Source organism: Corvus moneduloides, chromosome 2 (genome assembly GCF_009650955.1).
Source record: "Corvus moneduloides isolate bCorMon1 chromosome 2, bCorMon1.pri, whole genome shotgun sequence".
NCBI classification, from domain to species: domain Eukaryota; kingdom Metazoa; phylum Chordata; class Aves; order Passeriformes; family Corvidae; genus Corvus; species Corvus moneduloides.
In genome coordinates this window covers 82,941,067-83,785,238 of record NC_045477.1, presented here as the reverse complement: position 1 = coordinate 83,785,238, position 844,172 = coordinate 82,941,067, and the positions used below count along the sequence as shown (strand labels likewise).

At 38.3% G+C, this 844,172-nt stretch overlaps 3 protein-coding genes across 13 annotated transcripts; 2 read left to right on the top strand and 1 right to left on the bottom strand.

The window, feature by feature from the left end:
- The first annotated feature begins 45,557 nt into the window (after positions 1 to 45,557).
- Positions 45,558 to 432,334, top strand: FGF14 (fibroblast growth factor 14). 5 transcript variants are annotated; one of them, XM_032100145.1, is made up of 6 exons: positions 46,050 to 46,250; positions 265,029 to 265,068; positions 334,590 to 334,700; positions 342,850 to 342,953; positions 422,820 to 423,018; positions 425,541 to 432,334. In XM_032100145.1, exons 3-6 carry the CDS (start codon positions 334,649 to 334,651, stop codon positions 425,675 to 425,677), a joined length of 492 nt encoding a protein of 163 aa, XP_031956036.1. In that variant the 5' UTR covers positions 46,050 to 46,250; positions 265,029 to 265,068; positions 334,590 to 334,648; the 3' UTR covers positions 425,678 to 432,334. The 5 variants fall into 5 exon arrangements, with proteins under 5 accessions (XP_031956033.1, XP_031956031.1, XP_031956036.1 ...); XM_032100140.1 differs by lacking the exon at positions 265,029 to 265,068 and having other exon boundaries at positions 45,559 to 46,250; XM_032100141.1 differs by lacking the exons at positions 46,050 to 46,250; positions 265,029 to 265,068 and adding an exon at positions 301,628 to 302,764.
- Positions 431,036 to 570,523, bottom strand: ITGBL1 (integrin subunit beta like 1). The gene is made up of 11 exons (XM_032100139.1): positions 570,244 to 570,523; positions 568,755 to 568,966; positions 513,588 to 513,734; positions 510,237 to 510,359; positions 507,006 to 507,146; positions 504,116 to 504,256; positions 499,739 to 499,885; positions 450,492 to 450,608; positions 440,366 to 440,512; positions 435,052 to 435,165; positions 431,036 to 433,547 (listed from the first exon to the last, which is right to left on the bottom strand). Exons 1-11 carry the CDS (start codon positions 570,315 to 570,317, stop codon positions 433,456 to 433,458), a joined length of 1,455 nt encoding a protein of 484 aa, XP_031956030.1. The 5' UTR covers positions 570,318 to 570,523; the 3' UTR covers positions 431,036 to 433,455.
- An 8,537-nt stretch (positions 570,524 to 579,060) lies between these two features.
- NALCN (sodium leak channel, non-selective) lies at positions 579,061 to 820,634 on the top strand. Of its 7 annotated transcripts, none has more exons than XM_032100132.1 (45): positions 579,061 to 579,471; positions 581,210 to 581,319; positions 590,172 to 590,318; positions 592,653 to 592,835; positions 610,563 to 610,646; positions 612,225 to 612,364; positions 613,183 to 613,311; positions 632,187 to 632,341; positions 661,733 to 661,875; positions 661,994 to 662,098; positions 664,778 to 664,864; positions 706,524 to 706,655; positions 714,601 to 714,768; positions 719,256 to 719,447; positions 726,155 to 726,292; positions 731,472 to 731,546; positions 760,270 to 760,406; positions 762,308 to 762,449; positions 776,617 to 776,690; positions 785,919 to 786,020; positions 786,459 to 786,528; positions 787,721 to 787,812; positions 787,974 to 788,096; positions 790,560 to 790,616; positions 790,997 to 791,117; positions 791,219 to 791,350; positions 793,127 to 793,294; positions 794,423 to 794,527; positions 795,227 to 795,333; positions 797,286 to 797,406; positions 797,490 to 797,588; positions 801,043 to 801,136; positions 801,670 to 801,776; positions 802,170 to 802,244; positions 804,984 to 805,103; positions 806,101 to 806,169; positions 808,331 to 808,479; positions 809,188 to 809,281; positions 810,079 to 810,211; positions 810,736 to 810,851; positions 813,138 to 813,295; positions 813,948 to 814,098; positions 816,167 to 816,316; positions 816,994 to 817,111; positions 818,409 to 820,634. In XM_032100132.1, exons 3-45 carry the CDS (start codon positions 590,211 to 590,213, stop codon positions 818,600 to 818,602), a joined length of 5,217 nt encoding a protein of 1,738 aa, XP_031956023.1. In that variant the 5' UTR covers positions 579,061 to 579,471; positions 581,210 to 581,319; positions 590,172 to 590,210; the 3' UTR covers positions 818,603 to 820,634. The 7 variants fall into 7 exon arrangements, with proteins under 7 accessions (XP_031956023.1, XP_031956022.1, XP_031956027.1 ...); XM_032100134.1 differs by lacking the exon at positions 579,061 to 579,471 and adding an exon at positions 579,830 to 579,929; XM_032100131.1 differs by lacking the exon at positions 581,210 to 581,319.
- Positions 820,635 to 844,172: the final 23,538 nt, after the last annotated feature.

The window sequence follows — 844,172 nt, the reverse complement described above, 5'->3', positions numbered from 1 at the left end:
GAAAGAAATAAAGTTGTTGTCAGATTATGTGAGGGATTAATGAGAAAAGTGAACAGAGTTATTCTGATAGGGAACCAGAGAAAGCTGTTTAATGAACAGGGGAAAGAACTACCTCAGATAGTTAATTAAAACAGTACTGCTCCTGTAAGATACTAGGTAAAACTAATAATCACAGATGCCATCATATTCAGAATTGCACTGATGACAAAAGTACATTTTAGCTGCTTCTTTTCTTGCAGAGACACATCAATAATGCATACTTTAATTACATTCAACTACAGAACCTATGTATTAGAGTGGTGACACTTTGGTGATGAATAGAGATATTCAACAATTTGTTATTTTGCAGAGTACAGTACTGGGACAAGCCTAACTTACCTGTGTGGAGTTATAAATCACATTCTCTAAGGGAAAACTGGAATATATGTATTAAAAAGTGCATTCTATCGAATATTAGGAAGTCCCTAACATAAATACTGGAATGAATTCTGGCCTCCTCATTGTAACTAAGATATACTGTTAGATATATCTGAAGTAAAAACAGTCCGAAGAGTGACAACAAAGCAGAAAAAAAGATGATGCTTCTATGACAAAAAAATGTTGCAAAATCAAAGATCTGCTAATCTGAAAATTAGCAAAAATAATGAAAATATAACACTTCAGAAAAAAAGTTATAATAGTTTCAGAAATTTAGATACTCTAAGCAGGTTTATCTGATTTTTCTAATGCTCTTGCAAGTCCATCAAGTAAAACAAAGCGGAAGCTGTCTTTACATCACATATTTTCAAGTGGCATTAAAAATTCTGCACAAGTTTTCTTGCATATTGGCATATACCCCTTACAGTGCTCTACTGCTAACATACTTTTCACAATACAAGAATGGTAAGATTGTCTGCCTGAGAAGCTGTCAGGCAAAATCCTGTTTACTCTAGCATGTCATATAATCCAAGTATAACAAATTTTTTGTCAGTTTAAGATTTTGAATATAGCTGGATCTGACATCAGTTCCCAATATAACAAATTTTGACTGTCAGTTTAGATACTTTAAAATTTACTTGTTGTGAAACTAAATTGAGATAGCAATGTTGGCTTTTCATTTCTTTTAAGTATAAAGTTTAAGGTTAAAATTTCTTCAACCACAAGTAGTGTAACTGGAGAGCAGTAACTGATTGCTGTTTGACACCTGAAACTATCTTGCATGGCAGGAATTGAAGTTACTTATTGCTTTCCTTTTCCTTTTCATCTTTTTCTTTTTTTTTTATTTCCTTGACTGTAGACAAAGACGTGCTTTTCAGATTTTACTTCTGGTGAGAAAGACATTTATTTAAATGTGAAATGCTGGAGGTGGACTGTATGGGCTATGTCTGTGACATCTGATAGGAGAATTTCCCAGATCATTTTCAGGACATGATGGCATGCAGCTTGTATTGGCCTAGAGACTGCCTTGTGTGGAGGTAGGAGTGTTGAAGAGTGGCTGCTTTTGTACAGTCAGGCATCTGGTCTCTGGCCCTCCCTCAAGTGCTCGCAACAACTTCACATCATGGAGCTCCCCACACCCACAGGTGGTCCTCATGGCCTTCTGGGGTCTGATGTAGCTCAGGGCGCACCACACCCTCATGCACAGAATCCCTTTAAAATGTCCAAAGGGCAAGATGCAGCTTTTCCATTTCTGGGTGCTAGTGATATTAGTTCAAGGGTAAGCTGCCAGGAGGGACTCCTTTGCTTCCCTGCTGCACAGAAATTTTGATGCTGGACAACCCAGACCTCTACAGCAGCCAGAGCCTCATTCTAATGGACATTGTCAAAAGTGTCAGAAACATTGTTCAGAGAGGGCTGCATGACATAGAATGGCCCCACCAGGGAGTCAGCACATGATACTTTCAGACCCCCTAGGCAACACCCCGATTTCTGCCAGACTCCTATAGTCCTACAGCCCAGCTTCCATATATGCCTCAATCCCTGCAAAGTCCAAGTCATAGAAGGCAAGGCCTCTCTTCACGTGGGGAAAGCTCCATGGGGGTGCCTCATATGGGGTCAGAGAGACCCCATCACAAAATAGCAGTATGGAGCTGTGCTGCTAATTACTGGTTATTCAAGGTTTTCCCACTCCCCTTCTGGGTTGTCTTCAAAGCCATCCTCACCTCCTAGCTCACAGTTGAGTGAAACTTTTCCAGGCATTGTGGACCCATGAATGGCCCTGATGGAGCTTGTGGTGCCATTTGTGCAAGGAAGCTCTCCTATCAATGGAGTGTTCAGATGCTCCTGTAAGTGCTCACAGCCTGTGCCAAAATCTAATTCCTTTTAGACACATGTAAGCTGCTAAATCTAGGAAACTTCTGTGTGCAGAGATGTTTGGAGAAGAAACTACTTCTGAGTGTTAGCTTTCAGACAGCTTTTTGGGGTACATATTTTCCTGACTCCTGCAACATACTTCCCACCTTTGTTGCTGCATTTCTGAGAGATACCTCTAGGCTATCACCCGAAGTAACTGTGGAAACACTGCAGAAAACTGAGCCAGATTTATTGGTTATGCCCCTTCTATCATTGAGATGTCCCAGATCAGTTGGTGAAGTAGAAGGGACTGGCAGGAGATGTTGTAAATCCTATGCTCAGTTACATGTTTGTAAGGCCAAGACTTCTGTCACCAGTGAAACAAACACGAAAAGTCTCTATTGGAAACTATCCATGTAAAGGAAACTTTCAGTGCTGAAGAGATCTTAAGGAAGTTGGCTTATGTCAGTCCTGCTAGTCTCTGCCAGGGAACTGGATATCTAGTATTTAGTTTTACTTTACTTCACTCCTCAAATAAAATTGTCTTATAGTCAAGTTTCTTCTCCTTTCATTCCCAGACTGCAAGAATCACCAATCAGACACAAATGAGGCTTTATCCCCTCTATCAGAGCACTGTAACATCTTATTTTATACTTCCGCTCTCATCTTTCTTTGAAAGCGCATTCACGTTGGCTTTGGTTTTTGTTGAACATCCTCAATCTCTCCCTTCTACAAGTCTGAGCTCGGAGCACTTGAAGCATTTATCATCATGTGAGATTGCACTGGAGTGATGTGAGGTGTTACCACTGAATAATTTTTCATTCTCAGTAATCCATCATATGAAGTCAGACAGTGCAAGCACCACAGGTTTTGTGTGGCAGCAATAAAGTTCTGCAGTGGCAGAAAAATAAGCTAAGAAGATTGTGTAGTAAATCTTTTAATTCGTTATTCATCCTTAGCCTTGAATATAAATACTAGATGGACCCCTCTCTCCATACTTAGCTAGTGAAGAGAGAGAGGTGACTTTTTGTAAATGAAAAGGAAGATGTGGGTAACTAAACTCTTCTATTGCTTTTTCCTGTCAATACTATTCCAGACAGAATACAAATTCAACAGGCCAGATTTTTTGGTCAGTGAGACATGGTAGTAGATGCATGGAAGTGCAATGAATTTGTGGGGGAAAACGACTGATCAGCTCAAGCTATTTCATGTGGAGTGGAAGTCCACTAGAACAGACAAATGATAAAATGGATGGGTGTCTTCTGTCCTGTGTGACTCCCTCCTGGGAACTAAAAGTACAATTAGGACAAAAAGTGCTGTTCCCAGGAAGGTAGAATAGTCATTCAGTGTTCAAGTGAGCAGGAGAAAAATGTGTTTTGTAAAGATTATTTCATTCTCTGCAGTTCTTGTGGTGCAGAATCACGCATTAATATTTGCCTTGTCATTCAAGTCTAAGACAAATATTTTAATCAAGATATTATTCTGACTGAAGTTTAAACATAGAACCAAGAAAGGTTAAAAACCATCTCATAGCATGAATGATTTGCTATTAAAAATAAATCTTACTTGTAGAAGCAAAAGCTATATGAAAAATACAATTTGAAGCAAACAAATTTGAAGCAAACACATCAACTATCTTGTACAAGTGCCAGAATTACCAGTATCCTTCAGATCTCCACAGCAGCACAACCTGAAAATACCATGCCCCCTTTCCACTAGGCAATGACCCAGGGAATCATTCTTGGACTGGAAGGCTGGAGTTATAGGGAGACATGTTCCTTAATGCACTCTAAGAAAATCACAAAGCAGAGAGATTAGTATAGGAGGAAACACAGTAGGTGGCTGGCCCAACAGTAGTTTGCTTCCTTCCATAGTCAATGGAGAGAGGAACAGGGTCCTGCCAGGCCAGCTGAGAACAGGAACCTACCATCATGTATTCTGCATTGTCCACACCTCCACTGCCTTAAGCTAGAGCTACATGAAAGAATTCCAAAAGGGAGAGAAAGGCAAAGAAATGAACAAAGTAAGAAAATGGATGGAGAACTACAGAGAGCGAGTACAAGCCAGAAGGGCACTTGGATGAGGAGGAGACCCACAGTTACACAGCAACTTGATTTTGCTTCTCCCAATAGGAGAGAGCAGAGTTAATGCTTCATCTTGCAAGAGATAAGGACCCAGTCGAGGATCTCAGATCTCATGTTAACTGCAGTTTACAGCAGAATCGAATGAATGTTTCAAGCTGAAAAATTGTGAGATGAAAATGTTCAGTGAGAGAGACTAGAGACTGTAAACTTGGAAAAAAACAAAAGAAGGAAAAGACAACATGAAGTTTTGCTGGTGGAGATGTAAAGAAAAGGATGGATTTTGAAGGATGTTGAAAAAGTAAAGTTGACCATAAGAAGCCTAAGACATGTCAGAGAACTGCACAGCTGGAAATTTGAATTACTGGAAATACATCTGAAATGTCAATGACAGTTACATAAAAGAGGGACAGGAAAAAAGAAAATTCAGTTTCAGTTGTCTTAAGCTAAGGAAGTACAGGCCTAAACAATATTCCCATGTTTCCATTGAGAGAGTCACAGAGCCAAACCATGTCCCTAATGCAGGCTTTTATCTTGTACTTAAAATTTAGGCAGATAGGGCCTCCTCCTGAAGGCTTTTAAAAGTACACTCTTCACTCCATTAGATATAGAGGAGACATACAATTTACAAGAACTGATGAGCTAGGAACAAAAAAATGAGGCAAAAATCTGGTTTCTGAGTTAGTCTAGATCTGTGTACCTCGCCCCTCTCCCCTTCCCCCAGTATTTGGGCAGAGGAGTAGGCATAGATCTATGAGGCAAGATTCTGCAAAAGAAGGAGAATTAAAAATATATGCCAGGAATACGCTGACTGAGGAATGGAAAGACTGCAGAGCAGACAGGATATGACACTGAAGTGCAGTGAAACAGGAAGAAGCTGATGAAAAGAGTCAGTGACAAGAGCAGAGGAGATTGTACCTCAGTTACTCAGAAGGATTGACAATGCCTTCAAAACAAGTCAAAATGGACTACAGGAGAGCTTAGCAGAGGATCCCAAGTTTTTTTTGCGCCCTGGATATATCAGTTAAGCAAGGAATGGTTGTAACTTCGTAATTCAACTGTTAAGGACAGGTTTGAGTCACATAAACTCATATCCAGTTCTTAATTTCCCTTGCCCACTTTGAAGGGTATTTCCATTTGGATTTGATTCAGCACCATTATTACTTTTAGTGGAACTCCAGTGCATACTGAGATCTGGAGATATTCCTAATTTTTAATGGCATTTTGATTCAAATTTAATACTTACTAAAGAAGGGAATATATAGGATTTATTGGAATTGGAACTTATTTTGTCAATGTAAGCCATAGCGCAGTAAAATTAGATCAGCTCATGTATACATTCACCAGTAATATGAAGATAAATTAAAGCTGATCATATAGATCAGAGAGTAAATTTGGCTGCAGTTCTGTAGACAAAGCTACCCTTCTGCAAAAGCATCAAAGAAAACTTCTCTAAGGACTGGTCTGCAAAGAAGCCAAATTTTATTTACTCCACACAAAACCTGTTAGAAGTCTAATGCACCAGAGATGGCTCCTGCGGAAGTGTAGTTTGGTTTAAAGTCTGTTGAGAAAGTCAGTCAACATGTTTCACAGTAGTTTTCACTATTCACTACTGTTATGGTGAACTGCAAAGTAGCAGTGTATAATCACATCCTGCTCTGACGTAAAAATGGATTTTTAATTTAAATAGTAGTTCTCACATTGCCTTCTCACCAGCAGAATATTTTAAGCAGTACTGCATACCATGGTGCTCCATCTGATCTGTAATACTAAAATTCAAAGCATAAGAAAAGGAGATTCATTCACATGCCTCAACTATGAAGTACACATGCTGTTATTGTTTATTTTACTCTAAAATCTTGACCTCCATAGGAACATTGTCATAAGAAATTAAGTGTGATAGCTTTGAAATAGTATTTTTCCAGTGGAAGCCTTTTTAGATTCAACCTGAAGAAAATACATGAGATGAACATACCTTTCAAAAAACCTCCAGTCTATCCCATTTGTGTTCACTTAAAATCAGTGGGAAGTAGCTAAATGACACATCAATTTTTAATCAAAAATATTTTAGCTAAACATATTTCTTTGGGAAGCTACAACAAAATGAATTATACAGTTCTTTCACTGTAGAACTCAAAAGAGAATACTTAATAACACCATGCAGCACAAATTGTGCTTGCATAGTGATTTTCACAGGGTGTCTTAAGGAAAATTACACATAAAGAGTAAAAACCTACAAATTTAGATCATTGAGTGGAAGCCAAGGAGAACAAATAAAATTTAGGGCTGGATTTATAACCAGAAATTGAATCAACAGAACAAACCTCAATAGACAATATGCTCCAGATGTGAGAAATAGTACCCCAGAAAATCTCTAGCTTCCAACAAATGTTATCATACTATTAAAACAGCTGAAAAAAAAATAGCACAGTTATTACCATAGTGACATTCTGCCACATATGTGAACAAAAGGCAGTGGGTTGTGCTAGGTTAAAATAGCACAAAAGATGAAAAGTAATATAGTGCTTTTCATAACAGACATACTGGCTGAAAAATGGAATGATGAGCAAAAACATACCAAACTGCAGTAATCTGTGTTGGTCAACATGTGCGTTGAGGTCCTTGTAACAGACCAAAACTTGACTAGTAACAGTAATCCTGAAAGGAGTAAAGTTTCTGGACCTGTTGGTGTTTATCAGATGTATCAGATGATAATGCAAAACTGAGTTTTGATCTCATCAAGCCTCTGAGACAGTGACTTCCCAAGTGGTTCCATGTTTTTCTAGCTAATTTGGTGTCATATAAATTTGACATTTTCACTAACCAATATCTAAGCAGTCTGTCATGAGTAATAGAGTTGTCACCCAGAAAATTCTGAATGCTCCCAATGCTCGGTAATTTGAATAAAAGTCTTTAATCAAAACTTTTAAGCCTTTGAACACAGTTGGGAAGGTGTGCATCAGAAGCCAAATGTGGTATGACAAAACACCTCTAACAATACTTCAATCACATTGTGACTATGACAAAATATTCTCTCTTCCTTTGCCAGCAACCTGTAGCTGAGCTTTTCTAAGCTGGCACTTTTCTTCACTGCCTCCTGCACGAGGCTCAGGTACATGACCAGATTGCTGCAGGGTACAATGTTAGTAGTCTGTGTCTGCTGAGAAGCAAGAGACACCGGTGCACATACTCCTAGACTATGGCAATGTGCAGAAAGCCACTCGCTGCTATCCTTCCTCACAGTGGGCTGCACTGAATGGTATTGCATTGCACTTGTCTTGAGCTGGGGCACGTTTGTCGGCTCAGCCATCCAGCTGTTACAGTGGCTGTGTATGGGCTTGGACACTCACACTTCCACGCTTGCTCCTAGTCTCAGCTGATGTTTGTGTCAGCTTCCCAGTTAATGTCACAAAGCACTCAGGACTTCAGTCATTGCATCTGAAACCTTCTCTTGCCTAGTCAGAAAAATCACGGATACTAAAGTTGAGGAAACTTGTCAGCAAACTAGGTTGTTACTCTCCAAATCCCAAGAGTTGCTATTAGGGGAAAAATCCCCCCACCAAAACCAAAAAACTCTAAAAACATCTATGGACGGAAAAAGAAAAGAGCAAAAAACTTCTTTTGCTTTGAGTCTGAATGAGACTGGAAAGCTGAAGGGACAGGAGTTACGTAGTGTTTTATCATTAATTTGGAGTGCCATGCATTTGCTGCCTTACAGCCTGATAGGCGATGTTACTTGGTTAAGGCAGCATGGCATCAAATGAAAAATGGGTATTTCTATTTGCCACTCTAGGTCTGATATATTTTCCTTTGGAAGAGTGGCTTGCACAAAATCACAGAATATCAATGTTTAAAGGAGAACAATTGAAGTTCTACTGAATCTGTGGTTACTTTTTGTCATGGTTAAACAGAATGACGACATACAATGGCAGTTGATTTACTAAAAGGGGAAAGAACACATAAGATAGCATATTAAAATTTACATCAAAATGTCAATAAATCAGAGAAGGAAAGTGAGACTTTGTGGCTTTATCAGAAGAAAAATGAAAGTAATCTATTAATTTTGCGTGCAATAATACACAAACATATACTAATTTAAACACAAAATGCTGCTATCTTGGGAGAGACAGCTTGTTTCAGATAAAACTGATCTGCCTTGCTGTCTCCGATGTGTGGTAATGCACAGGTAATGTGTGGTTCCTTAGGGAATACAGAATGTGAATTAATCCATCTCCCCAGGGCTGACACTTTAGCAGATGATGAAATGTACATTACTTAATCAACAATAACTTTTGCGGTCTTTAAATGGGTGAACATTGGAAGGCTTACCATGGCTATGCCCACACCTTGCATAAGCATGAATGAATCAAGCAATAAGTCAATAAGTCAATAAAATCAGCTACAGAGGTTTTGTTCATTTTTTTTTTCTACTTCAAACATGATTTTTTTTTTGGTGAAATTAGGAACAAGAACTGCAGGTTTCCTTATTGATGAGTTATATTACTTTGAAAATTCACCTACAGCTGTATACACCAACATAATATTATGAAACACTGTTGACTAATAACAGCCAATTTACTGCACAGTTAACCTGTCAAAGTCATTCTTTTACTATGCTATTTTATTAAATAATTAGAAAAAATTATCACAAAAAGAATAATAGTACAGCATAGTACTGATAATTAGCACTTTGTGAGAAACCAAAGCATTTAAGATGTTTGTTTCTTGTGAAGCGTCTTTCCTGATTTACTTGCGGAGCTATAAAGCACAGTAATGATGCTTCAGAAGTCTATTTCATTCTTTCATTGAAGGATGAGGATTTAATTTTTAGAGGAGAGTACTGAGAGATGAAAGGCCTGGATATTTGGGGAAATTTCTTCATATCTCAAAGTCCTGATGCCACCCATTTCCTCAGTAATCTTTGGAAAGTGCCAACTACATGAAATTTAACACTGACAAAAATACTGTTCTTAAAAAAAATTCCTTATGTCTGATACTTACACAGTTGATTCACCATTAGCTGGGGATTAAAAAAACCTGAATGGCTTTCTGCTGCATGAATTTTCTTCCAAACTTCCTCTTTTTTCCTCACACATTTAACAAATGTTACAGTAGCAGGATATATAAGTTCATTAACGGAGGGCTTAATTGTGCCTTCATTATAAATAGCAAGAGAAACTTCTGGAAAAGTTGGGACAGCAGTATCTTAGTATAACTTTGCAGTTTCTGTATTAAGGCACATAAATTATATGAGCTTAAGCACGCAATTAAATATTATCAGTATTATTAATGTTAAAACCGAAACGTGAGTCAATGTCATCTCCACTTCTTTCCAGATGGGACCCTTAATCCTGAGATTCCTCCCAAAACAAGAAGAATGTCAGGTCTTAATTAACTCACAGGAATGTTACAAGTCTCCAGTATTTTGTAAAATGCTTTGAAAATATCAGTAGTTTAATGCTAAATTAATGCAGTCCTTATTACAATAATTATTAACTGTTTACAGTTGTAATCAGGTTGCTAAATGCCCTGCTCATTGCAAAGAGGCCGGAAAAAGTTCAATTTGTTGCATAATCAGCTATCTGCTCTTCAGTACACAAGCTAAATATAGCAGAAGATGTCAGCTACTAAATATGTAAGACTTGACGAAACAGCTCCTCTCTAACCTCAATTCTTCCAAATGAGTGCTATCAAATTCTGCTAAATTTTAACTTTCTTTAAATATCAGTGTGGAAATAAACAGGCTCAAGCCTGGTGTAATTTAGATGAAAACCATCTTCATGTGAAGCAGGAATGACCAGAGCAATGCTGTCTTCCTTGAGGTTACAGGCACACAGCTGCCCGTGTTTCTGTTGCAGCTTCCAGCTTTCCTAAGTGTTATGGTTGGACGAGGTCCTTGACACTTGTATCTGTCCTAGATGTCTATTTTAGAATAGATTAATTGGTACTGCCAAGATTGCTGCGGACAGTGGCAATGTCAGGATCCCTTGGGACAACTGAGCAACTGAGAAAACTTGGGTCAGAATCATCCCCCATAAGCTTGGAGAAGCTTTGAAGAAAAGTCACAGTCTGTAACTATTTACAGCAGCAGGAGATACAAAATAGGATGAGAAGAGAAAGACAAGCTGTGGCTTCCTGCTGAACAATAAATAGTTTTGAATTTCCAAAACCAAAGGTGGGAGAAGCAGAAAGAGAACGCTCCATCTGGCTTGAAGCAGTTGGAAGAGCTGACAGGAAAGAAGGACTTTCTGTTATTTATCAGACTCTTACTGAAAAATGCAAATGAAGGGTTTCTCCAGCAGTGACAAAAGCCAAAAGCTTCTTAAGAATCCACGTGTTCCATGTTAAGGAGGGGAGAGCTGATATTCCTTCAGACCAGTAAGAGCTTTTGTTTTGAATCAGTTTTATACAAAGTGAGAAAAATGAGAACATTTTAGCATTGTCCACAGAGTTGGCAGATGTCAATGGACCTTTTGTTCATTTGTTTGCAAAGGTTTGGATTTTGCCTGCTCTGAATTCAGATTCAGCATAGTATCCTCATTATTCTTGGAGAGTAACATTAAAGTGTCAGATGACATCTGCAAATGAAGGTGAAGATTTTTGGAATTGCTCATGTTTCTTTGCCCTTCATCTGATAGTGAGGAGGGTAATAGTGAATAACTCTAGTTGGGATGGGATTAATTTTGCCTAAATTCAGACACTTAAAATCTAGATATGTGCAGAAGGGTCACTCAAGCAGTGGTGAAAGGTCTCAGTCGCATTTCCTCCTGGATTTAGTTCAAGACATAAACGTTATCTGCATGTACCAAGACACCAGAAACAAAGAGTAGGCTGTTTCTAGACTTTAAAGGCAATAATAAAAAGAGCTGTAACTTCAGGTAAAACTCAACTCCAAAGAAAGCAAACCTTGCCAAGAAAGGCAGGTATGATTAACTGCAGTAACAGTGATCTAATGGACAATTATCAGACTCAAATAAAGAAAATTATAAGGAAAGTGCAGCGCTCATACTAACCATTTTAAGATTTTTATATAGGGTTATCACCAATAGGAGATGTATATAAGAAACTGTAGGCATAGCTGACAGTCCCTCCTACAGTTCAATTTTCCTGACACATTCCTTTAGAAGACTGTTTCCAGTTACTTAAAATGTTGCCAAAGATTAACCAAAGTTCTGGACTAATTTTTTTCCTGGGCTGTGAATTTGTAGTTTTTTACAAGATTTTATGTAAGAATGACCCTAGGGACAAGCTCTTTTTCTTTCTGCTATTAAAAGTATATTTGTGAAGAGTTTATGAATGCTCCCACACTACAAAGAGGAACCTTCAAGTTCATAGACAGAGTGTGTTTTCTCCCCTATAATGATCTATACAAATTTAAACTATTTAGAAAATTACCAAACATGCTTAGTTTGGTACTAAGGCAATAGAGTTGTATCATTGCAGTGGCTGAAGACGTTACCTGTACAATGCACTGGATAGATGGATCTGCAGGGTTCTCAGCATACCACAAAATGAGTGTTGTGGCTTCACTTTAGAAACAGATGCTGGATTCAGAACCAAAATTCAGCTGACCAAAAGTGCAACTGTACTCACTGCTCAATGGAGACACATCAGCCATTTGCCAGGAGCTTCTGGTAGCAGGTATTGCTCATACTAGCCCTAGATAGCCCTAGACACTAGCACCAGTCTACTGAAGTGAAAGTATAAATAATGAAGAAAAGAAGAAGAGAAAAAAGAAGAAAAATTTGAGGATTTGACTAACAGCTTCAATGTCTAAATAAAACGGTTAGGAGACAGATTTTTTTTTCCAGACACATGAATTTTAGAAAACCAAAACATAAGCAAACACTATTAAGTTTATCACAGGTTTCAGCTACTCATCGTGAGATGCTTCTTGGAAAGTCCAAATTCTATGTGCTTTCATCAGAGGGACCATTCACATGCTGAAATCAGACTGTGCCACTCTGCAATAAATTCTGCCGACACCTGTGTATTCCTGAGCCATGAACTGCACTTGAGAGTGATTGAGCTTTGGCTGCCTGATAACCTCCACACAATGTAAAAAATGAGACAAGTAGAAATTTTATGGAGCTACTTATAAGCTTATCTCCTCCAGAAAGCCTCACTTTCTAAGTCAGTCAGTGGCAGAAGTCAGTGCAAACCTGACAGTGACACTATTCTTGTAGAATAGTGTGTACTAATGCATCTGGAAGCAAAGAGAAGGTAATGTCAAACTCCAGTATGTGCTAGCAGAAAGAAATCCAAACAAGAAAAGAAGCTGCTAGTAGTTTTCTTTTCACTTGAAGTTCTATTTATTTTGCTAAATCATTGAGCTACAACTAGGAAATCAGAGTAAGCTCTTGTTGTCTTTCCTCCAAGGCAAAGACTAATCCTGAACATGCCTCAAAAGCTGGCAGTTTGAAGAAAAGTCAACCCACATCTCACTGAGCACAGTGTTGAAAGCCCACAGATCTATCACTGTAGCAAAGTGCTTTGCCCCTTTCCTCACATTAGCTGACACCCGACCGTTGTTTGGTACTGTGGTACTCCACACTCAGGGCCAGCACAGAGCTGTATGTTACTCCTCCATGCCTGCTGTATCTTCCTTTCTCTCTCACTAGACTGGTCTACTAAGCTCTTTGCTAACACTGCCTTCTCTATGTTGCTTAGACTTGGCACTTTGTCTGCAGTTCTCATTTGTTCCAGTCCTTTGACTTTCTTCTCTCACTGCACTGCTTCTGTTTTTGTGCTGAGTATCAGTCCCAGCCCTAGTTCAACTTCATCTCTCACCTCCCCATCAAGTTTGTTTCTGGACCTCATCTCTATTTCCTGCATGGTACATTTTTTCTAATCACAATCATATTTTCTTCTCTATCATTTTCTCTACCCAAGCTCTTCTTTTGCAGCAGTCTTTTCAAATCTGGGATAAAAAATAATACCCCTCATACTCTTTCTCCTGTCTGTTTCTTTCACCTAATTTAAATTGAGATAACTGTTCAAAATTTTGAAGACAGCAGGTTCTTACAAGTGTTGCATGGAAGGTGGGGAAGCAAGCAATCCATGTGCAGAAAAGAGAGTTTGTTTCTTCATTATCCAAGTGCCAGAGTAGCTAAATTCTCATACAGATCTGCTGACCATTTTTAAGGAAATTTTAACTCCTGCTGTTGTATTTAAAAACCAAACAAGCCTGAGAAACTAAAAAGGCTTCAGTAGAAATGAAGAACAAGCAAATGTAAATGTCTGTAGCTGTCTTGTGTTGTTTCACTGTGCTGTAGTTTTAGGAAGAAGGAAGCCATTAATTCAATATAGATCATAAATTGATAAAACAATAAGCAAGTATAAATACATAATAATTAGCTATACATTAGTTATATAATTAAAGGTACAAAATTTTAGATATTTTAGTTGTAGCAATGCAGTCCTATCTGTTAAATCTCCCAATTCAAGAGAGGAGAAGAATTTTTTAAACTTTTTTTCATGCCTGTTTCACAATAAAGTAATTTGTCCCACTTTATGCTTGCATAGTGGCTCATGCAACAGAATTTTACTCTGCCTGGACACTAAAATAAGAAAAAAAATTATTATTCATCCATAACTCCACAAAGAATAAAAATGGAGAGCAGTAATTTACAGTACTGCATTTAGAATTTCCTCCTGTTTTACATCACTACTGGAAGTGAAAAAGGTGAGGTTGAAACAGGAACTCTGATCCTCAAGGAACAGCACTGCCATTCTTCATTCAAAAGCTTTATCAGAGACAGAAAGGGAGCAATTGAGTAAGACAGTTTTCATCACATGCTGCTTCATCAAACAGGCTTTTGACATAGTCATATTTTGTGTTCCCCAAAATAGCACTTCAGCATGCTTCAGTTTATGAACTTGTTTTTTTTAACTCCTTTGAATTTAATTAGGCTATTCATCAGTTTGGTAAATGCAAAGAACCTTTAAATGGGGAACAGTGATTGATTTTTAAAGTGCTATAATCACTTCATCTAGCTATAAAAAAATACTTTCCAATATATTTCAAAGTATATTAATATTCACTTTTTAAAGTACATCTTCTGTCCTTATTTTAATATATAACCAAGAAGCTACCATACTATCACTAGGTGAAGTTCTTTGCCCAGCAATGCTCCTGTATAAAGCTCCCATTAATATCCATCCTTCATGTGAACCTTGCTGACACAGGAGGACATTTTGGGAGTCAAATAAAGTTTGTCCTACACAGAGTCTGGATCTGGGTCTGAATGGACTTGCATGCAAACTAAATGCGTATGGCTATATCAGCACATCACCCACTAGCATAAACTACCATTTTCTGCACCCAAATAAGAGTTTGAGAGGGGTCTCAAGCATTTGTGTGTGTGACTGCACTAAGCAAGGTTGAAAAACTGCAGAAAAAGGGAAGCCCAGAACCCGCTAATTTGCCAGCAACCCTAAGGAATCATGCAATTCAAGTCTCCATTTTGCAGAGTCTTCCACCAAATTGCCTCAGAAAAATACTTTATATACTGCAGCATTTGTAACTAAGTCCAGCATTTGTAACTAAGTCAGTCAGTCCCAGGGAGGGAATTCACCCCTGGAATATGTGTATTCTAAACGTTTTCAGCCATAGATGGTGTCACAGACATGTTCCTGCTGCAGAAACAGAGGTTATTGCCTCAAAGAGCAAGAGTTACTCTTCAGACGATCAGTGTGATGGTTTGCAACTTTCATGTTCTTGGCAAGGCCCAAAACCAACAGCTCTATCATCAGAACCATTGCCTGTGTGACAAGGCTGACTGATCTCCCGGTGTATTGTCACCACCACAAATCTGTCTGCTGAGGCCTCTGAAGAATACAATGAGCACAGTTCTGCTGTGTGAAATGCCTGTAACTCTGCCTGGGGCAGGCCAGCTCTGGTAGGAGAACTAATACCTGCACTTTCTCTGAGTCTGCTCCTCTGCAACCAGCAAATGCTGCCATGTAATGAAAGGAAAGGCAGTGGGACACCTTCAGTTTCCCGTTTCCATACAGCACATGCTTCACAGCACTTCTGCATGGTACCTTCTTCTGTACCAACCTGAGTCGTTTACTTGGCTGTCTCTCACTTCAACTTCTGTCCTCCTCATTTATCCATCTGCACAGGATCAGCTCTTTGCCATCTGTCAGTGGCGTGTCATCCTGCACTTTCCCTAAGTATTTTTCTCTTGCTTTGTCATTAACAGCATTTCTTTTCCATGTGTCCCTTCATATTACTTTGCTGCTGTTCCTTACCTTACCTTACCTTACCTTACCTTACCTTACCTTACCTTACCTTACCTTCCCTTTACATTACCTTTACATTACCTTTACCTTCCCTTTGTTCCGTCTTGGCTAGAGCAACATAGAGGCAGACTTGATCCCATTCCAGCCCCAGCCCATAGTGCACTGAAATCCTGCATGAGCCATGAGGAGAGTGTAGTGATGTGGTGCACACCGGCAATCTGCCTTACCTTTAGCAAACAAGAATATATTCTACTCAGCCCATGGATATTAAAAATTACAAAATGTGTGTGGGAGTGTAATTGCCATTCCTCTCATTTTACTGTTGGGTTTAAAGCATGTTAAATTGACCACTGTAAAAGTATTTCAATTATGCTATTAACAGCAAAGAGAGAGCCAGTCATGAGTCACACCACTAAATTTTAGGGAAGACAAACAGACTCATACTGTGTGCACACAGACCTCTTCTATTGATATAATTCTTGGTAATCCTGAAGTGCCTGACTCAGTGTTGCATGTAAAGAGCTCAGGAGCCTTCTAGTGCTCAGGCATGCTCTCACAGCAACTTTGTCCACAGGTCAGAGAAAGGAGCCTGGAAGGACCAGAATAAGGCAAGTGCCCTTCGCACAGGTGGAGGAGGAGGAGAGGGTGGCATCAGCCTATGCACAGTGTTTTCCAAGAGCATCAGTGGATGTGTGGATTCTGGCCTTGAGAAATGAAGCAGGCTTATAAAGCAGAGAACTGTAGCCTAAACATTTTTCTTTCAGGAGAAAACAGTGTGCAAATGGGCACGTAACTGCAGGTTTTTACTGAGCTTTACACTCCTCTGTCGCATAAAAGTCCTGCAAAAGAACTGTGCTTTTGTTTTGGGAGGGAGTTTCAACTCCTTTCAATGAAGAGCACTGAACAGCAAGTGAACTCTCTTCACTCTACTACATTTTATCTGACAGATTTAAATAATTCATATAATAGCTACAAAAAATCCCAGAAAGCAAAAGCATTTTAAAATTTGCTTCCATTTGTGTACTTCAGGCTCCAGTGAAACAGCTTAAAAATACAGGCCCATTCAAGCTGAAAGAGGACAATTTTGGGGGTTCTTGCAAAAAATACTTTTATTCTCAGAGTAGTCTGCTCTGACTGATCCTTTTCTTCCTCAATTTTGTTGCTACAAATAGCAAACTCTCCTGCCTCCAATCTGCATCACCTTGAGAGAAAGAATGCTGCTTACAGGATTCAGAACACTACACATGCCATCAAAATATTACAATGCATTTCAAGTCTGGAGACAACACCATGGAAATATGCCCCAAGAATGCCAGAGGTAATGAAAGGCTGATGAATAGAACATGAGATGGAGGAGCCCTGCTCCGTCAATTTCTTCTTCTTTTTTTTTTTGTTTTTTTTTTGGTTTTTTTTTTGTTTTTTGTTTTTTGTTTTTTGTTTTTTGTTTTATTTTCCCTGGGAAAGCTGATGTATTTTCCTTTTTTTTTTTCCCCCAAAGAATAAGTTATTTTCATTTATTTCAGTTCTGTCCCTCTGTTATACATAACATGCCCATACTGGTTACAGGATGTGTGAGTGCTTAAAATGGATTCTGGCTGCAAAATTAATTCCGCTTTCATTCAGATTACAGGAAGTTTTATCTACATTTTTTTATAAATGATTGACGCAGATACCTTGATTAGTCTGTTAAAATCTTTGGATTCTGTTCTTACATAATAAAAATAATTTTTAGAAGTTGTAATTATTTTTTTAAACTGTAAACTATTTCCATACATTTAATAAATTAGCAATTAATGATGGCAATATAACTCTAACATAAGAAATAAAAGGGAGGATTGTATCAAGTCAGCGTAATTTAGCAATTTGCTTGTACATATATCTCAGGTGTCTAACAAAGGCAATTCTTCTCAAGTAAGTGCCAAATTTTCCTGCATAGACAATTAAGGTGCGCCATGGGCTTTTATGATTTCCAAAGGGAGAGAGTTGCTGTTTCTCAGAGCTGAATGGCCTGGATCCTGCATAATGAAAAGCAGGAAGAGAGTCCAATTGTATGAGATCCTATTATATTGAAACATTTTTGCTTGCAACTTTAACTAGATAATCACGTCTACTTAGAAGATTTTAAAAATGAACATTTTATCAAGCTCTGGAGTTCTTTATGCTCTTGCACACACTTTCAGTTTGTTGCCTTTAGCTGCTGGAGAGTTAAGAGAAGGCACTCTTTCATCATGCTAGATTTTGCAGAGAAGTGCTGCATGTCAAGGACTCATCCCTGACAACCTACATTGTGCTTCATGACATCCATTTATACCAGTCTTGTTGTATTCCATCCCATGACCTGGGATAATGAGGTGTATGGCTGGTGTACCAGGACTTGATGTGTTGCAGCATGGCATTATCTGCCCTGAGAAATGTGAAATGAAGGCATTGTCTGCAAAAATATAATTAAGGAAAAGGTTTCTTAGCCCTTAATAGCAGACCATGAACACTACCAAGGCTGCTGCTGTTTTTTGAAAAGAAATAGAGTAAGTAATGCCAAATGGAAATGGTTTTATTCTTCTTAGGTTGCAGGAAGCATTTTGGAGAATACAGAGCCTCAAGAAATATGGAATGAACCAAAGCAACTGAAATCAAGGTTATATAGTTCTCTTGAGAACTTAACTGAGGCTTTGTGTTTGAATAATATATTATTATATTTTCACATCACCTGCAACCCAGTAAAAGGAGTTATTCCTTGAAAATAAGTATTCAGAGAATTCATATCCTCACAAAGGAATCATGTCATGAGAATCAAAAGTAAAAGGTTTGCTGGATGATCAGGAGTCGAGGATAAAATTTTCTTGTCCTACCTGTTCATGAAATCAGCCTACACTGCTGCTGAAATCACAGGGCTTTTTTCATAGAAAAAATACAGTCATGTAATTTATGGTTATACAAACAAAAATGCAGCACTAATCATATGTTCTTATGACTAATGGGAATGTTATTTTCTGTAAGGCAGTGGCACCCAGGAGTAGCCTTAATATGGATTTGTCATCCCTTGCATTTAGCGTCCTGGAATCAGGTGTTATACAAACACAATGGCATGTGCTTGGGAGAGCTTACATCCTAAGTTGACATAACTAATCAATGAACCTCATTGGTAACAAATAGGGGGGAACACTGAGAGAAAGAATAAAATGTGGAGAATAAGAACCGTATTATATAAGTGAGCAGAAATGCTCATTACCTTTCTTTCTTGAGGACCTTTGAGAAAGACAAAGCTAGATGTCCGTCGAGGCTCATTGTATGGGAGGATGTGAGAGATGGGTAACCACAAAACCCAGGTCCTGGCAGGGATGCTGCACTTCCCAAGAGAGATCAGTGTTTGACAAAACCCTAAGAAGATGGTTTGACAAAGGAGGAATACAAGTGGAAAAATAAAGTAAAATGTCCCAAAGAAGAAAATGTCTACAGGATGTCTACAGGATCAGGACCTTGATTTTTATCTTCTACAGAGTTCTTTATAGTGAGCTCCGTGAAATTTAAAAGCCATCCTTTCCCTTTATTCATGGGATGAAGCTGTATAGAGATGATGATGCTAGTTGTGCAAGTGAGGTGAACACTATTATCCGTCACTGGCCCATCAGGGCAAGAATCTGTAAATTCCATTTTCATGGTATGACAGAATAAAAATAAGCATGGCAGTACCTTCATTAAGCTCTAAAGTCCCTGTATTAACGGGTAGGTCAGTGTGGATGCATGGCGTTGTAAATGAGAATTAAACTGTGAGCATCTACATTGTTCTGCAGTACTTTCCTCAAAGGGCTGAAGCACACACACACTTCTGCCCGGATGGCTTTAGGCCCCACATTTCAAGACTAGCTGACCCATTGTTGCTTGTTATGGTCAGAAATAGCTTCTTGAAGCAGCACATATAAGTGAAGTTAACCTGCTCTAATTAGGGTAACACCATCAGTCAAGAGTGCAATCTTAACAGGTTCCTCATGTTGGTTCTGTATATCATCTCTCCTTCAGGTTTTAAATGTTCAGTTCTGCCTTTATGAAGGCATTGAAATACAAGAACCATATAAACCACAATGTCCCACTGCCTGAAGTCCTAAATATTGGTGACAGCACAATTGAAAGAAGGGCAGCAGTTCTAATTTTGTCCTGTCTTTATCCTGCATGTGTTGGACATCATGTAATTGCCAAAGCAGTCCAACGACAGATTCCAGTAAAGTGAAATTGCTTTTTCAACTGTTGCAAAATAACAATCACCAGGGTTTGGAGAAAATTGCTGAAAATGATGACATGAATATTGCACACTCAATCACATGCTCCAAAAGAGTCACTGATATAAAAAATTGATTACTAAAGGTGCTATACCTTGTTACCCACCAACATGCATAAAAGATGCCTGTTGTCCAATACAGCAAATGTTGTATAAATTGAATTTGCTGCAGAATATAATTATTTCTGTTAATAACAGTCACTAAAGACATTCCAGGCTCTGAGGTTTTTTACATCTGTTGAACTTTCAGTTTTTTTGATTATATATGGAAATTTAACCAGTAATATTGAATTCACACTAAACCCCTTTACAGATGAGGTCTTTTGCATGAAGAAAAGATGCAAATTTAGCAGTAAGTTTTCAAGGTTTTCATGATACATTGTTGTATTACTGTATAATTATTTTGTAAGCAGAAATGGAGCAAATTCACACCTGGGGTAGTGGAGTCTGTATTTAAGCTTTAAGCAAAAGTTCAGTTCACACTTCGGGAGTGTAGAAATCCTCAGAGTTGACCATGGAAATATAAGGGTGTGCCCAGATGAAAAGATGCAATTGTACCCCTCAGCTCAGGGGTCCTGGGCCATCCTTGCCCACATCCCTCAGAGGAGTTCTGCCCATCCCAGGGAAGCTCCCTTTCTTTATACTGCACAAATCATATTACTTAATGCTTTGAGCCTTCTGTCATTTAGAAAAATGTTCAGGTGAAATGCACATTTAATTACCTCACTGAGAATGTCACATATCATTGTTGGTGTTAGTCTATTGTTAGAAATGCCACGTTGGTTCTGGAAGTTTCTGATATATATGTCTTTTCACACCAGCCTGTAGAGGTGGGCTGCAGGTCCTGCAGGTATTTCCATTACAATATACTGGATTTATCCAGAGGAAACAGTGGGAACAAAGAGCCGCATTTATCTTTCACCTTGGCATGTGCACATATATTTCATGCTAGACCCTGCATAAAAATTTTCAGGGGGCAATCAGGAATGGATTGAAGGAAACTGACTGAAAATGTTCCCTCCACAGTTTTCACAGGAAGTCACAGAATATGTTTAAGATATCTTTAAGAGCCTTTTTTACTACTTGCATTCTTTTTATGGTGGTTCACTTTTCAGCTGACAAAGTGATTTATTAACTGTCTTTAAAAAGTTCCATTTCATTGAACAAATGAAAAATATCAAAACCTGAAGTTTGACCCAACATCAATATCAAACGTTTGCAGACTTGGTTTATTTTTCAGAGAATAAACAAAAGGAGAATTAATGAATACTTAATATAAGAACAAATTAGAAAAGAGTTATTGTTAGCCACAGTGATTGGAAGACTCAACTCGCTGTGTTAATTCCACTAGAGGCAGATGATAATCACATTTGAAAATCATGACTTTCCCCTCCCCCCCTGCATAAAGAGCATTCATGCAGAAGGAAATGTAGTTTTAATTAGCAAAATAAAGCAAAACACTAACCTGTGTCCTACTACTTTGCCTTCTCCTACCCACCATCCACCTTGGGAATGTTGCATGACAACTGGTGTTGTCATTTCCATTAAACTCACGGAGAGGTGTGACTTGGTGCTCCTGCAAGTAACTACCGCAGGGAAGATGGTCTCATTCCCAAATACATGAACACACACACATTGAGTGCAAAGGCAAAAACTCTGAAGCAGTCAAAATTCATTTATTCATAGAGAACGTGATTTCCTACTGTTCATGAATGCCATTAGTTTCATTTAAGCCATTTATAACTCCTTCATTGTATTTTGTTTAAGCTCCAGCCTTCTTAAATTGATCTTCTTTTCATTTCAACTAGTGTTTAAATATAGAAAGGTACATAAATATGAAAATACTCAAAATTTTGATTCTACTCATTTTACATCTTCCTAATGCTTGTTCAACTGGTTGTCAGAGCAGTTAAGAATGGAAAGGATCAAATAGTACCCAGCTGCAGTGACACCTGGAAATTCACTAGACCTACCTGTGTCAGTCAATTCAAGCCAAGGGTCCTGCAAGAAAAATGGAAAATCCACATGATCAAGTGAGACTTCATGCAACAGCCCCACTACCTCGTTTTATCGATGTCAATTTTCACTCACTCCCTTCCACTCACTTCCAGGTGGTGGAAGGCTGAAGAGGTCCAAAACCCTCCAGAAGAGATTCAGAAGTTCTGTGGCCTGTAATTTCTTAAATGGTGCTTCAGCACCAGTAGCAGAGGAACAAATGGTGCATGAGTTTCATCTTTGGGACTGTACATACCGTTTTCCCCAAGCAAATCCTAGACACTACTAGCAGATGATTTACCAGCATAAGCCAGAATACCTTTAGGCTCTTAGAAACACAGCTACTCTGAACATTTCCTGGTGTCCATATGGCACAGCAGCATGTAACAGAAACAAACTCAGTTTTCAGAAAGAATCTGGAAAACTGTTCAAGGAAAAAGATTTTTTGAGTAGAGGCAGAGGGTCAGGAATGGAGATCCTGCAGTGAAAGAAGCAAGAAGCTGGAGGCAGTCACGGCAGATTCCTCCACTGAAATACACACTTCCTCAGTGGAAAGATGACCAGAGGAAAGGCAGGTTTGAACCAGAACTAAGTACTAAGGGTTTTCCAGATTTATCTCTGAGCTCAACTTCTAAAGGAAGCTTTGCACAAAAGTATATCTTTTAGTCATTTAAAAATTAAAATTTTATTCTACTTCTTGAGCTTTTCAGAAAGATGAACTAGAGGAAAAATTTTGCAACTCAAGGAATACTGAAGATACTTTTTTTTAGTTGCTCTTGTATAGGTCCCTACTGTGTTAGAACTGGCTGAGACACAGAGAAGCCCCTGCACAAAAGCAAGGAGAGGATAAAGAACAGGAGAATGTCATTCTTTGGTGAGACAAAAATAGAGCATAGACAAGAAAAAATGGAGTTTCTGACCTATCTTTTCTTCTGTGAGATACCAGATTGGTAAACAATAAGTGTAGCTTGTCTCCCTGGTGCTAGCTGAGGGCCAAAGATAGCACATCGACCTTCTCCAGGGTCTGCTGGGACTGGAGTAACCTTCAGGGTCAGGCTTGTCAGATTTGCTGATAGCACAGGAGATTGTCTCCATGGCTAAAACACAGGCTGCTGTCATATATCTTTTTGCTGCTTATCTAAGTGACCATGAAGAAAAAAATCAATTTAGTTTCTCTGAAGTAGAACTGCACAAAATTCATGTGGCTGGAAAAATGTGTGGTTAAATGGTGTTAGGATTTGTCATAAGAATAAATATATTTAATTATAACATCTAGTTCTCCAACAATTTTTAGATTCCTACATAATAATAAGAAACTCAATTTATGTGAATGGTTATGGTGTCAGGATGTTGACAGAGCATATGACAGGTGTTTCTGGGGAGACAAAACAAAAAGAATAAAGAGAAATAGTGCTATATAGACTGGAAAATTTCAAAGGGAAACTCCCCACTTCAAAGGAGCATACTCAATAAGCTGAGAATGCTGAAGTCACAGGGGAAAGAACTGTGTTCCTGAGCAGTTCCATGTGTCATCCAGGTCCAGCTTAGTCAAAACCAACTCACAACAGTGTTTCAATGCTCAGCATCCATAGCTGGATACCTTCTCCACAATATTAATTACCTGGATTACGTTATTCCTTAGGCTTTGCCAGAGAAGTTGTGAATGTCCCGTTCCTGGAAGTGTTTGAAGCCAGGCTGGATGAGGCTTTGACCACCAGATCTACTGGAAGGGGTCCCTGCCCATGACAGTGGGGTTGGACTCAATGATCTTTAAATGTTCTTTCCAACTCAAACCATTCCGCAGTTCTATGACTTCTGCTTTAACCTCCTCAAATAAAGTCAGAATACAACTATAATACTTCGAATAGTAGAAGCAACTCTATCATTTTGGCTTGTCTTGCTTTTATTTAGTTCCAGAGATCAGATCCTTCCAAGATGACAAGTTTTCATTCTGGGAGTTTCTGGTAGACACCCATCCTTTAGAACTGAAAAAATCATCAGGAACAGATAGTCCTGTAGAACTACACTCCCCACTGATAATTTGTTAGGAAGAATACGGATTCTTCTAAAAGAAAAACACCATAAAATTATGCTTTTTAGATAACATGATTGCAGGAAAGATTTTTAAGCATGCAAAAATCAGTTAAGGACCTATTTTCTGTAGAGATATGGTGGAAATCATGTGTCTAAATAACATTTTTATATTCTGAAATGTTCCTCTTCAGTGAATTTTCAGTTATTCAATTTGCCAGCATAAATGAACAATTTTCATGATCTACTTAGGCAAACATATTGTACTGAAACCTGAAATGGTTTTAAATTATATATATGGCTATTTTATTTTTTAAATCTGGAAGTATTCCTTTCATGTAGCTGCTGACGATTATTAAAGAACAGAAATGTGTTCTTTACATATCATATAGATGTTCATGAGGTGATGACAAATATGTTCTGAAAGATCTATCATAAGTGGCTGTCTTTGACTTTTTATTTTTCTTCTTTTCTGGAGAAGTAATGTCCAATTATTTTCTGTCTTTTTCCTGATGGCAAAATATATTCATTTTATGACATAGCTCCAATAAGCTTGCTTTGTTGACTACATGCGTTTAGAAATATTTTACTCTATTCTGATATAACTGTTTATTAATAAAACTATAATTTTATAAATTATCTTGAGAAACATCTCTAGCAATATAAATCTGTTTGTCTTCAAACCATTTTACAGTGATATGTTTTGGACACACTGGGACTTTTTTGAGCCTTGCATCTAAATTTTAAGTCACCTACTTCGTCAGGGAGTTAAACACATTTCCCTGTAAGTAGTGCACTTTACAGGTTTCAAATGTGTTTTCAAAACTACCTCTGGCAAAATCTTTGCTATCGAACAAGGCACATATTCAGCTTTTTTCTTCCTTTTGGATCTGAGCCTTACTCTAAGAAGAAGAGTGAGGCAGTCAATATTTCTCGTCTGTTTGATTCTCTCCTTGTCCTGTCCTTGAATCTTAAAATGTTATAATTTCTTTTTAGAGAAGTTGTAATACGTTCACGATGACAAGTAGAAGTTAAGTAGTTAACTCTGCTTTCTTTTTAAAATATAATATAAAAACACCCTAGTTCTCTGCTTTCACAATGACTACAAATGGAAATTCTTCCCACCCCCCGATTATTTTCAAGCAATGTTTTTCAGAACTTAGAAATTTTTTTTTTTTTTGCTTACTCTATGGCCATCTTCATCACCTTAATGTCAGCCTTCAGTGTTACACTGGCCTTAGAGATATTAGCATCACCCTTGATCAAGACGATGCTCCTCCTTGACTGGGGGAAAAAGAGGGAACATCAAAGTGCAGGGGAGAGATTCAATAATGCCTTTGCACATAGGAGCAACACACCGCTGTAACAGTTCTGCAATAGCTGTACTTCTGTGCTGCAGTAATGTGCTGTGCTACTGTAATATGCTGGACTACCATAGCAGCTCTGCTATCCTCACTTCCAGAGGAAGAGTCATAAAATGAAATTGCTAAAAATAACCCTTCAGATGAGAAGCTGTTCCTATTCAGCTTATAAAAAAGAGGCTGAGATAAGATCTTGCGTAGCTACTCATACATGTGGGGGAAAAAAAGATCTTACAAGTGTGTAGTTCTGGCTTTTAGGAAAGAAAGTAAAACTGGAAGTCTATTCAGTATTATATAACATAAGACAACCAGATCCAACGAGCAGAAGTCAGGAAAATTCACCTTGACGTATGATGCAGCTTTCTAACAGGGAAGATGATAAATTAACGCTGATTTTGGAGGGCGGTGCAGTCACTATAATTGGAAGGTGACGTTAGCTGCTGTCCTAAAGATAGGATTTGATCCAGCTTCTGAGAGTGTGAAGACTGCACAGGCAGGTACCAAGTAAGCCTAAGAGGTTGTGGTCCTTCTTGCCTTGAATCTTGTGGCTTTAAATACCACTCTGCCATCCACTTTCAGCCACACATTGCTAGGGCGAAGAGGGTGCAACAGTATTGCCTGTGCAGTGCCACAGAACTGGCAGTTCTGCAATAAATGACTGTAATTGGTTCCCAAGGCTCCTCATTACAATAAGAACAACAACTGGCCAAATTTTGTTTTCTCCATTTTTCTCCCTTATTCTAAGACATCAGACTTTGACTGGAGCAGCACAACAGATGAACTGGTATCCTGAAATGCACCTGTCAAAAAATGGATGATTGACATTTACTCAAAGTCAAATTGAACATCAGATTTGAGATGATAAAGAAATGCTTCTGGGAAGAAAAATATATCCATACTGGAAGGACTCATGGCACTTTTTGCAATTTAAATAAAACAGGTCCTTTCAGTTGTAGTAGATTCCCTTCACTGTAGACTGATGCCTCAATCTTGTCTGTTCCCACTGTATGGTACAAAAGGGTTTAGTTGCTTGAGGATTGAAATATTTAAGTCTAATTAAAGTCATTGTGTTCAGAACGGAATGTGTGGGTGACATTTACAAGACTTTAATACATGAGAAGTCAGTTTAAGTAATTTAACAGTCATCTCTGGCCTCTATGACATACTCCATGAAATGGTGAAATCACTCCTTCTCTTAATTGATCTCCCTCATAAATACAGCATCAAATCCAGCCATCTGGTGGCATTTGTTACCCTAAAGGTTTTTGCTTACTGAGAGTCTTTTGGGCCCTTCTGAATCCCATTGCCTTTTAGTTTCTGCTACAATGTGTACCCTGCCAGCATGGATGGGCAGCCTGCCTCTGCCCTGGTTCCTCTGTGCTTCCTCATGGGGGAATCTGTAGGTCTCTCAGCTGGGAGCAGGGAACTGGTGCACTAAGCCATGCATGATTTCCACAACATCTGGAGCGAAGAGATCCCAGAATCACCCTCCAAAACTGGGAGCTGGTGTCTCCACCAGAAGCCAAACGGTTTAGACTCACAGCTACCACCAGGAGAAAGGTGTCACATCTTATGGGACTTACTAAGTTTGCCTATGATACTAAATTGGGAGGAGCTGCTGACTCCTTTGAAGGCAGAGGGGCTCTGCAGAGTGACCTTGAAAAATTTGAAGGTTGGTCAATCACCAACTGTATGAAGTTTATCAAAACAAGTACCAGATTCTGCACCGGGAATGGGACAACCCCAGATGTACGGTACAGACTGGGGAACGAGATGCTGGAAAGAAGTGCTGTGGAAAGGGACCTGGGGGCCCTGGTTGACTGAAAGTTGAATCTGAGTCAGCAGTGCCCTGGCAGCCAGGAGGGCCACCTGTGTCCTGGGGTGTGTTAGGCACCGACAGCATTGCCAGCCGGGCAAGGGAGGGGATTGTCCTGCTCTGCTCTGCACTGGGGCAGCCTCACCTGGAATATTGTGTGCAGTTTTGGGTGCCACAATATCAGAAAAGTATGAAACTATTAGTGTCCAGAGGAGGGCAATGAAGATGGTGAAGGGCCTGGAGGGGAAGCTGCATGAGGAGCAGCTGAGGGCACTTGGGTCTGTTCAGCCTGGAGAAGAGGAGACTGAGGGGAGACCTCATTGCAGTTACAACTTCCTTGTGAGGGGAAAAGGAGGGGCAGACACTGATCTCTTCTCCGATGGTGACCAGTGACAGAACCCAAAGGACTGACAGGAAGCTGTGTCAGGAGAGGTTTAGGCTGGATATTAGGAAAAGATTTTTCACCCACAGGGTGGTTGGGATTTGGAACAGGCTCCCCAATCCTTACAGAGTTCAAGAAGGGTTTGGACAATGCTCTCAGGCATGTAGTGTGGATCTTGGGGCTGTCCTGTGCAGGGCTAGGAGTTGGACCCGATGATCCTTGTGGGTCCTTTTTAACTCAGCATATTCTATGATTCTACAAAAAACAGGAAGAGCCCAGTAGCTAACAGGCTCTGAGTCCCTGTCTGCATGGCTCCAAGAAAAGGAGCTTCCCGAAGCTATAAATACATTCATAAGGTAAAGATAAATGAAGAAGACACAAGCAATCACAGGAACAATCCTTTACACAGGGAAGAGGTGTCCAGAACCTTTAGCATGTCTGTACCAGAAAACTAAACAATTGGTAATGAGTTCTGCTTTACCACTTCTCCCCAGAACTAATACAATTGTCCAACACCTCAGATTCACTTCTACCAGGACCTATTTTACCTGGATGATCCACACCCTCACCTCGGGGCATTGCTTTCCATCCCTTTTCCCAGAAGACCAAAATCCCACTCCTTGTTTTTGGTTATGCCTTCAAAACTTGACTCCAAGCTCTTACTAAAATCCTCTTGGAACACTTTTCAGGCAGGGTAAAAAAAAAAAAAAAAGACATCTTGAGATTAAAAAACAGCCCCTCATATACAATCCCATTAGTCATAGCATCCCAAAACTCCACTCCCTGCCCAGGACTTCTTTGAGCTAGAGCGGGTAGAACATTGAATAAAATACTGCCATGTCACAGACACTTAGAATTCTTTGAGCATTAGCTTAAAAAAGCCAGGGAGTCTGGTAGAGAGTGTTTTATATTCAATTTGTGCTGTACAAACAGGCAAAAGAAAGTACAGGGAGTGGAGAGTCAGGTTGGTTCCTTGATTCCTTGGAAGTCAGCAAATTGTTTCACTGTATCCTGAAAGCACCAGACATACATACCATCCAGTGTGACACAGAGAGGTTTTACAATGGGAGTTTTAAAGCACTGATTATAAGAAGTTCTGTGGAAGGGGAGTCTGTGCAGGCAAAACACAATGTGTCTACCTGATCTATGAAAATCTGCAGAAATTTGAGGTATTTGGCCTGGCAGGAGAAAAGAGAGTGCCTGCATTTCCTTTAGAGTTAATGGTGCAGGGTAGGTGTCTCTGAAGACAGTGGAAGGGAGATGCAACCTCACTAAGTCAGATCTTTATCTTCATTAATTACACAGAGACTAAAATGTTAGATGACTTTGCCTATTTAGAATCCACTCCACATAGTCCTCTTTGAAGATATCAATCTAATAAAGCATGACCAGCTCTTTTTAAAAATAACATGATAACCATTGTGTCCCACTTTTATATCACATAGATAGTAACAGAGCAAGTGTTTGCTCCAGAGTGGGACAGCCTTGGCCATGCACCCTCACAGACTCAGGGAAGTTTGTCTTTATCTTTCGCAGGAGGATCTCCTAACAGGTTCTGGGGTACTAAATAGAGGAGAATATTTCCTCTCTTTTTTCTAATGTGGAAAGGTACCAGGTAAAAAAGGACAGTCGTGGAGTTTCATACCTTGGTCACTGTTATCCAGGGATTTCTTGAGTATAAATTCTGTCCTTTTTGATATGCTTTCCTACTTCTTTTCCTTGAAATAACACAGATATGACAGGTGATTGAGACTTCTCCCTTTCCAAGTTGCAAGAAATATGTTAACAGCTATTTGTGTGATCAGCCACATTCATAAGTTGCTAACATGTATGAATGGGCTATGGCACTGGGGTGGAGGAGGGCATAATGCATGTAATATATAGAGTAAAAGCTGTAACATAACCTCTGAGCTTCAACTTTACTAACAGAGGTAGCTAAGTTACCCCACAGGGACTGCTGTTCTTCCCTTTGTGGTGATGTGCTATCTGCAAGTTTATCGGCTGGCTTTTTTCAAGGCTTTCCAACTATTAGGAATAAAAGCACATATCTATCATAATATCTGAGGTGTTCATAAAGCAACATTTTCCACAGCAACTCAGTGATGAACAAGATCAAGCAGAGAACCAGAGCTATTTTTGCAAAGGAGGAAGATAAAACTATCATTTTAAGATTGTAGGTTAGGAGGGTCATTCCTCCCTTCCCTCTCTTGCTGTCAAAAATAAACCCAGTGTAGTGGTTTGGTCCAAAATACTCATTGCTGTTTATCTGCTGTGAGATAAGAATTAGGAGAAATGCAAAACAGGCACCAAACTTGAAAGAATATGAAGAAGTTTATTAACAGACCTAAAAGAAGAAAAAAAAATTATACCACCTTCAGAACTCTCCTCCTCCCCCCACCTTCCTCCCTTCTCCCACTGACAATGTGAAAAGACAACCCTTAAGATGTTCAGTCTGTTTACCACTTCCATAATAACCTTGTTCAGTCCATTTAGAAAGAGAAGTCTCTTCTTGCTCATGCTATGAAAACATTATCACAACGAGCCAGCCGCCCACTTCCAAATATTGTTCAGTCCATTTAGGAAGAGGAGTCTCTCTGCCTGCGTGTGAGTCCTTTCCCCCGACTTGCAGCTTTTCCCGCAACTGCTTTCGAGGATCCACTCTTGAAGTTTTTGGGGTACAATTTTAAGGTTGAGCCATTCAGGAAAAAAAACAGAGGCCCTTCTCCTTCCCTGGGAGCAAAGGGTCTTCATCATCTTCATCGTTAGGACTATCTCTGGGAGCATCTCTAGGAACTGAGGTTTTCTCCTTTCCCATTTGGAGCAAAAGTCCTCATCTGGTTCATCTCTCCCTGTCCAAACTTCTCATGAAATTACAGCTGCGTCAGCATCTGCCTATCTCAGTGCAGGTGCTTTTGCTTAGGAGTTGAACACTCCACCCCCCATATCTTCATGAAATTACAACAGGATACTCTGATATATCATAGCTTCACAACAGAATTTCAGCTTTAAGCATCTCCTCTCTCTCTTCCCTCAGGTTTTCAGCTCTTCACAGCAATAAAAGGGTTACTCTCACCTCGGCCTTGCAGCTTTGCAGCTGGAATGTTGAATTTTTCTTATCGCAGTGGAGAGGGGGGAGAGCCGAGCCGCTCCGGCTGCCCACGGCAAGGCAGTGGGGGGGGTTCCACGGCTGGAACAGGTCCATCGGCTTCAGGATGGCCGTGGCCCGGCCCGGCCTGGCCCAAGCAGGGCCTGGCCGGGCCCGCTGGCCCCCACACGGGGCCCGCAGCCACCTGTGCCAGCGCCAGAAACGAGAGAGAGCTTGGAGGGGGAGTTTGCCTATTCTTAAATGTGGATCGCAGAGGTGGACACAATTTTAAGTGGCTTAGAGAATTGTCCATATTCAAACTGGCCAGCTGATAGGTTCTGTCAGTTCCCAGAGGAAACTGTAAGCACCCCTTAGCAAGGACATCCCTTCCGGGACTATGCTTGCTAACCTATGACACCCAGTTTGTCATGAAAGTCTCCTGCATGTAGGTTTGCATGAATGGGCTCTACAGGGACGTATGGACATGGATGAGGAAAGAGTTACTGAAAACAGCCATCTGAAGGCAGGCAATGGAGCTGAGAGGGAGCACGTGAGGCTCTGCCAAGAGCTGAGGAAATCCCAATCCTCCTCCAACCCCATGAGAATGGATAAACCCATAACACCACAAGTCAGTCGAATTTGAGAGTAGTTGCCCATGGGCACCAGCCTCAGCAGTGAGTGAGGTGTCTCAAAGGACGAGGCTGCCTCCCTGCAGAGGCTGTGATCAGACATGCCCCTGCCTCATGGGGCTGGGAGCCTCGGAGGGTGCCAAGCCAGGCTGACGCTGGAGCCCTCAGAACGAGTGTGTGGCTGGGGCGGTCGATGGATAATTGTAGTAGTCTGCCTCTGTTAAGAGTAATGGCTTCAGTAATACCGAATATCAGATACTAGCAGAGGTTTTTGTCTCCCCTGATTTGGCAGCAGGGGAAAGGGAATTTTCAAAACTTCCAGCCTATTTTATACAAAAACCCATCCTTTCCCCCCCACAAGATTACTTTTTTTTCTGAGCCTTTCATTTTTAAGGCTGTCTTGACTACCATTTGGGGTTCTCAGTAATTTATGATTATTGTTATCTTTTTTTGTTTACTTCACTGGAAAAACTGTATATGTGGGGAAGAAAACACGTCAAAGCATCAAATGTTCTTGGTTTATTTTTCAGGGATAAATAAAAAAAAAAATTACTTCAATTTAAACAGAGAGCATATCTGAAAAGAACCAACACTTGTCAGGTAGCTCTGTTAGGAAATAACTGAGAGGCCTCCTTGAGCGTGCTATGATAGGAACAAATGAATACAGCTGTGCAACTGCCCGCATGTTCTGGGTAGAAGAGGGCAGCAGATGGACTGTATAAGCTGTTTCTTTCCTCAAGATTCACAGGCACTTTCTGCCTGGAAATAAGCTCAGGTTAGTCTATTAGGAAATGAATAAATAGTGAGATCACTTCATAGGCTTTTTGTAAAATTGAGTCTTCAGCAATCCTAAATATAAATCCACATTGCTTGGTACCAATCTTGTCCTGCTCTATCTATGGTTAGAGTTTGTCTGTATATGGGAATTTAGCTACAAGATAAAATAGTCCTTTATATAAATATCTTATGAGTCAGTCCCAGCTGTAACTCCGAAGTGGTGAAGTTGTTAAGTAAATGCTGTTAAGAGAAATGTAAAATGAGCTATGATTTCTTCACAAGAAAATGCTTTTATGGCATTTAATAAAAGAAAAAAGGTTTTAAAAAAGCACCATTGAACCCCATGTCATGCTGTACAAATGACTATTTGAAAAGTAACAGGGTTAAAATAAGATAAGAATCAACATGTCTGGCATAACTCCCCTGATAGGTTTATATCAGTCACACTGGGGTGTCCTATGATGCTTCAGTAGATCAAATCTTACAATATTTTCATTATAAGATAAATGGATCTTCTATGAATATGAGAAATGTACCCTGTGCATAATGTGTTTCTGTCTGTTTCTGATAAATCTTTGTATTATTAGCTCATCAAACCTAGTCTGTTATTCTATTATTAAAATTTGTTAAATTATTAATATAATTTTTAATCGGTTGAATTAATGCTTATAATGGTGGCTTGTGGTAACTTTGATTTCTACTTCTTCTTACCATGAATATTAAAAAAATTATAATTAAAAGACACACCATATTTCTGCGTTTCTTTTTTCATCTGTGGTATTTCCTGGAAATATAAGTTATGCATTTTCTATTTTTTTTGTCACAAAACAGTTATTTCCTTTGTAGCTTCATGAAAACTGGACTGCCTGGGGAGCAAGCCAATTTCATCAGCAATTAAGAAGGTCATTCTTTTAGATTTTAAAATATACTGAGTAACATTTTTTACAGGCCATATGTTAAAATAGAACCATGTTCTGATAAGTGATCATCATGTACACTGGTTTCATGGGATTCTAATTTTTATTATTCTTTTAATGGTTTTATTCCACATGTATTGCTTTATAACCAAAGTGTACTTGCCAGCTATGCAAATGTAAGTGTGGGAGCATATGCTATGTTTCTTAGGTATACAGAGACAACTTGGGAAACAGGCTGCATCAGCAAGAAATTTTGGTTTGGTTTCATTTATTTCTTTAGATGTTCCTGGATGCCACTGATTTGTCTTGTAAACTGCCAGTAAAAAGCTTTGTTCCTTTGTGGTCAGTCACACCTGGCCTGCATTGCTGACACCACCAGAGAGCTTACAAGCACTCCCTTTTGATCTGATGACTTTACATAAGGCCCATTACAGGATGAGGATGGTCACCTCACAGACAGGGACACGGACAAGGCAGAGGTGTTTAACACATTTTTTGCCTCTGTCTTCAACACAGATGATGGACCAAGGGGATCTCAGCCTCTGAACTGGAGGACCATGACTACAAGAATGATCAAATCCCAGCTGACCCTGAACTTGTGAGGGATCTGCTACTCCAGCTGGATTCCTACAAATCAATGGGGCCTGATGGGATACATTTGAGAATCCTCAAAGAGCTGCTGATGTCACCACAAAACCTCTCTTGATGATTTTTGAGTGGTCTTGGGAATCTGGAGATGTCCTAGATGACTGGAAGCTGGAAAATGTTGTCCTGATTTTCAACAAGGGCAAGAAGGAGAACTCTGGAAATTACAGGCCTGTCAGCCTCACTTATGTGCCTAGTAAAGTTATGGCAAAGATTCTTCTGGGAGATCTCATCACAGTCTACAAGTTCCTTGAGAGGGGAAGAGGAGGGGCAGGCACTGATCTCTTCTCTGTGGTGACCAGTGACAGGACCTGAGGGAATGGCCTGAACTTGTGTCAGGAAAAGTTTAGGTTGGATATTAGAAAAAGGTTTTTCACCCAGAGGGTGGCTGGGCACTGGAACAGGCTCCCCAGGGAAGTGGTCACAGCACCAGCCTGACAAGAGTTCAAGAAGCATTTGGACAATACTGTCTGGCACTTGGTGTGACTCTTGGGGATGTGTTGTGCGGGGCCAGGAGTTGGACTTGATGATCCTTGTGGGTCCCTTCTAATTCAGCTTTTTCTGTGATTCTGTGATTCTTTGATTCTGCGATTCTCTGAACTGTCTTGGTTTTGGTGGTTAAACCACAACAATAACTAAATTAGCATTGAGAACAGATCTGTGGCTGGTGTCACTCCTGGTGTTGCTATAGTGGAAGCAGATTAAGCTCACACTTCCGAGTCAGGATGCACTGCACAAAGAAAAGATGTGTCCATTTTCCAGGATACAAAATGAGGAACAGATCAAATATAAAACAATGTTCCCTTCTTTAGGAATGAAAACTGGACAGAACATCAGGCAGAAAAGAGAATTTGCTGCAAAACCAAGACTCCAGACCAGAGGGGAAGGCAACAGAAATAGCAAAGAAGAGGTGTGAGCATAGGCAAGGCCCTTGAAAACTGGCCTCTTTCCTACGAGGGTAAGTGGGAAGCTGAGTGTTGTGTGAGGGTCAGCACTGTGGGTTACTCAGAGTGACCTGCTCTGTGGCTTAACTGCACCTGTACATGCAAATGACATCAGTTTTCTCAGGAGAGAGGTGAGGACGAGTGGTATAGCCTGCTTGGGCTAGCTGCCACCATCAGGCAGCAAGGAATAGAGAAACGCTGTGAAGTGGTGGGAATTAGGAAATTATCTGAATCATGGTTTGGACCACTGCAGGGCCATTTTCCAAAGACTTTACTTTTTATGTAATGTATGACACAAAATCCTTTACATTGAAGACGTAATAATATTAGGAAATTATGCCAAAAGGGTATTTAGCTTTTTTGATGAGGTTTAGATCTGCAGACAAGCACTGCTGCCACAAGTGGTACTGTCCAGCTTTCTGCAGAGCACTGCCTATGCTCTTTGAAACACCACTGTCAGAAAACACAGCCTGTGCTACCAGAACTGTTCAGCTGGAGAGAAATTACTTCCAATTTGTTTCTTTGCATATGAAATGAGTATCAGTTTCATCAGTGTCATGCCCTAGTTTAACGAAAGAGAAATGAGAATTCAATCGTCATGTTTCCTCTAGGATGAAAACCTAGACCTCCTAAATATGGCTGCTTAAATTTAAAGCATCTGAGCTTGAAGTTACAGACCTTAGCAAGATGATAGTAGGAAAATATTATTCACTAAGATTAATCTGTAAATGTTTTCTGAGCATTCAGAAAAGGTGTAGGTCCGTGCAGCAGCTGGTGAGTAGCACTATTTCTCTCATCTGAATCCCTGCAGATGCTAGGGAAAGGACTGTTTACCTAAGAAGCTGCTCCCTGTCTCAGAAGCACATGGTCAGACTTCTTGATGCCCTGAGAAAGAAGCAGGAACAGACAGTATCACACTGGAGACATCATTATTCCAATGGATGTGAGGAGGGGCTTTCCTTTTCTACCTGAAGGACATAAGGGGAACACACAGATTAACTGCCAAGCTGCCATGGAAAATTAAATACTTGATCTGGTGTGCTAGGCTCTGAAGGATGTAGGTCTGGGAATAAGATGCATTCTTGGGATAGCTCTGATTAAAAAATTAAACACATCTAAAATTTAACTTAGATCTTGTAAAGAAGAAGGTAATTGAAGCAGATCTGTGTATGGGATCCAAATAATTATCATGTTGAGCAGAAACATGCCTAAGGTTGAGCTACTGAGTGCAGGATTGTGATGTGAGAGTAAAGATGGGAATGCTGTATGCCCGAGTGCATCTTTGGTCATGTGTTTTTCCAATACTGCATCATTCAGCTTGAAGCTAAAGAAGTGGAAAAAGAACAAACAAGTGGGTGCATAAAGAGGCCCTGAGATTTTGGTCCTACTTGCAGTCCTGAGATGAATCTTTGCAAGCTGCTTGCTGCTGTGTGCAGGAAAGAAACAGTCTCACAGCAGCAGACAATGGAGAAGTAATAAAAAAATTAAATTAGATAAAATTCGTTTAAATAATGAGAAAGAATATAGAGGAGATGATCTCAGAGGCAGGTGCCCTTTTGAGAAAGTAGCTTTATTAGATTTTGATTTAATTTATTAAAACTAGGCTGATGGTGTCCTTTTTTAATGCTGTGTAGAACGTTATCTTTTACTCCTGTTGATGGAGAACGACAAAAAGCAGTGCATTTAGAATTGAGTGTGGCTAGAGGGAGGAACTGAAAGTTTTGTTCTGTTTTTCATCTTTGCGTATTTTACCACTATTTGTCAGTTGATGCCTGATAAATAGGCTTACTGCAGAAAAGCAACAAAATCTTACCAAGTTTATGGTACCTTGTGGCAGCTAACTTGAAAATAACCTCAATAACACAATGACTTAGATTTGGTGCCTAAATAGTGAAAAAAATCAAGAAATCATAATTTTGGTAGTTATTTTAGTTAAAGATTTTCAGGTCTAACATGTTTTCAGTTGCTTAATATGTTTTAACTTCCTGTCTCTTTCAAATGAAACCCAAAGAGACACTATGGGTTCTTTCTATGGTTAGATCAAGGATGACCTAAACATTGTTTTTATCAAACCGTATTTCTTGTTCTTTCTTAACTAAGCTTCCTTACAGAGCATGTTTTAAGAAGGAAGAAATAGGGCCCTCATCCCTAAATTGAACTCCTTCCATTTTCAAATGGCGACATGGCTATAACAGCTCTGGGCACACTGCAGCAGGGCTCTGCCTGGTTTTTTGTCCTTGGTCCCTCATCAGTCCTAATGTAATTTTACTTCTTTTTAATAAACGGTTTATGAAAATACTTGTAAATGAAGCAAACTCAAATTTTCCCATATATGTAGTGCTCTCTACATTGCTCTGTGACTCCATGAGAGTTTGTGAATGGTGTAAAGAGAGATGAGTATAAACCAGAGTAGGAAACTATTGAATCAACCTGTGCTGACTATTTACTTTCCTCTGTGTCATTCCGATACATTCCAGGGATAGTTAGATCCTAGATGTCTAGGCAAGTCTGTTGCTTCCTATGGTCTCATTCTCAGAAGATGCTTCTCCAGCCTCTACCCCCGCTGACTGGAAAGTACGGAAAATGTTCTTTCCTGCCCAGATTCAGGCAGTCCTGAGATGGGATTCAGAATGCATTAGGAATATATATAAAAAAAATGCGGGATCCTACGTTATTTATTAAAGAGCACAACTGTTCTCTGCTTTGCCTAGTTTTCCACAGCAGTATTTTCATCCTTGCCATCTGTCACTTAAATTGGATTCTTTCTAGAACTCCATTGGAACCCAATACATGTTAGAGGTGGATTAATAAATATAATCAGTAATCTATCCATTCCTAATTGACTTCTACTAGCCTTATCTTGCCACCTTTCAATGTGAAAATGAGCCTTAGTTGAAGAACTAATAGCAGAATTTTTGCAGCTGCTGCAACATCCGAACATATACTAATATTGGTTAAGCTGGTTTCTGTGTTTCTTGATTTTGCTGGTCTAGATGTGACTTCAGATGGGTAAATGGGTTAAAGGAAATGGCTTTAATTCTGTTTTTTAATGCTTTGTTTCTTTATCTTTTAAATGAAAACCAATGAACTGTTGCGCCTGAGGAGTAAATTTTTTCCTTTAAAAAGTGGTAGCAGAATGGCCCAGATGTCTCTACAGAGGATGATTAGACCATTATTCTAAGCCATCTTCTGCTCTTAACCTGTATCCCTAATAATGAATAGCAACCCCAGTGATTCAACAGTGATTCCAGATTATCAAGGATGCATATGGGAAACGAATTGGGCTTTGCTTTCCAACAACACTCACATTTTAACACACCTCATTTTGAGGTACCTTGTTCTACGGTTCTGTGACAGAAGGCACAGAGCAGTCATTTAGTGTAACATAAATGCAAGATCTAAGATGTGCAGTAGATACATTGTCATTCTCTCTTGTAATTTATTATTTACAATATGTTCTCATTCATTTGCAGTACAAAAGTACATCACTATGTGTTTTAATTTATTAAAGAGTAGACGGTTATCTCTAAGGCACATGCTCCAAGTACAAAGTAAAGCTTTTAAGTGAAAAATTTTTGGTGATTTCTGGGCAAACTCTGTGCAGTACAAGCGGCTACTCAAAAAAATTTTGTTAATGTAGCTGAAAAGCTGGTGAGTTGCCCAGATCAGATCTAAAACTAATAATTTGGTTGGGGAAAAAAATATGAAAAAGATGCTAACAACTCAAAGTGAATACTTCTCCTTTGGGAAAAAAAATTAAGAAGTTCTTTAGAAAGATGTTCTAGATTAACAGCTTGTTCAGCACAAACATCTACTAAATATTGATAAGAAGAGAAAGACTTGAAGAAAAAAGTTATATGTGTGGTGCAAATCTCTACCTTCAACAATAACAGTATTGAGAAACTATCTGGAAATGACAAGTGTTAAAGAGGTACCATCACTGAAATCAATTAGCAGAATGTAATGCCAGAATCTGTAGGAGAAAAAAACCCCAAAAAACCCAAAAAAACCCTAGAAAAAACAAAAATGCTAACTGGAAGATGTTGACTGGAAGAACAAGGAATAATAATCGTAGGACCTGCTTTCTTTTCTCACTGAGGAAGCTGTGCTAAAGTTTTCAAGCTGGGTATTTAAATCAACATTTTCACATAGCAATCTAAATAAATGTCCCAATTTCCAGATTTGCTGTACTGTTGCAGCTTTTCTTGGCTCCAGAAGGTATGAATTCTCAGCACCTATAAAGATCAAGCTGTTTATGTGGGAGGTGATCATAGTAGAAAGTGAAACTGATATGGCTTAACTTGCACGTGCAGAAACCAGCATGTCCACACAGAGGGTATTTTTCAGAAGTTGATGTCTGACTGCCTACTATTTCATTCATTTGATTGCCAGTATGATAATTTTTGAAATTAACCCAAATTGTTTTCATTCTGTGTTCATTGGCATATCACCTATATGTAATAAAGGATTGGACTCAACTTGAGATTAAGGCTTTGAACATGATCTCTATTATGGAAAGCTAGTCAGTAGGGTCAGTGAAATCAACAGTGGTTTTTGGCTCATGCAGTGCAAAGCAGAGCTGGTGTCTGTTTTGAGGGGAGCAGAAAAACGCTAAACTACAGTCTACTCTAAATTCTTGACACTCCATTCACTGTGCTGAGGAAATCTCAGACTACCTTGGGAACACAGACAGGTATCTCACATATTGATGTATATAGATTATGTGTAAATACATGTAGACCTCTTACATTTAGGTATTTTAAACTGGGAGCTGAAATCCACTCACTATCACTACCATCAGGCATAAAAATTCAGTCTTGAACAGTCTCTTTATACAACCATTGTAGAATAATTGCATTCCTACATGTAAAAAAACCAAAAAACAGTCATATTACAGCTGTCTCCAGCAATGATTATATGTTAACATGCTCTCAAAACCAAAGCATATAGAAAAATTACACAGTAGAAAACACAGCTTTAGAGCCAAAGAATGGATAGCTTTCCTTTGTAGTCTTGACCAAGAAAAGATTTTTTTTTTATTTATGCAGGAAGAAAATGAAAAAGTGGGTCAGCTGTGGGGACAGATTTCCAAATCTCAGTTTTGTCTCAGTGGCACAGCAAAATTGCCTGTCAAGGTACTCAAGCTAAACCTGAATTAGTTCTGTCTTGGGTAAGCCTTGGATCCTTTTATGGTAGGAAAAAAAAAAAAAGGAGAATAAGTATCTTTATTCCTCTTGATCACTTAGGCTCTGGAAATGATTAGTGATAATAAAATCTGGCAGGTAGAGAGTTCTTACTGAAAAAATTCAAATGACAACTCTTGACACTGTCTCTGCTTTCTAAGCTCTTTAATTCCTTTATCTGCTCTGTGGGTTTTTTTGCTCTTATTTACCTGGGCAATTCACAAATTTTTGTGTCATGACATCAGACATATACATAACATAGAAGAAAGAAAAAGCTCTAGTCAATACCCAGCCCATGTGTGCTTTACTATACTGGACTGTTGTTACAGATAATAGCAATGACAGAAGACAGGGATTAGATAATCATTCTCTTTATCCTGAAGAGAGCACCTTGCTTCCAGCTCTACAACTTTGGCCATTGGTTCATTTTGCAGGTGGGCTGGATTCAGTTATTCGCATAATCAGTAGCAGATACTCAGGTAGGATTTCCCCTCTTGTCTCTCATGGCCAAGTCTCTAGTTGCTCTAGCATCTTCTCCTTTCCCAAACGGTTTGATTTCTTCACATCTTTCAAATACAACAAAGTGAGATGAAAAAACTCTGCTGAAGCAGAATTATTTTCTTCCACTTAAACACTTAAAGCATTCTGCTGTCTTTCACTGACACCATTTTTAATTTGGCCACAGAACTGTAACACAAAAGCTTTGCCCTTTAGGAACTATAAAAGTTTCACTAGTCAGTCTTCATAGCAATTACACATATCTGAAATTAAATCAAGCAACTACAGATACCAGACCATTGTATCACCTAAACAACTTAGACTAAGCTATTTTGAGTCTTTCCACTGTCCTAAAACCTTCACTATTTGCTTCGTTTCACAGTTAATTGCTTCTTCAATGCCATTGTCCTTAAGTCCGTGAGACATTTCTTGCAGTATATTTATCTTAACTGTACCTACTTCCTCAATGTTTTTATATTTCTCAAGTTACTATCCTCTGCCCTACATGCTCTTGCACTCCATGAAATTCCTGTTATTGAAGGAAAAGAGGCTCAATCTGCCTTTGAAAGCAGTGCCTTGACCAGGTTTGTTTAAAAATTAATTCCTTCTGCTCTATTACCCATAGCTGTATTTTGTCTGAATGACCACAATGATCTCAGATTTCCTACAGCTTATGGTCTCTGCAATGATAGATTTGTGTTTCCACAGAGCAAAACACTGAAGAATTAGCCTTGCAATTTAAACAGGGATGCTGCCCAGCCTCCTGCCATAACCAGAGGACTTTACAGCTGCTTGTAAGTCACGGAGTAGTCAGGGCTCTGCTCTCAAAGTTTCAGCCCGTGGAGGAGGCTCTGTGCTGAAGCCATCTGGAGTTGGTACCAGGGCAGCCCCCAGCAGCACAGCCAGCACAGCCGGCACAAGCCAAGATGTGCCTGCAGGCTGAAAAGCTCAGTCTGTAAATCACTCACCACTCTAGCCCCCGCCCAGTGCCTTAAAGGCAGTCACTGCCATGTGGGTGCCGCAGGTTAGGCAGAGGCAAGCATGGCTACCACAACCTGCTTGAGCAAGTCTGCTCCATGTCCGATGGAAGGAATTTTAACAGGCTTCCTGAAGACAAATCCTACACGCAAACCTACATGGGTTCCTCCTGCATCATATGCTGCCCTGTTTGCTGAGTCTGTGCTCTGCCAGATCGCCTGCACTTAGCCTCTCCCTTGGGGAAAGCAGGGGTAGTACACACCCAAGTGGACTGATACATGTTTATGGCCACTGGACCTTACATTTGCCAGGGATATATGTTCACACAGTTAAGACATGCAGGAGCATTTCCGTTTCTATGAACATTGCTCAAGTTTTTTACAGACTAATGAATGGATTACATTTTGTCTAATGTGGGGCAATATCTGAGCAATCTCAATCTGGCTGCTAGTTCCAATTTAGGTCTTTTATTCTCCCCTGAAAAAATAGATTTAGTCCAAGCACAGTCTTTATGTTTTACCAGATCCAGCATGCCAGAGTCCTGACACTGGCATAAAACTCCTTTTTCACACTGCTACATTAAAATCAACAAATTGCTCAGTAAGGCAAACTTGGCACTTCCTTGTAAAGCCTCTCACGGGGCTTCCAGTCCAGAACAGGGCAACGGGCTGGGGTTTCTGATCTGGATTTCTGACCATTTCATGTATCACTAGGTCCACGTCACACTCATATCCCATCCACCACCCAGTTAATGTCTCATAAAATCTTACTATTCTCTATGGAAACAGTAGGATTCCTTCCACAATTGCTCCTGCTGAGTATCAAGGCCCTAGGCCTCTACTGAGCAGGCAGCTCCAGGTTCTTTTTCTCCTGTTCACTTAGCTCATTCTTTCCCACGCAAGCAATGCTGTCATGAGACACCAGGTTTGCAGGACAGAGGCAGACAATTGAGGACAGCACTCATGCTCATGAACATATCTACTTGCTTTAGTAAACCAAAAGAATCCCAGGCCATCCATGTATGTTCGCCTTTACCCAGGCTGCTCAACCAGGCATCACCTCTACAGGGCACCAGTGCATCACCAGTTTAGGGCACTGTTCACCTGAGCTGCCACAAGAACTCCCTGCACCTCTTTCATCACTGTGGAACAACAGGAAAATCCTCATACCTGGTAACTTCTTTTTTTATGTATTGTAACAATGGATTTGGCCAACAGCTGCTTGTAAGAATTTCGCCTATTCCCCATTTTCTCTCTTCCTTTCTCAGGCAAGAAATGTCACCCTTCTAGTCCTACAGATATTGGTACTGGGCTGGAACTGGTGGATCAGCATGTTCAAATTTGTAAGATCATCCAGTGTTCAAAATCCTGCTCTTCATTCACTCAGGGCATGTGCACCTGTATGCTGAATCAAGGGAGATTGACAATCCCTCCTTCTTCCCTTTTCCACTAGGAACAAGGTGACATTTCCAGAAAGGCTCAACACCTTTCTCTCCCTTCCTCTTAGTACTTGGGAACTTCTCTTTGATGTTCTCTCCATGGAATAGTAAAAAACCCTCTACTATTAAGTAAGATGAAGGGTTCATCCTCCCTTTCTCCTCCAGACACTGCCCCTAGCATAGAAGAGGAAGAGATTAAGGGTTTCAGAACAAGCTGTCTCCAAGGATAGCAAGAGTCTACAGGTATAAACATTTAGTTTGGAGTACAGCTTGTAGGCAAGACACCTAAACTGAACTTTGCCCGTGTCTGTGTAGGAGCTGAGTATCTAAGCCCCCATGCAATCAATAAGGATTTAGCAGCTCCATAGAATAGCTTATACACAGGTAGCAATCACTGCCCTTTTGAGATTCTCCAGGATGCACTGTGTGGTCTCCACCTGCAGCTCTGTAAGGGCCCTGGTCTCCCATAAATCCAGAATCATACCTTCCATGCCTGATGCTGCAAGATATCCTAGGACATCTCAGATGCCTCTAGATGTCTAAGTTATTTTGGTTTGTGTTTTTTGGGGGGTTTTGGGGGTTTTTTTCCCACATTGGGTCAACTCTTCTTTCAAAAGGCTAATCTTTCTGTGACTTTGACTTTGCATAAAGAGGAATCCTGAATAAATTCTTGCTCTTGCTCAGGTATTTCTTTGCAGGCCTGCCATGCTTTGGGGACCTTTTCAAGGGCACTAAGTTATCAGACAGGCAAGGTGTGTATTTGTTGTCTCAATTGAGATACGAAATTTCTTCTTCTGTTATAATTCTGGTAAATTATTAAATCATATTACTACCATCAGAACCAGCCCCCTTACGTTCCTTAGCCACAATTCCTGACAACTGAACAATGATGAGATGCTACAGAGAAGTTTTACTTTCATTTAGAAAGCAGGGAGTTACATGCTAGCCTGAGGGAGGTATATACCAATTACTTGGGTGGGAAGCTGGTAAGTGACTTTTTGTTTTTTACAGATGACAGACTGTGCCCAGCTACATATTGTTGGCTCTTGTGGTCAAGGGAAGATAAACAAAGACCCCAGATATTTTGGGAATACTCTGGATCAGTTTTTTGTTTGTAGGGAGTTGTGACATATGAGCTACCATGAATAGCACTAGGGCTGTTGTGAACTCCCAGCCAGCTGGCGGCAAGGTGGCCAAGCCAGCTTGTCTTCGCGGCAGCCTGTGGAACATCCGCATGCCAGTGCAATAGCTCAACAGGCATCACAGCCAAGGTGATGGAACAAGGGACCAAGCCACTTGTTAGCAACAAGCAGTATCACCTCTTTGACCTTTGCCTCACTCTCTTTCTAACTTTTCTTACATTTAATTTATCAAGCTTTGCTTCTTTTTAGTTTTACAAACTTGGGTGCTCAGAGGTAGGAACTCTCCAAAGTTCTGCAAACCTCGTGGGCTACTTCTCACTATATAGCACTGCATTCCTGTGTGTAATTCTTCATCCTTGTAAAACAGGGTAATGATGCTTAAACATCATGTAGATGAGGATCTAGTCACCAAGCAGCTCATCTATACGTATAAATCCAGAATCTTACTGAAATTAAAACTATTGGAAAATTTCTGTTTCCTGGTGGGTTTTTTTTTGGTGTGCTGACCAAACGTTTACTGTAAGCATTTCCCAGTGTTGGTAAGCAACAGATCCTGTCAAGGCAGAAAAAGCACACACACAAACCTCTGCATTTTTCATATTTTAGTCTTACCCTTCCTTGAGCAATGCCATCTTCCATGGGCTCAGGAGAAAACACCAACATCTGACCATGTCTAAAGGAATGTGAATATTATTAGAGATTCCATAGATGAAAACAGTGTCTGGGTACTTCCAGTTTGTACTCTGATACTGGAAAAAGTGAATGGTCAAAGAGCAAACCTTTGCTCAAAGAGGTAAAGATGATCATAAAGGTGGATATAGATTACTTTGCAATGAGAGGAGAGAAGAGGAGAGGAGAGGAGAAGAGAGCTGTTCACTGTCCTTCTGTTTTCTCCTTCCACTCTCTTCTCAGCAGCCCCTTTTTACTACTCATAGTATTTCCCCTCATTTGTTCATGCTCTCTGTCCTATCTTCCAACATCTTCCAGTATCCAAACAGCCCACAGAGCTTCTAAAGGGGAGAGGGAGAACACAGGCATCAGCTTCCAGCTCTTCCAGCGCTACCACTGCCACGCGTGGCTGCAAACGGTCTGGGCTCGGCTGGTGCAGCCCTCCGGCAGAGGCCAGGGAGGACTGGTGAAAGGGCAGCTCTTCCTGGGTGGGTCTATGGAGAGCATTGACTGGCCCTGCTCAGGAGCCGGTCCGTCTGCCCATGGCAGTGTTGTCCACTCGGCTGTGCAGCAGGTGCTTCGTGGGGCTGTGTTAGCACTCCCTCTCTGGGAATTTGTGGTACCTGGGAACCCCAGTCCCAGCCCAGGACTGCACCGTTCATGGCATCACCACACCGTGAGACATACGGTGCTTGCCTCTGCCGGGCCAACCCCCATACCTCACCAGAACACTCTCTAGGTCTGATGCCAGCAGGTTGCAGAAAGAAACACCCCTCGCGGGCTGACTTAGTTCGGGACTGCGTTGGTCATTCGGTCATGGCCGAGATGGGCAAGAGCCACACTTGGGGGAGGGACAGACTTCAGGGGCCAGGGCACTTCGGGTGAGGGGGACAGGGGTGCACGCTGGGCGGCCAGCCCCGGGGCAGCCCGCCCGTCCTGCCCGCGGGCGGTGCCGGGCCGGGCCGGGCCGGGCCGGGCCGCACGTGGCTACGTGACGGCGATCGGGGCCGGCGGGGCTCGGCGGCTCCTCCTCCCCCGGCGCCCGCCGGCGACTGGGCGCCGAGGCTGCGGCGGGCGGCGCGGGGCGGGGGTGCTGCCTCCTGCGCGGCGGAGCGGGCGCAGCGGCAGCCGGGGCCGGAGGCGAGCGGCCCGCGCGGGCGAGGGCGGGCGGCGGCGCGGGGCGGCGGCGGGGGCTGCGGGGCATCGGCGGGGGCTGCGGGCGGGGTCCGCGCCCGCGGCCGGCAGCGGTCTCTGCGCCTCAGCCGGGCTTCGTCGGGTGCTGGCGGTGCGCTCTCCCGCCGCGGGGCTGCACAATGGCAGTCGTTCAGTAGGATGGATCCTGCCGTGGCTTTTGTTCTGCAGATCCACCCATCCTCCTAGCAGTCAAGTACCAGGCTATGGTTTTCTCTCTGGGGATCTTTCTTCCGCGTTTTGCCGGTGTCTCCGATGAGGTTTTGGCCTCGGCTGGGATTTCACTACCTTACTTTTCGTTTGGCTTCACGCTGAAAAAAGGGATTTCTTATATTTGCTCTCCACGCTTTTGGTTATAATCCAGTGTTGCTCTAGAGGGAACAACCGTTCAGCCTGGCTGAAAAAAAAGCATCCGTTGAAAAGTCTCAAAGAAATATACCACGTGAGGAAAAAAAACTGGGAGAAGATCGGAATATAATCGTTTTTTCTATGATAAAACTGGTGCCCCTCTTCAGGAGAACTGATCTCAATTTATTATTATGCAACCACAAGGATCTCTTCTTTCTCAGGGTGTATAAGCTGCTGGATTGCTTTTCGCCCAAATCAATGTGGTTTCTTTGGAACATTTTCAGCAAAGGATCGCATATGCTGCAGTGTCTTTGTGGCAAGAGTCTTAAGAAAAACAAGAACCCAACTGGTAAGCAATCCATTGCAATGCGTTGTTTTTCTTTAATGCTACCCTGTCTGTTGCTCGCCGAGGTAGATCTGCAATCCTGCTGAGGGGAGAAGGGGGGATATATCGAGGCCAGCACGGACATGCATGTGCATACGTGTATGAATAAGCAAGGAACGGTTTGTATTAGCTTCAGCCCCTGTCACCACCGAAAAGGGGTAAAAAAAATAATATCAAAGGCCATCCTAGCCCAGCTATTTCCAAGGAGGAAACTTTTATATCACTACCCTTCTTGAGGGGAAGCTGGTGGAGCTCCCCCCTTCCGACCCCGATGCAAGCCCCTCGTGGAGACCCCCAGTCAGTTTTGGGAAGAGGAGACTGGGTCTCCTGTGCTGGTGTTAGCCGGCCCTGCCTGCGGTGGGTGAGTGTGCCGGGGCTCGGGTCCTGCACAGCACTTTCTGAATAGCTTGCAGTATGTCACCCCACACGCACACACACCCACCCACCGCCTCGCTCGGCTTTCTAAAGGCAGACACCCCCCTCCCCCGGCCTGGGGGCTTCCCGTTGTCACTCACCCCCGGCACTCTAGGCCGGGAGGGTGGAGGGTGCTGAGGAAAGGGGGTAGACACTTTCTTGGGGCTTGCGCCCAGACGGTAACTCAGCCAGCTATGCCGAGTGACAGCAGCAGCACCGCCGGGTTGGCTGCGCCGCTCCTCCGCCTCTCGCTGCCGGGATGACCCCTCTGTGCCACACGCCGGTGTCTCTGCGTCCGTCTCTATGTCTGCCTGGCAGCCGGAATCATGCGCTTCGGTTCAGCCCGGCTCCGAGGGGGAAACTTGCAGTACATTACATAAGAAATGCAAATGCAGGTGCTCTGGGCCGCCTGGTCCCTGGGGGTCACGCTGCTGCTGTTGCATCCCTCTTGCTCGGGGCGTCCGTGAGGCCAAGCCCGCGGCTTGGCGAGCAAGGTGGGCGAGAAGGGATGCTCGGCGGGCGGGGGAGCCGGGAGCTTTTCAGGGGAAATACCGGCTCTCCCCGCCGGCCTCTGGTCCCCCGCGCAGCCTGGCTCGCTCACCCCGGCCGGCAGGTTGTCTGCCAGCACTTGCGTGCCTGGGGAGGCGAGAGCCGCCGGAGCCCAGGCTGTGAGGGGAGGGATGCCGTGTGTGCGCGCTGGTGTGTGTGTGCCGGCTGCCCTGCAGTGGCAGCTCCCGAGCAGGAGGCTCCTGACGCTGGCACTGCAGTGTAGTAGATCATAGGCTCTCGTTGCCTCTCTGACACCCCAACATCAACAAGCAGCAGCGCTGGCAGCCCGCACCCCTCTCCTTAAAGGCAGCCGGTGTGCCGGCTGCTGCTTTGCCCAGCCCAGGTCCGGTGCAGAGTCGAGGTGGGCACCTCGGCGGATTTACCCTTCCCCGCCCCCGGCTTCCGTTTGCCAGCTCGTCTCGCCCCTTTCCCCCCCGCCGCTGCCGCAGCAGTGAAAAGCAGACACTTAGCATACCAAAGAGGCTGAAATGCCCCGCCGGAGGCTGCGCTCAGCCTCCCGCAAAGTGTCCTTCGCTTCACTCGTCCCTCAGTACTGCAGCCAGCCGGGGGTCACTTCCCAGCCGTGTGCCCCCCCCCCCCCCCGGGGGGGATGGGCCACCCTCTCGCAGCCCCTGGGGACGCCCCTCTCCGCCTGCCCGGGCTGCGCTCGCGGGGGCCGTGACCGCGGGGAGAGAGCGGAGCGGCGGCGTGGCCCTGCTTGCCCTGCCCGCTGCCGTGGCTCCGCAGCCCCCGGGGGGCCGGCTCCAGAGCCGTGGTGCTCTGGGCAAGAGGCGATGCTCCTGAGGAAGGGATTTGGGGGGGGGGGGGGGGGGAGAAGAGGGGGCTGGTGGTTTCTAGACCTTTCAGTTTGCATACCGGGGGGTGAGGTGTATACCCCTCCACAGACACACACCCTCGTCCTCTCCTAAAGAAAGATTTCCTTGCGGAGGGCCGGCTGTCAAGACATCGGCCCCTGAAGCCGAGTTGTGTCCCTCGGAGCACCAGGCAACCGCAGCACAGCTTTCCACCTCCCCGGGGACTTTACCGCACTTACTTACTCCCTCTGCACGGGACGAGAGGATTTGGGTGGCCGGAGCGGCACTATGCCCCGCAGCCACTCTGCCTGCGAAGGGCTGGACTGGCCCGAGGAGGGCTGACCCCCTCTTCTGAAGGAGTGGGGGGAGCACGTTTAAGCAAGCGAGGTGGGCAGGGGGAGGGGAGCGGGCTGGGGGCGCGGAGTGGGGCCCTGGTGGGGGCCACCCCTCCGGCCCGGTCCGCGGTCTCACTCCCCGCCCGCACACCCTGCGCTGATCTGCTCCGCTCCGACTTGATCCCGTCAGAGCAGCCGGGACGCTGAGCGCAGCCGAGCTGCACGCCCCGTCCTGGCACCCCGTTCCGGGAGCGCCGAGCTGCGGCTATGTGTCTGAGGAGGCTAATAATCTGCTTGGCCGGATTAGCTGGTAGCTCGGTCACAGGCGCCGTTGCTCTGACGGCAGATCATCTCCATTCAGGCTGGGGTGTCCCGCGGGAGCGCAAGGAGCCGGTGCCGCGATGCGCGGCCTCGCCTGGTGCCCCCGGGCCGTGGGGCTCCCCGTCTGCGGCAGCCCGGAGACCCCCATCCCCGCTGCGGCACGGGGTGCCGCTACCGCCTCCGGCCCCCTTGGCCCGCCAAACTTTTCGGGAGCCGCTGGGCTTTTTAGTCTCAAAAGGCATCAAATGAGCGAGCAGCTGCCGCTGATCCAACCGTGCGGAAAATCCAGCAGGTTAGGCAGCAAACGCTGGCTGTAATTGCAGTTTATTTAGCTATTTTCGGCCTGCTGCACTTTTTTTGTCCCTTTCGAGAGTTGGTCTATTTCCAGAAACGGGCCTGGGTGGCTCCTTTCCAAATGTTCTCTGCTTTGCGTTTCCTCCGCACCGCTGGCTGCAGCCCCCCTTCCATGTGCGGACCCTCTCCCGGGCTCCCCCGCCCTCCCCGGGCGCCTCGCCCCGCCTGCACCGGTAACCGGCACCGGTCGGAGCTCCAGAGACTGGGGCAAGAGCGCAGGGAGGGATGGGGAGTCCGAAGGGCTGTGTGTAAGTCTCTGTCAGGGTTGCATCAGGAGGCTTTGGTTTATGGTTGGCTGAAACCCCTTGGTTTAAAATTTGTTATCCTCAATAGAGGAGCCGCGTTTGATTGCTCCAATTATTTACCTCTTTATATTTCTTCATAAGGAGAAAAACTTTGGGAATCAATAGGTGTGGCTGATTTTTTTGAGTGTTCCTGAGTTTAATGGTACCAAAACTAATGAAGCCCCACATATCTGCAGCATCCTGTCCCTCATGAAAACGTTTGCCATGTGTCAGGTTCCCTGGGACTCACTTGCTTTTGCAATTATTTCTATCTAACTCTGCCCTTCCTGCTTGTCATACACATAGAGAGGACTTCAGAAAGTGCAAGACCAAAGGGACTTTTTCTCACAAATAGTTAAAAAGTTCTCCAAACCATAAGCCCTGAATCAGGGCTTGTTATAGTAAGATACTGTCCTCATGGCTTTCCCACCACCATCTCCAGGCTCCAAACTGGGTATCTTCAGCTGGGGAATGGCAAAGTCATGGGGAGAGTTTGGAGCCTGAGGAGAAGGGGGCAAGGAGATTATCTCTGGTTTCTTTTTGAAGCAAGTCCAGCAAGTGAATAGATTTTTTTTTTCCAAATGACCAGTGTTTGGGTGTGCATGGGAGGCGTGTTGGCTGGAGTACTAGATGCCCCCATGGCGAGAATTGCTATCACATTTCACTCCTGGTGGCAACCCAACAGACAGAGGATGGATCAGGTTTCCTCTCCATTCATTTCCAAGGAGAAGCATCTCTGCAACACAGTCAGGAATGTTGACAGGAGAGTAGATGGCAATTGGCATTACTGTAAATATATTACTGATGGAGGATTTAGTTTAGGAAATTAGTATCAATCTCACATCAACTTCAAATGCAAAAGCTATTTAAAAAGCAATACGTCTGAAATCCAGGCTGCAGCTGAATTGGAATCTTTGCATAGTCCCATGTTAATTTCCTTCTCCATAAAATAGTTTGGCTGGTATTTCATGGTTGCTAACAATTTTGAAAAAGCTTCTAAGCACAGCCATGCGAGGATCTGTTTGAAATGGAAGCTTGTGTCCTGCCCATAAAATATAGAGTATGTATGTGTCTTTATCTGAATTCTGATAAAGTTTGGCCTCCCCACTGCTTTTCTTACTCATAGAAAACAAACCTCCCACCAAAAGGCAAAGACAGTAAGAGCTGTGGGATCAGGTCCTTGAAGTTTCTCTCATGTAGGTCTGAAAAGCAGCTCTGACTGCTTAATTTCTATAATGGAAATTAAGCCATGGTCTGTTTCTCTTGCTCAAATGTAAAACTGCCTATTTACATGTATTTCACCTATTGAAGTTTTGTCCTCTGTGGAATACATTTCCTGAATTTATACAAATTTAATTATTCTTGATCAAATTAAATTGCATACTCTACTTATTAAGGGGTGAAATTTATGCCTGCTCATGCATCTTGCTACTGTAATAAAATGTTTGCACCTAGTTCAATGTCTGCTAATGACAGGCCATTTATAAATGAATTCAAACATAAAAAGGATGATTTAGGCTTAAGGAAAATATAAAAAATGTATTTACAGATATCACAGGTTAAAATATTTATGTGTATGCATTTTTCATTTGAGCTTCATGTTTATTCTACTTAACCATCTCGGATTATGCTAAGTATATTAATTTTAAGCTAAAATTCCTATTGACTTCAAATTTTAAAAAGGAATGATTTAGACATTCAGAATTTGTCCCTTTGTAAAGATTGTCTGTCTAGGAAATGCCTATAAAAATATAATCTGGACATGAGAGAGTTGCTTGAAACTGGAAACCAGTTTTTCAAGAGGACTTCATAAATCTAGAGAAATGGGAATCAGGCTGTTACATTGACTCTGGGGGGGGATTTTGTTGCTGGTGGGCTCACTACTGAGGTTTTCATAGGAACAATCAACATGTAGGATAAAATGCTCTGAATCTGGATTGCAGATGGTAAATGAAATGGTTGTGTGCAAATTAAACTCTGAATATTTACAGGTGTTTGCCAAATGTGCCTGTAAACAGTGAGTCCTGCTGGAGCATGTTTCATTCAGTCAAGGATGATCTTGTTGCTTTGGGAGCAGTGATTTGTTTCTATACCTAGTTCTGGTTTAGATGGCTTTTGTGATTTTGGACGCACTATTACTTACCTATGCCTTCCCTTCCTGCTTGTTAGAAATTTCAGGCAATGTCTGAGCACTGCACAAGTGTGCTGTTGGCCCTTTTGTTTGTTTTTTGCATTTCAGTGAATGATAGCTTTTCAGAGATAAATTGCTAGTTTCCTGAACAGTTTACTGAGTAACAAAACATTGAATGATCATAAAATTTTAGAATCTCCGTTGTGAAAAAAAATTGCTGAGGTGTATCACGAGGCTTGATGTACAATTAATGTATCCAAGAGCTACTTGCCACTGTACCGAAGGAGTGTATATGTGTTTATAGCAGAAGAACAGTTTACCTGGAAATAAACTTTGTAGGACTGCACCCAAGTTTAGTTCAGAAAGAGACCCCTTCTTGCACAGGTGGTCCTTCTATTGTCACAGCAAATGAAGCAGGGAAGGATATCTTTTTATTTGAGATCATACAATAAAGTGTTCAAAAGAGTATATTCACCTTCAGACCAGCTATTAAAAAAAATATTTATTGTGTTCTTGAAGTGGATCCTTACAGTGGATCCACTCAGAAGTACTGAAAATAATAATTGCAAAGGGAACTGCCGGCGTTTAGCACCGTGGTGGACTGAACACACAGCAAGCAAAATATAAGCGATGTATTCTTTTCAATATACTCTGCAGCAAAGAGATATAGCATGTGAATAACTAACAAAGTTGTTGTCCAAAACAGGAGCACACTGACTCTGAAGAACTTTTTAAGGGCAAGACCTCAAAAATCATTAACTGAAAGGCATTTAATGGATACATGGAATGCAGATTTGGTGTATTTGTAGCATATGCTGTTAGAAGCACTCATAAATAGTAGCAAGGAAAGTAAACAGTTGCTGATGAAACAGCACTGAGAAGTCAGAATAATAATATCTGTAGTAATATCTGCACAAGCCAGATTAATAACATCTTCTGCAGTAAAATTCAATGCATTAGTTTAGGTACCATACTGTGGTGAACATAATCAAAATTTTAATAGTTTTTGAGTTAATATTGAATGGTTTTGTGGGTTAAATGACAATAGGTAGCACACAGTTGCTGACAGAAATTGATAGTCTAATTTTATGTCTGTATTTTGTCTTTTTGCTCTGACACCTGCTTATTTGACTTTCAACTGGAAACAGCATGAGGACTGGCACTGAACGAGTTTAGTGCTTGCACGGAGTAGACACTCTCTTGGAAATTACCTGGCTTAATCTTTTTGTGGCACTAAAATGTACCTGATCCTGTCAGACAGTAGAATGAAACCAAGGTTAAACATTTTAATTCCACTGGAATTTTTTGGTTTTTGCTCGAGGACAGTGATACAAATAAACTGTAATCCTCTATGAAAAACGATGTTCTGAGGAGATTCCCGAAAGACCTGTATTTTACTGAGCTGAGAGAGGAATAGACTTTGCTTTTCACTAAAAATTTATCGTGTCATCCGTGTTTTTTTTGTTTATGGCTTTGACATCTGAAAGGATAAGAACATGGTGAAGATACAGAATGTGCAGGACTTGTGCCTCAGCTGTTGAGCATGTCCTGTCTCCATCTCTGGGTATCAGTTGGTGTGAGAAAAAATGCAAGATATGAGCAAATCTTTGGGTTTGATCCTTCCGCTAATTTGTCCTCTCAGTTTTCAGCTGTCACTGGACTGTCTGAAGTCAGAGCTTGTATTCAGGTCACTGTGTGTAGTAGCTTCTGAAAGAGCTACACAACTTTAGTTATCAAACAGCATTTCTATTTTGGGCATCAAAAAGCTTTGCATGGCAGCAAGCTCCACATAACCACGTGCTGTGTGGAAAGGATGTGGAGGAGTTTGCACTTTCTGTGGGTACTCCTTGGTTCTTCTGCTGAAAATCAGAGGCTAACACTGCTATTCCTGCTCCTTGTTTGTGATTACTGTTTATGGAGAGCTTTTCAGGTGAAAAGCACTTCTTTCATGGTGACTTTTCCTTCCTTGAACTGTCTTGAAATCCTGGACATTTCTGTCATCTTGGCTCCTGTGTGGTATAACTTGCGTTTGCTGACAGTATAGGCTATCTTTGACTTTGGAGGAAAAAAATGAGGCAGCAGCTGACATATCCCCTTTGCATGAGCTGCTTTCGTCCAGCTAGAAGAAGTTAATTTCTATGGATTTTCTAGGGCTATGGGATAAGGAAGTATCTCCTGAAAGGGGCATGTTTTCACAATGTCCTTTCTCATGAGGGAAGAAGTGGAATACTACTCCCTTGAAGAAGCTTTTAAAGAATTAAGCTCTAGTGTGACTGAAAACTAGAATTTTGTACTGTTGTTGAATGGTTTGAATTGGAGAGAGAGCTTGCATATAAAAGCAAAGACTTCTGTTTACATATAAATCTCTTGCTTCTCACTAATGCTAGCAAAGGAAACATACAGGAATTTCATTGCCCTTTAATGAAGTTTGAGACGAAAATGTTAATTTAAAGAAGGCAAGTTTGCCAGACTTGTTACTCTTTCAGTAAACGTATTTCTAAGCATGTCCTGCTACAATCAAACAAAACATCCAGATGAAACAGTTCTCAGTTCATGATTCTCATTAAAGAAATGTACTGTGGAGCATTATCATTGCTCAGTAGTTTCTACACATATCTACACTCATTGCTGTATAGGTGCATTTATTGACATTGAATGAGATGAAGAGGAACGACCAGTGCAAAACATAGTGGAAAATAAATGAAAAAAAAAAAGTGGAAAAATTATAGCACAGGGAAATGCTTAAAAAACCCCTGTTAAATCACTAATACAGTATTATCTTATAGAATTACTGATCAGGAATATCTTAATAAGGATTAAAGTAATAGTAGTCCCCATTAATTTGTAGTGCTAATGACACAAAAAGCCACTTTACCGTTCTGATTTTCTTGGAACTGGAAATTGCAAGTCAAACCCAGACAGCTAGTAGTTCCTGAGAAATTGAACCTAAATATGATGTAGGTGGATTATCCCACTAGGAGATCAATGCAAGATCTCAGCTGTGAACTACCTTTAGGATGTCTATAGCCCAGGTGCAATTTTGTGGCTTGGACTCTTTCACTAAAATCCATATTTTAAAATAGCGTTAACAAGTGGATTGAAATTTGTAAAGCTTTGCACCCCTGCGAGAGTTCTTCCTAGTCCCTTGCTGTTTTAAATCTTTTTTTTATGTTTGTCCCCATGTGAAGGAGACTTTCTGCCTTAAAAAGTCTGGTTACACAGAGTTTCATAACCAACATTTACTAGTCTCCTGGCTTTACTCAGACATTTATTGTCTCTATGAATACGACCTTGATCCATCCCAGACTCTGTCATCTCCATTATAGCCTCTCATGTCTCTTTCAGTTTTTTTTTACCTTCTTCTTTTGCGAGCATCTCACGTTTTTACTTTGGATAGGGTCTTTGAGGAAAATTAGCCCCTAACTGTATTTCTTTCAGATATTTTTAAGTCCTCTCCACTACTTTGAATAATTAGCTAGTGACCATGAGCATAACCACTGCACAGGCTTATTTATTAATGATATAATAGGTATTTAGGATGGACGGAGTGTAGGCAGATGGACTAGCCTTTATTTTATTGGGCACGAGCTGTATACATTATTGTTTTCCCACTTTCTGCTAATTTACAGTAGCAGAACAATAGCAGAATAAAGAAATGCAGAGGCTGTAAAGCAATTGTGATTGATTAGGAAAAGACAGTAAAATCAGCAAGAGGATTTAGAAGACCTAAACAAATGTTATCCTTTTGATTTGAGGATCATTTGAGGATAGCACTTGCTTGAGGATAAAATGATTGTGTGAGATTCTGCTGTTAAAACAGGACTCCTCAGCTTCCAGGGAAGTTTTCTGGATAATAGTGCTGGGCATTTCTGATTTGAGTTGGTAGGGAGTTGGTTCCAGGTCCTGGCTTTGTCTGTTCACTTAGGTGCTATGTATCTTCTTGAAGCTTTTGGCCATGGCACCCTGCAGAAGAGATCCCAGAGAACTGCAAAAGCTGTGTGGATGCAAGGCATGCCCCTTATGTCCATAACCTCAGCAGGGCACAGACAGAGTAAACCTGTGGTTTGGATCTTGCTTGCTTTTGATTCCCCTTGTTCGCCTTCGAGCTCACTTTTGATCGACTAGTTCAGGGACATTATTGTAGGAGAAGATTGTAACATGCCTCTTCAGTGCAGCATGCTCTAGGGTTTCTGCTGACCAGGGACATGAGTAGCAGAGCCAGTGACTACGTGTTACTAAACCGTGTTTTCTGAAGTGTTGAGCTCTGGCTATATGCACAAAGTTTTGAAACATGGCAGAGATGAATCCTCTTACCTTTGAAACTTGTAGCATGGACTCTTCCGTAGAACAGGGTATCTGAAAGCAGTATGGGATTATTTTACAGAAGATAAAACATTATGTAGTGTTTGTATGGAAGAACCACATTGTTTGAAGGTGATCTTATTTTATTTTCAAACTGGACTTCGAACGCTGATAATGTTTGTGGAATAGTGAAAATATAAGAGAAAAAAATTTAGGCTGTTGTAGTTTCCTGTGTAATACATATCTGGGTAAAATAAATCAGGTTACATGGTAGGAGAAATTTGCACCAAAGTAGTGGGAATAGAGTAATTGTGATTTTCTGTTCTAGTGTCTTTCCTCATTTAGATTCGTCTTTGTAGTTTACATGAAATGATGTATCTGAAGCACTACTGACATGAAGTGGAGAGGAATCCCGTGATTTGTGTGCCACAGAAGATAGTCTCTTCTGACTGAAAGTTTTCTGTGAAAGTATGTCTTTGAAGACATTGGCTTTCTTAGCATTTCACCATCATGGATGTTGATTTTGACCATTGCTGCACACCATTGATGAAAACACTCTCTAAGGGGTTCCTCAAGATAGCTACATAAATACGGTGGTCTCATTAAAAAAAAAAAAAAAGAAAAAAAAAGAAAAGTGTTTAAGCACAATGAGAAAAAAAAATTGAACATAGGTATATGAAGGTGAATATCACAGCAGTTTAACTGTAGGGTTATTAAGTTTCATGCTACTAAGTTTCTCTTGGATGCTGGATGAGAATGATTTTATTCCAGTTGTGCCAGCTGCCTTCTGTATGAAAGAGGAGGCAGAAGTTTAGGACCTTATAAACAAAGCAGAAGTGAGCTGTACATTGTGCAGTCTGGGTTAAAATCTTTTCAAAAAGTATCAGGAGAAACAGCAAAACAAGGGTTTGTTATGTTTTCGAAGTTCCTTTTCCTTGGACTTCAGTGGCTGTTTGGAGTAACTATGGTCTCGGTTGGCTGCCAAAAAGAACACCTGCTAATGGATTTAAGACAGAAGATGAGGAGAAGATAGATGCTAAGCCCTTGTAGTCATATATGTAGGTTAAGAATTTGGGGGTGGAACTTGCTGAAGTTGGAACAAAAGTAAGTCAGAATGTGATGTTAGTACATTAGGTGAGTTTTTATCAGGGGCTACGTGGATGATACATGAATAATGTGGGATGCTCTCTCTCCCACTTATTCTCAGAGGGAGATGAAAAACCAGAATGACAAAAGAAATTATAAAGTAAATAATAGAGGGATTAAAGGAGTCTGTAGTCATTTAGATAGGTTAGTGATAGAGAGTCCTAGAGGCAAGCAGAATTTAGAAATTGTTGAAGCTATTTATCAATTGAGGAGCAAATAGATCTGAAATTTAAGGACATTTTCATTGAAAATGTCTATTTCTAGAAGTGTTTCTTTCCAAGGACATATAAGAGAGCTATATTTGAGAGTCTAGCTTCTCTCAATTTATTCCATTTCTAGCTATCTTGCTAAAAGTGAGATATCCTTGTAAACATTGCTTTGCTATTATAAATGAAGGTGCTCCCACACTCCCCTGGATAGGTCTGAAAAAGTGGCCTCCAGGGTGATCTTAGGCTGAGTGTCCAGGGCCTCCTGCCTGCCTGCTGTCATGTGGTTACCCTGTGAGCAGCCTGTCTGGCAATCCTCCATGCTTTGGACCTGCATGGGTGTGTGGAGCCCTGCATGTGCTGCAGCTGCCTGGGGTAGCACCTGCAGCTCACCTGCAGGAGGGATGATGGCACAGGAGTTGGCTAGTGAGGGTGGCCCTCAATCTAAACTGAAACAGCCTGTGTAGTTGCCACAGCAACTTCTGGTGAGAGGAAATGTAATATCCCCCTCCAAACTGTTTTACAGCACAACTTTTAAAATGCAGAATGTATGCTTCTATGGATCTTAAGCTGTGTAAATCTTTGTATAAGACACCATGGTACAAATTATAGAAGAAGGTACTATAGGTTCAGTATTAATTTGTGTTTTTCTTCCAATAGCTTATTAAGTTCACAGTCAAACAGGTCAAGAATGTTGGGTGCCATTCAGTCCTTGTAGATGACCAAAAATGCGTCAAGGAGCCTACAGTGGAGATCTTCAAGTAACTTCAAAGGGAAAGCCAGTCTCTTCATATTAACAGATGGCAAGTCAGAATTGTGAGTAAGAAATGTCCACCTTCAGTTTGGCATTGATATCCTTCTCCCACCTTAAACTCCTCCTAGTTGTTCAGGAACATAAGACTGAATTTATATTGCTTAATTAAAAAGGGCCAGGGATTGATCCAAGTCCAAATGGCTCTGGCTGGCTCATGTCCACACCACTTACAGTTACCACCCTCGCTGGCAGATTTAACTTGGAGAGAGCTCACTGAGGTGGTGCCCAGGACTTAAGGAAGAGTGTGGATGACTAGGGCTCTAGCACTTCTTTAGTTTAACAATCTGAACACAGTCAAAGAGGATCACAAAAAGCCTTTCACTCCCAGTAATGAAACTTAAGGAAAGCTCTGCTTGTAGGGTGATTTACTTGTGCCCCCAGCTTCAGCGAGGGCCTGTAGTTGGACTAATAACTGCATAACACCATCTTGGAGAAGCTGACGGGTTATTAGAGCTTCAATAAAGTAGATGAATCCCAGCTTCCTCCTTTGAGGAAGGAGCTTCCTATGGGCCCTTGGTTAACCTTGCGCAAAGCTGGTGGAGGAAGGAGAGCAGAGTATACCTGCTTCCAAGCAAGTCTGGCAGCTGAGCAGCACAGATCTGAGTCTGCAGGGAATGAATCATAAGGAGTTTCTGAGGAGGATGAACGAGACAGGAAGGAAAGCTCAATACTGCTGGGGAAAGGAACATATCTCCTCTTTTTTCTCTCTTTCACAAGAAGAAGATGGAGTTCCAGGGTAAGGAAAGGCTGAAGGACAGGAGATTTCCTCTGTCCCTGAATAAAATAATTTTTCTTCTGCTTCACTGTCTTGTACTTCCTTTCCTTCTCACTGACCTTATTTGGGATCATCCCTTCATTTGTGTGAGCATGTGCAACAAAACTTGTCAGCACTATCAGTCATCTTGGTAACCTGTTGTTTCACTGCACTCCCGCTTTCTATTTGCTGGGCTACATGGGCATCAACCTGCATTGTCAACGCATGTACTTCTTGATCTTCCTTTAATTAAAGGATATCTATTTCTCCCTACATGGCCACCAGTTTCTCTCTCCCCTTATATAGTTGTGAGGAAATGACGAAATAAATAGGTTTTTTTCTGATTATTGATGCTTTGAATATGTTGGCAGACTAAATCTGGTCATGGTCTGTGAATTTAAAGGGTCTGGCTTATAGTCTGACAGTATGGTCCAGAATATTTGTGTGTTTTTCTTAAATTGATGAAAATTGGAGAGCATAAAGCAGTTTGCATTTTGGTTTTGGTTAGGTGGAGGTTTTTTTACTAGTTTTTGGGAAAATCAGTTTGTGGCACTTGGAATCCTTTGATTCTTTTCTGTGAGGATGCTCAGGGTATATTTACTCTTACATTTAATGCGAAATGTGAAAAGATTGAATTTAAGCAGTAAATTCCTCTTTCTTCATCAATCTCTTGAAGGCCCCTTAAGGTGACTGTTCCTTTACAAGTTGAATTTCTGAAGAAACCCAAGTATCACTGCTTAATCTGGGGCTAAGAAGGGTATTGCATTTAACAGAGATTTTTGTGTTTTCTTTGCTTACAATAAAAGCAGTTATGAAAAGCTCTGGTGATGGGACACAATTGTGTTTTGCCTTAAAATAAGGCACAGTAGGGGGCTTTATTCAGGCTGTGAGCTTGTTAGAAAAAGCTGGGATTTCTGAAACCATTCTAAACACACTGAATTTGGAAGGCAAGTCAAATCTTCTAAGCCAGTAAAGTCTTTTTAGCAATAGAGGAATAAAACACTTTCAGTATAAATACTTCTCAATGTATTAGGTATCTTGGAAACAGTTTCTTCTGTTAGTAGAACATTGATGTAACATGTCTAGGATTTTTCATATGGCCTGGTAATTAAGACAACTTGGGCCAGACGAACTGCATTGAGGTTCTTTTCAGAAGTGAAAGTACTTTATTTTCAGTCCTTCTAAGATGGAGAAATTAAGTTTTTTTGGTGTCTTCTCATTTACAGTTTTTTTCCTTTTGTCATGGTAACTGAAAGCACCACCTATAATCCTTCTTCTAGGAAGTATCTTGCTATTTGCTTTACATGGCAGTGCTCCATGGTCATATTCGGGTCATCAAAGACATCCAAAGATGTGTTTTACAGGAGGATAAAGGAAGCATTCTCTCCATGGCCAGAACATGGGACTGTTCTTGTGGTGGTAAATGATCTTTGGTCTCAGAAGAAAAAAAAGCAGAGGTTTTTTGGCCTTGGCACACTGCTTTGGATTTTTTAAAATCTAGCTAGATTTAAAAACTTAGATCCTTTCTTGCTAATCCACCACTCCATGGCCCCTCTAAGGGAAGGCCCCAGTTTCTGTGGAAGGCAAAAATTTTCTTGTACAGATTAAATAATTCTGTCCTTAATCTACTATTACTTGAATCATTCTTATAATATCAGCCTCAGTCTGCTTCATCTTCTTGTCATTTTATCTTACAGTGACTAATTTGCAGAACAAGCATACCTTCCCTTGTTTGCACTCAAGGGCATTAACTAATCTAGTTAACAAACTAATCTAAGTCTAGAAAAAACAAATAGAACAAGCAGCAAATGATCAGCTGAGACTGAACTACAATTTCCTTCCATGTGGACATGGTTCTCTTGGGTTTTCCTCTAGAGACAACTGAGTTTTTTCTCAGAATCCCAAAGTTCTTGGTTTTGTCAGTTAGGTACAGGCAACAGTGCAATACAAGTCAAACTGGAGGTTACACAAATAGATTTCAGAAGTCTCAGTGTGTCTTCAATGAAGGACCTCGAAGCAAATTTATTAAATGAAAGGCTGACTTGGCAGGAAGTTCTAATCCTTTTGAAAAATACTTCTAAAAAAAGAGTATCAGAGAATGAAAGTTCAAACTGCCTACATTGCAGTATACAAATTAATAAGCGAGTCACCTGGTAGTCTCCTTGTCCCTGGTACATGGCACTAATGTCTTCTCCCTCAGGGGGATGTACCGTACCCTAAGTCCCTGACAGAGTACTACCATTTTTTTAAAAGTTTTTTTTGTTTTGTTTTTAATCCAACACAGAAAGATCTGGCTAGTATAGAAATATGTGACATTGGTAGATCTTAGCAGTACTTTTTGAATAGTTCTAAAAATACTCATTCTTTTGAGGTTAGATACAGTGGTGAGTATACAAAGCTTCTGAAAGAGCACTGGTGGAAAGGCCAGTATGTAAAATGTTGCCCAGTAGACTGAAAAACTCAATAATTATGAAATAAAAGTTCATCACTGAAAACAAATATAGCAATTCTTGCTTTAAGTTCAGAGATATTTACCTAGGAGAGCAGTTAAGCCAAAAAACTCCATTATATTAACGTGGTACCCTCTGCATGTCCTTGTTAAGCCTTTTGAACTGAGAATACACTGAGACAGGGAGTTGGGGTAGTGAAACTATTTTCTGGAGGGTTTATAGGAACCAATTACAAGCAACTCGTTTAAATTGGTGCTGAGCAGTTCTACATTGACAATTGTCTTAGTGTCTGGAGTGTGGCACTTTGCATACTCAACTCTGCACTTTCAACACACAGTGCTTTCATAGCAAAAGGATGGAGCTGAATCTTTTCTGCTCAGATATTTTTACAAGTTCTTTTTTTTTCTGGTTTTTTTTTTCTGTTCAAATTGTTACCACTCTTTGTACAAGATAATAAATTAGCTGTTGCTCCTATATTTCCTGTAATAACTCTATTAAAAGGCACCATTTCTGTCAGAATATTCCATGGATAATGACTGGGCAGATTGTTCTTGCCCCTAGATGCAGTTATCTAATTAGAGATTATCCTGTTACACAGCACTTTAAGTTGTATTTCCTTTTCTTAGCCCACAGAGGACGTAGAATCACAGAACAGTTGGGGTTGGAAGGGACCTCTGGAGATCATCTAACTCCCCTGCTAAAACAGGGTCACTTAGAGTGGATTGCATAGGATCATGTCCAGTCAGGTTATGAATACCTCCAGAGATGGAGACATGAGCATGGGAAAATTATTTTTGCCAGTGCCGTGACCTCTACTGCAGCCCATCTACTTATTCTCCTCCTTCTGCTTTCATCTCTCTTCCCATCTTCCTTTCAGATAAATTTATGAGAGAAAGAGTGAAAATCCTGCTTTAGAGCATCCAGTGGGAAAATTTTTCCACCTGAGGATGGGATTTGGAGCAAAGTTTACTCACCACTCTGCTTCTGTGGGTACAGTACAAAGCTCCTGTCAGTTCACATGCTTTGCTGTAGTGCACAGCAGCACTGTGTGTTTTCCTGAATTTTAAATCGTAATGGATTTAAAGAAGCCTGAGAGCTAGGACGCTTCTGCTGTGCTCCATAAGAGACCTCTTGGTCTTTCTCCTGGTTTCCTTTAATGATGAGAGGAAGTAACCAGGGACACCTTAGTGGCTGGCAGTGACCATCTTTTGAGCATGCTGTGTGGCCCCATCACCTGATGAGTCTCAGCAAGGTGATGTTTCCTAAGAGGAGAAGCCTTTTCCTCAGGAGTGAAGAGGTTTTGAACTTTGAGTTTATGGTACTGTGGGACAAATACTGCTCTTCTGAGAACAAGATCCACTCAGAACAAATTAGGGTGTATTTGAATAACAGATGGGGAGTGAAAAGCTTCTGAAGTTTCTCTAGAGAGAGAGCAAGATCTGCTCACTGCATTATCCAGCCAGTGAGCAGAGGGATTTTTGTGAGTGGAGTAGAGGGAGGAAAGAACAAAGCCAGTAAATTCGCTGGTACCTGGATGCTCAGCAAAGGAGCTTCACATTTTGTGGCTGTGAATCAAAATTTTTGGGTCCTATTACTGGAAGTTCTTCTCTTCTTCAAAATGTGAGAAAAAAAAAAGAAAAAAGAAGCTTTTGTTTTATTATAAAGAGCCTTTCTGCTCTTCTATTATACTGACAGTATTCACTGTATACTCCTCTTTCTTCCTGCTCTTCCCTGCTCATGGATACCACGAGACTGTTGATACTTATTAAAGAACCTTTATTTTGTTTTTTTCTCATCGTGCAGCAGCCATTTCAGTTGTGTCCTCAAGTTTGCTCCATTTTTGGCAATACTGTAAGGAGGGTTTAAGAAGATAATGTCTAAACAGAAGTTGATTAGTCATATTTACGATGGATGCACAAGGACCTGAAAGAACTCCTAGAGTACAATTTTGGTAATACTTCTCTGATATCTTATAGTTTGGCATGTAAAAAGAAGCATGAAGGGTTTTTCAGTGGATGTTGATTCAATTAGATTTTGGGCTTTTTGCAGGCATTTTTTAGTTAAAAAATTCTAGTGATAATCTGAGAAATAAATAGGTTACATTACACAAATTCTCATTCTGCTGTTAATAGAGCTCAAAATGTTCCTAAAGGTAAAGTGTAATGCTCATGGTGGGATAAGGCTCATGGCCTAACTGTCATACCTTGGAATATCAGCTGTGTTACAAAAATTTCCATTTGTGTGAGAGCATTCAGCTTCAGACCAAAGGTCTTTTGCCCTTGACTTGGATGAGTCTTGGGGAGAAAATTTCCCTATGATTATTTAATGAATGGGATCTATTCAGTTAGCAAGACTATGAAATGGAAGGTGCCACTTGCCTATTTGGTTTTCACGTTTAGTATTACCATTCAGTTTCTTAACCAGCCTTTCCCAACTCTATAGTTTTACCAATGCATGTCAGTATGTTGAGAGGTTTAATGATGAGCTCAGTCATTCAAAAATCATATTAATTCAATAATAGCAGGCTCAAGGCCTGTCTGTGTCTCAGTCTTTAGCCAATGAAGATGCTAACTTCAAATTCACTGTTTTTGAGAGGAGTTGTCCCAGCAAATAATCCAATTATTTGATTTTTCCTTCAGAAACAAAGAAATTATTATTTCTGAGTGAATTCTATTCTATTCTATTCTATTCTATTCTATTTCTTTCATTTATTACTATTTTAACCTATGATTTTTTACTTACATAAACGGGAAAATACTTCAGTAGGAGATAAGGAAAGTATTTCATCTTAGCAATGTCTTTTAAAAGCTAGAAATTACTCACTGTTTACTCTAGCTAACCTTGATCCTAAGTAAATTTCTATGTTATTTTTCATTGGTCTTTGAAATTGTTCCAGACGTAAGAGGAATGTAATGCTTTATTTGTTTTATCAGTGGCTTGTTCTCTCTTATAAACGAAATAGGTCACAGCACCTATAGGAGTGGAGGGACTAGAGTTGTGGTCATGTACATCTCCACTTTTAGAACCAAGAATGGAAACCTGTCTTGCCTGAAATACTTTTTCAGGCACAAAAATGGTTTAGAAAAATGTCACCATACAGTTAAAATAGTTTTAGGTGGTCACTGTTCTTCATCCCAACACCCCACAATACTTACTGCTTTCTGTCCAAATTCAACTTCTCCTATATGCAGTAACAAAGGGTAAGATTTTATTATTGACTCCTCTGCTTTGGCATGGTATTGCCATGGTCATGAAAAAAGAGCACTAAAATTACGTGCTGACTGTGCCAGATACATCCGAAGAAAATCCCTGTACAATAATGTGCACTCATTCAAACTGTGCTATTCATATGGTAAGGGTAGAGATTATACTTTAGTTCTGCACTTGGCATACCAAGGACAAAGTAGTTCTTAGCTCATTCTTGCCCTCATCTTCCTGCAGACTGGCTGGCACAAACTTATTTCTTCTATTCTGGGCACAGAGAGATGTCCAGGAGGTTGATTCTTGACAAGGTGGGGAAGGCCCTGTCTCTGCTGTTTCTGCAGCAGCCAGAAGGCTAGAGGCAGAGCCACGGCTGCGGGATGTAGAATAATACCCCGTTTCTTCCAGTTGCAACAAATCCATCTCTGGTGTTACATGGAATGCTGAAATTCTGCTGATTAAAAAGGCACCTAATTCACAGATTCCTAGTGGCATGTGGGATACAACTGCAAAGCCAGTACTCTGCTTTCATATGGATAGCAATTAAAGTTGACAACTCAACCTAATTTTTTTGTCATATTTTTTGAAGTGTCATTAGACACTTTCTACTCCTCATTCATCGCTGTTCTGTAATAGTGAGTTCTACTTAAGTGGCAATTAAAGTTTCCTGTTTTCCTCATTTCCTCTGCTCAGTTGACAGTGTACACTACTGTCAAATGTTGCAGAAATGAAAATAACAAGTTGTGGGATGTTGTTTAAAATATTTGACAAATAGTGACTTCTAATGGCCCCTACTTGTGGGTCTAAGCAGGTAAATGAATGGTGAGGGATTTTAGCATCTTTCAGAATTTGGGCTGTAATTCACATAGAGTTGCTAACATACAATATTTACGCAAGTGGAAGCTATATTACCTGTTCTACTGCACTCTCAGCATCTGTTCAAAGATGGATGTGGTTGATATCCAAATGACTTGAACACAGCACGTGCAATGTGGGCAGAAATCCGGGATGTATTTTCAGCTGTTTATGCTTGAGTGAGGGCAACTTTGGAAATCAACAAAGTGGGGGAACAAAGAACCACCTCCTGCCTGTTGCAGAATTGGGATCAGTTCTTTTTCTAGTATTTCTGGTATTTTCTTTTCAGATCAGTTCCTTGTCTATGGTTATGGCACAAAGCTAATGCACGGGCATATGATGTAAATAAACATCCTTACTGCAGACATGCATTCGTTGTCTGGATGGCTGAGATGGCAGTGGGAGAACAAAGAAAAGAAGTCATGCCCCAGTTCCTTTGGGCACGTGAAAGAAAATTGCCCAGGAGTCATAAGTATGTCTCTATCTGATGTGGGCACAATGTTGACATCTCTCCTATGTTTAAGCTACTGGATCTGCAGCAAGATATCAACAGCCTCAGGAGAAAAATTAGCCACACCCTCACCATAGAAAGTGTCTCAGCTGATGAAAACTGAAAGGGTTTCTTTCACATCAGTGATGCTGTGGAGATTTGCTTCTGTCACAACAGCACTTACTCCCTAAAAGGACTGCCACATAATGTAATGTCTGAAACAAGCGCATTACCTTTTTTTCTGTATGAATAGAAGTAATCAAAAGTGCTCTGGAATATTTTGCAACTGTAGTGATTCAAGGAGAGAAGGGTAGAAGTTTTTGTCTGGTTTCATTGATAATTCCAAGCATTTTGATATTTTTGAGGGGGGAAAAGAGTGTAAAAGTAATTAGTGCTATGGAAACAATCAGATGTGTAGCAGTTTTACTTTTTTTTCTCCCTTTTAAAATTAGGTCCATTTAAATGCATTCATTCAGTGGTGTGCTGAAGGCTCTGAGAGAACAGGGCATGCACCTGGAGCTTTGTATTCCTTTGGTTACTATGTGGCATGTAGAAACTCCAGTTTGCAACATGCAGGTTTCTTCAGCTGTACTATAGAAAATACAGACAAAAAAAATTAATTGCTTTAGTTTCTTGTATCCATCCTGATCATAAATTATTATGCAGGTGTTATTTAGTACTTCCAAAATTTCTATGGGCTAAAGGAGACTTACTAGCCTCTATCTATTTAGAAATAAGAAAAGGAGGACTAGAAAAGCATAATGATTTAATATTTTTGTATAATACTCTTTCTATGAATACAAACTTATTTTCAATACCTTAATCTAAAACCATTCCTTGCTCACTAGCTTTCATACTCTGGCATCCAGATAGCTGAATAAAAGTAAATAGCTCCCAGGGATGTGAAGCAAGTTAAACCTGGTGCATGTAATCACAGTGCTTGTTTTCAGCTTGTTTTTGTTGCTGCTTGACGATATTTGTCAATACAGCCTTAAAACAAACAAAGAAATTAAAATTCATTAAAAGGAGCTGCAAAATCAAGCATTCAAATGTTAGGCCTAATTGACTTTAGAAAGCTGTAATGCTTTAACTACTGCAGCAGGATTAAATCCTGTAGTTTTGAAGGGTGTCGTACCAGGGAGGAATAAGAAGCCTGGGTACAAAGCAACCTCCAGTGTGTAGAGTGGTTAACTTTCTTCTTAACTAATGTCCATTATATGTATTAATTTTGTTCAAGTAGGGCTTTAGTTGCTTGACTGCCTTTTGGTTGTTTTCTTTGTCTTCACTGCCTGAGCACTGAGCTTTTCCTGAGCACTGAGCTTTGCCTGAGCACTGGAGCCACACAGTAGGGACTACCTCACAGGCAGCTTGGGAAAGGGGTTAGGAGCAACCCGAGAGAAAATCCTCCTTACTCGCCAATCAAAATCCTGGCCTGAAGCATGCACAGCAGAGCCAGAGATTTTAGCTGCTAAATTCTAGTAAGTCTATTAGAAAAACACATTCTGAGGTTTTCTGTAGTGCTTTTACAGGTGCCTGCTCTACTTCATGGATGCACTAGACCTTTTCAGAGGATTGACTGAGAATTTTTTTTTAAATATGGGCAAGATGTTTCCAGACAGCTCAAGCTGACAATAATAAGTCTCAGGAGGACTTATTAGCTCAGGTGTGATTAGAAATCAAGCTGTCTCTGTGTACTTGTGCTGCACCATGGCCAAGTGAATAATGTTTCTTATTACGTGGTGTACTGAAGAGCCCAATACATAAACATCCAAGTGACTACTACCAGCGCTGCCTAGACCCTTCTGAAACTGGTGCTCATCTGGAGCTACAAAGCCCCATATGAATGCAAACTGGTGCCAAGTACCTCATGCCATCTCTTCACTGGTGTGAGCATAACTGGGGAGAGGAAATGTTCCCTCCATATGCAGAAAGTCATTAATGTAGGTGACAGTTCCTTACCAGGAATTGTGTCCAAACCCTTTTCAGGGTTGGGGGCTACTGCCTGCTTAACTACAGAGGCTTTGAGGACTTTGACAAGAGAAATGGTTGCAGTTGCAGTTTGAATTTACAGCTACTATTTTAAAGTGACAAGAGCATGCAGGATTCATTGTTCATTTCTTCCCACATTTTCTTTGTTTTCTATTGTTTCTTGCTTTATCACTTATATGTCAACATTACCAGGCACAGTATTTTCTTTATGGCAAAACTTTATGCTCTATTTTTATGAACTAAAGCATAAAGTTTCACCACAAAGAAAATGAACTATGGTGACCACGTTACTTAAAGCTGTAAGAGGATAATAAAAAATGAAAGGTGGTGTTTCACTGCAGAAGCAAATGGACTTTATTCATGACACTGGGAATGGCTTATTAGTTTGGGCTTTCTACCCTCTAATAAGAAAACTTTATGGAAGGCTTATTTTTGTCACAGAATCATAGAATAAGCTGAGTTGGAAAGGTCCCATCAGGATTGAGTCCAGTTCCTGGCCCTGCACAGCACCATCCCCAAGGGTCACACCCTGTGCCTGAGAGCATTGTCCAAATGCTTCTTGAGCTCTGTCACACTGATGCTGTGACCACTTCCCTGAGGAGCCTGTTCCAGTGCCCAACCACCCTCTGGGTGAAAACACTCTCTGTGATACCCAGCCTAAACTTTCCCTGACTCAGCTTCATGCCATTTCCTTGAGTTCTGTCACTGGCTACGAGAGTGAAGAGATCGGTAACTTCCCCTCCTCTTCCCCTCTTGAGGAAGTTGTAACTGCAATGAGGTCTCCCCTCAGTCTCCTCCAGGCTGAGCAGACCAAGAGACCTCAGCCACTCTTTGTAAGGCTTCTTCTCCATATCCTTCACAACCCTTGTGGCCCTGCTTTGGATGCTCTCTAATAGCTTAGTGTCTAATTGCTTAGTGTTTGTCAAATATACATAAGCCCCTATGTATCAAAGTACTGGGAAAAAAATCAGTGTAACCACAGCAGTGTTTCCCTTTGTGCACTTTCGGAAATGAAGCCTGGGTTTTCCTCTCTTGCTCTTTTCAGAAAGTGTTACACAAAGACACCCAGGTCATTGTATGCAAGTCCCGAAGTGAAATCTAATTTTTTTTTATCTATTGCTTTTAAAAAATGGCTTCAGTCCTCAGGTATTTCACACTGAGCAAAATACAGCATTCAAAATTCTGCCTGAACTATTGTAAAGAAAATGTAACCAATTTGATACAGCTTTTCTCATACCAGTATGAGGCAGTTCACATAATGCACATTTATGGAATAAAGAATACATGCCTCTGGAACCACAAGAGAAAGGAAAGAAGAGCTTTTAGTTTTGTCTCATGCATGGATGTACATTGCTTAGTGTTGATTCCCTATTGTTTTTTATTCTTTGTCTTCACTGTCTGAGCACTGAGCTTTGCCTGAGCACTGGAGCCATGCAGTAGGAGCATGTGCTGGAGAGACTGCTCGTTGAGCCATGGATGCCAGGAAGGCACTGAGGAAGGTGGAGTGAAGGTGAGATGAAGGCAGGTGGTTTGGTCTTGGAAACCAGGTGGTTTTGTCTTTTGCTGGAAGTTTCTGATTGTTGCGAGGGCTCAGTGATTGGGAAGATGGCTCAAGCGGGCTTACTCATGTTTGACTGGGAAGAAAGCTCTGAGGCAGGTTTGAGAAGGGGGTAGGTTGGAAAGGTATTGTCATATGCAGTAGCTTGGCAGGTAAAGATGCAGACTGGGTCCTTTTGTGGTGAAAGTGTTTGCTCTTCCTTACTTTGACTTCAATGCGGAGAAGGGATGGGTTGGGGTGGTCCCATGTGACTTCTGGGAGAAAGGGGCCAGCTGTGAGCTGAGACTGCCACACGAAATAGATGTTTGGCAGCCCCAGTCACAGCCTGAAATGCAGCATTTGTCATTCAAGCTTTCACAGGTAAAGGTGAAACAACAGCATGTCAGAAGCAAATTCCTCTGCAGGGTCAGAAAATGTGACCCCAACTCTCCTACCTGAATCTTCCTGTAATGCAGTTTCCAGTCTCAGAAAATATGTCCCAGTCAGTCTGGCAAACATGAAAATCTTGTCTGAGTTCACCATAGCTCTTACACTCTAGCCTGGATGGCAATTACGTTTTTGGCCTTCTGACACCAGCTGTGTAGGTGAGCCAGAGCAGGTCTCCCATCTGCGCCTAGATCTGTAACATCCTGGCTCCTTTCCTGTATTGTGATCTCAGTGGTTTGAACTCAGGCTAAGGGCATGTAGGGGATATATAAAACTGCCCCTGAGAATGACTTCCATAAGCTGTGATTAACCAGTTTGGAGCCTTATCTTCTAGATATTTTCTGGGGAAGTGGGTGGAAGAAGAGGACTGACTGTAGAGAAGTGTTCTATTTCATTCTCTGGCTGCTTAAATAAAGATGAAGCTGGCAAATTCCCTTTTCATTCCTATTACTGTTTTTCTCTTTTTGCTCAAAACTCCCAAGCAATGTGAAATAAAATGTTACAGTTTCAAAGGAAAATTGGATTATACTCAATTGGAGGGAGGGAAGGAAGAAGAAAACAGGCTTTATATTTTGACAGAATTCAATCCAGACTTTAAAAAAATAAAATGAATAATTTTGCAATATTTTGTAAGACTCTGTTTTCTAAAGACACAGCTAATCAGATATGCATGCAAATTTAACACGGGTTGCCAACTCTCAGAATTTTTTTTTTTTTTTTTTTTTTGCTACAATTATGCGGCGTAAAAAATGGCCTCTTGTGAGAAGTTGCTGACAGCTCAGCAGTTCTGCTTCAGTGCTGGCTGCAGAGGGTGGGATGGCTGCCAGTGCAGGAAAGTGGAAGATGGCTTTGGACTGGGATGCAGGATGCTTCCAGTTGAGGCAGGTGTTGCATAGCCTGCACTGGTTTCTGCTGTCCCAGGAGTGACAACCTGCATGACAAAACAAGAAGCCTGTGGCATCTCCTCACCCATCCTTTCCCATTACATAGGGTGAAATGAGAGAAAGAGAAGCAAAGCAGAAAGAGTAGCAGGTGCCCAGAATCTCTGTGTTTCCCCATTTTTCCCTCTATTTGCATGTAATCAGGTCCAGAGGGAAAAAGGTGAGGTGAGGAAAGGGGTAAGAACAGTTTGGAAATAATATTCATAATAATATTAATTTTGCTTGTGGGTTATAATCTTGTGAGGTTGGCAATACTATATATATATATATATATATATATATACATATATATATATATATATATATATACCCCCCTGTATAATTGGATAAAATTTGCAACTTGAAAGAAAATGGGAGGCAATAAAGCATTTTAGAGTATTTCCCCATTACTGTGATATTTAAGTGCTGAAGAGGTAGTTACATCTTTATTAATTTGGTCTCTTATTTATTTGGATTTTTTTATAAAAACCTAATTACCCCTTCTAGATATCAGTCTATTGATATTAAAAATCTAAGGCACACGTTTATTGCTTTTAGAAGAGAGATACAGTGTAGTTCATTTTTCTGTTGTATTCTCACATATGATCTTGTTTATTTCAAGACAAGAACAAATCTTAGTTATGCAGTATTATTACCTGTAGTAAGTTCTGATGAATGGCTATGTAAGCCAACAAAGTCTATACAGAGATTCGGTCAATACAGTGCTTTGGTTTGTGCCGAACAGTGGCTGGAAAACAGACCTTCATAGCCTCACTTGTCTCATCACAGGGTTCCACTTGGTTCCATGGTCAGACTGGGAATTTTAAACCATGTTAGACAGGCAGCTGAAAGGAAGAAAACTTGTTCATTTTTACCAGTCTGCAGATAAGTGAGAGTGAGGGCTAGGTGGTAAACAGTAATGAATGCTAGGCTGACTCCTTTGCTGCTGTGCACCGTGTGAGGCCTCCTGCAGTTGTGTAAAGCACAAACACCAAATCCGATCTGTCTGCCTACTGCACTCTCGTTTTACATGGTTGTGAACTGCACAAGTGACAGGAGGAGGGCCGGGGACTGAAACAATGTATGGGCTGGGCATGTGCCACAAGGACCTGAAGCAGATCTACTTTATTGCCATGTGGCACTGTCATCTTCAACATGACACTGCTCCCCAGGTCCGTGGGATGGAGGCTGGATGTGTAGTACAGCGTCTGTGGCACCGTGCTCCAGCTCCAGGCTCAGAGCCCACGTTACGCCCAACCTGGAGCTGCTACGCCTCCTGAGTCTCTACCTAATAGGGAACATCCCATTATGTTCAGCTTTTTGGGTGTTGCAGAGGAGCAGTGTCACATGTTCTAACTGAAATGGTAAGATTTGTTGCTCGAGCTATAATTCCCAAAGTGTGAATGTTTTCAAGTGCTAATTTTAACTTTAAGACCAAGGATTTGACGACTATTTTTAACTTACAGACTTGATTCTCTGTGCTAGGAAACTAAAGATGGATACAGTCAAAGGATGTTATAAATACAGTGTGCCTATTCTAAGTCCTCGCTTTCTGCGTCGATCACGTAATGGGTATTCAACCTGAGTGATTTGTATTGTAAGGGAATCTTGACTTTTTTTGCGAGTTATAATTGAAATTAAAAGGGAGAGATGTAAAACCTCAGCTTTGTAGTAGATGAGTGGTTATACTATGGGTTGAAAAAGATAATGGTCCAGAAAAGCATGTCTGGTATGGCAGCCTTTGTACATATTTTAAAGGGGTGTTTGAGGGCAGACAGCATATCAAAGCTGATGAATACAAAATGGATCACTTATGTATTTGCTATGAAATCATTAAAGTTTGACACTGTGCATCCTGTTGAGATAGCAGCTTGTATTTTTCATTTACACAAACAGAAGCAGAATTATCTTAATTTCATGTCAAACACACCGTATTTTTCCGCTTTAGAACTTTATAGTCAGATTTCAATTGTATATAGCCACTTGGATTTATGCTCAAAGACAGAACAGAGTGCAGTGGAGCTGTTTTATCTCCTGCTGCAGGTAGCTTGAATCTGTTCAGAACATGGTTACTCATAGAAGTAGTTAAAAAAACTTATTGTTTTTAATGATTATTGGAGAATATAAATGAAAAGTAAATATGGAATTCAGACTCATGAATGGACATACTGCAGATCAGATGAGTTATGCTTGTGTAATCAGCAAAGGGCACATTCAGTTTAAGCTCTGTCAAATTAACTTTAATTTTGAATTGTGAGTATTCAACTTCTGATACATTTTTGCAATGAGCAGCTTATTAAATATCCGTAGGAGAGGATGCAAATGCATAAAACATGCTCAAAAGAATTTTGAACAATGAATGCATTTATGGAAAACATGTTCTGTTCCTAGGCAATTCTTGTTGAGTAATAAGTGCTAAATTTGACTTAATTGCTGGCTATTATTATTCCTTACTGTTTCATGTGGTAAAACCATTGAAAATGACCCAATTTTGTGAATTGAGGATTAAACGAAAAGAAAGTGAAATAGCAAGGATGATTTATTTCATTTTGTACTGAGAAAAGTTTTCTAATCCACTGTGTAAAAATAAGGTGAATTCAAAACATCTGGGTGAACCTTCTCTGAGAAACAGAGACTTTAATATGTTGTAATGGCATGAGATTAGATGGAGCAGTGCACTCAGTATGTGCAACCAGCAGTGAGAGAGTGACTTTTGCTCTGAGTTTACCCAAGACACCTTATTTGATGCAGTTCTAGCTGGGGAGTGATCATTGGGTCTGATTAAGATTAGTCGTAGACTGGCATGGTAAAAAATTTAGGCTGTATCTAGGTGGTGAGTGTATCTGTAACTGCTTTGCTAGTTCTTTGTTCTGTGGACGTGAGCAGGTGTGGATGGGCATGTACAAGACACAGAAAAGCTGTAGTTGCACACAATACCGTTAGCTAATTAACCAAGTTCCTCCAATGGGAAAATTACGTTTATCAGTTATTGTACCTAAGCAAAGCTTTGCATCTGTGGACTAAGGAAAGGTGACTGACCACAATCTTATCTTTCATTGTTGCTCTTTTCAACATGAAGTACATTAAAGATTGTCAATATTTAATATGACATCTTTATAAACAAATATATTAATAATATAATAACAGTGTTATAAAACACATATATACATAACATTATATACTATACATTATAATATTAGCCATGTCATCTTTTTTCTAAGATACAAATTTTGTATTGCCCAACTAACTGTTATGATTCCTCAGAAAGAGGCATATGGGTTGTTAGAGAAGATTGAAAGGAATGTGTCTTGTGTTTGAGGTGGAAGGTGAGCCCCATCCCTGGTGTTGATGCAATTCACTGAGGAAAACTTTACTGTAGAAAGTTCCATTCTGCCAGAAGGATGAACTTATTTGCCAAATCCTCACAGTACTTGAACTATGAGATATCTTGATGCTCAGCCATTGAGATCTTTAAAAATAGGGATTAAGGCCTTGAACCTGATACTGCATGGAAAATGCATGTAATCCAAAACCAAATCTGATAATCAAAATGGGTATGGAGATGTGCTCCATTAAGTTGTGTCACCTGCTATTCACTCTTCGGTAGAGATTAAGTTGCTGATCTTCAGCTGAGTGATGGTGAAAGTGCAAACATTCTAGGGAAGTGCAGGCCTCACCAGCTGAGAAGTGAATCAGTTTCATTGTAGTAAGGAAAATCAAGTAAAGTCTACTATCATAATTTCTCAATGAAGACCAATATCCACCAGTCCTTTGTGCTGCTGGTCTGTGTGTGTGTGTACACACACACACACACACAAATATATACATGTATGTATATGTGCACCATCTTTTCACAGCCAGCCTGGAACGCAATATGAAGAATTTAATGCTATTCTATGTGCTAACATCTGTGCATGTGTAGAGCTTTATGGCAGAAGGTAGTCTTTATGGTTCTCTACAGCTTGATTATGCACTGGTGCCTTTGAACACAATACCTGTACGTGGTTTGACATGTCAAGAGGTGCAATTAAAAGGTGAGCTTTCAGATTAGCTGTTCATAAGAATTGAAAAAGGAGGGTGAGCCTTATTGAATTTACCTTTATAAGTGTGTACAATTTCAGATTTGATAGAAATGAATGTAGTTATAATTAAAATGGTCTTTCTATAACATCTTCTGTTCACACAATTAGAAAAAGAAGGCTAACCTTTGTGTGAGTCTTTCTTGAAGAATGTCTTCCTTAGGGAGAAACTGAAATCCCTATTTTAACTCCCACGCTTAATTACAGTTGCATGTAGCCTCATGGCAAACCTCTCCTTTTTGTCTGTTTTTTTCTGCATTAATTGTTGGAAAAGATATCTTCTTTATATGGCTAGGTGAAAAGTCATAGAATAGAGCAGCATCCCTCCATAGCTGAGACAATACTGGAAAACAAATGAATAGGATTACAATAAGTAGTCATCAAAAAGTCTGAAGCTCTAATTTTGAGTTTTAAAAGCCTGCATTTTTCTTAAATGCAGGGATCTTGATGGGCAGTGTGCCAAGATTTTGAGTTTAATTTAATATTATCTGGAACAAGTAGTCTAAATCAGAGAGGAGTCATGACTGTTAGAGTAACATGCAGCTGACATAAGCAAAGAAACCTTTTGGAGTGTGGGTTGGAACCCTTAACCACAGATGAAATAATTTCTGTGTTAATACCTTAACCTTATGTCCCTTACATGACTCATATAAAAACTTGTAGCTTACTAATATTTTAGATGCATTATGAAAATACTATTGTGTATTTCTTTTGCTTTATTCATTACAAAACACTGTTATGTAGCCAAGTTAAGCTCACAAAAAGTCCTGTTTGGTTTTATATTAACAGAAGTTTTATGGATTATTTTATAAATAAGGGCCTGATTCTCTTTGCCATTCTCTCTTGCTGATTTAATTCTCTAAGAGACAGTGAAAACAATCAGTTCCTGAGGGAGTGAAACCAAAAGAGTCACACCTGTGCACATGAAATCATCCATGGAATCTGCTTTAAAAATTGCTCACTAGAGGACAGGCTCAAAGACATGATTAGTATTGATTTTGGTTTTTTTTAAGTATGTGAACACACCTGTAACTCAGGTGTGTTCAAGATTTCCCTTTCTCCTGAAGTTACGGTTAATAAGGTACTTCTGTCAGAAGGCAGTTCTGGTGCTGCAGCAGAGCTGCATTTACTACATCCGAGGGGGAGGTGAGTTTCATATGCTGTGATTCATGGTGTGACTCTTGGGGATGGTGCTATGCAGGGCCGGGAGTTGGACTCGATGATCCTTGTGATCTTGGTGTCTTCCAACTCAGCTTATTCTGTGATCCTGTGATGCTGTGATTACTGACTGGTGCAGCATGGAGGAAGAAAGACAAGGCCAGTCCTTCTTTTTTTTTTTTGAGGGCTCAAAGTGCAAATGATGTGTATGTGGGCAATGAAGTTCAGGCCAGGTGCTGACTGTAGGCACCCACTGTGTGCTGAACTCACAGGCTGCCCCTGGAGGTTATGCAGGCTCCACCCTTGCAGGTATTCTAAAGGTAACTGGACAATGCCCTGAGCAACCTGGCATGATCTTGGAGCTGACCCTGCTGTGTGGGGGAGGTTGGACCAGAAACCTTCTGAGATGCCTTCCAGTCCAGATTGCACCATGGTCCTGTGGAGTGACCAGCAGCTGATTGCTGTTCAGTTGTCCTCAGTAGCACAATCTCCTGCTTGTGGCAGCACCTGGTGCTGGAGGACCTGTGTTCACACAGCCAGAGGGGTTCTCCAGTGGTGCCCTGGCACACAACTTTGGCCATGGGACCACTGGGAGTGTGGAGCACATCAGCAGTCCAATGTAAATTTCAACTTAAATACAGCCTGTTCCTTGTAGTGAATGGTTGGTGTTGGCACTCTGCTGCTGAGAGATGAACTGGATCTTAGCATGACTTGGAAAAATCTCGGGATTTTCCAAAATGCTGTCAGACTGTTATAGATTTGACAGGCCGTTTTTGCCAATAGACAGTGCTGGAATATTATTTCTTACCTTTTTTTTTTTTTTAATCCCATTCTTAGTATTTGGAAGCAGTAGGACACAATTTGTTCTATATTCCGTATAGAAAACTCCCACACATTGGTTATCACTGCATTAGGTTAGTCAAATCTAACTAGTTGCACTTAGAACTTTTTTTTTTTTTTAATTATCAGGCATAGATATTATTCCCCATTGAGTTAATTTAAATTGTATTTTGTTTGAAATAAATATTCAGGAGTGGTTTTTCCACTTGGCTCTCGGATGAATATAAATATGGTTCTGTTGCAAAGCGTTCTTTGCCTCGGGCCATATTTTTTATAATATTACACTTACAATATAAATAATTCAACAAGTAGACATATCAATAGATGCTGACAGTTTTGGCCATCAGGCACAAAGAAAATAAAATAAATTCTTTATTCAAATAAGGAACTTATAAACATGGAACTTTTAAAATTTATGTTTAGGGGTCAGGTGGCATTCAGGTGTTGAGATTCTCTTCCTTTCATGAATTGCACTGGAATTTCCCTTTTTCACTTTACAGAGAATTCCTAAGTTCAGTTAAATTGTGCAAGAAGTATTTTGCCTTAACTTGCTTTAAAACATCATCTATATATCAGACTCTATGAAGTAGCTACATCTCCATAATAGCTGATTTTTTGAATAACATGATGATGTAGGTAATAGAATGAAAGCATTACTTAAATGTTCTTGAATGCCAAAAATTATATGTAAAAGCCTGTCTTTTTTAGTACATAATAGTATTCTTCTGGGTTTAAATTTTTATAAATACTAATTTCCTTTTTATTTCTCAGCACAGCCGTTTATCTTGAATAAGTAAGATATCCAGCCTCATACAGACAGGTTCAAAGCATATCTATAAGCAGAAATCTTCCAGGACAGTATTTAGATAATATGAGTGCAGATAGCAACAGTTTAAGTCATTCCATGTGCTGATGGTGTGCTCACTGGAAAATCAGATATATTTGAATATATAACATTAAATCATTTAAAGGTATTGGGAAGCATAGATAGCAGTACATTTGCATCTATGTCCACTTCAGTACAGCTGAAGTATAAGGGGACAGATCCTAAAGGATAAAGGGTATTACAAACTTGCTGATGTCTTCACATCAAAAGAAGGTGATCTGAAGAATATTCATTCCATATGCAGCACCTCATACAAAGTCTGCTAGGGTTTATAACAGATCCTTAAAATTTCTGTGGATTTCACTTCAAGCTTGTGAACCACAAGATCTGCATGTGGAATTGCAGGTCTGTAATCTACTAATAGCTTTCACTTCATGATTGGCAAAATATTTACAAAAATTGCCAATGTCTGCAAGAACACTTTGATACTTTGCCATGGAAATATACTTAATGCAGCATGTTAGTACTTGTTGTTTGTTTTCATGGATTATTTGTTCACAGGAGATAGGGAATATCAGCCCAGTTTTGTAAGAAACTGAACTCTCACTGACATTCATAGGAGTAAAAGTCACTCAGTACTTTATAACACCCAGTATCTTGCAATATCACAGTTTATGTTGTTGGAATAAAATATGACAGGATAAATTGAAGGGGATTTAAACAGTGTATGCCATTACCAGTTCTTGTGTTGGAAAGAGGAGTGGTGAGCAAGGCTGAATGCAATGAAGCCAAAGCTTGGTTTCAAGCACAGCTGTTAGTAGTTCTGATGATAAAGCTGTCCAAAGAATGGCAATTCTCACTGGCAAATACTTGCCTGCTTGTCAGAGACTTGCTGCTTAACTAAGATATCTAGCAGTGTTCATGACCAGGCTGAAAAATGTTGGACTCAGGATCATTGCTGCATGTTTCCTTTACAGCTTCAAGGACTGGAATTTAAAGTACTAGTATGACATTGTCATAGAAGTTAATCAGGAAGAGAAAGTCAGGGTTGGGAATACAATGCATAGGAGAAGTCTGTGGTTTTAATTATGTATAATTGCAGTGTGATGTACTGTGTGCTACAACTGGTACCTGACATTCTCAAGAAATAGGCAATATTTACAGTATCCTTTAGGGATGCTGATTTACTGGCTCTTTGAAGCTTGTGGGTATTTCCCAGTATAAGTATTCTGTAATGTTGTAATAGCAGAATACTTATTTAACATGTTAACTAATAGAATTTACATTTCATTTTAAAAAGTGGAACTTCGCATAAAGTCATACCATAGTTTTGTAAATGCCTTTATCTGAATTGTGGGGGTCAAACACAAGAATACTTAATGTTGCAGAGTGGGGTATTTTGTTGTTTGAAATTTGTGAAATTTTGTGAACCACAACCAGCCCATCAAAAGCTACTTTCTGATAACCCTGAGACCTAACCTGCAGGCACAGGCAAAAAGAAATTCAGAGATTTTGGGAACACAGCATCTTCTGCATTGGAAGAGTATAGTAAATCCAGCTGTTCAGAAAATCCTTGTAAAGAAGCAGAAAAAAAGATGAATTACACCAATCCACTATTGTTAATGTGGATTTTCATATCGTTTGTACCAAATTTTCAGATTTAAACATCAGAAATCATGCTGGATGTAACATAAAGGATGGTACCTGGCACTGAAGAGACAAAGTATATTCCTCTTATTTCTGTAGATTTTCTGGAAGGTTGGAATAAACAAATCATCTCTCTTACATCCCCCACTGCAACATGAGGAGGACACCTTTCTACCACAGAGCGGTATTGAAAGGATAAATAAACAATGTGCTGGATGATGTGCTCAGAAGTGATGTAACATTTTGCTGTATTTATACCATGATTTTTGCAAAGCCATTTGCTTTTGATTTGGGTGGGATAGTGCCATTCTAATACAGACAAAAGCTAATAATTTATTAAAGTACATGGGTTTGGATACAGTTTTTTGAGGACTTCAGCTTCTTTCCTTCACACCAAAGTGTGCATGTTTAATTTTTTTTTTTTTTGCCACAGCTGTGAAATAACTTGTGGCGTGGAGCCACACTGATTGCTTGACAAGGAGGAACAATACCTCAGGGGTTTCTGTGCATCACTTGTGTGTTCTGTGAAATCTGCTTCTGGAACTACTGCTGTGCTATATTTCTATGACTAAAGAAAGGTACAAAGAAAACGTGACAGAAGTCGGCACTGCTATTGGAAACCCATTGGAGTGTAAAGGATCAGTGTATTGTATGGATATCCATATACCAATATCATGTTATGAGTTATGGATCTCATTTTGGAGTAAAATATGCCTACGCGGGTCATTTAGCAACCTTAATCTCATTTTATAGGAGAGTAATTTATAAATGTCATGATCTCTGAAGAAGTAAAATTGCTTTGTATACACTTTGTTTATACAGGGTACACTCACAGCCAAAGCATTGCATGTATTGTAATTTATTAGTGTTGTGTTCATCATCCTCTCTAATTTAAAGCAAATAAGTGAGTATTGCCAACAGTCTTTACAGGGATAAGAAGGAAAGTCTGAATATGGTACTTTTTTTTTTTTTTTTTTTTTTTTTTTGTATGGTCTTCCAGTTGTTTCAGGCTCTGAATGTCTCTGAATGTCTCTTCTCAAAGCTCATGCAATCTTAGAATTCATTGACAGGTACAGCAGCTTTCAGGTGCATTGCAGGTACTTTGCCTGCATTTCCTTAAGGTCACGCAAAGCCGTAAATGTCAGATTTAATTAGATTACATACATACCATTTATGTTTTAAATATTCTTAGCAGTAATCTGTCTATTAAAATGGCAATAGCCAAATGCTTATGATTCGAAATGTGTAATTCCCAGCATTCTATGACCTATTCAAAACTCATGGAGGCCATATAATACCCACTGTTTTATAAAGTGGCATAATGATTAGTACACTATTCGTTTTGGGGTTTTTTTTTAGTTATTTAAATGCTTCAGCCATTAAATGTATTTCCTAAAATGTATTTCCTATTATTGATATTTAGCCTATATATTCAGTAAGCAACACTTTACAATTACTAGGAGTTTTTTGTTCCTAATTGACACATATTTTTCTTAACACTTAGATGCAGTTTAAATTCTTAATTTTAGTTCGTTCATTTCAATTGCTTTGTTACCATTTGGAATAATACCAAATATTGTATTCTTACGCAGAGTTGAACAATGTCAAAGCAACTCTTTAAGTTAACAATTCCATGCTGCTCAAGCACTGTCTTACAGAGCAAGCCACTAAGCAAAGCATGTGTATTACTCTGCTTATTTAGTTTCAGTCACAATTTCCTTTCTGGAAAACAATGGGTTTCTGATTTTCATCTTTCCTGTTGCTGTAGCTGCTGCTGTTCCTTTTTTAATACTGTAATTTTTATTTTATTGTCTGGTCAAAGTGAGGCTTTGTTGAAAGCAACCTTTTACATTTGTATACTTAAATAGTGTTCCTCAGTGGTTATAATTTTATTATCCATGAAAAATTGCAACCTCTTTTTGTTATCCACTTGCAAGCCGCTGTGTCTATCATTCATCCCTACTCTTTTGAAAAAGGTTGAAAACTAGGTGTGTTTCCATCTTCCCCTGTGACTGGAGAGAAAGATCAAACAGGTATCTGCTGTTGGGTCAATACTGCTTGCTTTTGAGGAAATGACCAGCAATTGGCCAGGTACATGAGCATTGGTTTTGGTGGGGCCACACAGATGAAATGTAGAGCTGAAGATCTTCAGAGGGCTCAAAGCTAGCATAGCTCAGGCTGCTGTGTACACCTCTACCTGTGGAAACCTGATTGTATTTCTCTAAAGTGTGACAGGAGTGCCAAGGAGTGTTTGAAAGCATGCAGGTAGCAAAATACCTGGTTTATGAGGCCTGTAAGTCCCCTTCTCTGTTCTCATAGTTTTCCACGCTCAGGCTTTTTTTATATTTCTCTCAGCGAGGAGGCAAATATATCAGTAAACCAAAAAATGTGTTTATGTCTATGTGGGTGTATATAAAATCTTTAATCTGTCATTGGTTTCCAAAGAAGAAAAGAATTTTCCATAGAAACCCTGATAGTAATAAGACTGGAGATTGTGGTTTCTTTACAGAAAGTTATAGAACTATGGAGGTATAAATCTCTGTTAAAGATTAAAAATACCATTTTTGAGTCTGTAACTGCAATAGCAGTGTTTTCTTTAGATCAAAATAATTCTATATTAAAGGGGCCTTTTCGTGGCTTTTAAGAAACTTTGTGTGTGTAACAGCTTAATTTCTACAGCTATAATTTCTGAAAAAAAAGAGAGGAAGCTCATAGCTATTTTCCTAATTCAGACTCTGAAAAGAAATATGATGACACATGTGATTTGTACCTTGCACAGAAGGAAAAGAGAGACAAAGAAATGACAAAAGTAGCTTGAGCTGAATAACTGGCTTTGGCTTGGCTGTGTCCATTGGTGAGGATCAATAATGCCAACAGGATTTTTTTCCTGTCTTCCTGCTTTCTGCCCATCTCAGCATTCATAGGCATCACTTTATGCATTTCCCTCTTCACTTGTAGGTAATCAGATCAAGTAATATCGTTACACTTTGCTCTGTAGAGCCAAAGTGCTCAGAAAGAAGAGCAAAGGTGGATCTTTCTCTGCTTACGGCTTCATTTCAGTATTACTGAGGTACATTGCAAAACATAAAAAGTGCATGTCAGTGACAATTACTGTCTCTACTTCCAAAATAGTAACAGACCTATATTATTCTTTTGATTCCCTTGGGGATAGTAGCTTTTACAATTTTCTATGATGGTTGATAATTTGTTTTGTCTTCTAGGAGTTAGTTCCAGCCTTGAATGTGATGTCAAGAAAGTGTTCCAATACTTGTATGAATTTCACTGTTGAAAATGGCAGCCCTGTTGCTGTAGTGGGATACAGGTGTTCTGGAGGATCACATGAAGTTGATTGCATCACACACAGCTTTTAAAGAGATTTTGGTACTATGGAATTTAACTCATCATTTAACAGAGCAGGCAGGTAGTGATGCACTTCATGCTATTGATTTCTCTGTTCTGACTGAATTAGTTCCTTTAAAGATTAGAGGAGTCATAAAGAGATAGATAGTAAAGGCTACTGAAAACTATAGCTATGTAAATAATATGGAGGCTTTACATTTGAGCACATTAAAGCTCAGCTTTCATTTGCCGAGATCAAGTCCAACCTTTTTTAAACCCAGGAAGGTGGAAGGTGTTTTTATTGGAGTGGCTCCAGTTAGCTTTTCAGAAGCAGACATAAATTCAAATTAACAGCCTAGTTACTGAAGCTCTTCATGGTCTCAGGGCAGACATTCATTGTGGGAAGGGCTATTGTGGAAGAATTTGTGCACTTCCATCTGCTTTTCTCCTTGCCAGCATCTCTTTAGTCTTCCTAAGATTCAGTTCTTCAGGAGACTGGACTAGCAATGCAAAGTATATTGACCAGAACACAGTTCCTTGTAGGTTTCTGTGGACCTTGCTAGGCTTCATTAAGGTGTGTGTGTTGGACACAATGTTTCATACTCTCAGGAAAGCTGGTTGTCTCAGCCCGGCAAATGCAAGAGTTTCCAGTAGGAATGGGGACACTGCAATCATGGACAATTCTGCAGTGCAGCATCCTCTTTCTAGGTTTTCATGTAGATGAGCTGAAAGAGGGGAAAATAATACTCCACTGAGAGGCTTATAATACTCCATTAGAAGGATTGTATTTATTGTTTTATCCTTGACAGGAGAATGCATTTTGGCTTACTGAGGGAGATGAAGGGACTTTTATCTCACCCACTCAATTAATGATAGCCCCTGAGCTGTTAATACAGTGCTTATTGTAGATCACTTACTGTGGAAAACTCCTGGCATGCCGCTGAAGGCTCCAAGACAGACCAGTGCAGAAGCTCTTTGCGCCAAATTCATGGTTGCTGCTCAACTCCCCTGTTAAATGTTGCTTGATTCCTTCTGTGTACTGCCAAAGAAGCATGAAAGTCTTGAATGCAGAGTGAAGAATTTAAGCAATGCTGTGGATGAGTTTCATATGTACTGAGGGCATATGCGAAATGATCGCAAGTATGACAAGGTTGGCTGAATTAAGAATTCTGAATTAATTTATCATCTGTCTGATTCCTCTTACAGCCTTGGAATGTTTGCTTTTTCATAGCAAATAATTGTAGCTGCCACAGTTTTATAGTTTTATTTTCAATCCACCGTGGATAGTCAGAAAAAAAAAAAAATCATCACATTCTTTCCCTCTTCTTGTTTATTTCTATGCCTTTGGCTCAGAGAGTATGTTGCAACAAAGAACTCCATTGAGCCAGAGCAGCATGATGGTTACCTCATGACAATGTGACACAACATTTTGTAAAAGCACAGGTGGTATGGTACCTTCTTATTTTGAACACCACCTGGCTAAGAATGTATTCCTAAAATTTTACTTATTGCAATCTAGTGTTTCATACTGGAATAAAAACAAAGTGCAACATAGTGTGGAGAGTGTCCAAGGAGCCACTATCAACAGCAGGAGGAAAATCAAGGGCTAAGCATGGAAAGCAATGAGTTAAGGAGCCAGCCAAAAACATGCACACATTGCTTATGCTTCAAAATATGTCCCTATTCTACACCATGGTTTGTTTTGTAAAATACAGGCTTTGTGTCTTGTGTTTATTTCTTAAAATACAAAAAAAGAACTAGACACTTGGTAGGCCCTGGCTGGTTGTGAATCTATTGATACATGTCTCTGCCTCTCAAAGTGCTCACTTCTGCTTCCCTGTCACTCTGCTCCAAAAACCTCTGTTGGTAATCATATGCTGGAGATGCAGATGGCTTGAACAAATGTCAGAAACCCCAACTTCTCTCTTGGACACACAAAGCTTTATGATTTTACTGCACTAAGGGCACCCTCTGGCCATGAGTTGCTTCTAGAAAAAACGTCTGTTATCATTTGACCAGGAACTGTACACACGCATTTAAAAACCCCCCTTGCTTGCCAAGGCACAGTCTCCTGTAATAGGGGATTCAAATGGCAGTCATAGTGGGTTTAATGAAATTAACTCTTTTCCCGAGAACAAGTAATCTATTCTAGGAGTTTTACTTGTTATTACTGCTAAGAATGTGTTAGAATTTTCACTGCAGAGACATTTCATATTTTGAGGGAAAATAATTTTCATCTGTCTGAAATTTGGTGTGCTAGTTGAGCCTTTATTTAGACATCTAAATAAACAGATTTGTTTTATCAAAATATTCCTCATACTAAATTCAGCACACTATGAAAGTAGAAACCACTGCAGCAGGACTTGTTGGTGTTCATCACTTTTGGAAATATGGTACTTACATTTGATTTAGGAAGGTGACTCTGAACAATCAAATTTAAAAATTTGAAGTTTAATGCATAATAATACGTAGTTCAGAGCTGCTGTGTCAGGAAGACACCATCTTAAAATAATATACTCTACCAGCAAGCATGTCTTTTTCTATGGCTGTTTCTTTATTGCAATGGTCTGGCTTTTTCTGTTTTAACATTAGAAAACTGGTTGCTCCTGTACTTGAAATAGATTTTTTTCTACCTCTTTCTAAGCTGTGTCAAATGTTCTACATTACAACCTGCACTGTCAAAACATCATCAGTGTCTTGACACAGTTTTAAAGTGGGAAGTCTCAGCAGCTGAATCCGGATTGGCAATGCAAGTAATGCTACCTGGGGACAAAGAAGTTAAAGAGAAAGGTTGAGGGATTTAGGTAACACATAATTCTGAGCTGGGTTCAAGGAAAAGTGAGGAAGTTTACTTACTCATTGATTTCCTAGGTGCTAGCTGATACCTGATAGTTTCCTTGGGTTGTCAGCAGATCTCAGAGTCTTTGAGGCTACAGAAAGTGCCACAAAGCTGTCCTGTGGAAGCAATCAGATTTGTCTTTGTTGACGCCTCTGCTGGCTCTAATATAGCACAGCAGACAGTTTAGGCCTTAAGCACTACCTTGGAGCCTCAAACTCTGTCGTGCTGCTGGCTGTAATGAAAAAACATGGAGCAAGACATAGAGGTAAGAAAGACAAAGAGTAAGATCAAAATGTGCTTAAGAGGGTCTAGCAACGACTTTTGGAGACTTTTCGTAGCATGCTGTGAAAGTTGCTGCTTTTTACGTTTCATCTAGAATGGAACAGAAAGAGATATCAAGGGAAGAAAAGTCAAATGAAATAGTCACAGGTACAAAATGGTGGAGTAACTTTTTGCCTTCACAAATCTCATGGGCTAGGAAATAAGATCATCATTCAGGGAACCACAGGCTATGAAAATCAGGTTTAAGCTTAGATCAAATCTACCTGGAAACATCCTAATTGCAACAACATATCATAGTTATAGTAAAACAGATTAATTTTCATGATTAGGTAATAAAAGATGGGCTTTGTCCTGGAGCAGCATTCTTCTGGCAATGATTCATCCTCAGTTCTCAGATGCAGGCACAAAGGACACCCTCTTCATCCCAGAAGTGGCATCTCTAGAGAAGCTAAGGGAAGATTTAGCACGGAAGGGCTGACTGCTTGCTAAAGTTTATTGACGTCTTTCAGCTTGTATAAATGTTATCCTTTTGATGAGTTAATAAATTTATACATCTCATGTCTTTCTTTCCTGCAATGCTTGTATTACATGACTTTGGTTTATTTGCCCTGTTCTGCAATTAGTGTTTTAGGTAGTGGTCTTCTGTAGATTGCATCATTTAATTTCAGAACTCATTTGGTAAATAGTTTTACTTTCCTTCTCATTAGGGAGTCATCACTTCTCTTCTGCCTATAACTCTGTGTGTCCCTCGTCTGGTGGTAGGCACTCTGCTTAGTGGTTCAGGAGAAATGTCAAGGTTTGACAGTGGTATTTTGGCCCAGGCTGGTTAGGAACTGCTAGTTAGACTTAAAAAAATGTTTTTTCATAGCTTTCTTAAGCTCCTTCTCAGCAAGTGCTAGCTATGTAGGTTTGTAGTGCTGAAGCAGGTCAAAGGGCTGTGCCAAGTATATGTAGGAAGGTGTGGGAACATTGCTTTAGAAATATTGAGTCAGACAGAGTAGTGAAAGCTGACAGCGTATGCCAGAAGTAAAGGCAAGGTAACTCAACACAAAAAGTATGTCTGCTTAATGTCATTGCTGAGTCTTGGCCTTGGTTTGCTGTTGCTGAGGAAATTAGCCTAATAAGAACATCAGTGGTTGCCTCAGTGTGCTTAAGAAAAGGACATGATATGATTAATTTCTGTTAGAAATAGTCTGTAGCTTCAAAGTTTTTCATTATTTCTACTTAAAGAAACTAAAAATTAGAAAGTCATCCTGTACATGCATTGTGAAGAAGTAAAGGAAACAAGAGGAGTGTGCAGTTCTAGCATTTCTTTTGCTTATGTTTATTAATTTTTTTTTTTTAAAAAACGGGTCCTGGCCCATATTTAAGGAGTTGTATGTATAAGAGCTGGACCTGCCATGGAACATGCCATGGAGACTACTAGTTCAATTTCCCTTTAAGGCCTGCCAGCCTTTTGTTTCTCATATAAATGACCAAAATGAAGTGTCAGTCACATGAAACAAATACATCAAATTTTGTTGGTTTTCTTGACCTTTTCATGAGGGAAAAAAAAAAGAGAAATCCTTGGATGTTTTACTTGTTTTATCGTTTTAGCAGCTGGGATTGCTTAATCACACAGCCATACTTTACTAGAGTCTCCATATGGCATATGAATGTAGGAAAAGCAAACTATACATCACAAGCTTTCTCCTCTGTAATTTATAGACTAGAATATCATAGAGAGGGTCAAAATGATACAATGGAATAGACTATTTCAGTTGGAAGGGACCTACAGCCACCATCTAGTCTTGCTGCCTGACCAATTCAGGGCTGACCAAAAGCTAAAGCATGCTGTTGAGTGTGTTGCTCAAATGTCCCTTAAACGCTGACAGTCTTGGGGCATCAACCACCTCTTCAGGAAGCCCGTTCCAGAGTCTGAGCACCCTCTCAGTAAAGAAGTGCTTCCTAGTGTCCAGTCTAAACTTCCACAAGTGCAGCTCTGAACCATTCCCACATGTCCTATTACTGAGTATCAGGGAGAAGAGATCAGCACCTCCCCCTCCATGTCCCCTCATAAAGATGTAGAGGTAGCAATGTGGTCTTCCTTCAGCCTCCTTTTCTCCTAAGTAGACCAACCTCTGAGGGCTTTAGCCTTCCAGCCCTGTTTGTCCAGCTTTGTTGTCCGCCTCTGGAAGCATTCTGTGGCCATCACATCCTTTTTAAACTGTGGGAGCTTAGGCTTGGCTTTTGTTTATTCTCTTTTTCCAAAAGTTGCATCTTTCAGTTTCTTTCTTTTCATCACCTTCTCTTCACTCTTTTGTTCTCTCCTTGTTCAAATCTTTTTATTTTATTGTAAAGACATGGCTACACTCATTTTTACACAGTAGCTATTGATCTAGCGGTGTTGCTGGAAGGTGAGAAGCTGAAACAATGAGCAGTGCGTCACTGGTAACTTTGGCCTCATTTCTTTTTAATTCTTTTCTTATAGTGTGAGTAAAAATCACTCAGAGGAGTTTGAAGAGCACACACCTGTGCACTTTCTGAACCTATTTGCACATGTAAAGGCAGCTGAGGAGGTCTCTGGCTTCCAGTTCCCACCTTCCCACCTCAGCTTGTGATCGTTCGGGTACAAGTGGTCTGTGGATCCTTACTGCACACCCAGACTGGGAAATATTCTGTGTTAAAGAAAATTTTTCAAAAAAAGTGCACAGCTGATGCACTTGCAGATGTACAAGCACCTAAAGCTAAAGTAGGCTTTGGCATTTCTTAAAATGGCTTTGCCTCTGAGAACAAATGTTTGTGAAGCTACGTCCTGATGCAGAGAAACACATAATAATGTAAAGCATTTGTTTAATAAGAACTGTTTTCATCTATGATAATATTTTTTTTTCCTGTTTGGACTTACACTTCAATATCTGTCCTTGAGACCTTTTCATTCATTGTTTCCTTTAAACTAGGACTTTATGTTCTGGAACGACTAATGTCAACATAGGTCAAAATGATATTAATCATCTTCCCAGATACTATGGCAGTGACATAGACGCAGATTTTTAAGAATAGGTCCCTGTATGAAGGAAGTAAAAGAGCTGAGATGACCTTTTCTATTATTGCTGTTTGATTTTCTCTGGTGATGTTGAATATTTGTACACTTAGCAGGGTTGTCTGGTTTCTAAACCAGATATGTATAAAATTAATGTATAAAATTAATGTATAAAATTAAACTTTTTTTTTGTCTTTTTAATAATTTTCCTTAAAAGAGCATTAAAAATCATCTCATAAATTAAGACCAAATTAAATTTGGTTCGTGGGAGAGTCGATAGTAGTAGGAACACAGTATCTGTATTCCACCATAAAAGAAAGGAGAACGGCAAAGACATTCAGCTTTCAGACAGTGTCTTCTGCTGTGTATTCTCAGATCAGATGCAGGCTCATAGCAGATTTTTGTGCAGGTTGATGTCAAGATCAGTAGGCAAAAGTAATATATCCCCTTCATATTTTGTTTTGGTCACCTGAAGCATGTGCTGATAGAGAGAACTGTAAAATGTATCCCCCTTTGTGGCTTTTCCTTCCTTCCATTTTCTTTTATCAGTTTCATTGATAGAAAATCATGTCTCATTTGAAATCCTCACAATTTCTTAAAAATCTGCCTTGAAAACTGCCCACTGACTGTGTAAATATAAAAGGAATATCTATCTTAGCTGTTGATAAAGTGGTTTGTAAAAGTGTTTCTCACTGTGATATCTAGATGCTGAAACTTGATTAGGAAAATTACCAAGATTCATTTGCTTCTGGAAAGTGACAATAATGGGTTTGAATACTGTGAGGTAGCATGATTTCATGAGATTTACAGAGAGTCACGAATGTAAGTCACTTGAGAAACAATTTAGACAGAAATTACTTCTGAGCATTTGATATCCAGCTACTCTTGTTTATAGAGTTTGAGTGATTAGTAGAACTTAAACCCCCAAGATATAAAATATCTTTTTAGAAATACTGAAGATGTGATATTTTTAGTTTATAACAGTGAACAGGGAAGGTATGGAAAAATCCCAAACTGACAGTAGTACTACTTTGAAATCTTAACTATTAACTGTTCTCCACTCTGTACTCAAAGTCTGTGTGATCAAAGATTGGCTGTGGGTTTCAGAACAGCAGGACCTTCCTGGCACTTTAGAGGAGGTCCCTCAATTATCCTGCAGAAACAGAGACTGAAATTCTTCCCAAGATGGAGCTAGTCAATCGATGGATCGTGATCACACATGGGATGCACTGCAGAGTCCTTACTCTGCTGAAGTCATCATCAGAAGAATCCCCACGCATGTCAGTGGCTGTTTGGGTTAAAAACTCACCAAAATACTTGACAATGGGGTTGAGTCCCAGTGCTGGTCACAGTGTTTGTTGTTGTTAATCTAGGTTAACTGTAAGTAATGCTTACCTTTTCAGAAAGACTGAAATCTTGTCAGTTTGAAGCACTAACAGCAAAATCCCTTGCTGCCCAACAAAGAGAGAGTGAGACAGAGAAAAAACACCACAAACGATATTTAATATAATGTTTTTCTGATTAGCGCTGCAAATTTAATTAATTTCTTTGTAATGATTAATTAAGTTTAAATATTCTTTAGGTTTTGAGAGAATATTCTTTCTTGTATCAATCAGGCCAGGTAAATATTTTTAAGATCAAATTATGGTGTCAGAGAGACATAAAACAGTTTTTTAAGTATGGGGTTTCATTAGTACTCTCTCCAGAGCTTAAGCTTTGCAACTGTTTGTTATTCTCAAATTTAAAGCCACATTTGACTATAGATTCTAGTGACAGAAATGACTGTGTATAGGGCACACAAATGCTTGTCTATTTAAACTCACATAAAAGTAGTTTTAGAGATGAAGAGACCTCCTGTTCTTTGTTATCTACAGTTCTGTCCTTGCATCACTGGTAGATAGTCTTTTATCTTGTCAAACATGAGTAAGTCTACTAGGAATCGTTAATACCAGAAGAGGCTCTCAAAAGAAGTGTTTCAGTAGATTTATTGCACTGTGTATTGTGTGCTTTTTTGGTTTCAAAGGGGGATGCATCATGTTAAAATATAGTAATTGTGTCCATGTGTCTTTGGAAATGGGATAACTTAGGGAATGGGAGCTAAATGGGTGATAGAAAACACAGCTGTAGAGAGAAAAAGATTTGCAGAAAAATATCATCTTTTTTGGCTCTGAATTAATGCATTGTTTATTAGTACAAAGTTCCATAAGGTATTTTTAATTATTTGGTGTAGTAGAGATAGAGAGTCGGGGTTTGGGGTTTTTTTCCCCCAAAATGCCATCAATGTGGCCATGTAAACAACTTCACAGTCAAGAAATGGATGTACTCAATGCATTGTGATATCTTTGTTTGTTCCATCTAAATGTGTTTTATAATATCTGCACTTTTTAAAGTGAAGTTCCCAACTTTTTTTCAGTCCATCTATATATATAGTTGGGTTTTTTTGCTTCTCAGGTTCTCTCTTCTGTCATGGAAACTGAGGTTCATGCCAAGATCCAGTAGAAATTAATCTTAGTTTATTTGTCTATAAAAATCTCTGATTTCTCATGAATTATTAGTCTATGTTTTTGCTTCTGTTAGTTTAAATGGGAATAGATATGGGACTCAGCTATTCATTTTTTAGTATTTTAAATATTAAATATTTAAAAAATATTTTAATATTCAAGTTTTTAATCATTGGGAAATGATAGATATAGCAACTATCATCTTGATTCACCATTATTTTTTGTTTTTCAGTGATGTAAGCAATAAAATAAAGGAAAATTCTAGTTATGGACGTTTTCTGATGTTCGTAAGAAGGTATAGAAATTTATATGATATTACATATAATTAACAGTTTCAGTCCTAGAAGAAACTTCATAAAGTTAATGGAAGCAATTAAAAGTTCATTCCATAAGCAATAAATGGATTTGCCCTCAAAGTGGTTTGCAATGAAGTCGAAATTTAATCATAATAAAATAAAATCATTTGTTACGTTCTTGATGACTTTCCAAAGCACTTATCTGAAAAGGAAGGGGAGAGGGACTTTAAAATTTTTTTTCAAATGAAATGCAAGTTATGTGAGGAAATGTTGTTCCCATGCAATTAAAAAATTTCATCTAGAAGTTCCATACCAAAATTTCAAGTCCTTAAGAGATAAATCAAACAGGACATTAGAGTCTGGCATGGATATTCCAGGCATTTTCTTAAAGGCTCTCTCATGCCTATAATTCTTTCTCTCCAGGAATTAACTCCCACTGCTCTTGCTCCAGGTGGAATGAAACCTTTCCTTCATCAGGAGAAGATTGTTGGTTGTCAGAACTATCATTACCTGCAGATACTGAGGACTGTTAAAAGCAAACAATGCCAAATCATGGCTGCCGCCCCCTGGTTAGACTAATACTGCTTTACCAGGAGTTTCTATAAGTAGTAAAGCAAGAAAGGTTTTCTCCAAAACACTAACATGCAATGTATTTATAAATTAGCTTGTAGTTCAGTAGTGGTGCAGGAAAGTCTGTTAATGTTCCAAACTGAAATCAGTTTAAAAATTAATCTAGTATTAAAAATAAATAGTTGAATAGCTGATGTTTCTAGTGCCCACCTGTGAACAAAAGAAGCAGACAGCAACTCTTCATTTGGCAAAGACATTGGAAGTGTGTTGAAATCAAAATTAAAAAAGGATTTTTAATGCCATTTTGTAAGTTTTGAACAGGGATGAGGGGAAAACAGGCTGTTAACTGGTGAAAAGCAAGGGTCACTAGAGTAATATCCGGGAAGTGAGAAATGGAGTTTGAGGCATTGATGTGATTGAGCATGGTACATTTGCAACCTCAGCTTTTCACCCCCCATCATCTTACCAGCAACTTTCCACTGACTGCCTGGTGATGGCTGATGTCTAGGTCAGTAGAGAGACCTCGAGAAAGTCTGCCCTTTCTCTGTCTTGGCTGCACAGAGCTGTGTGATGCTGGTGATGGAAAGGAGAAGAATTTGCATAGCAAATTCTGTCCATTGTCTGCCAAAACTGTACTGGCTCCCAGTGGCCATCTGAAGGGCTGTGAATTACTAATGCGGTGTATCCAGGTCTTTTTCCCTCTTATTTTTTGCATTGCTTCAGGAGATACATGAGAAACATGGAGGAGAGAGACGGTTTTTCCCTGTTGTAGGGAGGATTTCCTGGTACAGGGTGCAAAACAATGATGGAACAATATGGGGAAACTGATCTTTCCACAAAAGGACTGAGGCTGAGCCACCAGCACAGCACTATGTGTTGGTCTCGTGGCTGTTCTGCTTGTTCTACTTTCAATGCTGTTTTTATAACCTATCATCATGCTGAAGCTTGTCTTCCCTTCTTATCTTTTTTTTTAATGGAGACAAGGGAAGGGAAGAATAAGTTGGGTTGTATCTCTTCTGAATTTGTGTCTGGTAGTAAAAAAAAATCTACAGAATGTCCTAAGAATAAGACTGAACATCTTAGAAGTTTAAATATACTTTCTATCAGCAAAGCAAAGGGATATTTCAAATAGAACAGAATAGAATAGAATAGAATATTTCAGTTGGAAGGGACCTACAACAACCATCTAGTCCAACTGCCTCACCAATTCAGAGATGATCAAAAGTTAAAATGTATTGGTGTTCAACCGCCCTGTTGGCAAAGAAATCCGTTTTAATGTCCAGTCTAATTTTGCCAATTGAACTGTGGTGTTGGGCTTCCATGGGAGATGGGCTGGTGCACCAGTGACACAGGTTGCTCTGAGGCAGGTCTTCTGTTCAGAGATGGGGTGTCTTGCTCTGCACCTATGAAAAAGTATTGGAGCTCAGGCCTTGATTCAAGAGGTTCTGAGCTCCGTGAGCTGACTCATCTGAGGACATACGCTACTCGAATTCTAAGTGAAGTGACACAAATAAAGTGTCTTTCAGAGAGTTGTAGATTATTTTAAAAAGTATTTTGTAAAAGCTTGAAGGTGACTGAAATGAGACCTTTTTGTATATTGTCAGATGTCAAGAAAAGGATAAATAAATGCAGCATGCATTTTCTTAGGAAAAATATGCATCAGGGAGTGGGCATAAGAAAGTAAGATCCAATCTTGGTATTTGGTTTTGGAAATTTCAAAGGATTTGGAGCCAAAAATTTTATTCAGTGTCAGGACATCCTACAAAGATCTGCAAGGGGTAAGCAGATGGATGTTCAGAGTGTTCCTTTTCCCACTCTCTTGTTGAGTTTGGACCAGTTTTATGACAATTAGCATGCACCCAGAATAACAAGCTTAAAAAGCTGAAGGTAAAGAAGAAGCTTAAGCATATGTTAGAATATTCTGGGTAGACATATAGAAACGAGAAGGAGGTTTTGTCTCTTTTCTTGGTCTAGATGTGATGGAATTAAACCTCTAAATCTGATCTGGTAGTCCTAATTTAGTTTCGTAGCTGATGGAGGGAAATGGGCAATTTCAAACTGTTTCATCTGTCCATTTTTAGACACATTGTTTGGGCTGAGCTGGATTCCTCTTTGCAAATGCTAGTTTATTTCCATTAGATAAGGAGTGATCAGGCTGATTTGCTCAGACCTCAATGTCTAATATTATATTCCTATGTTAGACTGTGTGAATTTCACCTGCATTGTAGGGGGTAGGAAAGCTGATCAAGAAACATGTTTTATCATGGTAACTTCGTTCTAGTCCATCTGCAGTGACTCTGTGACTCAACATAAGGACCAGTCAATATTTCCCTGCCTCATTCTCGAAGTCAGACTGTTTCCATGCAAAAAAAAATCAAAACAAAAAATAGAGAGGAAAAAAAAGCAGCTTTGAAAGACAAAGATGGAGAGAAGATCACTAAGAAGGAAACATACTGTTTCCATTCGGCCCATCAGAAAATGTGTGACCTCACTGTCTAAAGTGATTGTTTCTCAACAGATCCTCATTAATGAATTGAGGCAGAATAGTACCAACTTACTGAACAATTTTGGTTCACGTGCAGCACTGTGACAGGCTGCCATGCAGGACTACTGGAGGCTGAGCAGAGTTTTACAGCGCCACAATCTCCCACTTGCCTGTTTCCTAAACACATCTTCATGAGCACACTTTGTGGCACCATGGGCTGTTTCCTCTGAACAATAATTGAATTTATACCTGGAGTCTTAGCCCCTGGGAAACAGGTTTTCATGAGAAACAAAGATATCAAATGCAGAGGGGCCTCTAAGGAATATTGTGCAATGTTCAATGTTACACCTGCACTAAAACTTAAATCTTAACATTGTGGATGCTGCAAAAGACTCTTTTGTCACATATATATAATGCAGCTATCAAATTCCAGTGTTTACTTGAAATGTTAGGTTTTTTCTGGTGTGTTGCAGTGGGGATCCTGCAACACGCATATATCAAACCAGGAGTCCCGTGGAAAGGAAATATATATGGACAGACAGATTCTTGATAGCTGTTTCAGAGATGTTTATTTCTCCAGCCGCATGGCCGGAGCTCTGCCGAGGAACTGTTCCAGTCACGGGACCAAGGGTCCTTCTGCCCGCGCAGGGAACACAAACCAACCAATGGGAACGAGGCTGAGCAGGGGCAGGGAAGCCCCGTGTCTGTGCCCTCAGGGCCCCTCTCCCAGGGCTACACGGCAGGGGAGGGACCCCAACACCTCACCCGTTTTATTTTAATAAAAGGAGAATGAAAACAACTGGATAAACATAACAAGAACAGTTTCAAAACAAAACAAGCCACCCTCCTGAGTCTTTAAATGTCCAATCAGATTCTGTGGAACATCTTAGGGCTGACAGAAGGGAGACAGAACTCTCTGAGCATGCTTTGTGGGGAAACTGAGGCAGGAGAGGGTTTAACTTCTTCCCTCCCCTTTTCATCCCCCACTCGGCATTGGAAAGGGATTTTTGGGGAAACAATTGGCAAAAGCATGGTTTTGTGAGGGAAACCATGGATGAAAAAACAGATTGGGAATACACTGGGGGTAATAGGACATAGGGTAAAAGGGAAAGGTGGGATTAGGAAAGGGAGACTGTAGGGGGAACTTACAATAGAGATACTGTCTAACATGACTACGATTTTTTGCATATATACTGCCTTTTACAGGAACACCATCAGGCCCAGTGACCTGCGATGCTTGTAACCCTTTTCTACCTCTATAATTTTGAATTCCACGACTTCTCCATCTCCCAAGCTTGGGATGCATTTTTCAGGGTTATTCTTTTTAATAGCAGTTCTATGCACGAATATGTCTTGCTGGTTGTCACACCTTGTTATAAAACCATAATTTTGCTTAACATTATACCATTTTACTATCCCTAAGGTCTTAGTTACTATGATCTTTTCCTTTTTCCGAGTGGCTGCTGTTTTTTGTCTCGCTGCGTCTTTGCTCTCTCCTTCGGTCGCTCCCGTGTTGGAATTGTCAGAGCTGCTGGTGCCTGCGCGCTCTTCCCGGGGTCGCGTTCGGGGCTGCGCGGGCCGGGCCGGGCCGCGCCGCTCAGTTCTCCGCGCGTCGCCTCCTCTGGTCGCAGCTTCGCTGCCGATGCCGGGCGCTGCACCCACGTCTTGGCCGGGCCCCCGAGCGACAACCCCCCCGCGCCCTGCTCCAGCGCGTTTCGGTTCGGCGCGGCTCCGTTCTACCGCCGCCAGCCACCGCCCGCGCGCCGCCCCTCTCAGGTCGGGCGTTCACGGGGCTCGCTCCACCACGCGCTGCACAGGACCGGGCGGGCACCGCCGGGTCCCGCCGCGCCTCACTCCGCCACCGACACTGCGGCTCGCGTGGCTCCGCCCGCACGCGGGAACTGCCTCGCTGCTGCTCGGAGAGCGCTCGGTGCACGTGGCCTGGGCCGCACGGTCCCTGCGCCAGGCTTCCCTTCGCCAGGACACAGCTGACATTGCTCAACAGTCTCGGTAACTAAATAATATTCACGAAAATATTCTTCCATCGGCATATATTTTGACTCCAATATTAACTGTGTCCAAACGGTTTTCCAAAAGCCCTTCGTAAGAATTAAATCCCAAGAAACATAGAAAAAGTTCTTAAACAACCATGCCAGGAAGTGTTTCAGTTCTTTTTGAGCTTGAATCAAGCTAAAATTTACAAATCGTTGTTCAAGAATCATTTTAAGTTTAAGATAAATGTCCATATGCGGCTCTGAGAGCCAAGAGTCTTCCCACCGTTCCTCCATAGTTTAGATATGGAATAGCAAAGCAAAACCAAGAAGAGGAATCCAAAGTTTCCAGGGTTTACTCACACAAATCAGTCGCTTAGGGATCGGGGATCATTCTGCTCTCAATTCTCCACCATTATGTTGCAGTGGGGATCCTGCAACACGCATATATCAAACCAGGAGTCCCGTGGAAAGGAAATATATATGGACAGACAGATTCTTGCTAGATGTTTCAGAGATGTTTATTCCTCCAGCCGCGTGGCCGGAGCTCTGCCGAGGAACTGTTCCAGTCACCAGACCAAGGGTCCTTCTGCCCGCGCAGGGAACACAAACCAACCAATGGGAACGAGGCTGAGCAGGGACAGGGAAGCCCCGTGTCTGTGCCCTCAGGGCCCCTCTCCCAGGGCTACACGGCAGGGGAGGGACCCCAACACTGGTGAGATTTAAACATGATCAATAATTAGTATATGGAATGTACATAGAGAGGATGTATTGTCCCACAACACAAGGTTGTGCTTCCTGACTGTATATTGCAAATATTTGGATACATTATGACCTTGATGATCTTGTTTGCTATTTTGTCTCTTGGGGCCTTCTCCTTCTCATTCACCTGTATTTGTAGCTCCCTCTGGGAAACATGGGGAAAGAGAAGAGGTAGGCCTTGCAGAGTACATGCGTGCATTTACCTGACACGAAGTTATTTTTCTAAGCACTTACTTGGACTGTATTCCTGGAATCTTCATCTCTCCATGGCATCCCTTATCTTCCCTCTCAAGGCCCTGCACTATCTGTCATTTACTGCTAAGACCCAGCTGGCCCAGGATGCTCAATTATATCTTCCATTTTTTTAATTATCAAACAAGTGGTTTTGACTTTGCCCCTTAATCTAGGAAGGGTTGTTACCTAAACTTTTCCAAAACTCTTTATAAACCTTTATGTGTATAATTAAAGAGTTATCTAAAAAAGTGCTTTTTCTTTGCGAAATATAAATTCTAACCTCTACAACAGAAAAGCAAACTATGGATTTATGCAACATTCAAAATTTTCTTTTAATTTTGTTTATCAGCCTTTATCACTATGAATATGAATGTGGATATAAAACTTATTTTCTCATGCATTCTCTCCCTTTTAAAAATTTGTTTAGGGGTTTTTTGTTTGTTTGTTTGTTTTGCCTACCTCATTGAAGTATCTCCCACTTATACCTTATTATCTTTATTCACTATATCTTCTCGTCTTCAAGCTCTACAGGCTTGGGGTGGAGGGCGTTACCTGCCTTCTCTGTTGCTCTTCTTCCATTTCAGAGAACAAAAAGTGGTATTCCAATTCAGGCTGTACTGGTCCATGAGCAAGCCTTATAATCAAACCCAGAATTACTTTTTGTTCAGATTGTATCCAGCATTGCTTGTTTGATTGATTTGCAGGGTGAGCAGGTGTCTTCACTGAACTCTTCTGCAGGATGTCTATGTTCTTCTCTCATGAATATTTTATCTGCAATTTCTTCCTATTCGCTACTTACTTTTATTGCCTACAATTAAGTACCTGTTCTCTGAAGCATAGAAATACTCACTCCTTTCCCATTATTTCTCTTTTCTTCTTCCTTCTGCACTATTTAAAGATATAAATATTGGTGTTTTACCACCTGAAGCTATTTAAAAATCCTCAGTTTTCTTCATACTGTGGTTAAAATATTTAGTGTATTCACTCCCTACTTCCGTGTCTTTTTGATAAGTTTCTTCACTTTTGTTTTTAAAAAATACTTCTCTCAGAAGATTGGTGCAACAGTGTCATTTTATGCTGTGATTCCGTGGAGGAAATTGAACTTAATTGTTTTTTTTCACTGTTACTTAGTGGCTTGTAGTTTTTCTTGAACTGATTTCAGCATCTTTTAGAGAAGAAACTTGAGAATAGCTCTGAGTGCTGCATACTGTGAGAGAAGCTGTTCTAAGAAGCCACCATTTTCGAGATTAAGTGTATGTCACATATTTTGCATGTGTAGCTGAAATATCTTATAATCACTTGACATTTGGAGCTTTTTCTTTTATATCCCTTAACTTTATGCAATTGACTTCCTTTTCTTGGTCACTGGCTCTTGAAATGCTAGTATTACAAGTGAACCAGGACTGCTGGTAAATGATGGGAAGTAGCTCGGTGAGCCCTTGCACCAGCTCCCTTAGTACCCTGCAGTGGATCTAATCTGGCCTCATATGGCTGTGTGTGTCTAAGTGGTGGGACATTTATTTTCTATTTAATAGACTAAGAACAAAAGGAATGTTGGCAAAAGTGTCAATGCAACATGGAATGAAAAATATTAAATTGTTATCATGATTCAGGAAAAAGAGATTGTTCAAAGAACGTTCTTTTCTTGTATTTGGAAAAAATTAGGGCAGTGTATCCTTATTACATGAAAATAATTTAGACATTCAAATTCTGGTTCATAATTAGGATGGTAAACAATTACTGCTCAGGAAAAGCAGTTTTAAATCACCAGAACTTGTAAGTTGATTGTAAAGTTATCTGCCACCCTAGTGTTAATTTTTAATATATATCAGAAAAATACTGCAAATCGAGAGAGATATATCACAGGGAAACATTGCTTCAGCATTAGAGAAAAGTAGTTCTTCTGATATGGGTAATCATAAATGGACATCAGCACTGGGAAAAATAATGAAAACGTTGACACTGGATGTAATTATTAATGTCTTAGAGAGTAGGAAGTTAATTAATAACAGTCAACATGGTTGTATGGAAAACAAGTCTCATTGAGCAGCCTTTGTTTCATTTTGGAGATGTTACAAATTAGATTGAAAGACTGAAAGAAATCTGTGTAGGTAAAATCTAGTTTCTTAAAGCTGTTGTTTGGTTCTACATATCATTCTAGTTTTTTGGGTTTTGGGACCTGAGAAGTTGCTTGTTTTGTTTTCATAAACTTTCAAGATTAAATTTAAAAGTTACTGCTGATTTAATGCAAACAAAAAGAAAGCAATCATGTCAGGAGAACTGTACCTTCTGGGAAGAGGGATCACAGGGCATGACTTGGATTGTTTGGGAAGGTCTGTCTGCTACAGCAAATATACACTAGGACATAGGATGGAGACCATATTACAGAAAGGAAGACTCTGCAGAAAGGTAGAGACTTTCAGCAGTATTTGGGAATTATATTGGATGAATACATCAATGTGGGCACCAGGGTGATACTTTGGCAAAAAGACTGTAATCAATCTTTGAGCATGTTAGCATAAATATTGTGGGTAAACCAGCCTTGTTCTGATTGCTAATAACCAGTACAGGGTATGGAGTTCTGATGCCACTGTTTTTTCAAGAGACTTGAGTAAAAGGAGAAGATAAAGGGGGAAAACACAAAAAACCCCAAGGGTTTTAAGGCTGGAGAAAACACCTTTTAGAAACAGATATGGGGAGCTCAGGCTTTTGTAATGTGCTTTCATTACAGTCTACAAGAACTAAGACAAAGTGTCAAAAATCAGGTTGCTTTTCACTTTAGCTAGTGGGCCCATGGGGATCTCATGAGGTTTAACAAGACCAAGTGCAAGGTGCTCCACCTGTGTTGGAACAACGCTCGGTATCAGCACAGGCTGAGCGATCAACAGATCAAGAGCAGCCCCGCCCAGAAGGACTTGGGGATGCTGGTGGTTGAAAGGCTAGACTTGACCCAACAATGTGGGCTTGCAGCCAGTTGTGTCCTGGGCTGCATCCAAAGCAGTGTGGCCAGCAGGGCGAGGGAGGGATTCTCTGCTCTGCTCTTGTGAGACCCCACCTGTAGGGCTGCATCCAGCTCTGGGGTCCCCAGCACAGGAAGGACATCAGCCTGTTGGAGCAAGTCCAGAGGAGTACCACCAAGTTGCTTAGAGGAGTGAAACACCTCTCCTATGAGGAAAGGCTTAGAGGATTGGGATTGTTCATCCTGGAGAAGATTTTGGAGTTGCAACCTTCCAGTACCTGAAGTGAGTCTACAAGATGGAGAGGAACTTTTTACAAGGGTATGTGGTGATAGGACAAGGGGAACAGCTTTAAACTGAAAGGCAGTAGGTTTAGATCAGATATTAGGAAGAAATTGTTTCATATGAGGGTGGTAAGGCACTGAAACAAGTTGCCCAGAGCAATTTTGGATGCCCTATCCCTTGAGGTGTTTAAGGCCAGGTTGAGCAAACTGGTCCAGCAGAAGGTGTCCCTGTCCATGCAGGGAGGTTGGAACTAGATGACCTTTGTGGTCCCTTCTAACCTAAACCATTTTATGATTCTATTCTATGATTCTAAGGCATAGGAGAAACCAATATCTGATAGCTGAAACTGGACAAAGTCCAAAATAGTTAATGATCAAAATGCCTGATAGATAGAACAAATTATTAAGAACTGTATTTTCTGCCTCCTTATGTCTTTAAATCTAGACAGAGTACCTTTCTGGAAAACATGCATAGGTTAAAACCAAATTATTTCATTTAGTAGCTTTTCTAAATCGGAATTCTCCTTGAGTCACCAGACCTGCCTAAGGCACAGGAAGGACCTCTCCTAGGTTTTTGTTTGTTTGTTTGTTTGTTGGTTTTGTTTTGGTTTGGGTTTTTTTTGTTTTGTTTGGTTGGGTTTTTTTTGGTTGGTTGGTTGGTCCTTTGGTTGGTTTTTTTTTTGGCTAGGCCAGTACCCTCCCATAAAAATGGTTGCATTGCCATAGTTTTAGTCACTGAAAGCAAAGAATTGATACTAGTACCAGAGGAATTTCCCGCTTGTATAACCTGCCTCCCTTTCTGTAATTCCCCTATTCCTTTTGGACATCACTAACCTGAGAGCTAACCCTATATTCTACTTTGGAAATGCAGATATCCCAGAAGACACAAAATTTCCTTTATTCAAATCCTAGTCTTTGCTTCAATTAGAGTTTTGAATTAGAAGCTATGAGAGAATTTTTAAGAACATACTAAGGGATTTGATTTTTTTTTACGTTTTTTCCTTCTTTTTCCTCCGAACTGATGTGGCTGATATGTCTGCCCACATGCTGAACAGAAAGCCCAGCCTAGAAGCTGAAGTAGGCCTTTTGGCCTGAAATATTAAGCACATTAAAATTAAACACATTTGTTGCCTTTCACCTTGTTTAATGTATCTTGCATGTTACAGGATTTTAAAGCGACATTTTCCTGTAAGTTCTTTGACAGACTATCACATTTCTTCTGACCTCAATTCTAGAACATATCCTTATTTAATAAGGGATCTTTGAGATTTCCTGTGTTAGAAAGTTAATAATGGACTTCTCAGAAAACCATTTCTTTGCAGATATTTCTAGGGAAAATAAGCCCATCTAGGTTCCTTTCATGTTTCTCAGCTGGGTAGATGAACCCATCGCTTTAGTGATGTCATCACTTTAGACTACAACACTCATATCCAGGAAGCTTTTTGTCTCAATCATTAAAAAAGGTTTTGTCTGTGTTATCACCTCTAATTAAAAACACAACATTAAATTTGTGTTAACAAAGATGTGTGCACACATTAATTTTATTTTTAGGGGTTTTAATGCATTAGAGTATCAGATGGAGGATATACCTGTTCTCTGTACTTTTCTTGGTGGATTGTCTGTTATATAAGTATTTTTCCTACTTTTACCCAGAACTGCTAGAAGGAAACAAATGCCTTAGTAGGCAACTTCTATTTTCTTCTCCCCTAAATGCCTTCCTTTTGGCAGGGAGGAACCATCTGCACAGTACTGTAATTTCTTCCCACTAATGTACACTCTGATGAGAAACATAGAGGAGAAAATCAGTCCTTGTTATAGACAGATTTAGGGGGTGGTATTTGCTTGACTAAAAGGCTCCTCACTTCACTTTTTTAAAGCTTCATAGTAATAGTTTTTGCCACAGGTGTCTCCTGTGTCTAGGTGGCCCTTCCAGTTACATGAAAAGTGATTAATGCCAACTCCTGCTATCCGCGTTTTGTGTTTTGCATTTTGCGTGCACGCTCATATTTCCTGTCTCCGTACTCAAAACACGTCCCAGTTTAACAAAGACTTCTGTGAGTTTTGTTGAATTGATATAACATGAAAGATGGTCAGATATTTAAATACTTCCAATGGGAAATACAACAGAAATACATATAGGCAATAAGAAGACGTCATTTTGAAGTTTAAGAAAGCTCGATTGTCCAAATCTGAAAACAAGGAGTGTTTTTTCAAGAGCATATGTCGTTATGTTATAATAAATTTACAGATCTCCTGTTTTCCTGTGAGCAAGGGGTAGGTTCAAGGAACAAAAAAGCCTTTGCATTTGAATATTTCCTAATCACAGCAGCCTTGGAGGGTTTATAGACTGTGTCTTTGATCTGAGGCCATGTCTTCTATAAGCACTATGTGTACGTTGATATTTGGTTCCTTTTAGGGAGAAAGTCTGAGGCAGGCTTGCCTTTCAATACGTTCAAAATGAAGCAATTAAGATATGTATTACAGAATCATGGGGTAATTTAGGTTGAATGGGGCCTCTGGAATTTATCTGGTTCAATTCCTGCTCAAAGTGGGCCTGACCACATAAGGTTGCTGAGGGTCAGTGTTGAATATTTCCAAGGATGCCAATAACCTCTCTGGGCCATCTGTTTCAACATTTGAACTCCTTCTGTATATTATCATACAAATGAAGGTGTTTAATGGAAAAGCTCTTCTTTTGCACAGATTGGCATTACAGAGCCTCTTTTTCTAAGGTATTATGTCTTCAAGTTCAGTGAATCAAGATTTTCTCACCTTTCTTTTCCGCCATCAGGGCAATGTGTTCCTGGTTTTTTTATGGAAAAGCCATACATTAGAGTAGCAGAGGTCCAGGTGATGCCTCACTTTACCTCCTTCCTGTCAGCTGAGTTATCTATACACAGGCAGACTAGACCCACTATAGTTTTGTCTGTCATTTTGTCAGGCCCAACTTTGTATGTTGTCTGTGATCATCTGGAAGGATTTTTAGTTGTCTTATTTCTAGTTTGGATAATGTCTGATCAAAGGAAACAGAGTTAAGGCTGATGCGGGAGAAACACTCCTTAAGGTAATTCCGTGTTTACTCGGGAGAGCATCACTTCAGAAAAATGTTAGAGTATAAGGAAAAATGAGGTGTGCTTGACAAAGTAAAGAGTTTTAAAACAATTGGTGCAACAGCAGCATGGCCACACATATTTTTAAACATGCCCTTAAATAAACTAAGGGGGAATTATAGTGATACAAAATGGAATTATAGGTACGAGACGGAATTATGCATGCAAATATAATACATACAAGATACAGGTAACCTTCTTGAAAAAAGGGAGGGAGGCAGGAAGGAAGGCAGGAAGGAAGGAAGGAAGGAATGAACACCCTGGCTTTGGAAAGGGCAGCATATGCCACAGAAAGATCTTTTCTTTCAGTGTGCTATGCTGAGGAAATGGCATGCTGTTTATTAATAGCAACAGAAAGGTCAAATATTGCTCCTTTTGCTATCAGCTCTATGTTCTGTCTGCTGCTGTCCCTAGAAAATTCCTAGGGCCTACATTAAGGGAATGAAGGTTATGTTGCAAGTTCACATCAAAAAGATGATGATGTCTGCTTCAAGATGTTACTTAGGAAATTATAGGCGGAATGAGTACATCTTATAATTTGATTACTGGTGATGTGTGTCATGGATCACAAGGTCAAAAGCATTGGAATAAATTCCTTCCAATTTTAACACATTTTGCTGGTATTTTTATTTTAACATTTATAAGTAAAATGCAAAGCCTGTGGTTTGTGTCGAGTGCATGCAAAAAGACTGAAACTTTTCAGTCAGTTGGTGCCACACAAAGGTCTGCAAAGGTCCGTACTATCTCTATGCACTCCAATTTCAGAGCTAACTTCCTTATGTGGAGCCTGAAAGAGGAGGTATGTGGGACTTTGTTGCATGTGGGGCAAGCCAGTAAAGTCTTTTTTTTTTTTTTTTTTTTTTTTTTTTTCCCCCTGGGAGCAATGTGGAGGATTCTGTGCTCTGTGTCAATTAATATTATTCTACTGACAGTGAGGGGGTTTTCTCCACTGTTAAGAATATGACAGAAGATCAGTGATGAGAAGGTTTTTTTAAAAAGACTGGAATAGCAGAAGGAGGGAAGTCTTGAAGGGAGAAAAATTATTTAAAATGTGACCACTCAGTTCAGGAAGGATACAGATAGTAAAGAATGCGAAGGATTGAAAAAGGTAAGTTAAAAGCTCTGATTACTCAGAGATGCAGGGGCAAGCAAACTAAAAGAACAACTAAAAGAAAAGTAAGTTAATTAATTAATTGCAAGAAACTCCTGTAGATCAGCAATTCAAATAGATATCAGTAATGAAATGAGTTAGGGTTAAAAGGTTTATACAAAGTACAAAGCAATCAGACATGCAGGAAAGAAACACCAGTAACTGGGCTGGTTCCTCAGCCATGGCCCTCAGTGCTGTGGCAGTAGCTTACATTTTGGGGATCTACCTCTGTGACTTTGGAAAATTCTGTATCTCAACACTTTGAGGCATAAGCTAAACTTTCATTATTACTGAGGGATTAGAAACATTTTACTTTTTCCCCGAAAGAGTAATTTCATGATTTCTTTTGTCGTTAACTGAAGAGCTTTGAGGGTGCTGCTGTAGGAGACATTCCTGGAATAGTCACACTACCAGACAGGCCTAGCTTACTGTTTCTGGGTTGTGCTGGAGCACAAGCTCTGTGTGTTTAAAATGGAGCTCAAGCCTATTTAGTAGTGCAGTGTGATAATTACAGTGTCACCGTGATGCTCCTGAAATAGGATTTAAAATTCTGCAAACTCTCACAGCAGCTTTCATAGGACCAGATGCTTCTGCTCAATCTGTGTTGACTCAGCTCAAGTGAAAACTGCTTGAAGTTTTTGCAGTTGACGAGGAAGAAGTTGCTGTCTCCAGAAGAGAAAAAAAAAAGTTTATTTTTAACCTTCTTTTACAGATTTAAGAAACTGCGATTTTATTTTATGAAAAATCTTTTTGAAAAGACTTACACTCTGTTGTATGAACATAAACCTTGAACTAGCTTTATAATCACTAAAATCGACAGAAAAAAAGTGTTGCTTTTCTTTTATAGAATAAGACATTCTTTTCAGTTATTTAAGTATTTATCAAGCACACTTGACCAGATTTGAATTGCAGAATCATTAAAATCAGGTTAAAGACCCCTTCTAGTTTCCAGATCTATCAGTAAGCTCTGTATACCCCTCCCTCAACCATGGAGCTCCTTTCAGCTGGAGAGTAGCGTGTCAGAGACAAGCAAAAATGTCTTAATACTCATATGTGACTTTAATAATTCAGTCTTTCCATCATTTCAGGGAGGATGACATTATCTAAGTGCAAAATGTAAGAAGATATTTGTTACTGTAAATTCATTTGTGTTAAAGTTATTGATACTTTCAAAATTTCATACAGTGCTTTTCAGGGGGGAGATTTGTTTGAAGGAAGGGATCATGACTTCCCTGTCAAGTGTCGTTAAGATGTAAATCATTGATTCCTTAGAAAGAACAAACATGATTTAGTCAGTGATGATTCACTCTGAACTATATATGACCAATATTCTTGAAAGGCTTCTCTTTTTTTCACTTTTTTCTTCTGTTTTGAGTTGGTAAAAATTGGAATAATTTTTATACAATAAGTCATTGCAGCTTCCTGACAGTTCGGATAATTTTTGTAGCGTTCTGTCATCCAAATGACTTGATGCATTTGGTATGAATAGAGATGGGAACATTTTGTAAGTTATAACCACAAGATAATTTATTCATACAGGGAAGGGATTGTGTTTGATAAATTTCATTCTGTTTTCATGATAAAAGCAAAAATGGGTGTGTGGATTGCAGCTGCTCGCTTAATAGTGTTAGTGATGACTAAGGAGGGAATGGATCTTTCTGTGGGTTATATAATCAGTTTAAAAGCTCTCCACATTCTGCCTGTAACACTTTATTACAAAAAAAAAAAAAATTAAACAAGAACCCATGAAAGAGAGATCTTTTTTCTTTTTAAAACTCCTACCTCTTTCAGAGAAATGAAACAGCCAGATAAAGATCAGGCATGAAGTATTTGAACAGTACGTCTAGGAATAATTTTAAAAGTAAGCACTGAATCTCGTCTGTATTTAAATGAAACTAAATATTATGTTTATTTAGACTAAGAGATTCTCATTTAGGAAACTACGAAGGGAAGGGTTGAATATTTAGCTCACACTAATTGGGAGCTTGCTTGGAATTATGATAATTATTAACAACTGAAGGAAGTAGCAAAACAGATCTTTTTTTCTCCATACACTAGGGGTTAGTGCTTCCTAAAATTGAGCTTTAACTGAAACAGTGATAGCCTATATAAACACACAGTCCACAGGGCATTTGAGTTGTTTCGTAGCCTGGGACTGACTATTGGCTCAGCAAAATTTTAAGTATACGCTTATCCTCTGTGTCTTGTATACATCACATTTACCCCTATTTAGATTCTCTTTAAATGGAGCAGCCATAAAGATGACCTCCAGCAACCTCCCTAAAATCCAAACAAAACAAAACAAAAAAAAGGAGGTATTTCAAAAAATGTGGGCTTGGGTGTTTTGGGGTTGTATTTTTTTTTTTAATATATATTTTTTTAAAGCAAGCACAATCTCAGAATAGAAGAAAAACCTTTTATCACATAAGCCCAGAGGTTTCTTATCATCTCCAGGGAGGATGAGGGTGTGTTTGTATCACTGGTTTTCTTCCCTAGACACAAGAGAAGGTAAATGCAAAGAACAGACATTGGCATTAAGGTGGTAGTGGGAGATTTCTGCTTTTATTCCCTTGCATGGGAAAGAGTCTGTCACAAGTTTACCCAAATCCAGAAAAAAAAAAAAAAACCAACAAAGAAAAGAAAGTAACTGGTTGATTATGGTAGGGAACAATTTTAAAAGAGGTAGGTGGAAGAATCCCACCACAACAAAAACACTCCCTGGCCTTCCTCAGACCCTGACCTTCATCCTGTGACCAGGCACATAACACCACAGGCAGCCTGTATATCTCCTACTACCCACATTTTTCTTCACTCTTTGTTTTATCACAGTAATTTAATACCTTGGCTACCTCAGGTGCAGGATGAAAGAATTATTCCCAGCATTGGTAAAGCACATTAGCTGGTTAAGTAGAAAGTGTCAGAACTGTATTGTTGAACACTTCTGCTGGGTTATTTTCTACAAGGCATTCTATTTTTCTCAATGTTTTCTTAACTGGAATTTACCTTTCTTTCTTCACAGGATGTTTTAGCTTCTGGAGGTCCTTTTGTATTTTCCATAATGCCTGAATGACTTCACAGTTTTACAAAAACAGTATTTCTTTGGTGTTAAAAATATATGTTGAAGAAACCAAATGTTAAATACAATGGGATCTACTAGCTTTTGAAAGATCAGGCTTGGACAGTAATTGGTGCAGACTGGCTGAGCTGTACAGGTTTATATATGCAAGATGGTGATGTGTAAAGGGCAGGGAGAAAGGAGAGAGACAAGGGATTTATAATAATAATTTTGTGACACTTTGAGAAGAAGCACCAAAAAGAGTAGAAAAACCCATCGGTAATGTGAAAGTGGTTCTGTCCATTTCCAAATCCTTTTGTGCCCAATTTTTTTCCTTATATGTGATACTGGAGGCATCCACTTATCTCTGGAAAAAATGGACATGTATACCAGGTTTGGAAGCAGTTCCAGGAAGTCTGAAAATAAATTGATTCTGGGAAAACACCTACCTGTACACTCAGGTAGTGTTTCTCAGCTTGTTCTTCCACATGATTTTCATAATCTCAGAAGATATTTTGTAGGATTCAAAATCTGGTGATGAAACAAGGCTGGTAGCAGTGCTGACAGCAATTAACAGAGTAATTCTGTGACAGTGGACGGCCTCAAATACTCTTGGAGAGATAACTTAGGAAAACGTTACTAGAAACCACAGTGCAAGCTGAAAGTTTAGCACAGTTTAGCAAGCAAATTGTTGAAGCAAAAACTTCCAGCAGTCCTATTTCTATGCACTTGCAAGCTTAGTTTCTTAGTTCTGCATCCTGAGGATTGGGAAAGTCCTGCTGGGTTGGTGACTTCCATGCTTGGTACATCTGCTCTGGCTGACCATGTGCGGTGAGCTCCAGCAGCCAAGTTCTCACTTCTGTTTTGCAAGGGAGTAGCTCAGACATTTGTTCATGCACTCCAAAGCACCATGAGAGGACCAGAGCAATCCTTTTCAGCTGTTGACTTCTATATAAATAAATAAGTATAGAGGGTAAAATTGTTTGCTGCACAGTTACCTAACAGAAAGTTATTTTGTAATTATGGAGAAAGTAATAAAGTCTGCCTGATCTTTATACCAAAACACCTTGGACTTACAGGGAAAGAAGAAATAGAACAGATAATATTTTACTGGCCTTTACTGCTTCTGTGGTCTGCAGATAACACTAAGATTGCAGTCTTGAACAGAGCATCTTTTCAGAAATACTAAAATTTTTCACATTAATCTCTATTGAAACTGTTAAAACTTAGTGTTTTTGTCAAGTAAATGATTGAATGGATGCCATATCATTTATCATCTTCTGAGATAGCTGGGGCATATATATGAAGTTTGAAGGATCTATTAGCTTATATATTGCAATTTTGTGTTGGCTGACAGGAGCTTAAAAGACAAATAACAGTCCTGATCACTCCACTGACCTCCTCTCATGTCATACAGTTATGGGAGATGGTATCTAGGCAACCTGTGCAATGATGATTGCATTGTTTAATAAAAAGATTGCAAAGAGGCCTGTTTAGCTCCTGATATGAGTGTTAACGTAGGGTGTTGCCTACCATGGTGAGAGCATTGTGCTGTGCTTCCTTGTGCTGTGGTGATGTGAAGCCAGAGCAAAGCTGTTCCTTACACAAGCAGTGTCTTTAGGTATCCCCAGGTGGGTCTGGCATAGAAGGAAGCATTAAACACTGTCATTTCGGGCACCAGTATTGCTGGAAGAAGTGTGAAGGTGAGAAAAATATGACTTGCACCAATCTCTGGTATTTCTGCCTTTACCAAACAGTGTTGGTAGGAGAAGATGGTCCCATCATACACAACAGCATTCTACTGTAACTGCAAGGATAGGAGGCTTATCACACTTGTCTCCTGGAAACACAAGATAATTTCCTGTATTTCCATAGGGAATTACTTTATTATTATTTTATTAATGAAATAATACTGACTTTTATTTTCAACCCCCTAGAAAAAGAGGTTTTTACCTTTTTTCTTGCCAGACTACGTTATGATTGAATGCAGGGTGTTTTTTCTGGAAAGGTACGTACATGTGATTCTTCCTGATTTAATCCTAAAATTTAATTTAAATTCTTTTCATTGTGTCTTAAATTAACTCTTTTACCAAAAATGGCTTTAGTAATCTTCGAACACTTGTAGGACACTGACTTGCTCCCCAAGAGAAGCAGCTGTTTTATAGTAAATGCATCTAGTTCTTTTTCACTCTAAACTACTTTGTGCTCTCTCTTATCCTCTTTATCTGATTTAGCTTTGCTCTTTAGGTAACATGTTGCCACTAATTGAATCTGATGATTCAAAGGTAGTTGCACTCAAGTGCTGAAGAAAGACACTCACCAATTACTAAAGAAGGTGTTTTAAAAGGAGAGGAAGTGATTCAGTCATCAAAAAAAAACCCTGAGAGAAATCATCCTTGACTTTACTAACTTTAACTTCATTATCAGCAAGTACCTTTATTTTTATATTTCCTTCAAAATTCAGGAACAGCTGAGTTGAAAGTTACATACGCCTTCCTTTTCTTCAGTAAGATTGCAAGATTGTTTACATCTCCGTTCTCTTAATATCCTTATTAAAATTCAAATATTGTGGGATTTTTTCCCTATAGGTAATCTGTAAATTTATTTTTATGGAGTATCGCTCTCTGATGAGGTGTAACAACACCAAAGATACGGCAAATTCCAAATTTTTTATTATTTTTTATTTTCTTAAAATAAACTTTCTGTTCTAGAATAAATAGTTTCTTGCTTTTTCTCCATTAATTCACAAGCTTCTATGTGCTCCATGTGTCTTATGTAAATCCACAATATTTCAATTTTTTTTCTCTATCTGATACTTAGTTTGGAAGAATGTAGTTAAAATTACAAAATATGTATTTTGGAGCTGAATCTTTCAGGAGAGATTTTTGCCTAGAACCTTCACCATCTCCTCAGCGGATTTTATCACCAGAACAAGATTGCAAAGGGTACTGTATGGGACTCCAAGACAAAAAACTCCATGGTCCTTTCTTCCTGCGTGGAAAGTATGACATCCTCAGCAGTTATAAACAGCGTAAATTATGCTGTAGCTTTAAACGGTATAAAATTATGTCAAGGTCCATTTTAGCGCTGCAGAGAACTGAAAATATACAGGTGACATAAATTCAAGAGTGTATGGTAGTCCTTTGCAGAATGAGCCTGTTTAATCTGGGATAACAGTAGCTCTGTGTGTGCCATTTAGCTGATCTGGGCATGAGTAGAATGTCTGATACTCAAAAAAATGCATCAACTTTACCACATCCCAATGCAAACAGCCTGTTGAGTGCATAGGCAGGCATCCCAGGAAGGGAAGACTGTGCTTGTGCACTGTGGGTCTGATCTGTATTTATGCAATGGACATTTGGCTATGGTTTTCTGAACATGTGGCAACATGGACAGGGCTCCTGCTGCTATACTGACCAATCTGGGAAACACTCAGACTCCTCTCAGGAACTCCTTTGGGTGCTGCGTTCCTATAATATCTAGGTGGAAAGAGAGGTGTGTGCAGAGCAGATGTACTCTGTGATATTTGTCTTGTGTCTTGCAGGGTAGTGCTTGATGAGTTGAGCCAGACAGAAAATTGCCAGTTTTGCTTAGCATCTGGACAGGGAGCAACAGCACTGAAGCTGTCATTCATATGGTGGGTCAGAAAGTGAACAGCTTCCTGAAAGCAGATAGGAGATCTTTAGTCTTGGCTACAACTCTGCTTTGATGATATCAAAACTTTAGAATTAACTAATTGACACTGAAAATCTGATGTTTTCAAGAACTGAGTTGCAGCAGAGTTGTTTTATTTTATTTCCCTTAGTTAGCCATTCCTGAATTTTTAAACTCTGTAATTGGTACGCTTTGGTTATAGGTGTATAAAACTGCTTTTACTGTCACGTGCTGAGGCCAAGGATAACACTGATGTGGTGAATGAGTTAACCTCTGTTCTCAGAAATATATTATCTGAAGCATTGCTGAGATAGATTATCTGTGCTTCTGGAAACGTTTTCACATTTCTGCCTATAAGGTATCACCTGCATCTGTTCTTGTTGTAGTTGACAGTATCACTTTTTCAGACAAGAACTTGATTTTTCTTAAGACTTGGGGTTTTTTCTGAATAACAAATAATCATTATTCTGGTCTAGCTCTAGGAAAGAAGATTCTCAGCTCTAGTTATTTATTCAAAGCCTGTTGATGTCTGTGTTCAGTAGCAAATAGGTATGATGGGGCCAGTTCCTAAATTTTTCATGCCCTTGGTTCCCAGATGAGCTAGGTGCTTTAGATTCACATGTACAAGAGAACACGAAATAAGTACATTTAAGTAAACATACATATAGCTGTTTTGTTCTCATGGGTTATATAAAATATTTCACGATTTGCTTTTTGTGATCCGAAAACTTAGCAACAATATCAAAATGTTTTCAAGAAATTACTTCAAACAAGCCCATGATTTTAAAAATAAAACCTATCAGGTGTTGCGTAAAAACTGAACTCCATGGGACTTGTGCTTTTCCTCTTATTTTATCAAAATGCTGAGAAAACCAAGTGTTTATTGGTTTCCTGAAGAAGCCTACCCATAGAAGGACATCATTCAAAATAGGTAAAAATTTCTGAAAATATTTTTTTCTGTTGGTAATACAATAGTAAGGGAGACACTTGGGACATTTATTTTGCTCTTGTGCATTATAAATTCCAATGTAGATAAGCTGAAATCTTGGTGAAACAAAGAGGAAATGTTTTGCTACGTGGGTTTGTTCTACAGCTTCAAGAAAACATAAGGCCTATGAGGTGGAATCCATTTTGCTTGATTTTTGAAATCTGGAAGACTGAATATGAGATATTTCTCCTAAGCCATTTTAACAGTCATTAAAGAGGAAAAGACAACTCTAGAAGGTGGTACTTGCCGTACTAAAATAGGCACTTGTATTTTACCAAATGAAAAATTAACATCTGATGCAAAAACGTGAATGCCTTAATTTTAAACACCTAATCTAAGTTAGATATAGTCCAACCTAAGTCAAGAAACTGTTCTTCTAGTTCAGTAGCACCCATGTGAGGAGTTCAAGTAACATTTTACCTTCAGTGGGTAAAGTTCAAACCTGACCCTTTAGGTGGTAAAGCTTGTTTACCTTTTTACAGTTTGTTGCTGAGGCAGTAGGCCAGGCAGGGCTTTACAAGGTGAGGATGCACTATAGTTTTTTAAAGAGTGTCATTTTACTCTGGCAAGTTGTATTCAATAGTTGTTACCTAAAAAACAAAAGCCAGCTTTAAGTAAATACAAATTCAAATTAAGAATATTATTACAAACACATAATGGCTGACAAATGTTCCTTATGGAATACCTGCCTGCCAAAGTTAAACCTAACCCACAAACACTAAACCTAGTGTTTGACAAAGACAGATTTCAGATCTTTGCATAGAGTCTGATATATAGATTTAGTTTGATTTTCATAAGGTATTAGTTCCTGATGTGGATATAGGGAATTCTTTTGCAGTATCCTTTCAAAATTACTTCCCTAAGAGTGTTTGGGCATTTGATTATCTCCTATTTTCTTATACAACTGATTTTAAGAAAATGTTAAAATGTTTTTAACTCATGCCACAGAGTCTTTATAATTTAATTAATATGGAAAAACCCCAGATCTTATAAATAGACTTAGATGCAGATAGAGAAAAATCTGGCTTTCCAGATTGCACGATCCTTAAAAAGGACATAGAGTGGCTCTTTGCTGTGCAGGTCTGACTTGCTTTTCAGAGCCAGAGAGAAAGAAATGTATGCCTACAAAGGAAATTGTGACATAATGAAGAGGAATGAGAGCTCATTTAAATTAGCCCTTTATTACTACTGGAATATAAATCAGCATTTAATCTGAGGGTCTTTTTTCATCACCAGTGTGGGTGTGTTCCCAGAGTTCCTCTACTGCCACTGGCTCTTCTGCCTCTGTGTTGTGCAGGAGGGCTGGGGAGGGCAGTGCAAAGGACTCAGGTGGCTTGGATTGACCTGAGCCTGGATCGAACTATTCAGAATTTGAAAAAGTGCCAAAGCAGGAGTGGGGAGGAAAAAGAAAAACACATACACACCCTCTATTACAGCAAGAGGAGGAGAAGGCAGCAGCAGTACCTGCCCCATACAGCTCGGAAGGGAAGACTGTGTTTGGTTGCACATCCAACAACATTGTTGCTCATTTTCTGCCCCTTTGTGCCAGCACAGGATTGAGTCTACTGCAGGAGCTGAAGTGGTCTGCCTGCCAGAGCCCAGGGACATGGCTTGGGGCACCTTTTGAATCAGATAAGCCTGCAAACAGAAGCAGCTGGGAAGTGTCTCTGTAGTTTAAGAACTTCGATATGCAATCATAGTACAAAAGAATGATCTGGCCAGTAAAATGAGATTACTGGATTGTCACATTGTGCTACTTGATTTTTCTTTATTAGTATATTTGCTTACTTGGAGGCTGCAATAGAAGACTGCTTTTAAGGGAGTACCTGACCAGAGATTTTATACAAGGAGAGTGTGCCTTGTCTGTTGCTTTTAAGATATATTTTATGAAAAGAACTTTATTAAAAAATAAGTAATACAGTGAGAAATTTTCTAGTCTGTGTATTAGGCTTTCTGAAGAGAGTGAATTTTTTCATACTAATAGAGGTGATCGCAGTTGGCATCTGAACGTCAAAAGAAAGAAGGTGCTCCAAAGGAAACCAGGAGGGATCAGTCCTTCACTATGATGGTTCAACTTATTCCTGCCTTACAGTGAGAATAAATCACCTTTCTTCTCATTGATTCCGCTGCTCTGTAGTTCTGAGTTGTCCCAAGGCTTAGTTTATTTAAACGTACGTTGTGTGACACTGGACATCTGATGTGACGACTCAGCACTGTGGGCTTTCACCCTGCAGGCAGGATTCAGAGTGGATTGCAAATAGAGTCTTATGCAATGTTGTCTTCAAGAGAAAAATACTTCAAATTATCTGCTTTCTAATGAAAGAAATGTTTTGAGGAACATGTACCAATTTGCTGAAAATGTTTTTGTGCCAGTAAAAATGTTTATCTAAGTTGCCTGCCAGGTTTGTCTGCAGAAATGCTAATGCTATTTTATGAGATGATTTTGAGCTTTGAGGCGGGTTAGAATGGACTGCTGTCATGTATTGCATATCTTCAGCCTTCACAGGAGCCTGATACTATTCCATACCATTGCAGAGGCCTCTACAAGTTACTGTAATCCCACTTCTTAAAGGTTGTGGTTTCCTTTTCTTTTCTTAGATTCAGGTTGATGAAGCATATTAGTTATTTCAGTGTTTTAGACGCTTACTGTTATAATTACATTACTTTCTATGGTTTTCTTTCCCTTCTCACATTTTCAGAAATCCAAACAAATTTTCCTCTGGCATTCAAATGAATTTTACACTAAAAGAAGAAGAAGAGGTCTCATCTCTCTAAGCTGTTCTGATACACATAGATAAATTCAAGGAAATATGGTGCTAACTGAGGAAATCAAACATTTATTCATCCTCACCACTCAAATTTACCTTGCAATTAGCTGATTTCCCTGTTCTTAAAACAAAGCCTGTGCAAGGTGCAAAATAATGCTGAGAAAGAAGGTAGCCTTGAGGTAGTTTTTTGTCTCTGAGCTAACATCAGACGCTCATGACTCCTCAGAATACAACAAAATGGCATTTCTGACATTTATCCCTTTCTTCCATCTTTCTGTCCTTCATGCGTTGAGTTTCTCCTCTTTTCCTACATTTTTACTTTCTTTTCCCCATAATAGACGAAAATGGTTCCTATTATGAACGTTCCTTTTTCTCTATTATAGAGGAGAAAGTTCCAAAACACAAACACAAGCAGCAGCCATGAGCACTGTTTACGTAGAATTTAGGTGAGTGTTTTGTGAGCATCCAGCAGCTATGGAGCTGATAAGGCAGGATTCAGGGGAAGCAGATGAATTATACTTAAATACTGTTGAATGTTCACTAATATGTCCCTGTCAGGGACATTAGTTTTCTTAACCTCTCAGCTGATTCAGGTGGCTGACCTTGAATAAATATACACTGTTACAAATAATTTGCTTGCTTCTGGCAATTTTTGGTGCTCTGTCCTTTTCTGTACAAAATATACAGCCACCCACTGCATTTTCAAATGATGTGCAAATTTCATGAGTGAGAGTAAAATGTTTGGTCCCACAGCAGTAAAGGTTTTGTTTATAGTTCTGAAAGGTCTTAGGCATGCATAGCAAATATTACCTAATTAGAAGCCTGTTATCTGAAAGATAGTACACTTAAAAGATGTGACACTTTTATTTGTGAGTTTTTCTGTGTATGAATATGTAGGGCTACCTCTCAATGTTATGCATTTGAACTTATTTCTACTGAAAGATCTTCTTTAAAAAAAAAGTCCTAAACACAGTTAATAATTTTAGAAATGCTTACCTAAAATATTAAGTACATTTATTTTTCAGAAATTAATGAAAGAAAGCTCAATAACAATGGCTGTCTCCAAGCAAATATGCTTGGTGTAGTAGAATGATAAAAATACATCTTACGAAGCTAAGACAAGATAACAATTTCCAAAGGAACTAAAACAATTGAGTCCCAATTGTTTAATATTTATTGTTTTTATTTTGTACTCAAATGCCTGTCTAGTTAACCAGAAAGTTTAAAAGGACTAAGTGAACCATGGAGAATGCAGGAAGCTTTGTGTGTGTGTGTGTGTGTGTGGACAAAGATAAAAAAGCGGTAAATTGTTACATGGAAAAGTGATGCAACGGTGATTACTTGTAATATTTTCAATTTACAGGCTGTTTGAGATGGTTTGTGAGCTGCCTCTTAAGCAGGAGATAACACAATAACACTTTTCTAGGCTTTCACTTCTTGAGAGATGTTCCCTACCAAAAGGGCAAGAAGGAACTAATTTTTCTTTCATATTCTTGGGTTTGCTCTTTCCTGTGTCATAAGAATGTCTTATTCAAGAGATTCATAACTTCCCATACTGTGTTTCCACCAGATGTAAACACATCCTGGAAAAATAACCCCAAATATGTAATAGAAGAGAATAGCAAGAGAGAGGATAACATGCACAGAACAGCTGTTGTAATAGCAGTGACTGCTTAATGATACAAGGGATGCTCAGTTTGCAGTAATGTCAACCCATCTATTCAGAAAAAAGCAGTGAACCCGTGTGCACCCTGCACCCTGGTGTGTGAGACTAAAAGCTCGCCTGCGACTTCTGACTCTTCTGACTTCTGACTCTCAGGTGAGAGATAAAATGCACTGCCTCTTTCCAGAAACCGAGTGGTTCTCACATAATGTGGAAGTGTAGCTCCTACTGCCTTTGGGCTGGGAACAGGGCTAGGTGCTTTCTCACGTTTCCTTCTGAGGGACTCCTCAAGCACTGAGCTTCTCTGAACATGAGTTTTCATCTCACTCATGCCCACTAGTACCATGGCAGCTTCTGAAGCACTAAGCCATTTTTGAAAAAAGCTCAGTTTCCTGATCTTGTCAGCAAGCACTGTTTCTATTCTGCCGTGAGGGTGAGCTGTGCAGCAAGCACTTTGCATTACCTCGTCTATTTGTGATCCATTATAGCCTGTGTACCTGTAAGAGGATCACTGAGATTTAGCAGGAGCCATTAATGCACTTATACATCCATCCCAGTTTACTTGCTCTTTTTTGCTAAAATCCTCTACTTTGGAGTCAGATGAAGATTATACATCTCATTGTTGGAACAAGCAAAACATTTACAGGATCAGAATTTGATCCCTATGCAAGCATGAGGCTGAAAGATATAAACAGCATTCAGTGAATCTGCCTGCTTTGACTGAATAGCATGAGAAGAGAACAGATAAGATACTTTAAGAAACAGATCGTCTCTAATCTAATCTAATCTACTCTGTGTATAATTTGATTTTATTCAGACTCAGAGGAAAGGTAATTTTTTTTGACATCTTTACAGAAGCCAGATCAGCAGCCTTTCCATCTTGAACACTGTGTATTTTAATTAGTTTAATAGCCTAAAGGCTGCAAATATAAGTCCCTTGAGGTGAAAGATGAGGAGTCAGGCAAAGGAGATGTCCCAAAGAATGTCCATACATAGCCTACATGGTAGTGGTCACCAGCTTCTGAGGATCCCATTGGGAATACTCCACCCTTCTAAGCGTTTTACAGACACCCCTACTCAGGCTCATCAAAACTACTGTAGCATATTTAGGCCCTCAAGCATCTGACTCAGCAGGACCCCTAAATAGCTTCTATCCAGGCCTGCCCAGCTTGGTTATAAAGTCCACCAAATAAGCAAAAAGAGAACTAGGCAAAGAAAAACCTTTTCCAGGGAATAACTTCTAGCCTGTAAGTTTCTCAATCCTCCTACATAATTTGGCAGCAGAATTAAAGGACTTTCAATTAATTTTTTGGGGTGCAGAGCTGATCTTAATCTTACTGGCTAGCCGTCCACTTTGTTATAGGGCAAAACCCTCTCCTTTTCTCTTTTTCCTTCTGTGGCAAGGGTCTACATCCTCAAAGTGCTGGCTCCAAGACTTTTTATAAATTTTTTTAGACAGTAAGGTTACACCTACTGTTAACTAAAAGAAAACCAAGGATCTCGATAACCACTTTTTTTAGGATGAGCTTCTCCAGAGCTGGCTGGCTGGCTGGCAACAGCATGGTACCTGTTATTGGTTCCTCTCTGGGCCCTGCGTGGGGAATGTGTGGCTGCCTTTCAGAGCAGCATTTTGATGTGTGATACTCAGGCTGCTGCAATCCCTGGCTGAGAGGCGCGTGCCTAACCCTGCAGAACTTGGGACATAGCTGGTGCCCATCACGTGGTATTTGTTTCTACTGCCTTTTGGCACAGTTTGCACTTTATAAAGTGTCCACAGAAGAGTAACTAGGATTTTTTTAGAGAGGACAGTAAATCCAGGATTCAGTTGCATGATGAAATATCAAAGAAGCAACGGGAAAACAAACTTCTGTGATTTAGCAGTGTAGGTGTACCATAAGAATCTGGCAAGTTGCGATACAATGTTCAAAGGCTCCTTTTGAGCTGTGTGGTTGAGGTGGCAATGTGGGCTCTTGAGATTTTTTAATTTTGCTGCAAGAAAAGTATCTGGGAGAAGTTAACATTAATGTGACTGCACTGCTTCTTATATCAGAAGGCTGCCACACAGACATGCTTGTTTGCTTGCTGTTGCTGGGGTAGTCTTTGCCAAGGCCCCTTCTTGCTGCCCTAAGCACCAGCATATCCTCCTACAGGTCATAACATTTATGGCTGGATCTTCCCTTGACTGTTTAAGACAGTTTTCCCACTCTAGGGCTTTCATCTAGTCTTTTGAATAGCCTGTCTCTTTCTATACGCCTCCAGTATATGTTGCATCTCCACTTGGGATGACCCAATAAATGTATATTACATGCTTTCTACTTTTTACCCTCAGTGTTGGCCTTTTCTCATTGGTGCAACCTTTCAAATTTTGTTATGATGCAAAAGAAAAACAAATCAGGAAGTCCAAGCAGCTTGAAAAAGTTTAATTTTGTCTTTCACTTATCTCCCAAGGTTTTGAGTCCTTTGCAAACTTCATCTTGTTAAGAATATGTAACTGTTACAGCCAAGAGCTTTCCAGCCATGATTTCTGATGTCTAAAACTCTTAGATGAGGTTTGAGCCTTGTTACACTACAGCCTCTGACTCCCACTGACCTTTAAGAGAGACTTGTAAAACAGTCATTACAATTTTTCTGCCGGGAAAGATTTTCTTTTGCTTTCTGCCATAATATATAGAAGGTGAAACGGAAAAATGAAATTTTTATTGCTATCTCTCAGCAAGTATTTGGCATTTTATCTTATGACTGAGAAAAAAATCAAGGTTGTGTTATTCAGTTCCTCACCATTATCTCATTTTCCTGCTGGGGTTTAGTGTGGGCATCACTGGGGCCTTTGTGTGGAAAAATCTGCAAGCAGATGGATCTCTATTCTCCTATTGTGTCTGGAGAGAATACGGAGGGTGGTGTCTTCATGTATATTATTTAACACTGCTGATAACTGTTACAGTCCTGTTCAGAAATGGTCAATATGAATCTCTGATTTAAGTACTTGTTGCAATCAGGTCAACTGATTTATGTGTGGAAAATTCTGCATTTATACATTAAGAGATATCCTGCTCTTAACAGACATCCCTCTTCCTTTCTTCCAAGGGTAGAAGGTGATTTCTCAAGGTTCTTGATGTCTTTATCTAATTTCCCATTCACAGCTACTAGAATTGATAATGGGTGAAATGTAGACCTTAATTTTTTGTGTAGATTAAAATATACTAAGGCTGTAACCCTTTCAAAGGAATCAGGGTACATAATTGTCACCACTGAAAAGAGGTTCTCTTGGTCCCTGTCATCAAGGCATTTGAAAGGCATCTTAAAGAAGAGGTTCCAGCTGCTTATAACCACTCTGCTCAGTATTTCTTTGCTTCCTAAGATGAGTGAAATGCCTGTAGTATGTGAAATAGTTTTGAAAATTATAGTTCAGCAACTTACTTCGTCTGAAAGAAATGGTTCAGTAGATGAATAAAGATTAATTATGTGGCAGAAAAACTTTGTAGTATAAAAGATAAAACTTCAAGATATTTTAGCTTTCCTGTTCACTTGTCATCTTAAGATGTAAAAAAAGAGGTCTGTTGCAGTTGGATCAGTGTAAGGAGTGTCCACTAATTGCTCTTATCCTGAACTGCAGCTCATTCTTCTGTACACTTAATCAGGATTTTGAAGTCTTCATCTTTAGACAAACTGTGGAGCAAAAATAAAGCTCGGAGATGCTTGTCCAGCTTGATTAAGAATGGGAATAAAGAGAATATTTTCAAAATAATGTAATAATTTATCATTCTCCAGTATAAGAGGAGCTTCATAATCAGTCTGGAATGAGGGGGTTTATGTGTGTGTTTGCTTGTTTGTTTGCTTTTAACATTCTTACAAGCCCACAAACCACCCCTTTTTTTCCCCCCCAAGAATTCTTCATCCTCCGATAACCTCAAATCTGCCAGACAGTTAATGGCTAAACAACCTCTCACTATAGTCTGATCAGGGAAGACAGGATTTTCCAATCCTCTTTCTCTCTAAAGGCAGTTTTTCTCATGCAGTTTTGCCAATCTCTGTCTTTCTTGATGTTCTGAAAAGTAACAAGGGAATTTCACTAGCTAGCTTGACATCTCGACCTGGATGTTGGGAGCTGGGCCCAAGAGGATCTCATGAGGTTTGACAAAACTAAGTGCAAGGTTCTGCACCTGGGCTGGGGCAACCCTGGTATCAACACAGGCTAGGGGATGAACAACTGAGAGCAGCTCTGAGAGGGCTTGAGGGTGCTGGTGGATGAGAGCCTGGACATGACCTGGCCATGTGCATTTGCAGTCCAGAAATCCAATCATATCCTGATAGCACCAAAAGCAGTGAGACCAGAAGGTCAAGGGGGGTGATTTTGCACCTCTTCTCCAGTCTGATGAGATTCCACCTGTAGGGCTGCATCCAGCTCTGGGGCCCCCAGCACAGGAAGGACATTGACATGTTCAAGCAAGTCCAGAGGAGGACTTGGTGGAGGACACCAAGATGAATAGGTGCATGAAGCACCTATCCTATGAGGAAAGGCTGAGAGAACGGGGATTATTCAGCCTGGAGAAAAGAAGAATTTGGGGCAACCTAATGGCTGCCTTCCGGTACCTGAAAGGAGCCTACGAGAAAGATGGAGGCACGTAGTGACAGGCCAAGGGAGATATGGCTTCAAAGTGTAAGAGAGTAGGTTTAGATTAGATTAGGAAGAAGTTCTTTACTGTGAGGGTGGTGAGGCACTGAAACAGCTTGCCCAGAGAAGTTCTGGATGCCCCATCCCTGGAAATGTTTAAGGCCAGGTTGCACAGGGCTTTGAGCAAAGTGGTCTAGTGCCTTATATTCTATATTTCTAGGAAATCTCTGCAGCCAGTGCTGCTGCAGCTAAATAGCTGTCCCCACCCCCGCTTCCAAAAGGTCAGTAGTCACCATTGAGTCCTTACAGATGCCTTTCCTCCCTACCATGACTCTGTCACCTCTTCCAGGTTGCATATATGACCCCTAGTTGGAAAGTTTTGTTCAGAGGTTTGAATTTTAGGGGTCAAGTATTTTCCAGGATTGTCTTCGTTTTAGAGAGAATGGTCCAGCTGGTATCAAAGGGTGCTCTTCATGGTCTCCTGCAAAGTATCTCTGCAATCACTGAGTTAAACCACCACTTTCAATACGCACTTCAATTCTTCAGCCAGATCCTGTTAGATAATGAGGAAACTATGGCTCCTAACAGTGAATTCACTTGGTAGCATACCCAGGGGTTTTTGTGCTGCTAGCGGAAGTTACAGAACAGGCACTAAATGACTATTAGATTATCTAAAATGGCCTTTTTATTTCGACATGAATTATTCCAACCTCATTGTCAAACTTGACATCCAAGGCAGGGTCAGGAAGCAGAGAAGTCCAGAGTATAGATGTCAATTCTCAATCTATATGGATTCAGTATTTCATTTACCAGACATCATGAATAGCATTGTCCTTGCCAGCATCCTGCCCAAATGAGGACTGTGCATTCAGTCAACAGCAGAAATGGGGGTGTGCCTTTACAAATAGTAGAACAGTACCAAAAGGTAAATAGATAGATACTGGAGCTGGCTGATATATCTTGAGGATCTGCACGGTGGTGTGTTTTCCTTTCTCCCAATATTATGCTGACACTGTGATGCCTTTTCCTGTTCTTAAAGTCAAGAGTCATACACGGTTAGAAGGGGAAAAGGGATTTTACCTTGGTATTTATTTTAAGGATCCTTAGGTGCACACATCCAGGCCATATGCATCGAGATACACCCCACCAAGTCTATGCCCCAAAAGATCTGGTATAACATTATAGGTCTCACTAATTAGCATATCTATCAAAGGTTCCCCAATGAGAGGCTCAAGTGAGCCCCCCTCCCCAAGGAGCCTTCCCCTGGATGGTTCTATCTTGGTTTACAGAATGTGTTCTGGAGAGGACCTTGGGGTCTGGGGCACACTGATCCCTAGCTACGAAGCTTCTAAAATGTTTAGTCTCTTAGCTTGACAAACAAGTCCAAGAATGTAGGCAAAAAGCACTAGGAATACAGAAGCTGTAAAAAGGTATAACAGGGGTATAAAAGAAAAGGCAAAAAATCTTCATGGCATCAACTGCATCAAGTGTCTGCCCTGAATACATAGGAGAATTGGGAGAAAATATTATGTAAGTGAAATACTAGAATTTAGTATCGTCTTTGAGAAAATAGGGAGTTTGACACGTTCCTTACAGACATAATTTATTGAGATGAGATTATTCATTGTTTAGTCTATGCTTTTTGCTGGAATTTTTTGGTCCCTTTCATGGTGGACCTCCCTTTCTGTTCTTTTTTTTGTTTGTTTGTTTTGTTTTGTTTTGTTTAAGGGCTTGATTCAATGAAAAGACAAATTGCCTCTGTCCTGCATGTTTCAAAGCTCAAATGATGCAGGATGTGCTAAGGCATACGGAAGAGATATACTTCCAGATGCTGGGAGTATCTGAGTTTATACACAATACAGCTGGAATTTCTAGAGCTAAGAGAGGAGATGAGAATATGCTGAATAATAAAATGTATTTCATTTCAAAAGAACACAGAAGTGACAATTGCTCATGCATCTTATTTCCTACTGTGTGGTTTGCTGCAATCTCTCAATGAAGAGCTAGATAAAATAAATAAATTAACAGGACACTTTCTGTGGCTGATTGTGGGACATTGTATTCCAAAACAGCAGCCATCAATAACAAAAGAGGGTGAATATCAAATTGCACCCCTTCACAATGCATACCTAGTTAGTTTAGTGATCATAAATGGTGTTGCAAAGGGACGTTTTCCTGCCGTATGGTGCTCTGCAAACAAAACCACACTTTCCTCAAGCTTCCATTAATTTGGGAATACTCCAGTTCCAGCCTTCTTTCTTGTTTTCTCTTTGACCAAAAAAAGGGTTTGTGGTCTCTTAATGACTTCAACACCCTGTAATTTTGGCTGTGTAATGAACAGGGTGAGCTGGGGTCCTGTGAGTGCATTGTTGGCCCAAAGGGGTACCATGCTTGGGCTTGGGTTTTCCTATGGCTTCCTGAGATGCTGGAGACATCCAGCACCCCCTTTTCAGGAAGTCCAAACTTTCAATTAGTACAAGAAACTATAGGTGCAGGAGCTGGTTTACTGCTGTGTATGCTGAAATCCCCTCCTTTCTCTCACCTAGAGATAGAGTCTATCTTTTAAAAAATCAACTTTCTTTTCTAGTTTAGTTCAGTGGGGGATCTTGATAGTTGGAATGATGTTTCTTGTCTTTTAATGATTTAATTTTTGTTTTTAATCTCCCTAGCTTCACTTTCCTGACCTAACCGTCTTGGATGGTGTTCTCATTCAATGGAAGGTTTTTCAATACTGAAGAATATCCATTATTTAGTGATGCCAGCACTGCCTTAGATTTCATTTATAAATTAAAGTAAAAATAATAATAGATATGTCAGGTTATTATAAAAATTAAAATATAAGCTGTCGTTTAGCAAAGGAATACACAGGGAGTTCATAAAATCAGACTGGTTTCCACACCTTCATGATATAGCGTTCATAGGACCCCACAGTAATTATATTTTATAAACTCCACCACATCAAACTGTGAACATGTCTTAAATTTCTGGATATTCTATTACCACCTGCAGCTTTTCAAACAGAGAAACCTAATAAATTATCAGCAGAGGGATTCAGGCAGTAACAGAAAGAGAGCAACTGTGGAATTCATCTCTTTCTTTACAACAGTGCAAAAAAATCTAGTAAAGATGATTTTACCAATAACCTGTGGTAAAGCAGGGAATTTCCTGGGGTTCAGCCATTGTACAGCAACTGGTTACTGCAGAGGATGACCAATCCATTGACAGGTCTGAACAAGCTGAAATTAATATGATTGCAGTCCCTGGATACAGCTGAAATTCATATAGAGGCTCCCAGTGCCTCAGGCACTTCCGTGTGCAGTCTGGCCTTGTCTTTTTAAATGCTGTATAGGATGATATGTAGGCTCCAAAATTACCTACTGTCACTGCAAGTATTGCCCTTTGCTTTCAGTGACCTTTTTCAGCTGTAAGAAGCCATGGATTTTGGACTTTTATTGGTTTTTATTGTTTGCCAGTCTGAGCCCTCATGTTTCCTGCACCAGAGTAACCATTTGGATGGACAGGCAAAACAACTACATACTTTGGTAGGACTGACTTTGGTTCCAGTTGAAATCGATTCCACTAGTTCAAATAATGTCTTTTCTTGTCGACATCAGAAGATATGTTGTTGAAGCCAAAAAAAAACCATTGGACTATACTTACCTGTACAGAAGGAAAATCCAGGTTGAGTGGCAGAGTGATGCCTGAATCACTTGTTTTAAGCCTCATATGAGAGGAATCCATGCAAATATAGATTCTTGTATATTATAAAATATAAACTAGCAAAACTAAGTTGATTTAGACAATATGTTAATTATTCCACTGTTTGCCCTCAAAGAAAAGTAGGGGAAAAAATGAACACTGAGAAATATGAAGGAAGTTATAAATGCATTTTGTCTCCTGCAAGCTTCTTCTTGTCTGTCTTTCCTATGGATGCTATAGACATAATTTAATTTTTTTTTTTTTTGTCACAAATTATTTTATAGTCTTCTGAAAAAAAGTCCCAGACAGGACAGGAATGCGATGCAATTGTCAGTGTAAAGGAATAAATATTTTTCCTCACAATGTAACCCTTGCACTGTGACTTTGAGCATCTGATTCAGGATTACAGGATGTTGATGTTATGGAGGTTGTTTAATTAATCACAAATAACATGGAAAAAGAATGAAAATTTGTCTCTATGTGCTGTTAATTACAAATAACTTGATTTCACTTTATATTTGCACCATATTTTATTTGTTTTCCAAGCAACATTTACAGATGCAAGTTTAGAAGGCAGTAGTTGGCCACAAGGAGGTATTCAATTTGCCTATGTAATAAGGGGTAAACCTGGCCTCTCAGGGATTTTTAAGGGCATTTACTCCATTGATTGTATCAGCCTCTTTGACACTTCAGTTGTGAAGCTTTAGCAGTGCTTGAAAACATACGTGCAAGTTAGGGAGAGCAGATTCCTGCCACCTGCTTGCTTTTCATAATATGCATATAGCTTTGGTTATTTTTTGTTGAAGATGAAAGATATGATCAGAGCCGGTTCAGATATTCCTGAAGTAGTATTCACCTAAATCTGACAAGGAGATGCAGGAGCACAGATACACAGCTACAACCTTGTTACCAACAACAATCTTATTACTGTACTTGAGCGTTATCAGCACCTGAGCCCTGCTTCTGCCTGTGTTGTACAGATTTACCCAGGGAAAGTGCAGTATACAAAAACTTTAAGTGTCCCTGGAAATAGCCATTATTGGCTGACCAAATTACCACAATTTGTGCAGTTGGTTCTCATTAGCCATAATGTGAACATGTAGATCTCTCTATTCAGGCTCAGTAATCCCTCTCTCTCCCGTGTGGGAATTTTTGTGCTATTCTCGGCAAAAGTAGTGCATTTATTTCCAAGTCTCTTCAGAAGAAACTTCAACATGTACATGAGAGGCACAAGAGGAAGATGATGGGACCGTAACAGTAGTGAGATATTTTAAAGTTAATTTTCTTTCCTTTTCTTCTCTCCATCCTTTTATATCTTCCCTGTAAACTCTCTGCATTAGAGACCTCAGAAGTCATAAAAAAATTATCACCCCATACCTCCTCATTACAGCTACTCTCAGGAATGGAAAAGTGTTTTGTATCATCATTCCACCTCACCCTTAGGCAGAGCAGATGTCCTTTGCAATCACTTATATGGAAAGCAAAATTGCTTGTTTAGATTTGTGTTACGCAGATAAAGCACAGTGATTACACAGATAGCGTACAATTGTTACTGGTTGTGTCATTTTTATAGGTTAACAATTCTACTTCTCCTACTATGAGGCAACTTGCATTAAAGGCAGGTGCTAGAGCTGCCATCTCCTGTGACTTTTTGGCACAGAGGAATGAAGATTATTCCTCTGGAGGAAGTTATTTCTCAGTATTAGTGTGTCCTTTTTTTATCTCTCTGTATAGCATGCAGATGCAGCAATGTGAAACCTGATGCAGGTTTACTTACAAGACTGAGTAAAGTCAGATGGCTACTGTGTAGAGGATATGACCTGATTGTAATCTCCATCATTTGCTCTGTTGTGGTGCCTTGAGAACTTTAACTCCATAACAGGAATATTTGAACTGAATGTGGTAAGACAGAGACATGGGCTTTTGATGTTGACTCTGATGCTATTATGTTAATAAAAATAGTAACACTCATCAGACCATTAATATTAAATATTTTCCCATGACAACATGTAGCATTATCTGTAGTGGAAAAACCACCTTGCCCTTTGGCTTGTCACATTACAAGGACCTACTTTATGTTTGGCTAGTTTATGGTTTATGTTTCTCCTGGCCTTTCTCTTGGTGTCAGTCTTCAGCAAATGCTGGAAATATGAGGTATAATATAGAACTATGGGAAATCCTCACAGCTGTCTGCATCTTCAGAGTGGATCCACTCTCCAGTGCCTTTGAACAGAATTTGCTGAGGTAGAACACAGAGGCTGTCATTCTAAAAAGCTATAAAAAGAGTATGACTACATGTATATGTAGAGGGGGTAATAATAACTATTTGCATTGCATTTTTGGTTTCATAGTCAGGACAATTTGCCATTCAGAAAATTCCAATTTCCCCCCTTTCTTTTAAAATATAGAAAAAATGCACAAAACTTTAGTCTTGTAACAAACTTATTATTTCAGCTGCACTCCCAAAGCATTTATATTTTAGTCAAAATGCCTTAAGCATTTGAGATAAAGCAGCACTACAGTCTGAACTATGAATAGAAGGTAGGCACTGATGCTTTGTAAGATATGTGGCATTGGCTTTTAGTCATCTACATATCTGCCTTGAAAGTAGATGATTGCAGTGGAATCTGAGGCCTGTGTTGCTCTCTGTCATTTCAAGCAACAAAAATTCTGAAAACAAAGGGAAGTTTAATTCTTTTTTGGTTTGCCTTGGCACCTTAAAAGAGTATGTCATTAGCCTTGATGGAACATTTCATGACACCAGTTCACATTCAAAAATGTCTGGTGTATTTTTGGCTCCTTGTCAGAGCATCTTGAGACAGGACACATTTGTGTAGACTTTGAGCTTCACAATCAAGCTTAAGCATCCCATTAATGCTCATTGTTCTCTGAGAAGACTGATAGTGCTCGCTGACCTCACCACCCATTTTATAAGTAGGAGGATGTTTAAATGACTGACCTCCATGAGAAGACCTGACAAGTTCTTTGTAGCCTGTCAGAGTTGCCTTGCTTTGGAAAATGATTGAGCACGAATTTTTTTCTCTCTGAGCCCAATGCTCGTGGAAGGTTGGCAATGGATACTGAAACATTATTGTAACATTTCAGATTCTTTTGAAAGAATATGAGAGTCTGTAAGAAATTTCTTTTTAGCCTTTATTTCCAAACAGAAACCCCTGTATTTCAAGATCCTTTTGAATCATGTACACTCTCTTTATCTCACCCTATTGCGCTATGCATGACTGTATCCTAATAGGTAGCAACTCCTGTTGCTGCCTTAGCCTCTGTACAGTGACTTCTGCTGCACGTCTCTCCCATGTTATTGCAAAGGAGAAAGCCAGGCTTGTGCTGGCATCTGTGCAAGAGTGAGAAATGTATAACAGTATTATATCTGGCAAGTCATATGGATGCCTTGTTTGATCACATCAATCATTGGCTTTGCAGCTGAGACTTTTTAATGATAGTACCAAGCACGTTCCAGGAATCTGACTGAAACAGAAAAGGCTGGACCCAAAAGGCTTTTCTCAGAATCTAAATGTGTCTCACACAGAATTCAGAAGCCAGTGCACAAAGTTGTGATGTGGAAACTGCTGTTCACCTCCTCCCTAACCTAGGAAGGGCAGCATGAGTTCTGCTCTCTTGGACTACAGAATTTCTTGGGCACCTGCAGTCTGACTTTTGCGACAGTAAAGGCTCTATGATTCTTGATGTGATCAAATGGCTTGCACTTAAGCACCATTTGAATCCAAAGCTTCCTCTCCTTTACCCTCTGGAGCACTGCTAATCTGATCTGAATTCACTGAGCTGCTCAGACAGCAAGTAACTAATGTTGGTTCAGTTTCTTAGTGAGCCAAACCTTCCAACTCCCAGGAAATTGCCCAGTACCACTTTGTAGGCATGTCTCAGCAAGGAGAAGGGAAGCTTCTCTGTTTTCTGGCTTCCTATCACCATGTGAAGCAAGCTTTCTACCATATGAGAGCGAACTACTGTGGTCCCTGGCTGAGTTGAGAAATGTTCATCTAATGTCATTAAAATCAATCTTTGGAGCAGGAACTGGTGCTCTCTCAGGTGTGTATTGCAGCTACAAAATACAGTGTTTCTAGTTTTCAGGTGGCATTGCCTGGTATGAGGTAGAATAACTGTCATAGATGAAAAAATGGATTGAACTGTCAATGCCATGAGGGTGCCCTCGTGGGCATGGGTGAGTGTCCCAAGTGGAGCCGCTGAACTCCTGAGCAGGAACCTCCTACTTGCTGGCTGCAGCCAGTGTAAGTTGCTCGTAAACTTTGGTAACATCTGGACTAAACAAAAGTGTCTTGTCCTCACTTCTTCAATTAAGAGAATCATGAGCCAGAAACGATTGGGTGTCTGATCACATACTTCTGCATGTAGACAATTTAGATGAGGAAAACTCAGGGCTTGGAGTGCTGGAAAGAAGAGCTGATGTCAATAAGAAGGGTTTCTGAAAAGAAAAAAGTCTCTGAAAAAAAGAAGAGAGCCTGGAAAGATGAAGGTGAAGAACATGGTTGGAAGAAAGGTCATGGAAGTGATCCTGGAGACCAAAGATCTCACAAAGACCCAACTGGAGATGGATGCCAGGCAACACTCAGGGACCTTGGCTTGTAGCAACCAACATGGGTCACGGTGAGCAGTGACATGGTAGGAACTAACTTGACTTTTTTCCTGACTGTCCTGAGCCAGAAACAATATTCCTGCTGGAAATGGATGGCAAGGTCTAGTAGCCATCTGGCAGTGGGGGCAGTGGAAGCATGAGTGCCTCACAATCGAGTAAAATTCTTGTCTCACTGGTTGTTAAGTAAACCTCAGTACCCAAATCATCGAGGGGATGCTGTTCACTCTGTCATTGCACTCTGAATCATGGATCCTGTGGCTATCAGGTTCCCGGTGACTTGGAGCCATCTTACAATTGCAACTCTGCCTTCCCTTAGGGAGCAGGAATTTCTGAAGCTGGAAGGATTTTTGACCACATCCATTTTGCCTCTGTCATGCATTAGCAAAGCCTACAGCTATTTCAGGCCAGGAACTCATACCAAGTTAGCATTTTCTACTAAAACTGGGTCTTTGGAAGGGCTTACAATTATCTAACTCAATGATGCGACCTGAACTTTTGTAAGACAGATGGTTTTAAATATAAAAATACACTTCCTGTAGATACATATTTTTGACTTATTTCTCCTCTCCTCTCCTAACTGAGTGACAAGTATTTAAGACTTGCAGATACCTCAGTACAACTCCAGCATAGGATTCTCATTTTCTTCACCTTTCTTTCCTTCACCCTTACTTTTATATCTTACATATCTTACATTTCTCTGATTTGTAACCCCCATGTTCTTTTTCACTATTCTACTGTATCTTCAGGTCTCCTCTTTCCCTAAGTGCTAGAAGGCTTTTAAGTGCAAGTTCATTGTCATGGAAAAGTCTGTGAAATACTTCCAATGTCCATGTATACTCTTTGTCAAGGATTTATAAGCAGAAAAATTCAGTGTCCTGTCAAAGGAGGAAAGGCATTTATTTTCTTTAGTTAGGGAAAATCACTAGCAACAAATTTGGCTTATATATAATAATGCCAGTAGTGCTCTGCAGGTAACTCCATTTTATTTGATGTTTAGATTTCATACATCTGGTAGAAGTCACAGAACTGGTAAAACCGCTGGATTGATGGTGGGGTATAAGTAATGAGCAGTGTTTTGGTATCAAAATGAGAACAGAAATAGGCCATATGGGACACTGCTAGTAACACCGCTGGAGGTACTTCTGGCATGAGCAGTGTACATGTGCTAGAATTAGGTCATGCTCCTTGTCCAGCTTCTAGCACAAAATTGTCTGACCCTGGCACTTGCCCCAGTGCACCTGAGGGAGAGCGATCTGGCCTGGCATCTGCCATCAGTTTTAAATCTTAAAATGGAGATTTATGATAGTCTGTGGAAAAAACATTGCCTTAAGCAGATCTGCTGTGGTCTGCATTACCTTTCCTGAGGGTGTCTGTGATTCTTGACAGAGTCTTGGTTGTTAGGAAGGAAAAGAGGAAACTGGAGGGGACTTATTTGAAAGAAAAAAAAAAAAATCTGGCGGGGTTAAGTAGGACGTTATGAGAAGATATGTCCCTATAAAGACTCAGAGTTCACAAGCTGAGTATCCCAGCTTTGAGAGGCACAGACCTTGGGGATTTTTTCACTCCTTCTCTGCAGCACAGACCACAGGTCAACAGCTGAAATTATCTTGGTACTTCTAACTCACTGGCTACTTGCCATTGCAAAAGTATTAGATATTGTCTACATGTCAAACTCTCCTGTTCTCTTTGTATAAAAAGTGACTTCTCAGCCTCTTTGTAGGTTGAACTTCTTATGTCTTTACTGGTAAATAAAGTGAGCCAGGAGATGGCCTCTGGCTGTGCAGCCAGCTTGTACAGCTTGCTTTGCACCCTTTGGGTGATGCTCTTCCATTTTAAAACAAGGCTACACACACCTAGCTAAAATCCTGTAAGAAACAGCTTTAACATTTCAATATTCTGAAAGAAAGTTCGCCAATCCAATACTCAGACATGTATATTTGTACCCAACAGGTAGATGTTTATCTAACCAAAGTCTCTGGACCTTTTCTAGAGGTGTTCATTAGCCAGCTAACATGTAAAACCTACCTGATGAGATCTGTTTGTCCCATACTAGAGATATGGAGAATGCCAGGACAATCTAAACATAAGGTTAAATGGGTAGATAAAAGCTGTGATAACCCACAGGTGCAATGTAGGGTGTGTATGTGGCATGGGAATAGACCTTCTTTATATCCTACCTCCTCTTATATCCACACCTCCAGTATGCTGGATTGGGATTTGAATATTAGATGCTGGGATTACCATGGTTTATAAAATTTATGCTGGTGCGGGAGGCAAATATTACGTGTTTCTTCTGTGAAGAGGTTTCTCTGTGATTTCTGTTACTAATGCTCTTGTAGAATTAATCAGATTTCTATGTTTTAACTGCACAAAGGTTGATATATGTGTAATAAATACTTCAACACATTTTTTCTTTTGTTCCTGCAGTGTAACATGACATTTATACTATTTATTGCCCAACCAATCCTACGTCTTGTAAAACTGTGTGATCCTCTATAATAGAAAGTCCTTGTGGGCCTAATGTCAATGATGCAGGTGAAGAAACACTGTCTTTTTGCTCACAAAAGGAAGCTTTTGTGGAGTGGAAAACCACAATTGTTTTGGATTTTTGCTCTGCAGATCACGTAATGTTGTATATATAACAATGAATGGATAACACAGCAAAATATTACACCCTTTTAAGATGATTAAATGAATGCCTTCTTTGACTGATGAACAGCTTAATGCTAGAAATAACTTAGGAGGCTTTTTTATGTCAGCCTGCTTGTAGAGAGAGTGTGGCAGTGTTTTAAGTAGTGCAGTATGTTCTGTGAGTTTGGTGCAGTGCAGCAAGCTTGTATAATATTAGCATCATCTTGATGTTACATTTGGATCTTAACTTAGAGAAATGGAAAGCATCCAGTGTTTTGCCTTTCTTTTCTGTGTCTCTTCTCCATGTCTTCTTTTCTTAAAAATAAAAGTATAGCTTAACAAATGAGTTCCAGTACAATGTTGCTACCAGCAAGCCCACCATTTGCTGTGGTTTGATGTTTGTCTAGATGGTTAAAGACTTTTGAGCAAACTTTGTGCTAACCCTGGGAATTCATGGGTCTAAGTCCTGTTGTAGTCCCATGTAAGTAGGGAATAGATGGTAACACACTTCTGTGATTTTCTCAGTTTAATGTTCTTAAAAAACTGTTTTAGGGTCAGATCCATTTGTTGTCAAGTATTATCAAAATCCCCAGAGCTGGTAGTTCTTGCAGTACTAATATTTTGTACTTTGTTTTCTCTAAAATCTTTGGAAACATCCATGTAACACATTTTCCTTTTGCTACAAGGTTTGATATTTTCTCACTTGCATTTGTTTCAATGTAATAGGACTCCACAACCAGATTCCTGAATTCTAGAATGTGAAGCTCTTAAAAGAGTAGAAGTCTTTAGCTTCTGTCTGTGAGTTTTTTCCTGCAGTAAAGGTGTGTTTTTCCAGGCCTCTTTCTGTAGGTCTGCTTAGTCTCATAGTAATCTTTTCTGCTTACTCATAAAGGGGCAATCTAGTTTAGAAGGCTGCTTCTCCTGAAAGATAATTTTTTTATCTGCCAATTCTACCCTTATTTTTCTAGAATGAAGTCATCTTTTTCATAACTGAAGACTAAAAATGATGAATGATTTAATTTATTTTTCCAGGCAGAATAAAGCACTTTTTTTTGGTATCAGGCTTATTTCAGAATTAATGCACCTAAAACACAGTCAGCAGTCAACTGTCTTATTTTCCTCAGTTCCTTGCCATGATTACTAATTAAACTGCATCTTTTAAATGTAAATATACTGCAACAAAGTAAAATTGTTTTATGACCATAAATCTCATGGGTGTTGTTGCTAGTCTGTTTACGCACACTGTGATTATTCTGCAGCTCTTAGGAGGGGTAACAGTGATGCAGTGATTTATAATCTCAAAAAATATCATTTACCAATCATAAGATTCAAATGCCTTTCAATGATAAAATCTTAGGGATTTTTTTGGCAATACATTCGCCCCTCAATATTTTCTGATGTCAAATGAGTGACAGGAGAAAGAGAAATGGGTCAGGTAGGATCTTTCTGGTATATTGAATATATCGCTATATGATATTTTATATGCACTGTTACATATTTTCAATCACTTTGTCAGCCTCCTCTCTTCTTTTTTTTTTATTTTCTCTCTCTCTTTTTTTAAAAAAAATCTATTTATTGTTTCAAATCCTGCTCTCCTTCTTTCAGTTTCCTGAATATACTACCTGCAGGAACAGCAATTTCTGATTCAGTTTACTGTTACATAGTTTCTACTGAAGGAAGTTAATTCTTAAATGATTCCTGTAAATGAGCTTTCTAGCAGAAAATGAGTCTTGATGTTGGATGCTGCACCAAAATCTGATGATGCAAAGACATCTGGGCAAAGGCAGAAAGGAGATTTAAAGCTGACTTTTTCTTCTGAACTCATTCTGCTCTCCCACACACATACATGCACAATTTCTCTCCTCTGCCTCCTAGTACATTTGCCACCTCCTTTCTTTCTTACTTTTTTTTTTTCCTCCCGCAATAAATGTCTAAAAACTGGAATTAGAGACTGGTTACAGTCATGTTGCATTCATTGTAAAAAGAAGCTCTAACTGCACTGCCCAGGAAGCAAAAATCAGCATTTCTCAAAGATCATGGCATGCAGTGGTAATGAAGAAAAAAGCCACTGAAATTCCTCTCAAACCTCTAGTCTCTATTTTTGATAGCTTCTTATTCTCAAAGTTTTCATTTGAACTCCTTTTTTTTTTATGGACATGCCTTATATTTCTAGTATTTTTAACACTGAGTGTAAAGAATAATGAATTTAAGGACAGCCGCTGCTCTGTTAAAAAATAGACTTTTTTCTCAACTGTGCTTGGGTATGTTCCCCACAGGATGAAAGCTGCACACTCTCTTTAGCTAAGATACTGCAGAGCCCCAGTGAACATAAGGGGGTTTTATACCTCCCAGATAGAATACAGATCAAAGGATAGATTGGGGTGGAGCCTGGAAGTCATAATATATTTTTAAAACTACTAGACTCTAGTCTTCACCAGTACCCTCATCTCAGAGGTAGTTACCATAAAAATACAGATGGGTTTCTGCTGAAGAAAGGCTGTGTGAAAGAAATAGAATCTGTCTGATATTCAGAAAACTTCTAAACGTTACCAGCCTCGAATGCAAAGGCCTGGGAGGAGCTGGTGAACATTCTAATGGCTCCTTGCAGGAATGGCATTTTTGAAAGTATTATGCTTGTTTCTTCCAGAGGAAGGACCCGGCTGATGCAGTTACCACCCCCAAAAGTGTGAGCTAAGTGCAAGTTACATCACACTGCCATTCAGAAAGGTGATGCTAGACATTTAGAAAGAAAGCTTTAAAAATGCCTAAGATATATTCCCAATTAATTGTAATTTCCAAAGTTTTGAATTCAACTCTTTCTCAAACTCTGCATTTTTCAGTAGCAGCAATTTTTTTTTTTCTTCTCAAGCTCTCTTAAGGAATTTTATCATCCTCTGAAGGAATACCATTTTTTTCCATCACTTAAAGGAATTAACTTTAGGAAGACCTTTCCGTTACTAAGTATCTTCTTTGTTCCCTTTGGTTTTCAAGGTGTAAATGTCTTTGCATCTGCTGCCCCTTTTTTGTGGTTATCTCTTTTTGTGGTACGCAGAGAAGACTTAATGTTAGTCAGATCATGGCAAATAGACTGATATGATGGTTAAGAAAAAAAATCTTTGCTATTATCTAAGACATCAAGATGTGTGGTATAAAAACTAGATGACTCCTCCATTGTCTGATCTTGACCAAACTTGCTAGTAGTATTTTGATGCAAATAAGGCTTTGGGTCGCTGAATCTTTGCTTTTGTCCAGTGTCAAGATAAACATGGCTAAAGATTCAGGGACTTTGGGAGATTATACCTCCAGTATTTTATGATATCCCTTCTTCAATTTCTTTCTGAGAGAAAAATGCTTCTCTAATTATAGTGGACAGAGATTTTCTCATTCGTTTGTCCTATGACCATTTGGAAGGCTCAGTCAATCACACCTTTGTAGAACAACGTGAGGCAGTTTAAGCATTGAATAAATCTCTTCTTCAAGGTAAAATGCAGCCTGAGAAGAATGTTTTGGATAAAAATCAGCTACAAATCTTTAATGAAGAGAGGCTCTCCTCTCTCATTTTGCTCTGTGAGAGTACTGTGAAAGAAAGGGACTGAACAACTTTACCTAGTAAAATCTAGATTTTTCTTCCTTCATTAATAATCAAGAAATTTTCATCCAGTCTCAGCAGGCCATGTACAGGAGTATGGGAAGATAATTTCTACTCTGGTGCTAATTTATTCTTAGTCACGAAGAAGATGCTGGAATGAACGTGCCACATCAGCAAGCAAGGTGGGCACCCCAACGGGTATGGACTGAATGTAAGTTTTGTAGGAGAAGCGAGGTGAAAGACTGCTACTAAACATCTCCCTCATTTCCAAAACTGGGACTAGAGCATCCAAAACTGGATGCTGAATGACCTAACAAAAAAAAAGATAGTAAATTCTGAAGAAAATACAGATGTTTGTGCCCCAAATTTGAATTCTGAGTTATATTTTTATTTTGGCTGGCCGTTCTTTGTTTTCCCCAAATTACCCTGCCATTCAAATTTGAGCAGTGTATATTCAATTTGAAATAAATATGGTATTAGGTATTGTATAATTAGATCTATGCAGTAATTTAAAAATACCCTAAACCAACCTAAATTTCTTCTTCAAATTTATGAACAGATTACTTAGATATGAAAAGATAAATAAGAATTAAAACATATCCCATATTAACTGCAGGTAGATTACAGAGGTGAATGCAATATTTACAGGGTGCAGAATCTCAAGTCTTTTGAACGTGAGAGATGAAAGAAAGAACATCTAAAATTATTAAAGTCTACATTTCGATATTATAAAAATATTCTTAGTCAATCTGTTCATATTTATATTCAGTGCTACCATGGTGGTAACATCACACTGGTGAGTCAAAATACAAAAAGAGAAGCTTTACTTTTTCAAGAGTGAGTAGGAGAGCAGTTTTCATGCATCTGCAGAGTAGCAGCAAGACTTACTGGAGTTTGTGCAGAATAAATTTCTCAATCGCTTACAAATGACTGTCAGATGTAGGGCAGCATGCAAATCAAGCAGATCACAAACCCAACCCCAGCATAGCTCAAGAACAGAATTCTTGAAACTTTTGCAGTAATAAAATTATAAAATAAGAAAATACAATATGTAATAAAGAAGATTCTGGAGTAAGTGTGTCAGTTTACTACATATTATGCATAATTATTCATACTGATGAATTAACTATGGTGAAAAATTAAAGTACTGCTGTTTGCCACACAGTAGGATAGAAAGTTTATGAATAGTCAATCATGTAACACTTCTTAAAATTAATGACTTGTTTGAAAGGATATATTTTTCTCTGTGACCACTGATGCCTCAGACCAAGGAAACATCAAAATGCTTCCAAATTATTTGTTATTACATAATCTCAGTGAAAAGAATCTATTGTTTCATTGGTTATATTTTAAAAGAATTAGGAATATCTTAAAATATAAGAATGTATACTCTATAAACTGCTTTCAGTTTTGACAGGGTATCTTCATCTGCAGCTAAGAATACTTCTATTTGTAGACACTATCTTGTCTAGAGATAAATGAAATTTAGGATGAGCATTTATTTATAGTATTTGCCAGCTTTTGTGCTGCCACTTTCAGCAAAGCCAAACATCATCAATTGAAAGCTGTGTAGTAAAAATTTTTATTTCCTTCTTGCTATCAACTCCAAAATACTCACACCTGTTTATAGTCAATGAAATTTCCTCTGGCCTCTGTCACACTTTTCAGCCTGCAATTAAAAGTATATAAAAATATTTTCCAAGTGTTTTAAGTTGCTTTCTACTTTGTATGAAGACAGCAATTTTAAAGTCCTTAATGAAAGACAAAGAAGAGGTGCTGCCAATGACATAATTTTAATTTCTATTTCTGTCACAGTATATTTAAAGTTTTTATGAAGGAATTTGAAAGCTAGATAAAAAAACCTATTTTATACATGACAAAGTTTTTGACACAGTATAATCACCCGAAGAGTTAATGATAGTAAGTAATTCCTGAAAAAAAATCTGGTTATTATTTTTTCAGTATATACATATCATGAAGCAGAAAGACACAGAGACTTTAATTCTACAGTGTATTAGCACATAAATGTCTGCCTCTAAACTGTAATTTCAACAAGAAAATTTACCTTAACTTGCTTTAGCCATTTGCTCTTGTCTGGATTTTAGTCATTCTGAACTCATGATGTTCAGTCTTGCCTCAAACACAGCAGTGGAAAGACCAAGTTATCTAAAGAGATCTGGACAGATTGCACAACCTGCTGAATATTGATTCTGTTAAGCCTGAGCTTCCAATTAAAGTTCAGTTTTTCATACCCAGAGTTCTGTAAATGAAGAAAGATGTATTCAAATAAATTAAAACTGATAAGTGCTACTTTAAGTAATAAGTTTATTTTTGATTATTGAACAGTACATTTGGAAGCTGTAGACATGTACATTTCAGGAAAAGTACCTGTTATATGGCATTGGACAGATCATTTCATTGTCTTTTTCCATCCAAGGAATATTTTGCCTCCAGTTTGACCTTATTATCAAAATAAGAATTAAGTGGTAAAATATTATACTGGGTAAAATCCAATAATCAATAGGAAAATTTTACTCAGGCTTGACTAGCTGCAATAAACATCTCCTGGCAATGATAGAAACGGATGTTTAAAAACAAAATACATTAAGGTTTTGGGTTTTTTTTCCCTCCAGTAAAAATAAAATTAGACCATGAACTAAAGGAACTCATCAGATGTACAGCATGTTGTTGATGGCAAAAGGAAATAAATAATTTATTTTCAATGATAAATCCTCATTTGTTTCTTAGCAATTTAAAAACAGAATGTAAATGTTGGCTGTACAGATAAAAGCCTTCTTTGAAAGGGTGTATCTTTGAGATGACATCATGCTGAAACATATCACTTTTTTGTAAGCTGATTCATTTGACTTTTATGATTTTATTAACTGATTATTTATGCCTTTATGCAATTTTCTTCTAAAGAGGTTTGGTGCTAATTTGTTTCTGTTTAATTAGGCAATCAACTTTGTGTCTACCTGCTGGTAGAAAAAAAAGAAGTGACAGCCTTACACAATGTGTTAATTTAAAACTGCAAAACATCAGCTTGGACTAAAAACCCCAAATGGGCTTAAAATACATTTGAGGATTGTTAATGGTGAGATTTTTATGTTAGCACAACTCCATTGCTGGGGTATAACACATGTTTTCTCGCATAGAATATAACAGAATTTTTTCAAATAAAACATTCTTTAACTCAGTAATCCTTCTGAGACTTCTAAATTCCCTGAAAATCTCATGTTTAAGTTTGACCAGATTTTTCTTCCTTTATTCGATTCAAGTAATGTCTCTTACCCTTTAAAATTCTTACTGTAATCCCTGAGATCACTTGCAGGATAAAGTGATGCCTGTTCTCCCAAGAATGTGAGAATTCTTAACATAATGTCTTTTGGAAGGTGCAGCACATAAAATCAGCAAATTTCTTCAAAAGAGAAGAGATTAAACATGTCTGCAGCATACTTCAACAATTTAGGGATTTCTGGGACGACATATGGAGCCAATTCCCAAGTTGTGGACTTCTTAAAAAAAAAAAAAAAAAGCCCCGATAACATTTTATTTTTCTGTATTGAGAAACCTGCGAAAATATCAACAAGAGCAGTTATCTTCAAAACCTCAGAATGCAGTCCAGAGTAGCTCATTTTGGTTACACAACGTGGAAGAAATCAAAGCTATCAAACATTTCTGAGCCCTGGGTCTCAAATCATCTTTTGCTTCTTTTTTCTCCACCTGCAAAGTAAGTGGAATAATAACTATACAGTGTTTACAAGCTTGAAAGTTAATAAGCAATGAAAAGGCACCCAAACCCTCTATTATATATTTCCTTTAAAAATATAAAATACCTCTCAAGTATATGTAATATCTTGCAGTGAAAATAATACGGTTTTTTTGGTAACTTCTTTTTACCCCTTTTCATGTGATATTTTCAAGCTTTTCATCATGAACATGAAGACTACACATTTATTATAATTTTTTTAATAGAAACCTCTCATGGTAATGTACGATTTTAATTTCAAAATTTAAAGGAAAAAAGCTCCAAAGTACTGAAAACTTTTTCATAAATTAAGGAGCAAGTGTGCTACTTTATTACTGATTTGCTATGGCACTTCTGGCTTCAGGAACTGCCACTGTTTGGAGCAGTAGAGGAGTATAGAGTGTTCTCTGTTCTTGCATTTACCTTATTTTTTCAATTACGGATTAAAAAAAAAAAATCAATAGTTTTAAAATAGATTGTTCATATTATTGTTCAATTATCCCATTGAAATGTGTTCTTTCGTTCTTCTTTTGTTTGATACTTCAGTAATCTTTGTCAGCTTTGCAAGCTTAAATCTTCTCACAATATGTTTCAGTTATTGGCCTAATTAACGTACAGCTTTACATGATTGAGTGATCACTGCAAATTAAATACCAACAGGGGCCATTGACCTAATGTGCAGACAATCCCCGAACTAGATCCTCAAAGTTTTTAATGACTTCAGAGTGTGGAGTTAGCACCATATAGCACTGTGTGGCTGAGCCCTGGGATTAAAAATAGTTCTCCTGTTAAGAAAAGTAGAGAGGACTTGAGTGTGCCCAAAATACTTCACGGTGTCTCACTCCTATCAATGAATGGATCAGCAGAGGGAAGATGAAAAGTGACCTTGGTCATTATTGTTATACCATTGTAAAAGTTGAAATGACATTTTGAAGTGAACCATCCCTTTCTTTGGGAAAGCTCAGCCTCTTTATGATACTCATTTTACTGGAAGGGGGGAAGGGGAGGTAACACTGAATTTGCATATTTGTAACAAATGAAAAAGTGTGTATACTTCTGATGGAAAAAAAATATCTCAGAGCATCTGTAAATATTTGGTGTAATATTACCTTAGAACTGTTCACAATTGTTGATGACTAGTACTTATCAGGGGGCAGAGCCAAGGATATTTGCAAAGCCAAAGCCAAGTGGATCCCATGGCTCTGCTTAAGTCCTTTCTAGGACTTATTTGGAGAAATACAAGGCCTGATCCCATTGGATTAAGGGCAGAAGCATGTCTGTTGCTAAAATTTAGGGATGAAGGGTATGAAAACACTCTTTAAAATGCATGCAAGAATGCCAGTTTGGGTTTTCTCTGTGACATCTGCCTGTGAGGGTCTGTTTTAAGAACAGCTAGGCTGTGTGCTATGTTAAAAGTGTGGTTTGCCTTGTTAAAAACTTTACAGTTTAGGCAGTTATTTGAGCTGCTTACCTCACAGCCTTACAACAGTTGTGCAGAAGCTTCTTCCCTGACTTCCCAGTTTATTCCATTATAAGCCAGACCTGTCACCCACAGGTGACAAGTGGCACAGGCCACCAAGCGCACCATTACCCAGGAAATACCTTGACCACCACGTTTTTGCTGGTGTCTGAAAGCATGAATGACATCAGGGTTTGGGTTTTTTTTCCTCTGATATTAGATGACAGATTGAGTCAAGGCCCATTTGTTAAAAGGTTTTCTTGGCATCTGAAGCCAAAATATTCTTTGAACACTTCAGAGTGAATAAGTGCACTTCAAAACATGGACATAGGGTTGTCTTTCATTTTTGCCCCTGTGTACAGCTTCACAAAGTGAAACAAAGGGAGATTTATTGGAAGAGGCTTCTCATGATTTCCATTTATTTATTTATTCATTTGTTCATCCATTCATTCACATATTTTGAAAAGACTCTATTAATTTCATTTGTGCATAGCAGATAAAATTAATTACTGCACTGCAGATAATAGCACATAAAGGTCATCCTCAGAATTGTGTTTCACTTTGGTGTCTTTATCATGCTTTGAAGATAACGGTTTGATGTTGTTTGTACACTGTGGAGTGCACTTCTATCCCTTGGGAAGCATACTGAGTAAACAAATAATAGTAACAGAATGGTACAGCATAGCTGTTCTGCAGTGTTTGCCCCTGCTTTAAAAGTCTCAGCTGCTTAAGCAATGCCTGATGACAGTGCAGAGTTCCTCAGTCTGTAAACATGGAGGCATCGATCTGAAGACAATGAAATTGATGTATCTGTGTGTGAGAAAAGGCATGTGGTGTTCTGGCAGCTATTAAATTATTCCCAGTGATTTGTTGCTGTGGAGCATTTCTGCAACATTCTTCCTGTGCATCCTCTTCTCACCCAGTGCTGGATTAGTCAGTTTTCAATGGGTCTGGGAAGAAAGGTGTTTTGCTTATCAAATGTTTTTCCCCATACGCAGTGCAGGAGTATAAATGAGGTTGCTTGGGAGAAAAGTGTTACATTTCATCAGCACTCACATAGAAATTTTCCTGTGGACAAGTGCTATGGGCTTACTAATGGTCACAGAGCATATGGTTCAGCTTCCCCAGTTCAGCATTGAACTGGGTGACAAATGAGATGCAGATAGCAAGTAGCATGTGTTCAGGGCCTGCTTTGGGAGAGATTTCATTTTTTCCTTTAATATCTATGAGCAGGCCCAGGTTTCATTGTCACATGATGGAGTTAGCTGGGCCTCGTCAAGATGTTTGGTCACACCATGGGCCCATGTGGGTCATATGCTGGAGGGGGTCTGACATGACATAGCTCCTGGGTCAGGGGAGGTGCATACACATGTCTGTGCACGTCATCCCAACCCTGGCTGTGGTGTGGCTCTGCTGCTTCTCCCTGTTGGCTGCAAAGCTGCTGGGAAGCAGTGAGTTGCCAGGACTGTGACAGGGAAGGGAGAAGATAAGGAACAAGGAGTGATATGAGGAACTCAGGGGTTGGATCTTGATAAAAGCTTAAGCTCCCTTTCCTCTTCTTCTTGAAAAGTAGCCCTCGATGTTTGTTAGAGGTGTGTTGCTGCTAAGAGGCAATTGTATGGCTTAGAAAAGCATCTTTTGGGTAGATATGAAGATGAGAGAGAGAGGAAGGTGGCCCCATTACAGCTCATCTTCTCATGAGCATTCTGTAGAGTTAAAGTAATTTCTGACCTGTGAAATAGCAAAAAAACCTTAGTTTTAAAGATGCTGCTTTTCAAATAAGATTAAGAGTATACATTTTAAGTCATTTGGGAGACTTGGTAGTTTGGTAGGAATGATAATGGTGTTTGAAAACTTCTACTTGTAGATAATGCTCAATTCAGAATGTTTAATGCTATCCAAAAATCTAAGTAATTTATCCAATAGCTTATTGAAACTGTGTTGGTTTCCATGCAGCTTTCACTAGAAAGATGCCTGCTTAATTTTTCATTAATTAACAATTAATGTTCTAAGTATGGTTTAGAGAAAGAACAGGAGTCCTAACAGTAGTCATGACTACAACATGTTGGTGGACTACTGTGAAAGGCATCTGTTTATGGGCATGTAGTTATGGGGAATATGACAATCTTTTTCTCAAGGTCACAGTCATGCCTCAGAGAAACTGAGATAGCTCTCAGTATATCAGCCCAGTGTTCAAATGATGTGGCTTGCAAACAAACTCCCTGTATAGAAATTTAAGAGGAGAAAACACCATTTACTGCTTAACTCCAGATGTTGTGGGTTAGGTTCTTTCTAGGAATATATAAGCTATTGTTGTGGTTTAAGCCCAGCTGACAACTAAGCACCATGCAGCCATTCACTCGACCTCCCTGTGTCCACCCTTTACCCTGGTGGACAGGGGAGGAGAATCAAAAGTAAGACTTGAGGGTTCCGGTAAGAACAGTTTAATAATTGAAAACAACGTAAAATACAATAATAATAGTAAATAATTTTAATAGTGGTAATAAAGAGGGAAAGGAAAAAAATCCGAACACATGATGCACAATACAATTACTCATGAACTGCTCGCTGACGCAGGCCCTCTTCCTAAACCCAGATTGCCCCCCCCTTCCAGGTAACTCCCCCAGTTCATATACTGGACATGGTGTTCTATGGTGTTAAATATCCATTTGGACAGTTCAGGTCACCTGTCCTAGCTATGCTCCCTCCTAGTGGGTTTTTTTTGTGGACCTCCTCAATGGCAGAGCAGGAGGGCCAAAAAATAAAAATTTGCTTATTTTACTATAAATTCAACTTACAAAAACCAAAACATCAGAGTTTTATCAACATTTTTCTCATTCTGAGTCCAAAACATAGCACTGTAGCAGCTACTGAGAAGAAACTAACTCTATCCCAGCTGAAACCAGGACAGCCATAAAAAAGAGATATCCTACTTTGCATTATGAACAAGTGTTGTACAGGTCAGAGGTGTTAAATTTGAAGCGGTTTAGAGCACGTCTGGGTCATCTGCAACCAGGAAAGGATGCAGTATGTCCAAAGTACTTGTAATAAGCTGTAAAATAGTTTGAATTACCTCTGATGCCTTTGATAATTACAATGTGATCCCTGGCTATTGATAGAAGTATTTCAAAGGAGACATAGCACTGAATCTGGAGGACATTGTTAGGGCTGATGAGATTGCTCCTAATCGGTAAGTGGTTCATCATCCTCTTAAAAGCCAGTTGGGAAAGCCAGGAATACAGAAAAAAGCCTCAGAGGAATGGTGTCACTGTGTGTCACATTACTCATATCATTAGACGGATTCTCGTAATAGCTTTTTGTCTAGAAATAATTCTTCATGACAAGCAATATTTGCGTCATTAAATGTTTGTGCCATGTAATAGGACCCAGGCTTGAAGGGTGTAAGAGAAAAATTGGTGAGATATTTTGAAGCTCAGATTCATGTTCCAACTTTTTTCAGTGAAAGGACAATAAGATAAATATGCAGCTAGAAAAAATGAGAAAAAAAATTCCAAGAGTAAGCTACTTTTCCTTCTATCCTTAATTTCCTACATTTATTTAAAACAGGTTGGGGGTATTTTTACAGTGGCTGCCCTGCCAGTAGATTATTGCTGTCCAAAAGGGAAAAGTATTTGTGCTGTAAGTGCCTGTTCAATTTTGGGAAGTAGCACTTTTCACACTGGTTACTAAACCTAAAGTCAATAAAAGCCGCTGTGTAATTCTGACATTCTGTGAAAGATTTTCAAGAGGTCCAACAAACTAGCTAGGGATATCTAAGACAACTGTTCTGAAGCCATGAAACTTAGCTGTTCAGGTTGATATGTTCAAGTTTATTCAGGTTGTTAGGTTTTTTCCTGTAAACAGTTGTAGAGAATCATTCGTCCAGGCCTTGTTTACGCTCAGTAGCTACTCAGTGACTGGAGAATTTGTAGGGTGCTTTCTTCCTCACCAACTGACACCTTCCATTTCTTAAAAAGAAATTGTCAAATCAAAAGCAGTGCAAAAAAGAGATTCTTTTTGAATTCAGAATAGCTTAAAAATAATCAGTGATCAGCTGGTTGTTCTGTTTGTTGCCAACTCACAGGCTGCACTCCAAAAAGGCTGTTGGTGAGTGGAGGCCCTGCATTGTCTTAAATGAAAGTTGGGCACTCACTTATCTGAGAGGATCTGAGCCTTGTCATAGAGGGGGAGAAGAGGATAAAACCCTTAAAAGTAGTGTCTTTCAGATACTGTGCATCTCTTGAAGGTGTGCCAGAGACTTTTAACTCATTTAGCTAGATTATTTAACCTGTTTTCTTTTCTTATGACAATGGACAAAGGTGCACTTCCTCCTGCAAATCTGAGCAGAGCTCATTTGGGCAAAATTTCATTGTTTCATACCCAATAATTCTCAAGTCTAAAGAGAGACAGTAGGAACAGAATAGGTTCAGACCTATTCAACAATGCAGGAAGCTGAACTGCTTCCAGAGAGCTTGCTTTGTCTGCTGGCAGACTCCCTGAGACAGGATATTATGGGAAGACGCCTCTGTATCTCCTCCACCGCCCATCTCCAGCCCTTTGTATAAGAGATTCTGCACTCTTTTGTTTTTGCAGCAGAGAGGTGGCTCTGTGGAGCCCCTGTGTGGTGGGGCCCACATTCACAGCTTTGTTCCCCATCAGGATGTGCAGGAGGTGTAAGTATTAGGCATAAGATTTCTCATGAAATTGCCCCAAAGCAGGGAGCCGTGGGCTTCTGTGGATGACCTGTGGCTCTTCATCTGTCCAAGAACAAAGCTCCCCTGCAAAACAACACCACACAGGTGGTCCCACGAGGGACAGTGGGCTGCACGTGCTCATCCCTCCAGCCTTTCCAGGGGACTGGAATTAGGTCTCCTTGTGGCAAACCCCAAATGAAATACGGGGCTGCTTTCTCCAAGGCAAGCACAGTGCAAACATAAGCTTTTGATGTGCTTCCTGCCGAACCAGGCAGCAGGCCTACTCATCACCTTGCTTGATCCATTCATTGCAAAAGAAGACTGAGGCTAGCCTGCTGGGGTCAAGGCTGGGAGAAGTTTTCTTTGCATCAGCACAAGACAGACAGCTGTGGTAGTAAGGGAAATTGTGTGAAGCATACCTAATCTCTCCTAGTCACCAGTGTCTGCTGATGCCTCATAAGGTACCCAAAATCATAAGATACCAAATTACATTATCCAGGCATCCTGGGCAATATATCTCATACTGCTCTGAGCTCTGCTCTGCCACCAGAGCGCAAGAAGTGCTGAAATCCAGGTGCTGAAGCAGTCAGCCCGTTCTTGAGGTGATCACAAATAGAAATGAGCCTCTTTATGTTATTTCCAGCCACCCATAATTTGAGTCAGAACTCTTTTCAGTCTGACCTGAAATAACAGTATCACTTTGTATCCTCAGTACCATCTTTTCCTTGTTTCTGAATGTGACAGTTGTTCCCACTCATGGGGAGGAAAGGAGCACATCTGCACCCCAACGTGCTATGGTAAGAGCAGAGGACTCAATAAATTCCTAATTTTCCTATAGGGCTCATAAGATTGTTGATAAGCCTTTCTCCAAACCCATGAGATGATATCCCTGACCTAGCACAACAGCTTTTGTCATCGCCATGGCATCAACTAACTCCAGGCTTCATCTTCAATTTTAACCTTGGAAGATTTACGTCTCAGTGAAGTCTTCAATGTGCCAGTTTTCTTCCTAAAAGCTTCTGTCTCCACTAGATGAGGCAATGCTGAATATTTTAGACCCTGTGAGGCTTTTGTGGCTTTGCAGCTAGATTGGTCCAAAAAAATCTGATGAATTTGTGCTGATAGTTGGGTTTAAGAATTTATTCTGCTTACTCTGGTGAAATCATTATAGCTACCACAGATCAGTTGTTAGGAGTCAGGCCTTGCCTACAAGAATGCTCTAAGATTGGCTTACTATTTCTGTACCAGAAAAATTTTGTAGTTAGATTTGGACCACTTCTGATAGTTGAAATCTGCAGACAACCTCTCTTTTGGAGCAGAGCTCAGTGCTTAACCTTATGAGGCACGTTTGGATCCACTCCCCAGATTTGGTCAGTTAGAAGGTCAGCTAAGAATTTCTTTTTAACTATCCCTCTTTTTCTCAAAACTTTGGAAGTATGGGAAGTTTTTGGTAAGCACCCTGGTATAGGAACAAAAAATCATTGAAGAAAAAAATGAGAGTTTCTTAACAGTACCTGGAATTTGATGGAGACACCTGCCCTTCATCCCTACCTGTATTCCTGTTTTCTTGCTAAAGTCTCCTGGCTTTACAAATAACAAGATTATAGAAATTTGAAATTATTTCCTGGCTATTATGGATTTTTAGGGTCATGACTAAATAGATGTTACAGTGAGTTTTTAGATGTTTCTATTAGCACAAGTCTTCTGTTATAGTGCAGCTGTTCACCCAGAAGGGATGCCAGTTGCCCTTCTGTTTGCAATCTGCAATTGCAGTGAGTTGCTGGATGCCCGGCAATGCCACACAGCAGTTTCTGCCTTTTTACACCGTGGAACAGATACTGATCACCACATTTCCTTCCAAGTACTGTCATGCTCAAACCTTCTCTCTTTAACCTTGAGAAGTCAGGATCACACAGACCAGTACATTCTACTACATAACTTATAAAGAAATCTAAGAAATGTATTAGCATTTTCTTCACTTTCTTTCACTGGAGTACTTCACAAGAAGACTTTGCTCATAAACCTTCCTGTGAGCTTGGAGGAAAAGTGATATCAAACTGGACATATAGTTGGGACAACTTTAAAGGGAACTCTATTTAAATTTGGTGATGGAAGATCTCTAAATTTAATAAGCAATCTGTAATGGACTTTACATTTTGTGCAGCTGGAGTTCTTAGTGATTATTAGATAGCTGTTAGGCAGAGAATTAAGGCTTAATGTAGTTTTCAATGTGTTTAGTTTGACAGAGGCCATGCAATTTTTGTGTAACACAGTAACATTTTTAAGCTGATTCAAGCACTTCATGCAGGCATGCTGTCCAAGTTTTCTTATTACAATTATGCATAATAACAATAAAGTTATATGAAAATGACAGTGCTTAGGTAATCACAGTACCTAAGCATTTGTCCTTTATTGTGAAGAGCAGAGAAGTGGAAAAGTGCTGGATGTGGGGAAAGGAAATGAATATTTGCCCTTGCAGAACACTCTTCTTCTACTGGATTTGCATACAACTCATCATACCTTTTCTGCATCTCGGTTATGCTTCTGTCCAATTCAGCAGGAGAACTCTTTTTGTTTGATGTTGGGGAACAGGTCTGAAACCAGGAAAATTAGTTTTGGTTATTCTTGTGAGAGAGTGTACAAAAGCATACAGTGGTTTTCTCTGATTGCCCCACTCTCTCATATCCAAGTAGTACTTCACATTGGTCCTGACTGGTAGGAAGGTCCACAGGGTACAGGGGAACAGACATGCTGGCTGTAAACATGCTGCTTTCCAGATAAGCAGTATTTTCTGCAGTGGCTTTATTCTCATGCTGCAGGTCTCTCCTGTGGCCCTGGGCATTAGGAAGCCTGCCTGTGCCACAGCTCCTTCCAGGCCTCTGCAAAAGGTCCTAAGCTACTGCTGCCCATGGAGTACATAGTTGCTCAGCACCGTAGAGCACACAGGGCAATAAACATGCTCAATTAAGTTTCAAGAAAGACTTTTAATGTGTGTGACTTGGACAGGGTCCCCTTCAAACCTTTTACACTGCCAAAGTATGCTCTAGATGCTGAGTAAGGGGACCTTACTTGGTGATAAAAAAATGTTGTCCATTCATTCCAATTCTTCCTGTGAAGACTGGTGAAACCCAAAACATAGCTTGTTGACCCCTTATGTGTAGTTGCATCCTATCTGGACTTCCTTTTCTTCCTTCTAGTGAAGTTGTCCTTCAGTGAAATCATACTTAAAATACTGTTGGCTTATGCTCCAGCACCTCTTTGAGTAACTGCTGAGGGCTGGATGCAGAAGCAAGGACATCTGAACAACTTCTTCCGAAGAAGCTGCTCAGACTTCCAAATATAGCATATAAATACTGTTTAACATGTAAACCCCTGTCATTTTTCACCTGGCTAATACCGAGCTCCTATACTTGCCTGTTACTGCATTTAACAAAAAATACAACATACTTCTGAATTTTATGTATCATGATTAACTTCTGGCTAGCTTACACTCTTTTTTGAGACTTTATGTACCTTAGCAGATGGTGTTAAAGTTTCTGTGAATAGTTTAATTTAACTTCTTCCCACTTTCTTAGCATTACCCTTTGCTTTTAATTATTTGCTTGCAAACTAGCTGACACAAACTAGTTGAACACACTGATGACAATGGATTGCAGTAAAAGTATAAATTTTAAGATGTCAAGATTTAAGCAATTAACTGTTTTTAAGGAAAAAACTTTTCAAAAATGTGTCAACCTCTTTATTACAGGTTATTATAAAAAAATAGTTACAATAATTTAAAAAATCCATTATAATGTTTATGTGATAGATACTCCTGAAATTTGGCTGCATATTATCTTGGACACAGTCACACTGAAAGGGAGAAACACAAAGACGAAATTTATCATCTTCCAATTCTGCAAAAACCATCTTTTTGTGTGGGATCCAGAGAGTTGGGGCCTTTGTCAACAAAAACACTGGGAACAGATTTATACTCAGTTATGTCATAATCTCATTTTCAGACATCTAAATATATAGCCTTTTCCAAGGTGTGCAGTATGTGCCATTAGTACAGTTCAGAAATATCTGTAGGCATTTAATTCTGAAAGTTCATTATTTCAGGCAGGAACAATATAGGTGTGAAATGCATCAAATGTACTGCTGGATAATATAAAAGACTTTTAGGAGAATCTCTGGAGTGCTGGTTAAAGTTAGACAAGACACCTCATGGTGCTCAAAGTTGTGCTGTGTGTCTCAGACAGTGAATCCAGAATCTGACACAGTGGGAGCTTCTAAAAGCTGACCACTTTAGAAGTCATGTACACATCGAAGCATATGTATTGCATCCAATCATATTAATTTAATTTTAAATGATAATAATAAAAATTTTTCTACTTGCTAAAGTACTAGCAAAAACAAAAAACCCCAAAACAGTGAAAATTTTCATGGTTATGTGTTCTAAAAATAGTATTCTTGCTGTCCTATCTGTTATTAATGGCAATCTCCACACCTTACAATCTTGTATTTTCTGCATCATTTGCTGCAGTATAGAATGCCATGTTATTTACAAACTGCATCTGTCAATGTATGGAATAGTTTTACAAGGTCCTGTTGACAACAGTTGTATGTGAGCTAAAAACCAAACTTAAGAACCTTAAGTTTCAGGTATTTTGTGTTTAACTTACCTGGAGCCTAAGCCTGAATCTAACTGAATTTTAATAAAGTAAATAAAAAAAATAAATTAATGCATTTCAACTGAAGACAAAAAGTTATTCCCTCTCTCATGATTGTAAAATATCCTCATTTTTCTCTCTTTTTAGAACTTTCTGTGCCTTTCAGCAACTCCATTTTACACTCTTGCAACATACAACTTTTCAATCTCCTTTTCCACAAGCATTACACTGTTCCACTTCTTCTCATATCCACCAAAAAGCATCTTCTTAGTTCAACAGTGAATCATTAACTTCTTTTACCTGGGCACCAGCATCATTTGCCATCAAATAAAAAAATTGGTGCAGCTACTTTGATAGAGTTGCACAGGTTTCGGGTTTTATAAAAAAAGGAAAAGCTATATTTAGCTGGAGTTACATTTACTGAACTGCAGCCTGAAGCTGAAACCAGTTTTCATTTTGAAGTTCTGTTTTTCTCCAGCTATAGTACCAGCTTGCAATACTGGCTCGGCATAAAAAAGACCAAATTCATGCTGGAAGCAGACGTTAGTGTCTTCTGAAAATTTCGAAATGAAAAGAAACGCATCTTTGCGTCATCCTTCCCTAAAGTTCTGACTTTAGTCTCTCCATCTCCACTGCTCAAAATAGCCCCTTACTGATATGCCAGAATCAATCTCCTTGCACACCTGTATGGTAGCTGTACTATAGGAACATCAGATGTATCAGAGCAAGGCTGCAAGTGGTTCTGCAACCTACACTGTGTGGCTCAGTTCTAACCTCACTAGTGGGAGTTTTATCCCTGCTGCAGAAGCATGAGAACATTTTTCTAAGTGTGCCCATGGAAATATGCAGGGAAAGATATAAATATGGATATATTAACTGAATGCTTATTTGCTCTGACATTGAAAGACACTCGGTAGTAGTTCAAGCTTATATAGCTGTGAACAACAAGGTCTATTGAAAAATTTTCCCTTTATTTTACAAAGAACGTTGCCCAGCTCTTCTGAGCATTCATTTTTATTTACAGTTGCTATCATAGGTAAATTAAATCCATATTTGGCTTCTTTCTGTATAATGTTGTAGAAATAAGATGGGGTTCATGTCGGTATTTTGACTTGCCCGTGGTACTCTTTTTTCCACTGAATTTTGCCTGGAGAAGAAATAGAGGCTTTTCTTAAGTCATCGTGAATATATAGTTTTAGTAGAGTCTTCTCATTTAAAGAGCTTCAGATATCTTTTTCATGAACAGGGTGTAGAAAAAAAATCGAAATTTATCTAAGTAGTAAATAAAAAACCAAAACAAACCAAAAAAAGAACAAATGACAAAGCTTAAATACATAATCTTTGTATTACCTAGGAAATACATGTAGTGGAAACATTCAGTTGCAAAATCTCATGTGCTTTAGCATTTTTAAAATGCTAATAAAATGTTATTGGGACATTACTGGCATTTTTATACCCACACATACCTTTTACTGGTATTTCTGTACCTGTTCTGCCCTTTATACTTGGTCTAATAAAAGACCACGAGTAGTTATGATGAATAATGTATTTGAAAAATGCTGTCCTTCTTTTCCCTGTCTAAGCCAGTCTCATGCTCTTACAGTTTTCCAGCACTTACTTGCCTGTGGCTTTTCCAAGACAGCTGCACAGTATGATAGGCTTTCATCTCCATTTTCTCAGTAGTTTTTATTACGGTGTCTTCACTGCTTTCTATTTGTTCAGACAGCTTTTCTTTATCTTCCTAAAGGTGCATTTGGAAAGGGACCTCAGTATCACAATTTTTATTGAAATCACTAATTTAATCTCTCTTTTTATTTATTAACATGTCTTCTTTTTTTGTAGTTCTTTCCTCTTAACCTCTGAGGAATAAGAAAAAAAACAATGTAAGAAATACACTATCAGTCATGTATTTCTTCTTGTCTTTGTCTTTTCTTCTGCTGATTTTCACTCAGGTTTACTGATCCCTTAGCATGAAACTCTCGTCACCAGGTTTCTCATGAATACCAGAATACCTCTGTCTAAATTTTCTGCTCAACTGTGCGACCCTAACTGAATGCATTAGCATCACAGAAGTCAATAGATATTTAATTAATAGCAATATATGAGATTGAGGGGTCAGAATTTGTTGCAAGTAAATGTTGTCACCAAACAGAGCTTAATAGTGAGGACTTTCACCTAACATGGGCTTCAATTTTAGGCTACTGATTCCCTTAAATTAATTTGTTCTGCTGAACTATTTTAATAGAAGTACAAATGGAAAGAGTTGGATACCTCAGAAGTATCCAAAGGCAGAGCCATTTTGCTGGAATCTGTATATTTATTTTAGATGGACATGCTATTCTTCTGCAGGTATTTCCCGCTCTCCATTTGCAGTATGAGGAACTTTATTATTTCCTTAGATAACGGCTTCACCACTTCAAGTTTGAGTGCAAATTATCCGCTGCAGTCTGGCAGACTGTGCCAACAAGGTTCAGCACAGGCGCAAAATCTTGCTTAGGAGCACTGTAATTTTCTTTGCAAAACGGACGTGGAGTTGTTCTGTAGATTGCCCAAGATTTGTGCTCAGCTCCAGCTCAGCCTACGCTGGCTCTTATGTGCTTTAAGAGCTGTACATGGCCCAAGCACCTGTGTTAAGAATGCAGAGCAGACTGCCCCATGAAGTCAGTAGGGAAGGAATTAAATTTTCTCGTCAGAAAGTAATGGGGATTTTCTTTGTTTACACTTGAATTTCAGAGCCCTATTTTTTTACAGCTTGGCTAAGCTGAATGCATATTTAAAGAATGGTACAAGAGATAATATTTAAGTGTGGAAAACTGTGAAAACAATTTAAACAAGTCTTTCAGTTAAGCTTGAAAATTGCTTTCTGGCATGTATACAAACAAGAAAAGCACACAGAAATGCCTGCCATTTAATATCCAATCCATTATTTTTGTAATAACAACAGCTGAAAGAATAAAACTCTAACTGGAGATGCATACATGTGCAAGCACAATCTTTTACTCCTTTGCAACTGCCTATGCCCAATGTTTGTCAACTGTGTATTGACATGTTGGTCAGAAAAACTTTTGCTTAAATGAGAAATGTGAATTATTGTTGCAAATAGTTACCATCAGAAAATAACACCCCTGATTCTGAGCTGCTGTTTCATGATCAACAAATATTTGCTCTATAGAGATTAATTTCAATGCAGATTAAGCTTAATGCATTTTTTGTTTAATTATCTGGTTTTGTAAATGGCAGGTACAAAGCCTCTAGCATCATAATACACTGGAAAAGAACTTCTCTAGACAGATTTAGAAGGACTACGTTGCTCACAGGCATTGAATGTAGCACTGATTAGGAAATTTTCTTAAGGTTCTAGTTCTTAAAGCAATACAAAATCAGATATTCACTTTAAGTATTTTATATATTCTTAGCTCTAGGGCCTGCAAGAGAAACATCAGGAAATGATTCAAAAGTGTTGTTTAAATGTTCAAAAAACAGAAAGCACCCAAATGGTGTTCCTCTCCCACCTAAATTCTGCCTAAAAGCTTGTGGGGACCTGGTTCAAGAATTGTGGAACCAGTAATAATGTCAAGGGTGTGGGAAATGCTTGGGCTTTCACACACACACACACACGCACGCACGCATGCTCACACGCTCACACCTCCATTGTATTGATAAATTTCCTTTTCAGAAATAAAGAAAACTGTACCACAGGAGTGGGGGAGCTACTGAAACTGAGTAGGCATCTGAGGCTGTAATGCCATAGAAAGAATGAGAAAGCTGTACTGCTTGTTCAGTGGAATGAAATAAAAGAAGGAAAAACAGAAATAATGAGTACTGAAGGAAATATCATTGGTCCTAGGGCTTTCTGCATAGTGGTGGCATACTGGCATTGGGGAGAGTAGTGTTGTCTAGAAATCATGAACACCTGCCCCAATTCCCAAAGCCATTCATAATCAATAGTGAAAATTAAAAATAATTTTTCGTTGAATTTTTTACTCTGCTTTTACTGGTTGAGATTCTATGCACTGGATTTTTCACAGCCTTAGTATAGCTTCAGAGATACTGAATGGGGAGATGAAGCACAGAAATAGTTATTTGTGTTGATGATAGCACACATGCACAAATAGACTTGAGGAGCTCATGGAGAAATCTGAGACAGATGATAATTCACAGCAATATATATAATAACTATTGTGCATTTTTATTCCTGACACTTAAAGGATATTAACCAAAAGCACTGGCTAAAAAGGCTGAAGGAAGAGAATTTTATTTCTTTGGCAAGCTGCTGGTAGTAACAAGTTAGTACTTAAAAAACCAATTGAAACACTTGGAAAATCATTGTTGTTATGTCTTCTGGGCAAATTTTATGCAACTAAACCCCACACAGCCACTCACTCACTGTCCCTGCATCAGGATGTGGGAGACAATTGGAAGAATAAAAGTGAGAAAACTCACAGGGTGAGATAAAGGCTGTTCAATAGGGAAAAAAACCCCATGCAAGCAACCAAAGCAAAGAATTCATTCACTGCTTCCCATGGACAGGCAGGTGTTCCCAACTCCAGGAAAGCGGGGCTCCGTCATGCCTAATGGTGTCTTGGGAAGACAAACATCATCATTCCAAATGTCCCCCTTTTCCTCCTTCTTTCCCCAGCTTTATATGCTGACCATGACACCATAGGGTATGGACATCCTTCTGGTCAGTTGGGGTCAGCTGTCCTGGCCGTGTCCCCTCCCAAATCCGTGAGCACCCCCAGCCTGCTCTCTGATGGGGTGGGAGGCAGAAAGGACCTTGACTCTGTGCAAGTGCTGTTCAGCAATAAGGAAACATCCCTGACATATCAACATGTTTTCCAGGACAAATCCAAAACAGTCCCACTCCAGCTCCTGTGAAGAAAATTAACTCTCCCACAGTCAAAACCAGCACAGCAGATGACTTCAGCAGCTAGCTAGAGACAGGATTCTTAGAGACAGGATAACAGTATTGGCACATGGCCATTGGAGGGCACTTAACAGCATCAGTTTGTTCCAAGTCCTGTCACTTGTATGCGGATACACAGACACCGCTTGTTTCATTTCCCAAGAATGCATTTGGCCAACCTAAATCAGCTGCAATCTCATCTCTTTTTTCTGGTGGCTGCATGAACCATAAATAAATTTTATTGTTATAGATGTCAATCTCCTCAACAAATCTCATCTAAGCAATCTCTTGCAAAATAATATCCTTCCAGTTCATTCTTTTTTCAATTTCCCACTTAACAAAACATGAGGTTGTCCTGGAAACTCAGAAATCTGGCAGAAATGAATTATCTCCTCAGAACTTTTTGACAATTTGAACCTTTTTTTCCCTCATGGCTTATTGAACTGATCTACAGACCAGTCCTATTTCACCAGATTGCAAAAGAAGATGCTGACTGTGACACAGAGTTATGGTATTTTAGCATGAGGGATAGTAGGTACTTCTTCTGATGGATAAATTTGATTTATGTAAGATGTCTGTTGGAAGTCCTTTTATTTTTTGTTTTTCAGTATGAATTAAGAGACCCTGAGTTATGCCAGTTTAAAAATGTCTTAACAGTCAGGTTTTGAGAAGTGAACTTGAGTTTCAATTTATTTGTTCTAGAGGCAGCTGCTCTATGAAAGCTAAAAACAATACCTAGTACCAATCTCTTAAGGGCAGGAAGTCAAATGTCTCTCTCTGGTTTGCTTATCTAAACAACAGGCAGAGATTTGAAGCGGCCCCAGTATGCCAATTACAGGCTTTTAATAAAGTCTTCCAATGTTTGTTTTGGGCAAATTTCATTTTATGGATCATTCAAATGACTGGCAGCACTCATGTTCCCTGGTGCTGAATAATAAAACTCTATAGAGACAGTTAAGTTAAAAAAATGTTTCACCAAGGAGCCACACTCAAGCATTCTTACTCTATTGAAATTATTGTTCTGTTCACATGTCTGACACTTTTTTCTCCCTTGTCAAGAGGATAAAAGAATGTTAAACCCAATGATGATGATTTTTGCTACCTTATATTCATACTTGCATATCTCCATTGAACCACACAAAAAAGATAAAATTATAGGAAAAATTCATTGGAGTTGCAGGTTTTGAAATACACCTAGCTATGAAATAGGCTTTAATCCTACAAGCACAGACTTAGCTGAATGTAAATGAATAGTTCCATTTAAGTCAGTAATAATTTTCATGTACATAAAATTAAAATAGCATTTTTATTTTCATAGATGTACAAACACAGAATGGTTAAAGTTCACCTAGTTCCAACTCCTTTGCCATGGGCAGGGACACCTTCCACTAAGACCAGCTTGTTCAGAGCCCCATCCAGTCTGTCATTGAACACTTCCAGAGGGCTTCCATTTTGTACTGTTTAAATCTAAGACTACACTATGCTTTTGTTTTTCCTCGGAGCTGGATGAGTTGATGACTTGGGATTGGAAAAATAAGGCTTAGAAACAGGAAAAATAAATCATTTATTATAGAGACCCAATGTTATTCTGCTTATTATATGCTTTTCACTCTTTTATATGATAGCTACCATTTAGGCACTAGGAAAACTTCACAGAGATTAGGATTTCTTACAGCATTTTTAATATTTATAGTTTTATTTTAACCTTCATTTCTTGTTCTTTCAGCTCAACTCAAAGCATGTATTTTCAGATCAAAAGGAAAGTGATTAGAAACTCTCCCTTTCCCCAAATTGCCTTGTTCTTCAGAACAGATCTATTCCTTTACAGATTGTAGGTGTGTTCATTCCTTAATGAATTAAGAATTCATGAGACACTGTCTCTCTGGTTTTTTGTGGAGTTGTCTGTGCTGCTGCTGCTGTTTTGTATTGGTGCATGGTACTGTAACCTCTAACTTAGGTGGAACACTGTTGATGGTTTTTTTTGCCTGAAGTGTATAGACTGTAGTTCCCCTTGGAAGGAAAAATAATGCAGTTTCTTCATTCATGCAACTTGCTTCTGTGTACTTGCATGCTTCATTTTAATCATGGTTGAACTACAGAATCACCACTACTATGCTGCTGTAATATTTTCACTATTACAGCAGGGTTCTTGAAGACTGTAGAATAATTTTTGAGGGAAAAAACCACAAATTTGTTCTTATTTCAAAAGGGCCAGGAGTGTTAAATCTTTACATTACATTTTATCACTTCTCCAGACTGTTTCCTCCAAGTGCAATAAGCTAATGTGCTTTTCAGTGTGCACAGTACAGATAAATGCTAGTAAAATATCTGAAGTCATGGTGTGGGGTAGGGTTTACAAGCTCTTTCAAGCAGAGAAATGGTTAATGTAGGCACTGGCAAGACAGCAGATGGGATGATGAAATGCAGCTGCAAGGGATTAATGCACTCAGGAGAAGGCTGCAGAAGAGGGGAAGTGCCTAAGGAAGTAGGGAGAGCACTTAGAGGACTGCTGGTAAAAGGGCATGCTGTGAGGCTCAAGGTGACATAAGCCTCTGAAATTAGGGAATAAGAAAACAGCTATGTGCAGGGGAAAAAATAAAGATGCACTTTTGGGAATGGGTTTGAGGATGAGTAAATAAGAGCCTTTCTTCCTAGCAAGGCTGCCCCTGGCAAGGATGAGCACTCAACATGTTTGTAAGGGCATGGGTAGGCTTCAGCTCCCCAAACTTCAGAAGTCTTTTATGTGACAGAAGTTTGCATTTGAGCTTATTGGTGTTGGCCCCTTCACTTTCAATGGAAAGAAAGAGATGCTTTTAGGGAATGATTCATCTGACTTGTTTTGAACACCTGCCTTAGGAGGAGTTGAATCATGTCCTAGAAGTATTTCTCTCTATTGACTATAAGGAGAGCCTAGGGCAACTAACTCAGATTTAAATACCTATATTATAGATATGTTGGCTTGTCCAGATATAAATGGTCCCAAAGAATACCATGTCAGTGCAGAAGTCAATGTTTGAATGTCATCATTGTGACAGCTCTGGAGCATGAGCACTACAGCAGTTTCTCCCTATTTAACTCCACTGCTTTGTTTCTATTCAGGATATGGGCAGTGGGGGGGTGGTGGTCTAAGCACAGCCACCTTTTGACACTGGATGTATGCTGAGGTCTGATGGCTGCTGCATAAACCTATGGCTCTGCCAATTGCCCCAAAGCTCTGCTGATTCTTAGAAATTGCTTCCCTTAGACCTTCAGGTGAAAAATTCACAAAGGAGAGAGAAAGAGAGAGGGGAAAAAACCCAAACACACCAGGTCCTTCCTAACAATGAAATTGGCAAGCCTACCAAGTTTCTGTGAAGGCTAAACTATCTCACAGCACCATTTGTAAAGAAGTACTTCAGTAATTACAAAGAAGATTGTGAAATTTTGCTGTGGAAGGGATAAGGTTATCTTGAAGTGAGATTTTTACATGGGAAAGGTAAGGTTATCTTCACATCAGCTATTTTTCCCATGAAAATATACTCAGTTCTGTCTGAATGGCAAGCCTCCATGTACCTCAGTTTGCCTAAGCTTGACTTGGTATTTGTAGACATATCTCATATGACGTCACTGTGTCACAGATTCCTAGCTGTGTAAGCAGGATTGCTGCTACAGCCCTCACTTGCAAAGATGAATTGTCCTGAAGCTTTTGTTTAGCATAAATGATGGCAGCCCTCAAAAAACCCATGAGGAAATAAATGATTGTTCTTTCAAACTAGGGTTTGAATCATTTTAAGTAAATAAGATATTGGGCTAAGCATCCAACAATAACGAAATGTTGCATTATTGCAATAATGAAATGTTGCAACAACATAAATGTTCATCAAATGTGCACCGTGAAGCTGATGTCTTTACAAATGCATTGTGGGAAAACATTTTTTAAAAATGGCTTCTCCTAATTCTGGCATTTCCTAAAGGTCGAGTATGAGCAAGTGACTTTGCAACCATAATAACATTCTTTGATGAAACAACCACCTGGATGGCTGAGGGGACAATAGTGGATATTGTCTACCTTGAGTTCAGCAAGGATTTTGACACTGTCTCTCACAAGATCCTTGTAGGCAAACTCAGGAAGTGTGGACTGGATGAGTGGACAGTGAAGTGGGCTAAGAACTGGCTGAACAGCAGATCCCAGAGTGTTGTAGTCAGTGACACAGGGTCTAGCTGGAGGCCTGTCACTATCAGTTCCCCTCCAAGGTTCAATATTGGGCCCAGGGTTGTTTAACTTGTTCACCAATGACTCAGATGAAGGGACAGAGGTCTTAGCAAGTTCACTGATGACACAAAGCTGGGAGGAGTGGCCAATATCCCAGAGGACTGTGCAGCCCTTCAGAAGGGCCTCAACAGGTTGGAGACATGAGCTAATAAGAACAATCTGAAATTCAGCAAATACAAATGTAGGGTCCTGAACCTGGGGAATAATAACCCCAGGCACCAGGACAGTCTGGGGGCCAACTTGCTGGAAAGCAGCTTTGCAGAGAATGACCTGGAGGCCCCAGTGGGCAACAAGCTGTCCATGAGCCAGCAGTACTCTTTAGGAAGAGCATTGGCATGAGGTTGAGAGAGGTGATCCTTCCCCTCTACTCAGCCCTGGAGAGGAATATTGTGTCCAGTTCTGGGCTCCTCAGTACAAGAGAGACATGGAGAGGGTCCAGTGAAGGGTGACAAAGAGGACGAAGGGGCTGGAGCATCTCTCTTGCAGGTAAAAGCGGAGGAAGCTGTATCTGTTCAGCCTTGAGAAGAGACAACTGAGAGGGGACCTCATCACTGTCTATAAGTATTAAGGGGAGGGTGTCAAGAGGATGGAGCCAGGCTCTTCTCAGCACTGCCAAGCAACAGGACAAAAGGCAAAGGACAGAAAGTGATGCACAGAAGTTCGACCTGAACACAAGGATGAATTTCTTTACTGTGCAGTGACCAAGCACTGGAACAGATTGCCCAGAGAGGTTGTGGAGCCTCCCTCATTGGAGATTAAAGAACTGCCTGGATGCAATTCTGTGCAGTGTCCTCTGCGATGACTCTGCTTGAGCAGAGAGGTTGGACCAAATGTCCCCCTGTGGTCCCTTCCAACCTTACCCATTTGGTGATTCTGTGATTCTTTAAATGAAAAATATATGTGCAATATAAAAATATTTTAAAAATAAGGTTTTTAAGGTTCACTGTAATTATAAGTGTGTATATAATCTCTAGGAACATAAGTTTGAGGCTGTGATTCTGTTTATAATATTTGTGCTAAGAAGTGAAATATCTTCTGTTAGTATCAAGCACAAGCTTAAAATCACTGCAATTTCTCTATAAGCCCATCACACACCAAGTTTGGCATATCTCCTTTTTCTACAGTAGAAGCTTGGATATTTGTCAACACAACAGACTTGGCTAGAGGAAGTAAATTTAGGTCAAAATGCAGATCTATATTCTATATTTATTCTTTACATTTACAGTGAGATGATATCATGACTGACTTTAAAGATGGCAATATTTGAATTTAAAAATTAATGGAATTAATTCTTATTTTATAGTTTAGAAAAAGTTCTGCCTATTTTGCATATTAATTATCCAATTATTTCATACCCAAAGTACAGAAAAGATAATTTTCCAATATCACCATTTTTCATTAAACCTCACCTTTAACAAACCAAAGCACAAAGAAGCCAGTCCATCGCCATTAGGGTGTTTTTTGGTTTTTCAGTCTGTGTTCTGCACATTTTCATATACTGTGCTTTTCTTTCACATGCAATTCAAATGACTCAAGGAGAATTAAGTCTTTGCTTAATGAGTAGTAAACAAGCATGTTTTCAGAATTGGCCCTAAGAAGTGAATTTTAATCAGGAAATATTTTTGTCAACACACGATACATTCACCTGGAATTTGAAAGAAAATCGTCCTTAATGAGATTTAGATTATCACCTTACCTACATATTTTTTGTGTATATTTTATTCTGTCTCAGTGCTTCAAGTTTGTCTAAATAATCTTTAATGATCCTTCTAGTCCAATGTTTGATGATACTCCCACATAAGGGGAGAAGAGAACTGAAGTGGCACAAATGAGGTCTACTCTCTTACTATAATTTTATGGATGCTGAAGCTTTCTTATAGCTAAAAGAAAACACATCCAACCTCCTCTTCTAGTAACAGGAGCAAGGGAAAACCTGATTAGGAGAATTCATTGCTTATTGTATTTGTATTATATGTAAAGTTCTCTTTATGTTCCAATGTTGAATGAAAGGATCTGAGGCTTGTATTTAAAAGTTAGACGAGACACCTTGTGGTGTATTTAAAAAGAAAGGAATATTTAACTGATAATACATAATTATTAAAAATAAAATATGAAAATTCCCAAATTGCAAGGCATGCCTCACTACAGAAGCCACGTAAAACAGATGAGGTTATTTGATGAAAATGTTGCTGGAAAGGAGAACTCTCCCGTCCAGATAACCAAGCAGTTTAGCAAGGCTGCCTAGAGCTCTAAAACTGTCTCAGATTAGTTTAATTTATTTACATTTTGCTTGAATAAAAAGCAAAGTCAGGTGTGCTGCTAAGAAAGCTAACACTGCCTTTTTAAGGTATCTACTTTTTTATATACTCTGAGTTGTTAATCACATTTGATACATTGGTTTAAAATCTATTATTTGAAGGGTTGGTTTAAAAGAAGGATATCAAAGATATGTGGATGAGCCTTTTTGAAGGAGAGACTAACAACTTGTTCTTTGTTGATAGAAGCTTCTGACTCTCTAGCTGCACATATTGTACTTGTATATTTTTATATTTTTACTTGTCAATAAGACATAATACTGTTTCTGACTTCTGACTAAATTAAGGAAATATCTGAGGCAGACTAATTTATTACTTTCACCACCTTAAGATACGATTTGAATATGTAAAATAGATAGGGCAAATGACAATTTCCCATGAATTTGTTTGAACAAATAGTTGTAATTCAATACTAGTGAACTCTCTGCATTAAGAAATGTGGATGTAAATAAACCTCATATCTGGGATCTTGAATGTTTGTTCATATTTATAAACATACATACAAAGTAATTTTTTTTTCACTTGAAACTTTTGGTCACTTTTAAGACTTCTTTCATTTTCAATATCAAATTTGCATTTCCTTTTGCTGGGATTTTGCAATTCTGTACCTGAAAAGGGTCTTCATCTTTGGTATCTACTGGACTTAGTCAACACAGATTGACTTCTTGCAATTGCTGATTATCTTTTACCCAGAAAGAAGCAGTAGCATAAGTCTGCCCTGTGTTTGATAAACAGGTTTGACAAACACTCTAAAGATTCACTCGAGAAATACATTCTGAGTGTTTCATGATAACAACAACAGAAGCTGCATAAGACTTAGTAAGCTGAGGGAGTAGAAAAACTTCAAGGAAATAGAGAAAATAAAGTAATACCTAAAACTTTTGAAGATTTGGAGCTAAGTCCTAGTAATTTGTATTCTGGGAAGTGCATGGCCCGTCTGCCAAAACCTTTAAAAACTCTCCCCTGACTTTTCTAGCGTGGCAATTTTTATATCACTAAGGACAGGCAAAATGGGTTAAGTCAGTCACTGTCCACTTCAGGTATTCACCTGAAGTCCAACCAGAACTGATTTTTTAGTGATTTCATTGCCAATTAAATATAGAATATGAGGGCATTTTTGTATACCTATGTGGTAAACATCCACTCCCCCTTCTGCAATTCCAGACGGATAAATGCATATTTTTTGGTACTCAGGAAGTACTTGAGGTGCCTGTGGTGCTCAAGAACAACCTGCTTACAAATTCAGTGTGGTGAGTTTAATGAGTTGGAAGGCAGTTCAAGGTTTAACTCGCTCTGGAAGACAGCAGCTGTAGCCATCACTTGTCCTTGTGACCCAGGAGCACAGGAGGAGTAGCTGTGGCAATAAATACTGGTGATCATGCAGAGTTCAGTCACTGGTCTGAACTGGCACTGATAGGTGGTCAGGTCTCCTTTTTTGTAATGTGATGTAAATGGCCAAACTGAGAGCTGATTTAATAAAATATCTATTAACTTTAGGAAAAAAAAAAAAAAAAGTCTAAGCTTTAAATGCCTTTTTTTTGTGATGTGTTGGGATAGTTCTGTTCTTTATTTTCTTTTTTTTTAACTTGGTCATAAATGTTTCCCTTTTTGGTTATGAAAGCAACCACTATGTAATAAGTGCATAATAATAGCTTTATAGGTGTAAAAGTCAAAATGCTATTAGTGCTGAGAGGTATTGTTTTACCAACTGTATCTTGTGTGGAAGAACCTAATTTTTAATAACATAATTTGCTTATTGTTATGTATCACAAAGTTAACCGTCAATGACATTTCCCATGCACTTTCTTTTTTGAACAGAAATACTTTTGCCTGCCAGGTGCCATGTTATTAAAGAACGTTAGTTAAATTAAAATTGCACCTAGACTGAGAGTTTTCACAACTCTTAATGGACTTTTTGCAGTTTGCTTCCAAGTACTTGTCTACTAACAAGATTACAGGCATATTAAGATAAGTGTATTTGTGGGGGGAAATTGTGTGTGTAAAAATAAAGCCACTTACAGCTGCACGTCTTTTGAGCCATAAATTTATCACAGAGAAGGTGAAGCAAAGTAAGCATCTCTCCTGCCATTGCTGCTGTAGTCTGGCAAGGCACTGAGCTGTAGCAAAGGGGAAGTACCTGCCCCAGGTACTCTGAAATAAAAAGCTAAAATAGCAGGGAGGTCTGAGCCTGTCCTACAAGAAGGGTGGTGCATCCTGGGTGGCAGGCTGGTGGCAGGCAGTAGCTGTAAACATCTGGAGGTGGGAATGTGGAGAATGACTCTCAGGAGAAATCAGCTCCCCTCCTTCCCACCCTACCTTTATGCCACAATATTTTCTTACAGTTCTTCTGCAATAACCTACATTTAGTGAGAGCTTTGTTACACATTTATGGTCTTGTGCAATTTGATAACTCCTCCAGACAGCAGAGTAACTTTCCACAATACAAGCATATTATTTCCGAAAATTGTCAGGGTCTCAGGAGACTTCATCAGTATTTATAAAATGTCTTTAGATGTTTCTATGAGAGCTGTTTTATACTGTGATAGCTGTTGTGGAACAGGCCCTCCTCCCTCCCTCCCTCTATCCTATACCTACAACAAACATCTCTACAGTGGTAATGAGAAATTTCTGTAGCACCAAGACAATTTTTTTCCTCAAAGGGCTGTACCGTGCATTTTATGGCATTCTCTACATTGGTATTCAAGTCTTGCATGTGGTAGCATGGCAGAGCTAATCACATCAATACAACGTTCTGAACTGGGCCTGAACCAAAAATACCAGATTGACTCTAAGTCATACAGGCATTTTGTCCCACTCTAGTCTCATTCTAAATTGAACTTCTCCCTGTCGCCTCCAGTACACAGTGCCGGCAGAGAGAAGACACAACAGAAGCAGTCTGAATTGCTGCCCTGTCCATAAGGCTGTCTCAGTGTTCCTTACCTGCCTGTTGTTCAGCTGAACATCTGGATGATTTGGGGTGGTTTCTCTTTTAATTGCTGTGCCAGCCTTTGTCATGCCACACATTCCTTGTTTCATACAAGCAGCAACCAGATTCATCACCTTATGTTCTAGTTGTCTTGTTCTGGATGGGTCACTGAACTGTTTTCTATTCTATGTGTCCTGTTACCTGCATTGAATGAAAACAATGTGTGGGGCTATGACGTACAGAGAACTGACAGCTATAGCTGTTTATGGTTTGCATCTTTCAAAGAGAAAGAATTGAGATTGCACTTTTCAGCTTCAATGTGGAAATAAATAGGCACTTTCTAAAAGTGTCATACTAGGGTAAAATCGATGGGAGCAACACAGAGACAGATTACAAGAGTACAAATGATCCAAATCCAAATTAGAAACCCTACTCTAAACTTTCAGAAGTCAAAAGATGGAAAGAAATATTTTTAGTTCTGCATATTTGACCAAAAACTAGTGTAACAATAATATTGCAAAATATAGATAACACTCTTCCACTTATTGTGAAAACATCCTTTAATGGTGGGATTTCTCCAACTGATACTTATTCCTACAGAATATCTCACTTTTATATTTTTTTTCCTTCTTTCAAATATACAGATTTTAATATGCTAGTAGCCAAGTTAGCACTTCTTAAAGATGTCAGAATTTTTGAATTATAACATCAGAAAGAAGTCTTGCTTTTATTAAGGAACAGAGGGAAATAGAAATTATGTTTCCATCTTTTACACCTGGAAGACTAAACCTTATCTTGATAAAGTCTGCAGAGATTAACCCCACGTACAGGAGCTAATTCATATATTTTAAAAATGACCAACCTTGGTTTGTTTTGGTTTTTTTTTTTAGAAAGGACTGTGTGCATTATGTCTTCAACCTGTATGGCACTATTTGCATAGTGTTCAGCATTCAGCCATCTACAAATTAATAGCAAAGGGAAACAGATATTTCCTAATTGCAAGAAATCAGAAAATGTGTTTGGAGCAGATTAGCCTTTATATTGTCCAAACAGGACAACCAGTGGGAGAGATCAATTTCTGGAGATGGATGATTCAAATATGCATGCTCAGCATCATCACCAAAGGAACCTTAGGCAGCCAGGTCACCCCTGTATGACTATATTGGTTCCAGGAAATAGAAGCAGTACTATTATGAACAGGTACCATAAATCAGTGTCAAAATGAAAAATCTTGAACAATTAGAAAGTAATAATATTGTACTGTTGAAAAAAAAATACAAGACTCAGCAATAAATTTACTTGAGTGGAAGATCCATATGTCCTCCAATAAAATTAAAAGACTCATAAGCCTTCATTTCAGTTAAAGATTTATAACTCATTACCATGAGAGTAAGACTGAACCATAAATTCTGGAGGAAATTTAGAGACTAGCCAGCAGGAATTTCTTTTCTTTGTGTATACAGATTGAATTATTAAGCTGGTCTTACAACATTATTTTTAAACTTGCTGGTCATGTCTTTATTTTCTAATTTCAGCTTGCTTTGAAGATTTACTTTTTTTCCCCCCCTAAATTGCCCTTTAGAATATTTCTTCTGATTTAAAGAAAAGCGATTTCTTGTCTGGTAGTGTATCCTTCACCACCATTCCTGACTTACAACGTTTATTAGGAGGGAAGTTCAGATCCATGTTTTCACTTTTGGGTTTTTCGGGTTTTTTTGGGAGTGGAAGGCATACTTGGAGAGATTTGGTAACAAGACAAATCCATGCAATGGGTCATCTATCACAGTATCATGTCTCTAATGGTCAGCTGTAGCAGTTGCTGGAGACAGGACAAGCATACTGTGAACTTTCTTTTCACTAATTATCCCAAATTTCAGTAGTCAAAATTTAAGAGGCTTTCCTTTCATGCTTTCAAGGTGACAAAACAATTGCTAAGGGTCAGAAGGGAGTACCTCCTGAAAACTTGAAAGAAATAGATTTTCCCCTAGGCAATATCAACTGCTTCTTAACATTCCTAACTTTTCAACATCTGGGAACAACCAACCCTGGAAACTAGTGTTATACTAGCATTAATGTGTTGTTGCAATATCTAATGCCTTAAAAAATAGTTCATTGTTTCTTTAATTCTTTTCCAAAAATGATAAATAGAGGCAATATTTGTTATGTCTCAGAAAAATTAGAATGAGATATGTTTTTCAATTTCACTGCTGTATTCTCAGGGCTGTAAGTTTGTCTGCACATGCTATTTTCAGTTGATAAATCATGTTTTTTCTGTCTTATTATATACAGACCTATATGTAGCACATGGTGACCTTTCCCCCTTATATATAACTAATTTGTTCCATACAAATGTAAATTTTAAGGTATTTTTCAAAATCAGGCAGAGTGAACATGCATTAACCAGGAAGTTAATGCACAAAGGCAGCAGGCTTTTTCTTTCTTTGTCTTTAATTTCCAGCCAGCTTTATATGTGTTCAAAGCTCAAGGCAAGGAGTTTAAAATAGCCACTGAGGTCAACAGGTAATTTTTAGTAGTAGGCAAAGGTAAACTTGTCTATTTTGAAGGGGGTGTTTTCATATAAAGACATCAAGTGGGCCTCCAGCTTGCTTTCAGAGCAGGTTTTTACTAGACAGTAGATAAGTACTCTTGAAGAAGCTGCACTTCACAGACCTCTTTCACCTTTCTTCAACAGTGCTGTCATGATGTTTCAGGTGGATTTGAAAAAAGTCTGAATGGTTGTTCACCTCTGCTTGCCCTCTTCATACCCTGGCCTCTGGGTGCTTGGAAGGGAGCTGTGCTAAATTATCCCTCTTCCGTGAAGCAATTGTTGTGCTTTTCCTATTCCTAACTTGCTTTTTGGGCCACATTCAGGTATGACCCCAGTAAGGATAGGGCTCATTCCCAGGAGGTAACATCCTCCTGCTCTTTGCATGTTAAAGCCATCTTACTCCTTATTTTTGAGAAAGCCACCAGAGTTTTTTACCTATCCCTGCTGGTATCTGCAATAACTTGTGGTTGTATCAGCAGTAGTGTGACCAGCAGGAGTGCGACAGTGATCCACCCCCTGTGCTCAGCACTAGTAAGGCTGCACCTCAAATCCTGAGTTCGATTTTGAGTCCCTCATGACAAGAAGGACATTGAGGTGCTGGAGCACGTGCAGAGAAGGGCTGGTGAAGCTGGTGAAGGTTCTGGAGCACAAGTCCTATGAGTAGCAGCTGAGGGAACTAGGGCTGTTTAGCCTGGACAAGAGGATGCTCAGGGGAGACCTTATCACTTCCTACAACTACGAGGCAGGAAGAGGAAGTGTGGTCTCTTCTCTCAGCTAACAAGGATGAAGGGAAATGGCCTCAGGTTGCACCAGGTGAGGTTTAAATTGAATGTTAGGAAGAAGTTCTTTATGGAAAGGGTTGGCAGGCATTGGAACATGCTGCGCAGGGAAGTGGTGGGGTCACCTTTTCTCGAGATATTAGAAGATGTGTAGATGCAGCACCTGGGGACATGGTTTAGTTGTGAACTTGGCAGTGTTAACTATGTTAACAGTTGGACTTGATGACTGTAAAGGTCTTTTACAACCTAAAAACCCCTGTGGCTCTATGATTCTACTATACTGTATAATTTTTATTTGTCCTTTAGTTATGCACCACTGACCTATATAGTCATATAGCTACTATTTACACTTTGTTAGCGGAGTTAAAAGACGCAGGAAAATTACAAAGGTTTTTCATCCTGACAGAAGTTCTTGAAGTGCAAGTTCATAGCCTTTACCTGAAGATCACCATTTTCCTTCAGATTTAGTGCGTAGAGAAGTCTAATCCAAAGTCTAAGTTTTTCAGTGCATATATGTATATGATTTTGTATATGAATAATTTTCATATTTGTATATGACAAGTAAGGATGCAAACCTAACTAATCATATAAATAATATCCTTTATAAATTTAAATTTAATTTGAAAATATCATTTTAGTTTCTGAAAATCAGACACAGTCATGGTCACTGTAGAAAGGTAAAGACAGATGTGTAATAAATACCATTGTGTAGGAGGATGAGAAGAATATTTGCATAATATGAGACAGAAAAAAACAGAGTTACCATATACAAAATCAAAAGAAAAATAATTTTGTGAGTGGAGTTTTTGGCAGCTCGTTCTTTTCAAATGACAGGCTTACTTAAATTTCCCCTTGTAAATACTTAGAGAATAGTTGGTATGAAAGCTGTCATAGTTTCCCTACAAATGCATGCTGCTGATTATTCCAATATATTTTAATTTATTGCAGTGCTAAAGGTAGTGTAGTCAAAGACTGTACTCTTGCTATACTGAAGCAGAAGCTGAATTAAGTGCAAGAAAAATAAAATATATTAGTTATTAGACGTGTATCACTTTTATAACCTAATTACACATTAAATAGTTTTTAATGTGTTGGAGTAGAGAAAATGGTAATGAAAATGCTTGAGTTAATTTTAAGTTGAGAGGACCCTACTAGAAGAAAATTTAGAGGGTGACAGTTAGACTTTGCATCTGGGGAAAAAGTTTGGTGGGAAATGACAGGATCAGCTGGCTTTTCACTAATTAGTGAGAACCCAGATGGAACAGCTGTCTGCTGTTGTGTTCAGAAATGCTGTGGTGTAGAGAGGGAAAAAAAAGGAACATCTAACCCAAAATTAGTAAATTAATTTTCCTACAAGAAGTCATATATTGAAGTAGTTTCTGGATACCTACCATTGTGTTCACAAAATGCAACTCATCAGCTCAATCTGAGTGTAAGAGTTTTTGCAGAGTACAAAATGATTAAATTTCAAGGAAATGGTTAATTTTCAAATTGGTCTGTAATGAAACTTCTCTACTCTGAATGGATTTATGCCTGAAGTTTCTCTCTTGTCTCCTAGTAGGGCGTTCTGTTTTGGTAGATAAATGAAAGATTTGTAGGGGTAAACATACAGAGGCAGACAATATTGAGGCTGTAAAGAAACACCAAGACTAAGTGCAGATCCGTAGCATTTTAACAAAGCCTTTTTTTCCACCTGCCACACCCTTCAAAGCAGTAATCTGTATAGCAGCACTAATGAATACAGATTTTGGGTTCCTCATGCTGCTTGGAAAGCTTCCCGGGTTTTAGTCCACATTTATATGCCCAGAATTCTAGAGCCCAGTGTAGGCAATGCATCTTGTACAGGCCATATGTTAATGTTACCTGAGTTATAAATTGGTGTGGGGCAGAACCAAGTGGTTTGTGTTCATGCTGCAATGAAGTATGGAAAGGTTTCTCATTTGGCTACCTATTGCAAATATGCTGGACCTGCAACATTAGTGATGGAGTAAGGCAGAACCATAGAAACATCATAGAACAGTTTGGGTTGGAAGGGACCTTACCAATCATCTTGGCAACCCTCCCTGCCATGGGCAGGAAACCTTCCACTAGACCAGGTTGCTCAAAAACCTTGTCCAACCTGGCCTTGAACACTTCCAGGGATGGGGCATCCACAACTTCTCTGGGCAACCTGTTCCAGTGCCTCATTATTCTCAGGATTTCTTCCTTGTATATAATCTTAACCCGCCCTCTTTCAGTTCAAAGCCATTAGCCCTTGTCCTATCACTACAGGCCCTCGTAAAAAGTTCCTCTCCAGCTCCTTGTAGGCCCCGTTTAGGTACTGGAAGGCTCTGGAAGGTCCCCAGAGCTTTGTCTTCTTAAGGCTAAATAACCTCAATTGTTTCAGCCTGTCTGCATAGCAGAGGTGCTCCAGCCCTCTGATCATCTTCATGGCCCTCCTCTGGACTCAGTCCAACAGGTTCATGACCTTTTTATGTTGGGGCCCTCAGAGCTGAGCACAGGACTCCATGTGGGGTCTCATAAGGCAGAATCACCTCCCTGGACCTGTTGGCTCTTTGGATACAGCTGGGTTCCTGGGCTGCAAGTACACATTGCCAGCTCCTGTTGAACTACTTCTCAACCAACACCCCCAGGTCTTTCTTATCAGGGCTGCATCAAGTAGTGTTAGCTGGAGTTGTGGGGAGCCCTGCTTTCCACCAACATGTTTTCTTCAGGTTTAGGGTTGAAGGAAGTGTGTGACAGCTCCACCATAGGTTATTTTGAACTGTAATCAAATCACACCTGGAGTTAATCCATTTGTCCTTCCAGGGAAGTCCCTCCATTTTTGTCTAGACCTGACTTTGCTACCCCTCTGCTTCTCTTGAAAATGTATCTGTATAGAGACAAACTTATTCTTGGCTTTGGGCAAGTTGCACCGAGCCTGTCACACAGGGACATTACCATGAAGTATGCTAAAATGGAGTAAGGTATAATTCCTCATGCAGCATAAGTGGATCTAAATGATACTGCTGAGAAAGGTGGCATGTTGACATGCCCACCCCACCTGCCAGCGTCCCCTGACCTGGGCACACAATTTGTGCCTGCTTAAACAAAAAGCAGTGTGCCCCAGTGAGGCCACCTCTGCCATCCAGCTGAAAACACCCAGCAGAATGGGGATGGACCTTGGTTTCTAGTGGCTGTGCTGCTGCATGATACATCTGCACCAGGCCTTCTTGGCAGATGATCCTGGTTAGATGTGCCACAAGGTGGCTGTGTTAACTGTGTCTTCACAATATGGGCATTTGAGTTGCCTTGAAATATCTGTAAATTCATCCTCATCAGCTCTCTTTTGTAGACAAGCCTTCCAGCTTTTTACAGCACCTTTTTTTTGTGGGTGGGGAGAACGATGTGTGCTTTAGTTTTGTAAGTTTACATCTCAAAAGACCTTTGGATCCTGAAAGAAAAGTAAATATTAAATCCACAAAAATCTTGTTTATTATAAAACTGAGGATTCGAGGAAGGTGGGAATTGATGTAAGAATTGACTGTTATTCCATTCAGAGTTATTACCACCTACAGATTTTTACTGGGTAGGAAGTAAAATCCTTGTTAATAATAATGTTATTTGTAAAGAGTAATGCCCTTATTCCCTCGGGTAACTGACTTCATTAAGTGTACATGATCTTTAAAGTGGCAGGCAGGTGGGGTGAATGCAAGCTCTAGTGATAATCACTTGCTTGGTGGACTCACCTTAATGCTCTTTCTTTCAAATCTCAGGCTTTCTTTCTTCCATAATGTTTAATATTTTAGAAGGTGGCTGTTAGAAAAATATGTAAAGGAAGCTGACAGGAATAAACTGAAAATGCTACCCTTTTCTTTTTGTGACCCCACGGGTTTTTGCTGGATATGGAGAATCAAGCTCTGCCTTAGGATGAGGCATAAAGCTGCATAGGATAACACCACCTGGGAGTATCTGTTTTGTTTAGGATTGCTGCAGGCTGATGTTTTCACCTACTGTGTGCCTAATAATTGCATTAAACAGAATGGTATTCCTTTCCTTCCCCTATAACTGTTGTTTTCTTCTTTCCCAAGTGTGCATTTTTAATGTTTTGCCTGTTAATTTGATATTTGCATCAGAAGTCTCAGGATTTTTGGTCACAGATGAACACAATACAAAGTAATAGATTTTTCCTGATTGATTTCATCTGACATATTATGTATACTTAAATTGTGTTCACATGGATAAGATGGCAGCTTAGTAAGGTTTTTGTGCAACCAGTCTTTTCTTTGACAGGGTGGATGGAAATCTGAAAAGAGAAATTTTCCTGATTTGTATGTACAGTGACTACTGATGAACACATATAAAGCCATAATAAATTTGAGAAATAGCACATGAAAAAAAAAGAATAAATGAAGAAAGATGAAACTTCTTGAAAATCTTTCCCTAAGATTTTTTCCCCTTCTGGTGTCTTTCATAGTATCAAACTGGGTAAATTTCTTGATTTAGTATTCTTTGGGGTTGCCAAAATAGGAAATTAATTCAAAATAAGAAACAAACTTTTTTGGGGGCAGAAAGTTAAAAAAAAGTTTTTAAAGGAGAAAACCACTGATTTTTAAGTCTACTTTATTTTCATTTTAGATAGAGGTTTCAAGAAAGGGATTCAAATCATGCTCCTCCTCCAGAGTATCTCTGAATCTGTAAATAATTGCAGATATTCCACTTCCATAGGAAGGTCCAGTTGCAAGAAAACCTTGAAGCTCTCAGGTGTCACCTCAGTTCCTTTAGTAGAATGAAAGTCCCAAGAAAGGAATGAATTTTAGTTGCCAAATAATATTTTCATATTAGACCAAGCTGAGAAAGTTTTTTGAGTTTTATATTTATTCACTGAATAATAATGCTTAAAGTCTTTATTTTGAGTGAAAAATGAAGCAAAGGTGTTATAATAGAGATTCTCTAGAGAAAAAAATGGAGTTTTTATTCTGACATAAATTGACAGGTTGGGATGATATTGATGTTTTAGTGAATTGAGGCTTAGGATGATGCTGTACTTATCAAATCTGTCCCAAATAACTCAGAAGGTATAGCCTTGTAAAATATACACCTCTTATTTTTTTTAGAACTGGTTTCATTAGATGTGTGTCAGTTTAATTATTTCTGCAATGAACACAGAATGGATGAAGAAATGTACCTTGCTTTTTTACCCTTTCCTCAATACCTGGAATTTGGATAAGAAAACCCTCACAATTTACTACATTCCAATAATACTGAATATTTATTTTAAATGTTTTGGAATGGAAAAAGCAAGCATATTTTTGTTTTACTAAAAACCATCAGTCCAATAAGAATGATTGAATAGCTGTAATTTCTCTTGAAACCATAAACTTTATCAAACCTTCATTCACTAGTTGTTTCTTGTGTTCTTGGTGTCAAGTTATGAGAAAAAAAGCCCCGTAATAGTTACATAATTTTAATCCTGGTGAAAGATGATTGCCCTGTCTTAAGACAGAAAAAACCTATTGCAGTTGGTAACAGCTTCTGAAGGGCAGAATTTCAGGTAGCAGAGCACCTAAGTGATTCTGTTTCGAATTACTGGGCACTTGAATAGGTATAAAAAATTGTATTTTTTAACTTGTGGCCAGGGAGATTCTTCAGTCACTTACAGCACTCTATGAGAAGTTAAATTCACTGATGTATTTTCAAATTTTTCAGGAAGAGGATTTTGAGGCTTAATCTCTCATTACCGAACTTTTGTGCTTCTAGCTACCACTGGTGAAGTTGTACAAGTGGATAAATAAGTGAAGCAAACGAGTGTATTTTGAAGTGGTTTGCTTTTCTGTATAAATTATCTTGTTCAGATATATATGGCAAGCTTGCAATGCTTGGGATCCTTTCGCTTGTGTGTTCAGCCAGGAAAAGATGAGCAAACCTGTAATGGGAAAATCACATACGAGAATGGAAGTTTGTGAGGTGCAAGTAAGATGAATTGTTGAAATATAGGTAGTTAGAGAAAGGGTCCTGAGGAAGGAATGAAGCAAAGGTCACTGTGAGACTAAATGTAAGCAAACTATTGGCAGGGGCAGAACTCAGATTTGCAGCACTGCGAAAAGCTTTGCCGAAGCAAGAGGAGGGTAAAGACCTTTCCAGGATTCTGTGTTGATATGAACTTTGATACCCAAAAGAGACTTTTTTGTGTTAGGTTTTACAAAATTCCCAGAGCACCCAAACTAAGTAGAATCAACTTCTGTTATGGACAGTGAAGCAGGCTATTTAGGGTGCTGGCATTTCCCACACCGACACTGAATCCCCGTCTCAGTGCTCAAGGATTACTGAGAGGCAGCACCGCATCTTCTTCCACTAACACAACCCCACATCTCCTTGAGCCCCAGGCCAAAGTGCTACGGTGCTTGAAATCTGTGCTGGAACAGCTGTTCAACACCTTGTGTGAAATAGCTCTACCAATAATAATTATATGGAAAGCACTCTCCTTCAGGAGCAGGAGCAGGGGTCAGACTTGGTCTGTGACCCTTCTGTGCCTACCAAGTGTGAACAAAGAGGCTGTTGAAAATTGAGTCTGAGTGAGGTCTTTTAAAAGTGTATTTTGTATCCTCTTACATAGGGACTAGGTTTTGGATTAGACACTTCCTTCTTTCTGTTAGTCAAAAAACCATTAAATTTTTTAGCTCAAGATTTCAACGTATCTAAACCTGCAGTTATTCTTATAGCACCTTATTTAAGAGTTGAATTCTCAATACAAAGTAGTAGTAATAACAATAAAAGCCCAACAGCCAAGGATTGCTTAATGTAGTGGTGTCCAGGAAAGCACAAATCCAGTAATTCTGATACTGTGTCTATGTGTGCTCACGTAGCCCTTAGATTCCTTTCCTTACCCATCTAAATAAGAGAAGCCAGCAGATCTTCAGGGCAGTCCCTGGTAGTAGGACTTGGAACAGGGCTACTCTGCTCATGGAGGTCTCTCTGAGTGCTTCACCCACTGCTCTTCTAAGGTCTGCACACCTCAGCAAGGCTGACTCAAGACTTGCCCTTGCATTAACATGGCTGTACATTGTCTGAGTGTTTTTATAGTGACCACTGTGTACTCAGCGACTAGGCACACGTTTGCAAGGCGGAGTTCTGTGGCTACTTCTTGCCAAACAAAAGGTTGTCCTGGAAAGAATAAGTTTCACATCATAAAAATTCAGCTACAGCCATGTACATGAGTCACCTCTAAGAAGGTTTCTCATTGTCTAGAAGAGGAAAATAACTGTATTTGAAGAAGAAGGAACTCAGATGTGATTGATTCATCTGACCTGACATTCAGGCAGGTGTTTACAAAGCACATGGTTGATCAGAGTATTACTCAGCTGTGAAAAAATATGTACTCCATACTTGTCCCATTTCTTTGTAAATTCTCAGCTAAAAATTGATTTATTTTTTGAATTAACGTGTACCATGCTTTGTTTGTTTGAAATACTTTTTTTTTTTTGCAGATCACACTCTTCTACAAACTGTTTTGCTCAAATCAATATTTGCTACATTTATTCTCCAAGATGTTGGGTCATCCTATGACATCCTCATATCTTGAAAGAGCTTCTGACATTCATGCCTGTTTACAGTACTGAGTATTTTGCAGCATTGAACTCTGATTACCCTTTTACTGTCTTTGATCTCTGCACCTGAGTCTGTCTGCTTGAGGAATCTCTCATTTCTTACCATTAATCTTTTCAGCTTGTGTACTGTTGTTTAGTGAAACTTTAAAATGGGCATGTAAAAGATTAGTCTGTTGATTGCATTGGATCCCTTTCACAGCAGCCAGTAGAGTTGCCTACACTGTTCCTTTGCATGAACTCCCTTTTCACAAAGGACAACTGAGGAATAAATTGTCCCCTATTCCCATTTTGCCATGCAGGTGTTTATTGATTGCAGTGAAGATAGACATATGCAAAATAACATGCAACATCTGTTCTAACAGAGCATTCAGATTAAATTTATTCTAGTTGAAATGACCTTTGAATTCAGACACAGTCTGGGCATATAAGGAAAGAAAGGGTTTACTTGAAATATAATTACTCGTCTTAAGTTACAGATTTCCCAAGTCCTGTGCTTAGTGTTTAAGGCTACATATATATATATAAAGAAAGCATATTAGAGAATTAATTAATAAACTTATACATGGAGTCTCTCTTTTTTATTTTAAAATAAAACCTCAAAGCCCTTAGACTTTGAACAAAACTCCCCACCCGCCTTTCCGAAAGTGAGCCTTGTTGTGTGTTAAAGTATTGTAGTAAGTAATTTTCAGATAGGAAAAACACTGTATTTACTAAAGGCTAGGCAAAGAAAATGTGACACACTGGTGAATAGGGTGGGTGATTTAGTAACAGGAGGCATGGATAAGGCTGATAGATTCAATGTCTTCTTTGCCTGCGTCTTCACCAGAAAAGTCTCTCAGGTCTCGTGCTCAGTGAAAGGTTTGGATGAAGAGAATGACTAGCACTGGATGAGGACGGGACCAGATTGGCTGCATTCAAGGCTGCCTAGAGACTTGGCTGATGTACTTGCAAGGCCACTTTCTATCATCTTTGAAAGTCAGTGAGAACAGGGTGGGTTCCCAATGAGTGGAAAAAACAAATGTTGCACTTGTCTCTGTAAAAGGCAAAAAGGACAATCTGGGGAACTATGGAGTTTCAGCCTCACTGTGACCCCTGTGGGTGTTTTAGAAAAGTCTCCTTAGAGCACATTTCTGGGCACATATAGAAGGTAACTAGAAGCTGCCAGAATTAATTTTCCAGGAATAAATCATGTCTGACAAACTCGACTGCCTTTTTTGGATAAATTTATTGGATTGCTGGACTAGGGGAGAACAGTGAATGGCATTTACAACTTAACCAAAGCTTTCAGCTCCATCTGCCACCATACTCTTCAGTCCAAGTTAGGACACTCCAGACCAGATAATGGACTACCGGATGGGTGAAAAGAATGGATGATCAGGCTAAAGTTCAGTGGTTGTGCTCTACTTGGAGGTCAGTTACAAGTGCACTACTGCAGGGGTCTGTCCTGGGTCCTACCCTCTTCAATGACTTTGTCAATGTCCAACCAACTTGGAGGAGGCAATGGAAGGCAGCATCAACAAACGGAAGTCATCAGTATGTTTGAGGGTAGGGCTGCCATCCAGAAGGGTGTACATAAACAAGAGGAGTCATGAAATCCTACAAGGCCTTATGTGAAGGCCTGCAGTGGGGGAGGTCAAGTTGGTCAGTGCTGTGGCAGGCTGAGGAAGAGGGGCTTGTCAGCCTGGGGCAGAGATGGCTGCAGAGGACCTAAGCACAGGCACATGGTGCCTACAGGGAGGGAACTGAGAAGTCTGAGCCAGTCTCTGAAGCAGTGGCCACAGACAGAAAAATGGGAAAAGCAACATTCTTTTATAGGAGTGTATCCCATGTCCTTCTCAGGAGGACACTTGGGCAGTGGGATAGGACATGCCCATAGAGATTGTGCAGTGTCATTCTTGCAGGGTTTCAAGATGAAATAGCTTCACCTGAGCGACCTGGTTGTACCTCAGAATTGACCCTCACATGAGCAGGAGGTTGGACTATAAAAAAGAAATAAAATTATATTTAGCTTTCACAGAATGTAAGGTAATGTATCAATTTCTGTGTGTTCAGACAAGATTTTTAAATTGGGAAGTGAGGGATTGAGCTGTCTTAATCTGTAAAGTGTGTTCTTTTCAGAGTTTGAGCATCAGTATTAATAAGCACTGGGTATGCAGAGGCAGAATAGATGAAAAGAGGGAGATTTATCTTCTGAATTGGTGGTGTCTTCACTTCGTTTCAATCATAAGAAAGTATTTTACTTAAGAGTTGGAGCCCATATACTTCAATTTCTTGTAGATAAACTGATTCCAGTGTGATTATTTACTGGATGTATTCCATCAAGTATAGTGTTTAATGTTTCTCTGACTGATTGCTCTGACAAAAATTCCTTATGTACTCATATAAAAATAAAAAGGGAGGCAGGGAGCTTGAGTTAGCAGCCTTCGAAACAACAAAATCATAAATTCACTACTGGGTTGCTTTTCTTCCCTTAAGCCTGACATTGTTTTCTTCTGAGTGAATTTATATCTTTTGAAGGGTGAAGAAAAAAAATGGCAACTGTGTTTTGCAAATACAAGAATCTGTGAAATAGAATAAATTGCCAGCTATTGGCTTGAGTCTGAAACTTGAATTCAAGCACATGGTTGGTTAGTCATACAAGTATTCCTCAAGTAAGTCAGCACCCTGTTCTCAGGTGTTAGGTTTGGCATTGATGTGATGAACAATTTAAGATATTTTGAGTTGATTTTAGTATTACAGTTGTAATTATACCTAGGCTGGCTGTGTGCTTCTTTTCTGGTTATTGAGTTTTTAATCTACATTTGAGTGTTTTGAAAGCACAGACTGCTTTTTGTATAGGAAAGGTACATGCTACCAAAATATGAAGCAATTTTATGGAGTATATAAGGTATCATGATGAATGCTCCCCTTCTCTCTACTCTCCATTAAAACAGACAAAATTTAAAAAGACAAAGGGCCTAGTCTAGTGTATTTGTTACTGCCTTAGATCTGCCCACAGCTGTCTCTTGAGGCATGCACAAAGATTTGAGAGGCAAACGTTGCCAGATGGCTAATGCTTGAAGGGAAGGTTTTCCTACAAACATTGCAAAGTACAGAAATGCTGAGGCGTAGCAGCATTCTACAGGCGTAGGACTGCTCTGTGCTTTGAAGGACGTGCTCATGCATCTCATCTCCTGGAGTGGGGTCAGAAGCTCAATCAGCTTTTCAAGTGCCCTTGGCACAGCTGACATTAACATGCACATTTGTGGTCTTGACTGAATGAAAAAATGAATACACTGTAGGGAAGTGTTTAAGATTAAGGTGCCTCTAATGTGCAAGTTCCTCAGCATCCCACAGATGGACAGGGAGAAAGAAGGCATAAAAAGGGAAGGAAACTCTGGAAAAGCTGTTGGCCTTGAGTTAACACTGTGCTGGACACACCGTGAGTGAGGACAGGACCTTGTGCCAGCTGGTGGCTGTTGAGAGAGGAACATGTTCTTCCTCCTCTGTCCCCATCCCTGCCCATGTGTACAGCTGATACAGCCAAGCAAGAGTCTGTTGAGTACAAGAAGTGGTCTTTTATGCCTTAGTTGTTGTGGCTGTGTCATCAAAATAAACTTTTTGTGGTACTGAGGCAGTCTCTAGAGAGGAATATCACATCCTGTGACATAGTTGTGCTGGGACAAGCACTTAAATCTCCTATACAGATGAATGGGAAAAATAAATTCAGGTCATTATTGTGTATTTATAATTTCTTCTTTTATAAATTGTGTTTGGGGAAGAATAAACTAAAAAGAATGAGATTAGATACATGTAATAGCTATATATTACTAGTTTTCCTGTCCTGTAATATCATTTCCATTAGATTTTGGACATTTGTGAAGAAATGAGCCTGATTTTAAAAAGTAAGGATAGAGTCCTTGGTTGTAACTTCAGAATATGAGCCATCAAGTCTGGAAGTGTAAGCAACTAGTGCATCCATCTATGCTTTGCATCCCCAAGGTCTCTCGCATCATGTCCAGCATGGATTTTGACAAAATGGAGAGAATGTAAGGATTCTTACAAATATTCAGGTCTGTGGTTCTTGGGGGAACTCTACTCAACCTGTAGTATAAGATTATGGTCTGAGGTGATGTTAGCATCCCTTCCACATTTGCAAGCTTCTACCTTCATTTGCTCTTTTCTCATCATAGTTGCTTAAAATTCAATTCTTAACTACAGAATTACTATAGAGAACATCATACAAATCTTAGACAGCTGAATGCACTCAGTGATCTTGGAGAACTCTTCCAACCTTAATGATTCTATGTTTCTATTATTCTAAGTTTTACACCCTTTTCTGAGCATGAGAGGTAACAGTGAAAACTGAGCTGTTGTATACAAGTTGTTGGCAAACACTTTTCCTTGTGTAATAGATTTTCTAACCTTGAGATGTTGGAAATGAAAACACCAAGCAAAGCAATAACTCTGGATGGTTGTGTTACTGGAAAGCATCCCATAATTGCTTCCTAAAACACTTAATCATGAAATTCTTTGCTTCCCAGACTTTATGTAAGCAACAGATCATAGGTCTGTTGAAAAAAGAAACCTCAGTAAATTGCAGAGGAGTTTTATTGTTATAACCTATAGAGCATCTCTTTCCTTACTGTTCATCAGGATGACCTTCTTAAGAAGTCTAAAATTTGTTTTCTTCAAGGTATGAAAATGATTAGCTTAGGCATTTATAGGATGCAAGTGTTTTTCATCACTTTTGAACAGCAGCACATTTTTATCTGTAAATAGATGTTGTTGGAAGATATCGTGTTGCAAGGGAATTTTACTTGTTGGTTGTGACTCACACCTGAAATGAGTGAGTAATCATTGATAATTTGACAGGCAAGCACCATTAAGTTATAGAAAAATGTGTTTAAAGTTACTGCAATATTAAAATATTTGTAAAACCAAATTCAAAGCATATTCCCCTAAATGCTAAAACAAATTTTCTGCTACAGTTGCAAAAGCAATGAACTTGAACATCTTTATTCACACAAAAACCCTTTTTCTTATAATATGAAGTAAAATCCAAAATTAGTAGTCTATTAGGACCACATGCCATGTTTCAAATTTTAACAGTTATTCCTGTAGTCTTTCCTTAAAGGAATAAAAATAGGATAAAAATATCAGCCTAGGAACATTATTTTTCACTGTTTGACTTTTGAAGGCAAAGGAAAATATACCGTAAGAGTACCTACAGAGCTACCAATTAGTGCCTGGTGAAGAACTGCATAGTGGAAATTACTTGCAGGATGAAGGAGCCAAATAGTGGTACAGATCATATTGATAAATAATGTACCTCAGCAGCTTCCTGTGGTTTTTAATCTCAGCTGTTTCAAAATGTTTTCCATAACTGTATGAATAAACCACTTATTACACGCAGTAAAGAGTATTTCATTATTTTCTTCCCTGAACTTGTTATGGTGGATCATGTAGCACACCTCACCTCTAGAAGAGAAGAAATAGAAAGCCAGCAATGCGTGCCAATCACTCTTCCTTAAGAGGTGGAAGGATATGATTAAGTGGTACAAGTTTAAACAGCACTGTAACTCTCTTACAGAAACAGGAGTGGACTGGACCAGTGAGATTTCTGTACCTCCATACAGAAGATGTTTCTGTATTTCAAAGGGAGCCTCAGCTGAGGCCACAGAGCCCCACAAAACTCCACTAAGATCTTGAAGAGATCAGGCATCAGAAGTGTTTCAGGTAGAATCTTTCTACACAAGGCATTCAGGCACTTGCAAAAGGTTATTTAAATGAAAATCACAGAATCATAGAAACATAGAATAGCTTGAGTTGGAAAGGACCTTAAAGGTCATCTAGTTCAAACCACCCAGCCATGGACAGGGACACCTTTCACTAGACCAGGTTAGTCAGAGCCCCATCCAGCCTTGCCTTGAATGCAGCCAGGGATGGGACATCCACAACTCCTCTTGGAAACCTTTTCCAGCGCCTCTCCACCTTCGCAGTAAAGAATTTCTTCCTAATATTAATCTAAACCTACTCTCTTTCAGTTTTAATCCATTCCCCCCTGTCATCTCACTACATATTCTTGAAAATAGCCTCTCTCCATCTTTCTTGTAGGTGGTATATTGCAAGCCACACTTCAACTTTTTTTTTATGATATTTATATTTTTAGGAAAAACCAAGTAAGGATTTTTTCTTTTCTTTGTTTTTGCATTGGAAGGTGCTATTTTTAGTGGTTTACAAGTTTAACAACTTTAAACATAGAAGTGAAACTATCAATGCTGAGTGCTTGCCTCAGAATAGCTTTGGTTTGCTTAGTGATTTTTGATTTCTTTTTTTTTTTTTTATACTCAAAGGATGTATGTTGAAGGGAGGCAGAAGACATGCAATTCTAGGGAATTTCAAGCTATATGTACTTTGGCAGGTCTTTGATGATCTGTAGCTGAATGTGAGTCATCTTAGATCTGAAATGGTGTCATGTTTTAACCAGGTGGCTAAACACCACACAGCTGCTCTCTCACTCACCACCCCAGTGGGATGAGTGAGAAATTTGTGGAAAACAAAAAGCAAAACTCTTGAGCTCAGATAGAGACAATTGAATAGAACAGAAATGCTTCTTGTGCACCCCCACCCTGCTCAGTAGTGGGGTGGGTTGGGAGGCAGAAAAGGCCTTGACTTTATGTAAACACTTCTTAGCAACAACTAAGGCTTCAGTGTGTTATCAACATTATTCTCATCCTAAATCCAAAATACAGCACTGTACCAGCCACTAGGAAAAAAATTAACTCTCCTTCGTCTGAAACCATGACAATACCCACCCCTAATTGTATACCATTTCCATCATGGACAGGTCCCAACGTTTCCAACATATTCTTTCCTGTCTTTTGATATATATATGCAGATATAGTTCCCTTAGTCTATGGGCCATTCCTCTAAAATATCTAAGGTGGGCTGATCTTTAAGATTTGGGCTGATTTTTGTATTATCCTGTAGATCGGTCACAAATGTATAGTGCAGATAGAGCATAAAACCAGATCTCCCTCTAGAGACAGCTTTGTTTTGTTTTTTTTTTTCTTGAACTTTCAGCAAAACAACATGAAAGCTTGGAGAAAACCTAACTTCTTTTGGTAAGAAAAATTCCACACCAGTGATGGCAAGCCTGGAAATGGGTGATATCCAAGTGGGTTCCACTTCCATGTAAGGATTGGACATGAAAATTTTGTTTTACCCAACTGCCACTTTCTTCCTTCTGCTGTATAGTTTTTGAAAATTAAATATTTGTTTTGATTTTTGCCTTTTTCTCCTTAATGTTAAAGTTGACTTAGAACCCTGAATCTTCAATACCACTTGAGTATGGAGGCCCAAAACAAGCAGGGTATGGCATGTTTGGAAGAGCATGCTGGTTGCAGTAGCTGGCTTTGCCAGTTACAAAATGCCCATCAACACAGACACCTTAACTAAGATTCCTCTTCAATTGTTTGCTGTATATATTAAAGAATGTGATTTTTTTGAAATGTGTGAATATTTTGGAATGTACCTATGGAGAAATGAACAAAAAGTATGTACCCAGCAAACACAGAAGTGAAATATTGATCCAGGAACAAGGCGTAGGCAAAGATGTCTCAAAGAAGAAGCTGCAGTCAGATTTCAACCCCCACCTCAACAAAACAGTTGATGTGTGAGCTTTTGCTGAGATGAACTAGTTTAGCATCAGAGTGTCTTCTCTGAATATACTGTAATAAAGGGAAGGCTTATATAGTGTCATAAATATTGCTTCATTACCTTGGCAATTTCACTGCTAAAACGGGTAACTCTGAAATCCATATAATGTTTGTTTGGTGTTACAAATAACAGTGTAACACTTTTTTACATAGAGGAAAATACAGAGTTATATTGTATTTCTATAAATAAACATAAATAATTAAAGGTGTTTAAAGTGTGTCTCTCACTGTCAGTAATGAATTCAGAGATCATTTTCAGTTTTGAATAACTGGGAGTGCACCAATGTCAGCTTTGTAGTGGATGTCAAGTCCCTAGAGCCAGCTTCTCTGTTCTACAGATCTGTTCTTTTTATGGAGCCTACATGCTACTGTAGATGTCAGTGGGTACTGTGGGTTTCTTTCATATTAGCACATCTTTATCTGTGCAGGATAGATGAGAAAGAAGGGAACAGGTGAAGACAAGCAATGAGAATGTTAAACAGGAACTGACTTCCATTTTTGTGGGTTTGTGTTCCTTTTAAATTTCCTTTTATTTTTTCTAGAAAGTGTGTGGTTTTATTTTGTTTTGTTCTGGTTTTGGTTTTTGTTTGGCGCTTTTTTTTATTGTTTTTTTAATGGGTAGAAGTCCTGCTTGAGTGCGTTTTACTATATTTAGAACTAATGACCATTCTCTTAGGTACTGGGGAAGGGATGAAGGAAAAAAAGTTAGCTGAGATGGACTGCTGGTTTAAATTTTTTTTCTTAAGACATAATGTACTAGAAGAAAGCAGCAAAAATAGAAAAAGCCATTCTTGTCTCAGGTGCTGGAAAGATGTAGGCAGAACACATGGTCTCGTCAGCTGCTCTGTGATGTGGTGAACCTGTAGCAGGATTGGGCTGTTGAGACTATTACCGAGTTACCTCATTTGTCACAAATTCACAGAAATGTTGTCTTGTACAAGAGATGGCCTTGCATGTCAAAATGAGACTGTCAGATAAGAGAGAAACAGGCAGCAGTACAAACCAGGTATCTCCCAGGACTTGCTCATGATCTGGCCAAAGGTCATGGGTGTGGTGCTAAATCTACATCCATCTCTCTGCTGAGTCTTACTGGGACAGCACTCAAAAAGTAGATTCCTCACTGTCCTAATGGGTCTGTGGCTCTGGGGAATGATGAAAGGGGTAGTAGTGACGAGTGTTCATCCCCTTAGTTTACTTGCTTCCATAGTTTTCCTTCCCATGTAAAGTTTTCTTCCACCTCACCTCTGACCTCCAAACCAGAAATAAATTAGTGAAAAAAAAAGATGTAATTTATTTTATTCTTTTGGGTCCTTTATTGTTGTTCCTTTAAACACCGTTCAAAATTTTTTTCTTTCTGTCGAAGGCATTAAATCTTTTTTCCAGATTAGATCTCCTGTCCTGCTCCACTTCTGTGCCTTAATCCAGTAACATCAGGATGTTGGGATGCATTATGAGTCTTCACACAGTTTTCAAGAGTGCAATCTGAATAATACATACTCTTATATAATATGGTGATGCTTATATTAACTAGGTGTTTTGTAAAGTTGTAGTGGTCAGTCTCTTGAAATAGGGTGTTTAAGGATGTGAATATCTCAGCTAGGATGGCCAGGTCACCTAGTTACAGATATTTAACATGAGGATACACTCTGGCTTTCTGATCAAAAGAGAGAAACCCTGAATGGGGAGGATTTCTGAATTATCCTTGAATTCACAAAAAGCCCAAGAAAATAATATTCCAAAATTACATACTCATAGTGAGGCACTTAGAATCTCAAAGCTAGTTGATATAAACCTTTCTTTCTAAGCTCTGGTCTGTGAACTGCTCTCACGCCTGCCTCTCTCCTCAGGGAAAGTTCATCCATTAGTATTCCCATGATTTGAACACAGCACTGTGTTCCCGAGCCTCATTTTTTTCCCTACTTGCCCTTTTCCACTCCTCTTCTGCTGTTCTGTCCCACTGTGTTCTTTCTGTTACTTTATTTGACATGATATAATAAAGAACAGGCTCTGGGAAGAAAGATCTGGGCATTAAAGCCTCTTTTTAAAAATCCATGTGCATAAAGTAAAAATAACAAAAACTGTCAAAAGAAGCTGCTAATATGAATGTATTTATTTTATCTTTGGTGGAAAAGCTTGACTCAGCTCCAGGACTTCAGGACTACAGTAGTCAGTAATTTCTATATGAGTAGAACATCTATTTCTCTTTTGAAATATGGGACAATCTGAACCCCAGGTTGTCAGCTGCTTTTACAAGTTTGAGAGGGAAAAAAAAAAGAAGAAAAAGATAGACCAGCTATTTTTGAACCATTTATCAGTCAATAATCCAAGTCACTTTTGGGAATGGTGTTAAAGCATACCTGCAGCATAAGCGAATACACTGAAAACTGCAACAGCTTAGAACCACATTCCTGGAGGTAAGGGGAGTAGTGGGGTCATTACACAAGCAAGGAGAAACAGTGTGGGAAGGAAAGAGATATTTCAGCAGGTACCATGGTAGCTCTTTTAAGCTGATGACTTCCCACTGCCAGGGACTGGGCTCCCCTAGCATCCCTGGTGCTGTGCAGCCCCAGTGCCCAGCTGTACCCACCCAGCCAGTGCCGAGCTGTGCACACACCACAGGTGGTCGCCCACATCCACTGGGGTGGGAGAATCGCTCACATGACTGAAATCAGGAGCTCATCTGTGGGCTGGTTCTTCTGTTTGGAGACTGGCTGGGAGGAGAGGAGATGCTACGGAGATGTGATTCATTCCTGATAATGAGTGGGTGAAACTCAGGCAGGCAGAAAAGCTGTGATTCAATGAACCTCCTGTACAAATAGAGGACAGGAAGAGAGCAACCAGCAAGGGGGCTTGGAGAATGAGCTAGTGTGTACCATTTAAAAAGCTATACCATTGTGTTCCCTTGAAATAGTTTTTTTTGGAGGCAATCACAGTTCTTTATAACACCTAAATGTTACAATAAATATGTGTTCCTTAGTGCATTAAGACATTTCTCTCTAGAATTTCCTTTATTTGCTAGATAATGGATTGATTTGAACATCATAAGAAAAATTACAGGCTAAGAATAAATAAATCTATAAAAAAGTATATAGAAATATTTTTCAATATTTGATCAGAATGATATTTTCTCTGCTGCAGTAAATTCACTATTGTAAACCTGCAGGGGGAAGAAGTAAGCAGAGAGAAATTATATAGCATGCTGCCAACTTCACAGATCCTGGGTGGGATGAATCAGATGGAGAAATGAAACCCAGAGCTGAGGGTCTATTCAGCATCTTAGAAGAAAAAACGCTGATGAAGGAGGAAAAGAAAAAATAGGCATAATAAATAAATAAATAAATAAATAATAAAAATTTAAACTCCTGAACTTGTCTACTTGCATTCCTCCCACCGTGATACTTTTTATCTGTAGCTTTTCTTTTGAAGTACCAAGTCCTTCTCAATTTCATGAGCAGAAGCAATAGACTATGCAGACTTTTATGGATATTTCAGGGGGTTGGCACCGACTGAAGAGCCGTGCTTATGAGTTTCAACACAGCATCAAACTGCCAGAGGGTGTACTCTCTAGGGCAGGGATTATTAGCCCTTCTTTTGTGCTTTGCTGAGCCTATTTTAGATACTATCCCTGGGCAGACAAGGGCTCTGTTCTGTGGTTGCAAAGCCCCAGCTGACAGGGCGCTGACACTGCGGCACCGCTGTGTGATTACCCTCTTGTGCTGCCACATTCCAAGGAGTGCGATAAGAGTCAAGCATGGACTTCATTTCCGGGACTTGGGAGTGTGATGTGGGTCAGAAGAGGTTTGGCTGGCATTTTCACTCACTGTGTTTCCAGCCCTCACCTAATAACACTATAAATATTCTTTTTCAGTAGTGTGAATTAATTTGTTTCTATCTGGGTTGTCATCTCAAGATAACAAACACATTTTAGGACAGTCATTTAAGAGGTAGCTATATTGAACTGTGGAAATCAAGATTAATATTGACATGTTCATGCATATTATTACTTTATATTTGGACAAAACCAGTAGGCATTTCTTAAAGAACTAAATACATATAAATTAATTATTTGTTTGCTCACTCCTAGACAAAAGTGTCCTGACCTTTCCTCCAAGTTCTCAGAAAGTAGTAATGATAGAAAGCACACTTCATGAAGGGAAACTGAGAGGTCAGATGAAACTGTAAAACCTTACCTTGTAGGCAGTATCCCACTATTCACAGGTAGAGCTACTAACTTGAGGAAGAAATTTCCTACATATCCTTCAATAAAGGCAAGCAGGTGCAGCAGGGTATTTATTATCATAGGGCAAGTTATATGATGTGCAAATATGTTGGCAGCTTGGAAGACTTCTTCTGCTTTCTCATATTTATGAACGTATCTGTCTCAAGGGATAACAGGGAAATGGAGAGGCCATTTCTCTCACCTAGCAATATTGATCAGTGAAGCTACTGTTTCCACGAATTTCTTTAAAAATTCCTTCCATGACTGGAAGCTTCTTCTTTTGAAATATGTATATATGTAAAGCTGATATAATGCCTTATATCTTAATTGAAAAGCCTGGAGTGTTCATACAAAACACTACAGAAATTACAGTGCACCTATAGAAATTTACACAGTGGACAGGGTGAAAGTTTATAGGTGCTCTAAGTAAGTTGAGAAAATCCTGAGTGATGAGTCCAAGGCTTGTATTCATGAAATGAAAATTTTTATTTAGGAAAGAGTAGGTATTAGAATGCTTTGCTTTCATTTGAAAATTAATTTAAGCTGTAATTATAATTACAACATCAAATTCCACTACATCTGTGCTGCTTATTATTACTTTGTATGTTTAGGAAGTCTTTCAATGAGGTTTCTGAGCATGTTAGCCCATGCTGAGAATTCACCTTCCCGTGAGCATTTTGGAAAAAACTTTATTAAAAAGCATTGAGAAGAACACTGATATTGCAGTTAGAGCATTGGTTTTAGTGTCAGTACTGTAAATGTAAATGTACTGGAAATGATGACCCATTTGCAGAATTCTTCTGACCTTAGCAATCTGTATTTCATGGCCTTTTTTATCTACATTCAGTAATGCTTTCTATTTTAATCAAAACAGTTATGGTGGCAGACTCCACACTTGGGCTTGGGATGTGGCACTGTTTTGTCAGGGCATCCTGTTCTCACATTCGAAGTAGAAACTCAGTGCAAGCACTGCTAAAAACACATGAGGAAGCTGATTTGGATATTCTGTATTCAGGGCATGAAAGTGTCAGAAAGTTTCTTCAGAGCACAGAGAAACAAAGTCTGTGACGAAGGTTCAAGGGGAAGTTGTAAGGACCAGCCTGGAGTGAAGGTTGGCTAGTGGCTGTTTTCATGGCAAAGCCCTGAGTACTTTGGCAAGGGTGCAGTGAGTCTCTGCTGCCCCAGCAATAGCCTGGATGGGAGGCACACAGTTCATGTGGGAAGAAGCCCATGGGAGACTGACAAAATCTCTGATTAGACAGGCAGTCTCGTTGTGGGCAGCCATTGTTCCTGGCACACAGGATGTCCCCAGACTGCTGTGCTAATACGGGCTCGGGTGTCTTCACACTAGAGTTAACAGCTGTAGGCTGGGTTGAACATTATCTTGGTTGACTATTGGTGCAGGTACAGTAATTCCACAGCAGTATCTTGTTCCTTTACACTCTGGTTGTTCTTTCTGTTCACTTTATTGATTTGCACAAAGGTTTCCTAAACCTGGACTCTGTTTCATTCGCTTCAGCAAGGGCTGGTATTTGCAGAACGAGAATCCAAATTCAGGTTTCCTGGTTCTTGCAGTCCCTTTTGGGCTCCACTGTTACCTCTTACTGGGGAAGGCTAAATGTATGAGGTGCTTACTCCCTCTGGACTGTCTTAGGTAACCCAATATTTGCAGCTTGCCCAGGTGCAAGTGTGGTGGCTTAAGCAAATCTCCAGTTTCAGGAATGAGCTTAGCTGCCCCCAGTTGTTTCAAAAAGAGCAGAACTAGTATTGCTTTTAATTTCTGGGCTTTGTTAGCTTATTTTAGAACTTTCCAGAAATATACTATTCTGCTGCGGTTTATAGAAATAAGTCTACCTATGCTTCTGTATCTTCTCTGTGGAGCCTGGCTCCTGTTTTCAGAGAGAGTAGGGGTCTCACAGGATAATCCAGTCCTGAAGCAAAAACTAGCTACTGTTGCCAACAAGAATCTGATGCTATAGAAGGCAAGTAGAGCAGTGCTTGAGGGAAGTGCAGTGAAGGCATTTTTGTCATTTGGAAAGCACAGAAACTAATGAGTCACTTCTTTAAAACTGAAGTTTTCCCCAAAAGACACTACTAGGACAACTAGCTGGTGTTTGTAATTTTGTGCACCTCATTTAAAGTAAACCTTATCTTGATTTTGAAAAGGTCAGAGGGAAGAGGAGAAAATGGTGCTGATTGAAAACAAAGTTTTGGGTTGGGCATTTTTTTTTGTTTGCTTCTTTTGCCTTGCCCATAGTGATGCCGTTCACATCTCACAGGCAGAGGTATTGTCTCTCTGGGCAGAGGTATTGCAAAGCCCCTATCTTCAAACGTACCAGCAATGTAAGTGGAGAGATCCAGTAAAAGATGGTCCTGAGAAGAAGGGTGAATTTTTGATCTTGCTGAAGGAGGGAATCATAACTCCTTGCCAATGAAGAATTTGAAAAAAGGCAAGTTTGAGAAACACCAAGCCTCCTAAGGAAAAAAAAGAAGTATTTATAACTTTGAATATCATCTATTAGAAGTCAGTTCCTAGAAAATTAATTATTAAAAGATAAGCCACTTTAATAGTTATCTTGTCATAGTATTTTGAATAAAAAGGTTTTTAATAACATTACATAAAACCCAGTCAATTTAGAGAGGATGGGAATTAACATGAAAAATTCCAATAAGAAATGAATGAGGGATATGGAGACCAGTTGGGACTGAGGGAATGCTACTAATAGTTGCTGAACTGCACGCATAAATATGCAGGTGAATAAGAGCTTAGATTAAAAGACAGAAATATATTCATTGCATTAGTTGTTTCCAATTGGAGGGAATATAAAATAGTTAAGTCATAGACACTGAGATTTGTTAGTTCAGTTTTAGGCTAACTTCATACATCTCAGAAAAATCTTGTCCCTTATAATACTTTTGTAATTTACTTTTTTTTCTCTCCTCTAGTGCAGATTAACCTGATTTTCTCCCTCTTGTTTCCACCACAAATTAATCCTTACTTTCCACTCAATTTATTTGTGACTGAGAATTGCTTCAAATGTAGCACTGTGTAATTTATCCCTTTCTAATACAAAATCAGAAATAAAGAAGCAAATGGATTAGCAATTCTCTCTCCTTAAATGGAATAAGGAACATTGTTAAAAAGTCATTATAATATCCATTTGAGCCTTCTAGAGCTATTAAAAACTTACATTTCACATTCAATATTAGAACATACATGCTGCAGAGTACATGTGTGCTCTATCAATTGAATGGGTACTATTTGCATGAATGTCATTTTCACCATTTAATTAGATGCCTCTGAATGTAAACCTAAAATTCATTCTTTTCTCAATGGGGATCTCTGCAGCTTGGAGGAACTTGTATTCTGGTTTTTTATTCTCCAGTTCAGGGGTCAGGAGGGACAGTAAAACTCTTAAAAGAGATTTAAATTCATCACTATTCACATGAACATAGTGCCTGACAGTAATTTGCTCAAGTTTTTGTCACATGTCTTTTATATAGCTGATGTTTACTTCCAAGTAATTTTTAAAATATTTTTCCTGTCTTGACAAGGTTTCTTATAAATAAGAAGTAAATTGGTCAGGCCATGACTTCCTTTGAAAAGAAAATTTCAAAAATCTTAGGAGGTATTTGGTAAGATTTTCAATAGTCATTTAGTCCAAAAGTTCAAAAGAAGGAATGAAGTATCAGTGATAAAGGAGAAGGAAGCAGATATCTTTATAAAGGGTATAAAAGAACAAACTAGATTAACTCAGTGTGTTCACTTGAACTTGGTTGGCTTGCTTTTACTTTGTCCTTTTTCCTTCTCAACCAAGTATTTCTCAATTTTACCTGATACAATCAATCCTTCCATCTACGATATTACCTAGTGTTTAAGGATTACAGACAACCCAAACTCTAGCAGAATCAGTGAATTGAAGAACAGTCTCTTCAATATCATATCTCTCACTGGAAATATCTGAGGGTAATTTTAGGTGATAAACTGTAGATCTGCTTAAAGTAGGCACTGCATCACTGTGGAGTAACTCTCTGATGTGAATATTTCTGAACTTTGCAGGGTTCTGAAACACACATCTTTTCTAAGCACATCTTGTCTAAGATTGATTTATAGCCAGCTCCAGGCAAGGAACATGTAATATTTATATTGCCTCTGGAGCAGCCCAAAAGTGAAATTAACTCTCATGACCAAAGACTTGGGCCAAGTTTCTGGGTATTATATTGTAACAGTGGAGGTGTGCTTTCTCCAGTCATCCACCTATTCCAGACCTTGAACAGATCTTCACAAGTTATTGAAAGACACTTCTGAAAGATAATCCCGTAGCCTGTATCATTCACTATGAAAGGCTTCCTGCCTAGGCTCTATACCTTCATGGTTTTGGACAGCTCTTTTCCCTGCCAAAAGCTCCTGAATATACCCTTTAAGTGGATTTTTTCTTTTGTTTTGCACCTCTGACTGCATCATTCATCTCTGTTATTTCCTGAGAGAAATAAGCACTTAAATCTTTCTATTAGGTAGTTTTAAAATCAGATGGATAAATCATGAGTTATTGCAGAATGTTAACTTTTGACTTCTTAATAGTTTACAGTTTTCACAGCTCCTCTAAGAAATTAGAATTCAGAAGCAAGAAGGGATACTTTGTGACTGATTAATTTCTTGATTCTCTTAGAGCCTGATGCATGGATTGCTCATCAATTTTATGGGGTAATGTATCATGCCACTTATAAATATCTCATTATCTTCTCTATGCAAACACGTGTATCAGAAGTACAGCAGTTGAATGCATGCAGGATTTATATTTCCCCAGGAAAAAGTAAAACTTCAGACTCATCATAGCATCCCTAGACCCAGTTGGCTGGCATACCAAGCATCACCTGGTTTGCTGAGAGCTTCTTACAGGTTCAGGGTGGCAGTAAATGTATCCTAGTCAGGGTGTTAGGCAAGCATTTGGCATGGTCACAGGCAAATTAATGTTTTTCTTATTTTTTATGAGAATTTCTTTCCTTTGTCCCGTTTACTGTGTGATAAAAGTTGAATTAATACATGAGGAAAAAGTAATGCTTTACTTGTAGGGCTTGTTTACACAAGCAAGAGCCATGCAAATAACTTGAACATTCTTGTTATTTTCAACTTCTTAGTGCTACTAATTTTCATCCCAAATATTCAGTAAATATATGTTTAATCAAAACCAGAGGTATAGGTAGAGATTTATAAATGGAGATTTTAGCAAAGAAGACTGGAAAAACCTTCCCTTTTTTTGGAAAACCAATAATTTCAAGGGATATTATTGATTATGACGGTTATTTTTATGGACCTACCATCTCAGTAACAATCAGAAAGTATCAAGTGCTAGGAATTTATAGGAAAATAACAGAAAACTGTAAAAGAACAAAGTGTATGTGTACAGGTCTGTGGCTCACTCGTATCTTGAACACCAAATTGTTCATATTCCCTCTTGTCAAAAAGGTCATGTTGCAGAAAAGGAAATATTCAGGAAAAACCAATGAACAGTCAAAGGCAGGGAACAGCCTCCCCTACAAGCTGTGACTTGGGGGGCTGGCCATATGTATTTGGTTCCCATGGCAAAGTTTTGGTAGCAGGGCGAAGTGCAAAGGTGGCTTCTCTGAGAAGATGCCAGAAGGTTCCCCTGTGTCTGAAAGAGCCAATGCCAGCTGGCTCCAAGACAGACCCGCCACTGAGCCCGCTTGTGATGATGGTAGAGATTCTGGGATAATGTATTTCAGAAAGGGCAGAAACTGCTGGGAAACAGCACCTGGGAAAGAACTATGAGAATATGTGAGAGAAGCAGCTGTGAAGACATCAAGAATGGGAGGGAGGAGGTGCTCTAGGCACCAGAGAAAAGATTCCCCTGCATCCCATGGTGCAGCCCATGGTGAGCCCCTGCACTCCATGGAGGTCCATGGTGGAGCAGATATCTGGAGGACCCCATGTCAGAGCAGGTGGGGTACCCAAAGAAGACTATGATTCCATGGGGAGATCATGCTGCAGCAGGGTCCTGGCAGGACCTGTGGACCCATGGAGAGAAAACCCATGGTCAAGCAGGTTTTCTGGCAGGACTTGTGACCCTAAGGGGAGCCCTCACTGGAGCAGCCTGTTCCTGAAGGACTGCACCCAGTGGAAGGGGTTCACTAAGAAATGCAGCCTGTGGGAAGCAGTTCATGAAGGACTGTATCCCGTGGGAGTGCCCTCATACTTGAAGAGTGGGAGGAGGAAGGAGCAGCAGAGACAATGCGTAAGGAATTGACTGAAACCCCCATTCCCTGTCTCCCTACTCTGCTCACAGGGAAGAAAGTAGTGACGTCTGGAGGGAAGCTAAGCCTGGGAAAAAAAGGGAGAGGGGGAGAAGGAGGTTTTAGATTTTATCTTATTTCTTGCTATCTTACTGTGTTTAATTGTCTATAAATTAAATTAATTTCCCTAAGTCAATTAAAGTTTTTCCCATGACAAAAACTGAAATGTGATCTCTCCCTGTCCTTATTGCTACCCATAAGCCTTTTTTTTCAGTTTTCTCCCCTGTCCTTTTTAGGGGAAGTGAAATGATAGAGCAGCTTGGCAAACACCCAACAGCCAGCCAAGGTTAATCCACAGCATATGACACAAATAGATGACATGGAGATGGGGAACATGGAGGATAGAGGCATATAATAATTCCAAAATCATGAATGCCATGGCAAAAGGAGACACTGCATGCTGTCTCTTCAAATACAAGAACTAGGGGAATGAAATTAATCTGAGAAGCCCATTAGAAAACAGAAAAAAAGAGAAATTTCTTCATGGGATTGGAATCAGAACCAAGGAGCTTGCTGATAAGCAGTGTTTTGAGTGATTAAAGGTTACATGGTCTCTAGGAGGAAATGGACAAGTGCTTGGAAGAAGTATCTTTTGGGAGTTAGTAACCCAGAAATCACATCAGGCTCTGTAAATCATCCAAGTGGAAAACATATGGAAGCTAGGAAAGTACTCAGGGGAATCATGTTCAGGTAATGTTCTGGATGGGGCTCTGAGCAACCTGATCGAGTGAAAGCTGTCCTTGCCCATGGCAGAGTTGTATTAGGTGGTCTTTAAAGGTTCCTTCCAACCGACATCATTCTGTGCTTCTGTGTGGTTGTCCCTGTTTTTACTCTCATCAAGCAGGTGGCTACAGCCATTGATAGAAACAGAATACAATACCAGATGAATCCTTAGACTTACAGAATACTGATATTTTTAAGAGGAAATACAAGAATGAAACTTATAGATAGCTATAGTTAGACAAGATGTATCTCACTCAGATTTCTGAGAGGAAAAGTCCAATGTGCGTAGTTCAGGGGAGAGAAAGGGGATGAATATTCTTCCTGGTATCAGCTCTGACATCCCCTTTGCCCATACAAGCAAACATCTGGGTACAAATGGTGAGTAGTATCACTTTGAAAGCACTGCTCTGAAAAGGCTGTAGAAATGTTGAGAAGTACAATCTTTCAAAATACTGAGAATAGGAACAACGTACAACATGCAAAAAAGTATCTCTCCACTAGGTAATTTCTAGTAAATTTTCTTCAAAGTTCAGGTCATTTAGGTAAACCTGCACCAAGGAAAGGAGCAAGCAGTTTAGAGGCAGACACTCCAACACATGAAAGGAAGACATTAAAATTACCTCAAAGACTGTGAACAGCCTGTTTCCAGGCAGGTATTTTGGGGTTATTTCTTACAGTATTCTTATTTTGTTTTGAATTATATCATACTCTTTTCTTGTAACCTGTTGTATTCAATCTTCCATTGAATTAACAATCCAAAATTAGTGTCTGAAGGAGTATGCTGTGAGGGACATGGGAGCTGAAATTCTTACACCACAGCCTAAACTATTATTTAAAGTATTGACAAATAGATTAGTCATATTCTTTTTGATGAAGATGAAATTATATCTATGTTTCTTAAAATATAAGTGTTCTTTCATCAATTTTTATGAATTTTCCTTATATAGAATCAGAGAACAATTTAGGTTGGAAAAGACTTGTAAGGTCATTGGGTCCAACCATAAAGTTAATCCTGCCAATTCCACCACTAAACCATATCCCTAAGTGCCACATCTTCATGCCTTTTACATACCTCCAGGGATGGTGACTCCACCACTTCCCTGGGCAGCCTGTTCCAGTGCTTGATGACTCTTTGATGAAGAAATTTTTCCTAATATACAATCTAAACCTCTTCTGGCCCCACTTGAGGCCATTTCCTTTTGTCCTGTCACTTCTTACCTGGGAGAAGGGACAGACCCCCACCCTACAATCCCCTGTCAGGTAGTTGTAGAGAGTGATAAGGTGCCACTCCTAGTCTCTTTTTCTCCAGGCTAAACAACACTGGTTCCCTCAGCTGCTCCTCATAAGACTTGTGCTCCAGACCCTTCGCCACCTCTGTTGTTTTTCTTTGTGTATGCAAATCTACCTATCATCTAACCAGCTTTGAAAAACTCAGCTTGCATTCACCTTTTCCAAGTACTTTGACAGCTTTGTACAGAAAGGTTACTCGCTACTGCTGGTAAATACTGATTTCATCCCTGATTTCTCTTAGAACAGCTTACCATATACTAGAGAGTTTTTGCAGTTTACTACCCATCACTTTAAAGTGAACAGAAGTCAGAGGTATGGTACAATAAAAATATGTAAAATCTGCCTGGGTTCATGAAAACTTCATTTTTCTTAGGTTTGACACAGTTTCATCCTTCTGAGGGATGCCTTCTTGTTTCTAATAACCTCCCTAACCTCCTGTTCAGTCCTCATGACTTTTCCACCCTTTCTAAAAACACTTTTAAAAAAATCTGTGGTATGCATTCATCAGTGTTGCTCATTCAACAATCTCCACACTGACTGTCAGGTTTTAATTCTCTTAGCTGCTCGTTTTAAACAAGTTTCATTGTCTTTGTGTGTCTTTGCCTCCTGAAATAGAGGAAAATTGTGGTGTATCTTTTTGGCTTTTTTGCTCATGTAAGGACAGGGTTTATCGTGATTGACACATGCAGTTTTGATCCAAGTCACGTGTGATAGGCAGAACAAGCTTAAGAGCAGTTCCGGTTAAGTCCCGGTTTGTGGGCTGCCTTCACAGCTGCTTCAGGATGTACTTATCGATGGCCTTGTAAAAATGTGATCTCTGTGTCACAGTGTGAATCTTCATAAGGGTCCTATTCCCCCGTTTCCTCCCCTTTCTGCCTCCAATCTCCCGTGGGATAGCAGTTAGTGCTGCCATCCTCCCTAGGTGGTCACTAATGTCTTATGTTCTTCCTATTTAGGCCTTGAATTTTGGTCTCTAAGGACATTGAAGCCCTTGATCAGGCAGATAGTTTGTCTGTTTTGATTTTTATCAAATTGTGCTTCTCCAGTCCAGTGACTTTTGGGAGGATGAGTGTAGACATGAGAACATGAGACAGGAAGGCAGCAGCAACAGCAGTCAGGGAAAGGGGTTCTTGCTCCAGGAATATGCCCAGATTTTCTCTACGGTCAGAGAAGCAAGAGGAGGTCTGCTAAAGACCATTTAATCCTGCATTCTTTAAAATAGGACTGGCCAGTTTATTCTTAAACTTAGATGGGCTGTTTCTCAGTTATTTTTCCAATTACAAAATATACATTTGAGGTCTCACTAATGAGGGATTTAAGTGCCTAAAGTATGTCTTCAGGGAATAGAGGTCTGTGATGTAGACTGATTGGTTTGCTCTCCCTCCTCCCGCTGAAAGTGGTCCAATTAAATCTTTTAATTTCTGAGGACAGAGGTCCTTAGCTGGTAGGACTCACAAGAGGAGGGCAACAGAAATGGGATACATTGCTTCCTGTGCTTGGTCTAAGGACTTATTTTGATATGAAATAGTTAATGTGTAAGTGAAATCCTTGGAATAGAGATTGTTTGCCGATAAAGCAACTTTACTCCTTAACTCTCTCAGGCTTCCACCAGTTCTGCTTAAGCTTGGAAGCACTGTTCCAGGTGCCTAAAGGACTTTGAAAGCCAGATTTTGAGGACTAAAAGTTTTACTCTTTTCAGGGAGAATGGAACACTTCTTTGCATAAAGAGAGATAGATAAATGAGGATGGGAAAAATAGGATGAGAGTTGTATTTTTATGCCTGATGCTTATAGAAGAACTTAATTCCCCTTAAGTAGCTCAGAAGAGATATGTTAGTAATTTAAGAGGTACATAGCAGTTAAATGGATTCAGCAATAGAAATACTGGTTTTGTGTAACATATAAAGCTTAATAATTAAGTGATTAATTCAAGACTGTGTGAGACAGTAAGCTTTCTGTGCCATTCCATTTGGAAAGGTGCAGGCACTAAACCATCTCTGGTTTGAAGGCGAGCAAAGCTATGGCACCCCATGACAGCTGATGAACAGCCTATAAGTACATAAAACATGTTTCAGCAGCTGCTGTGATTTAGCAAATTTAAAATCAACTTATGAAAGTTGAAATACAAATTTTTTGTTAATGTTCCAAATAATACATGTCTGTGCAAGTGTTGGTCAATTTCAAATTTAGTAGACATTCCACAGAATAGTAGTATTACTGCCTGAATTGTTTGATGCTAGGCTAGAAGTAGGTCCTCGTGGACCTTCTTCCTAAGAACAGAGTGTGCTGTTTTGTTCTGGATCTTTTTTATGACTGTACTCAGAGGAAGCACTTAATGGGTGGCAATTCGCGGATCTGAAGTCAATTTTCAGTGTACATGACTCTGTGGGCTATATTTCAAAAACAACATCACAGGGATTTAAATTATTACCTTTAAAGAAAGGAAAAGTAGAAAGTTTTCTAGTACTTTTGTTTAGCAACAATATTAAGCTTCCACTGGTAGGTGTGTTCCTGTTCAACAACCCAGTGAAGCTGCTTAAACTGACAGCTTGCACTGAATAACTCCAGCCAGAATTATTCTTATCTGCAATCTCATGTATCAAAGCATTTATATTCTTTTGTTCCATTTCATATAATGTAAATTTTCATTCTGAAGTGTCTGGGCAGCTTTCTGGAGTTCAGAAAGTATTGTGACTAGCATCTATCATATCTATTCTTGCATCTATCCCTTATGGGAAAAATGAAAATAGTGGACATGTTTTGAGTTTATAAATGAAGTCAAAGCTGAAAATAGCTTTTGTACATGTTTGTGCCCTTTTGTTATTCAAGAAATGCATTCCAAACACTTAGCCCTGGAGAAAATAATGCCTCTAGTGCAGATGAGCTTTACCCTCACCGCAGAAAATTTCAGCATGTCAGAATAACACTGCTGTTGGCAACATTGCTAATGTTGGCCTTTCACTTATCCTTGCTTGAAACAATGATGTACTTAAAGACAATAACTGAGTCCTTGGGCAAGAATAAATACTGTACAGAGAGCTGGTTCAGGAAGCAGAGGACAGTTTTGCTTCCCAAACAGTAGAAAATGATATTTGAAGGAGGTGCTATAGCATTTTGAACTTAGTGTTTTCCAAGTGCTGAAGGCTATAAAACCAAATCTGCTGTGTTACCTCACTCAGCTCTGAATTCTTCATGAGATAATATGGTCACTGCCCACTGGCGTGAAATGGAGGACTTCATGTCACTGGAGAAGAGCAATGTGGCTGACAGACTGATGCCACTACTGGGTGCCTCCAGCAGAAAGATTATTTCAGGCTGACTTTTAGGTGTATCCTGATATAACACCAGCTCTAATACCATACTTTGGCTAAACAGAAATACTAACGAGCTAAGAAACAAGATCAAGCTTTTTCCTGGCTAGAGGAATTGCTTTTCTGGTATAAGTAACTCGCAGCAGTCTGGCCATTAAAACTAGCATAAGGTTAGTCTGTCACCTTCCCATATCCTGCACTTGATCTAAATAAACAAATAAATAATGTCCCTCCAAGTACCCAAGAATTAATCTCTCCAATAAAATTTTTTCTCCTAAGCTGTGTATGTGTTAGTTTTAACCCTGTGGGAGTTGCTTTTCTATAACCATGTCTGGAATTTGGCCCTTAATAGTGACTGAATCTTCACTCTGTAATGTAGGTCAAGAGAAGAAATTAAATGATGACATTGTGCTTGCTTGCTGTGGCATCCCCCAGGAGTTGGTGTGGTCCCTACTGATTGCCTTGAATCATTAATCAAAGGGAAACGGCATTGCACAGCCTACAATATATTCTCAGCAGGCTCACGCATTGATGATGCTGCACCATGAAAAAGACTTAATTGCATTGACAGTCCATTTTTTTCACAGTTTAGAGTGTTTATCAAAATTGTGCTTGTAGCATCTAAAAATACTGTAATTAATGCAGCTTTTGGCCTCTTCACACAGTTTTCTTTTTAGTTTCTTCTGTTAAAGAAGACAGCTGTTTGCTAGGAAAACAAATTCATCTCTTTTCCTTCTCTCTCTCGCCTCCTGTTTTGTATTTGAGTGCATCAGTAGGAGGCTCACAGTTTGTTGTAAATGTTCATTCACAGTTTCTGCAGATTCCTACATTCATATTCACAAAGGCAGAATATTTCAAGATGTCCTTCATATCAAGTTACTGCTACTTCACATCAGACATGAGGAATACAAAATATAGGCATTGCTTCCAAAGGCAAAACAACGCAAACCGAAAAACCCCCAAACAATAAGGTACAAAACCCACTGTCCTTGAGGAGTATGTGGCAATTTGGATCAGCCATTTCTTCATTGTTAAATTGTTTCCTTTCATTGCTGACCTAAGGGTGGCTTGTGGGTATTAACATGCAGACTATATTATAGAACAAGGAAAGCAGATCTTCTTTGATAATATAAAGCATGTGCAAGATGCTCCTCCAAGGGGAGGGAGATGCTGGTGAGGAGGTTTGTGACACCATTAGGCAGCTGCTCTTTGGCTTCTGGGCAGACCAGGACAGTGTTTTCCTTTTTCCTCTTAAATATTCAGGCTGTGAGAGCAGGAAAGGACACAAAAGCATGACACATAGTTTGGGTCAACACCATGAGCTGTTGCTCCTATGCTGCACAACGTGTGTGTGCGGGGACCTGCAACCCCATGAGAAAGCCAACCTGGTTAGTGGTGAGCAGACTGGGAGTAAGGGAGCAGCATCTGCCCTCCTGTGCAGAGAGCAGCAAGAGCAAAGGGAATTTGTACTGGAAAGAGATCTGGGTTAAAAAAGACACTGGGGAAAAAAATATCTGTTTGAGCATTAACAAAAAAGAGATTTAACATCTGTTTTGCCCACACCTCTTCTGAAAAATAGTATTATCATGACTCATTTTTGTCATCCATCTGCTACCATTAACTACTGTAAAGTGCTCTGTTGCATCAAACATCCTCATCAGGTTTTAAAATGTTTCAGTTCTACATATTGCCTTGTAAATCTTGTATTACAGTGAAGAAGACTGTGTATGTAGAAGAGCTTTGCAATTTCACTGAAATGACTATTAATACCTTATAGACTGCAATGGTAAAGCTCAAGTGGAGCAGTATATGAAATCCTACGGTTAAATAATGGATTTTACAATACTATTACAGTGGACTTTATATTTCTGCTGCTGATGTAGGACTTGAACTTCTATTAAAACAGGAGCCTATTGAACATCTTTATCACTGTCTGGCGTAAAAGCCTGCACTGTGTACACACACAATGTGAAGGTTCAAGATCAGAGACTAAGTGGAAGTATCTTGAGTTTATCAAATGCTTTCTACTCTGTGAATAAAGATATCTGGAGTCAAGCTGCCCTTACACTGCTAGTTGGTGGTGCATGTTAGATTGGGTTTCACAACTGATAGCAGAACCAGAAATGGTCACGTGGTGAAGCCTGCACTTAAGCATATAAGCACCACGAGGTGAATTAATCAGGAAAACATACAAAGCAATAAATAATAAATTAAATATAATTAAAGAATAAACATTGATATAGTTAACAGAGAAAATTAATGGAAATCAAATGTATTTTAAGTAGTCAAGATTTTAATGAAAGTTCATTTAAACCATTTTTTCTCCTTCAGTACATTAAAGCAGTGTTTTCTATGGGATGGAAGAGCTTGAAAAATTCTGTATGGTAGTCTTCAAGGATATTTATTGAGCAGACAGATTTTTTTAGGCTCCTGGTTGCTGTAATCTTCCAGAGTAATTTGAGTTTAATGTATTTGGAAAAGATCAGACTGCTTCCTTTTCCAGTACAAACTTTGCTTTTGGAAGTGCTGTTTAACAGATTAGATTAAACTTAATGCATTTAAAATTTGAGGTTTAAAACCACTGAAGAAACAAGGTGCCCCTAGAATAGAAGATGCAGGTTTTGCTGGCAGTTCTTTTAATTTCATTCATCACCAAGACAGCATTAAAGTGCAGTGGTTACATCATTGCTATTAAAATTACATGAGGGGTGATGAAACACAGATCCAACATTCTGCACCTGATCACAGATCAACTGTTGAAATCACCAGTGGCCTTTACATTTTAAGATCTTTTTTCTTGTATAATGTGGAGAATAATGGGTCTAGCTTGTTAATTTTCCTTTGTCCGTGATTTGGAAAATGACAGAAAAAATTATTTTGTAACAGAAAACTACTTTCTGCTTTCCCAAAGCATGGTACTGTAAAGTGTTGGATGAATAGGAAAGAGTCCTCCCTTTGCATCGAGCTGCTGAGGCTTTTCCAGCCTTTCAAAGAGGCTGTCATTACGGATGAGAATACTGACATGTGAAAGCCCTCTTACCTGCTGATGCAGGGAAGTGCAGAGCGACTTCTCTCTTCCCCAGCCATGCCCAGCTGCCTTCACTTCTTAGCAGAGACACCCTTGTCCTTCAGCTTAGCAGAGAAAGAAAAACAGCAGAAAGGGAAACATTGGTCATTTAAGCTTACTCTAAAAAAGCACATGGATTTTTGAATAAGTAGCAGCTTTTTAGCTAGTTGTCTGTCATCATCCTGTTTCACTGCGTCCCCAGACCGGGGCAGTGAGGCAAGCCCAGGGCACCGCGGGTACCTTCAGAAAGCTGCCCACAGCCCATGAGGATCTGCCATGCCGAGAGCAAATGCTCTGCTTGCAGCCCAGTGCCTGGGCACCTGCAAATGCCCTGACCCACAGCATGAGCACTCATGTCTCTCCTCTTTTCTCCCACTCACATGGGGTAAATGTCTTCCATGGCGCAGCCACAGAGATGCTATGATGCCATCTCACTGCAACCGTGTATTCCTGGCTCTATTATCGCTTTCTTAAAGAAGTGAGTGTCAAAGACGTCACTAAAGGAGACAGAAATGATGGGTGGGGTCAGCCCGAAAGAGAAACTGCAGTTGGCAGCTTATTTGATTACTGTTTGTTCAACACAGAATCATCTTCACACAGGCAGGCTCAACTTTTCACTCCTGTTGTTGTCCCTTCTCTGGTCCAGCAGTTTACAGAGTCTTTGAGAAAGATTATCAACTTTAATGAAAATACAGGGTTAAACCAGTAATTTAAGTTCAACTGTCACTTTAGTATTACTCCTAGCTTGCTCCATTTAAACTGCCTTTTGTTCTGTGCTATTTTAAAAACTCTTAGTAATTTCAAATGCTAAAATACAGGTGCTATTACTGATTTTTTAAGCTGTTCAGTTACACTAACATTGCAATTCTTAAAATATTCCAGCCTAATTTTGCCACTGAGATGAAGTATGGGTTGTAACTCCACAGGAATCAGCTCTGGAAAAGCAGAAACCAGGGTAGGTTGCAAGCAGTTCCTATCAAGCAGCCATTCAGATAACTGCAGTGCCAATTGCTTTACAAAAAGCCAAATTGTTATTTTCAATAACTGACTTCTGCCCACGATGTTTGCTGGTATCAACATCTAAAAAGTCATCCATGGCTGATGATTATTATACTGAAAAGGATATGGAAAACCTGATGTTTTTTCAGGGTGTATGAACTTTGAAAAAAAGAGTTTTAAACAATTTCCTGTATAATTTTTTTTCCTGCTCTTAAACACAGAAGAGTAATTTAGGGAGATATTTCAGTTGTCAGTCGATTTCAAATGTTAAGGGTTTTTATTCCTCATATAAATCATACATTAAACTCCTTTAGCAGTCACATGAGTTATGGGCAGTGCTGAATGCTCTATCTCTTGTTCCTTACTAGCCTAATACATAATTTTGTGTATATGAACAACACACAAACATCCCCAGTTGTAAGAAGTGTAAAGTTTTTTAACAAAACCAACAGACATTTACTAGAGCATCTATGGTATTTTGCTTTTCCTTCACTCATGGATTAATTTTTCACACATTCAGGTGATGTGAAATGTCTTGGCATACTGGAATACTGTAATTGTGAAACTCAAGGAATTCATGCGAAGTCATATTGCTTCCCTTGAAATATGGAAACAAACTTATACCAGCCCTCCTTTCTAGGAAAAAGGGAAAAAAAACCACACCCAAGAACAGACCAAGTTTAAAAAAATAGATTTCTAGGTCCATGACTGAAAGCTGCTTTTGTTCTTGTACTTCTGTGGCCATGGGTTTTGGCAGCCTAACAGCACAAGGTGCTGTTTGTCGAGTGACAGTGTTTACTGCCCTGAAAACCAGGCTCAAGATCCTTTCATCACTCTTTGATACACTGGTTAATTATATAAGCTGGGTCATTGAACTAGTACTCCATAACCACTGGACTAATAATAGTGGGTCACAACTCTTTCTCATCCTCACTTGGACATTCATGTGGTTTCTGTGTTTCTGGATCCTAACATAAATGTGTTAATCCTTCTACAGTAATTTATCTTGAGCATATCCGTACAAACTTCCCTTGCCACTCATCCCTGGGGTGTTTCAAGTAGTTCTTTCACTGCCACTCACCACTGTGTAACCAAGATCACTACAGGGCTTTCTGTTGCTGCATTACTCCTGTACAAACAATTATTACTGAGATCCAGAATAAGACTATTTTCTACGCAGAGATCATTGCTTAAACTGTCATTTTTCTCCTGTCTTGCTGAATACAACACCATCACCCCTCCCCAAAGACTTGCTAAGCTATGTTGTGTGTCTCAGGCACCCAGTGTGTTTCAAGACATCAGTAACAGCACCAAACTCTCTCAACATGCTAGAACCACTTATTACATCTATAGTAGGATTGGTGCTATAAGTATCTCCTGGCTAACTATACCTTAATCTGCTGTCTCCCAATGGGTTGAGCAACTGGTCCTGCCCAATCTTAAAGTCTAAATATTCCTCAGATAGTGGAGCTGCAAGTGTTGCTTTCACATTGCTGGAGATCTCCTGCTCTTGGTTTCAAGGCTTGACTCTTGAGATCTTCTCTTTGATTTCTAGCATACATTTTTGCCAACCTATGCACAAAGGTGGTTAGTGGTTTCTTACTCATTTGGCTGTATCTTCTCCCGGGCATTCAATTTTTAATTTGAAACTCAATTATTCTAATTGCAGTGCCATCTTCATGGCTCATGCAGCATACTTGGAAAAATAAAAATGCAAAAAATCCCTCTGTGCCATCCTGCAGTCAAGCTCCATACACAGAACTGCAGGGGTCCATCTTGTCTTTACTTTACAGGGGCCTTGCTTGTATATCTGCAGGGTCTGTATTAGCAAGCATTAAAACTGCTTGTATCTTTTGTACATATTTGCCTTCTCCTTTCTATTGGGTTCCATGGGCTCTCCTCCCTCCTGGAGAGTATACCCCTCCCTGCCGACCTGCCCTTCTGAATCCAGACTGTTTATGTTAGCAGGGTTCAGAGGACCCATAATCATGTGCAAGGGATGAGTGAATCCTCCAGCGCTAGTTTTGAATGTTAGCTCACCATAACTGGACTCCCTCTGGCACCCATCTGATAATCACAGACAATAGTTGCTTTTACATGTGACTCTGGACCCATATGGCTTTCATTCTGTCAAACAAAGCCCTGTAGACACCATTTCCAGCTGCTTTAACTCATTTCAACTCTGGCTGTATGCACAGTTCATTTGTTGTTGTTGGCGTTTCTTGTGGGTTGCACATGAACCATTTTGTGGCTGCACAGGCTGTTTCAGGCAGGTGATTTTGATCTGCATTGGTCAACTGGGGATGATTTGTTTTCACAAGGAGCAGTACCAGGTGGACAGGGATCATTCCAAACCCCTCTGTGTTAGTCATCAAGACCCTGCTTTGCTAGCTGTCCTGTAGCTTATACTGCTCTACCCATTTTATCTGTTATTTCTGTGTAAGCATCTCAGTTATCTTCATGTAAGAGTTGTGATCCTCACCTTCCCATCTCCTATACTCTCTGTTTTCTCCAGCAGCACTTGTAACAGGTACCTTAGCCTTAGCCAACTCAATTTTCTTTTTTCCCCACACATTGTGATATCTGAAGCTTCTTTCTTTGGTCTTTCCTCCCACCCTTACCATCCTCTCCTAGCAGCAGCAGATTTTAGCCCTTCTGCAGCAAAGGTATACATTCTTCAGCCTTGTACTCCCCAGCATGATCCCCACAGTGATTTTTTTCTTCCCCTAATGCCCTGCTCTTATCTTCACATTGCTCTCACTAGCTGCCCAACATTCCTCCAGCCCAGGCCACCCTCCCTGTTAACTCCTCCCTTCCCATAAACAATCCACTCTTTTCCAAGACTCAGAAACTTACACAGCTTTACTTAAAAGACTCTTAAAAGCTTCACATGTCTATGGGTGAGGATACAAATGTACTGCCTGTTCTTCTACCATAGAAGCCATGGTAGTCTCTCTCCTTCAAAGGCCATGACTGTACTCACTGCTGGATTTGAAAAGTCCTTCACTGTCCTGCTTGGCATACATGACACGGGTTATGACCTTTTTACCAACTTGGTATTTGAATGTTCTTGCTCCCTGTGTGTGACAGTGATACAATTTCTATTTCTGCTCCACTCAGGCTCCCACATTCTTGCTCTTATAGCCTTGGCTGTTGAGTTCTCCTCATTCTCTACCAACCTCTTACATGAAGAAAGGTGCCTTTTGGTGTTGCCAGGACTCGTCTGGCGCAGAGTGGATGAAAAAGAACAGGACTGTTTTTTTACTTCTTTTACTGAACAAAATTGAAAGAAACATAATTGCTAGCATTTGTGTTGTGCTAGGCATTTTTTGGGGTTACATTCATGTGTTTCAATTTGCACAAAGCCTCAGGGCGGAGACAATTAAAGAAGAAACAATTTTCGACTGGAATCGCACATGGTAGGCGAGCTCTTTTGTGCAGTGCTCATTGTGGTGTCCATGTACTGTCCTTCATATTGCTCTTCATATTGCTCTGTATACTTACCTTCATATTGCTCTTTATATAGTGCTGTTTCACAGGAAAACATATTTTATGTAGTCTGATCAAGTTGGTGTTTTGGCAGTTTTCATATAGTTATGCATATGCAACTATATTATGTATAGGTGAAATGCTGTTTTGTGAGGTGGCCTTAGTTTTGCAGCAACTTTCCAACCTACTCATATCTCAAAGCATTTAGTTCCACTAATCCTTTAAGATCCCAGGAGCCCATAGCAGCTGCATTCTGCAGCGGAAATAGTCGTGGTCAGCAGCAGTAACCAGGATTTCCTGTGCTGGACATTGTCCACTTGCAGTAAAAATTAAGTGGAACTGAAGTGGTTTGTGGGCTCTTTTAGCTGCATCATGAGAACTGTAATTGTATTCTTTATTTAAAGCTTTTGAATATTAACAAATCTGTCAAGACATTAAAACTACTATGGAGTTTCATTAATTCTTTCTTTAGCAAGGAAAAGCTTGGGGTGGAAACTACAAGTAAAATGGCACTGAAATAAGAAGAAAAAAGTTTGTTTTACTTCAAGTTTTGTTGCGAAGCTTTACTTAAATGAATCTGGAGGGGGGTTGTCTATTGTTTGTTAGTCCTATAACCAGCCCTACAGGGGGGCTGCTCATGAGCATTGGCTACACAAAAGTAAATTTCATCATGTTTTTTATCTTGTCTGTGTGCAGTTTCCCATTCAGTTTTATCAAGATTGAGCAAACCTATGGAATTAGTGAATTGAACATAATTTCCCATGTATGGAAGCAGTTTCAGTTTTTTATTACTTGCCATCACAGTCATCTTTGGCTTACTCTTAGCAAATATCCTCTGCAATGCGCTGGTTTTCAGCTGTTCCTAACAGATTTAAAATTGTCAAGACAGTGTTTTCTGTTCTCTTGCTGCCAGTTTTGACAAGGAATTTGCTTTGTATTTTACACGTGCTTTGGTCAGCCAAACTGATTTTCTCTCTCTCCGTTTTTTTCCTATTGTTGACAAATGTGCAGTTCTGGAAGCCCAAGCCTATTCCACACCCTTTTCCCACTTGCAACTGAAATATCGAGCATAACTCACCAGAGATTTTTCCTTGCAGGTTTGCTTTGTAGGACCCCCAGGAGTCTTACTGGTATTTGTGGGTGGAATAAACTGCAGTGCATGTCCCAGTTTACTAGAGCTTTCTGATGTATGGTGGTTAAACTTCACCAGTTAACACAATTTGATTTGGGAATTCCGAAGTAATAGGGAGATTGCTACAAATCAGATAACTTGGTCATGTTAACCAGCTACAGATTTGTTAAAAAAATATTAGAAAATGGAAGATTTTGTTGATGAAAATGGTAATTAAAAAATAGCACAGATAGAAATCAGTATGTTTTACTCCATACCTGTTTTAATACCGGCTAATCTGTGAGGGTAGACATTTAAAATTCTTAGGCCCAGGAATGATGTAGTACTACCAATGGAGAAGCTGTTAGCTTGGAATCTCCTTCTTTCTTTTGAGAGAAAAGAGAAAGACTAGAGATAGAAAAGGTTAATACAGCTCATTCCTTATGAATTCCCTGTGCTCCTTGCCTTTATATCCCTGCTGCTGAAGACAGAATGCCTTTTCCTTCTGAAGCTTCTTCATGGAGGTTAATATTACAAGGTTAAAAGGAGCCTTGTGAATGGGCACAAAGATGTCACAAGGAATAGGAGAGTTTTTATTACTTTTAAAATTTCTTTTCTGTCTTTTGTGGGAAGAGATTCACATGTGGTTTGCATGGTTTGCATTCATGCCTTTTATTTGAAGGTGGCTTTGAATTTTGGGGAGATTTATCATATGCATAATCACACATGCATCTAGCAACGTCTGAAATCTGTTTCACTCTCGCTGCAACCCGTGTGTTTTAAACATGATACGCAAATGAGTATTGACACTGACAAGTCAAACCTGGATTAGTTTACACCTTGTAGTCCTGTTTAATTTTGGATAACGTTCTGAGAATAAAAGGTATCCTTTCATTATGCATCTGCCTAAAAAACAAATGATTCAAAGGGTGCCAGTAGGGACTTTGTCCTGAAAACTGGAGCTTGCTATTAAAATTTGCCAGTTTGTTACTTAAAAAAAAAACCCACCAAAAAAACCTATGTAAAAAAGTCAGAATACAGGCAGTCATTATCAGAAGTATGTGAATTTCAGATAGCATTTGCATCACAGAACAATAAAAAGCCCACCTTTCCTTATAGAAAACAAGCATATATGCTTCCTGGTTGTGGTGGCCAATGATTCTGACCCCCCAAAATTTTCGTTTTGTTTTGTTTTATGGTGAGAATATTCTCTTACAGCAAGAATATATGCTAGCACTTTATAAAATGTTCTGCTGTACATCCATTAAATGCACTGTGGGCTTCTCTTCATTGAGTATGCTGCCATCATTGGCTTAATAGAAGCACTATAATTTGAACTCTTCTAACAGCTCATTTGATTTTATTTCTTTTTAATAACCTTAAACCCCACACTTTCTGTGTTTTGGTTTTGCTTGGTTTCATTTTTTAGTTAGTTTTCTTCTTCTTTTGCATTGGCAAAGAGCCTCAATATTTCCTTGCATCAGCTGCAAAGGTTATCAGTCCATCAGGGCTTTTACCTGATACCCCTAAATTCCTGGGGGCTAACCTTAAAAAACAAAAGAGAACTTCAAGAATCTACCTGGATGTACTTAAGTGGAGATGTAAGAATAAATTCTGATTACAGATAGAAACTCTGACGGTGTTTGTTTTCCATCCAAGCCCTTGGTATTTTCTCATAACATGCACACTCCTCCCAAACTGCAAGAACTATTTAATTTTATTTCATTTCATTCCAAAGGATCTAGTTATTGCCCTTGTTCTACTTGTTCTCTAGATAATGATGTATAATATGTTTCTGGGCAAACGGAAGCCCAAAACAAGAAACTGAAGAAAAGAAAGGGCAGCTTAGTATTTTCAAGAAGGAATGTTTGATTCCACACTGGTTAAGGCTTAACATCAGAGAATCCCAAAACACCTAAAACCTCAAAGGCTGTATTCAGAATGTGTGCAGCTGTTACTGAACATTTAGCTGTGTTTTTTTTTAAGGCTGGGCAGGTGGATGGCACCCCCACCAGACCCCTGAAAAGGTCACCTGCTTCAAGTAGCACACTTCATTTCACCCAAATTCTAGAATTAATTTCTCTGAACTCCCACCCACAGTATTTCCCTTTTATTAAAGTTTGCCTAATTTAATTAGCCTGACTCTCTCTTCCTGTCTTTCTTCTCTGCTCTAGGGTGTCTCATTTAATATTCACATTTATACTATTTTGTTAACCCTAATAAATTTAGGTGTATGGGTAATAATATTAAGCCCCCCTTTTCTGAGTCTCACTCCTGTTCTCCATTATCAGAAGTCCTCTTCCTTTGAATGTGAGGTCATCATATCTTTGCATCTTTCAGCTTATTTTTTCCTTTGGCTTTGATTTCCCCTGAAATTCCCCTAAAAAGCTTCCTATATATGATTTTTTTTTTTTTTTTAACGTGCTGATAATTTACCTTTACTTGTTTTCACCAGAATGCTTAATCAATAAGAATTTTTGCTTGTAGTGGAATTGAAATAAACTATTATATATCCCTCTCTCATATCTAGACATATACTATTTGTATTATATTAAATTAAAAAAAAAAAAAGAAAAACAAAAGAGAAAGAGCATGGGAACAAGAATACAAATCTTAGCCTTTCTGAGGTGCCTTCTGAAATGCTGCTGGCAGTGAGGCCAGCAGCCTCCTGGATGGGCAACAACCTGATCCTCTGTCTGTGCTTTAGCCTTCCCAGCAAGCCTGAGCCCATGGCAGCTTACAAGCTGCATGGCATATTGGATTGGATTGTGGGCTCTTTTATAATTTTAATATATAGCACAGCTCCCCTCTATGCAGACTGCAGCAGTGTCCACCTCTGTATCTGAGCAGTCAGGCTCTCGGAGTATATGCATGTAGTTGCTTTGCAAGGAAATGCTTTATCTCCCCAAATCTCTACTGCATGTCCCAACTTCGGTAATGAAAGTAACTTTTTTCCACTTTTTTTTTGGCCTCGGTAAACACTTTGCTCCTCTTTCGCAATGTATGATCACTGTAAAGATATCTCTTTGCAGTTATTTTTGAAGATACTTCATATTTCCTCTTGGTTTCAGACAGGGAGAAATCTATAATGGGAGTTTGTAGAAAATTTGATTCATTGCTGTGTTACTCTGCCTAAAGCCACTCTAACTCTGTCCAGCAAAATGGAATTGGATCAATTCCTGGGAAAATTGCTGGTATAAGAGTCATGTGAAACTGGGGTAGTGCAGTAATACATCAGACCTATTCCCTTTTTAGTTGTTTTCCTGCATCGCTCTTGATGCTTCTCCTAGAGGTGCACTTTGTAACTTCTGCCATTCTGAATGCTGTCTTTGTAGGTTTCCTGGATGCCTACAATGAGCCTTTAGCAGCCATCTGGTAAAATGCACTGTGGTTTGTTATTTACATGGCATTTAACTATGCCTTCGTAAGCTTCAGTATGTAATGAAGACCAACACTTTCCAGTGAGCAGCACACTGAAAGCAGGTTTTATATCATGCTCTATCCAACTGTTAAAGAAAAGGAATTGATATTTAACTGTAGGGGACTTCCACTACAAAATAAGAAAGTTAATTCTTACTTTTACCTTGTGTGATTCTTGGCTTTCTGGGGTTTTTTTTTTCAGTTTTTTTCAAGAAGCACAGTCAATCTCAGAAGTTGCCATGGGCAGTACCATCAACTTTGAACTTTTTACCATAATTCTCTTACCATTTCTGATTTAGATAGTTTGTCTTTGGGGACATTCTATTTTGTAAGGGGTTTTTTTCTTCAAATTACACAAATAGAAGTGCCGGGAATGGAGTTATATTGACACATTCCCCAACATAACATACAAGGGATTAAGGCAAAGCTGTTAATTTTCTCTGCTTCCATTGATGCAATTTGGAATCATCATGACGCTGGCAAAAGAGACTATTTAACAACATTGTTCTGTTGCTATTTATAAATGAGATCTCATTTAAATTTAGAACACAAAACCTTCCTGGGTGGAAAACTGCCATCTTGTGTATCCGCATGCAGTGCATTGCAAGGGATCCAATCTGATCGCTGTCAGTATCACAGCTGCAATACAGACAGCAATAATGAGAACAGCACTGAGCTGTCCTTAGGGTTCGATTCTGTAACCTTGTCACTTCTGAACCTATGCCCTCAGCAGTATGTGGGGTTTTACAGAGACGTCTTTAAATGTAAATCAGGAGTTGTGGGGCATCTGTTGTTTGTACTGAGGGACGTCAGAGCTATGGGAAGTCTGAGCTCCCAGGGGTGCCTCCCAGCTACACCCAGGCAGCACCTTGGGGTGCATGGAGGATGCCTGTCCTTTTCTTTCCCCTTCTTTTCTCCTGCCAACCCTCTCTTTCTTCCCCTGGGAAGCAGACTGGGCCAAGAAGAGGTGGGTGTGTGGGAAGCACTGGGTTTTTTCTGAGCCAGCACTGCCATTTTGGTGTAACTTAAAGAATCTTAGTGTTTGCCTGGCTGCCAACAATGAAAACATAGGCTAAAAACTACTAAGAACTACTGCTTTGCTGCAAACTCACAGAGAAAAAATATTGTTAGTAAATAAGACTATTTGTAACCCAAATGAGATATTTTGGATATTGATGTAGTCAGTTCCTCTGTGGAAATTCTCACTAAGGTATGTAAGACTTGAAGTCCTGGATTCAGCTCTGCTTTTACTGTTCCAAATTCTTGTAATTTGCTGAAAGTAGTGATTTTTGTCCATGTAGGGCAGGAAATCCTTGCACTGACAGGGATTTTTCAAGGATATAGTAAAAAGCATCTAATAAATTCCTGTTTGTCCACGTAGTTGCCACTTTCATCTAATCTGAGATAAGGAAGAGTGCATTTATGAAGACTTATGAAAGATCTTTGTCTAATCTGTAATTTCAATCTGCTAGAGGCACTCAGTTTCAAAGTAGCTTGCATTTGCAAACAGTGCTTCATAAGAATTACTTGAAATTGTGATTTGCCCTGAATAAGAGATGCAGGAATCAGAAAAGCCATTAAGTTATCCAGGCATTTTGAGCCACATTTGTTCCACGTGGGAGAGACGGATTGTCCCAAGTCTAAACTTAAGTATCAGGTGTGAAGTAATTGGTATTCAACAGTGGTTACGAGAAAAGAGCAGAGTCATATAAATCACAATAATTTGACCACCTTGGATTAACAAATTACTGCCTGCCAACTAATCAGCACTAACATGCCAGGTAAAAGTCACGAAGATGATTTTTTTACAGTTAGTGTAAATTTATTATAATTATTTTTGGAAAAAGCAGTAAAAAAGCGACATTAATATTCAACTTCTGTTGATATTATATCTACTTGAACAGTTAAGGCATCACAAATTGTCTATGTGTAAATCCATAATATCAGTCTGTCCTTTTTCTTTGAATAAATTCTGGTTGTATATGAGTGTTCAAATGGCAGAACCTGCTCTTTGCACTATTGCAAGATGTGTTTTCTACCTTTTGACTGTAACAGTACTAGAGGTATTGCATTTGTAAAATGATAAGAATGATAAGAACAACAACAACAAAAAAATTTCCATGCTTGGTAGCAGTTTTCAGGAGACAACGATGTGCTTTAACTCTACCACTAGAATGCATTTTCTGTTTGTTCAAGATTGGAAAGGGATATAACTAGAAATATTTCTGAAAATTATACACTTGCACTGCTGTAATTGACTTTGCTGTGGATGCCTGCAGTGGACATAGTGGATATTCCTGCTTTCCAGGTTTTTTATGTGCATTTGAAACACTCTTAAGCTAGTGTGGAAAAAAACAAAGTTCAAAGTCAAGAATTCAATACCTATCTGAACAAACAGAACAGCTGGTGAAATCTTGCACTACAGGAATCAGTTATAAAATTTCTATGAATTCAGTGGGCCCAGGACTTTACCTCTAAGTTAAACTTCAGAAATGATGTGCAGAGGATAGGTGTTACTTCATTTTATCTAAATATATTTCAAGTTATCTATTTCACTGGCTGGTCATTTATATAACTGGTAGTTTATTAATCAGTAAGTGATAATAAACTGTGAAGAATTTGAAAGACCTGAAAACTTCTTTCTAACTTTGGAACATCAAAAACATTTCTTTCAGCCTCTCTCTTAAAAGTGTCACACCACAAATTCATATCTTTGCCAGAAGTGCAAGTTTTTTGTGTCTGGCACTGATGGCCACAGAAGATGTTCAGATACTGCTTGCTTGGAACCATTTTTCTTTTTGAAGGGGGCTTGCTATGGTTTAAGTGACATGCCATAAAGGTCTAAGCTGTCTTAGCTGCAGGATCTGTCCATACCCATCCAGTTTTATGATGTGTGCCTTTTTTTTTGTTCATAGTTCATTAGGAAGTCCTTCTTTTCCAGTACAGATGTGGAGATGAAGACAGATGGTGATGTTCAGCACAGCTTAAGTCACAGTGCAGCAGTGTCTTCTTGCACTTTTGTCTACTCAGATTTCAATAATTGGAAATAGGGCTTTATCATTCCAAAATGTGGTGAACCTTGTTCCTGAAAATTCACTGACAAAGCATGGAAAGTTCTTCCTGGCCTTTTTCATGTGTAGAAGTGAGGGCTTCAGACAAAGTTAGTTAGAGAAGCCCTTCTGTTGAACCACGAGGTGCAGAAAGGAGCCCTTTGCATTCTAAACTCCTTCTTGAGAGCGGAGCCTGGGTCCAATCAACCTCAGATTGTCGATGGTTTAAGTAACCTTGTCCTGCAGGATTAAAGATGGTAAATCAGATATATTTATATAAAATGAATAATTTATTATGGCAAATGATTAGACAAAAGATCTTAATCAGAATTATTTACTACTCAGTATAAAAGTTGAAACTACTAGCAGTGTATAGTATATTGTAGTATAGTGCAATATATCAAAGCAATTTTTTCAAAGCAATTATACTAAAGCTAGCAAGAAGAAGCCATTATTAAATAGAGATTGATGTAACTCACCCAGTCAGGTTAAAGTCTAAGATGTCTGGAAAAAGTGAAACTTTATACCCATCTTTAAAAAGGGTAGAAAGGAGGACCCGGGGAACTACCAACCTCTCAGCATCACCTCTGTGCCTGGGAAAATCATGGAGCAGATCCCTCCTAGAAGCTGTGCTAAGGCACATGGAGAACAGGGAGGTGACTGGAGACAGCCAGCACAGCTTCACCAAGGGCAAGTCCTGCCTGATCAACCCACTGGCCTTCTATGATGGAGTGACTACATCAGTGGATAAGGGAAGGGCAACGGATGTCATTTATCTGAACTTCTGTAAAGCCTGTGACGCAGTCCCCCACAACAGGGGGGGACTCTTAGTCCGTTTAGAGAGACTTCAGAGAGACTTTAGTCTCTTCTCTAAATTGGAGAGAGATGAATTCTGTGGGTGGACTGTTGGGTGGATAAGGAATTGGTTGGACAGTTGTATCCAGAGCGCAGCGGTCTATGGCTCAGAGTCCCAATGACCCTCAGAGGTCTGAACTGGGACAAGTGTTATTTAATATTTTCATTAATGACATAGACAAAGGGACTGAGTGCATCCTCAACAAATTTGCAGATGTCACCAAGCAGAGTGGTGCTGCTCACACACCTGAAGGACAGGATGCCATCCAGAGGGACCTGGACAGGCTCAAGAAGTGGGTCCATGGGAATCTCATGAGGTTTAACAAGACCAAGTGCAAGGTGCTGCACCTGGGTTGGATGAGTCTTCGAGCAACCTGGTCTAGTGAAAGGTGCCCCTGCTCATAGCAGGGGGGCTGGAAATAGATGATCTTTGAGCTCCCTTCCAACCCAAGCCATTCTATGATTCTACAGTTCTATGATTTAATGACAACGTTCGCTGTAGACAGCACACCTCCATGCCTAAGCAGCAAAACCATTGGCTTCCATCAGGTTTTTTATATTTATTTTATATTTATTCTGGAGGAATACGATCCTCAGGGTCTATTAGTTTTGTGGCTTGGTGATTGCATCCAGTATTCGTTCCTAGATTCTAAGTACATAATCTGAAGCACTACTTTCAGATTTGAGACATAAAAAAATCCCAGACGTATCTGTGCAGCTGTAAAACCAATGAAAGGGTAGGGCACAGGGAAGGAGATTTTACATAAGATGGAAAAATGGCCCCACAGTGACATCAATTATATGGACAGTATATCTAGGGAGGTAGGGAAAAGAGGGCAGCTGTAATCAGTGAGAGGGAAAGTAGCTTACTGGCTATTATCAAAGCCCATAAAAGAAGGTGGAATGGTGGGCAGCCAGATTTGTTGAAACAGATATTAGTTACAGACCAGAGCAGGATGGGGAACCCAGCACTACAGTGAAACTGAGGGGAGAAAACATGTACAAAATTAATTAGTAATAAACAGAAATGAGCTCTGTTTTGCTGAAGTCAAATAGTAACAGGGGTTAATAGCAATGAGGGTGAAACAAAAGTTTCAGAAAATGGAAAGGAAGCTTATCCCTTTTATAGTAAAGTTAATAAGTTGTCATGTTCAGAGATGGGGTGTGGGCAAAAATGGGTTTCCCTAAGAACAAATGAGCTCCTGATGGGCACCAACATGAACCAAGCTTGCATGTCCACTGCTCATCTTGCCATTCAGTCAGGCTCCCGAGGGCTTGCCTGAATTCTGGTTTAAGTGAAATAGCATTTTAGATGAGCAACCTTATACTGAGGGCCAGCCTTTCCAGGGAGTCCCAGTAGTGGGATTTATTTCACTGATCTGAAGTTTAAGTGATAACACCATCTATTTTTAAAGTGAGATGAGTCTCCTTCAGTACGTCTGTTCCAGAGAAAGTCAATAAACTTTGCCTTGTGACGCTGGGAGCAGGGCAGGCACTCCTGGGAGACAGTATATCCTAATTCTTCTATACCTGCTTCGGAGGGGATGAACTCTCTCTGAGAGGGGTTTATTTTTTCTCTCTGGGTGTAGAAAAAAGCTTGAACTACTGTCACTAACAAGGGGTGTGGTTCAGGTCCAAACTGAGATGTTCAAGGAAATGCCAACAGGAACAAGTGCCTGGGCTCCTCAGAGTCAGTGGAGAAGCAGTAAATATGCCTGGTGGAGCAGAGGCCACTGTTCAGACGGCCAGAACCAATGGTTTCTCATGGTGAGATAACTCTCCTTCTCTCCCCATTGGAGACACTGACTCAATCTCGAATGATTGCAAAGGGACTACAGGAACCCAAAGTCAGGTGTCTGAATCAAGAACTGCAATCCAGCATAGACTCCTAACTTCTAAACTACTGAAGCCAACTGAAGTGAATTTAGGCATTGAAGAACAATAAAAGCCTTTTTCTTTATTCCTAGCTCAGGATTTTGTTTCTCCAAGCTGTAGGTCTTCTCATTTCCCTGCTTTTACCGTAACATTTGCCTTTAACATTTCACTGCATTTTCATTAAATTAAAAATATGCCTATAACTACAAAAGGAAAAAAAAATAGTAACAGAACAAAGTCTGTATTTTCAGATGTTGAGGTGAAAGTATGAATTACCTTAAAATAGGCAGACATTCTTTTACATATTCATTTAACTTTTTCCACAGACTTGAAACTTGTCAATCTTTACCCAGAATACGTCTTCCCTTGAATGGTTTGCCTACATGCTCTGCTAATGGGGATGGGTTTTTCCTTCTTTCCACCTTAGCATACGTTCCGGTAACTGAATGAATGATATAAGCAATTGGCAGACTTTCCCCCTCTGCTTAAATATTGACTTATTACTTGAATTTGGAGCTTGGTCTGAGAATTGGACCCTACTCTTGCAAAAGATGAATGTGTATTCTCTACATTTAATGACATGAATAGTTCCACTGAGATCTGGGAGTACATTGCAGAGTGAAAATTAAAGAGCTATAAATCTTTACAAGATAAGGCTGCGGAAAGAAAAAATTAACTAAATGCTTACAGTGGATCAAAAGTAGACGTAAGTTAGCTTGCTAAATTTGTAAGATCTATCAGATATATTGATGCTCTTACATTAAGGAATTTAATTTGTTTGATTTAATGAACCCTCATGTTCTATTTGTCTAATATAAATAATTTGGAAATTTTTTTCTCCTTTCTTTTAAGAAATCCATTTGTCAGTAATCAAGCCTTTAAGGTGAATAAACTATGCTAATTTCAAAACAGTTATCATTTATTATGCATTCAGATACTTTGCTCAAGTTCTCACACAGATGAAATGCATTTGTGTGTGTGCAAAATAATTTTTTAAAAGGTTTGAGAACTCTCCTTGCTTGCCCATGAATCCGTGCTTCTACTCCCAATTTGGTTTTATTTCTGTTTGGGTCTTGGTAGGAAACTCTGAAATTACCAACCTTTTTACAAGATTGCTGTCAGGTTAAATTTACATTTGAAAAGTTGCTGGGATTTTGTTGGCTTTTTAAAAATTACTTTTATTCTTGTTAGGAGTACTAGCTCTACTGGATGTCAAAAGCATTATTTTTAAAAGCTGTTAAAATGCCCATCCATGTGCAATATCTGAAGGGACCTGTGTGTCCCACAGTTTCACTTGTGATAATGTATTATAGCACAAACGGAAAAGCTAAATTTTTCATGGTGGTATACTACCTTTAGAGCTTTTTCTTAGTATGTATAGACTTAATTACAAGTATCTTAGTTCATCTTTTTCTAACTTAATATTTTGGGCTTTTAAGGATTCCCCTGTCACCCCTGTAAACATTCATGGACAGGTAACAACCAAGAAAGAGACTCTGTAGCTTTGAAATGCTTTGTGTACATTTTGTGCTAGCCAGAGAGCTGATAAATGCAAGAAACAGAATGGAGAATGTATTCCACAGAAAATTGTCTTAAAAAGCTTTACCACCTGCGTGTTCCTGTCGGGCGATGCTACCGCAGGAATAGTCGCTGCCTGCTTTTTCAGGCACTGCCACTCCCATCAGCTCTTGGTACAGGCATTTATCATCCTTCTACCTTGTCTCAGGCAAGCAGCATGTATTCTGGTTTCACTGTATGGTTAAACATACCATGTTTATAACAGCAGTTTGCTGGCAAATTTTTTGGCCTTCAGTTCATCTTTTATTTTCTTTGACTTTGTTTACAATAAGCTTTCATTTTCTTGCGCTGATATGGTGAAAAAATCAAATTTCAAGATCTTCAGAGGCAGGACACTTGCAGAGACCTGCTTCTTCTGTTGAATTGTTATCACTAATACACAAAAAATACTATTGTTTGTTGAATCTTTATCATGAAGATTTTTTTATCTCGGAAGTTCTTCTCAGCAGAAATCAGATGAGAAATACAAAGCTGCATAAGCAGTAAAATGTCCTTTTTAAAAATTTGTATCCTTGGTTTAATGCTGTACTATAACAAAGTTTAATAGGAGGTGCATACCTTAAGGTGTAAAGAAACATACTGAGGTGTCTCATATAATTGAAGGTTCATCTGTCTGTTTTCACATAGTCCTAACACACAAAGGTAAATTAAATACATACCAAAGACTGCATTTATGGTAGCAAACTTAGAGATAAGTTTTAGCTTTAGTTTTAATTTAGAAAGTCTGTCATTGATCAACAAGTTGTTGCCTTAGATAAGCACAAGAACAAACTGTAGAAGGAAGCAGCATGTGCTAAGAAGTGTTAATGGTGTTTTCCTCGTGGGGATTTTAGAACTTGTTTGATAGCCTTTTACTGCACTACAAGGACTCAGAGCCTTCCCTCCGGTTCTAACAGGAAGATCCCACACCCAGGTCTACCTACCTCCTATTCAACCTTCCAGCTTCTCATCCCAGCTTTTACTTCCGCAATAAAGTTAGTCATCAATCCTCTGGATTGTAGTTTGAGATTAAATGGTAATTGTCCCACAGTAACTTTCTTCAATTTCAGCGTCTATTTTCTGATGCCTGGAGCCCTGGAGGAAGAGGCAAGCCCATGAGGATGGCACTCTACTGCAGCTTTAATTACCAATAAGGATGCCTGTATTACCCTTTCCAGTTAGTCATTCTTGGAGACATATTTTTAGTAAAAAGGATGGGATTTGCATGTAGAGAGAGCCTATAAATATTCTTTAATAGATATGGTTCTGAAGAATTGGAGTTCTTCAGTAATTTGTCAAAACACACTGAATGAAGTGAGGGGTGAAGTAATATTTTTTTTGCTGTAGCAATGTCTTATTTGCTCTGGGAATGAAGCTGGGTGGCTTTAGACAGAATTGTGTCTCCCTCTCTGCTGCATTATTTGATGTCTATTAAATTAAGAAGAGCTGGTTTTAACCAGTTGTATCTTGGCTGTCGCAACTATGCTAGCTGTGCTGGTGAAATACAGCTTCCATGAGCCATTTGGTTTACCGGTACCTGTAATTTAAAATATATTTTCCTCTCCTCCCTGTTATTTCTCCTGTGTGTAACGTTTTCAGCCTTTTTCATTTCAGTGCCTCTTAATACATTAGCAACTTTTAGAAAGACATCTTCTGATACTCTTTTGAACAGACGCTCAGATATCTGCCTTTTTTTCCCAGCTATGATGGGTAACATTGAGTCTCTTTATGAAGAGGAGATGCTGCACCATGAAGCACAGATGATTCTCCCTTCTCTGGTGTTCTGTGGAATAGTTAATTTTCCTCTTCAGCCAAATCTGAGAGGAAGAAATGCTTGTTCCTTTTGCCTGTGCATACTGATTTTTTCTCAACACAGTGGTCATCAAAACTCCCTTTGTCCAACCATTTTTCTAAACCCAACATCCTTTATAAAAGAACGGAGGAAGTCTCACTTCCAGTAGGACCATTTATATCCCCAGTTCCCAGATCCAGTTGACTGAGTGATGATCTGGTATCCCAGGATTGCAGCTTCAGTTCTTTTAATGGTCCGTGCTAATACAGTGTTATTGGTAAGATGCTGGACAACTACCACTGTCGAAGTAGTATTTGGCTCCAGGAGTACACTGCCTCAATGATTTGTTTTTGGAAACATAAGGTACACGGGAACACCACTGTTCTCATGTAAAACCTAATAGCTGTCATTGCACAAAACGTGTGCAGCAAACTGTGTGCTTTTTATAATTCTTCTTCCAACCACTTGGCAAGTAATTCTAAAAGAAAAAAAAACCAAACTGTGTAAATATATTTGAAAGCATATATTTGTAGGATAAATTTGAGTATCTTTTGACCATTACACTAATGAGACAATATAAGCAATAAGAGAAATAATATTAATATTAAATAATGTTCATGAAACCGCCGAATTTGAAAATGACAATTCTTTTTCTCAACAGGAATTTCACTAAATTTGGTACTTAATATTTTTTTTCCCTGAGGCTGTTTTGTGGACTTTGTGTTTGAGATTGTTGGGAAGGAGAAGTAAAGCAGGATCTGATTTGAATGGCTCTTTTGAAAGGACTTGCTGCTTTGAATTCAGTCCTCATGCAGTGTGTGGTGATTCTAGACCGCTTTTATTAACTTGATACTGTTTGAAATTCATTTTTTGAGAAGGATCATGGAAAGAACAATGTTTAGATTTTGAATGAAAGCTAACCAGTCCTTAAAATGAAGGATTGTGTGGTTTCCATCCTTCCTCGATGGTTCAGCAAGTAAGATGAATGGACGTAACTCCTTCATAAAGTCCTAAAATGGATGATGTAGAATTGCTTTAGATCTCTGTTTTCATTGAATGTTTGTACCCTGTGGGATTTTTTTTTTTTTTAACAGACTTATTGAGTCATGTATTATTTTCTTTCTTTGTGGGAAATGAGCATATTTGTATTATTGTCACAGATAACTTGCTATCAAAATAATCTCACACTTCTGCAGAATTGGCAGGGGGAGTTTTGGAAGGGTGAGAGTTTGGAATTGGAACTGTTGTTTGCTGACATGTTCAGCTTTATACCAGAATTACACTTTTCAGGGGTTTTTTTTGTGTGTGCATGTGTACATAGTTTCAAGTAACATGACGTGTTAAATCTGTGGTATGTGTCTCCTGGCAGCTACTGTAAAAATTTAGCCCAGAGGCACTGCCCTCATCTCAGCCAGTCTGTCAGTGGAGTTCAGCAATCTCACAGGATGAGCACTAGCAACCTGTTTCCAGGGTATCTTGTAATTTGTTACAGCTCAATAAATCTCTGCATGAGCAGTAAAATCTGTGCTGCAAATCCATCCATGGAATCAGCCAAGCCTCACATTTAGAGCAAAGGATAGTACTGGGCTTTGCAGTGTATCTATGTGTGCAGGGGTGGTTGGGTCTTCCCAACACACACTGTCAGGGGATGGTATCTCTCCCCAAAAACTGAGCTTTCTGTTTCAAAGGGATGCCGTTAATGTTTTGAACACCTACATTTGCATCTCTTGTGAAAACGGATTTAAAAGACAATGAGAACCTACTCTAGGATTAGAGAAGACATTTCCCTTTTTCTTGCTCTGTTGGACCCAGGAGTATAAGAAATTAGTTAGCTCCTGGGTAGAGTGAAAAGCAAGTGAAGCTAATGTTTTGAAACAAATTTATGTTTTAGAAATTAAGAAAAGGTGAGGAAGGTCAGTAAAGAACTTAGGACAATAAGTAATATCAAAGTATCACAAAATGCATTGAAAGGTAAAATGATAAGTTTTAATATTGTTTAATATTCTGCCCTTTATTTTATTTCTTTTTTTAATCTAGGAGGGAAGAACTAATTAATTTGTGCCCACAATAACAAGACCAGAGTATGGACTCATTTCCTAATTATTCTGACAAAAATGAAATTCTTCTGAGTCCCATGTAAAGGAAATTGAGCCCTGTAACCTCCAACAGCATAGTGGTCTTGGGAATACAGACATGTATTTGCAGTTAGCATAGAGGATCTTTAAGGAAATTATAGAGAAGACCCATATTTAAACTCAAGGTGGATGCCCAACCGAGTGCCACAGTATGTATTTTTTGCACTGCCAATTTGAAATTTAAATGAGTAACAGTTTCGCACATGTAAGCTATAGACAGAGCTTTTTTTCAGAAGACTGTTGCAATACAAACAGCATATGGCTTGTGCCCTTTGTAACCCTTGTTCTGGAAGTGACACCGACAGTTACAGTGACCGAGGGACATAAGATCTCTTGAAGTCTGTCACCTTGTGCTAAATTGAGGTTCCAGTGACTCTGGAGAGCTGTGTAAACTCTCCTGTTTGGGCAAGCATAAGTGAAAATAAGCTTTATTATGAATCAACATTTCTGGAGTCTTTAGTTCTTTGAGGCAATAGTTAAGTGATGGCTGTAGGAAGAAATTGATGTGTTGGCATTATTTACTGAGGCAGGAGACATTCAAGCATTTTTGTTTCTAGGCTCATTCTTGTAGCACAGGGGACTGGTGCGTGATCTGAGCAGAGTTTTAGATTGCACTGGAATTTATCTATTTTTGAGGCATATCTTCAAGCACCGTCAGACGAGTTCATATGAATGCTACCTTTAATAGTGCTTAGAGCCAAAAGTCCTCCTCAGTTACTTATTGTACTAAGCTTGGTGTTCTGACCTAGCTCCTTCACAAATACTCCTGTGTTTAGTGATCAATGATGTGGTTTCCCCAGCTGTTCTCCTTGAAGGTTGAGCATCTTCAGTGGTGACCACTTCTGGCATGCATTCCCAGATGTGCCTTCTGTTGTAACTCTAATTGTGTGTATCAAAAACAAAACAATGCCCTGCTCTTAAACTGGGAGGGGCTTTGCTGTAAGTTTTTTTAAATAAATGGTGGGTTTAAATTTTTTATGTTTATTATTTTATGCTTTCTGAAGTACTAAGGGGCTATTTCAACCTAGTCAATCTAAATTCAAACCAGTGCTTCTGTGGTGAGACGCAGCACATTAAAACATCACAGTTTTCTTGACAGTTTTTTGGGGTTGACTGTATTTTGGCTTTTTTTCTTTCTTTTAGAAATACACAATTTTTTTTGGTTTTTTTTTTTTTCTCTGCCCCTCAGATGTTCATGTTTTCTGTTTGGTTGGTTTTTTCTTACCAAAGAAGCAAAAGAAAAACCTGCTGAACATATGTTGTAAAACCCCTGCCAGATGCATGAAATAGTCAAGAGTAAGAATGGGGGCAAAAGAAAAAATCCTTTTAACTGTTGAAACTGCTAAATCTATCCTTAAAGAGACTTCTCACAGTGTCACTACAGGCTTTTGCTTGAGCACCTTAACCCCAAGGTTGTCCTTGCTGTAAATCATCTTGGAAGGGGATTAGGAAAGGTAGAAAAGTTTTGCACTTGTTTTATGATCTGAAACGTGTTGAGCTTGGTGATATGAGAGCACCCACTCTTTAGGTTTTTATTTTTCAGTTTCCTAAACATTTTTCTTGCAATTACGCCTCTGTACTTTATACTTGTAGCACTACTGTCAGCACGTATAAAAGATAAAATTTGCCCATTTTATATGATGACTGTTTTCTGTAAACTGTAGCAATGGTCTTAGGGAACAGGACCTAAAAGTCAGTCTTTGGGGTATGGCCAGATGTTGTGCAGCTGCATCAGTGTCTCCTCTGGCACTGCTGCCTGCAGGGCTTCAGGAGGGGCAGGCTGCATGGTGTAGCCCATTCCCAGCCTGTGACTCTGGTCCTTGGTCTATAGCGTGCACTGAGGCCAACACCAGCCCTGAAGGGGAAGTACCTGAATTCTGGAGTTCAAGGAAACAACATGCCTTTCCCTGCCTCCAGCTTCCTCCTTAGAAAGATGAGTTGTGGGCACTGCTTGGCATACCAAAATTGGGACTGCAGGTTCCAAGCTGACTTCAGAGTCAGAAGATCCAAGGAATATGAGCTCATGTCTCTTGTTAATGGTATTTCCTACTGCTTAGTTTTTGATGACTTGCCACTTGAAGCATGAATCTCTTGCTTTATGTCTAATTCTCCTTGGGCATTTTATGCTTGCTCTCTGTCTAGCTCTGAATTTTCTATTCTGCTTTTTGAACAAGATTTAAAAAATTAGACATTATTTAGACATTGCCATTTAGTTACTCCTAATTTAAGACAGCTGTTTCCTTCAGTGGATTATTTTTTAAGTCCTTTTATGGATTCAGGCCCAGACATTTTTAAGTTTTGGTCTTCTGATGTCTGGTGTTAGAATATTCTCTATCACTCTGTCGATTTAGTAGCAATAAATTATCTTGAGAGTTTTATGGGCGAGCAAAAAATTTGAGTCTGCATCCAAGGCTGGGACTTTAATCAAGGACTCTTTCTTGTGGCATATGGTTTTCTGTGTTCCTTGGCTTGTTTGACTGATGAGTGTCAGTGCACTACTTTTCAATTAGGCAGGATTCTTCATGTTGTGTTTCTGAAACAGGGATTGGATATCTATTCAGCTGAGTTGGTTGCATCAGTAGTCTGACTACTAGGATAAATTAAAAATCAGTAGTTACATGACAGTATTTATGTGCAAGATCATCCAAATTATTTTCATTATTTTCATGACCAACCAGTGCCCTGCCAAAGTTGTTTTCAGCTTTTTTGGGGTGCAGTTTCTTTTTACAGTTGATCAAAACTAACTGTGGGTCTAACCCGCCACCTGGACCCTCAGGGACTTGCAGCTTCAGTCCCCTTTGCACTTGTGCAGCATGCAGATGAGTCATATTGATTTCCTTTGTGGATAATTAACTAGTGAAAATGTAGGATCAAGGGTTTCATTAGATCACCAACCTTATCCTATTTGCCCTCCATCCATGTGTTCATGAGATCTGGCAGGAGGCAGAGTAGAAACGTGTTTTTGGCCGGAGCATGTGCTTAGACTTAGGCAGGTGTAACATAAGACACCTTCTGCCAGAGAAGGCAGTGATTTAATGTTTGTGTTAAGGAAATATTGAGTGATGTTGTTATTTTTAGGGCAATATTAAGTAAAATTAGGTCATATTTTTAGAATAGCATTTTTTAGATCCCATTAATAAATTGATACCCGACCAGCCTAAGCATAACACGTAAGAAAAGGATGATCCATGCAGCAGAGCAGTGTTACAATCCTAAGTATAGGTTATAAAATGTGCTAAAGAATCTTGGGAGGAAACCAGGAGAAGATTCAACAGCAGTGAATAGAAATGTCTTTCATGCACTATTGACAACTGCACGAGCTCTCTCTTAAGTTTAGATAACTGAAATAAAATAGTATAACACATTAATAACTAGTTAAATCAAAGTTTTAACCTGACTTATCTAAGATTAAAAAAAAAATTATATTATTTCTTTAATAATTTTGGACTTTTAAAATGTTTTTTCTGGCATTATTTTTCCATATATTCTTGGCGTTTTGTCATTGCTGTATAACAGCTGCTGCATCACACAAGAAAATTATCCGTGTGGCCCATTTGCTGAAGTATATAATGAATAGTGTGTACTTTCAGAAGCTACAACTTACTCTTTAGACTTACTCAGTATTTTAAGTGCATTCCTTTTAATGAAAGTTTAACCACAGAGCATGTTTCTGCATAGTACAGGGGAAACATTGTGCTACCGGAAAAGAATTAAAAAGCAACAAAACCCCTTCATTTGCTGGTTGCTGAGGGGTCTGTCAGGCTTGGTATCTCAGCTGAACACCCGCATATTGGAACAACTTGAAGAATTAACATGAGTTTATTTTGTCATTCACAAAATGTATAATATTTTTGAGACCACAAGCCAAAATTACATATGCATAGTTTTATCTCAGCTTTCTAAGAAGCTTTGACCTCATGCTCTGTGAATATTAGTAAGTGTTCTATGACAAATATATCTTTAATGTTAACACTTTGAATCTGGTAAAACCCCCTATATTTGTAGCAAGTAATGGAAATTTCCAACCAACAGGCTTTTTCCCTCAGAACGTCCCTCTCCTGGACATTATCTTTAAAATATTGGGAAGCCTGTATATTAAATGGCTTACAGTTTCTGCCTGAGAAAATGTAATTGAATCCGATAAAGGTGATCTTAGGCCATCTGAACTAACAAGGGAAAAGGTCTCAATGAGCAATTAGGCATATTTTAGTGTATAACAAGATAATTAAGTTCCTTCACTGCAGCATGAAGAAAGCTGATTCTTGTTAGAAGGATTGGAGATAAACTTTATTTGGGATGCAAACCCGAAAGAAGTCAGACATCTTAACTACATGGGTACTGAAACTGTTCTTTCCAAAGTGTGAAGACCAGATGCTCTTCTTTCTAAGAATGTCAAAAAGAAACATGACTATTAGCATCTTTCGTAAAGCAGGTCTTTATTTGTTTGTTTTTTTTAAATTATTGTTAACCTTCTATTCAACTTTTGTTCAATCCCAAAAGGGAATGGGTCCTGATTTTACTTTCACTTGTGTTAATGCAAATATTTTAATCAAGATATCTTATCTACATGCAAATAAATACTTCTTGTACATAGTGAGAATCTGCATGTGATGCTGAAGGTATGGAGTAAAATACCTATTGTATCTATAATAGGATGATAAAATCTAGCTAGTTATATGGTAGATGTACTGCCACTCTGAAAACATCAACTAAAATTTTTTTGCCACTAAAATTGCTTTTTCTTCTTTGTTACAGAGAAGGGACTATTGGTTAGCATAGTCATTCTCTCCTGCTTTATAATGGATTTTCTTTTATCTTGTTTTTCTGAAACCTCATATTCCAGGGATAATGGCTAGAAAGTAGCACATCATGAGATCAGAGTAATTAGTAGTACGGTTAAAAGTTCAATGTCTTCTACAACCTTTGGACATTTTCTTTCCTGAGTCAGACTCAGCTGACAGTGAATACTGTTTTCCTAAGTGATTTATTGCATTACTGATGGAATGAAATGTTCTTTGACTGCGTGACTGTTGGGAAGTGGCATGATCATGGCTAAGTACAAACTAAAAAACAATACAGGGGCCAGTGGACAGGTAAAGGATTCCAGTACTGCATGGTTCTTTGAAGAAAAACTTTTAGGGCTGATACTTAACACCCCCCACTAACTTGTGTGTTTTTGTAACTTTAAATCTTATGAGACACTGAACATATATGTGATATTTGGGAGAAATAGCAGTTTTATATCTTAGCCCATGCTATACCGGTAGTGATGGAAAACAATTGCAAATCTTTGCCACACCCCAAACATTTGGTCATAGTCTCCTGAATGTTTATTATCAGCTCTACTTCTAAAAGAAAAGCCCAGTGCATGGTCGTTTGTTCCTACACCTGACAGAGAGAGCCTTGGACTGGCACAAACCCTTGAGCAGTAAACAGAGCTGGAGAATTTCTTCCGAGTTACAACCAACCTGGTGGGAGTGTTTCTTTCAGTGACAGGTCCAGGTTAAACTGGTGTAAACTGTTCTCTGCTGCAAGTACTTCATTAAACTTCATTAAACTACTAACAGTCAAGAAAAATCAAGCAAAAACTCCCTTGATGCACAGGTCCTATCCTACTGTAAGTCCTGTAAAGTCTCTTTACAAAGATCCATATGGGAATTTTTCTTTACTGAATTGCTACATCATCAATGTGAAAATGAAGCCTTTTCCCAGCTGCTCTAAAATGTCAGGAAATTGTTGGCAGGTACAGCAAACAGCTAAAACACTCTACTTCTCTTTCTCTCAGCAGGTTGGCAGCATTGAGGACCGTTGGGGAGGAAGTTTCTCTAGGTAGTAATAAATATAATGATAAAGTTCCTATGGCTGCTCTCTCTGACACAGAAATGTTCCTTTTTGCTCTGTTTTGGTGACAGAAATAAAAAGGAGGAAAGCGAAGAGTTCTAGTAATCCATTTCCTGAAAAAGTCAAACTGATAAACACCCACATCACGGATACTAACTTCCCCCTCATACACAAAAGTGAAGCCTATGATGCCTCTTTCTTCTTTATGTTTTGGTTTCTTTACTGTAGGAAGGCAGATCTGTGGTGTGGTGGCAGCTTTTATCAGTAGTATAAGTTCTACATCAATTCCTTGTATGAATTTAGCTGACTATCTTTTTATTTGTTGAGGACTGTAGTTGCATATTTAACTTTTGCCTGTGTAGGACAAAAGCAAGGATTTTGCATGGAGTCCACCTGTTTTTCTCCTTGGTTGACAAGCTTTGGAAAAATAGTCAAACCTAATTTTTTTGGGTTTTCTGTTTGTTTGTTTTGATTCTGAGAGTGTGCTAGTCCTCTCCTTGGTTATGGATTCATTTAGGTAGATGTAATTATGTTTAACCTTCTTCCAGATGCCAGCAGTTAAGGTGACCAAGTTCAGGCTTGCTAGAGCTTTTCTAAACTTAAATCCAGGTGGCAAAGAGCTTTTCGCAAAGCTGCCTGTGCTCATTTTGGTACTGGGAGTTAAAACAGAACCTTTTTGAGTGTCTCACATTCATTTGAACCTAATTAATGTGCAGAAATAGGAAAAGTAAAACTTTTTACTTGAAGGGTAAAGTAAGAGAAAATGGAATGTGACGAAACGTCAACCAAATATATAATTAAAAGAGCAAAATATCACTTATATTCAGGAATCTAGCTTGCTTCATAGATACAACATCTAAATTCTTTGGTCTCATTGAATCATAAAATAAATAAACCTCTTTGGCAGGTTCTTGGCAGTCAAAGGCAGCATCCCACACTTTCCTTCCCACTCTTTGTGCTCTTGCACCACCAATCACCACGGAAGGTGCAACAGGCATTTGTGAATTTTTGCAACTTTTATGAATTTTTGCAGCATTTCTAATCTGGCTCCCATTTCTTATTCCAGAAATGGTATTAAAATAATTATATAGAAACAAGAAGAATTTTTTATTTGTCCTCTGTCTATTTATCCACCAAAGTAAGTCCCCTTTGGTCCAAAGGCATCTCCTTCATGAGTTTGACCTGGAGGCTGGTTTGACAGCCTGGCTTGTCCTGCAGAATCCCTCCTACCAGCTGATTATTTTGTGCAGTAAATGCTCTTATATGATGCTATTACATGAACTTACAGCTTGAAGTTGGTCAGCGATGGAATAGACCCATCATCCTCTTTTCCCTTGGTTACTGAAGAACACAGAATGAATTGTCTCAGATCAAGGTGACCCACTTGTCTATTCCTGTCCTGTTGCAGCAGTATGCAGTATTCCACACACAGTCAGAGCCTGAATTCCTAGTAGTACTACATAATGTCATGTGAAGCTCTGGGTTACCCTCAGTCACATCCAAACTAGTGTCAGTGAGATGGGGTAAGCTGATTACATCCTCCTAGAGAGGGAGTGTCATTCAATCCCCCTAAACTTTGTAGCACCAGACCTCACACAGATCAGAAGTAATCCCTATTTTGATCTATAAACAGGATTGCATATCCAGGCTTCTCTCTGAGTCGATTTAGGATTTTTGAAGTTGCCTGAGAAATGCCCTTGAGACTAAAGGGACAAAGTTTTCCTTTACGTTTTCCTTCCTGCTTTAAGGAGCTGTGGCAAGCGTGCTGTGAAAGCAAATAATTTGTCCTGAGCATGTTGTAAAGGAAAATGATGCAGAAAAATAGTCTGTAAAATACAGTGTGTTTTCAGTCTATAAATAAGGCTTTTCATGGGGGAAATAGAAAAATGTCTCATGATTCCATAAGATAAAGAGGAAAATAACCTCACGGCCCTGTTTGCTAAATAAAAAAAAAAAAGGATGGTAGAAAGCCTTCGGTAACTGAACTGGGGGTCAGATCTTTGTATGGATTTGGAGGATTGCTTCCTGACCTGCTGCTGCTTCTGTAATTTCACATAATTTACTTCATCATAAATAGCTTCTCCTCCTGGATGAAGTCTCATTTCTTGCACAGTTCCTTTTTCTTAACAATTTAATCAAACTAATTGTGACAAGCAGTGTATTTTGTATAAATATTTAAATGTGAAGCATGAGGATTGAATTATTTATTCTGCAAATGTAAGCTTAATGTAACTATCTTTGGAAACCAACTCATTCTCATATGGTTGTGCAGTTTGGTCATGCGTGCTGTGTGCTCAGTTCCATGTTTAATGTTGCAAATGGCTCCAATAAATTATATTATTTGCATAAGAGCTAAACAAGATGCCAGAAGAAACAAAACACAGGAGATATCTTGGTTTAGCACATGCAAAAACTAGTTGTCTTTCTAAATTCAACCATCAAGGGACTCTAGATTCCTGAAAATGGGTTAACAAAGATACAGATGATGTCATTCGTTATCCAGTCTCGTCTCATGCATGAAGAGGCATATGTTCTACCAGATTTTTGTCTTGTCTGATTTTGTGACTTGTGCAGCACCCCTTTCTGGGGGGGAGCAGATCTGTATGTAATAGTGCATCCCACTGTGTAGATGAGTGACTGCTCTTTAGGGAAAACAGCAGTGCTAAATGTGAAAAACGTACCACACCACAAACCATACCACATCCAGTAAGTGGGTGACTGGTAGAGTCTCTTTCTTGACTGCATGCATTAAAGGGTGGCTTAACAGGGCAGAAATACTTCTTCCTTGCACTTTCCATCCCAAGACTTGGATCAGCTGGCCCCAGCTCTGCCATCCCAGCAGCAGAGGTTACACTCCAGCTGGGCTTCAGCCACTGAGCCAAGAGCTGTTTCAGCAGCCGGGCTTCAGAAAAGAGGCAAGGAGGAGGAGACCAGAGAGAAGGTTTGGGAGGGGGAATAGGGTTGGTGGCATAGATATTAACCAGTATTTGCTGTGCTTATTTTTGCCTTAATTAGGCACCGCAGCAATAGGGTCAGTATCTCTAGACTGTACCTTGTGCATCCTTATCCTACACCTCTAATTTAGTGGGATCGGGGCAGAAAACTTCAAGGTTATTAGTCAGTGAGCTGAAACTAGTTAATAACAGTAAACTCCAAGCTCAGAAAGAGCAGTAGAGACAGTATTTCCGAGCCCTGTCCCTGAACTCCCCTTGTATTCTTCCTTTAAAAAGTATGGAAGCATTTTCTTAGGGGAGAATGTTCACCTCCCGCTGACAGCCCCTGGTGCTGATATCACCTGCAGCATATTTGGAGAACACTTTTACTCTCCCACTTCTTAGCTGCACAACAGATCTGCAGCAAAAATAATTCTCTTCTGCTTTTGAAAACACCTTACTATGAAGAATTTCTTGTTTAAATAATTCAGGATGCCAGCACTACTTCAGACAGGTTTACCAGTTGATGTTAACATTGGGAGTTTTCGGTGGGAGGTGAAGTATAATCCCACGGAATTATGATACAGAAACCAGAGGGTAGACACCAATCCCTTCTGAACTGCTTTTTTGTCTTCCTTCTATTTTTATTTTCTCTGAATGAAATTTGCTCTGATTCTCAGCTATCTTGATCAGAGACCTAGAGAAGCCAATTTGCCTGAGCACAGCTTGTTGTGGGACTGCAGTTTTATTCACAAGCAGCCAAATTTTTCTACAATCTTATTGTTAAACCCCAGAAACTTGTCCTAGTTCTTATACTCAGATCAAGTATTCAAGGCAAGAGTTATTTCTAATTAGCTCTTGCCTCTGTCAAAACCCATCAAATTATATCAAATGTCTCCAAATTTTTACAGGAGTTACTAGGACCTAATTTCTGTTTAAAAATGAGACAAATGTCTCTTGGAATAAGTGGCATTTCAGAGTTCAGGCTATTTCTTTGATATGTGAGAAACCCAGGCACGTGTGTTTATGTTAGGTCTACACTGGTGTAGTGCCTTTCTGGCTTAGGTGCTTTTGGTGGAGAGGAGGCTTTTTCATGAGATGTCAAAACTCTAAAAAGTTGAAGAAAAAACTTTCAAAACATTTTTTGTGATTTTTTTTTATTTTTCATCCAGCTCTGCCTGTGTCCTTCAGATGATTTTATTCTCTGAAAAGAAATTGCGTGACTATTTCTAGAGTTGCTTCTGGGCTTGTAACATAATTTACTCAGTTTAGCAGAACTGCAAAAGTCTAAATTAACAAACCACTGTGCTCTGGTGCTTGAGCTAAATCAACAAATAGTGTTTTCTGTGAAGCATTGCAACTTTTTTTCCTCCAAGGTTTCTTTCACTGGCAGTGTGTCAGCAGGGGAAGGACACATATTCAATGAACAGCTAAAATTTTACTGTCTTACAGTTTTGGAGGGCCTTTCTTTCTCTCTGCCATGGATGCTGATCATTTCCAAGAGAACTGAATTTCCTACAAAGATGCCAGTTGTAATTGTGCTTTTATCACAGGTAAAAAAAATCCAACTTGATCTCAGTGAGTAACTTCTCTCAAAGGAAATACCTCTTTCAGTCACGTGTTGTCAGAGGGTGCTTTACAACACCTACAGCAGCATTTTGGGGATGTTGAGAGCATGAGCATATACTGTGCACCCCATGCAGAAGGCTGCAGCAAGAAGGGCATTGGCACCACCCGGGCAAAGCTTTCTGAAGCCCTGCTGGTTTTCCTTTTCTCATTAGAGCCAAAGACAGACACCTCCTGACTTGGATGGAGCAGAACACCCTTATTTGTTCCTGCTACTTTGCAGGTATAAAACAGCCAAACAGCCTCCTTGTGTTTTTTTTCTTGAGCAATTAAAGTTTTCTGCTATTCAATTCTTATCTAGCTGAAAAATATTTTCATTAGGACTGTGTAGAAATTAGAGATTTGTCTTGTATGATGGGACAAGGAAACCACTGCCAAACTCTTCAACCCAAAGCTACGTGGTGAACTGGAAAGTGTTCTGCTGGATCCTGTGCCGTTTCAAATGACAGCAGAATTTTGGCCGTAATATTGAAGTTGTAGAATTTACTTGAAGATCTCAGTTACTCAAAAAGAAAACTCAACAAAACAACTGCTATTTTTGCTTAATTTATGCCAAAAATTTAGATAGATACCTCACAAAGAAACTGTTCCAAAGTAAACTGGTATTACTCTCCTTTAAAGAACTATAAAATTAAATAATAGAAGGTATAAAGGTCATTTTAATAGTTTCCAGAGGAAAGCTTTGCCTGACCAATTAGCCTGTTTATGCAGCATCTTTCTCCTCTGGGCTGCAGCTTATCTCAAGCCACTTAGAGATTATGGCTGCCCAGAGCAGCAGTCTGTGGGTTTTCTCACTTCTTTTATCTCTCTTCTTGAAACTGGAGAACTGCTAACTTCATCTAGGTCTGAATGTACATGAATGATGATTGGCACACATTTTTTAATGGGAAAGAGGAGGTTAGGAAAGTATGACACAAGCTTTGGAGGGCGTAGCTCTTCTGGGCTGTGTGCTGCTGTCCTCCAGTCCGTTTTTAGCTCACTTCCGTGACAGTCCCTCGAGGCAATGAAGCTTCTTACTTTTATAAAAATGAGAATATTTTTGTATCCTATCATTTAAAACATTTTGCTTAGTCTTAGATTATAATATTTTCCTTTTGTGTTGTATATTTATTTAACCTCTTGAAAAAAAATATAAAATTCTTGCATGCTAGAAGCCCAACTGATAAGATAGTTTAGCTAGGGAATTTCAATATAGATTTTCTTTTAAAACAAATTGGATTTTCAAGCTTTCTCTAGACTATGGAAATATTTCCATATGATTCCATATACATGCTCTAAAACATCAAAAAGAAATCTGTAAGCTACCATATTACAAGAAATTAAACTGAATGTGAAGGTGACAAGGCAAATGTGGTTGCTTTTGTAATAGATGCAGTTTATATTCCATTACATGCCATGACTCTATGACTGGTGAAGTTAAAGGAAATTTATGTTGCAGGAAGCCTTGAAAGAGGCAGGGCTTTTGGGCATGGATGAAGGAAACTGGAAAATAAACCAAGCCAGTGTTTGGGGGTTGCTATTAAACAGCAGTTTTCTTACTCAAATGTTAATATTTTCTTCATCATACCAAGAATACTCCATCTTTACTTGAAGCACTGTTGGGACACTTTGCTGTCTTGCATGGCAGCTTGCAAAGTTGCGAGATTGAGTTCTTTATTCTACGTTGACATATTATGTGACTGTTTCTCAAATGGTAAAATCGAGACAGTCAGAAATTAGTGTCTGGCTCAGGCTATTTATTTGTCTTGCAAGTGTTAAACCAGCATACACCTGTCAAATCTTCCAGAATATTTAACATTCCAATTTTTAAAAAATCATAACTGCACTGAAGTTCTGAAAGGCTGTTTTATTTTCCTAAATGTAGATGGAAAATGACAAAGTTCTGAAATTTAAAGTGCTTGTTTATATGCAGTGTTTTTAGTATACATTCCATTAATTTAATAGAACATATTCTATGTACAAGTGATAGCTGGTGTGACTGATATTACCCAGACTCTTAAGGAATATTAAATCATGAGAATAAATTAATTTAGGAAGGGAAGAGTGAGTGACTGAAGCAGTTAGACACTCCAGTAAAGATTATGTGCATAGCAAGTAGTTCAGTTAACATATGAGCTCTGACATATCAGAATTTCTGCACTGATATCAGTTTGAGTTATGAAGTTATCAAGCATGATGGAGAAAAGACAGAAATAATGAATTGTTTTGCTTTAAGGAAAGCTGGAAAATGTGGGAGTGCTAGCTCCACATGACTTATTTAAGAAGTCAGAGGGGAAAGTTAAACATCAGCTAAAAAACAAATACTATTTTTCTTCCTGCAGATTTGGTAATTTACTAGAGATGTTCAGAAGAACTGATCACAACGTTCTGAGCCAGTGACAAAGTTAAAAAATTCTCATACTAGTGATGCATATATGAGAGCCAGAAAATACAATGGGTCAGTACATTTTGTTTGCTTTAAAAGAGTAGACCGATAGAGAATACTGCAACCAGGTTAGTTTGTCATCAGAGCTTGAAGACACCACAGGAGATGCAGTGAGTAAGATATCAGAGGGTGAAAATTTACTTGGGTCAGTGAGTATAATTTCATGAAAAATGGGACCTGTCACCAAAAAATCAGTGATACCTCGTCATGCAGAGATGACAATGCTGCCTGCTGACAGTATTTCAGAGTTTTTGTAAGGCTCTTGATTCAGTATTTGGATTTTAAACAGTCCCATGCGGCAATGGTTCAGTCCCCTTATTAAGACTTGTAATTTAATGGGCCTTCTTAAAGATGCAGTGGGTATTTTCTACATTGCTTAAACTCATTATTATAACCTCAGCTAGTTTTCCTTTAATAACAGAGCTTAATATTGAGACCCCTGAGGCAGAGAAACAGAAGCTTCAAAAAATTGGAGTCTTTCTGAATTTAATCAACATTTTTTGAAAGCCTGAAGCTGATGGATTATATTTTATATCAATTTGTAATTAAAAATTAAAGGGAAAAAAAAATAAAGGTTTTGCAACATTTCAATATTATGTTAGATAATATTGATATTATATAACTGGTAATAGCTGTTAGAGATTTTATGGAAATCAGTTTTTAGTTTCAGTTCTGCATTCTGTTCAAAATTTCCTATTAGATATGAAGTTAACCAGATATCTTAAGCAAAGACTTATTCAAGACTTTCTTCTATTTGCCAAAATACCTGTTATATTGACTTACCTTTCATTGCAAACTGCAAGAGTTGACATTTGGATGTACTGTCAAGTGAACACTCTTAACATCCTCGGTGTGTTGACACAAGTGGTTTGACTGTGAATGGAGGAAAAGCAGTACAGAGAACATCCTTCCCTTCGTTACAGGAAAACACAGAGGCCAGTGACACTGAGTGCTTGAATCCTGGTGTTTTCCCACACACTGAACCACTGCTTGGGAATCTGGATGGTCAACTACTCACAAAAACTTTGCAAGTTTCTGGTATAAGATTGAAAGTGAGGTAATAAAATGGAAACATACTTTATAAGACTTGTTAACAGGTTGAGACACATTAATTTGTAGGATACTGCTCTGTACATTTTTCTGAAGAAAATGGAGATCAAAAAACCACATAGATAGAAAAAACAATTTTTTGTCAGCATTTTCTATGCAACAGTATCCTGTTGCATTCCTTTTCCCCATGGATCAATCATCTTAGAATATTTTTATTTTACATCCATACTGTATATGTTTAGGAACTGCATAACAAATGATCCGTATAGGTTCTTGTTTATAGTACACCAGCGGGCAGGATTTATAAAGGTCTGCCCGATCCGTGTTGATTTGTAAAACAGTGACTTTACTCTGTCATGCTGCTTAGTCTTCAAGGTGTTACTATCATATGCAAAAGGAAAAAACAGATTTCAGGATAGTGACGTGCTTCAGTAATATGTCTGTTATTTAATTGTTTGGTATTCTAAATAGCCTTTTTACTGACAAGTTTTAATTCAGAAACCCCTTGTGGACCACCATAGGTTCATAAAAGAACATATCATGAAGAACAACATTAGGAAGATACCGGCAAAGAAAACAACTCTTATTAAAACTGAGCAAGAACATTGCCCCAACATTTGCTATCTTTGATATAAGAACCTGTTGGGCTTATCCTGTGCTCACTGAAAGCAAAACGTTCCAACAGCACTATCTAATATGCTTCAGAGATTTCTTAAATGCGAAATGTCGTCTCTTGACGATCAAACTTCAGAGAGGAAAGATTTATTAAAATCTTTTGAGCGAATCACTGAGTAAAATCTCTGATTATGTCCACAGTAATGCAAGCATGGTTATTTACCTCCTCTTGCTTTCTTTTGTTGTTCATTTCTAGTGTTCGGTAAACAGCTGAAATAATTTTGATAAAATCACAGATAAGTTGGGAAATGTCATCTTGGTCACCCTGAAATGTGGAGCTTACAATCTGGAGCTTCTTGAGGGACTTCATGCACTGAAAGAGGCAGGAAACTCTCCTAAGCAGGTCCAGCCTGACCCAGCTACTCCAGAGTGCCAGAGTGGCTTGTGTCAGCTGCCTGCCTACCTCTGTCATGCTTTTTTGAAATGTTTGAGTCAGTCAGAGAGTGAGAGAAAGAAGTGACTCAGGAATCTCACCTCAAGCACAGTCCTTTTGAGAGGTTAGGGCATCCTGGTGTCATCCACAGCCCCTGAGGCTGAGACAAGTATCTTTTGGCCTCTGTTCCCCAAATATTCATGTTTTTTAACTTGCAGATATTTCTCAGGAGATGATTCTAGTTAGTAGACTCAGATTCTGTATGAAGATGCATATATTTATCTATTTTAAATGCGTGATGTAATAACAATTGAACTCCAGAATGCAGTTCTATTTTAAATACTCAATGCGAAATTCAGAATTTCTTTGGAATATGTAGTTTCTTCATATGATTTTTAAAACTTCTAGTCTGTAAGGATCTTTTTTTCTTCTTAGGATGCAATTAATGTACAAAACTAAAGAACAATATATGTATAAATAAAATAACCCAACCCTGTTAAAACGTGTGTCTTTAAAATATTTCTAGAAAGAGTTAGCTGTGAATGTTCTCCTGGAATTCATTACTAATCCTTAAGTTAGAAAAAATAAGATGTCTACGACTTGCAAAGAGGTGTAGCCTATTTGTAGCACCTGTTTGGCAGAAGAGGCAAGCACAGTACAGTTCCCTCAGAGTATAATATGGCTGAGGGGGTTTTTACTTTGGGAAAAAATGTGGGAAGGATGCTCTGTTTCAACAGGTCCACTCCTTGCTTGTATTCAGGACCTCACCTGCTCAGGTGACCAGAAACTTAATCGGTATTTTTAGTCTGTTTTCTACACTTGAAAGGGATTGAAATGAATTCTAGTTCACCTTACACATCACCAGAATAGCTCTTCAAATCACGCCTGTTATTTCTGAGTAAAAACAATGTTATTCTGCACAGGGTTTGTGCTCCATCCAGTCCAAATTGCATTGCTACCACAAGCTTCTCCACTTCTCTTCTTGGGTAACTGATTAACTATGTCTTTACCATAAAAATTTATAGTATCTTCTTCCTTCCGCTTCTGACATTTGTGGCAGAGAAAATTTGCGTACTCCAAAACTCTGAATTCATCCTTTGCACCTGTATTTAAGGGATTTAATGTCTGCAAGCTGGAAAGCCAATATTAGCTTGGTTACTGTGGTAACAGACTCATTTTCAGCAGCCTGTAATGAATGCTGCTAGAAGCAGTGCTGCTATTCTTGAATTTTATTTATGTAAATGTGTTTTAAACACCTTTCTCCCATATCATATCTCCTGCTAATAATCTCCAAGTATGAAGGTACTGGTATTTGAGGCTTTCTCATAAAGTTCAGGTTTCAGTGTGATGGTGCAGTTGGGTAAAGTAAACTCAGTTGCTTTTGCAGAAGTCTGGCCTATCACCCCAGTTTATGCCATACTGAAAGTCTACCCTCAGAACTGGGTGCCTCAGTGAATCTTTGCGCTTCTTGTCTGTTTTACAAAAACTTGTAGATTAAAAAGCCTCATGGCCTCCTGGTTTTTATCCACATTTTTTGAGATACCAAAGGAGCCTGCCCATCAATGCCTTTGAAACTGGGTGTATATCTCAGTTTAATAATTATGTTGTTGGAGATGGGAACATTGTTCCCTGGATTTCTTGTAAAGCAATAAAAACTCTTTAAATCACATCACAAAAAGCCCAAACAAAAAAACCAAAAAAATATTTTAAAAGGCTTTCTCATCATTTATAAAGCTGCCAGTACCTTTATGAGATGCTTTGGTTTTCACTCTCGGTGCTTGGCTCTCTTTGGAGTTAAGTTTTCACAAATGTATTATTTTCACATATGTATCCATTTTGAAAATGTAGTATTACCAAGGCTTGTCGACCTCTCTGCTTTGGATCCATTACCCTTGTCTGCTTCTTTTCCATCAAGGGAGTGTCTTAACATGAAATGTTTTCCATTTCAATATTTCCCTCTCTTCCCTGTATGATGTCACCAGATTTTTTATAAGTTTACTTATGCCAAAACCTAGAGACAGCATTCTGTAGGCCACCACCTTGAAACAAGAACCTACTTGTTACTAACAATATGTTAGTAACAAGAGACAAAATTAGTACAGCACTTAAAACAGGGTAAAAAATAATTCATAATATTTGTTGACCAATAGGCATTTCTTAGAGAGACTAACTTATTTTCACTACAGAATAGCTGAATAAGGGAAACAAAACCAGCATAATTGTCAGTGTCATAATTACTTTCCAATATGGGAACAATCCTTAAGGGATTTTTACTAAGATTACAGAAAGTTAATTATGAGAGCATGACGTAGGAATGAAATACAGACACCTGCATTAAATCAGTTTGTTGCTCAGAAGAACTTTGGAGGATGTTCCCTACCCCGTGGCCAGTAACTTCCCCATGAACTCAGAATGACACAAGCCCGGCCCTCAGGCAGAGGGAGGATGGGGGTGATATGATGGTTCACCACAATTACTCAACCTTTAAATGACAAACCTACCAGCAGTGCTAATAGCACCACTATGTTTTCCCTTCCTGCTGTGAAAAATGCTTTCTATAACTTGGAAGGATTATCACAGAAGTATTTTTCTCTTGTATGTTTTCTCCTCTGACTGCACCTGAAAACAAGCTATGAGAAGATATATAGAAAAGATGTGTTTGAATTTGAGCACAGTGGTCCCCAGGGTCAACCCCAGGTCACCTTCTGTCTTTCACATTGCAGTACTTCTCCCAGAGTTTGTAAGTACAGTAGGAGGGAGGGACCAAAGCAGAAACGGCTTTGGTATCTATCTGATACAAAACCACAAAATCTGATACTCTGATACAAAAATGTATCAGAGTACTGCTTATCAGTATGATACTTATTAAACTCAGGTTTTCTATTCAGTACAGGGATGGATTTTTTCACTCTCTTGCTTCTCTCCTGGAAATCTCTAGTAACATATCTTCCCACGTGCTGCTCCACTTAAGTGTTAGTTTTACCAGAAACACACAGGACATTCAAACAAAATTGAGCCCCTGTTTTTTATTCTGCAATCACACTCTAAAGTACTGCTAGACATTTGTTAGAAGCAAGGATCAGACATCTTATTCTGTAACAGCATCTCACTATCTGTCCTCTGAGATTCATGTTTTAAATTTTCTAGTTGAAAGGCAAATATAATTACCAAATAGTCTTTTTCTTAGATGGGAGGACTTTTAGCTAATCCTGGAGCAACAAATTGTCAAAAATTCCTCAGCTACTTTATGCTGTGCTGCAGCATGTGTGGATTACAAAGGCTAAGATGCTGTTATGTTCTGCTTTCTTCCAGAAGGTGATGCTTGCTGGGGACAAGCACACAAGTGCAGTGATTTGGCATGGCTGGCACTGCAGCACACAGGGTTCATTAAAGAGAGAATGACCTGTGGTAGCTCCTGTGTCCCTACAGTAGTGCTCGTACACACGCTCTGCAAAGAACCGTCACCTACTGCCTCAAACAACTTTTAAAATTCATGGAATAGTGTACAGGGATCTGGGGTTTTTTTATTTACAGCAGAGAAATGATGAGTGTCAGCCCTAGAGGGCTAGAAAAGCTCTGTGATAAATTGCTGGTGAGAGCAGAGGCCTAACAGGGGTTTCATGTGCATATGGAGAGCAGCAGAAAACGTATCAGCAGTACTTTCTCTTGGGGGGATCAGTGAAAAGACACAGGGTGAACAGATGTCTCTGGCTTCTGCAGGCTTTTGCTAAGGTCTTCAGTTGGACTGTTCGGGACTGAATCTGCTCAGAGGCATTGGCACAAAGCAGCCTGTGCCAGAATGAGCCTGTGCTTGCTCTGCTTGTGCTTCATCACTGGCCAGGAGGGGCCAAGTCCTGCCTGACAGGAGGGACCAGGAGCTACAGCTTCTGTCTTTGTGCTGTTCCAATTCGTTTTTGTCTCACTGATGATGCTGTTGTCTGTGCTTATGACACAGATCGTGTAAAGCTGTGATTGAATCATGGGAGATGTTTTCCCATGCCTGGAAATGGACAGGCTGGAGCAGGGCAAACTCCAGGGCTGTATCAGTGCTTCTTAATTGAGGCTAGTTTTGGTTCACATTCAAAATTTTGAATTTTATTAGGAGACAGAATGCAGACTGCTCCTGTTCTGCTGCTTTCATGGCCTTGCCAGACTGCTTGGTATTGCACACAGAAAGCTAAAAACCTGCATTTAACGTGTGATTCCTCAGATAAGCTATCTGAAAGCACACTGCTGCAAAGTTGAATAGATGGTGAGGTTCATGTTGTAAATTATGCTGTTCTTCTACTCAAAACAGAGATTTCTATCTGGATGTGAACGGAATAGGGAGTTGTTGAAATATTCTGAAACATTTTAAATTTGTAACAATCTTAAAAAACTGTGCTTTAGGGAGTATAAATATCTTGGGGGGATAATGAAAATGTTGGTGGTAAATGTGTTTTAAAATTATGAATGTGAGTACAATCTTGTACGTAGTTATGGGAGCTTATGATGTGATTAATATGACCTTGATGTGGAACTGGGAAAGAGAAAAGAAAATAAAGATACTTCTCCTTACATGTGTCCATTAACAGAATATTTATTTATTCCTGTTAGTAGTCTATCTCTATTTCCCTCCTTCCATCCACAGAAAAGTACTTTGGGGAACAATTAAAGGTATTTGACTTCCCCTTGTGTGTTGTTTAGCAATAAATGAATTAATTTTTCCAATACCTGTGTCAGTTAACTATTTTAAGTTCAAAGTCTAAGCTCAGTCAAAGCATCTCAGCTTACTTTCTTCAAGAAGAAAGTGAAAGGGGAGTTTGTTTCCTTGCTAATAAATTTAAAAAGAGATTGTAGCTGTTTTCTCATTTCAAATCCCCATGTTACTACTGAGAATGAAATAATTTGATAATAGTACTGGTATAATGAGTAAGGGAAAATTTGATAGTTTTGCAGAGGTTTCTTTGGGTCATTGATAGCAAGAGGGCATGGAATCTGGTTTTTTTTGTGGGGTTTTGTTTGTTTGCTTTTTTGTTTTTTCATGCTTATTTTTAACTAGTATTGATAGAATCTGCTTAGCACTGAAATCCGTTTTTGCCACTGCAGTGAGTATCAGGATGACCCCACTCAGGATTGGCCTGTAAAAACCCTACAGCATCTCTTGCAGTCATGTCTCCAGTTGCATACTGCAAATAGATAGACCTCCTTCTGCTTTTGTATGTCTTATTGGCATGATTTATTCCTAAGCACCTTCGCTTTAAGATAGCTATCTTGGGTGACCACTGGTCACCACTCCTCCCAAAAAGAAGCACCAGCAGTAAATCCTGAAGGACTACCTAGCTAGGCACATTTAGTATGTGGGGCACTGTATCACAAGAACCAAGACTGTGAGGCACTGGGATGTGCTCACAGTTCTAGACAGAGATGGAGGAGTAGGAGGAGTAGCCATAGAGTTCCTAATGACATATTGCAGAACCAGTGCAGTGTGAAAGCTACAATTACTTCTGTGTACTGGTAAGGAATCCTCATGAGTATTTGCTTCCTGCAGCATCCAGGGCCTTCTGTTTCCAGTGACATATCTGTTGTCCCGGCTGCTGAGGGTCACATGAAACTTCCTCTAATGGACACCAAAGCATTTCACCGCCCAGCAGAATGAATTGTGCAGGCAGCAGAGTTTTCTCATAAAACCTTGTTGTGTTACTGAAGCCTGTGGCATAACTAATACCAGCCCGTTGTAAGCTGCAGGAACAGCTCTAATATTTAAATTCAAATACTACTTGATGTCAATTTTTCAAGGGAATGAAAAAGTTGCCAGCTTTTGGTAATAATGATTTCTTGTATTTCTCTCTTTTCCTGATGAAGAATTACATCATAGTAACAGAACCATCATGCATTTCATTTAAACAACTGAGAGCACAAATTTGTCAGCAATGAGAATAAACATTAAAGTGTCACGCTTCCACTGCAAGAACTGACCACTTAAAAAAAGAGAAATTGTATTTTTTTTATGTTCAAGCCTTCTTTTGCCCCAGTTCCAGGTTTTCGGGTGATAAAGCAGTATGTATTTATAAGGCAGTAATAACCCTCTACTTAATGGCAGGATATACTTGAAGAAAAAGATAATTTATTATTAATACATTTTCTAATGAGCTGTATTCCATAGGGAAATTGAGCCTAGAAATGTGTATGATTGATAAAAGACTGGTGTATTTTCTCTACCAAAAGAGAAAAATGAAATATATATGTAAAAGACACAAAAATGGGACTGGTTTAAAAATAGGGTGATTTTGTTCTAAGGCATTTGCTTCCTCCCTCTGCTGTTTATTTTATTTTAGGATGAGTTCCACAGTTTTCACCCTCACCTTCTGGAACTTGTACATCTCTTTAAAGCAAATTGTTGTAAAGCATATTTAGCGTTTCGAGTATTAATACCAAGCTACATTATTCATCGAAATTTCTACTAGCATCCAGTAAGTGATTTAAAGGAATACCAACTCAAATCTGCTCACATTTCAAGCACCTCATTGTATAGCATTTTGATCAGGTTTTGTCATCTTGTGGGGGGTTATTGGGGGGTTTTTTGTTCGTTGTCTTTTGTTCTGAGAGAAGGGAAACATCCGTGGCCAACCAGTCGGGGAAAACTGCAATGTGCAGTCTCCATGTGCAGATCATTCTCTAAAGCTTATTTGGATGTGTTTGGATCCTTCCAGTACTGTTTTTTTAACTGGTTTTGGTGCAGCATGCTGGCCAATGGGATGTACACATGGCAGTGTACAAGTGTAAAGCTCATGCTTTAATACTGTTACTTGTATTCTTTGTCACCAGGGGTTATTTTTATATTTGATTATTTCTATTGAGCTGACTTGGTCTGTTTTGCTAAAAGCAACACTGACTTTTGCTTTTCTAAAACAGATATCTCTTGTGAACAGGCTCCTGATGGACCTTAAAATATACTGGCATATGATCAGCTGCAGGACTCTCATTGCTGAGGGAGCATGATTGTCCTTCGTGCGTGCTCCTCATGCTTCCTGGCTCAGACTTGTGCTGAGAGGAGGAGGGAGAGGCAGGCTGAGGTCCTCTGTGCTTCCCTGCTGCTGCTCATGGCACCCAGGCTCATGCCACATAGCACAGTGATGGCTTCTGCAGAGACCAGAGCTGTGCTCACTTTTTTTCATAGATGGGAATTTGCTGTTTGGGATTGGTTACCTTAATTATATTGATGTGGTCATCTAAAGGCAGGTATGTGGGCAACAATATGTAGCATGTTCAAATTTACTTGTTCAAACCAAATGTCCATCCAATTCTGTTTGCCATCACTCAATAATAGATATTTGGGAAACAATAAGAACAGGGTGAGCAGGTAGGGATGCTTTTTTCAGAAAGTAGATTTCCTGTAACAATAAGTAGGATCTTCCTGAGTCAGAGGAAGTATATTTTTATTAATTTGACTCAGAAATTTTGCCTGAGAACTGGTCAAATCAATTTTCAAGTCTGTTTATGGCTTGATTCATCTACAGTATTCAGTGGCAAAGAGCTTGACCCTGAGATTTTGTTTCTTTTATGCCTGTCCTCTCACAGCTTCAGCTGGTGTCAGAGTTCTCAAGCACTTGCTCTCTTTATATGATCTCTGTGGCACTTCTGAGTTTACAGGAAACTCTTATGCTCCCCAGCCACAGCAGTATTGCTCTCAATGCTGATTCTAGTTTATGCAACACTTCTAGGTAAAACAATCAAAATGCTGATTTTTTTCTAGCATTTCCCAATATTTTTCAACAGAATCTATTCTGAACTTTTACCTAAAATCCAAAATGGATTTTATGGGAATAGAAGCAACCAGTGTCTGAGTTTGGTGATTTTTTTTTCCTTTCCTGTATCAACTGTTTCCTGGATCTGACTAATGCTTTTCTGCATTTTCTTTAATAGAAAAGCCACAAGCGCCAGTATATTCCACCAACCCCACCCGACCTGCCCCCTCTGTGCCCCCTACCCCCAAAAAAAGAAAACTACCTGTCTATTCCAAGCAAATCTTCCTAAGTTTCATTTTCCTTGCATGTGACCAAAATTTTTGCTGCGTCATTAGGAAAAAATAAAATAGTGGCTTTGCTTTTATAGTTCTACATGTATGTATGAGAGTGCATGAATAATAACAATTTTTTCAGCAGTTGCTATGGAAAACAGTTTTGTGTGGTGAATCACACTTTGACTTTTGTTGAACAAAGTCATCCTACTTATTTTATAATGATTTTAATTACAAGTATTTGTTGAAAATTAAAATGTTAAGATGTAGGATATATGTTTAAGTGAATACACTTTAAATAAGATGCTTTTTTTGTTGTCCACTGGATGATGTGTGGCATTTTTAATGCCACTCCATAAAAGAAAGGATATCATAATATCATAGAATAGCAGGTTGGAAGGGGCCTTACAGATCATCTGGTCCAAATTTCTTGATGAAAGCACAGTCTGGACAAGATGTCCCAGAACCCTGTCCAGGCAAATCTTAAAAGTGGTCAATGGTGGGGAATCCACCACTTCCCTGGGGAAACTATTCCAATGGCTGATTGTTCTCAGTGTCAAAAATTTTCATCCTCTGTCCAATTGGAATCCCCCCAGGGGTAATTTGTACCCATTCCCCCTCAGCTTTTCCATGTGACTATTTGTAAAAAAGGAGTCTCTACCTTCCTCTTTGTCACACTTTAAACAGTGGAACGTGGTGATGAGGTCTTCCCTAAGCATTCCTTTCTCAAGGCTGGACAACCCCAGCTCTCCCAGCCTTTCCTCATATGGCAGGCTTCCCAGTGCTCTGATCATCCTTGATATAAAACCCTTTGAAGTGGTATGTGGGAACAATTGGGAGGGGTGATTTCCCTGTCCTTAGGACATGCCAGAATTTAAATGCATTCTGCACTGCAGCAGGGCTGACTGATTGGAGATGAGCTAACGGGCACGTGCATGTGTCTCAGAATAGCTAATCATCCAGTTAAGACATAACTGCAATTTGTTTGCCATTTTACTGTATTTAGTCATTGAACCAAAAAAAGCCTGATAATCAATAGTCACTGGGGTATGGAGACCAAGGTTAAAAGGTTTTGCAGCCAGTGGATCTTAAATGGGGTCTCCATATACCAAGTGTTGCACTTACTGGGGAGGTGATTTAAATATTACTTCTCCTATATGCCTTTTTCCCGGCTTTTTTTTTCTTTCATCTTCCCATTAAAAAAAAGAAATCCATTCTTGTACAAAGTGACAAATATATTCCAGCCAAATATTTAGATTTGGCAAATTATTATTTTGACATCTTTTCACATTCTCTCCATCTCTCTCTCTCTCTTTTTTTTAATTTATTTTTAAAAAGTCAATATCCCCATGCACTTTATGAAGAAATTGCTGATCAGCTGCTTTTAGACCACTAAGTGAAACATGCAGATAGTAGGAGAAAGCTCCTAATTTCAATTAACATTTCTGAACATGAGCTAAAATAGTTTAAATAAAAACAGTAATAAGGAGTGGAAAGTTGTCATAGCAGACTAGTGTTTTGCAAGTCAATTTACGGTAAATAAACATTTAAGTCTTTATTAATTATATTTTTCATTCCCCATCAGCTCCCTTTACTGATTTTAGCATCAAATCTGACAAATGTAACCTTTAGAGAAAGGACAAAAAAGCCAGAATCTGACATAGCCATCTTCACACCTATTTCTTTCCCTATATACACTTTTTCTTTATTGAAGTTGTTTCATGAAAACCTTGACACTTGCTACTGGAATAAAATATAAGAACTGTCAAAAGAAGGTCATATTCATTTTTGGCCTGTTAATTATTTTTTTATTCTTGTATTTTATAACAAATTCAGTAAGTAATTGGTCATTGTGCACGTAGGAAATTTAAATTGTCCTAACACGTGCACGTGACTAAAACAAGAAATTCCTGGCAGTATTAGATGTAATTCAGCATCTGAACTGCTGAAAGCCTGTGACTTAATTTCATCGAAAGGATAAACTAAATCCAGGTCTTGAAAGACTTTAGTCTTTGTCTTATCCCCCTACTTAGGTAATAACTGTTCTTCATTACCAGAAAAAAATAAACAAACAAAAAAAGTCACATATAGTTTCCATTTTAATCTTTTCACATTTTAGCTTGTTTTGCATTTTATTCAGCATCCTTTTATAACTCTTAATTATATGAAATGAAGAGATAACAACAAAAAATGTTGCCTCCATTATTTGCTAGCTGTCTGGAATCTGAACACATTTGTCTTCACCTGGATTGTCTCCATAAAGCTTCAGGATTCTTGTCCTACCCATCCCAAGCCTATCATGGCTTTCCTTTATGAGTCCTAAAAATTGCATAAAATCTGTAAGGAATGGCAAACTGAGACTGGAACTCTGAGCCTTATGCCTTCTAATTTCATGCCCTTCATGATGTTTTCACATTGTTCTTGCTTCAGATAGCTCTCCTCTATCTCATTTACTTTTCTCTTTTTAGGGGGAGGAAAAACTTTTGTGATAATTAGTGATGCTTGGTTTCAGGTCTTCAAATAGGATATATCTCAGTGGTCTAATAGCAATTGGATTTCTTGTCTCGGTATATTGCCTTATTATTCTCATTTCTTGTTTCAGCACAAGCTTTAATAATAAAAATAAAAGAATGTAGCATTATGGAAATAAATAACTGTGATGCATTGGGTTTACCTTGAAAATTTGTAAAGTTAAGCAGACGCAATTACTTGCATCCAAGTTAATCCAATGAGTAAAATTAACAGAATTGGTATTAATTAATCTGTATACAGGAGAAAACAAGATTCTACAAAGTAAATTCCATTTTGCCTTTGTGTGTTTGTTTTATGTGGACTCTCTAGCCAATAATATTTTTTATATTTGTAAATGATTCAGCAGTAAGTATTATATATTACCTAATAACCTGAAAAAGCTAATCTTACAATTTCCTGAATTTTATGAGTATAGTGTGGGGTCCTTGTTTTTATTTCCAAATTAAATTTCTTCAACTGTAAGCAAATAAAAAGGAGTACTACTGGGTGTTATTTATTTTTTAACAGCCCTGGTATGTAGTGATCAGGATTGTTTCAGCCTCATGGTAGTATCAATAATGTATCTTCTGTTCCAGATTATTGAATCTTTCTCAGAGCTCTCTTTTGTGTCATAACATTTTGTAAATGTAATTGAAAAGGTACAGCCATTATCCACCTTAGGGTGTTTTGCCAGTTTGTTATTTTATCAGTGCATTTAGAAGAAAACCAGAATAGCTTGTTGGGCAACTCCTTTAGTTCTAGTAATGCTTCTTATTCAACATTATCTAGAAGGATTTAAAACTTTGGCTGTGGTGATAAAACCATAATACCTCTTTTGGAGCAAAGTCAGTTGAGTGGGACAAAGTGTGGAAAGAAACAAAAAGATGGTGAAGCGACATAGAGGAGATGGAATGTGGGTACTTTGATTAATTATTTTTATTGGTGGCTTTCCCCAGCACACACCTCACCTGAATTATAGCGGTTTAGTGGAGATGAGGCATTGAATAAAGCTGTAAGCATATTCGCTGGAACTATGATCTTCATTTTTATTGTTCACGTTATTTAGGACTTCTTTATGGGAAAAAATGCTGAACCACTGGATAGGGAAAAGAATTGTTCTTATGAGCCAACAGCTGACAGAAAAGTTTGCAATTTCCAAAGGCACATCCAGAACCTAGCTGAAAATGCATTTTTTTAAAAGTTTAAATTTTGAATGCCTCTATATTATGTATATGCTATTTGACAAGGGAAGCAAAGATATAGGTTAAGATTACAAGTTTGCAGTGTTTTTGCTCTAACAGAGCATCTGAATGTTGGTAGGTTGGTGGGTTTGTTCCTTTCTGCAAATGCTTGTTTTCATTAGATAGTGTTCTTTGCTTTGTCCCTTACATCTCAGAGGATTAATATCAAAATTTTTTACAGAAATATGATTCTTGTATGGGTTTAAACATGTGAATTCATAGAATTATGGAAATGTAGAATGGTTTGGTTTCAAATGGACCTTAAAAATCATCTAGTTCCAACCCCACTGCCAACAGGCAGGGACACCTTCCACTAGACCAGGTTGCTCAAACTTGTATCAATTAAAAAAAAAACCCACCCGAAACATTAAAGCCTAATTTTCTCAAATGTTTTATGTTTCTAATCATACTGTGGGTATATATCTGTATAGATATATAGATAAATATTTATATAGTGGTGATAAAATAATAGTGGATTATGAAGTAGCCAAGACTTTTTTTCAGGGTCCACCTGAAAGTTGTATCTATGTTCTGCTAAACCTTGTCAAGCCTCTGCCTGTTGAACTTGTCAAAAGACAAGGGATTCAGCCAGGGTCTCCTTTGTAGTACCTTTTCCTATGTGCCCATTGACTGCCGTATACATCCAACCTTCTGAAAAGACTTTTCAGGTCTGAAAAAAATTTTGGATTAAATTAATTTTTATTTCTCCATGTGCTTTTTCCTCTCACTTTGCCAAAAAGCATTTGGGGCGCAACATAAGAAAAGATAGGAGTTAGAGGTATTTTTAGTGAAAGCAGCCATATACATTGTCAAGAGCATGGACTGCCAGAACAGCATGAGGTTTTCAGCAGCAAAAAGGCCGTTATAATTTGTATGCTTAAAGTGCACCAAGGACAATGTGCTTTCCCTTACATGCACACTCAGACCAGCCAGTAAAAATATTTTTTTTTAATTGCAAAATACTCCTTTGTAAATAACACTTAAAGGCTATTTTTTGAGAAGACAAAAAGCCATGAAACTTTAAAAAATATAGAAATAACCTGATTTTGAGGACCTTTCTCATAATGGTATTTACAGATATTTCTATTTGTAGGACATACAAAAATATTTATAGGTACGTCCAAATCATATACAAACAATATTATTTTAACACTAGTAAAAACCCCCCAAAAATGGTTTGTTTGGGGTTTTTCCTAATGATGTGTTTTCTGGAATTTTTGCCCTTAACCATGTTTAGCATCATTCTTTCCTACCACTTCCTCCCTTCCTTTCTCTGTTTCTTTATACCTGAAAATATATATTTTCAGATGCAACGGCACAAGATTGTTTTATATACAACATTGTATTCTCATGAGCAAAATCTGACTTTATTTCAAAGCTTAAAAAGTGTTTTCTGTGGCTTCTCACAGTAGCTGCACGACTGTATGACCTATGGGAGATTGGCCTCTCTGAGTTTTCTCTTCTGCTTTTTTTACATATTATGGTATACAGCTGTAAATTTTAATTACTGTAGTTTTTCTTCATTCAGCACTATATACATTTAAATGAAGTGCAGAATATATCAATTACATGACTGAAAACAGGGTCACAAGCATTTTTAACAAGCTTTTTATAGTTTTTCTAAAAATGCTCAATCATTTCTATTTAATTACTTGCTCTCAGTTTATTCCAAAGTTTTGTTAACTAAAATTAATCCCCTTAAATACATAAACCATCATCTCTCAATTTTTGCTCCAGTGTTAAAGTAGATATTTCATATCTATTCCTTGCAATCTCATACTGTATATGCAGCAAGGCATAATTCTGAGGCGGTGAATTCCATATATTCCATATAGTATATTCCATATACAAAAGTATGCATGTTTACATATATAAATTGGGCTTGTGACATGGCTTGTGTTTTTCCACCATCATAATGTGCAAGTCTCCTGTTCCCTGCATGGTGCTCTTTTCCCTGTTTCCTGAGCAGAGACACCAGGAAAGGGGGCAGACAAAGTTGGGTGGATGCAGTTAAAGAGGAGGCTGGAGAGAGCACGGAACAACCCCTGCACTTTGTGCAGCCCACTGTAATTTCTATTCTCTTGAATTTATCATTGGCACTTCCCTAGCCAGATAAGAGTGATTTATTCCAAACTCTGTTATCAATGGGGCTTTTATTTTAGTGTTTCCAAGTTTATCTGGTATCAGTAACCGTATCTCTACTTATCAGAGACAAAAACATCAGTTAATGTGAAAATGTAAGCACCATGCTGCAGTGCTGAATTTATAATATTGCTTACAGTGCTCTTTTGAATGATGTTACAAAACCCCACACAAATGGTGTATAAAAGATGCAGTTACTGTGGAAGACAAACAGTGATTTACTGCTGTGTGCGGTGGTGCTTTCACGCGTTGTCGGGAATAGCTGCGTGTTGTGGTTTCCTGAAATGCTGGGATGCATTTGAAATGTTTCAGACTTCAATGTTAAGATGAATAATAATATTGAGTCACAAAACTGAAGGCGGGGAATCTTAGAAATATAAATATAGGTAAAATTGCACACGGGAATTTCTCATATTACCTAGGCATTGAGACTTGTGTTTAAATTCAGTTTGTGTTGCTTTCTCCATAGACATTGCAGTTAGTGCATGTTTCTGGACAGATGGATGCAGTAAATAATGGTTGCAATTTCAGAGAACCTGTTATACTTACTAAAGGTGTCCTCATGAAAACATTATTTACTGAGTATAATTAACCTCCTGCCTTTTCAGGTTCCTGCTGCATACAAGTAACTGAAACAAATAGCTGTTTTATAATTATCTTCCTGCACTTGCTTCCCTCTCATTCATCTTAAAAAGTTATCACAATTTTCACCCTTTTATGTTTCCTATATTATTTGCAAAATTTTACTTTTATGTTGATTTTACTCAAATCTGAAGATCATTTTGTTTGGTCATAACTGCCAGGAATTTGAGAATACAATGACTGAGAGACTTGTGCAGAGTTTCACCCTCTTATTATTGCAAGCAGCACAGCTATCCATTTTTAAATTTTTCCGTGTCAGAAATTGTTACTTTTGCTTCTTTTCTACTACTCTTCTGGGTAAGGTGTTCTAAAGTATCAGTAGTCTGATATTTAAAAGTTCGGGAGCTTTTTTCTCCACACTTCATTTGCTCCTCCATAACTTACCTTCGTATATTCTTCAGCCAATGTAATTTTATCCTGAAGGAAAGTTTAAAACTTCAAATACTTTTGAAGAGTCAAATTTTTCACAAAATCAAATCCTTGTTTACCAGAAGAGTAACTAAATTCTCAATTTATTTTAATTTAAAAATAAAGCCTCAAATTATTTTTTTTATTTTGTATTTAATACAAGTATTCAGGCTTCTCACCTTTAGGGTCCAATTCACGGTACAACACAGAGTTACAGCCCAAAACAAAGAGCATATCTGCTGTCTTTGCAATGATATCTAACTTAAATATTTTGCTTGAACATGAATATCCTCTGTGAAGTCTTTTGGTGGACCAAAATTGTCAAGTTAGTGCTGCTATTTTGACTGAACTTGCTGGGCATCTTCAGATTTACCTTCCCAATTCTGATTTTTACGAGAGATTTAAAAATTGAAAAAACCCACATCTGTGGAAGGGGAGAAAGGGGAATAGGAAATAGGTTGGTGAGCTTAAACAAGAAGATGGAAAAGCTGTGAAAGGATGGAAGGATGAAAGAGAAGAGGTTTATGAAGACAGCAAGAATGGCAACAGTCATACCCACTCCCCATCATAAAAAAATCCAGTGAAAGCTGAGCAAAGTGATTTATTATGTCATTTATCTTGTACCATTTGTCAATGATCAACAAATACTTGTTAAGAAAGATACTATTCCTGCATATCTCTTAACTCTCCATCACTGCAGAGGGGGAAAATCCTGATAGTGATGTGCATAACAGCTGTGTCCAAGAGCCCAGATTTCGCTGACACTGATGGGTCTGATTTCGGTTGTCCTAGTGCCTCTTGCTGCTTCGTTGCCTGAACCTAAGTAGCATCAGGGCAAATTGAAGGGAGAGCTACACCCTCTGATAACTCCTGGTCCATCAAGAGAATGAAGGAGGTATGGACAAAGAATTACTGGAGCTCTGGAGGATGAAGGAGAACTCAGATGTTTTTTACTGTGAAGGTGGTTCTCGGACTGTGGTCTCTGCAGCTGCAAAGCAGTGGATTCATACTGGATTTTGGAGGCAAGGCTTTGAAGGAATTTACAGGGATGTAAAATTTGCTCTGATTAGTAGATTTATATTTTTTAAGGTGCTCAGGAGTGCTACTTGTTGTGGCTGCTGTGCAGAAATATATCTGACTGAACTCTTACCTCCTCATAATTGCAGACATGATACCTATGTATTTTCCCTCAAATTACTTTGGATGGTGAACACTCAATGTCTATTTTGGAATTTGACCAGTAGTATGTCTTTATAGCATATAAAGTAAAGGTTCTTATGAGAAGAAAAATTTTAATTTCTTCTATTTCCTCCTCATTGCTATTTTTCATGTGGGTGGGGATAGCATAATTGTAGACGTTTCATTTTTATCACATGCTTTGACAGGAATGAATAGCTAAATATTTTTGTTCCCTTTTTTCTGATAATAAATTCTGATAGTAAATTTATAACACCTGGGTAACTTTCACTCTGTAGTAAATTGATTCCGTCTATAGTAAAATTACATATTTTTTTAAGCTTCATTAAATACCTTGTATTTTACTTTTCATAGAAAGAAAAGTTCTTTAACCCTCAATCAGTCAGAAGAATTTTACAGATAATACAATCTCTTGGCTTTTGTTTAGTTGGGATTTTCAGGAAGTGGGATTGAGAGGTGCCCTAAATGAAAATGTAAGGAGGTATCACTTTTATCACTTTGTTTGGGTAGATTTTCTTAAAGAGAGTATCTTGCTAGGATTTGTTTGAGCCCAAGTGAAGAAGAGAACATTTATGAAAGCTGAAGGTGTATGTACAGAAGAAAACACTTTGTGAGTGCTTCTTGGGATCAAACTGTAAACCATGCTTAGCACAGTGAGAAACATGGCCCATAGTCAAATTCTTCAAATAGAGCTAGTTCTCCCAATTGCTAATAACAACAACAACAACAACAAAACAATCTGACAGGCTGCTGAAATTCTACTTCAGGAATCCCATATAAGAGGCTTTATGAGGCTGAAAGAGTTGCATTCACATGCTTCAAGCGACTTAACATGTGGTAGTTTAACAGTGGGCTGAGTTTGTCCCATGTGAGGACACCATGTCCAGAAGGTTTAGTGTTCTTGCACATAAAGTCTCCTTGAAGTGTGGCAGCATCATCTCTCTATGTCAATAACAGCTGATTTCCTCTTGTCTCAGTTGTCTCAGTTCAGGAACAGCTTATTTGTCACTCTTCCTGCTGCCAGCTAAGAGGGACACTTTCTCTGGGAAGAAAAAGATCTTAAAGCTTTTTTTTTTCTTTAATATATTCAAAGCATTTCCTTGTAGTATGAGAAACTTTCGGTGATATTTGGAAAGCTTAATTTCATATAGAACTTGGTGAAAATTTTTTAACTGGGAAGAATTTGGAAGCTTTCTGCTCCCCAGAGCCAAAGATAGTAGTTTACAAGAGAATATTTTAATTATATTTTACACTGCATTTTTAAAAGTGCTGAAATCAAGACAATGTGCTGAAACTGTGGCTTGTTGAGTAAGATATTGATTAAAATGAAATATTGTTGGAAAAAAACCTAGTTCATTTATCATTCTAAATTTGGTATTGAATATGATGATTAAATCCCTAAAATTTAGAAGCAATTTTTTCGTAATTTTCTGGTGTTCTTCTTCTTGATTTTCATAATAATTAGGTATTTACTGTGGTGATACATACTGAATATCCATGCAGGATTTGTAATTTGAACCTTCAGCAACCTATATCCTACTATAACTCCTTGCATGTGTGTATGTACATAAGAGGTTCCTTTGCATCAGCAGGGGGTGGTGGTGGTATTTAGCATTTAGGATGTTTGTTAAAATTCTCAGCTGTACTTCAGTGTCGATGTTACTCTTCCCCTAAGTGCTGGATTTAGTTTGTCTTCATGTTACAAAAACAAGTTCCTAATTCTAATGGATGTGTGTGCAATTGATTTGCTACAATCAGGCCACTCAAAGAAGAGAAGTGTTCATCTTTACTTATTTGCAAAATTTTTTATTTTTTATGTTTTTAATCACCTATAAAATGGAAGACAATTGACTTATGAATTTTTAGCTACAATATTCCAGTTCATGTGACAGATGTTGATGTTATTAACTTAAGTATTTTTCTTTTTTGGATGGTATAATTTTTTTTCCAGATTACTTTACATCTTTTGAGATGAAAATGGCAGAACAGAACAAGTGATGCTGTTTTCTAAACCCCCTAAGACTTTCAGAGGTTTCTTTAATTTGAAGTCCCAACAATTCATCTTGAGAAGTGCTAAGAACTCTACAGATAGTGCAGGGAACTCTTCAATTTGCAGACCCTGACTCCTTTAACTATAAAATGCATACCCTCTTCCTTGCAGTATCCAGTGCTGCTTCCCTTGAACTGCTTTGTTCAGAGATTAATTTTCCTCTCTGGTGATCGCATAATGCTGGATTAAATCCAGCTCTGAGTCCTTGCCACTATCAGAATATTCCACAATGTTCTTGGGATAACATCAGAAATCTGAACATTTGAGCAGATTTTTTCCATGGCCAATTGAATATTGGTCTGCTGCAGAAATTTGAAGGAGACTGTGGACAGTTTGCCCTAGGATCTCCCTGACCGTCAGCTGTTACAGACGTCAAGAATGGAGATTACTGTCATCCTTAAAAATGTGTGTCCTATGTTCCCCTGAGGAACCTCCACAAATAGCTTGGTAGGAGACACTGCTGGCTTCAGAAACTGTGACAGCTCCCATTTCCTGTGCTGCTACGCATCACCTGGCCCTCTGTTCATGATCCCTGGTATATAAACCCTGTCCATATGTGAGAAGTAAGAGGGACAGCACACACTGCACACACATAGGAGTGCTGAACTCTGCCATTCCCAGGTGTTTACAGCTGTTATCCATTGCTTAATGATGGGAGGGTTTGTGGGAGCAGTGTTACAGATCAGGGAGGATAACATACATCGCAGGCCTCATTTGTGAGAATATGGATGGCCTGTCTTTGGGCAGTTTTGCTGCAGAAAGTTTATCATGTGTATGATTACAATGCTGACTGATGTGAAATTCTGTAATATTTTCCTTGTTGAAAAATTTTGAGATTCTTTGAGGTGGAAATCCATTCAAAACTTTTTCTGTGAAATATTCAAGAGTGGGATGTGAAGCCAGATTAAATTGTACTCTTTTGAAGGACATCTGGTAAGGAAATTAAAGTCTTCGATCAGACCAGGGTAATAAAGTATTTAACCCAGATGAGTCTTTTGTTGTACATATTAGGAGCTATCACGCTTTACTCTCTTGGTAAATATACTTTCTACTTCAGAACCTCTGAGTACATTTAGGTGAGCACATTCTTGCTTTGCATCTTAATTTGGTTAAGTCTTATACTGTCCTTCCTTATTATTTCACAAAAGTTAAGAGCGTGTGTAGCAGGCTATATCTTTTTTTCCACTTGCCACGTTTGCAGAGCTGGACATCATGCTGGAAATATACTTCAGGTCCAAATTAATTACAGTACCGTTAAGGTGATTTTCTTTTGATGTCAGTGGAAGAAGATTAGGTTTCCTAAACTAGATTTTTCTTTTTCTAAAACACTGGCAAAATACTCCAATCTTATATAGCTACCAAAATAAGACATAATTTTTTTGGAATATGCTAAACATGTCAGTTGCTAAGCATTTTGGAAAATCTTTTTTAGGTACCTGAGTGGAAGCTGAGCAATTACAAAAATCATGCAAAAAGCATTTCTTAACAGCTTTTTTTTTCATTACTATAATGTGGAGGAGATAGGTCAATATTCACTTATTGTAGAACATTAGCAGGAGGTGAGAGAATGTGCACAAATCTAGTCTGTAATCATTAGTCTATGTGGCAAGTTACAACAACTTACAAAGTGTGAGTAACAGTGTAAAAAGAAGGGGCTTTAAAATGTACAAAAGGCAGGTAAATGCTTAATTTTCCGTGGAGTTTACACTTTCTTTCCTTTTGAGCTCATTCTTGAGATTTTTTTTAGTAGAAGAACAAAGAATTACAGAAAAAAAAAAAAAAAAAAAAAAGATTAGGAAATAAACCAGACATTTGTCATTGTGCACAATGTGCTGGACCCATAATAATTGCTGATGCAGGTTAGGTTTAGGTACCACTCAACAGCTGCCTGGTATGCAGACTGGACAAAATGCCAACCCTGGATTCAAGCTGTTACAGACCAACATAATGTGTTCTTACTACTTCAGCACATAATATACTTTAAAGAAAAAGCAAGCAATGTACTGTGGGGATATGATCAACACTTCTACAACTGATATTAGTCAACTTAGCTCATATTCTAGCGCTTGGGAGAGGTTATAAGTTAAAAAACAGCCCAGTTCTTGCATGTTAGAGTAAATTATCATAGTATACAGAAAGACCTCAGTATTCAAATGCAGTTCTACAACCTTAGACATTTAGTTGTGTGAATAAACACGTAGAAGTATTATATAATTTTTATAGGTTTTAAAAGCTACTTTGGGCAGTCAGAATAGTGTGCTAGTGAGACCTACAGAAAACAGATTTCTCGAAAGATATTGAGGTGTCATTTATTTCTCTGTTTTCTGCTTACTGTATGGATGTTTCTTTCATGTATTTCTTCTTTTTGAGATTAATTATAGTTTCTTAGAATCTATTTTCAGCTCTTTTAAATGCCTGGTTCCCTCATCTGCTAGTTGTCTTCTATTTTAGTTTCTTCTGATGTTAGTCTTCCCCTGACACACACACAGGCATGCACACACACACACAAACTCTTTCTGTTATTCTGTTGTCTCCAATTCTTTTCTCTCCTCCAATTGTAATTCCTCACTCTGTTCATATGGGGGTTCAGCTTGTGTAGCTTGGAATAACACTCTTTCCTCCGGGTTAAGTATCTTGTCATCAACACTTTTGATGTTCATGTAAAACTGACATGTATGTCTTCATTTCTCATCACACATTCCTGCTTTTCTCTTTTACAGCAGCTTTTGCATCTTTTTTCTAGAGGATTTTCTCTTGTCTTTCATGATGGCCATTGTATATTACTCACTGAAATTTGGGGGTAGTATTAGAATTATTGTATCAGATTCACACTTAGGTTACTGCTTTACACTAGAAAGCTAATAATTAATTGCATATTCTCCAACACGCAAAAAAGTATGTTTATATTGCCAGAAAGTCAAAACATTACAAGCAAGTGTCTTTATCTTGATGTAGAATTAAAAAATCAAGTAGTCTTTCCAAATAAATGATGGACAAAGAGCCACAACTGAATAACTTTGCACAAAGACTGTATATTTAGACATGTTACTTGTACTGTAGTAGTACCACAGAGGCCCAGTACAGGTCCAGAAATACACTGTGCACTGTAAAAACTGAGAGCAAGCAAAGTGGATTGTCATGCTCTAGCTTTCATACCACTGAGGAATGCCATCCTTCCTTGAAGCAGCATCTCTCTTAAATACATCAGTGCTAGAAATATAATGGAGGTTAATTGCAATATGGTGTTATTCTAGTATTTATTGTATGAGCTTGGTAGGGTAATTTGATTTTCTTTTCTGAGTTTCTGGTTTTCCTTCAGTCCTCATAACCATATCCCACAAGATCTGCACTTGACTACAGGGCTTATATCCTAGGCAGTTCATGCTATCTTCTTTTCTTCCCGAAGACATCTTGTATGTAATTTTCTTCATGTAAAAATGGCTTGAAATAATAAACATGGTATTATCAAACAGTAATTGTTTATGAAGCAAACTTGGGAGAGCAAAAGGTGCTCATTTATAAATGAAGTTAACTCATTTAATTATACGGCTGCACTTTTACAGCTGGTATTTTCTTGACGCATTTCCTGTCCGCAGTACAGTGAGTGATTAACTGTTGTGACTAGACAATAATTATTAATTATATTGAAATTTTTGAGCTGTTATGTGCATATATAGTAACTTTGGTTGTGCTATGAGGGCTGTTGAGCCAGAGGAGGTTATCTTTCAAAACAATTATGAAATGTCTACAGTTGACTGTAAGCTCCAATGTGTGCATTTATAGTGAGCTATCGGGTACACAAGCCTAACTGGCCCAAACATTAAATCCCCAGATTATCCCCTAGAATATATTAACCCTTATTTTCACTGTAATGATAACAAAAAATGAAAAGACTCTGGAGAAACAAAATTGTGTGGTCTCATTAAGGTTGTTTACATGCCCATCTGAAATGTGTCTGAAAAATGTCAGGTCTCTTTCATTTAGTTACTACAATTTACTATTATTGTAGATTTATATATTTTTTTTTTTACTTTTTGAGCAGTATTGCAGTAGGAGTAAAAAATCCTGAAAGCCAAACTCCATATTCTCATCTAGTGTGTATTTTCTTCCTTTTTTTCCTTCCTTTCTTATACTTCCAACATCTAAGATGCTGCTGTTGTGATTGCAATACTGGTCTTTATGCTCATCTTTCAGAGATAGCTGAATCTTATCCAAGGAAATTTTCTGTCTTATTTTTCAGACTTCATCTTAATTTTATTTTCATATGTTGCTTCTTACCTTAGCCCACAAAATAACTTCCCTTACAACAAGCAGTATAGCTCCACCCATTTGAAATGAGGAAACAGAATGAAAATTTAATAGTAGGAGGTATAAACAATTCAGTTGCATGCTACCTTAGGCCACTGGCTCTCTTAACTCTTGTGCTTCTGAGCCCAAGGCTTTGGCTTCCAAGGGATAACAGGGTGCTCAGACATGAGGTATATCCCTTTCTGTACAAGCCTCAAAGATACCTGAGGGGAAAAAAAAGAAAATCATATTTAGACTTTTGTTAACATTATTGGCCCACATGTCACAGGTTGCCAGTCTCTTGCAGAAGTGTGGAAATTACGTTGTTCTATCTTTGAGCATCTCATGTTGCCACAGAAATATCCAATATCAGTCATGCTGGCAGAGCAGTTGGTTAGTAGGAGCTGTCTCCTTTCCTCATTCTACTTCTTAATGTTTAAGGGTTCATTGGTTAGTTTTTGGTAGTTTTTTCCTTTTTGTTTTCTATTTTCAAAAATCTTTTCTCCTCCTTTCCCAAATAAGTCTATTTTTCCTAATTAATCAAGGAAAGCAGAAGTTCCAGTATTTGAATGCTATTTTCAGGGATATGTCTTCTGCTCATGCTTATGCTAAAATTCAGGCTGCAGATATAGCTCAGTACAGTGTCTTTTCAGATTTTGTGAGAAATTTCCATTTTTGCTTTTTCTTTTTTCTTTTTTTTTTTTTTTTAAACATGAAATGATCTATCAGCAGCCTTTTTTTGTCCTTTTATGATTTTTGTGTCTTTTCCTTTGTATTTCTCCCCCCCTTCAAGTATTCTGGCAGCTGATGTGTTCTTTACAATCAATAAAACTGTCCTTCATCTCCACTGCCCAAGTGGTCTTTTTGTAACTCTTTCTATTATTTAGTCATTCTCTTTTTTTAAATAGGCATTCACTTCATACTCTTTATTCTGTTCACACTCACCACTTGCTAAATGGAGCTTGTCCCACCTAGAGAAGACTGTCCCTCCTGCAGAAATAGGTTCCTTGCTTTTTGTGTCTGTACTGCCTTCTTCTGATCCAGCACTGTGGCTGGCTGCTATGCAGACCAGTGGGACCTGTTCAGGTAATTAGATTTACACAGATAAAAATACTTTACCAAAAAAGCAATTGCTTTGCAGATTGGTAAAGCAACTTACAAATGGGTTTTTTTCTTCTGAGAAAAAGAAATCTTTCTAGAGATGTTTAGATGAATTTTCAAGAACCCTTAGGATATGATATTTAGCACAAAAAAATGGCCAACTCAGATTTTGATTGAGTTCAGTGTTTCAGCAGATATTTCTGATGTCATATCTTTTGTGTGAGGAAATCACTGCAATCCATGAAACTTCTGCAACTTCAGTAAAGCTGCTTAAGATCAAACATTTTTTCTGAAGGAGCAAGAAGATAAGAAATCCTGTATTTCATGTCAGTTAAAATATGTTTAATTAAAATCAAAGTTTTGATGATTTTTGCATAAGTACAAATTTTGCACTGTGGAAATTGGTTATATATTTTTTGGCTAACTTTTCATTCCAAAGGGTCTTCCATATAACACAAGTGAAAAACATCTCTTAATGTGCTCTCTATGGTTTTCATGGCCATTAACATGTTTCTGGTAAGAAAATCATATGTGTTATTTGGAATGAGGATGACTAAGTGCAGAGTTTACAGGCCTAAGAGCATTATGCTCATATTACCAGCTCTGGGCTGTGAGATTTGGGCCTCTGTGGGTATTCTGTATTATGTACTCTCTGCAGGCTTTACTCCAACTAATCTGGACAGGCGGCATGTATCTGACAGCAAACTGTATGTAAAGATGATGCAACCTGACTGCTGGGTCTACGAGGACATTGCTGCTGAATAAAAAGTGTTTGAAGGAGGGGAGTTTGAACTCACATGGGAAATCCACGCTTGCTATGTTCTGTCTTCAGTGGCTGATGTGTATAATCTGGATTTGACTGGAACTCCAGGAACCTGTAGGGTCAAAACAGCCTCCACAGACAAAAAGTCAGAAGTGCAACCCCATTCTTTGTGTTCCTTCCAATTCCTTATTGGAGTTTCTGCCTTTTTGCTCTGGAAAAGAATTCTGTAAGTACAAGGGCGGAGGTGTTGTGTCCTCTGTATAGCAAGATCATCACAGAATTATAGAATAGTTTGGGTTGGAAGGGAGCTTAAAGATTCTTTATTTCCAACCCCCCTGCCACAGGCAGGAACACCTTCCACTAGACCAGATTGCTCAAAGCCTCATCCAGCCTGGCCTTGAACACTGCTGGGAATGAGGCATCTACAAATTCTTTGGGCAACTTATTCCAGTGCCTCACCACTCTCACAGTGAAGAATTTCTTCCTAACAGCAAATTTAAACCTGCCCTTTTTCAGTTTAAAGCTATTCCCTTTGTTCTATACTGCTTGCCCTTGTAAAAAGATCCTTTGAGCATGGTTGATGGTTCTGGTTCAGGTAAAGCAGGCATGAATGGTGGATTTGGGCAGCCAGAAATTGCTGGGTATTACAGTAGCTGTATCATTTGCCTGCTACTTCCAGCATCTGTAGGATCCAGTTTGCCTTGTTTTCCCTAACCCAGTTGATCATCTGCTAGTGCTGCATTCTTTTGTTCTCTTGTGATCTGTGGCCTTCCAGTTTTCTTGACTTATGGCAAATATGTAATTTATTCTGCTTTCTAGTTTAATTGCTCTGTTCTCCAGGAATGAGAGTGCATTTCTGTTTTCTCACAGTTTCTCTGATTCTGAGTTGATTTTTTTTTTTTTTTTTTTTTTTTTTTTTTTTGGATTGGGTTATTTAATCTTCAACCAGCCTCAAAGTTTTCTTCTGCTGGGTTTACTATTGAAAAAAAATCAACTTATTTTGTCTTCTCTTGGATTTTACTTCTTCCATCATACTGCTGTTCCGTCTTGCTCTGTCTACCCTCCATGACTTAATTATATTGTTCTAAAGGAGAGTTCAAAAGGAGTTGAAGAATTTTAATTTTATATGTTCAAACTTTTGCATTTTGTGTAGACAATTTTTTTTATAAAGATCATTTAAGAAAAAGATCATGCTCTAAAGTTTGGAAACTTCCCAGTAGTGTAATATTTATTTCAAAATATACAGCTAACTATATTCCATTTTCTATGGCTTAGTGAATGAACCGTAACTCCTATGAGAAGTGATATAGAAGAATAGTTTCTGATTTTCTTGAAACCAGATCGTTTAAGATCCAGAACTAGCAGTTAGAAGATGCATTTATTTAACATGTGAGAAAACTTTGTTTCTGAAGCTTGTCCTGTTGTAATATTTCACCAGTGATTGCACGAGTATCTAATTTCCCCTCTCCTCCTCTTTTGGCTTAGTTGCCTACTTAAATGTGTATGAAAGCAGTGGAATAACCTGCTGCAGAAATGTATGTATTTTAACAAATATTCTTTCAATCTTCTCAAGCTTACCTACAATTCTGGTAATGATTACACCCTAGTTGTCTTATAGTTGCAACGTCAGTTTCTCTTTATAGTTTTAAGAATTGAAGCTGTTTTACATCTGTTGAGCTCTCTTAATTTAGAATGGTTTTGTTATCAAGTGATCTCTGATTGGGTGTTAATTCCTCCTTCCAATAAGGTCATCAAAAAACTCTTTTTAATACTCAAGTTTCTGTGCCTACTGTATTCAAGATACAACCTGTTAGACATTAAGCAAAGTATATTCCTTATTTCAAAACATAGATATTACAACATTTTCAACATAAGTTTCTTTGAGCCCTATGATTTTCTTCTACACAAACAGTTATTGGAGTCAGAATTCAGTATTTTTCTGAACTAATTACTTCCAGATGAACTTCTGTGTTTTTCTCCTTCAATTTTCAACATTACACATGAATTGCTATACCTCTTGGTTACTTAAGAGCCATCAGATGTTCTTGCATCTCCCCTGACCTAGATCACACTCATTTGAAGAAGAGGTCTGTTTCATTCCATGAGAAAGGAAGGATATTCTAGAAATATGCAGGGCTATGAAGATACTCAATTTGGCACAGAAAATCTTTGGTGTGTACCTGTTCATAAGTAGCTCATTTGAAGCATTTTAATCTTCTAGACCAAGGACGGAGGCAGCAGTATTTGTTACTTACAAAGCTGAGATTTGATCCTTCATACAGTTCTTGCCACTATTGTTATCAAGACTTGGTGCTTAAGATATAATTTGATTGAAGAATTCTTCAGGCTGGCAATTTAGACGATCCTGTCTAAATTTCTGATCTGCCAATTTCACTTCTTACCGCTTCAACTGGTTGTATGGAATCTTGTTTTGTAGGATGGGAGGAGACAGGAATTACAAAGGTCTAAATTACGTATATAGTAATTGTCTTTGTCACAGTCTTGTTTTCTGCCATCCTGTCTTCCTCCTTCTTTCCCCTTTTTACATTATGCTGACTTTCTCCATAATAGTATATTTCCTTGTTCTACAAAATTTTTCATATTTTATTTAAGGACTGCAAAGGGGAGAAAGGGTGGAAGTTTTCTGTATGTAATACCCCATGATTGACAATCTTTTTGCCTCCTGCTTCCTAGTAGGTAGATAACGCTTGCTATATGGGATCTTGTTTTGTAGGGTGGAAGAAGAGGGAGGACTACAACAAACACAAATAGTGGTATGTAATTTTCCCTTTCTCCTTTGTCTCTCCCTACTTACCAGTCTTAACATAGAATTTGCTCAATCATATGGTGATACCTCATACTGCTATTTGATGCTTTTTATAAAAACACATCTTCGCAGTTTTTGTTAGTTAAATGCCTGCAACATTTTAAGAAAGAATGCCAATGAAATATCAGGTACAACACATGGGCAGTGAATCAGACTGTGCTTACTCTTGGACACAATGTGACTGAACTTAAACTGACAGGTTCTATATCACATTGCAATATCAGAAGTCTTCTAGACAGCTGGTATCTTAAAAATATATAACAGGCTACTGTATATGGGGATTTTGGAGAAAACAGCTGTGATGGGGAAAGTGTAATCATACTATTTAAACTAAAATCAACTACATGCATAGACTGTGCTCTTTTGAAAAGCTAATGCTGTAGACCTGATAGAGAACCACCTGCTTTTCTGGTCCAAGTTTCATCAAAATGTTGTAAACTTAAATTCTAGTTGCAGAATCTTAGTTTGAATGACACAGGGAGATGGTAGTCAGCCATGAATAACACAGATTATCCAGAGGTAAAGGTATCCTTTTTGTAAAATAAAGGGAAAGATTGCCATTAGACAGCAAAGTTGTATTACTTCTAAGGGTAGGACAGACAGCACTTTAAAAAGTGCCGTGTTTTGTGGTATTTGAACACTTCACTCAAAAGTGCTGAAGTTATTCAAAAGCCATTGTCATTTGGTTTGGGTTTTGGTGAGATTTTTTCTGTCATGAAGTTCTCATTTCTGCTCTCTCATTAAAAAGGTACAAGTTGTTTATCAGAGAGATACATAAAGCATCATAGCTGTAGCACAAAAAATTATGGGGAAAATGCTTTATTGAATTTAGTTATCAAAAGGAATAGAGAAAAGCAAATGATGTGTCAAAAACTTGTTTCAAGAAAGATACGATCTTCACTAGACCAATTTTTCTTTGCTTTGTTCTGGATTGTTGGTTCACTATTGACTGAGAAGGAACATGTCTTCTCAGTGAATCATTCCTAGTTTCTATGACACCCCTAAGATCTGCACAGTACAGCTACAGCAAAAACAAGTCATATTTTCAAGGTCTGAATAGCTGTGATAATTATGAAACAAAAGCTGCATTTGTATTCACCCTGATGATAGGAAAGCCTTTCCATTTCAGTTGAAAACAAGAACAGAACCAGTAAATTCTCAACAGAGTAGCGAATCTGCGCTTCTCTTGGTGACAGCACATAAGAGATCTGATCCTGTACATTAACTGATCTGCACAGATTGTGTGTCAAAAAACTAAGTGGAAAAGGTAGAATAAATTTTATCTGTTAGATGCTCAGTAAAATAGAATTTTTTTTCCTGTGAGAAAAACATGTTATAATGGATTACTTTAATCCTCAGCATGCTGTTATTGTTTATGGACTCGCACAACATCTATGATCTAGATAATTCTTTTCTTTCTACTGTGAAACTAGAAACAAAGGGATTTTGTGTGATCTCTCTGTGCTTGGTCCTTTTAAGAGGAATGTAGTGGGTTGACCCTGGCTGGATGCCAGGCACCCACCGAATCCTCTCTATCGCTCCCCTCTACAACTGGACAGGGGAGAGAAGGGGCTCAAGAGGTTCATGGGTTGAGTTTAGGACCAGGAGACATCACTCCCCAAATACTATCACAGGCAAAACAGGCTCGGGGATATTAATTGAGTTTATTACTAAAAAAATCAGAGCAGGATAATGAGAAGTAAAAGAAATCTTAAAAATCACCTTCCTCCTTCCTTCCCAGCTCTACCTCCAACTGTGCAGCAGTGCAGGGAGAATGGGGGTTATGGTCAGTTCATCACAGGTTGTTCCTGCCACTGCTCAGGGAGAGTAATCCTTCCCCTACTCCAGCATGGGGTTCCTCCCACAAGAAGCAGTTCTCCACAAATTTCTCCAACATGAGTCCATCCCACAGCCAACAGTTCTCCATGAACTGTTCCAATGTGGATCACTCTTCCATAGGGCACAGTCCTTCAGGACTGCTCCAGCATGGGTCCTCCACGGGGTCACAAGTCCTACCAGGAAATCTGCTCCAGCGTGGGCTCCTCTCTCCACGGATCTGCAGGTCCCAGACAGGAGTCTGCTCCACCACAGGCTTCTCATGCATTCACAGGCTGCTCTCAGGCATCCACCTGGTACAGTGTGAACTCCTCCATGGGCTGCAGGTGGATCTCTGCACTCCCATTGACCTCCATGGGCTGCAGGGACACAGCTCCCTCACCGTGGTGTTCACCATGGGCTGCAGGGAAATTTCAGCTCCAGCACCTGGAGCACCTCCTCCCCTTCCTTCTTCACTGACCATGGTGTTTGCAGGGCTGTTCTTCTCATTCTCTCTTCTCTGAGAGCAATTACATCTCCACAATACTTTTTCCCCTCCTTTAATATGTTATCACAGGGGCATTACTATCATTCCTGATTGTCTTGGCCTTGGCCAACAGCAGGTCCATCCTGGAGCTGGCTGGCATTGGCTCTGCTGGACATGGGGAAAGCTTCTGACAGCTCCTTACAGAAGTCACCCCTGTGATTCCCAGCTACTAAAACCTGGCCATACAAACCCAATACAAGGAAATCCATACTTTCATACATTCTTCCCAGACTAGGGTAAAGCCTAAACTGACATTGTCAACGGAGCAAAATTACTCTATCATGATGGAAAATGAGTCCACAAAGTGTATTTAATCTAAATAATAACTGTATATTGTGGAAAAATACGAAATAAGATGATAAAGAACTAATTAAGATGTACAGGTTTTGTACTGCTGACATTTGGAAAAAAAATTAATTGCTTTTATTTCGAGGTTCATAACTTTATCATTAATTTTCATGATAACTATTGCATAGACATGACACATATTGAATAGAGCTGTCTGTTTGACAGAAAATGCATGGGCTACTAAGATGTCAACAATAATGGCACTTTAAAAGTTTCAAAGGGATGAATAATTACTGTGGATTAAGTTCTATCTGAGCTGGTTGCAGATGGGTTGGGTTTTTTCCATTTTTTTTTTTTTAATGGAATTGTGATCCATCTATGTAATCACCAAAAAAGTCATCTGTCCATGCAGCCTAAAAGGTTATCCATTTTAATTTCAAGAGTTGTTCTTGGCCTGTAGTGGAGGGGGCACCACCTCCAGGTTATACTGGTACAAAATATCTTTATCGTGGCACTGTCGATCAGAGGTATTTTAATGGGAACGGGTGTGGGGCAGTGATTCTTTTACCATTTGCATTGAAGAGGAATAGTGGTACTTGGGGACTTGTAGAGAGTCCTTGGTAATTCTGCATCACCCAGAAATCTTTGCTAGCAGCGGAGACACCAGTATCCATTTTGTCTGAATTATGAACAAAAGGTATATATTGCAGCTTGTCAATCTTGTATTTGCTGGTTTTGGCATAAGAAAAGTTTGCAACAACACTCCTAATGTGGTGAATTAGATACATTGTTTGCAAAGAATACAAAACCTTTTTAAACAAAGCTTTCCTGTGGCATAAATAAATACTTAGTAGCAGGTGTGTGGGTGTATTTTCTGCCATTTCCTAGATTTTAATAATTTTTCTGTTATAAATAATGAAATGCAGCACTTAAGAATACTGAGGGGTAGGCGTTGAGACTGGATACTTACAGTGTGAAGTTAATTTAAAAAAAAATCTAGTTCTTCAGTCATACTGAATTTTTAAAGTGCAAATTAGAAAGATGTCATGTTTTGAATTGCATCAGTACCTGAAAACTGCTATTCTGGTATTACAAATCAGATTAACAGTACTCTGATGCTGATGTCTATTTATTTTGCAGTGATATATATACTTTTGGCTGGCTTTTCTTTGACCCATAGCTTAAAATTTTCTTGCTTTACACTAAATATATTATGTTTATTTTATTATTACTAGAATGATTGTTGTCTTTAAAATAATTTTTGGCCCTCTGCTTCTGACCTTTTTGCTTAAAATTACTATAAAAAGTTTGTAAATATGCCCATCCACTTTTTTTTCTGCCTGTTTCAAGCTACTTATAATTCTCATTAGCAGTAGTAAGAGAAGAGAGTTCTCTTGTTAAACTCAGAAATGGGATTCTGGAGATGCCGTGGAGGGAAAATTGTTTGTCATGGACTTGATGTCCAAACAAAATAGACATCAGCCAAAAAGAAGAAGAAGCCTTCTTATGCAACTACTTCTGAAGAAAGGAGCAAATATTAGCAAAATATTAGCTTTCCTGAGTTTGAGGCAAATCTGTAGAGCATGGGGAAGCAAAACCAAACCATTCTATTATTTGCTCAATTTATGAAATTTACTCCAGTCTAATTCTGCTAATAAAAATAAAAATAATTTTTAAAAAAATATGTTTGTGCCCTTGCTTCCTTCATAATCCAGCACTTCTGACTTTTGTGAAGCTGTGTCTGACGTGCCCAGCAGTGCTGGAGATGACTGACAAGCAGGGTTATGATTCAGCTCGCTTCCCTCTATCCTCTCTAAGATACAGGGCTGCTTATTCATGCTCAGTAGAGAGAGACTGGCCCTATTAGAAGCTGATCCTTCCTAGCAATCTGAGCAGAGTTAGAGACTTGTCTTAGCATCATTCTTATGACTGGGGTGTGGTAAATTATTATTTCACAAGTCCATTCAAGAAATATATAGCTCTAAGAGCTCTGCTGGTTTTGTTCATGTGACTTTTAGATAATTTCTTCTGCCTGTGTAAATATGTGTATTAAATTTTCTCTATAAAAGAGACTGGAAGACAGAATGTTTCTCTTTTCAAAAGATCACCCTTTTGCCAAAGAAAAGAACTATGCACTTTACAATGGTATGTAACACAAAGAAATATTAATGATCTTCAATAAAAATTAGATTTCTTTACTTTATAAAGAAGAAAATGAAAACTTTGTCCTTTTGTCTAAGGAACTCCATGTTATCATTCTGTTTTCTGGTTAGGAAATCGTTAATGGTTTTCCTCATAGACCTTTCCAAAGTTATCTTACACATGGTAACCTTCTCTAAAAAGTGAAACTAGGGATGTAATAGTGAATTTTCTTCTCAGTCTTTTCAAAAACAAGTTCATCTTATGTTTAAATTGGCAACCTATTTCTTCAATAATAAAAAAATTAAACCTAATCCAAAATTAGTCCATTGTGAAAGAGGGGAAGCTTTCAGTAATGTTAGGAAACAACCAACCAGTTAAACGAAATCCAAGTAAACCAAAGGCAAAACAAAAACCCCGCCTAGATTTTGTAAAATTGCTGTTTGGGAGTTGTATTGAGATACCAACCCTGAGAAACGTTGAATCATCAAAGATAACCAGACCTTTAGTAATTTCTCTAAGGTTACTTACAGAGTTCTCACTGAGAAATATGAGTAATTTGATACTGTGCAGCATAGGACTCAATATTTTGGGTTTCTTTTTCAGATTCTTTCTCAAGTTTCCACATTAAATATTGTCAGTTTAAAACATATGTGTTCTACAAAGCTTTCAAACCCTACAGAGTTGCCCTAGAATTTAAAAGACATTGCAACTTCTCCACTCCCCTTTGTGACCATCAATATATTTCTTCCATCAATGTTTCTGGTCAAGCTACATGCTTCTCTCCTGTTTCCAAATGCCAGCCTACGATGTACTGTCAATTCCTTTTTCTTTTCCTGATAGCATTTACTTTCAGGGCCATAAAACCATCACTGAGATAGAGATTTGTCTGTATACGAACACACATGGAAAGCAAATTTTTTGCATATAAAGGAGCCTATTTTATATGTTCACTGCAGGGAGCAGAACAGAACTCTGGTCTTATGCTCTGGACTTTGAAGGGAGAAATCAACAGCGGCACATGCTTGGATGTGTCATCTGAAAAAAGTAGTCCCATGCTACACTCTTCATATACACCCAATAACCAGATTTGCAAAATAGATACTTGACCGTTTGTTGCAATTAAATATTTAGTAGCACTTAGATTATTTCTATCAGAAAAATAATGCTCATTTTATACTTGTGACACAATGACATTGTTCTCTGGTTTAGAGGAGAATTCAGAAAAGTTACTGAAATATCAAAATGTAGATATAAGGGAGGTATATGTTTGAAAGAGCTCTTCCTTCCATATTTGTCCAGCCTGGATCATTGTCAGTACATACTCAGTTTTTGCTCTTCCTTTGAGTTCTTACCTTATTTATTTGGCCTAATAACTGTGATTACGTTATTTCAATTTAACCCACAGAGTATGGAATGTTAAACACGCTTATTAAATGTATTAGAATCAAATGATTTACCATGGAAACTGAGGGTTTCCCAGTCTTCATGTGGTATTCTTGGAACACATTTTACCAATAATGGAGTTCATTTTGTCATCTGCTTAATATCAATGAATTTTAGTGCAGCAAAGGAGGTGAGATGGGGTATGTGGTTTTTAAAACATGACTTCTTGAAAAAATTTAAAAAATAAACATTCTCTATCAAAGGCAAAAGGACAACTGGTCAGCTTTGTAACTCAATCATTCTTCACTGTTGCTTATCTTCTTCTTGAAGTTATCAATATCACATGACTGAATTTACAGAGGTTCTGACTGGAACTCTGCAAGTCGGTAAGAGCTGGGGCAGTCAGCTTTCTAAAAATAACTGGCCTGATTTTTATACTTTAGAGGAATTTTCACTCAAGCAAAAAAATTGTCACTGCCAGATGGTGATGGAAGCATTACTACAGCAAGGGAATGTTAACAAAGAGGCACTCAGGAAAGAAAATTGTTGCCATAGTGACAGGATGCTAAGCATTTTCAAATAAATAAATAAATAAATAAAATTAGACAGTATTATTTAGATAGCTCAATGGCTAAAACCCAAAAAATTTGCATGATTTTTCCTTTTGGAAATAGATGTGTTTTTTCTACATTTTGCTTAGAACTTTGTTACAACATTTTTTGCTGACTAGGTGCATTTCTTTCAACCTGAATACCCTTCTCATTTGTATTAATTTTTATTCCAGAATAAATTCTGTTATTTAGTCCCTTTCCTCTCTGCATTCTTCCAGCACATTTTTACAGCTAAACAGTCCATAGGTTTTGCAAACACCCTTTAGGGTTTGGTAGCAGGATATGACAAGCCCCAAAATTAATATTGGTGTTGTAAGAGCTTCTCATTGTCCTCAGCCAGTGACTGGCCTCCCACTGTGCTAGTTACCACACAGAAATTCATAGAAATGTGGCTCCATTAAAGGGTCTCAAATTTGGTGTTTTGGCCCACCAAAAAGAGGGCCAAATGAAAGCTTGGAGGAGGGAAGAGCTTGGGGTGCACAGGAAAGTTAAAACAGGCATATTTTAAAAAAAGGAAGCAGTAGTAATATGTTTGTCAGGCACATGGCCAATGGCAATACCTTTACTGCTGGAGGGGATGGCCGTGGTGGTTATTTTTTTCTCAAAGTCCTGTAAAAGTTCTTTGAGCCACACTGAAATTTGCAGAGCATTTACAAACCACCATCTTTACACCAAGCAGGGAACGGAGGGGAAGAGTAGAGCAAGGAGAGAATGCACATCTTCTTTTCTTAATCATCATGTACCACTTCTTTAAACAAAAATTTCAATCCACTAAATCAAGAACACAACAGGCTAAGGCTAATGCGGCAGGATTTTACAGTTAAGAGATTTCTCATCCTTAGAAATGAGAGAAAATGGAGCTTCTCTTGGCTCAGTGGAGCCATTTTTTGGTGTATTTGAAAAGTGTCCGGACAAAGGCAAGAAAATGTAGAGATTAGCATGGGGTGGTTCTTGAACTGGTTTGACAACTTGTTGGTTTATGTAGGAAGTGTGGCAATTCTGTTGCCGTTGGGGCCAAATCATTTTCTGTTTAATTTGTTCACCACCAGCCTGAACATATGGAATATTGGTGTTGCTCCCATAGTTAGGCTCTCTTTCCTGCAGGATCACACTGTGTGTTGTATTGGCACCATCTGTCTCTATTTTAAATATTTAGATTAATGGTCTAACACTAATCCAATGTCTCAAATTATTAATTGCTCTAGATGTGTAGAGAAAGACAAAGAAAAAATTATTTCCTCTAGGAAAACTTTCTCTAATCTGATTTTTCACTTAAAATATTTTTTAGATCAGGGCCAAATACTCTGATGCAGTTCAAGCAAGCGAAGTGTTCAGACATGAATAATCTATGAATATACATAATAAATCATACTTAATTACATTTTGATGTCTGGATAGAATCCAGTATGTTTTGTCAAGTCTCACAGGGAAACTGCACAGGCTATTTATGCATCATTTCATAAATTGTTTCACCACCAGCCCTCATTCTGTTCTTCAGGCATATTTTAAAGTTGACATCACTTACTAAGACCAGCACTACATTAGAGGAAACACAAATTTCAATATAAAAGCACCAAAGAATAATCCAATGAACTTTTACTCAGTATATCTGAAAATTTTCCCCCTCTTCTTGGGTTTGTCTTTTCTTTCAAAGTAATAAATTTAATCCATTAAGAACCTGTTGATATTTAATATGTTAAATTTGGTAATCTTAGATGCAACCTCTAACCTTCTTTATGGAAGTGCAGGTATAAAATTTACTAATAATTTTTCATCTGTGGAATATCATCATCATACCTTGAGTGAATGTGGCACTTGACTGTTATAATTGTGTTAGCATTTAATAATCATAATGCGTATTTTTCCTGAAGAATTGATTTGTCATCTGTCTGCAGTGTACACCCACATACACACCTTTTAAAATATGTAATGCAGCACCTTAATGATACACAGACCTATTCTAGCTTTTTTCTTTGCTCCCTTGCTTGCTTGGTCATTTTTTGGGATGGAGCCTTCAAAAATTTGACCTTTAATTACTTTGTTACTTGTTTTCTTTGCAATAGTAAGTACCTCATTTTCTGTGGTTGCATAAATAGGCGAAGTTAAAGATTTTGATTATATTTCCAGCTAGGGCAAGAGCAAAATCCAGAGGAAACAAGATAATTGAATTATTTTAAATAATAAAAGTCATGATATATAAACACATTGCTACTTTAGCTGTTTACTAAATGCATTTATGTGATGTAGAAGTGTGTGAGAATATATTTGTCTTAGCCTAAAAATCAGACATTTTCTTCAGACATTAATTTGCATGAATATTTGGTTATTATGACACTCATACTTAGTCTTGCTAAGATAATGCTTTGGTTTAGTAAAAATAAATATTCTTTTCTTACACGTGTAGCTTACTTCACCACAAGAAACACAAATTAATTCAGCTTTATTTGTCATGCAGGCCTGCAATCCCAAACAAATTAAATAAGGTAAATCTGACTGAACCAGTATCAGGAGGGTTTTGGAAATGGATGCTAGAACAGCAAAATGGTATTTTTCTTTTTGATCCTTGGCCGTAAATCTATGTTGGTATTAGGTAAATACTGCTGCTGACTCAAAACTGTGTGAAGTCTTGAAGAAGATGTCTCCCCTGAAGAATTTAGACATCCATGTCATAAGTACTGCCATCTCTTGGGCCAATTACTTCCTTCAGTGGGCTCCTAATCTCCAAAAATATTTGGGTTTTGACTGAGGCATAGCAGTCCTTCTACCTCGAGGCTCTCCTCCCTTTGCTGTTGATGTCGGCAGAGCATTGCTGAAAGCCTCAGCTGTTTATGCCACTTTCCCACTGCCAGTATTTTTGTGTCTGTTATTAAACAAATTTTTCCTCACACAGGTGAGGATTTTCTGAACCTACTTGGAGAGAGTTTCTTTAGTTATGCTCTGATGGAAACTAACTTCTTTTTGGTGTTTTAGACAATATAAGTGATTTTCTATTTGGTGTTATACACATGATTTAAATAGCTTGCAATGAAAATGAAGTTTCATCCATCACAAATTGTCAAAGTTGGATTGCATTATCTAAAATTATTTCTTAAAAAAACATACTTTTACCACTTTGGAGTAAAGAAAAGTTGAAACTGGAAGACTGATGATTGGTAATATATGGATATACTTGAGGCCCCTAGAAAGTATATGATCTGCAAGACACTTGCATCAATAAGAGCTTTGGTGGCAGCAAGGATGTTGGAAGAAAAAGGAAGGTGGGAAGGAAGGCTTATCTTCTTTTTTTTCTGGGAACTTAGACTATTAAATAACATGGGTAGGTGTCATCAGAATAATTTTTATAGATATTTTTAACTTCAGCAATAGATTTTAGGGGTTTTTTTGCCCGACAGTGTTCTCATCATTTTTTTGATAGATACCAACTGTTTAATTTCATTTGCATGGAAGATTCAGTAAAACTTACCTACTTTTATGAGCAGAATATAGACCAGATAAATGTCTACATTCATACTGTTTCTATTGCAAAAAAAAAAAAAAAAAAGAGGAAGAAAATATATTTATGTTAAATGATGAAATTTATGTGACAGCTTGTGATTTTTTTTTATTCCACGTGCTTTTGCTATTGCAAAAACAAGGCACTGCTTTGGTTTCTTTCAGTTCTGTTTTAACAGTAGCTGCTCAAATGTAACATTATCAAAGTGGTACAGGTTTAACTTAAATTACTTGTGCATGAAAGTAGTGCTCACTTTCTCTCAAAACATGAAACATGAGGTGATATCCTGACTGCCCTGAGTTGAAAGAAAAATTGTATTTGCCTCCTTGTGACATCATTGGCTTTATTTTGTGTCATCGAGCTCATAGGTACATATGCTTTCAAAATGTCAGAAAAGCGCATTCCATGAAGAAAAGTGTCTTCTTGCAGTGTTCTAGGAGCAGCTGACTGCATCATCATCATGCTCCTGGTTCCTCACCCTCATCATGTGTTTAACAGACAACTTTGCTCCCTCTCTTGGGATCCTGGGGACCATCCTGGGCTTGGACAGTTCTGCCAGTATTGCTGTGAATAAAGGAGGCATTGAGCAAAACATGTAGGTAGGCACACAGTGTGTAGTTTTGGCCTAGCTAGTAGATGACTTTGACCTACTAGAATCTGAGCTGACTAGCTTTTGTGATTAGGCAGTGTAAAGATGCATGGGAAAATCAGCCTGAAATCCCAAGTTTCAGCAGTGAACCCCACTGTGAGGCCCTCTGTTTGCCAAGCTGACTTTGTTTATGTTTGTATCTAATAGTTTTAAGTGTGGGGCTGGATCCAAACATTCAGGCATTTGATAGTCCAGTGCCACAGAACCTGCAGAACTTGGATTAGTTAAAAATTTTAATATCTTAGGGTTTGGACCTCATGTGTAGTGCTTCACAAAAGACAACAGACTTCTGGTAAATAAATCAAATATTTCCGTTTGTCTTCTCTGCATGAAGTTCTTCATCACAGCATATTTCTGCTTACATAGTTTCATTGAAGCAATGCAGTAATAGCCCAGTTTTAAAATCCCAGAGAATGTAACTATTTTTTTTCTTCTTTCTTCATATTCTTGGAACATTTTTTTCTTTGTTTATTTTTAAGAATTTTACTCAAATGAAACCAAATACAAGACTCCACTCCTGTGCACGCACATGCCAGCATCTTCAGTTCTCTCACACCAGTTTTCAGACAACCCAGCTGGCATTTTTTCTATTGGTAATTCTAGAAAAATGCCTTACATTTACATTATTCCATATCTTAGACTGTAAAAAATGATTATGAAGTCAAGGTTCAAACCATATTCAAAACTTTTAAGTAAAGACTTTATTCATTTCTTGCTGACCTTTAAAATTGTGTGCTTAGTCAACCAAATAGAAAAAGTGCTTCACTATTAGAGGAACAGTTTGATGCTGAGCGTTCTTTAAAATCATCTCATTTACACCAGTGACTAAATGTGGCCTTTTTTCCTGCTCAATTCAATTAAGTATTTTGAGCTGAAATAATATATCTAATGGAAAAGTCATGGTAGCTGTCATTCAAAATGCCTTTTGTATTTGGAAAATATAAGTACTACCACAAAAATACTAGTTTCTAATATTAAAGCCATATTTAGTAATTTAGAAAAGAAAATACTAACATTTAAGCTTCAAATAATTTTGAGTGTGTGATGTATTTTGTTATATCAGAAACCTATTTGAAAACAAGTACAGAAATTCTCTGCAGTTGCATTTACTTAGGAAAAACAGAGCTACCTTAGAATACCAGGTCTCCTCTATCAAAAATAAAAGTGAGGTTTGATAACCATAGAGGAAAATGTCTGAACTAGTGTCTTCATTTCTCTTTCAGTTTTACCTCAGATCATTCCCTGATTAGGTGCACTGGGCAGAAGATTTAACTTTTCATCACTTTGGTTATATGAATTTTGAGTTTTGGCAATTATCTTCAAATGTCTATATGCATGTGCATATAATATGTATTTTAGAGTGAAAAGCTCCAATTATTCTCTAAATAATGGTGTCTATATACCAGATATAAAACTCTTTTCAATTTAAGAGTTACTGTTCTTTGATTTGAAATGTCAGTGAGCATGTTTTCATTGTGCCTTTTAAAGATATTTCACTTTAAAACAATCTTCATTTAGCCTGTCCCGAGGTTTTATTTTTGCTTATAGTGCCCTCACCTGTAACTAAGGGCCAACTGCAGAACTTTAGCAGTAAAAATAGCTATATTTTCTTTGAATCATAGCTTGTCTTGTTTTGACAGCCAGAAATAGCTAACATGTTCCAGCTGACTTGTAGTAGTTTGCAATATTACACTTGAAATATTACTGTGGGTTTAGTGTACCCTAAACACAGCTTACTTTTATGTCAAGCCTCAGTTGTGTACTTTTACTCCAGAATGGAACCTGCAAACCCTAATGAAGCAATTCATTCATATTTTAATTTCAAGTACTGTCCTTAATCTTTTTATCAAGATGTGGGATACAACAGATCAAAAGAGAAAGCAACTGGGGTAGTAGAAAAAAAAATCAGTGTAGCTGCATTTTTGCTGCTTTTTTATTTTTCCTTTTCTCACTTCTATTACCTTCCCAAGTAAAATCTCTCTCCTTAGTTCACAAGAATGATAAGCACACCTTTCAATAACAGACTTCATTTAGGCAAGTTTTCAGAAGCAAAGAAAACTAGGAAGGATAACCAATTTAGTCTGAATCCTTTTATGTGGATTTTTTAAAATTTAAGATCATATAGAACAATTCTAATAGTCATCATTTGTATCTGAACACCGACTTAAGTGGATAGGCCTGTAGGATGTAAAGTTTTCTCATTCTCAGGTCATCTTGGTTTGATACACAGACAAATACAGCATGGGACACTTCAGTTTGCACTGTGACTCCCAGTTTAGTACACAGACACAAGGTGATAGCTGATAGAGTACAGATATTTTTCTAATTCCAGGTCTGGGATGCAATAGCTTTTCTTTGACAGGGGAATTTGAATCTTGCAGTACTGGGTTCCTGGGATTCCATTTTTGGGGGAACTTTTCTCTCTGCAGTGATTTTCCAGGCTATGGATCTTCAGCACCCACATTGCCAATCAGGCTAGAGAAGCAGCTGGGGGCACCGTTGTGGAATGCCAGGTGAGACCAAAAAAATCCTGCATTGTTCTTTTTTAAGTGGAAAATTTGTCATACAAAAATTCAAGATTTTGGTCCAATGAGAAATGGTGTAATGTGAGAAGTGGTGTAATGACCACTGAGCCTACAGATCAATCACTAGAATTAAAAAAGTTCAGCTTTCTGCAAAATTTACAGGCAGATTTCTTTGAGTATGATTTCCAGCCAGGAGCTGACTGTAATTTAGGGATCCTCTTGACTAACTCTTTCTCTGAAGCTGAAACCAATATCCTGTAAATCAAAGCTTGCTTCCTTTCATACCTGCACATTCACTTTCCCTCCTCCCCTTCTCTACAAAACCATACATCCATTCCTTTTGTTCATACAAACCTTAATATTTCCTTTAAAAATTTCTGCCCTGTCAACCGTGGAGTGTACAAACTCTTCTTGTGCCTGATTAGACAATGGAAGGTTGTGATTAAGGACAAATATCTGATCTTCGTGCAGATACATTTCAGGGAGGCATTTCAGGGTTGTGGGAGAATGAGTATGTGGGATATTACATGCATTGCTTCCTGCCTACTTTATATGTGAATATTTATGCATGGTTACTCTTCTCATCTAATACCTCTGTGTCTTGGGCCAGGACCCCACTGTGCTGAGCCTGTTCCAGTCTTTCCGTGTTTGAAAGCCAAAATTAATGGGATATGTGGGATCACAGCCAATCTAAATTTAGTTTTCACCATATGTATTCCACTGACACAAATAATAATTTAAATCCCCCGCCCCCCCCCCCTTTTTTTTTTTTTTTTTGTTTTGGCTTCTATTTGTACTTTTGTTCCACTTCCCAGTTCTCAAGCTTTAACATTATGGTACAATAGCTGGACAATGAAAAGTGAGGACATATTTTTTAAAGACAGCTTTTTCAAGAAATATTTGTTTTGTGACATTTTTGCCGAACTTAGGTTGTTCAAAAGGTGTCTTTATATCTCCCTTATGAGCTAATTTACATAGACAACTATTCCTTTAAATATCAGTTGTTAATGGCTATCTTCCTCAATGCTCATTCCAATGCACACGTTTTATCATTCTTATTTTGATTTTCAAAACATGAGGTTATTTTAGAAATTATGTATAAGCCGCTGGCCACCGGTTTATGTATGATTTATTTAATAAACACTGAGAATTTGTATGGGTACAACAGATGGATTGTATGGGTACAACAGATTTTACTGTCCTGTATCATGACTGACATTATTAACCTTGGGCAAGGATTTTGGCTTGGCCTTCCAAAAATGGAGATTATTAGCCTTTGCAAGTGCTGGTGGGTAGGTTGTTACCCTAAAAGCATTGCCTCCGGAGCCTGCTTTTGAAAGCCTTGGCCTAGGTTGAGAGGCTCAAAGCTGGGGTGATAAACACATGGCCATTTGCTAGGAAAGCAAGCTTCTTGTTTATGTGATGGAAGAGTTGAGGAGTTTCTTTGGAAATTTCATTTAAATTGCTTTAGAAACTATTGACCAAAGCAAGCTGAGTATGATTTCTGTCCAAAAGCCTATTTTAAAAAGGAAATTAATTTGCAAGCCTCCAGTTTAATAGCAAGATATTTTATATAGCTAAACAGGAAAAAAAATCATATTCTTTTGGACTTAAATGTGCAGTAACAGTGAGTTTTGTATGCTCTTATGTGTCTGCCATTGTAGCCACAACTTCGGTAATGTGTCATTGGCTGGAACCACCAATATTGATGTTTTTTGAGGTCCAGCAATTTTTGTTTCTTTTTTTAATAGTCGTTGTTACAGCTAGCCTAATGATAACCTCCTGTTGAATATTCCTCTAAGGGCATGACTCCTCCTATAGGATAACCCTTTAAGGACATGACTCCTTTTGTGACAAGTCTCCAACAAATAACAGCTTTATTTTAAAAAAGTCAAGAAAGCCTAAAAATCTGCTTCTGAATACATGTCAGAAACTTCTATTAGTTATTCCTTTTCGAAAGGAAACTTTTTCATTTTGATAAATCAAAATTAGCATGGTATTAAGATTTAAACCTTCCATTAATTTAAGTCTTAACTAAAACAATTTTTAGAAGCTGAAGCAATGTAGTTCATGCATTTAGAGAAGGTCTAGCAAAGGATTCTGACATGGAAAACACATCAGACATAATACCTGCATTCATAGTTCTTTTGTTGTATCAAAGTAATGCATTTCAGCAAAACACTGGACTAGTTAATAACATTCTTTAAGAACCAATGCATTCTGGCTTTTATCTCCCTTTGTGAACAAATAGATTTGAATTCACCTACTTCTGTTTCTGATTTCTTTGATTGTCCTTCCTTGGAAGTGGTGATATGTGAAGATCAAATAAATCAGCAAACTAACTTTTACCAAGGTTATGCAGGGGGTTTCTGCCTACTTTTCAGGGCTTTAATTATATTTGCATGCATATTCCAAGAAAGTTTAATTTTCCAGCATACTTACTTACAGTTTATGAAGTGAAGCTGACCTTCTGAAGATAACAACATATTCTTTCTTTTCCCCTCCCTTAAAAATGTTTAATGAGAAATTTCTTATTCAATGTAGAATATTGAGTTTTTACTATGTAGGTTTCGGTGTTAAATTTACCACAAGCCAATCTCAGCTACAGCTTCTTACAGAAGGAAACAATTTTTTCCTGAGTATAACTTCTATGTCAAGGTAGTATGTTTTACATAATAAAGTTTCATAAATATATTTGGCTTACATAAGCACAGTTATTTTGTAAGTAATCCTTAGCAGAACCCATTCATTAATAATAGCTGTAACTATCACATATTCAAAACACTCTGATTTACTGTAAAATTTTAAACTTGGCCATTAAACTTCCAGTGATTTTAAAAAATATCAAACCCAAACATAGAGTAGGAGACAGCTCTGGCTAATTGCTAACCCTCTGATGCCAAACTTTTGAGCCATATGTTCAGGAAACCGTAGTGTGTTTCCTACCAGCTCAATTTCTACATGTGCAACTGTGACTGTGTTACTCTTCTGTATTCCACTTCACTGTGGAAATAAAAAAGCCTCACTTAATGGTTAACCTCACTATCATCTGAGTGTTGGAATCCATTGTTTACTTCCAATTTCTTTGCATACATGTTTAAAGAAAACCTCTCTGATATGCTTTAGTTCATGTTATCCACAGTAATTTTTAAACCACACGTTCTTGATTTGTGTGTATTCCTACATTTTATGCGATGTAAAGTCTTGATGGACTGCCTAATGAAAGTCTCTGACATTTCTTTTAATTCATAGTATAAAACATTGTGAGTGAGGTCAAAGGTAAGATATTCTCACACAGATATCAGTATGCGTGAAGCCATCAATTAGGAAAATACGTTTTTATATATAAGGGCTATAGCAAACTAAGAAGCTTTGTTATTATTTTGAAGTGTTAGCATAATAAACAACCTTCTTCTCAAGGATGATACTTTAAAAACAACTATACTAACTAATATTTGCAAACCTCTTTTCTGACTTAATCTATATATCTATTTTACATCGATGGGAAACTATTTCCTTCATGGTTTTTAGTAGCTATTACTTATGTCTTCTTCCTTCCTTAGGATTCAGCCACTACCTTCCCTTTTTGCCCTACTTTTATTTATATTACTTAAGACAAATTCAGTATTATTACTTCATACCAGGCTGTGTTTTCTGGTCCAGGCACTTAAAATCACACCTTTTTTTGAGGAAGAAGCCACAAACTTTCTCATCATTGAAGCCATTTCTTACAAAGGACAGTTATTTCAGCATATGTACCTCTTAGTCATCAATTTCTAACGGTTTTCATTAAACTAACCATGTAATGTGCTCTGATTCACCACAACAGAAAAACAGAAACCATGTATAATGCAGTATTTTATTATCCTTTTCTCATATTTCTTGTTGCACAAATAAATTTTGTGCAAGCTGAAATAACAAGCAGCTCTTCCCCAACTGCCTCAACAAAGATAAACATTTTTAAACACATTCAAAATAAATTTGGAGTACTGTAATTGGCAGCCATTTTGGGTCTGATCTATCAAAATCATTGACATTTTGCCATTGATTCCATGAAAAGTCACTTCATTGGTACTATCACTGTAATAAAAATAAGCACTTGTTATGAAGTAGGCTGGTATGAAAGAGGTTTTCAACATTATAACAAATATAAATATGCAGTTTCTGTGTCTCACACAACCCAGTCATTGAATCTGCATGTTTGAAGCAATTGGGAAAACAGGTCAGTGAACAACTTAAGACAATCATAGAATCATAAATGTTGGAAAAGACCTCCAAGATCATTGAGTCCAATCTTTGACCAAACACCACCACATCAACTACACCACAGAACTAAGGGACACATCTGGTTTTTTCTTGAATACATCCAGGGATGATGACTCCATCACTTCCCTGGGCAGGCCATTGTAATGCTTCCTTTCAGTGAAGAAATTCTTCCTGATGTCCAGCCTGAACTTCCCGTGGCACAGCTCGAGGCCATTTCTTCTTGTCCTGTAACTTGTTGCCTGGGAGAAGATGCCAAATCCCACCTTGCTACAACCTCCTATAAATTATCTGAATTCATAAGTAGTTTACTAAAGTCAGTCAGTTGTTACACAGGGAAAGCCAAGGTAGGACCACACTACCACAGATCTTTGCAGGACTTGTACCATGGAATGATAGCTTTTGTGCCTAGTATCAGTGAATTCCAGTGCACAGGTCAAACCTTAAAAGCCTTGTACTTCAGAAGTCATGATTAAGACTTGGGTCAGACTGGTCTATATTTTCTCAGAAAGCCGAGATCACATACAAAATAATTTGCAGTAACAGTTATTCTTCAGGTTTGTTTTCTAAAGGGGGTTTAGTAGCTGATCTAGTAATCACAATGTTGAACTATAGAAGAACATTTGCAAACACTATACAATAGTCTGAAAACTCCTTGAGACCATAGCATCTCCTTTCTCTCAATACAAAAAGTCTTTAAATCATCATACGTTCCTGCCATTGACTTTGAAATAGCCCAACCATTCGCATGAGTTACTGTCTCTTTACAAAAAACCTCAGGAACATTCATTAAAGTAGCTTTCCATTGATTTAAAAAATGTAACTCAATTATTTTAAACATTTATGAAATCCTTGTGATAGAATATTACAGTCGTAGACTTCCAGTAGCAATAACACTTCTGCTAACATTTGCCGGACTAACACGCAAACTTCAGAAGTTCAAGCATGCAAGGCAACCACCTCTTACAGAGCACCAGACATTTTAAGAAAATACACTAAGCTTTTATAAAGTCATTCATCTGGGAGGACATAGGTTTTTTGTGGTCTCACATTCCTCTTCTCTGCCTTCCAGCACTGTGACTACATGGTAAGCAGGATCAGCACGTAGATCCAGCAGATTAACCTGCTAAAATGAATGCTATTTTTCCTATTGGCTGTGTGAGCGAGCTGCTCTTACTCCCCGTAAAACTGTTGGTCACTGGAAGAGGGAAGCAGTGCTTGACTAAGGGAGCTGGAGATTAGTGGATAAATCAACATAAAGTGAAACTTCATTTTGTTCAGGAACTGAATATCTATCTAAACAGACACAGAGAAAATGCAAAGATAAATGCGCTCTTGGCTAAGACCTTTCATCTCCACAGAATGGCCACGTCTTCTATGACCAGCAAATTATATTTCTATACCTCTAATCACTTTCAAAACAAGAGATGGATCCCTATTCTTGGCTCTTCATTGCTGAGCTCTACTTATTGCCCCTTCCAGAATTTCAAAGCTGAGAATAAGTTGCATAAGAGGGGAGAAGTTGTCTGAACATATTCAGTGTTTTGGTGGGAGCATTCACTGACTAATCATTGACATTTCTTTTGTGCATCTTGCTGACATCGACATGGCAATTAATTTTGCTTCTACTGCACCATTATATTCAAGAAGTGAGGAATGGCTAGACATTCCCAAATTACCTGTCAACCTTTTAATTTGTAGCTCTTGGGTTTGTTAATGGTTAAGACACCCGCTGTGATTTTTTTCTCATTAAAATGGCTTCTAACACAGGCATCTGATAGTATTCCTTGAATTTACACCTTTTGTTTCAAGGCTATGTCAGAAAAAAGGGTTTGCTGGTTTTCTGCTAATTAGAATATAGTCTTTTTGTATGATAACATATTAAACTCTGCATTCAGATAAAATTTTGTTTGAACCAGAGAAACATTGTCTTTCCAAAAGAACAGGGGAATAATGTCAAAAGACAATTTCTTCTGCGTCCAATAATATTGTAGATATTTATTTTATGATATTCAAAATAATGTCTAGTATTGTTAACTTTTTATATGCAGCACAGACAGTTGAGATTTTCACAAATGACCAGCAAATGAAATCCCTTGATTTTTGTCTAACTAATTTAAAATTCATTTTAAAGCCATGTCAACTGCACCTGTAATAGGTTGCAGTGTTGAGCATTAGTTCCTTTCAAGTATTTTTTCTTTTAATGCTTGTTTGTTTAACTAAAATGAAAATACTCAGTGTTTTCACATGACTTTTAAACATGAAATTTTACTGTTATTAGAGTGCAAAGGCAGTATCCCTGTCAAGCAAAAGAATTCATTTGTGAATAAAATTTGTTTTGTCTGTAGTTCTTTGTCTGTACTAACAAAACCAAAATTTTAGTTCTTTTCTTCAATAGTGCAATAAACTACTGTGGAATTGTTTGTATTTGTTCACTTGGTATTTACAGCCAAAGCCTTTTCTGGAGATTGGGATCAGAAACTTCTTTGTCATTTTAAGCATTAGATTTAGTTAACTTCTCCTGCCATGGTGCACAGCTAGCACAGAATAAAATGATGCTCATTTTTTAAAATAGCCTCTGCAGTTACAGATTTACTTGCTTTGGACTATAGATAGAGATGCAGAGATATCTATATAGATAGATCTTAGCTACACGTCTTTTGCAGACAGGAGGGGTTTGAGAATGGCAGTTTACAAACCAGGCAATGAGAAGGGACAATCTCTTTCTTCTGTTCAGGCTGTAGCCCTGTGCAGCAAATACCTTCTAACAGAAGGGAGCAGCAGGTAAACTGGTAGCCTTGTAACAAAAGAAACAGAGGTTTTCTGGCTTTCATTTCCTACTGGTAGGGCAGTTCTTTACCCTGCCCAGTGAGTGTTTAGTCTAAAATCCCTTACACAATAGGTGAGTAATTTACAGGATTTAGAATTCTGAATGGAAAGGCAAGGATGGTGGGTAGAGGGAAAAAGCAAGAGAAGGCAAAAAATTGGAGGCAGAAGGTAGTGAGACAGAAAGCCCATTAAATGATTTCTGCCACTGTTAAGTACTGGAAGCAGGTCTGATTCCAGTATTTAACAGTGCTTGTTAACAGGCATGTCATTCACAAAGATTAATAACTCAGGAGATTAATAAAGTACTACCTAACCAAGAGCATAATAATCCTCAAATGTTGTTTATCATTCTTACTGCTCAGGATACTAAAAAAATAAAATAAATATAAATCATTAGTATTGTCCCTTAATCCCTGAGATCTTCTTACAATGAATCTAGCATGCCCAGATGTTCTACTGAAAATTATTCTTGCAGGATTTGAATGCAGTGATTTCCATGGGAAATTATTTAGCTAAAATAGATGCAGCTAATGAATTTTAATTTCTCTCTGCACTTTTCATTTGAATATCTTCCTACTGTATCTACAGAAAGTTGTGACATTTATGACCACATAAACACAAAGACATGTTGACTGTGCTAAACAAATCAATGTTCCCTCTCCTGTTTCATACCATCTTGATGGTTTTAAAGGTCTTTTCCAGCCTAAACAGTTATAGGATTCAACACACAAATGGCACTATGCCAACTGCACCTTCACACAACATGACTGCTCTGAGGCAAAGCAGCTCCACTCTGGTTCATGTCTTCTCTGATTCTGGTCTGAGCCTGACCTTCAGCAGAGAATGAACAGCTTCTGTGATACCTGTCTCATATCTGGGGAGAGAGAGACACAGAGCTCCAGAAAAGAAGAGAAGGAATAGTTAGCAAAATACAGGATCGAAAGAATGGAGATGACCTATCTGCACGTTGGACAAAGCAGGCTTGTAAAATCTTGACCTGGACTATGAAAACCTAAATCAGGCAGAGATAAGAGAGCTCCTTGTAAGAAGCTGGATGCAAAAACAGTTCCTGTTGTACTAAAGCTGTTGAATGCTTCCCTCTCATTTCAACTAATTCTTAGGAGCACAGATTTATTTATAATCAGTAGAGGGTGGTGAGATTTTTCCAAAGTCTCGGTGGGTGTTTGTCGTTTGTCTCCTTTTGACAAGTTCATCCATGTAGAGGGAGCCTAAATTCCAAGGTTCTAGTGATGAAGTTTAAGTGACTTCAGTCTAGTTCTTTGCATCTTTTGGTATTATAAATCTGAATCCTCAAAGAGTTCTTAATGCTTTTATGTATCATACTTACATTTCTGCATGATCTCCCACTCTGGATCCCCACAGTGTTTTCTTAGCAATGTTCCTTTGATTAGCTGAGGATTTATTAAGGGGTCACAATAAAGATGAAGGATTTTTCAAAAATTTGAGTAATATTAGCATTGTTTGGAGCTTGAGTGGAATTACTATTATGCAAAGAATAAAGGAATTATCTTTGATCTTGTTGTGAGGAAACTAATACATAATAAAGGATTTTGGGTGAGCTTGAGCATTATTGTTGCTCTTTGTGCCACCTGCTGGTAAGAGAGTAAGGAAAGGGGAATAGAGCAACATTTCTCTCACTCTAAGGTTCAATTTCTGAATGAGATTGTATTACCTGGCTTTCGTTTGTCATAAAACAACAAGTAGTTTCAATTGGCCAGTAATCAGTTAAGGCAACACTACAAGTGAATTAGACTGTTCTGAGCCTCTATGATCTTGGCTTTTAAAGAATATGTACTGGTTTCTTTTTTTTTGACTCATAAAATTTTAATTTTCCAAATGTCTGATTTAGGGCGTTTGTTGCTTTATTTGCCATGTTATGTGGGCAGAGATAAGCAAGTAAATTGTCTCTAATTAACAATACTATTGAATGTATCAGAGAGAAAACCATTCTTTGTCTTTTAAAATCTACCTACTGTTCTTCAGAGTTCATTTCCTTTCCTGTATTAGTTATCATAATTACAACAAAACTAAGATTTCATGGACACCACTGAGAATATGGCCCTATTTATGCTAAAGTTAGGTGATCTATATAGTCTAATTTATATTAAAGGAAGTACAGCTTTGTGCTCTACATCAGAACTTTATAAATATTCTGATGCTGGCAGCAGCACTGATTTCCTCCTAATATTTTGTATTGTGGGAGAAAGCCTTTAGTTGGATGGATAGGTGATGAAACCAGAAATGTTTAGCATATGGAGATCATCAGTGGGCTGCAGGATTTGTCTTGCCATAGCTGTCACAGAGGCTCAGTCCTTGCGCTAGATACCACATATACGGAACAGTATAACACTATGGGTTACTTCAGTGGCTTCCAAAGGAAAGCTCTGCCACAAAGGGGAGAATAAGATTTGATTATAAGGGAGCTAAAAAATAATTAACAATTCAAAAATAATACAGACTGAATCTCGACAACATGTAAAGACTGTGGTTTTTCAGTAGCATGAGAAAGTTAATGAAGCCGAAGTAATGGAACAGAGAAACAGGAGGATTAATGGTGCTGTCCACCAAACAGAGAAAAGGGACGCTGAAAATATATTTTAGGAAAAGTCAGTTTGTTGTTATTAATATACATTTGAAAAATTGAGTATCCACAAGGAGATCTTGGAAAAGTAGAGGGGCTTGTTTTGCTTGCACTTCTGTGTTCATCTGGAACAGAGCAACCCAGAGCAAGGCAGTATCTCTAGCCTGAATGAAGGTAAAATTCATTTTCCCAAGGCAGTGTCAACATGTGCTGGTGGTTAGAATGAATAAACTCGTGTTTTGTGCCTTAGCTAAATAAGGTATAGTTTTTAATTTTATGGCAGAACTGCATCAAGAATATTTTTTTAATAGCTGACTTAGTTTAATGAGCAAAATTACATTAAGTTCATACAAAAGGACAATCAATTATATAGTATTTTAATGTGAGGTTTTAAAGTGGAAATATTTTTTCCAACCCAGAGTGTGTGTGGAAATGGTTGATGCTTTTCTTTTTTCTCAGAAGATGTATTCCAATACAAGGTGGGAGGGCTTTACAACATAGAGCATCTCAGATTTTCATCTAATGCTTTCATTTCCCTTCCTTGCTTCCACCCCAAAAGCCCATCATTAACCAGTATCTTGCCACTTATCTGCAGAGAAATAGTGGGGACATAGCCAGCTCTTATCATAGAGAATAGTTGCTCACACTACTATTAATTTCTGTGAGCTAGATAATAAATCTGCAGTTACTTTCCTCTCAGCTCTAAGGTCACTATGGGAGCCCCTGTGTGCAAAAACGTACATGTATACCAGATTTTGTTAGTATGTTAGAATGTTGATTAAGTATAGTCAAAAGAGAAAGGAGATCTGTCTTGGGATGTGTTCAGGCATCACGGAATAACCGGGACAAATGATCAGAGCTACGATACAAAATATTAAAGTTCCAGCAGATATAACTGAGTGCATGAAAGTTGATAATCCCTGATAATTTATATTGTTACAGTACTTCACATTATAAATATTTTACATAATCTTTTAATTAGCACCCTTGCTGGCTTTTGTGAGAAAATTTAAATGGCCTAAAGATTTCTGATGGGCATGAGCATTATAAGCAGGAAAAAAAGGAAATCCAGGATATTTCAGCTGATGCTGGAATACAAAAAACCTATTTCAAATGATGAATTATTAACTACTGAAAATTGATAACATTTTTAATAACTTTGAAAATTTCTTTTTAGAAAAGCTTATCTCAAACTTTTTTAGTTAGTATAAACCCCTATAGGAACTTCAATATTTCATAATGTTTGAAGCATCAGAGAGGCATTTACAGAGGCAGATTTAGGCTCAGGAATCTAAATCTAGAAGCTACGTTTAGGGCAGGTGAGAGAGGAATGGGGTCTTGCATACAGCAGCTCAGAATCTGTGCTGGAAAAATACCTGTACATACAGGGTGCTGAATACCACTGTTAACTCAAACTCTGTGACAATTCATCTTAAGGTAACTGTCTTATGAAGGAGATTTTCCCAGCAAATCCACTAGTCTGCCTTAATTTTTGTACGAGAACAAAAGGTCCTAGTTTTTGTTTGGAGTGAATCAAAAAAAGGCACAGCAAGGCTTCTCCGTGAATAATCACTCTGTCTTTCCTTAGATATTATACTATTCCTTCTTGTTTATTGTCAAAGTTGTTAGTGATGGCTGAAATTGTTAAACATTTGCTCTAACTTTGCTATATATGATAAATTATCCTACAGATTTCCATTTCAGTAAGATCAGGTTTGTTGATTGGTAACAGTATCATTGTCTTAGACTTTTTTCTTTTTTTTTTTAAATAATTAACTCATAAAATAAGTAAGTAATAAATAAATTTACTGACAATTTTTGTCATATACTATTATTCTCATAGAGAAAAATGGCCAATTTATTTTTCAGTCTGCAAAAGATAGTTCTTTCAGTTCAAAAAGCTTTTTCTGTAGCTTAATTTGTTTTCTTGGAATCAAGCATACTTGGAATCAAGAAAACAGTCTTCATTTAGTAATGATAGATGTGAAATTTGCTTAGATGACTAAACTGCTCACAGATTTCTTTAAATAACAATTTATATTATTTTCTCTTCTCTCTCACATTTGTGTGTTTTCACACATGTCAGTATACATATATAAGAACTTAATTCCTCTATCCTTGTAAAAAAATTCTGAGGAATTTTAAAGACACATTCTCTTATGCCCTTCCATATTGTACCTATCTTATCATTTAGATTCACTCCTGATAGGCTATCTGAGGTTTTGTTTTCTAGACTCCAGTCTTACATTTCACTTTTGGCAGTGGGAAAATTTTGTGTCACTATCTGTTTCATTTCTTGTATAAATCTATGCCATTTTAAAGTATAATTATTAAATAAATATTTTTAAGTAAAAGTATAAGAAGTTATGTCCTGTGATGATCTTTGGAGAAACATTTAGAGTTTGAGAACTAAATTGCTTAAGCTTTGTCAGGTAACTGCTGATATTCATATTTGAGCCTGTGTAGACTATTGATAGATTAACTTCATTATGGTTCATAAATCAAGGACATCAGAAATAAATATTGTGAAAGTATGCTGGAAGTGGTAAGGATTATCTGTGCTTCAGAAAATCACATGTCATTTGAAGCATGTAAGAAGCAGTCAAGGTTTAAATTGCCAACAGCTCCACATGTTTAAATGTGCTGAATATAATCATAAAATTGTGCCCAGACCGCTTATCAGAAAAAATATTTTTCATCCTTTTTTTGCATACATTTTCAGTTAAAAGATCCTGTTGTAAAACAGAAGTGTTTTTCTGTCTTGGGAAAAAGAAAACCGTCAGATTTAGAAATATCTATATGCTGTTCAGATCCAGGTCTGCTGTTGTTGGTAACCTTTTTTTTTTTTTAATTAGGAGATTTATTTTAGAAATGGATTCAATGCAAAATTGATCTACCTGTATCCAAGGTTTTAGTGGTTAATTTAAAAAATGTGAGTGGCATCAAAGCACTATTATTTTGTATGACACAATATCAAACAAAATCCAAAAAAACTTCCTTATATGAGTGATACTTAGAGAATGGTATAGTACCTTATTCCTTGTGTAAAACTGCAACGGTAATTTTAAGATTTCTTTTTCTTCACAAAAAATTATGATATGTACATTGTTTGTCTTTGAGCTTTAAGGCCCAGAAAGTAATGTTTTGTCTCTAGAGAGAGAATACTAGCAAAGGAGCTAAGGTTCACAGCAATTTGGCTGCCAGATTGTTCTGTTTCTAATGACTTCTGTTCTTCCTTTTCAGTCTAGCATAGCCAGAACCTCTCATTTACTATTTACAGAGCACAGTTTGGATTGCATCAAAGAGAGCTTCCACTCATCAAGCTGTTTCCTGGTATTAATTTAGCTCTTCCTCCCTACATCTGTAGCTAAATGAAGTTTCCATAGTGCTTAAACTAAGGCTGGAAATAAGTAAAAAAGCCCTGAGACTTGGGGTGATAAATTTTAATTTACTTCTGTAAATACAAGACCTACCTTAACATAAAAGGACAATGCAAGGGATACTTAGAGATTCCTGGTAATAAATCTGTCCCAAGGGATTGAGTTTGAAGAGACACATGTCCATCAGTAGCAAACTCAGTTTTATGGTGGATGGCTTGGGAAAAGTGGGGTTTGGGACCGGTGTCACAGGCTGAGCAGGTTTAAGAGCTGATGTGAGTGGAAGGAAGTTTCAGCAGTCTCTCAGTCTAGTCCAAGCATTCTCTGTTGCCTGGATTTGTGTACTGACTGGTGGCTTCTAAGTCACTTATACACAAAATAAAAGACTGAAAAAGTCATTGACCAGATGGATACTCCAGGTTTTCAAAGACTGGAATACAGCCTGACAGAACCTAGATCTCATACCAATATTTCTGAAGTTCCCAGATTTCTGGAAGGCAATTTCACAGCAGTCTTAGGCAGATCTCAAATGATCCTACCACTGAATACAACTGGCTTTTCATATGGCAAAAGGCATAGTTGTGGTAGGCTTTGTGGGAGTCCTGTGTACAGGTACTGGCAGTAAACTGTTGGGCCCTGTTTATGAGATTTCAGCTGTATTAGGCAGAAAATGAGCTAATTATGCTATTAAGATACTGGACATTCTTACATGAAAACTGCATTTATTTAAGTGTTAGACTGATAGGCATTTTGGGAGGAGCTTAATGAGTCATTTGAATACTGAGATAGGCAGGTGATTGCTGTAACTTTTGTAATAGTGCCTAAGATAATGTGATTAAACCTGTGCATTGCTTTTTAAAAATGCTTAGACTTTCTTTCTATTTTTAAGATTAATGGAAACTGTGTTCCAACTAGCTAGGTTGTTTCTACTAAACCTTCTGCAACTCTTCATGTTGGTCTTATAGATATCTATTCTTTCATCCTAACCAAAGACCTACTGTTCCGGTTTGGCCAAATTTAGAAATATATCCTCTGAGAGAAGGCACAACCACCCCTCCCCCACCAGGTTTGAGAAAAATAAATTTTCTTTGAAGGAAAGTGATGGAGATAAAAATTATTTATTTAACAAACACATGGGAAAAGGATAATAATGCTAAATAATAAAATCTCTCGCTGTGGAGAAAAAACCCGGGAAAGTGTCAGAGTCCTCCCTTTGGTCTCCTCAGAGCTGGGGCTTGGCCCAGGGCCAGGCCCTCTGTGCCCGGTGGAAAGTCCTCCCGATGTGTTCTGATATTGAAGCAGTCCAGCAGAAAAGGGAGAAAATCCGAAAATCCAGGGAAGGAAAAAAAGGTTCAACTCTCAGTCTCTCTCGGGAGAAAAAGAAACTGAACCACTGGCCAAAAGCTGACTGGGCAGCAGCAAGCCGGGTGCTTCCTCGCTCCCCTGCCGCAGCTGGGAAAAGTCATCATCTCTGTGTGACCTTGAACAAGCTGCAAACTGCTTTGAAAAAGTTTTGCTCAGTTTTTTCTTCCCCCTCTCAGGCTCAGTTTAGAAGCACAGAAAGGCACAAGAATTAATTTCTGGGCATAGGGCAGCGATATGGGATACACATCATAAAGTCACCCCAAGACACCTACTCGTCAGCTTAACTTCAAAGTGCCTGTAAAAATATCAATGGGTAAAACATATCCTTTGCATATCCTGAACAATTGTATTATTAAACAAATGGTACAATATACTGAAGTAAATATTCTCCTTAGAATTTTTTAGCTCGCTCATTTCATTATTTGCAAGAATTTTGTAGAAGCAATGCAAAGGCTGTACAGTTTCATTCTCATAACCATAAGTCTATGAAAAATACAAGCAAAGAATTGTTTATTTTTTTATATCAGAACATCTTTTACAACTTGAAATTATCATGATTTAAAAAAAAACTAAAACCATGTGAATAAGTCTATTTTTCCTAAAGTTACTTAAAAATAGTATGTAAAGTAGTATGCTATCACACAGATGTTGAAAAATATTCCTACCACACAATTTTTACTCAGCTTGTGTCTGGTACAAATAACTCAAGTTTTTTGTTTATTACTTGCAGTGCAAGTAATAAAACAAAAATATGCCAATATGTGTAGCAAGATATTCCTCAGTCAATATATCCATGAATAACTAGACAAACAGTGTCCACTGCTGGCAAATCAGATAATTGCACTGCACATTAGAGAGATACGATGTTGAAAGGTTTTGATGAGTTGTCTTAATTGTCAGATATTTTGTATTGAGTTCGTAAGACTGGATTGTAAAATCAGGTCACTATGTTAGAAGTATTCATGCTATTACCACTAATAATAAATGCTATGGTATTTGAACTAATAGCCAGGAATATCACCACAGTAACATGAGCAGGTACTGCAATTTTTTCAGGATTTAAAAATAATTCTAGTATTCATTCTATTCTATCAGGTCTACAAAATAAGTAAAAAGATAGCAAAAGTCTATGAACTTTGTCTTGATGTTCTAGGATCATATAAGTAACAAGATGGGCAAACAGAAGTTCTTAAATTCTTTCTTTTTTCTCTTTAGGTCAAAGAACTCATTACTAGTTTTGTTAGACTTTTTCAAATACATAAAAAAGTATAGAAGAAATGAATTTTTTTGTTTTGGAAGAAGTAAAATGGAAATGTGCTGATATAGGAAGTACCACTGGTGATGAAGCTAGAGCTGAATTAACTGTTTATCAAAGAGAGGAAAAGAGAAGGCTGATATCTAAAAAGCTTCCTCGTGGCTTTTTTTGTAATAGATAATATTTCTTTGCATTTGTTGCTTAACAATATTGTGTTAGTGCAAAGAAAATCTTTCAGTCAAAGAAAATAATACAGAGTGAAAGAAACATTGAGGGGGAGAAAGCAAAAATCTGTTCCTATGCTAATATAAACTATATTAGCATGTCAGATACTTCTGAAAGTCTAGATTAACTAAAAAGAAGCTAGGCATATTTGCTTTTCAGGGATTTATATCTGTCATCAATTTACTGCATTCAATAAAAGTATTAGACAATGCACTGAATTTTCTGTTTGTTTGGAAAGGGGAACACAGTATGGGACTTTTTTCAGAGAACATTAGTTGTGTTTGATATCTGTGTGATTAGATCTGAGAGGAGATCAAGGCTTACCCTTTGGATGAACATTGGATGAACCAGAATTGTTCTATATCTACATTTTCTCACTTCAGTACCCAAAGATGACCTTCCCTCTTGAATAAGAAAAGAACAGGATGCTAGTTTTGGGGTTTTTTTTTCCTTGTAAATGTCTCAAAAATAGTATGAAAGGGATTGCAAAGCAAAAGGTATTCAAAAATAAATGGTAGAAAATTGCAAACAAAGATGACTATCTGGAAGTTATTTTGTGAAATTAATCACACTGTCAATTTTAGGTCACATAGCAGAAAATAAAACTATTTTTTCCTAGATTATTTGGCAGGGAGTGTGTTTCATGCTTTCTTCCAAGAAACAAAGTGTTGTTGTTGGGTGTGTTTGTATGTTCATGTGTGCATTCACGAGCATGGACAGACATGCTCCAGTTCTTCCTGTCACTGGTTAAAATCACTTTTTATACTTAAAAGATTATTAGATGTATTTTGAGGGGAATCATCCTTCTGCTTCTCAAGACAGCAATTTATATACATCTCTGTTCATACTGTCTTTTCTTATCAGTAGTTTATTTTAATGGATATTAAGTGCCTTTTCTCCTGGATCTCTGTGAGATGGTCAAAATCCAACACCTCCCTTCTTCTTAAGGTTCACAAATATTGCACATTTTTTTTCTCATATTGTCATGTGTTTTCACATTTGCTCCAGGGAAAGCAAGAAAGCCACTTGTAAATATGCTCTAAGTGTAGGAAATCCCCACTGGAGAGTATTCTGAAACAGGTATAGCAACTTACATGCTCTGCCAGCTGCACTGACTCCAGAGCAAATTCACTGTAGAGACCAAATTTCTTAGGAACAGTATTTCTTTTGTTTCTGTAGAACAAAATTAAGCAGACTCACCTTACAGAGACTTCCAGTTACTTGAGAGGATAACAGCAAAGTCTGTTGCATGTTTCAGAAGTCAGGCAAAGCAGACAAGTCCTGCTGTGCCTAGATAAGTAAATGCAACAGATGTTGGCTTAAGCCGTGCATATTAATGAAGAAGCTCTCCATGCTGTTTTTAGGCCTCTAAATCTTAAACTGCTCTCTGCAGCTGTGTGGACTAAAGATGGGGGGGGGGGGGGGGGGGGGGGGGTTTATGTTTGCTTTTCTCTAATTAAAGTCCTTTTTCTGGCTTGTGTCACCAGAGCCTTGTTTGAAGCAGTCTGGTGGCAGATCTACTATTAGCTTCAGTAGGAACAAAATTAATGGTAATGTGTATCTGTTATTAGTTATTACTAACCTCTCTTTGTAGAGACTATTTCATTTTTAAAGGTAAAATCTTATATATGTCACTGCAGAAACCACAATGTATTTAATTTTTAATTACTTTTTCAGATTTTACACTAGAAGTGATCTTGATTATTTTTATGTTTCTCTTCCTTCACTTCTGTTGTTAACTGTTTAAAAGAGACTAAATGGGTTTAAGTTTTGGGCCTGGGAGAGCTATTTTGGAGATCCTTATATGATCTGTGTGCTGTTCAAATACTCCTGTCAATCCAGCTGGTTTCTTTTGTTCACCTGGTCTGAAAAGAAGTGGTATTGGAAATAGAGGACAGGTGGAGTGAAAAACAGGAAGAGTCATGAAAGATGTCACAGGAGCTGTGCTAAAAGTTAGCAGATGTAATCATACATCTTATCTGGATGAAAGATCAATTGTTAAAAATAGCATTAAGAATCTTTATCCGCCTTTTTCCCTTGTTGAAGGATGAAGAGTTAGCCCATGGAATAAAAAATGAAACTCTGAATTAAAGCAGGTGTTTCACTTGACACAGCACTACTCATGAGACTCATTACTACAGGATAATCAGTGCAATTTGTCATTGGAAAGGGAAGGGGGACAGCAAAGTCAAAAAAAGCAAAAAAAACCCCAAGCAATCTGAGAATTATGTAATGTCTAAAGAGTAAGGCAATATCTAGTGTAGAGGTACTCAGTCCTGTGAGTTACAGATGTACCTAGGAAATACGTGAAAGAAATATCACTGGTCAATGCAGAAGAAATATTGCACCTGAGCTGCTATAGGCAGTGTTACATATTTGGATGGTTATGTTCTCTGCATAACCAGTCATCTAATGCAGGATTTCCTTACATGGTGCATTAATTTATTCTTGCATATACAGGGATTATGTTTTAATGTTTTTTCTTATGAGTTGGATACATAAGATCAAGTAAGTCCACAGCCTGTGAAGAAGCTGGCTAAAATATGTGCAGTCCTCTGACCAACATATTGGAAGCTTACTTTTGTTTTAATTAAACGGATTCACCTGACCTATTTAAACAAGTGACTCCATAAGACCTTCTATGTATTTAGTAAATTTTAATAGGTATGATTTTGGCTCTTTGAGTGCATTGTGAATGCTAAGACTGAAAGCTGAGTGCTTTTGATACAGAGAAGTGCGAAAGGATAGAAATCCAAATTCTGCAAAGTATATGACCATGTTTAACAAACTTTGTTCTTAATGTTCTTCAAAGTCTAATCAATAACCATCAAGTGTTCAGGGTGTTAAGGATTTCAAATTTCAGTGCTTCATACTAAATTCACTTTTGAGAAATTAACAATAACTTATAAGGAGAATTATATCCATATTAATATACAAGAACATATAAAACTGACCTCATTAAAACTCTTTACAGCTCATTGCACAAACATACCATACTAGTCTTATGATAAACATGGAATGCACATGAAATATCTGAAAAGGGAATTATTATCTATGTTTTAATATGTTCATACTGGTATGCTCATGAAAAATGTGATCTTTTAAGCTGACAAACGTTTTTCTAGCTCATTCAGTTTTGTACAATTAAACACTTACCTACCTACAGAGTAAGCCATAGATTATATATTTCACCTTGTTCAAGTCGTTAAGTTATTTCTCTTGCTCCATCTTTTTCCCCCAAGAGAATTAAATCAAGAACTGAAAGTTACTATTGCTTGCCAACACCCATCCTCCCCCATATATACACACTGTGTGCCCTGGGAAGATATCAGTTTGCAATTACATGAATAATCCTATTTGTAGGACTGTATCACATTTTCTTATGATATTTTGGGGAGTGGAGGGGTCTTAATATGTACCTTGAATTTAGACAGTTTAATTATGGTCCACTAAAACTACCAGCAACCTTCAATACATTTTTTTATCAGAACCAACAAACCAGAATCACAACTTCAGCTGGAAACAGTACTTTGGGAATCAGTCTGCAGTCTTATCAGAAGCACTATAAGGATGATTAAATAAAGCCATCACAATTTAGAAACAAGTGATTTTTCCACTCCTGAAATGTCTCTTCTTGGAATATTAAATTTTCCCAGTGGTCTAGATGTAGTTTTATGCATGCCTTTCAATTGCTAGGCCTAAGTTGGTACTTTTACCCCTAGACTTTCCTTTCTACTTTGAGTGGAAGTATAAGGAGTAAGGTGCTAATATTTTTTGCAACTATAGCACACAACATCTTCGAAACAAAAAAGACAAACATTTTCAAAGACATGAAACAATCTTCAACTCTGTAAAGTCTGAAAGAACATCTAGATTCACTATACTTTATTAATGACTTCTAGAATGTAAGCTGACTTTACCTCATCATCTTCTAGTGTATTTAACTGGACAAGTGAGCTGTGTGTGCCCTACTGTTGGCAAGTAAGTGCAATAAAAACTTCAGTAGAACTCATGAAACTTAAACATGCTTAATAGCAGCATTATAATCTGGCATTTTACACTTTTAGAAAATATATTTGTAAGAACTTTCACCTTTATTTGATTTATTTTGGTTGGTTTTGATATCAAGAACAGTTTAAGGATATCTGGGAGGAGAAAATTTGGGTGGAATGTGCGTTCATGGGTACATACCTGTACATTTTTGTTTATATTGAAATGGTTTATGAAAGGAAGATCTCTGTAAAGTTTTAATGTCTGCATTGACCAGATATTACTCTGCATCTTGTAACATCATCCAAATTATTGCAAAACATATAATAAGTGAAAAAAAAGAAAAAAGAAAACTCCCACTGCACATACTGTATAAGGATGACATTTTAAGTTCTACAAATTTTGTAGCATATGGATCTAGGTTATGATAGACTATAAAGCATTGAATACCATTTTTCCTAATGGAAGTTATTAAAAAAGCATTTTATGTATATCTAGTATATGCATATACACAAATATCAATGACATATATTTTAATATTGAACTTTGATGCCTGAAAAGATCACATTGAAATGTACATGTTAAATTAGCTGGCATGTAATATGGCTTGTTCCCAGTAATACAGCAAAAAGTAAATTAAGGAATAATAATGCTTCATACCCTAGCATATAATAAAGCAAGCATTTTATGCACACTTTATATACATTGAATTTTTTACTCTAAAATTCGTCCAAGAAAGCAATTTTACAGATTCTGTAATGTTTTTGTTTTAGAAAACTCCTGAAATCCATAATAAATTACCAGTTAGAAATGAACAGATGGGAGAATAGAAAGCACTGAAAATCTCTTCACCCCCTCTTTGGCTTTTAATCGTTTGTTTTCATATCCCGAATTTTGTTAATCAGAAATAAAACTCTGTTTTAATGTAGAAAATGTCATAATTAAGATATTTCCATTTGTCCTAAGTGCATAATCTCATGCAGTTCCTAGTCTTTAAGGTAGCCGATATGTTCATACTTGTACAATCCATCTGTTAGCAGAACCTTCGCTTTGACTCGAATTGCACACATTTTATCACAGGTTAGGACACCAGATGGCTCTCTTGAGTTTTCTTTGTAAAACCCTAAGCTGTAAACAACTGCTCTGCATTTCTGAGATGTGAGTACAAAGCTATTTTTTTTTTAATGTAAAAAGTAAGAAACACATTTCTCTTTGTCTATAGCACACCGCCCGTTTTCACCCTCTCTCTTGCCTTTCTTTGCCATCACCCTGAGCATCATGTTGTTGAGAAATGTGTGTTTTGGCAAAGGCCCAGTATTTGAAGGAAAACACAGAAAAGGAACAACAGTAGTAGATGGTATATAATGCATAGCATCATCGGATACTATAAAGAGGAACTTGGGACCCACACCTTTTTGGAGAGAGTTTCTCATGCAAATGTTAGGGCTATATGTATGTATCATAGCCCTGCATTCCTGAGAAAATGAGAGATTGTGGGTGGCTGGCCTCTATTTCACTCTACTCTCTCTCATTCATTCCTTTGTTCGGAGCCAGCAGCCAAGTCGAGCTGACTTTGGGCTATGTCCTGTCAGCTCGCCCACGGCAGGGACGGGATGTCCCTGTGCCACCCGCGGCCGGTCTCTGCTCCGCTGTCCGTGGTGCTGCAGGCAGAAACAGACCGGGACAGGGAAGGCGGCCGGCACGGGACCAGGGCCGGGGCAGCGGGACGCCCACTGGGGCGGCACTCGGAGGAGCGCTTCCCTCTTGAGGGGTCTGAGGGAAGGCAACACCATGTCTTGTCCACTTTTGAGAAGGAAGGAAAAAGAAAGCAGTATGCAAAAATACTACACTGAAATTTAAAATTTTTAAACAACAATCACCTCTCTGTCTAATTGCATTAGTTAAGGCAATTGTAACCGTTGTAAGGAAATTGCTGCTCTGTAAAAATTGCCAGATAGAAAATCCAATGAGTCTTAGCTGAATCTCTTTAGAGACACTTTTAAATAGAATTAAAATGTATTATCCAGATCCGATTGTGCATGTTCTGTTCCTAGTTGGTCTAGTATTAATACAAAATCCCTGTATACTGGAGTTCCCACCATACACTTTTGCCCTTTGTATAAAAATAGCACTTCGTAGACTAAAGGATTTAGGGGGAAAATGGTCAATATCAAAGAAGCTGAATCCTCTGCTGAAACAAGAACCTATTCTTACATACTAGGTTCTGTATTGCAAAGCAGTGAATTTTCCTGGATGAATATTTACACCTCCAAGCCTGTTTAAAAAAAAAAAAAAAAAAAAAAGCAAAACAACAACAACAAAAACCCCAAAACCATCTGATAAGAAGTTAGAGTATTGTGAAAACAGTATAAAAATAGATAATTGCCTGTGCAAGCATCTGCCCTTCTTTATAGGCTAACTGCATATTTTTCTGTGTAGCTGCTTGTTTCCTTCCTCTAGTTTCCTCTGGCTAGCTAAAACTTCAGAAAGTTTAACCATTAGGCTTGCAGAAAGTAAATACGAAAAACTTTGGGCCATTATTTGGAAAGGGAGCCAAGCCAACAGAAAAAGATGAAAGGAAAGAAGTGGGATGTCTTATTTTACACGGTATTTACTATTTGCAGCGCCTTGTGAACTTCTCGGGGCAGATGCTTCTTAGGTGTTCTGTGTCTAGTGAGCTTGGCTGGTGCTTCCTTAAGTGCTCCAAGACGTAGCCTATAATTTTACACGGTGCTGGTGATCGATAAATCCACCTGCTGTGGCTATTTGTGGGTGCCCTATGTAATCCCTTTGATATTTGGGTTGAAGGTCCCCTCAGCCCCGTAGGTGTGCTTCTCCCTCACGGCTCTAAAACCTTCCCATGAGGCAGAACCCGCTCTCCCTCCAGACTTCACCTCCTGCTCTCTCCGTTCCTGGATTGCGGGGCGAGGAGGGGCGGGCGGGCACCCCTGCCCAGCTGCGGACGGGCTGGCGGGCGGAGGGGCTGCGCGGGGCAGGGTGCCCTTGGCGGAACGCGGTGTCGCCTCAGCCGTCTGCCCTGCCTCCCGGCTCCCCCCGCCTGGGGACGGGGACAAGTGCCGGTGTCACCGCTGGAGGCGGCGGGGGCGGCCGGCAGGGAGCCGCTGCCGGGGAGCTGGAGAGAGGGTGCTTGCGAGGGATCCTCGGTGTGCCGGGGCGGGCGAAGGAGAACGGGGAGGGCCATACGCCCCTCCACCAGTGCGTAGGGCCCTCCTTCTTACCCCGGGAAGGGAGCCCCGCACGAAGCCACCCGGAAACCTAACGGGGGGCAGAGGCAGCTGGCGGCTGATCCACCGGGAACCTCCCGGTTCCCACCAGCAAACCACATCAGCATCACCCCGTCCCTCCGTCTCTCTCCCCCTGTGCTTTATTCCTCTGCCTTTCCCCATTCTCCCTCCTCCACTGCTTGCACCCTCGCCGCCCCTCGCCTTGGGGAGGACAAAAAAAGCTCCAGCGGTGCGTGCCTCTGTGTGTGTGTGTGTGTGTGTGTGTGTGCGTGCGTGCGTGTGTAGGGGAGGCTGGAGCGGGGTGGGACCGAGGAGCCGTGATTACAGCTCTCCCTGGAGAAGAAGATTGCTCTCTCCAGATGCTGATTTCTGAAGCACTTGGCAATCATCAGGCGGGAGCCAGGAAGAGGCGGCGGTAGCCGCCCCGGCCGTGGCGATGGCAGCGGCGGGCGAGCGGTCGGCGGCGGCTCGGGGTTGAGGGGCAGCCCCGGGAGGCGACGCTGCCTGGCGGACCCGACCCGATCGACCCGACCCGACCGGGCGCGGCTCTGCCCTGAGTCCCACTCGCTCCGTGCCGCTCCGCTCCGCCAGCCCGCCCGCAGACATCCGCCCGAGCAAGTGCCCCTGCGCCGGGACACGGCGGGAGGGACGGCGGGGCACCCATGCGGTGACCCTCGGCGGCGGCAGCTCCCGCCGGCCGCAGGGTGCCGGTGCCCCTCCGCAGCCGTGCCTCGGGCCGGAGGAGGCTCCCTCTCGCCCGCGCCCCCGGGGATGGGTTCCCGCCGGGGCTGAGCGCCTCGCCGCCTCCCTCCTCCCTGCCCGGCGTGGGCGAGCCGGCGAGAAGCCATGGCAGCGGCCATCGCCAGCGGCTTGATCCGCCAGAAGCGGCAGGCAAGGGAGCAGCACTGGGACCGGCCCTCGGCCAGCAGGAGGCGGAACAGTCCCAACAAGAACCGCGGGCTCTGCAATGGCAACCTGGTGGACATCTTCTCCAAGGTCCGCATCTTCGGGCTCAAGAAGCGGCGGTTGCGGCGCCAAGGTGCGTCCCTGTGGCCGGGCCCGCCCGTGGGCTCCCGGGGGGCGGGCGGGAGGGGGCAACCTGTGGCGAGAAACTTCCCGGGCTGGGCGCCGCCCCCGCTCCCGCCAGCCGGCGGCTCCCTGCTCCCCGGCAGCGGGCGAAGGGATCCGCGGGCTGAGGAGGGCGGCAGCCGGCGGACCTTCGGTCGGGACCCCCTGGGCCAGCCTTTCTGCCCGGCTATCTGCGCTGGGGCTCCGGTGTGGGTCACGACAGGTGTGCTGCGGGCAGGAAGCCCCTCGGGGAGACCTGCCCGCCTCCCCGCGCGTCCCCGTCTCGCTTGTGTTTCTCTCTGAAGGACAAAGAGCGCACGGCGCTTTGGGTGTCCGGTGTCCGGGGGCCATCCTTCGCCAGCCCCTTCACTGAGCCACCAATATGGCTTTGGTAGGTGCAGCCCGGCTGTAGTGAAGGGGTCCCGCTCCCCGCCGCTCGGTGACTTCCCAGTCAGCACAGTGAGAGGTGAGGCACAGCCGGCAGCTGTGGGAGAGCTTCTCGGCATCCCTGTGGGCACCCAGGTGCAGGTCCACCTGCCTGTTGCCCATCGCCAGCCAGGGCCTTGCCATGCAGACCAGGAGGTTTTGCAGGCAGTTCTTATTCAGGGAAGATGACCAGGAGTCAACAGAGAAAACTGGTACCTTGGTGATTGCATTCTATCCAGTACTTTGTATTAGAACCCTAGAAATAAAAGAAATACAATGGTATTGCAGTGACTTCTTTGTTTTTGAATTTTGTGGTATTCAACAGCATTCAGAAATGGTAATGACTTACTCTATGTCCTCAGGAAACAAGCACTTTTAGAACAAAAGGATTATATCATGAAGAGTGAAAATGTTAAGTATCACTTGAAACATGGCTAATACCTACCAGTCAATGATAAAGTACAAACCACCCTCTGTTATATTACAGAATGCCACCATGTGTTGTGGTTTCGTATGTATACTACAGTTCCTCTTTAGGTTGGGTCGGAAGATCATTTTAAGAAGCATAATCAGGGAACTGTCCTGTTCCTCCTTCTTTATCACGGCTCACATTTGAAAAAGCATAAATCAACAAAATCCACACAATTTTATTCTTACATGGCTTTCTTGCAGTAAACTCCTAATGCAAGCTAAATCTTGCCATTTTTAGATAGTACAGGGATACAATGAAGATGAGCAGGAAAATGTCAGTGGCAACATCTATGGTGGCTTTTTTTTTAAGCAGTCTGTGTGTGCTTTAGCAGACTAGAGTATCTGGTATATGATGGTGGATTTTTATAAATGATATTTTTCAGTAAAACAAGTTTAGGGGGATTTGCTAACTGAGCAACTGTGCTTGACCACCTGTGCATTCTTATTTGGGGGAAAACTCTGTATTTGACAATATTACCATTTGAGGAGGAGATGACTGCCTCACAGCACTGAGATGCCAAACATTTTTAAGGTGAGGAGGGGCTTTAAGGAGACTTGTGAATTCATCCTTTTTCATTCATTCATTTTTCATAAGGCACTTTGTCACATCCTTGAATAAGAGAACTGAATTAGAATATAACTCCTCTGTTAACCTGTACCACTGACACAGAACATTTCAGCAAGAATAATCAGAACAAGGGCTACTCACCAGTAAAATCTGCAGTATCAGACCCCTGAGATTATTTTCCTTTATGATGAGACATGGTGATATTTGTCCATTGGTTTACATTAAGGTCTCAGAATTACTGCTCATCTGTAACAATTCCTGCTGAAAAAAATACTGTCATACCTTCTGCTATGCATGTTCCTGATGCACAAAGTGATACATGGAATACCTGTGGATTCAAAGTTGCATTCTATTTAAGAGGGAAACTGAAGAAACAATCAGGCCGAAGTCATTATTTAAATATCTTATGCAGAGTAGCTTATAGTGAATAATCGTTTCTGAAAAAAACCCAAACAAACCACATTTTATAAGGCTGATTGCTTTAAAATACATTATAAGTGTTACAAAATGAACACTTATCAGAGTCTGGTTTTAGTTTTTCTAAAGTGAGTTAAATGACCAGTGAATTCTTCACTGAAATCATACTGTCACATCCATTAAAATAAGTCTTTGCCAAGCAAAATAAGATGAATTTCAAAACATCTGTTGTCAGAAAGGTGCTATGGGATTTTGACAAATAAACCTTGTGTAAATGATACAGAGTGTCACAAGAGCATTGTGAAAAATGAGCTAATCGAGATGTGACAAACCATCTGTAGCATTCTCATACAATTCAATGGAAGAATAGAAGTATATGCAAAATATTTATGTAGAGTAGTAAAAGCTAAACTTTTTCTTGGAATAAAAAAGTGTTTTGCTTTGTGCTTGCATATGAAAAATAACTGTCTTCCCATCTTTGAAATAGGCAGCAAAAACTAGTGATGCAGCTTTTAAAATTAAAAATACACGTTTACTCTTGTACATACATGTATAAGTGAATTAGGTAAATAGATATACACAATATATGCACACATACCAACATGTTAGCACACTTTAAAAATATTCTTTATTTTTAAATTATTCTTTTAAAATGCCTGTTAGTACTGTTCTTGTTCAGTGGGATTTATTTGAGAAAAAATGAAGTTATTATGAATACATAAAATGCTCCAATCATGTATACCCTGATGAATTTTTTTCTGTCATTGTGACATATTCTCTGTTCATGGTCCTTCCTTTAGGGGCATACTAAAATATCAACAGAAGTTTGCTTTGGGAGACTAACATTTAGGAATGGTAGCATTAAAAATACATCCAGGAGCTCACTCAGAATAAAGAGTAATATTTGTATTTACTTGTATATTTGCTCTAATGATAGATGCCATGGTAGTTTTAAACAGCCTTTCTAAGACTTTGATTAATGAATTAAACTGCCAAAGTGATTTCTTGGGGAGACATGTTTGCTAATCTACTGAGTGGATGAAACCATTTTCATTTACTGGACATATTTGATTCATATTGTTTAGTATTATGATATTTCAAATTTATTTAATTTTTATTTTATTCTACCTGTCATCTGATGAACAAATCACTGTCATTAATTTCCGAATAACCAGGAAGCCAAGATCTTGCCTATCTGATGCCAGACATCAATCAATTTTGAGTCATCCTATCCTGCATCAGAGGTTGTTTAGTTCTAACAGTTTAATTTATGTTAATGTAATCACAAACAGGAGAATTGACAGATGATATTTTGGTTTCATGTGAAATAACCTTATCTAACCTGGAGCTACCCAGTAAAAAGAAGAAAATAAATGTCACTTCACCTCATGCATCTACAAAGTGCAGAGCTTAAAGCATATGCTTGTCACTAGTGCAAATTCAAACTTCTTAGCCTGTATTTTCATCTACATATCTAGCTGCTTTGCTAATCTGAAAAATCTTCATTTGGTTAATTAGGTCCCTTGAGAGTATTCTACTTAAAAATGCTCAACATTTAAATGTATTAAAAGCCAAGTGTGATGTTTACTGTTTCTGTGTGCTAATACCACATTAAGACTTCTAAATTTATACATAGAGTGTATGAATTTTGGGACAGCTTGGCCCCTGATTTCGTACATTAATATTTATAAGAAAGAGAGACCTAGGGAACATGTTCAGAAAATGTACTGATTAGATTTTACTGCATCTACAAAGGTAATTTAATTCTCCAAAGAAAGGATTTTTGGAAAATTCATCAGTAGATCAGCTAATGTTTTTTTGGCAGATGTGGGAGTCGCCCATAATCTCAGATATAAGATAATTCCCAATATGCATAATGCCCTAAGTAGTTTCTAGTTCTCCTACTTGTGGAATGAAGTGGAGCTGGAATGGAGATCTGTGCATGTGAGTGTACATGACTTGTTTCCCAAAGTTTAAGAAACCACATCAACTCCCACCAGTCAGCTCCAGCGCTGGATGATCTGCCTTGCTCAAAGTTTCAGAAGGCCAAAACTTGTGTCTGTGTTTTCCTATGTGACTGTCTTCAGAATTAATTCTTGGTAGTTCACTAAAGTCCACTGTTCCTGCATTGTCTAGGTGCAAGACTGTCTATTTTTCAGGGTGTTTAGCTGATGTTGCTTGTTTTTCATTATTTTTCTTCAAATGAAATTGATTAAACCACAACCCTTTTGGAACTATAAACACTCTTAACAGTGTATAGAAGAAATTATTACTTCTTTCCTTCATTGCTGTTAACCTGTTCAAAGGACTGCATGATAATCACAAACTGAAATTGTGTAGCAAATATGCTACATTTCGTGTAAAATATTCTAAGCATGTTTAAAAAATATTTTTGAAAACATGACTTTTTAGACTCCGTCTCAAGCTTTCTTTCCCATGCATTCAGTATTTCACATAAACCCTGTGCTTGCTAAGGGAAGCTTTTGAAAGAAATGCAGTAATGGCTGGGATGAAATTCTTATTCTAAACTGGTATTGGTGGCTCTAAAAGTGATGAATGAGTTGGCTTTGAGAGCAAATGGGAAAAAACAGCTTGAAAATGGTAACATAATTTTAGGGACTATTGATTTTTAGAAATATCTCAAACAGGAGTGATAGAATAGTGGGCATTTAATGTAGGGATAGTGCTGTAGCAGTGTCATTTCAGAATATCTCCCATATACTAACATTGCTTTTGAATGTCTTCACTTAGTAATTGGTGATTTAACTCTTCATTAGAAAATGAACTCTTCAAGCTTGAGTGATCTTCTGGATCTCTAAAGTTCAGGCAGTTTCAGTCCACATATAGCCTTGTAAGGTATATCCCTTATTGTATCTATTAAATGTATTGTAGAACTAAATTATCTGATTATTATAGATATTAGGGGAGATTGCAGTACAGGTCGTCTGATTCATGGTGATGTACCAATAGAAACGTTACAGGTGAGGTCAGGTTTCTACACTATTTAAAGACAGAATGCTGTCTTTAAAAAATATATTATCTATTGACAGATAGATTAACAGTATTTTGACATTATTTTTTTTTGGTGTTTCAGGCTCTGATTTGAATCAAACAAAACCCAGAACTTAAAATTTGTTTTGAATGAGTTTTCAAGTCAGCAGTAGTAATTACAGAAGTAATTAATTTCAATATAGAGATAACACCAAAAAAGTTTGTTACAGAACAGTTTTCTGTTGAAGTCTTTTGATTTAGACTCTAAGCATCATTTTGAAGATACACAGCTGTGGATCCCCATTTTTTGTAGTGAGTAAACAGGGGTCTGTCTTACTTGGTCATACATAAGCTCCTTTCTGCCTTAGGCAACTATTGGAGTTAGTGATAGACAGGAAGACGTACTCCTGACATGCACTCTTACTGTGCCATCAGCTTTTTCTGAAACCCTTTGACACTGGCCTGTTTTTGTTCCCAATAGTTGTTGTTGTTGTTATTATTATTATTATTATTATTATTATTAATCATCTCCGATCTTATGCTCTGCCATAGACTGAGCGGTGTGAAAATAGAAAGGATATTCCTGTTCCATGGTAGAAAAATATAAGAAAATTAGTAAGGCTTTAAATTTATTTTATTATGATCAAAAATCAGCAACCTGCTTTCATTACATTGTAGATGGCAACATTTCTGTACTTCAAGGGTTTAGTTTGTCATTTCCATTATATAAATAAGATAACCTGCTGAGGTCCAGTGTAGATCTTCCAGTTAATTTTCCTATGGGACTGAAAATTAAAGAACATATGCTTTCCTGGTGCCAACGAAGAGCCTAGATGCTTTTGATGCCAGGATTTAGGAATATAATTTTTGCATTAAGTTACAGATGGGCAGGAGTAGAGTCCAGGACTACCAAGATCTGATTATATGTTATAAACTATAGCTGTTTTCAGTAATAGGTAACATTATCTAAATTTATATTTTGGTAAATAAATAGATAACCAAAGAAAATGGAGAATTTTTGTAATTCAAAGGAAAGCTAGTATAAGATAGGAAGTATTAAATGGTAAAAGCTTGATATAAAATTTAGATAGATGGGCTGTGTTGAAAAAAATTACAGAAACCTTGTTCCTTCAAGGTTTTCAGGATTTCAGGTTGTTATGGTTGCCATTTTGTAAAATGGTGAGTAGAAGCTAGTAAGCATGATATTGGATGTTCGCTCAGATTTTCATAAACGAAGCTAGAGAAAGTTGACGGAAATAGGAATGTGAAGAATATCCTTTTTCTGGGATATAAAGTATAATCCCTAGGATGTAACTAAATTAAACAATTTAATTACATCTGTGGTCTTGATTCTAATCCCTTACCCAGGTGTAGAACTTTTGAAAGGCATTGGAGTTACTGTGCTATAAAACTACTGTACATTGAACCAAGATTGGATACCTAATTGGCAGTAATCAGCAAAAATAAATGACTGAACTCAGCATTTAAGAAAAATATTAAACCAAGCATTTTGTTTCATGTAAGAAGAATTGAGCTTTATGAAACACAAGCACACAACCTATTCTCTCTGGAGAAGTTAATTAAAAAAAATATAAAAATAAAACCACCATAATTTATTATAATTTCCATTGCACAGTCTGCCTTTTCTGCTTTATTTTGCAAATTCCAAGATGTATCCAAGTTACTAAATGTAGCTGCTCCTTCTTTAGTACTGTGAAGCCTGGCCCCAGAAAGAGTGTGGTTTTGGTTGTTAGATTATTTTCAGTGTTTTTTAGAAAAATACAAAAGAAAAGGAAAGAAAAGGAGAAGGAAGGAAGGAAGGAAGGAAGGAAGGAAGGAAGGAAGGAAGGAAGGAAGGAAGGAAGGAAGGAAGGAAGGAAGGAAGGAAGGAAGGAAGGAAGGAAGGAAGGAAGGAAGGAAGGAAGGAAGGAAGGAAGGAAGGAAGGAAGGAAAAGTTTTAAATTATTCTTCATTTTTAATGGTTCTTTTTACAGGTGAACATGAGTGGAATTTTGTGTCCTAATGAAAAGGGACTTTTTGAGCCTCAAGGCATTTTTATTACTGAATTTCAAAGTCACTCAGCACACAGCAGATCTGTCAGGATTAAGAAAAGGTCAGCAGGTTTCTTTGCAGTAAAGATTCTTGTGGAACTAAGAGCCTAGAGGTGGGAGCTGGAACCAGGGTCTCCCTTAATGCAATAATGCATTATAGGTATTTCATGTTTGGTTTTGATGAGCATTTGCACTCCCTGAGTGGTAGAGAGAGACTTCCTTAGTTACCATTTAAAACTAGAGCAATGGCTCTAGTTTTTTTTTTTTTTAGTAAATTTACTGTGCTTTTGTTTTAGGATTTTCTGTAGTGTGAAAAAGGGTTGTCTGTGAAAGGTAACTATTTAATTCAGACTTCTGTGATCATAAATACTAAATTTTTGGCTTATATATACCTACTTATGTGAAACCATTACATATATATAATGCTTAGGTTATGAAAATACTCTTTTTTAAAAGTATGTTCTATAATGAATCAAGTGAAGTCTATTTCAGTATGATTCTTATGATTTCTCTACAAATCGGCAGCAGAGTTTTTCATACAACAGCAGACTTAATTTTTGTGATTAAAATGGTGTGTATGAAGCTTATTGGTAATTCCTAAAGAACAGTCTGTCTGCTAGAATATAAAGTAAATAGGTGTTTACATTTGTTTTTGTTTTAATCCTTGATTATTTCTTCTTTGTTTTTAGGAACAATCTTATAAAAAATTGGTATATTCAGAAATGTGGTGAAGTAAGAACTTCTTCCAGCCACTCTTCCTTGTACCTCTGTAGTTCATGGATTATAGTAACTGTTCCAAAATCTTTCAGCATTTTCTGAGTGTTTGGTTGTTCACACACTTACTGCTTTATGCATTGTGAATATTCCAGCCCGAGCAGATGCTCCTCTAATTTTCATCTATGTAGTTTATGTATAACTGGGACTTGGATTCCTCTAACTTAATTAGTGGTTTGTATCTCTTCATATGAAATTCTGATGAGTTGAAGAATTTGCCACTGTAATCTGTATACCAGCGACTATCAAATAAATGAACTCTTAAACTTCATTGCTCTACTTTACTCTTTCACTTTTCTCGCTGTGTAATCAGAACAGTTCCTTCTATGTAATCAAAGCAAATACACATAAAATGGGTAATATTTTGTTCCAAACAGCATTTTAAACTGTATTATTAAAGCCAACAAAAATAAGATTCCATCAACTATTGAATCTCTTTCTAAGGCCCTAGAAAGAAACTTGCAAGATAGGAAGGGCTTTGCTACAGCAAAATTTAGCAAATCTCCCCTTGTGTCCAGAGCAAGTTTTGTCTTATCAGAGGTGTGATGAGGCTTGTACCTGGAAGCAGAGTTATGTCATTAGTCCTGAGGATTAGCCATGCTTGCCCTCAGGCAAGTAGAGGCATGATTACAAGATGAAGACCTAAATATGGTTGTGTAAGGATACACAATAAGTTAATAGTGGATTCCTCATGCCTAGTTCCTCTTCATTATCTTATCAATTATCTGGTATCATGACTGTGCCAAGAAGTAGGAATAGTTATAAAATGGCACAGGATACTTTGGAATATTTTAATAGAAAACCATTCCTGGGGCTGAAAAATTGAGAGATTGATCCCTGCTGATATAGATAATCCGAAGAAAAGCAAAACTTTTTTGCTTCTAGCAAGTGATATTGAACTTAGCTTGTGTATGTTTTAAGGATTTGAAAATTTATATGCTCCTCCTAAGGTACTCATTAGAAAATTATTGATCGTGAACAATATGCATTGTCGTCATCATCATCTATCATCATCACCATCATCAGTTCTCACTACCAAGCAAGTAATTTTTTCGTCTGGACACTTTAAATTTTTCTTTGGATCTTACTTTGGATTCACTTTCTTTTAATCTTACTTTGGATAATCAAGTTTAGTATTTATCACTAACTCCAATAGGAGACTGGTGCACATATTACTTACACATCTTTCACAAAGATTAAAAAATGATGACCATAGTCTTAACCTCCTTATTAACACAGTTAGGGCTTGCTTAAATTAACAGTCTGAATTCTGACAACAGGGGTTTTTTGCTTATCTTTTTTTATTTTCCCTCTGAAGATGGTTTTGTGCAAAGATCAGTATATGGCTGAACTCTTCAAGGCATTCGATTGATAAATCCAACTTCATTATTGCTTCCAGTTGTATTTTAGTTTTCTGACAAAGTAGAAATATCTGTCATTCTAGTTTATGTATCCACAGACTTTTGCCAAAACAAATGAGAAAGCTGCTTCCATGGAGCATCAGTAATGACTTTTTGAGGCAATATTGACGGAAAAAGAGATAAAACTTTTTAAATTTCGGCTCTCAAGTCAGATGTCCCCAAATTTGCAATTTATGTACAACTAAGAACTGTAGCATTTTAGCACTTTGGTAGATGTAAATTAATTCATTAAGTTCTGTTGTCTAGGTTGCTTATATGTGCTAAACAACTGCAAGGTTGTGATGTTACTACCCTAACACCAGGTCTTTTGATGTAATGCACATGATTTGGGGAATCCTTGCAAAATTAATATGTACTGCTCTGTATAACAAATATTCTCTTGCAAGTTCTATGTAAAATGACCAAAAAAAAAAAAAAAAGCATGTAAATAAATCAAAATGAATGGATGGCTCAGATTTATATACATTATGACACTTTGAAAACCCTGAATGCTCCTAATAAGCAGCCATCTTTCTTTGGAAACAGTGAATGTCGCTGTAGAGATAATTGAATCCAAACCACAGAAAGGAAGAAAAACTAAATAATTCCCATTAGCCATACTCTCTAGTTCTCTATTTTAGAAAAGTGTATCGGCACTCTCAGAGTTTTTTTTGTTTCAAAAGTGTGTTTCTGTTAACAAGAGAGAAACAGACTCATGTTCATGTTCATAAAGTCAAAAGTTATAGAAATCAATGCAGGTTAAGCCTGAATAATATTGTTGTAATTAAACTAAGGTATGAATAGTCATTTGTATCTCATTGTTGTGATGACAAAGTGATTGGATTAAACAATAGCCATCTCAGGGCTACTTATCAGGTTCAGTGTAATTCAATCAATCAATCAATCAATCATCATCCTGTTTACCAGTGGTTTATGTTGCAAACATAATGGTTGAAATTAACTGGTGCTGTAAGCAAGCAGTTCTGTTGAATTACTGGGGTATATTTTTAGGTCAATGGATGCCAGTGAGGTTGTGTTCAAAATTTGTCAGGGATAAACAGTCAACAATTCAGAATCTGAGTTACTAAAACTCTCCACTTTCAGAGCTTAAGCAATAGCAGCTAAAAATGGTTTAAGCAGCTTCAGTGGCAAAAGTGTGAAGACTATGGTGAATCTCATCTTAAAAATTGTTTATGCATACAGGTTCTTAACTATAATTTTGTCAGATCGTTACCACCTTCAGACAGTATTGTTATTTTGGTTTTCACAGTTTGCATTTGTTTCAAATATTGAGAGGGATGCAAGGAAGATCAGCCTGTTTTCTACTCTTTGCTGAGCGTTTAGGTACAAGTGGTACAAGGGTTGAAGATAAGTAGTTGTGGGGAATGAGCCGGTGGAAAATTGCTGATGATGTTTTTACGAAAACATCAACTGAAAATTTTTGGCTAAATTTTCAGAAATTTCAATCGTGTTAAGGTGTGGAAAGGGAAAGTTAAATGCACCTGAGCAGACTGGCTAGAGATCTGAGTACTTGTAGATTAAACAGACCTGTAAAGACAAGGTAATTTTTAGGATTTTTTATTATTTCTGTCCTGGTATTAGCATCCATCTGGGACATAATAGGAGTTGTTTGAAGCACTCTCTTTGAATTGAATGAACTTCGAATATAAGTAGTATGATAACTTCAGAACTTTAGTTCCTAGTTATAGTAGGGATACCAGCTACATTTGGAGCCTGAAGCAGCAAAAATGTTTTGTTTCCTTTTAGGTATTTTTGTTGCAATCAGTTGTATCAAGGATGACCCCAACTACAACAAACATGATCTGATGTAGAAACAATCTTTAACTATTTGCTACATATTTTTATTCTACTTTATTTAGTTTTTGATAGTGCAGTATTTTAGATGCAATGGCATTTTTTCCAACTGGTTTCCAGATAGATGTGTGCCATTACATAGGAACAATTTAGGTGTTTGCTGTTGATTTTTCAGGGCTGCTCAGATGTGATACCAGAGGACTAATGGTGCAACTCACATCCTGAGTCCAATAGATTGTGGCATACTGAGGTTTTTTTCAGGGATATGTCGTAGCTGCGTAGGAAGTGAAAAAATGTTTCTTCACTTCTGCCATAATATCAGCAATGTCTTGCACAGTGGCTTTAGTATGTTGACAGCTCTGTGAGTCCTGAGTGCCTCCATTTGGTTATTGAGTTGAATTTTTATGTCTGAGAAGGCTTTTTTCTTTTATTTTTAAATTTTTTTGTAAGTAACATGAAAATTACACAGTTTTGGACTCTTCTGGCTACTGCCATGGAAACAGAAAACTGTCTTTACTGGATAACTATTGAAATACCAGTATTGAAATACCTGCCATTTTTGTATCCTTTGTTGAGCTTTGTTGCCACCCTTCTTCATTGCGAAGATAAGGCTGAAATAAGGTTTGCCATGGCAGTCATTAAGGTAAAATCAATCAGCACTGGATCTCACATCTTGTTCCAATGGGAGCAGTGAAACAGATACCCTAGAGCTTATATGCCACTTGGTTAACTATGTGCCCTCAAATTAAATTAGAAAAAAACAGTACTAGGAAAGAAGTTCTTTTTGACTATCCTAGCAATAGGATGGAGCTGCAGATACATAAAATATGCAGATGAGTTATGCTATTAAATATTAAGGTTGCTCTGGGTATTTATGTGACTCTGTGGCAAGTAGGTAAGGTGGTAATGTTGCTTCCATGAGCACTTGGACCCTTGAATAGAAGAATATGACACTCCAATGTAGACAAGGCCATAGTTATCATTATCTATGCTGTGACAAAGTTTAGACCACTGGAAGGCCTGATACCTTAGGTCCACACCTTTAGACTACTTAAAACCCAAAAATAGAGTAGTAGTTTTTTGTGGTCTGCTCCCTAAGAAGCTCCAAACAGGACATAGTGCATTGGAAACTGCTCCGGCTGCAGAAAAGCTTCAGCTTGAAAATCACAGTAGCAATACCAACAACTTATTAAACAAAGCTGTTCAGAAAATGACTGTACTGTCATCTGGGAAAGCAAACCGACATTCAGATTTGTGGAGTTTTTCACTGTGAAGAATGCTGCATTTTCTATTTTGTCGGAACAGCATTTCCAGTCAAAGCCTGTTTTGACAGACACATCCGGACTTACCATATTGGTAAAACACCTGATTACCCAAGGGCGAGGGATGGAATGGGGAGAAAACTCAAACAAATGTGCTATTCATGTCTTGTTCCATCTGAAATACTATGGCAGATATACCAGACTTATTCAAAGAGTAGTTACATGAATAATTCAGGCTTTAACTTTTATTTCATTGGTTCTGTAATGCCTCGTATCTGCCACGATCCTGTGCAGTTTTCATGCATTAAAACACAACAAGGGGAGTAACAGTTGGTTTGTGACAACCAACTGCCTGACAGTATTACCACAGCCCTAGGCCCTAGGGTATATCACCGTGTCCCGCAGCCTTAGAGGAGGAAGAGGAGAGAAGATCCAGCAGGCAGGAATTGTGCAGCAAGATTGATCTATTTAATTTTACAAACTCTTTTATAGACTTTTTTCTTCATAATTGGACAAGGATCAGCCACCCCTTGGGGGTGATTGGGTAAAGTCCTAAAACATCCATTGTCAAAATATTTTTCTTCTGTATTCTAAACAAGACTTTTCAAGGTTGCAGGTGTTTGGTTGTTTACATAACTCTGCTACCTCTTCTGTGTGAGAGAAAAGTCTCTCACGGGCTTAGAAAATAACAAGAAAATCCTCGCTAGCAGCATTTTGTATCCACATGACAGCAATTATGTAATTTCAGTCAGTGGAGTGGGGTTGACAGCCAAGTCACGCTGTGCTGTGGCTGAACTTCAGGCCTATCCCTCTATCCCCAGTATATTTCACTGAGCTTATTTTTCTTATATCTTTCTATTACTAAAATAGGCAGATAGATGAAATTTGTTTCAATCTGTAAAGAGAAAATTAAATACAACCAGTTTTTTCTGGGACTGCAATTTTGGAATCTGCTAATGACCACAACCAACTTTTGTACAGGTTTTGATAAACAAAATCAGAGATTTTGATTCCATTTCACCAATTTCTGTATGTGCAGAATTTATATAAATCTTTCAAGACTGAGTTTTTCATTTTAGCACATGAAGCTGCAGAAATTGCTCCTCATTCTGAGTTCACCACTGCAACTAGCAAGCAAGGCTGTGAGACCAGACAAGTAGTTCTGGAAGTAGTAGATATATGAATCAAAAATATATCTTCCTTTATGTTCATGTCCACTGAATATAAGGAAAGATACTTGTGGATTCATTAAACTGCTGTGGCCTACTAGAAATAAATGTTGTAAGCTTTCATTTGAGTGGAAGCTTTAAAAAAACCAACCCACTCATTCCCACTCCCCCAGAACCGAAACAAGGATCAAGAATTGATTTAAAATATAACTACAATTGTTCTGTTGATGCAAGTTTTACTGGGTGTTTTATAAAATGAGTCATGTTTGACATCCAGACACGTTTCAGTACATTGCATTGGTCTTCTAGCTTGCATTCTTAGAGGAGCTGCACTATCAAATGTAAGCAAATCTTCCAAACTTCAGATATGGAAGCACAGCAACATGTGTGGTTTGACATCACGAGCTGTGTAGCTTAGAAAGTTCCAGTCATCATTCTAGAGAAGCAGGGATAGGCATGTTACCTGGTGTAGGAACCTGAGTGAAGAGTATGTTTTAAGAAATTAGCTTCATTTATCTAGGCTTTATTTTTAGCAGCCAAACATACGCTTTGTAAGGGTTTGTGCTTTCACATACTGACAAAGGAGTCATGACAGTGGTAAGTCACCTGTGCTAGAGAGGGTAGAATATGCACTAAGAGTTTGTGCTAATTTTGAGATTGTCTATTGCTGTTGTAGCAGTAATGAAACTCTGCCCTAATGAATATGAGATCTGGGTAATTTATTTTGTGACTTCTTCAAGTGACCTTCTGTTGTGCTTGTTTAGTTTTGCATTTTGCTTTGGTTTTTATGCTTGTTGCTGTAATTGCTTTAAAAAAAAACAAAAATGAAGCAGTTCTTTAGGACTGTATATCATCATCAAGGAAAGAAGAAAAGAATTAACTAAATATTTTATGGTGAGCAAGTAAAGTGAAATTGTCACACATAATCCTTCTTCCTAGGCAAAGGAGCTACATTTTTTTTTTTTCTGACCTTCTGGTAGAGGTTGTTGGACTGATATTTTGATTTTGCCTGAAACTGTTTTACTGGTCTGTCAGATTTGGCCAAATGCCAAACTTCCATCAAAACAGGATAGTTCTGTTAAAATTTGTGCTGGAAAACAGTCTTAAGGCTGAAGTTTTTTGGTTTTTGGTTTTTTTTTTAAACCCCAGGGCATAAAAAGCATCTCTGCAGCTCAAGCACTTTTCTACCACATGGACATATCAAGTCTTGAGTTCCTACTCACTTTGATTCAGACAAAAAGCCTTTAACCCCAGCCTGCATTGGTTGCCAGGCTGATAGTTATTCCTGTGTGAGTAACCCTGGAAATGTTTTTCCTTTCCTTTTAATTTTTGTTGAAGAAACCTTTATTCTGGGCTTTATCCTGAAAATATATTTCACAATGGGAACATTATTTTCTGCTTAATTCTGTCTGGAAAGCTTTTTCAAAATACATTGACATAGTCAGGTAACAGGTGACTGATCTTTATTACAAATGCCAGGACATTATCAGAGAGGGTTTGGTGGTGTGGAGTGATGGTAGTTGTAGGCAGATAAAGCAAGAGGAGTCGCTTCAATGTCTTAGAACCATTTTTCTGTTAAACAAATGTATAAACTTTAACCCTCTTGAGGCTGGTTTCATGCATTTTCCCACAGCCACATGCTGATTTTAGACATCAGTCAACTAATACATGTGGCACATGTAAACCTGTTACCTGTACACTATGAATGGGAGCTAGATCTTTATGCAGAATGCTTTTTGCTGTTGAAGGATCTCATAAACTTGTTTCTTCAAGAGACTGCATAAGATAGGTGTCAAGTAGGATAGGGAAGTAATTTAACTTCTGGAATGCTGTGGGTGTGTGTCACAAAGGCAGAGGGGTTGTTCCCCTTCAGGTCATTCAGGGAAGGTTTAACCATTACCACATATTTGTGTAAACTTCTGAATTTAAGGTAGTAATTTAAAATTCTTTGGAGAAAAACAGAGTTACTGAGCACCTTTTCCTGTTCTTCCTGCTAGGAAATAATTTCCTGTTAAGTCCAGTTTTGAAAAGTTCTGCCTTAAGGATGGCATTTCAAAGGATTTCCATACTGGCTGGGTTCAGATGACTCACAGCTTTTCTTAGACAAGTTTCATTGCAATCATCATTGTTACATCATTGATTTTTTTTGTTGTGGTCATTTACCATTGAATCTGAATGTTCTTCTACGATATTTTGATTCTGCTGAAGTTTCAGGATGAAGAATGTTTTCCAACCAGCAAATATGTGGCCATGGATCTACTCTAGACCCTTGGAATTAGGTTCACCTGATTGAATGAAAATTTTTGCTATGTGGATACCAAAACTTGGGCAATTTATAGGTTCATGTTTTGACTGACATGCAATTAATTAAAAATATTTATTTCTAGAGAGTAATTCATGACACCCTAAAATAGATGGGTTCACTAGCTGTGAAGGGAGCCAAGGAGGGCTGCATCAGATGTATGCTTTAGAAGGCCTAATGACTCTAGTCATAGAGTCTGCTCTAGAAGTAGGATGCTTCTGAAATGCTGCACAGCAGGCCTGAGGAGAGCTGAGACCCACAGTAGTAGTGTAGATCCCAAAACAAAGCCATCTGCCTCTTTACAGCCTCCCAGTTTCCAGTGCCTGGACAGACAGCAGGCTGGCTGATGGAGTTGGGAGTCTGAACCCTTGGGAGCCTTCCCTTGCACTGCAGTGGCAGCTTAACTTCCCAGAATGTCCTGCTCTCAGCAGAGCTGAGAAAACTGAATTCTTCTCTCACAGAGAAGTCAGATTTCTAAAGAATAAGGAGTATTTTAGGGTGCAATAAATATATTTTGAAATCTAAAATTTCCTGCCATTTACCCTTCCATTTGTATCATCCAAAATATTCTGATTATCTTAATTATAGCTCTTGTCACTAAAATTTATTGTCTTTTATCATGCCTGGAGTATAGAAATTCCTTTGATAGAAACCTGAAGCATTTAGTAGTGTTTGCTTATTAAGGAGATTTTGAGAACTTCAACATTTTAGATTTTCGCCATTGTCCCAACAATATGTAAAGTAATTTCCATACTAATTTCCAATTTACTCAGCTCTAAATTTAGGTTGCCAAGAAAAGCAATGGATGCCCCATCCCCAGCAGTGTTCAAGACCAGGTTGTTTGGGGTTTTGAGCAACCTGGTGTAGTGGAAGGTGTCCCTGCCTATGGCATTGGAAATGGAACAATATGACCTTTAAATTCCTTTCCAACCCAAGCCATTCTATGATTCTATGAAACATCTCAGGACTTTTCTAAAAGTCTTAGAGCTATTTATGGCTTACAAAAACTGCCATTAAAATAATCGGTGACTTTTCAGAAGAGCTAATTCCACTGAGAAATTATGTATTCTGAACAACACATATCCAGTAGTTAACATGAATTAACCAAAACATAATTTTAAAAGCAAATTATTTGATTTGGAATTGTTTGGAAACTGTTGACAAGAGTTTCTTTTTATTTTTTTCCCCCTTCCAGTTGCATTCATCAGTAGATGACATTTTGCTACACAGATAGGAGGCTTCTAATAAATGATGGCTATTTGCACTGACATATTTTTATATTATGAAGAGTGGCAAGCCTTTTCCCCTTCACTTACCCCTCTTTAAATTCCTCTTTTAAAATCCTTATGTTTGCCTCAACAGTGGGATTAACACTGCTTTACAGAAACAAACACACTCAATCAATGTATGACTCGGGGCCTATGACGTGCTTGTAAATAGTGCTTTCTGTCTACCCAGTTATTAATTGTGTCTTTTCCAGTCCTATTAAGTCCTTCTGTATAGCCTGGCAGGGACATCTACATACTGGACTAGGATGCAGAAAACCACATTTGTATTGCTGCTTTGGACAAACTGTTCATCCTCTTCATTTTTCTATTGTGTTGTCTGTTAAGTGAGGGCGTTGCTAATCCCTTGTGTTTAGGTGTGGCCTGGAAATTTGCTGGCAGCAGGGGCTTTTTACTGTGACTTTACAATATGAGGCCAGTGCTTATCCTCTTTCAGCAACATGCCCCTGTGCTCTGGACCAGCCCAGTCTCCTCCAAAGTGGAGCCTGACCCACACTCCTCTCCTGGTTGAGACCTTTCTGCTTTGCCCACAGGGCCATCCCCGCTTTTCTCATGCTGCTGGAGTCCAAGGATAACATATTGACTAGAGTCTACAGAATATTTTAATCAACAGGACACATTAAAAATCTTGTAGATACTACAGGTTTTTTAACCTAAATATCATGGAGGCAGCTTGTCTTTGAACTTGAACAGTAATTTCAATGAATAACTCTATGGCCTTTAAAATATATATTTCAAAATATTCAAAGCCAACCATGTTCTGAAATTAAAGAATGCTAAGTAGAAATACAGAGGCAACTTCTGAGGCAACTTTAGGCAGAAATTAAAAACTATCTTTGGTTTTCTTTGCATTAGAGCTGGACATCTGGAGATTTCAGGAGGCAGCCAGGAAAATTCAATGGAAGACACTTGTCCTCTCTCAGTGCATGACACTTTCCCAGTGAGTGGGTATAGATTCTGCTCTTATGAAAATCTGAATCTGGTAGTAATACTCTGCTTCCTTGGTGTCTCTGTGTTTCCAAATTGGGCATATACCTATGACAAGTTCTTTAGATTTCGAGTCCTTTCATACGCACCAGAACTAGGCTGAAAGCAGAAGCCTCAAAATAAATCCCATTAGCTCAGGTGGAAAAGATTTATGTGCCTCTGCTTTAGATAGATTATTTGATAGGCCACATCTGTGTTTAAAGGTACTTTTCTTCACAAACTTGTTGATTCCTAAATGTAGAACTCAAAGCAACAAAAGAGTCTTCACAGACATGTGAGTTTAACCATGGTTCTCCTTGTAGGGAAAAGGTATGAACCTGGGAAGAGTCTGGAGTAAAGCTTTTATTTTCAGATAGATATTTCACAATTTTGAATTTTTTTTCCCAGTTTTGAAGCAGGTCTTTTTTCATGTTGTCAGTCAGTTGAATTTTATAATTTTAACTGTCTTTGACTGAAAGGAATATTTAATTCGTTCGGCAAAAAAGGATTTAAACTCATAGTTAATGATGATTTTGTTTGTTTTGGTGGGACCAGGTGTCTTTTTCTGCAAAATACACTGTGAAAAATATGGCAGGTGGGTTTTGTGGCAGCATATAGCCGACAGTGCATTGGTCAGGGTCATGGGAGCTTTTACTTTCTCTTTCCCCATTCCTCCTCTTCCTTCTCTGGTAAACCCACACTTTGCATACAGGTAGAAATAATTTCTTAGAAACATCAAGTGTCACCCACTTGACGAGGCTGCTGTCATGGATTTTAGTGAAGAACCTAATAAAGCACAATGAAGGCTAATCCTCACTTTGTGTGGAGAAAGGAGTTTGGTTTGTGTGTCAAATCTGAAGAGTTATGTTGGAGACTTCTGCTGTGATTGAGTTGAGAAACAGAGAACTATATCAAAGGTCCCTGAGTAACAAGCAAGACTTCTGCTACAAAGCTTCATTGAAAGCTTCATTGAAAAGGAAGTAGATTAATTTCAGGTAGCTTTCTAAATTAGTAATGGCCTGTTTGTTTGTTTTTCCTGACTGCGCATGGGAGCTGAAGAAGCTTGAATTTATGTCCTGATAAAAAGTAGATGTGTTAGGTGTTTCAGCTATGCTATGTTGCTCTTGAAGTGTATGTAAATCTGCACATGCGTTAGGATACTAAGGCACACGGTATTTCACCTGCAGTATTACAGGTGAAGCACCAGCAACACCTCTGCTTATGGTACAGAGGAGCAATCCTTGGACTGTTCATTGGAGAGCCTGAGTAAGAGAATGTGAGGTTTAGAAAATGAAAGCAGGACAGGCAGCTCAGGCCCTGCATTGGGAAGCTAAAGAAATCTCAAACATTCAGTTGAGGGCTGTCTTTAGAACGTTATTACAAAGTAAAATTTGCAGCACTTGTTGCAACTGCTCATTGCTCTGGGCTGATAGCAGAACTGTCATTGCAGCATCACCAGGCACAGGCAGAAGTTGCTGTGGAAGTCCCAGGGACAGATTTCCTACTTTTCAATTTCTGTAATCTTTCATCTTCTAATAACATTTAAGTTGTCAGTAGAATAAATGTGCAGGAAATATAAGAGATTTAAAGCGGGTTTGATATTAATACTCGGAAAATGTTGTAATTTCTTCTCTAGAAGCATACCTGTTGGGTCTCCTGAATGCTGGATCACATGGTTAACACCTCAGTCTTGCCTGGCTCTCACAAGTGATTGCTGCAGTAGAAACACATGGATCTGGAGAATGAAATTGCTTTTGATTTCTGTTTAAAACATGCTAGTTGAATTTGTGTATTCTTTAAAGTGGTTTTCAGGACAAGCTTCAAATTGAAGGGTGGAGTGGAAGTCCTGGTGTGAGAAAAATCAGTAGCTGATAGTTGAGGATGCTAAGCAAGCTAGTTTAAATTTAGTTGTGCCCATATGGTTGAATTTTTGTAGTATAGGTAGGTCTCCTAATACAACATAAGAGTGAGTGAGCTGCTGTCTGGAGCTGGCCATAATTCTGGCCCAACCAGATCAATCTGACAGGACTGGAGCTGAGTCTTGGGGTGGGGGTGAAAAGACTTGTCCAAAGTGTGGAGAGCATTAGTGCATCCAGAGTGTGAACAGGTCTGAAGAGCACATGATATATGTTTTGGGTGGATAAGTAAGCTCTCTTGGGTGTAGTTAATTCAGTGCATTTTTGGCCTGTCCTTCAGAATGAGCTACCTGTTTCTCACTACTCCATCTTGAAAGAGTTAAAAATCACTAGCTCCGGGGAAGATATCCATACGTGGTTAGAGGAATGTCACCTCTTACTTTATTGGGAGACACCAAGGAAGGAGGTCTGGAATTTGCCTCGTTTAGTATCTTCACACATAATTGGACATCTGTAAGAAATTAAGAGATGATGCCAGACTTGACAAGGAATGATGATGCTGTTAACTCTTTTAGCCAAGCAGACAGTGAAAGCAGGAGCCATAGTTATGTAAGTGTTGTGGCTCAGCAGCCTTGAGGAATATGTTTTGGTTCGGGGTTTTTTGTCAGTTTTGTATTACACATCTTGAGAGATAATACACATTTGAAACTGCCATGGTTCTTCAGTCTGACTCACTCCTTTGCAAAACGCAGCTGGATGGCTGATGAAGTTGCCGATGGGTTTGGCTCTTTGTGCTTATATACCTCTATGATACGACCAGAAATTATAGACTGCACTGAATTTCCTGGTAGCTACAAGGTGAAGTTTGTATCTTCTGTTAAGTTCACAGCCTGAAGAGAATCTGTTTCTGTAAATTTGTAAAGAATGACATATGTGACTGAAGGCAAATTTGTTTTATTTGTATAAGCTTACAAATCTATTTTGTTATTAAAGTTAAGATGTGATTAGGCAGCAGGGTAGAGTGTTATCTTCTTATGTCCTCTTGAATAGTCAGCATTGTTGGATGTGCACAGCTGGAAAACAATACCTGAACAAGAATAAAGCTGGGAAACAAGAAAGGAACGAGAGTACAGTAGGTAGGGAGTGAAAGACAGCATGTGAGAAATTGTGGAAGGAAGGCCTGTAATCTGAACATGTTAAGAAAGTACATATGGCAGATGCATAGCCATGATGAGAAAGCTGCACTGGAGGGAAAGCAGGTTGAAAAAAAACAGATCATGCAATCACTGTAAAATTGCACTAGATAGGATGGGAGATTCCTTATCAAGCTCTTATTTTTTATTTCATTTTCAGTTTATATATTTTAAAGCTATATGTTCTGGTCTGTGTTTTAATAAAATTTAGATTCAGAGATTGAAATCTCTATCGGTGTTTTTGAGGTATTTTTGGGCAGGTCATCATCAAAACATGAACCAACTTTGAGCCAAACAGGAACAAGCTCCTCCAAAACCTAGCAGATATTTTCAATCTTGAGATACTTTATACAATACTTTCATTTTCTGTAGGTGACAGTGAGTGGCTGAGTAGTCTCTTCTGAACCTCCATTATATTATAAAAAGATTCAGAACTAGAAGATTTACTCCTTATTAGTGAATAATCAAGTTGATCTGAAGTGATTCTGCACATTTTCTCATAGATGCTATGATTATAGTTCTGAATATTTTCTGGTTAGTAGCTAAATATCTGGACTAAATGGTGTTTCCAAAACATTCACAGTAATCTAAATGGTTTTGTTTGGGGATTTTTTTATCTGTTATTTTTCCTCTAGGAGCATTAGCTAGAATAAATGGAATTTGCCAGTTTTAGCCGTGCCTTTTTTTCTTGCTAGAGTCAGTCTTGAAAAAAGACTGAGAAGAGAAGGAAGGCTGGTGTGCTGAAGTCCCTCAAAGAGGTTCTAGTTGAGTGACTGCCTGTCACAGTTTCCTGTGATTGTCCTGTATCATTAGTGTCAAATTCTACTGATTTCCTTAAAGCCCAGATCCTGGGGTCATGTAACTTCACAATAATTTGTTTTCTTTCTGTGTATCCCAAGTTTTCTTGGATAGCGAGATGGGGAGAAGACAAAAAAGCCTTGAAGGTGTGGCCCAAAACCTCAAACTCAAAAAATAGGCAGAGAGTAGCTTTGGTTTTGTCATACCGATGATAGAAGAACTTACTCTCTTATTCAGAATTCTAAAATGTTCAGACTGTGTTCTTCAAGTGCAGGGGATTATTTTCTTGTCTCTGAAAATCAGTTTTCCGAGGTTCTACTCTTAGGATTTCTGAATTGTGTTTAATACCACAGATTATAAAGCCTTGCAATCTGCAGGCTGAATGGACTTTTCTCTTTCTCACAGGGAGAATTTGGGAAAAAATTAGCTCAGGAAACCAAAGCAGCCAGGCATTGCTTCTCTTTCTGTCTCTCCATCTCACTGCATTCTCACAAATAAAATGTACAAGTGCTTGTGTATATGGTAGAATAAAATATAGGAAAAAGTCTGTTATTTCTTCTCTGGTTAAAGAGCATTCCCAGGTAACAGTTACACATTAACTTCATATTTAGTTTGTCTTGCTATTTTCTGGTTCAAAGAGTTCTTAATAATCCATTTCCAGTAACTCATGTCCTTTCTTCGGTATATAATTTTTTAAAAAAATAAATAAATGAAAAAAACAGAAGACCCTTAATAATACTTCTTTTTAGTAGTACTGCCTCATTTTCACCTCTGTTGCTTTTAGTAGTTTTGGAGGTTATAAGTGAAAACAGCAACCCTTTGTGAAAGAGGAATGTAATGCCGTATAAAATGTTAAAAAATTGTTAATGACACTGTATGTGTAATGATATTAAAAATTCTTTTGTAGCTCTTCTATAAGATTTAATGCCAGTGCATTCATGCTTTCCTAGACAGATAAATATTTTTCTAAGTAAATAAGGCATTGTATTCATACTAACAGCACAAACAGTCTGCTTGTCTGATGGAACCTCTGTAATCTTGCTTATACAGAAACAATAATGTTCTTAACTAATAACTAATACGGAAATATATTTATTTCCTTTTCACAATGGGATTATCCATTTCTCAATCAATTTTCCTTTGGATTCCTGCATCTCCAGTAATATTGCTTGTTCATGAAGAGGACTGAAATGCAATTTGCACTTAACAGATCTCACTTTGCTGCGATTTCTTTGTAAACAAATTTTGTCTTTGTAAACAAATCTGTTCAAACTGTTGGTGAATGAAATGGTTTGACAATGAGGATATATGTTAAAGCATGAGGATTAAATACTAATATATAAAAATACATGATGTTCTACTAAGTAAAATCCTTTTTACTTTTTTAAAGGTTATAAGGCAGCTTATTGATCCAAATTTTTCACAGTAAATGTTTTCCTGTCCAATATAAAAAAGAAATCCCTTTGTTTTGTAAATTATTGAACACTAAATTGAAATGTAATTGTTTTATCAACATCTTAATTTCCTTTTGAATGAGTTTTTTAATCTGAAACAGGTTTATTTATCTTTGGTTACTACTTAATGCTTTTATTTGTTATTAATCAGGAGTTTACATTTGTGCACTAATTTGTTAGTACTGATGAAAAAGGATAATTCCTGTTTCTTTTGGCTTTCTGATTTATATATTTAAACCTGCACAAATCTCAACTCAGTCTACTCAGCTCAACAAACTGTCATGTGGAAATGACAACCTGTGATTTTTGTAACTTTATAAAATGCAGTAATGTATCTGTGGTGGCAGTAAAAAAAAGAGACTGCTACAATAGGAGATATTTGAAATCTGCTCCACCTGAAACCAGGAAAACTTTTAAGTTGTTCAGCTATCAAAGAAAATTTAATTTTGCTCTGCAATGTGTCTCTGACACATCTTATGAGAAAAAATCTTACGGGGAGTGGCTGAGGGAGCAGAGGTTGTTTAGACTGGAGAAAAGGAGCCTCAGGGGTGACGACATCACCCTCTACAACTGCCTGAAAGGAGACTGTATCCAGGTGGGGGTTGGCCTCTTCTCCCACGTAAAAAGTGGCAGGACAATAGGAAATGGCCTCAAGTTGTGCCAGGGAAGGTTTAGGTTGGATATTAGAAAAAAATTCTTCACTGGAAGGATGAAAGCATTGAAATAGACTGCCCCAGGAAGTGGTGGAGTCACCATCCCTGGAGGTGTCTAAAAGACACGTAGATGAGGCACTAAGGAACATGGTGGTGGACTTGGCAGTGCTGGGTTAACGGTTGGCCTTAGCAGCTTAAAGGTCTTTCCAAACTACATGATTCTATGATTCTATGTCTTGCAATTCCTAATGATTCTATATTTTGCAATTTCTAATTACCACTTCCTAACTAGGACAAATCTCCTTTGTCACAGTACATTGGCAGTGCAATTTCTGTTTTTCTCCAATTTTTAGACTAGTCAGTAAACTAAAATTTCTTGATATGAATGGCTTATTACAGTATTTTGAGCCACTGGCAAGAAAATAAAAGTAAATATGATCCTCTATGCTCTTGACAAACATATTTCAGAAGTGATGGTTTTGCATATCTGAAAGCAGAGGGAATACACTTCATTATGTGGACTTTTATGTATTCTGGCAAGAATTAAATAAAGTTAATTACAAGTTAAAGACCTCAGCCACTTGATATTACAGAAGCCTCCTGAATACAAAAATAGAAAATGGAATGCGGTGTAGAATTCAATACTTGGCATTCGAATTATCCTGTTAATTCTCTCTCCATTAACCATTACTCTGATGGCTTTGAATTCTTGTAAAATAGATTGTTTAGGCACTTTAAAATTTAGTTCTAAGTCAGTTGGTGAAAGAAATAGAAGCTGACTTCAGATATTTAATTACTTAATGATGCGGCATGCAAGGAGATAAGTAGTAAAGGTAGTAAATACAAATGCAATGTTCAAACATTGACTTCTAAAAATAGAAATTATTTAGGAAGGGGAGTATCAAATTAATTCTTTTGTAAGTTAGGTGTTATGTGAAATATATTCAGTTACATTTGTAAAGGTCATCTATGACCATCCTATTGTGCTTTCAATGTTCAGTGACATCTTCAGAGAAATCTCATTCTTAAATCCCATTTATTTACTGATTCCAAGGGCAGTGCATTAGTCAAATTTTATACATAGCTTAAGTGGTAATAGAAGCTGCCATGTTGTGCTTTGGTATTTTTTGAGTGTGAGAAAAATTATATTTGGCGTTTGACAAAAGCTTTTTATAGAAAGGTAACAAAGTAGAGATTATTGCTAATTGAAGGTACAGAAATTACTTAATTCTGGGATCTATTGCTTGATGCTTTTTTTTTCCAAGAGGAACATTAAACAATATTTTGTATAATGTTAATGTTTTGCTGTTAGAATTCAGAATCAAGAATATGCTAGGTAGAACTATGATGGTCAGGTATAGGAAGGGCTTCAAAACAAAATACTAGAATGTTATTTTATCTAAGTTCCTAACGTTCAGTAAGACATATTGGGTATTTTTTAGGCTTATGTAAAATGAAAAGAACAAATAAAAACTGTAATAGCAAGATTTCTCTAACATGGAATTTAGACAGTAGAATTTTTAGGATTTCAAAGTAAATTGAGAAGGTGAATATAGTTGCAAAGATGGGGCTTTTTCATCAGTGGAAGTTGATGCTTTTTAGTTATATATATTAAACTGTGACTGATGCTATCTAAGTAAGCTTGGAAGTAGAGACCAGCTTTTTCTCCATATTCCTGTGTATAACTTAAGCTTAGATATCATTTAGATATTAAGAAAGTGGAGATCATTGAATTTTAGTGTAGTAGGAGAAACATGGGTCAAAAGTGGAAGGCAGTGTTTAGGCAGGAATTTCCCAACAAATCCATGTGTTGCGAGATCAGAACCATTAGAATTATACAATGTAGTCCAGTAGGAAGATAAATGGAAATTATTAAATGAATTTACTAAAATTAAACTACTATGGCCATGTAAATTGTGATTTTGGAACAAAGTGATTTCTGAACAACCTAAACTTCTTCCCTTTCCAGCAAATACACTCCAAAAATAATATGTCCGGTAAAGGAGGCTGTTAATTATTATGCTGTAGACAAGTCTATTAAATCCAATCACCCTGTAAATCTGAACAGATATAGATTATCCCAGCTAGAAGCCAAGTTTCTGTAATTCTATGGATGATCAAATTTGTTCAAGTAAAACCATATAGCAAGAAACAAGTCTTATGTAGTTTGAAATGCACTGTGAGACCCAGAGCCAAAATGTCAGTGCCCACAAATGGAAGGGAGCGCATTTTGCAGTTAACATAAAAACATTTTCAACACAAAGGCAAGGATACCAGCACAAAGGGGGCTTTCAAGAAAAGCAACCATTTTGCAGAACTCCAACCTGCTTTCATAGTTTACTGGGAAATTTCATAAACGCTGTGGAAGTGCCAATGACAATGACAGAGCAGGAACGTAGGAGGACTTTCTGTCTTTTAACCGCGCTCTCAAAGTGAGGTTCTGCAGGAGATGAGCTTGTGATGTGAGACATAAATGGACAAAAAGTAGAGTTAAAAATAAACACCAAAGTTGAGTGCCCTGTAATCATCATGAGAACGGAAAAATAAGTGAGCAAAGAGAAAGCCACCTCGTTTCAGAACAAGTACTATTATTACTTATGGGAACAGGGAATAATGGAAGCTATTGCTTTTCTGAGTTCACATTATGTGCTTTTCTCTTCTGCCCTGAATAGAGCAAAACTTTCTTTCAAAAATATTTTTCTTTCAAGTTTTTAATTAAATTTTAGTTTTCTGATGCACATTGTGAGATACTGAAAAAATTATTAAAATGAGAGAGCACTAAAATAAAATAATAACATATAAAATAAATGTCCATATTTTATCATTTCCTATTAACAATGAGAGAAAGTAAAAACACGATCAGAAACTTGGAAACATTGAGACACCAGGTGATAGGACAGTCTAATAAAGGAGTTAAGGAGTGTATAAAGCTTTTGAATGTAAGAGCTGTATCACTGGAACAGCTGAAGGCTTTAATAATGAAGGATGGTTTCAGATGCCTATTTAGGATTTTATCACCTTTAAATGAAGTACAAAGTTCTGTATTTTGAATTCCCCATTGGCAATGTACTTGCTTCAGGAAGCTTGCCTTTATGATTGTGTAACACACATTTCAGAGGACCCTGCACTTTATGTGCTGGAATGACGATGCAAGGCTTGCCAAAAACAAGGCAAAATGTAATGTTATAATCTATAACAACTGTACCTGTTTGAGTACTGTTGCAATTGAACATAAGCAATGTGCTTGAGAAGAAGATGACTTTTGGAAACTGGGAAAAGCATTACAGCAGGAACTGAAATACCTGAAATGATAATCCAAAAAAGAAAATGTAATTTTTACATGGCATTTTTTCCCTGCTTCCAGAGTTGAATTGCTTAGTGGAAAGTTTCTGAAATACTAAGCACTACAGAGACAAGTTTGAAGTTTTAAAAAGTATCCAGACATTGAAGCAACAATAGGTTTCTGTGCAGAAGTCAGTGAGGGGTTGAAGATGTCTTGAACTCTGGTATAGTGGATGGGGTCTAAGGTGCCTGCAGGGGGGTAGTTAATTATTTACAAACTAGAGATGCTTCAGCAAGAGACATGGCAAGAATTCCAGTCCAGCACACCCTACACACACACTACTGTTAGAGTACTCTTGTGCGAGAAGTCAGGAAGCCCTTTTGCACTTCCCAGGGCTTACAAACTAATGAGAAGATGTGTCTGGAGGGAATGAAACACTCTGGACTTTGGGTGGGTATTTTACTTTCCAGCTTCCAAAGAAATCTGCTGGTTGCAGGATTTTGGGGGGTTTACTTTGTTTTTAAAATCTGAATACATATGTTGGGGGTTTTTTATATTTCAATAAAGCTTAATAGATGAGGGAGAAGATTCCTAACAAAAGCTGACCATAACATCAGCGAGCAAGATATGACAGCCAAGTCATGGTAACTATCAGCGTACCATAAATCTTAAAGAAAAAGGTGCTCTATTTTTTTCCTGGACCAATGTGAGTGGTACTTTTAGCACTGAAATATCCAAAAGTGAGAACTGCAGGATGGAATTGTGAAGAATAAAGGACAAGTAAAACATGAAGGACCTGGGTTACCAGTTGTTATCATGAGTTTGATGCTCTGCTATCTGAGCAGAATGTACTTCTAAATACTGGCTTTTACTTGGCCCACTGAGCAACTCATTTTGTGAGAGACTGGTAGATGACTGGATACTGCAGTTTATTCTCCATAAGAATGTGAGTTGATGTGAGACTTCCCCCCCATTAAGCATTTGCTTGTCAGCAGGCTTTTATTTAGGATCTTTGCACAGAGGAGGGAGGAAATAAATAATGACAGTAAAAAAAGCCTTCCTCTGGTAAAAACGAAAAATTAAAACTCCAGTGGATGCTAAGGGACTAATTTTTTAAATATACAATAGGCATATTCGCCACTGTTCTTTTAGCATTTTAAGTTCGTCTATGTCTTAACACTCATATTTAAGGATTTTTTTTTTCCCTTGTTTATTTTAAATCTGTAGTTTCTAAATCTGTTCTGGCAGTGTGTTGGAGTGGGAAAGTACATGCTAAAGCCATTCTCTCTGTGAACAGAAAATATTCACAATTCAAAACATAAAGTGTCATAATTTTTCTAGAGCAAGAGTTGCACTCAGCCTGTCGTGAGTTAATGCCAAAGCCATTTTTGTAGCCACTATTTGAGAGAGAAGACATCTTAATTAAACTCTGCCTTTGTTGAGGACATCAGAAAAGCTACTGACAGAGTGTTCATGCTAACTGCAATCATCTATCCTGCCATCACCACTGACAAGGAAAAAAAAGCAAGAAAAGTGGGCTGCAAGTGGCTGCTGTCACACAGATTGCTGTCAAAGAGAGTCTTGAAGAGCTGTTGCTTTGTCCATTCAGTATAGCTTTGAATTTTAAGAGACAGCCTTTAATAACAACAAGTCAGAATAATTTTTCCCAATGTAGGACATTGCTGAAATGTCATGCTGAACTGTTCAACCTCAGAAGTCAAGGTGCAAAATAAGATTGCTTAAAAATCATTAGGAGATGTTGAACTGTCTCTTAATTTTTGATGCATGGTGAAGTTTGCTTTTTTTAGTTTCATTTCCCCTGAAATCAAGGTGTTTAAAATTAAATAGAAATTACATTGTTCACAAAATAACCTCACTGCAGCAGCTGGGATTTTAAGAGAACTAGTAGCAAAACTTCTATAATAAAATCATGGGAGCTGGGAGCTCTTAGGTGAGGTTGTATGCTCTCATCTTGTTTGTTTGTGGTTTATTTTTTTACTGTATTTTCTTGCCATTATCTTTCTTTCACATATGGGAAGATAAAAGCGAGTGTGGGGGCTAAAGGGTAAGAATAAATGCTGGTCTGTCTGTCTGTCTGCATCACTGTGGTGAGAATTAAAAAGGTAACACACCCAGAACACTTGTGGACAGGCAGCACCAATCTTCTGCTGTTGTTTCTGGGCATTGCTGCTCACTACTGCTGTCCAGCAGACAGCAAAAAGAAAAAAGAATTAAAAAGTGTGGTCAACAAGCATTTGAGAAACTCATTTGTAAATCACCTGAAGCTAAGACTGTTCCTGTAATATTATTAAGAGACAAAGGGTAGATAAAATGATACGGAAATACAGGGACTAGCAGATTTCTCTTCTCTGCTTGCTGCTCAGGTGTCTCAAAAAGGGCCTGAAAAAGTAATTTATCTTTCTGCAAGGGGAAGAGATAAACTTCTTGCCTGACAGGATTGTCTGCTTCATCTTGGAGATATTTACCTTGAAGCTGTATGGAGCAGTCTTATTATGACTTGCATCAAGATTGATGTGTCATTTCACTTTCATTCAAATATCATTTTGGATAAGTGGTAAAGCAGGGTTAAATAATGCTTTTGATGAAAACAGACAAATGATCATTAGAAAGTAGATTTAATTTGTCAATTTAGAAAAATGAATAGAATGAGTATAAAGAACAACTTTGAAAGTGACTTCTAAGTTTGACGTTTTTCCCTTGAAGCAGTAGATGTAAACAGCTGGTGACAGTGAGTTGACTGTACTTTGCCTTCCTATGAAACTTTGCACTAGAAAGGGTCGATAAAAAATCACTTATTCATGATTCCTTGGGAACAGAAAGTGTTTTTCAAAATGCTGATGTTTTTCCTGTAAATAATTTTTAAAGATCTAGTTTTAATAATATTTTTACTATACTTTTATTTAGTCTTTAAAGATGCCTTTTTAATAAGTGTTAACCAAGCATGTCAGTTTGAAAGTACACATTGAAAGCCTACTTTGACAGGAATAGTGCCTATGTAAGAGGAACTCACTTTTCATTTTTAAGTTATGAAAATACTTTTGAATTACCTGATGAAGTTGATGGAGACAGTACATTCAAATGAATTACAGTTTAGCATGTTTAAAAATTTTAAAAATATTTGTTTCTGAGTATTCATATATAAAGACAAACTTATGCAAATGTAAAAATTACCAGAAAGCAAAATTTGCAGTTAAAATAAATTTTAAAAAATTAAGTTGTAATATGCTTATATGTTGATCTTCAGTTGTTAAATTATTTATTTCCATGCCTCAGAAGTCTTATGGTGTTACTGTTTATAGTAACAGTTTTTAGTATATTTACAGTTTAATCTTCTATTTTTAATTTAGATGGGCTTATTGTTTAATATGACTTCGTAATTTGGATATTCAATAAAAACATTTGCAGGATAATTTCATAGGACTGAATCTCTATAGAAATTTCAGTACATAACACTTAGAGGCAGTTTTGTTTATTACTGTTTATTTTCACATCCCCTTAGGATACTCTAAGTAACTCAGCATGATTAATTGTGAGAGCAATTATACACAAATTTTGTATTCTGGCCACAGGGTTGCATGAAAATACTTTCTGTCTTCCTTCAAAGTTCACGTTTATTTTATTACATATCTGTATCAAAGTATTTATGAATTTAATGCATTACAGCAGGGCTAAGCATGATATGATATAGATGCTTTTAATGCCAACCTTCTCACAAATTTATGTACTGGCGGCCTGGAACTGGGCCTAATAGTTAATGTTTGACGATATTAATACTGATATCACACAGAGGTAGTTCTGTTGATTTTTTTGAAGATGTGATGTCTTCTTTCTCTGAATCACTTTTACAACAGCTCAGTTTGTGATTTGGTAAGGCAACATCTATGCTGTGAATCAAAAACTTTGTGACTCGGCACTCCCTGCCCAATTCTTGGCAATTTTCATGAATGCAGCGTATTTAATGGAGTACCTTCATTGTTCAGCTACCTGGATTTCCTGTAGCTTTAGCTTACTGAGAAGTTTTTCAGCTTTTTCCTTCTATTGAACATGGGTTATGTCTTGCCCTGATTGTGGGTGTTATTCCCTGGGGGTGGGAGAGGGCAGGTGACTTGAATCTGCTTCTAGTTTGGTTAAAATATTTTGGGAACTTCAGATGGTACTGTTGTAAATTATACCAGATAGGTTTACCACTTTTGATAGGAAAGGAAACAGGTCTTTTTGACCCAGTTTCCCTAAAACTTACGTGCAGTACAATAAGTTGCTAACATATATGAATCGAGTAAGGTTTTTCAAATGTTTTGTTAGTTTCTGTAATGGGCTATACTTGTTGCTGAAGTCTAAAATTTTTTTGCAGGGCTTAATATGGTTTAAGCTTTTGACTGTGGGTATTTGGGGTGTTCTTTTTTTTCTCTTTCACCTGTATTAATGATAATCAAGGATGTTGGAGGCAGAGAACAGGACACAGAACTGAGCTAACAACACTCTGCAGAGAGATTTTTCTCGATCTCCATCAGCACACATCCTATTGTAGTACTTTTAAGACAGCATTGCTGCATCACCAAACTTCCTCCTACAGTGAGAGAAGTAGGGATAACTCTTGGAAAAAGTTTTGAGGCTAGTGACAAAATATGTTTGTCTTTCAGATCCCCAGCTCAAGGGTATAGTGACCAGGTTATATTGCAGGCAAGGCTACTACTTGCAAATGCACCCCGATGGAAGTCTCGATGGAACCAAGGATGACAGCAGTAATTCTAGTAAGTGACTGCCCCAGGGGAATGTCTTAATCGCACACGCAGATCGCATCGCTCGAATGTGTATGCACAAGGCACCATGTTAATGCCTTTGGAGGGGTTCTGAATGTGTTTTGTTCCAAAGAGGAGGGTTCTGTCTGTTTGAACCACCACCAGCTGATGACCACCAGCATGGCTCATGCAGGACATTGGCCTAAATGTTTTGCCTCTGAAGGGGAAGGCATAAGTGCTCATGCACCTTAGGAGGGAGATATTTAGGCCAATGAATGTCTTCTGGTAATTTTATGAAAGTGGTAAAATTATAATAAAAGAATTTTTTTAATTAGAGCTCTTTATCTAACATAAATTTCTTATATTCCAATAAATAACAATGAAATAACAAGAGATGGAAACTAAATTTCCCTGAAAAATCTGAATTTACAAGCAAATAAATGTATGCTAAACTGTCAAAGTCCTTAATAAAACACATGCTAAATTACCTTGCTGAAGGTACTAAAAATTCTGGGGCTAAAAATCCTACAGTCCCTCCACCAGCAAGAATTCCAATGATGTTAAGAGATTTTCTGCCACTGCAGAGACTGCAACAGTGGCAGTTTTTAAAAATATTCCAAACAAAAGAGGTCTTTAAAGGCCGTGTGGGTTGCTGCTTTGGTATGCTTTTCCTATGATACTGCCACATATTTTCATTCAATGAGCATATATATGTTTGATAACTTAGCTGCAAATGGTAATTAAACAAACCTATTCTTACTCTAGAAACATATGATTTGTATTTTGTTTATTTTAATTATCATGACATATTTAAGTAACGTTTCTGTGTCATCTTGAGTTTTATTTTAAGCACTTTTAATACACAATATTTATCTTCTTGTTATGCACACATAAATAACCCCTTAGTTTCCTTAAAAATGTTGGAATTAGGCTGCAAAAATTAAGGTATTTGGGGTTTCGGCTTTACATTGGTAAGGTCTTGATTTTAATTGATGCACAGCTGTCATTTATAACACCTTTCATCAGCACATCGCATGATCATCTTTTGTTGTTTGTTTTGGTTTTTTTCTAACTGAGAAAAGTTAGATAATATATTTTGTTGTGTATCTCTCTGCTTGTTTTCCAAGTATTTTTGTTTCCCTCCTTTGCCCTCCCCATCCCACCCCCATCCTTAATTCTTTTCTTCCCTCAATGTGTCCATCTGTCATCCCCACTTCTGTACTGAAGTACATACTAAGACCTTAAGCAAGACAAGATTATTATCACTTTTTTTAGAAGCTTTGCCTAGATGAGGTCTCAGAACTGTCTTAGGGTATAAGTGCGTATCTCTCTCCCTCTGCCCATCTCTCTTATTTTCAGCTTCAGCGAGAAGGTGTGTATGACTGCAACAATTTTCTAATGTTTTATTGTTATTTCTGAGAGGTTTTTTAACTCTTAGATCTCTATGGATTTGGAGCCTTTACAAAGCTAGACCGCAGTGCCTTACTTTTCTGTTTTTGGTGTTGTCAGCTTCACAAATTGTCCTCTTTTTTTATTTACTCTTTCTCTCCCCTCTTCTGTGCATTTCTGGTTTTCCGTCTCTATGCCTATCTCCCTTGTTCTTGTTTTACCAAAATGCAGAATGAATAATCTATATTATAAATATTCTGAAATATTGAACTTCTCAAAACTCAACCAAATTCCATATAGCAGTATTTTGTATAAATATTGTTAGATGACTTGTTTTTCTCCAAAATTATTTTCTGGCTATAAAGGTGTGGGGTTTTGGTTTTTTTTCCATAAAGTCATTTTTTTCTGTCTTTCAGTGGTGTGATTTTTTTTTTTCTTAACTAGTCCAATTTTCCAATATTTTTTATTAAAGACAGTTTAGAACAGAAGAATGCAAGATTGCTGTGTTTGCCAGGAAGGCCTACAGTCTCCATTGGAAATTTTGCTGGTATATATGTATCAACACTATATTAAGAGCCAAAAAGATTTATCTACTTGGTATATTCATTAATGTATGAATATGTGTTTGTTTCTTTTGCGCTGTTAGTTTTTTCCCTTTCCACTCTGTTTCCTTTCATTTCCTGTTTAATTTTTTTTCTATTGCTTTTGTTTATTGCAGCATATGTTGTTTTTCCTTCTCTCACTTTAAAACAATAATTTTCTCATGGATAGAATTTCTAGTATTTTGATATTTTATTTTGTGAGCTTCTTAGCATGATAATTTCTGTCTGAGGCTTACAAGTGAATAAGTTTTGGCAGCTGCCCAAGGGAGAAAATCCTGCTTCTGACTGTGGTGCTTGCAGGCTGCCTATTTAATGTGCTCAGTGGGTGAAGGGATGGACATGTATTAGCTGTCTGTAGGACAGATAGAATATTTACCTGGATAATGAGGATGACTTCAATTTAAAGTGTATTTCATAAAAAAAAAAGAAATACAGACTGCCAAAGGGTGTGCATCTCTGCCAGCCTTCCACCTGTCTTCTGCTCTATTCACCATCCCTGAAGAGAGCCCACTGAGTAACGGGGTGTCAGAGAAGCCAGAGGGAGCGAGGAGTGAGGGAGAGAAAAAAGATGCAATTTCTTTTTTGTCTTCAGCAAGAAACTGTTTGAAGCTTAGTCATGCTGCTACTTTTTGTGCTGCTGCCATGTATTCTGTGTCAAGCAGTTAGAGGTGTACTTGAAATTAAAACTCCCTCAAGTGCCTATATCATTTTGTACTCATTTTATATGTATGTCAGTAAACATAAGTTACACACTTTTGGAGTCACAGTGTTATAGAGAGGTAGCTCAAACTAAGACTAAGGTGGTTTTAAAGCTTCTCAGTAGTCTCTTTAATGTGACTCTTTGCTTCCATCTGAAGTCAAAATGAGTTGTACCAGTGGTTTTAGTAAGCTGCTCATTGTCCCAGTTTGAGTAAAGGCTAAAGACTGCAGAGAGAGATGGCAATACTTTTAGTGTTGTTATCACTGTGCGCAAATGCTTGCATGAAAAAGGAAGAAAGATGTGACATGTAATTGCATCCCTGAATGTACTTTCGTCTGCTCATGTTGATGGCCATGATATTAGAATCCAGCCTAAACAGACCAACAGGTTTCAGTTCATTGCTGTAATATCTTTTTATAACTTTTCTGAGTTAATGATGTTTCATGAAACAATGGTAATAAATGCACCTATTGCTTAATGGTGCTGAGTTTCCTTAAATCACTTCACCAAATCAAGGCTGTTAGCCAAACAATCTTGTGTGTACAGTCTGTATTTTTTTTTTGCCCTGCTCTCAGAGATATCTTGTTTTAGTTTTGTTTTTTTTTTTTTATTTTCTCTAATGCCTTACAGTTTCTGGTTTGCTTTTGTGTCTTGCTTGCAGCAAAGGGCAGGAGCGACTGTAGTTAAAGCTGTAGCTGTGGTTACTGAGGTCCTACTCAGTGTAGCTGTCATTATCTCACACTGATTTTCCTGGATTTTACAGGTGCAAATGCAACTTGCTTCACTGGCCTCATCATTATTACTTAGGAAACACAAGCTACTACACAGAACTCAAAAAGAAATAGAAACTATTTTCATATGTGCTTGTAGTAACAAGCATTACATTCTCCTCCTGTCCTCCCCACCTACACCAGCTCATTTTTAGGCTTTGGTCTATCTTCAAAGTTTTGTCTCATGAATGAAGGGTAGGTTTAGTAGGAAGACTAATTGATTTGAGAAACAGAAAATTCCAACTCTAATTTCTGAGATTGAAACCCTGAATCTTGCAGCTCTATCACTTGTTTTAATTCACCTAGAGTGTATCTCAGGCAACAATCACTGAAAAAATGCAACATAGATTATACTTTCCTTCATAGGAACCGTCAAATGTTGCAATTTGTGCCCCTTATGAAATTTCAGTCGTGTTTATACCATGTTTATAATATTCTCTAATTGAAAGAGCATTACTCATTGGTAGTCTTATTTCATAAACTGATAAATAAGAAAGTGAACCTTATCCAAGAAACTTTGATTTGGCTGTACTGTGCACATCTTTTATGATGCTGCAACATGCTTTACCTCCTTTATGGTGCTTCGTACCTGGTATTGTTGCTCTTCAAGAAATCCTGCAACCATTTAACATTTCTTTATTTTCATCTTTTAATGAATGCATGCTTCTAATGGTCCATTTATATCTTCCAAATCGAATGTGGAAGTATTAACTTTTTAATGTCTTTATAAAATACCTACCACTATCATATTTTGGTTTGAAGATACTCATAAAATAATCTTTACAGCACCCTTGAAAGGTAAAGGAGATAATTAGATAGAAATAAAGCACATAAAGATTAGGAAAAAAACACCTGCAGTGCTGTTAAATTTGGATTAATGAATGTTAATTTTGGATTACTGCACTGAAATATCTGCCGCCTGATACTTGCACTGGTTTTTACTCAAGTTTGTCTTCAAAGAATTATACAGGCATTTAATCATCTATTTACACCACCTCTAGGAGTTAGATAAGCCTGTTTCTCCCACTGGCATAATCTTAGTCTGATAGGGTCAATGTTCAGTCATGCTCAAAAAAAGTTTTAATTATGTCTTCTGTAACATCAGGCAGGTGGAATGGGTTTGCTCCATAAGAAATGCATGGACAAACCTCTCAACAGCAACCTCCTTGCAGTCATTGCCAATCTAAAAGATGTTTTGGTGGAGTTGTCATTTTTGTCTGTGGGCCTGCAGATGAAAATAAATTAAAGAAATGGTTACTTTGATCTGATTGGACATTTGGTGCTGTGGAAAGTTTTGTTAACTGTCACGAGGGCAGTGTGCATGCAGAAGAGGCTGCAAGTTTGTAACTCCTAAGCCATCGGTTTATAGCAAGATCTTGAGAAAAACAGGGAGCTGTAATAGCAATTTTCTTGTAGCTACAAGTCAGCTGTACCTCAATAGACTTTCACGAGCACATGGAAATATCTGAATTCAGGCATTTCAGATTTCAAGTTAATGGACTGTGTTGGTATAACACAAGAGAAGGAAAAAGTTATGTGGCGGTTTTGTGTTTTGCTCAAGAAAGGAGTGACTGCTTATAAAAAAAAAGTGGACTCAAACTTTTGCTAAAACTTTTTGAGGATTAGAATCCAACTCAGATCGGGAGTTCCTGCAAGTCTCCTCCATGAAACCTAAACCAATAATCCTTTTTCATGCAAGTTGTTCCTGCTAACTGTCCCCACTCTCATTTTCTGATATTCTTGCGATGGGAGTAGGCTTGCAGGCTTAGGAAAAGGAGGAGAACCCAAATGCTTTATGGCTGTGGTTTAGATAGAATACAATGCAAAGCTAAGGGAGTGCGCACAGCACTGAAGTTTTACTTGGACCATTTTTGCCAATCAGTTCCCTTGGTTTCCCTGATGTTCCCACATCTTTCTTACATTTGGAATTGCCAGGCTTTCTACTTAAGCATGCAGCATGGGAACACTGAGCACCAGGCACAGCTATATTTCCTGGGCTGTTGGAGGGTTCCCCCTCTCTCGACTCATCTGTGGACTCATTGAACTGGCTTTAGGCACATAAAGATGTCCAGGGACCTCACTCCCCACACCCCAGGTTTTGGTTTCGGATCATTTCCTTAAAGATAGAAGGGAGCAAGGGACATGGCTCTTTTTAACAACGCCCTCAGGTAAGAATATAGGTTTGGCTGTGCAGAACTGGAATGCCAGCAGACTCTGGAAGGCTTTCTGCTTTTCTCAGAGCAGGTTTTTACTAGAATGAGGGATAGCACAGGTGAATCCTAAGAATGTTTGAAATGTGTAATTGAACAATAAAATCTTGCTCAGTGAAGGGTACTGTGCAGTCAGGTTCTGGAGGAAATTGATTTTCTTTTGTCCAGCTTCAAAGTACATTAAAACCACATGCTGTGCCTTACTGGTGCATGTTTTGCTGACCTCAGTATGAAACACATTGCTGAATATTTGTCAATCAATAGCTGAATGTAGGCTGGCCTCCCTAGTTTTACTCAAGTCTGAAAGATTTTGTGAAACTTATTGAATATTCTGTGTGTGCAGAATTGCAGCAATTCGCACTCTAAAATTTTAAGGGTTTAGACTAATTACAGGAGCTCTGAAAATCTCCAATTAAAATTTGGTGGCAGTAAAAGATATATTACATGCCCTCCACAGTGCTTTCTAAATTCACCAGCAACTATAAGCCACTTCAGTAGCTTTATAGGCTGCATTAAACACTGATGTGTTACAGGCCTGTAATTCTTGTTCAGTGGTGGTTGGATTTTTTTCTTTTTTTTTCTAGCTTTGGTGCTTTATTTTTATTTGTAATACAGAAAATAATATCTAGCATCCAGAAGTTTTGACTGAACCACTGTGACTTGGAGTTATTTTTCATTAGCTGACCTAGTTCTCATGGCTGACTTGTCTTTTGTGTTCACTTCTTTTCTTTATACAAGTATTGTTTGCTTTTCCTTCCTGGTGTCCCCTCAATTGTTTCTTCACTCCTTTAGCATGGTGTTCCTGTGCAGGTTTCCTCCTGAAATTTCTTTTCTTCTAGGAAAAAACCCAAGCTCAATTCTCCCCCTCCACAACCCACAGCAGTGATTTTGCTGGTTTTGACATTGTTTCGAGGGTAATGACTTTATAAATAATTTTTAGCTCCCAAATTTTATTGAACTAAAAGCCCTCAAGCCGTGCAGTGTTTAGCCTATATACTCTTAGGATATCTTTTCTGTGAGTGCCATATTTCACTGTTTTACATCTATTAGAGAAGGAACCTTGTCTGTACCAAATATTTTTTAGTAAACAGCACTGTAATATCCTAGCGTAATGGAGAATTTTGGAAATGACAGAAATTAAAATGCTGTTTATTTGTGCTAATTCTTATAATCTCTTTTATTTTCTTTGTAAACCTGCCAAATTGTTTTCAGTTCTTCTAGAGCTCTTTTGAATATATTTTTCTTTCTACTGCTCTGGGAAGTACTCTGCTACAATTCCTAGCTTTATGTTGGCTTTGTGTGTTCCTAAAATGATCTAATGTTACACATTCTTTTTCTGCATGACAATGCCGAAGGAAAGGTGTCTCTTTTTTTTTTATAAACTCCTATCTTTCTAATAGTTAACCTATGGTTTTTTCTCAGTTGTAAAGACTTGATCATCTTCATCATAAACAAACTGTGGATTTTTGTCCTTTGACCAAACAGGAATTTTCACACCTTGAGAAATGTGTTTATCCACTGCAATTAAATTATCCTTCTTCTCTTGATTTGGGCTCTAGCTCTGGCATTCTGATTACAGATAGCCTCATACAGGACACTTTTTGGTCACACCTATGGATGTCCTTCTTAAATTTTGAGGAACTCATTGTAGGTGTTACTGTGTTCCTGAGACCTGACTTGATAGAACCATAGTCCCCACTGCATATGTTGTGCTTTTGGTTTTCATCTAAGGACTTGGGTGCCCCTGGCTCATCCACAGTGGAAAAACATTTAGCATGAGCGCTGTCTCACCGAGGTTTTTTGCTCCAAGACTGATGTGTGCTTTGCATCTCATTTTCTAGCATGAGTCAGTAAACTTAGTATAGGTGTGTGCTGGCATAAGTTTTAGAAGAATTGGTTCCTGCCACCTACTTAAACAAGTTGTGTTTTTCTGTGGTGAGGCTGGTAAATTCCCACTCTTCACACTGGTCTTTTTTCAGACAGTAATCAAAGTTGTGGCTGTTTTGATTACTACAGAAGTATATAGTATTTCTAGGGTATTTGTTATTAGGTGGTTTTCTAACTATTTTCTTATTATTATGCCAAGTTCTGTATTCAGTTCAATAACATTTATGCACATTTAGAGTCAGGCACATATTTCAGTGCTTTGATGAACTATGATAAGCCTTTTTCATTACCTGACACCAGTGTCTTACTGCTTCTATCAAATATATCATTCACAAAAGCAAAGAAAAAAGAAAATTGAAATCACAGACCCCTTGACATCAGTCTTTAATGAGGACACCTCTTAACCAAAAACCTTAAAAATGCCCAAGAAAATACAGAGCTACTTGCTAGAATCAGAGAAGCAAGATTTTCTGAGTGAGTCTAATTTTAAAAGCATTAAAAAATTATAGAGGAACTATTTTTTTTTCTTTTTGCTAATTATGTTTATTTGAATATTGTATTAACCGTAGCATATTTATATCTGGTCATGCTTTTCCTTCACAGCTTTATTCAACCTTATACCAGTGGGACTTCGAGTTGTCGCTATCCAGGGTGTAAAGACTGGGTTGTATATAGCCCTAAATGGAGAAGGTTTCCTCTACACATCAGTAAGTATTTTGCTGGACTCTGTTTAAGAGGCACAGCTGAACTTGAAATCTACACAGGAATGAGACGTGTGTCCACTTTTAAGGAGTTCGCAATGTCTGTATGTTACACACACCGGGGTTGTGTGCAGCCTTATCTCCAGATGGGATACACTAGAAATTACTGTGTACGACGTATGAAAGTCTGCATGTTAACAATCCTAAAAAAACATACCATAGAGCTCTTTTCCTGGTAGGCTATACTGGTAGAGTGCCATATGCCACAAAGATTAGAATTTTCAATTCAATTCTCCAAAATTTTTAAATAGAGACCTGCAGTTATTTTCTTAGTGGCTTGTTGATCGGAATCCAAAAACTGCTCTAACCATTACTTTTATTGATGAGATTTATGAGTGCAGCTTCCATCTAGAAGGTCATTAACAGTCTTATGGTTTATCACCATAATCTTGTAACTGTATGCTTAGCATTATTGATTTTTTTATATCAAATATAAGGAAAATAAAGAGCTCTGTGAGGGACTATTATCTTTGTGGAATGATCAAAGTTTAAAAAAAAACTTTTGAGTACAAAGAAGGCTGCTGGATAAAGTGACTGGAAAGATCTCAGATTGTTTATGATATTTCAATGATTTAATGCTAATCACTCAGTGCGTTGTTGTGAATATAAAATTCCTCAGTTTTGTGTAAATTTAGTGCCCTAACTTCCTTTAAAAGGCAAAGCTACTTTAATGTGAACAGGCAGTTCTGTCGGGTATTAACAAGGTGGCTTAAAGGATTTTTCATTACTATATTTTTATTGATATCTGTGTTAAATTTATGTACATAGTGCTTTTCCCATTTTTTTATGTCACATGGTTCTTAATTCCCAACTGAGTTACAACACACTTCTTTGTTTTCAATGTCTGTTGAAAGGAAATTAGAAAGATTAAGTTTCTGATGCCCTGAGGGAAAGTATTCTGTTTGTTTCAAACATACAATTGTCTTGGAAAAGCTAATTAGGAAGAAAAAATGGAACTAATCTTGAATGTCAATGTCAAGACAAAGAGAAAATTCCTTCTCAGAAAATGCCTGCTGGAAACTGCTGAAATTCCAGCAGTATGATCTACATTTTTTTTGCATTTATTCAAAATAAAAATTCTATCACAGGAAAACATGCAGTATTTGCTATCAGAAGGAAGAAAACTAGAAGGAAAAACCTCGAGCTATTAGAGAAAATTAATTACTGGCTTTCCAGTTCCATCTCATTGTGTGAGGAGTTCATTTCTGGATCATGGCATGAACAGCATTTTTTAATGTGTTGGCACACTGAAGAATACATTCTTGCCCAGCACTGTTCCTGTAGTAAGTTCTTAGTACTCCAGAAGGAAATACAAATTTCAGAAAATGTGCAGTTTCCTGATGGTTAATTCTGAAGGGGGACCACACATGAACAAATTGTGATAGGCACTGTATTTATGTATTATTCTGGAAATGGTTCAAGTTAAATGAAGTTGAGCAAGGCAAGGAAATGAATGTTTTTATAATGTACTGCTTACTCTTCCTTGTGCAGAAAATGAAAGATGAGTGGCTGGCCCATTAAATGACAAATTTGACATATTAGAAAACACAATGGAAGACATAGTTTTGTTATGTCTACAAAATGATTTTCAACTTAAACCCTTGCCAAATAGAAAAATAATAATATTTAATCAAAAAATTTAAAGATAGTTGTTTCAAAACATCAATGCTGGTTTGATTGTTCATATTAACGTACCTATACAGGTTTGATTGTTTCATATTAATGTATTGACAACACTGATAATACATTTTTGTCTCAGCAATTGCCTGCTTTCACCTTAAAGACTAATGCATTTGAATATAAAATGACAAAGCATCAGAGAGAAGTCTGTCTTCCCCTGAGGATCAAGATGAAGAATTATATATCATCATTTGTAGAAAAATATTTTTAACCAATCACTTTCTGTTACTGTCTTGGTGGATTTTTTGTCTTTTTGTTTTTCACATCTGTGTATATGTTGCACATAAATGCAATTCTGTCTTGCATGTCACACATTTTTCCCTTGGCTATTTGGGAGAGGATGGGAGAAGAAAGATTTCTAAGTTTCGTATGCCAACTTCCATCATTGAAAAAGACTGCTGCATAATGGGAATGATCGTTAAAATGTGCACATATTTATATTTATTACCAATTTCTTATAAGGATTTAAAAAATGGAAGCATGCTCTGTAGACTAAGTAGCACTTTTAGTATAAGTTGAAACTGAAGTTCTGTATAGTCCTCCGCAGCACGGCTTGGTGTCCCTTCTTCCTGTCACATTCATATTCACAGTATATGGAACCCATATCTTGTGAGAATAGCCCACATGTTGATGCCTCTCTTCAGAAACTGAAGGCCCCAACTCAATTATTTTTATAATAAGGTTCACATCATGTTGACTAATTAAGCAACAGCACCGACAGGAAAGGTATTATGTGTGAAGTTGCTGTGTGTTCTTGAAGAAGAAAAAGAAGGTACAGTGACAGACCAGTTTCACATACAGATTATCAAATGTGAATTTACATTGTTTCTTGCCTTTTTTAATGGTTGGTTGCATCAGTTTGAGAGTCTCTCCTTTTCTTCCCCCCTTTATTCTGGCATATTTAAAATTTTTTTCAACTATTTCTCAGAATTAGAACGAGAAAAATGTGCAGAAACTTCATAGAAGAGTGTTATGTCAGTATTTCTTAGAAGAGAAACAGGAGGGCAGCACATTGTGTGGGAAGATCAGTCTCAAGAGCTTTTCATACCTGTTTTGCCTGCTGCAGCAAGTGAGATTTGTATTCTGTCATTTGGGAATTGATTGAGCCAGGGTCTCTAACATACACTATCAAAGTCTTGTCAAATAAAGGAGAAGCAAAATCTTTGGAGTTTGATAGGGTTTTGCAAAATTCCTGAGACAAATTTTCCAAAATTTTTTCCAAAATCATAACCTGATTTTTTCTACGTGTTTAAAGTAATTATTGTAATGCCATAATTCATTATTTTCTATCATATGAAATATGAGAACAATAGCCTTTTCGTGTTGTGTTTTTCCTTGATCTTTTAAGGGTTAGTTCACTGAAAGACTATCCATTAAGCTCACCTGGCTTGAAGCTTTGGATTTCTGCATCCAACTTTATTTTTCTGTGTGTGTATATTTACATATACTTATATCTGTATATCAATATATATCTAGTCATAAATAGCATATATTTATCTACTAGCGGCTTCCCAGTTCTGCATGTATGCTAGTGAGCAATGAGAATTTTAAAATTTAGTTGAAATTTATTTTAGATGGTTTAATGAACTGTGAATAATTTAATATTTATGACTGACTTAATAACTGTGAAAGCTAGTTTGAGAATCTGGATTTTTCCACAAAGAGCCATCTCAGCGAGATTTTTGATGTAATAGTTATGGACTTCATATGTTAAAAGTCAAAAATTATGCCTTATTCCTTTCTTCCTTTGGAAAGGGTGAGCAAGATGAGGTTTCATTTCCAGGTTTTGTCTTGTCAAAATCAAAAGGAATGAAACTGGCTCTAGACACTGAGAAAGGGAGCACAACTGCAGGGGTTCTCCATGGGGAACAGGTATTGCCTGCAGCAGGAAGATGGCAGTGCAGTACTTGGCAGAAGCTTTTGCTGGGTTTGATGTTAATTTTGATCAACTCCCTTTGCAAGTGGTTCATTAGTTCAACTTCCAGGGGGCTGCAGGTTTTGTTTTGCTTCTAGGATTTCCTGCTATTTTAACAGGATGAATTCAGAGTTAAAACCTATAATATGTTAGTCAATTTTATAATTCCTGTTTTCCTGCGATGAGGATGTGAGAGTCTTCTGGGGTTATATCAATGGACTTTTCTCCAGAATTATTGGATATATATGGGAGTGCTTGGAAGGGCTACTGGTTCCCTTTTTCATCATAGGAGCAGTTTGGCAGGGTACTACCTTTTATTTGTGGCTATCAGAGTAAGAGAAAAGGGAAAACCCAAAATCTAGACAAGGGAAAATCCAAAATCTAGACAAGGAAAAATCCTGTCTAGAACACCTTAACCTGCTTGTGTTTTCTTCTTTGTGTTTCCTCTTTCACCATTTCTTCTGCCACTTTTCTGAGACCAGAGATGTGGACTAAACCAGAGAGGAAAGAGTACACCTGTGGTATTGTCAGCAGCAGGTATCAAAGTCACGAACTCACTGCATGGTTTCTTAGTAAGACTGATGCTTTGAAAGATGACTGAACCTGCAGGGCCAGGTCTGACCTCCCTGGTCCCCTCTTCCATCATAGTGCACTGTGGCTCCAGAGGTCTTCTGGGTATGGTTGTGGGAACCTCACTGGAAGGAGGTAGAAAGTACTGGAGAGACATGGTTGCATTTCTCAGAGGTTTTCCCAACTTTTTGTGAAGTATTTCAGAATTGGGAATGTCACACTACTCGCTTAACAGAATAATCTTGTGAAGTGGGGGTTTGTTTTTCTGATCTGCCATGGTACACAGTGTTGAGGGTGTTGGAAGGGTGTTGGTTGGGGTAGCATTTCTGTTGCAGTAAGCTATCAGTCTGTGCCACAGCCTTCATGAAAGAGAGAACATCAATATCTGCTGCTGAGAAGTGTATTTGTTCTATCGCTCCAGCAACTCTCACCTGAAAAAAAAGCCTTTGAGGATTTCTCCTGACATTTCGGCAGCTTCCCAATGCCGTTATTTCTGCCACTTCTTTAAGCCCACATAATTGACCTCTCTGAGGAGAACAAAATTAAGCCTCAAGGAAGAACATAGGAGCACCTTCAGTGAAGCCTGAAAAAGAGTGAGAACTGAAGTAGTCTCTATTTCTAATATTTAAATCAAAGTCAAATGAAAAATAAATTTTGTGTAGCTTTTCACAGAGCCTTGCTTTATGCTTTAGAATAGCAAAGCTTAGCATGTGCAGTACTTTGAGTGTTCAAAGGTGCATAAATCTTTACAATAAACAGAGCAGAAGGGAGTTTAAACTAGACAAAACCAAAGAGGAAATGCAATGTTTTAAAATACTAAATTTTTTATAAGAATGATCAAGAAGGGGTTAATGTTGACATCAAGACAACATTGTTGTAACAGTAGTTGACCTATGTTTTGGCAAAGACCATTCTCCACCTTGCAAAGTATTGTAGAAATAGTCAGGAATATATCTGTTTAGAGAAAAGTAACAAATAGAGCTTGCTCTGTGATTTAAAAGATGTAGACTTTTATTTCTAGTGGTCAAAAGTATACTAAATATCAGAAAAGGGTGAGTCTCTCTGCTCTTGAGGTATCTGTGGTTCTGTAAATGTAAGGACATCAGGGTGGAGTGTCTCATAATATTGTGATCAATAGAAAACATTATTTGCTTTCTTATGTCAGACTTATGCTTTAGGGTCTCAACCTGCTCCCACACATTTATCTTCCAGCTTAGACTTTAATAAGACAGGGATAGGACCTTATTTCACTTGTCATTATCTGTATCTTGGAAGTATTCTGGCTCACTTTGGAGAGAGGAAAATGGGTATATTTAGTTATTTGAAAATCATGGCTCCCGGTAAAGACTTTTGAAAACTAATTATGTGATATTTTTAAGACTGTAAATGCACAGACCTTATGCAAACTCCCTTATTTTAAGGACTTACTATTAAAGTGCTTCCTTGCATATGGATACCATTTTTGCATTTCCTGTTATCTTTTATTCACTTTGGGATTGGTTAGAAAGTGACCTATATTTGCTTCATATTGAAAAATTTTTTTTTGAGAGGGGATTATATAGCATGTTTCAGGGCTGTGTTCCTCTGTAAATTGGGCTGCATCTCTCAAAAGGTAAACAAGTTCAGCATGTTCCAGCAGTTGAAATACACTGACAGGGAGGAGGAAAACACCTGCATGGTTTATGCTTATTTATATCTGTGTTTGGAGGTAGGTAATTTGTCTCTCAGGTTGCCTGCCAAAAATAAATACAGAAAATTGCCAATGAATTTATTCTATGGTAGCACTTAAGGAACAACTGATAACATAGCCCCGTTATATTGTACAAAAGAGTGTCAGATGTCCCTGCCACAGCATGTAGTAGAAAAGGGGTGCAAAATACACACTAAGTCCATGACTTTTTTCAGTGGGTTAGGTTTTCAGCACATTTTTGATTGAATGTGCTGAAGCCAATGCTTTCACACACAAGATAAGGTAAAAAAAGGAGGCATGCAGAGACACATAAGAGTTTGATAAGGCAGGAGAGAAGTGAGAAGGGAAGAGATGAATGGAATGAGGCTGACATGAGGAGACTGTGATAAGAAGGGATATAAGAAAGTGGATAAATAGCACAGTGGAGCAGAGCAGTATTGTAAAAAACTCTATAATGATATCATCATTGTAGAAATGTTTAGGATGATATCACTATTGTTCAAGTCTCGTGCTTACATTTATTGCTACCTTTCTGAGTTTTTCACACACAGAAATGGCTACTATTCGAACTACAGCTCATAAACCATGTTGCTTAATGAAATATTCCACTTTGAATATATAAAAAGATAATTAGTAATATAAAGAGACAGTGTTTTAGTGTGACTCCTTACTCTATGGCAGTTGTTTCCTCCTGGAATTTAAATGCTGTACTGGGGATAATAAAATAATTTGACTCAAAATTTGCATCTCTGTTTCTTGCCAGTTAAACCAAATATATATGTCCTGTTTGGTTCATTAATGTCTACAGTATCCAGGATCTAGCTGAATTTTTGTCTGTAAGAAACAGTTTCGCACTTGCTTAAATTATTCGTTTTCCTTTCTCATGTATGTTTCTCATATCCACATGCAAAAATCTCTTACTATATGTGTTCTCTCTCCCTGAAATGTACGTAAATGCCTCAAGATTAAACGTTGCTCTTCCAAACTTGGCAAAGCACGGACAATCACAGAGTCAGCAGCTGCAGTTGGATATTTTTCAATGATTGTATGACAAGGAATAGTAACTGTAGGTAGGTATGCTAAAATGAGGTGACCTAATGTCATGCTTCAGGAAGTAGGATGACTGCCACAGGGACCGAGAGGAATGCTTTCCACAATGTACAGCATCATTTAGTGCAGTTGCACTGGAGGAGGTTTGTCTCTGAACTATTGTGCAATGGTCACAGCTACAGGCTGAGCACAGGCTTGATGGACCAGCAGCTTAATCAAGTCTGTCAAATTTCTGCTTCTGGCAATTCTGTCTCTCATGTTAACATCCCTGTATTTTTGGCCAATGTTTGTTTTGTTGCATAAACACAACTACACTATTCTGGATGTTTCTTCATTCTCTGCTTTGTTGCTCTTAGACGTTTGGGGTTGTCTGTAATCCTAAATGTTGAATGCATCTCACTGCCTGTTGTGTACCACTCTTGGCTTCTGTTATCTTACTTCCCTTCTAATTGTCACTTCCCAAGCAAAAAGGATCATGTTTGAAATTTCTAATTTTCCATTCATTACTGTTTAATCTTACTCATTCATTTCATCCAAGTACGAAAAGACTACCAAAGACTTAGAATCTCTCAAATTTTAGACAATTATCAAAAACATGTTTCCAAAACAAAGTCCTACTACTTCTTTCCATTAACGGTTAATGAATATTAAAAATATTAAAGCCAGTTTTTGGAGGATTTAATGGTAAATCTATTTCATAATAAATGTCATTCTTACGGTGTAGAGAAGACTTCCTATTGCATCATCAAGATCTGTAGGTAAGAAAAACCCCCAAATTTCTGTGGAGTAGCGCAGTTAGACTCATGTGGTGCTGTCTATCACTTCTGTAACTGCATAGTTAATGCATCTTCTGTTATTCAGGACTATTTCCAAGAGATATGTGTCTAGATACAAAGATAGATGAACAGAACTGAACTGAGAGCTTTTAGATATATAGTCTATTTTCAAAAAAATATTTCTGTTTGTCTGAAGAATGGCTTCAGTCAGGCAAAAATTTGCTTTCATTATGCGACAAAAGATCCACATTACCTTGCAGAGATGAAATAGTCAAATGCATATTTTGTGATTTTTTTAAAAATTTGTCTAAAATTTTAAATATCTATATCAGAATATTCAGTTTATATCTGATAATATTAAAACAAAATATGTGAATGGTATTTACCTAAGTAATTAAAGAAAATTATGCAAGGATCCTATAATTTCAGGGAACTTTCTAAGGTACCCCTCATATCCTATAATAAAATGGTGTGGGCTCAAGTATGTGCATATTAAAATATCACCATATCTTTACAACAAAATTCTGTATCATGTGTGGTCCTTATGATTAGACTTCAGAAGAAGGATGGCATATTTAAAATGTTGTTGTAGTGTGCAACTCTACACAACAGGGCTTTGTAGAAAAGATACAGTTGTGTAAATATCAGATGCTGACAAAAGTTGTAGGGGCATTTGGTATTAGTGTTATATACGTAAATGACTGACTTATACACAATATCCATTACATTTTTGTAACAGGTTTCCTATTATTCTTGATTTTGGGGGGTTCTTGTTTTACCTTGCTATCATGCACACAAATTTTCTTGCTGTAGCAGATTCATTTTTTCATTTGAAGAGGCAAGTGTGCAGCTAAACTTAGTGACTGATGGTCAGTGATAAATTTATATCCCTTGTAATCTTCCCATATGCCTATGGAAAAATTTGGGATATTTCTGTTTCTAAGGCAGCTTTAGCCATGGGCTGGATCGTGTATGAAAACTTGACCATCTGGGTAGGCCCACAGAAATGCTGATTCTGAATGTCCTGACTAATGACCCCTTACCTTGACCTTTCACATGTTGGCAGAGTTTGTTAATCTGCCCGAGGGTGTTCATAGTCCCCTCTCTTATGTCGGCATGCCACAGGGGACAGGGGCTGCTTCCGCAGCCTTTCCCTATGGGATTTTCTGTGACCAGAGACAGGATCTGCTGTGTGGCTTTGCAGACCTAAGACAGTCTGTGGGCGAATATGTCCACAGAAAAGGCTGGGATTATCCCTGAATATACTCAAGACCACATTTTGTTTCCCTTTAGCTAAATTTGTAGCTAACTATTTGTCAATTAGAGTTCATTTACAACATAAATAAGTGTGTTGACACTGATTTTCACGTGTCTAAACAAAACTGACTAGAAAAACAAGCGTCCAGCAACTAGTACATAGTTAGCTAACATCAAGTCTTGATTTCCCTCTTGGTTTGTCAAATTCCTCAATCCTCGACTTTCTCTGCTGGCAGCTTTCCCTAACGGTGTTCCTTGGTGTATTCCTGTGCATAGTGCATGATCATATATGCTCATTATGCTCATTTAGACAAGTATCATAGATCTTCATTCCCATACAGGGCCATGAGCTGAATTTCAGTGATTCTTGTGAGTCGCTTCCAACTCAGGATATTCTATGATTCTTACAACCTTCTTTTGACATTTTTGTTTGTAGAGTGTGAGTCTTTCCTGCTTTCTCCTCTTTCCCTCAGTTGGGACACCATTCAGTCAGAGGCAGTTTTAGGTGGAAACAGACATCCTGAAGGAGTGTATGAGGTTCATCTGTCTTGTTACCTGACCAGGCACTAGTTGTGTCACGGCATCAGAATAACACATAGCAGTGGTGGGGCCTTTTATGCCCACAGCTTAGTGTAATTAAAATTTCCAATTTCAAATTTATAAAATACTGCCTGAATGTTGAAGGGCTCTTTTTTTTTGGAGTACCAATTGTTGGCCTAGTTATGATGCCAATTACAATTGCTGATTTCATAGGTATCAGGGTTGGCGTAACAGAGCATTTTCAAAAATCCCTCTTGGAAGAGTTAAACTGGTGAGTTTGTTGTGCAGTGTTTATTCAGCATATTCTATTCACTGTCAGATTAGAAGCTCTCTTGACTGATTCCTCTTGATTTGACAAGGATTCTTGTTTTTTAGCAGACTACAAATACAGCCTTGGGGACATATTTTCTCTCCCCGAGGGTGTCTCACAAGGAATCATAAATCTGTAGAAAATCAGCAGTCAAACCTGAATTTTACTGCAGCAAAAGCGTTGGAGTAGGGGTGAGTAGACAAGTCACCCCATTGTGTTTGAATTCAGATGTGACTCTCCTCTACATTCTGTTCTATTTATCACTAAACATTTTGTAATAAAAGTGGCACGATGCCACTACCTGGAAAACCATGAACATCTGGACTTAATATACAGGATTTGTAGGAAAACCTTGTACTTTGACTAAGTGGAACAAAAACCCGAAGACTTAATTCCTCCTGTGCACCCTTGGTTTCTTTTTCCAATAGCACATCACATTATGGAAGGCTTTGGCTTATTAACAGACTGATAAGATTTTTTAGTGTTACCAGACATTTACATGATATTACTTAATCTTTAGTGTATTTGTCTGCAAAGCTGAAAATACAGTGTTTCAACATGAAAATGAAATACTAGTACTTTGTGACTCCACAGATGTACAGAGCTAAAGACCCAAAGTTTTCCACAAAAGAGATGCGATTGCCTAATTCACCATGGAATTGTTTACTTATTGCAGAATTGCCTAACAGCTGGTGAATTTTAAAAAGATAGAGAAAGGGTTTTATACCACAGGCACAAAAAAAGATATAGCTGACATTTCAAAAGCATCATATATTCTCTTTTTCATGTCCCTCTTGGCCAGCATGTGACTTCTGTGTTGTGACTGATGTCCCCTAAGCAGTTATACCCTGTCACATTGCTGTTCAGGCTACAGGCCAAAACTTAGCACAGCCCAGATCATCAGGAAAGAGAATAATATTATGAAAAAATCTACTCTTAAAAGTAGCTTAGATGATGTTAGGAATAGGTGGAAGTATAAGATTTTTTTAATCTATTTGCCAAGTATTGTTACTATTTCTACCCCCCAGTGTTTTGTATTTCTGGAGGAGTATGGCTTTATTAAAAAAAAATACATAAGGGTTTAATTTTTATAAAATTTTAATTAAAAATAGACCTGCCTGGGATTAACTACATTCCAAAATTCTTGTTGGCATTTTGTTCTTTACCCTAGGATGGGTTTGGATGTTCTCTGCCAAGGGAAGAACAAAATACATGTTACTGTGATAAAGAGAGAATAGTCTGGTCAGACAAAACAGTGAAGTATAATTAATATAGAATAATCTGGAAGCACAATCTTTGTAGAGTAACTTCTGTTTTTACAATGGCATAGAATGACTTTTAGATTTGGTAGCAATTTTTCCATTTGTTCCAGTGGGATTTGAAGCTATTGGTCTATACTTCAGTAGGTACTGGAAAGATTTGGGTAAGTGTAAGCATCATTCTCATTCAGCTTCTTGAAAAGAATATATCAGGGAGAATTCCTTCATTCAATTCAGTACACAAGTACTATTAGTAAAAATGCATTTTTACTTTCAACCTGCTTTCAACCTTGTGCTTTTCTCTTGCCCTCCCCCCACCCCTTTTTTTTCCTGGAGAACTTCTTTTAAGTCTTACGGTAACATAAAAGACACAGCATTTAATATTCTTTTTCAACATTTAATTGTTCATGAGGAGGACTGAGTTGACTATTTTCTTCTTGACATTTGAAGATCAGGAGTGTGCCCTTGTCTCTTCATTTTCAAGTATCTATTGGCACCAGCAACAAAGGAGATGAAGGAATCGGCCTTTCAGGCATTGGAAGTGACAACTTCAGGAAGCATCAGCTGAGGCTATTCTATCACCCATTTAGCATGCATCTGACCACTGAAGGTAGCTGAAGAATAGCATTTGAAAACAGAATAAAAGATAAAATTGGTATTTCCCTTAATACTTACAGAAATTTCACCGCATCTTTGACAAATGTCAGCATCCTGCCTGGTGCTCAGAACTGTGAAAGTCACTTTTCTTCAATTGACACAATTAGAGTAGAAAATAGGTCAATTGATTTTTGATTTCCAAGGATTATCATATGGAGGTGACTGCTCTATAGATGGAATATGAGGAATAGTGAGGTAGTGTCTAAACTATTTCCAACTCACAGTTTTTGATGTGCAGGTATGGCACAGAGAAAGAAGAAGGCAGAAGAAAGGATTAGGTAGATGATCCACAGGTAGATTATATTAGATTCACTTCAAACTCTGCCAATCATATGAAAACAGTCTCGCTATATGAAAACAGTCTCACTAGTGAATATTGTCAGAAACAAGCCATGATAAAAATAGCCTCACTTGAAATTGTTGGAGTTACCTTAATAGGAAGTGTAGGGACATGGGCCATGTTAGAGACAGACAAGATGCAAAATTCACACTAAATGACCTTTTATTCTGGCAGATGACAGCTTTTATTATGAAGAGGCATGCTCAGTTTTATTTGTTTGTAGATAACATCAAACTCAGAAATATAACATGGAGTTCTGCAGTCCTAGTCTTAAAAATTACACTATAACCTTGTTATCCTCATGACTTCCAGAGTCATATTTTTGTGTGTGAGCCTACAGTGGTAGAAGCTTCATTAATAGATTTGAGCAATAAAAAACTCATGGAAATGTAAAGAAAATGCTGATTAGTTGTTTAACTGAAAAGTCAGAAAATACCTCCACGAGTGTAGCTGTTAACATAGATATTGCCAAATAAAGGAATGACAAATAAATTGTAACACTGTAGGCATTAAAGATACTAAATAAAAATTAAAAATATTTTGAAGAAAATACTCTGAATTTATCTAGGTAATTTTTTTTTTTAATGTAGTAAATAATCCAGAAATGCAGAAAACCAGAAACAATTGCTCAACCAAATTTTCAAGATCTTTAGGAATGTAGAGAATTCTGAAATCTTCCCATAATTTTTAGTAAAAGTTCTAGATAATCAAAAGAAAAGAAAAGCATAAATACGAATGCATTTTTAAATGCTCGTATTTTTTATATGTGTAAAGGGGTGTGTTAGTGTATATATCCCAATGCATGACTAAAAGTAGTGTAAACTATACATAAAGATGTAATTTAATGACAGGCATTAAAGTTATAAAAAACCCAACCAAACAAACCAAAACCAAGCCAACAATAAGCCCAAACCAACCCAACAATAAAGCAAACTCACACCCTATGAAACTGTTTTGAGAGTGAACCTAACCTGTATTAACATGCCTAAATATTTAAAATTATTATCCATTTTTACAAGAATATTTTGCAGATTCAGAGTATTTGTGCTTCTATCAATAAATACAAAGTATCACTTATCAAATCAGGAAGCACTGAATTCAAGGCTGTGTAACAGTAACTTTATAAGAAATCAGTGAAAATTAGACAATTGTTTTGCCTTCTTAGTTATTACCATCTTTGGGTAATATATAATTAGACTAAGTCATATTTTTATGAAAGAGACGGACTTCAGAAGTTCTGTAAATAGGTTTGTTCATACGTTTGGGGTTTTTTTCCAAGAAGCTGAAACAACCTCCTTTTCTTCACTTTCTTCCATTTGTCAAAACAAAAAATGTTGGAAAATGCCCGCATCTATTTTCTCTTTTTTTGTCAAGTCCTATTTGTTAAAGTAGTGCTATACTCTTTTTCCTTTATCTCTGGATGTAAGAAGGAATTTTATTTGGCATTTCAGGGCCTGCTGCTTTTTCTAAAGGTTTCCAGCTCAGTTCCCGTCACTGGTAGACAGCAGGGGGTTCTCTCGCTATGCTTAAGATTGTTGGTAGTATCTTAGTATCTTTCTCTTAATGTCAACTTGATATCACTCTGTGATTGAAGTGACCTGGGAAAGCCAGCTCTGCTGGATAAGTCCTTATTAAGGTGGCACACTGTTCTTTTATTCTGAAGTAAATATCTACTTTACACTGTAAAAAGACCATCAACTAAATAGGTTCATTTATTTATTCTAGAGTATGACTAGGTAAAACAGGTAACCATAAAAAGTAAGCAAATATTTTCATTAACATTTTCTTTGACACATTCCATTCTAAACATCGGTGTTGAAATATTGGTAGGAAGGCAGGCTTTTGTAGGACAGGTTATTAAAATTATAATCTTATATTACGCTAATAAAGAAATATGCCAAGGATTTCTCACACACTTCAGTGGTTTCCATGCTTTTGGGTAGCCTCAGTAAGGGGGAAACACTGTTGCTTCCAGGAGTGAAACCAGAGCCTTAGCAGTGCCAACAAATGCCCATAATATCATAGTGACAGAAATTTATTTTGTTGAAAAATTCCACTTTGTGACCCCAAAAACTTTGACATGCAGAAATAAATGTAGCTGTTTTACTCCCATGTATGCTCTTAGGGAATGCCAGTAAGCTTTCTTGTCTTCCTTTTAAAAAATAATAAAATTTCGGAAGCTGTTTAATAGAAAAGAGTTTAATTGACCATAGTCAATTAAAATATATATTAAGTGTCACAGAAGTATGTATTAAGTGTCAATCATGAAGCAGAGATTTGAGATATGTGAATATGTAACAGTAGAAGCTAGTCTGCACAGAGCCCCTAGATCTTTCTCTAGACTGTTTCAGTCCAGGCTCTGACAGGATTAGGAAGCAGGTGTCTGAGTTTCCCATTGCTTTCTTGAATTTGAAAGTCTTAATAAATTCATTAGAGCACCATAGCATGTGATTTGAATGTAGTCACAAAGCCTTCTGTCACCTGGGAAATGTCTACAGAAATTATTGACATAGATTCAAATGATTTGAGCTAACTTTATGGTAGAATGAATGTAACAAAACTGTGAAATTCTTTCTGCAGCAAGCCTCATGTAGTCTGCAGTGTGGAATACCCTGATTTCTGCCACTAAACCATGGCAAAATTGCCGTTCATCCACATGCTGTCTCCAGAAATGCGTCTTCAGTAGATTCTGTAAAAGTCCTATCTTTTTATCATTTTAACAAAATGGTGAACAGTGGCAGAACAGTGAAAAAAAACATCTTCTTCATACAGTTTGTTTGCTGGGGGCTAAAATCTCATGTTCAAAGTAGCTGTCTAAAAATGAGCTTTTTGTCTTCTCTTTTTTATTTTTGAGTTCTGGTAACTATTTCTTCCCTCAAGGCTGTTTTGTTGGCTAACTGGATTACCTGAACACAGGGACTAAGAATTTTATATTGAGCCACCTTATCACTATGCAGATAAAACTTAACTTTCACAACCTGATCTGGCTCATTTGCTCTTGACCATGGATATCTCCTAGCTGTGCTGTAGGTGAATACAAAGCAGCAGTATCAGGAAACAGGTACAGCTTTTAGTATTTTCTACTGAATCTTGGAAAAGTTTTTCTAAATAAGAATCTTCTAGTCTGCTCAGTGCAACTTCTGCAGTGGAGAATAGTAAAAAAAAGGCAATATTGAACACATCAAACATAACTAATCATTTCAGATGTCAGTTTTAACATACACATTGAATAATACATAATGATTTCAAAATCACATCATTTAAAAAGATAAAATCCATATTTCATGGGTAGCAATTAAATGAAATGCAGTGAGATGAAAAGCATTCCAGGCTATATGCTGTTAAAGCTTCTTTAAACTTGGCAGCTCTCCTTGAGAGCATCAAAGGTGAATTGAAATGTAAATAATGATTAGAAAAATAGCTATACTTTTATTCAGACCTCTATACTTAATTCAATGATACAACTTGCAAAGTTTTTATCTTTGAAAGGTGTTATGTCAATAAAATTGAGCAGGGTCCTTTCTTTTTGGTGAGATGTACTTGGTAGTTTCTCTTTCATCTTAGAAGTAAAGTAATAATGAAAGATTTAAGGTTGAAACTGAAAGTACACTTTTATTTCCATTTCTTTATATTAAAATGGTGTTATATCTATTTTGTGCAATAAAGCTAATAAAACAAAAATTATCTTAGCATTAAACTGCTATTTTTTTCTAAGCTACTGAAAAAATTAAGCAACATCTCTAGCTAGGTGTAAATGTGACATTGCAAGACACCTGTCTTCTCTTGTCAGAACTCCTGGCCCTAGGGAGCTTAATATATCTCTGTGAATGCTTTTCTTAAGTGTAGCTCACCATGTATATAGTGGATTATATGAATGCATTTACTTTGCGCTTTAAGAGTGCTTCTCAGCGTTACTTATTCGAATCCTGGTATAATCATTTGGGTAATTTTTCCACTTTCTGTATTTTCAAATGCTGCATGTCAGGGGATAGAACACATGAAAATATTTTGAGTATGTCACTCCTTTTACTTCAAAGATCAGCTCCAGATGTTTTACAAAATTTATGTTGAAAAATAGTGTCTTCTAGTGGTCTAGAAGACACTAAGATGTCCTAAAAATGTCCTGGTAGTCATAGTAGTATTAAGAAACTCAAAGCCAATTTATGCCTTTTGCCAAAGAAACATAGGAGTATTGAGAAGCAAAGAGTATAGGACATGGCTTATATGTGTGTTTTCTTTTGGTCTGTATCTTGCTTAACAAATTGCTAAAAAGGTAATGAAATCAAAAATAGCCCCAACATTTAAAAAAAAAAAAAGTCGATATTAGACCCTAATTAACAGCCCTTTATTGTAGAGAAAATGCATTTTGCAGTATTCCTGCAGTTGAAATTAGAGGTGCTTTGTTGCTGCCTGCTTCGAGCTGCCCTTCCCCCTCCCTGGTCAAACAAGCCATGACTTGTCCCTGCCATATGCTCTGAATTCCTTTGTTCCAAGCGCGGGCAAAACCAAACATAACTCAGGCTCTTCAGCAGTGTCTGATTGGCCGCTCACCCCGGGTCCGCCCCCAGTCCTCCCCTTCCCCCTTCTCCCAATAAAAGAAGGGCCTGCGAAGGGGCCCACCCTCTTTGGCTCACACCCCTTCTGCGAGCAGCGTCTGCGTGTCTGTCTCTGTTTGAAAGCTTCTAATTGCAGGAATTAGGCAAACCAAAAGCTATATTTCTCCCTCTTTGCTTCTACTGGTGGTATCAGTTTGCAGCTACCATTTGCCACTTTTAGAGCTACTGAAATGCTGGATTGCCCGTGCTACCTCTCTAGGCTGCCCGAGGCTTTCTAAGGCATTGAACTGTGAGTGCTAGCCGGTAAAAAGCTGTGAATATTCCACAGTGCTTAGTGGAACGGAGCTTTAGGCTGCAAACAATATTCCTGAGGGGGGTTATAATCAGTGAGTGTTACGAAAAACCCAGCTACAAAAGATTTTCCAAGAAAAGTACAAGTGTAACAGATTCTAGCATCCAATTTTCTACTTTTGTTCCTTAAGACTTCTGCTTCCTTGCTGAAAGGAAATGGAGGGTACATTAAAAGTAGCTAAAATTTTAAACCATAAGAATGGCAGAGCCAAATATAAATGCAGTCTTCTGTAGTAGAATTATATATGTATATACACATGGAGTTGGAAAACTTAAATGAAAGTATTTTCCATTACGTATAATCATTTGCTTTTCTATTCAGAGAACACTGTTGTAACAGTGGTCAGGGAAAACAAAAAGACTTCTCAGAGAGAATGCCTTCAGGATGTACTGTACCATCTAGCCAGTAGTATGATGCTGGCTACCTTAGCAAAATACCTTAATAAAAAATAAAAATAACAAAAGAAATACTGCAATAAAAATTTCCTGTTAACTTGGAAATGTAAGATGGTAATGAGAATGCATTTTTCTAACACCCAACTCTGAGTGGCTCTTCAAGACAATTACCAGGAGGAGGTAGGAAGCAGACAAGTGCATCTGAAACCCCTTATATACAAAGTAGAAATTGTCGCAGAGATAGCTTCGAAATGAGAATGACCCATGAATAAAAAAATCATAGAAGAAAATGTTACTGGAAGAAAATGATGTGAAAATATGTGAATAAATATATACCATACTTTTTCCTGTTGAGATCTGAAAGGTAATCTGAATTTTAACTGCAGGGTAGAGGTTTGTTATGTAAACTTAAATGCTATCTGTAGCATAAATAGAAGTCTTATCAGTCTGTAATGTAGCTTTTGCTTTGTTTCTCCCTTTCTCTTTACATACTTGTACTAGTTTGAAAACAAACCAGTGGGAGGCACCAAGTCAGAATAACAATTTAATGGAAATTAAAGAAAAGGAAAAAAAAGTAAAAGAAAACACTGGTTCAAACTGACAGAGTCAAGATACAACCTGACACCCTGTTAGCCAGGGTGGTGGTATCAGTCTGGTAGAATGGTGGCTGCAGTCCTCTGAAGCAGTGATCCTGTAGTAAAGGGCTCTGCTCTTCCTCAGAAAGTTCAGTGGTGGCTGTGTAGCACCTGTCCTCTGGAAATCCAGTGGAAAAGGGGTGTCTCTGGTGTTCAGAGTCCCCGATTATATCCACGATGGGATGCTTGGTTCCTCCCTCTGGGTGGAGCATCTCACAATGGGGTAATGAGTCATGAGGCCAAGTGTTGATTAGGCTCATTAACAGAAGATACTCCCGAGGGAGTTATCTTTGAGTCACGAAGCCGGACAATGATGGGCAATTAACAGAAAGATAGTCTGGGGGGAGGAGGCAAGGAAACACTGCCCCACCTGATTTCAACAGCTCATGAGGATGGTAATAGAATACACTGCAACCCAGGACATACTATTGAAAAATCTTTTCCATGGTATTGCTTTCTTAGGTGTGCTTTCAGCTTAGCCTTTTTTTAATGTAGAAATTATTCAGTAAAATTGTTTTCTTAATGTAAATCCTTATAAAAAAGTTTTGTCACATGTTCATGTTGTTTGAACGTGTGCTTCAGACATTAAAAAAACTTAGTAGAATCTTTTAAGAATTTTTGGTACCATAAAGTTTGGGTTCATTTCCTCTAATACTTCCATTTTCATGTGACACATGCTAAAAAGTTAATAATTGTTACAAATTGTAGAACAAATGGAAACAAGGATATGAAGAAGCACTTGAACGCTCAAGGCACGTGGTGTGACTCTTGGGGACAATCCTGTGAAGTACCAGGAGTTAGACAAGTTAGATCCTTGTGGGTGTTTTCCAGCTCAGGATTTTCTGATTCTATGGTTCTGTGTGGGCTAGTGGTGAACTGATCTGTCAGAGAGAAAAGTTAACTCATGCTCCAGAAAGTAGAACTCGTACTCCTTTTGGCCTCCTGGTCTGTAAGGCTTATGTCCCCTCCTCCTCTGATCCTCTTCTCCTTCCCTCTCTATTGCAAATTTTATCACCCTAAAATATTTTCATTACAATCTAATATATTGGTAGTATTTATACACTCTTTTTTAAAAGGAGTCATTTGCTACATGAAAGGGAAACTGTTTAATTCAGTCAATAAACAAAACCTAGTGCTCTGGAGATCTGCGGAGAGGTAGTTACAGCACTAGTATCAATCCCCAAATTTCTTATCCTGATCCTTACAAAACACAGCTTAGAACTTTGTTTTGAATCATCAGACACAAAAAGAAGAATAAAGGAAGGAAAATAGGAATGATTCAAAATAGAAATTAAATCCAGCAGCACGGAGCATAGAAAATCCTTCTAATAATATTTTGTCCACTTCCTCTCTTTTTTTATTTGCTTTTCTCAGTGCTTCCTAATGGTTGTTTTGCTAGTTTCTTGTCCAATACTAGAGTCATAGTAGACATTCATTTTTACTTGTGTGCAAAGCTAAAAAAGCACAGACAAATATTTACCCTCAAATGTTCTAAATAGTTTTTAAATAGTCTTCAGTGCTGTCCTTTTTCCCACAGAAGTCTAGACCTTCATTTTTTATCATTGAGAGAATAAAATGAAATGAAACTATCTAGTCTAAATTATTTCTCAGAAAACAATGCATGCAATGGCCTTCATTTGATGTCCAGCAGAGCTCAAAGGAAAGGTAATGTGTGGCTGCTGTGCCTGGTTGAAATCTCATGGATCAGCAGCACAGGTTTGTAGCTACACTGCAGGTACCTCATAACCTCCTTCAGCAGCTCCAATGGCTCAAACACAAATATGTTCATTTTAGATAAAAATCCCACTAAATTCAACTGGAGCAAAGCCCAGGTAAGAGTGAATACTTTTGAAAATTCCACTTCCTATTTCATTAAATGGAATGATGAAACAATTGTCTGTTTTCTGGGGTAATGAGGTTATCGCAGAAAATGAGGTACTACATAAAAGGACTCAAAAGTAGTTGAACTTCTAACACTTTGAAAAAAAAATGCATTTATTGCTGTGATTTACAGTTCAGTTTTCCTGGCATTAGTTTGACTGTGAGGTCTGAGAACTTTTAAAATATTCTTGAGAGGTGGTGTGTTCATGAAGGGAGAGACAATAATAACAACACTTGATTAGTTCAGCAAGCTGTTAAAGAATAAATTTATATTTTAGTTTAACCTTCTGTGTTTAGGGATAGTTTATATTTTTTTCAAGATTTCCAGAAGCTTTGCTCTATGGTGTGCTCAGTGCATTTTAGTCTGAATTGCTTTTCACTGTAAGGAGCAAATAATGTTCAGAAAGGGAATGGCATGATGACCAGATGAGAGTCCAGAAATGGCATAATAATCCTGCCACTAGTACAATATTTCACGCTACTGATAGGGAAAAAAAGTTGGAAAACCACAGAAAAACAATTTTGATAAGATGTGTTAAGAGTAGAGAAATATTTCACTTTGAGTCGTGGATGCAATTTAAATGCTGCATACCCCTTTATTTTTCCACCTCTTCAAAAAAAGAAAAACCAAAATAAAACCATTAATTGTCAATAAAGGAAATTTTATCACAAATAAGAAGTAAAATAAGTTCCAGGAGATTCCACTAGCATACTGTATAACAGTAATAACTGAAGTATATATTCCTTGAGGAACTTATTCTGTAAGCTCTCATGTGACTTTTTATTGCATTCTAAAATGTGCCTTCCTAAGAAGCTCCCGTTTCAGCTTGTATTGTGCACCACTTCTTCATTCCCCTTTTACTTATTTTCTGGCAAAAGCTAGAAATAGTTTTAATGCCTATAAAATCTCTTGAAGGCAGTTTAATATGACATGGCTGTGCAGTAGGGCATAACCTTTGAGCTTGCTGTGAAGGTATTCTTTAGAAATATTACAGAGATTAGGAAGCAATCAGATAGATGGTTATGACTTCAAGACTTAAAAAGCCTCCACAACACAAAAAATAAAAGCCTGAGTGTTCGACCTTTTTTTTAAGTTGACAAAAGTGTTTCAGAACAAAATAGTGTTGTGCAAAGGAGATGCTTGAATTGTGGATGTATGCAATAAAAGATAAATAGCAAAGGTTCATGTTCAGTCAATTGTTTTGGAGCCTCATAAATCTACTGCACCAATTTTCTTCAGTTACCACAGTGGGGTTAGAAAATATTTGAGGTAATCCAATCCTATGAGTTTTCTTGATGTTTTTAGATTGCTTTAGTAGTGTGTAAGTATAAAAGGTTCAAGAAGTGAAATTATGTAGACATTGGCATGGAATATAACTATTACCATTGAAAGACAAGTCTGCATCCTCTGACTAATAGAGACTGTCAATGAAGACACTCATCTCTCTAACCTTACTTCCTTCAAAATACAAGAATAATATTCAGTAGTTTTCGTGGACCAGCTCCAAGAATTTATGACTGAAAGAGTATTTAAATGAGTGTGGTGGCTTCTCTGCAACTTAATTGTAGACCATAAGGTTACCTTGATTTAGTTCTCTGTAGGGAAAGTTCTAGACCCCAGTATTTTGGGGTGTATATTTATTACTGAGCTAGTTGTTCTCTGATACAGACATAGATTAGAAGATATGTTACTGAACATAACTAAGCTGAGTTAGTACTCAATTATTAAGAGTCTATCATCTAGATATTTAAACTCTCTGAAATTTACTTAATTTGAATCATGCATCCTAGGGCAGGTAGTTCTTTCTACACTGTAATCGAGTCTTTTGTTGAGTGAAATCTGATGTCACTTTTTTTTTTATTTGGAGTAAAAATTCTGTATATGCTAAAGTGTGGTTCTTGTCACACAAAATTACTCAGTGTTGTGGTGGTAGTGCTTTCTTGATAAGCTTATAAAGTCAGTTCATAAGGACTGCATGCTCCATGTGTTAAGTGATAAATGTAAGGTTTTAATTAAGCCATAAACTACAGCAACAGCTAATTGTTTTGAAGGTTTTGGGGTGGTTTTTTTTTGGCAGAGCAGTACATTGTAATTGGAGTCACCATGAAAGAAACAAATTATACAGTAACTGTCTGCTTAGTTCAGCATGCTAAATTCCCAAAATTCTTTCTCCATTGGTGTATAGCAAACTGATTTAAACATTTAATTGAAAACATGAAAATTCCACAATTAAAATCCAGACCCAAATTATAGTAGCCCTGTATCCTTTATCCAGGACTAATCATCTTGTGCAAGTCACAAATAAAGATAGTGCCCAATATCTTCTAAGACTTCTGTAAAGAAATGTATTCATGTTAAAACACTGTTCTTCTTCACTGAAAGAGGTCTGCCTCCACCCTACTCCCTCTGTCTTGTACTACATGCAAATGTTGTTGTTATTGCTCTTACAAGAAAGGAGGGGATGCAATGGGCACAAGAATTTCATTTTGTATAGGCCACCAGCACACTAGGAACATACCTGAATATGACTTACAGGTTTGGGCTTTTTTTCCTTTTTTAAAAAAAGTAGTCATACTGATTTTCTATGTACCATATGTTTTCTGTGTTGTTGTTGTAGGTTTGGGGTTTTTTTTTTGCTCTTTCTGCATGAATATATTTTTGGCTGCTCTCCTGTGTTACAGGGCTAGATGGACTTTGTTCTGATACAACCCTTCCCTGTGGAGATTTATTCAATGGGATTGCAGCTGGGTTTATGCTGCTGCAATTCTCCTGTGTGCTGTGTGCTTACTAACTACACAGCATGAAGCAAGCAGAGTAAAGACAGTATTTAAAGATTTTTGGAGGCCGCATCCACATCTGCTGTACCTCTATGAAATTTTTCTATGTTTGTGTTCCCCCAAGTTGTAATCTCAGCAACAGCAGTATTCTGTGTCTTTGGTAACAGCCAACCGCTGGCATCATGCTAGATAGTACTCCTTGATGGTGCAAAGGTATTTGTCATACTTTGTAGGTACAGAATTAAATATAAAAGTTTAAATTGTAGCTTCAAAAGGTGGGTTTCTAAAAATGCAGTTTCTCAACTAAGCAACAGCTTCCTGTGCTTTTTGCTCTTGAAAGGAAACATCACTCCTGTTATTTATTTATTCTATCTTAATTAGCCAAGAGCAGTATTAGTGTATAATTTAAGATCTCCTGTGTCAAGGTAATGCTACCTTGGTTGTTTCCTGAGCTTTCTGATCCTGGTCTTTCTCCTTGTCAGAGCAATCCCAGGAGACAGGGATGGATACCTGGGAGATTTCTGCCTCTTATTAGGATGTGCCAATACTCATTACTCTTGCAACACAAAGTCGGCATGTGGGGCCTAGGTGTGGGCACAGGGGTTAACCTAACTAACCTGTAAAGAATCTGTGATCGCTTTTGCAGAGCACCTGTTTTGCTGACACCTTCCTCCAGGAAGGTAATACAGGACAGGAGGCACAGGGAGATGTGCAGGCAGGTTACTGCTGCCTCTGTGCTGTACCACCTGCTGTTCATTTCCAGGCTTTGAGGTCACAGGTTGTGGGTCCTTGTTACCCAAGCTGTTTCTGAGAGGACAGGCACACAAGTGCACACTGTCTGTAACCAGCCACAGAGGCTACAAACAGCTCATTTTTCGTTTTACTCCCCCTTCCAAAGAATCATTATATCGCTGCCAGGGCTGACAGTGCTACATTAAGATAGATGGCACATATCAGATACTTACAGCTTTCTGCACTAGCTCTAGGAAATTCTACTAGTATTATCAAATTTTGTGTCTGTGTTTTAATTAGCACGATTTTAAGAGTGACACACCTGGTTTTGCACATGCAGCCATGCAAGAGAAGCACAGTAATTTATTTCTAAGAGTGCTGCAGTTTTAGCTCAAAACATAACTGAAGAGTGCTCCTGATGTAGCACTGACAGTGGCTGTGATTGTATTTTAATTTCTTTTTAACTAGAGATCCTTGTTAAAACTCAGACCATAAGGGAGTCTAGACACATGTGCAATATGAAAAGTTTTGTTCAGTTCTTAATCATTGATTCATATAATTCTTTCTGACCCTTTTTTTTTTTTTTGGCTAGAAACATAAAACAGGGATAGAAGATTTGATGTGGAACTTGCTTATAATTTTTTTTTCACATACAAAAATAGAAAAAAAAGTTGTGCAATAAAAAAAATTATTTATTATAATTTATATATTATATATAATCCTAAAATATATTCTCCATTATTGGTGTGAAATATTGTCTCTTAAACAGCAAAAACAATTGGGACAAGAGTAGGTGTATAAAATATATATAACAATTTATGAGTACATGACTTAAGCAATAAAAAAGAAAAGGAAGTTTTTAGCTCAGAACAAACAACAGCACAGTCACTATTATGGATCTAATAAAAATCATGTTGGCTTTTTGTATATATGAAAAATCAATTTTTACTTTTAATGCACACAGAAATCAATGTACTAGAGTGAATCTTTCATAAAGAAAAGTCCTTCTGCCTCTCAGTTTAATATTTTCAGATGCAGCTAACTTTAAAGGGACTCAGTAATACTGAATTTCTGATAAAAGGACTGATTTATTATATAGAATCTGGGGCAGTTTCATGATTTGTTTGTGGTTTAATGAGGGTGTTGTGGTGGTAAAGGAAACCATTATTACTTGTAACAATCTCATTCATTTCAAATGGCTGAAGCAATGCAATTCAGTGAGCAAAATTTGCGAATCAATGCTGTAAAAATGATTTGTTGTACTTGATTTGAACAGCTGATGTGTCTGTTGCCTATAAAACTGAGATATAGTACATAGTGCAATGATGTGTAAGTGGATACATAGTAAATAGAAATAGATGGGGTATTTTCTTGCATAAATTTCTTTTCAGTGCCTATCAAGGATGCATATGTGTTTTATGTAATAAAGACAGTACCCTTAAGAGTATTTTTCATTAATGCTTTAATATTTCAGACAGAACAGACTTAACTCAAGGGAAAGCAACAGATTAATGTGACATTTCAATAGCAGTAACTGTTAGACAGTAGTGACACAACTGATTTTTCATGTTTTAGAAGAATACACAGGTGTAAAACTGATAACTTTTAATTGTTTGGTGTGTTTGAGGACACCCAAGTCAATTGTTTTGCATTATCTTCATACCTTACCCTGGCATCTGATTTAAATCTCCTGTTTTCACATATTACCATAGTAGGTTAAGTACCTTTTTCATTTTGTTTTTTTTGCTCTTGAGTTTTCACTGCAATGAGTAACCAAGAGCCTTTTCAGAAGGAAGACTGGCAAGTCTGATAAAATTTTAGCTTTTGATTTTGCAGACTGTGATTGTTCAGATTTGGCTTTACTAAGCTGATCGATAGTATCTTTTTCACTTTTTTCTATATAGGAGAAAGTTTCAGTGTTTGCTTTTGTTCTGGAAAAGCATCTGCCTGTCCCATGACTAAGATTTAAGTCAAATTCTATTTGTAATCGTTTGTTTATTAATTTTATGAACTACTAAATTTGAAGATTTGAAGAAGCGAGAAGAAGAAATTTAAAAACCCCTGCCAACCAACGCTGTTCAAAGCAGTTATTTTCTTTCTATTTGACATTTTATTCAAATCTCTACAAATCCACAGATTTGCGGGTTTTCAAAGCATCTATTTTTTGTCATCAACTATGGCTTTTAGTGAACTGGATATCCTTCAGAATTCAAAACAAAACTGTTACTTTCCTTCTCCAGTGTCCTTTGCAAACACGAACTGGTCAATTCTAGCATTGGTATTACCACCTTCATTGTTTAGCAAGTACTGTAAATAGAATCCTCGTGGGCTGAGATTCCAGACCTGGTGAGATTCCAGATTACAGAGCTGTCATAGTAGAGCATAGCAGAGAAGGGGGAGGTCTCCACACAGCCTCAGGTGCTGTGATGTACGATGCACCCAGCTCTTCTGTATTGCGCAGCTGTACAAGCTTCTTCCAAAAATTCAGTTCAGACAAGGTATTCCATTTCTCCTTGTGAGCAGACTACAAAAGAAATTCATCTGGAAGATTATTTTAGGCTGGAGGAAAAAGGAGGTTGTTTCACATTCATGTGTTCAAAGTTGATCCAAATTTAAACAATTTGTAATACAGCTGGCATCATGGCATTCGACCTCCACATGTCTCAGCTTTTGTGGTGTTACAGTTCTTGCCTCTGACTTCCTATTTGATCTTAAGACCCTCTTTGGCAAAATAGACTAGATGCTAATTCTCTTACAGTTTTTTACTTCTTTGTGTATTCCATTCAAAATATAATTCAAGCCCAACCTTATTTCCCAGGTTTCATATACCAGTAGAAATAGCTGCAATTTTTAATTAAGAATTGCAAATAGAGGAAGACAAAAATTATTTCACCAGTATGTTTCTTAATGCGTCCTGTAGTTTTCGTCATGGTACAAAACTACATTGATACACTATCTGTCCTTCTGCACAGGGCTCCTCTGAACAGTAAGAGTAGTGTCTTTGTAATAATTTTGATTCCACATACAGTACTTTCAATGAGAAAACAAGACAAAACTTTATTGACTTAGTGGTGTGTGAACCTCTATAGTGTACTTAGGTTTATAACTTATAAGAAAATTTTAGGATTTCTGTGCAGAAATTTTGAAATTACTAAAAAACCCACATTGAAATCTTTATGTAAAATTTCATATTTTAGTTTATAAATGCCTTGTAAAAAGTTCTTAAATAACCGTTAATCTTTATATCAAGAAAAACATTACAGATAACTCCTGTGTTTAGTAGGGGATCTGATAGGCTGAGGCTTCATAGAAAACAGTTGCACTCCAGAGATATCTGTGGAAGCATACACTGAATTTCACAATCACACTCTTGTGCATAAGTATTTCAAATCTAAGTTAAACATTCTTTTTCACAGCTTTAGTGAGACATGCTGCCTCAAGTATTTGAATTCAACTATAGGATTTTTTTAGTCACAAAATCTCTAGTCTAGTGGTCATCTTCAGGGCTGAACTGAGATGAGTTCAGGGCTGTACTTAAACCTGGTTATGGATAAGATTGAGTTCATTTCTTTGATAATGTTTTGTCTTTCTGTTGTGTAGTTTTTGAAAGGATTGAATGTAAGTAGGGAAATGTGAATAGAAAAAAATACATTTTCCCAATGACCGGTTGAACTACAATTTTGTGCCTCGAATTTCTGTTTGTTTAGTAATATGCACTTAAACAGCATTGCAGCTACACGGAGCAGATTTAATTTGTGAAGCCCAAGCCAGATGACATCTCCCAGTCATTGCTCAGTCAGAACAAATGATGACAAATATCAGTTTATAGCAAGGCCATGCCTGATTGGGAAACTTCCTTCCCTGGGTCACACTTACCATTCCCTCTCAGTGTCCTTTGCTCCTGCTTCAGGTTTAGCTAACTTTACATTTTCTGTATTCTCTTCAAGAGTGTTAAAACTTGGTCTTTAAGCCATGTCATAGGATGTTCCTGTAAAGCAAATCATTGTCTCTCCAGAACTTGATGAAATTATATATTTTTTCCATGTGTGTAGAGTTTTCCATGCCATACTGTATTGTACTTGTCAAAACACAGCTTGCTTCAGAGGATGAAATAAGCAACTAAAAATCAATAAATCTTTTTACAGTTTGCCACTAGTGATCATTATATAGTGTTTATTAGTTGTCTTTCTTGCCCTTCAGATGTAAGAAATAACAAATCTGTTGAGCCTTAGTGTGTCAGACTACTCTGCTGCCTGACTGTGCTGCCTGCTGTGAGGTATCAGCATGGCTGCCGTGAGCAGCAGCAGTCTGGCCATGCTGGGGAGGCATCTGCCATTGGCCAGGTGTTGGATTATAACACACTGGGACATCTTTTCACAAAACATTTTTTTGTAGCCCTTTTTTTTCAACTTTCATGCTTCCTCAGCAGGACCCTCAGTGATTCAGTGCCAGGTAGTATAATACCAGCCACTGAAGAAGATTAGGAATGCTGGCACTTAGCGCTTGAGGGGTGTCAGCAGGCATGTTTACTGCACATGGCTGCATGCCTTTTTCTCTCCCTCATGGCTGGGACTGTGAGGAGCCCCCAGATATTTTTCTATTTTGGAATTTCTCATCTGTCCCCTGCTTAACTGAGGTGCTCCATGCTACATCCAGATCAGGTGATCAATGTACATGGTTCGAACCCATATGTTTGAAAATATAATTTTCTTCTCATCAGAGAGACTAATGAAAAATACAACCATAAGAAATTCTGAGATATGAAAGCATAAGGTGCTTTTCTCCTTTTCTCAGAAATTTTTCTGTCTTTTTTAAAACTTCCTTAAATTTTCTGGTTTGGCTTTCATATAGTTTTTTAAATTCCAGTTCTACAGATCATTGGTAAGTGATGTGGATTAAAGAAATCATACTTGGATCTTTCATGAACAAGGAAACCTGACAATTTCTTAGTTTAAAATAGCAGTAACTAAAAAATGTTTGCTTAGCAATTCATGCAAATGGTGTAAATGTGAAGGAGATAACATTTCTCCCAGGGAAGTGATCACAGCACCAGCCCTGACAGAGTTCAAGCAGTGTTTGGACAATGCTCTTGAGTGCAGGGTGAGATTCGTGGGGATGGTGCTGTTCAGGACCAGGAGTTGGGCTCCATGATCCTTGTGGGTCCCTTCCAACTCAGCATATTCTGTAATTCTGTGATTATGTGATTTTATTCAGGCTGATGAAAAAGGAGGTAATTTAGTCTCTGAGCCTGGAGGAGTCCAACACACATTTTGTCCTAATAAAAATGTACCACAAAAGAAAACTGGTTACATGTCTGTTTGTTTAAATGGCTGTTTAAAAGTTCTTTTACATTTGTGATAATTTTCATTGTGACTCTTTTTATAGGCTTGGGAAGTGGTGGGCTGGAAGCTGTTATCAAAACTCGGTAATGAAGACTAGAGGCAAAAATCTGAGGCAAAGTAGGCAAGTGAGCAAAAATAAAACAGGAGTTAAAAATGGTCCTTGTTTCAGCTATTCTCTGTGCGCTGAAAAGACTTCAAATAGATTTTTTCTCTTGAGATCTAGGCCAAAATAGACAATCTGAAGTTGAAATTGTCACCACTAACCTACACTTTCCCTGCACATCACAGGTGATATTTACAGTCTTAAAGTTGTTTAAACATGTCTGTCTTCTGTACAGATTTTTTAATGTGAAGGAGAAATCAGTACAGAAGACAAAGCTGCAGTAGAGTCTCATTATCCACAAATGCAACTGGGCTTCCATGTAAATCTCTCTTTAAAGTGACATGAATTTTTTCTTTGCTTTGTGACTGTATCAAAGCTTAATATCTTTCATTCCTGTAATGTGTCGTGTAAAGCATCAGACACATTAAGTTGCCTGATATATTTTTGCTATTTTCTTTCTGGCATATTATCCCATGAGGCAAATGACTAATCTGCACTGGCATATTCCCTGGTGACTTCGTATCAGCAGAATTAATTCACAACTCAAATCCCTTCACATTCTGTTCTGTAGAGAAGTAGTTAGATGGAGCAGGTGTGCTAAAGGTCTGAATGAAGTGTTGAGGGCAAAATTATGGGTGAAAAGGTTAAGGAATAAGAATTAGCTTTGTTTCCATTTGTTCCTAATTGGAGCATCACTATCAGGAACAGGATGTTCCCTGTAGTAAGGGGAAGTCAAGCAGACCCAGCAAGTCCCTGCAAACTGCAGTAATCAACCTCTACAGCTAACTTGAAAAATCCTGAGAGCTTTTCCCTAACTGTTGCCTGCACAGGTGACTGGTATCTCCGTGACAGGATCCCAAGCAAGAGAAGGGATATCCCATTCCTAGGGAATATGGCATCCTAGTCCAGGTTAGAGACACCTTTTAACACCTCCTATGCACCAAACCTCACTGTTCTCTGCTATTTTATAGATGTAATATAGGACAAAGCCTAGTCTGTTTATGTGCCTGGCAATTGAAAAGAAGAGGGGAAAAAAAGAAGAAAGGTTAATAGTTCAGCACATTTATTACTTGAAATATTCAACACCTCTTTCTGCTCTTTATCTTTATTCTCTAGCCTGCCTGTACATGTTGTTTTCTGCTATCGGGCACCCATAGCATTATTGCAGCACTGCCTGGTGGAGTGGTGGTGGAGACCAGAACTTCTTTGCCTCCTGGTTGCACTCACCCTAAGCAGAGCTGCATCTGTTCTGTGGCATTTTACTCAGATACTGGCTATGGCAATGCTTTCTGAAAAAGCACGTTGGAATTCTCAGCTGTGGAGTTCCATCTGAGCAATTCTTGTGCAGTTCCCTGATGCCTATCTTTTCATAATTAAGCCATCACACGAGCTGTCTCCAACCCAGCACTACAGAAATTCTTCTTCTAGAAACTCGGTTTAGGCTGATAAAATAGTTATAATTTTTAGATCAGTTTGGGGAAGAATTAACACACATAAATCTATCCAGATTTGGGTGTGGCTGCCTAGTCTTGATGAATTTTTGTTACATAACTTTTCTGATACACAGATCTCCGGCATAAAAGCCCTCTGAAATGAGTTCTCTAAGAAGATAGCTAAAGCTATATAGAGAATGATTAATAAAGTCTCCTCCTCTCTTTCCTCCTTCCATCCATCTGGAACAAAACTGTGGCAGACTAGAGAGATACACATTACTTTTTTTCTGTCATTATGATCTGGGTGGATTTTTTTGGAATCTCTTGAGAGGATGCAGAACAAGCACATTTTGATTTTGCTTTTTGATTCTGTCAGAGAAGCATTTTCTGCTCATATCCCAAACTGTGGATTTAGGTTTGCCTGCACCCTAGGGTAATCAGTAATCACTTTAGGATCAATAGAAGCTTTTCTGTGCGTTAAAATGTCATTGCTTCTAAGTATTGTATCTTTCTACCTTTGAGGAGTGGGATTGAACAGTTTCCAGATTCTCACTGGCTCACAGTACTGAATTTAGTTCTTACAGGCATTCAATATCATACTATTTTCAGAAGTAAAAGAGTGTTGGGGTTCTTGCTTAACCTTTTACTGCTGATAATTTAGACATCTTTCAGAAGGATGAGAAGCACACTTTTAATATTACCATTTTACAATCCCTAGTACATTCTTGATACATTCTTCCTCACAACAAAATTTATGCATACCAGCTCACACAATTGTAAGGTATAAATATTTTGATTGATACCTGTGTAATGTAACATATATGACCAGCATTTGTTCATCAGTCCTGAATTTGATATGAATATGTGACTAAATTGTAGAGATCATTGAATTTCATTTTTTTCCCCTCACAGTTTTCTATCCCTTCATTCTTAGAGAAGTGTTGACTTACGTGGAAGATAATGGAAAGGTTAATGAAACACAAAAGCTCCTATTTTCCATCAGTAAAGCATCCCTAAACCATGAAGCAATGAGCCAAATATTTGTACTACAGCTTAATACAGTGCTGTTTGTTCTGTACATGTTTATAAAAGGAGTCTTGTAACCCCAGGGATTTCCCCATGTGCAAAGTAACTGGGTGAAAGCTGTAATCCAGAATTATTTCTCAATTACTTTAAATTTGGAGATTGTACAGTCTTTTGAGTGACAAGTGCACCAATGTGTTTTGAAACTGCCATTGCAGATGTAGGATTTACCTTCATATGTTACTGACACTGTGATATTTTAGTACACTCAGTAGACGATATCATAGTATTCCATAGTAATTAGTCTATGTGAAAGCCTTGGTTCATATTCCTAAACAGTCAGTAAATCAGTAGACTTTCAAAGCAGTAGGAGTCAAACATGCTAACATACCATTTAAAAGTATTTTATTTTGCGATAAGCACTTTTATGCTACTTCAGGTTATTTATTGCATCTTGTTACATAATAAGGGGATAGTTCACATTCAGTCTTCTAGGATTTCAAAAGATACAGCCTGCATTACTTATTTTTTAATCCAGTGTAGATCACCAAATGCTGCCACTTGCAAGTACTCATCAGTGCACTAAAGCATTGCACTAATAAAATATCTGGTAGCACACAACTTCTAATTTTCTTATGGTTCTGTGCTTCTTTCATATTTTAATCTTTTTCTAAGGTACCCCTTTCTCACAACAATGTTTTGCAGTGGCAGAAATTAATTGCAGCACTATGCACCCCTACTGTCCTAATACTATTTCCAGGCATGCTGTGCTATAAAAAAGCTGCTCTCAGGGTGTGGTAGGTGATGAGGATCAAACTCCCTAAAATTTCTTTTTTCATCTTCTCCATTATGTGGATTTTTTTAAGCATCCAGCCACTATCTCCTACTTGTTTTCTGACCACTGTTTCTCAAACTAACTTTCACTCTCTTCACAACTTCCTCATCAGAAACTTCTATTTTGGAAAAATCAGCTAAGATACTTCATTTTAGAGTATGTGTAACCAATTCTTTTATTTTCCTTAATTCAAAGCAACTACTAGAGCAGTCAATCATGCTATGTTGGAAATTAGATCATTTGAGAAACGCATGATGAAGACAGTTAATGAAGGTCACCAGATGAGGCAGGCATCTACATACCAATTGCTTACGGTGGAGTAGTAGTTGTGAGCCCATTAAATACTCAATAGCAAGTGTGGGAAAATGAAGCTACTTGTTGGCTGTTGCAAAACTTTCACACAGGGGGATATAATCCCTGAAATTGTGCATCATGCACTTCCTATTCCTGCAGTGCTGTGAGACAAGCAAGAGCTGGCTTGATGACGGAAATACAGCTTGTGTCCTGCCTAGATTTGGACAACAGTAATTATTTTTGGTATCAGAAAATCCAGGGTAAGTGTGTTTATCGCCGATAGATAGCAAATTTCAAGGCCAAGCAGGAGTATTCAGTGCCATTATTATTCCAACAGCAACTCTTTTGAGCCCAGACTGGTCTTTATCTTATGAAACTGTAACAGAGACGACCCAGAATTATTTGCTGTTGGAGTAGACACAAGTCAGTTTGGCAGCAGAAGTATCACAGGACGAAGCCAGATCCTAAGTCACCAAATATTGCTGTTGTTGCTGCAAGTAGAACTAACAATGCCTGCATGTGCTACTTCCTTCTTCTCAGAGGTGACCTGCTGGAATAGAGCAGTAATGAAAGGCAGATTCACACTGACTGTGGTACATATCTTTCCTCGCTGGAACATGAGCACATTGCATAACAATGTGGGCCAGTGGTCTGGGCCAGCACCTCCTCCACCACCATCTGAACACAAGAAGAATCTTTGTTTTCCTTCCTCCCCCATAGTAAGACAAAATTTATTTTCTTTTTAGAAGAAAACAAACCAGAGAGAACAAATCAGTCATTACTCCAGAAAAATTTAAATAACTGTGCACTGGTATAAAAAATCTAAAATTAATCTCAGAGGAACTGTTGCTACTGTTTTGTTCTTACAGCATTCTGTAATTTGTCTGATTATTGAACCAAAGTGCAACATGCAAGCAGTTTTCTTTGCACTTGACCTTTTGGTCTTAATTACAAAAAAGCACATGTATTTTTATGTAGAAACACTACTTTTGAGGAGTTCTTATTAGTATGTTTTCAGTGTGGCGTAGTCCAAGTATCCAGTTGCTGAATTCTGAGACCTTCACCACACTTAAATTAGCTTAAATCAGTAATGTTCCATATACATTTCTATTTGTTTCGTTTGTGAGCATGTTTACTTTTGCCTACATTAGAAGCCTCTGATAAAATGTTTTCTTTGTGGATCCAGACTTTTTTTGGTTGACTTTATAGCTTTTTTTTTTTTTTTTTTTTTTTACGTAAGACCTAACAAGAAAACCATAGCCTACAACAAACACCACCACACAGTAGATTTCAGGGAACGACTTGTTGGGGATATGATTTTTTTGGCATGCTCCTCTTTGTAGGTTGAGATTGATTAACAATTTTTCACCCTGTGTGCCTTCTTTTACCACCTACATGCCACAGAAAAAAACTGGCTACCTTGAAATAAAGAGTCTTTGTTCCTGACATTTACAGTGGGGAGAGAAGGGTTTTGAGATTGTGATGGGACATGGGGAAGCAAATGAAGGAAACAATAAAGAATGATGTTTTATCTTATTTTTTTTAAATGCTTATGGGACAGAGAGTTTTAAACTGCTGGTTTCCTTTTCCACCTTTCTCCATAGTTTTGTTGAATCTGAAAGAATTCATGGTTCTTTATGGGCTCTGCATCTTCTGTGTTTGCTTCCTCTATGAATTCTTCCTTGCCTTTCGGCACTGGGTAGCCTTTCCCTGGGTGTTGCAAGAGTATTCTGTGTTCCTGGAATGGCACTGATCCCTGTACAAAGAGGCCCTAAGCCCTACACAGCATTGTGGGAGCACTCCTTTGTATATGTCCTTTGTTTTCTTGTTTCAGATCTCGGCTTTCGCCATGTGGTGAAGAGCATCTTCCATTAGATTTTGTGTCTTTTTTTAAATGTCCAAAGGAGCATCCATATTCACTCTGATTTCTGGCAGCTGACCTTCTGTACTGTGTTATTATATCCTCAGACTGGAAAAACAGGCAGGATACCTTTCCTTAACTAGGGCAGTAGGGTCCACTTGTAGTTATCCCCTTGATGACCTGGGCAGAGAAGGGGCATTTCCAAGACAATGTGACATCTTAAAGTTTGTGAATGTATAGTCATTTAATCCTTGGGTAGCAGAGTTAGAAAATCCAGACAGCCGTGCCAATGTTGTGGACACAATGGCACTGCCACGTTGGTGTTAGAGCTGTTTGTGCTGCCAGACACCTACACAGACTGTCACAATGCACAAATGTCAATCAAAGGGTCACGTAACTCCAAGGATTGCTATTGCTTTACTTGCAGAAGGTCAGAGTTCAGCTGTCTATGTGTCTATGTGTTTATGTGTACCCTGGACCATGCTGATAGAAGATGCTTTATAGCATAAACCATATCTGGTATATTTTCTGGAAGAAATCTCTCTCAAGATAATTCCTCAAATAGTTCTCAGCCTAGATTTCTCTTTTTAGATGTCCTTGGTTGCTTCATAATCTTTCTTTTGGGGGACTGTTTGATACCAGTCCCCAGGCTGCTTGTGTTCCTATCCCACTGATGGCAGCTCTTGTTCAAAGGACATTTGTAGCAGCTATTTAATTCTGTGTGGGGAGCAGAAGCCTTTGAAATGGATGGAGTTGTGGTGAACTGTCAGAAAAGAGCATTAAAGAAACACTTTTCCTGTATTTAGAATACCGTTAGCATTTTACATAATTTAAACATTTGGGTAGTCATGTTTTACTTATTTGAATGCTGCTTACTGTGACATGCCTTGCAGTAGAGCTGTGAAGGGAGTGGTGATATTTCAAAATAACCCAGCTTACTTGGGCAATATCGAATTCTGTGAAAAATAGGTTATCTGAGGGGATTAGGCTGTGCTCATACAACCTTAAAAGTATTAGAGAAGAGCAGCAAGCAAAAATATAAATTTAAGAAATGTTTTCTTCTTTCCCTCTGCTTCTTTCTTTGCTATTTCTGCTACACAGGTCTGTCCTCACACCACTGAGTGGGAAGCAGAGGTTCTCATGGTTCAGAGGGTATTCTGTGGTTTTGAAAACTGCAACTGAAATTAGGAAGGAAGGAGCCTGAAGAATTTCAGCAGTGGATGATGTTGCTAGAATTAAGAGTAAACATAACTGATTGTAAAAGGGATAAATGGCTTTGTAAATGTAGCTGCATATTCTGAAGGGTCTGCCCAGGAGTATTCAGAATCTGACATCCTGTGGCCCTCAGCTACTTTTTGCGAATCAGCGTGCTGAAGGTAACTGTATACGGGCTGATACCTAAACTCTTGCCATTTCACTGCTTAATATAATTTTCTGAAAATTAAAAGAAAAAAAGAGTTGCCAAAAAGACCCAAGTCTGCCGTCTGGTTGATTCATTACCAGTCCTGCAGATAAAATTAGGGAATCTTTTCCTTGGTTTCTGGTTGTCTATTTTTGTGCTTGGGGAAGCTGGACTCCCAGAGGAAAGCAGTTACTGATTCTGTTGTTCTTTCAGAGATACTTTTTGACCGACCTTCCTGTTCATAGAATTTTGACAGTGCAGTTCAGATAACTTGAACCTGGAGTAATGGATGGAAAATGGTTTAAAGAGAAAACCTGAAGCATTTCTACAAGCTTGTGGACTGAGGAAGGACCAGCAGCTGCATTTATCCTCACAGTGGTATAAAAGCCATAGAGGGCCAGTGCCAATTGTCTATGTCTCTTCATCTGTTTAATTGCTAAGATGTTAAAGCTGGGCACTTGCTGTGCAAGAGAACTGCAGGGAAACCTTGTGTATGGGAACTGGACAGGAAGGGTTAGTTATGTAATAATACCCTGTAGGGCATCATCTGAGCTCAAATCTGTCGTCCCACTTGACTTGGTGGCATCATGTCTGATTTCAGATCAAAGCCAGTGGTGAGCAAAGTGCATTATTTTTTACTTGTGGTTGTGCAAAACAGGGTGTCATGCCTTATTACACCAAAAAACAGCCCAGGTTTGCCCCCGGCTTTAGGTATCTCATTGGCATGCTTAACTCACGAGTTCAGTCCTTCTATCACCCAATGCAGTGAGATCGAGGATAGAGTCACTAGAAAGTCACTTACTTAGGCTGAATTTGTTTTCTGAACTTTCAAACTACGGGTCCAACTTGGACGTCATATGTACAAAGAATTCTGTCATAATCAATTTTTTTACTAGCGCAGGACATCAGTGCTGAGATGAGGTACACACACTCAATTAGCTCATCTTTTTCACCATCCATTTGGATAATAATGCTCTTGAAATGGTTTTGATTACTTTGTAATTTCTAAATTAAAACTGTGATTTATTTAACCAAAATTAAAACCTAAACTTAAATAAAAATTTTTTTGAGACAAATCTATTTCTTCTACAAGCATTAATTTTATTTAGTTTCCAAAAAAATTTAAAGAGACACCTTCAGTCTCAAATACGTATTTTTTCTTTTCTTCAGTTATCAGTTTCAATAAGTTACACACACAAAAGAGATATAGTCTTGGCTTCTAGTGCTTCATCTTTGACACTCTTGCTCCTCTTGTATACTGAAAAAAATTGCAGTCAGTCCATTGTGTGCCATTTGGTTTGACAGGGTCAAAAGCTTCTGAACATCTGAAGCTGTAGGTTGCCATCCCTTTTTTGCCTCCCTTTGTAGTGGCACCCCCCATGTCACTGTGCAGCACCCTTAGGAGTGAGTGCTGCTCAATTACTCACACATTGATGCTCAATCTTTCTCCACTTTCTCAGACTGTCTCAATATGAGGATTAAAAAAATTCATAAAATGTAAAGTTTCAACATAAGCATGAGACTGAAGTTGTGACAAGATATTGGCAATGGCAAAACTACCTGCAAGTCATCAGACAGAATACACAAAGTAATTTTAAAAAAATATAGCCAAATGTATTGGTGGAATAAAAATTCATGCTTCTGATGAACTAAGAGAAAACTTACATGAAAATTTATGTCAAAACATCGTCTTCTAGCTAGTTGTCAGTCCCATTTCAAAATACTTCTCTATAATTACAACTCAGTCTTGCCATAATTGCAGCACTTTCTTGATATAAGCATGTAAGCATCTATTGAGATATGGGACATATTTTAAACTTTATCCTTAAAAGCCCTCTAATGGATAATCCTTTTAAAATGGATTTAGCATCATCTCAGTTTGATAGATATTTATGTTATAAAAGACCTATCCCACCTGCTATTTTCCCTTGTCAAATAGGATTATTCTTATTCTTGGTTACTTGATAATGCTTTATTAAATTGATTGTATTCATTTAGACATATAAACTCTGTTTCCTTTCCCAGAGTTCTTGCCTTTATTTTTAGTGTTTGGCAGCAGTTAACAGGTTAAATATATTTAGTGTACAAAATTTAAATAAAATAGGAATGACAGCTGTCTAATACAGCAGTGTTACTTAGCATAATGAACACTAATAAAGAAGATAACAAGTCTATTAGCTAATATTAATTCTTAGACAGTGTGTCCAATTAAACGCAGGACAATAAAGAGGAATTTAATGGTTGAAAAGGCATTAGTCCGGCTAGTTTATCAATATCTGGTTTTAATTTTAGAAATGTGAATCCTTTTATTTTTAATTATGTCTGTTTCTATCTCCTTGAGCACCCCTTTTTCTACATAAATATTTGGATGTGGAATTTTTGATTGTGTTCTCTCCTCATAAACCTTTCTATTTTTGTTAAAAGGTATGAAGGAATGAATGAATCCTTTCAACCACCTCTGTGCATTTCTTCCAAAATTGCTCCCATTTAGCAGCATGGAGTAGCTTCAAGCTGCGTATGATACTCCCAAGTGTGAAACCAGCAACATCATATGGTTTAGGTAATCAGTTCTATGAGTACAGCAATATATAACCAAAATCTCAAATTCTTAAAAAAAGTTGTACTACACATACATCTCTAGGATGTACCTTACATTCCAACAAACCAGGTCTCTCGGAGACTTACATTGGGAAGAGTGCCATCAAAGTCTCCTACTTTTTGTGTTGTGTGAAATAAAAGCACATGCTTTTGTTTCACATTTACTCCATGTAAGACAGGGTTTCTTTCTGTGTATTATCTTTAATATTATTTTTTTATATCAGAGTAAGCACATTTTAATAAAATATACTGTGTGTTACTGAGAACTTAAAACCTTAACTTTCAACTAGCTGTTAACAGAGGATACTAATATAGGACAATCCTCAGGTCTGGGGAGGAGATTTTCTTGGCAAGTTGTTGTTCCTTTGCATTATATTCTCAATTCCATGAAGACTTAGTATTAACTGTGAATTTAATTAGTGCTGTTATCCTGTTAGATTACTTATGACATTGCTATTTAAAATTTGAATTAGCACTATGTATGTATGTATGTTGTCTATACTTCCCTACTGAAAAAAACTAATGCTAAATAGGAATGTGTGAAATAACTGAGCACTAAAAATTAATATATTTTAAATTTAGTATCGTGAATGACCTATATGAATGACCAAAATTACCTATTTTTCTTTTAAAACTTTTTGAACAATGACATCTGAAATATTTTTTGTATTTTTTATTGAAATTTTTTTTCTTTCTCTGTGGTGATACAAAGGAAACCTTGGATGATATTTTTGGTGTAAAACTAGACATGGTGATGCAAATTCAGAAATAATGTAAAATTCATGAACAAAGTTATAGAAAAATGCAAAGGAGATAAATGCAAATGATAAGAACATCCCAAGATTTGATAAGACTGATGCTTGCTTTAGGATGGAAATGGTTTGGGGAGCCTGAGGTATTGATTTTGTGAAGTTTGGGCTGCATTTCCCCCTGAATTCAGAATGGTTTAGAAATCATCTGCAATAGTGCTCCTTCTTTTCACTCCCCAGACTTCTGCATCCTCTGGAGCATAAAATCTATCTTGAAAAGGTTCTCTCTGTTAAAATTGAGAGGTTATATCCCAACTGCAATTTGCTTTTTCCTCTCATAAGATAACCAGAAATAATAGCCAATTTCTGGTGGTTTTGCAACCTTTTGGTATTTAGTAAAATTGAAGTATTTTGTTAAATTTTTGCAGAGGTATATTTTTATCAGATACTCTGTTGTATCAAGTTATTTCTTGCAAAGCTATGATGTGGACTCTTTTCCTGGTTGAGTAGATACTGCTGTTTGCTTGAACAGTTTTAGTCAGAGAGTATTTCTCTGTGGGCATGCAATAAATTGTAGAAACATTTTCAGAGTTCATGGCATAACCCATGATGATAAGTCATGTTAGCATAAGTTGCAAAAATACTTTTTTCACTAATCTAAATCACTAATCACTATCTAAATGCTTTTCACTCTTATCCTGGAAGCCAAAGGTGGCTTCATAACTATACATTACAGATTTAGCAAGAACGGAATATAAAAAGTATTTTTATTTTTAACATTCAGATCTTGTATAAAATAATAGTATAAATAAGGAAGAATTGATTTTCAAGCTGTTCAGTGTTTTTGCTAGGAATATTTATTTCCTTACCCATATACAGCAAACTTCTTTGAAAAATGGGATATGATTACCAAAAGATGCAATAGCTGAATTCTAAGCTCTTCTATGCAATGAGTACTAGTTTTATCCTGGTATGGAATACTAAATAAAGAATGTCTGTCCTTGGAACTGCCAGTGGTATACTGTGCATTTGTCTATAAGGTGGATGATGAGTAGTCAAACTTGACCTATATCTCAACAATATAGATTATGAGGTATATCTAATTCAAAATTCACATATCTTCATTAGTACTCTGACTTGTGTAGTCAGTATACTGTTTCTCAACAAAACTTGGATCCTGATTGCAGAACTCTGCTATCACAGAGGTTATAGACTGCAGCTGCCCTGTGTCCCAGAGCACAAGGCAAAACTTGCTCCAAGTTATTCAGTCTCTTATGTAGGCATCCCCTTAACGTTTACCAGTTATCTGGTAAACGTTAAGGGGATGCCCACGTATCAGGTTTGTATTAGTTCCTCCTTTTCATGATAGTGTGATAATACCGTGGATATTAGGGGAGGGCAAAAGGAAGACCAGTAACATTTCCTCTAAGTGTAGGGCACAGCCAGTGACACATAAGGCAGCCCCATTCAGGCAGCCAAGCTTGTTGCAGAGGAGCTGGCTCTAGCACAGCTGGCAGCATTGTACTTGCATCATTTCACCACTATGCCCATCCTAATTAATTTCTCATGACAGCAATTAGTATGGGTGCAAAAGTATGATCATGATGCTATAAACTACCTTGGCTATGCTTCTATGTTCCCAAGTGTCCCAAAGCAGTTTGTGTGGCTCTCTTCAACAGATGTTTTGGTTGTCTATTATTCATGCAAACTACATTTTGATGCACCTAAATTTTCATTCCAGTCTCCCTTGGAAAACCTCCTGTAAATTTAAATGATGGACACCATACACCTGAGATTATTTCAGAAGAAGCCTTTTTTTTGCAGAGGCAGCCCAGTAGACACTAAGATACAAAAGTAGCCAATTCAGGATGACTAGTTTGGTTACCAGCTTTCAAGGCTTTTACCTTTTACGACATCTCATCATTTTGACCAGTGAACATTGAATCCGTCCTCAAAAATATGTGATATACATCTTCCAAAAAGAACTGTGATGAAAGAATAGATAAATGCAATGCTGCCCAGCTCCACAGCTGCTTATTCCCATGCTTCCAAATGTAAAAGAAGGGGCATCAGAAATGAAAACACTATTCCATCACTGACCTGATCGTGTTGTGCGGAGAGGTAAAGCCGCCTCCACTTGGTTTTGGTTTGTTAAGTCCAGTCTACTGTAAGCCCTGTTTGCCAAAGCACTGTGCACTGAGAATTCATGCTAAATTCATCTCCACTGACCTTCTGTCCTGTTTAGTTTGCATTTTCCATGATTCTTAATCCTTGTTTTTGAATTTTTATTTGCATTTTGTCCCTAAGTACCTGAGTCTCCATGGCTATATTAAGGTATTTTGTCTCAATGTGCCCCTCTTACAAGCAGTTCACCCAGTACCTGTCTTTCTCATTTAGGGTGTTTTCCAAGAGAGATATGGTTGAGACATGTCATTTTTTTCAGTCAAAATGCTATAAAGTATCAAGTAAGATGCTTTTGCAAGTTGAAATATGGTATATTTGAACACAGTTTCTTTTCCTTTGTCAGCTACCAAATTTAAAGTAATGAATAAATTGGTATTTCTCTGAAAGAAAACCCAAACATTTTCTGTAGTACAATGTTGAATTGACTACTTAAATGCCTAAGTTTTAATTACTAATTAAATCCAATACAATTTTTGTTGTGATTGGTTGTTTTCTTGCCTGGTGATTGATGCACCTGATTGTTGCTGTGTTAACTGACATGCAGTCAGTCCATTTGCCCTTTTCAAATATTGGCACAGCTTTAGAATGAGAATTTCCCAACTAATACCTATTTGTATTAAAAATGAGCATGGTTGCTGGAGAGTCATCTTAGCTAGCTCTTTCACCTTGTAGAAAAATAATGTATGTTCAGTTATTTTCTGCAAAAAAAGGCTGCCAGGTGTTTGTAAAGATTTCTGCGATGGTTTGATACTGTAAAATTGTCCAAAATATAGAGGATATGGTTCTTGCCTCAAAGATTTTACAAGATGCGTTACTTGTCAGTCATGCATATTTGCACATACCTACAAACACATCCTTTCTTCTCTATGGGAAGAAATAGTGATGTTGCATTCTCTCTCTCACCAGAGATAAAAAAGGGACTGACCACAGAAGTCTCCTGCTCATTAAGTAAATTGCATGGTGAGCAACTTTTCAACAAAACTGGAATGATCCCCATGTTTTTGTGCCCTGAGAAAATTGTCTAGGTTTTTAGTATTTTGTAGTCTACAGGATAGCTTAGTTTGCAGAGCTGTTGGCTGGTTTCTGTGTCACTGGAGTCGGGACTTCAATGGGCCCACACTTGCTCCCTAGCTGCAAGTCAGCAGAGACTCAGCAGCCCATTGGGAGCATATATATCTTGTGTCCAGATGAAAGCAGGCTTCTTATGCATTTATTATGCACTTAATTTGGTGTGACAGGTTGCATTCCTTTTGCAGTTGTGATTTTTGAGAAAAGGAGGCCTTTCAGCAATTGCCAGAAAACTTTACCTTTGCATTGTACCATGCAGAGTTTGGTACAGTTAGCCCATTCACAGATTGGCCTGGCACACATTACAGAAATCAGTAGAAAATTTGGAGTCAAAGTGAATCCAATGTACCAATATAATGTATCTAATGTAAAAGAAAAATTAAATATCCAATAAGCAAGAGGGAAGTATAATTAGCTTTCCAGATGAGGAACTATTTCCAGATCCCATATTGCATGCAGTCTTCAAAGTAGTTCTAACTTAATTGATAAAATGAAAAATTCTTAAAATAAATGGATACAAAGCCATTAACCACATACAGTATCCATAATAATTTATGTTGCAATTAATCAGAATATCATATGGTGAATTTTAAGGGCTGGTTTTATGAAAGAACTTAGTCTTAGAAATTTTTTGATGTCATCTTTACTTGCATATCCCCTAGGAACTATTCAAACAGAAAGATTGGATCTAGTGCGTTACCATCTCTCTGAGCTTTCATGTTTTTACTTACTTTGAAAATTCTGTAAGCTTTGGATAAGACCTGAAAGAGGAGGAAGGTAGAGGAAGGCCAGGGACGTGTGTACGAAACAGTGTCATGTTGAGACACCAGTATGAATTTCATGGTCTTTAGTCTTTCAATGTTTGCTGTCTCTGTAAAGTGGAAGCTGGAGACAAATATTGGTGAGTGATCATCAACATGTCCAAAAGACTATGTAGCTTTCAAATGAAAAGCAGGAAACCCGTTAAAAAATTAAATACTGTTTGCAAATTTTAGTTGAGGATTTTATGACCATATAACAGCAGATGTTCTTTGTGGCTGCAAAAACTTTCTGGATGGTCTCTATATTCACATTTTTGTCAATCCTAATTCTATTTTGGCACTCAAATTGTGTCTTTACAATAGCTTCTCCTTGTCTGTCTGAACCAGAAGCAATTAATTTCTTGTTGAAGTTCAGAAAAATTGCCTGGTATGTTATGCCACAAACTGCATCTCTAATCCTTAAAAAAAGAACAGTGTGGGCAGATGATTTCACCTAAATAAAGGTTTTTTGGGGGAAGTCAGGGGACTCCATGTGGGTGTAAAGATCTACATTTATACACCTGTGGACCTCAAGACTCAGGCAATTAGAAGCTCTATTTGCTTGAGTACTTCCATTAATTTTTAGTAAGACGATTCACAGTAATAAGCACCAAGCTCAGAAGCAAATCATGATCAGCCCCTACAGTATTTAAATGTTTGTGTGGTTCTGGCATCTTTGTCACTGAGCTTTTCTCTTTTATTCTTACATAAACAAAGGATGCAGCTGCAAATGAGTCTGAAAGCAGTGGTCACCTCTGCAGGATCAACATCTGTTGAATGCACGAGGCCATAGATCCTGTGCATGCTTCTGTCATTTGTCAGTTTTCTCCCCTGCTTCAGGAAAAGCCCAAGGACAGTGACAGTGATACCTGTTGGTAAACAGATGATCTATGAATGCTGACAGCTGTACTGTAAAATCCCTATTATGGATAAACTTGCCATACTATTTGACTTTGCAAGGAGCGTCTGTCCTTTCATAAATTGAGTGATTGGATGGAAATTGTCATTCTTAATATGTTTACCTTCCATTTAATGAGCAATCCCTTTATGAAGGGTGAAGAAAATGCAGCCTGACACGCAGGTTTTGTTACAGTTGATCAAAGAAAATCCCCTCGCAATGTCAGAGCTCCTCTGTGGCAGGCAGCACCAGAAGCTGTAACTACCCACCGTGGAAGAGGGAATCATTTAAAGTCAGTGCAAAAAGATTAAAGGGAGAAAATTTCAAACTGGGACTTATCTAAGGCCAGGAAATGCCTCAAGGTCCTTTCTTGGAATTTCAGCATTTTGCACTGTCTGGTAATATACTGTATGAGGTCTTCCAGTAATCAGGGCTTCTCCTCCCCTGCTACCCTCACCCCCATTCCCTATTGCCTAGGCTTCATCATCATGACAGTGTAAAGACAATAGAAAGACGTTTCAAGAGATTTTTTCTGCTTTCATGAATCTTCTCTGACTAATTTCTGCCTTTCTGTTGAAGTTAAAAGCATGGTTGGTGGCAGAATTTGTATTGCTTATTGTGGTTTTAAAATACCCACATATTCTTTGGCTAGTCGATAAGTGCAAAGAGAAGTCAAACAAGTCTAAACTCTAGGCAAAAATCTATTTTATGGCCAGGGAACATGTGATGTGCCATGTCGTTGCCTGCCTTTTATGCTCCATTATTCCGGTGAATGATTTCCATCAATACAAATGGTTCCACAAAATTCAATTTCATTACTAAACTGTGGTCAATATCCTGGTCACAGGAACAGGTGGCCAGAGTCTGTGGCCATCACATGTAGGGTTCCATCTACATGTTGTGAAGTGCTGGAGCCGTGTGTCCTGACGGTTTCAATGGCAAGCCAGGTTTGATGTGCCATTAAACAAAGGTCAGTTCTCATATTCGCTCATGTGGAGCTAGGAGAGTGGTTAAAAAGCTAGGTTTGATTGAAATATTTTTACTGTGGCTATTTTTTTCCTGCATCTTTAACTCATAAAGAATTTACATGACTGTCCAATCTTCTTTAATGCCTGACCCATACTTTTTTGTTTGTTTTTCTGTCGCGTAAAATATGTAATCAGTGTTGCATTTTGTAGTGAAAAAGCTGTATGAACTCTCGTTTTTTAGTTGTTTGGAAATCCCTTTCATTGTACCATTAAAACAGCATTTTCCACTGCATTTTAATAAATGAGTGGATCATTTTTAGGGCATTCTATATGCTTTTTCTATATTTGAGTCGAGATACTTTCATCTTCCTGATTGTACAGATTATATATTGCTATGCTTTTCTACAGCTTTAAGTTTAATTAGAAGCATAAAAAAATATAATATGTGACCAGAAACCCCATAAAATCATATGACATCTAACTAGAGCAACGGATTTAGATATTGTCTGGAAATGGAGGCACTGTGTTGAGTTTGAATTTGTATTTCAGTGGAGTTATAGTTTCCCCATAGTTAATATTGATAACATAGAGATCCTATTCTAACAAGGCTAAACAAGGTCAGTAATATTGTATATATTTAGCAGCAGAGAGAAATTGAAAAATGTGTAGATGACTTTTAAAAATTCTCTTCCTGTTATCACATACATGAGGTAAAATTAGGCATTGTAATTAAAGATACTTAAGGACAGTATTTCCTTATTTATGATTGCCTATTTTAGACACCTTTCAAACTCTCATTACGAACTTTTGATTTTATTTTCATTCCTAACACTTACTTTTTAATTTGAAAGAAGAAAGTATCTAAGAAATCATCAGATTAAATTTCTAATGGAAGTCTAAGCAATTTTAAAAAAAATAACATGAATGTGTTAATAAGAAATCATAACCCCTTACAAATGAGGGCTACTTTTGTTTTTATACAGAGTTCACATTTACTAGGAGCATACTTTTTGGTTAAGCCCAATTAGTTACACATTAAATTGAAGTCAGATCTCTTTTCAGATTCTGTGGCCTCAGACTCACTTTGTTTCTTGGAGGTGATGCTGGAAATAGCAAGCTGAGTTATTTTCAAGGGCTACTGGAAATAGTAGAGACAGCCAGGTGAGGAGGTTAAAATAAGGATAAAACAATTGCTTGGTGAAGCATGATACACAAAAGAAAAAGAAATAGGTTTTTGCCTTATCCAGTAGATTGAAGCAGTCTCATGTTGAAAGCTGGCACAGAGAAAATCACTTGGGATCAAGAAGGGAGTTTTTGCAATCTAGGGAGAAGATAAGCATCTTTTTTTTTACCTTGTAAGAATATTGAAATTTCTGTTTACAATGCAATATGAAGCAGCTTATAACATTTTTACACCAGAAAACCAATTAGCTCGTGGGAAAACTAATGGAACTGAAAGCCATTCCCTATAAGGATACTCAGCTGAGGAGTAATCAGCTGACAGGAATTTTTTTAATATGTGCATATATGTCTTTGTAGTGCTACCTAAATAAGTCATGCTCTCCAACTAGAAAAATACTTGCAGAGCAATGGCTATATATAATTGGTAGCAATTGGAAACAGCCTGGAGTCCCAGAAGCCAGAAATACAAAGGTCTTGAAGAAGAAACTGCTCTCCCATTCTGAAGGAAAAGCCAACTTTTCCTTTAGTTTCTTTCAAAGCCAAAATTTGGCACAGTTACATAGGCCACCATTGACCACCCTTTGCACTGGAGCTTCCCTAAGCCTTTGTTTTCCAAGCATGGTTTTCCTTTGAACGCCTCCTAAATTTTAAATTCACTGCATTTTTCAAAGGGCTTTTGTTGTTGGGGTTTTTTTCTGAGGTATCTAACAGTAGACAGCTACTCTATGGTGGTGGTAATCTCATGGGTGTATTTGCTTACTTCATGTGGAGTAACAGTGACATCCAGTGGTTGGCTATTTCAGCCAGATGTATAAATCAGTGTTCCAGGCAGTATTTCCGTGAGGGCACTCCTGCCAGTGTTTCCCTTCTAGGGGTTCCCTTGGGTGGGAGATGACGGGAAAGAGAAATAAAATTTGTAGTGCAAGAGATTTACTCTGGGAGTTTCAGCAAGTGTTGTGCTGAAGTGACAGAAAATTATTTATGATTTTAAATTCAAAAAACTTTTTTTTTTTTTTTGGTGCTAATTTCTGTGGTTTAAAATCAGTTCATGCAGCACTGGAAGGTTGCTTCATGACGTTTTGAATTTTACTTTGTATCTGAAATTCATAGAATCATAGAATGTCTCTATCACATAACTATGCAGATGTGCACATAAAAGAAGACATTTTCCTTTGCTGTCTGCAATTAATAATCTTGTAGTTGAATAGGGGAGAGAGAGAGAAGATAATGAGAAGAATTTTTCATCTCTTTTCTTTGTGGTATGACATATGTTTATTCTAATGACTTGTTAAACTAAAGGGTCTGTTATTATACATAAAATAAGCATCCCAGTAACTGCATTCATTCCATACTGTGCAACTTGTTGGAAGAATTTTTTGGTTGTCAGAGCTTGAATGAAGCTCTTAAAAATGAAAAGAAACTTTTATTATTGTTCATCTGAATCAGTCACGTTGAAAAGCATCCGAACAAAAATTCTTCACAGTGTGTTACTGTGCAATTTTTCTTGTAGGCCTTATATGCTTCCATTCTAAACAGATGATCTGTCAACTAGAAATGTAAACACAAATAGCTTTTCTTTTATATATATACATATATATATATAAAAATCACTTACTTTCACTCTTGTCTCACATTCTGTCATAGTCTCTTCATAAGCTCTCAGTAGTAATTATTTCCTTGGTCAGTAAGGAGAAAGAACAGTGGTGGTACCTCTGCACCGCCTTTGCTGAATGATAAAGGATTTTTGGTCCACACAGTAAGAAATCTTTGTTCTGAACTGCAAAAACATTTGAAATCATGTCTGAGCTTTGAAAAGGTTGAAGTGCTGCTGCATGGCTTCTGACTTATGGCAGGGATCATTCCTGAAATAGTGCTCAAATTGATTAAGATAAGATAGATGGCAATGCCTACAGAGTAATAAAGAAGTGCTTCTTTACAGTCCCCCTTGGTGGTGTGACTGAAGAAGTCAGCACGTTGCAAATCAAAACAGGCAATGTCCCCATAATTTTAAGGCAAATACTGGGAAGCCTGTGAATTTTATTACCAGTTAAGTAAATAAGAAACATTGATTTAATTTTGAGAAAGTAGCAGTATGTTTCCATTCCCTCATGTTTGTGTATTCTCCTGTTTCCCTAGGTGCCCTGCTTCCAGTAGTCCTTAATGAAATTTCTTGTTATAGGTTACAAAGGAAAACTTTGAACAAAAAAAGCCCTTGTAGACATTTCAAATCTGGTGATTTGTGACCAATCTCTTCCAGGGTTAAAATGAACAATACTTTTCAGTTAAAGGCTGAGAACTGTAAGATTTACTGCAAAGTCCCCCTAGGCTGGAAATAGTGTTTTCAGCCATGTGTGCAGTGAAACATTTACTGTGGAGGTGTCTGAGGAGACATGTCAGCAGTTGTTTGGGGAAAATCTTGTGTCTGTCCAAGCCTTTGTACATGTGCAAGCTGATCTTCAAAAAAAGGAGTTTATTTTAGCCCTTCACTGGTGCAGTTGGATGCTTAGTTTAATTTTATAGATATCTTTCAATTCAAAATTTAAGTTAAAAATTATGTTTGCTGTTCTTGGCTTCTTCAGTTGTCATTAGGATGTAAATCCTTCAGAGCACTCAGGTGAGCTTCTGGGGAGATGCACTTCAGGGCTGATTTGCTGATGTGTGAAAAAGAAGAGAAGTGGTTGGCTTGCTCCAGTACTTTGGGTGTAGATGGAGATATCTGTCTAATTAAATTTTTTTAACACGAAGTGTATGTTTCTTTTGAACATGAAGTGTCCGTTTCTTTAAAAACTACTTCACAGCATATCATGCACAGGATGTATAGTCTGAAAAAACACTTAATTACAGTGAAAGTAATACGTTGACTAAAAGGGGTTTTCCACTTGCATTTAATCTATGGCTAGTTAAAATTTTCTTCTCAAAATGCTATCTTCTGGTTTGGAAACCAGTTACAGCACTCCAATTCTTTTCACTTCTTGCTTAGTAAAAAGTGAAAGCAGTGAAATACAGAAGGCTGTTATGTACCAAAAAAACATCTTGTGAATTGTCCTTAGTTAACAATGACTGTGAAAAGGGTCACTGGATCTCAATATATAGATACAATTCTGACTTAATAAGCAAGAGCTCTTGCTAATCTGTTTAATACCAAAACTCTCCTATCCAAATCTACAGCAGTTTCAATCCAGCATTCCTAGCACCAGTCATAATTTAATAAACATATTTGGTTGGAAAGGGCATTTTAGAGGGTTTTTTAGGTTGCTTCAGTTATTTGTCTGGGTTTTCCTAACTTCTTTGCATCTCTGTAGCATATAGGCTGTTATTCATTTGGTCTGTATCCAAGTTGGCATAACTAAAACACAGTTCCGTCTGAAGCTTTTTTTTTGTCTTGTGAAAAACTTCAGATATCTGTTTCTTCCTTATTTTAACCTTGAGCTTTGATCTTTAGTGACAGTTCAGATTTAAAATCACTTCCTACTGGATCACATCAGTAGGATGATTGAAGGGAATTGGAACCCAAGCTGTTTACTCAGTTGGCTGTCAGAAAGTTTCCCATCAAGGGAAGCATTTCAGTTAATGTTATGCAAACCACAATGAGAGTGGAGACCAGCCTAAAGCCATGTATACGGGTGTCAGTTAAATTCCGATGTCAAACATGGCTTTTAATTACAGACCTACAACTGCAAATCAGTGGTATTTGAAGCATGCTGGTGATTTCAGCTTCACTTTGGTAACCCGTGATATCTGAAAGTGAAGTGAGAGCCTACAGGTAAAGGTTTATGCACGGGCCCTGTGTGCTTCAAACTGTGAATACGAAAGGTTTGTTTGCTCATCAACTGGAAGTCTAATGAGTAAACAGACTCTTCTGTTCAGAAGAAAAACTGACAGTTCTCTTCACTGTATCTTTAAATGATGGAAATGGCATTCTGCAGAGGGTAAACACCGGGTAAAGATGCCTTAGAGGTCTTCCAGCTCCTCCAGCTCTGTCCTCTATATATCTTGCTCTCAACCAGAAGCTCACCCTATGGGCACGTCTTTTTGGAGATTATGTTAATGTTTGAGTGTATACTTTCTTTTTACTAATTTTTTGTATTTCACCTCTTGGCTATTCACAGATTTCAGTTTCATCTGTAGAGTCCTCGATTTATCAAGACAAATGTTTCTCAGATTTCTTAGAATATTTTTGAGGCACTTTTGAACAGTGATGAAAAAAAAAAAGGAGGACCATCATGATTTCCAGACAAGGGTGAAAAAATTGTCTAGTTGGCATTGATATGGTGTCATGGAATCTTTCAGATTTAATTGTTTGAATAAAAGAATGACAGTTCAATTCAGTTGGAAATAATGATATTATTCCAGGTAGAAAAAAGTACAACTTTCTTTTCTGGGTTATTGAGTGTTCTGTTTACTCTTCCATTTAACAAGCATCATAGTAGCACTCCACTCTTTTAGCTTAGTGATAGATGCTTTCTATAACAGTATTCTCAATGTTTCAGAGTTTTTACTTTGGAAAACAGAAGAAAAGTTTTCAGCAGAAATGTACAGATGAAAATATGTAATTTCCAATTATAGGCAATTTTCAATTTTTGTATTCAGAGCCAAGAGGCAATTAGGTGTTTTATGTTTTCCAGATTTGTCCCTTTCACTTGACCAAGACAAAAATAGTTTTCTATTTGAATTCTTGGTGCAGTTCGAGGATCACAACAACAACACGACTGAAATATTTAAAAGCTACCATTGCTGAAGCAAAACTATGGCTGAAGGCACAAGAGTAAAATCAGCCTGACATGGTACCCTGAACTGCACCTTTGGAAGCAAGGAGACCTAATGGAAGCATTATTGCAAACTGCAAAGTCAGTCAGCAAAAAATTTAAAGCAAAGAGTGTTTAGCTACATAAGTAGAATCATAGAATCATAGCTTGGAAGGGATCTTTGAGATCATCCAGTTCCACCCCCCTGCCATGGGCAGGGATGCCACCCACTAGACCAAAAACAGTACTGAGAAGTAGCTGCAAAAGATTTAATGTCTGGTGATAAAGATATTCCTAAGCATGAAATTAATAGTTTTGTTAAAATTTTGGTAGTATTGTTCCCCTGCAGTGCATATTCCATTCATTTCTAAAGCTTAGCACAGCAGAAATTTAGATAATCACTGTAGAACTTAGCCCCAAAGACCTCATATCTGTACAGCATACATTTGATAATTATAATCCAGAGCTAAATTTTTTGGGTTTTCTGGGTGCATTCTTTGGAGCCCATGCAAATTGAAGAGCAATACACCTACGTTTAAAAATATAGCATATTCTTTAATACGCAGTTGTACCACAAGAGCTGTTTTTCTATTTGTGAGAGATGAAGATGTATTGTTGACACAAATTTTTCTCTTTTGTACATACATGCAGTGTACACATATCTGGAGAGAAATAGTCTTTTAAAACTCTCAGTTATTTCCCACTAATTATAGAAAAGTACTTTGGACTATTTGAGTTCCTCATTAGACACAGCTGAATATATTTTTTCATTTCCTTTTCAGAACTTGTTTGAAGAAGGTGCTGATAAGGGTTAGATAAAATGTTAATTGGATTACATTGTATTTGTGAGAGAGATGAAGAGGGAAGACAAAGTTCTTGCTCTGAAAAAAGAGTGGAAGTGACTACATGTCCGAGATTATGATAATGTAATTTAGTTCAAATAATTACAGGGCATTTCACTTACAGAAAAAGTTTTATTGGCTCCTACTCGAGTTCTTTTGCCCTACTGTAATGACAAACAGTGTCTGCTAATTAATTTTCTTCATATTTAACTGAATGTTTCTCTGCTTAAGAGTAACCCTTATTGTCATCAAGCTGGGATTCAGCTGCTTGACTCTCATTTTTGTCACTGGGCCATAGTGGCTTTAGGAGATGCTATAGTGACATCTGGTGAGCTCAGGAGCTGCTGGACAACATTTAGGTTAGTTTAAACTAAACTGTTCTTTAGAAAGTCTCCAAATTCAGATAATTGAAGTCCTCATTCAGGTCTTCTGTTGAGTGTGGGGTTTGTAGCAACACAGGAGTTCTAAGTTTTTTCTGTCTTCTGGATTGTTAGGGGGATTTATTTATTTATTTATTGAATAGAGCTTATCAAACTATTTTAAATAAGTAGCTAACTTTGACTGTGTGGTTCTGAAATGAAAAATAGTGCAAATAAACACCTCTGACCTAGCAAATCATTTGACTGTAGGAAAATCGAATATGCCAAACCTGTAAATGATTTAAATCAGGATAAATGGCTTTATAATTTGATACTGCATTGCTGTAGAGACTATTGTCCCATTTGTCAGTGTGCCTGGACAGTATATGTGAGAGCACCCAAAGCAGGTATGATTTGTCTTGTATGAATGTAAATAGCACTGCTAAGCTGATCTGGGGTCACTGGGGCATTCTCTGCTCCTGGGAATATCTCTTACAAGTAATTAATCCAGCACATGCTCATTAAAGTTCCAGAAGAGGGATGCAGTTTCCAGCTAAACCCATGGTGACATGAGTAGTGAAATTTTTCAGGTAAGGCTGGGACAGTTTTGCACCATGACCAGGAGGACTTTTGTATCTTGGCTGCCTTGACCACCCTGTGGTCTGAGGAGCTGCTTCAGACACTTTTCTATAGGTTTGGGTTCAAAATCTTTATCCAACCTCATCCCTCCCTGATGAAAAGCTGAGGTGAACAGGAATATTTTTCAAATATAAGTACTGAATTGAAGTGGGCTTCTTAATTGCTGCTTCAGTGTAGTCCCACCACTCTGCTTCTTATGCTTGCTATGACCTTTCCAATACTTTCACATTTATGCATAACATTTAAGAAAAGATTGCTGGTAATGTTAAGTAGTAGGTATGTGGTGATAACTGCCTGCCCAAGAGATTAAAAGGGCAAATGAATACCAACTGAGGAACACCATGATAAGTTTAGGAGTCCATGAGGAGGAAATAATGATAATTAGAAGCTCTCCAAGTATTTGGCTCTGAAAACTACAAGGCAGGAAAGGAAAAGGAGTCACTAGTAGTGAAAGCAATGAAATAAGGCTACTAATGATGATGAGCAATCAGGTGAAATCCTGGTTGCAGGAAGACCGTTGCTGATGAGTGGCAGTTTGAGGAAAAAGCAGCAGTTTTTTATGCTGGTGCCAGGTCAGATGTTACCAGAACCAGCCAGTCCAGCCAGGACTTTCAGGCACTGTCCCTCTTCCCAAGTATGCAGGAGCTGACTTTAAGTACATTGCCCTTTTTCTCTGTGTTTTACTGCAGGAAATGGATGTTTAAGTGCAATATTCTGCCTAAAGTTTCACTGGTAACACTGGTTTCCAAGCTGGGTGGTTGTGAGCCAGAAACAAGGTGCAGATGAAGAGCATGCATTTTTTGATCAAATGCATAAGCACAAAGGTGGGACACAGAGAGCACCATAAGTAAAGGGGGACTGATGAGGAGGAGGGAGTTCCTCTGAACCTGGATATTCATGACATCTCAGTCTCTAGAAAACCACATCTTTTAAAATATACTTAATAAAATTAATTTATAACCATTGTGTTATTGAAGCTTCTATCTAGAATATTAACTCTCTGTCCAGAAAGAATCTCTATCTTTCAATTAAATCACGGTATCTCGTGTCTCTCTCAACATGCTTGTCTGTGTGTGTTGGTTTCTGAAATACTGAGCATTGTGGGGTGATGATTAATAGGATGTTTTGTTCCAGCAGTATGATTTTTTGCAGAGAGTTCTAGTTGATAGTAAAGCCACTGACCAGAGCACAAACACTGGTGTCAGTTCCTGTTTGGCTGCTGCACATAAGAGGAAGTATTAGTGATGCCATACAATTGTGGAGAAAGCTTTTGTTTACATGGGATAATGGTTTCTTTAGATAGCCTATGTGCCACAAGTTAGGAAGATGAGGAGAGATCTGTTAGCATAGGCCTCTCCCAGTCCATGTGCTGCTGCATGTCCTGCTGGGAGCAGACTGTCTGCTGTCTGGATTCCGTGTCACCTAAAGCAGTGACCAAACTGCTGCCCAGGATTTCTTACTTGCCTTGGACTAGCTCACAGGTTTCCAGTCTTGGTGGACTGAGCCTGTTCTCCACCTTCCTAAAATTGCATGCCTGTAATGCACTATTGAGTAACGATCTAAACCATGAGTAAAAGATCCTACAAAGTAAATTGAGATAACTATTGTATTTAGGCTGTTGGGGTACTTGGTGTGATCCATCTAACTCCTTTATAAGAGAACAGGGATACAGTTTTGCATCTCCTGTGAAATTAATTGCTCTTAGAGTCTTGGAAACACTTCCAAGGCTGCAGTTGCTATGGTGATAGATGTAGTATGGAGATGTAGAGAGATTGCCTGAGCAGTACTAGCCAATCGTCTTTAAACTTCACTTACCACAAGCCATACAACTGTCATTTGTTGGTTTCTTTTTTCTTTCTCTTTCACAAACTGTATTATGCCTGATCCTATAATTGAACCCTTGTGGGCTGTATTCACAGGGCTTGAGTGCAAATCCTATTGTCTGGATCCTACGGTCTCTGTATCTGAACACAACTTGGAGCATGAGCCAATGATTGTTTAATAAACTTTTTAAATAGTTAAATATACTTTTTTTTATAACTAGTTTATTCTAACATATAGGGATATTTCTGGGTTTTCCTCTGTTGCAGTGTGCACTCAATGAAGCTGAGTAGTAAACACTAGCACCACTTCAAGCCCCAAAATTCCTTGATGCCAATTGTTTTTAAGTGCTCACCCGGTGTTTTTATTTATAGAGGAGTATCTGTGCTAGATGCTGATGGATTGCTGGCAGTATAGATCCCTGTGACACTAAACACAAAATAAGAGAAATTATACATTCATTTGCATAAGTTATTAAAGGACATGCTGCTTATGGTTATAACACCTGGCCACATATTTACTATTCAGTATTTTTTCCACACCCAATGGCTTTGGGGTTTTTTTCTGAACTTCAGCAATTAGCATGAGATGATTGTCCTATGACATTGCCTCATGTGTTCTTTATGACCAGTATAGGAGAACCATTCTTACTTTAACATCATAGGTTGCGAAGGGTCACTCTGTGAAGGTACATCTGTCTCTCAACAGGCTGCATAAGACTTCATAGTTAGAGTTATGCAGAAGAGACCCTTTATATCCACTGCTACTGGATATCTGTACTCTAGGGTAGAGTTTTTTCCCGTGTTCTAGGAGGGTGTACTCATAGTAGTTACACCCTAAACAGACCAGGACATAGAATCATAGCATGATTTGGGTTGGAAGAGACTGTAAAATGTATCCAATTGCAACCCCCTTGCCACAGGCAGGGACATCTTCCACTAGACCAGGTTGTACAGAGCCCTGCCCAACCTGGCCCTGAACACTTCTAGGGATGAGGCATCCACAATTTCTCTGGGCAACATCTTCTTGTACCTCACCCCTCTCACAGTAAAGAATCTCTCCCTAATATCTAATCTCAACCCACCCTCTTTCAGTTTAAAGCCATTCCCCCTTGTCCTATCACTAAAGGTTCTTGTAAAAAGTCAATCTCTACATCTCTTATAGTCCCCCTTAGGTACTGGAAGGCCTCTGGAAGATCTCCCTGCAGCCTTATCTTCTCCAGGCTGAGCAACCCCAACTCTCTTGGCCTCCTGTCTTCATAGGAGAGATGCTTTAGCTCTCTGATCAGTTTTGTGAACATTCTCTGGTCTTGCTCTAAGAGGTCCATGTCCTTCTTATGCTGGGGACCCCAAAGCTGAACACAGCACTCAAGCGAGGACTCATGAGAGTGGAGTGGAGGAGAAGAATCACCTCTCCTGAGTAGGAGTGTTCCTACTCTTACCTGGTGTTTTTTTCTCTCTCTGGCATGAGCAGAGCATTTTTCAGTGACAACTAGTATCAAGTAATTAAATCCTTTCTGAATAGTTCCTATGGATCGTTTTTCTTAAGATGTTCAGGTTATTCCCTGGAAGACTGAAGCTGAGCAAGAGACTTTGCATGAAAAACAAGTCAGAGTTGGAGCTCCACAGTGGGGAGGCAGAACAGCACTGAAAGATGCTCCCCGGGGCTGCAGCAGCAAGCCTGCCCTAATGTAAGTCATTGCCTAGAATGAAACTCTTCCTCAGGGCACCTGTGGAAAAAGAGACAGGCAGGAAAATTTGGCCGATGCAGGTGTAGTCTGAGGAAATAATATATTTATAACTGCTGTTTTAAACAGCATCATCCAAGGCCACCCAACAGCTGTTTTATATTGAGGTATAAGCAGAATTCTCAGTGAATAAATATTCTGCAATTATTATAGTTAGCACTACATGAATAAATATCCTGCAAAAAATGTAGAGAGCAGTAGTACATAGACGCAAAAAAACCCCATCTGGAGCAAGGACCCAGAGCGAAAGCTGTGCAGTCATAATATGTTTTTAATGTATTTGCTGCCAAAGGCTTCAGACAGCTGGATAATGACTCATCAGAAAGCCTCTTGGAGTAATTCCACAGTCCTGCAAACCCCTAGATTTGGGCTTTTTTTTCCCCCTAAAAAATGTCATCGGCTATTTAGTTTCACACTGGTTGGCCAAGCAACATGGATTAGCATGGGTAATAGTCAAATAATGAGATGGTTTTATTTTGTCACTGTGCTTGAGAATATAGGACAGCTGGCAAAATGTGTCAGAGTGCGATGCTTTGCTCCAGGAGTTCCACGAAAGTATCGCTTGGCAAACGGCCACACAGGCGCTCAGCTCAGCGTCTCCTCTGAGGGCCGGAGAAATCTGCCCTGCAATGGAAGTTCCAGGGAGAAGATGCTGATCCTTATCAAAGCCAGGATTCCGAATTTGTGAAAGTATTTACTTAAGACCAGCAGTAAGCCTTCTGAGTAGTACAGCAGTTAGTTTGTCACTCTTAGGTTGTGAACAATAATTTTCATTTCATTTATTTACCCTAGTCTGCCAGGAGTGAGATCAAAATGATCTTTAACACAATGAATGAGACACAGGATTGTTATTCTTGAAAAATTTGCTTTGAAACTGTCCAAACACCCCAGAAAAAGACCATTTTTTTTTGTCTTCATAGAGTTAATAGCATGTTATCCACTTACATTTATTATAGATTAGGCAGGCGAGCTCAGAAATTTGCAGGGCAAAAACCCCACTTTGCTGCTTATGTACTTTGTCTAAGAGTGGCTCCATTTTTGCAATAGCCCGCTGTTCTTTTATTTCTTTAAATTGTATACACCTGCACTCTGATTTGCTTCTGATCTGAGAATTTTCTCCTTATGTGCTTCATGAAAAGATGCTCATTTGCTCCCTCCCACACTTTCAGAATAAAAACTTTGCCACTTTGTCCTGTTTTTTGTGGGGTTTTTTGTTAGCTAAATCTGCTCTCAAGCATTATGAGATGATTGTCTCCAAAAAAGTAGTTTTTCTGCACTGAAAAATTACAATAAAGATTGGCTACAGTCCTAGTCTCTGACTGTAAGTCATTGCAAAGCTTATTTCTCTATGTACTGCTGCACATATGCTGCAAAATCCTTGACAGGCTTCATATCCTAGGCACAAAAATTATCACAGTAAACATTTAGTTTTTTGGGTGTGGAAGGGAGGTCAGGAAGGGTCTTGCACTTTTCCGTCCTGTTGTTTCCATTTCTCTGCCACTGTCTGGAGAAAGTGAGACAAGTCTGTGTTTTCCCATCCATTTTATTCTTTAGTGTGGATAAAAACCTGTTATTCAATAATAAAGTAATTTTTCTGAACATCTTGGAATCAGATTTTCACGTGGGTGGAATCAGATTTTCCAGGGCATGGTTGGAAAAGGTGCTTTCAGAGGCTGTGTGTTTCCCCATAGCCCAGGCCCAGGTGATGCCCTCACCCAGACCTGGAGAGGTGCAGGAATTGGAAGTGACATTAAGGGATTTCATGAGCACAGGTGGGGAGGTGCTTCAGGCACTTAGATGAAGCAAGAGTGGTACAGAAAAAAAGAGTAAATAAGATAGGTAAGCTCAGAGTGTTAAGCAGGCTTAGAAAGATTCTATCTGAGTGGGTATTTTGGAAGATGCAAATATGCCTTTGCTTTTACTTCACAGGGTTGTTAATCTCAGGATCTGTCTTTGCTTGTGTTGCAGCAGGAGGATGGGAATAGCAACATTTACTCAGTTCTATGAAGTACCTAAAAACATACAACACAAAAACCTGCCTTGGTCTTACTCATTTTTGATTGAAATGCATTAGAATACTACCTATATATTTAGGTGTAAGCTTAAAAGAATTTAAAGGAAAGAGTATTTTAAGCTGATACTAAATTTTGCCAAACAAACAGAACTCACAAAAATGTATTTAACCTCAGCCATGTGTTGTTTTAAAAGTGGTAAATAATTAGAAGTGAAACAGTAGGTTACTTCTATTTCTTATGGTAATATAAAGGGTATTAACAATATGATGAATAGGAGTATCAAGGCTGACACACTGCAGAAGTTCATCACAAATTTTAAAAAATTGTAATGTACAGATAATTATTTATTATTATTTTCACAAATGAAATATTTTTTAAAGCGATAATTTCTTTCTAAGGCTATAAAATTAAGCACAAAAAGAATGTGAAAAAAAGTGGTGGCATGTCTTTTTTTTGGCGGAGAATTTTACTTCTGGTTTTCTTCAGAAGCAGACTGAAGGCATGTCAACAGATAGATAGAGTGTAGGGATTGCTGCTAAAATACGTAATTTTAAATTACATGAATAACTACTATTCTTTGGCATTGACTTCACTGAGCATTCTTAATATTTTATTAATGTTGGATCTCTGTGATTTTTAGATCCCTCATGATCTTTCTAGCTTTTCTTTTTTTTCCTGGTAATTCAGTTAAGAGGGGATACTTATTTTGGAGGAAATTTCACATGTTTTAAAGTGAGCACTTGGAATTTGAAGAGTTTGGGTTTATGGTACAGTAATTATCATCTGATAAAAGCTGACTTAAATATGACCTGAGTTAGAAATGCCTTAGAAAGTTGTTATTGCATAACCAGTTTGTTGTTGTTACAGCACTGTACTGTTCCTCACAAGTAATTGGAAAACATTGATTTAAAAATTATGAGATCTGAAAACAGCAAGTATCAAGTGTAATTTAATGTTTTTCTTTCCTTCCTTGTCACCAATGCAGAAAATAAACTAATAGCAGAAAAAAAGCATTAGCATCATCCTCTCATATCTGACTCTGCTTCAAGTACCGGTTGGACCTTCTGAAGCCTCTTTTAACCTGAGTTATGCTGGAAGTCTGCTGCTACAGCCAAAAAAGCTCTAGCAAAGCTCCTGGCAGGACATGACAAGCCCAAATAGAGCCTGACATGTCATGAATACTGTCCACCAGCCCAACATCCAGCTGGTGGCTTGATGGAAGCAATGTGGAATGCAAGCACCCTTACCTGCCTCCACTTCTGGAGTCACAGCAGGGTCTCCTTCACCTCCAGAGAAGAAGGAGGAAACTCATTATTTCACTCTTACTCTTGTGGCTGTTATAAGCATCCCAGTTTGACTTCATCCTTATTCTTGCTCCACACAGCCCCTTCTGTTGCAGGGCTTTTCTGAACGAGTAGCTCTTAGTACATTACAGTAAAATGATTCAGCTCACCTTTTCAGAGGTCATCACTTCTCTGTGTACTCAGGTCTCATCTGCTTATCAGTAGAAATCCCACAAGGTGCTGCAGCTTTTCTTTGCAGCTATAAAGGAACACCTGAAACCTGTTCTTAATTAATAAGGACATCAAAAGGGAAAATATAAAAGAAGAAAATATAAAATAACTTAATGATGTCTTTAAATGCTGTGCTGTGTCCATCTAGAGGCAGAGATCCTTGTGGTTTTGGATGCTCACATTGGAAGAAGGGGCCCAAGTGACCCAGTAACAGCATGGTGCTTGTAGCTTGTTCAGTGAAGCCTGGGCTTACCTTTGACAATTGAGTGCCATGTTCTGATATACAAGTAATAGCATCTCCTTCTCCTGCTAATACATCAGCTCTGACTGACTTTTTATGTCAATGATGTATTTAAGCACTGAGGCATTAAAAATCCAAACAGAGCGTTGCTCAGGGCATCTAAAACACTTAATGCTACAATAGGAAATAGTTTTGTGAGTTCTGTGGGTTAGTTACTGCCTGTTCCACTTCAGGAGTTTCCTTTATCTTTCAAAAAGTTCTTGTAAATCAGTTGAATGAACTGGGACTTAAAAGAAATTATTTCTTAATTTACTGCCTAGCATCCTTAGTTTTGGTCTCGTACAATATCTCATCTATTTAGATTTGTATTCTAATAAGCTGTGCCCCAGTTCAAATACCTCTCAGTGGGTTTGAAAGGAAGTACACAAGAAGCAAGGCACATACACATCACTGGAGGAAGAACCTCATTTAATTCAGGTTCCAGATGAGCTCAGAAAGACAGTTCAGTTATGCCTAGACTGGCATCTGCAGTAGTTAAAGAGAGAGGCAGTGGAAGGGAATATTTTAGCAAGGATTGTATTTGAGGAAGTATATAATTTTTAGAATGGAAAAAGGGATTATTAGTTTGCCAAAACAGATGTTTAAATATATTGACTTATGGAATAAAATGATAATTCTTTCTCGGTTTCAAATGTGAGAATTTTTTTTGCTGTTGAAGAAATGGGGATCTGATCTTTCACGAGAAAAAAATTGGATCATCTTGTAGTATGAGGAAAACAGAAATACAGAAAAAAATATAAATTTAATCAAACAAAAGGAAGGGACTTTGAAAAATTTTAAACGATATAGGACTTTTAAAAAGCTATTATTTGTGTTCTGGTTTTAGATTAGCTGCTGTATTCTCTCTCTTTTTTTTTTTTTTCTTATCTGTAACAATATCGTTGACCTAGTTCCCTGCACTGTCATTCACATCCACATCATGTGCAGCTTACTTACTTATGCACAGTAGTATTTTGTGAGAGCAGTTTTCCCTTTCGAATAAATATCTTAGTTATGAAAGGATAGGAGAGAAAATAATTCCAATCCATCCTAATCCAAATATTAGGTTTTGCCATAGATTAGGTTCCAAATCCCACATTTTTTCAACTGTGTCTTTCTCAGTGGCAGATATAGATGAGGCCACCTCCATGTCTGCTTAAGGAAGCCAGCATTAATAAATACTCTGGAATACTTCTCAGAGTACTTCTCTTAAGATAATGATGTTTTTCATATATTTTAGTTTATATATATGAGTGTCCTTCTAACATCGGGTATACTAATTAAGGTTATTTATATTTATAAATGTTTGCAGGTTGGGGCGTTATTGTCAAAGGCACTTGAGAGTTTTTAAGGCTGCTGTTTTAATCCATGGGAAATAAACATAATAAGATCTCTCCTGAGTGTTGTAGGGCCTCTCTATTCTTCATGATGAACAGTTTTCTGAAAGTGATGTACCTGAGGCTTCTGAACCTTAGAAAGAATCAGAGTGCCCAGCAATAGGGATTAAATTCAGATGAGACTATCCATATGAGTAATGTGTTCCTGATTTTTATTTTAATAAAATAAATTACAGCTCATAACATTTTATGTTTCATTAAGTAATTTCTTAAATGAGAATCATATAAATATTACATTTAGGCAAATAAACACATTAAAGACTATAAATTATTCCAGAGTATTTTTACTCAGCTCTATTTGCTGTTTTGCTCATTGGCCCCAAGGATTGACTCCTGGTAGAGGTTTCAGCAAGTCAGCGAAATACTCAAGCTATTAAAATACATAAAATTATACTAATATTATAATTTTTGCACAGTGCTTAACATTTCATTTAAACACATGTAAACCAGAATGTTTTTCAGGAATGATTTCCCCCTTTTTTTCCATTTTCTATTTGGGTTTTTCTTTTGGAGCAGTGAATTAAAGGGAAGAAGAATATATTTCATGAAATATAGGTGGTAAACTATTTACTTTTAAATATGGTGATACCTACAGAAGGCCTTTATCCTGAGAATTAAACAAGGAGTGACCTATGAACAAAAGCACTCCCCAAAAGTTAAAAAGATGTAAAAATTAAATTGCTCGAGGACATGATTTTAGAAGTGGAATCTAATAAATGCATAATAAAGAAATGGCCAAGATAATTAAAGTCTGGTATCTTCTGAGTTTCAGTAAAGGGAAAGAGAGCCTATTTTAATATTCATAAATTGAGCCATGACCCACCTAGGATCAGGTTCCTTCACCTGCCCACCCTGACTGATGGGCTTCCTGGAAGAATCCAAAAGAAAACGATGTTGAATATCTGTCATGGCTCAATCATGGCTCAATTTGTCTGGGAGACTCAGATCCCTGTTTACAGTTGCTGTGCCCCAGCACCAACTCCCTGTTCCCCCATACCAGGAGCATGTAAATCCAGCAGGAGCCAGGCTGGTCCTGACCAAAGTGCCTTTAATGACATCCCTGTAGTGTCCTCACGGTGTGATCTGTTTATCCTAAACTCAGGGCTTCAATTAAGGGCCTTTGAAGCTCACTCTGCAGGCTGGCTATCACTTTTAGGTGATGGTGGGCATGGAGTGATGCTGATGTGAAATATTAGGTGTTTACTGGTTGGTACTTGGTGAAATCTCTGGCCAGGGGTAGCTGTATAGCTCTTCCTTTAAGCTAAATGTAAAATCTAGCGTTTAACCAAAGAGAATAACTCACATTCAGTAATAAAAACAAGTATACTTTTATCAGAGGCGTGGAGCCAAGTACTTAAAGTATTAATTCTTATGTCCCAGGGAGGATCCTAAGTATTTTTGTATCAGTTTTCTGAGGGCTGTAATATTTCAAAATTTTACCTCTACTTTGTAACTCTACGTAGATAAGGTTTGAGTCAGTCATATCTAATAGATACACAAGCTGAGGTACCAGATAACTTTTTGGTAAAAGTTATGCAGACTGTGGGTGTTATTCAAGTCGTGAGCCAGAGTAGTGTCAGGCAAGAGACAGATTCTATGTGAGTAGAGAAGGGAGATTTTTTTTCTCAAATATTGTATCACTTTATTATTATTGATAAGAGTAGATAATTAAATACCTACAATAGCATTTTGGAAGCAGTAATAGGTTAGAAAAATAAAGCAGAAGGTTTTCATCTCCTTTTCTTTGTAAGCATGACTCCATTTATGTAATTTCAGATTCTGAAAAAGCTTGGCTAATAGGAATTGATCAGCTGAGGCAGGGGGTGGATGGTACTCCCCTGGATATCACTTCAGAGCAGCAGGTACCTCCTGTTCACTTTGGAGCTCTGATAAAGTGTTTTATATAGAATTCTAACCCCTTTTACAGTGTCAGGCTGCAACCTGTGGCAACTTAGTTGTCTTATGAATATTTCACTTTCCAGATCTAGATAAGTATCCTGCATGGATTCAGCTTGGGAAGAAGGCTGGCAAAGCAGGGAGATTCTTAATATCTGCTTGCCTTTCCATCCTGGGGTCATTGCCTCTCCTAGCATCTCCTGGAGAAAGCTGGATGAGGGATTTTTAAAAAGGGAGGAGTGGCAGGAAGATTTGACAGCCTCCTGCCAAAAAAATGAGGCAGAGCTGTAGCATGTCCAGCTACTTGAGTATCCGGATGTCCTCAGGCCCATCTGAGGACCTTATATCCTTAGCCTATCCCAGGTACTTTTTTAATGATGAAAAATGCCATTCTTCAGTGATAAAATTTACAAGAAGCTCTGCAAGCAAAGCCTAGCACTTCACTGAATATATGGGAGGAGAGGTTTCCATAAGCAATATTTTCATACCTGCTCATTTACCCACAGTGTCTTAGCCCAAATGAACTCTGCTTTTGATTCATATGACTGAGACCTTGAACATCTGTACTGGTTTTTCTCTGTCCTATAGCACAACTTTGTCCCATGCACTTCTCCTAATCTATCTGAACTCAGTGGATTTCCTTTTTCTTAAACACTTAACACTGATGAAACACCAATAGGAAATCTATTCACCCCCACACTAAATAGTTTTGAGGATTGATTTGCAACCACAGCTCTGAATTGCATTTGATCTGCATATGTGTTTAGATGTGGACTGGTTTTTTTAAGTTAGATAGTGAGATATCTAACTCTTTGTTGAGTGTTGTACAGGAGGTATAGGCAGGACAACATAGGGATAACAGTGACAACCAGTGTTGAAAAGGCTCCTGCCCGTTCCTGGGGCTTCCTGAGGAGGCCTAACATTGGCAAGCAAAGCACTTCAGCTGGACTGAAAAATGGGACTGATTTTGTGAGTTTAGAGAAACTAGTTTCTGAGTAGATTTCCACAGTTCTATATTTGGGCACCAAAATTCCTGGCCTGATTTTCAGAAGCCCCAGAGCAGCTGAGAGCAAACCAGAGGTTGCCCAGCACTGCATAGCTGACCATCTGGCCTCCAGGTATTGCTGCTAAAAGGTAATCTCAAAATCAGAGATCACCTTTGAGAATGCTGGCTTTAATCTCAATTTTACAGGTTTTTCTAGATGTGCTCCAAAAGCTTTTTCCCAACTTATTTATTTGAAATGAAAGAGGAGTATATTTAGATCGGATATTCAGAAGAAATTATTTACCCTCACGGTGGTGAGGCACAGAAACAGGTTGCCCAGAGAAGCCATGGATGCCCCATCCCTGGATGTGTTCAAGGCCGGGTTAGATGGGGCTCTGAGCAAGTGGAAGGAGTTCCTTCCTATGGCAAGGGGGTTTGGAGTTATATGGTCTTTAAGTTCCCTTCCAACCCAAATCATTCTGTGATTTTCTGATTCTGTTTGCTGTCAATGGTGGGTGGAAATACTAGTACAGACCTTTGAAGACATAAAGCTTGACAGAAATGAAAAACATAAAAAGTTTTCTGTTTGTCTTTTTGTGAAATACCAGTTTTGTTATTGATGTAAATCACACAGAGTGTAAACAACATGTTCTTGTTACTGCGGGGGACTGAGTGCCTCAGCAGAAACTGTGAGTGCTATTCCTGGTGACTCCCTCTTTTCTAATTATTGATCTCATGCAAGTACATAAGAGAATTAAAGTTTATTCACTGAAATTAGTGACTTGGGTAAGCAGGTATATCCAATGACTCCAATTTTGTGTTTACTGGCAGCATTGTTTCAATTACTGCTTTTTTCCCATGAAAGAGTTCAACTCGCAGGTGGATGGGTTTCCAGAAGCAGCAGAGGAGACACACCTATAAGCACTGCAGAGGCAGCTCCCTGCAGCAGCACTCATCTCTTAATCACTGACAGAGCATCATGTCAGTGCACATCCTGAAGAAGAGGGTTTCTTCTTTTTCTTAGCAGTCTCATTTGGAATGTCACAGCCTGTCACTGGCAGCCTGCTTCACACCCTGAGATTTTCCAAATATCTTGGTGCTTCCTGCTGACACCTTTGAATGCTTGGTGAAATACTGAATGTGCAAGGTGGAGTATCAGTATAGAGGACCAGGTCTAAATGCCAAAAAGATGTTACATTTTTGAGGATCCAGACGAACTGTACTGTGAACCAATCTCTAAATTTGGATTTAAAAAAAAATGTTTATTTTTTACTTAATATTAAGACTGTGTTATTGTTTGGAAAAAACTGCAGCCAGTTGCTGCTCCCATTTTGTTTTAAGACTGGTAGGTCTGCCAAATGATCGTTATTTAGTTAAGATATAAGAATTTTCTCTTTTTTGCAGCTGTTTGAGACATTCCGTGTATAAAGAAATAACCCTGGATTAGCCTAGTGATAAATCTGTACCAAGCTGTTGTAAATTATACAGTAGAAAAATACCCACATTTCAAAAACTTCTGGATGTCTTGGCTTGCTTGGGGTTTTTTCCTGTTTATTTGCTTTTGCTTAGATCAAAAGTACAATTAAAAATACCTGACAGGCAAACTAGAGAGGCAGAAGAAGAGGAGCTGCCACCTGCTGTAAGTTTTAGGTGCTCAATTGCGTGTTCTGTTGGTTGATTTCTCCTATAATGACTCTGCAATCTCAATTTTTTAAATGAAATACAGTAGTCCCAACCCTTTATGAGCAGACTGGGTCTCCTTAGTGTTATTTTCACACACTTTATACCCTATCCATTACAGAAATCAGAGATTTGAACAGAACAATAATGGGTAAAATCTCTCAACTTCAGTGGGGGTTTTTTCAGTAGCTGTCTGAAGTCTTTGCAAAAGAACAGAAGTGGCATGAATAAAGTCCTGAGGAAATACCACTGATGAGGGGTTAAAACTCACAGTTAAAAAAAAATAAATTAAAAAAAAAAAGAAAAGAAAACAGGGACAGCACAGTACAGAAAATAGTTTATAGTTTGGGAAATCTTTCATTTATTGCAGTCAAAGCTCCATTTCCATGTCCACTCTTTCATTTGTTCTTCCTCAAGTCATTGTTTTTATGCATTTTAAACAGCATAAAAGGTATGACACTGTGTCTATGTTCCATGCTGACCTTGTCCCTTGTAGATCATGGACACAGACAGCGTGTTGCTCATTTGTGAGTTACTCCACTTCTGCAGGCTCACCCCTTGTCCGGGGTGTGCCAGTGATGCAGAGGGCATGGCTGGAGATGTGGCAGCACAGGGCAGTCCCTCGGGACCACTGTGAGTTAGCACCGGTGAGATCAGCTTTGACAGGCACTGAGTCACACCAACTGCTCCAGTCCCAGTCGAAAGGTCACATTTGCTTGCCTCTTCAGTAGAGCTCATGTGTCTAAAAAATCATGTTTTGTAGGGAATTACGAGCAGCAAGAAAAAAACAATCTGTTGATTATACAAAGGGAACAGTATTAGGAATTTTCAGGGAAAAGAAAACACATCCATATCTAATTCTCTAATACAAGCATGAGGACAAAATTCAGTTGTGATAAGTATTGAAAAATAGGCTCTTTACACAGATTTATGTGGGACTGCTTGTATCTATCAGGACCAATGTAAAAAGTAGAAGCTAAGAGAAATGTAAACAAATGGAACAGGAGTTTAAATCTAAACACAGGTCCTTCATCTGCGTTTTGGCTCAATTTTAAGAATTTAGTGAGATAATCCAATGGGAATAAGAGCAGAACATACATGTAACTTTGATAGATTTTATGAATACGTGTCATGCAATGCCTTTAGGACAGTGGGAGAAATTGGAAATCCAGATAAAGCTGAGGATAAGCAAATTGCACGTTTATAGCTCTAAACATGAAAGTATAAGCAGGCAGTCAAACCTAAGGTCAAGGTAAACAGTTACGTTCCTCAGCATATACAGGTATAGAAACAGGTGTGCAATCACCGTGGCTTTCACAGGACAAGGAGTTCCTCTGACCTGTAGCAATATTTTAATATGCTAATGGTTTGATTATTGGGGGAGAAAGATTCAAAAGGTTCTTGAAAGACTTGAAGGAAATGGACAAGAAAAATGGAATGTAGATCAACAAATATTAAAATATTGTTGCAAGGAGACAGCTGAGATCAGGGTAACTACAGAGGCATCACCAGGCATCAGCTGGGACTCACCAACTCACTGTCTGCAGTTCAGCCTCTTTCCAGCTCTTCTGAATTATTCCTTGAAGTTCAGAATTTGTGTGTAGTATGGCTTGATGCACAGTTTTCTCGTGACAGGAACACATGAAAACTGTGCTCAGCTTTGGTGAAGCAGTAAAAAAGTGTGCTTCCAAGAAACCTGGAAATCAAAATACCTGATATTTTCACCTTCATGCCTTTTGCTGTAGAAATCAGAAGACTGTTTCTAAGACCTTAAAACGGTCTTTTCTTTGCATTTAGCAGTTTGCCCCTGCTTCTTACAGATGATGTAGCAGGGAGCACATTAATATGTGTACCCATTGTGTCTCTTTTACCAGCTGAGGGAAGGTTACAGATCAACTTACTGTTTTGAATTGGCTAGAGTTTTGACCCTGATCCTCCAATTGTTTTTATACACAGTTCAATAGTAATATATGTTTTCTAATTCAGTTTATCCTTGCAATTAGCCACTCAAATCTATAGATAATGCGTTTTTATTGCCATGTTGACAAAGAGGAAGATCCTCCATTTTTCAGGAACATAGTTGATGTAAATTAAATTCCAAGTAGCCATAAAAGCAATGGTAATCTCAAGTAAAACCTCATTGCTTTCTTGGAAATATATTCACAGCAGCTGAGCCTCTTTGAAAAAGCTGTTATGTTTTACAGTCTTCCTTCCTCAGGAGTCGATTAAAAGGGTTAAAAGTTGGATACTTTCATCTCATTATTCACTGGGATAGTTCATGAATAGATTGAAGCTGCTGTAGGATAAATATATTGTGTCTATGTAACACTAACCTCTGACTTTCTCAGGACAGCTATAGAATATCCTATAACAGACAATGAGTTAAGTACTGGCTTGATACAACTGATTTTTTAGGAGATGATCAGATTTCTAGCATCTTGAGTAAGTAGTGGCATTGACTATAACACAGTCGGCAGGAGCTCTGGACAAAAATCTTTCTTTGTTTATTGTTACCAAAACTACTTGATAAAACTACTTCCAAAAAAAATTTTTTTTTTTTGGCTCTGCAATGCATATTGTAACACTGAGGCAGATAAAAATCCATAATCCTTTGCTACCACTCTGATTTTTGTACCTTTATGGGTTTTGCCAGACATCTATATTCACCTTGTTCATCATCAACCCTTACAAGTTTGCTGCTGAAAGAGGAATTTTATGTGAGCATCAGGATGTAGCTATAACCACCTTGGTGTTACCCATCCATAACAAAAACAAGCATCACTGCTGAGTGTGTTAAGAGTTGCATGTAATCATCTCCTTTCTAATGAGATACATTAAATTTCTGAGGTTTTAGCATATAAACATATACCCAAAATTGTCTGACTTGTTTCTTTTCACAATTTCCGACTGGTTAATGGTGTGATGCCATTCCACAAAAATACTTTTTAGTGGCTGGCATTTTATTTCCCATTAATTGTTTAGTTAAAACAGGAGACAGAATGGATTTTCTTTTGTATTGATTCATGATACATTTTTTGAGTGTTTGGTATGAGTCTCTGTACTTCAACTTTCTTCTGATAATGGATACTTGAAGTAACAATTATGTAGATGTGTGAAAATTAAATAATAATAGGAACATATTTTTAGATCTCTAGATGAACTGAAATATTTTAAGTGAATATTGCTATTTGCATTCTATATATATATAAATATTTCCTAACTAGAAATACTTTTTGGATTTGTGTTTACATTTATTAATTTCAGGACAGGCAAGTTTGCTCTTGTGTTATATTTTCTGGAAAGATATTTCAGCAGTTTTTTGGGTGGCCCATCCTATGTGCACTGAGTTTTTATTTTTAAGTGGAACAGTGCTATAGGCATCTATCTTTGTGAAAGAATGAAAATGCAGAAAACAGGAAATGGTACAGAATATTTAAGAACTTGTCAACCTGTCAGGTTTTGGCTGTCTTTCTGGTTTGGTGTCCATCATTTTCTATCCTCTCATTGGAAAAGGAGAGAATGGATTTAGAGCCCTTTGTCTTCATATGTGAAAGCTGCTTTGGAAGGAAATGGGGAAAGCCTGTTGAATATTTAGTTGTGCTTCCAAAGCAGAAGAACGAAGATGGGCAAAAAGATGCAGAGTGAATTAAGGAAGAAACTGGTGGCTTCTCCTAAAACACATATTTGCTGTATAACAAGAGCTAAGTAACAAACATCTAAAAGTTGTCTCTGTTCCCTGTGCTTCCCAGCATTCCATGATCAACTGCAGCTTATATTGAGTTGTGAAACCAAGAGCAGGCTTAGCTAATGCATTTTCTGAGAGATATGATTACATTCATTGCACAATAGTTTTGCCTTATACAAGTCTCCTCAGACTAAGGTTTCTCTGAATTTACCTTTCCTGCTCTTCTTATGAACACCGAGTGTAAAACAGCAGAAGGATGAGAAAGAGATATTAGCAAGAATTTCATATAATAATAATATAGTTATAATTTCATATAACTACTGTCCTGAATTTTATTTATTCCAGCTCCTGTCTTTTAGAATAGTTGATTTTTAGACAGGATAATTCATACACTGACAGGTCATAAAGAAAGGCTGCAAGCAAAAAAACAGGCTCACAACTGTAAAGAAAAAAGAAATAGAAAAGAGTACACTAAAGTAGGCCACTTCATATAGCTTGGGTGTTCCTGCAACTTTTTCTGGCTTCTCAGCTTGTAAATTACACCCATTTTGAACCTTCATAAGTTCACACATCTTTTGGAAGGAACACACAGAACTGAAGGAGCCTAAATTATACTGTAAAAAATACCTCTAAATTTGCACTTATTTATGTTTACTTTTGGATTTGTACATGGTTATGGACATGTCATACTATCATACTAAGGGAGGTCTACAAAAACACCATATATATGAAAATATACCATCCCATGTGATGTTGCACAATAGTGGCAAAAACTGGAATAATGTTTCTTTATCCAATATTTCAGTGTATTAGAGAGGAGCAGAAATTGCCTTGTGGTAAACAACTAGAAAAAGTCATCCTTCTTGCTTCTTTTTGGGTGCTTGGCCCTTCCAATAACTATTTTTTGCATTTTTCTTTATAGTTAGTTTTATTTGAGGCATTTGCATTGCAGAAGATTGTCTACAGTAATGACTTCAAGTGTCTGGATAAACTTGTGTCAAAAAATGCCACTGTCATTTGGAAAGGTTTGGTCTATGACTGAATGTCTCTGTATTCCTCCTGCATTATTCATCCAGGGACAGAACGGTGGATTGATGGGCAACCGGATGAGAATTTCTTCCCTATCCCACTGTGGTTTGTTTCAACAGCTATGTCATTAAATCCTTCCTTTCAGTCTCTTAGTTTAGTGCTGTCCCATGTTTCCCTTGGCACTGACCTTTTCTAGATGAGAACCTGGTTGACAAGCTGATGAATTACAGCTGTTCTGAGTGGAAGTGACCATCAAATATAGGCTGGTTTACTCATGTTCTTCTCCAAAAGCCCCCATGACAATACTGGAAGAAAATATTCCCTACAATGCATGCAATTTCTCTTAGTCATGCCTTGGGGCATCTGCCTTTCTTATTGACACTGGGTTTCTTTAATCACAGATGCTGTACAGGAGATAAAGGATGTCTCTCTGTGTTGATACCGCAAGGAGTTATTGTTGGTGTTTAAGCTGAAGCCTTAAAGCAATTTTTACTGCATATTTGAATCTTAAGGGAAGGTAGAGGCTGAGGATTAGGTGGGGAGGAGATTATGCTCTGGGAGAACGAATATCTCATTTCAGTGATACAAGGATTCTGGCTGTGTTTTCTTTAAAGCCAAAGATGTACCCAAGCCGAAAACTACACATTTCTGTGAAAGTTCAGAGCTGGAATGAAGCAGAACACAGCTTCTCTCTCATTTATGTGTCTGTGGGGATACTTGACAGTACTCTATACCATGTGATGGCTCTTGGTGGGCTGCAGACCATTCTAAACCCATAGGTACAAATTTGGCTTCTCAATAATATTTCTAAAATAAATTTTGCTTCTTTTATTCAGGTGAAGCAGCACTTTTTTAGTGGTTCTACTCTTGAGCATTTAGTGAAGTATTCTAGTTTTGGAATGAATGCCATAAAGACAGTTTTGAAAATTAGTACCCTTTTCCAGGATGCTGCCCCAAACTTTCTCTTGAGTTTAAACAACCTCTACTCACTTATTCCCAGTGTGAGGGTTATGTTTCTGATATTCATGATGGGCTGCATTTCACAAACATTAGGTCATTTTTCAAGTAAAACTGTCCAACTTTAAATAACATATATCAGAAATTCTCACATCAAGGAAGTTTGTTCTATTTCAGCCATATCCCACTGAGTTGATGTTTATGAATTGTATATAGTGGTCAAAAGAAGATTAATACCAGAGCACTGCTTGTAACATAATACTAGCTTCTATGTAAGTAGGAGAGAGAAATAGATGACTTCTCCTGGGTAGTATATATAAGTAGTAATTTGGGATCATTCTTGCAGTTAGTATTTAAAATATTCTTTTTCTCTGACATCATTGTTTCGTCTTTCAAATGGTAACTTTATGAAAAAGCATGTGCTCTGCCTTCCATAAAAAATATTATTGCCTTTTATAAATTATATATTAATATGGCCATAGCTTCTAGTTGTAAGCAAGGCAACCTATCTGTTGTGAAATAAGGAGATTTTTGTAAACCAAGATGCTATATTTTGGTTTGGCCTTATAACTCTCTACAACTGCCTGAAAGGAGGTTGTAGGCAGGTGGGGGTCAGCCTCTTCTCCCAGGCAGACACAGGACGAGAAGAAATGGCCTTAAACTGCATTAGGGAAGGTTCAGGTCGAACATCAGGAAGAATTTCTTCACTGAAAGGGTGGTTAAGCATTGGAATGGGCTGCCCAGGGAGTCACCATCCCTGGAATTGTTCAAGAAATGATTGGATGTGGCACTTTATGCTGTGGTTTAGTTGACATGGTGGTGTTCAGACAGAGGCTGAACTTGATGATCTTGGAGGCCTTTTCTCACTTTAATGATTTTTATGATTCCAATCTGGACATAAAATTAAGCCAAACTTGGTATTTGATCAGTGTTAGGGGTGTTGGACTAGATGATCTCCAGAGGTCCCTTCCAACCCTAACTCTTCTATGATTCTGTGATCCTCTTAAACACATAGAGATCTGTTCAAGCTGTTTTTTGTTAACTTATCTTTATGTATGCCATGTGAATTTTATTCATGACCTTATTTTATGTGCTTATGAATGTACATGAATAAAAGAATTGCTACATGATCAATATTACCATTCATATCCCTACTAATTAGAATCCTAGTTAAGTAAGTGCTAATATTTGCAATAGAATTAATTTACATTGACTTTTGCCTAAATTTAGTCAAAAGTTGTGTTTTATTTCCTTATAAGCAGTTATAGTCACATTTTCAGAAGTTGAAAGTGAGATACAGGAATTGTAGCTAAAAGCTTTCTTTCGCACGCTGACATTTTAATGTACTCTCAGTGATTCTTTAACCAGCAAGGATCATCCCTGGTTTTTACCTGCATGATAGCAAGTCCTCTTTTTATAATTTTCTTCTTTTTTAAAGACCACATGTTTAGTAATCTTCCAGAGGACAGAAATAACATTAGCTTACAAGAGACAATAATGGTGTTCTCTGACTGTAGAAATTTATTGAGGAACTTTTCTGTCAGAAAATGGTAGAAAGTGTGTGAAAGGGGCTGTGAGTGTTCGCTGCTTTTGTAGGACATCTATAGGATTGTCAGGTTCAGCTATTACTACCTTTTATTTTGAAGTTAGTTAGTAAAGTGACTGCAAAGCTTGTCTTGTGTTCCTTCGTATCTTACTTGGCCAGTTTGCACATAGAAAATTTTGTCAGTTTTGCTCGTTCTTGTTCTAATGTCTAAAAATTGTGCTTGTATTAAGGGGTTTTTAGGCCAGACATGCTAAATGTCTTCTGAACCTGCAGTAAATAGAATACAAATTTCTCCTTAATTCATAAGGTACGTAACCACATGTTGCTGTGTTTTCTGCCATTTGAAGAGGAGCTCATGCACAAGATAATTTCAAACTGCAGACTTCTAGCCATTTAAAGTGTTGAGAAAATTTGGTGTTATGGATGGGAAATATTAAGTGATTATTTTGTTTTCCTGCACCAGCATTTGTCAAATAAGTTTACTGTAAGAAGGTAGTCTAACTCACCTAATTCAGTGTGCAGCAAGTCACTGGAATATCAATTTAGGTGTTCCAAGTCTCATGTGCAGGTGAAGCCTCCAGATCTTACAGGTTTTGCTGCACAAATACCTCTATGACAAGGCCTTTTGCCATTCCACTGCACTGCAGCTGTTTGCTGGGATCTCATAATTTCACACCTCGATCACTGCAGCATCCTCCCCTCCTGCACTGAGCAATACAGTGCTACCTCCACAGTCTCCGTTCACAACTCTGCCACAAAGTTCATTTCCCACCTTCATTATTTTAACTTATTTCTTTTCTCTTCTGAGTGCATTTTCCTCATTAAGCAAACTGCTTCTTTTCCACTTTAAGACCAGTCTTCATGAGTCATTTCCAACCTTTCTATCCACTATTAAAATGTAATTTCCTTTTTTTATTCCTGTGTTGCTAGCCTCTAACTCTCAAAACACTTTTGTGCTGACTCTATGCTGCTTTTCTCCCTCTGCAGAAATTTTTCATAAGTCTCCACAAAGCCAGCGTTGCCCTTTCTCCAGTCTGTCCTTAAGAATCCTTTGTCATTATTTCTACAGAAAAAAAATATTTGATAACCACCTACCCATGCTGATATCATTGATTGGATGTGTTGTTTTTTTTGAAATGTGAGGCGTTCACATCAGGCAGATTCCGCCTGGCCTGTACTTCAAAAGCACTGAGGTCCTGTTCCATAATCTGTACTTTTAGGTGCAAATAATGAATAGTATCAGGGTTTTCTACAGTGCTTGATTAGACTGGCTGTTCCTCGCCTGGCAATCTCTTTGAGCTTGTATTGCAATTGTGTCTTCTGCATGGCACCAAGGAGAAGCTGCAGCTAGTCCAACTACAGCTGCGCTTTTGCTGCCTGGTTGATGAACAAGTCCTGTTGTGCCCATCTCCAGGGGAGTCCACTGCCTCCTTGTTTGCTGCTGGCTTTATCACTTCTGTGAGCTGTAACTAATGCCCTTCCTTCGTATATTTCAGAATAAAACACAAATCTAAAGAGGCTTAAAGGTTCAGGACTCAAAGGTAGGAAACTTTTGTGGGAGCCCTTATTGTTGGTACAGCTGACCATTGTAGAGCCATGTTCTTATGCTGTCCCTCATGGTGTGCAATGGAAGGTTAGTTTGTGTTCAGTCCTGACAGTTCATTGTTGATTTACTGAACAGAAATATAATTTAAAACTGCTGGTGCCCATTTAATTTTTAAACAATATCTGGAAGTGATGTGGCTAGTTGTGTTGTCGTGCTAGTTTTTGCTTTTTAACTCTGTGGTTCACAGCATATTTCTTCTTTCTGAGACCTGTACTAGAAAAATGCTGTGCTTTGTGGGGTTTGTTTTAAGTGAAAGGTCATGGCTAAGACAGGACATGTGCAGCTTCACTAAAGCTAGCTAACTTGAACAAACTAAATTGTGAAATCACAGCAATTAGAAGTTACAGGGATAATCCATTCAAATCATTTCAATTACTCAATGGTTTGTGGGACAATAAAGTTTGCTGTACTTTGATTTTGAACTATGGCCATTTGCTACAGTGCCATATTGTTGACTGACATTGAGGCTTAGCTTTATCATGTCAGACTTCAGCTTTTGATTGACAGAATGACATTACTTGGTAGGGAATTCATCTCAGTTGTCATCTGAATTACTTTTTTCCAAGAACCCTTATATCTCTGTGTTGACACCACACAGCTCAGTAACCTGAGCTCTGATGTTCAGGAACTCCCAGATTTGAGAAGATAATGGTTCTTTTTTGATTTGGATAATGGTTCTTTTTATTTCTTTTGTGTTTTGTTCTTATATGAAAGTAGATTCTGATACCACCACATGATTCCATGAGGTAAAACCCCATCATTTTGAATACTATAATGCTAAGATTTGGCAGCTGGTGGGGGCCCCAAAACTAAGAATGCTGCAATGACTGAACTTTTGATTCCACAGGTTTGAACTCACAATCTTTGTGTTGTGAATGAATTAATGCTACTGCAACTAGAAGAATTAAAATATCTCCAAATAGGACTCACATCTAGCAAAAATTTGGTGAGAATGTAGAAAAAATATCCAAGAGAAAATTCTTGTCAGCACAGTATAATTTAATACATCCTTCACTTCTCCTGATGCCTTGAAGTGGCTATCTGAAAACAGAGGCTACCCAAGATTAAGAGAAAAAAAGCTGGTATTTATTTGAAAGGCCTTCAAAGGTACGCTTTGGGAGTCAAAAGCCTCCAAGGGGCTCCACCCAAGATGGACCCCTGGTCACAGGCTTTTAACACTTTTATAAGTTTGGTCCATTTGCATATGAGGGTTAATTCTCCAATTGTGATTTCACGTAGTAATGTAATTACCTCACGTTTGCTCCCCCTGTCAGAGGCTTTAGTTATGTATTTTGGGACCTGGGACAACAAGGTGTCCTTGAAGGGCAAACCTAGAGAGGGTTTGTTATGGTTAACCAGCATGAGAGAACAGTAGCTAACAGGCTATGTTAGCTGTATGAAGGCTGTATGAAGTTTCAGAGTTACATACTAAGCAGTTCAGGATTTGAAAAATACAAAAGTTAAAACCTAAGGCATCACTCTGGGACCCAGGAAGCTGTATCAGATTGCAGTTCACAGTCAAAATCCATTCCTGGGGTTTTGGAAATTGGCAGCTGGTATGCACTTTATTTTTCAAATGTTGCTTTGACAGGATAAAACTATTTTTTATATAAAACTACAGGTTAAATCTGGGCTCTGACCTTGAAAGAGGAATCCTGAGCACAAGTTCTTGTTTTCAAGTCATGTCTGGTTTTGCAATTTATTCATTCACTTCCTAATACAAAATGTCCTGGGATCAAAAACCAAAAAGTCATTCTTGCAGGGAAGATCTAAATTATTCATGTCAGCCAGATGCAGATTTGGATTCCTTCAGGTTGGATACAGATAGGGAGGTAGCCTAGGGGAGTGTCCTCACCACTCCGTTTCCCTTTTAAAACTCCACTGTACCACCTTTCCCCCAACAATAGGTTTAAATAAAGTCGCCCACGGATTTTTTTTTCGTAAGTCAGTGCTGTTAGCACATTAGTAATTTTCTGGGAATTCTTACTGGGTTAAGTCAGATATACAGATCTAGATTTGACCTAGGTACATGCAAAAACAACATCTTAGGTGTTATGGCTACTTTACTGGAGAAAATTCAGTACAGCTTTTCAGCCAGCTGAGATGGTGTCTGAGGCAAGACTTTAGGCACCACTCTTAACTTAACTTAGAAATATTCAATTTCACCTGAGCCCCAGGGAAGGGGGCCATTTCAGAAGTCTCCTTCTGATTAACTTTTTCCTTAGAGGAACTGGTGTCCGCAGTTGAGTATAGTAATTGTCAGGTGCCTAATTTTCATTAATGAATACTCCCCACACTGCTGGAACTATTAGTCTGCTTTAAAGCAACATATATTTAAGGGACATTCGACTGAGAGTTTAACTCGGGTAGAATGGCCTCCGAATATACTGGATGAATGCAAACCCTGTCCAAAGATGTTGCCCTGCCTGGATATCTGGTGTAGGATAGCTGCAGTATTTTTAGGTAGAACACAGTCTTCGGGTTTGACTCTTCCTTGTATAAAAAAAAAAAAAAAAAAAAAAAAAAGAAGAATTATCAGACTATTATTATGGTTTTCCTAACTACATAGTAGTAATGATGCCAGTTTGTCCAGGAGTAGCCAAATAATTGTGTTGACATAATCTATTTTTTTTTTTCTTGGTAAAGTAAATGCCTACTACTTCATATACTCTGCACTGTCAGAAACACTACTGCAATGCCAAAGAAATGAGAGATTCAGAGAAGAGATATGAATTGAAGGAACCTTGTTTAAGTATCATAATGGATATTGTTAGGGAAAACATACAAATAGTGTTTAGAGGCAGCCAACCAGCTCTAGTACGGAGGAACATAGAATGATAAACAGCTTTTGTTTATAGCACAAAAAATATGAGTATTGGCTAAGAAGTAGTGTTTATGGTAATTGAGCGTTACAAGGAAGTAAAACTTCATGGGGAACACAGGGGGTAGCATTTTCAGTGAAGTAGGCAATGAGGAGAGCTGTGTAGGCATTTCCTGATAAGCATCTGCTGTTTCAACAGCCAAGGAACACGACTCGCATGTAAATTCTTGTGCTAGGCTTTAACAGGCATTCCCTCTAGCATGCCACCCTGCCTTCTGGTTTTATTTTGAGTCTCCTTGAGCCCTACTGTGACTTGAAATCAGTGGAGGAGAAAGGAGAGTAACACAAACAACAGATGTCTTAAAGTTTCAAACAGAGAGAAAAAGCCCCATGGCAAAGGAGAAGGTGCAGTTAAGGTGTTTTCCTGTCATTAGTATTCAGTGCCTCTAGTACAGACTCTGTTTGCATTTTTGCATTTTCATATCTATATATAGGCAGTTGTACACATGGGGGTAAAGAAGTGGTAGTGCAAAAAAATGCCCATTGCACAATTCAGAATATTTTTTTGCATCCTGTAAGAGTGCAACCTATAGACACGAAGTGTACTGGCTGACACAGCCAAAGCAACCTATTTTACAGCAGGCTCACAAATTATTTCCCAGCTGCTCCATAACTGCTTTTAGTCTCTTGCTGCATAAAATACATCAATTATTTTTAATCTGAAGTCCATAATTGAGAATGCTAATAGTGTGCCCGGTGTTCAAGACAGCTTTGCTTACAGGTGGTAACTTAAGCTGTAGCAAGACAAATACCATGTACGCCACCACATTAGGAGAACTAGGTTGTGCACCAAGTGACATTCAGTGCACATTCAGAAAAGCCTTTAATCGGTGCTTTTTGGTATGGGGAACTGTGTCTTTAAGGACTTTGATTTCCAGAAAGTAAATCTGTGGCAGAAACAGCTGTGAAATTCTTACAGTATATCAGCAGCTGGGGATGGCATAGAGACCCTGAAAATACACTGCCTGCTGGGTGTTAACTCAGTACTGCATGGGGCCAGGAACAAAAAGAAACGGAAAAAAAATACTGTGAATGGAGAAGTGAAAAAATATGATGTTTCTAGATTTTTTCACTTCTTAGGAAAGATAACTAAAAGAAAGATAAAAAGAGTATTCAGGGCTGAGAACTTTGAGCTCTGAAAACTTAGCAAGCTACTTCCTCCTTTCCCACATCTACCTTCTCCTTTTATGTCTTATTTCTTCTACAGGCTTCAGCAGATAGGTCCACAGACGGAAAAATCACATTCACACAGAATCCTATTTTCTTGTGATATTTTAAATGTATATTTATTTGCTTACTAACTTGCTGGGTTTTTTCAAATAATTTTGGTAATCTCTATCTCTATGTATGTTCACACTGTTTATTTTGCTAGTTAATTGTGTTATTAATATATATATATTAATTATTATTTGGCTCTTGGACTACAGAAGTTTATGCTTAGATTAACCTATATAGAGTTTAGGACAACTGCTGGTATTGAATGTAACTTCTGAAAAAAAATTCTAGTTTTGGAATGAATGCTGAGGATGCCAGTAGGAAATACTTTTCTTTGTCCAGAAATTTGTACATCAGAATAGTATTTCCTGTGGTGGTACTTTCCTGGACTACAGGGAATGCTGTATATGTCAATATGTTGGTAGCAGCACTTTAAGCATCAAATATTAGTTGTTGTTAACCGAAGGGAGTCTGCTGCATTCAGTTAAAACAGAACAACTGATACCTCATTAATACTATTTTAGCATAGACTTTCTTAATCTTTATAAGTATATCCTATCAGAAAAATAGGCATAATAACAATAATTATGCCTGTATTTTAAATAGTGCTGTTATGCCTGTGTGGCTCCCTTTCTACTTTAAAAATATACTATCTCTGTTGCACAGATGGGTAAACTAAGGCATGCATGGGAAGTGAAATAAGTTCACTGGAGGTCTTCCCGAGAAAGACGGTACTTCTAGTTTTAAAGCAGAACCTTATCATAACTCATATATACAACTTATCACGAAGTATTTGTACATTAAAAAAACAAATCCTGCACTTTGGAGATACCATTTAACATTTATTTTTCTTCCCACAGGAACTTTTTACACCAGAGTGCAAATTCAAGGAGTCTGTTTTTGAAAATTATTATGTAATCTACTCATCCATGCTCTACAGACAACAGGAGTCCGGGAGGGCCTGGTTTTTGGGGCTGAACAAAGAAGGGCAGGTCATGAAAGGAAACAGAGTGAAGAAAACAAAACCAGCAGCTCATTTTCTACCCAAGCCATTGGAAGGTGAGGCTCAGTCCATCCCTGGCAAGACCTCCCTATAGATCTCACAAGAAGAGGGAGTGGTTTCCAAAATGCCCTTCCTGAATGTGCATGCCCCACACAGGGGCCAATCCCAATGCCATTCCCAAAATTTCATGGAGAAGTTTTGTGCTTCTGTGTAGTGATGCTACAAAGGGCATATGTAAAAACTCTTTTTCAGGGACAAAGAGGTCATTCTACAAGAAAAGAAATCTTTTGTGGAAGAGCCTTTTGCTGCTTTCAAAATATTCTGCTGTTAGGGACAAAAACTGTTGTGAGTCTTGCAGTGAGAAAACAGTCCTTTCATTAGGCAGAATTAAATAATGGATGTTGTAGGATGATTGGGAGTTATAAAGGGAATAGATGAAATGTTAGCATTTCAAAGTAAAAGCTTTCTAATACAAAACAAAAGGTCTCTCTACAAAATAAACCATGTTGTATTACTTTGCCAATTGGAGTAATGTACACAACTCATGTAAGTTGGCCTTTAAACCAAGACAGGAGCAAACAGCAGTCACAGTAACCTTACACACCAAAATGATGTCACATTCTCTGAAAAATCCATTTATATCTTGGAACTTTTTTGTTATCCTATGTATTCTGCAGGCCTTTATAAACCTATGCTGCTTTTTGCTTCTTGTCCTGATGTCACTCCTCATTGTTCTAATTGCTACACATAGCCTCAGTCATTCTGAAAATTATCTCGTTATTTACCATCTGAAAACGCATACCTGAGTAATGCTTTGGTTAGCAGTCCAATTTCTTTTGATACTTTAACTTAAAATTTTTGATTGAAGGAGTTTGTAAAGTACTTTAGTTTCATCATAAGGAAAGAATCAGAATAATCTTATGTTTATTTGAAGTTAGGTTGATGCCTTTGTGCTTACCTTGTCTTGTGGAAGCTTACAGTTGTTTCATAAGCTCTCAACAATATCAATACTTTATATCTTGATCCCTCTGTATTAAAGTGAGAATTATAGGGAGGGAAAGCCAGTGCATTTTTAAAATCAAGGCAAATTCCTATGGATTAGGAAAAAAGTTACTGTTTTTCAATAATGTTTGGATGATCAGACTCCATCAAAATAGCTTACACAATGCTTAGAAATATCTTGATTTACATTGCTTATGAGAATCATCAAATATGACAGCTCTGCTATATAATTCCTTACTTTATAGTTCCATTTCATGTTGTTCAACATAATAATTTTGTAGGTCACAGTGTTATTTCACCAAGCTCTTTTAATTAATCAGCAAAGTGCCCTAAACACATTTATGGGCCACTCTGAAGATATAGATCATAACCAGCCTTATGTACTCTAGAGAAGACATTTAATTTCAGTCTTCCAGAAGCTATAAAAGGATTTAGATTATGTCACTGGAAATGTTAGAACAAGTATTTGATTACTTAATGATGCTGTGGGGCCCTTTACATTTATTATGAAACTTCACACCATTGAAGATCAAGGTCAGTACTCTGAAGCTCCAGCCTCCTACTCTAATTAGCCAAGGGATGAAGGAATTGTGCTAAGGCAGCACACACCCAGTCTGGAAATCAGAGTGATGATTAATTCCTTTGACTGCTGTGACACCTCTTTTAACATTGCTCTGATATAAATAAATGCTACTGAAGTTAGGTATAAGTGGAAATATTACCTTATTCAGTGACATGGAAAATGAAATTGAATTATCCAAGAGCATTAATCATTAAGGCAGCTTAATGCTGGAACTGTGTAATTGAATACATGTATTTCCCTCAAAGGATTTAAAGTGGTTAGATAGGGACAGAAGCCCAGAGACAAACTTCTAATTCCTCTAAGAATTCAGTTAATAGCTTAATTTGGAGTTTTCTGCACTTCTACAGTCAGTGATGCTCAGTGGCTACTGCATATTTTTTCGGAAATGAGGAAGGAAAACCCCCAAACCTTTTTTGTACTCTCCACATCTCCTGGACATTTCTTCAGAACATACCTTAGGAACAGACCATGGCCAAATTCCTCAGATTTGGGAGACTGATGTACACATTACTTTGTAGAAGTGGACCCTAGCCTAGTCTTGCAATGTATGACTAACAACACTTAAGTCTAGACAACTGTATTGTATGATCCCATTTTTAAATTACAATCCGTCTTATCACATTTTACTTCTAACAGCTTGCGTGTTTATTTAATGTTCATTTAAGGACTGTACATACATACACGTGTATATACATGTGTACTTTTGTGTTCCTTATGCAAAGACAGAACACTGGTTTTTCATTTCCAAGAACCTATATTAGATATTAAACAAGCAAGAATTCAGTTTCCCACTGCATTTTTAAGTCAGATGCAGAAGTGTGAGAATTTTGGAGGGTCACGCAATTCTATCAGTGGTGCAAAACCAGTGTCTGTCAAAATAAGTAGTTTCCCTGGTATGCAAGAGGAACATAGAAAATTAATCCTATTTGAGATGAACGCCTATATTTGATACATTGTTAAAAATGCCTCTCCTTTTCTCTTCTTTCTCCTCAGTTGCCATGTATCGAGAACCATCTTTGCATGATATTGGAGAAACAGTGCCAAAGGCTGGGGTAACTCCAAGTAAAAGCACAAGTGCATCTGCAATAATGAATGGCGGTAAACCAGTGAACAAGAGCAAGACAACATAGCCAGATCCTCACAGGTGTTGTGACTTTACTGAGTCCTGAGTACAGTTGAGCGATTTATCCTTGCCAGACTTCCCCTCGGCCGTGTCTGTGGATCAGCTTGCGGCAAGTCACCAACTTGCCCGTTGCTGTTTCTGAACTGAGTTGTTGCAAGTGGATAAATCTCAACATGTAGCTCCACCACAACAAGAAGACACCTGGATGAACCAGCTAAACTCAGACCATGGAATGCCCTACCAGATATTGGAATGCCTTTTTAATATCTTTTCTGTGACTGTGACACTTCATGTGAATGACATACTTCACAAGTACACTTGATACCTTGCCTGCTGACAATTGCTCATAATCCCTTTTTGAGTCCAGTTTCAGCAAAATCCATGTGTTTAAGTTCTATTTTGTAGCACACAAATAATCAAGTAATTTCTAGTTAGATGCTGTAAACCTGTGCTATTATGGATTTCTCTTCTTCCCTTTTTTATAAGGCTGCTCGCTCCACTGTTTGTGACCTTTTGCAAGGATTGTGTTTCTCTATAACTTAAGTGTTGCCGGTGGCTTAGTTTTGAAAGCAATCAGGGAATCAGGAAGCCTTCAAAAATCTATTATTACAAATTATATCTATAAAGAATAGGATTGTTGTCTCTGGCTTAAAATATTGATTAAATGTGAATACTCTTTAGTAACAGATACTGTGCTTCTGAGGTTGGCATTGAAGTGGAGGGAAGAGTGTCAAACACAACCAATGGGGAGTTTTCTGAAATGTGTGTTTGGCATCCCCCTATAGTTTCTTTTTGTGTGTGTGTTTTATACATATCACAGGCTTACTGGTAATGGTAACATTTGCCTTGCCCAGCGAGCAAGACCCACTCATTTTTGGAAAAGTGGGTCCAAAGAATTTTGTAGGCCTTGTAGGCCTGAATTAAGGCTCATTTTTCATCTACTAAATCTTCATTGTTTGAAAAACAACCACCACCAATAAAAAAAAAATAAAAAGTAAGACTAATCAGAATTGCGCTACCTAAATCCATTTCAAATATAATCCTTTCCTGTTTTTAAGGAACCGAACTTAATGCCATTGTTATTTTTGGCTGAATCCCACACCTACTTAGCAAAGCATGGGCAAGGATGCTGTTGTGTTCTATTTTGCAGCACCAATGCAAAGGGTAGTTATAAATTATAGGTTAATATTTCTGGTGTTTTAAAAAAGAAGTTTTAAAACTGGACATATTACAAAACTTTATTTTTATTTTTAGCTAAGCATGCAACGTCCGGTCCTATGTATTTCACTGATATCCCAGTATGTACCTCCACCCAGCTTCCTAGGATAACATGCCCACCAAATTGCTAGATTGAAGGTGCCTTGCCTTGATCTCTATATACTGTACTTTCTCCTACATGAACCTAGAAGAAATCAAAAACATCATAAAATTGAAGCCTTGGGTCATATTACCAGAAACAACATCAACCCTTTGAGTTTGTCACTTGTGAACAATTAAGTCAATGTTGTGGGGGATGAAGGACAGGAGGGTGGGGGGAAAATTTAGAGAACACCACAGAGATGCCACTGAAGTTTTTGCACACTTAGTCACAGGCTTTCAGAGGATTAAAAATATGGGCACTCTCTGTATGCTTAAGAAGGTATTTGTTTCTTAGAAATGGCAGCAAAGATCAAACTGTATCTCAGTCTGGAAAACTGTGGCAACACTCTCTTGGCCTCTTGCTGTTACCTTGATATTTAAAGACAAAAAGAGGAAACCATCCATTCCTTTTTTAGCACAGTATTTCTGGCAATTTGTTTTATCACATCTTTGTGCTGAATTCCCTAAAAGAGACTGCTGATTATTTCAAACTCCCTGTCTGCTCAGCTGAACAACTGATTCAGTCTGAATGAACCCTTCATACTACTTTTCAAATGTGTTCTGTTTTTATAAGCAACATTTAGTGCACTCTTCAAGGAGGCTACTGTAAAGCTGCTAAATTCTAGATAAACTTTTTCTTTTTTTTCTGTAGGTCAGACTTCTTTTTGTATATGTGATATGAGAACAGCAAGATAATGCTTGATGTTGGGTCTTTCTAGGGAGGGAATGAGTTAAGCATGAAGCCCTCTATCCATGTAGAGAAAAAAAAATACAAACCTAATCTAAAACTGTGATAAAAATGCAAAGAAACTTTGACTTAAGACTGTGCCCTTGCCTGCTAGCACTAAATCTGTGTGCGTGGGGAAAACAACACTTTATTAAAAACTCTGGTGTGCCCTTCTCATCCCATCTGGTCCAGTGGGATTTGTGCACCATCCCTGAGAAAACAAAATCAAACCAAAGCAACTCAGATGGTGAGCTGGGGGCTTGCTCTGCACTGCAGGCCCCATGAGAGGCAGCAGCCTTGATGCTGTACTGTCAGCAGGGTCCCACTGTGGCCCCAGGCCTTCCTACAGTTATAAGAGGAGAACTTGACAATATTTCAAGTAAGATAAAACAGCTGAAGGCTACATTCTCTCTCACCTGATTCATGAGGAGGGAATACATGAGTTCATGTCCCATTCAGCTGTCTTTTTACTCATCCATTGTAAGAGCCTGAGGAGAGACAGGGCTGGAGACCTGGCTGAGCCATGCAAGGAGGATCTGGTTTATTGCCTGATCCTATATAGGCATTGTTTTCAACATTAACCTTTTGGTCCTGAGTAACTATGATCTGTGAACCAGTTTGGGAGGCTATAATTAAGGTCAGATTTAATTTCTTTAAGCAGTTAGTACATACTGAAAATACAGCTTTTTTTTTTTTTTTAATTATGGTCTTCTGATTTGGTTTCTGTGGGCTAAATTCATATGAGTGTTTAATCCAATGAATCAATGTCCTAATTTTTTTTCTACAATCTGTTTAAACATAACAAAGGTATCTTTGTGCATTGTTTCCTCCCTTTAATTTTGTCTTGTCTCATCTGTTGCATGGGAAGAGTATGGCAAGGATGAACTAACTGCATGTTGTAGGTTGTCTGTCAAAGAACTGTTGGTCAGTGTTACAAATTTACATACATATATGCAAAGAGTTTGTCCACATTGTACAGTTTGTGTTTATTCTTATTTGTTGTATACACAGATTCAACATGATGAATAAAACATTTATATGAAGGCATACTGGAAACCAACAAAAAAGTTTATGTAAGAAGCAGACTGTGCAAAGCATCATTGCACTGGCCACAGGATGGTGAAACTTCATGTAAATAGGTTGGCAAACTCAGTTCTCCCCCTTTACCATGCCAAAGAAAATTTCAGCTCCTTAATATAATACCTCTCTTGCTGTTCTCCAGGATGAGACTTCACCATTTTATTCCCTCTAAAATTAATTTTGCTGTTAAGTGAAAGCTGTTTTCAACTGTCTGTTACTACTAAAGTACTGTATAGTAAACCTGATGGAATCAATTTGTATTTACAGATTGGGGTTTTTGTACTTACATGTGCAGCTGTCTGTGAATCTGCAGCGTTCCAGGTCTTCTGCATGCTTGCTTTGTATTTTGTTCTTCTGGGTTTTCTCTAATCTCTGAGAGACTGTTCACACTGCAATCTAACCTCATCTTACCATTTTATATGTTAACACTGCACAAAGTCATTCTCTCCTTTTCTCGTTTTAAATCTGTGTTTCAGCTACAGTTCTATTTAGCAAAATCAGTCACACCTGCACAGTTTTAGAGATCCAGTTTTGAGGAGATATGAACTACTTCAACAAAGCACCATTTTGCTGTACTTCAAAAATTTTATAAATACACAAGAATCCTTATGAGATTGCTCACGTGATAGAGCCTATAGAAGGGCCTCTAGCTCCTTTTAAGTGCTTTGTAGTTCACATAACAGAGCTTTTGCTTTGTATTCTGGGCTTTTTAGCCATTCTCAATTGATTTTTTAATATACTGTCATTTTCATTAATGTTCTTGTTAATAAATCACTCCCAGCCCCTCCCCTCCACTAGATAAAAAGTATAGCAATCCACTTTGACTATGGTCATACCTGAAACAATGATAAGAACCCTGACATACATATACATATACATATATATGGGGAAATGTTTTGTCTTGGTTTAAAACTAGCTTAAGAAATGAGGTATGAAAGCAGGCAGTTTGGTCCATGCAGTAAAAGTGTATCATGATGATCCATCTGTTTATTGGTATAAAGAAGACATTATTCAGCTACATTCCAATGCGAATGGAAGCAAAATTAGACTAAATAAGAAGGTTCTCTTTCTTTTAAATGGCCCTTTAGATAAATTCATATTTCGTGCAATGCATTCTAAAATGTTTAATAATGGGGGTTTTTTTCTGTGATGACTAATGCAAATGCTATGTCTTATTTTTAAAGATGTAATAAAATTTTTGTTCAATTACTTAGTCACAGAAATATTCAACTTAGCTTTCTTCATCCCAGTATCATTTAGCTGTATCATTTAGCTACAAAGTGAGATGTCATTCTGTAAAGAAGCAAGGGCAATGCATCAGAAAAGTGAGAGCAAGTACATGATTAAATGCATCTATGTGTTTCTAAGAAAGAGTATAGCCACAGGAAAAGAAGGATCACAAGCACGTTAATAATTTATAGAAGCAAATCAATCCACAGGTTTTTATAGGTGATATTACAGGTATGTTGTACACAATAGGCATAATCCTGCAAGTTTATTATAGAAGCATTGGCACACTTCTGGATTGTGTTCTTTCTCACATAAGAAGAAAACAAGGCTATAGTACCTTTTTGTTTATAAGGTTTATCAATCTAATCATTAAAAAGTCCCCGTTTATCCAATTTGGTTTTGCCTTTTGCCACAGGCCTGGAAGCAGGTTTTTACAGTCACTAGTTATGAAGAATCAAGCAGTAAGCTTCACTTCCTTATGCCTCTTCCTGTATTTACAGTTTATATATCTGGAATTCCCATCGTAGGGAATGAGGTGTAAGATAACAATGTATTAATACAGCTATTATATTCACATATGTGGAATAATAATCTTATTCCTTCTGATTTCATTTTTCTAGAGAGGAAATGAGCCAAAAATAGATATGCTGGGTGTCACATCACCCGTTACCTCAGCAAGAAAGCAGGGGAAATGTTCAAGCAACATTATAGGAAACAGAAGAAAAATTGGAAAAGAATTAATGTGTACATTACATTTTTAGTAGTCTTAGTAAATACTTTAAGGTTTATAGTAATAGCACCATTTTGTTTGACAATTGCATTTTCATGAACCACTGAGAGTAGCTGTCTTAGATATTCTGATTTTTTTCCATATGTAAGTTAACAAACAACCTGAATAACAATTTTTGAAATGCTATGGCTACATAATTCATCCAGTAGTCAAAAGGCTGGAGTTGATTGGTTTTTAAAAAAAAAAATTAAGTAGAAATAAAAATTAATTTATACTCTTTAAGTATATAAATTTAAAATTAAAGCAAATGACAAAGTAAAATGCATCAACAACACTGCAACCACCTAAAGAATTGTTCTTTTATATATGAATGAGTACCTGAAATACCACAGCTGATCTACGGTATATATAAATATGTTATGATGCCACAAAACAAGTCAAAAGCATCTACTGACACCAGATAAGAGTTTTGATTATCTAGTATTTTCTTAATACAGTACTAAGTACAAATGGAAGGAATGGAAGGAGAACTTTGTATCCTTCATTGTTTACACTCTGATTCAGCAGATTAATGTATAAGCAAAAAACCCAGCGATTATAAGATGATTCAGGTCAGTGGTATTCCTTATTCATAAATATAAATAAAAGCAACAATTTGTGCTCCCCAGACACTAAGGTTGACAAAATGCATATATGCTAAAACTTAAGAAAATATTCCTGTTGAACTCCATGGAGTTTAAGGGTTTTAAGTATAAAATATAAAATAAAATTTCAAGATGAATTTTACTTTGAAGATTCTTTATACTTTATGAATACAGTTTAGAACTCTGCCTAATATTTTGGTTATCTGATAAGAGAGTAGCTAGCATTTGGGATGTATGTCTAGTTATGTATCTGCATAGCTTATATATAAGTTGGATGTTTGGTAATTATACTTCCTGAAAACATGGGCTTCATGAGCTTCATTTATAGAAAGAAAGAAAGAATCCAGGTTAAGGGGAAAAAAAGTGGTAGTTAAATAGCAAGCTATATGGGATGGGGGAATAATAGAGCAGTTAAATTAATTTGAAACTTTGCATTCTATTACATGTTCTGTACCATTGTATTTTCCTATTTCAAAACTGTCCTTCCTAAAAGAAAACTAATTTCTAGACCGATAATGGAAATACATTTTTTTTGTTAATACATAGTTCCATTATTTCTGAGTCATGTACCTCTTCAAAAATCAGGACCTTGGCACCTAAACCACAATGCTAAAGTTTGGTATCTAAAAGAAGTATTTTTGAGCCATTTAATCAATTTCTTGCTCAATCATGGTTTCACAAAATGTAAACACTTTTGAAACTAAAATGTATATTTCTTTTTTTTGCTCTAAAGAATTCAAGGGCTGCCAAATCTACATGTACAAAAAAATAAGAGACTCATATGTAAATAAGTTAGGGAAGTCCCAATAGTTGTGCATCGTTCATAACTCAATGTGAATTTCACACTGAGCAGCATTTCACCATTGAAAAATAAAAATAAAATTTTTGTTCATACCACTGCTTTGTTTGTATTTACTGTATTAGAACTTTAATTACTTTGTTGACATAGTCCAAACATCTTTGGCTGAGACCAAGCTACAGCATAGCACAGATGTTTTTTCAAGTTAGTTGACATTCAGGTTCTCCACTTCTATAAAAGCAGTTAAATTCAGTGAATTCCACGTGTGACAGGGCAATCTATCCTGAACAGTGATTTCTAAGAGTAGACAGAATTTTCATCCTAAAAGTTACTAAAATAAAAAATTTTCCTTTGCTTTACATGTAGGAGGCAACTGTAGATACACAGAACAGTACAGTAGAAGTACATCTGAGCTGCAGAATACACATGCAGAATAGTCAATCACACTTTTATATCTTTATTAGTTTCATTCCTTATGTTTCTATAGGTTATGTATTTGAAAGTATTGTAATATGTAGATTAGATAACCAACTTACTGACATATCAACCACAGAAACTAAAAATTCTCTTGTGGAAAAGGTTCCATTCAAACATTTTGGGTCTTCAGTCTAGGGGTGTCACGTAATTGGACCTCAGTGACACAATTACTTGACCAAATAAAAAACCATTACTATTTTTATAGGCTTCTTTACAGTTTCTCTCATTTTATGAGCTGGTGCATAATCAGGATTATTGGAAAGAAAAAAAAGGGACAAATCATGTATTTTTCAAACACCATAAAACAAATCAAACTAATTATTTGACAAATATTCAACTAGTGCTACTCTTCTACAGGTGCATACTGATAAGGAGATGTGACAACCAAGTAAATAATGTTAAAAAAACGGTTTTCTTATACCTTTGCCTAAGGTTGCTCAAAGAAATAGTCACAACAGGTATAATATTGGTTCCACTGAATTTAAAAAAACTCTGGAGAAGTTCCATAGGGCCAGTATTTTATGACTTCACCCTCTAGAGCTTGGGTTGTCCTGCTTGCTTGTTTAGTTTTCTGATGCATTTCTTTAATGAGCAGATCCTCAAATGTGTTCTAAGGTATTTACAACCACTTATGTGTGCATTCATGCACACCCACACCCAGACACTTCTGAAATTAAATGTCCTAGCAGCCTAAAGAAAAACAAACAAAAAAACCCTCCTCAATCTTTGACATCCTTCATTAAGGGTATTCTCTCCCCAGCCAGATTTCACAAGCATTTCCATTCCATCCTTCCCAGCACTCACAGTTTCCACAGCTACAAACACCGTTACCTAGAATAGAATGAATAAAGGGCAATTATCATAATCGAAATGTAATACATTAAAATGTATTTTGTGGGAAGTAAAAAGCTATGCTAAAGTAGTTTCATTGTTCCTTTATTATTCCCCTACCCCTTTTTCCTTTGGAAGGAAGCAATTACTGTACCATTGCATTAAGAAGCCACTCCACACCTATACTTACAAGGCATTAATAGCATGTTCTCAATATTCCATCAGCAGTATTGCAAATATTGTAACTGTGTATGGTGTAGTGTAATTGTGTACACCAGTGTTTGTACCCAGGTGGTGAGGCTTAAATGTTCACACTGTGCCTCCAAGTACAAAGAAAAACAAGATTACTTTTAACTATTATTCATAAAGAAAAAGTCATTAAAAGCAACCAACTGAATAGCAATAAAACCATGACTTTGAACACAAAATCTTTAAACCTAAAATCTAGAAGTGCTATACAAATAAATCCTATCTCAAACTCTCTCTTAAGTGAAAAATATTTTGGCCCTGTTTTGAAACAGGGAAACATTTAGTACTGAGATCCATGTATTAATTTTATTTAAATATTTTTTATGACTCTCAGATGTTCAGCTTGAGACCTCTGTAGTCTTTGTATCTATGTAAACTCCTCTTCCTTCTGACTTTATGAAGATCCATGACTAGCCATTAGAGCTGCAGATAAGGCTCTTGTTGCTGCTATACTGGCTACTTGCCTCCAGAAAATGACCCTTGCAAACAGGGCTAGCTGGAAGACACAATTTACTAGTGTCAGCCTTCCCACTCTCACTCTAATCGGCTTGCAGAGTTCTTTCACATCTAATAATCGCTCAGCAAAGATTTTCTAAAATTAAGATTTGTAACAGGAAGCAGCCAGTGAGTTAATTTAGCAATTCCCATGCTACTTCTTGTCACTATGTTTGTCATGAGGGTTTGTTGGCAGCCTGCCCATTTCTATCGACATCTGCCACCTGCATATTCAGACAATGTTAAGGTGAAGCTGCTTCAATCATTTACCATCACTTCATAAGGAAAGCTACCAGGTGTTCCAGCCTCCCACCGACAATTGCCTGATTGCTAGGAAGCTCTGTTAACCCACACAACTATGCCCCTAACCCACCAGGGATCATGAGACAAGTGAATCTTGTCTGTGACTTAAATGGACACATGGAATGTCCAGTAAAAGAACAAAGGCAAAGGAAACCTAATGATTGTAATACTGAGACTGCGTCCTTTGCCAAGAAACAGTAACTTGTAGTCTGTTAGAGTGAGAATTGCTGATGGGTTCCATAGCTGGCTTACTTATTTAAATTCATACTCAGGCTTTTAACTGTTGTTTTGAAACCTTAAGATCATCGTGCTGCATGAAGAAACAACCATAACAGGTTTGAATAACCAGCAAAGGTGCTTCCTCCGTCAACGGGGAAAGAAGCTGGGCTTTGTCTAACATAATTCCCATCAACCCAGTTTGTTTCCTGAAGCAATTAAGTGTTAGCCTGTACTGCACCTGTGCAAATGAGACCATCATGTTTGTCACAGTCTCTGTCATCGCATTCACAGAAATCACCCGAAATGTACCATTCCTGGGGTGAACAGATGCACTTTCCACAGTGGCAGGAACCTGAAATCGCAAAAATTATTACACACAGTCAAAGAGTACTGGCACATTCAGGCTAGAAATAACAACCCAGGTCACACATATGCACACATACGCACATGTGCATGTGCACAAAATTGCTGTCTAAGAGGCCGTTGCACAAAAGAAAACAATCAAGCTAAAAGCCTTTTGAATGGAAGGATTCTTTTGGCGTGAGCTAGAGTATGGTGGGATGTTACTACTAATGCTTTGATCCTGCTATTTCACTTAATCAGGATTCACATTTTGAAGCTTTCTTTTGGTTTCAGAGACCTACAATCAGGACTTCTCTTCCCAGGAACTTCATTTTTTTTACAAGAAAAGCTCAAATTGTCCCTGACCCACTGTTGCTGAAAGCAATAAAATCACACCCAGGAAGAAAATAGTCCTCCTCATCTAAAGCTTTTAGGGGTGAGTTCACAAAAGACCAGAAGTGCCCAAGACTAACATCTGTAGACCCCCAAAATCCTTATCAGCACAAATGAAGCTTTTCCACCTCCCATTGAATTACTAAATATTTGCTCTAGGTCAGAAAGAGTTTGTGCATATAACGGCAGCTCAGCAACGGCTCATTCCTGCAGGGTGCCCTACTGCCCCTTGTTGGGACATGCTGTTCTCCTTCTCCTCAAGGATGTCAGGCCACATGCTCACAGGCAAAGGAGGGACTCTCTGGTCAAATTCAGGTAATGCCATAACCCATGGAGCACCAGAAGCCTCCCTTTAAGGCTCTGAGACATTCTTACCCTCGGGAGAAGGTTCACGGCTCTGAATCCTGGAAAGTGACAAGTGCCCCCTGACAATCGTGTCAGGAAACCTGTAGCCTGAGAAGTGGGTGAGAGAGGCTTCTCTGCAACTAGAAATGCCACAAGGAAATGGTAATTCCTCCTAAATGATTCCAACACTTGGCTTAAGAGACTTGGCTTTTACAGATCGCATCTTCAGCAGCCTGGCCCTGTACAGATTTCAGACATGTAAACACTGAGGTGAGGATCTTAGTATCTGCTAAGCAAAAATCCTTTTGTGGGCCTAGCCCTAAAAAGGGATTAGAGCAGAAATCAATGTTAAAAAAATAAAATAAACACCAAATAAATTATAGCAAAGAATACATGCAAAATTTTCAACTATGAGAGGTGGAGCTAAAGAAAAAATGTCGCCAAAGAAGCAGTTGACCTTTTACAGAAGATGCCTATAAATGTGTTAAATGCACTTGGAAATCCTAGCCTCCTGCAATATTTCCAGAATGATTCCATTAAAAATTCACCAATGTGTTTAATGCATTATTAAAGAAAAACTATATAGAAGGAAGCGAGGTTATGTCAGAATATAACCTATACAGAATTCATGGCTTACTTAACAGGGCCTGAGCCAAAGCCTGTAAAATTATGCTTTTCCATCTTCCCAGTTCTTTCAGTGACCTCTGAATAAAATCCATAGCAATAATCCTAATACTCTTAAAGAATAAACGTTGCATCGGCTGATATCAACCAATTTTCCATTGCTTTCCCCACAAATACTGAAGCTTAATTCTTGAATACTTCAGAACAGCCTCAGCAGAGTATCTAATTTTTAATTAAATATGTAATTTAATGCTTATTTTAAATTTACAAAAATTAACTCATTGCCTAATCTTAGGGAAATGCTTTAACTTGTAACATATGGAACATGTAAATATATTCAGGAAGAGCTAGTGATCAGAACATTTGAGGATGGAAGTATTTGATTAAGCATCTACTTTTTCTGTGAGTTCTGAATATTGCTTACTGGGCCACTGGCATAGAAAATATTGACATTCCCTACAAGGATCAAAAATGCCGTTGTATAAAGAGGCAGTGGAGGATAGCATACGTATCACAAGGTTGCTCGGTAAGATACACTAAGACATATTTGAGGGTAATTTAAACCAAATACCTCTGTTTATACAAACTGCAAGGTACTGACATTTGAAAATAATGAGGAATAGTATGAGCATTTCAGTGAAATTAAAGCAGTTATTAAGAGTATTACTACACTGTAAGAAGCCTGAAGTGATTCTGCATAAGCAAGCACTGATGCTGCTACTGAGGGATGCCCAAGATGTTTGAAACTGTTTTGCAGAAGATACAGCAAATTTAACACCAAGTCAACCAAGGAAGATAAGGCTCCAAAATACAAAATCTGTTAGGGAAATGAGTGTATCGAGTCTTTTCCCTGAACGGGGCATGCTGCTCTGGGAGGCTCCTCAGTTTAATTGAGTCTAATGAGTTGCAGGGTGTTTCCTGGGATGCCAGCCAGATCCTCTAGGATGGGATTTGGCTCATTACCTTGCCCACATCCTGCACCGTTACAGTCGCCATGTACAGCCCTATCTTTACTGCCAGGGAGGCAGCAGTGTGGTGGGTGTTGTTGTTTTCCTTGGGAAGAGCTTTTGCCACAGGTGGCACAGTCAGCGAGCCAAGATTCTGAAAACAGCCTAGGAAAGTAGATGCCCAACTTTGCTTATATTAGCAGAGTGCAATTTTCTGATAGTGTTCAGCAGTTATCTGCCGAAAACCAGGACTCCTCACAGTCTATTAAAACCTACACACAGAAATTCAAGCTATCCTCAGTCCACTATACCACTTGCATATCCTGGCTAGGTTTCCAACAAAAATGGAATAACCACCATTAGTGCACAGGTTTGAAATTCCCTTTTATTTGACCAGCAGTCATTATTTTCTTCTCACTCCAATGAATCAGAAAGAACAATTTGCCATTTTGGTTTCTGGGTAGTGCTTCACTAGCTATGAACAATGTTTTAAAGTATGAGTATGCGGTAAGACATGATTTCCAGACACGTATCTTAGGATCAAGAAAGAAAAAAGAAAAAAATAGCGTAACAACGAAAGTTATAAGTAATTAGATAAATTAGACTGTCTTTGCCTGTGAACCCCATCCTGCTCAGAGAAGAGGCAGGAGATCGTAGCCTTCTGGGATGTTTACTGACCACACACTCCTGAAGATGCCTTATGGAGGTCATTTCGCTGCTGGGACAGGCACTTACATGTGAATTGCTGTTCCTACAATAAAGCTGCTATCGCATCTAATCTGACACAGCTTTTCATATTGACTGTCCTCAGGGCAACCTTCCATGACAGTGGAAGCTAATATGTGTTCAGAGGCCAAAGAAACTTAACAAAAAGATAATAAAAATCCCACCACTGTTGCTGAACATGGATTTAGGGTCATAGATGGGTAAGGTTGGAAAAGACAACAGTGGGGTCATCTGATCCAACCTCCCTGCCAAAGCAGGGTCTTCCTAGAGCACATCAAGCAGGATTGCCTCCAGACAGTTCCTGAATATCTCCAGTGAGGGAGACTCCACAACCTCTCTGGTCAGTCTGTTCCAGTGCTCAGTCACCTACACAGTAAGAAGTTCTTCCTCATATTCAGGTGGAACTTCCTGCGCATCATCTTCTGCCTGTTGCCTCTTGTTCTACTGCTTGGCACCACTGACAAGAGCCTGTCATAGGAAGTAATTGCCATAGGAAGTAAAGGCTGTTCAAAAGACCTACTTCCTAGAAAATCTGGGCCTTTGGAACCTCCATTCATACAGTTTAAAAGCAAAACCTGCCTGCTGCTGATTACAATCTAGAGCACCTTTCAGGCTGCTACAGATTACATCAGTGACCAGATCCCAAACCATGCTGGTGGCATAGCCAACAGAGGAAAAAATCCTTGGTATCCCTGCAAATTCCTGAAGGATTATCTGCTCCCGAAGCCTCAAAGTAAATTGAAACCCTTGATACACATGTTCAAAGCTAATTGTTCTCACAGTAAGACCCACAGGCTGGAACAAATAGCTTTTAGCCATCCTTAGAAAAAGGTAGCAGATTATATGAATATTTTAAAAACCAACATAATTTTTCATGTTTATATTTATATAGAATCTTACATCATGCATTTTATTGATATTATATATTCCCTCACCTTCATGGTTTATATAAAAAAAATCTCAGTGAGACACACATTAAGAGGAAAAAAGTTAACTTCTGCAGTAAAACAGAGTAATTTCTATTTCTGCAGTAACTCACCATCCTCTTACACATATACTAATTTAAAGATAGTCCCATCTGGAGAAAAAATAGAGAAACAGTGCAAATTTCTCATTTTTTATGACATCGCATTAACTGAGGGGGAAAAAAAACCAAAAAAAACCAAAAAAAAGGTGCAATAGGGGAGAATTCTGATAAGTGATAATACAGATGGATGAAGGCTGGGCTAGAAACTGCATTTAAATTTCCTTTGCACTGAAATAAAAGTTACCAAAGGGAAAACTGGAAATCTGCCTGACGTAGAATATTCCTGTTTTTTCCAGCTGGCAGATTTCTTTCCTGTCTATGCAAGGGACATACAAATATAGGAAATGGCACAGAGAGTCTGGATTGGGTGCATTCTAGCCTCCAACCAGTCTCTTTTTTGTCTATTCTCTTTCAGACATATCATATACAAAAATAGGCAATTTGCACTATGGGGGAGCTAAAAAGCCCTCTTTCCATTAATGCAATTTCCTAGCCTGAAAGATGGCAAGGTAAGAACCTCAGAGAATAATTTCAGATAATTATCAAGATTTTCTAACTTTTATTCTTCCCTGTGGCAATTTTTTAGAGCTGAACTGAAGCTGATGCAACCATCTGAATGAAAACTGGTAAATGAGAAAGTTTGCAGGATTCATTTGTGGGGGTTGCAGACATCTACTTTTCCTTTGCAGATGTGTTGGGGAGCAGAGTGATTAAGGATACCACATGTTGCTTTTAAACACTTTCCTCCACTTACTGTTGTCCAATATATTACATTTGCCATCTTCCCCACTAGAGTGTTACTGTGGGTAGTGCCCTTTTCCCCCAAAATGGAAGGAGCATTAACAGTTAGTTTATAATGTACAGCTGTTCCACGCAGACCATCAGCTAAACACATACAGGAAATTATATGCTACTAACAAATTGCATAGGAGAGCAGCGCTGCTGAACCCGTATGGCTGGGGTGGGTGTCTGACAAAATGGATGTAAGTGCGTTACGGACCCAAATATAACATCCTTTTAATAATGAGTGCCTTTGAAGGAAAGGGTTACTAAACAACAACCCCCTACCACACACATTAGTCTTCCAGAAGGTGATTATTTTCCTCTGGCAGGCGCTGACATAGGGTAGCTCAGCTGCCAGATCTTACCCTTCCCGGAGCACAATATGCCATCCGCTGACTCGCAGAGACTTCTGCTCTCCTCCTCCGTCATGTTGCACTTCCTTGAGTGCTGGCACAACTTTCCAAACCACCCATCCTGGCAAATACATCGGCCACATGAGCAGATACCGTGGCCTGTAATGACACCAAGGTTGGTTATGAGCAAGACAAGCAGAAACCAGTGACTGTGGTCGCAGCTTCAGACCTCTTCAGTATGAAGTGCATGCAGACAGATGGGTGGATAGCACAGCTTCCCAGCAGGATGGCCTTCTCCAGTTCTCTCATCTTGTGTTTAACAGGGCTCCCTAGTGGGGTGCAGAAAACAACACTGGGAAAGGTGAACGAAACCCTAGAACATGGGTGAAAAATAGACTCTAAAATCCACAATTCACACTTTTAAGGGGGGGGTGGGTGGGAGATAAAATATAAATTTTTGAGAATTATTTGTACAAAGATTAATAAAAGAATTATGTTGAATATTTCATCAAAAATATGTGGAATAGTAAACTGAGTAGAAAATTTGGCCATGAAGAAGGGAAAAGTGACAAAAAATACAGCCAAGAATATAGGAATGGAGAATAGAAAAGAAAAAAGAAGTAAGAAATGTCTCAGACAGAATTACATTTTTCAGCTTTGAATAGTATTTCTGCATCAGAGACAATAATTCCTGAGCTAATCTGGGAAGCAAATTATACATACCAGTGACTTTTGTCCTATCCTACCTGCTATGTAGGTCAAGGGAGTAGAAATGAAGGGACTGAGATAATTTGGGAGCACAGGCTGGGAAGAAGGGAATAAGTAGTAGGAGTATCTGGGAAAGCACTGAGCCATAGGATGCAGGGAAGCAAACCATCAATTTTGTTTTTCTCATTAGTGGACTTCCTATAAGCTTCCAGTGCAACTTGATATTGTAAACTGAGAGGCAGCACTGGTAGAGGCCCAGAGGAGAGACAAACCTGGTAGTTTGCTGTAAGTGGAATTCATTCAGGCTTACTGATAGTCAGATACTTTACAAATTCTAATTACAAAAATACTGGGAGCACCAAAGTCTTGGAGCTGTCATTTCCAGCACCTAAAAGTTTAAAATAACTTTTGTATCCCAGACTCTGTATTGATCTTTGGGGTTTTTTATCATATTATCTATACAACCTTTAAAGGCTCAGTAAAAATGACACAGTCCTATTATGACATTATTTCTACCCACTTCTAAAAATTGATAACTAGCAACAATAGAAGCTTGATGCTACTTGAATTTCTGTGTTAGACTGGGAAGCAGGAACAACTATATGACAACCCAAAATACAAGAGGTAAAAACCAAGCATAAGTACTTTCCCATATGCTCCTTCCAGATATGTCATGCAATTGTCTACATTAACTAAAATTTAGCTTCTGTCAGAAGCTTAATTTTTATCTACCTTATTTATTTTTAATTAATAACATAAAGATAAGAATTCAGATTAGCTCAACCAATTAAGAGCAAAATATACAACTGGATGTCACTGCTGGAAAATGATTTGTGAAGATACAAACCCTTGCACTCATTTTTGCAGTGAATAGTAAGAAATCCATGGCAATTTCTCTGAGAAAATAATTTTAAGGCATTTTTCTTGTAGTCATTATGTGTTATGAATAAAGAGACTGATCATGTCTGTAAAGCCTTTACACAAGTCAAAAAGGTAATGAATAATCTATAAATTTGCATCAAACAGAGCTTGTTGTTTACCACATAAAACCTGACTTGCATTTTTCTGTAATGACCATTTCTCTCCTCCTTTATGCCATATAAATCGCCAAATCATAAAGGATTCTTTTGTCTCAAATAATCAGTTTTACAAAAGTAATATTTGTTTCTACCTGACACCAGCTTGGGCAGCTGCAGCTTTTTGGATGCCTCATATATTGGGTGGCAAGTGTACAAGTGTTCAGCCCAGTGCTTGTTAACTTTAAGCTATCTCATATGTGTGTGGTAGCCTGAGAAAAACTGCTTTACATGGTCTAGTTGTGAATATCCTCCTTGCAAATCACAGAACAAAGGGGCAATCTGAATAGTTAAATGAGTGTTTTATGATGTTAAGCAATTCATTTCATCTGGACTTCTTCAATTAGAGATTTTTCTTTACCCCTAAATACTCAGATTAAGCAGATTTACTGGGAAGTGCTGGTCTATTAACATTTCAGACCTAACATAAAACAGTTAAAATCAAAACCAAATTGCATTGAAAATGCTCATTCATAAAAATCTATGTTAATGAACTTTTAAATAATCAACAATGTTTTAAAAATTAATTCTCAGAGAATAAACACTTTGATGGGGAGAGGTAAAGGATAGAAAGATGGTGTCAAATACACTATCATTTTATTTAGAATTATAACTCACATAACCACAAGATTTAAATGTGAAACATGAATTCAGCAAAAAAGCAAGCTGTGACAGATTACTAGCAGGAGCCCATTATAACCCAAATCAACCTGAATCAAACTGGACACCAGGATGAATTATTTCTTGCCATGCCTGGAATTGAAATTGTATTGTTGTGGGAAATTTCAGTTTAGGACTACTCATGCAGCTGCTGTTGGTATTCCCCAAAAATCTGCATGATCATTTTGTAATACAAAAGGCACCACTACATGGGAGCACCAGCACAATGAAAAAAGTGAAGTAATTATTACAGAGGAAGCTGGTTCTTCTTTACAGACCAATTATTACAACCAGATGATGTTCCTGAACGGCAAATTGAGGCCAGGCCCAAGCAAAATTTGGCACCTCAGGAACAGAAGTTTCTCAAATTAATATAATATAATGTATTTTAACTGGATGAAAAATAAAAGTTTTAAAAGTGTACTAAGAATATGAAAAATTGCAGCATAACACAGGTTCCCTGATAGAGAACACCACAGAAAATGAAACAAATATTTCTCTCTGTATTTAAATAGAAACAGGTCTTCCTTTTTTTTTTTCTTTTAAATTGCAGGACTTTCCATTTTATTATTAACAGAAGAGAATATTAAACCACATATATCTGGGAGAAATACTTCTGAGAAAGCAGGCTTCATTACCCTGCCCAAATATGCTAAACAAGTTGCTAAAAACATTATTAGAACACTGATTTTTATTTTTCAGTTTTTCTTGAATATCAGAAGACAGGAACAGTTGTGACAACTGCAGTTGGAGAAGCCTAATATAAATGTGAAGCTATACACTGACCATCTATTATATTTTCAAAGTAGGTCAGTTAGTCTTCTCTAATTTTAATAAAGGTGGACTGTGGCTTCAGTTTGAGTAATACAACTGTCAGGCAGGTCAGTAACACCTTCAAGTGAAACTCTGCAGGAAAAAGGGCCAGTGTCATCCTCACATCTACCTACCCAGAGAAAAGTGAGTAGGAACAAAATTGGAGCATTGGTGAGACGGCGTTAAGTTTGAAGAGATTTTTGCAAGACTTGGAAGGGTACTAAAAAGTTCCAAGGAATTCAAAGGGTATCAGAAAGGGTATTCTCAAACTACCAGAGAAAGACAAAGCAAGAGAGAAAACCTGATACAGACAAAATCATTTAAGAAATGAACCAGCTTTTCAAACAAGGGTGATGACTACTGGAACAAACTTTTAAGTGATGTTGGTGTGGGCTACATAGGTCTTAGGGGTTCTGAGAGCATGGCCTGCTGAGACATAGTGCAGAGACTTCAGTGTAGGGGAAGCATGGGAATAGTGTAATGGCTATTTAGAGCCCAATAGAAGAGGTTCAACAGAAAAGCCCCTTCTGGATTCACAATATTAATATCTATTAATCAACTTAAATGTTATAATACTAGCAATTCCTTTACTGCCCATTTGAGCAGAAAGATTAAGTTAAAATGCTTTTTGCAAACATGAATCACATTTTATGCTATCTGAAAAGCTAAACAAACTAAGTTTTCTGTGTATCTATGTAAAGTGTTGACTTTTCAGACAAATGAAAAGTCACCCACAAATGTCTGGGGGACCAGGACAGAAACTTGTAGTGCATTTAAAAGAAACGTTAGAAAAATTAAAATTCATTTAATTTAATGCAGACTATGCAATGCCATTAATACCTGTACCAGCTACAGTAGTCACTCTTGTATCTAAGACCTACGAATCCTTTCAAATTTATCTGTTGCTGCCCCTGGATGTGCCTCAGAACTAGGATGAAGCAGTTAAACACAAAGGCACAGGCATTGAATCATTAACTCTCCTCTTAGTATTGTCAAAATAAAACCCTAATTCGCATTAGTTTTATTCCAGTTAGCCTAGGAGTTCTCCATTATTTGATACTATCATTTTCACTTTTGTTAGTAGCAGTTTTACTCAGTAAACATGTGTTTGAACTGTTGGTTTGGTTTTCTGTTTGGTTTGGATTTTTTTCCCCCAAGAGAATAAATTGTATTTTTCAATAACAAATACCATCATAAAAATTCTCTATTAAGTAATATATAGAGAGATAATATATCTATCTAGTATGTTCACTTTCTATATATAGTATATAAACTGAATGCTCTAACAATTATATGTTCAGATTCCACAGTCAAAAGAATATGGTCCCTCCTTTAAAGACTCCTCGATAGCACAGATGAAAGAACTGTTGGGTAGGATATAAACTCTTATTTTAACATGGCAGGAACCTCAGAGAAATTAGAATTCCAATTCAGATGCCCAGTGCCATTGGACAAGCCCTAAGGCATCAAGGACATCTTTATGATGGCAGCAGCCAGGCAGGCACCCCTGTGTCCTTGTGGAGCCGAGCTGGGGTCAGGCAAAGGTAGTCGTGGGAATCACAGGTGATAAAAGGTGCTTTAACTTAGGTGGCTGAAGACTTTGAAATTATGTGCCATATGGTTGGTGAAGCCATGGTAGAATCAGGAATCATATTTCTGAATTCTCAGACCAGTCAGTGCCAAAACTTGTCTTTGTTGGGGAGATAGACAGGTATTATTTTTCTTTCCTAATTTGGTTTCTACATATATTAGAGACTTCCACAAATGTCTTATATACTTCTGTTTCTGTGGTTCAACATCAGTGCAAGAAATGAGAAAACTGTCTGACTGAAATGAGCAACTGTACCATACTTTGCTTTTTCTTAATGAAGCATTTAATTAATCATAGCTTTCTCATTTCTACGGTTATGGTCTTACTGGTCCTCATAAGAACATGTTATCTGAAAATATCATGCTTTTGCTTCACTGAACAGATGACAAAACTAAATGTCATTCATAATTTCTGCAGTACAGACATAGAACTTCCATTAAAAAAAGGTTTTACAGTTTTACATTTTCTGTTGTATATCTTATATTCCAAAAAAAAAAGAAAAGAAAAAAAAAAAAAAAAGCAGTACTTCCTCTGAATCCAATTATTTATCCTGGCTGGATAGCAATGAAAATTTTATATTCAAATGAACATGGCAATTAGGGGCAACTTATACCAGACTTTTGAGAGGGAGATTTACTGTTGTACATCCTGGTGATGACTGTGCAATCCTAGAATCCATCACTATAAGAATGTGATATGGAAGTTTCTGCCTCAGTTTCAAAAGTTTAAATCATTGGAAAGCTGCGAATTGTGGCTTAAGGTATATGTATGCCTTACAAACTCCAGATTTTCCCTTGTTCTCTGGCAATTCATAGAGACTAACGTTGGAAATCTTAACACTGCTGTGAATGACGGATGGATGGAAATGTGTAAGTAAGCACCAGAAGAAACACATGACCTACATTGATAACCAACAACACATTCACAGAAGTAAACTAAAGAATGTATTACTTTGTCAAAATCAGAAGGTCTGCACTCTCATAAAGCAATTATATAATGAATGACATGATGATTTGCTGGCAGAAGACTGTTTGATCAACAACAAAAGATGTCAGTGCAGATGCAGCACATAACTTGTGTCATTCTTTTCCTCATAAGCCCAACGAGAACAACTTTGTCCTAAGAATGTCAAAAATCAGGAAGCACAGACAACAGGCACCAGACTTGCCTGAAGTTTACAGAGATAAAAGTAAGCAAAACTCTGAGTCAAAAGGATTACCCTAACTTTTGTGTCCTAAGTATATAAAAGATGTATTTAAAGACCAGGTTGTTATTGTCAGTCAAGAAGAAACAAAGACATACCGAGAACTTGATGGGTGGCATCCCTTGTCCATGTTCTATATCACACACAAGGAATCCTGACCACACTATTAAGTGCAGACACTTTGATGGTTGTATTTGGATGTGAGGGTATGAGTAAATGAAATCAATGAAAGGATGTGTCTGAGTGCTGAAAATTAATTTACTTGCAGATTTCCTAAAAATATATTAGCTTCCCCTCCCATAAAGTCTCAAGCAGAGTTTTTGCTGCACTTTTTTCTTAGAGAAAAGAGAGGTGTGAAGGCAAATCTGAGTAAGGAGGGAAATATTAATTACCTCAGCATTTACTCCAAGAATAAGTCAACTCCTCTAGCTTCTACAAGCTTTTATAGTATAACCAGAATTTCAAACTAATGATAACTAATGCCTTTTACCAAAAGGCATTGGTATAAACAAACAAAAAAGATAATCTGCATTTACTCTTTGATGTGACATGACACAGCTGGATTCCCTACAGTGTTAGGATTGTGTTTTGGTGAGGATTGTATTCTAATGTGCTGTAGCCAAAATAATTAGTTAAAAAGTCATCAAAGTGGAATTGTTCACTTGCAAATAAAGGAATCAGACTTAAAGTATTCCACTGTCACCAGTTAAAAACTGGTTTACTGGAATGATCAGTCTTAGTTGTTTCTTAGTGCTGAGGACAGTGCAGCCATCTATGAATAAACATTAAAAGGTCTTACCAAAGCTAATGTTCTAATTGGTGGCCGACTATTTGAAGCACAGAATGATATACTGATGTAATACAAAATGCCTGCATCCACAGAAATATGTAAGAGTCTTGTTATGAGTTACCTGTTACAAGTTTAAACTTGCTAGTGATCCTCGTTTCAACCAACTTTTTACTATTTTTGTTGGGTTGGGTCTTATTGCAGAGTTTTTAATCAGCATAATTCTACAGAAACTTGTAGTATGCAGAGGACCCCAAAGGTTTTGTTTCATTCTTTCAATGGCTGCTACCTGGCTGTGAAAAGATCTCATAGCTAAGCCAATAATTGTCCAGAGAACAAATCGAAGTGAATGGAGTTCCATTCCAAATTGATCTTTACTGTTTTTCTGCGTTCTTGTTGTCTGCCTGCCCTCAATCCTGAAATAGAAAAAAATTGTAATGGACAACAGTCGACCCCATGAGGTAGAGCAGCCAATGATGAAATCACTGGAAAATGTGACTGGACACAGAAAGAAAACAAATACCACTTGAAAGCTCAGGACACATCTGCGGCGAGCAGCACAGCCATAACCTCAGAGGGCAGAGAGAAATATATCTCACCAGTATATGGGACAAGTAAATATCAGCCTGGTGTAAAAAAGTGACACAGCCTTGCCAAGAACTTATGCTGAAAAACCTGGGATTCTCTGGTCATGTGTGTGCACCAAAACCACTTAACTTGCACGTGAAAGACTCAAAGAACCAAATAAAGCCAAAGGAAATGTGATGTTAAATACTTCTGTGGATCAACACTGCAGTACACCTGGGAAAATCTTACATAATCAAAAAACCTCAAGAGTAGGGAATGGGCCATTAGGTAGAACATATCTATCTCAAAAAGGCTGCATGAGACATCTCCTCCAGTCTTAGCATGTTAAGTCTCTGTACAGAGGCACAGACAAAGGAAGTGGAACGTGAAGGAAAGACTGGGAAAGCAGGTCAAGGAAGGTGAGACTCCCCCTCCACCCCACTCTGGTGAGACCCCAGCTGGAGTACTGTCTCCAGCTCTGGGGTCCCTAGTACAAGAAAGACATGAAACTGTTGGAGAAGGTCCAGAGGTGGTCCCCAAAACTGGTCAGAGGGATGGAGCACCCCTGTTATGAGAAATGGCTGAGAGAATTGAGATAGTTTATCCTGGAGAACAGAAGGCTCTGGGGAGACTTTACTGTGGCCTTTTGATGTTTTAAAGGGGGAGTATAAAAAAGAGGGGGAGAGATTTTTTTACCAAGGTCTGTAGTGACAGAACAAGGAATAATGGTTTTAAACTGAAAGACAGTGGGTTTAGCTTGGACATAAGGAAGAGATTTTTTTATCATTAGGGTGTTGAGACTTGTAATAAGTGGCAAGAGATGTGGATTCCCCATCCCCGAAAATGTTCAAGGCCAGGTTGGATGGGGCTCTGAGCAGCCTGGTCTTAGTGAAATGGTCCCTGTCCATGTCAGACTAGATGGTCTTTAAAGGTCCCCTTCAACCCAAACTATTCTGTGATTCCATAATTATATGAATCAATTTCTAACAGCAGAGTGCTGTGAAATCTATGCCGACTCCTCCTGCAACCTCTGTCGTTGTGGAGACATTAAGTCTCTATTCTTGGTCCTGCACTGATGGACAGCTGAATTTTTAAGTGAATGACTCACCACAATCACGCAGAAACATGGCCATAGGGTCTCATTCAGTTGTACCCTAATTTATCATAGCTTTCGCCTCATGTCTTTCTTTCGTTGCATGGACAGCTGGTCTAGAAAGCAAGCTATTAATCAGTCTCTGCTGGTTGGAGGAGGACAGCAACAATTCCTATTCAAGTCATTTAGGTTGTCATTCACATTTCTCATTTCAGCATGCATTTATTCTGAAAACACTGGTCTTCCTTCTTTGTGCTTACAGGCACTCAGTGCTCACTGTCAGACCCCACACAGTCCAGTTTATAATGCTCCAAAGACAGATTTACTAGCAAGGGCTTATGTCCTTACTGTGATTGCCTAGGCAGCAACAGTGGTAGAAAAATAGCAATGAAAAGAGGACAAGGAAAGAGGAAAGAATAAGCAGTTCAGAAAGACATTTCAGGAAGTTCAGGCTGAGATGGAAGTATGGACAAACCCAAAAGAAAGAGGGGAAGATGTAATAATGTAAAATATGAGTGATATAAACAGATATTTTTAGCATGGATGATGATGAATTTTGTTTCCCAACTATTTAATTTCTAACAAATACGAAACAGATTTTCAGTGCTTCTCAGTACTTTTATGTCCTTTACACAAAATTAAATTTCAAATTATTTTTTTTCTACACACTTATATCATTGAATTACTCTGAATGCTGTAAACTATTTTTATGGCTGGTTAGACATTCAAAGAAAAATTTTTTATATATGTCTATATTCTGCATGGCAGACACCTTGAAGAAATATTCCCTGTAGTCAGAATTTTTTATGTACATGAGGATCATGAAGCAATACATTCTTTTTCTTACATAGAAATAAGGACTACAATACAATGTGCCATTCTTCATATCAACAACTTTGTTAATATTTAGAACCAAACAGTCATTTTAAAAATAAAGCAAATAAAATCTAGAAAGACAGCATTTAGGGTAAATATTATTCACCTGCTTATAAAATGCCTTGTGGTATGTATGCACTTATATATCCCAAACTATCTTGAAATACTGCTAAATGCCGATAAACTTTACTGAAATATCACAAGGTAAGGTTTTCACTGGCAACACTAAAATAAACCATCTGCATCTACAATTACTATGACACTGTCTCTCAAGAATTTTAGATTCTTTCATAACATATTTTGCTACTTTTTTTAGAAAACAGGCATATCACTGTCAGTGAATATGAAATATTTAAAGGTTTTTCTGGTCATTAGTACCTTCAGGTTTATTACAACACCCTCAATAAAACATCAATTGTACTAAATACAATGTAAAGTTACCTAGTGCTTTAGGTTTTTGTTAAAGTGCTTGTATTCTTGTCTAATGAACACTGATGAAATTTAGGATAAACTACAGCACTTTCATTTATGTGTTAACATTCCTGAAGTCTTAAGATAAATGTTCCCTAACATATTCAATGTTTCTAGCGCTTGTTTCTTACAGAATCTGCCATCTTATTATTAATCAAAGATGTAAATTGTCTATAGTGACATTACACTATAAAATCAAGGGGAGCAGAAAGCTATATAGTGTCAAGATTTAGTTCTGTTATGTTGTTAAATTATGCTATGCTGTGTTATGTGATATCAAGTGAACACATACCCCCACAGACATCGCCATCTGCATTTTCACACTGTCGATCATCACATTCACAGTTTTTGCCATGAACTCTGTTGTCTCCTGGAGGGAAACAAGTGCATTGGCCACATTCACATCTCCCTGCAAGAATAAATAATTGTTAAGAGTCATGATTCCAGTAAAGTAAAATAAAATAAATTGAATAAAACCCTAAATCTATGCTATTCTATCCCCAAAAACAAGTCATGGTCTATTAATTAAAGTATAGCAAATAAACACAATTAAAAACCAACCAACCAACCAACCAAAAACATAGCAAGACAAAACTATTCCTCTTCCATGGCAACCAGATGGAAAGTATCACTGCTATAATCTTAGTGGAAACAGCAACAATAAGCAATCACTGGTATTGCATGTTTTTCATATCTGAACTTAGCATAACTGAGCTGGTCCATGCTTATCTGCATAATTAACCTCTATAATTGGTCTAAAATATTTAGCACATACCTCAGAAACACCAAGAAGAATGTGATCAGAATTATAGTCTATGTACAGAGCTACCTAAGATACTCTTTATTCATGTAGAAAAATAATTCCTCAAATATTCTGTCAAGCTTTTTGAAAGCAAAAATCCCCATAATTTTTGTCTAGATCTGAGGAAATAAGCACGACCTCTTTCACAGTCTCCCCTTCCATCAAACTATTTACAGGAGAGCTCCCCAGAGCTTAAAGGGACAATAGATTTATCCAAGCTCCCACAGATCTTCAACCCAAAACCGTAAATGGCCAGATGTGGAAAAAAATCAATATCCAGGACAGTCATACATTCCACACATCTGAGACAAATTTAATTCAGGTAATGGGCCCGAACTTCTAGAAGTTTGCTTTTGTATGTTTTTAAATTATTTTATGCAATGCTGGTGTGAGAACGTTCCAAATATGGCACCAACCATGGACCAAACTCCTACATTTGATGGGCTTGGGAAAGGATATTGTGTGTGAAAAATTGCCACCAGAGACACAGCCTAGGATGCAGAAAACCTGCTCTTATTGATTTAATTTAATCACAGCATCAGTGAAACTCAACTTGGGCCTCGTCACTGCTCTACTGACTGCAACCCCCAAATTTACAGTATTGCTAGAAAGTAAAAAATATCCTCCAAGTGCAGCCTTTCATTATGCAACCAGACAGTTCACAACACACCGCACTAATTTTTTTCAGCATTTGATGAAATATTTTATTGAGCAGGACTGTTAGTGAAAACCTTAGTGGAGATTTTCTAACTGTAGGTGCCATGACAATAAAACCTTTTAGGGTAAGGTACTGACAGATAATTATTAACGTTCTTTTCCCAACTTCTAACCTTAATTTGTTATATTTTTTTGTGGGGTTTTGGGGGTTGTTTTTTGTGGTTTTTTTAAGAAAACAGTTAATTGAATCAGATTAGGGAGAGATCTTATTATTTATGGAAAAATATTTCCTCATTTTATAACTTCTATACTCTTCATCTTCCCAAGCCTCAACATTGCACTTTTGAGCTGACATTTTATGCACCAGGATTCAATCTAGAAGGACATAAAGTCCAAGAATTTTGGAAAAGACATGCTGATAAAGTGAATTAGAGAAAATGCTTTTTAATACCTTTATTATATGCATAGTTTAAAAATTATGTTGCATTGGCAATTATATGAGGATGCTTGTTCCAGAAAGAAACTTCTTACAGTAAGTGCATCTCCCCCGTCAAGGAATAGAGTTGTGCTTAGTAATCATGTCAAAATCTAAGATATGATTATGTACAGAAGAAATTATGTTATTTGCCTACATTCTCTGAGCTATAATTTTTTGCCAAGGACAGCCACATTAGAAATTGGGAAAAAAAATCCTTAGTGCTTAAACATACAGAGAATTTTATTGAGTCTAATTTGTCCCTTTTTATGCATTCATCTTAGGCAACCTGATCACTTCTACAAAAATGCAGCATCACCCTGTCCCAAGGAAGAGTCAGTAACCTGTAGGCTGAGAGGTACCTGATGAACAGGACCCACCTGTTGTGGAGATTATAACATAAACAAAAGAAGAATCCTCAGCAGTGGTCTCCTGGCCAGCCATTGCTATAATAAGGATGCCTGAAGATAGTAAAATCATTTTAAGCAAGCTGATTTGACTAGAGGAGTAATCAGAAAGGGAAAATCCTTCAGAGGAATGAGCAAAGGAAGGTCCTGTAATGAGGATCCTGTATGTTCTGTAACTAAGAATTATCTTCTTTAATGCTCCATTTAATAAGTTAGAGTCCAGTGGCTGGTCCCTTGTGATGCAGTGGGAACAGGTTCCTCTCAGTCCCTGCTGCAAGTAATATTATCCATTTCAGCTAATGTGCAACAGTTTCACCAGCAGAAAAATGGAGGGAAGTCCATCCATAGGCAAATCAGGCACATCTTTGTCATGTAAGAGATACATGATCAAAGGGAATTTAGGCCCTACTTTCCCAATCTGTGCCTCATATTTTATTTTGCATGGCTCCCACCTAAGTTCAGGGTACAGTTTAGATATCTGACTGCAGACCTCAGCAGAATTAAAAGTGTCTTGAAAGCAGACAGAAACCTCAGTCAGCAAGTTCTCTGGAAAAAGGATTTCTTTGAGCTATTTCTTTACTTTTAAATATTCAAAGATACAATTACAGTAGCTTAGTACAATGCTGCTGAAATTGATACTCAAATTATTAGTTCCTTTACTTTTACAAATGTTACAAGATCAGCATGAGAAATTAATTTAGTGGTGTCACTAAATAACTGGAACTTTGTACTGGCTATAAAGATATTTTGCCTCCAAAAGTAGTGAGATTCTGAAGTAGTGAGATTTTGGTTAGATTATGTGAAGTGGGCTCACTCTAAGGAGATAATTTAACAAAGAATTAAAGTCCTATTTTTTCTGAACAGCTAACTATATAGGATGTGTCTGCTACTGAAATACCAAAAGCCACACCTTATTCTGTGACCTTTTCTGAGCTATTGTGATAAGATACTTACAAAACAAATTCAATCATTCGAAACTAATTTGAAGCTCATGTTATACTGAAAAGGGATTGGCGCTTTACTAAACATACTTTTTCTTTGTATAGAATAATAGGTTTACCATAGCAACCTGATTATACAGGGAAAGCTACTGCCATACATCCTCAATTCTCTTTAAATTCCAAGGCATATAGAGACAATTAAAAATGGAATGACTATAATATTCTGCACCTTCTCAACCATCTGTGCAAGAGCTACACTTTATGAGCAAAAAGAAATCAGTTGACCTCAGACAATTTATAGCAAGGAGCTTCCACTCTTCCTTGCTAAACAGGGAGAGTAAATGTCATAAACTGATGCCTTCAGATGAAGGAAGCATTATGATGGAAGTTGTATGAGTTATTAGCATTGAAAAGCTTAAGCTACTTATTGCAATGCAAGATGCTAAGAATAGAATAATTATATGAGACATTTATTTGCCTACAGTCTTAGTATTTCCTCACACTTCTTCCTCCCATTGATGTCAATAGGAGTATTAACTTATCACTAATAATTGTTAGTACTTGAAGAGTGACAAAAGATCAGCTTAGGTTGGGTTTTTTTGTTTTTAAAGGGAATTAAAGTGCCACATCTCATCAAAACACAAGTTCATTAGATAACTGAGTCTAGAATTCTAAAAAAAATGCCTTAAGCATTTAGCTTTTGATTTTATTCCTCATTTACTATAGTATTTTTTCATTCCTCACATCCAACATTTATAAAAACATAACTAAACAGTGCCTAGATTTACATTAAACCTGCTCCCATGCAAATTGCTGTGACCATTAGCTGCTTGCATTCAAACCAATTTCCAGATGCCTATATGGATTAACTGAAAGTCTCTTTTGTACAGGTAATTTTAAAACACTGTGCTAGAAGTACATAATTTGTGGAATAAAGCATTTCTACCCTGTTATTGCCAGCAAAAATACGAGGAAGAGACAGCAATAGCTTTCAATGTAAAAATAAACACTGAATATACTTCATTGTATTTCCCTGTCTGTAACTCTATAACATAAAGGATTTTTCTGTGCAGGATGATAAAGCCATTTTTAATTTTTTTTTTTTTTAATGTGTAAGAAATAAAGTGCCAAATTGCACTGAGACTGTGGTAAAAGCAAGACAAGTTTCATATCAGAAAAATGGTGTTTTGGGCTTCTGATAAATAGGAGGGAATCTGCCTTTAGTAAGGATTTTTCTGCCCCATGGCTGTCCCAGGCTTAACATCTGAAAGCATTACCTATCAGAAATTGCAATTTCTTTTTTATCAAGTAATCTCAGGCAACTTGAGCACATTCAGTAAAGCTGCTGTGTTTTTCTGCCAGCAGAACTCATTTCATGCTGGATGTGAACATGATCTAAAATAATGTTCAGAAATGGCAAAGCAGACAAGGGGGATGGGAAAATTTGTACAGAAGATCACAAAGTTTCAGTGGACATAAAGGGTGTGGGGAAGCAGATGTGGCTGAAGGAAGTAATAGCAGGCAGCAGATTCAAGTAGGGCAAAAGAAAATTCACTGACTGAGTGGTGGAGGGAAAAAGAGACCAGTAAAGGGAACAAACAGTACCACAAAACTGGCAAACAAAATGCAACACTTGCCAAAAGTAGGGCGGGCAATATCACCATGCCTTGCTCAGTCTGAGGTGTTCAGACCAGTACACTCCAGCCGAGCTTGATCAGTGTTGAAAAACTCAAGCAGGAAACAACAACATATTTCTCAGTGGACATGCACTGTGTGTTTTGTATGTCCTATTCCAAAAATCACCTGGAATTAATTCCCATCTAGAATGGCTTTAAAAAAAATTTGTATAAAAATATTGTACTGACTAGACAAAAAGAATTCCACTTTACACAAGAAGGGATCCTTGGGTTTTAAAATGCTGGCAATTCTTGGATCTGGTTGGTTGGGTGGTTTATGAGGAGTCAGAAAAAGGGAACCTTTGGAAGCATCTTAAGTATGTACAAAAGTATCCTTACAACCCCTTTGAGTGCATGAATATCTGACTGATCTCATCCAAATGATGAAAATCTCAGGATTAGTTTCTTACAAGGACTTTAGGCAAGCAAGAGATGAACCTGTACCTGCGGTTATGCTGGGAAAAGTATTTCCTCTTCTAAAAAATGAACTTATCAGTACAAGATACAAAAACCACAAAGGATTTCTTTTCTTGGTCTGCACAGGATTTCTCTACTAGGCTGTTAGGGGCTTGGGGTGGAGGACTTGTTTGTGTGGAGATAATTTGGAAATTGGGTGAAACTTGGGTTTTCCACAAAATGTTAAAGCAACAAGCACTTTTTGTTTCCTGCAATACATTATGGAAAAAAAAAATTGTGCATTTATCTCCTCCTACATAAGAAAAAACATTCTGCAATTATTACAAGAACAACTACTTGTTTGGATCTGGATTGGAATCTTTCTCCTTCTAAATCAATGTACAGAAAGTAAACATGCCTTGAGTCTACTCATAAAAAGAGATTATTTGCAGCATGACTGACCCAAGACCTCAACTAAAGATATAACAGCTCCAGAGAAGAGCTTAGCTGAATCAAACCAACATAAAATGAAATGAAAATTGCTTTAATAAATCTAAAGTAATTTCCAAACTTCAGATTTTTGTACTCCTTTTTTTTCAAGAATTTTGTACACTAAAGTAAACTTTTAGCAGCAAATTCTGAGATTTTTATTTAAATAACATGAACAATAGCTGAAGCATATAATTGGGGTTAAATATCTGTATTTTTCTTAGTCTTACTGGTCACCTCTCAGCTGCTATAACTGCATCAGCTACTACATTCAGCACTATCAACAGGTCTGAAATAAATGTAATCAACTATCATATAACTATATCCTACATTTCAAAGACTTGTAGCTATAGCTGGTAACTTCTTATTCCAGGCTGCTTTATCTCCAGGGTACTTTCACGAAATGATTTTGTTGCTTCACGTTTTTATTTTAATTGCCATATCATGCTTGGAAAACCTACTCCAAATCTATTTTAAGTTCTCAGTGACACGGGGCCATCCAGCGTTACATGGAACTTCAGAGTCCCATGTGAAAAGGCCAGGGGCAGATTGAAAGGCTTCACAGGCGTGTGCAACGCAGCCATGCCATGGTGGCTCTGCAGACTTTACCCTTTCCCTTTAAGAGAGGGTACTTTAACTCCCATGTCTGCTTATCACCCACACTCAGTGTCTGGCAAAGGCTCTTGGTATAAATATCTAGCCTAAGAAAAACAGCAGAAATTCACAAATTAAGAAAGTCTTTTGTTAAAGACTGCCTGAGACTTTCCACTACTGTGTGTTTTACCAAGTTGTTCACTTGTACAAGGTACCAAGCTTTCCCTCAAATAACAGGCAAAATGGGCATATTTTCTTAGAAAGAAAAGGTATGTTTCTTTTAGTCTTTTATAAATTGAATTGCTTTATGATGTGAAAGAGCACTAAAAAAGGTCTGACAATTTAGTTTGTCCTTAAGGGTAAAAAACCTCAAAACACAAAGAACCCAAATAACCCTAAGATAAAAAATCTCAAGAAATAAAAGTATGCTATCCCAAACAACACAACTTTCACAACAGTGAACTGAAGCAAGCAACTGAATATCCAGTATTGTAAAAGCAATTGTTACGCAAGAGCAACTTCAAATGGCTGAGACTTGTCCCCCAGTTTTAGAACACACACGATGTATGACTGGAAGCCTGATTGCACAGTTGGCATATGGCACCTGAAGTAAATGCTTTTTCTTTGTGACAGCTTAATAGTGAAATACTTCTTTAGATAATTCCACTCAACAGCACCATTTTACAGATTTGGCATCAGATAGTCTTTTAGAGCTCCTGCCAATCAGCAATACTGATTTGTATCTCTTTTTCCATGTGGTCTTTCTTTTTTGTTTCTTTTTTTTTTTTTTTTTTTTTCCCCTCCCTCTCTTTAAAAATTTTGGTAAGAAGTACTGCTGCACTGCTAGTTTCCTTTTCAGATTGTTAACTTGACATCTGCTATCATCATCAAGCCAACATGTCTCCTCCATCTGCCTGCTCTCAGTAGCCCTGCTTCGAGGATACACTCGAAAGCTCCAGTTGCATTTCTTCATAGCCAGCAGGGAATTTCTAGAGGAGTTCCAGGAGAGGAGTTATCCAGAACACCCCTGCCCACTTTGCAGGAGCAGGATTTTAGCCGGATGCATCACTTTTCCTGGTGACATCTTCCTCAGGCTCTCCCACTGGGAGGGCATCCTTGGCAGTTCACTCACTATATTAAGGGGACAAGTAGGACTAGGAAGGCAATTACTTCTCTGTTTGAAAGAAAGGTGATAGTCAAAGTCACCACATAGAGGAGAGATGTGTGAAGAGGACAAGAAAGAAGGTGGCAAAACACTTTCTAAAGAAATGTGTTGTTAAGGCAGAGAACAGTGGAAATTGAAGGGGAGGAAAAGGAATACTTTGGGGGAAAAAGAGAAAAATAGACAGCACAGCAAATGCCACTCTGAAGATGCACAAACACTAGAATTCAGAAAGCCATCATCTGATTTTTAACTTCCCTTCCTCTCCTCATCTCTTTTTTATTCTTCCTCCCCAAAATGCTTTCAAAAATTCAAACTATGAAGAAAAAATACTGCAAAGAGTATCTAACTAAATCAACAAAGGATACAAAGCATTCTACTAAAACTAACATTTTCTCCACAGAATATTAAAAATGAAGTTATGTTTGATTTAAAATATCTGACCTGAGAATGCTTTCTCTTCATCTTGACAGCTATCAGGAAAAGTAAGTCTCATTTCCTTTACAGCCTGTTCAGCTGCCTGATGCTTAGCATAAGCTGCTACAAAATATTTTTCAGCAAAAGCCAAATATAATAAAGAGGCACAATCCCATAGTGAAAGATACATGAAACACAAGGCCATTGTTCAAGAAGCCGTGATGGCTTTTGAGCCATTTAGAGCTTTATACATTTGACTGCCTTATCACCCAGGGGATTGACTGCTTTCCCCTCTTTTTACATGATCTGCCATGTAATGAGTCATAGCACTAATTCCACAGAGATATTTAATTTGCAGATTAATTTACTAGAAAATGTCAACTGCTTTGTGGAGATTTAATCACCAAAATGTTAACCTTGTTCACTTCCTGCTGATGCCTGTTGTTTATTAGGTAGTAAAATTCAAAATATTTTAGGGTTGTAATAGAAGCCTATCTATCAAAACATTTAAACTCCTAAGTGGTCTGCTCTTTGAAGCTTTAGCTAAGATTAAAGTGCTTAATAATGGTAAAACAACAATATGAAAAGATTCAACTGCATAGCAACCATCAATACTATTTGCAGATAACAGACTACTAAGTTCAGAAACCATGGCAACAAATGACATCACACTGGATCTACTTTATTGATTAGCTTTCACCTCAAGACTTTTTCCAGAAATGAAAGACATTTCCTAGCAACTGCATCATCTACTGAGTAGTTCCAAGCTAAAATGCTCTTACCCTCACTCTTAAGCAAATTTTTCCTTTTTTGCTGCCAACTGGCCAGATTGTGCACTAGCCTCTTGTTACAAGGCTCTCTATTTAATCTGTTGTAGAGACACTGACTTATGGCTCTTAAAATCTTTGCCCCAAATTTAATGGCATCTGTGAAACAATGCTTCTCCGCAGCACCCAAAAAGGCTGGTTCTGCAGAAAAGTATCTAATATGGAACAAAGAAATTACAGCTTTTGAAGGAGTTTGAATGAAGGAGTAACAGCTTTTTAGAAGCAAAGTTTAGAAAACAACACAATCCTTCATTTCCCCACTATGATTTGAAGTATAAGTAGTAAATTCTTCACTGCAAGTAACCCGGAGTTTACAGATTTCAAGAAGAGTGCATAGCAAAGACAAACCAGTGACCCAAAGGTTCTCAAAGGACCAGCCAGAAACATTATGTATCACTCTACAGGTGTGCACTTGTTTAAAGTCCTTGAAAGTAACTCCCTCTTTGCTCATCTGTCTTGATAGAGCTTCATGAGCAGGCAAGGACACTGGTAAGACTGAGTTGGAGAGAACAGGTATAATTAGGAGACACATGTATTTATACTCAGCCTCCTGTTTGGATGACCTGAATAAAATTCAGCAATCAGAGACAGCAGTTTTCAAGCTAGTTGAAACACATGCAACAAGTAATTAAAGCCTACCAGTGACAGCTCCCCTATTTCCACCACAAAAAAAGATGGATATGAGATCAGTTTCCAAACCTTCCCGACAAACACAACAGTGCTCTGAAACACTAAAATTAAGGCAATTTTCTTCCACTTAGTTAACTCAGACTCCTATGAAGAGCCCAATACTGAAGCAATTACCCTTACCTTAATATTCTTCCTAATTCTGAGAGCAAAAGATCAGGTTTATAGTGTGAATTAGCCCCAAAATTTCTAGAAGGATCACTGCTAAAGAAGATGTGCTCTTGCCAAGATTTCTGCCTTGGCTGGAACTGACCTTTATTTTGCTGGTCAGCCACAATCAGCAGATTAACCTGTGTATTTAAGTTGTAGATGCAAAATGCAGCAGTCGCATTGTGCAGCCAGCCTGGCTCTTCTCTACCAGCTGCTATCAGTCCTGACCCACTCTGCCACCAGCTACTTTGTGTCTGTTCTCAGTGGGGTGGCCCACTGAAAACAGTGATGTCTGGAAGAGCCTCAGCCCTTGGCCAGTGTCACGCACTGGACAGAAGGAAACACCATCAATGGGAAAAAGAGGTGCTTGAAACTGAATGGAAATATTTTTCCCATTAGTACAGAGGCTGTCAGACTACAACACAAGATGAACTTCTGGGAGTGGCAGGGAAGTTTTATATAACTTGCAATTCCTCCCATAATTTCTCTCAAGAGGGAAGAGAGAGAAAGAAGAGTCCCCAGTGTTCCCCAGAAAACATTAAAAGCCTTCCAGCAGCTGGAGAATTCAAAACACATGACCAGTCATTAGTCCCTTGAAAACTTTGGTCAATAAGATTTTGAGGAAAATTTCAGTCATATGCATGATATTAATGATTGTATCTCTTTTGGTTGAAAATGACTAATCATTTCTGTCTTTAAAAGTCACTGCTTAAACAGTGATACTGTTATCAACTCTGATACATGGAAAAATTAAAGATGAAAGTAAGATTAACAAAATGTCAATTTTTTTTTTATAGCATTGGAAACATTCTGAAGTCAAATGAAGCAAAAATAGAAAAACTAAGGTCTATTATATAAATCACAGAGTAAGAGGATCTTTTACAACTGATTAAAAATGTTAAGACTGTAAAGCCTGATAAGTACTGTAGGGAATTCTACACTAAATTGGAAACATCTATCCTCTTCTGTTTTGGAAATAAGTATAGATACTACACAAAGTACTGCTTTGTCAATCTCCTCAGTCATCGTGTAAGAACACAAAGACAATGCAAACAGTTCTTTCTACAGACCAATTGCTCTATTAAATATTTAAAACTTCATCAGAAATGAGATTGCTGGCTATAAAAAAAAAAAAAATGCAATCCTTTCAAGGAAAAAGCAATATTCACTATAAACGCCTAGCAAAAAAAAAAATCTGCCAAGCCAAAGAACAACTGAGCAGAGAAATCTGGGCCTATCCAGTGAACCCTGAAGGTTTGTACCTTTCTGCATAGAGAAAGAATGCATCAAAGCTACATGCTGTAGTAATTTGTGTACCTGTTCTCCCCCAAAGTACTTTTTATAAGCACGTCCAGTAACTTGTAAATTAAATCTGCCTATTTCCCCACTAATGAATGTATGGAGAACATAGTGTTCCCAGAGATAGCAGCCCCTAATACAGAAATCTGAAGGTAGATGCAACTCCCTACTCCCTCCAGCTATTTAGGAACAGTTCTTTGCAACTTTAGAGCAAGGTTATTCCAGTGGAGGGGAATGAAAGAATTGAACCCTTCACATAAACCATGTTTGCGTAATAAACCCTATAAAAGTTTATTTCAGTACATTTTTAGCCTTAACTAAAGCTCACTGGTAAAACAGTGAAAGTCAACAACACAGAAGTACAATGGAGATGTCAGTTTAAAGGTGGGAGAGGTTCCTGGAAGCTGTTTCTTTCTTTTTTAGTGTTTTTACACTCACAGGTAGGAGCAGGAAATACTATCTGAATGGTTTCAGAGGCAGCAGAAGATGGGACATGACGAGAAGAGAAGACCATTTAAAAAACCACTTAGATGATGCTAAACATGCTCTGGAATATGTACGTGTAAGAAATGTAATCTAAGCTCCACCAAAGAAAGTATTCCCAGACTAATGGCAGAGATATGGATGAAGGCTTAATTTGTATGGGTAATGAAATTATATGACAGTAGAGTTATGGCCAGATACACTGAAATCTGGCAAAAAAAAAAAAAGATTTTGACAGCGCATACCTAGATGAGATGAATGGAAAACTTTTGGCCATAAAGTCAGGACGCAAAAGCAAAACCATTTACACAGAAGAATAAAGCTCAAAGGATAAGTTTGGAGTTCTCCAAACACCCTGAAAAATTAAGATGCAAAATGGAAGGAAAGAAGAGCAAAGATGCCTGCAAATCACTGAATCACAGAATCACAGAATCACTTAGGTTGGAAAAGACCCTTAAGAACACCAAGTCCAACCATTAGCTCATCACTGCCAACTCCACCACTAAAACATGTCTCTAAGTGCAACAGCTCTATGTCTTTTAAATACCTTCAGAGATGGACCCTCAGCCACTTCCCTGGATAGCCTGTTCCAGTGCCTGACCACCCTTACAGTGAAGAAACTTTTCCTAATATCCTGTCTAAAACTTTCCCTGGTGCAACTTGAGGCCAGTTCCTCTCATTCTACTGCTTGTTACTTTGGAGAAGAGACCAATTTGCTACAACCTCCTTTTGGGTAGTTGTAGAGAGTGATGAGGCCTGCTCTCATCCCTGAGGAACAGACAAGAGTGGCAGCTAAGCAGCAGAGCTCACAGAAGAATAAGTGGGTAATGGTGAGAGAACAGAAAGCAAAATGATCAGCCAAAAGAAAGAACTAAGTAAGAAGGAGAACCTGTGATTGACACTTTGCAAAATGAGGCGAATGAATCTCAAAAATACAAAGGTGTGCCAAAGGGATGAGGATGAGTAATTCTGAGGAAGATGTTTCAGCAAATGGAAACCCAGGTGTTCTCAGGAAAATTTTTCCAATTTGAAGAAAAGTGTCATTAAAAGAGAATTAAACACAATAGCTAGGTCAACCAGTGATGTGAAGAGAGAAAAATGCTTTCTTATCCTGTAAAAGAAAAAAAATCTTCCATCCAAGTCAAATTTACTTTATCTATAGAAAGAGCCAATATATTTTCCACAATACATAATCAGACTCAATTTCTCTAGCAAGACCACTCAGATTAAGCAAAACATTCACCTCAGTGAAGTATGAAGCAATGTATCATTTGAGAGACCACTAAGCCAACAGAAAAATCCTCTATTTCCTGCACCATCATGGTTCAAAACTTTACCAGCTTTACCAGTTCTTGTCTGAGAACAATTTTGCTGTCACTGCTATGGTCACCTTACCCCTTACACACTTGCATCTAACCACCCTCAGGATCATGGTGCATGGTTGCACCTTCTGAGTTTCACCTTGGATCTGAATTCAGGCAATCCTTAGCAATCCACTTACTTGTCTACAAGAAAGAAGCAGGATTACAGCACCTGAGAAGCAGAGCCCTAGCAACCAGTGTATTAAAAGCAGTCGGCATGCAAAGTGGTATTATGAAAAAACCCACATCCCCCCATGCCTTGCAAGAAGGGGAAGGTGGCTGTCCCTGGAGACAAACTCAGCTGTTAAGCTTAGACTTTGATTCACAACAACCACTGGAGATGAGCCAGGAAGCTTTGGAGCATGAGTAAAGTAGCATTTGTTGTTCATGGCTTTCACTATGAGAGATTGAAGTGATATGAAAGAACAGACAGGAGGCAAATCCTAGTGGTGAAAAACATTCTTTCAGCACTAGGATGCCATCTCTGACTTCAGCATGCCATGAATTAGTGTTAAGCCATGTTTGCTCATATGGATTTTTACAGACTATCAAAAATTTATCCCAGACCTTTTCCAGGAAATGTCAGAGTTCTATTTAGCAAATACAAAAAAAAAACCCCAAACCAAACCCCAAGCCAAGCCAACCAACCAAAACAAATAAAAGAAACCCCAAAACCCAAACAAACAAAAAAACCACCCAAAATTACTGCTAACCAGATAGAACACATTGAGTTTGACAATCTCTGTCATACCTGATTTCAGTTGGAAATCAGGCCTAGATGGAGTATTCCATACTTGCTACAAACATTTTATTATAGAAACAAAATGGACCTGGTATTACCAGTTTAAATTTGTGAAAATTGCTTTAAATACAGCAAGAATGTGGCATCTACTTTTATTGCTGTTCTAGAGAAAAGTACTCAAAATAACTCAGACATATAAAAGAAACAAATCTCTTGCCTAAGCTAATAAAGTTTTTTGGTTTTTTTTACTTTGTTTTTTTCTAACAGCAAGCAGTAATGATCTAAAGAGCATTTGTTTCTTCAAAGAAGGTGGTTTGGCTCCTCCTTGTTAATATAGTCATAAGAAAATTGTATTTAAGTGTCCCCTCAGTAGCTCCATGCAACTGAAAAACTGGTGTGTTATTAAATTCCTGTGCAGCAAGATGTACAGCAACTACTTGGATTTTAACCCTTCTCCCCAGGAATTTGAGTTATGGCAGAGCACTGACAGTAGCAAATAAGAGCCTGCCACAGAAGAATTACTAATTTTGTTGCTATTTTCATTTCCCTCTTCCTGGAGTGGAAAGGCTAGTGAGGCTTGTTGCTGAGGGAGTGGGAAGAAATAAGGAAAATAATCAGTAGAACTCATTATTTTTCTGTGAGAAATAGTGGGAGGCATAAGTTACAGGGGGCGGAAATTGTAGATCAGACAAGGGCAGAAACTGATACTCAGTTGTGAGAGGAAAAAGAGCAGTGGAGACATCAGCTGAAAACAAGCAGCAACCACATGTACTATAACATCAGTAGCATGCAAAACACACCAAAACTCTTTCAGTGCACACACAAACACAGAAATGAAGCATTTATTTTAAAAACTCAGTGACTCTCTGCTTCCTTCTCAAGAGCAGCAGCCCTGCCTTCTCCCCAGCAGTGAGGCTGCATGCATTTCAGCATCACTTCCAGAAGGACTCTCCACTTCACACAGTAATAGTCTGGCTTTCAGTATCTTTGATGGTAAAAGGGGTCAACAGGCAAAGCATCAGCAGGCAACTGCCAGAGCAGGCTGTGTTGCAGCAGACCTGGACAGTCTGGGAGTGTCGCTTTCAGGATCCAGAGCCCGAGCACAGGCAGATCGCAATGACAGAATTTAATATCTTCCTTGAAGCCTTCATTATCAGCACTGCTACTTAAATGAATGACTCATTCATCCATCCTGCCTCAAAGATCACAACAGGAAACATTACACCCATCTCTATCTGTTTCTCCATTACTTTATTTATAGCTGGAATTAATGAAAAAGAAATATATTTTCCCAAGAAGTTTCATGGAACAATGGAAAACTATCGACAATCTGAATAGTTTATACAGTGTAAGTAATACACATGAAACTATATATACAACCCAGCCTCACTTTAGTATCTAATTGAAAGGTAACCCAGGCTTACCCAAAAAAAGCCACCACTGCTGAGCAGAGGTTCAGTGTTCAGAAGAGCAACAAAATCAGAATACAAAACCAAACAAGCCCTACCTCAAATGTCAAGAGACAAGCCAAACACAATATTTTGATATGACGGGGGTAATGGTTTTAAACTAAAAGAGTATAGAATTAGACTAGATATAAGGAAGACATTTTTTTATTATGAGGGTGGTGAAACACTGGAACAGGTTGAATGTGTCCCTGCTCACTGCAAAGGGCTTGGACTAAATGACCTTTAGAGGTCCCTTCCAACCCAAACTAATCTATGATTCTATGCTTCTGATTCTATACTGCAAATTAAACCATTTTCATAAGCATTTTCCCCCTGAAATAACTTGATCTGAAAATTGGTAGTACAGATGGACACAGGTATTTTCTTTATGTAAACCCCATGCAAGACCACATTCATGTGTTTCTTAAAGGCAAAATGCAAAAATGCTGAGCTTTCACAGCATGCTGTATCAAAATTACATGATCATGACTTATGACACTGAAGATCAATATAATTTCAGGGAAAATAACACCACCACCACCTAAAAAATTCAAATAAAATAACTTCTGAATAGAGAAAAATTTGGAATGGCAGATAAAGTAGTGTGTGCACACCAATCTGCAACATCATGAAATCTGCTCACAAGTCAAATGGTGCAATTCTGTGTTTCATAGAATCACAAAATGGGTTGGGTTGGAGGGGACCTTAAAGATCATCTAGTTCCAACCCCCCTGCCATGGGCAGGAACACCTTCCACTATACTAGGTCGCTCAGAGCACTGTCCAATTTGGCCTTGAACACTTCCAGAGATAGAGCATGCACAACTTTTCTGGGCAACCTGTTCTGGTGCCTCACCACCCTCACAGTAAAGAAAGTCTTCCTTATATCTGATCTAAATCTGCTCTCAGTTTAAAGCCATTCCCCCTTGTGCTATCACTACCTGTTCTTGTAAAAAGTTTCACACAGAACAAGCTCTGGTTGCATTGACACAAAAGGGTAAGAAATTACATGTCAGCCTTCACCCGTTCCTTCTGCTTCTGCTAGGAAGTAGATAAAAGCTTTAATGATTGATCTGTACAATCTTTCCAAACAAAACTGGATCAAAAACTAAGTTATCAGCATGAACACAGGTGCTTAAGCAGAGTTCAACAACTCAAGCATGCTGCTACACTAATGTGGTTTCATCTCTGGAGCTAGATCTTGCATGGCATGGCTAACACTAGGAAATAAACTCAGGATTTTCTGTATAAGACCCCATGGACAAACTCTTAGCAATGCTAAAGAGTTTTGAGCTCATTCATAGTCTGTGTTCCTAATGAAATTATGTATTTGTCTGAAGAATCACATTAATTCCTAGACAGCTGTACAAACCATACAAAGGCCTTGACTAGATGCAGTCCATGGTAACTAGGAGATGTGTCTGGAACTCAAGCTGTGTGGAAGCTCATATATTTGTTTCCTGCATATAGATACTTAATGAAAATAAACTCAAATTTAAGAATGCCTCCAAATATCTCAGTGAAGTAGAGCCCCACTAGGCAGCACAAAGGCTAAAAAGTGAACCATAAACTGGACAACAGGGCATGTATGCTTCCAAAACCTGAAAAATAGGAGGAGCAGCTCTCCTAAGTGAGCTCCCTTCAGCTCCACTTCAGCTCCCCTCTTTCTGTGAATGTTAAGTCCAGGCAGTTATGGCAAGAGCCTGCTGCAAGGGAACAAGTTCCTGAGTAGCCAAGTGATGAGTGACCTTCCAGTTTTCTGTATTTGTTACACAAGTAAAAAAGAAAACACAGCATAAGATAAATTAACAGTAATATCTGCATAAATATGTAAACCAGATACACATACTGAGGAGTGTTTTATCTTTTCCTTTGCATTGACATACATAACAACACTCAGAATTCAGCCTATTAAAATGAATTCACACCATCTCAACTTAGAAAACAGATGGACGAAGTATTCTACTCCTACAGGACTGCAATACATTATCTCTAATTGAAATTAATTCATTTGTATTAATGGGAAAATGAAACTGTTGCCATGAAGCCATGCCGCAAAATTCAACAGATCAATGTGTCCTTGTTGGGAAAGTCTTTTCAGCTAATCTAAGTCACTAAGTGCCATCAACAGGGATCACAAAATAGTTGAGGTGGAAAGGCACCCCTGGAGACCATCCAGTCTAACCCCTCTCCTCAGCACAGGGTGACCTACAGCTGGCTGCCCAGGACGGTGTCCAGTTTGTTTTGAATGACTCCAAAGGTGGAGACGACATGAAATCTCAAGGCAACTTTTTCCAGTGTGTGGTCACCCTCCTACTAAAACATTTTTCTTTAATTTTAAACTCTTTCCTCTGCTGAACTACATTGCACCAAGATGATCATGGCTTTCCATTACACAGAAAATCACAGAATTTCAAGATGAATTATTATGATATTTCTCCTATAGGTGGTAAAGAAAAAAATGTTTATTGATTAATTAGTGATCATTAAGGGAGTTTTGAGAAAAACAAATACAGACTTCCCAAAAGCTTGTGGTGGAACTGCACAATACACATTTGCACCCAACATTTTCTGATTCATCGAAAAAATATGAAACAATCTGGGAAATGCAATAGTTTATAGAAATCAATATGCCCATCCTGCACTTCTTTGAAAATTAAGATATGTATTTGTTTTGCAAAGTCTTTATACTATTTGTTCATAACAGGTTATGCTTTTTCCAAGCACATAAATTAGGAACAGAATCAATACAGCAACATATTTTACTTACTTCTAAGTAACATAGAAATTAATTCTCAAGAGTGTTGTTTTTGCCAGCTACCTTTAAAACAGTTACACTTGCACATCAAGTAATTTATTTAAAAACTATGACAGCATTAATCTTCCTGAATGTTCTATAAAGAAATTTCAACTTATCTTTCAGTTTCCTCTGATCAAAGAATCAAATAGCTTGCATAAAAAGATATTCAGTGTTCTCATTTTGAGTCAGTCGGTAGTACTGACTGTAATTAACACCTAATGGTTTGTCTTATGTTCTAGCACAAGATCTACTGTAGGATCTCAAGACAAGTTCACAGAATCACAAAATCATCAAGGTTGGAAGATTATCTGTCCAACCTTCCACCACACAATTATTCAAGATTATCTGTCCAACCATCAACTTAGCACAACCATAATCGTCCCTAAACCATATCTCCAAGTGCCACATTCAGACACCTCTTGAGCACTCTCAGAGAAAATGACTCCGCCACCTCTCTTACCAACTTTTTCCAATGCCTAACCACTTCTCAGTGAAAATTTGTTTCTATTATCTAATCTGAACTTTCCCTGTTACAACTTAAGACAATTTCCTTTTGTCCTTTCTCTTGAGAGATGGCAGAGGAGACTGACCCCCACCTCACTACAATCTCCTCTTAGGTAGTTGTAGAGACTGATGAAGTCCTCTCTGAGCCCCAGAGTTTACCTTCTCTGAACCCCTTCATTTCCCTCAGCTGCTCCCCACACCACATGTTTTCTAGACCCATCCCGAGGTCCACTGGCCTTCTGTGGACACACTCCAGCACCTCACTGCCCTTTTTGAAGTGAGAGGCCCAGAACTGGACACATTACTCATGGTGTGATCTCACCTATTGCCAAGTACATGGGAATGATCACTGCCCTGGTCCTGCAGGCCACACTGTTCTTGATACAGGTCAACATGTCACTGATGTCCTTGGACACCTGGGCACACTGCTGGCTCATGGTCAGCTGGCTGAAAATTCTTTCTGCTAAGCAGCTCTCAAGACACTCTTGACCAAGCCTGTAGCACTGCATGGGGTTGTTTTGACCCAAGGGCAGGGCCCATCACTTTGCATTGTTGACCTTCACACCTCTGGCCTTGGCCCATCAATCCAGTCAGTTCACATCCGTCTCCAGTCTTCTGGCCTCCAGGAGATCAACACCTGCTTGATGTCATCAGGAAACTGACTGAGGGTGCACTCAACCCCTTCACCCAGCTCCTTGCTAAAGATATTAAACAGGACTAACTGGTCCCAGTACTGAGCCCTGGTGTGACCAGCCACCAACTGGATGTAACCCCTCCACTGGAGTGTGACCAGCCACCAACTGGATGACCAGCCACCAACTGGATGTAACTCCTCCACTCACCACCACACTCTGGGTCCAGCCATTCAGCCAGTTTTTCACCCAGTGAAGAGTACACCCATCCAAGTAATGAACAGTCAGTTTGTCCAGCAGAATGCTGTGGAGTTCAAAGCACACCACATCTCAAATGCACATCTCAAAAAAAAAAGAAAAAAAAGAAGTGTGTGCTAGGAAACACAAACACAATTTCTGGCAAAAGAAGCATAACAGTAGAATAAAGCCTCTGAAATACAAAAGATTAGCAATTCCAAATAACACAATTCAGATGTCTTTATCTGAGCTTTGTATAGCAGGATATACAGGTGAACACACACAAATTATGCAACGGTGCCAAAGTGTCATTGCTGCTGTGTTTGTTCACTTACATACAAGGATATAGATAACTGTAACTGTTTTGTTCTTATCATAAGCAATATATAGAAAACCCCCCAAATCACTAGAAACAGAGTATTTATTCTTTTTAAGCAGAGGGCTCTAGTCTATAGAGATTATCATGAGACTCTGCAGGTTAAAAACAACAGCCATCTTTGATCCTGCACTAAATTTATTTCATATCCTGCCCATGTTATTGGAATAAAAAGGGCTGTGGGAAGTGTCAAATTCAAATGTCACTTGAATGAAAATAATTGCTCAGTATACCTCTGTTTTTTAATCTGCAAAAGATTATTCAGGAGCATGGGTTAACTCCTACCAAGTGTTGTTTCTGTGTTACAGAGTGTAGATGAAACAGCAATAGAAGTGTTCTTTTCTCTCTCTTTTGAACAAATTATTCCAGTGAATTATTCCTGTATAACACCAGGATGAATTATAATGCTAGCATCAAAAAACCAGTAATAGTCTGAGTGCAGGGGCTTCCACAACACAGCCAGTTGAATTACTTGAAATCAGTAGTATGAGTCACCAACCTTCATGAACAAATTAGGAGGCTACCTTACCAGTGTTCGATGTACCGAGACAGGTGCATTGATTCATTAAATCAAATAATGAGGCAATATAGAGGGCAGAAGGATGTAGTAGAAGCCCATGACTCTTGCTGCATGGTCTAGGCAAGGTAACTGGCTGGCTTCATCTTCTTCCAGGAAAAAGGAATGTAGAAAGTGATACAGTCATGGCCCTGCAGACTCCTTTCAGCATGCTAAGAAACACAACTGATTCACTGAGAGAAGGATCTCATTGCACCATCTGTAATCAGCACTGGTTAGGCATTGCCCAAGCCCATTAATGAGCCCAGTGAACAGCTGTATCTCCTGCTGTTCACTTCTGCTCTTCCTTAGGGACTTTTCCTAACATAGTTATGCCCAACACTTAGCTAAAGAATAGAGGAGGAAGGACAGGAAATTATCTGCTGTTATTCAGATCTTGGGATCTTTACCCCTGAACTTCATCTTTTCTTCAAATCAAAGTATTTCTGTGCATTGTCTTTCATGAAGTTATGGTCTTCCTGATATCTGACTCAATAATTAATGTGTAAAGTTATTGCTTGCATGCATAATCTTTCTGTCTCATGAATATGTGAAGGAGGAAAGATTATAAGTTGTCAAATGCTTCCAGAGCCTCTCTCCATGACAGAATGATAGATCCCAATGCTGTATTTAAAACACAGCTGAATAGACAAAAATAGTGTTTAACTTTTATAGTCATTATGAACCACAGTAATTTATTGAACCCTTCAATCAGATGAGGAAACAAAAGATTGGGAATGGGTGAATGACTCATTTCTTTTCATGCTGTGTGCACTGATGCTCCAGTAACTTGATGCTCTAAAGGCTAAATAAGACTGCACAAATGTATCACTGAAATGAAGCAAACAAAGCACATCATAAACAAAAACAAATCAGTGGAAAGCACTGAGGGAAACTCCAACTAGTGGTTGGCTCTTAATTAGCTGTATCTGCAGGATGTGTCTGAAATAGTTGAGAAGACAAATGTAGATTCAGGGAAAAAAGACACTTTCAATAGGAACAAAAATCTAAGTAAATAGGCTCAGATATTTCTGCACCCAACAACTTGACTAAGGAATACATGCATATGTTTTGCACCCTTTTTTTTTACTTTTCCCTGATGTTAGGACCTATCCATAGAAGGAATATGGATGTCACTTTAACACAAGGCAGTTTGACTGTAACCTCACAGTGTATATTGATGAAAGGCATCATCTATTTATATTTACAGAAGACATTAAAAGATTTTTGTGCTACCCTGTTTATAAATGGGAAGCTGAGGTACCACCTGTCATGGAGTATCTGATAAGTTGGTTGTTTGAATAAATCTGCCAAAACACACAGAGATCTTGATTCTGGTACCTTATATCTGATTCTGTATCCCTTCACTAACCATGAAGAGCTTTGGAAGATTCATAATAATTCCATTTGCTATGAAAAACTGTGTTACAAAACTTAGGTCCCTACCACGCATCCCTCACAGAAGAGCAGGACCCCTTCAAGATTGCCTACGGATCCAAATGCAGACAAAATAATTATAAAAAATCAGATGAGAAAAGGGCATATAACATTCATGAATTATTACCATTCTTGCTTGATTGAACATACAGAGAAGCCCATTTCTTTCCAAGTGTCAAAGCAGTAAACTTGTAGGAAGGTAAAACAAAAAGGGAAAAAAAAGGAGGGGAGGGAATAATCCCTCCTTGTCTTGTTCCATCCTCAAAATTTTCCCGTTTTCTCCCCAAGGAATTCAAACAACCAGAAAGATCATTTCAGCACCTTCAAATGAAGGTCAAAACTTTGAAAGACGCATAGACACTTCTCATTGACTCCTAAGAATGGAAGCACCATCATTATGGGCAGCGTTTTGAATACAGCTATGAATACGAAATCTTTTATATGACTTTGCATACACTGATGTTGTAGGTTAAATTGTAAATGCCATTGCCGTTGACGCATTTGCACTTTGCACTCATAAAATGAAGAGAATTCTTTCAGTTGCTATCAAAGAGCACTTAAAAATAATTCTGCAAGAGTTTTCATTTTGCTTTGAAAGTTTTGCTGTTCCTTATGGTATCCCAAAGTCCTCTTAGAATAAGCTGACAGAAGCTATAAGGTGTGAACTAAAAATAAAATAGATAACCATGCTGAAATGTCTCACTCAGGTACCAAGTCTGTCCTCATTATTAGAACTGCCCAATATTGGTCTATGTCAGAAGTGTTCATAACACCAAAACAAACCCAAATCACACTAAATAAAAAGCAGTGAAAAGAATTCCTGACAGAGTAAATATGAAGATAGTAATAAATGTTTGGTGAAATCTAATTAATCTGTGTTGTTTTGAAATATTAATTGCTGTAATTACTCCTCATGGATCCACCAAGGTGGTAGGCAATTAGGAAGGTTCTTCAACCCCATTATGGGCTGTGAAAGCAGATGCTAGTCAGTATTTCAGACTAAAAGTTCAAATTATTCCATCTTGCTGTTTTTAAATATCCGGTTGTGTATTTCTTACAGGGGAATATGAGGCTTCACAATTCGACATATAGTCTGTCAAACTTCAGAGCAGAGAAAGTGACATTATAACACAGAAGACAAGAGAACAGTTAATATCTCAAGTACACTAATCCTGAGAAGGGAATGTTCCCTTTTGTTCCCATGTGCCCTTATTTATTGACAGTGGAACAGAGCAGTCTCTCTTTAAACAGGAAACCTCTTCAGACAGAAGTCATCACTTGTTACCACATAGGCTTACAGTGCCTAAAGAAATTCTGCTGTAACTCCCCAGTGGAGAGCACAGGAACTAAGAGAATACAAATGATGACTGTGTAATTGAAATTAAGCTGGTGGCTAAATGCAGAGCCTAAATATAAACCTCAGTTTGGTTTATTGAACATATAGACAGAGCAGAATCATTAGCCTGCCATTATGCATCTACTCATATAAAAATAGTGCCATTTAAAAGACTCACTGTGCAGTATTTTATCCTTCCTTAACACTAATGTGGTGTCTTTGAAAGCAAATATTAAAAGAGATCTGAGCTATCTCAGTCTGAAGTGAGAGGTTACCTTGAAGCTGCCTGCAAAACTGCAAAACTATCCTGTAGTGTATTTCTTTGTGAAATTCACAGCATTGCATACAGCTGTAAGTATTGCACAGCAAACTTTGCAACAGGCCCAGTTAGAAACACCATTATCTGGGGCCTTTTGGAATGGAGAACAGGTTCCACTAATCACATCACTACCATCCAGAATATCATCTCATCATTTTGGTGGTTTATTAATGAAGTAAATAGAGCTGGGGGGGAATAAAACCATACAATTAAGTTCCAATAGTTCATTAAAAATCATTGCTTGACTTCAAGAGATCTGTTGTTACCCGAGAAAACAGTAAAAGCAATCTTAGCCTATCCTGTGATGCTTTGTTCTAGGTTTCAGCCAAAGACAGGGTTAATTTTTCACAGTAGCCATGAGGGGTTCGAGCTTGGATACAATATTTGACTAAATTCTGTTGTTATAGGTTAAAACAGAAAAGGTAAACAAAGGGAGTATATACCTCTAATACTGTGTTTTAAAAAAATAAAAAGTAGAAAAGAGAAGTAATTGAATCTTTCTTGCTAATTTTTTTTTTGTGACTGTATAGGTTTATAGAAATGTATATATTTTTGCTTTGTATCGTATCATCCTTTACTATTGTTAGAGATGTTTGTCTTAATTTTTTATCTACCATCCTTTGCTATCCTGATAGCTATTTAGCACTAACTGTAAAGAAATTCCAACTTTGGGATTTCTTAACCTTATTTCAAACATACTAGTACCCAAAAACAAGTACAGTGCAATGAAAGTACACCTCCTGAATGATGACTTTTGGATTGCTTATTTGGAAAACCAAGAAATTTCTTTTAAGGTGACACCAAGACCATGCAGAACATAGTTGTAATGAAATTCTATTAAAGTATTGACAGTCTGTGCTTTTACCTACCTGTATCATTCAGACCAGGTATTAGTAGTCATTATTCAGTCTTAGTCCATAACAGCAATCACCGACAGTACCCAAAATTTCATGCAATGATTTTTAGTCTTGATTTCATGTTGATTAAGGATAACTGCCATTTGACAAACAAATCACTAAAACAGCATTGACTTTGTATGAGGAACCTTTTTTTCTCTTTCCTAGTGGGCCAGTCCCAGAATTAATGCTTGTTTATTTTTTAATTCTTGTATGGAGTAAAGGAGACAGTATTGATGACTTGTTGGGTAATTGGATTGAAAATGGTTATAGCAAAAAAAGTCTTTTAAAATCAAAATGCAGGCAGAGAAAGTGCTGGTTTCATCTTCCAAATGAGAGTCATAGGCTTTTCTTGAAGATACAGCTTCATTCATAAATTAAAAAGAAACTAATGACCTCAGTACATGTCTGTATGGAATCTAAACATCTGAATGGTGAATTGTTCTTTCAAAGTTAAATTCAGTGGGCACAACAGACCCAACCTGGAGAAAATTAATTTTAATTATAAAAATAATATAAATATTTAACTACTAACAATGAATATTTAATATCTGGTAATATTAAATAGATACTTAATTACTAATTTGGGTACTGGGAAACAAAAAGACAAATATTAAAACTAAACATATCTTATCCATTTCCTAAGTTCAGCTTCACTACTGCACTCAGGAGACTCCTCTCCTCCCCTGCCAGAAGAGGCACAGGGGGAAAGGGTAATGGAAGTTCTCGTCAGGTCATCTCTTCTCTGCCTGCTTCCTCCTCACATTTCTCCCCTGCTCCGCTGTGGGTCCTCCATGGGCTGCAGTGGATGTGTGCTCTGCCATGCAGCACCTCTTCCTCCTTCTCCTTCTCCTCCTTCTCCTCCTCCTTCTCCTTCTCCTGTTCCTTCTTCTTCTCCTTCTCCCCCTTCTCCTCTCTGACCACAATGTTCACACCGCTGTTCCTCACTCGTTGTTTCCCTCCTCCCTGTCCCTCATTTTCTGACCTTTCTTAAATACCCTTTCCCAGAGGCACCACACCCCTGTGTCTGAGGGCCTGAGCCGTGCCCTCTGGTGGGTTGGCTGCCGTTGTCTGGAACCGACCCCCGCCTCCCCCCAAGATAGAGGCCATCCTTGAGACCCCCACCACCACCTTGACACCTGCACCCAGCACAGGAGAAAAAGAGAATGGTTATTTTCCCAGTATTTTTGCATTTCAATTTCTTCTTCAATTTCAAAGTCCATTTTACACTATTTGGAGTTTATCCTTTTTTTATCTTTTTTTACTGCTTTACTACTGAGCTGTATGTAGTTATTCAGATACAGCAGGAACACTTCATCTTGTCATAAATGTTTCTACATTCAGCCCCCACTGTCTCCAAAGGAGTTTTAAAAAGCTGAGTGAAAATTTACATCATACATTGATTATGTGACTTTTTGTTATTGATGATAGTGCCTTACACTGAAACATTTCTGCCATTATTAGGCAAATCATATTCTAGAAATACATCATTAATATGAAAATTCAGCAAAAACTACTTGAAGAAACACAGAGTTAATTATCTCCTCACAAGTATTTATTTCATCAAACGAAGAACCTCCTGAAGGCCTCCTACATATAAAAATGTAAAACTATATAGAAAATACTCAGCAGAACTCAAGGGCTTTCACTGTGCTGAAATGTCAGTCTTGCAAGGTTTTTGGCATGAGGCACAATGCACTTAGGATTCTGATAGAAGAGTTTAGAAACAGTAAGGTTCTCTGTAATATAATGCAGAGTGCATTGCCTTTAGCACCGCACAATCCTTACGGACACAAAGTAATTCCATGCAAAGATTGTAATCATGTCCCTGACTGGCTGATTTACTAGCCTCTGGAAGAAGACTGAAAAATTCTGTTGGTTTTCTGAGCCAAACTTTACCCTAAATTTAAAACAATAGACATGCAGCAATATGGAGATTCTGTGAATATTTGTGTAAGTAAATTCCACTCATCTGCTCAAAGATATGAATTCTTATAGAGGCACAAGCAAGATAAATGAAAATTTAGTTTTACATTTGAAAATACAATGCCTACAGTCATCCACCTTAGCTATGACTAAACGTTTGTAAGAGACGGTCCGAAGATCCCTCATCTGCCTCACGATCATCGCCGAAGACAGAGACTGAACACAGCAGTCCTGGCCTGGCTGAGGTGGGATTGTCTGCCAAGTGTTGCCTATGGGTGTGCCCACTGGAAACTGGTACGCATTCCTGAGGAAAATTAGTGCAGGTCGCAATGGACTGCGCCGTTCTTGCTGCCCAGGCGGGAAGGACTGCGCTGAAGCAGAAAGGAATGACCTGTTCTGTACACCTCTCCGGTACACCTGTCTTGTACGTCTGTCCTGTACCTGCTTCCCAAAGCAACGGACCCCATAACAATGGCTGTAGATTTCCCAACCTCTTGGCCAGTTGCCCCTCGCTTCTGAAAAGGACTATAAAGGGACCTTCTAAAATAACCAAGTAGGAGATCTCCCCACGGAAAGAAGACGAATCTATTGGCGGAAGACCACGAGGACTTCGTCTCATCCGTTGGTAGCTGTTGCCCCTCTTTTTCCCCCTCTCTACTTTGTTTCTCTCTCTCTCTCTCTCTCTTACTCTCTTCTATTGCATTACTGTGTTGTGGGCACTTAATAAAGGTGCACTGTTTTGATTAAAACTGAAATCTCTTGTGTCCTTTTACACTCTGAGATCGATAAACGAACCATCACGACCCCCGCTTGCATTAGCGGATCGTGACATTAAACTGGCGTCACGGACAGGATCTGACAGACAGAAGGGGTTGCAAGGTTGTGTGTAGTCTGTAATAGGGGAAGGACATTTCACTCCAGCCACACCTAGCCCGACACCCTGAAAAGGGTGAGCGGTGTCTAGAAAGCAAGGGGGGTGACTCGAATTTCCCGCAAACTGCACACGCCTAGGTGAAAAGCACCCCATACTCAGTTGAGGGCTCTGTCTTCAGATTTTTCGCAAAAGATCTCTTAGTGTAAAAGAGGGAGCTGTGTTTTTTGGTGTGTGTGTGAATTTGGACTGCTTGGTGTAATGAAGAGACAACCATAAGTAACTTAAGGAGTACCTCCCAAGCAGATTTGGTCTCTTCACCCACCCAGGGAAGCGAAGGGAGACATAGTGAAGCTGTTTGTGTCGCAGTGTGTAATTAAGTTTTACCTCCCTGTGGTGGTTTTGATCCCTTCATAAAATGACTGAAAACCCTAGTGCAAAAGTTAAAGCTGCATTTTATGCTCTGCTAGCAAAACACAATGCCTGGCCCTCTCCGGGAGGGGAAGAATGGGCTCAAAATAACTGGTTTAATTTGGATAATGTAACTGACAGAGTATGTTCTTTACAACATGAGACTAGATTTAAATTTGGCCGAAATAAAACCATAATCTGCTCTGTCTTAGGGGCATGCCTTGCGGCGGCTATAGATCATTGCTTAAAGCGATGTACTGAGGAGAAAGCAATCATAGATTCACTTCAAAACCTAGTGGAGATTTTACAAAAACAATTAGATGAAGAGAAGAATAAAAATCATTTGCTAGAAACTGCTTTAAAAGAGGAATATTTTAAGAATTCAAAGAATACTGACTCACCAAAAGAGACAGAGGAAAAGGAAACTCCTCACATTAACCAAATATACCCCCAGAAAGAACTAATACTAGTAAAAAATTGTGGGGAAAACCGCTGCCCTCGTATAAGACCCCTGATTAAAACAGAATATAATTATATCAATGATGAAGATCTTGAACCGCATATCACCACTAAACAAATACCATACACTGCTGTGGAATTGGCTAGGTTAAAAAAGGAGTATGGGCGGCTCCCCCATGAATCTGAGACTGAATATGTTTTCCGAGTGTCCCTCACTGGAGGAGACCAAATTCAATTAACTGAACAGGAGGCCAGTGGATACTGGGGACATGGAGTTTTCTTGACAACAGGAGACAAACGTGGCACATGGTCCCTGACTCAGCGTGCAGCTTTCTGGGCCAGGGGACTCAATCCTTTAGAAAGGGGAGACCCTTTAGCTATAGCCGGTACCCCCGATCAACTTCTAGAAAGCGTCCACAAAGCCACCTGTCTGCAAATGATCCATGAAAGGAAATTAACTCCTGGATATGAATCCCCCATGCAATTATCTGTGAAACCTGAATTGATGACCCCTTTAATTCGAGGTCTTCCAGAATCACTCAAACCTACAGCAATTGTCCTTCAAAAAACCATAGAAGCTGTAGGTCCCGTAGAAAGGCTGGATAGATTCCTTGGAAACCCGAGCGACCGAACCACATCTACCGATCCTGGGTTTACTCCATACTCAACCCCCTCTCAGCCGCCAGGTTCACAATCGAATTCACCTGCCGGTGATCGCAAAGTTTGGACATGGAGTGAGGTTGCAGAAGATCTGATTAATTACAGTAGGAAATATGGACCTATAAAAATCCCAGAGGAAAAATCAGACAAAACAAAAGGTGTCAGGTACATTAGGGCTCCTCATAGTGAAAAACCAGAGAATGTAAAACAGATCCCTAAGCGTCAGCATTGGTGGTTATTAGGCATCAAAAAGGGGGTCCCCAAAGATATGATGAATGGCTTACCCCCTGATAAATTGAGTAAGGTAGTGTCTAACTGGCACTGCCGAAAACCCATTCTACCAAATCTGTCACTTCAATCCAGTGCACCCCTCCTCCCTCAGAATCTGGGCAGTGAGTCAAAGCAACCTCTCCCTCAAAACCAGGGAAACTAGACACCCCGTCTCTTGTCAGTGGGCGAAGAGATGGAGCATGGGTATACCTGAGAATGCTCACGAAAAATAAAACAGGAGATATAATGATCACAGCTATTACAGGCCCTAAACGGGCACCTGTAACTTTTCTGATTGACACTGGAGCACAAATTTCTGCGCTGACAAAGAAAGATGCCCAGAGGTGTGGAATTGTTCCAACAAAGAACCAATATTGTGTTTTAAATGCCTTGGGAATGCTCTCACTACAGGGACCAAATGATCCTAAGAATCCTGCACACTACCCTGGACAACCTGTTTTGGTAGACCTTCCTACTGTAAGAGAAGTACCACTAGTGCTAAAAAGGCCTCTGAATAAATATGCATGGGTAGCCTCTGATGCCCTCGGGGGAGAGCATCGGATACATACACGCTGCATAATTCCATCATTCTAATTCTTCTGCCTTTGGCGGCAGACTCTGTTGTGTTTGCTTTTCACAGAAGAACTCCGAGGGACATGAAGAATCCAGCATGGTCCCTTAAACAAGTCAAGTTGCTGATGCAAAATAATGTCTCAGAAGTTCAGCCAGCTTGTTCACCTTTTTTGCAAACTTCCTTCGAGGGGTGGACAACCTGGTTGCAAAAGCGGAACCCTTCTAAGAAACGAACGCAAAGAGACATAACCGGTGTTATGGGAACAGGATTGGGAATCTTAAATAGTATTGATTCAGAAGTACTAATGAATAAATTGGCTGCCACAACTACAGATTTGACTAAAATACAACAACCACTACAGTCATCCCTATTAGCCTTGGGAAGCCATCAGTGGTTGTTATCAAACATATTACCAAATTGGGAAAAGGTAAATGTGAATGACCACAAATTGATAATTGACGCACTCGATGCTACACAAAACAACGTTTCTTTGGCTCTCAGCTGCATCCAGGCTCAATTATGGATGCAGTCAGTTGCTACCTCAATTATAAGAGAAGGCGAAGAAGGCACTTTTCCTACTGAAATTCGGAAAATAATCTGGGACAGTGCCGCTGATTTTGAAAGAGAATTCCAATCCTGGTGGAACTTAGTAAATTTTACCTACGATCCCCTCACAAAGACAGCCACAGCCTTTGTACTAACCATACATAACGCTTCAGTGCATTTGTCATTGCATTAGGGCTGAACCATGATGGAGCTGTTCTCTATCCTTTCGAGCATAGTGAATGGGCCCGTCAAATTGGTGAGAAGTGGCAAACTGTTAATTTAGAAACTTGTATTGTCCGAGAACAACAAGAGTTCATCTGTGAAAGTAATGCAATTAGAGCTCAAGACATTTGTTTAGATACAGAACAAAATATCTGTCATTTTGAAATTCATCCTAACGAGATTTCTGAAACAGTGCTTGTCTATATAGGTAAGGGATGTGCATGCTTAAGAACTGCTTGCGATAAAATATTTGTAGAAAATGTAGTAGTAGATACTAAAAATCATTCAAATTTTTGTGTTTGTAACTTTACTAAAATCATAGGATGTGATTTTTCATATTTAGCCCCAGTTACTTCTTATCACCTTTTACAGTCCAATTACACACTGATTCACCAATTATTGCCTACCCCCATTGGGATGAACCTTACTTTGGTAAAGCAATTGTTGCTTCACCAAGATTTAATTGAAATTTTGGAAAAGATCAAGAAAAATGGACAGAAAACCTTGGTAACTGTTCATCACAATGTGAAAGAAATACATCGTGTTCTAGAAAGGGTAAAGAAAGATGCTGAACACAGGTGGTGGGATACTCTTTTTGGGTGGTCACCATCTGCTAGAGGTGTCCTGAACAAATTGTGTCATCCCATCATTGTTCTCTTGATTTTGATCTTGATTGGTTTTGCTTTATCAGCAGTCTTATACATCATGAATTGGAGAATGATGAAACGGTTAACACAATTGACATCTATAATAGATGTCCACGTCCCATCCACTGTGGACATCCCCAAGGTTGTTGACACGAGACGAACTACACGAGTATTAAGATGTGATAAGAAATTAGAGGTATTTTGATTAAAAAATTACATGTGTATTCTGATTAAAAAAATTATTTACTTCTTTCTTTTGTTTCCTTCTTTTTCTTTTCTTTTCTTTTCCTTCCTTTCTTATGTTCTCTACCCTTTTCCAGGATATGCTACCAACATTGACGAGTCCTGAAGACTTCACAACGACACTACGAAATCGTGCTGATGGAGCTCGCTTGATGACAATCGTGAGTCACGGGGTGGTGTAAGAGACGGTCTGAAAATCCCTCATCTGCCTCACGATCATCGCCGAAGACAGAGACTGAACACAGTAGTCCTGGCCTGGCTGAGGTGGGATTGTCTGCCAAGTGTTGCCTATGGGTGTGCCCACTGGAAACTGGTACGCATTCCTGAGGAAAATTAGTGCAGGTCGCAATGGACTGCGCCGTTCTTGCTGCCCAGGTGGGAAGGACTGCGCTGAAGCAGAAAGGAATGACCTGTTCTGTACACCTCTCCGGTACACCTGTCTTGTACGTCTGTCCTGTACCTGCTTCCCAAAGCAACGGACCCCATAACAATGGCTGTAGATTTCCCAACCTCTTGGCCAGTTGCCCCTCGCTTCTGAAAAGGACTATAAAGGGACCTTCTAAAATAACCAAGTAGGAGATCTCCCCACGGAAAGAAGACGAATCTATTGGCGGAAGACCACGAGGACTTCGTCTCATCCGTTGGTAGCTATTGCCCCTCTTTTTCCCCCTCTCTACTTTGTTTCTCTCTCTCTCTCTCTCTCTTACTCTCTTCTATTGCATTACTGTGTTGTGGGCACTTAATAAAGGTGCACTGTTTTGATTAAAACTGAAATCTCTTGTGTCCTTTTACACTCTGAGATCGATAAACGAACCATCACGACCCCCGCTTGCATTAGCGGATCGTGACAATGTTCCACCACTGGACATCTAGGCATGTTAGACCCCAAAGAAAACCTGCTGTATGGAGGTGATACAGCCTTTTTCTATGTCCTAAAAGATAGCTGTCAAGAAGTCACCCCTCTCTGAGGAGAAAAATTTCTATTTTAATGGATTTTAAGTAGCATAAATCATTAGAACTCTCCGTTATCTAAATGATATATTGCTCCACAATCCTTTTAAATTAATCTAGAAAAGATTATATCACCCTGCTGATTCAGTTCATACTGAATACTCTGAAGAGTACAACACCGAGCTACATGGACAAGATGGAATAACACCTGAAAATGTCACAATATCCAATTTGTGATGATATGAGTCATTCCTATTGAGGAAGAACCACATCTGAGAAAGCTCTTCAGAAATACAGATACATGCCACATGACAAAATGACAGTCAATATGCAATTCCACATCAGTAAGCACTGTTTATAAGGTCACTCACTTAGTATGAGTTATCATCCGCCCCTAAAGGAGCCTCAGATCTTATTTAAGATATTACTTACCACTGGCTATGTTTGCATGTCCTCTTTGCACTGCAGCTAGGTCTAGCTAACCTAAACACATCATGTCAAGTTTCATAACTGTTTGCTCTAATGAAAATAACTCTAATCGTAAGTATTTAGAAGTTAAGCAAGAAAAACTGCTGAACAGGAGAATGAACCCTTGTAGAACACTTTTCTTTCTATAGAGTACCTGCTTATTAGATCATCCTTGAAAGTTTGTCATCTGATAAATGATCTACCTGATCTCAATAGAAACTGATACAATTTGTAAGTTTACTGGTGTTCAAGCTTCCTGCCCACAAGACTGATGATCTCTTCAAGATGCACATAAGATTGGCAGTGCTCAACATCAGGAATGAGAGATTTTCTCTGAAATTCCTGTAAATTACTGTAAATATATTCACTGAGATGACCCAAGAATGGAATTGTAATTAATAACTGAAGTTTCGCATGTGAGATAATTCTACAGGTGACAGATTTTTGCACAACTTGCTTTGATTTAGGCGCAAGTGCTCATCATAATGCATTTAATTTCAGACCTCTGAAAAACCTGTGTTAATGTTAATTAATACATTTGTATTTATATTTTTAATGCCCTTCCTTCTGTCTTTTCAGACTTTTTTTTCCTGCATCTTTCTTTTTTGACATTGCCACCAAAGAATTCTTAAGGCTTAGGAAATGATAAGAGCCATATTTACACTTCTTATGATTTACCTCTATGCACCATTACCATTTTTGCTGTCTTAATTACTGAAAATTCTTATAAAGTCATGATTGAATGTTTATTATTCAATTACTGTTCCCCTGTATCCTCACAAATACTGGACAAATACCGTCTTGACCATAAGATTATGGTGATATCTCCAATCAAAAATCAGTCATCTATGACTAGTCAGTGCAGGAAGCTAATTAACAAATTGACTGCTTCATATATCCAAGACCAAGAGGCCTCTAAGTTGATTACTTCTTGCAAATATCTGTATTATATGATAATCAATTAGGCATCACATTCCAATTGCTAAGTGATCAGCTAAGGTCACACTCAGGTATCAAAAAATATCTTGGAATCTGTGATGTGAAAAAAAAAGATACTTAATACAAAATAAAGTTCAGGCTGTTCAGATTAGCTATCTCATTCTTTCTACATCCAGAAGAAGAGGGGAAAAAAACAGCATATTTCTTCCTTATGGTAACAGCTTTTAAGTATTAAAACATGCTGAAACTAATAGAACAAAACTATTACTCATCTGGGCACAAGCTCAAAAAATGTTACTAGAGGTAAAAACTTGAATGAAAAGATCCAGAATTCGTAACATTTGTATGCCAACTCAAGTTAAATATCAATCCAATAATGATAAAGACGATTAGTAGTCAGTGCTTTTTGGCATAGGCATCGATTAGGATAGTAAATCAAATTTAGTTGACAAATATTAAATTGCACCTCTAATTCAACAGAAAAGCAGAAAACAGAATTCTAGTATGTCATTACATACATAGAAATGCATATATTTGTGGTATTTCTGGTTTATATTAAATCCCTTTATCTTCAGAGTTCACTCAAAGCTTATATGAAACTTTAAAGGGTGGGAGACACTTTGGGCTACTCTTCAACTGTGCCCCAGTGCATGTCCTGTATAAAAATCTGAACCTTTTTGCAGTGGGGGATAAATACCTACATAAAATTAATGTGATTCCTTATGTGTTGAGGTAGTATTTTCACTAAGAAAGCACCATTTTTGAAGGTCATTTCCAATGAAGACTGGGTAAATGGAATAACCTCTGAGCAGCAGAGCATTACTGACAACCTGAATATTCTTTCCATAGGCATTTTGTGCATAATCATAAACATAGTTAAAATATCTTTCTTCTTCCCTGGGTCTCAACTTGGCCCTCTAACTACAGGGTTGTGACAAGAATCACCACTGCAACCAGGTCACAACCCACAGGACTTCTGATAGTCCTGGGAATAACAGATTTTTCTCCCAGTAAGCACAAATGTGCACTCAGGTAAAAGTCTAACTTTTTTCTTCAGAGTTAGGGGGTATAAGCCTTTCCAGGTCAATTGACCCTGTGGCACAGAGAAGATCAACTTAGCTCTTCTGTTTAACACAGCTGTACATTATTAAGGACTGAAAGTCACTGCAATTCAAAGGCTGGGTTTAGAAACTGAGCCATCACTGGCATTAATTCATTATTTCATAGATACATACTCGTCGTCACTAATAGTTGGTAGCTGGAAGGTGTTCTGCATTTGGCAGTGTAGTGGTTTGATCCAAACTACTCATTACTGTTTATCTGCTGTGAGATAAGAATTAGGAGAAATGCAAAACAGGCACCAAACTTGAAAGAATATAAAGAAGTTTATTAACAGACCTAAAAGAAGAAAAAAATTATACCACCTTCAGAACTCTCCTCCTCCCCCCACCTTCCTCCCTTCTCCCACTGACAATGTGAAAAGACAACCCTTAAGATGTTCAGTCTGTTTACCACTTCCATAATAACCTTGTTCAGTCCATTTAGAAAGAGAAGTCTCTTCTTGCTCATGCTATGAAAACATTATCACAACGAGACAGCCGCCCACTTCCAAATATTGTTCAGTCCATTTAGGAAGAGGAGTCTCTCTGCCTGCGTGTGAGTCCTTTCCCCCAACTTGCAGCTTTTCCCGCAACTGCTTTCGAGGGTCCACTCTTGAAGATTTTTGGGGTACAATTTTAAGGTTGAGCCGTTCAGAAACAAAAACAGAGGCCCTTCTCCTTCCCTGGGAGCAAAGGGTCTTCATCATCTTCATCTTTAGGACTATCTCTGGGAGCATCTCTAGGGACTGAGGTTTTCTCCTTTCCCGTTTGGAGCAAAAGTCCTCATCTGGTCCATCTCTCCCTGTCCAAACTTCTCATGAAATTACAGCTGCGTCAGCATCTGCCTATCTCAGCGCAGGTGCTTCTGCTCACGAGTTGAACACTCCACCCCCCATATCTTCATGAAATTACAACAGGATACTCTGATATATCATAGCTTCACAACAGAATTTCAGCTTTAAGCATCTCCTCTCTCTCTTCCCTCAGGTTTTCAGCTCTTCACAGCAATAAAAGGGTTACTCTCACCTCGGCCTTGCAGCTTTGCAGCTGGAATGTTGAATGTTTCTTATCGCAGTGGAGAGGGGGGAGAGCCGAGCCGCTCCAGCTGCCCACGGCAAGGCAGTGGGGGGGGTTCCACGGCTGGAACAGGTCCATGGCTTCAGGATGGCCGTGGCCCGGCCCGGCCTGGCCCAAGCAGGGCCTGGCCGGGCCCGCTGGCCCCCACACGGGGCCCGCAGCCACCTGTGCCAGCGCCGGAAACGAGAGAGAGCTTGGAGGGGGAGTTTGCCTATTCTTAAATGTGGATCACAGAGGTGATCACAACTTTAAGTGGCTAAGAGAATTGTCCATATTCAAACTGGCCAGCTGATAGGTTCTATCAGCTCCCAGAGGAAACTGTAAGCACCCCTTAGCAAGGACATCCCTTCCGGGACTATGCTTGCTAACCTATGACAGGCAGTACCTCCTCCAGCCAGAGGAGGCTCATTTGCCCAGAATCTGAGAGGCTGCTGCTCACACTCTCCTCGAGCTCACATCTGGATACAGATCACTTTTACAGGCACAACGTAATGGAATGTGTCCACACATGATAGCAAACTGAACCAAGGGCACTGTGTTCCAGTATCCCAGCTGGGAAAATTAGAATTTTAGTCCACACAACCTCAGGGTCCTATTTACTTGTTGGTGCCTGTGAAATAAACATTCAGCACAGGCAAAAGCCACAATGATCAATATCTGGATTACGCACTGGAATATGCAATACATTTTGAATTTCAATGGATCTTGAAATATCTTTTACACTTCAGCTGTTCATTTTTCATTGCAAAGGCCATGGATTCCCATATGATTAATGCATGAAAAATCTTCTGGTCAACTTCCATCAACATAACTTTCTTTGAAAGCAGTCCTCGGATTTCAGTGTGTGTTGGAACAGGCCACAAAATTTCTGATGCCGATATACATCTCCTTTTTAACTTTAGTGGGCTTTGGATTAAGCATTCAAATAGGCAAAAAAACCCAACCAAACAGCTGAAGAGCTATAAACTATACCTGGTCTTGGGTCACTGAGTTATTCCCTCAGTTCTGCCACAGATCTGCTACAGAAGAAATGGCTGGGTTTATAGTCTGTAGGTGTTGCAGACAGTAAGCAATACAGGAGAAAAAAATTCTTAAAAGAAGTTTTCTAGAATGAAAGCTTCAGTAATATATAACTCTAAACTCTCTATTAAATATTCTATCTTCCAGAAGAGGAAAAGAAAAACCCTTTCCTTTTCCTCACCCAATATAAAAGTAAAAATTACTGAGTGAGTTGAATTTGTATCATTCCATTATTCCATAATTATTTTCATTTTGGAAAGAAAAAAAAAAAGAAGACTGCTTAGCTGAATTAAAGTAAGGAATTCTGACAGATATTTCAAAACAGCAGGCATGTATGATTTCCATGAATACCCTGAAAAGTAAATGTCTATCATCCACCCTCCCTCCCTGCAAAAAAAAACCCAAAACAAACTGACAAAAAACTTTCAAACTTTTAAGTTATTTAGTTAATATAAAGAATGCCATCTACCGGCAATAACAATAAGTAGCACTGTTTGTAAGTTGCTAGGTGGGGTAAGGTTGCCACTTTCACACACTGCAAACAAGTCCAAAGGTCATTTCTTCAAAAAGAAATCTCTAAATTTGAAACAAGGTGTTAAGTTGCACGTTTCTCTTCAATGTCTATTCTTAATCATTGCCTTATGTTTGGAAACAAGTCCCTAGTGGGAAATAACAGACTAGGTTCATAATCCACCTAGAAAGAAGGATTTTTTGTGTGTGTGTTCCACAGCCTTATAAACACACAGTACTGGCATAGGTACTAAATGGACATCTCTCACAATGAGAAGAAAGACATGGTATAGCAATCAAAGGGTTGTTGTTAACAAATTAACTCCTAACACACAGCTCCTATGTTGGCCTGCATCGATGAGGCAGAAAATGCTGTTAAAAGATTCTTGAGTAAACTGATAAAGGGACCCCACCAGACACATAGCTTCACATTAAACTCTCTGTCCCACAACTTTTCAAAAACATTCATTGTTAAAGTGCTGTCATTTTGAAACATGTAATTAGGCAATGACTGATTTATAATAAGCAAAGTAGATGCTGATCATTTATTATAGTACATATGAGAAATAAAGTACATATTGCACTTTGCAAAAAATTAGGAGCAGCATGTCTTCAGATATTCTAGCTGTAAAACCATGACTATGACCCGTGAGAGAAAAAAAAAACCCACAAACCAACAAAGAAACAAAAAAAACCCATTCAAAACAACCAAAAAATCCAAAGGTTCAAATAATACCAGTAATGTTTATTATGATTTGCCTGCCTGTCTCTGCTTCAATGTCTCAGAGGGACCAGATTCAGCAAGGATTATTATGTTTACAAAACAGCAGCTTCTTGAATCTGGTATTTATCTGTCTTTCTGGAAAGCTGTATTGTAAGACAGTTGTTTTGCTTGGTTTTACCCAACATTATGCTTTAAATTTTAGAACTGGAGAGCTGAGGTAACAGTAAATTTCACTGAAAGTATGATTTAATCAGAAGAACTTATTTTTTTGGGGTCATGTCTTCCTTTATTGGCTTTATGAAATGTGATTTAGATGACAAACTAAAAAGAACAAAGACATGGACAAATATCTGACTTCAAGTGTGCCAAAAAATAATTTTCCTAACAGAACTGACAAAGCTGTCTCCTGAAAGTATTCTGAGCACTGGATAAACGAAGGTGGCAAGGAAAGGGCAGAGCATTTGAACCCACAGGCCTATTGCTTAGAAAAACTTCAGCAGTTCCTGTAAAAGAAGTGCATTAGTGGCATTCAGGAAACAAAAATGACATAAGGTATTACAGCAATTTCTAGTTCCTCTTTGTGAAACCTTGTGTCAGAAAGAATCACAAATTCTGGGACAAAGATTTTGACTAGGAAGAAGACTTTTATTAGCGATTTCTCAGTATGGAGATAAGCTTTCAGCCTGACTTTTCTTGATTTTGAATTGTCTCTGAACTTTGCACAAGTTTTCCCCAAACATAAACTGCAGAAAACAAGTTTACCTTAGAGTTATTGCCCAAAATTTCATATAAATATTTAGACTTATATCTAACTAAGATTTTAGAAAGTGTTTAGGCTTTTATTTGTTAACTATACTTCCGACTATTCACTGATAACTGCAAAAACTCTCAATGAGTGATCAAAAGCCAATACTCCCCCCAACTGCACTTCTCTCCATGTTCCTTTCTTCCATTTAAAATATTTAATCCAGTCTGGACTCAGGTCTCATAATACACAAATATCTATAATAGCATGTAAAAGCAGGGAAACAATTTCATACATCTCTCTCTCAAGGTGCTTGTGCTGTCTTTTCAGTTTTCCTAGGCAAAGCAAAGAATGCAATTGCTTACAAAATCACAGGGAACAAAATACTTTAAGCACTATCCACAAAAAATGTTGCTTCGTTTTATAAATAGGTGTTTGATAGACTTAAAACTCTAAAGAACATCTTTTTACAGACATTCTTACTTAACAGCAACTCACAACATTTCCTTCTTATTTTTATCAGAAAAGAAAGTGCTTGTGCAAGATATTATGCTTTTTTTCCTTATAAATCACATATTGATCACTATGTATGTTCACACCAAAGAAGCACCCTCTGAAAGTAACAGAGTAGAAGTTCAGCTTAAATATCAAAGTCATGTTGATTTAAATTCAGCATTTGCTAAATGTATTAACTTCTAAAAGTTTGTTAAAAGAAAGATGGACATTTGTTCTTGATAGGAAAGCCTACATACTTTGAAAATGAGATTAACTGACTTAATAAATTACCTTTATAGTGTTCTGACTCTTAGAAATACCTGTATCTCTAATGTACCAGTCAGTGCTTCATGCAAAGTTGGCAAACAGCACTTCAGAATTGAATAAAGCAGAACATAACTATTGATATAAACATGTAAGTCCATTTTTGACTACCAGAAAAATAAAGTTGGTTTAGCTTTTTATTGGCTTTCTTCATAACAGAATTTGAAGAAACTTTTAACCTTTGTCCCTATGTGCTTCAAATACCCTACTGATACGCAGTTACCATGGGAGTGGAATAACTAATTTTGTACCATAAGAACAACATAGCAAAATGCAAAACAAATAGCAAAATTGCAGAGAAATAATGAACTCCTCAAACAAGAAATTACAAAATAGATAAGCAAGTAAGCATTGATTAGGTTAGAACTTGGTCAGGCCTAAATCCAGTTAAGAAAAAGGGGGTGGGGGGGGGGGCCATTTTTGCCACAGAAAGTTGCACTTCTAAAATTATTCTATCAAGTCCAGGCTTTCTTTCCAAAAAGCAGAGCCTAGAAAAACACATCATGGTTTTCACCAGCAATCTTAATACTTGCAATCCTTAACAGTTTTCAGCTTAAAAATTGGTTTTATTTGAATTTTCAGGGTCTTTCAGATATTTTTAAGTAAAAATTTTCATATGCACAAAAGAAGTAAGAAATCAAATTACTCAATCAACATGGAAACCTATTAATCATCTGTCACACTACACAAAATCAGTTTTGGGTCAGAACTGATCCATTTATTTTACACAAGTTGCTGCCTTGAAAAAGGCACAGAGCAAGTAACAGGTTCAGAGTAAGCAGTGGGTCCTTGACATCGTGTGCTGGAAACTCTTGTCTTTCTTTCATCTTTTCCTGAGGGCTTCCTAGACCTAGACACCAACCTCAGTGCAGAAAGAAAGTCAATCTTCATGAGAGTAACCACAGTACAGTATTTGATAGATGTCCCTTTACTAGTCAATTAAATGGGATTGGTACAGTTCCCCGGCAATGAGGCCAACTGGCATGGAAGAAATGGCATCTGTACTATCAAGGGGTCTTCCATGAAGGTGGCCTCCTCCAGACTGCCTACTGGGACCAGTGACTAGCCCACACTAATTCCTGAACTATAATCAGGAGCTGTTTGGAGAGAATACTAGCTGGCACAGGGCAAAAGTGGGCCAGTGGCTGTTCTAGCAATCCAAATTTACAGACAAGCAGATTGCAGTGCCTCAGGGTGATCCATAGAACTATTTAACTTACTAGTAGAGATGTCACTGCCAAGGCAGCTCAAAACACTCTACAAATGACAAGTATTCAGGAAACGACTCTTATCTGCATATCAGCAGCAGAAGTTCTTTGCTCCAGCAGACTTCTATTAACTTTATTTAAACTAAAGAAAGACACTACATTTGGGGTAAATAATTTCATAAATTGGCATGATCCATAGAACCCAAATGCAGGCATCTAAATGTTAGCCCAATATTAATTCTTTTAAGGACAGTATGGTAAAGTATGAATTATGACAATTCATCTTAGAGTAACACAGAAATATAGAAGAAATGGGCAAATTGCTTCTGATTTAAAAAAAAATATCACTCCACCAAAACCAAAGGCTGAAGTATCTCATGTTTTTATGTCTAGATAAATTTGAGATGAACCTCACCCAGAATAGTCCTCTGTGTTTTTACAATAGCTAGCATCTATCTAACATGATGACTTGACTCTGTTGTGCACACACAAGTCAGTTCTGCATTTCCAAATGCAAGTTGACTTCATGCACTAATGTTTCAATATACATACATTTCTTAAGGGGATGAGTAAATATTTTGGACAATACAGACCTTAATCTCAGTTTTTGCTGTACCATACAACTTCATGACTTTACAGGAGATATTTGTTCTAGTAAACAAGCTGTAAAATCTAATCAGCTCTCCCACATAAACATTTGCACACATCTCACTTGCTTCTTTTTTCCAACAGAGATTCTTTTGGAATGTCTCCTGTTACTGTGATTAAACTAAAAACAGTTGATATACCAAAGTCATGAGAGAAGGTACTTAAAGGTACTTCCATTTTAAATAGCTGTGTCACTTCCAGAAATGCAAAATGAACTGGCATCTATGTCTCACGTTGTATGCATTGCAAAAGCATATTACAATTACCCTTGCACATTGCAATGAATAATTTTTTCATCAGTGTGAATTATTCCCATATCCCTGCAAGTACTCAAGACGTTCATAAATCCTGACTTCTGGTCAGACACCACTTTTTGAAGTGAACCAAAATAGGATAACTTGGAGCAGAAAAAATCTAAGCTACTTTAAAAAATATTATTAATTTTAATTGGTTATATCTTCTCTGACTGAAATGCATAGCTTACATTCTACCACCTTACAAATTAGTTTATGATATCAAAAGCAATGATATTTAATGTATGTTAGGCATCCTTCAGCAGAAACTAAAAAAACTCCACCTCAAATCTCTGACTGACAGGATTTACTGCTTAAGAGCATGCAGTTTCTCTGTCCAGCACTGACAACAATGTATTTGCTTTCTAGGCTCTGTAAGCACATACCATCCATCAGAGGCCTTGATGTGTTGTGGGTCTATCTGCAGCTCACTGTCTAATCAAATGAAAGAGACAGACCAGACAAAAGATTAAGAGGAAGTCTAGCATAAATGAGTGTCAGTCCAGTCTTTGATTAGGTAATGGCAGTTATGATAATTACAGCAATCCAATACAGGAAAACATTCTAAAATTGCCAGCCTGTAGCAAAGTCTCGCACTTGCAAGTATCCACATATGCAAAGCTTTGCCAGAACATTTTGAATACTAACCATGTTCTTTCAGTTATAAACAGCATAATTTGGCTTGATAATTTAATACAGTGATCTATTACATATATTAATACATAGGTGAATTCTTCTAAAATATAGTCATCATCTACAGTTATAAATCTCACTGGAATGCAAATAGAGCAAGCACTGAAGATTTAACCCAAATTCACACACAGTTTTAGGCAAAACTATTATTTCTCACATACTGTTTTTCTGGATAGCGATTTCAATATTGAGACTTTCATGTTATATAAACAAAAGGCAAATATCATTTTTTTTCTTGGTTTGTGTTCTCTATTATGTTCCCTGCTCTGCTAAAGAAATCAAGTTCAAAAAATTTGAAAAAAACAGGGGTGCCTGAAAAAAAGGTCAACTAAAAAAAGACACACTAACAATCACTGAACACTGACACTTAGAAGAACAGCAAAGGAGAATCATGCCAATTGAAATGGGGAGATATAGGCAAAGAAGATTAATCAAGACTGGGATACAGAAGAGACTATGTACAGAAGATAGCTAGCTGTCAAAAAGAAGGCAGTCCTGGCCTTCAAGGTCTTTCACAGATGTCTTTCACGGATGAAAGAGGTCTTTGCTGGAGAAAGAATTACAATCAAGGGAACAAGAATGAGGAAGACAACATCACACACAAAAAGAAATTTGCAATGTGTCCAGAGGTGGTAGCATTTCAGAGGCACTGACTGAGAAAATAACAGGTATCTTTCACGTTGTCATTGCTTACAGCCATCAGAAAAACACATTCCTCCCTGAGCAGTAAGTCTGCTATTTTATAGATTTGTGTCTTTTGTACCCTAACCATTCTTACCCTTCAGATTAACCTTACCTAAACCAGTGCCTCCAAATACACTCCAATAGGCATATGCCTCATTAGAAATAAAACTGTAAGTTGGCTGTGATTAGCAAGGCCTCCAACCTTGAGGCTTTCTTCAGCTCTAAGAAGGACTGAAAAGCTTCATTTACATCCTTTCTTGATCAGATGGTCTGTAGCGGACACCTACCACACTCATAATAAGTAATTACATACTAATGTATCACATATGAATAATCAGATATATCGTATGTAAATAATTGATCTGGCCTCTTTCATAATCATTTAAACATCAGAATTTGTTTTGTCCTTTACTGCCTTTCTTACTGGTGAGAATAAAATTAAATATATTTTAATGAAAACATGCTACATTGAAAAAGAGCGTGTCAAATTATTCTGGTTGGTGAGGTGGCATCCATGGTTTAAAGATTCATTTTTTTATACTGGGCTTTTATCCCACAGCCTTAATTCCTAAGTATCATCCTGAACCAGATATATTACTTTTCCTCAATTCTTTACTGCTTCTCAAAATTCTCACCATGAAAACAAGTGAGAGAATTCAGAACAGTAATAAATTCTATTACAGAATTACTTCACTATTAGAATATCACCTAAATCTCAGAAACAGACATCTTCCAACACACCCTGCTTCTACCAGAACAGATTAAAAAGCACTTATGCAGAAACAAAGTACTTTATGAGCCATTTTTTTTTACTACTGAGTTATAAGCACTGCAAGTAAGGGTTCACTGAAAAAATGAAATGTTCTTTTGATTTAGTCTTCCCTTAGTTCCTCTGTCCCTACTTGATGTCTCCCAAAAACACAATAGTATAAAGTAAAAACAATAGCAAGGAGTGCTGTAGGTGGGTCACAAACAAATATGTAGCTTCCTGTACAAAGAAAAACTGAAGTGTTGAGCTTCTGAATACTTTCAGATTAAAAAAAAAAACCAAAAACGATAAGAATTAAAATTTAAAATTCAGAAGCCTTCCTAACAAAAGACAGCATCCAGTGTATCCTGCTTCAATTAAGAGCGAAGGCTCAAACAGAGCCTGAATCAGAGAAGCTGTTTAAAATCAGTGATCTAAACTATTGATACCCAAATCTAAAAGGAGTGGGATGCAAAGATTTATTTCTATTTTTCTTTCTTAGACTTCAACAGACAACAAGTGGAGTGCAGAGTGCCAGTCCAGCATATAAGAGTACTCCAAATTGTGTAACGAATACTGTTAGGCCAGCTCATTCAGCATTAACATGTGCATAGCAAGAGTGCCTCTCTGCTTGAAGTACACAGATGTAGAAAAGAGCTCGATCTCAAAGTTGATGAGATAAAAGCTAGAGATGTGACACATGAGTTGAATTTCTGTTCTGTTCTTGTTACACCAGCTAATAATGCTGCTTGCTGCCAGGCTGTCGACTATAGTGCTTTAATTAAGACCTCCTTCAGAATGCAGGGGTCATACAAAATGAATGAAAACAGCATGCCAAATTCAGAGATGATGTACATTAGAGTAATTTACACTTCAATTAAACAGCACAATTTGCATAATAAGAGGCTGCAGTAAAGAGCTAGTAGCAGGGGTAGTAACCTAGATTTTACCTTAGGATTGTTTACACTTTTCTGCTCTGACCCCATCCTGTCATGTAGAAAGTATAGTGAATTATTCAAATAGCAACTTCCACTATCATCTCCCCTTACTAAGCCAACAAGCCATAGGTTTTAGAAGCAATGTTTTTCTATAAGTGTCTAATAGAAACAGGAAATTTTTTTTGTTGATCAGTTTTGGCAATATCATACTAGAGAGGGACCCCAAAGTCCTTAACTAATAACTGTACCTAGAACAAAATAACCAGGACTGTGAGGACATAAAATCAATGAGGCTCCAGTGGTAACAGAAAAACCAAAAGGCCACCAGCAGCCCTTCTAACCTTTAAAGGCATCATACCTAATTGTAGGGACTTACCTGTTGGGAGAGATCAGCATTACCACTACAGTTTGTATAGATTTAAAAATCTTGAATATACACTGAATGATGTAATTCAAAGCTTTATATCAAGCTACAGTAGTTAATGACCCAACCCAAAAATTATTTACAAGCTGAATATTTTATGTCATGTTTTCCATCAGTCATGTAAGACTTCACAAAGGTCAGAAGAGAGTTGTATAGTTACACCTGGTTTTAGGCAGCTATTTAGCACGTTATTTTTATCTAGGTTCCATCCACTCTTGTCACTACACAGATACAATTCCTTATGTGTGTTCCTCTTTCCTTCTGCATATGTTCACCATGTTGTATCGACTGGAATTTACAACAGTTGACACAACAACAACGTGCATGCAATGAGATGCTTCAGAGCAGCATAAAGTGCATATCACACAATAGTACACACAAGATACTCCAGAAAAGGATTAAGTCTTTGCAGCAAGCACTGGCCAAGGGCATTGCTCTTTGGAGCCCCCACTGACCCTTGTTTTCAGACTTCAGGAGATGGTATCTTGCCAGACTGGCAATAGCATTACAGAACACAAGGGATTTGTTCTCTGTCTTAGTTCAACACAATGAATCTTTAATAATGCATTGAACACTGTTGCTTTTCCATTAAGTCAATCAAAATCTAATAATTTTAAATAGAGAAGAAACAGCAAAGTTACTGTAAAGTAATTCTGTCAGTAAACTTTCAAAATGCCACACAATTTTTGAACTAATAATTTAGTATTTTGAAAATGGGATTTAGGGGCCTTTTTAAAAACAACAGAAATTTTTTAAGTACAGAATCAAAAAATCCCTTCATTTTTCAGTTAGCCAATGTTAGAGCACAGGTGTAAGGAGGAACTTCACCAATAAAGAAATAGTTTCATTTTCTCCATGTGGCGAATAACTAAAAGCAACTATAGAAAATATATTTAAATGGTAAAAGACAATGCCAATAAGAAGATTTTTCATTTATCTATCTTTGGAAATCTTCCATGGAATGGCTGCGTTCACCAAGGGTAAGTGAGGAAAACAAGATTATTTTTAAAAACCCCTCTCATCTATTATTCTCAAAACCTACTCTTTTTAATTTCAGTTCTCTTCCTGAAGGCTTTTTTATTAAAACTATTTTTAAATCTGCTTTGTACCTGAAGGGGAAACTCAAGTGAGTGATGTGCATTTTGAAGAGAAAAGTGGTTTGGCTTTTCCCTTAATCCTGATAACAATATAGTATTTCTTTATTTCTAACCATAATGATTTTTTAGTATGTCTTTTCCTTTATCTCTGACACTGGTCTTGCTGCACAGTGTGCTCTTAAAAGTAACTGATTTTCACTGTGAAAAAAAATGACAGTATTACATCTACAGTTAAAAGTCATGCAGCAAGTTTAAAAAAAATCAACATTCTTGGGAATAAAAGTGTAGAAGGAATTCTTCACTTTATATGAATGAAGATGCCTAGAATCGCTCCTCGTCCTCAAAAGACTTTTGTACGGAAAGTAATTTTTGGAAAGTACTTAATGTGTTTTTATTTCCAAAATTTTCTTTTCTCACTTTATATATAACAGGAACTACTGATGGTATAGGCAGCCTGATTGGTGTAACTGAGAGGATTTGTAATTCCTCTGTCTTTATAACATCATTTTAGCATGTAAACATTTTCATTTACTATGCAGTATGTCAATATGAAGCCTCCTCTCTCCTTCACCTGCTGGAGCAGCTAAGAAATGTAAGACCTCAGTGTAATATGTTTTTGGCAGCCTCTCTGTTCTCCCCACATGCCGACCAGCACCCATGAAACAGCTTGTTATTCCTGTAAGCAGGGAAAACCAGGAAGGGAATTACAGTCTGAAAACCAAGTTCACCTTTTCATCTGCTCTCAGAAGAGCAAAATGTAGACTGAGAAATTATAATTTATAGCATTTTATAGATAGTGATTGTCTAATTGTGTTCTTCCTAACATTTTTTTAGTTCTCTAAAACTTTAATACAAATTTATGTACCCCTGATACATTTAAGGTACAAGAAGATGCTTTTTTCACTGTTATTTTTCTCCTATACCTTTTTTTCTCTTGCTGAGATTACATGACTAATAGTTAAGGGAACCCAGGGTTCTCAAAATCTGGGTGAGATGTGCCAATTCTCTTAGTTTCCATTGCTAAAGACAAAAAGAGTATCTAAATCTAAAAAAAGAGGTACAGATGAACAGAAAACGTTCTTTAAGGAAACACTATACATGGCAAAATCATAAAGTCATGCACCTGCATCTATGGACATCCTGTTGTGTGTCTTATTCCATACGTGAACTGCCTTACCAAAAGCTCCCACTAAATAAGGACATAAGTACTCAACTTCCTCAGCAGTGCAGTGGATTACTGACGTGTGCAAGGATTACTGTTCCTCTACCATCATTTTCAGATGGAAAAGGTAACATTTCCTTTCCCTTTTCAAACTTTCCTTTCCTCGTCACACAATCTTCTCTAAGGACATCAGAAAAATTGGGAATGTTTTTACAAGTGTATGGCCTTTCCCACTCCTGAAGACTTGAAAGAGATTGTGTTTGATTGGAAAACCTTATTATGTTTCATTTGCTTGTGTCACACTTCTGCCCGTGACAAGTAGTGAGATTTCAAAATGGCACCGAGTCTAACTGCGCAAGTCGAATGACAATTTTTCATAGGAACTAACCCCTACTTTAGCAGCTCAGAAACTTTCTTACACTTTTTTTTATATCCAAAATATCATGGAAGAAAGGGAAATCCATGGAGTAAATCCAAGGTAAAAAAAATACACTGTCCAGTAAAACACAGATGAGTAGACTAAAATATCTTCCCAATTTCTTAAACAAAATTGTTCATAGGACTAAAAAAAGATAATATTTTCCATTTTTAAATGGAAGTTTTCATGGGGAATTTTTTTCAAGCCTGGAATGCAGAATTTCTTGTTCCTTTATTAGGAACAAGCAGTTGTCTATCACACTATGTCCTAAATCCACACCTGTGCCTTTTGCACTCCTTGAACACCTTAGTGATCTCTTCTTGTTTGGAAGTCAAAGTTCAGTGAAAGCCACTACCCATTAAGCCTTTTGTTCCCATAGATACTGCTTTTGAAAATTTTGACCAACAGATCATTCAGTCAAATGAATTCACCTGCAAATTACTTATTTCTGCCAGTATCTCAACAGGAGAACATTCTCAGCATCATTAGGTGTTTTTTCAGATAGCCAAGAGGGTAGAAATATTGTCATTGATGTTAAAATCTTTAAACTTACTCTTCTTATTATGCCTAATTTAAAGAATTCAACACTGTATATTTATTAAAATTAAACTCGGTTTTATGATTTTCATTCGTCCTTTGTCATTTGACTCTCAGAGAGGACGATGCAATTAAATCATGCAATTAAATCAGCTGACTCCAAGCTCTCAAGATACACAATTTGTAGTGCAGCAGATGAAAGAAGAGATATTCAGCATCCATAAGGGCAGGAAGAAAAAGATCCAGTATTAAAAAAAATAAAGTAAGTCAAAAGTCAATGCTTCTTTCTTTTAGTTATCATTCTTGCAAACATGAACAATAAAATTATATTAATTTTCTAAAGATGCCTATTTTTCAAACAACTTGTAGTCAAAAATTCTGGTGAAAAATTTTAGCAGGAAAAGAGAGATACAATTAACTGGAAAACTGTAGCTTAATTAAGAAAAAAGCAAGCAATTCTGTCAATACATAGTTCTTTTAAGATACTCCTAATGCTACATTTATGAAGTAAATGAGCTGCTAGACAATTACAGGGGGAGAATAGTACAATTATCACAGACATAACTTGGGTAGACAGCCTACAATTTTTGACTATGTTAGATAGCATTAGTGAAAGAATAAATCACAAATGAACTGACATTAAGGGTCAAATGCAGTAATTCAAGAGTTGCTTTAGACCTTTCCCAGAAAACACTTAAATAGGTAGAATTCATAACTTCAATTACCAGTTCTAGAAATAGTCTGTCTTGTATTTACTTTTCTCTCTTCTCTCTGCAGAAAACCACATTTTCACACAGCTACAGAGGAAAATTAGCAGGTCCTTTTCCTTCTGAGAAAAATTGCTTGCAACATGTATTTAGTGACTTACTATATATTTTTAGACAAAGCTTTCGAAAAGGCTACAGTGTCACAAAGAAATGCTTCAAATGAAAAGCCAGTGGCCAACTAGCAAACTGTGCTGAAGCACAGCTGCATTTTATAGAAGTCAGTCCTGCACCTAAAGGGCAGTTTCTTAAGCAGAGAAAATCCGAGCAGTCCTTATCACAATGGTGGCACAACATTTTACACAGGCTGAAAATCTCATGCTGCTTTTGTCAAAAATTTACAAAATAAATTCATATTTTTAACGTATCTTTAGTCAAGATTAAACTATGGCAATTTTCAAAGCACCCTTGAAAACATACAAAATAAACATTAAGATATGTAAAATAAAACACATAGCAGGAAAAATAGGTGACCTTTGTATTCTTCTCCTCCCTTCTCCTAACTCACAGGGTGTGATTCATTAACAAAGCCAAGAAGGTACATATTTTTTAGTACTAGTAATGCTGGACATCTGTTAATATTCTTTTAATGGAAGTACATTTAAAGGGAAAGAAAATTCTTCCAGAAATGTGCTTACCTCTTCCAGAGCAAGGTAAATTAGAATTTCCTTGGCATTTCTTAGCACTTTCTTCAACTGACATTGGACATGAACGTGGATGTTCACACTTTTTCCCAGTCCAGCCTTCTTTACAGTCACATCTTCCACAATTACACTGTCCATGACCTTTCCAACGAATACAATTCAAGATTAACCTCCATTCTGATGAGGTATAAAAAACTCATAATTGGATGAACTTTATCAAACTTGGGGCTTCATTCAGTAATTAGACTGGCAAAAAATACAGCCAATTCACTATATCTACTTTTGTTTCTGAAAATAGCACTAGTCTACCATTCCATTTGAGCCATATTCCCTTTTCTGGTTTTTTCCTTAAGGGATGTTTTGCCATTTAGCATGTGATCTAATGCAAAGGATGGAAGAAGGATTAAAAATATACATTTCAACACTGTTTCGAAAAGTGGAATGTCATAAGGCAGTATTTCATTTGTGTTCTTTTTCTACCATAGTTGCAGCATATTCTCTCAGAAATATATCAATACCATCCTTTATCTACTTGCAATCAACATGATCCCCTAGAGAAATGTCACAGCAATGCCAAGCCTCAATCCAGTGCCTTCTACTACAGCGATATACAAATAATAAAATATTGAAATATTGGACATAATCAATTCTCATTTCAGTAGGACAGTTGGATATGGTTTTTGGTTGCATGTTTTGGACTCTTCCCTGCATGTACATTTCCTCTATATGAATGCAAACATATCCAATTTTTCTTGAGTTTTTCTCCAGAAAAACTAAGAAAACAAAGATCATTGTCCTTCTCCCTCTTTATGCTCTTTGCGTAAAGCAGTGACATTCTGGCAATACAGCATGTTCCTTGCACTGAGAAAAGCTTGAGAATCAGCAAAACAACATTCCTTGCCACAAAATCAAATGTTTATTTCCATGAGCTTGGACAGCAGATTAAACCTCTTACAATTTTCACACAGTCATCATTCATTGGACACAGGGCCAAAGCATTGCTCCAATGTCCACTTCTCTAACCATACTCTTCTTGAAAACCATAGTTACAGACATTTTATCTCTTTCTAACCATACTTGCATTTTAAGACTAATTTATAAAACATATTATTTTGTCAGTTCACAAGGATAAAATGGGAGGAAGCAAGCATTCCAGTAGCCATCAGAGCGCTCCCCAGAATATGTTTTATTAATTTCCCAAAACAACTTTTCTTTACATCAGTCATTTGGGTTTTTTTTCTAAAGCATAACAAGCTTCCTCTTGTTTAGAGGGTGAGTTTAGATTAGATTATTAGGAAGAAATTCTTTGCTGTGGGGGTGGTGAGGCTCTGAAAAAAGTTGCCTAGAGAAGCTATGGATGCCCCATCCCTGTAAGTATTCAAGGGAAGCCTGGATGGGGATTTGAGCAACCCAGTCTAGTGGAAGGTGTCCCTTGCCATAGCAGGGGTTGGAACAAGATGATTTTTAAGGTTCCTTCCAACGCAAACCATTCTGTGATCCCATGATTCTGTCCTTTGCTTTCATGTGTTCCTGCTGACAGGTTGTGAATTGTATTTATGTTCCCTGACCCAGATAGATACTTATGAGAAGATTATGTGCTTTCATACAATAGTTTCTTTGCTAGAGCCACACCAAAGGAACTAATGAAATATATGAACATACGAATTTTCTTATGGAAGCATGTTTTCTTTCTGTGTCAAGTCATGAAAGCTATTATCTCTTTAAATGAAGATAATCACTTTAATGTTGAGAAGATTTCTGAAATACAGTTTTCAGAATTCAGTAACATTCTGAATAGCACTTCAGGTGTTAAAAGAAGGCATCCAGTTGACAATATGATGTACTGTGAAATAACAGTCACCTCAAGCCATATGAAGCTTCTGCAGGGAGCTGCCCTTGTGTGATGTCAAATCCTCACATCAGGGCTGTCAACCCCTGTAATTTGTATTTTATTAAATGAAAATAGAATTTCATTCAGTTACAGTAAATCTCTTTACATGAAAACGTGATTTCCTATAATTTCTACATGCTACTCAGGACAAAGTGGTTTCTTGTCTCTACCTATTAGGTAGACAGAACAAGACAAGAAAATTTTGTATCATTTCTGTTTGATGAAGGTTTTAAGAGAGATGGATTATTTTCCCTAATCTAACAAATCATTCTTGGATTCATTCCAAATCAATTTACAAATAATTGTGAGAAACAATGAAGGTATTTTGCAGATACACCTAAGGGTGCACACTTAGTGCAATAAGTAAATTGTTTTCATATAAGCAATTAAAAAACCTGTCCCGCTACAATTCCTCTATCAAACCTTTGATTTAATTGCAGATTCTGCCTGTCTACCACAATAAACCAAAATTAAAATTTATGCATCGTTTCTATTTCTGAAACAGGACTAAACAGCAGGACTAGAAGACTTTGTTCACACTGCTGCATGTGCAAATGGATTTTTTTGCACAATCTATTTTAGGAATGTATACTTGGATGGCCAGCTAAGACTGAATTAGGCTTTTCTAAAATATAATGGAAAGGGAATGGATAAAAATAATTAGTACTAAAATTTTTGACGAGTTGACAGAAAAATAAAGCTATACTTCAACTTGATTTTTAGTCACATTAAGCAAACCATATGCATCCCTCCTTTTATATCTAAGTTTTCCTCATTTACAGTTATGTCTTTGTAATAAAGAACAATGTACCAGTCCTTAATCTGATATCAAATGGCAATATCTTCTCCCAAGACCCTTTGTAACTGTTTGTACTTTCTTATCCTCTGCTTTCTTACAACCATTACCATCCTGGGCAGCAGCAGCTGCAAAGGCAGTAACGTCCAGGAAAGGGGGAGTTCAAACATCATTATTTCAGTTCTACAGCATTATTTGTAAATGCCACAGGCTTGCTTTAATCTAATTAGCTTTAAAACTCCTGTGTTCACCCTTAACTAGAGAGTGCATTTACCTTGTTGATTTGAAGCTTTGTATTCCTTAGCTGATGCTGATATTTTGATCAGTGCCTGAGTGCTATAACTGACAGCAACACAGTGATACATTCAAAAATTGACAACAAAGTCAATCTTCCTGCTGCTCTCATGACTGCACACAGTTCTACATCATTCCAGCTCATTCATTAAATAAATCTATATAATATCTGCAAGTGGCTGAATAGTAACTAGTAAATTGAGTCACTGAAGGTTTTCAGCTTTTTTTCCCCCTCATTTTATTAGCTAGCAATTCCTGAATATGTATTTAAAAAAAAATAAACACAACAGTTGCAAAACTTTTCACTTTTTAAACAGGCAAAGAAAAGGCTGAAAACTTTATATATCATGTTGGTTTCAGCTTTCTTTCTCTACTACAGACAACTCCTATGATCTTTCTATGTGACGTCTCTCACCCTAGGAATAGGATGAAAATATACCACATCATTATTGTCCTTGATGTGACTGCATTCTTCCTATTATTAATCAGGCCAGACCAGATTTCTACAGGATCCATTCAAGCTGACAACCTCTAATCTGTAAAGTCCCTTTGAAAACGTGTTCATTTGCTTTTGCAGAGTTCCTGTGTGTACAAACTGCATGCTGTGTATTGATCAAAGTCCTTCTCTCCTGCATAGTATTAGCATCTTTATTAGCATACACATAAAATTGCATGCAAGTCTCTCTCAGAATCTCAGTTTTTGATAGCTGATGCATGGAACATCTAAATTGCAAACCATGGATGGATGGATGGAGGGATGGACAGATGGAAACTGTTTTGAATATAATGCTCTGAAGTACAAGTAGAAGAAAAAGGAAGATGGATGTGTCTACGATGTACAGTCTGGGCTACAGCTTCAGATGTGCAGCTGGGCCACATAGTCATATTTTTCATGTATTGATGCTCTACTTGTTCTCATATTAATTTGAATTCTCAAGGTACCATTTCTCATTGACTCATTTTTTATTTTTCCTTGAATTTCTTCTTCTTGATTATCATCTCCCTGACATATAAAATGAAATAACAAACACAATTTGATCTAATGAACTTTCAAAATCAAATTTCCCCAAGAAAGTACAGATCTATACTTTAAATTTTCAACTATCATCCAATTCATCTTAGGTTACACTGAACACAAGAGTATTAGAAAGGAGATGGGCACCTAAAAGAATTTAATATTTACAGGATTTTGTTAAACGGCATCGAAAAAAAACCAGAATAATGTCTTTTAATTTAAAAAGCCTCCTTCAAGCTCCCCTCCTGCCCCCCAAGCTGGGTAAATTTTAAGATAGGAAAATGAGAATTGGAGCACTAGGAAAGAGGAAGATCAGACCAGCTGGAAGGTTTTTTATGAAACTACACATAAGTCCCCTTTATAGACAAACCTTACCTGAACAGAAGTCATCAGAGTATCTATCATACACTGCTTTGCAGTTTCTTTCATCACACTCACAAGTATCTCCATGAATATCTCCCCAGTCACCAGTTGGGTCAACATCATGGCATGTACATTCCCCACATACACATGTGCCTAAAAATGATAAGAAAAAAAAAAAAAAGACACAGAGATAGAAGATTAACTGTGTAATTTAGAGTAATAGCACTCTGATTACAGGAATTTGCACTTGTGAATTTTCAGCTCTCACAGGAATGCAGTTTCAAAGCTGCAAGTGATAATCATGACGTTGTGCGTATCTTCTATGATTTGAAACCTTCTATGATTATTTAGTAGCAATACTTTATACAAACAAATTGGCTTCCTGTTCATGTTTCTTTTTGCTACTGAGCCTTGTTAGGAGTCAACAAAAAAATGTACCTCACAGAAGAGTTGTACATCTTTGACATCAACAGTAATTTGCCCTGTCAGTAATGACAATGAAAATCAATTCTGTTTAAATGACTTGGGCTTGGGCACAGGGGATAATTAATGGTTGTTAAAGCATAAACATTTAAACTACAAGAGAATCCAAACTAGCACAGCTGAAAATGTCTAGGAGGTCATTCTTTACCTATGAAGAACAACAGCACAGATCTACATGAAAGGATACTTTTCCACTTTTCCCAAGTCAATATTCAGGGCCACACCCTGTTGCTTACAATAAGAAGAAATATGAATATGACAGAAATACAAATTCGCATATTTTACTAATATGAAGAGAATATGCATCCTACTTATTTGGGAAAATCTGAAAAAAAAAAAGCTCAACCAAACAAAAAAAGGTATTTTCTTTATTCAGAAATGCAAATATGCTTCAGGGCAACACACTCACTACTTTTTTTGAGATGCCAACAGGCTTTTAGAAGCAGCCTGACCTTACTGATGCATGCAGTTCATTTCTTGCAGAGTGGCTTCACCTTCTGCTACTCTGCCTACACCACTGTCATCTTATTTATGTTACTCTAAACAATATAATGCATTTGAGGACAACAGGACAGGATGACTAAACAGTACACATAGATATGGGCACATTGTCTAAAAAAAGGAGAAGGTCTACACAATCCAGCATGCGTGACATGAAGCAGGAAGGGCTACTACCCTGTTTAGTGCTAAAAACCCTGAGAGAGCCCTCAAGAAATTTGTGCCTAATTTTTTACACTTTAACAATTCAGTGACATTACTGAAGAAGAAGAAAAACATCCAACCAACCAACCAACCAACAAAAAGAGGAAGTGCCTCTGGAGAGTGATTAATCCTCCCAAAAACAACTTCAAAGTTAATTTGGATCAGCTGTCCTGCATGTCAGAATGCAGAACATGATCTCACCAAAGTTTAAAATCTAAATTTTCACATGTGGTCTAAGATGGTTGACTAGATAGAGCAGGGGAAAAGATAAGAACAATTTATCCATCTTAGTACTGAAAGAGGGTGGGCAGCAAGGTTAGCCTTGATACTTGATTTTAGAGGGCTCAAGACTGACAAGATGAACTGCACTTTTATCACAGGATGTATAAACACAGAACACCCAGTAATTAAGACTAAATGGAGCAGAAATACTTTCTTGGAAAGCAACTTCATGTTGTCAGAAGCCTACATAATTCTTATGAAGAAAAAATCACAAATACATGACAGGCTAAAGACAGGGAAGTATCACACAAATGTACCTTTGTACAGGAGGTTGCAGCTACTCAGAACATCAGCTATGCTATTCACACAATTTCTCCCATTGCAATGCCAGTTTAAAGAAATCATCGCACATTAAAATTTCAAATTTGATTAAAAGCTTGCTTTGATGAGAAATTCTTTGCCAAGAAATTACTTTCTCAGTGCAAAGAAAGCATCTGATATGAAAACACTTTGATATCTATTATTTCCAGAACTACACAAAAATTTTATGCTAAAGTCCGAAGACTAAATGAGCCTACATGATCTCTGTATTTGAGCCAAGCTTTCAATTTCCTCCCAATTATGAGAAGAGAGTTTTCTAAATGCTCTCAGGATGATTAGATGTTCACAGTACAGCAGGTTTTGTCAGTAGAGATGTTTTCAAGAGAGGTATCTATGTGACTCTTGCTTATGTGCTACTATAATTATTCTGGCTTATTGTCAAAAAAAACCCAGTATTTTTTTTAACTCCTTGTTCAATGAAGCTGAAGACAGCAGCTAGTGAAAAGCAACCTCATTTTGTGGGTGCTTTTTTCCTTTTTTTCTTTTTTTTTCTGCCAAAGAAAGGCAAAATTAGACAGATGTATAAGGTAAAATTTAAATTCCAGAACTTTCTGCAAATAAAACCTCATATAGTTAGAAAAACTGTATGAAGTCTACCTTTCCAACTCTATACATTCCACGGCATTGTTACTGAACACTTCACAGGTGTTTTTTCAGGTTGTAGGGGAAATTAAATGCTTTGTGTATTCATTTTCCCCATTCAACTGTGGTTCCTAAGTCTTCTTTAAGAGGGAATCAATATATACAGTTCTGTGACCTTACAGCACCAGTTCATTCAAAGTCAAAAATCTGGTAATATTTTATTTTGCAAGGTAGGTATTTCACCAAAACACAGATGTACTAAATGACAAATTATCCTGCTCAGTCTTACTACAAAAATAAAGAATATGAACAACTTGGGTTTGCTTAATCAAGAAGTGGATGTGGATTTGTGTAAGTTTATACCAAAACACAGGTATCTACCCACTTGGAAGTGTATATCCAGACCTGAAATAGGTGAGAACAATGAGAAACTCTTAGCAAACACAATCTATGTCCTACTGTGGAGAATGCATAGAGTAAAATAAAAGCCAACTATATAAATATGTGTAGAAGGTCCATGCAAATGACACACCTCTGTTGCTGCAGATTTTCCCATCTGGAGATGTGCATCTTTTCTTGATCTCCCAGGGGGTGATGTCACACTGGAATTCACATTTATCTCCATGCCAACCAGCCTCACAGTAACAGTTTCCACAGTAACACTTTCCATGGCCTTAAGCCAAAACAAATTTTGTACAGTAAGAAAGAGGCAAGTTTTTAAAAGGCATTAACAATTTAACTGTTTTGATCTTTTCTCTTAAAAACTTTTAGTGCTGTACACAGAATAGAAACAATTTATAGACCATGTAGGACTACATAAAATAAGACAAAGTATATCTGAACTATACTTTTCCTTTAATCACAGATTAAATGTAATCAATAAACGCTAATTGACATAATTATTTTATCTTTTTGAACTTTTTTTTTTTTTTTTTACTTTATAGGTAAACTTTGAAGACTATAATAAAATTTAAGTACAGTTTTACACATTAAGGCAGGAGACATACTTGGCATGTCTAAGAACACATTGTGTGTCCCTGACTCCTCAGATAAAATCAAGGTCCCTTTACTGCAACTATTACACACAGACTATGTTGTATATGGTTTCCCTTCTTACCAGTAAAGAAGATTTTAGAACATGGCTAAACCAGCTCATAAAAGAGAATTATTTACAAAAAGAATCTTTCGGATGTTCATTTAACAAAACATACATTCCCAAAAAAGATGGTTGCATCATCTGAGCCTGGATGAAACCAGCTCTGGAACATTTTGATCTGCTAAGGTACCTGTGCCATGTGCTTAATGGCACAAAGCTCTTAAATTAAGTAGCTTCAATTCTTACTAATCTTAGAGCCCAAAGTTAATTCTTTAATAGAAGGATCGAGTCAGGATCTTGTTCTTTCTTGCTTTGAGTTCAGTAGATCTAGGCACCTCTGTCACAATCTGGTCAATTTATATCCTCAGTTATCAAGACTGCAAATTTTTCCTGTTTTTGCAGCTACACATGGAATTTTTGTTACAATTGTTTGGTTAAATGTCAAAAAACAATTAATTTAATTAGATAATTAAACAACAAAGACAATCTAAAATAATTATTATTACCAAGAGGTTGATCATTAACAGTGGACAGCAAATAAAAGGAAAAATACTAAAGGAGTGTAATAATTTGATCTAGAGGCAATTTTCACAGATTAAAACATCAGTACTTCATTCTTCACTCATGCTTTTATACTCCTCAAATAAATATGAATTAAACAATAAAATTTGCCACTACCTCTTGTTGACAGGAGGAAAAACTGCTCCCTTAGAGTAAAAAGCCTTAGTTTAAAAAAAAGATCAGGACCAGAATTTAATTTGCTAGAAGATATGATACTTTAAAAAAAATAAGCTGTATCTTGATTCCAAAGTTTATGTAACCTCAAATAAAAAGTGATAGTCAGCTGACTGATAAAAATCCAACTGAAGATGGAAAAGCTTAACACATCTTTGCAACTTTGCCCTACCTAATAACTGATTTGCTAAAAAAAATGTAGTGCCCTTGTGCAAATATTAAAAGGCATGTCATCTATATCTCAGCACAACATTGTATGCTTTTCCAGGATAAAATCCCAGCTCACAGTTGAGGAAATGATGTGCCTTTGACCTTAAGTTCATGGGCTGTCATACACATTTTTCCTGCATAAGGCCTGGTTCAACACATGATTTTGTATTGTAGATATTTGTTAGAAAGTAAAGCAACATATAACACTCATAAGTTCTGTGCATAAACTTTTCAGCTTACAACAACCTAGCCAAGTCAAGCAAAACATTAGTTTATAACTTATACCTTACTTTAGAAGACTCCAAAAATTCCATGAGGTAGCATGGCTTTAATACTGATCAATCACGGACTTCAGAGACTTCAATCTACCAACACTTTCTGTCCCTTTATATCCCTTTGAATCCTCCATACATATAAGACTAGTTTTATACACAGATGCATTTGGTCTTTTCGAGAATACAGCATGAGTGGATGAGACAACAGGAAATAAAAGCTAAGAAAAACCTAACAATACAAACCAGCAACAAAACAGGCATGGGGAAAAAAAAACAGACAAAAACACCAGTAGGAAAATTTTCTGGAACTAAATGAATGACAATTTTTTTATCATATTTGGTACCATATGCAATGGTTAGAAGCAAATATAAATGGAATCACTGGCACATAAAAATTGTTGCACTCCATTCATTTTATTTTAGGCAATTACTGGAAATACTATGCCCTGCTCCTGAATCTGGACTTTGGAGGACCTTTCTGTATACCCTCATTTAAAATACCTACTTAATCCTAGGACTTAAAAAAATAGTTCTTCTTGCCTTCAAAGACACTTAAATATAATTTATTTTGCTGTCTACATAAGGAAAAGACAGAGGAAGCTATTTTACACAAGTACTCTCTCTCTTTATACACACACAGAGGAAGCACTACCACCAGATATGAACAGTCTAGGAGCAGACCGGAACACTCTTGTGTGCATATGGACACAATCTTCACGTGTGTAGCTTGAACAAAGTTTGTAGCACCTTCCAGCTCAAGGACAAGCCTCCTTCGTAATATAGGCAACAGCATTTATAATGCCATAAATGTTGTGTGTTAAACAATATTTAACTGCCAGGTTCCTGCCTTATAATGACATGAAAGAACAGTTTGAATTTCAGTTGCTTTTCTATCTATCAGCAGAGTTCATTCCATCTTATTTTCTTGCCTTCCTGTCGCAGGTGATTTTTTTCCTTACTCATTCCTTTCTCTTTTTATCTTCTTGCTTCTGAGTTATCATCCTACATTTATTCTTGATATTTTTAATTTTTGTTTCCTTGAAAAAATTCCTAATAATCTATTTTCTAGTTTTGGTTTGGGTTTTTTTTTTTGTATGTCGTCCATTCTGCTCTCTCTCATCTGTGCCACAATGTTCTCACATTCCTCATATATTCTACTCAAGAAAGACACACTAAGCTATGAATTACCTTAGTGAATTATCCTGTACAATCCTCCTTGCAGCTCTTCCAAAAAGAGCAGTGTGTCACAGGATTTATTCGTTCTTTAACCTTATGCTTAGTTCATTTTTGCATCTGAAATTTCCCCTTACAATTTGCAATCTAAAGTCTTGCAAATAGAGTTACTTTTAAGCCGTACATTCAGTAAAAATATTTTATAGAACCACACAATTAAATAACAGCCTGTATTAATCTTCATCATTTTTCTTGCACTCATTAAGATACATACCTGTACAAATCTCTCCTGTTTCATCATCAATGCATTCTCTGTCATCACATTCACAAAATTTGCCATACACCAGTCCATTTCCTTCTGAGTTTGCACATTTGCACCTGCCACACTGACATGTGCCTGTAAACATTTAAGAGATTACTCAATGACTGCAGATTATAGAAATTGTTTCATTAATCTGTCCAAGATGGTACATATTTTATTTCTGAGAAGGCTGAAATCTAAAGATCATCCACCCAAATAAAGACAGACACAGAAATTATCCATATCAACAAAAAGCCTAATCTTAGCTGTACAGAGATAGAGCACTCAAGTGCCTTGGAAGTGTAAAGCTGTTTTTTTCACAACATAAACCACAAAAGAAAGCATTCTGACATAATGAAAAGCCAGCACACTCAGGAAATGCAAAGAATGCAAATGGATTTGTAAACCGATCTCTCTTCTATCACCTCTCATCTGGTCACACTTTTGCTCCTTGGTGTTATGAGGAGGGTTGCCCCTCAGCTCTGTGGCTGCCTCCCTCCATGACCTGCCCTCCTGAATAGGAAAAAATTGTTTTATTGCTCCCTGGGAAAGAGGAATCCCCCCTTTTTCCTCAGAGGGTCTATCTGACCTGGGGCCATAAATAAACATATGAATGAGTTCCACAGTCCAAAAAAAATCACAAATGCATTAAAATGACATTAGAAACAGAAGTATTACTATGCCATTCATATAAGAAACCCCTTTTCCCTACCTCTGTCCCTACCTTTATTAAAATTGAAAGGGTAGGAACTTTGTGCAGTATGCCATTACTGGGGCCTTGTGGTCAGCTAGTAGAGATTTTTTAAAAATTCACAACATTCATACTCTTCACATGACTTCCATATGTATTTTAGAAAACACGGTTATTGGCACCAAAGAAGTTCTCCAAAATATAAGTTTTATGCTGATATTACACAAGATTGCAGAAACCAGTTGATGTTTTACCCTTACAAGCATAGCAGAACTTTTAATAAACATCACGGTAATCCAAAGAAGAGAAGTATTGGACTCTGTGACAGACATGGCCATTCCAATAGAGTAAATTTTTAAAATGTTTGCAGGAGCTAATATAGTAAAGTAATACAACTGATAATACAACATAAGTAACTTACAGGGCTACAATTATTTTCAACAATTGCTTGGTAAACAAATACAAGTGCAATTTTTGAGAAAACAGTTATGATTACAGACAATTCCTGAACAAGAAAGAAGATAAAACAGAAAATTGATTCCTATATTGGGTATCTAAACAGGTCAGAGAGACTCTGTATCATAAAAATGTTCATTCCTTCTGTTGCCAAAAGCAGATATTGCTCACATAGACAACTCAGTTTAGGCAGATGCCCTAGTTGCTCTGACAAATGATAAGGAACAGAGTCAGAAAACTGAAATTTTAGGTGGATCTTGATTGATTACCAAAAAAAAAATTACAATAAATGATTATTTGTGTGACACCAGAGCACTGATTTTTAACAGCTCATGTCATCCCTTCCTATCTTTTATTGGCAATTACACAACAGAGCTCAGACCCTAATGACAGCGCTAGTAGCAAATCAAAAAGCAATCTCACCAAGACAAAATACATATGGCTACAGCCCATCAAAGTTACCCCAAACTCCTTAGTCAGTCTCATTGGAATTCCTGTCCTGTTTAATGTAAAAGCATTTATTCTTTTCATGATGCCACAAACACTTCCCCCTTAGCTACTTGGAGTGGTTATTATGCTATGTTCATTTTCCTGTGAAGACTGGGGGGCCACTTCTAACCAAGGAAAGAAATAGGTTCTTTTTTAAGAACTTTGACTAAATACCATGAACTATACTTATTTTTGAGAGTCAGTTTCTCATTTAGCTATCTCTCATGTCTCTCTTGATCACAACTTTCATACATCTATTGTCATAAATTAAGTGTATCATTTACTCAGTATGCTGCATACTAATAGTTTTATGTTAAATTGGTTTCTTATCCTGTTGTGAGAACCAGCTTCTATGTAACAAGTCCCACAAATCCTTGGGATCCTTTGCTCATGTCAGGAACTAACTTGTGACAAATTCAGTTGCATGAAAATGTATGGACTCAACAGAAATTAAAGACCAGCAATAGTGAGCAGAAGTGCGGTTCTTGAAACAGTCTTTCACTTGGAGATCAATGTAATGGAAAAACCAGAAGGCAATTTCTGGTCTCAAAACTTGATTGGTAGAAAATGCCCTTTAAAATGTACCATTCTTCAATGAAGTTTTCTAAAAAGCCATTTGGTTTTCCTCCGGTTTTGGGGTTTTTTTATTGAAAGGGCTTTCTATTTAAGTCAGGACTGTTATAAAACCAAACAATTACAGAAGAGACTGTTACCAAATCAAAACAGTGAAGACGGAAATGCTCCTTTAAATGATTCAGCGTATCTTCTACACACTATTTTAATAATCACAGGTACAATTTAAAAGTGTTTCAAAAAATTGTACCGTTTATAAATGTCTGGGAAATATATTTGCAAATGCCATTTCTTCATTCTGTAAACACAAACACATGATTTGTTGCTGCCTGTTCTGAGCTTCCCCTCCCCTCCCCAAGACACTTGCCTCTGCCACGTGCTCTGAGCTCCTTTGTTCCAACCATGGGCAAAGCCAAATGTAACTCAGACTCTTCAGCAGTGTCTGATTGGCCGCTCACACCGGGTCCACCCCCAGTCCGCCCCTTTCCCCTTCTCCCAATAAAAGTGAAGATCAAGGGAGGTCCCGCCCTCTCTGGCTTTGCAACTCTTTCTGCGAACGTCTCTTGTCGCCTGTTTCTTTTTGAAAGCATCTAACTGCGGGAAATTAGGCAAGCAGAGAGCTGTATTTCTCCCTCTTTGCTTCTGCTGGTGGTATCAGCTTTGCAGCTGATACAGGTACCGATTTTAGAGCTACTGAAATGCTGGATTGCCCGTGCTACCTCTCTAGGTTGCTCAAGGCTTTCTAAGGCATTGAACTACGAGCGCTAGCCGGTAAAAAGCTGAAAAGATACCTCCTCAATGATAGAAATTACATCATTTCCTGTGATAATGCCATTATCACAACATTTTGATGAGGAATAGAAATGACACAGCTGGAGTCTCATCAAATCAAAACAGCTATGGATAAACCAGAGTACTAAAGTAGGTGTTCTGAATCAGTGTACATTACATGCACAGAAACAGGCCTTTAGGAAAATTAAACATTTTAGTATACATACAGTTATATCTCAGTCTCTTAAACATACTCTACAAAATTACTAGTTAGAAACGACAATGATTCTCAAGATAACACTGGGAGACCACTAAGGTATCAAAAGCAACAAAAGACATCTTACCTGCACCAGAACAGATGATATCTTGAGAATTCTTGCACATTTCATTGCTTTTCTTCCATGTAAGATTGCAAGTAGTTGGATACTGACAAGCTTCACCATACCAGCCTTCATCACATTTGCACTTCCCACAGTCACACTTTCCATGGCCTAGCAAAGGAAGGAAAGAGTGTGTCAAGTCCCTTATTTTTTCATTCAGAAAGTGGTATTTTCTTATCCAGCTTTTAAAATAGATTACATCAATTACATTGTTAAATGAACATGACTAACAGATTAACTTAACATAGTTCATATACAATAAAAAATAGAAAGGAGACAGCCAGCACATGGCTTCACCAAGGGGGAGTCCTGCTTGACTAACCTGTGCCCTTCTATGATGGAGTGACTACATCAGTGGACAAGGGAAGGGCTACAGATGTCATTTATCTGAACTTCGTAGAGCCTTTGACACAGTCCCCCACAACATCCTTCTCTAAATTGGAGAGAGATGGATTTGATGGGTGAACTGTTAGGTGGAAAAGGAATTGGTTGGGTGGTCACATCCAGAGGGCAGTGATCCACTGCTCAGAGTCCTGAAGGACACCACTGGCAGCTGGAGTCCCTCAGGGGTCTGTACTGGGACCAGTGTTATTTAATATCTTCATTAATGACATAGGCAAAGGGATCAAGTGCACCCTCAGCAAATTTGAAGGTGTCACCAAGCTGAGTGGTGCAGTTGACACACCTGAAGGATGTGATGCCATCCAGAGGGACCTGGACAGTATTAAAAATGCCCTAGGGTACATCACCGTGTCCCGCAGCCTTAGGGAGGAGGAGAGAAGATCCAGCAGGCAGGAACTGTGCAGCAAGATTGATTTATTTAATTATTTTACAAACTCTTTTATAGACTTTTTTCTTCATAGTGTAATTGGACAAGGATCAGCCACCCCTTGGGAGTGATTGGCTAGAATCCTAAAACATCCATTGTCGAAATATTTTTCTACTATAGTATAAACAAGGCTTCTCAAGGTTGCAAGTGTTTCATTCTTTACAGAACTCTGCTACCATCTCTGTGAGAGAGAAAAGTCTCTCACGGACTTAGAAAATAGCAAGAAAATCCTTGCTAGAAGCATTTTTGTATCCACAGGACAGGCTCAAGAATTAGGTGCCTTGGAATCTCATGAAGCTTAACAAGACCAAGTGCAAGGTGCTGCACCTGGGTCAGGGCAACCCGTGGTATCAACACAGGCTGAGGATGAACAGATCAAGAGTAGCCCTGCCCAGAAGGACTTGGGGGTGCTGGTGGTTGAGAGCCTGGACAATTTTCACTACTTATGTTGCATACTAGGTATCATTTCTCACACTAACTTCCAGATGCAAATTTTTATCACTTCATTCTTTAGCATTCCTATACAATTTTAGGTAGTAAATGTGAAAACAGTTTCAACTCTTTTAAATTAGGGCATTCAATTTTAAAATAAATATCTTTTGAATATATATTTGATTTACAGAAGATTCCCTCCCTATCACTGCATCTTAAAAACAGAATCTAATTGCGGTCTATTTTTAACGCATTGCGGTTAGAGTCAACAGCCTGAAAAACACAACCTCAGTCTGCTGCCAGTAAGAAGGAATTTAAATAACTATTGTAAATACACAATTTTAATTAGAAAAGGTAGTCTCTTTTGTTGCTCAATAAAACTTTGCTTGCCTTCCAATATGGTCCTAAGACATGATAGTTCAATAGCTGCAAAACACATAAACCAAAACCATAAGAGAACATGCTAGTTCTTGTTTTAGAACATGAATTGCCACCTTAAAAATTGCTGAATAACTCTCCATTGGTAAAGGAAAAGAAAAAAAATTATAAAATACAGAATAAAAAACCTACTCTAGTGGCTACTCTGCTTCACCGACAGACAAGTGGTGGTGAATCCTAGGGCAGCTTACAAAAAAAGTAAAGAAAAAAAATAACTGTTTTCCTTCCTTTGAAGGATTACTTGTCACTATGACTTTGCATTCTCTATATGAGACACACTTGTGATTTAACAGTTTGATGTCTGCTGGTGAAAAAAAGATATTCTGATAAAAGTAGGACTCATTTTCCCATTCCCATGTCTGAATGACAGAGTAAGGCAGAAGTCACTCCTTATAAGTTATTACCAATGGTCCAGCATAACCTCTCTCAGTTAGAGACAGAGATGCACTAATCTAACACATGATGCATGAAGGGAAAACAATAATTTCACTTAAAATGCACACAGCCTATTTAAAGAAGATTAATAAAATACTTTCATGAAAGTGGTTATACAGAGCAGTTTCTTGGCTTTATTTAACAAGAAAATACAAAAGAAAAGAAATTAATTAAACTTTGAGAAGTAATGGAAGATCACTTGCGTGCAACTGAAAGAAATTGTCAGGAATCTAACTAATATGAATTTGTAAGATTACACGTGTGATTTTCACCTTGACCATCCCTTAAAATATATCACTTTTTCCATTTGGATTTTTTTTTTTAAAACGTAAAGCAATGGCAACATTCTGCCCAAAAATTTGGGTGAGAGGACTATACTGAAGCATAGAAGGCCATAAAACTGCCTGCAATAGCTTGTATACTTTGCTGCATCTTCCCTGTCACATGGAGGATGCAGTAGATCTGCAAATCAGTTTGACATAATCCTCTTCTTATTACCCACGTGTACCAATATTATTGTCTTCCTCATGGCAAAAATAATGATGTGATGAAGTATAAATCAAGTAGGTGATAAACTGTAAGAAAATTAAAGAAAGCACAGTTTTCTCATTGGGTTTAGATTTCTTTCAGAAAGGTTTTTGTAGGATCCCATTTGTTGCGTACAAATTTCTGCATTATTTAGAAATCAAATAGTATTATGAAATAGTAAATAAGGAGTAACTAGCACTATGAAAATTATGAGGTGAGATTGAAGCTTCCCAGAAAATAAATTCTAGCAATAAAGAGTAGACCCAGGTATTTGAGGATGTGACACATAACATGAGAGAAATGAAGTATAAGACCTCACTAAACAGTTGGTGAAGAAAGCTGTATCCCAAAATGATGACACATTCATTCTAATTTTTTTAGAATAGCTGTTACACAAATAAATGCTAAACATAAATAAATCAGAACCTCACTTTAAAGAAAAACCCAACAAAACAACATCAACAAAAAAATAGAAAACAAGGAAATAAGGAAGACTCAAGAAAAAGCGGTAATTCCTTTAAGAAAAAGACTGGCTGTGGACTGTGAAAAACTTGCAGCTTCAAACATGTGGAGAAACCTTTCATAACAAAGGGCTCCATTTCTAACTAAATGAGCAGTCATCTCAGAGAGTATATCCAGATTATGCAGAAAGCTTGTACAGTGGAACATAAAACTAATATGCTAGGAAAACTGTCAGATGTCAGAAAATACATGAAGAAAGTGAGAACAGAAAATGTTAGGCAGGGTCATATCTTGCAAAATTGCAAGTTCTAAAATGTACTTTCATCATCCAAATAAAAAGAAAACAGAAAAAAGAGTGGCTTCACCAAGCAGCAAAACCCAGTTAAGATTAAAGACAATTTACAGGCAGTCCAAAACAAAATTAATATGGGGATGTTGACTACCAGTAGCAAATGCAGTGTGGCTAATGACATGCTCTGTGGGAATGAAAATTATTCATCTAAGATGAGAAGAAAACAAAGACATAAAACTATTTTTAAGGAAGTGTCTAGACCTAGAGGCCAAGACCCCATAATCTCCATTTGAGAGTACTTAAAATACTTTTACAATAAATGGCAGTTCAACAACAAAGACTTTTAATGAATCTATCAGGCTGGAAATCAACTGTCTGAAAAATAAAACCTAGTTTTTATTTCTTTTAAGCAAAAGGAGTGAACATGATCCAGACAACATAAAAACAAGTGCCTGTGACCTCATGAGCTATGCCAGGGTTTGAAATAAACTATGAAGCATTGCATAGCTAGAGACACTGAAGTAATGAAAATGGAATATAAGAAATAACAGCTTTAACCCAAAATAGACTATCATTATGCCAAAACAGCCTGGCATATCTTTTTATGAGATAATGAATATTGTAAGAAAAGGAACATATGAAATCCATGTGATAGGATCATGTATGTTGGATACAATGCCATTCAAGAAAAGAAAAATTATTCTGGATAAAATGCTCTAGAAATGCAAAAGAATCACAACGTTGTTTAAAGGAAGGAAACAACATTAGGACAAAAGAGGATATTACTGGAACAGAGGATGATGACTGGCTATGTTTCAAATGATGTTTCTGGAACTGTGGGTGTTTTACTGATACTGATACAAAAATTCAGATAACACCAACAACATTTGGCAATAACAAACCTCTAAAACCTCACTAAAGAGGTGAAGATGAAAGATCATACAAAAATAACTGGACTGACAATCTGAAGGACTGAAATAGTAAAAGTGGATTGAAACTGGAAATACAAGCACAGGATCACACACTAGGGGCAAGGAAATGATGTCACAGGCTAAGATCTCTCCAGTTGGAAACAACAAGAAGACTATGACTGCATATTGACATCAGTCCTGGAAAGATGGCGTGACTAAGCCTTTAGCTGACGAGTGTCTGAGATGTGCCCATTGAAGAGATATCATTAGGGACCGGAACCAGTAACAAATCCACATCTGAAGTTATGCACACAGTGTATGTGATATGGTCCTGAGCCCAGTTTATCCTTTAAAACTGCCATTAGGTCTCTAAACCTTGGAAGATTGATGTCAAGTTTCCCAGGGAAAACGTGAAGAATTTTAACCACGTAGAAAGTTACAACTGGTTGGGAATTAAATCATCTGAGCAGAAAGATGGTAATTTAAACCACAAGCATTAGGCTCTGATCACATACTTTTGTGATTAGACACCTGACCTCAACCCAAGTGCCTTCTAAAAATATTTTTCTACCATATATTTGCATGCCTACAGGTGCAAGAGCAAAGGTAAAAAGGTAAAATCTCTGACGAAAAGTTCTGAATCCACATCTGTATTGCACATATTCAGGGCATCAGTTTGGAAGCCTGCTTTTGCTGAGCTCTGTCTGTAATCCATCATGAGAGACAGGCACTTCTGCAGAGTGACTCAGGTCCTGTGTAGGCTGAACAGTCCTCAGAGGTTGTCCGTCTTTCTTCACTAAACTGCTGGGAAGCTGGGACTTTGGAGTTCGATGCATCACTAGATACACTTGCATGCAAATACAGATTAATTTATGTTCTTTTGCTTCACTCATCTATACAATATTTTATGTCGGGTTTTAATTATTCTGACACACTTTGAATAAAAAAGGAGCATGATGTCAGCCTAGTTATAGGTTGAACTGCATCAGTTTATAAAAACAATTACATTAAATAATTATTGGATGGACCAGAAACTAAGTCTGAATGTTGCTTTCATTTTTATATGTCTACAGAAATTGCAGCATTCAGTAGTGCTATTGTAATTTTTGTGCGTCTTACTGGAAAAGATTCCCTCCACCTTTGTACCCGTTTTCATTAACTTTTTTTATTACATACTAATGTGTGGTGGCCAGTGAGCCTGTGGTATCAAGGAACAAAGAGAGTCCGCTGGTGGGACAGTCCCAAGTACCAAAAGATCCTTCCCAGCTTAGGGTGAACAGAAAAGGCTTCTCCCAGGATGCTCTGTTCGGTTATGTTAATCTCCCCCAGTTCTCCTTCCCTGGTTGGCCTGTGGCCCCTCTGCCCCTTTGTTACCTTATATGTCCCATGCCCTCGAAGGTTCCCCATGCCAGGTTCCCCCCATTGGCCCTTGCCCCATTGCCACTCTCCCAGAGTTTCCCCATTGGCTCCCATTCCCTAGTCCCGCCTGTGTACCACCCCCGTGCCCTCAGATCATTGGTCTTTGATGCTTGATCCACTCCCATACTTAAACCTGGACCCCTTCACAGTGTGGCTGCAATAAACCTCATCTGTGGAACCCCATACGAAGACCCTTCCTGCCTCTTTGCTGTCGACTCATATTAGTGGAGCTATCCGTGTGTGCGTGCACGCGCGTGTGAGTGTGTGGTGATCCTGCCGAGCGGCTTCACTTTGGAGACGCTTTTAGGAAGGTGGCAGCACCCGCACTCTGGCACCGCAAAGCTGCAGCGGCCGGCTAGCGACAGACTAATGTTCGCCGTGACTGAAATCTGCTACATCCTTGTGGTTAAACTTTCCATAGGCAATGAAAGCAGTCAAAACAAACTACTTTCTTTGTCACCTCCCATGCTATTGGTAAGTGCGTGTGAGAATGTATGCATGTTTATCTGCCATGACTATCTTTTCTACAGAGCAGTGGTGGGGCACAAAAATGTAGACTTCTTAACAGGGAACAAAAATAATAAAAGACTGATCTTGATGTTATGAGCTTGAATTGGAAGAAAGGTGACTGGGTTCAACTGCTGTATGTTTCATTTTCTGGATAACCTCTAGCACACGACAACATCACCAGGAGTCCAAGGGATGAGCTTAAAAACTCTTCTTTACAAAGCAAAAATTGGTAATTGACTTTGTAATAGAAATTTTGGTAAGGATAAACTTCTTGGTAGTTAAGAGAGCTTTCAGATGTTACATATGACTAGAGGTAGCTAATTTGAAAACAAACAGCCAAATGAGGCAACATACTACCTTTGAAATTACATGTAGTCACCATTTTTCTCAGCAAGATGAATAGAGCACTCCCTGTCCAGAAGGAACTGTGAAACTATGGTCATGCACTTACTAAACTGCCAAAGCTTTTAAATAAATTCTTGGTTCATTAAGTAAACACAACTGGAAATACTGGTTTTGGAATAATACCTATTTATGTGGTTGTGCCACATTAGTTATAGCAAAGTAACCATTAGTTATAGCAGAGTAACCTTCACTTCAAAAGAAGTGTCTTACTTGAGTGCAAAGATCCAGGCTGTTTGACCAGGCATTAAAATACACTCAGATGTCCTTGCTGTCACGTATTTTTGATAACTAAAGCCCAATTATTCTATGTAAGAACACAATTGAGGGCAGTTCTTATTTTAAAATTGTAATGGAATCAATTTTCTACAGGCAGGTGAGATGCTTATACTAAGATAAGGATTTCTCTCTCAAGCATGAAGTCAGTCATCAGAAGAAAATCAGCAGCTGGCATGCTAAATGAATTGGGCACATTACTATGCATTTTTAGCAACCCCTGAGTGATTCCTGAAGTGCTTTTCAAATCTAAAAAAATCAAGTCACTAAATAGGTAAAGAAATATGAAGAATTTGTTGTTATGGATTCCAGATTCCGACTGGGATATTAGATAGGAAGCATGATTAAGTTGTAACAGTTGACAACTTTGGAAAAAAAATTAAAAATTGTTCTGCACTTTCAACTTAGACCAGCACAGTGAAGATGTTTTTAATATTTCTTTCCAACGGGATGACTTTCTTTCCAGTAGTTAGTGAAATAGATTGTGCTACTTTACACCAATGTAAAGCTAGTGAAAACATTTCAGGTTATACTAAGATAGGATTTGAAAAAAAGACTATTCTATTTAGCTGCATTTGAGATTCTCAATAACTGTGCCTGGAATTCAGATGAAGCATTTCTCTGAATCTCCTTTTCAGAATTGTTAGAGTTGCAGTTTCAGGGGGAAAAAAAATAAGAAGAAAGTTGGTATTACTACTTTTTTTCTCTATCCCTGTATGTTTAATTAATCTCTTTTTAGGGTTGGGGTCTTGGTTGTCTGTGTTGCACTACCTCCAGCAAAAGCCAGGTCTTCTTGACCTTTGCAGTATGCCCAAGGGATTCTGCCCCTGCTGAAAGGAGGTTCAGCAATGCTGGGGTTTTCACAAAAATACTGCCTCCTCCTCCTTCACATCAACCTCTTGTTACTCTCCCTGTGATGACAAGATGAGGTTAAACTATGGATTGACCAAGGGGACTGGTTGGAATTTAGAAATAATGCTCAAAAAAGCCAGGGGGAGATTTCAAGGGAAAAGCTGCCTAATGATAGTAGAACATTTCAAGCCAATTTTGTCACTGAAGCTCCTTTATCAACAAGCCTCAGTGCTGATAAGAATTTCATCAGAGATTTTAAAAGCAACACAATAGGCCCAGAGACCTATAAGGAAGAAAAGAAATTTAACCTTATTTATTTCTCAAAAGGCTATTAAAAATGAAAAGAAAACTTACGACACTGGAACTTAAATGCTCTCACATTAAACCAGTTTATCTGTGTTTATTTAGGGTATCCCGACCTTGAAGTAGCCCTGAGTAACAGACAAAACCACTGAGCACTGGGCTGTGGGCAGCCTGAGTGACTGAGTCACTCTGACAAGAGCACACAAGGTCTCTAGCAGAGTCTGCCTCTCAGCACTCTAGTGATTGGATTCCCCACTTGTATTTAAATTTATCTGAAATGAACTTTCAGAGTTAAAATGAAAACTGATGACAAATCATTTCAATCTAGTCATTACTGGAAGCACTTTAACAATGAAAACATTATAAATGTCATTAAATCAAAATTCCAACAGAGGTATGGATAAAACCTAAATAAACTACTGTAGATACTTTCTAAGAAAAAGCAAAAAAATTTCTCTTGCACTTGTGCTGTGTGCTGCAGGGATTGCTTAGAATAATGTTTTAGTAAACAAATATCAAATAGGGTTTTAAAATGAAAAAATCAATCAGAACCCACATTAAAATACAGAAAAATTACCAGAGATAGGTGTGAAGGCATGAATGCTGATGGTATTTAATTTTCAGGTTATGAATCAACTAGACACAGGGACTATTATCCGTACTCTACAATATTATTTATAGCAATAACATCATTGTTTCATGTTGACTTGCGTCAATGTGAAAACAAAAGGTTTTAAATCTTCTAATCATCTCTCAATACAAGTTGTGCAGATAAGCTGATTTAAAAGTACTATTGCTAAATTTGGAGATTAAAAGCATTAGCATTTGCAGAAGAGTATTTTAAGAAAACACTTAAAATTTGCATCAACACGATACATGCATGTATTAAATAAATACACTAATATAAATAAGAAACTATGGATCAGATCAAAAAATACCTTAAAATCAGTATCTTTAGAAATTAAAATAGGCTAGAAATTTAAAAAATAAAACAAAAAGTAAAATAAAAAAAGTTGCTCCCCCCTGGAAGGCATGAATAGTCTCTAGTACTGAGACTGTAGTTGTCTTTCTCTGCCCAAAGAGGTCATCATGAATGATTTTACTTAGTCTTGGAATTTAAAACTATACTTACTGGCAATTGCAATTCCACTGACAAGATTAGAAACTAAAGTAATGCTTATAAAAGGTTTTTATTGCATATACTGGTCATAGTACTGTTTTTTTAATATATGCTATTATAATCCTATATTTTAGAATTTCAGAACAAAAGTTTCTGAAAGAGGCCAGGAAGTATTTTCACTCTTTCACACAGTCTATGACTCCATATAAATTTTAAAAAAATTTTCCCCCTCAAATATCTGTCTCAGCAAGAGACATATAGGTGCCATTGTCTCCTGTGCTCTTAAAATTTCTCTGCACACAACTCTTTGTGTTGGGTTATACAGTTGTGTAGCCCTTTCTACATCTCCATCCGTCTTCCACTTAAATGCCTAACAAGGCATTAGAAATGACTGCTTTCAGCAAATAAACACAAAAACAGTACAATAGGTAATAATTCTTTTTAATATCAAAGAGTTCCAGATGACATTAAAAAATGTTTTTGGAAGTTCATTTCATGGCAAATTCTGAAATAATTTTTTCATAATTGTTTAAAAGAAAAAAAAATTAAGCAAGATATAAAAGGTTTCCAAATGTTTCTACTCCAATTTCATTGTTTCCAGTTGCAACACATGACAGGTAATACATATTTTTAGCACACCTATGTACTGGACAGTGCTCTGAGACCAAATGGTCTTTCATAGCTTGAGTCTTTTACTTGAAGTGTATATAAAACCCACAGTTGTATTTGTAAAAAAAAAACCTATGTTTTATTACTACACATGTGTAATTAGTAAGTTTGTGCCTATGTATACATACACATAACTCAAGAATCAAAGACAACACACATTTTTTCTCTACCTGTAGTAAGAAGGTCCAAAAGACAAGAGAAAATAAATTATACCGCTGCTCAGTGACATGTCTTTTTCTCCCTCTTGGCTATGGATTCAAATTCCCTGTAAAGTGAACTGACTCAATTTTAATAAAAATCAATTGGATATTGTGAATGAATCAAATGAAGGAAAGCAACACTCAGCTGAATCAGCTCCAGTGTGTTACACTGGAGGTGGCACAAGTTGATATCATTTTAAATGTGACTCACGCTGTTTAGACAGATGATATAAATATCTCAGGGAGACAGAGATAAATTAGTTTTATCCATCAAAACAGTCTACAGTCAAGGTTTCCATTAATAATTCAATTTTTCTGTAAAAGATTTCCTACTTATTTTTAACCAAATGGTTTCTTTTTTTTTTTTAGAACAAAAATAATCAACTTTTGAGTAAGAAGGTCTTCAAATAGGCAGAGCAAGTATTCTTTGGCTTCTCTAGAAGACTGCTTTTCCATATATTACTTTCCCAGTGTAGACTTTTGCACAGATACTGCACATATCAAACAAAATTATACCTGAGAGATGAACAATTCCTTTCCATGAGATAACTTTCAGAGAAGTTAACCCTGGTGGGATGGGGGAGAGAACTGGAATGGTAAAAGTGAGAAAACTCGTGGGTTGAGGTTGAAGACTGTTTAATAGGTAAAGTAAAAGCTGTGCACACAAACAAGACAAAATAAAGCGTTCATTCACCACTTCCCACCGGCAGGCAGGTGTTCAGCCATCCTCAGGAAAGCTGGTCTCCATCACACATGATTTGGGAAGAGAAACGCCATCACTCTTAACATTCCCCCTTCCTCCTCCTTGCCCAAGCTCTATATGCTGAGCATGACACCATATGGGATATCCCCATGGTCAGCTGGAACCAGCTGTCCCATCTGTGTCCCCTCCTCACTCCTTGTGCATCCCCCGCCTGCTCCCTGGTGGAGCGAGAGGCAGAAAAGGCCTGGATTCTGTGCAAGCACTGCTCAGCAACAGCTAAAACACCCCTGAGTTGTCAACACTGTTTCCAGCACAGATACAGCCACATCCAACTACTGGAAGGAAAATCATCCCCAAAAAAGCCAGCACAACCCCATTTCCTGAGTCTAGTCAGTTTGCCATGTACTTCAGGTTGACTAAAAAATGTTGTCCCAGATACCCTTCACTGGCTCTTTCCATGGTCCGTGGCTACACATGACCTTTTGGGCTCTGTAAGCCTAAAAGCAATGAAGCAAACCTGACTGAAGAGAAATTTCTGATTCCCTGTGAGATTAAACATACTACCATCTCCCTTTGAAAAACCCACAAATTCTGCATAGTTTTTTATTTTCAAAAAAAAAGGGCCACATAGATTTATTAAAAACTGTGCCTCCAAATGCCTGTGTCATTAGTACTGAAGAGATAGCTACAGACAGTAAGGCTAAAATATACCTAGCTAAGCACAAACCAAATGTTGCCAGTGTATCAGAGCTCTGAGGGGAAAAAAAATAAATCAGAAAGTTATTTAGGAGTAGAGCTATGTTATACACATTGCACATTCAAAATGAATCCAGCTGGTATTGCAGCTTACATAGAGCACAGGTTGACACCAAAAACTTGCTTTAAGGAGCGGATGAGCTCAGATTAGCTCTGTAACTTTTGATCTGCTACGTATGAAATAAGTGGCCACCTGTGTAGCTTTGCCTTGGTCTTGAAGTTGTCATGTGAACATCTTTTTGCCTGACAGTCAGAATGACCCATAGTGGTTACTTCTAAGAAAATCTTATAAGAGGTCTGAAGGCCATCACACTGGTGAACCTCAATGTGGACAGATAATCAGGCAGCTTGACATGCCTTGATTAGAAGTCCTTCTGATGCTGCACAGCTTAAGGAGATCTGTGCTACTCGTTTTATCCTTCTCGTGTTGTCTCCAGCAAAATGTATTTTAAACAATACCTTATGGAGTCCGAGAGCCTTTATTACTGGGATTCACAACAAACTCTAGAACAGGTGTGTTACAATTATCGAGCATTCTCTAATGAAATCCCAGACATTCTACCATTTTCTGGTTATCTGCTGGTCAAACAAGTCTCCGTTGAACATGCCAGTTACAGAAACATTACATGGAACAAGTCAGCTGGGCAAGACAACTCCATGGAGTACAAAAATGAGTCAGATATTATTTACAGCATGGTAGACCTAGTGGCCAAAGGGTCAAAACTAAAAGCCTGGCACAAAACTGAGCTGCACACAGGAGAACCTATACCTAATTAAAGCCAATGCACTGTACAAGGCCTGTTTGGTGACCGTGTAGCCACCATTGAGTCAGAAGCTAAAAACTTTATGTTGTATCTCCTTTGCATTGCCTCCTGCAATGACTACACTTAAAAGAAATCCATCAGCATTGTGAAAGGTATTGTTATTCAGTAATTGTGCTTAAGAAATGACCGACTGGTGATACAAAGACTTCTGTTTTCAAACTCAGGATCTCCTAGATGATGTGCTTTCTTATCTGAAAGAATTACATTTAGTATTATCTGTTAATGATAGATTTCTAATATTTGTTATCAAAGTTTTGTGTATGTGTGTTGGGGTGACTTTATGATGTGTATCCCACATCGCTGCCCTATGCCCAGAAATTAATTCTTGTGCCTTTCTGTGCTTCTAAACTGAGCCTGAGAGGGGGAAGGAAAAACTGAGCAAAACTTTTTCAAAGCAGTTTGCAGCTTGTTCAAGGTCACACAGAGATGGCGACTTTCCCCAGCTGCGGCAGGGGAGCGAGGAAGCACCCGGCTTGCTGCTCCCAGGTCAGTTTCTGGCCAGTTGTTCAGTTTCTTTTTCTCCCGAGAGAGACTGAGAGTTGAACTTTTTTCCTTCCCTGGATTTTCGGATTTTCTCCCTTTTCTGCTGGACTGCTTCAATATCAGAACACATCGGGAGGACTTTCCATCGGGCACAGAGGGCCTGGCCCTGGGCCAAGCCCCAGCTCTGAGGAAACCAAAGGGAGGGCTCTAACAGTTTCCCAGGTTTTTTCTCCACAGGGAGAGATTTTATTATTTAGCATTATTTTCCTTTTCCCATGTGTTTGTTAAATAAATAGTTTTTATCTCTTTCACTTTCCTTTGTGGAAAATTTATTTTTTCCCGAACCTGGTGTGGGGGAGGGGTGGTTGTGCCTTCTCTCAGAGGATATGTTTCTAAATTTGGCCAAACCGGCACAGCTTTACAAAACAATTTATCCATCATTTCATGATAAATATAGTTAATTATTTGAAATGGATAATTTTATTTAATGGCATTAAAATGGTGTTTTTACATTTGGAGGAAATTAAGGGATTGCACATTCTTCCTATAGCTCAAGATGATAAATACAATTAACCACGTCCTCTAGAATTATGTCTGGCAGGAAATCTGGTGCCTTTCTCTTCAAAACAATGCAGATATATACAACACAGAAAACAGAAATGGGAAACAGCAGCTTGTCACAATTTAAATTGTTAAATACCAGCTAGTAATCCCAGAAATTGAATCACTAACGTCTCCAAAACTTTTGCTAGCATATGGGCGAAACTCAGTACAAAAATAAGAGTTGTATAAAGCAGGAGTATTCAAGTTTGCACTAACATTTAAAAACAAACAGCATGGCGCATAGTTTTAATAGACCGTTAATAGAGCAGAAAACATGGGTGCATCAAAATCTTGTTCTAGAAAGTTTTGAAAATATCTGACCACCAAGGACACATATAAGGGTTATACCTCAACATTCCAATGAACAGCATGGATGAAAAATGAAACACAATTCTGAGCATATAAAGTTGCGCCCACATTTATCTACTGCCAAATGTTAAACAAAGGCTTCTCGAGATTTGTTTTGGCTATTCTCTTCCTCCACTGTACTCTAGGTATTAGGTTTTTCTTCCCTTGCTTTTTGAATACTAATCAACACTGCCAAAATTTTTCCCTATGCTTTTAGAAAAGATAAATATTTGTAAAGTTAATCTGTTCAGAGATTATGGTGTTTTCTTTATCAGCTTTAAGAAGAATCTGAAGTTCAGAAAAATAAAGATGGATCTTGTTTCCCAGAACATGCCTCAGGTTGACAAGTTTTCTACAGTCCAGCCAAACCTCCTGCAGCACCTGTTGTTAACACATTCTCCAAAGTACAGGCTTACCAATTTACCAAGTGGTGCACTGGCTCCTTAGTGAAATTAAAATAGACTTCACCTTCCAAAACATGGTATATGGTATTTTGCAAATTTTTTTCCTGAGCAAACAGAGTCTAAAATATATTGCAATTGCAGTATCTTCAAGATAAGGTCAGGTCTAGATCGGCAGCATCCTGACTTCTGAAAATATTCCTCATCCAGTGACTTGATTCCATCAGAAGGAAGGCTCAGCAAGTGGAATAATAGGAGGACTGGTGAAGAAATCAGGCATTCAAAACAGGATTCCTTAAGAATTCACTGCACTTTCTTTATAAATAGGAAGACTGCCAGAGACAAGAAGGTGGCGGGGATGAAAAAATTTACTTTTTTCCAGATGGATCATAGAATCATACCATAATCTGAGTTGGGAGGGACCCACAAGAATCATCAAAGTCCAAAGTCCCTGAGCATTATCCAAACGCTTCTTGAACTCTGTCAGGCTGGTGCTGTGACCACTTCCCTGGGGAGCCTGTTCCAGTGCCCAACCACCCTCTGGGTGAAGATATTTTTCTAATATCCAACCTAAACCTCCCCTCACACAGCTTTTTACCATTCCCTCAGGTCCTGTCACTTCTCACTACAGAGATCAGCACCTGCCCTTCCCCTCATGAGAAGATTGTAGACTGCAATGAGGTCTCCCCTCAGTCTCCTCCAGGCTGAAGAAACCAAATGATCTCAGCTACTCCTTGTACTGATTTCCCTCCAGGCCCTTCACCATCTTAATGGACCTTCTTTGGACACTTTCTAAAAGTTTTATATAAATAAGTTATATATAGTAATATAATTATATAAAGGGAGATAGATAGATTTTATTTTGAGACAATTATGAAAGCACTAAGGTCAGTGGCCCCAGAAAGTGGCTTGGTTTGATTCAGAGCTTATGCCTGGAGAGAAGAAGTCTCTACCAGGATATAAAATATTCTTGCTTTTAGACCCCTAGACATTTCCCAGATAACATGTGATTGTTTTCAGAAAACTCATATATTTTGTCAAATACATATTAGAACTGATTTCTTCAGTTGCCTTTTTTAGAAATGTACCTGTAGTTCATAGCACCTCACAGCTCTGCACAGCACAGTCTGAAAAACAATGTAGGCATCTTAGTAAGCTAGATAAGTTACTAATTTAGGTGCCTTGGGTACGTCACCATAATTGGGCAGGTGAATGTGCTCAGACCTTTCTGTAAAAGGTCAGAAAACTTGGGCAGAGGCTTTTTCAGAGTAGGAGATATTATATTTATTCTTTGCATCAAATTACTTAAAGAGCAACACAAAAAGCCCTCCTTGCCCAGAGAAAGAGTGAGAAAATAGCTGGCAGGTGGGAACAGAGCTCCAACTGTGATAGTATGCACAGATTACCATCCTTTTAAACAAAGAGTAATCAGCACAGTATTATACATTTTTAAAATACCAGAGACTGCAATTCATGGCAAACTGAAATTAACTCTATTTTTATTCCTTGGTTCAAAATAAATCAGGGAAATCTTCTCAACTAAAAGAACATAATAGATAGAAGGTGAACAGATTGTTTTATTTGCATTTAAAACATTGTTCCAGATTCTTAGTGCAAAAAGATTATTTCTAGGTGTGGGTGGTATAATTGAACTTCTCAGTCTCTTCATGTTGTTATTCTCAATGCACATTTAAATGTAGTGCTAATAAGTAATGAATTTAGAAAAAAAAAATCCAAACAATTGAATGACATTTTCTAGTCCTTACAAAGTTTGAAGCACAGGGAAGAATATATCCCAAAGTTCTGAAGTAATTTCAGGTGAAGTCCTGAATTCTTTTAATTTCAGATATTTATATAGTTCTATTGTCAGATTATCTTAGCATATCACAATCTATTATTAGGCATTTGTGTGGCCATTTACATTCATAATGTCCAGAAACTGTGGTGAAAAAAATTACCCACATTTTATAAATAAGGAATAAAACATACTGGAAGACATGTAAAACAAGTAAGTTTAGCTAATGCTCCCAAGGTATTCAAGCTGAGCCAGTCCCTGTCTTTACACTCAGATCACATAAGTCAGTAGGCTTGTCCCTACACTCTGCCCTGTGCATTTCCTTCTTAGAGAGTAGGTAGCCAGGAAGGAATGGAAGAGAACATACAGAATGAGTATTGTAAACAGAGAAGGATACAGAGGAGACTGGCCTGATGAAGTCAATGGCAAAATTCACATTGATTTTCTCATATCTGGTTTCACTCTTGCTCATGACAGAGGTGTCCTCTCATCTAATGAAGCCATCAGAGGATCTTCAAAAGCTCAATCACAGCAGCAAGAAAGGAAGGCTGTTCTAACAAAGGATGTTAGGCACCTTTTGATAACAAATCTCTCACATGCACAGACATAAAGGCAGATTCTCTGTCAGCTTTCAAAAGACAAAATTCCTAAGAACTTTGGTTGCAATAAATGAAAAAAAGAAGAGAAAAAAACCCTCTAAAATTACAGATTCAGTAAACAAGACTGTCATTGTTTTTCTGAGTTTGAGGTTAAGAGAATGAACCTTTTAAAGGACACAATAGAAAAAGAGAGGAGACAAACAATTAAAGAATTTTCACCAAACTGGCTTGATAATAGAAGAGTACTTTTTTTTTTTTTCCCTAGGACTTCTACGCTTTTAAAACATTTTGAGGAAGAAGGTGGGAATGAAAGGCCTAGAAACTCTAAAAGGAACTAGTATGGACAGTTCAGAAAACAAGGATAAAAACAAGCTGTTTCTGCTTCTAACTGAGACACACCAATAGGAACACAATGTGTACTGCACTCATAATTTTTCTGTTCATGCTGGTTATTCATGCCTTTTAAAGCTTGACATAATCACAAACCCATTCTAGTTACAATAAGACCTTGGGTAGTCAGAGAATTAAATGGTTATTAATATAATTTTTAAAAAGAGACAAAAAAAATTAACTTGGAAAAAAACCTTACTACAGTCACAAAACCCAAGAATAATGCAATAAATAACTGTTAAAATAGTGTTTTGAAAATCATGAACAACTCCAAGTTTCCCTGTTCCCCTTTTGGGGAGCACAGCTTTGTTTCCCAGAGCTTTTTCAATGTGCAACCTGGCTAGCTTTCATACTCTGTGGAAAATCAATTATCACAGAAATTAATAATGTCTGTTTATTATGGATATGTTAGTTGTTCTAAGAAGCAGATCAATTTGAAAGATAGATTAGACAAGGACAACGAACTCATGCCAACACTGACACTTATGAATATGGATTAAGTTAAGACTGACTGTGATGGCTTAGACAAAAAAGTGTATGTGAATGTAAGATCAATGTAACTACTTTGTAAATAGTACTTAAAAATTAAAAGCTAAGATGAACATATTTCTTTTTAGTAAATATCTTTAGTCAAGGCTTCCCATCGGAAAAAAGAAAAAAGATAAAAGCACAGGCTGGAAGGGGAACGCATAGTATTGGAGAGGGGAGGAAGGGATAGGAACCGGGTGAAAATATCAGTTGCTTTAAGTGGCTGTGGCAGTAGGGGTAGGCAGAGGACAGTATTAAATAGAATATGTGTAAGGAACCTAGAAGCAAATGAAGGAGAAATTAAAGAGTCTGACGGCACAAACAAAGAAACCAAGGAGAGACAGAGGCAGGACAAGATGAGTAGAAAGGACTGGAATATAATGTGGACCACAGAGAGGATTCAGAAGAAACAAAAGAAGGGAAGGTGAGAAAATACAAACATTTGTTAAAGCATATACTTAAAATAAAGAAAGAAATTAAAGAAGAAGGAAGAAAGCAATGACATGGAAAATTCAACTAAAAAAAACATTAAAAAACCTTGGCAGAAAGAGTCAACCTTGTCAGTCAAAAGGATGAGATGTGATCACATCAAGAATCAATTCAGGCCTTGCAGAAGATATTCCCAAACAGAATGCAATTTCCCTAAAAGAAATGCCTTTATAACAAGAAGAATTAACAAATCAATAGAAGAACTGTTTAATTTTCTTGCCATTAGTTCAAATTCATGTTCTCTGCAAAGAATGTCTGAATGACAATCACTGAGCAAAGCAGTATCTCATTCTTAGTACAGCTGCCAATCAAAGCTACAAAGCTACAGTATGTATTCAGCTGGGGTCTTTAGTAGATACCTAAAATATAGAGGTCCACAACCAAAAATCCAGTTAAATCATAATGAAATAAAGTTGTTTTTTTTTAATTTGAATATAAATTAATAAAGTCTTTCTCTGTTACAAGTATTTTTAAATAAAGGTATGTGTAATAGTGTGATTTTCTTGGAAAATGTGCATCTTCATGAATTCATTATGAACACGGCTTGGTTTAATCCCAGTTAGACAGTGGATATTTTTTTAAATCTTGGAAAGGCTTTAAGATCAGACAAACAGATGTAAATTATCACAGGTGTTTCTAATTTCTTCTACATGGCTCACCCAAATGCATATGTAATACTCAAACACTATTTTCTCTCATCTGAAATGACTGGTTATTGCTACTTTGTACTGTATCAGGAATATCCTGAAGGATGTCTTCGTGTGATCTCTCCAGTCCACCACTGCAAACACATAATCATTTCTCTTTCACTTCAGTGTCCATAGGATGGAACAGAGATGAAGCAAATGCTGAACCTACTGAAAAGACTGGCTAAATTCCTTTCCTACATCCACACCCCTCACAGTGAATAGGGGTGCTGATTTTCAAGACCCTAATTTTGTGCATTAAAAAGCAATTGTGTGTTTTGTTAATTCCAACTGAAATCAACGTTCTCGAGAGGTGCTCAGTACATCCTAGAAAAAAGCTTCCCCAAAATGCTGGGATTTTTTTCTCCCATGGAGCTGACTGCCCACGCAAGCAGGGGGGCTTACATTTTGTGGGCATAAATTATTGGTTAGGAAAAGAAGTTTATGTTCATTTTAGAAATACATCACAGGCAAACTGCATTGGAAGCAATTTAGCATTCCTACTAGTTAAACTGCTGGATTACTTCTAAGTGCTATTTGGTAGGCACACTTTGCCTAGCAACAAGTGCCAGATGTCATTCCATTTCCTGCATGCACAATAGAGGTCCATAAATTGCTTCAGGTTTAAGCATTCTAGAATTATAGCTGCAGCTCAGAATTTATTTAGTCACAAAATACCTTGCATACAAATATTGTATATAATCTCGTTACATAGATGAACGTGTCTAAAGATAAATACGTGAGGGGCTGTTGGTTTGGGTTTTTTTCCAAATGCTTGTGGTTTCCCATAGGGAAAGTCACATTACTTAAGGAGATTTTACAAGGGCATTTAGCAATAGGACAAGGGACACAGCTGTAAACTAAAAGAGAGTAGATTTAGACTAGATATTCCGAAAAAAATTTTTACTGTGATGGCACTGGAGCAGGTTGCCCAGAGAAGCTGTGGATGCTCCATTCCTGGAACTATCCAAGGCCAAGTTGAACAGGGCTCTGAGCAACCTGGTGTGGTGGAAGATGTTCTTGCCCATGGCAGGTGGGTTGGAACTAGATGATCTTTAAGGTCCCTTATATTCCAGGCCATTCTATGGTTTGGTGATATTAGCAAAAATACTTTTAAAAATACATACTTAGCGTAAGAAACCAATATACTGACATACCTAGATTCCAAGGAGACTGTAACAAACAGAAAATTATTTAAAAACTTAGAATGTAAGGTAGAAAATTGGTAATATGTAAATATACCAGGGAACTAACCAAGTACTAATGTTTATTGGTCTACTGAGAGTTTGAAGATAAATCTAGGCTAAAAATGGTGCCTGCTGGCAGAAACCAAAAGAACTTGAGTATGAAAAGCATCATCAGAAAGAGTATTCCCTCATAAATACAGGGATTATTGATCTTAAAAACAAAATTGGAAAATATTTTAGGATGTATATTCATGAAAGTAGGTATTTTGAAACAACAGAGATCTGGAAAACACCTGCAGTCAAAAAGAAACAAAAACAATATTTAGAAAATATCACCTAGGTGGACCACGTAGTCTGGATATTAACCTTTGTATCAGGTAGGTGGGTATTTAGTTTTCAGTGATAGGAATGCAAGATCATAGTGGAAAGGATACCACAAAATTTGTGTGAAGTGAAAAAAGGAAGTTGGAACAGATGGTGGAGAAGAAGGTAGGGATAAGACTCAGGAAATAAGTAAGTTTTAAACAGAAGAGCACTGCACAACTGTGATCCTCCCTGTTACTAAGTTACCAAAAATTATTATAATTTTGTCTTCCATACACAACTTTTTATCAGGAGTATCATGTGGAAGCAAAGGTAGTAAAACTACCTAAAAGAATTTAAGTTTATCTTACTATCCCAGATAATGGTGTGGCTCTCTTCAGTTTAAGAGATGATAACTCCATTGGGAGCCATGATAGAGCAAGATCACAATTTTGAACAGAGTACTTCCAGGTCTATCAGGTTGGAATTTCCCATCACCACATAAATAATGTTATTATTCTGAATTTTAAAAAATTCCAAAGTGACAAATAAACTACATTCCCCATCCCCTGCCCCCACCAATATTTAGCATTAAGTGTTTATTACTCTTCAGGTAATACCTGTTACATGATAATTTTTTATAACAGAAATAGAAATAACAGTTTGTGATATCACTAAAGTTGGTAATGTAAATAAAAATAACTACTAGCAGGGAAAGTACACAATATCCCACTTAGCACTTTAATATGTGTATCTGTTGCTTAATTTCTCCACGATGTCTAAAAGAAAGAACAGCATACAGAAACTTTAAAGACAGAGCTAAGTATTACTCATTGTTTTCCTGGCATTAAACAAGCCAGAAAGGTTACCTGGAAGTTTTTCCAGTGCTTTTTCAAACCAATAATTTCCACATAGAGGTATGTACATCCCCCCCCATCCCCCCCCCATATAAAATATAGGTACATATATATATATAAAAATAAATATACCTTAATTAGCACAAAAAATATATATATTTTGCAGAGGTATTGCAAAAAGAATAGAAAATAAGTAAAATGGAAGATAAAAAGGTATTTATATCTCCATGCTGCCATAAAATGTCAAAATAATTTTTTAAAGGTCTCTGAAAATGTATTAGGAAAATAAGCCTCAACCACACATTACTAATGGGTAAAGCAGAAAAATGCAGTGGGTCTGTTTAAAATTCTTTTGAAATAGAAAGTGGGCACTTTTTCAGTACAAATCATCAGTAGATTTCACGAGAAGCTATTAGAGCAAGTTGAGCTTTGTTCTTTTTCTTAGTACACTCTCTTTTTCAATCTTTCACTTTTGCAATGACTTTTCTTAAACTACCTTTTCTTTGGAAGGAAATTGAGAAATCAAATGCGAATGGCAGCAGGATCTTATTATGCATACTTTTTTATTTATTAATTCAATATAGGAAGTATCTTCTTTTCCTTTTTCACACAATGGCTGCCTAGAAAGAGCAATGCAATTCTGTTAACTTGGATTTTATACTGATTTTTTCACCTCTGCACTTTCCAAAAGAGAGCTGCATTGAAAACTCAAGAACTTCTGATTTAGTCATAGTTAGAATGCTGTGAGAAACAATGTCAAAGACTACTGAAGTCCAGACATACAACACTCACAGCCTTTTTCCCTCATCTACTCAATGGGTTACCTTGCTATAGAAAGAGATCGGGTTGGTCAAGCAGGACCTGCCTTTCCTAAACCCATGCTGGCCTGGCCTGGTCCCCTGGTTGTCCTGTGTGGGCTCATGATGGCACTCAGGAGGATCTGCTGAGGTCACACTGACAGGCCTGTAGTTCTCCAGATCCTCCTTCCAGCCCTTCTTGTAGATGGGTGTCATATTTGCTGACTGCCAGTAAACAGGGACACCCCCCCCTGCTTAGCCAGGACTGCTGGTAAACAATGGAAAGTGGCTTGGCAAGAAACTCTTACATTCTTTGGCTCTTTGGAAGTGCTTTTCTTCTATGTTAGTGAGGGCAGTCTTGCAAAATACCTCCAGAGCTTCCAGAAATAATATATAACAGGTTGGGATGTTTTAGGCTGGACTACACATGGGAATGTGTGTAGGAGTAAGTAATATCGAAATACTCTCTTTTTTTAAGAACAGCAATACCATTAAGGCTTTTCAGACTGTAAATTGCAGAATGCTGAAAGCACAGATCTGGATACTCAGCTTGTTTCAAACTGGGATTAAGGTGAGATTAAAATGCAATAATCAAATACTTCCATACATTTGTGGTAGCTAATTGAGACTCAATTCTTAATCAAGTTATAATACTTTTTTCTTTGTGCTTTAAGCTGTTTCAGTATGCATTTTCCCCTCCCATACTGCACAGACAGAATCACTCCTTTCACTATTTCTTGCAAAAATAGATCACTGAGAAAATTCTTCTAAACATGTTAACCCACTTAGTAGGAAGGGAACACCAGGATGTGAATAAAGTTGAAATTCTAGATGCCTGCATGATCTTGTGCTGACCTGAACACAGGAGACCTCCCACATGCTATTAACTACAAAGCCAAGGTGAAGTCATACTTCCTATGCCATGGCTTTCATTTGCAGTGAAAGCTTTCAAAATAAAAAATAGTCTTGTTGAAATCAGATTTCATCCTTAGGATCTTGTGTCACCCACATCCCAGCACAATCTGTCCCGGTACTCTAGCTCAGCCTCTCTGAAGCAGACAGAAAGGAAAAAGCACCAAGGAACAAAAATCATGCTATTTTTAGTGGCAGTTTCCACCCTAATTTCACCAGTGCAGGATAGAAACATCTCTCACAATTCTAGCTTCCCACTTCTGTTCCACAAATTTACTTATCTGGTGGTCTGAAACTGCCATGAGTGTCAACTGATGCATAGTAACTACAGGGTCCTGTAAGAAAGAGAGGACAGGACATTCTTCAGAGCCTCTTCCTTTGCAGAAGTCAAGAAATTTTTGTTTCAAATGAAAACATTGTGGGTCATTGTGAGTTTAAACCAGTAAGAAAAGCTAGAGGGACCGTACATACTGATTTGACCTGTCATCTGCATTTGTTACTTTCTACAAATGATTTGGTTTTTAAGGTAGGTATTTATTGCATGGATCAGTCAGGAATTTTTGCACAAGAATCTGTTGCTATCTGTAATTTTCTGGCCTTGCAAACTCTTGCAGCCACACGTATGAATCTAAGGCTTGCTATGGCGCTTCAGTGGCTTTTCTCATCTTTAGTATAAATTTGCAATTTTAGACAATGTTTAATTTTCCAAGTATTGAACTGGTGAAATAATTCCATTGTAACATGCCATGGAAATCAGGTAAATCCAACATTACACATGCGTTTTAGAGAGGACAGTTGCTCTAGTAAAGTGAGTTTCAATTAATCTGTTGTCAGGTTTTATTTGAATGTTTTAAACTTACAGCTGTTTATGTTTGTCCTTACTGGTTTCATCATCTTTTGGACTTTGTTTTTTTCTACTAAGCTTTTCATGTGAAGATTTATTACAGTATTATTATTTTTAGATAACTTAGACTATTATACTATTTATTTATTTTTTAGAACCATCTGAATGCTCTTATTGCTATCTGATAGCCCTTGTAAGTGGCTTTGTGGAAAACACCCAAGCAATTTTGATGACATGTTCGCAGTTTGGCCCTGCTCACACTCACATTAACTCCAACTGGACAAGGATTTCACACATAAATTATCTATATCTCCTGTATTAGAAGGAGAAAACAGAATATTTCACAGTTGTTAAAAGTCATAATCGGTTTTAAGTGAAAGCCTCTGGATTCAACAAAGATAGTCCTACCAAATATGGCATCATGCAAACAAACATTCACGGATGGAGGGCAATGAACACTTCCAGTGGGCCCTGAGAAGCTGTCTGCTGAAAACAGCAAAATGAGTGGGTGTACAATAATAAGCTCCTGTACATGGACACTTGCTACACAGGAACATCTTTCTGAATGTATGAACAGTCAGTTTGAGACAACACAACTGAATTTCATTACTGAATTTGGTTCATTACTAGTAAACTTGCCACAAAAGTGGGAGTTTGAGAAGAATGGCTTCAAACTCTGCTGCCCAGGTAGGAGAGATTTGAGGGCTAATAGAGTCCATAACACTCAGCTAGTTCATCAAGCCACCCATTTGTTATGAGGCTAGGTGTTATATAAGTGTTAACAAAATGGAAATGAGAAGTTGCCTAAAGCAAAATATATGTCCTGACCAACAGTGTCTGGTCTTCAGTGGATCTAGCAAATTTGTTTCTGTAGTTAACAGACTCTGATAATTATCTTAACTAGTAGCACCATAAAATGGAAAAACAAAGTAACTCTCACACTTCCAGGTCTAAATAGGTAACACTGGGATTTTCTAAAACTGAGCATGTCAGCATTAATAAAGATGGCAGGGGAGAAGGGCAACAGAGGCTACATACCGCTCCGTAACTTTCATAATGCTCTTCTGGTTCTCTTTGTCCATGATACAAGTATGCAATTACTTAGTGTTTTAAATAGTAATTATGACAGAGTGTAGAAGACACTAAGATCAAAGTGCTCTGAGAAGGAAGGCAGTATCATTCCCCTGTTTTTTCTAGAAGCAGAACCCCTGACTGAACATCACAGAGCCAGTCACTGGCAATGCCCGGACCCAAAAGCTGGTCAAACCCAGCATTAGCTGTCTGTCCCCTAAGCATCATTTACTGACTAGGTCTCTGACTTTCTCTAGAAACAGCCCTCATTTGTGATTTTCTTATATCCTGTACAATTTCAGAATCTCCTCTGCTCACTGGAATGAACAGCAATAAGGAGATTAAACTAGAAACCTGGTCTTTTGCACATCCCATCAGTGGGAATGTCTGCTTACATATAATTACTAGCCTTGGGTATCAAAGATCTGCAGATGTCATCATTTTAACATAATCCCTATAACTTTAAAACAGGAAAAGGCTACAGGGGTAAAATTTCTAATTCTAGGTATGCACAAATGGACAAATCTAAATGTCCTACTTAAAAAACAACAGAACTCCAACATTCAAAAAAACTTTTCTTTGCTTTACATTTCAATTTTTGTCTCAGGTAAGGCTTTCTATATAACTCTGCTTCGTTATTTTTCCTCCAGAGGTTAAAATAAATCTCCCAGATTTCTATAGAATTGCACCATATGACTTCCTGCTGACACTGAATTGAAACATATAGTATTCTCCTCTACAGTCTTCAAGCTATAATAATCTTCCATGGCACTCCCCCATCTCAGAAGTCTAATATCAGCGGATATTTCTCTAATAGTCTAAAAATTAGCATTTAAAATGTTAATTGCTTCCTGACTAATGATGAAAATTATGAGTTAAATGTGCAAGAATTATTTATAAATTGCAACGGCACGCTAATTTTCTCTTCATCTTATAAAAATACAGCAGCCAATGAGGAATTTCAGAGCAATTAGTAAGGTAGACTACACAAATCTGTGCAAGTCAAGCTTTTGTAGTTTGTACTCCAGGCTTTTTTGGTCTCTAAGGGTAAAGGCTGTCAAATTTCTTCACCTAAGAAAACCTGCTAAATTCACTGTCAGTGGTTTTCTTAAACTTCCACACTGGATAATTAACTCCTGCAAGGATTCAGCAGGGAAAAATGTAAGTTACAGTGGCATCAAGTTTAATATACAAACATTACCACAAACAGTGGCACGATTTAGCTATATGGGTTTTTTTTTTTTTTCCATTGGTTCTAACACTTAGAATTTCCTTAGGTTCACACACTGGAAGATGAATGAAGCACCTCATTTTCAGTGTGGTACAGATTAGGTAACACAGTTCCTACAAGTTAAAATACACATATACCTATATAATACTACTGCATTGCACAGAAAAGAAAAAAAAACAACAAAAGAAGAAAGGCATGTATACATTTTCTTCTCAACAAAGAGAGAAAATGGGTTTATAAGAAGTCTCTTAAACTGGCTTCAGTGTACTCCCAAAATACTTCTACTGCAAGCTCCACAGCTGTGGTTCTGGCTCCCTATTCATTGCCTTGAAAGCCACAAAACTTGATACTGTTTTCCAACTTTTAGTCTGAGACTCCATCCAAGAAATACCTGCAGAACTGCCCTACTAGGAATGAATCCTGAGTGCTCATACTTCAATATCTTGCAAAATACAGAGATGAATTCTTTCCCCCACTTCAATTCTAGTAGGAGGTAAGAGAAAATTACAGCTTACCCAATGTAGGGGATGGAAAAACCCACAATTTATTTCAAAAGAAGAAAAGTAAATCAAAGTTAACACCTTTAAAGATCAATAGTAAGGTCATAAAATAAAATAATTATGGAAAGCATGTAAACAAGATACTGATAGACAATTAGGATATAAAAATAGAATGCTACAGTGACATTTTAAAGCCAGTTTTAGAAAAACAGATTAATTTTTACTGTCATACTTCACTTTAGTACCTCTGCTGGCCCCAAGTTATCATTTTGGCAAGAAACTGGAGTTTTGTACAATAACCTACTTTTAGCCTATGCAGATCTACTGTAGACTGAATTAATTCATCATCAGTATTCATTTATACTGAAGTGCCTATGTCTAGAAGGGGAACAGGGAAGATGTTTTTTAAAAAAAAAAAGAAAATAGTCTGAAAGAAAAGAAAGATAACATAAACGTTTTTGTATACTGCTTTAAAGGTAAATTAAAGCTGCATTTGCTTGTTTGTCCATCACTTTTTACAGCAGATACCCTGAGGGCACAGCTATTTTTATAGCACCACAAGGAACATATTTTCACATCGCTAACATATTTTTGAATAATTGCTCCAGTGTATTAGGGATAAAAGCATTCAAAAGTGGCTACACAGGGTTACTTTCATCTTTCCTAAATCTGAATATATCAGACCCTGCTCCAACACCACTTTTCTATCTGTTGATATTTCACTAAATACGGCAGCATAGCACACATTTATGGACAGATGAGATGGGAGTGCTGCCAAGTCCCAGAATCATAGAATCTCAGCGTTGTTATGATTGAGAAATGTCTTAGGATCACTGAGTCCAAATAGGATACCATTCAAACAACTTAAAACATTAATCTGAATTAATTTTAAAGGCAGATCAACTGCAAATCACTGAATTTCATTATAAAAAGCTGAAATGAGCCTGTAGGTCCTCACAAAATCTTTTCCAGCCTCCCTGCTTTTTCACTATGTAGCATTTACATAAATCTTTAGCTACCACAGTTTAGAAATTGTCTGCTACTCAACAGTTTTATGGACAGGCAATTCATGGTTTGTGGGTCTCAGATGAAGCATCCAGTCAGCCTATGTACCACACAGCCCTAAAACACACAGGAACTCTGCATGCACTGTGCTGCAAAATGGGAGAGAAATAGCAAGTGGAGTCATGAAGATGGATGTTCAGCGGGTGTAACCAGACGAATGGTCTGGCTGTAATAAACCAGGCTAAGGAATTACATGCTGAAGAAATTGCCTAAACCCCTTACAATCCCATTCATACCAAACCTTGCCACCTGGTCTTGGCATTTGAAACAGAACTTGCATCAGAAGAGATTAACATTGCCTCCGAGGCTAGTCAAATTTATTCTAGCAAACTAATGTGAAGCAAATAACGCTCCCTGAGAGCATTTATAAGAATAAGACAAAAGAGATCAAAATTTAAATATCCAGCAGGATTATGTTACTCATCTTTGTAATGAGAAAGAAGAACTCACTATAGAAATTGTAATAAAAAATAAGAAAGCACAGCCTAAAAGACCATAATCATCTCTCACTATAAACAGACCTAATTTGTAAAAGCAAATGTGGGCATAAGGCACCCAGCTCCCCTTGCTTTTCCAAGAACAGCTCCCTGTGTTTTTCCAGGAACAGCCATGTAAAAGAACAGTGTAGGTGTACAGAACAAAATTATTTGGAGCATTCTGTCAATAGGAAATGATCAATTGATAGGCACTTGGTTGGAAAATATTAGCAAATTTTAACCATCTGTGATGTTGAAAATGCATGAACATAACTATTATTCCTTGTCAGTGTACTCAGAGTAGATAATGTTCTTGACAGAACTGGGTATAGTTTACAGGCACTGTATATTACCATGATATTTGTTCCTGATCAGCCTTATTCAAAGGATTACTATCAGAACTTCCCCACATTCAGCCATTTATTTTTTCTGAAAAGCTATTTTACTTTTTCGGCATACAGCATGCACTGAGAAATGTTGTCAGATGTCCTGGGGCTTTCTCATGGGTCTTGGTGACTGCAATTACAAGAATTTACATACAGTAGTAAACTGAGATATAATTTGTGCAAATACTGTCAGAACATAATGCCTTCCAGGACAATAAGCACCACAATTATTAGAGTTTGGACAGCACACATCATCATACTGATTAAAATTTTCAGCTATTTTGTATGCTACATGAAAACAGAAAGAAGTTATTTTTATTTTTAATTGAATAATTTATACTACCTCCAGACTTTTAATTCCAGTCACCTGTGCTCTTTCAGTGATATTCCAAGAAGAACTTCCAGTGTATAAACACTGAATTAAAACATTTGAACTATTGCCTTTATCATAAAAAGAAAATCAGAAAAAAAATGGCATTAAGGAATTTGAGTCAATCTGCCAAGAAAAGCCAAGTCATAAGGCAAACGAGGAGACAGCTCTGAAGCTGGCAACATACTTGTCTGAAGATTCTGCCAAATAACCAGATGTTTCTGCTACACAAGTGAGCCCAAAACTCAGCACAGGAATCCTACCAGAACTTACTATAGTACAAAATTAATGACCAACGTTTAATCTAGAGAAAAATGTTCATTTCAGACCACGCTTTCACCAACTGTTGTCAAGAAAGGTTAGAATAATCACAGGAGAAAGGAAGTTATCAAACAACTAATTGATAAATGTGTCTTTAATTAACTGTAACCAACCACTGTCACACTGTAAGAAGTAATTGAAATCCATTTTTGCAATATTTTAAAAAATATTTCTGAGATTAATCATAAAAATAGCTAAACCAAGTTCACCAGTATTTCTGTAGGGTAACAGGAATATTGAATCAACTCTAGATCACAACATTTGCCTATGAAAACTAGAAAATCAGTTCAGAGACTGGTGACAGAGTACAACTTTACAGTCATTGCAAATTCACAGCACTTAGTGATATCAATAGGAATTGTTTCTTTGAAAAAATTGCAAGACACTTTCCTACAGCCACCCCAATGGAGCAAAATTAGAAGTACTGCCCTTAATTTTCATTCTTCCTTTTCTCTGCAGCGATATAGTAAAGGTATCAAAAAACTAAAACTTCTAGTGGTCATTGGTGTGACTCTCAGTGTTCTTTGCAGCAGTACAAGCTGAATATCTTCTGTTGGCAAAATATAACTAATAATGCTAAGACAGCCTACAGCCTAGCTTGAGTTGCTCTAATTACCAAATATCAATTATGAGTTTTTTTCTTTCTTTAATGTTTGAAGTAGTTACACTTTTCCATGGGAAAAGAGACAAATCTTATAATGGTAACAAGTACAACAGAAGTGAGTTCAAGCAAATATAAACAATAATTTGGATCCCCAATGACCATGAAAAAAATTAACACCTAACCTTTGGCATAAACTCTGAAGGCCTTTGTGAATAAAAATATGTCCTGGCACTGAAAGGAGAAGCAGTATGGGTTTTCAAAGTACATAGACCAGGACTTTGCTCTTAGAAGGAGTGCAGTACTTTTGCACATGATATGTACACATTAAACTTAGGTTTAAAAGATCTTTAAAACTTACTGAAGTTTATTCTAATTACAAGGATTCTACCAGCTACTTCATTTCTAAAGAAGTCATGAAAACTAGAGAAATGGATCTGTCTGTAAAATTAATTTAGATCTTTGTTTAAAAATAAGAGCCATTCCTCCTTCACCAGTAAGATCTGGAGCACCAGGCCTTGCCCCTTACACCCAGAGCCACGCAGTCACACTTCATAAGCTCCAGGTCTCCCCTGTATCACATGGAAGAGCAGCAGGGTCAATAGTCTGAGGGCTGGACCAGGCTCAGCACTCTCGCTATGTCTCAGGTCCATAACTGTGACCAGCAACAAACAACCATTGACAGCAGGTTAGGACACCAGACTGTGACCTCCATTCCCTGCCACAGGGATCCCTTGCTCTCTCTCTTGGTGCTGCTGTGTGGCTCAGGATCAGCCAGCTTCAGTTCAGTTTGTCATTGAAGGTAACTCCCAGCTTCTCATCTGCTACCAGAACCGTGATCATCTCCTATGAGTGCCAGAAGTCACAAGTTTCTGGGCTTTGTCATCATTTTCCAGTCAGAAAAATGCAGACACTGCCTGCCTCTTCTTCAATACAGCTGTGCACCCTGGTTCCTGTAGCTGCATGGTGTTGGAGAAGATCTGGCCTTTTTTGTTATCATCTCATGCTGTGCAGCTGCTGACCTCCTCCTGCAGCTCCTTTGTTTAGTGACAGAGACCCTCCACCTGCAGCCAAGGGCACCATCTCCCCAGCCCTTGCCTTAGGGAGAGGCTCTGGGCTCTCACTGTGTCCCCAGACCCAGAGAACTACATTCTCTTTTGGGACCACTGTCTGACCTAAGGCTTCTGATGTTCCAGAAATAGTTTCTCCACTTGGTGCTGATAGCAACCCTGCCCTGTGGTAAAACACCACCAGCACCAGCACATGGTTTTACTGCAGTTTGCTGATGGCTCATTAACATGAAAAAGGTGTGCTTACCATTCTAAGCTTGATGCAGAAGCAGTCCTATTACCATCATTCACCTGTGGGTTGATAAGTGAATCAATAAATTCATGATTTGCATTGAAAACACTTGAGTATGCCCTGTATATTCCTTAGTAGAATGCCTGTGAGCACCTTAAAGAAAGTCACGATTCCCGGCTCTTTCTTTCAAATGGTATGTCTAGTTCATTTCAGCCTCACAGCTATCATCCTGCTGTGACAGCACCTACTACTGCAGTGTCTTCCCAGCTTATGTGAAGGGTTTATTTGCATATCCATTTTTACATAAATTCTAGCTAAAACTAACACAAAGATCTACTGAGAGGCTGGTGGTGCAAAGTGTATCCCTGATAAATATAAAAATATACACAGCGTCCAAAAACAGAAGTTTTTTTGTTAAAGCGTTCTTTCCTGTTTGACTTGTGACTTCCCCAAGTTTGTACCTACTGATGTCATCAACTTGATCAACTAAGAGAGAGTCTAAATTGTGTATTTAGAGACATCAAGCAGACACATCTTCTTTCATTCACTAACTTAAAAGTTTTTTCATGGTCCAGCATTCATACAAAGATGCTCTCAGGTAACAGTATTCCAGCAATGCCCATTGTGAGAAATTTTGGGCAAATCCAAAAATCTACAGAAATGTTTATGGTCCTCTTCAGAGGACTCAGGGGTCCTTCCTCTCCACCATCTTCCAGGACACATCATTTTTTTAGCCTGCATCAGGCGGAGGACTATTGCCAAGCTCAGGCTTAAAAAGACCAAAAAAAAAAAAAATTACATCTCAGAACTCTGGACAGGCCACTAAGCAAAATTCACCCCTCATCCAACTGCACTGGAATTACTACTTCTTACAGGAGGAAAAAAAGCCAGTTAAATAGGAGCAGAATTTCTCTGCTTGTCTGCATGTACTTGAGTATATAATCATCCCTTCAATCCCATGGATCAGACTTTGTTCAGGTCTGAAATCCAACAGCCAGTAACCATCTGGCTAAATCATTATACACAGGTATTGTTTAAACAGCTACTCCTTTGCAGAAGCAGCTTTTACCTCTCCTTCTGTGGCTTCTCTCCTTGCATCAGCATCAAAGGTCTTCTGTTTGAACTCCCTGAAAAGGCAGTCTCAAGCTATTTTCTATCTGGAATGATATAGAGACAATGCTACCAAAAGCCTCCCACAGCCAACACCTTGTTGCCTCCTGCCTTTTCATTTGCCCTCTACTGCCCAGCGTTGCACCTCTCTATTCTCGCATGAAAAATGCTGACAAAAGGCCTGAGCATTGCCATGGAAACACTTTACCCAATATCCTTGTAAATCTATTTGCCAGGGGAGGCATGGGTCTGCAAAGCATTAACAAACTCTCATCTCCTAAATAACCAACACATACTTTCCTCAAACAAAATGTTTTTGCCTCTGTTTCAAAACCAACCACAAGCTTTTTTTATTTTTTCCCTCCCTAGGAACCGCAAGTGCTGCTTGGACCCAGTAATTCCAATTTGCTCAAGTAGGATTTAATTTCCTTCTCACCTCAATCAGAAAGCACAAACTGGCCCTGAGGCAAGGCTGGAACACCACCTATGGGTGAAAAGGCCACTGTTAGGGACCTTCACTATACACCTGCTTTTGTTACCTCAGAGGACAAACCTCTAGAATCCTCTGTGCTGAAACATGGGAGAAATTGAGATGATAATGAGAATGATGCAGTCTGAAAATGCCAAATGCCCTCCCTGAAGCTGGCCCCCCAGCCATCCTTCCCTTGGCTGGGAAGGGAAGTGATGGCTTTCTACCACAGAATATCTCCCCAGGTAGTGTTCTTTACTGACCCTCTTTCCACCACTCCTGTTTAACTGCATTTACAATTTAGTGATTTGCTTCTATAGTACATCACTTGTATTCTCTCTCCTGTGCTCTGAAACAAGCTTCCTACAAACAGATACCACTGTGTTTCATTCTGTATTCCTACAGGTTCTTTTCACATTTAAAAGGATTCAATAACAGTCCCCATCTATTAACCCACCAATTTAATTTATCTGAATCTTTCCATAATCTGTCAGACTGTTTGTTTTTCCGCTATTTTCTATGGAATCTAATTGAACAGTATCTCAAAAATTTGAAAGTTTATCCATTAGCCTTGTTAAACCAATTAAAGTGCATAACAAAATCACACAGGGATAAATAATAATAACCTTGTTCATTAAAAAATTAATTGTTACATCAGCATTATTTCTTTTCTCAATTTAGACATGAAATTTAAGGATATTTTTTGTTAATTTTTATTCAGTGTTATATTCAGTTCCAATTTTCATATTCAGTGATTCATAATATTTATAACTGTTTTGCAATGTGCAACCTTTCTAGATACACACAGACAGTCCACTGTAAATGATCAGTGCCAATTTCAATCAGTGTTTTTCCTCTCTGCTCATATTGCCTAGTAACTTTCTTAAAGAGTCCATAGACAGCATATCAGTAGGATGCAATCATCTGTCCTTGTAATAATTGTTGTTAAATACTATTTTTTCAAGGATCCTTTTATGAGTTAATCAAAATAATGTGCACACATTGGCCACCTTCCATGACAGTTTTGCAAGATATAGTCTTTATTTTATGTCTGTCTCTGAAAAGAGAACTTTGGGTGTTAAAAGCTGGACATTCCCTACTCCCTACCCCAAGTCAATATTAGAAATTTAGTGATGAAAAGAAAATTCAGGCCCTTTTGCCACTTCTTTTATTACTCCTGAGCTTTCTTTGCCTTTTGGAAGTATCTCCCCTAATCATCAAACACTAGATCCATGAGCAGAACATGGATCACATAAGCATCCTTGGTGACAGTTAGACATATCACTATTCTAGTGTTATATGCCCTGATCATTCTGACTCACAAAACTTAGGCATCCCCTGAGGGCAAATAAAGCATAAAGAACCCTGGCTATCTACAGGGCAATGCTGTAAAGCTGCTTTCTCCCTATAAAAGGACTTCATTCAGTAGACTCATAGATTTACAGTGGAGAATTTTAAGCCTGAATTGCAGAGGCCAGATGTACTTGACCATGTGCTCAAGGACCTATCCTTGACTGAAGAGTCACTTACCTGAGCCAGAATAACCTCTCAAGCTAGAGCATGTAAGGCATGCTCATGCTGATGGCTTGAACTCACGGCTCTGGACTGGCAAAATTCTGCCCACTCTGCCCCCTCAAACACCTCTGCTAAAGACAAAGAAAAGCAAAAAAAGCTCATAATTTCACAGGTGGCTCACTTCAGTTGCTATGCTGTGTGACACGGCCCTTTGAGCCAACTACAGGTAGAAGGATGCCTCCTATAACACAGAGGCAAGGACACAGGAACTTTTATGTCACATGTTTCAGACACAATACTGAAAAGGCAAGGATAGCAACTGCAAATAACAAATCTATCTAAGGGTGAAAAAAGCAGTGCAGGCACGACCTGGCATTGTGAACTCTTGTCCCAGGTAGCTCCATACTCATTTCCAGGTGCTGACTTAAAACACCACCTTCATCCTGGGGTCTATGACCCAAGCCAATTCAGGCCAGAAAAGTGGCATTCTGAAGAAGAAGAAAACCCTCTCAGTTCCTCAAAGGGCAGACAATTTTTGAGCTGTGTGAAGGCATCACACTTATTTTTCAGTATGCATCTGTGGTCATCTCTATATAGAAAAGGGTTTTTTGAAAATATATTAATACACTTTAACAAAAACAAGTAATATCTTGTTAATTCAATCAAATGTGAGTTTATCCAGGGAATCAGTCTTTGTCCCCCATCATGTGCATCTTTCTTGGTCCTTCTACTCAGGCTCTCCTTTACTGCACATTCTTTTTGAATTGTGAATTCCTATAGTTCTATTTAATGCTTCCCTGATTATGTACTAATAGTAATGTTAGAAAATATCTTTATCAACCATTCTGCCAGTCTCTCTGTCTTGTAAATTGTAATCAGTATCCAATGCCTTTTTAAATCAGCAGGTCTCAATGAGAAAATAAATTGAGTAGTGGCTGTTAGTAGAAGTTCACTCTAAATACCTCTAAATACTCTAATATCAATAAAATGTGAATCCACCAAAAAAATAAGAGCCTGGTTCTGAGACTGCTTGATGTTAACATTAATGGTGGTAAAATTTTAATCTAAATTGGAAGACTTTCAGTAACAAAACAAATACGACACAAAATTACAGTGTCCCAGCTAAACAACCACTTTGAAATTTGTAATTTCTTCAGAGAATTAATTCAAGTTAATTTGAAGAAAATTAATTTTAAAAAATCCATAAAACCAGGCTGACAGTTATAAATTAAATTCTTATTCGTTAATTCTTTATCAACCCAATCACAAGACAGTCCTTCTATTATTTCACCCCAAACTTAGAACACCCTATGGGTCACCTGGATCATTTGATTTGGAGTTTTTTAACATTACTATTATACATAACTCTTTAGTTCTAATAAAATAATGTGTAAGCTGAGCATCACCTTATAATTTTGGTATGCAAGTTTTCATACTTAAATTTTAAATTATTTAATTTTAATCATAAAATGATTTTTCCTAATAAAAAATGTTTCATTTGGCCCTTGATAATAAAGGGTTGAGATGGTATTTTGTAATCATCACATGATAATATGTCACTCTTTCCAAATACAGAACATTAGTACCCATTGAACAAATTCGCTTTTTCTGCCAAAGTGCTCAGCAGTGCTAAGAACTGCCACTGTGTTCTTAATAAGAGATTTTTTAACTAGCATAGTCAAACATAACACATCTTTTAATAAGTGAAAGATGTGTTATTTTCAAATTGTTTCCCAAGCTACTGGTCACAATAGTAGTGTTCTCTTTAATTATATATTATTCTGTAGTAGTGGGACAGATACATTATTTGTAATAGATATAAAATAGTATAGGAATAGATGTTACTTGTCTTTCCCCTGAACAATTCTTGATATCAAAAAGTGGGGGTTTTTTTAAACAACTTACAAATTAAAACTGCCTAAATTTGTAGTCTTCTATACTGTTTACCTGCTTTATTTTTTACTTCAAGTATTTTGATTTAGTGTTAGCAGGCAGCTGTTTAAACTTGCAGGTAATAAGTCTTTCAGTATCCATGTTTCATCTTTGTCTCTCCTGACTAAATTCCATAAGAAGTAATGTCTTCCAATTAAAGGGAAAGAAGTGGATGAGGGAAAAAGGAAACAGCTGAGAAGGGTGTTAAAATTTCTTTCATTCCCAAGGTTCTATTTGACCTATGAACTTATTTTTCTCATACTTGCCAACAATTTTGTATTTATTTTTTTAATGGTAATAAGACTGTATGCTGCATATATTTTAATTAGACTGTTGACCAATTCTACTTTTTCTGTTCATTTCTATTGGTATCTAATATTGGCTGGAAGTATTTTACCACCATTTTAGAGCAATATTTCTAAACACAACTACATTTAACTTCAGTTTACAGTAACAGCCAAGGAAATAAATGGAACAAAGGTTTAAACAACAAAACCAACCTGCATTAAAGCAGATTAGATCTCCAATCAATAAGGTAAAAAGAATTAGAAATACAACTTTAAAAAAAAAGGAAACAACAAACAAACCTTATAAAGTTAGAGTAGCTAGGTTGGATACATTTTTTCTGGTCTTTATTTGCACAATCCAGTGAAAAATGGCATAATATGCAATTCCTTGCATTACCTTAGCTGTAATAATGTTCACAATAAATAGAGAAATTTTCAAACACGTAAGGTGGGAAATATCTTTTTCCAAGAAAAGTGTGAGATGTAACTGGCAAGAGTCAGAATTTTAATTTAAGCATGCTTCATGGGAATAGACTGACAGCAGTGAGGATGATAAAATGGTCTGTCAGTGCTTAATAAAACAAAGCAGCATCCAAGGAAAGCAGCATCCAAGGAAAACACACTACTTAAATGAGAGCAAAGCCCAGCTTTCTCCTAAGTTTTAAATGCTGTCTTTTAAAAAGTTGTTAATGCTTATTGATAGTTTTCAGTCTGACACATTTTACAAAAGTGCTATGTGCATCTGCGTATAAATTCATTACCCTTCATTCAAGAGACTGAAGTGATAATTTTGTAAAGCCGGTTGTTGCCTTTCTCAAAGTACTGTTTCTTCTAGAGTTAATATCAGTAGTTTTTCTTTCTTTTTTTTTCTTTTTGTTATTAAAAGCAGTGTGGATTTCTGAATATTTGAGCACTACAGAGTTTTTGCTTTCCTCATCAAAGCTGGGAGAAACATACTTTTGATTCTACTGATTCATATATAAAGTTGACTTTTTAAAAATCTTTTTCTGAAATGACATTAGGGTAAGGATAAGAGATGGTCCTAAATGCCACTACTTGGCTTGGCAAGGGTTTTGCTACACTTTTATCCTATAACTATTCAGTTATTTTACGTTAAAAACCTGTACACAGAAATCTCTGGGAGCATCCTGTCAGTTCCAATAGTAAATTACAGCATACAACCAAAAATGCTAAAGCAAGGTTAGCACTGTATCTCAGAAATATTGGACAAAGAATTAAAAGGTAAAGGCAAGTAGGAAAAAAAAGAAAAAAGCTCCATGCCCCAAGGTGGCTGCCTTCGTGTGCTCACCACTTTCACTTCAGCATGTGTGATGCAGCCCAGCAATCACCCATCCTTTTGGGTCACCTCCATTAACTTCCTTGCAGTGGGAGGTTTTCATTTATTCATGGTTTTAACATCTGGCCCACTTGGGGAAGCCAGCTCGAGTATCCCCCTGAAGGGAGACTGCCTTGACTTAGTTTCTTAGTACTGGGGAGGGGCAACTTCGTGCCACCTACTGTTCCTGCCTCCAACTCCTGGCATTCAGTTCAGGCAGGAAATCAGTTTTCAGTTGCTGCCAAACTGGAACGTCACACAGCAATAAGTTCACAGTGCCATCCAGAACTTTGTAATAAAGCAAATCTTGAGCACCTCTTCATATTTACTGAGCAATGAAATATCATGCCAGAATTAAAGGGTGTTTCTGAAAATAGTTTGAATGTGAATCAGAGGATATTTCAGCAGATCCAATGGAGTAATTACAGGGTAGGAAGAACAAACAGACCCTAATAGATAAGTGAGACAGGCAATCATAGACAAACTGTTTACTTCCCTGCTGATGGATGAATAGAGCAAACGGTCACCTAGGTGTTTTTTTATTTAACTTTTTTTCTGGCAGACTTATTCTTGAAATCAGGCTCAACAGAAAAGACCAGATTGAGCATTCTTTTTAACATGAAAAGATTCTATGTTCTTCAACGACCATATAAAATAGCTTTTATTATGGAAGGATGGTAATTACGTCCCATTTGTAAAAGGAAGGATGAGACACAGGGTTAACTTAAACCTATCCCACAGTCAAATTGAGCGGGGGCAACAAGACCTTCCAAGTCTTAATCATGTTTTAAGCAGTGTCAAAGCAGCTGCCTTTGCAGGCTGTAATCAAGTGCTAGGAAAAAACCTTTGAATGAAGTTCCCAGAAACTGTGAGTCTTGAAGTCATTAAGCCTTTCATGACCAGTGACAAACCAACTCGATAAAGGCATGATCTCACTAGGTACAAAGTTAGAGACACAGAGAGTAGTTTTATGATTCCGTTTTATGTTAACAGGGACATATTTGGGCCCAAGCAATAAACCCAAATTTTCTTTTTTAAATTTTTTCATCTGAATGATGAATTTTCATGTTCCTTCCTTCATGTATCTTCGACTTATGAACTCTTAAGATCTTCAAACTTCAAAACTGCTTACTTGCACTACTAAGTTTAACTTTCTGCTTTCTGTCACATCACATACCATCTACCCCTCGTCTTCCAACAGGAAATGCCCAACAGTGCATCACACACTCCACAGAGAAACAATCACTGCAACCAGTTAGCATATATTCAATAGCAAAAGCCAAGTCTTCTAGTGGCTTGAGAGGTCAAAGAAATATGAGAAACACAAAGTAACCTGGGGCAGATGGACAGATTGTGTGCTAATGAGGTAGGCAGAACTACCTTAATGAACAGACTTTCCTTAAAAGACAATCCACAACAATTTTTTCTTTTCTGTGCTTGCTTTTTACCTGATGTAAATTAGAGACCTTTTAATTAAAAAAAAAAAAAACAACCTCCCAGGATAAAATTATTATACTTTTCATTAAAATAATGGCAAAATAAACCAGTTTAGTTTCATAAGCCACCTCTCCACATGTCAAAAATTATTTTTAACTGTTCCTAATTTTTGTCAAATGAGTCAGATAATTAAGCATTATTTCAGCAGAAGTTAATTTGTGCTTCTGATTTTTTTGTCTTGTCACATAGACATACTTTGACTTCATGTGTACAACAACCCTGAGTAACTCTGAAGAGAGCCCTCCTTCAGCAGGAGGTTGGACCAGCCGACCTCCCCAAGACCCTTCCTAAATCATTCTCTGATCCTATTCTGGTAAACTGGCTATGAACCAGACCGTTCTTTCTGTTTTCACCATTTAGCGAATGCTGCTAAAAATGATGGCAAAAAAGACCTCTAGACTAGCCTTACTTTGTGATGGCAAAATATATTATTGTATATTTATCATAAAAGGTATATAGAAGAAGGGATTTGCTTCTGTGGGGTTTCTGACTGATGTATATATTTTTCCTTTTTTCTCCTGCCAAAATTTCTGCTTGACCATGAGAACTAGCATTTTACACAAAACAAAAAAAAAGAAAAAAAAAAGGGAAAACAAAACGGATTCATTCTGATGCGATAGATTCCTGTAGGGGAGTATAACTGGATGTGTACATCTGAATTTCAGAAAAGAGCACTAAAATTCCTCTTTTGATCCTGAGGTTTAGTTTGCCCATAATGTTGAGTGTGTGACATAAACAAAATCATGACACTGTCAAAAGCGATGAGAAGAAGAGCCTGAAATTTCCATCTCAGCACAGCTCATAGTAATATTGCAGAAGTTTAATTTTCCTAATCCTGTCATTTCTGCTGTCTGAAAAACAAATACCAATGTATCCTTTGCTAGTCGCACCTAATTCCCTTTTGCATGTGCTAATTTCACTGTGACCACTACAAACACTGCAGGCAAAGGAACTGAAGTTTTGCAGGCAGGCAGAGAAATGAAGCAAAATGACTGTTGTTTTTAATACATATTAACAGCTATATCAATGTCTATCTTCTTCCTCCTCATTTCATCCTCTGTGATGAAATCCTCTCTTTCATCCTCTGATGAAATTCCCCTGATCATCCTGTAGGATGAACAGTTGCCTCTAGGCATCCTCTGTACAATTTGTTCAAATACCAGTGTTTCTGTCAATTCCCTGCTCATTTACCAACTGCACAATTGTTTATGAGATTCTGAGGACCAATTCTCATTACTCAGGAACCAAAAAATATGTCTTGAAATTTTGTGGAAATACTAGCTTAAAATGTTTACAGGCCCACAAGCCTGTTCAGCAGACTGTACAGATCTGCATCACTTTTAATTCCCCAGGATTTGTAAATCAGAGAGCATTCTTACACTATTTGCAAAACAGCAAACATGATCAAATTTCTCAGTCATATTAAAATACAGGTGGAAATATATTCAAGAGAAAACAAAATTTGAGAGTTGAACTGATATAAATGGTACGCAATACACTCTCTTCAGAGAGCCTTCTGTAGCACATCCTACTATTAAGTGCTTGGAAATTAGCAGAAAAGATTAACTGAAATCTCTACACATCACTACAACAACATTTTGTAAAGAAAAAAAATGTGGTTTCAAGATGCATTTGTAGACCAAGTAACTCCTGACAGAACTACTCTTGCTGTACTGCCTCTGGAACTGCTTGAAAGCCAGGTATATCAAAGTGTACCCTTGATCAACGTAGATGCTGTAGCAACAGAAAAACTGCATGCAAGAACAGCAGAACAGATGACCCTTACAGGCATTAAAGATGCTTGTATTCCATTTACAAAACAAGGAATCTTTGCTTTTAAGGTTTACATCTTAAAACAACAAAAAAAATCAGTCTGACTTCACTGATTTGTCTCTATAGAAACCAGAAGAAAGACTCTTAGTTTTCAGATGCTGATGCTCTGCTCACCAAGTCACTCCACTGTATTTGGACAGCATCTGGTTTAGTTTTCAAACTTAAAAGTTTCAAAAGCTATCGTGCAAGTATTACTTTTAACTGCTTATTTGACACATTCCAGTATTTTTGGTGTGGAATGGAAAAAAAAAACATTTAAATTGCATTATATTACATAAGGAGAGTGAAAGTGCTTTTATCATTGAAGGACTACCATGGAAGAATCCAGTACTGGGGGGAAAGGAATGAAGATACTGAACTATGCTCATTTCCTTGCTCATTTCATTTTAATGTCAAAACATATAATGCCAATACAATATGTTTCAACACAGCAGTCAAACAAATCATCTTTTTTGGCTCTCTCTTACATTTCTTCTAGAAATAAATCTTGCTTATCCAAATGTCTAAAATAGATTTCCCTGCCCAGCTGTTTGCCTAGAAAGGTGTTAGTATTTCCCTATTGATTTTTGGCATCTGTCAGTTTAGTCTCTCCTTTCTATACCACATGCACAATGTCTTCAGGCATTTGTCTCTTCCATTTGCAGGCAGAATGAAACCACTGAGTTAGGAATTTTGTGAATGTTACCATCACAAAATTAAATCACTGTTTAAAAACTGTTGCTGCTATAACAGACCTACATTTTCCTGTTCTGAGGAACACTCTGTACTGCATGAGGTTTCATACATTCCAGCTGCCACTTGTATATGAAGTCCTTACATTTGTTTCCAGCCTTTAATCCTTTTCTTCTCACTTTCACCACAGTAAATTTTCTATGTGCATTTTGATTCTTTTTCAGCCAAGCAGTAAGACACAGCAGAGTGGAACTCTTGGCTTCTGATGCTTGCCAGAAGGTGTTAGGAGGTATGTAGCCAATGTAATGCTCAGTCTGATCCATTTTTGAGAAAGGATTTAAAAATTCAAACTGACAGTTCAGAATAGAAACAAGAGCTTGAGATTTTGACACTGCTATGACCACACCAAACAAAAAAGTTTGCTTAAGGAAAACAAGTATTTATTATAAAGGTGTCAAGTAGATGACCAAATGAAATTTTAGCTTTTAGGTAAGAAAATTACTCTGTATATTGTGACATTAAAGTAGGGACAGAATTAGCAAAACTATATGACTCACTGAAAGACATTTAAAACCACTTACGTGACTCACATGGGGAGAAAAGACAGATCAAGAGGGTACAGTGGGAATGTGCATTATGTGAAGACTATTGGACTCCTCAACATCAGCTTCCGTCACTACACTGGTGAGGTGACAATTCTGTCACATAGCACAGATGGAGTAGCATCACCCATTAAAAGTACTGCTTTTCTTCTCAGGTTAAACTAACAAAAAAAATTAAGCACCACAAAGTTATTTGGCATTATAGAATACACAGCCCAGAAGTGCAGATACTTCCCTTACAGCACAGCACTTTCTGAAACCATTGTTTCTCAGCAGCAACAGTTGAATGACACGGTATCAGCCAGACCAAAACACAGATCCATGAAGGGCTTGTCCAAAGGGATGTGGGGAACACTGGGTAGAAGGAGAAGTTAGGCAGTAATGTTTTCACATTCATTGGATACAGGAGAAAAGAAGACTGGGAAAGCTTTCTGTGGGGGTGGAATTCCCTATTTCCTTCCTACAAATGTGCACAACGAGTGTGATGAATAACATATGCCTAGGGAATGCAGGAAGATCAAGAGAATGAGAGAAGGAAGAAGAAATATTCATACTGACCTGTGCTGTATGCTGTGTATATAGGATTGTCCTGTGTATACATGGGTGATTTAGCTGAAGAAGGGAATAGTAGGGGCAGTTTCTCAGTGACCAGTGATATGAAAGAAATCAGTTTGATGGAATGGAAGTGTTGTCCCCCAACAATGGCAATATCTTCTGACTTGTCATAAATCTAAGTACTGTTTTCAGCTACCAATACAGAGATCAGTTCGTTGCTGTCCAAGAATAATTAACTTTCTAGAGGGTATAATTTTGCATTGAGACAATATAGGGAATACACATTGTCATGGCAGCAGTTAAAAAAATGGCAGTCCAATACTACTTGCTTCCCTGGTTTCATTATCCAACAAAACATGTTTACCTATTTGCTTCCAGTGAAAAATTCAGAACAGATGTGATTCCCGTTTAAGTAGGAATTATGTTCTTTGCTGTTTAATGGACCCAACAAGGATTAAGAGCTTCTAGAATATAATTTTTAACGTGGTCTATATTGGTGTACATCGAACTGCAGGGCAACCATTCAATTTCACCCTGTGTTTTGTTCATTTTGCCATAACTCCAGAAGGTCAGTAGTCAACTAAGAATCCACTTGTTAAAACAAAGCAAATTTAAAAATAGAAATGTTTCTGTTCAATGCTTTGACTGTTATTTTTCCATCAAATTGCAAGGAATGGATAAAATATGTTTTCCATGGCTGTGAGCTTGCTACAGAAGTCCATCCACCACTTATATCTAGAAACATTAATTTATGTCTTTCTATTGAAAAGATGCCTAAACTTCAAACAAGCAAGCTTGTTCTCAAAATCATTCCTACTTAGAGACTCAGTAGTAGTCATTTAAAAATGTGGTAGTTTAAAAACTTGAAACACATTCATATTTTATAAAGTACTATAAATACTGCAGAAAATGAAAGTTCCTAGTATTAATAGATTAAAATCAGTGGTTATGCATCCATTTCAATAAATTATTACATTTAGAAACATAATTGCATGACAAAATGCCACAGATCCTCCTCACTAAGGCAGAGCATCAAACCGAGAATTGGTTTCACAGCAGCATCAAAGAAAATCAGTCTCAAAGAGAACTCTGGAAGAGATCTTCTGGTCCACTTCTTTGGAGTCACATACAAGGGTGTGTTGATCCTTCCTGACTTGTCCAACCTGTTATTAAACCCTCAGCCACAGAGATTCCACAGTCTCCCTAAGACAAGCTTTTTACTATGGTCAAAACCATTCCATCTCTTGGGAATAAGAAGCCCAACTAATAGACTGTTTGGAGAAACTAAAACAAACTGTAGAATTTCAGTGTGCTGTGCCACCTGTCTCAGGGAGGAGAAAGGGGTGAAGCAAGCAGAAATGATGATACAGGAGTGGGCACCTGATTTATGCCTGTTTTAAAGTCTCTGTGGTTTAGATTCATATCCGACCAAGCGCCCCTACATGTGAACACCTGCATGAATAAAGCGTGAGCTAAGAAAGAGTGTTTGATTGAATACAACTGTGGTTAACTTCTACAAAGTCTGTGAATACCCAAGGCAGTTCAGCTCCTCTTGATGGCATGATTCCTGGGACACAAGATTCCTGGGACACAAGAGCAGAGGTTGGAGAAAGAGCCACCAGGGAGTGTAGAGAAAGCCAAGGTGGATCTGACTTCCACCCAGGTCCTCATGGAAACAACTGTTCTTTGATGTGCCAGAGGAATGGATTAAGAAAACTGTGAGGAACAGTGCCAAGGAACTGAGCCAGATAGAGACCACCCAAAAAGCAGAAAAAACTCTGTGAAGAGGGAATGGAATTAGTAAAACAAATTGGCAATTGGAGATAACGAAAATGTTGAGAGTGCGGGTGGCAACTATGGCTCACGCAGAAAAAGATGGGAGGAAAAGCCAGGACAACACCTGGAAAATACAGAGAACTGGAAGACCATATCAAGGGCCAGAGGAATTATAATATTGTTTTGAAAGAGCTTGATAAATGATGTTCCATACACAGTAATATTATTTTAAAAACCTCTGAGCTCCTTTAATAGGCACCAATGAAATAAAAGGAAGTCTGTGGTCACTGTACTATTTAAATATTATCCTTCAAGGTATTATCCAGCAAGAACTTCATTCAGAAATTCTCATGTGATATGGCCTTTTGAAACTGCCTACAGAGAAATCATGTTGTATTTTCTCGCCAATATCTGTAAATAAAATCTTTTCTAACCTGCATGTAAGTGTACCAGACATACATTTAAAGCAGTTGACACATTTAGAATAGAATTTCCTCATTTACAAAAAGGCATATACAAAAGCTTTAGGATGGTGAGAGGAGAGGGGCTTGAGACTTACCCTGCTCATCCAATTAAAAAATCTTAATTTTACTGTGCCTTTCCAAACCAGCAGACCATTTAATAAAACTTGGGATAGTTCTCTCAGCGTAAACAATTCCTTCATTTATACAACTGAGTCTAAATCTTTGAAAGACTGGTTTTCATTTATCAGAGTATTTTCACACAGAACTCTCATTCCTGCTAAATCCAACTCTGACACTCTGGAAAAAAATTATTTTGGTAAATGTCCAGTCAAATTACCACTAACTAACACATAACTATTTAAAGTAGCACAATACACAGAAGAAAAACAAAACAGAAAATCATGTAAAATGTTGTCAAGCTTAAAAGCATTCAAAACTTTGGAGATGACATTATTGTTATTATTGTTTTACCATTACCACTTCAGGTAAATGACAGGATTTACATTTTGCTGTTGTAATTTCGTTTGCTATTACCCAGACATTTTGGCCAAACAAGGGCCAGAATTGCTGTGAGACCAATTCTCTGTTGGCATAACTTTATTGATTTCAGTGGACTTCTGTCAGCAGAAAACATTGGCTTCTCTTTAGCTTTGGGAAAAAAAAAAAAAAAAAAAAAAGCCACACAATCTGCTTTTATTAAAACATATTTTTAAGCTGAAAAGTAGAGATGGGTGGCAGGATCCACTCCTAAATCTAACAAAGTACATGACTGGGGTTTGGTAATTTTGCCAATCCCATCTCCAATCAATTTTTTTTTGTATTTCTGTATCACATACACAAAGTTTGTAGGAAGTTAAACATTATAAATCTTGAAGAGACAATTACTTTTTATTGTGATACAAAAATCTATGCCACATTTAATTCTCTCTGTTTATTACCAATGCCAATGATATGCTATAACATTTCTCTGCTATGCTTCAATTAATTAGACAGCCTTGGGGGAAAAAAAGGCAGTAAGAAATGTTCCAGTACTTCTCACTGTAGGATGATGCCCTAAAGCCCTGTGAATGAGAAACTAGTATGTTCTAGAAAGAGAAGTTCACTGTATCTGGGGTTGGTGGACAAAAGGATTTCCAAAAACACCAGCTGCAGGCAAACTCACATAAATGGAGAGTAGTTGTACCCAACTGCAATAGCTCCTACGTTCTCCATTCCCATCCAGAGAAACTGGATGTAGGTGGTGGGCAGTGATAGCTGGCACCTTGATCTCTTCCTAAGCACAGTCTGGGAGTTGTGCTTCATTATACTTGCTATATCTCTGATGAGGATTGGCTGTGGCTTGAAACAGAAGTGAGAATGAAACAAAATTATTTCAAAAGACAGCCAGTAGAAGTACCAGTGCAACAACAATACTTAAGTGCTTCAAGACCATTTTTTGATTTTAAATGTATTTCTTACTGGATACCTGGTTCCCACAGAATTTACCTGACTACAAAGGCACAGAAAAACCCTAAATAAATTTGTAATACTCACTTCTATGATTCTGTAACAGAAGGTCTCAGCCTTTCCTCTGCAAGTCAGACTACAGATGTACAATTTATTCACTGCCACTATTCTTTCCAGTTTAAAAATTGTTTGAGAAAGCACTGAGCCAACCAAGACCATTAGGGTAAAAGTGTGGTATGTTCCACAAGACAGCATAAGTGTTCTTTTCATGTAAAGTACACAGTGATTAAAAGGCACAATTCTGCAAAAGCATTCAGGAAAACTACAGTGCAATATGTTCTTATATGACATTTTGTCATGGCATCACCACCATTCAGCATGATTTGGAACTTCTGCAGGTCATGAGATGAAATTGGTTGTCCTCCTCCATTTCAGTTCTTTCCTGTTCCTGAAGTGAGAGGTCTGAACTTCTCCAGTAATCCTTCAAAGCACGGCTTTGAATCCTTACAAATCATTACAAACCACTCTTTTGAAGACTGTTCTCTGGAACTATCTACCAGGCATGTCACTGCACCTACAGTTCTCTATGGGATTGACTTGCTACAAATTCACCTCCCTATTTATATGTGGAACACTTTTAAGCTGGAAACACACTGGTGTTTCCATAAAACCAACTTGCTCTCACTCAAATAATACACATAGAAATCAACAATTTTTGCATATGTAATGCACAGGTTGTTCTTAGGAAAAGGAATATAGGACTATTTTTTGTAGGAAATAGTATTTTTAGGATCTAAACATGAAACATAATATGTGTTTTGACACAACCTAAGTGATAGTTTTAATACTTACACATTTTATTCTTACAACTCATAGGGACTTGGTGGTTTAAGAGTCCCTAGGAAGAACTCAGATCCTTGGGTTCTCTTCTGAGTCTCACTATCAGCCATTAATGATCTGAAGGTATATTTTTGATCTCTGACCTCAACTTCCCCTCTCTTCAATGTCAGAAGAAAAATGCATACCTTCTAGTAATTTGTTGCAAGAACTGCAAAGAAAGGTGGATATGAGAACTGGATGCTGTGACCATCACAGTTCAGTGCCATATATCAGGCATGTTTCCCACACCTGAAGTGGCTCTTGCATTTCTGGAGGGCAGGAACTACATACTCACAGGAGATACAGACATACAAATGGTTTGGATTATGTAAGTTTAGCACTTGTTCACAGAATACCATTCATTATTCATCTCTTAAAAAACACCTGTATCTTCTTCTGCTGAAAAGCCATTCAAATTATATACCAGCTCTGCTTGTATCCAGTAATTTACAAAGGGGTAAGGATAGACAAGAAATTAGTCTGGATGTTTCAGGAAGTCAAGAGGAACAGGGTTTTCTGAAGAAGAGGGGCTTTTGACTCCTGAGATTTAATGAGGTTGTACCATTCCGTTTCACAAGTATCCAGTTACTTTCTGCAAAATATTCCTTAAAACACTTGGAGTAAGGAAATGAGGTGCCAAGAAACCTGTGTTACCTGACACTGCTGTGTTACCAAACTGTTTGCCACGTCTTCCTCACATTTCAGGCAAATGAATGGACTAAGGTAAATGATTAACATTTTATCTTGCTTTAAATGTGTTACCAAGTTTGTGAACTAAACCATTTCAAATACTAGGAAGCAACCATTTTCCTCTTGTCATTGCTGCATAAGTTCACTGGAGAAAACCACAATGAATACAAAATCAAAAGATGCATAATAGTGCAAATGCACAGGACTCTTCAACAAAGGTAGACAGTCAGATTTAGCATTTCTTAGCTGTCAACCACACAGCTTCAAGATTGAAATAACTTTAATACATCCTTTTAATTAAACAGGAAATTATATGCAAAACAGGAAAAATACTTAAATGAGCTATTTTTACATTCAGTAGCCTCTAACTGTGGATCATAAAAGCTAACATCCCCAATATTTAAAATGACAGACACCACTTGGTTTAAAAGACTGAACAGGACCTGCTGGAGGCAGACAACTGGAAAAAGCATGCCTGAGAAAGGTAGACTTTGGCAGTCTGTTTGGGGCATGGGAGGATTCTCCCCCAGCCCACTCACAAATCTCCCCACCCCAGAATTGTCCCCAGGAACAAAACACTGTGACCAGGTGCTCCAGTTAGAACATCTGCTGCTGCATGGAGCTGCCAAGGCAACAGCATTCGGCTGTGACATTTCCCAAATCACTAAGTTAGTACGCAGCTCACGCCTGACAGTGTCAGAGCTGGCACTCCCAGTGCCCTTCCCCATTAAAATGCCCCAGATATGCCTCCAAAAACTCTGACTGAGACTCTTTAGGTCACTGACAAGAAGGTGTCCCATATTATATCACTGATGCCAGTCAGGTGGACACACAGAAGGGCAAAGCAGCTCTTTCAAGAAAGGGGACAGGTGCAACTCCAGTTAAACTCTCTTGAATCTTTATTCTTCTACATATAAGAGTATGGTCATGGAACTGTTCAAGTTGGTGTTCCAGCCCACTCCCTATGTACCAAAAGTACACAAACCCCTGTCTGCAAAAATTACTCCCTCCATCACTAAGAAATGAAGCTTTTAAATAACCTTTTAAAATAGCATTTAAAAGAAGAACACGGTTTTTTCCTTCATAGTTCTTCCACCTCCAAAGGAAATTTGAATCCAGCAATACAGCTGTGGTGCACCATAAATGCACCATAACATGTCCTCGACCACCACACCCTCCAGTTAAAACACTGATAAGTTCTGGTACCCCATATATAGTATGGGGTCCTTCTTTGCATGGCCAAATTCAAACTCCAGTACCTTTTAGGCACAAATTGCCCTTTTTCCTGGACATCACTAGCAACACGTCCTTTCCTCCCACAAAAGCTCATGGGAACTTTTTTAATCAGTGAAATGTTGTTTGTCAAGACAAATTACTTGGGAACACTAACACTGAAAGGTCTACAGTCCAGTGCCATAAGTGATGATTGTTTGAAGTCCTTTACAGAACCAGCTATGAGCAATAAAACTTTTAATAAGCATAGAAAATTATACCAAGCCAGTCAGTTTGTCCAAAAAAGGCTGTCAAAAGAACACGTACTGAAACCTATCCACCGATGAAGCAGGTAAAATCATTAATAAACACTTCTGTAACATTAAATACACCATCTACTTTCTATTCACCATATCTTTTTAATAAAAATGATACTGAAACACAAATATTAATAGAAGGACAGTCTGTGTACGCTATTTTTTCATAAAGAGCATTCTTTCAAATAAATAAAAATATACTTCAGTTTATTATCAGACTGTAAAAAGCATAAAAATTCAAACACACTTCAGGACACTTATTTGCTTTGACAAAACTCACACAAAGGTTTGTTTTTCCTCTGCAATGGATAAGCTTGTCACCCCAGACTACAGAAAGACAAAAGGTGAAGGAGATGCTTCTCTCCACCTTGTTTTGCTGTTGGTGACAGCCTGAGGGATGACATTCCAGCTCTGATAGGTGCTTTCAAAGCCTTTACCTTCCATATGCCCAGCAAACTAATTTTTACTTTTTAAACTAGCACCTATTTCCTGTCAGTAGTATCTATAGATAAAGGTGCTCAAAATGAGGGCTAAGCAGCTAAGGGACATAACACTTAATAAGCTACTTTTAAAATGCTTCCTTTCCATTAATCTCCCCTGCAGTTTTTGTGTCTAAGCTTCCTCCTGCCTCACTCACCACTGCTATGAACACATACACTGCATTTGGAAAAATTGTGTGTGTACAGCAACTGTCAATGTATCAAAGGCTGCTTGATTTTACCTAGATCAGATACCAACAGCATAAAGCTGAGAATAATATAGGCTTTAGCTTGTGCTTTTTAAGTCTGCCGGCACGTCGAGCACTTAGAAAGGCAATGAACCTGCAATGAGGTCTATGCTATCACGATTTCACTTCTACTAGAACCTGAGGAACCTGTCTTGAGGTGAATATGGATGCTATTATCACACCTACACACCCCTGCTCCAGGAGGAAATGTCACAAAATGCCAAGTTCTGAAATCTGGACTAAAGCAAACTAGGTCAGAGCAGAACTGCCACCTCCATTTTCATCAGTAGCCTCCTGCCCTATTTTTAACTTGGGCTTTTTAGGAGGCTCTGTCTCCAATGGACACATGTGCCACGGCTGAATCTTCACAAACATGGCCTCTGACAGAGAAGAGACTTACATCTGTTCTCAAAATCCAGGGCTTTGAATTTCACTTTGGATCAAATGGCAATCAATGCAGGTCACAGGCTGACTTTCCTTCACACTTTTAGCAAGAAATGCTGCTCAATGAACAATCAGCATGTCAGACCTCCCTTCAGTATGAATACAAAAGCACAGTTGTTAGAGCCTTTCCAACTTCGACAGCTCTGCCTAAAGACACTATTCAGCTTCTGTGGAAAGAGCACAGCTCAAAATGTCCTCCAAATTCCATTTCAAATTCCTAACTCTCTCAAACTGGTATATAGGACCATACATCCAATAAACTCAATTGGATACACAGTATTACATCAATACTTTAATTTGGATTTATCTTGTTCTTTCTACATCTACTCCTTGTCACTTTAATTTTTCACTTGTGTTCTCTGCATAGTTTAAAACCTTACAGATTGGAAAATAATGGCATTTATATCCTTTTGCCCTTCATGTTGTGTATGATAACACTTCTGGCTGTGAAAACCTACAACTAACACTGACATTATATTGTTGAACTAGTCTTAAAATAGGTACAGCACCCACAGCAACCACAGCTTTGGAGAAAGAAACAGAAAAATCTTTCACTGGCCTGAAAAGCAGCAATTAAAGTTCCACAGCAACTGCTTATGGAAAATCACATTGTGCCACCATTTTTCAGTAGATGTAAAAGGTATTTCAGTTTGCAAGAAAAATGAATTATAAAATCTTAATAACCAAAAATAACCAAAAATAATGAATATATAGTTCTGAGCAAAGACAAACCTTCTTCATATGTTGCTGTCTATGTCATCATCAAATTTTATCTGTCTTTTGATCTCACCAACTACAAGCAGTGCAATCATCCTGTCACATGTCCCAGCTGGCAGTTCCCGTGGTCCATTCTCTAAGAACATGTAAAGTGTTCCCACTTCAGTTGGCCAAGGAAGTCTATGCTTAGTTTAATTTTTCTATTTTCATTAACCACAGATGCAGTAAAAAAGATTAAACAAAAAAACCAAACAAAACAAACAAAGAAACCCAAAACCAAAAAAAACCATACAAACAAAAAAAAAACCAATAAAAACCCCCCAAAAACCCCAAACAAAAAAAACTCCAACCAAACAACAACAAAAACCAAACAAACAAACCAAACAAACCAAGAAAAAAAAACCACCAAAAAAACCCCCAAAAAACCCAAACCAAACCAAACCAAACCAAAACAAAAAAAAAATTCACTAAAATTGATTTTCCACCATACTGCAAAAAACCCCACAGAGAAATAGGTATCAAGCAGTGATGTGACAGAAATTAGTTCTGTATTCCACTTTCCCTTGCACACAACATGGGTTCTACTTATGCTAAGAAAGCCTGAGGCAATATGCAACTGTCTGAGGTCAGAACTACTACCTGCAAATAAACAGCAACAAATATATTGTCTGCTCTGAATGAAGCATAAATCCTTTGGGGATGTGGTTGGTTTTGATTCAGTCTTCCTCCTCTCAGCTCATCTCCTTGAAGATCAGCAACAAAAAGATAAAGATGACATTGCAAAGAGAATGACAGTTTCTACTCAATTTCCTCTACACCCCGTGATACATCAGGCAGATAAAAAGGCCGCTGAGGAGGACAGGAGACTCAGTGATTCAGACCACAGTACTTGGTTTCTCTCTTCTTTGTTTCTGACTCCATTAGGGATCACCTCTTACTTTATCAATCCCAGTGGGATAAAAGGCAAAAAAATTATTGGAACTCCCTCTAAAGCACCTGGAAACATAATGGGAGGGAAATACAGCAAAGAAGTGTCAAGGGAAAGTAAAAGGACAGAAACATTTACATCTGCTCTTCTTTATTACTCACGGCATAAACTTTCCTATTTTTATACAAGGCTTATCAGAAAAAGCAAATCAATCAGATAGACATCTGACGTTTTCTTTACCTTCAGGCCGTCTCTCCCCAGAATATGATTGTTCAACAACTGGTCCAGAAAGTGGATCTGACACAGAAAGTGCCTTTAAGATAATGAGCTGCATATTGAACAACTAAATCTTTTGTTTAGCTTGGGACAGGCAAGGGAAGTGGAGGTATGTCTGAACTGACTGGCAGGGAAACACAGCTACCTTTGGCATTTGTGACCCAAACAACTCTGCCTATCCATCTCTGAATATGAACATCATTGGTCACTTGAAGAAGGAATCACTCTGGCAGCTTGAAAACTAGATTATTTTAAACAGCATTACCCTCAAATACCACTTGAAAGTGTTTTTAGAAGTTCTCCATGTGGTACCAGTCAGCAGTTACAGTTATTGTATCAGGAGAGATCCGCAATGAAACGGGACAGCAAATGTCAAAATACAAACATGAAAAACAAAGCAGGAAACAGAACTATAACTGCAGTAAGATATTTTGACTATTCACTTAGAGGAAACACAATTTCATCATTAGTGAAAATATGGGCCCAAAAATGCAAAGAAAGGGAAATATGTCACACACACTGGAAATCAGCCTGCTGATGTAATGTTAAGAAACATCAGTGGATGCAGTTCACTGAATAGTTGGGTAGGGGAAAATATTACTCATACAACATAAGGTCCAGTCTCCTGCCAGTTATCCTAGATCTGACCTTCTTTTCGACGCTCCTTTCCTCCCTTATACACACAATTTCAGTGACTAAAAACATGAATAGGAGAAAAATGAAGAGGGCAACAAGCACAGCCTGAAAGAAAGTGTTTCACCACCTGGATCCCAGCCCCAAAAGAGTTACCTGGGGCTGCTCTCCTGCAGTGCTGGGCAGCCCCGGACTGCAACAAAGTCAGCTGGACTTTCAGCACTACTGTCGAAAAACCCAAACAAAGCAAGCAAAACTCCTGCACCCTTCACAATTATTTCCCTCCCCAGGATTTTGTACTGAATTTTTTACTACCTTTTTTTTTTTTTCCCCAGAAGAGAGAATTCAAATTATTTCACATCTCAGTGGTAAAGCAGCTTCAATACTCCAGCTAGGAGTGACAAAGTGACAAGTACAGAAAATTGGTTTTTAAAATACATTTAATCACTTAGCATTCACATCTTTGAACTCCTCCATGAAGTGCTACCCAAAAGCTAAATATTGTTAAGAGATCTCTTGGCTCTGTTTATTCTGTCAGCACCCTTTACCACCAAAGCACTGAAAAAACTTGCAGCCACTGTTCATAACATTAACAGGAACATGATGGTGGAATTTACAGCAGAATATTAAAATTGAAGGAGCTTTCAGTTTCCCTTTATGCAATTAACCCAGCAACAACAGCAAGCACTTTCAAATCATACTACCAATCAAAAAATTCATGTTTGGCGTAGGAAAGCACTGAAATGCTATGATATTTCTTATGTAGGGGGATTTAACACTGCTAACTGCAGAGTCTATAAATCAGTTTCTCTACAGAACTCCAAAGTCATAGGTGCCAAATATAAATCGTTTTCTCATAATCCCATTTTTGATCTTCTCATGTTATTACTGGACTTCCTGGATAAATTGTTGCTAAACTAAGTTTGCTCTTTTTTCCTACATAATTTGCCAAACCAACTGCTGGAATGCATTTGTATTGTCCTCTTACTAGAAGAATTCCTGTAACATTCCCATTGACCTAATTGCAGGTTTTGGCCTGAAAAGATGACACGTTTCTGTGAATCTGGTAAAGCTGTTGAAGCAGGGATACTAGAAATGAAGTACCCTTCTGGCCCCTTTCATCAAGCTCCAGGCTGAATCCCTTTAGGAATGTGATGGTATTTCTTCCCCCTGCTTTTTTCTAAAATCCTATTCTAAGCTGCTTTAAAAAAAAAAAAAAAAAAAAAAAAAGATGAAAATCTGACCGAAATAACCCAGAAACTTAAGTAAAGACAGCTGGAAAGATGAAAGAGTGATAATGTTTAGATGTAAACCAAGAAACATGTTCCAACAACTGGCAGGGACTAAATTCTGTCCCAGAAATGTATGTTATTAAAGAATACAGTGTCTGTCAGGAAACCCCTGAAACCACAATACAGTTACATTGGTTTAAGTCTTTATTTGGAAAGCATCATCATTCCTTAGACAAAAACAGAGTTTTCATATTTATATGCCCTCAAAATTGATTGTTTGGAGATAAAGTGTGGGTAGATACCGTAAACCATTATTAGGCAAGCAGTTCAAATGAAAAAAAAAATTTTACAAATGTGAGCAATATTGCATCCTGTGTTAGATTTAAAACACAGTTTGCAGAGCCTCCAACCCAAAGAAACTTCTGCTTTTTCCCCTGATGCAGAGGAATCTTGCTCTAGGCTAAGTCCCATTTTATGTCAGACACAGTACCTGTAACACGTATCTTTTAATCTGGAAAAATCTTTGGATGTGCCCACAATTCCCTTTAGAGTCATGGTTCAGGGACCCACATATAATCACCTCTACTGTATCAGTGTGCTGTGTTCTAAACATAATTCTGCTTTTAACATACACTCCTAATTTTCTAAGATTCTGTCATCATCGGGGCTTCCTCACCTGCGCAGATCTTCCCATCGTAGGTCTCACACACCCAGTCGTGACACTCGCAGAGCGGGCCGTAGTATTTGCCAGACTCAGTCACTTGGCAGATGCAGACTCCACACTCACATCTGCCTCTGTCATTGCACAGCTTCCCCCCTGGGACGTGGCACCTGAGCTCCGACTCAGCCTGGGACAGCCGGCAGGAAGCAGGAATACCCAAACCGTTCCTGTGGGGGACAGCAAACAGAATAACGTGCGGTCAAAGCCAGGGGCTGCAGCTCAGAGCCCATGAGAGCTTAGCTCATGGGAAACCACCCTCCTTCCACTGGCTTCAGCCAATACCCAGAATATTGTTCTTACCACCTCTTCAGTTATGGTTGCAAATTATTACTTGCCTCAAATCACCCAATTTTCTTCGTTTTCGTCAGAAATCTCATTGCTACCTGCAGGAATGCTTATACTTTATTTTACTTACCTTTTTAACTACTTTGGGCTCATCTACTTTCTCATCAGGCATATCTGGTATATATGCATAGACACGTATAGTTTGATTATCTATCATGAAACATTTTGATCTTAATTAATTCAAAAAGCTTAGAGACACCACATACATCCAAACATCTGGGTAGCATAACAGGAATATATATCATAAAGCAAACTTATGGTTGATTCTAATAAAATATGCTTTCCAAAGTAATCCTTCTGGTTGTCAGACATATATGATCCATGCTTTCAATGGAAAAGGAAACCAAAGTAACCACAGCTTTCCATGCAACAGTGTAGTTTGTGGCTGTGGTTTTAGTAAAGCCAGCAGAATCTAATGCTAGATCTGTAGATTTGCAGTTCTGCCATGCAATTGTACCATGCACTGGAGCATGTGGAGATCAGGACTTTCAGGACATACTCAGGAAAAATCACACTTTGTCTCATCAGGAGCTGAATAATAGGAAAAAAGAACAAGGACTGCTCAGGCCAAAAATAGGTCTTCACAACACTAAGGAATACTAAAGATGCAGATGAGTAGAACGTGCCCTTCTCAGATAGATTTTGCAAGGCTCTGGAGCAAAGGAGCTGCTGGCTCTAGGAGCTGGTGTGTGCTGGCTGGTGGAGGTGGAGAGCGAAGGGCAGTGTGCCTTGCTGTGCCAATGCACCGAAGTGCGGCAATAAGCAGGGTTCTGTGGTTAGGTGCCTGTTCCACTCAGGGAGCAGAATTTAGAGGTTTGGGTGGAAAGAGTCATCACTATCCAGCTCTTCCCCCTTCACTGCTTTCAAAGTGTACATCTTGGGCATCAAATACATCGTTGCAAATAACTCTGCAGTCTGCACAGGCACCTACCTGTTGAAGTTCCCAATGACCCAGAGCGCTTCCCTCACTGTCACTTTTAAGCAGGCAGAGGAAGAGCCAACAAACTGCTCCACTGCTCCCTCCACAACCGCAGCTTCCACGCTCCTGGCACCTCACAATCAGTCGCAACCCCCCGTGAGACTTGAGAGCCACACTTACCGCAGGGCCGGGGGCCCGGCCGGCAGCGCGGGGCCCAGCAGCAGCAGCAGCCCCAGCAGCCCCCGTGCGAACATGGTGCGAGCTGTGCTGAGCCGCAGCTGGAGCGCTCCTGCAGACGGGCGCACAGACAGCCGGACAGACCCGCCAGGCACGCGGAGAGCTGCGAGCTGGACAAGCCCGGCTCCAGCGCTCTCCCCCCGTGCTGCAGTGGCTCTGATTAGCTGCCTGGGAGCGGGATTTGGGCAGCACTCTGGGAAGGAGGCCGGTGCCAAACCCCAAAGTTTACAGTCTAGGCAGGGAAGTAATTAGAAACAGTTGCGCAGCCAGATGGTTTATTTTGATGTTTTAAAAGTGGCCCGTTCACAGATGTGAACGAACTGTCTCATTCTCAAAGTACAGGCACCGTAAATATTTGAGGTATGTGTATCCCCCTGTCCTTTGACAGATGGCTGCTTGGGATAATCTGTGAAACTTGTACCTCCGAGGAGACAGGACCAGCGCTCCCCAGCTGCAGCATCCCTGCCTGACTGCTGGAGCACCTCCCTGGCGCCTGCCTTCCCACGTCCATCCCTTCCCTCCTTCCCCTGAGGTCACCTGCTCACGTCACTGCACCGTGCGACACTGCAGGCTGCCAACCTACACCAGCATGAGTGACCACACATTCAAAGTATTATTAGTTTGCCATTTCCTAACGCCTTATTAAAACACAGTCCAATACTTCATCGCAGCAGTGGGAGATTTTTTGTATTACTTTAAGCTAAAAGGAAGGATAGTCTCTCCAAATGAATCAGCTTTGGCAGATATGGCCACGTGCAGTTCTTTATGCTGTGGAAAAGTTTTCAATCCCTCTGGCTGTCCTGGGAAATTGCTGATTGCCTGATACCTCCCTGGGATGGAAGGCTCTTAAAGAAACAAACTGACCACAGAAGATGGTAACTTATAGGTGTTCTACTCTACACACACACATACACGTTTTTAAAGCAGGCAGCTGACAGAAGCTTTCACTGGTTCTGAAGCCAGTATTGGAGATTAAAGCCCAGCAGCTTTCTCAGAATGAACAACTCTTGTTTTAATTTCATATTAAATATCTAATATACCACAGATTATACTGTTCCAGAAAACATTTTAAGATTTAGTTAAAATTCTCCAACTCAGAGGCTGCCTTTCCTATGAGTTTAAGTGGGTGTCTTACATTTTACATAGTGAACTCAAGGGTACAATTCACAGCATTCCTGCTAACATAACTAGTTTTGCCAACTATCTTCCTGGAAAAAAAAAAAAAAAAGCATCAAGCATTTGACCTTGTTCTGCTGACCGTGTAGATGACAAAAGAACCTTTAAAGTCTAGTTTGGGGCCTGTTTTCAGTCAAGTACCCACTCTGGTGGAGGATAAAACTTTATCGAAACACAAGAGACTGGACAAAGTCTGCTCTAGCATATTTGTAAAAATACATTCTTATTTCCTGAAGATATACAGGTTCAACCCAAATATTATTCCAATGGACTATTAAAACACAAGACTTTTGTCATATTTGAGTAAGTTATCTTGAAGTTGTGAACTGCAGAAGTTCACTGTCTACTCATAGTGTACTACCTTCTTTATGACACACAATTTTACCCTAAAATACAAGCAAGTAGAATTAGGATATAAAAAAATCTAAAATCCCCATATACAGCTGTTGCATACTGTATCTATTTTTTATCAGTTTTGATGCCCTTTATAGTATATTTCATATTACAAATGCATTAAAATATTTTCTCGAGCAACACAGATCATAAATATCCTGTATTGAGTGATCTGTTGGCTTCAGTCTTGTGAATGTTTACAGTGCTGCTAACCCCATGCGTCTGACTTACTTTGATGGATCTAGTGAAAAGGGAAGTAATACTGGCAGGCATTTATTTCTGACAGTCCTTGAACTTTGAAGTCCATGCTAAATGCAGCACTATCTGTTATATCTGTGTGATAGTTTTTCAAATGTATTTATAATGCTACAGTAAAAAAATATTTATCAATTAAAACCCCTTAAATTACAGAAAGGAGCACTTTTAAGAACAATGTGATTGTCAGAAATTGTACTGCCTGAAGTCTCAATTTGTAGAAGAAAAAATAGAAAGCTTTGCATTTTAAACAGTAGTAATTCCCTTTTAGCACTAAATTTATCTTTAGTCTACAAATTTAAAGGTTGCCATCTGTTCATCTTCCTCCTTTATCCCTGAGCAGACTGGTGCTGACAGGTATTCAGAAGACTTTAAAGCAGCCTACAAACTGTAACTCCAATTGTGCGAGAAGACATTCATCATATGATGACCTTATCACTGTCTCATTTTTTATTTAATTACATCTGTCATGTTTTGAAGAAATACACACCTTTTGGCTGTGGACCTTTTGAATTTGGAGAAGGCATGCTCACATAGTCCAAGGGTGCAGTATTTGAAATGTGCACCCAGAGCTTAAATTTAATAAATGCTTCCATGCATACATGTCTCTAATACAATATCTCAGTGCTCCCTTAATGGATTTTAACCTTTGCTCAGATTTATTATTTAATCATTTAAGCCTAGAATGTTTGTATGCATGTGTGTATATACACGTATACAAACACACATATATACATACGATGTGTATGTATTCAGGAGCTAATTGGCTTCCACACAAACTGTAAATTCAATTTAAAAGGAGTCAGTTTCTTTCTAAATGGGAACCCATCATGCTGCCTTGAGAACTGCTCCCTTCTATTCAGCCACTTCTGTGCACAACCCTAAGGAACTTTGTTCTCTGCTGGATAATGTACACCTACACGAAGCACAGCGCTCGTAAAATGCTACTTTTCCTATGTATTGGAGTTTCAGACTAAGGTTCTTGACTTGTAGCTGCTTGATAAATGTATAGTTTACAAGTGGTAATGCCACTGCTTGCAGAGTAAAAGTAGAAAAGAGAAAGTCAACATATTGCTGATGAGGAGGAGAAGCTTCTAATAGTAAACAGCCTTTTCAAAAGTAGGCACCAGGTTTAAATAATACTTATCAGATGCAAAATTACTTCAAATAAAGACATAGAATAATAAAAAAAAAAAAGTGCTGTTAAGCACACTTACACTTGAACCTCATTTTTTTAGTATATTCCTATTACTGTTCTTGATAAAATTTTGCAGGATTAGGTATGGTCAGAGACTGGGATAAACCTTTTCCCTGCAATTTTATTGACCAGTAGAGGAACCAGTAGGGTAATTTCCTATCCAAACTGGTGAAGGTTATTTTTGTGGTTTTGTAGTCTTCTGAACTGTGTAGAAACTAAGTTGCAGGCCTGGCAGTAGATGAGGTAACTCAAAGGCAGTGATTTTAAAATGTTTTTTAAAGGCAAGCAATATCTTAACTTTAACTTTGCCAGAACTGTTTTTTATAATAAATCAAATAGGAATAGTATTTAAAAAATAAGGCAAAAAAACAAGAAAAAGCTTTTTTACTATAAGACTGGTCTAATGCTGGAGCAGAATGCCCAGCAATGTAGTGGAATCTTCACCCCTGGACATATTCAAAAGCCATCTGGACAGGGTTTGGGCAACATGCTCTAGGCTATCCTGCTCTGAGCAGGTGGGTTAGACTAGACCATCTCCAGAGATCCTTCCCAAACTCAAATATTCCATAATTCTATGACTCTGATGACATAATGTGCCATTGAACAAGGTTTGATTTGGCTTGGGGAGGCAGATGGACTTTGCCTACTCCTTTATTACAGCCTCCTAGTGAACATTTTAATTTTGTTGTCACTTTAATAAAGCCATCAGGTTTGCAAAACACATTCCATACCATTCTTAAGGATTTTTTCCTTAATAAAACAAATCGAAATGCACATACAGTGAACAGTCTAAGCTTAAAAAAAAAATGGAAACCATCAAAATCTGTCAAATAATCCTCCTGGGTTTCCACTGAAGCCATTTTAGTAACAGCATGGGTTTGTAAGAGTGGAGACTGAGGCATTCAAATGCAGACACATTCAGTTATATCACAATTTCTAAAATTAACCAGAATTTGAAAATCCCACATATCAAAACAAGTTATTGTTCCTCCATAAAATGTGGAAGGAGGAGAATTATAATGTCCAGTGATTCTTCTGATCAGGATATACAATCACTGCGTTAGATGGCTGTAAAGATCTGTGACAAACCACTTTAACAGCCATGAAGCAAAGTTCTTGATGGAGTTAACTAAAATCTGTCTAAACTGAACAGTTCAGAAATGCATGCAGCTCTCGAGACTCATCGCTGTGCTGGTCAGTGTCATCCCTGGAAGGGAGCAGGAGACAGAGTACACCAGAGCTGTGGAGAACTGAAAACCTTGTGTTAATTTTGCTGACATGACATGGAATCTGGGACAGCTGAGGGTATCACACAGGGAATACAAATAGCTTTTGGATCAAGGTTAGAACAAGATAAAAGCTGAGCTGGTCTGAATGTTGCTGGCCTGAATAGTACAGTATATATGCTACCCAAACAGTTCATAGGCCAACATTAATCAAGATGTTATTGTGTTATACTCTTGTGTAAAAACGTAGCTTACTCCTTCATGCCTCAGTTGAAACTTTAAATAGCTAGTAGGTCTTTTGTTTGTTCAGTGAATTCCCCTAAACAGCAATAATACCCTGCTTTTACAGAGGCCTTAAGGAAGCAGAAGATATTTAAGCATGATCTTGCAAGAAAGCTCAGAATGCCAGCAACAACAGTGCATTTTAAACTCAAGTCTATTGCATTCTTAGCTGTTTAGCACTTATTTCAGAAAGCAAATAAAGCTCTGTTATAAGCCAAGCTAACAGTGTCATTTAAGAGCCCAAGAAAGGAAATAAAAGGCATGTAATTTTTCACCATAAATTATTACTCTGAGGTCAATTTGTGCCTTATTTCTCAAAGGGATAATGTTTCTTCATGCTGGGAATCTTGAAAAATCAAAAGTAGTGAGAAATACTATTTTGTGATCTTTTTAACTAGTTACCTGACTAAGTTACAATGAAGGATCATTCTCATGTTTTGACTGAAGAGCTCTTCCTAAGGATAGCAAATTAATTAAATAGATGCTGCTGACTTCTTAAGGGCAAAAGAGCAGTAACTCAGGTTGAGTGCCTAAACTGATCACATGCACACCAGATTCTCCAGGGCAACAGCAACCATCTTGTATGTTTTCAATGTTCTGTCTTGCACTGCTTGCTGTTAAACCAAAAATGAAGGAGAGACAGAAATTAAGAAAAAGGAAGTGTTGGGAAACACCACTATTGCCCTTCTTCTGAGAACTCAGTACCTACTGAAAGCAAACTAATTGTATACACAGTTAGTTGCAGACTTGGGACTCTCCTTAAGCTGTGCAATTAAGAAAACCATACTCCATGTCCTTTATTCTGGTTCATCAATGTTGACACAGGTCACGGACACTCAAGAATGACAGTTTTTAACCCATCCCAATCAAAGTTACTCATGAACGTTAACTGAGTTTCTCTTGCTGTCATTAGTCTGATGTTGCTGTGTGACCATTTCTGTTATGGTTACACACTTCTGAGTGAAACTACCACTAGCCAGAGATGTAAAGAGCAGACAGGTGGAAACAAACTGGGCTGCTCAGCTCATCTGATTCACATGGGACCCCAGTAATATCGAGGTGCTTCTCAGCATGAGTAGAGAAGGACTTGAGACTATAGGAGAACTTTGTGGTAAACACCATTAAGATGACTAAGGACTTGGACACTGAGGCTAAAGAGCAACAGGAAGAAATTTAGCAGTTTTTGACTTGTATCCTATGCCAAAATGATTAAATCTTCCTTTGGGTCTGAGGTTTAATTCTGAATTGCTAAATGATATTTTGTGACCTTTTTTAAAAGCTCAAGCATAATTTCAAAATGAATATTTCATGAATTCTTTTAGTCATTACAGACTATCTGAAATCTGATCAAGCACTGCGTTCTTGCATAAGTGGTAAATCAAATTCCAACAATGGCAATCTCAATAAGCTCAGCTCCTTGGGATGTTTTCAAAATTTGTTTACATTACTCTTCATCCTTAAGAGATGCTATGAGAAAGTAAGGACAAGTGAGCAAATAAAGTTCAAATAAATTCAGAAGTAAAACCAGGGCTTGAGGGCTGTCCAAATTCTGTAAGGGAACATGTAAAATAAATAGATGTTTTGAATTCCCCTTTTTTTCAGGACTTACTGAGTGAGCAGGTCTAGGAAACTTTGGTTTGTTAATTACCTTTTATCCAGGAAGATCTTACTGTGTTTGTAGATCATGTTACAGAAATTAAAGTTATAGGTAAGGTTGAGAATTCTCCCCTTGAATTCTCCGTACAAATCTTCTGGAATTTTCCAAAATTTTCTTTGGAATGGACATTTTGCCACGGCCAATTTCAAACATGTTGAAGTTTGAAGGATGAATAAGGAAATTCCTTTATCTGGTCTTGATTTGTAGAGATTAGAGGTAAATCTTTACTAAGAAATCTCTTTCCTTTTGACCTATTTAACATTACCGTCAAGTAACATTGTAAGATTAACTCCCAAATTCTGTCCTTATATATATGTTTATGGCTTGTTTCTTAGGTCAGTGTGAATTTTCTAAATCAGAATTAAAACAGACTTCAGCCTTAAATATTAAACATTGTTACAGACTTTAAAGGACTAATAGGTTCTTTGCAAAATTATCTTAGCAATTTTATAGATACCCAAGTTTTCCATTTTACCCTCACACATCTGCTATACGCCACTTAAAATGTTCATAATTGCTTTTCACGTGCCAGGTCTGAAAGTAAATTTGTGGTCAAATAGCAGAGAAGAAAGCCCAAGAAAGGGCTTTTTCTTGCCAACAGGAGACCTCCAACATCTGCACAATTCTATGAATGGAAGACTCCGGTTTTGCCTTTGCACACAGGCAGGTACATCAAGGTATCAAAGGCTAAATGCTTCTTCCAGCACTAGCATCATCTGATGCAAGTTGTGCTCACAGATAGGCTGTCAAAGAGATTTCAGTCTTCTGCTGAAAGTGTGGTCCCCATTAGCAGCTTGTGGTTCACAGAGGAAGGGCAGGTAGTAACAATATGCTACCAAATAAGACACCAGGTAAAAGGAGAAGTGCGAAATACATAATACGTATTCTATAATACAAACCACATGTAAGGAAATTAATTCCCTCTTTTTGGGAACTTATTAAACAGTATCTAAATTACTGTAGCAAATTTTAAACCCCCCTCCAACACATGACAGGTGCTAATATATGAATTCAGTGGCAGGCCACCAAGGTGGTTGGAGCTGGAGCACTCGCTCCATGAGGAGAGGCTGAAGGAGCTCAGCTTTTTCAGCCTGGAGGAGAGATGGCTTTGGGGGCACCTAGGAGCAGTGTGCCAGGCTCTGTGACGAAGCTGTCAAGAGGACAAAGCTGGGCTATTCCCAAGTGTGCATTGCAGCAGGAGAGACAGCAGACTAGGGAGGGTCAAAGTGCATGTCAGGAAAAAATCTTTCAGCATGAGGACAGTCCAGTACTGAAACAGGCTTACCAGGGAGGCTGTGCCATCTCTGTCTTGGGAGGTTTTCAAGACCAACCGGATAAAGCCCTAAGCAAGCTGGTGTGATCTCATCTCTGAGCCTGGTTTCAGCAGACCAGTCAGACCAGATGGCCCCCTGAGGTCCCTTCCAACTGGAAAATTGTTCTATCGAGAATTATTTTCCAGAGGCCATTATATCCATAGAAAAAATGCCACACAAAGTCACATCTGCTGGCAAATGTTGATTTCTTTTGTTTAGATATAGCTGCAACATTTCACTGTTTGCAACTGTCAGTTTTCATTTATGAGATGCTATCACCAACAGCATAATGCTGCCTAGCAACTTATTCCAAGTAATGAAATGTAAGTGGGGAGGAAAAGACAAAATGGGAAGAGTATTATTTGTCAGCACATTTATTCTTAAATTGTTTTGCTTTTCAAATTTTTTCTCATGAAACATCAGCTGACTGTTACCAAAAACTGCAAACACTAAAATTAGGTGCTTAAATTTACTGGAATTGCTAATGCTGGTAATACATGTAAGTAGTGCTGGCAGGACTGCATCTGTAATCCTGAGGCCAGCTCCCTAACTGGCTTATTAGTTTTGGTTGCCAGCATCAAATAGATATAATTTAAAGGAGCCTAATACAATTTATGCCATACACTTTCCTTCAGCTTTCTGGGGTATTTTGCTAAGGGCTTTGTCTTCTGAATCCTATTCCGTATCTTTACCATCTCCAGAAAGTTATAGGCTCACATTATTCCCCATGATCCAGTTTCATTTAAACATAAATTGTACACAACTTTACTATTTTTTTTCTTTGTTCAAGAAGATAAAAATACAGATTGGAACATGTCAACTTGATTTACAGAAACAATTTTCCAAGCATTTCTTTTTTTGTCTAATTGTGGTATCTCTTTCAAAGAGTCATTTAGGCTGGAAAAGACCTCTAAGATAATCTAGCCCAACAAGGGAGAATATTTAATGAATTTATTTCGCTGTGGAGCTCAAGACTGTGCTTTTACATGGCTCATCAGTAACCTGAAAATTAACCAGACCACCCAGCTGATGCCACCAGTGAAGTAGGGCAAAGAGGTGTACCAGTAGTAGAAGCAGCCCTAAGATGTACGAATAGGGGTTCTTACCAAAATAAATAATCTATCCTAGCACTTTAAGAGCATAATGAAAAGCAAAAACAAACCCCCAAACCAACCAACAAAAAAAAAAGCTGAAGCGCAAACTAAAGCCCTACAAAATTGCCGCAGCAAGTGGCGCGTCCGCCCGCGCTGCTGTTGGCAGAGGGGCAGTGCGGGCTTCGTCCCGAGCCGGGCAACGCTCCTGTGTTTCGGGGCTCAGCGAGCTCAGTTCCAAGCCGCTGTGGGGGTGTTTTGCGTGACGGGACTGCCGTGGGCATCACCCCCGGCTGCGGGGCCGCTAAGCCACCTCTCTTCCCAGCCGGATTCTTGAGCAAGGCGGGGGTCTATTTGTTCCGAGGCGCCCGTGCGCGGTCGGCACCATCTCCTCCGCACCTGCTTCCTCCCCGCCCGCCCCCGCCGCCGTTGCCGAGAGACTGAGCGCGGCCGCCGCCGGGCGGGCCCCGCCGCCCCGATCCATCGCGGGGAGGGCGGCGTGCGAGGCTGGCACAGCACCGCGACACCCGCACAGCCGCGGGGGCCGCTCCCGACCGCGCCATGAAGGGAGATGCTGGCGGTAGGTCGGAGGCGGCGGACGCGGCTGGCTCTCGGAGCGCGGTGGGGGCCCGCGCCTCCCCGCTCCCCTCCCCGGCCCCTCGGTGCCGGCGGCCGCCGCGGCTGTGCCGGGAACGCTGGCGGCTCCCGGGAAAGGGACGGGCGCGGCGAGAGGCCCGCCTGGCTCCGCGGCAGGGGGAAGGGGCGGCGGCGCCCTCCGCATCGCCCGCCCCGGCCGTCCTTCCCCCGCGGTGGGAGGGGGCGCTCCGGGCCGGCCGCCGTCGGCCTTCCCCCGCGCCCCGCGACCCTCCGCAGCCCTCGTCAGTGAGGCAGAGCGGGCCGTGGGGCGAGCAGGCCTCTTCGGGGGCACTCGTTTCATCGGGTGGTTGTGGATGGGGACGGGGGTCACCGTGGAGAGCTCCCTCCCTGAGGGGAGCGTTCGGCTGGTTCGCATGGGCTGCGGGCTTGGCGTGGTTGGAGGTAGCGATGTACCCAGGCCTGGGCTAAATCTCTTTTACGTGCGGTGTCAGGGGTTCGTTCATCGAGAGAGAGATGCTTAATATTCTTTTGTTGTTGACATCTATTTATTTTAGTACTCCAGTAAAATCAGAGACATATTTCTAGAAAGGATCAAGGTTTCTGATGGCCTTAACGTGCAAACATGGCTTTTAAGTCAGCTATGATTTGGGAGGCTAACCATTATTGCATTCAGGCAAATATTTACACAGAGAAAACACTAACTAATTGCTGTTTGAGTATTTTGTGTTTGTCTTAAGCATCGTCAATTTCCTGATTCATTTCGTTGTCCCCTTTTTGTTTTCATTTCCTTCCCCAGCAGCCCCTTTCCACCTGCCCTCTGAGTGATCAACAGAGAAATGATATATATTAACAATGAACTATGCTCTGCTGCATGAATCACAAAGCCAAAGTTTCTTAACTTCACATTTCTTTGAGTTGGTCTCTCTGGCTGCTAGAAGACTCCAGCGCTCTTCAAGAATATGCATATACCTTTGTAGACTTCTAGGAGCAGTTGGACTTGTTTTCATTTGTTTTCTTTTTTCATTTTACCGTTTGAGCTTAGTAACTTTCAAAACTGTAACAATCAGCATGTCATTTTTGCTTTAGTCTTCTTGTTTGGTGCATCTGTTTTATTTTAATCTGAAATGTGGTCCATCACAGTTCATTCCCATTTAAACTATACCACCTGGAAATATGACTTACTCTGATTTGACTTATTTCCAGCTCTAGGACACTGCTGGTACCATGAGGACTGTATAGGTCTGTATGGCATTCATCCAAACCTAAGTATTGAGTCAAAGACATTTTGCAACTTAAACCTTCACAGTAGGAGATGAATACTATCACACGATGTTGTAGGGGGTAATGGGCTACTGGATCTAGCCCTGGAAGACTTCTACCAATGAGAATGTCTTCTTGAGGCATGAGTAGCTCATGATGAGATAGAACCAATACTTCTGGGGATTTGGGTTTCCTACACACCTGCCTAGGTATTTAAGAGTTCAGTCTGTTACAAATAAGATTTCTGATGTGCTTGTGAATAAACTAGAAGTGCTGCATTCAAAAATTATTTTTACTGTGCTACCGATAGAATGCTTCCATGGTTGGATTTCCCATAGACTTTGAGCATGAAATCTTTTGGAGATAAAGAGCAAAGTCAGCCTAATATGGGTGTTACAAGTTGAATCATATTTTCTTTCCCTTTCAACATTTCTCTGTTCTCCCTTTCATTACCTTCATAGGACCTTTTATTTAAATTGAAGTTTCCTGGATTGGTTAAGTACTGATAAATGCCTTGCTTTGAGAAGTACCAGTCCTAGACTACAGTTGCAAATTGTCTTGGTTCTACTAGGTAATTTCTTTTTCCTTTCTTTATTTTCTACGATATTTTCATCTTTTATCTCTCTCTCTTTTTTTCCCCCCTCCACGGTGAGGATAATCAAGTAGTGAAACAAGTTGCTCAAAAAACCTCCTTTGTTGGAGGTTTTCAAGATCAGACTGGAGTAACCTGAGTAAACTGCAATAGCCTGGGCTGTCACGCTTGAGCACAAGATACGACTGCAGACTTTCTGAGATTATAGAATCATAGAATGGTTTGGGTTAGAAGGAACCTTAAAGATCGTTTAGTTCCAACCCCACTGCTGTGGGCAGGGACACCTTCCACTAGACAAGATTGCTCAAAGCCTCATCCATCATGGCCTTTGAATACTGACAGGGATGGGACATCCACAACTTCTCCGGGAAACCTGTTCCCGTGCCTCACCATCCTCACAGTAAAGAGTTTCTTTCTAGTATTTAATCTAAACTTGCCCTCCTTTATCTTGAGGTCATTCCCCCTTGTCCTGTCACTACATGTCCTTGTGAAAAGTCTCTCCCCAGGGACTGTAGGTACTGGAAAGCTGCTCTAAGGTTGCCGTGGAGCCTTCTCTTCTCCAGGCTGAACAGCTCCAAGTCCCTCAGCCTGTCTTCATAGCGAAGTGCTCCAGCCCATCTCTGTGGCCTCCCTGGACTTGTTCCAACAGATCAATGTCTTTCTTGTGTTGCAGGCCTTGGAGCTGGGCCCCCTGGAGAACTCAGGTGGGGTCTCATGAGAGTAGAGTTGAGGTCCTTCCAACCTGAACTGGCTTATGATTCTGTGAACTCAGTTTTCCTTTTTTTTTTTTTTTACTTCATTCCAAAATAAAGCCTTTGGGTACAGTACCTACAGTACCAGAGGTTATGGCTGCAACTTCTAGGACCTGCCCTGCAGTAAGGGCACATCAATTAATTTGTTTTAAAGGAAAGATAAGAGGATAAAAAAGAAAAAGTACTAATTCTGTTTTCAGGACTTCAAGTTTAAAATCTATAGGCATTAACTTTTTTGCTGGCAATTTCTTAAAGGATAGAAAAGGAAGAATTTGGGAAGGGAAGATGATCTAGAATATTTCAATTTTTTCAATAATTATTTTAGCAAAAATTGTAACAAGTCTAAAAGAATATAATTGCTGTTTATTTTAATTTTTATGTATTTAAGTTGTGAAAAGATGGGTATACAAGGTTCTAGGCACACTAGTATATAATTAATGATACAACAAAATACCAGAAACATTAAAATAATCACTTAAGCAGGCATGCTGCCAGCTGTCTGCCTACAGAGAAGCTCCTTTCCACCCCTGTATCATTCTGGGAAGGATACCCTCATTCCTTCCTTTAAAACCCTGAAAAATTGATCCACAGTACTCAGAGCGTGTTACTGAATGTGGGGTATTACAGAGAGAAGATGGGTTGCTCCCTGAATCCACTCAAACAATGACCTGGTACTGCCTGTCCCCTTACTTTCCCGAAGGAGTAAACACAATTTCCACCTGTACATGGGTTAGGCTGCAAAAGCAAGTTCCAGAACACTGCTCTGTTTTTTTCCAGCATGATTCTTACTAGGGATGTTGCTGCATGTCTTTGTCAGGAATGGGCTCTGACATTTTTTTGTATAGACTACATTGCAGTTGACCTATCTTAGGTCAGCAAATGGTGGGTAGGTGGCCCACAGTCAAAGTGAACTTTCAAAATAAACTAGTTGTTAAACTGTGCTATGTATTCCTAAAGGAAATACATTGCCACTGGTGTTTTCTCTGTAATTACTGTGCATTCAGTGGCCATCAGTAAATTTTAGTGTTTTATCAGCCATTCTGACAGCATAATTGTAGGACTTGGAAAGCTGTCATGTTCACCGGTCATTCCAACAACCAGCCTGTTGGGGAGAGATGGAGGGTGCTCACCAGTCTTGTGCCTTGGTTTCCACTGAAAAGCAAAAGCTGGCTACTTGTACAGGGAACTAGCTGCTTCATGCTTGGATGTGTTCCTGCTTTGGGATACATAGGGACCTGGGACTTTGGAATGTGAGAGGGTACCTTCTTTTTACTACATAAGTTGCTTTGGAGTACCTGTATCTCTGTTTTGTATGTTAAACAGGTGTAGTGGTATGTGACATGGTGTGGTCTAAAAGTATCATTTGAAAATTCATCTTCAGTTGTTCTGGCTTTTTTTTTTTACTCAACCAAATCTCTTAATTAAAAAAATGTGGAAAAGCTAAGCAATTCTATTTAAAATTAAAAAGTTCCATTTGTGGCTGCATCATGGCACCATGTACATGCATGTGTAGTTTCTTCAAAATTGTATATTCCAGATATTAGAAGGGTTATAGTAAAAAGAACAAGATTATGTGACAGTAGCAGTAGACTGTATGTCTGACTCACAAGAGATCTGCCTTTGTATGCAATGAGATATTTGATTCTGCTTGCTGAGTATTATTTTGGCTACATTTGAGAGGAAGAATTTATGTAAGAAATAAATACTGTAAGAGCATTGTCCTTAGTCAATAATAAGGCAAGACACTGGAAGTGCATTGCGAGCAAAGAGCTAAAGTCTGAAGACCTGTCTGTTTTGAGACTAGATATTCTTACATTTGCAGCCTCAAGCAATTGTTAAACCTTTCTCAGCATAATTATGAACCCTAGTCCTGGTATCTTTGGCCTGGGATCCTGTTAGTAAGTACAAGATATCATCAGTTGTTCTTTACTACCTGTATCTAAATTATTTGAAAATGTGAATGTACCTGATTTTTAGAATGTTTCCTTCAGTGTACCTTCGTTGTGAGGAACCAGCTTTGTTTTTAATAAATACTAAAGTTTGGTCAGTTATTAGCGGTATATCATGCTTAAATAAAAAAGAGATCTTTCAGAACATTTCAGAACATTTCATCAGATACAATGATACCACAGAGAGATAAAAAGAACTGAAATAAGTCTTAACTTGAAATTAGTTATGAGTTAATAAAGGTAGCATGTGCCATGTGATTGTATCCACTGGAATTCTGTCTTACTTTAGAAGTAAAATAAATATATCTATACTATTGCGTGTGCAACTTGCTCACGTCAAATTTTTGCTACATGAAAACAAATACTGAAATGCCATTTAGCTGTACAGGGGTGGAAGAATGCGTGGATGGAGGGAGCAGGCAATACATAAATAGCGTCAGTTTGCAAAGAAGGAAAGGAGAAAGCTATTGAGATGAAAGAATGGGAAGTTATATTTTTGCTATAACCATGTAATGCATGCTACAGTTAAGAGCAATCAGTTTCTTTAAGGTAGCCTGTACTTTGGGGCTTTTTTAATGTGTAGTATGGAAATGGGGTTTTGTCATCATGCTGTATCTTATGGGTATTCACATCATCTTTCTGTCACCCATTTTAGCTCTCACATTTGTAATTATTGTCTTGAAGTGTATGTGCCACTTTCTGTGTCCCTGGTCTGGGAAATGTTGGAAGAGGAGTTGACATTTTCAAAGGAGAATTGAAGAGAGTGCTAGTAGGTGGTCTGCCTTGGGAGGACCTTCAGGCAGTACTCATATGATCTCAGGTGACAAAGTCAATAGGCAGCAGGAGAAAAGTATGTTGGAAGCCAGGCATTGCTGATTCCAAGGATTTGTCTGATTTTTGAACTCTTTCCATAAGTTGTAGGTAGGAATATCTGCTTTATTTTCCTGTTTATATTTCTGTGAAGTCATTTTTCAGCTGCCTTTTTTATCAGCCAGAGCCTTTATAAGCATGTTTTCCTGACTTTGTGATAGAGATCTTTTGAGCAGATTATGCTATATACAGTGAGCTTGCTTTATAAACGAGACTCAGATTTCTCAGCTTTTGATGTTGTGGAGGATAAGCTACTTTTTAAAATTTGTATTTTGATTTTTTTAGGAACTGCGTATTTCCATCAGAAGGAGTGTCTTGCTCTTAGTGGGAATATTGCAAACTGGTTTATACCTTCTTCAGATCATTTTTTCCCAAGTGCACAATGGGTCTTATGTTCACCCCAACCATTGTGCTGGCATGCTTTCATTTCAGCAGAAGCTGCAAATTTAGTGGGTGGGGGTGGTTTAGAAAGTGTAGAGGTTGCAGAACATGCCTGCAAATTCAGAGATAGAAAGGAAGAGAAAAGGCTGGCCTAATGGATCTGGAGGGGCTCAGAGTATGAGTAATTTTCTGTTTAGTTTTATTCCTTTTAATTTGCCTTTGCTTCTAAAAATAAGAGAAATTTAAAAGCAAAGACATTACGTTGCTCCCTGAAAAGGTTCACCTGCAATGTGAATTTTCATTGCTACTATAAAGAAAGTACTCCAAAGAAATATGAAGTGGTTGTAGCCCCAAAACTCCATTATATTTTCCTGTCTGAAAGCCCTGCACCCAGTATGTCTTAAAAGCACAGCAGCTAGAACTACATCCTAGGGAATGTATTAAGCCTTTCACATTAATAACAGGTTGTGATCAAAGAAAGAGCTAATGACGTGTGTCGGAATCAATGCGGGAGCTGCAGGAGTGGATTTGTATCAGGGTTAGGGAGGACTGCATCCCCCCCTTTAGCACAGCTTGGTGCGCCGCTCACTGCGTGTCACATGCTGCAAGGAGTTCGTGCATAGCTCCCCTTCTCTTCATCCTCCAGCTGGTTCTTCCCTGAAGAAACAAGTGCAAAAGGAATTAGTAGTCCAAGGGTTAAAATTCTGTACATAAATACCAGAGTCCCAAAACTGCAGCACACGGAAAAGCGTGTGTATTCCCTGGTAAACTAAAAGTAGTGAGAACAACAAAAAAAGTTGCATAAAAGCTTGAAAGCAACTATGCTGTATTTTGAATAATCTTGCTGAAGACCATTTCCAGAATATTATTGGCTTGTCATCTTCATTCTGAATTTTTTGTGTGCATTTCTGGTCATTTCAAGTAGAGAAGTAAACAAGCTGATTCTTATATTCCATAACATTTCCTCCCTTCCATTTGGTTTATATACATGGAGATTTGTTTATTCAAGGCTTCCTCTTAAAAATAAGAATTCTAATCTCTTCAGTCACAACACTGATTAGCTCAGTTGATCAGAGCATGGTGCTAGTAATGCCAAGGTTGTGGGTTTGATATCCATATGAGCCATTCACTTAAGAGTTGGGCTTGATGGTCCTTCTGGGTCCCTCAGAATATTCTGTGATTTCTGTGATCTAAGTATGTGAACTGAATCCGTTATGGACATTTATTATGAACATCTAAAGTTCATGTTATTTTCTGTGCCTGGACCAGTCAAAAAATTACTTGAACAAACAAACAAAGAGGAACTGGGTAAAAGGATAAGTGGGAATTTCATTAGAAGGATATGGCTAATCTTCCTACACATCAGATATATAAATAGGCAATTCTCAGAAAAGCATAAAAACAACAGTCTTTCTAAAAGAGCATTGATAATAATTTGCTTTCTTCCCCAAATGGACATAGTATTTTATTTAGACCACCATTTATTAAAAAAAAAAATTAGTAGTGCCTAAAAAAAAAATCAGTGTTTCAAATCCTGAACTTTTTCTCATAATTATTGATTGTGCTTATCTTACTAATTCTGTTTATTTCTACATCTTTTCTTAAAAGCTTACTAGGAGGACAGTAATAGCAATTACCAGAACTAGTAAACATAAAATTATTATTTTGTTAATTCACTGATTTGCTTTTAAGTAACAGTTTCCCAAAGAACATACTTAAAATAAACATTTTAGGCAGTGGATTTTTTTCCTAAGGGTTTGGGAAATGCAGTTCCCAGGGCATTGCAGTAACTTCTTATCACTATGCTAAATGTAAGATTTTAAGGTTTCATGACCTCAGAAAGCACACCAGCATCTCTGAGACTTGAAGCATTTCTGGTTGTGCTTAAGTAGAGAAAAAAGGTCAATACATTAGGCTGAGAAATTGTTACGATCCGGTTTAAACCCAGGAAAGCAAAGCAAGCTAAGTTTCTGAGCATAAGCCGGAAGGAACTTAGAAGGTTCAAAATATTCCCAGAAGCGAGATTAAAACCAAACGAGGTTAGATGTTGGTGCCAAAAGATGGATGTATTTTATTTAATAGTAAAAGAGGCAAAGAGAAGGGAAGAGAAAAGAAAGAGAGAAAGAAATGGAAAAAAGAAGTGTGCGTGGGGGGTGGGGGAACAGGGAGACATGACAGGGGTTAGGTGGAAGCAATCACCCATCCGAGGGTCCCAATGATGTCTCGTTGCTCCCCTCCATCTGGTCTGCTGGTGGTGAGGGTCCCCCATCGCTGCCGTGGCCACGCCGCCACACCCCACCACAGCACACACCAGAGAGTGCAGAATCCCGTGGATTAATAGACACTGTGGGCCAGGTGGGAACGCCCACGTGTCTCCCCTTGCAGGGGCCGGCTTGACACTGTCCCTTGCAACACTGAGGCTCTGTTGCATCATCTCTGGTGTTCTGGTGCAGGGTCTGGGGACTCCTTTGAGGGGGGCCCCTGTGATGGGCCATGTCACCCCCTTCTGCTGTGGATAAGCTTCACCCCCTGGTGAGGACCCCTCAGCTGGGCTCCTCTGCACAGTGGAGGATGGGCAGTCACTGCACCTCTGACCAGAGGCTTTTCCCAGATACCCAAAGCCTCTCCTCCCTCCACCCTTTGGTGCGAGGGTCTGTGGGAGCCTGGCAGCTGATAGCCCTGGGGCTGTGGTCTCCACCTTGGAGGTGTTAAGCCTGTGCTCAGTGAATGTCCCCAGCCCTGAGTTGTTACTTTATCTTATCTTCATCAGTGAGCAGCAGTGTAAGGCCTCAGTCAGGGCCCCCATTCAGGGTGCCATAGTCTTCTTTGCAGCTTTTGTAATACAGTTTTAAAAGTCCTTCAAGAAAATGTTTAAGTCATAAATTATAGTATTTCAGTCTCTGACAGAAATAAATAAGAGAAAGTGGAAAAAGAATGCTAAAGAGAAGGAAGAAGTCAATTCAGTTAGAAGACAGAATTGAGAGCATGAAGCTTGAGCATGAACGTGAGAGCATACAATCTCTGTGAATACTGTTTCAGTCTTCATTTGTTAGAGAAGGGTTATTAATATATAATATCCATTTCCAGTATTTGCATGTTTTTAGTGACAGCTTACCAGTTTCACTTGTACTAAGGTTGCTGTGAATGACCACTTAAAATGAATATAGGTGTCAGAAATTGTCCCTTATTTTGTGCCTTTATATGATTTCTGTTTGTTTTAAAAAATCAGTTATTGCATAATGTCAGCTCCTCCAGCTGGGCACATTAGTACAAGACCTCAGCCCTGTTACTGTGTGGTTTGTACAAAGACCAGTGGTTCAGACTTGGTTTTACAGAGACAGGAACTGACCTCTTGAATCTGAAAGAGAATACAGAGGAGGGGTAGACTTTGAGGGATTTGGAATAAGATTAAGGGTTTACGTTTGCCATAAAAGCTAAAAGAAGAGACAGACAAGGATGCATGCATAGTGTTTGGACATGAAGCAGCAGCCCATGGGATTGAAAAGGCCAGCTGAGACCAAGCACATGGGCACTTCTGCAGTCCTGAGACCACTGTTGCCTCCAGCTAATCGAGGACAGTGTTTCCTCCATGCATTCACGTTGCAGTTGTCATTGTGATACTTGAGGCTGTAATGACCAGGGCTTGTAGTGACAGGACAAAGGAGCAACAGATTTAAACTGGAAAAGGGAAGATTTACATTGGACATAAGGAAGAAATTCTTAACAATGAAGGTGGTGAGACACAAGAACAGACTGTTCAGAGAAGTTGTGGTTGCCCTATCATTGAAAAGTGTATGGGACTTTCACCTGATCTAGTGAAAGATGTCCCTGCCCATGGCAGGGGAGTTGAATTAAATATTTTCAAAGGTTTCTTTGAATTCAAAGCGTTCTATGATTCTTATACTTGTTTTGATACACTTTTGTTTGTCACAAGGCAGTGTCACCTGCGAACAGCACTTGGTCCAGACTAAAGGTCCAGAACAAGGTCTCAAGATCTTGCTTTCTTCCTCCCTCTCACTTGGCTGAAAAAAAAATCTCTAAGGAGTTGTATTTCATGAACAATAGAATTGTACTTCACGGGCAGACAGCTACTTCCCAGGAGAGTGTATCTTCCTCATCTGTTTGGATTTGTTTAGACTCTGGGATCCATGAATTGTGTCTGTGGGAAAGTCAATACTAAGATCTAACTCACCTTTCTGCTCTCTTGGTGTGTCCCCTAGTTGTGGCTCACATGGCTGAGCATACAGAAGGCTCAGTCACTGCCCCCCATGCAGGAATATCCAGACTCAGCCTGACCTTGTGAAAGTGACACATTTTCCTCCGTCCTTCCATGTGCCAACACATGCCCCACAGGCAGACAGCTGTCTGGCTGTTGGATAAATAATTGTTAACATTAAAAAAAAGTATTAGAAAAATGTGTTAATAGTAGTATATAGCAAAAAGGCTCTTCTGATTTCAGTAAATAACATCTACTGGCTGCTTAACATCACCTGTTTGCCTTTGGCATGTTGGGATTTATCTTAGCCTAGTGTAATAAATGGAAATGTCACCATTTCATTAAATGGCTCCAGGTCAAATCCATCCAATGATTACTCAGTGTTGAAGTTCATAGCAATAGCATTCTTTGCATATTGGAACAAATTTTCTGTCAGCATTGCTAAGTTTCTGGTAATTGTCTGTGTTGCATACCTTTGTATAATTTTTTTGTAAACTAACAAGAGTCATGTCAGTGATTTATATATAGTAAAATCAATATCCTATTAGTAAGTACAAAAGTATGCATGAAAACAAAATGCTCTGGGTTATTTATAAAACAATTCAAAATGCATCGTAAAACTGTTTAAGTGAATTAATGTTTTCTGGGTTTTTTTTCACCAAGGAGGTTTCATGATTATAGATAAGAGAAGTTAACTTCAGGATGCTCAAAAGGAAACAGAGTTCAAGGGTGGAAGCCCAGCCAGTTACAGATTTTGGTCCCGATGAATCCTTGTCAGACAATGCAGATATTCTATGGATTAACAAACCAGTAGGTATCTCTTTATGTAATTGCTATTTTAAGTTAAATGTAACTTGTATTGTTGAAATATGACTTCCACAAAAAATTCTGAATTAGGTACTAGTCAGAAACAAATTTTGGATTATAGTTGCTAGTGTACCAGTTAATTTTTTGAAAAATGTCAAAGACTAAATAAAATTGTTTCTTTAGGCTGTTGCAAAATTATGGGATGATTAAGCAGTGTGTTCCCACCAGTCCATCTGATTGATTCATTTAAAACAGCCATCCTTTCAATGTCTCCTGTTCCTAAAATGTTTGTTGAAATTAAAAGTTCATAAAATGAGCTTTTGAAAAGGATGTTAAAAGGAGCTTTTCATTGTTCAAGTGGTAGACAGCAGTAAGCACTTTTGACTTTCAAATATCTCCTTTTACAATATCTATGAATGTAAAAGTGTATTTTGGTTGTTAATTTTGAAGTACAGCTCTCGTTTTTCTGGTGTCATTTAACCTAAAACCTGCCCCGAGAAAAGAAGAGGTGTAAAAGTGTCTGGCAACTTGAAACTGGGGAAAGTTACATTAGGAGTGGAGTTATTAATAGACTGTACAGTATAAAGAAAATGTCTTTACCATGTAAATATAGTTATGATTATTGAATTTATTTATATATGAATAATAATTATTATTTATTAATGCAGTGAGCATGCATCCAGGATTCCTATATTGTGAATGATTTCTGGTTTTGTAGAGAAGGCATTTTCATATTTCTCTTACTGTATAAATTTTTTACTTTTTAATAGCAGAAAGTAAAATATGCTGAAATAATACCTGTTGTTAGCATTGCACTCATTTAAGGGAACCATCATCTCATTTGCAGTAAGGATGCCAGATGCCCTCAGCTTTGCTGCTGAGTTTTAACACCTAAAACTATTTAGCATGAATTAATATATGGATGTTGTCTTGTAAATGATTTAAGTAGATTGTTTATATTGGCTGCTGTAATAAACTCAAAATGTCATTGCAGAAATATTTGATGGGTTATTTGCCTACATTTCTCATCACAAAATGCACAAGGAATTTATTTTATGGAATAATTTTTTTCTTGTCATGCTGATGGACTAGTTGTATATTGCTTAGTGTTTGTAGTACTGACAATTTACTGTGGAAGAGAATGGGGTTTATATCAGCCACACTTTAATACCTACGTTAATTTTTTCAGTTGAAACAAGGTTCAAAACAAAGTGGATGTTAAAGGGACATTAGAGATCATTCATCAGGTGGCTTCTGCTTCCAAATTATTAATCTGGGCTCAGAGTATGCAAATGATAGAGCTATTCAATTTGGATCAAATATCATTGTAGTTAAGTGAGTGAACAGTGAATATTAAATTCGGTGGCTGTTCTTAAGACTTCTGGATATCAAAAGGTCTGAGATACACTGTAAATGAGTGTAGAATTTTTCCCCAGACGAACAATTTTGATAAATATACTTCAGTGGTTTTTGTTTAAAGATTTTTTTTCTTGCTGAAGTATCTTTTCCTTTTTGTTTTGATAAGTACAACTTTACCAACTATGATTCATTATATTTGTCTAGCTTCAAGATGTTTCAATGATTTTTTGATTTAAAATAAAAAAATCCAACCCTAAACCTCTGTATTGATATGTTGTGCTTTTTTGTTACACCTCCCTCTCTGACTGGCAGTAAGGAGTGGGACTGAGTCCTAAGTAGTAATAGAAATGAACTGTTCTCCTATAGCAACAAAACTTGATTGGAACAAAAATGAATCCTGAAAGAAGTAGCTGTCTGTGACATAGTCTCTTTTATATTTATTCTTTTTATATTATTATTTTCATAACTGGAAGGATGGTTTTAATCCTGTGCCTCTCACTTAGTTTTTTGAATTGTGAATTTATTTTAAAATAATTTCTTCTAAGTGTTGAGCTAAAATTTTCCACAGATATTTTATTTAATCTATCCACCCAATTTATAACTTCAACTAATTCTACTTATTGTCTGCCCATAAATGTGATGACTTGTCATTTGAAAAGAAATTGAATTACAAATGCCACAAAATAGAAATTATGGAATCCTAGTTCTCAGTTTCGTGGCTCTTAATTCTTGGTTTCTGAATTATACAACCTCACAAATTAACTAATAAAATTATATATGGGTCTATATATGTATAAGTAATTTAGGAGTGCTTGTTTTTGGTTGAAGATCTTTTGTATGTGGATCGTGATGTAAAAGGACACAGACGTGTGTTTACAAAAGAGTGCCAGATAAGTTATGGAGGCTGAATATTTGAGGTGTTTTTGAACATCAAAGCAATCTTGCAATATCTTGTGTTCGGTTTTTGTTTTTTTCCAGTGGGTACACTCTTTACTACGAATTTGTGCCATCATCAGTGTTATTTCTGTATGTATGAACACTCCAAAGACCTTCGAGCATTATCCACCTCTCCAGTATGTTACATTTGCTCTTGATACTCTGTTGATGTTTCTTTACACTGCAGAGATGATAGCAAAAATGCATATCCGTGGGATAGTTAAGGTAAGCATTTAAACAGTATTCTCTGTGTGCTCCAAGTGATCTGAATGTATGCTAATGACATTTGGTATTTTTTTTTAACTTGCTCTTCTTGCTATGATTGTTTTTATCTGCAGGCAACACCATGGTGTATAAACTGAAAAGACAGATGGATAAGGATGTAGCTTTACTGCATATTTAATCCCCCCAAAATATAATGCAAACATTCATAATAAAGGTTTTCTAGAAAGAAACAGATAGTTTCTTTTTATTACTATAAAGAATGAAAGGAAAATTAAGCCATATACACATTAGCAAGAGTATTTTGTAAATGTCTATTGGTCCATATATGGACTTAGAATTTTGATTTCGTTTCCTATGGCTGGATGTGTTGTTGTATGGTTACTTTACTTAAATAAGAGCATGAGTCTTATGGTGAGCTAGTAGAAAAAGTGATCTTGCTTTGAATTTTTTTACCTTGATATAGTCCATGTTGGTAAACAAAATGCTTCTCTTATATATGTCTGCTGTTGTTGCTGGGTTAATTTGTGTAAGCGGATTGGAGGCTGCAGAACTGTGAAATATTTTAGTAAACGTTATTTGGTACCATTGTTTCTAGTCTTCTGCAAAAAGATACAAATTCAGCTTTCATGTAGAAAATCCATATGCAGACCTTACTGGCAATGCAATTATATCACTACTGCACATAATAGATAATCAGTGTGTTATGTTATACTTGCTTTTAACTCCTTAAATAAAGGTCTGGTGACTCCAGCCATCTGATGTTGTACTTAAGCTCTTGAATTTTTTCTGAGTTTGCAGATAGCAAACAAAAAACCCAAGCTACTGTGTCATCATACTTAATGAATATTAATAGCAGAAGTTGAATTGTCATTAATATTAATATTTAGAAAGTTACTGAAATAAGATGATTCTCAGAAAATCTTCATGGGCTGTATAAAGCCAAAGTAATCCTTTGTGCAGTGCTACCTGTGCTCTCTTATTCAGAGGTGTCCATTAAGAAAGTGAAGATGTGGACACAGGATTATGCGTGAGGAATTAGTGACCATCATGTACATTTGAACAGTGTGGGGATAAAAAGTTACTGTTACAACCAGTACAGCCTTTGCAGAGAAAAGGAAATGTAGATATTAATGCAGAGAGAGAAGGAAGTCTGGCCAACAGTGTGACTTTTGTACAAGGCTTGATTTCTGAGCTTTTGAGTATGCAAATACCAACTTCACTGTCAGTCAACACCTAGGGGCTATAAAAGATATGCTGCTGCATAGCCTACTGTCTTTACTGGGTTGTTTAAATTTCTGGATTTGTGCGAAAAGAATATTAAGGACTGCCATTGTCCTTATGGGGGACTTCAACTTGCCAGAAATTACCTGGGAGCATCACATAGCTGGTACAACCTGGGCCAGAAGATTCTTAAAAACCCTGGGTGACAACTTTATGGAACAAGCCCCAAGGGAGGTGACTCAGAAAGGTGCCCTCCTTGATCTACAGCTTGTCAACAGAGTCGATGTCATGAGTGAAGTGGAGATTGGTGGCCATCTTGGCGAAAGTTTAAAATCTTTGTTGACAGGAGGAAAAGTATCAGCAAAACCTCAGCTCTGGACATGAGAAGAGCAGACTTCAGGCTGTTCATGGAATTAGTAAGTAAGGTTCCCTGGGGAAATTTTTTTGCAGATACTGGGGCCCATCAGTGCTGGTCACTTTTTAATCATCATCTCCTAAGGGCACAGGAGAAGGCAATTCCCAAATGTCAGAAGTCAAGCAGAAGAGGCAGAAGGCCAGCTTGACTGAACAGAAGTCTTCTCTTGGAAATAAGGCAAAAAAGAAAGATGTATGCCCAGTGGAAGCAAGATCAGGTGACATGGGAAGATGGGAAGATGCTGCTTGCCATTGTAGGAAGAGAACTCATGGGGCTAAGCTCATCTGGAGTTAAACTTGCCAGAACTGTGGGGGACGATATAAAGAGTTTTTTCAAGTATATTAATGGGAATAAGCAGTGTAAGAATAATGTCAGCCCTTAACAGGATGAGAATGGTCACCTTACAAACAGGGACATGGACAAGGCAGAGGTGTTTAACACATTTTTTGCCTCTGTGTTCAGCATGGATAATGGACCAAGGGGATCTCAGCTTTTGAACTGGAGGACCTTGACTGCAGGAATGATCAACTCCCAGTTGGCCCTGAAAATGTGCAGGATCTGCTGCTTCAGCTGGATTTCTACAGATCTATGGGGCCTGATGGGATATATCCAAAAATCCTCAAAGAGCTGCTGATGTCACCACAAAACCTCTCTCAATTTTTGAGTGGTCTTGGTAATCTGGAGATGTCCCAGCTGTCTGGAAGCTGGAGAACATTGTCCCAGTTTTCAATAAGGGCAAGAGGGAGCACCCCAGAAATTACAGGCCTGTCAATCTCACTTGAGTGTCTGGTAAAGTTATGGAGAAGATTATTCTGGGAGGTATTGAAAAACACCTGAAAGACAATGCCAGCATGGCTTCATGAGGGGAAAGTCCTGCTTATCAAATCTGATTTCCTTTTATGACAAGGTAACCCACCTAGTTGATAAAGGGAAGGCAGTGGATGTAATCATTTTGGATTTCAGTAAAGCTTTCAATACTGTCTCTCACAGGATCTTTCTGGACAAAAGGTCCAGTACACAGCTGGACAAACAGATCATGTGATAGGTGAACAACTGTCTCATGAGTCAGGCACAAATGGTTACAGTGAACGGGGTGACATCAGACTGGGGACCTGTGACTGGTGGGGTTCCGCAGGGCTCCATCCTTACCCCTGTGCTCTTCAACATCTTCATAAATGACTTGGACACAGGACTGGAAGGGATACTGAGCAAGTTCACAGGCACTACAAAACTGGGAGGAGCTGTTGACTCCCTCAAAGGCAGGGAGGCCCTGCAGAGAGACCTTGACAAATCAGAGGGCTGGGCAATCACCAACCGTATGAAGTTCAACAAGCGAAAAGTGCTGGATTCTGCACCTGGGATTGGGCAAGCCTGGATGTATGGACAGACTGGGGAGTGAGATGCTGGAAAGCAGTGCCATGGAAGGGGACCTGGGAGTCCAGGTCTACAGAAAGCCAAATATGAGTCAGCAGTTTTGAGTGCCACAATATAGGAAAGATATTAAACTATCAGGGTGTCCAAAGGTGGTGAAGGGCCTTTTGGTATGAGGAGTGGTTGAGGTCACCTGGTGTGCTCAGCCTGGAGGAGACTGAGGGAAGACCTCATTGCAGTTACAACTTCTTCATGAGGGGAGGAGGAGGGGCAGGCACTGATCTCTTCTCTCTGGTGACCAGCGACAGGTCCCAAGGGAATGACCTGAAGTGGTGTCAGGGGTGGCTTAGGTTGGATATTATCACCCAGAGGGTGGCTGGGCACTGGAACAGCCTCCCCAGGGAAGTGGTGACAGCACCAGCCTGACAGAGTTCAAGAAGTATTTGGACAATGCTCTCAGGCACAGGGTGTGACTCTTGGGGCCGTTCTGTACAGGGTTGGGAATTGGACTCAATGATCCTTATGGGTCCCTTCCAACTCAGCTTATTCTGTGATTCTGGGATGGAATGGAATGGAATGGAATGGAATGGAATGGAATAGAATAGAATAGAATAGAATAGAATAGAATAGAATAGAATAGAATTAGTTTGAAGGGACCATTGGAGGGGAACTACAACCATAATCTAGTCCAACTGCCTGACCGATTCAGCGCTGACCAAAACTTAAAGTGTTTTACTAAGTACATTGTCCAAATGCCTCTTAAACACAGGGTTTGGAAATCAACCACCTCTCTAGGAAGCCTGTTCCAGTGTTTAACCACCCTCTAGATGCTTCCTAATTACCAGTCACTTCTGTGACACAGTTTTGAACCATTCCCACACGTCGTATCACAAGGTACCAGGGAAGTCAGCACCTCATTCTCCACTTCCCCCCTTCAGGAAGCTGTAGAGAGCAACGAGGTTACCCCTCAGCCTCCTTTTCTCTGGACTCGACAGACCTGGAGTCCTTAGCTGCTCTGCACAGGGTGAACTTATCTCTGATTGTCATATGATGAGCTTGTCTTTGAAGCATGTCTGATGAGTCTGGGCACACAGAATTAATAGCTGTCTGGAGCTGGTCCCATTGCCTCGATTCATTTTATACATGCATAGATAACAACACAGATTGTTTCTTTCACGCACTGACGTTTTGCTCTTCATTTATCTGATAAAAATACAGTAAAATAGATTAGACATAACCACTGTTACTCAAAGATAGTTTAAGCAGAAAATGGCTGCATTTATCATTATTTTAACAGCTGAGGATTTGCTTAAAACTTAATGTCTTGTAGCATTCATCAGTGAATATAATTACACTGAAATGAAGTGCCTTCTTTGGTGCCATTCAAGGAATCATAGAATAACTTAGATGTAAGGGACCTCCAGAGGTCATCTGGTCTGATCTGCTGCCCAAAGCTGGTCCAGTTAGGTAACATTGCCCATGGCTTGTGTTGTCCAGATGATTCTCAGACTCCTCCAAGGATGAAGATTCCACAAGCTCTCTAAACAGCCTATTCCAGTGCTTGACCAACCTTATGCAAAAAATCTTTCTCCTAATGGCTAATCAAAATTTTCCATGTTTCTTTCAATGCTGTTCAATGAATAATCCTTTTTAGTGAAGTATTTGACTTATTCTTTGGATTATTGATTCTAGGGAAAATATTAGTTTAATATTATAGTTTTTCCAAGAACATATTGATCCATGGGCTGCCAAAGATAGTGACAAATGAAGTAAATAAGGCACTGTTTAGAAACCTATTGGCATTTATTAAAGATGTTTGTATATGAAACATTTTTATATAAGGCAGTTCATTACTGAAGTCTCCTAATTTAAATGCATTCAAGACTTTTAGTGAGTGTAGTACCAATGAATGCACTGCCATATGGTTCTAATGAATTTTACCATGAATCAGTATTTCTGTAAATGCTTTAGGAATTGAAATGCTAATAAACCTTTGAACCATGACTAATGCAAAATTACAGTCCAGCAAGAAACCTAATTTATGGAGAAGTTAGGCACCATTCACTAAAGTCCCAATTAATAACAATGCAAGTATAGAGCTAAGAAGGTTTTGAAAATGTTAAGTCATGTCTAATTAACACCTTCTGAGGACAAATGAAATATATACTTCATTTGATTTCAAGGGGTTTTTAGGAAAGAACAGTACTTTCTAAACTGCTAGCCTTTTGTCTGTAAAATGTTTCCCTTTTCCCTGGGTAAACTAAGTGACAAAAGAAACCAATGCCTCCATCCAAGAGTTTGTTGTCCCAGAAGGAAATGTTGCCATGGGTGATGTGTCTTTTATTATTCATGTTTCCTTCTGTGTTATTGTTGCTGTGTTAGTAAAATCTATCCAAAATTTGGGCTGCCCATGCAGCTATTGTCACGTCATGAACAAGTGAACTAATACTATTAATACATCTGTCTTTACTTTGAAACTTGTATCTGAAAGAATTAAATTCAGACTGTAATTTCATACTGATTAAGATACCTTATAAACATTCTAGGACAGTCTGCCTAATGTTGTCTGCATTGTATATGTATGTAGTGGCTGCATTGTATAAAATACATGTACAAGCAGTAAGAATTTGGAGTGGTTTGTGAAGTTTTATATGAGACAGAGACAGAATTATAGCAAATCTGTTTCTTACGACATATGCTTGCATTCTAAACAATAATCTTATATATTGAATTAAAAAAAAATCTATATTGAAGAATGATGGCTTGTGATAGTAAATGTAATAAAAAATGTAATCAATTCAGTGCATAGTTAAAGCTTACTGAATTCATTTTGACATTGGTATTTTCATGATCTTTTCAGTTTAGAATTCCACTTCCTTTGATTGATCCTAGATTTGTTCTCATGCTCTTTAGTTCCCAGAATGTAAACAGGGTTCAGTGACTCTTTGGTTCTGATTCCTGTCATGTTTCATGCTCCTTGGTCAGAAAGAGCTTTGCAAGAATCAGTTGCATCAAGGAAGTATTGTCTGTCAAATGAAAGCAGATCAATCTCCTTCACTTTATCATCAATAAAATTTAAAGTGCTCTCCAAATTACATGCAGTTTATGTCTACTGCATAACTTACTGATTGATTGGCAGGCTTCTGAGAGCACCATGAAGCAACTACTCTTTGGGTCTGTCAAAATAGTTCATGAGTCAACCTGGAACTGAACTGACAAGTCTTACGGTCCCTCAGAATCAAAGCTCTCATTGATGTGCCCACTCATATGTCACTTAAGAGCATGACTGTATGTGCTTGACACAAGTCTGTTCACTGAAGGAAAGTTTCCAAAATTATCTCCTCCTTGAAAAAGGAGGTGAGATGGAATTGGAGAAATGAAGGGTGACTCTAAAGCCTAAAACAGATGTGATATTAGATGAACATCAGACTTCTCAAAGAAAGAGGGCATCCTAACTGTGACAGAAGGACTTTATTTCGTTTAGTCAGTGGGATGAAAAAATACCTTCTGCTTTCTAATAATGCATCTTCTGAAGGTAATCTCACATGGGTATGATCAAGGTAAGGATACCTTACTTTAAAGGCATCTTTTACCTTTATTAGAAGTATTTATTTTTGGCTTTTGTGTGGGGAGATAGAGAAATATTTCAGGTAAATTGTATTAGGCACAGTTGCACTGGTGACATTATATATAATAAAATAACCAAAGAGGAAAATGTGCCAAAACTATAACAAAAAGGAATCAAGTAACAGTTATCTCAGATGATAATTCAGCCTTTAGGGAATTAAAGATGAATGGATATAGTTTCATTCCATAGACACTGTGAAGGTATATGAAATTTTCTTCATTAGACTGCATCCTCCTTGCAGCTTCTCATCACTGTTACGATGGTATGAGAGAACCTACGCCAAAATCATGTTGTGAAAAGAAGGCATGGTTTATCCTACTCCTACATTGTAAAAAAAACATGAGAGTTCCTTCTCCTGTCTGTTAAAAAAGCCACTTTGACACATAATGCTGAAAATGAGAATGTTTTTTTATACAGCATAAACACTGCACTAAATTCAATAGAAGTATCTCTTTTTTTTCTCTGTGCAGTTGTGACACATGTCAACTAACAAAGGAGATTGCAAAAAGTCATAGGTAATGGTCCTTAACATTTTCCCCATTGTTAAATCAATTACATTCACAGCAAAACTTTTGTACTAACTGAAGTAGTTGTGAGTGGATTTGTCAGAGTCTTATTTCCGTAGCGCTGTGTGCTCTTCACTGACTTCAGTACTCCTGCAAGGGGCAGAAGTGAATGGTTGCACCAATAGCTTTCTGCGTTCTTGGTGAATTCAGGCAGGAACTGAAACTATGCTTCATCTTCTACCAACACAGTCACAAATAGATGGGATCAGTTTCACCCGCTTCTATCTAGTAGTAAAGACAACAAATTACTTAGTTAACTGAAATCAGTCTCTTCCAGCATGTCAGGTTATTACCGCAGGCCTGGTTCCTACGGTATATCACCGTGTCCCGCAGCCATAGGGAGGAGGAGGAGAGAAGATCCAACAGGCAGGAATTGTGCAGCCAAGATTGATTTATTTAATTATTTTACAAACTCCTTTATAGACTTTTTTCTTCATAGTCTAATTGGACAAAGGACCAGCCACCCCTTGGGGGTGATTGGCCAAAATCCTAAAACATCCATTATAAAAATATTTTCTACTATACCATAAACAAGACTTTTCAAGGTTGCAGGTGGCTTGGTTGTTTACATTCCCTGCTACCTCTTCTGTGAGAGAGAAAAGTCTCTCACGGACTTAGAAAATAACAAGAAAATCCTCGCTAACAGCATTTTTGTACCTACATCAGGTGTTTCCAGGCAGCATTTGTCCTGTTCAGAGAGAACATTTTCCTCGTCATTTCCTCATCATTTTTCTGATAGGTGCTTTGGTTGCTGTAGTTGCTGTCTGTCTGCTCAAGAGGAGAGAACTGGGAATGGAGCTTGCAAAAAATAGATTTTTAGACTTAAAATAGGCAAAAAACCCCAATATTCATCAGCACTAATTTGAGGGACTGCAGTTGTCTGCAATTAGTTGTTTGTGTCTAAAGTAGACTCTTTCAAAGGATAATTTATTTGGTCTTTTTTTTTTCATTGACTGAAAGGGAAGTTTAAAGTACACAGGCTAACACCTCACCAGCATGTATCTCACAGTCAGCAATTCTCTAACTCATTGTATATTTATTGTCAGTGGGCAGGTGGGGACTACAGAAAGTATAGAGACAATGGGATGCTAAATTCTTTTTTAATACTTACGGCATTAACTCATTTTATGCTTAAATGAGTTTTTTCCATAATCATCCTAATTCAGAAGTTTGTCTTGAGTTATCAATTACAGAATTCATGTTTACTGCACTTTATTACAAGTATCTGTTTTGCCTTCTTTTCAGTAGTTTTAATATTAAATATGCCATCTTCATCAAACAAGAATGGAGAAAACACAAAAGTAGTTTAATCTTTCTGATAAGTGATGGAAATATTAATAGAATTATGGTGAAACACTGTTAACTGGCTCACCAGCTTTTGATAACTTTGTCAAGGGTGTTTCTGTTGCATTACAGACTGAAAATAGAAGATTGAAATTTTGAAAATAATTTTACTCCATGACTTTAGAAATGCTGTATACCCATAGTTTATAAATGAGTTAAAGATCAGAAAGTTGTGTTCTTTTCAAAGGTCGGCTAGTAAAACAGAGTATGTGGCTCCTGTCATCCTGCAATAACGTGCTCTGATGTGCTTTCGATAGCTCTGCTGAAAGCTCAGTCTTGGGATGTGCAAGTCACAAACAAGTGAGAACCTTGACCTGGAGGGCAGGGACATAACCAGCAGAATTAGTGGCAAGGATAAGAAAATTTTGGGATGCTTTGACTAAACAGAGTGTAGGGAAAAGAAAGAGAGAACTACTTACCTGTGTTAGTAAAAAGCTAACAGAGCAAACACAAAAAGACCATTTGTCATAAGATTTGAGTTTCTCTTTTACCCTATGTCTTGGGATTATAAGATGAAAATTACTTATCCTTGTGACAAATTATTTTACAAATATAGAAATATATTAAAATACATACAATATATATACATATATATCAAAAATGGAATTTTGCACTATGTATAATGGTGTTGGAAACGTAGATGTGACATGCAGGTCCTATGCTATCCTGTGTTGGGAAAGAATATGTTATTTCAAGTTGTTTTAAAATATAACTTAAATACTGTAATATTTCAGTGTTGGAGCTGTGATTGTTAGTTTTAAATATTATTTCATATAAACAGTATTTATATCCATTATCTGAATTAAGACAGTCTACAAAAGTTGATTCTTCTGTCTCACCTTTTTCCTGTGTTTGTTGCTGTTTTGCTAAGTGTCCACGTCCATTGTAAGGACATCTGTTCCCAGCCTACTGGGATTGTGTTGCTCATAAAATGCTTGGATGCTGTTTCCAGTCACAGGAAATTAAAGAAATTAAAACTGATTATCATGAGGAAAAGAAATTCGAAGTCGCCTGCAGCAGGCTGCTAGTTGGGTGTTATTGCCTGTGGGCCAGGGAAGGTTAGAGACCATGGCACTGGAATATACGCACCTGTTTCTATGGTTACTTGTGTCTGGTTTTATTGGAGTGTTTATTACAGGAAAGTAATGACTCATATTACACAGTGGGGCTTTTTGCACCATTTTTGCATTAACATATTAGAAAATCAAGGGCATTTAAATTACTTGGTGAAAGTACATAAGCAGTATTTCTAAAATAAAAATGGTATTTATTCTAACCAGTCAAGGGGTCATGGGAGTTTTTAGTGAGAAGTCATTCTGGGGCATGCATTGAAGTAGGTGTCCATATAATACTTAGTGACTTACCATGGTGGTCAAAATTTAACCTAAAAGTTACTGACAAAAACTATACTGCACGCTGACTTTCATAGTGTAGCTAGAAATTGCTCTTTCAATATACAGACCAATTAGATGAACAAAAATTATGTTTTGGTAATGTTATTTTTTTTCCTCTCTAATAGCACTTTCAAGGATTACTTTCTTGTTATTCTTCATGAAAGCAGCTATTATTGAGGGATATTTTTAATGTATTACTTCATATCAGAATAAAATGACACATATACTGGGAAAGCAGTGAAACCAACATATTGGATAACACATTACGTTTTCAGGTAGCAAGAGAGGGAAATTCATTCCTAATGTACCTTTCTGTATTGAAATTTGCATTTTCCAGGAAGTTTGCTATAATTAAAAAATTTTGTTTTATTTTATTTTGTTCCCATGCCATCTCTCTTAATTTGAGAGGATCAAACAAGACATGAAGATAAACAGATCTTAATGATATCCAAATCCCTGTTGAAGGGAATAAGAACATTCCTGTGCAGCTGTATTTTCATAAAAATGGTGACATTTGTGTGGGATTTTTAAGGGAGTAAGATGAATGTAAAATTGGATTTCAGAGTATTGTTTTCTCCACCACTAATATAAATACAGCTTTCTTACAGCTATACTAGGATTTTTCTTTCAATAAACTTTTCCTGGTCGCGGTAGTATAAAATGTATTCTTCAGTTTTTTATAATGCTAATTACCAAATAATACAATCCTCTTTCTGTAAAGTGGCTCCTTCTTATGTATTCCAACCCTCATCATTGTGGCTTTTTTTCCTGTTGAATGAGAGCTTTTAATGTCAATCATAAATCTGAGTTTTGTCATGTTAGATGAAACTGTTTGCCTATCAAATCTCCCTGTTCAGCCTCCAGGCAATATTTGATACTTCAAAGTAAAAGCTTTCACCTTGAAACATTTGGATCCCAATCTGCCCATTGCATCCACCATAAACACTGGAGCTAGGCAAGGGCAGAATACTGCTGGACAAAGCGCAGCACTGTTTGCTTCACATCACTTCTGCGGGGCTGCAGTTTACTTCCAAGCATGAGCAGATATCCATGCATGTGGAACTAGATGTAGAACTGGAGTCAAGCCCAAGAAAGCGGCATTTGGAGGAGATTGGCTTAGATGCTCACAACCAGGGAACAGTCTGGGTTGGAAGGAACCTGAAGAGATGGTGTGGACCAACCTCTTGCTCAAAGCAGGGATCAGAGTTGATTAGTCAGGGTCCTATGAAGCTGAGTCTTAAATATTTCTAGCAAAAGACATGTTGGCATTTCTCTGGGCAGCGTGATCAGATGTTTAACTATTCTCACAGTGGCGATATTTTTCCTGTGCGCTTCCTGGAAACAGTCAGTGCAGTTCCATGTAGGGGAATCCTATTAATCCTCCTCCTGCTCAACCACTTTTAGATTTGCTGAACCCTTTAGATGTCCAGGGGAGCTGAGTCAGCTAGTAAGGCAATACCTGGGGCACTGCATACAGATGGCTAATGAGCAGATGGAGTGGGAAATGAAATTTAGGCTTTCAGTGCAGTAACCCGTAAAATCTCTGCAGGGCATGTTGTCACGCAGCTACAATGGTAAGGTGGTGTATCAAGAGAGCAGCAATGTGATACAGCAGCAAAGCTCCCTTTCCCAAGGGTTTAGGACTCATATTTCTGTTGGGAATTAGCATCTCTCCTCTATGGACTAGATATGAAGAGTGTGCCTGGAGGGTCTGTATAGTGGTGAATCCAAAATACTTGATACTCAGTTGAACTGAGATGCTCTACAATGTTGTGGGTGACACAGGTGGTGTGTTGTAGCATTCCTTTCCATTGTTCTGTGGAAATGGTTATTCCCTTCGATAGTTTTGTACTTGATGAAGTGACTGCAACACTTTGATGCTTGTCTCTGGTTTGGGTTTGTTTGGGGGTTTTTTTGTGTTGTTTTCTTTTTGTTTGTTTTGTGGGGGTTGTTTGTTTGTTTAACTTAGCAGTTTTGGTTTAAAACACTGGTTTTTAACTCTTACTAATTCCTCCACCCATTTTTTTACAGAAAACACTGTTATAGGATTTTTAGCATTTCCTTTCTTGTCTGTCTGAAAGTCTTGAGTTTTGCTTCACAGCCAGAATTGTTTCTTCCTTTACAGTCTTTTTGGCGTTTGGTTGTTTGGTTTTTTCTGTTAAAAACAGCATATGAAATGGTGAATACTATAGCTTAATACCCTCCCATTATGATATGAAACATTAAATACTAAATTTGGTGTAGTTAATTACATAAATTAATAAAAATCTAGTGTGCCTTAAAAACAGGTTTGAGACTGTTCTTTAGTGAATAGTTCTTTAGCCTTGTATCATCATTGGTGTTTCCTAAAACAATCTGAAAATCTCAACAAATTCAGTTCAAAATAAATTTTTGCAGTATTTGCAAAGGATGAAGTAGTGGTTCTGCAGTGATTATAGGAAGTTTTTTGTAATGATCAATTGGAACTATGTGTGTTGTGTGTCTGTAGTATGTATGGCATCACTCTCTAACCCAAAGGACTAGCAAGGGTTGTGTTTCATTTTATTAATTAAAACAGAGTAATTTTGGGTTTTGTGCTGTAATATCTAATGGTTTTTTAAATGTTTTTCTAGCATAGAATACAAGATTCCTCTCAGTATTATAGTATATGTTAGGAAAAAGATAAATTATGTACTATGTGATGTGCTACTTAAACATCTGATGGTGGAGCAGTTTGGTACAATGCACAAATTAAACTTGTTTAATTCAGTGATGATAAAGTGATATTATACTCATTGTAGCCATTCAGAGTTAAGTTTTACACAGAAATTCTAATTCTGTTGGCTTTTTCAAATCAATTGCTGTTATGTGAGTATATTTTAAATAAGTTCTTTCGTTATGAATGAAGATACTTTATGATAAAGAAAATGAGAAGCTGTGTCATTCCCACACACATATATTGTTTATTTTTTTTCCCCTAATACAGACTTTTTAAGAAAATGTATGTTGGTTTATTTTGAAGTGATCCTATCACTGTTGTAGAGGACTAAATTAGAGGTGATCACCCATTTTAAAAGAAGTCAGCTTTTCTTCAGTTATTAGCATGGTCCTAACTAAGCAATTCACAATTTCCTTTGTTTCCTGCTAAGGTTTGACATATGAGGACATTAGCGAAATAATTTTATTTTGAGGGATGAAAAAGGAGAATTTAGAACAGAAGTCAGACATAGGTTTTCTTCTTGATTGGGCCATATTTCTTCATTGGCTTTACTGTGTGAGTAAAATACTGAAAGCATTTGTCAGGTTGGGGTCTGAACTGGATTGTCCATATTGTTCTGCTGCTAAGCAGACTATAAACTGCGGGTTTTTAAGGAAATAGGGTAAGTTTGAAGTTGAGCCAAAAACATAAGGAATGTATGCATACTCCGTGACCAGGTAGGAGATACATACCATCTGTGTGTGTATAGGTATCTGCATATGCAAGGACAGAGAGAGGTTAGGAAAGGTGCTCTCTTGAGCTCTGATTTAATTTTGTGTCCCACTCAGACTTCTGTGCCAAGCAGTGTTTGTGTGGAGTCAGGGAGTGGGGGAGGGAAGGTTGGTTTCCCTAACTCAGCTGTGCTCTCTCTTATAGCTTGCTTTTTCTGTGTTACAATGAGCATTGCATCTGGAGGAAAAAAAAATATGCTCCCAAATTCTGATTCCCTCTATTCCTTCCATTTCCTCCTGTGCTTTTTTGTTGCTCCTAAAATCTCCATAAATGTCAGCCTCCACACTTTAATGCTTGTTTGTAGAGCTACACAAAGTAGCCCACAGGATAATCTGAAGGGTGTACCAGAGTTTTGGATCTGCTTTATTTACCACTACCAGCGCATGTAGGATCCAGTGATCATGACAGAATGGCTCAGTAGCTTGTTGTTACGGAGCTTGCTGGTCTCTTTGCATTCTTTCAGATATCCTGTTTATCAGAGACTGTGAGGAAAAGTGGGAGACTAAGGGTCTAATGAGAGAGCCAACACTACAGGAGTCCTTTCCAAATGATGGTAAATCTGATTTTTCAGGGCAGATATATTACTTCTTTCATTTAGCTTTCAGACAGAGTCAGCTGGAAAGAGGCAGGAGGGAAGGGTTGAGAGAACAGGTTGTAGTCAGGGATGACAGAGAAACAGAGATTCCTGAAGGCAAGAAGGGAGGCAGAGGAGGCTGTTCATTTGCAGGGATTTGCTGTTCATCCCAAGGTGTTCCTGAGGTGTTAAGAGACAAGCAGGGCAGAAATGACCTAGGGAATGTCTATGCTATCATCTAGCTAAGCTATCTACCTTACCACAGAGATACTGAAATTGCTTGAGAAAATTAGCAGACATAATCAATCTTTAAGCAGATTGCTTTATGCAATTTGGATGTTAATTTCACAGACTATTTTGTTTTCAGCAGAGTTGATAATGAAATAAGCATTTATTAAAGAATTGCAGTCCATCTAGTCATCCCTTCTGGTACAACTCAAACTGTAATGGCTCTCATGGAGAGACTGCCCCAGGTGTTATTAGTTCTGTCTGTGGTTCTCTCTGTGTTTTGTACTGACTCACATTTTCAGTGTGTTAGGTCTTAATTTTTTTTTTTTTCCTGTGAACTTGTATAATGATTGTTCAGGGCACCTAATACTGGCAATAGATGTTTTATCTTTAATGTGCTCAGCACAATTGAGAAAGTGGATCTTCTGGCACCTTGTGGTACTTTATTTTGGAGAAGTGGCAAATGATTTTGTTGTCTAGATAGGCTGTAAATCATGTTGCTGGAGAAGCTTTCAGGACTTGCTGTGCACAACAAGAATCCACTATCCACTGTAGGCAGTAGGAAGTCAGCAACTTTAATGACTTTAAGATATTTTGATTAGTCTCTGCATAAGGCTTCTTGTCTACAGTACTAATCCTTCATGTTCTGGAATAGTGCATTCAGAAAAAAAATAACAAATGAAACTTCCTCAATAACTCTCAGATTTCAGCAGACACAATGAAAAAATGGTGTGGGGTTAACACATTGCAATACTTCAGCTACTTTAGGTACAATGTCACCAGAGGTATTTAAATGTCATTTATGCGTATTCCTTTCCAAGTCTAAGAACAAGCTGCCATTGACCATGAGTGTAGTATTTCAGCCCAAAGAATTTTTTTTCAAATGTGAATGAAACTCACTGTTCATTTCTATTAATATGTAAGTTCTAGCCTGTATTTAGCCAGAATTAGATTTTTCATGGAAGTAGCAGGTATATTCTGATTTTTGCATTAAGCAGAATGTGGTCCTGCCTTAAGAATGCTTCCAACAGCAACTAACATCCAATATGTCAGTACACAGTATGAAAGCATTAAAGATTCCCCACCACATCCACTGCCAGACAAAAGGCAAACAGGATTTAGCCAAAAAGGCAAATAGGATTTAGCCAAAGCCTCTCTACATGTAAAGTGGAAAGGGCCAGGACCTCCCCTAAAAGTAGTCTTTTTTTCAGTATTGAGTAGTTCAGGTGCTCTGAGTTTCTGTGGGTGATCCACTGAAAGCCACCCTTACTGGGAGGGTGAAGCGGTGGAAGCAGGCCTGGTGTGAGAGAGAGCAGTGAGGTGGTGCAGCAGCCTAACTGGTGAGAAGACTGGAAAGGGTCATGACATCTTCCTTTGTAAGGAGGAAACAGCAAAGCTGCTTCAATCATACCATACCTATTGTGGAGAGAAAAAGCAGTTTCTAAAAAAAGATTTGGCTTTCAGTGAGAACTTGGTGGGTTATTCACAAGGGAGTGAATATAGGAACTCCTGCACAAGTTCATGCTCAGATCTGTACAGAACAACTCAGGGAAGACTTTTTGTTTAGACAAAAGGTGCTTAAGAGAAGAAAAGTAATTTTCAAGGAGTTCTTCAGCAAGAGAAAGACCAATCAGCATTTTTGTTCAGAGCCACAATTGAAGGACTCAAGTTGCATGTTGATACAAATCTCATTGGAGATTTGCTCCAGAGTAAGAGATTCAGAGTGTGAGTAGCTAATCTCTGTAGAGAAATAGCATATTTCTGCTTCACAGGTACTGAACATAACAACTGAATAGCTGAGTTCTCTCAGCCCTGAGTGAAGAGTTACTGAGTAGCTCAGTTTACTCAGGGAACTAAGTCTACTTTCTTCAGGAAGGACGGGCAAAAAATATGATGCAAAAGTTCCTGTTCTGTTTCTTCCCTGATTTGCAGTCTTCCCCCTCTTAGTTCTTGAATTGAGAACTGTAACATCTTTAGGTGTTAGAAAATCCTTGGCTGAAATTCTCTGTCCTTTATTTCTGATATGAAAATCACTTACTGTATTTTCCTGATACGCTAACAGTTCACTTCTGCCCTGAATAATTTTAAGCAACAGAAATAAATATTTGAAGCATATTTTGTCTCTGTTTACACAATATATCATGCTGTCACCTACTGCAAGGAATGATAAATCATTTTTAGGATAGTGTATGTCATTGAAAATATTAGATTAAAACAAAACATCTTGTCTGTGCTTTTAGAATCAATGATAATGCTGAGACATTTAAAAACAAATACTGAAATAATTATAACTGAGATACGGAAAAATGTTTATAAAGCCAGGAATCACATATTAGGCCAAGTCCAATAACGGCTTCAAGACTCTTGAGGCATGACAATAATTTTTTCCCTCAATTATACCTGTGAAAAGTGGATGTCAAGCATTGTCATATGTACCTGGAAGATCACTTAACAGAAGAGGACCCAAAGAATGTATGAGGCAGGGAAGGCTGTATTAAATCTGTTGTGAGAAACTTCATTTGAAAAGCTGTGATTTTGTGCCCTGAGATGCATTGTCATTGTCTCTGCATATGTTTCTACATGAATAGGATATCCACTTTCTTTAGGCATCTTTTTGTCTAGTCTCCCTTTCAACAAGCTTCATCTCTCTATATGTGCATTTGTTCCCCAAATTCCTCTGTGCTCCACGAGATCCACAAAACTATCTAATGCTTAGCCATAATCTATCTAATAAATGTAGATATTTTTCAGTTCAGTGTTTGAAGTGTCTGGCATTAGCAGCCCAACAAAGAAGTGTTCTTATAGCTTGCAGTAGAGGGCCTGTGTCACATGTTGTCAGGAATGGTGTGAAACATGAGGATATTGAAGCATGCAAACTGGAACAGAGGCTGAGAATAGTGTTGTATAAAGGAAACTGAGCTTGGATGCAGAATTCTCTACGCTGCCTTTTAGGAGTGATCTCTGGATTGGACTGACACAAAACCATGCTCTGATGTTGTTACAGTGGTTACTATCAAGTGTTTTTGAAATAGCAAGGCTTCTCCAGAGCATGGAAAATGACTGAAAACTTATGAAAAAATGGGTGTAAAATGATACTGATTTAATTGAAGCTGTTCAACAGTATTCAAATAATTGAATGGCACAACAGATTGCTAGATTGCTAGCATTTTACACTTACCTTCCTGTGTAAGTATTTTGTAACGGGCAATACAACGGAAAAGTACAGAGTTCATTTTGTGTGTTTTTTGATTTACAGCAAAGTCTTTGTAAGTTCTTTTTGAAACAAACTTAGAATTATTGCACAAGAATGAAGTTAGTATTTATTCATCCACAAGATGTGTATATGTGCTTCTAGCATATTCTAATCCAGATACTAGGCTTTTGGAGTCTTTCAAAAGTGACCTCTTAAAAATACACAGGGAAGACTTCTTCTTCTCCTTCCAAGAGCTCTTGCTTATGATATTTGTAAATTCTGACAGTAAACAAAAATTAACCTCTTAGCATTCCTTTCTTGTAGGGTGATAGCTCCTACATAAAGGATCGTTGGTGTGTGTTTGATGGATTCATGGTCTTTTGTCTTTGGGTGTCACTGGTTTTACAGGTAATCATTTCACTTCCTTTTACAATGAATAGTTCCTTAATTGTGAAAAATACATGGCACAACCAAATAAATGTGAGTTGTGGAAGTAGAGTTGTACATGGATCAAATTGTTTTTAAAAAACCGTGCTGAATTAAACAGGTTTATAATTGCACATTGCAGCATATCTACATTAGTAGTAGACTTTATCTTGATTATTTTTTCTTATTTAAAATGAAGTTTGTTAACATAAACCCTGTGCAGTCAGAAGGAGAAAGAGGATCTTCAGAGAGACATTTCTCTCTTACTCCACATGACAGTTGTGCTCATTTCCTTCCAGTGAGTCTAGCAGGATGCCATGGTGACTAGGTCAGGCACCTAGAAGAATTATTCCAATGGTAGATGTTTGCCATTCTGTAAGTGTAATGATATAGTGAGTGGAGTGATTTCATGCAATATCACTCACACCTAAAAAGCATTTTCCAAAATTCATATTAAAGCATGATGAAAAAAAAATACATTTGGAAACAGTTTGATAAATTTTTATAAAGAAGGGAACTTGGACATTTTGCAAAAAAATTACAGTGTTAAGGTGTAGGTCAAATTTTGTCCTACAAATCAATCAGTCCTTAACTGTACCTGGTTTTCTGGGTAAGAACAGGTTGAAAACTCTGACACTGAGCTTAAAGTAGCATAAGGATTGTAAAAGTTCTCTAGTGATTGCTGTTCGGCACTTACACATTTCTTACAAATTTAAGACACATTGTAATTTTCTGCTTTTTACACAGGGGAGACTTTGGTACACCTTGTACACGTGCAGAATGAAGTTTGATCATACAGATAAGCACCGCACATTACCCAGTTCATGCATTGCCAGGTTCCCCTTCCATTTTCTTAGTACTTTGAGCAAACATTAAATCAAGCAGTTACTCTCCAAGAGTGAGAGACAAGGATTAAAACAAGACATTTGCACCCAATCATTCAGCTAAATACTCTTTATGGAGTGCATAACCTGTCAGTGTACTGAGAAAATGGTTCCCTGTTCTGTGCCTTGGCTGAAATTTATGTTGTAAGTGGAGTCTAGGAGAAGATGATGTACAGTTTTATCATGCACTTGGAATTAAATGGAGAATTTATAATCATGTTGCAACTCATTAGGCAATCTGTGTACATGTACTTTTATATAATAGTAAAAACCTTAGTGCTGTACAACATTAACAGATACTGATTTTCGTATTTGGAAATAGATATTAATAACTTTTAACAACATTGTGGGAAACGTTTGGGGTAGGACTAGCACAGAAACAGGCAGATGGCACAAGCTTGCACGGTCTTCTTGAGCTGTTTGAGACTCAGACACTATGAACATGAGCAGCTTATATTTTGTTAATTTCATGAGGGTAATTTAGAAGTGGATTGAAGTATTTACAAAAACTTTTCTTTTAAAAAAATATGGTACACATAAACTATAAAATAAACTAAGAAAAGATTGAAAATGAAAACAAAAAACATGTATAGTATTAATACTTCTAAAGCTCTATAAATGAGCATGGGTGCAGGACAGGGTCATCAAGACAAACTACTGATTCTTTTCTTTGTAGGTGTTTGAAATAGCTGAAATAGTTGACCAAATGTCACCTTGGGGCATGTTACGGATTCCACGACCGCTCATTATGATTCGAGCGTTCCGGATATATTTTCGTTTTGAGCTGCCAAGAACTAGGATAACAAATATCTTGAAGTAAGTAAGGCAGTTTTCTGAAAAATAACAGAGCTTATTTCAGTTTTGACTTAGAAGACTGACTATGTAGTCAGTCAGTGACCCTTCATGCTTAATGGGCATTTTCCCTCCTGAGTTTTAGTTCTGGCCAAAAAATTCTTGCTATTTTCCATATTTAAGGAATCATCAGGTTTTATAGAAAATGATCTGAACTTTCAAATATTAAATAAATTTTAACAAATTTTGCTAGTAACTGTAGCCAGCAATTTTCAACCAATGGTAGTAAATTCTGTTCCATTAATATGGCCATTTAATAATCAAGGTGAATACCCTTAGTAGGATAATATTTGTAAATAACAGTACATGAGCACATGCTCTAACCATTCCAGTTATGATTGTGCATGTATTGGTGTGTATACAGAGATGCAAACACATGTAAGTGTGTTTGGTACAGCATGTAATGGCAAAAAACATGTCATGGTAAAGTGAAAGAGTTTTTTGGTCTTTATTCACTATCAAGTTTATTTCATTACCATATCTTGTCTGTATAAGTTGTTAAATAGTATTTTACAGAAGCTAGATTTTATGCGTTTTATTTGGGTATTTTTGTTCCACCCTTTGCCGTTTTCAGGTGGTTTAATTACCCTAACTTAAGGGTTTAGAAAAAATCACAGCCCCCTTTTCTGTTTGTGCACAGAGCGAGAGAACAGTTTTAAGGACAAATTTTCTGCAGCATGAAATACTGCTCTCTTTGCATGAGCATATTTTCTATTTTAGAGCTTTTCAGAGGAGACTTCACATTGCCTGTGCTTTCAGTGACCTGTTTATCTTTTTGCCAGGCGTTCTGGAGAGCAAATATGGAGCGTTTCAATTTTCCTTCTGTTCTTTCTTCTCCTGTATGGGATCCTGGGAGTGCAGATGTTTGGAACTTTTACATACCATTGTGTGACTGACGACACACAGCCAGGGTGAGTTCACCTGTGTAGGCATGATGTGGGCCTGTTCTTTCTTTGCATATGTTTTATTTTAGTTGGCATCAGTAGATGTAAAATGGACTTAATAGATTAAAAGCAGTCCAGCAAAATACACTAATGCAAATTGGGGAAACAAAAATAGTAAGAATTATGAAAAATACAAATTCTAACCGTGACAGAGAGATTACAATTTGTGGCACTTGGCTGTAGTCTGACTTACGGGACTGAGTGACTGTGTATATTGGGTGGGGCAGGGAGGTGAGAGAGCAGGAAAGCATAAGGGATTTTTAAGAAGAGCATTGCCACTGGTGGCTGATCTGGGTCACTGATGATTCATCAGCTTTTGCACTCTTCTGTCTTTTCCTAGAATGTCTTTATATGGGGCCAGACCTAAAGAACCCGTAGAATCGTAGAATCACAGAGTAGTTTGGGCTGGAGGGGACCTTTAAAGGTCATCTAGTCCAACCTCCCTGCAATGAGCAGGGACATCTTCAAGTAGATCATGTTACTCAGAGCCCCTGTCTAACCTGACCTTGCATGTTTCCAGGGATGGGGCATCTACCACCTCTCTGGGCAACCTCTTCCAGTATCTCAGGCCCTTTCAGAAATAAGAGTTCTCTGGGACCTGATGCTACAGTTCAAAGATCCTTTTTTCCCAGCCTTGGCAAAATACCGATGATCAATATTTTACACTGGTAATCGGGTATACGTCACATTCTTGATTCGACATGTACTTAACCACAAGATTACCTCGAAAGTACAATATAGCCTCTTGAGTCACTGAGATGGCTCATAAAATCACAGATAACATGCTTACCTGTCCTGTTGAATTGGGGGCTTGACTGTGTCCTTGACTACCATTACATTGTGAGAGGCTATTGCATCTATTTCTTTGTTTGGTCCCTGTTCCTTTGCATAGGGAGATGTTGGCTCTGGAGTTGTGGCCTTTGTTTTAGTCAAATTGGATCCTTTTATTCCTGTATTGAATTTGTCAGAACGTAAAATTAATAGAGTAAGTATTGTAAGAAAGCAAAACACCAATTAATCTGCTACTGAGCTGAATAAAATATCTGATCATTGCAAAACTGTGTTAAAGCTTTTTCTAAACTAGAACTAAAAACTATCAAGTATAAAATCAGAAGCAGCAGATACAAAAATGTTTATAAAATTATTTGAGAATACGGTATACCAAATACCAAAATATGATGTTTTGTTGAATTAAAAAAAATTGCTTTGGGGCATTTTCTCAATTATGTAATCAATAATGTAGTAAAATATGGAGCTGATCTTCATATATTTCATGCACATAAGTTCTTTCATTCTAACTTTTCCTCTCTTTTTTAAGAGAAAATCTTTATAGGACAGATGTTTTGACAGTTTCCTGTAGACATGGGGAAAAAGATTCTTTGTAAAAAATTTGCTTGTGGTAATGAGAAGGTCTGTAATTCTGTGAGTTAAAGAATGTTCTTTGGAAGAACAAGAAATGGAATACACAATGCAGGAAAGATTGCGCATCAGGTACTTGCTTGTGTCACTGAATATAACTGTTCCTTAAAATCAGCAGAAGAAGATGAAATGTGACATAATGATGTTTGCCATATGGAAATTTAAGTTTATAACTTTAAGGCTGGCCATAAATATTTTGGCTAATTTTTGTGCATGTCTTGGGTTGCTCTCTGAATAAGGCATTATTATTATTATTATAAAAAAAAAAAAAAAGGTATACAGAAACCCCTCAATTTTAGGTTTTTGAAAGGCTGGATTACAGGAAAATGTTAGAAGGGACAAATGTCCAGTGTATAAAATAAAATTTAAAACCTGCCTAAATAGGGTTAAAGTTGGAAAAGTCAAGTATGCAGAACTAAGGGAATTTTAGACTTGAGGTTTGAACATCTAGCATTAACTCCTTTTTTTTTTCAATATCATCAAGTATATATGGTTTTAGCTGTATAAATATTAGTAATCTAATTTAAGTTACTTCTAAGGTACCTGGGATTGGCACCCTCAGCAAGCAGTTAATCACTTTTGCTATCTCCAAACCAGAGTTATAATTTTAAATGGTTCCTGTGATTGTGTATGATGACTACAGTTACATTGCACACCACTTTTTTCCCTGAAAGTGTTCCCCCATTTATTCTGATGAATGGTGCTCATCCAAAGAACAACATACTTTCTTCTTTGTTTCTTGACATGTGAATGTATACCTCAGTTTTGGCATACTGCTCATTCCTACTCTGAAAATACTGATTTCCTCTTCTTGTCTGTAATATTCACCGTGATATATTGTGGAGACTTACACCTATTTAAATTTTGAGGAATGCGGTGCGGAAGCTCAGGTTGGAGTTACAGTGGGCCTTCTTCATGTAGGTCAAGGCTGACCTTCCTGGAGTTAACTGCAGAATTTATAATTCCCACCATGGGCTAGGAAAATAAATATAGAGAAAGAAATAACAGTTCTGGTGCGAAAAGAGGACAATATGGACAGATATTGGTCCAAAATATAGTTAGAAAGAAGGGGCCATTTCACTTCTGAATCCAGGAAAGTTTATTAGCTGGGATGTAATAGAGTACAAAAGCATGAAAATTGCCTTGCCAAATTTTACTTTTGTTTTTGAGGTTCAGTTTCTCAGCGTTATAGTGAGGGTTAAACATTCCTCTCAGAGGTTGAGTCTGTCTGTCTCTCTTTCAGGTGGCTCAGTTCCAGGCAATGGAGAGTGGCCAAAGTTGGCTGTACTTGTCCTTAAATAACTTTAGTGTTTACTAAGCCATAGCTGTACATTTTCAGTATTTCTGCAAACCAGATCCCAGGCTCCTAAGTCAAGATTAGAGAAATAAAAAGCATCCAATTAGTGACCACCTGTGAGAACTTTAATTTTAAGTAATTTGCTTCTTATTATGCAGAACTCCACAGCAAGCAACAAGGGTAAAATCTGATTTTTGTGGTCAAGACTTCATCTATTTCTGACATTTTAGAAATCACTGTTACGTCTACTGCCTTATGAATTCTTATTATGAGGGAGTCAAGTGTCTTTTGAAAATGGTGTCTTAAAATCTTCCTATTCTTTTTTATTTGAAAGGACATGACATCCTTATCAGGCATTTATTGTCTCTTGACTACTGCAAGTTATCTTTTCATCCTTTTCAATGCCCACACTGCCTGACCACCTGTCTCTCCACCTTCTCAGTCATTTTCTGATGTTAACTCCAACAAACAGAAATACTTAAGTGAGCTAACCACAGTCGGAGTTTTCATTCTGTTTGAGAAATCAGCAGAATCTAACTTGCTTACAAAGGCTGAAAAGTTTACTGTTGTTTGATAAGTCCTTTTTTCCTTCATTCTTACAATTATCTTCCCTGTAGGGAACATTGTCTTCTTCTTAGATGATTTTATTACTCTATTCCCTCATGATTATGACTTACCTTTTTTCAACTATGCTGTAAAAACTTTTTCCTGATGATATCTCCAACCAATATATCTTTTTCTGTCAAGAATTGGTATATTACATGGATTTATTTAGTATGGATCTTCTCTAGTTGCTTGAAAGATGGTATGTTTGGAATGTAATCTATGTATAATCCAATTATCTTGATAATAATATTAATATATAAATAATAATATATAAGTCTATATATTATAAACAGTTTGGCAGGATTTTTTTTTTTATATCTGAGATTAATTTCAGGGATGAAATTAATTAAGGTGAAAAAAGTTGTGTTCCTAGATCTACTGTAATTTACTCTTGGTAACCCCCAGTATACAAAAGGAACTTTCACAAGGACAGGAGAGAGAAATTTTTTCCAAATCATTGCTGTAGCTACTTAGTGCTTTCTTTACTCCCAAGATACGTTTGGCTACACAAGAATGATTTCAAAGTGCATAATCAGTGTATATTTATTCCACAACAGCAAATTTTCCTTTTGTAAATCTCAGTCTGCACTGGAGCTAGGAGAGAGGAAGCTTCATAAACAGAGAAAATGCTAATCTTGCCTATTTCTTTTCCCAAAGTAATTTTTTAAGGTGCTTTTTTTTTTTTGAACACTTTTGATAAGGTATAGTCTGAATACTTCTGTAGACCCATCTGCCTTGTCACCATGGCAGTCAATTTAAAATCCTTCTTTGCAAGGTTTCTTGTTTAAAGCAGGAGATGCCCAGGAAAACAGATAAAAAAATAATTACTGAGTAATGGAAAGATCTAAGAGGTTCCTGGTCATATTTCCATGTGTCTGTGGATAGGCCACGAAAATGTCAGAAAACAACTTCAAAGACTCTGAAGCTGAAAGTTCACCACAGTATCTAATAGAGAAAATAAATACGATTAAAAAGAACAAAAGGAATTTGAGATACTGTCTTACATCAGCAGTGGGAAAGTAAGAATGAGTAATCGGGTTTCTGAGACAGGGAAGAAATCAAAGACCAAGCTTGAAAAATCAATGTAACAGGACTTCTTTAACAGAGCACATTAATTTATTGATTTTAGTGAACAACCAGATCTGCTTTAATATTGTCTTTGGGATTTATTCACACTGTCTCTTATTGGTTACATGTCTCTAGTATAAACTCCTCAAGGACAAGAGAATGGAAAAAATCTTACTTTTCCAGGCCTGATGTTGTTTATAAAACCCCAACAGACCCTGACCAAAACCAATTAAAATACAGCATCAGTCAAAAAGTGAAGTCATGCAGTTTAAATGCAATCCTGTCAGAAGAGTGGAAGATAGTGCTAATGTGGTGACCAGTACTGGTGCCCAGGGGAAAGAACCTTCAGGAGCTGGACTCTCATCACTTTCAGAGGGCATGTGATTTCTGAGCAGAAATCCTATTTTTTATTAGAATTGTTATACAGATAGTTATTCAAAGTTAGTATGCTTCTGATTCATTTAACACAGATTTTACAGTGTTTTTGTTTATCCAGCTCAGTTTTAAACAAAAAGGTGATCTTTTAGTGATGGTCTAGGATAGAATGAGAGAACCCAATTACCTCAGCTCCTGGTGGCTCAGTAATGACTTATGCTTGTCTGTATTAAGATTTGGAGCCATTTAGCTTTACACAGTTGTCTGTCTCAGTGCAGACGTCAAAATTGACTGAATTTCTTCTCAGCCGGTCAACCTTTATGGGGCTTTTTTGAGAGTAAGTCCTTTTGAGTAAGCTGGAGTGGATGTTATAGATTATTGGGAAATTGGCTCACTATATATACAAGAATTTAAATAACATAACTACCTAATCTCCTCTCTGCTGTAAGGAAAGTTTATATTTAGCCACCACAAGATTTTTTACCCGGTAATCGCTGTACTGAGATAAGGCCTGGTGGGTAGTGAGCTTTCCACAGAGACCTGCAGGAGACCATGATGCTGGAACTCAGAACATCCTCCAGTGTATCACAAAATTTAGGGAAAGACCAGACATCGCCAGAGAAATGGAATCCCAAGAATGATCTCCACTGAATCTGCCTGATGGGTGATTGGGTATTGTTTGATTTCTTAAATATAAAGAAAGCTGGAAAAGTTCTGTTCTTTATATTGCAAGAGGAAGCCAGGCAACTAATAGAGCAGGCTGTGGATGTCCTGACATTCACGGGTTAAATAGCAGTTATCACTGAACATCTAACTTAACCTTGAAATGCTGTGCAAAAGAGTCACTTCTAGATGTGCAAGCATTTATAAGGAATATTGAGAAAGAAGTTTTAAAAGAGATCTGTTTCCATTATATTTCACATCTCTTTCCATGAGTGATCAATTTCATATACTGTTTTGAAAACCAGGTGATTTTTTTTTTTTTGTGTTGTTTTCTGGAAGCTGAATGTGATGCCTAAATTTGATTCGTTTCCCAATCCTTTGGATTAATGCAATTCAGTAAGGCCTGGGAAATGCTGGAATAGTCATCCTGAGATATTTGTGAGCAGACTGAAGCTATCATCTCAGCTATTTTATTATTTCTGAGAGCTAGTGGAGGGTGGGTGGGAAGCAGAAAAACAGCAGAAGTTTAAAAAGGGAGGAAGGGATAAGTAACAGGGCAAGAGAAGCCAGGGAATTACAGGGAAATACTGTATCCTTGAAAGAATTTGGTGATGAATAAACAAACAAAAAATTTGTAAGCAGTTGGAGGAAAACAAGGAAGTGAGTAGGAGCTAATACGGATTTGTAAAGAATAAACCATGTCAAACAAATATAATTGTCTATGGCAGGATAATAGCCATGTGAATTGGAGAGGAGTGGATGTCATATTTCTTTAGTTTAGAAAGGCTTTATAGCAGTCTCACAGGACATTTTTGTAAGCTGGCAGGAGGAACATGGTTAAGGTGAAAATAATTGTAGAGTAGGTTCAAAACTGCTTAAAAAACCTGCTCAGTGAGATGCTATTAATGTCAGAACAGAAAGAGCAGGGGGTCCACATAAGCCTGCCATGTGCTTTTTGGAGTTTCGTTAACATCCTGTGTGGTGGCACATAGGATACACTTACTGCACTGAGGATGATGGGGGGTTGGGAAGGACTGCACATTTTTTGGAAGGCAAGATTAGAATGAAAATTATCTTGAAAAATTGAAGACATGCTCTGAAAAGTTGGATGAAAGCAGAGACAATATACTGCACTGAGGAAATACCAACTGTACAAATACAGCATTGTGAGTGATGTGGAAAAGATCTTCATAAAGTGATTTAGGAGCATAATGAAGGAACAGAGATCAACAGTACTGTGCTCCTGTAAAAATGTATAATTGTATTATCATACATCATATAGGCATCATCTGGAGAGAGTCTAAAGGAGGTAAATATATATAGAGAGAGCAGAGCTGATAGTGTTCAGCAGTTTTTTAACTTAAAAAAGGTAGTGGACATATCACAGGTTTTGAGTGGATAAGCACTTTTGCACAGAGTAAAGGAATCTGGTGTCTCTTTCTGTAATATCCTAGAATAGGAAATACATGTATCAAATTTCAGGACGAAAATTTCATCTCAGATAGGATATTAGGAAAAAAGTTTGTAGTGGTAGGGATAAAGTTGCACCTGTCTATTCCTTAGAGAGGCTCTCAGTTTCCCTGCTGAGGATCTTTAAAACAGGCTGTGGGAACTTCTCTTGGGAAATGTAGAAATACACTGTGGCAGAGACTATATTTAATGTCCTTTTGAGTGTTCCTATCCAACCTTATTTTTCTGTGATTTTATGTGGTCCTTTTTGACATAACAAAAGGTCAGGTATTGTTATCCTGGGCATCTGAAGAGTTTTGCTTTTGCTACATCTCTTTTAAAGGGAGACATATTGGAAGTGAGGAGGATTGGATGCAGAGCTATTGTACATTAGGACAGAAGTGAGAGAGTGGCTTCCTGCAGTTTTTATTGCTTTCTCTCCCTTTGTGTACAAACTTTGGAGTAGGGGTGACAGCCTATTCCTGAATGTTCTGGCTTCATTTTTCATCCTACCCCACATGGACTATCCAAACCTCCCACCAAAACACGCTTCTTACTATCAGAGGTGTTATTATTAATTTTTGGGTTCCAGCTATGTAAAATATATTTCTACTCAATCTTTATATACATCTCCCATCCCTATCACTGCTTTTTTAGCCTCTTATGTAGTTGGTCTCTCACTCCCCTGCTCTCTCTCTCATGTAAGATAGAGAAGTTTTTTAACAAATTTCAAGAAAAGGCCCCCAAATCCAACATCAGTCCTTACTGTAGAACACCTGCTGTTATACTCAGTGAACCACATTGTTTGTACTTGACACAACTGTTTGTACTTGACACTAATGCACACCACATTCGCTCTTTTCCAGAGCCTAAAATACTTGCCGCCCTTTTGTCCCTGTTGTAGCAGGCTGTGCTGGTTTCACTGATGTGTGATTTGACCAGTTTTCTTCACAAATCTGTACATCACTGCCACCTTCTTCCTTTCAGCTCCTTGTCTTCATCTCCAGTTCACCTCAAATAAAGGCTTAACCTCCTCATGCTCTCTCCTTATGTGGGGCGCCTGCCAAGGCATCAGGAACAAGAGTTCCTGTTACAATTATTGCCTGTTACAATTTGGTCTTTTGTGCTGTCTGCCTCTTTTCTTGATTGTCATGGCCATTGCCCAGCAGCAGTATTAAAACTACAATCCAAACCAATTTATTGTACACCTTCTACCTGGCAGGTTAATGAGAAGGGCTTTTCAGCTGCTATTTGAGGACAAAGCTTTGGTTACAGACTGTCAATGCCTCATTTAATTTTTCTTTAGATCAGGAGGTAGCCTGTAGGCTTGAAGGCTAGACCAATTTGAGATTTTACATTTGGGTATTTTGGAAACCCAGCAATATTTTATATCCCTGAAAAAGTTATTTGACCTTACTGTAGGTCTGCAGCTGCATATTTTATGATACTGCTGTCTGTAATGCCCTGACAGAGAAGCCATTTCACCAGATAAAACAGCGATCAGTTTTGGCAGTAAGTCTTCTTGCCCACTTTGAGTAGCAGTCATGCTATCAAATGGAGATATCAAGCAGCTTTCTCCCAGGTAAAGTGAGAGCTTTGGCAGATGGGCTCAATCAGCTGGCCAGTTACCACATGCTAAATAATTTCCTTTTGGAGATAGCTGGATGATGTTGAAAATTTTTTCTTACGTGCTCAGTGGTAGCAGCGCCTTCTGCTAGGCTAAGTCACATCTCCTGACACTTCAGATGTTTGTGACTGGTGTGTGTAAGTGTATTTGATGAAGGCGTTCTGTGTATGGTCTTGACACTTTGCAACACAAGCTTTAGGAAGGAATTGGTTTTGCATGTAGTGCAGATTTGGATTCATGGCAGTATTTTTTTATCATGCTGAAGATTACCCTGTCTTGTGCCTAAGGAGAAAATCTAGTGAGATAAAACTGCATGGTGCCTTGGTCCAAAGAAAGAGTCAGGAATACCTCCCCCATTCAATGGTTGTAGCTAGAACTCTGCTCTGTGGGTGAGGCATCCAAAAGTGCTCGTAAGATTTGATGAAAGTACTTCCCAGATGAATTTCAATCTTGGGATTTTCAAATCCTACAGTGCAGATTATTGGCCTTGTGTTTTCCCTATAGTGGTTAGACAGCAACTTAGAAGATATTTTTCTGTATTTCATCCAGAGAAGTCCGATATGTAACATTAGGGTTTTTTTAAGTGGTCCTGAACGTACTTTAAAATGTACTTGGATACAGTCTTCAGCTTAGATTGTTTCATACATTTCAGTTCATGACTTTGTAATTTAAAAGAGAAGAGATGTGGTTTTTTACTCTTTCTTTTAAATTCTATAAATAAATGCTGGTTTTGATTGTAATAGTACTATATGTATGAGATCACTTCAGCTTGTAAATAAGTCTAATTTAATATACCTCAGTGACATGCAGATTCATGCAAGCTAGCTAGATTTGATTTTAAATCTTCCTGTTTATTTCCTGTATATTAAGCACTTAGAGTGACAGCCTCCTTCATTGTGTGAATGCCATTAATTCATGTTGTTTTGATTCCTGTGAAACAGGTTTTGCATTAGCATACATATCGTGCAATTGTCGTTTGAATTCAGCTCCCTCATGACTGATTGTTGCAGTCACAAAAATGGGGTGTCAGAGAGTTGTTATGTCATGTGGAATTTGTTGAAATCTCAAAGTAGTACTGTTTTTGCATGCTACTTCATAAACAAATGCATACTGGACCTTCTGAAATTTTTGAGCTTTGTTTTCTAGTGCCTGGATGTACATTTCAGCCCTGTCCATAGGAAATATTTCTTCTCATTTTTCTGTGGTGAACTTCAGTGACTTTGTTACTTTGAAGGGTAATGGCTGAGTGATTTGAATTTAATTTCCTCTAGTGCCAGTAACAAGAGATCAAACCAATAGCTTGTCAAATTTGTTGAGTAGCTGCAGCCATCCTGTTTTCATTTGGGCAATGACACTATTGCCTTTGTGTAACATAAGGGATCTGCCATGAGTAGAGAATCATCTGACTTTGATGTTAGCACCTGTGCTAGGAACCTGAATGCCTTGAATTTCCTCTCTGACAGTCACAGAGAGAAAGGTGCCTCAGGAGTGTGGATGAACCCACTGACCTCGAACCTCTGGAGATGTATTTCTCTCTCTCTGTCTTCATTGCCTAAAATGAGGTAGGGTAAGTCAGGACACCAGAGCTGCAGTCTTTACTTGTGCCACTCCTTCTAGAGGTTCAGCAAAAAGGTGTTCGATCTTTGAACTTTTGCATCCTGAAGTGTGAGATAAGTTCAGTGATTTAATCTCAACCTGTTCAAAATTCCTGTGCAGTGAGTAGCAATAGAAGGAACATCAAAGGTATATTTTTAGACCTTAACTTAGGTCACATATGAACTGAAAAAATAATACAATCAAAATCAAATCGAACTTTACTCAGTATTGCTGCCTCACGTAATAGGCAGTCTGATGTAATGATGCCTTATTACTGAATATGGGTGGGAGAAGAAAGTGAGTAAGACCATTACTTTTCTTAATTTGTTGAATAAACATGTAAATAGTTTTCTTCTTGTAAAATTGGCCAAAAAAAGGAAGAAAATCCAAGTTCCATCCACAGACTCGATCTTAGACACTACAAGATTGTGAAAACTGGCAAAAAACCCCCAACACTGAAGCCTGAAAGTGAACAGATAAAGAGTGAATAAAAGAGCTAAACTGAATTTCACGATACTAAAAAAATCATTTACCTTTGGAAGAATTACTGAAAGAAAATATATTAGCAGTAGTAAAATATTACTGTATCTATATATTGAATTTAAAATTAAAAGTAACTATTGGATCATCTAGTCAGACTTCAATTTGTTTCACTTCTATGAAACCTTATAGCTTGTGTCTGACTCCAGTGTGTCTCTCAGGTGTGTATCTATTCTTGACTAGTTTGCAGAACAGTCATTAGAAAAGAAACTTCTTGTTTCTTACAAAAACCATTTCACTGTTAAAAAATGTTCCTAATTCATCATTTTAATTTGTCTGGCTTCAACTGTTAGCTTTCTATTCTTGTTATACTTTTTTATGCCAGATTACACAGAACCTTAATTCCTAGTATTTTCTCTGTGTGAATCCACTTACAACAATTGAAGCACCTTTCAATATGCTTTTTAATAAACTAACATTATTTAGCTCTTTAGGTATTTTACTGCAAAATATGTTCTTCAGTGTTGTAATTTTCTTTTTTTTCTATAACTTCCTCAGTTTTTCAAATACTAAACTGTGATCAAAAATATGTATGTAAAATTAATCATAATTTGTATGAGTGTCATACAGAGAGGAACATTAATTCATTATTGCTTTGTGTATACAGTCTAGGGGAAGCACTGGCTTTTTCTTGCCATGATGTTATTGGGACCAATATATGCCTTGTTTTATCCCCTCATCTCAAACTTTTATGTGGCACCTGTATTCTATAATACGGTATTTCCATCCTCTTATCCTTTTTAATCTATAGGCCACAGGACATAAGATTTGCTTTCCTACCATTGTAACTTTGCATTTGCCTGTATTAAAGCAGGTTTTGGTTTATTTGATCAAGGTAACCAAATAATTCCAACTTGTTAGAATGTCTTGCTCTTATTGTTATTTATGTTTCTATCCTTATTCTTAATTTTATATGTTTCTCCCTCATTGATTCCGGTAGATCATGGTGATCATTTCACTGGCAAGTGTTTTTTTTGGCATGTCAGTTAATCAGTTTTCAGCCCATTTAGCTGGGGCTTTATTGATATTATATAGTGCCAACTTTTTAATCAGTCATGTGTTACTGAATTAATTGCTTTACAAAGTCAAAGCTAGGCAATTTTATTTGACAAATCTGTAATCTTATAAAAATCATGTTACTATGATGAGAATTATTTTATCTAAATCCATTCTGGCTGCCATTTGTTACATTAATGCTCTTTACTCTTTAGCAATTAGACTTTTTACCAGCTCACTCTTTCTTTTGTCTTGGTTGTCAGGCTAAGCAGTTGGGCTGCTTGTTCTTTAAAAATTAATGGCATTAGCATTCTTCCGGAATTTCCCTGCTATTTCAAGATTTATTAAAAATTAATGGAAGAGATGCCCTCAGTTATTTGGGCTTGTTGCTTTGAATATAATTATCCCTAGCAGATGCTGTCTGATATTCTCCTCAGTTACTAATTCTTGATTAGTAGAATCTGTGTTTGCCAAACTAAAATGTAAAATATGGAATGTTGCCAAAGCTTAAGCTATGTGTTTATGTTGTTCGTAAAGCCATGAGTCCTTAAGCATGCCCTATCTTATCTTTTAATGTGATAAAAATAATGAATAGATATAAGAGACAATCTGTTACCAGAAAGGGTTGAAAGCTTTATAGTTGTAATTACAGATATAATTATGAGAAACATTAAATATGGATGAAGTTTTCACACTTACAGTTTAAAAGATAACACAGATTTTGTTGTTGGATTAAAAACAGGAAACTGGCTCTGTAAGTATGGTACATGATGACTTTAGATTTAAATTTGACCAAAAGCAAAATGCTAAAATTATAAAATATCAGAGGAAGAATTGTGCCTAAACAAATCTGTAGTCCTTAAACCAGAGAGGTACTCTCTGAAATTTCTTTCACTTTCACCAGTGAGTTTGGATGACACTGTTACTGTATTCTCTAGAACCTGTAATAACTCCAGCAGCATCATGGTTCTAAGTCACAGTCTCTTTCTGCACAAGCTAGAAGATCTATCAGTAGAACTCAATTGCAGTATGGTGCCGTTTCACTGAAGTTAGCAATTATATATGTGTCTGACTTCAGTGAGAAGAGAGTTCGCTCACACTGAGTGCACTTTGAAAAAATTCTGCCCAATCATAATGATAAACTACTACTGCAAATTTTAGAACTATCAATATCAGTGATTTATTCATTAATATTGTCCTTTTTAAGATGAGATCATAATGGGGTAATAATTATGAAAATGTTAAATAGAAAACTTCATGATAGAAACAAATCTGTAGCAATTATTATAGCACAATATTATTATTCTAACAACTGTGCAGGAGCAGCTGTTATTATTGTTAGGCCTGTAAAAAGAGCACAAGTGTAAGGAAGTAGTCTAGGAACCATCTGTTAATAGCAGTTGTATGTTCAGAGTTTCCCACAGGAGAAAAGGATTTCATTGGATGAACACAGTAAGAATTAAGATATGGCTTTGGGAATAAGAGACACATTTAAAAGGACAAAGTGAAGGAAATTTGCCTAGGTGTTTAGATTGTTTTCATGGTCGCTAAGCAACAAATAAACTTTAAGCTTTCTCCATTTTACTTTTTTACAAGGAATCAGGTGATACAAACAATTTTCCATCTAGGCTTCCTATCTTTCAAGTTCCCAGAGTTTCTGAAAACAAATGTAACTTGGAATACAAAATAAAAATTTTAATATTTTTGACTACCTAATGATATCATCAGGTGTGTAGTAATTGCCATGAACTATCTGAGCTTTTAAGAGGATAAATTCTAAATAGAAAAGTAAATTTAAAACTTCCCTTCTGCACAATGTTTCTGTATGATATTGTCATAAGAATCTTAATTGCAGATTTTCTCATTTTTATTGGTATAAAATTACAGCCATTAGTAATGGTTATGCCATGAATATGTTTTTTTTCTTTCTAATTCTATAAATTATCTTCATTAGGGAAAGTCTTTTGATTGGAGAACAAGGTCATGTGCTCTATAACTGGCTGGAGGTATGGGGGGAAAACAAACTAAGGCTGATGACTTGGCTGATGATAGGAAGTGTTATTTTTTTTGACTTGAAGAGTTTTAAACTTGATGCACTTACCCATGTGCAGGCATTTGGTGTTACTGATGTATCCAAGACACTCAAGTAGGATACAGGGCTCTCAGAGATGTGCAACCTCCTAGATCAGCATCTAAATGTTAAAAGGGCTACCACAAGGCATCCCAAAGGCCCCAGTAATCAGTGTGAGGAAAATAAAATTGAATTACAAGTCTTGGCTATATTCATGGACTCATTTGTGGGAGGGAGCTTTAAATCTAGAATATGAAGTGTTGGTGACTAAACTAACTTATTCTGCATTTGGTGTGAAAATCTGTTCTTTTGTATGATTCAATGAATTATAAATAAATTTGTAAAAAAGGAGTTTTTATTTTCTACCCTAGCAATTAGCATTTACTATGTCATATTTTTGACCTGAGAGGTTCCACTACCATTAATATACATCTATACATATTTTGCTTTTATCTTTTGTTGTTTCAAAAGTGGCTCCAAAACACTGTTAAAATCAGAATGCTCTTGTCACAGTTGACCTTACTTTCCAACTATGAATTCAGCTTGTAGTTTACATCTCATTTCATAAAATACTGATATAAGATAAAATTTAAAGCTTTAAAAAATGAGTTCATGGACTATAATCATTGTGTTGAATGGTGCAGGGAAGTTGTTTCATAGTAGTAGATCACCCTGATCATCAGAATAAATACAAATTAATTAGATGTTATTGACCTATATATGTAAGAGAGCAGTGTATTATTATTCATCAGACAACTTGTCTAAAGTCAATGTAGAAACACAGTATTACTTCATCAGAAAGTATTTATTTGGGAGATCCTAGCCCATCATCCATTTAATTTCAGCTTCAGGAACAACTTCTGTGTACCATGGAGTTCTCTGAATTTATTTTAAGTTTCTTGCTGGAGTCTCACTAACTTGGTTCTTTTCCCTTGTGTTCTGGCAATACGGCAAAGCAGAAGCATCTCTTCTGAAATGTACAGGAATGGATTTTTTTTTTTTTTTTTTTGGAGTTTTATGTTCAGAGTTAGATGTCTAGCAGAAGAAAAGACTATAATTCTTGGTATCTAAAAGAAAAATATTTTATCAGTCATCTGATCTAAGCTTATTTCTGTATTAGTACTTTCCATACAGCAGTGTCCATTTTGTGTTTAGGTTCTATCACTTTCTGAATTCATTACTTGACATAAAATCACAATTATTGAGAGTAACCTTTAAAGTCTTCAGAACTGCATAATCTTTCTCTGTTCTCAAAGGTTTTTTGTTATCCTTCATCATATGTTTGGTGTGATTTTGATGAAGCTGGGTTCATAAGGTCCCCCAGGTCACTAATGAAAATGGATCGCACAGAAATCAGTGCCAACTCCTCTGAGACCCCAGTTAATGTATTGCTCCCTCTTTGGAAGCTGCACAGTTACTACTTATTTGCTTCATGATGTACCAGCCATTTTTATGTCTGCTGTGGTATTTTTAACATGCAGTAGCTCTCCAGTCAGCAGCTGGGCAGTGCCTGGTTTTGTACAGGGACAGACATGAGGTTCCTTTTAACAAATGCAGAAAATCCTTCAGCTCCAGCTAAGTCATTTTTACTTATTAATTTCTTTACCTAACTGACCATTTGAAATGATTTTTTTTATTACCTTATCAATAAATATACCTCTTAGGTTTAGTTTTGGGGTTTTTTAAAATTTTCTGGATCTGGAAACTACATAAGAAGCTTGCTAATTTTGAATAGCTTTCTGGTCATATCTTAGAAAATTAATAGAATACCAGAATAAAAAAATCCCATTTTTTTCCCCATCTCTATTTTCAACAGAGAAAGTCAGGCTGGCAGAAAACAAGAAGCTAGAAGCTACCGTGGTAATTTGTCTCTTAAGGTGTCAAAACCCCTCTTTGAAGAACTGCCCTAATAAGGAGAAGGTACTAAAAGAGAGATTGTTCTCACATCACACAGTGGTTGAAAGACCAGTTTTGTAACAGATGCCATGGAAAAGAGGCACTGTACTCCCAAGAGATAACAGTTCAGGTTCTTCCTGTGATGTACACATGTATGTAATCATAACATTCTTCAGGCACTTAAAAACATGTCAGAGTAACAGTCCTATGTCTTTTGCAACAATCTTGTTATTGAAGGATGCCTATCAAGTGATGTGGAGTCAATTATCTCCTTCTGCATCCTTGGCATTCCTGTGGAGAACTAATTTCTCAGCTCGCTTGTTGGGTTGATGCTGCACTCCACAGACATTGAATACTCTGCATAGAAATATTGTTGGTCTATTGGGATGAATCATTTCTTCTTCATAAATTTATCTGGGCACCCTGTTCAGCAAGACATTTAAGCACATTGCCTAATTGAACTTTTGAGATGCTTAAAACTAGGTATGTGCTGAATCAGTATCTCAGTACTTAATTGATATTGAGTATGTCCCATGAAGGAATAAAATTTAAGTCATCTTATATTGAAAACATCTGGTGAGTCTATGCTTATTTACTGTCTAGAGGCAGAACACAATTTGCCAAGTGACAGTGATCCAAAAAGGCCTGTATCTGTACAAGTGCTATAAGCAGAGATTCTTCATTTTTACCCTAAATCATACTCAATGCATGGGGTCAGGTTTTTTTTTTTCTTTCAGAAGGAGGTTAAATAAAAAAATTGTCTAGGTTTAAATGAAGCACTTAAATGAATGCTTTTCATTGCAGTGATTGAGCCAGCAATGCTTTTAATAATATGCCCTCACACTGCTGGCCTCTTGGGATTTGAGGGATTTTCTAATGCAAACCATGATGTGAAGTTCATTAACTACCAGTGTACCAGTGTTCATTAGCTACTGGGGTTCTGAATCTGCCTGAGCCAATGAATTAATCTTAATTTCTAAAAATATATGTAAAATATTGTTTTATGTTAGTCCTATATATTATAATGACTTTTGGATGGCAGTATCATAAATCTAACATAAAGCATACAACTGGGTATGAATTAACATCTTCTAGTTTAAAGGAATTAGGGTGCACAGATTAATTTTTAAATACTTGAGTGACATGTGCTGAGCATGTTTACAAAAGTGGAACAAATACACATATGCTTGTGTATCTTGTATTTTTAGTTATGCACATTTGTAAATTTCAGGGTGTTCTTTAAAACTCCATCTGGAACTGTGCATGTCTGTGTGTGCATCCATGCAGATATATATGTCTCCCTGGTATCATGAAGAAATGACTACAGGATAGATGTGACAATAGTTATTTATCTGCATTTATAATTGCTTAGGAAAAATTTTGTAGGAAGCTTTGGTTTCACACCGACAGATTTCAACTAATGTATTGCTATTCCATGCAGTGCATAAAAGCAATAAAAATAAAGTAATTAAAGCTTCTGTTCACCCAATTTAGTTGTCAAAATGCATCTGTGAGTTAGATTAAAGGAAAAGGACTTCAGAAAAACAATAAGATGCTAATTATCCTAAAGGGCAGGCTGAAAAGTTTCCCCTTTTCTGTGGACAAGCAAGATTAAAATGATATATTTTAAGACACTGGTTAAAGCCTTGGGATAACAGGGTGAATACTACAACATTTTTTTGTAACTTTCAGCAATTCATTTTGGGTGTTTTTATACCAAAAGTCTGTGCTGTAACCAGGAGGTCAAAATCAACCTGAACATGAATGGAAAATGGTGTTGACTTTTTTTTCTCAGACCAGAACTCACTGTGATTAGCTTTTCACATCTGATTTGAAATTGCCCTAGGCCTGAACCAAAAATCAGGGTTTTCATATGCTGGGTGAGAGAATACAAGCAGGGAGAAAAACAGTTGTTGTTTAGCTGTGTGCTCATTCAGCAGAGTTGGAGCCTTATTTGGACCTTTCTTCTCTTTGGTTTGCCCAGCAGCCCTACAGCACAAGTGATGTGAATCCCCACTTCTGTGCTGTGTGGCTTTGCAGACCCTGACAGGGACCTGCTCAGGGTGGGGCGGGATGGTTTGCTGAGGTTGCCTCTTAACCAAACGACTTCTGGGAAAATGGGGTGACCAGTCTTTGGTTTTGGCAGAGGACTGTGTATTGTGATTATTAACTGGGCACTGTAAGTGATTAGGGGGAATCAACTGCCTGAGCTTCTCCTTCCCAAAGTTTGGGAGTACTTAGGTAACCCGTATTTATGTGTACATGCCAGAGGCATATATTTAATAGAACAGAGAGCAACAAACTTGTCCCTCTCCTTTTAGCTTCTATGGCCCTTAGCTCTGGGCCTACCTAAATTCCCATTTTGCCCAGTGTGATAAAGCCTCCAACAGCTCAACCACAGCTGCCAGAGAAACAGGGAAAACAAGTGATGCTCAGCCTCTGACAACAGTGAAAAATGACCAACACTGTGTCACTGTGTTGGGGCACTGTCCCTTGTCTCATGATCTTTCTATTTTAAAATGTTACTAACGGTCAGTTACATAAATCAGTTTGAACCAATTCAAACCAGTTCAAATTTTTTCACCTCTTCTACTAAATCATTGCTGGACTGACCTAGAAGTAAATCAGATCTGTTTCAGTCGCAGCAGTGCCTAGATACTAATTGCACTACACAAGTAATGGTTTGACTTCTTTCCTGTGACCCTTCATCCATGGTGGAAACCTGTCCTGACCAAGTTACAAGAAGCTGAATACATATTCAGGTGATTGACAAGTCATCCACAAGGATCCTTTTAAGGAGTGTCAAAGCAAGCACAGGTAATGCCTTTGTAAGTCAAAGTCATAATATTGGCTGCAGTTGAACACACTCTCAGGATCTGCAAAGGAGCTTGAAACATCGTGTCCAAATTGCATTACAGAGCAGTTGGAACAGCTGAATGTTAACTCTTCCATTTCTTGGAGAGTCTCCATTTTTATGGGATCTCTAGGCATTAGTATGAAATTTCTGCTGTTAGTATTTCTACTGTCATTGCCTAAGGCTGAAGTTGTAGGAGAGTGTTAGCTTGCTCTTTACAGTAAGTGCTTAATTAATGAAAACAGCGTATACCAAAGAACATCAGATAGTAAAAATAACTGCTGATGAACTTTTCACTTTAGTCCTCTCACTTTCAACACTTTCAGATGTGTAGTTTTGCTATGGGCTGAGTTTATGTAACAACTTAATTTTGTATTTTTCACAGAAATGTAACCTGGAATAATTTAGCTATCCCAGACACCCACTGTTCCAGAGAGCTAGAAGAAGGTTACCAGTGCCCACCTGGATTTAAATGCATGGACCTTGAAGATCTGGGACTAAGCAGGCAAGAGCTGGGCTACAGTGGCTTTAATGAGATAGGTCTGTCCTACTGGTAAAATCCATTTCAGTATCCATTTTAAAATGTTTTTGAGATGAATGGAACAGATAGTTCATGTCTGTACTGAAAAGACATCCAGTGCAATCAGTATTCTACTCAAGTAGAGCACATGCCAGAAGGAGAGGCTGTGCTATTTGCTTTGCAGTTAAGATATATTTTTACATTGCCTGGGATCCCAGGATTTAAATAACTTTAAAACAATGTCTTTATAAGGAGTCAACTGTTGATTATCACCAGTATGCAAATGTGATGACTAATTTCTGTGTTTTATTTTTGATTCATTTTAGAGTATAAAATTCCTTCTGTTTGTCTAATTTTAGTAGTAATTCCCATGCAAAAAAAAACCCATCCAGAATTACTTTGATAATCATCTTGTTACTAAGGAGAAGATGGGAGAAAAAATGATACCATGTTATCTGTGGCAATCTTGATCCAAACTGTGTAAGTCAGAACATCAGCCAGAAAAATCATTGAGAGTCAGGCAGATTTTGCAAAACTGGTGCAATTTGTGTTCTGTGCAAATCACTGCAGTTACCAGGAGAATACGTTCTCTGACAGCTGCAATGTGTTGTGCCATCCCCATGAGGAAATGAGTGTAGAACACAAAAGCAGGAAAGGTGGCAAGAGCATGGGCAGCCGTGGCAAGATCTGCATCCAAATGGAAAATATGCAGTTACTCTGTCAGAACATTGTGGTTATCTCACATTTATTTAACAGACAGAGGTCTAACAGGAGTCTGCAGCTGTAAATTTTCATTTCAGGACAGGTAGGGAAGTACCTTCAAATGACAGAACATACCCACAGGCTGAATTCTTTCTGATGCATCTCTTTGACTCTGATAAGCTTTTTTTTTTCCTTTTCATTTTTCTGGCTTGAGCTCCAGACTGTTATCCTGGCCTCAGCTGAATTTGAAGGTAATGAAAAGATTTAATGACTGAATGTCTGCAATCCAAAAAGTTTTTTTGAGTATCGAAAGTCTTTACAGCTGAAATTGCTTCAGTTGGTTCCTAAATATTCAGGTTGCTGAATATACACTATGAGCCAGAGAGTTACAAGAAAGTCTCAGAGTCCTGCTACAACAAGTACTCTGTAATACCAAATAATTTCTGAACAAAAAGTCCCATTTATATCCTTTATTTTTTCTTGTGAGAGGGAGAAAAACCTGATTTCAACCAAGCACCATTCTGTTTTGACTCCCTGTGGGAGTCAAAAGAGTACCATTTGTACCAGTACTGCTAAATGAATAACACTATCAATAGTACCAAATTTTCTATAATTTTTTTCTTCTGTAGATCTCAAAGGATAATCCTGTCTGATCTCTCAGTCAACCTTGAGATTTACTGCCATGCCTGGAAGAACATGGGCTGAGTTCACACTGGAAGGGGAGCACAAGATAGGGGTATTGTCAGAATAATTAGGCCTCAGATTGAAATCACCCTTCTTATCTTGACATATGAAATTATTAGTGGCATTGAAGGGTGTTGTTCTAGCTGCCTACCTGGTCAACAGGGAAAAGTAGTTGCAATGTCTTAGACAAGCTTCAATGGGTAGAAGAGTTGAATGAGACCCAGAGTGCTTAAATAAAGGAGGCCAGCTTGTTTTAGTGATGGGGGCAGGTTGGCAAAGGCAGGTGAAATGTTTTGTCCATGGATGCCTTCAAAACTGGTTAAAAAATCAGGACTGAAACTCTGGTCTCCTGAGTCATAGTCCTATGCCTTATCAATGTGTATTTCTGAGTATTGCATTTTAAAGGTCAGAGATAGCTAATAGACCTAGGAGACCTGTAGCTGATAAATTGTTTTTGTCTAGAAGTAGGTAACCAGGATATAACATCTCTAAGTACAGTAGCCAGAAGTTAAATTGAATATCAATTGAAGGCTGATTACTAAACTTAAAATACTGAGTAAGACACAGAAGCTTTCCTACAAAATGTTAAATAAGCTTCCTCAAATTAGGACTGTTACAAACAGGATTATAACCATCACGTATATCAATATTTTATAAATACCCTTTTTGTGATGCACCTTTGTATGTAGTTAACAGGTAAGTAATGAAATAAATCTTTTCTGTGTAATTATACTATTTTATTGTACTTTCATTTGTATTTCATTTGCAGTTATTATGATGCAGCCTGTCCTGTTGGATCCTGAAATCCTATCATTACAAAAATCACAAGAGTATAGCAGTTTTACAACTACTTTATAATTAGTAACTCTTAATTTGTGGCATATAAGTACAAGCTATGAATATTTGATCATTTCTGTTATTTTTGTTCTCTTGAAAGAAAAAAGAAGGGATTTTTACGATTTTATTGCGGGGTGAAGACCAAGCTGTCCTAATCAGATAAAAGTTAATAGAGTTTTTAATGCTGTGAATATACCAATTAGGTAGCTTCCTATTTGGAAAATACCTTGATTTTGGCCATACCTTGGTCCCACTTTTATAATTAGCTTTGACTTTAAAGGATGAAAGTTGGAAACATGATAGTGTTCGTTTTGGTACTTATTCAAATAAATAAAATATATTTATGTCTCAAGTTTTCTATTTTTAGTTCTGAGGTGTTCTGTTTATCTGTTTTATGTATGTTTCCATGCAAGCGTATACATATTGTTTAAGGAAGAACATAGTTATAGACTACTGATAAATGTGTCTTGAAGTCATCTTGTCAAGATAATTTAGGCCATCTCCTTCTGATGAGAAACAGACTTCATCATCTTTCCAGGCAACTTACTGTGTTGCTTCATTGTCTGTACTCTTAGGAAGATTTTCCTAAAGCATAACCTGAATCTTTCTTCTTTATGCCATTTAAGATAGTAATTTCTCACCTTATTCACTACTGGCATAGACAAAACCTTAAAAAAAAAGCGTTTCTGAATCTTTCGTTATGCCTTCCATATGGCTCTAAATGTTTCAGTCTTTTGCTAAAAGACTTACATTTTATACTTTGAATTGTTCTTACTGTCCTTCTCTAGACCTTCTCTGGCTGATTCAACACTTTGTTGAAATGCAGTGCTGTCAGAATACCCCAGTAGAGCCATAATTTTATGTGGTTTTAAGCTCTGTTAAAATTTCTACATCCCAGTGAGATGTTTTCCATTTTCAGAACAGCATGTTGTGGGTGATTCATGTTTTTCTAATTTATTACAGCCCTTGTGTCCTACTGAAAGAGCTGCCATCCCTGTTTCCTATCGTTTTTTTATTTACTTATTTCTTTTGAAATGTAAACCCTTACACTTGTCTCTGTTGAATAGCATACTTTCTTTTGTTTTTCCAGACTATTTCTTCAATTTGAAAGATCTTTTGGAGTTTTAAATCTCTCCTCCTGATTACTTGTGCTGCCTTTTATCTTACTTTTATCTGAAATGACATGAGTATCATTTATATTCTATCAACCTGATCAAGAGTGAAGAAATAAATAGAACCAGACCAAGATTAGTCTCTGGAACTTTGACAGTCTTCCTTTTCTAACAGTGTTTCATTAATAGCTGCTCATAAGGACACCTAACAAATGGTTTTGCACCCATCACAGAGCAGTGTCACCTAGCCATATTCCTATGTGTTGTCATGGCAAGACAGTGTTAAAAGACTTTAAAAGCCTTTTAAAAGATGTAGACCATCAAGTGTTTCCTTTCTCTTTACAAAACTGGCCTCCATTCCACATTTGTACAGCAACGATACAGGAAGATTTGAGCCATAGGTTGTCAAGTGCCTGTGCCCTTTAATATATATTAATAACATGATATTTACACAAGGTGATTGTGAAGATCATTTTCCAAAATAGGCCACATCAGCATATATCTACAGCTAATGCCTCTGTCCTTCAATGTGCATATTTCTAGACTGCATGTAGAATGAAGTAAAGACCAATTAGTATTGCCAATTTTGCAAGTGTAATCTCTAAAGAGAGCGCAGTTACTAAAAGCCAGGGAAGTTCTGTCTGGCAGTACCTCTGGAAAAGTTATAAGCAAAAATCACAGAGGTCTACCTCATAACTGTTCATGAAACTGAAGAATTGATGAAACAGGAGTCAATTAGCTGAGCTTTCAGTACCTCAAATCCTTTTGTCTCTGAAGTTCTGAAACGGGAGGAAGGATAGTAAGGAATGAATAAGGTACCCCTCTAGGTGAGGTGACTTCAGCTGTTTCAGGTTCCACCTGATGGGAGGCTACAGGAAGTTCTTGCTTTCCCATAGTAAATTGCTTATGAACTCAGTAGAAACCCAACTACTCTTTCCAACAGTTTGACACAGAACTTGACTTCTTAAGTAGGTGTTGTAACAGTGTGAGCCTTAATGTAAAATTGAATCTTTTATTCTTCAGGGTGCCTGAAAGATTTTTTGAGCACTACGTGTGGGGCTGAATGGAAGTAAGAGAAAGGATATGAATGAAAGGCTTGGAAGCCTGTGTGGACGTGGGTAGCAAAGTTCCTCACTATTGACTGTACCTGTATGGTACTGTCAAGCTCTTCTCTTTCTCAGACTTCTTAGCTGGTTTTGATTCAGGCTACTATAAAAAGATTGATGTTTTCTTCATCTTAGAACAGCCTTCAGCCTTGTCTCCCACTGGTAGCATCAGATATGTTCACAGCTAGCCTGTTTCTTCTTTCTGATTGTGTTCTTTTCTTCTCTGTATTTTTTCTAGCCATGTTTAATTGCGTAGGGTGCAGCTGAGACCGTGACAGTATTATGAAGTGTGTAAGACAAGTTGAGCTAAATATTGAGAAAAATTACTTTTTTTTTTTGTGAACAGACACTACTAATTTTAAAAATTATTAGTCATATGATTATATTTGTTTAAGTATTTGCACCTAAAAAGCATAAATATAATTGTTGAATTAAATACGAGCATACAAGTCTTGGGAATTGGAGGGCTATGACAAGTACTTCTACCTTACATCTAACTGTTTATCTGAGTGTGCGTCTACCTTTACTCAATATTTAACATGGCAGTAACTGCTATCAGGGCCACACTGAGGGTGTTGGCAGAGGGGTCTATTCATAGGGTTCTGTTGAAAAGGGTGCTTCATAGATGCAAATGTGCCAGAATCCCCACTATTGTTGGATCCTGTACAGATTTCCTCCTTACCTGCACTTTCCACACTGTACAGATTCTTTTGCATTCGGGTTTTTGTAACATCAGCTAGTAATCATTCCACATGCCTCATGGGTGCAATCATCTGCAATCATCTACAGATGTACACTTGCAGCACATCACTGATTTCACTCTTCACATAATTCTGGAGAAGGTTTTTTCCATGATTTACAGTGATTTGCATTGCTTCAAATAGTCTCAAAACGAAAAGGAAGTCCCAAATTAAGATACCTAAAGGTTTAAAAATATTCTACAAAGTAAGAAAGAGAAGTTTTAGGTCATGAGAGACCATTGTGAAAGGAGGAGGAGGAGATCTAATTGTATCCTTATCATCAACCCATCTACCAATTGCTAGGGCTAGTATCCTATTAAATGATACTAATTACTTCTTGTACCTGCAAAGAGTATTTGAGAAAGACCACCATGTTAATGACCATTTTACATACAGGAGATAAACACTCATACTTTATCTTGAAGACAAATAACAAAATTTCCATGGTAAGGAGGGCTTCAAAGTCTATATACAAAGACTACATCTGTGTTAAATCTTACCTGCCTTACAGTAGAAGTGAACACTGCTCATTGGCACAGTGAGCCAGCAAAACCATCCGATTTTATGGCCTGTGAAACAGCAACAGAGCTTTGGGTCTCAGATATTTCCCACTTTTATTACAAGGACTTCTTCCTTTTAATGTGGGACCCAGAAATTAAATATTTTTTGCATGCCTACATTTGAGAGCCTTTTTAAAATTGATAACTGTATGAAAAAAATTGTATGTCACTGTGAAAAATGTCTGCCATGGTTAGATTAAAAGTGAACATAATTTAATGTTTGTGAAAGGAAACTTCACAGTGGAACCGAATTTCCTCAATTCTCTTATAGGTATTGTTTTAATAAAAGACTCATTCAATGATCAAAATAGCCCCTTTGTTTACCCATAAATTGGATAAACAATTTAAATTTTGATGGGGAAAATACTTGTGAGTGTGCAACCAGTTGGAATTGCAAAGGCATTGCTCTTAGAGTGGAAGATTGGGTGGCATTCGGTGCATTGTTCAGAAGGAAGGAATTAAGATTAAGTTAGCATGCTGTGAATCTGGATCTGCCACAATCCATTAAGTAAATTTTCCATGAGAGATTTTAATGTTTCTTAGAAATTGGGTACCTGTCTCTTGGACTAGAATTCATAATGGCCACAGAGTTTGTTGAGTGGTGTGATGTCATAAACACTTAAAGAGCAAAAATCTGGAGAAGGAGGAAGGATGCTCACACCAGTCTAAAATAAAAGCTGAAAAGTGAGTCTAAATCAGACCCCAAATATGGTACTTCTAGAAACTGCGAGCATTCAGAGCATCAAGTCCATTTGTTTATGTAGACATCTTTATCATTAATTTGATACAAGTTCTTAAAGCTAAAGTAAAAATGACCCATGTTTTTATATAGTAGTACAGTGGTCAAAGGGAGAGTCCTGCATTCTGGAAGGATTCCCTACTAACCCCTATGTACGGACTAAGCAGAGTGTGGTTCCTTCTTTTTTCCTCTGAGTCTGCAGCAGCAGGAATTCCTGCTTCAGGCACCTTAGGAAAGCAAGCAACAGGAGACTGGTTCTAGAGGGAGTTCTATAAAGACTTGCTCCTTGTCATTCTTCCATGAAATTATTACCAGTTTTTCTCCATGGACCACCTCTCCACAGCATGGGTAAAACCATCTTTAGCATTTAGGAGGCAGAATGTTAACAAGGCATACCAAGATGAAAGAGAACGCTTGAGAATCTGATTTACATTCCAGCTGCCACTGGATGAGAAAAGTGCCCTTCACTGGTGGCAGAGGCTGACCTTTTAGGTACTCTGTCACTACCCACCCACCTGACCCAGGCAGCTTGGCTCTTGGTGGCAGTATTAGCAGCCACTTGGTCTTTCCTTTTGGCATAGGTGAGAGGGGCAGGTGGATTATGATTGATAAATTGTCCTAAGAAACTGACTACTTTGCCAGCTGTGAGACTTCAACGTCCATGAGAAGCAGTTAATTATGAGTTGATGAACTGAATAAAATTTATATTACCAGGTTATTTGCTCAAAGTAGGAGATACAACTGATAGTTGAAAGGATTGCAAGGGTTTCTGTCAGCCTCCCAACATGCCTCCTTCCTCCCTCCACTGCTCTTTCACACAATCATGTCTCCTGAATGAAGCTGGTGTCACTTTGCACAGACAAAGATGGCCAGAAATGCAGATCAGCATCACCACCACAGCCCGCATCCCTGGGCTCTGAGTCATTTGGTATCTGGGATAATAGAAAGCAATGAGGGGATGTAATTGTTTAGTCAGAGTCTCCATTTAATTGTACTCATTGAAGGCTGAAAGGTTGAGCTCTTATGAAATAAGCATTGGTTCAATAATGATTTCATCAAAACTTCCAGTGAGACTCTTTTAATCTATGGATGATATATACGCTTGATACATGTATTGAGTCTTCATGCTTCATTTATTCTAGAAATAATATCATAGTATTAAATACTTTGATAAAGAGGTCTAATTTATTCCACTAATGACGCTCTTTGGTTCAGGCACTTTCATGCACAGTGTCAAGGAAGAAGCCCTTCATCCATGACTTCAACCTGTGGAGTTATCATGTGGTAACATGACAAGTGATAGTGATGTTAATGTGTGAGGGTGTCAGAATGTAATTAGGGAAGCTATTCAGACTGTCTAGTAATAAAACATGTATTTTGTAAATGTGAGCCAGAATGACTTAAAGCAGGTCCCATTAGTCCACTGATTGAGAAACCACTAGAAATCATTATTTCAAAAATGGTGGTAGATTTTTTTTTTTCTCCACTGGAATTCCTTCCTAGACCTTGCAGACATTGAGCAATAGAGCCCTGACACCAGCTGAGGCACTTCAGTGGGTAAATCAGGAAATTTCCCTTGTTTGTTTTACTGACAATTAACATAGTATAATCGCTCACTCAGGTATTAAGAACTAAGGAAGGCAAACAGTTAAGAGGCATTTAGGGAAAATGCCTTTACTCCTTCACCTGTCACATCTTCAGTCATCTCCTCCCAATGTCCTAGTCCCCACTCTTCTGCTCTTGCAGCATCTGAGGTGGGGAGTGGTACAGGAATCTGGAGTAGATCCATAATACTTTTTTTTTTTTTTTGCAATTCTTTCTTTCTTTCTTTCTTTCTTTCTTTCTTTCTTTCTTTCTTTCTTTCTTTCTTTCTTTCTTTCTTTCTTTCTTTCTTTCTTTCTTTCTTTCTTTCTCTTTCTTTCTTTCTTTCTTTCTTTCTCTTTCTTTCTCTTTCTTTCTTTCTCTCTCTTTCTCTCTTTTTCTTTCCTTCTTTCTTTCTCTCTTTCTCTCTCTTTTTCTCTCCTTCTATCTTTCTGCTGCTCCTTCCTAATTAAAAATTTCCTCTGCTCCAGAATGGACTTAGCCATGGGCAGCAGTTTTTTAACAGCTGTCCCCACTCTGGAGTGTCCACTACTACCAAATGCCTACCAGTTTTGCACACTGAAGCCACCTAAATAAACTTAGACATGACAACCACCTTTACATAGTCACTTTCAGAAGGTTATACAGGGTTTTGGTGAGCACAGAGGAGCAAAGAAAACAGTCTGTGTGCCCTGTGCAGGTGAGAACAGTTTGCACTCCTCATTGTGTTGTTCATCTTGGGAAGTAATTATAGTTTCGAGGGATGCAAATGCTGTGAGGAGTGAAACATGGCTATGTAAATAAGGTGTATAAGTTCACTTTGTTTCTTGGAGATAATGGACAAATTGAAAGTGAGTCAACTAACAAATCCCTGTTTGGGCTTAAAGCACTATACTGTTTTCACTGGTTTCAGCTTCTTAAGGATGTGGTTACAAGGCCATGTTTAGTTTCTCATTAGAAAAATTTTAGTAACAGAAGTTATTAAACTTATTTCAGTTGTGTTTTTTCTTTGGGAATTCATTTTAGTTGGCAGAAAAGGTACTAATGAAATTCAGTGGTTGGAAGTTGAATGTAGACAGATATATTTAGGAAAAGATGAACATTCAAGGCAGGTCCTGCTTGACTAACTTGATATCCTCGTATGACAAGATGACACAAAAGGACCAGGGGGTGTTGACTTTACTCCTTGTTTTATATTTTCCTGTTCTCCAAACATTTAATAATTCTAAACCTGTTCTTCCTCCCTGTAGTGAAAAAATGCAGATCTGCAATATATCCAGTTTTCACAGAATACAAAAAAAAAGCTGTATTTTTTGACAAAATTTTCCTTTCTCTTGATGCTCACCTTTGATTCCACTCACTGTTTAGCCATTCTTTCCTCTAAGGTTCCAAATGCCAGTTTGTGTAGAAGCTTAGCTTCAGGAAGCAGTCTTTCTATAAGGATTTTACCCACAAGCATCCTTTTCTATTATGCTCTTCTGTACAGTGTGTAATTTTTGCCATCAGGTGAGTTAGAAAGCATTGGAAGCTCTGTCTTACATTATGGTTGCCTGTGTTTTTGTTGGCATTAAATCTTGTACAGGTTACAGGATAATACGTTTTAGATCAAATTTTCCTCTCACTGAAATTTTCTTGATAAATCAAGTCGAAACATTTAGGATACTCTTGTCACGAACCAAAGCAATAAAGGTGTATTATCCTTGATGATTTTTTTTCTCAGAAATTCAAGATTTTTACTCTGTTTGCCAAGTCATTACATTTCTGATGCCTTCTTAGTATGCTGTCTCTCATGATTTTATGTCACGTAGGTGACTAAGTTACCGCTCTTTCCTTTCCTCTAGAAGGCTTTTCTTTTGAGTGCTTTATCCTCCATGTGCATTTAATATCATTAACTTACTAACTGAATAATTAAAACAGTTTCAGGCATTCTGTTCCATCCTTCCCCCAGTGCTGACATGCCCAATAGTTTAGTTAATTACTTAACCTTGAAATAAAAAATAAAAATGACATAATCTTGAACTGACAGAACGAAGAGATTTTGCAATGCAGTGTGTAGAAAATTTGTTTACTACAGAATACTCAGACTTGTGTAAGAAGCAAAATAATATTATTTCATTCTCAAATTTGTGCACCACGAAAGGACTTGCTTATGGGCGGAAACAGAAATGAAGACTAGGCAAACTTAATTTATCAAAGTGTGCTTAGATGACACAAATATTCCCAGCCTTGGCAGTGTCCATGGCATGTGCGTTATCTTGTATTGCATGGTAAAGCAGAGTCTGGTAAACCAACACCTTGCAGACAACAGACAGCAATATTTCTTTCCCTTGGCCTTTCCCCACATCCTGCAAAGTACACTTTATGTTTTGATCCCATTTCTGCACCTGTTGAATAAGAAATATTATCAGGAGCTTTGAAATTAGCCACATAATTTTTCAAGTGGGTCACCAGTTCTGCAGTTTCCAGAACTGTGCTGTCATGGGGTGGGTGGTGGGTCCACTGCTTCTGTCTTGACAAGGATGTCCCACCTTATGATTGTAACTTGACCCCCTTAAGTGAATGCTTAGGGATTGCTTTATGAACTTTAGCTCAGCTCCAAATAGAGGTGCCTATGTTTTGTTCAGCTATAATGCTGTCAGAACATTTGTGCTGCTGCATTGGCAGGCCCCAAAGGCACTCACACTGGGTTGTTGACTCCACAAAACTTTTTCTTTATTTGGAGACAGCCCAGCCCTCATTATACCTGTATTCTCTATTTAGATTTAAGTTTATTTGAGGTTTCATAAACCTTATCATCACATTAACAAGTCTTAAGGCATTTCCCAGGATGACTGGCCAGCAGCAGACTGGTTTTAGAAATGCTGATATCCTCAGTATGGACGTTTCTGCTTAGCAGACACTGAGGGACTGGCCCGTACTTACTGAATTCCTTTGGTCATAAATATATATATTGTTTATCTTTTGTAAATCACTTGCTCCTGTAGCCTGACAGGCCAGGGATCATAACCCTCTATTAACTATATATGTAAGTGAATATCCTTATACATAATACTTAAAAAATAGTTTTTCTTACTTAATAGTTATGGAAAAGGTTTATAAAAAGCAGGCCAATGCATGTGATTCACAATTTCTTCCTGCTAGAGATGAGATATGGTAGTTACCAAACAGTGTGGCACTGATAGAAGTTTTAAGGTGAGTGGTAGTTCGCTCTGTTCAGCAAAAATGCTAGGGCACATGGCAAAATTATTATTGCTAGGACTGAACAGGCCTTTCAACCCTGAATTTTCAATGGAAAACCTTTAACTAAAGGTTACTTCTCAGCTGGTTAGATTGCACGTCTGAGGTCTTGGTTCTGTATACTGTGTCTGTTGCCACCTATTTTTGTGACCCAATACCAGTATTCCTGCTTGATTTTTGTGGCAGAAAGAACCATGATATGTGGACCAGAAGGCAGCTGCTGCCCCACTTTCCTGCAGCTAAGGCACCACTGTCCTGCTGTTCTACAGCACACACTGACTGCTTAAACTGCTTGTATAGTGTGGGTCCACAGACATGACTGGGATGTTAATATTGGCTGTTACTCATGGTCACAGTGAGCACTTTGTATTTCTTATCATTATATATATTATCCCACAGAGGATACTAGGACAATAGTTCTGATTCCAGACAAGTGAAAAAGTGGACTGAATACAAAAACAAACAAACAAGCCAAACAAAAAACACAAACAAAAAAAACCCAAAAGAAACAAAAAATGCCACACACAAACAAACAAAAAATCCCCACCAAAACAACAACAAAAAAAGACACTTCCTTAGCTATTTGATGTTCCTGAAGGCTTCACTCTTCAGTTAAGCCATTCTAGTTGCCTAGTTAATCAAGACTTTTTGTTTTTAAGCAGTGGTATAGAAACAAAAAAATTGCACAAATAATGTCTGTTGAGTTAGCTCTTATGCTAACAAAGTGGTATGTGGGAAGTTGTAGAGTTTTGGAAACTTAGAGGAATTTGAGCAGAGCAGCCCTCCAGAATTTTAATTTACTGCTGTGTTAATCCCGAAGTAATTGAGTTTTGCATTAAGTCAGGCAATCAGGTGAAACTAATGTGAATAGATTAGTATAGTTGTACTGACAGTCATAGAAAACTTTACTGCTGCTGAGAGTCTTCAGTGGAACATACTTTCCCCTGCCATTTCAGGGTGTTCTGTGTTAGTGTTGGTACCTAAATAGGTGGATCTATAGTGGAATAAAACAAATTTCAAAAAAACTTTACTTTTTCTTTTGTTCTCTGTTTTATTTGTAATTGTGGACCTTTCCTGGTGGGCATCTTTTGCTACTTTATATATTTTGATATATCGCCTGTGTTGTTATGGTATGCTGCATAGAATTTAATCAGCCATCCAATGTCTGTGCTGTGCACTTCCTTCTATCTCTTTCATTCCCATCTGCTCCTGAGAATGCAGAGTTTTTTGCATACTGGACCAATATATTTTGGTTAGATTTCATTATCAAAGTAATTATTTTTGAAGTTTTCCTTCTAATATGCCTTCTAATAATTGCTTGTATTACAGTGATGATGATGACAATGTTAAAAAAAAAATAAATTCATATTCGCTGATGTTAGATAAAAGGCCCATAAACTGTCACTGGTCATAAGACGAAAAGGTGAAAGAGCAAAATGTGGCAGAAAGGCAAACTTATTAGAAGGGAGTAAGGAAATGAAAGTTGAGGCAGGTCAAATGCAAGTTTTAATTGCATCTTGTTAGTTTTTTTCAACTGTAGGCTATATCACCTTAGATGAATTGATGCCTTGCTGACATAAAACTTCATGTACTGTTTCTTAATTTATCTGAAGTAGCATAGTCTTAAATTCTACACAAGTAAGTTTTCTCCTGAGATTGGTAGGAGATCAAATGTATTTAAAAAAAAAAATTTAAAAACCCAACCAAAAAACAAACAAACAAACAAAAAAAAACAACAAAAACCCAAACAAACAAAACCCCCCAATGCAGCAGAGCACTGGAGAGCTCACTGGCACCAGCACAGCTGCTGAGTTCTTAGTGAACCCCTTAAGTATCAACACCCCTTGCTCCCTACTGCACTGCATCTCAAGAGGACAGATGAGGACAGACATATGTGCTACAGCACAATGGTTTGAGGAGGCCTGGATTGGAGCTTGCTGGAAAATGTGGTGCTGGAGACATTGCAGCTGGCTCTGCAGGATCCAAGCTCCCAGAGGGCATCCCTAGCTGGGGACAATCTTTGCACTGCATCTCCTGGAAACCCTTCAGCCTGCCCAGTGCCCTCTGCTGCTGTGTGAGAGTTACATGCAATGTAGATACTATTTCCACAGTGACCTTCTCATGCTTGCTTTCTACTGCCCCTTCTCTAGCACAGCAAGGCCTCCCAGCATGATTTTATGATACATGTTCTGTGAAGGCAGAGGAGGAAATTCGCTTTACTGCTGCTACAGTTTATTTATAATTCCTATGGAAAGCATGAGATAAAACATTCAGGTCTGTTATCTACCATGACATTTCTTTTTCCCCCTAGTGCAGAATGGTAACCAAAGGGTCAGATAACTTTGAGAGGCTAAGTAAAGCAACCAAGGGGCATGTATTCTAGGAATATCATGGTCAAAGGGAAATAAATGCACACTAAGATAATTTCCTTAATGAGGATTTACTAAGAAAACAAATAGAAAGAGCTGCTACAAGCAAAACCAACCTCCCAGCCCAGCAGTTTTCACTACGCATGAGAGTTGAAGAAAGGCTTGTGTCAAAGACAATGACTGTTCGTGTGGATAGCTACTCAACAACTCACAGTCTGACAAGGAATGGAGAACAATGAGAAAAAAAGAGAGTTAAAGGTGTGACAGGTGTGTGAACAGCCTGGAAACAAAAGGTGTGACTAATTTCAGCCATGCTAAGGAGCAGAAAACTCTTAGCCAATAGACAGAGAAGGAAGTCAGGCAATTAGAAACCTGTCATTCTGTACCAAGAAAATTAGATCCTATCGGTTTAATTATCAGTCAGTGCCATTAAGACAATATAGCGCTGCATAATGAAAGCTGCAGTTACCGAGTAATAGAGGTAATTTTTTTCACAGTGGAAGATTTTCACTTTCAGACAAGAGCTTCAGGGTGTGACCAGTTTACAGGCTTTGACCTTCAGCACTTGTGTAATGCAGGGGACATGTGGTTTTTACCTTGCCTCCTGAGATTTGATTATTTTATCCTAGACATCGTTTTCATAAAGTTGGTGGAAATGAGCAAAGCCACCCACTAGAAATCCAATGTGCAATACTGATGCAACATGCCCTCTGTTACTGTAATTAGAGCAGCTTACCAAATCATTTTTAAGACCTTTGATTTGATAACACAGGGCCAGCTTGCAGCTTGGCGTTCCCACTTCTACTGGGGAATAACGGGGGATAATGCTATTCCAGAAAATCTAGTTCACAGATGGCCACTCAAGAGGGGGGAGCGCACACAGAGCAGCAGCTTAGGTGTGACTCTCCAGCACATCAGCTCATCTATGGTAACTGGCTTCATACATGCTGCTACCCTGCGGCAAATGTGTGATGCCGTGCTCCTTCCTCATTAAATAGTGCACAGTCTCACTTTATTACTCTGTTACTCAAGTATTTAAATATTGAATGTTTGTTTTTCCCAGTGCTTTTTCTCTATTGTTATTGGAGACTTCCAGTGGCTACTGTATTTCTACTCCATTGTCAATGTCATGACATTGCCTCATGAAGAAATTCTTACCACGCTATCTAGTATGCATTGAGTGGTATTGGAAAAGATCTAGGTTACAAGCTAAAAGAATAGTATAATATTTTGGATCTGATGTGAAATATTGAAATACTTCTTAAAAAAACTGTAAGACCATTCACTTCCAGTTACTGCCTTTCTCATAGCAACTGAGAAAGATTGGAATGGCTTGGAAGACCAAAATCTTACCTAAGAACATTAAATACCTTGTGTATTCTTTACTCGGATCATAAGTTTTGGTTGTAAACAAACTGAGAGCTAGATCTTGCAGTAGCAGGTGATCTAACTAAATCTTTTTAATAAATCTTTAACACATCTTACATATAGTTATCACTTCTGTATTACTCACGACACAGTGTTGGGAAATACATCTTGATCTCTTTGCCACAGGGGCATTTTTGTTCTGTGAATTGTTTCAATACGCAAATAATTGCTATTTTTCCTAAAAAGACTGCTTAATTGTTCAAGCTGCTTCTGAAGTACTCCTTAATACTGAGCATATTTTAAGATTTTTTGAAGATATGCAGTTCCATCTCCAGGGAAGGAGTGACTGGCCATCTTGGGAAATGTCAATGTACATCTTCTCCCATAGTACAGTCAGCCTTTTCCACTCTCATCCAAAAACTCATTTAGAAGGTTATCCTCTACTTTTCCAACAAGTCTGTGCTACTGCCACCTTACTGTGGAAAGTACCATAATGATCATTACTTTGTCTCATTTCATCGTTGTATCAACCCCCAAGTTAAGAATCTCAGCTCACATCCAAAAATGAGTTAACCATACAACACTATGACCTTTTTCTTTCCAATGTGAAGAATATTGCAGTAACTAAGCTCCAAATTTTGGCTCTTAATTTAAACAGCTACAGTGAACTTGGATGATTTTGAGGTCATTTCCAGCTAAGCTCCACACTTTTTAAATTAATGATACTGAAAGAATTAAAATTATTTCTTGCATAAAATTCAAAAAAAGTGAAAACAGTTAGCAAATCTACTGTCAAAAGACTTTGTCAGTCATCACCAAGACAGGGACATCTAACTGTTCATGGAGCATAGATGCTCTACGGAAATATGTACAAGATAAAAACTTCAGAAATCTGTTCTATATCTTGAGGAGCTGACTCTACACATGGCTGATTCATCTTGACAGAAGTTACCCAGGGGCTGACAAATTCAAGTAAGATAGATTAGTCACAACAGGACTTCTCTATGTCTCTTCTGATAAACTGTGATATTATTTTCTTCTAATTACCAGCCTGTGGCAGGTTTTGTATAGTTTTTATACTGGTATGTGTACTACTTACATATCCTTCCCTATTAGCCATTGCTATATTGTACATAATAACATTTTTCTTACATTTGTTTTACTCAAAACTTAGATGTTTTTAGGCATTTTAATTAGAATTCTGAAGTTAAGTGACAATTAACTGTGTCTACTACCATCTCTCTTTGAAGCAAAAGGCTTCAGTTGAATTACTGCTTAATCTTCTTCTCTAGAACAAAGTCCATATGCGTTTTCTCTCTTCTATTTTCATTTTTTTCATGTAGAATCATAATTCTGTCATTACCTGGATGTTTTCTTTTTGTCCTTGTTATAGGATACAAAACTGTGGAGCAATAATGAGGATTCATGGGGAGGTAGTGGCAATAAATGAAAATTGCATACTTAAAAAAACATTTAAAAATTTTCAGCACTCTACCATCATTATACTATAACCACAAATATGTATTTCACTGACATTCACAAAGCAAGATGGTAAATGCTCTGGAAATAGCTAAAGATATTGACTGAAGTGATTTGAGCATTCACAGAAATTCTGAAGAGATTTTGGAGTGTCATGGGGGAATATTGGTTTTGAATAGTTGCTCTGGAAGCTTGTAGGATTAATTTAATAGATGACTTTACAGTTATTTCAAAATCAGATTAGTCTTTCCAGGCTTTTACCTGGTCATTTTATCCACTGAGGAATGCTGCTTCTGCTGTGCACTTACTCAAACTGTGGTTAACCTGCTTTCTACAGCAGTTTCACAGGTGTCTTAAACCTAAATGAAGTGGTTTAGTTGCTTCACGCCCATCTGTTTCTATTCTCTGCTTAAATACTTTACTAAATTTGTCAGATATGATGCTTTATGTTATACCAGACAAGCTAGTCTCCATCAGCATGTCTTTCTCCAGTTGCTTTCTGATTTCATTCATACCTTAGAAATGCTATGAAATCCATAATATACAGGCTTTCATGAACTTGTGGACTTAATATTTCCAAGAGCTGTGACTTCTTTTTCTTTTTTTTCCCTCCCTTCCTTCTAAACACATGCTTGATTCCTTCAGTCCTTAAGCAGTCTTTCATTTCAGTTAAATATATTATAAATAGGTTTGACCTACTATGCTGACAGCAGCTTTTAGAATGTTCAAATTGTTAGAGCTTGTGCAGTGAATGTTTTTGGCCAAAGTATAGACATACTGTTAGTTTTATATGCAATTCATTTTCCACAGACATGCACAATTGCACCTGTGTCTACAGTGTCCTCAGGCACAAGTGGGAAGGTGCAACTCAGGAACTGAGTTTTCGCTGGAGAATTTCAGTGCAGTTCAGAGTAAACACATACTTTGTAATGAAACCGGACACTGTACCAAAGAATTACTTTCCCCAGCTGTTGTGCAGTACTTTATTAAATCAGCCACATTGCTGAGTTCTTCCTGCACAGACCACAGTGTTAATCCTTCCTGCATGACTTCATTAGAAGCATTCTTAGAAATCTCTGTCAGGAAGCCAATGAAAATGAAATTGTGTTTTTGTACTATTTGCGACTTGAGGATTCAGCCTGTGTTATTTAAAACAATTGCACTCTATTGAACTTAGAAGGGGTTTGGTTTGTTCGTAGCCTATATCATCACATTTACAGATGAAGCCTTGTTTTTCATCTGGAAAGAACCTTGGTGATGCTCTTGTCTACTCCTTCTTGTGACCTTGTGGATATGACCGTGTCATATCCATTCTTCATACAAAGTGTGAAGTCCCAACTTCAAAAGAGGCAAAACAAGATTAAAAACTCTTTCAGGACTTCACTTCTCTGATGATTAGAAAATACCTAAAGCCAGCCTACCTCAGGTTCTTTCAATGCCAGTATTATCCTTTGCCTTTCTTTGTGGCCAGAGACAAGTACCTAGTGCTGTTTTGCCCTCTATGTATTCTAATTTTTGGCAGGCTAAACTTGGAAACTTCCTACTGATATTGGTTGTATTCACACTTAGATATTTGGCCATGTATTTTTTGGATGCGTAGTGCTGCTGAGCCATGTACTGTGGAAACATGAACTGTGGAACTGTGTCAGGGGCAGGATTTCCACTAATAAAATCATCTACTTGGCATTGGTCTTTGGTCTGCAAACAATGTGATATAGACTGACAGGTGTTTACAGTGCTCAAGCCTGGTCCATTCTATAGCTGAATGGTTGATATCCATATGTACTGGAGTTGGTTTTGATTTCCACTGACCCCGTGAGTCACCACTGTGACCCTAAAACATAACTCTAAAATAGGAGACTTTTCAGTCCAAAGTTCCTGTGAGCATTGTGTCACATTCCTGCTGTCGCAGCCCACCAGGGATGTGATTTTGTAACCCAGTGTAGAAGGAATGCATGGTATGTGGGAATGTCAGCCTGTGGAAGATGCTGAGGATGTGAGCCTGTTTGGAATAGTACTGAAGGTGTGTGTTGGGGTTGGAGGGAGCCACACTTGGTCCAGGCACATCCGTACAAAGATAAGATCAGGGAACAGGAGCTAAGGTGTTTCACTCCATAAGTGCCCACAGGAGAGCTACTTTGCAGTAGCCCTAGGCTGTGGTTTGACACGTGATGAGACCCAAGTAGCAATTGCTCAGGATGAGGCAGGGCACATGAATGTGTTACTGTCAGTGTCACTGAGGGTGGCACAGAATGCTGAAATTATACCAGCTTAATGCCTTTGGGACAACTTTATGCTGGAGGTAGAAGAGCAGACCTGCTCTGGTGCAAGTTGGGGTGCAGATGGACAGTGCCACTTGAAGTGTTCAACCTTTCATTACAAAATGAAGCTCTCAATAAAAGGGTGTTTTTAAGGGGCAGAGTCAGTTTATAGCAAATCAGTGCTTCGTGTCATATGGTTTTGGTGCTTGTCACACAGTAGTCAGAACCTTCCAGAGTTAATTTATCATCAAACCGTGTCCTGAGTGACATTTTATTTATTCCCAGTGTTTGTTGACATCTCTTACTTTACAGAAGTTAGAACCACAACCTATGACTCATAAATGCTTTCTTTATGGAGAAAAAAAAAAAAAGTTTTATTTGCTGAAAAATTATGGTTTAACCAGTTCAGAAGAAGTGGAACTTGGCTCTGCACCACCACTCCTACAACACTTTCCAGGCTAAACCCTAGTGCAAGGGGCTTTTTGGACTTTGATCTTCATTTCTTTGTGGTGTTGTGCAGCCTAAACAAATACAGATTACTTTATCCATGTTAATAAGTTTTTTTCTTTTAATAACTAGTAAAGATAAGATGCTACACTGGGTCTAGAGAACTCTTAAATGCTGTAAAATTGTAGAAAATTAGTATGAACCTAAAAAAGATATCTATCCAAAGGTCAAGCTCATTGCCAGGCCACTCCAGGATTGAGTCACCTGTGCCTATCTTATTTCTTATAGGTGCTTAGCTGATGTGTTCTTAAACAAACTCCAAGGAGACAAACTCTTGGTTATTCCAGTGCTTGCTATTGTCTGCTAGCAGTTGTTTCTCCGCTGTTACAGTTATCTCTGACCTGAGCTCAGGAATACTACTAACAGGATTTACTTGGTACTTTTGCAAGCTTTTTAGGAAAGTAACTGGAAAGGGTTTCAGTACCAGGGTACCACGGATCTGCCTGACAGTCCCTTTTGGAAGCAGATATTTCTTTGAAGTTCTCCTGTTGCATTTGTCTTCATTTAGGAAACCCATCTCTGAGAGATTGTAGAATTAATGGGTCTGGAAACAGCTGTGCTTTGTTCTTGCGACTGCATGTCATAGTATTAATCTCTGGTTTTATTTTTTATGTGGCAGGCAATTTAATAAGTGTTTTGAAAACACCATGTTGATCAAATATACCATTTTCCCAGCATCTTTTATATTTTGTGGGGACTTAAATGGTAGAATCTCAGAGCCATAAATTTAACTCTGTTTCTGCTAAAGGAATGATAAATTCTTCTTTTGCTTCAAGCACTAGCATTTAGGCCAGGGTTAAAAATTTTGAATTTGTTTCCTTCAGCATTTCAAAGAATCTGAGTATATCCAGCTATCTCAACATCAGCTCACATGCCTGACTTTGGACAGTGAGTTTTAAAAATTGTGAACGTAATTTTCCTCTCCAAAATATTACAGAAATGTATTGGCAGAGCTTACAAGCTAGGATCAGGATTTGTTTCATGTTATGAAAAATATGGGGCCGTAGTGTAGCAACACAAAATTTCTACCCAAGCCATGGTAGGACTTGCAGACACATTACTGAGGATAACAACGTGTTTATAAGGTCCAGCAGTAACTATCCTTATGTATGCTTTTAGAGGTGCCTTTGACTTCAGTGAAGGGAGGGGATAGACTTCCAAGGTTGGTTTTTTTTCTAATTGAAGAGTAGACAAAGAGGTAGTCACGGTGAAGTAAATGGCATGCAGAAAATCAACCCTGAATTTATGCATAGCACTTGTTTGCACCTTCAGATCTAAAAGCTCTGTTTTTATTTCACCCACTGAAAATTATTTTCATATGGAAAATGAGGTCTCTTTAGCTCATCCTTTGATAAAAAATTGCTAGGAGTAGGTCTGATTTGTATTTCTTGTGAAGCTGCTTCACTGAGCAATGCCAAAATGTCTTTTTTCATACACAGTCCTTTTTTTCAAATCACGTGTTCATGTGTCTTAGTACAAAATGCCGCATTTTCCACTTAAGCAAAAAGCTTTGAAGAAAAACTATGCTAAATATCATTGGTCTATAAGAAATTAATGCAGCTTTGAGTCAAAGCACAGAGTTGACACACACCTACTCAAAGAATAAACATCTTTGCAGGTAAACTTGATGCTGAAAAAACAAGAAAAAGGCCTATCTGTGAAAAAAAAAAAAAAATCATTGATTTGACAGTGAGAAGTCCCAGAAATTTCTGTTATGGGTATGTGGGACTATTTTCAGTAGTGCATAAAGATCAGAAAGCACTTCTGCAAAAGGAGATAATATTGAAAACAACGTTTAAAAGAGAGTGTATTAAAACTTTGGAAATACTCTCTCCCAAGAAAAACCTGGCAGTTTATACAGCTTTTCTTGCCAAAGATTTTGATTTTAATCTCCTAATAAACCTGCCAGCTGCATTAGTCTATTAGTGCATCTTCCAAGAATTCTTTTGATAATCAGTAGATCTCTGGTCATGCAAATACTTTCTTTAAGACAGTCAAGAATAAAACAAGTCAGATGTTACAAGAATTGGTTTTCTTTTCAATTCAGTATTTTGTTTTCTGAAAGAAAGGAAAAGAAGTTGTTCGGTTTTTTGCTGACATCCATGTATGGGATTTTTATTTTAAAAAATATCAGGCTCTTTCTCTTTTGACACCCAGCTCTTTTAAAATCAGAAATCTTTAAGATAGCCTCATCTTAGACATTTATTGTGTTGCTGCTTGAGGAGAGTCTCAGAGTCCCTAACTTAATACAGCCGTCTCTGAAGCAGGACAATATGCTTATCTCATAAAGGTGCTGTGGGGTTCAGTGAGCCATCAGCTCACTAAACCACTTCTCTATGTCTCCATGCTCTCACTAACTGCATATATTAGGATAGTGGGCAAACCACTCCCTCACATCAACAAAGTAGGTGAATTATTTTCCTTCTAGTGGCATGTAAAAGGCACCAGGGAGTACTTACTAATAACTAAACAAGTCGTTGAGTGAGTGTCATTTGGGTTTTCTTGTAGCAGTCAATCACAGAGCTCCTTTCTTTTATTTTGGAAGGGAAGTTATTGTCTCTTCAGTTCGATTAGTCTCTTATGATGCATTTGATGCTGTATATTTGTTCCTGTTATTCAGATATGTGGAGGCTAATGAGATTTCTAACATGTATTGGTTTTTATAATGTCTACTTGACATTAGAGCTTTACTGTCTGTTCTTTTTTCTTACAGAAATGCATTGATCTAAGTGCTGTTGCTGCCTTATTTCTGTTCACTGAATACTCAGCAGGTCTTGTTGGGATTTTCTACTGTTGCCCTTTGGTGAAACTTTTATAAAAGAATAAAATCTTGTTCCGATATGCACTATAGCTGAAGCAAATCAAATTAGGATTTTTTGGGGGGAATTTTTGAAAGCATCTAATTTAAGATGACAGCAATTTTACCACTGATTTTGGTAAAATCTCATGCGATTGCTTTTGAACCTGTTATCCATTCAAGAGAAAGGGGCTGATCTCTTCATTTTAAGAGAGCAAGTACATCCTCGGAGAAGTGCCTACAATTCACAGGTGATGCCCAGAGGAGCCAAATGAAACTGAAATACAGCTTTAGGATGAAGCAGCTTTGCTGTTCCATGACTGTACTTAAAATGAATTAGATTGCTCTGTCTGTGACTATTGGGAAAGCTAATGCAACAAGTGAATAGTTTTGATTAACAGTGTATAAAAGTCAGTGCTGAATTTGCATGCTTTATATCAAGGAAGATTTGCATACTTTGTTTTCTAACAAAGTAATCCATCACTACCTTGTTTTTAATAGTCATTCCTAGCACTTGGCTGAATGACAATCCAAATACATATCTGTACTAAAACTTCTGCCTTGAACTTTTCTCTTTAATATGATAACCCTTAAAGTGCTCATTAAATTTTAGATGTAACAATTTTGGGGAATTTCTAAATTTTGATTTCTGGGCTGCTACTTTTACTGTATAGTTTTAAACACTTCTACATATGTAATGGATTTTAAAAGAAGAAGTAACAGTCCTATAAAAAGATGGTTCATTTTCAAAGGAATAAGTTACTAAATTACAGAGATTCCTCCACTGAACTTTTTTTGTTATACAGTTTTGTCATAGCATCTACTATAATGTAAATTGTAATGTAATGTAGTAATATAATGTAAATAATGTAATGTAAATCTCTCATTGACTCCACTATGACTGCACTTTCAATCAGAGGCATTTCATTGGAAAGACTGAGGTGGTGACTGGCCCATCTTCAGTGTTTGTCACTCTTAAAGCCAAGGTCTAGGGGTTTCTGTATTCTTGGTTTCTAGATCTGAAGAGTATTATTACCATTTGATAAGGAAAAGCACAGCTATGGCAGTGTCCTATTTCTAGGCTTCAGCCTGAGGCTCTGCCTGTTCTGTTGAGGATGAGACCCCAGAGATCCAAGAAAAGTTGTGTCCTTAAAAATACTCTCTAGAGCGAAGGAGAGGTGGGAGACTTGACTGTGCTGCAGAGCTTCCAGGAAGCCATATATCTCACAGCTCAGCATTTACTTGATTGTCTCCAGCTGCCACTAAATTTTGTAAAGTTGCCTCCCCACACTCACAAAAGTGATTGTCAGACAGACAGTATATTAGCCTTACAGTTGTGTAATTGCCAAAAGGAAAAAGCAGACAGTATTTCTGCATATAAAGTCAGCTTATGAGGTCTGCTGACATTTTGGATCCCTCTTTGCTAAGTTATTTGTGAATCTATGGCTATTTTAATAAAAAATTATTAAAGAAAAGCAGATATAAATGCTAGTCTGGCTAAATGTCCATAAACAAAGCACAAGTAAAGTCATTTTGAAGAATGCTGGTCTTTATTTACGCCTTGGACTTGTTCAAAAATGTAAAGCAGGTTTCTCTTTTCAAAGCGTAAAATATTACATCAGGGAGCTTAAGCACTATCACATGTAAGACATTAATGGTACAACTAATCATGGACTTACCCAAAGCACGCTTCTATTTACCCTGTGCAGTCCATACATGTGGCCAGCATTCCTACATTCCTATTGGTAAGCTGACTCTTCTGAATATTGAACGCATTTCTAAAATACTTGCAAACAGGGCAGAGAAGTCCATTTTCTTTTTTTTTGGCAGTTGACTGACTTCGTGTCTTTTCATTACTAAGTCTGTAGATCAGATTGCATTGATCAGAGAACTTGTATTTGCAATGTTTCTTTATCTCCATATTGGTTCTTTTATCTGTACGGTCTCTGTTTATACTCTTTTCTCATACATAAAAGCTTCATCTTCTCAAAAGCAAATAGATTTTCAAAATGAAGAATCAGTGCCACATCACTACTGTATATTTTAAGTCACTATGCTTAGCAAGGATTAAAAGACTGTGTTCAGACTGGCAGTGGGTTTTTTCTGCTGTTGTAAATCAGTTTTTCAACGGCTCAGTAACAGGAAAATGGCACTGGGGCTTGAGGTTTCAACAGATGAGCAGAGAATTGGCATGGTTTTGTTTTTTTTCTTTTCTTCCTAATTTCTGCTGGCTGGCAAACTGGCTGGTGACAGTTGGTTTGGGAAAGTAAAATAGATTGTTCACTCAGGGACAAGCAAGAAACCCCATGAAGACATTCAAGATTTGATCTTTTAGTCAATTTCAGTCCTCTCTGCCAGTTGCTTCCCAGAGGTGTTAACAGCTTTGTCCTTGCATTTCTGGACAATTTTTAGTCCTTTCCAGTTTCACTGAAACAATAGTATAAAGCACCTGGAAAACCTGACTGCATGCAATATTTTACAAGTATCTTAATACTGAAAGATAAGGTAAATTAAAAGGTGACTGGTCAATGAACTATCCATGCCCTGCAGAAACGTTCAGCTTTGTGATTTATGAGTGAAGGTAGGCGGGGACAGAAACAGGCATGATAACATTTCCATAGCTGAGGAAGAGGATATTGCTTTACGGACAATCAGTCATAGAACCGTGTTAAGGAAGGCTGCCTTTCAGTGTGCAGCACAGCAGAGTGAAACTAGAAAGCAGCACCTGCCAGAAGGCGACTTAATTTTGCTGGCAAATAGAGGAATCAATCCTTTTGCCGGCGCGCCGAGAGGTTGACACAGTCTGCGCTCTGCGGGGTGGGCTCTCCGCCGCCGCCTGATGTTCCAGATGTGCCCGAGGTGCACGACCCCCATCTAGCGGCTGCTGTAAAGTAAGGGAAAGGAGCGTGTCACTGCCCGGCATCTGGTGCATACCTTGCGTGGCAATGGGTAGTAGTTTAAGCTTTTAATAACAACGCATGGATTTTTACTTGCCTGAATAATTCCTGATTAAAAAGAAAAACAAGAAATTAAAAAAGCAAACTTTGGTTTGTGCGGTTTTTTGTTGTTTTTTTTTTTTTTACATGAAGTGGCCCTCTTGTAGATTTCCTTTCTTAGCAGCTTCACAGCAGTCACAAGAAAACTGAGAAAATCCTAACATGGTAAGCCAAGGTAGTCAATATAGGTATGTATATAGGTACACATGCAGAAATTTCTAGTGTTAATGCATATCTAAGGCTATTTTTAGGTTTTACTTCTCAATTGGAATAGCTACACATAGCACAAAGGTATTAATTAATGAAAGACACCTCCTCAGCACCATACACTCTCTTCCTCAAATAATACAGGATTTTGAATCAAGAAGCAAGAATGCATCATCGAGTTAGGAGGAAAGGGTTCTGTTTCCAGTCTCAGTGAATTTTCCATGTGACCTTTTAGCTCTGCTCCCTTAATTCTTCTATTATAAAACTACAGCATTATTCAGTGCACTCTCTTTTTCATTATGTCCATTTGCAGAAGGAACTGATTATAGAAGGAGATGGTCACAGAGCATGATGGTGTCAGGGTCACAGAAACAAGCAGAAAATCCTATGTATTTAAAAAATATGTATAAATATAAAATACAGAATGTTGAAGACCATCCCTGCATAGTAATATTATTTTTCTGTTAACTTTGAGTCCTTTTCTTAAAAAATACATATACCTTCTATATTCATTAGTTATTTAAAAGACAGGGTTTTGCCAGGATGTGTTTCTTTACTCCCCTAAGAAAAGTCATCACCTATGTCCTCTGGCTCTTTTAATCATTTTCTTTTCCCTGGTAATCTATTTATCTGTAGAGCATGGAAGAGCCAGGCTACCTTGCTTCCTGTTTAGACATGGATACCATTAGAATTTTCTTTTATTATTATGATTTAGGTGTTAAAGAAATTATTTTCTCCAAACCCCTTCAGGCTAATGTTCCCATCTTCTAGATCTGAAAGGCACATGTATTGAAGAAGAAATAAGCCCCCTGCACTCTGGTGCTGAATCCCCATATACTAAACATACAATATCAGTAAGGATACAGTTCGTCTCTCATTGCTGTCTTTTCTTCTATACAGTATGGAACAAGTAAAAATGTCACATAAATTGAGCAAGATTCAAACTCTTTCCTAGTATTTCACTAAATCTTTCATTTTCTGAACTGTTTTTTTCTTTTCTCTTTGATAATGACCATGTACAGCTGTAAAACATTTCCAAAGGTAGAAGTGTTTCTTGTTTGGATAAAAGTAGTCTTTTGAGATTGGTACAGATTATGATGTTGATTTATTTAGTTTTAATTGAGAAGTGTTTTCCTTCTTTGTTTTGTTTTACTATCATTGTGTTTAAAGGAATTCTTTTATCATAACATCAAAATGTGGAATTTATAAGACAAATTCAAACAAAACACAAAAACTTCAAAGCATGTTACTTTATTTTACCTCTTTTGTCATCAGGAAGTTCCTCCCAAATTAATATTTAATGCCATCAAGGTCTAACCATCTACTGAAATAAGTAGGAAAATTACCATAAATATTTGGTCAATATTTTTATATCTCAAATTCAGCATGTTGCCCATGCCAACATGCCTGAGCTGATAAGCAATGTCATAACAGCCATGTGTTTAACTCTCTTCATGATTGAAAGCTACTTCATGACTGAAAAGTCTCGCTGATGCCTGCAGTTATGTTGCATAAATCATGATCTTAATGTTCAGGACATTGACAAGAGGTGACTGCATTCTGAAGTAGCAGGGCCTGTTGCATATTGAGTAGCCAGGCTGTGCAGGTTTTCAAGTCCACATTCTGTGACACCCATATTTCTGCTGCAGAGGGATCTATGTTCTCATATGCCCTAACCATGAGACTCTTAGCACTAAGCTGTCATTACTTAAGCCTTTTTAACTAGTAGAAAAAGACACTGTGTCACTGATAGAATACAGACATCTGTGGAAAACGAGAAATTTGCCATTTGATCTGAGGGGCATATGTTAAGTTTCATTTATGGCAGCATTCCAGTGTCTGGTTTTTTGGGATGTATCCCACCATCACTTAAAATTTTGATATTTTCTCACCCTCCATATGGCTTTGAACATGGTGAGAAAAACATAGTATGTTGCTGTGAGAGGAGAGTCTTTAAATAACTTACGCATTGGCTTTAGGAAGAGGTAGTCAGATATTAAAGAAATAATCAGAAAAAAACAGAAGAGCAAAAACATGCAGTAAGGCAGATGTTAACTAAGAATTATTCTTCTTTTTGAAGGCAAAACATCTCATGGTGTTGCATCCCTTATTCTGTATCCAGTTGAAAGAAGATTTCCAGAGATAGTTAACAACATGGTTCCTGGCATCAGTAGTGAAAGTTTTATTACTTTCTAGTCACATATGTTAAGCAAGAATGTATATTCTTAAGAGGGATTGCTTTCTAATAGCCTTAAAAATAACTCTACCAGTTATACACTATAGAGACATTTTTACTTTAGTGTCACAGGCAAACTCATTTTAATTGGGTTGTGCATTTTTGTCCATTCACAGTATTGCTTTACTGTGGCAGATGGCCCAGTGATGTGTTATAAATACTTTGCATGACATCCCCTCTATTTTACTAGTCTTCACTGTGACTTTCCAATTGGTAATGACTAATGACAGTTTCCTAGCCAGCAACTTTTAATAGATTCCTTTTTTTTTCTTAATCTCTGCCTGTCCTCAACAGCACTGTTTTGTTCAATAATTTAATCAGTTCAGCAACAGTATATTATTAGACAATTGAACCATTACTTTTTGAATTTTTGAAATGTAAAATACCCATGAAGTAATCACTGATGAATATTTCAGTATTGTAGAGACCACTTTTTCTTCTGAAGAAATAGAAAGGGTTTTGCTTTCTATGCTTGAATGCTTTTCCTTTCCTTTCCTTTTCATTTCTTTCTCTTAGTCCTGACAACCGTATGCAGTAAAAAGAAAGGAATCCAATTACTAGAAAAACTAACAGAAATGATTAACAGTTTTGCCTACCCACCATGCCCATCTTAACCATTTGACACCTACCTATCAAAGGTATAGGTGTTATACAGAAAAAATGCCATTCATCCCTATCTCCTCTCATAAGTGAAGATTTATCTGCAAAAGGGACACTCTGGCTCCAGGTTCATCCCATCCCTGTTAGCAGACAAAAGGATATAGGTGTTGCAAATTCAACAGGAAAATAACAGTGCAGAGTTCCTTTTAGGCTGGTGTGATTTTTTGGGAAACTCCTGGACTCCAGAATTTCTGCTCAGAACCACTTCGTCTCTGTGAAAAGAATCAGATTGTCAGCTTTCTGTCTTTATGTTGCTAGCAGCTGCTGTGTTTTGCTAAGGGCAGCGCTTGTCATGCTCCCTCTCTTTTATCGAAGACGTTCCATGAAACACAGTTGTGGAGCAGAACTAGCGGGTGGCTGTAGGACAATTCTGTGATTTCACAGCAGTTTGTGAGATTTCACGGTTTAATTTCACAGTTTAATTGTGTTTCTTCTTGGAACAAAAAATTTCTTTAAACAAGAATGACTTACAAGCCATAACTGGTCTATATTTTGAAGCTTTCATTGCAGAGATAAGGAGGAAGGGCAAGCTAGCAAAAGCATATTATCACTCAGACATTAGGTTGAGTTTGGACTTTACGTTTAAAATTGGTAGCTTTATAGCTTTTATTTGAGAGTATTTTCTGCACAAAAAGGTCTTTCATAACTTTCCTTTCATCTTCTCTCCCCCCACTCCCCAGTGATATAGCAAGTTCAACTTAAAAATGCTTCTTTATGGCAACATATGTATGTTAATGCAGCTACTTTCTGAATTTCAAAATGGTTCAGTAGCTTGCTGTAGATGCTTACCTGTGCTTGCTAGTGTCAAGCACCTTCTTGGTGTATTGCTGCTTGCTCAATATTACTGATATTAATAGTGATTTCTTTAACCTACTGAATGTTAATCCTTGTTAAATCTGCCTTTTCTCAGGGATGCTGCTGAATGCAAATAATGGGACAAATTCTGCCTTTGGAGACACTTGCAGACTGCCAGTGAACCCTTCTAAGAGATTATACATGTGTGTCCAGGGAGGGAAGGGAATCAGTCTGGTTTGATACAAAACCAATTCATATTCAATTGCAAAAGGAAGAAATGTGGAAATGCACCTGAAAAACTTCTCTTTGAAGGAGGAATGGAGAGCTGACACCCTTTAGAAAAAACAAAAATGAGATAGATAAAAGTTTGTTGTTTGCTGATACTGAAAACTTTCAGGGAGGTTTAATGCCAAACATTTTCATTTTTTCCTCTGACAGGCACAAGTATATTTACTGTTTATGAAGCTGCTTCTCAGGAAGGCTGGGTGTTCCTTATGTACCGAGCAATCGACAGTTTTCCCCGATGGCGTTCATATTTCTATTTCATCACCTTAATTTTCTTTCTGGCCTGGCTTGTTAAGGTACTGAAAAATATGTCTTTTTAAATTGGCCTGAAACATAGATCATATTAGAAGTAATTTCTTCTCTTTTCTGCTTGCTGAGCTTTGTGTCAGCCATTCTTTCTTGTTCTTTTTCCAGAATGTTTTTATTGCAGTCATCATTGAAACATTTGCAGAAATTAGAGTGCAGTTCCAGCAGATGTGGGGGTCCAGGAGCAGTACTACTTCAACTGCCACCACCCAGGTGAAGCACTTGAGATGCTGAGATTCTTTGGGGATTTGATTTGGTTTAGTTTATGAATTAATAATAAGCAAAAAATTCCTGTCATATGTGATACATTTGACTTTGCATGTTACTACCTATATTCTAAACACTACATATGAATTTTCATGAAAAAATAAATTCTTTGTTTCATTATCTAACTAGTCTTCCTTAGAAAGGAATAATAGAGAAGACTGTTAATATGGTTCTCTATATGGCTAGGTATGTTATTGCTGTGTTTGTATTCTTTTTAACAAAGTATGATAATGCTTTTTTATCATGTCATTGGTGGGTTTGAAGTCAGGGTTGCTATTGGATACCACTTTCTGTGCTAAGAAATAAGAGCTGAAATCCCAAAGTTGTAGCTGGAAGAAGAGAGGTCAGAGGGTAGCTGAAGTGTTTGGGGAAGCTGGTCCAGGAACTGAGAAGGGTGTGTTGAGACCAAAGAGAAATGAGTTCTTGGGGCAAGGAAAGAGCCATGCTTACAGCTGGGGCAATCACAGAAAGTGAGATCCTGAATAGAAATAACGAATAAGAAGAAGCCATGGGTGGGCTGGGTAGAGGGAAACAACCCAGTATAAAAAAGAAGAGCTACTGGGTTGAGATTTAAATTCTCTCGCTCATTATTTTAACCATCAGTTTATGTGCCCAAATGGGCAGAGGACCAGGCTTTTCCAGGCTAGTGCAGTTTGCCATCTCTGTGAAGAGCTAGTACCAACTGCCTGCAAAAAGCTCTTAGAAAGACAGATATGAGAAACATACCCACGAGGGAATTTTTTCTGACCGTGTAGCTGGAGATTATTTCTTTTCCTAAGCCAGAGGATTTAAGTTTTCAAAATTAATTATTTAATAGTTTTTATATTCTTCTCGATATTCCTGAAATCAATATGTTAATCTAGTCCTTTTCTGCCGGCTGCTACATCTTTTGCCGCAAATAGACTTTGTGGCGATAATTTCTGCTCTATATATGTCTTTGTCAAAGCAGACTTTGTGATATCAATTTAAAATCTATAAAAAAGACGTTTCTACATGACATATGCTTAGCCTGGGGAACTTAATGTTCGTAGGACAAATCCTGAGCATATAGGCTTATCCAGCATACTCTGAACTAGAAGATGGAACAGAGAGTTCAATGTAGGAAAACACAAGAAGCAGCCAACATTAAGAAATTTAAAATATCCAAAATAATGTCATCATTCCAAAGAACATGAACATGTTGCATATAATCTGCATCACACAAATTTAAAATAGTGTACTGGCTGCAGACAAGCAAATGGTTCGAATGACTGCTTTGTTCCTCGAGTCACTGACATACTGGGTCATCAAGAGAGTCCAGGTTACCAAACTGCAAAAACAACTCATCTTTTTCTGCATTAAGAAGGGCAGCAAATATCTTGCAGGATTTCTTGTTTAAAGCACCAGACAAAAGTTAAAACCCTTGCTTGTTTTGTGCATGAAGTAGCCTGGAGATACCTGCCTTCATTTGTCCACTTCATACATTATTGAGCTGTTTCCTGAACTTATTCCTGTAGAAAAGAAAATGAGTGTCCTTGCAGTTGAAGTCTAAGAAGGAGTCTCCAGAAAACTATAAAAGGAGGTTCTTGTAAAGCACTTCAGCGCTGCACTTTAAAGCATGGTAAAAAGAGGAGTAACTGTGCTGATCTTAGTTGGCAACTCGTCCTGCTGCAGAGATGCTAAATAAAGACTTGGAAGAATTACAACCATATTTGGGTGACACTGTCCCCAGTCTAATGAGCACTTCTCTCAGGATGACTTTTAAGCTTCAACCACGCTCCTGTGGCTGTGTTCTTGAGGTGACTCGTTTGAGTGCTGGGTGTCAAGGAAAAGGTGGGAGTGAAGTGGGAACTTTGCCACACTTCATTACATAGTACATGCAGGTGGCAACTCAAAATGCTGGAGCCATTCATTTTCTTTCAAGGACATTTTCAAGGACAGTGTTAATCACTTTGAGGCATGGTTTCTCACAGTTCCTTATGTCCAGCAGTCTGCATCATTTTGTGTCCTAATTTCTGAGAAAAAAACCCAATAAAACAGAATGCCTACATCTACTCTTCCAGAGGCTATTGATAAAATGTGGTCAAGGGAGCCTTTTCCATTGACATCATTAGAGCCTGGAAATACTCAGCTATTTACAGGAATTATAAGCTCTGTGAAACAATAACATAAGGACTATACAGCTACTCTTGATATGCATCAGTGCAAAAAAAATGAAGTCGTACTTGCAGTAAAATAATTTTGCCAGTAAAAAGATGAGGTTCTCTGCGATCGCCAAACTCACCATGAAACTTATTTTTGTGGTCACAATGTATTTGTGTTTCCTTAGGATAAGCTTACCTTAGTAACGAAATTTTTCTGAGCAGGTACCACCATCTAATGATGCTGGTCAGAGATTAATTGAATTGGTTTCTATATTAGGACTAATAGAGATATATTGTGTTCTATGTTATCTGAGTAAAATTCAGACAATTAATGGTGGAAAAAGCATGTTACTTTTTTTTTCCTGTAGCAGAAAGAGTCATTCCTCTCTTATTTTAAACTAGCTATCACGAAAATGTATGCTGGTCCTTAAGGGGAATGTATTACATATCACTTGTATTTATTGCCACATAAAACATTCTGACAACAGTCTTCCCTTTCAAGATGTTTCATGAAGATGCTGCTGGAGGTTGGCAGCTTGTGGCTGTTGATGTGAATAAACCCCAAGGCAGAGCTCCTGCATGTCTACAGGTATGACATTGCTTTTTAATAAATCAGTGTGTGTAACCAGCATCACTCAAATGTTGCCATAAGGAAACTGTGCTGAGAAATAGCTACAACAGTTCTAGTCATATTTTTTTAAATGCATTGCTTTCTGCAGTGTAGACTTGTTCTTGAAAATCACAGATCAACAAAAGAAGATGTACCACTCCCAAAGGGAGAAGATTAGAAAAATCATTCCTTCTAGGCTCTGTTTTGTGTGCTTATGAGAGAGAGATTTAAGATTTTGAAATATAAAATAATTAATCAAGTTTTATCTCTCAGAATTTATATACGAACATATTCTGTTCCTAGGATATTCACAGCATAAATGCTTGTTTATTAACTGCAAAATACAATCACATATGCCAAGAAGCATGAAAAATCATAATAAACACAGAAGTACCTAATTTCTCTTGTTCCCTTGTGAAAATAGGCTCACAGAAAAATGGAGAAGAAGCATGTAGGCAGCAAGCCATACAGTGAAACTTACAGATTTTATATTCTTACTTTGATATAAGTTAATTTGTAAAACTCTGTCCTCATTGTTTAAATAAATCCAGACTAAGATAAGTAATTTTTTTATAAATCCATTTTTAGTACAGAACACTGTACAGCAGCTCAAATTTTTATTTGTGAGTTAAATAATGTCATTTCTCGATAAACAAACTAAATTCAGAATGGAAAGCCAAATCAACTATAGCATTTGCTGGCAGTTTTTGGTTATGTTTGGTTTAATGTGTAAGCTAAAATACACGTTCTTGTTGGCAGCATGTACATTGCTGAACCCTAAGCTGGCAAGCACCTTCAATCCCCTCCACAAGCTGTTCATTCTCAAATATCTCTGCTTTGCCAAACCACTGCCATATATTTGATTATAGCATATGTCTGAACAGATAATTCATCTTCCCAAATTTAATTCTTGATTTTGACAGCAACAGGAACATCATTTGTGGTGTTCTCAAGTAACAGTCTCAGGTATGTGGATAAAGTGTAACTGAACTCACAGTGAAAACAACTTCAGATGAAAATTAAGATACCATCTGAGTTACATGGTCTGCCTTTGTAATATTGCATTTTTTCCCCTTTTAGGAATCATGTGAACACAGTGAATTGTGTTCCAGTAGACATAAACCTCATGCATTCAACTTTTTATATTTGCCACTCAGATAGCAGTTTTCTTCTTGTTCTTCATCCTTTTGTGAAATAAAAGAAGTTTTGAAACAGTGCTTTAGTGTCCGTTTTAAGACATTAAACTACATGAACTCTGTTAGGAGTGCATTAGTCCAGTATTCAATTAACTATATGAACTCCATGTCCTAATTCCTATTAGGAACTTTATCCTTCATGGCATTACTGTCTCTATCGACGAATAAGCTGTATTGATGTTGGTGTTGTCATCATGGAGGCAGTAAAGAGGATTGCTGTTCTATGTTTTATGTGTGTTGTGCACACTCTAACTTTCAGATATCGGAAATAAGAGTTGAGCAGTAAGACTTGCTTTCTATAATTTGGAACTTCCATGCATTCGATACCTCTGCGTTCATAAATATAAGTATTCTGTGTGATGTAGTACTTCTTCTAGTTTTTTAACTGCTGGTCTACACATATTAGGGTGGTCTAATGGTTTTAAAATGTTCTGAGAAATGGATGTTTTTTGTTCTGCATCAGATTATAATGCAAGAATTGCAGAAAGAAGATAGTCTTACCCTTCCTCATTGCTATGCTTCCCCCTCACTACATGCCTGAGCTGGCACAGTATTTATGCAGTTGTTCAGGGAATGGAATCAAGGTTGTCAGGGGGAAAGGAGTGGATTTGTTATTGATCAGACTCCCTGCAGCTGCCTAAATGTTTTTTCTGACACAAGAAAGGGACCAGAACATTAGTGGGAGCAGTCTGGGAATGTGAGAAGTGCCTCCTTCAGCAACAGTGAACTATAAAGCATGAGTACAAAAATTTCAATCGAGTTTGTTTTAAAAGACATGTGGAAATGACTATAAAAATCAGTTATATAATTATTTTTGTTTCTTGTTTGGTATTGGGCCAATATCAGAGAGGTGGCTGGTCTGCTAACCTGTGCAGCTTGCTCCTTATAACCCCTAAAATACTCAGCGCTGGTGGCTTCCAACCACCCCGGTTCCTCTGTGCAGTTCTCAGATTTATTCATGGATGCACTTTATTTATGTTTATTTTTATATGTCTGCATGTCACATACATGTATACACTGTTGTTTAAAGATGCAGTCTAACTACTTGTAAGACAATGATGGGGTGCAGAGGTGTGAAATACAGAGCTTGTAGGTGGTGTGGAGATGCATTTCTCCATGGCCCTGGATAGGCTTCAGCTACCTGTGGGAACCTAGTGGGGTTCAGAGGTGGTGTGTGGTACAGATATGGTGGTGTAACAGTGGTGCCTTTGCCCATGACTGTGATAGGCTTCCAGCTGCCTGTAGAAAAGTAATGGGGTCTGGAGATGAAGGGGGCTGTTGACATCCCTTTGCGCTGAGCTTCCAGATGCCCACAGGCCCATGATGGAGTAGGGAGAAGGTGAAAGGCAGACATACCTTTGTCCCTTGTAGGAAACTTCCAGTTGGTACAGAAAAAAGAGAGAAATGAGAGTCAATGACCAAACCAGTCTTTTTACATCACCTTAGACATCTCATGCCTCCCTGCCTGGGGCTCTGCAGCTCTGCCATCTTTCCAGTTTTTCCATCCCTGCAAGAAGAGGCAAATAGCAATAATAGCTGATAATGCTGTGGAGGTAAACTAAATAGATGTAGCAAAAATTTGAAGAACAGCTCAGCAAAGTTTTAAATAGAAGCAACAGGCCCTATCTACTGCCTGGTTTTAAAGACTTGTGCTGCTGAGATTTGTGGGTTTGAAGGCTAAATTCTGGTAGAAAAATGCTTGTCAAGTTAACTGGAGGAAGTATTTCACACATTTGAGATTAAAGACCTGTCTAGTGCCAAGCACTGCAACCATGAGTCGCTGATTGCACTGGAGACATCTCTGCAATTCCTGTAGATCATACTTTTTATTTCCCTGACAGGAACCAGAGATTTTGCAGAGATTGTCCTGTGCTTCCCACTTAGTTAGACACTAGAATGAAATACATAAACTAACTTCCATCTCCTTGGTTCCTTGCAAAAGTATTAACATCCTCTTTCACAGACAGGACCAGAAGCAATGGGCACAGCATGAAACAATGGGAGATGCTCTCTGGACAGGAAACAGCTTTTTACTCTGAGGGTGACTGAGTGCAGGCAAGGTTGCCCAGGGAAGTGGTGGAATTTCCATCTTTGGAAATATTTAGTAGCTGTCCTGGGAAACTGGCTCTCAGTGTCCCTTGCTTGAGCAGGGGGCTTGGAAAAGATGACCTCTGGAACTCCTGTTCCATGAAATAAAGTCTGCTTTAACTTGTTTATATAAACTGTACAAAATCTTCCACTAAAATAGAACTAGTGAAATTAAAGCCAACCAAAGGCATTCCCTTGTTTCCTGAATGCAATCTTATCACCTAAGGAAGAGCAGGGAACCAAGTGAATCTGTGTGCTGTGAACTATCTCAAATTGCTGAGAATTGCAGTGATGTGGTGTGTTTTGCCTGTGATGTCTTCCTGGTTTACTGAGCTACAGAACTGAAAGGATTCTGGGCTGTATTTCCATTTGCAGCTTCTCTTGCCGTTACCATTTGGTCTCGTCCGTTTTTCTGAAATGTGACTGTGGATTTGTAATCAGAGACTTGTGAGCTTGGAGCCTTTTACAATACTTCCTCACAGATTGATATTTCCAGACTTCAGCATTTCTGAAAAGGCAGCATGATGTGCCTGTCTTCCTCTCTCAGAGGGCAGTAGCAGGTCAGCAGTGCAGTCTGCATGCACTTTTGGCAGTGCAGCGTGGTTTTATTCATGCTGTTCCTGGCCATGTACCTTTCTGGGTGGATGGGCACTGGCCATGCTACACAGTGTTTGCTGGAGGCCCAACTTGTACATTTTGTTCAGCCTCCCTGTCTCAGGAGCTCACTGCTCTTGTTAGTTCAAAGTGCTCGTGGGGCAGTGATTTTAGTAGCATGATGACCTGATCCCAGTGTACATGGGTTTTATGATGCATGGGGAAGATATAAGGCTCTTGGAGGCAGTATTGGAGCACTGGCTTTGGTGCATGGAATAAAACTGTTCTACACTTCACCTCAGATGGGCAGAATAGATGTAGACTGTAACCTAGTATGTTCTTTCAACCTGGCTTCCTCCATTCTTGTGAGCTCCCTACCAGAAGATGCTGAAAGTTAGGGAGGTGTTGTGGCACACTCAGGGATTAGGATTTGGGAACAAAACAGGACGAGACAAACTCACAGTGTGAATATATCCCCAGTGGGTGGACAAAGGATGTTATGTAGGGAGCCTTCTACATCTTAAATACAGTACCTACAGCCATATGTAGAGGCTGTGGTTGACTACCATCACCTTTCTCTCCTCTACTGTATTAACTAGGATGAGTAACTGCTTGCCTTTAAGCTTTTCGCATAAAAATTTTGGTGAGATTGCTGATTAGGAAACAAATATTTCTTGCTTAATGAAAGAAAATAAGAACATACAATTTCTAAGAGAAATTGTAAATGAGAATTTGCAAATGCCACTGCTGATCTTAAGTTGTGTGTTTAAGGTATCATCTATGCCATGAACAGTATTCCGTTTCTCTTTGTTAGGAGTTCCTACAAGTAGATAATTCAGTATATTTGGATCTTAGGGAATGACCCTGATTTTATTTGGGGAAAAAAACCCAAACAATTTCTGATTAAAAAACAAAGGCTTGCTGACAAAGCTTAATGAACTTGATTTTTGGCAGGCAGATTTGCTGTATTCTCAGCAAACTTGAGATCTCTTCTTACCTTCTTCCAGGCAATATATGCAAAGAATATCTGCAAAACAAAAGAGATGGCTATGAGAGGTATAAGCTGACACCTATTTTGGCAGGATATTAACTTTGAAACCTAACTCTGGCAGAAAGTACATATTATTAATATGTACTTTGGGAGTGAAAGAACTCAGCTAAAGACTGTGTCCTTTAATTCTTCAGTTGTTTCAGAGTATGTATCCTGATGAGCTACAAAACAAGTGTAATACAGTCTCAGGAGGTAACTGTGTAGTACATGGAAAAATGAAGATAAAGAGCATAACACTAAATTCAGCAGAGAATGTATTTTTTTGTTTAATAAAACCTTAAGCCTTTCTTAAACATGTTGATGTTGCAGACTCTTAATGGCTACACTGGACTGCTGTGGGATATGGCCCCAGAGCTCTGCCCTACATCCGATTCTGACAGTACATTTTTTTAAGTATTTGTTTAAAGTGTGTGTTGCATCCCCAGCAGACTCATCCTCTTTTCTCTTAAAAGGCATTAAAACCCATTTAAAATTTAAATCCACAGGACCACTACCATAGGTTATGTAACATTCCTGACTGAGAACTAAAGTCACAGACAAAACAGGTAACTTGCGAAACATTTTTTACAGTCTTCCAGGGAGGTCATGGAGACTCCTGGAGACATTCAAAACCCAAGGAACACATTTCTGTATCACTGTTCTAGGTGACCCTGACTTGGCAGGGAGGTTGGACTGGATGATGTCCAGAGGTCCCTTCTAACCCTAACTATTCTGTGATTCATTGATTTTATGAGGATGTAGTACTACCTTTGGAGAGCTGGCATCTAGGTATATTAGGTAATAATTTTATGGGGAAAATAATGCATAACTTTTTTGGTTTTTGTGCTCATGTAAGTGCAGGACTGTGTTCAGACTCTTCCTCATGCAGCAGCCTGTCTGTCTGTGTCCTGAATGTTTCATGTTGACATTTTTTTTGCGACAGGGAATCTGAAGTACTGAAGGGCAGGTTCTGATAGTCTCATTCTCTCTCCTCCCGGCTTGGAGTAATGCAAAACCCCCCTCTCTGTAAGAATGAGCCTACTTGAAATGGGATAGAAAAATACCATCTGACCTCTGGTTGCTCTTTACTTTGCATGTACCAAATGACAAGCCTCAAATCTATTTAAAATTTAAGAATCCTTCACAAATTTACATCTTAAAATGGTAGATTAATATCTGTGAGCATGTTTGTCCATACTGCAGGATTGGGAAGGAAATGGTTAAGGGCAGAGCTGCTATTCAGGGGGAAGTAAGCAGGTCTGGAGAAAGGACCAGCAGGGACATTAGCTTAAATTCACAAGCTGCACTTCAGGAGGAACCAGCTGTAGCAACATAAGCTGGGGCTGGGCTCTGCTGAAAAGGCCCTGGAAGTGTCTGTAGACAGCATGCTGAACAGGAGCCGGCGGCCTTCCCTGGCAACGGAGGAGGTCGACAGGATCCTGGATCATTGTGTGGAAGGAATGATCTCCTGTTACTCAGCACCACTAAGCCCGAATCCAGATACTGTGTCTGGTTTTGGGCCCCCGGTACAATATATATTGTAGATATATTGAATATATACTGAATACTGACAAACTGGCTCAGGTTCAGCAGAGGGGCTGCAAGATGTTTGAGAGGCTTACTGTTTTTCTGGTCTCTTTCAATAAAAAATGGTGAATTAAAGTATGCTAAAAAAATGTATATGGGCAAAATATGTTTGGTTCTTCAGTGTTATGAGATTATCTTTTTAATTCATAACAGAAAAGGATAGTGATTCTTACCACTTACATTTACATTTTATTTGTTCTGTCCCCTTCTTCCTCTGGTTGAATGAACTGCAATCGTTTCAGCCATCTGAATTCATAACTTGTTTTATTAACATAAACTGAAGTGGACACCAGTTTATATTATCAGACAAGACAGGAAACTGAGGTGTCCCAGGAGTAAACTCACTGCTTCTTCAGTTGCAGCTACTACTATGGTCAAGGCCTCTGAAAAAAGGGGCAAGCAAACAGCAGAGGATGGTTAACAGCTTTACCTTCCTCATCTGAAGTAGCATAACGCTGAAACTGAGCACACATTTCGTGACAGCTCATTTGTGAATCCCCAACCAGTTTCTGAGAGTAATCCAGATATTGGAGTTTCTATCCCTTTACACTATTCACCCCACTTTCACCATTTCTTCCCATACTCCATGTACAATTTGAAAATAATGGAAGTCTCTTGATTTTTTTTTTCATAATGCCCAGTATGTACTATCTTCCCATGTACAACTGAGGATAGCAAGGTAGGATAGGGCTGGACTATATTGTGTATGTTCTTCTGTTGCCAACATGTTTAGTTTCTCTGCAGAGCCTTCTATTCCTCCTCATTTTTTAACTGTTTTTATCTCACCAAAACTAAGTTTGCTTTTACATTACACTTTGCATACTCTGCTCCCGAATCTCCTCAGTAAAACTAATATGGTTAGTTTTCAGTACTGTTTCAATGCTAAGTGCATCACTAGAGTGTCCAAGCATCTGTTAACTAATGCAATTTCTAGATTTTCTAAATGAGAACAGGGCATAAAAAAAAGGATGGGTTTTTATTTAATTGCAGCCTCAGAAGTTTAGGATTTGGAATCACTTAATCTTTTTCTGAGTAAACTCATATAATGTAGTCAAATAATAAACTCATTCAAATCAAAACTTAATTTTAGCAAACTGAAAGAGAAGATTTTTCTTCCACTGTAAGAGATGATCCCAGTTAATTGGAAGGAGTACATGTATATAATTTAATGAAAGCCACTGTAGATAAGAAGGGAATAGGGCAGAGTAGGCACACCTTTTGCTGTTGATTCTTAAGTTACGCTAAAGGGCAAATTAGTATATAAATAGACTACCAACTTTTCTTGTTCACCAATAATTACTTCCCATGAAAGAGAAGAAGAGAAAACCCACTTATGTTCTCTTCTGTTATTCCTGCAATGAAAATCCCTAAGTACTGTTTCGTTTCATGTCTCTCTCTTATTCAATATATCCCTCATGAAACTGCTGAAACACTCAATTCCATCTTCTCTGGCCATGTCTCCTCCAATCTCTATTTTTTTTTATGCCTTTGGATATTGCTTTTCATCTTTTTTGTCTCCTTCAAGTTTCTCTAAAATTACAGAACTCTAACAAATTGAGATAATGCGTAGCATGAACCTTTTTTTGATGCAAAAAATATGCTTAAATTTCTGACACTGATCATATATTTAAAAGTGCTGTAATAATAATAATTATGTCACTTGCTCGGATCATAGCTTTGTGACCTTTTGTTTCTTTCCTAGGTGAGGCACATATGATTAAAAGTGAATATAGTATCTTTAATCTGTTGAAGATTTTACTATCAGAGTACAAGTCCACATACAGTTTGTAAGAGACTGCTTCTGTTCATGCTGACCCATCAGACACAGTATCCTCAAGCTTTTTCCGAATATCATTCTATCTTCAGCTCTGCATTTCATTTTTGCCCAAACTATTAACATGAACAGGGAATTGCTGTCTGGTTTATTGTTCCTACAGGAGCCACAGTGGGAAACTTCATAATTTTTCTGTTCATTACAAAACTATGTATTGCGAAAGCTGAAGATGTCATTACTTTGTGTTAGTAATACCAACCACGGTTTCACAGAAGACACAAGTTGAATCTCTCTCAGCTTTAAATGAGTATGTGTACTTTACAAGTCTTTGCAGACAGGAAGACAAAAAGAAGAAAGGAGTGACAAAATCATTAGCAACCTCTAAAATGAATAGGAAAAGAAAAATAAGAAACACTGTGCATTTAAAGGGTAAATGCAGGCTCAAAGAATTTTTAAAGGCTTTTCTTCTGAAAACTGGTCCTCAGTTTTTCTTTATTTGTGAACTGAGAGCTTCCTACTGGGCTGGTGGGAGTAACTCATGGTAGGCAGGAAGTTCTAACACACTACAATGTGTTAAAGTAATATCAACAACAGCAAAATAATGTGGCAACATGGGAGCCTCAGCATGCATTCATACCAAATGGTTCATGTTGAAATGGAAAACACAAAGATTATTTTTCAGTAAGAAAAGAAAATCAATATTTTAAATCAATGCCAGTCATAGGGAACAGTGAGAACAAGTAACAAAAGACCACAAAGCACCTTTGGGAACACTCAAAAGAAAAATGCAATAAATACAAAACCATTGTATCAAAATAAAAGCTTCTTTGGCCCACATTAGGATGGATTTACTAGTCGTAATCAGGAACCATACTAATTTTTCATTTTGCAACTTCCAGCCACTTCTGTAAAATTAAGGAAAACTTAGGTGACTGAGTCAAAGCTCTTAAAAATACCATATTAGTGCCCATTTTTCTTGCCCACTTGTCATGGTTTAGTCTTATTTACTTTTAGCTAATGTGCTGCTGTACGCAAGAGTCCCTTGCAGATCCCGTATCTGTCCATGCATGTTAGTTCTGCTCTGCTGAATGCCATGCACCCAAGGATAGGCAGGTGGGCTCCCAGGATAGACAAGAGGGGTATCTTGGCAAGCCCAGCATCATTCACCTATCCAGCAGGTTACACATACCAAGGCACACTACTCACCAGGTGGGATTCTGGAACTCCTTTGTAAAACTTCTTTGCAGATCAGCTGTCACAGAAATAAAGACATGGTCAACCTCCTCATTTGTTTTACCTAATTGAGCAGTTTGGTGCAACCACCACACGCTTGTGTGAGACAAATGAGTTACAAAGGCTCTGCACAGAGCCTGTAGGGTATCTCTGTCTGAATTATTGTTTGCTCAGACATAAAACCAGACGTGCATTGCTCGACGGACCATTGCAATGTTCTACCTCAGCTAGCAAGGTCTGACAGGGTGAAACGCTGCCCTGGTCTCTGGGAGTAAGCACCATTATATATAGCAAAACCCAACAGATCTAGCTGGCCCATGGGAAGTGGTTTTAGCTGGAAGTAGTTTACTTGATGATCCTTATGGGTCCCTTCCGACTCAAGATATTCTATGATTCTAAGTGTCTTCCAAAGCATGTGTTAGGGAGGGTTTTTTGTTAACACACCACACATAAATCAAGTTATTCTTTCCTCCATCACTCCTCGCTTTAGAGAGCTGGTGTTCCGGTTTGGCCAAATTTAGAAATATATATCCTCTGAGAGAAGGCACAACCACCCCTCCCCCCACCAGGTTCGGGAAAAAAATAAATTTTCCTCGAAGGAAAGTGAAGAAGATAAAACTATTTATTTAACAAACCCACGGGAAAGGAAAATAATGTTAAATGGTAAAATCTTTCGCTGTAGAGGAAAAACCTGGGAAAGTGTCAGAGTCCTCCCTTTGGTCTCCTCGGAGCTGGGGCTTGGCCCAGGGCCAGGCCCTCTGTGCCCGGTGGAAAGTCCTCCCGATGTGCTCTGATGTTACAGCAATCAAGCAGTCCAGTAGAAAAGGGAGAAAATCCGAAATTCCAGAGAAGGAAAAGTTCAACTCTTAGCCTCTCTCCGGAGAACAAGAAACTGGAAAAACTGGCCAAAAGCTGACTGGAAAAACTGCAAGCCGGGTGCTTCCTCGCTCCCCCCGCCCCAGCTGGGAAAAAAAAACCTGCTATCTTTATGTGACCTTGAACAAGTTTCAAACTGCTTTGAGAAAGTTTTGCTCAGTTTTTTCTTCCCCCTCTCAAGCTCAGTTCAGAGGCATAGAAAGGCCAATAATTAATTTCTGGGCATAGGCAGCGGTATGGGATACACATCATAAGGTCACCCCAAGACATTCCACCCCTTATCCCATATTGTTGGCTCAATGCCCAAACTAAGATATTCTAATTCTACACACATTAATACATATGTAAATATATATATACAGCTATATATGAACAGTGACAGTGACAATCAGCAAGCAGGGATATACTAGCATTTCACACTACAGGTGGTTTTCACACAACAATCAGATCTCCCTGTGGTACACAACGTGTTGTGCCATCTTTCTGCATTACCCACCATGTGCAACCAGGTCCCTGAGCAAAGACAACCCCACGGATGGGTTTGTCTGTACTCGAGGCAGAATTTATCCACACAGTCTTTCCTAACAGACCTCTGACATGCACTACTGGGACCTTACCTCCATCTACTGTTTGCAGGGATTCAGATTGGGCTGGACCAGCTCTATTAGTGGAACCTCGGGTGTTAACTAACCAGGTGGCCTTTGCTAGATTCTGTTCCCAATTTTTGAAAGTTCCCCCACCCAGTGCCTTCAAAGTGGTTTTCAACAATCCATTACACTGTTCCACTTTGCCTGCAGCTGGTGCATGGTAAGGGATATGGTACACCCACTCAATGCCATGTTCTCTAGCCCAGGTGTTAATAAGGCTATTCTTAAAATGAGTCCCATTGTCAGATTCAATTCTCTCAGGGGTGCCATGCCTCCACAGGACTTGCTTTTCCAGGCCCAGGATGGTGTTCCGGGCAGTAGCATGAGGCACAGGATAGGTCTCCAGCCATCCAGTGGTGGCTTCTACCATTGTGAGCACGTAGCGCTTGCCTTGGCGGGTTTGAGGCAGTGTGATGTAATCAATCTGCCAGGCCTCCCCATACATGTATTTGGACCATTGCCCACCATGCCACAGGGGCTTCACCCGCTTGGCCTGCTTGATCACAGCACATGTCTCACAGTCATGGATAACCTGGGAGATACTGTCCATGGTTAGATCCACCCCTCGGTCTCGTGCCCACTTATAGGTGGCATCTCTGCCCTGATGGCCTGAGGCATCATGGGCCCATCAAGCTAGGAACAACTCTACTTTGCGTTTCCAATCTAAGTCTACCTGTGACACTTCTACCTCTGCAGCCTGATCTACCTGCTTGTTGTTTTGGTGTTCTTCATTAGCCCTACTCTTGGGGACATGGGCATCTACATGGCGGACTCTCACAACCAGCTTTCTTACTCAGGCAGCGATGTCTTTCCACTCTGCAGCAGCCCAGATTGGTTTTCCCCTACGCTGCCAATTCGCTTTTTCCCACTTTTCTAACCATCCCCACAGAGCATTGGCTACCATCCATGAATCAGTGTAGAGGCAGAGCTTTGGCCACTTCTCCCTTTCAGCAATGTCCAGGGCTAGTTGAACAGCTTTGAGTTCAGCGAGTTGGCTTGATCCACCTTCTCCTTCAGTAGCTTCTGCAGCCCGTCGTGTGGGACTCCATACGGCTGCTTTCCACTTTCGTTTCATCCCTACGATGCGACAAGAACTGTTGGTGAAAAGAGCGTAGTGTGTGTCTTCTGATGGCAGTTGGTTGTACGGTGGAGCTTCTTCAGCGCGTGTCACTTGTTCTTCATCAGCAAGACCAAAGTTTTCACCTTCAGGCCAGTTGGTAATTATTTCCAAAATCCCAGGGCGATTCAGTTTTCCGATTCGGGCGCGCTGTGTGATGAGAGCAATCCATTTGCTCCATGTGGCATTGGTGGCATGGTGGGTAGAGGGAACCTCTGCTTTGAACATCCAACCCAGCACCGGTACTTGGGGTGGCAGAAGGAGTTGTGCTTCAGTGCCGATTACCTCTGAGAAAGCTTGGATTCCTTCATAGGCTGCCAAGATCTCCTTTTCTGTCGGGGTGTAGTTGGCCTCAGACCCTCTGTAGCTTCGGCTCCAGAATCCCAGTGGTTGACCTCGAGTCTCACCAGGCACCTTCTGCCAGAGGCTCCAGGACAGGCCATGGCTTCCGGCTGCAGAATAGAGCACGTTCTTCACTTCTGGTCCTGTCCTGACTGGGCCAAGGGCTACCGCATGAGCGATTTCCTGCTTGATTTGGGCAAAAGCTTGTTGCTGTTCAGGGCCCCAATGGAAATCGTTCTTCTTGCGGGTAACCAGGTAAAGAGGACTCACAATCTGGCTGTACTCAGGAATATGCATCCTCCAAAAGCCTATGGCACCTAGGAAAGCTTGTGTTTCCTTCTTGTTGGTCAGCAGAGACATTGCTGTGATCTTATTGATGACCTCAGTGGGAATCTGACGCCGTCCATCTTGCCACTTTACTCCCAGGAACTGGATCTCTCGGGCAGGTCCCTTGACTTTGCTCTTCTTGATGGCTAGCACAAGTTTTTTCACTTTCCTTCGAGCCACACAGTTGGGCGCCACTAAATTTGTTCCGGTTTGGCCAAATTTAGAAATATATATCCTCTGAGAGAAGGCACAACCACCCCTCCCCCCACCAGGTTCGGGAAAAAAATAAATTTTCCTCGAAGGAAAGTGAAGAAGATAAAACTATTTATTTAACAAACCCATGGGAAAGGAAAATAATGTTAAATGGTAAAATCTTTCGCTGTAGAGGAAAAACCTGGGAAAGTGTTCGAGTCCTCCCTTTGGTCTCCTCGGAGCTGGGGCTTGGCCCAGGGCCAGGCCCTCTGTGCCCGGTGGAAAGTCCTCCCGATGTGCTCTGATGTTGTTACAGCAATCAGGAAGTCCAGTAGAAAAGGGAGAAAATCCGAAATTCCAGAGAAGGAAAAGTTCAACTCTTAGCCTCTCTCCGGAGAACAAGAAACTGGAAAAACTGGCCAAAAGCTGACTGGAAAAACTGCAAGCCGGGTGCTTCCTCGCTCCCCCCGCCCCAGCTGGGAAAAAAAAAACCTGCTATCTTTATGTGATCTTGAACAAGTTTCAAACTGCTTTGAGAAAGTTTTGCTCAGTTTTTTCTTCCCCCTCTCAAGCTCAGTTCAGAGGCATAGAAAGGCCAATAATTAATTTCTGGGCATAGGCAGCGATATGGGATACACATCATAAGGTCACCCCAAGACAGCTGGATATATCTATTTGCCAACTTAACACAGTTCTGTCTTATCGAAGTGCCTCTCAGGTAGCTAGTTACTATGTTTAAATACCACAGTAGCCAAATCTCACAGGGATGTATTTTTCCACAATAAGGAATGTGAACTACAGCAATAAACCTATTAAGCAGTTTTCTCAAGGCCCACAGGAAATTTGTGCTTAGACAATAAATTGAACCCAGATCTCCAGAGTCCCTCTCTATTCCCTTAGCCATTAGGATATTTCCTTTCCCAGTGCACAATATAGTGTGTTGAGGGACTAAGTTCTAAATAACTCAATACACTAAATAAGTAGAGTTTTGCCAAAGGACAGGCCCAGACTCATGCAACTGTTGAAACAGAACTTTTAATAATACTCCCTTTCATTCTTGAAGCAGTAATGTTTGCAGAGCCCAGAGAAGAATTAATAAAACCAAACTTACTGCAAATTTTAATTAAAATTATACAGGGCAGTAGAGAGTCTTGACTATCTTTTACTAAGAACTCCATCCTTCACAGGATATTGAGTGACAATATACTTAGCTAAGAAAGGTCAGAGGAATGCATATTAATTGAATGTGTCCTAAAGGCAGGATATATATTTTCCAATCTGATTAACTCTTTCCTATATTCAAATTTATGCACCATTTTCCTGAGGAACAAAACTCACCCAAACCCTTTGAAAATAGCTAGCATATCTCTCACTAGACTCTTAATACATAAAAAATGCCTTTAATAGATTGCAAAAGCTTTAAAGGCATGATTTTTTTAGGAAGTCTACATTCCTTTTAGTTTGGTTTGATGGAACTGAAACAGTAATGCATGGTGAGATTAGTAAAGATGTTTGTGTTTATCCAGATTTTGAGATTTTGCTTTCTTTTCGCAGTATTTTGGTCAATAATTCATACTTAATAAGATTAAAGCCTATTTGGGGTGCTATCCCAAAAAATAATACTTTAACACATTGCTTTCCTTTTGATTGCTTTCTTTGGATTGATATCCAGGAATGTCATAGATTGCTCGAAACCCTGCAGTGCTCATAAAACTAGCAGATAAACAATGCATTTGCCATGTCTTAAAACTTGGCCAGTCTTAGCAATAGGCGTATATAGATCATCTTTCTCTGAACTTCTGGATACCCATTTATGCTCTCATTCCCTGACTTGCACTCTAGCAGTAATTCATTTAGGGACCTTCTGAAGTGGGTGTTAAATTTAGGCCATTATATTTAGTATCCATTGAGGGATTTATCACCTATCTACTTGTCTAGCCTTTTTTTGAGCCCATTTATCGTTTTGGCCTCCAGAACTTGTTCGTAGGAAGAGGTTACATAAAGTAACAATGCAGCATTTTAATTGATTGCAGTTGCAGATTAATTTAAAGATTTTCCTGAAATTATGCAGAAATAACACAAAACGGTACAAAGACTATTGGTTGCAATTTTGAGATGAGTGCTCAGTTTCAATAAAACAAAGAATTTGAAACAACAAAACTTGACAGTCAGGAACACAGGCTGTTGTAACATGCAATCAGTAACAAGAGGAGGGAAGGCAGGAGTGTCTGAAGACTATAAACACCAGCCGTGGGACATGGTTGCTCTTTGTGCCTGTGTATACAAATAGAACTCCCAATGCTGAGGAAACATCAGAAAGGGAAATAGACTTTGCATATCAGTAAGGACTGTTATAAAAAGACAGTTTTGTATTTGGTGACAGGGCTGTCATTTGTGAGACAACTTTCAAATCTTCCCATAGGCAACATTCTGGCATTAACAAATATTAATTTAATTAATGATTATTAGATCCCTACTGTAATTTTGTCTCTACTTTTATTTCTCTGCTATTGCATACATGCATCAAAAAGAAAAGTAATTTCTTAAAAAGGGGAATGCAGAACTGCAGGCATATTGCCAGTTTGCAAGGTATACAGCCTCCCTCCCAATCACCCTCCTTCCTCTCTTTCTTGCCTACCTGCCTTTTTCTTTGTAACTATTATACCAAACGACGTGTTAACAATGAGTTAGACACAGTTCTTTTGTGTTCGTAGTTTCTTCTCCATAGCTTTCCGTTTACTTGCTGAACTGTCTGTTCTTGTTCACTGCAACCGAAGTAAATTACTAGCCACAGTTTGTAGCAATATAACTCCCGATACTAAACAAAGAAAGAAAACATGTTATTGTTCTCCCTGATTTGCATTTGAAAAAAATAAAGCATGACTTACTCAGTTTGAACGTGTAATTTTCCTGCAGACTTAAAAGATTGGAATCACATCAAAACCACAAAATGGATAGGTGTTTAACTATGATTAAGCTTATAAAAGGATAGTGGTTTTCCTTGGCAATAGTCCTTATTAGAGGAGAGCCTGCTGCAGCAGAAAACTTGGTCACATTAGGCCCTTGGCATCTTCTGGGAAGATTTAGGATCGAGTATTTTGAATTTATCTCAGGCAGTAGGTTTTCAAAACCCTTTCTATGTCAGAGTTATATCATATAATCGTTGAATTGTTAGGGTTGGAAAAGACCTCTAAGATCATTGAGTCCAACCATTAGCCCAACACTGCCCTGTTCATCTCTAAACCATTTCCTTCAATCCCTCAGGTGTTTTTTTAACATTTCCAGGGATGGTGATTCCATCACTCCCTTGGGCAGCCAGTTCCAATGCCCAACAACTCTTCTTGTGAAGAAATTTTTTCCTACTATCTAAACTACACCTCCCCTGGTGAAACTTGAGGCCATTTCTTCTCACCTTGTCACTTTGGAGAAGTGACTGGTCCCCACCTCACTACAATCTTCTTTCAGGTAGTTGTAGAGCGCAGTAAGGTGTCTCCTGAGCCTCCTTTTCTCCAGACTAAACAACCCCAGCTCCCTCAGCCACCCCTCATAAGACCCTTCCTCAGTTCTGTTGCCCTTCTCTGGACACACTCCAGCACCTCAACGTCTTTCTTGTAGTGAGGGGCCCAAAACTGAACATAGTGCTTGAGATGCCACCTCGCCACTGCTGAGTACAGGGGGACAATCACTGCCCTGGTCCTGCTGGCCACACGATTGCTGATACAGGCCAGGATGCCATTGGCTTTCTTGGCCACATGGGTTCACTGCTGGCTCATGTTCAATGGCTCTGGACCAGCACCCCCAGGTCCTTTTCCACCAGACAGTTTTCCAGCCACTGCCCCCAGCCCTGTGGTGCCACCTGGCACTTGGCCTTGATGAACCTCATGCAATTGGCCTTGGACCATTGATCCATCCTGTTCAGATCCTTCTGCAGAGCCTGCCTTCCCTCCACCGGATCAACACTTCCATACAGCTTGGTGTCCTCTGTGAGCTGACTGAGGGTGCACTCAATCCTCTCATCTAGTTCATTGATAAAGATATTACACAGGACCGGGCCCAACACTGAGCCCTGGGGAACCCCACTGGTGACTGGTTGACAGCTGGATGTAACTCCATTCACCACCACTCTCTGGGCACAGCCATCCAGCCAGAAGGATTGGCTGACACAGGCAAAATCTCTGACCTTCTTGGTTTTTGACAAGCCTGACTAGAACCTTTTGTGTAGCCCCTGATTTTCAAATGGGTCCACAGAAAACTTGCTCCAGAAGTAATAAATTTTCCATAAGGAATTTTTATAAGTCTTGACTTTCTTTTGTACAGATGTGTTGGGTCTGGCTGAGGTGGAGGTAATTTTCCCCACAGCAGCTCTCATAGTGCTGTGCTTTGTTAGAAAGGTGTTTTGGCTGCTGCTGAGCAGTACTCACACAGCATAAAGGCTGTCTCTCCAACTTTCTCCCCTCACCAGTAGGCTGGGGCTGGGCATGATCTGGAGAGGGTACACAGCCAGGACATCCGACCCCAGATGACCAAAGGGATGTTCTATACCATATGATGTCTGCTCAGCTATAAAAGCTAAGAGAAAGGAGAGGACACACACATATTTGTTATTACAAAATGTGTCTTCTAGAGAAACTGCTAGGAATGATGAAGCCCTGCTTCCCAGGAGGTGTCTGGCTTTCACCAGCTGAAGGGAAGTAGAGAATAAATCTTTTGTTTTCCTTTGCGTCCACATGCAGCTTTTACTATTACCCTATTAAGCTGCCTTTATCTTGACCAACAAGTTTTTTCTCCGTCCACTCTTTCCAGCTGAGAAGGGGAGTGATGAGAGTGGCTCAGTAGGAACCTGGCATCCAGGCTGGGTCAATCCACCACAAGAGTTCGCCCATTAGGCAGTGACATTGAGTTCTTACAACATCATGGTCAAATTAATAAACCAAAAATCTTCTACAATAAAAATATGCAAATTGTTTTAATATTTTTAAAGACTGCTTCAGTTGTTTTCCTTTTTTTTTCTTACTTCAATCTTTTTGCTTTGACCTAAACAGGCAAAATATACCATTTTTCTAGCATTCATTTTGGCAATGGACTTCAGTACAGATTGTACTCATAATTTGTACATAGAAATTTGGGGCACATGAGCTTTAGTGGATTATAGGAACTATTCAGTAATGCCACTAAAATTGAAGTTCAGCTGAGTTTCCTTTAGAAAATTTTACTTCTGGGGTTAAATATGTCCAGTGTTTCAAATCCTATCAAGCTGAAAACAGGTATTTAAATTGTCATGGGGCTTTTCTGTGCTTAGCACAATTAGAGCAATCAAAGTGTTAGGAGTAGCAGCAGGAGCAGCATGACTTCTTTTGGAGCTGTAACTTGGATGACAAATCTGAGCAAAGTGGAAGACTGCAGAGTCTTAGAATAAAACTAGCAGGGTTTTGGTTTTGGTTTTTTTGCTTTATGTGGGTTGTTTTACCCCGCAGTATTTTCTGTATTTCTAATATTTCACAAAGAAAGGTCTCTTTTCACTAGGACTGCAAAGAGTATCTTGTACTACAGCTCTTGTAGGTTATTCGTTTGTTCTTTTTAGAGTAATTTTTAGATTTTTTTAAACCTTTTAGAGCAAATGACTTTTTAATATCTTTTTGTTACTCTTGGGGTCTCTGAGGTGACTCTTGAGAATCAGTGTGGTCCTGACTCATCTCATGTGTCTTTAAGCCCCAAGTGGTAGGACCATAGTGACACAGAGCCAATGGAAAGTAATGGGCACTGCCAGAGGTCTGTGGAGGATTTGAATCCAGTGGTGCCCATCACTCTACAGACTGCATTGGACATTTTAGGTGTGCCAGTGTTTTTCAGGTGAATCACTAAAGCCAAAGTCTGTACCTCTTCTGTCTTCAGTAGGCCTTAGTAATGTATTTCTGATGTGTAGATTTAAAGCAAAATTAAGTCCTGCTTCACCAGGCATGCATACTGAATTTTCACAAGTATTTTGCATTTATTAAATCCTACTGAAATCAGTAGAAGGTACCTAGAGTTTTCAGAATCGTATTTTCCTATGAGTGATTTCATTCACATAAATGCAGCTGTTTTACAGAGAAGTATTTGCAGTCATGTCAAAGTCTGTATCCTTTATCCTTTGCAAATTTTTAAAGTAATAGCTAAAGAGCAGCATCTTCACTCCCCTATGCATTTTAACAAGCTGAAGGCTGCAGTGCAATACAGTAGATTCAGATCTTCAAGCTGATTCCCTCACAGTTTTGCTTCCCCTTCCTGGGATTCCATTTCTTTCCTACCCTTACTTCAGACCTTTGAAAAGAGGATCTTTAAGGCCCAACAGGAAAAAAGAGGAGAGCTAGCAATGTGGCATATGGACAAAGGTGACTGGCTTTCTTCATGTTTAATGGATGTGAACAGATAGCACATGTTTGCAGTCCTTTTTTTGGCACAGATGTACTTTGATTTCTAGCCCTAGGTTTAGTTTTTTATTCAGGGTAAATATTTTAAAGTTTGAGTTCTTTTTTTTTTTTAATCTGTTATTTTAATTCTTCTATACAAAAAAAAAATCCTTTTATGTTCTTGTCTTGGAGCTTTCAGACAATGTATGAAACTGAACTGTCACAATAAGAGTGTGCATTTCCTTTAACAGGAAGGGAATATTTACCTTTATTTTCCTAGCTAAAGAAGGATACCTGGCCTAGACACCATTGGACATGGACTATGGCCTTCTAAACTTCCTTCTCCAGAACAGATCGGTCATACCCCTTTTACATAGTGCTTGTCCCTTTGTCTCTTCTGGGTCCCTGTGGCATCCCTGTGTCTTTCAGGTACAATTATTTCTCTTCTGAGTACCCAAAATAAATTAAGTGTAGTATTGGCAATTTGCCAGAATGATAATGGTGTGATGCTGAGATCATGCACTGCATGCTCTCAGGTTTGATACCAGAGGGAGTGAGGTCAAGGGTACAAAGACTTTTGTGGTATTAGACAATTGTTCAGAATGGAAGGAGCCATGCTTGGCTGTTTTTCTAAGGAGAACTGTCTGAGGAAGTCCAAACCAGAGCCATGCAGGCAACTGACAGTTGAGCAGACGCCATCAGTTTTTGTGGTTGCTTCTTGGCTTTCACTTCCTTAACAGAATAAAAGTACCAGATGGTAGCAGAGGGTGAGTTTTCCTCAAATGAAAAGATTTTAACAAACTCTTTCATAGCACAGAGGCAAAAACAATACAGTACAATACATAGACACAGAAAACAAACATGCCTGGTTGTTAATGATGAGTGTTTTAAAGGATTGAGTAGAGAAGACAGAAAATTAGGTTAGGGTGGAGCAGGGTATACATTATATGGGACAAGCAACTACAATCATTACAAGGAGTAATGGATACAAAATAAAAGAAGGTATATTTAGATATTAAGAAGAAATTTTTCACTATGAGGGTGGTGAGACATTGGAACAGGTTACCCAGGGAGATTTTGGATCCCCCAACCCTGGTGGTGTTCAAAGCCAAGTTGCATAAGGTCTTGAGCAACCTGGTCTAGTGGGAGTTGTCCCTGCCCATGGCTTGGGACTAGATAATATTTAATATTTAGTACAACCTCTTAACATTCTATGATTTTATGATTCCATGATTAAAATAAGAAAAAAATTTATGGCTATGAGTAAATGTCGTAGATTCTGTGGAAGAGTTTGTGTGGTAGCAGGAAAATACCCTCCGATGTCTGCAGCCATTTCCAGGCCAAGCTGGACAAAAAAGCTAGAAAGTAATTTTGTATTGGTAGGGATAAGGATAATGGTGCAGCAGATACTCCTTTTACTCTCTTGTGGAATGAACCAGCTTTCAGTGGTGCCCAGCAACAGACAATGAGTGGCCATAAACTAAAATTCAAAAAGTTCTGCCTGAACATGAGGAAGAACTTCTTTACATTGAGGGTGGCAGGAACAGACTGCTCAGGGAGGTTGTGAAGTCCCCCTCTCTGGAAACATTCAAAACCCACCTGAACACATTCCTACGTAATCTGCTCTAGGTGATCTTGCCTTGACAGGAGGGTTGGACTAGATAATCTCCAGAGATCCCTTCCAACCCTAACAATTCTGTGATCCTGTGATTCTTCGAGAAAGGCAAAAATTAATCACAGCTGTAAAACTGGCACTCAGCTATGTTGGGTTCTTCCCCCAGCTTTGCCTTTTGTCTATACAAGGAGGCTTGATATTTCCACCTCAGCTTAGTGCAGAGCTGTTACTTGGGCTTCCTTTTGTCAGGACAGTTGGCAAAACACTACCATATTCTTTCTTCATAAACAGTAACCAGTTATTCCTATGGGCAGGAATGGGCATCTAACATACTTTAGATATTTAAAAATTATTTGTCCAACTAAGGCACAGAAGGCTATACTTAGTGGAGAGAAGCAGACACTTTCTTTGCTAGTTGTTGTAAGGACTTAAAGATCACAGTTGCCTCTCTCAAACACTGTTAGGGCCAAAGAAGGACTGTGCCATGAGATAAGAACAGAATGGAGCAACAGGATGGCCCTAATTCCAAGCCTGGCAGAAGTGAGGTCTGGCTAACACATCTTGGGTAATACATCCAGACAAAAATTCTCACTGTGGCAAACTGTGTAAAGAAACAACTACTTGTAAACATATTACTGCTCCAACAAAGATCACCCCAAGTTATGGGACAGATGGCATCTGGGATCACCGAAGTGCCCCCCCCCCGAATTTGCCTCCATGGATGCCTGGAACTCGGATTGTAAATGAAGCCACTGTGACAAGAGCTTGATATAAGAGAAAGGTGGTTCTACTGTCCAAGTGCTATCCTAGACTTTAGGGGATGTAAACAAGTCCAGGGGAGAAGAATGCATCTCTGCTAACAGACATAAAGAATGCAGCCACAAGGAAAGCAAACCCAGGAACTGTACTGAAATCAGCTCTGACCAGGTAAAGAGTAATTCCAGAAGGGGGAGATCACGATGACCAACTGATGGCCCATCTACCCAAGAAACTCGCCAACCCAAAAGAGGAGAAAGGCTGAGAATGCAGACTAATTAGCGCTAGAGGAAAGAAAATCACTTAGCCAATAAACATTAATTCCTTTGTTTGGTAAAATGTATAAATAGTGAAAAGTTTTGAATGACCTCAGGACTCCCTACCATCGAGAAGCCCAGGGTGAAAAAGGACCAGTGAGATGCTGCTGGATCCATGAGTGGTGACGGGTTTGATCTCTCTCTCTCTCTTTCTCTTCTCCCCACCCTCCTTTCCTCTCTGTTTCTTTCTATCTCTCTACCTCAAGTTTTATTGTTAAATAAAATCCATACTATTGACTTCGACACATGCTCTCATTTGCACCTTAATTCAGACAGAGGCATCTCTTAATAATCAGATCTTAACAGTTGTGACAGATTTTTCCATTTTTATAGGCCTAGACCCACAACATATTTAAATTGCAGTGTTTCAGGAACTCTCATAATTAATTTCCATAATCCGTCATTTTCATTGAATCTTCACCTCATCCTCTGAATAGTAGCCTGAAACATCATACTTTAAGTGACATATATTATTTTGCCATTAATGCCACCTGGTGCATATATTGTATGTGGTGACATTTTATTAGTTGTCCAGTGCCAAGAGTATATATAAATAATTTCCTCTTCCCTGTCATAATCTTTGCAGAAGGTTTGGCTGAGGAAAGCAGATATATGTACTAGTGGGCTTGTTTTCAGAAGATTTTACTACAGACACTGCTAATATAGCAGAGTTGGCAGTACATGTGCTGTGCTTCTTTATTTCTGGCCTTCGCTTCCCTGATCCTAGATAACTGAGAGGAGGAACTGAAACACTAATTAGTGAAAGCAGACTGTACATCCAATTCCCTCCCTCATCCTCTCCTTAGCTGCATAAACTTTTGCCATCCAGTCTGTTATTCTGTTGGCTCAGAACTGTCATCCTGGATATCGCAGTTTTCTTCAATATCCTGTAAGCCATTTCTCTTTTACTGAGAAGCTCCCTCCCACTGACGATTCATGGTTGTTTGCAAAAGTCTTACTATTTTTACACTCAGTAGGTCCATTTTGTCCTCTGCCCAAAGTAAAATTTTCTAATGCTTCATAGCACAGAAGCCACTACCAATAGATCTATTCACAGACCCTAAATTCTTCTTTCTTTCTTCTTTAGCCAGAGCTCAGCAACCTTTGATCTATGCTGTCTGTCCTTAGCCGAGGCTGATAACCTCCACTGCTTAGAACTACTCTCCCTCATCCATTTAGTTGCTGCCACTTAATCAGAACTTATAAACATGCTCCTCCACTCATGCATATACGTATGTACAGCTATATGCATATCAGTCACCGAAAAAGGACAGAAACAATGCAAACAAGTGGGAGAGCTCTCTGAGCAAGTTAATTATGGGTGAGCAATCTCATGTTCTGTCTCTGGAAGATAATCTGAACCATTTCTTCTGGTAGGGGTCTTGCTTTTCTGCTGAATTCGTGCCTGTTGTATGCTCTGGGGAACTACAATAGCTCCTGTGCTGCTACCGGTCAGAAGGATTTCTGTGGGAGGAGGTAGCACTGTTTCTTTTTCAGGGCTACTACTGAACATGTTTCACATGAAGATTGCAAAGGATGTGGATGAAGTCAGGCAAGGTACAGTGTTACAGCACTGGCATCTTCCAGTTTATGTCAGGAGGCTCTGAGGTGGCAGTGAGCAGCATCCTTCAAGAAGTGATAGGAGCAACTTCCTAGGGGATAGAGAAAATTGAGTGGAGTTTATTTTAGCTGAGAATGCTATTGAGTAAAGTAAACCCAAACCTGCAGTGAAGATCTGCCTGCAATGATACTTGGGCAAAGAGCTGTGCATGATACAGAAATACCAACTTTGGCTTGTCAGTCTTACAGCTGAGTATTCTGAGGCAGGTTGTTATTCACTGATTGAGCTGCAAAAGAGGATGATTCACTGCTCCTTTTCTGGGTTTCTGAGAGGAAATTGATGGGGGATTCTCAGTGTTCTGCAGAGCTAGGTAGAGTCAAACACTAATGCTTCACCTTCTTCTACCTGTCCCTCAGAGAAGAGGTGAAGAGGGAGGGACATGAGACTAGCACAGGTTTTTTTTCCACTCTGTTCCTCCAGATTTTTTCCCTTTCTGTTTAGGGGAAGTGCAGAAGAGAAGCAATAGAAAACTGGCACCACCAAACTCAGTGAGAATTTTGCCACTGACTGCTCTGCAGAAGGATTTAATTTCTGATGTTTTAAATATAGAACAATGGGTTTGTAGTCGTTAAAATGGCAGATTGAAACAAAGCTACATATCAAACCATCTTGAAACAAATAAAAATACCAAAAAGCCATGATGTGAAAAGGTCATGCACTTGCTAAGTGTTCCTCCTTAAAAGCATGAAGATTTAGGGATGTATGGGAGAAACTAGCTGTTTATTTCTTTTAGCTATAAATATAATGAAAAAGGGAGTTCCTTAAATTTACTTTACTGCTTATTTTTTAACATTAAACACGTTTTTGAATACTGCCTAGTTGTCAGAATTAATGATGTACATTGGAAATGCTTCAGCAATTCCAAGAGTTGCTTTATGACTATTTCATTACTTAGGGAGAACTTACATGCCTAAATCCACTTAACAGCTTTGAAGCTCTTGATCTCTAAGAAAACTCTTCAACATGTGAGTGTGCTGTGTTTTTATAAACCAGTAAGGAGTTTATATTGAGACAGATAAGAGTATGTATAAGACTCATGTTGTATGCCACAAACTTATTTATTTTTGTGGATTGTGATTATGCAAGTGTATTCAAGAAAAAACATGATGGACTTGCATAATCATTGAAATGACAGGATGGTAAACCAGTGTAGTTACTTTCACAGATCACTTGGAAAACTGCCTGTAGTAATGCTGGCACTGAAGTTCCTTTTTCACATAAAAACCCCCCACATTTTAAATTAATGTACAGTTTAACCTGTACACACTGTTTCAGTTCAGAATTAATCATTATATATGTAACATGTAAGGTTAATCCTTCTGGTTGTTTAAAAGAATAATAAGATAACGTGTGCAAAGGGTGAATAATAGAATAAAACTGCGGCTTAGAAGGGGATGTATGGCAGTGATAGATACCATTTTAATTTTAATGATTTTATTCTTTGCACTGGTGGGATAGCAATATTAACTAGAAATTAATTTTAAAAATACGTAAAAGCCTTATGGGTGGGAATGAGGGCAAAAATAGATAGCTATGCATAGGTGTGGTTGTACAGACATAGACATAGAAGGAACAGAATTCATTTGGCAGCCTTATGAGGCTGGCAATTAAATGTACTGATAGGAGTTGATCACCTTAGGCACTTTATAATCAGAAGAAAAAGAGACCAACAAGAGGTGATTCATGTAATTTTAAGACAGTCATTGATGATAACTCAAAACCTTGGTCGTTTAAATGTTAAGATTCCAGCTGAATTCACACTGGAAATACTGAATAACACATTGTGGTAGTGCATTTTCAGTAAGCCTTACTCTTCCTGTAGGTTTAAACCCCCATCATGGTCATAATGAGAAGCATTTGAGTTTATAGGCACACCAAATTTCATCTGCTTAAAATAAAATTCTAATTAGTCAAAGCTGAAAATTGGACAGAATCACAGAATTAAGTAGGTTGGAAAAGACCTTTGAGATCATTGAGTCCAACCTATGATCTAACACCACCTTATCAACTAAACCATGGAACTAAGTGCTGTGTCCAGTCTTCTTTTAAATACCTCCAGGGATGGTGACTCCACCACCTCTCTGGGCAGCCCATTCCAGTGCGCCATCACTATTTTTGTGAAGAATTTTTTTCCTAATGTCTCACCTAAACTTCCCCTGCCACAGCTTAAGTCTGTGTTGTCTCATTCTGACAGTGTTTCCCTGGCAGAAGAACATACAGGTCTGAAAAGTTGCTACTTCATTGATATTTAGTAGAGCATATTAATTCAGTATTCTGCAGTAGGTCAGTGACAAGAGTTCCCTTTAAAGAATTTCTACATTATAAAAATACACTGCAGGTGTATATCTCATCATCTCTTACAAACAGTTCTTCAGTTTTGGATGTATCTGAGTCCCGTAATTAAAGAGATGGTTTTCAAAAAAGACAAATTTCTTCATACTTGATCTAATCAAAATGATATAAATCTATCACTTTAAAAAAATCTGGAATTTCTGTATTTTCCCATTTTTCAGGAATTATTATAAATAAAAATGTTACTTAGAGATATATATTAATGTGACAATTTTTAAAAGTGCTATAGATCTTCTTTGGAAAAATAAAATAAGTGGAATGATTTTCAGATAAGAAAATAATCTAAATTTGCAGAACTTGCACCAATATTGTCAGACATGTTATTAGTTTATCATTTAATTACAGCATATTTCTTTCCTAGAGTCTTATGAGATACCTTAGAATTCCACTGAGAATTATCAAATAAGAATTATTTATTACAAATATAGGACAGCAGCATTTTTCTATCAAAGGATTTTCCTTTGTTGTTCAAAAAAATGTTTGATGCTCATATTTTTAAAGAAATCCTTTGAAGTTCACTTCAATAGAAACTCTTGCCATACAGACCAGACAAGATTTCGTTTACTAATTAGCTGCTTCATTTTGATTTAGCATATAACAAAATCGAATCACAATTATAGATTTTTTTTTATTAATTAAACTTTTAAAAACAGCTGTGTATGTGCTGATGGCAAACTTTTAACCTGTCTTCTTCTTTTATTTAATTTTCTTTCTTCTCAATTCCCAGCCTGATTTAATGTTCTACGTTTTCAGGCAGACACTGCACTCACCAGCTGAAGAGCAGGAGCTAGAAGTAAGGCTCATACAAATCCTTATTGTAGAATGAGTTTCATGGCCCATGAACAACAATTCCCCTACAATTTCCCCTCACAGTTCTGTCAAATGCTCTTACAAAGTTCACCATGGTACTAAACCCGTTTTTCCTCCTTTGCTCTTATTCTGCTTTTCTGTCCTTCCCCTGGTGTGAACATTCCTTAAATCCCTCCCTGTATGCTTTCACATCAAGAAAGTATTTCTGAAGGCAAAATTCATAAAGGACATATGGGACATATGGGAATAATTTTTGAAAGAATGGGTTATAGGAAGAAGAGCATTTTAAGAATTCAGGAATTTGTAGGAAAGGAAAATTACATATTTTTTTACTCTCCCTTACTTAATCAATTTCTTTCTATCCATGTCTCTTCTCAGTATTGAGGAGATGCCCCAAAATTTATAATTTTCATCCAAAGTCACACATTACCTTTACTGTGTGTCTTTACTGCTTGATCAACCCCATTTATTTTGTGTAATCCCATCCATCTCTAGTAGCATTCAGAGAAGCAGCTCTTGTTTAGGTTGTGTTAAAGCTGTCAGTGTTACAAATCAGCTTTACATGAAACTGAACTACTGTTTTTGTTTGCTGGGTATAGATGAGCAGAAGGTAACACAGCTCTGTGAAGCTGAAATGGTGACAGGAATCCAAAAAATTGTCTTGTACCTGTCAGAAATTGAAAATAGTTCATGCCTCAAACATTGATATAAAGTTTTGCTCATTATAAAGAAGCTACAACCGTAGGAGCTTCCCTGAAGAGTGCAACTTCGAACTGAAAGTCAAACTGTTGATTAGGTAAAGGGAAATGCATTGTTCAGTCATCTCAGGCTGAGGGAAAGGTGTGCATCCACAAAAGGCCAAAGCCACCAGCTGCAACTATCCCTGGTTGAGTTTGGGGAGGGGGAGAGCACATCTCACAGAAGCCAGGTTTACACAGACTCCCCCCAGCCGAGGGGGAGGAGGAGGTTTTGGGTGCATGGTGCAACCTCTGGTGAGAGGCAATAACCACCCATCCTCCAATTACACAAACTGGCCCAGCTGTGGAACCCCCAACCCCACAGGGCACATCCACGGGACTTTCCCGCGAGAGGCTTGGCCCCACAGGGCTGCACGTGGTGCAACAGACCCAGAGTCTGCTGTGAGAGACTGACCCCACCCCAGGGGGACATGGCCAGACATGCCCACCCAGCCTGAGCATGTACACCCATGGGACTCTGTGCCTTCCGGGGGACCTTCACCACCCAGAGACCAGCTGGAGAGGATCAACGAACAGTGTTGAGATCCATGGAGTGGTGATATTTTCCTTATTTTGACTCTGTCACTCTTTCTGTCCCTCCCACCTATTTTCTACTTCTTTCTTTCTTTCTTTCTCTTTCTCTCTCTCTCTCTCTCTCTCTCTCATATTTACCATCAAATAAAACCCTTACTATTGTCACTGGCATATGGTCTCGTTTGCACCATAATTCAGGCAGAGGCATTTCTAAGAACCTTGAAACTGGATCATGACAGTACCCCTCTACACACAACCTCCCAGACTTTGAAAGAAGGCTTGATAATACCCGCATTTGGTGCATCTGTTTGTCTTTTGTAGGACCTGCTTGGTTTTATGCCCTAAGTATGACCGTAGTTATGAACACTACACATTATGCTTATTTCTTTTTATATGGCATCTAAATTTTGAACTCTTCTTAATCCTATTTGGAAAAACATTCAAAAAAACCACTGGAAGTTGTGTGGGTGTTTCTAGAATATAACCAGAAGGTTGCATTCTCCTTTGTCCTATGACTCCAGCATCTCCAGGATATTTATGAGACAAGATTCCTGGTCTAGTCCAAATCCAACCTTAATATCATGACTATTTAAAGTGGGGAGATAATGTCTTCTGCTGCTACCTATGAGATGGAAGTAATTAAAAACAATCAATGTATTTTCATTCTGGGATGCTACTGCATTTCATTGATACTTCATTGATATTTAGTAGAGCATATTAATTCAGTATTCTGCAGTAGATCAGTGACAAGAGTTCCCTTTAAAGAATTTCTACATTATAAAAATACACTGCAGGTGTGTATCTTATCATCTCTTACAAACAGTTCTTCAGTTTTGGATGTATCTGAGTCCCGTAATTAAAGAGATGGTTTTCAAAAAAGACAAATTTCTTCATACTTGATCTAATCAAAATGATATAAATCTATCACTTTAAAAAAATCTGGAATTTCTGTATTTTCCCATTTTTCAGGAATTATTATAAATAAAAATGTTACTTAGAGATATATATTAATGTGACAATTTTTAAAAGTGCTATAGATCTTCTTTGGAAAAATAAAATAAGTGGAATGATTTTCAGATAAGAAAACATCTGAATTTTCATTATTTTGAGTAGTCTTTCCATATCCTTTTGGTTAGATAGGTCTAACCACTGGTTTTACCGTAGTGAAGGAAAAAGGGATATCACAGCTTGGCTGCAGTAAAGGTAGTCTGGCAGATGAAGTTGGAGAACAGATGCTTTGTAAGAAAAAGGGAAGTATAAAGCCAATCACTGCCCCTGGCCCTCTGAATTAATGGCAATCAAAGTCTCTGATTAGCTCTGCTATCCCCCTGCCCAAGGCAATAGAGCCTAAGTTGTCAGCAGTTTCCAGTGCTATTTCAGTGAGGGAGAAATACTTCTATAATTCTCCTCTGTGTGTTAAATTTTGTTTGATTGGAAGCCACTTTACTAGAAAGTAGGCTTTGGGCCTAAGCGCAAAAAATATTTTCTTGCTTCTAATTATTCATCTGATCACTTCTTTAATGGAGTATTTGATTTGTTTCAAAGTAATCTCTGCTTTTTATATGTAAATCATGAGTTTGAGAATGTGCTAATTAAATTATGCAGGGAGAATGCAAGAAAAAAACTGTTCTAAGCAAAAGGTGGAAATTCCATTAAAATGTTTGGTATTTATTTATATAGGCTTCCAAAGGAGGTAGCAATTGCCAGTCTGAACTACACTCTCCACCATGTTCCCAAGACAAATGCAGTACATACAGTAACTAAGAAGATGAATGCACTCTGTGAGGCAAGGCATTGCAATCAAAAACCAATAATTGATATAAATGACCAGTGTGACCGGAAAAGATCTTCATTAATTACAGGTTATTTGGAGTTTTCTTATTTTCCTAATTGCAGAAACCAATAATAGATGCAAATGTCTAGTCTGATCCAAGAAAATATTTTCATTATCTGGGTGGAGTTGTCTTAATTGCCTAAAGTACACATTTGGCAGTTTTTAGTTCAGAAGGGAAGTTATCAAAGAACTGAAGTATTCTAATTTTTCTAATGCTGATCGAGTACTTCTCTAAGTTTTAAACAGCTCAACAATACCAGAGCTGTGAAAAAGTGCTGAAATTTAGCTCAGCCATCTAAAGAAATTCAGAGCACATGTGTTATAATAATCATTGTACTAAGATAAAAAGCTGCAGTAAGTACCAACAGAATATACGGAGCTTAGGTGTGTATAAAATTTTTCCATGAAGGAGGGTTTTATCTTAGTGTATTTTCCAGGAAATACAATGATAGTAAGAAGTAATTAATGTAAGAAATGATAGTAAGAAAAAATGTTTCCTTCCATGAAGAATTGCTTTTTTAGAATCTCATTTTCCAGGTTCTCATGCTGTTTGTAAATACTGACAGCAAGTTGTCCAAAGAGAGAACTGGATGCTTCCACATGTATATTTCTATAGAAATAAAAGAAAAGAAACTTAGGTGGGCATATTTTTTGCTGTTTCCATGCATGTTTTCCTTGAAGCATTTGGATTTTTTTTTTTCACTATCATGTCTTAAAAATGAAGTGTTCCCCATGTCTCTTTTTTTTTCTTTTCTTGTTCTTCTTTTATGTTAAAATGTTGGATTTTTAGGGCTTTCTCAGTAGTTGGGAATTGAAAATAGTGCTTCATCATTGTACAAGAGGTTGCAGGCAAATAGAAACTCAATCTCTACTTATCATGAATTACTCTCTACTTTGTTTTTTCATGAGCTCAAAGGTAAAGATATGCCTTGCAGTCTTCCTAACAGCAGGATTTACATTTTCAGTCCTCCAACTCACTCTGAGTACTGTAAGCTTTCTCCTGCCTCCTGTCACTTCATACTATCAGCAGAACACCCACATAAGTCATTCATGAGACGTGAACACTATTGTGAGGAGAGCTGGGCTACAGCACATGTGGCTAGTGCTGAGCCATATCCCTACACAGCGTATGCAGAGGTAGTAGGTACCAACTGATATGAGCCACTCGCTCATTGGAGTTGACACAGCCACAAAGCCACACTGAAATGGAATCTCCACTGAATTCTTGAGAAAGTGGTTTAAACTGTGAGAGGGCAAAAAGGGAAGGGAAGGCAGTGTATTTCATTACTCTCCAACTCAGCTACACCTGTCTTGGTACATGGGTAATTTCCTAAAAATAGTATCAAAAATTCTGAAGGATTTTATGATGATCCTGAGTACTAACTGCAGAATAAGGTGCAATACTTACATTACGGTCTGTTGCTCTTTCAGCTCATGACTTACTCATTATAATAAGAGCAACCTTTTCCTTCATATTTATAAAGCAGCTAGTAAATGTACAGTATTGGAATAACATAAAAATAAAAATTATTCTAATGAATTGAGAAATAAAAAGGCAAAGAAAACAGAGGCAGTGAAAATGGCTGATTCACACCTGCTTAATAAATGATATTTCAGAGACATGATTCTTGAATTGAAATGTAAGTGAAAGAGTAAGTAGTCTATTGAAGCAGTTTCAGGGAGGCCTTCCAGGTGAGATCTTCGAAGGCATATAGTTCAGGGAACAACTGTTAATTGAAAATTGTTGGAAGTGAAGTTCCTAGAGTTGTAAAATGTGAAAGTTACAGAAATTTTGAAGGCATGGAAAGAATTACGGCACAAGTAGGATCCAGATTATTTCCATTGTCACTCACCCTCCTGAAATTTGGTGGAAAGTTGAAGCTTAATAATCAATTACTTGTCAAAATTATATTTAGTGTGTATCTGAAAGAGTCAGCAATATATTATGTACAACAGCTCATAAATGGCACAGCTTCTAGATAGTAGCAAATAGATTTAGTATTAGAGATGGAGCTGTCTTGCTACAGAGTAAGTACAACATTATTACTCTTTTTTTTCTTTTGTGGTTAACATACTTTCAAAATATAAATATGAAAACATGACACACATAAAATAGGAGACTATATCTAGAGGATTTGGCAACTGTATGTAAACACAGATAGTGCTGTAATGCTGATAGTGAATCAGCTGGAGTTTTCAGAGAAGAAATTAGAAAATATAGATTTAAAATGTCAGGCACATCCACTGTAAGGTGATTGACTGAAGGCAGCATCAGCAATTGGCTATAATTTTGGCCTGCCCTGTAAGTGGCTATTTATATAAATGTGTGTATGTGCATACATAAATTGTTTATATAATTATGTATTTATGTGGTGTTTATCCATAATATGAGCAGCTGGGAGTGTTTCTACACCTCTTCCTGTACCTGAGGTTCACAAATTGGCTAAGCTTGGAAGGCAGCACAGGGGGACTTCTGGTCCAACCTCCCTGCTCAAGCAGGATCACACTAGAGCACATGGCACAGGATTGTGTCCAGGCGGTTCTTGAATATCTCCAGTGAGGGAAACTCCAGAACCTCTCTGAGCAACCTGTTTCAGTGTGTGGTCACCCACACAGGTTAAATGCACTAAGGTTAATACATATAAAATGCATTAAGGTTAAATGAATTTTAATATATAAAATGCACTCAAGTTAAATGCATTTAGTGTTGTGATTTTAAGCTAGTTCAGTATTTTTTATTGTGAGAGGAAAAGAACTTGTGTACTTTCTCTTTGCAAGTACATTGGGATTAGGAAGCATATTTATCCCCATAGGACACATAGGTAATTAATCACATCTTAGTAAAGTACAGAGTGAATTTCCACCCTACAGCTTTGATGAAGTCACTAGATATAAAACAAAAATTAATTTGGCCTATTTAATTTCACATTTTAGTCATTAATCATTTTGACTTATATTTTCTGAATTGATCTATATGGCTATATTTGGGAAAAAAAATTAAAACTTCATATTATTTGGGTTCTGTTTTGCATTTCATAGTATGTAGCTTTAGAGTAAACTACTGCTGAGGTGATGATATACTTATTAGCAGTTCTAAAAATCTGACAGGTAGGTAACAATTTCTGTGCATTGTTATTATCGTGAACAATTTAAGTAGTATTTTTAGATTTCTTTTATGTTGCAGCAGCTGCTCTCAATTTCTGTAAGTCAGATTGCAGTCGCTGAAAGGCTGCTTACTTCCTCTCTCTTCTTGCAAAGAAAATGACATACTGTGTTAGCTGATTTATAAACTGGTGGGGAGGAGGGTAGTTTAATTTCAAAGAAGCCATTATTTCATGGATTTTTAGGGCAGAAGAGTCACCATTTTCTTTTTGGCTGTTCTATTAGAAGTTTGTGGGAGGAGAAAAGTGGCTGCTGTTAGTAAGAGGCGTACAGAAGTGTATCTATGCTACAGCTTTATTCTGTTTTTGCAGGATGTGAATTAACAGGATGCAGCTAGTCTGAAAGAGGCATATGCAACACATTCTTTAGTCCTATAGCAGAAATAGAACTTTGACTTTCAAATCTAGGATGTAAGGGAAAAAATGTATCTAATTTCTGACAGAAACTTTGGACTTAAAGGCTTGGTTACTCAAAAAACTCTACAAGATAAGAGTTTTTCATTTCTCTTCAGTAGACTTTCTATCATTATTTCAATCTGTTTACTTCCTAAGTGTGTATTTTCTCATTCTTTCTGTCTTATTGACTTTACTTTGTTCCTTTGATCAGAATTCAGTTTGCTGTTTTTTAAAGTAGCTTTTAATTTTTAAATCAAAATTATCTATTCTAAAAGGCAGGAGAGTCTGTGTAAATATGACAGATTAATGACTCACCTGTATTTTCAAATATTACAGAGACATTTAGACTGTTGGAAGATAGTTCTTAACAACTGCCGATTTCTGTATGATTTTAGCTATACCATGTCACCTGAAATATTTGTTGCCTTAAAATATGTTGTTGTAGCACAAAATCTTAATGCATACCTATTGGAGAGCATATTTGCATGTCCTGAAATGTTACCATTATTTAGAAATAGTCCCATTTCCAGCTTGTTTTGAGGCTGCATGGTAGGACACCCTGTAAAAACACAGATGCAGTGGCTACCTTAATTTTTGCATCCTAATCAGATGAGGTAGAAGGTGGAAAGAGAAGCACAGTAAAGTGAAACTTGTAGAATATTTTACAAGCCCGGACAGTTTACTGTTTATACTTCTCTTTCTGCCAGGCCAGGGTCACCTCTGCTGCAGCCAGAAAACATTTATAGAAAGGTTTCCAAACACGTATTCTAAAACTTGCAGAGTTATGATGTTTGTGTTTTGGGGAGTGTTTTCCTCCCTTGACTATCACCTTACCATCTAAATTATCTCCTGCAGCTGATAACAAAGGTTCTCTGTGCTAAGGTGATCTGAAAGTAACCTAGAGTTTCTAGGGAGATTTTTCGTTGGGCTGTGAATCTTAAAGGGTCTTTACATTCATCTCTACCACATCACTACCCTAAGAACTTCCTCTCTACCATCATAAAAATGTTAGAGCAAGTGTCTGTAGACAAAATTGCTGAAGAACCACCATGCTCTCATTGCACTGGGACAATTGTCCTGCACCATAAAGCCAAGACTGCCTCTCTGTCATCACCAAACATCTGAGCTGTGGCTACTGACTTGTTTCCTTTGCAGTATCTAAAAGCCACCTCTTCCAGCATCTTTAAACTCATCATTTACCATTTCCTCAATGAAGCTGCATTATTTGAATTCATCTAGCATCGAAGTTCCTCTCAAATAAAGTGGATAGTATCTTAGATTTACAATGTTTTTTAATGTCCCATTCTGATATATAACTGCATCAATATAAGATATTAAAAAGTTTGTTCCCATAAAATTTCTGGTTAATGCTTAATAATTTTCAGAAATTTTCAGATTGCAGAGCATGGGAATAATTGCTGAATTCTCCTCACAAGCATATCTTTGTCAGGCAGTCATAAAGTAAGTTGAAAGCAAAATGGTTTATAGAAAATTAGTTACATAGCTTGTAAAATGCTCTACAATGTACTGCAAACAAAAGGGAAAATTTTCTGCAATTTCACAATTTTGTACTTGCTCAGATGGCCATTAACCAACAAGATGAAAATCAAATTTATCCTATTCACGCTATGAATTATCTGTGATTAGCAGTGTATAGAATGTGATTTTCTAAAGCTTCTTTCATATTCAAGGTATCTTCAAGCACTTTGCAAAAAAAAAAAAAAAAAAAAAAGGACGAAATAAACACCATAAGTATACTAAACATGTATAGGATAAAAAAACTTACCCTTTTCTTTAGGCCAGGATTGAATCTTTGCTTAGTGACTCTTAGAAATCTTGTGTCATAGAATCCTGAAGTCAAAGGGGTATTGCTATTTCTGGTCTTGTATATTATAATAGTTTTTGAGGCATTTGATGTGTCCTGCTTTCAACATTGAATCAAGAATGACTGGCAGTCATGTTCCTTTCTTAGTGGTGTAAATGCTGTGCATACACCTTAAACTGGCCCTGCTCTATGAAACCATAATCCCTTTATATGTATTTAGGAGCCATGGGCTGATCTCTGAATGTCCAGAAAGAATGAGGATTTACTTACAATACTTTCATTTTATTACTATTTGACCTAGTATTTTCCAAGCTGCTACAATGAACTTGAGTCATGCTTTGTTAGCTCTTCTGAATAAGGGTTCTGTATTCTGTGATGCCCACATAACTCCAGCTAATTGGGCTTTCTGAAGTCACTGGGTACCATAAGATTTGCAGTGCTGTTCCAGAATGTATCTCCACACATGATGGTGATTCTGTGCATGGAGATAAGCTGGGATTTGAATTTGCCTTCGTGTCACTGTGGTGGTAGATCTAGGCTGCAACAGGCCCATAAGTAAAAAAGACTGGAGTAGCACAAATTTAAGCTTTTCAGTTGCTGTTCAGTAATATCACCCAACTCTTTTGTGCACATCCAAACAACTTTAACAAACCAAAGTCTGTTCTAACTACCAGAAAGGGTGGTCTTCAAGTAGGCATGTATAGAAAGGAGTACAAATAACATACAGGATCATTATAATGATAGGTGTAAACCGCAGTGATCATGTAGCCAGTACAAGGTCTTTAAACAGCTATAGCTGGAAGCTTGGGTGGAATCTTTTAGCAGGATCTAGCTTCCTTGTGCAAATAGCAAAAGCCAATGAAGATGAAAAAGGAGTAAGAAGCTTGCTAGAGCCATTCCATTATAACACAGATGAGGAGATACTACTGGTTTATGAAGTGTTAAAGTATATCTAAAATATAAAGAAATACAGATACAACTGTATTTTTACCATTGATGAATGCACAACTCAAGAGTATCAAAATCTGAAAAAAAGTTGCTTACCCATGTAGTGATTATCAAAGTCTTTTAGTTAAATGATGTTTACACTGTTCATTAATTGGTTTGGTACTTTCAAGAGCTACCCTGCCAGTTTGACAATTATGCACTCTAAGCTTTTCGCACACTAAATAGCCAAAATAAGCAAAGCTTTTCTACAGATCAGATCCTCACCATGTCTTGCTCAGTACTAATAAGTTTGAGGGCTTTTTAGGCAATTTTTTTATTCTTCAAGATGATTTTTCCTCTTTTTTTTGTTTTCTTAGACTACCACCAAGACTGTTAATATTATCAGATGCCATCTGAATTCCTGTAGGTCTAAACAGAAACCACTGAGCCCTTTGAAGACACCTCTTTCAAGGTTTCACATGATAATATTAAACATCATCAACTGGGTCAGTTTTGAGATAGTAATATCAGGGTAATGTAGCCCATGGGTTCTTTTATTATTAAGTCTGTCAGACCCCACAAGTTTACAACATTTACCATCTTGCTTAGTAAGTAAGACATATTATGTACTTGAAACAAAAATCCTGTATGAAGGAGGGTGATACAAGGAGTGACCTAATGTGCATATCAAGCCCCCAGATGGGATCTAGCATTAGGAAAAGGTAGTTTCATATTCAGTAATTCCAGTTTGCTTAGTGACTGCATTTTGCGTGGACCTCTGCTTTCCTGAGCCAGTGTCTGTGTGGCTCTGACTGTGCAAAGTGGCAGCTGCTGTGGATGTTCTCCAGGGCAGTGAGCTGGCAAAGGCAAATTTATGTCACTCATCCTTCCTCTGCCATGCAGGAACGTGGGAGGAGTATTAAAGCAATGTACCCCATTCTGATACTACCAGAGTGACAAAAGACCTCTTTACACTGTGCATTGTAATGCTCTGTAAGACTAAGTGAGCCAGGTAGTCTCTACCTGTCAGCAATTGCAGTGTCATTACTTGAATTTTTGGGTGAACCTGGGATATGAAATACAGTTTTTCATTCAGAGTTCCTCATCTGCACCAAACATGTCCATAGTGTTGAATCAATGAGTAGTATTTTAGAAGTATTTTTTGCAGTCATGAAATTCCCATCTGAGCACAAAACAGATTGGCTCCTTTGTGTATTTCCAAACAATGAAAGAATTTCAGTCATTAACAGTTTGTCATGTACTGGTTTTTATGGCCACTGCATCTTTAATGCGCTGTGCCATACAGGTTCTTCATTGTCCTGGACACTGAGAATTAGCATCCTGCATCCAGTCAGATGCCAGCATTATAGGTAATTCATAGTAAATGTAAGAAATTCGTCACTGTTGTAGTTGATTGATGTCAGCAGCAGGGCATTTCACTTGAGACTTCTTCAACACATAATCTTAAATCAAATTAAATATTAGGTACAATTTACCATTTATCTGGCTGACAGCAACATCAGAATATTTCTTTCATCTCATTCCTACACAGCTTAAGAAACACACATCCAAGGGCTAAAAAAAGGTCAGTAAATTAAACAAGAACAAAAATTGGCATTATGTGTCTTTTTTCCAGTTTGCGTGGAGAATCTTCCATGCCTATGTGCCCTGAAAAGGACTGTAATCCAAATAACACACTGCTGATCCGATGGTCCAAAATTACTTTCAAGGCTTGGGCAAGAGCTGTGGATTAAATTCAGCTTCCACTTAGACCTCATTCCAAATACAGAAATATGTAAAGAAACAGTGAATTCTCTTGGTTGAACACTGCAGCAGAGGTGTGTCTGAATCGTTTTAAGGGTGCAAATCCAAATTAAAATTCTGTGATGCAGAAAGAACAAACTAAGATTAGAGTAGGGGGAAAGCTGGACACAGTAGGTCTGTGGGTTAGAGTACTGTGATTGGTCTTCTAAAGATACAGCAGTCTGAGAGGCCAACGGGAAAGCTGCTAATCATGCACAGCATTCATGACAAGTGAGCAGCTAGATTCTGACATGACGTAGAAAAAGTCAAGAAACACAGATGCCAATCTGGTCCCTATGAACTGGCCAGTCCTGAGATGTAAAAATGATGATTGATTTTTTTTATTTATTTTTTTATCTCCTCAGCACAGCACTTTTGCTGTGTGTGCAGGGGAGGTATTTGCTCAGATACCTCCACCTTGCTGGCCCTTTGTGCTCTCTGTCTCTCTGCCAGCACCTGGGTGCTTTTAGTGTTCCTCACCACAGCTATCTCCTAATTTGTTGCGTCAGCCAGCTGTTCCTGCCTTTACATAGCCTGTGCCTGGCTTGCATCCTGTCTGAGCCTCCTTCCTTATTATCTTAATGTTGAATCACATTATGCCAGTGTAATACTCTCTATTAGCTAAATAGTCTCTTTTCAGTTTAATTGGGAAGGCGACCTTGACAACAAGCTTTATTGAATTTTACTGAAAAATAAAAGATGCTGCAGTGAGTCCAGAGAAGGGCAAGGACCCTGGTGAATGAGCTGGAGCACAAGTCTTATGAGGAGTGGCTGAGGGAGCTGGGAATGTTTAGCCTGGAAAACAGGAGGCTCAGGGAGGACCTTATTGCTCTCTATAACTACGTGTAAGGAGGTTGTAGCAAGGTGGGGGGATGACAGGATGAGAGGAAATGGCTTCAAGTTGCACCAGGGGAGGTTTAAATTAGATATTAGAAGAAATTTATTCATGGAAAAGGTTGTTTAACATTGGAACAGAATGCCCAGAGAAGTGGTGGAGTCACCATCCCTGGAATTTTTAAAAAAACACGTGGCTATGGCACTTGAGGACACAGTTTAATGGTGAACATGGTGGTGGTGCTAGGTTAGACTTGGTGGTCTTAAAAGTCTTTTCCAACCTTAAGCATTCTGTGATTCTGTGAAACAAACTGTGGTTAGGATATTATTTCTGTTATTGCTATTTATTTTCCAGGATTAAATATGCCGCTGGAAAATCTTTTTATGAGTGTCTGTTCTGGTTCTGGCCAGGACAAGATTAGTCTTTGCAGTAGCCAAAAGGGGGGCATGGCTAGAAGCTGGAGGTTATTCTATACCACGTGATGTCATTGCTGGGGTCAGGGGCAAAGGAGTCTCTTGCAAGCAGGAGTCTTTTCCAGTCAAGTAAGTGTTGCAGAGGGAGTGCTCGGGTAGTGCTGATTCTGAACATTTTGTGCATGGCTCACTCACCTCTCTCTTGTACAGTTGTTATTAATGTTGTTGCTGTGACTGTTCATTTTCTTATCTCATTGCCATCTCCAGTAAATTGTTCTTATCTCAGCCCGTGATCTTTACCTTTTGTGCCTCCAATTCTCCTCTCCAGCCACCAGCAGGGGAAGGGGACAGGGGGAGTGAGCAGTGAGCAAGTGGCGGTGTGGTTCAGAGAGTATCAGTGGCAGCACTAAATTGAGGAGTACCATTCCTAAATCACCACAGTGTCCAGAGGTACAGACTAGTGACAAAGTGTGCGTATACGTACATGTGTATCGAGACAGTTTATGCATTTTTATTTTTGCCGTATTACCATTTTGCTTCCCTGTGAAAGGAGATAGAAGTGCCTTTTGCAGCCTCCCTTACTAGTTTCTTTAGCAAGTACTTTCACAATTGAGACAGAATACTTCATTATTATGATGGAAATTTTGACACCATTAAAAATACAGTGTAAAATATGCAGAGAGACTAACTATCTGGTTAGAATTTGTGTGAAATGGAAATGTAAAGGATGACACCTGTTTTGAATCACACTACTGAAAAAAAATGCATGATTGATGCCAGTAGCCCTATCTTTAATTATTGTATTCTTATAGCTTGCCTTGTGGATTAAAAATAAAAGCAAGACCTTATTTAGCCACTATTTTGGTAACTTACCTGTGCTTTAGGTATTAACCCCTGCTTGTTCTGTAAATTACTGGATGTAAGGCTTTATCTCCTGACCTCCTTTTCTAGAATAGAATATGCAACCATTTTATGTCACTAGGGTCAAAAGGAAGCTGGCTTGCATGAGAAGGGTTTGAGCTGTCTTCTCTCTGTAATGCTACCTGTAATTCACACAAAAAGTCCAGGTATTAAGAGACAAGAGGCAATTCTATCAGGTTGTATGCTTGTAAATATGTGCTTAGTCTCCATTCAGCTTCAATTTAAGGAAGCTATCTTAAACACCAGTGGAATTCAAAATGAAATTAATTATTCAGTAGGCAGGCACAAGGCTTTGCTAGAAGCTGAACAAATACTAGTCCTTGCAGCCTCCCATACGGCCCATATTATGTTCTAATTTCATCAAAAAAGAAACATACAACAACCCTACATATAAACTCAGAAACAAATAAAAATGGCTTTTGCCATTGTTAGCACAATTTAGAAACATACACAAGGAAACATAATGGTACTTAACTTACTTATATTAAAGACTTGAACTCTATTACTTGTGGGAATTTGTAAAAAGTTATCAATATTAGCGACCATTCATTCAAAGGTGGATTAATGTAAAATAATTTTGTCTGTTTGACTCTTGTTTCTACTGTGGCTGACCCGGTGAGGGAAGTGGTTAAGTTTTCAGGGTAAATCCTAAGTCCATGGTCTTTGTGGTGGGGGCTTAGAAGTTATTTCTTTGAACTTCTGCATACTTCTTATGTATCTTATCAGTAATGTTTTGGTATCTCACAGATGTAAACTCCTGGATGGTGCTCTGTGCCTCTGTTTCTCTCCTCTCCTGTGTCACTGCAGCAGCAGTGACACAAAGCTTTAAGTACACAGATATGTGAATTATCTGTGAGTACTTCACAGCTCATTGGCCCAGATGTGTATATCTACTATATGTAGATGTGTTTTATTCGTTTAGGCAATAGTTTGACATCAGAGGAATCCCATAATACATCTGTTTCTTGAGAAAAAGCAATGCACAAGATAGAATTGATGTTACTTTTTCCTGAACAGTAAGTCATCAAGATTTGCGTGAATAAATCATAATGCAGGAGTATTAACCAGGGCCAACTGAGTAGACAGACATGCTCTTTATGCTTTAAAACATACTAAAGTAATGGATACCATATTAAATTATAAACCTTCAGTAAGAAGTCAATTGACAAATAAAAACTGAAAAGTACAAAAAATCCCCAAAACTTGCCATGTAAACCAGTTGAAGCAATATATTAAAACATATTTTAAAGATTAATAAATTAGAATCATATAAAGAAGCTTTAGAATAACACAGTATTAAAGCCAATTATGTTTTGACAATGTAATAGAACTTTAAAATGCATGTGGTTTGACTCCTTTTGATGATAAAATTTACTCTTGCTTTTGTAGAAAATGATGAGGTCATCCGTGTTTCATATGTTCATACTAAGCATGGTTGCTGTCGATGTGATTGTTGCTGCAAGTAATTACTATAAAGGAGAAAATTTCAAGAGACAATATGATGAATTTTACCTTGCTGAGGTGAGTATGCTGAAACAACTATCTGGGTAATTTTCAAGATAAGCTGAAGTAAAAAATGTGACTGTCAAGAACATTTTAGTATGTAATTTTTTATTCCCTTAAGCATTCCAAGAATACTTTGCTAAGTTGTTCAACTTCCTCTGTCTGACAACGGCCGACAGCTCTATCTTACAACCTTTTGAAAGGTAATTTCCTCAAACAAAATGTTAGTGGTAGTAAGTGGAGGCTTAAGTGTAACATCTGCAGGGAGTGCATGGCTGCCGAGTTGCTATCTTTCTCTAGCAGGAGTGTAACATTCAGAAGAATTTCACTTTAAAAAGATGACAAAACTGTATTTTAAAAATACTGTATAGAAGTTCTTCCTAAATCTTCTTTATTTGGTAGATATACTTAGCTGCCAGAAGGTCCTTAAGCATTACCAAAATAGTGTTACAAATAGTCTGGCTTCAGCAGTCGCAAGAGCGCACCACCAAAAAAAAACATTTATGCAGGCATGATTTTTTTAAAGGAGGAGTCTGTGCTCCTGAACAGTGAAGTGGAGGTACAAGTGACATTTTGACAGGAAGCCTGCTTGAGTCATTAGCTGGTCAAAGATCTTACTGTAGATCAAGCACTAGAGATCCTAGAACCTTGCATACTTGTCTTTTTAGTAATAATTAATTCAGGTAAAGGAAAAGAAAAAAGAAGTAATTGAATTCTTTGGTACTAATGTACAGGCAAAGCTTCAAATAGATATTTGTTTTTCCTAAATCAAGTGCAATCAATATTGTAGCATTCTTTATTAAAAATACTTATTTCCATGGGTACTGTGAATTGTTACTGTATCAGAGTAAAAAATCACCAGTGCTGAAAGATCACTTCTTTAACCAGTGCACCAAGATCAGTTCTCTGAAAGTGTTGATCACAGTTGCCTGTATTGGGCACATGTCTACTTTATGCTTACTGCAGTTTCCCTGACTTCAGTAGTTACACAGTCCTTTGGAGCCAGAGGGGTCATTCTTAGACTAGAGTGCATGATAGCAGAATGTTCCTGGTTGTTTCTCTGCTTTTGGTTGTTGTGTGGTTTTCTATGTCTAAGTATTTTTGATATTCAGACTCACACACCCAACTTTAAGCCCTTTAGTCCATAACAATGCAATGCTTAATGAATCTCTTTAGTTTAAGGAAGGTCGAGTCAATACATATTTTTAATCTTAGTTTTAGAATTTGTATCTGATCTCTTAAAATTGTATGAAGCTGAGAGTTCGTGAGTTCTGGGACAAAAATGAGAGCAAAAAAGCCCGTTAAACACAGCACCAGAGTTCAAACCTTTAAAAAAGTGCAGATTATAGAGACAGCACTGCTGCATCATTCTCTGTTGTCTCTCATGCTGCTGGGTATGGCTGTATTCTGTGTGAATATGGAGTCAGTGTTGGCACGGACAACAATTACAAGACTAATTGTGACATGTGTTGTCTTTATTTTGTCTGAAGTTCTAAGTCTATTTGAAAAACTACATGAACATGAAAATTATTATCCTGAAAATAAGACATTGGAATAAAACCAGCAAATGCTGGGTTGTCTTATGACACGCCCCACAGATCTGAGAGTAGAATTGAGGGCAGAGAAACTCATTCTAATCTTTATCAGGGTTTAACCCCAGCTAGCAGCTCAACCCCATGTAGCCTCTTGTTCACTCGTCCTCAGGGGAATGGGGGAGAGAATGGTCAGAGTAAAAGTGAGACAAGTCATGGGTTGAGATAAAAACAGTTTAAAAGGTGAAGCAAAAGTCATGCACATAAGCAAAGCAAAGCAAGGGATTCGGTCACCACTTCCCATGGGCAGGGAAACCATCTTCAGGAAAGCCAGGCTCCATCAGCCATAACAGTAACTTTGGAAGACAAACACCATCACTTTAAGCATCCCCCCCGCTTCCTCTAGCCTTATATGCTGAGCACAATGCCCTGTGGGATGGGATGTCCCTGTGTTCAGCAGAGATCAGCTGTCCCAGCTGTTTCCCCTCCCAGCTCCTTGTGCCCCCCCAGCCTGCTCCCTGGTGGAGTGAGAGGCAGAAAAACTCTTGACTCTATGCAAACACTGCTCAGCAACAGCTAAAACATCCCTATGTAACCAACACTCTTTCCAGCACAAATCCAAAATAGCACCATACAAACTATGATGGGGAAAATTAACTCTGTCACAGGCAAATCTAGTACAATATCCTTGGCTGGAAACAAATAATTAAGTCAACATTAAAGCCTGAGGCCATGAACTCTTCACAGCAGGCATTTTTGCTTTATCCCCAGGATACAGCAAGTGGAGCCTGGATTCTTAACAAAATGACATTAATTCTATTTATATTCGAAATAGGGAACACTCCGTTTCCTATTTCTATTTTGGCTCTGAATATATAGTATAATAATGCTTTTATTAATCAGTGGTAGAAACAATATCTTCAACATTTATTTCAAGTATAAAGTTTGCAGGGGTTTTTTTTCCGATAGAAATATTTGCCAGGGTTTATTCAAGGTGAGTATATAATGTAGACTAGTGTATTATAATTCTGTCCTAGAAGCAATGTCCAGTTCGCTTTAACAATATATTTTTCTGTTTCTGCATAGCTTAGATAATTGATTTTTAAGTGGAGAGGTTGTCAGAAAACACATTTGTTTACATTCTACATTTTACATTTCGAAGTATATGAGGTAAAGTATTCTGAGATAGAGAAACGTGGGATTTTTTTATTTGTAAAGCATTTCTTTAATGTCCATTTGTTCGGTTTCCTGGTTTTGTTTTGTTTTTTAAGCCTGTGATGCTTTTACTAGAGGCACTATAAGAATCAAACTAACAAAACCCTAGTATGTTATGGAAGGAGGAACAAAGGAAAGTATCAGAAGAGCAGAAGAGTAAAAAAATCCTGGGAGAGAGGAGAAATTGATAAGCTGCTGTCATTTCCTATTTGCTTGTTGTGAAACTTGTTCTTTGTAGCACAAAGGGTAAACAAAGGAAATATTTTTAAGAGCCTTGAAGAGGCTGAATACTCAAACAATGCAGATTATTCCACAGTGGCTAGTCTGTTTCCTTGGTGAAGAAAACTAGTTGAAGCAGGATGCACTGCTGCTGCTCTGTCTTTTCTATTAGAGTAGGCTACAGAAAGCTTTCCCTTCAGTGGGAGCTGACTTGAGGAGCCAACAGTGGTGAGGATTCCATTTGCTAAAGGAAATGGCCAGATAGATTTCAGCAAGCATATCTGGCTTTCTGATACATTTTCCAGAAGTTATGTTGGAAGCTGCTGGCTTTAGGAGAAGATATGTCTAATGAAATATCTCACTTGGTCCGTTCTATGGGTCACATATTAATACATCTGCTTAAAGTCAGTGGGCAAACTAAATGGATTTATTGAGATGCCCAATACCAAGAAAAGAAACCTGTTTTCATTGTTGAAATGAAATTAAAAGGCTCAAGAAGGCAAAGGTTAGACAAGAAGATAAAACAAATTAAGCTATACCCAGATCCCATTGTTTGCATAATTTTGTATACCCAGTAGTAATAAGAGATTCTGGCAGGCATTTCAACTTGTATGCATCAGTCCTGCTGATGGGGCAAAACCAGAATTTTAACAGGATGACTCAAAACGCCAGTGCAGTATCCTGGAAAGAGTAGAGTTTCAAACACATTTTGGTAATTTGTAGTGAAGATGCTAACTTTAACTGCTCAATACCTAGACAGAATAGTGATGGATGTTTGTTTCTTATGAGTCTTCCATTAAAACATGTTACAGACTAGCTGTCTTATTTGAGTTGCATATGATTCCTACAAATACTGTCTGAATACCAGAGTTCAAAACCAAGTGCTCCTATATAGTTTCTCCTAGATTCCTTTTGTAACCTGCCCCCTTGCACTGCTGCCTTTGGGTAGCTTTTGGCCTGTCCTGGATGAAGGAAGGATTGAATGCTGTGTCAAATCTGGTAGTGAGGGAGGGGCTAGAGGTCTGTGCCCTTAATCCCACTGATCCTCGTTGAAAGAATTCTTGTCATTCCCGACAGCTTGATAACCTTTCAGGTAAGACACAAAGAAAACAGAGTCTGTCACTGTTGGATGCTGACTGATAGTAAGCTCTGCCTCTGCCAAAAAAAGAGGCAAGTGGCTACTAGCAAAATTTAGTGTTGATGAAGGTGTCATTAATACCATAAAGCTTCCAGGTGAAAAAAAGGGACATAACTATCAGAGAAATGGCCCGTTCCTGTTAGGTCCTCCTTGGCCTCCCCAAAGCAAAACTGACAACACGGTGGAGGGTGGCTGCTCAGTGGCTGCTCATGTCTTACACCTGCTTTTTCTGCTTTGCCGTGTTTGCTTTTGCCTTGTCTCTACAGCAACGAAAGGAATTATTCCAGCTTAAAAAAAAACCACACAAAACTATAAAATTGTATTGCATTTCATGCCTAACAAAAAGTTCTAGTCAGATATTCTGAATCTTCTCCTGTAATTAATTACAAGGAAGGAAAAAATACAAGCTCTGTCAGCAGGAAGACAGGTGTATAAATGTAATCAGATGTTATGCAAACCATTTGATACATTTTTAAGTGCCAGTGGTTTGAATTCATTTGACAAGCATGTGAAATGCAAATGATCCTGCCCACACATTTTTAGAATAAATTAAAATACACTTAACATCATATTTGTTAGTCTTGTTCTAATAGGAAGCCTATGTGCTCTGAAGTGTGTATGTGTGTATTTAAATGGCACTGTTATTCCACCTGCTCTGAGCTAAATTGCAGCTGCTTTTGAACCACCGTTCCATTTTGCCTAATTCAATGCCCTTCTTCTTTTATGACTCGGTTAGATGTCTTGTCATTAAAAGTGAGCTTTATTTTTAAGGGTTTTTGCTAAAACATTTTCCTCGTGTCTTAGAGATTTTCATGTAAAGAAGTAGTTTCTTCAAACCTGGCTCTTTGAGATCCCAGAGCACAGGCTGAAAAACTGGCCAGATCCACTTGAGGATAAGGGCATAAAAGCATCCCTACACTGTCTGTGACTGAAAGCACACAAATATTTCTTAGTAGCCTTTCTTTCCTAATATAGTGGTTTGGTCCAAAATACTCATTACTTATTTACCTTCTGTGAGATAAGAATTAGGAGAAAGCAAAGCAGGTAAAAAATTTAAAAGAATATAAAGAACTTTATTAACGGACCTAAAAGAAAGGAAAAAAAAGGGAAAAAAAACCCCACACCTTCAGAACACTTCTCCTCCCCCCACCTTTCTCCCTTCTCCCACTGACAATGTAAGAAGACAACCCTTGAGATTTTCAGTCTGTTTACCACTTCCATAATAACCTTGTTCAGTTCATTTAGGAAGAGGAGTCTCTCTTGCTCATGCTATGGAGATATCTCCACAAGAAATTCTCTCATGGCTTCAGTATCACAAGACAGCCACCCATGTTGGTTCTCTGCTCGCATCATATGGGAGTCCCTTCTCCCAACTTACAGCTTTCCCCACAACTGCTTTTGAGGGTCCAATCTTGAGCTGTTGGGGTACAATTTTAAGATTGAGCTGTTCAAAAACAAAGGTTCTCCTCACCCATCTCAGGGAGCATCTTCAGCTCCAGGAACAGAGGCCCTTCTCCTTTCCTGGGAGAAAAGGGTCTTCATCATCTTCATCTCTAGGACTATCTCTGGGAGCATCTCTAGGAACAGAGTTCTTCTCCTTCCGGTTGGAGCAAGAGCCCTCACCACTTCCATCTCTCCCTGTTCAAACTTCTCATCAAATTACAGCTGCTTCAGCATTTGCTTATTCCAGAACAAGTGCTTTTGCTCACAATTACAGTTTGAATGCTCCACCCCGCCATGCTTCATGAAATTACAATGGGTACTCTGATATATCATAGTCTATCACCACCATAGCTTCACAACAGAATTTCAGCTTCTAAGCATCTCCTCTTTCTCCTCCCTCAGGGTTTCAGCTCTTCTTTCTTTACTTTATGTCTGCAGGCTTCATCTATTCTGGAGGAAACTTACAGCACTAAAAGGGTTAATCTCACCCAGCCCCGCAGCTGGAGTCGCTTATTGTTGTTGGTCACATGATCTTTGCCTGGCAGCGGGGCAGCTTCAGCTGAATCTTCGGCCACACTGGAGAGGGGGGAGTGTGTAGAGTCCCGGCTCCACACCGTCTGCACAGAGCAGGGCTGGGGGGACCATAGGTGGAACAGGGCCGCACGGCTCCAGGATGGCTGTGTCTCGGCCTGGCCCCGGCTGAGCAGGGCCTGGCCCGGGCCTGCTGGGCCCCATACAGGCCCAGCCCAGGTACCTTTCCCAAAGCCGGAAGCAAGAGAACTCTTTCCCGGGGTTTGTCCATTCTTAAATGTGGACCACAGAGGCGGTCAAAATTTTAAGTTGCTTAAAAATTGTCAATATTCGAACTAGCCAGTTGATAGGCTCTGTCAGGTCATAGAGGAAGCTGTAAGCACCTCTTTGCAAGAAAATCCGGAGCTGTGCTTGCTAACCTGTCACACCTAAGAAAAGGAAAATCTCCTGATTGATGGAGTGCTATGAAGCATTCTGAGGACATTTGAAGCCTGGTAACTATTTTACATGCCTTGAGGAAGCCATATAATACAGCTGGTAGCAGTGCTTGTAAATAGCTCTGTGGACTAGAGGAATAAACAAAGGACATAAGCTTCATTGTTTCATTTCCATCTCCACTCCTGTTTGTGACAGTCCTGTACACATAAAATATGTAAAGTTTTATTTAGCTCTCTCCCAACCTCTCTCTTTCATGTTGGTAAATATATTTTTGATGGACTGTAGAGTTTAAATTTTAAATAATGTAAATACTTAACACAGCATCCCAGAGATTTTCACTGTCAGGGTCAGCATTAAAATCTTAGTCTCTAGCATTTTTATCCCCAGCCAAATTCAGTAGACCTCATGGCCCACAGTCAATTAGTCTCTCCACCTTAACAGACTAATAATGCTAGTCCTCAAAGGAGATGTAAGCTGCATTTTCTTTATTTTTACTGCACTTTGTAAGTATTAGTTGTATTTAGTTGTGATCTAATGTTATTTTAGAGTCTCTTTTAAGTCCCAATGTGTGTAAAGGGTCTGAGGAGAACATTTCTGAGTCACAGAAAAGTGTTTCCATTGCATTTCCTGTCTGCTGGACAGTGTGGAAGAGAGCACCTCAGAGTATATACAGTGGTAAAATAAGAAGGCACATGAGGAAGTGTGTCTAGCCAGAAGGATTTTTGGTAGTGAGAGAAGTAAGAGAAAATAAATCTTGAAGACGTACACCTATCCTTTTGTTTAAGCTGAACATTATGCAATTTACTGTGCAAATATTTCAGGAAAGGCCTCTGGAAGAATTCCAAAGTCATTTAATCACTACAGGTTGATTTCTTCCCTTGTAACTTCCCACCATGTCCAAGTTCTTTAACATTATTGTGAAAATTAACCAATTCTGGACTAACTTTGAATTTCCGCTCTTTTAAAAATTTGTTTTAAGTGCTTAAAAACCATTGCCTCTTTTCTAGCTGTTTTGGTTGTCATATTACTCTGGATGTTTTAGAAAATTGAAGTAGAGGTTTTCAAACTAGAGGCCTTTAAACTTTGGTGTCTTTCTTAAATCTCTTAAAATCCTTCAGAAATCTCATTACTTCATAATTTGAAAAAAAAATTAGTTGTAAGTCATATTTTCTTTTTTATATGTGTATTTAAGTGAAAGATCATCTGGAGGGATTTACTATTTCATGCTTTGCAAATTGTGAAATCTACCTGTCTATGCTGAGTCTAGAAAATGTTATGAAGTGAAATCTATTATTGTTTCTTCTGTTCAGAATATGGTTGGTTTTGTTAAATATTATGAAGATCTTTATTTTTGCCATACAAAGCCCTGATAGACATCATGACATAGAAACTTCTAATTTAACTCAGTGTTTTGAATGCATCTTTCTTATTTTATATATCCGTCTAGGTTGCTTTTACAGTTCTGTTTGATTTAGAAGCTCTTTTGAAGATCTGGTGTTTGGGTTTCACAGGATACATCAGCTCATCTCTTCACAAGTTTGAGTTGCTGCTTGTGATTGGAACCACTCTCCATATTTATCCAGACCTCTATCACTCTCAATTTACATATTTTCAGGTATGATCAGATACTTTTACTTTTTACCCTATATACCAAATTAAAACATTACCCATCCACATTTCACACAAATTTCAATTTTCTCACAGTATTGCCTCATTTTGAGAATAACTATAAAATAACAAATCTCTGCTTTTAACTGTGTTCATTGAGTGGATTTACAAAAATAGGATTCTTTCTAACATTGCTGAGAAGTCCTTTCTGTTTTCAGTAACTCCCATTTCTTATCTAAGCTTCACTGCTCATTAAGTTCTGTTTTGTTTCTTCACTGTTCTTCATTGAGCCTTGACCTTGTACACTGCTGTTTATAACATCACCTTCCAGTAGTGTCCACCACTACTCTCCTGACTGCTCTCCTTGAGGCCTCAGTTCACTTGCTGTTGCTTCTCCAAATTTTCATCTCTGTGGCAGTCACATGCCTAACTAAGATACTGTGGGTCTTCTGAGGTAATTTATCCAGAGTCATCCTAGACTTGGGTTTTATAGTTGTCCATCTATTCCTTATCTAGAGGAAAAGTGTGTTTATTTAGGCTCTTCCTGCATTTTCACTTGGCTGAAGAGCAGGAAAGAGAGACAAAAAAAGACTGATTAATTCTGACTTCTGATTCTTCTTGTCAGCCAGCCCAACCAATTCCCTATTCATGCTCCTTCAAGTGCTTAGGGTTGTTCCAGTTTTGGGAGAAAGCCCTGAGATTCATTATGGGTTATATTCTACAGTGCTAAAGAAAGGGTTTTTTTTAAGAATATATATATATTAAAGGATTCATATCTGCCCATTATTCAGCAATGGATTGGCATGGTGAATACGTAATACTCAATAAAGGCAAATAGTAAATCATCAGACAGACTCCTGTCAATAAATGTGATTAGTTATAGAGACACATCTTGTAATCATGAGTACAATATGGGGGAAGCAGTCTCCCCAAGTGTGGGTTGAAATATAATTTTTTTTATAATTTTTATAATTTTCAGATTTCTGCAAATGTCATCCTGTATTTTTTCTAAATGGTTCTGCAGACCTGCTCAAGAAAGCTTTCAGGATAAAAAAAATCTATTTTGCTTTCACCTGATATCATTTGAAGACTTTAAAGTCATTCTAGCTTTGATTTTCCTGTCCAAATGTGTAGAATGTTGTTACTCAGTGCAGCATGATACATCTAAGGTGCAAGAAAGGATGATCTGTCAGGAGTATGCCATTGCACTCTTGTGTCAAAAGTACACAGGGAGCATAGCTGCGAGCTCTCAGTTAAAGCAGTCAGCAACTTAGTTAATAATTGGTCTGTATTAAAACATAGTCCACTTATGACTGGTGGTTTCTTTGTAAGAATTTTTAGTATAAAATATGAATGTTGGACTAAATGGATGATGTCATCGCTAACTCATAGGATTGAAAGTGTAACTAAAATGTAACCAGATGCTGATAATAAAAGAATGTCTTTTTAATTGATTTAATTAGTTTAGTGGAGCAGTGGTGGTGGCGGTGGTGGTTTTTTTAATTACACAGTGCTAGCTTTTATGAAAATTTCAAGATGCGATTTTTTTTCCAAAGTCTATGAAAGACATACGTTTTACAAGCAGAAACACCTGCTATGCTGAAAGATTTGGGTTGTATTTTGCAATCCAAATCCCCTAGGAGGCAAATGATTGGAAGGTTTCAGAACACCTTTGATGTCAGCATGTAAGGTACACACGATACTCCTCCACAGTTAAGTTCTGGGCAAGCTAGATAACACATTTTCAAATCAACCGAGGTCAAAAAGTCTTTTTCACATGAATATGTCTTAATGTTAGGCAGATTTCCAGGCATTTAGGTATTCATGATGACAGGGTAAATGTGTTCCTTGTCAGCCAACAAAACAGATTACTGAAAACAGAAGTCCTTGACACATTCCAGAATAGCAAGCATGAATTGTTGTTTGGCTTGTCTAGTCCTCCTTGCATACATTTCAGTTTGCATTATTCATTAGTCTGTATCATTACCTTTTGCCAGCACATCGCTCACTCTTTACTACATTGGCTACTGTCCACCCTCCCACCTATCTTCCTTGCATTCACTGTGCATTCATTCAAGGCACTTTGCAAAGCCCTCTGTGAAAGACTACAGCAAAGGACTGTTACATGGCTATAATCTGTAGGACATAAAATCAGTGGAGAAATGACAGATTTTGCATATTATTGCAGAGATCTGTAATGAACCAGCATAAAAGGGAGAGGTTTAAACAGAATTAAACCTATACTGGACTGAAGTGATGGTATTGTATTTGTGCTTGGGGAAAATACTGCTGACTCATTTTCTGAATAACTATCATCCCTTGCAGGAGATGCAGCCATTATTTGTAACAAAGCTGTGGTTCCTCTTTTGCATTACTCATTTTGATTTGTTTTTAATATATTTTTAAATCTAATCCAAATAGTGCATCTTCTACAGCTCCTAAATTTAATACAATTTGCAGTCCAATTATACAAAATGCATAAATTCATTAGAATGTACTTTGGCTAGATTCAATTTGTCACCTAATGAAAATAAATGAAGAAACCAAACAGTATCAATAAGATTAGTGTGTTGCTTAAAGGTCAATTAAAGTTCTCCAAAGAAAAGGGAAAAAAGTAATGCAGATAATTGAGTTTATCTAAAACACCACTCAGAATATCAACTAGTATGAAATCTTCTCCCCACTGGGGTTTGTGTTGAAACTAGCATTGATGGGAGCAGAGCTAATATTTACACCGCGAGTAAATCTTGTAAGTAAGAAGGCACCGTGTTTACATGTTAATGGTACTTGGAAATCTCACTCATCTCACTGTCTGCCTTAGTAGCCAGTTTCATGAACTCAGATTATATGTAATGTAGTCAAGGTACCAATATGAAACAAAGGACTTTATTTCACCTTGTGCTAACGTTGTGTAAATTAAGCTGTCCAGTGTAACCCTGAATCTAGGACCCTTGTTTGTCTTTGCCACAGAAGACAGCAAAGGCTCATCCTGTCTCACATAAGGGCTCTGGTGTGCTTGGAGTAAGCTGCTCTCTTGAGCGGACCCTCTCTCTCTCCCCTTTGGTAGTTGAATCTAGATGATAAGCCTATTCTGCATACCTTACAAATGGGTAGGAGATAAGCTTCATGTGAAGTCCAAAGGTATACATTATTAGAAAGATACAGGGTACAGTAAACTCATTATATGAACAACTTCTGTCATACTTATTTTCTTTCCAAAAACAACATAGTAATAGTATTTGACTTGTACATAAGGTCAGCCAATAACTGCACTGCAATTCCTACCTTTTAGTTCCTGTATGATTCTTGTGGAAATCCAGGTAATACCTTGGAATAGAGTCTTTTTCTTCCTAAGAATTGCAGAATCTCAGTTGCCCCATGCGCTGTCTGGTGTCTTCAGCAACTACTGTTGCTGCCACTGCCCTTGTTGATACTGATGTTCATGTCAGTGTGTCAACATCAATGGCAGAAACAGGAAAATCAGAATTGTGAGCAGCTCTTTCAAGGTAGACTCAGCAGTGAATGGGTGAGGAGTTCCACACAAGGTCAAAGTTTTGCTGCCACTGCTGAGAGGTCTGATATGTCAGGGGCAAACAATGCTGTTGTGTGATACTGAGTTTTTCTGATACTGAGAAGCACCACCCAAAATTTCCCATGCTATATATAATATGAAATATTATAAAAAATAATTTATGCTCATTACCAAATTCGCTAGGTTATGTGGTATGTAATGCCAAACAATTTTGCCTCAGGTCACTGAAATGGAAAGATGATCTGTGGAAGAAGACTTGGCAGTTCTTTATGTGAATATTTAACCTGGTATAACAAATATCATAAAATCAGAGAAATCTTAGTTGGAAGAGGCCTTTCAACGCCATCTCATTGAGCCCACTGCTCAAAGCAGAGCTTTCATCAAAGACTGTTCAGGATGCTGTCCATTTAGTATAATAATGACATTTTAACAGTGATGATAATCAAACTGGAGCCATTTACCTAGCCCTTCAGGAGATTCTCAGTTACTAAATCCAGACTGATGTGCTTTGACTCCTGTCTGGAGCTGTTCTTGTGTTTGGTAGCACACTATAAACCTCCTTCGGTCTCTAATTCCACATTGCATTCAGATTTAATATCTGTGATGTGTTTTGTCTATGTTTTTTGTTCCCTTTGTTACCCCAAAGCTGGCTTTACCCAGTTGCATTTCTGCAATGACTGTTCACGGTCGGTGAGTTAACTATAGCCTTGGAGACCTTGGGTCCTCCCATGCCTGTACTATCATCCCATGCCTGTATGCCTCAATGCTGCTTATGTCCCAGGTTTTGTGGTTTTAACCTAACACACAACTTGCCGTCTGTTACAAGTGGTAGAAACTTGATATTTATTGGTCTACAAGGCTGCAGGTCCCTTTTTGGCCATTAATGTCTGATATTTTGAACATTGTTGATTAATGTGATCATCGAATAATTGATACAGTTGCATTTTTCTCTTTCCTTGCAGGTTCTTAGAGTAGTTCGCCTTATAAAGATTTCTCCTGCTTTGGAGGATTTTGTATATAAGATATTTGGACCAGGAAAAAAACTTGGGAGTTTGGTAGTATTTACTGCCAGCCTTTTGATTGTAATGTCAGCAATCAGTTTACAGATGTTTTGCTTTGTGGAAGAGCTGGATAGATTTACAACCTTTCCAAGGGCAAGTATAAAAAGCACTGATTACTCATTCCTTGTTACTATTTTCTTATAATGGATATTTTCTTACCATGGATGGTGAACTTGGCAGTGTTTGGTTAATGGTTGGACTCGATGATCTTAAAGGTCCTTTCCATCCTAATGATTCTGTGATTCTGTCGTGATTTAACCTGGCCAGTAGCTAAACATTACACAGCCACTTGTTCAATCCTCCCCCTGCAGTGGGATAGGGGAGAGAATTGGGGAAAATAAGTAAAATTTGTGGGCTGAGATAAAGAAATTTTAGTAGGACAGAACTGGAAGGGGAGACAATAGTGATAAAAGAATTAGAATATACAAAATCAGTGGCTCACAATGCCATTGCTCACTATATGTAGACCGATGCTCAGCCTGCTCCCAATTTGCAGCCTCTAACCAGTTTTGCCCCCAGTTTATATGGTGACCATGATGCCATATGGGATGGGATATCCCTTTGGTCATTTGGGGTTGGCTGTCCCGGCTGTGTCACCTCCTAGCATCTTGTGCACCCTCAGCCTGTTCGCTGGTGGGGTGAGAGGCAGGAAAGGCCCTGACTCTGTGCAAGCACTGGTCAGCACCAACTAAAACATCAGAGCATTATCAACATCATTCTCATCTTAAATCCAAAACATAGCATTGTGCAAACTACTAGGAAGAAAATTAGCTCTATCCCAGCCCAACCCAGGACATATTCTATCATGTGTGTTACATTAGCAGTCTTCCTTTCCTTCTGCAAAACATGAAGCAGTTTATCTCCATATGTATAGATTAAAAAATTGTATTTTCTGGGTGTAATAGTCTTCCTGTAGTCCTTCTGTAGTGAAAGCCATCTTTCCTTGAGATAGGTATTCTATTTGTGCTGTCAAGGGAACATAGAGGAATTTTACCTATGCACCGTGATGATGACGCAACACACTATATGGCTTAACAGTACTCTAGCATGTTACAGGAAGAGGATTCATGTCCACAGGCACAAATATCAATCCAAGAATTTATGTAAAACATGTCTACACATGAGTTATATCTTCGTATTATGAAAGTGGTTGTTCCTGATTTGTACAGGAATGCTTGTTTTGCATGGAGTTATAAAACCTGTCTGCATTGACATAGTAAGTGTTTGCCTTTTGGGTATAAATAATGGATATTTACAGGCATTGTGCTAATTCAGAACAGAACATTGAAAATCAGTGGAAATTGGAGCTAATGTATTTATTGAAGCACACTGTTCTGAATGAAAATAATGCAGTTTCTTTAATAGTGGATTAGACTGAGTGTACATGGATTGGTTCCAGTGACAATTTATTTGTTTCTGTCATTCCAGTTTGGTTATCCAATGTATCTATTTTAGTGAAAGTGCATTGGTTGGAACAATTAAATAACAATGAATAAGGCAGCCTCAAGGGTCATGCATTTAGTGAACAAAATGGCTAAACAACAATTTGTAATTATCAAGCTTCAACTTGATGTATGGGAAGCTGGCCATCAAATGTGAGACAAAAAAATACCTACCCACAGGGAATAATGTGACACCATGCTTTCTGTTTTGAAAAACATGCTTAGAAAAGCAGCCGGTAGAATTAGATATTCAGTATAATTCATTAAATGCTGAAGAAAGGAAAAAAATGAAATAAAATTTAAGCTTTCCTAATTAAGTCAGGTCTCTAAATCAGGTGATATTACCACCATATTCTGTGCTCAATTCCCATGTAAACCTTCTGAAAAAAACTTCAAACTGCAGGTTTCAAATCACCATGGAATTTTGTTTTAGGATTATTTTATTATTTGTGCAAAATGTCAGTGAAAGTCCTGAAAGAATAATTGTAGTATGACTAAGACAGGATTGCAATCACCTGCACATTTTAACTAGATAAATTGATACAAGTACCTGAGAAAAATCCACTTGCAATGAAAAATTTCCAATTTATATCAATACATTAGTAATGTTTTGGATTATTTTGAGCATTTTAATCTGCTGCCATTTAAGCTTCAATAAGGTCTTCTAGCATATTGAATTTTAACAGGTGTATGAAAATACTAAATCCCTGTTTGAAGGGTGATAAAATATTCTCTCCAGCAAATTAAACCATGTTTTTACAAACAGAGAATGTCTTTACTTGTCTTCTATTTTCTGACTTAAGTTCTGGAAAAAGAAAAGAGCTGTTAGCAACAATGCAAGAGTGTTCCAGCAATACTGAATTGAAATTATACTTTTCTTACCATAGCCAGAAGCATGAGTATCTCATTATTTATTTTTTTATTTGTATTCATATTCACCTTGTTATATTTGTTTCAGAAGTGTAAAATTTACAGTATGTGGTTTCTTTTTGCAGTTTTATAGTGCAGCATCTCTTAAGAGGTTAAAATTTAGCGAAAATTTTGTACTCAAAATTGTGATTGATGGTGTGAAATAGTGGTATCCCTCTAAAGGAGTGTGTCCTCCTAGCAAAGTCTGGGAAGTTCTCACATTTTCTGCCCTGAATAAAGATCACTGAATCAGTTTGCAATAAGACAATTATAATTATTTTCAAAACATAACTGAAGACAGAATATATAACATATGAGATGATATGAAGTCTGCAATACCAGAATTTGCTAAGATAAATTATTAAGAGCTTACCCTCAAAGAAGAGCAGACCTTAAATAGCCAGGACTGTTACTGTGAGTTTTTTTCAGTTGCAAATACAGAGATGACAAGCATGATGACAAAAATGGTGACACTAGAGGCTAAATTTTGAGTTTGTATATTAAAGTGCTTTCTACACTGAAAGAGACAAAACCTAAAATAATTTTGAAACTAAGTGCTTTATAAGAAGGCACAGTATGGGTTTTGGAACAAATAGACCTCCTCCTTTTGCTAATGCCTCTAAATTGCATGTTTTCACATGGTTTCCTGATGAAAATCAATAGGCACAAGCTCACTGTTGCCATAGCTACTAATTTCACCCTTCTTTTGGCCATTACAACATGCCAAATGGACTGGCTTTCTCTCTAATACTAAGTATAAAAATATAGATGTTTGCTTTACTGTTTTTAACCAATCTGCCATCTCTTATTTTTGCACATCTTCTTCACCTGCACATATTGAGCCATGAGGAAGGACAGGGCCCCCTGAAGAAGGAATGGGAGGGGGAAACTGTTCAAATAGGTGTAAGGTGGCCGCTAAGAAAATTCACTGTATGGAGAACAAAACACATTGTTAGTGTCCCTGACTTCCATGCCCTGGTTTCTTTTGGAGTTTGAGGCCATGTGCTGACTGCTCTGTGTCTCAAGTTACAAAGCTGGGAATTCTGCCCTTCTTTTAAATGGGTCAACACAAGATGAAAGCCAGGCCCAACTGATCACAGCAGCAATAATCCCTGAGTTCTCACAAAACCAAGTCTCTGCTCCTAGCCTTGAGCTTGGAGAAAGTTCATTATGTGAAGTACTAGTTCAATCTAAGCAACACATATTAAGAAAAGATGAACAATGCAGTCTTAATTCTCTGATGAAGTTAAAATCTCAGTATCACTGCCACATTTTTACAGGACGGTTACTCTTCTCTCAGGGCATCACTGAGCCCTCATGACTGTGTCAGAAGGAAAACATAAGTTTATGCTGGTAGAACAGTTTGCAAGGATGTTACAGCAATGTCCTAAACCCCCTTAACTTAATTTGAAGAAGTAATTCCAATGATTGTAGAACTGCTTCTATGAATTAGGCCAGTGGAATTTGGTCCCTAAAATTTTGTGCACAAGCACCAGTTACAAGACAAGTGCATTATAATTCTAAGTAATAATTTGTGTGACACCACCCCTGTAACAGTTGGACAAGATGTCAGAACTGGCACTTTGGCTCATATATTCTACCAAACCTTTGCCAATCTTACGCTATAAATAAAAAGGTAGTTTGACTTCCATCATCAAAACAGCTCATTAAGTAACAGGGCATAAATACTCAAAGAAATTGACAGTCTTTTCTATAACACAAATTAATTCAGAAAATCACCATTTGCATAAATTTCTAAGTCTCGTCTTCACAGATGTTGATTCTGTCAGCTGGTTGCATTTCAAATTAATTTTAAAATAAACAGTGGGAGGTACACCTTTCAGCTTAAAATAACTTGCTCTAAAGAAGATTGCTTGGTGCAAAGCACATATTCATTGTGCACTGCTTTATTTACTTAAAACTAATGTTTTGCGTTGTACTGGACTTTAATGTTATAATGAAGTGCTTAAATTATATTGAAAGGCCATTTTATAAAACTATATGCTTTATGCACAACTGGTTTGGATGGAAGATTAGATTTTTTGATGTTAGAAGAATTTCTTCTCCACATTAATCTAGTGCTTGTATTAATGAGGAGTCCACAACATAGTATTGAAGGTATTTTTATACCTTGAAGAATTAAGTAAAATATGTATTTTCTAAAAGCAGTAAGCTGTGGCAGTTAAGTGTGGTTCAGAAGAAAGGATACTGCACTAGTTAAGTTATCCAGTCCCTCAGGTGCTTTTAAAGCTAGCAGTGGGATGTATTAATGTAGTGCCCACCTTATGCTTCAGCAAGGAGTGCCACACCAGCCAGGTGCAATGGCCACTGGCTCCAGGGATGCTCTGAGTGCAGCCAAATGACAGCTGCCTGGTTTAGCTTCAGCTCCCCATTACAGAGGGAACCTGAGACCAAGAAGCAGTGCTGAGCACTTTAAAATATGTATTCTTTAAATCAACAAAGGAGAAAAAGCTTTAGTGCTAGAATCCTTATCTGTGGTCAATAGAAGAATGGACAGGCAGTATCAGTGGTCTTCTGATACTGTTTAGTCAACTTCCTTCCTGCTTCCAGCAGACTTTCTCCAAGGCAAGCCCTGGGTACAGACATGGAAATTGTTCTCTCCAACTGGGCACTCCAAAAAGGCAGTGTCTTTTATGCAGTGCCTGCGTAACAAGATGCACTGGATTAGATTGTCCCTGCCTTACCCAGTCCTGTTACACCATCCTAGCATGCTTTGTACTTGCACGCCCTCCTTTGAAATGTTAGGCAGATAGCCCTTGGTGTATGCTTGATTTCATGATACAGAAACAGCATGTAGCAAGTCATGCCACATCCTCCTTATTATTTCAGATAATTTGAACCAGCTTCTTGTCACCACATATTAATGATTGTTAGCCATAGGGATCTCACATGGGGCCGAAACCAAGTGCTGTATACATGCACATGGACAGTCTTCTCTAGAGTAAATTTGCTTTCACTGCAGGTGAGAAGTCACAACCTGGAGTGGACTCCCTTAGGGGTGAGGGTATAACCTTAATGGTTCTGTTTGCATTGGAAGAAACTGCTAAGAGAAATAATTTTTTGGTTTGAAAAACTCTATAAACTTGATAAAGAGCCCAAGCGAAGTATTTTCCTGTGGTTTACAATAATAATAGAAACTTGAAGTCTCCCACCAGTTGTTTTTGCCAGCAGCTTTAAAAATAAATTAGACCCATTTCATTGTTTCCCAAGCACATAACTTTGTATAGCTACATGTTTTCAGCTTTTCCAGCACAGGTTTTAGCTTAGGGTAAGTTGATGTGAAGGGCTGTCTGGATACTGTTTTCTCATGGGTTTGACAAGAAGAATCCTCTTCTCTTTGTGCCATTGCATTAATGCATTAATCTGCTGCTGCTGGGCACACTGAGCACAGATCTAATATATCCTTGGAACTGTGTTAACATCTTGAATTCTAGGAATATTATTAGCTGTAAGCTGCACTGTTGATGTCTTCAGTTTCTAGCCCTTTTTGGTTATGCATAAACTTCAGTTAAGATACCAGCTTTGATCCTCACTGTCTGGGAAGAGAATGCTTTGGATGTCAGGCAAAAGCAAAAGAAACTTATACAATAGTTTGGCCTCATTGATACCATACTCAAATTTCTGTTTCCTAGGCAGTGTGCATTCCTCAGTGTCTGTATAGGATGTACATCTGCAGTTACACATTGCTCACATTGAGTTCAATTCTAGTTGGTGCTGCAGGCTCCAGCTGGGGTTTCAAAGGTATCTGGGTTCTAGGCTTATCTGCTTTCATATGTTCCTATGGCTAAATAAAGTTGTTTGAAACATTCCCATTATTTCCTATATTTTTGACATGTATACCTGGTCTCAAGGAATTCGAAAATGTTACAGAAGTTCCACAAAAAATGCTATTTACAAAATATAGAGGAAAAAGTCTGATTGGCTGAATCAAGAGACCTTGCTGTGTGTTGGTTATTCTCATCTGTGGAGTGCCTAAAACACTTCCGCTATCAAGATAACATAATTTATGGTCACATTTAATTGTAACACTTTATTATAGGTATATTTGTAGAGAGGGAACATGGAAGAAAAAGCATAATCAAAAAATCACAATACAATATAACATTCAAAACAATGATCCCTGATGCTCAGGATATTTAGCCTATTTTTTCAGCACTGAAGAAAACCAAAAAGTTCTTTGTATGGGCTAATGAAACTTGGACTATGTTACAAATTGCAGTTTACAGTTCTGTCAAAGACCAAGCTATTTATTTCTCCTTTAGCTCATGAATAGCCTTTCACTTGGCTTTAAAAGTAAAACACATTTGTTAAGGTTTAAAAAAGCAAACCAAAACAGGTGTTCTGCTCTGTAAAATCGGTTTTAGGAATGTGTCAATAAAACCGTATTAGTATAATTTGTTAATATGTTTGCAATTTTCTTTCTTGCAGGCATTCATGTCAATGTTTCAGATTCTCACACAGGAAGGATGGGTGGATGTCATGGATCAGACACTGAATGCTGTAGGACATATGTGGGCACCAGTAGTTGCTATATATTTTATACTATATCATCTCTTTGCTACTCTGGTAAGTTTTCACTTAAAATTTGTGCTGTGTTTCATTTACTTTTGAATTATTCTCATAGCTCTTGTATTTCTTATTATTCTCAGCTAGTTAAAACTAATTGTGGTGCTCATTTTTAGCATAGGTGGCTTTTTTAGTTTGTGGATGTGGTAGAATAAATTTACCCTTCAGCCATGTGACATGAGGTGGTGACCTTTGTTCTGCTGTGAGGTGTTGTTCTTCTTAGATCCAATATAATTGTTATCTATCTTGTACCTTCACAGCTCTAATGCTTTCAGAGTTAAGTGATTTTATTTATCATGTAGAACTGGTCTCCTCAGCTTTCATTGCATTCTCTTTGCAGCAGCAATTAAAGTGAGAAGTGTAAAACCTTAAGATACAAACTCTTAACTAGTCATCCCTACTGTCCTGTTGCCTGATACAAAATCAATGCATGGAAATGTGATATACTATTTGTGATATACTATATGTGATATAGTATATCAATCAATAAATGATGAGAATTAATACAGCAGTTCCTGCATGTAAACAGAAATGTGGATTATGTTAAAAAAACAAAAGCCAGTGTTTCTTTCTGTATGCATTTCAAATGGAATTATTACCTTCTTTTATAGAGAAAATGGGAAGGAAAACATCTCTTTGGTTATCCTATATCAATAAGGGCTTGGTACTTTATTTGAATACCAACACAGAGAAAATACCACAATCAGGAAAATAACCATTTTATGCACCCTTAATTCACTCCTACTATTGCTCATTTTGTGTTTTCCATTCACTGCAGGTTTTGATGCACTTACTCTTATTTTCACTTTCTTCATTCCATTTTCTTCCTTTGCTCAGATGTCTACTTACATAAGGTATTAACTGTATTTATACAATCTCCACCAGCTTGTATCTACTTCTTTTACATTACAGTGTATTTCACTTCTAAAGACTGAATAATTGGACAACAGTTGTGGATGTAATGGATTCCTTCATATGGATTGAATACTTGACCACTTTATAAATGGCAATAAAGTGCATTTCATGCTCTTAGAGCTGCTTAATCACATTAAAGTATAAGCCCAACAAATGTATGTATCAGAAAATACAGAGGACATGTAATTTGCTCACAAGGGTCAGAAAATACAACTTTTCATGCTGGAGTGATCTTTAAAACTCCATGGGAATTGGGGTTAAAAAGCAAAAGGGAAGTGAGCTTTTGGTCATGGATTTGAAAGCAGTTACTTGTATTGTAAGAGAATCTTATTGATGTTTTTTTTAATTCTTCATCAAGAACATTTTCTAATCAGGAATCCGTTTTTACTTCTTAGATGAGTATTAAGCAATTCCATGAAGTAAAATTGTGTCAAGTGACCTATCTGCTAAAAATTCATATCTTAGTTGAGAAATAATTTAGCTGTAAAAACAATTTTAGTATTCTACTTTATGTTTTCTATTTTGAAAGAGTCATCTGGGACTTCCAATTTGTTTACTGAAAGCACTGATTTTGCTAGGAGTGAAGTCACTTTTCGGTACACCATCCTCAGTCCTTTGGCAGGGAATTTGCATTTAAATGCACAGTTCTTGCTTTGCTCCATAAGGGTACACTTTTCTTCTCATTCACCTATGCAAATTCCACATGAATGAAGAAACCCTGCAAAGATAACTTTGCAGAATTATCTGGGCTTACAAAATTGTTAGTTTCAGTTCTAAGATCTTCCTCAGACCTTGGAAGGGAAAACTGTGTAGGACACAATTGTCTGTAGGCAAAAGAAATTTGAAAGAAAATAACATGGAACTGGTTAGGGAGCATGAAAATGGTTGGGCTGCTACTAAAACCAAAAAGAAGCATTCTAAGAATAAACAGCCATCAGTGAATAACAAAAATGAAATGAAGAAATTACTTTCATCAACCGGAAGAGGGGGGACAATTAGAATTGAGAATGATAATTGCAGGCATTTGGCATAGCAGACTGTAGAGACTTGGAAAGAAATTAATAGGTTTCACATTAGAAGGCAAAAGAAAACTAAAGCTCAAAAAAGACTCCGTCTCTTGGAAACAAGGACTGTCATTAGTTGAGATGGCGGCAGAGGAAGTTAACAAATAACAAGTTTGCATTTAACTTTTCTTTTGTGGTACATTGTCTTTGGTTCTTGTTGGAAAAAAGCAAAAAGGGAGTTAATGAAAGTCTTGTCTGGATACATATCAGTGCCTGAATCAGCAAGACTGTAAGGGGTGATACATTTAATGAGTACTGTATGTCTTTTTAGTATGGAACTGAACTTCCTTAACTGGTATGCTTTGAGCAGCGTGTACTGGAGTTTCATGGAATGACCAGGATGTCTGAAGAAGGAAAACACCATACTGTAAAATCTTGACGGAATTATAGCAAAACTGTTCATTAGCAACTAGGGATCAAAGTAGTTTGTGTGTGACAACCCATCCTTAAGATGAAGGAGGTACCTAAGATTCCTTAATGCTTGTTGGTCAAGAGGAATGACAAAAGTCAGAGGGTCCACAATCAATCAGAAAGTTCCAGTTGGCATGGAAATTAGTATGTTGACTGTAGTATATGACCTACTATATAAGCACAATGCGGTGGATTTTGAATAAAGAGGTAAGGTGAAAGGGAAGAGAGACATTCAAGAGGTATGGATGAATTAAATAAAGAAAGAGAGACAGAAAAGGAGAGAGAAAAAGACATCACTAGTCCTGTTTCCAGCGTTAATCCAGCTGGGGGAATGCTGAGCCTGGATTTGGCATCGATCTAGCAGCATCCATCTGGCTCATGAGATGTCCAGAATCCTGGGGATGATTATCCAGCTAGTAAGTGTAAATCCAGCTGTGTCGGTACGGCCAGTGGGATGTATGTCCAGGGTACTGGAGGGTGCTGCCTGGGCTTGGGGGGGAACATTTTAATGGACAGGTTTCTCTCTTTTTATGCTAATTAATTATCTTGCACAGTCCGTTCAGGCCTTCTGGAAATGGGTTAGAGGGCTTTGGAGGTCTGTGGTGGTATCAGGTCCCACCCTACAGTCCATGCCCATGCCTTGCCCATATCCATGTCAAGTCATTCTTGCGCTTGCACTGTACTGTGTTGTGTTTCAGCTGGTGGAAAAGTGCTGCCCTATCTCTGCCTCACCCCCATTCTCCATCTAAACCTTGTTCTTTCCTCTGGCATTTAATACCTATAGTTCTTGATTATTACCAATGATTTTTGCCTGTCATTACTAAAAGTCCTTGGCTGGCTCCACAGCCATCCAAGTGTTTGAGACATACATCTTGTTCTGGGAATTGAGTGCTCAAAAGGATCTCACTTTGGACCACTGTTCATAGGATCATTACAGAGTGGGCTTTAGTCATAGTAATTTTCCATCCTGGCCACAACTTGAGTCAGTAGCTTTCTTTGAAGGTTCAACAACAGAAATATTACTCCTCTTGGGCTGTTTTGCAGGCAAGAAAAATATTTTTCCCAGGCTGTTCACTAAACATCAGGTGCTCATTAGACACCTGTTAGTTCCCTGTTTAGGGAACAGTGTTTCTGATAAGCTCAAGAGGGGCTTAGTCCGAGTGCAGTTCATCAAGGCGTTTTCTAATGAGCATTTCTCAGATCATAGTGTCACTTGAGTGGCATGAGGGGGTGCATCACCACTGTCCATCCTGAAACTAAAGTCAGCTTCCCTGGGCCTCTATATCGTGCCAGGGATTATGTATTTTATCAGAATTCTGTCTTGTGTTGCTGTTCTGAATGCTGTCTTTTTTTCTACTGTTCGTAATAGTTGGATCACTGAAAATTATATGTTCTATTGTTTATGTGGCACATACAATTTGTCACTTTGAATAAGTGCAGGAAATTCTACATATTGCTAAAGCCAGCTTCCTGTTAAAAGAACATTGTTTTTTCGAAACTCTGACTTTTTTGAAAGTTATGGGCCAGAGTCCTTCCTATGTCTTCTGAACCTTTATAGTTCATGGAGGGAAAGAAAATCCTGCCTTGGAATAAGGTCCACACACTCAACTCAGATACAGTTTGAGTTCCAAACTCCTTGTCTGGTAAATGAACCCACTTAAATTTCATTTCCTATATAGATGGGGAATAAATTTCCAATATGACAGGTAAACTTACACTTCATTTAAAAGTAGCGGTGGAAGGATATGTTTGCTGTGGTTGTCACGCAGTGGTCCAAGACCACAGAAAAATTCTATGCCTGTACCTCTCTTAAAAAAAAGTTAGGTTACCTTCTGGTACCTCTCTGGTATATCAGAAATTGGTGCTTGCCTGTAGAAGCTCAGTGTGTTTGAGAATGTTTACATCAAACTTCAGAGACTAAAACCTTGGCAGTTGCTGAGAGCTGTTGACTTATGTATATATACATATTTACTGCCTTAATACAGAAGTTTTCTGATTATGTATGCTGATATATCCTCTGTCACCTACCATACTCTCCTAATTTTGTCTGCTTCTCAGCTATGTCAGTCACATTTTCAGTTTCTTTGGCCTCTGGTCAGTATCTGTAGACAAGGAAAATGTAATAATCTGATACTGATACACACTTTTTTTTCTCTCCCTGGGATTCTTCCTCCTAGAAACATATCTAAACAATATTTAATGTAGAGTAAATGGAGGTACATGATTTTCCTGTCCTGTGACATGAGTTTCCTATACATGTGATGCATGCAAATAACGAAGCAGCTTACTTTTCTTCCAAAGTGGAGTTAGCTACTTTTCACAGAGGCACTCTGAGCATAAAGAAAGTCCATAAAGTAAATGACTGTCAGGTGGCTAAAAAGTCACACCTTAATTGAAAACCACCTTAGCTTTACAAGATATTTTGGGATTTTGCTTTGCATTTATTTTACTATTATTATTATTGTTGTTGTTATTTCTGATTAATTTAATTTCCTCTTCATGTGTAGTACGTTTTAAGGAGTATATTGTTAAACATATATAATGCATTGATCATCAAACCTAGAGTTGAGCGTTTTTAAACTCATACTAATTGCATGGTAAGATAAAAAACAATTTACTACTTGCAAAATGGCTAGTAGATATACAGTAGCAGGTGATACTAGTTCAACAGATGTCAAAGCAAGAATCGTGTTTACATCAGCAGGGCCACCATTTTTCCGTATTATTTAACAGTACTTCTTAAGAAAAATAAGATAAACTTTAACAAATCATTTACAATTGTTTTGTAGATTCTACTCAGCTTGTTTGTTGCTGTTATTTTGGACAACTTGGAACTTGATGAAGATCTAAAGAAACTTAAACAAGTAAGAATGTTTTTATTGTGCTTGAAAGTATTTTCAATAAGGCATTTTACTTTTTGTGGCAAAAGATGGGAAACGTCTTCATCACAATGAACAAAATAGTACATGCGGAAGTGAATAGCAGTATTTTGTTAGATAGTTTACTATTGCACAACCTTAAGGGAAAATTAAGATATCATAAAAGAGATGTAGAAATTTGGTTTAGTAATCAATTACAGTCAAATTAGATACTCTTGTAATTAAAAAAAAAATTAAATCACAGCTAGGCCATCTTTTTGCTTTTAAACTAGTGAAAGATATCCCTGCCCATGCTTTGTGAGCACAGCACAGCTCCACTGCAGGGGAGGGTACCGGGAGAGGGTCCACAGTCAGGAAGCAGTAGAGCACACTCTAGGCCATGTATCAGGGGAGGGCTAAAGATGCTTGGAGGAGTTAATTTGCTTGATTGACTCTCCTCATTTGAGGACCAAGAAGCCATTCTCTCATGCTTTAAACCCCAAATGCCAATCATATAAAACAAATGTGAGAGTTCACATTGGCCTTTCTGACCCTGTGCACAAACCTCCAGAGAGGAAGGTATCCATAGCTTTTAAATAAATATATAGCTGCGCTTTAATCTGTACAAAGAGAAGCAAAGTCGTAAATATTTCCCTATTTCATGCATGAAATAGCATGAGCTAACACGTGGGAACTTCTTCTGTAATATTTGGCTTATAGCCATCATTTGTTGCTTTTGTTCTTGTTTTTGAATTATGTTCTTTCAGTCCTTGAAAAATAAGGACAGACAGCTGAGATATTTTACATTGGAGTTCTACATGACAATATTATGTACTTTTAATTTGTCTTTATAGAAGTCAATGCAGAAATTAATACTGCTTTTGCTGTTGCAGTATTAAATATCTGCATGTATTGCAAACTTGAAATAAATTAAAAGGACAAGTATTCTCTGCGACAATGAAACACACATACTGGATTTCAGTTGATCAGTTTACATAAGTGAGAGATCTTAGAGATGATTTTGGGATGGCAGGACACTCTTGAGTATGCAAACCGAGTAGGCCAAATCAAGGGCATTCATTTTTCTCTTTACCAGTCTCAAGAGGTAAAATGATCTGAAATGAAAAGGGCTCAGATGTATGGTAAGCAATGTCATATCATACTGATAATCTTACAGGAAATTTTTCATAGTGTCTGCATGAGTTAGGGGCACAAATCAATTTTCCAGACTGAAGAGCTTAAGATATGAAATCCAGTGGATTTCTGTGAAATGTAGCATCTTTGATTCATAAAGCACTTTAAAAGTCTACACCTTTGCTTATTAAATGGCAGCAGCAAGGCTTTGTGCTTCAGCCACCCGCTTTGGAAGTGGTGAACAGAAAGCAGTAATGAGAGGCCACCACTAGCGATGCTTGCCACATTTCAGTCTGAAATCTTGTTAGGAATTCTGTCTCTATGATAGCAATAGAGTACACTTAAGTAAAAGACATAAATACAATTTTAAAAACAATCTTTTAACTTCATAGCTTTGAGACTGCAGCAGCATAACTACATGAGAGTAGTACTGGGTCAGAATAAAACTGCTGCCCAGCCACCAGACCTTCTACTACCATGCCAATGACAGACTGTTTCCATGACCCAGGAGGGCATTTAACCAGAGCAGAGCACTTTACCATTGGACATAGCATAATGGTATATGGATTCTACATGCATTATAATTCATATTATACACCATTCTGATGCATAAAAATGTCCAAGGTGGCTGACGCTAGTTCACTTGTACTTATGTTTTTGAAATGTTCTCTTGAACAGTGGTGTCTCTTCAAAGACTATTACTATTACTATTATGTATTACTATTACATATTGAATGCATTCCCTTCTGGTATTTTATGCAAACGAATGTTATACAAAGTGTTGCATATTTTAAAAATGCCTAAGGTGAAAGGAGGTAAGGGGTCAGTTCCTGGAGTTCAGTGATATGAGATTACTGGAATGAATGTACAACTGATTTAGTGTCTAGAACAGAAAAGGTTTCCTGAGGGGTAAATGCAATGGTATCACAGGCTCAGTGGTGATGGTGAGTGTGCTCTACTGTGCTGAAATATTGGTTGTCTTATCTCAGAAGATAAAGCAAAAAGAGTTTTTAACTGAATGATATTTTGAATTCTCAACTTAAAAATGGAGTTTAAGAAGAAGCAGGATTGTAGGGTAATTGTTATATTTTAATCAAGACCATTTCTATAAAGAAATAAATCTGTATTGCTGCACAGAAAAATTTTTGACATCTGTAATTAAAAGATGAATGGTGTTCCAAGGGAAGAGTCAAGTAATTCAAGCTGTTAATGTAAAAGACATTGATTGGTTGAAAATGATGAAATTGTAATGCTCGCCATACTTGGGGATATATTTTTTCCCTGCCTTTATGGGCTGTAAAGCTCAACTCCTAGGGAATTTTCAGATGATGAAATACTGAATTATTTTCTAGGCAGGAAGGAGAATATATTTGTGCCAGAAATCACACCTACCTAATAATCCCTTTTGAGCTGTGTTCTTCTTAATTATGACTTAATTTCTTTCCTGGAACTTGATAAGAAAAATTTTATTACTTATCTTTCACATTATTGGGAAAGGACTAATTAGTTAATATTTGCAAGGTACTCTAGAATGTAAAATGATATGTAAACACTTGGTATTCATGTTCCTTCAGTAAATGTATTTAAATAGTATAAATAAAAGCAAAAATGCATGAAATTACTAGGAGAGTCTAAGTGAGATTATAATAGAATGTATTTAAAAGAAAGTGAACCTTTAGAATTAAACATGCCAGTGCAAATTTAGTTAAGGATATACATCATGATTTAATTTTTAATTACACCATTACATAATATTAATTCCAAAAGTCTGGCCTCAGTGCAAAGAGTACATAGAGCTCATTTTAATAAACCACTAATCCATTTATTGTACAGTGTGTGATCCTGTGCATTATTTATTGCACAGTATTCAGGCTTTGCTACAAAGACAAAACTATTAATCTCCTTTCTGTCTTTTTTATGGTACCCCTCATAAGTATGTAGAACAAACATAGAACTTGTGAAAGATTAATTTAAGTGATTTACTTAGCAGCACAGGCACACATAAGAATAGAATCTGCTTTTCCAAGACACCACTCAGCTGGTTTAAGACCAGAATCATTCTCTGTATCCTTACAGCTCTATTCATTTGCAGTACATCTCTCACCCTCTGCCACATTGCATCCTCTCATCTATGTCTGCCATCAAAGCTCAAGTGAAAAGGGTTTGCACTATAGCTCATAATCACCATCTATCTGTGCAATAAACTTGACCCTCTGCAGCAACCCAGACTGACCCTAACACACTACTTAGTCTCCAGGTATGACATTGATCCTGCTCATGTTCCCATGGGGCCCTTTTCTCTGGCGTTTGGTACATCAGTTATGCAGATGATACCAAACTTAGGCACAAGAAATCTATCAACTACGATCCTGACTTCCTTGTCTTTTAGGCCTGTCTTCTCTGCACTCTCCCTAAACTATTGCCCCAAAGTTAAAAAGAAACTGAGAGGATTTCTTTGATGTCTTTTGCCTTTTGTGATAAAGTTTTAACTTTCTTTTTAGAATTCATCACTCTTAACAGATTTTGAAGTATGACTTTCTTTTGCAGCAGCTGTTTTAATTTTTCCCATTATGTTTTCCATGTATTCACTGATTCCATTGTTACATATTTCTATCAATTTGCCTAGATATGAAATCAGACTGATTAGGTTCCCACTTCTCGTACTCTATCCTGAATCCCTTTTTTAAAGTTTGTCACATTTGCCACTTTCCTCTCACTCCAGAGTTTATTTAGGTGACAAATTATCTACCACTGCTGCATGTCAGCCTTGTTATATCTGAGATCCTTTAGAAGTCTTGAGAGAGTGCTATCAGGTGTTGGAGAGTAACAAATTGACCCTGTGTCAGTTATCTTCCGAAAGCTTTTCTCCTGACCTTTTTGAAGATCAGTCTTTGGCACAGTTTATGGCCTTCTTTGACCTTGTCTGTGGCCAACACTGTTTATTTTAATTTCTTGTTTTGGTTTTGTTTTTCAGAACACACCCAATTAATAGTCTGTTACTCTTTTTAGACATCCTGCTTTCTTTATGTCCTTAAAAGCTTTCTTATTAGATTTTATTTCATTAGAAATTAGTCCCTCAAAGTCTTTCATGATCTGCCATTATTTTTATACAAAAAAAGCTAGAATTTAAGTTGGGATTTTTTTTTTCCTCTATTCTTTGCTTAGCATATGGCTTTCTTTTCTGAAACATATCCATTTACTTTCAAGTCTTCTTTGCACTCCATTTGACGTTGCTGGTCTTATTGACCTTTTTGGAGTTTTTCTGTAGGTGGTGGATGTATTCTGTGCTTCTAAAACAGGATATTTAAAGCTACTCCATATACCCCCCCCTTCCCAGTTTCTGTCATTTGTCCATTCCTTTAAACTTCTTTTCAAAAGCTTTATGATTTTAAGTAATTAATTTTTTAATTTAAATTCAGTGTAATAGATGGATTTGACCTTCTACTTGTAAAGTAAAATCTGAATTTAAGAGCATTTTTATCACTGTTACATAATAGCTTTTTTGATATTTATGCCATGAAATAGACCTTGCTCAGTAATAAACCATGAGCTACCTCTTCACTTAGGTGTTCTCTGGCTATATTAGTCAGCAAGGAATCACTTATGAGTAAAAAGTTTCTCTTTCTTCTGCCCTTTTCTAAACATACATGAGGGTAAACAAAGGCTTCCCAATGTTATTACTTCTTGTCTTTAGGCCTTGAATACTATTTTGCATTTTGAAATTACTTTATAATCCTCATTTACACATGTGCGGAATATTTCTTGTATTTCGGGACACGGTTTCAAGGCACGTGGATTCTGTGCTGTTTGTATATGCATTTACCTTATTCACTGCATTGACTGTAGAGTTTCTGTAACATATAGCACCAGTCTTTTCACTGGTGCCATGAACTCTCCATCTGGATAATACGTTGCCTGTTCTGCATAGTCTGATTCTGTAGGATCCTACTGCCTGTTACTGCTACCAAGTTTCTGAGATGTGTTTTGTGACAACATTGTGGAGTTTTTAATGACAAATTCTAATTCAACCAAGGGTGTTTTAAAGTTTTATTATTAATATAAAAGCCTGTATGTGTATTATTCTTGTCTAGTTTTATGTCCTCTCCTTAATATGGCTTTATTTTTTACGTTTTTCTATTTCCTATCAGAATTTTATAAACTTTTAGATTCTCTTAGCTTTGTTCTGTATGGGAAAACTCGTGTTTGCCTTGTTGACTACTCCATTCTGGGCTTACTCTGCTGTTTTAGTACCTGCTCCTTTAACAGCCTTTGCAGTCAGTGAAGTTCCTTAAAAATGTTATGAAGATTTAAACACCTGGGTCAAATTCATCTCAGTTCACCAGTATATTATAATGTTGTATATGCAGTTTGAAATATTCATGTAGATTTCCTTCTCTAGTCACTGAAGAGTAGCAGATACTTTTGGAGGACAATTTTGAGAGACACACACTTTTTTAATAGGGCAGCTACAAGAAAACTTGAAGCCAGCCGTAAGATTATCCTCAAGCCACCCTCACTGTATGAACTATCTTTCCTTCATTTGTAGCATAGTCTGTAGCTTACAGCAGTGAAACCTGTATGGCACTGCTTCTCAAGCATATAATGCAGCTTTACTGAGAAAGCACGCGGGAAATAAGACTATTCTTTCTTTGGTCTGTTCTTAGATCTCAGAACCCTTTGGCTGGTCCTTGTCAGGAAAAGGGTACTGGACAGATGGACCTTTGATCTAACCTACTGTACTCATTCTTACACCCTGGTGTTTCATAATCTGAACAGGATTTCAGAAACAATTTGCAAATAGCATAAGGATGAGCCCATTGGTGGCTAAAGGCATGTGTGCCATTACTTCACTGTCTTATAATTCCACAAGGGAAAGAGCAAGCATCTCAAGCATCTCTGAGCATGAGCCATGGTCTAACTTCCTTGACCATGTAATCTTACCTCTGTAATCCTATTTCCTGGAATTCTACCATTAAAATATATTATATAATAAAATTCTAACAATATTTTTTTAACAAAAAATATTTTAACAAAATATAACATTTTGTTTGCCTTATGCTTATAACCCACCTTACCTCACTAACTTTGGAGGGTTTATCTTACAGTTTGTATCAGACAAGATTATTGTGTCCCTATTTTACTACTGGAGAATCAAAGCTGAAGTGACATCCCTGGGTTCATACACAAATTCCCAATATGATGAGGAATCAAAAAAAGTCTGGTTTAGGGCTTAGGCCCCTTGAGTCAATCAGGAACATATGTCCACTTTTAAATTGTTGAAATCTCACATAAGTGTAGTTCTTTGATTCAAAGAGAAAATCCCTTAAGGAAGATCAGATTTCTGTCATCACACATGTGCTGTCTGTGCTCACTAGTGCACACTCAAAACGTCATTACAGATGGCATCCATTACTAAAAATATTTTCCCTATGCTTACTACCTGGCAACAGAAATTCTTGGAGGAGTAAGCAACAATATGCAGTAGGGACATTTTTCTTCTAATTGAATTAAATTCACACACTTACCAGTGAAGGTACTTGTCAGATGTACATGCTCCTTTCCCTCCAGCTCTGCTCCACACCATGAAACATATGAGTTTTTCCCCCCTAAATCCATATCAAAGCAGGAAGTGCTGCAGAGGTATATTTATATGCAGAGGTATATGTGTGTGTGTGTGTGTATGTGTATCTACCTATATATCATGGTATATATCTATATCTACTCATACACAATTTTTTTTTAAATGAGTTGCCTTTAGAATTATATTATCTTGCCTATGTGCTTTGAAAAGTAACAGATTTTTGCCATGTTCATTTTCTCTCTTAAATCTCACTTTTAACTCTTTGATGTTGAAAACAGAAACTTTCATAAAGGAGATAATGATAGATTCTTGGCTATATTTTCTGTTGAGATAGACTCTTGTTTTAACAATGTTTAATGTCTGAACTCTTCAAGTTGATGTCAGTGGTTCCGGGTCACATTTTGAAATGCTTAGAAGTTTTGCAAAAAGGAGGTAGTTAACCAAACTTTAGTGGGTTTTGCAGAGCTTTCACAGCAAAAGCATAAAAGAAATAAAAGGAATCCATTAGGCAATCTGTCTCATAAGAAGGCACAATTGTAGTAGAATAAAGTAAATTAGGATTTGAGTGCCATCAAAAATGGCAGCACTATCATGGAATCTCATTCTATAATGCTTGGGGGTTTTTGGTGGTGGTAGTGGTGGTGGTGATGGTGATGGAGGCAATGGGGAGGTCTATACTGGGATCTACAGCCACCTAATTTTCCAGAATTAATGCAGCAGAGTATAGATGTCTTAGAAAAGAATTTTAAAAACCTAATAAATATTTATGTGTTAATCTTTCTTATCTTAAAATCTACTCTATTTTTTCTGTTCTTGTTGTCAGGGAAACATAGCAAAACTTAATATTTTTTTTTATCACTACACAGTTACTTTTCCTTTTTTGCTACTCAGATTAGAAAATACCTGAATTATAATAAGACTTTTGGTGGCCTACTGTCTAAAGGGATAGTATCTTATTTCTGAACATTGGTAAAGATAATTCTGGCATGTATATTCTAAATATGAATTTGACACTACTTCCCTTTTATGCAAGAATATGTAAGTGGAAGTTTGGTTAATTGTAGTCAAGACAAAGCAAGTTAGTCTCTAAAGGGATAGTGCTGAGTCCTACATTTTTCTCTAAAGTGCATTTGAATAAAAGTTTCAAATCAAATATTTATATTAAGTATAATAAAATATTTTTTATTGTTGCATGACTGATCACCACAGCATCCAGTTGTTTTTGGAAAACTCAGAGGTACTTGGTTGCTTGAAGAGTTGGACTCTTTATTAAATTAAAGTAGTATTTACATGCCAAACAATCCAAACTTACATCCCCAGAGCAAACATAAAATTTTCATACTGTGATTCCTATTGTATTCAGCTTTGTTTGTCTCTAAACTGGACAGAAGAAGCACAATTTGTACTTTTGATCCTAAATTCATGTGCAATCATTTGTTGATTTGCAATTATTACTTTGATTCCAGTGTCTGTGCTTTTCATTGCTAACTCAGAGCAATTGAATTCACATTTTTAATCCATGTAAAGAAACCTCCCAAGAATAGAAAACTTCATGCACTTAAATGCATTTATTTTTAGGAAAGAAGTAAGAGTATCTTCTGATATATACTGAAAAAAATAAATCATTATAATACTGTACACTTACACAGTAAACATAACAGAAGTTTTAATGTTTTTATATTTAATCCTACTCTCAGGAGTTTAGAAGCAACCATCTTCAAGTTTTTGAACACTTATATTCCAGGAAAAAAATTCTCATTCATTTAGATAAAGGTTGGAATTTTCTAAAGTGTCAAGGGACAAGATTCGTGTCACTTTGTTAGCCATGCAAAAAGTTAGGCATGTAGTCTAAGCTAGTCATCTGCACTTGCCTGTAGTCATGGTTACCCTCCAGGGAATGATTCATCCCATCCAAGTTGGGTGCTCTCTTTTTTCTGTTACAGGGGAAGTCTAGACAGTTAATTAGGCAAAATGCCTGATTTTCAGTGGATAAAGTTAAACTACATAAATATCCAAGTTTAATGAATTAGTAACCCATATTTCGTTGACATTTAATCAAATGGGTGCTTTCACATTAATGAAGCCAAAAACCATTGTGTGTAACAGCAGGCACCTTACTGAAGTGCCTAGGCTGGGATCCTAATTTAGGTTAGGGACTTAGATGATAATGGCAACAGAGAAGGATAAAAGTCAACATTCAAAGCTGGTCATCTCTCTTCACTCACAGCAGAAAACAAAGCCTGCATTTGTGAATTTAGGTTCATAAAGTAGCAGGTCCCTGGCACCGGCACTTCAGTTAGTTTTCTAGGGGTACGTGGCACAAATCTGGCAGGATCTTTTGTAGAGGTTCCTGACTTCCACCTGGGTTGGTTCAGAAGGCAGTACAGGCCCTGTCTCACTTGTGGAGCAAAAGGTATGCCGAGATGCAAAAGCAGTGTGGTCTGTGTGAAACCAGACATTCACCATTTGCTATGGGAATATGTCAGAAATGTGACTGTCATGTATTTTAATGTATCCTACTAAGGCTTTGTAGTTATGTTTGGTCTTAAAAGACAAAGATACAAATAATTGCTTCCCCAGAGAATGAGGCTCTCACTGCACTGCCAGTGATGTTGAGGATATCAGTCTTATATTCTCTGCAATGACATGTTAACAAGTGTTGCTGCATCAATATCAAGATATTGGAATTCCTTTTTTTTGAATTTACTATGTTTTTCCAGTAATATTCTTGCCAATATGCTTATCACCTTTCTCTACTCACCATCACCACTATGGTTCCCATTATCTCAGCTACTGCTCTTTCTCCTTCACATCCAGAAACAGTTAGTGCTGTCTTTTATTTACATTAGACCATACATTTCTTAGTGCCAATGATCACTTCTCCGTGGTCATTGTCGAAGGAGTTTACTCATCCATCCATTGTTAGAAAATTGCGAAACAACAATCTTTTTATTAGGAGAGCTTCCATAAATTCATGGATGCAGCATTGGTTTCCTTGAATCTCTCATTTTATTGTTATCTCTCATTTTTCAAGTTGGCTCTTGCTCTGGTATTTTTCACTCCTCTTTTTTGGACTAAAACATCCTTCTAATAATTCATAATCAGTGTTTCTGTGTCAGGCATATATCTATTGCTGAAATTCATGATGTGAAAGAAAGCTTTCACACAAACTAGGCTTCCAACATGACAGTCACCCTGACAAAGAGATAAAAATATTTTAATAGTGTTTTCTGGAATGAAATGCAGAACTCAGGTCTACATTAGCTTCCATTAGCTATTTTTTCTCTTGCACACATAGCACCTTTCTGCTTTCAGTGCTTGGGATGATTGCAAATTTTAACTCATTTTTAGGTTTGGGGGGTTTTTTTGTTGTTGTTCTGTTGAAATCAGATACTAGGAAGAGAAGGCAAAGGTTTTACTACTGACCTCTTGAGTATACGTTCATGATGATTGGTGAAGCAGTTGAACTGTCATGTTTATGCCTTTTCATTTTTTGTTTGCTTTTTTCACTATTTCTACATATTAAGCTGTGAAATTTGGTTTCCATGCACTCTTGCCCTTCAGATATTCATAACATCTTCATGTGAGTTCTAACAACTGAAACAGCTCACTTGTCTAGTGGAAATACATGTTATTTTTATAACTTCTGCTAGATGCTCCTGCTGCTTTTATATTATTGTCTGTAGAACAAATAAAGGGAGCAACCAGAACTAAGTGCACCGCTTATTTTTCTTTAACTTCTAACTGTGAGCTTCTAAGAATAAATATTTCTGCATTCATCCATTAGTTTCTGTCAAGAAGTCTTCATAATTAAGCCCCTATAAGAGCCTTGCAGAGGTGAGGACTAACAGAGAGGTGTATTCAGCAGAACTGTCATAGAAAGAAAATGAGTTAAAATCTGACTGTCAGCCAAACTGAAGTCCATGTTCTCCAGTACCCTGAGTGAGGCCAAGTTCTACCTAACCTTGGTTCTGGTAGAAGAAAGCTTGTCTAGTATGAAGGATAATTGAATTGATAATTCTGGCATCGTGGGATGCCAGAAGCAGTACAAAAATAAAAGCTTTTCCTTAATGTGGATTTGGAAGTCAAGCAAATATGATCAAGCTGCTTGCAATAGCTCTAGGAACCGAAACTGTTAATGCAGTCTGTTATTTTTAATCTTTGAATTGTGACATCAACAGATCTGCATCAAGCTTCTCTAAAAAGCCTTCCTGATGTTGGAAGAAAATTATTTTCTGGTTCAGTTCTAGGAGATCACTTTCCCAGCTCATTTCCTGAAGCTGCAGCTCGTATAGGAGTAGAGGAGTTGTAACAGATTTTCTCCATGAGAGCCATAATGTGATCTACATTTATATTTGGCACCACTCATATTTTCTTTTTGTTTCAAATGTGTTTGCCTTGAAAAACTGACTTGAAATCCTGTGATGCAGTTAAGTATTAGTGAAAATAAGTGGAAAAAATATTTGTGGAAACTTGTTGAAAGTTGCAATTTGTAAGAGATGGTACGGGTTTCAATACATACCTTTTTATCTTTAAGGTGTGGCTGAGAATGCATATTTTTATGCATATGTGTGGGAATTTTGCTGGCTCTCCCTTAGCTCACAATTATGTGACAATTTTGACTAAGCATGAGTAGGGGCAGGAGAAAGTCATAAGATCATTCACAATGGCATTAGAGAATCATTGGGGTTGGAAGTTCATCTGGTCCAATCCCCTTGCCAGGGCAGGGTCACCTGGAGCAGGTGACATGGGAACATGTCCAGGTGGATTTTGATTGTCTCCAGAAAGGGTGACTCCATGACCCCCTGGGCAGCCTGTTCCAGTGCTCTGCCACCCTCAGTGTAAAGAAATTCTTCCTCATATTGAGGTTTTAGTTTATGACCATTACTCCTCATCCTGTCACTGGGCACCACTGAAATGGTAGAGATGGTCATTATTTTTTGTTTTCCAATAAAAAACAACTAAATTTTCTTTGTGTTGTTAGTGTTTCCTTGAAAATTAACAATGTATATTCTTATTTTGTAAAATACTGTTCTGCCAAACTCCCCCTGTGTTAGACATTCATACATGTGTGTGCACACAGGAGCTCCCATACACAGGTACACATTCTCAGGAGCACACGTCTGCTATGAGGTTTTCTGTAAAGCCTTCCAGGACTGTCCTCACTGCGTCATGCTCAACCGTGCAAAAGTGACCCCTTCCAGTGTTTCAAATAACAAGTGTGACCTGTAGGCCTGATTTGATCTGTTCTGACATCCATTTGTTTCATGCCTCTCCCACTACTCCTTTTCACTCTGGAGCTCCAAAGAGGTTTGCAGTATTCTTGCAAATTCTGAAGGAAAGTGAGACCTGTTTTAATTTTTAATTCATTCCCTCTAACTTCTGGCCTTGACAATTTAGTTACATCAGTTCTCTGAGGAATGGAAAGGAATAAGCTATGTTAGATCGTCTTTCCATCACGTCCTCTCCTGTATCTGGAATGCAGGGTACCCACTTTGCAAAGCTAGTTGCCTTTACTTTTTTGCTTATAAGTCAGAGGATTCTGGACATCAGGTTAAAAACTAAGATGGGAGATCTCAGAGTCGGGCAAGGAGCTTGTAGAAAAGGTATAACTAAGCACCTAACAGAGAATGCAGATCCATTTGCATTGGCCATGTCCTTCTGAAAAGAAACGTGTACTTCAGTCATATTTAAAATATTTCAGTAAGGTTTTTTAAAAAGAGAGAAAAATAAACCAAAAAAGTAAAGAATCTTAATATTTATCTTCTAAAACATACAAAAAACCTCTGAATCAGATATATTTTGGTTTTACAGTCAGTGCCTTGAGGTAGTTCAAAAGCTTGCAATGTGCTACATTCCATTCTGCACTAAAAATAATGTGAATTCTGGGAGGATGAGGTACCCTCTAGGCAGTAGTATAAGCAATTATGTTCAGGGCAAAAAAGCACCAATCAAAATGTCAGGACAAGCTCCTCTTTTTGCAGTTGTTCCCATGTTCTTTGAAAAGAGTATAAGAAATTTAAGACCTCCTGAGTGTACTTGCAGATGCTTGTTTTTTCCATTCTGTGCATCTGATTATCATATCCTATATGTGTATTTTGGGTGTGTTTACCATAAAAACACAGTATATATTTTTGCTCTCTAATACAAGTAGCCTGTGATTTTGAAACTACACAGACATACGCATATGTGCTAACAATTTCAGAATCATTAAAGTTTTTCTCCATTTCAGGTCCTGCAAATGCCTTTGCTACATATGCATATGTCAATGCAGGTGTACACACACACCCACACAGAAAAAACTTGTCAAATATACAGTTTTTCAAAGTGAGTGAGTTTTACAGTTTGCAGAAAAACATCAAATCCCTTTTAAAATCATGCCAGTTTTATTAAAGTGCTGAATATATTGCCAATCCTTGAAAATGTATATGTATGCCTTATATTGTTCTTTAAAACAAAATCCTTAAATCCTTAACAGCTCCAGTAGTGCCTCTAATGAGTTTCCTTCTGTTTAGTACCTTTTTTCCCCCATAGAGCATGTCTTAATTCCACAATATTATTTTATCCTTTTTCAATAATGAAATTATATGGAGTAACTACATATCTTGTTTGTAATGGCAGTGGATTGTCCTACTAAAAACTTTTACTTTGGTAACCCAGGTGTACTGTGTTTAAATGTAAATCCTTTCAGACCTCTACCCTAAAATTACTGCTCTTGAAGTATGGTGATGTTTGGTATCCAATATGATGGTCACTGACATCAGAGGAAAGCCTCTCACATCCTAGGAATGATAGCTTCATGCCTCTCTTATAGCTCTAATTATATCACTAAATCACAGACTATTCTGAGTTGGAAGGAACCCACAAGGATCATCAAGTCCAACTCTCAAGCAAATAGCCCATGCTGGGATTGAACCTGCAACTTTAGCATTATTGGCACTATGCTCTATCACTATCAGTGTCACCTGAAAGTGGAACCAAGGCATTCACAATTGCTTGCACTTCCTTGTGACCAGTGATTGGTAGAATTTCACCATATGTGTTTCTGATAAAAAGAAACCAGTGCCAAATTGTCCTTAGAAATTTATTATGAAACTCACTGAGGAAGAATCTCTAGACTTCGAATAAACCAACAGGTCTACTGGACCAAAGCAAAGGTCCTCCTGGATCAAAGTCTAGTTCCTGACAGTGGCCAGAAAAGTATGTGTTGTAAAGTATTTGAACCTTGATAGTGTGCCCCAGCCAAACCATTTTTAGTTATCTTTACCAGAGCCCTCACAGTGGGACCAGGCTGGAATTACCCTCACCGGCTTCACCTGGCCTTTCCACCTTCAGCTGCAGCACATCAGCCCCAGGAAGGTTTTTAAGCTCCAGTCTGAAGGGTTGAGGAGAGGGGTGTGATAGGTTTAGATATGTTCTTTGCTGGTTTGTTCTTGGGCTAACTTGGCTGATGATCACTGGATGGGTTTTGTTGCTCTCATCATCTCGATGCTGCTTGCCTGGATCAGGAGCCTGACCTGTTAGAGCCCTCAGGAATTTATCAAGGACTGAAAGGTAAACTGTGCTAAAGTGGAAAAGAACTGGGACCGAAGGAGCTGAAAAACTAAATACCGAGACAGCAAGGAATAGATAAAAAAGGACTGTGCTGCACTAGATTAAAGCCTATCATATTATCAGAAGAGTGGGGGTGGAGCTCATTGGCAAAATAGAAAAACCAATCAAGCAATGTGAGATCTCATGCACAGCAGTTACAAAATGTATATGTACTGTTTTATGTATAAGTTGTAAAATGTATAAGTAGAGTAGTATGTAAAAGCAGGTGGAGTGTATGAGGAAGTAAAGTGCATGAGTAGAGTAGTATGTAAAAGCAGGTGGAGTGTATGAGGAAGTAAAGTGCATGAGTAGAGTAGTATGTAAAAGCAGGTGGAGTGTATGAGGAAGTAAAGTGCATGAGTAGAGTAGTATGTAAAAGCAGGTGGAGTGTATGAGGAAGTAAAGTGCATGAGTAGAGTAGTATGTAAAAGCAGGTGGAGTGTATGAGGAAGTAAAGTGCATGAGTAGAGTAGTATGTAAAAGCAGGTGGAGTGTATGAGGAAGTAAAGTGCATGAGTAGAGTAGTATGTAAAAGCAGGTGGAGTGTATGAGGAAGTAAAGTGCATGAGTAGAGTAGTATGTAAAAGCAGGTGGAGTGTATGAGGAAGTAAAGTGCATGAGTAGAGTAGTATGTAAAAGCAGGTGGAGTGTATGAGGAAGTAAAGTGCATGAGTAGAGTAGTATGTAAAAGCAGGTGGAGTGTATGAGGAAGTAAAGTGCATGAGTAGAGTAGTATGTAAAAGCAGGTGGAGTGTATGAGGAAGTAAAGTGCATGAGTAGAGTAGTATGTAAAAGCAGGTGGAGTGTATGAGGAAGTAAAGTGCATGAGTAGAGTAGTATGTAAAAGCAGGTGGAGTGTATGAGGAAGTAAAGTGCATGAGTAGAGTAGTATGTAAAAGCAGGTGGAGTGTATGAGGAAGTAAAGTGCATGAGTAGAGTAGTATGTAAAAGCAGGTGGAGTGTATGAGGAAGTAAAGTGCATGAGTAGAGTAGTATGTAAAAGCAGGTGGAGTGTATGAGGAAGTAAAGTGCATGAGTAGAGTAGTATGTAAAAGCAGGTGGAGTGTATGAGGAAGTAAAGTGCATGAGTAGAGTAGTATGTAAAAGCAGGTGGAGTGTATGAGGAAGTAAAGTGCATGAGTAGAGTAGTATGTAAAAGCAGGTGGAGTGTATGAGGAAGTAAAGTGCATGAGTAGAGTAGTATGTAAAAGCAGGTGGAGTGTATGAGGAAGTAAAGTGCATGAGTAGAGTAGTATGTAAAAGCAGGTGGAGTGTATGAGGAAGTAAAGTGCATGAGTAGAGTAGTATGTAAAAGCAGGTGGAGTGTATGAGGAAGTAAAGTGCATGAGTAGAGTAGTATGTAAAAGCAGGTGGAGTGTATGAGGAAGTAAAGTGCATGAGTAGAGTAGTATGTAAAAGCAGGTGGAGTGTATGAGGAAGTAAAGTGCATGAGTAGAGTAGTATGTAAAAGCAGGTGGAGTGTATGAGGAAGTAAAGTGCATGAGTAGAGTAGTATGTATAAGCAGGTGGAGTGTATGAGGAAGTAAAGTGCATGAGTAGAGTAGTATGTATAAGTAAGGTATTATGTCAAAGTTGTGAGATGTGTGAACACAGGGGTATTTTAAACAATAAGATGTTTCTGTGTAATCATATTGATTTGTTGATGAGAAGGTGTGAGTTCCCACAAATATGGTTAGGAACTAACACAAGAAAAGGGAACTCACAAAGTGGTATTTCATTCTCTGGTGATACTTCATACTTGAGTGATAGTCACTTTCCAGAGACACAGGAGCTTCCAGTGTCCAACATGGTGTATCTTTGTCTAGTAGTTCTTGATGGATTTTTTTCTTGCATGTCTATTATATCTATTTTCAAATCTGTGTATAGTCTATCATTTTCTGCCTGCAGTAGCAAAGATAAATTTACAATGCACTATGTGAAAAGACATTTCTTTTTCAACTAATGAGTCTTCCACTTGTTTTTGTTTGATGCCCTCTAGCCTCTGATGTACAGTATTCCAGTCAAATACTTCCTCAGAGCTCTCTCTTTCCTAGAGTGCCTGTTATTACTTCCTATGTTTTTCTGTCTTTGTGCACCTGTAGATGTAGCTTTAGAATCAGATCAAAGTTTCTTTCCACTGAGTAGCTCTATTTCAAGTGATCTCCTTTTGCAAGAAAATGTGACAGTTTAACTAACACATCTTGGAAAAAGTCATTCCCATTTATATTCCTTATAAACACCTTTTTTTTGTTGGTTTTTTTGTTGGTTTTTTTGAGGTCAATAAGAGCATATGAAGTTACTAGGATAGAATTTCTGTAACATCATTTCTTCGAAGTTGTTTTCTTGTTAACAAGAATTCAAAATATCTAGGCCATATTAGAAAAAGCACTAGGAAGTCAGTCCTGCATGCAGCTAGGTTGCTGATGCTTTGCTGGTCCTGTTTTTCACAGATTTCATTTTTTGTTTCCCCTTTGTCTTCATTTGCTCTCCACAGACCTCTTTTCTGGTGAGGCAGCTTAGTGTTTGAAAGCAAGGTGTTTACAGGGGAAGTCCAGGCCAGCCAGATACAGTCCTTATTCACCAGAAGACAGTTCTGACATTACTCCTGTTAACCAATGGGTCTCACTGCCCTGGTAATGCAAATATCATTTTGGCAGACCTATTAATAACTCTTTATTTAGTGAGGAGCAAAACTGTGCTCACACTTTATGACCCAGTATTACTTTTCAGTGGGATGAAGCTTCTCTTCCCCTCTGCTCCCTTCTCCCCTGATTCGTGTTAAGTAGAACCAGAGCACATGGTTGACTACTGCTTTTAATTGATACCATGAACAATGACAGGTCAAACACTGGTAACTGGCTTTTCAAGTACATGGCTCCAAAAGCTATGTTGAGTGATACCTCAGAAGTGGCATTTTGTCTGTCAGTAGAGGAGGAGTTGGAAAAGACAGGATTTGGGATGCTGAACACGTTTGGTCAGAATACATTGCCAGAGCCGTGTGCCTTTCACCTAGCACCTCCAGGAATTCAAAAGATCCAGGAAGATGCCAATGACAATTTCAGCAGTTGCATCATTTCCAAATTATGTGTGCTGAGGCTTCAGAATTAAAGTGGGAGTTTCAGCATGGGGATTTTTCTTGAACATATTGTGTGAACAAGGTGTTATAATGGGTGTATCTAATTTAGCACACTTGGCATAAAATTTTATATATGTGAATTTGTGTGTGAAAATCAAGGAGCATTTTGAAGCCTAGTTAGAGTTACTTGCCTCCGGAGTATTTTTATTCTGAGAACAGTGCTTGAGGTAATTCTAAGTGGGAAATAACTATAAAATGGAATAAAAATGAAAAATTACCTTTTCATTATATCTGATTCCATGTGAATGGATTTTTAACAACTGGCAGGAAAGATAAGTGTCTAGCACATTTCATTAACCAATGAACAGTACACTAATGGTTCCACACTGAAATTTATGTACTACATAAAATGCATAAAATCCTTCTTTTCATCATAGAGGGAAGATAGAAATGTCACAAAATTCAAGTTGGTCCCCCATTCCTGGGACATATGCAGAACATTTAAAGAGGCATTATTTCAAAAGTAGTAGTCTTTACGGAGACTATGTCTATTTCTAGAAAACAAACCAGCCTTTCAAGACTGGAAAATACGGTCATCTGGAAAACCACTCATGCTAGACTATTTCTTTTTTAACAACTAGGAAACTTTTGAAAGTCTCTTGAAGGCTGTAGCTTCAAGACACCATTGTTGTTTGAGGTTTTTTTCCTACCTCTTCCCTCATCTGTCACATTTTTTAAAAACAGCATCAATGGATCACAAATTCTGGGTGATATGTTTTATTTGTAATGGTGAAATGAACACCTGACTATTAATTCAGAAGTTGCCAATTCCTGGTATATACAATATGGTATTATCTGTCAAAAAATCTCAAATTCAAGAGAGTTTCTCCTGGATGAAGTTTTTATGGTATAAAATAGAGACCTTTGAATATTCTAGCCAAAGATCATAATCAAAGCAGACATTTTTCAAGGAGGAGGGATGGGAGCCGTATTTGCTTTGAATGTGTAAATAGCAGTAACAAAAATGTAAATGTAAGCTTCTGCTGCTTCATTTATATCATCAGGGAATAAAATGCTTACCTAGCTTTTATATCACTGGGAGATCATTTAATCTTTATTTTTTGTTTTATTTAGTTGATAGCAAAGGAAAATGCAAGTGCTTGTCAGGGCACACAGATGATTCTAGATGCTCCATCCTCTGAACTAAGGGAGAGTCCTGCAGCAGTTTGGAATGAAGGGCTTATGTAGCATTGCTAGTTCTTTTCTTAGCAGTTGGGAGTCTTGAAAATCCATGCTGAGTTTGCCTTTGTGCCCTTCTGTGTGGCAGAGGTCTGCATTGCCTTTTCTGAACTGTGTTTTAGGCCCATGGGAGCTTGTGAATCTTGTGTACACATGCTAATTAACTTCTGCATTCTTGAAAAAAAAGTAGAGGCCTGGCCTTTGCATGAGAGTTAATTCCTGTTCATTAAAAAGAGCTAGCAGCTCAGAAGAACTAATTAATTATATTTTTACTGCATTTTTTTGGTACCTGAGTCTAAGACAGTCACTTCTTTTCCACTTAGAATTCAGAAAATGTCTCCTTTTTACAGTTTCTCAAGAATGAATCAGGCACTCTTTTAAAAACGTGACAGAAGATGAGGAAGCCTGCAGGATTTTCCTGCATAATATCCAATGAGTGGGAGCACTATTTCAGAGTAAAGGGAAAATTCTTACACATATCTTCCTCTTTAAAGAATCAGCCCATGACCACAAGGACACAAAGAAAACAATCTCCATCCCTTGTGAAAGGGAATAAGAGAACTCAGGAATCTAGCCCTGGCTAAAATTTCATCAGCAAACTTGTGTGGGAAAAAGGGCAGCCAGTAACATCAAATTATTTCTGTTTTCATCTAGTCCAGCCAAGAAGGTATCTGAAGTAGTTTGGATCAGCCTTTGTGATCTCCCGATTAGCACTTGTATAGGTTTGCCTCTGTGTGTCCTTTAGTAAAATAAATCTTCTATCTGAATTTCTGTACTGGAAAAATACTGTGAAACTCCAATGCATCTAAAACTCAGGCCACTTATGTCAAATTAAATGTTCTGCCTCCAGTTCAAAATGAACAAACCAACCATCCACAAAAAGGCTAAGGGGCAGCTAATTTGTGCAAAGACAAAGTCTCTCCTGTTTAAAGAGATGTCCTGGATTATAGCCTAAGCTACATCTGTGAATTTTTTCTCAACTTCAGTTATGTTTTCTAAGTAAGGACATCTGATTGTAGAAATTACTCTGCAATGTGGATGGCAAATACTCAAATCTAAGTTATACTAATTATCTTCTCAGAGAATCTAATAGAGCCCAGTGATGATTTGAACAAAAGTAGAAGTTATTAGGAGATGATGTATGCATTTGCACAACAGTAAAACTGAAGAGCATAATTATCTGTTGTCCTGCAATTAATAGTTATCACCGAGTCATAGAACCATAGAAAAGTCTAGGATGGAAGGAACTTCTGAAGAGCACCAGGTCCAACCTGCTATTGAAAGTAGTCTGTTAGATGAGGTTACCCTCATCCCTATTAGGTCAATTCCTGAATGTCTCCAGTGATAAAATTTCCTTGGTTTGTCTAGGCAACTTATTCCAGTGGTTGTCTTCATAATGAAGAATTGATTTGTTCTATCTAGAGAAACTCTTTTTTGTTAAACAAGTGGTATTCTTTGCCTCCTGTCCTGTGACTAGGTCTCCTTGTGAAGAGTGTTCCTTTATATTCTCTAGAACTACATTACAGATAAAATTTCTGCAGCCCTTCCACAGACCCTCTCCAATGTGGCAATCCCAAACAAACCTGATTACATGGAGATCAGATCAAGTGTACAGCCATGTGCATATTTAGCTGAATACATTTAAGGAAACAAGTACACGTGATAATGGTGTTTATAATAAAAGCACTTGGAAGAAAGTTTACAAAAAGTACTGTGCACTGTGGTTGACATTTGCCTACCTCTGTAAGACCAAGAATAATGAATTCATTATCACATTTAGTAGTTATGTTATCAGATTCTTAGGAATATTTATCTGGTGTTTCATCTGAATTGTGTTCTGTGTTTCAAATGAAACATCTTTGTCCTAAAAACATGTTGTCCTAAGGATGTAGGTCATCCTTTTTGTCTTTGTTGAGATCATTTATGTTAGAATATACTGTAATATTGGCCTATGCCAGCAAAGTATCCATTTACAAGTGTCTAAACACACTGTAGCACACCTAAAAAGAAGGAAACACAGGCTTGCATTGCTACAGCCCGCAGAAACAAAATACCGTCTGCTGCACAAGCACTTGGATCACAATCTGTGACAAATATTTTTCAGCATCTACACATAATTGCTTCCACCTGAGAGAGTGCTCACAAATTCATATGGATTGCATAGGTTTGCTTTGAAATCTGGAATTAGGTTCACATAGCAAAGGTGTTTGTCAAGGTTTAACCCCAACCACACAGTTGCTCCCTCACTCCAAGAATCAAAAGAGTAAAAGCAAGAAAACTCACGGGTTGAGATACAGACAGTTTAATAGGTAAAGCAAAACCCATACATGCAAGCAAGGCAAAACATGGATTCGTTCACCATTTCCCATGGGCAGGCAGGTCTACAGCCATCACTAAGAAAGCCATCTTCCATCACGTGTAACAGTGACTTGGGAAGAGAAACCCCATCACGCCAAACATCTGCTCATCTTTCTTCCTTCCTTGGTTTTATATACTGAGCATGATGCCATATGATCTGGAATATCCCTTTGGTCAGCTGGGGTCAGCTCCCAACCTCTTGTGTATCCCCAGCCTCCTCGCTGGTGAGGTTGGGTGAGAAGTAGAAGAGACCTTGACTCTGTTGAAGTGCTGCACAGCAGTAAGGAAAGCATCCCTATGTTGTCAGCACTGTTTGCAGAGGGAATGCAAAACACAGCCTGATGTCAGCCACTACGAAGGAAATTAACTCTATCACAGCCAAAACCAGCCCAGTGTTTCCTACCCTGCAGGTGAAACTAAGTAGTAAGTCAAGCTGGATATGCCTTCTGTCCTGACCAGTTTAGAGGTGATCTATGTCATGTAATACCCCATACAATGCATAGAGCAGCCTATACAAATCACATGGAATAAAAGTTTTGCATGTATGGGAAAAATTTCAGGCTTTCTATACTTAGGTACTAAGAGGACCTAGGTAAAAGTTATTTTCCTTTGTTAAACTATGGGTAGGGATGTACACATTCTCTGCAGATTGAGTCATTTATTCCTATGATCTCTCTACTCTTCAACATTTTAAATATCTCTGGCTATCTGTATCCTGATAGATAGTCAAGATGATGACTTCCTCAGTTAATCATGACCATCAGGCTCACTGAGTGTCTTCAGCTCTTTTTTGCATGAATGGGAGCTGCCTGTGGTGAGAACCTTTGAAAGTCTGCCCATAATTATAATTTCCCAGACTGGCTCTGTTTTTTTGTGATCCTGGCAAGGCAGATGAAGATGTGCGCCTCAGCTACATTTAGGTAAAGGACCATTTGCAAAGCTACCTCTAGAAATCTTCCTTTGTGTAGAAAATAGAACAGGAAAGCAAACATTAAGAGTCTCTGAATTGTCTTGCAATGGTAATTCCTTTGCTTCCCATGCAGAAGCACCCTTTCAAGTTGTAATGAATTCACCCTGAATCTTGAAGATGAATGCATTGTAACTAGTCAGTATTGAAAGTTTACATTTGTGCAAGAGCATAATTCATGCATCTTGTGCTTTTGTTCACTTGAAAATATTTTAGTTACTTGTTGTTCATCGCGAATGTAGTTCATAACAAATAATGATACCTAGTTTACATGAAGTTTCAAGCAGTTTCCCCTGGTGAAATGGAGCATGTAATGCATTTTCTATTATAATGGATATTCTTTTGTAACTCACTAACCTTTGTATGGAAACAAAAATGTTTCTGCTACTTATCCCAAGAGAAAAATAATTAATATAAAAATGGTATTTTTTCATATTCATTATGTCATTTATATGTGAGATGGCTATGAAAAAGAGTTATGCATGTTAGCGTTAAATTTTCATTTTCGTTATCTATTTTAAACTATCCATCAAAATATGTACCTACCCCTGAACTGTTTTAAAATAAAGGGGGGGTTTATCTTATCTAGTGTTAGGTTAATGGTTTGACTCTATGGTCTTAGAGGGCTTTTCCAACCTAAATGATTCTGTAAATCTATTATCTATTTCATCTTCCTTACACTAGAGCATCTTCTCAAAGATAGTAATTTGGCCAATCTGTATCAAGAGAGAAAGCTCTCCAGGACATGCTGTCTGTCCTTAAAGCTGGCCAGCTGCCACAGCCTGGCTTGTAAATACAGCAGTTATTTTCCCTTCCCAAAACTACCTACCATTTAAGTAGGAAGGGTCCATACTGCCTACAGGGAATGTACCCAGTTGGGCTAAGTGCCAAACTGTGCTCAGGCATGATCAGGGGGAGTGCCAGCTGGCCAAGGCAAAAAGTGAAACTTGGTCTCGTTAACAATATAACACAATGGGCAATCTTATTCCAGTTCTTAGGCCCATACCCCATTGCTGGGACAGGTGTAGCTGTACGCTGCACCTGTATTCAGTGATGGAGTTACCCTGAGGTGACAGTCCATCTTGCTTGTCTCGCTTATGTGTTGGTATGGGATGATTCAATATCTGGAGATAGCTTTTCCAATTAAATATAAGAAGTGCCTAGATGACTGTACAGTTTAGTTCCCATTTGGAGAACTGTCATTAGCTGAGATGAATGCCATCGTAAATGCTGTGGCTTGGATTCATCCTGCCACTGGGAGTCAGGTATCTGATTTGAAGAACATACTGGATTCAAGTTCCCAGTTTAGTCAATGGAAAAAAATAAGCATGTGTGAAGTATATAGCCAACCCAAGGTCTGAACTGACCTCTACAAGTGTCTCTTCCTCCCTTTTGGCTATGAAAGAGACCCGAACTAAAGTAATTCAGGTGGTTACTTCAGTCTAAAGGCAAGAAGGTTGACTCTAGTCTGGTAAGCACACTCCTGGGGCCTGATTGCAGACACAGACTGCACAGAACCTTGGATTGCCCATTTTTTAAAATTATATAATACTTGCCCCTGCAGAGGCAAAAATATTTGGAAATATGGCTAAAGTGTAAACCATGTAGCCATGCTTGCCAGTTTGTAGTCAGTATGAAGTAATACCTCTGAAAAGTTCTTTTTATTTATTTCAATCACAGGGAAACTATGAAAATTTGGATTCCTGTCGTCTTTTAGATAAACAGACTATATCTTAGCCAAATTTTGCTAGATAAGTTTGAATTGGATTCATAGCTTGTCAGCAGCATTTGTTCCTGAAGAGCTGATAGGAGCTACAATTATTGGAAGGAAGCTACTAAAAATCCCATATTTGTGAAATCTTCCTCAATATCTGTTAAATTTGGAAGACTTAATGCAAAACTAAGAAAAAGTTATCTAAATGAACAACTAGGGAATAGCAGTCACAGCACCAAACCGTGCTACACACAGCTTATAAACCCTGTGACAGAGAAAAGTTGTTTATTAAAAAAACAGATCTTGTGCCTATGAGAAATGCATGTAGTCTGGTTCCTCCATCTGTCAGGAACTTTTGCAGTTTATTTTACTCTTATATTATCAACAGTGCAGTTTCTACTCTGAATGCCAGCACCACTGTAATAATAGCTTCTGGTATATTTCACTGAAAATTCCTCATGGCAATGCTGATTGTGGTTAAAATCAATTTAGGTTCTGTTTTACCATACCTACATGGGAGAATTTTTTATTGCTTGCAGTGTCCCCTTTGTTTAGGTGAACCCAAAGGGCAAAATTCACTACTGGTACATCTAAGCAGTAAAAGAGGACAAGAGAGCAAGTTCAGACATTGAGCCCTTGTCTGTGCATGCTGCAAAACTCATGCTGGGTCTCTCCTGTAGCTCCTGCTACTTTCTTCCAGACAATACTTTTATATAGTTCAAGTAATATTTTAATTGAGAGACTGCTTTCAAAGAAAGAAGAGAGAAGGTTCCACCAGGTTGGACTCTAAGACACTGTAGTGCTCTCCCACCTCCTACCAAACTGCCTCTCAATTAAGCAATGCACAACCCAAATGTCATCCTACAGAAGTGCTGTGCAGGAGAATTGCACACAAAAGCTCACATGTTGTTTCAGATGCCTTGAAGAATTGGAAAACCCATAGAAAAATAACTGGTGTAATTATGTCTCAGGGCCACCACACAGGGCCTAGAAGAACCAAGAGGCAAATATTATGGCTTGAATTCACCATGTACCATGTGACTTTAGGCAAGGGATTAGGCTTTTGTCAGTCTTTTATATAGCACTGTAGAGATACTAATAAGATCTATGCTTCATAAATACTTCTTTTTAACACTGCAAGTATTAGTTTAATTACCCAAATTCTGTTTATCCAATTTTTTACACTAATTTGCAGGTTGATTTTGCCTTCCCTTTATTTCATGATGCAGAGTGCTCAAAGAAAATCAACATTTTTCTTCATTGCAAATGAAATTGCAGGTGTAAATAATAGTAACTGAACATCTGATTTGTGTTTAATTTTAAATCAAATGCAGGTACAAAAATGTTGTTACAATTTGATGCCAAAGCTGAGTGTGGGATGTGACAGCTTACCCATATGCATATCTTCTTTTAATATGGCTCATTCATGTTGAAAAATCTGCCAGGTCCTTAGGATTTCAGAATAACAGAAAGGAAAAAAGGGGCTCATTTAATCTGCCTTTCTGATTTTTAGTTTTTTAATTAATGTCTTATACTGCTAATTACTTAGGTTTCATTCAAAGCTCCTTTTGACAAGCCAAAGGTGATGGCAAATCTGAGAACTTGGATAAATAAAAAATTCTGCAAAGCTGTTGGTTGGGTGCTGGTATCAGTTTTTAATGTCTTTCATCCACGTGCAGTCTTGTGCCCAAAGTGTTTGGGGTTGGAGCACACGGCATATCCTGCTAAGCATGCAGCACAGATTATATGGTCATTTTATTCTTCAAAAGCCCCTAAAGAAGATTTGCAGTGAAAAATGTTCATATTGCAGTGCACTGTAATGTACCAAACAATATTGATTTAAAATCATCCGCTAGTGAGGCCTCCTGAACTTTGGCAAAAGGTTTGAACTTTTCAGTCACCATGAAATTATTCTGGGCAGCTGGCCAGGTCCTAAATAGGTTGTGTGTACATCAGTGGCAAAGCTTTTAATTTGGAATGATTTATTTCAGTCCGTCAACTGAAATGAAAGAGTTAGAGCACTGCTGTAATTTTTTTAATAATTTGATTTCATTGAAATGGAGTATTTAAGTGAATTTCACATACACTTGCCTCACAAACTCTATGAAAACGGCATCTTTCACTCTTTAAGTTTGGCACGTTACTGGCTCCTCTTCTGTGATCAGAACTAAATGAATAGAGGACAAAACAAAAAGTTAGGATGGGTAGGTCTTAGCCTTTAGACATTGTTAATTCTGTATCTCCTTTGGCATGTTCACACCAAAGATTACTAAATAAAACCTAAAAATCATAGAGAAAAATTTCCCAATATTTTGTTTCAGTTTATTGGGTTATTTGGGTCTAGCTGTTGCTAGAAACATTCTGCACCATCATAGCCCAATTTCAACATAATCCTGTACCTTTAAAAATGTACGTGTTTGTCAAGTGTTAGAGAAAGTTGAAATACAAAGGTTCTAAGCAGCAATACAAAACAGGATGTATGTCATGTGGAGTAACAATTTCACCCTAAGTGCATGGAGAAGAACTCAGGGAAGCTAAATGCCTCATGCTCCCCAATATGGAATATTATCACAGCATGAGTAATTGGAGATATTCTGTAGAACTGCCTTGACTTTAAGTTATTTTAAAGCCTATTTTAAAACATTCCCCTATCCCCTTCTTTACCTTTTGAACTATACGGTTTCCTGCTTTCAAGCTCTCCCTGTTCTGTTCTGCACTAAGACTTCAGACAGCATTGCAATGCTCTCTATTCTGTATACACTGACTAATGAAAACAGGAGTTCATAGCTGTAAGTGACATTGTCTGTGCTAAAAGTATGCATATTTATGCAATGTTTTCCTGTTGAAAAACAAGTCTCGGAAACTGGAAACCTTTTTTTCCTCTTAAAAATAATCCCTTCCCAAAGCTTTCAACAGTACAATGTTGCAGAAAAGCCGTGTTAGATTATCCAATTAATTTCCTTGTCAGTGAAAGATTTCTTTTGGCAACGCTCTGACATTTCAGGGGTTCTGACTAGTCTGATTTTGAAATGATGAGGCACTTCCCTCCAGAGATCTCTCTGAACGCTTAGAGATTTCCCCATAAGGCTAATAATCTTTATTCTCATCCTAGAAATCCTATTTCTAAATTTCGTTCTCTCATTCCTTTATTTGGTGTACACTATTGTATACTTGAAATAATTTGTTTTCAAATATTTCTTACATAAATTTACATCATCCCCCCCGCTCTTACTTTATTATCAGGTATGGTAGATGTGGAATAAATATTGGGACCCTTTAGTCTTTCTCTTCTTATTTCTCCCTCATCCCAGTTGGTTTACACAGCCCCTCCCTCTTCTCCCCCTCCCCCCCCCCTCGGTTTCATGGCTCTCTTCAGCACTACTTTGGCTTGTCAGTGAGAAAATGGTAAAATGGCATTTAGAAGTTACTGCATACCCGGATATGTTCTCCTCAAAGCAGCACAGAGAGGAGCTGTGGACTTCCATATCATTTTTCGTATCTCTGTAACATCTAACCAACAGAGCTTGGTTGTGAACATAGCCTTTGGCTGGTAAGGTAATTGGTGCCCAAATTGGCCTTTTGATGCTGTATTGAAATCCAAGGTCTTGTTTAGTTTCTGCTCTTACTCTTTATGTAGAATTTTTTCAGTCTGTTATTTCCTGCCACTATTTCTAAATGTGTCCTCATCCTTGCCCAATGTGGTATTTGCAATTCTTCATATTTTAATATCGTGTGTGCTAATGTCATCATTTCTTCCTTTTAAGAATCATTAATAAAGCGATGAAACAGGACTGGACACAATACAGATTTATTCAACATTTCCCTTTTATTCTGAATCAGCTTTGCCATTAATCATTAGTCTTTGTTTGTAGCTGTTCAGTTTTCTTCAGTTTTCAGTCCACATGACAACTTACATCCAACCAAATATGAATTGATTTTCAGTTTAAGCTGTCCTGTGGCTGGAATGTGGATGTTGCTGATAGCATGCCAGTGCAGCAGAGCAGATTTTCTACTATAGCATGCTGTGGGAGCATGCATTTCACTAGGCAGGGCAAATGAGAGTTAAAGCTCTGTTTGAATTCCTGGGCAATTGTCCCTGGTAAAAATCTGTAGCTGATGTCTATCAGCAGTATTCCCTGCAGGTGTTGATGGTGAAAATGTTTTCTAAAATTTAAGCTTCTAATCCTTTGCTTACAAGCAGGGGTGAGAAGGATAATTGAAATTTCAGTTGCATGCTTGTTGAAATAGTATACAATACACATACAGTTTAAAATAAATGTGAAAATTAATTTCATTGCTGCTTTTTGACTTGGTATTTTGTTGCAATAACACAACTGAATTGCGAGGTAAGGTAATCAGAATTCAGGAATCATCTCTATATCATATCTTTTTATCTTATATCATTTGATTTAGTTATCATCTGTCCACATAGATTTATCTGCCTTTTCTGTATTTGGATGGGTGACATTCCATTGAATAACTGTTTGTGGATAATTATAAATGCAACATTTGTTATATGATTTGCCATAGCTAAGTATTGCTGATGTAGATGGATTCTTTTGAGTTCTGTATTATTACTTATGATACTCACCTAAATGTAATTGTCCTGTTATTTTGTGTTCTGGGAGCTGGATTCTCTTAAAATTTCTGCCTTTGAAATTGCTGTGTTGTCTTCGAGTATGAAAGAGCTGTCAGTATATACAGAAAGATGTGCCTAATAAGAAAAGACCATGGGTGGTTTTTCAACACAAGTGTTAAAATCTGTGAAGAAAACATAGAAATAAGCATATTGAATAGGACATTAATATGCTTTATATTTTAAAATTAAAATTATTAGCAATCCTCCCATTTTATGTCTTGCAGTTAAAGGCACGGTATTGTTAGGTATTTGACATCTTCGAACACAAGCCTTTAATGCATATCAAATTTACCTTCTGTAGGTCTTTGCTGCCATCTTCTGTTTCTTTAAATGATTGCCATTGTTATTATTTGGATTCTGAAAAAACTAGTGGGATATTACAGAGCAAAATTTCCTTTTCTGTATATTTTTTATTTCCTTGTTTTCAGCTAAAGCAAAGTGAAGCTAATGCAGATACAAAGGAGAAGCTTCCATTGCGTCTACGCATCTTTGAAAAATTTCCAAACAGGCCACAAATGGTGAAAATCTCAAAGCTTCCTTCAGATTTCACAGTTCCAAAAATAAGGTATTGAAATATTTCCTTTTCTAGTATGCTGTAAACTTTTCTGGGGCCATATAATACCCAAAATATTTAACTTTTTTTTTCTTGTCTGTTAGGCAGGTAGTTCAGAAAATAAGTGAAACAGAAGTAACATAGGCATTCAAAAGATGTGGCATTTTGGGTTTACCTCATTTCCCTCATTTGGGAAAAAAAAAAAATCCTAGCATTTCTTATACCTTATTCATGAAAGCACCTAGATTGACCAGAACTGACACAAGTACAATATAATTGAAAAGTGTATTGTTTCTCCTCTTTCATTTGGCTTTTAGTTTCTTGACTCACATAGACAACTAGCAGTCTAATGGATTCTCATGTAGGTTTTTAAAGATACGGGTGAACTGGCAGCGAATCATTAGAGGGGGTAAAACAGACCATCCAATACCAGTTAGTCTGTGATGACCTTGTCCCTTATTTGTATTTGCATAGTTACCACTTTCCTGTGAAACTCACCTTAACTAAAGATCAGACGCTCAGTGATCTACTAGATCGTTCTTTACTGTGGGGGTGGTGAGGCACTGGGGCAGGTTGCCCAGAGCAGCTGTGGATGACCCATGCCTGGAAGTGTTCAAGGCCAGGCTGGATGGAGCTCTGAACAACCTGGTCTAGTGGAAGGTATCCCTGCCCATGGCAGGCAGGGTGGAACAAGATGGTCTCTAAGGTCCCTTCCAACCCAAACCATCCTATGATTCTGTGATCATCAGTTACAGTAAAATTATTTTTGCTTGGTGTCATAAAAACCTGACAGAAATCCAAGGGCTTCTCTAGTATATACAGGCTGCAAAGTCTGCTGACACAGCACAAGCTGGCTGGTCAGGTCCTCTCCAGGTCTGTTTCAATATCCTCAACAAGCACATGCCAGAAGAGAGGATGATGTGAAAGATTCCTGCCATTCTTCTGAGTCTCCTGAGGTTACATTTCTTTTGATTAAATTCACAGGAAAGGTAAGGCAACTGGTTTGACCTGTTTGTAGTACCTTAGCTGAACAAAAGGAATAATACTGGTCAGAAAGGTCAGGAAAAACAACCTTCCAAACTTCAAGGAAACAATCCTAGATGTTTTACTTTTAGTATCAAAGTACCATTTGGTTATATCTGGAGGGCATTCTTCTCCTAGTCTTAGTCTTTTTTTTGGTATTTCTTTCTAGCTATGTTTTTCCCAGCATATTCTGTACTCACTCATGATCCTATTAACTACTTCAGACTAGCACTAGCAAATCATACCTTTAAATCTGAAGCTATTGTACTATGTAGTAATACCTCTCCAGAGAAAAATTAGCTGTGACATAGTTTACACTAAAAAGAGACAACTCTACTGAACTTAAAATATCGCAAGATGAATGTGTATTTGTTTTAAACAGAAATGTCTCTGTGTTTTAAACATGGCATATGTGAGGCACAGAATTGCTGAAGTGCCTTAATACTGACATTCAAAGCAGTTATATGAACAGATGTTGTTTGAAATCTTCAAGAGAATTTCATGCAGAGGGTATGTTTCCTTTGGATTATATCAGGATTTGATTTACATTGAAGTAACAACTTGCTGTTTAATGAGCTCAAAAGAGCTGAAAACTGCAAAAGGCACTTCAAATACTTAGCACCTTAATTGGTCAATAAATAAATAATAAAAGCAATAGAATTATTTTATTTGAATCTATGTGCAAAAGATCCAACTCTCAATTCAGTTATGGATTTTTTTAATAAATGCATTCAAGTGTTATCAGTTGTTCTGGCACTCCGTTCATTTATATATCTATAGCCCAGTACAACTTTTTCTCAGGAGTTTATCTATCTTTGGGCTAATGGATTGTGATATGTTATAAGAAAAAACAGATATTAACTCTTCTTGGGGTTTTATTTGTTCACAAGGGAAAGTTTTATGAAGCAGTTTATTGATCGCCAGCAACAAGATACCAGTTGCTTGCTGCGAAGACTTCCTTCAGCATCTTCTTCCTCATGTGACCACTCTAAAAGATCAGCAATTGAAGAAAACAAATATATTGATCAAAAGGTAAATCAAGAGTAGAGAGTTTATGTTTTGCCTAGAGTATTGTGAGGAAAGGCATCAGATTATTCAGTTTGTCAGACTACATAAAAAGTGAATGAATAAAAGCTAGGATGATTGAACATAGGCTAAATGGTTATGTTTAATTTAGCCTAAAAGAGACATCATAGCAGATCCTCTTCTGGTTTAAATTTTCCCATCTCCTTTGAATTCAAAATTCAAGATTTGATACATTATTTGTTTAATGCATGCATCACCTGAAGCAATTTTTTTAAGTAGTTTTGCTGTTAATCACTGAGCAGCTAGTGGAAAATTAAAGTTTCTGAATATCACATTGGATTTTTGAGTGCCTTGATACTATTGCAATCTTGAAAACACACTTCACCAAAGGAAGTGTGAAGGAAGTCTGAAAGAAGGAATCGAACCTAAATGGATGTCATCTGCTTTAACAAGCAGAGCAGAGAAATTGAATAATTTATTCAGATCTCTGTGGAATCACTGAAGATGAGTAAAAATTTAAGAATTATTCTAATTGTTTAGAGGATATTGACCTATGTGTAAGCCTGGGAATCACTAGAAAACAGATATATTTGATACTCATTGTGCTAAAAGCTGCTAGTCTCCCATGGATGGTTGGATTTGAAAAATACTAACCCTGCTTGGAATGATGACCATGATGATGATGATGCAGCAGCATAAGTAAATGTATGTGACTTCTGACACCTTATAAAACTAAAGGGGCAGAAAAAAATGTTCATGTGCATCATAGAAGATAGTGGTTTTGCAGATTTCTAGTGGCATCTACATAGATATCAGTCCTTGATCACTTGTAATCTTGCATAATTTAGTGGCATTTTTATAGACAAAATTACTTTCAGTATTGTTATGTTTTAGTATTGTTTCAGTATTGTTCATTGTTAAATCCTCTTTGAATATTAATATCTGTGGTTTTTAAATACATTTTAAGTTACAGAATTGCAGACAAGAAAAAAAAAGTCTATGCATTGCAGTTACATAGTACAACTGGCTTTCCTGTTGTGTGTTTGCAACCATAACCCAGGGCAGCATTCATGCACACAGAGTTGCAGAGCTGGGAATCAGAACTGGGAAAAGAGAGTTGGGAAAAAAATTACTCCTCTGATAATGAATAAAAATATACAATTTATAAACTAGTGTTAATTGCCATCCCTAGTTCTGTGCAAGAACCCATTCTTGTGGCTGATGTATTCTATGGCAGCAGTAAGCCAAAGCTGAGCAGCATGGCCTGAGAGGGAGGTTTGTGGCAAAATATGACATATCAGGCCAAGAAGGCTGTAGAAAGGAGTCAAGCCTAAATGGACATCATCTGCTTTAACAAGCACAGCATTAAAACTGGATAAGTTATTAAATGATGAGCCTAGGGGCTAGCAGAGCTATACCAAGTATCACTAATAATGGATCTCAAACACTATGCCAGGGTAATCAGAGTACATTTCTACCATGTAATGAAGAGATGAACAAAGACCTTAAAGTTCTCTCAGCCACACAGGTAAGTCCACGGTCCGCAATGCAGAGCTGTGCAGTGGCTCAGTAGATCTGTTTACATGAATATAATTTAGGTATATTAAATTCCACCTTAATTCCTTTTGTTTGCTGTTTACAAAAGTGAATTGTTACTGTGTTTGAAGACAGATGAATACATGGCACAGTTCATTCAATGAGATATTGCAATATGAAAACAGAATGCTGCATTCTTTTCAAATTTTCAATTCCCTTCAAAAGCAAATATACATTATTTGACTTTATTTTTTTAATTTAAATAAGCATTTGCAAATTGGTTTTGCGCTATTCAACCTGCTTTAAGCATATACTTTAGGATCCCCATGCCTCCAGGGTACAAACAATGATAAGTAACATTTCTCATAAATGTAGCTTAAAACAAGGTATTTACACATTCCTATTAAGAGGTGAAAGCATTAAGAAGGATTTGTGGAAGTAATTACTCTAGCTTTCTATAGTTACAGTTGCCAAGGCAACCTCACTTTTGTATGAACAAATCTTCTTTAAAGTATCCTTAAAACAAGCTTGGAATGACTGGTTGTGCTTAAGTATAAACCTTACATCCATGCTTTACTTTTCTTTGTGAAAAAAGAAACATGACAAAACATTTTACTGATCTCAGTGCCTGGTAGGATGCCTTCTCACTGCTCCTGGTAGCAGTAGGATGGCTTCAGAAACTTTTCACATGCTTTTGCATTGTAGTTGATGGAAAAAAAAGTGGAATTAAAAGGTAGAATCAAAAGGTGAGATCCTGCTGGCACAGATCTGACTCTGTCCTTCCTTTGTGGGAGCTGAACTGTGGCTAGTTCCTCCAGTTACTCCTGGACTTAAGTCAGTATCTCTGTGTTCCAGAGCTCCCGAAGTGATAGGAAGCCTTTAATCCGTACATTCCCCTATTTTTCCCTTATTTCCACTTCGGCAATATTCTTTTCTACTTTCTCGAAAAATCTGCCACTATAATTTTTTGTGTTCAGAATCAATCTGCCCCATAATGTGTGATGATCAATAAAGAAGATCTTATATATGTTCTTTTATAGAATGGATTTAGTTAGTGCTTTCAGTGTTATAATTATTATAATTACCAAATTCCTTTAAAAGTTGTTTTAAGGTGTAAAGGGAGAGTAGATTTTCAGTGCATTCTTCCTTTTTTTTTTTTTTTTTTTTTTTTTTTTTAAGGTATTCTACCTTCTCAAAAGATTTGGAAAAAATTATTTTTGGTGTATATCACTGTAACCATGACTACATTCCATTTGATATTATTTTCATCTATGCCAAATCAAAAGAATAGCTTTGGAAAACAGATTTCTCTGCTATACTCTTTTTTTCTAGTGAAATCTGTGAGTTTCATAGGTTTTTCTAATTCCAAATTTTTAATCAATTGTGAAAATAATAAACTTACCAAACACTGATATAAAAAATCGCTTTTGGATACCTAAATGCCCTTTACCTTTTATACATCTCCTAAGAGTTCTCTGTCAGTGTGTGGAGTCTGAGTGGGTATGTGGATACAGATTGTACCATGTTCATCCTTCTACATCCAATGCCAGCAACACCTGGGCTCTCCCACATGCAGATGCTTGATAGGCAGCTTAGCACTATGCTTTGTTTGAGTTGTCTGTTATTATCTGTAACATTTTGTGTGTTAAACTGAGATTCTCTGGGGTTCTCTGAACTTAATACAGCTGGAAATGGAGGATCATTTTTTGCTCTCCACTTGAGGTCCTGCAGAGCAAATTTACTTAAACTCGGTGATCTCACCACAGACCTACTCCTCCTGCATGCTGATCTAGTCTGTCCTGATGTGGTCTGCAGCCCCTGAGCTGAAGAACCCACGGTCAAATTAGAGAAACCAGGGCTGGTCAGATTGGTGAGCATTCCCCAGTTGTAGTAGAAAGCACTGTGAAGGTATTTTCTGATGAAAGAAGGAAGACTTCTTGGAAAAAGTACGAGATTAAAAGAGGGATTTAGGGTATTAAATGTACGTTGTAGATTAGGAAAAAGGAGAGTTTAGGAACAGAGAGGGAAGTGTTCTTTTATACTTCTACATTTGCACAAAAATTATTCACAGTGTACTGAGAATTTCCTTATCTAACCAATATTTCAGTAAATTCTTGGATGGAAGAACTGGATGAAGTATGGAAATATAATTTTAGTGTGAGTGGGTGGATGAGAAGAAATGTAGTTGGCAGAAATTGAGGACATCTTAGTGGCTCAGTGGCCTTCACATAGCCTGAGGTATAGTTGCAGCAAGTTTCAGGGGGACAAAGAATTAAATTAACATGAGATTTACAACAAATCAGGTGTCCAGTGAAATACATCTGAGTTGGCTGTAGAGCATTGGCCTTGCCTTCTTAACTTCAAGACTGGAATCAGATGGGCACAGAAACCCTTCAAAGTGCTTTCCAAAGAGAGATACAACTTTTAGCAAACCTTGCAGAAAATTATTGTGAGATGGACACTTTTGAACTGGTTACTTATCCTTGGCCTTACAACACAGCACATGGCTGTTAGAGTAAAGTTCAAAACTGACAGACTCGTGAGATGAACTTTGAAAATGCCTATGGCTCAATATGTAGAGATAATACAGATAACCCATGTGCATGTTTACAACAGTGGCAAAGCAGGAGTGAACTACAAAAGAAAGCACAAGAGCATTTAATATATCCATGTATTTTATGGTTTAGACTTGGACCTCTCCCATTTAATTGAAGGAAGATAAGCAAGTCAGCTCCCCTATTTCTCCGTTTGTAAGATTAACTGGATAGTAGCAAACATATTTTCTCTTTTTCTCTCCTTTCAATCATCCTGTTTCTTTTCTGATTCCTTTCACATGTATGGGTTTTGTTTTTAGTTCTGCAAGCAGTGCAGTTAGTAGCCATTCCTTTGTCCAGTAGGAGCCAGATGAAGTATTAAGGTCTAGCTCCTGGGGAAGCTTGACCTCCCATGCCACATGAGAGTCCCATTGATTTCCTGCTTACAGCAAAATGTACCTTTTTGATGGGAGGTTGTGGTCAGGAAGTAAGAGCCGATCTCAGAGGTAGCCAGAGTCATTGCCATGGAAGATTGTGAATATTAAGCAGCAGACGTCGTGCTGGAATCTGTGCTTAACGCATTTTGTTAATATCATAGATACTGCATTTGTGAGCTGCTGAGACATGCCGCCTAATCTTGATGGTTTTGTTTAATCTGGCTATATTCTGTGTTGGGTTTTTTCTGATCTGTGCTCAGCTGCTTTAACTATTCTGTTTCTTAAGGAAAAGAAAAAACAATCTTCTGAGAGTATTCCAAAAGGACTTTTCCTTGCAGAAAGTATTTGTAAGTGTAAAAGCTGAAATAGCCTTTTAGCTTTTCTAAGGCATAGCTTTTAGTATGGAAGACAGGGTGTCCCAAGATACCTTTCAGAAAACCATCAGGCGCAAAGACATAGTCATACAATTTATTTGCATTTTTTTCCTTAGAACTAAAGGGAGAATATTTATTCATAAATTCCAGTTTCCAGAATTTGTTTCTTACTGTAATAAACTTATGTCCCAAGTTAATCAACCTCTCTGAACTTTATTTTGGGCATTCAGTTGTGCAAAACACAATTTTGGCACAAAAGATACAGTGGTGGTGTGTTCCTGATTATTCTTTTCCGTAAGTAATTTGAAAGAATAATCTTATCACATTAATTTTGAATATAGCAGAAACGAATAAAGTGTAATTGCACATGTATTCCAAGTATAAAAGATTATTTTTAAATACTAATAAATACTACTTTTTTTTCTGAAGTAATTTTTGCAGAGTTTTGTGCATATCAACAAAAATAATTCAAACTTTTTCTTCATTTTCTTAGTTTGTCTGAATTGAACTCTGTCCTACCATTTCAGTTTCCATATACCACTCATTAATTAAACACAGCCAAGTGCTTCAAGTCTTACCTATTTATGTCATTCACAGGATAATGCCAAAATCAATCTTGTTATAACAAACATTCAGAAGAGTCATTAAAACAATGTACCTGCTGGGATGATAATGGCTTATGGAGCCAGCATTTTTGTGTTCATTACCGTTATGATTTCCAAAGCAGATAATTTTTGTACCATGTCTGTTCTCATCAGTTATTTCTAATGAAGTTAATATATGTAAATACAGTAAATTTCAGGTTTACTGAAAATCAGCTGACCTCTTTTTCTCTTTTGCATTTTAAAGAATTTTATATATATATATAAAATGGATATGTAAAAATGTCCCTGTACCTAAATAACCAATTTATAGATTTCTTTATCATTAAGCATTTTACCAAATACACATTTGAGCTGGTAATGTTTTACTTCTCTGACCATGTTTGCCTTCAGAGTGGAGAAGACACTTCTGCAATAGTATCAAGACTGTTCTTGTTGTGGTCTGTCTCTGACTTCTGATGATTTTAAATTGCTTTGTCACTCTTGCCTATGCATAGTATTTTCAAAAGTCTGCCTGAAAAAGTGCCAGTTTTCTGACATTCTGAGAGAAAGGAGGCCAGGGACTGGATACTTGGCCATTTTCAAAAAGAACCATAATTCAGGACTTCCTTCAGGCATTTGCTTTCTACTGCATCGGTTTTACGCTAAAATATTTCAAGTGTTTGAGGCAAAGGCTGTGAAGATGCATTAAAACACAAGGGGACAATCATACTTCTCTTTTTTCTTCAATCAAACAAAATGCAAGTTTTAGTGCAGTTGGGTTTCAACCAAGAGCACACATTAGTTTGGCATGAAGGAAAGAGGCAATGAGGGATTGAGTTACAGGAAAGTCCTTCTGTTGAGCCTTCTACATTCCCTGTTCCTTCTTCTACCAAGGAATCCAGATCTCCGTCTCCAGGCCCTTCAGTCTCCTCCACCCACTCACAGGACTCATTCACAAGAACTGATTAACAGTAGTAATGATTGCTTTTTTCCAGTGAAGGCAATTAACTGCCTGTGCTTGTACAACCAGAAGTAATAGTTTTCTTTCTCCCACTTGAAACTCCCTGTCCATATCTTCCATTCCCAGTCCGGCCCAGCCTGACAGTCCCTTCTTCCCTAGAGCTTCAACATCCCCAGCTCAAAGTGTGGAGGGTAGGCCTTCTCCTCCAGTGCTGTACACCCAGCTGAATGTATAAAAACCCCACATCAGCTTGGCCAGGAGTCCTCAGTTCCACCTGCTGTTGGCTGCCATAAGTAATCTACCCAGCCCTCTTTATCAGCTTCTCACAGCGTCTCCCTGGCCCCTGCACTGAGTAGATAGAAAACAAAAGGAAACAAACCGATCCAAGGCTGCACTTGCCAAAATGATCAGAGGGATGAATTGTCTCTCCTATGAGAACAAGCTGAAAGAGGGTTTTTCAGCCTGGAAAAATAAAGTTCTGGGGAAACCTTACAGCAGCCTTTCAGTAGTTAAAGGGGGCTTATAGTATGGGGATAGACTTTTTTTACAAGGGCCTGTAGCAATAGGATGAGGGGTAATGATTTTAAACTAAACGAGGGTAGAGTCAGGCTAGATATAAGGAAAAAAATTTTTTATGATGACAGTGGAAAAACACTGAAACAAGTTACCCAGAGACATGGTGAGTTCCCCATTCCTGAAAACATTCACTGTCAGATTGGATGGGGCTCTAAGTAACCTGATCTGGTTGGAGATGTTCCTGCACATTGCAGGGGGAGTGGACTAGATGGTTTTTCAAGGCCCCTTCCAACCAAACCAGTCTATATTTTTATGAAAAATCTACCCATTAAACCTATGAAAGTTTAAAACTCAGGTATGCTAAAGGGGGAAAAAAAACCCACCATGTTTTTGTAAGGCGTAAAAAGAGAGGGATTTTTCTCTCTCCCCAGAGCTGCTCCCCCGTGTGTCTGAGATGCACTATCCCCCCACTTTAGGTCTTTGGAGATCTTAGGAGTGCTAATATTAGCCTTGTCCATGATCTCAGACTTAATTGAAAAAGGTTCTTGGTTATGAAAAGACATGTAGATTTTCCAGACCAGTAGTCAGCTAATTAGAAGAACTTTACCTTCCTTAAAAGAGAGGCAGCAATTAAGAGCTACAAAATGAATCAAGGCTGTTTCAGGTCAATGACTCCCAAGAGTTAAGGAGATTATGCCCACTTCTCATTCTAGACATCTGATCCAAAGGGACAGCCTTTGAGTCCTTGTGGCACTTACCTAATGCTAGACCACTTTCTCTACTGTGTAGTGAGCCAATTTCTTACATAGGACAACCTCACAAAGGGCTAGATTTTCTAAGTCCAAATGAAAATACTTCTACTTTGAGAGAGGGAGATGGATTACTGGTCTCTAGCACTCTCTCGTAATTGCAGCCTTTTTGCAGAGTTTTCGAAAGAGCTTAAGAAATTCCCCACTACCTATAGGATTTAGTCACTTAACCTGCTTAAGTGTTTGTGAACATTTTGTTAGGTATCTGCCAAAAACTTGCAGTCTGGCCTTCCATCGCTCTTCATATGACTTTTGTCACATTCATTTTGAAAGAGTCCAATCTCTTCAAACCAAAGAGGCATAGGCAGAATGTTGTTGAATTTGCATTTGAGAGGCTATACAGCAAACTCCTGTGGGCCAGGAATATCTTATGTTTTATGGAATTTTATGGAATCCTTTCAATTCTCTTCCCAAGTATTTCCTTGCTCTTTCTTAAAAATTATTCTGATATATTGCTTATTGTACTGACTCTTCATATTTTCCCTAGAAGCTGTACATGTTTGAATAACAATGTAATACCTAACAATCTGATCATTCTGCAAGTCTACATAAAACATCCATTGGCATGCAACAAATTCTAAACTGTAACAGAAGCTTTGGATGTTTTTTTTTTCCCTTCCTTGGAATTTCTGGCATGGCACAGCATAGTACTCCCATATGGTCCTGCAGTTGCCTATAAGAGCATTATTAACAGCACTAAGCTAAAATTCCTAATTTTAATATAACACTTAAGAAATTGCCTTAGAAAAATGGATTACATGCACTTCTTTTTTTTTCTACTATCAAGCAAACATTTCAGATGTTTGTCTCACTTGTGTGTGTCTCACTTTCAGATCTTGTCTCACTTTGTGTTCCTGAACACCCACCAACACTTGTCTCTTCTGCCAACTCTGAAGTAGTCTGATGCAAAAATAATACACTACATCACCACAGATTTTACCTGTTGATAGCATACAATTCTTTATCAAATTCAAGTTGAAAATTATTGCTTTATGTAGCATTTGTTGGAGTCTGGGCATGCAAACATGTTGCTAGAAAAATACATCAAACCTTAGTAAACCAAAATATACAGCATTTCTCAAAACTTAAAACCACTCAGCCATATCTTAGCTGGTGTAAATTGGCACAGATCCCCCTGAAGTCAGCAGTGCTGTGCCAGTACATCTAGTGTGTAGGGCTGGTCCACAGTCATTTCCTGACACTTCACAAAGGTATTTTCCTGTGTTGCTTTGCTTTTAATCTTATGCCAAGGATTTTCTTTTTCCAGGGTAGAAAGCCTGGATTTTTTAAATACACTATTAAATAAACATTGTTGAAAATGTCTGCAGTACCTTTTCAAAGCAGCGGGTGGCACTTGCAGAGCAACAATGTTCTGCGGTTTAGCTTATTTTACAACAGTTGCTTTGTCCTTGTCGGCAAATGGGATTTCATGGGCTGTAGCATTTAGACCAAGTTCACTCTGACTGAACAGAATTATTTTGTCTGCCTGAAGTCTTTCCTGCCAACAGCAGCAGAGAAGAGTGTCAACACTTGTGGAAGAGAAGCACTACCTGCAGATTTCCTAATTCTGTGGTCATATCTGTGTAAATAAACAAACGTGGGAACCAAGACACAAGCTTTATTCATGGTTTAGTAGCAGCAGGTATTTTCCATCCAAAACCTTTTCATTCAGGAAATACTATTGGGAATTTGCTGACCTGCCACAGCAGTTTAAAGTAATGTGCAAGAATTCTTTAAGGTGTGTTGCTGAAAACATATTTTATAGTAATCAGATGCTATTAGGTGATTTCGGACATTGTCGTATGCTAAAAAATAATGTTCTGTAGCAGAAAGCTGTATGGCACTGTGATTTCTGCATTGAGTGTACTTATAGGTGGCTTAGAGAAGTAAATAAATTAATAAATAAATGCTAATAAAGATGCACTGAGGGTGTTCTCACAGTACAGTGCAATCTGTAATAAAAAAACCCAGCAGGCTAAACAGATATACCCTAAAATAACCTCAGTAGAGTGTACTGTACTTACTTAATTTCACATTGTCTGATTGAGTAATGTCTTTTGTATGTTAACACTGCTTATAATTTCCTCTGCAACATTCAAGAACTCGGCAGGTATCACAAGTTTTAATTGCCAGTGTCATTCTACACCAGCATGAGGCATCCAGACATTATTAAACAAAACACTGATCATCAGCCTCATTTTCTGTTTGTACACTCCCACTGCATTTGCCTGGTGTGCTATGCAAATTTGGAAAATTAAATGGGAAGTAGTTTAGTTCATTTATCTAATACAGAAATAAGGATTCTAAAATTCTATTCTAAAAATCTATAATAATGTTTGATTTTCTTCAGCATGCATATTGACATATGTGTGTTGTTACGTGACTGACTACTGACTCCTCTAAATATGAGAAATGGATCAATTGTGCTTATCTAAAAATATTTTCCTGTATTGCTTCTTCTGAAAGAACTCATGATAAATTCACCAGTGTTCTGCTGAAGGAAGGACTCCTGATTCCTAAAGAGAAAGGAGGACCATTATCTTCAAAAGTCATAATCCTTGGAAGTGCCTAGGTTGTTTTGTGAATTCCATTTTGGACCACTGAGATCCCTAGGCACCGAACTCTAGGATCTCATATACGCCTATGTATTCCTGGATTAAAGAATGGTTACCTGGCTGCAACCTAAATTCCATCACAGTCCAGACACAGACAGGATTGTAAAAAAACCTTCCAAACTTCACCTAAGCTGCAGTTTCATTGGGTATGCTTAGACCAAGGTCAGTGCCCAAGAATGTCCTGTCTCGGCTGCAATTTTCACAGCTAGTCCTGAAAATAAGTGAAGGAAAAGTAAATGCACTCTGCATATATAATGTGATGCAACACCCTGTTCTGATACCTTTCTCCATTGCTATGACTTCTTAGGCATAGTAATGCTTCTTGAGGAGCAACTGAGGTCACTTGATCTTGATCTCTTCTACCTGAAAAAGGAGTGAGAGGAAACCTCATCAAAGTCTACAACTTCCTCATGACGAGGAGGGGAGGGGCAGGCACTGATCTCTTCTCTGTGGTGACCAGTGACAGGACCCAAGGGAATGGTCTGAAGTTGTGTCAGGGGAGGTTTGGATTGAATATTAGGAAATGGTTCTTCACCCAGGGGGTGGTTGAGCAGTGAACAGGCTCCCTGGGGAAGTGGTCACAGCACCAGCCTAACAGAGTTCAAGAAGCATTTGGGCAATACTCTGAGGCACCTGGTGTGACTCTTGGGGTGTCCTGTGCAGGGCCAGGAGTTGGACTTCGTGATCCTTCCGGGTCCATTCCAACTCAGCATATCCTGTGATTCTATAGTCCTTATTTATTTGTTCAAGCATCGCTAAATAAAATTCATGAACAGCTTTGAAAATGCGAACAGAACGCAGTCTTTTCTCTCCCATCTTAGTGGCTCCAGACGTGCGCTCCTTCTACAGCTTCCCTTCATCTCTCTGGCTGATGCACCTCTGGCTCTGTGACAGCCAAATACCACAGTACAGCACTGTTCTTGCACAGCCCCAGCAGACAACTACAGCATTCATTGAAGGCATCAAGCACAGGGGATCAAACCATTTCCAGCTGGGGCGGCAAAGGGATTTAGCAGTGTTTTTATGCAAAACATACACCACTGTCTCCTTTGTTAGTCTTGCTACCTAGAGCGAGGCTTCAGCAGTCCCTGGTAGTGTGTAAGTAGCCCTTGTCCTAGATCTGCCAGCACCTTTTCTTTAGATATTCTTCTTCTTGCTGGCACTAGGTAGTTTAACATTTGGCTTGTAGCAGCACTAAGTGACTGCTCAACATCCTTGTGGAGTCTTTGGAAATTCACAGACTCCTCATTCCTGCTTTCCCAGGGCATGCTTCCTTGTTGATGACCTGGGTGAATTTCCTTGCTTGAGCCACAACCTTTAATGCCAAGGTGTTTTGTCACCTAATTTAAACACTGAAAAGAAGTGGTCTATGACAGATAAGGAGCTGTAGAAAATTTCAGGAAAATTTGCATGACTCAGCTTTTTTTACTGAGATCAGATGAGCAAAAACTAGAAATTTGGTAGAAAATTAATGTTTCCTATGTTTGAAATCTTTTCAATTTCTAAGATGCTAACAAGAATTGTTGTTAGAAATAAATGGACATAACACATTACTAGGCAGCACACTTTTTTTCTCTCTGATGTTTCATGTAGTTGCAGTTATTCTAAAGCATTTCTTTTTAAAAGGAAAAAAGAACTGAAACAAAACTTACGAGTTTCCACCCTCATTATTCCCATAACCCTGAGCCCTAAAAAAATTATTAGCTGACATCTTGTAAAATAGGTGCTCCTGTGGTTTAGAAGCTTCTTTCTGCAATTCTGCTAAGGGAGAAAAGGTTACACAGGATTCCACTGACATAAATTTCATTGACATTAGAAAAAGAAAATATGTGAAAGAGTTGCCATTGCTTTCAGCATCATCAGTTATATCTAAATCCATAATAAAGTACAATGCTGATAAATTCACTAAACCTGTGTCAAGATACTGCAAATGAGTTAAAACCTACACAAATATGTTTCAATATATGACATATTTATACCTACAGTATATTTATTATAATGGTATGTTACTTCCCTGTCTGACCATTCAGGAGCCCCTCTAGTAGTCACTCTTCCATCACCTGAGCTGACCCCAAGGCCCCTTCACAGCTACACACCCCACATTTACACAGTCACACCAGGTTCCCTCATCAGGTCCACCCCAGGTTTCCCACAGCAGAGTCTCAGACATTCAGATCCTTAAAATAATTTAATCTTGCTACAATAACTGAATAACAAAAGAGCAGCTCGAGCTTGGTGCCTCCACGGAGAGAGCCCAAGCAAAAGCACCCTGGGCATTTATACACTCACAGTGTAAGCAAGCTAAAGTCTGGAGTCATCAGCTCCTGCCATGTCTTTGAGTGCCACAGGTCCCTGTGTCCTTTGTTAGCCAAAGGGTCATCAGTTCACAGCCTCTTGCCTTGGGCTCGGGCTCCTGCACCTGCACCCCCAGAGCTCAACCTGCAGCTCACACTGCAGCTGCACAACCAGCTACCTGCACTGGATGTATTCCTCAACAGATATATCTCATACTATGATTTTCAGTTTATTTTTATGTTAAACATATACAGCCAATGGAAGTTTTTCTTGTTTATATTCAAATATTCTACAAGTTTATTACTCTTTCTGTAACCTTAACTGAAATTCCAATACCTTATTTTCCAAACTACATTCTGAAGTGTTGCATACCTCATTTCTGTTTCCAAATTGCAGGTTGTTAAGGAACCCCCAGATTCTCAAAACAGGGGTGTTTTCCATGTTATTACTTCTACAGGCTGTACAGAGATGGTCTAGGACATGAGAAAGGTTAAAGGGGCCACACTTGAAAGGGCAAGGGGTAGGAAAGGGATTGTAGCTTGCTGTTACAGTTGTGGTTTAAAAAGCAGTATCCATTTTATTCAGTACAGCCAGTATAATTAACAAGTTTTTAAGGTATTTTCTAGGCTTCTGTTTCTCTACAAAGTAAGATCTTACTGTGACCCAGAGTCAATATGAGTCTTGAGAGAAGTTCTAGCAAAATTATTTGTCAAATTAGTCTGGATTTGAGCTAGTGTTTTAGAAAATTTAAAGAACATTTAAAGAAATGTGCTTAAAGATTCCATTTCAGATTGATCAAAACCAGGACACAGATTGCTAAGAGTTTTCCAAATCTCTCTCAACCATTTTCTTCAAGATAACAATCTCCAAACAGACAGATTTAAGTCTTACAGTGTGCCAGAGGCTTTCTGTTCATCACAGGTGCAATTCCTGAGCTAAATTCTTCAGCTATGGTTTGCTCCTTGATTTGCTATGTTTGTTAATCACTTGCTTGTTTTTTCATGTATCTCAGTCCTTTCATTTTACATTCAGGAAGTCCTGTTCACAAGAAGATTCCTGAAACACTGTTCATGACCAGAGTCAAGCATAAGCATATTTTGCTCACCACATTTTTTATCTGCATCTGTGGGAAAAAAAGACATTGAAATGATACATCTAAGCTTTGTTAGCTGGCTCTTTTGTACAATCAAGGCATCTCCAGAGTGTGATCCAGCCTAATCAAAATCCAAAGTGGAGAAGGAGTAGCAAAATGGTGTGATTTGGCCAACTGGAGAAGGAAAGAAAGGTGTAGTAAATTAAATTTGTGCTAGCCAACAAAACTATCTGCTTCTTTCTACACAGAACTACCTAAGGATTAGGATTGGAAGGCCAAAAGATGTACATAAGCATTTTGGTTTTTTCCCACCATCATTTTCATGCATTCAGCATCATAAGATTTAATTGGTCTGTCCGATACACATGCTATATTTTAAGACAATTAAAAAGTATGCTGTCTTTTTCTTAATTTTATAGCTCCGTAAATCTGTTTTCAGCATCAGAGCAAGAAACCTTCTGGAAAAAGAGACAGCAATCAATAAAATTCTAAGGTAAGAGTCAAATGTGATTTGATATTTTTTCGAGTGTCGTCTGATTTCTCACAGCCTTGTTTGTCACGAATGTTACTGGATGTGTAATATTCATAATAATGTATCCCTTTGTAGGACATCTGTTGCCTTCATCATTAAAGATATATTGCTCTTTGGCTATTTTATATGCTTGAACAGCAAAAAGAGAGGGATTGTACTTCTTCAGTATGTATTTGAATTGTGTCATGCAGAAAGATCATGTTTCAGCTCTTTTCACTTCTTCTTTCTAAATTAACCAAAACATGTCTCTTCATAAGGGGTGTTATTTTACCTAAAGAATTCCAGCCTGGTTCTTGCAAATGTCTGCACATAAACATTTGCAGGGATTGTGCACTAGAAAACATAGACTACAGCTAATCATATTCCATGTACGAAATGGACAGTGAAGATTTCCGAACTATGACTTCTGTAGAAGGATTTCCTGAATGTTTTAATAATGATCCATCCTTTTACATCAAGTAAGTACTCAGCACTGTAAGTGAATAATGCAAGCCTCAGTCTCCAAGACTCATTTCTGAAGTTATCACGTAGGTAACTCGGTGCTGCAGCTTTTCATGCCACTGTTGGTTTTACATTAGAATGACTGTTCTCAATATAAGGTGCATTATTAATGCAAACAATGTATAGGTCACTTTTTTTAATATTTATATTAACATTTTATCAGTGAGAGGTCCCAGGCAAATACACAGTATCAACAGGAATAACTGATCTGAAATGTACAGATTAAGTAAGGCAATGTTTTATGAGGAGCAGTGAACTAGGGGTTCAGTGTGAGTTCTGAATTTTCAAGTTTCTTGAATACCATTTGAGAAGTTTTACAGCTCTGGTTCTTTTTAATGCTCTATAAGAATGCAGCACAGGGAGAACTTTAGAAATTAATGTGAAACTTTTTCTGTCTTTATACCCATGTAATGACAACATAAAAAATCACTGATTCAAATGAATACTCATTGTAAAAATATCAGTGATAAATGTAAATGCAATACCATAAGTATTCAATCTTAACAAAATTTAGTGCACTATTCGTAAGCATTTCTTTCAGTTGTGTGCCTTGATTTTACAGGAATTACTGTTACAGATAGATTAAGCAAAATACTTTTAAAAATGCAGGTTTAGATATGGGCATCCTCACAGCATTTCAGTAAAACATTTGTAATGAAATTCTGTGTTATATGAGAACTGTGAAATGTTATTGATGCCTCCAGGGTTACACAAATGTCAGGTTTTTTGGTGTGTTTCATACAATGAACTGCAGAGAAAAAAACGTAGACAAAGGAAAAAACCCTACTTCCAGATATTTAAATATTTTTTTTTAAAACCCTGATATTGTAAGAGTTCCATTCTTTCTTAGATAGGAGAAAAAAATTAAATCCTGGAAGCTGAAATTCAGAATTCTCCCATCTGCACAGAACTTTCGCCTTTTCAGGAGCAGTCTGAAACAGTGGGAGGATAATCCAAGCAAACCAATTGAACTTCACTAAGTTCTCAGAGTTAAAAGGACAGAACCAGAAATCAATCCTGCCAGTTTCAATCCTGCTGGATTCCACTTGGTCCTTCAGATCACAGCTTCTGCCAAAGTCTCGTGTGTAAAAGGACTTCTCATCAATTCACCTGAGTTCCTCTGAAAAAAAATTTCAGAGGCAGAAGAATAAAGTTTTCATTTACTAATCTAGTATTTTATTTTTAATTATCTATTTACTCTGTTAATTTAATCTACATTTACTGAATTTTCTAATCTATTTCCCGGATCATCAGCAATGAACTTTGAGAAACAGAGAAAAGGAGAGAACTTCTGTCAAGTAAGAAAAACATGGATCGCATGTCCTCTAATGCTTTCTTGAGCTGCTTGTAAGTCATTTACAAAGAGTCTTACTGTCTTCCTGAGAAAAAGAATAAATACTGTTTATTGTTCCTTGTAATTGCCTCAAAATTGTTACATAAGCTCTGATCTATGACACTTGCAATGCATCTGTTCCAGCATAAGAAAACTGTGTTCATGGCATATCTGGTGGGCAAACTGATAGAGAGCATTGCCAGTGATGTGCTTGACTGGTCCTGAGCACTACCAGTGTTCCCACTGTTGATTATGGGGAGTTTTACAAACAGGAAAATTCAAACTCTCAACATGAGAGATTTTTGTTCTTATTTTTGCTTTAGTTGTAAGTGCTGTAAACTCCTTCATAAAATTAGGTGACTTTCAGCTACTCAGAGTATCTGACAAAAGAAGAAACAGCATTTATGCCAAAAACAATAAGAGATAACTCAGAATGTCACTTCTGAAAAGATTGCTTCTAGCATCATTTTAATTTTTCGTCTACCTGAATTAAGAAGCATTTATCTAAGGCAATACCTCTATGTAGGTAAAGCTGCCCGTGGGCAACTTCAACTTGATAAAATTGCTATGATGAAAGGGTATTTTAAGTCTGTTCTAACCTAAGTCCACCTCTGACCTTTCCCCCCCCCACTTTTTAAACCTTGCCAAATTATTTTTTAATCAAATTGTGAATGTTTCAATATAACCAACTGTATAGAAGGACTGTGCATTACACATAGGTACCTTCATGTCTCTCTTGTGTATCCTTCTCTATCCAAACCTCATTTTTCCCTTTTATATGCTGAACTGCAGCTTGACATCTTCTTCCCCAAGAGGAGGAAGAAGGACATCAATAGCCCTTGACCACCAAGAGAGACAGATCATGCACTCCTGGGTGTCTCACCTGCTCATCTGGTGTTACATTATGCAGCAAAACTGATCTCTTGGGTCTCTTGGTTTCCTGCAGCTTTCTGGGTCTCTTTGTTTTCCTGCAGCTTTCTTGCCACACCCCCAGGGAAGTATCTCATTTCTAACCATCCTTGTTTAGAAACCAACCTTCACCTTGCCTCCTTTAGGTCTTTGTGCAATTAGGCATGGGAACCAAGTCAAGCATGTAGCAACTACTGTCCTGGTACTTTGACTCTGATCAGTTCTTTGCATCTGACACTGCCAGTGTCAGAGCAAGAAGGCCTTAACTCTTCACATAAATCCAATCTGAGGTGAGGTCTTCAACCATGAAAAATGAAATAAAGTAAAAGTGAGTTAGAGACAGTTAGAACAACTTTTTCAAAACAAGATCCCATTTAATAGTGCCTCTGAATTGCAAACGGCTCCATTCCTTTCTGAAAATTACAATGCATTTCCCTCAGCAGCAATAACCACTTCTAGCAAATTTACTTTCTCCTGTATATCTTCAGTGCTTCACACTTTTCTCTCACTCTGCATTGCTGTGAGCACTGCTTCTCTTAAAAGCAAGTTTTGTGCCTGTGGTTCTTCTGACCCTCATTCCTTGCTCGATCGTTATCTACAAATGGGGTCTAGTCCTTTATTAGTCCCACTGGCTTTCTGAAGTAGAGAGAGTAGAGCAGGTCCAGTCAAAATGTTGAGTATAAATCACATCATTCTCTCCAGTGCTGAGGATAAGTTGTAAACAGCACAGAATGGTGGGGAAAATGAGCAAATTAAAAGTAGTCTCACATAGTCCAAAATATAATCAAAGTGTCAATAGTGCAAAACCTCATTCTGGTCTCCATTAAACTGTGCTTCACAGAATCAGAGAATGGTAGAGATTGGAAGGGACCTCTGGAAGTCATCTGGTCCAATCTTCCTGCTCAAGCAGGACCACCCAGAACAAGTGGCTCAGCACCACATCCAGACACTTTTTGAATATCTCTACAATGCATATATATAAAACATATTTTGTGACAGGTTGGGAAACTGGTTTTTTTTTTTTTTTTTTCAATGGGCAGCTTTTTATTTGCTGTTCATTACAGATGATGCTATAATCAAACTGTAAACTGATGCTAGAGGTGTGCAATAGGATTTTCACTGTTCTAGACAAGATTTGTCTGATGTGTTTCCTGGGCCTGAGGGAGTAGCATAACTCATGCTTAAGTGGAATGTTCAGTTTCATAAACAACTAACTGAATGCAATACATTTATCTTTTGTTTGAAACTGAGACTGCCATGGGGGAGGGCGGGGAGGGAGGAGGGGAGAGAGGGAAGAAAGAATTGCTTGAATTAAGTATCCTATTCTAGTTTGTTAATATGTTAGAAGATAATTCAGACTTTGTTCATACAAGTATTTCTGCAAAATACAGTGATTTCTAGGAAAGCTATAAATTTATCTCTAAATAAAAGTCTCTCTGAACACTAGTACAGAGAATGAGCAAAGATATTTTCCAACCTAAATGATTCTCTGATTCTATGATCCTAGAAGATATACCTTTGGTACCCTCTATTAGAAATTTGCCTGTGTTAAATAACTGACTTGTATTAGTTAGTTCTGAATCACTTGCAACAAATTTATTGGCATATATTTTATGTTTTCTCTCTTAAGAGTATGAGTTCTTTCTTTGTAACTTTGAGGGTTTGACCCCATGCATTTCTCAGAACAAATGTTTCAGGTAAGTTCCATTGATGATTGTTGTCATCCAGTGAAAAATCCAGACTTAGTCACCACCTTCCTAAATCTCTACGAATGTATGCCATGACTGAATTTCACCTGCCTGATGCAAAGACAAACAAAAAGAAATGCTGCAATGCACATGTCCATTGGTAAGAAGTTACTCTGTTTTATGGGGTTTGTGCCAAATGAACACCATGTTATGGATCACTGCAAAGCACAATTGTGGAGTTATTGGGCTATGGAGTCTCCAAAACTGCAGGTATGGAATTGATCCCATTTTGAGAGAGGTGGTAGACTGGATGCCCACTTGAGGTTTCTTCTTCTGCATTGCTTTTATTGATTCTTCTACAGTCCAATAAAAATTGTTATTATACTCCTGTGAGAGGAGAAGCTTAAACAGCAAGGCAAGAATGACAATCAAGAATAAAAATTGCTAAAGGAAAGTAGGTCTCCTGCCATAGCTCAACTGCCTGAGCAGTCACTAAAGAAAATAAGTGACTGGGTTTTTTGCTTTAGAGACATATGGAAGGAAACAAGAAAAAACATGGAAAAGAAAAAAACTGACTTAGCCAAGTTGCATTAATAATCCATTTTATTTCACCAGGCAGATTCAGATTTCTTTAAAAAATAGTATCTTTTTCCCCCAAAGAACAGTAGTGTGGCTGTGGTGAAAATGTGCATTGTGCTTGCTATTCAAAAATTGCCTTATTAAATTAAATTTATAAATGAACGAAAGAAACTCTACAATGCCTCTCAAGTGGATTCCCTGTGAATCTTAGGCTGTCACATTTAGCTATATATTCCAAGTTAGATGGAATTATAATGAGAGCATAGAAAGATTTAGTAAGGATAGAGAGTCATAGAGAGTGACAACAGTGCTGAATGAGGCTGATAACTACACTGAAGTGCACCACACTACTGAGGCTTCAGTGTGAGCACGTTTCAAGGAGAACAAAAGTACACAGCAATATATGCAGTTGCTACCGTTACTACATAAATACTCACTCATTAAAATAATACAGAAAAAAACCCCAAATCAGTGTTACACTGGAATGCAGGATGAGTAAATACTTGTTGTGGAAAGGATGCCTGACTTAAAAATCCAAGCGTGCGCCACATGCTTACCCTCTGCAAGAGATCTCCAAATTTTCATTAAAGGTATGGTATTTTGAAGTATTGATCAAAACCTTTAACATTTTACATTTGGTCAAAGAATGTTATGTGAACACTCTGTTCACGACTTATTTTTCAGGAATTCCAAAGCATGAAATAGTTTGAAGGACTTCAGAAATGTGGACCTCCTAATTGGTTGCAGGTAATACAAACTATGTGGTACAAGCTATGTGGTATTGCAGTATTGTCTTGTTCTGTGTGATCTTCACCTGGCTTTCTGGTAACCTAAAAAATTGCATTTTCTCTTTCAGGATACTTTATTACATTTGCACTTTTCAAGACAGATTTGGAGCATGTGGTTTGCAGCTGCTGAATGGTGTTCAGAGTTCTGCAAGGTGAGTACAAAGTCCAGAAGCTTGACATATTTATTTTCTTTTCTCTTCTCCTTTGTTTCATACCTTCCTTATTCCTCCACAAGTGAAAGTGAACCTATCTAATATTTCAGAGGAGTAGTATAGGAAGATGAAAAGGGCAATTTTAGCTAAAAAGGGTAATTTTGCCTCTCTTGTTTGAAGAAAGATCAAAATATTCTGACCAGCTACAGTTACATAAAAATGTATCAAGGCAAGAAAAACATTTTTTTAAACTCCAATTTTCAAACCACATAGGACTGATTTTTTAACACTGTGGCACACTGATTGTGCCTGGTTTGGGATTCAACTCCAGGCAGCCAAATCTGCCTGTGAGCTAAGGGATGAACTCTACCATCTAGTTGACAGAGCTGTAATCAATAAAGGTTATGGAGCCCGGTGAGATCTTCAGCTGACTGTTTTGTCTTTAGATGCCCACTTTATGGTTAGTTTAATACCTTTCAAACATCATTAATTAAATTAACTGACCAAGCATTCAATGAATTTGTTCACATATGGACATACAGTAATGTGTGGGATGCCAGAGGATGTCCAAAACATCCTCTGGAAGATGGCAGGTAATATAGAAGTTTATAGGTGTATTGTACCCTGCTGGAGCAAGGCAAAACACTCGAAGGCATGGCAGGTGGTGCTGGCCACCTCTGTCCAACCAATTTAATTGAGTCCTACATCTCCATTGGCCGTGAGTTGGCTAAAGGCCTGCACACGTGGCTCACAGGCAGGCACTGAGAGTAAGCACATACATGTACATGTCTAAAGTGAGAACATAAACCCTACTGCAGACTTTAAAAGTGGCAACTCTGCAATTCTGAAAAATTTATGGCACCTGCCATCTTTTTCAAACGTCCCCAAAGATCTGCAACTCTAGGTGTCTAAGCAGCTGAAAAATATCCAGATTCTAAGTCAAAAGGATAACTAAGCATGGCTTTTACTAAGAGTTCATACAAGGAAGATTAATTCCCATGGCACTAATTCCCATGAAGTGGAGAATGCCAGGAGAGAGGCTGTCAAAAGTAGACAAGGCCTTTTCAGCACAACATCTTTTCCTCTGGAAATACAAAAAAGTCTCTTTGGAGTTACTTGATAAAAATTTCTGATCTCTGTGCTAAACAACTAGTATTTCATTATTTCTCTGTTGACTTCAGAAGAGCTGCAGGGCTTCCAGAGGTAATGAAAATGAGGCAATGGATATAAGTGCTAAATATAGATTTAGGAATCTAACTTAGAGCTCATAAACAATACTAAGCCTTTCTACAGGTGTTACTCTTTATGCATGCCCATTCTGCCATAGTATGCCCATAGTATATGACTATGTCTATTTCATAATATTATTAATAATCAAATAAGCCATCTCGTTCATTATTCAGGTAAAGAATTTATTGCTTGAGCCTTTAAAGTTTTCTTTTATTATGGACACTAAGTGTTTATGCAACTTGGAATTCAAGTTTCTGTGTACAAGAACATGAAAAGTTTATGAACAAGTTACTTTTTGATGTCAAGAAAATAATTTTTAGCTGTTAAAAGCAGAGCATAATAATTTATATCTACAGGGGGAAAAAGAAATAAGTTACCCTCTTTGCCACACCAAGAAGCCTCTATAGAGAAGGCAGACCCCAGAACTTTTCATTGTCTCTGCTGGGAAAAACTGGATTTTAATTTTAATGGAGTTAGATAGGATCTATTTTTAGGATATAATTGTTTTCTTTTTTGCCTTTTTTTTCAATCAAAAATTGCAAAGGTATTCAAATATCTCAGTTGCTTTCAGACAGTGTTATGTGGTATCATCCTCCACAGTATAATGCTTAAAATCGTTTGGTATTAAAATGTTCATGATTTATCTAAGATGAGCTGTGTTTTATAAGACATGCAGTAATTTTCTTATATGTCATGATGCTTTAGTGCAGTGTAGTGTAATCTAATGCTTTCTATAACAAGTGTAGCACAATGTATTTTTCTAGCATGCTAATCTGATTGGCAGTGGTGACACTGACAAGCATTCTAATGTTCTCATTTTTGTTCCAGATATCACTTTGCATTGCTGCTTGTATCATTTATGTGTTTAAATCCAAAAGATGAAGAAAAAAGTGGAGAAGAGTGAAAAACAAAGCCACAGTGGGGAAAGAACATGCCATGGACACCTTCTACCATCAAGCATGGTCATTCCATGCTGTCAAGGCATTTATCTAAGCCTTACAGTAGACTGGCAAATAGAGTGGTTACACAAAGAGCATATAGTTTTTTTCATCTTTTCAGAAAAAATGAAGATTCAGTTCAATAAAAAGTATGGAATATTACCAGCTGGGTCTTGTGTTTTTCTAAATGGTCTCATAACACAAAATGAGCAATAAGGAGTGTACAGTGTAAACTTCAAATTGAATCATTCTGGAAAGTTAAAATATGTTTCCAGTGTTGAAATTCCATTTCTCAGCCATCAGAGGCATCTGTGTGAGCTCTTTTATTGGAAACCTTTTCTTTTCTTAAGCAAATCAATTTCATTGTAGCCATCGAGATAAAGATACGTATGCTCTGTTCAGCTGTGGCACACTTACTGGCCAACAAATACTCATTTCTGCCAAAATGTGTAAAATGTGTTTCCCAAAATTAAGCAAAAAACAAAATGAACCATGAGCAAACAAGTGAGAAAACCCACACAACAAAGTGCTGCAAGTTGAATGCATTCCCAAAGAGCAGACACTTCGTATTACAGAATATCAGCAATGTGCAGCTTTTCATTTCATACCATGTATGGTTCCAGTTATTTTGAGCACTCCAAGTTATGTTGTAGGTCATAAGTATGTGTGTGCAGCCCTAAAAGGGACTAAAATTGCTGTTGTACTTGTTCTATTCCCTTCTTTATTGCTGAGAAACTGGTTTTACTGATGGTTAGTGCATTGCTTGACCCCTTTCACACTTAGTGAAGTCTTGAGGGATGAAAAATTCTACAGCAAACTGAACAAAAGTCATAGATGGCCCTTGCTAAGGCATGGAGAAGGTTCATTGGATGACCAGTTGTGTTGCAGAGCGGGGGTCCATTGCTTTGGACATATTTTCCTGGAAAGTCGATTGCTCTTGTATTGTTATTCTCTATTGCTCTTGAAGTCCTTGCTCCCCACAAAGCCAAGATGATTTCTCTGAATGTGCTACCTCTGAAATTATCATTTATACTGAAAACTCTGTGTCATCATCTTTACATTTCTTCGTAGGGCCTGCACTAGACAACGCATGCTGAGTGGATCATTTGAGGGGCAGCCAGCAAAGGAAAGGTCAATACTTAGTGTCCAGCATCATATACGACAAGAACGCAGGTAAAAATGGACAGAAGGGATGGTTTTAAAATATTCTTAAAATAAAGGTGACAAAAGGAATTAAATTTGAGCAATCCCTAACATATGTAAAGCCAAAACTACTTACTTGTACAAAGAACTGAATTCTACATTCTTCCTTGTAACCATAATGAAATTCATTGTACTGTATAAATGGAAAAAATGCCTTTTTATTTCAAATGTCATTTCCTTTGCCAACTACAAAGCTATCAATTTAAAGATCAGAAGGACAGAAATTGGCTTATGTTAGACCAGATTGAAAACAATTGAAGAGCATATAAGCTTCTGATGTTAGCAAGAGAAAAAAGATAAGAATTTGAGATATTGAGTGGCTGAAGAGCAGTGCTTAATAATGGTCATCTTAAAAAGGTCAAAATTTCATCTTGAGATGTATTGTTAAATTGATTATGATTGTTTCAGGTCACTGAGACATGGTTCAAATAGCCAGCGAATCAGCAGAGGAAAATCTCTTGAAACATTGACTCAAGATGTAAGTCCTCATAGAAATGCTCGTTTCAATTTGAAAATATAAGAAATAAGAATAGGTACTATCAAATAAATGCTTGTGTAAGACTCATTTCTGTTTATGAACTTGCTTGCAATTTGTCTTTTGAAATCTTGAAAGGAAGTCATAAGACAAATGCTGTAACTGCTTTAGAATTATCCTCAAAATAATTGACATGATTATTTCACTGATAGACTTACTGTTTTTGGAATGCTTGCTGAGAGATTCACTGAATCTGCAGACACTGCATTGGGAACACAACGATTGCTACCCAGGACACCTTAAAAAGTGTTAACTCTGAAATTAGACAAATCATTCAGGCTGGCAAAATAGCACTTCAAAATTTCTGATGGAAGTTTAGCAATATTTTCCAAGCAGCAGAACTGTCAGACAAAGGGACAAAGACTAAAAGGGAGAACATCAATCAAGGATTTCACTGTGGTATAATTTCATGTAGTTAAGTGCATTTTCATTTCTGCAAATTCATATATTTTGTGGATCTCTGTGACAATGAAAAGTCAAGGGGCAATATTAGTCACCCCATTTCCAAACTATCTCAGTCTTTAAAGGTAACTAAAGCAGATGTGGCTTTGCTAGTATACAATAGTAAGGATAACACCCAGCATTACCCCACCAGGGGTGCTTCAAAGACTCACATAACTCAGAACAGTAGTGCTGATGTTCCCTCCACTCCATGAGCTCAGACAGCATCCTGCCTCGCTCCCTCCCTCTCCCTCAGCCCTGCACTCAGCAGTCACTACCTGTATGATCTGCATGCCTCTCAGCCTGGCAGCCATGCAGCAGGCTTGAGAAGCTGAAAGAGTGTGTAAAGCCTTTTCTTTCCTTGTCTTTGCCCCTAGTAACTTTGATGGTATTCATTCCAGTTCAGAGAGATTGGCTGGACTTACAGGACCTCTGTTTTTTAAGTTAAACGTTAGATTGGATGGAGCCTCAAGCATGAAATTAGAACTGAAATTAACCTTGATGAAAATAAGGAGCCTTCTGCTGTAGATAGAAAATACTGTGCAATATGCTTGACTGAGTTGATGTGCATTACATTTGGAAATAAAGATCTTTCATTTGAATATTTCTATGTAAAATACCATATCTTGCTTTCATCTGAAACATTAAAAAACAACCCTCAGACCTCGATTAAAAGGAATCATTTTGCTTCTAGCACTCCAACACAGTGAGATACAGAAATGCACAGAGAGAAGACAGTGAGATAAAGATGATCCAAGAAAAAAAGGAACAAGCTGAAATGAAGAGGTATTTAAAAATCAAAAGTCTGAGTGCATATTTTCTGTATTAACTACTCTCTGTATGAAGTTAAAAGTATTAAGAGTCAACATGAAAAAAGGAACAAAGTGTAAGGGATAGTTTTGCCAGGCATAATGTGTAACACTTAATAATTAACGTTTTTTCAAAAGGAAAGTCCAGGAGGAGGAGCTGCGAGAGAATCACCCGTATTTCGATAAACCCCTTTTCATAGTTGGCCGTGAGCACAGATTCAGGAACTTCTGCCGAGTGGTGGTACGGGCTCGCTTTAATGCGTAAGTTCATTTCATAGCAACATTGGCTCCAATGGGTGTTTACTTCCATGTCCTTAGAAATCAAGTTCTAACTTGATTTTCATTTACAAGGAAAACTGCATATAGTGTGGTCACCAGACAAGCTGGCAGCCAGTTGTCTGTGGTGTCGTCTTGCTGTTGGAGGAAAGGAAGCAATAAAATGCTGTGTAAGGGCAGATGTGTTTGAGCAGTCTGTGATGCTGAGGTGGACAATACTGTGGGGAAACTGCAGGCATGAGCTGAGAGGAAAGGCTAATGTTTCCCACTTTTAGACCTTTGGGAATCAGCTTGCTATTCTCTTCCTGTTCCTCATCATAAGGTGAGAAATTTTTATACACCAACAGTTACTCATAGAACAGAAGGTGAAGAGAAATGAATTGCACCTATGCTCACCCAAATACTCTCTAGCCCATAGTTAGGGACCCAGAATGGAATGGGGAGGTGTTCAGCTGTGGGAGATAATAGGAGAAAAGCTGAAACCTGATGAAAACCAGGAGGACTCAGCAAGTAAGCTGTAGGTATATGTGAGTGTGGCATGTACAAGCCATGTACAAGCAGCTTGATATAAAATCATCTCACAGCTCTTCTTTTAAACCTCTGTCTCTTGCTGGCGCCCTGATTTTAAAAGGTTAATGCATGTCATCTTGCAAAGAGACAGTGTAAGATGGCTCAAGGCTATGAGCTTGGCACTTAGAAGGACTGGTTTCAGCAGCTGCTTTACCACTGATTTTCTCTGTGCCCTTCAACAAATTACTTTTAATTAGCGTAGCAGGATGGTTAGATACTCAGTTTTAACAATACGTGTATTTAAGGTTCTGCCACCTTTGTAGAGACGTGTCCTTGAGTTACATCCCCACTTTTCTATGCAGCTGCTAACTTGATTGTGGTGCACTGGTCCATGAAGCAGTTGCAAATTAAAACAGAAAAACAAAACACACAAACAGTCAATCAAATCCACTTAGCAAGTGGATTGCCTCTTAGCATTGTGGAGTGCCCAGTGGTAACAGGATATTTATATTAAAACAGTTTAAATAAAATATTTGCAATTACAAGAATAAACTGATTTTCTTAAACAGTCTTTTTTTTCATTTACTTATCCTACCTGCTTTATTTGTTTTCTCATCTAGCTTACCAAGTAAGATATTTTAGATACCTTTTTCAAAATTACAGGATACATATTTTCTTCTAGTAAAAAAGGCTGAGGAATGCTGCTATGTACAATGTAGGGAGAGGCATGAGTCTAAGAAGCAAAAGTCATTGGATTCAGTGGAAAGGCACCTAATCCAGTATGTTCTGTGTACTTACTGGTGTTAAGTGGGTGAACCTGGCCTGTGGAAGATGTTTCTTGTTCTCCTTGTATGTCTTGTGCATTCCTGTAATTCATAACCATGAAATCTGTCTGGTGGTAATTCCTCAAGTGTGTTCAGTCCATTTTTCACTTTAAGCTCAGCAAGGAAGTATTGGCAATTTCACATCCCGATGGCTAGAGCCCTCCAATGAAATATAGGATATGTCACTGCAGATCCTGTCTTGGCATGATTTCCTGTGGGAGTTGGAAGATAAGTAAAAGTGCCTATAACCAATGGGCCAGGGGAAACTTCTTGGAAAGTATTCTTGTAGCTTCTCCCACAGCAGTCATTCTACTTTGTATGAAATTGATAAATAATTGCTGCAGCAGGAACTTAACTCATGTCACCTAGATACGTGCATATTACTTACAGAGTTGTTCTCACTCTTTGACTGCCTAGTGGTGTTTGGATATGGTAGGTGGAGGACAGCAATTACATGGGAAAATTCAGATACAGAGAATATAAAAATATTAATCAGAAAAAGATTAAAGAAATAATAAAAGACGAGAGCTTGTGGAAGGATTTTTGTGAGAGTGTGTGTGTGTGTATGTGTGTGTGTGTGTATTTTAACTGGGGATATCATACGATCACAGAGGCATAGAGTGGTTTGAGTTGCAAGGGGCCTTAAGAATCACCTAGTTCCAACCCCTCTGCCTTGGACAGGGACACCTTTCACTAGGCCAGGTTGCTCAGAGCCTCATTCATCCATGGTCCAAGAGGTTTTGAAGTAAATGTGAAGAGCATTTTGGTAAATAAAATTTGGTACATAAAATAAAGCAGGTTATCCCCCTTATTCCCAAGAAAATTACAAGATTAAGTCCTTGTTTACAAATTCAAGACCCAAAAAACTGTCAGTTCAAAGAATCTTAGGGGAATTACAGGTATGCAATGAGTTAAAGTGATACTATCTATGTTGATAATATGACTGAAATTGCATAGAATTAAATGAAACTTATACAGACATTTAAAATAAAGACAAGATAAAATGGAGCCTTGATTTTGGACAGAAATTACTTTGAGTTGACGGATGCATGGTATAATTATAATGCAGACAAAAATAAAATGTAAATTACTGTATCTTTTCTTCTTTTTATAGTTCTAAAACAGATCCTGTTACTGGAGCTGTGAAAAATACCAAATACCATCAGCTTTAGTAAGCACTGCAAAAGTAACTTTGCTTGATCACATAAGCCTGCAGTATAAGTGTGTGTGCACACATGCATGGATGTGTGTAAATGTGCATGCACATGTGTATGTCTCTCCCCCCCCATCCCCCCCCAAAAAAAAATGTTTTTCTTACTATGGAGTTGTTTGGGGAGAAGGATGAACAGGAAGAGAATTTTTTAATCAAACTTTTCTTCTTCACTTGCATGTAACTCCTCTAGTTTCCTACATGTTTCTGAAATACTGAAATCTTTGACACAGCTCAATTTATTTTTCATAGGAAAGCACTTAACTGTAGTGTAGGCACAAAACAGGTACACAGAGCTCTGGGCATTTCTGTAATGGCACTTCCTTATGTATCGTTCGCAGTGACTTGCTGGGTTTGGTTACTTACCTGGACTGGGTCATGATTATTGTTACGATATGCTCCTGCATTTCCATGATGTTTGAATCCCCTTTTAGAAGAGTTATGCATGCTCCAACACTCCAGGTACTGCCACCGAATCGTTTTACAATTATTGAACCCCAGTCACCTTGCTTTTCTCCACTGCCTATTCCTAAACTATGATTGTTCTCTGCTTTGATTTTCAGATTGCTGAGTATGTTTTTGTAATATTCATGAGTATTGAGCTTAATCTGAAGATTATGGCAGATGGCTTGTTCTTTACACCAACAGCTGTCATTAGGGACTTTGGAGGAGTTATGGACATATTTATATATCTTGTAAGTTTCTATATTTATTGAAGTTTGTTGTGACATTCTTAATTTTTATATATTTGGTTATATAAATGTTTAGTAATGTGAAAAGGTTTGGCTCTGTACTATGATACAAATGCAGTAGTGTACTTTGTGTTCAGACACCATTGTTTTCATGTGCAGTCCTATCAGTTATCTGTACAAATACTTGTTTAGACGTCTAAAAATACACTGATGTGATAAACACCTGGCAACTTAGTGTGGGGTCATTGTATGGCCCCTTTTAATTCTTTATTTGTTGATATGTTTTTACTATCAGATCTGATGTTCCTTCAGAGTAAATTCAAGATCTCTGACATTGCTTCAGCATTTTTATGCAGGAGAATCTTTATTTTACCTGTTTCATAGATACTAGTTGCTTCTTCCCCTCTCAACAATATTCCTGCTTTACTGAAGGTGTTTCAAAAGCCTTTACCATTTGACAGAGGGCACATCTTTGTTGCTGGTATTGCTGTAGAAGAAAGCAAAGCAACATTTTTCTATATCCTATATCTGTCAGTCATGGTTCTCAGGGAAAAGTTTCTCAATAGTGCCCTTTTTTTCTGGGAAATCTCTTGCATTTAAATACAAGAGGATGGTGTCCATTTCCTCTTCACATATGACAGTAAACACCACAGAATGTGTCAAAAACTGTGCTCAGTATAATAGAGTATGAAATAATTTCTAACTGAAGAAATTACTGAGAAAAATGGCTTTGATGGATTTAGATTAAATCTTTCAGAGATTAATCCACCAGGCAGATGTGCTGCATAAAATTTGTCATGACCAATTTGTATCAAAGATTCCATTGTTAGCATAAATAAAAATATGCATACTTGTACAAAACCTTGTGCAAACTGTAGTATGCACAATTCCTATGTGCTTTAGTTTCTTGAAATCTCTCTGAATCCCTCTGCTTGTCTGAAGGAAAATTTAGGTGATGTAGTTTGGATATTCCAAATGTGACTGTGGTGATGTTAAAAGAATGTGGAAGAAAGTCAGAAGCACTGGCAAGTCTGTTTGTTTTGGTGGGGTGGCTGTCTTTTAATTTTTTTTTTTTAATTATATTCTGTTTTAAATCATTGGTGATATCATCTTGATCCTTCATTTTTTTGTGCACTTACTTCTTTGTCATACTCTCACCTCTGTCCCCCTATAATAACACTGGCTTTTAAAAAACAAGAAGCACTTAAGAGACTTTAAATCAATAACCATTTGTCAGAGATTGTTCAGGCTACATGACACAACTATGCTGTTTGAAAACACTTTCAAATACATAACATTCGTGTGATGAAACCACATGGTGATAAAACCGCTTATGCCTGTAACAATGTAGTAGGAAAAACTGTCAGGAAAACTGTTAACAGACTTTCCAGGTGAGGATTTCTCAGTTTCAGGGTAGAATGTCTGAAATGAGAAGGAGGGAGAGGCATAATGCTGCCTGCTCCAAGAATATAGTTTGTGTCCGTCTTTTAAATCAGCCTAATTTATTTTTCCTTTGGGAACTACTCCATCTGATTAAGATTATAAAACTGATTTTGAGTCAAAGGGGGAGACAAAGACAAGCTGATGTCCATTAGTTAGGACAATAAGCCAGGGCATAAGAGAGCTAAGCCCTTTTTGTAGAAAAGATTTTTTTTGCCTTATTCTTTCCTCTAATTTTAAGATAGAGAAGTGCTCTTTGACCTTCTGTGCTGTGTCTATGCCAGGTAAGACATTGTAAGCCTGATCCTTCTTTGCCTCTTCCTGTCCTGTTACCCCCAGGTGAGTTTGATATTCCTGTGCTGGATGCCTCAGAACGTCCCTGCCAAATCTGGAGCTCAGCTCCTAATGGTGCTTCGCTGCCTCCGACCTCTTCGAATTTTCAAACTGGTCCCTCAGATGAGGAAGGTGGTGCGAGAACTGTTTAGTGGCTTTAAGGAAATTTTTTTGGTATGTGCCAATTTTTTTTTCTTGTAAAAATGTATGAAGGTGTAATAAGTTAATATTTTGATATAAAATTCATGCTTTCTGTTCTTTTCACTGCTGTTGTCTGTTTATATTTCATTGTGGCTGTCACTGCAAATGACCACACAACAGGCTAAAAATTAGAATATAAGTAACTCATACTGAATAAAGCTGCTGTAATAATTCTTTTATAAATTATATTACTTGCTTAGCATACATTTGGTCGTAATTACATAGGACTACTGAAAAAAAATCTACCTCTTATTCAGAGTTCTAGTTGGTCAAGAAAGATGAGTAGTAGTGGATGGCAGCTCTGCAAGAACAAAAGTAAACCTGGTTTCTGAGCTGCAGATCTCTACCTTCAAGTTTTTTGAGAGGCAGCCAAAAACAATACAGTTGTTCATTACATCTTTTTTGTTATTATTATGATCATGGTCATGCACTTATAGTAATAAGAACAACAATGGAGTCTCCAATTGCTTGATCAGAACATAATCTATTGTCTTGGGACCCTATGTGATATTGGGCAGCCTAAGCAACAGCCATTTTATTCCTTAACAGAATGCTTTACTAAGTCAGGTTGTTATAAAACACTAAGCTACAGAATACTTGTAGACAGCAATAGAACAAGGACAAAAAGTAAAAAGCTAGTGGGCATTCCATAGATACTGTATTCTGTTAAAGATATTTACATTTTAATTTGCCCATGCTTATCTTTATTGGAGCTATCCTGGAATTAAATACCCAACAACGGCTTAATCAGCTTAATTAGCCTGAATCAGCAAAACAGAAGCAGCACATATGCAAGTACTCAAACAATGTATTTAAAGTGAGTGGCAATTCTTATGCATACAGAATTTAGCAAGGTAGTACACTGAGTGCAAGAAAGCTTTCATCCTTATCTGCAATTCTTAGATCCTATGTTAAAAATAAGACTAATATAACACAGCACCTGGTTACTGGATCAGAACCTAAAGTAACATGTCTGTTACAAAAGCCATATCTCCAGGTTTATGCCACAAAACAATCCTCCCTGCAGTTCACCAAGGGAGCTGATCCTCTTCTTCAAGTCTGCAGAAGAAGAGGTTGACAAGTACAACTTCATTTTTACAGGTTTCTATTCTTTTGCTGACATTAATGCTTGTTTTCGCAAGCTTTGGAGTGCAGCTATTTGCTGGAAAACTGGCTAAATGCAATGATCCTCACATCATCTCTAGGGTAAGAACTGCTTTTCTGCTTCCAAATAATGGTACTTTGTGCCATTTTTGCCTGCTGGGGAAAGCAAGTGGGGCAATCAGAGCTATCATATGAGAAACAGAGATCTTGGGCTCTTTCTTCTTCAGAAGCAGGATGATGGAGGGAAAGGTGATAGAGGAGTCAGCAACTGAGGGTAAGGATGGGTTTCCACATAAAAAGTAAAGCAGGTCCAAATATTGGAGACTGTCTTAAAAAAAAATTGTCAAATGAATGCCATGTTATCTGCAAAAGACTGGCTGGCACATGGAATTAATCATGGAAAATGACACCTTTGCATTCCTAGGTCCGCAACTGAAAAACAGGTTAGACTGCTAGAGGTCTACATCACTGGGGATGCCATGTGGGTTACATGGAGAAAGTTAACTGTGTTTCTTACTTCATTTGGAGAAATACCATCATCACCTAAAGGGAGCAGTGGTCTTTAGGAAAGAGGTGAAAGGCTATGTAGTCTTGCAAATTGTACAGCACTGTCAGTCCTGAAGGAAAGATGTATTTCTCATGTGGGTAAAGGTCCATGACTATTAATCACAGACTTATAAACAACCCTTCATTTCTGTGTATATTGCTTTCCCATCATGGCAAATGTGCTATTTATGCTGCCATGTTGGCGTCTCTCACAGGGTTCTGTTTAATCTCAGTCTGTGGTTTATTTCACTATAGGAAGATTGTCATGGCATCTTCAGAATAAATGTAAGTGTTTCCAAAAATCTCAATTTAAAGTTAAGACCTGGAGAGAAAAAGCCTGGATTTTGGGTGCCACGAGTCTGGTGAGTTGCTACACTTTGGCCTGTCTTTCTTCAAAAATGCAGCTGTTGGTGTAGAAAAATGGTTCAAATGTGATGACATCAAATTACTTGTGGAGGGGTTTTATTGTAACTCAAATGATATTAAGTGTAAAAATTCTGGCATATTTAGTAAAAAGCCAGAAATATGAAATTTTCCAGACTTAACCTCCACTTCATAAACAGAAAGGAAGAAAAAAAACCTGCTAGGTACTGAACCTATATAGGAATTAGATTTGATTTGGTTATTATTACAGCAGGAGCTATTTTCTTGAAAAGTATCATCACTTAGTTGTTCTTTAGGACTATTATGAAGGCATCCTGAGAGCCATAAAGCAACAACAGAACCTAAGAATAGATAGGAAAAGATGGGAAGAAAAAGAAATGGAAATCAACCTGCCTACAGCTACCCATAAAAACAAATGATCATATCATGTCTAAAAACAGCCTTTCTCTTCTATGGCCATCAACCATGCCAGCTAGCAGTTTCTTTTTTTTCCAGTGCAGGGAATCCTTGTGGTCTATCTGGTGCAGAAGTGCAGTCAAAATTATTTAAAAGCTAATGTATGTTTTTGATTAGTGTTCTGATGAAGTCCAGTTAATATTTTCCAACACCTGAACAGGCAAAACTCACTCTTTTTAATTGTTTATATTTTTCACTTGGTTGGCATTTTGCAAAATCAGCTTAACAGCTACAATTATTTTAATTGGCCATGTCTGTGGATAAAGAATGTACCAGCAGTGGTAGGTTCAGAGCCACCCTACACTAATGAAATAGTATGCTGTGATTTGAACAGTCAGTGAAACTCTGACATCTGCAGAAGTCTTTGTTTCTGTATACTTCAGAGAAATTCTTCCTCAAGTAAGCAAATCCAATCCTGTTCAGCTTGATCCAGAAATAAGCAAAAACTGTCTTAATCAGCATAACTGTAAACTTTGGGGAATGCTTTGTTATTGCAGAAAAATGTTTTACCGCAAAGACATTTATACCACCTGTTGGTTGTCAGGCCAGATTTTCAAGAGCCAGATCTTAATATAAGGACTGCATTAAAAAGAAGTATCTACATCTGAGAGTTCTCTTTTCACCGAATGGTTGGATTCCAGAAGCACCAAATACTTAATAACTCTTCTGGAATACAACTATTTACCTTATAAACTGTCGAAAACTCATTGGGCTCCTTGGATTATCTGGCTCAGATTGTAGAGGCAGAGCAAAGTGCTAACCTAGCCCAAAGAGAGTACTTTTAATGTTAAGCTGGAAACATTGTCTTGAATCTCAACTGATAAAAAAGGTCAGAGCAGATGGTATAGGAAAGCCAAGAAGATGTGACGTCCTCTCAGTAAGTTTTGCTTTATACTATCAGTTCCTCATGATAATGAAATAGAGAACAGCATTTTCTAAACCATCTCACTGACCTTGGAGTCCAGATCTTTTATGTGTGTTAGAGAATTATCTCCTGCAGGTAAATTTATTTTAGAATCTGGCCAATGCCATCAGATCGATTGTTTTCTTGAATTCTGTATTTTTCTTATGTCACTGGCAAAAGCATTAAAATGCAGCAACATAGAGTCAATAGAATGGTTTGGGTTGGAAGGGATCTTAAAGATTCTCTAGCTTCAACCCCCCTGCCATGAGCAGGGACACTTCCCACTACACCAGGTTGCTCAAAGCCCCATCCAGCCTGGCCTTGAACATGTTATAAGCTTTACTACTGTGAGTCAGAGTCTGAGTAAGAAAACAAAACATACACAGGGATCTAAAAAGTTATGCTTTACATATTTATTGCTGTTGCTATTGTTTTCTTATTCCTGATATGAAACTTTGATATGTTTCAGAGGTTTCACACCAACTTTGCAAGTTAGACTATGAAGAATCAAGGTAAGAAATAGAACAACTTTACTGCTGAAGTTACACCTATTTGTGTACTGCATTTCAGGGCAAATCCTCGGAATTTTAATTTTGACAATGTGGGCAATGCAATGCTGGCACTATTTGAAGTTCTTTCGTTAAAAGGCTGGGTGGAAGTCAGAGATGTTATTATTCATCGTGTCGGTCCGGTAAGGAAACACATCAGAGTCTTTCAATTCTACAACAAATAACTATGAATTTTTTTGACTATTACTTATTTTTGTCTATTCAGATCCATGGAATCTACATCCATGTTTTTGTATTCCTTGGCTGCATGATTGGACTGACCCTTTTTGTTGGAGTTGTCATCGCTAATTTTAATGAAAACAAGGTACTAAGTGAGGTGGTTTATTCTGAGTGAGGGGGGTTTATTGAGTGGAGAACTGGCTCTGTAAGAAATCTGAAACTGATATTATGCTGTCTACGTTACCTGATAAGGCTGTCTTTAGTATTGCCTTACCAATCTTACATTTTGCGAGACTGCAAATATGGCTTCAGATACACTTGATCCATACTTGCTACAAAATTGAAGCCTGTGATGACAGCAATCCATCACACACTCTAACAAAGCTGTTAGAGTTTATTTATAGTGCAGCTGTGCTGCTAGATGGAGATTAAACATAAAGCAAGATGTATTTACAGATGCAGCTGTTTAGCTTGATGTAGGCACACGTGGTGGCAGATAAAAAGACGTTATGCTTCCATGTGTTGCAACTAAGGGGTCTCTTTAGAACATTCCCATTGCAGTATTTCAGATCCAAAGTAAAGCTGAGTGGCTTTTTCCTTACAAACAGCAGAGTACATTGTAGAAATAATTGTCCATCACTCAAATAAAAAGGTAGCTAGTGTTCTAGGCAAGTTCACATGGGCTTTTTGGATTACCCTGAAAAGGAGAAAAACCTGCCCCCAGAGGAATTGTTTCCCAGCAGCTCATGTCTACACTTGTTAAAAGGTGGAATCCTCTGGATGGGACTGCTGCACATACACTGCACAACCTTTAATCTGAGGGTTTTTTCTGAGCCTATTATGGTGCCTCTGAGGCATCAAGACAAAATTATTAATTTTTTTCATCTTTCAGTTCAAGCTCACAAAAATAATGAGATAGGATATTTTTATCACTTGTGGCATGGGAGGGAAAGGATGATTACACGCTGTGGGGTGTGGAGATGTGTGACAGCCCAGTGTGCTCGTGCTGGAGCTGGGCGCTGGCTATGGCCCTGACCTGAGCTCAGCAGCAAACACAACAGTTGAGTTTGTCCATCAGGGAAACCACTTCACTCCTTCTGGAAAGGAGCCAAGCAGCACTTTACTGTGCATTAATGTGGGCAAGCAGGGCATCATGAAATGGGGTCAAGAAGATTGTGAGCCAAAAAAATTGCCTAAAATCTCTCCTGTTCTGAATGTATTTTTATGTTTGCGTAATTTTGGTGAGATGAAGTGCAGTCATTCCTGTTAAAATGTATCTGTTCTAAAGAACAAGGAGCAATGTGCTAATAATTTTTTTTCTTCTTCACTAAATTTTGACTGGTGAATTAACAAAACTGAAATTTCTACAGTATGAGAATTCCACTGGATTTTTATAGATGCTTTTGTCACTTCTTGTACAGCTATGCAATATTACTCTTCCTTCAAATTTGTCAATACACAGATGAATACAAAAAGCTTTATGCTTTTTGTCCTTGCTCACTAGTAACAGTTCCCTGTAAATTACACTGAACAGGCGCATCAGGCAGTATTTCTATAGAATTCACATGACACTTAAAGTATAAGTCTTTCATATGTTCTGGTTCAGCTTCTTCAGTTGTTTCTTAGTAACTGGCAGTGGCATGTAATGTTTGTTTTTCTTTCTTTTTTCTTGACTTCTTGTTACTTTTTATGTATTTACTATAGGGAAAAGAAAATGTTTTCAGATTTGAGTTGAAAAGATTAATGTTAATTAAGTGGGCAACAGTTTCAACCCAATTAATATTCAAATAGAGTGAAGAAATGCCCAGAAACTAAAAAGAAGATTGTAGAGAGATGGCTGGCAACTAGCCCAGAGAGTGAGAGCAAAACAATCCACAGTGTGAGATTAGGTTGCATTTTCTTAAAACTAGTTACTTGACCAATATATTAGTGTTTAAAGTAGATATTTTCTTTAGAAATTTCATGGCTGATATATGGTTAGAACAATTACAGGAGTTGTTGACAAGGATCGGAGTTGGACAATTACTGAATAAACTATTTTACATGAGAACAAATTTCTAAATTTTCTAAAAAGAAAAAATATTATAATTTCAGATATGCTCTAGTTTTTCATATGAGTTGGAACTGCAGCTGTAGAAATGCTGGACTGGCAAGTACTGCAGCAAGCTCTGGGCTGTGTCCTTGGTTGTACCAGTGACTGGGCAATAGCCCAAATTATTCCAATCCCCAGCCCCATTTCAATTCCCACCTATCACTTGTCACAGCTCCCAAGTTCCAGGAGTTCAGTCAGCAGTGAAGATGTGATCAACTAAAATATTAGCTAGCACTTTGAGCTGAAGTCCAAATGCAAGCACAGCTCCTCCAGCCCTAGATCTGCTTGCAGTGCTCTGCTCTGTGGTTCCCTTATGATGATCCTGCTTGTAGAACTGGCAGTTTCTGAGCAACAAAGCAATTTGGCACCATTATTTCTAGATTTTACAAAAGTCCACTCTTTTTTGCCACCTTTTGTCTTGTTTGCTGTGAAGGCTCTCCAAGAATATAAACCAGACATGCTCATTGAGGTGTTGTCTTTTAATCTGTGTTTCTAAATGGTGTCGTTTGGGGTTGACAGGAATAACCAGCATCTTTACATCTGTCACTTTGTCCACACTGTGTTGGAAGGCACCTCTTCCCAGGGTACCATCTAGGAACACAGCTCTATAAAGAGATTATGATCACTAAGAGGACGAAATCCTGACCTTATCAGTTGCACAGCCAGCCACAGTTCCAGCATCTACACAAGCCTATGCCCAGCAAGCCCCAAAGATCACACCAGCCCTCACCCAGCTCAGTGCGGCTCTTTTCTGACTGGGACAGGAGCCAAGTGTCTGGGAGACAGGCTTTTGACATTTACCTTGAAAAGGTCTCCTTTGTTTTTGTAACTCTAGAATCCTGCTATGAGATTTTACAGTTCTCTGAAGTGATAAGGAACTTACTTTGCTTTGAAGGTCATTTTAGATAACATTGAATTGTGTTTGAAGTTTGCTATGTTATGTGAACATTTACACGCATTACTACCACCCGCACTAAAGGTGTGTCTTCACTTCTCTTTGAGCTTCCTCTGTGGAGAACTCTTGTAGATTCATAGCATACTATTATTTTATTTCAATTACACCCCAAGCAGAAGAGCTGTGGAGAGCAGCGGTGGTGTCCTGGAGGGCTCCTTCCCTGAAGAAACTGTAGTAGCACTAGCAAGCCACAGGATTTTCTGCTGCAAAGTCCAGACAAAATCCACCATTCTGCTTCCTGGCAGATGACATTCAGTCAAATGGAAGACCTCCTGCAGTGTTTCACTGCCCACACTGGGCTGCTGCTACACAGGGCAGCAACTGTGCCTGCTGAGTTGAGTCCCAGAAACTCACAGCTAATGCATCCAGAAATCCTCTTGAGTAACAGCTGATACTTCAGAATTCTTTCCCCAAACAGTGTGTTATTTAAGGGAAGTTGTGTATGTAACTTTATCTCAGCCACCAAGGAGAATGTTGTTTTCATGTTGCAGTGTTGAACACTCTAGCTGTTAAATGACAAAAGCTTTTATATGCTTCTCTTTGTATATTAAGGGGACAGCTTTACTGACTGTAGATCAGAGACGATGGGAGGATCTGAAAAGCAGACTGAAGATAGCGCAACCTCTTCATCTCCCACCTCGTCCGGGTATCAAAGATATTTTGATTTTATTCATGTTGAGCCCTAGTGTTCGTAATTCCCCAGGAGTCTGCAATTCAAATTAAAACTGTAATCGTGAGGCCACTAGGAGGTTGTGCATAAGTTAATGTGGAAACAGGCTCCAACTACAGATCTCTCCATAAGGCTATTAAAATCAACCCAAAAAAGGTTGTGCTTCGATGGTTTTAGGATAAGCCTTAATGAAAAAATGAATTTCTAAATGAAAAATATTTGCAGTTGGCTGTAATGATATGAATGGAATGTATTAACCTGACAGCAGTTGAATGATGCACTTGCCATAAAAGTACCAAAGCTTTCATGCAACACTGGTGTTCAGTATTTGAAATTATATGTTCAGAAGCCCTGTTTGATATGGAAAATTGTGTCAGAAAATTAGAAATGTATTTTGAAAATGGGAAAGGATTATTTTGCCTCTAATGAACATGGAAAATATGTCAAGAAATAAGGGGGAAATGTCATTTTGTATTTTAGCTCTCCTCCTCAAACTCTTTCTTTTTCAGATAACGATGGCTTTAGAGCTAAGATGTATGATATAACTCAGCATCCATTTTTTAAGAGAACTATTGCTGTACTTGTTCTGGCCCAGTCTGTGTTGTTATCAGTTAAGGTAATTGTGTCTCTTTTAAACGTTTCATTACAGTAGTACAGCATGTGTTGCACATTTCCTAACACCAATTAATGATCAGTTGAGCCATTAGTGTGATGAATGCGAGGAAACATGATTCCTAGATACAGCAATCTCTGTTGGCATAGATCACTGTAGATTAATTGTAATGTGGAGCTGAGTCAATTTCTGCCTTTTTGTAGTGTTGTCCACTGTTTTTAATTTCTAATTAAGCTGTAAACCTGAGAGAGTACACCGAGATGCCATTCCTGTCTGAGTATATTTTAAAGTGAAATCTATTCATAACAAAACCCTCAAGAAAAGTTAAGGCAGTGAAGAGGCATTTATTCTGTTTAACAGCTATTCTTCTATGAATGGATTATGTTTGCTTTTCAGTGGGATGCTGCAGATCCAGTGACTGTGCCTTTAGCAACAATGTCTGTTGTTTTCACCTTCATTTTTGTCCTTGAGGTAAAGTAGTATATTTATGACTTCTTGAGATTAAGACTTGTATTTATATATTTCATTTTGTCTTTAGGGATGCTTCTCATTCTTCACAGTGGTGTTTATTTCTGAATGTGTACATTCAGGGTTCTCCGTGTCACTTGTCTTTAAACATGTAAGAAGAAACTTTTAATGTGTTATAGTCATACTTCTCTACAACCTTGAGCTTTGTGTCTTTTGATATATATTCAAGTCTGAGTATTTAACAGTGTGCTTTGGTGAACCCAGTGAACTCTTTTCTTGCAGAACATCTCATGTTACCTTCCCTCCATACAACAAAAGGTCTATGTTGTCTAATGGAAGTTCTGCTTCATTCATTTATGTTTTTCCTGATGTGTTCCCCACTATTCTGTAGCTGTGAAAAAATCAAACCTTTCTCCATTTTGTTTTAAGTATCGTACTTCATTTTAATATCTTTTAATAAGCTGCACCCCAGCTCCAGTATTGTCTACCTTTTGTTGCACAAGTCTGGCTCCTGTGTGGTAGCAGCTCTCTATCTATGAGAATATTGTTACTACAATCTCTGCAAGGTGTATTTAGCCTAATTTCATAAGACTGGAATCTAATGATTTAAACACATTTTGAAAAATGTATATTTTTTAATGTATAAGGATATCCATAGTGTAACAAAGCACACACTTATGATGCTAAAGAAGATGTTTCCTCTGTGGTTAGGTTAGTACACAATTCTTTATAAGTTTTTGGTTGACTACTTTTCTTGTCAGTCCCCACTGAATAGCTGACACTGACCACTATCAGAAACAGGATAGTAGACTATGTTTCCCACTGCTCTAATCCAATATGACAGTTCCTATGTTCCATTGATAGGTTTTGCCAGCAGTGATGAATAAACAATGAAGTGAAGACCTTGTAGCAGCTGTAGCTAGAGTATGTCCATGTTGTTGCTTCTCTTTTCCCTACCCAGGAGAAATCAGTATCTCTGGAGAGACTGTGCAAACACAGAAAAGTTTTATTTGTGTCATACTCAGGCAGGTTTTAATTTACCTAGTAACTATGTCTTTGGAAATACTTTTTTCTCTTATACTGCCAGGGGAAACAAATACACTTCTAGAATTTCAAAGGAACTTTGTCAGAGCCAAGAAAAATTTGTTGGCTGTCTCAACAGGCAAGCTATCACACTGTGAGTGCACACACAATTTATGGAGAGAGGAAGCAGCTTCTTGACCAGGATCTTCCCTAATGCAGCACAGTCTGGTTTCAGAGTCTGCTGTCTGCTTTCTGCATAGCTGATGGTCCCGTGTCCAACCCTACACCTCCTGATTCAGCCTTAAACCTCTACTGCTTACATCCTAAATATGTGGTATAGAAAATAGGAAGAATTTGAAGATCTCACTTTTGTTACCACACTGATGATGACAGAGTAAAGGGAGATGTGATTTTTTTTATTTCCATGGTGTGGTATTCAGTTCAAGTTTATGGACACCTGAAGCTAGGTGTTTAAATTCTACATGTGAGGTAGGTGTTTAAGCTGTTACTGTGATCAAGGGAGGTGAAGGGTGAAATTCAGTTACCTCCACTAGCCACTCCAGAATGCCAGGGATGTTTACAGGTCTTATGTCATCCTTGCAAGTCCCATCCATCCATCCATCTTCAGTTCCCTAGGGCATCTCAGGTGACTGTAAATCTGGTATAAGGAGTCAAGATACCTTAGGTAACTCAAATGATAATTAGAGATTCAGAGACCACATTGTTCACTTTGTAGTCAGGCTTCAGAAAACATTATAAGGTAAAAAGCTAACTGGAAAATCAGCCTTTTACCTCAAGCTAGTGTCCTCTTATATCTGGTTTCATTTTCAGAAATGTTAAATGGCAGGGTTGCAAGGTGGGATGGAAAAAATAATGTAATGAATGCCTGACATTTATAGCCTTTTTATAGTGACTCTTAACCTGCTCTGAGATTTAATACAACTTGTATATGAGAAACTCTTAAGCGTTCCCTTTACATGCATCACTCTACCTTGGTGTCTGTTACCTGATGTGACTATTTCTGTGACTATTAGTATCTATTCTTGAGCTTCTCATCTGCATTCCTGTAACCTAAATTGGAAATGTCAAGCACTTTGGAAGCTGTCTTTTACCAGGTACATTGTAAAACGTACTGCCTTTACTGTTCTTAGCTTTTTTTTTACATGCTGCTGAGTAGAGATGATTCTGAGTACAGAATATTCCTTAAAGCAAGAAATATTTGCAATATATGAAAGCTTTTTAATTAATCCGAACTGTAGTTGCTGCAGAACACAATTATATTCCTGAGTTCAGATGTGTTTATGTCATTTTAGCTTGCTTACAGACAGTTAGCTAGCTAGGATACTGCTAGCTTTTTTAGCTACGTTATTGACATGACTTGTTTAAGCTATCTGAAGCCCACATTCACCTCAGCAATCTATACATTAAGCATTAAGTCTGTCTTTGATACTTGATGGAGACAGAGAGACATTTCAGAATGCTGTTCATCCCTTGGTCATCTGTGGTCTTACACAAGTGCCAGTTTTCCTTCATCCAAGGGAAGCTAATATTATCCAGTTAGTGCACGTGGGAATATTTAGCTGATGTGAAATCTACCCCTCATTGTTTGAAACTATTTCATAAAATGGACCCAGTCAAACATTTTGGGGAATGGAAGAGGATCTCATGGCAAGGAATAATCATTTCTTCATTACAAGTTAGAATTTTTTTTATCCGTAGGTCACGATGAAGATTATTGCCATGTCACCTTCTGGCTTCTGGCAAAGCAGAAGAAACCGGTATGATCTCTTGGTGACATCTCTTGGAGTTATATGGGTGATACTTCACTTTGCCTTACTGGTAAGATATACAAAATGCAATTCCAGTGATTAAAATTATTTTGTCTTTAAGCACCAGCAGTAGGATTGCTGGTATATATCCAGATAAACCTTTGAGAGTTCAATAAGGCTGAAATATGTCTGAAAGAAACTTAAGTTTGATGCTAAGAAGAATGAATCATTGTCTTGGACAATCATGTAGTGCAAAAATTGTCTTACTGGTACAAGTTAGAGTGTGTAAATGTGGTAGAAAACAAGTCTTTTGGAGGGATGTAAGTGAGGAAAGGAAGGAGACTGAAGAGAGTGAGAGTTCTTGCTAACAGTCTTATGAGCATGAAGGAAGAAAGAGGCAAGGTACAGAATACAAACAGGAGCAGAGGACTGGAAGAAGACATAGGTTCAAAATTGCTGAACTAGACAAACCCTCCCAAACCCAACAGCAATTCTATACCACTGGTGTTGGTTAAGGGGCAGTGTTTAATTCAAGAAGACACATGAAGGAGAGCGGAGGAAATCAGCTCTCCCTTCATTTCACATGTTTTTTAAATTTGACTACACTCCTGGTTTCTTTATTTACAGGAGAAGGAGAAGGGGTGGTTGATACTTGTCATCAATCACAAGTTGTCAAAGTCACAACCTTATAATGTCTGCAGGATTCTCTCTTGTCTGCCCCAAGTTCTGTTTGTTTCTGTTCTGTTTTGTGTGACTAGTCATTTTGCCCTGACATTCACAGTTTGCTCAGGGAGCTACTAAGTAGCTTTGAAGGCCTGAGGAGTTTCTGTAACCCAGCAATTGCCTAGATGAGTACACTGGGCCTGATGGACATAATTAATAGAGGACTGACGTTTCTTTGGCTTGACGTGTGAGGAGGTTGGGTTTGTGTTCTTTATATTGTTGCTACTAGTTTATGATTTATTTTATATGGGGACTGCCCTACATTACTAAAAAATCAGTTCTTGTGATCTGTTCAAGAGATTCCTGGGGGACCATATATTAAGTCTTCTGTGTTTGTGTTCCAGAATGCATACACGTACATGATGGGGGCATGTGTAATCGTCTTCAGGTTTTTCTCCATTTGTGGGAAGCATGTAAGTACAAATTAGGAACTACAACTATTGCAGTGCTCATGTATAGATTAAAGGACTGGATGCTGTGCATCTCTAGTGAAAATTCTGTAAGGCTCAGTTTTCTAGGAGAAAAAAAAGGAGATTTCAAGCAGCAGTCTCCAACTCTACATGCTGTCTTTAAAATGTCAGGATTTTAAGTATATTGTATAATAGTGCGATGGTTACTGGAAAAGTTAATTTTTTTAAGAAAACAAAATGCAGCTGCAATACTGCAGCTTTTAAAAATGCTCTCTACCATTCTGGACATACACTATGCTACTTTCAGCCCTTTCCATTTCAGTGAGGTGTGATGGGCATGCTCTTTATTTATTTTCGCTGCAAGACTATTGTAGTGGTGGTTGAATGCACTCATTTTGATATGATAGTGCTCTCTTAAAAAAGTTTCTTCCTCCAGACTGCAGGTCTGTGTCTTATGTCTTTACACTGTATGTCTTGTCACAGTAAAGGAGTTATATTCAATTTAAAAACAATTTTGGGCCAAGATGTTCTTCTGGAAACACTGGAATGGTGACAAAGCAAGTCACTTCTCAAGTTTACATTTCTTTTGTGTTTGGATTTTCTCTGGTGTAATGGAGAGTAGACTGGCAGAATAAGCATAAGCAGAGAACAAACACATTTATTTAACAAGTGGTGACACTGCATTCCCTTGCTGTAGAACTTCTTAGACTATCCAAATATTTTCTGTGAAGTCTGACATATTAAAGTAAATGATAAAAAGACTGGTGTACTAGGTTGCCAGGGTTAAGAACAGTAAGTCAAAGGGTTTGTTCAGTAAAGATAAAAAGTTTTCTTTCAATCAGACTACACAGAGCCTGTAGAGCCTTGGAAGTCAAATGAAAAATCCTTGCTTCTCCTATGCAACCAGACCAAGTGATTGCCTTCAAAGCTTTCTGATTGATTGTAAAGTTTTTTCACGGTTTTAACCTATTGGTTTGTACTTTCATGTTACAAACTGTGTCAGTTTCACTAATTTACCTGTCCTGATCCAATGTGATGACTAAAGGTCAGCAGGAATTTGGCACAATTATAAAGAAAAATGACACCCTCAGTCCCATTAAAGGGAATTTTTCATCGCATCCAGAGTAGTTAAGGGTGTTAGGACAATCTAGGGCAATAAATTTATCAAGAGTAAAATATAAAATATACATGCATGGGAAAGTAATACCTATTATCAAGGACTACAGCCTATGAAATTTTCATAATTATGTTCTCATCTTATGCTCTTTGGCCAACTTTGCAGAATCATAGACTCACAGAGTGGTTTGGGTTGAAAGGGACCCTAGAGATCATCTCGTTCCAACCCCTTTGCCAAGGGCAGAGACACCTTCCACTAGATAAAGTTACTCAAAGCCCCATTCAGCCTGGCCTTGAACACTTCCAGGGATGGGTCATCCTCAGCTTGTTTGGGCGACTTGTTGCTGTGCCTCAGTACCCTCACAGTGAAGAATTTCTTCCTAATATCAAATCTAAACCTACCCTCTTTCAACTTAAAGCCACTTGCCCTTATTCTGTCACTGCATGGTCTTGTAAAAAGTCCCTCTCCAGCTCCCTTGTCACCCCCTTTTTAGGTACTGGAAGGCTTCTGGAAGGTGTCCCTGGGCTTTCACAAACTTCCATGAGAAATTACTAGCTTAAAGAAGCTGTACTGATCTTAAGGAAATCCCCTTCTCTATACATGAAGACAGTCCTTTAGGTAGGCTGCAGTACATGTGGTTTCTGTCTAACAGTTAGGATCACTTTCAGATAAGCCCAGAGTAGTTTACTGCACCACTGTTCATGCATTGCTAATGCTGATACTTCAGGAAAATACTGGTCCTGGAATATTATAGTTGAGCTTATGCTGTACCATCACGGTACTATCCTACACTGTATATCCTATATATACTTCTTGAGGAGCAACATCTTGACCTTGTAAATGAGGGAGATGTGCTGATGTCTATAACAAATAAAAAGCACACACAGTTCAAATCACATTCATAATGTACCATTTTACTGAGCTCATCCATTAATGAATGTGTATAAAGGATTTGTTGTCAAAATGGCAAGTGTAAGAACTGTTTTTTCTCTTTTATCTTTGCTTTCCTGAATGCTGTCATGGACTGCTTTTTCTCTGTCCTTCCAGGTGACACTAAAAATGCTGCTCCTGACTGTGGTTGTCAGCATGTACAAGAGTTTCTTCATCATAGTGGGCATGTTCTTACTGCTTCTTTGTTATGCTTTTGCTGGAGTGGTGTTATTTGGTACAGTGAAATATGGAGAGAACATTAACAGGTACAGTATATAGTTCCTACCTCATGGGGAGGTTCTTTAAACAGCCTGAAGAAATCACATTCTGCTAGAGAAGTTTATCTGTGGTAAAAGCCAGACAGATCTGCAGGTCTGGCTGAAGAGTTCTAAACAGAATTTCTCATAGGAGACACGGTCAAGTCCTTGTGCATTGGGCCAAATGACACCTGATCCAACCCAGAGCAGACTGAGAGCTGTTCTTCATTATCCCAGCTGAAATATGCTTCAAAGCAGTACTGTGCTAGCCCACAAGCTGCTGAAACACAGTGTACCTACTGCATCTTATTAGCATCACCCAGGAACAGGATCCATATACCAGGCTGATACAGAAAGGAGACACTTCTTTGAAATGGCTGTTAGCTGGATTATTTCCCAGTCATCATCAGGCTTACAAAAGAAAATGGAGACAGGAAATAGGATCTGGCCTTGAGTTTTCTTTAGATCTCTGATAAAGTGAGCTAAAATACTCAGACCTGAGTATTGAGTGTCTGAGCTAGAGTTCAGTTATTGTATTTTAAGTCATGAAATAAATATTTCAATGAGCTCATTCAAATAATACTGTAACTATTTTTGGGTTAAAATAGTAGAACAGTAGAAAATGGAAACATTTTTTCTTGCCAGTGTTTTAATTCTGGGAAGTGAAACAATCTCTCATTCTCAATCTCTCTCTCTCTCTCTCTTTCTTTAAAACAGACATGCAAATTTTTCATCAGCTGGCAAGGCTATTACTGTACTCTTCAGAATAGTCACTGGAGAAGACTGGAACAAAATTATGCATGACTGCATGGTAATTACAATACTGCCAGAGATAAGTAGACAAGAAATGAGAGCTACCCTTCCATCTCAAACTGTTTTCCGTATCTTAGCTTTGTACAAGGAATGTTGGGCTTGCCTTTATCTCGTCAAGAAAATAATGTTCACTAAACCTCGGAACATGACACACAAATTGCAGTTCCAGTCTCATACTCACAGTATAATATTTCATGGAGCTAGGCTATTAGTTGATTTAAAAACAAAAATAAAAAGATGGTTTCAAAATCAGAAATGCAGTAACTTAATTTTTCACTATTATCTCTGCTTTGACTGGGGCAAGATGTCTTTTGAGATTAACCTTGTCTTTGATTCCTGTACTTTGGCTCATTCTATGTGAAAGATAGTCTTGATGGCCTCAAAATTCTGCCTTGAATTATTACATTTTGCCCAAGTAAATGTTTATCTGTGCTTTCTGTTGCAAGGAAAATCATATCCCTTTCCTTTTTAAAATTAATGAGCAGGGAAGAAACGTTTTGAAAACCACTATGCTTCAAAGCACCAGGTTGTTCCTGTATAGTGGCATAATGCACAATGTGCCCTCTGTGTGGTAGTAAGATCCATGCCTCAGCCTTTTTTGTCATACCTCTCTCTCTTTCCTGGTTTCTGTCTACTAAAGGAAGAAAAAACCTGCCCACATTAATGCCCACAGTATTATTCCCTAATTGGGAATAAGCCTCAAAGAAATAATATTAAATATTGTATTGATTGCAGAGAAATTAGTAGTTTTTTTATTCTTATTATCACTTTATTTTGTTTTCTTTTGGTTTGAAGGTTCAGCCTCCATTTTGTACACCAGATAACAGCACCTACTGGAAAACAGACTGTGGAAATTATGCTGGTGCTCTTATGTATTTCTGTTCTTTCTATGTCATCATTGCATACATCATGCTAAATTTGCTTGTTGGTAAGTGAAAATACACATTAATAACAAAAAGATCCATCTTGGCACGTAGTTTGTTAGATGTGAGTCTGTTGTGCTATTCAGGTATGAGGCTACCTTGTATGCATATAATGATTTTGATACTTCTTTGGCAGGGGAATGCTAAAACTCAGGAAGTTTGGGAATGAAAGCTTTTTGAACAAAGAGATATTTTCTATTTGTAGAGTAGAGTTACCCTATGGAACACTGGTTTCTGAGCTTAACTGAAGAAAGAAAACCTTTGTTCAAACATCATTGGAATTCACTGAATTGATCTTAGATGTTAGGTTAGGTATCTCACCAGCATTTAAGATACAGCCTTAAAGATACATGCTCACTTAAAAAGTGAGCATGGTGAATACTGATGTGGCAAGATAGTATCTTATGCATTCAAAATCCTTGTCTGAGCATACAGGCGTTTGTTAATGTGGTGTTTGCACAACAGAATTAGATGTTACAATGTAACAACAGACTTTCTTCAGGGTGTATTTTGTTCTTGTGGTTTTCAGCTATCATTGTGGAGAATTTCTCATTGTTTTACTCAACTGAAGAAGACCAGCTCTTAAGTTATAATGATCTAAGGCATTTTCAAATTATATGGAACATGGTTGATGACAAAAGAGAGGTAAGAATAATAATTTCTTGATAATAAGCACAGAAATACAGTAAATTTCCAGTTTTTCTTGAAAACGAATACAGAGAAAACAAAGTGTGTTGACAAAATTCTCTGAGCAGTTACTGGTCAAATTTGAGAAGTGAGCATCATTTAATGTTGCTCATGGTGCTTCAAATACTAACCTGTATTCTGTGAAGTGCTTGTAATAGCAGATTTACAAACAAACATACCTATTCATAGGATCAGTATAATACCGTCTTTCCTCCCAGCTCCCTGAAAGTTGTTCCCTTGGAAGTCTACAGATTCATATCCATTTTTGTGTCTGATCTTCAGAAGAGCTTTGCTGAGATTTCAGCACCATCTCCTGTAAAATTCTTATGGAGACACTGATCAAGTATGGGCTGGGTGAGAAGACAGTGAAGTGGATTGAAAAACTGTATAGCCAGGCCCAGAAGTTGATGATTGGCAGGGTTCTAGTTGGAGGCCAGTAACTCACTGTGTGCCCCAGGGGTCAATACTGGGTCCAGTCCTATTCAACATCCCCATTAATGACATGGACAGAGTGGCAAAGGGCACCCCCAGCACACTTGCTGATGACACAAGGCTGGGCAGAGTGGCTGATCTGCCACAGAGTCGTGCTGCCATCCAGAGGGACCTTCACAGGCTGGAGAAATGGGCTCACAGGAGCCTCTTGAAGTTCAACAAGGAGAACTGCAAAGTTTTGCATGTGGAGAAGAATAAACCAAGGCACAGTACATGCTAAAGCCACCCAGTTGGAAAGCAGCTTGGCAGTAAAGGACTTGGGGCCCCGGTGGACACCAAGTTGAGCATGAGCCACCATTGCGCTTGTAGCAAAGAGGGCTAATGGTATCCTGGGCTGCATTAGACAAATTATTGCCAGCAGGCCAGGGCAGAGAGGGTCCTTCTGCTCTGCTCAGCCCTGGTGAGGCCTCAGATGGAGTCCTGGTTTCACATCTGAGCTCCTTTGTACACAGAGACACAGACATACTGGAGAGAGTCCAGCAAAGAGACAAAGATGATGAAGAGACTGGAGCATGTCTCCTGAGAGGAAAGGCTGGGAAAACTGGGACTGTTCAGCCTGGAGAAGGCTCAGGGGAATCCTGTCAATGCATATAAATACCTGCAGGGGAGTGCAGAGAGGACAGAGCGAGGCTCTGCTCGGTGCTGCCCAGTGGCACGACTGGAGGCAATGGGCACAACCTGAAATACAAGAGTTACCTCTGATCAGGAAACTGTCACTGTGATGATGACTGAGCACTGGCATAGGTTTCCCAGGGCAGTTGTGGAGTCTCCATCCTTGGAGACATTCAAAAGCCATCTGGACCTGATCCTGGGAAACTGGCTTTAGGAGGCCCTGCTTAAGCAGAAGGGTGAGACAAGGTGAGCTTCAGAGTTTCCTTCCAACCTCAACCATTCTGTGATTCTGAAATGAGAATAACATCTGGGATACTGAGCTGCTCAGATGCCCACACAAATTAAATCATCATCTGAATGATTCATAACATCACTAAGATTTGAATGCGAACAACATTATGGTGGAAGTGGTTGTCTGTAGTTGGCATGTGGCTGTGCTGGAGATGGAAGCTCCTGTCTGTACTCACGGAGGGGAGAGAGTTCTGAATCCATCGTGCCCAGCACTGACAGTATCTCTGATGCAGAACGACACCCTGCAGCAAAAATAGTTCTGATGAGGCTTGTTTAGCAGAACAAAATATTTGAAGATTGTGAGTACCACGGTTTCAGAGGGAAGTACTTTCAGTCCTAATTTAGCAACAATAGATAAAAATTGTTGTCACCAAAAGTGCAGGATGCGCTGCCTCTTAGAGCAGATAACCTCTAAAAAGCCAGTAAACTCTCAACATTCTCCTGTTCCTACAGAGATGCACAGAGAAGGGCACAGGTTTACAATGAGTTATAGGCATGGCTATGAGTGTTTAAGCTACAGTTTAATTTCCATTTTTCAATGGTAGCTCTTTGGGAGTATGATTCTAATTACAGATGAATGCAAATGGGGAAACTAAATCCCCAAGCAATTTTGAAAATTTCTGGCAAAATGAACGGCATAGAGTCTCATTGTATATGAGTCAAATAACCACAAAGACTTCTGTGAATTAGCTGAAGAACTGGCTGAATGTGCACGTTCTTCAATAATGTGTTCACAGTGACTTAAATAGGCTAGGAGAAATAGTTTTTCTCTCAGTGATCAAGCTGAATGCCTGAGTTGGTTGTTGGATCACAGTAATAATTTACCATCCATTATGCAATTTAACACAGGGTGTAATCCCTACCTTCCGCGTGAAGTTTTTGCTGAGGCTTCTGCGAGGCAGGCTGGAGGTGGATCTTGACAAGGACAAGCTGCTGTTCAAGCACATGTGCTATGAAATGGAGCGGCTCCACAATGGTGGTGACGTCACTTTTCATGACGTGCTCAGGTACCCTGAGATTTTCTCTACAGTTTTAGAACATGTATAACAGCCTGTGTTTCTTTCCAGGCTAACAGGTAGTCATTAGGTTTGGGAGAAGGTAAGACTGGTAGCTACAGAAGCACTTCAATTTTAAATGTTTTACAAAAATTAGATTTCCCTTTTTCTTCCTGCAAAAATATTAGTGATGGAAAATACAAGTCTTAGGGAATCAGCTGTAAGTATTTTAACATTTTCATTGCAGGAGGTTTGTCACAAACTACAGTCACATGTCCCTCTTGTATCCCAACTAATGAAATGTACCTTCAAGTGTAGCAACATGACAGTGACCCTGACTAGAAATAAAATAGAAATGGGAACGTTATCCAGGCGTAAACACTTAGGGGGAAAAAAGCCCCAAACCACCACAAATGCCCTATTTCCTCACAGTTCAGCAGTTCACCTGTACTGGATAGCTGGATGTGGGTGATGAGGTCTTTGTTTTGAGCACAATAAGTCTCTTCTAGAATCATCTCAGCAATTTTTTAGCTTCCAATGTGAATTTACTGTGCTACCTGAATTACGTATTTTCACACTAAGATCTTAAGTATGAGCTTTGATTTTCTAAATTAAGATGTAAAGACACCAGCATTTAAAAATAAGTAAATTTTGTTTCTTCCAGCATGCTTTCATATAGGTCTGTTGATATCAGAAAAAGTCTTCAACTGGAAGAGCTGCTTGCTAGGGAACAACTGGAATATACCATAGAAGAGGAAGTGGCCAAACAGACCATACGAATGTGGCTGAAAAAGTGCTTAAAGCGAATCAGAGCAGTAAGTCAAGCTAAAGCAGGATCTAAATGGTTGCATAAATTGAACTGCTCAACGGTACTGGAATCTGCTGTTCCTATGCTTCCTTTACTCTGGAGTCATGATAACACTTATTTGAAAAAGTATGTAGCTGTTGCTAACTGAGCAAAAATGAAAGATTGTTACAGGTCAATTGAAAGTGCTACAAAAATAAGCATTTTTTTTTAAGGCAAAAACTGTCTTCCTGCCCAAACTTTATCTGTCTTTTCAATACAACAGGAAGATGCATGTGCAGAGACCAAAGTCAAAGGAATAAAGAAAAAAATAATGTAATTCAATGAAACTTCATAGGCCTAATCTTTCCTCACAGAATGCAATTGTATAATTTCCTTGCCTCTGCTGGCAGATGAGAAACCTGTAGATGATTCTCCAAATGGAGCCTGTATTAAGATAAATCATTTGAGTGAGCCATTCCAGTTACTTTGTGTGCAGGTGTATGAAACATGGCACGCTGTTGCCAGTAAAGTAAGCAGGGGCAAGGTGTTGGCTCAGGACTGGGATGGGGTCACCCACACTCACAGCATGTTCCTGTCCATACTCATATTCCCCAGACCACTGCCACAGGAGCATCCCTGCCCGCGGGAGCATCACTGCCCTCCAGGCATGGGTCCAGGCAGAGACCACTCCCAGCAGGCAGTGGTTGAAGCTGCCTGACGTGGTAGAGGGAAGATTAGCCAGATGACACAAATCCTGGCTTGTCACTTGCCTTGAGCAGTGCAGGAAACCCCAGTCACTTAAGTTATTAGAAGAGACCCAGCCAGTGCTTCTGTGTTCTGATTATGCAGTGTTTCTGATTGTTAGAAACATTTTACCTCTGATCAGGATGGCTACAATATATGCTGGTCAAAGTTTGGCTTGGATTAAATTTATATTACAAAAAAAAATCACGACATTTGATTTAAGTTTTGCAGTTATTTTCGTCTCTTCTTCCAAAACCAACTCTTCCTTTATATGAAAAGTCACAGCCTGGTTGCATTGATGACTGATATTTCAGTTACTGTAAGTCTGAGTCCAGGTTTTGACACATATATATTTTATTTTTATAAAAAGTTTCTTCTTGTGATTGGGGATTTTCCATAGTGATCTGTAATCATGGCATCTGTCTTCTTCTGTTTGTAAATTTATAAAAATACTTAGCTGGACATTTTGAATATAATGTACATTCCAGCTGAAACATCAGTGTTCAATGATACATAGTTTCATTTTGATCTCATCTCTGTAATAATAACGGCCATAAATTTAATCTCAGCCCTCAGTTCTGGGTTTGTTCAACTCTGTTGTTCATTTCATTATGATACTGAACTACACTATGTTAAAGTAAATATGCTATTCATTTCACTCTAATAATATGGTTCAGATCATTTCACATTCTATGAACCATTTATAAACTGAATGTAATTATGGAAGTTAAGATATATTTTCAAATTCTCTTGTTATTATGTAAGTCTCCCTAGAGGGATTATGTGAAAACTACCCAGGAAAGTGAAACCCTTCCTAAGTGCTGTTTATTTTAATTTAAAAGCAAATTAGATTGTAAAATCATAATGGTAGTAGGTTTGTTTTTCTATTTGTACTGCAAATCTATACTTAGTCCCAAGGTTTTCACTACTATTTTATTCAGTCTTACTGACAGCCCGTTCCAAAGTCCATGAAAGAAATCAGAATTTTTTCATTGCCTTCACGTAATTACCTGTGAATCTCCACCAATTGCCTGGTTTCTTTTTCTCTGCAAGAACTTTTAACTGATAAATTCAAAACTTTGTATGTGTTTAAACTCTAGGTTTAAACCGACAATTGAGCAACGTGCCTTCCACTTAATGTAGTTCATGAGTTTCAGCCTCTATTCCCTAAAGGTTACAAATATGCTGGAATTCACTTTATTTAAGTAGCGACATCTAATATGTGGACCTTTATCAATGCACCTGGGATCCACAGCTGGTGCTCACTGTTCAGTTAAATATTTAGAATGCTTAAAAAAAAAATCAGATTCATTGGTGTGACATTTTTTTCATCGCATATTGTACCTTGATAGAAACAGCAGCAGTCGTGCAGCATTATCCATAGCCTACGAGAGAGCCAACAGCAGGAGTTGAGCCGGTTTCTGAATCCCCCCAGCATTGAGACAACACAGCCAAGTGAAGATATGAATGCCATTAATCAAGACAACAGTGCACAGCCAGAGGTATGTTATCCAGAAAACTATCAGCTACTCATAACAAATCAGAAAATGTCCATGCTTCTTATTTGTTCTTTTTTAAACATCATTTTGGCTGAAAAAAATTAAAAACAATACCTTGTTTTACCTCAGTCTGTGCCATCAGATGTAAAGGCAAGATGCTCCAAGGTAGTAATTCCCCGATATATTTAGCTGTCTTGCTATCACCATAAAGGGCAAACTCAGCTGTACAACTCTGGCAGCCCCATCTTTCAGCTCTTGCATGAGCGGTGTGCAGGCTTGGGGATGTGAAGCTTTCCAGTTCAGGCATTCTGAAATGGTGTTTACACTGAGAGTGAAAACACTGGGCATGCTGGGACCTCTGAGCAGGAGTCCTGGGCTCTTCCAGGATAGGGAATATAGAAGGTACAACGTAAGGGCTGCTTTCTACAGTAGTTGGAGTAGGCTGAGAATAATTTCATACCCTTCAATAGGATGAATGGCAAAGAGAGCCCACATGATCTTTTTGTTAGTAGTAGTTTTCTGGGGTATTAAAGAGTAGAAAGCATGCTGCCTTAACCAATGGCAACATGTTTTGTTTGTATTCATGGACAAATCTTAAAACAGAATAGAAAGGTATCCCTTCCTAGGCTTACACACATGCAGGGGGGAGCTATGACTGAGATTCTTTTTCCTCTCTTCAGACAAGTAGCCAGCAGCAGCTCCTTAGCCCGACACTTTCTGACAGAGGTGGCTATAGACAAGACTCCGGAGATGCTGGGAAACCTCAGCGGAAATTTGGACAATGGCGTTTGCCATCAGGTAAGTGAAAAAGGTTTATCAGTAGAGTCCCCACATGCAAAATTGGTGCTGTGCAGTAACAAGGCCAAGAGAGGCTTCATGATGCATGGTTCTGCCTCCTGGCTGCTGCTTGCAACCACATCACAGCTTTCCTATCCTCATGCCTGTTGAAATAAAGCAGTTTCTCCTTTTCCTCACAATGCTGAAATTTTGGATGGGTTCAAGCATTGCCCTGTGAAAGAGGTTGCATTTTTCACTTTTTCATACATTTATTCAGGACCTTTGACATCAGTCAGTCCTATTCTGAATCAGAGCACTGCCTTCAAAGGCTGCCACAATTCAGACCCTAATCATATCTAAGTGGAAGTAGGAGAAATAGTCATGCTGTTCTGTTATTGACCCTACTTTAGTGGCCAGTTTACTTGTCCAAGAAACAGGATAGTTTAATACAGAGCTTTCAATCCATGATTTCCATTTAAATATCACTGGGCAGCAAAGATCAACATTTTGTTGGAAAAGAGAGAAAGAGTGAAACATGCTAAGGAGGAATCATACTACTATAGTCAACTGCACAGGCCTTCGAGTGAGAAAGCTTGAAAGAATGACTAGCTCAGGGTTTCCTTTCTTAGCACTGATCTGGTCCATTTCAATTTTGAATGTTCCTCAGTGAATGGTCCTAAAAAGGAGGGTCATCTCCATGCACAATACAGCTGACAGATAAGTAGTCTGCCTCCAGTCCAGCAAAGACAGGTATTTAAAATCATGAATAGCATAATTAAGATCAATTGTGTAGTTAATATACTTAGACTTGTGGTTTAGTGCCATATCAGCAACTTGTACTGGCTTCAACCCCTAGGCGATAGTAAAGTATCACTTTCTAGACGTAGCTCCCACTCCTAAAAGCACCTCCCCCACCCCCCCCTTCCTCACATTAATACTGTCACCATTTTGACAGCAGGTTAGCTCATGTAAGTACTGCCTAAACCATTTAGGTTGCAAATAGCTGGATAAGAAGAGATATCTTGCATCAGTTATCCCAGCAGAAAGAAATGAGACACTGCTCAGTTAAACTGCTCTACCAGCAGATTAGTGGGAGCAGTGTGAACATCTGGAGCTGGGAAAACAAACAAACAAAACAAAACAATAAAAAACACTAAAAAAAACCACCACCACCACATTAGAACAGAGCCCTACTCTTTCTGAACTAAATCAGTTTAAAGGTGCCGTAGTCCTGCTAGTTCTGTATACCTGGATTCTAAGCAAAAATGTTCAGGAAGCAGGTCAACTCTAATACAGAACTTTGTGTTTAATTTCCTAGCCCCCAAACCAATAAGCCATTCAGTGTCTTCAGTCAACCTCCGTTTTGGTGGACGTTCAACTGTGAAATCTGTTGCATGCAAAATGAATCCCATGTCTGATGCTGCTTCCTGTGGATCAGAAGTCAAGAAATGGTGGACAAGACAATTAACTGTGGAGAGTGATGAGAGTGGAGAGGACCTTCTTGATATCTGACAAACATTTAAGTCATACTACAGTCTAATTTTCTATGTTTAGAATTAAAGATGCTGTGCAATGTGTGATTTATTTAAAATCAATGTCATCAATTTTCTCTTATGCTTATCCTCCTGCCATATGAAGCGTAGCACACACTTCTGTGTTAGAATTGACCTTTATAGGTACTAACTGTACTCTAAGAAACCTGTATACTATAGCAGTACTAAAAAAGCCAGAAAGACTATATTGCCTTTAGCAGACAGAGCGTTGAAAGATTTCATGTGTTCTGTAGAATCATAGTGAAAATTTGATATACACGCCTCTGTGGTTTTCTTCAATCTCTACCATAAAGTGGCAACACTTTACAATACAGGGGCAGTGTATTTCTTCTTGTTGTGTTTTCCCTAAGTTCTTATTTAGTAACATTTCTTTAGAACGATTTTATTATTCACAAATGACCTGAAGAGGTCAGCACTGACTTCATGTTCAAGGGAAGTATTTTTACTAAGTACAGATACTGAATTACAATTCTAAGCTTTCTCCGGACCTTTTTTTAAAATATGCAAGATACAGGATTACTCATTTTAAAATGAGAAGGTGAAGGATTGGCTTTTAAAATGTAAATATCTTTGAGGTTTGGTTAATTATGCAAGAGCTTGATTTTCATAGAGAAAACAAGGGGAAAAAAAGAAAAAAAATACATTAAAAACTGTGTATTTAAGCATCCAGCAGAAGACTTTCACATAAAATTATGGGTTTATGCTTCATTTTCAGAATATACCGGTTACATACATGTGTGGTGTCACTATTCTTCTTTTAACTGGGTCCCATTTTTCTTGTGTAGTCGTAAGATTTTCTTCTTGTCTGTGATAAAAATTAGCATGTTGGGGATTCTAATTACAAAATAGTATTTTATGTCTTCAAAACTACGTTCAGTTTTGCCTGGATAGGTAGAATTTTACTTAGCCACGTTACTGCTCATGCTACAACCCTGCAAAGGTAAGGCATGGCACTGTGCTGTGGTTAAGTACTTTTGTCCCTTTTATCCCGACGCATCATATTTGACATGTTAGCCTTCACTTGTTTTGTGAGCCACCAATAGTGCTACACTACCGCTGGTGAAAAAGCAGCTATCGCTTTCATAAAAGCTTTTCCAGTGAAAGGCCAATGCTATACAGATATGGAGGTGGAGAAGGAAAGCCACAAAACACAACCACATTTGCTAGTTTCAGAATCTAAGGCTGTCAAAAAATGTGGGGTAAAATTGTGCCCTTCCCTCAGGGAAGAACTAAGAGGTTGCAGATTTTGTTGCTTGGCCCCTGACTAGGTTTTATAGCATAGCTGGGACCTTTCTGTTACCATTGTTTCCTATGGAAATGATAGTTTGCTCTAACATGGCCTGATGTGAGATCTTGTAAGAGGCTCACAGTTTATTTACATCACTACTTCAAAAATATATCCTTTCAAAAGCAGACAAAAGCCAGTGTTTTGCAATTTTTATCTGGCCAAGATATTAATTTCAAGTGGTCAGAATACAACAGTGAAAACACACAGATGCCTTCACCAAAATTGAAAATTAGTTTTGGCCATGAAATACAGCTTTCTTGGTATCTGTCGATGTTTTTTCCCAGTGTATGGTTGAACACTGTTTAGATTTTTTTTTTTTCTAAAATAGTCATATTGAATACATCTGTACTTTGTGGGGGGTTTATGTGTTTTGGGGTATATTTAAGTTTAAATCTAGTCAACTGTAACTCTATAGTAAAAGAACGTGTGCATTCTCTTGTTTACTAGATTATGAACTATCAACAAAACTTCATATGCAAATCCATTACTTTGTGTTATGTTTTGTGCTTGTTTAAGCTGAGCTTTTGTATATATAACAAAAAGATAATTATTGAATTTATAAAAGATGGTATCTTTGACAGTTCAATAATACACTGAACTGCAGATAACTCTTGCTGCAAGCCTTCTTTTTAAAAAATCTGGCAAACATTTTTTCCTTGCCTTACAGTACACTGTCAATAAAAGTGAGTTGCTTTAAGCAATATTCCTCCCTGTGGTTTTCATTGTAACTGCATTGGCTATATCTGGCTCATCCATGATAATGCTGCACAGTAACAATCTCTGTGGTTTGTACAGGATTGTGTAGAGGTGCTTTCAAACTCTTGCAATTGACAGCTTTTGTTTTTCTCCAGCAACTGACCTCATCAGTTCTGCCACAAGGGGTCTCAGTCAAAAGATGGGACTAAATAGGACTGTTCATTTTTTTTTTTCATTTTACCCAGTTTTTTCTTTGTTTGCTTCAGAGCCTGCATGTGAGAGAGAGAGTGTGTGGGTGCCATTTTACTTTTGCAGATATAGGAAGCGGAATAAAGTTACCAAAATGTGAAAATAATATATACACAGGCACACAAGCAACCAGTTTAAGGTAAAGAACCTCAGCACAGCACTGCCAACATAACTAAATAAGGTCCTACTCTGCAGCACAGCAACCAATGCACATTTGCACATTAAGATGAAGAAGCAGAGAAGAGATTTGAAGAATGATGACGAAAGTTCAAACAGCTTGCACCAACAATAGAGAGACACAAAGAGGAAACAGTGTGTCAGGAAGTCAGTCAGTCCAGAGAGCCTTAGAGAAAAGTTCAAACAAGAAAAGATCCTAAGCAAAGGTAAACAAAAAATTGCTGGAGGAATATTACTATCCAAAGTTATCCTATACAAATGAAAAAATGAAGGTGTTTAGACTTCTTTTCATCACTAAGGGAGCTCTTTTCCATAGGAAGCAGGTTGTAAAAGTGTTTGTGGCTTCACTGGACAAAAAGTGTAGTGCATATTGTCAGTGCTCAAATAAAAACCTACTTGTGGGAAATCTGAAAACACACAGCAAGGATGTATCTCAATATCATTCCAAAGTCAGATCAGATTTCAATCACTTTTTTAATGAAGAAATTAATCATCTGAAAACATTTGCTTTTGGAAGATATCCAACTGAATTAAGAGCTGAAAACATAAAGTATGCTTTTACAAGCTGAAAATACCATCTTTGTTTTGACTAATGTGGTGCAATCAGGCTTAAACATCTTCAAAATAACATTACATTCAGTATTGTCTGCATTTGAAGACCAATATCACAGCTTCTGAGAAGCCAGAGAAGATTAAATGCCAAGAGCAAGTGAGTAACTTTGTGAGAATAATCTATTTTGTTCTCTTCTTTTATTCACAACACGCCCATGCAGATTAGGGTGTCCATGAATAACTGAAGTAGAAGAGTTTGCACTGTTGTAACAGTAATTTGGAGGACAAGCAAACAACCTCCCATCCAAAATGCCCACTCCTTCTGCAGTATTTCCACAAGCCAAAACAAACACTGCCCTGAGTTGTCAATCAAAATTTCCAATAGGATTATTTCAGTCTCCCTGAATCTAGCTTTCAGAGGCTGAATTCATTCCTGCTATTGAAGGCAGTTTAGTCACACCACAGATGAACTTGCCACAATGCATAGGCTGATGCTGGGAAGTTGGCTGCCCTGGTCTGTCCAATCGCTCTGGAACACAAAGGAAGCCTCACTAGAATTCAATTAACCTTCCTCTTCATTGCAAGGGCGCTGGTGTCAGACCCCATTAGCAGCTGTTGCCCATTGTTCTCAACGAAAAACCTCTAAGCACGAACTTATTAACTCATCAGTGAGCTAAGTGTATGGGCAGTGGCATTTTATCCCCTTCCACAGGTTCCTGTCTCAGATGCTTATTCCAGTACCCTTACTGGTTTCATACTTTTACCTGACTTGCATATCTGCCTTGGGGAATTTGGGTGAATTGCCTGAGCACCTACAAAAGTGTGTTTCATAAAAGGGTATCTTCCTGGAAGGAAAGAAATGTCTTTAGTACACGTAGAAAAGGAAGGAAAAACTCCAACACTATCCGTCAACCTGAAGAGCTGTTGACATAAACCTGTTCTTCCTTCTGAATTCAGGCATCAACCACCAGTGGCACAAGCCTCCGGTATCTCAGTGGGAATTACTTTTTTTCAGGAAAACTTTTGCCAAGGTTGGAAACAAAGTGGTTTATACCAGGCAGATATCAGTGTGTCCTAGAGACTTGGGCAGTCAGGTTCTAACTGGGTCCTCCAGATGCTGGAAGTCACTGTGGTGGGATTGCTGTTGGCAAGTACATCTTCCCCCAAAGGTGAAAGAAGAGAGTTGGCCCTTGAGTTCATTGTCAGAGAAGCTGGATGTTAGTTACATCGTCTCTTGTGCCCTGTTTTCCTGGTTTCCTTTTACGTTTTGCTCTCCAATATCATGTAGGGTGGACAGTGTTTAAGCATATTCTCCATTCTCAGCATGTGCTCCCAAGAAACACAGGATTCAACAGGTATGATTTCACTATAATGTACATGATGCCAGTTTATAAGGGTAATAAGTACTGCTTTTGTGTCTCAGCACCTATTCCATAGAACGACGTGTTCTACAGATCAAGTAGTTTCTCCTCTCAGATTTTCTAAATTCATACCTGGGGAATCTGTTCACTGCATGTTTAAAAATAGGGAGAAATAAAAGTGAAAAGAAAGAGAAAGAGAAAAATAAGAAAGAAAGAAAAAAAAAAGGTAGTTACCTGAGCATTGCGGTTTAGTTTTTGGGGTTTTTTCCCATTTTTATTTTAGCAGCTATTTAAAAATAAATAAATCTCTGTTTCTAAATAAAGACAAGCTTCTCAGTTGTTCTGACCAATCTAAGAAAACGAAAAAATATTTTACTTTTTTCTTAAAGTCTCTGTTTTTCAAATGCATTTGTTTTGAAAAGAAGAGCTTTCACATTTTGTCCCTACTTTTTATTTTTAAATCTTATCAAAACCTATTTGCTGTATTTGACTAAATATTATCGATATTTTGGTTATGAAAAACTGATGTTACCCATAAATTTTTATCATGCATAAAAATTCACCCAATTATTTTTTTTAAGTCCCCCAGGAAAAGGTTCATTTGGCTGAAAAACTGGACATGACCCAGCAATATGAGCTTCCATCCCAGAAAGCAAATCATGTCCTGGGCTGCATCAAATGCAGTGTGACCAGCAGGTAGAGGGAGGTGATTCTGCCCCTCCACTCCACTCTGGTGAGATCCCACCTGGAATGCTGTGTCCAGCTCTGGGGTCCCCGACACAAAAAAGACATGGATCTGTTGGAGCAAATCCAGAGGAGGGCCACGAAGATGATCAGAGGGCTGGAGCACCTCTCCTATGAAGACAGCTGGGGCTGTTCAGGCTGGAGAAGAGAAGGCTCAGGGGAGACTTTATAGCACCTTCCACTACCTAAAGCAGGATGATAAGTAAGACAGAGAGAGTATTTTATGAAGGCCTGTAGTGACAAGACAACAGTTAATGGCCTTAAACTGAAAGTGGGTAGATTTAAATTAGATATTAGCAAGAAATGCTTTACTGTGAGGGTGAGGCACTGGAACAGGTTGCCCAGAGAAGTTACGGGTTCCCCATTCCTAGGAGTGTTCAAGACCAGGTTGGATGAGGCTTTCAGCAGCTTGGTCTAGTGGAAGGTGTCTCTGCCTATGACAGGCGGCTTGAACTTAATCATCTTTTAAGATCTTTCCAAGTCAAATCATTCTACGTTTCCTGAATTTTTTTACCTGCCATACAGAAAAATCACACCCAGGAGAAAGAACAACACTACCTTAGTTATCAGTATGCTGAAAAACTGTACAAAAAGAACATTTTACTCAATTTACTGGAATTTGTTCAGAGAAAATGTTGGTTTGCTGACATCACTGGGTCTTCTTCCCAAGCAATTCAAGTATTTCAAAAACTAAACATCACCAAGGAAAAAAACGAATCACTTTCCCCAGTTCCTTCTCAGCTGCCTGCCAAGTGCTACCAGATGCTTGGTGGTGAGTTTTAAAGTGCTTGTAGGCACTGCTGGCCCTGGCCACCCAGCTGTTAGAAGCAACTTCCTCCTCAAAGCTGGCAGATGCAAATAGGTGCCTGTGCCTCTGTCTTCCATGACAAAACTCCGCTTTTTCACAGCACCCACAGTGGGGAGGAGTTAAAGCTCTAAAAATGTCATCAGGCACTGAGAAGATGCAGGTCCCCTCAGGCTGCTCTGCCAGGAGAGGGACACCTCTGTCACCATGATGCTTGGGCAGCCAAGAGCAGCCAACAGACACAGAAAGGCTTGCCTAAGCTTTCCTGCCAACACTTTCAGATCAGTGATATTAGGTGTATAATTTATCCACTCCTACACTGCAGACAGTCCTGAGGGTGTGATCCAATAACAGGTTTGGCTGCTGTGATTAAGAAGGTGGCAAATGTAGGTGCTTGCAGCGCCAGCTCCAGCTCTTACACCAGAAAGTACAATGCCCTGAACTTGGCCAGTTTAACTCTTCACCCAGTTGCTTCTTCTGAGCTCTGTAAAATGCTCCAGATTTAAAAATCCAGGTATTAAAACCTTCATCTTAATTGCATCAGCAATAGAAAGAATATATATCTGATGCTGGCCTATAGATTTATTTCAACTTTATATGCATTCATCAGTTCAGTGTGTATCTGTAAGGGATTATCTACGTGAGGAAGTTGCACCAGCTTAAATTTAACCTGTTATTGCAAATTGATTTCTCTAAGTCACTTTGAATACCTGTGGAAATGCTTATTTCAGTTTAAAGGTTATTTACATTGTTATATGTTTAAACCCAAATAACCTTGCTTATATTCCAATGGCAAGAGTGCTCCCACAGGTCTACACAGTAGCCCTCTCAATACCTGCACCTTTAATTATGTGGTTCCAAATCCTTTGCATAGAGGAGGCCCTTTTTATGGTCTCTGGCAGGAGCTGAGATGATAACTAGAAGCTGTCTCTAGGAGCAGCTTGCACCCTGCTGCCCGAGCATCCATGGAACCCAGTGCCAGGGCAGCGCTGGCTCTGCCATGTGACACTCCAATTTGCCCCAAGATATTGTTGGGCAGTTTGGGGCAATTTACACCAGGAGACATCCCCAAGGAGTCATTTCAGATGAGTCTGTATTAGGTACAATTCCCTCCACCTCGTGCAGTCCTTGGAGCAGCTCTATGACCCCCAATATTCCTACAAGCCTTCCTGCCACACCACAGAGAACGCGGGACATCCTTTGTTTCACGCTGTGGCTGGTGCAGTAAATTCCTTGCCTTATCCCAAATGACTGAGCTGAACAAAGCACACATCTAGACACAAACAGTCGACTTAGGCTCAGATTGCTTTCACCAAACCCTTTCTTCTTTCAAGTAAATCAGTGCTTTTCATCAGGAGAAGGTTTTTGTAGGATCTCTAAGACCTGTTTTCTGAGCTAGTCTAACTACAGAGTTTTAATACATGATCAATCCCCCACAGTTGTAATCAAACATTATATTCCCCTGGAGCCGGACAGCCAGAGTTGCCAGAAATAGACCATCTCAACGATTTCTGATAGCTGAGCCTTCTACTGAGGTATCACAGAACTATGACAAATGTGAACTCTTTTAACACTAGAGGGCTGGCGTTACTTTACACTGGTCTCTGCACACATTCACACAAGTGGCTTGATCCTCCTTGCGGTAGTGCTTTTAATTATTTTGGTTTGTAGAGTATTTAGATACTGCAGTGACAAGATATTTCTACCATCATTATATAACAAGGGACCTTTCATTAACCTTACAGTACTTAGAAAAACTGCTTTATTTTTTTTGTGGAAGCATGACTTTTTGGGAAACTCATGACATTTGAATTCCCACTTGTATATGATGTGTACAGAAGTTGTAATAGAAGATTGAGTTAGCAACAGGATTCCATTTTCTGTGTCTCCAGTGACTATGATATTTGCATGTCAGATGGAATGCAGTTTAAATTTGCATATCAATTCTCAGGAAAATTCAGGAGTGAGACCATTTTCAAAATCCAGATACTAAAGCTGAAGAAACAAATAGTTAAGGATGCCAAAAGCCTTATGCCACAAAATAAATACATATTTCACTTCTTGGACACAGAAATTCTGCTCAATAATTTGAACAGTGATGCCTGCTTTTTATTTCTGGATCTTCTTTGCCTGGCTGCGAGTATCTACACATGTTCACTTACAAGCTATGGTTAGACGAGAAATACCATAACAGATTATATTTGTTGATGGATAGTTAATCATTCTGAGAAATATTTGAAAGTACAGCTTGCTTTGTGTCTTTTATCATGAAAACAGGGAGTGCTTGGGGTAATTTTTTTCATAACAATTTTTACAGTAAAAGAGGGGGAAAAAAACACAGAATGGTGCACAATGTCCACTAAAAGCAGCATGGAGTTTCCTTTCGGCTGCAGTAAGCCCATGGTGTCCCTCCTTAATGGACAGTTTAGACTAATGTGGTTCATTTCCATTTCAGATGCCCCCATGTGTGCAGTAGCCAGCTGTGTGCAGTGACTTGTCCAGTTGTGGTTCACCCACATTCAGTTACATGCCCACATCTTCACTTCACATTACAGTCTGGGCTTCTTCCTCAAGGGCTCATCTAACACGAACCACAAGACTTTCTGCCATAGCAAAGTATTTCCTGGGTAAACTCTCACCTAGTGGATTAGTCAACTTGAACTGTGCATGAATTTCATTTGAAAACTCCCGTGCACATCTGCGTCTAAAAATTGCTGCAAGTGCACTGCAGAGTGGTGCCTGGGAAGCAGCCCACAACCTGTGAGCACACAAGGCACTGCTACCTTGCAGCGAGGGCAGGTTTGCTCTTGTGATTGTCAATTGCATTTGGCATCACAGTTAAACACTGCCTGCATTGCTCAGCTTCTGTGTGCTGGGGGAAGCAACAAGAGAGAGATTTTTCTTTCCTGTGTGCAGTGGGGTACCTATCAACAGGAAATGTAATCTGGAGCCCAGACCAGTGTAAAAACTTTCCATTGTTTCTTTCCATTTCCAGTATTTAGCTGGGAGGGAGGAGCTGAGGGTCAGCCCATGTGGAGGAATTGCTGGAAATTTCTGTGATCATACTGTTGATAAATGCAAGCAGGCTGCAGCAAAGTTACAGTTGTGCAGTGATGGGAAGATTGAGGCAGTAAAGGCACAGAGGAAAGATGAAGGGGAGAAAGATCATAGAATCATAGAATGATTTGGGATGAAAGGAACCTTAAGGATAATCCAGTTCCAACCCCACCAGACATGGGCAGGGACACCTTCCTCTAGCTGAGGTTGATCAGAGCCCCATCCAACCCAGCCTTTAACACTTCCAGGGATGAGGCATTCACAATGTCTCTGGGCAACCTGTTCCAGTGCCTCACTTTCCTCAACCCACAAAGATGAGGCTGAGGAGGGTCTGGATGTTTTTTTCCTGAGTGTGTCTACTTGGAAAAGCCCTGCAATGGCTCCAAGTCCTACAGCTGTGCAATTGACAGCAGCAAAGGCAGAATGTAAGATGCATAAAATAATTTTTCAGGAAATCTTTACAGAGCTTCCCTGCAGACATTATTTTTCTTTCCATGTTTAGAAGTGAGTAGGCAGGGCCTTGCAGGAGTCTGCTGTTCCTCTGCCACCTCTAACTGGTAGTTAGCCGGCATGGGGCTGGTCCTTAAGTTGCCAGGGATGTCACGGTAGTGGCGGGTGCAGCCATGAAGGGGGTACCCAACTCAAGAGTCCCTGTGGTACCAGTGGGTGCCGCGGTGCCGCCCGGCTAGCGCGCTGTCCCAGCACCGGGCAATCTTCTGCCTGCTCTGACCGGGGAGGACGGAAACCGATCGCGGTGCAGGAGGGCAGGCGAAGCTTCGGGTTGGGTTCACCTTGCCCACCGGTGGCGAGGGTGTGCGAAGGAGGTAGGAAAGAAGCAGAGGGACTTCTTTGTGGGAGAGAGGGTTTACTGGAAAGAAAAATCCATGGAGAAAGCCAAACAAACTAGGCTTGCAGGGGGTCTTGTACCTGTTACAATCCGGTTTAGACCCAGGAAAGCAAAGCAAGCTAAGTCTCTGAGCATAAACCGGAAAGAACCTGGAAGGTTCAAAATATCCCCAGAAATGAGATTAAAACCAAATGAGGTTAGATGTTGTTGCCAAAAAATGGATGTATTTTATTTGATAGTAAAAGAGGCAAAGAGAAGGAAAGAGAAAAGAGAGAAAGAAAAGAAGTGTGTGGGGGGGGGGTGGGGGAACAGGGAGACATGACAGGGGTTAGGTGGAAGCAATCACCCATCCGAGAGTCCCAATGATGTCTCGTTTCTCCCCTCCATCTGGTCTGCTGGTGGTGAGGGTCCCCCATCGCTGCCGTGGCCACGCCGCCACACCCCACCACAGCACACACCAGAGAGTGCAGAATCCCGTGGGTTAATAGACACTGTGGGCCAGGTGGGAACGCCCACGTGTCTCCCCTTGCAGGGGCTGGCTTGACACTGTCCCTTGCAACACTGAGGCTCTGTTGCATCATCTCTGGTGCTCTGGTGCAGGGTCTGGGGACCCCTTGGCGGGGGGCGCCTGTGATGGGCCATGTCACCCCCTTCTGCTGTGGATAAGCTTCACCCCCTGGTGAGGGCCCCTCAGCTGGGCTCCTCTGCACAGTAGAGGATGGGCAGTCACTGCACCTCTGACCAGGGGCTTTTCCCAGATATCCAAAGCCTCTCCTCCCTCCACCCCTTGGTGCGAGGGTCTGTGTGAGCCTGGCAGCTGATAGCCCTGGGGCTGTGGTCTCCACCTAGGAGGTGTTAAGCCTGTGCTCAGTGAATGTCCCCAGCCCTGAGTTGTTACTTTATCTTATCTTCATCAGCGAGCAGTGTCAGGCCTCAGTCAGAGCCCCATTCAGGGTGTGGGAGTCTTTTTTGCAGCTTTTGTAATACAATTTTAAAAGTCCTTTAAGAAAATGTTTAAGTCATAAAATATAATATTTCAGTCTCTGACAGTACCCCCACAACATGGGTGTGGAAAACACACAGTAACCAATGGAACATCAGCCAGGGGGTGCTACCAAGGTGGGGAGAAGGAATTACAGCAAATGGGAGAAGGGTAGGCAGGGAGGAGTAACAAGGGCCAATCAACTACCAAAGAACATAGAACTCTCTAGAAAGACAGCCAAATATGAGAAATACGGGGAGGGGAGGGCTGCAGCCATGGTAAGGCACAGATTTATATATTTTTCACAGCCTTTTGAATGCTCAAGGCTTTTGGGCTGTGGAAGCATCAAACCAATGGACCTTTTGGTCCACTTGATTCAGTTGATCATAGCTCACTGCAACAAGTGGGCTTTAGGGGTTATTTGCAAAGGACATAGGACAATAATGACTAGAGTCACACATGGTAGTAAGGGTGAGTTCACACCTCAGCAGTGCAAGACTGGGTAAACAGAGACAATCGTTGTATCAGATGTGTCTCCAGCAGCTTCTGTTTAAAATTACAGGGAGCAGCTCAGGAAGACAGGTCATGCCACTGTTTATCACGGTGCTGTCCCAAAAGGTGAGGTGTGGAAATAAGAGGGAAACATATGTTCTCCAGGCAGGAGAAAAGCAACCTGCAAAGCTATATGATCTCTGTGCCAAGTCAGAGCTTTAATTGGCCCAAAAATTATCTTCACTAACACCTGCAAGCGAGTGCATAGTACACTGCAAAATTAATAGTCAGAGGGAGAATGAATTCCTTAGAGCACAAAGGAAAAACATTTCCTCTTGTAGATGATGGTGTATCAGGTATCTCAGGCTGCTTCAAAGCCAAGGGCATTACTGGAACCAAGAACCAGAACCATGACACCCTGCTTTATTTCAGGTTGAAACCTCTTCAATAAAAGTGCTCTCCCTCAAACAAAGGAATCTGGCTGAAGCTGCACAAGCTTGTCAGCATACAGATTAGTCAGGTGAGAAGGACTGATAAACAAGCACCACTGAAAATGAGTCTGGGATATGTTGAGATAGTGGAAAAGACAGTGAAGCTGGTCTCTGTCAAAGCTTTTCTGTTACAGAGAAATGGGTGAAAGATGTTGAAAGCAAAAACAGCAATTCTCTAACATGACAGTCTTCTGAAGGTGCTGCTGCCATCTCTTATGTGTGTCATACATGTTTCCTCCCTTGTTTTTCACAATGGGGTCAAACAAGAATCATAGAATTATAGAATCATATCATGTTTTGGTTTGGAAGGGACATGGGCAGGGACACCTTTCATTAGGCCAGGCTGCACAAAGTCCATCAGAGTGTCCTTGAATGCTTCCAGGGGTGGGACATCGACAGCTGCTCTGGGCAACCTCTTCCAGTGCCACATCACCCTTACAATAAAGAATTCCTTCCAGATATCTAATCTAAACCTACTCTCTTTCAGTTTAAGGCCATTACCTTAATTCAGTCACTTAACACCTTCATAAAGAAGGCCATTCTGTTCCTGGAAAACTGTACTGGTAAACCATAGCGAAATGTATACAGGTTTTACCTCTTTTGCTTGAAACATGCAAAATTACAGCTTACCAGCAGTAAAAGTTCTCAGGAAGGCTCCTGTAAAGGCTTGTATTTCATATTTCTTCCTCTTTTTCTTCAGTTGCCATCTCACCCCAAGGAACAGCACTGCATAGCAGAGCACCTGTGCCAGGGTGTGTTGGAGGCTGGCCTGGGTCTCGGCACACACCGTTACCCACCGCCCCGGGAGTGGCTGAGTGGCAGCTCCACCTTCTGCAGCAGGGTGCCAGGCAGGAGGTCTGCCCCAGGAACTGCACCTTGGAGCCCTTTTCAGGAGCCGTCTGGACTCTGCCCAGCTCCAGCTGGCACAGAATTACGCAGGACCTAATTACAACAACCTGGTGACAGCCCAGTGAGAGGAGTTCCTCATTAAACATGATGGTCTGGATGCCACAGCTGGCACGGGAAACTCTTAAATGGTTATTGCTGGAAACTGAGAGTGCATACCAGGGGAAAGATCACTCTATAAATGTGCTATTTCTTACATTCTTTCTCCAAGCATCTCTCATTGCTCTCTGCCAAAGACAGGATATTGGATCTTTAGATTGGCTCAGTGAAGCCAATCTTCTGGTTTTATGGTTAGGTCTGTAACAGCAGCTACAAGAAAAACTTTAAAATACTTGAGTGGAAAAAATTCTTTAATGGTATTTGTGCCTTTTTGTTTGCCTTCTGAAGTAGTAAGCAATACAAGGGAGATGCATCAGTATTGATCAGAACCATCCCCCTAGCAGTATTTGCTTTCTATTTCCACTGTATTATAGTAATATTTCATAGGACTTAAATTAATATATATTGAAATACTACATAAAGTAGAAGACAAGCCTTTTCTGGCACAGTTTGTTGTACTACTGTGGTGAGCAATAGTTCTCATGTTGTATAGCACATTGTGGAAAAGCTTTTTGCCTTTTTACTGAGATGAGACAGAATAAAGAATAGGTCTAGCCAGCAGAAATCTGTCTGATATAAAAGTAAAACAAAAGGCCTAAAAAAACTGCACAGCACCCACAGACATTTGACAAGGTCTACTCAGGGACTGGATGTGTGGCCTCCTGATTTCAGAAATGTGCTTTCTCATCTCTTCCTTCACCTTGCTTTTTGAGTTTTGTAAGCCAGCTGCCGTGAAGCTGGTTGGGTGATTTGGAATACCAATGGCTTACCATTTGCCAAACAGAGCAGTAACAAGTTTCTCCTTGTATTTGTTTGTGGCATGAAGGTCTCAAATGTTTCTTGTCCACTACATAAAACACCTCTGGCCAGGCTACCACCAACACAAATGGATCCTTGCTTATTCTTCCCCAATATCTTCATACCTGATGTGTACCATAGCTTATACAGGCACATGCAGTTGGTTCTCTCCAAGCTGAATTCTTCCTCTGGCTTTAATGTGCTCACCTGAGGCAACCTGTCATTGATTGCATCCCCTTGGGTGTGGTGCCTCCCTGAAGCAGCAAAGTGTGTGATCTCAGTGAAAATATGGCTGTGGCTTTTCTGGCGGGAGCAGTAAGCCTTTGGTACATTGACCTGTAATTAGCATTTCATTCCTAGGGTCACAAATAATAAAAATTGACCCTAAGTGACTCCAGCAGTTTTTTAATTGCTACTCTTCTCCTGTGAATCTCTGTTAGTAACAGACCAAACAACAATGCAGCATAGAAGCAGACTTTAGTTTCTTTTTTATTTTACACTGCTGTTTCCTACTGAGGAGGGGCACTGAAGGACAAGTAAACATAAATGCAATATGAGCCCCCAAACATGAAAGCCCTGGCCACTGTTCTTTTGCTGAGATAAGTGATGAAAAAATCTAGTTAAAACAAACTTTAAAGTAGATTTGCTTTAAAATTACTCTAAATTTGCAAAGTCAAGCCTTTCAGGCTTCAAATAATAATTATTTTAGCATCTCCTTGTTTTCAGAGAAAGCTCTCCTTGCCAAGAACGGTACTTTTTCTGTATTTATCTGGGAGCCACACAAAAGCAATGCTTTTTATTTGACAGTTTCTGCTAAGCTCAGGCCTCCTTGATGCTCTAAAATGCAAAGAAAGAGGAAATCTTTCCCCAAAGGACTTTAAGACCCAGAATCTTTTAAGTCCTATGGAGAAAAGCCTGGGGCCACACCACTGTGGACATGGAGAGCCTTGACATCAGCAGGAGTGGAGAATTTTTAAAAATGCTGTTGCAGAGATGTGTCCAGCCCATGGCACACATCTGTCAGGCATCCAGGCTCTGGGGGAAACACCTGCTAAAGCCCCTGGCACAAGGCAGCGTTGCAGATCTCATGTGCCATAACCAAGGTCCCCAGCAACACCCATGCCCTGCTCATGTGTGTCAGGCTCCAAGGCTGCTTCAGCTAACTCTCAGCAGCCCTCTCAACAGCCTGGTGCCTCTCCAGGAACTGGGCTTTATGATACTGCCTGCTTAGGAGAACTGTCCAAAATTCCTGAGCAGAAGTGCTCCTGCCCTGTCAAAATGTTAGGTAATGCTCACAGCCCCACTGCTGCCTTGCTCCTGCCTGCTTCAACAGAAGGCTCACTGTGCCTACTTTCAACTAAAAGTGTGTTTTACCAAAATGGCTTCTTTTGAAGCACTGGAAGACACCTCAGCGCTCACTCCTGGGCTATAGAAAGGGGCTATGGAAATCTATGGAAAAGTTTTCACTTACAGAAGTCTGGTGGTATCTGTGGCTGTATAGTGGTTGAGGATTGTCCCTTTGTAGTCTGCAGTTTGTGAGGGAAAACATGACACAGCTCAGCTGGGTGGGGGTCTCTACTTACCAGACAATGCCAGTGCTGACTGGGAGACTTACCCGGGTACTTCGACTCCACAAACCTCTGCCACTAGGGCTCTTTCTCCTCCTGTGTCTTCCCACACACAGAAACATCTGGGATATTTGGCACAGCCCCATGTTCCAAGCTCAGCTTGGACATCGACTCTCTCAACAGCAGCCAAATACCATGTGGCCTTCTCCTTTAAGCAACAGACCAAGGACAGACCCTCACAGAATCATGGAATGGTTTAGTTGGAAATGGGACCCTAAAGATCATCTAGTTCCAATTCCTATCACCACAGGAAGTATAACATCATTGTGTGAGTTCAGCATGGGCCCCATCTGACATGCAAAATACGATAAACAGCATGCATCATCTTGAAAGAAGTTCATCAGTGATATGTGGCAACCTGAAACATGACAGTTTAAGCAGCTTCTGTACTCCAGAAAAAAATGATGCCTTGCATCTATGCATAAATTCTGTCCTATTTCTAGCTAGACTTCCAGCTCAAGCAGTCCATTCCTCAAAAACAGTCCTGGCCCTACATGATCTGCTGTACGAACCTGAAATCTCAGGAGTCCGACTTCAGCAGGAATATCTCCTAATTTTGCCATGTGCATTTAAATAAAACTACTTATCATCCAGCTGACTTCCCCTGCTCAAGCTGAGAAATGACCCACACACATAAATCTATTTCCATAGTTCACTGTTGTTGATCTGGATTCACAGCCACACACAATTATTTTCATCTACATTTTAAAAGCAGAACTTAGACTATAAAGGTTATTAGCTTCCAGAACTTCTTATCCCAGGGCAGTCTTACAAGGTCCCTGACTACCAACAGCAGCTTGCTGCTTGTTCTCATTATGGTGACATGTAGGTTTATTCAAAGACACCCAAAGAACAGGAGGTTTGTTGCACTCATAAATTTCCCAGGATGTCTGCCAGAGGCATAACAGGCTCTCAACTATTTGAAAGTCATCAGTGAACTCCGAGAAGCCAATATTTTAAAACCAAAGCTAACAATAAATGTTTGCACTTTCTATAAATATAATAAATATATATATAAAATATTCAAATTAGTTTCTTGATGTGGTTTGAAAAGCTGATGATATAAAAATTTTCTCCTTCTCAGGAGGAGAGAGGTGATTGACTAGCCTTAGGTAAGAAAATGTTGCTTGTTAGGCAAACAGTCAAAACTGGATGCTATAAGCAGAAATCCAGGACACTTAAGAAACTGAAAGTGAATCCAGTATGGATAGGACATGTCTGTGAAGGCTTATGCCAGTTTGGAAGGGGCAGTAGCAGTTCCAGGACTCATCTAGGAGTAGCAATAAGAAATTGTGACTTAACTTTGACACTTTACACTAAATTTTGGAGATACCTAGGCAAGGTAATATCCCTAGCCTGGGGCAATTAAACCATAGCTTGTTGCTGCTATTAGCATCAACAGTGTTTGTGCCAGGGAAGCCTTTGATTATTTGATTTAGCCATGTATGAAAAAGATATTTTCTCCTCAGCTGAGAACCGATGGCTATCCTGAGAAGAGAGAGCTGGTGCCCTGCCTCCATGGGGGTTCTGTTGATTGTCTGGAGATTCTTGAAGCTGAAAGCTTCTCAAGTGCCCCTGGTCAGAAGGAGAGGACACAGCAATGGGGAGCAGGTTCTGTTCTGAGGGAGAGGCTGTTGCCTCCCAATAGGGCTATAAATGAGCACAACCAGTTCACAGATAAAAAGCCACAAATTACTTCTTCACTTATCGCACAAGCTGTCAAAGAGGCTCGCTCCCCTGAGACAACACATGGACACTGGCAAAGTGTTCCATGCTGAGTTAAGCATTCTGGCATGCAAACTAAAGAAATAATCTGTTCTTCCTTTTGTTTAATAAAATCTAAGTTAGTGTAGCTAAATCTTCAGATGAAGATTTAACTTTCTTCTGAAGAGTATCTCTCTTCCCTTGGAAGTCATTTTGCATCAGGTGTGGGAGATAGATAACGGCCAAGGAAAATTTGTCTTCTATTCTCAAGTGAAGCTGTGTCCCACTGCATGTAAAATTCTGTGTAACAATGCATTTATTCGTTTTCATCCAGAAATCTTTCCTACTGTTGCTAGCATTCCCCCCAGCTGAGAGTCTGGCTTCCATGCAGCTCTCACACCAAGCTGTTCTTCCAGCCTTGAAGAATTCCTTGAAAAATGGATTTAGGATGCCCACAAGTCTGCCTGGCTGTTGGAGCTTCCTACCAGGCCTCCAGTGCTGCAGCCTGTGAAATAGTTGTTATTCAGACTAATGAACACTGCTTGTGCAAGCACTGGTGGGTAAAAAGGGGCCATGAATAAATTTAGGATGGAAATTAAACATATATTTCTAAGCCTCAGAAAAAGGATGGTTCTGCAAAAGCCTTTTGTTGTAGCAGTGGTAGCTAAATCCTGAAATACTTCAATTAAAAATAAAAAGTTCAAGTAGTTTATGCTCTGCCTGCAAAACAAGACACCAAACCAGGATTTTCACCCACTCTGTTGCCAAGCCCAAGTTTCAACACAAGCAGATCAGCACCTCTGGATCGCTCAGTGGGGGCTACAAAGCACATGGTAAAATAACCCACCTGTTAAGCCTTGTTACTGCAGGGCATGAGGACACAGGCATGACAATCACATCCTGGTGTTTTAAGTCAGGAACATGGGTTAAGGTAAACAGCACAGATGGCTCTCTGGAAATGCCAGGGCCCCTGGCTGTGGTTCAGCAGGCTGGGGAGAGCAGCAGGGCTACCCATGAGGCTGAGACGCCCACACGTTGCACTGCAGGACACCCACTGCCGAGGGGACTGTGAGATGGCATGGAATTAAAACATCCTGGGGTTTGTTACAGAAGGATGTTCAGAAATCTCTGGGCATTCATTAAGGGTTTTTCAACGTCTAGTGCTGTGTTTGCCTGTTGCATTTGTCTTGAATGTATATTTATGTGGTTTCTCGTTACCTTACATGTCAATAATTAGTAAATACTCCTCTTTTATCTAGATTGGGTTTAAGCAGCACCGTGTGGCATTTCCCTGTGACACAGCAGTTGAAAAGATGGTCCCTACCTAAAACATTTTACAAGGGATGAGTAAATCAGATGGAGAAGTACAAGAGACCACAAGCTGAAATTACGCTTCCAGCCACAGCGTTAGGCAGAGGTCTCTGCTCAGCTGCAGCCTGACCACTGTCAAGTTTTGCTGCTGGCATCACAATAGAGAAAGGTTTTAAGAAGGGATTAACCACCAGACCATCTTTATTCTGCATTCTTTTGTGCTTTTGTGCTTTCTCTGCTGGCTCAAAACCAGCAGGTAAGTAGCCTGTATTATTGTCAGAGATTTTCTTGCTGTTACTGATGATCTGCAGCAGCACAGTGGGAGCAGGCGGAGCCTTGCAGAGTATATGTCCAAAGAAACAAAACTAGGAAAATCAATGTTTGCTAATGGAGAAAAGAAAATCATCTTCACTGAAAGGAACTGACTCATGGAATGGAGTCTGTGAGTTCCTGCCTTGGCTCCTGTAGGCAATCACCGATGTTAAAAAAGAGACAGAAGGAAAGAAGGATAAGAGAATGGTAAAATGCTGCTCCATGAATTAGGGTAAGTATTCTGCCCATTCTGGGATGTTTCAGCTTTGCCTGCAGAGTCTGCTTAAGTCAAAGCCATTTGTGTGATGTATTTTCATTTTATATCCAAATAGCTGTACATTACCTTTTGTGTCCCTCTCAGGTGTGCAATGGCCGTGTGGTAACCTATGTCTAAAGCAGCACCGAGGGGAAGAGGTAAAATACTGCTCCTAATTTGTGGCAATGGAGAAAAAAGGTCCTTTATTTCCTTTTTATTACTGTCAATGCATGGAGCTCATGTGAATGGACTACTCAGAATGGGGTGGCTAGTTCTTATTCAGAAGTGTGCACTATATGGGATTATTGATTTCTTCTCTGCTTGGAGATAAAAAACAGAATAAGCAGGAAACAGTTTTCACACTTGACCTCATGCATGTTCAGCCCTGAATTGTTTCCAAGCAGGTTCTCCTGCATCCATTTTTTAACCTTTAAACACCGCTGTCTTTACGCACTCAGCAAGGGCACTCCACACACAGCTATCTCCTCCTAACCACCAGCTAATTGGGCCTTCCAAAATGCACCATATTCAACCCCAAATTATTAAATCAATGGTGTTTTTTGAATAAATCATTAATGATTTTACTTCTGCTTGTCTGCTTGATTTTGTCTGGTTTTCTACAACCCCATCCATTTTATACTAAGCAGCAGTTTTGAATTATGCCTATTTTTTCATCTTCTGTTATTAAAATAGGAGTAATGATGGTGCTGACATAGTTCTGGAAGAGGAAAATTATTAATTAGGGAATACATCAATGATCACTTGGCTTTCTCTTACTGTAATGAAGTAGTAAAGGTTTTAGCAACTCTAGAAATAAAAGCCTATTGAAAAATAACAGTCTCCTTTTATTGAGAAGAACACTTACACTACAAATTTATTTTAAAGCATACAGTGTTCTTTCTTGCTCTTCAATTTCAAAATCAGTTATTTTATATAAAAACAATTTTCCTTTCTCACGGAGTTGATATACAACTGTGTGTTACACAGTGTAGGAAAGGATACAGAATTATTCTTGTAAATGGAGAGTTTGTTTCGAACACCTCTTCCTGTTTTGTTTTGGGGGTTTTGTAGGGTCCCATCGTTACTTGCTCACAGTATCAAATGAACACATGTGACGTACACAATCCCTTGGGACATCAAACCATATATTTCTTGAATTATACTTACACACAGGTTCAGCCTTGTTCATGCACATGCTTATAATTTTTCACCCACTATTGCTCACCTTCATGTTTAGAAGCTTTCGGTCAACCAGCCCTGGTTGAGGTGCAACAGTAGCCAGCTTATCCTGCCAGAAAAGGATTTATAATTCAAGGTCAATATAATTGGAGGCAGTTCTGAAGTGTTTTGCCATCATCCTTTCCACTTGCAGCAAACATATTCGAAATGCCAAGATGAAAATGTAAAAGTCCGAAACTGTGAAAAAAGAGAAAAATATAACGTTTATAAACTTTACAAACAAAGTACACAAGCTGTTGGGATTAGTGTATGTCATTTAGTGTCAAACTTCATTTTGTGGTCTAAGATACAACAAAAAGTTAAGGAACAATGACAACATTTTTGGATGGCTTCCTTTTGGCCTAGCACTACTTTTAATGAGCATTTTTCCTGGGTTGATAATTTAACTCCCCAATTATTTTAATCCAACTGGCCCCATCGCTAGCAGATATTTACAAAAGAAACATGGATTTGCTGCAGATAAAGAAGCTGGTGATTCACGCAAGTAAATAATTCCATCTAGTTCCTATTGGGTTTTTGTTGGTGTCATATTTCCATGAACAACAGGACATTTTTAAAATATAAAACAACAATTGAATTGTCACAGTATGGGTGGCATTTCAGTTCTGCACCACTTCCTCACTGGACCAGAAGATAAAAGGTTGAAATATTAAGGGACATGGAGCCAGACATGCTTCATCTGTTAGCATCCCAGCATGGCATCAGAAATGGGCTTCTGAGAAAGAAGCATTAAAATGAAGTTCCCGGAGATGTTAACCCTTGTGTCACTGTTCTTTACCTTCATCCCACATGTTCCTTTCCTCAGAAAATGGGGGTAATGCCATGGTGGAAGCAAACACTACGCATTTGAAATTAAGTTGTCAAATTTGCATTGAAAAGTATGAGTTGGCTGCTGAGGACCCCCACATCTCACCAAGGGTTAATATTCAGTGGAACTCCTCCCAGAATCTCAACATTGCAACCAAATCCTTGCATGTCCAAGCTTTTTGACATCATCTTTTTTTTTTCTATTATTTTTGTTTTTCCCCTGCAGCTTCTGTTGCAGCTGAAATCCCAGATCTCTATAGCCCTTCTCCAGCTCTTTTCCCATGGGCTTTCATCTGGCAGCTGCAGGACATCTCCTCACTTGTATCTCTGACTTCACCTCACTGTAGCAAAGACAAAACTATTTTCAGCTTTACACCTTTTACTTCTGACACCCTTTTCCTTTTCTGAGCAGCTTTCTTGGCTGAGGTGCCTGACCTATGACTTTATCCCTAGAGCTATTTCAAATTTGTTTGCAACATGTAATTGAGAGGAATGAGAGTATTTGCCAGTTTGCTTGGGAGAATGTGAAGCCTGAAGCCAGCCCATGCAGTTGAAACTGAACCCCTCTGTGTGATCTGGCATAGCCAAAGATTTTGACACTTCTAATTTTCCTAGTGGAGAGGCAGCCCAGATTATTTAGCCACTGCTCACCACCTGTACCTCCATTGTGTAAGGATATAATGTTGTTTCTGAGAAGGTCCTGTTTGCATTCCAACAAAAATTGATCCCTTCTTCAAAACTAGAATGAAGCCCTGTTTCTAACTGTTTCAAGATAGAAGAGGAGTGAAGAAATTAAATGGAATAGAAATGTAACATGAACAGTAGCCTCTCAGCTTCTTGGGAATCTTAAGTAAAATGTAAAATTATTTTTGAGAGGTCATGTAGTAGAAACTATCAGTTTTAATAAGGCATTCCTCTCCTCTGTTGAGGCTAAAGTGTCAATATGTAACAACCTCCGACCAGAAGTAGACAAATGTGCTAGTTTGAAAACAAACCAGTGGGAGGCACCAAGTCAGAATAACAATTTAATGGAAATTAAAGAAAAGGAGAAAAAAAAAGGTAAAAGAAAACACTATCAAACTGACAGAGTCAAGGTACAACCTGACACCCTGTTAGGCAGGGTGGTGGTAGCAGTCCTCTGAAGCAGTGATCCTGTAGTGAAACAGTCTGCTCTTCCTCTGGAAGTCCAGTGGTGGCTGTGTAGCTCCTGTCCTCTGGAAATCCAGTGGGAAGCCCGTGTCTCTGGTGTTCAGCCTCAGCTTATATCCACGATGGGATGCTTGGTTCCTCCCTCTGGGTGGAGCATCTCACAATGGGGTGATGAGTCATGAGGCCAAGTGTTGATTAGGCTCATTAACAGAAGATAGTTCGGAGGGAGTTATCTGTGAGTCATGCGGCAGGACAATGATGGGCCATTAACAGCAAGATAGTCTGGGGGGAGGAGGCAAGGAAACACTGCCCCACCTGGTTTCAACAGCTCATGAGGATGGTAATAGAATACACTGCAACCCAGGACATTATCCACCCCTTATTCTATTACCATCTACATTATCCCAAATCAATACCTTCTTAAACTCTAAAACACACATACATATATATATATATATATATATATATATACACAGTGAAACCTACACACCGTTCTCACCTAAGATTAGGTCTCCTTGTGGTACACAACGGGTTTCCCCATCTTTCTGCATTACCCACCAAGTGCAACCAGGTCCTTGAGCAAAGACAATCCCACGGATGGGTTTGCCTTTGCCTGAGGTGGGATTAATCCAAACAGTCTTTCCTAAAATACCTCTCAGGTGTACCACAGGGACTCTATCTCCATCCACTGTGTGCAAGGGTTCAGACTTGGCAGGACCAGCTCGATTGATGGACCCTCGGGTATTGACCATCCAGGCGGCCTTTGCTAAGTTCACTTCCCAATTTTTGAAGGTCCCCCCACCGAGTGCCTTTAGGGTAGTTTTAAGTAGTCCATTGCAGCGTTCAACTTTTCCAGCAGCTGGTGCATGATAAGGAATATGATATATCCATTCAATACCGTGTTCTCTGGCCCAGGTGTTGATAAGGCTGTTCTTGAAATGAGTCCCGTTGTCTGACTCGATCCTATCAGGGGTGCCATGTCTCCACAGGACTTGCTTTTCCAGGCCCAGGATGGTGTTCCGGGCTGTAGCATGAGGCACAGGGTAGGTCTCCAGCCATCCAGTGGTTGCTTCAACCATGGTCAACACGTAGTGCTTGCCTTGGCGGGTTTGGGGAAGGGTGATGTAGTCAACTTGCCAGGCTTCACCATACCCGTACTTTGACCATCGTCCACCGTACCACAGAGGCTTCACCCGCTTGGCCTGTTTGATTGCAGCACAGGTCTCACAACTGTGGATGACCTGTGAGATGCTGTCCATGGAAAGGTCCACTCCTCGGTCACGGGCCCATCGGTATGTTGCATCTCTCCCCTGATGACCAGAGGCATCATGGGCCCAACGAGCTAGGAATAATTCTCCCTTGTGCTGCCAGTCCAGATCCACCTGTGATACTTTCACCTTGGCAGCTCGGTCCACCTGCTCGTTGTTGCGATGTTCTTCATTAGCCCGACTCTTGGGCACGTGCGCATCCACGTGTCGAACCTTCACGGTCAGCTTCTCTACTCGGGCGGCGATGTCCTGCCAAATCTCAGCGGCCCAGATGGGTTTCCCTCTGCGCTGCCAGTTGGCCTTTCTCCAGCGATCCAGCCATCCCCACAGAGCATTAGCTACCATCCATGAGTCGGTGTAGAGATAGAGCCTCGGCCACTTCTCTCGTTCAGCAATATCCAAAGCCAGCTGGACGGCTTTAAGCTCTGCAACCTGACTCGATCCACCTTGTCCCTCGGTAGCTTGTGCAACTCGTCGTGTGGGGCTCCATACTGCAGCTTTCCACTTCCGGTTAGCGCCTACAATTCGGCAGGAACCATCAGTGAAGAGGGCATAACGTCTTTCAGTCTCTGGTAGCTCATTATATGGTGGGGCTTCCTCAGCACGAGTCACTTGCTCTTCCTCTTCTTCAGAAGATAATCCAAAAGTCTCACCTTCAGGCCAGTTTGTTATAATTTCTAGAATCCCAGGGCGATTCGGGTTTCCAATACGGGCACGCTGTGTGATGAGGGCGATCCACTTGCTCCATGTGGTGTCGGTGGCATGATGCGTGGAAGGAACCTTTCCCTTGAACATCCAACCCAGCACCGGTAGTCGGGGTGCCAGAAGCAACTGTGCTTCAGTGCCGATTACCTCTGAGGCAGCCTGGACTCCTTCATAAGCTGCCAAGATTTCCTTCTCTGTGGGAGTGTAGTTGGCTTCAGACCCTCTGTAGCTTCGGCTCCAGAATCCCAGTGGTCGGCCACGAGTCTCACCAGGCACCTTCTGCCAGAGGCTCCAGGACAGACCATTGTTCCCGGCTGCAGAGTAGAGCACGTTCTTCACCTCTGGTCCTGTCCTGACTGGGCCAAGGGCTACCGCATGAGCGATTTCCTGTTTGATCTGGGCGAAGGCTTGCTGCTGTTCAGGGCCCCAGTGGAAATCATTCTTCTTGCGGGTAACCAGGTAGAGAGGGCTCACGATCTGGCTGTACTCGGGAATGTGCATCCTCCAGAAACCTATGGCGCCTAGGAAAGCTTGTGTTTCCTTCTTGCTGGTCGGTGGAGACATCGTAGTGATCTTATTGATGACCTCGGTGGGAATCTGACGTCGTCCATCTTGCCACTTTACTCCCAGGAACTGGATCTCTTGGGCAGGTCCCTTGACTTTGCTCCTTTTGATGGCAAAGCCAGCTTCCAGGAGAATCTGGATGATTTTCTCTCCTTTCTCAAACACTTCCTTTGCTGTGTTTCCCCACACGATGATGTCATCGATGTATTGCAGATGTTCTGGAGCCTCACCCTTTTCCAATGCAGTCTGGATCAGTCCGTGGCAAATGGTGGGACTGTGCTTCCACCCCTGGGGCAGTCGGTTCCAGGTGTATTGCACACCCTTCCAGGTAAAAGCAAACTGGGGCCTGCATTCTGCTGCCAAAGGAATGGAGAAGAAGGCATTGGCAATGTCAATAGTGGCGTACCACTTCGCTGCTTTGGACTCCAGCTCGTACTGAAGTTCCAACGTGTCTGGCACAGCGGCGCTCAGTGGTGGCGTGACCTCATTCAGGCCACGGTAGTCCACCGTCAGCCTCCATTCTCCACTGGACTTACGCACTGGCCATATAGGGCTGTTGAAAGGTGAATGGGCCTTGCTGATCACCCCTTGGCTCTCCAGTTTGCGAATCATCTCATGGATGGGAACCATAGAGTCTCTGTCGGTGCGGTATTGCCGACGGTGCACTGTTGCTGTGGCGATTGGCACCTGTTGTTCTGCAACTCTTAGCAGTCCCACGGCAGAGGGGTCATCAGAGAGGCCAGGCAATGTACTCAGTTGTCTGATATCTTCTGTCTCCACAGCAGCTATCCCAAAAGCCCAACGATGTCCTTTTGGGTCCTTGAAATATCCATTTCTGAGATAGTCTATGCCGAGAATGCACGGGGCCTCCGGGCCAGTCACGATGGGGTGTTTCTGCCACTCGTTCCCAGTTAAACTCACTTCAGCTTCCAGTACAGTCAGCTGCTGGGATCCTCCTGTCACCCCAGAAATAGAAATGGGTTCTGCTCCCACATACCTTGATGGCATCAGAGTACATTGAGCACCGGTGTCAACCAAAGCC

What these genes read in the sequence shown, in the direction of transcription:
- NALCN (XM_032100131.1), top strand. Translation starts at nt 590,211, where the DNA reads ATGCTCAAAAGGAAACAGAGTTCAAGGGTGGAAGCCCAGCCAGTTACA. An exon ending in TTTTGGGTGCCACGAGTCTG is followed by an intron (nt 795,334 to 797,285) that starts GTGAGTTGCTAC and finishes ACTGCATTTCAG; the next exon opens with GGCAAATCCTCGGAATTTTA. An exon ending in AAATTATGCATGACTGCATG is followed by an intron (nt 809,282 to 810,078) that starts GTAATTACAATA and finishes TTTGGTTTGAAG; the next exon opens with GTTCAGCCTCCATTTTGTAC.
- FGF14 (XM_032100140.1), top strand. Translation starts at nt 46,043, where the DNA reads ATGATAAAACTGGTGCCCCTCTTCAGGAGAACTGATCTCAATTTATTA. An exon ending in GAAAAACAAGAACCCAACTG is followed by an intron (nt 46,251 to 334,589) that starts GTAAGCAATCCA and finishes TTTGTCTTTCAG; the next exon opens with ATCCCCAGCTCAAGGGTATA. An exon ending in GGATGACAGCAGTAATTCTA is followed by an intron (nt 334,701 to 342,849) that starts GTAAGTGACTGC and finishes TTTCCTTCACAG; the next exon opens with CTTTATTCAACCTTATACCA.
- ITGBL1 (XM_032100139.1), bottom strand. Translation starts at nt 570,317, where the DNA reads ATGTTCGCACGGGGGCTGCTGGGGCTGCTGCTGCTGCTGGGCCCCGCG. An exon ending in CATATTGTGCTCCGGGAAGG is followed by an intron (nt 435,166 to 440,365) that starts GTAAGATCTGGC and finishes TTGCGATTTCAG; the next exon opens with GTTCCTGCCACTGTGGAAAG. An exon ending in TGATGGTCTCATTTGCACAG is followed by an intron (nt 433,548 to 435,051) that starts GTGCAGTACAGG and finishes ATTCTATTCTAG; the next exon opens with GTAACGGTGTTTGTAGCTGT.